The 963,842-nt window shown below is 45.2% G+C and overlaps 9 protein-coding genes, 3 long non-coding RNA genes, 6 other non-coding genes and 1 pseudogene across 54 annotated transcripts; 7 read left to right on the forward strand and 12 right to left on the reverse strand.

The window, feature by feature from the left end:
- Positions 1–14,771: 14,771 nt before the first annotated feature.
- Positions 14,772–47,451, reverse strand: LOC105491301 (calbindin 2). The gene is made up of 11 exons (XM_011757561.2): positions 47,288–47,451; positions 33,850–33,926; positions 31,241–31,330; positions 28,345–28,425; positions 23,014–23,070; positions 22,318–22,395; positions 21,740–21,795; positions 21,385–21,424; positions 20,164–20,217; positions 19,359–19,430; positions 14,772–15,457 (listed from the first exon to the last, which is right to left on the reverse strand). Exons 1-11 carry the CDS (start codon positions 47,379–47,381, stop codon positions 15,341–15,343), a joined length of 816 nt encoding a protein of 271 aa, XP_011755863.1. The 5' UTR covers positions 47,382–47,451; the 3' UTR covers positions 14,772–15,340.
- Positions 47,452–77,565: 30,114 nt separating this feature from the next.
- On the reverse strand, positions 77,566–80,151 carry LOC139359778 (uncharacterized). The gene is made up of 3 exons (XR_011616186.1): positions 80,096–80,151; positions 77,900–79,154; positions 77,566–77,779 (listed from the first exon to the last, which is right to left on the reverse strand). It is a non-coding gene; the product is annotated as an uncharacterized lncRNA (long non-coding RNA).
- A 35,469-nt stretch (positions 80,152–115,620) lies between these two features.
- On the forward strand, positions 115,621–123,974 carry LOC105491297 (cap methyltransferase 2). 5 transcript variants are annotated; one of them, XM_011757549.3, is made up of 3 exons: positions 115,621–116,040; positions 116,499–116,581; positions 119,224–123,973. In XM_011757549.3, the coding sequence occupies exon 3, from the start codon at positions 119,243–119,245 to the stop codon at positions 121,553–121,555; it is 2,313 nt and encodes a 770-aa protein (XP_011755851.1). In that variant the 5' UTR covers positions 115,621–116,040; positions 116,499–116,581; positions 119,224–119,242; the 3' UTR covers positions 121,556–123,973. The 5 variants fall into 5 exon arrangements, with proteins under 5 accessions (XP_011755851.1, XP_011755850.1, XP_011755849.1 ...); XM_011757548.3 differs by having other exon boundaries at positions 115,621–115,990; XM_011757547.3 differs by having other exon boundaries at positions 115,621–115,974.
- Positions 123,975–126,834: 2,860 nt separating this feature from the next.
- Positions 126,835–595,609, forward strand: LOC105491299 (HYDIN axonemal central pair apparatus protein). 14 transcript variants are annotated; one of them, XM_024795897.2, is made up of 89 exons: positions 126,835–126,988; positions 161,150–161,248; positions 169,159–169,764; positions 171,056–171,174; positions 215,544–215,700; positions 217,464–217,589; positions 223,927–224,046; positions 227,271–227,405; positions 239,920–240,119; positions 249,945–250,069; positions 261,823–262,024; positions 275,185–275,368; positions 289,297–289,396; positions 311,170–311,288; positions 316,557–316,780; positions 325,242–325,309; positions 336,408–336,643; positions 338,557–338,657; positions 341,100–341,235; positions 343,621–343,785; positions 345,253–345,405; positions 373,925–374,163; positions 377,735–378,008; positions 380,469–380,612; positions 385,734–385,877; positions 392,335–392,648; positions 418,932–419,054; positions 419,753–419,831; positions 422,811–422,930; positions 423,190–423,399; positions 425,519–425,656; positions 428,948–429,125; positions 431,545–431,672; positions 435,787–435,920; positions 436,381–436,517; positions 436,750–436,877; positions 437,029–437,220; positions 437,555–437,704; positions 440,288–440,527; positions 445,358–445,526; positions 448,074–448,253; positions 450,223–450,396; positions 454,580–454,753; positions 457,500–457,714; positions 463,794–463,931; positions 465,892–466,075; positions 468,935–469,076; positions 471,535–471,697; positions 482,749–483,375; positions 485,537–485,755; positions 495,467–495,675; positions 495,893–496,075; positions 496,832–496,951; positions 500,247–500,406; positions 500,514–500,686; positions 503,072–503,273; positions 508,158–508,257; positions 509,736–509,835; positions 511,802–511,970; positions 512,456–512,694; positions 514,635–514,752; positions 519,799–520,003; positions 521,027–521,262; positions 524,447–524,598; positions 524,724–524,913; positions 529,247–529,349; positions 529,574–529,861; positions 531,977–532,119; positions 535,719–535,937; positions 538,182–538,342; positions 541,257–541,354; positions 542,175–542,382; positions 543,539–543,751; positions 544,233–544,371; positions 546,574–546,739; positions 549,525–549,672; positions 554,108–554,315; positions 554,817–555,038; positions 560,367–560,536; positions 563,020–563,218; positions 565,059–565,217; positions 567,935–568,212; positions 569,018–569,237; positions 572,259–572,471; positions 573,999–574,162; positions 575,044–575,194; positions 583,353–583,583; positions 592,725–592,949; positions 595,041–595,609. In XM_024795897.2, the coding sequence occupies exons 5-89, from the start codon at positions 215,566–215,568 to the stop codon at positions 595,521–595,523; spliced, it is 15,351 nt and encodes a 5,116-aa protein (XP_024651665.2). In that variant the 5' UTR covers positions 126,835–126,988; positions 161,150–161,248; positions 169,159–169,764; positions 171,056–171,174; positions 215,544–215,565; the 3' UTR covers positions 595,524–595,609. The 14 variants fall into 14 exon arrangements, with proteins under 14 accessions (XP_024651665.2, XP_070941001.1, XP_011755861.2 ...); XM_071084898.1 differs by lacking the exons at positions 126,835–126,988; positions 161,150–161,248; positions 169,159–169,764; positions 171,056–171,174 and adding exons at positions 172,752–172,766; positions 174,481–174,691; XM_071084897.1 differs by lacking the exons at positions 126,835–126,988; positions 161,150–161,248; positions 169,159–169,764; positions 171,056–171,174 and adding exons at positions 172,760–172,796; positions 174,481–174,691.
- Positions 240,482–246,725, reverse strand: LOC139359911 (uncharacterized). Its single transcript, XR_011616570.1, has 4 exons — positions 246,567–246,725; positions 244,703–244,953; positions 243,683–243,788; positions 240,482–240,680 (listed from the first exon to the last, which is right to left on the reverse strand). It is a non-coding gene; the product is annotated as an uncharacterized lncRNA (long non-coding RNA).
- Positions 551,980–552,094, reverse strand: LOC112428323 (U6atac minor spliceosomal RNA; annotated as a pseudogene).
- A 6,659-nt stretch (positions 595,610–602,268) lies between the features above and the next one.
- Positions 602,269–717,590, forward strand: LOC105491296 (VAC14 component of PIKFYVE complex). Of its 2 annotated transcripts, XM_071084901.1 has the most exons (19): positions 602,269–602,636; positions 617,720–617,870; positions 618,219–618,386; positions 619,249–619,311; positions 619,866–619,973; positions 620,539–620,648; positions 620,952–621,058; positions 622,078–622,212; positions 623,126–623,275; positions 632,660–632,723; positions 641,279–641,423; positions 641,699–641,764; positions 659,748–659,904; positions 673,044–673,176; positions 706,200–706,374; positions 707,772–707,890; positions 709,423–709,502; positions 712,052–712,202; positions 716,941–717,590. In XM_071084901.1, the coding sequence occupies exons 1-19, from the start codon at positions 602,533–602,535 to the stop codon at positions 717,101–717,103; spliced, it is 2,349 nt and encodes a 782-aa protein (XP_070941002.1). In that variant the 5' UTR covers positions 602,269–602,532; the 3' UTR covers positions 717,104–717,590. The 2 variants fall into 2 exon arrangements, with proteins under 2 accessions (XP_070941002.1, XP_070941003.1); XM_071084902.1 differs by lacking the exon at positions 712,052–712,202 and having other exon boundaries at positions 716,941–717,067.
- TRNAG-GCC (transfer RNA glycine (anticodon GCC)) lies at positions 614,595–614,665 on the reverse strand. Its single transcript has one exon. It is a non-coding gene; the product is annotated as a tRNA-Gly (tRNA).
- TRNAG-GCC (transfer RNA glycine (anticodon GCC)) lies at positions 615,307–615,377 on the reverse strand. The gene has a single exon. It is a non-coding gene; the product is annotated as a tRNA-Gly (tRNA).
- Positions 624,653–624,723, forward strand: TRNAG-GCC (transfer RNA glycine (anticodon GCC)). Its single transcript has one exon. It is a non-coding gene; the product is annotated as a tRNA-Gly (tRNA).
- Positions 625,467–625,537, forward strand: TRNAG-GCC (transfer RNA glycine (anticodon GCC)). Its single transcript has one exon. It is a non-coding gene; the product is annotated as a tRNA-Gly (tRNA).
- On the reverse strand, positions 631,642–648,326 carry LOC105491295 (uncharacterized). 2 transcript variants are annotated; one of them, XR_011616572.1, is made up of 4 exons: positions 648,073–648,326; positions 643,054–643,159; positions 633,947–634,022; positions 631,642–633,234 (listed from the first exon to the last, which is right to left on the reverse strand). It is a non-coding gene; the product is annotated as an uncharacterized lncRNA (long non-coding RNA). The 2 variants fall into 2 exon arrangements; XR_011616571.1 differs by lacking the exon at positions 648,073–648,326 and adding an exon at positions 643,394–643,785.
- Positions 717,591–719,161: 1,571 nt separating the features above from the next.
- MTSS2 (MTSS I-BAR domain containing 2) lies at positions 719,162–744,223 on the forward strand. Of its 5 annotated transcripts, XM_071084903.1 has the most exons (15): positions 719,231–719,320; positions 720,971–721,136; positions 724,037–724,098; positions 724,210–724,283; positions 725,022–725,106; positions 725,192–725,283; positions 725,387–725,461; positions 726,684–726,841; positions 727,193–727,300; positions 728,122–728,219; positions 730,757–730,979; positions 739,905–739,979; positions 740,348–740,524; positions 740,681–740,846; positions 740,995–744,223. In XM_071084903.1, the coding sequence occupies exons 2-15, from the start codon at positions 721,098–721,100 to the stop codon at positions 741,750–741,752; spliced, it is 2,190 nt and encodes a 729-aa protein (XP_070941004.1). In that variant the 5' UTR covers positions 719,231–719,320; positions 720,971–721,097; the 3' UTR covers positions 741,753–744,223. The 5 variants fall into 5 exon arrangements, with proteins under 5 accessions (XP_011755842.2, XP_011755847.2, XP_070941005.1 ...); XM_011757540.2 differs by lacking the exon at positions 720,971–721,136 and having other exon boundaries at positions 719,162–719,320; XM_011757545.2 differs by lacking the exon at positions 720,971–721,136 and having other exon boundaries at positions 719,162–719,320; positions 730,853–730,979.
- A 459-nt stretch (positions 744,224–744,682) lies between these two features.
- LOC105491293 (interleukin 34) lies at positions 744,683–819,212 on the reverse strand. Of its 4 annotated transcripts, none has more exons than XM_011757538.2 (7): positions 819,056–819,212; positions 758,876–759,303; positions 751,357–751,490; positions 748,722–748,799; positions 748,272–748,430; positions 745,610–745,745; positions 744,683–745,366 (listed from the first exon to the last, which is right to left on the reverse strand). In XM_011757538.2, the coding sequence occupies exons 2-7, from the start codon at positions 758,901–758,903 to the stop codon at positions 745,176–745,178; spliced, it is 726 nt and encodes a 241-aa protein (XP_011755840.2). In that variant the 5' UTR covers positions 758,904–759,303; positions 819,056–819,212; the 3' UTR covers positions 744,683–745,175. The 4 variants fall into 4 exon arrangements, with proteins under 4 accessions (XP_011755840.2, XP_011755838.2, XP_070941008.1 ...); XM_011757536.2 differs by having other exon boundaries at positions 748,272–748,433; XM_071084907.1 differs by lacking the exon at positions 819,056–819,212 and adding an exon at positions 808,084–808,184.
- Positions 819,213–827,530: 8,318 nt separating this feature from the next.
- On the reverse strand, positions 827,531–881,274 carry LOC105491292 (splicing factor 3b subunit 3). Its single transcript, XM_011757535.2, has 26 exons — positions 881,134–881,274; positions 876,312–876,451; positions 873,631–873,957; positions 871,944–872,116; positions 870,507–870,648; positions 867,044–867,156; positions 863,735–863,872; positions 863,000–863,103; positions 858,897–859,062; positions 855,887–855,982; positions 852,012–852,084; positions 845,808–845,959; positions 845,202–845,357; positions 844,090–844,245; positions 843,417–843,560; positions 839,059–839,181; positions 837,887–838,041; positions 835,657–835,831; positions 834,380–834,585; positions 834,126–834,282; positions 832,149–832,274; positions 831,210–831,422; positions 830,567–830,665; positions 829,561–829,704; positions 828,498–828,602; positions 827,531–828,023 (listed from the first exon to the last, which is right to left on the reverse strand). Exons 2-26 carry the CDS (start codon positions 876,379–876,381, stop codon positions 827,883–827,885), a joined length of 3,654 nt encoding a protein of 1,217 aa, XP_011755837.1. The 5' UTR covers positions 876,382–876,451; positions 881,134–881,274; the 3' UTR covers positions 827,531–827,882.
- Positions 864,104–864,194, reverse strand: LOC112428321 (small nucleolar RNA SNORD111). The gene has a single exon (XR_003020356.1). It is a non-coding gene; the product is annotated as a small nucleolar RNA SNORD111 (small nucleolar RNA).
- LOC112428322 (small nucleolar RNA SNORD111) lies at positions 873,244–873,322 on the reverse strand. Its single transcript, XR_003020357.1, has one exon. It is a non-coding gene; the product is annotated as a small nucleolar RNA SNORD111 (small nucleolar RNA).
- Positions 881,275–881,498: 224 nt separating the features above from the next.
- LOC105491545 (component of oligomeric golgi complex 4) lies at positions 881,499–921,573 on the forward strand. Of its 4 annotated transcripts, none has more exons than XM_071084917.1 (19): positions 881,499–881,686; positions 884,975–885,057; positions 886,673–886,787; positions 889,578–889,752; positions 891,607–891,800; positions 894,057–894,162; positions 894,686–894,843; positions 895,602–895,660; positions 900,296–900,429; positions 903,636–903,754; positions 904,312–904,478; positions 905,583–905,748; positions 911,326–911,388; positions 918,332–918,448; positions 919,320–919,412; positions 919,970–920,053; positions 920,279–920,380; positions 920,658–920,786; positions 921,003–921,573. In XM_071084917.1, exons 1-19 carry the CDS (start codon positions 881,516–881,518, stop codon positions 921,135–921,137), a joined length of 2,370 nt encoding a protein of 789 aa, XP_070941018.1. In that variant the 5' UTR covers positions 881,499–881,515; the 3' UTR covers positions 921,138–921,573. The 4 variants fall into 4 exon arrangements, with proteins under 4 accessions (XP_070941018.1, XP_070941021.1, XP_070941019.1 ...); XM_071084918.1 differs by lacking the exon at positions 881,499–881,686 and adding an exon at positions 881,728–882,097; XM_071084921.1 differs by lacking the exon at positions 881,499–881,686 and adding an exon at positions 884,237–884,356.
- A 297-nt stretch (positions 921,574–921,870) lies between these two features.
- On the reverse strand, positions 921,871–949,295 carry FCSK (fucose kinase). 8 transcript variants are annotated; one of them, XM_071084908.1, is made up of 25 exons: positions 949,101–949,284; positions 945,531–945,593; positions 940,100–940,203; positions 939,597–939,748; positions 938,236–938,286; positions 936,498–936,623; positions 935,489–935,561; positions 934,971–935,068; positions 934,488–934,568; positions 933,480–933,599; positions 933,126–933,297; positions 931,720–931,832; positions 931,077–931,178; positions 930,797–930,967; positions 929,527–929,591; positions 928,787–929,157; positions 927,834–928,044; positions 927,480–927,646; positions 927,163–927,384; positions 926,645–926,788; positions 926,371–926,490; positions 923,699–923,886; positions 923,508–923,607; positions 922,743–922,966; positions 921,871–922,568 (listed from the first exon to the last, which is right to left on the reverse strand). In XM_071084908.1, the coding sequence occupies exons 3-25, from the start codon at positions 940,179–940,181 to the stop codon at positions 922,467–922,469; spliced, it is 3,255 nt and encodes a 1,084-aa protein (XP_070941009.1). In that variant the 5' UTR covers positions 940,182–940,203; positions 945,531–945,593; positions 949,101–949,284; the 3' UTR covers positions 921,871–922,466. The 8 variants fall into 8 exon arrangements, with proteins under 8 accessions (XP_070941009.1, XP_070941012.1, XP_070941011.1 ...); XM_071084911.1 differs by lacking the exon at positions 949,101–949,284 and adding an exon at positions 948,811–949,091; XM_071084910.1 differs by lacking the exon at positions 949,101–949,284 and adding an exon at positions 948,697–948,804.
- Positions 949,296–963,842: the final 14,547 nt, after the last annotated feature.

Here is a 963,842-nt window from a genome sequence, read left to right on the forward strand (position 1 = left end):
CTTCCACGGACCCGTGCAGAACCTTCCTGCCATCCTCCCACTTACCCAGTTCTACTCCAGCATTCGTGGTCCACAAAACCCTTCCTTCTGGGTTCCCCTTGCCACAGTGGCCTAGAACTAGCAGGGAATGTTCTTTCTCTGCTACTTCTTTGTGCCTTTCCTCTTTCCCTGAGCTGACTTCTCTTTCATAGGGGCAGAGGCTGGTATGGAGTTTTCTGAATCCCTTGCAGCATGTATGCAGGAAGAAGGTTTTGCGTATTGATTTGTGAAATGTCGAGATTGTAGACAGTTCTATGTAGGAAGCAGAGATCTGAGCGTTCAGTGTTAGGGGTGGGTGTGTGAGGCTGGGTGTGTGGTGAGAACAGGAGACATGGACAATGCCGGGGGCAGGGGTGGCTGTGAGATGGGGCTGGCATGATCAACGGGGAGGGGGGAAGCAGTGGAAGATTGGAAGGAGTCGGCCATTGGAGCAGCCCCAGGACTTTGGTGCGCAGGGAGGGAGGAGTGGAGGGGAGGCAGCAGCACCAGAGACCAGTGAGAAAGGCACCGGCCATGCCTTCTCTGTCTCCCCAGGCATTTCTTACTGTCTTCTTTATGCCTGAAACCGTTCACCTTTCACACTCAGCTCAGAGATGATCCCAACTGTGAGGAGACCCCTCACTTCTTTGGCTGACATTTGTGTGTTTGTTTTTAGACAGAGTCTTGCTCTGTTGTCCAGGATGGAGTGCAGTGGCATGATCTCAGCTCACTACAACCTCTGCCTCCCGGGTTCAAGTGGTTCTTGTGCCTCAGCCTCCTGAGGAGCTGGGATTACAGGCATGTGCTACCACCCCCGGCTAATTTTTGTATTTTTAGTAGAGATGGGGTTTCACCACATTGGCCACACTGGTCTCAAAGTCCTGACCTCAAGTGGTCTTCCCACCTTGGCCTCCCAAAGTGCTGGGATTAGAGGTGGCCCTTGTGCCTGTCTTTGGCTGGCATTTGGTCCTTTCCCTGGCCTATCCCAGCTCTCTGCTCACCAGATTGTGCATCTGAGACATCCAAGAAGTCATAACTTTTGTGAGGATAGACAGTGCCATCCACTCAGGTTTTGTCTCTACTGTATCCATCCCAGTGTCTCTGACATGGAAAGCCATCTCTCTCTAGGTGTTTTTTTTTTTTTTTTTTTTTGGTTTGAGAGACAGGCTCTCAAGCTCTGTCACCCAGGCTGGAGTGCAGCAGGGTAATCACTGTTCACGGCAGGCTTCAACTCCTGGCCTTAAGCAATCCTCAGTCTTGATATCCTGGCCTCAAGCAGTCCTCAGCCTTGAACTCCTGGCCTCAAGCAATCCTCCTGCCTCAGTCTCTGGAGTAATTGGAACTACAGGTGCACACCACCACACCTGGGTAGTTAAAAACAATTTTTTTTTTTTTTTTTTTTGTAGAGACAGGGGGTCTCAAAGTGCTGAGATTACAGGCATGAGCCATGGCATTCGACCCTTTCTTTCTTCTTTTTTGTTAGGGACTTCCTGGAACTTGAATCTATAGGTCTTGAGACAGTCAATAATTTCAGTTATGCAGTGAGAGGAAAAATTCCCTTGTGTATACAGGGCCCCTGATATGACTTCACCAACAGGGTCCTGAAGATTCCACAGTGGGGCGCTAGTAAGAGAGGAGCGCAATGCAGTGGCTCACGCCTGTAGTCCCAGCACTTTGGGAGACCAAGGCAGGAGGATTGCTTGAGCCCAGGAGTTTGAGACCAGCCTGGGCAACAAAGTGAAACCCCCATCTCTACAAAAAAAAAAAAAAAAAAAAGATTAGCTGGGTGTGGTGTCATGCACGATGCACGTGTCATCCCAGCTACTTGGGAGGCTGAGGCAGGAGGATCACTTGTGCCCAGGAGTTTGAGGCAGCAGTGAGCTAAGATCATGCCACTGCACTCGTGCTTGAGTGACAGAGACACTGTTTCAAAAAATAAAGGCTGGGCGCGGTGGCTCATACCTGTAATCCCAGCACTTTGGGAGGCCGAGGCGGGCAGCTCACCTGAGGTCAGGAGTTCGAGATCAGTCTGGCCCACATGGTGAAACCGGTCTCTACTAAAAGTACAGAGGAATTAGCTGGATGTGGTGGCACGTGCCTGTAATCCCAGCTACTCAGGAGGCCGAGGCGGGAGAATCACTTGAACCCAGGAGGCGGAGGTTGCAGTGAGCCGAGATGGTGCCACTGCACTCTAGCCTGGGCGATAAAATAAAATAATAAAATAAAGTAAATAAAAAAGAAGAAGAAAGGAGAACCTCCTGGGGCAGGTCACTAAATCCACCACCACGCAGAGTGAAGCTGCCCGGGGCCTCTGGTAGGGCTGTCTGCAATTTCCGGCCCTTCCTCCAGGGGGAAGCATTGCATTGCATCTTACACCCCAAGATATGACCGTGGATGCAAAGGGCGCTGCGTAGGAGACCTGGACTGGCTGTGTGACTTTGAGAATGTCTCTTCCCTCTCTGGGCTTGTTTCTTCTCTATGAAATGATGGGGTTAGTCCTGGAAACAACTGTGCGCAGTTGCTGGAGTGATCTATTCATCCCCAGGTCTGCCATGCTTGGCTGTGAGACCTTCGACAAGTATCTTAACCTCTCTGTTCCCATAAAATGGTGATCATACCTGAATCTATTTCATGGGCTGCTGAAGGGAGGTTATATTATAGAGTGGACAGAAGGTGCCTAGCACGGGAAGGCAGTGGCTGATTACTGATTGTCACTGATCACTGACTTGCGGCCACTTAGAGCTGGAGGATCTCTCCTGGCCTGGCTGAGCCCTCTCTCCTCACCACCTGGTATGGAGTGGGTCCAGTTATTCTCAAGACCCTCTGCTATGAAGTAGGAGCGGCTTCCAGAGCTGCCAGATTTCAGGCCCGTTATATTCCCCTGGTTCCCACTGGGATAACTGAGGAATGCCTGCTACTCACCCACAAAAAAGGATTTATTTACAGTGTAATTAATTCATCATACATTTCTTTTCTTTGAAGTGAACATAACCTCAAGATTTTATTGTCTTCATAATAAAACAAAAGATAAATTTAGAACTGAATCACTTGGCCTTTTCTCTTCTTATCTCCTCCCAGTTCAAGATGCTGGCATGTCCTCATAGCCAGCATTGTCTTAGATCTGCAGCTGGGCTCAGCGCTCAAGCCTTGGCACCATCTCCTTTGTAGTTTTAGCCTTTTTCTGGAAAATCAGCTTACAGAAATCAATGGCGTTGATATACACAAACAATACTTAGGTTAGAGGACTTAAGAAAAGCCCATGTATAATAGCAACAAAGAAGATTAAATAGAGATAAACTTAAATGTGCAAAATCTATAAAAGGAAAATTTTACAACACTTCTGGAAGACACAAAAGCGTGTGGAGTGGGAAGACATCTCTTGTTTTTGGCTATCACAACTCATGATCAAGATGCCCATTCCCTCCAAGTTGATTTATAAATTGAATGCCATTCTTATAAAAATACTAACAAGCTTTGTTTCATGGAGTTGGTAAGTTGATACTAAAGTTTCTATGGAAAATAAACATGCTGGAATAGCCAGGGAAAAACTGACACAAAGTGGGGGCCTAGCCCTATGGGCTATTAAAACAAACTATAAAGCCTCTGTAATTAGAACAGTGTGGCATTGGCCACATGAACAGGCAGACAGACCAATGGAATAGGAAAGAAAGTACAGAATAGACCTAAGTACAAATGGGAATTTAGTATACGATAAAGGTGGCATGTCAAATCTCAGAGGCAGTGATGGACTTTTTATATTTATTTATTTATATTTTTTATTTATTGAGGTGGAGTCTCACTCTGCCACCCAGGCTGGAGTGCATTGGCACGATCTCGGCTCACTGTAACCTCCACCTGCTGGGCTTAAGCAATTCTCATGCCTCAGCCTCCTGAGTACTCAGCCCAAGATTGCCGCTCTGCTTCCTGTCATGATGCCACGTTCCCCGCGCATACACAGCATCCTTGCCCTTCTTGTTCTGTGCCACTTTGTGGGGTTGGTGCTTGCCACACTTCTTACAGCTCTGTCCTGGGGAACTGCAGCTGCAGCAGGGCGGAGGATCAGGGGGCTGTTGTTCTGTGGGAGGGAGGGTGGAAGCCTCTGGTGCAGAGGGTGAGTTAAGCACACTCCACAGTACATGTAGGCCATGATCAGGGGGTCTCTGTGAGGTCCCCCTCTTGTTTTATTGCCTTTGAATGAGATTTCTCACTCCTAGGCCTCCCTCTCCCACTGCAGGCATCATTCTGCTTTGTCTTGGGTGCCTTTAGAAAAATGCTCTAACAAAGCACCGTGGCTGTTTTGTGTGTAGGCACTTTTAATTCACATAGATGGTATCATCCTGCCATTTCTTCTCCTCCTTCCTTTCTCAATCAATGCTACGTTTTAAGGTATGACCTTCCTTTCTACGGTCTTAAAACTTACTGAGATTTCCCAAAGAGCTTCTGTTTATGTGGGCTAATGCTATTGATGTTTACTGCATTAGAAATGGAAAGAAGACACTTAAAAGAATTTGTCTGAAAATAGCAGTGATGGACTCATTGCACGTTAATGTAAGTAACATTTTGGCATTATTATGAAAATTGTTTTGACCTTGTAGAATTCATGTGCTAGTTAAGTGTCAGTTTGTTTTAGAATGTGAAAGGGCACCGTGAAGGACAAAATTTGGAAAGTGAATTTTATTCATGTTGTTTTATAATACCCGATTCTGGAAAGAAACTATGAAATGTATTACATTTTAGTAAAATCTGCCCTAGTTTCATGAGTTTGCCTCCTTGGTTGCTGATGGATACCACTGCCTAGAACAGGAAAGGTTGTTCTGGATAGCAAAGATTCTGTGTCATACCAGAATACTTGATCGTGTTTTATGTTTAATTTGTAATGCCCTAGAATAGGGCACAACAAAAAGTCCTCACTCATGAACAAGCTGTATGTATGCTGCTTTCTTTATTTTACTTATTTATTTTGCAATTCATGTGTGCATAGGCTTTTTAAGAAATTGAGATCTTGTTTGCCTTTTTAAAGAGTCCAGGTCAATGGTTTTTAGTATATTGCTAGGCTTTGCAAACACCACCACCATTTACTTCTAGAACATTACAGAAGGAAAGCCCATGCTCATTAGCACACGCTTCCTGTTACTCTCTCGCTACCCCTAACCCCTTGACAGTCCCTGATCTACTTTCTGTTTCTATGGATTTTCCCATTCTGGCCATTTCGTAGAAATGGAATTGTACAATACGTGGCCTTTTATGTCTGGCTTCTTTCACTTAGCGTAATGCTTTCAAGGTCCATCCATGTTGGAGCATGTATCAGGGCTTTGTTCCGCTTAGGGCTGATTGACACTCCATTGTATGGGTATACCACATTGTGTTTCTCCAGTCATCAGGTGATAAGCATTTGGATTGCTCCCACTTTTAGCTATCATGAGTGATGCTAGGAACATTTGTGTGCGAGTTTTTATGGGGATGTATGTCTCTTCAATACTCTTGGGTCTGTTTATTTTTAAATGCTTTCTTATCACTTAATTGAGTCGCCAAAGATTGTTTCTCAGCCACCCATGAGCATGTGTTAATCAAGCATCTAAATCTCTGACAACTCTTTAGATGTTACCCTGCGAAATTAGACAGGGAAAAAAAATGAAAAGGAATTTTCGGGAGATCTTTTACACCTACAATAATTTCCCAGAGGAGCCTTGGAAAATTGCAGAGATTTGTTCTTCCACCTTATAAAAAGAAAGACGCTAGGTTTGTTTGATTGTGTTCCTATTAAAAGATTTACATGAGAAGAATTGTCAGATTGGAAGAGATGCTCAGCCTTCCCCAGGTTAAAGTTATATAGACAAAATGTTATTAATGAATTATTAAATATTTTAGAATATGTGTGTTTTATGGGAAGTCCCTGGCGATTTGTCAATGCCCTCGCTGCCCAGAACTTCACCCTCAGGAAAAACACAGATCCAGACTGTTGTGAAGCAGTTTAAAAGAATTCGTTTGAAAATAGCAGTGATGGGCCCATTGCATGGTAACATAAGTAACATTTTGGCATTATTATGAAAATTGTTTCAACCTCACAGCATTCCTGTCCTAATTGTCAGTTTGTTTTAGAATATGGAAGGGCATGGTGAAGGACAAAATTTGGAAAGTGAATTTTATTGATGTTGTTTTATTATACCCGATTTTGGAAAGAAACTATGAAATGTATTACATTTTAGTAAAATCTGCTCTGGTTTCATGAGCTTGCCTCCTTGGTTACTGATGGATACGACCTAAGAGAGAAGTTTACTCTCCTCCATTCTGACATTATTGGTTATGGTAATAAACTAACCACAGCTATGAAGTCTCTGTCATTTACAGATTGTGTTTGTTTTTCTCTGATGCTTGCTCGAAGGTTCTGCTCTAAACTACAGGCTGCAGTTGGTGTCATCAATGACAAAGAACAGTTTTAGAGCCGGTGGTAAGTGATTGGACCAGATACTTCCAATTGTCTGCATTTTATAGACTCGTGAGCACAGGCATCTGAACTGACATCACTTAAGCAGCTCTCAGATTATAACAGTGGACTGAGTCAGGATTTCTGAGACTCTTTTTTAATCCACAAGCAGATGACTTCATGAAAGCAGAGAATGCGGATCCAAGATCCAGTGGAACAAGAATTTATTTCATGGGACTGCATGAGGTGCTGTGGGAATTTCATCGTAGTTATTTCTTTAGACTCTTGTTAATGTTATTTCAATGTTCTATCTTCAGGCTCTAAGAGGAAACCTTTTCTCTTCTTTGGCTCCCTGTAACCCATCACAATTTAGTGGACTCTACTTTTATATACTGCAATACGACATTTTAAAATGAGACTTGGCTCTGGCTGGTGTGCAGGGGTATCTCATTGTGGTTTTAATTTGCATTTCCCTAGTGGCTAATGATGTTCATCATATTTTATGTGTTTGTTTGCCACTTGTTTATCTTCTTCATCAAAGGGTTAGGAAGTAAGATTCTTTTTTTTTCTTTTCTTTCTTTCTTTTCTTTCTTTCTTTCTTTTTTTTTTTTTTGAGACAGAGTCTCGCTCTATTGCCCAGGCTGGAGTGTAGTGGCATGATCTCAGCTCACTGCAGCCTCTGCCTCCCAGGCTCAAGTGATCCTCCTGTTTCAGCCTCCTGAGTAGCTGGGACTACAGGGACGAGACACCACACCCGGCTAATTTTTTGTATTTTTAGTAGAGACAGGATTTCACCATGTTGGCCAGGCTGGTCTCGAACTCCTGACCTCGGGTGATCCACTGCCTTGGACTCCCAAAGTGCTGGGATTACAGGTGTGAGCCACGGTGCATGGCCTAGGAAGTAAGATTCTGAAGGACACTTTGACGCTATCTGTACCAAGCTCCCCATTCTACAGATGGGGGACTTGAGATCCGAAAAGAGATGTCTGGCCATTTTCCCACAGCCCACTGTGGTCTCTGAGTGGAAACTAAGGACAGATGTGGGGAGGACGGAGCACACTGAGCCAGGCCTCTGGGCAGTCTCTGGAGCCCCCATCTGCCCCACTGTGGGATTGGTATGTGCAGGTCAGCTCAGCACAGCTGCTCCTTGGCATACAGTTCAGAGGATTCACGCTCGCTAAGCAGGAAAGAGCGTACCTGGTAGGCACCTTGTCTAAGGACTTCCAAACGTGGAAGTACCTGAGTTCCTGTGAGCCCTGGGGCAGCCACAGAACATACACCCAGAAGTCGAGGCAGCATCTTCTGATCCGGAGGTCAGAAGTCCAAACTGGATCTCACTTGGCTGAAATCAAGGTCTTGGCAGGGCTGTGTTCCTTCCCGAGGCTCCAGGGCAGAGTCTCCTTCCCTGCCTTTCCCAGCTTCTAGACACCACCTCTTCCATCTTCAAAGCCTGTTATGGCCGGTGGAGGGTTTCTTCCATCGTGTCACTCTGACCCTGACAATTCTGCCTCCTTCCCTCACACAGAAGGGCCCCTGTGATTACATTGGCCCACCCAAACAAGCCAGGATAACCCCCTATTTTACAGTCATCTTATTAGCAACCTTAATTCCCTTTTGCCATGTGAGATCACGTATTCACCACGCCCCGGGATTAGGACACAGCTTTGGTGGGGATTATTCAGCCCTCCACAGCTTGTTTGGCCCCTGAGACTTGACTGTTCTGAGGAGGAGAGGGGTACTCGGTGAGGAGGAGCCCTGAAAGGGGCAGGTACCCCTAGGTGTGTGGGTTCAGTGGATGTAGGCAGGAAGAGCAATACATGAGTCAGCAATCCCTTGTGGGCTTCTACTGGCGGAGCCGCCAAAACCTGTCTCACATGGTCAACGTCCTACGGAGAAAAATATGACGGGGGAGGTTGTAGAGTGTAGGGGGTGGTGGAAGGCTGCAGCCTAATCAGGTTTCAACGAGAGAGGTGACATTTGAGCCAAGCCTGGAAGGGGAAAAGGAGCCACGCTGCAGGCTGGGGAAAGAGTAAAGTCCAAAGACCCAGCAGGCCTGCAGGGCCCTTCATGAGCTGGTCCTGGCTACCCTTTGAGTTTTATTTCTTGCTTCTCCCTCTGAGCTTCCTCTGGGTTGAGCAGCTTGCAGTTGCCTGACATGAGCCAGGCCACCTCTGGCCTTGGTGCCACTGTTGATGCTATTTTTTTTTCCTGCTTGTATTAGTCTGTTCTCACGCTGCTAGTAAAGACATACCTGAGAGACTGGGTAATTTATAATGGAAAGAGGTTTAATTGACTCACAGTTTATCGTGGCTGGGGAGGCCTCAGGAAACTTACGATCATGGCGGAAGGGGAAGCAAACCTGTCCTTCTTCACATGGCAGAATCAAGGAGAAGTGCTGAGCAAAAGGGGAAAAAGCCCCTTATAAAACATCAGATCTTGTGAGAACTCCCTATCATGAGAACAGCATGAGGGTGACCGCTCCCATGATTCAGTTCCCTCCCGCTGGGTCCCTCCCACGACACATGGGGATTACAGGAACTACAATTCAAGATGAGATTTGGGTGGCAACATAGCCAAACCGTATCACTGCCTGAGATGGTTTTCTTTGCTTTTACCCCTTCTCCCGACCAAATCCTACATTACTTCCAGGTCTCTGTTTATTCATCACCTTGTCCAGACTTCAGTCCTACTCCAAATCTAGGTGAGGGGTCTCTTCCTGGGCTTTCTTTGGACCCACTAGTATCATCACACTGCATTTCTGGTTTCCTCTTCTCAGTCTTTAAGCTTCCAGCAGCCAGAGATTGTCGCCTTCACTACTGTGTCCCTAGCATCTAGCCTGGGGCCTAGATCATAGCAGATGTTCAATAAATATCTGAGGTGAATGAACACTCTCTACTATTTATTCAGCCCCTGTACTGAAAAGTACAGCCACTGTGAACACGAGACATGGGATCGAACTACCTCTGGTTGCATTCTTACTCTACCACTGACTTGCTGTGTTACTTTAGGTAAGTTGCTTTGCTGATCTGTGCCACTGTTTCTATAAAGAGAAGACAATAGTAGTACCTTTCCCACAGGGCTGGTATGAGGATCAAGCTAGCCAACCCCAGGAATATGCTTAGGAGAGAACCCGACACAGGGTATGTGACCCCAAAACCTGTTCTAAAGGTATCACTGTGTATTGGTCTCTTAATATTTTGTGTGTATGCTTTTACCTGCTCAACTTTTAGCCATCAATTACCCTGAAACAAAACAAAACAGGGCATGAAGTCAAGGTCCAAAATACTTTGATCATCAGAAGAGCAGCCCTGTTGGGGAGTCCATGGTTCTCTGTGCTGGGCCATTTTCTATTTCCTGAGCAGTTTTCCTGATAGGACACTTGGAGACACCTTCACCCCACATGTTCTTCCTGGCTTTAGCTAGGAACGACATCTCGCCACTATACCTTCATAACAAGAGTCCCTGCCTATATGTGTGTGTGGCTCCTGACCCAAAGCCCACCCGAAAATGTAATGGCCACTCCCTGTCCGGTCTGTCTTCTCCATCAGATCTAGTCAGTGCCGTGCTCAGCACCCAGGCCACTTTAAGGAACACACAAAAACGTCCTAATTTCTTTTTAAAAGCTGAGGAAAGATGACATCTTAGGTTGAATAAAATGTTTTAGCACAGAATATCAACATATTCATCCTTATACCAATTCAGTCATGCAGTATATTTTACAATACTTTTTATGGAGAAAGGTGTTCACCAAAGCAAAATTGCCCAGGGCCCACAAGAGTCAAAACACAGCCCCGTTCCCTCTGTTTCTCTCTTCACCCTTACCCAGAACTAGAATAAGGAGGGCTGAGAAGTTTCTAATTTGTTATGACTCCAACAGGACACAAATATGCCTTGGGAAGAAGGGTTTCTTCTGGATGAAGTTTCAGTCTCACTGTATGTATCACGCCCAATCCCGTGCCCCCTCCACATCCACCATCAGTCCTGAGTGGTCTGCCAGACCCCTTGTTGGCTACTTGTGTACCTGTGCACACATTGACATATGCATCCCGGGCCCTCTTGCAGGTCCATTTACATACATGCGCATGTATTGATATATGCATCCGGTCCTTTCTTGCAGGTTCACTTACATACGTGCCAACATGTTGACATAGGCATCCTGTTCCCTCCTGCAGGTTCACTTACATACATGTCCACGTGTTGACATATGCACCCATCTTCCATATGCATCCAACATCCCTTCCCCCGAGTTTTCAAGTTCTAACATGTGAATTCCTATTGTCTTGCCCTTTCCTCCTTCAATCCTTTCCTACTGTTAGCGGGCCAAGAGTGAAGAAGACCTGGACTCTGGTGCTTGAGCTAAACGTGTGGCATTCTCTGCACAGCTCTTTCCTTCTGGGTGGTCTTGTGATCTGGGGAAAGATACTTAAACTTTATGGCCTCGATTCTTTTCATTTGTAAAATGGGGATTTGTTGGGTGACCACTGTTCCCTGCTGGGGACTGGATCACTCATCTACTCTTTGAAATTCCCATCCCCTGTACCACATGTCTGATTCTAAGAGGATCACCCCACCTGCTGGCCATGGGTGATTGGTCGGAGGTGAACATGTGACCAAAGGTGGGTCAATTAGAGCTCCTCCTCCGTGGCATTTTGAACTAGAACTAAGGGAAGAGAAACAGTCCTTTGCCAGATGTGTAGCTTGGAGCCAATGAATTCATGTGACAAATATTTATTGAGCACCTACTGTGTGCTTGGCATCGTTCTAGACGGTGGGGATATAGCCAGCTAAGGTCATGTTTCCTGCCATATGGAAGATATCAGTTTGAGAAAATAAAGCCATCAGTTACAGCAAAGCAGAAACAAGAGAGAGAAGAGTCGTGGCAGTATGTGAGTTCCCAGCTCAGGTTGTCCAGGAGGCCCTTCCAGACATATGAGATAGTCCAGCTTCTATCCACTAATTCTCTGTTTTGCCTGAGCCAGTTGCACCTGGATTTCTGTCACTTTCCAAAGGCCTGACTACTGCAAAGGTAACATTCTGACTAGCTCATGTCCCGAGGTTCTTGGAGTTGTTATTATTTTATCATTCCCTAAAGGGTTTCTAAAGTTCACCCACCCTCTTTCCCTGATGGTGGAGTCACTCATTCATTCATTTGTGCACTCTTGTGGCCATGTACTGCTCAAAAAATACAGCCCCCACCTCTAGGAGTTCCCATTATCTTTTTGGAGGACTTGGATAAGGAGACAACTAGGCTTTGAAATCTCAGCCCTCATACATCTCAGCAGTATCTGATACCTTTGATCACTTACCTCATTTTTCAGACACCACTTTTCACTTGTCTTTCAGGAAACCATATCCTCCTGGTTTCTCTCTGCCTGCCTGGCCATGCCCTTTTCCCTTCCAGAGCTCTCACTATGGGAGGACCCAGAGATCCTATCTCAGACGTCCTTTCTAGTATCTCCTGGGGGAATCTCATGCCATTCCCACCACCTTACAACCCATCTTTGCACCGATGTTTTACAAATTCATATTTCTAGCCCTGACATCTTCCAGAACTTCAGGTTCACATATTCAGTGCCAACTGGTGTCTCTAGTTTCTGAGTATGTTGGGTGTGTCCTCACTGACCCTCTTCATCACTCCCCACCCTTCCCTGCTTGTTTTCTGTCCTTGAGGCTGGCCTGTGTGGACTCCATTAGTAGGCTCCTTGCCCTCTGGCTTCAGGCAATGTGGAACCCTAGAAGGAGATGGGAAGGAAGCAGGGAGGAGGGGGCATGTGTTTGCTCCATAAGGGCTAACCTGGGCTTGGCTGTGTGCTTGAACAGAACGTGTGATATTCCCTGGACGACTCTTCCTTTCTGGGTTCCTCTCATTCCTTTGGGCCTAAGTGTAGTGACAGCAACTTCCCTGTCACTAGTCCCTGGTTCACCACTATCCCTTATGAGTCCCTTATATTTCACCCACATGTATATAAAAGCTGTTTGTGAACAAATCCTCCTTGAGTATGATTGGAAGGTGAAGTCTGTTTCCTATGGGGATCTACGCTGAATTAGTAACTGGTACTGGAGATGGCCCTAGGAAACAGGATCTGGATATTCTGGGGTTGGGTTGATAAATCACTCAAGAAAGACAGGGATGGCCTCTTTGTCAGAGGGAAACAGAACATGGATTCTTCATCACAGGTGGTGTCATCACAAATCCTCAAATGACTACTGGTAGGGACAGGGAAAATAGGTGGGTAGAGGGTAAAGCACTGAGGTTTCAAATGGTGCTTCAAATGGTTGTGGTACTTAGTTCCTATGGCAACCAAAAGGAATTTAAAGATTTTGGGGTCATCTGGATCATTCTTGTGGCTCTAGAGAGTACACATAAGGAAAAATATTATTTTTTGAAACAGGGTCTCACTCTGTCACCCAGGCTGAGTACAATGGCGTGATCTTGACTCACTGCAGCGCCTCGACCTCCCAGGTCAAGCAATCCTCCCACTCTCAGCCTCCCGAGTAGCTGGGAGCACATTTGCATGCCATCATGCCCAGCTGATTTTTTGTATATTTTGTAGGGATGGGGTTTCACTGTGTTGCCCAGGCTGTTCTCGAACTCCTGAGCTCAAGCCCTCCACCTGCCTTGGTCTCCCAAAGTGCTGGGATTACAGATGTGAGCCACCTTGACCAACTGAGAATTTTTAAAACTACAAATATACAATTAAGAGCATACATGAAGATTAAGAAGACCTCTAGGATGACCTGGAAGGAGTTCCTCATCTCCTGTGGTCCAAGGGCAGATATGCCTGAACTGACAAAGGCTGCAAGTTTGCAGAGGCAAAGCTCCTACCCCAAGGTAAGGATGCCAGTGGGGGAAGCGTGGGGCCCTGAGACATGAGGGAGGCAAATAAATTTGAGTCCCTAATTTCCCCTGACCCTATCCCCTAATGTCTTTGAGCCTTAGTTTCTTTATCTGAAAATAGTATCCATCTTGTAGGACTGTTGTGGGATTAAATGAGGTAGTGTTGTTAAAATATGTCTTGTAGATAATCAATATGTGACAGCATGAAAAAAAATCAGTCATCTCTCTATTCTAGGATCTAAGAGCTCTGTGGACCCAAGCTGGCCCTACACCAAGAGGCATGGGATCGGGTGTTGGGTAACTTGCACTTCGAGGAGGAGAAGTTAAGTTCTGGTGGTCTAGAGCTTCTGGCTGGAGGTCCTTCCTGCTTGGTGGAAATCACCTAGTCCCAGTGGTAGGGACCCCATTGGTATAAAGTGGATCCAATCTGCTGGAGTCATACCCTGGCTCTGCCCCAACTGGCCAGGGTTCGTTACTAAACCTTTTTATTTATATATTGACTTACTTATCTATTTTTTTAAATTACTTTTTGAGACAGAGTCTCAGTCTGTTGCCCAGGCTGCAGGGCAGTGGTGCAATCTTGGCTCACTGCAACCTCTGCCTCCCAGGTTCAAGTGATTCTCATGCCTCAGCCTCCCAGGTAGCTGGGATTACAGGTGTGCACCACCACATCTGGCTAATTTTTTTTTTTTTTTCTTTTGAGACAGAGTCTCACTCTGTTGCCCAGGCTGGAGCGCAGTGGCATGATCTCGGCTCGCTGCAAGCTCCGCCTCCCGGGTTCACGCTATTCTCCTGCCTCAGCCTCCTGAGTAGCTGGGACTACAGGCACCTGCCACCACGCCCGGCTAATTTTTTGTATTTTTAGTAGAGACGGGGTTTCACTGTGTTAGCCAGGATGGTCTCCATCGCCTGACCTTGTGATCCGCCCGCCTCAGCCTCCCAAAGTGCTGGGATTACAGGTGTGAGCCACCACACCCGGCCTAATTTTTGTATTTTTAGTAGAGATGGAGATTCACCATGTTGGCCAAACTGGTCTTGAACTCTTGACCTCAGGCGATTCGCCCACCTTGGCCGCCCAATGTGTTGGGATTACAGGCATGAACCACCACGCCAGGCCCAAAACCTTTTTAATCTTCAGTTTTCTTGCCTGGACAGTGGAGACAATCACAGCACCTCTCTCAAAGGATTAAGAAAGATACTCCAGGTCAACTGTTGAGCACAATACTAATACCACCCGTAGTAAGACTTCCATGAACTTGTAAGCTATGTTATAATCTCAGAGATACAGAAACAAACATGAAACAAAGAAGTGACTCAGGTTGGTGAAGAGACAGGCAATGAATGGTGAGTGAAAGCCCTAGAGTCTTGAGGGTCCTATGCCCCACTTAGGTGGGTCCCATTACCCTCCTCCACCCATGTGAGAATAGGCCCTCCCTTTGTCAAGCAGAGCTGCTAGCTGCAGAGAGAAGCTGACCACGAGACAGGACTGGGTAAGCTTCCACAGCAGAACCTTTCCATTTTATTGTCTGTAAACTCTTCTTTGGTAAACAAGAAACCCAAAGAGAAAAGGAGCACGCCAAGTAAAAAGGCAAGGAAAGGGCGGGTGCCCTCCACACACAGGCGTTCTGAGAGGACAGCTACACCATTAGCAAGGTGGCGGATGGAACCTGGAAGTTTGGGGTGGGTGGTGGCATGGGGGACTGGCAGAGGGGAGCGAGAGGGAAGAGTCCACTCTGTTGGACATAGAAGCCTAAATCATACAGCGAGGGAGCTCATGCATCACAGCGAAGAGAATTAGGGATCCTCCACCCATGCCCATCACCTTCCGTGTGTGTGATCCACTGAGGCAGAGTAGTCTGCCTGGGCAGGGGTGGGTGCAGGGGGCTCAGGATGGCCCCCCAGCAGCCCATCCTCCATCTCTCCTTTCCTGCTCTGCAGGCAAGTGTGTGCAGGCTGCAGGGGTGGGGGTGGGGCGCTCATGGTCTCTGGGTCTGGGTAGAGGCATCAGGGCAGCAGGAGCAGGGTTTGGGGGAGGTGGAGAAGCAGCCCCCATCCCCACTTTACATGGGGGGCTCGCTGCAGAGCACAATCTCCAGGTCCTTGCGGTAGAGCTTCCCTGCCTCTGCCAAGGACATGACGCTCTTTCTGTAGTTGGTGAGCTGTTGAATATTCATTTCCTAGGAGATACAGGGAGAGGGTAAGAGCAGGTTCAGGGGATGGCCCCGACCCAAGGAGCCCACATCCGCATTCACAAAAGCCCGCAACTTTCCCTCATCTCATCCCAGGATAAGTGGCTTAGATGAATGCAAAGCACAGATTTTGGAGTCAGACAGACGGAGGTTAAAGCCTCTCGTTCACTAACTGGCTGCACTGCTTTGGGGAAGGTAGTCAACCTTCCTGAGACTCAGCTGCCTCACCTGTAAAATGGGTACACTAAAAGTTCATGCCTCATTGAGGTGTTGCGATGATTATATGAGGGAATGAATATAAGCCACATCAGCAAGCACTTGAAAAATAAAAGGTAGTTATTGTGACAGTCATGATCTACATATAACTTGTATATATTCCTCGACCTCATTGGGCCTTTGTTAACTCAAGGCCAATCTGGCTCCCTGCTGGTGATGAAGAGAATGCCAGGAAAGCTCCCTGGTCTTGCCTTCCAGCCTCCTGGAGTACTCTTTCCTAAGTCTCATCTATTTAAGCAAGGAATTCTTTTTTTTTTTTTTTTTTTTTTTGAGACAGAGTCTTCCTCTGTAGCCCAGACTGGAGCGAAGTGACGCGATCTTGGCTCACTGCAACCTCTGCCTCCCAGGTTCAAGAGATTCTCCTGCCTCAGCCTCCCGAGTAGCTGGGATTACAGGCACCTGCCACCATGCCCAGCTAATGTTTCCATTTTCTTTTCTTTTCTTTTCTTTTTTTTTTTTTTTTTTTTAGTAGAGATGAGATTTCGCCATGTTGGCCAGGCTAGTTTCGAACTCCTGACCTCGGGAAATCCTCCCGCCTCCACCTCCCAAAGTGCTGTGATTACAGGTGTGAACCACTGCACCCAGCCACTATTTAAGCAACAAATTCTAAATCCCAGCTTCTCCAACAATAAAGCTTGCTAGCCTCCTTCTTGTTCACTGGCTTCTTGTGGTGTTTAGTGGCCAATGAGACAGGTGAACCATGAACATATGCCCATTGTCTCATATAAATGGAGACCCATATTAAATACCAACACCTGATATACCTGATGTTAAATCCATGCTTTACAATCATTGCTTTGGATACAAATAACCAATGGGTCTGAAATATAGCAAGGTCATCATCAACACTGGAAAATCACGTAAACAACCTTTTCTTTCTTTCCTTCTTTACTTCTTCTCCTCCCCCACTCCGTCCCTTTTTATTTACTTTTTTTTTTTTTAATTTTTTTTTTCAGACAAGGTTTTCCTGTTGTCACCCAGGCTGGAATGCAATGCTGTGATCACAGCTCACCACATCCTTGACTTCCTGGGCTCAAGTGATCCTTTTGCCTCAGCCTCCCAAGCAGCTAGGACTATAGGTGGGTGCCACTACACCCAGTTCTTCTTACTTTTATTCTTTTGTACTGAAAATGTTGGCAGATACTTAATTTTTTTTCCCTTCTAGGCTGATGGGTCATTATCTCCATCCTGCTAATAAGAAAAGTGAGGTACAGTCATGCTCATGAATATCTGTAATCTAATCATGAGCCCTGAAGTCTAATGATTCACTGTGCACTATTCTGTCACCTCTTTCTCAGGGCTTGAAGGCCAGTCTTTTTTTCCCATTGTGCCAGGACTTCTCTTTTTATGCTATTAATTTCTGGTTTGAAAACCCGAGGGCACTTTGCAAGCATGTCTAGCTTTGAGAGGCATTTTCCCTAAGTTGTGATGTTCTTGGAAATGTCACGTAACACTGGTGTGCACCTGAGATATCTGCCACTTAATCAGGAGCCAAGGAAGGGACCTCATCTATCAACCCCAAGCTTGGGACAACTTCCACAGTGAACTGTGACAGCGAGAGACTTAGCAGCATGGCGGGAGGGGTTGCTTTACTTCCTATAAGTTTCACTTAAACCTGGGGAAGGCTCTAGCAAGTTGCCACGGCCTCAGGAGTGCTAAGAACTACTGAAGTTCAATCCCATCAGCTTGTCCCCTCCAGGTGCCTCAAACATTAATCTGCTCAGAAACGCTTATCACACTCCATGCAGGCACCATCCAAATGGAATGCGTGCATCTATGTGGGTTTACAAAAAATGGCCCTTCCTTTCCAGCACAGGTGCTGTGATTTAGAGTCATGCAGCTGTCCGTTTCTACTCATTCACTCTCTCAATCCTCAGGCGCCAAATCTGAAACTTGGTACAGGTGGAAGGCTCTCAGGTAAATAGCTTTGTTAATATTGTTGCTCTCTGACCCTCAGAGTGGCTTCTGAATCCCAAGAGCAGAATCTTTTGTTTCCATACCTGGAGTCAAGCTGTGCGGCACCACAAGCTGTCCTTTGTGTGAACCAAGGAAGAGCTTAGTGAGTTGATGACCAGGAAATTCAGGTCACTCTGAGATTTAATGCATGTCTTCAGGGTTTATCCACCTCACGTATAAGGCAGAGTCTCATGAAGACAAACTACGCCTCATTCATACAATTACACGTAAAGATATTTTCCACTATGGTGCCCAACATTCCTTGGATACATCAGGGCACACACATAATTTTCTCCTAGAATTTAGTGCCAAGAAAAAGGTTGGCCGAGTTCAAACACCTGGTGAGTGCTTCCTTCTTCCCGGGAAGTATTTGCTTCCTTATCATTTATTTTCTGCCTTTTTCAAGAGTAATTGTAGGTAACATTTAAATAAAAAAGATGAAACAAATGAAGGATGATATTTAAGACAAAGAGATCAGAAAGCACTTGGAAAGAGAAATAAACAGACTCAGAGGCTGCAGATAATTTTTTCCTGAAATTGAGCATTAAATTTAGCTCTTGCTTGTCAGCCAAGGTGGTGAGACAACTCAAGGAATTGTGGAGCTTTCATTATCTAATTAAAGAAAGCAGCAAAACCATTTGCTCAGAGAAAGACATTTTCCGGGTGGTGAAGGAAGACAGGTGCAAAGTTTTGGCTCCTGGCTGCTGTTCCACCTGACTCCTCCACCCAGGGACCAAACTGAGCCCACTGGGAGGGTCTCCCAGGGTATTCCCAGGAGGCAACATCAGGCAAAATAATGGAGTTCACTTCTTTGCCTTTTCTTTGAGAGGAACAAACTCTTCAGTAGCTCCTTTTAACCCCTCCCCCAGCTCCTGATTCTGCAGTTCATCAATCCAGACTAGCCCTTCCCCTCTCACTGGCCCCTGTCTTCCAAAATCTCTCTCTCTCTCGGTGGAAAGTGTTTTTTTGGTTGGCAATCAGGCTAACACTTTCACACATCAACACTGTCATGGCCTCACAGCAGCATCGCCCACAACCGTCAGCAGATGGGTGCAACCCAAGCATCCACAGAGGAGAATGGGTAAACAAAATGTGGTATATTTATACGATGCAGCATTATTCAGCTTTAAAAAGGAAGGGAATTCTGACACATGCCACAACATGGATCAGCCTGCAAGGACATTATGCAAAGTGAAATAGGCACAGAAAGATTATACGAGTTTCTTTACATGAGGTACCTAGAGCAGTCAAATTTACAGAGGCAGAAAGTAAAGTGGTTGGCAGGAGATGGGGGACAGGGGAATGAAGAGTTATTTTTTAATGGGTACAGGTTTTGGCATTACAGGATGAGAAGGTGGCCATGCATGTGCAATATTATGAATGTGTTCAATGCCACTGGACTGTACACTAAAAATGTGAAGATGGTAAGCTTTCTGTCCTGTGCTTTTTGCTGCAATTAAATTTTAAAGAGAAACATCAATTAATCAACCAACCAGAAATTAAAAAACCTAAAGCAAACCCACAGAATGGCTCTTGCCTTGCTGTGGCAGATCAGAGGGGAGCAGAGAGCAGAACCAGGCACCTCTCCCCTCTTCTCCCGCAGAAGCCTCTCCCGCGCCCTGGGGACGGTGGCCAGGCCTCAGGCCCAGCTGCTCACCTTTTTGTTTTTCTCATACAGATCCTTCAAAAGGGCATCCAGCTCATGCTCGTCAATGTAGCCGCTTCCGTCCTGGGGATGGGAGCAGAGTCAACCCAGAGTTCTAAAGCCTGAGCCCCTACTGTCCCGACCCATTGCAGGGATGTCTAAGAGTCTAGCCTCTCCATTACTCTGTGCAAAATGGGGTGTTCAGATCGTGTAACGACAAAATAATGCGTCCCTTCTGCCTTGACCAGTCATGGCAGGAAGGTGGCAGTGGGCGCAAGCTTTGGGTAGCCTTTCATTGTGGTGCTTTTCATCTGCATTGAAAATATAAGTGAGGTTCAAGAAGCATGTGGTTAACTCCCTGAGTCCGGGGGCTATTTAAAGTTTACCTCCAATACTTTGGTTATGAAGAAGACCACTGGAGTCATGTGGGCAGGGGACAGCCAAGGAAGGGGTGGGTATGAAGGTCATCCCACTTCCAACTTCCCAGAGAAAGACCTGGCCCTGGGCAGAATTGTGATCTGGCACCAGGGCAGTTTTGAGTGTCTCTTCCCTTTGGCTCCTGACAGCGTGGTAACACCCTAGTTCTAAGGACAGTCCTCTTCTCCCAACGATCCTTGGCTGCATTCTGCAGAAACCAACCCCTTGGGCTCCAGTGGAGAATGACATTTGCCTTCTAATACAGCAGAAGATGCGGCAGGAAGAAACCACACGGCCCAGGCAGCCCCTGGAAGGCTGTCTCTTCCCATGGATGCAGCTGAGCCTTCTGGCCGGGCTGATGGGCTTATGATTTTCCCTCCCATGCCGACTTCCCCCTTACCTTGTCGTAAAACGTGAAGATCGCATTAAACTCCTCTGAGGTCAGCTTCATGCCCTGCAAGAACCAGGGTATTAAAGACAGAAGCAGAAGTGCAGTGGTGTGTGTGTTTATGTGTGTGGTGTGTGTGTCATGTGTGTGGTATGGTGTGTGTGTAGTGTTTGTGGTGTGCGTGTGGTCTGTGTATATGTGTGATGTGTGGTGTGTGATGTGTGGTGTGGTGTCTATAATTGTGTGGTGTGTGTCTGTGGTGTGTGTGATGTGTGTGTGTTGTGTGTGTTGTGTGGTGTGTGTGTTTGTAATGTGTGTGGTGTGTATGTGGTGTGTGGTCTCTGTGTGGTGTGTGCATGAGGTGTTTGTGTATGTGTGTGGTGTGTAATGTTTGTGTGTGTGGTGTGTGGTCTGTGTGTTGTGTGTATGTGGTACATGGTCTGTGTGTGTGGTATGTGGTCTGTGTGTGTTGTGTGTGTGATGTGTATGTGGTATGTGTGGTAAGTGGTCTGTGTGTGTTGTGTGTGTAGTATGTGGTGTGTGTGGTGTGTGGTCTCCGTGTGATGTGTGCGTGAGGTGTCTGTATATGTGTGTGCTGTGTGGTCTGTGTGTGTTGTGTGGTCTGTGTGTGTTGTGTGTGTGATGTGTATGTGGTATGTGTGGTAAGTGGTCTGTGTGTGTTGTGTGTGTAGTATGTGGTGTGTGTGGTGTGTGGTCTCCGTGTGATGTGTGCGTGAGGTGTCTGTATATGTGTGTGCTGTGTGGTCTGTGTGTGTTGTGTATGTGTTGTGTGGTCTGGGTGTTGTGTGTGTGTCATATATAGTCTGTGTGTGGTGTGTGTGTGGTGTGTGGTCTCTGTGTGCTGTGTGATGTGTCTGTGTATGTGTGTGGTGTGTGTGGTGTGTGCTGTGATGTGTGTTGTGTCGGTGTGGTGTGTGGTCTCTGTGTGGTGTGTGTGTGATGTTTCTGTGTATGTGTGTGGTGTGTGTGTGATGTGTATGTTGTGTGTGTGGTCTGCGTGTGTGTGGTCTGTTGTGTGTTGTGTGTGGTGTGTTTTGTGTGTGTGTGGTGTGTAGTCTGTGTGTGTGATCTGTGTGTGTTGTATGTGTGGTGTGTTTTGTGTGTGTGTGGTGTGTGTGTAGTGTGTAGTGTGTGGTGCATTGGGGGAAGGAGGGTGCAGGGCCAGGCTCAGAGGGATGAGGGAAGGGGGAAGGAAGGAAAGCAAAGTTTTACCTGAAATTTAAGCAGGAAGTTTTCCTGGACAGGCAAGAGTCTGGGGAGAAAATGTTAGAGCAGAGGTGAGGAGACTGCACAGGCAAGGGCAAGCGGGAGAGGGGAAGGCAGAGGCAGCGCCTGCAGTTACAGAAATGATTTCTGAGCACTTCATACATAATAAGGAATCAGGGGGAAGGTCAAAAATGAGGGAGACAGACAAAGTGAGGTGTCGACGGTCACAATTCTATCTTGCTTTGTCTTGAGCTTCTTGACACCCGCACCTGTCACTTTCCCACCAATGGATCTCAGCGATGGATCGTAGCACAGGAATGACCTGTGGGAGTCAGTATCACCCCGGGGGTGAGGTGCTTACCGGGACATCTCTGAGAGGCCCAATTTGCCATCCCCGTTCAAGTCAAACATCCGTAGCTGTTGGGGACAGAAAGAGGTGCCTGGGTTATTTGCTGTGAATTTCTCTGACCTGACATCCCCTTCTACTGGAAAGGACAGCAAGGAGGACAGGTAGCACCTGCTCATGCTTGCTCTGAGGTCCCTGGGGGCCAAGGACCAACATGGCCTAAATCAGTCACGGGGGTCCCATGGGGGGATCACAGGGACCCGTTCACTGCTCATCTTTCCCCTCCTCAGGGACAGGGGCTGCTGGGGCACAGCAGGCCAGCACTAAAGGCCCACTCTCTCCAAGATCATCCTCTCCTGGAGCTGCAGAGGTTGCCATGGAGACAGACGCTCACATTGGCCCATGAGTCAGCTCACACCCAGGACCTCAAAGGGTATGTGAAGCCACGAACTAGCATCCCTTTTTGCCAGCTGCCACTGTGAATCACTTCCCCTGGGCCTGAAGAATCTTCAGAGACCCTGCACACCAGAGCCCCAGTGGCTTGGGGCCCAAGTCCTGCACCCTGGGGGAGAGGGACACTTCTGTCCACTCACTATGGTTTGGGTGTATTCCTGGAGCTTGGGCTCGTCGTACGGCCGGTTTGCCTTCTTCAGCAGGTCTGACAGGAATCCCTGCAACACAAAAGGTCTCTTTAGTACTCCTGGCTCATGCATTCAGTCCCTCATTCATTTCCTTACTTGCTCATTCAGACAGTCTCTCAATGTGTGTGTGTGTGTGTGTGTGTGTGTGTGTGTGTGTGTGTGTGTTTTCAGGTCTACCAGTTCTATGACTCAGGGCCTTCATGATTCTTAACTCTTGGGGAGTGACTTCAAAGGCTTCACTAGCTGGTGGTGCAACCCTGCCCCACAGAGTAGGCGCTAGAGATTGGCTCTGCCTCCTCGGAGCCCAGTATATGGAGCTAAGCAGTGCCTGGGGAATCACTGGGTGATAGTCAGAGGAATTTGGCAGTGGACGTAGGAGCCAGAGGCCAATCTTCTGGAATTGCCTGGAGGACACCTGTTCCGAGCACAGAGGTGCAGAAGAGCTGGGTTTGGTTGAACTCTACAGCCTGGCGGCTCTATGTAACCGATTTCCCGACTTCTCTGAACAAGTTCAACAATTCAGTGCCAGGTCTGAGTATTCCTAAGCAGCCCGCAAACCCATGCCCCTCATCCAACATCTCCTCCCTCCCCAGGTACCTTAAGCCCACCGCCACTCTGGCCTCCCACCCTCCCCAAGGCCCATCCTACCTTGAGCTCATTGGCTTCGATGTAGCCACTCCTGTCTGTGTCGTACTTCCGCCAAGCCTGCAACAATGGGAATGTCAAACTCCTTGCAAAGACGTATCAAAATCTACCTGCCCGCCTTCCATTCCCCTTTAATGGCCCAGCCAGGGTCTTGATCTTCAAGAATATCGGAAGGGGACGGAGACATGGAGATGATGTAGCCCAGACCCTTCAAGGTCACAGAGAAGGAAATGAGGGGAAGTATCTTGACGGTGATCTCATGAGCGCCTGAGCCAGAACCACGCGGCTAAGCTGTTTCCAAATTCCTGACCATAGAAAGTGGGATGTAATCAATGCTTGTTGCTTCAGGCTGCTAAGTTTTAGGGGTAGTTTATTACACAGCAATAAGTAACTCATTCAATGGTCCTGTATACAACTGCTGTGACATCCCTGCCTTTTACCAAGTCATCTGGTGGAGACGAGGGAGAGCCACAGGAGGGGCAGTGGTGCAGGGGAGGGGACTGCCCACATCTGTGGCAAAGATGCCTGGAGAACCATGTTCCCCTAAATCTTTGGTCTGTTTGGCGCCACATATTACTAAGATTTTTTCCCCTCCCTCCCTCCCTCCCTCCCTTCCTTCCTTCCTTCCTTTTTCTTTCTTTCTTCCTTCCCTCTTTCCCACCTTCCTTCCTTCCTTCCTTCCTTCCTTCCTTCCTTCCTTCCTTCCTTCCTTCCTTCCTTCCTTTCTTTCTTTCTTTCTTTCTTTCTTTCTTTCTTTCTTTCTTTCTTTCTTTCTTTCTTTCTTTCTTTCTTTCTTTCTTTCTGTCTTTCTTTCTTTCTGTCTTTCTGTCTTTCTTTCTTTTTCTTTCTTTCTTTCTTTTCTTTCTCTTTCTTTCTTTCTTTTCTTTTCTTTTTCTTTCTTTCTTTCTTTTTTCTTTCTCCCCCTCTCCTCCTCCCCCTCTCCTCCTCCTCCTCCTCCTACTCCTTCTTCTTCTTGTTCTTCTTCTTCTTCTTGTTCTTCCTCTTCCTTTTTGAGACAGGGTCTCACTCTGTTACCCAGGCTATGGTGCAGTGGCATCCAGAGCTTACTGGAGCCTCTACCTCCCAAACTCAAGTGATCCTCCCAGCTTAACCTCCCAAGTGCCTGGGACTACAGGCGTGCACCACCACACCCAGCTAATTTTTTATGTTTTTGTAGAGATGGGGTCTCACTATGTTGCCCAGACTGATCTCCAGACTCCTGAGTTCAAGTGATCCTCCTACCTCAGCTTCCCATAGTGTTGAGATTACAGGCATGAGCCACCATGCCTGGCTCCTAGATTCTCTTTCAAGTTTTGTTCCCCTGACTTTTCTTCCCTTCTCCCCCAGCTCCAAACTGCACACCTGAAGACCAGCAACACTTGATTTTCTGAGAGTCAGTAACCACTAATCCTTCTCCTACAGCTTATCCCCCGCCTCCCCCACTTCTCCACCGCATGTGCCCCTTTTATTGTCAGGAGTGTTAGAGTTTATGGACATTTAGAGTTTAGTTATATTTTACAGAAAAGGTATCTTTTTAAACATCAGCAAACAAGGTTATGTAATTTTTATGGTGACAGGGCTCAGAAATTTTGGTCCTGAATTTTTTTTTTTTTTTTTTTTTTTTTTTTGTTACAAGACAGGAGCATATCCCAAGAAAAGGGTAGATTTGTACTACATGCAACTCAGGTCGATGGTATTTGATTACAAGAGTGTCTTTTCCCTGCAGAAAAATGCCTCAGACTCTTTGAAATACTCCTTCCCATGGCCAGAAAGTCTGCCCTTGAAAAGGTACTAAAAGATATGTGAGGATTTCCAAATATGACTTCACCAACAACCCTCAGGCACTTGGTGCATCAGAGTTTAGTTGGTCTAAGTTGAGTCTTTACTGAGAAGAGGAAGACGCCCCCTCCAAGTTGCCTAAAGGGGCAATAACCTGAAGGAAGCCCAGTCCCTGCACAGAGCAAAGCACCAGTGGCTGCTTTTCCAAGCCATCTTGCCAGCGGGTCCACTCCCGACCATGCACCCCCACAGGATGCCAGCTCTGGGGTCCCCCGCCTGCCTTCTCTCCCCATCCAGCACTTTGCTCATCATCATCAGTGTGTCCTTTCTCTTCTCATTCAAGGAAAAGAGTTCAAGAGACTTGGGCTTTGTGAAATCTCAAAGAAATCCTGAGGCATCCCTAAAATTAGAAGTTGTGCTGAGTGCTGGGATGGGAGCTACCTGAGAGCACAAGCCTTTCAGGGCTACCGAGGGACCATTTCAGGCTTCCGGCTGGTAAAAATGGAACAAATGGAACAGACCCCAGGAGGGGACAGTGGGATGGTACTGTGGGAGGGTGGGGTCCCAGAAACCTTGGCAGGCATGTCTCCTCTGCAGTTATGCTGGGGCTTAGAAGGACAAATGCATGTAAGAATATGAAATCCTGAGGCTGGGCGCGGTGGCTCACGCCTGTAATCCCAGCACTTTGGGAGACCGAGATTGGCAGATCACCTGAGGTCGGGAGTTTGAGACCAGCCTGACCAGCATGGAGAAACCCCGTCTCTACTAAAAATACAAAATTAGCCGGGTATGGTGGTGCATGCCTGTAATCCCAGCTACTCTGGAGGCTGAGGCAGGAGAATCACGTGAACCCAGGAGGTGGAAGTTGCGGTGAGCCGAGATTACACCATTGCACTCCAGCCTGTGCAACAAGAGCGAAACTCCGTCTCAAAAAAAGAAAAGAAAGAAAGAAAGAGAAAGAAAGAAAGAAAGAAAGAAAGAGAAAGAAAGAAAGAAAGAAAGAAAGAAAGAAAGAAAGAAAGAAAGAAAGAAAGAAAGAAAGAAAAAAAAGAAAGAAATCCTGTCAGCTGCACAGAGAGAAGCCACTAATGATTTTGAGAAAGAGAAAGAGAAAAGGGTCCGGGGAAATGCTTTTAGCTCCTCTGTGAGCGTCCCTGCCCCTCTACAAGCTGCCCCATCCCTGTTTCCAGACCAGAGGTGGAATAGAGGCCAGTTTTTGGCTGTCTCTCTATCAGGAAAGGAGTCAGGCATGATGCTCCCTTTTCTATAGTTGGAAAACTTGATACAAAAGCAACACCCTGACAAGTTATAAGGATGCACAGAACTTTTTTTCTCCCAGGCAGGCTAGCAAAGGACTGAGAACAGAAGCCAGAATGTCAATTATCAGCTTGTGGAATCTTGCCATCTTGAAAAAACTGGAGAAAAATCTTTTAAAGTACCATAAAATTAAATCCATCTCTGATGCTCAGGCAAGCTGTCACTTAAAAAATGACTCTTCCACCCTGAGAACTGGTTCTTTCTCACTGTCTGCCTGCCCAGGAGGGGAGCTTGCTGCAAGCAAGTTTCTGGGCCAGCTTTCCAGTTGTTACAGGCAGTGGATCATGGAGAGGGGATTACCGGTGGCTGGAAATGGATTTAACCCCGATGAATAGCAAAGAGAGTCACGTTGAAGGCCAGTCATTATTTATCAGAGCAGGCAGTTCGTGAGGTGAGTATGGGTTGAATCTCACTCTGAGGGATGCACATACTGAAGAGTTAGAGTGCAAAGTACCAGAAAGAGAGCAAGAAATAATTGGCAGTTTGCTGGACATCAGGATTAGTAATATATTTGGTTGAACCACATAGAATGTCCACATTTTGTAAGTAAAAAAATCATTAAATATCAGCAATTTCATATGGTTCCATTTATCAGGTGAATATTACTCAAGATAAATGAGTTTGAACATCATATTTTACATGAAGATCTTAAGGAAATTATATTGCCAAGAGGGGAATGCTAATTTTATTTATTTATTTATTTATTTATTTATTTATTTATTTATGAGACAGAGTCTTTGTCACCCAGGCTGGAGTGCAGTGGCACGATCTTGGCTCACTGCAACCTCTGCCTGCCTGGTTCAAGTGATTCTCCTGTCTCAGCCTCCTGAGTAGCTGGGATTACAGGCGTGCACCACCATGCCCAGCTAATTTTTGTATTTGTTGTAAAGATGGGGTTTTTCCAAGTTGCCCAGGCTGGACACAAACTCCTGACCTCAAGTTATTCACCTGCCTTGGCCTCCTGAAGTACTGGGATGACAGGCATGGGGCACAGTGCCCAGCCAGGAATGCTAATTTTAAAAAGAAAAACCGAAACCTTATCATAGTCAAAGATGAAACATGAATGATACCAGAAACTGGAATCCTCACTGGATTTTTCTAGCTATAGAATTGTACATAAGTCCCTCTTTCCCAAGCCTGCTTCTTGGAACTCTGACTTGGAGAGACACATTATTATTGAGTGGCATGAGATCCTGGAGCCAAACTGAGTGGCACAGTTTTCTTTATTGCTTGATTTCTTAGAGCCTGTAATATGCAAATGACCACAACAAATCCCCAAACGAGAGATGCATGTACACAGTATTTCTCAAGCGTACTCGACCCAAGCTTACTTCTCATCTTACTCCCTACATTTTAATGTGCACACGCATCATCTGGGAATCTTGTTAAAATGGAGCTTCTGATTCACTGAGTCAGGGAGTCTGTCTGCCTTTTATTTTTTTGTTTTTTCTTTGAGATAGGGTCTTGCTCTGTGGCCCAGCCTGGAGGGCAGTGGTGTGATCTTCAGCCTCGAACTCCTGCTCTTCCTGCCTTAGCCTTCCTGAGAAGCTGGGACTACAGGTGTGCACCACCATATCCCACTAAGTTTTTTATCTTTTTTTTTTTTTTAATCCTGTTCACTATGGTAGCTTTTTATTTTTGTAGAGACAAGGTCTCACTATGTTGCCCAGGCTGGTCTTGAACCCCTGGCCTCAAAAGATCCTCCTGCCTTAGCCTCCTTGAGTAGGGATTACAGGCCTTTCTCCCTTTCTTTCTTTTTTTGAGATGGAGTCTCTCTCTGTCACCCAGGCTGACAGTGCAGTTGTGCAATCTCAGCTCACTGCAACCTCTGCCTCCCAAGTTCAAGTGATTCTCCTGCCTCAGCCTCCTGAATAGCTGGAATTACAGGTGCCTGCCACCACGCCGGGCTAACGTTTTTGTGTTTTGGTAGAGATGGGGTTTTGCTATGTTGGCCAGGCTGGTCTCAAACTCCTGACCTCAGGTGATCCGCCTGCCTCAGCCTCCCAAAGTGCTGGGATTACAGGCGTGAGCCACCATTCCTGGCCCCTTTCTCCTTTTCTAACAGGCACCCAGGTGATACTGATGCTGCTGGTCCACAGACCATATTTTGAGTAGCAGAGTTCTAAGGGGTTTAGCATCTCCCAGGGACCATTACCAGGCAGGAGGGTGGGCCTGGCTCTGAACACAGGAGGAAGGCAGGTCCCAATGCTTAGAAAGAAGATGATGCCTTGGCCTCACCTCCATAAACTCGGCGCTGGAGCCCACGTGCTGCCTGAAGCACAGAAGGAAGTTCTCTTCAGTTGGCAGGATCTGCGCCAGCTGTGAAGATACAGAGAGTGACACTAACATTACGGAGGGACTTGCCAGTGAGCAGAGCAGACTTTCCCCTAAGAAGGATGGAAAGGACCAGTGGCGAGGCAGTGTGGGAATTGCATTTTGCTTCCTTCTCTGAGAACGGGTGCTGGCAGTCCTTCAAAGGGAAAGAAGGATGTTCAGAGAGGTGCTTTGAGTCACCCCAACCTTAGGGGATGAGCAATTGGAGGGGGAAAAAGTGGTGCTACTTTAAAGTGCAAGCACCCAGACTCAAACGAATACTTAATAGATGATTCCATGTATGTACAATATTGAAAAATGAGAACTAATCTAAGTAGATGGGTGGTTGCCTGGGGTAAGAGGGCCTGCACCAGGCTAGAGGAACATTTTGGGGGTGGTAATAGAAAGGCTATATCTTCATTGGGGTGGCGATTTCATGGCCTAAAATCTAAACTCAAGGAATTTTACACTTCAAATTGATGCAGTTATTGTATATAAATTGATACTACAACAATTTGATTTTTTAAAAATGCAGGTACCCTCTTGCAGTAAGCACTGCTGGCTGCCCACCCAACCGGACTTGCCTGCTTCTTTGCTCCTGGAATGCTTGTGTCATAGGCCAATCCTGATGAGTCTACATTGGTGAAGTGTGAGCCCCCATTCTTGCCAGTGATTGGCTTACAAGTAGGCACGTGCCCCAGTTTTGACCAATGAAATGTCGGGGAAGGGCTGCTGTGGGTACTTCTGGGAACATTTCCTTGCACTTAAGAAGGGCCCTTTCTGCAGCTGGACAGTGGTTGCATATGGATGTATGTGGATGTAAGTAGTTGGATGTGGTTGTACGTGGGTGCATGTGGTTGTATGTGGGTACATGTGGGTGCATGTGGATATATGTGGTTGTATGTGGGTACATGTGGATGTATGTGGGTGTGTGTGATTGTATGTGGATGCATGTGGTTGAATGTGGATGCATGTGGGTGTATGTGGTTGCATGTGGATGTATGCAGGTGTATATGATTGTATGTGGATGTATGTGGGTGCATGTGGATGTATGTGGGTGTATATGGATGTGGTTGTATGTGGTTGTATGTGGATGCATGTGGTTGAATGTGGATGTATGTGGGTGTATGTGGATGTATGTGGGTGTATGTGGATGTGATGCCTATGGCTGTGCTACGGTGGCTATCTTGTTAACAACCTGAGGATGAAGGTATTTTGAGGGCAGAGAACAGAACCAAGAGAACTGCAGGGAGCAGAGCAGGAGCCCTGGCTTCCACCTGGAACCAACCCCACCCCTGGCCTTTCTTTTAGAAGCCTCTTACGGTAAGCTATGGCCCTCAGGCCAAGTATGGCCCAGAAGTTGTTTGTAAAGTTTTATAAGACGTGGCCACACCCACTCATTGACATAACACCCGTGGCTGCTTTTGTGCTATAGTGGCAGAGCTGAAGAGCTGTGGCAGAGACTGGATGGCCCACAAACCCTAACACACTTACCTTAATCTGTATTTTTAGAGAAAAAGTCTGCCAACCCTTGGTTTAAGCCCTCTTATATCAGGCATGGGCATCTACAGTGGCCACTCTTGGTGCCTCTCCCTGCTCCTCTGTAACTAGGCTGGTGGCCACCCCTCAGCTGCTATGAAGTCAGACTGCTAACAGCTCACCCCTGCCCCTACGCGAGAACTGCCCTCAGTCAGACCAGAGCTGCCCTGCTGGGGAAGTTCCACAGGTCTCCTCCTTGCCCAAAGAGGGGCAGCCTGCATCCAAATGACTGATTGACACAGGGGTACAACAGATCAGCCCCCTTGCCTCAAGGTGGGACCCACTCTGTGGCACAGTCCACACTCTGGAGTCCCTGTAAGCCTAGCCAAGGCAAGGCTCCAGTTGAGGTCACATCCTTGCACAGCACCATCCCCTGCCCTTTGCTGCTGCCCTTCTCTAGAGGGTTCTGCCTCAGTAAGCCACTTCCACTCAAATCTCTGTCTCAGGCACCCAACCTAAGGTAGCATCCCAACAATATACCCTGGGTGGAGCTCTGCCCTAATGCCTGTACCACCATCATCATTATTTATTTATTTATTTATTTATTTATTTATTTATTTATTTATATGGTTTGTAAAGACGGGGTCTTGTTATACTGCCCAGGCTGGTCTCAAACTCCTGGCCTCAAGGGTCCTCCGCCTCGGTCTCCCAAAGTGCTGGGATTATAGACATGGCCCACAGAGTCCAGCCAGCACTCTTGAGCCCTTGACCGTGGTCACTGATTATCAGAGGTGTTTAACATGCACCTGCATATGAGTATGTGTGAATGTATGTGTGTATGTGTATATATGTGTGCATATATGAATGTATATATGTATATATGGATACATGTAAATTGTTATATGCAAATAATATGTTTATATATGTAAATTACTGATGTGAATTATAAATGTATAGATTATATGTGTATGAATATGTATGTAACTTTTAAAAATTATCCTTTGGATATCTTTAGGTGGGGCATGGAGTCTCTTGTTCACCTGTCTTCAGCCTCCCTAGTGTCTTCAGCTAGGCTTGCCACTTGGTTACAATACCTGTTGGCCCCTGTGGGCATTTAAGGTCTTCACCCCTGTTTTTGGTCATTGTTTGTCACTTCCTCCTTCCTTGGGTGACACACAAGAAAAGCCCCTGCTATTCTCTTTGGTCAGCCCAAGTGCTGGGGGTGCCAGAGCTTTGAGGCCCCCACCTCACTCCAATTCTCAGCAGGATGCTCATGCCTGGGAGAGGCACAGGGGCCCAGGCCCCCTCCCACACAGCACTTAACCAGCGAGGCAGGGCTCACCTCTGCCATCTCGATTTTCCCATCCGAGTTTTTATCATACTTCTGCATGAACTCCTTCATCTTTTCTCCAAAGTTGTCACTTTTTGACATCTGTGGAAAGACAAAGGGGGCTGATTTTTGCTGCTGTAGCTCATGTGAACCATGATCTCAGAGCAGCAGGCTTGGAAATCATTTCCATCCTGGATAAGTGGGTGCAGCACCAGGTTCTGCTGATGCTCTGATTGATCCCAGCTGTGTTGTTTTCCTTTCCAGGTCCCCTCCAAATCAAGTCATCTCTTCTTCAAGGCTCAGTCATACAAATTTCAAAGGACACGTGGCCATGCTCCCTACCACGTAATCAAACATGCCCTGCTGCCTTTGAGATGAATTAAGCTACAACTCTATAGGAAGGGTTTGGACTTGTTCCCATCACTCAGATGTGAGAACTAAGGCCTCAACACTTTACTGAAGCAGATTGTAATCAAACTGAACTTCATCCAGTGCCCCATAATAGGTTAGCACTTCATTATAGCAAGGTGGATTGCTCATTTTCTTCTTTAAAGACTAACTGGCAATTCCACACTATTTTCACTCCTGATTTTCATGTCAGGAGGAACATGAGGAGGAGGTCATCCTGTAGCCGAAGGGTAATTTAAATAGTCCACCCAATTATTCTGACTACTAGAAAGCAAAGAACTTAAAACATTCCTTCAGGCCCACAGCTGCCTATCTTAAATATAGACTTGAAGCTCTCGAACCTTCCCCTGATTTGAGATAGTGCTGATTAATTATTTGCATTAAGGAGCTCTTCCTTCTCCCTAATCGATGATGAGCCCATCTGGCATGGCTGATGCTCCTGCATCACTCAGCTGATGACATCCACATGAATTGTGTGCTCCCCAGGATTGGGCCAAGGGAAATCCTATCACTTATGAGAGTCTCCTGAATCCCTCTGATTGCTTTTTACTTTTGGAATTAGTATCAATTTGTCAATATTTATTTGTTTATCAATATTTATTTATATTTACAAAAGTACATAGTCTGATCCCAGGCACTTGTCACAAATGTGGCCATCTTTTTTGAGTTTACAGTAGCTCCTGTGAAGTTCATAGCCCTTCCATTTGACACACTAATGGAGGTCGAGATGACTTCTCTAGAGGACACCCAGGGAGTATAGCCAGAATTTGAACTCATGGCTTTTGCTTCCAAGGCCCATATTCTTTCTACCATATAACAGCTGCTCTGAGAACCAGTCCTGGATGACATCAGTTGGGATTGTTGACAGACTTGAAAATTACCCCGATGACATCTGAGGAAGGGAATGACTAAGAGAAGGATTTTAGATGCAAAGCACTTCATAAAAACACATTTCTCCAACTAGCCCATGATCCCAGAGTCAGTTCTGAAGCCCATGCTTTCCGTGATCCAGGCTTCATTATCCTAGGAGTTGATGGGAGAACTGTTGATAAACAAACCCATGAATTGCCTCCAACGCTTTAAGCCCGTCACTTTGACCTCCTTCTCATTGGGGCATTCTGCCGAGCTTTGAACCAGGAGCTCACTGGCAGATTTGTGACTCATCTCCCAAACTGCTCCCTGAAGAGCTGCAAATAAACAGTGGATTGGCCAACAGACACGCAGCAGGGGACAGTAGAGATACCTCCAGAGGACCCGAGGGAGTTGATGGGAGGGTGTGGGGCTGACTCCATGTACTCCAGAACCAGACACGGGAATCACAGCAGACTAGTTCCAATCACCTGAGCTTTGCAATATTTCACATACCTCCCCCAAAAGCCTTTAGCAAACTCAGTCGTGCCATGTTGGCACCAGGGAAAGGAACATTCCTGTCACTAAGGGGCTGAGATGTGATCTGGAGTCACTTTGGGCAGGCTTAGAAGGTTGTGACACCACCACGAATGAGGCCAGCCAGTGCCGTGTGGTTCAGATACTGGCTGAGAGCAATCCTTAATTTTCCTCTAGTTCCTTGCTGGGGATTCTAGCCTATGTTGCTGTGGAACAGTGGTTCTCTTCTGAGGACGAATCTGTCCCCAATCTCCCACCAAGGGGACATGTGGCAATGTTTGGAGACATTTTTGATTGTCACAGCTTGAAGGAGGATGATAGTGGCATCTCACAGGTAGATCCAGGGATGCTACTAAACTCCTACAATGCACAGGGCAGCTGCCACAACAAATTATTCAGCCTCAAATGCCAACAGTGCCAAGGTTGAGAAACTCCAGTCTAGAATCAGGGCACTTGAAACCTCCTAGGCATCCAATCTGGAATCGTGACCCCTAAGCACCTTAGAGCAGCTATGGACTCTGTCCCTAGGGAAAAAAATACTGCATATATATTAATATATGCATACACAGACATAAAGCTTTGCAGCTTTGCAGGAGGGTTCATCAACCCCTGGTGTCCATTCATGAATAGCCCCCAATTCCAGACACCCAAGGATATTGAGATAGGGTACTCTTAGGTGATAGCCTATTTTTTTATCCTTACAAATAAAATGCTGTGTCAAGACCAGCGATATGAGGCCTGTTTATGGCATACATAACTGGGACAGAGCGTGCTCAAAGGCATAGGTCAGGAAAATCCCAAACAATGGGAGACAGGGCTGGGCTTACCATGCCAGAGCCTTTTCTTGCCTTCTCCAGCTCTTGGAAGAAGTTTTCTAGCTCTTTACCTTCAATATACCCATTTCCTGGAAAGAGAGAGAGAAAAAATCAATCTCAGCGCTAAATAGTAAGGGGAGCATGGGGTGGGCATGCCAGGGGCTTCGTGGAGAATGTCTTCTCCCAGCTGGCCCACAGGCAGGTGTCTAGGCCAGTGGAGCTAGGGGTGTGGGTCCAGCCCCAGGACATTTGCACCTAGAGATCCAAGATGAACAACATACATTTAGCAGCTAGAAAATACTGGGAGGAACTAGCACAGTGTCCGAGAGGACAGAGGAGAGCAGAAGCTGGCAGCTTCTGTATCTGTCCCTAAAGTCTGAGCAAGCACTAGGTGGCGGAGGTGTGACAGGTCGTCAGCAAGTGGTGGGCTCTGGTCAGAACCAGAACGGGGTCCCTGGGGTTCAGAAGGTGTAGTGGGTTGGAGTGCTCCCCCAGAATGGGACCTTATTTGGAAATAGGGTCATTACAGATATCATTAGTTAAGATGAGTCATACTAGATTGGGATGGGCCCTAAATCCAGTGGTTGGTGTCCTTATAGGAAGGCCTTGTGGAGACACAGAGACCCCGGAAGACCACGTGAAGATGGAGGCAGAGGCCAGTGTGATGTGGGTTCAAGCCAAGGAACGCTGTGGGCTGCCAGCAACTACTAGAAGCCAGGAGGGAGGCAGGGAGCAGATTTGCCCTCAGAGTTCTAGCAGAGCCTGTCGACGCCTTGATTTCACACTTCTAGCCTCTGGAAATGCGAGAGAATACATTTCTGTTGTGTTAAGTCACCCAGTTTGTGGTGCCTTGCTATGACAGTCCTAGCAAACAAAAACAGAAGGGCCCAGAAAAAAGAGAACCACAGGGCATCTGTCCTATGGGATATCACCTCCCACCCCCCACCCCACCTGACACTTGGTCACAGGGATCAAGGATAGGAGAGGCATCCCACATGGTAATGAAGAGAGGAGGCTCTGAGGTCTGTGGATGCAGATTTAAAGGCTAGTTCTGCTGTACTTAACAACAGTGTGACTTTGAGACTGTTATTGAACTCATCTCATCTGCAAAGTGGGTTATTATAATTAAACAGGATTTTGTATGGAAAGCCCATCCTCTAGTCATTATGAGTGCAGCATAAATGTTGTTACTGAGTTCCATTACTAGAACCCGTGTCTAACGTGGGAATGAATCTGTGGGAAGAGTGCAGTGATCAGAACCAGGTCTCGAGGTCACAGCCTGACTTGCGAGATCACATAAGTAGTGGGAGGTCCTTTAGATTCTCACGCCTTCAGCCTGGGTGGTCTAGAGACCAGGACTGAGCTGAATGCACAGTCAAGGTCACTGGTCAGTGCTGTGCTTGGGAAGGAGGCATTTGTGGGTGGGAAATCAGGCAGGGCTCAGGCAATGCCTCCTAGACGTTGCTGCGGCAAATAATCTCCTGGGGATTTTTTCCTTTTTTTTTGAGACAGGGTCTTGCTGTGTTGCCAGGCTAGAGTTCAGTGCTATTCATAAGTGTGATCATAGCACACCACAGCCCCAAACTCCTGGGCTCCAGTGATCCTGCCTCAGCCTCCCAAGTAGCTGGGACTACAGGTACCTGGCATCCAGGGATCTTTAAAAAATATGGATATCTGGCCCCCACCTCTAGACTTTCTGATGCAGTTTGTTTGGGGTGTGAACTAAGCACCATGATTTCTTTTTTTTTTTACACTCCCAGGTGATTTCCTGTGTAGCAAAGTTTGAAAACCACTGACCTAAAGTCAAGTTCCAAATTTGATCTAAAGCCATTGAGGAAGATTCCCGTAGAGCAGATTCAACTCGAATGGGAAGGGAGGTGGTAGCTTTCACCAAGGGCAAATGGAATTACAAACGCAACAGAGAAAATAAAGGAGCATTTACCCTGGCCACTGTGAGGGGTTGCGAGGGGAGGCTTTTCCCAGCCTCTCCTCCTAGGGTCCCCTGAGAATTTAAATTCTGAATAAACTTAGAGGCACTCTCTACTGAAGAATATGCCACAATAAATATTGTATGGCAAGAATCACATGAGGTAAATTATGTATTTTTGTCTGCAGGGAAAAGACGTGATTGTAATGGGCTTGCAGAGTGAGACTTGAGTTCCCTTTTATCCTAGAATGGGGTGGTTATCTTCCTTCTAGGATGTTTGTAAAGCTTCTTAGGAGAACTGGAATTTCAGAAGAGCGTGGTTCCTGTGAGGCCGGCTAAAGGAGGGGAGTGAGGGAGAGGGAGATGGGCTTTCTAGGCAAAAAGACATTCATCTAGTTGATGATACTCTGAGTTGGAAGAATGAGGAATTTTTCTCTTCCTGGTTACTCCCTGCAGCGATCTGGCTATTCTCATATCGCTGAGGTGCAATTTCTTCTCGACTGAGAAGGCAAAGTCACATTCTTCTCCTTGGAGGCTTTGTAGAGTCAGACGGGGAGGTGGAAAGCTGAGCTCAGCCCTGGGTGCATCTGCAGCTTCCAGAAGCCCGAGGCTAGGGCAGGAGGTGGGGGCTCAGAGCTGGCACCATGAATGCGTGGCACGGTTCAGCGAAGCAGAGACCACAGGAGCCACGGCTGGGCAGACACAGGAGCGAGTATGTGTCTGTTTCATAAGTGTGTCAGGAGGTGGCTAAAAGGAACTGGGTTGGGGAAGCCCACAGAGCAGCATGGTATGTTTCCAAGAGCTGCCTCCACTTAGCTCTGAACAGGGTCCCTCATTCCTCTGTGGAGCCCTGTTTTGCACCAGGTCCTCGATGTTCTGCCGTTTCTTCTCTGGCCCCCTCACCTACCATTTAGGGGGTCGGCAGAGTGACTGGCCTTTCTTGCTGAGGCACCGACACCTGGTTCTTCTCCTCCCTCTGTCGTACCCAGATCAGAGGACACCACCTCTGTGAACCTCAATTTCTTCTCCTATGAAATGGGGACAACGATAGCACCCTCCTCATGCGGCTGCCGTGAAGATGAAAGAGGATAATAATACACTTGCCGCGCTGGCCTGCAGCAAGCCTCAAACGTGCGGGCAGACATTGCCATTATGGCCGCTGTTTGTGCCTCCCGCCCATGCTGCAAACACCTTGACCCTGGGCTGCTTTCTTTAGGTTGGAAAGATTTAGGGGCGCAGAGGGAGGCTAGAGCAGGCAAGGCTAGCACCGAGCCCCGCTCCACTGAACGCTCTGAACCCAAAGAAAAAAAGTACAGATCTCTAGGGGCCACCTTTTCCTTGGAGTTTTTCTGGGACCTAGAAAGAGTAAGTATTTATTTTTACTCCATCTTTTTTTCTAGAAAGGTTTGAAGGAGGTTTAACAACCTCAAGAAACTCAGACAATCAGCCAGTGCCTCGCCCAGCAGGAAAGTTCTGAAGGTCAATGGAATGTCTGTAACTTTTCGAAGCGATTTTGCCCTCTTGCTTTGCTCCAGCAGATAATCTGAGCCCTCACTATGGGTAAGGTGTGCGTGGGTTGCTGTGGGGGAAATGAACCCACACACAGTGTTTCCAGACACACGGGCATGGCAGAGTAGAATCCTTTTCTGCGGACAGAAGACACTGAGGCACACGACAGAGAAGGCAAGCAACTTGCTCTGGACCACACAGCCAGGGAGGACCAGAACGGAAGTGTCCTCATTCCTGATCCTGGCTTAATTCACTGATTCATTCATTTGAGGAATTTTTTTGTTTTGTTTTTTTAGACAGGGTCTGCTCTGTTACTCAGGTTGGAATGAAGTGGCTGGATCATGGCTCACTGCAGCCTGAATGTCCTGCGTTCAAGCCATGCTCCCACCTCAGCCTCCCAGGTAGCTGGGACAACAGGCACATGCCTGACTAATTTTGTTTGTTTGTTTGTTTGTTTTTGGTAGAGACAGGGTTTTGCCATGTTGCCCAGGCTGGTCTTTAACTACTGAGCTCAAGCGATCCACCTGTCTTGGCCTCCCAAAGTGCTGGGATTACAGGCGTGAGCCACCGTGCCTGGCCCATTGGAGGAAGCTTTGTTGAGCATCTGCACTGTGTAGGCACTGGAGGTGCAAAGGCTAGCTAGGTCCTGCCATGGGGGGGCTTATGCTCTAATGGGGTGTGGGTGGGGCAGGGGACAGACAATAAGCAAGGATATGAATTTAAACATGGTGTTTCCAGTGTCGAGAGCAATGAAGGAATGATGGTGTCACACAGTAGATATCGACTTCCAGGGCTTCTTGGAAAGGACGAGCAGGGGAGACCTCCCAAGAAACCTCAGCCTCCGGGAAGGGGGTAGAGAAAGGAAGGAGGAAAACTGGAGGCAGGGAAAGAGGTCCAGTAGCTAGTAGCTAGAAGGGCAGCCCTGTGGAGAGAAGCCACTTCCCTGAATTCAGCTTGAGCAGCACAGGCAGCAGGAGGTTTCCGGGGCAGGAGGAACCCCCCTCCCCATACTAGGAATTCCACCACCTCCCTCTGGGCACCTCAACGAAAGGACAGAAATGTGGTTCAATGCTATGAGCCTTGATGTTTTTGAACTGAGCCACAGTTCCACCTCGTGCCTGGTGCTCAGGGAGCTATCACCAAGGTTTAGATGTGGGCCCATTCCCCATGAGCACCAGGGGTCAGCCTGGGAGAGGGAGGCAGACAGGCAGCTGATGGCACACAGTGAGGAGCAGAGGAGAGACTGGCAGGCGGCACTGCAGGGCCTAGAAGGGACACTCCACACCCAGCCCTCCACTGTGGATGGAAAATGGCCTTCACTGCTCTGGCTTCCCTCAAAGCAACTCCCCATCCATCGCCAGGGGGCCCTTATCACTGGAGGCTCGGGTAGAGGAGAGGCTGGTGGACACCCTTCTAGGAGGACGTCGGCACTGGATGAATGGTCTGCTGTTTCTATGACCCTCTTGCAACCGGTGGGGTGACTGGTCACCAAGCAAGGCTCATGCGGATGGGCAGCGATAAAGATGTGGTTACCGTGGCAACCGTCACTTCTAACCTGTTGTCAAACCACGTCCTGTGAACACGAGGGAGCAGAACTGAGGTGAGACCAAGGGACCCTGCCTCCTTCCTTACTCTACTCTTGCTACCATTCTTCATCACCACCGTGCCTTGGTTTCCCCCAATTTAAAGTGAGACAATACTTCTTTACCTTTCATCTGGCCACAGACACTTGGGAAGCCATGCCTGGAGGAGGCTTCACCCCTCAGTGAAAAGAGACCTCAGGGAGGCCTTGTTCTCCATGAGCCTTGTACGTTCAGATTTCCTAGGAGTTGAACAGGTAAGAGGTACCTGAGTAAGTGGTATAATATTAATAATTCTACCACCTGCTCTATGACTGTCCATGTGATGTTGGGCAAGTCAATCTCTCCGAGCCTCAGTTTCTTTATCTCTAAAATGGACGTAACTATTTATGCCCTCTCTACTTTACAGAGTTATGGTGAGAGCTGTACAAGGTAATGTTGTGGAAGCACTCTGGAAAATGTAAAATCTCACATAAATGGAAGGAACAAATATTGCCTTCCATTTATACTCTCTCCTCTTAAGTTCCTCTAAATCAGTTTATAGATGAAAACCCGTTAACCTGAAGAGTTCCAGCACCACTGCTTTCCTTAGAATACTGGTTCTCAAGCCAGGTATGGTGGCTTACGTCTGTAATCCCACCACTTTGGGAGACTGAGGTGGGTGGATTGCTTGAGGCCAGGAGTTCAAGACCAGCCTGGCCAACATGGCGAAACCCCATCTCTACTGAAAATACAAAAATCAGCTGGATGTGGTGGTGTGTGTGCCTGTAATCCCAGCTACTTGTGAGGTTGTGGCACGAGAATGGCTTGAACCCAGGAGGCGGAGGTTGCAGTGAGCTGAGATTGTGCCACTGCACTCCAGCCTGGGTGACAAAGCAAGACTCTCTCAGAAAAAAAAAAAAAAAAAAAAAAAAAGCCAGGTGCGGTGGCTCATGCCTGTAATTCCAGCACTTTGGGAGGCCGAGGCGGGTGGATCACGAGGTCAGGAGATTGAGACCATCCTGGCTAACACGGTGAAACCCCGATTCTACTAAAAATACAAGAAAATTAGCCAGGCATAGTGGTGGGCGCCTGTAGTCCCAGCTACTCGGGAAGCTGAGGCAGGAGAATGGCATGAACCTGGGAGGTGGAGCTTGCAGTGAGCCGAGATCGCACCACTGCATTCCAGCCTGGGCGACAGAGCCAGACTCCGTCTCAAAAAAAACACAAAAAAACAAAAAAACAAAAAAAAAAACGAAAGAGAGAAAGAAAGAAAGAAAAAATACTGGTTCTCAATTGAGGCTGTGTATTAGGATCACCTGGGAAGATCTGACAACAACACTGTTGCCTTGGCCCCATCCCCAGAATTTCTCATTTAATGGATGAGGGGGAAGGGGGTGTGTTCAAAGCTCTGCAGGTGATTCTAAAGCTCAGAACAGTCAAGGTTCGGAACTGCTTCAGAGCAGCATGTCTCAAACTTTAGGGTATATAAAAAGTACCCAGGGATCTTATTAAAGTGGAGATTCTAATTTAGTAGGATTGGAGCATAAGGGCGTGCTGTTCAAAATGCAGTCTGTGGACCAGTAGCGTTGGAACTACCTGGGCGCTTGTCAGGAATGCAGAATCCCAGGCCCACCTTGGACCTACTGAATCTCTTTCTCTGGGGGGTGGTGCCCAGCAGTCTATTGATCACACTGTCTTGGTGATTCATCAATGTGCTAAAATCTGAGAAGAAATGGCTCAGTGGTTTTCAAATTTTGGTCTAGGCCAGACACATCAGTGTCACCTGGGGGCTTCTTAGAAATGCAAATTCTAAGGACTGACCCAGGACCTACAGAATCTGAGTCCCTGGGGATGGGGCCCAGAAGCCTGTGTTCTAACCAGCCCTCCAGCACACTCAAGATTTTGCATCCAGTTGCTTCTAGTGCACCAGCCTGTGTAGCACTCCGCGGTCCATAGATTAGCGAGGTCAAAGGAGGGAAGGTTCGCACCTTCCGAATTTCGTCGTTAAGTTGCACCAGAAGGCATCCAGGAGGCCAGGCCACTTGTTGGTCTATCTGGAATTCAAATTTACCGAAGGGGAACAGTCCTTTAACCTCCATCTGGACCACCCTCTGGGACAGTCAAATCCTACCCTTTGGGGTAAGAAATTGGCTTCCCTAGGCTCTGCCCCAGTATTAATCTGGCTTCGCATGCTGCGCATCCTTCACAAAGAGCTTTCCGCTTCCCACCTCATCTGTTCTTTAACAACCTGCCTGGTAAGCAGTTATCAACCCCATCTTAGAAAGGAGGAATCAGAGGGGGAAGGAGATTCAGCCACAGCTGACAGAGTTCCTGGCCTCCTTCTGTTTGTCCCAGGGACAATGTCTGTCCATATCTGCATTTGTCCTGGCTTCTCACTCTCGCTCTCTCTGTCTCTCTTTCTCTCTCTCTCTCTCACACACACAGACACACACACACACACACACACACACACACACACACACACACACACACACACACACGCTTCTTCCAGTGGCTTCTGGAAAAAAGAATAAGCCCCAGAGTGAAGAGCTACCAGCTACCAGCTGAATGCTTGGGCACTTGAATTTCAATCTGTTTCTGGGCTGTGCTGCTTTGGACCAGTGGCTCCGTAGCTGGGCTGGGTCCCCTGAACCTGTGGACATCTGGCAGCCTAATGCTGGGCTGAGTCCCAGGCATGAGGGAGGCCAGAAGGATAGGGCAGATTGGGTGAGAGGGGAGATAGTGGAGAGCCAACAAGGACAGGGGGAGGGCTGAAGCCAGAGGCCCCAGATGGGCCAGCTTGGCAAAGGAGGGCCTGTGATGCAATCCGCCGGCGGGCTGGGGCTGGAGAGGGACTGTTCTTGAAGAGCCTCAGGCCTGTTCTATTAATTCTGGCTCCCTTGGTGTTGGAATTAATTTCCCTGAGGGGTCTCCTTAGCCCTGGAAACCTCCCCCAGGGGCTTGGCTGGTAAAGCTGCTGAAGTCTGGAGGGGAAGATACAAGCTGAGCAGGGCAGGGACAGCTGGCCGGGCCGGGCTGGTAGCTGCCCTGGCAATGCGGGGTTGGCGTCTTGTTTGTGAAATGGGTCCCTTAGGCGGCCTCCCCCGGGAGCCCCAGCTCTTCACAGACCAGCTGCTCCCCGCTGCCGGCTGGTGCAATCAGAGTCAGAAGCAGAGCCATAGTGGGCAAGAGCCCACTTGGAGGTTCCCAGCGTAGAGCTGGTGCACGTGGACACTGTTAGTGAACTGGGGGGTTGGGGGTGGGAGCAAAGGGAGGGGTGGGGGACATTTTCCAGGGCCTACCCCAGATGGCTCAAGCAGCTGTTCCCTGAGAACCTCATATCCTGACATCACGCCACGCCCAACTGAGAGGTATACAGACCTCTAGAGGTTCACTAACAGGGTTCAGAGAAAGCTCTCCTCTGACAACTTTCATCTCGGTTCCCAGTGTCAGACCCTGTTGATTTTAATGGGCCAAGACCCAATCGTTTTGATAAATCCTACGATTACCTTATAAACATCATAGGTATGCTGCATGGTAACTGTTGTGTCATTTATATAAACACTGAATATACGTCACGTATTTTGTGACCCTATTTAAACGTGTCTTTTGTTTTGGTACTGCAGGACCCCTCATGCAGCCGCCCGAGGCCAGTTGCCCAGGTTTCCATCCATCTCTGAGAGGTGCTGCTGTTGTGAATTTCCTCCCCATTCCCGAAACCAGGGACAAACAAACGAGCAGTGGCCCGTGCTCTGGAAGAGCCTGCCTGGGCCCTGCAGTCTGGCCCTGAGTGGTCCTCAGTGTTGTGTGGGCTTAGAGATGACTTCCACCAGGCCACTGGGTTTCAGAGGGCGAGGATGGGAGCCTGGGCAGAGCCATCCTCAGCCTCTTGTGGCTTCTATTGTTATTTTCAAAACCCTCAGGGTCCACATAGGTAAGGAGCAGGACTCAGTCCCTGTGAGAGGCTTTGAGCACCCGCTGAGTCAGCTGGGCCACTTGGAGGTGAATAGGAGCCCAGAAGAGTCTAGACAGATCCCCCCACCTGGAGACATATACATATTTCTTACAAGGGAAGAAAAGGTGTCTATCACATTGTTTTCTTCTTATATCTTTATTTATTTAGTTAGTTATTTTTTTAAAGATAGGGTCTGGCTCTGTTGCCCAGGCTGGAGTGCAGTGGTGCGATCATAGCTCACTGCAGCCTTGGACTTCCTGGGCCCAAGCCATCTTCCTGCCTCAGCCTCCCAAGTAGCTGGGACTACAGGCGTGCACCACCACACCTGGCTAATTTTTAAATTTTTAGTAGAGCGGAGGGTTGGGGGGGTCTCACTGTGTTGCGCAAGCTGGTCTTGAACTTCCGGCTTCAAGTGATCCTCCTGCCTCGGCCTCCCAACATGCTGGATTATAGGCCTGAGCCACTGTGCCTGGCCTCCCTTCTTATATCTTTATTGTTTTGCTGACTACACAGAAAACAGATACTCTTGTAAAATTTTCAAGTGCTACAGAAATTAACTTAGAAAGTAAAAGAAAATCCCCTTTCATGTGGCTCATCCACTCTTCAGAGAGAACCGCTATTATTCAGTCGTATTTTTCTAAATATCCTGCAACATACATACGTCATTCATAATAAAAATGGGCTTATATCATAATAGTGTTCTGCTACAGTTTTAAACAATATCTTAGTAATACATCTTGGACATTTTTCTGTGTCACTACAAAAGCTTCACTTTGCCCTATCATACTCCATCATAGAGATGACCATATTTATTTTTCTGTCCCCCAGTGAAGCACATACCCCCATGCCCATTGAAATTGTTAGTAATTCCAAAGAAGACTCTAATAGACATGCTTGTTTGTATAACTTTTTGTGCACATATGAGTATATCTATGTAGGCTAGATTCTTGGAAGGGAGTAGGATGTTCAACTTGGCCCCATGAATGTCCGCTTGCCCCTGGAAGAGAACTCATCTTATCTCTACACTCTTAGTTGCTTTCAAAGGGGTAGCAAAAGCTAAGGCACTTCTCTCTGGAGCTACAACTTTGCTGCTTGCAGATGGTCAGTAAAATAGGAGCCTGCTGGCCTGTCTAATCAGAACCACAAATAAAGGACAGTGTGAACTCTGAACTGGGCATCCCTCAGCCACCTGGGTCCTTTAGAGGGGGAAAGTTTCTGATACAGAAGCGATCAGGAAGCAACAGGGCAATGGGCTCAGATACATAAGGCCCTGTCGGGGCCACTCAGAGCACGGAGGTGATGTGTGAAGAGCCCTAGACCCCACTAGGGTCATTGGGTGGGCTTGGCTGTGATCTTCCCTACCTCAGCCTTTCAGAGACAATGTTGGAACCCTCCCAAATGCATGCCCTTGGCTGACTGCTGAGGCAGAGTTGGTGGAATGGTATTGTGGACTAGGAGACCAGATTCCTGGTTTCCCCTTCACCTCTTCCTGCTTTGCTGTGTGATCTTGTGAAAAGAATTTTGCCTCTTTGAGTCCTAGTTTCTCACCCTCCAAACACACACGTCTTCCTTTCTCTACCACAAGGCTAATAAGAATTTTGAAAATAATCCAGCTCTTAAGGGTGATGGTAGCTTTTTCCATTTTGAAATGGGCTAAGGGTCCTCCTGCCCCCATCCTCCCTCTCGTTGGGATTCAGCTGCCTCCTAAGATCTCTTCGTCTTTGTTTACTACCAGCCAGCATCCAGAAGGGGTGGGGAGGTGGTTCCCACTCTCGGGGCTGTGGTTAATTGGGCTCCAGCGAGCTCACTCCAGGGACCTGGAGAGCTGCAAGGGAGAGTTCTCTCAGGCGTTTTTAAGATTGTGAGTGGTGGGGGGCACTCTTAGAATTGGGGAGAAACCCCATGTTGAAAACGGAAACCAGAATTGGTAGGAGAGAGGCCTAAATAGGGCTGGGAGCACCTCAAGCAGTGCGGTGTTGGGCTCATCTGCAGACTTTGGGTGTTCAGGAGGGGAGGAAGGTCACCCAAAGCCTAATTCTGGATCCTTTTGTGGAATTCCAACTTGGCTGTATACATATTTTCCTAAGTCACCTCTCTCTCATCTCTGGTATTTTAATCCTCATTGCCTTCCTTCTCTGTCGGGTCCATGGCCCTTCCTTGGGACTCCCTTGAGGCTGTGATGCAGACATGGCAGCGGGAGCCTGATAGACAAGGAAGATGCAAGCATCGAGCTCCCCCTTCAACCCGGAGCAGGAGGGAGCCAGAGGCAAAATGACTGTGGGAAGCTTTGAAGATCTTGGGTTGGGTGGTAGCTGAACTACACTCTAGCCAAGCCAAGGACCCCATTTTGGGATCCATGAAACTGCCCATCACCCCCAAGGGTGGGTTGGGGGCTTTTCTTTGGGGGAATGGGAGGGAGACGTGTACCTATCATCATGGAAAAAAACCCTCTTCCAAACCAAGCAGGTGTCCAGGAACCAGAGTGGGGGAATAAACGCTGGCCAGGAACCAGTCCCACCAGTAACTTGTTCCATGACCTCAGAAAAATCAACCCCTGTGTCTATTTCCCCATCTGTATAAGGGGAGTCATGGTCTGCCCGGCAGCCTCACAGCTTGAGAAGGTGGAATTGTGCTTAAGTACAATGTCTCAGATAAACGTAAAGATCTGCATGGTTATAGACAGTGCTCTTGGTTGTCCCTCTGAGAATGGGGGAAAGTAGAACTGTAGAGTCCTCTGTTTATAGCTGACTCATCTACCAGGAAGCCAGTGGTGTAACCTTGGCTGCTTGGTAACTTTCCTTGAATCATGCAAGTCTCTGGTGCAGATAAACTGGCAGGAGCCTCCTTAGGGAACGTGCATGTCATCTGGAATACTAAAAGGCTGCACTTCTCTTAGGAGAGCCCTTTGTACCACGGGAATTTTATGGCAGGAGCTGGGGATTAGAAATACAACCCCTCCTTAGCCCCATTTTACAGATTTAACAATCTACCCACCTCCGTCAGTAATTCATAGGCAGATCACAGTCCTAACGCAGGTATTCAAATGCCTAGTCCCCTACCCCTTCAGCTTTCTCAGTTGGCTCCAAGGAAACAAAATTTCACCCATTAGCATCCCCAGACATTAACCCCTGCCTCCCCATAGCACTCTGGACAGAGGATCTCTGTTCAGCCACCTCCACACCCTGCCAAGGCAAGGAAGGGAGGAGGGAAGAATGGAGTGAGGCACACCTGACGCCCCTCTGTTTTCCATCCTCCTTGCTCTCAGACCCCAGGATAAACTCCCTGAGCCACCACTCTGTCACCCCACACAGATCTGGGACAGGGGCCTGAATGACAGGTGTCAGAGCCCACAGGACTGAGCCTGGCCTCCTGGGGGGCTGTGCAGTGCAGTGGTTAAGAACTTGTGTTCTGGAGACAGCATCTGTCTTAGCCTTTCCCGTTGGCCTCCCTTTGGGGTCAGCCCCTCCAGGAGCCATTAGCTACCCCAGGGGAGGGTAGCTGCAGACACCACAAAACGTCTGAGATGCCAGGACATTTTGAATGCTCATCTTAGCCAGGTCTGTGCGTAGAGAGGGACATCAGATCACTTATTTTTTCAGAGTGACAGAAACAGAGTCTCTAGTGATATCAAAAGCCTCTAAAGGGGGACCACCCTTTATGCCTGAGTCAGACCACCGCAGACTCTCGGAATCCCAGTGCTGGGGGCTACCTCCAAAGGTCATCCTGTCCGGCCCTTGCTTTTTGGGGGAGTCAGTGTCAAGACCACGCAGAACAGAGGGTTGGTCACTGAGGCACTTAGGGTGGTGCCTCCCCCTACCCAGAGATGAAGTCACCAAGAGCACCAAGGATTATTACTATGAGGGAACAGGTCTGGGACTGGCACCCCAACGCTGTCCCCACCACACCCACTGCTGCTGTGTTAGGAAACCCACATGCCCATGGCGGCTGGAAAATGGACAAAGGAAGCCTGGGGGGTGCTCAGGGTCCCCAATGCCATTTTATACTCCTGCTCCCAGCCAATCAAGCTGGGGAGGCCAAGTTTCCCTTCAGGATCCCCTAATTTATCCCAGCCTCCAGCAGTGTAAGGGGGCTAACCTGACATTCAACAAAACGGGAAGAGGAGGAAAGAAATGAGTGGGCTTCTGAGACCTGTGGCTGGAGCAGCTGAAGGCAGGGGAGGTCGGGGAGATGGCAGGGGGAACCTGGAGGCCTTCCCAGCCCAGGCCACCTCTCTGAGAAAGCTCCCACTTGCTCAGAATAAAGCTGCAAATGCGGGTGGGCTCTGGGTCATCTATGTTAGGGAAGAAAGTTACTGACAGTTGTGCCCAGAGCAGCCGGATGTCTCCCAAACTCGGGAACCCTACCCCAACAGGCTCTGCGACCAGGCCACCTCCTAAGGGCAAACGTACACCTGCCCGCATTCAGCGCCGCCCCCTGCCCCCTTCACCGCAGGTCCCCTGGGTGCCAATGGGCACAGAAGTTGGGAGCTTTACTAACCGTCTGCGTCAAAGTGCTTCCAGATTTCCAGGAACTGGGACGCCGTCAGCTCGGCCAGGTGCAGGTAAGGGGGCTGCTGCTGCGGGCCAGCCATGGCGAGCCGCTCAGAGACCTCAGCCTGCACCGCTCCCGCTCCGCGCCGGCTGGGCTCTGGCACTCGCGCTGGGGCTGTGCGCCACGCTGCCCTTATATACGCTCTGGAGCCTGCGCCCGCGCCCGGCTGCCAGCAGGGGGCGCGCTCGCTCAGGGAATCCGGCCGGGGCGCGGCGCGGCGAGGGCGGCGGCACGAGAGGCTGGGCCCGGACTCGTAGGGGGGCCCTTACCTCTGCGCTGAGACCCCTCGGCACCGGGCCAGGGACACCCGGAGGATTTTCGGTGAAAAAGAGGGAGAGGCTGCCCTTGCCTTCCCTCCCGATCGTCTTGAATACATCCACCACTTCTTATTGCTGGTAGTAGCAATAATAACAGTAACAACACTAATAGTGATACGCAAATTTGACAAATATTTAGCACTCGGGCTCGGAGTTCACTAGGTCTCTGTCGTGCCTCCTCTCTCCTGATCCTTCCACAGCAGGAAGAGCAAGGACCACTTTTCTGATGAGGTATTTGTGACTTGAGATGATTAAGTGACTGGCCCAGCAAATTAGTGGCAGGGCTAGAATTTGAACTCAGCACTCTGTCCACGTCGCACCTGGCTCCTTCATGGGGCCCGGTCTTGCAGAGCAGCCAAGAGTTCTCAAGGCTTTAGTGGGGAGCAGCTAGAATCAGCAGTGCCCTGGGAGGATTCCGATGGAAGTGGCGTGGGGGTGGGGGTGGGGGGCTTCCGCTGTCTGTTTGGGTCCTGGTATATCCGTCCCCTTGGAGCCTCCCTCCACCCCTGGTACCTGCCTCACCCTGGCCGTGCTCTGGGGGGCTTTTAGACATTTGGCCAGGGGATGGCAGAACTAGATCAACCCGTACCAGGTCTTAACCACGCCCACCTAGGGACATCGTGGGAATGTGCCTGCTCCAGTGGGCAGAGAACAACGTCCAACTCTATCTTGGGGATGTTCTGAGCTGGTCTCAGAGAAAATAGACGCAGCTACTGAGCGCACACCCTGAGGGCAGCAGACAGGACTCCCCAGCAGGGAGCTGGTTCCCCTCCCCATTCTCTCCTGTGGTCTGAGCCCTTGGGGGTCTGTCCTGGCCTTGTGGTAAGGTAAGACACCTTACCCACAGAGTGACAGCATCATCCCTCCTTTCTCCCCTCTCCTGCCACGGAGTGACTGAGACATGAATTGACGCTCATTAACATGCGCTAATAAGTGTTAGCTGAACCACCTTCCAAGAGGAGAGTGAAAGGGAAGGAGGTAAGTGAGAATGAAAAGGAGGTCGCTGCGGGACAGGGGAACCCAGGAGGAGACAGAGAGGGGGTTGTCCCTTGGAGAGAGGGCCAAGCCCAGAGAGAGTCTCAAAAGGGCAACAGAGAATGCAGGTTCCAAAACCACTTGTTCTTTGGCTAGGTTGAATGTGTTTAGAGTTTCTTGCAGCAACAGACTAGGAGGGAGAAGTCATCAAAAACTAGCTTTAGAGGTTCCCACGCACCTTGCTGAGAGATTCACAAAAGCCCCTAGGGAGGCAGGATGGCTCAGTGGTTAAGAGTAGACCCTCAAGAATCAGGCTGCTTGGGTGCGAATCCCAGAATCAGCTGTGTGACCTTGAGCAAATTACATAACCTATCTCTGCCTCAGTTTTTCTCTTCTGCAAAATGGGCATGTGGGCATATGCCTCTTAGAATTGTTGGCCAGGTTCGGTGGCTCATGCCTGTAATCCCAGCACTTTGGGAGGCTGAGGCGGGCAGATCACGAGGTTAAGAGATTGAGACCATCCTGGCCAAAATGGTGAAACCCCGTCTCTACTAAAAAAAACCAAACAACAAAAAACAAAAAACAAAAAAATAAAGTTAGCCAGGCGTGGTGGTGCATGCCTGTAATCCCAGCTGCTTGGGAGGCTGAGGCAGGAGAATTGCTTGAACCTGGGAGGCAGAGAAATTGCAGTGAGCCAAGATCGTGCCACTGCACTCCAGCCTGGGCAACAGAGCGAGACTCTGTCTCAAATAATAATAATAATAATAATAATAATAATAATAATAATAAAATTGTTCTGAGGATTAAATGAGTTAGGGCTCCTGCTGCCCTTCATGGAGCCAGTGATCAGTGGTTGGCTTGGCAAGAAATTTCTCAGTCAGCATCCCCTCCCCTGCGGTAGCTAATGGCTCCTGGAGGGGCTGACTCCAAAGGGAGGCCAACGGGAAAGGCTAAGACAGATATTGTCTCTAGAACACAAGTTCTTAACCACTGCGCTGCGCAGCCCCCCGGGGGCCAGGCTCAGCCCTGTGGGCTCTGACACCTGTCATTCAGGCCTCTGTCCTAGATCTGTGATGGGTGAGAGCTCATCCCTGCTTCTCCAAGAAGCAAAGCCAGTGTCTCCATGCTACTTTGGTTTTCCTGGTGAGGAGTCAAGAGTGAAGCTCCTACTTCCTGCTTTCCAGAGCTGTTGAGATCAGGGGGACATGGTACTGGGTATGACGGTAGGGTGGCCACAGCGACCTTTAAACTCTCTACTGGGACAGTCTTGCATCGTTCATTTCAGATGCACAGTTGATCTGTTTCTGGGAGGCCCATTCCTGGAGGACTGAGGAGCCCAGGCTGGTGCCTTTGTGCTTTATCTCCAAGTTGAGTCCTGCAGAAACAGCCACATGTAGCAGTTATAAGATCCTGCCCTGGAGTCAGATAGATATGGGCTCAAAATACTCTTGCTGGTTGTGAGGCCTTGGGCAAAGCTATTTAACCTCTTTGAACCTTAGTAAAAATCAAGGTAATTAGTCTCACAAAGTCAGTGTAAGGACCAAAAAGAATGTAATCAAGGGGTTAGCTAGCAAGAAGCCCAGCAGCTGGAAGTGCTTAATTAACAGGTAGGTATTCTTACCAATGTGAGGATGTGAGGAGGGATTTTTCTTGTTGTTCTGAAATAGTGGCACTTAGGTCACATCTGGAATCGTAGGAATCAGACACCTTGTGTCTTCCTGGCTTGCTCAGCCTGCCCGCCACCAGCCACCAAGACCAGGGATTATCAGGGGAGATGTCTGGGTGCCAGAGAGAGGAGCATTGGCCTTCGGGGAGTGCAGCCTTTGTGGCTGTCCTGAAGTCAAGTCTTGTTGGAGGAACCCCCAGAAATCCTCTCCAGGTTGTGGGGGATTTCTGCAGTAAGGAGAAACTGGAGATGCCCCCTGGCTCCAGAGTGGGCTGGGGCGAGCAGTATTCTGGAGTTTGGCCCACATATGAAGATGGACTGGCGCTTGCTTCTGACTCAGAGCTGTCCGAAGGCCTATGAAAGCAGCCTAGACTGCCCTGTCCTGCGTCTAGAAAGAAGATGGGAGCTACCATGGTTCTCGGCAGCCCTTGGGGGTTGCTGCGGCTCCTGGGAAAGGTGCATATAGTTTAAAGTGGGGAGGGGGGGGCCGAAGCCAGATACCTGCTGGTTTTTATGATGTCCTCAGTGTTTAGGAAGCTAGAGCGGAGCTGAAGACTGCTCCAAAAAACCTTCACTCCACTATGCACAGGCCCTCAAACTCCTCAGAGACCAGCAGCGGGAGCCAGAGCCTGGGATGCTCCTACAACCCACAAGGGACCAGACAGGTAGGAAGATCTCCCGCCCCTCATTTCTCCTTGCAGCTCCCTCTGCCCTACCAGAAGGGGATTGTCTTGGAGCCAGCCACCCCTTCTCTCCAGGCTCAGCTCCAGACCCAAGCCCCTTGTCCAGTTTGCAATGGGAAAGGAGAAGAACTTTGCATTGAAGAAGAGACTGGAGTCTTCGTTGAACTGGTCCAAGTTTCAATAACCGAATGTGTGAGGAGAAACATGGACTCAGGTAAGAAATCATTCAGGGATAGGAAAGAGAGGTTCGATGAGCATATTTTAAAGCAGTGATGGTAAAGACAGAACACTTTTATGAGCACATCTCCATGAATTGAGGCTCTTGTAAGTAATTTCAGATGTCTAGGGTTCTGCTTCCCTTCCAGGACTTCCTCTCAAGTTTTATTATGATAATGATAATGATGATGATGACGACAATGATGGCGATAACCATGAGGATACCTTTAAATGCCTTGACAGAGGGTTTTGATGTGTCTTGCTGTGTTTGGTCATCACAACTACCCTATCAGATGTGCAATGCGATAGTTTGACCCATTCTAAAGATAGAGAAATCAAGGCTCAGAGAGATTAATACCCAACCAAGACCTGGGAGGGATGGGGTGTCAATAACACTTTGTCCCTTCAGTTTCCATGGTATATGAAGTCTTTGTGGACCAGGTGCCAAGCTCCTGGGCACTATGTATAAAGTTCTTCCCGGACCCTGGTCACTGGAGCCACAGGACCCCTCCGAGTGTTAAGGAGTAATGCCAGGCCCACTGTTTCCAGGATGCCCCCCAGTTCTCTGATGGCTGGTTTTTTCCTCCCTTCACCAGAAGGGCAAATTGGGGACCACCTTCACTTTTGCATCCCCAGCCCACTAGCTCATCCTGAGTGCCGTAATCTGACACCAAGGACTGGCAGGGAGACTTGGTCAACTGTCCCTCTGCCCCAGGACCCTAGAATCACTCCCTCAAGAAGGGAGGGAGACCTGGTGACTGAAGTGGTGAGATGTCAGAGGAAAAATGACAAACAACTTTCCAGCCAGGATCCACTGGGCTTCGGTAATTGGCTGAGCTCCTCAGAGCACCTGGTGTTGCTTTGGAGCACTTCAAAGGGAAAAAGAAGAAGCCTGACCTGGTACCTCACCATGCCTAGAACTGTTTCTTCCAGATACTGCTTCCTTGGTTTTTATAATGGTCAGGCCTGGCTACCGGAGTGCTGGAGAGCTGGCCTTGCTTCCCAGAAAGGAGGATGAAAGGGATGCAGGAGCCCAGCAGTTTCCATGGAAACGGACTGAGGTGGTGGAGAAAATAGAGAAACCAGAGGAACCCAGAGGTGGAAGCAGAACTTTTGAATAACCCGGTCTGAAGCTTGAGATCTACGGACAGCTCCCTCTGTGCAAAGGATGTGGGTCGCCAGGATAGCAACAGGAGGTGAAATAGCAGTAGCTGGGGGCTGTGGGGTGATCCTCCCTCCGCAAGCAGGGACACAGGGGCTGAGGGCTCAGGCTCCAGAATTCCACAGGCCCCTTTCAGCTCCTGGATCTGCTGTGTATCGGCAGCTCTGCTATGTGTTGGTTTTGTAACCCTGGGTAAAATGTCGACCTTCTCTGAGCTTGTATTTCCTCGTTGGTAAAATGGGGATAACCCTAGTAACTGCCTCAAAGCCTTTGTGAGCATTAAGACAGGTAATGCATGTTAAGAGTGATGCAAGGCCTGGAACAAAATAAGCATTCAAATGTTATTACAGGGGAGAAAACCGAAGGCAAGCGATGGCGAGTTTAATCCAAATGAGTGCAATCCATCTCCACCCTGGCCAAAGCAACTGGTTCAGGGATAGGCAATGAGACATCATATCTCAGAATGCAAAGGAGCTACTGGGACCCCCTCTCTGTTTGCAGACAGTCTGATGTGAAGCTGTGAGGTATGGAATCATTGCAGCTATCTTGACACCATGAATGCAGAGCCTGGGGTGAGGGAAATGGGAGAGGGCACAGAGTAGACACTGAGGATGAAGCCAATGTTTCAAAAGACAGAGCAGAGAGACTGCAAGAAATCAGGTCACAAGTGACATCATTTGAACTGCTGGATCAAGCTGAGCCTGAAGTACCTTTGGACTTCTCAGTTGCACAAGTCAATATATACCTTTTAGTGTTCAAGCCCATTTATGGTAGGTTTTCTTTCATTTGCAACCAAAAAGGCCTGACTGATAATCCATGAAGAGGACAGTTGTCCTTGTGGAAGCTGGAAACAGGAAACCTTTTGGAACCAAACTTCTCTCTCCCTCTTTCTCTTAGAGCACAGGGCCACTCTTTCACAGATTGTCTGTGTGTGCTCTGTGCCTCTATTTTCTTCTCTCCCTCCCAGCAGGCATCCTTACAACCTTGTCTTTTACAGTCACCAGCTACAACTTGTCCCCAAGACTCTTCTACCTTCCATTTCCCCTGACAATCTTGCCCCTGTTTCCATATTCCAGACTCCTGAGAAAAGAATCTGGTTGGTCTAGCTTATCTTTTCATGTGAAGCCATTCAAATCATTGGCTGCTGTCCTGCCTTGCAAGGCCACCTAGGGTTGGGCACCCATCTCTTAGTCCAATCAGCTGTGGCTGGGGACAAGTCTCAGGAGGGCGGTGGGCAGCACCGAGAGGGGCCTATTTCCCTTAGGGACACCTATGGGCATGGTGGAATTAACTGACACCTCTAGTGTTGGGTGCTCAACACAGAAAACTCAAACAAGTTGTGGAACATGTTTGCTTTAACATTGGGTAAAAAAACATTCGGACGAACGAATTCAAATATAAAAGGGAGAATCTGGGGGAAGAGTGTCATCTAAAACGGGTTGGCAAACTTTTTTTGTAATGGGCCAGATAGGAATTTTTTTGGGGGGGTGTTTCGTGGGCCTTAGGTTCTCAGTCTCAACTACTCAACCCTGGTATTATAGTGTAAAAGCAGGTAGGTAATATGTAAACAGAGGAATATGACTCTGTTCCAATAATACTTTTAGTAATAATAATAATTTTAAAAAATGTGGTGGGCCTAATTTGGCCTGTGGGACATAGTTTAGTGACCCTCATCTAGTAAATGAATTCTAGGTTCTCTCTAACCCTAATGAAACCTATGTAGAAAGATTGTTGTAATGATTCCATAAAATAATCTATGCAAATTACTTAGCACAGTGATTGGCACAGGGTCAATGGTGTTGGCTGTTTTTGTTCTCTTTTTTGTCCAGTGGGCTCTCGGAATAACTGGGTTCCAGATCCACCAACATGCTTGATTAATCTAGAAGAGTCCCTTCATCTTCTCTGAGTTGAGCTGGAAGCTGATCACATCCCTCCGGATGGTGAGATGGGATTTCTAAGGAAAGGAGTTGCAGGAGGAAGAGAAAGGTGCAGGCAAGGAGGACAAAAGGAAATGTAGCGTGCATGAGTCCAGATCCACAGGGCATCCGTGTGAGGCAGGCTTGGCTCTGCCTGGGGGCCTGGCAGGGAGCCCTGGGCTTGATTTGCAAACAAATCTGCTCTATTTCCTGCCAGAACAGGACTTCCAGGTGGCCAGGAATTTGGACTCTTTTACCAAGAATGGGAAAAGTGTCCCTAGGGGGTCAGTGTCCCACTTCCAGGATTCCCCAGAATGCAGCAGGGATGTGAGAATGAGATGCCCAAAGATAAGGGCTGCATTTCATTCACTCATGAATTCGTTACAAATGTTATTCATTCATGCTGTGGAAAAAATATTGATTAGCCAGCTACTTTGTGCCAGGCACTGTACTAGGGCCTAGGGATTCAGTGGTTCGCAAAACAGAAATGGTTCCTCCCTTCAGGAGTTTAAAGTCCAGTGGGGGAGACAGACGTTGATCAAACCACACAACACACATATAAGTGAAAACAGAGTGAGTATCAGGGAGCGACCTTATCTAGCATGGGTAGGAGGCCATCCTGAGAGGGAACTAACCCGGAGGAGGGAGGAGGTGAGCATTCCTGGATTTAAACCCCATGCACCAAGACTCCATGCTGGCAGAGCTGTAAGAAAGCCAGAGGGATGGGAGAGCAGCGGGACGAAGAGGTGCATGGTGGAGGTGACCCGGGAGAGGCTGGCAGGGCGAGACCCTAGAGCACTGGGAGGTATCAAAGGGCTTTCTGCCAGCAACAAACATAACCAGGATTATGGTCTCCCTCTGGCTCCTGTGTAGCGGGTGACTAGAAAGGAGGCTAAGTGGATACAGGGAAACCTGTCAGGTGACTCCTGCGACTGCCCGGGAAAGAAGGCTGTACCCGGGCCTCCAGAGGGGCAGTGGTCATGGAGCAAAGTAGTCAGGAACTATGGAGGCAGAAAATAGGATCTGACCATGAGTTGGATATGGACGGTGAGGAAGAAAGAGATTCATTCTTGGTATTGGCACCTGGGAGAAAAGCAGACACTAACTGAGATGGGGGGTGCTGGCAGAGGACTAGATTTGAGAAGGATACACTCTGCATTTGTTGGAAGTGTTGTTTGAGTTGTCTTTGAATCAATCTACTGTGGACAAATGTTTGTATCCCTTCAAAATTCAGATATTGAAAGCCTAACCCCTGATACAATGGTATTCAGAGTGGGGTCTTTGGGGCATGATTAGATCATGAGGGTGGAGCCTTCATGAATAGGCTTAAGGCCCTTATAAAAAGAGGAAGAGGCCGGGTGTGGTGACTCATGCCTGTAATCCTAGCACTTTGGGAGGCAGAGGTGGGCAGATCACAAGGTCTGGAGTTCAAGACCAGCCTGGCCAACATGGTGAAACCCCATCTCTACTAAAAATACAAAAATTAGCTGGGCTTGGTGGCGGGCGCCTATAGTCCCAGCTACTCAGGAGGCTGAGGCATGAGAATCACTTAAACCGGGGAGGCGATGGTTACAGTGAGCCACTGCCCTCAAACCTGGCCACAGAGCTAGACTCCGTCTCAAAAAAAAAAAAAAAAAAAAAAATAGGAAGAGACACAGGATCTCTTTCTGTGCCCTCTGGCATATGAGGATACAAGAAGATAGTCATCTGCAAACTAGGAAGTGGGTATTCACCAGACACTGGATCTGCTGGCACCTTGAACCTGGACTTCCCAGCCTCCAAAATTGAGGGAAATAAGTTTGTGTTGTTTAAGCTACCCAGCGTATGGTATATTTGTTATAGAAGTCTGAGCTGACTACAACATCATCTAAGGGAAGGCATAGACCAGGTAGGGCGATTTAGGGACCCAGAATTTGGAGGAGAGGTCTGGGCTAGAGAGGTAAATTTGGGAACCCCTGGGTGTTGAAACTGCACTGGGCCTGGCCTTACACACTTGGCTGGTGTGTACCTCGGGGGTCCTCCGGCGCTGTCTCCAAGCCTGTTTCCCACTGCTCCCACGCCCAGTAGCCACTCAGGGCAGAGGCAATGGTTCCAAGGTTGAAGGTGTCCGTGGCTTTGCTCTTCAAGTTTCAGATCCACGAGTCTCACTAAAAGAGAAGGTAGTTCCTTCTAAGATGGACATGTTGGCTAGAACCATAAATGGGTAAGTTTAAGATATTTCTTCACCCCATTCCCCCCTTCCCTTGAAGAAGATCAGATCAATTACACGAAAACAAATGAACGATATTTTCTTTGCACATCTATCGGAGAGAATCTGTGACCCTATTGTGCTCAGTCTTATTTGTCTCCCTGGCTAGAATGGAGGTAGGGCCTTGTCTACCTTGTCTGTTTTGCTCATCACTTTTCTTCTCAGCTTGCAACATCATTCATGGGCCATATGCACTCAAGGGATCATTGTTTTGTTTGTTTTGTTTTTGTTTGTTTGTTTTTGTTTCGTTTTGTTTTTTGAGATGGAGTCTTGCTTTGTTGCCAGGCTAGAGTGCAGTGATGCGATCTTGGCTCACTGCAACCTCCGCCTCCTGGGTTCAAGTGATCCTCTTGCCTCAGCCTCCCAAGTAGCTGGGAGGTTTGTGCCACTATGCCCAGCTAATTTTTTGTATTTTTAGTAGGGATGGGGTTTCACCATGTTGGCCAGGATGGTCCTGATCTCTTGACCTCATGATCCGTCCACCTCGGCCTCCCACAGCGCTGGGATTGCAGGCATGAGCCACTGCGCCCAACCAGGATAATTGTTGAATGAATGAAAGACTGAATGAAGATCAGAGGAGTGGAAAAGGATGTTTCTGTGTATAGAGTCAAGACCCCTCTGGAAGCTCTAGAAATGACCCCTTGCATGCACTGGGACAGCTCAGCTCCTGGCAAGCAAGTGCCAGGCAGCAAGCCCACTTGGGCTGCTGTCCTGAAGGCAGCTGCTCGCCCTGCTGGGGGCCGCGGCACCGTCTGGTCAGGAGGAGCTGCCTGCCTCATAGCTGCTCCCTGAGTTGCCTTCCTGAGCACGTCAGTGGGAATCCCCTCACAGGCAGGCCACAGGAGGGGGCAAGTGGTGAGCAGGCCGAGGCCGGAAGAAGCCAAACTAGGGTGCTTCCTGGAGTCTGCAGATCAGCTGTCATTGCCGATGGTCTGATACAAGAGCCAGAAGCCTGGGTGCAGCCCAGCCCACCAGGTAGAAGATCAAGAGGGAAGAGAGGAAGACGGAGGTGGAGGGTAGGAAAGAGAAAGGCATGTGATTTTCGAGGGATTGCAGAGCCAGTTAGTGATACCTGGGCCTCCTGGGTCTCCCACTCATAGTAGATGCCAATGGCACCTGCCAAGATCCCCTCTGACAATCGTGCACCATTCCCCGGCTGCTGTGGGTGTTGGGTGCCAAGGCTCAGACCTGGACCATTCTCTGGAGAATTGTCACCTTGCACAGAGGTGCTCCTCCCACCCCAACCATGGGACAATCCATAGCCCATGACTGATATATAAGAGGTATAGAGGCTGGGTGCCTTGCCTTGAGGTGGGAAAGCCCTGCAGTACCATTCATGCCCCAGAGCTCCCCATGGGATCCAGCTGGGGCCAGACTTCAGCAGAACCTGCACCTCCACTTCTTCCTTGCCCAGCCTTCTCCTCTGGCTCTTTACATGCTTTAGAGCCCTTCTGTGATAACACACCTGCACAAGCCTTCTCCAACAGACACAAGACATGCTCTCAGGCTACAATTTGTCTCTCACTACTTGTTGAAGCCCCAACCCTTTGTTTAGGACCCAAGTTTCTGAAGCTTCCAGAAACGTGCATTTTCACATACAGGCAGGTACCCCTACATCTCTCCATATCAGTGGCGTGCCAACAAAGCATTCTCACACCACCCTTTATCCACGGTATGAACTTGGACTAACACTTTGACTTCTCAGAGTTTCTATTTCTGCATCCAAAGACCTGGAATCCTAATACAATCTTGCAGAGTGGCTGTGAGACAGGGAGAGGCGAGGGCACCTGGTGACAAAGAATCTGGCTTTAGAGTCACACGGACCCGCCCAGCTCTGTGACCTTGGGTGTTGTGAGCTTCTCTGGCCTCCGTTTTCTCATCCATGAAATGAAGGTAATAATAGCACTGGAGCCGTAGGTGCCTGAGCGCACTAGTTGCATGCAAAGCACTTCACACGGAGCCTGGCCCACTTAATGAATACGAGCCAGAGAGCTTAGCTCTCACCCAGCACAGACTAAGTACTCAGTAACAAGTGAGTATTGTTATTTTTATTAATGGGAATGATATGTGTAAAGTCAGGTGGTAATAATGACAATAAATACCCTTTGGATTCGTGAGAGGTGCCTGAAGAGTGTCCCGAAAGTGTGGCAGATGGACCTGATGAGGCCTGATGCATGGGATGTGGGCTGGGGAGTGGCAGGCAGACGGAGCCCACCTGGGCTCACTTCTCAGTCAACTGGCGTGAACCCTGCAGCCACTGTTCTGTGGCAGCCCGCCGCCGGTGGCTCACCTGCACGCCAGCCATTTGTCTCCCTGTCATCACCTCCACACTTGAAAGCAGATCCTCAGGGATCATGGACAAAGCACACAGAACAAAGAGCCACTTTGTTTCCCTCTAGGCCTGGAGAAAGGGAGGCGAGGATGACACCCAGCAAAGAAAGACTGAGGGCTTGTCCTTGGGGAGAGGGCATCTCAACACGATGGGAAAGGGGTCAGGGCTCACAGGCAGATACAGCCACCTCGTGTGTGTGTGTGTGTGTGTGTGTGTGTGTGTGTGGTCTGCAAGCTAAGAATGGCTTTTGCATTTGTAAATGGCTGGAAAAAATCAAAAGAGGAATAATACTTTGTGAACATTATATGACATCCAAATTGCAGTGTCCATAAATAAAGTTGTTTTGGAACACAGCCGCCCTCATCCCTTTGCTTATTGTTTCTGGCCACTTTTGTGCTACAATGGCAGGGCTGAGTGGTTGTGACAAACTCTATGGCCTGCAAAGCTGAAAGCATTTGCTATCTGGCCATTTTCAGATGAAGTTTGCTGACTCCTGACTAAGAGCATTGGGCTGACCAAGATTGGGTGGAAAGGAAAGTCACATCCCTCCTGCCTACAGTCCCCTCTCTCCCCACCCCTGCCAAAAATGCCATTCCTTTTCAGTAAGCTTTCTTCTCAGATCATTGGTATTTTCTTAACACCTGGCTGATGCAGAGGGAAGGATCTGATTAATAAATTCACACTAAGGTGTTGGTGACTTCATGTATTGCACCCTCCTTCTCCCAGGAGGTTGGACTATAGGAATAAATCTTTCAGTGGTGGCATTTGAGGAACTGTGAAACGTGTCTGATTGTACATGTGTGTGTGCACAGGTGCAACACACACACACACACACACACACAGATTTGTAATTATAAAGGGTGGACGCTTAGATGATTCAGGGCCCAGGACTGAAGGAAATAGAGAAATAGATTCTTTGGGGGATGAACCATCTGGGAATGGGTAGTATGCACACCACATTATTGACTCCCAGAACCTCTAAGGGCAGGTTAGAAAAGGTGCCTCCCTTCTTGATGTGAACTCTAAGCTTCTGTGGCCCGGGCATGGGAGCTCGTGTCCATAATCCCAGCACTTTGGAAGGCCGAGGCAAGAGCATCCCTTGAGGGCAGGAGTTAAAGACCAGCCTAGGCAACATAGCAAGACTTCAACTTTACACAAAATGCTTTTTAAATGAACTAGGCGTGGTGGTACACACCCACAGTCACAGCCACTCAGGAGGCTAAGACAGAGGATCGCTTGAGCCCAGGGGTTCGAGGCTGCAGTGAGCTAGATTGTGCCACTGCACTCCAACCTGGGCAACAGAATGAGACCCTGTCTCTAAAAAAAAAAAAAATCAAAAACCAAAAAAACCAAATAGGGTGATGAGTACACAAAATGCAAACTTTACCACTATGCAATATATCCATGTATCCCTAAATCCATAAAAATGCACAATTAAAAAAATAACAAATAAATCAACCTCTAGTACAAGTGTCCTTTGATAGCACTGGGAGGTCTGGGAATCTGCGAACAAGTCATGACAATGGGGGTACTGTTCCCCCAAGGAGGTGGCCAGGAGGCCAGCACCCCTTGGCTTGGCCCAGAGGACAGGTGACAGCTGGCTTTGTGCCCTTGCTGGCCTTGATGCTCGCTGTGCGGGCCTTTGGTGCCCTGGGTGCCAGCTGCTTGCCTTTCCCCAGCCGTGCACCTTTGTCCTCTTCCCTCTGCTGCCTGCATCTGAAGGTCAGTCACAGCCGGAGAGCGGGGCCTGGTCGGCCTGGCTACCGCTGTTCAGCATCGCACAGACTGCGGCATCAGCCGTTCTTCCTACAGGGCTTAATTGGCTGGACAGCTGCAGTAGGCTCTCACTGCAGCCTGCCACCTCCAGCCTCTGTTCTCTAAATTGTGCTCTCAACCAAAACCAGGACGAGCATTCCAAAATGCCAGCCTCACTGCAGAACTCCTCGTTTAAAATCTTCATTGGCTTTCCATCCCCGAGGGTATACTCTCTTCCTGCCCGGCCTCATCTCCCCTTACCACCCCTCTCAGTCTTCACTCCACCTACGCCGAACTCCTCGAGGCTGCTGGAATGTGTCCGTTGTTCCCCACCGCCTAGCTTTTGTGTTGCTGTGACCTGTGTTGGAAAAAGCTCTTTCCCCAACTTGGCAACTCCCACCCCTCTTTCAAGATTCCCCAGAGCCTCCTTCTCTGACCTCCCTGATAGGATGACTGACGAGGGCTCTGTTAGAAGTTCCTACTAGTTACATGCTAGATTCCCTATGACCCCTGTGTTCCCCAAACTCAGTGCACGACCAGCTTCCAGACACATCCAGCTTCCTCTCAGTGAGTGCTTTCTGTGGGGTTGGTGCTGGGCTGAGTACTTTGTCTGTGTGATCTCATTTCATTCTCAGCTGCAAAGTGGCCTCAGATACTTCCCACCCCTAAGGTTGTGGCAAGGAGTAAACATGGAAATGTATGTTTCCATGTCCTCGTCCCTGTAAAAGCGTTCTGAATTGTAAAAGCGTTCTGAATTGTAAAAGCGTTCTGAATTGGAGCAGTTATTAACAGCTGAGGCCAACCCATGAGAGCTCTGCCCGGATCCCCTGCATTCCCCGTTACACATTCTGGGCCTCCCCGCTGAGCTTCTGTGGCTTTTGCTCCTCCCAGCTCACACCTGCTGCCTCTTCAGGGCCTGCCTGAGTCGATTCACCTGTCCGGGACGCAGAAGGTCTCCCACAGGAGCAGGCTGGGGCAGGACGTTGCCTGACATCACACCGTTGGTGGTCTCTTTTCCTTCACTGTCCTGCTTCCCTTGCTTTCTCCTTGGCTTCTCCTGGTCGCACTTGCTTGGTAAGTCGTTTATACCCAAATTCTTATCTCAAGCTCTGCTTCTGAGGGTCTGAGCTAAGGCAGGGTTGGCAAACTTCTTTGGTAAAGGGCCAGATAATATTCTAGACCTGGCACTGTGGCTCACATCTGTAATCCCCGGACTTTGGGAGGCCAAGGCGGGCAGATCGCTTCAGCCCAGGAGTTTGAGACCAGCCTGGGCAACATGGCAAAACTGTCTCTACTAAAAAATACAAAAATTAGCTGGGTGTTTTGGCACATGTCTGTAATCCCAGCTACTTGGGAGGCTGAGGCTGACCTCTTAAGCCCAAGAGGTCAAGGCTGCAGTGAGTCATGAATGTGCCCTGCACTCTAGGCTGGGCAACAGCATGAGACCCTCAATCTCTCTCTCTCTGTCTCTCTCTCTCTCTCCTCTCTCACTCTCTCCATACACACACACACAAACATTTACGTGTGTGTATATATATATTCTAGGCTTTGTGGGCCATGTAGTCTCTGTCACAACTACTCAACTCTGTAGCACAGAAGCAGCCATAGGCAATATGTAAATGAATCTGCATGACTGTGTTCCAATAAAACTTTATTTATAGAAACAAGAGGTGGGCCGGATTGAGTCTGAGGGCCATAGTTTGTTGACCTTTGACTGAAGACAACACCCCTGGAAGCTTAGTGCTCTAAAGGTGAAATACCCCACGCAAGGTCACACACTGGTGAGCAGCAGGGCCAGCAGATTGGCTCTGAAGCTCCTCTGCTGAAATGCCCCCTGCAGCAGGGGTTTAGTACGCTCTGGTCAGTGAGTGGCTCCAGGTGTCTTCAAGGATGAAAGAAACAATGCTGCAGGTGAGAAAGTTCTGACTGGCTTAATTAGAAGGAAGGGTAGCAAATATATGACGGGGTGAACGCATCTTCCCCTAAAGCTCTGGGTGATTTCCACTAAATTATTAAATGGTTCATTTGCCTTCCTAGAGCACTGGGTGGACTGAGAAGAACTCCTGGAATCCTTTATGAAACCACATGTGTTGGAAAGATTTTAAAAATAGCACCAGGCCCTTTGACAAGTCTAGCGCTAATTACCCTGAAGTTCTGGCACCCCTGCTGATGTGCCACCGAAGCTTCTGCTGCGATCCTGCACCCTCCCAAACCCCAGCTTTGCATCGCCAAGTCCTTGTTGAGAAGGGAGGTGAGGCTACCAGTATGTCCTAAATTTTCCTGCTCTGGCCAGGGACCTGCCTCATTATAGGGGTCTCCAACCTGAGTGGGACTTTAATGGTAATGTGCAGAACCTCATTTTCTGCACACAGTGGAGTGTAGGATGGGGACGTAGAGCAGCTCAGGTCCCCTGTGCCCAGTGGCCGGCCAACCTGGAAAGCTTTCTGGTGAACTGTGTGTGTGCACGTGTGTGTGTGTGTGTGTCTGCCTATGTGCCTGCAAACTTTTTCTTTGCAAAAATCTTTTTTTTTTTTTTTGAGACAGATTCTTGCTCTGTCACCCAGGCTGGAATGCAGTGACGTGATCATGGCTCACTGCAGCCTCAACCACCCAGGCTCAAACAATCCTCCTGCCTCAGCCTCCCAAGTAGCTGGGATTACAGGCATTTGCCACCATGCCTAGCTAAGTTTTTCATATTTTCTGTAGAGAGGGGGTTTTGCCATGTTGCCCAGGCTGGGCAAAAATAATTTATATTCATTGTAGTAAATATTGCTAAGCAAAACCAAGACACACCACCCACAACCCCACTCCTTGGGTTAGCCATTATTAACATTTTGGTTTATTTTTTTCCAGTCTTTTGCCTCTGCATACATTTACATATTATTTATTACAAAAAACGAGATTCTACTATATGTATTGCTTAGTTTCAGTGATATATTTTGACCATCTTTCCTTGTCGTTGCACACTCTTCTACAATGTCTTTAAAAATGACCAGGCATGATTCATCTTTTGCATGCGTGTATTTTAACTTTATTTTCCAGTTGCCTATTATTAAGGAGAAGCTGTTGTCTAGTCATTTTGCTATTACAAAGTAGCTAAATCTTTGTTCAAGTTCTTGATGATCTTCTTACATTTTTAGGTGTGGAGTTGCTGGGATTTAGGGGAACTTTGGGGGAGGTTGGAATCTTATTACTCTGTTTTAAATTATCCATAGCTCCTTGGCACAGACACGCTAAAGAAATAATTAGAGGCACATGATTAAAGATTGAGTGGCTAGGTTTGAATCTCAGCTCTGCCTGGCAAAGGTTTGGGACCCTGGGCATATTCCTTAACCTTGGTTTCTTCATCTGTAATGTGGGAACAACAGTATCCCACTCTGTCGTGTTGCTATAAGGTTGATGTGACTGCCTGGTCCCCCTCCTACCTGGTCCTCCAGCTCTCACCTTGTCCCTGCTCCCCAGCCTCACTGATGGAACATGGCAGTAGCTTGTCTGCCACAGGAACTTTGCACTTGCTGTTCCCACAGTGTGACACCTTCTTCCTCCAGATTCCGCGTGGCTCTCTCCCTCCCCTCACCCAGGTCTCAGCTCAGATGATCCCCTTTGGACCCTCTTCCCTTGCCATCATTCTCTGTTACTTTACTGAGTTTTATTTTTCTTAGACTGCTTATAACCTCTTGTCATCTTACATATCTATTTGGTTTTGTCTATCCTCCCCCTTCCCAAGAATATAAGTTCCTCGAGGACAAGGAGTTAATTTTTTTCTAGGGCCATGTCACCAGTATCTGAATTATATTGCCTGTTGCATAGAAGGTGCTCAAACATGACTTTAATTTTTTTCCCTGGAGCTACTAAATACTAAATATGTGCTTCGTTTTCTCTGTACCTATTGCTAATACTTTCCACACTCATAAAGACTATCAGTATAATTTCCTACAATGTTAAATTTGGTAGTTGGATTCTCCCCCTCCATCCCCATCCAGAGACCGCTGTTAAAGGAGAAGTTTAGTTACTCTCTAAGCTGGCTACAAAGCCATCGTTCTCTGATTTTTTTCTTTCTCTTTTTCTTCTTTTGAGAAAGGGTCTTGCTCTGTTGCCCAGGCTGGAGAGTAGTGGCATGATCTCAGTTCATTGCAGCCTCCGCATCCTGGGTTCAAACGATTCTCATGTCTCAGCCTCCTGAGTAGCTGGGATTACAGGCGAGCACCACCATGCCCGGCTAATAGTGACGGGGTTTTGCCAGTTTTGAGATGAGGTCTCAAACTCCTGGCCTCAAGTGATCCACCCATCTTGGCCTGCCAAAGTGCTAGGATTACAGGCATGAGCCACTGTGCCCGGCCCTAACTTTCTTTCTTTCTTTTTTTTTTTTTGAGACAGAGTCTCATTCTGTTACCCAGGCTGGAGTGCAGCGGTGCAATCATGGCTCACTGCAGCCTCAACCTCCTAGGCTCAAGTGATCCTCCCACCTCAACCTCCCGAGTAGCTGGGACCACAGGCATGCACCACTATGCCTGGCTAATTTTTAATTTTTTGTAGACGCAGGGTTTTACCATGTTGTCCAGGCTATCTTCAAACTTCTGGGCTCAAGCAGTCCTTCCCATTTCAGCCTCCCAAATTGCTGGGATTAAAGGTGTTAGCCACTATGCCCATCCTCAAACATGATTTCAGAAATGAATGGATTTTGCACAGTGCCACTCCTGGGTTCATGTGCAATAAACTGTTATTCACCCTCTAGAAGGGTTGGATGGAATGATCTGGAAGTTGCCACGGCATGATCCTGTAGATTTAGGCAGCAGAGATGCTCTGAGCAGACAGAAGGTGGGAGAGGGGGGACGTCCTGTTTGATTGCTTCTCCAGCTCGTGGTTGAACAGGCAGTGGGGGACTGTGGCCACGTTGCCCCCCCCTTTACCCTCTTAGCTCCTTTCTTCTTGAGGATACTACCCTTCTCCCTCAAAACACAGAACCTCCTCTTAGCTAGTCCTCAACTAATCTCTTCCTGGGCTGTTCCACTTTAAATGGAAGCCAGGCAACCAAATGCCTGCAGAGAAGCAAGGGACCTTCCTTTTTCTGTCCCCACATTTTTCTTGAACTGCAATTCTTCTTGTCTTTGCCTTCATCATTCATTGTGAGCCAGTGACTGAGCTACTCTTTTTTTTTTTTTCTGAGACGGAGTCTTGCTCTGTTGCCCAGGCTGGAGTGCAATGGCGCAGTCTCGGCTCACTGCAACCTCTGCCTCCTGGGTTCAAGTGATTCTCCTGCCTCAGCCTCCTGAGTAGCTGTGATTTCAGGCGTGAGCCACCACTAATTAACCTGGCTAATTTTTGTGTTTTTAGTTGAGACGGGTTTTTACCATGTTGGTCAGGCTGGTCTTGAACTCTTTACCTGGTTGTCTGGCTCCCTCGACCTCCAAAGTGCTGGGATTACAGAAGTAAGCCACCATATCCGGCCGACTGAGCTAGTCTTGAGGTGCCTTGGATGGAATGCTCTTCCCCCTGTTGGGCTTTTTCATATGTGTCTTTGCCTGGGGCCCTTTCATCCTTCCTATGCGCTCCCCACACCATCCCAGCTACACCAGTTCAGCCCTCAAGACTCAGGTTTCACCTGGAAAATACCTTTGACCCCATGCCTGGGCAGGTGCCTCCGCAGTCCCCACACGTCTGCTGTCATGGTTTTTATTTTCTTCTTATTATTATTTAAATCACACTGGGTTGCCATTCTCTGCTTTTTTATCAACTTCCTCATCAAAATTGCCTTGGTGACCACAGGAACACAGCATTATTCACCATTTAACCTCAGTACCTTGCTCAACACAGAGAAGGTGCTTGATGTTATCTAGTGAATGAATGGATGATGATGACATAGGCCTTACAAGTGTCAGCGGGAACACATTCTGGGTGGGATGCCTGTTCACAGTGCATTGGTGCCAGGACCTGGAGTCTCTCCCTCTCAGACCAGGTGCTCTCCATGGTTTCTGGATAAAGCATCCTTTGTGTCTGGTGGAGTGACATCCTCTGCTCGGCGACCAGACCCCGTCAGATTCAAATGTTTTCAGCCACTTTCTATAAATGGGAATGTTTTGATTGGACAGCAGCTGCCATGGTAACTGGTTGATTTTTAGAATGTGGGGACTGGGGACAGATTGGAGACCAGGTATCTTTGAAGAGGCTCTTTTTGAATTATTCTGGTGTTTAGAAACTCATCAATGAGAACTGACTTTGCACAAGTGCTCCATGATGCCAACGCTCGGTGCTTTGCTCTCTCTGGACAGGGGTCTGAAGTGCTTTCGTGGGTCATATTTGTGATATTTCCAGCTTATCCTCTTGATCCCAGGTTGTTTGAGGCTCAGATGAGGCAGGCTGAGATTTTCTTTGGTATACCAAGGTGATAAGATTGGCAAGGAGGTACAGAAAAACAAGGAGAGGAAGGTCACTTTCACCTTTAATATTTTGCTCCAAACATCCAAATGACCCTCCAGACTCCCCATCTGGAGCTTTACTAAGTGGCAGGACAATGCTTTTGAAGCCCTAACTAATGTTATTTCCCCAGTGGAATTTATTTTCCCTATTCAGAGTGTATGGCTATGTGGTCAACATTTCTGCAGCACATACAGCTGTGCATACCCATACTGCTGTTCAGGTCGTGCACTGAATAAGTCCACCCAGGCTTTGTGCACAATACTCCCTGGAATTGCACAACATGGTAGCCCTGGTAAGGGATGTAATAACAAAGCAAAAGGGTGATGCTTCCAAAATTTTGCATACAAAATCCTGGCCTTACGGGGAACAAAAGGAACTGGTAGCATAGATTATTGGTAACACTATTATTATTGTTATCATTATGCCATCTGCTAACAGATATAAATATAAATAACATATAATTAAAAGGATGAGAGATATTGGCTAATTAAGAACAAGGATACTTTAGCCCAGTCTACATAAAGATTCCTTGGGCTGTAGAAAGGAGAAGCAACAAGTGTATAGAAGTTAGTGGTTCACTGAGAAGATGATCCTGCATCTTTGCTCCCGGGGTCAAATCCAGGTTAGGGCCGGTGGATATGGCAAAAATCCTCAGGTCAGTTTATGGAATGTAAGAGTCACAGCAACTCATTTCCCATTTCTGAGTGGAGCTCCAGAAAAAGAAAGGGTTGTATAGTAAATCCAATCTAAACAGCCAGGGCCTCTGAGGGTGTAGCCCCGTGGGATGACTTCAGTGCTATGGATATGGCATCAGAGCTGGCCAGGGATCTGTGGAAACTGAACGACCCCATGGCCAGAATGAGCCATGACTTAGCAGCAGCCTTCTGTGAGACCCAGCAGTGAGGGTGGATGAGGTGATGGCTGAATCAGATCTCCCTCTACCCCCACCCCTCAATGCTCCTGGGAACTTAGAAGCATATGTGGGGAAGTGGGGTTGGGGGTCATCATTTTGGCCAAGATTTGGCATCTGTTTTCTGGTGCATTGAGAAATCAGAACAGATTAAATTGTAGTAAAGAAAAATATGGTCATGTTTCTTGCCGTCCTGAGTCTTGGATGCAAGATTTGCTCCCACAACAACAAGCTGCTTTGACATTCTCCAGAAGAGGCCTGCTTGGGTGTCACTGGCTTAAACAAGTGATTTGTCCACCAGACTGCTGCTTAGAATCACCTGGGAAGCTTTGCCAAAACAGGTGCTTGGCCCCGCTTCAGACGTAGAGCATCAGAGTATCTGCAGTTGGGGCTGCCCTGTGATAGCTATTGGATAGATCAGTGCCTGCAAAGTAGCTGGTCGGAATCTTGGCTGAATTTGCTCTGTGCTTTTGTGAAATTTTTTTCCTCTTTTCCTCTTTCCTTATCCATTAAATGGGTAAATCCTATCTCTTTTTGTAAATGACTCTGAACACTCAGAAATTATTCAGAGGAAAGATCTTAAAAGAAACAGCAATGCTGTTCACTTAAAAGCATTTCATGATTACTGTTTAAAAGCAGAAATCTTTCTTTGCCATTTGGAAATGCATTCTTTTTATTTATATTTTTATATTTTATTTATATTTATTATATGTTATTTATATTTATATCTGTTAGCAGATGATATAATAACAATAATAATAATTTTTGAAAAACTAGTTATCTATCAGGAGAGGGAAGGAACAGGTGGAGGGAACAGGGACAGAGGCTAGACTTCTTGGAATGTACCCTTTTTTTTTTTTTTTTTTGAGATGGAGTCTGACTCTGTTGCCCAGGTTGGAGGGCAATGGTATGATCTCGGCTCACTGCAACCTCCGCCTCCTGGGTTCAAGTGATTCTCCTGCCTCAGCCACCTGAGTAGCTGGGATTACAGGTGTGCACCACCACACCCAGCTAATTTTTGTATTTTAGTAGAGATGAGGTTTCAACATGTTGGTGAGGTTGGTCTCGAACTCCTGACCTCAGGTGATCCACCTGCCTCAGCCGCCCAAAGTCCTGGGATTACAGGAGTGAGCCACTGCGCCTGGCCTGGAATGTACCTTTTCTGCAAATTTGACTTCCATGATTACAAAACATAATTAAAAATGAAAATAACAATCCCTGAACCCCAAAAGAAATGTGAAACAAGCAAACCTAATTGTGTGTCCAGTTGGAGGCACACAAACAAAGATAATTTCAAATGACTTTTAAAACACAGTAATTTAACTGTGCATATGAAGTGAAATACCTTCTGAGGACAAAAGAACTAAAAATCAACTATTGTCAAGTAAAAATATCATTAGAAATAATATTAATATTATTATTCTAAGATTATTTCGGCCAGGCGAGGTGGCTTACGCCTGTAATCCCAGCACTCTGGGAGGCCGAGGCGGGCAGATCATGAGGTCAGGAGATCGAGACCATCCTGGCTAACACAGTGAAACCCTGTCTCTACTAAAAAATACAAAAAATTAGCCTGGTGTAGTGGCGGGCGCCTGTAGTCCCAGCTACTCGGGAGGCTGAGGTAGGAAAATGGCCGTGAACTTGGGAGGCGGAGCTTGAAGTGAGCCGAGATCATGCCACTGCACTCCAGCCTGGGTGACAGAGCAAGACTCCATCTAAAAAAAAAAAAAAAAAAAGACTATTTCACACACACAGACATATAGTAAAATGAAGCAAGTAGATAATGATGTAATTAGAAACCAAGATTTTCAGCATAAAAGAGTTGCAAATATAAAATTAAAGAGTTCAAGTAAAATTTCTGTAATTTAAATTTTGAATTAGAAATATCTGTTTAAACTTACACTGTAGCTTCTATTTTAAACACACACACACAAACACATATATACACACAGTTTAACGTATTTCCTACTTCTGTAAACCCAAGAAGTCCTAGAAGCCGTGACCAACTCTATAGCGATGAGAAATCCAGAATCCAGTTTATAGTCTCCAAATACCATTTCCCACAAAAGTAGGATGTTTGAACAAAATGCAATGTGTGGACTTCATTTTGGACTTGATTTGAATACAACTATATAGAAACACTTATAAAATGATGGAGAAAAATTGAAGGCCAATTTGATATTTGATGAAATTAAGGAATTATGAGAATTGTATTTTGGCTATGTTCTTAAAATGATACATTATATTTTTAAGATATATACTGACATATTCACAAATGACACATTTTGGATTTATTTCAAAATAATTTAGTAGGACCCATTAAAAAATGGGCAAAAGACATGAACAGACTCTTCTCAAAAGAAGACATACAAGCCACCAACAAACATGAAAAAATACTTCACATCACTAATCATCAGAGAAATGAAAATCAGAACCACAATAAGATACCCTATCACACCAATCAGAATAGCTATTATAACAAAGTCAAAAAAAGAAAAAAACGAAACCCCACAGATGTTTGTGAGGCTGTCACAGTGGAAAGCAGTTCAAAGATTTCTCAAATGACTTAAAATAGAACTACCATTCAGTCCAGCAGTCCCTTATTGGATATGTATCCAAAAGAAACAAATCATTCTACTAAAAAGACACATGCACTCACTGCAATGTTCTTTGCAGTACTGCTCACAATAGCAAAGACATGGAATCAACCTAGGTGCCCATCAATGGCAGACTGAGTGAAGAAAATGTGGCACATATACACCATGGAATACTACACAGCCATAAAAAAGAATGAAATCATGTCCTTTACAGCAACATGGATGGAGCTGGAGGCCACTATCCTAAGCAAATTAATGCAGGGGCTGAAAATCAAATACTGCGTGTTCTCACTCATAAGTGGGAGGTAAGCATTGGGTGCTCATGCTTAAAGATGGCAACAGTAGATACTGGAGGCTCAAAAATGGGGGAGGGAAAAGTACAGGGTTGAAAAACTGTTGGGTACTATGCTCAGTACCTGGGTGATGAGATCATTTCTACCCTAAACTTCAGCATGGTGCATTAAACCCATACATGCACATGCACCCCCTGAATCTAAAATAAAAGTTGAAAAATAATAATCCAGTAGGAATGGGGAAACATTGTGTGGGTGTGTAGGAGAAAAAAGGATGGAATGTGTTGATCATTGTTGAGGTTACATGGGGGTTCATTATATTATTCTCTGTAATTTGATATATGTTTGAAATTTCCATAAAAAAAATATTCGAGTAGAAAGACAAGAAAAGGAGGAGAAGGAAGAGAGGGAGGAAGAGAAGAAAGTGGGGAGTGCATTTTGTAGACCTTCAAGTTGAAAGCATTTTGGGTTGTCCACCAAGAAAGAAGGCAGGCAGCTCCAAGGAGCAGAGCCACTTCCCTCTGCACCAAAGGTCATAGTGCCCCCTGGGCAGAGAAACCCATGATTGGTGAGGTAGGTAGTGATTCAGAAAATGTGACAGTGAATTGAATAATCCACTTACAGGCAGCTGGCTGAGCTGGCCTGGTGGAAGGCAAGCTGTCCCAAGCAGGAAATGGGGGCCAGCTATGGGCCCTGACCCCTCTTTTCTCTGGCCATGACATTTGAAGGAAACAAATTCTAGTTTTAAGGTGGACTGGTCCTGCTTAGAAGGTAACAGTTGGGAAGGTGTCAACTGAGTCAGGTTGAGGAGGTCCTTGTGTGATTCCAGTTTTAAAATATTTTACAACATTAATGAATTTTTTTATATTGGAAAATAACATTCTTAAAAAACATAATGTTGAGAGAAAGGCGTCAGACCCAACAGAACACAGACTATATTATTCCATTTATATAATATTCAAAATGAGCAGAATTAACCTACATTTTTTCGAGATACATGATTAGATGGTGATTTTAAAGGAAGACAAGGTCATGACGACTTGGCAGTGAGGAGAACAGTTATCTTTACGTGGGAGGGAGCTGTGATCAGACAGGGCTCCTGGGGTGCTGATATAGATGATGGTTCCATGGGGTTTATTCTATGGTATATTAAGCTATAAATTTATGCTTTATGCTTGCTTTCTAAATGTGGTATATTTCACAATATAAATATAAAGTAATATACCTTGCTTGCAGAAAATTAGGGAAGAATACAAAATAGTACAAAATACAAAATAGAAAATCGTTCCCTATGATCGCTCCACCTGAAATTAACCACTGTTGACATGTTGGTATGAATCATTTTGTAAGGAGTTGGGCTTGGTGATTAAGGAGATGGACTTTGGAGTTTAACAGACACAGGCAATGTTCAAATCCTGGCACTGCCTCTTACTAAATGTGAGAATGTGGGCAAGTCGATGCAGTTCTTGTCTGCAAAATCAGGATAATAACAATACTTGTTTTAAAGAGTTGTCGTGGGGATAAAAAGAACTAATGAATGAAGAACACCCAGAATGCAATACATCTTCAATCAGTGTTAACCATTTTTAACTCACTGAAATCTTTTTAAAAACGTATATGTACTATATATATGAAATCTCTTTATTATATATGTATAGATATTTATAGTCTATATATTTTTATGAAACTGTGATTGTAGTTCTTAGCAATTATGACTTGAAACCATTTTTTTTTAAAGTAATGATCCCTTACTGAACTTCTAAGAGGTACAATTCTACGTGATAATGCCTGAATAATCTGGTACAACATCCAAAGCTGTCTGTAACTCATGCTACTCCATCTTACTCCAAAATTGATTATTTCCCTGCGCTGGTGCTTTGTCTGGTCTCCTTACCCCTTTTTGCTAGTTGAAATTCTTTTTTTCTAATTATCAATGATGCTGAGCTTTTTTTCATATGTTTGTTGGCTGCATGAATGTCTTCTTTTGAGAAGTGTCTGTTCATGTCCTTTGGCCATTTTTTAATGGGGTTGTTTTTTTCTTGCAAATGTGTTTAAGTTCCTTGTAGACTCTGGATATTAGACCTTTGTCAGATGGATAGATGGCAAAAATTTTCTCCCATTCTGTAGGTTGTATTTTTACTCTGATGATAGTTTATTTTGCTTTGCAGAAGCTCTTTAGTTTAATCAGATCCCATTTGTCAATTTTTGCTTTTGTTGCAATTGCTTTTGGCGTTTTTGTCATGAAACCTTTGCCCATGCCTATGTCCTAAATGGTATTGTCTAGATTTTCTTCTAGGGTTTTTATAGTTTTGGTTTTTACATTTTAGTCTTTAATCCATCTTGAGTTAATTTTTATATAAGGTGTAAGGAAGGGCTTCAGTTTCAGTTTTCTGCATGTGGTTAGCCAGTTCCCAGCACCATTTATTAAATAGGAAATTATTTCCACATTGCTTGTTTTTGTCAGGTTTGTTAACGGTCAGTTGGTTGTAGGTGTGTGGTCTAATTTCCAAGTTCTCTATTCTGTTCCATTGGTCTATACGTCTGTTTTTGTACCAGTACCACACTGTTTTGGTTATAGAATAGTTTGAAGTCAGGTAGCATGATGCCTCCAGCTTTGTTCTTTTCGTTTAGGATTGTCTTGGCTGTATGGGTTCTTTTTTGGTTCCATATGAATTTTAAAATAGTTTTTTTCTAATTCTGTGAAGAATGTCAATGGTAGTTTAATGGGAATAGCGTTGAATCTATAAATTACTTTGGGCAATATGGACATTTTCATGATATTGATACTTCCTATCTATGAGCATGGAATGCTTTTCCATTTGTTTGTGTCCTGTCTGATTTCCTTGAACAATGGTTTATAGTTCTCCTTGAAGAGGTCCTTTGCTTCCCTTGTTAGCTGTATTCCTAGGTATTTTATTCTCTTTGTAGCAATTGTGAACAGGAGTTCATTCATGATTTGGCGCTCTGCACGCCTGTTGTTGGTGTACTGATCATTAGAGAAATACAAATCAAAACCACAATGAGATACCACCTCATGCCAGTCAGAATGGCGATTATTAAAAAGTCAAGAAACAACAGATGCTGGTGAGGTTGTAGAGAAAAAGGAACACTTTTACACTGTTGGTTGGAGTGTAAATTACTTCAACCATTTTGGAAGACAGTGTGGCAATTTCTCAAAGATCTAGAATCAGAAACACCGTTTGACCCAGCAATCCCATTACTGGATATATACCCCAAGGAATATAATAATTCTGTTATAAAGAACCATGCGCATGTGTGTTCATTGTATCATTATTCACAATAGCAAAGACATGGAATCAATCCAAATGCCCATCAGTGATAGACAGGATAAAGAAAATGTGGTACATATATACCATAGAATACTATGTAGCCATAAAAAGGAATGAGATCCTGTCCTTTGCAGAAACATGGATGAAGCTGGAAGCTGTTATCTTCAGCAGACTAACATAGGAACAGAAAACTAAACACTGCATGTTCTCACTTGTAAGTGGGAGCTGAAGGATGAGAACACATGGACACATGCCAGGGAAACAACACACACTGGGGCCTGTCAGGGGAGTCGGGGGAGGGAGAGCATCAGGAAGAATAGCTAATGGATTCTGGGCTTAATACCCAGGTGATGGGTTGATCTGTGCAGTAAACCACCATGGCACTCTCTTACCTAGGTAACAAAGCCGTACATCTTGCACATGTAATCCGGAACTTAAACTAAAAGTTGATGAAAAAAATTAGAAAAATTCTGTGAGAATCAATTGGCTATGTTAAAAGTACTACATATTTTTTAAAAGAAATTCTTTTTTTAAAAAACCCAAAGTTTCCCACACTATTAATTATTATTATTATTGTGATAAATACAGTTAACGTAAGATCAATCTTCTAGTATATGTTAACTATAGACACTGCTGGATAGTAGGTCCCTTGGACTTCTTAATCTTGTATAACTGAAACTTTGTGCCCTTTGACTAATATCTCCTCATTTCCTCCTCCTCCTATCCCCTGGTAATCACTATTTTTTACTCTCTGTTTCCATGAGTTTGACTATTTTGGATTGATCATATAAGTGGTTGTCCATCATGTAAGTATTTGCCCTTCTATTTTTGGCTTATTTCACTTAGCATAATGCCCTCCAGGTTCATCCATGTTTTCCCAAACGGCAGAATTTCCTTCTTTTTAAGGCTGAGTGATACTGCATTTTCTTTATCCATTCATCTGTCATTGGACATTTAGGTTGTTTCCACACCTTTGCTATTGTGAATAATGCCACGGTGAAAATGGGAGTGCAGATCTCTTCAACATTCTGATTTTATTTTCTTTGGATATATGACCAGAAGTAGGATTTCTCAATCATATGGTAGTTCTGGTTTTAATATTTGAGGAAAACCCATATTGTTTCTTGTAGTGACTGCACCAATTTACATTCCCATAGACTGTGTACAAGGGTTCTCTTTTCTGCACAGCCTCACCAATATTTGTTATTTGTTTGTTTTGATGATAGCCATCCTAACAAGTGTGATACCATAGTTCATTGCAATTTTGATTTGCATTCCCTGATGATTAGTGGTATTGTGCACCTTTTCATACATCTATTGGCTTTTTGTATATCTTCTTTGGAGAAATGTCTATTCAGTTTCTTCGTTCACTTTTTAATTGAGTTCTTTGTTTTGTTTTTTGCTGTTGAGTTGTAGGAGTTATATGTTTTGAGTATTAGCCCTTTGTCAGATACACAGTATGCAAGTATTTTTGCCCATTTTGTAGGTTGCCTTTTCATTTTGTTGATTGTTTGCTTTGGTGTGCAGAGCTTTTGGTTTGATGTAATCCCACCTTTCTATATTTGCATTTGTTGTCTGTACTTCTTGTCATATCCAAGAAATTATTACTAAGGCCAAAATCAGGAATATTTCCCTCTGTGTTTTTCTTCTAGAAGTTTTAAGGTTTCATGTCTTACATTTAAGTGTTTAATCCATTTTGAGTTGATTGTTGTGTATAGTGTAAGATAAGGGTTCAATTTCATTCTTTTGTATGTTGATAACCAGTTTTCCCAGCATCACTTATTGAAGAGACTAACATTTCCCCATTGTGTGTTCTTGGCACCCTTGTCAAAGATGTGTTAACCACATAAGCATGGGTTTATTTCTGGGCTCTCTATTCTATTCCATTGGTCTATATGTCTGTTTTTATGCCAGTGCCATGTTGTTTTGATTATTGTAGGTTTGTAATATTTTTTGAAACCAGAAAGTATGATGCCTCCAGCTTTGTTCTTTTTCTCAAAATTGCTTTGGATATTTGGGGTCTTCTGTGGTTTCATATAAATTTAAGAATTGCTTTTTCTATTTCTACAAACATGTCAATGGGATTTTGGTAGGGATTACATTGAATCTATAAGTAACTTTGGATAGTATGACCACTTTAACATTATTAACTCATTAACTCTTCCAATCCATGAACATGGGATATCTTTAATTTCTCTCATTAGTGTTTTATAGCTTTAAGGGTACAAGTCTTTTACTTTCTTGATTAAGTTATTCCTATTTTATTCTTTCTGGTACTATTGTAATTGGAATTATTTTCTTATTTTCATTTTGTATAATTTGTTGTTAGTGTTTAGAAACACGACTGATTTTTGTATGTTGATTTTATATCCTGTAACTTTGCTGAATTTGTTTCTAACGATTTTTTATATCCTGCAACTTTGCTTAATTAGTTCTAACAATTTTTATGAAGTCTTTTTAGGGTTTTCTACATATAAGATCATGACATTTGCAAACAGGGATAGTTTTACTTCTTCCTTTTGATTTGGATGACTTTTTTTTTCTTGCCTAATTGCTCTGCCTAGCATGTCCAGTACCATGTTGAATGGAAGTGGTGAAAGTAGCATCCTTGTCATGTTCCAGATCTTAGGGGAAAAGCTCTCAGTCTTTCACCATATGATGTTAGCTATAGATTGTTCATATACGAATATATATTGTGTTGAGATAAGTTCCTTCTGTATCTAATTTATTGACAATTTTTATTGTAAATTATGTGTTGAATTTTGTCAAAAGCTCTTTCTGCATCAATAATCATGGGGTTTTATCTCTCCTTTGTTAATGTTGTATATCACACTGGTTGATTTGCATATGTTGAAGCATCCTTGCATCCTAGGAATAAATCCCACTTAGTTGTGGTATATGATCCTTTTAATGTATTGTTAAATTTGGTTTGCTAATATTTTGCTGAAGAGTTTTGCATCCATATTCATCAGAGATATTGATCTATAGTTTTTAGTTTTTTTTTTCTGTTGTGCCTATGGCTTTGATATCAGATGACACTGGCCTTATAACAAGTTTGGAAGTGTTCTCATGCTGATGGAAATTCTAATCATTGTTTAAGACCTAGTCCCCAAAATAAAACCCTCCATGAAATTCTCCTTGGTTCTTCCAGTTGGGATAGGAGAGAGTACTTCTCTACTTGAAGATTTCTGTGTTATAAAACCTTAGCAGAGAAGCTAACACAACCTTCTGCCTCCAAGGCGTGGGTGGAACCTTAATCAATATTTACCAGTAATGATGATGAACACGTTTCCAAACTTGCCTCCCACTGATTTGAAAGCCATTAGTAATGAGTCTCAGCTCAGGGCTCAGGCTGGGAATAACCTACTAGGCACTAGGCCTCTGAACAGAATTTTAAACAGTTGAAGTTAGTAAGACTTCTTCCTGCCATATAAAAGCTGGAAACAATACAGATTTAAACATATAATGGTTTATTCTCTCATGTAGAAAAAGTCCAGAGGTGATTGGTCCATGCCTGGTAATGGAGGCTGTAGGCTGTCATCAGGCAGAAATCCTTTCTCTCTGCTTTGCTACCTCCAGTGCATGGCCATCCTGAGTCACCTCTTAGTCTAATATGGCTTCTGGTGCACCAGCCAGTGGATATCCATGCCAGGCTGTAGGCCTGGTCATAAAGGGGGAAAAAAGGGAGAAATGACTTCCTTTTCAAAGAGTTTTTGCAAAAGCTCCATAAACACTTCTAGTTACATCTTGTTTTGACCACAACATAGTCACCTGGCCATACCTAGATTCAACAGAATCTGGGAAATATTGCTGCTTAAATACAACCGGCATCCTTTTATAAAGGAGGAAGGTGAGAATGGTTGTTGGCATAGCAACAAGCAGTCCTTGCCATAGCTGGAAGGCTCTGATGACAGGCAGTGTTACCGGCATGACTCTCACCTGTAAAAGGAATTGTATACAACGGGCATTTTTGGGGGTGACTGTGGGGTGAGGTGGGGAGCATCAAGATCACAATCACATAGAAAACACCTGGAGCCCTGGAAAGTGGCCTGCCTGCACTGCAGGGTGTCCTTGGACCTCCTATATCTTGCTCTGGAGTGTCTTTCTTTGGATCCTCCTCCAAGGGTCTTTCCTAACCCCAGCTCCAAAATGTGGTAGACTGATTTCCAGAAGGCTTCAGAGTCTTTTCAGTCCTTCATACTTTTCAAAGCACTTTACACACATGGTTCTGTTTTATTCTTACGAATGCCCCATTTAATAGTAATAGGTGGTGTTTCCTGATCTTGCTAGAAGCCATTCAAGTACTAAACACTTCTACGTGCCTCATCTTGAGTCATTTTCACAATGACCCTGAGAGGCCAGAATTGCTGGAAGCCCATTTTTCAGATGAAGGAATGGAGGCTCAGAGAGGTGATGTGACTTGCCTGAGGTCACACAGGACATAGGTGGGAGTTGAACCCAGTTCTACTTGATTCTGAAGCTCCAGTTCCTTAGCCATAAGGCGAGAGTGGTTCTTATTTCCATTTGACAATTGAGAAAAAGAGCCTAGGGCGTTTAAGTGTAAAAGGTTATAAACAAGTGGATGATGATGTCCACATGAGGACCCAGTTCTCAGCCCTCTCACCACTGAGCTGCCCGGCCTCATTGCCCAGGACCTCTGAGCACACGTACATGCACCAGTCCATGCCAGGCATGCAGCCCAGATTACCTTTAGATCCTTGCCCCCTCCATACCGTTTCCAACCTAGAAGCATCCAGGCTAATCAAGATCAAAGCAGGATTTGTGAGGTGTCTGGGAGAGGCTGCAGATTTAGCGGCAGGAAGGGAAAAGCATCTTTTGATTTGTGAGCTGAACCCCTCTGATCTGAAAATCAATAGGAGTAAATTGGTTAGACCCAGGGAGGCCTTTCCCTGCTGTGCCCTGCTGCAATAGCCCTTGAACGTGCTGGTGTCCTGCTGTTCCCGGCTGCAGTAGCTCTTGAACTTGCCACTGTCCTCACATTGTGACTCCCTCCAGGATGGCCCCTGCAGCGGCCCCTGTGGAAAAGCAGCATCAGATGAAGTTATTATTCTGCCAGGGCCAGACAAGTGTTGTTTTTTTTGTTTTTTTTTTTTTTTTCTGGTTCCAGCCTATGATGTGACTTTGATAGCTCTTCTTTACTGTTTGTCAGGGGCAGCTGTCCTGGAGTCTCAGTTGCAGAAGAAAGGCCTGGATTTAATAAGTTTTTATAGCAAATGCCAACTGGACCTACCAAAGCTGCCTGGAGACCCCACTGGGCATGCCATGGGCCTCTTTCAAGACTCCTCAGCTCTGTTCAAGAGCTGAGCACTGCAGGCATTTCAGATGCATGGACTGCTAGAGTGAAACACAGCCCAGGAACTTGTCTCTCCTGTCAATCACTCTGGGCAGAAATTACCAGGGGGGCACTCATTGGCCTCCTAAGTAGTTTCAGGAGCACCCAGGATCGTTAGACCCAAAGCTGGAAGGGAACGTTATCATCATCTTGTTCACTCCTGGATCTCCAGGCTGAACCATGGTAAACCAGACCTACGGGGAATATTTTCCAGTTGTAAATAATTTGGTAGAGGGCCTTGTACCCTGCCTCAGTGCTGGCACACCCTAGGTACTCTATGAATAAACATTGATTGAATGAATATATGAATAAATCGTCTCTGTAACTAATAACTTTAGAGCCGGGAAGTTCTTCAGGGAACTCTGAGAACTCACATTTAATCATCAGCTGTACAGGAGTTTAGAAAAGTGTGAGCTCAAAAAACTAGCACCTAGGTGTTCCTAGCACTGTGCCTCCTGAGCACCGACCTATTACTCCATCCCTGCCCCATCATAGGTGGGTTTCATGGGCTCTGGCTGCTGTAGCAGGATGGTCAAGCCTTAGCATCTGACAGATCTAGGTTGAAATCCAGATTCTGCCACGTGTTAGCTACTTGACCTTAGGCAAACATCTTTTGGAACTCACTTTTTCTCATTAGTAGAATGAGGCAGCAATTTTATCTAACCCTTGGGCTGTTTACAGGTTGCCCGAGGCAACACATGTGAAGAGTGTCTGTCACCTGGTAAAGAGATCACAGTAATGGTTACTGTGACATCACCGTGACAGTAGGTCCCTGGATCATTCTTTTCTGTCCACTCCCACCCCTGCATCCAGTCAGGTTCTCCCTTCTACAATATAGACCTCACCTTTTCCCATTTTGCCAAGGCCAGAATTGTACTTGTGGAGCTTCACTAAGAAAAGAAAGATTGATAAACCTTCTATTACTCAAAACACTTATTTTCCTTAAAAAATTCAGGAAATAAACATTCACCTGCCATATGTTGGATTGGCTGGCTTAGCTTACCTGATGTACAGTCCTAAAACACTTCTATTTCATCATACTTGCCTCAGGATCCTTAATAATACTGATTTATTATTGACAGATTGACTTATTATTTATTATATATTTATGGTGACCCAGGCTTGGGGAATGCAGTGCTGGGTTAAACAGATAATAAATAGTTAAATATTTGGAACACCAGAAGGTTGTCAATGCCCTACAGCCAAAGAGCAATGGGATTTTACCTGTAATTGAGTGAAGCTGCCTTTACTGGATCTTGGCAGTGAAAGAGAATGTATGCTGGGGAGCTGCATTATCCAGATCTCCTTAGTTTTTACCTAGTGTTCCTTTTTCATTCTAGGATCTCATCCAGGATACCATTTTCCATTAGTCCTCACGTCTCCTTAGGGTCTTCTTGGCTGTGACCATTTCTCAGATTTTCCTTGTCTTTGATGACCTTGACAGTTTTGAGGAGTGCCAATCAGCTATTTTATAGAATATCTTTTAGTGAGAGGTTAGGAAGAAATAATGATAGGATTTGGAGTTGTGTTGGGTGATTTGGGGGATGATTCAAGGAAGTAGTTCTTTGCTCCAGATTGGATGCTTCCAGGAAGCAGAAGTCATTCTGCATCTGGTTATCTGTATTAGTTTCCAACTGCTGCCATAGTGAATCATCATAAAGCTAGTAGCTTAGAATAGCAAAAAATTATCTTACAGTTCTGGAGGAAGAAGTCCAAAATCAGTTTCATTGGGTTAAAAATGAAGGTGCCAGCAGGTCTGGTTCCTCTCCCCTGGAGGCTCCAGGGGAGAACCTGTCTTCTTGCCATTCCCAGCTCTGGATGCCACGTGCATTCCTTGGCTTATGGCATCTTCCTTAATCTTCAAAGCCAGCAGCATGGTGTCGACATATCTCCTTCACTGACTCCAACCCAACTGTCTTCCTCTTACAAGAGCCATTGTGATTACATTGGGCCCGCCGGGATAATTGAGAATAATCTCCCCTTCTAAAAATCTTCGACTTGGTCATATCTGCAATTCCCCTTTTGCTATATAAAGTGACATGTTCACAAGTTCTTGGGATTAGGATGTGAACATCTCTGGAGGGGCACTCTTCTGCTTATCACAGTACCTCAACAATTCTCATCTAGAAGGCAAAGCGAACAGAGCAAGGCCAAATCTATCATTGGTGAAGCAGCAGCAGTCACTCCTATTAGCAAAATATCAGGATGTTTGATCGCTGCTATGTTCTGGACAATGCTCATGTTTTTGTCTATGCTCAAACATGATTATGGAGTGGTCTTGTTTTTGTTTTGATCCATCATGGTCACAGAGGGGTTTTGTCTGATCTTGTTCTGTGAAGTTGTTTATGTTCAACAGGAGAACACCCCAGCCTAGCTGAAGGTATCAGGCAAGCTCTTCACTGTCAGGGACTGCTTTTTCTTTGTCACGATGATAAATTCTATGAAGAACAGTAGGACAGTTTGAGGGGGATGGGTCATACTGTGGTGGAGTGTTCTCTTATTTTACAGGCACAATCAGGAAAGGCCTCAGTGGTGAAGTTGACAATTGAAGGATATGAAGGAAGAGGCTATGTGATCATCCGGGGAGAAAGAATTTCAGGCAGAGAGATCATAAGGTGGAAAGCCCTGAGATGGGAGTATGTTTAAATGTTGGGCACTGGGTGTAGAAAAGATAATGCAGCCAAAGATGACTCCAAAAGTTTTGACCTGAGCAAATGGAAGAATGGAGTTCCCATTTATTGAGATGGAAAAGACTGCATTTTATTCATTTTATTGTAGAAGGAGTTTAATTTTTTATAACCTTTTGGTTTTAGGAAAGTTTTAGATTTACAGAAACATTGTGACAGTAATACAGAGTTTCCATATATCTCACACTCAATTTCCCCTATTCTTAACATATATTAGTATGCATTTGTCACAGTTAGTGAACCAGTATCGATGGACTATTAATAACTGAAGTCCATATATCATCCAGATGCCCTTAGTTTTTACCGAGTGTTCCTTTTTCATTCTAGGATCCCATCCAGGATACCATATTCCATTAGCCATCACGTCACCTTAGGCTCCTCTTGGCTGTGACCGTTTCTCGAACTTTCCTGGTCTTTGATGACCTTGACAGTTTTGAAGAGTGCCAATCAGCTCTTTTGTAGAATATCCCTGAATTAGGATTTGTCCAGTGTTTTTTTTTTTTTAATTTTTTTTTTTATCATGATTAGACTGGTGTTATGGGTTTTTGGGAGAAAGACCCCAGAGACATGGTGTCCTTCTCATCACATCATATCAAGGGTGCATAGTGTCAACGTGACTTACCATGTTGGTGTTGACCTTAAATATCTGGATAAGGTAGTATTTTTCAGGTTTTTCTACTGTAACGTTACAGTTTTAACCCCTTTCCATGCTGTACTCTTTGAAAGGAAGTCCTTATGCAAAGCCTACACTTAAGGAATATAGATACTCTACCTCCTTGGCGGAGGAGTGTCTACATACATTATCTGGAATTCTTCTGCATTCATCTGGTCTCCTCCATTTACTTACTTATTTAATCATTTATATCAGTGTGGACTCATAGACTTTTATTTTATACCTTGGGTTATAGTCCAATACTACTTTATTTCATTGCTCAAATTGTTACAGCTTTGACCATTGGGAGCTCTTTCCTTTGACTCCTAGGTGTTTTTCTATTTGTTTGTTTGTTTGTTTTTGTTTTTGCTTTCGTTTTTTTGAGATGGGGTCTCACTCTGTTGCCCAGGCTGGAGTGCAGTAGCATGATCTTGGCTCATTGCAACCTCGACCTCCCAGGCTCAAGTGATCCTCACGCCTTAGCCTTCTGAGTATCTATGACTACAGATGCATGCCATCACACCTGGCTAATTTTTGTACTTTTTTTTTTTTTTTTTTTTTGTAGAGACAGATCTTGCTATGTTGCCCAGGTTGGTCTCAAACTCCTGGACTTAAGTGATTCTCCCACCTCAGCCTCCCAAAGTGCTGGGATTGCAGATGGGACCCACCGTGCCCAGCCTTGAGGTCTTTTTGACATACCACCTGTGTGTGTTTGTGTGTGTGTGTGTGTATGTGTGTAGCACTTCCATACTTTCTGGCACTAGAATATGCTCCAGGCTGGTCTTTTTTATTTTCTGCCTCAGCCCTAGAATCAGCCATTTCTTTAAGGAACCCTGGTTCCTTTTATTGGAGAATGATACTTGAAACCAGGGTACAGGGTACAGATGCCAGGTTTTCCCTTATTGCTACTGGGATGCTATTGTTTCTAATCCAAGAGTTCCATTTTGGTAATATTAAGCTAAACTCTCTCATTTTACATGCAAGTAGATATATATACACAAGTGGCAGTTCTATAGAGAGGGCTGGAGTTCAGGGGAGGGTCTGGGCTGGAGATAAACATTTGAGAGTCATCATAATGAAAATGGCAATAAAGTCATAAGACTGGATGCAATTTTCTAGTAATTAGAAAACAATTATCAATTGCAAGATGACGAGTGAGCAAAGAAGGTTCAGGAGTGGCCAGTGAGATAAGGTGAGTGGATTCCAGGAGGCAAGTGATGAAAGATTTTCAGGAAAGAGAGAGAGAGAGATCATCTGTGTCTATGATCAAGTGAAATGATAACTGAGAATTGATCAGTGGATTTTGTCATGGGAACATCTGTGATAATCCTAACCAGATCTCCTTTAGGGAAGTAGTAGAGATAAAAGCCTGACAGCTTCAAATGAGAATGGCAAGGGAGGATCTGGAGACACTGAGTTTGAATAACTTTTATTTGGAGAAGTTTCGTGCTAAAAAAGAGCAAAGAAATGGGGTGGTATCTGGAAAGGGATATGGACCAAGAGATGGATTTTTAATTTATATATATATATATATATTTAAAACAGGAGCTATTGCAATGTGTTTTATTCTTATGTGAGTAATCCAGTGGAGAATAAAAAAACTGATGTTTCAGTAAAAAGAAGTGACAATAATTACAATGTGTTTTAAGATGTTACTATTTGCCTTCACTCTGCTAAGTACTTTATATGAATCATCTCATTAAATACCCACACAAATTCTGCAAGGCAAGCATTATCCCACTTTAAATATTAGAAAACTGAGGCCCAGAGAGGTAAAACAATGTAGCCAAGGTCAAACAGAACCAAGATTCAAATCCAGATTGTTCTAACAGCGATGTCCATGGTCTTAGCCAATGTGCTCTTAAAAAAAAAATCTTTGGGGAACTCTCTTTTCTTTTTCCTTCATTTGCTTCTTTCCTCTTCAGGAAAAAGAGTCTTTAGGACAGTGGATATAGCATGGGATAATAACCCTTTCTTTGGCTGGGCTTTGGGGCCCCTGTACTTCTCCAGAGCCACACTAACAATGCAGTGGTGTCTGAGGACTTTGAAGCATTCCACATGTTCCCCTCTCCAATGAAGGACCCAAGATCTTTTTATCTACCTCCTTTTCCCTCCTTCCCATGTGTCCCCTCTCCATTCATCTATTCCAGAAGTATGTTAAGCACCTGATATGTGTGAGACCCTGGGGATACAATGCAAAGTAAAATAGACAAAGAGGTATATACACAAGTGGCAGGTCTATGCTTGCCCTCATGAAACTTACATTTCCACGTTGAGTATGTTTGGACAGATGTGGCCAATTCCACGATGGGAAGTAACAGTTACCTTTCACCATTCTCTGGTCTCAGGCTGGTAATACAAGGAAGGCAAAGAGGTTGGTCACAGCACAACAGAGGTAGGTGGGGTCTGTGGCCACCTGGAAAGTACGTGGCCCACCCAAAGGGGACAGTCATTTCTCAAATCGAGCTGACAGTGGTCCTGAGCCCAGTGTTGTCAGGTATTTACATTTTGTCACAAGAAGATGGAGATTAACACTTTCATGTGAGAACTCCTAATTTTAAGATTTGGACAATTTATTTTAATAAATCCTCTCCTGCCTGCCATTCCACACTTCTTCTTCTATGGGTCTGATCCAATCTGTGGACTGTCAGTTTACAATTTCTGCTGTATAGCACTTCACTTGGTTAGATAAAGCGTGACAGTTCCCATTTAACATCTTGTTGCTTTTTGGTCTGTTAAACAAATTCAAGATTGGAACTTTAGTCCTAATATCACCCCTTAAAAATAATTTCTCTGAAATATGCCTTTTGCCTAGTAAGATGACTGAAGTGTGCATAATGAATGTATGTGTAAACTTACATTCAGCCACGTGAATGTTCCTTTCATTTTTTTTTTTTTTTTTTTTTTTTTTTTTTTTTTTTTTTGAGACTGAGTCTGGCTCTGTCACCCAGGCTGGAGTGCAGTGGCCGGATCTCAGCTCACTGCAAGCTCCGCCTCCCGGGTTTACGCCATTCTCCTGCCTCAGCCTCCCGAGTAGCTGGGACCACAGGCGCCCGCCACTTCGCCCGGCTAGTTTTTTGTATTTTTTAGTAGAGATGGGGTTTCACCGTGTTAGCCAGGATGGTCTCGATCTCCTGACCTCATGATCCGCCCGTCTCGGCCTCCCAAAGTGCTGGGATTACAGGCTTGAGCCACCGCACCCGGCCATTCCTTTCATTTTTAAAGCTATCTTGCTTATGAAAACTCAAAGGAATTTATTATAGGAAACCTCTTTGGTATTTTGGAGTCTACTTTTACATGAACAATAGAAGCAAAGGAATAGGAAACACAACTCAGAAATTTGGAACTGGGACACACATAGTCTTTCACGTCTAGGTCACTGAATGGAATCCAGCCCAAGGCAAAATTGTCTAAGCATGCAAGCATCAACAGCTGCTCAGCAGACCATGTGCAAAGGACTTAGGATCTCAGTTTGCTGTCATCATTGAGTTTTCTATACCATGCTGTGGCTGTGCTTAGGTGCTGCCCTTCATAACAATTATGTGAATACTGCTAGCATTGTCATCCCTGTTTAGTGGATGTAGAGACAGAGGCAGAGAGAGAAAAGGGGAGACTATTTTGGAAGGCCTGAGAAGAAGCCAAGATTCAAGTCCTCATCCTGAGTTTAGATTCTTTGTCTACCATGTGCTATATAGTGTTTCTTAAATATTAGGTGTTCTTAAGCTGCTGGAATGACTCTTACTATATCTTTGTACCACCTGCACTCTTATTTACATAATTTTTTAAAATGCACCCACATTTTCACTCAAATAATGTGTTTTATAAGGAAAATGGCCAGTGCAATGGTTCATGCCTGTAATCCCAGCACTCTGGAAGGCCAAGGTGGGCAGATCACTTGAGGTCAGGATTTCAAGACCAGCCTGGCCAACATGGATAAAACCTATCTCTACTAAAAATACAAAAATGAGCCATGCATGGTGGCATATGTCTGTAGTTCCAGCTACTCGGGAGGCTGAGGCATGAGAATCGCTTAAGCCCCGGAGGTGGAGGTTGCAGTGAGCTGAGATCGTGCCACTGCACTCCAGCCTGGGTGACGGAGTGAGACTCTGTCTCAAAAAAAAAAAAAAAAAAAAAAAAAGGCTAGGTGCAGTGGCTCATGCTTGTAATCTCAGCATTTTGGGAGGCCAAGGTGGGCAGATCACAAAGTCAGGAGTTCAAGACCAGCCTGACCAACATGGTGAAACCACATCTCTACTAAAACTACAAAAATTAGCTGAGCATGGTGGCACATGCCTGTAATCCCAGCTACTCAGGAAGCTGAGGCAGGAGAATCACTTGAACCTGAAAGGCAGAGGTTGCAGTGAGCCGAGATCATGCCATTGCACTCCAGCCTGGGTGACAGAGCGAGACTCTGTCTCCAAAAAAAAAAAAAAAAAGAAAAAGAAAAAGAAAAAGAAAATTTATTTCATTACCATTAATCAAAAGCCAATATTACTTGCCATAAACAGGAGGTAACAAAAAAGTGTGATAATGTCACATCATTATTATCATTTTATCAATATTTATGTATGTATTAATTACACTTGTCTTGCAGGTCATTAGCAGAATACATTAGGCTAAATCCTTCTGTGAGGAAAGAAGAGTATGCCCAGCTCTGGATTATCCATAGGTGGCAGGTCAGATTTACCATTCTCCTATGTCTTTTTCTGGGGAACTGTCAGTTCATTAATTTATTCATTGACTCAACATTATTTAAATCTCTATTCTGAGCCTGGCAAAGGTCCCCATACCTGTGATTCCTTCTAAGTGAGATTATTTCTGTAGGTCACGAATGCTGGGGTGTTTTGGCCTGGGTTTTTGTTGTGCTTCTTTGGCTGCAAACTGGGCTTATCTTTAGCCAAGACACCAGCACAGTCACACCAGATCTATGGCTGACACCTGTTCTAATTGCTTAGTGCATCTGGTTCAGATGGAATAGTTTTTCAATATTTTGAATACCCCTCTTAGTGGCAGGCAATAGAAACAGATTCAAATTAATTTAAGCACAGGGGAATTCAATGGGAGGAACTGAGAGCTCACAGATTTTTTTTTTTTTGGAAGGCTGAAGGACCAGGCTGGGGACAGGGCAGAACTAAGGCCAATCTGGAGAGCAACAGTGCTGAAGTCCTCAGCTGATTAGAACATGGATGCTGGTCAGGAATGGACCCCACCAGGATTAGTCTCTTTGACCCTCTGCTCATGAATAAAATTCTAGGGAAGGAGGATCTGACTGCTGAAGGCTGTGGTCACAAGGACGCACCTTGAGTGGCAAAAGGAAAGACCTGAGTGCTTGTATCCCAAAGAGAAGAGGCACATTTTCAAAGGAAACAGCAGTGTTTTTAGAAGAGAGAAGTGGATGCTGAGTGGTGAAAAGGCAACACATATCCAAATATGTTGCCTTTTCAGATGTGGGAGAGAAAAATGTAGGTCCCTTGCTAATTAGTAGAGTAATTGTGGGATGGAAAGATGAGTTTTGCCATAAATAATCATTGAAAAATATTGGCAATTTTTATGCTCTAACCATTTATGAGAAAGAAGTATCTTTTTCTCTCAGTCATTACATATGTCCTTATTACACAATTATACTAACTAGGCTTGTGTATTTAATGAGGAGGATCATTGTAACTGGAATGAAAGATTCTCATTTGCCTTTGTTCAACTCTGAGCTTAGTATAGGGAAAACACATACATACACACACACACACACACACACACACACACACACACACGCAGGAGAGATTTAATGAACAGGATATTTTTCTCTGAGTCCCAGCCCTCCTCTCATTGAGTAACTTGTGAGATCTTTGGTGAGATACTTTCTAGGAGCCTTTTCTGAAGTCGGAGACCAAGACATACTTCCCAGTATGTGTCTTGGGTTGATAGTTACACAGATTGATGTTCTAAGGCAGAAGGTGACTCTGTCGGCTGGCCGTGGTGGCTCACACCTGTAAGCCCAGCACTTTGGGAGGCTGAGGTGGGCGGATCATGTGGTCAGAAGTTCAAGACCAGCATGACCAACACGGTGAAACCCCATCTCTACTAAAAATACAAAAATTAGCCAGGTGTAGTGGTGGGCACCTGTAATCCCAACTACTCAGGAAGCTGAGGCAGGAGAATCGCTTGAACCTGGGAGGCAGAGGTTGCAGTGAGCCAAGATCATGCCATTACACTCCAGTCTGGGTGACAGAATGAGACTCTGTCTCAAAGAAAAAAAAAGTGACTCTGTAGAGGCCTCTTCAATTCATAAGCAGTCTTATTGATGCCCAACAGTGAGCCAACTTCTAGTGAAAATTCCCTAATTTGTAAATTTTGTGGAGAAAAATATTTCAGTTTATTCGTTAGCATCAAGTAGATCAAGTCCCAGATGTCTGACTGAAGTTTTGACTCAGGTGTTTGATATTTGGGGTACTAGCCCAAGCTCCCCAGAGATGTAGTTTGCTGGGCCATTGGGACTGCTTTATTTACTGTGGCTAGACCAGGAGAAATGACATATACAACTTTAATCAGAGGCAGAGACCAAATAGTCCAGCCAGAAATAGTTTGAGAATGGATTTTTCTAGAGAAAAGTGATCTAATGGATCAGTGGTCTCCCAACTTTTGGCTTCACTGAACACACAAACACACACACACACACACACACACACACACACACACACACACACACCCCAAACAGAAACAGGAAAAAACAGAACAAGACAATAGGTTCATCAAACAATACTTACCCTGACTATGTGCAAATACCCTATGCATTTTTATTTCATTCTTTCCTTCTTTATTTTAATACTAAAGTGCTGTGACCAGCACTTAGTATAGGCCCACAGTTTTAAAAACACTGATATAGCCGGGCACGGTGGCTCACACCTGTAATCCCAGCACTATGGGAGGCCAAGGAGGGCGGATCACAAGGTCAGGAGATCGAGACCATCCTGGCTAACACGGTGAAACTCCTTCTCTACTAAAAATACAAAAAAATTAGCTGGGCGTGGTGGCGGGCGCCTGTGGTCCCAGCTACTCGGGAGGCTGAGGCAGGAGAATCACTTGAACCTGGGAGGCGGAGCTTGCAGTGAGCCAAGATCGCGCCACTGCACTCCACCCTGGGCGACAGAGTGCGACTCCGTCTCAAACAAAACAAAACAAAACAAAACAAAAACTAACTAACAAAACCGCTGATATAGACGGTCTAATTTTGAAGCCAGCACCACCTGCCCTTATTTGCAATTAATGGAGCTGTCCACAGTGCTGATTTCTGCCCACTAAATTGACTTGGTACATAAGAAAAAAAAAAATCCTAAGACCTTTTGAGAAAGATACACTTTTATACTCAGATTTTTCTTTTGCCCATCCTAGAATATATTCTCTGTCTACAGTGCTGGATATATCAGTGCAGAATTGTGTGCAAGTGTGTGACTTGCTAGCAGTCAGCCACTGTCCCATGCACTTTGCATATAGTATCTCTTTTAATTCTTATGATCACCTCATTCATAAGCGGTACAAGGTCAGCTGGGCATTGCAATATTTTACAATCCAGACAACTGGCATGAACCAAATGGTCCCCTTTTTCTTTTATAACAATGTGTTTACTTCTTCTCATCCTCCATCTGAGCAAAGGCTCAGCTCTCCATGATTCCTTGACTTCTAATCCTCATTGTTGGCCAGTCACCCACTCATCCTCATTTTCCAGATGAGTAATCTGATGCTTAAGGATATTGTATAACTTGCTTGAGATTACAGTTACATAGAGTGGAGTGGAAATTTAAGTCCAGACCTCTTCTGACTTCAAACATTTTTAGTGAAATCTTCTCCTTAAGATTTGTAGGTATGCAGGCTGAATAATTTAGATCAGTACCAGTGCACAGTATTTACTTTTGACAGACGGTCTTAGTTTTCTGTCCAAATAACAGTACTCACCCCAGGGCCCAGAGCTGCTGGTGGATTGTCACAGTGCACAACTGCACATGATGCTCAGTGTGGGTGACTGGCCAACACTGATGACTGAGCCTTGCCGATGGACAAAAACACATTCCTCTGAACTCCAAGCACCCTGCCATCTGGAGAAATGCTTCCCTTATGTTTTGGAGGATTGCTAAACACAGCAGACCCTCCATAGCCGCAAATGTACCTTCCACATGCCTATATGTTGATTTAGAGCAAATTCAGCCAACTAGAACACAGCCAATTCAAGAAAGCAGGAAGAGAGCACACGTGTTCAAAGCGCACCTATATTTGCAATCCCCATAAATACACTCTCTAGCTTAAACCAGAGAGTTTAATATAGCCACTTAAATGGTCAATGTTATACCAGTGCAAGCTTTCTCAAGGTCAGCTGGACATTGCAATATTTTACAATCCAGACAACTGACACGAACCAAATGATCCCTTTCTTCTTTTATAACAACGTGTTTACTTCTTCTCATCCTCCATCTGACATTTATGGAGTACCTGGTCAGATGAACAAACAAAAATAAGACAAGGCTCATCTACTATTGAAGCCGATGCAATCTCCTTCCTTCCAGAACTGCTTATTATGGAACTTTGCGTATTGCCTGAGGCTTTAACTTTTTCTTTCTGTTCTTTTCTTCTGTTTCTGCAAACTCCTCCTTGCTCTCCTTGGGGATAAACACAAATTAATGTGTGTATTGGAAGTCAGCACATGGTGACATCAAGATTTTAAGGAAGCCAGTTTTCTCTGTGTAGAAATGAGAGGCTCAGCTCTCCATGATTCCTTGACTTCTAATCAAACATGCTAATTAGAACCCCATAAACAAGCCAAGGCTCAGAAGAGGGTAGTTTCAAACAGGGTATGTGTGGAAAGCTATTTTGAACTCCACTAACACTGTGGGTTAATACTTCTTACCATTTTTTCCCATCAAAAAATACTATTCTGCTCGTTCAACCTGCATTCTCTTAACTACTATACAAGATAATAATCTCTACTTTTTTTCCTGAAACTATTTTACCATCATCTTTATCATGGTTGACAAGTAACACATAATTTTGGTGTTCAATTGATACTCTATGAGAGTAGGTATTGATATCTGTCCTGATCACCCTTTGACCTTTTATGGTAGGTGTTGAATACATGTTTGTTGAATTCATTAATGAAAAAAACAATGTGGGTAAGTATCTAAGTGATACTCATAGTGAAAATATTTTCAATAAATTCCAGATTCATCTAAAAACCTTTCATTGTTCCTGGGTGGTATATGATGGAACATTCTTGAGAGAAAATACTTATGGGAACTCTGAGAGTCAACAAACATGTCTGGATTTGGGGCAAAGTTCACATCAGCCAGTTAGTTGATCACAAACATCTTTTCTGATAATGCCTTATGCTTGTGATGAGATGTGATCACAGAGCTATAAAGAAGTGAGAAAGTTAAACCTAAGAGAGACTTGTGAAATATTACAGTGAGATAAATTTTGGGGACATTTGGATAAAATGTATCTTTTTTCAGTTACATGGAAGATGACTACAACCTTGTTCTCAGATCTGGTAAATATTATAAATAGCATGTCCTAGGATTCCACAATCCAGACCTTTCTCTCATCTCTCTGTTGGCTTAGGACCCCAAAATGCCCTAAGATTATTGGAATTTAGAGCTAGAAAGAAATTTCAATATCACTGTATCCAAGTTACTGTGTTTCATAAATGAGTCTTGAGCCGATAAATTCCTTCATTTATTCATTACTTCAACATCGATGTATTGAAGATCTCTTAGATGCCAGGCGCTGAACTCATGGACTGCAATATCACAACTAAAAAGGTTCTCCTAACCACACTCTTTGCTCTTATGTAGTTTGCGTTCTGGTAGAACGACACAGAAGAGAAAACTAGTCAATAAATAAATGAGTAACATAGTTTCAGATAATGGTGAATACTGTGGAGAAGATAAAGCAAGGGATGGACACAAGAATAAGGGAATACAACTTAACAAGGAATGATATCTGAATTGAGCTCTGAATGACAAGAAGGAGCCAGGCTTGGAGAGTTCAAGAAGGATTTTCTGGCTGCTTCTCTGGCAAATACCACAAGGGGGGAATAAGTTGCTAAATTCAAATCAGAAAGCTGGTTTGCCTGGATCATAGTGAGGAATGGGGAGGAGAGAGACACAGTGGCTGTGTCAGGTATGGGTAGTGGTTGTGTCAGGTGTAGCTCTGTAAGTCAGGCCAAGGGTTTTGGGTTTCATTCTTTGTGCAATGGGAAACCACTGGAAAGCTTTAAGTAGGGAAGTAAAGTGATATATTTATTTTTAAAAGATTACTCTAGCTGTCCATGGAGAAACTAGTCCATTGGGGTTGGCATGGGAGAAGTATAGGCAAGAGGCTATGCTATGATCCAAATAAGAGCTAAATCCTCAATCGTATATTGACTTACTGGCAGATCCTAGGGTAAAAATTCAGGTTTCCTCCAACAACAAATGAATTCAGTAGAGTTAAAAAATATTACATAAAAGAGTAGTTAATATTTATTAAGTGCTTAGTGTTTGCCAGGTCCTTTATAGGCATCACTTTAATTGACTGCTTTCTAAGCACCATTTTATTTAATATTTGTCATAATTATCTGAGGTGGATTCTAGCCTTTCTATTTTACAGATGAGGAAACTGAAGCCTCAAGAATTTAAGTATGTTTCCCACGTTTACACAGATAGCAAGTGACAGAGTGGCAGGGTGGGGACTAGAACCTAGGCTGGCCCAGAACCCATAAGTCTCAAAGACCAGTGTCACTAGTTGTAGTGAGAGGCAGATAGTAGAGTGGTCATGCAGGTAGGTATTGGGGCCAGAAAGCCTACATTCAAATCTCAGCTCTCTTGCTTATGAACCCTGTGATCTTGGGTGAATCACTTCATTAACTTCTCATTGCCTTTATTTCCTCACCTATAAACTAGGAAGAAGAAGAATAGATTATGCTTCATAGACTTATTGATTTAACATATACACAGAGTTTAGAATGGTGTTTGGCACATAAGAAGCATTTAGCAAATACTGTCAGTGTTATTTAGTCACACCATGTGAATGTGAGCCTCATTTTAGACTATAATACAAAGAAGGCTCCTCCTTTCGTCTTCTGGGTAACTGAAACGCTCAGCCCAGACCAGGGGCTCAAGAGATGTTTGTTTGAAGTTATTGTTTTCTTGAAGCCAGATGAACTTCTTACTTATTTGGATTCCAGGTGAGCTGGGAGGAAGTACTCAAGTGATCCATCTCTGCTAGTGTTCCCTAGTTTTGGGTGTGTCCCCCTTGGAAGCTCTGCTTTGCTAGGGGGCAACTGAGTATCTGCCACAGTTTCATCCTCAGAACAAGAGCAGGGGAAAGAGACCATCTAGGAGGGAGTGTGTCCTGGCGATCGGGCTTCACGTCAGGTGGTGGTTAGGGAAGTTGTTCAGAGAGGTCCCTCCTCAGGCATAAAAACAAAGAGAAAGATATTAAAGGCTTTCATTTTCAGGCAATATTTCAGGGAGAACCAGACACTCTAGATTCAGAACCAAGACAAAGATCCAATGACCTAACGAGATTCTAGAACTTTTGTAACGTGGTTTCAAGGTGTGCTACATTGCATCCTCTCCCCTCCCCATGTTCCCATGGTGATTAGTATTATAATAAAACTCGGGAAAGAAATATGACCCCTGAGCTTTGTCTTTGCAAAGGATGGAAAAACGGGGAAGCTGGGTCCCATGTCACAGCCACAGTTTATAGAATGGATATGGCAGCAGTGCCTGAAAAAAAGGGAAAACGCTGATTCTCTGGCTCCCTGGGGCAAAAGATAAAAGAAAGTGGGGGAGGGGGAGTTTCATTGAACTTAGGGCTAGTAAGTGGCTTTGAGACTGGGCAGGCAGAAGTCCTCATAGGTTCCTCGGTACATGTGTGGTCTAAAAGACCACCAGCCTCTCACCCTCTTGCAGCCTCTGCTGGTCTCCCAAACCCAAGTTCATTATTTCAACCGGCTGCCGGCGTCTGTGCTTTTACACATAATGGTCAGCAGGGGGCAGTGTAGCCAACATATTACTTGTGAGTGAGGGGCTGTCTGCTTTTCACAGGAGGGTCTGGGGAAAAAGTTTATGCAACCTAAAACTGCGCGTAACTGTGCAGGCTCTGAGTAGAAGACACCACCCTTTCCCTTTCTTGCCTCCAGGATTCTACTCTTCCCTCTTTCACTCTTGTCTCTTGTTCTATTTTGCTTCCTTGCTGTCTCTCTTCAGCCGCCTGGGATTAGAGCAAGAGCTGCCAAAGTAATAAATTGAGAAGGGGCTTGTTAGAGGCACAGACTCTGGGGTACTGTCAATTTCATCAGGCCCTCCACGGAAAGGATGAAAAGTCAAAGGACTATATAGCCTTTGAAGACACACTTGGGACAAGGACAAGGTGGGAGGAGATCTTTCTTTGTGCTTGTTAAGAAAAGATGTCACCAGTACTCCTGGATCAGGGCTCGGTGGTTGGACTGAGCCAGCGAAAGCTAAGACTACATCCTCCATACAGGAGGATCTGAGTGTGAAACTGTGAGTACCTTTCTCCATCTCTTTAAACCTTGGTTTCCTCTCATAGGAGGGGTGATTGTAACAGTGTTGATCTCACAGAGCAGTTTTGATGGAGTGCTGCGCATACTCTGCATTCAATCAATATTGCCGTTAGTATCAAAATAAGATATTGACTGTTTTCATAGCTACTCTGTGTGAAAGATTGATTATATTGATGGCCTTAGTTAATGCCTGCTTGTAGTTACTCTTTGTTATGGCACTTTCTAGTCTCTGCCCACTCTGAGTCCAGGCTGGATTTGGGTCTTGCTTTGGCCAAAGGGACTCTGTGATAGTTTCAAGCCTGGCCTCCAGGATCCTTGAACTCTTCTGTTCTCTCTTGCTTGCTCTTGAAGCATTGTCGCCACTGTATGGAAAAGCCCGGGCTAGCCTAGTGGAGGATGACAATGACATAGGGCAGAGTGAGTCCAGTTTCCCAACTGAGGTTATTATTGGATCAGGCTCAGACACTGGACTTCCAATCATGTGGGAGAGCCTAGCTAACATCAGCAGAACTGCCTACCTGACCACAGCTGACCCCAGGTACATGAGTAGGTCCACCTGCCACCAGAAGAACTTCTCAGCTGACCCTGACTGACTTGGGAAGAATCATAAATACTTATTGTTTGATGCCACTTAGTTTTGAGAGAGTCTGTTTCACGGCAATAGCTAATGATCCACTAAAAGTTTTACATAGCTTCATTGAAGGAGGAGGGAAATGCTGGGTAGGACTATCTGAAAAGTGACCAACGTGTTAGCTATATTGCTAAATACTTAAGGCAGTAGTGGTATTTGTAAAGTCTCAAGTTTAATGATAGATGCATCATGATTCAGAGTAAACACTGGAATAAGACAGACCCGATTCCAAATGCCTGCTCCACCTTTGGCCAAATTTTGGAACTGCTGTATGCCTTGATCTCCTCTTCTGCAAAGTGGGGATAATAATAGTTGGTGGGAGGAATTGTGGTGGGAATTACACGGGATAATCTATGTAGAGTGTTTAGCATGGTGCCTGGCACATAGTGAGCACTCTACAAATGTTAAGCATTTTGATTAATAGTGATGAATTAAATCTTCAAAGAGCATCTCTACACAGCACCATGTGTTTGCTGCAGATCCAGTTGATAATCCAGGACAGAATTTTGCAATTCATACATTTAAAGCTTTGAAAAAAGAAGAATTACAATTACATATATATTGTATATGTGTGTGTGTATATATATATATTTGCTTCTTTAAAAAAGTAACATATATGTTACTATATATATATTCCAACATATATACATTTCATCTTTCTTTAATTAAAAAAGTAATGTATACTATATACCTTAATCCAAAATTTCTCCTACAGCAAAAATGCTGATTCAAAGCAATTTAAATTGTGAGTTATGACTTATAATTATGAAAATCGAACTCCACTTCATTGCATTGAGGTCAACTTTATTTTCTGAGAAAAAAAAAAACGTGCACACTGTGCTCTTCTGTTAGATGACAGCATAAATATCTTCGGGTTGTGAGTGGTAATGATTTACCTTACATTTTGTTGAACAAGGAAGCAGAGCAATTATCCACAATATCTCAGGTGACAAAAAAATCATCTGACTAGGTAGCTGTTGTGTAAAGGTTTAACTCATCAGGAGATCTCAAAAGGAAACTAGACTTAGGTTTAATTCAAATTCAGGGTGATACTTCAAGGAACAATTCCTTACCAGCTTTCAGATTGTACATGGTGTTTATTCCTAACGGAGAGGAGAAACTGGGGAGCAGATAGGAGTAATGGAGAAATTCTCCTAGTTTACAGAGGAATGCTGTGTCAACTCCTTGTTCCTGGACAGAATTACGCTGTGCGAGCACTCACTGATTTTGTTGATTCTCAGTTAATTAAAAAAAAAAAAAACAAAACAGGAAAAATAAACTTGACTCTCTCCCCAAACACTGGTTCTTGCATTTTTTGTCTTATCTTGGTCCTGTCTTTGGAGTCCTGTCCTGTCCTATCTGGTGTTAGCTACATGCTTGCGGATGTTGCACATAAGATCAAGGGCTTTCTGATCCACAGACCCAGGTTGCAGGTCCTGTTTTAGAGGAAGTGGCAAGTTTCTTAAATCCCACCACGCAGAGGTGGCTCTTTCCAGACCCTGCTCATGCAGATCAGATGTAGGCTTTTCATCCCTGTCTAGAGTACTCGTGTGTGTTCTTTGGGGAATCACAGTGAGCGAGCCAGAAAAGCATTGTCTCACAAGCCTCCGCCGTGAGTTGTCTGCCAGAGATACTGACTCCCCAGTGGGTTACAGAGCAAATCTGTAGTCACATTGAAGTTTCTGTGCTAGGCCACCGTGACTCACTGCTGGTGACCTGAGGTTCTTAGGCCCCACCTTTCCCCAGCCTGCCTGCCTCCAGGCTGCAGTGTGGTCAAGGCCAGATTGCAGTGGCCTTGGGATGGCAGACAGCTGGTGGGTACCCAGCATTCAGCAGTGGGACCACACCAGCTGTTTATGGTGAGCTCCTTCTGGATTGGTTGGTATTTGGACCTTATTGGTTGTTAAATGTTAACATTAATTCATCTAAAGCTTTGAAAAAAGAAGAATTATAATTGCATATATATATATATGCAATTATAGAATATATATATATAATAGAATATATATATATATTCTCTTTTCTTGTTTAGTTAAAAAAGTAACATATACTATACACCTTAATCCAAAATCTCTCCTAGGGCAAAATTGCTGATTCAAAAAAATGGGAATGTAACCCCTGGTTGCATGTGATGGAAACCTAGTTTTTATTGTACCTTTCCAAACTCAGGGGAGGAACCACAACCATCCTCTCTGTCTCTCTCTCTGTCTCTGTCTCTCTCTGACTGTATGCCTCTCTCTCTCTCTCTCTCTCTCACTCATATCCAGCCATCTCTACTTATCTTTGAACACTGCAGAATATGGCTGTCCCAAAGCTCCCAATTATTTCATTTCAAACCTCTAACAGAAACCAACCAGGGTCTCTGAATTGCAATTCAGAATTCCTGAGGGAGAGAATCTAATTGGCCTAGCTTGGATCAGGTGTCCATCTCTGGTCCAGTCAGCTGTGGCTGGGGGCGAGGGGTCACAGTCACAGAACACAAGCACACCATTTAGCCTGCCCCTGGGAGTGAAGGGGCGGGAAGTTGTCTGAGAAGGGCGCAGTGGTAGGCGGCTTCTGAAGTGCCTCCCAGTGATCCCGACCTACTGGTATCCACACCTCTGTGTAATCCCCACCCCTTAAGTAAGGGCTGGACCTGGTAACTCACTTCTAATGAATCAACTCCGCCAATAGTGAGGAGCTGCCACTTCCAAAATTAGGTTACAAAAGACCATGACTTCCATTTTGCACAACCTCTTTCTCTCTGGTTCTTTTTGTTCACTTGCTCTGAGAAGGCAAGCTGCTGTGTGTGCCCTGGGGAGAGGTCCATGTGGCAAGGGACAGAGGGTGGCCTCTGGCCTAGTGCCAGTGAGGGACTAAATCCTGCTAACAACCAAGGAGAGAGATTGGGAGTAGACCCTTCCCCACTCCAGCCTTGAGATGGCTGCAGCCTTGCCTGTCACCTTGATAGTAGCCTCATGAGAGACTGTGAGGTAGAGGCACCCTGCTAAGCCATGCACAGATTCCCGACCCACAGAAGCTGTGAGATAACAGATGTTGTTTTAAGCCACTGAGTTTTACCCCACCATTCCAGAAATCCTGCTCCTAAGCTACTAAATGTTGGAGCAATTTGTTATGCAGCAATAGATAACTAATACAGGTATTTCATGATTGGAGAGACTCTGAGGTCAGATGCCAGTGTATTGTCCTTGCTTTGTCATGTACTAGCTATGGTCTTGTGCAAGTCATGGAACCTATTCAAGCCACATTCTCCTCTGTGAAGTAGAGATGATAAGAACAACATGGTTGCCGTGAGGACTAAATGAGATAATATAAACCCAGTGCTTCCACTTAGTTTAGGTATATTAATATTGACTAATTAAAATGAATATTAGCAATATCAATAAAGCTTAGCTATTGTTAGTGACCTGTCACAGCTCTTCTAACCCTACACATTTGGGTCATTGGTGCCTGAGTTCCATCTTCAAAGAAATCTGGAGAATTTTATGCTCCTTACAGAAATGATATGGAAAGAAACATAAAATATCTAAAAATCTTGAAGCAAATGGCTATTTAACTACTAAATATAGAGAACTATTTTCATTTAACTCATTTTGGTCATACAGCAAAGAACCATTGCATATCGTGGAGAAGACAGATAGAAATTGACCTAGTGCTCTCAGATTTGAAATATAAAAAACAATTTGAGTTGATGGAATAAAATTTGTTTTTGTAGTTTCCTCCCACAGCAAGGCATCCGACAACTTTCTGCTGCCAATTATTTTGTGTATGGAAATACCAGCGCGCTGTGCAGGTGGCAATCCACCACAGAGATGAGCCTGAAGATGAGGGGCACAGGCGTCGTCACTGGCACTTTCAAGGTTTCTGCCTTCTGAGGCCAAAGCCCATGATGTCAAGGGTTTGATGGGATTTGCTTATTAATTCCAAGCACAAATGCTCAGTGCCTGTGTTTTCACTCCTCCTTGGGATGTTGTCTTTCTACCACTGGGAGCTGTAGACCTTGTTTGGTAGTGAGAGAGGCTAGATTTGCAGATCCCCTACCCTACATCACCTTCATCCTTTCACTGCTCCAGCCCAAGGCCACTGTTGGAGCCCAGAGTTCCTACCTGCCATGGCTGTGTGTTCGTTCCAGGAGCCAGGAGCTCAGCCTACCGGCCCCCTCTTCTCCATCCATTCACACCACTGTGCCTGTTCCTTCCTGAGCCTGGCTGCTGGGGGTGAGGGTGGTGTAGGTAGCTTCCTTGGCTTCCCTACTTTTCCTGTCTTAAAGTCAGGCACAACAGAAGCCCTTTCTGTGTGAAAAGCAGTATTACTCCTTGCTGAGAAAACAAAGGGCAGCAGAAAGGTTGAATGAGAAGTATGGTGGGCAGGTACCCTTTACAAAAAAATACCAAGTCCCCTGAGGACAGACGGCCTCTGCTATGAAGCTGGGTGCTTCTGGGGTCTGGTGGGGGTCACTGCATTTCATCTCCCTCACCCCAACCCTGTCCCTAAGGATGCTAGAAGAAAATTGGCAGTATGTGTGTGTGTGTATATATATATACACATATATATATGCCTATATGCATATATATATGTTTTTGCTTCCTGAATGAAATAAACCAATTAAAAAATTAATGAAATAAACTAATTAAAAAATTACTCAATGAAATAAACCAATTTTAAAAATTACTCAATGAAATAAACCAATTAAAAAAGTTACCAGTAGCAACTAGAAAAGGAAAGAGGCGATCCTTTTGCTATAAACTGAAAAGTGTCCAATAAGAAGGAAAGCAGGAGATTTTAGTGTGACTTAATGCAGCCCCTCTTCCTACAAGATGATGCAAAAGGAAGTGAATTGCAAAACCTTGAAAATTCTCACCAATACCCCCTGATTTGGATAGAAGCAGACAAAGTTGGGAGTAGGGGCTTAGAAAAAAGTCAAAGAAATTTTCCTAAGTGCAGAGGCTCCTATATGTGGTTTCAATACTTCCTGACTCAATTCAAATTGAGCCAGGAAAAACCCCAAAATGTTACCATCTTCCAGGACCCGGTGCTGAATCTGGGGACTGATTTGAAGCCTGAGAATACCCCCACTCCGTGAGAAGAGGGAGTACCCCAAACTGGACATCAGCAAAACGTTAGAAGAGAGGGTAAGCCCAGTACCATACCAAAGGCTGCAGAAAGGTTGCCAAGCTCTTTCCAAGTTCCTGTCCCCAGGCATTAAAATAGTATCTGGAAGGGAAAAAAGACCCCAGGTAAGGTTGAGAGGGTTTCACTGAGAATCACTTTTCTTTTTGTCAGAGCCAAAAGAAAAACTGAACAGAGCTGTCTGCTTGAAGCATGAGCAAGACGAAAAGAAGCAATGTGGTAACTAAGCAAGCATTTTGCAGGAAAATACAATGAAAGCAAAGACTTAAATGAGCATGGCAGGCATAAAACAGAGGACAGACTGCAAGAAACAATAACCCAAGGAACCTAGGAAAAGTTTCTTGCAATTGCTTTGAGCTGCAGAGGAAATTATTAAAAACATGAATTCAATAAGACAAGAGCCAAAACCAAATCAAAACAAAACCCAAATACTTCAGTGATGAAATTCAACAAACCAAAAGAGAAACAGAGAGGCCAAAGAAAGAAGAATGAATGCAACACTCATTCCCAGGCAATCATGGAGCAACTGCTGCAAACCTATGGGAGAAAGAAAGTATAAATGTCCTTTGGGGATAAAGGCAATAGGAGACATTTATTTTTATTTTTTAAGGCAGAGTCTTGCTCTGTCACCCAGGCTAGAATGCAGTTGCATGTTCATAGCTCACCGCAGCCTCGACCTCCAGCGCTTAAGTAATACTCTCACCTCAGCCTCCTGAGTAGCTGGGACTACAGGCACGCACCAGCATGCCTGGTTAATTTTGTTTATATTTTGTAGAGATGAGGTCTCACTATGTTGCCCAGGCTGGTCTTGAACTCCTGAGCTCAAGCTATCCTCCTGGCATGGCCTCCCAAAGTGCTGGGATTATAGGTGTGATCCACCATGCCTGGCCAACAGGGGACATTTTAAGCTTGCCCAAACTTGGCATCTAGGAACCCTCTTGAAAAAAGGCAACAGTCTTGAAACCATATATATATATATATTTTAAAGCATAAATAGAGAAATCATAGAGCCCTTTTACTAAAGGACTCAAAGTGAATCAACTTTTATATATGATGACAAAAAGATGTGCATCTGCACAACTGGGAGAATGAGTTACCGTCTCATTCCGGTCCCAAACAGTTGACTGTGGGAGGCTATGGGTGGAAGAGGTGTTTGGAACTGAAATTCAATTTTAACTCCATTTGAGAAGCTAATGAGGCATCCCAGGGAAGATGTTGAATAGGTAGTTGGATGTAAGAGACTAGAAGTTGGAAGACGGGTCTGGGATGAAGATATACATTTGGGAGTCACAGACATACAGGTGGTATTTAAGGCTTGAGAGTGGATGAGATCACTCAAGGGGTGAGTGTAGAGAAGAAGGCCAAGGAATAAGCCTTTGTTCCCTCCAATATTAAGAAATCGGGCAGAAGAGGAGGAATGAGCGAAGAAGACTGAGGTGGAAAGTCAGTGAGGATGGAGGAAAACCAGAAGAGGGTGGCATCTGGAAGGCCAAGTGAAGGATGGATATCAAGGAGAAATGCCATCAGCTGTGTCAACTGTGGCTGAAAGATCAAAGTAAGGTGAGACTTGAGAATTATCCACTGCTTTTAGCAATGCAGAAGTCACGGGTGACCTTGACAAGAGTGTTTCACTGGAGCTGTCTAGTTGAAAGCCTGTGTGGAGGGAGTTTAAGAGAGAGCATTGGAGAGGAATTGGAGCAGTAAATATAGACAAGTTTTTCAAGAAGTTTTGCTGCAAATGGGGCAGAGAAATAGGTGATAGCTGGCTGGGGTGGTGGGGTCGAGATTATTATTTTTTTTTTTTTTTGAGACGGAGTCTCACTCTGTTGCCCAGGCTGGAGTGCAGTGGCGCGATCTCGGCTCACTGCAAGCTCCGCCTCCCGGGGTCACGCCATTCTCCTGCCTCAGCCTCCGGAGTAGCTGGGACTACAGGCGCCCGCCACCTCGCCCGGCTAATTTTTTGTATTTTTAGTAGAGACGAGGTTTCACCGTGTTAGCCAGGATGGTCCCCATCTCCTGACTTTGTGATCCGCCCGCCTTGGCCTCCTAAAGTGCTGGGATTACAAGCGTGAACCACCGCGATGGGCCGAGATAATTATTTTTTTAAGATGGAACTGGATGTGGTGACTGAGGCTAAGAGGGGTGATTTCTAATTCTGTTAGGCAATTGCCCCAGCTAATTCTAGCCTCAGTGATGAGCTCTGGATTGGAAAAATAAACTTGAGGATCATCATTATATTTAAAATTGCCTAGAGATGGCCCAGTGCAGTGGCTCATGCCTGTAATCGTAGCACTTTGGGAGGCCAAGGCAGGGGGATCGAGCTTAGGAGTTCAAGAGCAGCCTGGGCAACATGGCAAAACCCTGTCTCTACAAAAAATACAAAAATGAGCTGGGCGTGGTGGCGTGTACCTGTAGTCTCAGCTACTTGGAAGACTGGGGGGTCGCTTGAGCCTGGGAGGCAGAGGTGACCTGGAGGCGGAGGTTGCAGTGAGGTTGAGCCGCTGCACTCCAGTCTGGGTGACAGAGCCAGACCCTGTCTCAAAAAAAAAAAAAAAAAAAATGCCTAGAGATGAGATGATATGTCCTAGGGGAGCATGTAGACTAAGAGTCGAGGGCCTAGCAGAGAACTCTGAAGATACAGATTTTTTAAGAAATAGGCAGTTATTTATTAAAAATCTGCATCTTCAGAGTGTTGGGGGCGTGGTTTCCTGGTATGGTCATTTAGGCTTCTTTGTAGGTCTACAAAGCCAACAAAGAAGCCTAAAGGAGAATGACCACAGGAGGAAAATCAGGAGATCATGTTGTCGTGAGAACCGTGGAAGAGAATGTTTCATTTCAACTGGGTTGACGAGCACCAGAGATTTAGTAAAGAGCAAAGAATTCTAAGGTGGATGTAACACCACAGGAAGTTACTTGGGATCTTAAATGAGAATGTTTCAGGAATATAATGGAGGAGAAGCAGATTTATCATTAGTTGAGAAATTATTGGAAGATGATGAACTGGAGACGGCAAACACAGAACCCTATTAAGAACTTTATTGTGAAGGAGGTAGAGGGAGAGAAAGGGCAACAACTGGAGGAGGAGAGACTTATTTTCAAGATGGTAGAGCTACGCATGACTAAATGTTGATGGAAGGTTTCCAGGGGGAAAAGAGAGAAGGAAAGAGGGGAGCATGGGGAGAGGAAGGCAGGGGAGGAAAGAGGAAGGGAGGAGGGGAGAAAGAACTCTGAAACTTCCTCCACATATAAAATAACAAACTATCTGAAATCAGTTGGAACCAATATGGAAATGGACTGAGCTTGCTGACATCACAGCCTGAATTTCCACTGCATACTTTCCCATCAGGAAGTATAAAGCATGAACTGCGCATGCCCAAGGGACTTTCCAGCCCTCCCCTTTTATTCCACCAATCACCGGCTAATTCTAGAATCCACCCCCAAACAGTTTCTAATGCAATTACTGCCTCGAAGCCAGCAAAAGAAGACAGATTTGAGTTGGACTATTCTCTTCTCGTCTGTCAACTTGTAATAAAAGCCATTCTCTTCTCAAACACCCAGTATCATAGTATTGGCTTCTAACACACTGAGCATCGAGCCACTTTTTCCAGGTAACAAGAGAATGTTCAACAAAGAAAAAGAAACTAGACATGCAAGAGTGTCTATTTATCATCTTCTACAGCAAGCGTCCACAAATAAGAGTCCACTAGCCAAATCCAGCCCACTGCCTGTTTTCGCCATAAAGTTTGATTGCAATCCAGCCACACCCACTTGTTTACACATTGTCCATGGCTGCCCTACAGCTACATCAGAGTTGAGTGGTTGTGACAGAGACCTTATGATCTGCAAAGATGAAAGTTTTACTATCCGGCCCTTTACAGAGAATTTTGTCAATCCCTGTTCTATAGGAAAGATGGGAAAGTTTTGGAGAAAGGGCAACCTTCAGAAAAATCCAACTTCTGAGTCTGTTTCCTTTTCTGCAAAATAAGGACACCATTCATTAAATCAGTCTTTCATTTCACAAACATTTATTGATTGCTACTATGTGCCAGAAGCTGGGAGTGCAGAGATCAATAAGATCTAGCCTTGTCCTTTCAAAACCCATGGTCTAGTAGCAGAGATAGATGGATAAACAAATAGTTGGAATACTTAGAGCTAAATTCTATGTGCATGCTGTGCAGATGAAGGGGAGGCATTTTACCTGGCTTGGATGGGGCTGGTAAGGAATCACTGGCATATGAGGTTGCTATGGCTGAGAATGAAGCCAGTCAGTGATTAGTATGGCACGAGTAAACCTCAAAGAGAATTAAAGAGGAAGAATTCTGCAAAGCACTAAGATAGAAGGGCTAAGGGGAGGGGACTGAGAAGGAGCAGTGAGAGAGGTAGAAGGAGAATAAGGAACGTGTTCCTGGTTGATTTTAGAAATGTAGCACCCTACCTTCCAAAAAAGAACAGATTTTTTTTTCCAGAGCAGCTAACATTTATCAGATACTGGCTAAGTGCAAGAATCTGTTCTGTACTTTACATTCATTTGGTAATCCTCAATACAAGCTGGTGGGAGGGGGTGTCTTCCTAACCCGGGGTTATACAGCTAGTAGGTGAAATATCAATGGGACACACGTAGGGTACCACTCCATCACTCTGCCCTTGACACACCTCCCTAGCTGATCATTGCCCTCCCTGCTGAGTCTAGATGTGGCTTCACAATGTATCTCAACAGAGCTTTCTGGGCAGCCACCATCAATCAGTTAGAGTCGGCCCCTGAGATGAAATCTATTTGTTATCCCTTGTCTTAATGCATACACAAGCACTTTGTTAAGTACAAAGCGCCCCCCACCTAAAAATGTGGTATTACTATTACTATTGATTGTTAATAAAATTAAACAAAATAAAAACCTAATAACGATATGATAATATGTGTGTCATTCAACCCAGATGTTTCAGAATCTGGAATATATTTTGGCAATATAAACATAACAAAAATAAACAACCGATCTTTTGTAGATTCTTTATACTCTTTTCAAATTGAGTCTAGGATGCATACTCATTCCTGGAAATCATTCCTACATGTAATTTAACCGAGCAAATAAGGAATAAGGAATTTCTAAAATGTATGGGAGATTGAATGGATTTAGGAATGGGGCAGATAGTCCCCTTTATTATGTTTAACATTTTAAGGAAATATTTCAAACATTCAGTAAAGAGAAAAGTATAACACCCATATATTCACTACCTAGATTTTAAAAGTAGACATCCCTCAGTATCCATGAGGGATTTGTTTCAGGTCAGGACCCCTATACCAGCATACTAAAATCCATGGATGCTCAAGTCCTTTATATAAAATAGTGGAGTGCATATAACCAATGCACTTCCTCTCATATACTTTCAGTCATCTCTAGATTACTTGTAATACCTAATATGACGTAAATACTGTGCAACTGGTTGCTATGCTGTGTTGTTTAGGAAATAATGATAAGAAAAAGAGTCTGTACATGTTCACTACAGATGCAACATGGATTTTTTCCTCCGAATATTTTCTGTGATTGGCAGAATCCACAGATGTAGAAGCCAGAGATACAGAGGGCCATCTGTACTAGCATTCTGCCATTGCATCAGAGATTAATGAAAAGAATACAATTATTACAGATACAGTTGGTGTTCATTTTATGTCTCCTTCCCATCCTGAATTATCTCCTTCTCCCTGGAGGTTACCACTCTTCAGAGGGTGGTGTGTATCCTCTTCATTCATGTTTTTATATTTTTACTATATTTATATAAATGAACACTAAACAGAACTGTTTCACATGTTTTTAAACATTACAAAAATGCTAAGGCAATGTAAAATTGTTCTGCAACTTGCCTTTATCATTCCATACTATGTTTTTGAAATGCCTTTGTGTTGATTCCTGTGTTCATTCATTTTATAGCCTGTCTTCTTTCTATTCTTTGAAACCTGCCCAAATTGTTGAAGACAGAAAGCAGCTGTATCTGACAGCTTTTCTGTAGCAGATATGAAATCATTTGGCCTCAATTGTTTTCTGTTTTTTCCCTTTTTCCTTCTTAGTCTCTCCCCTCCCCTTTCCTCTTCTGCTCTATTAAGGATTTTGAATATAAAAGGAAATAGCAGGAGAGAGAAAACTCTACATGGAGGGTCTGAATTTAGCACCCTATCTTCCAAAAAAAGAACGGACTTTTTTTTTGGAGCGGCTAACCTTGATCAGATACAAGCGAAGTGCAAGAATCTGTTCTAAGCACTTTACATTTATTTGGTAATCTTCAATACAACCTGGTGGACAGAGGTGTCTTCCTAGCCCAGGGTAAGTGGTGATTTTAACCCGAGCATTGAGATGCCAGAGTTGATGTCCTTCACTATTCAAAATAAAAAGTCATATTGATCCCAGCCTCCCGCAGTGTTAGGCAAACTATGAACAGCGAGAGTCCCCAGGGCTAGTGCTTTAACAATTTTGGGTATTGATTCCACTACTAAATTAAGTATCAAAATGAATGCTAATAATGAATAGTAATAAAGTAGGTACTTGAAAATCCACAGGGCTGGGTGTTACCTCAGTTCAATTTTCTCACCTGAATTTTAGCCACCCATTGATTTCCAACTCCCCTTTGGATATTTCCATTTGACTACACCATGACTGTTCCTAACTCTGTAAGAACCAGGCTTAGTTATTTCTTTCCCTCTTGACCATTTCTTATTGCAGCAGATCTGGTGCCTCAGTCTGCCTTCCACGGTCTTCTGTAACCTGGTTCCTCAATACCCACTAAAGACTGAATCCCACCACCCTCCCAAATTCATATGTTAAGGTCCTAATCCCCAATGTGATGGTATTTGGAAATGGGGCCTTTGGGAGGTAATTAGGTTTAGGTGAAGCCAGGAGGATGGGGTCCTCATGATGGGATTGGTGCCCTTCTTGAAGAAGAGACAAGAGAGCTTGCTTTCTCTCCACCATGTGAGAATATAGCAAGAAACTGGCCATCTGCAAGCCAGTAAGAGAGCCTCGATCCCGAACTTCCAATCTCCCAAACTTGAGAAAATAAATTTCTGATGTTTAAGCCACACCCTCTGGTATTTTGTTGGAACAACCTGATGTGGTTTGGTTCTGTGTCCCCACCCAAATCTCACTTTGAATTGTAATTGACAGAGCAGGAGTATCACCATCTTGGACAAGGACTGTCATTTAAAAATTCACCTTAATCCTTGAGGAATTGCCATACTGTTTTCCATAATGGTTGAACTAGTTTACAATCCCACCAACAGTGTAAAAGTGTTCCTATTTCTCCACATCCTCTCCAGCACCTGTTGTTTCCTGACTTTTTAATGATCGCCATTCTAACTGGTGTGAGATGGTATCTCATTGTGGTTTTGATTTGCATTTCTCTGATGGCCAGTGATGATGAGCATTTTTTCATGTGTCTGTTGGCTGTATGAATGTCCTCTTTTGAGAAATGTCTGTTCATATCCTTTGCCCACTTTTCGATGGGATTGTTTGTTTTTTTCTTGTAAATTTGTTTGAGTTCTTTGTAGGTTGATTCCTCAAGGATCTAGAACTAGAAGTACCATATGACCCAGCCATCCCATTACTGGGTATATACCCAAAGGATTATAAATCATGCTGCTATAAAGACACATGCACACGTATGTTTACTGTGGCACTATTCACAATAGCAAAGACTTGGAATCAACCCACATGTCCATCAGTGACAGACTGGATTAAGAAAATGTGGCACATATACACCATGGAATACTATGCAGCCATAAAAAAGGATGAGTTTGTGTCCTTTGTAGGGACATGGATGCAGCTGGAAACCATCATTCTCAGCAAACTATCGCAAGAACAGAAAACCAAACACTGCATGTTCTCACTCATAGGTGGGAACTGAACAATGAGATCACTTGGACTCGGGAAGGGGAACATCATACACTGGGGCCTATCACGGGGAGGGGGGAGGGGGGAGGGATTGCATTGGGAGTTATACCTGATGTAAATGACGAGTTGATGGGTGCTGACGAGTTGATGAGTGCAGCACACCAACATGGCACAAGTATACATATGTAACAAACCTGCACGTTATCCACATGTACCCTAGAACTTAAAGTATAATTAAAAAAAAAAAAAGAAAAACAAAAAAAGAAAAAAAAATTCACCTTAATAAAAAACCGCCTAAATCCAAAGGCCATCAACCTAATGGCTAAGGTCAGCATGACCATAAACCACAAATAACATCTCCAACCAGAAACATGCTAGCCCCAAGATAAGCCCCCTCTGGCCAGGAAGATGCCAGCCTCGAGATAATTCCCCTCTGGCCAGGAAGATGTCAGTCCTAAGATAACAGAAACATTCCAATCCCACCATAAACTTCTCCCCCCACCCAAAGAAACACTCCAAGCTTGTGATAAACCCCCTCACCCTAAAACCAATTTATACTCTTAGCTGGTAAGAGAAAGTGCTCTTGACCGAAATCAACCAGAAGCCCCCTCAGGTTTTTTCTCTAAAATAAACCTGTCTTTGATGGTTAAGCCTTGTTTCATATTTTTTTCCTCTTTCTTTAACTCTTAAAGTAATAATCCCCACATGTTGTAGGAGAGACCTGGTGGGAGATAATTTAATTATGGGGGCGGGTTTTTCCCATGCTGTTCTCATGACAGCAAATAAGTCTCATGAGATCTGATGGTTTTATAAAGGGGAGTTCCCTTGCACAATCTCTCTTGCCTGCTGCCATGTAAGACATGCCTTGCTTCTCATTTGCCTTCTGCCATGATCGTGAGGCCTCCCCAGCCATGTGGATCTGTGAGTCCATTAAACCTCTTTCCTTTATAAATTACCCAGTCTCAGCTATGTCTCTATTAGCAGCATGAGAACAGACTAATACACAGCCCAAGCTAAGACACTATATATAGCACCTAAGCCACCTATTTAGCATTTAAACGTATTAACTTTCCATCCCTTTTCTGCAAATCTACATTACCTGTCCTCTTGCCTGTTTTTTCTCTCATGTTATTTTCCTGAACTAGGCTGGCACTCCCCTTCCCCACGTAACTTCACCATTAAAAGGACAGATATTAAAGTTTCTTTTTCCCTAGTCTTTTCCCATATTTTTCCTACTAACTTCACATTCTTTTTTGAGATGGAGTCTCACTCTGTTGCCCAGACTGGAGTGCAGTGGCATGATTCTGGCTCATTGCAAGCTCCGCCTCCTGGATTCACACCATTCTCCCACCTCAGCCTCCCGAGTAGCTGGGACTACAGGTGCCCGCCACTGCACCCAGCTAATTTTTAAAATATTTTTAGTAGAGGGGTTTCACCATGTTAGCCAGGATGGTCTTGATCTCCTGACCTCGTGTGAGCCAGGATGGTCTCAATCTCCTGACCTCTTGATCCGCCCGCCTCGGCTTCCCAAAGTGCTGGGATTACAGGCATGAGCCACCGCGCCCGGCGCTCATGCTTTCATTATTTTTAGAAATGCTATTTATTGCTAAACACCTTGTGTCTGCAATGAAATGATAAACTCTTCAAGGGTGGGTCACATATTGCATTCTTCTTTCACGCAACAGTGTTTCCCAATATTTTTAAATGTCTGAGCCCATCTCATAGCAATATACATTCTCTTTTTTTTTTCTGTTCTTTTTATTATTATTTAAGTTTTGAGATACATGTGCAGGTTTGTTACATAGGTATATATGTGCCATGGTGGTTTGCTGCACCCATCAACCCATTATCTACATTAGGTGCAATACACATTCTCTAACTCGTACGATGTTTTCTTCAAAAGTCATATCGATCATTTTTGCATGAAAGAAAATAAAGAAGTGTGTATTAGTCTGCCTTGACTGCCATAACAAAATATCACAAGACACAGTGACTTAAACAACAGAAATTTATTTTCTCACAGTTCTAGGGGCTACAAGTCCAAGATCAAAGATCCAAGTGCTGGCAGGGCTGGTTTCTAGTGAGGCTTCTCTTCCTGGCTTGCAGACAGCTGTCTTCTTGCTGTGTCCTCACATGGCCTTTCCTCGGTGTGTGTGGAGAGAGAGAGAGAGAGAGGCAGAGGGGGGGAGAGAGGGAGAGAGACAGAGAGAGAGAGAGAGAGAGAGATTGAGATTTCTGGTGTCTGTTCCTCTTTTTAAAAGGGCAACAGTCCTATCAGGTTAGGGCCCCACCCTTAGAATCTTTGTAACCTTAATTGCCTCCTTTAAGGCCCTAGCTCCAAATCCATTCAGGAGTTAGAACTTGAACAGAAGCATTTGGTGGGGGGCACAATTCAGTCTATGAAAAACTAATTTAAGTAAAAATATATTTGGGGTCAGCATATTATTAATGACTGTATTATAAATCTTATTTTAAGATTAATCTTAAACATAATCTTTAATGATATTTATAACATATAAAATACACTTTGAGTTTTCCCCAACTTAGTGACTCACACTGTTTAGTTAACTTTAAATTCACTATATAAGAAAAAAACCATGAATTACTGAGAAATAAATTTTAAGAAAGACATTTCACATTGAATTTTAGTCCTGAATGTATAAAGTGCAAAATGAAGTTTAATTGTGTGTTACAGTGTTAAAAGTAGACAAAAACTGCTTTCATGACCTGATGTTTAGAATTCTTGTATTTATCCTTACAGATCAATTAATTTGTTTTCATAACTTTTGCTTCTAAATACTAAGAAAAAAGATTCAAGCTGCTGCTTACAAGCACTTTCCCACAAATACCACAATGTAGATGTTCTACCCAATAGTATAACACATGAATTGGTTATAATTTTTACTATATTTTATCTTAACATTGTGTTTTGATATCATAAGTGCTATGTGAAAATTTTGATCAGAATGCTATATAAAGATCTCGTGAAGGGCTGGGTGCAGTGGCTCATGCCTGGAATCTCAGCACTTGGGGAGGCCCAAGCGAGACGATCCCTTGAGCCCAGGAGTTTGAAGTGGCAGTGAGCTATGGTGGTGCCACTGCACTCCAGCCTGGGTAACAGAGCAAGACCTTGTCTCAAAGAAGAAGGAGGAAGGAAGGAAGGAAGGAAGGAAGGAAGGAAGGAAGGAAGGAAGGAAGGAAGGAAGGAAACAAAGAGGGAGGGATGGAATGAGGGGAGGGAGGGAGACAGGGAGGGAAAATAAAGAAAGGAAGAAAGAAGAAAAGGAAAGGAAAGGAAAGGAAAAGAGAAGAGAAAAGAAAAGAAAGAGAAAAGAAAAAGAAAGAGATCTAATGAAGCTCTTAAGGAAGACTGGAAGAATTATCAAGTTCAAAATTCATATCAACTTCTGAATTTCAACATTAGTGTTCCCTTAGGAGCACTGTCTTTGCTGCCTTTAACCAGTGGTTCATTCTATGCAACAAGAAGAGAGTAAATGGAACACCAGGTGACAAAGAATAGGAACAATTTAAGATTGTATAATAGCCAAAACCAATGCTATGTGGTGTTCCACTGAATCAGACAAACAGATCAAACAAATGAGCTATAAGAACATTCCTCTTGTCTCCACCAAGTCCGACGCTGTTCACTTAATGCTCACTCAGAGCTCTGTTTTATATGTTAATGGGAAATACTAGACACATACAACAGCATGGATAAATATTTAACTGAATCTAAAGGGGCTGGAAACAAAAAGGCCTAAGCTGTAATGATTGAATTTATATAAAATTCTGGAATAGGTAGAACTAAACTATGGTGATAGAAAACAGATGAGTGGGTACTTCTTGAAGGTGGGAGATGGATTGGGATGGAGCGCAAGGAAACTTTCTGGAATATTTAATAAGCATTTGTCAAAAGGACAAATTAATGCTTATTAATTAATAAGCATTTGTCAAATAGGACACTTAAGACCTGAGCATTTCACTGTACATATGTACACCTCAAAAAACTGAAATATAAAAACAACAACAACAAAACAAAACAAACAAACAAACAAACAGAAAACAAAGAAAAGAAGAAAAGGCAACCAACCAGTGAGTCTGGAAGATCATTTTCTTTCAAACAGTTTTTCAGTGGTTTCTCTCCATCGTCCCTAACACGTTTTCAGTCTTTTTCATTTTAGCCATTCTGGTGGGTGTGCAATGGTATCTTATTGTGGTTTTGGTTTGCATTTTCCTAAAGACTAATGAGGTTTAACACCTTTTCATATGTTTATAGGCCTTTTCGATATATCTTTTTGAAGTGTCTGTCCATTTTTCTTTCTTTCTTTCTTTTTTTTTTTTTGAGACAGAGTCTTGCTCTGTCATCTAGGCTGGAGTGCAGTGGTGTGATCTTGGCTGACTGCAACCTCTGCCTCCCGAGTTCAAGAGATTCTCCTGCCTCAGCCTCCAGAGTAGCTGGGTTTACAGGTGCCCACCACCAAGCCCAGCTAATTTTTAAAAATATTTTTAGTAGAGATGGGGTTTTGCCATGTTGGCCAGGCTGGTCTCTAACTCCTGACCCCAAGTCGTCTGCCCACCTCAGCCTCCCGAAGTGCTGGGATTACAGGAGTGAGCCACCACGGCCAGCCTCTGTCCATTTTTCTACTGTATAAATATATGTAGTTATACACACAGACACACACACACACACACACACACACACACACACCTTCTCCCACTCTGTAGGTTGCCTTTTCACTCTCAATGGTGTCTTTTGATGAATAGATATTTTTAGTTTTAATATAGTTCAATTTATACATTTTTCCTTTATGATTAGTGTTTTGTGTCCTGTTATAAACTTTTTGACTACTTCAAGGTTGCAAAGATGTTCTTTTACGTTTTCTTATTAACTTTTAAAATACAGACTGACAATCCAAATGAAATGTATTTTTGTTTATGATGTGAGGAGTGTCCAAATACAATTTTTTTTCCATAGAGAGACGCAAATGACCTAGCACTATTTTGTGAAAAAATAATCTTTTCTCCATCGGTCCATGTTCTGTAAGACTTGTAAAAAATGAATTTTACATTTATGTCTAATATCTGTTTACACAAATGGTTAAAAACTCTACACATAGTTCTAATATTCTTCTATTTTCACGCAATACTGTTGACACATATAGCCTATTAATGGCTGCATATAATGCATATATGTGCATTGTATAGATGTACTGTAAATAATTAATTCTCTTAAAGTAAGCATTTAGAGTATTTCCATTTGGCTACGTTATTGAGATGCTAAAATGAACACTTTGTCCAAAGTGAGTGCCAGTTGTTTAATTATCTCCTAAGGATAAATTGCTAGGAGGAGGAATTGCTGGATTAAAATGCATGTCTTCTTTTTTTTCCGAGACAGAGTCTCGCACCGTCACCCGGGCTGGTATGCAGTGGCGTGATATCGGCTCGCTCCAACCTCAGCCTCCGGGGTTCAAGCGATTCTGCTGCCTCAGCCTCCCGAGTAGCTAAGATTCCAGGCGCCCGCCACCACGCCGGGCTGATTTTTTGTATTTTTAGTAGAGACGGGTTTCACTATGTTGGTCAGGCTGGTCTTGGACTCCTGACCTCGTGATCCGCCCGCCTCGGCCTCTCAAAGTGCTGGGATTACAGGCGTGAGCCACCACGCCCGGCCAAAATGCATGTCTCTTTTTAACGTTTGCTTTCTGGGCTAGGCGGCGTGGCTCACGCCTGTAATCCCAGCACTTTGGGTGGCTGAAGCCAACGGATCACTGGAGTCCAGGAGTTCCAAACGAGCCTGGGTAAGATGGGGAGATGCCATCTCTCTAGGAGGATCTCTTGAGCCCGGGGAAGTTGAGGCTGTAGTGAGCCGAGATTGAGCCACTGCACACCAGCCTGGATGAGAGTGAGACCTTGTTTCAATAAACAAACAAAGTTTGCCTTCCGTAAGGTTTATAATAACGTTTTTCTTCCATCCGCAGATATTAACCTGTTTCCCCACAGTCTCACCAACAGTGGCCATTACCAATGTTTTACATCTTTGCTAAACCGAGTAAAAAGAAAACTTACTGTTTTCATTTCCATTCTTGTCTAATAATAGTTTAAACAGCTTTGTATATCCTTACTATTTGTTTAACTTTTTTGTTTTTTGGGAGGCCTGTTCTAATCTTTGCTCATTTTCCTTCTGGGTTTGTTGGCCTTTTTCTTACTGGCTTATTAAGGAACATAATTAATATATATTATGTCATGTATATATAAACAATCTTATCTCGCAGTTCCCTAGTTTGGCTTTTAACCTCCTATTGTCTTTTGAGCTGCAGTTTTAACCCAGTCTGTATAGGAACTAACATCTGTCCAGAAGCGCCTGAAAGCCTTTGGGGCCAGCGGCCAGTGGGCGGAACCAGCACGTCCTGACAGATTTGCCCGGTCCCTTTCCTCCCTCCCCTCCCCCTCCCCTCCCCCTCCCCTCCCCCTCCCCTCCCCTCCCCCTCCCCTCCCCCTCCCCCTCCCCTCCCCTTCACTCCCTCGGGGGCGGAGCCAAAGAACGCTCCGCCTGGGTGCGCCGCTTCCGTTGCCATAGCGACCGGGGGAGGGAAGCTAGTGCTTCTGTACCCCGCGAAACAAAACCTGGGGAGCTGAGGCCTACGCCAGGCGAGAGTCGCCGGCGTGCGTAACGTTGGCGCACGTGACTCCGGCCCGGGCTACAAGGCGCGTGCGCAGTGGGACTTGAGCGCCCCTGGTCCTTGTCTGGCGGCTTTCGGCTGCTGCGCGGCCCTGAGGTGGGACCGGCTTCCCGGTGCCGCGAGGGCGCCACCGGACAGCCTTCCCACCTGTCCAGCGCACCACCTCCTTGCCTTGTGGCTGGAGGCACCGCGGACCCAAAGGGAGCGACCATCCCGGGAAGCAGCCCCGAGAGCGGAAGTGCAGAATGGCTTCCTCGAGGGAGTAAAGTGCAGCCTCCCCAGACACTGGGACCCAGGTGGGCGTGGGCGAAGGTAATCCAGGCCTGGGTACGATCCCGGGCCCTCCTTCGACTTCCCAGCGGGTGAGCCAGGGGCTGGGACCGAGTTTCCTTCAGGTCAGGGACCGGGCCTCTGGAGTGGGGTTTGGGACTTGACTAGATGAAATGATATCTGGGGTGCCCAGCCCAAAGTCAGCCCTGGATACTCACTGGCCATTGTTTTCAGTTGCTAGTAGGAGGAGTTGGCGCAAGCACTTGGAACTCCTTTGTAAGTGTCAGTTGAGAGGTAAAAACTGTTGATGAGATCTTGTGGGTTTTGTTTTGGGTTTACGAATTTTACAAGTATTTCCTTGCGCGGGGGCTACATAACTGCCTACTTGAGTTTGCAATATGAGAATGGTAATAGCGATCCACTTAGCAGAATTATGATGCCACAAAACTCAATGGAGTGTTTAATGAAAGGCTCAGAGGATCATATACTGGAAAATTTTTCCACACGCTGTAAGCAACATAGTTTTGTTTTGTTTTGTTTTGTTTTAAAGTCATGCATTTAAGTGCTGAAGTGAAGTTGAGGTGCACTATTATGACTCATATTCAGAACCTGAAGAGAGAGATACCTTTTGTGGTAAGTATGATATCCACTCATTTATTCAGTAAATACTTGCTGAGTGCTTACAGTGTACCAGGCAGTGTCCAACTTCTTGGAATGGTTTATGTGTAAACAAAACAAAGATCTCTGCCCTGTGGAGCTCACATTCTAGTTTGGGGAAGACAAATAATAAACAGTAAACATGAAGCAAGTTATAGGTTGGAAGGACATAAGTACCATAGGAGAAAAATACAGCGAGGTAAGAGGCATGGAGAATGCAAGATGCAATCTTAACTTAGGTAGGCTTCACTGAGAAAATGACATTTGAGCAAATATTGGAAGGAGGTGAAGGAGTTAGCTATGCTGATAGCTGGGGAAAGAGCATTCCAGAAGGAGGGACAACCAATGCAGAAAGACTTTTGGCTTGGAATGTGCTTGGTGTCTTTAGTGAACAGCAGAAAGGCCTGTTTGGCTGGAGTAGTGAGTAAGGGAGTAGTAATAAATAAAAATTAGGTGGCAACACAGCAAAAGTATAGTCAGAACGGTGGAGTGTCTGAATCACTTAAGTTGTCCTCATGTGAAGGTAATTACCTATTAGTTTAGGTAAGATTTCACAGCTTAACTACAGCCATTAATTAGTATGTGAAGTTAATGACTAAAATTAGACTTTTTCCAAAATAGAATATAGATGAGATCTAAACATGGCTGTCATTTCCAGCAAGCACAATGCAAATTAAGACAGGCGAGCTTGTTGTAAAAAACTTTTATTTGCCCTTATTTAAGATTTTAGTGAATGTGGAAACACCTCAGTTTTGTCTTCCTTTAGAAGTTTGTCTAAATATAGCTCTACCAGTAAAAAAACAAACAAACGAAAAACAGGCATAGTGGCTGACACCTGTAATCCCAGCACCTTGGAAGGCTGAGTTGGAGGGACTGCTTGAGCCCAGGATTTTGAGACCAGCCTGGGCAACAGAGCAAGACCCCATCTCTACAATTTTTTTTTTTTTTTAACTAACTGGGTGTGGTCATGCACGTCTGTAGTTCCCAGCTACTTTGGAGGCTGAGGTGGGAGGATCCTTTGAGCCTGGGAGGAGGTCAAGGCCTCGGGGAGCTATGACCTGTGCCACTGCGCTCCAGCCTGGGTAGCAAAGTGAGACCCTGTCTCAAAAAAAATTTTTTTTAATCTAAATATAGTGTGGCAAACAAATGACTAAGAAGACACCTGTTACTTCAGGGAAATTACAAACTGGTAGAGTAGACTTGCAAATAATTTAAACATAAAATAAAGAATGAAAAAAGTGTGCTAAAAGAACAATACAAAGTAAATGCTAAAAGACACATCATTTGAATATTATTGTATGTATTAGGCAGTAGTTCCCTTTATTTCTCATTTTGTCCTTGAACATCTGCTTTTCTGGAATGATGATTTGATTGTCAATTTTTTCATATTTAACAAATTTAGATTTTTTTTGAAAATCATTTGTAGAACGCATTGTATATGCTAAATAAGTGCAGAATTTATGAACTAGAGCATCTGTTGATTAACATTACACTAACAGGTACCATGTAATACTCATTGCTCTCCCTGCTGGAATTCGTAACTTTTCCAAAACTCTGCCATTAAGCCATACTTCTCATATCCTTTTTCCTCTTCAGAAGGAAGAGGTTTCTTTGTTTCTGGTTTCTTTGGCAGTGTTGACTGCCAGAGTATGTAGAGTGACTATTTGTAATTTGTATATTTAATACGTATATTTCTTCAGTATAAAATTCTGCTGTCCAAGTGTTAAGAAGTTTTAGTGGCTAGAAGAAATAATGATATTTTGTGGTGGAAGTGTGGAGCTGTCTGAACCATATGAATACCAGGGATCTGTAGTTTGAGACATACCAGAGTAAACTGTTGGTCAGTTTCAGCATCAAACAGAAAAAGGCTAACCACTCAAGTATAGCACAGTTTACAAGTAGTATGGTGATGAATGTTAGTTGATGACCTATGTAGGTGATTGGTACCACCAAAGTGCCTGTCTTAGAGAATGAAATCTGGACAGAGGATGTATTCAGCAATCCTACTAGGGGGGTAAGTGGCTTGTGGCAGGATCAGTACTGGGTTCAGGTGCATGATCCTTTCCCTGAAGGAGGTAAGGTATGATGGGAACTAAAAAAAACAAAAAGTCACATGTTGGAGCTTGAACAAAGGTCATGTCCAGCAATGAACCTCTAAGGGTGTGTTTGTTTGAGGTCATGTAGGTTTTGTCACAGCCATTGGTGTGAAGAACTTTGGGGAATAGTTAGATGGGTTACTATGATAATCAGAGCTGTCATTCACTGACAATTATTCTTTGTTATATTTTTTTATATGCTAGTATGTTTTATCTTCTTCTTAAAAAATGATAGGCTTTTTTTTTTTTTTTTTTTTTTAATGAGAAGAAACCAAATCCCAGAGATGGAATTTGCCCAAGGCTGCTTATTAAGCCATAATTAGCAAAGCTGGAATTTGAACCCAGGTCTTGGATATCAAAACCTTTTTCATTATTCCAAATTACCTGGTTAAATAACAGAGTATGCTGACTTTAGCCTTCACATTTTATGGAGTTTGTCATGAGTGTGATCATATTTGCTGCTCATGAGATTTCACTCACTAAGAAATTTGATTCATTTAATTATGTGTTTTCTCTTCCTAGATTTTAATTTGATTTGAAAATGAGTAAGTGCAGAAAGACACCAGTTCAGCAGCTAGCAAGTCCCATGTCATTCAGCCCAGATGTTCTTGCTGACATTTTTGAACTCTTTGCCAAGAACTTTTCTTATGGCAAGCCACTTAATAATGAGTGGCAGTTACCAGATCCCAGTGAGATTTTCACCTGTGACCACACTGAATTTAATGCATTTCTTGATTTGAAGAACTCCCTAAATGAAGTAAAAAACCTACTGAGTGATAAGAAACTGGATGAGTGGCATGAGCACACTGCTTTCACTAATAAAGCAGGGAAAATCATTTCTCATGTTAGAAAATCTGTGAATGCTGAACTTTGTACTCAAGCATGGTGTAAGTTCCATGAGATTTTGTGCAGCTTTCCACTTATTCCACAGGAAGCTTTTCAGAATGGAAAACTGAATTCTCTACACCTTTGTGAAGCTCCAGGAGCTTTTATAGCTAGTCTCAACCACTACTTAAAATCCCATCGGTTTCCTTGTGATTGGAGTTGGGTAGCGAATACTCTGAATCCATACCATGAAGCAAATGATGACCTCATGATGATTATGGATGACCGACTTATTGCAAATACCTTGCATTGGTGGTACTTTGGTCCAGATAACACTGGTGATATCATGACCCTGAAATTCTTGACTGGACTTCAGAATTTCATAAGCAGCATGGCTACTGTTCACTTGGTCACTGCAGATGGGAGTTTTGATTGCCAAGGAAACCCAGGTGAACAAGAAGCTTTAGTTTCTTCTTTGCATTACTGTGAAGTTGTCACTGCTCTGACCACTCTCGGAAATGGTGGCTCTTTTGTTTTGAAGATGTTTACTATGTTCGAACATTGTTCCATAAACTTGATGTACCTGCTGAACTGTTGCTTTGACCAAGTCCATGTTTTCAAACCTGCTACTAGCAAGGCAGGAAACTCCGAAGTCTATGTCGTTTGCCTCCACTATAAGGGGAAAGAGGCCATCCATCCTCTGTTATCTAAGATGATCTTGAATTTTGGGACTGAAATGAAAAGAAAAGCCCTCTTTCCCCATCATGTGATTCCTGATTCTTTTCTTAAGAGACATGAAGAATGTTGTGTGTTCTTTCATAAATATCAGCTAGAGACTATTTCTGAGAACATTCGTCTGTTTGAGTGCATGGGAAAAGCGGAACAAGAAAAGCTGAATAACTTAAGGGATTGTGCTGTACAATATTTTATGCAAAAATTTCAGCTGAAACATCTTTCCAGAAATAATTGGCTAGTAAAAAAATCTGGTATTGGTTGTAGTACAAATACAAAATGGTTTGGGCAGAGGAACAAATATTTTAAAACTTATAATGAAAGGAAGATGCTAGAAGCCCTTTCATGGAAAGATAAAGTAGCCAAAGGATACTTTAATAGTTGGGCTGAAGAACATGGTGTATATCATCCTGGGCAAAGTTCTATTTTAGAAGGAGCAGCTTCCAATCTTGAGTGTCACTTATGGCATATTTTGGAGGGAAAGAAACTGCCAAAGGTAAAGTGTTCTCCTTTTTGCAATGGTGAAATTTTAAAAACTCTTAATGAAGCAATTGAAAAGTCATTAGGAGGAGCTTTTAATTTGGATTCCAAGTTTAGGCCAAAACAGCAGTATTCTTGTTCTTGTCATGTTTTTTCAGAAGAACTGATATTTTCCGAGTTGTGTAGCCTCACCAAGTGCCTTCAGGATGAGCAGGTTGTAGAACCCAGCAATCAAATAAAGTGCCTGCTGGTGGGCTTTTCGACTTCCCATAATATCAAAATGCATATACCATTGGAAGTTCGACTCCTAGAATCAGCTGAACTCACAACTTTTAGCTGTTCATTGCTTCATGATGGAGATCCAACTTACCAGCATTTATTTTTGGACTGCCTTCTACATTCATTGCGGGAGCTTCATACAGGAGATGTTATGATTTTGCCTGTACTTTCTTGTTTCACAAGATTTATGGCTGGTTTGATCTTTGTACTCCACAGTTGTTTTAGATTCATTACCTTTTTTTGTCCCACATCCTCTGATCCCCTGAGGACCTGTGCAGTCCTGTTATGTGTTGGTTATCGGGACCTTCCAAATCCAGTTTTCCAATATTTGCAGAGTGTGAATGAATTGTTGAGCACTTCGCTCAACTCTGACTCACCCCAGCAGGTTTTACAGTTTGTGCCAATGGAGGTACTCCTTAAGGGGGCACTGCTTGATTTTTTGTGGGATTTGAATGCTGCCATTGCTAAAAGGCATTTGCATTTCATTATTCAAAGAGAGAGAGAAGAAATTATCAACAGCCTTCAGTTACAACACTGAATATGTTCTTTGAGATTCAACTTTATGACTTCTTATAATTTGCCCAGTATTGCATCCTGTTCTATTAATTTAAAAACCTTTTTATTTTGGGGAAAGGCCAACGTTTGCATCATTCAGAGTCTTAATTCTGGAAAACCATCCATTCTGATCTCTAGGGTATATACACCTACAGGCATAGAGCTCTTCCACGTGGTGGAATCTATGCAGTGATAGATATTCACACTCTAAATATGAGGTGTGTGTATATGTGTATGGGTGGACACAGCCATGCTTACATATGCTGTTTAGTTGGTCTTAATCTGCTTAAGATTTGCATCTGTGTGCCTTTGTTCAGATTAGTTTTTTTTTTTTCCCCCCCAGCCAATTTCCTCTTGGTGGCTAATGCTGTTAGTGAATTTTCCAACTAATTTCCACTCATTGGTTAATATTGTTAATGAATTGATAGAGGTAATTGAGGAAAGGAAATGAGTGAGTCACTGTTCAGCAACACTGATTTCTGTTAACACATCAGTTATGAATTTCAGGGAATTCATCTCACCAGATTCTTGATAACATGCCATTCATTGCCCTTAGGGGATTGACCCTATCTTCTTATATGGCTCAAATAAAACTAGTGTGCTGTTGTATGAATCTTTTACTGACTACACCGTCCAACTAAAAAAAGATAACGGGGCAGCTTTAAACCAAAGATCATGTTTAGAACAATGAAAAATTATTTGTTGTATCTAATACTTGCCTGTATCATGAAAAGCTTCATTCAGCAATGATGTAATAATTTTTAACTTCCAGGAAATAATCTGTGAATGGAAAGATTTTTTCAAGATTTTGAGATAGTATTTAGTCTCATGTTGGGAACACAAGAATGTGATGAACATAGTGAATACTAAAGAAAACTCTTCAGACTTTCAGAATGATGGTTTAGAATTTAAATTTTTAATCTTTACTGATTTCTTTTTTTCAGTATGAAAATAGCACTTTACCAAAAGATTAGCCATGAAATGGTTATTTTGCCAGTTGCATTTGATTTCTTTTGTATTTGCAATGTAATGAGTCCTTTTATTTCTTCTGTATTTGCAGTGTAATGAGTTTTTGTGGCAAACTGTATTAAGCAATTTTTCATTATCTTGAAGTTCCATAAAGTGGAGAATATTTATATTCTCACATGCATTTTAGGCACTTTTGTTATGTGAAAATAGATGTATTTCTGATGCATTTGGTTAATAAATACTAATCTGAAAATTTTCATGTTCTTTGCTATTTTGAATTCCGTTACAGATTCATGAATAAAGTCATTACTAGAGAGATTTTGTGTTCATCTTTTTTAAAGGGAATTATGGAAGAAGTTAAAAATATAAGCTGGAAACAGACATTTTTAAAGGGAGCTTTGAATGACAGTTAATGTTCTTTCATTTTCTCTTATTTGCTTTCATTAAAATTAAGTCCTTAATATTGTAATATTTTTGGAAGATCTACTTCAGGAAAGAAACAATACTTAAGGGGGGTTGGGAGAGGAGTGTGTGGAGGCCTGGAAGTAGATTTTTGAAAGAAAGCTGATTTCCTACTGGTGACTCTAGGAAGCAATTCCAGTTGTATGATGATGGAAGTCTGATAGAAGGTTGATTACCAGGAGGGAAAAAAAAACACTCTTAGAAAACCATTTTGCACTTAATAGTCTTTATGCCTTGCTAAGTGGGATTCAATATACTAATAATGCAGCTTATTTTTTGCTTATTTTAACTATTTGTTAAGAATGAAGTTGAAAGCATGGGTCCAGATTCTAGCATTATGACTATCTTTAAGCCCTTCAAATAAGTATTGAATGCTTAGTGTTTTGTTGACTCTAATCTGTATTGGAATATGTAACACTGGAGTATTCTCAAGTGTACTTTGCTTTTTAACATGGCTTTTGGAATCAATTCCTCATCTGATTCATTGGATTCAAATTGTCTTAGAGGTAGAGATGACTTGAGGAAGGTTCAGATTGAACTGGATGTATTAATAGATGACAGGTACTAATGATTTATATGAATTTCTCTTTGAGAGAAAGGAGAGAAAAAAATGCTATTCAAAAGATGAATGGAAAGGTAGAAGAGGACAGGAAGAGATGAGAGTACGCATGTTTTACCAAGGTAGACCGTTCTTAAAAACTTTTTTCCACAGGTTTTGAGATTTTTAATTTGTAATGTCTATTAAAAAACAGATCAAATTAATTCCTTTGTAATCTGTTTAATTTCAACAAAACATACACTTAATGTAAGTATTATACTCTTAAAATGATGACAAATTATTATATGGAGATGGGACAGATATGCAAGACCTGGCTGCAGATTTGTTTACTACATAGTTAACACTGAAAAGAGAGATTCAATTATTTTATAGTAGGCTTCCCACACCTTTAAAAAAAAACTGGATAAAACATTTCAGGGTGATCTTAGGAACAAAACTCACTATAAAAAATTTCAATATTGAAACAATATGAATATTTCAAATTCAATATTGAAATGGAAAATGAATTTCCATTTCAATGGTAAGCATTTTTTAGGGTTGGCCTAATGGGCCAAGTAGCAAGTAAACTCAAAACTTGACACTACATATGGTAACTTATAGTATATAGGTTTGTTTTAGGACATGTAATGAAAAGAATAATCCTCAATAGATGTATAATGGGTTGTAATTATTTTGAGCCTCTAATGCATTATTTAGTTTATATAAAATTGCAGGCCTTGAATAATGAGTTCTCCCCTGTCCCCTTATACTCTTATTGTCTGTTTAATATTTGCTTTTTCTTTGTTGGCCAAAACAGAAATGCAAATAACTTATTTTTGATAACTATGAGTTTATACTGGAATGACTTGGGAGGAGGTGAAGCATCTTTATGACCACAGATACGTGAAAGTGCATTATTAGTGAAAAGATTTAAAAATTATCTGTCATTTAGCATAGTTAGCATTTAATTTCACTCAACCCAGCCTGTGGCTGATAGTGTGGCTGAGCGGTCTAACTTCACTCAACTGAAAATTTTAGTCCAATCTGCTTGTGTTCACATATAGGTTGTGTACTCATTTACAAATTGTATCCATGATAATATTTCTCTGAATTTTTTGAGATCTTGATCTTTGTGTCTTTTCAAAGCCATATCAACTAGGTGTGATCATTCTGTGTTCATACCAAGTGCAGCACATCAGTTTAGCTTGTTATGGGACAGGTAGTATTAATATTGTGGCCATATTTTAATTTATGACTTAGATTGTTGTGATTTAAGGAAAACATTTGTAAATAATTTTCTTTAAACTATTTGTGTTCATTACCTTGAAATATTCTACTGATCTTTGCTGATAAACATATTTTATGTGTTTCTGCATTTTTTTGCTATTTAAGATGGTGCTTCAACACCAAATTATTTTACTGGGCAAGACAGATGTGTTTTTTCTATCTACTTTTGAGAGTTTCTATTTTGCTTCCATTGAATCCCAGCATTGAAAGATCTGTATCTATAATAGAATAGCTGGGAAAATTGAAAACAAGCAGAAATATTTTTGAGTGGATTTCTTTTTAGTAGGGTAAACAATACCCCTGCAACTACAGTAATGTTAATCTTTTTGGAGCTATTTCTCTTACTGCTTGCATCATTCAGTTTGAGCATTACTTTGAGTGATATTACGTTGTTATGTCTTTTTTAATTTTCTTTTTTTTAGGATTATAAATTCATCAAGCACATGTGCTTATTGTGAATAAGTATATGACATGTACTTATTTTGTGTGCTGTATCATCAATATAGGTTTCTACAGAATGTTATTTGATTTTGTTTTTATTATAGAAAACCTTCAAACATACACAAAATTAAAGTGATGTAACAACCCCCACCCCCACCCCATGTACCTGCAACCCAGGTTTCGTAACTATCAGCATTTTACTGAACTTGTTTTATCCTCCACTTTTTTTCTTGGAGTATTTTAAATTCATGAAATACATATCTCTACATACATACAGACATACAAATACATATCTTTCACAGATAAGCAATTTACCACACCTAACAATATCACCCAATACCCAGTCCATGTTTAATAACCATTTTCAATATCACCCAATACTTATTTTCCAGGTTGTCTCAGAAATACCTTTTTATCATATTTTTTTCCTTTCAGATAAGGAGCCAAATAAGGCTTCTTGTGTTTATTTGATGTCTCTGAGGTCTCTCTTAATCGATTTAGTCCCTGTCCCCGAGCCCAGCCCCAACATTTTGTTTGCCATGCCATTTAAACTGCTGAGGAACTGGTTATTTGTCCTGTAACCATTTTTATAATCTGAATTTGGCTGATTAGTTATTTGTGATTACTTTTTAATTGCATTTCTATGCCACAGATTTCCTATAGATTGGTAGGTAGATCTGCAGAATTGATTGCTTTTGGCAAGAATAGTTCATGAGGGTGGTGTGTACTTTCTTTTCGTCACTTCACAAGCACAAAATGGCTAGCTGCCTCCCTCAGTGATATAAAGGTTAATCAGTTTAGATATTGTCAACCTAATCCATCAGTTAAGTTTTCTATCTTTCACTTAATAGGTTTAGCATTCACTGAATATCGATACTAGCTCTATTTATTAAGGGTTGCAAGCAGTGTTTTCCTAACCATATTCCTTCTGAATTAATTGAACTTTTATGAAGATGACTTCGTCAACTATTTTTTTCTGAAGTAGTTTCAGAAAGATAAATTTGTGTCTTAGCAACCTTGAAAGGTGACCAATGAGATTTCTTTGTCGTGGTTGTGGTTGTTTTTAAACTCTCTAGGAACTCATGGTTGGTTGTATACTGGATATATTTTAATCAATTATGACTATTCTTACTTGATGTTCAAATTACTCAAATTTGGCTTGGGTGGGTAGGGGAAGGGCTCCTTCATGTTGATGCCTATGTCATGTTTTAAAATGTAATTCAACAGTCTGATAGCTTTCACACATTCTGGCATAATATGCACCTGTTTCATTGTGTATATTTTCTTCCCAGAGCTGACATCCCTCTGATTTTAGTGGCTATAGTGCAGTGGATCTCAAAATGTTGGGCCTCAAAATTTAGTCTCTCAATAATTATCAAGGAATCCAAAGAGCTTTTGTTTGAGAGTTATATCTGTTTATATAATTCATGTCAGGAATTAACACAAATTTTATTAATGTTAATATAACTGATAAAACTATTACATGTTATAAATAATCTTTTATGAAAAAATATCTTTCAAAACAAAATTTAGAAATGTGATATTGTTTACATTCTTACAAATCATTTTTATGTTTTTATAATAGGAGACAGCTGGATTCTCATCTGATTCTACATTCAATCTGTCGGAATACATTGTTTTTGTTGAAATATTTAAGAAAATATGGCCTCATATAGATATGAAGTTGGGAAAGGGAGGAGTATTTTAATAACCTTTAAGGTAATTATGGATTTTTTTGATGTTACATCAAAATTTGGCAGGTAGTAGTTTCTTAAACATTGGTTGCAATGAAGAATCAAGCTATACTATGAATTTTTTGGACTCTTACACTAAAATCTATTGATCTGTCTTGCACTTTGAATGGATCATTTACCTGTATGTGGTTTTTTTTAACACCATGAATTTGTCATTTGAAAAATATTGGTTCACTGAGTTATGCAGATCATGCAAATGTTGACATATTTGATTATACATTATGCAAAAACTTACATTTTAAAACATCACCACTGATCTCATCAGACAAATCTAAGTATTGGGAAGCTGTCAGGCTCAGAGTGATGGACACAAGTTTTATAACATTCTAAGTTTTCCTTGAATGCTCAAATTTTATCATGTCAAAAAATACTGACAGTTGTTTTCCTTGAAGTGCTTGCTCACTTTATTCATTTTTGAGAAAATATCTGCCAAATACTCAAGTTTTAATAACTATAGTTTGCTAGTTTTTCTTTCCAGTAAAAGTGGTGTTTCATGAAAAATGCAGCATTTGACTTTGCAACTCAATTACACAAATGCTTTTCCTGGAGGCACGCATTCTGTTTTGGTGTGCAGCGAGAGCTTTATGTGTACACAACTTTCCGTTTCTTCACCAATATTATTAAAGTCATGTACTCTTAAGAGCAAGACTTAATACAATTAATATTTTTTGCTACTTCATCAAGGACCTTCTTAAGTAAAAATGGCTCCCTCTGACCCCCATTATGAACATGTATGATGAAGAATACAATGCCTACTAGTATAGTTTGGTGCCCTGCCTTGATATGTGCTAAGGCAACAGCAGTTTTGCTCACCACTTCTTTGTACCATCAGTGCAACTACTGACATTGTGAAAAGGGGAAATGATGCATAATGTCTTGGTTTCAATGCAGGCAAACCCCAAAATTGGGGCTCAGCCTAGGAGGGTTCTTGGCTTCACACAGGATATAATTCATGTGTGAACCAACAGTGCAAAGCCAAAGCAAGTTTATTTGAACAACAGACAGCAGCAGCAGCCCTGTGGATTGCTGACTAGCAGTATATATGGCTATTCCTTGACTATATGCTACATAAGGGGCATGTTATTCATGACTTTTCTAGAAAAGAACTGGGGAGTTCCTGGAACCAAGGATTTCTCCCCTTTTAAACCATATAAGGTAACTTCTAGGGGTTGCCATGGCATTTGTAAACTGTCAAGTCACTGGTGGGAGTGTCTTTTAGCATGCAAATGCATTGTAATTAGCATATAATGAGCCATGAGGGTAACTAGAGGTTGCTGTAGTCACCATCTTGGTTTTAGCTGGTTTTGGCTGGTTTCTTTGCCAAGTTGGGTGCTGGGAACACAAGTCCTGCTGATCTCCTGTCTCAGTTTTACCATGAAAATAGTTTTGATCTCACAGACCCTTGAAAAGGTCCTTGGGCCACACTCTTAGAACTGTTACTTTAGTGTTTCCCCATTAGGTGCTGATTTTTTAGTTTACTATTTTTATTAAGGAGGTTTTCCTAATTTTGGGGGTTTTTAAAAAACATAAATGTTTGTTTAAATGTTTCAATTTTTTGAATCAGTGGATATGAACATATTGTCTTTAATTCTGTTTTAATTACATTATTTCTTTGCTTTTCTTGTCTAAGGACTGCTGTGAATGTATGCTGTATATTAGCACCTGTCTTCTGTATCTGTTACTTTCTCTTAAATTATTTTTTATCTTTTTATTTTTGTTTGATTTTTAATTTCCTTTTTCTATTTCTATTACTGTTTTCCATTATGTATATTAGCTCTTATGTTTAACATTTATATGTGAAGTAATTGGTTTCTTCTTATTTCCTTACTGATAAAAGAAAAACTTCAACTGAATTAAATTTAAAGGAGTTTAATTCAGCAATAGAAAATCTGTGAATTGGGCAGCCGCCTGAGCCAGAGTAGGCTCAGAGACTCTCAGTGCAGCCATGTGGTGGAAGAAGATTTATAGAAAGAAAAAGGAAAGTGATATACAGAAAACGCAAGTGAGATACAGAAACAGCTGGATTGGTTACAGATTGACATTTGCCTTATTTGAACAGGGTTCAAACAGTTGGCTACATTTGATTGGCCAAAACTCGGTGACTGGCACAAGCGTAAGCTATGGTCTGTTTATATCTCCACTTGTTATAGTTCATGATGTACAGAGAAACCTTTAGGACGAACTTAAAATATGTAAGGTGGCAGCTTCAGGCTAAACTTGATTTAACATTACTGAGTTCAATTTTTTTTTTTAATCTTCCTGCTGACTAATCATATAAACTGTATTTTTCTATTTTAATTTATGTTGTTCTTTTAGAGCTTCTATTTTCTTCTTTAATATCACTTGAATCCATCTTGTGACTTTTTTTAGTGTGTTTTCTTTGTGGTATGTTTCTCATATCATTTTCTGCCTTTTCCTTGCAATATCACTGTATCTAGGTTTAATTACAGTCATTTTCTATGGCTCTTGTTTAAATGAGATTTCATTTTCCTGAACTTTTAGGAACTTTTATGTTCCTGTGTGATAGTGGAAGTGGACCAAAATAGATAGCTTTCCTAGCACAATATTTTCAGGGCTTTCTCCTTTAGTGTTACTTTAAAAGATTTTAAAATATGCCCTCTGCGTGTAGCCACCTTTATAGTGCTTTTTAAGCTCTGTCTTCCCTGGTTCCCTCCTTCACTAGTATCTGAACCGTTTCTTTTTTTTTTTTTTTTAACCTCGTCTATGTCTGGTTTCTTTCACTCATTATGTTTGTGAGATTAATTTGTGTTGTTTCATGTATAGGATTCTATTATATAAATACATTACAACTTATTTATTCTACTATTGCCTGATAACTTGGGATATTTTCAGTTTGGGCTGCTATAAACATTCTTCTATATACCATTTGATACTCATATGAATGCATTTCTGTTGAATATTGGATTAATTATCTGGGGCTGCTATAACAAAGTACCACAAACTAAGTGACTTAAACAACAGAAATTTATTATCTCACAGTTCTGGTGGCCAGATCTCCAAGATGAAGATGTTAGCCAGGCCTATCCTCACTCTGAAGGCACTAAGGATCTGTTCCAGGCCTCTCTGCTAGCTTCTGGGAATGCTTTGACTTGGAGTAGCGTAACTCTAGTTTTCACAAGGAATTTTCCCTATGTGAGTGATTCTGGGTTCAAATTCCCCCTTTTCATAAGGATACCAGCTATCTACATTTGCAACAACTACTTCCAAATAGGGTCACATTCTGTGGTACTGGGGTTAGCAGTTCAACATACGAATTTTTGGCAGACACAATTTAGACCATAACAGGTATGTACCTGGAAGTGGAATTGCTAAATCATCAAGTGGCTCGTAGATACTACCAACAGTTTTCCACAGTAGTATACTAATCTACACTCCTAGTAGTCATGTGTCAGACTTCCAATAGGGTATAGTAATTTCTGGCAACTTACTTAGTTCAGTATAATTTCAAAATGAACAGAAGAATTGCAAGAATAGTACAAGTAACTCCCACATATCCTCTATCAAGATTAATCAGTTGTTTACGTTTTTCCCTATTTGCTTTATCATTCTGTGGGTGCATATAATTTTATTATCTGAACCATTTGAGAGTAACTTAGAGACATTTTGCCCCCTTAAATACCTAGGTATACATTTTCTAAAAACAAGGATATTCTCTTATATCACCACAGTATAATGATCAAAGTCAGACTATTTAACATTGATGGAGTACTATTATCTAATTCATAGTCCATATTCAAATTTCAGTAAGTGTCTAATTAATGTTCTTTATAGCTCCTCTGCCCCTCTGTCCCTAGTCCAGATCCGATCCGTGGTCATTCATTGTATTGGTTTTTATGTCTGTTTAGTCTATTTGAATCTGGAAGAATTTCTCAGCCATTCTTTGTCTTCTTGGCCTTGGAATTTTCAAAGTGTTTAGTTCAGTTATTTTATATATTGGCTCTCAATATGCATTTGCTTTATGTTTCCTCAGGTTTTGATTCAAGTTATAGATTTTTGGCAAAACCCCATAAAACTGATAGTATTTCCTTTTCAATGCATCATGTCAGGAGGCACAGGATGTTGGTTTTTTCCCAATGTTAGTAATGTTAACTTTGATCACTTGGTTAAGATGTTGTCTGCCAGGTTTCTCCATGACATTACTATCCTTGAGTTTACAGATTCTTTTTTGTGCCATCTTCAATCTGTTAATTCCATCTAGAAAATTTTTCATCTCAGATGTTTTAGTGTTCAGTTCTGTGATTCCCATTTGATTCTCTTTTATAGTTTCTATTTTTCTGCTGATATTCTCCATATGTTCATTTCATATGATCATATTTTTCTTTAAGTCTTTTAACCTACTTATAATCGTGACTTTAAATTTCTTTTCTACTAATTCTAGCAACTGGGTCCTTTTAGGGTCAGATTTTATTGACTGATTTTTCTCTTAACTGTGGATTACAATGTACTGTTCCCTCACATGTCTAGTAATTGTTTTGGCCACCAGACATAGTGGGTGATATGTTGTGATAATTTCTGAATCTCTTGTATGACTCTGAAGAGTGTGGATTTTTGTTCTAATGGGCAGTTAACTTGGCTGGCTCAAATTCCAGACTCCTCCCATGTTTTGGGAAGCCCCTGAAAGTTCTGCTTAGTTTTTTCAGCCTTTCCAGCTGTTGTCATTTGCTGGCAGTCTCATAGTCTTCTCTGTGTATTTATAGTTCAAGGGTTCGTCAAAGATTGGGTAGGAAATATAGAGAGATTTTAGAACTCCTATTTCTTTGACCTCCTTCTTATTGGGATTCCCCCCTTTTCACCTACTATTGGAGACCCCAACTCTTATTATCTGACTCCGTAAGCCAATAGGATTACAGATTTCTGCTTGCATTTTAGTCTCCCCATGGGGAAAAGACTAGAGAGCACCCTTAAGCAAAAAGCCTTTGAAATACAAATATTCCTCCGTCTTAGTTACCTTAGTTTAGAGGTCAGTTCCCCTCTAATTTCTGCCACCTTTTGGTCTGTCTTTCTCCAGTGCCTTCAAATAACTGTTTTCAAAAAAACATTTCGTTCACAGTTACAATTATCTGTTAGAGAGAGTTAAACCTATACAAGCTACTCCACTATAAATGCAGAGGTATTTTAGAACAGTATTTGTTTTTAGCTTCTCTATACTTAAATTTAATTACAGTAATGAAAGTGGTTTTATTAATATAGTTCACACCTGGCCTAATAGTCACTAGTCACCAAGGAACCTGTGGTATTTGAACACAGTTACTAATGCCTGAGCACGTCAGTTTTAGGAATATACATATTTCTGCTAATGTTGATTAAATCTCTTATGAAAATTGAGGTGGTACAGAAAACTTGGAGTTCATTTCAGGCTAAATAGGTCTCTGTGTGAAATAGCTGTATTATTGTATTTCTGGTTCCTAAATCAATTAGCAGAATAAGGGGCAAGTAATTAATGCTTTTTAATTTCCAAGGTTCCATTAACTAGACTTCCAGAGTTACACTGTACTTTGCTTACTTAAATATTATTTCTGCCCTTGTGCTACTGAAATGGCAGATAATATTAAATAATTTTTTTTCTGTAAACTCTGCAATTAAGGGAGTGAATTTTGGAGACTCTGATAGTTAGCAGAGGAATTTTAACTAGGATTTCAAAGACCAGGAATACAATAGTATACAGGAAAGTTGTGTTCTAATCTTTGTATTTTAAAATTGCTTTGACTCACAAAGAGTTCCAAATTATGTCATCTGTAACATGTATTCAAGAATGTATAATTCAAGATATGCACATTTCTTTTTTTCCCTCCAACTTTATTTTTTGAAAAATTTGAAACCTACAGAAGACATTCAAGAATTGTACAATGAAAAAAAAAAAAAAAAAAGAATTGTACAATGACTCTCTCATATCCTTCATCTGGATTTATCAATTTTCAACATTTGGATTTATTGGTCAATTAGTTTTTACATATGGATATAGGCTTATTAATTTTGTTCCTGCAGAGAAATGTCAATAATTGCTAAATTGCTCCCCATCACCTTTTAAGATTTGCCTGCCTAATTCCTATTGCTTAAACCTTGTGACCTTCTTACCTTCCAGCCCACCCTCTTCCTTATCAGTTGATTGGACCAAGTTTGGTCAGCTATCTGGAATGTAAGACCAAAAGATGATATCAGCTGATCAGAGTCTTTTGCAATTGGAGAACTTAGAGAGAGGCAGTGAGAAGTGAGCTCTGAAGCTGTAAGTTTAGGAGCTGAAAAATCCTGGATAGAGCATAACATACAAATTCATTGTGTGTGTGTGTAATTTTTTTTTTCATGGCTGGCTTTACTCTGTCCTTAAAATTTCAGCTCAAATGTCATCTTCTCAGAAAAACTTTCACAGATCACCTAAGCCCTAATCCCATTCACCTTCCCTGACCATCACCATTCTGTAACACAGAATCTGGTTTTGTTTTTCTTAGTATGAGTCATTTATTTATGTACTTATTATTTCTTCCATTCCAGTCTCTCTGTTTTTTATTTCATTTTCTTGCCATTTTGCTCTAGCTAGAACTTCCACTATGATGTTGAGTAGGAGTGCTGTGAGGAAGTACTTCCTTACCTTAGTCCTAATCTTAGGGAGAAATGGTCTTTTATCATTATGGTATTAGATACAGGGTTTTTCAGTGAAAGTCCTTCATCCTATTAAGAAAGTTTCCTTCTATTCCTATTTTTTTGAGATTAAAAGAAAACACATGAATGGATGTTGAATTTTGTCAAATGCCTTTTCTGTAACTGTAGAGGTGACCATGTGGTTTTTCTTCTTTAGACTGTTAAGATGGTGAATTATATTGACTGATTAAAAAACAACTTTTTTTTTTTTTGTAGAGATGAAAGTCTCACTATGTTGCCCAGGCTGGTCTTGAACTCCTGGGCTCAAACCGTCCTCCCTGTTGGCTTCCCAAAGCACTGGGATTACAAACGTGAGGCCACTCACCCAGCTGTAGTGGCTAATTTTTGAATGCTGAATCTGCTTTGTATTCCTGGGATAAACTCCACTTGGTTATATTATCACTTTCATATATTTCTAGATTTGATTTGATAAATTTCTTGGAGAATTTTGATATCTATGTTCATAATAAGTATTTGTCAGCAGTTTTCTTTTCTTGTAATGTCTGGTTTTTGCATCAGAGTAATGCTGGCCTCATAAAATACTTTGGGAAGTATTCTCTTTTCTGGAAAAAATTCTGTAGAATTGATTTTTCTTTCTTAAGTGTTTGGTATAATTCTCTATTATTATTTTTATTCCATTTCTAGCATTATTTGTTTCTTCATGTAAATCTATGTATCTGGTATCAAATTTCTCTTTTCTAAAGAATATGCTTCAAATTTTTTATGGTTTAGTCCTGATGACAATTAATTTAATTAGTTTTTTTTCTAAGAAATATTTTTATCCTTTATGTTTGAAAGATATTTTCACCAGGTAGAGAATTCTGTATTGACACTATTTTTTCTTTTAGTCCTTTAAAAATGTTACTCTATCGTCTTCCGACATGCATGGTTTCTAATAAGATGGCTGTTTATTTCTCTGTGTTAATGTGTCTTTTTTACCCCTGCTGGTTTCCTTCAAGACTTTGTTTGATGTTTTCAGAACCTGAATATGATATGTCTATCTCTGGCTTGGTATTTATCTTGGTTGTTGGTTTGGATCTGTAGTTTAATGTATGTCATTAATGTTGGAAATTCTCAGGCATTATCCCTTCTTATATTTACGCTACCTCATTTCTCTTTTTTTTCCTTCTGGAATTCTAGCTATACATCTGTTAGATCATTTTATGTTGTCCTATACTTTCTGGATGCTAGGTGCTGTTTTTATTTTTTGCTCTTTATTCTCTTTGAGTTTGGATGATTTCAAGTTCACCAATTCTTCCCTTAGCCCTGTCAAGTCTACTGATGAGCCTGTCAATGACAATCTTGATGTCACTTGATCTTGTTACTGTGTTTTTCACTTTTAACAGTTTCATTAGATTTTTTTCTTACAGTTCTCATTATCTCTACTGAAATTACCCATCTGACAATGCATGTTGTCCACTTCTTTCACTGGAAGCTTCAATATATTTGTCATAGCTATTTTAAATTTCTTATCTAATAGTTCCAATATCTGTATCACATATGAGTCTGGTTCTGTTGATTGTTTTGTCTCTTGGCATTGTGGGGCCTTTTATTTTTGTTTTTGCTTTATGTACCACGTACTTTATTTACTTTTTTATTGAACACTGGACAGCACTGATTGAGGTAAATAGTTTTTATGCCTGCAAATGGGGTACATTTTTTCCTTTTCTAGATTTTTAGTGTGGAATGTGAATCAACCCAGACAGACGTTGAGGTGGCTTTGGGGGTTTGTTGTTCATAGGGCTATCCTCAGTGTACCAGAGTCTTCAAATTCTTCTAGCAAAATGTTGTATTAGGAGCAGGGCTGGTTTACCCACTGAATAGACTTTTCTCAATGTCGGGCCTACCCTTAGCCTTACACTTTCTCCTTATGCAGTGACCCCTAGAGAGTTTCTCTCCATGTCCTTGCTTCTCTCCGGGCCCTCTCAGCAGTAGTCTGCTGTTGCTGTGTGATGCTTCTTGCTCTGGTGGTGGCAGGTGAAGGAAGTGTTCCCTGTTGTTCTGATTAAGCCTCAGTGTTGAGTGGATACTGTGTCTCTGGGTCTCAGGAGTGTGACCTTTTTCATGCTTCCGTTTCTCCCCAGTGATAGTTCTGAGCCCAGCATATACTCCTGCTCCTCCCTGAGGTGTGGAGGAATTTTTTTTTTTTTTTAACAATTTTCTTCCCAAAGCTGCAGTTGGTATTCAGGAGTGCTCTAAGGGCGATAGTGTTTGTTGCCCTTATTCCCCACTCTAGGTGAAGTTGTTGTGTTTTCTTGTATTGCTTTTGTTTTAATAGGGGAGATAGGGAAGAAGGGTCTGGGCAGGTATCCATGCCCTTCCTGCAGCAACTGCTTCTCCCCTCCCCTAAGCATATCTTCTCAGCACTGCCGCCATCATTGTTTATGAGCACCCACTAGGGCCTGTAGAGAGAAGCCTGTGAGTGGTATAAACTCCCTTTGTATCTGAGGCCATATTCTGTCACCTGCCAATACTCAGATTCTACCAGTTTCTTCACAGTTCTTCTGGGTGTTCATCTGCCCCACGTAAACAAATGCTTGCATCTGAGTTTTCCTGTAGGCACTTCTCTTTTCTTTGATTTTGGGCTAGTTGGCGCTTCTTCAAAGAAACTAGTTGTTTCTTTAACTCTTTGATGAATCCAAGAAAAGTTGTTAACTTTAAATTCGTTCAAATTTTTTATTTATTTATTAATTTTAAGTGTGGGAGAGGTATTCTTTCTAGTTCTTTTCCAGCTCCCCAGCTCCAGAGTTGAAACCAGAAACCTGATCCTCCTTTTTACCCCTAATATCTTCTATTCATACGGTGACTGTTCGTCCTGGTTTACACCAGTGTAATTATTAATAGCATTCACTTTTCACTCAGTTTCTCTGTTTGCATGATAAATTGTATGATCACCTTTTCTTTTGGTAGTTTGTCCTTGAAAATATTATATAATGAGGTTTCATCAGCAGCATATGTTAGGTTTGGACAGATTTAGTTACCCTGGATAAAAATCAAATATTGAAGATCATTTTGGTGATATTCAAAAGGACATGGAGAGAAAAGGTGTAAGTGAAAGACATATCAGCGAAATCTAATGTGTAGACCTTGTTTGGATCCTATTTCTATCCAAAAGGATTTTTTTTTTTTTTTTTTTTTTTTAGAGAATCAGGAACATTCGAACTTGGGCTAGGAATTACAATATATTAAAGAAATATTATTATTTTGTTAGATATTACAATGATATTATAGTTATGTTTTCAAAATCTTATTTGATGGATTTGGAGGTTAAATGGTATGATAGCAGAGTTTTTTTTTTTTTTTTTTTTTTGGAGATGGAGTTTCGCTCTTGTTGCCCAGGCTGGAGTGCAATGGTGTAATCTTGGCTCACTGCAAGCTCTGCCTCCTAGTTTCAAGTAATTCTCCTGCCTCAGTCTCCCAAGTAGCTGGGATTACAGGCATGCACCACCATACCCAGCTAATTTTGTATTTTTAGTAGAGACGGTGTTTCTTCATGTTGGTCAGGCTGGCCTCAAAGTACTGACCTCAGGTGATCCGCCCCCCTCGGCCTCCCAAAGTGTTGGGATTACAGGAGTGAGCCACCACATCCAGCCAGAGGTTTATTTTAAAATACTCAAACATAAAAAGAAAAGTGAAGGGAGAGAGAACGGTGGTAGGTAAAGACAAGAATAGCAAAATTTTGATAACCACTGAAGCTAAGTGATAGATACTTGGGGATTCATTATCTTATTATCTCAATTTTTTTTTTCTGTTTGACAATTTCCATAATAAAACCTTTTTGTTTTGAGACAAAGTCTTACTCTATCACCCAGGCTGGAGTGCAGTGGCACGATCACAGCTCACTGCAGCATTGAACTCCTGGGCTCATGCAATCCTCCTGCTTCAGCCTCCTGAGTAGCTGGGACTACAAATGTGCACACCATGCCTGGCTAATTTTTTACATTTTGTAGATATGGGATCTTGATATGTTGACCAGGCTGGTCTTGAACTTCTGGCCTCAAGTGATCCTGCTCCCTTGGCCTCCCAAGATAATAAAAACTTTTAAAAAGAGAGACAAGGATATGATCAGGAACCTATATCTTAAAAAAAAAAAAAAGATGATTATTCAACCATTTAAACTAGTAAGGTGATTTTTTCTTGTGGCAGAGGCTAGGCAGCTATGCCTCCAAAATTCATTTGAAAAATTTTGGTTCAGTGATTATTCAGCAAACCAGATGATCTATGATATGGCAGGTCAAGGAGAATAGAAAGAGGTGAAATGTCATAGTTTCAATGCAGTTCAGTCCTGCGGACCCACTCTGGACCAGGATGGGGGAAAGTGCCTTGCAGATGTCTTCTTAAACCTGACTCAACTTACTGTGTATTCTGTGCAAACTTCAGAGGGAGAACGCTGTGATTTTCTTCCCTTTTATCCAGGTTCTCATTGTTGTTTTATTATCTCCTTCTCATAATATGTAGAGACAAATGCCTTGGGAAGGGAAGTAACAAGGCTGTAAATCCAATGGAGGAAAGGACTGTTCACTGTTTTGAACAGTGAACAATACACTTACTGCCATTACTGGCACATAAAAGACATTAAATAAATATTGTATGAAGGAATGAATGAACAAATCCATATTTGCTGCTTGCCACATAGAAGATAAATAAATACTGTCTACATTGAATGGAATTGTGTGTGACAAAATTGAAAAAAGAACTTGAGAGTTTATGTTGGACCATTTAATGTCAGACCTCTTCAAAGTCTTTTGGAGATGTCCAAATGGACAAAATCAGCCAGTGTGATGTTCATGACCAGGCAAGGGAAGCCAAAATGAAGGGCAGCTTTATTTAAAATGAACAGAACAAGATATGGTTACATACATGCCACTGCTCTTTTAAAATATATCCATAGAAATGATTAGTCCTTTAAAAGTCCTCATGCCACAGTTCTGCAAAGAAATCAGGAGACTTTGTAATATCCTGTCCGCAAAAAGTTAGAATGACAAGCACCCTTAAATAAATAGGAATAATTAATCATAGTGTTGTTGTTTTGATGAGCATGCAAGAGTGACAAGTTAATAAATCAGCAGTTCATACAGGGAAAGTGGCTAAGGAGGCGCTATGGTTTAATTTACGTCTTTGGAAGGCAACAAAGATTTAATAATCTCCCTGCCTCATACATCAAATGAATACCCCTGAGGCAGAAAAGCAAAATGTTTTTAACTGTTAATCTGAGAAGCAATAAAATCCTGCCTTGGGTCACAAATAAATTGAGTTTCTAGTGGTCTCCATGGACCCCTAGTATGTGTGATTTATTCAGATTCTAAAGCTACTCAGGACCACTTAAAGCCTTGGGGGAATGCCATGGGAGTTACCAATCTAATCAGAAGTTCTAGACTAAGGGCAATGACTGATCTTAGCTTACATCTACCCAATAATTTATTTTACCTTCTTGGTCAACTACAAATGGATTATGAACTACAAGCATATGAATTTGAGATTCAGTTCTAAACGACTGTTTTTAGTTGGGGTTGTAACTATCCTTGTGCTTATGTAGTACGTGTGTTTAAAAGATCAGAAACTGTTTTGAACTTTCTACTTTCTAAGTGTAGGATTTTCACTGACTAGAGAAACTGGGATGCCAAAAGGGAAATAACTCTCCATGGCATCACGAGCCATTTGTGAAATCTAAATAATTTTCAGGTTTCCAAAGCAACTTCATTTCTTAAGGCCCTAAGCTATGGGGTATATTTGTTACTGGAAAGTGGTCCCAATCTAGACCCCCAAGAAAGGGTTCTTGGATCTCGTGCAAGAAAGAGTTCTGGGGGAGTCTATAGAGTAAAGTGAAAGCAAGTTTATTAGGGAAGTAAAGAAGCAAAAGAATGGCTGCTCCATAGAAAGTGGGTTGGCTATTTTTATGTTCATTTCTTGATAATATGCTAAACAAGGGGCGGATTATTCATGAGTTTTCCAAGAAAGGGGCGGGGATTCCCAGAACTAAGGATTCTTCCCATTTTAGACTATATAGGGTAACTTCCCAATGTTGCCATGGTATTTGTATACTGTCATGGTGCTGGTGGGAGTGTCTTTTAGCATGCTAATGCGTCATAATTAATGTAAAATAAGCAGTGAGGACGGTCAGAGGTCGCTTTTGTCTCCCTACTGGTTTTGGTGGGTTTTGGCCGGCTTCTATACCACATCTTGTTTTATCAGTGGGGTCTTTGTGACCCGTATCTTGTGCCAATCCCCAGTCTCATCCTGTGACTAAGAACGCCTCACCTCCTGGGAATACAGCCCAGCAGGTCTCAGCCTCTTTTTACCCAACCTCTATTCAAGATGGAGTCATTCTGGCTTGAACACCTCTGACATATTGATTTTATTAATTTGGAAAACTTTACCCTTATGAATATTGACATAGAAAATATTACCTTCCTTGTTTAAAGGACAGGCAAGGATGGTTTCAGAGAAAGGAGAAGGTAGAGTTATTTGCATTACATATATATGTGTGTATTTGTTTGTCATGAAATACTTTTATAAAGGAATTTGATTGTGAAATATGATTTCTGCTCACCTTTTTACTAATACTGCTTATAATTTCAACTGGATCATTCGTGATGCCTAATGCAATGCTGTAGAAAATGGACAAAAAGGTCCTAAGTTGTTGATATGAAAATATATAACTCTCTTTCTTTGACCTACCTCCACCCTTGGAGCTCTAAATCACAGCTGTAAATTAGGTTTCTATTTTGTCATGTCTTCCAGGGGTACAATGACTGACACAAAACACGGTTCAGACTATAATTAGCTCATTCATCCAACTTAGCAATAAGGAAAAGACATACCAACTCAGATTTACATGGGCTACTCCTGCCTGCCTCTCTCTGAGGTGGGCTGGATTCTCTTGGTTAGGAGTTTAGGTTGTGCCAGGCAGGAGAGGGCTTAGAGGAGAATTTCCTTCTTCTTCAGCAGTTCACTTAGCAAACATTCATGGAGTGCTCTGCATGTTGGGCACTGCCTTAGGTCCTAGGGTGTAAGGATCACAGAATGACAGAGGCAAAGAGCACTGCATCTGTTTCCTATGGATGCTGTAACAAATTCCCATGAACTCAGTGGCTTAAAACAACACAAATTTCTTATCTGACTATTCTGAAGTCCAGAAATCTAAAATCAAGATGTTAGCAGGGCTGTTTCTGTTCCCTTTCTGGAGGTTCTAGGGAAGAATCTGTTTCCTGGCCTTTTGCAGCTTCTTGAGACCATCTGCATTCCTTGGCTCATGGCTCCATCACCACTTCAATTTTTGCTTCTCTCTTCTCATCTCCTGCTACTCAACCTGACTTCCTGCCTCCCTCTCAGAAGGACCCTTGTGATTACATTGAGCCAAGTTGGATAATCCATAATAAACTTCCCATCTCAAAAATCCTTAAACACATCTGCAAAGTCCCATTTTCCATATTAAGTGGTGTTCATGGGTTCCAGGAACGAGGATGTGGACATCTTTGTGGGGCCATCAATCAGCACAGATTTGGGCATTGGACTGCTCTGTCACTCTCCAGTTTAATATGGCTATTACGTAAATTTCTTAACCTTCCTGCAAAGTGGAATAAATAATGCCCATCTCACAGAGTTGCCTGACAATTAAATGCCTGAAAGCAATTAGCACCATGTCTGACTTGCATGACAAGTTCAATGAATGGGAAGTTCGGGAATTATTGTTCTTGTAATTCAGTGATGAAAGGGCACAGTCTCCCCTCTCGGAGGACTTCAAGTCTGGTGAAGAAGATGAACAAGTACACAAATAACTACAACTCAGTATGAGACAGTGTGATAAGGGCTATATTTGTCTGAAGTCACAAGGGTTCTCCTCACCTGACTTCAATCAGTCTCTTAGACATGATCAGCTAACTCTTGAGTTTCGAGGTGAAGGAAGGCAAAACAAAACATTGTCTGAAGCTATGGTTGATATAAAATGCCAGGTACTGGAAGGTTGTGTATTTTAATTTTGATGAGCTCATATTTTCTTTTTCTTTTTTTCGTTTCTTTTTTTTTTTTTTTTGAAACGGAGTCTTGCTCTGTCACCCAGGCTGGAGCGCAGTGGCACAATCTCGGCTTACTGCAACCTCCACCTCCCGGATTCAAGCAATTCTCTGCCTCAGCCTCCCCAGTAGCTGGCATTACAGGAGCCTGCCCCCAGGCTGGGCTAATTTTTGTATTTTTAGTAGAGAGGGGGTTTCACCATCTTGGCCAGGCTGGTCTTGAACTCCTGACCTCGTGATTCACCCGCCTCGGCCTCCCAAAGTGCTGGGATTACAGGCGTGAGCCACCGTGCCCGGCTGGTCATATTTTCTTTAAGAGAAAATGATATCCTGGTCTTGAGCTATTATGTTAACTCCTTTGGGCTTAGGGAATATGCTATTTAACATGTGAGGGCCTTGGAGGGCTAAGACTATGTTGGGTGGTAAAAGGAAAGGCAATAATGTAAGAGAAAGTTGAAAGTTCATTTTGTTCCTCTTTCCTCTTCTTTCATGTTCTACTGCTGACTTTCATACCCTCCCTCCCCAAGGGGAAGGAGTGCCAATATGATTGGAAATATTGTAATATTCTGGTTGGGTCAAGTTTCCTAGTGACCAGAGTCCCTCTGTATGAAAAATTCAGCACTCTGAGTGGGTGCCATTCATGTGTTTCTTCTATAAGTTTTTCCTTTGTTTAGTTTTGTTTTGTTTTGAGACAAGGTCTCCCTCCATTGCTCAGGCTGGCATGCAGTGGTGCAGTCACAGCTCATTGCAGCCTCAACCTCCAGGCTCAAGCAATCCTCTCATCTCAGCCTCCTGAGTAGCTGAGACTACAGGTGTGTGCCACCACTCCCAACTAATTTTTCTTTTTGTAAAGATGGGGGTCTTACTGTGTTGCCCAGGCCGGTTTTGAACTTCTGGTCTCAGGCGGTCCTCCCGTGATCTCAGCCTTCCAGAGTGCTGGGGTTATAGGTATGAGCCCCTGCACCCTGCCTGTCTCTCCTGTAGTAAGTACCAGGGTCCACATTCTTCCTTCTCTATAGCAGCTGGCCTGAGCACATATGCTGTCCTTGTTCTGTCTTGTTTCCTAATTTGATCCCCATCTTAATCATGTAGCAGCATGTGACACAAATTCTTGTCTTGACCTCTAGAACACCATTTTCTCCTGTTTGCCTCCTATCTTGTGTTCACTGCTTCTCAGTCATCTCTGTTGGGTCCTCATTTCCCCAACTTAACATTCAAATACCCCAAGGCTCAGTCCCAAGACATCTTCTCCCTTCTGTCTCTAATCATTCCACTCTTATGGACTTAAGTATCATCTCTATATTGACGATGTTGGCATTAATTTTCAAGAGCTGCTTAAAATGACATGAATTCCCCTTATAACTTTTAGGTCAAATGTCTGACATTGGTCTCACTGGGCTGAAATCAACCTGTCAGTGGGGCTGCCTTCCTTTCTAGAGGTTCTAGGGAAGAATCTCTTTCCTTGCATTTTTCAGCTTCTAGATGCTACCTGCATTTCTGAATTTGAGGCTACCTTCCTCTATTTTCAAAGCCCGCAAAATTTTATCTCTTGGAGCCTCCTTTGGCCACAGTGGGAAGAGTTCTCTGCTTGTAAGGACCCATTTGATTCCACTGGGCCTGCCCAGAGAATCCAGGATAATCACCCATCTCAAGGTCCATCCCTTTAATCACATCAGCAAAGTTCTTTTGTTGCCGTGTAAGGAAATATATTCACAGGTTCTGAGGATTAGCCCATGAACATCTTTTGGGGGGACACTGTTCTGCCTACCACAATGGCCAAATATATGTCTCCAGACTAGACTATTCTCCTGAACTCCAGAACTGTATATTCAATCACCTACTTGGCATCTCCGTTTGGCTGTTTGGTAGACATCTCCAACCTACTTTGTCCACAACTGAGCTCTTGAGCAACCTCCCCAAAACCTGCTTTTCTCACGTTCTTCACCATGTCAGTGGATGGAACCTCTGCCCTTCAAATTGCTCAGGCCAAAAGTCTAAGGATTACCCTTGACTCCTCTCTTCCTTTTGCTCCTATATCTAGTCTTTCAGCAAATCTTGTTGGCTCTACTTCTAAAAGTTATTGATAATGTGACAACTTTTCACCTCCTTCACTGCTATTGCCCTTCCTTAGCAACCATCACCTCCCATAGACCATTACAATAGTTTTCTAGTGGTGTCTTTGTGTCTGTCTTGCTCCCTTTCATTCTGTAGCCAACATAGCAGCCAAAGTGATCTCACTGAAAAATAAGTTGGGTAAAGTCATTCCTCTGTTCAAAAACCAAAGACAAATTTCCATGTCACTTGGAGCAAAAGTTCAAGTCCTTAAAATGACCTACAAGACACTAGGTGCTTTGTGTCCCCAGCCCTCACATTCTGTCTTTGGCCTTCTCTCTTCACCTTGCACGAACCACCCAGCCACAGCAGTCTCCTTACGATTTCACAAATATTCAAAGCACGTTCACATGTCAAGATCTTCACACAAGCTGTTTCCTCTGCCTGGAACTCTCTCCCTCTAGAAAACCACATGGCTTACTCTGTCACCTCCTCCAAATGTTTGTTCAAATGTCGCCTTTTTAGTGGGGGCCACCCCAAAACCTTTTATTTAAAACTGTGTCTCCCCTGCATTGCCCTTTTATGCTTTGTTTTCCTTGCACTTTATAATTTACTTATCTATCTTGCTATGGTCTATTTCCTCCATTAGAAAGTAAACTCCACAAAGGAAGGAGTTTATTCTTTGTGTTCGCTGCCATGTCTTCAGTACTAAGAACAGCCCATAGTGGATTCTCAGTTAAATGGGTGTGTGAATGAGTAAATGAATTCTCTCTAGCATCAGTGAGTGGATTTTGTTTTCATCTTCATTCCATCAATATAATGAAGACCTCACTTGATCACTGGGAGGCTGGGATGAACAATGCAACACTGGCCAGCTCTCGTTTTAGGATGAGAGGCTTCTGAAAATTGACCTGCTACTTGTACATGTTTTTTACTGAAGAAATAAAACAAACAAGTCAACTCACTGATCCGTCCCTCAGTGCTTGCAATGAGAAAAGTTATAAAATTTAATCACTGTCTGTCATTTCTGATTCAAGGGAGTTAATAAAAGGATTAGATTAGTCCTCCTCCACCAGCTTCCCCCCACACTAAGAAGCAGGTGGTTGTTATGCCCACAGAGTCTGACTTGGAGTAAGCTCTTTTCTGTGTGCCATTCCTCTTGGAAGGAGTTCAAAACTAGTCAGACATTTGAGGGGAAAAAAAGAAACAAATTTCAAGGGACTTGAGAAAATACAGTGTTCTAAATTTTTTTTCTCCCTATCGCGTTGTTTCCCAGGCTGACCTTGAACTTCTGGGCTCAAGCAATCCTCCCAGAGTAGCTGGGACTACAGGTGTGAGCCACCATGCCCATCTACTTTTTTTAAAGAGGAATTAGTTAAGTTCGTTTAAAAGGGAAGGAATTCTCCTCTGAATTCAAGGTCTAAAAACTGATTCCAGGTTTGGGATAGGAAATGTAAATGATGAATCTGGAACCTTTTGTTATGTTCAGGAAGGAAGAAAACCATTGACTGCCAGAGTTGTGGTGAATGGAACAGGAACAATTATGAGAATCAAAAAGAATAATCACTGCAACTGACTGAAGCATATCAAACATAAAAATATCTGAGCTCATACTGAAACATTAGAAAACTGTCTTCATTGTAAAATTCTTTGGCACCAACTCATTACTCTGGAAATTAATGAAGGTTCAGAATGAAGAAGTTATTCTGTTTTTCCTATATGAACTCTATTCAGGGAAAAATAGTTGATGAGGCAAGTTATTCTTTTTATTTTATTTTATTTTATTTTTTTTGATTTTGAAAGTTACTGAAGATGTCAGGGTAGAGCATAAGAAACTACTTTTTTCCCCCTGGGCCATTTGAGAGTCAGTTACCAACCTGATGCCCCATCACTCCTGAACACTTCAGTGTGCATTTCCTACAAACAAGGACACTCTCTTAGATGACCATGGTCCAATTGATAAAATTAGGAAATTTAACACTGATAAGCCAGTTGTTCCAATAACATCCTTTATAGCAAAAGGATCCTTTTTTTGCAATCATGTGGTGCATTTATTTGCCAAGTTTCTTTAGTCTTTTTCATTCTGGAACAGTTTCTTAATCTCTGACTTTCATGACCTTGGCACTTTTGATGACTACAGGTCAGTTACTTTGTAGACTGTCCTCAATTTGGATTTGTTTGATGCTTCCTTGTGATGAGATTCAGGTTGTGCAGTTTTGGAAAGAATATCATAGAACTGAAGGTGTGTTGTTCCTTTTGCACCTTATTATCCCACGAAACATTGTTTTGGTGTGTCCCATCTCTGATGAGGTTCACTTCGATCACTTGATTAAGGCAGTGCCTGTCAGCTTTCTTCACTGTGAAGTTTCTCTTCTCTTTGTAACTAACAAGTATTTTATGAGGGGATACTTTGAAAATATTTAAATATCCTGTTTCTCATCAAACATTCATTTTATTCATTTATTTATATCAGTTGGACTCATGGATTCTCATTTTATTCAGTGAGGTGTAGATAATTTGTTACTATCATTATTGATTTTGATGCTCACATTTCTCAGGTTAGAAATGTCAGCCGTCCATCAATCTGGCTTCTGTGTCCACTTGGCACACCCCATCTTTCTTTGAGTGCATGAGTGCATCCTTGCTTTCTGGCTCAGCATGTTCAGGCATATCTGGTGTTCTCTTTACTCCAACTCTTGAAACAGACGTTTCTCCAAGGACTCCTGATTCCTTTTAGTAACGAAGAGTATTTAGAAACCAAGATCAGGTGTCATTACCATTAGGGCATTATTGCTCCCAGCCCCTTTTACACTCCTAGTGAACAGAGCTAGAGAAAAATATGTAAGTGTGTATGAGTATGTGTGTGTGTGTGTGTAATGCAATGAGTGAACCTTGTGTGTATTCTGGTTCAAACGAACCAATTGTAGAAACACATTTTGATCCCAGCACTTTGGGAGGCCGAGACGGGCGGATCACAAGGTCAGGAGATCGAGACCATCCTGGCTAACACGGTGAAACCCCGTCTCTACTAAAAAATACAAAAACCTAGCCGGGCGAGGTGGCGGGCGTCTGTAGTCCCAGCTACTCGGGAGGCTGAGGCAGGAGAATGGCGTGAACCCGGGAGGCGGAGCTTGCAGTGAGCTGAGATCTGGCCACTGCACTCCAGTCTGGGCGACAAAGCGAGACTCTGTCTCAACAACAACAACAACAACAACAAAAAAAAAACAAAAAAAAAAAACACATTTTGAGAGAAGTGGGGGAAGTTTATATGAACTGAGAATTAGATGATATCAAGGACTTGTTAATTTTGTTATACATGACAAAATCATTGTAGTCATGTTAAACAAATAAGTCCTTATCTGAGAGAGACAGCTGACATATTTACAAGTGAACTCTACCTTCAAGAGGGGTAAGTGAGATACAGGTGGAATATAGAAAGGACTATGTAATTTATTATTCCATATATATATATATACACACACACACATACATACACACGTTATATATACAGATACAAAATGTGAAATTCAACTTGAGCTTATTATACGTTATATATATATAATGTGAGATTAAACTTGCGCTTATTTTACAAGTATCTGAAGTCTCAGCGCTTTACATGCAATGTTTGAGCTTATTTAAACCAAAAGCTTCCTGTTGAAAGTAAACTTGAATCACAAGCCCCATTTTATAAGACCCAAAAAGGCTTTGATCATGTCTGGAGTAGACGACTTGTCTCCTGACCTTGAGTTTAGTGCATAATATACATCTTATCCCAGAGACAGAGTTGATAATTTGGACTGTCATAATGTATTCTTGGCTTTGGCTCAGGTTATGTGACATTAAAAGGTTACTTAGGACCAAATGCAAAACGTATCCTTCATAATCCTGTCTGTGAACTGTTGCTGGTGTGAGCCGAGGGGCTGAGATAGACATAAGGACATCTGTCCCTCGCTGGGCAGGGGAGCTGGCCTCTAGCCTCTACAGCTGTTCCCTGCTGGAGCGGCCATAGTTCAGTAGTGCTTATTAACATTTTGAGCAGCTGTGGCAGCAAGCAATTTGGTACAAAACAATCCATCAATTAATCTCTTTGTTATTGGACTCTTCAGACGCTTTTGCCATGGTTAATGCTGTAAAAGGGTTGAGAAGGGCGTGACTCTTGTCTGTTACAGACAGTGACCCCCCAGGAAGCTTCAAAGCCCGGAGAAGAGTGACAGTGTCAGGAGGTGGCAAGACAAATAGTGTGTGGGTTGTACACAACTCGCTCAGCCCTGGCTGGCTGTGGCTTTGTCTCCCACCCCAGGAAGCACATCAGAATGGCAGCGAGGAGACGGTCAATCTCAGCTCCTCTTTATAAAGAAAAGTAAATTATTGGAAAACTTTAATACTTGGAGCATTGCTAACAAACTCATGTCAGAATATCATGGTTCAGAGGTACTGTTCTAGTGGAATACTTTTAATAAAGAAAAGAAATGAAAAACAATCTCTACACACTTCCACAGAATTGTCCAGAGGCCCGACTCTTGCCAACGCTGAAAAATCCCTTGGAAATCTTCAGCTTTGCACTTAATTACCACCTCCTTTGGCTGTCTGTCTTTTACTGCTTTTCTCTCCTTCCCCTGTGATTCCCTTCTTGTTGCCAAACACACTTTCTCTTCCAGATACCATCTGCTTTCAGAATACATTTGCATTTTCTTTTTCCTACTCAAAGTGGCCCTACTCCAGGGCCTACGTTTTTCCCTTTCTGGACTGCTGCTACTGTGTTAGCGCCTGGGTTGGTGGGAAGCACAGCTGTGACTTGCAGAATTGAAATATAGTTGGGAACCCAACAGAGACATTGTTTTCTGGTCTGGAAGTATGATTTATGTTCCTGGTGCCCCTACCCTCTTAAGAACCTCAGGGCTCAGGGATTGGTTTGTGGTATGTCTTTAAATATATTTTGTTTGTTACACAAATTCAAGGAATTCCTAAGCATAGAAAGGAGGAAGTGAAAGTAATTCTGTGCAACACCAGTCACTTTCCCTAAAGGTAAGTGACACGCACAGAGACCCTAGGGACTATTCTCCAGTGTCATGCATGGCCTTCGGTCTTTTTGGTATGCATGTATCAAAATGTGTAATATAAATACATAGAAATGGGATCATGCCATATATACATCTGCAACTTGCTTATTATTACTTTTAATAAATATCCTGGGCATCTTTTCATGTCAGTATACGCACATTTTCTCATTACATTTAACAACTGGTATTCCACAGTGTGCATATATATGGTTTATTTACTCAGTCCATTACTGATATATATTGTTTCCAGTTTCTCATTATTATTACCAATGTCTAGCACAGTTATCTTTACACATGTACAACTGTATCTGTAGGAGAGTTGGAATGGCTGCATCGAAGGGTATGGTATGTGGATTTTAAACATTGGTAGATACTGTCCTAAACTTTATATCTAATCACTAAAGTGTTTTCTCCCTGAAATTATCAGAGATTATTTGGGATAAATGATAATTGATGTGTAAAGTGTAAAGTATTTTACCAAGTATTTTTGTTCAATTTATTTAACACTCACAGGTATTCTGTAAGGGAGTGTTACGGACTCAATGTTTGTGTCCCACTCGCACCCCAAATTAATAGGTTGAGATCCTTGGCCCCAATATAGTGGTATTAGGAGGAAGGTCCTTTGGAAGGTGATGAGGTTATGAGGGTGGAGTCTCATAAATGGGATTAAGCCCTTGTGAAAGAAACCTCAGAGAGTTCCCTCACTCCAGTGAGAAGATGGACATCTATGAACCAGGAAGTGGGCCCCCACCAGACACCAAACCTGCTATAGCTTGGGTCTTGGACTTCCCAACCTCCAAGACTATGAGAAATAGATGTTTGTTGTGTAAGCTGCCCAGTCCATGGTATTTTGTTATAGCTGTCCAAATGAGCAGTCATCGAGGGAGGCAATGTTATCTCCAATTTACAGGTGAAGAAATTGAAGCTCACTGAGATTGATTTTCCCAAAATAACATAGCATAGCCCAGAGCCCAGAAGTAGCAGAGCTGAGCTAAGCTCCAGGCCCTCTTCTCTCTCTCTCTTTTTTTTTTTTTTTGTGAGACGAAGTCTCACTCCAGCCCAGGCTAGAGTGCGGTGGCACGATCTCTGCTTACTGCAGCCTCTGCCTCCTGGGTTCAAGCAATTCTCGTGCCTTAGTCTCCTGAGTAGTTGGGATTACAGGCACACGCCACCACACCTGGCTAATTTGTGTGTGTGTGTGTATATATATATACACACACACACACACACATATATATACGTGTATATATATATGTATGTATATATATATATTTTTTTTGGTAGAGACAGGGTTTTGTCATGTTGGCCAGGCTGGTCTTGAACTCCTGACCTCAAATGATCTGCCTGCCTTGGCCTCCCAAAGTGCTGGGATTATAGGTGTAACCACTGCGCCTGCCCTCCAGGCCCTCTTCTGTCTCCAAACCTGAGATTCCTTGTCCTGCACCTACTGCCTCCCCATGAACGTGCACTGAGCCTTCTGCTGTGATGGATCCATTGAACACAGGCAGAGAGGAGGCTATGGAAGGAATATTGGCCAGCAAACTTCATCCTAGTGTAGCACAGCTATGGCCATACAGACATTTCTCTCTCTGCTGTCACTTCCTTAGCGATCTCATCTGGTCATAGCTTTAAATACCATTGACATATCAGTGACTCCCAAACTTCTGTTTCCAGCTTAGAACTCTCTCCTTAACATATCCTATACTGAACTTTTGATCTTTCGTCCTCAACCTGCTCTGCCTACAGCCTTCACCATCTCAGTGGGTTGCTTAGTTCTTCAGGCCTGAATCCTTGATTCCTTTCATACACCTTACTGACAGGGAATACACCCACGCCCATACTGCCAGGTGCGAACTGAAATCCAGGCATGTCTTGCTGTAAAGCACACCTAGATTATACTGCCTTATTGTAACCCCTTATTCTAACTGAAAATAGAATTCTGACCCAACTCCTGAAATGTGTCCTCTAATTTGGGAGTCAATGGGCTGAGTGAATGTTTAGTGATGAGATCACGTTCTTAATAAATTTATTTCTACTGGTTTCTAGAACCACAAAAATCCAGAGTCCGAGTTAAACATACTGAAGACATAATTTACTTGCAGCTGAACTCAGTGGACACAGTCTCTTGAAAGCACACAAATCTTCCTAAGATCAGTTTTTCCATATTGCATGCAAATGGGGTGGGGGAAGAATGGCAGAGGGAGAAAAATGGAGGGGAGGTAGGGAGTCTGGGAAAGGAGCTTCTTGCAATTTTTTATTATTTTTTTATTTTTTGAGACAGAGTCTTGCTCTATCGCCCAGGATGGAGTGCAGTGGCCCAGTCTTGGCTCACTGCAACCTCCACCTCCCAGGTTCAAGTGATTCTCGTGCCTCAGCCTCCTGAGTAGCTGGGATTACAGGTGTGCACCACCAGGCTGGCTAATTTTGTATTTTTAGTAGAGAAGGGGTTTTGCCTTGTTGGCAAGGCTGGTCTTGAACTCCTGACCTGAAGTATCTGCCCGCCTTGGTCTCCCAAAGTCCTGGTAATACAGGCGTGAACCATCGTGCCTTGCCTGCCTCTTGCTATTTATTCTTTCTCAAAATAATCAAGGTCAGAAGGAATGTCTTTCCACAGAAAGGCTGCTGAGTTAGGGGGTTTGGACAGGAGGTGGCAAAGCCATGGCTCCTTCTCAATGCACAAAGGAAAGAAATCTCTTAAGCAAACTGTGGTGAAACTGAAATTCTGGACCAGGAGGGGGATTTCACTTGTCATGACACACTTAGCATTTGAGCATATACTTTTGATATTTGTGTTTCTGTATATATGTTCATGTGTTGAACATTGTCAAACCCAGAAACCAAAAGTTGAACAGTCTAGGTGCCATTTTAATTATAATTCAGTTATCAACTGAACGTCCTTGGTCCTAAGAAATTTAGATAAACAAACTCAAACCTTCAATTGTACATTCTGGCTGAAATTTGCCTGGGACGGAGGGGTTTCCTGAGTTGTGAGACTCTCAAGGCTAACACTGGAAAAATCCTGGACAATCTGTGACAAGTTGGTCACCCTGAGCTTATCTGAATCCAGAGCCTTCACCACTATTTTTGCTCATTCTGAACATCTTAATTTTTTTCTGTCCCCTTCTTTGTAGCTCCTGTATTCAGGCTTTCTTAAATTCTACCTCTAGGGGACCTGCATGCAAAGCTGAATTCCTTTATGGGTTTTTGCAAAAGATTCACTCTCACTCTGCATTTAATGAAGTAAGCAGCTTTCTAGGAGACTGAAGGGGGTCGCAGATTCCACTGAACAGCCTTTAATCATCCATTCCACTTCTCACTGTTCCTCTTTTTCTTTCTCCTCCCTTCAATCTTTGTCGCAATCAGGAAATTTGTTCTCTATCTTATCTGGAGTATTCCTGCCCCAAGGTCCCTGGTAGCAGGGGTCCTCACATTTTATTTCATGAGGAGATTATACCAAGAAGTCTTCCCAACAAAGTTGGGTCTCACTAAGAGGAATTCTTACCCCAGTGACTAAGATAATAAAATCATGTTTATTACATAACATAATGAAGACTATTTTATATACACATGGATATAAATTTTTGACCTAGTTTGGGAATTATTAAGCTGGCTTCCTTTTCTCCCTTTCACAAAGATTCTGTAAGATGTAACTCCACCCCCAATTACACAATGCTGGTTATTTTGTTTCCTCCTGGAGTTTACCAGTGGGAGCTAAACTGAGGGTGCAGCTTAACTGTCTTTTTGCTTTGGGGCCAAGGAATTTTCCTCAGAGGTCCATGGTTTGATGCATTAACAAATCCCTCAGGATACTGGCTCTGCAAGGGGAATTGTGTGTGCATCCTAAAAACCAAGCAATGCATCTTTCCTTCCTAACGGAAGGCATTAAAGATTCAAGTCAGACTTGGATAAGAGGCCCTAATAATGAGAAAGTTGTCAAAACCATCCATCAGGAAGAAGCTAGAGGGAGTGGGGCCAGATGGATGAGATTCCAGGTGGTTTCTGGGGGAGGATCCTTTCTGATTCTCTTGGAGGTGACACATCTGTGAAGCGGGGGAACCTGGTTGGGGGGCAGGTCAGAAGTTTCACCTGGCTTTCGGTTCCTGTTATTCAGCATGTCTGCACTCTGGGAGAGGCTAGGAGTGTTATTTACAGAGAAGTTAACCAAGAGAAGAGGGAGGCATAGGGAAACGCACACATGGATGATAATGGTAGGCTAAGAAAGTTTAACATTTTAAAACCTTCCCCAAGTCTCTGTCCATGTCCCCATTTGAAAAAGTTGATTTTCACTGATCAGAGAACAACAGTACTAATGATGATAGCTAACATTTGTTGAATGCTAACTGTGTGCCAACACTGTGTTTAGTCCACACATGAAAAGATGTTTAACTTTATTGGTCACCAGGGAAATGCGAATTGCAACCACAATATGATAGTGCTACAGATGCACTAGAATGGCTAAAATGAAAACATCAGGAAAATGCTAAGTGTTGGTAAGGATATGGAGCAACTGAATTCTCATATACTGCTAGTTGGGATTTAAATGGGAACAACCACTTTGGAAAACTTGCTGGCGGTATCCGCTAAAGTTGATACCTCTGACCTAGAAATTGTAAATGAGTGCAATAATTTTTATAGCACCACTATTTGTAATAGGTCCCAAACTGGAAACAATCCCAATCTTCATCAACATTAGAACAGATAAATAAATCATAGTCTATTTGTAACATGAACTATTATATAGCAATGAGAATGAATGAACTCTAACTACACGTGACACTATGGACGAGTCTCATTTACTCCTGATAGAAACCCTATGAGGCAGTTCCTATGATTACTCCCATTTTACCGACAAGGGAAGCTGCTTACTTCATTAAATGCATAGTGAGAGTGAATATTTTGCAGAAATCCATGAAGGAACTAAGCTTTGCATGCAGGTCCCCCAGAGGTAGAAATAAGAAAGCGTGAATACAGGAGCTACAAAAGAGGGCACAGAAAACATTAAGCTGTTTGGAATGAGCAAAAATGGTGGTGAGGGCTCTGGATTCCTCATCTGTAAACTAGGAAGTGCAGTAGCTACGATTCAAACCCTGGCTGCTGAGTTCCAACCCTTCACCAGGATGCACCACTGCCCCCTGGGCCTCTACTCATACAAGCAGCCTGCATTTGGTATGTGTGTGGGGGTGGAAGTAGTGCAGGCTGACTTTGCGAAAGGCATCTATCAGCTAACTTTGACTACCATGTGCTAGGCTTTGTATATTAACATTACTTAGAGCATAAGGTTTAATCCTCGCAACAGCCCTTTGCAGTGGGTTCTATCATCATGCCCATTTCTACAAAAGGTAAAACAGATGCAGAGAGGTGAAGTCAGTCATCTGAGGTTGTATGACCTTAGCTACCTCTCTGCATCTAGTATGTGATGGAGCCAGGATTCAAAGTGAGCCTTTCCCATCCCACTACCTGGCTCTTCTCAGCACCAACAGGACAGCAAAGCCATGGGGCCACAGTGCCAACAGGAACCATTGTACCCGATCACAGGGCTTAAGCTCCTTGAGCTACATCCCTTGACAACAACAATGGAGATTTGAGACTAAACCCTTGAGGTTTCATGAGGCCACCTGGCTTCTGAGCAAACTCTCTGCCGTAGGTTGTCTTCACTGTTTTCAAGAGAAGAGGAAACCTGCATGTCCATGGCGCTGTCTATGTCTTACTGGAAACAAAAAAGATGTTAGGCAGTCCTCTCTACAGCTTCCCAGCTTCAAAATTGGAAGCTATGTTGAAGTGCTTCTGGAAAGGCTGCTTTCTAGCAGGCAGAACAGAGAGGACTTGTACTGGAGAGAAAAAGTTACCTAGCAGATGGTGGGCATGTGCATGGAATTCCCCAGTGAGCTCTGGAATGGGCATGGCCTGTACCTTGGGGCTCTCGAATAAGAAGCCTGGGCCCTGCCAAACTCTGGCTTCTGCTGCTCAAGAAACAGATGTTAGGCCTTCCTGCATTGCCAAGAGCAGAGACCTTTGGGGACTCAAGTTTGTTTGGCTTGAATGTGTTGGTGGAGAAATGAGAAGGTAGGAGTGAAGGCGTCTTTTAACATTATCCCATGATTGTAGAACTTCATCCTCTCCAGCCTGAATGATGACAGTAGCCTCCTCCCTGGTCTCCCTAATTTCAGCCCTTCTTCTCCCTAACAGACCTTTCTCACAGCTCCCAGGTCGTGAATCCCTTGCCGGTTGCTCCAGCTGCCACTTACCCGAGCAAATGATGCTGTTGAATGTCGTTGTGTTTTGCAAATGTTAAATCGTCTGCCTACAGTACCTTTCCCACTCAACATGGCAAGAACCTACCTATTTTTGGAGGCCCAGTTCACAAGATCTTTCTTTGGTGTTGCCTTCTCTCACCACCCTCCTGGGTAGGGTTCATTGTTCCTGTCTTAGACTTCCAAAACACTCTTTTTCTTTTTAACACAGAACATCCTGGCTCTAGCAATGTACTGTAATTATTCGCCATCCTGTCTGTAGAATAGACTGTGAGCTCCTCATGGGCAGCGACGTGGCTCATTCACACATTTATCCTCATATCCCTAATATCTAACAGTACCCAGCTTGCCCAGGAGGTGAGTGTTTGCTGGATGAAATCCAAAGGCCCAGAGATCACACACCCATCCACCCACTCACCCCCTCCCACTGCCACACACACGGGGTACAGTGGCTCATGCCTGTAATCCCAACACTTTGGGAGGCCAAGGCAGGAAGATTGCTTGAGCCCCAGAGTTTGAGACCAGCCTGGGCAACATAGTGAGACCTCATCTACATACATATGCACAGACACACACAGAGAAACAGAGAGAGAGAGAGAAAAACAAACAAACTCAAAGGCACAGTTTTGAAGTATGAACTCATAGTACCTTTGCAGCCCCAACTCAGCCATTGAAAAAAACATGTCCTTCTCAGGCTGGCTTTCCCCTCCACAGTCACATGACTATGTCACTCATACATGCCCCTTCTGGCCATTTCAACATCAGTACAGGAAACTGTAGCTTTTACGCAAAGGCAAGGAGTTGCTTTCTGCCATCTCAGCTTTCTCATCCAGGTAGGTGGTCGTTATCAGTGATGTGGTCTAATCTGTAATGGAGTAATTGCAGATGGGGAATAAGAGCTTATTTAATCTGTGTCCCCCAACTCCCATGATGGGTTACCAGATATCAAAAGGTATTATTATTATTTTTTTAGATGGAGTCTTGCTCTATACCCCAGGCTGGAGTGCAGTGGTGTGATTGCAGCTCACTATAACCTCCACCTCCCGGGTTCAAGCAATTCTCTGCCTCAGTCTCCTGAATAGCTGGGATTACAGGCGCCCACCACCACGCCTCGCTAATTTTTTGTATTTTTAGTAGAGATGGGGTTTCACTATCTTGGCCAGGCTGGTCTTGAACTCTTGACCTCGTGATCCACCTGCTTCGGCCTCCCAAAGTGTTGGGAATACAGACATGAGCCACCGCACCCGGCCACAAAAGTTTTAATAATGGCTGGGAATGGTGGCTCACACTTATAATCCCAGAAGTTTGGGAGGACAAGGCAGGAGGACCATTTGAGGCCAACCTGGGAAACACAGTGAGACCACATTGCCACAAAAAAAAATGTTAAAATTAGTCAGACGTGGTGGCATACACCTTTAGTCCCAGCAACTCAGGAGGCCAAGGAAGGAGGATGACTTGAGCCTGGGAGATCAAGGCTGCGGTGAGCTGTGATGGTACCACTGCACTCCAGTCTGGGTAACAGAGCAAGACTTTGTCCCCAAAAAGAAAAAAAAAATCAACTAATCAAACAAACAAAACTTTAATAAGCAAGCCCCCCACCCACAGAATTCTCATAGGTTCTCCCCAAATCCCACTCTCCATAGTTTCTCCTGTTATTAACATTTTACATTACCATGATACATTTGTTGCAATTAATGAACAAATACCGATGCATTATTATTCATTAAAGTTTACAATGTATTCAGATTTCCTTAGTTTTTACTTAATATCTGACCTTCTCTATTCAAGGATCCCCTCCAGGGTCCCACATTGCATTCAGTCATCCTGTCTCCTTCGGCTCCTCTCTCATCTGGCAGTTTCTCAGACTTTTCTTGCTGACCTTGACAGTTTTAAGGGGTACTGGTCAAGTGTATTGTAGGGTGCCCCTCTATTGGAATGTTTCTGTTGTTTTTCACATAATTAAACTGGGGTTATGGGTTTGGGGGAGGAAGATCATAGAGGTAAAGTAGTATTTTCATCCCATCATATCAAAGGAATAAGCAAATTGTTTAAAATGTGAGAGTATGATCATTTTTCCCTCTTCCTCAAACCTGTGTTCCTATAGTCCTATAGTCCCTGTTTCTATTAATGGCCTCATCACACACACATTCATGAAGGCTAGAAATTGCATCTACTCTTTCTTCTGCATCCTCCATCCACCTAGTCAATTTCTAAGAAGCCATTGCCCCAGAGCTTCCATATTCTCCTCTCCCCTTCTCTCATCCATACCACCTTTGGTTAACTCTGTATTATTTTTTCTATAAATGATTACCATAGCCCCAACTGGTTTGCCAGGTTCTACTTCCCTACCTCTCCATTTTATTCCTCTTAATAGTTTCAGCTTACTAGTGGTTTAATACCAACTCCATCTTCAGAAATCTTAGAATGGTTTTCTGTCACATACAGAATAATGTTCAAACTTCTCAGTATGGAATTCAACCTCTTCAGGTGCTAGCTCCAGATTACTTCGTGGTAAACATTAGTTTCCTTAATCTATAACTAATGGGTTATAGGCATTTAATTAGCTCAAAAAGAAATTGGCATTTTCTTAAATTGTTTTCTCCAGAAGAGTTAATGAAACTGTGTGTATATTTGTGTGTGTGCATACATGCACATGCGTGTATGATGTGTAGACCTCACTGGAGATGCATATCTCTCTCCAGGTACCCATGGCCCAAAGGGTGGTGAACACACCCTGCCCACTTGCTGCATTGTTTGTATCAAGTTAGAAAAGCTGAGAAGATGGTAAGGAGAAAATATACTTGCCCAGAAGTGTGTGTGTGTGGATGTTCAACAAGATTCCTCCTCATTTTTTCTCTTTTAGTGGCTTAAAACAATAACACCTTTTATCTCCTGGTTTCTGTGGGTCAGGAATCCCCTGCACAGCACAGTTGGTTCCCCTGGCTGAGGGTCATTCACAAGATCCTTCATTAAGGTGTTGACTCCTCCATTCTTTTTTGCACTTCAATCACAAACACTTCTGAAAATTCACTGGCCAAACCTCAACTTCTTGAAACTTATATAATGCAGAGAGCCTCTGTCACACTCTGGGAATGGCATTTAAATGCAAATTGAATTCCTTCTTTCATGGGATAGCCAGTTGTCTATGTCACAGGATGTAAAAAGAATTCATCATGCTTGATTGTGTAATACGGCTGTCCTATATTATACTTTAATGAACAAAAATTGGCTTTCAAATTCCATCTGTCGTTATTCACGTAAGTCCACAATCTTCGTTATTAAAATTTAAAAGTGCATGAGGCATTTGTGAAATTCTTATAGGCAGCCTGCTGGAGAATGTGGGAACAGTCTAGACTGGGGACCCCTTTTGTTATACGCTGCCCAACAATATATGAAGAGAAGGGCTGACCCAGATGGGGAAACCAGAGTGGAGAGAATAGGAGCCATGGGTCCAAGAGCACTCATAGGCAAGAGCTTGGATCAGTTACTGGATTAATTAATCAGGAAGATGAATGCTGTCTTTGCATATTTATGAAGACTGAGCTGTTACCAGCTCAATGAAGCTGTGCTGTGGGAAAAGGCAGAGACTGTGCAGAAATAGTCACCACTGATTTGGAAACTGTTTCATTTCCTGAGCTAATAACCAAACTCTTTTCTGAGAGAGGAACAAAAACTGTTATTCTGGGATGGGAAAACATCCATGGATCATCTGATACAAGCAGCAGCTGTAACCAAACCACTAGTGTTGTCACCCTCTTTGGGAGTCCCATTTATTCATGGTAGAGAAGGTTTCAGTTTTTCACGGCTCTTGATAACTCTGGCAGTTAGAGTTGCCAGTAGAGTAAGTTAAGACTGTTTATTAAGGGTTTTGTGGCAGGGTGCAGACATTGATAGACAAAGTTGGTCAGAAAGGGGAAGAACACACAGGAAAACATGGCATGTATTCCACTTTATGTGGATTTAGGTTTGTGTCCTCATCTTCACCTTGGCTCTCAAGAGATATGCATGAGCATGGGCGTGTGCGTCGTGCACACACACACACACACACACACACACGTCAGCCACTATGTTCTTCCACTAGACTTCCAATTTTCTCCTCCTTAATGGAACCACTAAGAATATTTTGAAATGCTTTTTTTTTTTTTTTTTTTTTTGGTGTTTTATCCATGGCATGACTAACTTTCTTAGTGCAGGTAGGCAATATTTAACAAACAGTCTGCAACATTGCTATTATTCTGTTTTAATTTTTGTTTCTCTTGTTTTTGTTCTATTCCTATATATGGGAGTTATTTTTCTTTCTTTTTTTTTTAATTGTAACATCACTTTAGATTTTGCCTTGTTTATTCTCCACCAAAAGTCAGTCCTTCAGTTTTCAAAGTCATCATCATCTCTGGAGAGTCAAGAGCTAGGACTAAATCAGATTAGGGTCATCACTGGCTGCCATTAACCCCTCTGATACATCCATCTGCTTTTCTAATGAGCCCAGAGGCCTGACGACTCACCAAAGCCTCAGGCTTGGTCTAATGGGAGGATGAGGGTAATGGGGTGCTTTTAAATTTGACTTTCTTGTTTCCTCCTAATATCTATCCCAGTTAATTTATGAAAGATCATTGACTCTGCCAATTTCTGACCCCCACACGATTGTCACCACATCTGGATAATGAATCTGCAGACAGCCATGCATCCCTCAGTCAGCACAGGGCAAGATTGCCAGGTGGGAACTATGTAGTTTACAAAATGCTTTCATGTCCATGACCTCCCTCGAACTTACAAACATTTTGGAATGGGAAAGGCAGGTATGACTAGACTTACTTTATAGACTTCAGAACTAATATTCAGAGAGGACAAGTGACGTACCTGAAATGACTTGGATAGTAACTAGAAGAGTAGGACTTGAAGGTCTAGGACTCCTTCCATTACATCATGGCTTTTGGGGCAAGGCCTATCTCTTATTAATCTTTGTATTCTCAGTGCCTTTTACAGCATCTGGACCCAGAAATATTCAAATAACACTGACTGGATGAATAAATGAATGAATGAAAGATTCCTCTGATAACCCAGGATTTCCCCTTGAGGTGCCTACAGAAACCTTAAACTTTTCAAAATGTACTTTCATAAACCATAAAGCACCACAGAAAGGAAATTATGTATTGTGATTCTTCTTCCTTTTTCTCTAGGCCAAAGAGAGACCAGGGCCCACAGGGTGCCTGTTTGTGCAGGAGTGAGTGCATTCTCCCAGAAGTTAACACTCCCATTCTTGCTGTTGCCTTTGCCAATCAGTGCTGGGCTGGTCCCTTTAACTCAGTTGTGGAGAGTGGCTCAGTAAATGAATCTTTCTCTAGAGTACTTTGCTCATCTTTTCATCTCAGTTCTTGATGACCCTCTCCCTAGTGACTTTTCTTAACTATTTATTTTTTCTGTTAATGAGGGAAGACCATGAGTCTTGGGACTCCCATTGGGTTTCACTTAAAAGACAGGCCTGGTGCTCAGCCTCATGTGAGACAGGGCTGTGTTCAATAAGTTATAAGCAGCTCCATTAATCAGGCTGTTAGAGGCCTCCTGTGACCTCGAGGCTTTCCTGGGCGTGAAGTGTTATTTAAAGATAAGAAAATGTGGAGGAGGCTGGCCTTTGGACCTGTGGACTGCAAATTCCATTCTGAGTTCCCCTACTAAATAATGCTCAGATTTGATCAAGTCCTTCATCCTGTTTCTCCACCTTTAAACTGGAACTAACCTCACTTGCCCTGCATTACTTCCCAAAGTAAGGATGACCTACTTTATGATGACAACTATAAATGGGATGGAAATAAGGATGAATTTCTCAGGAAGTGTGGCCAAGGTGCTATCACAGAGACTATCCCCCTTCACATCTAGTCTAGCTGGATAATACAGAACTGAAGATTTTCCTCTCTGTGCCCACACCGGTATGTGACATAGCTGATATGGCCTTGAATGCCCAGTGTCCGGGGATATGTGCTCACATGAATGAAGGAACGAGTTCTCGCATCTTCCTCTCCATTTCTGTAACGGGGATACTGTAATTATCAGAGGAAAATTCTAATATGGGCTCAAACATTTCCTTCTTCTCGTCTAGGTCATCTTGTCTGGGCATTTCGCACATCCTTCCTCAGTTTTCCAGAAAAAGAAAAGAGAAGCAGATGTGTCTCAACCACTTCCCTCCAGACTCAAAGAGGTAGCCCATCATGAATTTCCCCTTTGTTTAGTGCTTGACTTTTTTTGTTTGTTTTTGCTTTCCAGACTTTTGTTCTCGTCTCTAAGATTAAATTTTATCTGAAATTGTCATCTTCACCATGGGTGAGCCCTGATGAGCTGCTTACAGACATGTCACACTCCCCCTGCAAATCTGGAAGCCCCACCCCTTCTTTCCTCTGCGCTGGTGAACTCTAACTTGTTCACCATCATATCCTCAGTGCCTGGTATGGAGAAAGTGCTTGCTGAATAGCACTAAAGATGTCAAATAAATACATGGAGGGGGCTGAGGGCTTTCAGTGGTCCTACGGTATTTGGCACAATCTGCTCTTGAACAAAAATTGAATATAATATTTGATGAATCAGTCAGAGAACATATTAGTAAGTGAATCACAATTTTACTGGTGGCCACCTCAATGGCCACTCCGAGTTCAACCTCCCCTGAAACCTTCCTGATAACTCCAGTCTTTCCCTTCTTAATCACTCTTGTGTTTATTGATTTTTATTTTTTATTTTTTTGAGACAGGGTCTTGCTCTGTCGCCCAGGCTGGAATGCAGTGATGCAATCTTGGCTCACTGCAACCTCTGCCTCCCAGATTCAAGCAATTCTCGTGCCTCGGCTTCCCAAGTAGCTGGGATTACAGACATGCACCATTACACCTGGTTAATTTTTGTATTTTTTGTAGAGACATGGTTTTGCCATGTTGCCAGGCTGGTCTTGAACTCCTGGCCTCAAGCAATCCACCTGCCTCGGCATTCCAAAGTGCTGGGATTTTAGATAAGAGCCACTGTGCCTGGCCTATTGAATGTTTTTGTGAGTTATCGCAATGTTATTCGTTCTGCGATGTGTTGTCTATTAATATTTGCATGTCTGTGTGCCTCCCCTCCCCTTGATTATAAGTTCCATCCAGGGGCTAATTCAGATTTTGGAGGGTTTGAAGCTTATACAGTTCTGGGGGGATAAAAGGATAGTGCATCTCTAATTGTATGCATTACAGTATCAAGTATTTTCCTAACAGAAAACAACTGTGCCTTTGCCTGGGTATTGGAAAGATCAAATCATCTTGCTACATTTGTACACAACTGATCCTTGATTGGAAGAATTTTTGACAGCCTAGCTTCTGGCTCCACTCTCTTTTCACCTTAGATCTTCTTGGCCAGGTGCTTCCAGTTCCAGAACCCTATGGCATGGTCACAGCATGAGTCAATCCAGGATCCTGGGTGTTCGTGTCTACTGCTCTTTACATTTTGTCCCAGGGCCACATCAGACACAACAAGGGTCTGGTGTCTCCTTTTGACAGGTGTTTCTCTCCGGCTGTCCTCTTGACAGTTAATCACTGACGGTATAGTCTTGTTGGCAGTCCTTGGATTTGCATTTTTAGGAAGTTCAAAACAGAATAAAATCTGCTTTTAAACTTTCTTCCAACCAGACATAGTCCATATTGACTAATTGGACATAAAGTAAGATATATTTTCCCTCTGTAAGCAAGAGAGTGGGTAATTAAACATGGTACCCATAGCTTCTGTTCCTAGGCCCTTGTGCAAGTATTATAATTAGTCTTTTCCTTGTTGAACTTGAGTCGGATGTTCTAGCAAGATAAGTCCAGTTCTACAGATTGAATGAATATAAGTCATTGATAGCAGACGGGCGGGTGTGGAAGGATGGAGTGCTACAAAGAACAGATGGTGTTGGGAGAAACTGGAGGTTGTGTTATCTTGATTAAGACATTAGACGTGAGTTGGACAGACCTAAGTCCTGCCTTTTAAAACCTGGGTGATTTGAGGCAAGTCATGTATGCTTTCTGAGCCTTAGTTCTTCATTGGTGAAACGAAGAGAATAACCCCATGAGGATGTGAGGATTCATGAGCATAAAGCTCTTAGCACAGACACATCATCTAGTAAGCACTTCAGAAATGTTAGATATCATTTCTTTACTTCCAGCATTTCTCTCTTCTAGGTCTGTCTAGATATCTAGATATCTGATGTCTTTGGTTGTGTTCACCTACTCCCAGAATTCAACCTCTTTAGCTGTTTTCTAACGACTACTCTTTTTGACCTCTGGGGCCAGAGCTTAGTCATTTTCTCCTCCTACTTGCCTAAAAGAAGTGTCTTGTACCTAATAACCCCTCCCATTCATTTAGCAGTCTGTGGTTTACAAAGTCTTCAAAATGCCCCATGGGAGGTCGCGTCACCTTGCGCTCACTGGCCTCTGCCTTCCTGTCTTCGCTCCTCAAGCTCCTCCTGCTCAGCAAGGAGGCTCCATGCTGGGGGCTCCTGGTCTGTAAGACTCCCCCTGCTGACCCTTGACTCCTCATTCAGACCTTACCACTGGGGTTACTTCAGAGAGACCTTGAGCTTCCACCTCCTAGTCACTCTGCATCATAGCACCTTATTTTACTATATCATTGCATTTTCCACTCTCTGATATCTGACTTATTATTATCCAACTTCTCACCTCAGAATATAAGCTTTGTAAGGGCAGCAATTTTGCCTACTTTGTCTCCTCAGGATGTGCATTATCAGCACATTATCAACACTTAAAGGGGCAAAATTTGGTTCTTGAGGGGCCAAAAACATCTTCCTCTTTTTTTTTTTAAAAAATGTTTTAAAAATTTTTGGCTGGATGCAGTGGCTCACGCGTGTAATCCCAGCACTTTGAAAGGCCAAAGCAGGTAGATCACTTTGAGCTCAGGAGTTCGAGGCCAGCCTGGGCAACATTGCAAAACTCCATCTCTACAAAAAATGTAAAAATTAGCCAAGGGTGGTAGCATGCTTCTGTGGTCCCAGCTACTCGGGAGGCTGAAGCTAGAGAATCGCTTGAACCCGGGAGGCAGAGGTTGCAGTGAGCTGAGGTCATGCCACTGCACTCCAGCCTGGGCAACAGAGTGAGACCCTATCTCAAAAAAATTAATTATTATGGCTCCATGATAGTTGTATATATTACTCTTTTATGTATAAAGCAGAAATACAGCACGCAAATAGGTATATAGTATATACACGGTATTAGCATTTGGGACATAATGAGGACAAAAATATTTTAAAAGGCTCCTTAGGAAAATAAGAAAAAAAAAGGTTGAGTACTCTGTCTAGTCCTGAGCATATAGTAGATTCATCAATAACATCTTTTAATGATTAAGCATACCCTTTAATAGCTGCAAAAACTGAAGTTCAGAGAGGTGAAGTAGCTAGCCTCCGGGCATAACGTTAATAGACAGTAGAACTGAGTCTCCAACTTCTGTTTCCCCTGAGTCTCATGTTTTTTATTCTAAGTTACCCAGTAAATGCTCCATACGTGCTTTTTGTATTGACTTGAACATATTAAGACATTCCCACAAGAGGAAGCAAAGAAAAATTGTATTTTCTAAGTGACACAGCAAATGACCTCAGAAAGTCATTCTCTTCAGAAGAGTCCAGCTAATCTTCTTTCTCAGGGGGCATTAATGATGGGTTATACGTGGCTTACCCTTAAAATGAGAGTCAGTTTCATCTCCTACTCTCAATAAAATAAGGAAGAAAAGATGAGTAATGTTTTTAGTGTCTTAGTAATTGTTTCACAGCATCTCTGAGCCAAAAGAAAGAACTAACAGTTCCATTTATGAAGTAGTCAGGTCGAAATAGCTTAGTAAGAATTTATATACAAACAATTTAGTGCTTGTTGGACACTGCACACTTTCTCATGCCTTGGAATTTGATCAGACACCATCACTCTCATTTGTTCCACACTGATTTTTTAGGGGTACTTGCCTTTCATCGCAGCCATTGCTGGAAACCCAGCTTTGAAGACATTTGATGTCATTGGAAGAAATATAATAACCTAATTTTGAAACAATGAACTACCTCAAGTTAGTAGTTTGTATGGTGTCTGACAAATGTTGCTGTGATTCCTTTGAAAATCAAAAACGTCCTGAGCCACTCCTTTGGGTTCACTGTACACCCTGAGGTGCCCAGTGCAGTTTGAAAACTGGCAGGGGAGCAAGGCAAGGTACAATGCTGACGTGAGGTAGAGCAGTGGCAGAGGAGTTAAAAAGAAGTTAAAAAGAAGGGAAATTTTGAAAAATATTTACAAGTGAAAAGTTGGAGGCAGGGAGAACTGGTCCAAAAATGCTGAATGAACAGGATGTGGAGACGGAGGAAAGAAGTTTGGGAAATGGAGTTTGAACCTGGGTGACTGGCCAACTCCAATGTAGCAGGCAGCTCTTAGCTCCACCTCCACTTTCTTGAGAACGACACCCATCCTCCACATAGGAATGGGCCTTGGCAGCCATATTAATCTCATGCGACTCATCTCTCTGGCAGAAGATAATTGGACCAAGGGATCTGTTGCATTTGAGTCAGCCTAAACCAATCAGATTCTCTCCAAAGAATCTGCAGTTAAGACTTGTTTGAGTTTTCTGTGGTTGCTTCAGGAAATGACCACTAACTGGCTGGTTCAAACAACAGAAATTTATTCTCTGATAGTTCTGGAGGCCAGAAGTCCATACTCAAGGTGTCAGCATGGCTGCACTCCCTCTGGAAGCTCTAGGGGAAAGCCCTTCTAAGATAGGAGGCCAGACTCTACTCTGGAGGCAGGACTCCACTCTGGGGGTGGCGCTTGGATACCAGAAAAAGTGGAAGGCTAGCTAAAACAGGGACACAGAAGCACCTTTCCATAAGACATGCCCATCAGTGTGCCATGTCAGTTTACCCTTGCCATGGCAACACCTGTAAGTTACTGCCCCTTTGCATGGCAACAAACCAATGATCTGAAGTTACCACCCTTTTTCTAAATTTTTTGCATAACCTGCCCCTTAATTTTCATATAATTTAAAGTGGGTATAACTATGATTGCAGAACTGCCCTGGAGCTGCTACTCTGGCCACACTGCCTGTGGGGTAGTCCTGCTCTGCAAGGAGCAGTACCTTTGCTGAACACTGCTACTTCAGTGAAAGTTGCTGTCTAACACCACCTCCTCATCCTTTAATTCTTTCCTGGGTGAAGCCAAGAATCCTCCCAGGCTGAGCCCCAATTTTGGGCTTGCCTGTCCTGCATCACTTCCTTGCCTCTTCCAGCTTGTGGCTGTTGGTGTTCCTTGGCTCCTGGGGCTGCACTTCTCTAATCTCTGACTCTGAGATCACATTGCTTCCTCCTTATTATGTGTTTGTCTTCTCTTATTCGGTCTCTTACAAGGTCACTGGATTTAGGGCCCACCAAGTAAGTAATTCAGAATGATCTCATCTCAAGATCCTTGGCCTAATTACATCTGCAAAGACCCATTTTCTGAATAAAGTAACATTCAGTCTTGGTATCAGGCTGTAGACATCTTTCTTGGGGCCACTGTTCAATCCACTGTACTTAGAGATGCATGTGAGAAGACAGATATGTGGGGGACTGGGATGACTATTTTGCAAGATTTAGGTAGAGAAGCAGAGAAACACAGTTCTAGGTGAAGGTGAAAAGTGATGTAGAGAGAGAAGCAAGAATAAAGGGACATTTGAGTGCAAAGAGAGACCAAGAGACAAGCTCTACTTTGGTTCTGTTTAACTTTCCAGTTCTTAGTATCAGTCTCTCAGGAGGCCTAGCCATTTTCAGATTCCATAATTTACTTGAATTTTTCAGCAAATTTTTCCATTTGCTGGTTTGAGTGGGTTTCTGTAATTTATAACAATTTGACTAAGACAAAATAGAACAGCTGGATGAGTAGGGAAGTTGGTGAAACTTCAGTCTTCTTAAGATTGTAATTAATGCCACACAAACATCAACAGAAAATTCTGATAGTGGCTACTCACAAAATAAGGATGAGTAAAAAAATTTTTTTTTTGTTTTACACAAAACAGAAGTTGTTTGTTTCTAGAAATAATATTGCCAGAAATCATATCACATGAGAAGCTGCTGAAGATGCTTGGGAAGTTTACCCCAAAAAACAAAGGGCCGTGATGGATGGTTTTTGATCTTGAAGGACCATCATATATAAGAATAATTAGATGTTTTATTGGGAGTCACATTCTGGGTTAATTTAGGAAGAAGTTTCCAAAAATTTTAGTGGTTCAAAAATGAAGCAGCCAGGTGCCTGATCTTAGATTTGAGAAAGTGTAAGAAGTAAGCATCCTAAAAAAAGACCATGAGGCCCTTGAGGTCAGGGACTGTGTCTTGTTCATCTTGGTATTCTCAGTACCTAACATAGGGTCTAGTGCTTAGCAGGTTCTCTGTCAATGCTTGCTTAATAAATGAAAGAATTAAGAGCAGAAGTTTTAACAGAGGCTGAGTGACTATTTGGGGTGATGTCAAAGAGATAGAAGACTGGACTGAAGAATAATGATTATTAATAATAATGACAGCTTTCATTTGTTAAGCTTTTGGTTTGTATTATCTTATTGATTGATTGATTGATTGAGGCAGGGTCTGGCTCTGTTGCCCAGGCTGGAGTGCAGTGGTGTGATCTTGGCTCACTGAAACTTCTACCTCCTGGCCTCAAGCAATCCTCCCACCTAAGCCTCCCAAGTAGCTGGAACTATAGGTATGCACCACCACACCCAGCTTATCTTTGTATTTTTTGTAGAGATGGAGTTTTGCCATGTTGCCCAGGCTGGTCTTGAATCCCTGAGCTCAAGCCATCTGCCCATCTCAGCCTCCCAAAGTGCTAGGATTACAAGTGTGAGCCACCATGCCCAGCCGTTATCACCTTATTTAATCTTCAAGAACCTTATATGGTAGTTGCCCCTGTTTTACAGAAGTGGGAACTGCAGCACAGGGAGGTTAAGTAGCAAACTACATAGGCTTAGTAAGTGGCAGAATTTGAGCCATCTCCTAATAGAAAAATTATTGCACATGTATTGAGCAACTACTATGTTCTAAGAGTTTTATACACATTGATCTCTAAGGTGTTTCACAATGATGAGTCTATGATTTCTTAGTATCTGCTACCCATGTTCTTGCCCAGGACCCTCCTCTGCCTGAGTAAGTCAGACGCTTGGGGCCCTCAGCGTAACCAGCTTCTTTTACCATTCTGAAGTCTCAAGAAGCTCAGTTTTCACTGCTCATTGACTCAATTATCTGCTCATACCTTAGGAAAAAAACAAGGCATTGGCCTCATCTCTCCAACTCAATCCAAGTATGTTGTTCCTTAGGAGTCAGGCATCTCTCATTAAGAATGGAGAAGTCTTCATCCTTTCAGTTAGCCTCTTTAATTTAGGGGAAATGTAAGTTAACAACAACAAAAAAAGATTTTCAAATCTGATTTACTCTGTAATAGTATAATTAACCTTCAGTGGGCTATCCATTTTTAGCTGAGTGGCTTTTTTTGTTTTTGTGTGGCTTTTCCTGGGAAGGCTGCATGCCTGTCTGCCTGTCTATCTGACACTAAGAACATACCAGCCTTCCATCATTGGGAAGTTGCTGCGAACAGCCTCAGAGGAGCAGCCCCATAGCTGCTGGCCACTGGTCTCTGCAGCCTCAGCACCCCTAACCCCCTGGGGATGGGAGATTAAACACTGGTCTTAGGTCTGAGGTGCAGGTGCTATATGACTTTATATAATCCATATTCTTCCCTGAAATAATATGCACTTTAATATTTAACTTTATACATCTTCTACTGTTCTGTATACTTCAAGATGAATACATGTTTCTGTCTTTATTTACAGCCTCTTTCATATTTTTAGGAAGCCCTTGAGCCAAACAAGCATGACTTGTGGGTAGCAGTCATAAAGCAACGTAATATTTGTCTTCTAGTTGCTCTTTAAATTTCCTCTGTGTGGCCAATTATTTCCCTGCCCGTGGGTAAACTCAGTTAGGTGCTGAGACTTTTATGGACCTTTGTAGGTGTTAAAACACAGCCTCAATACAATTGCTCAAATGTTCCGTCTAAGGTGATAATCAAAACTGTTAAAAGTTGCAGCTTCTCTCCTCTTTTATTTTAGGCCTGCTGCAGACAAGAGACCTACAGTTGGAGAATGGAAGCACAGCCACCTTCTTCTCTCCTTTCTGTTGCCTTTTTGTGGGTTCATTGACATCTCTACACCTGTACCCTCAGCTGGAGAACTGTTTCCTGGCCTCTCTGGCATTGGGGCATAGGTAGAGGAGAGGAAAGGACAATAAGAAAGTTTTTACTTGTTGGATACTGCTGTGATTAAGCTGATACATCCTCTGGTGGAGCACTTTCAAGAGTCTTTCAAGATAACTTACCCTCATTGCTGGAAATCTGTATCCTGCAGTTCTCTTACTGGGGCATCTTTCTTTTGGCTGGTTCTTTGCTTTTTCTTGACCCCTGGGTAACTAGCAATACCCTCAGTATGTTAGTCAGTTTGTGCTGGTGTAACTTTTGTACTCAAAACTGGGTGATTTATAAAGAACATAAATTTATTTTTCATGGTTCTGGAGGCTGGGAAGTCCAACATCAAGGCAACAACAGTTTTTTTGTTTGGTGAGTGGGCAGTCTCTGCTTCCAAGATGGCACCTTGAATGCTGCATCCTCTAGAGGGGAGGAACACTGTGTCTTCACATGGCAGAGGGCAGAAGAGTAAGAGGTGTGAACTCCCTCCGTCAAGCCCTTTTATAAGGTCATGAATCCCATTCATGCAAGAGGAGCCCTTATGACCTAATCACCTCTTTAAGGCCTCACCTGTTAATAGTTATTACATTGGCCATTGGATTTCAACACATGAATTTGGAGGAGACACTTTCAAACCATAGCAGTCAGTTTCCCTTTTCTGAGACCTCTTTATCTAACAAGATGGAAAGGGTCTAAAATGACCCTGTACACTCTCTTGAGTGAACTTCATCTCCTTCATAGAAAGCACTCACACATCTTTTATCTATAAATCCTAGGGGAAGAAGGAGGGTTGTTCCTAACCAAACAGTTCTTCCTTTGCTCTGCAGTCTGCTGACTAGTGAGCATATCTCTTGCCCTTTAGAATTTCCAGGTGGGATTCAGACACAAGCCCACTGTGCCCTCTGAACTGCAGGTGCCACATATTAAACATCCAGTGGCTTCCTCAAAGCCCTTTTCTTTTGACTGGAGATTTGAAGGTGGGACTCACAGCTCAGCTCTTTTTGAAGAAATCATTCATGAAGATCTTCTTTAGAAATCCTCTTCAATCCCCCACTCCTGACCAACCCCCACCCCCGCTTGGTTGTTTTTGTTTTTGTTTTTTTGAGATGGTGTTTTGCTCTTGTCACCCAGGCTGGAGTGTAATGGTGCGATCTTGGCTCACTGCAACTTCTGCCTCCTGGGTTCAAGCTATTCTCCTGCCTCATCCTCCCAAGTGAGCTGGGATTACAGGCACCCCCTACCATGACCAGCTAATTTTTTGTATTTTTAGTAAAATGGGATTTCATCATGTTGGCCAGGCTGGTCTTGAACTCCTGACCCCAGGTGATCCACCCGTCTCAGCCTCCCAAAGTGTTGGGATTACAGGCGTGAGTCATTGCACCTGGCCTTCTCCTGACCCTTTTATACACTCAGTGTGCCGAAGATTTAAGAGTTGCCTAACTTGTTTTATTTTTAAATTCTTTATTTGAAATTCGCTATTTATCATGCCTCTACTAAAATGTCTCCTTTAACATCTGTAACAAGAGTTCACTTGTTTATTCAAATAGCATTAAGCTCCCACTAGACCAGCACAGTCTACTAACAATATAATATGAGGTGCTTATGTGATTTAACACTTTCTAGCAGGCAGATTTTAAAAAAGAAAAAGACAGGTGAAGTGAGTTTTAATAATATATCTTATTTAACATATCTGAAGCATTATCATTTCCATATGAAGTCAATTTAAAAATACTAATGAGATATTCTACATTCTTGTTTTGCACTAGGTCTTTGAAATTTGGAGTCTACACTTACTCCACATTCCATTTAGGACCAGCCACATATTCAGTGATCAATGGCCACGAAGGACTAGAGGCAACTGTAGTGGACAGTACAGCAGTAGACTGTAAGTTCTGTAGGCAAAGTTGGTGTCTGTCTTGTTCATTGTTATAAACAACAGTGTTTGGCATAGAGTAGGCATTCAGTATTTGTGAAACTGAACTGAAAAATAATTGAAAGAATGAAGAAATTACCAAGGGAATCCTTCAATGTCTCCCCATAGCACTTACAGTCTAAATTATTCAATTCTGCTCACAATTAGTTGGCCCACATAGTTTGTAATTAAATTATTCCACAAGCATTTAAGCTTCACAAAGGCGGAAACATCTTCATCTTGTTATCTATTGTATCTCCCAGTCAACCACAGTTCCTAGTATTGTGATGTGTAGATTCATGCAATCAACAAATATTTATTTAGTGTCCATGCCGGGCCAGTCACTATTTTAGGTGCTGGGGATACCGTAAGGGAGACACAGTCTCTGTTCTCATGGAGCTCACAGACAAAAAGTTACAAGAGCTTTGATGGAAATAAATAAGGTGACATGAGAGGGTGTGATGGAGGATGGAGGAGCAAGGAAGTACGGAGGAGAAGGAGATAGTATTGTGAAGAGCCAGGGAAGGGCAATCTGAGTGTGTCTCTTTGAGGCAGTCACATTGACTTCATTTTCTCGAATGCTCCAAACTCATTTCTGCCTGCAACTTTGTTTCTTTTTCTTGTGCTGCCCACCCTCTTCCTTGCTCTTCTATAGCTGGTATCTTCCCACGTCTCAGCTCAAACGCAATCGTCTCCTTAAAGACACTCTCCCTAACCACCTGTCTACTGGGCTCATCACCCTTGGCACTTCCTATCACATCCTGACATTTTGTTTAGTACCACAATCTGAAATGATCTTGTTTATGCGTCTGTTGTCTCCCACATCAGAAGTAAAGCTCTAAGAAATTGCCTTGACAATTGCTATCTTTCAATGCTTAGAAAAGTGTCCCTATGACAAATATATGACCCAAAATTAGTGATCAATAGATACTTTATTAAATGAATGAATGACTGAAGGTCAAGAGTTAAAGTCTTTGGGTGATGTCTCAAGTCATGATTTGAATAAATGTAAATGAAGTCTAGGAAGAACCACACTCTATTTGTCTGGTTTCTCTGAGAAGGAAGATGGGGTTAATGGATGTAGGATTTATACTCTTGCGCCGTCTTGGGCATCGGGCAACCTGAGTTTTGGTTCCAGCTCCTTTGAGAATCTACAGCTATGGACCATCTGACCGGGTAAATGGCCACAAACTTTTGCTTATAACTTAAGGGGGTTCGTGGACCTCCTGAAGAGGTCAAAGGACCACAGGTTAAAATTTCCTGTAGAGATAAGAGATTCCCACAGCAACACTGGGAGGCAGAAGGCAGGTGTTCAATGAGATAATGCACGAAGCGTCTTTAAAGAACTAGGCCCGGCGAAGTGTGGCTTTGGGGAGAGGTGGTGTCGGAAGAATCCTTGGAAACCAAATTCTTTTGCAACTAGCAGCTGGGGCGGCGGGTGCTATGGACGCTTGCCTTCTCCAATCATCGCGCGGCTTGCTAGGCTGTGCGGCTCCGTGGTTACCGTGGCAACGGACGGCAACAGCTCCGGCGGCGCCGAAGGAGCGCGGGCGGCTTCAAGCTGGGTATGGAGCTCCTCAGCGGCGGCGGGGTCTGTGAGTTGGACGCGGGGTCTTGGTGGGGAATGGCGGTAGAATAAACGTGGGACCCGGAGTGCACCAAGGTCAGAGGTCCTCGCAGAGATTGTGGTGTCAAAGTGTGGGGGTCATGGGGACTGACCGGGGCGTCCCCTCTTCTCGTCCTCGCCCTGCGTCCCAGGAGTTCTCCAGACTTTGCAGACCCCTCCCCTCCTCAGCCTTCCCTAGCCACTTCTCACTCCCATGAAAGTTACGGGACCTCGGATTTTTGTTCTTGGGATTCCCCTGCCAGACAGGTAGCCTGAAGGGCAGAAAGCCTGAGGTGCTGCCTTGCTTCCAACTTCGAATTAGCCCCAGGCCTTGGACGAATCATTTCCCGTCTTACCTGGGAATATGGTAAAGTTTACCTCTTTTAGGTGTACAGTTCCAAGAGTTTTGAAAATATAAAATTCTGTACTGTATTAGTCTGTTATCATTCTGCTAATAAAGACATATCTGACGCTGGGTAATTACAAAGGAAAGAGGTTTAATTGACTCACAGTTCCACATGGCTGGGGAGGCCTCACAATCATGGTGGAAGGTAGAGGAGGAGCAAAGTGATGTCTTACATGGCGGCAGGCAAGAGAGCCTGTGCAGGGCAACCTCACCTTTATAAAACCATCAAATCTCGTGAGATTAGTCACTATCATGGAAACAACCCAGGAAAACCCACCCCCATGATTAAGTTACCCACCATGGGGTCCCTCCCATGACACATGGGGATTATGGGAGTTACAATTCAAAATGATATTTGGGTGGGGACACAGCCAAACCATATCATGTACTTTCCACAGTAAGTATGTAGAATGATTCCATTAGCTCAGAAAGTTTCTCTTGTACCTCATTGTAGTCAATGCCCCTTCCCCACTTCCAGCCCATAGCAACTAATGAAATGATCTGTTTTCTGATTCTACATTATCCAGAATGTCACATAAATGGAATTATGACATACATAGCACTTTTTGTCTAGCTTGTTATACTTAGCATATTGCTTTTGAGATTTAACCATGTTGTTGTATGTAACAGTAGCTCATTTCTTTTCATTGTTGTGTACTATTCTATTGAATGGATGTACCATCAGCTGATAGACATTAGGATTGCTTCCAGTATTTGGTAATTATGAATAAGTAGAACCATTATAAATATTCCCATACAGGCATTTGTATGGACATATGTTATTATTTTGATAAATAACTGGGAGTAGGATTGATAGGTTATATGGTAAGTATTAATTTTACAAGAAACTGCCATAGTGCACCCTTGTTAGCAGGTGATCATTTTGTTAGGTTTAGTTATTCTTATAGCTGTGTAGTGGTCTCATTCTGCTTTTAATTTGCGTTTCCCAGTGATTCATGATGTTGAATAATGAGCTTATTTGTTATTGTATCTTTGGTGAAGAAGTTTGGTGAACCTGGTGAAGTTTCTGCTTGTATCTTTTGCCCATATCATTCATATATATATATGTCATAATTCCATTTATGTGACATTTTGGATAATGCAGAATATATGTGTGTGTGTGTATATATATATATGTATGTATATATGACAACAGTCAGATATTTAATTTGCAAATAATTTCTCCCAGTATGTGACACATCTTTCCTTTTTAAAACATTTTGTTACTGAAATGCCAGGGGTTTGATCTAGATCTCATTGTTTACAGCACAGAAAGCCAATCACTGGAACAAAGAGTACTACCAGGGAAGAAGGCTTTATTTGGGTGCTGCAGCTGTGGAGATGGGAGAGAGTCTCAAATTGTCTCTAACTGACTAAAACTGGAGATTCAAATACCAGGGAAAGAATGTAGAAAGCAGGAATTAGGGAGGGGTAAGGAAGAGGAATTTGGTCTCTCACTGTCCGGATGCGGTGATCTGGTGAGTTTCAGTTCCTTTATACTATCCGAGAGGCCCAAGGGTCAGTTTTCTAAGAAAGGAACTCAGATAAGGTAAATTTCAGTTTCAAGCTTAAGATCAAGAGGGCCAATTTCTGTTTATTTACAAAGACCATAAACATCAGTTCTATGAGGAAATTGGACTGGTTTCAATTTTCTTCATAATGCCTTTGAAGTCAAAAGTTTTAATGAAGTCTAATCTTATTAATTTTTTCTTTTATGTTTTTGTGTGATATCTAAAAACCTTTGGCCTAACACAAGGTAACAAGATTTTCCTCTATGTTTTTTTCTCAGAGTTTCATAGCTTTGGGTTTTACATGTAGGTCTTTGATGGATTTTGAGTTAATTTTTATGTATGACGTTGGCAAGAGTTGAGGTGTATTTTTTTCATAAGGGTGAATGTTCCAACCCCATTTGTTAAAGAGATTCTCCTCTCTCCACTTACCTGGGCACCTTTGTCAAAAATCAATTCACCACATACATGTGAATACATGTTTCTGATTTATCAATGTAACAGAATATTCCAGAAAAATATGAATAATATTTTTCTCAAATGAACTGCCAGTCATTTTAACAGCATAGAATCGATAACTTTACAGTGTATTTTGAAATCTGGTAGTTCGAGTCCTTCTACTTTGTTCTTATTTTTCACAATTGAATTGGCAACACTGGTTCCTTTACCTTTCCATACAAACTTTAGAATTAAAGGTTGATATCTCCAAAAATAACTGCTGGCATTTTGATTAGATTTCACTGGTATACCTCCTTTGATTTAGGTCCTCTTTAATTTCTCTCAATGATGTTTTATAATTTTTAACATGCAACTTTTGCTCATGTTTTGTTAGTTCTGTATTTATTTTATGTTTTTTTGATGCTATTGCTTATGATACTGTTTTAAAACTTTCAGTTTCCAATTCTTCATTCCTTGTTTCATACCCAATCAAATGTTAAACCTCATTCAAATATCTTGAGGGGGAAAACTGTGTTGTGTTTGTTGCAAGCCCCTCCTCCCTCTTTCTGAACCTCAAGTTCTAAGCACCAAGAGACTATAGCAGATTTCACTCTGTATTTCATCCCACAATACCTGTGGCCAGAATCACCCCAAAATGATGGCAGGAGATTTCCCACAAGGAAGTGCCCCAAACTGTCCAGAGATGGGGCCGGTTGGGATTCCAAAGAAAGAAGGAAAGACTAAATGCCAGAGTGGTCAATCCAAAGCATTTATTAGGGAAACTTACAGGGTGCTGCAGCAGTCCTCAAAATGGACAGCAAGAGAAAACAGGTGTTCTACCTAGCTATGACTACAGTGAGGGGGTTCAGGGTATGAGTAAGGATTTTGGCTCAGGGCCAGGGCTAGTTTGTTTTTCAGTGTTGTGGGCAGCAACCTAGATACCTTTATCAGTGGCTAGGAATGTTCAAGGCCCAGGTTTGGGTGCAAGTCTGCTATGAAAAACCTGCAATTGGCTAGATCATAGAGCAGTCAGGACACAGAAAGAAAGTAGTGGGGAATGGAGAACCCTACACTCGTTCTCATTCAACTTCAGAACTCTCATGCTGTTCCAGTTCTCAGAAAATCACCCATAGGGGAATCTGGCCCTCGCTTTTTAGGTTCCTGTTCGTCTTGGCAGATTTTACAACCATCAACTATTCTGTTGGTACCTCTTCTTACCTTAAGAATCCCCTACCTGAGCCAAGCTGGATTGTCTCCCTGTGCCTAGAATTAGCAAATGTCCTCAGAGAAAAACACAACCAGTAACCTCAACTCATTGATGAGAGGCCATTTCCCTTCTGAAATTTTAGTTCTTCTAGTCCATTGTTAAAAGAAAAAACTTAGCCAAATTAACAGAGTTTAATTTAATTAAAAAATGATTAATGAATCATTTCACAGCAAAGAACAATTTGCAAACTGAGCAGCCTCTTTTTAAATAATTTTATATTTCAATCATTTTTGAAGTACAGGTGATTTTTTGTTGCATGGATGAGTTCTTTAGTGGTGAATTCTGAGATTTTAGTGCACCTGTCACCTGAACAGTGTACACTATATCTAATATGTAGTCTCTTATCTCTTACTCTACTGCTGACTTCCCCAACGGAGTTCCCAAATTTCATCACTCTGTATGTCTTTGCATCTCATAGCTTAGCTCCCACTTATAAGGGAGAACATATGGTATTTGGTTTTTCATTCCTGGGTTACTTCAGTTAGAATGATGGCCTCCAGCTGCATCCAAGTTGCTGCAAAAGACATTATTTTGTCCCTCCTTATGGTTGAGTAGTATTCCATGGTATACACATTTTACATTTTCTTTATCCACTTGTTGGTCAGTGGGCACTTGTGTTGGTTCCATATCTTTGCAATTGCAAATTGTGTTGCTATAAACATGCATGTGAATGTGTCCTTTTCATATAATGACTTCTTTTCCTTTGGGTAGATACCCAGTGGTGGGATTGCTGGATGAAATGGTAGATCTACTTTTAGTTCTTTAAGGAATCTTCCCACTGTTTTTCATAGTGGTTGCACTAATTTACATTCCCACCAATAGTGTAGAAGTATTCCCTTTTCACTACATCCCCACCAACATCTATTGTTTTCTGACTTTTTAATTATGGCCATTCTTGCAAGAGTAAGGTGGTGTCTCATTGTGGTTTTAATTTGCATTTCCCTGACAAACTAGTGATGAGCATTTTTTCATGTTTGTTGGCTGTTTGTATATTTTCTTTTGAGAAATGTCTCTTCAAGTTTTTAGCCCACTTTTTGAAGGGATTATTTGTTTTTTTTTCTTGCTGATTTGTTTGAGTTCCTTGTAGATTCTGGATGCTAGTCCTTTGTTGGATGCATAGCTTGCAAATACTTTCTCCCACCCTGTTTACTCTGCTTATTATTTCTTTTGCTTTGCAGAAGTTTTTTAGTTTAATTAGGACCAATTTATTTGTTTTTGGTTTTGTCACATTTGTTTTTAGGGTCCTAGTCCTGAATTTCTGCCTAAGCCAATGCCAGAATAGTTTTTCCAATGTAATCTTCTAGGATTTTTATGGTTTCATGTCTTAGATTTAAGTATTTGATCCATTGGGAGTTAATGTTTTTTATAAGGTAAGAGATGGGGATCCAGTTTCATTCTTCTACATGTGGCTTGCCAGTTTTCCCAGCACCATTTATTGAATAGGGTGTCCTTTCTCCAATTGATATCTTTATATGCTTTGTCAAATATCAGTTGGCTGTAATTACTTGGCTTTATTTTTGGGTTCTCTATTCTGTTCTATTGGTCTATGTGCCCATTTTTACACCAGTACCATGCTGTTTTGGTAACTGTAACCTTGTAGTATAATTTGAAGTCTTGTAATGTGATGCCTCTAGATTTGTTCTTTTTGCTTAGTATTGCTTTAGCTATGTGAGCTCTTTTTTGGTTCCATGTGAATTTTAGAATTGTTCATGTTGTTCTGTGAAGAATGATATTGGTATTTTGATGGGAATTGCTTTGGGTAGTATGGTCATTTTTACAATATCGATTCTTCCCATTCGTGAGCATAGGATGTGTTTCCGTTTGTTTGTGTCATCTGTTATTTATTTCAGCAGTGCTTTGTAGTTTTCCTTGTAGAGGTCTTTCCCCTACTTGGTTAAGTATATTCACAGGTATTTTGTTTTATTTTATTGTTTTGCAGCTGTTGTAAAAGAAATTGAGCTCTTGATTTGATTCTCAGCATGACTGTTGTTGGTGTATAGCAGTGCTACTGTTTTGTGTACATTAATTTTGTAACCTCATACTTTACCAAATTTGTTCATCAGATCTAGGAGCCTTTTGGATGAGTCTTTAGGGTTTTCTAGATATATAATCATATCACTGGTGAACAGCAACAGTTTGACTTCTTTTCCAATTTGGATACCCTTTACTTCTTTCTCTTGCTGGTTGCTCCGGCTAGGACTTCCAGTATTATGTCGAATAGAAGTGGTGAAAGGGGGCATCCTTGTCTTGTTCTAGTTCTTACAGGGAAGGCTTTCAACTTTTTCCCATTCAGTATGTTGTTGGCTGTGGGTTTGTTGTATATGGCTTTTATTACTTTGAGGTAAGTCCCTTCTATGCTTATTTTGTTGAGGGTTTTTACCATAAAGGGATGCTGGATTTTTTCAAATGCTTTTTCTGCATCTGTTGAGATAATGTATGGTTTTTGTTTTTAATTTTGTTTATGTGATGTATCACATTTATTGACTTGTGTATATTAAGCCATCCCTGCATTCCTGGGATGAAATCCACTTGATCATGATGTGTTATCCTTTTGGTGTGCTGTGGGCAGCCTCTTGAGCCAGAGTAGGTTCAGAAAGACTCCAGTGGAGCCATGTGGTAGAAGGTGATTTGTGGATTGAAAAAAGAAAGTGATGTACAGAAAATGGAAGTGAGATACAAAAATAGCCAGATTAGTTACAGCTCAGTGCTTGCCTTATTTGAACACAGTTTGAAAAGTTGGCCACTTTTGGCCAAAATTCAGTGATTGGCACAAGCGTAGGCTATGGTCTGTTTACAGCTTCATTTAGGTTATAGTTCACAATGTACAGAGGAACCTTTAGGCCAAACTTAAAATATGTAAGGAGGCAGCTTTAGGCTAAGCTTGATTTAACACTGTATTTCTTCTATACCTCTCTAATGTCTTAAAATATATGATTTTTGTAATTTATCTATTTTATTTTCTAGTTGTTGAAGTAGATGCAAGGGTCCCCTACTATCAAATACATTCTTCTTATAGTTAGGTATTCTATTCATTGAGTTTTAATTTTAATTATTTTAATTTTCATTTCTTGAATTTCTTTTCCTACAGGATGTTTTTGCTGGTTCTTGTTCAGAGTGCTTTTCCCACTCTCTTAGTATGCTTGTTTATTTTGACCAAGAGCTGCTTGTCTTCCTTGGAAAATTATTTATGGGAAGTATTTGATGACTAAGTTGAAGGAGAACCTCAGAGAGGCCCTCAGAGAAGGAGGATCATCAGAGAGGGTTTGCATTTGCCTCTGTTAGGTACCTCAGGGAACTACCTGTCCAGGCTCATTTTAAAGTAAAAATCACACTTTGAGGCTTTTGGAGCTCACAGGTGATATGAATTTGGGCTGTACATCTCTAAGAGAGCTGGCTGTGATTCTAACCTTTCAGGTTTTTTTTCTTTTTTATACCTTTCTCTCTGTTGGGTGCCAAGGAATCTTCCCCTGCATTCAGTTGGGAATGGTGGGATAGGAAGGCTTTATTTTTGACCAAAACATTGAAAGTGTATGCCTTTGGAATGGAGTCTCCTATCAGTCTCCCCACCTTTGATGGGCCCTGGATGTTGACCTTTCCTGGAAGCCCTACCAGGCAGCCACAAGCAGAGCTCAAGGTGTCCTTGTCTAGAGGATGATCTCCTACCAAATTTGTTTCAGTGCTCTACTTACCTTTCTTGGTTCCTGTTTTCAGTTAGATGTTGGCTAGGTAATTCCTTATGGTCTTGTTAGCTTTTTGATGTTTTTGAGAAGCTTAAAAAATATTTTAACCAGCATTTTTAGTTGTTTTCAGCAGGAGAGTTGGTTCAAACAAACCATCATAACCTATATTAGAAAACAATGTATTACTTTGTAATCTTATTTTTTAGCACAGTCATTTACATACTCATTGTAAAAAATTAAATACCTTAGAAATGCAAACATGAAAGGCTTCTCATTACTGCACTCTCTCTCCTAGTCTGGTTCACTAGAGATAACTATTCTTAATAATTTTTGTATTGAATTATTTATTGAGAGCATCAGAGTAAATCTTACATGAAACCTGGATGTATTTGCTGTATACGTGTGTGACAAAGATGGAAAAATTCAGGTTTAGCAAATGCCAGCTGAAGAATATATACATGCAGACTAGTGACTTAAATATTTTCTTTTTATGTGAAGTGTGTATTTTATTCTATATTATATCTAAAGATGTGACAATGAATGCATGTCTGAGAAGCTCTTAGAAAATGATACTTGTATAGTGGTATTTTATTTTATGTCTTGTATACAAGGCAAAGTTAGAGTTATCTGGGGGAAGGAATACTTCTGGCTTGTGTGTGAGAATGATTTATGCAATCACAAAATAGAAGGAAGTTATTACCCCTTAGTAGTTATATAGTTTCACAGGCTTCAAGAATAGTTTTGAGAATGTTTCTTCACTTTAGCAGCAAAAACCTTTAGAACATGAAAACGCTCATCAAGTTTGAAAGAAACTCTCATAGCCTGTTAGTATTGAAACCATGTTGTAATTGGTACACATTCGGGATCTGTGTAATAGATTCTTGACCCTGGATGTGTCAGCCCTCAGATTTTATGTTTATGTTAATCTTTTGGGGGAATAGTGTTCATAGCCATCATCAGATTCCCAGTAGGACCTGGACCACAAAGGTTAAAGATCACTCACTGGTTTGGGATGAGCACATTTCAGAACGCAATGGACCGAAATATGCTCAATCACAGTTACCATCATTAAAAGTGAAACAGCAACTCATTCCTGAGGGCAAACTTTTTCTTTCAAATAATTTCTTCCAAGATCTGTTTCCTCATTAACACTGCAGAAGCACTTAGCATTTGGCTGCTCTTCATACAAAATGTCTTTTGTGAGGGATGGGGGCTTGAAATAAGGCAAAAATAATTGTAGGATCATTGCTGGAAGAGTTTCAGGTTGGGCAGAGAAGGAAAAGTGAGGAAAATGGACATATCATAAAATGCCTCTAATGTAATTTAATTTGAAAAACTGTGCTGTCAATCTTTTAATTTATTTGGATTTAAAGTGTTTTAGTTCTCTGATTTTTTTTTTTTTTTTGCTTTTTTTAAAAAATTATACTTTAAGTTCTAGGGTACATGTGCACAATGTGCAGGTTTGTTACATATGTATACATGTGCCATGTTGGTGCGCTACACCCATTAACTCGTCATTTACATTAGTTATATCTCCTAATGCTATCCCTCCCCCCTCCCTCCTCCCCACAATAGGACCCGGTGTGTGATGTTCCCCTTCCTTTGTCCAAGTGATCTCATTGTTCAGTTCCCACCTATAAGTGAGAAGATGTGGTATTTGGTTTTCTGTTCTTGCGATAGTTTGCTGAGAATGATGGTTTCCAGCTGCATCCATGTCCCTACAAAGGACACGAGCTCATCCTTTTTTATGGCTGCATAGTATTCCATGGTGTATATGTGCCACATTTTCTTAATCCAGTCTGTCACTGATGGACATTTGGGTTGATTCCAAGTCATTACTATTGTGAATAGTGCCGCAATAAACATACGTGTGCATGTGTCTTTATAGTAGCATGACTTATAATCCTTTGGGTATATCCCCAGTAATGGGATGGCTGGGTCAAATGGTATTTCTAGTTCTAGATCCTTGAGGAATTGCCACACTGTTTTACTGATTTTTTAAAAGGGTCATATTTATCCCTTGAGGTGGTAGGAGGAAAAGTGGACTTTTAAAAATTGTTCTGTGCTTTATAGAAAGGCTTGTTAGAAAGTGTTGGTTCAAATAAACCAGCATATCCTATATTAGATCCTATATTCTTAAAGTGGTGATCTTCATCTTAATATGAATACCAAATCCTATGCTAAATCCTATATTCTTAAAATGGTGGTCTTCATCTTAATATGAATATGAAAAAGTCAACTTGGTTGACTTTAAAGAAAAATTAGTGTGAAATGACTAGAAAAAAAAGAATCTTTTGTAATTTCACTGGCAATTCATAAATTCCCCTCTTATTTTATTTTAAAATGGCATCTTCGTGCTTTAATAAGCTATCTAAAATGTTCTGAATGTAAAGTTGTTCTAATAACATTATGATCTGACTGTATCTATGTCTGTTTTTATTTCTTTAAAGTGCTATTATAAGCCTAAGTTAAACAACTTTGCCTAATTCTATGTTCTGTACAACTATGTTGTTGATGCTCATTTTTATTATAAACAGTCCACCCAAGTTTGCAACAGTGGCTTTGAAAAATCCCTAATTAAAATAAATTTCAAGGTTAAGCTATTTTTATTGATGTCTGAAAACAATTACCAGTACTGATGACTTTTAAAATAATAACAGTGTGGGAAGCATATTTCAAAACCAGGAAAGCAGAAATTTGTGTTTATGAAAGCCAAAAAGTAGTCTTGCAATGCTTTGGAATATGCCTGGTAATTAATTATGGATGATGTGTATCATATGAAACCTCGAAGATTTTGGTGGGAGATGGAAACAAAGGGGCCTTATGTGTTTCATTTCTGATATAATCCCTTCACTCCTAGAGGGAATTATGATTTAATAAAAAGCAATAACAGGAGGATGTAATCTAAGAATACTAATTAATACCTTTAGCTCTACCAGAATGAGATTCTGTAAAAAATGGTAGGTTGTCAGTTGCCAAATCATGAAATATTGCAGGAAAAGGCAACGTACTCTTTCACAATATGGCTTGTTATGTTAAAACTGTTAGTGGTAGGGAATTTTGTACTTGTTAATCATTTGCGTTTTTACATCGCTGTTTGTAATTACAATTAAACAGATGGTTCCGAAAAAGATAGTGTGTTCTTAGCAATTAAAGCCATGGCAAACAGCTTTTCCTCCTCCCCAGTATACAATTAAACTGAATAGAATCACATAACCCACTGGGTTCTTCAGAAGAAAGGTTCTGTGTGGATTCCAGTAGATTAGTATTCTGCTCCCCAGCCCTGTCATCTTGACCTCTTGCCGAACTGAAAGCTTTGCAGCTGGCTGAGGACTTCCAAACATGGGTTTTATGGAGTAGTTATCCCTTCTCTATTTTCTCCCCATATCCTATTCTTACCACATTGGGATTAATAGAATATGTTTTAGAATGGATCTCTGGAACAGTCTCTAACAACCACTGGGTGTGTTGAATCTAATACAGCTTGCTAAATTCTAGGAGCTTGGCTAGTGCATGAAATTCCTCAAGGGCAGAGGAAAATTGGTCTTTTTTTTCTTATTCAGAAAACTAATGTTGAGATGTTTGTTTATGAAAAAAATCATTTCAGGATTTGTAATCAAAAGAATATAGAATTTACTTTGGGTTCTAGGGAAACCAAAGTCTCACTTTATTGACTGATCCCCTCATCCCTATTACAACAAATTCAGGAGATTTTTCAACAAGGATTCGGCACCCCAGGAAATATTTCACCAGTTGATATTGGCTTTGTGGCCAGTCATCCCTCCCTTGGACCAGACCTCAGCAGCGTGAATGGCTCTCCCCCAAAGCAGGGAGTTGGAGCTGGCTGTGATCTGTTAGCAGATGAAACCTTGGAAATGTGTTTTGTTTGCCATGAGCATAAATAGTCCCAAGTATACTTTCAATGATTTTAGGTACAGGCTTTTGTGCCCACAAGTAAGCAGTTATTTGCTGGTGCAATTAACCATCTGCACCTTATTATGAGGGTGCAGCTGGCTAATTATGCTCGGCTCCATAGGGCAGGTTCAACTTCTCATCTGCATAGGGACTGTATTTGCAGCAAAAGGACACTGACCTTTAAAAATGAGTCCTTAAATTTAACCAGTTCATTTTGAGGTCACCACTCGTGGATTTTTATTTTGTTTTGTTCAGAAGTGAAATTCTTATATAGGTAGTGTATTTCTACTTGGGCAAAGTAATTAATACAGGACTGTAGGACAGACATTATCATGAGTCAGGGACAAATGAGATCTCTGCTTAATTCAAATGATTTTGGCTCCTCATTTTGGAGAATGGTCCATCAATATAGAGGTAACTGTATTCATGAACTTGACTGAATGACAACTTACGGCATCACTGAGACTTAAAATGGGGGTAAATTTGTGCATAAGTCAGTTCAAAATCATTTTTGGCAATAGTTGTACATTATTCTTATGATCTATTGGATGGATTTGAGAGAACAGCAGAATACTGGACAGGAGAACCTTAAATTTTAATGTGGGTCAAATTAACAGTCAATGCAAGTTTACCGGATAGTAAGCATCATTTAACTGGAGATTATGGGAACCTGTCCAAAAGGTACCTACTGCTATCACTTCCTGTGCCAAACCTGTGAGCCTGCTGGCTGTAAAACTCTTTTGTAGGACAAGAGTTGAGCCCAAAGGCAAGGGATGTCTAGTCCTCACTGATACAGTGGAGAGAGCCTTGTGGTGGGATTGGGAAGCACAGGGCAAATGCCTTAACCACCATGGAATCTGGACTCAGCTAAGAACTTCCCAAACCAGGGAATCTATTTGAAAATACCAATGCCCAGGACTGACGGTAGATTGACTGATCAGAATCTCTAGGGTAGGACTAGGTGATCCTGAGGTGATGCTACCTTGGGAAAAACTGAGTTACAGAATTTTAAAGATGCTTCCCAAATTTTAAGAAATGTTTAATTTTCAAAATGAACTCTCATTAGAATTTTAGTTGTGAAATAGAACATACACGTAAATGTATGAAACACATTTAACCATTTAACAAATAAAGGGAACAGATGTATAACCACCACCTGGGCAAGGATTAGGATGTGGGTATCCCAGAATCCCTCTCCATTAGAGCCCTCCTCTTTCCCACCCTAGAGGTAACTGCTATCCTGACTTTTACAGTCATTCTTGGGTTCTAATACAGTTTTGCCATTTTTGTATACATTCCTAGAAATGTTGTTCAGTTTTTCCTTTGTCTGTACTTTATATAAATTGAATCACACTGTATGTATTCGTGTTTCCTGTTGCTTTTTTTTCCTCTCAACTTGATGTAAAATTCATCCATATTGTTGGTCTCTGGGCAGATCATCTTTATTGATTTATGATATTCGATTATAGGAATATAGCAATTTTTTCTATATACTATCAATGAAAACTTGAGTTGTTTCCAATATTTCACTATTATGAATAACACTACTGTGGACAGTCTTACTCATATGTCTGTAGCATGTGCATACATTTCTCTGGACTGTCTACCAGGGTAAGACTGCTGGGTCATTGAACATACATATCTTTAAGTTTACTAGATGATGGAAAATGTTTTCTGAGGTAGTTTTATGTAGTTACAGTCTTATCAGCAAGTGCTTAGCATTTCCCATTACAACACAGAGGAGCCAATATTCAGAATTATCAGACTCAAGTGTTGCCTGTTTACTACATGTGTAGGGGTATCTTGTGGTTTTAATCGCATTTGCCTGTTTTTTATTAATTTGGGCATGTTTCATGTATTTATTGGCCATTTAGATATTCTCTAGTAAACAACCTGTTCTTTTGCTTTTTTTTTTTTTTTCCTTATTGGATTGTGTGTTTTTAAAATATTGTTTTGTAGGAGTTCTTTAAATATTCTGGTATAGGAGTTTTGTTGGTTATGTGTCATAAGTACCTTTTCCCATTTTGAGATTTGTCTTTTCATTTTTTATATGGTGTCTCAAACTCCTGAGCTCAAGTGATCCTCCTGCCTCAGCGTTCCAAAGTGCTGGGATCACAGGCATGAGCCACCGCACCTGGTTAGTTTTTTTTTTTTTTTTAATGGTATTAAGATTGATTACAGGATTTATGTGTTATCAGCCAGATTGATTGATTGTAATGTTCTCCATCAAGATTTCACCCCAAAGTTTTAGCATAAGAGCTTAAATCCTTTCAGTAGGAGTGGCAGTGTGATGATTTTCAAATAGTACTATCATTTGTCGTACATTCATTCATCAGTGAGAGTTTTTCTGTAAAGAACTTTTTCTCATTTACTATTTTGCTACCATGAAATACATTTTATACAAGAAAGACATGAATTCCCTTCCTTCCTTCCTTCCTTCTTTCCTTCCTTCCTTCCTTCCTTCTTTCCTTCCTTCCTTCCTTCCTCCTTTCCTCCCTTCCTCCCTCCCTCTCTTCCTCCCTTCCTTAATCAGAATAATGACTTGGTGCTCTAGTGTCCTCTAAAGGTGACTAATTAGTTTTATCCTGTCTTTGGCCAATGGGAGAACCCTGCAAGTTGGCCTCTATGCCATTTGATTTATTGATTGATTGATTGCATAGTCTGTGATAGTATCCTTGCTTTCAGGCATGACCAGGTGTTTCAGGCTCATCTTGTCTATTTCCTGCCCCAGACTTGACTTTATAATAAGTGTTGATGTCTGATAGAGCAGGCCTTTCCTCTATCTGATCCTGGATCTCTGCCAAGGAGACAGAGCTTGAGTCTAGGACTTGAGTGTTGGTAGTTTATTTTTGCTAAGTGATTGCAGGGGAGGAGTGAAGGACTGAAAGAATGAGGCAGGGAAGGCGATAAAAGCAGTTTGGCGATAAAAGCAGTTTGAGGCTGTGTTCTTAAGTTGGCTATCAATGTGGACAACTGAGGTTTTGTCCCACTGGGACCCTCTGAAGAGCCTTATAGGAGATACCTCAAAATTGTCTGTCCAAAGAATAGAAGAATGTAGCTTTTATGCACTGACTTCCATCTGTCTCCCACTGGTCAAGGAATATGTCCTTCACACTTCCAGGCTGCATATGTGTGAGCACTAGGAGGTTCCTATCGGATAAACCAAGGACGGAAAAAGTGAAATAATGCAGTGCAGCTGAGTAGGTGCTTCCAACTTACACTGTGGGAAGCTATTGGTGGGCTAGAGGATGTGAGATTGAGTAAAAAAATCCTCCAATAATTTAATTTGTTCTTCTTCAATATAATCTTCGTTATTCTTGGCCCTTCTCATTCTCATAAAAATCTTAGACTCAGCATGTCAGGTCCCATACAAAATTCTGGTTTTTTTGAGGACTAAATTTTTTCAAGTTTTGATTTATTTGAAGTTCCATTTCCAGTTCAATCTGGAAAAAAGCTGTCGTTACAATACTGAATTTTCTAACCCATGAGTGTGGTATATCTCTTTATTACCTAGGTCATCTTTAATTTTTCTTAATAATGTATTATCATTTCATCTGTGTTATAGCCCTAGGAATTTGAACTTGGTTATGGTATTGTAATTAACTCTTAGGTTGATTTTTTTTTTTTACTTATTTGAGTATATAGAAATGCAATTTTTGGATATATTTATTTTGTATTTAGCAATATTGCTAAACCTATTGATTCTAATAATTTATGTTAGCTTACTGGATTTTATACAAAAGTTAAATATTCATATTATCTGCTAACAATTCGAGTTTTGTTTCATCCTTTTCAGTTTTTCTTTTTTTCTTTTTTGTCTTCCAGCATTAGATAGGACCTTAAATTTCTGTTGATTGGAATGGTGATAATGGGTATCAATAGATAAGGATCTTGTTCTTGATACCAAGTGAAATTTTTCAATGTTTATTCATTAAGCATTATGCCTACTGTAGATTTTTATACATTTGTAGATATGCATTATTAGGTTGGGGAAGTTATTTCTATTTTTAATTTGCTAACAACTTTTTAAAATCATGAATGGCTTTGAATTTTATCATATTCTTTTTCTGCATCTATTGAGACTATAATATAATTTTTGTTGAATGTTGAGCTACATTGTTTTGCTAATGTTAATATAACTTTACATTCTTGGTTGAATTCAACATATTTCTTATATATTATTGCTGGATTAGTATTCTTTTTACTATTCAGTTTTTCCCTCTTCTAGTTTGGGCATTGTCACTCTCATTCCATTAATTCAGTACTTCCTTAGGAATCCAACATGTATGTATACTTAACTAAGTTAATGAAAACTGTTCTATTTCTCCTGGACATTAGAGAGATCTCAGAACTCTTGAACTTCATGTACCGAATTCCTGACTTAAATGTTGATATTGTTTACTTTAAAATCTATTTAAAGCCTATTTTTACTGTTAATATTATAAATGCTATTATTATTTTTTAAATTCATGACAGCACTCATGTTCATTTTAAATCACTTCACTGTTGACCATGTTTCCCCCACCATTTCTTCTTGCCTCTTAGATTTTTCCATTTGGGATCAGTTTCGTTTTGTGTGAATTGCATCCTTTAGATTTTTCTTTATTGAGAGTCTGCCAAGGTGAATCCCTCAGATTTGTTTGTCTTAAATTGTCTTTTATTTGCCCTTATTCTTGGGAGATATTTTTCCTGGTTTTAGAATTAAAAGATGACAGTTTTTCCTTTCAGCACATTTGAATGCATCATCCTACTGTCTTCTGGTTTCTAGTCTATTGAGAAGTTAGCTCCCAATCTAACCATGTCTCATTTGGAGATTATTTTTTTACTGGCTCTTTTTGTAATTTTCTCCTTATTTTTGGTTTTCTTCACCCTTACTAAGATGAGTCTAGGTATGACTTTTCCCCCCATTTATCTAGTTTGAGATGTTTTGGTCTTCTTAAATCACCAATGGTAGACTCAATAAAGAAAATGTGATACATATAGATCATGGATAATATTGGTTGTTTTCAACATTTCGGTAAATTCTCAGCCGTTATTTGTTAGATGTTGCCTCTGACTCATTATCTCTCTCCTCTTACTTCACTCAAGCCTTCAGTGATATCAGATCTCCATCCTCCATGTTTCTTAACTTGTTTATTTTTTATCTTTTTGTCCCTCCATATACTGTCCTGCATAACCCTTCTGATCTATTTTCTACTTTAGTAATTTTTCTCTTCAGCCATTTAAATAATTTTTTTCAAAAAAAACCCCTGAATTTATTGATCTTTTATATATTTTTTTGTATCTCTATCTCCTTCAGTGCAGCTCTGATTTTGGTTACTTCTTGTCTTCTGCTAGCTTTGGAGTTGGTTTGCTCTTGCTTCTTTAGTTCTTTTAATTGTGATGTTAGGTTGTTAATTTGAGATATTTCTAACTTTTTGATGTGGGCATTTAGTGCTATAAATTTCCCTCTTAACACTGCCTTAGCTGTTTCCCAGAGATTCTGGCATGTTGTGTCTTTGTTCTCATTAATTTCAAATAACTTCTTAATTTCTTCTTGATTGTGTACCCAGGACTCATTTGGGAGCAGGTTGTTTAACTTTCATATAGTTGTATGATTTTTAGTGTTTTTCTTGGTTTGGATTTCTATCTATATATGTATGCTGTGGTCAGTATGCATTTTTTTGTGTGTGTGTGTGTGTGCATGTGTTTGCTGAGGATTGTTTTATGTCAGATTGCATGGTCAATTTTAGAATATGTGCCATGTGGTGATGAAAAGAATATATATTCTGTTGTCTTTGGGCAGAGAGTTCTGTAGCTGTGTACTAGGTCCATTTGATCTAGTGTTGAGTTTAGGTCCTGACTTTCTTTGTTAATTTTCTGCCTTATCTGTCTAATACTGTCAGGGGTTGTTGAAATCTCCAACTATTACTGTTTGTGAATCTAGGTCTATTTGTAGATCTCTAAAAACTTACTTTATGAATCTGGGTGCACCTGTGTTAGCTGCATATAGATTTAGGGTGGTTAGGTCTTCTTGTTAAATTAAACCTTTCATCATTATGTAATGCCCTACTTTGTCCTTTTTGATCTTTGTTGGTTTAAAGTCTGTTTTGTGTGAAATTAGTATTTGTCTGCTTTTTTTTCTGTTTCCATTTGCTTAGTAGATTTTTCTCCATCCCTTTACTTCAAGCCTATTGGTGTCATTGCATGTGAGATGGGTTTCTCGAAGACAGCATACCATTGGGTCTTGTTTCTTCATTCAGCTTGCCACTCTGTGCCTTTTAATTGGGGCATCAAGCCCAATTACATTGAAGGTTAGTATTGATATGTGTGGATTTGATTCTGTTATCATATTGTTAGCTGGTTATTATGGAGACTTGTTCGTGTGGTTGCTTTATAGTCTCACTGGTTTGTGTAGCTAAGAGTGTTATTGTAATGGTTGGTAATGGTCTTTCTATATTGACTGCTTTTTTTCAGGAGCTCTTGTAAGGCAAGTGTGATAGTAACAAATTCCATCAGCATTTGCTTGTCTGAAAAGGATCTTATTTCTCCTTTGCTTATGAAGCTTAGTTTGACCAGATATGAAATTTCTGGTTGGAATTTCTTTTCTTTAAGAATGTTGAATATAGACCCCCAATCTCTTCTGGCTTATAGGGTTTGTGCTGAGAAATATGCTGTTAGTCTGATGGGCTTCCCTTTGTAGGTGACCTATCCTTTATCTCTAGCTGCCTTTAACATTTTTTCTTTCATTTCAGCCTTGGAGAGCTCATGATTATGTGTCTTGGGGATGATCTTCTTGTGAAGTGTCTTTTGGAGGTTCTCTGCATTTTCTGAATTTGAATGTTGGCCTCTCTAGCTAGGTTGGGGAAGTTTTCATGGATGGTATCCTGAAACACATTTTCCAGGTTGCTTCCTTTCTCCCCGTCTCTTTCATGGTCACCAGTGAGTCATAGATTTGATCTCTTTCCATAATCCCATATTTCTTGGAGGTTTTGTTCATTCATTTTTATTCTTTTTTCTTTATTCTTGTCTGATTGTTATATTTCAGAAAGTCAGTCTTTAAGCTCTGAGCATCTTTCCTCAGCCTAGTCTATTCTGCTATTAATACTTGTGGTTGCTTTATGAAATTGTTGTAATGTGTTTTTCAGCTCTATCAGGTCAGTTACATTCTTTTCAATACTGGCTATTTTGTGTGTCAGCTCTGTATTATTTTATTGTGATTCTTAGCTTCCTTGGATTGGGTTTCAACATTCTCCTGAATCTTGATGATCTTAGTTTCTTTCCTTAATCTGAATTATATTTCTGCCATTTCAACCATCTCAGCCTGGTTAAGAACTCTTGCTGGAGAGCTAATGTGGTTGTTGGGAAGAAAGAAGACACTCTGACTTTTTGAGTTGCTGGAGTTCTTGCATTGGTTCTCTCTCATCTGTGTGGGCCAATGTTCCTTCAGTCTTTGTCCTTTTGGATGCATTGTTTTGATTTTTATTTTCTTTGATGCCCTTGAATGTTTGATTATGGTATAAGGCGAGCTTGATTGACTGGCTTTGATTCTAGTCTTCTGGGTCTGAGAGGAGCCTCCTTCAATTACTGTCTCTGTGTCTGTGTTTCTTTTGTTGAGTATTCTGGTCCACAGGGTTCCCTCAGGCTGAGGCTGCAGTTGGCCAATAAGACATGTCCTTGCCAGGTCAGCCCTAATCTTCTGTCCATGTGCTTCCTGAGGAAACACAGGGTCGTGTCCACCCACAGGGTTCAGGTGGAAGTGGGACTGCTGAGTTGGAAACTCTAGTGCGTGTGGCCCATCTGGTTATGGGCCTTTGGGGTGGGTAGGGTTGCCAGCCCTACTGTCTGGGTGTTTCCAAAGCAACAGGAGGGTGCACCTCACAGCAAATTCAGGGAGATATAGGACTGCTGGGCTAGAAGCTCTAGCAGGTGTTGTTTGCCTGGCATCAGTGGCTGAGGTCAGTAGGGTCACATGCTCTGCTGTCCAGGACAACAGGAGGCTGTGCTCTTTAGCTGAGTTCACACAGAAGCAAGACTGCTGAAGCTAGAAGCTCTAGCAAGCATTGCCCACTTGGCTACCTGTGGCAGGGGTGGGTAGGGTCTTCCTGTGACAACAGGAGGCTGTGCCCTCCAGCTGAGTTCACACAAAAATGAAACCACTGGGATGGAGGCTCTAGCAAGTGTTGCATAGCTGGCTACCAATGGTGGGGTAGGAAAGGTGGCCAGCCAATTTCAGGCTGAAGGTGGGCCAGAAGCTGGCACTGAGCCCTGGCTGTCAAGCAGTGACAGAGCAATGTTAGTGCTCCCCAGAACCACAACTGTGCCACAAGCACCTCTGTGGCACTGGTGCTTGTCTACTCTGGGGCCCAAGGCTTGTGGAGGTCCCCTTGGACTCTGGAATTACCCCTGCAAAATGCTGGGGTGGCTCTCTGCCTCATTCTATAAGTTTTGGGAATGGATTTCAGGGGGGCAGGATGATTCTCATTCCCAGTCTGTGGAGAGCATGAATCTCCCAGGGGTACTCACTCACTTGCCCTTTCTCGTGTTGGAGAGCCTCTCCTGGATCCGTACTGAGCCCAGACAGGCTGGTGCCCAGTTTGCTCCTCTCTATTCTCTGGGTTCCGCTGTTGTCCCGATGCATCCCAATGTGGTTTCTCAGATGATCACTCTGTAGGGTCCGTATTCATTGGCCCTTTTGTTCCTTCTCTGTGATAGTGGCCCACGTGAGCTCCTTCTGGTCTGCCATCATAGCGCCTGACTTCTATCTCATCGGCTGGTAAGGCCATCAAAGCCAAGGCCCCAATTTTTCTGCATCAGCAAATGCCCTAAGGGCAAAAGTGACTATGGTATTCCAGGGCTTTGCTTACTTCTGTGGTGCTTGATTTCTTTTGTGGTTTGGTCTGGTAATCATTTACTATCTTGACAGCTCTTTAAGATTATTATTATTTTTTTCACCTAGAGCTTTTTATTGTGTTCATGTGGATGGTTGGTTCAACTAACTGTTACTTGCCATTACTAGGAGTGGAAGTCCTCTTTAATTTTAGAAGAATATCTTATTGTTTTCCTTGTTAGAGATATAGAGTGGATGCAGATATTTTTCAAGCTTTTAATGGGAATTGATCTGGCCAAACCCTGTGAAAGCAGCACACTAAGAATTTCCTCTCAATATTTACCAATGTGATAACTGAAAGAAGAAAAATGGCCCTGTTATATGCCAGACAGCTCAAGTACAGTGTTATACTATATAACCAATCTCTGTCATTGGTTTTCATTACTGAATTCTGTTATGACACACATCCGATATGAATTAAAAGAATTACATTTGACATTTTAATAAAAGGTAGACATGTAGCATTTAACAAGTATCTGCTCGTAAGGATGTACGAGCCAGTGATCAATGCTGAAAGCACTCAATTGGGGAGGGTCAAACTAGCTTGTTGTTCACTTGCTTCTGGAAATTGCCACATCCCTAATGGCTGGTGGAGATTGATGAAAGCACTAGTCCCTTTCTCTACTGATTACAGTTGGAGCCATGGAAGTGTCAGTGAGTAAATCTAAGTTTGCTCTTATGTTATAGCTGATTTTATTAAAATAATTCTAAGCATTTTTTCTGTGAAGGGAAATCTGATTCCCAGGTGTTACTTTTTTGTCAGAATTTGGTTAACAAATAAGATCAATTTTTAATAATGTTTGCAAAAATATTAATATGTTTAATAATGTTTGCAGAAATAACTCACATTGTTAGCACTTGGGGGAAAATGCATATACAATGTGTCAGTTTTCCAGTCTCTAGAATAAAATATTTTCATTCTGATATGAAATATTTTCTTTTCTTTTTTGAGATAGAAATATTTTCTTTTCTTTCTGATAATGATATTTTCTTTTCTTTTTTGAGACAGAGTCTGACTCTGTCACCCAGGCTGGAGTGCAGTGGCACGATCCCAGCTCACTGCAACCTCTGCTTCCCAGGCTCAAGCCATCCTCTCACTTCAGTCTCCCAAGTAGCTGGGACTAAAGGTGTGTGCCACCATGCACAGCTAATTTTGGTATCTTTTGTAGAGATGGAGTTTCACCATATTTCCCAGGCTGGTCTTAAACTCCTGGGCTTAAGTGATCTGCCCACCTTGGCCTCCCAATGTGCTGGGGAACTATTTTCTATTATCTGTTCTGGACTCACACATTTGGGATGACCAGAATTCTTTGGACCCACATGAGCCTCTGCAAAGACACTGGTATGTGCTAGTCATATTCAAATGTGAGCTTCATAAGGACAGAATAATTTGTGTATGGAATTACACAATTACCTAATTGTTACCTAATCCAGGGATGCAGCAATTTTTCTTAATTCCTAAATTTCCAGGCATTGTAAAGCATACTTAACTGTCCTTGGCACAGATTAACTAGTCTATATATTAGATAGAGGTACAAAAAGTATAAGCTTATTCTCTCCTATTCTAATAGAAATGAGGCATTTTTAACTTGCTTGGAAATAGCAATTCATGCCATTGCATAGTAGTTATTTGTAAATCTTCCTAATAAACTCCAGGAATAAATTTCAGGTAAATGTATGATGCCTACAAATATAGTAATTATCATAGAGAATGCTAGATCTCAAGTGACAGAAACTTACTTTAATAGAGCTTAACAAAATAAGAAATTTATTAGTCCGTTTAGTTAGGACACTAGGGTGGCTCACAGGATCAAAAGATGAACCACAGACAGCAGGGTCTCAAAGTTTGGAACTGCTATTGATGTCTGCTATGATTCACTTGTATTCATCTTTCTGACCTCCTTCTATCCGTCTATGCATCCATCCACCCTGCTCACATCTCTGCTTTTATATACTTGGCTTTGTTCTACAGAAGGACTTCTCCATGTGATAGGGCTGCCAATACCTTTAAATTCATTTTTGGCCCAGCAAGCCCAAAGAAAGAACTTCTGTTTGCCAATGTCTAGCCATCATTCAAGGCAAGGATTATGATTGGCATTGTTAGGGTCACATGTACACCCCCAAGAGCAATCAGAGCAGAAGAGGATAGGATACTATGATTGGCTATATCTGCCTACCTCTCTGGAGAGGGCAGTGGGTTCTTACCAGAAGGAGAATAGGGGAGGGACAAGGGAGAGGAAATTATACTGGATAGCCAAAAGAAATATTTTAATAGATTGTTAAAAATGGTTAGGAGCAGTTAAAGAGTATTTTTAATTGAAAACACAAACTTGAATCCAAGCAAGATAAATAGGTTTGAGAAAATGATCTACTAAATTCATTATATATGCATATAAGAAGACATTTTCTCATGTTAGAAAATTCTGTAGATTAGGAAAACTGGTACAACAACTGGGTGAAAGGATGGATTGTTGCAGGTGTTAGAAAAAGAAATTAATATGCTCAGGGATTTATTTTGCTTAGATTTCTTTCATAAAGAAGTCACTAAGAAATGGTAGACTGCAACTTATTTATTTATTGTTAAACAAGCAAAAGAGGGCCATTACATCTCTTGTTTACTTTAAAATATGAATAAGCCTTCATTGATTTGATGGTTGCATCCAAAGTAAGGATTTTTAGTTATCAATAAATGGTAATTTCATTACCTGTTCTTCACTGTAGCAAAAGTGTAAACAAATGTGTATTTAAGAATTTGCTGCAATGAAAATAATATGAATTGAGTAGCATTCATAAGAATCTTATAAAGTAGATTAGCTTAAGTGGTGTGTATACGCATGTACATACCATGCATGTGTCTGTAATAGTTGAAGCAAATTCTCCAAATGAACATTCATCATGTGTAATGGCTGCAGAAACAAAAGGTGTTCTCACTGTGTGCTCCTGAAATCCTACCAGTCTTTCAGACTCTGGTGTTGACAGAATCAAAGGCATATAAGATAGAAGTTAGTATATTTTAGTAAGGCAAACATGGCTTTAAAATAACTTGTCTGCCGTGTTTAAATTAGCATATTAGACAAATTGAAAAAGATCATCAAAAACTGCTTTTGCAAGTTACAGTCTGGTTGATTATTCAAGTTATTCATGCTATGATAATACATTACAAATAATAGATGGGCTGCAATTATTTATAAGGAATTCACTTTGTCAGGATACTCTGGTCACAGCATACAGCTCAGATGACATTTGTGTCAAAAAACATTGACTGGCTCAGATGACTCAGAAGTTCCTGGCTGGATCTAAGAATTCAAATGATGGCCTAAGAACTCAGTCTCTTGGCACTGCTGTCATTTGTATGGCTTTGTTCTCAGACAACCTCTCCCCTCCTAGGGGCAAGATGACTGCCAGCAGCTTCAGGCTCAAATCCCAATTTCAGCACCTCAATACAAAGAAAGCATTGCCTCTCTTGCAGCAGTTTCCCCCCAAAATCAGAATTAAGCCTCATTGGCTTTGATAGGCTTGGCTTGAATCATGTGCTGTGTTCTGAACCATATAGCTAGGGAGGTGTAATGCTGGCATAGTCCACTCCTGGATTGGAGTGAGGGGTTTCCCTAGGGAAATCCATGACATTGTTCCAGCAAGGCGGTGGGGGGTGGATGCAGGATAGTAAAAACCAATAAATATCTGCCAAATTATTCTTTTTTAAATGTAGATATCTTTGAGAAGGAAAATGTAATGAACAGATCAGTGATTCAGCTGTCAGTCCAGTCATTCAACAAATATTTATTGACTCTATGCCAATCCTATGCAAGGGATGTATAACAGCAATGAACAAGATGGTTGAGATCTCTGACCTCATGAAGCTTACTCTCTGGTAGGGAAGGAAGACATAAAAATTTAGTTACATATTTATATCTTACGTGAAAAGTGCATTGCTCTGAGGACATATAAGAAGGGGATGTCAGAGAGGTCAAGGGTCTAGAAAGCCTTTAGAGAAAGGATTTCTAGATTAAGTGCTGTTTCAGCTGAGATCTGTGGGATGAGTCTAAGCATGGACAAGGGGGCAGGATGGAAGAAGAAAGTTCTAGGCATTTTACCCTTGAACAGTTTGATCAAAGGAAACAGGGAGAACCTAGACAGAGGAGGGAGAGAGTATACAAATTGGGTTAATGGACTTGGAAGGAGAGGCTAGATGTTTCAGACATAAGTACTGTGCCTTTCCCCAGCGTGTCTGAGGGTGTTCATGATAGTGAGTTTCCCAGTCTAGATCCATGCGTTGATCAAGACTCTTTCTGAAAGAAGATCAGTGGCCGAGGCTTGAATTTGATAAAGTTCAGAGAACCTCAATTTTAATGTCTTTTCAAAAAATGTATTGTTCTTTTGTGTTCTTTAAGTGAGAAGGGTCTGGAAAATGTGCCCTTTCTTGTTTGGTAGATAAATAAAAAATTCACTTTTGGCCACTGTAATTCAGCCCTTCAGTGTTGATACACTAAATGTCCATCTCAGCTAACAGGAATTGTATCTCAGCCTGATACCTAAAATGAAGCAATCAAGATGTCAAGACTTCAGCTGTACAAGTCTTGGATTAGGTGGCATGAATTGATGATCCAGGTTCATTTCAGAAATCTGAGCCGTCCGCTCAGTAGACTTTTACTAGTCCTGGCCACTTCCTGTGTTACTGGAAAGGGGTCCTGATCCAGACCCCAAGAGAGGGTTTTTGGATCTTGTGCAAGAAAGAATTCAGGGCAAGTCCATAGAGTAAACTGAAAGCAAGTGTATTAGGAAAGTAAAGGAATAAAAGAATGGCTACTCCAGACAGAGCAGCCCCAAAGGCTGCTGGTTGCCCATTTTTATAGTTATTTCTTGATAATATGCTAAACAAGGGGCAGATTATTCATGCCTCCCCTTTTTAGACCATATAGGGTAACTTCCTGATGTTGTCATGGCATTTGGAAACTGTCATGGCGCTGTTGGGAGTGTAGCAGTGAAGACGACCAGAGGTCACTCTCGTGGCCATCTTGGTTTTGGTGGGTTTTAGCTGGCTTCTTTACTGCAAACTGTTTTATCAGCAAGGTCTTTATGACCTGTATCTTGTGCTGACCTCCTGTCTCATCCTGTGACTTAGACTGCCTTAACTGTCTGAGAACGCAGCCCAGTAGGTTTCAGCGTCATTTTACCCACCTCCTACTCAGGATGGCGTTGCTCTGGTTCACATGCCTCTGAAACTTGTATTATTCATTTTTGCCATTTTCTCTTCAATTTGTGTTTTTTTTTTAATTCCTTTTCTGAATTGGAAAGTTATTTAGGCATGGATTAGTATCTCTCCCTGTATCATGTTATAAATGGGGGATTTCTGCTTCTGATAATGGTAGGCTAGGTAATTCAGGCCCACCCCACTCCTGAGGGTGACTAGAAAGGCTGGACAGATTATAAACAAAAGCTTGCTTCAAGGCTTTAGAAGGCTTACAAGATGGTGAAGGATTACTAGGCCAAGTCTAGGGGAGGGTAGAGGCCCAGGGAGATGAACCCCAAAATTGGAGCCCCTTCTTTCCCTGAGAGCACATGAAAATTTCAAGGAAGAGCTGTGAGACTAAGTGGATGGGCAGCCTTTTGGGGCTAATACAACAGGGATTGGTGACCAGAGCGTAGTGAACTCCCATCTCTTTGGGTTTCTATTTCAAAGGGCTGCCTCGAAGGAGTAGGAATAAACTGAAAGTAGGCCCATGAAGCCTTTTAAAATCCAAAAACAAGCTGTAGAGTGAGAAAAGATATTTGTAAAAACATTTAACTGACAAAGGGCTTCTATTTAAAATATTTAAAGGACTTCTACATATCAGTAAGAAAAAGACAACCTAATAGAAAAAAGCCAAGAGACTTGAACACTTCACAAGGCATCTCACAAAAAGGGAGATCCAAATGGCCAACAAATGTATGCAAAGATATGCCATCTCATTAGCAATCAGGGAAATGCAAAATAAAACCACAATGAGCTATCATGCACATCCACCAGATAGCTAAAATTAAGATTGCCAATAGCAAGTGCTTGCAAGTTTGGATGGCAACCAGATCTCTCATATACTGCTGATGGGAGTATAAATAGGTACAACCACTTGGGAAAACTAGTCAGTCTCAACTACTATAGCTTAAGATATGCATACTGTGAAGGAGATTCACTGTGCACCAATTACCAACTTGTCTGAGTTTGTTGAGACAGAACACTCACATACAACAGATTACATGAAGTCAGTTTATTAGAAGGGATAACAGAAACCCAGGAACCCAGAAACCCAGGATTCATTGCAGGCCAGTCCCCCAAGGCTCAGGAAAGCTGCCCAAGGCAGATGGAGTCTCACTTTGCCCCGCAGCTGAGGGACCCTGGAAAATAGCCCTCCCTGGTTTTTATACCCTGGGATAATATGACTCACTGGGCTAAAGCATTGAAAGACATCCTGTTCTCGGGGTGGGTGTAGTAGAACAGAGCCCAGACAGTTCCAGCCATTCCCTTTCCATCTCAGGATGTTGCATTCCTAGCACATTCTACAGTTGTTCTTCAGAACTACAAGCAAGAGATGGGGGAGGATAGAGTCAGTCCAAGACCACAGAGAGAGCCTGTCCTGCACGTACTCTATGATCCAGCAGTTTCTTTCCTAGATACAGACTCTGATTGCCTTTGTGCATGGAAAGACATTTGCAAAAATGTTCATAGCATCACAGAATAATAGGAAACAATCTCAAGTTGGAAACAACCCAAATGTTAATCAGTGGTAGAATGGATAAATAAATTGCAGTAAATTCAAACAGTGGATTATTATACACAAAATGGACTACAGCTGTATATAATAAAATAGATACCTTAGAGTAAAATAATCTAGACACAAAAAGTATATAATATGTGATTCCATTCATCTAGATATTAAAAGTCAGGCAAAACTATAATGTTTAGGGATGCATGCTTAAGTCATAAAAGAGAATTAAGGGGCCAGGCTCAGTGGCTCATGCCTGTAATCCCAACACTTTGGCAGACCGAGGCGGGCAGATCACTTGAGGTCAGGAGTTTGAGACCAGCTGGCCAACATGGTGAAACCCTGTCTCCACTAAAAATACAAAAATTAGCCGGGTATAATGGCGGATGCCTGTAATCCCAGCTACTCGGGAGGCTGAGGCACGAGAATTGCATGAACCTGGGAGGCGGAGGTTGCAGTGAACTGAGATTGCACCACTGCACTCCAGCCGGGGTAAGTAAGACTCTGTCTCAAATAAACAAACAAACAAAGAGAATCAAGAAGTGATTTCTACAAAAAGTGAGGATAGTGGTTACCTTTAGTGGGGAGAGAGGGTCTACGGATGAGAGGGGCCTTCTAGGGTGTTGGCAGTGCTCTGTTTCTTAACCTCCGTAATTATTATACAGGTGTTCACTTTGTAGTAATTCTTTTTTTTTTTTTTTTTTTTTTTTTTTTGAGACGGAGTCTTGCTCCGTGGCCCAGGCTGGAGTGCAGTGGCCGGATCTCAGCTCACTGCAAGCTCCGCCTCCCGGGTTTACGCCATTCTCCTGCCTCAGCCTCCCGAGTAGCTGGGACTACAGGCGCCCGCCACCTCGCCCGGCTAGTTTTTTATATTTTTTAGTAGAGACGGGGTTTCGCCGTGTTAGCCAGGATGGTCTCGATCTCCTGACCTCGTGATCCGCCCGTCTCGGCCTCCCAAAGTGCTGGGATTACAGGCTTGAGCCACCGCGCCCGGCCTTGTAATAATTCTTTATGTGAGGCTCTTTTCTGTATGCACATTATATTTCACAATAAAATCTTTTAAACGGTCATATCACTTTATCTCTTATCTACCTCATTGAAACTCAAATTAAAATTGATCACCTGCTCAATCAAACTGTAACAATGCTTTTCACTTAGAGATGTGAACCAAGCCTGAATGTGGGCAGATATGCAGAGTCAAGGTCAAAATTCCGTTGGGTTTCTAGGTGCTTATTACCGTATGCTAGTAACTGTGTCACTAAGTTTCATCTTTACTCCTCAAAAACAGTATGTTTTTATTTAGAATTAATTAACATAGTTATTTGCATATAGTAGATACTGTACTGTTTTAAGTCAGGGTTTTCTAGGGAAACAGAACAAATAGCATATGCACATCTGTATTTATATCTATATCTATAACTAAGAAGACATTTACAATAAGGTATTGATCTGTGGGATTATGGAGGCTGAGAAGTCCCACAATATGTTTTTGGAAAGGGGTCCCGATCCAGACCCCAAGAGAGGGTTCCTGGATTTCACACAAGAAAGAATTCAGGTCAAGTCCATAGAATAAAGTGAAAACAAGCTTATTAGGAAAGTAAAGGAATAAAGAATGGCTACCCCATAGGCAGAGCACCCCCGAGGGCTGCTGGTTACCCATTTTTATGGTTACTTTTTGATTATATGCTAAACAAGGGGTGGATTATTCATGCGCCCCTTTTTTAGACCATATAGCATAACTTCCTGACATTGACATGTCATTTGTAAACTTTCATGGCACTGGTGGGAGTGTAGCAGTGAGAATGACCAGAGGTCACTCTCATCACCATCTTGGTTTGGTGGGGTTTAGCCAGCTTTATTTACTGCAGCCTGTTTTATCCGCAGGGTCTTTATGACCTATATCTTGTGCTGACCTTTTGTCTCATCCTGTTACTTAGAATGCCTAACTGGCTGGGAATGAAGCCCAGTAGGTCTCAGCCTCATTTTACCTAGCCCTATTCAACATGGAGTTACCCTGGTTCAAACTCCTCTAACAAATATACCATCTGCACGCTGAAGATTCAGGAAAGCTGATGGTGTGGTTTGAAGGCCTGAGAGCTGGGGAGTCAATGGTGTAGATTCCAGTTTGCATCTGAAGGCCTGAGAACCATGAGCACTGAGGGCAAGAGATTGATATCTCAGCTCAGGATAGTCAGGCAGGGAGGGCAAATCCTCCCTTCCTCCAACTTTTTGTTCTATTCAGGCACTCAGTTGATTGGATGCTGCTCACTCATATTGGGGATGGCAATGAACTTTACACAGCCCATCTGTTCGAATGCTAATCTCTTCCAGACACATCTAGATAGACATACCCAGAAATAACGTTTAGCTGGATATCTGGGCATCTCATGACCCAGTCAAGTTGACACATAAAATTGCCTATCACATCTACTACTTATTAAATTGTAAAATAAGATAATTGAATTTCCTTGTGACAAAAGTAGTCTGTTTAGAAACTATAATAGTTGGAGATTCTTGGTATGAGTCATGAAAATGATGTAAATCGGGGCTCACAAATAATAAGCACTTTTTGCAACCATACCTTTCTCTGTTTCTGTTTTTTCCTTCCTGCTACATGGTCCTTAGTTGGCTATTTGATTCTTTTCTTTGCCTGTGTCTAACCTGGAAACTTCTACAGTTTGAACAAGTTTCCAATACCTGATACTTTCCTTTGGAGAAGCAGTTCATTTTGTAATTTGAGGCCTTGGAAAAACTGCTTTTCATTATATATCTGCATTTTCCTTTTCTTTAACATGGGTCAAATAAGTGAATTCTTAACAGAATTTGTCTTTCTTTTATCTACCTAAGATATAAGAAGGCACATATCCTGCAGAGACAGATTGTTTTCAAGAAGCTTTTCAAGGAGAAGACAGCAGAGGCCAATGTGAAACCTATAAAACCTGAAATAATCCAATTTTAAAAAGATCAAATAAATAGAAAAACATAGCACATGACAGCTTTAGAGACAGTAGAAAGCTAGAAGATGAAGCAGGATTAAAAAGCGAAAATTAATTCTTATACTCAGTGAATGCCTAGAAAACCCCCCACTGACAATCAAAGTCATATGGTATTTGAATATTTTCCTTATTTTTAATTTGATATTTTCTTGTAAAAATGGTGTTTTGGGGTGAAAATAATACTTATCAACATTTCAGGGTATAGTAGCCCTTGCCTTCACTGTAGCAGAAGCAGAAGTTGAAGACGTGAACAGTTTTATGCATTCACGTTTACTTCCAGAAAACAAGGTTAATTGCATAGAATTTCTTTCGCTTTAGTTTTTTTCTTTTCTTTTTCTTTTTTTTAAAACCAAACTTTCTGCTACTAATAACAACAATTAACAATTATATGCCAGGCATTGTGCAAAGTGAAGTACTTTACAAACATTATCTCATTTAATCTTCCTAATAAATGCATGAGATGGATGTGATAGGTGGATTCCAAGATGGGTCCAAGTTATTGTCACTCTCTGGTATTTACATTCTTGTAAATGTGACTTCACACACTGTCAAAAAGAACACTGTAGCTTCTCCCATGGTCTCTTGGCTTGCTTACCCTGGAGGTAGCCAGTCATCATGCTTTGAGGACACTCAAGCAACCATGTTAAGAGACTTGTGAGAGGAGGAACTGAGTCCTCCCACTAACAGCCAGAACCAATTTGCTGGTCATGAGCCATCTTGAAAGTGTATTCTCCAACCTTAGTCAATCCTTCAGATGACTGTAGACCTGGCTGTATCTTTGACTACAATCTCATGAGAGACTCCAAGCCAGAATCACATAGCCAAACTTCTTTTGAATTATTGAATCATGGAAACTATGATAAATAAGTAGTGTTTATTATTATTTTTAACCACTAAGTTTTGGGGCAATTTGTTAGATGGCAATAGGTAATTTTTAGAGTAGGCTCACTCTTTTTATTGTTATCTCCATTATTTAGGTGAGGAAACTGAGGCTTAAAAAGATTTAAGCCTAGGTCTGATGACCCCAAGCCTTTGGTCTTAATGCAAATAAAATAGTTTCTCACAGTTTTGGTTTATTACTGCTAACAGCTCTTTCTGAGAGGAAAACAAAAATTATTTTATTTTATTTTTGAGGTGGAGTCTCACTCTGTTGCCAGGCTGGAGTGCAGTGGCACGATCTCGGCTCACTGCAGCCTCCGCCTCCCTGGTTCAAGCGATTCTCCTGCCTCAGCCTCCCAAGTAGCTGGGATTACAGGCACGCGCCACCATGCCCAGCTAATTTTTGTATTTTTAGTAGAGATGGGGTTTCACCATGTTGGCCACGATGGTCTCGATCTCCTGACCTCATGATCCATCTGCCTCGGCCTCCCAAAGTGTTGGGATTACAGGCGTAAGCCTCCGCACCTGACCCCAAAATTATTATTATTATTATTATTTTAAATTACACTTTAAGTACATGTGCACAACATGCAGGTTTGTTATTTTTTTAAACTGGGGGAAAACATTTTTATCAAGCAATGTTTGTATTTATTTAAATGTGTTAAAGGATCTGGGCTACTGTAATGCATGTGTAAATAGAAAAGGCAGTGTTTGACGTTTAAGTTCTTTAAGATTTGTTTACATTTTACATGCTGTGTACTGGGTAGAAAGAATTTTAACTTGTTCAAAGATTTAACTGGGAGCAAAAATTTTTTTTGCTTGGCTTTTCTGCAAAGAAGGGAGGGGCTTGGGAATAGAAGATGGCAGGAAAAAAAAGTATAGGAAATGAGTTTTTTGAGACATTTAGGATAAAGAAAAAGCAAAGAGAGATGATAGAGATGGGGGTGAGGGTATGATTATGGTGATCACGATAGTTATTAATGTCACATGTACACATCCCTGCAGCATCTGGAGGCATTCACTAATTTAATAACACACATTATGAAATTCTGCTTTACCAGGCTGCAATCTACTCTAAATTCGAACTCTTTTAGACTCAGCTCCCTTGTGTGTTCCTAGAAGTGAACAGAACTCAATTCCCTACAGAAAAGGAATTTTGTGCTTAAGGATGTCTACTCCAAAACATTTCTTCTTTTTTTAATTTTTTAGAATTCAGTGGTGCAAATCTATAAAGACAGAGCTTTAATGGCAAACCCTATTCTATCTGGTTCTCCTTCTTGAGAGTTAGCTGAGAATATATTTTTCTAACTTTTCTTTTTAATATTCTCTGAAAGAAGACATTACATCACAGATACTGAACTCTTACTTAACCTGGACTCTGTTAAGTAGAAACATTGGAAGGAGCCAAAGGTTGACATTTTAAATTAAGAAAAACAAACCAAATGACCGAAATAGTTCCTCTGAGAAATGTTTTGGCCTAGTGAAAATTCTCTTTTAATAAATGCAATTTAATATTCATTCAACAATTATTTACTGAGCTTCTTGTATGTGCCAATTACACATGATCCCTACAGGCGAGAAGCTTACATTCTGGAGGTAGAAACAGGCTTGTAAGCAAATAATTACAATGCAGTGTATTCGATGCATTTAATTAGAAGGGCATATGCAAAGGACAGACTTATAGCACTCCTTGAGCGCACTAGAGAAAGCCTTCCTTCTGCAGATTCTTGAGATGGGTTTTGTAGGATGAACAGAAGTTTGCTAGACAGATGGAGGTCAGGATGTGAGAGGAAAGGATGAGGCTGTTAGAGGTGTGAAATAGGCTGGCACATTTGGGGATTTGGGAAAAGTCATTTTGATGGATGGATTAATTAATTAACCATATTTATTAGATTAGTATGTGTATGAGGCCCTGTACAGGGTGCTGGGAATACTGTGATGAAAAAGACAAAGTTCCTGTCCTAAAAAAACTTAAGAGTCCAGGCGGGAGAGAGATGGATCAATAACCATGATAGGAGTGAGCACGAGGACCTGCAAGATCATAAGGAGGGGGCAGCCTTGGGAGTCATTCGCAGCTTTCTGAAAGAGGTGACAGCTGAATCTGGAAAGACAAATGGGAATTAGCTGCCATGGGGTGGGAGAGCAAGAAAGGCATTCCTGGTGTTATGTGAGAGTCTGTGGTGTGTGAGCACAGGACACTTTCTGAACTGCTGGCTGGGCATCAAGTGCAAGACGGGCAAGTTCCAGGGATGAACGGCATGCTAAGGAGTGTGGAGAGTGTTCTGGACTAAAGGATTTTAGGCAGGGAAATGGCATGACCAAATTTTCCCTTTGGGAAGGTCACTGTGGCTGCAGCATGGAGAATGACTAGGGTATGGGAGAGGCATGATCTGGAGTTGGGTAGGTCAGTTAAGCTGTTGCAGTCATCCAGGCAAGATGTGATAGTGACATTAACAAAGGAGGGGCAGCAGGGATGGAAAGGAGTAGTGAATTTGTGAGATACTAAGGAGGTAGATTCACAAGCAAGGTAAGAGCAGAATTATGTCATGATCAAAAGCGCAGACTCTGGGACCACAATGACTGGTTCTATTCTGGGCTCTATGCTTTGCTACTGTGTGAACTGGGGCAGGTTACTTACCTCCTCTGTGCCTCAGTTTCCTTATCTGTGATATGGGAAGGGTAATAATACCTTTATCTAAGGTTGCTGTGGGGATTAAAGTAACTAAAATATATAATGCTTGGAACATTGTCAGGCACATAGGAAGTGGTCCACAAATATGTTATTTTATGGTTAGTTTGAGGAAAGAGAAGTCATAGGTGATGCCTGTACTTGGGATATGGACAATTGTGTGAATGATACTTCATTCACAGAGGGAATATAGGAGAAAGCAGAGCTGGGGGAACATGCTGAGCTTGCGGTACCTGTGGACACACTAAGTAGAAGCATCTTGTAGGCAGTTGGGTCAATGGAGCTGGAACTCAGAAGAAATTCAAGTGGGATAAACCCTCTAGAATGGCAGGAAGAGAAATAGCTGCGGGAAGAAGGCTGGTAAAGGAAACAGATGAGGTGGTCTGAGGGGCCCAGCAGAGGCTGCAGACGCTGAATTTGCAAGGTTGTGAGTCTAGGCTGCTGTGTGGTTTTCTCTGGCAGTCATAACAGCCTGGGTGTAGTAGAGAACTGGAACAGCTGGATTGACCAGTGTAAGGGTTTTGCTGGCTATGACAGCAAGACTTGGAATCACGATGTTGACAATATTGCTTGGACATGGTGACAAAACTGACTATGAGATCTAGGCTGAAGAGGGAAGAGAGTAGACATGAGATGGTTGAGTGAGCCAAAGAGGGGCCAGGAGATGAAAGGGCATGAGGAGGCTGAAGCCATGTATAGTGGAAGAGAGAGAGAGACAGCGCGCTGGAAAGTGGCAGCTCAGTATCATGTATATAGAGAGGGGTGCCCTCTCCACCTCTCATCACAGTGTTTATTATTTTTAAATGTAAAAAGTAGCATATGTTTTCTGTAAAAACTTTAAACACTTTAGAAATATCAAATCCACTTAGGAAGTAAAAGTCCCTTATGATTCTTATAGTTTGTTATGATTGTATTGCTTTAAATGTATTTTTAATAGTTTGGGATATCTTCTTCAGTATTTTTCCACCCATTAGTCCTTAGTATTGTTTCAGAAATGAAATCATACCATATATACTGTTCTGAAACTTGCTTTTCTTCTCCTAATATGTCTTGGATGCAATAATTTCTTGTTACCCATAAATCTTTGAGAGTGGGCTATTTGAACTAAAGATTATATTTAGATAGAGAGCAGCATCTGGCAATGATGAGGTCTAGAGGGTATCTGTGGGAACGCAGATTGAAGTGTAATGGAGGTGAAAGTGTCTTGATTGGGTTTTTAGCTACATAGTTGCTGCAGTCACCCGGGACTGTAGCAAGAGTTGAGAGGCAAAGAGCAGTGTGATCCAGCTGGCAGAATCATCAGTGAGTGAGTGTGAAGTTGTCAGTAGATGGAAGAGGTGAAGGCAGGGAAGCAGGTGTAAAGCTGAGTGGCAGGAGCCGCCATGGAGCAGCATGGTTGAACAGTATGTCTCCTCCTCCTGCCAGATAGGAAATGAACCTTCTGTGTCATTTGAGAAGGATGGACTTTATTCTATAGGAAGTGGGGTGAAGGGGGAGTAGAATAGGACATTTACATATTTTAAAGATTTTGAGGGGTAAGAATGTGAAGACTAGAGGTCTGCAGCCCAGTTGGGATACTATTGTACTAGTCTTGGAAAATATATAAGGGCTTGGAGATGTTCACGAATCCAATTGGATAGCACTTCATGACTGATGGGGAGGGGGTGAGGGAGCAGGAGGGTTGAGGAAGATTCTTGTACTACTGACTTGAGAGATGACAAATTGAGATTATGAGAAATAGAGGAAGAGGCAGAACAAGGAGTGTGTATGTGCTTACATAGGGGAGAAGGGGTGCAGAGGAATAGAATGGCTATTTAATGAAAATATAATTCTAGGAGTTTGTGAAATTAACTTTAAAAAATAAAAATTTATTCTAGATGGAAACTGAAGTTTTTGAGATATGTCTCACTGGTACAGTAAATGTCATATGAAAAGTAGGTGCTTTGCCAACAGGGTGACTAGAGTCAACAATAATCATTTCATTGTATTTTTAAAAATAACAAAAAGAGTATAATTGGATTGTTTGTAACACAAAGGATAAATGCTTGAGGTGGTGGATACCCCATTTACCCTGATATGATTATTGCATATTGCATGCCTATATCAAGATATCTCAAGTACCCCAGAAATACAGACACCTACTATGTACCCACAAAAATTAAAAATAAAAATTTTTGAAAGTAAGTACTTTGTTATCCAGACCTTTTTAGCTAAAAAATTCTTTGGTTCATGGACACTTTTACTATATCTTGACCTGAGCAAGGTCTTTAAAAGCAGGGTGTTCAGCTGACCCATGGATTAATGCATGACCCAAGGCATTCCAGAGACACGAAGGCATGTGACCCACTTGCATCGATTCAGTTCTTTGTTAGATATTGGAGCAGTGGACTAGGTGACTCATTTTCAAATAATTTTTTACCCCTACTCCTGACTGTTGACTCTGTCTAGCCTACTGGTAGATTATTCAGTAGATATTCACATACATCCATTATAGACAAGTCACTATGCCTTACGGTCTCTACCTTGAGGAGCTTATAAAGTCTATTAAGATTAGAATAAGCACATATATAACTGCCAAGTAGGTACTATAAAGGGTAACAAAAAGTAAGCAACTAGAAGGTCAAAGAGGCTGAACAATCGCTCTCAGCTGATAGAATCAGAAATTGCTTTAATAAGGACATTTAGAATCAGAAATTGCTTTAATAAGGAAATTACATTTGAATCAGAGAGGAATCTGTACAGATGTGGAAGGACATTGTAGTCAGAAGGAGCAAGCATGAGCACAGTTTTAGGGAAAATACCTTAATCCTTGATACAGGGCTGCAAAAGCATCATCTAACTACTACAGGCTGAAATTGCAACATATGGTTAGTGATCAGGTACAAAAGGAAAGTGGCCACATGCTTTAAAGTACTTAAGAAATAAGTGAGTTTTGATTAAAAAAATACCTTGGTCATCAGATTTTAACAAGATACCTATATTTTGGTTTGATAAAAGAAGGACATTCTGTTCAATTAGAATGGCCAGTTTAAATTTACAACAAAGCTTGTGAATACAACTTTTCATATTTGGGATAAATTCTTGCCATGATATCTATGCATCAAAGGATATGCACGGTTTTTAAAAATTGCCCAAAGGAGGTTACTGATTTACATTCTACCTATAGCATATGAGAGTGTCCACCTTAAACATCCTCGTCAACAAAGTTTTGCCAGTCTTTCTTTTTTCTTGAAAAATTAAAAATATTGAAATAGTTATAGATACACAAAAAGTTGCAAGGAAAGTACAGAGAGGTCTTTCATACCCTTGACTTCCCATTTCCTCCAATGATTATGTCTTGTGTAACTAGTACAATACCAAAAGCAGAAAATTGTCATTGGTTCAATGTGTGTGTGTAGGTCTATGTCAATTTATCACAGGTGTAGATTTGTTTAGCCAATACCACAATCAAATACAGAAAATTTCTTTATCGGATTCAGTAATATAGAAATGAGCTCATAGCTTATAGGAAGTAAAAAATTTCCTACTAGCCAATTTTCTTTTTTTCACCCTAACGCCTCAAGACTTTGTCATTTTATTTCTTCTTTATGTGTCTGTTCCATCACCATAAACATCTCCTTGGTGCTATCCCTTTATAATCACCTCCTCACCATCCCTAACCCCCAGCAACCACTAATTTTAATTTGCTCTTCATCTCTATAATTGTATCATTTTGGGACTGTTATATAAATGAAATCACATGTTATATAAATGACCTTTTGAGATTGGCTTTGTCTCTGTTTTTGCTCGAGATGCATCCAAGTTATTGTGTGTATCAATGGTTCATTGCTTTTTATTGTCGAGTAATATATAGTTTTCTATATATTACTTTGTGGAATAAAGTAATAGTTTTCTGTCTTGCTGGGAGGTTCTTTTTCTCTTCTTCTTTTTTTTTTTTTTCTAGAGAGAGCATGAATTTTTGGGAACTTCTTTTGTCATATTTGTTGGCCTTTCCAAACTGTTGGCTCATCCAATACAAAGTCTGGGGTAAATGAAGCAAAAGAAAACTGAGGGAACTCATCAGTCTGTTATTCCTTGGATCTGAGGTCCCTAGCTAGTCTGCATTCTTTTTGGAAACTTTCAGTCTTATTTTGCTTATTATATGTATAAAATGCCTATAATTTTTAGCTATTTTTAATGGAAGGAATAAGTAAAAATATGTCTGCTCTATTTTATCAGTAGTGGAAGTCCTTTGCCAGTTTTAAAAATGGATCTAGTATATTAATATTTTTCATTGTGAAAATTTTAAAACATGCAAAAATTAGAGATAATAGTAAAATCTGGCTTCAACAATTCCCAACATTCCTCTATTCTTATTTAATCTGTCCTATACATGCATACAGACACACACATTTATTTGTTATCACAAATATTTAATGAGTAAAAAATATAAATGATCTAAGTATTGAATATTAGGAAAACACGTACATTGATTACGGTTGACTGATATGATAGAATATTATGTAGGTATTAAAACTGATGTGTTTTCATGTAGATTTTTTTCATTTTTCTATGTTTTTTTAAGTTCTGGGGTGCATGTCCAGGATACACCGGTTTGTTACCGAGGTGAATGCAAACACACACATTTTTTCCTGTAGTATTTTAAAGTATATCAGACAAGATTTATTTTTACCTGTAAATAATTCATTAAATATCAGATAATAACTTTTACAAAAAATCAGACCCATAGTACTATTATCCTTCCCAACAAAACAAACTGATTTTTAAAACCATTTTATGTTTATTAACATACTTAGCAAATAATAACAACAATAACAATAGCACCACTAAGTTTTTGGAATGGCTATCGTTTGATAGGCGTATTAGTTAATGAATTGAAAACAAAAATGTTTAATCTGATGAATAGTAATTATTTTATATCATCCATTATTCAGTTTTTAAAATCATAATCCAAACAAGGTCTATTCTTGTATTTTAATTCATAACCTCTCTCTCTCCTTCCCTTCTTTTCTCCTTCTCACCCCTCTCTCCTCCTCTTCCTCTCTCTTTCATGCTATGTTTATTATGAATAAACTGAGTCATTTTCCTATAACATTTTTCACATCCTGGATTTAGATTAATTGTATTCTTACAGAGCATGCATGTTCTTCCTTTCCCTCTATCTCTTGCAGTTGGGCTGGTAGGTCAGAGGCTTAGTTAGATTTAGGTTTCGATTTGTGTCCATAGTACTACATAGGTGGTGCTGTGTACTACGTCACATCAGGAGGCACGTAATGCCTGTGTTTCACTCTTTTAGTGTTAGGATTAATTTAGAGGACTCAGGTGTTGTCAGCCTGATTGAACCATTATCAGGTTCTTCAGCAACATCTTACCTAATTATTTTAGCACTGATAATCCTTCATTTCATTAGGGGTTGCAAAATGGTGATTATTTTTCTGTCATTTTTCTGCATTTATTAGTTGGAATTCTTTTATAAAGAGTAATTTTCTTTCATCAACTATTTGGTTAACCTACAATGTAATTTATACAGAAATAGTGCAGAATAAATGGTTGATTCTTTCCTTTTAGTATTTCCAAAGTAATTAGTTTGTTGCTTTAGCAACTTCCAAAGTTGACCAATTATTTTTTTAAAGTATCATTTAAATTCAGATTTAAAAAAACGAATCCATTGCCGACTTTTTTTTTTTTTTTTGATGCTCAAATTGTCTCATCTTTGGTTAATGGGAATGCTTTCAAGTTGCTCTGGATCCCTGGCAACCCTGGTAGCTCTTGATAACGTTCTTGTTTTATGGTATGAGGCAATGTGCTGCCAAGTTCACTGTATACATTTTGTACCCTTGTCCTCAAATTACCCATTTCTCCAAGGAGTTGTGATTCCTTTTAGTGGGAAATGGTGCTTGGAGACCACAATCTAGGTCTCAGCACTGTCATTGCCACTGGACTTTCGTTGCTTATGGGCTTTTTCAGTGGGCAGGTTATTTAAAAAGAGAAAATCATCACAAGCTTGTATTTATTTTCAATCCAAATGTTAAGATTATAGGGTTTCTTAATATAAAAACTTGTCTTGGTTTATACTTTTAAAGATACTGAAATGCTTGGTTCCTAACTATATTGATGTAGCTACTTACTTGTTTTAAAAATATTATTACTAATATCATGACCAACAGCAAGACTACTGGATAAATAAGATTTCTCTGCTTTTCTCTGTATTTTGACAGCATATCTCATTAAGAATACAGTCAAAATATGTATATATTTTTGAGGCGGAGTCTTACTGTGTCACCCAGGCTTCGGTGCAGTGGCACGATCTTGGCTCATTGCAACCTCCACTTCTCAGGTTCAAGTGATTCTCCTGCCTCAACCTTATGAGTAGCTGGGACTACAGGCGCCTGCCACCACCACGCCTGGCTAATTTTTTGTATTTTTAGTAGAGACCGGGTTTCACTGTGTTAGCCAGGATGGTCTTGATCTCCTGACCTCATGATCCGCCTGCCTCGGCCTCCCAAAGTGCTGAGATTACAGGCGTGAGCCACCGCACCCGACCAAAAATATTGTATTTTAAGGTTGGTTGGAATAATTGTTTTCTCTCTGTGGTTATGGCACCAGCTGGATATACAGCAAGGTTCATTTGTTTCAGGTTTTTTTTTTTTTTTTTTTAAGAATTGATTTTCCTTTCACGTTTCTTTTTTCATTTTTGATATGTAAAACACTTACATGGTTGAAAATCAGCAATATATAGTGAAGTGCATTCAGAGAAATCTCTCTTTCATTCCTGTCTCCTCTACCCTGTTCCTTTACTCCTCCTGTAGGTAACCACTCTTATTGGTTTATGTATTGTTTCATATTTTAGCTAGTGTAGCATTTGGATAGATTCCTAGAATAGGGATTGCTGAGTCAGATGTACCTGCATATGTAACTTTGCTAGATATTTTATAACACCATATTTTTAGCTCTTTGTAACTGTAATCGTATAATCAAAAATGATAATGTAGTTTCTTCCTTTCATGGATTTTTACTTTATGTTGTCCTTTAATAGAAGGCTTTAAAATTTCCAGGAGAATGGACCTTCCTGTTTCTTTGTTTTGTTTTTAAGTTTCTAGTTTTGTTGTATTATGATCAGACTGTTGTTTGTAATATTTCTGCATTCAGAACCACTGGTATTTTCTTTGGTATTATATTTTTAATATATAACCAAATTTTTGTGACCATTCCATTTGCTGATGAGGAGGCATATTTTCTGTTATTAGCATGTAGTGTTTGATACCTATTCAACGTGTTATGTCATTAAAATATTTTATGGTCTTACTTATGTTTTTGTCCACCTAACAGGTCTTACTGAGAGTAGTTTATTAAAATCTCCTAATATTTGTGCATTTGTTTTTCCTTGCATCTCCCATAATTTCTGCTTTATATGGATGGTTTCTATGCTATTTTGGTGCATAGATAATAATTGTTGCATCATCATTTTGAATTATGGTGTTTCGCACTCTAAAATATTCTTCTTTGTCTTGTTAATGATTTAAAAAAAATCTATCTTAAAATCAAGATCACAATCTATGCTTTTTTATTGCTACTGTTGTTGTCACCACCCAGCTCTGACAGAATGGGCTCCCCAACCAAAATTTGTCTTGAATGTCAAAATTGGTGATGCCACTCATGCACCTAGAAGATATGAAAAGGTTATGGTTCACATAAGGAGGCTTTCTGTGAGAGCAGGGCAGGGTCCTAAACAGGTTCAAAAATAGCTTGATTCCAGTAGTGCCAGCTGCTTAGGAGGCCTAGGTTGGAGGATTGCTTGAGCTTAGGTGTTCAAGACCAGCCTGGTCAACATAGCAAAAACCTGGGTGTGGGGAAAAAATAGAAATCCTCTTGTTGGGAAGAAATATTTAAAAAAAATAAATAACTTGAGAATAGGGAAAAGATACTGGTTTGGCTTTTATTGTGGTTAAGGGTGGGGCTATAATAATAGTTCTTCTGCAGTCTAGACCTTGTGTTGTTTGAACTTTCCACTGGTACCAGAGGAGGGAACACCTGAGTTTTCTTACCAGCTTGTCCAAAGGTAGGGCAATATTAGTTTCATTCCATTACTTTATTTTCTTCTTAATGAGCTCCAATTATAGCGTGTTGGATCTTCTTTGACTGTCTTCTGTTTCACCAATTGCCATCTTAGAGGCTTTCTGCCATAATGACCTCTTTTTCCTTTTTTAAAATTTCATATTAATTTCCTTTGGTGTTTTACTGGTTTATTTCAGTGTGCCTTATTATATTTTCCTACAAATCTACTTTCCTTTATACAGCTCTTCCTCCTATGTCTTGGTCTGGTACTTCCTTACTGTCTTGTGAGGTTTTTTTTTTTTTTTTTTTTTTAATGGTTTTAGGGTTTTTAATTTGATATTTTATCAAGAATTTATAGTTAGTTCTAATTTTTAGCACAATGATTGGATAACCTAGTCTGCTATTAATAAAAATAGAAATCCCTACCTAGTCATAGATGGTTTTCTGAAGTTGCAAGTGTTCTGCCAGAAGTCTGAACAAGAATATGCAAAAGGGAGATGCCATATTTCTTTGATTCAGAGATATTGGGTGGCTATTCACTGGCTTATTTATGACTATAAGCTTTAAAACTTTTCCCAGAAATTTCCTTTCCCCATCTTATGTCATGCTATTTTGAACTCTGTCCAGCTGTGAAGGCCTGTGACCTTGTGTTTATTCTGTTTGAAGCGTTGATTCTCATAAGAGAGAGCTTTCAAATATGTAGATAAATTATCAAACTATTTAGTATGTTTAATTGGGCAGCGTTTGTTTTTCTCATTGGGAAGATAAAAGGGGCAAAATGTAGAAATAACTCGTATTCCCATGTCTTCCTGAGCTTAGTCTAGAATCCCTTATTTTGTCTAAAATGGATTCTAGATCTTGGGAGGAGGATAAATCAAATCACATGGAATAGAATCCTTTGTTAAGATATTTGTTCCAAGCATTTGGATTTTGGAAGATCAGTATTTTCTAAACTTTCCTGTATGCGGGCGGATCACGAGGTCAGGAGATCGAGATCATCCTGGCTAAAACGGTGAAACCCCGTCTCTACTAAAAAAAAAAAAATACAAAAAACTAGCTGGGCAAGGTGGCGGGTGCCTGTAGTCCCAGCTACTCGGGAGGCTGAGGCAGGAGAATGGCGTAAACCCAGGAGGCGGAGCTTGCAGTGAGCTGAGATCCGGCCACTGCACTCCAGCCTGGGTGACAGAGCGAGACTCTGTCTCAAAAAAAAAAAAAAAAAAAAAAAAAAAATTGTGACCTGTATTCAGGAATTAACTGTATTTGTTCTAAGACTTTTTTTTTTTTTCACTCTTAGGTGAGAAAAAAAATTACTAAAAATGACAAGTAGAAGACTTGAGGAGTCCATGGGGGCTGTTCAGATGGGATTGGTCAATATGTTCAAAGGATTTCAAAGCAAGGTTTTGCCACCCCTGAATCCAAAGGTGGTTACAGAAGAAGAAGTAAACCGAATGGTAGTGTATCAGGGAATTAATATGTAAAATACTTAATGCAATCTCCTTAGGAGAATGACAATTGCTATTTGGCATTCTCAGAATGCCAAACAGAATTACTGACTGATTAATATCAATTTAGTTATAATGGTAGCTTTCTGCAGAGTGTAGGTACCTTTTAAAGTCTGAGAAGTTTTGAAATTGCATACATACTTCAAAGTAGAGGCTTGATTTGCTTAATCAGTTGAAGTGAGACTTTACAAATGAACTCTTAAGATTTTCTAAATATTAGGTAGTACCATGACAAACCGTCATTTGTTTAGTTCAAAAACAGTCAAATATCAGAATTTCATAGGATTCAACCTAATTATTTACTGCCTACTGATTGTCAAGAGTAATTTTTGTTTGTATATTTATAGAACACAGAGCATTACAATGACTAAGTGGTATTTAAGAAAAATATGTATTTTTCCTATTCTTTAAAATAAAACGTATTTATAGCTTTAATTATTTATGATTGGTGATAATTTAATTATGAACCACATGCTATAGAAAATATTAGTAAAAATGTATAGTGCCAGGGATAGTATTCACTACATTTTAAAAACCAATCTTAAGTTGCATTCCAATTAGAGAAATAAAATCAATCATTATTCTCTTTTATGGTGGTTGTTGGTACATATTTAAAGAAACTCCTGGCATTTTGCTTGTAAGACCTAATTGTTTTAATTTAAATCACAATATAGCTGATACCTCTTAACATTTTATTATCCTTTTCTGGGTTCCAATCAAAAAGAACTTAACCAAGTTGAAAGCTGTGTTAGAAATATACCTTCATTTAAATGGATTCAATCACAGCAATAAAATTTGTAGAAAAATAAGCATTCGTAAAAGACATTGTATTTAACCCAAGGCAACATAAATCAGCTAAGTTATATACCCTCAAATGTTTTTAAAAAGTCTTGGCATATACTTAAGCATTATGTAGCTGCCAATGATCATAATCTCCCTGCATATAAAGCAGGAACATTCTAGAACCACAATAACTATCATTGGTTCTGGGTAACTAATCCCTTGTTGGGTTCGTTTTATTTAAATGCTGGGTTACTTTTTTTTTCTCACAACATTGGAAAGGGTAAAAGCTTTTTGTCTTCTTACTGAGGTGTGTGAATGTGACTGTGGGATCTGCTGATTAGCTCAGAGCTCTTTCAAAGTGAGGTCTAAATGTGCTCTTGTGATGTCTCTAAAGTTCAGACTCATTCCTAAGTGATGTAGTCACACTTCCTAGATCTTTGCAATTTTATAAGATTTCTCTCTAACATCATATCATAGTTAAACACCCAAAAGCTTTGTTTGCATATTGTAATGTTAGTTGAGAAACGGAAGTATTTCAAACTCCTGATTTTTGAAGCCCTTGAGTGACTTTACAAACTGAGAGTTTTATGCACAGATGCCTCTTCTGCGCATAAATGTTAAGCTCTTTGGACATGTTCCTGTGCAATTTCTTGACTTTTTTCTCTCAGGTTCTTTGGTGTGATTCCTTTAGAATCATAAGGAAACAGCAACCACATGTCATTTTCAGTTACTGTGCAAAGACCTCAAAAGTGGATGGGTACTTCTCTTATATAATTTACTTATTTTAAATATTTTATAAGGGAACTTAGTGGCATTCCAGAATTATCCTGAAAGCTGCAAACACAAATTATTAATTACTGGTACTTATGAAAATACTTTTTCAGTACAACCACTTATGAATCTTTGGTTCTTATTGTTTTACATCCTAGCTTACACCCTCAGAGTTCCTGAAGGAAATGTCCCTCACCACTGAGCAGAGACTGGCAAAAACACGTTTGATGTGCCGACCACAGATCATCGAACTCTTAGATATGGGGGAAACAACACATCAGAAGGTAGCTGCTCTCTGTCATACTTGCATATAAAGTGGGCCCTGGCACAACACGAAAATTCCAGAACAATAACTAAGTAAAATTTGTTTCCTGGCTACCTAATCCTTTATTGGGTTTGTTTTCAGTCCTCCTTTTCTGCCTCTGAATATCTTCATATCTTTGATTTGGTATGGTGAAGACTGCAATAAATAAGTGCAAACCTCTTTTAAAATGACTTTTGACTAGTCACACTTCTTTCTTAGCTATTTCTGAATACTATTTGACACCATAGTTTATACAGGGTAGGAGTAACTCTAAGAATTTTATTAGTCAAGCCCAATTAAGTTATTATCTTAGTGTAACAAATAATCTCTCCTTATCTGAGCTGTCCACTAGAAAAGAAGGAGTTGGAATTTTTAATTAAAGTAGGCATTCGTTGTCTGTTCTGGCTCATTTCCAATAACAGACGTATACTTTTAATCTCCAAAGAATAGCGATTTTATCATGTTTCTATATTCGAATATAAACCATACATTCCAGGCTTTAGGAGCATATGATTATAAAAGTTCTGGTTTCCTGTTTTTAAATTAATTTATTAAATTAAAAACAAATTAAATTAATTAAATTTTAATTAAATTAACAATTAACTAAACTGTTAATTAATTTAACAATTTTAATGGTGGCTTAAACTGGAATGGTGGTGGAGAACATGGTGAGAAGTGGTATGATTAAAGATACATTTGTGAAGGCAGAAATGTATCTTTACTTTTTTTTTTACTTTAATGTGTCTTGTCTTTACTTTTTAAAATCTTTTACTTTTAATTCACAAATTATGGTATGAACCTCCAATAGTTGGGCTGCTGAGGAGATTAACCTCTTCTCAAAGAGTTCTGCAGAATTTTCCTCTGAAAATTCCTGAGAGTTTTTCAATGTTATGTTCCTCATGAAGAATGAGTGAGGCTTGTCTGCTCTTACTGCTACACCATTGCTTCCCTTGTCTAGGATTTGCATAAACTTCACTGTTCTGAGCATTGCTAACTTTTTATTGCTTTGTCTGTTCCCCACAACCACCCTCCAAATTTGAGGGGAGGGAACGTGGTCTTTTCCAAGACATTTCTTCTAATTAAGGGCCATTTCCTCTTTTTTGAAAGCATAACACATATCAGGCTATGCGGAGTTTTTCATGTGTACTACTAGTGTATGTATTTTAATGGGTTTTGACTCTGCTATAAAGGATGAGGCAATCAGATACTTTACATTACACTTTCTCTCCTCTCCTCTTTAATTTAGTTGGTTGTTTTTAATTTATATTCTGAAATTTAATCATTTATCTCTTAGATGGGTGACAGTCATCTACTAATTTCTTCAATAAGAGCTTATGAAGACTGTATTTCTTTGTTTTTTTGTGTTTTATAATATTTGTGTCTTGCCTTTATACTGAACTGCAGATTTGTTACTTATGAAATTCTTGGACCACAAATTGTCATAACAGTTTTGCAGGCATTTTTCCCATGACTTTCTGACTTTAAATAATGGTATGTAGAAGTCAGAAGCCAGCTTGATTTTTCCCCCTATAAGTTAATCTTTGAGCTCATGTGCCCAAGGATTGATTGTTATTATTTAAAGTTCAGTATTAGGATACCACTACATTTTTCCTGAGGTACTGTGGGCCTTTATTTTATTTTTAGAAAGTTTTTCTTGAATTATCAAGTATTTTTTCATATCTTTTTCAGTTATGAATATGTTGGACCTTCTTTGTCTGCCCTTCTTCTAAAGCTTGCATTTCCTCTCTTATTCATTTTTAACTTTCTGTTCGTTTCCATTGCATTGTCATTACATTCATTAGGCTATCCTCTGTGTCCCTTACTTTGAGTTATGTATATATTTCTTTTATGCTTCATTTTTGACCAGACCAGACCTGGTTCAACAGACCTCTTTCATCATCCCACTTCTCACCACTTCCTCCACCACCATTCCAGTTTAAGCCACCATTATGTAGAATACTGACATGGCCTTCCTGTTTCCATCTCATTCTTCCTCTGCCCCCGTTATCACAAAGCAGTAAAAGTAATTTTCAAAATGTAAATCAGAACATATTGCTTCCATGTTGTCTCATAGCATTTGATACAGTGAGCATCTCTTTTTTGTACCCTTTTATTCACTTATATCTGACCTGGCATACTCATTTGATTTTCTTCCTACTTTTCACTGGTTGATTTTTGCTTATTTTATTTGTTGGATTATTCACTCATTTCTGATCACTAAATATTAGAGCTCCCAGTACTTGGTACTTGAACTTCTTTCTCTTCTAGACTCACACCTTAGGTGACCTCTTCTAGGAAAAAAGGCTTTAAATTCTACTTTTTGATGATTACTTTTATATCTGTATCTCCTGCCACTGTCTATCCCCTGAAATCTAGATCATATAGTCAGCTTAATGTATGGTTGGCAGCTCAAACTTAATATATTTAAGATCTAATTGTAACTTTACATTCCATCTCTAAAAGCCTGATCTTTCCTCTTTGTCTCTTTCCTCCTGCTTTTCATACCCCCACTTATCTGTTTTCCTAGACCAAACACTTTGGAGTTGTATTCCTGATGCCTCTCTTCTTTTTACATCTTATGATCCAGTGATAAGTGCTATAAATTCTGCCTTCACAAATGTATCTTTAATCATACCACTTCTCACCATGTTCTCCACCACCATTCCAGTTTAAGCCACCATTATCTAGAATATCAAAATTGCCTCCCTGTTTCCATCTCGTTCTCCCCCGCCCCCATTATCACAAAGCAGTAAGAGTGATTTTTTAAAATGTAAATCAGAACATGTTACTTCCATGTTCAAAACCATCCAGTGATGTCCCATTACTCACATAATAAAATCTAAACTCAGTGCCATAACCTCTAAGGTCCTGTACCATCTAGTCCTGCCTCCCTCACGGACCTCTTTGCTTTCTTTTTTGTTGTTGTTGTTGTCATCGTTGTTGTTGTTGTTTTGTTTTGAGACGGAGTCTCACTCTGTCGCCCAGGCTAGAGTGCAGTGGCGCGATCTCGGCTCACTACAAGCTCCGCCTCTTGGGTTCACGCCATTCTCCTGCCTCAGCCTCCCGAGTAGCTGGGATTACAGGCGCCCGCCACCACACTCGGCTAATTTTGTTTTTGTATTTTTAGTAGAAATGGGGTTTCACCGTGTTAGCCAGGATAGTCTCGATCTCCTGACCTCGTGATCTGCCTGCCTCGGCCTCCCAAAGTGCTGGGATTACAGACGTGAGCCTCTTTGCCTTCTACTCTTCTCCCTCTCATTCTCACTGCATTTCCCCTATGCTGCTCTTCAGACACTCAAAGACAATTTCCACCTGAAGGACTTTGCGCTTGCTTTCCCTTCTAACTGGAGTGCTATTCTAAAATCTTAGCGTGACTTGCTTCAGACCTCTACTTAGAAGTCATCTCAGAGAGGCCTTCTCTTGACTGCCTATCTAAAAGAGCAGCTACCTGCCAGTCCCCTACCTCCTTGTCCTGCTTTAGCTTTTTTACACAGCATTTTCACTACCTGACTTTATGTTCTGTATTTCTATATTTTTTGTATGATCGCTTGAGCTTCAAGAATGTCAACTTCATGAGGTTAGGGCTTTTCTTGCTTTATTCACTATGTTTAGCATACAAAAAAGAACGTGGCACATGTTGGAAACTCAATATTTATTGAATGAGGACATGAATTTTTAATCTCTCCTAACTGCTCACTTCTTTACATTCTTAAATATTTGCTTTGTGCTCTTTGATTTTTTTTTTTCCATTATGCTCTTTGAGCTTATGGTGAAATGGTGTAGTTAAGACTGATTGCTTCATGGCAGAAATTTAATTAGCCAGAAATTAAAGAGTATATACTGTATTATTCCACTTATATAATCAAGAAAACTAACCTATGATGTGAGAAGTAGATTACCTGTGTTACCTTTGTCATAAATCAAGTGACTATATATTTAATAATTGGTTTGGAGGCTTTCTAATCTGGTACATTTATTTTTATGATAAATCTTGTGCTAACATCTCATTATTATTACTGTGGTAAGTAACAGTATATGATATGTAATAATATAATTATCATGTTGTGCTACATGATATAGCAAATCCTCCTATCTTGCTCTTCAAATGTATCTTTTCTATTCTTGTTCCTTTGCATTTCCATGTAAATTCAATCAGCTTTTTTGTTTCAAAAAAAATCTGTTGGGATTTTAAAAAATATATTGCATTGAATTTTTAGATAAATTTGGGGAGTATTTGACATCCTGAAAATATTGAGTCTTTTAATTCATGAAAATAGTATATTCCTGCATTCAATTAGGTCTTCCTTAATTTCTCTCAATAATGTTTTTAGTTTCTGGACAAAGGTCTTACACATCTTTCATTAGATTTATTTCTGTGTGTTTTACATTTTAGGATAGTATTTTAAGTAACATTGTTTATAAATTTCATTTCCTAAATGTTCATTGCTAGTACCTAAAAATAGAATTTGTTTTTGTATGTTGACCTTGTACTCAGTGACCTTGATAAATCACTTATTAATTCTAATAAGAGAATTATTAGAATGATTTATTTGTAGGTTATTTTGAATTTTTGAAATAAACAATTACTTTGCCTGGGGAAAATGACAGTTTTCTTTCTTCTTGTTTGAGTTCTAGTACTAAAACAACCTTGAATTTCTGAGATGAACCCAGCTTGGTCATGATGTGTTATCATTTTTATATAGTGCTGGTACCAGTTTTAGTTTCAGTTTGCAAATTTTTTTTTCCCCTCTCTCTTTCTTTGTTTCTTCTATCTGTCTATCTATGGTTTATGAATGAGACTGGCCTACAGTTTTCTTTTCCCTTAGTGTCTTTCTCAGGTATATAAAGGAGGTTATGTTAACATTATAGATGAGTTGGGAGACATTTCATTTTTTGTTTTTCTTTTCTTTGGGACAGTTTCTATAATACTTGAGTTGTTTCTTTTATGTTTGGTAGAATTTTCTTATAAAGCTGTCTGGGTTTGGAGTTTTCTCTGTAAAAGGTTTCTATTTACAGATCTAATTTCTGTAATAGTTTTAGAGCTATTCAGGTGTTCTGTTTCTTCTTGTGCCAGTTTTGATGCATTTTTATTGTATTTTTCTAGGAGTTTGTATTTTTACCTATATTTTCACATTTATTGACATAATATTTATTATCTTTTTACTGAGTTCAGGTTCTATTGTAATATTCCCATTTCCATTCTTTGTATTTGTTCTTTGTGCCTTCTGTCATATTTTCTTGATCAAACTCACTAGGTATTTCGTCAATTTTATTAATCTTTTTAAAGACCTGAAGTTTGCTTTGTTGTTTTTATAGTATAGTTACTTTTATTTCATTAATTTCCTCTCTTGTTTTTGTCATGTCAATTTTTTTCTTTCTTTGGATTTATTTTGCTATTTATTCTAACTTATTAAGATGGATACTTACAGCTACAGTTTTCAAACTGTGTGCCAAGGTGCCCCAGGGTGCAACCGTGAACTCGCAGGGCATCATCAGATAGTCTGAATTTTCAGGGGAAACCTGGAAATACCCAAAATCGATTGGATGCTAAACAGGCTACTAGCTTGGGGTAATTCATAGTTTCAGCTTTAGATGATACTATACACTTTGATGATGTCATGCTTTACAAACCTAGCTCCTCAGTGGTTGGTCAAATAAAAAGCAAGTACTTTGTGAAAATCAGAATAGAAACAGGAAATGAGGGGTGCAAGACCAATTTGTGCAGTGCCCAACCAGCGCACACATCCCATTAGTAAGCTAGTTATTTGTATTATTATTTTGTATGATGAGAATTCATTTAGGGTAACCACATATTTACCCCTTTATTACTCTCCTTTCCTTCCTGCATCACTGAACTTCTAAGAGAAATTCTCATCTCCGTAAAGAATACCCTTTGGTATTTTCTTTAGAAGTTGGTGACAACATTTTTCAATTTTTATTTCTCTGAAAATGTGTTTATTCAAACTTTGTTTTTGAAGGGACTTTCCCCAGGTAAAAAATACTATGCCTGCAGAGTTTTTTTTTTTCAGAATTTAAAACGTTTTATTCCTCTGCCTTCTGACTTGTGTTACGTTGAAAAGTAGGCATGCGCTTTTGCTCCTTGAAAGTTAAATACTCTATTTTTTACCTCTAGTTTCTTTTACACATTCTTTTGTCCTGTGTTTTCAGTGCTTTTACAATGATGTACCTGGGTATGGATTTCTTTTTGCATATTTCGCATGTTTAGTTTTAATATCCATAGATCTATGTAGTATTATCTTCCCCAGTCATTTTTGTCAATGTATGACTATAACAATAATTTACTCTTTCAATTGCAGTTTTCAGGAATTGACCTGGATCAGGCATTATTCCAGCCCTTTCCATCAGAAATTATATTTCAGAACTACACTCCCTGTGAAGTCTATGAAGTTCCACTGATTTTGAGGAACAATGACAAAGTGAGTATGTTCACTGGGGTAGGTGAACTCTTCCAGGATATATGAGAATGGGTTATAGTAAAGTGGGATCTTGAGGGATCTTTGATAAGTTCTTTAATTTGATAGATTTAGGAAAATAGTATGAAAACATGTTCTTTGATTGTAAACTTAATGAAGACAAGGCTGTATCTGTTTGTTGCTATATGTTGAGTCCTAACCAGTGCCTCACAAGTAGTGAACTCCCAACATGTGCACTAACTTTTGTTGATTAAAGGATTGACCAGATGAATGTCACAGGGTTCTCATGTATGACAAATTGGGCTAGGTTTTTACTTAAGACAGGGAAATTACTATTAATGCTTATGTAGTCTTCATTAGAGACACCATTCCCCAATTCAAGATATAAACTCTACTCCTGAGAACTGCAATTGTTGAGCATATATGTATGTGTATGTGTGTGTGTGTGTGTGTGTGTATATATATATATTTTTTTTGAGACAGAGTTTTGCTCTTGTTGCCCAGGCTGGAGTGCAATGGCATGATCTCGGCTCACTGCAACCTCCACCTCCCGGGTTCAAGCGATTCTCCTGCCTCAGCCTCCCAAGTAGCTGGGACTATACAGGCATGCACCACCACACCCAACTAATTTTGTATTTTTAGTAGAGACAGGGTTTCTCCATGTTGGTCAGGCTGGTCTCGAACTCCTGAACTCAGGTGATCCACCCACCTCGGTCTCCCAAAGTGCTGGGATTATAGGTGTGAGCCACTGCGCCTGGCCAAGCATTTGTATTTATATTCTCCAATGCATTTATATTCTGCAAATTGTACCTTTTAAAACCCCTTCTTTTCACTTCTAAAAAATGTAGGTCCCTTTCCTTCTTTTCTGTCTTCTCCTTTCTACAGAAGATAGCCTTCAGAGTTTGTCTACAGTCAGTTTTGGAAGGCTTCTCTCACTGTCTGTCTTGTCTCTTTGCGATTGTAACGGAAGATTTCTTTTTCAGCCTTATGACTTTTTCTTTAGAGATAAATTAGGGTTTCTTTCAAGAAAAGATATTAAATGCCTGAAGAATTTCTTGACACTTAACAATAATGAAAGAAAGAGTAATGCGGAAGTTCAGCATGAAGCACACTTGAGTGTGAAAAGTAATAAGATGGGGAGGAAAGCATTGGAGAGATGGGAAATTTGGGCGTAAAGACAAGGAGGAATACTTTCAGGGGTCTAAGAATGTGGAGACAAAAAATTCTATTTATAAGACAAAATGGAAAATAAGTGAAGACTATGCAAGAATCCAAAGCAAATGGGAAGACTTGCAGTTATATTTGGTACAGCCGCTCATTAAGGGAATCAGTGATGCCTTGCAGAGATCAATGGGGTGACTTAGTGACAGCAAAGCCAGACTCTGGAGAAAATAGTCTGTTTCATTTTTTTCTGCAGTAGCGTTAGTAAGAGAAGCTCATGGGCAGAAGTGAAAGAGAAGGAAAAGAACCGGAGGTGCACAAGGTTGTGTTCCTAGACCTCCAGAAGAGGTGCGTTGCACAGACAGGAGGGCTCTGTCTTTTCATGCACTTCAGTTCTCACTTCTGACTCCCTTTTTCCATTTCTATATTACTTTTGACTCTTGCTGAGATATTTTTAGGCTACTAAAGTGGTACAGTCCAAAGCATCCTTTGGTCACCCCTCTCTGACCTTAAACAAGAAATGGTCATCAGTGGTTGTTTAATAGCAACTCGGGGTAAAGGGCATGTGTGAGTTTTGTCTGCCAGATGCTCAGTTCTCATGGATGACACAACATCTCTTGATAAGATGCAGCCAGAGTGCTGGCCACATGGAAAGAGGGTCCCATCCTAGGAACGTCCAGCTACTAACAAGCAGACAGTTCTCTCCAGGCGAGGCAGGCTTGTCTTCTGGTGACTCCAGGACCCTCATACCAGGTGGCTGATGTAACCCTGCTCTTCTGCTTCCTTAGTTCACACTCTTATAAAGAACCATGGGGAGAGATTTGGGGCCCCAAGAAATGCTTTCTGTGCCGTTTACCTTTTATTTGCTTCCTCACTGTTGTGGGGTACAAAAGATAGAGCCTGTCAGGTTCTTATTTTTGTGTCTCCATCTCTCACACACAAGGATAAGAATGAACCAGAACACTTACTATTTTAATTGGGTTACAATGATAAGGACCCATACTCCAGAGTCAGATTGATCTGGGTTCAGATCCCAACAGAAGAATTAGACTTTAAAAGAATGGAGCTGTTGGGAGCTGCTCTGAGGCTGTGCTGGGGGATATCCTGATGCTCTTTGCTCTTGCTTTGTGGTGTGTTTACTCAGGACCATCCCATGGAGAGGTGGGGTGGAGTTTGGCTGGGACTTGACTCGCAGCACCTTTGCTTGGTGAAGCTGTACCACTTTGGGCAAGGGTCTGTAGCATGGGAGTCATAATGAAGCTCAAAGGTTATGGTGAGGATGAGGTGGCATGTCATGTGCTGTAGATGGGCCATTGAAGGGGTGCAGGAAGTGTGACTTCTTCTCTCAGAGCAGTTCTCAAATGCTCAAATGTTGGGAAATCCAGCTTAACTCTGTTATGTGGGTGACGTTTGAGCTGATTAAGGAGTTAGCCCTTGAAGATAGTCACTTTTATTTTTATTCATTCATTTATTTATTTATTTATTTATTTATTTATTTTTGAGACAGTCTTGCTCTGTCCTCCCAGGCTGGAGTACAGTGGCCCAATCTCAGCGTACTGCAACCTCTGCCTCTTGGGTTCAAGTGATTCTCCTGCCGCAGCCTCCCCAGTAGGTGGGATTACAGGCGCATGCTACCACACCCAGCTAATTTTTTGTATATTTAGTAGAGACGGGGTTTCACCGTATTAACCAGGATGGTCTCGATCTCCTGACCTCGTGATCTGCCCGCCTCGGCCTCCCAAAGTGCTGGGATTACAGGCATGAGCCACCACGCCCAGCCGATAGTCAATTTTAAATGATTTAATTTAAAAATGAATAAAGACTTGCAATAATAATAAAAATTAGTAAGAACAATAATGTTAATAAAAATTAAAACTAAAAGGTAGTGCGTGCTTACTTTTTATGGGATAAAGATAAGTACTGTCATCTCCTTGTATAGTTGAGAAAACTGAAATTCAACCCTGACCAAGGTCACATGTCTAGTAAATAGTTGATGGAGATTTCAGTCTATGTTTAACTCTCTGCTTTTTCACACGCACAGTGTTTATCATCATGTTTCCCTGCAGATTCCAAGGTTGGTGAAGGTTGTGGAAGAAAGTTCGCCTTACTTTAAAGTAATCAGCCCCAAAGATATTAGTCACAAAGTGGCTCCTGGAGTGCCTTCCATATTCCGAATCCTCTTTACTCCGGAGGAGAACAAGGTAATACCAGGACTGGCAAGAAATTGGACACTTGTACTGGCAGATTGAAATTCAATTCTGAATATTTACAGAGGTGGTGGTGGTGGTGGTGGTGCTGGTGGTATTGGTGGTAGTGCTGGAGGGTGGTGGTGGTGGTGGGTAGTGGTGGTAGTGTTGGTGGTGTTGGTAGTATAGGTGGTGGTGATATTGCTGCCATTGATGGTGGTGATGGTGTAGATGGTAGTGGTGGTGTTATTGATGTTGGTACTGGTGTTGTTACTATTAGTAGTGTTGGTGGGTAGTGGTGGGTGACGGTGGTGGTGTGTGTAGATGGTGATGGTATTAGTAGTATGGTAGTATAGTTGGTGGTAATATTGTTGTCATTGATAGTGATGGTGTGGTGGTGTAGATGGTGGTGGTATTGTTGTCTCTGATGGTGGTGGTAGTGGTGTTGTTAGTATTTGTAGTGTTGGTGGGTGGTGGTGGTGGTGTAGATGGTGGTGGTATTGGTAGTATTGATGGGTGATGGTGATGGTGGTGTAGATGGTGGTGGTGCTGTCATTGATAGTGGTGTAGGTGGTGGTAGTCATGAGAGGAGTGCTGAGACAAAGGATAAAGATTTTGGCTTCTAGGAAGTTTGGGGCCTTAGTGGTTATGACTTTCCTCCCCAGATTCTAACTAGTTTGCGAAAGAGACCCAAGACTCAAACATAATATCATAGTATTGGCCTCAGTAATGGTAAAGCTAGAGCTGAGAGCAGAGGCCTGCCTGGCCTGCTCACACCGTCAGCTCACAGGCAGTCTAGGAAGAACCTGCAGTCAAAAAGGAGGCCATTTTCTGTCAGCACCACTGCAGTGGTGGGGAGGGGAATGGAGCCCAATCTCACTCTCCTCAGTCATAGAAATTCCAGTTCCTCCTAGGAGGGAAGGAGCAGGTATGGGGGCCTGAGGGTGGAGGCTTCCTCCCCACCCCTTCTCCAGGGAGTAGGATCGTTGGTCAAGTTTTCTTCTCTGTGGGCCTAAATGGGGACTTATGAGGAGGAGAAAAGAGTTTTACCAGCATGATTGAAGGAGTGAGGACAGAGAACAAGTCTTAAATATGCAGAACAAAATGCAGGCTGTATATCATGTTAATAGCAGGTATGCTTATCTGTGTTGCATTCTTATGGTTGGAATCAGTAGAGCACAGTGGAGTCAGACAGAACTAGCTTGGAGTCCTTGCTTCCCCACTGCTAGTACCTATCGGCTGCTGTCAATATCATTACCAGTATTCCCTCTACTATTGCTGTTGTTACTACTTTTCTGGAGAGCAAGGATAGAGAATTTAATGTGGCTTGTCAAGTATGTACTCCTTGTGGTGAGTGGTTAAAACTTCCATTATAATAATACCATTGTTATAATTTTGCCACTTTGTAGTATTACTATTTATATCTTAGGTTGTGTTTAGGAAACTACAGTTTTGTTTGAGGTTCTACTGAAATAAATAAAAAGATAAATAACTCCAGATGTAGGGCTTTTTGTTGCATATTGTTGAAGTCCTCATTTTTTCTGGAGGCTTTATATCTGAATACTGTCTGTGGGGAGAACAGGGTCTGGATTTACTGTGGGTGTGAGACTCCTACACCGTCATTTCTGTAGGAAGCTGATTATAATCCTTTGTGCAGCTTGAAATACAAAGCATGCTGGATTTGAGGAGGTGGCTTTTCTTAGTTTTTTTCTGTGATGGAGAAAATATGTCTTCTGTTGGATAAGTATCGTTGTATCTGCACCTAGTGTGACTGAAAAAAGGGTACACGAGACTTTCTGGAGATGGAATGTTCTATATTGGCATAAGGATTACATGGCTGAATTCATTCGTCAAAACATTTAATATTTGTGCTTTTCAATATATACATAAGTTTTACCTGAAAAAACTTGTATAACAATAGAAGGGGGAGGGTGTGGGTAGAGGTATAGAGGGAACCAGAATAATGGAATGTTAAGAGTTGTTGAATTTGAGTAATGGGTACACTGGGGGTTTGTCATGCTAATCTGTCTTCTTTGTGCATGTTTTAAATTTTCTATAATCAAAAGCCAGAAGAAGAGAGAGATTTTATTACTGTTTATCTATCCAGCAAAGAAATAGTTGAAATGTATTTAGAGTATGTTGCTATGTAGTTTATAAATATGAAATGCTAACATTCCTGGTGAGGATTATTGCTTCACTGTGTTTTGTAGCTTCTTATCTTACGCTCAGCTCTTTTATTCTTTCTTACCATTCCACTTATCCAGCATTGCATGTCTATTGGGGAACCCCTAATTTAAACAAATTAACTAAGTTAAATGTTGTTATACTTTTACTTCTAAATATTTGAAAGTTATCAAAAGCTACATGCATGTTTGAGGAGATATAGTGAGGATAATGGTTACTTATGAGAAATTCAGCTATCCAATTTTGGAGACACTAAGATCTTGTGTTGGACTTGGCTCTAAACTCTATATAGTTTATTTCCAAAGACAGAGTTTTTTTCTCATTTTGCTGGCTAGCTAACACGATGATGGCATAGTCAGTTATCTACATTCGCTTTCACTGTTGGAAAGTCGACAGGGCAGTGTGCAGAATGACCAGCTAGGGTTGGGCATGCTGTCTTTCGGGCTGCTCCAGAATGCAGCCAACAAGTGACTAGAGCCAGATTTATTTTAGGAAAAAAAAAAAGTAATTCATTTCACCAAGTGTCAGTGTTTCTTCACTTGGCCAAATTGAAAGCCAAAGTACATAATTTTTTCCTTCTTATCCCCTGCTGATCTCAGCACACTCCATTCTCATTTACGCTCCTCACATCTGGAGGGTGAGATATGTAAATTGCAGCATGCCACAGTTAATAAGCCAGCCCTCTTTCAATTGGATTTTCAGTACCATGTATATTAGCACGTCGAAGATGATAATGCAATTTACATTTTCCCCCCATCATCTATTAGTCTGGCTGCCTGGGGATGGAACTTGTTAAGAATGCCAAATGCCCAGATAACAGGTGCAGTAAATTTACTTTGGCTTTCCTTATCTTTCCTCACTCAGACTTTTTAAGAAATGATTGCACATGTTATTAATATAATAATCCTAGTGTACATATCATATACTGTAGAAATATAATAGCCAGTATCATCATAAAATAACACTATACAATTCTAGAGCCTGACATTTTTCTTGACCTCTTAAATTTGTATCTTTACCATTAAAATGAGAATGAAAAATATTAGGATTTTGTGGGAAAGCAAAAGAGAGTACTTCCTTGGACTTAAGAAAGCATCTGTTTGCAATGTGTTGTCATATGGAAAAGGCAGCAAGCTTTGAAGAAAGCATGCAGTGATGCAACTGGGTGGCTCAGTTATGGTTTAAGAAAATGTCTAATTTGTTGTCAGAATGGTTTTTCCAGTTTGTCACCATGAAATTTAGAAACCATAGCCCAAGAAGAATAAAAAATGTGAGCATGTTTTATGTTATCTATGTATACAATAATAATAAAACTATATTGCCAGCAATTTGAATTTAAATATCGGTATCATACAAGTGGCCACAATCAATGACTTTTGTTGGCAAAAATAATACTAGGATTTTGTTTTCCTTCTGCCTGAAATTCTCACTCCCCAGTTCTATCTGGATCACCCCCATAGGCCCAGTATCTGGCACAGGGCTTGACACATAGAAAGGGTGCAGTAAATATTTGTGGAGTGAGATAAGTAAGTAAAAGTTAGTCTAAGAAATAAAGAAGTTTCTTTGACTTGAGGTTGGCCTGCAGACGTTAAGAGCGTGTAAAAAGGGCTCAATTACCTTTTTGTGTCATGAATATATTAGATGTTAACTTTCTTCCTTGTCATTTCAATTAACAGTAAGATGTCTAAGAAGTCTTCTCTAAGAAGAGTTTCTCTTTATTTTGTTTCATATTTCCAGATAGTCACATCCATACTTTTTAGCTTTATGGACCTCATAAATATGATGTGATAATAAGGCTAACAAGGATTTTAGGAAATTTCTTTATAAAAAAACTCTTGATAGTGTCGTACCCAGAAAAGATATTAAAAATAAATAATATTCTTCCATTTACTCAGTGCCAGGCCCAGTTTTCTGAGCCAGATCCAATGGAGAATAGAAGAACAAGCTTTGGCCTTCGTGGAGCTTACATTTCACAATGAATAAACAAACCAACAAACAAATATGTACAATTTAATGTAGGAATTGACATAGTAGAGGGTAGGGAATGATAAGGGCTTTGCTTACTTCCAAAAGTAAAGTCAATGAAGCCTTCTCTGATAGGAAAGTCAAGGGAAGACTCCTCTATTGAGGTGACATTTGGGCAGAGAACTAATTTAAGCCACGCAAATATCTGAGGGATGGGCTGTCTAGGAGAGGGAACAGCAAGTGCAAAGGCCCTGTGGCAGAAACATGCTTGGCAGTCAGCTCGGGAAAGTACGCGAAGGCCAGTGGGGCTGGAGCAGAGGAAGCTGTTGGAAACATGGTAGGAAATGAGATTCCAGAAAGTGAGCTCGTGAAGGATCTTAGAAGCCATACAAAGTGGGATAGGAAGCCACTATAAAGTACTTCAAATATTTTTATTATGGAAGGCTTTCTTTTCCTCATATGCAAAAGTAGAAAGAACAGCAGAATGAACTGCCATCACCCACCTTTTCAAATCTCAGCACATGACCAGTCTGGCTTCATCTGTTCTGCCCCTTCCCCCAGTAGATTTTGAAGCAAGTCCCATATAGCATGCAATTTCATCTGTAAATATTTCATGATTTTTCTCTAAAAGATAAGGGCCTTTTTAAAAGTTAGCATAACCACAGTACCATGATTGTGCCTAAAAAACCACAGTCACTCCTTAATATCATCACATATTCAGTCAGTAGTTTGGATCTTGATTTAAGAAAACCAACTTTAAAAAGTTGTTTTTAAAAAAAAAAACCATTGTGTACTAAGTGCAACAATGGTTCACAATTAAGAAAAAGTTTTTTTTTTTTAAGTTGGTTTTCTTCAATCAAGATTGCATTCCCATCACGTCGTTTAGAATGGCCCCTTGCTGCCTATTGCCTGTAACTGATAGTTAGATCTATAACCGTGATTAGATTCATTTAATTTTTTCTTTTTTCTTTTTGGTCAAGAATCCTTCACAGGTGATGTGGTACTTCCTAGTGCATTACATCAAGAGGCACACAATGTCTGTTATGTTTTGTTTTGTTTTTGTAATGATCCAATAAAGATCATTCCCTACATCACTGAGGGTTAAGTTTCTAATTCCATAATTTATTTTGCACTTACTGGTTGAAATTATTCTAAAAACAATAACAACAGCAAAACCAAAACTTTCCCCCACCAGCTTTTCAGCTCCCCTGAGGTATAGTCCGTTCAGGAAAGATAGGAGAAATGCTTGATTCTCTCCTTTTATCCAGCCTGATGGGTTGTGATTAGGGATGACACAATCTGACTTACATTTTAGGAGCACTCTGGCTGCCAAGTAGAGAATAGACTGAAGCGGGGGCACGTGAGGCATCACAGCTAGTGGCCTCCCCTTGACATTGATTTTCTCTTTCCTCATTGGTAAGAGAACCACAATTTTAAAAAAAAATTGTAATTGACAAAAATTGTATACATTTGTAGTGTTCAACATGAGGTTTTAATATATATATACACATTGGAATGGCTAAATCAAGCTAATAAATATATACATTATCAAATTAATATATATATAACCTCACATACTTATAATTTTTTTGTAGTGAGAACATTTAAAATCTACTTTCTTAGCAATTTTCAATTTTACAGTACATGGTTATTAACCATGTTGTATAATAGGTCTCCTGAACTTCTTGTCTAACTGAAATTTTGTACCCTCTGACCAGCATCCCCCAATTCTCCAACCTCAGCCCCTGGGAATCACTGTTCTACTCTCTGCTTCTATGCATTTGACTGTTTTAGATTCCACATATCAGTGAGATCATGTAGTATTTGTACCTCTATGCTTGGCTTATTTTACTCAGCATAATTGCCTCCAAGTTCATCCATGTTGTCACAAATGATGGAATTTCCTTCTTTTTTAAGATTACATAATATTCCATTGTGTGTATATACCATATTTTCTTTTCTTTTTTTTTTTTTTTTTTTTTTTTTTTTTTTTTTTTTTTTAACAGAGTCTCACTCTGTTACCCAGGCTGGAGTGCAGTGGGACAATCTCAGCTCGCTGCAGCCTCCACCTCCCAGGCTCAAGAAATCCTCCCACCTCAGCCTCCCTAGTAGCTGGGATTATAGGCCCTCGCCACCATGCCTAGCTAATTTTCTATTTTGTTTTATTTTTAGTAGAGATAGGGTTTCTCCACGTTGTCCAGGCTGGTCTCGAACTCCTGAGCTCAAGCGATCTGCCCATCTTAGCCTCCCAAAATACTGGGATTATAGGCATTATCCACTGTGCCCGGCCAACATTTTCTTTGTATGTTCATCCACTGATGGACACTTGGGTTGATTCAACATGCTGCAATGAACATGGGGGTTCAGGTAGCTCTTCCACATACTGATTTCATTTCCTTTGGATATATACCTAGAAGTAAAATTGCTGGATCATATGGTAGTTCTATTTTTAATTTTTTGAGGAACTGCCATACTGTCTTCCATAATGGCTATACTAATTTACATTCCCATCATCAGTGTACAGGGAGAACCACAAATTTTGATTGGACACTTCTGCCTGAAATAAGAGATTACATTTCCCAGCCTCCTTCACAGCTGCGTGTAAGTGTCAGCCAATGAGATGTGAGTAGGACTCCAAGGCACTTGCTTGAAGAGAGCTGACACAGCAGGAGGTGCCCTGTCCCTTCTACCTTCTTCCTTCTGCCCTGCAGCTTGGCTGTGAAAGAGTCGGGTCCCAGGAATTGCTCTGCCCCACAGGGTGACATCGAGGATGAGAACTGCATGCTAGAATAGTAGAGCAGGAATTTAGGAATTTGAGTCTCTGATGACACTGTTGAGCCACCCAACCGACCTGGCCTGCCTACCTCTGGCCTTCTTTGTACAAGAGAAATAAACTTCTACCTAGTGTAAACTGCTCTGATTTTGCTCTTTTTCCTGTTGTAACATAGCTGACTGATCCCTGATGCATACAAGGGGCAGAGGCTACTATAGTAGTTCAGGTAAAAGATAAGGAAGTTTGGATGAGGGTGGTGACAGCAAAGGTGATGAGAAGTAGGAGGAGTAAGGATGTATACTTTTTTTTTTTTTTTTTTTTTGAGGCAGAGTTTTGCTCTTGTTGCCCAGGCTGGAGTGCAATGGCGTGATCTCTGCTCACTGCAACCTCTGCCTCCCGGGTTCAAGTGATTCTCCTGCCTTACCCTCCCGAGTAGCTGGCATTACAGGCACCTGCCACCATACCCAGCTAATTTTTTGTTATTTTAGTAGAGATGGGGTTTCACTATGTTGGCCATGCTGGTCTTGAACTCCTGACCTCAGGGGATCCACCCACCTCAGCCTTCCAAAGTGCTGAGATTACAGGCATGAGCCACTGTGCCCAGCCGGATGTATACCTTTATTGTACAGCTGCCAGGATTTACTGATGGATCGATGAAGGATACGAGAAAGAAAGGCACCTAATTTGAACTGTAGGATTTTGGCTAACAACTGGTCAAATGGTGGTGTCATTTACAGAGACAGGGAACAGAGGAGGAAAAGCAGGTTTGTGAGGCTGGGTGTTCAGTTCATCAACTGAAGTGACTGCTTAAGCCTGCAGGCCGTCAGAGCCTCCCAAGTCATAGCATCTGAATTAATTGTAAGCCAGCAGAGCAATATATAATGATGTATAATCTAATATAGTCATATTAAGTGCATAACTTCAGAGATTGGAATACATTGTAAGGGACTTTAAAGAACCTTATATTCTTTTATGGGTGTATGAATTGATTATGAAAAAATTTATAATTCGAATCAAACTTCAAACCTTCCTCATTTGGGAACTTGAAAAGGTCTGAAAACATCTCTCTCAGTATTTCAATTAGGTTCCTAAGCTATTTACAGCTGCTTTTAATTCCTTCTAGAACAAAGCAGCGGGTATGTGAGCATAGAATACAATGAGACAAACACTTCAGGATCTCCTCTTATCCTGGATTCAGCAGCATCTTTTGTTCTAGCTCTCAACGCCTCAGTTGATGCTCAGTCTTCACATGTGCCAGGGGCTTTTCAGTTTGTAATTCCCAGCAAAACGTGTGCTGGCTGGATTTGATTTCCTAAGAAAAAGCGAAAATAGTACTTATCCCTTTAGGACTCTGTAGGAATCAGACTAGGCTCTTGCGTTGTTGAATTCTGTGGGGTTTTCTAAGATCAAGTGTGCTTAGTGCAATTTGTACTTCCTCATGTCTGGAGAGCATAAGTTTTGAGTCTGGCATTCCCATCTGGAAACCAGAATCAGTTGCAGAGATAAGAGCCTAACAACTCAATTTTTTAAATTTTTATTTTTGTTTTTATTTTATTTATTTATTTATTTTTGAGACAGAGTCTCACTCTGTTGCCCAGGCTGGAGTGCAGTGGTGCGATTTTGGCTCACTGCGGCCTCCATCTCCCGGGTTCAAGCAATTCTCTGCCTCAGCTTACCGAGTAGCTGAGACTACAAGTGCAGGCCACCATGCCCAGCTAATTCTTGTAGAGACTGGGTTTTGCCATGTTGGCCAGGCTGGCCTTGAACTCCTGGCCTCAGGTGATCCACCTGCCTCAGCCTCCCAAAATGCTGGGATTATAGACCTGAGCCACCACGCCCAGCCATTTAAAAAAAAAAAATTTTAATAAAAAGAAATTTTTGTGGGTACACAGTAGGTATATATATTTATGGGATACATGAGATATTTTGATGTAAGCATGCAATGTGAAATAAGCACCTCATGGAGAATGGGGTATTCATCCCCTCAAGCATTTATCCTTTGAGTTACACACAATCCAGTTATATTCTTTAAGTTATTTAAGAATATACTAGCAACCCAGTTTTAATCAATTTCATGAATCCTATTTATTCCTTTTTATGACTCACTCCTGCCTTAGGACTTGTATGTTTGCAATTCCCCTTGGCAGGAACACTCTGTTCCTAGACTCACCCAGCTGGCTCCTTTTACTGTTCAGGTCCCCATCCAAAGGTCACCTCCTCAGGAAGACCTCCTTAGTTATTCTAACCTAAATCAACCCCATCTGATATTATCACTTTCCTGTGCTTTATTTTCTTCGAAGCCCTCATCACTTTCTGAAATTATGTTGTTCTATTATTATCCTTATCAGTATATGGATGGCTAGATGGCTCCCTACCAACGAGAATAAACATATGTTGAATTTTTCCTATTTGCCTTACACATATTGTACTTAATACAAAAGTTTGATAAGGACAACTAACATTGATCAAGTACTTACTACTTGCTAAATGCTAGGCTAAGTACTAGCCCACACAAGTCCACATCTGTGTGGTCTCATGCCTGGACTACAACAGTGTCTTCCTAACTGGCCTCCCTCTTCCCACTGCAGTCCATGGCCCACACAGCCGCCACCGCTTTTTCTAAAACGTTACTCAGGTTACATCAAGATCAGCTTTCAGCCTCGGGAAGGCCTTCAGCCCTCTCACGTCCTAACAATGGCTTACAAGATCTGTGGGATCTGGCCCCCACAATCTGTTGGCCATGTGTCTAACCACTCTCCTTCCCTTGCGCCCCTCTGGCCAGAGGTTCCAAATCACACTTCTCCCAGACAGCCATCCATCCATATGGCTTCATTTATCACTCACGTCTCTGCTGAAGTGTCCCCTCCTCATAGAGGCCTTTCCTGACTGTCCCCCCCGCCCCGCCCCATGTGAAAGAGCTCTCCAGTCTCTCTGTCCCCATATCATGATTTATTTCCTGTCCCTCATCACTACCGAATGTTCTGTTACTAACTTTCCTTCCTTGGGGAAGTATTTGTTGAGTAGTTGCTGAGTACTAGGCTCTGTTCTAGGTACTGGGTATACAGAAGGCAAGAAGATGGGCAGATCCCTCTTGACATGGAAATATGGGGGAGACATGCAGTACACTCACTGGAGAGGTAGAATATACGATATACCAGATGGCTCTGGGCAAGACTGAAGCTGGACAGAAGGCAAGGGAGTGATGGGGCAGGAGAGGGGAGAGTTCCATTGAAAATAGGGCAGTCAGGGGAGGCCTCAGGGAGAGAGTGGATTGCTGTGCCAAGCGCTGAAGAGGTGAGGGGGTGAGCACCATGAATAAGTAGAGGGAAGGAGAACATCATGTGTGAAGGCTCTGAAGGGGAAGCCTGTGGCTGCAGGAGGACCCAGGGGAGAGAAGGAGATATGGCCAGAGAAATGGTGGGGGCACTAGGCCACCAGACCCTCTATAGTACGCCACCCTCAGCCTAGGTGCTTTTCAGCAGAGAAGCAGCCTGAGCTGACTTACATTTTTGCTGGATCCCTCTGACCCTTGGGTGGAAAATAGACTTTAGGAGAGCAAGGGTTGAAATAGAAAGTCCTGTTAGCCTGGGAAAGATCGGAGTGGCTAGGACCAGGGCGGCAGGAGTGATTGCAGTTCGGATATATTTTGAAGGTAGATCCTATGGATTGTATCAAGAAATTGAGAAATAGAGCATGAAGGGATGCCTCATTTCAGGGTTCTAAAGCCAGACCGCTGGAGGGATGCAAATGCCAGTACTGAGACCAGGAGGCTACAGGTGGAGAGAGGGTCAGACCTTAGCTGTCTTTGTGGAGCCTTTGTCGGTACTAGAAAAAGGTTCCCCCTCTGGGCTGAAGCTGTTTTGCCTCCATTCCTGGCCCTCAGCAGAAATCTTTATGCACGGTAGCAGGCAGTGACATTCATCAGGAACTTTGGTTTGGGACCTAAGTTTATATCCAATGAGATGCTGACTGGGCAGCTGGTTATGAGTTTGGAGCCCAAGGGGACAGATAGAACTACAGGCATAAAGGCTATTTGTGAGCATTCCTGGCAGTTTTAGCTTTATATTTATTTGTATGTGAGTTGCACTGTGTATTACATATCCTTTATTCATCTGTTCGTCGTCTCCTCCATCCTGATGTGAGCTGGAGAAGGACCGTGACCATGTCTGCATTTCCTAATTGGTTGTATTGCTAGACCTAACACAGTGCCGTGCTGGCACCTGGGCACTTAGTGAACATAGTTGAATAAATAAACTGGGGATGCCACTGCTTTTATGCTTGTTCTGTGGCTTCATGAAGTTGAGTATGTGGCCAGCCCTGTATGCCAATTTGTATGCCAGATGGTCCCATTCTTATTCTATGCCCAAAGCCCAAAAAGAGCTTTTGTTAAAACCTCCACCACTTACTACCAGTTATCACATGGTTACCAAAAGGAAATTTATGTTCAAAACGACTTTTCATTAATCAAGATTGCCTTGCAGCTAAAACACACAATAAAAGGATGAGAAAACTTAAAATGAAGGAAAACGAAGCTTTTTTAAGATATCAGGTACCTTTTATGGTGACTTAACTTTTTCTTTGCTACATTGCAGGCAAGTATTCTATTTCTGTCTTATGAGATGGCATAAAGAGTGACTTTATTCAGCATTTCTGTTGCATTTAAACTTATTACTGGGGAAGAGAGATGCCTAGGGCCTCAGCATTTTTATTTGGAGTGGTCAGAAATGGCTTTGGGCAAGAAGTGAGGTTTCAACTGACTTACGCATCAGTTAGCTATTGCTGTATAATTACAAACAATCCCACATTTAGTGGCTTAAAATAATAAGCACTTATTATTGCTCACGAGACTATGGTTCAGCTGGGTGGTTTTTCAGGATCTTGCCTGGGCCCTCTCATCAGGTAAGGAACTCTATTCTTTGTAGCTGGGCTCACATATCTGGGGATCAGCTGGCTCTAGGCTGGTCTAGCATGGTCTTGGTTAGAGCATCCAGGGGCACATCCTGCAGTAGGCTGGACCAGGCTTGTTCACATGCCATTGGCAGGGTTCCAAGAGCAAGACTGGATAGGCCCAAAGCTTCTTGAGGTCTCAGCTTGAAACTGGCATAGCATAACTTCTGCCACCTTTTGTTGCTGAAAGCAAGTGGAGTGGAGGCTCCTTTCTTGATAGAGGAGCTGCAAAGTCACATTGCAAAGAGTATGGGCAGAAAGAGGCCATTAATTAGAAACATCATTCTAATATATGGGCTTGAAGGAGAACTAGGGTTTGGAAGGAGGACCTGAAGGAACTGTTGTGAATCTTCTTGGTTCTACAGGAGAAATGGGCCTGGCCTGCCACTGACCTTCATCCTACCTCCCTGTTGCCTGGGAGACACATGAAGCATAGCTTCTCTACCAGCTGTAGGTTTTAACACTAGATCTGTTCTCTCTCTCTCTCTCTGTCTCAGAAAAGACAATCTCATTGAAAATACTTCTGTAATTGTCTTAAGTTTTCATAGAAATATACTAAAAGTTGTTTTGCAGAATGCCTCTCATCGATGCTTTTTCTTGCACAGTTATCGTGATCATGTTGTTTTTTCCACAAATAATGATTGTAACCCTTCCTTGTAGGATTACTCCCATACGTTGACCTGTGTTACCGAAAGAGAAAAGTTTATTGTACCCATCAAAGCCAGAGGGGCACGAGCCATTCTCGATTTTCCTGACAAGCTGAATTTTTCCACTTGTCCTGTCAAATACAGCACCCAGAAGATTCTGCTGGTACGAAACATCGGCAACAAAATTGCTGTATTTCACATCAAAACTTGTAGGTATGCATGCCTTTGGCTCTTGTTTTTGATTGATTATAGCTAAATCTAGTCAGCTCAAGTAATCTGCTACCATAACATTGGGGGTGGAACTGCTTGTTACAATCTTCAGTTGCAAAGCTGGGAGACCTCACTGATGTAGGGTAGACTTCCTCTTCATCCTCAGAGGAAATTAAAATTCCAGGTTTAATATCTTATATCCACATTATACTAAATCCTCTTACCTGTTTGGTTTTTCAAAATGCTGGATAAAAGTGCTTCTTTTAGTATAGAGAATGGCCCATGAGAACATAGAAATAAATTGGTCTTGACTGAGAATTTTTATAACTGGCTTGGTTAGTTTTCTGTTGCCATTGTAACAAATGTCACAAACTCAGTAGCGTAAAACGACACAAATTTATTATCTTACATTTCAATGGGTCAGAAGTTGCACTGTGCTAAAATCAAAGTGAAAGCAGGGCTGCATTCCTTTCTGGAGGCTTCAGGGGAGAATACATTTCTTTGCCTTTTCCAGTTTCTGGGGACCATCCACATTCCTTGACTCATGGCCTTCAGGTTTCTCCTCTGAAAAATGGGGAAAAGTACACCAGCCAATTCATAAGGTTGTTGGGATAATCAACAGAAACTGCTGGTATATATCAAGTGCTGTATAATCGGTGTTTGCTCTTTTCTTTTTCCTTCAAATGAGCTATGGCCAATGTGGTAGACAGAATGATGACTCTCCAGATATGTCCATATCCTAATCCCCAGAACCTGTGACTGTATCATGTTGTATGGCAAAGGGGAATTAATATTGCAGATATAATTAAAGTTGCTGATCAGCTAATGTTAAAATCGGGAGATAATCCTGGATTCACTGGATGAGCCCAATGTAACCAACAAGGACTTTTAAAAATAGAAGAGGGAAGCAGAAGAGTTCAGAGTGATGAGCTGTGAGAGGGACTCAATGTGCTGTTGCTGGCTTTGGAAGATGAGAAAACTGAGGGATAGAGAGGTAACATCATTTCCTTAAGAGCACAGAGCTAGTAAGTGATAGAGGTGGATTTTAATCTGAATATTTGTGGACTAACCACAGTGTAGACACCATGGGACAGTATAAAGCAGGGGTCCCCAACCTCCGGGCCATGGACTGGTACCGGTCCAGTGCTCCACAATAGGAGCACACACCCTATTGTGAACTGTGCATGTAAGAGATCTAGGTTGCATGCTCCTAATGCCCAATGATCTGTCACTGTCTCCCATCATCCCCAGATGGGACTGTCTAGCTGCAGGAAAACAAGCTCAGAGCTCCCACTGATGTACATTATGGTGAGTTGTATAATTATTTCACTATATATTACAATGTAATAAGATAGAAATAATGTGTGCAATAAATGTAATGTGCTTGAATCATCCTGAAAACATCCACCCCACCCCAAATCTGTGGAAAAACTGCCTTCCATGAAACTAGTCCTGGGTGCCAAAAAGGCTGGGGACTGCTGGTATAAGAATGATGAGACAATCCCATCTCTCAAGGACCTCTCTTATCAGATGGAAAAGAAGGATTTGTTCTGGGGCATGAGAGCAAGTGACTGACCAGTGGGGTCTTAAAAAGAACAACCATCTTGGGAAAAGGAAGCAGGGGTTCAAGTTCTTTTCCATAAAAAATAGTATGTATATACTGGATTTAAGTTCTCTTTTTAAAAAGTAGTGTGTGTATACTGGATTTAAGTTCTGTTTCAGAAGGGCCTTATCTATGGCATCCTTTGCTGACTTAATGACTCATTTGTCCAAAAGGGATTAGAATTTGCTTCTACCTGGTTCCCAAAAGTTAGGCTACCATGGAGTACTCTTTTGGTAATTTCCTGCCTTAGGAGTTCCTGGACTGATAGCTCATATGCAAATCCCACACCTTCATAAGATACAAGTTCAAGTTATGAATGTCCTAGAGAAACATTGTTCCTTCAATTAAAAACTCAGACACTTTTTCTTTTGCTGATGGGAGTGTGTTGGGGGAGTTCTTCATATTTCTCAGGTTTATACAGGGATCTGGTCCCAGTCGCCTAACTTGACCGTTGTGAGGCCTTGTCTCCTGCTCCAGCGGGGCTATTAAAAACCCAGGCTTCTGGACTACTGGGAACTCAGGGCAGACCTATCATTAGCTCAGTGACTTACTGGTGTGGTTCTTAGGTTCCTCTTTGTTTTGGAATGATATGAGTTTTTCTTATTTTTGTGCATGCTCAGTTATGCATTTATTTACATTATCTTTTATCCAGTCTTTCTAGGTATTTTCTGGTGGGAGAGTTTTCAAGTGACCCAGTTTGCCATACTGTAGGGAGCAGCACTGCTATATTGCCAGTTGAGGGCACATCCTTTGGGAGGGAATTTGTCTTTATTTCTCCGAGTATTCTAGGTGAATCACTGTCTCTGAACTATTTCATGTAGATCCACGTTTCTGTCTGATACCCTATTTTTCCTGGCCTAAAACTACCTTTAATATTTCTTGTAGCACAAGTCTACTGTAAATTCTCTGTTTTTGTTTATCTGGAAAAAAAAAGTCTTTATTTTTCCATCATTTTTGGAAGATATGTTTTTCACCATATAGAATTCTGGGCCAAAAATCATATATAGGTTTTTTCCCTAGTACTTTAAATATGTCTCTCCATTGTTCTTCGACTTACATTTTTCTAATGAGAAGTCTGCTGTGATTCTTATTTTTGTTCCTCTCTATGTAATTATCTCTTTTTCTTGGGCTACTTGCATGATTTATTTTGTTTTTGCAGTTTGGAAATGATATGTCTAGGTGTAAGTTTGTTTATGTTTTGTTTTTTGTTTTAAGGATTTTGTTTTGCTTTTGCCTGGTTTGGGTTTTAATTTTGCTTGAGGTTCTCTGAGCTTCCTGAATCTTTCATTGTTTTTGGAAAATCTCAGCCATTATCTCTCCAAATATTTTTTTTTTGTTCCATCCCTTTCACTTTTTCTTCTGCTTGCAGGAAAGTTCTGCCTGCCGCAGGTAAAAGCCACAGTCTAAATTGTATGTACATGTCCCATCTCCCTTGGGGGAAACGGGTTATCTGTCTTTAGATTTCAGGCTATTTGATGTGCTACCTCAGCTCTCAGACAGGCACAAGAAAAATTGCGATTTTGTTATTATCTCACTTTCTCTCATGGTTAGGGTAAAAGAAACATTCTTTCCAGCTTTCTGCATCCTAGGTAGGAGCAAGATTCTGAACCACTTTAAATAAATCAACCACTAGAGGCAAAGGAAAAGTTCTTTTGGAAACCAGTGTCTCCTGACATTATTCATAAATGCTCTGCAGGCCTTGTTTGTCATCTCATGGCAAGCTTCACATATTTTGATAGAGGGAGAAGGAAGCAAGTTGTTCAACTGGCTTCCCATGAATTAGAAATAACCCATTTTGGCCTGGCATGGTGGCTTATGCCTGTAATTTCAGCATTTTGGGAGGCCAAGGTGAGTGGAGCACTTGAGTCCAGGAGTTTGAGATCAGCTTGGACAACATGGTAAAACCCCGTCTTTACAAAAAATACAAAAAGCAAAAAAATATGCTGGGTGTAATGGTCCATACCTGCAGTTCCAGCTACTTGGGAGGCCAAGGTTGAGCTCAGGAGGTCGAGGTTGCAGTGAGCCATGATCATGCCACTGCACTGCAGCCTGGGTGACAGAGAGAGACCCTGTCTCAAAAAAGAGAAAAAAAAAACAAACAAACCATCTTTTTCCATTGAAAAATGGTCCCCCACAACCACCATTCACAATACCCATGAAAAACTGTTACATTGGTATTTTTTTCTATGAAAAGAAAGAATCTACCTAAGGTGGAAATGCAAGTGCAGGAACATATCTTCCTGGGCTGTTTGGCTGAATCTGAAAAAACCACCCCAAAATGGCAATTTTGTATATTTTAGATTCATGTAAATGTGAAGCAAAAATCACTTCACAGATTTAATAGTGTGAAGTTGCAAAAAAAATCTAAAACCTTTCTATCCATCTACCTTTGAATATGAATTATCATGTTTTCCTAACATAGAAACAATTCTAAGGTAAAATGGGAGGCAACTCAGGGACTGGCCAAGAATCGTCAACAGTAGACATGCTGGCCCAACATTCCCATTTTACTGTGAAGGGAGTAAAGCCCGAGGAGTGAAATTACGTACCCAAACTCCCCCAGTAAGTTAACATTAAAACCTGGATTCATGCAAACATGAGCCAGCTCTGGGCTTGTTTGCCCTCAGGTCCATGTCTCACCATTCCCCTGCGCTGCTCAGTGTCACTGTGGGGCTTTGTGAGTCTTCCTAGCCTCCTGGCTCAGCTGGATTCCAGCTAGGTTTGACCAGTCAGGGACACTAGCAAGAGACTGGAGAGTAGGAAGAACGAAGAAGCCTCCTCCCTCTTTGTCTTCAGCAGAGTCCCCAGCCTCGACTGCATCTCCTCCATGGTTCTAGCCACTGTCAGGCTGGCCTGCCATGGTTCTAACTTCTGCCAGGTGACCCTGGTCCCCAGGATCTGATAACACTTCCTCCTCTCCTTTTGCTTCCAGTCCAGGGGTGGAAAAAGCTTACCACCATTAGGAATCTCAGAGCTGTCTCACCTTCTTCAGTTGGGTTTCTCGCCTCTCCCATCTTCTGTGTAACCAAGTCTCTCAAATTCCCTGTTTGCAAGTATTTTTGTTTTCCTGTTTAGACTCTTCATGAAATAATAGCTTTATGTTTTCTCCACAAAATGCATGTTTTTCAACCATCATTGCTTCTGTGAGTTGCCTCAAGTCCTTCCAGTCAGTCCCTTTTCTGTTTAAATTAACCACAGCTGGCTTCTGTTGTTTGCAACCGAGAGCACTGATGGCTTCAATGAGAAAGAATGTGGTTAAATTTGTGGTCACATCCTATTGAATTAGAATCTCTAGGGAGATCCCCTGACAAGGATCCATACTAAAAACCACACAGATGATTCTGTTCCTAGACAGTGTTCTTCAGTTAATGTGGTTGTGAATAGACGTGGCAGAGCAGTGGATATAGTCTGAGAATTTAGAGTCAAAAGCCCATGATCCTGCCACTTTTAGTGTCAATATACAGCTAGAAATAATGTCCCACAGGAAATTGTTTAGAAAAACAAATCATCCTTTTCTCATTGAAATAATGATTTTATTAGTGGTTAAGTTTATAAAATGCTTAGGTTCTTATAAATCACAAAAACTAGAACTTTCTTTGCATGTCTGTTATCCTTATTCGAATGTGAGCTTCTCAAATGGAAGGATTGTATCTAACTCTTTTCATTTGTACGTCCCCAGCATCTGTCTAGGATAAATAAGCACCCAATAAATGTTTATAAGATGCCTAACCAACGATATATCACAAAGGCAAAACTACAACTATAAACCTCTACAATAAAATAAAACATGTTCTCCAAATACTATAAAATAAGCATAATGTTTTACACTAATAAAAGAGACTGCAATGCGCTATAAAATGTACAAAGAACATAAGCAATTATTGTTAAATCTGATCTAAAACTCTAGTAGGTATCAGAATAACCTTGATGATTAAAGTAGGATTAACATTGGAAGGTGAAATAGGATTAAGAAGCAATTTCAGAATCTAAAATCTCAAGGAATTAAACAAGAAAGATCATCTGAAGAATAAACACTGCTATATTCAATATTTAATATTGTAGGATCAATATTTAGTCTTCTGCTAAAGTATTGAATCATTTGGATAGTTTTAGTTCTTGAGAAGAGCTCATAATTGATTGAACAAAAACTCAAATCTTTCTCATGGCTCATGATTTTTCACAAAACCAAACTCCCTTCATAATTATTTGGTATTAATCAAGATATGATATCAAAACCAAATATTTTGATAGACTGAACCATCCTTATACCCTTGAAGAACAACACTTTCTACTTCTTTGTAAGAGCATTTTCTGATACTTGGTATTTTCTAGCCCGTTCAGCCTGTCTGCATTTTAGTAAAATGAAATACAAAATCAAATTATAGACAATGTATAACTACCAGAACTTAACACACTCTACCCAATTAACATCTGTTAGGCAGCTGTAAGTAACAATGGCAATCCCAGGTGATTATAACTACTGAAGAAGTTTGTGTAACCTAAACCCAACGATTAGCACAAAGGCAAAGTAACCGTTACCACTCCATGGAACTTGGATTCCTGGAGGTCGTACGGATGGGATACTAGTGCCATTTTCTCTGTAAAAATTATTAATAGTTTAGGTACTGCAATATAATAATACCCAATTCATTTTAAAGCTATTCTTTTGCTACCAATAAATATTTGAAAATAAAATGAAGGAAAATATTAGGAATTAGGGAGGCAAAGGATAGAAGTAAATATTGTGGTGGTGTTCCCAAAGCCAGGAAACTGGGCCCAGTTCTCACTTCTTCTGATTATTCCTGAGGCCGTAAGGAAGGAAAGAACTTTGAGACTGGGAGACTCACCGTCACTTCCCACAAGGCACGGTTTCTTCTGAAGGTTTGCTCCTTTTTGTTCCACCACGATGTCATAGACACTGATGGTTCATTACAAATATTTTTGTTTTACCTTTAAGAGTTTTTTGTAATTCAATTAAGCAACCTCTTCTGAGAGGCTCCTGAGTAAAGCACCATGTATGGGGTGATGAGTGACACAAAAATAAATTTAACCACATGGCTTCCATGTTCAGGGTGGTTTGCGGTGGGCAGAAAGAACAGGGACTTCCCTCCTGGCACCACCACTGAGTTGGGCAACTTTGGGCAAGTTGCTGCCCTTGTGAGCATCTGTTTTCCCATGTCTGAAATGCAAATAACAATATGGACTTTCTCGGGGTTTGTTTGAGGATTAGGAGAATTGCTATATGTAAAGCACCCAGCGTAGGACCCAGCATAGAATATGTGCTCGTGATTGTGTTTTCCCTTCCCCCTCTTCTCAAGGGTTTCTAGCTATTGGGAGAGGTAGGCATGAAAACCAACTCAAGTACAAAGTAAACCACTGTAAAAACTAAAAGGGAAGTTATAGTCTCTGAGAGGAAGGAGATGCTATTTACAAAAGGGAGAATCAGGAAAGATTCTATTTAAGAAGTGACTTTGAGTCTGGGCTGTGAGAGGTGGCTTCAGAAGGAGTATGGCATGTGGGAAATGGCACATCACCTGATGTGATCCTAGCAGTTCCGATTGTCTACGTGGGGCCACAATCTGGTGGGAAGAGAGAGCAGGTGCAGTGCTGGGGGAGGTTGTGGGTGAAGAGACTAAAGCCTGCCTCCCATCCCACCCCAGCGCTGACTTGGAACATGACAGGTGTATAGGATATTTGGACAGATGTATGTGTGTAATGAAAATGCAAAAACCTGTTGGGAACAGATTGTGTGGGACCTGAAATGCCTAGGGGTTTGAACTTGATTGCACAGATGGTGAGGACCACTGAAGGTGTTTGAACAGGAGATTGATGTGTTATGACCTGTGTGTGTTTTTTACACTCTTTCTAGAGCAGTGTGAAGGAGTGAGGAGAGAATGATGAAAACTTGAACTCATCGAAACACCCAAACACATCCACAGCTTCATCACGCAGCATCTAGAGGCTGCCAGTGAGGGAGATAAAAATAGCCATAACAAAAAGAATAATAAACACTTGTATAGTATTTCCTCTGTGCCAGGCATTATTCTAAGCACTTGACCTATATCAACCCCTTTAGTCCTCACTATAACCATATGAAGTAGGTGCTATCATTACCCTCCTTTTAGAGATAAGGAAACTGAAGGTTAAGTGACTTGCCCAAGGTTGTGGCAGAGCTGGGTTTTGAACTTGTTCGGTTGGCTCCAGAGGTCAGGCTAGTAACCACTGCCCCAGAATGCCTCTGCAGCAATGCCTGGGGTTCACTGGTGGATCGGTGCCACAGGCATGGGGACAGGGCAAAGGAAAGGAAGCAGGAAAATCAAGAAGTGAAAGGAGGGGAGATCCACTTATTTGTGGGATCTAGAAATCAAAACAATTGAACTCATGGACATAGAGAGTAGAAGAATGGTTACTGGAGCCTGGGAAGGGTAGTGGGAGTTGGGAGCGGGAGAGTTGGGGAAGGTTAATGGGTATTAAAAAAGTAGTTAGAAAAAATGAGTGAGACCTACTATTTGATAGCACAATAAGGTGACTGTAGTCAATAACTTAATTGTACATTTTAAAATAACTAAAAGAGTGTAATTGGATTGTTTGTAACACAAAGGATAAATGCTTGAGGGGGTGGATACCCCATTCTCCATGATGGGATTATTTCACAATGCACGCCTGCATCAAAACATCTCATGTACCCCATAAATATATGTACCTACTATGTACCCACAAAAAACTAAATTTTTTTTAAAATTTAAAAGAAAGAAAAGAGAGGAGAGGAGATCAAGTAGAAAGCACCAGAGAAAATAACCAATTGCTCATAGTAGGGAGCACCTGAGGTCCTGTGGTAATACTCTCAGATGCCACCCAGTGCTACCCTTGACATAAACTCTGTGTCCTTATAGCAGAAAGCTTAGATTTTCTGAAATTGAGTTCATCATCTAAGGTAAGATTTAAGGAATGACAACTCTAAGAACTGTTGTGATCAAAGTAAATAATCAGAAACAGCTCAGTCTGCCAGATGCATTACACAACACATTACTTTGAAAAACTAGCAATTTAAAGAAGTGAAATGGACCATGAAAATAATTAAATGGGCTAGGTTTCCTATTTAGGAAGAACTCTCTAAGTTATTTAAGGTATTTCACCATCAGATCCAGCTTCTCTCTTAACTATTCCCTTCCAAAACAATTAAACTATTTCCTGTTTCCAAATCAACCCTCACTCCCCACAATGTCTGCATCCCAAATTATATTTTCAAGACACAGAATTTGTCCTCAGTTTGCCTTTTCAAATGCACTCTCCACCCTTCTTCAGTTGGCTCTAGCCCCGGTGGCTGGCTTCTACAGCCTGGGTCAACAGCCCTCGACTCCCATTTCTGGCTCTGGTTGTGTTCACCCAATGAGGGTCTGGTAGACAATGGGATGGGAGGGGATGTGAGGTCAGGATATTTTTTCCTCATTGTCTTCCCTGGGAGACCACCTGGGCTGCAGTCTCCCTTGGCTCCATCTCCTTGCTCCCCATAAGACAACCTTCTCTTAGGCCTCTCCTTGTGGATTTCAAAACCATGCCTTCTTCATGGCTCTTTGGTGGCAGCACTACTGTTGTTTACCACCTGAGCTATTGCATCATCTCCTGTAGTTCCTCTACACCCCTCCCACCCTTTTAAAATAGACCCTCTGTTCATCTGTCCTTAATTATCCTAAGGTGAGTGAGGGTGCCGTCCCTTTCCTTTTGGGGCTCTGATGTGTTTTTCCACTCTGATGCCCTCTCTCCTGTGAACTCTCACAAAACTCGATTTTTATCCCTTTGAAGGCACTGTTCTTTTGAAAATGACAATATTTGCATACATATTTTAAGTCTGTTCCTTACAGCAATCTCAGTGTTTGAGGACAAAGGCTGGATTTGATTCATTTGCAGTCACCCTAACTCGAGTGCCTGACCCCAGCAGGGATACTCAATGAATGTTAAAAGCAGGGCTGAATGGCAAGGACACAAACAAGAATACTGTTGCATCATTTAAGTTGCCCTTACACTTGCTAATCTAATACTATCATTTTAACATTAAGACTAAAGTTCTTTCACATTAGGTAGCAAAAGTCTACTTTACTTCCGGATCATGAAATTGCAGTGCTGGGTCTGAGCTGTCTGCAGAACTAGAACTCCCATCTCCTCTCCTCCCCCTCTCACACTAGTCAGAAATGTGCTCTGATGATGTGCCTCTCTGTGTGTTGCAGGCCTTTCTCTGTAGAACCAGCTGTTGGAACTCTTAATGTGGGAGAGTCCATGCAACTGGAAGTGGAGTTTGAGCCACAGAGTGTGGGCGATCACAGTGGAAGACTTATTGTGTGTTATGACACAGGTATGCAGTATTCTTCGTTAAAAGTTCTACATGTTAAGAAACGTCAGATGGGCATGTTCTCACTCATAAGTGGGAGCCAAGCTACGAGGATGCAAAGTCTTAAGAATGATACAATGGATTTTGCGGACTTGGGGGAGAGGGCGGGAGGAGGGTGAGGGATTAAAGACTACACACTGGGTACTGTGTACACTGCTCAGGAGATGGGTGCACCAAAAATCTCAGAAATCACCACTAACGAACTTATTCATGTAACCAAGCACCACCTATTCCCCCCAAAAAACATTGAAATTATAAATAAATAATAATAAAATCAATTTTAAAATATTAAAAAAAGAAAGGTCACATGGGAAATATGATAAAGCTGAATAGGAAATGGTTATTTTGGCTGCATTTGAGTAAGCTAAGATCCACAAGACAAAAAAAAAAAAACAAAACAAACAACAAAAAACAAAAACAGTGAATGCCTCCAGTAGAAATGATGTGGAGTCAGATCGAAATCCCCTAACAGGTGTCCCCATTGCTTGAAAGCCTGAGGAATACAGGACACAGGAAGGAGCCCTCCATCCCCATCCCCAGAAGCCACACTGGTGGATTAAGGTTGTCCGTATATTAAAATTTGCAGGTAATTTAATGCCCCATGGGTTTTCCATTTGATTTATTGTGATATTTGTCTTAACATTTTAAAAATGTAAACCCCAATTCAGAATGTTCTTGAATGTGCCCACTAGTCTATGTAAGATCTGTTACTTTCATCCTTAGAACGTGCAAATATCTTACGTAACATCTTACAGGAATATAGGACTGTGTCTGTTGCCACTAGCATTTTCTTGAAGGTCACACCCTCCATAATCACGAAAATTACACATTGTTGCAAATTTTTAATTTACGGTCATGTAGATGGCATATACATTATGCAGTCTCCAAAGTTGACTTCCAAATTAATATTTTACATTGCCGTTTATTATTTTATGCTTTTTCTCATTTCCTTCTCACTTCTGTTTTACCCATTCATGTTGATGGACCCAGATTATCTGCAGAAGGGCATTGTAGGGAGAAAACAGAAGTACACAGCCAGGGAAAAAGTAAGCTAAGATCCACAAGATAAAGAACCCACAGAAATCATGTCGAGTCAGATAGAAATCCCACCTAATTTGTGTCCCTAATGTTTGAAAGCTTGAGGAATGCAGGGCTCAGGAAACAACCCATCCCCAGAAGTCACACTGGTAGATTGGGGTGATCGGTGTGTAGATAGAAACTTGAAGGTACACCTAGAGAAGGAGCAGCACAAGGCATCTAGGGTACAGGTCAGAATTGCTGGCTTTGTGGACCCGTATCTGAGCAGGACAACTCAAGCCCTTGCCTTAGGACCCATGGTTAAGTGGCACTAGCTCCACATTGCCCAGCAGAACAATGCCACAGACCAGCCAGTGGTGTGGTCTATCTGTTTTATCTATTAGTTTTAGCCACACTCACTGGCTGCTAGCAAGAGAAACTAGCTTAAGCAAAAGGGGGAACGTTTGACCCATGTAACCAAGGGGTAGAAGGCTAAAAGCATAGCTCATAACATATTGGGGCATCAGTTTTCCAAGATAGTTGCATCATTTTATATTCCCACCGGCAAGGCATGAGAGTTCTAGTTGCTTCACGTCCTCACCAACATGTAGTGCTGTTTTGTCAATTTCAGACATTCTAGTGGGATAAAGTGATGTCTATCCATGGTTTTAATTTTCATGTACCTAATGATTAATGATGTTGAGTGCCTTCTCAGGTGCTTACCGGTCATTCATGTATCTTTTTAAGTGTCTGTTCAAGACCTTTCTTTGTTTATTCTTTTGTTATTAATTTGTAAGTACCTTTTATTACTCAGTATTCAAAATACTAGTCCTTTGTCAGATATATGTATTATTAATATTTTCTCCAGGTCTGTAGCTTGCCTTTTCATTTCCTTGATAATATTTCTTAATAAGCAGCAATTTTGAATTTTGATGAAATCCATGTTATCCATTTTCTTTTCTTTTAAGATTAACACTTTTTGCCTCCGTGCTAGGAAATCTTTGCCTTAAAATAAATCATGAATATATTCTCCCATGTTTACTTCTGGAAGGGTTATAGTTTTAGCTTCTGTGTTTAGGTTAATGCCTTATCTTTTATTTAATTTTTGTGTATGTGTGATGTAGAGGCTGTGTGTCGTTGTTTCCCCATATGCATTCTTTGCTATTTTCCATCTTGTTCTGGAACACGGAATACTCTGTTATTCCATTACTTAATCTATTATTGCACTGTTATTCATTCATTTTTACCTCTATATTTTCTATTTCTTTTCCTCTGTAGACTGATCTGGATACTTTCTTCTTAATCATTATTCCATTCAATAATCCCCTCTTCAGTGAAGTCTCTCACCTGCTGAGTTTTAACTTTTTAATTATTATTATTGTTTTTATTTCTGGAAGTTTTATTTGGTTCTTATCAAATCTGACTGCTCTCCTCTCTTTTATTTTTCAAGTTTCCCTTTGATTTCTTAAATATATTAAATGTGGTTATTTATATTCTGTATCTGATAATTCAAAGAAATTAAGTCTACTTATTTAGTTTGCTGTTTATTTTTTCTGCTGATTTTCAGCCAGAGTGTCTTATGTCTTTTTGTGTTTTATAATTTTTTTCCAACTCTGGGCAGGCCCTGGACTTTATCTGCTATGCTCGGCACATAATGCAGTCTTTAAAGCAGAAGTCCAAAGGTTCACCAAAGCCATTAGGGCAAAGGCCAACCTTGGCACTAGACTATTTCTTGGTATGCTTGTCTTCACATTGATGTCCTTATTGTCCTACGAGGTTAGTGATCAATTTAAAAGTAGTTGTAAACATACTTTCTCAGCCGGCTGCAGTGGCTCACACCTGTAATTCCAACATTTTAAGAGGCTACAGCAGGAGGATTGCTTGAGCCCAGGAGTTTGAGACCAGCCTGGGCAACACAGCCAGACTTTGTCTTTACAAAAATAAACAAAAATTATCTGGGTGTGGTGGTGCATACCTGTAGTCCCAGCTACTTGGGAAGCTGAGGTGGGAGAATCGCTTGAACCAGGGAGGCAGAGGTTGCAGTGAGCCGAGACCAAGCTATTGCACTCCAGCCTGGGTGACAGAGTGAGACTCCATCTCAAAAAAAAAAAAAGAAATATATATATATTCTTTAAGTCTTTCAGAAATAATTATTGTGAATGTTTTCTCACAGTGAGAAATTAATTTTCTTAATGTCTTTTTATTAGCAGAACAATTTAATTTTGATGAAGTACGGTTTATCCATTTTTTTAGCTAGTGTGTTATTTTTTTCTAAGTTTATTTTCTAAATTTATGTGGCTTTATTGAACTACAGTTGAGTTTTGTATATTGAGCTTTTATCTGCAGACTTTGCTAAATGTACTTCTGACTTGTCTGTAGATGATTTTGGGTTTTGTATATACACAAGCAGGTCATCTGCAAATGATAACAGTTTTTATTTTGTTCAATCCTTATGCTCTTCATTTCTTATTCTTTCTTCCACAGGCTAGACATTTAGTATGCTGTGCATTGGAAGTAATGATAGCAAATATCTTTCTCTTGTTCTCAGTCTCAGAAGAGAAGTGCTTGGTATTTCATCATTTAGTATGATGTTTGCTATAGGTTTTTAGTGGGTACTCTATCAGGTTAAAAAAATTTCCTTCTATCTCTAGGTTTGTAAGACTTTTAATCTTGAATGGATGTTTAATTTTATCAAATACTCTGCATTTGTTGACAAGATTGTACATTATTTCACCTTTATCCTTCTAATGCGATGATTGATTTTGAAATGCTAAATTCCTGCTGTGTTCTGGGATAAACTCAAGTTTTGTATATTGTCATTTTAATAAATCATTGGATTATATTTGCTAATATTTTGTTCAAGAATTTGGTATCCAAATTCATGAGAAAGATTGGCCTATTATTTTCTGTTCGTGTAATGCCGTTGTCAGAACAAAACAAATTGGTCTCATAAAACAAGTTGGGAATTGTTCTCTCTTTTTGATTCTTTAGAGAAATTGTTTTAAAGATTCATGTTGTTTCTTCCTTAAATAATTGAAAATTTTATTCTTCAAGCCATTTGTTTAACCTCACTTTTTAAAATGGGGGCAGCTCTTTAATGATTGGTTCTGTTAAACTTTTTCAATAAACTTTTCCATTTGATCTAAAATCTTAAAATTTTGGCATAAAGTTGTTCAGAACCCTTCCTAATCATTGTTTGCTATAGGATCCTTGGTGATATCTCCTCTTTTCTTATTGGTAATTTGTATCCTCCTCTTTTTTTTTCTTAATCTATATTGTTAGGGCTTTATCAGTTTTTTTAGTTTATTCAAAGAACCAACTCTTTATTGTTCACTTCTCAATTTCATTGATTTCTCCTCTTCATTTTTTCAGTCCTTCTACTTTCTTTAGGTTTGATTTGTTATGATTTTTCTAGATCTTAACAGGGATGCTCAGAGTATTGATATTCAACCTTTCTTCTTTTATAATACATGCATTTAAGAGAATACATTTTCCTCTAAAATTGACTCAATCTTCAGCCCATATGTTTTTACGTATTTTGTTTTTAACACTTGATTGAAAATATTTTAGAATTTACATTTTTATTTCTTTTTTGATCCATGGGCTATTTAGCAATGCGTTGATTGATATTCAAACATTAGGGAATTTTCTAGGTCTCTTTTTGTTGTTGATTTCTTGTTTAATTCTACCAGTGACAAAAAGCAAGTTCTATACGATTTCAGGCCTTGAAATTAGTTGAGACTTACATTACGACCCAAAATATGTTCCATATTGGTAAATATTCCCTGTACACTTGAAGAGGGTTCACCTTCCATAAATGTCAATTCTGTCAAATTTGTTAATAATGATGCCGTTCAGTCTATATCTTTACTAATAATTTGTCTCCTTGTTTTATCAGTTATTGGAAGATGTCATTAAAATCCACAACTACAATTTAGGTGTTCCTGTTTTTTGGTGCTAACAATTTTCATTTTATATATTTTGAGGTCATGATACTTGATGTAGGATTATTATAACTTCCTGTTGAATTAACCATTTTGTCATTGTAAAATGTCTCAATCTTTAGTAAGATTTATAACACTAAAGTCTACTTGATCTGATATTTATACAACATAGAAGTTTTTTTTTGATTAGTGTGGACATAGCACAATCTGTTCATCCTTTCACTTTCAACTTTCCTCACGTTTAAAGTATGACATTTGAAAGCATCACCAATGAGGCTGATTATTAAATCCGGTCTGAAAATATTTGTCTTTTAATTGCACTATTCAGTCATTTTATGTTAAATGCAATTACAGATATATTTGAACCTTCTGTTTGACTATTAAGTAATTATTCCCATTATGGTAAAATTATTAGCTGAATTTCAGCCAAAACCATTGTGTTATTGGTACTGACAGTGGATGAAACTGAATAAACTTATGCCTGCTAATAAATATGGTCAGTGATACATTTTTTTTTCTGTCTGGATCTCCATATCTTTGTTGATTTTGCGTACATCTTATATCTTATATCCTTGTTGATTTTGCTTATGTTAGTTGCTGAAACTAAGTATCAGAATAAATGTGGCCTTAGAATTACATTTGGGTCACTGTATCACAAGATTTTAAATCAGGAGTTTGGAAAAGAATGAAGCATAGTCAACCCTTTTACTCTTATTAAAATAAATAATTGTTGGTAAACATGGTTAATATATTATCTTTAAAATGATTGTTTATTTCATCTTTATCTCATTCTTTCAAACATTTGGGGGTATTTTAAATACATTTGACACATGAGCAATCTAGCATATGGGTATAATTTATAAATAAACAACTCTACATATGTTGGGATGTAATTTCAAAAAATGCTATTTGGTTGGGTTTTGAGTTCAGCTGATTTAGAGTGCTTATAGATCAATAGAATCAGTGCTTATAGATCAATAGAATCAAAACTTGAGTGACGACTTCAGTGATAACCTCATCCAACCCTTAGATATTACAGATAAACTGAAGCCCTAAGAAATTAAGTGGCTCACCCAAGGTCACAGAACTAATCAGAAGGCCAAATAGAAGCCCAGTTAGAAGCGGGACTCAGCTCTTAACTCCTGGGCAGTGTTCTTTCTTCCATATGACTATATGTGCATTTTTGCTCTCTTGATCTGCTGCCTTTGAAATGCAGCTGCATTTTCCCAGCCTCCCTGGATCTCAATTTTACTTTTATATAAGTATTTGGAATGATACCTATGCTTACATATGTACTGCTGTGCTAAAGGAAAGATAGGATGAACCACAATAAATATTTGTGTATTAAAATTTAATCATTCAGCTGGGCGTGGTGGCTCATGCCTGTAATCGGGAGGCCGAGGCAGGCGGATCACAAGGTCAGAAGATTAAGATCATCTTGGCCAACATGGTGAAACCCTTGTATTTTTAGTCTGTACTAAAAATACAAAAATTAGCTGGGTGTGATGGCACGTGCCTGTAATCCCAGCTACTTGGGAGGCTGAGGCAGGAGAATAGCTTGAACCAGGGAGTTGGAGGTTGCAGTGAGGCAAGATCGTGCCACTACACTCCAGCCTGGTGACAGAGCTAGACTCCGTCTCAAAAAAAAAAAAAAAAAAAAAAAAAAAAATTAACCATTCATAGAATAGTTGGTTTCTACCCCCTGAGGTTCTGATGTCACCTTTGGTGAATGAATAAAGTCATACTCTGAAGATTGCAGAGGTAAACTGTCTTACAGAATTTTTCCTTACATGAAATGGACTGCTGCTAAGAATATGCTTTCAATCTTTATTGTGGGTTATTAATGACCAGAATCTATAACCTTCCATTAGTGAAAAATGCTAATAACTGCCTAAACACAATTAATCATGAAGCTTTTCCAAGCAGCCACGATCATTGGCTTTTCATTTCATCAAATAAGCATCTGATTGAACTTTCTGCAGCTGTTTGAAATATGAATTTATTTGGGGAAGGAAATTTAGCATGGGCTCTTGATGAGTCTTTTCCTTGTAATTCCTAAAACAGCGTTCCAGAAGAAGCAGCATTGACACTCCTCAGCAGGAAGTACTCAATCACGTTCCTAACAGTGGCATTTGTTCCTTCCATTTCTGGCCCTCCACTGGATATATTCTTGATTAAATGAAGCTAGGAGATTTCTTTGCTTTTTCTGACAACCAGAGTTTGAACCAGTGCTCGAGCAATTCAGGAGGTTGAGTATAAAGTTTTAGCAGTATCTAATATTTTACCCATTAATGTTTTCCTGAACCAGAATTCTCCCCTCCTTTCTCTTTTCCTCTTTCTCCCTGTGTGTGCCTGCGTATAGTAAAATCAAGTTTGTTTAAGCAGCTGATTTTACCTGAGAAATGATTTAGTTATCTTTTTTATTATAGAATTGAGAAAGAACTGATGTAAGGTGATACCTTTTATAAACTCATCCCTCCAGAAGAGATTAAAAATACAATTACACAAGGTTACATTGATAACAAAACCAAGCCAAAACCAAATCCAAAACCGAACAAATAAGTGGAAGTATCATTTGACTCTGAAGAGACAAACAAATGGTTAATTGTTTAAGTTTTGCACTTTTCAACTAGTCTTGAGAAACTAAATATAATCACAGGGTTCAAGGAGATACTGCTATTCGGAACAGCAGTTCAAAAAAGACATTTGAACAAAATTTAAAAAAAGAAAAAGAAAAAAGACATTTTTATGGAAACTTTGGTTACTAGAATGAGTACCAGAAATAGTAGTGTAGGGGGTTTCTTCTTCAATGCCTGGTGAGGTTGCTCTTCTCACCTTAGAAGTGACATTAACCGTTGGCATACTCAGGAAATAGAGATGATGCATGTATTCAGCATTTTTAAAAGTGTTATGTCTCTTACTAAAGAGGAGATACTTTAGGAGTCAGAAGTTGGCAAGTAACCTTTTTCCCCAAAGGTGTGATGATGTGTTATTATTAAATATACACACAGTCATAATATTAGTGCTTCACACGGCAGCTTTATAGTAATTTACATATTTTACTCTAGTAAACTTTCTAAAACTATAAAGAATTTTTCTTTTTTTCCTCATAAAAGCCAGTAGAGGCATACCAAAATATAATATAGTCAGTAATTGAGTGTGATGTTGCTACTTTGCAGTTAAAACTGCTAAATAATGTCTATCTGAATCTATTAATATCTGTGCAAACTTACCCACATCAACTTTGTTTCAATGGTGGGATTATTGTTAATTATAAATGTGTGCTGTTATAACTAGAAAATCTAGCCAAACATAGGTAATGTAAAAGAAGCAAATGTTTTAACATGGCTTTAGAAGCAATGGAAACATTACTTGACCTTGTTTTCTTTGTTTCTTATTCCATAGCTTAGGATAGGGAGTAGCAGAAGTTAAGGCACTCAGATTGTCAGGGATTTAAATGTTTAGGGAAGTGAGATAAGGTTTCCATAAGTTCATAGCAAGTGAAGATTTGCAAATTACCAGGTGTTAATATTTAAAGGGACATTTCTTTAACTCCCTTCATTTTAGTGATAAGTAAACTGAAGCCCAGAGACGTTAAATGACTTTACAGCTCACTAAAGCTGGAATTTGAACCCAGGTCTTCGGGACCCCCTGAGACCAGTACACTTTCTGCATCTCACACTGCCTTCTGTGCAGATTGAGAATACCGGTTTTGGCATTACCACCGACAATCAGCAATGTGTATCTACATGTTTAAATCTTTAAAACAACACTGAATGAAAAAAGCAAGTTGGAGAATTGTATGTACAGTATGATACCATTTATTGTTACATAAGTGTTGCTTAAGTTTCCCGAAAAAAGAGCACTTCCAAATAGTTTGGTTCAGCAATGCCCTACCATAGTGAATTTGACCCTGTTGTGACCAAGTGATGAAAAACTTTCCATCAACTTGTTAGTTCCCTGGAAAATCTGTGGTTCCACTCATATATTTAATTTTGTGTCCTCGGTTGTCTGAGAGTATTGAAACCACAGTATGAAGTATATGTGTATATAACTATATACACAGTATGAAGTATATGTGTATATAGTTAGCTTCACATTCATTTTTGTAAAATTAGTTTTGTTCATATTTGTTTTTACATGATTGATGGTAGCAAAATTGGCAAGAGATAAATGAGACTTTCCACAAATATATCTGTACTGGGATGTAATAAAAGGTTGTTCCTAAACCCATCTATGATGACTGCAGCATGCAACTCCAGAAACCAAAAAGGTACCAGTGCGGGAACAGGTCCTCCAAGGACACAAAAAATGCTAATGTTGAGGAACAGCTTCCCCATCCATTCCTGGAGACATGACACCACTTCCATCCTGTCAATCTTCAAAGTAGCTAAGGGTCGGAGAGCCTTTTTAAGATTGTCTCTATAAAAGTAAGTATTATAAAAACCAAGTACTTCAACAGCTTTGGAGATAAGAGAAGAGTTATTGCTTCCTTCACTTTGTGGAGCTGATGAGTTTTGGAAGATAGTGGTGAAAAAAATCAATATTAGATGGTTCTTGAAAAAAATAATAACTTTTGCTATATTTCTAGGAAGGAAGACTTTTGCAGTGAGCAGCTCAAATTAATGACATCAGTCTCTCTGACCCCTAGGTTGCGTGAAATAAGCCCTTGGATCTTTTATTCCCTTTGATTAATTTTTTAAACAATTACATATTTCAGATACACACAAAAGCACAGAGAATAATATAATCAACACCTGTTATATTTAACACATCTCAACCTTTTGCCATACACATTTCTTTCTAGAGGTTTTATTTATTTATTTATTTATTTTTGGATAACCAAACTGATTACAGACCTGAAGCCACTTTGTTACCCTTTTCTGATCTAATTCCCCTATCTTGCTCCTCAGAGGAGCTTTACTGGGTGCATTTTAATGCTATTGCTACATATTTACTTATCCATAAACAATATATAGTATTGAGCAGTTTTAAAGTTCACATAAATGGTATCATACTGTACATACAATTCTCCAACTTGCTTTTTTCATTCAATGTTGTTTTAAATATTTAAACAAGTAGATACACATTGCTCTGATTCATTTCAATGAATGTGCCACATTCCAGTATGTGAAAATTGAAGATGTAACTTCTTTGCTATTACAAACAGTGCTGCATTGAGCAGCTTTGTATAGTGTCTTCTTGGGCAGCTGTGTGAGATTTTCCTTTAGGATAAATACCTACAAGTGCAATTGCTGGGGTATAGGGCAAAATTATCCCGAGCTTTACGGGATACTAGATTGGCTTGTCAAGTTGTTGTGGCAATTTATACTTTCATCAGAAGTATACAAAAATTCTTTTTCCACATTCTTGTCAATATATTGCTAAAAGGATATCATAAAACATCCATAATTAAGAATATTCCAATTAAAGTAACAATGAGTTTTCACTTATCAGATTGTTACATTTCACTCAAAGAAAGTTTAAAAGTTGACAAGAGTGCATACCTTTTTTTGGAAGGATGTACACAAAAATATTGACAGTTCTTACCTCTAAAAATCAGACCTGGAGTTAGGTGAAGGCGAGAAATATATTTTTTAGTTTTGTTGTATTTGCTTTTATAGTACTTGAAATTTCAACTCTCTATATGTTTTTTAAATAAAAATTTTAAAGTCAAATGCCTAGATGCTTACTTCTTCTTTCTTTGGGGAAAGTTTTTTCTGCATCCAAATTTATTGAGCCTAAAGAACATTTAAAATGTATAAAGAGTTGTTGATTTCCTGAATGACTGGTTCATACAATAGTGAATGCAGCAGAAATGTTTGCTAAAAAATAAGATGCAAATAATGATGCTTTAAAACTTTAGCAACATAAGTCAACAAAACATTCATGGTATTACAATATTTATTTTTTCTATATGATGTCAGAGTAATGTACCTGCTGTGACATTGCAGAGATCAAATCAAATATAGTTTGTAGGTTTGTGTCTTCTCGAAAGCTCACTTATGTACTTAGAATCAAGGTAATTGGTGCATCCTGAATAAAGTCAGGGGCTTAAATTGCTATACTGAATAAAGATATTCCTAATATTTAAAAATATTTAATTTTAAATACAATTTTTGTCTATTTTTGTTTTCTTTTTATGTAGCCACTATCCAGACATGTCAGGGGTGTGTGTGTGTGTGTGTGTGTGTGTGTGTGTGTGTGTCTTTTGTTTTGTTTTAATTGCTGTTTAGGGATGTGGTTTCTTTTAAATAGTCAGTTTTCTATTTTTGAAGTTACTGAATTTTCCCTTCTGATCTGTGTTCTCAAATGGACTTAAATTCTCTCATGTTGAGCAGCTCTTCTTAAGTATACTTGGTACAAGCATTTTAAGAATGACAAATCAAGCTCATGCATGAGCTAACGATGAGGCATAGAGTAAAATTCTATAACTCGATTGTCCTCCTGGTCAGGCTGTAGGATTGAAAGCTATTTACAAAGAAGAAAAAGTTTTGGAGTGCCCACAACAACAATGCATATTTTACATATTTATTGCAATGACCAGGCAAGATAGCTTGATTTTTCTCTAACTGCACCAAGCATAGTATTTGTTTTCTGATTGTATCTCATCTCTGGACTGATGGGGGTACAGTGGAAAGAATGAAATCTTGATGCTTATACTATTTTGCCTAACTTCATCTTGAAAAAAAGATAGCCTAGGCGTGTCATTTTAGAATAAATCTTGAAGTGTGTTTGTACTTTGTTAATTCCTAGGTGAAAAAGTGTTTGTATCTCTCTATGGAGGTGCCATAGACATGAATATAAGGCTGGATAAGAATTCCTTGACCATCGAGAAAACCTACATATCTCTGGCCAATCAGCGAACTGTAACCATTCACAACCGCAGTAATATCATTGCCCATTTCCTGTGGAAGGTATTTGCTACCCAGCAAGAAGAGGACAGAGAAAAGTATAGGTCTGTAACAAAAATCACCTATATGCAGTAATTTGAAGGGGGGGGGGCGAATGTAAAACTAAGTTATTATGAAAAATCAGTGAATTTTGTGCTAATTTTTAGCCAACTCAACCAATGTCACATTTTTCTAACTTGGTTCTGGTGTAAGATCCTCTTTTGAAGCTGCTCATCTGAACAACCTGAGCTGAGCTATGTGGAACAGAATGTCCATCCTGAGTTAATGTAACCTGGTTATAGTTTAGAAGTAATGGAATGCCTAGATTTTGAAGACCAAACCTATCATTCTTCACTATTCTTTCAAAACAAGTCTCCCTGTCTCTATTAAATACTTTTCAAAACCCTAACCAAGTTGATCAGCTTTTTCTTTTTCTTTTTTTTTTTTTTTTGAGACGGAGTCTCGCACTGTCGCCCAGGCTGGTGTGCAGTAGTGCGATCTTAGCTCACTACAACCTCCGCCTCCTAGGTTCAAGCAATTCTCCTGCCTTAGCCTCCTGAGTAGCTAGGATTACAGGCTCCCACCACCAGGCCCGGCTAATTTTTTGTATTTTTAGTAGGGACATGGGGTTTCAATATGTTGGCCAGGCTGGTCTCAAGGTCCTTGACCTCATGATCGCCTGCCTTGGTCTCCCAAAGTGTTGGGATTACAAGTGTGAGCCACCGCGCCCAGTCAGGTTGATCAGCTTTCATAAAGAGTTCCTAAAAATAATCTATTTTGGATTGGCATCAATGCGGAATTTTTTTCAGTGAAAAGATACTTCTAGAAAATATGAAGATTGAGGAAAAAGAAGGGCTTGGATATAATGGCTTTTATATTCTTGGTTTTAGTAGCATTGCTCAGTCCCTGCAAACTATATAATTTAATAATGATTTCTTATTGGTATCTTTAATATTATTATGGTTTTTAAAATGGCACTTCAGGCAGTGGAGAAAATTAATAAAATGTAAAACCAAACTGTTGTAGCTAATCTCATCACTGTTAAATTTTGAAGATTTCTTTTTACTGAATCCATGCTTGCCTCTTTTAAGCTCCATTTTCATTTTTATCTCCTTCCAGCCTCCCTGAATTAACACTTTTGCTGCTTTCATTGGAATTTATTTCAGCCTTTTTTATTTGCCTTTCCATTTTCATTAAAGATTAGCCCTGGGAAGCTTCAAAGCTTTGTTTAAAACCAAGTTCATATGTGATAAAAATAAAAGTCTTAGGTCCGTGGAAACCAGGAAGAACCCCCACAGTGTGCAGTCCCTAATTGAATCAGAAGCCGTGACAATGACAGGACACAGTGGACCAGAAGCTTTGTCATTCAGACAATGAGCTTTAATCACTGAATCACTACTGTGCCATTTTTTAAAAAATGAGGAAAGAAAAACCACTTATGCCTAAAATCTTCCTCTGGCCTTATGGCATAGAAATATCTGTGGTTTTAAAAGGCACAAGGAAAAGGATCTGCTACTGCTTCCTTTGTCCTACCTGGTTCCCTGGCTCACATGTGCTCACCAGCGATCAAAATGGCCCAACATGCTTGAAGGGAAAGTGGGAAAGGAGATCAAGTAAAGAAAGTCAAACAGCAAAGTAGTGTTTCAGTATCATTCTTGTCCTATGGGCATAAGCCTTTGTGGAGAGTGAGTACACATTGTAAGAAGGAAAGCCAGCTTTAATTTCAGCCATGTCTGTGTGTTTGGCTATATGGATGGTATGTGATTGATGCCATGCCAATACCAAAAAGTATGTAAGGTTAATTTCAGCACTTAAACTCTAGAAAAATTAAAACCAATGGTTATCAGAGATGCTTAACTATAGGGAATATAATTCAGCCCCAGTGGATGGACATTGATTTTCATTTTTTTCCCACTTCACCTGACACATCCCTCTCTCTTTAATATTGTCTTTTATTCTTCCCTTTCTCTTGCATCATTTTCTTTTACTATCTCCCTTGCTCTTTCTATTATTTCTCCTGGCAACTTCTTTGTAACAAGGGGAAAAATATAGGATAGCAATTTTATAACCATGATTGGAAGCCTTTATCATCTAGAATCATGACCGTCTTTTAACCAATAGACTTGAAAAGCAGCTTCACATAAATAAGAATATCACCACTTTCACTCTGGGTGACATACAGGCCCAGAACTCCTGTTTCTCCAAACTGTGTTGCTTTATCTCTGTAAAGAGTCTACGATGTGCTGCCCCTTCTCTTCCTCCCACCTCTCTCCTGAGTGCCAGGAGCTCGGCCAAGAGGGAAAAAGGATACCAGTCATGCTGATCTCTTGTCGCACCAGGGTGGCACTTCTTGCTCTTCTCTCTATTGTTCCTCGATACAGCCCCAAGCATAATAATAAGAAAGCAAACAACTTTCCTATTATAAGCCGTGAATTCTTGTCCTTGAGGTAACTGTGATAAAATGCCCAACCTCTTGGAAAGGAAGGCAAGTACAGACAAGTTTGCCCTTTACTAAACATTAAACTCCTGCCTTCTGGACAGGGCAGTGGTGCTCTTGCTGTGAGTGTAGGCCCCTCCTCCTCCATGTCACAAATTCTCAGATTGTGTCCCAGGCCACACATCAGGGGTCAATAAAGCAGAGTGTTCTTTGGTAACTTGCTTATGGGCAGAGGTCCACCCATCCCTGAAAAGCTGCAGCGAGATCTTTAGTGAATGGGGTGAATCCTCTCTTGAGCACCCCAGCAAGGCCTACAGAGCTGAATCAGACGTTACCCTCTTGATATCTGACTCTCTTGCTCATGATGGGGTGCACCTTCTTCCTTTGTTCCCCCTCCTTCAGCAACCTCTATGGTTAAAAGGTTTAACTTCTGTGTAAACTTTCAGGTCAGATTCAAGAGCCTGCCCACTGTTTTCCTGGCATTTTAACATGGCTTAAAGCGTGTCCTGTGGCATTCATCTCCAGGGGCTGAACGTTGCTCAAAGGTGGCTTCAACAATGCTGATAGCTCTAACAGATACACTCAAGTCCCATTCTAGCCATCAAGGTTTCTTGCCCTCTTGTGGCAAACACTTGGATATCTCTTCTTCCAGTGGAGGAATTTCAGCCCCAGGAATCCCTATGTTTCCAGCAGTTTACTGTTTGGCCTTCCTCCACACCCACCTCAAAGTATCGCTAAAAACTTTAGGACACGTGTCCAGGTTTGGGGATAGAAGGTTGTTTCCATGCTACACTCTTGGGCAATGATGTTCCTCCCCCTAGAAAGAAGTTCTGTGCTTTAAAAATGTTTTCTTTTCTTTTTTTTTTTTTTTAACTGGAGAATCAGATGTATAGGGACCTCTAAAAGATCACCTTTTTGTTCTTTCTCTTGATGTTTTCCTGGGACTTGCAGAGAAATTAATCTCTTCAGAAATGGAGGCTGCATTCATCCCTCCTTGCTTCCTCAACCTTGTCCTGAGGGATTTTAAAACATTCTGCAAGATTCTTTCATACTCATTCTTTTTTTTTTTTAATTTATTTATTATTATTGTACTTTAAGTTGTAGGGTACATGTGCATAACGTGCAGGTTTGTTACATATGTATACTTGTGCCATGTTGGTGTGCTGCACCCATCAACTCATCATTTACATCAGGTATAACTCCCAATGCAATCCCTCCCCCCTCCCCCCTCCCCATGATAGGCCCCTGTGTGTGATGTTCCCCTTCCTGAGTCCAAGTGATCTCATTGTTCAGTTCCCACCTATGAGTGAGAACATGCGGTGTTTGGTTTTCTGTTCTTGTGATAGTTTGCTAAGAATGATGGTTTCCAGCTGCATCCATGTCCCTACAAAGGACGCAAACTCATCCTTTTTTATGGCTGCATAGTATTCCATGGTGTATATGTGCCACATTTTCTTAATCCAATCTGTCACTGATGGACATTTGGGTTGATTCCAAGTCTTTGCTATTGTGAATAGTGCTGCAATAAACATATGTGTGCATGTGTCTTTATAGCAGCATAATTTATAATCCTTTGGGTATATACCCAGTAATGGGATGGCTGGGTCATATGGTACATCTAGTTCTAGATCCTTGAGGAATCGCCATACTGTTTTCCATAATGGTTGAACTAGTTTACAATCCCACCAACAGTGTAAAAGTGTTCCTATTTCTCCACAGCCTCTCCAGCACCTGTTGTTTCCTGACTTTTTAATGATCGCCATTCTAACTGGTGTGAGATGGTATCTCATTGTGGTTTTGATTTGCATTTCTCTGATGGCCAGTGATGATGAGCATTTTTTCATGTGTCTGTTGGCTGTATGAATGTCTTCTTTTGAGAAATGTCTGTTCATATCCTTTGCCCACTTTTTGATGGGGTTGTTTGTTTTTTTCTTGTAAATTGGTTTGAGTTCTTTGTAGGTTCTGGATATTAGCCCTTTGTCAGATGAGTAGATTGCAAAAATTTTCTCCCATTCTGTAGGTTGCCTGTTCACTCTGATGGTAGTTTCTTTTGCTGTGCAGAAGCTCTTTAATTTAATGAGATCCCATTTGTCAATTTTGGCTTTTGCTGCCGTTGCTTTTTGTGTTTTAGACATGAAGTCTTTGCCCATGCCTATGTCCTGAATGGTACTACCTAGGTTTTCCTCTAGGATTTTTATGGTATTAGGTCTAACATTTAAGTCTCTAATCCATCTTGAATTAATTTTCGTATAAGGAGTAAGGAAAGGATCCAGTTTCAGCTTTCTACTTATGGCTAGCCAATTTTCCCAGCACCATTTATTAAATAGGGAATCCTTTCCCCATTTCTTGTTTCTCTCAGGTTTGTCAAAGATCAGATGGCTGTAGATGTGTGGTATTATTTCTGAGGACTCTGTTCTGTTCCGTTGGTCTATATCTCTGTTTTGGTACCAGTACCATGCTGTTTTGGTTACTGTAGCCTTGTAGTATAGTTTGAAGTCAGGTAGCGTGATGCCTCCAGCTTTGTTCTTTTGACTTAGGATTGTCTTGGAGATGCAGGCTCTTTTTTGGGTCCATATGAACTTTAAAGCAGTTTTTTCCAATTCTGTGAAGAAACTCATTGGTAGCTTGATGGGGATGGCATTGAATCTATAAATTACCTTGGGCAGTATGGCCATTTTCACGATATTGATTCTTCCTATCCATGAGCATGGTATGTTCTTCCATTTGTTTGTGTCCTCTTTTATTTCATTGAGCAGTGGTTTGTACTTCTCCTTGAAGAGGTCCTTTACATCCCTTGTAAGTTGGATTCCTAGGTATTTTATTCTCTTTGAAGCAATTGTGAATGGAAGTTCATTCCTGATTTGGCTCTCTGTTTGTCTGTTACTGGTGTATAAGAATGCTTGTGATTTTTGCACATTAATTTTGTATCCTGAGACTTTGCTGAAGTTGCTTATCAGCTTAAGGAGATTTTGGGCTGAGACAATGGGGTTTTCTAAATACACAATCATGTCATCTGCAAACAGGGACAGTTTGACTTCTTCTTTTCCTAACTGAATACCCTTGATTTCTTTCTCTTGCCTAATTGCCCTAGCCAGAACTTCCAACACTATGTTGAATAGGAGTGGTGAGAGAGGGCATCCCTGTCTTGTGCCAGTTTTCAAAGGGAATTTTTCCAGTTTTTGCCCATTCAGTATGATATTGGCTGTGGGTTTGTCATAAATAGCTCTTATTATTTTGAGGTACGTTCCATCAATACCGAATTTATTGAGCGTTTTTAGCATGAAGGGCTGTTGAATTTTGTCAAAAGCCTTTTCTGCATCTATTGAGATAATCATGTGGTTCTTGTCTTTGGTTCTGTTTATATGCTGGATTATGTTTATTGATTTGCGAATGTTGAACCAGCCTTGCATCCCAGGGATGAAGCCCACTTGATCATGGTGGATAAGCTTTTTGATGTGTTGCTGAATCTGATTTGCCAGTATTTTATTGAGGATTTTTGCATCGATGTTCATCAGGGATATTGGTCTAAAATTCTCTTTTTTTGTTGTGTCTCTGCCAGGCTTTGGTATCAGGATGATGTTGGCCTCATCAAATGAGTTAGGGAGGATTCCCTCTTTTTCTATTGATTGGAATAGTTTCAGAAGGAATGGTACCAACTCCTCCTTGTACCTCTGGTAGAATTCAGCTGTGAATCCATCTGGTCCTGGACTTTTTTTGGTTGGTAGGCTATTAATTATTGCCTCAATTTCAGAGCCTGCTATTGGTCTATTCAGGGATTCAACTTCTTCCTGGTTTAGTCTTGGAAGAGTGTAAGTGTCCAGGAAATTATCCATTTCTTCTAGATTTTCCAGTTTATTTGCGTAGAGGTGTTTATAGTATTCTCTGATGGTAGTTTGTATTTCTGTGGGGTCGGTGGTGATATCCCCTTTATCATTTTTAATTGCGTCGATTTGATTCTTCTCTCTTTTCTTCTTTATTAGTCTTGCTAGTGGTCTGTCAATTTTGTTGATCTTTTCAAAAAACCAACTCCTGGATTCATTGATTTTTTGGAGAGTTTTTTGTGTCTCTATCTCCTTCAGTTCTGCTCTGATCTTAGTTATTTCTAGCCTTCTGCTAGCTTTCGAATGTGTTTGCTCTTGCTTCTCTAGTTCTTTTAATTGTGATGTTAGAGTGTCAATTTTAGATCTTTCCTGCTTTCTCTTGTGGGCATTTAGTGCTATAAATTTCCCTCTACACACTGCTTTAAATGTGTCCCAGAGATTCTGGTATGTTGTATCTTTGTTCTCATTGGTTTCAAAGAATATCTTTATTTCTGCCTTCATTTCGTAATGTACCCAGTAGTCATTCAGGAGCAGGTTGTTCAGTTTCCATGTAGTTGAGCGGTTTTGATTGAGTTTCTTAGTCCTGAGTTCTAGTTTGATTGCACTGTGGTCTGAGAGACAGTTTGTTATAATTTCTGTTCTTGTACATTTGCTGAGGAGTGCTTTACTTCCAATTACGTGGTCGATTTTGGAGTAAGTACGATGTGGTGCTGAGAAGAATGTATATTCTGTTGATTTGGGGTGGAGAGTTCTATAGATGTCTATTAGGTCTGCTTGCTGCAGAGATGAGTTCAATTCCTGGATATCCTTGTTAACTTTCTGTCTCGTTGATCTGTCTAATGTTGACAGTGGAGTGTTGAAGTCTCCCATTATTATTGTATGGGAGTCTAAGTCTCTTTGTAAGTCTCTAAGGACTTGCTTTATGAATCTGGGTGCTCCTGTATTGGGTGCATATATATTTAGGATAGTTGGCTCTTCCTGTTGAATTGATCCCTTTACCATTATGTAATGGCCTTCTTTGTCTCTTTTGATCTTTGATGGTTTAAAGTCTGTTTTATCAGAGACTAGTATTGCAACCCCCGCTTTTTTTTGTTCTCCATTTGCTTGGTAAATCTTCCTCCATCCCTTTATTTTGAGCCTATGTATGTCTCTGCGTGTGAGATGGGTCTCCTGAATACAGCAGACTGATGGGTCTTGACTCTTGATCCAGTTTGCCAGTCTGTGTCTTTTAATTGGAGCATTTAGTCCATTTACATTTAAGGTTAAGATTGTTATGTGTGAACTTGATCCTGCCATTATGATATTAACTGGTTATTTTGCTCGTTAGTTGATGCAGTTTCTTCCTAGCCTCGATGGTCTTTACATGTTGGCATGTTTTTGCAATGGCTGGTACCGGTTGTTCCTTTCCATGTTTAGTGCTTCCTTCAGGGTCTCTTGTAAGGCAGGCCTAGTGGTGACAAAATCTCTAAGCATTTGCTTATCTGTAAAGGATTTTATTTCTCCTTCACTTATGAAACTTAGTTTGGCTGGATATGAAATTCTGGGTTTAAAATTCTTTTCTTTAAGAATGTTGAATATTGGCCCCCACTCTCTTCTGGCTTGGAGAGTTTCTGCCGAGAGATCTGCTGTTAGTCTGATGGGCTTCCCTTTGTGGGTAACCCGACCTTTCTCTCTGGCTGCCCTTAAGATTTTTTCCTTCATTTCAACTTTGGTGAATCTGGCAATTATGTGTCTTGGAGTTGCTCTTCTCGAGGAGTATCTTTGTGGCGTTCTCTGTATTTCCTGGATTTGAATGTTGGCCTGCCCTACTAGGTTGGGGAAGTTCTCCTGGATGATATCCTGAAGAGTGTTTTCCAACTTGGTTCCATTTTCCCCCTCACTTTCAGGCACCCCAATCAGACGTAGATTTGGTCTTTTTACATAATCCCATACTTCTTGCAGGCTTTGTTCATTTCTTTTTCTTCTTTGTTCTTTTGGTTTCTCTTCTCACTTCATTTCATTCATTTGATCCTCAATCGCAGATACTCTTTCTTCCAGTTGATCGAGTCGGTTACTGAAGCTTGTGCATTTGTCACGTATTTCTCGTGTCATGGTTTTCATCTCTTTCATTTCATTTATGACCTTCTCTGCATTAATTACTCTAGCCATCAATTCTTCCACTTTTTTTTCAAGATTTTTAGTTTCTTTGCGCTGGGTACGTAATTCCTCCTTTAGCTCTGAGAAATTTGATGGACTGAAGCCTTCTTCTCTCATCTCGTCAAAGTCATTCTCCGTCCAGCTTTGATCCGTTGCTGGCGATGAGCTGCGCTCCTTTGCCGGGGGAGATGCGCTCTTATTTTTTGAATTTCCAGCTTTTCTGCCCTGCTTTTTCCCCATCTTTGTGGTTTTATCTGCCTCTGGTCTTTGATGATGGTGATGTACTGATGGGGTTTTGGTGTAGGTGTCCTTCCTGTTTGATAGTTTTCCTTCTAACAGTCAGGACCCTCAGCTGTAGGTCTGTTGGAGATTGCTTGAGGTCCACTCCGGACCCTGTTTGCCTGGGTATCAGCAGCAGAGGCAGCAGAAGATGGAATATTTCTGAACAGCGAGTGTACCTGTCTGATTCTTGCTTTGGAAGCTTCCTCTCAGGGGTGTACTCCACCCTGTGAGGTGTGGGGTGTCAGACTGCCCCTAGTGGGGGATGTCTCCCAGTTAGGCTACTCAGGGGTCAGGGACCCACTTGAGCAGGGAGTCTGTCCCTTCTCAGATCTCAACCTCCGTGTTGGGAGATCCACTGCTCTCTTCAAAGCTGTCAGACAGAGTCGTTTGCGTCTGCAGAGGTTTCGGCTGTGTTTGTTATTGCCCTGTCCCCAGAGGTGGAGTCTACAGAGACAGGCAGGTTTCCTTGAGCTGCTGTGAGCTCCACCCAATTCGAGCTTCCCAGCAGCTTTGTTTACCTACTTAAGCCTCAGCAATGGCGGGCGCCCCTCCCCCACCCTCGCTGCTGCCTTGCCGGTAGATCACAGACTGCTGTGCTAGCAATGAGGGAGGCTCCGTGGGTGTGGGACCCTCCCGGCCAGGTGTGGGATATGATCTCCTGGTGTGCCTGTTTGCTTAAAGCGCAGTATTGGGGTGGGAGTTACCCGATTTTCCAGGTGTTGTGTGTCTCAGTTCCCCTGGCTAGGAAAAGGGATTCCCTTCCCCCTTGCTTCCCAGGTGAGGCAATGCCTCGCCCTGCTTCAGCTCTCTCTGGTCGGGCTGCAGCAGCTGACCAGCACCGATCGTCCGGCACTCCCCAGTGAGATGAACCCAGTACCTCAGTTGAAAATGCAGAAATCACCAGTCTTCTGTGTCGCTCGCGCTGGGAGTTGGAGACTGGAGCTGTTCCTATTCGGCCATCTTGCTCCGCCCCTCAGACTCATTCTTATCACGTTCGCTGTATTTGGAGACCTGGCATGGGCTTTAAGGATTTTTGCTCCCCATTTCCCCAGCAAGGTCACAGCCATTTTCTCAATAGCAGCTGGCTCTAATTCTAGATTTGCTCTGTACAAGAGCTCCTACAATTCTGAATGCAGCCCCCCAGGGTGGTCAGCATGGGTTTATTCTATAATATGCAGATGTAGGAAATGACATGTTTCCTTAGATAAATCAGTTTTAATTGGGCTTTGAGCCTACCACCTGAATCATAATAAACTGAATCTTAGTTATGGTTAGAGGCCCCTTTCCTTCCCTATGGTTTATACAAAAATCTGAAGATTTACATGGTACTGCCAAACAGGGAGAGGATCTCTAGTTCTTCATTTGTAACATCCATCACAGAGTTGCTAACTGTTCAGAGTCACATGGTTCGTTTTCCGTTTGAAGGTGGATGGCTCCATTTGTTCCAGGCCAAGTGTGGACATGGGAGTATTTCTTCCAGCTCTCAAGGCCATGGCTCTTAGTTTTTAATCCTCTCAGCCTTCAGTTAGCATCTCTTTTGGATGGTGAAGGGAGCAGGTTACAGGCCTTGAGTACCTGAAGATGAGGGACTATTACTTATTCAACCCTGCTTCACCAGAGACACACGTCTTCTCCATTGACTATTAAAGGTGCTGGTAGCTACTAGACCATTTGTAAAATGGGTTAAGTCCATGGTTTTATTGAAGAGAGGGCTGGCCTGCTGTTATGCTATCTGATGAAAGGTCTCCTCATCTATAAAAGAGAACAAGCTCTGAGTGCAAGAAACCATGACGATCAGCGGGACAAGATGGCAGAACACTAGGACTGAGATCTATGGAAGCCCTTGTTGGAGCCAGGCTCCCTGAAGGTGTGGCTATACACCTCCTCCTCGACTCTCAGTCCTGGCTCCAATTCTCCATCAGAGGGCAAAGAGGAAGAACCCAGGACCCACTTTCTTCCCTTTGCCTTCTACTGGCTCTTACCAATTTGGAGTTTCAACAGCATGGGAGAAGAGCAGCATTTTGGAATTTGTTTTGTTCTCTTTGCTTTCTGCTGCAGGGATTGCATTTCTCATACTCCTCAGTTCATGGAGCATTATCATCCTCATCCTTGGTCCACACAGAGAATTTTATTTATTCTCTTACATCCCCACACCCTACTCCTGTTAATTCCCCCAAAGATACCATTCTAATATGTTAATGTATCTATCTTTTTATGTGAATCTGTTCTTTCAAAATGTATATTGTCTCGGGGGAGAGACAGAGAGAAGTCATATTTTGTATTCCATTTTCTCCTTTTTCTCACAAGGCTGTGTGCTTAAGATCCATTCATGTTGCTATGTGTACATCTAATCCATTGCCTCCACCTTCTGCAGACCAGACCACATTGTGCCACCCCCACGTTTCACCTGTGCATTCTTCCAGAGGTGGCATCCACAGGCTCATGCCGATGCAGGCATGTTAGGCAAACAGGTGAAAATCTTAGTGCCTCAGCCTGAGAATTAATTAACATTTAATTTCTTAAATGACTTGTCTTCTGGTTTAAAAAGAAATACATTGTGCACTAATACAATTTAGAAAATATTAAGACAAGCACAAAGATGAGGGCAAAAATCCATTCTAATCCTTCCAACTAGGGAAACCACAGTCAATATTTTGGTATGTCTAAATCTGTTTTTTTCCCCTAATAAGTATATATTTTTCTTTTGCTTTTTTATTACAAAAGTGGGATTATTGTATATGTTACATTTTGCCAATTTGTTTTTCACCTTAAAATATTTCAGACATTTGAAAATGATGTTAAGTATTCTATTTAATACCACTTTACTAGCTGCTTGTTGTTCCCTGATATTCCCTGGATTCCTGGGGGGCGGTGTGCATATTGGTTAGCACCAGGGGATTCAAGCCTCCAAAGACCTGAAGTTCAGGCTATCTTTCGGCTACATGATCTGGAACGAGTTACATAACCTTTCTAAGCCTCAGTTTCATCATCTATATAGTGGGAATGATGATCCTAATGCTAATCACCCTTCTGGTAGTTATGAGTATTAAATTATATGATGCATGTGAAAAGTTTGACAAGTGCCCAATAAATGTAATGTTTATGATTCTCATTTTTGTTCGACCAGTGCTTCATTATCTTACATCAAATTTACCCACTTGATCTGGTAGCATTCTAGCACTTTAATGGACATCTTTGTAGATGTGTCTTTGTTTATATCCATGATTGTTTTTAAGGATCTGTTCCTGCAAGTGGAATTTTTTGGTTTCTAATATAATCTGTAAGTTTTCCAGATCAGTATCAGATAACAAAATATCAAATGAAAAAGAAATGGACTCCTTTTTTTCTGCAAACTGAGCTGTCTTTAATTTGCACTGCTGTGCCCAGCAGTGTGGAAGGAATACTGCCAGTCACCTTGGACACTGCCTCCTACCTGGCAATAAAAATCAAGCACAAGATGCTTTCTTCCTTGGAACCAGAACACACTGAGCCCATTTCTTTGACTTCTTTTTGCAGTGTGACCAAAGCACCCTGAACACATACGTTATTTAAAAAGAGTTATTTGACAATACTGACAAGAGTTGGAACTGGGACAGGAATTCAGTGATCCTGGACTCCCACTCAGCACTTACTTTGCAAAATAATTTCTCTCTCACCCCTGGTAATACCAGTACATTGATGGGAATGTGGTCGTATGTCCTGGGAGGAGATAAAATTCAATTGCAAAGTTCAGGAGAAATGTGAACACAGCTCTGGTGGGGGCAGTGAGTAGAGGATTGGGGAAAGCTGCTGTTCTCACTTATCACGATGGATATTAAGAGCAGGAAAGAGAGAGAAAAGGAGGTGCCTTAAGGCATAGCTTGAGCATTTTGTAAGCTTGACAGCTTGGTGATTGCCTATGGTGGACAGAGGGAGAAAACCGGTGTCCAGCTTTGTCCCAGGAACTGCACTGGAGCCTGGATTACATTTAACCCTCAACACATCTTTCTGATGGAGCAGCTTCTATGGTCTCTAGAAGGACAAGGCACTGAGGCTTAGAGGAATCGGGGAACTCCCAAAGTCACAGAGCTAGTAAACAGATCATAGAATCGGTATGCAAACCTAGTCCCTGCTGGCCCCAGGTTCTATTCTCCAGGTAACTAACAGCTAAGAAAGAATTAAAGCTAAGCAAATTTAAAAGGAACAAAATTGTCCTTGCCATGTGAGGGGCAGAATAGATGTTAAAGATTTAAAAAGCAGCCTGGAAAACACAATTACCTGAAAGAAAATATTTGTCCAGATATACATAAGGGCTCAGGAGTAAAGCAATGAGTATTGAATAGGAAAGGAATCCAGGGAGGATCTCTTAAAGAAGGTGGCTGAAGATGAGCAAATGGAGGCTCTGAGAGGTCTGAGGACCGAGTGCAAGGGCAGCAGGTTACAGACTCAGGGCAAGGAGGGACCACCCCAGGGTGAGGGGTGAGGACAGTTCCAGGAGGAGGGACTGGAGGGAAGCCAGAGTTCTTCATGGGAGTACCGACATGAATCTCACATTGCCTGTTTTCTTTAGGGCCTGTGATGACCTGATCAAAGAGGAGAAGGATGAGACTGATGAGTTTTTTGAAGAGTGCATTACTGATCCTTTACTCCGAGAACGTCTTTCTGTTCTCTCCCAAACCTTTGCGAATCAGAGGAGGCTGGTGCAGGGAGACAGCGTGCTCTTCTTCAATAATATTTTCACTGTGGAGCCCCTGGTGAGCATATAAATAAAAGCTGACCATACAGGAAACATAAGTAGGAGCACAGGGCTTGCTTTGAAAAGAGCGCTCACTTGGGGATTGAGACAGTGAGTTGCAAGAGAGTGAAGAGTCCACCTGAAGAACTTCACCATCACTGTGAGACATTATATAGACGGTAATGGTAAGAATGTCATGGGACACGTATATAGGTCACGTTTTCCATGCACCAGTTGCTGTGTTAACCACTTCCTAGGGATTATGCAGTTCATCTCATTTGAATATGTATTAGCTTACAAGTGTACGATATAAGATCCCATTAGAATCCCATTCAACAGATGAGGAAATTAAGACAGAAATGTTGTGACTTGCTCAAGGCCTAACAGCTGGGGTCAGTGGTTAGAAATTCATCCCTGATTGGCCTGACTGTATAGCAGGACTTCTCAACCCTGGAACTGTTGACATTTGGGGCTGGATCATTCTTTGTCCTACACATTGTAGGATGTTTCATGTAAAGCATCCTTACTTTTACCCACTAGATGCTAGTGTGACAGCCAAAACCGTTTCTGTACACTGCCAAATATGCTCTGTTGGGCAAAATCACCTGGGTTGAGACCTGCTTTGTCCTTCATTCATTCATTGAATACTCATTGACTGCATGGTCCATATCAGGCACTGTTGTGTGTATCAGACATTGATGGACAAAACAGACATGATCCTTGACCTCATAGTCTGTCTAGTGAGAGCTGTGCCAGAATTAAAATGGGGTCTGTCTGATTCCACAGACTAAACTCTTAAGCACTCTTTCTCCCTACTGCCCCCAAATCAAAGAAGCTAGCAGCTTTGCTATTTACCGTATGCTGGTGCTGTGCTACAGGCTTCCTGTGCATTAGCCCACTCCCGCCAGACAGAGAGTGATGTGAGGATCAAAACAGTGATAGGAGGTGAGGAAGCCCGCAGCTGGTTAGAGCTGCCGAGTTGTTGCCATTTAAATCAGATGGAGAAGAGACATGGACATGAGGACACTTTAGAATACAAGTATACTTGTGAGAAATGCTACTGACGTATGCAGGCTCATTTTCCTTCTGTCTGCACTTCCAAATTGTTGTTAAAGCATATAACATGGAAAATGAGTTCCATGGCTAAGTAAGTTTGAGAAACACGAGGCTGAATATTGTTTGAAAGGTTTCTTGGTTATAAAACTTTGGAAAGCCTTTAGTATGCTAATGTGTGTTGTTAATCTCCAAGAGGGAGCTTTTCCCTTGGAGACACCCTCTGGGACACTGTTTTTTGGGGCCAGCTATGTGAGTCACTGGAGAAGACAGTAAGGTATTCTAGTTCAGAGGCTGAGGTGATTTTCATAGGCAAAGAAGTTGGAGAATGCTTCTTGAGAGAAGAACCTGGGCCTGAGTCTCCCAGGACAGGCCTTTTGGAGAATGAAATTGTGAACCATGGCATGGTTCACCCAAGGCTCCATAAGTAGACTAGTTTCTTGAAGTCAAGGGTTCACATAGGGAAAGAAGGTTGGAGATGTGTGTCAAGGCTGAGACTTCTGTCATGTCAGAGGACTATCCAGGGCTCAGGTGAGCAAAGGGATCTCCAAATATAATGGGTTAGATCAAGATGAGGACCAAAAGTGAAAATAGGTCAAGCCCTGAGATATGGAAAAGGTCAAGAAGGAATTATTGATTGGTGCATGCAAGCAGGTGGCTGAGCTGGGCTGAGGCAGGGAAGAGCCATCAGTTGTAATCTTAAACATACTGGTAAGGTCCATGTTGTCCAAGACTGTTCCCAGCTATGCTGGACATCCAGGCTGATGACCGCTTCTCCTGGGCAGCCCTGGAACCACAACATGGTGGTCAGGAGGAGGCCAGGGATAAGCCATAGGTAAGTCCTGCCCATTTCTATTTCAGAAGTAGGAACACTGGAATTACCTCCAATGAGCTTCTCCTCATGCTTCCTTCCATAACCCATGGTTCAATGAAGGAGATGTATGTGTGTGAAAATATGGCATCTAATATGATAGTTTTTGAATTCCAAGTGGGAACTGAATTGAGCATTCTTATCACGAGGCATCTTTTCATCCTTAGGAAGAAAAACGTTATAGTAATACACAGAAATGGTACCAAAATAATGAGACTAATTTTATTTGTATTGTGGGGGATGGGGGATACCAGAAATAAGCAGAAATATTCACTTCCAATATAAATGGTCTTTATGGAATCTATCATGATTTTGTTTTCTTCCTGTATTATTTAGTCTTTCTTCTCATAATAATATTCATTAGCTGGTTGACAATTTTTGCAAAGTGAAAATGAAGGCATGAAACTTTCCTAGTTTTTCCAAAGTTATTCTGGTCAAAACAGCAGAACTCAGTATCAGTTATAGTGAATTCTTTATTGATGTTAAATCTCCTTACTTAAAAACTATAGTTCCCGGTGGCTCAAGCCTGTAATCCCAGCACTTTGGGAGGCCGAGACGGGCGGATCACGAGGTCAGGAGATCGAGACCATCCTGGCTAACACGGTGAAACCCCATCTCTACTAAAAAATACAAAAAACTAGCCGGGCGAGGTGGCGGGCGCCTGTAGTCCCAGCTACTCGGGAGACTGAGGCAGGAGAATGGCGTGAACCCGGGAGGCGGAGCTTGCAGTGAGCTGAGATCCGGCCACTGCACTCCAGCCTGGGCGACAGAGCGAGACTCCGTCTCAAAAAAAAAAAAAAAAAAAACCTATAGTTCCTGAAAGTTTTATATAGATACAGTTCTTGTTTGTGAATGTACTATAAGGAGCTTGTACATTACTTCTACAGGTATTTAATGGGAAAATTCTACCATTTCACAGACTTCTTGGCACAAATGTGAGCCAAGAGTGCTTTTTACTGTTGAAATTTTGGTTTTCTGATTCAGGTAAATAAATGCTACAGTAGTCTCAGATGAGGGAGTTGGGAAAGGATTTTTAGAAGAGATGAGATCTGAACTGAATATTGGAAGAAGGGTAAGAGTTAATTAAGTGGAAAAGGAGACAGAGAACGTTTCCAATTGGGAAAATTACAAAAACAAAGAAACGTATCCGAGGTAATTTCATTCTTCCTGCTTCTGAACTAGAAATGGGCAGGACCCACCGGTGGCCTACCCCCAGCCTCCTCCTGACTGCCATGTTGTGGTCCCAGGGCAGCCCATCCTCAGGAGGAGCAGTCATCAGCCTCGATCCCCAGTGCAGCTAGAAGAGTCTCGGCCCAGTATGTCTAAGATTACCACGACTGACTTCTGTATCCTGCCTCAGCCCAGCTCAGCCACCTGGCGGCATGCACCAGTGATTCCTTCCTGACCTTTCCATGTCTCTGGGCTTGACCTATTTACATTTTTGGTCCTCATCTTCATCTAACCCATTGTATGTGGAGATCCCTTTGCTCACTTGAGCCCTGGATAGCCCTCTGACATGACGGAAGTTTCAGCCTCGACACACATCTCCAGCCTTCTTTCCCTGCCTGAACCCTTGACTTCAAGCAATGTTGGAGAATGTTTCCAATTGGGAAAATTACCAAAACAAACCATCAGGGAAGGAGCTACCTGACCAACCCACTGTGCTTTAGACAGCAGGCTGCCATCTCCCACCATGCTCTGTGGGGTGGTCATGTGCATTCCTTGCAAAGAGGGAGTTCTGTGGTCAAATAAGCTTAAAGAAATACTTGTTCAAGAGAAGGTGACTCTCCAAGCAATGGGGTGCAAGCAGCATTTCCCTATGACCACAGACCCCCTCCACAGAGCATCCACTGGGGTCCATGTTCTGTGGAACATGGACACGACAGAGGGTGAGATGGATGGTGCAGGTCAGATAGTGGAAATGCCCAGTGCAGGAAGGGTCAGGGAGACTGACCATCTCTGCAGGCAAAGTCGAGTGATGCATGAGGGTGCTGCTGACCTGGAACAGCCCAGGGGTGGTCAGAAAGGAAGGAAATGGCAGAAATCCGAGATGTTCAGAAGAAAGACACAAAAGTGGTTTTTGATCAACTGGCTGTTGATGGTGAGGTGAGACATTGTGAGAAATTTCATTTGTGTTTCTCCAAAGCTGTACTGAAGATATTGGGAGAATTATGATGTCTGATAGAAATGAGCAAGTCAGGAGTCCTGAGTTTACCTGCTAGCTTTGCCAATAGCAATATAAGCTTAACAAGCCATTTGATCTCCCTTGGCTTCAGTTGCCTTGTACACAAACAGGGTATTGCAGTTAAGTCAAATTGATCCTTTTTGATCTACAAGTTCTGACTTTCCAATTTAGGATCAGACTCTGAGCTTCTTGAGATCAGGGAGGTCCTTATCCTCATTTGTGGCCAGTGCTAATAAACGAATGAATGAATGAACAAATGTAAATCAACAAATGATGATGAGTTTGGCTCTGAACATGTTGAATTTGAGATGACTATAGATATCCAAAAAGTTTGGCAAATGCAGGACTAAAATTTGTGAAAGGGGATTCAGGACTGGAAGCAAGATTTGTGAGTGTGCTGTGGAGATCTTCATTGAAGCCATGAAAAGCAGATGAAAACTCTAAGAGCAGAGCAAAAAGGAAATTGCAGAGGGCTGAAGAGGGCCTCCAGGCACTCACATTTAGAGTCTCTGCAGAGAGAGGAGAGGCTGTGACTTCACAGAGAAGGCATCAGTAGGCGCGCTGGCCAGCTAAGAGCCTGTCATGGCTTGTATCTTTGTCTACACCTTCTGTGCATGGTTCAGCACCACTTGCTTCTGAAGGTCTCTTCTGAATCTTGCTCACTATCAGGTCAGTTGTGCCAAGTGACTACTACTTAATTTCTGACAGTGGAGCTATGCACCAGTGATTGGTTGTTTCTTAGGGTGTGATTCTTTTTAATTAGCTTGTTGATATGAGTTGGGTTCACAGTAGAAGCAGAGGAGATTGGAACCAAGCAGTGTTTCCTGCTAATCTAATAATCAATCTCTAATTGATACTCTGCTCAAAAAATAAAAAGAAAAGAAAAGGGTGATGAAGAGGCTTAGAGACCGCCTTGCTTCCTGACGGACTCTTCAGCTTCTGACCACTGAGGAAAGACATTGTGTTCAAATGAGATAAACTTAAAAAAAAAAAAAACTAAAACTATTACCTCAAGGTCTGGAAAGAAATAAGAAACATAGGCTTACTTTCTCAGACCTATATCTGTCTATCTCACTTCTTCAAATGCATCAGGGAAAACAAAAGGTTAGTTTAGACCTGGTGGTGTTCCCTGCATATCAAGTATTTTATGGAAGCATTGTTCCTGTTTCAGAGGCTCTTTCAATTTAAAGCAAGGAGATTCAAGATCAAGAGATTAGACCCTGTTCCTAAATTGCCAAGAGGTGATGATTGAATTTAAATAAAATCTTGTGAATAGTATCATGTGAGAAGCAGTTTGACTCAATGTTATAAGAATGACAGACTCAAACCTCTAGAACTACAAGTCCTTCCTCTGTCTTACCACCTGCCAACCATGTGGCCACAGGTTGTGTCCCTTCCTTCACCTTCTCATCATGCTCATCATTTAACAAGGCTGTAGGGTCCGTTGCTCAAGCCTTGAGGAGTTAGTCTTTGGCATCCTGGGCACTGATGTCACTGCACAGTACCAGGCCTGCTTGCTTCCCTCTCTTCCTTGTGACCTGAACAGATGGAGGCTGGTAGCTGCTCCAGGGCTCAGAGGTGGGAGTTTGTCTTTTGAGAGACCCCAGAGGTGTTCATTGGTGGAGAAAGGGAGAGTAATGACCCAGAGTATATTAATCTGTTCTCACGCTGGCAATAAAGACACATCTGAGACTGGGTAATTTATAAAGGAAAGAGGTTTAATGGACTCACAGTTCCACGTGGCTGGGGAGGCCTCATAAGCATGGCAGAAGGCGAAAGGCATGTCTTACATGGTGGCAGACAAGAAAGAATGAGAACCAAGTGAATGGGGTTTCCTCTTATGAAACCATCAGATCCCATGAGACTTATTCACTACCATGAGAACAGTATGGGGGAAACCACCCCCGTGATTCAATGATCTCCCCCCAGGTCCTCCCACAACATGTGGGAATTATGGGAGCACAATTCAAGTTGAGATTTGGGTGGGGACACAGCCAACCCATATCACAGAGTGACCACAGGCAGAAGAAAGTCCAGTACAGAGGGCTGGGAGGAATTTTTAAAAATCTTTACTTGATAGTTTATTTATATTGTTGAAGCATCCAAAGAATTGTTTTTCTAGTCATTAAAGCATGGGGTGTGTTATCATTGTTTATGTCAAGTTTTTCATTAGCCTGAATTTTTCCATTTATTCCTTACCTAGGGAAGGTAATGGGTTCTGTAGAATACTGATCATCCTCAAGCCACCTGCTTCCATATGGGTTTTTTCCCCTTTGGAAAAGAACTGCAAAGCTGAAGTTCTATTATGCATGTTTTGTGCCTTCCAGAAAATCAAGTGGAATTGGCTACTTTCAGAAATATAATATCCTATTTGTATTGGATGGACTCTGGCTTTACAGAATTTTGACAGTCTCATTCTGTTATTTTTTCTGCTTGGGTCTCTTGGGTACCCTGAGAGAGAGAGATTCAAAGACAAAAAACAGTCCTGAGAATTGAGAGGCCAAGAGTATCATAGGGCAAAAAGAGAGAATTAAGCTTTTGCTTTCCATGGGCATCAAGGAGTCCTCTGAGGAATGGCAGCACAAATGTGCTGGCCTTGTATCTGAACCCTGATGCTGCTGGCTCAGGTCATGCTTTGAAGATGCAGCAATTTTCTGAATACTGAACCCTTGATATTTTCTCAAAAAGAAAGGTCTGAGAATTTAAAGGTATTTACCTAAAGTGCTCCTAGCTGATTGGTGGACGTTAGCGAGCAAGGGAACATTTCTGCTTCTGTTAGCAAATGTCTCCTGGATCAAAGAAAACTTCATCCAGTATCCCTAGGGAAGTTTAAGCCTAATTTAACTAAGCCTTAAAAAGAGAAAGAAACTTGATCATTTCTTTATTACCATGTAAGTAATAGTAAACCATGCTTTGTTGTCATCTAAGCCTGAAGAAAACCTGCTGTTCCAGCAATTCATACTTGAGAGCACAGCTCAAATTTAGTTTACTTTATTTTTCCCAAGCGGGCATAGCATGTGAGCTCAGCAGAACCAGGTTGGGTGGAAGCCCAGATGGCTAGCAAAGAAGAAAGACCCAGCTTTTCACTACACACTCCTTCCACTTCTCCTACCGTTACAGCCTTGAGTCACATTGCAAACATGTGGAAGCTGACTCTTTGGAAATGGAAACCAGAAAGGAGAAAGAAGGACAGGAATGTGCTGAGAGCAAACTGTCCTTGACAAGTCACAGCTTCTCCATCAGTGTGGTTTTCCCACTCCTCAGCCTTTGTTTATCAGGATCATCCTTTCAGATCCTTGCGCTCAGCGACACTTTTTCCAATTGTTTGGTACATTCGCTGTTGTATTGGAGTACCAGTATAGGTGGCAGGAGGCCTGGGAAGCCTTCGAAACAGCATGGTTCCTCAGGGCTCATTAATTAAGTTAACAACCTTCCCTGCTAGACAAGACACAGTTCTGTTCTCTCCAGAGAAAGGCATGAACATCACACACAACTATCTCCGCTCTATAGAACCTCAGTGCACTTTTCACTGTATTTGGGTTGGAGGTGAGATCAAGATAGAATACTCCTTTTGTGAAGCTTCCTCTGACAGAAGGTGAAATCTTAGAGCCCTCTCTGAGAAACTTTTATGGTCATATTTTGAGAATCATAACTTAACTTGATTCATAGTTTCTTGTCCCAGGAAAATAATGAAGCAGAAAAATCTCTTTGCGTGTCATGTGTCAATTCGAACTTTTCTCTCAATGATAACTAGGATAGTTTGGCTTCAGTTTTTTAGCTTTCGTTTATTTTTCTGTTTCTCTTTGAGACAACTGCTGTTTGCCCTGGGTGAATTTATAGAGAGCCATGATTTCTCTTACTGATCTGGAAGGATCTAGACAAGCAATTGAGGGTAATGAAACAGATTATAGCTTCTGTAATCTGTGGTTCTTTTTTCTTATTCTTTGATAGAAATGTGGCTTTTGGAGCATGTTTTCATTTCCCGAGAGAAATTTTTTATGTTGATGTTTTTTCTAATATTTAAAGGAAAACTATTAGACAGCTGAAAATATTTGTTTATGTGGTCAAGAACATTTCCATTTGGGTGAAACATGGTAGAATTCATCACCTATTATAGTTACTCTTGACATCATTATTCCCCTCCGCTGCTGTGAACTGACTGGACCCTGGCCTTCACCACAGGATAGCTTGATACAGATCCACCATGCATTTCTCAAGAGCTGCAATGTACTAATGTTGACTTTGTCATCCAAAGGAACCTCCCATGTGTCACCTTCCAGAAGTGACTGGAAGGATACAAGCATGCAGGGTGCCGGGCTATGTTTATCAGACAGGAACACCAGGTCTTACGAAGCCTGCTTGAATTGTAGTATTTTTCAGTTTCTTCTGGCCTTTTTTTATGATATTGTGAAAAAGGTGAGGCCTGACTCTTTTTATAATTGCAGTGGGTTTAGGGAAGTTAGGGAAAAAAATATTACAGTATCTTAGCTCTGCCACTTACTATTGGTCTGGCTTTGGGTAACATACTTCTTTTTGCCTTGATTTTCTTATCTTTAAAGTGATAATACTACTTCACAAGGTGGTAATCATTGAGCTAGTTAATGTGGATAAACACTTAACACAGTGGGGGGAACATGAGCTCTCAGTGGGTGGTTACGAATATTATGATTTGTAGTTAAATACATGTGTCTCTTGTCAGATTAGAGAGTATGATTGGAAAGCATAGCATTTGAGTGGGCAAACACGTGGATCATTCTTCTAAGTGTAAGTTGGGAACTAGAACATAACTATTTTATTTGATAGATGTAAAGGTTGAGTCATATTGTAAACTACTTTTTAGATAAGCCAGGTAAATTAAATATGTATATAAGTTTCTGTTCTGCACTTTGGTTTTTTTGGCAAGATTTATAAGAAATAATCTTTCAAAGAAGGAAGAAAGGAGGAAGGAAGGGAGAAATGAAGGAAAGGAGGTAGAGGTATAATAGAGGGGAAGGAAGGCAATTTTTCAAAAAGATTTTTAAGGATTTTCAAGGGAGTTTTTTAAAGAGCCGCTTTAAGTATTGCTGATACAATTTTTAAAAGGTGAGCACTTTTAAATGACACCTTTCTCGTGATCATATTTATCATCTATCACAAATCAGTGGCTGTTTGTTCATAGACAGCTTTCAGAAAAGTCTCAGAACTGTGGCCATCAATTCACTTGGTTGTTTATTCTTGTTCCAGAAGGAAGCATGAAGTTCCATGTCCACAGATATTTAATAATTTGGGTAGAAATCACAATATGGGAATTAGCTTTAGGCTTGAAAATTTAAAGTTGATTTTTTTCTAGCAGGTCACTTTATTAATAACTAAAATGCAATTACTTTACTCATTACGGATCTGAAGGAACATTAAGACCAAGAAGGAAGATAATTACAATAGAACTGAAGGCCATTTTGATAATTCTTTTGAACAAACAAGGTCATAGTCACTTACAGATTCAATCCTATGTACCCAACCTCTCATTTGGAGCAGGAAAGCAGGCATTCATGGGAGAGGGGTCACATGTAGAAGACTTGCAGAATGGGGGACGCAGAGCTGTGTGATGGGGCAGGTTTTGTAGAACTGGGAAGAAGGGATATTGATGTCAGAGCCAGGAAGGAAATTTCTGGATGTTTTGATTTTCAGAAACGTTAGAACTGAGTAATAAAGAAAGAAATATTTTTTTTCAGAAACATAAATGACATGGAATTTAATTTCAGAAGTGTTAAAGAAGTCATATGAAATCTTTCAAATATATGAAACTGGAAGTGGGGTCTGAAGTTGAGGCTTATTACCTATTTCTGAGGTTTGCTCTCCTAGTTGATAGAAAATGCTATATTGAGTTTTTGCTGTAAGGAAATAGAAGTTCTTTCTCTTTTACTTAAATCCCAACTGAAAAGTAGAAATATCTTGCATGTTCCTAACTCCTTCAAATGAAATAACATTGAAGCATCCCTCTGTGAGAGGAAACTGAATAAGCATGCTGTTTTCAGATACACATAACCCTCTTGATACACGGTACCTGCTTCAAGCCCAGGCGAGGAGTTTATAATACATCGGGTTTGTCCTTCCTTTATCTATCAGGCTCAGTGAAGGCTGCAAGTTACAAGTGGATGTCGCAGGCAGAATAAGACAGCTGCAGCCCACAATAAGTAAGCACTGAGCCCACAGCTCCATTTGCTCAGTCTGAACCCTGTGGATTCGGATTTCTTTGCGCTGGTCTTCCCACCAAGCAGAAGGGCTTCTCCATCTCCCAGGAGCGTCCATATCAGATGATCTCTCACTGATGGCTTCTGAATGTCAACGCTCCCTCCCCTGGGGAGATTCCAGTCACTTCTCTGAAGTGTGTCTATCACCACTCACTCACATCCCACCAGTTCTGCTAATCATACCTCTTTAATGATGGCAGTCCAAGAGTGTTTCTGAGAGAAACTGAAGTGTGTTACCTTCTTCTGCACATGGACTCTGGATACTTTTGAAAGCATTCCCAGTCCGCTTCAAACCATAAGACCCTTGACTTGCCCATTTGTACTGAGCTTATATGATTTCCAGTGGGGGCCGCTTCCTATGATTCTGGTGAGACTTCCCTACCCTGGGTTCCCTCAGGATCTAAGATAGCCCCTGGCTCTTTGGTCAATCCATTTGTGTAGGAGCAGGTTAGCTGTGTCCATTCTGTTTACCGAAACAGAGCAGAGTATAAACCCACCAAAGGAATGTGTTTGTGTCACGGGTGAGTGAGGAGCCCAGGATTTCAGTAGTCCTGAGATGAGATACCTACTGATACGCCAGTTATTGGCTGAGCTGCCTCATCTCCTGGCCCCCTTAGTCAAATCTAGCCATGAGTGTTTCCAACACTCCATATCACTAAAACCCCCACCACCAATCAAAAGGGGCCAGGTATTTATCATTTATCAGAAGAAAACAGATACTTATTTCAAGATTTAGAAGGGCGCCACAGTGAAATGCCTAAATAAATGAAAGTGCTCAGGACTTCTGTGTTCCCCATATGATCTCATAGGTGTCTTTTGGCTCTACAGTTGTGTGACTTTTGAGGTTCTGGATGAGAAAATGGTAGAAGTAGGTTGCAGAGATGAATAGGTGTCTGCTACTGACTACACAACGTGCAAACTGAGTAGACATGGCAGATTCAACAAATATTTATTGAGCACCTGCTAAGAGCCATGAAGAATGAAGTCTCCTTGAGGGTCGTTGCTGTTCGGCCCCTACCCAAACCAGGGATGGCTTACTCTGGTCTGGGCTGGGCTAGAATGGCAACCACCCTCAAGGAGACTTCATTCTCACAGGTTGATCTGGGGATGTGAGGTCTAAAGGAAACTAGGATGTATAAGACATTTTAAAAAGTATATTCAGTGACTGTTCACTGTCTACCCAATGTGTTCCCAGTACCAGGGCTTCAGAGAAACAGAAAGATGTGGGCCGTGACTGCAGGGAACTCATACCTTAGCCCTTAGCGGGATGATAAACATGTATACAAACATTTTACAGCATATGTGGTAAGTGCTGTGTCTATATAAATACAGCCCAGAGGGGTCACAGAGGATGAAGTACTTGACTTCCTTGGTGGAGGCACCATGTTCTTAACTTTTGAGGTGACAGCATAAGAAAACATTCTTATTCTATAAAAATAGAGCAATGGCCCGAGGTATCATACCTGCATGATTTTACAGCCCTCTCTGCTACCCCTTAAGCCCTTGTGCCTCCCTTATTCTGAAGTCAGGAGAGACACTGCCTGCAGAGTACACTGATCAGACTGATTGTGTTAATAAATAAACCCAAATTGACTCTAGATTTTTATTTTCCCCCTCTTGTTTGATGTCTGCATTTTTAAACCATTTTATTCCTTTTGAAATTATTTATTCCAGAAGTATGTTCATTTCTAGCCAGACTGCAAATAGAGAATGCACCAGGGACTGTCTGGAGCTGGAGCCTAATTATTTATCAAGTTGTCTTTCCTTAGTTTTCTATTTAGCTGGCGGGACTGTTTATAGATTTCTGGATGTGTTGATCGTTTATGTTCATTTGGCCCTATTTACAAAAATCATACAAAAAACACACACATCTTTTCCCCTTTTCAAGACTTTCATCTTAGTCCTTCTAAGTAGTACAAAAATAACATCGATCATAGTAGTCAGTTACTTACTGAGTTCTGACTGAGCATGGGGCAAAGTGTTTGACTTGCATGACTTTGTCAGACCTCAGGAACCCCTTTGAGGCAAGTGCTATCAGGATCTCCTTTTACAGCCTTGAGAAGCTAATGCAGAGGCTGCAGATTACGTAGTTAAAAAAATTAAAGTATACCTAACAAGGAGATTCTGATACATTGCATTTTGCATTACCATTTTAAAACTTGGTTTCCTGATTCTGACTTTTGGGTGGTTCCAATTAAAGGGAGAAATGCCGCACTGGAGTAGAAGCAGGGTTTGACCGAGCTATTCTTCTACCTCGGGCCATTGCTTTGTTTTTATAGAATAAGAATGTTTTCTTATGCTGTCACCTCAAAAGTTAAGAACATGGTGCCTCCACCAAGGAAGTCAAGTACTTCATCCTCTGTGACCCCTCTGGGCGGTATTTATATAGACACAGCACTTACCACATATACTGTAAAATGTTTGTATACATGTTTATCATCCCGCTAAGGGCTAAGGTATGAGTTCCCTGCAGTCACGGCCCACACCTTTCTGCTTCTCTGAAGCCCTGGTACTGGGAACACATTGGGCAGACAGTGAATAGTCACTGAATATACATTTTAAAATGTCTTATACATCCTAATTTCCTTTAGTAACTCATTATATGTTCATAAAGTCACTGAAGTTACCTTTGAAGTTTGTTTCCAATTTGTACCACCTCATAAGTTATCAAGAAGTGTATGTTTACTGTCTGCTGGGTGAAATAATGCTTTCTTGTATTTATTAGAAAAATGTTCCCTTTAAGTTTCCTGGAATTGAACCCTTGTACACTGTTGGTGGGAATGTAGATTGGTACAGACATTATGGAAAACAGTATAGAGATTCCTCAAAAAATCAAATACAGAACTGTCATGTGATCCCACAATCCCTCATCTGGGTATATCCCCAAAGGAAATGAAATCAGGATCTTGAAGAGATCTCTGCACCCCCATGTTCATTGCAGCATTATTCACAATGGCCAAGTTATGGCAGCAACCTAAGTGTCCAGCAACAGATGAATGAAAAAAGAAGTGTATACATACAATGGAATATTATTCACTCTTACTAAGAAGGCGTTCCTGCCACTTATGACTACATGGATGAAACTGGAGGACATTGTGCTAAGTGAAATAAGCCAGACACAGAAAGACAAATACCACATGATCTCACTTATTTGTGTGTGAAATCTTTAAAAAAAGGTCAAACTCATAGAGACAGTTTGGTAAGAGATTGGTGGTTACCAGGCATCAAAGGGTGGGGTGGGGGGGAAATGGGGAGATGTTGGTCAAAGGGTACAAACTTGTAGTTATAAGTTCTGGAAACCTAATGTAGTGCATGGTGACTATAGTTAATAATAATGTATGATATACTGGGCATTTTCTAAGAGAGTAGACAGACCAGGTGCTCTTACCACACACACACAAGTTAACTATGTGAGGAGATAGATGTGTTCATTTCCTTGACTGCAGTAATCATTTCACTATGCAAATATATATCAAAACATGTTGTATACCTTAAACATATACAATTTTATGAAAAAAAAATTTCATAGAGTTATAATATAATAACACTTAAAAGCAGTGTCTTTCTTTTGTCATATTATTTTTCAATGATTCTTTCATGTTTTTCAGGAAGGTGATGTCTGGCCCAACTCATCAGCTGAAATCACCGTGTACTTTAACCCACTAGAAGCCAGGCTCTATCAACAGACCATTTACTGCGACATTTCAGGTAGTGACCTTCTCCAAGTGGTAAACTCAGGTAACCAGGCACCCAGAGCATAAAGTGTGGTGCCTGTGTGTGTGTGTGTGTGTGTGTGCACACGCGCGTTCACATGTGCATGGCAGAGCACGATATTGATTAGGGGAATTATGGATCCAAGCCCTGCCCCTCTCACTTCTTTCTAGAACAGATCAAACTTTAAAGTATTTCACAGTTGTGGTGGCGTGTAGAGAAAATGGAAACTATATTAGTCCATTTTCATACTGCTGATAATAACTGCCCGAGACTGGGTAATTGATAAAAGAAAGAGGTTTAACTGACTCACAGTTCAGCACGACTGGGGAGACCTCAGGAGACTTACAATCATGGTGGAAGGCAAAGAGGAAGCAAGGCAACTTCTTCACAAGGCAGTAGGAGGGAGAAGTGCTGAGCAAAGGAGGAAAGAGCCCCTTATAAAACCATCAGATCTCATGAGAAGTCCCTATCACAAAAACAACATGGGGGAAACTGCCCCCATGATTCAGTTACCTCCACATGGTCTTTCCCTTGACACGTGGGAATTATGGGGATTATAATTCAAGATGAGATTTGGGTGGGGACACAAAGCCTAACCATATCAGGGACCATGACTGTTAGAGCAGTAAAAATATTGCTTGTGACAAATTCCCACAATCTCCTTTTTTATTCCTTTTATAGTATTGGGTTACTAATTTTTTCTTTTTAAGTTTTACCAAAATAATTCCAAGTGGGATGGGAAGGCAGCCTGGCAGAGGCCAGAGCAACCAGAAGGGTGTACAGGTGAGATGGCAACCTGGAGACTTGATACGTACAAGGAAATAAGCAGAAAAGTCAATACATTGAGGATGATGGGAGCCAGTATTTCTCACTCTTGGAGGAAGCAGATACAAACATGGAAAAGAGGGTGAAGCCAAACTCTTTGAAATTGGAATGGAATTAGAGTTGTCAATGTGAACTCAGAGTTGAGTTCATACTGACATGTATGGATAGATATAAAAATAAATATACATGTAAATGTGTGTATATGCATGTGTACATGCCTATGTGTATATCCTAACTAGGTCCGTTGAGAAGTCCTGGAAGCTTTGAGACTCTATAGCAGTGAGCACATCAATCACCCAAAGCTTGGTTTCTAAATGCCACTTATCAGTGAAAGGAACTGGTTAACTCCAGGACCAAGGTAGGGAAAGAACAAGATGAGCCTGGATTATCTCCTTTGCTAGACAGTAAGGAAGTGCTCAAAGAATGATAGGCACATGTCGAAATGACACAGAAGCCAGCAAAGAAACTCCCACTGACCATATTTGGAATGAGTCAAAAATCAAAATAATAATACTAATAGGTTATTATAATCCATTGAATAAATAGAAATTTTTGAATCCATTTAGTGTACCATTTGGCAGTCATCATTACAATAACCAATTCAGGTAAAAAGCATCAATGGATATTAAGAAAATGGGTGAAAGTGGGGCATGGAATAGTTTCAAAACATCTTTCCTCAAAATGCTTTTATAAAGGGGAGAAAACTAACTTTGCAGTGAAGAAGCCTGGGAGATGCTATCTTAGTTTATCCCAGTAAGCAAATCAACCTCTCAGACCACACGCCAGGATGCAGTGAGAACACAGCGTCCCATCTATGACATCAAGGCCAAGATACATAAATTGGATCTAATCAGGAAGAAGCATCAGGCAATCCCAAATTGAAGAACAAAATAAAATGACCAGCCTGTAATCTTTAAAAATATCGAGGTCATGAGGGCCGGGCACAGTGACTCCCGGGTATAATCTCAGCACTTTCGGAGGCTGAGGTGGGAGAACTTCTTGAGTCCAGGAATTCAAGATAGTCCTGGGAAACATAGTGAGACCCCGTCTCTACAATAAATTAAAAACGTAGTCAGGTGTGGTGGCACATGCCTGTAGTCCTAGCTACTTGGTAGACCAAAGTGGGAGGATCACTTGAGCCCAGAAGTCTGAGGCTGCAGTAAGCTGTGATTGCATCACGGCATGCCAGCCTGGATGACAGAGTGAGACCCTGTCTCAAAAGAAAAAAAAAAATCAAGGTCATGAAAGTCAAGAAATCCTGAAGAACTGTTCCAGGTTGAAGGAGACTAGAGAGACGTGGTAACTGGGTGCAATATGTGATCCTGGATTGGGCCCTTTGCTATAAAGGACATTAGTGGGCATGGGATAGATATTTAATAGAAGTTCTTGTACTACTCTGGAAACCTTTCTGCATTTTAAAAATGTTTCAGAATTGTGTTTAAATGCCAATGCCAATAAATAAGTAAAACATGTAGAGAGTAAAATTATGAAGCTAAATAGTAGTCTGTGCCACCAGTGCTACTTCCAAGAAGTTCTTTTGGCTGTTTCTTGTGATGGTGGTTTCCCTTGCCAGCTCTATGCTTGCATTGCTATTGGTGGATTTATTAACTTTGTACATTTTCTTTTGACTCTCCAGTGTGAAAGATGAGGGTTTAGTCCACTTATCGGTTCCTAGGTTTTTCCCCTTCCTAAGTTTATTGAGTTAGGATTTACATGCAGCGAAATTCATCGTTGTTTGCAGCATGGTTCTGTGAATTTTGACAAACCTAAATAGTCATGTAACCACCAAAATCGAGATGTAGAAATGTGTATCTGAGATAAAGCTCCCTATGCTCCTTTGCAGACAATCCTGTCCCCCAACCTCAGCCCCTGACAACCCAATTATTTCATTTTATTTTATGAGCTTTATTTATAGCCTTAAATAATACACTTAAACCTGTATGTTTTGTTCCATCAACTTTACATTATCTCTTGATATGTAAGGATTTTGGTGCCTATAATTAGGTTAGCCCTGACTAAGTCCACTAGCCTTCTCCCTCTAGCCTCTGTGAGCTGTTCCATTTTTATATAATCATTATTGATAACCATTGTTAGGTCTTCTTACATAAATATTATACATCGAAGAGCCAAATAGGTTCTGGGATTACATTTTATCCTGTTTGTTCACTGCTCTGGTTCCTAGTCACTCAAAGAATGTCCCTAAGGTCTATGTCAAGTATGTTTTTTCTTTACCAATATATCAGTTACTCACAATTATGCCTCATTTTAGTTTACTTCTTAACTGACTCTTTTGTACAGCTTTTGATCCCCCCCACCCGTGGTTTCTAATTCCTTATTTCTTCACTCCTATCTAATTTTATAATTCATTCTCTTCTTCTCTTTGAAGACACTGATCAGAGCCTATCAGCTTCTTATTTTAATTCAGATCAGTCACCTCCTGAATGAACAGTTGTTATCCAGGAATTTAAAAAAATATTTCTGTGTGTTCAGTCACACCTTTTCATTCTCAGTCTACTCAAGTAACTTCCTTAGAAATTATATATATATATATATATATATATATATATATAGTGTATATAGAGCTGGAAACTTTGATCCTTGAATGCCCAAAAATACCTTATTTTGCCTTCATACTCACTTGGTAGTTTAACTGACTATAGGATCCCAGGTTCAAAATCATTTCTCCTCAGAACACTGGAGACCTTGTGACTACTTGATTATAAAAATTCCAAAGCCTGAGGTCATCTAATGTCCATTCTTTTATAGACAGCCTTTTCTTTATTTCTGGATGTTTTGGGGGCCTTCTTTCCATATTTGGGGTCTGAAATGTGATGAAGTCATGTCTGGGAGTGGATTTTTCTTATTCATCCTCTTCAGCCTTCTACAGGCCATTTGAATCTGATGACTCCCATCACTTCAGCTCTAAGAAATTTTATTGTGTTGACCGGATGCGGTGGCTCAAGCCTGTAATCCCAGCACCTTGGGAGGCCGAGTTGGGCGGATCACGAGGTCAGGAGATCGAGACCATCCTGGCTAACACGGTGAAACCCCATCTCTACTAAAAAATACAAAAAACTACCCGGGTGCGGTGGCGGGCCCCTGTAGTCCCAGCTACTCAGGAGGCTGAGGCAGGAGACTGGCGTGAACCCAGGAGGCGGAGCTTGCAGTGAGCTGAGATCCGGCCACTGCACTCCAGCCTGGGCGACAGAGCAAGACTCCGTCTCAAAAAAAAAAGAAATTTTACTGTGTCTTTGATATTCTTTCCTCCATTTTTTTTTTCATTTTATTCATCTGGAAAACCTATGAATCCAATGTTAGACCTGGAAGATTGATCATTTGTTGTCAAAGAACAAGATTTTAATCATCAAACACTACTAAGAAATAACACTAAATATAATTCAAGGCTATGCCTAGAGAAATACTGATGTTCATGAATCAAGAAAGATGGCAGGTGCATGCTGTGTAGCTGCAGCTCTCCGCAGCCACCAGCAGACCTGTGGCCAGCACCTGTGGCATCATTCCTGATGTGCAGAGCCACCGCTCTGAACTTAAATAGTCTGCTTGGTACCTTACTGCTATTCAGTTATTCAAATGGCAGTTTTCCCTTTTATACAGATGACAACAACAAACCCAAATTACTCTGACTCAAATTGTTTCCCTTTGCAGTTGAGACTTTCCTTGCCTGTCTTGAACAGGTTCAAGAAAGCATTTTGCCACGGTGGTTTCAGGGCATCTTCCATTTTGGAACTTTCTTGGTACCGCTTGCAGAGGTACAAGCGGATGTTAATCAAAAACTTGGAATGTTTTCTTTTTTGCAGTCAAGGTCAAGCACTGAACTTTAGCGTTTGCCAGTTGCTTTGCAAGACACATAGCTCAGTTTTTTCTGAATACTTCCTAGCAATCTTTCATTTCTGCAATCATATTTTCAATATTCAAGACCTCTTTTGTTCTGTATTCCTGTTTCATAACTAAGTGTTCTTTTATGGATGCAACTTCTTCTCATTAATCTGGGGTAATCATTTGAATTTTAATTTCTTAAAAAATAAATCTTATGTTCTCCGAATTGCCCATAATGTCAGCTGTTTGTCTTTCATGCTTTCATGGGGTTCCTTTCAATGCCTTCTGGTCCATGGTCATTCATTCGTATATAAGAATGAGAAAATGGCTTTCATGTTGATGGTAGCTAGTGCTGTTTACCCCTGCTGTTGTATATCTAGGTTTCCCAGGAAAGTATGGCTGATGTGTTTGTGAAGAGTATAAGAGTGCACTGTCAGCAAGAATGCACATCATTTGCATCCTTCAAGTGCAAAAATTCCCCTGTTCTGCCACAACCTGCTGTTTTCAGTCCATGTCTATGCAGTCACTTTTTTTCTGTGTAAAAGAGGCTCAGGCAGTCTAAGAATGTGCAGAAGGATGGGCCAGGGGGCCCAAGCCTATACTACCCTGCACCTCCCCCAGGTGTGTGTCTTCTCCTGATGATGTTTCCCTCACCTTCCCTCGATGTAACCATCACCTCGACTTTTATGATAGTTGTTTTCTTGCTTTCATGTATAATTTTACCACCTACATATTCATCCATAAGCAAAATAGTATAGTTTTGCCTGTTTCGGAAGTTGATATATTGATACGTATTTTTGAAACTGATACACATATATACAGGACTCATCCTGTATATCTTATGCTGCTAGCACCAAGAAAATAAAGCTGCTCAATAAATGTTGATTAAATAAATAAGCAAATAACTGGAAAAAAAATGACTGAGTGAGTGAATCCCGGTTTGATCTGACCTCTCCCTTGCATGTGAGTGTAGAATTCTCCAGATGTCCCCAGAATGAATGCAGAATGGACTAGGAGTTTTTGGATTGATGTGAGTCTGTCTCCATCCTGCAGACCAGCATCACCTGCAATGGACAGCCTAATAGGGTCTAGAGGAAATGTTAGCACAGCAGTGTCAGACGTGGGTTGGAAATGCTCCAGTGGCCCCCATGGCACAGGTGGTGGGACCTCCCTCCCATCTGCAGCTCCCTGTGGACGTCGTGCTTGGCCCTCTTTCAAGGGGTTGGCTACTCTCCAGGAGGTTCCCAATCATTACACAACGAGTGAGATTTCCCTATTGTTTAGTTTGTAATTCTGAATTCTCCCACACAATTCATATCCTGGGTAAGCTGAAAAGTATAATTTTCCATCTGCATGACATTCTTCTTTATTTTATTAGTGGATTATTAAAAGGTACGCTTGCCAGGGAAGGGCTTTGCTTACATAGTGATTCCATATTATCTTCCCTGTAAATTCTGTGCAATTCTCTGTGTCTTTTCAAGAGCTGACGATGATTCCTTACTATTATCTTCAACGAGTTGGTAAAACCTGTTGGTCTTAGGTCACTAAGAAATACTTGTTAGACAGATAAAAATGCTCCTTCCCTTGTTTTGTTTTGTTTTGCTTTGCTTTAAGATATATGTGGCATGTGGAAGAAAATACATATAAATAAAGCTTTCCTCCTCATGTCGTTTTGCGTAAACGACAGTATACTTTGCATAATGGTTTTAACATTGCTTTTAAAATATTTCCCAGATTATACATAACACTAAATAAAATATGTCATTCTTTTCATGATTGCATCGGAATCCTTTGTATTTATATACCACAATTTAATGTTTAACTTTGTGTCATTATTGAATAGAATACAGATTCAGAGATTACATGATACATTTAATGGGAAGCACAGAAGTGACCTCCCAAAGATGTCCAAGTCCGAACCCCCAGTATCTGTGGACATGTTACATTAAATGGCAAAGAGGAATCAAGGCAGCAGATGGAATTAAAGTTACCGACTTTAAGTTAGGGAGACTATCTTGCATCATGTTGGTGGCTCAGTATAATCACAAGGGTCCATAAATGCCGAAGAAGTAGGCAGAAGGATTGGTCTCAGTGTCAGAGGGCTGTGATACGAGAAAGTCTCAACTAGTCATTTCCAGGCAGTAAAGATGGACAAAGTAAGGAATTCAGGGAGCCTCCAGAACGTAGAAAAGGTAAGAAAATGAATTCCTCCCACCCCAGAGTCTCCAGGAAGGAATGTAGCCCTGCGAATACATTGATTTTAGCCCAGTGAGACCCACCCGTGGACTTTGTTTATAGTTGTGTCTTCATCTTGTAAAATATTTTTTTAATTGACAAATAATAACCATACATATTCATGGGGTACATAGTGATGTTTCAGTATGCATAATGAACAGCAATCAGATCACTTTGAACTTTTGACGTCCAGAACTTTCAGATAATACATTTGTACAGTAAGCCACTAAGTTTGTGACAGTTTCTTGTAGCAACAATTGGAAACTTATACACATACCGGTACATTATAACAAATAATTATAAGGCAAACACTATGTTATTGCCACCAAGATCAATAATAGAATATTTTCAGCCCCTAGAAGCCTCAGTGTGTTCCTTCCCAGTCACACTCCTCTCACTGCAGCCTCCCCTGAAATCACCACCATTCTGTTCTTGATGACCATCAGGTCCTTGCTTTTGTTTTTTGTTTTTGTTTTTTTGCTTATGATTTTAAAAAAAATTTTAACTTTTATTTTAGGTTCAAGGGTACATGTGCAAGTTTGTTTATGTTGTGCAGATTTTTGTCTTGTCACACCGGTTCTAAGCCTAGTACCCAGTAGTTATTTTTTCTCATCCTCTTCTTCCTCTCATCCTCCACCCTCCATTAGGCCCCAGTGTCTGTTGTTCCCTTCTTTGTGTCTGTGTGTTCTCATCATTTAGCTCCCACTTATAAGTGAGAATATGCAGTATTTTGTTTTTCTATTTCTGCATTAGTTTGCTAGGGATGATGGCCTCCAGCTTCATCCACATTTCTGCAAAGGACATGATCTCATTCTTTTTTATGGCTATGTAATATTCCATCGTGTATATGTATCACATTTTCTTTATCCAGTCTACCGTTGATGAGCATTTAAGTTGATTCCATGTCTTTGCTATTGTGAGTAGTGCTGCAATGAACATATAAGTGCATGTTTTCATGGTAGAACAATTTATATCCTTTTGGGTATATACCCAGTAATGATATTGCTGGGTCTAATGGTAGTTCTATTTTTAGTTCTTTGAAGAATCACCACACTGCTTTCCATAATGGTTGAACTAATTTACACTCCCACCAACAGTGTATGTGTTCCCTTTTCTTTACAACCTGACCAGCATCTGTTTTTTTGTTTTGGTTTGTTTTTTGACTTTTTAGTAATAGCCATTCTGACTATATGAGATGATATCTCGTTGTGGTTTTGATTTGCATTTCTCTAATGATCAGTGATATTGAGCTTTTTTCATATGCTTGTTGGCCACCTATATGTCTTCTTTTGAAAAGCATTTGTTCATGGTTTTTTTTTTTTGCCCACTTCTTAATAGGATTGTTTGTTTTTTTTTCTTATAAATTTGTTTAAGCTCTTTATAGATGCTGGACATTAAATCTTTGTCAGATGCATAGTCTGCAAATATTTTTTCCCATTCTGTGTGTTGCCTCTTTAGTCTGTCCATAGTTTCTTTTGCCGTGCAGAAGCCCTTAAGCTTAATTAGATACCATTTGTCAATTTTTGCTTTTGTTGCAATTGCTTTCATTTATAGTTTTTACCCCATGTATGTATCTCTAAACAATACAATTTAGTAATGCCCGTTTTGAAATGTACATACCTGAAATGAGCCTACATGTCTCATCTATGTTGCTACTTTTGCTCTAGTTGTATTTCATTTTCATTGTTGTACAATGTTTCATTATGTAAATATATGTTCAGAGACAGGAAATAGCAGGGAAGGCTGTTGGTCATAGGGGAGGCCTCTGAGGATGCGTGAGATTTAACTCACATCTCCAGCTGCAATCCTCTTTTCTTTTGAAAGCTTTTGATATCTAGGAACCACGAGTAGAAAGAGGTACAAAAGCATAGTTCCTGCCCTCAGAGAGCATAGAATTCAGTGGAGGAAGTGACACATAGTCCAACAGTTACAGTGCACTGCTACACAGCGAGTGAATGAATAATATTATAGAAGCAGATACAGGGTACACAGCTCAGGCTTGGGATGTCAAGGAAGGCTTTCCAGAGAAAGTGAGTCTTGAAGTATTTATTAAGCAAGTAAAAACAAAAACAAACAAAGGCTGGGCATGTAAGGCAGGGAAATATTTTGTGAAAATACATAAGGAAGCATTATGTGAAAATACATAGCAAGAACATGAAGAGGCAAAGAATTGCAAGTTCTTAGCATATGACTGCCATGGAGATTGAGAGAGAGAGAGGGAGGAAAGGAAAAAGAAGCTGAAGGCTGGAGTGGTAAGTAGGATCCATTCATAAAGGGCTGCCCTTGGATGCCAGCCTAAGGACATTGGACTTTCTGCTGAGTGCAGTTGGCAGTCACTGAAGCACCCTAAGCAGAGAAGTGACCTGCTCAGGTCTGAATATGGCAAATATAACATCATGAAAAGCCTTTCCATTAATCTGAAACTGAACAATTTTTCTGCATTTTGAGTCATTCTGTTTTCTTAGAAGTAGTTAAATCTGTATGCTAGATATTTATAAAGACTTGCTGATGGTTTGATCTGGCTCTTGAAACTGATCTTTCATCTATTTTGGCTTTCTAATGGAATGTGGGAATACCTAACTTAATCATGAAGATTACCTTTTTAAAAAAAATGCAAAGGGAAGCTACACATATTTGGTTTGGATCAGCATATGGGAACTTCAAAAAGAAGTAACACACTCTAATTTAAACTGTGAAATGTACTGCTAGGTAACATTGATAATGGGTGCTTCAGAGTCAAATGCAGAAAAGCAGCGGGGTGGAAATGATTCCAGATGCTCCCACTTCCTTCAGAGACCCAATTAAGATAAAACCTTATTGTCCATTTGCTTTTTGTGCATCATAAAAGGGAAAATTTTGAATTTTTAAGACAATTTGGGGCTTCTGATTTTTATCTTAATTGAATTAAAGAATGGAGATTGAATTAGATTTATTAAAAAGAAAATCACCCCCAATCATTGAAAACATTTTTGAGTTTTCAGAATAATAAGTAAGTATTCTACATATTGGAATATGTAGAATATTACTCATATTATGTTACTCAACATCTCTCCAGTGTTGTTTTCCTCTTATTTCAATTTCTCCTTTTGGAATTTTTTTTAGATAAATTATTTCCCGTAGAATTACCATGTCTCTTAAACTTTTCTGCACATTTCTGATCTCCTGGTCTCACTATGATGCATTCTGGGTATTTTTCTAAGATCTTTCTTCTAGTTGACTAATTCTTTCTTCAACTATATCTACTCCAGTGTATTCATCTATTCAGTTTTTAATTCATTGACTTGGCTTTTTATTTTTATATATATGTTATATATGTTTGAATATTTTCGTATTTTATTCCTTCATTATGGTTTCTATTTCTTCATTTATCTCTTCAAAGATTTTTAAGAATGCTATATGAGAGTTTTTTATTACCTCAGACTCTTAGGGTACCAGTTCACATGTTTGTAGTAATCACTGATTTTCCTCCTACTAGATTGTTTCTTCAGATGGTTTGAAATGTTTGTATTATGAACTCAGTTTTAGCATGGGGTACCGAATTATGAAACTGTTCCCTCAGAGCAGATTTTTATTTCTTCTGCTAAGGGTCCTGTGATTTTTTTATTTTCTCAGCTTCTGATTCTTGCACCTATCAGATAGTGTAAATTTGGGTCTCATATGTATACATGGGATTTTGATTTATCATAGGAGGCTCTTCCTCCTATTCAGAATTCTAAGTAGAAGACAGCCTTCATCACTGCTTCCCTAGACCAATGAATAGAATTATTCTAATTGCCTTTGTGAAAAGAGGTAGTCTTTCTATGGTCCTGGATTTATGCTAGAATCTTAGTTTAATTCTCCATTCCCAGATAGGAACAAGGCTGTGTCCTCTCTCTGTGAGAGTATGACTGGACCCACTAAACTGTATCTGGTCTACAAATCTCTGGGCCTTCTTTGGGTCATCTCACTAATTTACTATGCTAGCTGAGTTCCCTTTTTATTTCTAGAACCTGTTATTTTCTTTCCTTTGTTTTGAACCTGGAAAAGCAATAAAAATATATATTTGCCATTTTTAAATTAACGTTACTTATTTTTTTGTATTTTGGGTGAAAGAATAGACTATATCAGTTAACTTGGACATACCATCAGAAGTTAATGTTATTAATTTTCATATATTTCTCAAAATAATGTCCTTAGAGAATCTGTATCAGAATCCCCCTGGCTACTCATTAAAAATGTGATTCTTAGCCGGGCACGGTGGCTCAAGCCTGTAATCCCAGCACTTTGGGAGGCTGAGACGGGCGGATCACAAGGTCAGGAGATCGAGACCATCCTGGCTAACACGGTGAAACCCCGTCTCTACTAAAAAATACAAAAAACTAGCCGGGCGAGGTGGCGGGCGCCTGTGGTCCCAGCTACTCGGGAGGCTGAGGCAGGAGAATGGCGTAAACCCGGGAGGCGGAGCTTGCAGTGAGCTGAGATCCGGCCACTGCACTCCAGCCTGGGCGACAGAGCCAGACTCAGTCTCAAAAAAAAAAAAAAAAAAAAAAAAAAAAATGTGATTCTTGGGTTTTATCTATGTTTTATTGAATCAAAATCTGTGGAGATGATGCTGGAGAATATTCATTTTAAACAAAGACTACAAAGTAAGGGTAGTAACTAGTACAAAGTTGCAGGATATGAGATCTATATAGAGGATTGAAATTTTAAAAGGCGGTACCACTTACAATAACATTGAAAAATATAAAATAACTAGAGATAAATTTGACAAAAAGTGTACAAGACCCATATACTGAAAACTATGAAAGATTAATAAGAGAAATGAAATACCTAAACAAATAGAAAACTATAGCTTGTTCATAGATTGGTAAATTCAATGTGGCTATTCAATAGCATCTTAATGACATCTTAATGCCATTTCTCCCCCAAATTCATCTATAGATTTAATTGAAATCAAAATTAGAATGCAAGATGGTTTTTTTGTAGAAATTAACATGCTGATTCTAAAATTCATATGGAAATGCAAGCAACCTAGAATAGCCGAAACAACTTTGGAAGAGTAAAATGAGAGGACTCCTACTACCAGAATTCAAGGCGATTTTTAAGCTACCATAATCAAGATAATCCAGAATAATCTCCCCATTTCAAAATTCTTAATCACGTCTTTTGATTTATGAGATAATATTTACAGATTCAGGAATGCGGATGTGAATATCTTTAGGGGCCATTATTCAGCCTGCCATAGATCTCATGTGGATTTCCAGCTGTTTTAGCTCTTTACACTAAATAATCCATCTTTTCTCACTGATATTCAACATCAGCTCTCTCATAAATCAAATTTACATAATTTATGTTCACATTATAGTTTATGAACACATTTGTATATAAACACGAAGACACTTGCATATTAATCTTATTTGTGTCTCAATAATTCAGTAAGGTAAGCTGGAATTATTAAGAAAGCTAAAGCTTAGAGAATTTAGGTGAGTTGTCTGTGGGGCTTCTTAATCCAAGATTTGAATTCTGTGTTGTGACGGTCCTGGTCCCTGTCCTGTATCACACTACCCCATAAAGACATGGTTCCTGTGAAATAGTGCAACCCATATTCCATTCTTACAACTCTCAGAAACAGTCAGGTTCCTGGCCCATCCAGAAACTCTGTCCAGATTTTCTAAAACATGTTAAAACACCTATATAACAACTCATCAAAGATTCCCGTATAACATAAGGCATTTAAAACATTCAAATTACCTCTATAATGTTTAAATAAGTAAGTATATACATGGGTATATTGGTTTATAGCATGTAAATATACTGTACAATTTTAGACATGAATTACATTTTCTTTCTACACTGCTGTAAACATGAACTGTAATACAAACAATAAAATAAGTGTTAAAGATTCTAAAAGTCTAGGATCTAAAGATTTTATCTAAATCATTCCCTGGTTGGTGGTTGCCCTCAGTACCTGGCAGAAACAAACTCCAGGACCCATGAAAGACTAAACCATCAGGGAAATTGTGGGAAGATGAGCTGATAATGCATAACACATTTTAAATAAGGAAAGTACGAAACAAATCTATCTTGTCAGAGCAGCTGAAGGTCGGGCTGTAACACACTACATCTTACCGCTGAAACTCAAGCAAACATAAATGGTTTTGCTGGCACATGCATACATTCGTATCATAATTATATTATTATTTTCATTTAGATAATGAATTTAGGTAAAACAACTTATATCATATTATTATTGAATGTGAAAATTCTGATAATGAACTTTGGGGTTCCAAGAAATACCTGTATAATAAACAATTTTGTGCACACAAACATACAACAAAATATATTAGTTAACATTTCAGCAAGTTTTAGTTTTGTGTTTTTAAAATTTATATTAAAATTATGCAAACTAATATTTGTATTATGTAGGTAAGGTATAAGGAATAATAGTAAGATAAACAACCATGAACCTGTCACCCACGTTAAGAAATGGGACTTTACCATATCTTTGAAGATCTATCTGTGTCCTTGTCTTTCCTGCATAGAGGTAACTATCCATTTAAAATTTTTTGTAGTCAGTTAATCATTTCTTTGCTTTTCTTCATACTGCTTTTTAGCCATATGTGGGTATAACCCATAACAATATATAACTTGTTTTTGCATGTTTTAAACTTTACATAAATATTATCATACTATATTTGTTTTTCTGAGATTCACTCATGTCATGCATGAGGCTATAGTTTAACAGTTAATATTCTATTATTTGAATATATAAAAATTCCTCTCCAGTTGGACATTCATGTTGTTTCTAACTTAATGCTGTTATGTTATTGAGAATAATGCTCTTATGAACATTCTTGAACATGTTTTCAGGTACATGGTGCCAAATTTTTCTAGGATATATCCCCAGGAGTGGCAACTCCAGGACATACAGGATGTACACACTAAGGTTTACTAGGTAATCAGACTTCTCCAAAGGGGTTGTGCTAGTCTACTTTCCTACCTGCAGGAGATGTGCCTATAACCTTACTCCATAACCTTGACTACTCTTAGTATTGATCAACTTTTAAAATTTTGCTTCTCTGCTAGGTGTGAAATGGAGTCTCACTGTGGCTTTAACATTTCTGCAATTATAAATTTCATTATATTGATGAAAATAGCATGTTATATTGACTGGCCATTTGTGTTTCATCTCCTGTGAAATTCCTATTTGGCCTTTGCCCATTTTTCTATTGTGTTGTCTTCATATTGTTAATTCGTAGGGGCTCTTGATGTATTTGGGATGTAACTGGCTTGATATGTCCTGCAAATATCTTCTCCCAGTTTTTGTGTCTTGTCTGTTCACTCTCATTAAGGTGATTTTAGTGAACAAGAGTTTTAATGCAATTGCATTTGATATCTTTTATTTTATAATTTGCTCACTTTGTATTGTTAAAATCCCTTTCTCTACACCAAGTTGGTAAAGAGATCATTCTGTATTGCTTTCTAAAAAGTTTTGTAGTTTACTATCACATTGATCCAACTTCAGTTGACTTTTGTGTAGAGCAGATGGGTGGGACTCTGTGTTAGTTTCTTATTGCTGCTGAAACAAGTTATGAGTAACTTAGTGACTTTAAACCACACACATTTATTCTCTTACAGTTCTGGAATTCAGAAGTCTGAAATCAGTTTCACTGAGCTAAAATCAGATGTCAATAGTACTGGTTCCTTTTGGAGATTCCTGGGAAAAATTTGTTCCCTACCTTTTCCAGCTTTTAAAGCTGCCAGCATTCCATGGCTTGTGGTTGCATCACTCTAATCTGCTTGCATCATTGCGTTGTCTTTTCATCTTCTGTGTCAAATTTCCCTCTACTTTCGGACATTTGTGATTATATTAGGTCCCACCAAGATTATCCAGGATAATCTCCCCCTGTCTAAATTATTAATTTAATTACCTCTTTTGACATATAAGACAACATTCACCCTTTTGCCATATAGGGCAATATTTAGATTCAGGAGTGAGAATGTAAGTATCTTTGGGGGCCGTTATTCAGCCTACCACAGATCTTACGTGGATATCAACTGATGTAGCTCCCTACACTCTGTGCACTATGTAGTCATCTTTCCTCACTAATATTCAACACCTGCTCTGATAGAAATCAAATTCACATGTATTTGTGCATCTATTCTGTGTTTTCTCTTCTGTTTCCTTTGTCATTTTGCACTTTGTGCCCCAGTACCACACTATCTTAATTACAATAGCTTTCCACTAGATTTGAGTTTATGAAAGGGCAAGTTCTCCCAACTTATTCTTCTTTCAGCATGTCTTCTTTTTATTGGCCCTTTGATTTTCCATTTAAATTTTAAAATCAACCCACCACTCTCCACCAAATTCTACCTGCTGGCATTTTGTTTAGCAGTACATTGAATTTATAGATATAAATCTGTTGGGAGAAAATGGACACTCTCGATGACATTGAATCTTCCTTTCCAAGAATATAGTCTAGTTCTCTATTCATTCATTTATTTAAATCCTTGTTAATGTCTTTCCATAAAGTTTTACAACTTTTGCTTTGAAGGTTTCAAGTATGTTTTGTTGATTTATTTTTACATACTTAATATTTTTGTTGCTATTAAAAATAGAATCTTGAAAACTAAATTTTTCTGACTGTTGCTGGATATAGAAATACAGTTGACCTTTGTAAATGTTTGCTGATCCTGAATCTTACTCTCTTGTTTATTTTGTTTTATTTATTTTTTGAGACAGCTTCTTGCTCTGTTGCCCAGGCTGGAGTGCAAGTGATGTGATCATAGCTCACTGCAGCCTTGAACTCCTGGGCTCAAGTGATCCTCTTGCCTCAGCCTCCCAAGTAGCTGGGACTACAGGCTCACTCCATGATGCCTGGCTAATTTTTTTTTTTTTTTTTTTTTGAGACGGAGTCTCGCTCTGTCGCCCAGGCTGGAGTGCAGTGGTGCGACCTCAGCTCACTGCAAGCTCCACCTCTTGGGTTTACGCCATTCTCCTGCCTCAGCCTCCCGAGTAGCCTGGCTAATTTTTTTTTTAAAGTTGTAGAGACAAGGTCTTGCTATGTTGCCCAGGCTGATCTTGAACGCCTGGCCTCAATTGATCCTCCTACCTTGTCCTTTCAAAGCACTAGGATTACAGGCATGAGCCATCATACACAGTCCCTCTCTTATTAATTTTAAAATTTATTTATATGTTCTTTTTTTCTAGGTTGACAGTCTTACTATGAGTGAATAATGGCCGTTTATTCTTCTATTTATACTTTTTTTCCTCTGAGTTTTTTCTTACTGCACAGGAATGGAACTCAAGTATAATATTGGAACATCTAGGATATCTTAGGTGGTATTTTAGTCTGTTCAGGATGCTATAATAAAATGCCATAGACTCAGTGGTTTATGAAAAACAGAAATTTATTCAACACAATTCTGGAGGCTGGAGAATCCAAGATTAAGGCACCAGCAGATGGTGGAAGGGGCAGACCGACTTGCTGGGGCAGCTTTTATAAGGGCACTAATCCCATTCTTGAGGGCTACACCCTCATGATCATATCACCTCCTAAAGGCCTCACGTCTTAACACCATCATCTTGGGAGTTAAGATTTCAACATACGAATTTGGGGTTCCAGGGACACTAACATTCAGACCATAGCAGATGGATAGTTTTTGAAAGCCCATGGTTTGCATTTTCTGGTATGTAAAGCAATGGGATCTGTTGCATTTGGGGACTTCAGGGTCATTAAAGGGGTTCTGTAGTGCATCTCCCTACTTCTCATGTGTGAAATCAGAACACTACAGTCATAGATGAGAACTGCTCTATGTTTTAAAATATTTTGGTCTTTTAATAAGAAGTCTGCCCTTAAAGTTTGCTAGTTCCTCCATGCTTGTATCTCTTGCTGCCTTTTGCCTAGACAAGAAAAATATCTGCTTAGAAAATCTTGTGGAAAAGTAGCATATGTAATGTGACCCTAAAATTTAGACTATCACTTAGAAAATCAAGGCTGGGCATTACTTGTACTCCTGTTCTGGGTGAGGGAAGTGGCTAGCTACAAATAAGACAAACTCCTTTGAAGTAATTAATAACTACCAAATAAACATTGGCTCACTGCTTTATTACAACACATCTCCTTGTTTTTAAAGAAAGGCAGTCAAGGTAACAGATGGAGAAAGTTTTAGGCATGACAGTTATAAATAGTCCTGCAGTTTATTGCATGATATATTTGCAATTCTCTTTATTTGCCATTCTGAAAGTTGGATCTCAATCAAAATGCTTTTCTCTTGACCAAAGAGTTTAAATTATTCCCAATAGTCTAGACCTCAAAAATAATAGAGTAGAGTAACGCCATTTGGGCCCTTTGAAAGTTTTATTTATAGTCTAGAGTATTGCCACCACTAACACCTGATCTTTAGAGGAACGTCTTTTCCAGGGATCGGATGGAGCAGGGGAACCTTTTGAATAAATCAGTCATCCCAAGTATGGCTTTTGCTTCTTGTAATCAAAGTAATGCTTGTCGAATGACCACTATGTTGCCAAGCACTAGAAGGAACAAAAGGACAAGTATTCTGTCTTTAAAAGACATTCATGGGGAAAAAGCATTAAAGATACAAAAGCTAAACAGCAACAGAAGACGGTGGAACATAAAATGTCACAAGGCATTAAAATGATGATAATAAATTAGAAATATCACTTGGCTGTTCTAAGCGTACTTTCTGTAATACTGAAAACTACATCAACAAAGCACTAAAAGTATTTTGAACATTCAAAATGTCCTATATATCCTCTTTCCTTAGAGAACTTGAAATTATATGATATACATTTAAGGAAAACCATAGAACTATCAAAGATTTCCAAAGTGGTGATATCCCCACTGCTGGGGAGAATGTGGAGAGAAGGAACCCTTAAATACTACAGATGTTTGTGTGGAATTAGCACTATTCTTGAGGGCAGTATGGCTATAGCTATCACAATGTCAAATGTGCATCCCTTTGTTCTGGAAATCTTTCATAAATGATAAGCTGGGTAATTTGAATTAACTCTCTCTCTCTGAGAACACCTAGGAAAGCAAGGCAAAATATTTTTTTAAATCTGTTTTTTAAGGCAAGAGAGAACTACCAGAACATGGGCCAAGATCCAAAAGAAGGAAATCAAGACCATCAGACTTTGGGGGCCACTTTATTTTTAAAGACACTGCCTTTTTGGTAAAAACTGCAGAGAGACTAACAAGTTAAGTAAGGTTAAAGAAGAAAACAAAAGTCCATGGTATGTCCCAGGAGGAAAGGCCCTAGTCATGTAATCTGCCAGGCTTTAGAGTAGGACCCAGTGAATTAGAAATGGGCCAGTCCTCAAAGAGACTGAAGTTCAGCAAAGAGACTGAAGTTCAGCTTTGAATAATTATTGAGTTATTGGCTTAATTTCCAACAGTTTTCCACTCGAGATCCAGAAGATAATTAATCCCTAGTGTTCTAAGGTATCTATTGTTTATGAGGAATTAATTTATCTCTGTTATACCTACCCTTCTTGGGAGAGTTGAGAAAATAATCACTCAAATGATTTGCTGCAGGGCTTAATTCTCTCACAAAACCTTAGCTGAGAACAGCTAAATTAGGTTGTCTAGGATTACTAATGCCCCCCAGTCACCTGCTAGAAGCCAGAGGGAGATATCTTCTTATGGCTTTAAATTATGTCTATAATTTTTATATATACTGATCAGCACTCAATCAAAAAATGACCAAGCACATGAGGAGGTAAGACAATCTGATAGAAAACCAGAGTAAACAATAGAAACAAACCCAGGAGAACCAGATAAAAGAATTATCAGACACAGATTTTAAAAACACTTTTATCAAAATTAAGCAGAGATCTGAAAACTAGAAACGCTCTAATGAAAAGTCTAGAACTGAGAAGTTATAATAACAAATTAAAAACTCAGTGGATGAATTTAACCGCTTGTTAGGTATAGCCAGAGATAGATTTTGTAAACTGGAAATTAGATAAATCAAATAAAATATCTGAAAATACTGAAGCATGCAGAGACAAAATATAGAAAAAGAACACACACATACACAGAAAAGACAGAGAGGTGAAAAGTGGAGAAGAAACAATGCTTGAAAAGATAATGACTGAAAATTTTTCAGAATTGATGAAAGACATTTATTTGCATATTCAATAAGTGCTACAAGTCCCCAAAAGGATAAATGCAACCATGCCAAGGAACATTATAGTAAAATCACTGAAAGCTAAAGATAAAAGTAAATCAATATGTGTGCATAAAAATTAAATCTATCAGAAGACAAGATAGATTGTCTCAAATGAGCAATAAGACTATGAGCTGACTTCTCAACAGAAACAGTGGAATGCTATAATATCTTCAAAGTGCTGGAAGAAAATATGGAAAAATTGTTCACAGATACATGTTTGATGGTAGTAGTTACACTACAAATTGTAATGAAAGGTTGGAAGCCACTTAAATGTCCAATAAGAGTTTTAGAAGTATTTGCCTCCCAACAGTGGACCACATAACCATTAAGAAGAATAAGGTAGATCTTTAGATATGATATGTTAAAATGTTCCAAAGGTATTATTAAATGAAAAAAAGCAGGTTGCAAAATAACATAGTATGCATTCCCATTTGCATTAGCAGTATTGTGATGCAATTAAATATAAAAAGATAGGCACCAACATGTTAACAGTAGTTGTCTTTGGATGGTGCAATTATAAGATAATTTTGTTCATATTCTCTTTAAATTTTGTAATGATCATATATTATCGAACAAAGATAGTTTCATTTTTAAAAGGGGGAACAAAACCAGTCAGTACTTCAAAGGTTGTGTGCTCTGTATTGACCGTGGGTACACTGTAGATGTGTTACAATGGATATTGTTAAGTGCATTTCATTACCTCTACATGGAAGAAATTCAGCAAAAGTAAGCATCAGGTAAGATCCCTAGACTCAGATCCCTAATATTCTGGATCTCCCTAAATCTAAGGAAGATCTAGGTGAATAATGTCGCTTGGAGCCCCACGTTGGCTCTCATTTTATGAGAAGCATCAATGGTCACCCTTCTCTGATTTAGAATTAGTTTTCTTTGTAAGAAACTTTGAAATAATGTTAAGAATTGGGTTAAAATTTTTAAATTTTTTTCCTGCTAAAATGTAAGCCTAAATTGCAATACAGTCTGCTCCCCAAAGATAAGAAACTAGCAGTATTCTTATTTTCTTAAAATGTTTGGATCACAATACCAAACAACACAATTCAAAATGCCATAATCTCGAATCTTGAGTTCCCAAAAGATCAAAACCCGTAAGGATCAAAATCCCTAAAGTCTAACATCCCTGGTGTCTAAAATCCCAAAAATCACAGTCCTGAAAGATTAAAATCCCAAATGTTGAAATCCTGAAAACCAAATCTGGGGAAGGGGTTAGTGTGTTTTCAGTTGCACATGGGATAGTTGCATTATGCTGATTCTACCATATTAGGTGGACCTGTTACTCTGTTGTCTGTATTGGGAAATTTAGTATGGTTTAACACATGGGTGCCAGGTTGACAAGGCGTGGGCTTGTGGTCTTAAGTTTAGATGTCAACTTGACCAGTAAAAACTGTTGGAAACCTGGTAGAGCATAATTTTGAGTATATCTGTGAGAGCGTTTCCAGAGGAGATTTGTGGGTAAGTCTGAGTGGACTTTATGGGGAAAATCTGCCCTCAATGTTGACAGGCCCCATCCAACCAGCCAGGGACTTGGGAGAGAACAAATACAGAAGGCACATTGGTTTGTCTCTGATAGCTGGGACAGGCTTTTCCTCTGCTGCCTTGGACATTAGAAATTTGATTCCATGAAAGTGCATTATCACGACGTTGTCTTTGTGCATTAGTATTGTGTGTGTGCGTAAAAATGCAGACACTGGCAGGGCGCGGTGGCTCAAGCCTGTAATCCCAGCACTTTGGGATGCCGAGACGGGCGGATCACGAGGTCAGGAGATCGAGACCATCCTGGCTAACACGGTGAAACCCCGTCTCTACTAAAAAAATACAAAAAACTAGCCGGGCGTGGTGGCGGGCGCCTGTAGTCCCAGCTACTTGAGAGGCTGTGGCAGGAGAATGGCGTGAACCCGGGAGGCGGAGCTTGCAGTGAGTGGAGATCGCGCCACTGCACTCCAGCCTGGGCAACAGAGCAAGACTCCGTCTCGAAAAAAAAAAAAAAAATGCAGACACTTCCTCAATAAATGAAGAGATACTCTTTTTGTACATCTGAATTTGTGAGAGATAAAATTTCTGGAGATCTCAGCTCTTTGGGAAATTGCCTAAGTAGGGGTGACCCATCATGGTTTTTTATCTATCTTCTCAAAAGACTTAGGTTGTTTATATGATATTTCAGGTGATCACAGTTATAAAGCTGGGTGCCTGCAGTTACCAATCCTAATGGCATGCATTTGTACATTGCCCTTTTTCACCTGTTCCTTTGTAAATACAGTTTGTGGTACTGTTATACCCACGTGACTGTTGTTAGTCTACCTGTGTCTATGCTTGCAAAAATATGTATTTTGTTGCCTATTTTATTGCATAGAGTGGCCTTTGAAGTGTTCTGTTGTGTTTTTATATGTTTCTCAAGTAAATCCCTCTTTAAAAATGTAAATAAATATATTGTAAAGAATGTCTTTTGTTTTTCCAGAATTATATCTTTCACAATTTCAGCAGTCAGGATTTTGGCATTCAGGATTATGATTGGCTCCCAGATAGGATGAATCTTTAGCATTAGTTAAATTGCAGTTCCCTCAGTGCCGTGCAAGGAGCTATTTAATAATTTTGATTATTTATATTGGTAACGTACATGAGGGAACATGATTTGGGGTAAATGAAGCACCATTTGGATGATAAAGTCAGAATTGTTTTTCTAGGCCGAGAAATCCGTCTGCCCCTCCGAATCAAAGGGGAAGGCATGGGACCTAAGATTCACTTCAACTTTGAATTGCTGGATATTGGGAAAGTTTTCACCGGATCTGTACATTGTTATGAGGTAAGCACTAGAGTTGTTCGCTGAGACTTCCAACAGTACTTGGCTTTTTGGGTTTGTTGTATCTTATGTGTTTTTATTTGATGGAAAGTGTGTGCAATCACATTCATTCGCCATTACTCATCCTTGTTGAGACCCCGGAGTGCTCAGATTCTTCCTCCTCTTGCCTGGCCATCGTGAGGGAAACAACTTTTTATCTTCATTAGCCCTCCCTCACTTTAGTAAAAGCTGAAAAGCAACAGAGCCATAGTTTAACTGGTTTTATCCTCATTGTTTTGTAGATTGCAAAGGGAAAACCCATAAATACATCTCCCCATCTGTTTAGTGCTTGTTCTCTGACAACATAAATTCCACAGATCAGAGGATGGAGAACCTTTTACATTTTCTAGAACGTCCTAATGAGCATAGCTCTTTTCATACTTCGTAATTTTCTCTTAATGCACTGGTCTCCAATCTATGTTTTAAAAACCAATAATAGTTTCTGGAAGAGACTTTCCTGCTTTATCTTTCCAATTAATTAGAAAATGAAATTTTACAGGATGTCTGCATGAGTTCTTCAGGATCAGTGTTTACTTCAGTGTTTCACCATCACTAAATTTGTATCTAGGGCATATTTTTTATACTGCATCAGACTGTAACCCTTGAAACTTAATTTTGGAAAGGTTCCTTCGTTGTATATGTTTGTATTTTTATAGAGGTATTCAAAGCAATTATTTAATGAGTGACAAATAGATGTCAGGTTCATACTTTATTGTGTTTGCATATCTATGTGTCTGTGTGTGTGTGTGTGTGTGTGTGATTTCTAATCCTTACCAAATTGTGAAAGTTAGGCTTTATTACATCTATTTTGCGTATGAGAAATGTGGATCGTGTAGTGGTTAATATCATACACAACATCTCCCTTAATGTGTGTTGAGCACAGTGCTAGTGCTTTCACATTCACTCGTTCATTTAGTTCTCACAAAAACCCGATTTGTGTCCTAGCACTTTGGGAGACCAAGGTGGTAGATCACTTGAGGTCAGGAGTTCAAGGCCAGCTTGGCCAGTGTGGTAAAACTCAATTGCTACTAAAAGTACAAAAATTACCTGGGTGTGTTGGCGGGCACCTGTAATCCCAACTCCTTGGAAGACTGAGGCAGGAGAAGCACTTGAACTCAGGAGGTGGAGGTTGCAGTGAGCCAAGATCGTGCCACTGCAGTCCAGCCTGGGCAACAGAGTGAGATTCTGTGTTGAACAAAAAACAAAAACCAGCCCCAAACAATAAAACCCTATTTGTGACAACTATTTGTGAGGTACAATTAACTATTTCCATTTTATAGCTGGGTAAACTGAGGCTTAGAGAAGTTAAGGTAGTGCTAGATATTGTAACAAACAAATATAAAAATACATAATGTCTCAAATATGCTAGAAGCTTCTTTTATACCTTACATAAAGTCCAAAACAAAGGTTTCTAGTGAACAGGTGCTCTCTTCCAGCAGAGAAGCTGGAACATTTCATGCTTGGCCACCCCTACCACGTGGTCTTCAAGATTGCAGAAGGGGAAAGGGCATGGGGGAATGTATATGATATTTTTATAGACGGTAGCGCATTTCACCTACATTCATATTCCATTAGCTGTATGCACAGAAAAAGAGGAAATGCATTCAAGGAATGGCAAACCTGAATGCCAGGGGAGTTAAGTAACTTGGCAGGGTCCTGCAGCATGTAATGTTAGTGAGTCCTGGGGGACTAGGGCTGTCTCTCCTGTTCTGGAAGAGAAGGCCTTTGCTGGCCTCTCAGCCCTTCAGGTTCTCAGCATCCCACCCTCTCACCTTGGGTAAACCCAGCCTCCAGCCCACTTGGCTCTTAGCCCAGCCTAACGTGGTGTGGGGACAGTGCCCTGCGTCTCCCACATTCACAAGGTAACTGTGGCCTAAATGGGATGATGCAGAAGGTAAACAGAGATGTTAATGTCACAGTGAGATGGACTGTGCATAGGAACACAGTGTAAATGAAGAAATCAGTCGCATGGCTGTCATGAAATGACAAGTGACACAGCTATATGCCACACTGTCCTGGATTGCACTTGCGAGGTCACTTAGGGGAGAAGGAAAAAAAGTCCAGTAGCTCTCATTAAACTGATATTCTGTCTGCAATTTATCCAGTGTGAATTTCCTTTACATCTTACAGACTGAACTTATGAGTGCCACATCAGAAAAGAACCTTTAATTCTGATGCAAAATGGATAGGGTTTCCCTGAATGTAAATTTAGCAGAAGTGTGCTCGAGGCCACCACTTTCCACTGTCCCTAATTTTAATAGTAAAGCAAACCACAGCCAGTTAAATAAGTGTTAAATGAGGTGATGCATCAGATTGGACAGTTTGGAGAGCTGTGCAGTGGCAGAGAAGGACACGGTAAGGTGCTTCTTATGGGAATATTTTGCACTCTGCGTATTTAATGCTGATGTTTCATTGCTTCTCTCTTTCAATTTATTGCATTACCTACTTGAGACAAATTTGAATAACTAGCTATTGCCCTTAGTCATTGCTGAGCATAGCAGATACATAAAGAATAAACCATAACCCCAAGAGTATACACTATTCCCCGGTGTAATTAAGAAGGAAAACAAATGAGAGGCAAAGTTTGATTATAAATTTTCTTCTCTCCAAAGAGCTAGATCTCAAGGAAAGAGTATTATCAGTAATCAAAAGGCCTCTGAATTGTGTCCCAAAACTATTGCTGGTTTCTGTATTCATAAGTGGGTGCTTGTTTGTCAGGAGGAGAAGAATGATGTCATATTCTTAAAAATGGAGGAATGCTCACCATACAGAAAATATGGGCAAAACATTTCTGCTAACCAAAAAAACTAAAAGGCAATCCATGCATCTTCTGAAGTAAAAGAACAGGGTCCTCCAAGTTACCATTAATGCCTTCAATTTGCCTTCATGTTACCACTAGTACATATTAGTCACTTCTTAAGCACAGGTAAAATTTAAACCCATCCTGTTTGGCACTGAGGATATAAATAGCAGTCACTGACTATGTGTGGTGTCTCACATCTGTAATCCCAGTGCTTTGGGAGGCTGAGGTTGAAGGATCACTTGAGGTAAGGAGTTCGAGACCAGCCTGGGCAATACAGTAAGACCCCATCTTTAAAAAAAAAAAACCCACAAAAATTAGTTGGGCATGATGGCACATACCTATAGCCCCAGCTACTCAGAAGGGAGAGGTGGGACGATCACTTGAACCTAGGAGTTCAAGGGTACAGTGAGCTGTGATGTGCCACTGCACTCCAGCCTGGACAACAGAGCCAGACCCTATCCCTTAAAAAACAAAAAACAAACAAACAAAAACATATCAACAGTGTCTGTCATTTTTAAGCACTGTTTGCCAAGCACTATTCTAAAAATTACATAAATTAATAAATTTAATTTTACAGCAACATGAGAAGTTAGTAGTACTTACATTTTAAAGATGAGGAAACTGGAACACAGAGAAACTAAGTAGAATGTCCAAGGTTACAGAGCTAGTAAGTCAGTGGCAAAGCTGAGATTTGAACCCAGGCAGTTTGGCTGCAGAGTCGCTGGCCATAATCACTTTTCTACATGGTCTCTTTAAATGGAATGAAGGGTGAAGCCTGGTTCCTGCTACCAGGGAGCTTAGAATGAGGAAGATGGGGAAGAAACATAAAAAGATGAATAAAATAGCAAGCAGCAATTATTTATGCTTCTATTTTGGTGCATTGTCCATCTTCTCTTGGCAGAAGAGGCTGTCTTCCTCTGCTCTGCCTCTGCTGCCGACTCTTTCTCTCCACCATATGTTCTGGATGCCCTCTTCCCTGCAACCTGAGCCCCTGAACTCATCCTCCTCTGCATCCACTCAGACCCCATTCCCTTAGTTACCAAGGTCTCTTCTCTTACAACAACAACAGGCAGCACTTTGGTGAGTGCTTCCTCTAGGCTGCGCAATGCATATGCATTATCTCATTTATTACAAATATGCTTTCTCCTCTGCAGTATGTCCCACAGCCTTGCCACTCCCATTCTCACCTTTCACTACTCATCTTCTCAAAACAGGAATCTAAAATAGCCACTATTTCCTGTGCACCCACTCAATCCCCTAAACATTTGTCCTCTGGATTCTGCAATCATGCCCCACTGGGATTACTCTCTTCCTCAAGGTCAGGGATGACAATAATCTCTAAATAAAAATAATAAATCTATAACCTTTGCTCTGAACTTACTCTCTTGACCTCTGTCTGCATCTGACTTCATCTGGGAATCCTCCTCCCTCAGCTTCTGGGTTCCTGACACACCTCACATTTGCCTGCTGACCTTCTGCAAGTTTCTTCAAGATCTCTCATGCTCTTTGTCCTCCAAAGCCTTAGGTGTAGGTTGAGGGTGGTTCCTATATAAATCAGGAAAACATGCTGTTCACCCTCTAGGTATAAGGACAGCATTGGCAAGGATCAGAGGTGGTGTCTTTGGAAGCCAGGATAGAACAACATGGCTGTAGTCAAGGTTCATGCCCAAGAATTGTAGGGACAGTAGACTGAGGCCTGCCATGTAGGATGCCAAATGTCATGAGTGTGCATGTAAAGAGCTCAGGCACGAAACCCAGTGCACAACCACATATGGGCAATAACATGCTTCCAGAACACTAGTATATAGGAATACAACTTTTCTACAGTAAAACAGTTGCTTGCATAAGAATCTCAAAGCAATCATCCATCCAGTAGAATTTGAGATGAAAGTATCTCAATAGGATGAAAACTCATAGCACAACAAAGAGAACCCTTGTCATCTGGGATCCACAATGATGTCTCATGTACATTCTTCAAGCTACATTATAAACATAGGTTTAGGTAATTCTCACTCTGCTATTCAAACTTCCTTTTTATTTTTAAATATGCTGCTTAGCCTCAGCCTTGTCATGCATATAAGAGAAATACTTACTTTCCCTTGGTTACTTTATAGAGAGTAGCAAAAAAAGGGGGTATTTTAAGGCTCTTCATCAGTATATGTGATTATGATAAGTCTTTATAGCACAAGCATAATATATATGACCAATTTCATTTTAAAGAGGAGACTAAAAATGTAAAATTACTTCTGGCTTGGGAGTTCTATCTTCGAACACTCAAGGCATCAGACTGTTCATTTGTCCCTGAGTGTTCTTTGGTTCTAATTCCTGCAACTTTCCCTTTGTTGCTGTTAAACAGTACAGACACATGCTTATATGAAAATAAGTCAGAGGCCCATTGACCTTCACATTCTTGCCTTTTATTGATACAGGCAATACTGTACAACAAAGGCAGCATCGATGCTCTCTTCAATGTGACCCCTCCAACTTCAGCTTTGGGGGCCTGCTTTGTTTTCTGTCCCAAGGAAGGCATCATTGAACCAAGTGGAGTCCAAGCTATCCAGATCTCCTTCAGTTCTACCATCCTGGGAAACTTTGAAGAAGAGTTCCTGGTCAATGTCAATGGGTCACCTGAGCCTGTGAAACTGACCATTAGGTAAGGTGCATTTATAACGAATGTAGAAACTAACTGAAGTTTTAACCTGTTGCCTTTTTAGCTTTTTAAATAGATCCTGTCTGGATGTTCATAGCTGTCTTTGTTGATATGAACACATCAGCATAATAGAGTGTGTTAAATTTCCATCAGTGTTTCCCTAGTGAACATGTATAAGTTATTATAATATAGATACAGATGCTGTTTGGAGATCTAGTTTTTCTGCAAGTTATAATCTTATAAAATAAGGATTTAGACATTAAACTAGCTTCTAGTTACTCTCTATGTCTTAGGATGTTTAGAGAAAATAAGTTATTACAGTAACACCTGAATAAAATCATCTGGGCTAAGCTTTGGCCATTATCACAGTTTCTCTAAACTTTTGTCTTTTGTTCTTATTTTAAGGAAATTGTTTACATGATCTCACTATCATGTCTTCAAACATTGTAAACACATTGCTCTGACTCTATTTGGATTCCCACAGCAGCAGGTTGTTAATTACCATGGCAGTTTCTCTTATTCTGGTAACTGCTAGCAAGACCTCCCTCCATCTACAAGCTGAGGTCTCCCTTGGGGCAAGCCCTGGGGATAACATAGAAAAGAGATAGAGACATATGACCTGAAGGATCCAAGGAAAATGTACTGATCTCATGATATATACTTTACATTCAGAATCTCAAGATTAGCTGAAAGGTGATTACTATTTAGTCTCAAATTCTTGCACCTCAGTGTCCCTGTTATGCACTGAATTGCTTCCCGCAGAATTTATATGTTGAAGTGTTAACACCCAGTACCTCGGAATGTAACTCTTCTTGGACATAGGGCCTTTAAAGAGATAATTAAGGCAAAATGAGGTCAGATGGGTGGACTTTAATCCAATATGATTGGTGTCCTTATAAGGAGAGGACATTAGGACACAGACATACTCATAGAAAAGGGCCATGTGAAAAAATAAAGAGAAGCTGAAGCGAGAGACCCTCAGAAAAAAATAACCTTGCAGTCACCAACCCTCTGACAGCAACAGAAATAAACTTCTGTTGTTTAAGCCACCCAATCTAGGATACTTTTTTATGGCAGCCCTAGCAAAGTCATACAACCCCCAACAACTAAGGAGAGTGAATGTGTGTGCCTCAAGGGTTCTGTGGCATGGCCAAAGCAGCCTGTCATAATCATAATCTTTTTTTATTTTTAAGTCTCAAGACTTATCTCAAACATTCACAAGACATTTACATTCTCTACCATAATACATGTGTTTGTTATAAGAGAAGAATGAGGGTTGTTTTCCAAATGTTTGAATAACATTGACTCTTCACAAATATGCATCATACTTATCCCAGCTGACATCCTTTGCATATGTATACAATATGAGAAGTGTGGGAATACATTTTCATATTATATGAACTTCAGCCCACTTACTATCTTCATAACATCTCATCTCTCATGACAAGCAGTGAAGGGTGGTTATCTGAAGAAGTAGGAAGAACAAACTTATGAATGTAACCGTGTCTCCAATTCACGGATCCTCTGGTCCCATAAGGGTCTTTGATAAGATCCAGCAGATCAACTATTGGAAGCTTTCTGACTACTGGGCATCAGGAAGTATTGCTCTGAATCATAAGTACCCTTGACAACATCCAGTATCATAAGCAAGCCTTCATACATAAGCAGCAAAGATAAAACCTTTAAGCTGTGCTCTAAAAACATTTAAGATAGAAGGAATAATAGCCCTATCTGTAGGAAGGAAAGTGTAGGATAATAAAGGAGCAGTTTTACTTTTCAGATAGATGATAGAAGGAAAAGTGCTAGCCAAGGAAGGCTAACTGCCCCTCAAGTTTAATAAGAAAGCTCATCCCAATTTCACCTGGCCATTCCCCATTTTAAGTTCTGGCCTAATAATTAATACTGTGTCTTACCATCAACATACATACATAGCTACCCTTTTTAGGAATAATTACGTGGATATTGGTTTAATAAACTCTTATTGAGTATCTCCTTCAAGCAAGGTTGTATATTAGGTGCAAGAAGTCATGTATTTGGGTTTGTTAGACATTCCTGATGCATGACTACTACTGCCCTCACTTTTGACTCTGAATTATTTACCCAAATTCAGGATTGCCCGTTCTCTAAACTATTCCCTAAACTAACTTAAAAATACAGTAAAAGAAATAACAAGGGAATTTAAAAGGGTAGAAAATATCCATTTAACACAAAGAAAGGCAGTCATGGAGGAATAAAGAAACAGAAAAGACATGAGACATATAGAAAATAAGTAGCATGAGTCCTGCCCTATCAACAATCACATTAAATGTTAATGTATTAAATACTTCAATTAAAAGTTAGAGAATGGCAGAATGGATTAGAACAAAACAAACAACCCCCCCAAAAATGATCTATCTATATGCTTTTTACAAGATACCACACTTTAGATTTAAAGATATGAATAGGTTGAAACCAAAAGGATAGAAATATCTATACCATGCAAACAGTATCAAAAGAAAGCTGGAGAGACCATGTTATACCAGACAAAATAGACTTTAAAACAAAAATTGTTACTCAAGACAAAGAAGGGCATTTTACAATGATAAGATAGTGAATTCATCAAAAAGATATGGCAATTACAAACACACATCTAATAACAGAGCACCAAAATATGTAAGTGCAGACAGACAGAATTGAAGGGAGAAATAGACAATTCAGCAAAATAGTAGGGGATGTCAATACCCCACTTTCAATAATAAAAAAAACTAAGCAGAAGATCATAAAGGAAATAGAAGAGTTGAACACTATAAACCACCTAGACCTAACAGACATCTACAGCACACTCTACCCAACAGGAATAAAAGAAAGGACATTACTGCCAACCTTACAGAAATTAAAAGGATTAGTGGATAATGCTATGAACAATTGTATGCCAAAAATTAGATAATGTAGATGACATGAACAAATTCCTGGAAAGACATGAACTACCAAAACTGACTCAAGAAGAGAGAGAGAATCTGAATAGACCTGTAATATATTCCAACCAAAAAACAAACAAACAAAAAACAGGATCAAGTGGCTTCACTGATGAATTCTACTGAATGTTTAATGAAGAATTATAAATCTTTCACAAACTCTTCCAAAAAATGAGAAGGTAGGAACACTTGTCAACTCATTTTACGAGGCCAGTATTACCCTGATACCAAAACCAAACAAAAACATTACAAGAAAACTAAAAACCCATAACCTTTATGGATTTAGACCCAAAAATCTTTGACAAAATACTAGCAAACCAAATCCAGCAACATGTGGAAAGGATTATACCCCATGACCAAGTGGGATTTATCCTAGGAATGAAAGGTTGGCTTAACATATGAAAATCAATCAATGTAATACAACATATTAATAGAATAAAGGACAAAAACCACATGATTATTTCAATAAACACAGAAAAAGCATTTGCCAAAATTCAGCACCCTTTTATGATTAAAAAAAAAAGTAACAAACTAGGAGTAGAAGGGAACTGCCTCTACATGGATCAAAGACTGAAATGTAAGGGCTGAAACTATAAAACTGTTAGAAGAAAACATAGGGATAGGCCCGGCACAGTGGCTCATGCCTGTAATCTCAGCACTTTGGGAGGCTGAGGCAGGCAGATTACCTGAGGTCAGGAGTTTGAGACCACCCTGACCAACATGGTGAAACCCCATCTATACTAAAAATACAAAAAAATTAGGTGGGCATGGTGGTGTGTGCCTGCAATCCCAGCTGCTTGGGAGGCTGAGGCAGGAGAATCACTTGAACCCAGGAGGCGGAGATTGCAGTGAGTGGAGATTGTGGCACTGCACTCCAGCCTGGGTGACAGAGTGAGACTCTGTCTCAAAAACAAACAAACAAACATAGGGATAAATATCCATATCCAAAAACCAAATAAGCAATAGTTTTCAGATAATCAGCATCTAAGCACAAGCAACCAAAGAAAAAATAAATAAATTAGACTTCATCAGAATGTAAAAAAGTCTGTGCTGCAAAGGGGATACTATCAAGAAAGTGAAAAGACAGCCTACACAATGGGATAAAGTATTTGCAACTCATATATCTGATAAGGGATAATAATAAATTACTAGATAGTTGTAACTCAATAAATAATTCAATTTAAAAATGGACAAAGCGTTTAAGCAGATATTTCTCAAAGAAATATACAAAAGGCCAATAACACATGAAAAGACTGTCAACATCATTAATCCTCAGGGAGATGTAAATCAAAACCCCACAATGTGGCACTACTTCACACTCACTTGGATGTCTATAATCTTAAAATGGAAAATACAGTAGTTCCCCTTTATCTGCATTTTTAGGCCCCAAAGTGCAAAAGTAAAATTAGCGTTACTCAAACACAAGCCCTGCAATACTGTGGCAGTTGATCTGATAACCAAGACAGCTACTAAGTGACTAAAAAGAGGGTAGCATCATGCAGCATCGATACACTGGACAAAAGGGTGATTCATGACCCAGGCTGGACAGACAGTGGATGACACAAGACTTCATCACACTACTCAAAGTGACAGGCACTTAATAATGTATGAGTGATCTATTTCTGGAAATTTTTTATTTAATATTTTTGGACCGTGTTGACCATAAGTAACTGAAACAACAGGAAATCAAAACTACAGATGAGGAACTACTGTAAGTGTTGGTGAAAAGGTGGAGGAATGAGAACCCCCAAACACTGATAATTAGGAATATAAGACATGGCAGCCACTTTAGAAAATGGTTTATCAGCACCTCAAACAGGTAAACACTGAGTTACCGTATGACCAGCAATTCCATTCCTAGGTATATACCCAGGAGGAATGAAAGCATATATCCACACAAAAACTTGTACATGAGTATTTATAACAGTATCATTCCTAGTAGTCAAAGATAAATGAAATGTGGCATATCCATACAATGGAATGCTCTTTGACCATAAAAAGCAATGAAAAGAAAAAAATGAAGCACTGATAGATGCTACAACACGGTAGCATGGATGAACCTTGCTACCACGGTCTTTTGTGACTGCTTCTTTCACTTGTCATAATGTTTTCAAGGTTCAGCCATAGTGACACCATTATAAACCTTGAAAATAAGGTTCATCCATTATGAGCCCTGAAAACATTATGAAAGAAGCCAGTCACAAAATACAACACATTACATGATTCCATTTGTATGAAATGATTAAAATAGGCAAATCTATATAGATCTGAGTTGGATTAGTGGTTGCTTAGGGCTGGTGGGTGCAGGATAGAGGGTGACAGCTAAAGGGCATGAGATTTCTTTTTGAGGTGATGAAAATGTTCTCAAATTGACTGTAGTGATGGTTGCATATATTTGTGAATATACAAAAAACATTGATTTGTGCACTTTAAATGTGTGAATTTTATGATGTGTGAATTATATGTCAATGAAGCTGTCATTTAAAGAAAAAAAAAACACAGGAGCCTGTAATAGTGAGCAATACTTCTGTAATTTCCTGGTTGAATTTTTTAAATCTCTGATCTCTTCTCCTAAAGATCCCAGAGTAGTCATGCATGTCACTTGCAATGTCTAAATAAGTTAAGGTGTACTTGGGTTCTCCACTGTGAATAATAGGATTTAGGGATCTCTCAGAAATCTGCTCACAAGTGAACTTGGACTAGTTAGTACTTCACCTGCTCTGTGGAGGGTAAGCCTCCTGTTCTATCTTCTGGACATTTCCATTTACCAAAATTCACACACCACTTCTTGATTTTGGATGTTCATTTCTAGTTTCTTTCAACAGAACCTGACTATGGAAAGAATCTTTATGGGGATTTATCACCAAACTCATGATCGATTGCTAAGAGAAATAGACTTACCTAAATTTCCTCCTCAGTTCACTTCCTTTAAAGCTTAGTGATTCTTGTGTCCAATAATGTTGCATCGTTAGTGGTTTCTAGCATTTCAAACCACTAACAATAATTTTGAAAACCTGCTAAAAATCTAGTGTCATTAATAAATGTCTATTCATAAAGGGTAAAAATGCATGTATAATAATACATCATCTGTTCTCAGCTCCACACGTTAACACTGACTTGACTTGTTATTTTACTTTGTCAGAAATACTTTCTTGGGCCTCATAGCCCAGGAAATGTCTATAAAGTTAATATTGTAGGTTCTGGAATTTTGTTTCTTTTTTATTGCCAGGTACTCATTTCTCAATACCGCATAAGCTAGTATTTTAGCTAGTATGCCTTGAAAGATCATAACAAATATACTTTTACTCTTCCTATTTACTCTTCCAATTCATGACACAGTATTTTCAGTGGTTGGATAAACAACACTGTAAAATTAGTGTGATTTTAAAAAATTACCCGTAAGCAATTTTCTTCCCTCCTATTTTTACATATGTGATTTTATAAAGTTTGAACCATAGCACAGATATATTTTGTATTCAACTTGTCTCACTTATATATTGTAATAATTGAATCATTCTCTCTCTTTTCTTTCAAATTATAGTTTTAACAGACCCCTGCATTGATTTATGGCACAATCTTGGCATAGACTGTCCTAACATTCTGAATCCCTGTGAGAATTAATGTGACCATATCTAAGTCCAGATGGGATTGTTCAGCCACAGTTCCCTCAGTTACATGTGCCTTTGGACAAGTGTCATGTATCTCTGGTTGTTTAAACTTCTGCATTGATTAAATGTCTGCTTCGTGTACATTTTTTAAACTTCTTTCCTACTTTCTTTAGCATCTCGTGCATGTCAGACAGACACTTTTGGTCTGTTTGTTACTTTGGTCCCTAAAAGCTTCTTTTCAAGTGAAGCATATAGCCTGTCGGTCTGTTTGTTGACTTCATTCTCAACTGGATCCTAATTCCTGGCTGAGTCCCAACCGCTCCCTTTAAAATCACTTTAGATCATCAGCGTGAAATATAATAAATGCTCATGAGAAAGTTACACTTGAAACTTGTTGCAGTGAGTCTTTGCTGTGGCCATTCCTCCCAGGCTTACAACAACCTCTCATCACATTATGGTCAGAGCTGGAGCAACTGGGAGTACCACTAAGACATCATCATATTCTGCATGGTGTGACACATACAACAGCTGGAGCTTGGTGAATTAAAAGATTCTTGCTTAATGTGTTTTATGCTATCTGTGTGTCTATAATGTTTAAAAGTTTTGCCACACAGATGGGACACTTTTCAGTTCTTGCTTTTGGCCTACAGATAAAGACATGGATCATGGAGAAAAATAATTGTTTCTGTGAAGGTAAACAAGATAACTTAATAGATTAGTTTTCTTTTGCTGCTGTAACAAATTATCACAAATTTAGTAGCTTCAAACAACACATATTTAATATTTTACAGTTTTATAGCCTTAATGCAGGTCTAGCTGGGCTAAAATCAGTGTTGGCAGGGCAGTGTTTCCTTCTGAAAGCTCTAGAGGGGAACCCATTTCCTAACCTTTTTTGGCTTTCTGAGGCTGCTCACATTCCTGGATGCATGGTTTCCTTCTTCTGTGTTCAAAGCCAGGTTGAGTTCTGAGATTGCAGCACTCTGACCTCCTCTGTTGTCTCTGTCCTCTATTTTTAAAATCACCCTTGTGATTACAATGGGCCTACCAGGATAAGACAGGATAATCTCCCCATCTTAAATTCAATTAATTAGCAACCCTAATTCCATCTGCTACCTTAATTCCTTTTTGCCATGTAACCTAATATATTCATAGGTTCTGGGAATTAGGACATAGATATCTCTGGAAGCCATTATTCTACCTACCATACCTTCTAAGCTAGAAGTCATAGAATCTCTCTATTATTTATTTTAAGCTAGAGCATCTCTCCAAGATCATGAAGACGTGCAGTGAGAGAGAAATAGACCAACATTTACAGTAAAGAGTCATTCAATGTCACCTAGTCCAGTCCTCTCTTTTATACATGAGGAAGAGAAACAGAAGCTGATAGAGATAAAGTGGCTAGCCAGCATCACAGTGAGTGAATGTCACTGTGGTAGGAATGTCACAGCGGTAGGAGCAGAATTGGAACAGTTTATATGACAGCATGGACAGGGATTACTAGTATCAGTGATAGTCTTTGATGTGTATTGCATGATTAGACCTATAATTTTTATTTCTCGACACATTAATAACTTTACATGATGTGTGTCTCATTCAAAATCACAACATTTTGTGCCCTTGTTTGATGATCCATCTGCTCTGCCTCTCACCTGTTCATTGGTAGAAATAAGACAGTAAGTTAACCACAGCATTGTTTGTCAAAACCCATGGTTTGAATCATGAAAGAGAATTTTAAGAACCACTGTGATAGACCATCATGTCATCATTTCTTTAAATCCTGGATACTGTAATTGACATAATGTCACGCTATGGTTTTTGTATTTATCCTTGCCCCGCTTCCTGATTGTGACTCTGATTCACTGGGTTCTCTCCTTCTCCCCCACCTTGTATTCCTCCTTCCAGAGGCTGTGTCATTGGACCTACCTTCCATTTTAATGTTCCAGCTCTGCACTTTGGTGATGTTTCCTTTGGTGAGTAATTTTCCATTTTAAATTAGAAATTGAATAGGATTCCTTTTCTCTACATGGAAGGAGGAAGGTTTACAAAGGACCCCCGTTCCATGGCCCTGGAATACAAAGTCCAGCACAAGGACATTCAGAACACGTGCCCTATATCTGATTGCCCTGTGTAAGGAAACAGAGTCCACACAACCATCCCAAGTCAGTTACCGCCAAGAAATCTCATACTGATTCATTGTTTGGAATCTACTCTATTGTTCAGCTCTGAAATGTTAATGTAAATGCTATATATCAGTGGTAAGCCCACTATTGAGCTCCAAGAATATCTGAAACTCTTATCTAGAAGTCAGACCCTTAGAAAACATCAAGGCCCCTAATATAGTACATTTCAGTAGAATATGGCAAAGGAGAAGCCTATCCCCAAGATGCCACTGATTTCCTCAAAATGCTCTTCTGCTTTGAAGTATCTACAGTTTCCAGTGAGTGCCAATGGCCATAAATACATCACAAACACAGGGCTTTTAAAGTGCAGGTATTGATTTTTATAAATGGGGCTACTTCTAACATGAATCACTTCATTTAATGTGCTCCACGTTGAGTAGTAGAGGTCACTAGTGATTTCAAGTTACAGTTTTAACAGTGGTGGCAGCAGAAGCCACATTGTGATAAGATAAAAAATAATTGGTAAAGATACTCAAAGTAATATATATTTGACAAAGTATAGTCACTCTCTTAAATATACCTATGGGACAGATTTTGTTTATAAGAAATTATCCTCACTAGCTAAAGAGTTTTTATGGTAGTTCTGTAATTTAAAAATAAATACATTTATTTTGGACATTTGATATGTTCCTTTTGCATGATCCTTAGATGTAGCCTGAGTGGTAGATCCTAGATGCGGCTGTTCAATCCCCATCCATTACCTACCCTCATTCTACACAGCTTGGCAACTATGCCTCTCCCACACTGGCATAAGACTAGGCATTTATACATGAAGTGGGTGAGCCAAAGGACTTATGAATTGCTGGATACCAGGTGTAGCTGAGAGTAGGAGTATTGTACTGATATCAAGGAATTAAGTACAAGTCAGCATCATAAATTGTGAGACTCCTCCATGCCCTACCTGTCCCTTCCACTTGAGCTCCCCAAACACTGACAGGCATAAAACTTATATATTGACAAGTAACTAATGTTGAGAAATTCATCCAGAATGTAGCACTGAAAGCAAAAGAATTAGACTATATGAAAGGGAAATAAAGGGACATGGAAAATAAGATTTAAAAGTTCTAACTTTCTAAGTTTAAAAGTTTTAACTTGTATCTAATAGAAATTCTAGATGGAGAAAGAATGAAAATGGCCAAAGAGCAAATCTAAACTGAAGAAAAACATTTGTCCTTATGGTGTGCAGCTGGATGCTCCTTCAATTCTGTAGCTCCACCATAGGTGGCATGTAGCTTCTATGTCTTGGTCAAGATTTCTGTTCTAACCTTAGCCATCATACTCACATTCCAGCCAGCAGAAAGGAGGAAGAGACAGGAAAAGGGTATGCCCCTTTCTTTTAAGGACACTTCCTAGAAGTTGTACACACCATATACGGTTATATCCCATTGGTGAGTACTTATTTGTGTGGCCACAACCAAGCTGCATATAGGGCTAGGAAATACAGCCTCACTCTGGTTGGCCACATTCACAACCAAAGCTTAGGGATTTCATTACTTCCTGAAGACGGAAAAGGATAGTGGGAGATAACCAGCAATTTTGGCGTAACTTAGCAAATCTGGGCAACATCAGCCAGGCGTAGTGGCTCACATCTATAATCCTGGCACTTTGGGAGGCCCAGGAGTTCAAGACCAGCCCAGGCAACATAGCAAGACCCCATCTCTACCAAGAAAAAAAAAAAAAAAAAAAAAGCAATCAGCTGAGTGTAGTTGTACATACCTGTGGTCCCAGCTACCTAAGAGGCTGAAGCAGGAGGATCTCTTGAGCCCAGGAGTTGGAGGCTGCAGTGAGCTGTGATTGCACTACTGCACTCTAGCCTAGGCAAAAGAGCAAGACCCTGTCTCTAAAAAACAAATAAACAACAACAACAACAAAACCCTCATAACTCTCGGTAGGAACCAGGAAAGAAATACAATTGCAGATACGTAAGGCAGTAAAAACAGATAAGAGAATGCTTTAAAAATAGGAGAAATGGATGAGTTGGGGGGAAATATATGTTATTAAAATTACCATAAGGAGTAGACCCTGAATAGAAAAATAATCATAGAATATACTGAAAAAGAAGTCAAGTATCCAGCCCTGAAGAAAAGACACTAGGTCAAACAGCTTTACAAGTGTGTTCTACCAAATGGTGAAGAAATGGATGTATCTCACATCACAGAAAAATGTAGAAAGTTATTAACTCATTTTAGGAGACAAATAAATTCACAGTAAAACAACACAAGAAAAGAAAAATATAGACCCATCTCTCTTATGAACATTGACTTTAAAGCATTAGCAAATCACATGCATAGAGATACATTTTTAAAATTACATCATGACCAAGTAGAATTTATCCCAGAAATGCAAAATGGTTTAATAACAGGAAATCCATTCATGTAATTTACCACAATTTATATCATCTCAGTTCATGCTGAGAAAAATATTCCACAGAATCCAACACTCATTCATAATTAGAAATAAAAATTCTTAGAAAACTAGGAGTAGGAGGGAAATTCCTTAATATGATGAATGAAAAATAGAAAAAACCTATAGTGGGAAAATGTATTTGATGGGGACCTTTGTTCATGTAGTAACGTACATTTAGTAATATTAATTTATCTATGTTCTAGACACTATTCTGGGGACTGGGATATTACAATTAAATGTTGAAAGCATTCTCATTCATTTTCAGAGGCAAAAAAACAAAATCAAAAAACTATTCTCAAGCTATCATATAACATTGTCCTGGAGGTCCAAGCTATTGTGATAAGAAAATAAAAGGAAATAAAAGATAAGTAGTTGAAAAGAAAAAAACAAAACTATCATAGTTTATAGAATGTATTATTCTCTACCTAGAAAAACTGTGGTAATTAACTGACAGGGCATTAGAACTAATAAGAGTTTAGCAAGGTATTCAAGCAAAATATTATTAAAAAGTAGATTTTTAAATACATCAGCAATGATTAACTAGAAAATATAATAGAAAAATGTCATTTAAGAATATAAAACTCTATAATAACCTAACAATAAATGTGCAGACACTACAGGAAGAAGATAATTGGCTAATTCCCTGGGGAAAAATTCACGGAAAGAGCCAATAAATTTTTGAAACAAAGACCAATGACTGTGGACTTTATCAGATATTAAAATGTACTGTAAAGCATAGGCAAATAGACTAATAGAAACAAAGCCATGACTACAGGGGAATTCACACATGCTCATTGTGAAATTTCAGATCAGTGGAGGCGTGAGCTGCTTCATAAAAGGCGGAGAAACAATTGGTTATCAATGGGAAATAATAGAAAAGTTAGACTTTTACCTCAGATCTTTCACAGAAAAAAATCTCAGCTCTATTACACAGCTAACTGTGAAAAACAAACTTTTTAAAATATCAGGAGAAAATATAGGTAGTTATGTTTATATACTAGCAAGTGTGAAGGTCTTAAACAAGATGCCCAATGCAAAAGCCATAAAGAAAAAGGTTGGTAAGTGTGGCGCCCTAGCATTAAGCAAATTTCCAAACAAAAGATTTCAGGAATACAGTAAAAAGACAATGCTTGCAAAATAAATAATAGGCAAAGTATTAAAATCAGAATACATGAACCTTCAGAATATGTGAAACTAACTCCTGCTAATCCATGTGGAAAAGTGAAATTATCCAATAGAAAAATTGGCAAAATAGATTAATAGACATGTATAAATCGGTAAGTGTATAAACAGAATAGAAGGTCTATGAAAGACATATTAAAAGATACTTAATCTCAATCATCTTAGATGTTTTTTGTGAAGAAAATATAAATATTTTTTATAATCCAACTAGTATTTCTCATGTGTTCCCACTCTACCAAGCAAGCATGGCAGGAGTTGGGGAGCACTGAGACACTGGCCTGTGGGTACCTCATCTAGCTAACCACTTACCTGTGGCACCCATTTCCACTGAGGTATTGCGGGAACACTGATGACTTGTCCTTTTGGCTCCATCAGAGCCAACACTGACTTGGCTTCCACTGACTCCATCTTCCCTGGAGCTAGACCTGTGCTTCCCCCATGAAGCTACTGAGCACACTGAGATGTGCTGTAAGAGTAAAATACTATTGATTACATGTTGAAATGATATTTCTGACATGTTGGGTTAAATACACTATGTTGTTAAAATTAATGTCACCTATTTGTGTTTTGCATTGTATTTCCATTGGACAGTGTTGGGCTAAACTCTCCTCTCCCTTCATAGCCATTGAGGTACGGTTGTCTGGCCTCTTGCTATGGCAGCCCTGTTGTAGACCCATAGCAAGTTCACTGTTCTCAACCCAACTACCTTCCAGAACCATGCGTGGGAGGAAGGGTGCCATGTATCCATGTGTAATGCCTAGGTCCTTCTCCAGCCACACAGGAACTGAGAGATACTTGAGTACTAAGATTCCCTTTTGACCTAAGCATACCATTTTTATCCTGAGTTAGCTGCCCCAGGCAGGTATGAGGATGTTCTGTGAAGTGGTCTGCTCTGAGATTCCCAACTAGAGAGCTAGGCAGAAGACCCTTTGCTTCCAGCATCCCTTCAACCTATTTAGCCACCCTATCCCTGAGATTCTGGCCTGTAAGGCAGACGCCATGATGTACACATCTGGCCTCTCTGTTATTCTTCCCCTTCCCACACTCCACTGAGACAAAAGGAGTAGCCTTTCCACTTCATCTTCCTGTTTGCCAGAACTCTCATATCATCGCCTCCTTTTCCTATATGCTGTATGCCAAATAAGAGAATAACCTGTGTGTCCATTTAAAGAATAACCTGTGTGTCAATTGAAAGGCTCTTATTCATTTTCAAACAATGACACTGATAACATTATTCTCCATCAGATCTAGAATGGGATTTTTGATGTTAGGGAGCTCTGGGGTCACACAAAACCAGGTACGCATGCTCCAAGGTTAGATAGGTTTTTCTCTTAATCATCTTCTATTTGGGCCTCCTTTATTAGGACACAGGAAAGATTATCATTGGGTAATTTATCCATAGTTTCCTTGAGCTATAGAAATAAAAATCAACAGCTGTTCCTCCTAGCTGGTTTTGGTAAGTTTTGGTAATTAGCTAAGCTGAAAATTAGAAACAATTTACTTTTCTTTTGTTGTATAATATCTTATTGAACCATTTGATGATATAGCAGCTATACAAGAGGCCAGAAGACACTGCAGAACCATGTCCCCCAAGATTCCTCAAACCTGAGACATGGAAACTTATCTCAAAAACCAACTTAATCCACCTTCAAAACCTAAGTTATATTTTCTTTTAGTTTAGCTATGAATGCTATAAATTCTTTAATCTTCTCTGTATTGTGGCAGGAAATGCCAGCAATAACATACCTTTTGGGCTTGCCAACAGGAAATCTAAGGCAATCTGGTTTTCAAAACCACATGGGTCAGTGGATTTAGGCTACTTTGCTTTGCTTCTGGAGTCTGCAATGCATCAACCAAAGTGAGGGACAATTTTGTGATAATTTCCAATTATATGACTCCCACAGTTGAAGCCTCATGACTCCAACAAAGTACCATTATTTCCCCAGGTGGATTGGTCTCTCATCAATCAGACACAAAGAAGCATGGTGGCACTGGAGGATGTGGAGAGGCATTTGAAACTTTGAAACTTTGAAACTTTCTTTCTTTCCTTCCTTCCTTCCTTCCTTCCTTCCTTCCTTCCTTCCTTCCTTCCTTCCTTCCTTCCTTCCTCCTTCCTTCCTTCCTTTCTTTCCTTCTTTCCTTCTTTCTTCTCTTTTCTTTTCTTTTCTTTTCTTTTCTTTCGACGGAGTCTCATTCTGTTGCCCAGGCTGGAGTGCAGTGGCACCATGTTGGCTCACTGCAATCTCCACCTCCCAAGCAAGCAATTCTCCTGCCTCAGCCTCCCAAGTGCTGGGATTACAGGTGCCTACCACCACACCTGGCTAATTTTTTTTATATTCTTAGTAGAGACGGGGTTTTACTATGTTGGCCAGGCTGGTCTCAAACTGCTGACCTCAGGTGATCCACCTGCCTCTGCCTCCCAAGTGCTGGGATTACAGGTGTGAGCCACCATGCCTGGCCACATTTGAAGCTTTCTAATTATTACCCCACATGTGCAAGTAGGAAGGCGTTAATGAGACAGATGAGCATAAGCTTGTTATTAGCTCAGGAATGAAACACTAATAGGGATGCGTATAGTTCCTGATGCAAAAATGAGACTGATCGTTCCAGAAGTAAGCCAAGAATTGGAGGAATATTTTAGTTGTTTCAGAATGACAGACATATTGGGTGGGGTTAAAAAAGGTTTGCAGAGGCTAATATAGTGCTGGGGAATACTTGAAGCTAACTAAAGTTGACAGTATTATCCCTGTATTGGCATTAATTCCAGTCCTAAAAAGAAGTCTGTTATAGATTAGGGTTGGAGATGTGGCATTCATTTGCTTGGTGGTAAAGATACAGATTTTGCATCAGGGTCTGCTGGAATTGATGATGATGTGATAAATGGGTGGTGGATAAATAGTACTATATGTTGGTTTCTGAAATTTCTATGGCTATAAAGATTTTTGATGGTAGGATTGGATGTTGGATGACATACCCAGTAATTAGTTCTGTTGACTACAGCTGCAGTAGCATGAGAGAGTCAGATAATAGAATTGGGTGGTGATTGTCCTTGAAGGAACATTGAGGCACAGATGAATCCTTGGATGGGTCAAAGAAAGAATGGACCAAATGACAACTGGCATGCTAGCTGATACACTAAAGGCCTAGGTAAATATCTGCAAACCCACTATTTTTCAGGAGGTACAAGGATGTGTTAAATGAAAATAAGGAGTTTGAAAACCTCCAAGTATTTATTGAACTCGGCCATTGAATAATGTGGACAGAGAAGTTATTACAAAATATGATAACCTATCTGGGATTTGGGGACAGAGTTGTTCAGATAAAGCATCGAAAGATGCATTACCGGTGTCTCTTCTGTGGCACTGATATAAACTGGCAGTATGTAGCTCAAAGAGAAATATCTAAGTTGACCTTAGGAGGGTGTAAAGTAGGGAGTCGGGAGCAAAACCGGATTGTAATGATCACAGAATGATCTTAGAAAGGTTGGCAGAAGAGATCATAGTAGGTGTGAACAAAACATGCCCAAAACAAGTTGTCGATAACAGTAAGGGAAACATCACAGGGTGTATCAAAATTGTATAACCTTAAGATAGGAAACAAGGAGTAATAAGGCAAAATGATAAAAACAAAAGGACACAAGGGAGAGTGTGAGAATCAGTAACGGCAGGCATCTAACAAAATCTCATCCCATCAGTCTTGAGCAGAAGCTATCTACTGTGGGTAAAGTCTGCTTGTTCTGAGGGACTTGAAATAGCAGTCTGTTTCTGAAGGTCATCTGCTTCTGAAGGTTTTTTCTGTTTTTTTAGAAAACCTCTATTTGAGATCTCCAGTGAGAGTATTTTTCAACATGTTTTCAGCCAATAATTTAGCTTCTATGGGCATCTTTTTCCTCAGATATCCACCTCATAATTTAACTGCAAGGTCAGTTGTTAGAAGGCTCTGAAGAAGACCTTCATTGGTGTATTTTTCAGGGTACTCATTCTTCAGGTAGAAAGAGGGGAGGACTTCTGAGGGTGGGATTGTAGGGAAGTCTTCTTAAACTTAGAGATGAGCTTGTTCTCACAATATTTTGTTATGTCTGCATGAAGCAAGGTTGACTCAAATTGATGAAATACTTGTAATCACATGGATCTTCTAGTTATTATTTCATAAAGTGAATAGTCTATGAGTTACAGAGGGAGCTAATCAGATCCGATGGCCATCAGAGCTAAAGGTAAAATTCTTCATCAAGGAATGATGAGAACCTCAGAGAACTGGGCCAACTTAAGATCAGTAATACTATTTTTATGCTTTACATTTCCCAAAGATTGTGGATTGTGAAATTTTTATCAAAGGGCTAACACACTATAAAATTCTTGTTAACTCTTGTAGTGTAAGGTGGCATTCCCCAGGTGGGAAAATTGTAGTCTACAATTTATTAGTCACAGTCATAGCAGTGATTTTTCTGTACAGAAAGGCTCAAACCCATCCAAAGAATTTACAATTACAAGCATGTATTCTGAACTTTGTGATTTGGGCCCAGTCCACGTATATTCCAGAGACCCACATCCCACTTGTACAATGTTTCTGGATATGGTAGCAGGATGTTTGGCAGGAGCCAGCCACATCCCCAGCTGCAGAGGAGAAATTTCCCCATTGATTCTTATTCAGAGATTATTTCATCTCTTCTATTTTACCATAGGTAAAACATTTTTGTCAAAGACCATCTTAGATTTGGGGACATAGTTGGTATTCCAGAGACCATTGGAATGAACAGAGGTTCCCAATTTTAGGCAATGTTTGTTTTCTAAATCTGAGGCTGAATTTTATATGTCTAAAATGAGTTGGATATATGTGCTTATTGATCTCCCATATTCTGAATTATTTCTATGGACAATGACAAAAATGCCACCTGATTTGCATAATGATCTGCCAACACAGTTCCCTTTGCTTTGTGGAGATTTTTACTCTACTAGAAAAATTAAAAATCTATTGTCTAAAATATTCCATGAATCCCCCAAAGTTTCTCAATTATAATTTAGTGTTTAGTCCTGCATGTTGATGAATCAATTTAATACTCTCATTAGATAGGGTCCATTCTTTAGTAGAAAGGTCATATTCCAAATAATATACCATATTTTTAAAGAACTGTAATTTTTCCTTTACAGCCTTGTAATCTTCCACTGCTAGTTTCTGCTGGTCTTCTTCAGGGCTTTTTAGGTCAGGTGAAAGTAAGCATCTTGAAGGAGAATTGAACCTCTTGAGAATGTTGTGTTTTAAATCATTATACAAGTATTGGGAGAAAGATCAGGTGCCTCTGTGAATCCTTGAGACATTCCGTGCAATTATGTTGTTAATTATTTGTGGAGAAGGCAGATAAATATTGACTTTTTATTTACTAGACACTGAAAAAGGGAGCATAGAGGTCTACAACTGTAAAGTACTTGCATTCAGGTGGAACTGTAGATAGAATAGTATTAGGATTGGTTGCAACTAGAAACCTAGAAGTAACATTCTTATTAATGACCTTCAGTCTTTAACAAATCAGCATCCCCTTCATTTAGGCTTCTTGACAAGCAATATGGGGTATTATAGGTACTAGTACAAGAAATTGTTGTAACTAGAAGGTCATAATTGGCTTTATTCTGTGAAAAAGTTCTGGCTTTAAGGAAGCAGTCTGGGCAATGGTTTGGAAGACCCACGTGAATCTTTATAGAACCCACTTTCCGTAATATGCTCCACATTCACAGAACATCTAACTCACAAATGGTCAGATCAAATAAGGTAAGCCATCTACAGTTTCAAGAGTTATTTGGTAAGTTGAGGAAAGTCACATGTAGCATGATTGTGAAACTGACTTTCAAGCAATTCCTCTGGAATTTCCAAGAATAACCCTTCAAGTGCATTCAATCTCACAGTTCTTTTTCCATGAAAGATATCTTCCAAGTAGGTTGGCAGGAGCGTTATCACAAAGGATACATGAATGTGTTTCCTCCAATGGCCTAATGTGTGGACAAAAACTGAGACATGACGCAGAAGTAGATCAACTCAAAATACCCCTGACAGCAACAGTCATTACTCCAAGAGACCAAGTACATTTTATTACAGCAGAGTTCAAAGTAGAAGAGTAGCATTTCCATCCAGTAGAAATATGCATTTTTGTTCTCCTGTGTCTATAGATTATTATTCTTGTTCTGAAAGTGGTATCAGATTCAATAGCTACCTTGGGAATCAAAAATCAGAGCTTAGTGGCTGGACACTGTGGCTCACGCCTGTAATCCCAGCAGTTTGGGAGGCTAAGGCAGGTGGACCACCTGAGGTCAAGAGTTCAAGACTAACCTGGCCAACATGGTGAAACCCCATCTCTACTAAAAATACAAAAATTAGATGGATGTGGTGGTGCATGGTGGCACACACCTGTAATCCCAGCTACTCAGGAGGCTGAGGCAGGAGAATCACTTGAACTTTGGAGGTGGAGGTTGCAGTGAGTTAAGATTGTACCACTGCACTCCAGCCTGGGCGACAGAGCAAGACTCTTATCTAAAAAAAAAAAAAAAAAAAGAAAAAAAAAAGAAAAGAAAAGAAAGAAAATCAGAGCTTAGTGTATGCTTGCCAAGCAAGGAAGATCTACATCTCTTAAGAGAGGAGCCTCATGGAACGAAGGTGAATATGATGACAAAGCAGCTTTGTCTAAGAGAGGTAAAAGCCAGGTGTTAGTCTCTGGCTGACTCTAAAGCAGTTCATAAAGTCTGTCTTGGGAAAGGCTATTTTTTGTTACCGTGTCATCACCCCTACGAGCGTGATCCCCAGTCAGGTCCAGGACACACTCTATCATATCTTGGCAAGCTCTGGGTCACCCAGCAGGCAAAACCATGCAGGCTTTTTCTTTCACACACTGGCAAATAAAAAGAGCAAGCATGATTCCATGCAAAACTATATATTTTTATGTAAGAAATAAATGCAAAATATACTTCTGCAAGACTACTCAGCAAACTACTAACAGAGGCTGCCTCCCCAGAAGGGCCTGGGTGGCAATCAAGGGGCTTGTTTTGTATCTGGTGTTTAACCTCCCACATAGTAAATGTATAGTAAATATTCATTGAGTGAATGCATAAATAAAAGAATAGATATGTTAATGAATGAAAATGTGTTTATTGATGGAATGAAACAATAAAAATAATATTTAGGGTGAGTTAGAGTTAAGTAGCAATGAATTGCACAGACAGTTCATTCAAGAAGCTTAGCAGTCGCTAGGGGGAGATTGAGGGTCAAGGGAGGTGTTGGGGGGCTTTTATTTCTCACATCATATTTTATTTTCCAGGGTTTCCTCATACCTTGATATGTTCTCTCAATAATACCTCTTTGGTCCCCATGACTTTCAAACTGCGTATTCCTGGGGATGGCCTTGGCCGTAAAAGCATTTCATATTGCGAGCAGAATGCAGACGACAAAAGACCGTCTTGGACCAAGGAAGAAATATCCTCAATGAAACCGAAAGAATTCACCGTCACTCCTGACTGTGGCACCATTCGCCCCCAGGGATTTGCTGCTATCAGGGTAAAGTGCATAGCCTTCGTGCACACACAGCCAAGCAGCTGAGCCTTTAAAATAGCCACTGGGCCCTCATACCTTCCTGCTATCCAGTGTCAGCAGGAGGGGATGCCTGTCAATTTACAGGGAAAAGTGAGCCTATAAGGAAATAAACTAGACACAAATACATTGGGCAAAGCAATGGGCACTGTGCCAGTGGCTTTACGTTAATCTAGATGCACTGCCTTCACCAGAGGAGTGGATTCTAGGTATTTCTAGTGAAGCCACTACTATCCAGACAGTACACCCATCGGTAATAATATAAACAGATTTCAGAACTTATTGATACTTAGGTTTATCTTTCCTTCAGACTCAGATCCTTTAGATACCAATACATGGCCACTCTTATGCCAAAGATGATATCGGGTTTATTCAGCTTTGTAATCCGAATCTGGACTTCATTCATGGTGGATGTGGATGTGATATCACTAACAGTGCTTTATCTTGAGTTCCGCAGGAAAAGCCATGAGAATTCAGCTTCCTTATACTGAAGAATACTCGTCCTTCCATATTTTGTCTGCAATCAGGATAGTGCTTTGCCTTGGTTATGGCCTCACAGTGCCACCAGTGGAATTATTTCACCCTAACTGTCTTCCTTCTTTTCTTTTGCTGTTGTTGTTTGTTGTTGTTGCTTCCCAGGTATCTCAGGAAGATTTTAAAAGACGTAGCGTCTTGCTAGCAGCCTTCTGCCAAAACCACTTGTTCTTCCTTCTAGCCACAACCCAGATACATAAACAGGGGGTTACAGTCACACTAGCATTCTCTGTTTCTTTCCAAATCGATGACTTCATCTTCACTTTGTTTTTCCTTTATATTTGGAAAAGCTTTCTCCAAGCTCCAGTTTTCCTCCTGATCTGCATTTCAGCCAGGTCTTTGTGGATTCAAATTTAAAGCATACAGTGATTCCCTCTGCAACTGAAAACATTTTAATTAGTACCAGATACATAATTTATAGATAGAAAAGCCTTAACCCATGCCAGAAGCTGTTTTCTAGACTTGCAACTATCTCTTCCAGTACATATAATTTTGAAGCAATTAAAAATCGTAACAAGGCTTCTGAAAGCCTAAATGTACAGCTTCACAGCAGCAAATAAAAACACAGGGTAAAATGTTCTGAGCCCCCAACAGCCTCCCTTGACCCTCAATCTCCCCTAGCAACTGCTAAACTTCTTAAATGAATTGTCTGTGCAATTCATTACTACTTAACTCCAACTTGCTAGAATTGGAATCTAAGTACCAATGAGTTCTGAAATCTGTTTATGTTTTGCCCACATTCTATTGTCCTCAAATAGACCCTTCTGTGGAACTTTCTATTTTCTGCTGTAATAAAGAATGTGGGATGGCGGGGGCAAGATTTTGGTAAAGCAGACTAACTGATTTCTTCCACCATTTTCTGGAACTGACATGGTTATTGCCACTTATTTTACTGTAAGAGAACTTGTGCTATAGTGTTTTACCAGTATATTACATTTTCATAATTCATATAGCCCAGAAGTGGGGAACAATTTAAATTGCAGTAATTAAAGTTGGCTTGATATTGCTCATCGTTCATGCTCATTTTTCCCCTTATGCAGGTATGTGGCTTCTTTGACAAAACCTCCTCAGAAATGAGCAAAGCCATTGTACTAAAAGCCATTTGGTTTCTACCCTGGCTTTTGAAAACACCCAGCATGTCCTGACCCCACAATGTAACTTGTTCAACTAAAAATGTAAAATGCTATATATCCATAAAGCACTTAGAAACCACACCGATCAGCGTAGTTCTCCAGGGGCTCCTCTCCCCGCTGTAGAGAGAACGTGCTTTTTAGAAACCCGCCCCCCACTCCCCGTAGAGAGAACGTGCTTTTTAGAAGAGCAACTTGCCACCTTTTTCTTTCCAGGTGACCTTATGCTCCAACACTGTGCAGAAATACGAGCTCGCACTGGTCGTGGACGTGGAGGGCATTGGAGAAGAGGTGCTGGCGCTCTTAATTACAGCAAGGTACCACTCCCCAACTTGCTCTTCTCCCGAGTCTCCCCTGAGCCTCCAGTCATGGGCTGCCTCCCAGAAGGCAGCTCGCCTGCCAACCCAAGCACACTGGGTTTGTCCAGCCTTCCTGGGAATTCAAATGACAAAGTAGCAAATGTTTCTAATGCACCTTTAGTGGAGATAAGAAGTGTGTGTGTCTTGTAGAGCTTAGGCAAAGAATCCTAAGAGTAGTGAAGAAATGGGTCAGACCCTCTCTAATGGGTCTGACTTTCAAAGTATGTAACCAGAAAGGTTTTAGCAGGAAGAGGTGAAGAGCTGCTCGCTTTTATTTTCATCTTTCAACATAGCGCTCCAGAGTTATGCAACAGGAAGGTGTTGCTGTCAGTCCTGCAGTGGAAGATCTGTAAAGCCAAGAGGTCCTTGCCCTGGGACACTGTGGCCATGACTTGAATTGCAGGATAGGTGTGGGCCCCCAAGATGAGACTCATCTTTAACAATGCATACTCCTCAGAACCATCTCCAGCTCCTCTCTCTTTTTTAGAGAGGCAGCCGGGTTAAAATCCTGGCTCAGCCATTTGTTGACTGTGTCTTTTTGACCAAGCTACAGTCATTGCAGCAGTGCTGATGAGAGTAGTAGTGTCATCGATTAATAATGATGTGATCCTAAGTAAAATCCTGGGGCCGCACTCTTCCCAAAGCAATCAGTGTCCAGATCTGGGACTTTAAGGTGTATGTATGAAAATGCTATATATAGGAAATAGAGAAAATGACTGAGTAAAACTGATAATTATGCTAATATGTCAATCTCTGGAATTCAGATCTCTTGTGAATCTTAGGAAGACATACACTTTAAAGATGGGGCAGATGTGCTGGTTGGTGGGGAGATAACCGACACCATTTCATGTGTCTTGGGCTTGGATGAAGATAAATAACAGTTCAGAAATAACTTAAATTAGGGTTCCCACTGTGTTACCTTGACCTACTTAGTATTCCTTCAAGACCTAATTTTTTCCTTTGTTTACAAACAGTAAAAACCGTAATGTGGTCCTTTCTATGCCCAGGTTTGCCTTTCAGTCTAGTCCTGCATTTCTTTTCTATACAGGCGTATTCAGATACTTCCAGCCCCTTTCCCTACAACTATCAATAGGAAATCCTAAATTTAAAAAAAAAAAAAAAAAGGTCTAAAGAGGCTGTGAGTTTTCTACTTATATTCTGTGACCCAAGTCAAGTAGTATAAGCCCTCTCAGTCACAGTATTTCAAGCCGTAAAGGATTAGCTTTAAGAAAGTCACTGGGTCAACAGACAACTTCCATTCCAACTAAAAATGAACACTCACCTCGTGCAAAATCACAAACTTTGGGGTTAAAGAAAGGCTCTTTCATGTCCTTATTTTTGGTGTAATCTATAAGAACTACTCACTGACTCTTAAGAGAAGAATTGCTTTTAGAACTGCAGCCTCAAGTGACTCTCTCCAGAGAGCCAGCAGTGACAGCCTGCCATGATTCTGCCACAGGCCCGCTTCCTCTTACTGGGCACTTACCTGGTGCTGGGCTGTGCTCTTTCAACACCCTAAGAAGAGTTTATAACACCAATATCAGTCCCTAGAATTATCCTTGTTTTACCTATGAGAGAAATGGGACTCTGAGACAGAAAGCAGCTTGCCCAAGGTCGCACAGGTTGTACTTAGTAAGGTCAGTCTTTGAAGCTGGCTCTGCAAATTCAAAAGCTGGTACTCTTCACCATTGCACTATATTGAAACAATGACATAGGGTAGAGTAGACATTGAGAGTCACAGACAGCAAATAAAATCCAAGTCACCTAATAATAGACCAATGGCAAACACAGGGCTTCAACTCCTCTCTTTCCTACATACAACCCTCCTTCCTTCTCCCCCACCTCACCCCCTCCATGTTGGCACACTGAGAACCCCGTCACAGTGCCAGTTCTGGACCAAGCAGCCCCCTGAGCCTCTGCATCCAAGACAGCTGTTCTGCGTAGGAATTAGCATTATTACTGTGATTTAGATGGTATGAGCTGTCACTAGTCCTTAGGGGGCTTTCTGACTGGCCCAAAGTGTCACAGCTACTTAGGACCACATGCTGGTGGCACTGACCCTGTTTGGCATGGAAACAGATTCATTACCCTAAGGATCTTGCGCCATGGCACCCCTTGCCCAAAGAAGGCCAAATATGTAAAACAATGGAAATGTGAGTCATTACCCACCAGACAGCTCTTCAAGGAGTTCTGCTTCTAGTCCTTTTTTGATTAAAAAGTGGTGACTGGGGGCCAAGAGACAGGGAAGAGAGGAGGAGAGAAGCTTTGAAAGTAACTAATGCAGTTATTAGAGAAAAACTACTATGTGACACTGACAAATGTATCTCACTTGGGGCTCTACGTTTTCTGTATGTAAACAAGCTCTCTGTTTTGAATTGTGTGATGGGCTTCTCCGAGCAGGTGTATTGTACCTGCCCTCCATCTGGTCAACACAGAGGTGGACTTTGGGCACTGCTTCCTGAAGTACCCGTATGAGAAAACACTCCAGCTTGCCAATCGAGATGACCTCCCAGGATTCTATGAGGTCCAGCCTCAGGTGAGTTCCTTTCTCCTTCTTCAGTATTAATTCTTCCATTGGGTTCCCTTGATGAGAAACAGAAATCCCTCTGAAGTGCCACATCCCTGAACACATGACCTTAAGTAATGCTGATTTTTAACCCTTAGATAGTCATAAGGATGGGGTTATAAAGTCATAGTTGGATTGCTAGCTGCATGCCTGAACAGCTGCAGGTGTAAACTGTTGTTAATTTCCCAGGGAAATTACCCTTGATAAAGAAGAGAAAGTGTCAATTAAGCCAACATGCAGAATTGCACCTGCAAATAATTGCCTGTGAACTAACCATGCATGGGAAATGAGCTAGGAGTTTTCATTATGTCCATGGCTGTGATTTGAATGGCATCAGTAAGTAATGCAATATTTATAAGTAGATTTGTTGGACCAGAAAGCTAGAGACAATACAGGAATAAGAAAGGAGGAATTGTCTCTTCATGTTTTATGACATGTGTCTGTCCATATGCCACTACACCCAGCTAGGTGGGAGACTAAGCAGTTAAACACAGATGGATAAACATTTTTTTAAAAATCTGTGCAGATTAGAGTAATGGAAGGTTATTACTGAGATGCAGTTTACCAAGAATGCATTTGGGTATAAAACTCAGTTATATAAGTACAATATTCTAACTAAAATGTGTGCACAAATATCGTATGGAGGTTTATTTGGCTACAAGATCAATGGGAGTTAAAACAGCAATATGAAGGCCACAGAACCAAGGCAGGTTTAGGCTGCAGCAGAGAATTACCACATTCAGGTAAAGGAAGGAGATAGCTGCCGGTCAGAACACAGCCAGAATTTTGTCTTCAGATGTTGTCATTGTATTTTTCTAATGGAAACTTGAAAAAAAAAGGCATCATGTTCACAGTAACCAAAATGGCAATCCATGGCATCTGCAAATCCAGTCATGTGTGTGTTTAATCTGAAACAGAATAGACTTAGCTAGGATAACACAGCTACCTTTAATGAGTCACGGGGCTGTTACGTAAGAGAGAAATAGAATGGTTCTATGAGTTTCTCTGAGACAGAACCAGAAGCCAAGGGTGGGGGTGAGGGGAGACAGGGTCTGACACCCACTCAGATGCGTCACGGCAGGCCAGGTCACCCCTTCTCAGTGCATGATCATTTCAAGAACTCAGAGTGGAGCCTGCATCTGGGGTCAGGGGGAGTTGCTTCTACACAGCAGCACTGGGCATAGGATGAGGCACTTGCCTTGGGGACAGAATTTAAGGGGAAGCCAAGCACTCCATCAAGATACTTAGTATTTCCATGCCGTATTGTAAGAAATCAAAATTAATTCCAAAAAAATCCATAATGAGCAAGATGTCAAAACCTAGGTAAAGAGATCAGTCTGACCTCAGGCTGTCATAAGGCTCGGTGGAGCACTGCGGCACAGGGAGGAGTTAGACTGGGCCATGTTAGGCCAGACCAGATGCAGAGAGACTGTGGTGTACCCCGGGCAGGTGACACCTGTGTGCTCTGTCTTCCTCCCCAGCAGCAGAGGCTCTGAAAAATGGTTCCCAAGATTATACAGTGGCATTTAAAAATTTTTATTTGTGTTCTTGTTGCATAAAAGCTGGTAATATGCTGCAGAACAGGTTTCTGAGAAACACAAATTGGTCAACACTGGACACTTGTTCATTCGTTCATCCATTCATTCATTCCTCACTTTAAAAACTGAGCATATGCTTTGGGTCAGAAAGTAGGCATGTAGAGAGGAGAGGCCCCTGCTGTGTGCTAAGAAGTTGTCAGCAGGACATGCAGGTGGCATGGTGCTGTCCAGTGCATGCTGTGGAAAAGGACTGCACAGGATGCTCCCTGGGGACAGAGGAAAGGTTCCCACCCTAGAACCCTTGAGGAATGGAGGGAGAATTCAAGGTGAGTGTGCCAGACGGGTTGATGGGAACGGACATTCTAGGAGGAGTCACCATGAGTGCAAAGGATTGGAGGTGAGAAGCAGCATCATGGATTCAGGAAACACTAGCGGCCTCTATTGATAGAGCACAAAGGGCGAGGGAACAGGGACGATGCGTGAGGGTGCAGAGGGCCAGGTTAAGGAACTTGGAAAGTGGAAAGTGGACCTTTTCCTTTTCCTAAGGATAGTGGGAAGCTGTTGCCCTGAACTTATTTGTGTTGCGGATAATTCTGCATCTTGTTGGGTACTTTGAATTTTGGGCCTCATGCACACCCCACTTAACCAAACTTCCTTTTGGCCCAATTGGGGTATTCATCCTCATTTACTTGCTTGAATAATAAGACATTTCTAAAAGACCTCTATGGACTCAGGAAAACACTTACTTCAAAATAAGCGAATACGCTATTTGTTCCATGCTGTGCTGTCCTTACCTCTCTGGTTTTCTCTCCCCCAGGTGTGTGAGGAGGTGCCTGCTATGCTGCTTTCCAGCCCCACCCCTAGTGGGGTCATCCCCCCTAACAGCACCATCCACATACCACTGGCCCTGGAGACCCAGGTCACTGGAGAACACAGATCCACAGTTTACATCTCGATCTTTGGGAGCCAGGACCCCCCTTTGGTGAGAATCCATTTTCAGAACTGCAGTTGAAATTGCTGTGCTTCTCAAACATTTTGAGCTTTCTCATTTAAGGCCCACACTGTATTCACATATGTCCCAGTTTCTTGGAGTTGTAGGGTTTTATGTTTTTACTCTGCAATGGTAAAATACCAGTGCAATGTGACTTTATGGAATCTGTTTATGGCTACATCTAACAGAAGCGGTGTTTTATAGCAATCATCCTTAAACCTAACAGGATACCAGGAGTCTCTCTCTGTCTCTCTCTCTCTCTGTCTCTCTCTCTCTCTATCTCACTCACACACACACACACACACACACACACACACACACACACATTCCCACATGCCTGACCCCTCTCCAATCCTTTTAAATCAGAATCTCCAAGGGGAGGAAGCCAGCACATCTATACAGGAGCCAGCACATCTGTATGTTTAATAAGCTCCTTGGTTGTTCCTGGTGCAAAGCTAGGTTTGGGTATCACTGGTTTGTCACCTATGGGCTAGGAAATCACTTTCTTTCACTGTTCACCTGAGTTTTTCTTGTATATTGACTTGACTTGTGGCTCATATTAGCAATAGTCTCTCTAAGAGGAAGAGGGATTCATGGAAAGCTCTCCACTGCTTAGGCTGAGTTGAAGGATAAACATTGAATCCTACAGGAGGTGGCCCAATAGGCTCTGTATTCCTAGACATGTGATTTTCTTGGGAACTAGTGATGTCACCTTACATTTCTTTGACGTGACTCTGATTGCTTAGAGAGCATAAAACACTAGGATTTTGCTTTTATCTCTTCCATATAAGATGCTGTAGATAAGCCACCTGACTTACAAAGCAGCATCACCGAGGCAGGCCAACCCCAAAACATGTCACCAGTTCAGGTCCCCCACGAGGCTCACTGTGCCCCTCCCCCACCCCCCTGCACAGATGCGGCCCATGAGAGGGTAGCTTGCTGATCAGCCAGAACTTTGTGAAAGAAAAAGGCCACCTTCCTCAGGCAGACACAGTGCCTGGCTCAAGGGACAGGGAGAAGAGAGCAGAGCAACGTGGATTTCAATCTCCGACCCTCACAACTATGTGCAGTGGCCCTGCCCTGCCACACCGCTTGTAAAGCAACAGAACTGGAACTCAAACCCAGCCACAGTGCTGACCCTTAACCCTGTACTAAGTGTTGTTGAGGCTGGAGTGCTGTGTGGGATGGAGCGGACCCAGATTCTGGTTTCCCCTCAGTGCATGGCTCTGGGCTGACCTGGGAAGCTGCTCATCCTTTCTGGGGAGGAAATCCAGGATGAATTCACACGTCTGACCAGCATGGCCCTCACTGTGTCCCTGAGACCACAGCACACCAGTGGGAAGGGGTGCCAGTTCTCATAAGCATCCTGTTATGCCCTTGCTTTTTATTGAAGGAATGGCTGTAAGTGACTAGCCATTTCCAGCTGTTCCTGTGTTCTTTCTCTCTGGCGGAACTCAGGTATGTCACTTAAAGAGCACTGGAGAAGGCCCAGTTATCTACGTCCATCCCAATCAAGTGGACTTTGGCAGTATCTACGTCCTGAAAGACTCTTCCAGGATTCTCAACCTATGCAACCAGTCCTTCATTCCTGCATTTTTCCGGGCATGCATGGTAAGTCACGGGACATGATGAAACGCAGCTTTGGCTTACAGGCAATGGCCCTATTTTTGCAACATGTCTTTGAAAATGATCACCAGAAGCAGAGATTTGCATGGTTATGTTGTTGCATTAAACCACGTCATTCCCATCCCCAATTCTTCTTTATTATAATGAATTATTAACATAATGATTTATGCATCAATTAATAATTTTGTTGATTAAGGGATGCCTTAGCTTACGGGACACCTATTATAATACTTTTGTTGATTAAGAAACACAGTGTGCATGTGTTTTGGTAAACAGGCAAGTACAATCAATAGAATCCCAGTTCAGGAAGATGCTTCAGAGGTCAACAAGCTCCCCTCCTGAACTGTACCTAAGCCCAGCTCCAGCCCTCAAAAAAACACTTTTTAGATGTCTCTTTAATTAGAAGTGCTTCCTTTAATTTGAGTCCTTTTGGCTACAAATGTGTTAGTGTGTTTATTCTATTTTTGTTCTCTTTTCCTTCTAGCAATATTTTAAGGTAGTTTGTAAGGATGTATGAAATACAGGAGAGTATTCACCAAAAACAGAAATTAAAGTAAACAGCAAAGACAGATACAAAATAGATGTAAAATGGTTTTAGAAATGGTTTTGTCTCATTTTTTTGTACAGTTGACCCTTGAACAGTGTGAGGATTAGGGACACCAAACCCCTATGCAGTTGAAAATTCACATATAACTTTTTTTAAAAACTTTTATTTTAGTTTCAGGGGGTACATGTACAGATTTGTTACATAGGTAAATTGTATGTCACAGGTTTGGTGTACAGATTATTTTATCACCCAGGTAATAAGCATAGTATCTAATAGGTAGTTTTTGTATTTTCTCTTCCTCCCGCCCTTCACCCTCAAGTAGGCCCCAGTGTCTCTTGTTCCCTTCTTTGTGTGATATTTGGTTTTCTGTTCCTGCGTTAATTTGCTTAGGATAATGGCCTCCAGCTCCATCCATATTGCTGCAAAGGACATGATTTCATTCCAGACACATAGACCAATGCAACAGAATAGAGAGCCCAGAAATAATGCCACACAGCCTGCAACCATTTTATCTTTGACAAAGTTGACAAAAGCAATGGGGAAAAGATTCTGTATTCAATAAATGGCATTTGGATAACTGGCTAGTCATATGCAGAAGATTGAAACTAGACCCCTTCCTCATACCATATGCAGAAATCAACTCAAGATGGATGAAAGACTTACACGTAAAACCTAAAACTATAAAAATCCTGGAAGATAACCTAGGCAATACCATTCTGCACATGGCCCCTGGCAAAGATTTTATGACAAAGATTCTAAAAGCAATTACAACAAAAACAAAAATTGACAAATGGGTCCTAATTAAACTAAAGAGCTTCAGCACAGCAAAATAAATATGTAACTTTTAACCTCTCAAAAACTTACTGCTAACAACCTACTGTTGACCAGAAGCCTTTCCAATAGCAGTATTAACACATATTTTGTACGTTATATGTATCACATACTGTATTCTTACAATAAAGTAAGCTAGAGAAAAGAAATGTTATTAAGAAAATCATAAAGACGCACAAATATACTTATTCATTAAGTGCAGGTACATCATCATAAAGATCTTCATCCTCATCCTCTTCACATTGAGTAGGCTGAGGAGGAGGAGGGAGAGAAGGGGTTGGTCTTACTGTCCCATGGGTGGCAGAGGTGGAAGAAAATCCACATATAAGTGGACCAATGCAGTTCAAACTCCTGTTGTTCAAGGGTCAAATACAGTTGTATTTCATGATGATGTTTAGACCAGCTTGTCTTCTATAAGCTAATTTTTATTTTTTTAATACAAGAACAGACATGAAATGATGGGGTTTTGTAGAGTTTAGGAATTTCTAATTCAATAATTGAAAGTATTCTTGATTTTAGAAATAGTTTTCTAAATTTAAATATAAAATGTTTAATTGTATAGCCCTCTGCCTATCGTCAAATTATTGCATTTGAATGAGAACTAACATTTAGTTTCAGCATATTCAGATTATTCATCAGGTATTTCTGAATAATCAAGTATTATTAATTTCATAAAATTTAAGGAATGTCATTTTCTGCTGACTTGTGACAGCTCACCAGAGACATTGGTCCCAGTTAGCAGCCATTTATCATCATTATTTATTTTTATTATCATTTATCTCTACTCGTTATGAAGGCAGCCATATTCACATACAGCCACTGGTCTTTTTAATAGAGGTTTTCACACAACCCCAATCGTGCTCTAGCAGTGTATGAATCTCATGTAAAGAATATTGTTTCATAATGTTTAAAGAAAAATCCTATAGAAAAGACATTTTTACTAGTTTTTATCCAATTAGTTAATTGATGTGTTTGGTAGAAAGCACAGGGTACCGCTTAGTAAGTGTTGCTTCCTGGTTCAGTGCCGAGTTGATGCTGGGAGAGGAAGAGTCAATCTCTGTTTGGTGAGCTGAGATCACACCACTGCACTCCAGCCTGCGTGACAGAGTGAGACTCTGTCTCAAAAAAAAAAAAAGAAAAAAAAGGAAAAAAAGAAAAGTGTTTTTAACTTCAAGTAGTTCTCATAGGGGAAAATTAAACTCTTATTTCAGCTGAGTTTTTTTGGATGTCCTAGTAAATATGATATGTATTAACGTTATAAAAATTGAATTATGCTAATTTGAAATGAACTACAGTGGAAAGAAACTGAAAAATTTCAACTTGATGTACAGTACCAAACCTTCAAACGCATTCTTACAGGAATTACTAAGCATTAGGAGAGAGCTTCAATTAATAGTTTATTCCCCAAGCCTATTACAAATTCAGGTGCTGGAAGTTCTTCTCTTTTCTTGTTGGATGCTGTGACAGGAGGGGCCACTCTATCTCCTCTTTTGGCCATGGGTGAATGTCAGCCCTTCCCAGATGTGGCAGTCACTGTCAGCCACCTGACACACTCAGCCTCATGTGTAGCCACACAGCACAGCACCACTGTGATTAGATTCACCCTTCGCATGAAGCATCTGTTTGTTGTCAGCCAGAGAGGTCAGGAGATGGGAAGCTGGAAGCCTACCTCCACAGTGATGTTGGAAGATAAATGACACTTAGAGCAATTTGTAATTTCTCAGAAACAAACACTATACAGAAAAAAATGATTTTTAAAAACAGCTGGGACCTCTTCATATAGTATGGAAGGAAGAAACAGTGAAGATTATATTTTTTATATTCCATTAAAAATTTATTTTGAGTGTAAAAAAGTTGATTAGTACAAGGAAGAGTATTTTGTGTGCTGGAGCAGTAGGCTCTCCTTTGCTTTGGAATGCCTGTGCCTGGAATATCAGCCTCCACCAACAGTTCCCAGCAGGCTGACTTATTTGAAACAATCGAATAAGGCACCTCTGGTTTGGAGGAGAGGGAAAAAAAAGTCAGAATGTGAGAACGGAGAATGGAAAGGCCCTGTTGGCAGGAGAATGTGGACTCTGCTTGTATGCAGGGAGCTCTGTCAGGAAGAGAGACTTTCCCCTCCCTGTGAGCAGCGGAAATAAGGGTGCGGATGCAGCAGGGCCCCAGGGCCCTAGGGACCTCAGCACTGGGCTATAGGACAGATGCCTCCTTTTAATGGGTGCCCCTTGCTAGGCAGAGGAAGTGCCTTGCTCGGTACTTGTTTGGAAGCATCTGGAATCATTTTCTTTTTGCTCTTGGCTCTAATTCAGCCTTGACTACCTTTAGCTCAAACCTTGGGTACAGATGTCAGTGCCACCTTGGGACTCAGATGGCACCAAGACGTCTTTGTAGCGGCCTTCTGTCTCCGTGATCTGCAGGGAAAGGCCATTGTGAAGAGATACTTACAATTCCTGCATTCAGGAAACAGGCATTCAGATGCCTCATCCAAGCATGGTTCTTTTAAAACATTTATTTTTCTCTGTCACTTGCCACAGCCATACACAGTGATATGGCAGCAAGGGAGAATTATTAGGCTTTCAAAACTCCTTCAGACCCTCAGCCACTGGGTTGTTTCCTCATTTAAGTAGGGACCCGCTTTCTATATGTATTTGTTGATGTGTCTGTCTCCTTTAAATGACAGTAGTCTCTGCACTGACTTTCCAGCAACTAGCAGCTGGCTTAACAATTATAATGATGACAATATGGTGACACTAAGTTAATTCTGACTAACATCTATTTCATTCTACCTATTTGTCACTTTATATACAGTATTTCATTTACTACAATTCTGTGAGAAAATACTGTTATTATCCCCATTTTAACCAGGTAGAAATAGGTTAAGTTAATTGCCACAACTTGTAAGTGGCAGGCCTGGTTCCGGCCCCAGTGGTCTGACTTCCGATTCCTTCTCTTTTCCTCTGTGCTAATGAACTGCCTAACTTTTCCCCAGCAGTGATTATGAAAATGGACTTGGAAATGGTGAAAGGAGCATGGTTTCATGTTCATAAATGACCCTTTAAGGTAGACACAGCTAGAGGAGTAGGATTTGTTAAAAGGGCAGGAGAAGAAATTAAGGAGTATTTCTGAAGTAGAAAAAAGGACTGGATACACTTCATTTTATGCAGAGAGGTGTTGAAATGTACATATACAAATTATCTCTACAATGCCATTTTTCAGCCAACAAAAATTCCTTCAATTGTATATCTGAAATAAAGACACATAATTTACTTTTTCACTTTCTTTTTTATCCTTTGTAGTATAACATAGAGCATTTAGTTATGTATATAAATGTGTGTAAAAATTCTTCACTAGTATAGCTAGTAGAAGTTTACAATTCAAAGTTATGTCCCCTACTTTAACAAAAGAAATAGAGAAACTCAGAAAGAAATTGGCTGGCACGCATTTAACATCAAGGGAGATTGTCAGTGCCGGACTCTATCTATTTTCGGAGAGTGAAAATTGTGGCTATTACCAGAGAGCTCATTTTAAACTTCTTGTAGCAACTGGTCTGTAGAAAACTGCAGCTATGCCTCGTACACTGCATCACCCCTGCATACTGGAGCTCACTGTAGATCTGAAACTCTGTCTTCTCCTTGGGGAATTGACTATATTAGAAGATTCCATGCTAGAGACATTTCTAATGGACAAACAATAAGACTCCAGGGCCTTTTGACAGATGACATCATTAAGCTATTCCACCCCACACTGTGTGTGAAGAGGAGATAGAATGGGCTGTTTCTCAGGCTTCAATGAGTAGATTAGCTCTGCCCTCTAAATTGTTACATCTGTGGAGGGAAATGATGAGGAAAAAGGCATAAGGAAAAAGGAAAGAAATGTACATGAATCAGAGACCAACTACAGTTGTTAAGCCTCCTTGTATTCTTTTTGTTTCTGATGGGTTTTACAAAATAGTAGCTTTGTTTCCTAAGATGTATTCACAATATACTATTTAGTTTTTAGCTCACAGCCCAGCTCTTGTGTTAATGTGATCCATGCCTAGCACGTGCTGTGTTCTCAACACATACCCACCCCCCTTAAGGTCTGCAATGTCCTCATTCAGCAGATCAGATAACCGAGATTCTTTTGGTTGAGAGAATTGGCCGAGGTTGCATGATAAAAGTCAGTCATCACTCAGCTTCTCTACATTTTAGTCTATTTTCTGTCTGTTCCACCACAGAATTATTTAATTCTGGAGGTCAGACACTATGTATATGAAACATATTTTAATACAGAAAAAATCAAGAGATATACTTGATATAAAAATTAACACATGTTAATCTTTCCCCACATTTATTTGCCTCAGATCCTTTACTTAAAGAAATCAAATATTACTGTTAATGTCTATGGAGTTCCATAGATTCTCCTTGCCAGTCCTATGTCCTTTCACTCTGCCCAGAGGCAACCGTATCATGAATTTGATGTGTGTCCAAGCCATGTTTTTATATTTTATTACATAATATATATTATATGTATTCATAAATACTATATTGTGGCATTTTGTTGCTTCTAAAATGTATGTAAATTATATCACTGCATGTGACATTCTGCAACTTATTTTTCAGGCTCAAAATTATGTTTCCAACATCTATCCATGTTAATGCCTATAAATCTAGTTATTTCATTTTAGTTGCTGTGCATACTCCATTTACCATTTCTTATGTTTATTTCTTTGCCTACTTGTTGACAATTGGGTTATTATAACAATGCTGCAATGAATAGAATACTTGTCTCCTTGTGTACATAGGCAAGAGTCTTTGGGTGTATGCACATAGGGAGTATATCTAGGAGTGGAATTTGTTGGCTCTTCAGGTAGGTACATTTTCAGCCTCATTAGATCTTGCCAAATTACTCTCCAAAGTGATTATATCAATGTGCCCTTCCAGGAGTGTTTGAGGTATCTGTTTATGTAGTGGCTAAAACTTAGTGTGGTCTGACTCAAGTTCTTGCTAGTCTGAACATGAAATGATATCTTATTATAGTTTTAATTTGTATATCCCTTATTAGTATTACTTATTACTGTTTCATTCAGGTGTCCTTTTCTGTCAGTTATCTATTATCAATTATTTATTTATAGATGTTATATATTGTGGATACTAGCCCTTTCTTTGTAATGAAGTTTTGGATTTTTTAAAGATATTTTTAGTTTTGATGTCAATTTTATGAATCATTTTCTTCACTGTATCTGTTTTCTTTCTTTCTTCTCTCTCTCTCTCTCTCTCCCCCTCTCTCTCTCTCCCCCTTTCTTTGTTTCCTTCTTTTCTTACTTTCTTTTTTTTTTTACAGGTTCTTATCCTGTCACCCAGGCTGGAGTACAGTGGCACAATCGCAGCTCACTGCAGCCTTCCACCTCCCAGGTTCAAACCATTCTCCCACTTCAGCCCCCGAGTAGCTGGGACTACAGGCACACACCACCACGCCCTGCTAAGTTTTGTAAATTTTGTAGAGATGGAGTTTCATCATGTTGCCCAGGCTGGTCTCAAACTCTTGGGTTCAAGCAATCCACCCACCTCAGCCAGTGCTGGGATTATACGTGTGAGCCACTGCGGCCAGCCATATCTGTTTTCTATGTATGGTTTAGGAAATCCATCCCTGTCCTTCTATTTGAATAGGTTTCGACTCTTACTTTTCATGCCTTTAATCCAGCTAAGTTTATTTTTTTATCTAAGGCAAGTAAAGTCTGTTTTTTTCATGAAGAAAGCCATTCATCCTATCACCAGTTCTTGCTACTCTTTCCTTTTTTCATGCATTGATATTGCTTCCTCTGTTATACTTCAGACTTCATATGTGCCTAGGCAGGTTTCTGAGCTTTATATTATATTCCATTTATCTATCTCCGTGTCACTATCCTTACTGTCTTAAAAGCTACAGCTTAATGATAACAATAATAATACTTGTTATATATCAGGCACTGTTCTAAGTCCTTTTGTATGTATTATTTTACATGATCCTCAACAATTTAATTAGGTAGATTTTATTATTATCTCTATTTTACCAATGTGGAAAATGAGGCACAGGGATAATAAATAAGTAGCTCAAATTTGCACACCTAGAAAATAAACGCTGGAACTTTACTATGAATATCTACTAGGATTTCTTTTATGTCCTTTAATTAAGGCTTATAATTTTCTTCATAAAGGTCTTACACATCCTTTGTCATCTCTCCTAAGTTCCTTTGTGTGAATGGTACCTTTTTGGCATTGCATTTTCTAACTAGATAATAATTTATAGGAACTATTGAATTTTCTTGTATCAGCTTTCAATCTTGCCACACATCTCTTCATTAGTTCTGTTTGTAGATTTTTGTCTGCAAGTTTCCTTTCCAGTCCTTAATTCTGTGCTGCTTTTTCCTGATTCATTGCATGAGCTGGGCTTTTCAATGCAATGCGGAATAGTAGAGGTTATATAAGACATCTCTGTCTTATTCCCCACATTAATCAAAAAGCCTCAAATGTTTCATTTTAAGCGTAACATCTCTTATAGATTTTTGGTAAATGCCTGTGTCACATTAAGAAAGTTCTAATCCTTTCTTATTTGTTATCATTAACACATGCTGAAATGTAATGCATTTCCTGTATCTATTCAGATGATTTATGGCTTTTTTTCCTTACCTGTTAATATAACAAATTAAATTAACAGATTCTCTGGTTGTGAATCACTTTTACATTCCTGGGGTGAATCCAACCAACCATAACATACTATTATTCAAGTATGCTATTGATACGATTGCTATCATATACTTACATTTTTGCATTTGTTGTTTTACATTTTTTATGTTACATTTCCCTGGTTTTGATATCAAGAATACTGCATTCTTACAACGTGACTTATCCTTACCTCTTTTTTTCATCTTTGGAAAAGACCTTATATAATCATTATATAAAGTAGGATCTATTGCTTAATGATAAAACCATTTAGTCTCAGGATCCTGGTGTGTCTATGGATGTTAGGAGATTAATGGAAATGTATGGAAATTGTAACTAATGAATGATTTTCTATAATGACTATTCAGATTTAAATTTTTCTAGACTTTTAAAAATTTTATCAAAGTTTGCAAATGTATTGGTATAAAATTATTCCAAATACTGTCTAATGATTTAAAATGGTAAAAAACATGGAGGAAACTTAAATGCATATTACTAACTGAAAGAAGCCAACCTGAAAAGGCTACATATGTATGATTCCAATTATATGACATTCTGGAAAAGGCAAAACTATGGAGACAGTAAAAAGATTAGTGCTTGCCAGAGATTAGTGGGAGGGATGGATGAATAGGCAGAGCACAGGGGAATTTTTGGGCTATGAGTCTATTCTGTATCACTCACTAGTTACCAAAATAGTTGGCTGATTTTTTTCTTCTTTTATTTCTTGTATTTCTCTGCTTTTGTTTGTGGTTATGTTTCTTTTTACTAAATTATGTCTTTCTAATGCTAGAGGTCCGTAGTTTATGATGCTTGGTTTAGCTGAACATATGATTCTATTTGATGGTTTTTCTCTTTTCTTTCTACTCTTTGAAGATTGACCTCTGGCATTAATTGTTGGTGATAAAAATTTTGCTGTTAGTCTGATTATTGTTCCTTTATAAGGAACTTGTCTTTTCTCACTAGTTGTTCTTAAGATTGTGTTTTTATCCTTGATTTTCTTAAATTTTCTCTTTAATGTATCAGAGGATTTGAGCCTTAAATTCTGGAATGTCTCAGTCATTATCTCTTCAAATATTTCTTCTCTGACATTCTTTCTGTTACCTTCATTACGAAAACATACGCACACACACACACCAGTGTGTGTATATTATATATATATATATATATATATATATATATATATATATATATATATTCTTGTACTATCCTACATGTCTATTTTTATTTTACTTCTTATATATATTTTTCACCTCTTCATCTCTCTCTGTTGCCTCTTCAGTATGTTTCAATTTACAAATTCTGATTTTGGCAAGTCTGAAGTTTATTCCGTCTATTTACATTTGCAGTTTAATTTTAATGACTACATTTTTCAATTCCAAGATTTATAATTGGTTATAGCCGCTTATTCTTGAGTCTTATCTCACTGTCATGGTTTCATAATCTTTGTTTTAAGTATATTATCCTATTCTGTATCTCTTTAAGAATCTTGGGTACATTTTCTAATCAATTTCAGTTTGCACTATTGATTGTTCCAGAATGAATTCATTACCTGATTGTTTGCAGCTATTCTTCTGAGCATTTGGAATTTTAAATTATAAATCAATCTGATATAGGGGATGTTTCTCTCTCCTTCTCAGTGCTCACACCTTCTTTTCTAGCATTTTTACATTTGCCTTCAGCCTAGACAGTGACCACTAATCCAGAATCAAATTTGAGCTCCTCCCATGGGGATGCTGGAGAAATCACAGATTCAGTCACTGCATTGACCAGTGGCTTGGCCTCAGGTTTGTCTACATAGCAGTCTCTACTTTAGCACCACCACGTCCACCACCACTGGCACAGTCTGTGTATGGGGTATAGCTTCAGGAACATCACAACTTTGTTCAGCCTTCTTTCAAATGCCAGGAGGCTGTCTTAGCAGGGGACATTAGGCCTCGTTCCTTGCTTCCTGCAGGATCATTTTGGTTCCTGTTTTTCTTTCTCAAGCTGCCTCTACTGGTTTCAGAACCTAGAGCCAGTAGGTCTGTAGGTTCAGGCCTCTCTATTGTTTCTGTTCTACTTGTGGCCCATATGATGTTTATCTTAGTTTGGAGTAAAGCTATACCTAGTTTTTCATTTTTTCAAAATTGTGCATCTTTTTCTATGTAAGGGACATGTTTTAAAGCTTCAACTCATTGATTTATAGTCAGCCCTTGTAACTACTTTTTATAGTGTTTTATGTATTATCACATGAACACTTACAAAAGGATGGTAAAATGTGTTTTCAGTTGGCATAAGAGAGCAGAGTTCTTCTTTTAACTTTTACTTTAGATTCAGGGGTGCATGTGCAGGTTTATTATATAGGAAAATTATGTGTCATGGGGGTTTGGTGTACAGATTATTTTGTCACCCAGGTAATAAGGTAATACCCAATAGGTAGTTTTTTTAATCTTCTCTCCCCTTCCACCCTCCACCTCAAGTAGGTTCCAGAATCTTTTGTTCCCTTCTCTGTGTCCATGTGTACTTAATGGTTAGCTCCCATTTATATGTGGTATTTAGTTTTCTGTTCCTACATTTTTTATCTTTGCCTTAATAGTGAAAAATCTATAAAAGAAATTCACATGCATATCAACACAGTGAGATATCATCTCACCCCAGTTATAGTGTCTATTATTAAAAGGACCAAAAATAACAAATACTGGCAATAATGCTGAGAAAAGTGAGCTTTTATCCACTGTTAGTAGGAATATAAATTAGTACAACTACTATTGAAAATAATATGGAGACTGCTCAAAAACTAAAAATAGAACTATCCTATGATCCAACAATCCCACTACTGGGTACTTATCCACAGGGAAGGAGATCAGTGTTGCAGAGATGGCTGCACCCACATGCTTACCGCAGCACTGCTTACAAAAGCCGAGATGTGGAACCAACCTAAGTGTCCATCAACAGATGAATGGATAAAGAAAATGTGATATATAGATACAGTATAATACTATTCAGGCATTAAAAAAAATGAGATCCTGTTATTTCCAGCAGCATAGATGAGCTTGGAGGATATTACGTTAAGTGAAATAAGTCAGGCACAGAAAGATAAATACCACGTGTTCTCACTCATAAGTGGGAGCTAAAAAACAAATTGAGATCATAGCCGGGCGTGGTGGCTCACGCCTGTAATCCCAGCACTTTGGAAGGCCGAGGCAGGCGGATCACGAGGTCAGGAGATAGAGACCATCCTGGCTAACATGGTGAAACCCTGTCTCTACTAAAAATACAAAAAAATTAGCCGAACATGGTGATGGGCGCCTGTGGTCCCAGCTACTTGGGAGGCTGAGGCAGAAGAATGGCGTGAACCCGGGAGGCAGAGGTTGCAGTGAGCTGAGATCGTGCCACTGCACTCCAGCCTGGGCAACAGAGCAAGACTCTGTCTCAAAAAAAAAGAGATCATAGAAGTAGAGAGTAAAATTGTGGCCACAGAGGCTAAGAAGGGTAGAGGGGAGGTGGGGAAAGGAGAGGTTGGTTAACAGATATAAAATTACAGCTAGGTAAGAGGAATAAGTGCTAGTGTTCTGTAGCACTGTGGGGTGACTGGTTAACAATATTTCATTTATATTTTCAAATAGCTAGAACATAAATGTTCTCAACACAAAGAATGATAAATGTTTGAGGAGCTGGATATGCTAATTACCCTGATTCGATCATTACACATTGTATGCATGTATCAAAGTATCACTCTGTACCCCATAAATATGCACAATTATTGCATGTCAAATAAAAATGAAAAATACATCATTTAAAAGAGAAACTGACAGGAATAAGGGAATAAGAAGAGAAGAAAATTCTAGTTTATCTTGGTGGACATCTATCCTTTTGCCACATAAAAGTCATGGTCATTCCAAAATGGATTGGGTTTTTCATGAGCCATCTGAAGTAACCCATTTAGTGCCAAAGAGGGTAACAGTGATAACAGTAATAATAGTATTAAGAGACTTCCAGAAGCAAAGGTTTGTGCTTAATAGAGAGCTGTAAGCCCCTCACTCCCACCCCCAACCCCACCTGAGACCTTTTTCATTTTGCCAAAGCTAAATGTAAAACCCAAAAGATAGATTCCAGCAGTTTATATATTGATTACAAGCCACAGTGAGAGAAGGAAAGCTGTTGATGGAGTGTTACTTCACATGGTGGGTCAGCACCTTCCTTGAATTTAGAATGAAAGCTCTACTGATTGAATATGATTCATATGAGAATAGTATGAAGCCAAAATTAAAGGAGGGAGTTTGGTTTCCTTGTCACTAAGGGCTGTCCAGAAAACAAAAGGAAAATACCTTGGTCTCCTGCATGCCTTGTAAGCTTGTGCATCTTCATTTCGTCTGTCTCAGCTCTTAACTAGTTTTTAAAAATTATTTTTTCTAACTAAATTATACAGCTAGCACCTATCATTACAAAAGGAAATTAAGGTAAAGCTTCCTTTTATGGATTTAATGTGGGGGTTTTTTCTTTAAATCCCACCTTCTCTCCCCCATAAACATTTATGTTTCTTCCCCATTACCAGCATCATCATCAACCCAATTTATGTCACTTTTAAGAGATGGCTGTCATTGGGTCATCATCAGCTAAAGCATTTACTCTCCCTGTTTTGTGCACTGATAGTATATAGTCATATTCAACATTAAGTCAGTAAAAAATCAAATAAGTGTTTTTACATAATGAACAAAAACAAGAAGTAGTACATTAAGTAGCTTAGCATAGAGGTTTATTAATGATATTAAATCCCCAACACAAATCCATCTAGGTTATTTGATGTTTATCAGGGATAAAATTATATATTCTCCCTCTGTTTCATTTTCTCTTCCCTGTCACAAACAAAAGTACAGAGACTGAAGAAGTGTATGCGACATGATAGAACTCTATGTAGGATGGCACCTGGAGTATGTCTTCTTTTAATGTCAGTTGCAGTGAAATTGCATGCAACAATAAGTTTCATGCTTTGGAGGAAAAAATATCTCCCTCTGGGGTGTTAGGACATTGAATTGGGATGCATCTCGGAGGGAAAAGCAACATTGTCTGAGGGCAGATATGATCATGTGCCATGTACAGTTGCCTTACATATGGTAGTTATTCAACAAACAGTTGTTCAGTGTATGAGTACTAAGATAGTATACTGTACCATCAAAAGTGAGGATGTTGTTTTCAGACATAGCTGAAATTATCCTGGTTCTGCATCTACTAATTCTAGGCGAGTTATTTAACCTTTCTGAGCCTTTGGTTCCTTCTCTTTAAATGGAACTAATGATGGCATTTAGGAGATTAAATATGTGAATGTATGTAAAAAGTACCTGTTGAAAAAAATAAGCATTCAACAAATGGTAGCTTTGATTATTAATGTTGACAGACAAAAAGAGCCAAGTGAAATGGCTTGTGAAAAGACATCACTTTTTGTGACACTACATTTGAAGGTCTTTTATTTTTCTCGGATAAGTAAAAGGACAAAAGGGACACTCAGATAGGCCTTAAGGTTTAGAACAAACTGATCCACATAGTACAGATCTCTGTGAAATGGGAGTTCTAAAGCTGTCTTTTCCATACTCTTGACTTGTTTCTCTTAATTTTTGACAGTGAAGCCATCTTATAAAATATAAAACATCTGTATTGATGAATACACATATGTCCTTCCATAACAAAGAAAATGGGTTTATTAGGAAATCATTTGCTATTTAGAAACTTTAGGCTCTTTAACTTTCTGATTTTCTATCTTCTTGTAGCTTACTTGTTTGTAAAGATGCTTCCTAGCACTGTGTAAATCGTGCCTGCGTGCTCAGGAGCTCTCCTGTTTCCTTTTATTTAACCATCTTTCCTTTCATTTTAACCATCATGCCTTGCATTTGATTTGACACCTTTCATTGAGTTTTGGGAAGACGATGACTCTCAAAAGATGGTGGTCTTTGTTCAAGGATGCTAAGCTAGTAACCTAAAAGATTATTGTTACATATTACTTGAAAGCAATGTGAATTAGATATACTTGCCTTCCTAATAATCAAAGTCAGTTAGCCTCATAATTCTTACAGACTATTTTTTCAACAAATAGAGAAATCAAGCAGTAGAACAATTGCTTGACCAAAAAGGGACTTTAAGCACATCAGTGATCAAGGGCTTTCTATTCAATCTGTCATCCCAAACTCTTTCCCTCTAAGAACAAGGAGAAAAGCTGGACAAAATGAGAAAATCATGAGCTTGAGAAACCAGGGAGCAACAAAGCTAGTGACAACACAAAAGGAAAAGAAAATCAAGAGATGTATGCCGAGCATTTGGGATTGCTTTTCCTATATGCCTCCAGAAGACATTGAAAAGTTTAAAGTAGCTTTCTGAAGACCTACTTGTCCAGGGAGATAAAAATTGGAGTCAGGTCAGGCTAGGGAGATAAAAATTAGAAGAAGATGGGCTCTGGTAAAACGTCTGGACTTTTGGTTGGGACTCTGAAAGGATGCACACTAGGAGCAAGGATAAAATAGAGCAGACCCCCGATTCAAATCATGTCAATCTCCACCTGAAAGATGGAAATTCTAGTTCCCCCCATAGCTTTCCCAGAAGCAAACGTATATCATCACGGGAAGAAGAGAACTATTCTGGGCCTCAAAATACCTCTACAATTTGTGTATACAATATCCAATAGTTAATCTTAAAATAACCAGGCACATAAGGAGACAAGACAACTTAGTAGAAAACTAAAATATGCTCAATAAGTTCAATGAAATAAAAAGTAAATTTTAGAAACATGATGGAGTTCTGGAGACTATAAAAAAGAACAAATGAGAGTCATAGACCTGAAAAATACAATCGAAATTAAGGCTCAACAGATGAATTTAACTGTATATTAGATCCAGACGAATAGAGGCTGGTTGAAGTCAAAGACAGGCCTGAAGAAACTACCAAAAATGAAACATGCAGAGATAAAAGGATGAGAAATACAGAATAGATGATAAAGCAAACAAACATGGGGGGTATGGTTACTGGAGTACCAGAGAAGAGGAGAGATGGGGAAGAATAGATAAAGGCTGAGACCAAGCTATCAAAATGCATTATGAAAACCAGGCAAGATAAAACCACAAAACCACATTTAGGCACATTCTTGTAAAGATGCTGAAGATCAAAGAGTAAATCTTAAAGCATCAGGGGAAAAAAGGTTGTTTACCTTAAAAGGAATAATATTAAACTGAGAGCTGATTTCACAGACACTGCTGAGGGCAGGATACCATTATGAAAACAAATGAACTACAAAAAAAGTCTTCACACTAAAAGGTAGAATTCTAGCCCCCTTCTCCCCCAATTCGCAGAATATGACCAGAAAACTGGAAGGTTCTTCTGTGGGCAATTTGACCAGCCACAAGGAAAGGCAGAAAGGCAGACATAAGCTGTTAGTTGGGCATCTAAAATGTCTGGTGGCCTGTGGTGGACTGGCACCCAAGCACACAGTGGCTTTAATCTCTCTCTCTCTCTGTCTCTCTCCTTCCTACCTTCTTTCCTTCCTTCTTTCCTTCCTTCCTTTTCTTTTTTTCTTTCCTTCTTCCCTTCATCCCTTCTTCCCTTCCTCCCTTCCTCCCTTTCTTTCTTTCTCTCTTTCTCTCTCTCTTTTTTCTCTCTCTTTGTCCTTCCTTCCTTTCCTCTTTCCTTCTTTCCTTCCTTCCTTCGTTCGTTCGTTCGTTCCTTCCTTCCTTCCTTCTTTCTTTTTCTTTCCTTTCTAGATGAGATCTCACTATGTTGCCCAGGCTGATCTTGAGCTCCTAGGTTCAAGTGATCCTCCCACCTTGGCCTCCCAAAGTGCTGGGATTACAGGCATGAGCACTGCACCCAGCCTTAGTGCTTTACTCTTAAACATAAGTCCTTAACCAGGCTCCACCAGGAAAGCCTGTAATGCAGAAGAAAGAAACCAAAAACATAAAAATGAGAACTTGGAGAAAACAAATACAATGCAAGAAGAAGAAAGTTTAAAATAAAATGATAATTAAAAATCTCAGGAAAGTAAAGATGACTTTGTATCCATGAACAAGAGCAGAGTGATATTTTTTAAAAGAACAAAAACAAAAGTATGCTCATAGATACTAAAAATATAAGCCAGATATTTAAAATTTGATAGAATATCTGGAAAATAAAATTGAGGAATAATCAGAAAGTAGAAAAAGAAGAAAAAGATTAGGAGAAGGAAGAGAAAATTAGACAGTTTGTTCAGGAGTTCTAAGACCCAATATGTGCTGCAAAAAAAGAGCAGGTTCTTAAATGCAGATGAAAAAGTTACCCAAGAAATAATTGAAGGAGTGTTTTCAGAACAGAGGAAAGGAATTTACGGAGAAGGTTCATCAAATATGCTGCATGGTGGATGGAAACAGGCCCATGTCAAGGCACACCATAACTAAGTTCCAGAACACTGGACACAAAGAGAAGGCTGCAGGAACTTCCAGATTAAAAAAAAAAAAATCATGGTCAAAACCAAAAAATATATGAACCGAGTGGCATCAGACTTATTGACAGAAACACTAGAGGAAAAAAAAATTACTTTCTGAAGGAAAATAAATCCTAATCTTAAATTCATCATCTAGCCAAAAGACTAACAAAATCTGGGGATGAAATACATTTCAGATATAAAAAATCTCAAAAAATTTACATTCCACATACCTTTTGTCAGGAGGCCACTGCAGAGTGCTACACCACAGTTAGGAAGGTGTGGATTCAGCAAACAGGGGCTCAGACACAGGAGAGAATGCCGAGGGATGCACAGGATGGTGCTGCCTGCCGGTCCTAGGACACCAGTCACATTGCAGGCCCAGAGGGCAGCCTGCCCAGATGGGAGTTCGAGAACAGGCAGCTCCAGGAGAGATTTGTCTCCAAGAAGATGGAGCCTGTGTAGAAGATGTTTCTGAAAGTACTGAGCAGCAATTTGCCTCTTTGGTTGAGGGGATGAGTTTGTGATGAATGTGATGCTCATGATAGATACATGAAAACCACATGAAAACAATTCCTGGAAACAGGAACGTTGTATAAGAAAGGAAACGTCATCATAGGCCATTTTTTTTATAGCTCAGCTGAGTTTAGTATTTGCATACTCATGATGGTACAAATGCAAATATCTGTCTCACCAAAAAATAAATGTTAACTATATTGGGATGATGAAGAGAAGAAAGTGAAAGAGAGAGAAAGAGAGACATGGAGAGAGGGCAAGAAAAAAGCTATTAATATTTACCACGGGGAGAAATAAATGAATACCGTGCAAACTGAAAACTTAAGAAGTAGCAGTAGGGTACTTAGCAATATAGAGGCAAATCCATAAAGCAAAGGCTAAAAGAACTGACAGTGGTTGACTGTGTTAATGGTCAAGGATTTGCACCATGGGAAGATGGGAGAGTGGATTCCAAGGACTGCTGCTTTCCACAATATGCCTTTTCCAGAATCTTTTGAAATTGTGTGTATGTATACCTTTCATACAAATTTTAAAAATTTAAATCACAGTGCAGAACAGTCTGTAGAGTATTGCACCATTTATGTAAGGAAAAACATGTATGCAAATATTGATCATAAAGTATATCTGGAAGGATCCTCGGAAAACTCTTAACAATGGCTACCTCTGGGGTTGGTAACTAGTGACCATGCACTGGCAGAAGAGAGACTCTTCACCCTTTAAATTCATTTGAATGTTACACTGTCTACATGTATTATTTATTTTTTTAAAAGCTTCTAAGAAACAAACTGGGAATGAGACTGCAGCAAGAGAGCAAACAAAGTTAAAATTAAATGAGCTCTAAAAAGAGTGACCATATCCTTTTAATATGAGTTATTTATTCAATAAATATAAATGTGTGTCTCCTTGTTACACAAGTAACACTATAGAACAAATATAAGTTAAAGATAACAAAACAAATCACTCGTCATCCAATCATGCAGATAACCACTATTAAATTTTTGGTGTGTATCTTCTGAATTTTTTACGGTATGTGTGGTCTGTCTGTATTCCTACTCCCTCCTATGGGATAATACTATTTTGTTACCAGCTATTTTCACTCAACAGTATATTGTAGTCACCTAATATGAATTATTAAGGAATATTCGTCTACAGATCATTTTTACTGGCTAATTTTATTGCATCATTTGACTCTACCACAGTTGATTTAACTAATCCCCTACTGATAGATTGTTCCCAGTTTTTTACTACTATAAGCAATGCTTGTGTCTCAATTTTGCTGACATCTGTAACTGTTTTCTTTGACTAAATTTCTAGAAATGCAGTTGCTGGGTCAAGTGATGTGTGTAACTAAGTCTTGACACATATTGTGAATTCTCTCCCAGAGAATTTGTACAATTTATATCCTACCCCCAGCACTGTTTAAAAATTTCACTCCTAGATTCTTGCTAACATTTTTGCGGATTTTTTTTTGGCCAAGTCTGACAGATGAAAACATATTTTATTGTTATTTAAGTTTGTGTTTATTTGGCTTACTGGTGAGGCTGGACACCTTCCATATATTTACTGACCAAGAAATAAATACTACTTTTGAGCCCTTGTCCTATGCCTGGTACTAAGGGGAGAGATAGAGGGTAAATAGAATTTTCCTTCTTCAAAGAGTTTATAATCTCATAAAAGAAACAAATATACAAACAGTATATTTGGGTTATAATGTGAAGCACAGAGGAGGAAGTGATTCATTCTCCTGTCAAATTGAAGTTTTTCATGGGTCGGAACATTTGAGTGAAGACTTGAAGGCCGAGGAGAAGAAAAACAGAGAGATGGGGATACGCTTTCTGAGAGCAGCATATTTAAATGCAGATGATGCTTCGAACACTTGGGAAAGGTAAATGACCTGGTGTCCTGGAAACTAAGCCTAGAAAATGCAGTGGGGCCCTCTGACGAAGATTTGGGAGTAGATCCTCCAGGCCAGAAGCTCCTCTGGTACCCCAGTCTGGATTGTGGGCCGCCGTGTTGGCAGAGTCTGGGTGATTTCTCACACGGCAGTGACAGCCTGCCTCCCACCAAGATTCACACAAAATGATGGATTCCCCAGATAGAAAAAGTGAGTCCATGTATGGATCAAACAGAAAAAAGTGGGGTCCCTGAATTCTGGAACTTGTATGTAAAGTCGTGGCGGGGGGAGTGTGTGTATGTGCATTTTTTGATGACGGGGTTCCATGGCTTTCTCAAAGAGGATAAAAAGACTCATCGCCTCTGATCCGGACATTGGAGAGCCGTGCAGAATCCCCAGCAGGAGAGCAGCAGGATCAGATCACCGAAAGATAAACCTGTTGAAGCAGGATATTTCCCTGACCCCTTCACGGGACTCGCAAAGGGAGTGTCTCCTTTACTCAGCCCGCTGCTCTCGACACCTTGCGGGAGGCAGCACACGAATGAGGTGGGAACTGGAGCTCATGAGCATGAGGGCGGAAACCAGCCAACCGCGTCCGCACCAGCAAGATCAAACTCTACTCACTGGGACCGGCTGCGCCCCACCCCTCACAGGTAGGAGTGCGCAGGTGAGTGGGTGCAGGAGCCAGAGTGAGCACTCCTGGGTGTCAGCAGGAGCAAACTACATGCAAGCCCTGTGGCAGCATCCAAGCATCCGGTCGGGTGGGGGGCGGGGGGTGGTCAGTGCCTGCAATCCCTGAAGCCCCAGAGGGTGTGTTACAGTGCTGTTTTAGCTCTGCCATCTGCTGTGGACACCTTAGGTGTCTGTGCCAACCAGGGCAAAGGGCCAGCGTGACAGCCTTTTGTATCTGCACTCAGGGATCCCGAGCTCTTGTCCTGCAGCCAGGAAAAATGAGGTCACATGAACAAATTTAAGGATGGTAAATGTGGGAGATTTAATTGCCGATGAAAGTGGCTCTCAGGGGGAGAGGGAGCTGAAAAGGAGATGAGGCAGGTAGGTGATCTTCCCCTGAAGTCCGGCCATCTGCAGTCGGATTCTTCTCAGAAGTTATTCCATCAAGCTGTCCCCTCTGCAATCCCCAACATGCAGCTGCTTCTCCTCTCTGCCAGCTGAGTCTGGAGTCTTTATAGGCACAGGCTGGGGCATGGGGTGGGGCCGTGGGTGGTTAAGGGAAAGGCAACATTCAACTGGGAAAACAGGGATATAAGTTCTCACTTTGGGCCATGGGTTCAGGCTTTTCAGCTGAAAGGTAGGGTTTCACCAGGGAGCCACCCTTTTCTACCTAGAATTCCTCTGCCCCCAGTCCCTATTACTGTCAATAATGTAGACTGGGGAGGGTGCCAGCAGGAAGGAGAACTGAATGGGAAGTTTGGAAAATAACGTTAGTAGCGATCACCACTGACTGAACATGTAATCTATGATAGACGAGGTGCTAGATGCTTAGCACCCTTTTATTTTATCTTCAAGTTAACATTTAACATGAAAGGAAACCAAAACCTAGATTTTAAAATTAGTGCAAGGTCACTAGGCTATGAATGGCAGAGTCCATAGTTGACTACCAGGTCATGAGACTCTCAAGCCCACACTTCTGATTGTGACCTTAAATTGCCTCCCGTGTAAAGCTCTACACCATTTCTTCTGCATCTCATCTCCTAATTTTCAGTTAACTCTCTTAAGCAGCAAAGTGACTCACTTCAGGGAAAAGAACTGTTATGACAAGAGACCCCATTTAGAAGACAAAAAGGAGAAAGGGCCTGTAATCCCAGCACTTCGGGAGGTTGAGACGGGCAGTTCGCTTGAGGTCAGGAGTTAGAGACCAGCCTGGCCAACATGATGAGATGCCGTCCCTACAAAAAAAATATAAAAATAAGCCAGGCATGGTGGCACATGCCTGTAATCCCAGCTACTCAGGAGGCTGAGGCAGGAGAATTGCTTGGACCCAGGAGGCAGAGGTTGCAGTGAGCCAAGATCATGCCACTGTACTCTAGCCTGGGTGACAGAGTGAGTGAGACTTCATCTCAGAAGAAATTTTTTTTAAAAAAAAGAAAGGCCTTGGTGACCCTTCATTGTTCTTGTTCCACAAAGTATTGGTCATCTGCTGAGATAATAGTGTAACTGCAAAGAAATCCCTCGCTCTGCACATTGCTTCCTATTGTTATTTGCTCTCTTTATTTCATGGAAGGAGATTCTTGCAGATTTCAATTGGCAAATGAGTTATTTGGAAGAGAAGCGCACAGTGCTATTTTCTTCAAGCTTCCTAGTTATTAGCACTACAGAAAGCAAGTCTGTGTGAGCACAGCCACACTCCCGGTGATTGTTGAGGTGACATGTGCAAACAATGGTGTTCAGTTGTCCCTTTTGTGGCCAATATTGAACACACAATAAGGAAACCTATAAAAGCTCTGGCTGCTTTACCTTGGGAGCTGAGCACTGCATAAGTGTACTGCTGCCCTATTGTCAAATAAAAAGCAAATGTTATCTTTAGATATGTGAAACCTCAGAGGGGAGGGCTTAACACTCATCACTGGTGGTCGCGGAATTCTGAATTTCAAAAGATCATAAATTTTCCGTCTTTCGCACAGTCATATTCCCTGCAGGCACGCACATACCTCCTGTACATGTTGTTTACGAGCTGCTCAAACAACTCTGGCTTTCTAGTTCCAGACTGCAGAAAAAACAAAGGCAGGTATGGCTGATATTTTCATGGAAAGCTTAGGAAGGCTCATTTTTTTTTATCATCCTTGGAACAAATAGATGGAACCCTGTATTAGGTTTCTCTTGCTGGGTACCAAATTACCACAAACACAGCAGCTTAAGGCAATACTAACTTACGATCTCAGTTTCCGTGGGTAAGGGGTCCAGCCATGGTCAGGCTGGATTCTCTCCTTAGGATCTCAAGAGGCTGAGATCAAGGTTAGCCAAGCTCCATTCCTTTCGGGAGTCTTGGTGAGGAAAAGATCCACTACTGGGCCCCCCAGGTCATTGGCGGAATTTTTTTCCTTGCAGTTGAATGACTGAGTCCCTCAGTTTTTTTGGTGGCCCTCAGGGACTGCTCTCAGCCACTTTGGAGTTCCTCGCCATGTTGTCCCTCCCTTAGGCCCTCTGTGCTTGGAATCTTTTCACCAGGAAGAGTATAGTCTGGTTAAGTCACGACTGCTGAGGATAATCTCCTATCTTAAAGTCAACTGATGCCGGGCGTGGTGGCTCACACCTGTAATCCGAGCAATTTGGGAGGCCAAGACAGGGGGATCATAAGGTCAGGAGATGAAGACCATCCTGGCTAACACAGTGAAACCCTGTCTCTACTAAAAATACAAAAAATTAGCCGGGCATGGTGGTGGGCACCTGTAGTCCCAGCTACTCAGGAGGCTGAGGCAGGAGAATGGCGTGAACCCAGGAGGCGGAGGTTGCAGTGAGCCGAGATCACACCACTGTACTCCAGCCTGGGCGACAGAGCGAGACTCCGTCTCAGGAAAAAAAAAAAAAAAAAAAAAAAGTCAGCTGATTTGGGACCTTACCTACATGTGCTAAATCCTTCACAGCAACACCTGGATTTGTGTTTGACTAAGTAACTGAGGGAAGATAATCGTGCTCCAAGAGGTGGAGATCCTGGAGGCCAGCTTAGAATTCTGCCTATCACAGCCCCACAGCCTCTCCTTTCCTGGCAAGAGTCTTGTATGTTAAATGCTTCCTTAGCATCCATCTTTGTTTTCTGTTTTGTAATTTTTTTTTTTTTTTTTAGCAAATACTATTGAACTCATAATTGTATGTCACGTGGGGCATTTCAGATTTGGGGAAAATGATGACAATAGTTTCCATTCTTGAGGACTTGCTTTGTGCCCAACACTGTGCTGAGATTTTACCTGCACTCTCTCACTCATCCATCCCCACAGCTCTATACGGAAGGTACAGTCAATATCCTGAGCTACAGATGAGAAACCTGAGACCAGGCATACATAGTTAGGAGGCATCCCCAAAGTTCCACATCTGGAAAGCAGCAGAGCAGGGACTCAAATCTGCATCCCTTTGCTTCAGCGCCCTCCCTCCTACCCTATTTCCATCAGCTACTATTTTGCCCTATTGTGGTTCTGAAAGAGTTACGAAATGCCCTCCACAGCTGTGATGATTATCATTCATCCTTTCCTTTTTTAGTCAAATTTTCCATTTAATAACAGAAAATGTCACGCTGACCAAGCCCTCCCTAAAAGCAAAGGATAGCCCTAAAAGTCAACCACCAGAGAGACACAAAGATGATAGAGCAGTTTTGAGGCTGACTTATGTAAGGTAAGAGCAGTTCAGTGCCTTAGCATCTGGCATTTTAATGTGTCTTGGTCTTGGATTCTATGATATATTTTCCTGTCTGGTTTTATGCCAAGCATTGATTAATAAGCTTCATCAGAAAACTCACCAATTCAGCCCTGAAGAACAACTTCAGGTCTTTCCAGAAGAGCCAACCTATGTCAGCAGGAAACAGAAGAGAAATGGTACACATCCATTGGAAACTAATGTCCCCTGACTTGAAAGACCACTTATGCTGATGACACTCTCACTTTATCGTGAGCAGAGGTTTGGCCTGTGCTACCAGCTAGAGGAGGAAAACAAATTATTGGAATAGGAAAGATGACATTGATGGTACTTTCTCTTTCTGCAAGGCATTTTGCTTTTTGATGAAAAGACAAAAATGGCATTATCTCACAGGGTGAGATGTCAAACATAAATGGCATTATGTTTTCATTGTAAGCTGAGTCACATAAATGAGCAAAGCTATGTAGGATGCTAACAGGCCACCAATTTGGGAAGAAGGGTCAACACAGTGAGATCTTCTTGCCCAGAACTTTCTTAGTTTCTCCTCTTAGAAGTTTCTCCTCTTGGCCGGGCGCGGTGGCTCAAGCCTGTAATCCCAGCACTTTGGGAGGCCGAGACGGGCGGATCACGAGGTCAGGAGATCGAGACCATCCTGGCTGACACGGTGAAACCCCGTCTCTACTTTAAAAAAATACAAAAAACTAGCCGGGCGAGGTGGCGGCGCCTGTAGTCCCAGCTACTCGGGAGGCCGAGGCAGGAGAATGGCGTGAACCCGGGAGGCGGAGCTTGCAGTGAGCTGAGATCCGGCCACTGCACTCCAGCCTGGGCGGCAGAGCGAGACTCCGTCTCAAAAAAAAAAAAAAAAAAAAAAAAAAGAAGTTTCTCCTCTTGAGTTTCTCTCAACTTTCTTAGCTGCCCCTCCATTTGTCCTAAAAGCAGATGGATGTGAACTCTAACCCTGAAGTTCCCATAGGATCTGAAAGGCAATTCCCATAGGATCTGTGTTCTGATGGAGTAAGCTCTTCACCTTTCAAAATGTGAGATCTGGGAGAGTTGGGGGAAAATCTGAGGATGTGGCAGTAAAGTGAACCAACAAGGAAACTTTGGCAGACAGCAGCTAGCAGCTCAGCACACTCATCTCTCTTTACTCTGGACCCAGGGCTAGACTACATTTCCCAACCTCCATTGGGGTTAGGCTGCATTGACTCAGTTCTGGCCAGTGGAATTGAATGGAAGCGATGTGCACCACTTCCAGGCGTGGTGCATAAAATCCTAGCACACAACCCTCCTTTCTCTTTCTTCTCTTACTGGCCAGATGGATGTCAATATGGATCTCTTAGAAACCAAGAGTTAAATATGTCGGAATCTGTTCAGTAGAGATCCTTGAAAGACTAAATGGAACAGAAGCCCATCCTCACACCTGTCACCAATTGGAATTCATGTGGGCCCGAAATAAGCTTCTGTTGTACAAAGCCATTGAGCATCAGGGGTCTTTCTGTTGCAACAGCTACCACAGACTTATCTATAATAATAGCCTAGAATTTCAAAACAGCAAGTAGGGAAAACAGTTCTAAGAAAGGAGAAGGTCTGGTTACTCAAGCATGAGAAATCCATTTCCATCTATTGCTTTGATTGTGTATGCCAACTGAAAATGATAAAAGTCAAAGATTCGTATCTACTGTAATATAAATTCAAGATGAAATGAAACTACCTTGATCCATTTTAAAATGTCTACAGAAAATTGAATTTGCACTTACAGCTCTTTTAGAACACATTTTTATGTCATTTTCTGTGATTAATGTGTTAGAGGATTTTAGTGTTGTCACTTTGAGACTGTTAAAATGTTTCTTTTGATAAATTAGGAAGATGCATCAGAAATTATTTCTTTGAACCTAAGTATGGAGAGAACATTGTAACATTCAATCCTTATAGTTTCTCTTGGCAATAATAATTAAGCTACAGTCCTGAAAATTAAATGTATAAGGATTATTACCTTTTACTAATATTTTAACACAAAATTATAAACAAATACAGATTAATGCTCCGGAGAGACAGAGACTTTGTTTACTGTTTTCTGATTATGTTCGTTCTCTGCTAGAACCAAGTTACTGTGAGTAGGAAAGTTATCGGATAATTTTGAAAAATAGATGAGTCTTTCAAGATTCATCATTTTTTTCATGCGCATCCTTTGAATACAGACAATGATCATACAAACATCTCCATCCAGGTCGTACTTTATCTAGTGTGGTATTTAATGTTTAATTGTTTTTTTTTCTGTTTCTACGTCGCTTTGGGATTTTCCATATTTGAAGATTTATGAGTAATAATAGGACTCGTGGCTTAGTTATATCTGTAGTTTCCATTAATACCAAAATTAAAATTTCCTCATTATCATTCATCTACATCCTCATTTATATACAATTTAAAACCTTGAAAAATGTTCTTCTTTCCTTTATTTAATTCATTTAAATTTTAAAATGCAATTTACTTATTTCCCATGTAGATTTTCAAACCAGGAAGAAATGTAACTAGCTTTTCTGCTCTGTCTTACATTTGTCCTTAATTATAAATTGGGAAATTGACATTTTGCTTTAAATATTAGATTTTCCTTATTTAAGTACCTGTGAGCCTATTCCTAAGAGAGTGACCATCGGGCCCACTGACCGAATCTATTTTTTTAATCTGCAGTGGCGCCAGACCAGGATTTTGGTGACATTCCAAGGCACTGTCACCCTGTGAGATTCTGCCTGGATGAAATCTCTAACTCTTGCCTGCAATCTGAAATGTACATTTATGTCACTTACAGAGATCATCAGTGTAACTCTGACCTAAGTTTGTCAGGAGGTTTCCAGTTCGTGGTACCTAAGCCCCGGTAGAGCTACCTGTGTTTTTACATTTCTCCTTTTTTTCCTTTTTGTAGAAGAAGTATATCATAGAATTAAGTGAAAGAAGGATAATCTTAGGCTGGAATGTCCTCTGGAGTCCCGCTCAAATAGTAAAATTTGCATTTCTTTTCAAATCCACTGTTTTCTACTGTATGCATTACTTTGGAGGGCTTCTTCTGTGGCACCAAACTTGGGGAGCTTTGTGAAGCTTCCTGGGAGATTCACAAGGAAGATTCATGAAGGAATAATCAAACTCTTTTCTGATGAACTGGAAAGTGTGGCTTTTCCTCTCAGTTATTATCCTGGAAGCATCTAAATACTCTCCACATCTCTTCTTTTGCAGCTTTTTCTCAGTGCATATTGGTAATAATTAAATATTTTCTCTAAAGATTAATCCACATAAGTACTTCTGAGTAATGTCTTTCCCAAAATAAAACAGGACTTTCATAATTGATCTAAATGACAAAGCAATCAAAATGGGGAAAGGATTTATTTTATTTTAAGTTCTGGGGTACATGTGCAGGATGTGCAGGTTTGTTACATAGGTAAACGTGTGCCATGGTAGTTTGCTGCACCTATCGACCCACCATCTAAGTATTAAACCCAGCACGCATTAGCTATTTTTCCTGATGCTCTCCACCTCTCTGCCCCCCGACGCCTGACAGGCCCTGGTGTGTGATGTTCCTCTCCCTGTGTCCATGTGTTCTCATTGTTCAGCTCCCACTTCTGAGTGAGAACACGTAGTGTTTGGTTTTATGTTCCTGTGTTTGTTTGCTGGGAATAATGGCTTCCAGCTCCATCCATATCCCTGCAAAGGACATGACCTCATTCAAAAGAATGTTTTTTATTTGATGTTCTTTATTAACTTTGAGATAGTTGTTTATATAGGCAGTTAAACAAATTAGAATTTTAGTAATATTAATAATATAGTGCAATATAATTAGGAATCACACCACCTGATAATTAAGCCCAATTTCACATTTGGAGGGAAAAGAAAATGTGTGTGGCACATTTGTCAGACATTCAAAGGGTTTCAACATCCTTTGCTCTTGTTCTTTAGATTCCCCTGAAGCACTGTCACTCTGGCCTCCTTCTGAATTCCATTTTTGTTGTTGAAATATTGGTCTCACTAGTGTCATTGCTGTCAGCTCCTCAGGGTGTTTATGTATTTCCCACAACACCTGGACCTGAGAGCCATTGAATATGTATTTGTTATATTTACTTGAAAAGTCCAAAAACAATTTGCTCATTAAATTTGTAGAAGACTTGGAGGGGCTAGGAGGAGTGGTCCCTAATTATTAGTAGTAGTAGCTAATAAGTTGAGTGTCATAGTCAGAATTATAGAAGTTCTCAAAAGATGAAAACCTTGTAAAAATAGAAAATACCAACACCTGAATTCAAAAATACAGAAATCAAAATTAAGGAGAGAATAGATGTGTTTAATAGCATATTACACATCGCAGAAGAGAGAGCTAGTGAACTGGAAGAGAGCTCAAAAGAAAGCATCAAAAGTGAATCACAGAAAACAACAAACAGAAAATGCAGATGAGGCTCAGAAACAGAGATAGGTTGAGATATACAAATACTACAGTGTTACAGTTGCCTACAGCGTTCAGTACAGTAACATGCTATACAGGTTTTCAGCGTAAGATCAACAGGTTATACCACGTAGCCTAGGTGTGTAGTAGGCTCCACTATCTCACTCTACAGTGTTCACACAGCAACGAAATCACCTAATGACACATTTCTCAGAATGTGTCTCTGTCGTTAAGCAACACATGACTGTATTTCAAAATAAGTTTGCAATTTTACCTAATGAGATTCTGATGAGGCTAATTATTAATTATTATAATTAGTAAAAATCCAGATGACTTCTTATATTGTATTTATTAATGAAATTGGTTCATCCTCACTAGAACACTAGAAATTTTGCATTTGAAAAACGTTTCTTTTAAAAATTTCAAACTCAAAAAAAAAAACAAAAACAAAGGAAAAATAAATAAGAATAAAAAATAAAAATTTCAAACTCCATAAAGAATATTGTGCCTTCTTTGGTGTCTCAGAATCTGCAGATTATAGCAGATAATAATTATAAGTTTGTTGGAGAATTGGGCTGTTACCTTGAGAAAGAGATGTAAAAGTCTTCACAGAGCATTCAAAAGTAAAATCGTAGGTTTGCTCTTCAGAATCAGATTGCTTTTTGAAAAAAGAAAAACCAACAAACATCCAGCTGCTTTAATTCAAAAAATAATGTTTGTCTCTGATGTTGAATTCCACAGTGCCACCCATTTGAAGTTTAGAGGGCTTTGACATCTATAGAATGAAAAGCCAAGAATATCTTCCCTGTGAACTTGTACTCTTGTGTTGCAGGCACACAAAAAATCCCTTTGGACGATTGAACCCAATGAAGGCGTGGTTCCTCCAGAAACTGACATTCAACTGGCACTGACCGCCAACCTGAATGACATACTGACATTCAAAGACTGTGTCATTTTGGACATTGAAAATAGCAGCACCTATCGGATTCCTGTTCAGGCTTCCGGAATTGGTTCCACTATTGTTTCAGATAAGCCCTTTGCTCCAGAACTCAATTTGGGGGCACATTTTAGGTAAGGAAATACCATGGACCAATTGTGGTAGATGTCACATATGTTGCATATGCTGAGCATCCCCTCTACTTTAAAAAATTATTTTAAGTCATTAAAACTAGCCACCTCAGTCCCTCTCCTTTCCCATCCTCACTCTTCTGCCTCCTGATGGGTATGTCAGCAACAAGAAGACATTTTCTAGCCATAACTTGGTTGCGTTCTCTAATCTGTGTCCCTTTACATGCGAGAAGAATATGGTTTGTAGGAAATGCATTCTTCTCTCAAACTGGCTACTCTGACTAATTTAGACTCTCAACCATAATTTCTCCTCTTTAATTCTAATACACTGTTAATCCCTCTCCATAAACACAGAAAATACAGATACAGCTTAGTGGTAACCTAAGCAGAATATACTTAGGAAGGTGAAAATTTACTGCAAGTGTATTTTATCAGGTATTGCAGAGCCAGCAGCTTTTTCAAAGCTTATGTCCTCTGCTTGACTCCCCACCATAGCCCAACAACTGAGATGGTTTCCATTGGCTTTGCCTGATTACCCAGGAAAAGCTAGAGGGTCTAAATATTTACATAAGATGTGGTACAGTATAGACACCACTGAGCAGAACAATCTAAATGTGGATATAAAAATCAGATTTGGGCCGGGCACGGTGGCCCAAGCCTATACTCCTAGCACTTTGGGAGGCCAAGGCAGGAGGATCACTCGAGCTCAGGAATTCAAGACCAGCCTGGACAACATGGGGAAACCCCATCCCTACAAAAATACAAAAAATTCTGGACGTGGTGGCGGGTGCATGTAGTCCCAGCTACTCAGGAGGTTAACAGGTGGGAGAATCACTTGAGCCCAGGAGGCAGAGGTTGCAGTGAGCCAAGGTGGCACCACTGCACTCCAGCCTGGGTGACAGAGTGAGACCCTGTCTTAAAAAAAAAAAAGAAAAAACACACACGTATACATATACACATACACATATATATGTGTACACACAGACATATATATAGATATATATGAGGAGATATATATATTTATAGAGCTGGGAGCAGTGGCTTATGCCTATGATCCCAGCACTTTATACTTTGGGAGGCTGAGGTAGGAGGATTGCTTGAGCCCAGGAATTGGAGACCAGCCTGGGCAACATAGGGAGACCCCCCACATCTCTACAAAATAAAAAAAATTAGCCTCGCTTGATGGCACATGCCTGTTGTCCTACCCACTTGGCAGGCTGAGGTGATAGGATTGCTTGTACCCGGGAGGTTGAGGCTACAGTGAACTAGGATCACACAACTGCAACTCCAGCATGGGCGACAGAGCAAGACCCCATCTGAAATTAAATAAATAAATATATATATATTTATGAGGTTTGAGTGTTAAGTGTAGAGGGTATGTGTGGGGTTTGTTCTTGATTCCTCAGGAAAGTCATGTAGCTATCACTGGTTGGCTCCTGGGGGCCAGTTGAATTTGAACTTACCTGTTGCAGTACTGTGAACAGATCTCAGAAGGGTATCCCCCCTGCCTTCTGGGCTCACAGGCCCTGAAATCAAGTCATATATGCTGTGCTTGGAGATGTGACTGACATTAATCAGTTAGGAGCTCTCCCCAAAATCCCTCCCTCTGCTCCATCTACAAAATATGGGACTTGATTGAAAATGCCGTAAACTAGTAGAAAATTAAGTAAAAAGCAAGTCACATGGTTGAATTGCATGCTTTTAGGCAAGTATCCAATTATATTTTTCGAGTCAACTAAATATAAGAATCCTCCTCTCTGCCTGTCTGTTGGCCGTAAGCTAGGGTAGTTTATCATTGCATACCAGTGCTTCTAGTTTCAAATTTCTTTTCATGCACTCAAATATAATTGTAGAAAACAATACATGGCAAACCAGACCTAATTACATGTTCTTTTAGATCTACAAATAGTGTCAAGTAGCCTTCGAAGGATATTCTGACACATGGAATTGGAGGGTTAGCTAACAGTTTTCTATCAATATAAAAGCAAACTGTAGCTTTTAGTTGCTAATTTGACCTCTGCCTAAACTTTTTGACATAAAATCACTATGCTCGCAATCTCCAGTAGAATTGCCAAAAGCAGGGCTGGGTAAACTACACCCCTCTGCCTGCTTTTGTCAATAAAGTTTTATTGGAACACAGCCATGCCCATTTTGTAACGTATTGTCTATGGCTGCTTTCACACTACAAGGGAAAGTTGAGTAGCTGTTACAGAGACCATGTGGCCCAAAAAGCCTAAAATATTTGTTAGTTAGTCCTTTAAAGAAAAAGTTTGCCAACCTCTGGTCTAAAGAAATAGCCATATGCCGCTGCTTCTAATTGCATGTTTTTAGACAACTCCCTAGGTTTTCAGAACTTCCATTTCTTGATCTATAAAATGGTAGTAAATATACTTACCATGACTGGATTGCTATAATGATTGAATGATGTACTGTGAATAAGTAACAGACATCCTGCCTAGTAATCAGTATGTGTTTTTTATAAACAGTATATGGTTTTATAAACAGTATATGTTGTTTATTATTTCCCCCAAAAGCCTACTGCTAGCCATAAACTACCAAGTAAAGTAACTCCCTTGAGCGTGCCCCATGGACACAGATTCACAATGTATTTAGATAGAAATGGTTATACCTGACAACTAGCAAATATTCCTTCTGATTATTTATTTGATGGTTCGACTTACCAGGCATGATATCATTTCCTAAGGAGGAATAGATGGGATGAAATCTCAAAGCCTAATAAAATTTAAAAAATAAAAAACAGTCCTGAGATGAGTTTTTCCCTAAGAATAAATATTAAAGTAAGCCTGTGGGGGGAAAAAAATCCCAAACAAACAAAAACACATTTGAACCATATCCAAGATCTTAGAAATCCCAGTTTTTTTTAGCAAATAGCCAGGCAATCAGAATGTTCTTAGTAAATATTTGTGGAATATATGAATGCATGATGAACAAATGAATACATGAAATTGCAACATATTTAAAGAACATTAGTCTGAGATAGGTGACCAATCACGGTGGTGTTCTGGCCCATTGCAGTCCCCTGGCCTTTGTTAAAGCTTAGAGGATATGCATGGTTTTTCTTCAAAGCTTCCTTCAAATTGAGCCCATCATTACGGGACATTCCATTCAGCCAGTAGTAATTTTCTCAGCACAGCTTGAAACCTGCTTCTCCTCCAGTAGGTATTTTGCTTTCCTTTCACTCTTCAGAGCTATTTCTCTAAATAGAATTGCTTTTCACATGAACTGAATGTGTCCTGCAGTGTGTGGGGCCTACTGGGGAAGATTGACGGGGAGTGGAAATTTTCCACAGCCCCTTACGTGGTGATGCCAACTCTGGGACCAAACCCAGGTCTGTGATTCCACACCTCTTGGCCCCCTGAGTAGATACTACCTTGTCCCATCACTGTATTAGTTCCTAGTGGCATCGTAACTTAGTCTTCCTACATTAAAAAAAAAAGTCTTATATTGTGGCTCACTGTTTTAAATCCTTCCAGAAGAGTAAATCCCAAGGGTGTAGAGCTGAACAGAACATACCTAAATGGAATCCTCTCAACACCTGCCTCTTCTTTTTCAGCCTGGATACCCATTATTACCACTTTAAGTTGATCAACAAGGGACGTCGGGTCCAACAGTTGTTCTGGATGAATGATAGCTTCCAACCCCAGGCCAAGCTGAGTAAGAAGGGCCGGGTTAAGAAGGGACATGCTCGTATCCGGCCCCAGCCCAGTGGCTCTCAGGAGCCCAGGGATCCACAGAGCCCCGTGTTTCATCTCCACCCCGCCAGCATGGAGCTGTACCCAGGCCAGGCAGTCGATGTGATACTCGAAGGCTATTCTGCTACTCCCAGGGTAAGGGGACAGCACATTTGGAAGCTATTGCTTTTTCCTAATTAAATCTCTACTGTATCTATTTCTTTTTATTTTTTTCTTTTTCTTTTTCTTTTTTTTTTTGAGATGGAGTCTCGCTCTGTTGCCCCGGCTGGAGTGCAGTGGCCGGATCTCGGCTCACTGCAAGCTCCGCCTCCCGGGTTTACGCCATTCTCCTGCCTCAGCCTCCCGAGTAGCTGGGACTACAGGCGCCCACCACCTCGCCCGGCTAGTTTTTTGTATTTTTTAGTAGAGACGGGGTTTCACCATGTTAGCCAGGATGGTCTCGATCTCCTGACCTCATGATCCGCCCGTCTCAGCCTCCCAAAGGCTGGGATTACAGGCTTGAGCCACCGCGCCTGGCCTGTATCTGTTTCTTAGGAAAGTTCCTTGACATTTATCTGAGGAAGGATATGGTTTCTCAAGGATTGTGTACAGTCCTGAGTTACCATGGTAGCATCTGTTGCTTTTGGGGTGCAGCTCTGCTCAGTCGTCGATTTGTTTCTATAGCTACTGTGAACCCAATCTTGAGGGAGGTTCTCATGCCCAGGGTCCACAGTGACAAGCCAGCAAGTCTCTGGTAGAAAAACATCCAGTTTTTAGCCAAAGCAGATTCTCCTATTAACACTTAGCAGGATTAATTTAATATTCATTCAAAAAGGGTGTTTATATCGACACTCTGGGCTGCCTCTCCTATTCAGGTATTGGGACATCCCTGTTCCTTTCTTTCCAGACTGACTACAACTCACATTTCAAAACATCTTTTTTATGCGTTAATAAAAGAACCACATTTATCTTCAGCAACTCTGATTCCCTGCCTTCATTTACATGATCTCCATACATTCTACCTAAAACATTTCAGTAGATCCAAATCATCTGTCTGTTTATCCCTATTCTCTCACAGTGTGGAAATCGTTAAAAAACTAAAGGAAAGGCTTTCAAAGTCACTTAAGAGTCTCTCCCTCCCCACAAAATGCAGACCTTGTAGATGAGAAATGATGCTTGCTTAAGATCCTGCTTGTGTCGCCAAATTTGGAGGTAATACTGACTTTTCCCTACACGAAATAGGAAGCAAAAAGAACTTTGTCTCCCAGTAGACACAGCTGGAAAGCTAGTCCTTTGCTTAGCTTCTCTAAGGTCACAGATTCCACTTTATTTCATTAGACTATTTCTTCATAGAGCATTTTCAGGTAAAATGCATCCTCAGTTCCAAAAAAAAGGGGGTTATCTCTCATTGTGGAAAAGGTAATGTGTTCCTTCTCTCTGTTATTCAGGTGATCAGCCAACTTTTATTGTGTGTATACCATGTAACAAATACTGTGCTAAGCACTGAGGATGCAAAGATGAATAGAACACAGGCCGTTATCTCAAGACACTGACAGCTGTTGGAAGAGCATATTTATAATGTGGTTATCAAGAGTTGTCCATATTTTTGAAGGCATTAATTCTGAGCTGCTGGGGGACTAAACTCAGCTTAAGCTTTACTAAAAACTTCCCTGAATGTTCTTCTAAATCATGCTACATAAATGAGAAGAGACTGGAATGCATTAACATCCCTAACCTGGGCACTCTTCAATATAACCTACTCATGCTACAAATTCACTTTTGATCTTTCTGCTTTATAAAAATCTAGGCTTTTTGAGTCCAAAGAAATATTAATTCCTAATGCATGATTTTTAAATGTTTAAGTATAAAAGGCCAAAATTTGGCCGGGCGCAGTGGCTCACACCTGTAATCCCAGCACTTTGGGAGGCCAAGCTGGGTGGGTCACCTGAGGTCAGGAGTTCGAGACCAGCCTGACCAACATGGAGAAACCCTGTGTCTACTAAAAATACGAAACTAGCCGGGCATGGTGGCACATGCCTTTAATCCCAGCTACCAGGGAGGCTGAGGCAGTAGAATCACTTGAACCGGGGAGGCAGAGGTTGCAGTGAGCTGAGATTGCACCATTGCACTCCAGCCAGGGCAACAAGAGCAAAACTCCATCTAAAAACAAAAAATAAAAATAAAAAGGCAAAAATTTTCCAACTACAGTTTTCAATAGTTTAATAAGAAATCATATAACTACCATTGAACTATAAGCCCCATGAAAGATTTTATCTGTCTCGTTCATCAGTGTTTGGTACTCCCAGCACCCAACACAGCTCCTGATGCATAAAAGATCATAATATAACTATACATATGTATGTAGAACTGAATGTAAATCAACTGCCTCAGGGCAGTCAGAAATAAATACAGAATCCATCAAAGCCATGTTTAACTAACAAAAACATAATCATGTGACAAAGAGCAGCCCCTGAAGCATGCTATTCAGAAAAGTGCTCTTCCTTGTGTCCCCAGGCAGGTAGTGGGAAATCCATTTTCTCTCAGTGGGTAAATAAGTATTCTGAGTAAGTATTAAGTTATAGTTGTTCCCCAAATGCTGGCTTATCTCATTGGCAGATAGTTAAAGAGAAGCTGGTGTGCCACGCCATCATCGGGGCACAGAAAGGGAAGAGCTTGTTGATGGCTGTGAACATCACCTGTGAGTTCGTTGCGCCTCTCATCCAGCTCTCCACCAAGCAGCTCGTCTACAGACTGGAGAAGGTCAGTGGCATGTGCTGGCGAGGGCTGGGTGCTCCAACTGGGGTCAGCATGTTTACATTTTCATTTCGAAAGCTAAATTAACGGGCGTCCTTTTCCACCCATTGCTCAGCCCGTGTTTTTTAAGCTTCAGAGGCCAGTACACATTCAACTAAAAATTTTGAATCTAAACCTACAATCCTTTGACATGTAAGTTGCTGTGGAAATTCTATTTCCATCATTCCTGATGTCTAAGACCTAAGGGAAGTGGTATTCCAGTGCACTGAATATGCAGTTTAGTCAATCATCTTACTTTACCAGGTAAAATAAACTCGAGGCAGAGGAAGGATTGGAGTAGAATTATCATAGAATTATCGATAATTATAATTATCAGTAAGAATATCTACCACTGATTGATTAGTATGTGCTAGACATGGAGCCATGTTCGTTACATACATTTACCCAGTAGTCCCTCACAGCAACCGTATGCAGCAGGTTGTTATCATTCCCGTGATGCACACGAGGAAACTGAGATACAGGTTAAGCTGGAGAATAATCAACTTAAAGTACTAGATTCACACTCTTTAACTTAAATGGCTCTACATAAGTGCAGACAGTAAATGTCAGAGTCAGGGGACAAGGGAGAGAAGGTAGTGGCTGCTGCTCAGGGCAGGGGGTCAGGATGGTGAAGAGGTGGGGTGGAGGAGATATCACAATAGGCTTGATCTGCCCCTAGACATGCTTCCATCCAGAATTAATTAGCATTCAAGACATGTAAGGAATGTCTGTTCTGAGTTGGGGATTGAGCTGGTACTGGAAATCTAGTGAACCAGACAGACATAACCAAAGCTAAGCTGGTTGACTTTAAACAAATTATTAAAATGTAATTGTTGAAGTCACCATTGTAAACATTGCTATGAGGAAGAGGTGCAAGGTGCTGGGAGGGCGTGTACTGGGAGACGTGATCTTGTTCGTCCATGTGGTCATGGATGGATTTCTTGAGCAAGTGCCTCAAGTTGAGACTCAAAGTAAATATAGAAGCTAGTCTGGTGACAAGGGATGGGGAGAGAATTGTAGGCAGAGGGAATAGCTCACGCAAAGGGCTCAAGTTAGGAAAGGCCACCTTGGACAGAGAATGTGCCAAGGATGGCAAAAGTCCATCTGGTGATGTGCAGCCTGCCTGGGAGGCATCATCTGAACTTTGGGTTTTGTTCCAGATGGCCATTGGAGGGCTTCCAGGAAGGGAGTGACATGGTCAAATTGATTCACTGAAACCATCATGCTGGCCACTGAGTGGAATGTTTATTAAGGCCTCTCATGTGCCAGGCAGTGTTGGGGGCTAGAGATACAACAGTGAGAATAGTCCTCCCTGATAAATGCCACAGCCTGCTGGGAAGACCAAGCATTAAGTAAGTCACGGCCCCACAGTGTGATCTTTGCTGTCACATAAAAGCAGTGGGTGTGGCAGTGCCTAACCAGTCATGAGGAATCAACTGGGCTTCCTTTCATTACCTGAAGGTTTGCAGAAGAATGTTCAAGACCATTTATTTTGGTAATGGAGTCCATCATATTTTGTTCATTAAAACAAATTAGTATCTATTGATTATCACCATGGAAAAGATGTTCTGCTAGGAGATGAAAAAAGGAGCCTGTGATCCAGTAGGAGAGGTGTGAGGTGCAAGTTCAATTCAAATCAACAAGTAACTTTTGAGCAGGTGCATCAGTCACCTACAATATATAAAGCAGAAAAGACACAGCAGAGACCATGGCTTATCATTCTCAGGAAACTTAGACTGGAACAGAAAACCAAACACTGCGTGTTCTCACTCATAAGTGAGAGTTGAACAGTGAGAATACGTGGACGCGGGGAGGGGAACATCACACACTGGGGCCTGTCATGGGGTCGGGGGCAAGGGGAGGGAGAGCATTGGGACAAATACCTAATGTATGTGGGGCTTAAAACCTAGATGATGGGTTGATAGATGCAGCAAACCACCATGGCACATGTATACCCATATAGTAAACCTGCATGTTCTGCACATATATCCCAGGACATAAAATAAAATAAAATAAAATAAAATAAAATAAAATAAAATAAAATAGTAAAGTAAAGTAAAGTAAAATAAAATGGCTTAACAGATAAGTAGGGAAGGTGGACGTTGTTAGTTTAGCTTCCTGTCACTGAAATCCAAGCTAAACACGAAGCCAGCAAGCTCCATGAGACATGTAAAAGGAAAATACAAGAATTCCTGCTACAGTTATTAAGCTTTATTGCTCCATTTTAAATTCTTCATTTTTAAGTAATCAGGAAAGATGTTTATTGGCAACAGCTGCACTGAAGTTGGTGGCATTATATTTTCCCTAAATGCTGTTATTGGGAGAAAACTCAGTGAATATTTATTGAATTGCTATTCTGGGCAAGATGTTGTAATATATGTTAAATATGCAGCCTAGTTTCTTATTAGATTTCTCTAAGCCCATAAACACTCAGAAAAATGTGTGGGTAGTGCTCTTTTTCTTCTCTTTATATACTTATGCCTTTTGCGGGGGCGGGGGTGGGCATGTTTTTATTTAAATGTCTATTGTTTGAATTTATTACTAGATTAAAATATGCACATATTTTGAATATGGCGGTAACTTCTTATTGAATTAAAAAGTGAATTGAGCTACAGTTCCCTGCTTACTTTTTTCCACCCTTCTCTCTTTCCCCACAAAGATGAGAAGTTTGAAATCTGTCCTACTACTTACTGTATTTTTCATTTTCATTTCCTGCTTACATTTAATCCACATCAGGGACAATGAAGAAATGCAACTTCATTACCCAGCATATGCAAGAGACTTGTTAGGTCTCAGTATTCAGATTTAATTGTATAACATCCAATTATCTGTTCTGTCTCTCTGTTTTCAGCTCAAGGCAGTGCATCTGATTTGGTACATTAGAATATAATTATACCAACCCTGTCTATGGGAAGAATTTTTCTATAGCTGTTTCCTCAGATTTGGTCTACTTTATAACTGTCATACCATTCGTAAGCCACGGAGATGAAACCACATCTCTGTGAGATCGAAAAGGTCAATTGAAACTAGCAGCCACTTTTCTTCATGAAGTTCCAGCAGCACATTATGTCTGCTGATATCTGGGGAGACGAACAACTCAAAGAGAAGGGGTCATTTTAAAATAGAATGGCCTCTCTGTGCTTGACTCCTTCTCATCAGTAGTCTCTAAATGGCCTCTTGCCAAAACCAACCAAGTGTGGCGTCTGCACTTCAAAGCCATCTGCAGTGACACAGCAGCCTTCAGGGAAGGTCATTGGGTGGACAGTTCTCCATGCAGCCTTTGTAGGGCCCAGAGTACTGCTTCATCCCTCCCTAAACTGTAGTATACAACCTGCAGAGGCAAGGTGAGTCCAGTTCCGTGCTACCCCATATTACAGGGAGGGAAACAAAGGCTGGTATCTCATGGTAAATGCCAGACCTAACCCCTAAAGTCACCTGGGAGTGCACAGGGAGACTCATGGAGTACAACCAAGGCATGAGGCTCGAACCAAGGGACACTGGTCACCTGAGCTCACCCAGGAACCACAGTGGAAGGAAGAGACTGTACTAGGCATAGAACTGGAAGACAGAGTCATATCAAAGTAGGAAATTAGAAGGGGTTAACTGACATTGGCACAAAGAGAAAAGGCAAATGAAAACAAGAAGGCCTAGGAAAGACAGGCTAGAGTTGTCGGAAGACCCAGGGGATGATTGGAGGGAGGTTCTTTTTGCAGGCCAGAGACTGAGGCTCCTGGTCACCCCCTGATGATACTAAAGAACCCCCTTTCTAGGGAATACAAGAAATAATGTGGGCCCCAACATCAGAATGAGAAAAATCCAGTCTGGCCAGAAACTCTCAACTCGAGATGTATTTTTGATGCCTTCTTGAGTTGAAAAATTAAATCTGGGTTGGGTGTGGTGGCTCACACCTGTAATCCCAGCACTTTGGGAGGCTGAGGCGGGTGGATCATGAGGTCAAGAGATCGAGACCATCCTGGCCAACATAGTGAAACACCATCTCTACAAAAAATACAAAAATTAGCTGGGCGTGGTGGCACGTGCCTATAATCCCAGCTACTCGGGAGGCTGAGGCAGGAGAATCGCTTGAACTTAGGAGGCAGAGGTTGCAGTGAGCCGAGATCACACCACTGCACTCCAGCCTGGGCGACAGAGCAAGACTCTGTCTCAAAAAAAAAAAAAAAAAAGAAAAATTTAATCTAACATATCTAACAGAGTAAAAAGATGCTTCTAAATCAACTATCCTGGTATTATCAGGAAAAGTTTACAGGAAATAGGTCTGAGCATTTGTCAATATAATAAGATATTTGCAAATCGGGTGTTTTAAGCCTGGAAAAATATTATACAAGGGAAACATGTTTTATTCATTGTAATGATAGCTATATTTATGCATAAGATATAACTAACGTTTTAGACTTTGTCTTATGACACAATGGAAGCCCCTATAATAATAGTTCTATCCAGAAGCCTGGCTTCTGTAGCTTTTCTCAATTAGGCACCAAGGGGGTAAAAAAATCTAATCTGTGTTGTCTGGGTTATGTAGGTCCACTTTTCAGTAGTTCACCGTACATCATTCCACATGATTTATCTTTTTTTTTTTTCCTTGAGACTGAGTCCCACTGTATTACCCAGGCTGGAGTGCAGTGGTGTGATCTCTGCTCAGTGCAACCTCCACCTCCTGGGTTGAAGTGATCCTTGTGCCTCAGTCTCTGAGTAGCTGGGATTACAGATGCCCGCCACCATGACTGGCTCATTTTTGTATTTTTAGTAGAGACGGGGTTTCACCACATTGGCCAGGCTGGTCTCGAACTCCTGACCTCAAGTAATACATTGGCCTTGGCCTCCCAAAGTACTGGGATTACAGGCATAAGCCACTGTGCCCGGCCTCCACATGATTAATCTAAAGTTCTACAAGGGAGAAAAATGTATGTATACATCTACATATATATGCATATATATATATATACACACACAGAGAAAGAAAAAGAAAGATCAATAAATTTGTTCTAAACAATGAACCTGAGACTTGTTGCTAAAAGCTTACTGTATTTACCATAAGTTGATTTGTTTCATCTTTTTCTGTTTTTGCAGAAACCTAACAGTATCCTGAAACCTGATTACCAGCCCTTGGCCATAAAAAACATTTCCACCCTGCCCGTGAACTTGTTGCTGTCAACATCTGGACCGTTCTTTATATGTGAGACTGATAAATCCCTGCTGCCGGCAACTCCTGAGGTACCTTAATAGGGGGCTGTTCTGGCAAGCTGTGGGGGGTGGGGCGGGGTGTGATAAAGGAAGAGAAGAGTAACGATACGCCACCCAACTTCAGCTCAGAAAGATGTAAAGGATCCGGAAAGCAAACAGGGAAGACTACAGAAAATTTAAAATGAGTGGTAAATCCATTCCAGTATCAATCTGTAGAAACACTGCCATTCATGGTGAGAGCTTCAGCTCATTATAATCACCCTTCGCTCCTGCCCATTCCGATGAAGCGAAACCGCAGAAAGCAGGAACTTCCTACTGATGATAGTAAAGATCTTTTCATTCTCCTCCCTCAAGCCCAACCAAACCTCCATGCTGAAGGAAATGAGGAAATAGCCAAGTCCAGTCCCCAGACCAGTGAGCCCACCTCTGGATACTGAGAAGTCTGAGTAGGGCTGAGGGAGGAGGCTGAGGGCTCACCCCGGCCACCAGTCTGCAGTGGGATTCAGTGTTCTCTAAACAACCCTTCAAGATTGTCCCTGTGATCCTTTGCCAGGTGTGAGGACACCAATGGGAAAGGCAGGTCCATAGGCCAGTGACACTGTAGGAGAGGAGGATTGAAGGAGAAACCAGTCCCCACATGCCATTTTGCTCGGCCTCCCTCTCTAGGGAAACAGCTAATGAAGATGGGGTATGAAGGGGCGGGGGCAGGCAGCAATCATGAGATCTCAGAAGAGGGAGCCTGAGACTTAAGGAGATTCACCGTGAGCCACACTCAGGGAGATGGATCTTTGGGGAGAGCAGGGACAGCGTACTTGGTGACAGGGTGTCCCAACAGTACCCAACTGGAGGCTGTGGGCTGTGCCCCGCCCCTCCATCACAGATGTTTTGAATGAATAGGTCTCATTCAAGCAGGAGCTGGGACAAAACCAGCTAAGATCTTTGAATGGAGAAAGAAAAAGAGGAAATGATTATAAGCAAGGGGCAGATGAAAACAAACTGCAAGGAGATGCACCCAAGGAAGAAGATCAGAAGCACAAATATGTGTTCTCTACAGTCTCACACAAATTACAGATAACATGGCCTGTCCTTAGAAAGAGCCCAAGGAGGAGATGCAGGTATTGAAAGAGGAAATGCAGAGTGAACTCACAGAGCACAGGAGAACAAATGTGTGGGAAAAGGAAGATTCAGACATGCGCACCTTTCTCAGTCTGGGTGGTGGACAAGACCCACTCGTATCCTTCCTGAGATCTTTTTTTTTTTTTTTTTTTTTTGAGATGGGGTCTCACTCTGTTGCCTAGGCTGGAGTACAGTGGCACAATGTCAGCTTGCTGCAGCTTCAACTTCCTAGCTCAAGTGATCCTCCCACCTCAGCCTCCTGAGTAGCTGAGACCACAGGTGCCCACCACTGTGCCCAGCTACTTTTTTAATTTGTAGAGAGGAAGTCTTGTTATGTTGCCCAGGCTGGTCTTGTTGAACTCCTGGGCTCAAGTAATCCTCCCACCTCGGCCTCCCAAAGTGCAGGGATTACCGGCGTGAGCCACTGTGCCCAGCCCCTTCTGAGATCTTAATAGGATAAACGTAGAAATTTTCAAAAGAGAAGGAAGCCAGAGCAATATAAAGGGGGAGGAGGATGGGCATCACCAAATAATGAGAGATTGAAGCCAACTTCTGGAAGATAGAATGAGGTTGGGAGTGGGTTGAAAAGAAGACACAAAAAATCTGCGTCCCAGAAAATATTCAAATGAAGTCATGAATGATGAAGGAGTTGTTTTGCCCAGTGGTCTGGAGTAGCTGCGGGATCACAGGCAACAATTATGAGAAGAGGGCAACAATTATAGGGATTCTATGTGCACCAGGCCCCATTCAGGAAGCATGGACAGCTTGCTTTTATCTTAAGAAAAAAAAAAAATAGTGCTCTTCTCCAAAGAAATTGGTTAAAATGTCTGGGGAAATCTAGCGCTTCTAATGTTGCCAGTATTGACACCCCAGAATAAGCCCTCCTCACTCCACATTTGGATATCTGGGTGTGTCCACAGCTTGATGGCCACCTCTCTGCCTAAGGAAATTATTTCCAAGACAAACCCTACTACGAGAATTGAGAAACGGTGGCCTCTGAGTTGGTGGAATGACACAGTGGGTCAGGAACTACTGTTTTTTGTTTTTTTTCTTTTTTTTTTTTTTTGAGACAGAGTCTCGCTGTGTCTCCCAGGCTGGAGTGCAGTGGTGTGATCTCGGCTCACTGCAAGCTCCGCCTCCCGGGTTCACGCCATTCTCCCGCCTCAGCCTCCCAAGTAGCTGAGACTACAGGCGCCCGCCACCACACCCGGCTAGTTTTTTGTATTTTTAGTAGAGACGGGGTTTCACCATGTTAGCCAGGATAGTCTCGATCTCCTGACCTCGTGATCCACCCGCCTCGGCCTCCCAAAGTGCTGGGATTACAGGCTTGAGCCACCGCGCCCGGCGGAACTACTGTTTTTTATAATAACTCTTACAGTACAGTTTCACTTTATATCATTTGCACGTATAATTTTAATAAAACCACACACTTAATTTAAAAAATAAAGAGCTGCTTCAAACCAACAAGAAAAATACTAACAACCAAACAGAAAAACAGGCAAAAGAAAAGAGCAGGGGTTGACAAAAGGGAAAATAAAATAGCTTTTAAACGTGAAAATATGCGCAACTTTATTCATATGAATGAAAATACAAACTAAAATGACCATGAAATACGTTTTTTAACCTATCAGACTGGCAAAGAGCAAAAATTGGCTAGTCCTGTGTTTTGGAAGGACGTGTGGAAATAATCTCTTGCCATGCCGGACAGTGTATGTCATACATTGGAAGGCAATATGGTGGTAGCTATCAAGAATTTAAATGCTCATACCATTTGACCTGGAAATTCCATTCCTGGGAATTTATTCTGCGGACATAAATACAATACACAATATGACTTTTTTTTTTTTTTTTTTTTTTTTTTTTGAGACGGAGTCTCACGCTGTTGCCCAGGCTGGAGTGCAGTGGCGCGATCTCGGCTCACTGCAAGCTCCGCCTCCTGGGTTCACGCCATTCTCCTGCCTCAGCCTCCTGGGTAGCTAGGACTACAGGCGCCCGCCACCGCGCCCGGCTAATTTTTTGTATTTTTAGTAGAGACGGGGTTTCACTGTGGTCTCGATCTCCTGACCTTGTGATCCGCCCGCCTCGGCCTCCCAAAGTGCTGGGATTACAGGCTTGAGCCACCGCGCCCGGCCAATATGACTTATATACAAGGATAAAACTGCAATGTTGATTATAACAGCAAAAGATTGGGAACTAATATCCATCAGTAGCACATTGGTTAAATAAGTGGTGGCAGAATAATATGATGGAATGAAATGCTGCCATTAAAAAGAACGAAGCAGCTTCATATGCACTGATATTGAGTGATCTTCCAGTGAGAAAACTGAACTATAGAACAGTGTACATGATATGCTATCATGTGCAAAAAAAATAAAAGAATATATAAATATGATATTATGTTCATAGAATATCTCTGCAAGGGTAAACAAGATACTTTTAACCTTGGTTTCCTCAGGGGAGGGAAACTATTGGCTTAGGTAAGAGATGGAGAGATGGGCACAAAATCAACTTGCTTTTCATTGTTCTGTCTATCCAAAATATCAATGAAATATTTTTTAAAGATTTTTAGAAATAAGGCTTCACCTTGTCCAGGGACAAAATGATATAAATATTTTTAGAAACAAGGCCTCACCTTGTCCTAGGACAAAATGATATGGAATATTCAAGAGTGAGACATATTTTAGTGAAGTTACAGGACTTATTGACAACCAAGGAATTCTATGGCATCTAAGCATAAGAGACCAATCAAGGGAAGATTTTGGACTAACCTCAGCCTTACACTTTAATGCCACATGGCAACAGAACAATGACTACAGAGTTTTGAGGGAAGGAAAGTCGACTCAAGAAGTTTATAACTAGCTAAAGTATCCTTTGATACTATTTGAGTGTAAAGGTAACAGACACTTTGAGTGTAAAGATAACAGACAGGGATGCTCAAGATGCAAGGAAATGTTTTCATTCCTGAGCATTTTATTTGATTCTTCTAGATGATCGCATGTCTTCGGCAAATTAGTTTTCCAGCAGGGGTGCATGAGTGCTGTATTCAGCATTCCCTTGCATCTTTGAATTCCACACTCATGCACCCCTGTCGGAAAACGAATTTGCCAATGACATGCGGTCATCTAAAAGAATCAAAATAAGGTACTCAGGAATGAAAAAACTGAGGAAAAGACGGATAGGAGGACTCAATCCAGTTAACTGTGGAACTGAGACTACACAACTTTGACAGAATTTCAGAGCAGAATGTTTTAAACCTCAGCTTTTAAAATTCACTATAGCCAATAAAAACTGGGAGGTGAGGGAAGCATGGGTGTACTGATTTCATTCCTTTTACTTTTTGAGACAGAGTCTCGCTCTCTCACCCAGGCTGGAGTGCAGTGGCGCAATCTCAGCTCACTGCAACCTCCACCTCCCGGGTTCAAGCAATTCTCTGCCTCAGCCTCCTGTAGGGTTACAGGTGCCTGCCACCACGTCCAGCTAATCTTTGTATTTTTAGTAGAGATGGAGTTTCACCATCTTGGCCAGGCTGGTTTTGAACTCCTGACCTCATGATCCAGCCACCTTGGCCTCCCAAAGTGCTGGGATTAGAGGTGTGAGCCACCATGCCCGGCCGATTTCATTCCCTTTTACAGCCAGGTGTCAATAAGAGGTTGTCTAAGGTTGAAACTGCTTAACATTTAGCCATCTCTTTCCGTTGTTGTAAGGGGATAATAGTAATAGCTACCATTTAAATACCTTGCACTATGTGCAGGCACTGCCCTGAAACACCTCACATATACATTAGCTAATTATATCCTCCTAAGAAGAGGCAGGTACTATTGTTACCCTTGTTTTACAGATGGAGAAACTAGGCCCGGTATTTTGCCCAAGGTCTTACAGCTAGTAAGTGGCAGAACCAGGATTTGGACCTAACTACTCTGTCTCCAGAGCCTTTAATCTTAGGAATTAATATCCCTTGTATATGAAACATTTCTTCAAGTTTTTTTTTTGAGAAAAAATTCAAACATGATGTTTTTTAAAAAATAATGTAGTCTAATTCCATTTTTGTAAAATCCTATTATTCCTCTCTCACGTCCGGACTAACATCTACCAAATGATAACTCTGAGAAATAATGTATTGTGAAATTTGGGATTAATTTCTCATTTCTTCTTTGTGCTTTTATATATAATGTAAATTTTTGTATCATTTCTACAAAGAAATAATATCATTTCCCTGAAAAAAAAATTAAGTCAATCTTCAAAACATGTAAACATGAAGCGTGGCGATACCGAGTGCTATGATTACAAGGGTGGGTCCTAACTTATGCCCAGCCCCTTGTGCCAGTGGTAAGATCAAAGGCCAGGTGGCTGGCCTGGCTTTCAGCTGGGATTAGGCCAATGCTGAAGAGTCATTACTCTCTCTCTGATTGTTGAATGAGGTACGTGGCTTTATCATCCAAAACCATCTAATCCTGTCATTAAATGTACAGTTAAATACTAGAATCCTTTAAGCCCAGCGGAAAGATGAGGCGCACCGAAAACAGATTCATTCCTGTGTTCATTCTTCCTGACTGCCTCAGGGCACTTGCTGCAAAACCACGAAGTGGCTTTCATGCCCATTAAATGTGGGACTTGAGCAATGCCTAAAAAAGCCAACTCATAGCCAGCCTTTCTACGGGAAGGTGTTACTGCAGACACTGGCATCAAGGAACACATAGGGATTGGAATCAAAGACAGAAAAGAACAAATAAAATGTACTGAACAAATGCTGTACAGCTCTGGACTGTCATTTTAAGTTGAATAGAAAACAGCAGAAAGTGAATGACACTGTGCTTAAAAGTTAGGATTGCTGACATTGGAAAAGAAATTAAATTACCTAATCTGCCCCTTTCTGGGTCACTCTCTACAGAGCTCCCCACCCCCACCCCCCAGTGCTTTAGAAAACCCTTTTAAAAATTTCTTAAGCAAAGAATTTTTCCCACTTGCCTAAGGGCATTTCACAACAGATTTATTTTTAGTTAAGAATATTTTATAATAGTTATTCATTGTAGACTTTTCCTTTACAACTCCTCAATTCTTATAACCCCACATAACACTCATCAAAATCTCTTCCTTTAAATAATTCCAGATTTTCGTTGCTTTCATTTTCAACTAATAAAATGTATATCCATATACGTAAGTATCTATACTTAGATGCAGTAGCTGTTTACATATGAATGTGTATATGTATGGTTTTCATACTAATATGTATGTGCATAAATACGTGTGTATCTGTGTGTGTGCATAAATACATGTAATGTGTATGTGTAAATACCTGGCTGTCCTGTTTCATGTACCAGGGTGGAAATGCATAGTACAAAAGTTAGTAATTTCCCCATTATCTTGTTTGTAGCCTATTAAACTGGAAATTGATGAAGAAAAAAACCTGCTGATCAAGTTTGACCCCTCCTACAGAAACGATCTGAACAACTGGGTGGCAGAAGAAATTCTAGCAATTAAGTATGTGGAACACCCTCAGATAGACAGCCTGGACCTGCGCGGAGAAGTGCTTTACCCCAACCTCAGCTTTGAGACGATGGAGCTGGATTTTGGCTGCATCCTGAACGATACTGAGCTCATTCGCTACGTTACCATCACCAACTGCAGCCCCTTGGTTGTGAAGTTTCGCTGGTTCTTCTTGGTGAATGATGAGGATAATCAGATAAGGTACCCCTAGCGCAGAACTCTCACAGAATTCTGCTTTTCATTTGTTTTCTCTTTCAGGCTTTTCACAGGGTTTTCTATTTTCCATGTACTGGCCACTCATGAATATTTTCCGTTTTGACCACTAATTACTGACAGAATTAACAAGGAGCTTAAAGTCACAATCCATCCTAGATTTGCTAACAGGAAACATAGATAAAACATCTTTGAAAGTCCCAATCACCACCGAATTAACAAGGCAATATCCATAAGCCCACTTTAATTTTGAATCTAGTGATAAGATCATTAGAAATTCATCACTAAAAAATAAAGTCTTTGTAGAATTTTTTAAATTATTATTTTATTGTGATAATATATATACAACTTAACAAATGTTTAAGTGTACAATACAGTATTATTGACTATAAGTAAACCAGATTTCTAGAACTTATCTTGCTGCACTGAAACTGTATGCCTGTTGCCCATTCTCCTTTCTCCCCAGCCCCTGCAACCACCATTCTATTATTTGATTTTATTAACTATTTTAGCTACTTCATATAAGTGGGATCATGCAGTATATTATTATGCAGTATATATACTACTTCATATAAGTGGGATCATGCAGTCTGTTTTCATCCTGTTATAAAGATCTGCCTGAGAATGAGTAATTTATGAAGAAAAAAGTTTTAATTGACTCACAGTTCTACATAGCTGGGGAGGCCTCAGGAAATTTACAGTCATGGCAGAAGGTGAAGGGGAAGCAAGGCATATCTTTCATGACGGCAGCAGAGACAGCAAGTGAGAGGGGAACCGCCAAACACTTTTTTTTTTTTTTTGAGACAGAGTTTTGCTCTTGTCACCCAGGCTGGAGTGCGATTGCGCTATCTAGGCTCACTGCAACCTCTGCCTCCCAGGTTCAAGCGATTCTCTTGCCTCAGCCTCCTGAGTAGCTAGGATTACAGGTGCCTGGCTTTCTTTTTTCTTTTTTTTTTTGTTTTTGGTATTTTTAGTAGAAATGGGGTTTCACCATGTTGGCCAGGCTGGTCTTCAACTCTTGACCACAGGTAATCCACCCATCTCAGCCTCCCAAGGTGCTGGAATTATAGGTGTGGGCCACTGCACCCAGCCCTGCCAAACACTTTTAAACCCTCAGATCTCATGAGAACTCACTCACTATCATGAGAACAGCATGGGGGAAACCACCCGCGTGATCCAGTTGCCTCTCATCAGGTCCCTCCCTCAGCATGTGGGGATTACATTTCGAGATGAGATTTGGGTGAGGACAAACAGCCAAACCATATCATGCAGTATCTTTCTATGACTGGCTTATTTCATTGAGCACAATGTCTTCAAGGTTCATCCATGCCATTTTTGAGGTTGAAGAAAATTCTAGCCCCTTGTATGTATATAACAAATTTTCTTTATCCATCCACCTGTTGATGGACATTTAGCTTGTTTCTACATCTTGGCTATTGTGAATATTGCTGCAATGAACATGAGAGTGCTAATGTCACTTTGAGATTCTGATTTCAATTCTTGGATAAATACCCAGAAGTGGGATTGCAGAATCACGTGGTAGTTTTATTTTTAATTTTTTAAGGAACTTCCATGCTGTTTTTCATAGTGGCTGCACCATTTTGCATTCCCAGTAACAGTGTGCCAGGGTTTCAGTTTCTCCGCATCCTCACCAATGCTTGTCTGTCGTTTCTTTAGTAACAGCCATCCTAACAGGTGTGAGGTGATAGCTCACTGGGATTTTTATTTGCATTTCCCCAATATTTAATGATATTGAGCATTTTTTCTATACCTGTTGCCATTTGTAGATCTTCTCTGGAGAAATGTCTATTTAAGTCCTTAGCCCGTTTTAAAATTAGGTTATTAGTGGTTTTTTGCTATTGAGTTGTAGGAGTTCTTATATATTTTGGAGATTAACCCCCTATCAGATATCTGGTTTGCAAATATTTTCTCCCTTTCCGTAGGTTGAATTTTCATTCTGTTCTTTCCTTTGCTGTGCAGAAGCTTCTTAGTTTGATGTGGTCACACTTGTTTATTTTTGGTTTTGTTGCTGTTGAATTTTCTTGAAAAGCATTTCAAACTCAAAGCACAGACTGAGTAGGACCCTACATTGAGTATGTGCAACACTGAGCTCCATGTTGCCTGTTTTACATATTTCAATGGGTTTCTGTTCTAATTCATTTATGTATATGTATAGACATACACATAATTATAAAATAGTGAGAGGCTGCAATTGCTGCATTTTCTTCTTGGTTGGCAACCAGAACTAATGGGCTTTATATATTTCCTTCTTGGATGCTGTGACACTCAGTTTTTAGCATGTGAATATCGAACGGCCATTCTAAACTGAGGAAACCTCGTGTTGTTTCCTTAGGGGTTTGCAGTGCTTCCTGTCCATAATCCTCATCTTATGTATGACAGTCACCCTTTTCTCTCCTGCACTTGTTACCACGGTAACGATGGCTCGTGCTGAATGTCTTCCGTAGACATCTAACGATGACCTAGTGAAGCATTGAAACCGGCAGCCAGTCCTGGGCCTGAGCATTGCAGTCTGCTCATTAAGTGCCAGGGACTGTTTGGGTTTGGAATGAAATTCTGTAGATGGTGAACATTTAATATAATTATGGGAAAATCAGCCAACCCAACCTAATGCACTTCAAATACCAGATTTTGTGAAGTGATTCTGGTGTAACATAACTAAATGAGTTTATTCCATCTGGGAGCAAGGACATGCTTCATTTATTTTTTTATTTTTGAGAGGCTACTTTCATAATTAAAGGGATGAAATTTTGAAAATGTACTTGGCCACTGCTGAAGATGATACACTTAATTTTTCATTGGTTTAAGCATTTCTTTAACCATTTTTCTCTTTCTTGAGTATCTTCCTTTGTCTTGATATTGAGCCTCTGCTTATAACTTGTTCGTTCTTTCATTTATTCAATCAGAGAGTCAGTCAGAAAACATTTGATAAGTGATTACTGTGAGCCACATATTGAGGAATCGGCAATATAAAAATGAACAAGACGTGACCCTTGTCCTCAGGCCAGTGGGGAAAGCAGACATGTACCAAAGTGGACTTGTGGCCATGCTGGGCTCTGTGGGTGGGAGGCCTGTGCCCAGAGAAGTCAGAAAAGGCTACGCTGAGGAGCCACAGTTAAATGTTCCAGATGGAGAGGCAGGAAGACGTTCTGAGTAACAGGAAAAGCATGTTATCTATTAGTTAGAATTCATGTGTTCACTCTGTTGCAAGTCATTGAAAACCTGACCCTAAGCAAAAATTAAAGGAAAGGAAATTCATTGGTTTTCACAACTCAAAATTCCAGATTCACTTTGGCTTCTGGCCTGGCTTAAAGCGAGGATCATACAATGTCATCATTGGAGCCAGGTTCTCTGCCTCTCAGCTCTGCTCAGTTTCATGTGTTAACCTCATTCCCAGATTAGCTCTTCTCTCCTAATCACCCAATGGCTGCCAGCACTGCTGGGGCCGTGTCCTTTTATACTCTGATCCACTGGAAAACAATATGAGGTCTTTCTCCTACAACTTCCAGGAGATTCACTCTGATCAGACCAACTGAGTCACATTTCTGTCCCCACTCCTCATCAGTCACTGTCAGGGGAGGGTGAGGCACTCATCGTGGTTGACCTGGCCACATGCCCCACAGCAAAGGCTGTGGATCATGATCTCAGAACCAGATGGACTGGAGGGGGTGGGAATGGGGTAGATCACCAAACAAAAACTGACAGAGGGAGAATCGATGCTGGAGAGCAAATGACATGTTTCTACCATGGTGTTGGCAGAGGGTATGTCAGCGTGGCTGGTGGGCAGACCTCACTGGGTGGGAGAAGTTATGGGAGATGAGTCTGGAGAGGCATATTGGCAGAACTGTGTGAGAGGCCTGGTATTCCAGAAGGAATTAACGCTCTTTCTTGGAGGTAAGGATGAGATTTGTAATCAAGAAGGTGATAGAGGTTTTTTCAGAAAGACAACACTTAGCAGCATTCAGCACAGTGACCAACCCCACTTTCCTGAAATGCATTCCTTTCTCAGCTTGCGGAACACCGTATTCTCCTGCTTTTCCTCTTGTCCCCTCAACCTTCTCAGTTCTCTGCCAGCAACAAATCCGCTGGAGTAGAAGGATGGAGGGCTCCATCCTAGGCTTTCTCCTCTTCCTAGAAATTGATGTGCCCCCATAGCTCCAGTCAGCTTCTTTTGCCGAGGCTTCCCAGTGCCTATCTTCACCGAGCCCCCTCTGCTGAGTTTCAAGTCTGTTGCCTTCTTGACATCTCCTCTTGGACATCCCTTGGATGCCTCCCAGGTGACCTATGCCTAATGTGTTCCACATAAGCTCTGTTCCCTCCCTGCTCACCCCCCGACTCTCCTCCAGGGCACCCTGTCCCAGTAAACGACATCACTGATCTCCTGGGAGGCATTAGGATTTCTTCCTCTCTCTAACCCTACCCACCCCATCAAATCCACCACCAACTTCTACCTATTCTGCCTTCTGAAAACCTCATTCCCATTTCCACTGCTGTTACCCTGGCTCAAGCCACCATTGCCTGTTGTTGGGACCATGGTCACAGCCCTACCTGGGCTTTCTGCTTCCATGCATGCACCAGAGCTCCTACTCCCCTCAGTAGCCATGACACTGCCATGGCGTTAAGCCTTTCATAACTACCCGTGCTTCTTGGAATCAAGTACAGAGTACTCTGTTCTACAAGGCTCAGCATGTGCTGGTCCCTGCGTTCCACTCCAGTTTTGCTCTCTCCTTCCGGCACCAACCTTTCTGTTTACCCAACACATCGGCCTCTGTCCTGCCCAGTGCTGTTCCTGTCCAACTGCCCCCTTCTTTGCTGGAAGCTCCTTCCCAGCCCCACCTACCTGTCCCTGCCCCTTCTTCAGACTTCACCTTCATCATCCTTCTGCAGGAAAACCTTCTCCAAGACCCATCCTTAGGCCAGAGCCCCTGTCATGGACGTTGGTACCCCCATCTCCTTGGTGACTCACATCACGCCTCTACTTATGGCTCAGTGTCCATCTTCCCAGCATCTCTTAATCCCTGTGAGGCCAGCAAGCGCATCTGCCCTGTCACCTCTGGAGCCCCAGAGCCCAGCACAGTCCCCAGCACAGAGCACATCCTCAAAGGGTGTTTCTTGGTGAATCGGCTGCTCCCACCTTGGTATTTGTAGAGAGAAGGAGATCATTTCATACCTGGCTTGAGATTCGTCTCTCTCAGCTTCCTGGCACCCGCCAAATAGAAAGGTTCCAGGCAAAAATGTCACCTAGAATAGAGAAAAAAAAAAAAAAAGCCACCTGGTTTCCAGACAGACTGTCTCTGTGTAGGACGCCTGAAAAACATAAACCACTCTGACTAAAGGTCACTTTTATCAGATATGCACCAACACTAACCTTTCTTATCCAGTTAGGATTCTTCTAAGCCTTACAGTCAGCAAAAGAAACAGAAGTGTAAGAGAGGGTTTTATTTTTCTTTTATCAGGCAGGTCTGAGGTTGCCTAGACACTCTCATGTTCCTTCACAACACAATACATCTGTGGTGCGTGTGCGTGCATGTGTGTGCATGTGACTTTGTAGGCAATTCTCACTCATCTATTTAAAGCATCCCTCTTGTTTGAGCACACATTTTTCCCCCAAGTTGGCCCTCATGTCACATCTAAGAACAAAGAAAGAAGTAAAATGGACACGCATGCTAAATAAGTCCTCGGTAAGAGGAAAAGGCAGCCCTTGCCTTTGAAGCCTATGAGTTTGTGCCCGTGACAGGAACCTGGGTCAACCATGGTGGATGGCAGTCTCTCCCCCTCCCACATCTGCATGTAATGAGAAAGCTGGCATGAAGTGCCAGGGCTGGGCATTCATGCCCACAGAGCCGTTGCTGCAGGAGCCACCCTTTTATTAGGTCCATCTCTTCGGTCTAACTGATCGGCTTGATAAGAACACAATGCTTCATGGCACCTGTGTGAAAGAGAAGCACAAGGAAACAGTGCACTTGAACCAGCTTTTACCTTTAAGAGGCCAGAGTAGAGAGCCAACCCTCAGGGAGCCGAGCGGCCTCTGGCTTGGCTGGCATCTCTACCCAGTCTCAGAGCGGGGGAGCTGAGACCTCGCTAGAACCTAGAACATGTGGGCCAAGTGGTCTCCACGGACAGCTTTGGCTTTTCGTTTCCGAATCAGATTATAAATAAATCGAATACAAAGGCCTAAGGGGAGCCAAGTCCTGCAGCAAAGGAACATGTTATTCTCACATTGATTTTTCTATGATGAGCGCTAGCCAGCCAATATGGAGATTGGAAGAGGAGGGTGGAAGCCCTGGAAGGAGGCTGTTGGAAGAGCCTCATTTTCTGGATGCTTCCATCTGTGTCTTCATCATTCCTCAATTTCTGTTGCTTCAAAAGTGGATTTCTTTTTTTTAAACAAAGTCTCACTCTGTCACCCAGGCTGGAGTGCAGTGGCACAATCTTGGTTCACCACAGCCTTAAACTCCTGGGCTCAAGCCAAAGACTACTGTAGCTGGGACTACAGGCGTGCACCATTATACCTGGTTTTTTGCTTGTTTGTTTGTTTGTGTTTTGTAGAGACAGGGTCTTGCTCTGTTTCCCAGGCTAGTCTCAAATTCCTAGGCTCACGTGATCCTCCTACCTTAGTCTCCCGAAGTGCTGGGATTACAAGTGTGAGCTACTGTTCCTGGTCCAAAAGTGGAACTTTTCTAAGATGTGGTATGTTAGTGGTAGTTGGGGTCCTGGGCTGCAGAGTCAGACGTGGCTAGTTAGAATCCAAGTGCTGTGCTCCTAGCCGTGTGACCTTGTGCCGCGGTTGACTCACCTGTAAAATGGTAGTCTAAAAGAGTTGCTGTGAGGATTAAATGAAGTGTATCTATAACATGCATATGTCCCTGAGACATGCCAAGCACTCCCAAATTGGTGGCTGTTTTTAGGTTCTCTAAGGGTGCCTTCCTTTGTACCAAATGCTGCTAAGTGAAACAGCCCCAGAATCCTATAGGGCCTCCTACAGGTCCTCCTATAAGAGCTCTGGGGTCCTTAGACAACCACAGATGGACCCAGATTCCTTTTACTTCCAACAAATGGTAGAAAATCCTTTCCTTATACCAGGCTGCATTCATCAAGGCCAAAGCCAGGCTTTAGCCAAACTTCACCGTGGCCTGTGTGTGGCTCAAGGGGGCCAGGGCCAGGCAGGCCTCCCCTCCCTACCTATCACTCCTCTCTGCAGCCAGATAAGGCCAGACCTTGGCTTAGAGACAGTTCCTTGCTCTGCCCAAGGGCCCAATAAGAAAATAAAAATGTTTAGGGAAAATGTGATTATTTTTTTCTTTCAGAATAAGCATTGTTTTATTGAACCCCACAAGGGCAGGCACTAAGTACTCTTAAACCACAGCTGTCCCCAGGTAGTTCAGGGTGCTGGTGTCCGAGTCAGACTTTGGCTTAGCCATCTGCCCCATGTGAGCCTGCTGGGTGGCTGAGCCTTCCTGAACCTCAGCTCTTGTGTGAAATGAAGGAGGATAATAATGGTGCCTTCCACAGAGGAATGTGGTGAGGACGCTAATGGCCACTTTGTTATTGAAGAAATTGAGGAGATGGGTGCCTCTCTGATGTTGATACCAGGCCATATTTGAGCACCCCAGAGGCAGCTTTGAGATATTTTCTCCCACAATCAGTCTGAGGCCATTTCAGGATGTGGGGAAGCCTCACGGGGTCCAAGGGCCGCAGGTGCCTCTCACTGATTTAAGCTTTTGTCCCTTCTATAAACATCCCTCTCTTCCTCACCAGCTCTGTACCTCTCAGAACGCTGTGAGCTCGAGTATTTGCGTTTTTCTTTTTCACCTCCCAGAGAAAAGTTTGGATTGGAGCCAAAAGTAAACATTTAGCCTTGGGGCCAGAGGGAAGACAGCCCTGAGGAGGGGGCAAAAGGGTCACGAAGGGGAAACAGAATCGGGGCCACAGTCCATTTTCTGCCCCCTCAGCCCCCTTTCTTCCCTGACTCTCTCCATACTGTGTCTGAGCCAGGATGACAGACTTACAGCCCCAAGAGTGAGCCCAGTGGGAATGGGGCCCTCCCCCTAGCAACTTCCTGTGGCTGCTGCAACAGATCACCACAAGCTGGGGGCATTGGAACAACACAGATCTCTTCTCTTCCTGTTCCGGAGGCTGGAAGTCTGAAATCAGTTTCACTGGGCCAGAACCAAGGTATGGACAGGGTCATTCTCTCTCTGCTCCCTCTGGAAGCTGCAGGGAAAATCCCCTGCCTTTGCTGACTTCCAGAGCTTTGTTCCTTTCATTCTTTGCATTCCTAGTCTCTGGCCTTTCCTCCACCTTCAAAGCCTACTGCATAGCATCCCCTTCTCCCCTCTCTGGAGGAGCATGGCCCTCTGCCTCCCTCATATAAGGGCACCTGTGGTTAGATCATTGGACTGACTCATATATTCCAGAATAATCACCCCTCCTCTAGATCCTCAACTTAATCACATCTGCGAAGTCCCTTTTGCCATATAAGGTAACATTCACAGGTTCCAGGGATTCAAACATTGACATCTTGAGGATGTCCCTTATCCAGCCTACTCAGAGCCTCCAACATTACCAGCATTGAGTTCTTGTGCTCCCTTTACTCTCTTCCATGCCAAGCAAGCTTTTAAAAATGGATCCTCTATTAATGACCATATCATTAGAAGCCTTTGATTGTAAACAATAGTAATCCTGACTCAAACTTACAAAAAAAAGAAAAAAAAAACAAAAACAGAATTTGTTGGTTCATGCATCTGGAAAGTCTAGGTTCAGGCTCAGGCACAGCTTGATCCAGGACTTGAATAACATCACCTGCACCTAGTGTCTCCTCCATCATCCCTCGGCTCTGCCGTCTGCCATATTTCCTCCATTCTCAGTCAGGTCCTATATACACATGGTTGCAAGATGACTCAGCAGCTCCAGCTCTTCATATGCCAGGTTCCAGTCTAGCGGGAGGAAGTAGAGTCCTGGGAAAGGTTTTGCTGTAACTCACTGGCTCTGGTCGAATCCTATGTCCCTCAACTATGGTCTGGGGAACTCCTGAGCCAGGCTGAATGTCAGAGATAGGCTAGTTCCCAGAGGGAAATGGAAGGTACCCGACCAGAGAAAGGGAAGTGGATGCTGGGCAGCAAAGAACCAAGATTCTACCTTCATGACTGATCAGGCTCATTGCATTTCCCTTGCTAGTCCTAAGCCAAAAAGATGGACATCTAATTATGAAATTAGGCGCCACCTGTGTGGAAGGGTATTTGAGGAACAAGACCACCTTACCAATGCCCTGAAACATGATAAGCTGTTTTACTCCTCAGGCACTGTGGAAAAGCAACTCACAACCAGACTTCATTCCCAGAACAGCCCCGTCACTGTGCAGCCCTAAGCGCCAGCTGTGCAGGCACCTTCCCATTTTCTGTATGAAAAGCAACCTGCCTATTTTTGAAGCCTTAGAGTAAGACCATCGGTATGGTGTGAACAATTCACATCTTTACCTTGGGAAAATCTCTTTTAACAGCTTTCCAGAGCACAAAGAATATGTCCAAGTAGGAAATATTTCCTGTAGACAGATGTATATGGCCAAATCTTCAACATGGAGCTATTGGGAGCAATGAGAGGAAGCTTCCATAATATTGACCAATAGCAATAACAATGATTGAGTACCCACCATGTCAGGCGTCATTCTAACTCATTACATGTCATGCAGCAACCCCAGAGAGTGAGGATGAATACTTGCTTCTAGGGATCCAGGCACCTGAGTCCACACAGCAGATCCCAGACCCCATTTCTTTTTGTTAATAATTTCAACTTTGATTTTAAATTCAGGGGATACATGTGCAGATTTGTTACATGGCAATATTGCATGATGCTAAAGTTTGGGGTACGGATCCTGTCACCCAGGTACTGAGCATACTACCCAACAGGTAGTTTTTTAACCCACATCCCACTCCCTTATTACCCCCTCTAGTAGTTCATAGTGTCTATTGTTCCCCGTTCGTGTCCATGTGTGCTCAGTGTTTAGCTCCCACTTATAAGTGAGAACATGTAGTATTTGGTTTTCTGTTCCTGCATTAATTCACGTAGGATTATGGCTTCCAGCTGCATCCATGTTGCTGCATGATTTATGGCTGCATAGTACTCATGGTGTTTATGTGCCACATTTTCTTTATCCAATCCATTGTTGATGGGCACCTGGACTGATTCCATGTCTTTGCTATTGTGAATAGCACTACAATGAATATATAAATGCATGTGTCTTTTTGGTACAATAATTTATATTCCTTTGGGTTTGTACCTAGTAATGGGATTGCTGGGTCAAATGGTAGCCCTGTTTTAAGTTCTTTGAGAAGTCTCCAAACTGCTTTCACAATGGCTGAACTAATTTACATTCCCACCAACAATGTATAAGCATTACTTTTTTCCTCCACCTCACCAGCATGTTATTTTTTTTAATAATTGCCATTCTGACTGGTATGAGACATTATCTCATTGTGGTTTTGATTTGCATTTCTCTGATGATTAGTGATGAACATTTTTTCATGTTTCTTGGTCACTTCTATATCTTCGTTTGAGAAGTCCAAGACCCCATTTCTGCACTGACTGACTATAAAGCCCCTGTTTTAACCACTGTCTTCTACTGACATATCAAAGCCCATTTTTTCTGTATATCTTATTACTATATATCTATTTTTAAATGAAACTTCTCTGAATACTCTACCTGAACACTGTGCTATGTGCAGTGGGGACTACAAAGATAAATAAGACTTATTGCTGTGCATGGAATTGATGAGCCCCCAAAGACAAACATGGAAACTGCTCATGGGGAACAAGGTGGGTGGATAAGCAGTGATTGTGCCAGACATTTCCAAAGATGGGTTCACTTCATATTCTCAGTAACCTTATTTACATGGCAGTTATTTAGGAAACACTATTATACATGGCAGTTATTTAGGAAACACTATTATACGTGGCAGTTATTTAGGAAACACTATTATATGTGGCAGTTATTTAGGAAACACTATTATACGTGGCAGTTATTTAGGAAACACTATTTTACAAATAAGGGAAGGGAAGAACCCAGAATAAGCACTAGATAAAAATGGGAAGGAAGGAAGGAAGGAAGGAAGGAAGGAAGGAAGGAAGGAAGGAAGGAAGGAAGGGAGGGAGGGAGGGAGGGAGGGAGGGAGGGAGGGAGGGAGGGAGGGAGGGAGGGAGGGAGGGAAAGGGAGATAGAGAAAAGAGGGAGAGAGGGAGGGAGGGAAGGAAGAGAAAGGGAGAGAGGGAGAGAAAGGGGTGAAGTGGGGATAAGTAGGAAGCACAGTCTTTTCCCATCAAGAGTTTATAAGCTGAATGAGAAAACAAGAGGCTCACAAAAATCCACAGCTACTGTTTGTTCCACAGTTCAGCACTTTGCCCTCTATTTTTCAGCCTTGCAAATATTACCCAGTGAAGAAATCTGGTGGGAACACTGATGGGGGTCTGCTGGGTAGGCTGGGTGATCAGTCCCAGCATGGTGAAGAGACACCTGCTGCCCCTAGAGGGCTGAGTGCAGGGTGGAGGGAAGGAGCCTCTGGGTGGTGGCTTCCAGCCTTATCCTGAGTCCCTGAATGTGAGAGCTGCCAGAGGTGGGGGCTCTCATCCTGAGACTGTGCCCTACAGGGGGTTTTTAGTGATAATCACACCCTAACTGCCTGTGATAGCCAGTGGTTCCTGATTCAGGTGGGAACTGAGGATTTCCTTGGCCTAGCTGGCTCCATACCAGAGTCATCAGGAACCTCAGGGATCCTCTTAGTTTTTGCCTTAACTGGGTGAGGCCCCACCAGGGAGCATGTTGGCAGCAAAGCCTGCTTCCTGTTACTCTTTAACATTGACCTCTTTTTTGAGGCCACAACACCATCACAGGAGGGCAATATTCCCTACTTGTTGCCATAGACTGGGTAGACTGTTCCTGTGGGGCTGTCATCTTACCATGAGGTTCTGCCCACAGGTTCATCACCAGCTTCTAACTGATCATCCTTTAGGAGGGAAAGTAGGTAGCTCTAGGAGAAGCCATCCTGCATCTGTTCAGAAGGACTTGAAACCTCTTACTCTGTCCTTCTATTAACAGGTTTGGAAATTCAAGTTCAGCCCTGTGTCATAGGAGTGGAATTGTTTTTTCTTCTAGACATCATTCCTACAGCTTGGTTCACTGCCACTGAAGGAAGGGCAATATCGAATATCTAAGATCTGTAGGTTTACTTTGCTCCTTGAGAAAGAATATCACTTATTGAGATAAACTGGAAATATGTGTATAATTATAATTGAATATAATAGATGTATTACATATGATATATAAATTAATCAGGTTGGCTATAAAGCAAATTCTTAAATAGACACACACACGTATATATATATGTATTATTTAACACAGTGGTGTTCTGGCTTTTTACAGCAGAACACTTTTTATGTCAATCAATTCAGAACAGAGATGCTAAGTGAAAGAAAGGGTAAAGGAGTCCTCCTTTCTCCTTCTTCCCAGCCTCATCAGTTCCTGGGCTTCCTCCAAAGAACCCTGACATCTGTAGCTAGGGCTGAGTTAGCTGATGCCTAATTACTATTTAAGAATTACGTTAAGTCGCAAAGCAATGCTGAATTTTCTACACTTAAGTATAATGTATTACACTATATTACTGAGCTCAGGCTACCATAACAAAACACCATAGAGTGCGTGACTTAAACAAGAGATACTTATTTCTCAGTTCTGGAGGCTGGTAGTCTGAGATCACAGTGCCAGCATAGTCAGTTTTGGTGAAGGCTATCCTCCTGACTTGTAGACAGCCACCTTCTCACGATGTGATCACATAGCAAAGGGAGAGAGAGAACACTCTGGTGTCCCTTCTTATAGGGACACCAATTCCATGAGGCTGGAATCTAAACCAAATTACCTCTCAAGTCCTTGATGAGCACATGTGGCTAGTGGCTATGTATTGGACATAACAGATAGAGAATATTTCTATCATTGCTTAAAGTCCTAGCGAACAACACTTATAGATAATTTGAATGCATTAATAGGCTTAATATAATTGACATATGTAGAACACTAAAAAAAATCTTCTGGCCCCATGGAACAGTTATGAAAAATTACTGTATACTAGGGCTTAAAGCAAATCTCAACAAAAAATCTGTTCTGTCAGAAATCAATAGCAAATAGATGACAAGAAACAAACAAGTAAACAAAAACACAGGCTTAGACATTTTAAAACATACTTCTGAATAACCTTAGATAAAATGGATAAATTCTTAGAACAATACAACTTGCCAAAACTAACTTTTTAAAGCAAGAAATCCAAATGGTCTTATAACCATTAAAGAAATAGTTTCAAATATCCCCATTTTTAAAAACCCGCTAAGCCCTGATAGATACAGAAAAGTTCATCCAATGATTTAAGAAATAAATTATTTCAAACTTAAACTCTTTTCAGATAAAAATATAAAAGACAGTATTACCCAACTTCTTTTATAAAACTAACTTAATTTTTATACCAAAATCCATTAAACCCGGTCAGGGACATAAAGATTTCAGGCCATTCACACTCGTTAATTCAAAAATATAAATGTAAAACATTCACCAAAATATTAGCAAACTGAATCCAGCAAAGCATAAAAAGGTAAGATATAATGAGGTTGAGTTTATTCCAGGAATGCAAGGTTGGTTTAACATTACAAATCCAATAATTCAATTTCCTATACTACCCCATTAAAGAAGAAAAAAACATGATCATCTCAATAAATCAAGGAAAAAAATCAGTAGAGCCAAACAACTATTCATGTGAAAATTGCTTAACCTGATCAAGGATAACTTTTTTAAATAGGAAGATGTGTTAAAGTCATCTCGTTTAAAAATCAAAAATAAGACGAGTTCCATTTCTTTTTTTTTTCTTTTTTCTTTTTTTTTTTTTTTTTGAGACAGAGTTTCGCTCTTGTTGCCCAGGCTGGAGTGCAATGGCGTGATCTCGGCTCACCACAACCTCTGCATCCCAGGTTCAAGTGATTCTCCTGCCTCACTCTCCCAAATAGCTGAGATTACAGGCATGCGCCACCATGCTTGGCTAATTTTGTATTTTTAGTACAGATAGGATTTCTCCATGTTGGCCGGGCTGGTCCCGAACTCCTGACCTCAGGTGATCTGCCTGCCTCAGCCTCCCAAAGTGCTGGGATTACAGGCGTGAGCCACTGCACCTAGCCAAGAGTTCCATTTCTATTCAACAATTTACTAAAGATCCTAGCCAGTGTAGAAAGATAGAAAGTAAATAAAGGAGACTACGTTTGGAAAGGAAGAAACAAAAGTCATATAATAATTACATGGAAAACACAAAATAACAAACAGACAAATTACTAGAATTAATAAAAGAATTGAGTGAGGAGGATGGATTGATACAAAGTTATAAAATTCAATTGCATTACTTTTTTTTTTTTTGAGACAGAGTCTCGCCCTGTCCCCTGGGCTGGAGTGCAATGGCGCAATCTTGGCTCACTGCAGCCTCTGCCTCCTGGGTTCTAGCAATTCTCCTGCCTCAACCTCTCGAGTAGCTAGGATTACAGGTGCCTGCCTCCACGCCCAGCTAATTTTGTATTTTTAATAGAGACAGGGTTTTACCATGTTGGTCAGGCTGGTCTCGAACTCCTGACCTCAGGTGATCCACCCGCCTCAGCCTCCCAAAGTTCTGGGATTACTTACAGGCATGAGCCAACACACCCAGCCTCAATTGCACTTCTGTATAGCAGCAACAAATAGAAAATAGAATGCAGTAGAAAAAAAAAAAAGTACTTAGAAATAAATCTAATATAAAAATACAATATTTATGGATAAATGATAATTTTATTTAAAGTCATTAAAGAAGACCTAAGTAAATGGTGAGACATACTTGTTTCATTGATTTAAAAGACTCAGTTCAGTAAAGATGTCATTTTTCCCCAGAATGATCTATAGTTTAAATGTACTTCCAATCAAAATCCTGACATGTTGATCCTAAACTTTATATAGAAGAGGGATGAGACTACCCAAGCTCCTAGATATCAAGGCTTATTGTAAAAATACAATAGTTTAAAATGTATTTGTGCACAGATAGGCAAATAGAATAAAGGAATAGAATAAAGGCCCCAGAAACAGGTCCTTAAATGTATGGAAACGTGACAAAACTGAAATATTTGAATAAAGGAGAAGGGATGGCCTATTCAGTAAATGATCCAGAAACAATATGTCATCTATATAGAAAAAAGCATAAACGGATCCCTAAACTCACACTATAGAAAATCATGCCTGTAATCCCAGCCCTTTGGGAGGCCAAGGCAGGTCACACAAGGTCAGGAGTTTGAGACCAGCCTGGCCAACATGGTGAAACTCCATCTCTATTAAAAATACAAAAATTAGCCGGGCATGGTGGCATGTGCCTGTACTCCCAGCTACTCGGGAGGCTGAGGCAGAAGAATTGCTTGAACCCAAGAGGCGGAGGTTGCAGTGAGCCGAGATTATGTCACTGCACTCCAGCCTGGGCAATAGAGTGAGACTCTGTCTCAAAAGAAAAAAAGAAATTAATTTCAAATGGGTTAAAGATATAAACATGAAAAGGGTAAGTCAATTTTTTTAATTTGAAGAAAATGTAGGTTAATGTTTTGATTATCTCTGACTCTGAATAAGGAAGATTTTTTTTAAAACAGACAGGGTCTCACTTTGCTGCCCAGGCTGGAATGTGGTGGCATGATCATGGCCCACTGCAACCTCAAACTCCTAGGCTCAAGTGATTCTCCTGCCTCAGCCCCCAAGTAGCTGGGACTACAAAAGCATACCACCACACATGGCTGATGCTCTTTTTAAATTTTTTGTATAGATGGGGGTATCACTATGTTGCCCAGGCTGGTCTCAAACTCCCAGCCTCAGGCAATCCTCCTATCTTGGGCTCCCAAATTACTGGGATTACAGGTGTGAGCCACCTCACCTAGCCTCAGAATTTCTTAAACAAGAGACAAAAAGCACAAAATCATAATGAAACTATCCATAATCTCTATGTTGAAGTTGAGAACTTTCTTCATCAAGAGATACCATTAAACGAGTACAAAGACAAGGCACCAACAGAGAGCAGTTTTGGTATACAGACTGCCTTCAGATGATCAGTCTACATACTGCATAAAGAATGCCCTTGAAGGAAAAGACAGAATTCAACTAAAATCCAGGAGAGAAGAATGAGCAGTTATTTCACAGAAGAAGAGATATGAATGGCCAATAAAGAATAAAAAGATGTTCCACCTCATCAGTAATCTTGTAAATGGAAATTAAAACATTTACAACTAGCTACCATTACATACCCACCAGATTGGACAAAATTAAATATGATCATACCAAGTGTTTCCACCAGCTTTTCCTCCACAGTGTCTCCTGGATCTGCCTTGCCTTTCATCGTCTTTCCCAGGAATTCTCCCTCCAGGCTACCTAACTCACTCTGCTGGTGGCTTTCTTCCCTCTGGTCTCCCTTGGCTGTAGACCAACCTGAGATTACTTTTCTTAAGGATGTTGGTTTCACCACCCCATTTCCTTCCCTCTGACTCAAGAGGAAGATGAGCCCTTCACTTTTTAGAAATACATGAATGTTTTCAAATCTACAGTTGTCTCTCAGGTATCCACTGAAGGTTGGAGCCCTCGAGAATACCAAAATCCACAATGCTCAAGTCCCTTATATAAAATGGTGTTCTATTTGCCTATAGCCTTCCAACACCCTCCTGTATACTCTAAATCCTCTCTAGATTACCCATAATAGCTCGTGTAAATCTATGTAAATAGTTGCAGTATTGTATTGGTTTTTTATGTGTTGGGTTTTTTTATTATTATTATTGTTATGTTGTTGGGTTTTGTCGTTTTTTCTTTTCTAAGAAGTTTTTGATTCCTGGTTGGTTAAATCATTGGATGTGGGACCCACAGATGCAGAGAGTGACTGTATGGAAAAAAAAAGCATCTATTGCCTTTCCAGGCCAAGCTTTCTGTCTGTTCTCCTCTCTAGCCATAATCTCCTCACACTCTCAGTGTCTTCAAGCTTCCTATTCCTTTGCCTACAGTACAAGTGCTTCACATCTTAGAAAACCCGTCTCTTAATCCTCTTGCATTAATCACCAACTCTCTACCAGGGAATGGAAGAAAACAGAGTACCCTGGTTGCCTCCATTCATTCCCCAACCCAATTTAAACTGACTTTTGGCCTCCTCACTTGACTGAAACTGCCCCTGCAGAAAGTCAGCAATGATTTTATTATTATGAAACTACATTGTATGTGCAAAAGTGTTTATAACATAGATACATAGTTTGAGAAGCATAAATCAATGTCCGTGCCTCATGATCCCCATTACAAGTAGGATACTGTTAGTAAATTTGAAATCCCCTGAGAGCAGTAGACCACTTTACACTCCATCTCTGGTGTCCCCAGAACCTTCCCAGGGCCTTCATCATCCAGGCCTTCTATAGCCTGTTCATCTAGAATCTCGTCTTCTGCTGCGGTGGGTCAGCTAATTTATCTGACCGCTGGAGGGCGGTCAGATTACCCACTGAGGCTCATGAGAGGGCTGTCTGCCATCTCTGAAATGTGAGCTTCCAGAGACAAGTTTCCTGCCTTTGTAGTCAACCTGCAAGTGACCCAGGGCCAAGCACAGGGAAACTTAAGGAGCAGGGTAGGCCTTTAGCTCTCTTTATATTTAACTTAAAAGCTATCTCCATGTTAGGGCCCATACAGTCTACTTCTATTTGCAATTCAGCTTAGTCTCATTTCCTGAGTTACCATATCCATTACCCCATAGATAACTGAATTGGACAGTTTTTCATTTCAATTGTGAGTGTTATAAAACTTTTTGTCCTGCTTTTGTGTTATTGTAGAACTCTAGTCACCTTATTATAGCTTCATTCTTTTTAAGACATTTTCCCAATGTTTCCAATATCAGTGGAAGGCATCAGCCCTCCAGAGATTCAATGTGAGCTAAGCCGGCTTCTAATGAAATCGGCGGAAGCTATCAGTGCATATCTGAACCTAAGTCAGGGTTGTGTCCGCCTGGTTCATGGAGTGATGTTCGTGAAAAAAGGCTCATTTGGTTGGTCTACATGTTCATATTAATTAAAATCCTCCCAAAGCTAGCTACATCTACTGAAAGCCAGACATTAAAAGAAATTGACTTTAAAACTCATCCTGTTTTGAAAGTATTCCTAAAGAGCTTTGAAGCTGATTATAAGGGAGATTTCACAGCCTACCTGTTTGGCAGCCTTTCTAAGATCATGTAGCAGTGGGGACACCTTCTGGAGCTTTATAAAAGTGGCGTTTTTACACAGAAATCTCTCTAGACTAGAGCGCTTCGAGGTAGATTCTGGGCACATTCCTCCACTACTCACCTGACAGCAAAACTGTTTCTGCCAAGTTACTTCAAGGGCAAGGTCAATGGTGTCTTGCTCTTTCTCATTCAGATTACAATCAGGAGGGGTTCCTCTGCTTCCAAAGGTTCTAGACGACACATTGTATATTCCTTGTGTTGTGGGTTCCAGTTACTTTGGGAATGAAAAGACCTGCTTTGGGAGTCACTGCCCTGGGTATGGCTGACATGACGGGACCTGGGAGAAGCCCTCACCTGTGGATTGGCTGGACTCTCCAGCAAAGTCACTAAGAGCATGAGCTTTGGTGTGGGTCTGACGCAGCCACTGACCTGTCCTCTGAGCCTTGGTTTTGTCTCTGAAGACAGGATAATCATAGTGGTTTACTCCTCAAGCTGTTGTGAAGATTAAATTAGGCAGTGCGTATCAAGTGTTCATAGTTCCTGGTAGGGAATAGTGATGAATACGGTCAGCTGCAGTTACTTAATTGGGGCTCTTACTTGATACAGTTGCTTTACCACTATTTTCTTCATGACCTTCTCACTACCATCTTCTAGGTCAGTGGTTCTCAGCCATGAATGCACATTGGAATCACCTTGGGAAGTTTCAAATAGATTGAAGCCAAGTAAATCACAATCTCTATGGTTGGGATTCAGGCTTCAGTCTTTCTTAAGGGTCCATGAAGGATCCCAATGGCCAGCCAACACTGAGAACCACCGTTCTAAAGGCTCCAATTACAACTCCTTTTGAGAACCCTTTAAAAAGATGGTTTTCATCTCCTAAGCTCTGAGTAACTTGAGTTTCAGCCTCTCAGCAATCTCTCGTCAATTTCCACCTTAGCACACGTGGCCAGTTGGAAGTATTCTGTGGTATAATAACATCAGAGGGCCAGCGGGCAGGGGGCTGCTTTCCATAATAGAGACATGTCTTTAGTTGGCTTCCCCTTCTCACGTGGCAGAGCTAGACCGTGCTGGTAGGGAAGGCACTGGGCCAGCCCATCTGTTTCCATCTGTCATTTGCTTCCAAATGTAGGAGGATCAGCAAGTGTAGGACCACAAATCCAGACAATAAATATGGAAACATGGCAGGGACTTTGTGTTTGCACCAAGAGGGGCTTAGAAATATGCTCACTTTTAATATAATTTAAAGTAGTATTATAATCTGCTCCCTTTAGAAACAGCAGTCAGGGGCTTGCCTAATTTGGAGCAGATTTGCGATGTGTAGAGACAGAGGAAGGAAGGGAGGGAGGCAGGGAGGAAGGAAGGAAGGAAGGAGGGAGGGAGGGAGGGAGGAAAGGATGGGAGGAAGGAAGGAAGGAAGGAAGGAAGGAAGGAAGGAAGGAAGGAAGGAGGGAGGGAGGGAGGGAGGAAAGGATGGGAGGAAGGAAGGAAGGAAGGAAGGAAGGAAGGAAGGAAGGAAGGAAGGAAGGAAGGAAGGAAGGAAGGAAGGGGATCAAGGGGTTTACAAAATGAGAGAAGCAAAGTCAGATAGCTGAGAGCAAGAATAGGAATTTGGGAAGCCACCTGATAAGATCTGATAAGTAAAGATGCATGGTTTGCACCAGATTATAAATTAGGAACAATGGAAATATGAGATTGGAACTGTAGGAGAAAATAATCTCAGCAATGAAATTAATTCACAGAGGCCACTAGCTCACATTCAGACCTTCAGAGTGCTGGATACTCTCAAAACTGGACCTCTGACCATGCAAGGCACCAGTGGCTACTGTGGATCACTTTCTCATTTTGATACCAGTGATATATAAGGATGATGACCAGCTTGCATGGCTAAGAATATTGACACTTTCTTTCCATACTTGAAATGTTTTCATTCTACTTGTTCGTTCTGTAATTGTTTATTGAGGGTAATTGTGCAGGGCACTGTGCTAGGGAGAATAAAACCAATCTGTATATGTTAGCTTTTGTCACACAACAAGATACTCGAAACATAATTGTCTAAACAGAAAATGTGTATTAGTTCTCATGAATCTGTGAATTGGCTAGGTGGTTTTCAAGTTGCCGTTTGCATCATATTTTCGAATGCCTCGTTGGCCAAGGAAGTCAAGCCAAGCCCAGATGCAAGGCCTGAAGAAAATAGACTCCATCTGTTGATGGGAGGAGAAGCAAAGTTGTATTACAAACAGTTGTGCTTACAGGAATTGGAGAGATTACTTTTTTACAAATAGTAGACCATCTGATATAACATTTGAACAAAACAAGATCTGTATAACCCTTTTTACTACAGGGAGTTAACTGCAGTACTCCTGACTAGAACTTCATTCAACAAATGTCAGGCTTGACTCTAAGCTTGGTGTGCTGCCCAGTGCTGGAGACCGTGGGGAGAGAGGCAGATGTGGCTCCTGCCCCTGCTGATGAGTCGATTACAATGTGGGGTGTAGAAGCATGGAGATGACCCCTGAACCTGGACTTGGGGGTCAGGGAAGATGTTCCAGTGAAAGTAACATCTAAGCTAATGCTGAAAGGTTAGGTAGATGTTAACTGCTCAATGCCAGGAGGGAGAGGTGCATGAGAGCAGTCAAAGTGACTGCTGGGGTCAGTGCCAGCCTGCAGTGGCAGTTGGGGCATCAGCCCCTCCCCCTACCCATGGCTACTATGTCCCTTCCTGTCATGCCTGCCCCCAGTGCCGACCATCACTGACCCCACCTCATTGCTTCTGTATTCTTCATCATCATTGTCATCACCATCACCTGCTTCCATTGGGCACCTACACATACGCTGCGCCCACAACAGACTTCTTCCCTGTCCCTGGAGAATCCACGTTCTCTCCATCCTATTTCCTTTGCAGTAGGGGTTCTCAACCCCCATATGACAGTACCAATTTGTGGCCTGTTAAGAACTGGGCCACACAGCAGAAGGTGAGCAGCAGGTGAGCAAGCGAAGCTTCATCTGTATTTACAGCCACTCCTCACCACTCACATTACCACCTGAACTCCGCCTCCTGTCAGATAGGCAGTGGCATTAGATTCTCACAGGAGCACAAACCCTATTGTGAACTGCACATGTAAGGATCCCCGTTGCATGCTCCTTATGAGGATCTAATTCCTGATGATCTGTCACTGTCTCCCATCACCCCCTGATGGGACTGTCTAGTTGTAGGAAAATAAGCTCAGGGGTCCCACTGATTCTACATGATGGTGAGTTGTATAATTGTTTCATCATATATTATGATGTAATAATAATAGAAGTAAAGTGCACAATAAATGTAATGTGCTTGAATCCCCCCACCACCCCTACCCAGTCCATGGAAAAAAATTGTCTTCCATGAAACCAGTCTCTGGTGCCAAAAAGTTAGGGACTGCTGCTTTGCAGGCACCTTTCCCTCAGCCTAAACGTTCCTTCCACTCTTCACTTGAAAAGAACCATTTTTTCTTTTGTGCATAGTTAGACGATATCCTCCTCCGTGAAGACTTCTGTATGCATCCAAGACAAGTTAGCATCTCCCTTGTTTGAATTCCAAAAATGATGATAATCCTCACCAACCCCACACAAGAGCAGCTCACATTTATTGGACATTTGCTATGACCCAGCTTCCACGGGGCTCCTTACATGAACTGGGGCTCACCGCAATCAGATGCAGAGGGTTCTCTTACTAACACAGCCCCCAGGCCCATCGTGCACAAGTGGGGAAGCTGGAATTCAAACCCAAGCCCTCTGACCCCACAGCCTTGCTCGGAACCCTTGTGCACTGCCTGGCTCCCTGCTGGAGCACTTGTACCCTAAAGCACAGCCATTCCTATGGCTCTGACTCTGATCCACTGGCCTCTTAGCTCCGTGAAGCAAGGGTTGGGTTTCTCATCTTTGGAATCCTACAACACTATAGTGGATTCCCTAGAAGGAGAGCCTGAGAATGTGGTTCTTGAGGTGATTTATTGAGGGAGGGCTCTCAGGAGAAACTATAAGAAATTCAGGGAAGCAAGATAGGGCTGGAGGAAAACTCGGGGAAGATGTGATTTCAGAAGTCTAACCTCCGCCTGATTCCGTGGGGAGCTGTGGAGTGTAAATTACATCACAGTTTGTCCCACTCAGAGACAAGGAGGCTGGGCTCTCATAGTCGCCACCCCTAGCAGTCACTCCTTCCTATAAGTCATACCCTAATGAGAGGGAAGGCAGCTCAGGGTGGGTGAGGCATCTCCCATCGGGCCAGGGCAATGCTCCAGAGGAAGGTACAGCCACACACACAGCACCTGGGTGCATCACCCTAATAAAGTGCACCGGCAGCACCTGGTGCAGTCATCAGTTTTTAAAAAGTATTAAACAGCATATGCAGGCCCTTCTTGTCCAGCCAGTGGCTAATTTCATCCTCTGTAGTGGACACTCCCAGAAGCCAAGTCTAATGAATGAATGAATTAGAAGTTATTGAGTCTCCTACAGGGCTGCCCACCCCCACCACCTTTTCCCACAAGACTGCACTGCACAGACTTCAATGGGTGTCCAGCATCCACCATCCCATCTGCAAAGATCATGGAAGCTGCAACACAGAACATTAACTGAAATACAAGCTTGTTCCTTAGGGTTTTATTTTAGCACTACACTGCTTCCAGTGAAGAAAGAACAGGAAAAAAGTATGGTGGGTTTTTTTTTTTTTTTAACGTTGCAGCGCAAAAGATTGTGGTGATCCTTCCCCCAGAGTTGAAAATAAACCATGAGGAGGGAAGCCACTGCCCCCAAAGCCAGTGCTGCTGATCAGTGGGTGTCTGATATGATGTGATTCTCCGGCAGCTACAGGGGCGTTTCTCTCCTGGCTTCTCCTGTGATTCTGATACGAGGTCCTGGCTTCTCCCGTGATTCTGATACGAGGTCCTGGCTTCTCCCGTGATTCTGATACGAGGAGCTCTGGAATTGGAGCAGTATCGATTGTTCCTGATTGCTATGCACTCTCTTTTAAAAATAACTGAATCTACTCCTGTTTGGGTCAGCATACCAGGAAAGTAATCGTCTGTTCCTGAGGGTAAAAGGAAATCTGATCCAAAAACCTCTACCAACATTCTATTTCAATATTTTGGAGCAGGTTTTCCAGTTTTAATAACTTAAAGCCCTCATTACGGTAAATGTTTCACTGTCTCCTGTGGCTCAGGTGGTGAGCAGGGAGGGCTGCTCTGCCTTCCTCTGTTGATTTCCACAGAGACCTCTCACTTCCCAGTTGTCCAGGTAGCATTGTCCAGTGAGGTGTTGTTTTTCCTCAGGTATGAAGACGCTCTACAGCTTCGTATTTTTCCTTTACAGAAATTCCCATGTGCTTTCTCTTTATGCAGCACATCTCACAGGGGTGCAAAGGCTGGATGGGAGAGTGCTATTATGTGGGGCAGCGAGCCGGCAAAGCCTCCCCAGGCGTCTCTGCTGACCTGGGGTGATTTAATAAGTGTTCAGAATTGTCCTTGGCTGATTTTCACTGTCCCTAGCTGTTAAGGCTGCAGTGATAGCCCCATATTAATTATCAGCTCCATTCTCAGCTGTCATGTTGCCATTCCTACCCATGGCAGCTCCTAAATCTAGCTGCCCATTAGAATTGCCTGGGAAGACTGCTAAAAATCTGACTCCTGAGACCTGCTGAATTGTAATCTGTTGGAGGACGAGGTTCAGGAATCTTTATTTTAACGACCTTCCCAGGAGATTTTTTTAGCACCCAGCCCAACATATGTTCTCTGCCCCTAATGGAGTGGTTTCAGCCAGAGGTAAAGTCAGCTAGAGACATTTGGCCTGAAACAAGTCAAATGGAAGCTCAGGCCAAAAATGAAAAGAGTTTTTCCATACTCTGTGACTTCTCCATGCTTTCCCATCCCCACTCTTTATCCCAGGTTGGCAGAGAGGGTGCAGGACAGTCAGATGCTGACTATTCTGCATAGTGAGTGCTCCATGCTATTCAACTGTTCTCATTCAACAGTCCACACATCCATCCACACATCCATCCATCCATCCATCCATCCATCCATCCATCCATCCAAGCATTCAATCAATCAAACATCTGTTGAGTTTGGGCTCTATGTATGAGACCCTGTGCAATAGGGTCTGTAAAGAGGGGACACCGTGGATCCTTCTTCCATACAGTAATAAGCCCAGCCAAGATCATGCCGGCCCAGTGTTTTCCCTTCTTAAAAAGAGCCACCAGAGCTCAGCTCAGAGCCTTCACCAGGCAAGAAAATAATTACATTGATTTTTTCCATTGTGTTGATTTTTCTAAATATGAGAGGTAATACTGTGTTTTCATTTATAGTAATGACATAGCCTATTAATGAACCCCACAATGTGATATCACCCTATGCTCATTTGAATGGCTAAAATGTAAAAGACTAAATACCAAGTGTGGATGAGAATGCAGACCAACTGGAACTCTCATACAATGCAGGTGGTAGTGTAAAGTGGTACAGCGACTTTGGAAAACTGGTTGGCAGTTTCCTGTAATGTTAAACATACATATACCATACAACCCAGCAATTCGCTTCCAAGGAGTTTACCCAAGAAGAATGAAAACATATGTCTACAAAAAGACTTTTACACGGATGTTCATAGCAACTTGATTCATAGCATCTACAAGCTAGAAATAGTCGAGGTGTCCATCAACAAGAAGGTGGGAAAACATCCACACTATGGAATACTGCTGCAAAAAAAAAAGAACAGCTCACTGCTACATGCAACAACATGGACGGATCTCAAAAACATCATGCCAAACAGAGGAGGTCAGACACACATTCGTACATATTCCCAATTCCATTTCTATGAAAGCGTAGGCAAATTAATCTCTAGTGATATTAAGCAGATGAGTATTTGCACAAGGCAACTTTTTAGGATGATGGAAACATTCTGTGTGTTAATGTGGTGATAGTTCCACAGATGTGTATATAACTCATCAAAGTGTGTGCTTACAAATCACGAGGATGGTAGTGGGATGCCTGAAATTTAGGAAATGATCCTCTAGGAGGTGGTTAGAGTGGACAGGGTCCTAAAAGAAGTGCAGCTGAAATGCTGTGAAGCTTCCAAGGGAGGGAGATGGGCCAGTGGTGGAAGCTTCACATAGTGGATGACATTTGTGCTGAGCCTCTGAGTACAGATGGGGCCAGAATGAATATATAAGTGAAATGGATTGAAATTAACATCAAGGGCTTGAGATAGGTTGGGGAGGGACAGAGATGGCTCCAGAAAAGGCCACGTACCAAGGAGAAACAGGAAGAATCGGGGCGACCCCACCACCTTGGCCTTTGTCACATCCAAAGAGCTTTTTAATCACTGGAACCTGGACATATGGGCTTCAGCACCAGCTGGTACAATTGCTTCTTTTCCCCTGGGTTCCTTTGCTCAGAGAACTCGAGTGGCAGCACAGCTTAGTGGTGGGACCAGGACTAGGGTATGGCCAGCAAGGCACTAAGGTCACATTTAGGAGGCAAGGTCATGTAAGAAACCCGAGCCTGCACTTCCAGGCCCCTAACAGAGAGTGCTTCCCAGGCCTCAGCTGAGTCTTAGCCCTGCTTTCTGGTGATCTGGGAGCAGGATCCCCAGTGGTTCATTTATTCACGACCATGCCGACTACTTACTCCAGGCCAGGCTCTGGATTGGATACCATATTGGATACCAGTCCTCAGCGAGTCCACATCTAGCAGGGATGGTAAAAATAAGTGTGAAAGGGGAAGCCCAGGGGGCTGTAGATACTTAGAGGAAAGAAATTGGGCCGAGGCTGGTAGTCAGAAAACTTTTTAAGAGCAAGTGAAACCTTAGCTGAGATTTGAAGAAGGCAAGTTCAAGGGAGGGTGTAAGGTGGTCCCTGCGAGACCTGCCTGGTCTGGGATTTGGAGTTTGGCCTTAGAAACTGAGAGCCCACTGAGCACTGATTTGCAAAAACTGATGTCTCCTGTCTCCACCCATTCCCTGTCCCATGCCTTGGTAGGTTTGTGACGTTGCCGAAAAAGCCCTACAGTGCCCCACTGGCCCAGATGGAGTCCATCCCAGCAACCTCAGAGACTGCCAGCTCACCAGCAATCCCCGAGATGGATTTAAATGGTTTTGTTAAGTAAGTGCAAATGCAAAGCCAACATGGATTTTTTGTGGTAGCTTTTCTTTTCTTTACACGGTCTTACATTCTCAATATTCATCCCTCATTGGTTCATTCATCCAGTCACCAGTCAACAGTTTAATAAGTGTTTTCTATGTGTAAGCCCCAGAGTAGACATACAGGATAGGGAGGAGGTACCATCATGAGTCCTGGGGGACTGAGCCCTTCCTATCATTTGTCCAAGGTCTACATATGTCCAAGATCTACAGCCAGTATTGGGTCCAGGGTAGCAAGCACGAAAGGACATAACAATTCGCCAAACATTATATCCTCACAATAAAATGCTCCAATAAATAGGGAAACAACATTAATAACAATAAAATGCTCCAATAAATAGGGAAACAACATTGTCTGAAGAATTGCTAGAGCTTCCTAGGACTTTTTGTAAGTTGGACATGGGCTTGATGGGCCAGTAAAGAAGGGTTGAGCCCCGTGAAAAATTGACAAGTTCAGTGGCCTAGACCACATGTTTGGGGGCATAGGGCAGCAGAGCCCTGACCAGCTGACCTCTTGAGAAAGATGTCCCTTGATTGAGAAGCCCCCTTACGTATGGGGGTGTGGTAGAGGGAGAAGAGGAAGACAGGGCAGTTATGCACCTGAGACTGTGGTGATGACGGCCCAATGAGTGAATCTCTGCATCTCATTAAACTTCTCAGGACTATCCTTGTGGATGAAGATGCCAGGCCTGAAGAAAAAGAACCAAGAAAAACGAAAGCGTCCAGTGTGATCTCAGATGTATGGTGTCCTTTCCCTGGGGAGGGTAGGCAGGTCAAGGGTCCTTCCCATAAAACAAAGGCAGAACCAGGAGCAGAGTGGCCAGTGCAATGCTTGGGTTTAGTTGAGACAAAGCCATATAGCTTTACCCACATTTCTTCCCAGCCAAACACCCAGAGCCAATACTCAGTGAGAGCCCAGGACACCTCAGCACATATATCTTCTCTACAACGGAAAAGCCAGTTATCCCTAAACCTTGGTGATCCTGTGATGTTCCTACACCCTACATAGAGGATACTAAAGGAAAAATATTTTCTTAATAATTCTGTAGCAAAAACAGAGGGAGCTTAAAAATTAATACCCTTAAATTCTCCTTCTAGAATGATGGCCTAAGCAAACTATTGGAGATACAAAGATGTGCATACAAAGATGCTTGTTACAACATTTAGAAATAGAAAAAAAATGAAAAAATAATGAAAGATAAATTGCTTTATGTCCATGATGTGATGCAATCTTTTAAAATAGTGTTGAGCGGGATTTTCCTACGGTGTGGGTAGGAGTATGAATTGGCATAACCTCTATAACATACAACGTGGCAAGTATATCAAAATTTAAAATGCATTGTCCCCCTTCTAGAAATTATCCTCCAGATACACCTCTGCATTTGCATAAAGCATGTAACCATCCTTGTACACTGCAGCTTTGTTTGTAAAAGCAAGAAATGTTGGAAACAACTTAATTTCACCAATAGGAGACCGTCTGAATAAACTAAATTACATCTGCGCAAGGCAATACTATGAAATTCTTTTTAAAAAATGAGAAAGTTCTCTACATACCAATTTGGCACAATCTCTGATATATTAAGAAAAAATACTCAGTGCAAAACAAAACAAAGTACATTGTGTGCTACCATTTGTATAAAGAAAAATGTCTATTAAAGCAACCAACACTTATTGAGCACTGATCTAAGCTTTGGTTTGTTTGTTTGTTTTTTGTTGTTGTTGTTTGTTTGTTTGTTTTTTGAGACAGAGTCTCACTCTGTTGCCCAGGCCAGAGTGAAGTGGCACCATCTTGGCTCACTGCAACCTCTGCCTCCTGGGTTCAAGCGATTCTCATGCTTCAGCCTCCCAAATAGCTGGGATTACAGGCACCTGCCACCATGCCTGGCTAATTTTTGTATTTCAGTAGAGACAGGGTTTCACCATGTTGCCTGGGGTGAAACTGAACTTGAACATCTGAGCTCAGGCAATCCACCTGCCTCAGCCTCCCAAAGTCCTGGGATTACAGCTGTGAGCCACAGCCCCAGCAAAGCAGTTTTTTACATTAACTGTTTTACTTCTCCCAGCACCCCTGTGAGGTGGGTACCACCATCTTTCCCCATTTTACCAATGCAGGGACATGTGCATCAAGCCAGGGAGCTAGAAGACTTGACCGTCTGGCTTACTCTTAGCTACTGTGTTACCTTTCAAACAGTTACATAGGCATCTTTGCTTGTGCTTGGAATATCTCTGGAATTTAATCTTCATGAGGGCAGGAATTTTTTTCTGTTTTGTTCACTATCATATCCTCAGGATATAGAACTGGTTCTTAGTAAGTCCCCAGTAAATATCAGCTGAATGAAGAGGAATAACTAATTGAACATATAGGAAACTGGACAGTGGGTACCTTAGGAGGGGGGAACCGGAGAACTGTAGGGATAGGAGTCTTTTTAAAAATTTTTTTACCGTATATCCTTTTGAATGTTTTAAATTTGTATCGTGTACAATCAACTTTCTAAAATACTTTAAGTGATGTTTGTGAAGAATGTTTAGTCATATGGAAGATGGCACTCATATTAGGTCAACTGAAAAATCAGAATACAAGTATATATGCACACATAATACACAGTCTATATATACATATATATTTATAATATATTTTATATATACATATATACCTATATAATATATAATATATTTTATATACACATATATAATATATTTTATATACACATATATAATAATATTTATCTACAGTATAACCTGAGATGGATTTTTCTTTCTTTCCTTGGAGCTTTCTGTATTTTAAAATTTTTTTAGAATGAGTATGTGTGAGTATGTAAAACATTTGTCTTTTAAATGTTAATTCTTCTTTTTCTATTTTCAAAGATGCTTGTCATAGAAAACTCAAGAATAGGCCAGAAACAGTGGTTCACGCCTGTAACCCCAGTACTTTGGGACCCAAGGCAGGAGGATGGCTTGAGGCCAGGAGTTCAAGACCAGCCTGGGCAATATAACGAGACCCCAGGGTGTGGTGGTACACGACTGCAGTCCTAGCTACTTTAGGAAGGCTGAGGTGGGAAGATCACTTGAGCCCAGGCATTCGAGGCTGCAGTGAGCTCTGATCATGCCACTGCACTCCAGCCTGGGTGACAGTGACAGACACCTTGTCTCAAAAATAAAATATATGTGTACAAACATATGTACGTATGTGTACATATAAACTCAAGAATACAGAAAAATTAAAGCAAACATCCTCAAAACTCCTATCTTCTTTCTACCCCACTGAGAAAAATTCTAATGAAATTCTTAGCAAACAACTTCCCAGATATTTCTATTTGCCTATGCAAATCTCTGAAGGAATTTACACACACACACCTTCAGACACATGAGGCATATGTAATTTCACATGAATGGAACTGTTTTCACTCAATAATATATTGTGCACATCATTCCCATCCATAAATATACATGCATTATCCTTCATGGATAGACGTACCACACACACTTCCTTTAAAGTGACCACCTATTGATGGGCACCGAGTTGTCTTCCAAAGTTTTGCTGTTATAAGTAATGCTGCCATAAATATCCTTGTGTGTACATTATAGTCACTTGCTCAATTACCTCCCTGGGGAAAAAATGTACTATTTTTATAATCGTATACAACATACTTTATTTTTCTGTCAGTTGATGATCCATTTTGAATGCTTGCCAGCTTTTCCTCACATCTTTAATTTCTAGGAAATAAAAATTAGCTCTGCTGAAATAGAAAGAATATACTCAAGCCAGAGCCAGGTGGAGGATCAGGAATCCCTACAGACCTGTGAACAGAATGAGATGCTTTCCATCGGGATAGAAGAAGTAAGTGACACGGTGTGAATCCTGACCTTATCAGACACTAACTTTTCTTTCTAACTGAGCACCTGCTGCACATTAGAAACTTAAATCTCACCAGAGCACTGTTACCATCATTACCATTGTGTGTTTTCAGGGTGCCGGGCTACCTTCTATCAAATGAGTTAAAGACTGGAATTAATGTGTAAATTGACATAACTTTCACTTACCCTTGGCAGGGATTCATCCCATCAGCTGCTCTCTTATAGAATGACTTTCTCTGCAGGTGTTTGATATTTTGCCCCTGTTTGGAGTGTTGCAGCCACACAGTAGCCACCAAATGTCATTCACCTTCTATGGACACTCTAACATCATTGCACAAGCTAAAGCTCTGTGTGAAGTGGAAGAAGGACCCACCTACGAAATAACACTAAAGGGAGAGGCGTCCCTGGTCAACTATTCCTTTGACACCAAGGATATTCACTATGGATTACAGGTATAGCAAACCATCGGGTGGAGATTTTCTGGTTTTGCCTTAAGCATCTTAAACAAATCTCTCCTGAACCCCAGTCATCGTAGTCTTGCCATCACCCCTGTCCTTGATCTCCCATCTGCCTCCCTAACCCTGACCATCCTCCTGCTGCCAACTGTTGCCAGCTACTTGGCATTTGCTTTTCTTATCGTCTCCTGAAACTGAGCATGTTAGATGCTCAAGGTCACTTCTTCACTTTCAACCCAGGAGCCTGTTCCAACTTCTGCATTTCTTTCAATAGCACTACCATTTTCTCCACCCTTGGGTTCACAATCTCCAAGGCTTTTCCTCTGCACTCTCTCCTTCACCTCTCCACATCCTTCTAAGCATCCAGGGTTTGCTGACTCATCACCAGGGTCCCTCTCTGAGTCAGTTTTCTCTTCCCATTGCCACTGATATCACATTGCAGGGTCTCATCAAGCCATGCCTAAATTATTACAGGAGTTCCTCCCACACTGTAATGTGCCTATGAATCACCTGGGAGTCTTGTTCAAGTGCAGATTCTGATTTAGTCAGTCCAGCGACATTTTCCAAAATGGTGTTGTCATCCCATCAGTCCCTGACCAATTAAGCCCAGCGGCATTTGGCAAAGCAACGTGATATTCACCAGAGAGCATGGTTTCGTATTCCAGTTTCACTTCCTCTTCATATTCCGGTTTCACTTCCTCTTTGTATTCTGGTTTTACTTCCTCTTTGGATTCCAGTTTTACTTCCTCCTGACTGCATGATCTTGGACACATCACCTCTCCAAGCCTCAGTGTCCCTCATCTGTAAGGTGGGAATGGAGTAGCAGGCCTATCCCACCAGGAGTTGTCCTTGCTTAAAGCGTCTGGTCAGTGCTGTGCTGGATCAGAGTTGGCTATCCGTTGTCATGAGTTCCTTTGGGTCAGAGCCCATTCCTCCACCTGGGTGAGGCTATCCTAAGCCTCTGTATTAACTGGTGATCTTTACACTGTAAGTTTTACTTCCCATAATTCCCTATTATAGTCCCTACATTTCATTGTGGCCAAGCTGGTCTATCCACTGGCCCCAGTGCACCCCAGCCTTTCATGAGGTTACACTTTCTCTTACCTTATCTTTCCCATCCTCCACTCTACCAAGCCCAAACCTCTATATCCCATAAGACCCAGCTCAGCTCCTTCCACAGTTATCTTTTACTTTACATTCCCTTGGCACTTAATGATAATCTTTGCCATAATATAATATACTTTCCCATTTTTGTTTTGGAATAATTGTCAATTCCATCAGTACACATTCTCTTCCCAATCAGATTTTGTGTTATGCACTTGGAGACCATATCTCCTACCAAATTTCAATGAGGATTGAATCTCCATTACATAGCTCCTTCATGTATAATTACTGAATCATGCACATGCATGTGTGTTTATAGATCAAAGATTGTGCCTAAAATCTGATTCACCTAGCACCTACTGAGACCATCTCCATGATGCTGACCAAATAGAATTCTCTTTCCTTCCTCGTCTCCAGGGTCCTTTGGGCACTTGGTTTTGGCTCCTCTGAGTATAGTCTTTGAAGCAGTCAGTCCTCACCCTAGCTTTTCCTAAGGACCCCCAAAGCGGCCTGTTTGTGGTTATTGGGCCTGCTAACCCAGCTGGTGAATTATGTTAGCAAAATTCCAAGAAAAAGAACATGACTGGCCTGTTACACCCATGGTTCTCCATCTGAATGGAAAAATTCATTCTAGAACATTCTAAACTCAAATCTTTTGTTTTTCTTACAGTACAGAATCCAGAAGGCAAATGTTTTTAATGTAGAAATCTTACTTTAAGATTCTCTATTACAAATTCCTGTAGTGAAAAAACTGAGACCCAGGAAGGTGAAATGCTCAGCCCCACAGCCATACCTAAACTAAATTGGTTCTTAGAAGAACTAAGAGCCAGGTTTCCAGAGTCTAGTGCCCCAGTAGGCATTTGTTGTGATGCTGAGATGTAGATTGACCAGTCTTTATATCAGGAGCTGTCACACCTTTATCCATGAGGCGTGTTTCTGCACCTTTCTCACGATCAAAGCCACGTCCCAAGAGTGGGTGGCAAAGGAGTCACTCATCTCCTTCTCTTTCAAGCTGTTTGACCACGTCACAGAGAGGGAAATCACGCTGACGAACACGGGGAAAGTCGGCTTTGAGTTCAAAGTTCTGACTGACCCCCAGTCTTCTCCAGACAACCTTCTCCCTGGAGTGCCACTAATCCTGCCTCTCTCCGTAAGTAAACAGTGGGAGGGGCCCGAATTCAAACCTACAAGTCCCACCCCAATGCAGGTGAGTATTCATGGCCAGGATTACAAGTGTGACTTTTTCTTTTTATTAAAACTGAAGAACTCTCAGAAGCAGAAAAAATAATAATAATAAATCCAAGCCACTTCACTCACTTATTAAACAAATATTTAGTCCCTCAGTAGCCAGTTTCCAGGCACCAGGGATATAGCAATCAACAAGACAAATGCAACGCATGGATTTATTTTCCATGATAATGAGACTAGTTTATTTCCACCGATGTCTTCACACTGCCCTTGTAATTCCCACGGGCTTCCTCTCCACTGACTTCAGCAGGTGTGAAACACCAGCAGACTGCGCTGAGCCAAACTGGTTTCAGAAGCAAACAGAGAAAGTGGTTCCTTGTTCATATTATGTTGATCGACCAGTTTTAAGGAACATTTGCTGAATTTTTCTCATTATGAAAATAGCACATAATTGTTATAGAAAAAAATGGAAAATATTTTTAAAGTGTAATTATTCATAATCTTGTAAATCCAAAGATAATGAGCACCATCGTCTTTGATGATAAAGTCTGTTCTTCCCCTAAGTTATCTCACATATTTGGGTTTACTGCTGGTCTCTTTATTCTTCATTGCTCTGTCTGTCCCTACATTAATGCTATACTATTTTAGTTGCTATGGCTTTAAAAATACATCTTAATATCTGTTAGGTCAACTCCCCTTTTGGTTTTTTCCCAATTTGTCTTAGCTAATCTTCTGAATTCACTTTTTTTGGTTTTTTGTTTTTTTGTTTTTCTTTTTGAGACCAGGTCTGGCTCTGTCGCCTAGACTGGAGTGCAGATCTCAACTCCCTGCAACCGCTGCCTCCTGGGCTCAAGCAATCCTCCCACCTTAGCCACCCAAGTAGCTGGGACCACAGGCATGCACCACCACACCCAGCTAATTTTTGTGTTTATTATTTTATTTATTTATTTATTTATTTATTTATTTATTTTAGAGACAGGGTCTTGCCATGTTGCCCAGGCTGGTCTTGAACTCCTGAACGCATCCCAAAGTGCTGGGATTACAGGCGTGAGCCCCATCTCACCCGGCCCAAATTCACTCTTGTGTTTTGTTTCTCTAACTTCCTGACTTGAATGCCTACTTTTATTTTTTTTCTTAGTTAATAATGAAAAAATGTAAGGCTATCCATTTGCCTAAGGACACCTTTAGCCTTATCCCTTATATTTTAAGAAAATTACAGATAAAGTAGATGTCAATTTTATGTGTTTTATACATGTTAATATTTAACTATTATAATTTTCATTATCTAAATAATAGTTGTCTTAAATTATAGTTTTACTTACAAGTATAATTTAAAATACATTTTTCTTTATTTAATTTCCAAATGATTAAGATTTTTGCTTTTGTTATTTAAATTGTTACTAATATTGAGGTTTTTTGAATCATGATCAGATAATATGGTCCTTTAAATTCCTACTTAGTGAATTTATTAATATATTTTAATGACCTAAAGTGATTTTTAATACTAATAAATGTTTGAAAATAATGTTACCTGGGCTATAGAATCCAGATTATCATATCTGGAATCTCTACTAAATTAACCTGAATAATTATAACATTAAAATCTTCTGTATCTTTTTCTGTTTAATTTTTCTAAGACTCAAGAGTGGTATATAAAACTTTTGTCCATTTCTCTATTGTTTTCTACAAATACATGCACCTTTTTGTTTTATACTCTTTTGTTTCTGTGTTGACACAGAAGATCTCATGACTATTAAGTGTTCATCATGGACTGTGTGTTCTGTCTGCCTTCAGTTGCCTTCTTGTTCCCTTTGAATGCTCTGCTTTGAATTCCGCTTTGTTTGGTCTTAATATTGTGATTGCTGCTTTCTTTTTGCGTTACATAATTTGCCCATAGTCTATGTCATTTTGTTTTAGGCTTATCATTCATAAAACATATGTATTGGGATTTTGTTTTTTAATCTACTCTGAGAGTCCTTAAGTTTCAGTAGGAACGTTTAACACATTCTTATGATTAGCAAAACTGAAATGCTTGCTATTATTTCTTTTGTCGTATTTCATTTGTCTATTTTTAAAATTTCCTTAGAGTTTTGTTTCTATTCCATCTTTGTATCTATCATAACTGCTATGTTTTCCTTGCCCTTTTCTAAAGTTTTTTAAAGCATTTGAATTTACATTGCTGCAGTTATTGTAAATTGATAACAACTCTGTAGAGAATAATTTGGCCTTATCTATCAAAATTACACTTTGACCCAGCAATTTCATTTCTAAGAATTTATTCTACATACGTTTTCCTACATTTGCAAAATGATGTGTTTATAAGATTATTTCCTATATAATCTGTAATGGCAATAGCAAAAGGTCAGAAACAAACTAAATGTCTGTCAGTAGGAAACTAGTTTTTAAAAATATATTAGAACTATGTAATGGAATAATACATAGCAACTAAAAAGGATGGAGCAGCTCTAGATGTACTAATATTGAATTAATTGTAAAATACATTGTTAGGTAAAATGAAAGGAAAAGGAAGACCAAAAAAACTCTATATGCTACCATCTGCATTTAAATATACATATATTGCTGGGTTCACTTAGCTAACATTTTACTTACAATTTTTGTTCCTTTGTTAAGTGATCGTTGGTTCATAAATTTCCTTCTTCATGCTGCATTTGATCAGTTTGGATATCAGAATAAAAAAATGGGCATTTCTGTCTTTTCTATTTCCTGAATGGCTCGTAAACTAAATTGATTATATGTTTTTTGAAGGAGTGGCAGAACTTGCTTCAAATGCCGTATATTCCTTTGTCAGGGTAATTATCTTCATTTTTCAGCTTCTATATAGGATACAGATCACTCCAGGGTTTTTACATTTCGTTATTCATATTTTTCTAGGAAATTGTTAATTTCACAAAAATGTTTTAATATATTGACATAAAGTTTTCTCATAATCATATATGTACTATTTTACTATATATTTATGAACCATTTTTCTTTTTACATTTTTGGTGACTTTTCTCCTTATCTTCTTAATCAGTCTTACCAGTTTTGTGTATTTTATTCATCTTTTTTCAAAAAACCAGTTTTTAGATGTATGAAGCTCTTCTGTTTCTTTGCACTCTATTTCATTAAATCTCTTACTCCTTTCCTTCTTTTTTTAGGTTTACTCTGTCATTATCGTTGTTGTTTTAAGTAATTTAATGAGTTGAGCCTGTAGCACATTCGTTTTCCCTTTCCTGGTCTTTCTACTGCGTAGGGCTTTATCAGTTCACATCAAGAGCAGGCATTGAAAGTTTACTACCTTCCTGGAGTTCCTGAGGTCTTTAAAAGGAGTTTCCAGATACAGATCGCCCACCTGGACCCAGAAAATATCACTCTGAGTGGAGAGGGAATCTTTCCCCAAATCTGCCTCGATCTCCCCAGGAACCTCACAGGTACTACTTCACACTGGAGTAGTTCCCCACTGGGGGACAAAACGAACATTTTAACTTTGCTTATTGGAAGGTTGCTGGCTACTTACTTTATTTGCTTGGAAATCCCCAGTGGTTCTCTTCCATGTCATTCGTCAATTGCCAAATTGGTGACCTGAGTTTGCCGAGATAAGAAATGGTCTATGGCAGCCCCAACTGAAGAACCGTGGCCAATTTGGCCATTATTGAATTACTGACAGAGGGATCAGGAAATTTACCTCTAAAGGCTTTTCCTCCTCCCATGTACTTTCCTTCTGGCCCCAGTCTCCTTTCCCTGTGACATTCTCCTAGACACCACTGGGAAGGTGAGAGCCAATGAGCTTCCAGGCATAGAATTCTCAAAGTATAAACTGCACAGAAAGGCAGACACAGATTCTGAGCCCTTATGTTGGCATTACACAGGGTGAAGTCTAAATTAGACTTTAGTAATTGTCTTCCCACTTACATTTTTCGGTTGTATCTGGACCCCAGGACTAGCCTTTTGTACCAGAATATTTCTGTCTTGGCGGATTCCAAACCCCAGCTGAGCAGCCCTTTTAGCTATAGACTGTCTCTGGCTCTTTGTTCCTGACGTCAGTTATAGGACGATGGGTCAGGGAAACCTCTCACTCTATGAATCTCTCTTCAAGCTCCTTGAAATCTACTTTCCCCAGAAAGCTTCAGACTAAGTCCTCCCACCCAGCCTTTCCTCTTACCCCATTCCCTGAAGTCACTAACTCTCCTGTTTCTAATCATCCACTGAATTCTAATTGTCTGCTCCCTGAAAATTTGAAAAAATATATATATATGTGTGTATATATATGTGTGTGTGTGTATATATGTGTGTGTGTGTATATGTGTGTGTGTATATATATATACACACACAACACCCTGTCTCTATTTTAAAAAGGTCTCACTCTGTTACCCCGGCTGAAATACAGTGGTGCAATCATAGCTCACCGTAATCTTAACTCTTAGGCTCAAGGGATCCTCCCGCCTCAGCCTCCTGAGTAGCTGGGACTACAAGTGTGCACTGCCATGCCTGGCTAATTTATTTTATTTTATTTTTTTAAGAAGGGATCTCACTTTGTTACCCAGGCTAGTCTTGAATTCCTGGTCTCAGGTGATCCTCCCATCTCAGCCTGCCAAAGCACTAGGATTACAGGTGTTGAGCCACAGTGCCTGGCAATAAATGTCACTAACACTAAGACCATGTTACACTCTCGTATATAGAGTTCCAGCCAGATGAGGGTTACTCCAGCTCCACATATAATTTTCGGGAAGGAAAACCTTTGCCGTACAGTTGAAAACTGGGCACCCAGCTGGCCTCATCAGGGCAGTAGACATGGTTTGGCCAGTAAGGGCTTTAAAATAATTTAAACTTGAACACCATTAGTTGGGTCTTCTGTTCTCCAGCTCACTATGTTCACAGCATTTCCTACTGTTTTATAATAGGCTTTTTAAAATTTTTTTATTTATGTATTTATGCATTTATGTATGTATGTATGTATTTATTTATACAGATTCTTGCTCTGTCACCTAGGCTGGAGTTCAGTGGCAGGATCTCAGCTCACTGCAACCTCCACCTCCAGGGCTCAAGCGATTCTTATGCCTCAGACTCCCCAGTAGCTGGGATTACAGCCATGCACCACCATGCCCAGCTAATTTTTTGTATTTTTTGTAGAGATGGGGTTCGCCATGTTGCCCAGGCTTGTCTTGAACTCCTGAGCTCAGGCAGTTCACCTGCCTCAGCCTCACAAAGTGCTAGGATTACAGGCGTGAGCCACCACACCTGGCCTATAGTAGGCATTTTAAATAACTTTCCTACCTTACCTTTCAAAGTATTTGAATTTGCAATGGCATAGTGGTAAATTCAGGTGGGAATCTCTCCACTGATTACCTACCCTCCCTGATTCAGGATGATGTGGCATATTTAGTGTTAATTAAAGCAAATTGACCCAAACATATTTTTTGTTAATTGAGATTTAATAAACGTAAAAAGTGGCTTAAAGGGTGACTGGCTGGCTGGGTTTGTCCAGCACTGGGAGAGCTCCAGGGTGTAGTGGTTTAAGTGCTAGAACCAAGAAAGCCCCAAGCAAGCCAGGATCAAGTGGGTCACCCCACGAGTGGCTTCGAATGTTACTGCCTTCAAGTTCTGGAGAACCAGCCAGTCATTCAGTAAAGCCTAATCTCACTGAACTCAGTGAGGTCTCTGATACAAATTCAACTCTCACATCACCTCACCCTCTGAAGCAGGGAAAGCAGGGCAGACGAAGTATCCAAAAGTCCACTTCCCTTCCCACCTTACCAGGGGCTGAGAGTCTGTGTTTGGGACATCATTCATATTTTTCTGACCTTCCTGATTCTGCTCTCCTTCCAACCCCTACTCCCTACCCCGGCACAGCGAATGAAAAGTATGAAACGTTCTTGAATCAAGCCAGGAAAAACACAGACAAAGACTATAACAAATGTGAAACGCTCGATCACTTTGACATAATAACTGAGGAAGTGCCAGAGGATGAGCCTGCTGAGGTAAGGCAGCTCCGGGTGCGCAGGATGCCTTTGCAGAAGGGCGCTGTGTGCAGAGTATGTGGGGCGCATGTGCAGAAGGGCGCTGTGTGCAGAGTATGTGGGGCGCATGTGCAGAAGGGCGCTGTGTGCAGAAGGGCGCTGTGTGCAGAGTATGTGGGGTGCATGTGCAGAAGGGCGCTGTGTGCAGAAGGGCGCTGTGTGCAGAGTATGTGGGGTGCATGTGCAGAAGGGCGCTGTGTGCAGAGTATGTGGGGCGCATGTGCAGAAGGGCGCTGTGTGCAGAAGCCCAGGGGCAAGAACATGGCCTCTGAGGTACAGAAAGGAGAAAGACAGAGATAAGGCAAAGAAGCAGGAAGCTAGGAGAGGCAAGATGAGCCCAGGAGGTGAGCTATCAGGTGACTGACCTATTAAGGTTTTTGGACTTCATCCTGAGGGCAACCAGAGGTGTGGCCTAATCGACTTCGCATCTTTAAGAGATCCCTCTGGCTGCCTTGCGGAGCTCTGAGGGGACAGGAACTTGGGGATGATGAGAGTAGATTCGAGAGATCAGTTTTTTAGAAGCTGTTGGAGGGCCAGGTGCAGTGGCTCATTCCTATAATCGCATTACTTTGGGAAGCCAAGGATGGCCTGAGGCCAGGAATTTGAGACCGGCCTGGGCAACATGGTGAAACTCCATCTCTACAATTTTTTTTAAGCTGGTGGAGTAATTCTAGGTGAGAGATGGTGGTGCTGTAAGCAATGGTGATGACAGTGGGGACAGGGCGAACTGGTTCAAGGAATATTCCAGAAATGGAATGGTCAAGACTTAGGCATTGACTGGATATGGGCGTGGGGTTGAGGGGACCTCTAAGTCTTACTTGGATGACAAGGTAAGGAGAGGGGACTGAGACAGGAAACTCAGGAGGAGAAGCGAGGTCTTGGTGAGAGGAGAGGGAAAGGAAAGGAGTTCGACTGCTTCCCGTGGCTACCGAATGTGAGATTTCTGTGTATCATCTGCGAAGAGCAGCCAGTAGGGAACCGGAACCACTGCTGGGCACCTCGGAGAGAGAGAGAGGTTGGAGAAAGTGACTTGAGAGTCATCAGATGATCATTGCAATCACGGGAAATGGGGAGATTCCCTATGAAGTGTGTCTAGTGAGCAGGAAAAAAGGCAGATTCAGAATGGAGCCCCCAAATACCCCAGCATCTGAGTGGGGGAGAGGGGTGGCCAAAAGGTTCTGGAAAAGTCAGGAGCATGTGGTGCCACAGAGGTGGGAGCCAAGTGAGGGTCTCTGGAGGAGAGAGCTTCTCAGCTTATAAATAAAGGATGGGATAGGAAGGCAAAATCCCAATATGTCCTCCCTTATCACCACTGAAAGTCCTGTTTTAACGGTCTATTCCTGACCATGACAGCTGCCATCCCCCTGTGCTCTTCTTTCCAAATGCAAATGTGCATGAGAATATGTTCTAAGGAAGAATCATATATGTGGCTAGAGAGCCCTTAGGTTGGTTAAGAGGCAGCTCTAATGTGGGGGAGAACGGTGTCATGGGAGAGACTGGGAGCACCAAAGCCCACTGGCGATTATTTGTTTTGCAGAAGCCTGGTTCAAGTACCAGATGGTAAAAGTGAACCTTAGCACCAAGGATGATCATAATTAGTAACATCAGTTACCACTTATTGGACTCATACTAAGCCTGTGCCACACTGTTAACCTGCACTGTTGTCTTGTTAAATCCTCCCACAATGAGGGTGGGGGGAGAATGATGCCACTGTCATCTAAATTTTAGTTTTACAGAAGTGAAGTGCATGTCCCAAGGCAAGCACAGAGCTAGGATTTGAACCCAGGCCTGCCCAGCTGCTAAGATGGTCTCTTAGCCTCTGCCTTCTCCTGCCAGCCCCGGGCTGCCCACTGGAAGCAATGATGTGTCTCCACCTGCTTACTGGGTTCCCACGCTGCACCTTATCAAAGCCTAGGAGGGGAGTGGGGTGGGGTTTCTGTGAATATGATGGTACGTGCAGAGCCAAGCTGGTTCCCTTGAGTAGGGCAGGGTGGACCACTCGTGGCTCAGGAGCCAAGTACAGAGTTGGCTTTGTTGCTCTAGAATTCGGACAACTGGGAGGGCTGTCAGCGGACCCTGCTCCTCTCCCAATTTGTCACACTTCCACTCTCACCTCCTGTGCCTCACTGGGCCATGGCACACATTAACCTTCCCTGCTGGGCCCTAGACCTAGCTAAGGATTAGCCCTTTGCAAACAGTATTTGTCAACCTTTTCCATTATCACTCCCTAAAAATCCATTTTAGACCTTTTTTCCTAATACTCTCCATGAAATATTTTTATTTGTTATATATAAAATGGAATCTCCTTGAATAGTTTGATATATACTTTTTAACTTTTTATTTTGAAATAATTATAGATTTACAGGGAATTTTTTAAAAAGTGTTTTCCCAACAATAACATCTCGTATAACTATAGTACAACATCAAATCCATGAAATTGACGTTGGTACAGGCCACAGAGCTTATTCAGATTTCACCACTTTTCTATGCGTGTGTGTATGTGTGTGGTGCAGTTCTGTGCAGTGTTATCACATGTAGATTTGTGAACCCACCACTGCAATTAAGATTCAGAACTATTCCATTACCACAAGGATTCCTCATGCTTCCTGGGGAAATAAAATTAAAAACAAAATCTCCTTCCAACCCAGAAAAATCTATCCACAAAGGTAGAAGAGAAAGAAAACAATTTTATTATTGAATAAGCATTAAACCAGAATGTAATGCACATCACAGGCAATCTGCTGAGAGATTGCAAAGACAGAAGGAAGTCTGCCCCTCCTATAGAGCCAACCAGATCCAAGCCATTTCATTCATGTTCTCAGAGTAAATAATGGCTAGTCTCAAGTAAGAGGACTTGACACCATCATTTGTCACACATAGTTTATCCTAAATCGACATGGTAATGGAGGTGACCAACTGTGTTAGCTAATTGGCTTTATCCAAAGGAAAAACAAACTTATCTTTCTAGCAGGGCCCCATGGAAGCTAGGCTCCCATCCTCTCCCAGAAACTGGGACTAGGGACTTCCTCTTCCTTGTTAATTACATGTCACAGAGATGGTTCCCAGGTTCTTAAGAAAGACACTTCTGGGTCCTAAAGCTGGCAAGAGGCTTATTTCACTTTTTAAAAGATTTATCTACATTTCGAAGAGATAACATTTCAAAGAACTTAAAATTACAGATGTTCTAAACTAAATACTCTAAGCAAAGGGGAGGAGGAGAAGTCTCTTCCCTTATTTTCAACAAGGAGAACTAAGCCTCATTTTCCATTTGTTTTTGGCCTTACATGTGACTAGGTGATAACCACACCCACTCCTCTCTCCCTGTCCCTTACCTCTGGCAGCCACTCATCTGTTCAGCCTTTTATTATTTCAAGAATGTTATATAAATGGAATCATACAGCACATCGCCTTTTGAGATTCACTTTTTTCATTCCCCATAATGCCCTTATAATCCATTCAAGTTGTGCACCTCAATAATTCATTCCCGGCCGGGCGCGGTGGCTCACGCCTGTAATCCCAACACTTTGGGAGGCCGAGACGGGCGGATCACGAGGCCAGGAGATCGAGACTATCCTGGCTAACATGGTGAAACCCCGTCTCTACTAAAAATACATTAATTAGCCGGGCGCAGTGGCGGGCGCCTGTAGTCCCAGCTACTCGGGAGGCTAAGACAGGAGAATGGCGTGAACCCGAGAGGCGGAGCTTGCAGTGAGTGGAGATCACGCCACTGCACTCCAACCTGGGGGACAGAGCGAGACTCCGTCTCAAAAGTAATAATAATAATAATAATAACAATAATAATTCATTCCCTTTTACTGCTGAGTATTCCATGGTATGGATATACTGATTTGCTTACCCTCCCCACACCCTTCCCAGGAAAAATTTAATGCCTTAAACATACTGTGTATCTGTTTCTGTTCTGTAGCCCTTTGGGGGTCACAAATCATTGTAATATTTAAGATATTTTCCACCACCCTCCAAGAGCTAATTTTTGCCTCTTTGGGGATGATATTGTCCCTGTTGAGAATGCTTGTTCCTAAAGAATTTGCTGACTTGCTCCTCTTTCTTGCTTCAGGTAAGTGCTCATCTCCAGATGGAGGTAGAAAGACTTGTAGTCCAAAGCTATGTCCTAGAACATCAGAAAACAACCACCCCCGATCCTATGGATGACACCTGCTTCAGCCATCGGAGTCGCCGCAAACTGGCCAAGTGAGTGGTTTCCAGTGACCGCCCTTCTGTGCTGTGCTTGTTTCAGAGTGTAGCAGAGCAAGCAGTGCTGCCTCGTGCAGCTCCCTGAAACACTGGCTGATCATCTCGGAATGAAATCCACTCATCTCAGTTACCCGCCATCCCCTAGCATCAAGCCATCCGGGCAGGTTTCTGCCTCTTCAAGTGAGAACAATACAGCTATGTCGAATGGACAGGCTCCGCTTCAGGTCTATAAGGGCCCACACTGAACGTGTTCTGAGATAATGGCCAAAACAGCAATGTGAATCTCCGGGGGAGTTAACATTGTTTCTAGTCTCTGTTTGCGTAGCCATTCGTTGTTCTCCACTCTGGAGAATAAAATTGTGCACAAGAGGTAGAAAAAAAAAATCAGACTCCTTCACTTTTGGAAAAGTAGACTTCCAGGTTTGAAAGGGACTAGTAAGTCTATTAACCATTTCAGAGTCCAGCTGCCAGAGTACATCCTGGACTTTGGCTACATCATCCTTGGCGACGTCCGAACCCACATCATCAAGATCACCAACACCAGTCACTTTCCAGTGTCATTCCACGCAGACAAGCGTGTCCTTCATGAGACAGGTACCCAGGCTGGGGAGACCCTTTCCTATTGCACGTGGTCATTTCTCACAAGGAACCCATCAGTACAATCCTCCTGGAATAGCATTTGTGCCTCTGGGATCAGCTAAAAGGATTCTTGGGCTATTCAGTGATCCTTTGAGCAGTCATTCTGACCCAGTGGGGGCTTTCTCTAGAGCAGCTCTTGTTCGCTGTTTCTCTTTCCCACTAAGAAATTTTTTTTGTTTTGGTCCAGGATTCAGTACCAAGCTAGATCGTGTAAAGAATCTGCCTCATTGTGAAACGGAAATATTTGAAGTGAGGTTTGACTCACAGGGGGCCAATCTTCCTGTTGGAAGCAAAGAAGTCATTCTGCCCATCAAGGTACAAGGCACCACTGGGCCCACCCGGCCCTGCAGGTTTCCAGCTCTGCTTGCTGATCGCCCTAAGATAATCCGGTTATTATGTCAGAACTGTGATTCTTGTTTTCACCAAACCCATGCCACATGATAACTGCAGTTTATACCCTCTCCAGGTGGTTGGAGGGCCAACAGTTCACATCCGTCTCCAAGCCAAGGTGACCATTCCAACCATGACTCTCTCTCATGGAAAAGTGGACTTTGCCACAATTCAGTGTGGACAGTGCCTGGTGGAAACTATTCAGCTTTCCAATCATCTCCAAGTGCCTTGTGAATGGTTTGTCCAGAGCCAAAAGCCTGTTGACAAGGTAAACGAACTGTGGCCCATTGGTCCTCCTTTCTCCATCTCCATTTCAGCCAGATTTGTAACTCTAGGCCTTGGCGCTCATCATTTCAACCTCCTGCTCAAAGACTCAGTGGCAACAGTTGCCTCCTGAATAAAACCTGGGCCCTTAGCCCAGCGCTTGAGGTCCTATCAGGCCATGCTGTCAGGTGGAATGTCTTATTCATCCTTGTACCTCTGGTATCTACACATTCCCTGACACCTGAGAGGTTCTCAGGAAATGTGGGTTGTGTGAGTGGAAGGTAAATGAGCTCATTTTCCATAGAAGGTGATCTAATTGTCTAATATGTGTAAACCAGCTGGAGAAACACATGCCGAAGTACTTAAGACAGAAACTACGCGCTGAATTAAAGCCAAAGACCCGGATCTTCGAAATCCAGCCCATTTCTGGAGTCCTGGATCCTGGTGAGAAGTCCAACGTACAGGTGAAATTCATGCCGAAAGAAGAGGTGAGCTTTAAAGAAACATGGCTTCATTTTGATTCTCTGGACCTCTTTGAGCTTTACTCAAAGTCCATGCTTGTTTGGGTCTCAAGGGAAGCTTTGAGTGACCTGTGCCTGGCTTTTCTGAATATGGCATCTCAAGCACTTCTGGTTCACATAGGAGCTGTGTGGCCTGGTGGTCTGGAATCAACGGACTAAAATATCAATTTTTATCAGAAGGCCGGGTTTAGTAGCCTTCTGCCTCTGCACACTTACATGCTGTGTGTCTTTGAGGAAATTACTTAGCCTCATTCAGTCTCAGTTCACTCATAAATAAAATAAAAAATAGTAATATTGTATATCAAAAGTCCCTTATTGAAATTCTGAAACCCAATAAGATCCAAAACTAGGGGTGGGGGGTTTGAGATTTCATAAGCTTCGGACCACAACTCATTTGGCAGAAAAATCTCATCTGAATTGACATGAGACCATTTAACCTTTATTTGTACCACTTAGTTTTCAGAGTCAAACATTGCCACCAACCATTAATGTGTTTGATTACAGGGGACCTGCCCCAGACCCTGCTGAGGGTGTTAGGTAACATAGGGTATATACACTGTGTTTACTATTTTAAAAATCTGAATTTGAAAGTATCTGGCCCCTGGGTTTCGGATAACTTATTGTCAACCTGTAATGACTACCTCCTGAGGTCATTTTGAAGATTAAACGCACAGTATTGAATAAAGTACACAGCATGCTGCTCTATGTAAGTAAGTCTCTCAATAACTATCATCATCAGTAGTTGTGAAAAGTACGTCCCGGTAGATGGCCTCCTGGAGCCTCATAAATGTTTCTTTTGTGAACGTAATCAACTCAAAGCTACTTCTGACCAGGAACATAGTAAAATTAATAAAATCTTAGAACCAGAGAGAATCTCAAGAGGTTGCACTGGAAAAACTTTTATTCAAAACCTAAGGCACTTGGGAAATATATTTTTCTCTATTCTGTTATTTTAAAAGAAAAATTGATCTGTGTTTTATAGAGGAGCTATGGTTAACTCCCACTTTCCTTGTAATCGCTTTGAGGAAGTGCTTAAGCAGCTTCAGTGAGAAAGAGAAAAAGCAAACAACTTCCTATCTCATTCTAAAATAAAACCCATGTTTTTATCATTATCAAAATCTTCCCAGTTCATTTAAAAGAAAATTAGTAATATGTTTGTCATTCTTAAAGTGTCTTAACATTTTCAAAGGGTTTACTCAAGATTGTGGATTTTTTCCATTACTTAATGAGGGAAATATATATATATAAAAAAAAAAAAAAAGGTTTGTTCAAGCAGTTTCATGAATGTTGAGTTGGAATTAGTCAAAGTTAATAAAATGTTTCCAGCAATTAAGAGATAAATTTATTAGCTGTATACAAGGAATTGGTTAGCCCTGCAGGCCATACAATCCATATATCTGCATCATCATCAACATCAGCAGCGCCAAGAAATCAATGACATCCAGACCAACAATTCTTAGGCTTTATAACATGCTCAAGAAAATGAATGAAATGTTTTAGAAAGATTTCCATAAGCAGCAATTAAAATATAGAAGTTTGAATCATAAGGTACTAAGCCCATAACTATATAGAAACCCCTCTGAGCCAATAATTTATCTTACTGTGTCCAGCAATAGATATTTCTGTGTGTATGTCTGTATACATTCCATCCATTTGCTTTTTCCCCTTCAAGCTAAGATAGGAGGTCTTCAAATTGTGCTTTTCCTAATTTCCACTCAAACCAAGCCACAAGTCCAGCTATACCAGAATAACCTAGGCATCTGGTTAAAAATGCTGAATCCCAGCCTTACTCTGCCCCTACAGAGTCAGAGTTTCTAGGGATGGAATGTGAGGATCTGCGTGTTTAATAGGTTCCCCAGTGAAATCAGACTAGGAACTATGGGATGGAAAGTAGATTTGGGTACCATTTTGAGAAAACATATGAGTAGTTATGATATCACTACTGACCAGTATCTGGTTGTAATTGTATCTGATGAACTGAATGCCCCAGCTCTGGCATTCTGCCAAACTCTGGGAAAATACGCAAAGTACACGCTTCAGAATCATCACTCCTCAGGAGCAAGGGAGCTGGGGTCTTTTTACCGTAAATCCCCAGAGTCATTGCTTGATAACTAATTCCAGATGGTATCATTTCCCTGGCATTTCTGCCCTGCCCTCCCCTGCCCATGAGCAGCAGGGTCCATGAAATGAGAACCTTTAGGCCCAGAGGTGCAGACAGTGGCAGTTGGAAGTCTGAGCACACTGGAAGATCCGAGGGATGTGACAGTGACACTCAGAGGGCTTGCTACACATGATGAAGCACTTGATACAAGTCCTGGAATGCCAGATACCCAGAATGTATTTGATATCTAGCACTTGGTACAATGCCTGCCATGCGAAATAGCCAGTACTTATATTAATTCAGTAATGCAAATTACTCCTATGCAATTTTATTATAAGTTTTCTCTCTTAATCTAAATAGATAAGTTTTTTCCCCTCAGCGGTGTTTTGTTTTACATGACATGTAGTGGAAATAAATTCAGATGCTTGTTTTGTTTTTATGTTTTCCAGAAATTCTACAGCCAAACCCTGGTGTTTCAGATTGCCCAGAGTGCTCAAAAGCTTACCCTGCTGGCACGTGGGCAAGGTCTAGAGCCACGCCTGGAATTTAGTCCTTCAGTCCTGGATCTGGGGCCACTGCTACTTTGTGCACCTGGAGACGAGGCCGAGGTGATAGTGAAGAATCCTTGCAACTTCCCCATTGAGTTTTATTCCTTAGAATTTGATCAGCAATATCTCATAGAAGAAAAGGTGAGCAGAGGCCAAAGCCAAACTCTGTTTTTCTACACGTGCTGGACCCTGCTACGTACTCATGCTCTTTTCTCTGCATGCAATAACATCCTCCTGGCCTTTCCTGTCTTTTTCCCCTTGAATTCTTCCTTGTCAATTTAGTGATTACTTCTCTAGAGCCTTTTCTGAGCTACTTCCCTTGAACTGAGTAGAATCCTAGACATTTTAAGCAGCTAATTGAAAAGCTAATGCATGTTCATGGTTAAAATTCAAACAGTAAAGAACCATACGTAGCAACTTGCCAATATCATTGTATTTGAACTTGAGTTACTTGTAGACAGCATGTAATTGGATCATTTTTAAAAATATCTTTTGCCAATCTCTGACTTTAGTTTATATATTTAGACAGTTTACATTTAGTGTAATTATTGCTATGTCAGGACTTAAGTCTACCATTGCATGTTTTATTGTTTTTTGATCTGTTTACTTTTTCCTACTTTCCTGTCAGTTGCTTCAACGTTATTTAAAATTCCATTTTTATTTACTCAGAGTGTTTTTTGGTTTTATCTCTTTGTATAGCTCATTTAGTTATTGCTATAGGTATTACGTTATCTACACATAACATTATAATCAACTGGTATTGACATTTTACCAGTTCTAGTGGAATTTAGAAAACTTTCCTCCATTTAACTCCCTTCAGCCTTCTGATTTTTAATATAACTGTCTTAAATATTTTTCTTATATTAGCTAGCACTATAATTATTGTTTCAACTGCTGAACATACATTTGAAGACCCCAGAGGAAAGGGAAAATGTATTATATTTGTCTCTCTTTTTACTCTTTCTGTCCTTTCTTCCTTTCTGATATGCCAAGATTTCTTCTTTTATTTTTAACTTTCTGTTTAGAGAGCTACTTTTAGCTCTGCTGTTAGGGTATGCCTGCGGATAGAAATTTCTTAGTTTTCCTTCGAGAATGCCTTGACCTCCCCTGTCATCATTGAAGGATTTGTTCACTGGATATAGAATTCTGAGCTGACGGTTCTTTCATCCCTTGCAATATATGCCACTTTCTTCTGGCCTCCATGGTCTGATGAGAAATTCAATTATTTGAGTAATTTTTTTTTCCTCTTTAGGGAAGATTTCATTTCTCTCTCAGTGCTTTCAGGAATTTTTCTGTGTCTTAGTTTACAGAAGTTTGACTATAATGTGTCTTGGCATAAATTTCTTTTGGTTTATTCAGTGTGGGATTTGCTGAGATTCTTGAATCTGTTGATCTTTATCTTCTTTCCAATTTGGAAATTTTTCAGGCATTATTCATTTGAGTACCTTTTTCAGCCTCATGCTCTTTCTGCTCTCCTTCCAGGGCTCAAATGACACTCAGATATTTTGTTACTGTTTTATAGCTCTTTAAGGCTCTTTTCTCTTTTTTTTAAGACTATTTTATCTGTTATCCAGAGTAAGTAATTTCTATTATCTTGTCTTCAAGTTCACTGGATTGTGACTTTCTAGGTCTTTTTAGTAAATAGAACTAGGGAATGTGATTTTTAAGAGGGGAAAAAAATCATAACACATAATGATGTTTCAAATCCCAATTTAAGATTATAGGATTTTATCTAAATTCTTTGATGATACATTTGTTTCTGCTTTCTCTTGAAAATCATGGATATAAACTTACTTATCAATTTATCGTATAAAATATACATTTAGCCAGGCACAGTTGTACACACATAATCCTAGCATTTTGGAAGGCCAAGGCAGGAGGACTGCTCGATCTCAGGAGTTTGAGCCCAGCCTGGGCAACATAGCAAAACCCTATCTCTACAAAAAAAATACAAAATACTTTGGGAGGCCGAGGCGGGTGAATCACGAGGTCAGGAGATCGAGACCATCCTGGCTAACAGGTGAAACCCCGTCTCTACTAAAAAATAAAAAAGTAAAAAAATTAGCCAGGCGTGGTAGCAGGTGCTTTTAGTCCCAGCTACTTGGGAGGCTGAGGCAGGAGAATGGTGTGAACCCGGGAGGCGGAGGTTACAGTGAGCTGAGATCGTGCCACTGCACTCCAGCCTGGGTGACAGAGTGAGACTCTGTCTCCAAAAAAAAAAAAAAAAAAGTACAAAATAATTTAGCTGGACATGCCGGCACACGCCTATAATTCCAACTACTTGAGAGGCTGAGGTGGGAGTTCCAGTTGAGCCTGGGAGGTCGAGGCTGCAGTAAACCAAGATCGTACCACTGCATTCCAGCCTGGGTGACAGAGTGAGACCCTGTCTCAAAATAAAATAAAATAATTAATAAATAGCTTCAAAATAGTAATATCAATATTCCCACTAATAGTAAGACTACTGAGTCCTATTATCCATAAGCATGGTGAGGCCTCTGTACTGTGTTCCAGCAGCTCCCCCAGATCCACATCTCATGCTCCCCACCCTGCTGCCCTACCTTGAGCTACACCTTTGTCTAATAACCTTAGTGTCCTACTCTTTGAAACAGCCTCTTAATTCCCTCCTATGAGCAATATTAAAATTAGCTAGTAATCTCTTTCTTTTTCCCTCTCCCCTTTCCATCTTCTAATTTAAAATGATTTTATTTCCAGTTAATACCAGCTGAGTAGTCATCTCATGTATCCTTCCCCCATATTTGCTACTTGTATTTTATCTGTATTGTCAGAGCTTATAATATTAAGGTGTCAGGACTTAATTTCCATCGTGGAGTCTTAGTTTTACACTAAGCATATTGAATGCCCAACACCAATGCTTACAATGAAGCTTCTCCAATCACTTCTGGATTATCTACAGTTCATTCTCTGGTGGATTTCTCAGGCAGGGATCATGGGAATGATATTCTCTGAGTATTCAAACATTCATAACCATTTATCTGTGACTTTTGAAGATCAGATACAATATTCTTGGCTTACATTTTCTTGACTTGACTATTTTAAATGTGTTGCTCCATTGTTTCCTCATAAGGTATTGCTGTCCGTGAAGCCCAGCGCTGTATTTGTTATCTTTTGCTGCATAATAAATTAGCCCCAAACTTACTGACTTAAAACAGTAAACATTTGTCATCTTGTGCTTTCTGTGGGTCAGGAATTTGAAGGTGGCTTAGGTGAGGGGGGATTATTCTGCTTTCTCTGGACCGTCCCCCACTCAGCCTTTGAATCTTCTGTCTTCTTTGCTTCCAATGTTGATAGCCTGCTTAGTTTGCAGTCTGCTCCCAGAAGTTTTTCTCAGAATGGGGACCTGCCCCTATGGGGCAGATTCTTATGAGATCCTTAGTGGCTTCTGTTGGCACAGCACCTTCTGTTGAGAGTCAGGCTCCGTGGAAAGCACAATCTAAGACCTGAGGTTTGCATGTGGGAGGTTTCTTGGGGGCATTCTCAGGAACATCTGTGAAGAATAGGACAGCAGAGTTGGGTGGAGTGAGATGAACTGTGATGAGATGGCAACAGAGACTTCAGCTAATCGCATAGGAAGCTCTGGAGCTGGGTTGGCCCTTTGGAGTTGCCCCAGTTGCTGCTTGTTTGCCAGGCCTTTGTGCCCTGCATCAGCCAGTCTTTGGCATATTGCCTCCTTTGCCCACTGATTCTCTATGCCACCTGTATCCTTTATCACAGTTCCATAAATAAATGGGTCACTTCTGAGCTTTCTCTTCTATTTCATTGGTCAGTGTGTCTGTCCCAGCATCATTGCCACTCTGTCTATTACTACAGCTTCCTAATAAGGCTTGTCATCTGGTAGGGCAATACCCTTCTTTTATTCCTTTTCATTAGTACTTTAATTTTGCCCTTCCATGTAAATTTTAGAATTTACATGGATCTTATTTTACATGGAGCTTATTAGCAGTGGTGTTCAAATAACTAAAAATGGGGATCCTGAAGAAGGATTATCTAACAAAACAGATTTTTGATACCAATAAATCAGGTTGTAGAAGAAGTAAATGCTTTTTAAAACTTAATTTTACTGTGTCTTATAAATACACTCTAGTATTGCCAGATTTAGGAGAAAAAAATACAGGCTGTCTAGTTAAATTTGAATTTCAGATAAATAACAAATTTTTTTAGTATGTCTCAAATATTACACAGGACATATTTATACTAAAAAGTTATTCCCCTGTCTCTACTAAAAATACAAAAGGAAATTAGCCGGGCGTGGTGGCAGACACCTGTAGTCCCAGCTACTCAGGAGGCTGAGGCAGGAGAATGACGTGAACCCAGGAGGCAGAGCTTGCAGTGAGCCGAGATCGGGCCACTGCACTCCAGCTTGGGTGACAGAGCAAGAGTCCGTCTCCAAAAAAAGTAAAATTAAAAAAAATAAATAAAAGTTATTCATTGTTTATCTGAAACTCAAATTTAACTAGGCATCTTGTATTTCACCTGGCAGCCCTAGTACACATTCACACACATGTGCACACGTGCACATACTTAATACTATTTTACCTCTTTTTTTCCCCGGATCCTCTATTTATGAGACCACACCCTTACTTAGTGTAAAATTGCTAACCACAATATTGTTTAAGAATGAATGTGTCACTCAAGGTAGATAATGGAGGTCTGAACTTTTGTCATGGGAAAAAAAAGGAAAAGAGTATATATTATTCTTAAAACAAGAAGAAAATTTATTTCCACATGTGAAATGCCTAGGCTGAAATGGAGCAAAGTAAAGATCCATGTATCCCCACAGGCTCAGAGCTCAGCCCTGCTTCCGAGACCTCTCCAAAGGGCCCCACTCTTTGAAATCCAGAAAGTATTTGTATAAGTCTCAGCCTCAGGCAGGAGCAGAAGTTTTACAAAATCAGTGACCTGCAGGGAGATTCCTAGTGAGACCAACAGGGTTCCCGTTCTCCCCTCGAGCAGATCTTGCGGAAGCTGAAGGGCTATGATTCCTACAACACCCTGCTGCTGCCTCCCCGCAACCCTGGGGAGAAGCTGCCCCCAGAACTGTACGAGTACTTTAAGGAGATGAAGAAGTCAAAAGAGGAGCAGATGAGGGCGAAATATCTGGAGAATCTGGCACAGGAGAATGGTGAGAACTCAACATGGAGAACCCCTGGTGCCAACCATTGCCTTCGCCCCCCTGAACTACCCCTGCCGTGGGACCAACCCATTTCTGAATACCTGCCAGGTGCCGGGCAGGCGCTGTCTGCCTTGTGTATTTTATTTCTAACCCTTACAAAATGGGTTGTGTTATCCCCATTTTATAGATGCATAGGCTGGAACACATTCTGCTGTCACTAGGGCCCAATTTGGGTAGTACAACCTAAAAACTGCTAATGCAGATGGAATAACACTTGCTGAATGCCATGTTGAGGGCTTTGCACGTACCGATGAGAAACTGAAGTGCGGGGAGGCCAGGTCCACAGTTTTAAGTGGCAGAATCAGGATTCCAGCCCAGGGCTCTCTGACTCCAGAGTCCATGATGGTAACCACTGCCTCCAATGGGTACACCTAGGTAAGGCAAAGTAATGTAGAAAGGTAGAAATTGGTGCCCTAAAAGCAGGGGGTGGGCATTCCCTCAAGCAAAAGACCAACCCCTCCATAGTCCTCAGGCCAAACTCCAATTGCAGAGCTGTCCTGTGCTCTCAGAATGGTGCCCTTTCTGGCCCACCACCCCTGAGTTATCCCATCATCTGCCCAGGGGCTCTTGTGTGCTTGTCCATAAAGGTTCCTCACTGACTTGTGGGACTGTGTGAGTTATGAGGATGCGTCTTCTCTTTGCTTCTCTGTAACCTCATCCTGGAAATGTACCCACCTTGTTCTTACTTGCTTTCATCTGTGTAACAGTCATACATGTAATTATTTTCTTCACGCTCCCTCCACCATTAGCCAAGAAGTCCCTGTAAAGGCATTGATCAAATATTTCCCACGTGTAAAACCAGTGCATGGAACAGCAGTTGACCCAATAGTGCCCAAGAAATGGGTGCTGTGTGAGTCAATGCATTAATGGATTGAATGGAGTAATTTTTCCTGCCATTGGACCTGTCTCATTGTCCAGGAAATAGAAGCTAGTCAGAGACCACTAGTTTGGCTTAAAAGGAGAAGATGAGAGAAGGCAGCTGCCACCCACCCTGTCTCCTAGTCACGTTCCTTGAGTTTGCTAGGGCTGCCGTTGCAAATGCCAGGGACTGGGTGGCCTAATCAACAGAATTTTCTTTTCTCCCACATCTGGAGGCTAGAAGTCCAAGGCTGAGTGTCAGCAGGGTTGCTTTCTTCTGAATCCCTTCTTGCAGTTGGCTGTCTTCTCCCTGTGTCTTCGCCTGGTCTTCCTTCTGTGTGTGTCTGTGTCCTAATCTCCTCTCCCCATAAGGACACCAGTCCTACTGGATTAGGGCCCACCCATGTGACCACATCTTACCTTAATTACCTTTTCAAGGCCCTATCTCCAAATCAGTCACATTCTGAGATACTCGGGGGTTAGGACTTCCACATCTGAATTGGGAAGGGACACGATTAAGCCCATCACAAGGACCCACTGTGTTGCAAGCACTGAAGTGCTGGGAAAAAAAATTAGTGAAAAAAGTGCTGGGAAAAAAAAATCAAAAATGCAATGAATCCCTGCCTTTGAGAGCTCACAGTCATGAAGAGAGTGCGAGGAGAGACACACCATCAGAGAGACTGCCCAGCAGCCCAAGGCAGGGGTGGCAAGGGCTGCAATGTACAAAGGACCTCCCAAAAGCAGAGAAGGCCTTGGTGCTCCCCTTGTCTTCACACACCATGATTGTGGGCTCACTTATCCGTTTGGCCCAATGGAAGGCAGTCTAAGCCAGGATCAGTGGGTGCAGAGGGAACCCAAAAAGGCGCACGCCCTGCTTCTCACCGGTGCTTCTCTCTACTCGCTCTGCTCTCACGCTATAGATGGTCCTTCTCTGCCTCCCTTCCTTCCAGGGAAGGCCCGCAGCCCCAAGTCACACAGCCACGAGAGAGCTGCAACCCCTCAGGCTCAATTTCTATCTGTGTGACAAAGAGAATGTCTTGCCCTGTAGTAGGGGGGGTCACCTCATACAGTCACAGCCCATTGCACCCCTGAAATGCTATAGAACACGGGCAATCAATGAGGAAGGTGTTGGGCCAATGAAAGGATAGCTGTCCCTAACGACACAGGAAATGGTCATGATAAATTAAAGGGGAAAGCAGGCTGCACATCAGTATGTACAATATAACCCCAAGCTTAGTTTCAAACAATTAAAAATTAAAAGTCTGAGAGGTTGCAACTCTCCTGTGCTGGTATGATAAAATTTAGTGCAATTTCTCTGTCACCGTTTCTTTGTCTATCTCCACCTCTTTTTGTAGCTAAATTCCATCATTTTTGACTCCTCTGAGTTTTCCACATTTTCTAAGCAAATGTATAATTTTAGTTCCTAAACAAATGTCAAAATGTAGAAACACTGTACACAGAGAGACAGAGGAATAGCCGACTGACTGCAGTTCTTGTTTATTTGGGTTGAATGGTCCAGGGTGATGGGAACCCATATGGTGAATCTCCTCTTCATCGTTTTTTTTCTTTTCTGCCCCCATCTCCCTTGTCTCCCTCCCAACTCTTCCCCTGGTGTTTTCATCCTTTGCTCGTTGGCAGAAGAGGAAGATATGACCTCATCAGATCAGGGAACCTCTAATAGCACGAAGAGGACATCGCTGAGCCGAGGGATCTCTGTCACATCCAACCTGGACGAGTGGCACGCCCTGTTGGTTGAGTCCAAAACCTATCTAGAGGAAGAGGAGGATGAGGAAAGCCTGGAAAAAATCATGTTCCAAAGTAACCGAGCATTTTAATGTTTTGATACTAGTTCTCTCCAAGCAGAAGTAGGAAGACAATATTCAGTACCTTGTCACTTTCTCCAAGCCTCCTAGTATGGCTCCTAGCCCATCTTGCCCTACCCACCACACCTGCCCTCTGGAGAAGCTCTGATCTGCTGCTCACACTAGGATACAAGCTTGAGAGTTGGCTGATGAGCTTAGCATACAATACATTCTTGTCACAGTAATTTGTGTTTCAAGTAGACTAAATGAAGGCCTGAATCTTTCATGCTAAGATTCCGGCAGACTGGGAGGTGTTTAGAGAAACATTATGGGGATGGGGGACATTCTCCCCAGTGTCCCCCCAGTTGGACCATTAGAGAGCTCTTCTCTTGACCTCCCGGCATTATGGGCCCATTTTCTGGCATTTATTTTCCCCAAGTTTTACAAGATGTTAGAACCATATTTAGAAAATTAGATTCTGTGAAACTGGGTTCATGGGGGCCGTTTGCTGGTCATTATAAACCATGACAAGGCATAAGCAACCGTGTCCTGTGCCCACCCCCAGAATAGGAATCATGGGCGAGGCTCAGGAGATCTTTAGGGAGTTAAGTCATCATTCATAGCCCTCATCAACCAGGTGAGTAAATTAAATCAGGAGCATGTAATGGCAAAACGGAGATTAAAGACAGAAATTCCTGGCTCCATGCCTCATAATTAATCCACCCTGGCTATGTTGACGGGCCGCCAAGTGGCTCCTGGTCTCTCTCAGCAGCCTTCCCCACCCCATACACCCTGACTCTGCTCCCCATGCCTGGGCTCTTCCAGGGCTGACCCTGGACATCCCACAGAGAAGAAAGCACACTACAATGCTTAGGATGAAAAAACATGAAACCATAAATGCCCATTAGTAGGCAACTAGTGAAATTGTGACAAAGCCATACAGTGGGAGTTATTTAGCAGCTGTTTAAAAAGAGTGAGCTAGGCCGGGCGAGGGGGCTCACGCCTGTAATCCCAGCACTTTGGGAGGCCGAGGCACCTGGCAACAGAGCGAGATGCCATCTCAAAAAAAAAAAAAAAAAAAAGAATGAGCTAGACCTGTGTTCAAGTAAATGAAAAGATGTCCAAGATGTATTATGTGAAAAGCAAGTTACAGAACAAAATTCAGAGTGTCATCCTAGTTTTGTTATCAAAACACTGTATTTGTGATGACTATATATATCTGGCTGCACACTGCTCTACAAACTATTCATACACATAGGATCCTGCAACTTGCTTTTTTCTAGACGTTCCTCTAGGCCAATGCATTTGATAAATCAAGGTTTGGCAAACTTTTCCTATAAAAGGCCAGATAGTAAATATTTTGTAGTCTCCGCTAAAACTACTCAACCCTGCCTTTGGAGGGTGGCTATGATGACAAAGACAGTATGTAATCAAAGGATGTGGCTATGTTCCAGTACGACTTTATTTACGAAAACAAGCAGCAGGACAGGTTTGGCCTGTGGGCTATAGTTGACTAGTCTCCGATACTGAAGTCATCATTTTAATAGCTACTGTGTATTGGTTCTATAATAGGAATTTGCTATCATTTATTCATCCATTTCCCTTAATGCTCCAGATTTCACTCGTTTCTAATATTTTGCCACTGTAAGCCATCCTGCTCTCCACACAAATGTCCTTTCTACTTTTCAGCAAGAGAGATTCCCCAAAATAGAAGTAGAGTCAAAGAATCTGTTTTTTTTTTTATTTTAGTAGCTCTAAACAAATTATTAGCTATAAATGTTAGTAGCTATAAGCAAATTATTAGCCCAAAAGGGCCTTCTCGTATACTACAAGTGGGGACTGCTGCAATGTTTGCCATTAAAAAAAAAAAAAACCACAGCATTTAAAAAGAAATATCCATTCCCATTTCCATCAGTACCCATATAACTTCTGGCTGTGTAGCATGCATGCCATGTGTGCACACAGCATATATTTTAAATTTGCAGCTGACAAGCTTCAGAGCATTGACAGCCACTCCATGGAGGAAGTTGGAGAGGTGGAAAACAACCCAGTGAGCAAAGCAATCGCTCGCCACCTGGGCATTGACATTTCTGCAGAAGGCCGCCTGGCCAAGAACCGGAAAGGCATCGCCATTATCATTCACGGGACACCCTTGTCAGGTATGCACCAATTCTGAGGGGAGGTTAAGACCAGCGGTGCCATATCTTCTCTGTAAACTCTGCGGCTTCCAGAGTGGCAACATCAGCTGTGTGGTCATGGCAAAGACTAATGACTTTATTTGAGGAGCAGCATAGAGTAGCGATTACACATTTATAGCTGTGTGCCTTTGGGAAAATTAAGTTGTCTGTGCTCAGTTTCCTTGTCCGTAAAGTGGTGTTAACACTATCTATTTTATAGGGTAGTCATGAGAATATAATGAGAACATTTATATAAAATGCTTATCTCAATACTTGGCACATAGTAAATACTCAAACAAAAAGCTGCTGATGTTATCATTATTATTACTATGATGACTGGCACATAGTAAACACTCAAACAAAAAGCTGTTGGTGTTATCATTATTATTACTATGATGACTATTAGCATTCACAATTATAACAATATCTGCAGTGTGAATCCTCATTGAAAAGAAGCTTCCATCACGTGCTAAATATTCTCAATAAATATTTTCCTAACCATAAACCAGTCAAGGGGGTGAGCCCTTGATAAAGAAAGGATTCTTGTTAAAGAATCCTTTATTATCTCCAAAATTACATATGCTAACTTCGCCATCAACCCAAAGGAGCAAAATCACCTACAGTGGAAAAAAAAAATCTTATTTGTATAGTAATTTGCAGTTGACAGAGCTCCTTCCCATCCATTTGTCTATTTAAACTTCAGAACCATTCAGAAAAGAGAATTTGACTTCCCCTAACTTATAGGAAGCCAAAGTTCAGAGAAATTCAAGGACGTCTGCCCAAGGCCACCCAGTTAGAAAGCGGCAGAGCGGAGGGATGTTGGGAGGATGCCCTGCCACCTCTCTTAGCTTCAGCTTACTTGACGAAGGGCCGTGAAATCTTGTTCTGACCCAATTACTATCACTCATACAGACAACATTTATGGAGGATTTTTGATGTTCTAATCACTGAGAGGCCCAGGAATCTTAAAATGTCACAATTCATTACCCCTTCCTTTGAAGAACCTTTCCTTGAAAAGTTGTAAACCAGGACCTAAAAAGTAGAAGGCCAGATCTGTGGGCAACAGGCAGAAATCAAACAAGCCAAGTAAGAACATAACTGGAAATGTTTTGAAGACCCCCCCCACACACACACACACACACACCTGCAGAGGCTCAGGCCATTTTCGGTTGCACTAAAAGGAATGACAGAAGGATGGTTGATGGACCCGCAGAAACCGCAGACAACTGGAGAGTTAACACCAAAAATGCACTGACCTGGAAAGAGCCACCAGCCCTGTCTAGTGGAGGCTCAGTCACTTTCCATCTGCAGGCGAAAAGCCTGTTAGAGTGTGAACTACAGTAATAACAAGCCTGGCATTTTTATGGAACTTTACAGCTTTCACAAAATCTTCATGAAGAACAGCTTAACAGTCTATGTCAAAATCAGACTGATCAGTATAAGTTCTTTTGCCCCTTTTGTTTATGGTGAAGTTAGCACATATAACTTTTGAAGGCAATAAGAGACTCTTTTGTTTATAATCCATATACTTAAGGATTATCCCCAAACTGTTAAATTGCTGACCTCCGAGAGGGGATTAAGAAGGAGAGGGAAGACACCTCATTTGGAATGTATACATCTCTGAATTGTTTGAATTGTATTCTTTCCATAATTTAAAAACATTAAAATATTAGAGAAAAAAATCTAAGACATTAAATTATTTAAAAAGAGAAAGAAATATATGTGCAGACTCTGACCTGGCAATGTTACTTCTAAAAATTTCTTAGGAAAAATAATGATGTGGACAAGATGAACTGCTTGAATGTTCACTGCAGCACTGTATGCTGTAATAGAAACTTGGGAGCAACTGTAACATTCAGTATGGGGCACTGGTTAATCAGGCCACAGTACATTTATATAGTGAATTTTATTGCCATTAAAAACAGCGTCTTGTACACCCATGTTCATAGCAGCATTAGTCACAATAGCCAAAAGGTGGAAACAATCCAAATGACCATCCGTGGCTGAATGGAAAAAACAAAATATGGTACGATGTGATGCTATTCAGCCTTAAAAAGGAAGGAAATGGACAGGGCATGGTGGCTCACGCCTGTAACCCCAGCACTTTAGGAGGTCCAGGTGGGTGGATCATGAAGTCAGGAGTTCGAGACCAGCCTGGCCCCCATGGTGAAACCCTGTCTCTACTAAAAATACAAAAATTAGCCGGGTGTGGTGGCAGGCGCCTGTAATCCCAGCTACTCAGGAGACTGAGGCAGGAGAATCGTTTGAACCCAGGAGGCGGAGGCTGCAGTGAGCCGAGATCATGCCATTGCACTCCAGCCTGGGCTACAGGGCAAGACTCCATCTCAAAAAAAAAAAAAAGGAAGGAAATTCTGACATGTGCTACAACACGGAAGAACCTTGAGGACCTTATGCAAGGTGAAATAGGACAGTCACAAAAGGACAAACGCTGTATGACTCCGCTTAGATGAGGTACCCAGGCTGGCCAAATTCCTAGAGACAGAAAGAGAAGCAGAATGATGGTTTCCAAGGGGCTGGGAGGGTGGTGCGTATTGGGGAGTTACAGTTTAATGGGTACAGAGTTTCAGTTCGGGAAGATGACAGCGTTCTGGAGGTGGATGGAGGTGATGGGGGCACAGCAAAGTGAATGTACTTAGAACCACTAAACCGTATGCTTAGAAATGATTTAAGTTGTAGCTGTTATGTATATTTTACCACAGTAAAAACAGTGTCATGCAGGTGTATTGAATGAATGGAAAATTGTTCATGGTATATCATTTTACATGAGAAAGGGTGCCATACTCGTGGTGTGTAGTTTGTATTAGTGTCCCGTTGCTAATATACCAAGTGACGACAAACTTCATGGCTTCACATAATGCAAATTTATACTGTCATAGGTCTGGAGGACAGAAGTCTAAAATGGGTGAGCAGGGCTGTGTTCCTTCTTGGAGGATCTGGGGGACAATCCGTTTCCTTGTCTCTTCTAGCTTCTAGAAATGTTGCTTGCATCCCTTGGTTCCTGGCCCCTTCCTCCTCCTTCCCAGCCATCAGCATAGCATCTCCCAGTCTCTCCTGCTGCTTCCATGGTCGATTGACCTGCTCTGACTCCAACCCTCTTGTTCTCCTCTCATGGGGACCCATGTGATTATATTGTGCCGAGTCGGATAATCCAGGGTAATCCCCCATATCAAGATCTGTAGATTAATCACATCTGCAAAGTCTCTTTTACCCTAAAAGATAATATGTTTGCAGGTTCCAGGAATTAGGATGTGGAAATCTTTGGAGGAGCCATTATTCAGCCTACCACATAACCTATTTCTTTTTTTTATAAGAAATACAGTTACATGTGTACTTAGCAACCATAGGCTAACTGTACTATCCCTGAATGAGTAGATGATGGATTTTTTTTTCTTTTTTTGTCTGTTATATCTGAATTGTCAGCTTTTTTTTTTTTTTGAATGAAAGTACCTTGAAATGAGAAAAGAAATCAACACAAGTTATTCTTTAAAATAAAAAAGTCTTCCTGTTAGAATCAGAGACAGGAAGAACAACAAAGTATTTTAAAGATCATCTGATAGAACCTGTTTCTTAAACAGACTGGGTGCAGTGGCTCACACCTGTAATCCCAGCACTTTGGGAGGCCACGGCAGGCGGATCAGTTGAGGTTAGGAGTTCGAGACCAGCCTGGCCAACATGGTGAAACCCCGTCTCTACTAAAAATACAAAAAATTAGCCAGATATGGTGGTGGGCACCTGTAATCCCAGCTACTCGGGAGGCTGAGGAAGGAGAATCGCTTGAACCCGGGAGGTGGAGGTTGCAGTAAGCTTAGATCTCCCCACTGCACTCCAGCCTGAGCAACAGAGTGAGACTCCATCTCAAAAAAAAGAAAAAAAGAATCTGTTTTTAAAACTGAGGGAAAACCCAGTGAGGATGCAGATTGCCACAGCATGCACGCATCGGTGGCAGGGTTAGAATCAGACCCACGGCCCTGACTCCAGGCTGAGGTCTTCCTTCTCTTTGCTGCTGACACCTCCAGCCACATGGGAAGGAGGCAGAGCACTCAGAGAGATCACTTTGCAGGGACCTCTGTTCTTGAGACCTTTTCTGTCTGGGACACTGAGCAAATGAGCACCATTAAATTCAACCCACTGGTCTTTTTGATAGGAAAGTCAGCCACCGCGGTCAGCATGGCCAAGTACTACAACGCGGCCTGCCTGAGCATCGACTCCATTGTGCTGGAAGCTGTGTCCGACAGCAACAACGTCCCAGGGATCCGGGCCCGTGAGCTCTGCATCAGGGCTGCCATAGAGCAGTCCATGAAGGAAGGAGAGGAGGCTGGTAAGAACCCATTCTCCCGGCTTTTTGTGGCCAAGTCACCAGCACCCCCACTGGCAACACCCATCTTCTCTGTGCCCCACTGAGCTCTCCTCCCACAGCCTGGTTGAAGTCTGCCCTACAGCATGCTGCCAACTTCATAGCCCAGAGGAGAATTCTCTTCACGAAGCATGCCCGGGTCTCCTGCCCTGCCCACTGCCAGCGTGCTCTTGCCTCTGTAGGGACCAGGACAATGAATAAGACACAGCCCACACCTTTGGAAGTCTGACACCTGGAGGGGGCAGGGGAAGAAGCAGACTTGGGGTCAGTCAGAGCAAAGGAAAATAAATTTGCAACAGAAATACCAACTTCTGTGAAAGAGCAAGTTTGGGATGAATGGGTTCCAACAAGGGTGATTCGGGAAGTTTTCAAGGAAACAGGTTTGAAGAGGCAAGAGAATGTTAGTAGGCAAAGATGGGGACAAGGACATTCCAGAATGAAAAAGCAGGGAAGCTGATCATAAATTAGGGGTGGGAAAGCAGGTTGAAGCCAATCATTGTTGACCTTGAATGCCAAGATTAGGAATTTAAGTTTTATGTTCAAGGAAAAGAGCCATTGGGACAGTTTTCACACTATGGAGAAATGGTCAGAAAATCACTATAGGAAGGTAGCCCTTGACTATCATGTAAAGGAAGCGATAGTGAAGCTGCAGACAAATGGGCCTGGGCTGGCTAACCTGACAGCCACCTGCATGGTAGAGAATTGAAGGAGTAAGAAGGATTTAAGATGGCCACACCCAGATTCCAATCCCAGAAACCAGGAGAGAGTGATGTCATTTACCTAGATAGGGAACACAGAAGGAAGAGCAAGTTTGCCAGAGAAGAAAATAAATTGGGTTGGGTTTGGGGGAGGGGGGTTGTTTTCTTCCTTTCTATCTTTTTTTTTTTTTTTTTTTTTTTTTTTTTTGAGATAGGGTATCTCTCTGTCACCCAAGCTGGAGTACAGTGGTGCGATCATAGCTCACTGCAACCTCCTGGGCTCAAGCGATCCTCCCACATTAGCCTCCAGAGTAGCTGGGATTACAGGCATGCACTACTATGCCTGGCTAATTTTTAGGGTCTCACTATGTTGTCCAGGCTGGTCTCAAACTCCTGGCCTCAAGCAGTCCTCCCAAAGTGCTGGGGTTACAGGATTCAGCCACTGTGCCTGGCCTGAATTGAGTTTTGGAATCCCATAGCGGGGAGGCCTCATGTGGCCTTCCTACAAAAAGTTGAGAATTCTGGCTCCATCAGGTTATCTGAGGACCTTCAGAGCAGGCAAGCAGCTGCTCGATGGGAAAATATACTAAACACCAAGCAGAGTGCTTGCTCAGAGCGGAAGCATTCCTGTGTCAGTACCCATGGCATGACATAATCCCAGAAATGCTTCCAGCCTGCTAGTTGATAAAACTGGCTGGGACTTTCAGGGTCGTCCCCTCCCCTCGATACCTCTGCATGGGACACTTAGGGAAATGGAAGATTCTTTGCTGGGAAGAGAAATAGCTCTTTAGTGAGAACCTCTGGCTATGCCCTAATGCTGATTCTCTTAAATTTTTTATTTCCTTTTCTGTGAAATAATCTACATTTCAGAGTGATCTGTGGAGCCATGTTTATGTCCTGTGCCTAAGGGTAAATTTGAGCTCCTGGTCTGAGAAAGGAACATCAAGCTAGAGACAGAGCTGGGAGAGTCTTTCTCCATGAAACCACTGGGGTAGATGAAGCAGCCAGAAAGGCCCAGCATGAGCCAGGAGGACTGGATAAGGCGGGTTAGGACCGTGGAGAACACCGACATTTCAGGAGAGGTCGTGGGGAAGCCGGGAAGGCAGAGACAGCAGAGCCAGGGTCATAGGGACTGTCAGGGAAGTCAAGGAAAGGGCCCCGGAGCCTTAGGAAAAGGAGAAGCGAGGAGGAGTTTCCTGTCCCTCAGAGCCCTGCTGGACGGGGAGCCTTCCTGCTGGCCTGATCTCACAGCCCACCTGTCTAGCTAACCTAATACTGATCTACCTCCTTTATTGTCCGCCCTCACCCCGTGTATGCCCTGGAGGCAGGGGCTTGTGTTAGTTTCCCCCACTGTAGCCCCAGCACCTGGAAGAATGCCTGGCATAGTTGACACATAATAAAGATTCATAAAGGATTCATTGAATCAATAAATGAACAGAATTAGAGACTGCTGGAAGCCCAAATAGAATAGGCCTAAGTACAAGGCAGCTGAATTTCCCAGTCAGGAGGTCCCTGGGGTCTTTGGATAGAGCCCTTGCAATATAGGGGTTAGGCCCTCACATCTCCCCTGCATCTGCTGTCACTGTGGAGTCGGTAGGCTGGAATGAAGTGGTGGCAGTGAACCCGAACCTGCCTGTGCCATACAGTGGCCACTGGCCCTGGGGGCTGCTGAGCACGTACACTGGGTTGGTCCAAACAGAGGTGTGTGGTGAATGTACAGCTCCCACGGGAATCCTGAAGATGTGATATAAAGAAAAGACTTGGAAATAACACAGGAGCAATTTTTATACATTACATGTTAAAATGATCACATTTTGCATATATTGGGTTAAAATATGTCCCTAAAATTAATGTTTACCTTTTTAATGTGGCTACTAGAAATGTTTAAATTACATACGTATGTGGCTCACATTATATGTCTATTGGACAGAACGGACTTCAGGGTGCCATCCCCACCGTCGTTTTTTGTGATTCTAACGTGATTTTAATAAAAGTTCACACTCTCCTTATAGCCCAGGAGGCTGCTGTGGGTCAAAACATCATAGGGCAAGGACGACTGAGCACTGAGACCTTGGGCAAGTTAACCTCAGAGATGACTCTGCTGGCCCCAGAAATTAAACCTGGAAAGAGTGTTCGTGGGAGCGTGGTCATGACCAAAAGCAAGGCGGACAGCCATGGCTCCGGGTCGCAGAAGCAGCATCACTCACACCAGTCTGAAACACCACAGGTACAAATCAGGGCTCTACCGCAAGAGGGCTGGGATCTTCCTCCTCCCCAGCATCCTGCAGCCAGGTCAGTGCCCTTCATCCCTGCAGTGTTCCCACCAGGCCGGCCTGAGCGCTGTCCCTGTGCCCCTCCTTCTGAAAGGGGCATTCACCCAGCTGGTGCTCAGCAAACATCTTTTATGCTGTAGGCACTGGCGAAGTGCAAATAAAGAAAGCAGAATCCCTGCACTAAGAGTCTGATGAAGGAGATAACCACATGTACAAACATTTGCAATAAAGTGAAATTAGTTACAAAAGAAGTGTGAAAAGGGAATTAGGCTGAGCCACAGAAAATTGCCAAAATTCAATCCTTTTATAACTCCATAACAGCAATTTCCTATGGCTCAACCTAATTCTAAAGGAAGTTAAGGATGAAACCATTAATCTAAGTTGTGGGAGGGCTGCATGGGGAGTCCTGGAAAGTCAGAAAGAAGTCACAGCGTTTGAGCAATGTGCCAAGGAACTTAGCAGTCTCAGCCAACTGGCCGGTGCTACTGAAGCCAAAGACAGTGGGCGCAGTGAGTAATGAGTTGTAGGTGGAGAAGTGAAATCAAGTGAGTGTAGGATTTTATGATGTTTGAAAGTGAAGGGGAAAAAACGAAAGAGTAGTAGAGGGGCAAAGCCAGGGTCAGGAGAGTCCATTCTCAGAAAAGAAGTAGAAGCAGGTCTATAAAGAATGGAGCCTCTGGAGAATTGTCATGTGACAATCCACTCAAGAGAGAATGAGATCCTGGGAGGCAGTAGGAAGGGCAGAATTCAGCACAATTAAGGGAGAAGAGAGCCGGCTTCCTTTGGGGTCAGTAAAGGGTAAAAAACAGACACAGCTAAGGGTGGGAGAAGCCGAGTGGAGAATGGAGGTTGGAAAAGGCCTTGTTGAATGGCACTGTGATGCATATAGGAGGCATGGTCTTTTGAGGGAAGCAGCGAGGAGGCTGGGGCTGCAGAGCATGCTCAAGGGGAGTGACAGAGCACTGCTTCCACTATGGTGAATAGAAGCAGAAGTTGGTGATGGATAAGGAATAAATAGTTGGGAATGATAATGGCCCAACCAAGACTGGAAACTATAACTTCACAATTGTGAAGCTTTTCTCTCTCTCTCTCTCTCTCTCTCTCTCTCTCTTTTTCTCTAGAGTCAGGGTCTCACTCTGTCACCCAGGCTGGAGTACAGTGACACAATCTTGGTTCACTGTGACTTGAACTCCTGGGCTCAAGCAATCCTTCCACCTCCGCCTCCCAAGTAGCTGGGACCACAGGCATGTCCCACCATGCCTGGCTAATATTTTAAATTTTTGTAGGGATGAGATCTTGCTGTGTTACCCAGGCTGGTCTTGAACTCTTGACCTCAAGCAGTCCTCCTGGCTCTGCCTCCCAAAGCACTAGGATTACAGGCATGAACCGCCACACCTGGCAAGATTTCTCTAAGTGGACCTGGCAGCTCCCATTCAGGAGTGGAGAGAGAAGAATGCCACCCTTGAGGAGAGGGGGTGTGCTCTTAGAACTAGGGGGCAAGAGAGCTGAGGGTGCCATCAGTATAGGAAGCCCAGCCTCAGTAGAGAAGGAATTAAGAAGGAACATAGAATGGGAGAAACAGGAAGGGTTAGGGGTGGATCTCGTTACAGCCTGAGAGTGCTATAGGGACAGTCGGGGAGGTGGATGGAGCAGAAGTGAAAGTCCTGGTAGAAGAGGAGGCCTATCCACTGGGAAGAGCAGATGGATGGGGAAGAGTTGTAGGTCTTCATGGGAAATGAGACCTGTGAATTGGATAGAGCAGGTGGGTGGAATAAAGATGTAGGTCCTTAGGCCGGGTGCAGTGGCTCACACATGTAATCCCAGCACTTTGGGAGGCTGAGGTGGGTGGATCACTTGAGGCCAGGAGTTCAAGGCCAGCCTAGCTAACATAATGAAACCCCATCTCTTCTAAAAATACAAAAAAAAAAAAGTAGTAATAACTTAGCTGGGCATAGTGGTGCACACCTGTAATCCTAGCTTCTCGAGAGGCTGAAGCATGAGAATCACTTGAGCCCAGAAGGAGGAGGTTGCAGTGAGCTAAGATGGCGCCACTGCACTCCAGCCTTGGCAACAGAATAAGACTCTGTCTCAAAAAAAAAGTACATAAAAAATAAAATTAAAGATATAGGTTCTTGTAGGAGAGGAGGCCCACATGTTAGATCAGGTAAGAGGATGGAGCAGAGGCAAAAGTCTTTAAGGGAGAGGAGACCTGAAGGTTGGATGGAACAGCCCACAGGGCTGAACTTGTGCCAGGTGATATCTTATTGTCACTTCAGTCTTATGTTTTTCTCACACCATGAAAACAGAAGCCATTGATTCATTGTCTTCTGGAGCACTATCCTTTTCACCCTCTTTTCCAGGATCCAGTAGAGTGTTCTTTACCCAGATGTTTATGGATGAACTGAAACTCATTTCTCTGTTACCATATAGGGTGTTATCAAGAGTCATTTCCTTTGGTTTTGTTTTGTCCATCTGGACAGGGAAGTAAAGCTTTTTAGAATTCTTCAAAGGCAGTAGAACACCCCAATTCTGACTCCAAACTCCTTTCAGTAATGAAACTTAAAGATCACAGTAGAAATCAGCTCACAGACCCCACATGTGGTACCTGCACTGCCCAGTGTGACAGGACTCAAATGATCTGGACAACAGAGTCCCCCTGTGAAAGCACTTACCCAGGGAGATGGCGATTGGTCTTCTTAAAGCTCTCATAAAGCATGAATTTTCCAATGACTGATATTTCAGTCATGTTGCAAATGGGAATAAATGTGTAAATATATTATATAATGAAGATGTGGCCCATAAGCTCATTTATTTATAAATCGCCTCTATCCAGGAAAGCACCAGTAAGAAATCCTGATCTTTTGAATGATATTTAATCCAACGCTCTCGCTTCTCAATTTCATGGCCTCCGCAGCTACTCACCTCCCTGACCACATCCTAGACATTGTTCATCACTACCCATAAACTCCAAGATCTCTGTGTCACAGTCCTGCTTTCCCACAGCTTTCTTCTCGCTTTCCAGATGACTAACTCTGGTAAACACCTGGCCCCATCGAAACCTCCAGTCCTCATCCTCACTACCTATCACCCACCTCATGCCCTCTTTACCCAGTCTGGATGCCATGGTCTGCCACCATAGCACCCCCTTGCAACTTGCCCTTCACCACACTCTCAAGCAAAGCTTCAGCCCTGGCAAACCTAATCCCCCACCTACTCCATGCACACCAGCTGAGCATAGCTGGGGAAGATTCTCACCTCTCCTGCAGGATCTTAATTTAAATTTAAGACCACAGGTCTCTGGTGGACCCTCTGGTCTGGCTCAGCCTTCCATCTATTCAAGATGACTGCTTTATTGCTCTCATCACTCTCCTAGCCTCCAAAATATTTTCCTCTTCCTCATTGTCAGCCAATGATCCCTCTTCTGATTTCAGCGAGAAAGCTGCAGCAATCAGAAGACAATGACCTCATCTTCTGGCCACCAACTCTTCCAGCAGCCTCCGTCCACACATGGGGCTGTGCCTTCCCGACAGCTGAGTGTCTGCCCTGCCTTCACCCAGGGCTGATCCCTGCACATGGGCACCCGGCCCCACCCCTTCTCTTATCCAAGGGCTAAATTCCTGCAGTTGTCTCCTGTCTCCCATTTTCTCCCTACTCTACTCCCGTCAGCATCTATGCATGCTGTATTATTATTCCCATCATTAAAAATGCTTTCCCATGACCCCACATCCCCCTCCACCTATTACCTCCTCTCTTAGCTCCCCTCCTCTGCTGTTCCTCCAAAGAACTGCTGCATTGCCTGCCTCCCCATCCTCACACCCTCCCCCATCCTCTCTTTCACTGCTTCCGTTGGGTCCTTTGTCCCCACCGTTCCACAGCTGCTCTTCTCAAGGTCCTTGGCAGTCTTCACCTGGACAAATCCAGAGGTCAGTTTTCTGTCTTCATCTCACATGACTTCTTGGCAGCTGATCGCCCCCCATCTTGGAAACACTTTCTTCATGTGGCTTTCCCTCCTCCACCTTCCCTTCTACCTCATTAGCAACTCCTTCCTCTACTTTCCCAGCTTCTCAATCTCCAAATTCCTGGTCATTGGAGTAGCCTAGGACCAAGTCTTCTACTACTACTTTTTGTTACCTGCATTGTCTTTGCAGGCGATCTCAGTCAGTTGCATTACTTAAATATTTAAATACCTTTAACATGTTTGTGACTCTCGAAATTCTATTGCCAGCTCGAATTTCTTCCCAAGTGCAGGTTCATGTATCCACATTCATTTTCAATCTCTCTCGAAGGGCTTAGAGGCATCTCAAAATGTTTATATCCAAAAAGTGATTCTTGCTTCCACTGCTCCCCAAAAATTGTTCTTCTCCCAGTCTTTCCTTTCTCAATAAATAACTTCACCGTTTTCCAGCTTGCTAAGGTCAAAACTCAAGGAATCATTTTTTGATGCCTCTTTCTTTACGTTCCGTCTGAAGTCCTACTGGCCCTACTTCCAAAACGCATCCTGTATGAGCCGCTTCTTGCCACCACCATTTTCGTCTCGTCTCCACCACCATCCTCATCCCTGTTGCCATCGTCTCCTGTCCTGACCACAGTGACATCTTCCTGTGACTCATGTCACCTCATGTGATGGGTAAGGTGGTCTTTTAAAAATAAAAATCAGGCTGGGTGCAGTGGCTCATGCCTGTAATCCCAGCACTTTGGGAGACCAAGGGAGGCAGATCACCTGAGGTCAGGAGTTCGAGACCAGCCTGGCCAACATGGCAAAACCCCGTTCTCTACTAAAAATACAAAAATTAGCCAGGCGTGGTGGTGCACGCCTGTAATTCCAGCTACTTGGGAGGCTGAGGCAGGAGAATCACTTAAACCCGAGAGGTGGAGGTTGCTGTGAGCTGAGGTGGCACCATTGCACTCCAGCCTGGGTGACAGAGACTCCATCTCGAAAATAAAATAAAATAAACATAAATATAAATCAGAATATTTGTCTGCTGAAACACACCAACTTCCCATAATACTTGGAATAAAATACCATGGTCTACAAGGCCCTGCATATTCTGGTCCTGGCGGTGTGGTGTCTTTTTTTTTTTTTTTTTGAGGCAGAGTCTCACTTTATTGCCCAGGCTGGAGTGCAGTGGTGCGGTCTTGGCTCACTGCAAGCTCCACCTCCTGGGTTCACACCATTCTCCTGCCTCAGCCTCCCGAGTAGCTGGGACTATAGGCGCCCGCCACCACACCTGGCTAATTTTTTTGTATTTTTAGTAGAGACAGGGTTTCACCGTGTTAGCCAGGATGGTCTCGATCTCCTGACCTCATGATCCGCCCTCCTCGGCCTCCCAAAGTGCTGGGATTACAGGTGTGAGCCACCACGCCCGGCCTTTGTGGTATCTTTAACCTGAAGCCTGCTATCTTCCCCATTGCTCACTCAGTTCCAGCCCCACTGGGCTCTGTTTCCCCCCCAGATTCCCCAAGCACACTCGCATTGAAAGTGCTTGCTGTCCCCTCCCAGAAAGGCTCTGCTCCCAAGATCTTGTCTCATTCTTTCACATAACCCGGGTAACATGAGCATCCTCTCTACAGAGTCATTCCCCAACCCTGTTATGGTTCCTTATTACCTGGTTATTTCCTTCCTAGCACTCATCACTCTCTGAAATTGTATTGATTTGTGGAGGAAAGTGGCCTTTTCTGTCTCTTCCATTGGAATGAAAGGGCCCCAGGGGCAGCACTGTTGTTTGTTGTTATATCCCTAGTACCTAAGCGTGCCTGGTGCAAGATGGGTACTCAGTGAATAACTGTCGAATGAATGAAAAGCTGCATGCAGTTCAGTACACAAACAACGTACCTTCCACACTGTTGCCACTTGAAACTTACAGCGGTTCTTTAAGGTAGACAGGATCCTTCCATTTTATAATGCAATTCCGATTGTACAGATGAGGAAATGAGAGATTATGTGATCTTCCCAAGGTCCTGTGGCTGGTAAGTGTAGGCGTTGTTGAGATACAAGGCCGGATTCTGACTCCTGATCCTTCTCCCACTCAACAGATTTCCTCCAGCCCTCTCCTGCCGGGACCCACCCACCGCCGGCTCAGTGTCAGTCCCAGTGTCGGAGGGGAGACCGGGCTGATGAGCTGTGTGCTCCCGGATGAACTTCTCGTGCAGATCTTGGCCGAGCGGATACAGGTGGGTCCATGCCGCCTGCACAGAGCTGCAGGGCTTGGCGCTCACACACCATCCCCGCGCACCAGACAGAGGTTCTGGGCCATCAGCCACCACGGCAGCTCTCTGACAGCTCTTGTCAGTCCCTGGCCCTGGCTCAGTCTGCAGCCTGAGGCCATTCACCTTCTTAAAGGACCAGAGAGGAGAAGACTACACAAACACTTTTTAATGACCAGAAGCAGAGCGATGTGTTAAAACTTACAATGTGGAGCCATTCTGAAAGTGCGAATTTGGAGCTATGTTAATTGCTTCCAAAACACATTTTCAGTGTTACTAAGTGAAAAGGAAGTAACTGGGAAACAGTGGTTAAAACATAGTAACATTCTATGTAAATATTTATAAATGTATACTACACACATAGTAAAAACTTAAAATACATGTTAACTGGTTATCTTTGGGTAGCAGGATTATAGAATTTTAGTCTTCTTTATACATTTCTGAATTATTTTACAGTAACATATTGCTTTTAAAGTCAGAGAAACAGTAACACTCTTTTCCAAGTTTTAAATTTTTTCCGTAAGAATTCTACAGTTAAAGACAAGAAAATAAGATCAGCAGGATTGAGGAGGGTATCACTGAAGCCTGTTTCTGCTCATGGTTTGCAGACACAGCTACATTGCTTACCAGGTCCTGGAGCTGGGTGTTTGCTTTGTGTCTTCAACTAGGGCCACAATATTAACTGCACATTTAAATACAACAAAATTAACTTGAGGTTCCCAGAAGGGGAGGAATATCATCACAAGAAAGTTTTTATGTGAAGATTTGCACTGCTGCTACATTAAAGGCACATCACTCTCAACTGATTTGAACAAGGTGTTCCCATAAGCGTGCCAATGTTTCAGATACCCAGAGTAAAGGCTGAGAAACGCTGGTAAGGCCCCACAGTCAGCCGGTGGAGCTGTGCTACTCAAAGTGCTGGTCTCTGATGACACATGGAGCTTACAGGGCTTCTTTCATCCACAAAGTCTTGCTACAAAGTTTAGCCGCAGAGAAGGAATGATGTAGCCATGGTACTTGTTCAGTTGCCAGCTGAACCAAATAGTGTGTTTAGTGATATAGGTCATTTACATTCTGACACAAGCTTCTTGTCTCATCGAAAACCTAATGCTCATTCATTGGTGGCTGGTCTACGGCTACACTCTGAGTAACACTGAGTAAGGCAGAGGCTGTTCTCCAATGGTTACTGTTACCAAAATCATTACACTCCAAGGCAGTAAGACCACTAAGAAAAATACAAAAGGCCCATCCGCTGCTGCCCCTGCTGCCTGCGACTCTGTGCTTGGGAACATCTTTCCCTTTTCATCTCATTTTTGTGTACCTCATGGATCTTCACAGACCGGCCCTTTAACATTTTTGTTTGTTCATTTATTTCTACAGACAGAATAAACCCTTTACTCTACAAGTAGGTACAATAAAAACCATCCTGCTGGGCACAGTGGCTCACACCTGTAATTCCAGCACTTTGGGAGGCCGAAGCAGGTGGATCACCTGAGGTCAGGAGTTCGAGACCAGCCTGGTCAACATGGTGAAACCCCGTCTCTACTAAAAATACAAAAATTAGCCGGGCATGGTGGTGGGCACCTGTAATCCCAGCTACTTGGGAGGCTGAGGCAGGAGAATCATCTGAACCCGGGAGGCAGAGGTTGCAGTGAGCCAAGATTGTGCCACTGCACTCTAGCCTGGGCGCTAGAGTGACCGAGGGAGACTGTGTCTCAAAAAAAAAAAAAAAAAAGACTGACTGATTAAACACTTTTATTCTTCTCTTTTATTTTATGATAGCACCTTGGATTTAGCAAGCAGAAAGGCATGGTGCTTGCATCGGGGCCAAGTAGGTCTGCAGAACCCTTTGCAGCCCCCGTAAAAGCATAAACAGAACAAATGAGGTTGTGGCCATAGTAACTGTCTTTGCTGTCTCTGGTTTCAGCTGAGTGACTGCTACCGAGGAGTGGTGTTTGATGGCCTTGACACTCTCTTTGCTCGGAATGCCGCGGCTGCCCTCCTCTGCCTGCTGAAGGCCATTGGCAGCCGGGAGCATATATACGTTCTCAACATGGCCCAGGATTATGCAGCCATGAAGGCCCAGGAGAAAGCCAAAAAGGAGCAAGAAGGCAAGGCTTCCCACCTTCCCATTGGGCTTAAATGAAACTTTGACATTTGCTATTCCATTGGCGCCTCACCTCTGCCCTGTAAGGTGGCCAGGAGTTTGTATTTCTGCTTTGCTGGGAGGGAACTGGGACTCATGTGGCTAGTTGGGAGGTTCTGTGATGAACACTCTGCTGACAGCAGGTGCATTCCTGCTTCCCTCCCATCACACTGTACCCCTCCGTGGTTTCTGCAATTACAGCCATTACAGATCCTGACTGAAGCAACTGATTTCCTTGTTGGTTTTGTTTAAGCCAACTGTGCATTTCTTATAAAACTCACGGTGCTTTTACACCTTAGCCTGCTGCACACCAGGCACTGTAGCAGACATTTTGTATACTTTGGGGCATTTAATCCTCACAATTACCCTGTGAATCTTGTCCCCATTTTATAGAAAAGGAGAATATAGCTCAGAGATAGCAAAAGTCTTGTGTCAAATCACATTGCCAATTAGTAGGAGAACCGGGTCCTTTTAATTCTAAACCCGTTGCTTTTCCTATCATTATACCAATGGCCTGGGAAAAAATTTAATAACCGAAAGATTTGCTTGAAAGATAGGTACACACGCATACAAGTGATGTTAGCTTAAGTTCCCAATGTAGTCAGAAGCAGCTCCAGCAAATCTTGGTCCCCCAGGGCAGGGGTTGAGGGACAGAGGTGGGTGGCGCTGTCCACGGGAGTCAGAGCCCCACCTCCTGGGAGCCTCAGCTCCAGCCACACAACTGCCCTTCCTTACTCGGGCTTGCTGCTCCCTTCTAGCACAATCTACTCAATTCATAATGCTTTTCCAATTAAGGAAATACTTACAAACACTGAGCTGTCTCAGTCCTTGAACAGAACTCAAAGTCAGCTTCCTTATAGTCTCATCCTGAGAAAAATCTGGAGCAGTGACCAAGCATCCCTCAGCAGTCATCCAGCCTCCAGCTGCACAGTTTTCCAGAAAGCTCATTTCTCCATACTGATCCACTTGAAAATAATTACCACTTTTCCTTTTCCCACTTATCTTCAGAATGAAATTTCTCCCAGTTAAATTGTGGGCTCCTGTCCCCTAAATCATCTGAATTGAAATGTCCTAATATGGCATACGGTCACACTATTAATACATTAAAATCTCATGCTTATTGAACATCTATGAACACACCAGGCACTGGGGAAAGCACTTTACATGATAGCTTATTTCATCTCTACAACGGCCCTATGTTACTATTCTTATCTGTGATTATCCCTTGATAAGTGGCAGGGAAGAAACTCAAATGCAGGTGTCTGAGTCCACAGCTCAAACTTGCAAGGATGATGGTGAGAATGCTGTGCTAGGGAGGTGTGAGGAAGAAGCTGGTGCCTTTGTCCTAAGTGTCAATCACATGCCTGGACCTGGAATCTGTAGGGCCACAAAGGGGATTCCCCTTGGTGTGCAAATGGCCCTGTCACCATGAGCCCATTAGTGGCATATGCTCATAATGAGTCAAGTCAGTGGGTGGTATATGAGTCTTCTATCATAGTTGTGACAAATGATCGCTGTCTGAGTCTGTTCAGACTGCCATAACAAAATTTCATAGATTGGGTCACTTATCAACAGCAGACATTTATTTCTCACAGTTCTGGAGGCTGGCAAGTCCAAGATCAAGGCACCAACAGAAACAGTGTCTGGCGAGGTCACCTTCTGGTCACAGAAAGCATCTCACTAAGTCCTGAAACAAGCTCCCTCAGGCCTCTTATAAGGCCACTAATCCCAGCCATGAGGACTCTATTCTTGTGACCTAGTCACGTCCCTAAGGCCCTTCTTAATACCATCTCCTTGGGGAATTCAGTTTCAACATGGGAATTTCAAGGGGACACAAACATTTACACCATAGCAACCACAAACGTGGTTACTTAACACAGAAATTTATTGTCTTACACTTCCGGGGTCAGAAGTCCTAACATCTTTCCCTGCCACTTATTAAGGGATAATCACAGATAAGAATGATAACTCCTCCCTTATAGGGCTATTGTGGAGATTAAATAAGCGATCATGTAAAGTGCCTTCCCCAGTGCCCAGCATGTTCATACATGTTCAACAAACATGAGATTTTAATATAATAGTAGTATGACTGTATGCTATCTTAGGACATTTCAAATGCAGATGATTTAGGGGAGAAGAGCCCACAATTTAACCAGGAGAAATTTCATTCCAAAGATCATGGGGAAAATGAGAAGTGGTAATTATTTTCAAGTGGATCATTATGGAGAAATGAACTTTCTGGAAAACTAGGCAGCTGGAGGCTGGATGACTGCTGAGGGATGCCTGGTCATTGCTCCAGATTTTTCTCAGCAGGGCCACATTCCTTTTTTGGCTGTCGGGTAGCCCCTTTTTCTTGTCTTTTCTGGCTTCTAGAGGCCTCCTGCACTCCTTGGCTCCTGGCCCCTTCCTTGCAGCCCTCTGACCCCTGCTCCTACTATCACATCATCACCATCTCTGACTGACTCTCCTGCCTCCCTCGAAAGGACCCTTATAATTAGACTGGGCCCCCCAAGATAATCGGCCCACCTCAAGATCCTTAATTTAATCACATCTGCAGAGTCTCTCTGCTATGGAAGACAACACAGTCACAGGTTCTGAGTAATCTGATATGGGCATCTTTGGGGGCCACTGTTCAGCCACCTGCAGACAGAACCCAAATGTGGAAGTGCTTTCATGAAGGGACCCCACACCCCCGCAACCAGGGAGGAGGCAGACCAGGCGCCACACCAGCTGCCCCACACTAAGACCCTCCTTCACCTGCTTAGGCTGCTAGCGAGAGTGGGAAGGACTTTTCCTCACCTTCCCGTCTCTGTGGTCCTCACAGAACGCAAGCACAAGGAAGCTCTTGAGAAAGAGAAGGAGCGTCTCCAAAACATGGATGAGGAAGAATATGATGCCCTGACCGAGGAGGAGAAACTCACATTCAATCAGGGGATTCAGCAGGCGCTCCGGGAGCGGAAGAAGAGGTCAGGGCCAAGGGCTGGCCAGAGCAGAAGCCATTCCCCCGGAACCATCCCCACAGAGTGACCAGGACTGGGGTGTGAGCCCAAGCCATCTTCCAGGGGGGAAGCAGTAGCTGCAGAAAGCCCTGGAAGGTGACCTGCAAGGAGCAGAAAGACACATCCCGCCCATCCAGGGTGCTGGTTGCTGTACCATTCAGGGTTTCTCCCACTGTCCTTACTTCCCACTGGAGGGCATTTGAGACCAGGCTGTAATGTCACGGGAGGCCCTGGGAGAGGGGCCACTGGCCTTTGCGCTGCCCTGGGGCCCCTGCTGACCCTCCTGACCAGCGCCCCCAGGTGTGGATTATCAGCCTCTGTGCTCTCTGCCTCGGTGCTTCAGTGTCCACAGCTGGTGATCCAGGGTCCACTCTCCTGACCTGGGCATAGTGACTGCTCCCCAAATCTCAGCCCTTCCTCCCCCTGCCTGGGTCCCCTTCTTGGCCTTGGGTGGTGCCGCCCATTCCCCGAGGTCTAACTGCCATGGGAGAGATCCTCGGCCTGGGCAGATCCTCGATCCTGGGACCGTGGGCAGGCTCACAAGCCAACACCCTCAGCCACTTTCTGTACCCCTCACTGGGAACCACACAGAAACCACTTGATCCCCGCATGCCTCCTAGTGCCCAGGATACTTAGGACTATCTCAGAGGGACGGGGACAGTGGATCATGTGTCCTTTCTGCCCTCAGATCTTCAAAGATTGCAGGGATGGGGTGGGGGGTAGTGGTTCTATTGCCTACCTCCTCCCTAGGATTTCAGGCACTGGAGGTACAGAGCCTAGATACCCACCTACTATTTACCCACTTCTCTCCTCTCCTCCAGCTCCACACTTCTCCCACTGACCTGAAACAGCTTTTGCCCTCCCTGCCCCTACAGTACGTCCTAATCTTTTTTTTTTTTTTTGAGATGGACTCTCGCTCTGTCATCCAGGCTGGAGTGCCTCCATCACACCTCAAGTGGCGCAATATCAGTTCACTGCAACCTCCACCTCCTGGGTTCAAGCAATTCTCCTGCCTCACACCACCATGCCCGGCTAATTTTGTTGTATTTTTTGTAAAGACAGGTTTTCGTCATGTTGGCCAGGCTGGTCTCGAACTCCTGGGCTCAAGTGATCCGCCTGCTTCAACCTCCCAATGTGCTGATATTACAGGCGTGAGCCACAGCGCCCAGTCGGGTGTGCCCTAATCTTTCTGCAGCATGGTCCACTATAGAAATGCCCAGTCCTCCAGACTTACAGAAAGCCTTGCTTTGAGACTTTAGAAAAAACCCCTCTTTTTCACCAGGGCTGTTGCTTTCAGACATTCATCTCATAGTGGACCTGGAAAATGCAAATTTGAGTCTCAAAGTGCAGCAACAATTTGTTTGTGTCACACCACACACACACACACACACACACACACACACACACACCACATGAAGTAAATGAGTTTGCTTCAGTGGGCAGAGAGCCATGGCAACCGGAAACAATTAGGAATTCCTGGATGAAAACAGCTGGGTTAACTATTTTCAGAAGTGCTATTCCCTCACTTGTTTGTGCTTGGTGCTTGGCTTTGGTCCACTCTCTGCTGTCAGCAGCAGGGGCAGGAGCAGCTGAATGACAGCAGAAAGAGAAGAGGGTGGAGGAGGGGAACACGGCTTTCAGACTATGCACCATGGCTCTAAGCTAGCCACCATAGAGACTGCTTTGAAAATACTGTTTCGGACTGGGCGCAGTGGCTCATGCCTGTAATCTCAGCACTTTGGGAGGCCAAGGTAGGAGGATCACCTGAGGTCAGGAGTTCGAGACCAGCCTGGCCAACATGGCGAAACCCTGTCTCTACTAAAAATACAAAAGTTACCTGGGCATGTTGGTACACACCTGTAATCCCAGCTACTCAGGAGGCTTAGGCAGGAGAATCGCTTGAACCCGGGAGGCAGAGGTTGCAGTGAGCTGATTGCACCACTGCACTCCAGCCTGGGTGACAGAGCAAGACTCTGTCAAAAAAAAAAAAAAAAAAAATGTCTTATTGTCTGAACAGCAAACATGTTCAGCTATGGGAGGCAGGCCTCATCTGCACTAATACCAGAACAATCTTTGAAAGTTGCTTTTTTTAAGTGCTAATATCGTGCTTATTTTCAGCCTTTTTCTCACTGTCCTATGAGAGGAGATTGGACTCGAAATACAGATTAATGGAGAATTCCTCCTAGTTGATTTTCAGTGAATCAGAGTCTTGCTGAATGACCATTCAAACATAGATGAGAGTCATTTTTTCTTTCTTTCCTTCTCTTCCTTTCTCCTTTCCTTCCACTTATCCAGCTTGCTTTGTTCTTTCTTTTTATGCTCAAGAAAGCTCTGCCCAATGTCCCTCCCCCTGGAAGTCCCAGGCAGCGGAGGGGTGAGGCATGGGGGCCCCTGAACTATTTTTTCTCTGCCTGGTTTGATGAAGGGAGCAGGAGAGGCTGGCAAAGGAAATGCAAGAAAAGAAGCTACAGCAGGAGCTGGAGCGACAAAAGGAAGAGGATGAGCTGAAACGGAAGGTCAAAAAAGGAAAGCAGGGACCCATTAAGGAGGAGCCCCCGCCGAAGAAATCTCAAGCATCAAACAAGCAGGTAACAACCCTCACTTGCTCCTCGCCAGGAGACCGAAGCGGAAGGCAGCCTGGTGCATTCCCCTTCCAGGAAATTAACCTGATCATGTTGGGATCATGTGGTGGGACAGAAGGCAGGAGGAAAGGGACCAATGCTTGTTGAATGCTGATTGTATGTGAAGTGCTGAGCCTGCGTCATACATAATCGTGTCGCCCTGTGAGGTTCAGAGATGGGAAGACACAGATCCAGGACCTCACCCAGTTGGGTCTGGCCACAGCCCTTGCTCCTTCCACCACCCCCTGCAGGACCCAGGATGGTGCCGAATAGGCTAATATTCAAGATGTGTTCCCAGGAAGCCCCAAAGCCAATGAGCCCATGTGTCCAATCAGGAGCATACCCTTGGCAACCGTCAAGGAAGATGCTTCGGCATGAGCTTATCCTCGCAGGCAAGTGCCAGCAGTTTGTCGGTCTGCCAAGCATAGCAGTCGACTCACTGCCCCCTGTGGCACTGGAAGAGCAGAGTGGCTAAAGGAGCCCCCACAGTGGTGATCCTGGCTGAGGGCTGTGACCAGCTGGTGTGGCAGCCACGAGTCCTGAGGGTGAAGCTATAACCCGTCTCTGGACACGGTAAAGACTGGCCCAAGTTGGTGAGTGAAAGACAGTGACAGTGGCTGGGCAGACATAAGGGCAGAGAAATTGGTGTGCAGGGGTCTCAACCAGGGCAAGCTCAGGAAGGAGCAGGATCTAAGCACACAGAACTAGGCACAGATTTGGGATGCCTGATATTGACCTGAAGGAAATCTATGACATCTCAGGCTGAGAAGAAAAAGGGGTCCCTAAGAAAAAATTACCAGGACTGATCCCTGCCTCTCCTAGGTGATTTTGTACGTGAAGCCAGGAGGGAGAATTTGAGTACCTGTGTGTTTCAGCCATTATTTTTGCCATTAAACAAAGTCAATTTCTTATGTGGCATAAGTTCAGGATAATCTATGCAGAAGTTATCTTCCCAAGTTTGCTTTTAAAAGACAACATTTCATTCATCATTAAAAGAAAGACTATTTGCAGCACAGTTAACCTCAAATTATACCCACTGACTCCATCACTGGTGTCTCCATCTGGAATCTGTTGAAACTTTTAAGTAGGAGCATGTGGATTTTCCTATTTTACTCTCAGTTCAAGTTGCTGTCACCTGAGCACCTCCCCCCCGCCCAGCCCCTGACCCCAGACCCCACTACTGGATTCAGGGCAGGTACTTTTGCATGTGCTTTGTTGACCTTGGATGAGGTGATAAGGACCTTATCACGGTCATCCATTTGGAAACAGGCTTGTGTATCATTTGAGCTTAGCACAAAACATAATCAATCATATTCCCTGGGGGGACTTCTTGAGACTCTTGGACTAATGTGGTTGTCTGGTCTGAAAACACTCAAGCTCAAGAAAAACTGCTGAGACTAGATGTGTTCTCAGGAAGTGAAAGAAAATTCCAGGGCGAGTGCCAAGGTGAAAGGGAAGGACTAAAGACCTTCCTGCTTCCTCATCAAAAGGATTGCTCTGTGTCTTAAACCATCAGCACACCTCCCTGCTCTGGCTTCAGCTCTTCTCACAGCCTTTAAAGATGTTCTGAAGAATCACCCACCTTTAAAATGAAAAAAAAAAACAAAACTTCCTTCAACCCTGGTGCCCCCGACGAGCACCCCTTTTCTCTCGTTCCCTTCATACTTGTCCCCACTTGCTGGCTTTGCCTCCTCACCCCTCATTCCTGCCTCCCCCTTTCCTACCCTGATTCCTGTCTCCACCACTCCCTCAAATCCAAGGCTCCAGCCTCTCCATTTCCAGATCTAATGGGCATGGGTCAGGCCTTGACTTGCTTGATGTCCTCCTACATGAGCTTCACACTGTGGATCATACCCTCCTTGGATCGCTCTTCTTTCCTAGCATCCTGGTCCACCCTTTCTGGCTTTCCTCCTTCTCCCTGACTTCTTTCTGGACCCGCCTCCACCCATCCTTAGTCACTCTACAGGTTTCCAGCCTCAACCTTTGTCTCTTCCTGCTCGGTCTAAGGCTGACCCCCATCCCATGCGTTACTTCATGTTTACCTGATCATACATAATGGATTGGAGGAAGAGGAGGGGGGTAGGAAAAGCTTGCAAATTCCAAAGCAAAGTGAAGGGCATTCCAGGCAGAGGGACGGCCCAAAAGAGGGAGGAGAGAAAGGCAGGAGCCACATGAAAAAGAGCTAAAGCAATGTTTAACATCTAACAGCTACGGTGTACTGAATTCCTGCTCTGTGACACTCCCTTCTGGGAACTCTGAATAGATCCCATCACCTTCTACCCCCAGTGTTGACAACACCTGCTGAGGGAGACATGATCATCACCATCATTTTGGAGATGAGGAAGCTGGAATGCAGCACAGTTCAGCGATGCACCCAAGGTCACGTGGCCAGAAGGCAGTTGGGGCAGGCCCAATTTGTCCAACTCCAAAGCAGGCACTCTTTTCCCTGGTTCTTGCACTGCCTCCCAAGCCCTTAGTCCATCCACGGCTCCTGACACTTCTTCAGGTTGTCCCTCGGACACTGGTAACTCAACACAGCCCACATCAAGCTCATCATCTATGCTGCCTTCCTCCCAGACCTCTTCCTGACCCTATATTCCTCCCCAACCCTTCTTCTAGCTCCCAGGCCCAATTCCCAGAGTCACCCTGACTCTGCTGCTTCTGCACCTTCAATCCCATGACCAACCAGGAGCCCTGTGAGGGAGTCCCCCTCCTAAATCGTTCCCAGACTAGGGCTCTCCTTTCTTCCCCTGTCCCCAGCTGTCTCACCCATCTTTGCTGTGGTACTGTGTAACTACATGGTAGTTCCATCATCACACCCCCTGGTCTTCTGGTTCTGGAAACAGGATGAAGAAGGGGACACAGTTTGCAGAAACATAAAGTGTATTTTTCTGTTTTTCTTGCTTGTTGCCAAATTAGTTTAATATCCATGGAAGGAAATCATAGTGGAGAGACCAAAAGTGTCTCACTTAGAGCTGAATCTTTGCACACATCCATGCTTATTTCCTTAGGCTACATTTCTAAACATGTCATTCCGGGGTTGAAAGGTGTGTATTTTACCCCCAACCTCACAGGCTATAGGTTTTAGCATTCCTTGTAATCCTTGCTGATTAGATTCGATGGGTGAACAACTGATTATTTTTATTGCTTGGATTTGCATTTCTTGAATTGTTAGTGAGGTGAACCTTTAAAAAAAAAAAAAAATGCTGGTTGGTCATTGAACTCCTCTTCAGGATTTTATTTAAACATCCCAGCAAGCCCTTCTCTGGCCACTCTATTTAAAATTGAATAAGACAAAAGCAAAAACAAAACAAACAAACACCAACAACAAAAAAAAAGCCCACTTCTTAGCCCCTTCCCTGTCTCTTAGCACTCATCACCATCTCACATACCATAGGTTTTTATGTGGTTTTTGTCTGCCTACCTGCCCCTGCAAAATATAAGCCTCATGAAGGCTGAGGCTTTTGTCTGTTTTGATCACTTAATGAGTCTCCCACCTGGCGGAAGGGTGCTCAAAAATATTTGTTTTGTGTGTGGATATGTTTTTATTTATTTTTTATTTCTTTATTTTTTTGAGACAGAATCTTGCTCTGTCATCCAAACTGGAGTACAGTGGCTTGATCTTGGCTCACTGCAACCTCCGCTTCCTGGGTTCAAGCGATTCTCCTGCCTCAGCCTCCCGAGTAACTGGGATGATAGGCGCCCGCCACCACTCCCAGCTAATTTTTGTATTTTTAGTAGAAACAGGGTTTCGCCATGTTGGCCAGGCTGGTCTCAAACTCCTGACCTTAGGTCATCCACCCACCTCAGCCTCCCAAAGTGCTGGAATTACAGGTATGAGCCACTGTGCCTGGCCAATCATTTTTATTTCTTTTGTGGATTGTTTTAATCTTTTTTTTTTTTTTTTTTTTTTTTTTTTTTTGATACAAGTCTCACTCTGTCACCCAGGCTGTAGTGCAGTGCGTGATCTCAGCTCACTGCAACCTTCACCTCCTGGGTTCAAGCGCTTCTCCTGTCTCAGCTTACTGAGTAGCTGGGATTACAGGCACCCACCACCATGTCCGGCTAATGTTTGTATTTTTAGTAGAGACAGGATTTCACCATGTTGGCCAGATTAGTCTTGAACTCCTAACCTCATGTGATCCATCCACCTTGGCCTCCCAAAGTGCTAGGATTACAGGCATGAGCCACCGCACCCGGCCTGTTTTTACCTTTCTAATCAGAAGATTTCCTTCCATCTAATAGCCTACTGCTCTTTAACTGTTTATCCTATAAAATGAAATCTGCTGGTGATTCTGATTTTCTCTGTATCAGCTTTTCAAATCTGAAGATGCATGCAAATCACCCAGGGATCCTGTTAATATGCAGAGAAGTTCCAATTCAGTAGGTCTGGGCTGGGGCATGAGACTCTATTTCTAACAAGTCCCAGGTCACATTCATGCTGCTGGCTCTTAGGTCACACTCTGAGTAGCAAGGCTCTAAGCAGTTGCCTAGCAGCCAACACTAACGTTAGCAAAAGCATAGTCTCAAGTGGATGTATCGTCAGGAATCTTTAAACTGCAAGAAATAGAAGACTCAATTCAGGCCATCTGTGGTGGTGTGCACCTATAGTCCCAGCTACTCAGGAGGCTGAGACAGGAGGATTGCATGAGCTCAGGAGTTCAAATCCAGCCTGGACAACACAGCAAGATCCTGTCTTTTTTTTTTTTTTTTTTTTTTTAAGGAAGAAAGAAAGACAGAAAACCCAATTCCAAAAATGTTAAAAAAAAATTTATTTGCTCACATATATGAAAATTCATGGCTTGTTCCCTCCTGAATTCTTACTTCAGATACTGTATTTTTTACTTTTAAAATTTCCGCTTGGTTCTTTTTAAATTTTTCAATTTATCTGCTTGGATTTCCTTCTGCCGTACTGATCATAGTTATAACAGCTGCATATAGTTCTTGTCTGACAGTTCCTCCATCTGAGTCACCTCGGGGTTGGCATAGTTGACTGTCTTTTCCTTTGAGAATTTGTCAGAGTTTCCTTACTCTTCATATAACAAGTAATTTTGTATCACATCCTGCAATTTTTGGATGTTATGTTGCAGACTCTGTATTGTATTATAATTCTCCGAAGAATGTTGATGCTTTAGGTTTAACAGACAATTAGCTTGGTTGGATCAAGTTTTGGTCTTTTGCATCTGCAGCGGGTCAGTGACTAAGATGTCAGTTCCATTCTTTAAACCTTAATCACAAATTGTTTTCAGTTTGCCCCCCACACACAGTTCAAGAGTCAGCCAGCCAGAGATTTAGGCTGCTGATACAGAAAATTTGGGGTTCCTCTTCTCTGGCTCTCTCTCCTTTCTGGGGTTTCCCCTTCACTCTCTGGAGGCTCTGAATGTTCCAGGACTTCTTTCTGTGGCTCCTCTAGAATGAAGATTGGTGGGCTTTTCTTTTTTTTTCTTTCTTTCTTTTTTTTTTTTTTTTGAGACAGAGTTTTGCTTAGTCGCCTAGACTGGAATGCAATGGCGCGATCTTGGCTCACTGCAACCTCTGCCTCCCAGGTTCAAACCATTCTCCTGCCTCAGCCTCCCGAGTAGCTGGGACTACAGACGTGCACCACCATGCCCGGCTAATTTTCGTATTTTTAGGAGAGACAGAGTTTCGCTATGTTGGCCAGGATGGTGTTGAACTCCTGACCTCAGGTGACCCTCCCACCTTGGCCTCTGAAAGTGCTGGGATGACAGGCGTGCCGGCCCGGTTGGTGGGTTTTTCCATTGTGGTGTGGCCACCAGCCACTACCACTGCCATGACTATCTTCAGTGTAAAGCCACAAAAAAAGAGGAAAAGGATTCACTTTATACAACTCTCTTATTCCAAGTTTCAACAGCCCCTTTAAAAACTGCCTAATTTGTTTTTAGTCTCTAGAGTTCTCAGGGAGTTATGTTTCTATTTTATTCAGTCTGTAGCTGTTAAGTATGGGACAATCAGTTTGCTGGTTGTTCATTCCCACGCAGGAAAACTATAAACACCCATGCAAAGTTCTTTGCCTGCATCTCTTGGCTCACCTGTGCTGCTTCTGGTCTCTGACTGATGCCCTCCACATGAGAGACCCCGAAAGTTCTGGCTTAGACTCGCCCAGATCCAAACCCAGCTGGAAAGGAGTGCTTCGTTAAACACCGTTTTGGCCACAGTGCTGGCTTTCACTGTCACTGGAGAGCGCCGTGTGCCTGTTCTGAACCAGTCCCCTTGGCCAGGGGGATGCCATTCTGTGACTGGTCAGTTCTGAATCACCTGCTTACTCCTGGAAGAAGAGGTATTGCACAGAGCAAGAATCAAGGATGGGAAAATAAAGGGATGTTGGACAAGAAAAAAAATCACAGAACCAGCTATAATGGGAGACAGGACAGGAAGTGAGAAATACACCTGTCAGTCTGGAAACTCAAAGATTAATCTGTGAAGCTATGAATTTGTCATATACCCTCTGGGCCAATGTTTCCTTATCTCATCCCTTGATGATCTCTAAGTTCCCTTCCTGCTCAGGTCTTCTCTGTCCTCTTGAAAAGCCTGTTATCTCTTAAAATTTTTGTTTCAAAAATCTAACCAAAAAAGTGCACTTCAACTACATCTGATTCTGCTTGTTGTTGTTGTTGTTTTGTTTTGTTTTTTCAGTTGGAGTTTCACCCTTGTCGCCCAGGCTGGAGTGCAGTGGCACAATCTCTGCTCACTGCAACCTCTACCTCCCCGGTTCAAGCAATTCTCCTGCCTCAGCCTCCCAAGTAGCTGGGATTACAGGCGTGTGCCACCACACCCAGCTAATTTTTGTATTTTTTAGTAGAGACAAGGTTTCACCATGTTGGTCAGCCTGGTCTTGAACTCCTGACCTCAGGTGATCCACCTGCCTTGGCCTCCCAAAATGCTGGGATTACAGGCATGAGCCAACGCACCCAACCAAAATAATCCTGTTTTAAACAAATTAATGATGATTTCTCACTGTAGAAGAAGAAAGCCTTGCATTTGGCCATCGTCCTTGTTTCTCCTCTGAACTTTCCTTTGCTTCCTTCTTTCTTTTTTCTGTCCAAAATCTTCCTTTCTACCCTCCAGCTCAATCTTAAACCCAATTCCATCCCTCTCAATTTGCCTTCCTCCCTCAAATGAGCCCTTGCCAGCCATCATTTCTTACTTCAAATCTATAAAAGCAAATTTCTCCCAAATGTTATTCCTTAAAAAGAAAGTTTACCTTTATGTTTATATTTTGGATCAATGGTTTCTTTTGTATTGGCTGTTGTTTACTAAAGTACAATTGAACAAAGCCTAGTGGAAATTTGATCCATGTAATCACTTGACTAAATAGTGTGTTAATAGACTAGGAAGGGTCTTATTTTCTTCAGCCACCACCTTCAAGTATTTCTGTTGAAGATACAAGAGTCTTAGAATAACCTCATTTAACCACATTTACCCTCTTTTTTTTTTTTTTTTTTTTTTTTTTTTTTGAGGCAGGGTCTCACTACATCACCCAGGCTGGAGTGCTTGGCGTGGACACCACTCACTGCAGCCTTGATCTCTCCCAGGCTCAGGTGATCCTCCCACCTCAGCCTCCCGAGTAGCTGGGACTGCAGGGGTGCACCACTATGTCTGGCTAATTTTTTTGTAGAAATGTGATTTTGCCATGTTGCCCAAGCTGTTCTCAGACTCCTGGGCTCAAGCAATCCACCCGCCTCGGCCTCCCAAAGTGCTACCCTCTTCTAAATTATATGCTAATGTTGTTATGTATTTGAATTCTCACTATATATTTTTAATGCAGAAACATTATTCTTATTGATTAAAACAATCAATTTGCATTTATTTTTACCTAAATGCCCATTTATCAATATTTATCAATATGCATTTCTCAGCACCCTCCTAAACAATCTTTAACTCCTTTCTACATCTCTTGTATCTGTTTTCTTTTACCTAAAGAACATTCCTGGGTGTTGTGTTTTGTCTTTTTAGGTACAGGTTCTTTGGCAACAAATTACTCAAGTTTTGCTTGTCCAAAATGTCTTAACTTCACCTTGATTTTTAAAGGGTGTTTTTTTCTAGGCAGGCCTCTAGGTTGCCAGCCATTTTTCTTCAGCACTTTGATATTATTTTTCTATCTTTGTCTTCCATGTGGCTGTTGAGATGTTGTCTGTCAGCATGATTGTGCTCCTTCCGTGTTAGCCGTGATGCAGGGCAGGTGAGCCCCACAGTGGGGCTTAGCCCAGAGGGTTCTTGGCTTTGCCCAGGAAAGTATTCAAGGGCACGCCGGAGGTGGAAGAAGCCGGAGGTGGAAGAAGCCGGAGGTGGAAGAAGCCGGAGGTGGAAGAAGCCGGAGGTGGAAGAAAACAGCTTTATTGAAGAGGCAGTGTGACAGTTCTGTGACTGCTCCTGCCCAGCAGGGCTACCCTGTAGGCAAAGAGTAGCAGCTCAGGACAGTTTACAGTCATATTTATACCCACTTTTAATTGCATGCAGATGAAGGGGCAGAATATGCAGAAATTTGTAGGGAAGAGGTCTTTTGGGTCATTGAGTCATGGCCATGAAAGGGGTGGTAACTCCTGAGTGTTGCCATGGCAATGATATATTGACATGGCACACTGGTGGGCGTGTCTGATTGGAAAGCTGTTTCCACCCCCACCCTGTTTTAGCGAGTCCTCAATCTGGTCCAGCGTCTGAGCCCCGCCTCCTACCTCTTTCTGACTCTAACTGCCTTTAAGATGTTTCTCTTTGTCTTTAAGGTCTCAACACCTTCAGGATGTCATGTCTTCATTCAGTAATTTACTGTGATTTGCCTAGGTGTTGTTTTCTTTGTATTTTACTACTTGAGGTTTATAGTGATTCTTGAATATGTGGGTTGGGAACCATTAGTTGATAACTCTTTCAGATTTCTTCTCCTCCATTCTTTCTCTCCTCTCCGTCTGGGATTCCAATCATAAATATACTAGGCCTTTTTGCAAACCTTTCACAGTAATACATGTCTTTTGTGCTTTTTCTATGTTCTACATACTTTTGTGCTCTCTTTATACTGAATATTTTCTTCTGACATATTGTCTAGTTCGATGTCTTTTTTTCAGTGAGGTCTAACCTGCTATTCAAACTTCCTTTCAGTTTTTCATTTTGTTTTTGCATTAAAAAGCCATTAATTCTTTTCTTACTGTTTCTAGTTCTCTTCAAAATTCTCACTTCTCAATCGTGTTTTAATTCCCTCAGCAGATTAAGTATGTTTTAAAGTCCTTGTCTTATAGAGCCATGCATAGATCCTCAGCAGTCTGGTCTCCTGTCTGTCTTTTGCTCTTGCTTTATGGTCACATGATCTTATCTCTTTAGGTGCCAAGTATTTTTTTTAAAGATGGGGGTCTTGCTTGCCCAAGCTGGTCTAGAATTGCTGGCCTCAAGCAATCCTCCCATCTCAGCCTCCCAAAGTGCTGAGATTACAGGCATGAGCCACCACGCCCAACCCAGGTTTTTATCAAGGGCCAGATACTGAATGGAAAAAACGTTCTGAGGCTCTGGAAAATGTTGTCTCCCTCCAGAGAGAATCACTGTTTGCTACTGGCAGTCAGCTAGGCTAGGAGCACTAGAAATCTTGATTCAATCAGGATTGAGATCATTTTAAACTGAACTTCAGTCCCTGGGAGGGTGGGGCTATTTCAGGTTGACCTTCTTTTTTTTCTTTTTCCCACTGTTATTTGAAGTACAGGGGTACATATGCAGGATGTGCAGGTTTGTTACATAGGTAAACATGTGCCACCATGGTTTGCTGCACAGATCATCCCATCACCTAGATGTTAAGCCCAGCGTTCATTAACTATTCTTCTGATGCTCTCCCTCCTCCTGCCCCCCAACCCCTGACAGACCCCAGTGTGTATTGTCCCCCGACCCATGTGTCCATGTGTCCTCATCATTCATCTCCCACTTATAAGGGAGAACATTTATTATTTGGTTTTCTGTTCCTGCGTTAGTTTGCTGAGGATAATGGCCTTCCAGCTCCATCCATGTCTCTCTCTGCAAAGGACAGGTTGACCCTTATTCCTAATATGGAAACTTGCAGAGACCTAACCCAAAGGCCAGGGGATTTACCAGGATCTCCTTTCCTTGGCAGGCCTGGAGTCTAATTTTTGAACCCCAGCCCCATGAGTCATGCTGGCCTGAACTTAGAGAGAAGAGCTAGACCTGGGAAGGGAGACAGTGGGCTGCACTGCAGATAGCGGTCACTAGACTGGAATGGACTTTGCATAATATCATCAAAGAGTGACCCAGAAAACGATGGAGCCTACCCGAGGATTTTCATCCAGGGGAGGAGAAAATCAGAGCCCACAAAGCAAGTTTAAAAGTGCAGCAAGAAAAAGAATAAAGTTGGTTTCTCTATACCCAGTGCATTAAATAAATACATATTTTAAAAGCCTGAGGTGCAGCCAGATTCTAAACCCCCATTTGTTCCCAACAATATCCATTGTATACAATACGTGTGTGGTTTTAATAACTGCAAAGGGACTGTTGTAAGCTTTTTACATGCATTCACACATTTTATCTTCAGGAGTCCTCTGGAGTATTAATATTGCTATCTCCATTATACAGATGAGGCAGAGAGAGGCCAAGTCCTCTCCCAGGGTCACAGCTACCAAGCAGTGCAGCTGGGATTGGACCACTACACGCTATGGCCTATCCCAGGGCACCTGAGGCAGGTGCAGATGGCTTGCATCTGTTAGTCTTTTCCCCTTGATCCTGCAGAACAGCAGCTCTCAACCAGGAGTACACATCAAAGTCACTCTGCACCTTTTCCAAAATGCACAATGCCAGGACCCAGCCAGATCTCGAACAGAGAAGGACCATGGAATGGATATTTAGATAAAAACCCCCAAGATGATTCCCAGGCACAACCTTAGCATGCAGAGGAGGTGCCCGGGTCCTCAGAGGCCTTCTCAAGAAACAAAGTGTCTTTTTGCTCCTCCTCATGCAATTTACTACCCCATAAAAAACTGTTTGACGCATCTTTTCTGTGTCATGCCTTCTAGGTTCCTCCATTCACCAAAGTGGATGTCAAGATGGAGACAATTGAAAGGAAAATATCTGTTAGGGAACCAACAGTGTCTGAGAAGGAAGAGCTAAATAAGAAGAAAAGGAACATGGGTGATGTCAGCATGCTTGGGCTTCCTCTTGTCCAGGACCAAGAGGACAGTGAAGGGGACGTCTCAAAGGACCCCGACAAGCAACTGGCCCAGAGGTTTAAAGCCTATGAGTTGACACTGAAGGATGTCCAGAACATCCTCATGTACTGGGACCGGAAGCAAGGAGTCCAGCTGCCTCCCGCAGGGATGGAGGAAGCGGCCCATGAGCCCGACGACCAGCGCCAGGTCCCCTCCGGTGGGCGCAGGGGCCGTAAGGACCGGGAGAGGGAGCGCCTGGAGAAGGAGCGCACGGAGAAGGAGCGCCTGGAGAGGGAGAAGGCGGAGCGGGAGCGCCTAGAGAAGCTGCGAGCCCTGGAGGAGCGGAGTGACTGGGAGGGGGAAGGGGAGGAGGACCACGAAGGGAAAAAGGAGAAGGACCTGGGTGTGCCCTTCCTTAACATCCAGACACCAGACTTTGAAGGCTTGAACTGGAAGCAGGCCCTAGAGAGTGACAAGCTTCCCAAAGGAGAGCAGGTAAGGACTCTGCTCCAGGGTGGGGAGGTCACAAGTCAGGCAGCAGGCACTGTGCTAAGATCATCAGGGGTGCTTCTCCCTACCCGAAACCCACATCCCCTCAACTGCATTCATTTCTGATGCCCCCTCGGAATTAAGACAATAATGACTAAAGGACCTTTCCTACTTGGCAAGAGAAAATTTGTAGGAGATGTCACACATCTAAATTAGTCCATCCAAGCTTATGGAAAGCCACCTGTAACGGCTGATTTTTAATATTGATAATATGGGTGCTACAGAGTGACAAGGCAGGTGAGGCTTTGGGGTGAAGCAGGAGACCCATCCACTCCAAAGTCTTCCCACTACCTCCCACAGTGACAGAAATTATCCTGTAAGACAGCTCTTCGTTCCTGTAAACAAAAGTATTGTGTATCCAAAAGCCACCTTTGCTAGCAGTTTGGAGGAGAGGCTTATTATAGCCTTTTCTGCAGGGACAGGTTTTTTCTGTGAAGGACGAGAAAGTAAGTATTTTAGGCTACAGGTGATACTGCTTCTATCACAACTGCTCCACTCAGCCTTCGGCGGGTAAAAGTGACCACCAGCAACATGTAACTGAATGGGCATGGCCGTGTTCCAATTCAAGTTTATTTAGAAAAAGTAGCAGGCCAGATTCAGCCAGGGCACCATAGTTTGCTGCCTTCTGGTTTCATCCATGACAAACTAGATGCAGCTTTTTTTTTTTTTTTTTTTTTTTTTTAGATGGAGTCTCGTTCTGTTGCCCAGGCTGGAGTGCAGTAGTGCAATCTCAGCTCACTGCAACCTCCGCTTCCCATGTTCAAGTGATTCTCCTGCCTCAGCCTCCTAAGTAGCTGGGACGATAGGCATGCACCAGCACACCCAACTAACTTTTTTGTATCTTTAGTAGAGACAGGATTTCACTATGTTGGTCAGGCTGGTCTTAAACTTCTGACCTCAAATGGTCAGCCTCACCCTCCCAAAGTGCTGGGATTACAGACGTGAGTCAACTTTTAAAAGTAGAGACTAGAGCCTGGGAGGAATATGTGGCAGGTCAGGGATGACGGGAGGATCAGAGTCATCCCTGCGATCCATGTGACTTCCATGTGCTGCGACCCACAGTAGAAGCCTTGCTGCAGTGGTCCTGGGTGGCACCAAAGGTGGGAAGGACTGCTGGGGGACATGCAACACCAGCTCTATGCCCTTACCAGTTTCACCTCAGGCCAGCCTTAGCTAAGGAATTGTGATTTTTTTTCCTGCAGAAATTTTTTTTTTAAAAAGTACTATAACAAGAACATCTTGCCTTGTTTTATACTTTCCACCTTCCAAATCATAGGTTAGACTGCTATTTGAAGAGCTCCCTGGCTCAGGTAATTCAACAATTGCTACAGATCATTCATGCCTTTCCCCATAGAGGTTCTAAATCCTGGGAGTTAACTCAGCTGCATATTAGTCAGGAAATGCCTTTAGCTCCTTGACACACAGGATGAGAAGCACAGGATTGCATGGAGATATTTAGTTACTTGCTGGGCCTAACAGGCCCAGTGGTCCACAGGCTGGGCCCTCAGGTGGGCTGTAACCTTTACTGTTGTGATAATGGCTGTTAGTCTAGAGGTAACATGCTTGTTCTGAGGCAGGAAGTGGCTGTTAAATTTCCAAACCATTTGCTCTGGAAATTGCTCATTCATTATATATGAGAGCAGAATGGGAAAATGCTGGAGGAATAAATGTTTTCTCTCTCAGGTTATTTTTCACTTCTCTCTTCATTCCCATTCTCTACCCTAGTCCCAGAACCTTTGCTTTATTATTTTCTTTGCTACATTTGACTTGCTCCCATCCCAACTTTCTTTCACCCTTGGAAGGAAGGAATATTTAACGCAAAAAGAAAAATTAACATGGAATCTGAAAATAGGTGGAACAACTCTATAGTTTAGACATTAGAACGTTAAGAGCTGGCCTCTTCATATTAAACAGAGATTTATTGATTGCCTGCTATGTGCTTGGCTGTGTGCCATATCCACCTGCTAACCGTCCTAATGGAGTTTACAGTCCAGTTGCAAAGGCAGACAATTAAACAATTGCCATAAAGTGTAACAAAGGCTATGGTAAGAGAGGAAGAGAGGCATAGGGTTTTGCACAGGAAATTCACAATGGGCCTTTCCTTTAGATCCTAGACATCTTGGGTCTGGGATCCTCCGGACCACCCATCCCGCCTCCCGCCTTATTCTCAATCGTCTCCTACCCTGTGAAGCGGCCGCCTTTGACCATGACAGACGACCTGGAGCATTTTGTGTTTGTGATCCCACCATCCGAAGAGATATCTCTGGATGAAAAAAAAGAAATGGAAATAGAATCAGACCTTTTGGCTGCCACAAACACTACAAAGGTAACACATGAGCAATTTATTCTCCTAACCGTGGCAGGACTTCAGCGGGCAGGGAGAGAAGGTCACCCCACACCAGACCAAAAATGGAGCCTGGCATGAGGTGTTCTGTTCACTGAGTTATTTTCCCTCGACTTGTTGGGGATCCTCCCTGAAAACCTCATGTGAGCGTCCCTGAACTGCACCTTTCCTGGCTCTGACTTGTCCTACCTCCTAAGAGGAAACTGACAGTGATTGATTCTCACCTAACAGCCTTTGCAGTCCCGTGGGAGGGTTTAGGGAACTTGTCTAGTTACTCTGCAGCACATCCACAATAAAAAAAATAAGCAAAACTAGCATTCTTAAAAAGATATCTAATTTTTTTTTTTTTTTTTTTTTTTGAGACGGAGTGTCGCTCTGTCGCCCAGGCTGGAGTGCAGTGGCCGCATCTCAGCTCACTGCAAGCTCCGCCTCCCGGGTCTACGCCATTCTCCTGCCTCAGCCTCCCGAGTAGCTGGGACTACAGGCGCCCGCCACCTCACCCGGCTAGTTTTTTTTGTATTTTTTAGTAGAGATGGGGTTTCACCGTATTAGCCAGGCTGGTCTCGATCTCCTGACCTTGTGATCCGCCCGTCTCGGCCTCCCAAAGTGCTGGGATTACAGGCTTGAGCCACCGCGCCCGGCCGATATCTAATCTTTTTTAAAACGTAAAAATATGTTTTGAAGCTAAGGTGATTGCACAGTGTGTAAGAATATAAGAATCAACACACACAAGTTAAGGGGACACGTGCCACTACAGAAAGGATAAATTATTAAAGAAATTAGGATGGGAAGATTGGATGTTTGGGGTAAAAGTCATTGTTTATGTGCTAGCCTGACACAATATAGTAAAATACATTCCAGCTGGATTAAAATTAAATAATCAAAATAAAATTGTGCAGAAATAGAAGAACATATATGCAATTAATAGAATAAATCACAAGAAAAGTAAATTTGACCAATAATATGCAGAAAGTGTATATTTAAAATTATAGAAGGTTTTTTTATTCCCAGAGGAGAAGGGTGGCCCACAATTTGAATCTCTGCACACAGCCTTCTACAAACCATGCACATCAGCAAAGAGAGCTCGTAACTTCACCTATAAGTCCTGCTTACACGTAAACTGGGGACAGAGACTACCCCAAACCTCAGTTTACAAGTAAGTAGGAAATCAACATCTGAGATCAGTTGCATTGGTGGGCATGCCTCACCCGAGCCGAAAGTCCCTGGTGAAATTTCAAATTAAAAAGATAAAGAAGAAAAAATTGCTGTCAACCCCTTATTTTGGAAATCAGCCAGCTGGGCACTTTGGCTCATGCCTTTGGGAGGCTGAGGTGGGCAGATTGCTTGAGCCCAGATGTTTGAGACCATCCTGGGAATATGGTGAAACCCCATCTCTACAAAAAATACAAAAATTAGCCAGGCATGGTGGCACACACCTGTAGTCACAGCTACTCAGGAGGCTGAGGTGGGAGGATTGCTTGAGCCCTAGGGGAAGAGTTGTAGTGAGCCGAGATGGCACCACTGCACTCCAGCCTGGACAATAAAGTAAGATCCTGTCTCAAAAGAAAAAGAAAAGAAAGATTGAAGGAAGGGAAGAGAGAGAGGGGAAAGAAAAGAAAAGAGAAAAGAAAAAAGGAGAAAGGAAAGAAAAGAAAGAAAAGAGAAAAGAAAAGAGGGAGGGAGAGAGAAGAAGGAGAAGGAGAAGACAAGAGAAGGCAAGAGAAGAGAAGAGAGAAAAGAAAGGAAAAGAAAAGAGAAGAGAAAAGAAAAAGAAATGGCACTGTAAGAATGCTCAGAATAATTCCGACTATAGGGTATTTTGTAAGAACACAAATCTGGTCTCTCTAAAACGGCAATGTGATTGAGAGGAGGGCAGGAGAGTCTAGATTATAAGATACTAAAGAAACGTAACAGATCATGGCGGACGGGAGGCAGGACTAGATTGCAACTCCAACTTGGATGGATAGAGCAGCGTGTCTCACATTGTGAATTTTAGCTTCAGAACAACTGCAGGAATAAATCAAGAAACCTGAAGGGACCCGCAGACCCTCTGAAGCAAGCAGATTGCTCCTGCAGGACCCAGGAGACACCTTGAATACTGTGAGTGCCCAAACTGCAGAAGTGGGAAAGGAAGCTCCTCCACCCCTGATTTCCCACCAGGGAAACTGAAGGTCTAGTTTACAGGAGAAGATTCCAACCTTACCTGGAGCTGAGTCAATTTAGAGAAGTGAGTGAAATACAGGGTTAGAGGAAGCAGCAGGAAAGGCCCTGGGAGCTCCCTAGGTCCCCAAGCAGGCCATTCCTGTCTGGCATCACAGGGATGCTTCAGGAGGACGGCCACAGGCCCAGGGAAAATGCCACAGGGAAAAGGAAGTCTCCAGCTGAACTTTGTAACAATTTGAACTGGATAAGAAGCCTCCTGGGCAGGACTCTGGGGAGGGCACAAATCCAGCATGCAGACTCTACAGGCAGGGGAAGAACTAAAGCCATACTTGCTTTCACAGCTGGGAGGTGGGTAGCCTGGGGCAAGTTCTCAGCCCTGCTCACCCACTGCCTGGAAACAGACTCAATGCTATTATTGGTGGGGGCACGGTGGGAGTAAGACCAGCCCTTTGGATTGCATGGGAGCTGGGTGAGGCCTGTAACTGCTGGCTTTTGCCCACTTCCCTGACAACCTGCATGACTCAGCAGCGGGAGCCATAATCCTCCTAAGTACATAACTCCATTGATTTAGGAACCTCACCCCTATCCCCCACAGCAGCCGCAGCAAGACCAGCCCAAGGAGAGTCTGAGCTCAGACATGCCTAGCCCTGTCCCCAACTGATGGTCCTTCCCTACCCAACCGGGTACCTGAACACAAAGGGCATATATTCTTGGGAGTTCTAGGGCCCCACTCACCACTGGTTCCTCTCCATATTACCACAGCTAATGCTCTCTGGAAAGTGCCACCTCCTGTCAGGAGGCCAACCAGCACAGAAATAGAGCATTAAACCACCAAAGCTAAGAATCCTCACAGAGCCCATTTCACTCCCCTGCCACCTCTGCCAGAACAGGTGCTGGTGTCCATGGCTGAGAGACCCATAGATGGTTCACATCACAGGACTCTGTGCAGACAACCCCTAGCACCAGCCCAGAGCCCGGTAGACTTGCTGGGTGGCTGGACTCAGAAGAGAGATAACCATCAGTACAGCTCAGCTCTCAGGAAGCCACATCCATAGGAAAGGAGGGAGCATACTACATCAAGGGAGCACCCTGTGGGTCAAAAGAATCTGAACAACAGCCTTCAGCCATATTTCCCTCTGACAGAGCCTACCCAAATGAGAAGGAACCAGAAAATGAACTCTGATAATATGACAAAACAAGGCCCTTTAATAGCCCCCAAAATCACAGTAACTCACTAGCAATGGATTCAGACTAAGAAGAAATCCCTGAGTTACCTGAAAAAGAATTCAGGAGATTAGTTATTAAGTCAATCAGAGAGGCACCAGAGAAAGGTGAAGCCCAGTTCAAGGAAATCCAAAAAATGATAGAAGAAGTGAAGGGAGAAATATTCAATGAAATACATAGCATAAATAAAAAGCAATCAAAACTTCAGGAAATATTGGACCTACTTAGAGAAATGCAAAATGCTCTGGAAAATCTTAACAATAGAATTGAACAAGAAATTGAAGAATAGAAGAAAGAAATTCAGAGCTCAAAGACAAGTTCTTCAAATTAACCCAATCCAACAAAGACAAAGAAAAAAGAATAAGAAAATATGAACAAAGCCTCCAAGAAGTCTGAGATTATGTTAAATGACCAAACCTAAGAATAATCAGTGTTCCTGAGGAAGAAGAGAAATCTAGAAGTTTGGAAAACATATTTGGGGGAATAATCGAGGAAAACTTCCCCAGCCTTGCTAGAGACCTAGACATCCAAATACAAGAAGCACAAAGAACACCTGGGAAATTCATCACAGAAAGATCATCACCTAGGCACATTGTCATCGGGTTATTTAAAGTCAAGACGAAGGAAAGAATCTTAAGAGCTGTGAGACAAAAGCAACAGGTAATTAATAAAAGAAAACCTATCAGATTAACAGCAGATTTCTCAGCAGAAACCCTACAAGCTAGAAGGGATTGGTGCCCTATCTTCAGGCTCCTCATACAGAACAACTATCAGCCAAGAATTTTGTATCTAGCAAAATGAAGCATCGTATATGAAGGAAAGATACAGTCTTTTTCAGACAAATGCTGAGAGAATTCACCACTACCAAGCCAGCACTCTAAGAACTGCTAAAAGGAGCTCTAAATCTTGAAACAAATCCTGGAAACACATCAAAACAGAACCTCTTTAAAGCATAATTCTCACAGGACCTATAAAACAAAAATACAATTAAAAAACAAAAAAGCAAAAAACCAAGGTACACAGGCAACAAATAGCACAATTAATGGAACCTCACATCTCAATACTAACATTGGATGTAAATGCCTAAATGCTTTACTTAAAAGATACGGAACTGCAGAATGGATAAGAATTCACCAACCAACTATTTGCTGCCTTCAAGAGACTCACCTAACATATAAGGACTCACATAAACTTAAAGTAAAAGGGTGGAAAAAAGGCATTTCATGCAAATGAACACCAAAAGAGAGCAGGAACAACTATTTTTATATCAGACAAAACAAACTTTAAAGCAACAGCAGTTTAAAAAGACAAAGGGGGCATTATATAATGGTAAAAGGCCCTGTCCAACCAGAAAAATACCACAATCCTAAACATATGTGCACCTAACACTGGAGCTCCCATATTTATAAAACAATTACTAATAGACCTAAGAAATGAGATAGACAGCAACACATTAATAGTGGGGGAATTCAGTACTCCACTGACAGCACGAGACAGGTCATCAAGACAGAAAGTCAACAAAGAAACAATGAATTTAAACTATACCTTGGAACAAATGGACTTAACAGATATATACAGAACATTCCATCTAACAGCCACAGAATACACATGCTACTCAACAGTTCATGGAACTTTCTCCAAGATGGACCATATGATAGGCCACAAAATGAGCCTCAATAAATTTAAGAAAATTGGAATTATATCAAGCACTCTTGCAGACCACAGTGGAATAAAATGGGAAATCAACTCCAAAAGGAACCTTCAAAACCATGCAAATACATGAAAATTAAATAACCTACTCCCAAATGATCACTGGATCAAAAACAAAAATAAGATGGAAATTTAAAAATTCATAGAACTGAACGACAATAGTGACACAACCTATCAAAATCTCTGGGATACAGCAAAGGTGATGCTAAGAGGAAAGTTCATAGCGCTAAATACCTACATCACAAAGACTGAAAGAGCACAAACTGACAGTCTAATGTCACACCTCAAGGAACTAGAGAAACAAGAACAAATCAAACCCAAACCCAGCAGAATAAAGAAAATAACCAAGATCAGAGCAGAACTAAATGAAATTGAAACAAACAAACAAAAAAGCAATACTAAAGATAAGTGAAACAAAAAGCTGGTTCTTTAAAAAGATAAATAAAATTGATAGACCATTAGCAAGATTAACTAAGAAAAGAAGAGAGAAAAATCCAAATAACCTCAATAAGATACAAAACAGGAGATATGACAACTGACACCACAGAAATACAAAAGATCATTCAAGGCTACTATGAACACCTTTACACTCACAAACTAGAAAACCTAGAAGAGATGGATAAACTCCTGGAAAAATACAACCCTCCTAGCTTAAATCAGGAAGAACTAGATACCCTGAACAGACCAATAACAAGCAGTGAGATTGAATTGGTAATTTAAAATTTACCAACAACAAATGTCCAGGACCAGACAGATTCACAGCAGAATTCTACCGGACATTCAAAGAAGAATTGATACCCATCCTATTGACACTATTCCACAAGACAGAGAAAGAGGGAACCCTCCCTAATTCATTCTACGAAACCAGCACCACCCTAATACCAAAACCAGGAAAGGACACAACCAAAAAAAGAAAACTGCAGGCCGATATCCCTGATGAACATAGATGCTAAGATCCTTAACATTTAGCTAACCAAAATCCTTAATATTTAGCTAATCAAATCCAACAACGTATCAAAAAGTTAATCCACAATGATCAAGTGGCTTTCACACCAGGGATTCAGGGATGGTTTAACATATGCAAGTCAATAAATGTGATATACCACATTAACAGAATTAAAAAAAAAAATCATATGATCATCTCAGTAGATGCAGAAAAAGCTTTCAACAAAATCCAGCATCCTTTTATAATTAAAACTCTCAGCAAAATCGGCACACAAGGAACACACCTCAGTGTAAAAAAAGCCATCTATGACAAACCCACAGCCAACATAATACTGAATGGGGAAAAGTTGAAAATGTTCCCTCCAAGAACTGGAACAAGACAAGGATGCCCACTCTCATCACTCCTCTTCAACATTGTACTGGAAGTCCTTGCCAGAGCAATCAGACAAGAGAGAGAAATAAAGGGTATCCAAATGGGCAAAGAGAAAGTCCAGCCATCACTGTTTGCTGATGACATGATCATTTACTTTGAAAACCCTAAAGACTCCTCTAGAAAGCTCCTAGAACTGACAAAAGAATTCAGTAAAGTTTCTGGATACAAAATTAATGTACACAAATCAGTAGCTCTTCTATACACCAACAATGAACAAGCAGAGAGCCAAATTAAGAACTCATCGTCTTTTACAATAGCTGCAAAAAAACAAATAAAATACTTAGGAATATACCTAACCAAGGAGGTGAAAGACCTCTGCAAGGAAAGCTACAAAACACTGCTAAAAGAAATCATAGATGATGCAAATGGAAACACATCTCATACTCATGGATGGGTAGAATCAATATTGTGAAAATGACCATACTGCCAAAAGCAATCTACAAATTCAACGCAGTTTCCATCAAAATACCACCATCATTCTTCACAGAATTAGGAAAAAATTATAAAATTCATATGGAACCATAAAAGAACCCACATAACCAAAGCAAGACTAAGCAAAAAGAACAAATCTGGAGGCATCACACTACCTGATTTCAAACTATACTATAAGGCTATAGTCACCAAAACAGCATGTTACTGATATAGAAATAGGCACATAGACCAATGGAACAGAATAGAGAACCCAGAAATAAACCCAAATACTTAAAGCGAACTGGTCTTCGACAAAGCAAAAAAAAAAAAAAAAAAAGTGGGGAAAGGACATCCTTTTCAACAAATAGTGCTGGGGTGATTGGCTAGCCACATGTAGGAGAATGAAACTGGATCCTCATCTCTCACCTTATACAAAAATCAACTCAAGATGGATTAAGGATTTAAATCTCTTAAATCCAAGACCTGAAACTATAAAAAGTCTAGAAGATACCATTGGAAAAACCCTTCTAGACATTGGCTTAGGCAAGGATTTCATGACCAAGAACCCAAAAGCAAATGCAATAAAAATAAAGATAAGTAGCTGGAACTTAATTAAACTAAAGAGCTTTTGCACAGCAAAGGGAACAGTCAGCAGAGTAAACAGACAATTTACAGAGTGAGAGAAAATCTTCGCAATCTGTACATCTGACAAAGGACTAATATCCAGAATCTACAATGAGCTCAAACAAATCAGCAAGAAAACAACAAACAATCCCATCAAAAAGTGGGCTAAGGACATGAGTAGACAATTCATAAAAGAAGATATGAAAATGGCCAATAAACATATGAAAAGATGCTCAACATCATTAATGATCAGGGAAATACAAATCAAAACCACAGTGTGATACCACCTTACTCCTGCAAGAATGACCATAATGAAAAAATAAAAAAACAGTAGCTGTTGGCATGGATCCAGTGCATCAAGAAACACCCTTCTACACTGCTGATGGGAATGTAAACTAGTGCAACCACTATGGAAAACAGTGTGGAGATTCCTTAAAGAACTAAAAGTAGAACTACCATTTGATCCAGCAATCTGACTACTGCGTTATCTACCCAGAGGAAAAGAAGATATTATACAAAAAAGATACTTGCACATGCATGTTTATAGCAGCACAATTCACAATTGCCAAATCGTGGAACCATCCCAAATGCCCATCAATCAATGAGTGGATAAAGAAACTGTGGTATATATATACAATGGAATACTACTCAGCCATAAAAAGGAATGAATTAATGGCATTCACAGCTACCTGGATGAGATTGGAGACTATTATTCTAAGTGAAGTAACTCAGGAATGTCAAACATCATATGTTCTCACTGATATGTGGGAACTAAGCTATGGGAACGCAAAGGCATAAGAATGATACAATGGACTTTGGGGACTTGGGGGGAAGAATGGGAAGGGGGCAAGGGATAAAAGACTACAAATAGGGTGCAGTGTATACTGCTCGGGTGATGGGTGCACCAAAATCTCATGAAACTTATGTAACCAAACACCACCTGTACCCCCAATCACCTATAGAAAGATAGAAAAATAATAAAAAATAAAAAATAAACATAACACCAAAACACAATATAGGAACTTTGATTAGATGCTTATTTGGGAAAAAATGTCTATAAAAGACATGCCTGAGACCAGGCACGGTGGCTCACGCCTGTAATCCCAGCACTTCGGGAGGCCGAGGCAGGCAGATCACAAGGTCAGGAAATCGAGACCATCCTGGCTAACATGGTGAAACCCCGTCTCTACTAAAAATATCGAAAATTAGCCAGGCGTGGTGGCAGGCGCCTGTAGTCCCAGCTACTCGGGAGGCTGAGGCAGGAGAATGGCATGAATCCAGGAGGCGGAGCTTGCAGTGAGCCGAGATCACACCACTGCACTCCAGCCTGGGCCATGGAGCGAGACTCCGTCTCAAAAAAAAAAAAAGACATGCCTGAGACAAACAGGAGAATTTTAATGCAGACTGTGTGCCAGAACAATGGTGTGGAATTATTGTTCCTTTTCTTAGGTGTGATGATAGTAGTGTGCAGGATTGCAGGAGAAGGTCCTTTCTTGAGGAGGTGTATTTAGAGGCAGAGTCATCATGTCTGCAAATGGCTCAGGAGAAAAAGTGGCAACTGTTAAAACTAGTTATTACTGTACTAGGCCTTCAACTCTTAAAGTTTTCTTTTTTAAAAAACGGTGGAAATGATAAATAAATTAAAGGCAAAACATTTTTTTGATCAGGAAACATGAAAATACCACTAGAAAAATGGGAACTTATTAAACACAGCAGATTAAACACATGTTTTTCTCTGCCTCTCCCAAAACAGTCAGATTTTCTATTCACGTATAATTCTAAGAATAAAGAGAAGGAGAGAGAGCTGGTGGTGAGGGGTATAGGCCCACAAAGTATTAGGAATTAGACAGCAAGCAGATGGGGATAACTGGCTTAGTGGTGCCAAAAAGGCTACAAGCCCCGCTGGCCATGGTAGGTATTGCCAGGAGCTAAGACTTGAGTTCCACACACACCCTCCAGCTTCAAGCTTTCTCTAAGGTTTCATCTTCATCCTCCGTCTGAGGGAGTAGGGAGCCAAGGAATGCACTGCTCTTGTCACTACCCAAGACTAGACCCTGCCCTGCTCTAGGCTTCCTGACCCTGCAGCACCATCTCCCGAGATGACAGACATGTAGCCATCTCTGCCTTCTGTTTGTGTGTTCAAAAAGTGAATATTTAAGACCTCGTGCTCATTTTTAATTAAGGCTCAAGAGGAGCAGACCAGCTCATCTAAGGGGGGCAAACAGAAAGTGAAAGAAAAGATGGACCAAGTTGTCGAGACTCAGAAAGACAAGCGTCGCGTGGCCTTAAACAGGAAAGTCATTTCTGGAGAACCAGCAGGAACCATTTCCCAGCTGTCAGATACAGACCTGAACAACTTCAACGGGCAGCACTCCCAAGAGAAATTCACCAGGTGGGCCTCCCAGCAACCCAAGGAGGGGAATGTGGGCCAGAGCCCACATTGAGGGTGTGGCTGTCACAGCACTGGAAGGGAACAGAGCTGTCCTGCCTGTGGGGCTCCAGGGGCCACCATGCCTACCCCAACAGGACAGGACTTCCAGGCAGCTCTCCTGTCTTCTCTTGGCCAGAGGGGAGCCTCTCACTTTACAAACCTGTGTGGTCATTTGCAGACTGAATCACTTCCGGTGGATCGTGCCAGCCAATGGCGAGGTAACGTTGCAGGTGCACTTCTCTTCTGATGAGTTCGGAAACTTTGACCAAACTTTTAACTTTGAGATCCTAGGAACTTGCTGCCAGTACCAGCTCTATTGCCGAGGCATCTGCACTTACCCATACATTTGCCAAGACCCGAAGTAAGTGTGTTTCATTTTAAAAGAAAAGGTTGACAGATGTGTTTTCGTTTTCCTCTGTGGCACTTTGAACAAGGTGGTTCTTACCATAACGTGGAGCTGGGGCAGCACCCCAGCCCCTCTTGTCGTATCAGCTTCCATGTCTTGATTGTTGACTAAGAGCCACAGGGAGGACATGATACTACCAGGATTCCCAGACTGCAATAAAGAGAATGATCATAGGTGCAAAGGGGGAGGAAAAAAGCCTTCCTTTGGCAAATTAGTTTGCTTATTTAACTATTAAGCAAATTTAAAGCAGTTCTATCCTGTAGTGTAGAAACCATGTGTGACTCTGCATGGGCGAACTTTTTCCAAGCTACTGAACACCACTGTGCAGCTCCTACACAGCAAAGCACCTGGCTGAGCAACTGGCCACATTAGACCAAGGGACTCAGAAGCTAATTCATATCTCCCAGAACTAGTTTTCCATAGGGATTCTCAGGAATGTTTTCAGCGGGGTGCGCTGGGACGGAATGTCTGACTCAGCTCTGTCACCACTCCTCATTATGGAAGACACCACTGGGGAGTCTTTTTTTCAAGTTCACATCATACTGTCTTCTCTGGTGGTGGGAAGGAGCTGGGACAAAGAAGAGTCACTCTGTCTCCAGACGCCTGGACCCTGTGTTGAGCAGGGAATATTGAGTTTATGTAAACATCACGTGGCAGCACTGAACTTCTGTTCGGGCAGCCTCTCCTCACCTCTTCCTCTCCTGTGTTCAGAGTGGTATTTCCTCAGCGGAAGATAGACATGAAGGCAAATGAGATCATCTTTAAGAAGTATGTTATGAGCACGGAGACATACTACTTCGGGCCACTGCTTTGTGGAAAATCAAGAGATAAGTAAGTGTTCCATTATTTTAAAGCAGATTTCAGACTCCTGGGTTGGGCTCATGAACAGTATAAGTAGGATTCCTATGTATATAGATGTGACTTTTACTAATGCTGCCTCTTTTAGCCCCAACCACAAATCAGGAGAACTGGGTTCTTGTGTCCCAACTCCCTGCTGGACACCCAGAGGAATGAGGGTGCCATTTTCCCATGTGGGAAAGCCTAGGAGAGACTTCAGGCTTGATCAGCGTAGGATCAAGGGTTCGCTTTGGCTTATGTTTGGTTTAAGAGGCTAGGAAGATATTTCTGTAGTCACATGAAGCAGAGAATAGGTTATACAGCTTCGGTTCTCAAAGGAGAGGTCACTCTTCAAGGCAACAAAAGCCACAGACATAGATGAGATTGCCTGAGAGAGGACCATACAGGTAAGAAGAAAAGGAGTCCTAAATAACTACAATATGTGCAAAAGGAGGAGCCAGGAGGTGAGAAAGAGGCCAGCGCTATTGGGGAAGCCAAAAAGACCAGTATCATGGAGCCATGAGAAGAGGACATGGTTGCTACAGTGAATGCTGCAGAGAGGACAGAAAGATGAGGGCACAGATGTCCACAGGGTTCAACAACATGGAGGTCACTAGGGGCCTTAGCAAGAGTCCTGTACCCAGGCAAAGTGAAGTGAGAAGTCAGATGAAAGATAACTTTGGAGAAGCTTGGCTGTGAAGGGAGATGGGAGGAAAGCCTGGAGCACAGGTCAGGCTGTTTGTGCGATGTTGTTCTTATGATGCTTGCATGCGGAGAGGAAATGGAAGGAAGAGGTTGGAATTTCAGGAGTCAGGAAGGGCCGTCAATGGCATAGTTCCCTGAGACAGCACAGTGGGATGTGGGGAGGCTGGCTTGTGCCTGGAAGAGGGCCTGTCACTGCATGCCAGCGGGGAGAAAGGCGAGATGGCATCGCAGAAGGTAGGTTTACAATTTGATTGGAAGGGTGAGGAGGCTTCTACGCAATCATGTCTTTTTCTCCTTGACAAGTGTTGTGTGGTCATCCCTTGCAAGTGAGGGCAGTGGAGGAAGTTTAAAATCTTGAGGAAATAGAGGGGGTATGAAAAACAGTTTTTGTGGAAAGTAGGAGAGGGAGTGTGTTAGAGAAACAGACTAAAATTTTTAGGCAGAATTGGGGACCCATAGGTGAGATTGATGATCAGACATTCTCAGCGATACTCGTTTTTTCAGTTATATACAAATTTCTTACCATATAGGCAGGGAATGAAACCAAAACTGGAACCAAGGTCTCCACCGTGACTTTACTCAACACAACATTTCGTGTGCTAAGTAGAGGGTGTTAATTTCTTGGCTTTCTCGGTGCAGCTCATGGGCCATCTTTGTCCTCCATTCCCTAATTACCTCCACTTTATTCCCTGAGACGCTGGATTAAAAAGTGAAGGTAAAGGTAATTTGCTGATGCTGGAGAGGATCTTCAAAGCCCAACAGGAGGGCTTAGGAGGGAAAAGTATGGTCAGGTTGATGGATATGAGGTACAGAACAGTCTGGGAGTGGGAGTCAGGGAAACGATGGTTATTCAAAGAGGTACGTGTTTGGGGCAGCACTGGAATTAACCAGGATGTGGGGCCAGATGACACTGATCTGGGAGGACAGTGACTATGGTTAGCCAAAACAAGTTCTAGTACAACTGGGTATTATTCACTTGTTCTTTTTCTTTTCTTGTCTTTTTTCTTTCTTTTTTTTTTTTTTTTTTTTTTTTGAGGTAGGGTCTTACTCTGTCACCCAGGCTGGAATGCAGTGGTGCAATCTCGGCTCACTGCAGCCTTGAGCTCCCAGGCTCAAGCAATCCTCCCACCTCTGCCTCCCCAGTAGCTGGGACTACAGGTATGTGCTACCACACCTGGCTAATTTTTGTAGAGATGGGGTTTCGCCATGTTGCCCACGCTGGTCTCGAACTCCTGAGCTCAAGCAATCTGCCCACCTCAGCCTCTCGGAGTGCTGAGATTACAGGCGTGAGCCACTGTGCCAAGCCTGTTCACTTATTCTTTTAAACCGTGCTAAGCCTCAGTGTCCTCATCTGCAAAATGGGAAAGCAACAGATTCATGAGGACTGAACTGGGTAACGCACATGGAGCCCTTAGCACAGTGCCGGATGGAAGTGATTAGTGGTTGAGAAGGCCGTGCCCCTTTGGCAAATATTCACATGGAGAGTTCTCTGTTTCTCTGACTCTCATTTGGTCTCTGTCATTCTCTCTCCTTTCATCCTCCATCGTGGCCTGTCTAAAACCTTCTTCAGGTTATTCTGCTTTCCTAGCCTGTGCTGTGACCTCTGAGGATGTGCCCCTTTTTCCCTTGGGCCTTCTGGTTTGTTTCGCTCAGTTACTATTAACTGAGTCTACCTCAATGCCCACAGTGCTCAACTCTAAAGATCTCTCCTTAAGGTACAAAGGAACAGAAACTGCCTCCTAACAGGGAACAAGGCCAAATGAATTCATGTCAGAACAGTAACATTCTCTGAGGGTTTGAGAGAAGGAGGTGAATGAGGTCATCTGTAAAACAGATGTGAAATAAAAAATTACTCAAGTGAGGCCAGGCACGGTGGCTCATGACTGTAATCCCAGCACTTTGGGAGGCCCAGGCAGGCGGATCATCTGAGGTCAGGAGTTCGAGACCAGCCTGGCTAACATGATGAAACCTCGTTTCTACTAAAAATACAAAAAATTAGCTGGGCATGGTGGCGTGCACCTGTAATACTAGCTACTTGGGAGGCTGAAGCAGGAGAATTGCTTGAATCCAGGAGGCGGAGGTTGCAGTGAGCTGAGATGGTGCCACTGCACTCCATCTTGGGCAACAAGAACGAAACTCCCTCTCAAAAACAAAACAAAACCAAAAAAAAGTTACTCAAGTGATCATCTCTCTCAGGGACATAAGCAGGTGGAAGGATAGATTTACGTATTTCTCAGAATTCTTTGCAATAATCATAGCTAACATTCATTGGGCATTTGCTATGCACAGCTGTCCTGAGAGCTTTAGATGTGTGATCTCACTTCCTATTCAGCAATTCTAAGTGGTGTTATCACCCCGTTTTAGAGATAAGGAGACCAAGGCTTGAGGGAGTCAAGTCACAGTGTAGCATTTATTCTCCAAGGCAAGTCTGCACAACTACAAACCTCATGTTTTTAGCCACCATGCCACTGCCTCCATGCAGCCACACTGTCCCTCTGAATTGCCTTTCATGTCACAGCCTTCTTTTCCACCTGCATTCTCATTCAGTCTTCATACCCTTAGCCCCATTCTTGTTCATCCCCAGGTACAAGTCATCCTTATTCCCAGGCAACATGGAGACGCTAACAATCCTGAACACTTCCTTAATGGTGGTGGAGGCATCCTTCTGTTTTCAGAACGATGTCAAAGCAAACACATACTTCCTGGAACCCAACACCATGGTCCTGAAACCCAATGAGAAGCAGGTACGGTCATATGGACAGAAGTCACCAGGACAAGGCTTTCTTGGGAAATTTGAGGCCTTGGCATCCTTGGTGTAAATGTACTTTCTTTTGACTTTTCCTTCCATCAGATATTAACCGTATGGGCCTACCCTACTTCCGTTGGTGTCTTTGAAGACAGCATTGTCTGCTGCATCAATGATAACCCAGAGCCAGCCATCTTCCAATTAAGCTGCCAGGGGATCCGCCCGGAACTAGAGCTGGAACCCAGGCAATTACATTTTGACCGGCTCTTGCTGCACAGGTCAGAGTTCTAGATCATGTCAGGACTGGAATGGAATTTAAAGAGTGTTTAGTTCTAGGGTAACAAACTCATCCTGATTTATTGCGGACTCTCTTGGTTTTAGCACTGAAAGTTCTGCACCCTGGGAAACTCCTTGGTCTATGCAAACCAGGATGGTTAGTAAACCTATTTAATCAACAGATTGTTAACTTGGGTTCAGCGGATGAACTTCAGCAGGGCCAAGGACCCCACCTAAGATGAACTACCAAAATATGCATATGTCTGTGTTTCTTCAGAAGAAGGACGAGCTTTCTTCAGATTCTCAAAGCAGTCTATTGCCCAAGAGGTTAAGAATCTTTGCTCTAGAAGTTAGAGTAAAAGCAGAACATTAGACCAAAACTGGAACTTACATATTCATTAATTGGAATTATTATTGGAATTGGTATTATTATTCTAAATAGAAAAAATGTTTATTTCTGGGGCTTCTGGGAGAGAATATTGTTATGATTGTCATGATATGTGTCCTGCATTCTTTAATCACCACCACCAGCCCCATTTCCTGATAAATACCGGTTAAAGAACTAAGTAATAATTGAAGTAACCAAAAGTGCTTTTTCTTTCCTCTAGTGAGTCATGATCATGCCACTACACTCTAACTGGGGTGACAGAGCGAAACCTTGTCTCAAAAAAAAAAGCAGAGAGAGAAAAATATTGGTAAAAATGAGCAGAACCCCAGTAAATAGTGGGACAACATCAAGCAGTCTAACGTATTTGTGATTGGAGTCCCAGAAGGAGAAGAGAGAGAATGGGACAAAAAGTCTATATTTGAAGAGTAGATGGAACTTTCCCAAATTTGGGGAAAAAGCAAAAACTTACCTTTCCAAGAAGCTTAGCAAACCTTACACTGGATAAATATAGTTATAGCCCAAGTCTTGCCCTAAATTTGTGACTTTGGGGCCATCAATTAACCTCTATAAGCTTCAGGGATTTTTTTGTTTTGTTTCGTTTCAAGACAGAGTCTCCCTCGCTCACTCAGGCTGGAGTACAGTGGTGCAATCTCGGCTTACTGCAACCTCTGCCTCCCGGATTCAAGCGATTTTTCTGCCTCAGCCTCCTAAGTAGCTGGGATTATGGGTGGGCGTGCACCACCACACCCAGCTAATTTTTTGTGTTTTTTTATTTTTAGTAGAGACAGGGTTTCACCATGTTGCCCAGGCTGGTATCAACTCCTGAGCTCAGGCAATTCACCTGCCCCAACCTCCCAAAGTGCTGGGATTACAGGCTGAGCCACCCCACCTGGACGGTTCAGGTTTTTCATAGGTCATCTGGGGTTAATAATATCAACTCCACCTATTTTGTTTAATAGATTAATAACCAAGAAAGAAACCCACATTAAGTCAAAGTTTAGTCCAACTACTTAAAAGCAGAAATTAAGAGAAAATCTTGGAAACAGCCAGGAGAAAATGAAATGCAATATGACTGACTCCTCATCAGTAACAAAGGAAGCTGGAAGACAAGAGAATGGCATTTTTAATGTGCTAAAGGAAAATACAGTTGACCTTTGAACAATGCAGGTTTGAACTGGGTGGGTCTGCTTATATGTGAATTTTGTTTTCAATGAAACACAAATTGAAAATATGGTAGACCTAAATAAAACAATTCAAAAAAGGTTTAAGAAATGTTGTTCAACACCCACACATTAAAGAGAAACTACGATTTTTAAAAATCATATGCTTGGCCGGGTGCAGTGGCTCACACCTGTAATCCCAGCACTTTGAGAGGCCAAGACAGGCAGATCACGAGGTCAGGAGTTCAAGACCAGCCTGGCTAACATGGTGAAACCCCGTCTCTACTAAAAATACAAAAATTACTGGGCGTGGTGGCAGGCGCCTGTAATCCCAGCTCCTCAGGAGGCGGAGGCAGGAGAATTGCTTGAGCCTGGGAGGCAGAGGTTGCAGTGAGCCGAGATTGCACCACTGCACTCCAGCCTGGGCAACAGAGCAAGACTCTGTCTCCAAAAGAAAAAGAAAAGAAAAAGAAAAAAAATTACATGCTAAGGATATGGCCATTATCCTTAGCAAACTAATGCGGAACCGAAAACCAAATACCGCATGTTCTCACTTACAAGTGGGAGCTAAGTGATGAGAACCAGTGGGCACAAAGAGGGGAACAACAGACACTTGAGGGTGAAGGGTGGGAGGAGGGAGAAGAGGAGAAAAAATAACTGTCAGGTACTAGGCTTAGTACCTGCGTGATGAAATAATCTGTACAGCAAACCCCTGTGACACAAATTTACCTATACAACAAACCTGCACATGAACCCCTGAACCTAAAATAAAAGTTAAAAAGAAAAAAAATGTGCAACTACAAAATTTGAAATGGAATTTCAACTTCCTTTTGTCTCAGCAGACTGGAATCCAGGGTAGTTCTTCTCCGCAATGTCACGCTCCTGCCTGTGGCCTGGCGGATCACCAGCCTCGAGCACTTGGGTGATGATTTCACCGCATCCATGATGCAGGGGACCATCCCCCCCGAGGCTGAGTATGGCCTGCACCTGTACTTTCAACCCACCAAGCCTGTCAACATCAAGAAGGCTATTCGGTTGGAGGTGAGGCTTCACACCTCCACAGACTTGGTTATCAAAGCACGTATGCGCGCACACACACACACACACACACACACACACACACAGAGGTCTCCCTGTTACATGCTCCCATCTGATCCCCTTTCAATATCCCCAGTCCACAATATCTTGCTGTGCACACAACTGCAGGCTCCATAGAGGCAATATTGCTTATGGCTGATTTCCCAGTGCCAGGAACAGAGCAATCAATGTGGAAGGAAGGAACAAATAAATGAATGAAAGAATGAATGAACAAATGAGCAAATGGAGTTTCTGTACCTAGGTAAGCATCAGAGTCCTGATTTCACACACCTAAACCCAGTCACCTATCGGATTCCTATCTGGGTAAATGTCACCCTCCACCCTGTTGCCCCCAGCAGACACCTAGGGATCAGCCTTAATTCCCCCTTTTCTTAATGGCCTCCCTTCCAACGCAGGCCTCCAACAAAGATTGCTAATTTTACCTCCCAGTGTATCCTTTTTTTTTTTTTTTTTTTTTTTTGAGATGGAGTCTCACTCTGTCATCCTGGCTGGAGTGCAGTGGCGCGATCTCGGCTCACTGCAACCTCCACGTCCAGGGTTCAAGCAATTCTCCTGCCTCAGCCTCCTGCGTAGCTGGGACTACAGGCACACGCCACTACACCCAGCTAACTTTTTGTATTTTTAGTAGAGATGGGGTTTCACCGTGTTGGCCAGGCTGGCCTCGAATTCCTGACCTCAAGTGATCCTCGCGCCTCAGCCTCTCAAAGTGCTGGGATTACAGGCATGGTGCCTCCCAATGTATCTTTCCCATCCACTTCTTTCTCCCTGCTGTTGCCACCACCTTGTCCAGGCCGCCTGCAGCTTCTCTCACCTGGACTTCTTCAGAGGTGTCCTAACTGACTTCCCTGTTGACATTCCCCACAGAGTCCAGAGGGATCTTTACAATGTTATTCAGACAGGTTATGCCCCCTCCTAATCTACTCTACTGGCTTCCCACTGCAGTAGGAATAAAGCCCGGGGTCCTCACCTGCCTCTGAGGCAATGCCTGCCTCCACATCACAACTTGCTCCACCCTCACCCTCACTCATTGGCTCCCATGCACTGTCTTGGCTCTTTCTTGGCTCAAGCCCCTGACCTTGCTGCAACTGCTGGGAATCTGCCCTTAGGCTGCTGCTTTAGGGCCCCCCGACATTGGTGTTTCAACTGGGCTTCTCTCACCATCCCTTTGAGAGAATCCCCCTTATGTGCAATAACCCACCCCGTCTTCCATCCTTCAGAGCACCCCCTCTTCCTAACATTATCCTGCTTCTTCCTTTACTTCTTATATGAACTGCATCAGGGCAGGATCTCACCTGACTTAACATCTGTCTTAGTTCCCCAGGGCTACTATAACAAATTACCATACACTGGGTGATGTGAAAAAACAGACATTCCCCTCTCACCGTTGTCCAAAATCAAGGTGCCGGCAGGGCCATGCTCTCTCTGAAGGCTCCAGGGAAGAACGCTTCCTCTCTCTCCCCTTTGGCTTCTGGGGTCTCCTGTGAGTGTTCTCAGCTTCTGGCTGCATCACTCCAGTCTCTGCCTCTGTTATTACAACACCTCTTCTGTCTGTGCCTTCTCTTCCATCTCTTATAAGAATATATATCAATGGCACACTCAGATAATCTAAGACGATCTCATCTCTAGATCTTTGACTTAATTAAATCCGCACATACCCTTTCTTCCAAATAAGGTCATATTCATAGGCTCCCAGGAGTTAAGAAGTAGACATACTTTTTGGAGGAACCACTGTTCAATCCCCCATACCATCGTATTCCCAGTGTCTAGCATGGGATTGGATAAAGTAGGCACTCAGTAGAACCTGATGAATGAACAAATGAATGAATGAATGAATGAATGCCATTGAGTTTTAATACTTGAACTAGGCCGGGCACAGTGGCTCAGGCCTATAATCCCATCATCTTGGGAGGCCGAGGTGGGTGGATCACTTGAGGTCAGGAGTATGAGACCAGCCTGGCCAACATGGTGAAACTGCATCTCTACTAAAAATACAAAAATTAGCTGGATGTGGTGGCACACACCTTTAACCCCAGCTACTCGGGAGGCTGAGGCAGGAGAATCACTTGAACCTTGGAGGTGGAGGTTGCAGTGAGCCAAGATCGCACCACTGCACTTCAGCCTGGGCAAGAGAGCAAGACTCTGTCTCAAAAAAAAAAAAAAAAGTACTTAAACTGATTCTTCGACATTCAAGGGATCATCCCAGCTTCTCTTTGAATGCTTCCAGGAATACAAAATTTACCACTACCTCTTCAAGCAGCCTGTTCTCCCTTTAAACAGGTCTGTCAATTCTTCTTTGGGTGGAGCTCAGAATTCTCCCTGTCAATTACATGCATGAATCATGTTTCTACCTTTTGGGGCCACCCAGTGGATCTAAACTCTCTTTTCCCTTATCAATGGCAGCCCTTCACTGAAAGGGCTGAAAACAGATATCGATAGATGCATTCACTCCATGAATGTGTAGAAGCCCAGAGGTTCTGGTCAATGCTTTTAGCACCAGTCTCTGCACAGGCACAGACCTCTGAACCAGGTACCCAGACCCCTGGCTGGTGTAGGGCCTGAAGTCCCCCAGCTGTGCCAGCTTCGTCTTTTAGTTGCTGGATCATGGGGAGTCCAGGGGTTTCTGTGGTGGGGATGCACAGGAGGCAGGCAGCAAGGGAATATTGGAAAGGTCATCATGACAGTTGCTTACCAACTGGTACAGAAAGGTTTTTGTTTTTATTATTATTTTGTTTTATTTTTCTTGACACAGGGTCTCACTCTGCTGCTTAGGCTGGAGTGCAGTGGTGCAATCTCGGCTCACTGCAACTTCCACCTCCTGGACTCAAGCAATCCTCCCACCTCAGCCTCCTGAGTAGCTGGGACCACAGGTGTGCACCACCACACCCAGCTAATTTTTGTAATTTTTGTAGAGATGAGGTCTTGCCATGTTGCCCAGGCAGGTACCAAACTCCTGAGCTCAAGCGATCTGCCCACCTTGTCCTCCCAAAGTGCTGGGATTACAGGCGTGAGCCACTGCACCTGGCCACGTTTTTGTATTTTCCCAACTGTTGTGACCATCTCTGTGTGTCCCAGCCAAACAGCAGCCTGATTAGGGCTCTGAACAAAGCAGCATGGACCTCCGTTGAGCCCCCCAAAGTGAACTTATATTCACTTCCACATCCACAGAAGGAAATGCCTTCATCTCTGGTCCCTTTGGAAAGCACTTGGTGAATTTGTTTTATTTCATCTGTATAACCTTCAATTGTCCTTCCTATTTTCCTCAATTCAAAATTCAATCTCCCCACTGCCTCCGACCCACCCTGGGGAAGTCAAGAAATAGAAGGCTCCAGGCACTTGCCATCCCTCAGGAGAGAGGCGCTGCATAAATCCTGTCAGCCCATCTTGTCATCTGTCAGAGGGCAAGCAGTCAGAGAAAGAAGGCGAAACTCAAGTCGGTCCAGTTTGCTCCGAGAAACATTGGCAAGCATCTAATGAAAGAGAAGATAGAAATTCTGAATTAAAACTTGAGTTTGGTGACAGCTGCAAATTTTCTCCTGGCACCCAAAGCACATGCAATTGGGAGTGGGGGGCTTGGGCTTTAAACTGGAGCAGAGACAGAGGTGGACTCCCCAGAGCAGACCCAGGAGAGCTTTCCCCACTGCCCACCAGCTCTTTTCCTGGACAGATGGACCCTTTACCCCTCCTAGTTAGCCTCAAGAGGCAACAGTTGGTTCCTGTCATTTACCCACTTTTTGATAGGATTATTTGGGGATTTTTTGCTGATTTGATTGAGTTCCTTGTGTATTCTGGATATTAGTCCTTTGTCAGATGTATAGTTTGTAAATATTTTCTCCCATTCTATGGGTTGTCAGTGTAACCATTTGTACCCCCAAAAGCTATCAAAATAAAATATATGTATATATAAAGAAGAGGAAAAAGGAGTCAACAATCAGGTCAGGCTGACAGCTGCAGCAGTTCAGAGGTGCCAGAGAATAATGAGGGAGGGACCCCCCACAAGCATGACACCAGAGGGGTCCCAATCCCCACGATATTCACAGAAATAAAACATTTGATATTTCCAAACATTAAACACTTGCTTTCTATGAAAAGTCTAGCACTTTCCCCACAGGTCGAGCCACAAACAAAGAACAGAATGATTCAAATTTATAAAATGAGTAGAGCAAGGATGACTTGGAGCATAAAGGTTTTCCGTTTCAACTGTCAGGGCAATGCCCACCAGGTTCATTTGATTTAGAAGTTAAAAAAAAAAAAAAAAAGTCGGGCATGATGGCTCACAAATCCCAACACTTTTGGAGGCTGAGACAGGAGGATTGTTTGAGTCCAGGAGTTCAAGACCAGCCTGGGCAACATGATGAAACCCTATCTCTACCAAAAAATACAAAAATTAGCCGAGCATAATGGTGCACTCCTGTAGTCCCAGCTACTTGGGAGGCTGAGATGGGGGGATGGCTTGAGCCTGGGAGGTCAAGGCTGCCGTGAGCCAAGATTGCGCCACTGTACTCCAGTCTGGGTGACAGAGTGAGAGCCTGTCTCAAAAAAGAAAACCACTTTCCTGTAATGTCTACTCCAAGCCCAAACTTCAGTAATGTAGCAACAATAAGAAAAGTCAGTCCCTTTTCCCCATTCTTGTATTCTTTATGCCAGCATTCCCCAGAGAGTGTTAAGAGGAGCAGAAATCCTGCCAAATGCTTGGTAGACATAAAATACCTACAGGGGACTACATTTCAAAAACGTTCCCTGCCATATCCCCTTTAGGATGTTACATGTTTCAGACTCCAAGCACCTACAGGTCTTGCTTTTACTGAAGAATTTCTCTTCCTCTGCCAGGTTTTAGATGCAGAAAATCTTCTTGGTGTTGTTCAGATTGAAAATATCATGGTCTTTGCAGAGGCATATGACATCGCCTTGGACATCACCTTCCCCAAAGGTCTGTTGGGCCCTTCAAGAAAAGGGTGTTTGGAAATTGGGTCTTTTGTATAGTGTATTTCTGTGTAGAGAAAGGCTAGTGTGTTGTCAGTAAAACAACATAAATGTATGTGTAATATCCCAACTTTATGCAATTGTCAGATTGGGAATGGGGCAATTTTAATAAATAATAATGTGAGCCCCAGAGTGATATTAGCAACATGACTACAAATCGTAATTTCTCCAACCAGAGATAGAAAGCGGGTGGTCATGGATGTAAAATTTGCAGAGCTCTTTTCAGAGCAGTCATTTGACAGTAAACACCTCTCCTCTTTCCTGTATTAGTTTTCTATCACTGCCATAAAATGTCACCATAAGCTTTCTGGCTTAAAACAACACAAACATATTACCTTACAGTTCTGGAAGTCACAAGTGCAAAATGGGTCTCACTGGGCTAAAATGAAAGTGTCAGCAGGGCTGCCTTCCCTTCTGGAAGCTCTGGGGGAGAATCCATTTCCATACCATTTCCAACTCCTAGAGGCCACCCACGTGGTCCCCTTCCTCCACCTTCAAAGACAGCAAGGTTGGGCCAACTCCTTCTCATGTTGCCTTTTCTCTGGTTCTCCCACCCTGCCTTCTTCTTTTGTTCTTAAGCCCCCTTGTGATTATATTGAGCTGACCAGGATACTCCAAATTAATCTCTGTATTTGTAGGTCAGTGAATTGATTCCACCTGCTTCTTGAATTCCCCTATGCCATGTAAGACAGCATATTCACAGATTCCAGGGATTGGGGGGTGGAGGTGAGGCTGGTATCTGTCCCCACACTGCCCTAACACCCGAGTTTCAGCTCTCCCTTTAGCCTACAGCTCTCCATTTCCCTCCTTTCCCCAAGAGGTCTCTTCATCAAAACTCACAGAATGTTAGAGCCACGTATTAGTTTAGATGTCATGAGTCTCATGTACAAAGATCTTTTATTGCAGCATTTTTATAACAATGAAGAGTTGGAAATAACCTAAATGCCCATCAATAATGAAATAATAGTATTATAGGAATAATATCATGAATTACGGAACTGCCATATCATGGGATATTATGCAGCCACTAAGACCACACCTATGAGGAGTTTTTAATTATTTGGGGGAAATGCTTATGATGTTAATGCTAAGTAAAGCAACATAAATGTATGTGTAATATCCCAACTTTATGCAAGACTTTTTTAAATACTGGAAGTTTTAGCTGATGGTAGACGTGAAAGACAATAATCCTAGGACGGATGGAATCCAGAGGGACCAGCCCTGTAGAGTGCATCAAGAGCAGCATCTGTTGTTTGTTTGCCCAGAATCAATTATAAGAGGCTTTTCTAACCATAATACTTTCGGAAAACAAATTCTCTTAAACTGTCACCATGCATTTTCCACATGAACTTCAACAGGCACTTCCCCTGCTTCCCACTCTCATGCCCGCTCACCCCTGTCTGCCCTGGCCCCTGGTCTCTGCAGGAGCTGAAGGGGGCCTGGATTTTGGGATTGTCAGGGTCACAGAGGAGGTGAAGCAGCCCCTGCAATTGAAGAACCGTGGGAAATACGAGATCGCATTCAGGTAACTGGAATCCCATCGGGTGTCAGGCCATCAAGTCCACCGTGGGGAGGAATGTAGGGAAATACGAGATCACATTCAGGTAACCTGAATCCCATGGGGTTTGTGGCCATCAGGTCCACCGTTGGGAGGAATGTGGTCTGGGAAACTTTTCTTATCAGTCAGTCAAGGAAATCATAAGAACCGTCTCTGCTTTTTTGCCTCCCTTGGCTTCAAATGAATGGAATTCCACCTGCTAAGGGAGCAGAGATTTTCACATTGCTCTCAACTCTGCAGCTTAACAGGGGCCTTTAAGTGGCCCGGATGTACCTGGCCAGGTGGAACTGTGGGTGTCTGGGAGTGGAGGAAGAGACTTGGGGAAGAGGCTGGGAGGGGGAGATTCTAGGGGTGAGAAGAGGTCCCGGGGTGGAGGGAGAGACTGGAGATGGGTGACCTGGCCTCAAGCTGTCCTGCCTTCTGCCAGCTCTTATCTGCTTTACAAGGAGATAAAGAAAATCAGCAGATTTCATATGAAGAAAGGCCTTTCCTTTTTCATTACATTCTGAGAACCGTGATATTATACAATCCAAATAGTGACTTGGTGGAGTAGAGCTCCAGCTTGTGCTCATCCCCTGAGATTAAAAAGGAAACAAAGAGGCTGGGTGTCATGGCTCATGCCTGTAATCCCAGCACTGTGGGAGGCCAAGGTGGGCAGATTGCTTGGGCCCAGGAGTTCGAGACCAGCCTGAGCAAAATGGCGAGACCCCCCCTGCCTCTACAAAATACAAAAAAAGTTAGCTGGACATGGTGGTCGTATCACTTGTAGTCCCAGCCACTTGGGAGACTGGGATGGGAGGATCACTTGAGCCCAGAAAGGTCAAGTCTGCAGTGAGCCATGATCATGCCACTGCACTCCAGCCTCAGCAACAGAGTAAGACCCTGTCTCCAAAAAAAAAAAAAAAAAAAAAAAAAAAAAAAAAAAAAAAAAAAAGGAAAGAAAAGAAAAGAAAAAGAAAAAAAGAAGAAACACGAAATCAGGGAGGTTCCTCAGCAAGGAAAGGGTGGCACAGGGGAGGAGGAGGGAAACACCCCTCAGACAGGGCCACACAGCCCTTCATGGCAGTGCCCACACTTTTCATTCCTTGGAAGGTTCTCCTTCCCCAAGAATTCACAATTGACAAATAGACTTTTCCACTGTCACTTTGGAATTAGTGCTAAGTGGAATCTTGCCTGTTGGTGAGTTTTCTTTTAGATTAAGACAGGGGCATTAGCTGTGCTCTTTGAGGTTGCATGGAATGGAGTCACTCTCAGGTTGGAACAGGTGATAGAGGGTTTGTTTAAAGAATGTGCAGGGAAGTAAGGAAGCACAGGGGTGCAAGTAATTGGGCAACCAGGGTCTCCTGGAGCATGGGGGTGACATTCAGAGCCCCACAGCAACTCCGAGTATCCCACCTCTGCCTAGGTGGGATACACCTTGAGCCTACGCCAGTCCCTCTGTCAGTCTCATGAGCCAGCTTCTTCCTGTGGTTCTTGCCTCACCTCCAGTAGGCCATGGGCTTCCTTCCCTAGTACCTCTGTTGCAGGGCCCCTGCCCACTCCCTGCTCTCTCTCCCCAGGTTCCCTGGTTTCTGTGTCACTGTTTGCTCTGCATGTACTGAAAGCCAGACACACAAACAGAGAAAGAGAGAATTAATTTAGTTGGTCCTTTTTCGGTATCCAGTGTCCCTGTTGGACAGAGATCTCCTGCAATGGCCTCTCTTGACCATGGGATACAGTATGGCTGTCTTTGCCTTGAGCATTAATTCCTGACTTTGTCAGTCCTGGCTAAGGAGAGGCGATCACAGCGTACAAAGCACAGTGGACTCTGCCAGACATGGTGGTTAAACAGGGTTGGAGACACAGCAGGCACTCAACCATGTAGAGTCTCCTCTCTTGGATCTTGAGTTCCCGGCATAATGACTTAGGCTGACTTTTTATTCTTGTCTTTCAGCTTTTCCGTGGACTCTATAGGGATTTCAACACCTAATATAAATTCCATGATCTCAGTCCAACCCAGAAAAGGTTCACTGACCCCAACAGAAAAACCCACAAATGTCCAAGTTTTCTTCCGTGCAAAAAAGGAAGTGAAGATCGAGCACCAGCCTGTTCTGCGCTGTCAGGTAAGAGAGCTCCAAAGGGAGGGGCTGCCTCAATGGCAGGATCATGGGACTCCCGTTGCAAAGAAGGATACATGACCTAATCCATGCTCCAGGAAGAAAAGGGGAGGGTTGGGTGGCAACCGGATAGGATACACCGGGATTCTGTTCTAACTAGCAGGCAAAGTCATCAGAATTAGAGCCAGAGAGGAAATGTGCCCCCAAGTCTTCAGGGAGCATCAAAGGCAGGGAAGCTGAGTCCCATCATCAAGTGCAAAGGATGAGCAGGGAGTTGAAAACAGGAGGAAAATTTGGCTATGTTGACCCTTGGCTGGTACACAGTAAGCTCCGTTTTAGTGTTTGCTAATATCATTGTTGATGCAATAATACAAAGACAGTGAAATAACATGGCTTCATGTCAATGATGAAAATAGCGAACGGGGTAGATAATAATAAGAATTCTGTAGCTACAACAGTGGCTGACTTGCTCATTCTTCTTCCCTTTCTAGATTATTGAGCCCAATATTTCAGAAGGAGGTGAGATCATTGCCAGCATCCCAATTAAGTTTTCCGTGAATGCAGTATATTCCAAATACAACATCACCCCCTCCTCTGTCATCAACTTTGGAGCTTTGATCTGTGGCGCTCGTAAAAGCACCACCTTCACCATAGAAAATCAAGGTGTTACTGACTTCAAGTTTGCCCTTTATAAGCTGACAGGGGAGAGCCCCATTCATCAAAAGAAAGCGTAAGACAAATATTTACTTAACTCACTGCATTCCCTCTTTAATTTGTGCTTTATATTTTATAAAGAGCTTTCCTATATCTTACTTAAATTCATCCAATCCCCTTTTGTGAGTGAGGTCTGTAAGATTTAGAAATGGCTCATTTAGATTATGCACAAAAGCTGGGTGCGGTGGCTCACACCTGTAATCCCAGCACTTTGGGAGGCCAAGGCGGGCAGATCATCTGAGGTCAGGAGTTCGAGACCAGCCTGGCCAATGTGGTGAAACCCCATCTCTACTAACAATACAAAAATTAGCCAGGTGTGGTGGCGCATGCCTGTAATCCCAGCTACTCTGGAGGCTGAGGCAGGAGAATCGCTTGAACCTGGGAAGCAGAGGTTGCAGTGAGCCGAGATCATGCCACTGCACTCCAGCCTGGGTGACAGAGTGAGACCCCATCTCAAAAAAATAAAAAATAAAAAATTCTTAAAAGATATTATACACGGAATTACCAGTAGATCTTGGTGTGAGCCCACATCTTTTGACTCCAGGTTTCATAGATTTCCTATAGAATATATCATAAATTTTAGTTGAACAAACAGTCTTCTGCCTGGAATTTTTTCTGTTGTCCTGGTGCTTCTGGTGTGATAAAGGACTTATTAGATCATTGTCCTATGTGTCATTCTGTACAACGCCAAGAAATTATTATCACAGCAAGCTCAATCAAAAGAAATCATAGCAGTGCTTCATGGTGGGGCTGCCTTGGAAGCGTGGAAGAGAGCAAGTGCGGTGATACCTTCAGCCTACCAGGGGCTATTGTTGTTACTGCCTGTTACTATTACTGCCTTCTGCCCATGCAGACACCATCACAAAGCTACCTTCATAGTTGTCCCAACAGCAAAACTCCATGTTCTTCAAAAGGAGGCTGTCAATCAATTCACCCAAAACAATTGGTCTTTTGAGTGCTTTTGGCTTCCATTGGGCTAACATACTCTTTTTGGGCAAATTGAGAGGTTTTTACTGATTCCTGAGACACTTCTGATTTAATTTTGACTTTCCAGTTAATTCTTTTAAATAGGATATATGGCTTTACATTGTTTGTAGTTGTTTTATATTTCTGTAGCTATTCTTTTCTGTTTTGACAAAGTTTGAACATTTTTTAAAGTGCAGAGTTAAATTGTGTAAAGTCTCTTTCTTCCTCATTTACTTTCAACCGAATTTTTTTACAATTTGTTTTATAACAATTTAATGTCTATAACGATTATAACTTAATTCTGTTTTGCTTTGCCTTGTTTTTTATTTATTTTTTATTTTAGCATGCACAAGTTCATGCAAAACACACGAAAGGGGGTTGAACTTCAGGTGTTCTGGTCATTAAGCAAGTGAATGCTTAAATATATAAAATTCTCAAAAGTTTAAGATGCATTTCAGATACGTTTGAATATTTTAGGTGAACTGGTCTCTAGGCAAACTAATTATTGGATAAAGTAGTTTCAAGGCAAGTGAACAATTACCAAGACCTATATTTGAACTACTGCTTATACTACACCTTAAAAAATCACGACTATAAATGTGAAGATACAGAAGAGCTTAATTTATTTGCCATTTCACTTTTTTAAATGAGATTAAGTAAAACATTTGACATCCACAAGTAATTTTCTACAGACTGCTTTCCAGTGAACTCAAGTAGGCATTTAAAAATTACTATCTTCTTGCAGTAATTTTCAGTGTCCCTATAAATCATATTTAATAAGTATAATTACCGCCTAGTTTCCTTACAATTGTTAAATGAGTTTGGTCAGTGATTAACTAGCTAATTATGCCACTCCAATGTCCTCTTGGGCAAAGACAGGCCCCTTCCCCCATTCCTAGGAGAAGGGACCTTGCAGGAAAACAGACAGGTGGTATCTAATGTTACCCCCCACCCCACAACCTAAGGGTATATTCTTGCTTCTTTAATCAGAGCCAGCCACGTCAGACATGCAAGATCCCGAGAAAGTGAGAGCTTCTACAAAACTGGCCCTTCCAGAGCAGCCAAGTTCTCTGACACGATTCAGAAAGAAATCACCACCACAGGCCAGGTGCGTGTCTTTTTCCCTGTTCATACAGATACCCAGTAAAGCCAACTCCCAATTAGCTCTTGACACCAAATACCTCCCTAGGATAATAGGATTTGAATCCATCATGGCAGGAATATGAAATAATTATACTGAAATATCACTTGCATTTTAAACTAAGATGTTAGAGCCATTAATTTGGATATCCTCTTTTGCTTTAAAACCTTCATTGGCTTGCCATTGCCTTAAAATTGTTTCTACTCTTCATGAAATGTATTTTAATCAAGAATAATTTGTTTATAAGAAAGAGAAGCCCATTCAAACAGGCTTAAACAAAAGGAGATTTGAGGCTTGCTGTTTCTGGTAAGATCAGCTAGATGTACTTTTCCCTATTCTTCCCAACTAAGTACAACTAAAAACCCTGGGCGTTGTGTATAAAACAGACAGACTTCAGACTCTGAAAGGTAGAGAGAAGAAACCAGACCAGCCCCAGGGTCCTTGGGACCCAAGGAAGATCAAGGTGGTGAGTTCCCAAGTTTGCTTTTTGCCTCATATCTCCCAGACTGGGTGCTGAAGCAGCCAGCAACCCTAAAACATCCACAGACACAGACAAAACGCAAGCCCCAACAGAAGCCTACTCCTACTTTCTTTCTGCCTTCCCAGGTTGCCCCCAGTAAGACAGAAAACTTCTAGATAATAACTGTTCTACTCCAGCCAAACACCAAAGAAAAATATCTGGTCCCACACCACCTCTGCTAGCAAAGGCCGAATAGAGATATTAGACTCCACCCTTTCCCAGCTGTCATGAGGTGCCCCACCCCCTTGCAAGGGTGGCATCAGAGAAGGTCAAATAGGAAGCCAAGACTTTCATTCCCATGGGTGGTAACAAGCATCCCCCACCACCTCCAGTGCTGTTTGTGGAGATACCACATGGGAAACCATGACGTCCACCCCAACCTAGTGGAAATGAGACATTCCCCCGTCCCCTGCTGGAATGGTGTCAGAGGACCCCTCCATCTCCCATAGCATCAGCAGAACAGTAACAGGCACTCACCCGTCCCCACCAGGAAGGTATCAGTTGAGGACTAGTGGATAGCTGGGACACCCACTCCTGCCCAGCAGGAATGATGAGTCTGAGTGGGGAATCTGGACTACTGCCCCCACCTGGCAGTAGCAAGGCAGTGCACTACCTTCCCCAGCCAAGATAGTGTCAAAAGAAAGCCAGCTCAACCAGATTTAAATCAGATCGCAAGTATCATAGCATAGCACCCAAAATGTCCAGGTTTCAAGTGAAAATCACTCATCATACCAAGAACCAGGAAGAATTCAAACTGAAGGAGAATAGATAAATGCTAGATGACAACACTGAGATGACAGCGGTGTTAGAATTATCTGAAAATGTTTCAATGAGCAATTATAGGCATGCCTGGAAAAATTTTAAAATAGTATGTCTCAGCAAAGAAAGAAGATGTAGAGAAGAAGCAAATGGAAATTCTGGAATTGAAGATAAATAAACAAATTTAGAACTCAATGGATGGGCTCAACAACACAGAGGGAACAGAGGAAAAGAATCAGTGAACTTGAAGACAGACAATAGGAATTCCTGTGTTCATTTCTTATTGTTCTCACAACAAATTACCTCAAATTTAGAAGCTTAAAGTATTACACATTTTTTATCTTATTGTTCTGTAGGTCAGAAGTGCTAAAATCAAGGTGTTGGAAGGGCTGTATTCTTTTCTGGAGACACCAGGAAAGAATCCTTTTCATTGTTTTTTTAGCTTCTAGAGGCAGCCCACATTCCTTGGCTTGTAGTCCCCTTCTATCTTCTTCAAAGCCAGCAACAGTGGATCGAAGCCTTCTCACATCACGTTACTCCAACCTCCTCTACAGTCATATCTCCTTCTAACTCTCTTCCATTTCTAAGGACCCCTGTGATTACACTGGGCCCATTATAATCCAGAATAATCTCCTCATCACAAGCTTCTTAATGTAATCATGTCAACCAAGTCCTTTTGCTGTGTTAGATAACATATTCGCTGGTTCCAGAGATTAGGATGTGGACATCTTTGGGAGGCCATTATTCTGCCCAGTCTAAACAAAAGAGAGAAAGTAGACTCTGTTTTGAGTCTCTTGAAAGTCTATTTAAGTCTAATGATAAAAAATGAATAGATGCTCAGGGATCTGTGGAACCATAACAAAAGATCTAATGCTGTTTTCATTGGAGTTCCAGAAAGAGTTACAAAAGAGGGTGGAACTGAAAAGGTACTCAAAGGAATAATGACAGAAAACTTTTCAAATTTGGAAAAAGATGTAAACCTACAGACTCAAGAATCTGAGCAAACCCAAATAGGAGAAACCAAAAGAAATCCTTACCAACACACATCATAGTCAAACTTCTGAAAATTAAAGAAAAGAAAAAAAAATCTTGAGCACATCAGGAGAGAAATGAACCTTGAATGACAGCAGATTTCTTACAAAAACCATAGAGACCCAAAAGAAAGTGGCATAATATTTTCAAGTGTAGAGAATCAATAACTGTGAACCCAGAATCTTATATCCAGCAAAAATATTTCTCAGGGATAAATGGAAAATCGACTTTCTCAAATGAAACAAGGCTAAAAGAATTTGTCACTAGTAGACTTACCCTAAAAGAATGGCTAAAGGAAGTTCTCAAAACAGAAAGTAAATAACAGAAGATGTAATCATGGAACATCAACAAGGAAGAAAAAAACATAGTAAGCAATAATGTAGGTAAATTCAGTAGACCTTACTTCTCTTCCTGGGTTTTCTAAATTATGTTTGTCAATGGAAGCAAAACTATAATACTGTCTGATATGGTTTTAAATGGATGTAGAGGAAATATTTTAGAGCAGGGTGGAGGAAAGAATCAGTGAACTCAAAGACAGACAAGAGGAATTCTTTATAAAAAGCAGGTGAATGAGCAGTTGTTAAGCAAGATGGTAAATACTATAATTGAGGTGCTTGTACATGGATAGACTCTAGAAAAATGGAAGAATGAAGTCTTGCTGTTCTGGGTAGCTGTGAACAGTTATTGAAGGCTTCACGGAGGAGGAGGTGCTTGATTTGTGTATCAGAATCATGTTTGGTTGCAGATAGCAGAAAATCCAACGTTAGTGGTTTAAACAAATATGGCATATTTAAATGGGGGAGGCAATTGCTGGTGTTGGTTTCACAGTTTATTGTTGCTTGTGATTCTCTTGGCCTTTCCCTCATGGTTCCAAGGTGGCTGCTGCAGCTCCAGCCACAACCTCTGCATTGAAGGCAATGAGAGAAGCAAGTTTTCTGCACTCTGTGAATAGCAATAATTATTGATTGAAGTGAACTGGGTTTTCTACATGTTGGTTTTTATGTATTTTCAAGTGGTTTCCTCTTGTCAAGCAAAGGCTTCTGTTTCATTAACATACATAATTTTCTACATATGTTTCTGTAACTCTCATCTCTTCTACAATTTTTTTTCCTTCTTTGACTACCATACCTTCTCAGCCTTCAGTGAGACAGCCTCTCCAGCATTCTGCCTTTCAGTTGCAATGAACTTATCCTCTCCTCTACATTGGCAACTTATTTTAATGGTCACAGCCTGGATCTTGCATCACAAGAAACTGAGGTGCTTCTGAATCCTTGATTTCCAAGACCTCTTTCTCTGACTGCTTCCCTTTCTCCTAACTTTCTGCTACCTCAGTTCCACTCATTTCAGCTGTTCTTTGCCCCTACTATGACCTTGCTCCTTTGAGACAACATCATGCCATTTTCTACTATTCTCCAACCTTCTCCTCTGTCAGGATGGTTTATCTGGGAATCACCGGTGCCCAGGACATCTCCTAGCATATAGTAGGTATTTAGTAAATAGTGACCAAATTAGTTAATAACAGCTTCCACATATGTCTCTGCAGTCACACTGCACAATGCTAGGGGCTGCATCCACACAGATGCCTGTGTGAAGAGTGCCACTAGACTCAGCACTAATTTCTGCTGTGGTTCCTAGATCTGGCAGGAGGTCCTTCACAAACCCCAGCTGCCAGAGGTTTTGCACAAATCCAGTTGCCAGGGTATGAGTCCAGTGTGGCAGAACACTCACACAAGTCATGCAAAGCAAGTTATCACTCACAGATAGGTAGCAAGAACTAATAGAAACTTCGTATTCATGGACAGCTGGTCCCCCAAGGCTCAAGAAAGCTGCCTTGACCAAATGAAGTCCTGCCTATGCATGCCCCACTTCACACTGCAGCTGAAGGACACCAAAAGCATTCTGTCCTGGATTTTGTGCTCCAGAGGAAATGTGGATCTCTGAGCTGAAGGACATTCTGTTCTAGGAAGGATGAGAACAGAGCCTGGGCTGTTCCAGACCCTCCCCTTATCTCAGGCCACTGCATTGTCAGCACATTCTACGGTCATCCAGAAAACTACAAGCAGGAGAGAGAAGAGCAGGCACACCTAAGGATTGCACCAACATCCTGGGTTTTTTGGGTTTTTGTTTGTTTGTTTGCTTGTTTTTTAGCACTAATTCTATACCAGATGCTATGCTACATGCTTCACACCTGTTATTTCATTTAAACCTCCAGCAATCTCTGGGGTTGCGGCTTTAGCCCCATTTTATAGATAAATAAACTGAGACTCAGAGAAGTCATTTGTTTAAGGTCAAACAGTCAATATTTAGCAGGGCTGGGATTCAAACCCAGGTGTGTCTCACTCAGAAGCCCATAACCTCACCCACTACTCCATTCTGCACCCATCTGATTCAAGATGCCCAGCTGAATAAGTGCTATATGATGTGGAGTCTGTCTGTTCCTTTAAACCCTTAGTTGAAACACGATTAGTCTGAAGGAATTTGCATAGAAGGAAGCTCTGAGAGAGCAGCCTGTCATTGAAGACCCCCTGCCCATCCCAGGCCCTCTGTCCCTCCAGGAGGAGAGGAGTGAGGGCCCAGAGAGTGCCTGTGAGAAGAAGCCCCACGTGTCTCTCGCCCTCTCCACACCATCTCACAGCCCCCATGGTCTGGCTGTCACTCACTCTGCCTCCAAGTCTCCTATCCCTCCCACCCTTGTCATGCAGGCCCGCTTCGCCCATGGCATGTTCACCGTGTACCCTGGGTTTGGCTCCATCCCTTCCGGAGGACAGCAGGTCATCAACGTTGACTGTGTGGCTGACCCCGTGGGAAAGTGTGAGGAGTTTATAGCCATCGATATCTCCGGCCGAGACCCTACAGTTCAGCCTGCCGGCATTCCTTACACTTTGCTGGCTGAAGCCTGTCTACCAGGTACTCACCACTCACATTGGACAACACCACTTAAAAGATGTTTGTCTGAGACCAGGTGCAGTGGCTCATGCTTGTGATCCCAGCACTGTGGGAGGCCGAGGCGGGCGGATCACCTAACATCAGGAGTTTGAGACCAGCCTGGCCAACATGGCAAATCCCCGTCTCTACTAAAAATACAAAAAATTAGCCGGGTGTGGTGGCACATGCCTGTAATCCCAGCTACTCAGAAGGCACTCAAACTCAGGAGGTGGAGTTTGCATTGAGCCAAGATCACGCCACTGTACTCCACAACAGAGCAAGAGTCCATCTCAAAAAATAAATATATAAATAAGAGGCCTTTATCTGTAACACTTCTACCTCTTTCTTGCAAGTTTTTCCAAAGATGTCTGTCAGACATGGCTGGGCTGCTTCCTTTGGGGTCCTGGAACTTCCTCTAGTGTCTTTAGTTGTATTTTTCCAGGGCATATACCTAAGGGAGGAGGTGCAGCTTCACACTCCCAGGAGGCTGGCCCTGGATTCCCAGATGAATAGTGTTATCTGAGAATCATGGTGGGATGGGCTGTAGCACAGGACCCAGGAGCATTGAGTCCTGCTCATGGCCAGGCCACTCCTGGTGGGCAACATGTCCACAGAGAACAATTTTCAGGTACTGAGCATACAAAATCTGTAACCCAGCAGGAGGGCACATGAGGTGCAAAGAGAATGCCTCGTGCTTTGATGATAGGATCACTGGAGCCTTGAAGCATAGTGGGCCAGTTGGCCTCCTTCCCTCCACAGCCCACCCCAGATCTTGGATCTTACCATTGGGAGAAAAACGCTCACTGGAGTATGGCAACCAGCAAGGGCAGTACAAAAGAGGAAGACCAGACAGAATGTTTCCCATCCCTCACACCCCCTTGCGTGACCTCCCCTATGTGTCCTCCACGATTCTCCTTTGTGAGAATCCAGAGCTCCAAATTAGGAATTACAGAGAGGGAATCCAGCGATCAGGCTGCATCTCATAGTCTCCCCTTCACTCCCCAGCCTTTGTGACCGAAAACAATGCCTTGATATTTGAAGAGCACCAGATATGTACCAGCGCCACCCTGCACCACATCCTGCAGACCATAGAGAGCGGGGGGCTGTTCGTCGAGGACGAGAACAAGTTCATCTTCTGCAATGTCCTCGTGGGCCGCCGAGCCAAGGCTCGTTTCAAGATCAGCAACGTGGGAAAGATCGCCTGTGATGTCAACATTGTAGTCAGGCCTATCTCCAATAAGGTAAGACGCTCCCATTGGCCCCTGGCCCACCGTGATTGACATAAACTTGGAAGAAGGGCTCTCAGCATCCTCGGCTCTGGAGCCTGTATGTGTGAGTGGAAATTATCTGGCCCTGCTGGAAGTTATGTGAAGTAACTGGGGGTTTCCCCTAGGCCAGTGGTGATACATTTGTCCCAGTGGGTGTCTCCTCCGGGTACCTTTGTGATAAATGGGTACGCATGAGTGAGCAAACCGCATTCCTCCATTAAACGCTCACTATGTGCCTAAAATAGAGAAAGCATGGTGGGGAGAGGCTAAAGTGAGCACCAGCTCCAGACAGGCCTGCCTCCAGCTGCATATTCTGCTGGTAAGGGAGATTTGGGGGCACCAGATTCTGAGGATAAGGTGAAATGGTGAGCACTTTTTAGCCCTTCCCATGTGACAAGCACTGTGCTAAGTGATTTATATTTATTGCCTCCTTTTGCCCTCACAACAACTCTTCCAACTTTGTATTATTATCCCAATTCTACAGTTAGGGAAACTGAGGCTTAAAAAGCTAAATCCTTCCCCTAGGTCCCAGAGCCTGAGAATATAGGGCTGGGCTTAAAGTCAAGCTTCATCCACATACAAGATGAAATAATTGCCCATTCAGGGGTCTGCCAGGCTCGAAACTGCCTTTTCTCTCTGAGTCAGATCATACTTTTTTTCACAGCAGAACAGAAAATTCAGGATACCAAGAGAGGTCTTAATCAATGGGTTTCCGTCACCCTTAATTTCCAATCCAGTGTGTAGCAAATACTCTAGTTTTATGGTGGCTGCTTCAGTTCTCTGCCCGAAAGTCGAATCTGGGCCCAGGAGGCCCTCAGCCCCTGGAGCTGGCATTGGTCGCAGCTGAGGGTGGTGGGGAAGTCACCAAGGGTGTTGGTGTCAGCCTAGAGCTACATATGGAGTGTGCATTCCTGGGGGAATGTCAATGCAGAGAGGTGTGGTTGGGGAGACTACATAATCCCTTTTATGACTTCCTTCAGACCCTGGTGACACCCAGTCATTCTCTGATTTTTTTTTTTTTTTTTTTTTTTTTGGAGACAGAATCTTGCTCTGTCGCCCAGGCTGGAGTGCAGTGGCGCGATCTCAGCTCACTGCAAGCTCTGCCTCCCAGGTTCACGCCATTCTCCTGCCTCAGCCTCCCAAGTAGCTGGGACTACAGGCACCCACCACTATGCCTGGCTAATTTTTTGTATTTTTAGTAGAGACGGAGTTTCACCGTGTTAGCCGGGATGGTCTCGATTTCCTGACCTCATGATCCACCCAACTCGGCCTCCCAAAGTGCTGGGATTACAGGCGTGAGCCACCACGCCTGGCCTATTCTCTGATCTTATTTGGGATACTAAGGAGCAACTTTCTCCCTATTCTGTACTAAAAACATAAAAAGTGAGCAAGGCCTGTAATCCCAGCACTTTGGGAGGTTGAGACGGACGGATCACCAGATCAGGAGATCAAGACCATCCTGGCTAACACGGTGAAACCCCGTCTCTACTAAAAAATACAAAAAAACTAGCTGGGTGAGGTGGCGGGCGCCTGTAGTCCCAGCTACTCGGGAGGCTGAGGCAGGAGAATAGCATAAACCTGGGAGGCGGAGCTTGCAGTGAGCCAAGTTCCAGCCACTGCACTCCAGCCTGGGCAACAGAGCGAGACTCCGTCTCAAAAAAAAAAAAAGAGCAAGACTGATTTTTCTTTTCTTTTTCTTTTTTTTTTTGAGACAGTCTCACTCTCATTGCCATGATGGCTCACTGCAGCCTCGACTTCCTGGGCTCAAGTGATCCTCCCACCTCAGCCTCCTGAGTAGCTGGGACTACAGACACGCACCACCATGCTTGGCTAGTTTTTGTATTTTTTGTAGGGACGGGGTTTTACCATGTTGGCCAGGCTGGTCTCGAACTCCTGGGCTCAAGCGATCCTCCCACCTCCACCTCCCAAAACGCTAGGATTACAGGAGTGAGCCACCACACCCAGCCGCAAGCCTGATTTCTAAAGAGAGACTGTATAAGAGGATTTGCAGAAATCACATGTTCTCCTCCACCCTAGTTCGCAGACTTGAAGGCTATCCCTCGGAAAAAGCAAAGAGAAACCCGAGGTCCCTCAGTTTAAGAACAAGAGGGAATAGTCAGTCTTGAATCCCACCTACTTCCCATGAGAATGAAAAATCCTTTTAAGGCCATGCCAGGGCTCCCTACAGTCCCAAAACACTGCCACAAGATGGGAACAGATAAACTGCTGTGGGAGGTTGCTCTAGCCAAGGCTCTTGGAGTTACAAGGAGCAGAAATCCTCTCAGATTAGCCCAAACAAAGCAAGGCTTACTGCAGCAAATCAGACACCTCAGACACAGGTCAGAACACATCACGTGGCTGGGACTCCTTGGGACTGGCACCATCACCTGAGGCCCACCCTTTAGAAGACCAGCGGATGCTCTGTCCGTCTGTCAGTGGCCACATGTCTCTCTCACAGGGTTTCCATTGCTTCATTCTCTCATCTAGCTTTCTCATCTTGCATATGATTCAGCCAGCTCGCAGCTCAGCTCCACATTTTAACAACCAGCACCGGCCCGGCACGGTGGCTCACACCTGTAATCCCAGCACTATGGGAGGCCGAGGCAGGCAGATCACTTGAGCCCAGGAGTTTGAGACCAGCCTGGGAAACATGACGAAACCGCATATGTACAAAAAAATAATAATAATTAGCTGGGCATAGTGGCACACACCTGTAGTCCCAGCTATTTGGGAGGCTGAGGTGGGAGGATTGCCTGGGTCCAGGAGGTCGAGGCCACAGTGAGCCATGATCATGCCACTGCACTCCAACATAAGTGACAGAGCAAGATCCTGTCAAAAAAGAATTTAAAAACCAACCAACACCAATCTTTGGGCATCCCAGTTTAGTTGACAAGGGTGGGGTAGGAGGGACAATATCTGGATTCCTGGCTTAGTTCATCAATTTGAGTCAAAAATCACAGGTCTAGCCAAATCTGGCCAGGCATCATTCAGGGCTGGGTCCCAGGCTGTCCCCTCCAGGGCCCCTGACCCTGCAGGCAGTGGAGCATGTCCACCACAGCACTTAGATGAGAGGCGGGGGGGGCTCTTGGAAATAAGGAGTATGCCTGGTGAGAATCCAAAGGCGCTGACATACTCTGGTCTCTGCCCCCATCACCAGCCCTTTGCCCGCATCACCGACATTTTTGAAGTGGAACCCAACAAGATGTGCATTGCCAGTCATTCCCATGCCTTTGCCACGGTGTCCTTCACCCCGCAGATCATGCAGAACTACCAGTGCATCTTTGAGGCTACCTTGGATGGCTTGCCCAGGTACCAGCTCCCAGCTCCCAGCTCCCAGCTCCCTCTCCTGCAGCAGGACTGCAGGCCACACTCCCTAGGGAGTGTCATTCCCACCACGCCAGACTGACAGGCTACAATCTTCCTGTTCCCCACAGCACCCTGGCCAAGAGCCGAGGCCTCGTGTTTGACATCGCTGGTGAGGGGAACCTCCCTCGAGTGACGGTTGTGCGGCCAATTCTTCATAACCAACGTGGAAACCCCTTACTCCTCTTTAAGAGGCTTCTGCTTGGTCGTTCAGAGAAGCTGCCTCTCATCCTCAAGAACAATGGCGTCCTCCCTGCCCAGGTAATACTGGAGGACGAAGCATGAGGCTGAAAGGGAGAAGAATCCAGAAGTTACACTTCTGCCATTGGGGCCTCTGCCATGCCTAATGTATGAGGACTTCTCTGTTGATCCGCACGCATTAACCTGTGTGTCACGGACTTGCAGAGGGGAATCCGGCATGGTATTTGTCCTCAAGGAAAGAAGGAAACCGGATTCCACAATATATCATTAACTACTGTCCAAGGTAGCGTGCAGTGACGTGCATCAAGCTGAGTGGGCAGGATTATGGGTATTAATATCTTCTTTAGTTTTTAATTGTTTTCTGTAATGAACATTGCACTTGCAATAAGAATAAGACAAAAAAGAAACTTCAGTAGGGGTGAGAAATACAACATCCAAATGTATTTTGATTCGATGATTAAATTGTGGTTTTATTTTACAAAAAAAAAGTGATGTATTGTGCTCTGCAAGGGACTGTAGGACTTTTGAAAAAGATCTATTCCCATCTAGACAATAAAGGGAAAATTCACTGTAAATGACATTTGAACAGGGCTCATTGAAGGAGCTGGGTTTCAGCAATGCCTTCAGTGGGCATTTGGCAGTCCATGCAAACCAGAAAGAGAGAGAAAGCTTCAAAGGTGCAGAAGCCAAAAAAAAACAAAACAAAAAACATGCACGCTACTGCAGGAGCTGCTAAGCACCCAGCTTCATGAGAGCATAGGTATAGGTAGAAGAGCAAGGAAGATAAAAATGAAAGGATACAGTAATGGAGCAACTTGTGTGGAAGGCTTGGGATTCTCTAAATATTTTAAACCCTACAAGACATTGCTACTGTTGTTATTGCTACTGTTCTTACTATTTACCCTTTTATGGCTCATTTAGGTTTATTCATTTATTAATCATTTTTATTGCTTTTTATTCCTGGGTCTCCAATTTTCTATCTGTATTTGTCAGTTGTCGTGCTACCAATAAAGACATACCTAAGACTGGATAATTTATAAAGAAAAAAGAGGATTCACAGTTCCACATGGCTGGGGAGGCCTCACTATCACAGTGGAAGGCAAAGGAGGAGAAAGACATGTCTTACATGGTGGCAACCAAGAGAGCTTGTGCAGGGGAACTCCCATTTATAAAACCATCAGATCTTGTGAGACTTATTCACTATCACAAGAACAGCCTGGGAAAGACCCGCCCCCATGATTCATTTACCTCCCACCAGGTCCCTCCCACGACAAGTGGAAGTTATGGGAGCTAAAATTCAAGATGAGATTTGAATGGGGACACAGCCAAACCATATCACCATCTTAGACACTTTTCCTACCAAATGAAGAATACTCTTTAGTGTTTCCTTAATGTGAGTCTGCTGGTAGTGAAGTCTGTATTTCTCCTTCATTTTTAACATCATTTTTACTGGCTACAGAATTCCAGTTTGGCAGTTGTTTTCTTTCAGCAAATGGGAGATATTATTCTAATGTATTCCAGTTTCCATTGTTACTGCTGAGTTGTCAGCTGTAAGTCTAAAATGTTCTTTAAGACGGGATCCCCAACCCCCAGGCCACAGACCCATGAGCAAAAGGTCATCTGTCTTTACAGCCACCCTCCATCACTCATATTACCACCTGAGCTCCCCTCCTGTCAGATCAGCAGCAGCATTAGATTCTCATAGGAGTGCAAACAGCTATTGTGAACTACACATGTGAGGGATCTAGATTGCATGTTCCTTATAAGAATCTAATGCCTGATTATCTGAAGTGGAACAGTTTCAACCCAAAACCATTCCCCAGTGCCTGGTCCATGGAAAAATTGTCTTCCACGAAACCAGTTCCTGGTGCCAAAAAGGTTGGGGACTGCTACTTTAAGGCATTCTTTTTTTCTGACTGCCTTTTACATTTTCACTTTGTTTACTACAGTTTTACTATGATATGTCCAGAAGTGGACTTCTTTAATTTATCCTTGTTAGAATTCAATAGACTTCTTGATTCTGTGGATTAAAGTTAAGTCAATTTTGGAAATTTTCTAGACATGTCTTTAAATATTGTTTCTATTTCATTCTCTCTAATCTCTCCTTCTGGGATGATAATTAAATACATGGAAGACCTTCTCACTATATCTTCTGTGTCTCTCAGTCTCACTATATTTTCCACTCACTTTTCCTCTGGGCTTCATTCTGCATAATTTCTTTTGACCTGTCTTCAGTTTATTAACTCTCCCTTTAGCTGTATTGAATCTACTGTTAAAGTTTCCATTAAGCCCTTAAGTTATTATATTTTTCAATCTTAGAATTTCTATTAGGCTGTTTTAAAAATCTGAATAATTCGTGTTTACAGTTTCTAGCTGAAATTGTCAGACATGACTTTTATTTCTTGAACACAGTAATCGTAGCCATTTTGCAGTCTGTACCCAATAATTCCAAAATCCAAAGTCACTGTGGCTCTTTCTGATATTTCTACTCATCTTTTTCTACTATTTCTACTCATCTTTGCCCATGTTGCCCTGCCTTGTCACGTGCCTAGTTATCTTCTGTTTATGTTTTGGGTATGACATTGTAAAAGTTATTTAGAAATCATATTTAGAAATCATAAGGATCATATTTTTCTTGAGGCAATTTTCATTTACTTCTGCCCAACACATGGGGGCACTAGAAATTCAGGATCACCTTAAGCCAGTGTTAGGGTTTGAGATTTTCTGTATTACCCAGAAGACTTAGAGCAGGATTGCCATCCTTGGGAAAGCTGGTTCATATCCAGCTCACCTTTCATCTTAATGAGGTCCCAGACCAGAAGAAAGCATTCTCACCTTCCACAGGCCTTGAATTTTTGCCCTCTTAGCACCGAAAGACCATCAAAAGTGCAGACAACGCCTGTAATCCCAGCACTTTGGGAGGCTGAGGTGGGCAGATCAGGAGTTTGAAACCAGCCTGGCCAACATGGTAAAACCCCGTCTTTACTAAAAACATACAAAAATTAGCTGGGCATGGTGACTCGCGCCTGTAATCCTAGCTACTCTGGAGGCTGAGGCAGGAAAATCGTCAGAACCTAGGAGACAGTTTGCAGTGAGCCAAGATTTCGCCTCTGCGCTCTGGCCTGGGTGAAAGAGTGAGATTCCATATCAAAAAAAAAAGTGCAGACAAGCCTCCTGTCTAACTTTTCCTGATTGGCAAATGCTCTGGACAAAAACTGCCCAGAAAGTGAGACTGACCTTGCTGGATTTCTATACTCTCACCGATCCTGGTCTATTTACTCCTCATTCTCTTCATAGCTCTGTGATACTTAAAAAAAAATTTTTTTTTACATATTTAGTCTAGCAATTACTGTTGCCTTTAGCTCAGGTTACCTAGTTTACCATTACCCTGCATTGTTTCCATTATTGTGGCTTTATGTTTTAGCATTCTAGTTCAGTGAATTCCTACCCACCCACTCCCTGTTTTTGTCATTTTTCTTAACAATTTTCACCTATTAATCTCTCAAATGAGCTTTATAATTATTTTATAATGCTCCTTTAAAAATCCCATCGGGAAGCCTCTCAATTCAGGAGGATTTCTACTTGCAGAGTATTTAGACTCTCCACCAGAAACATTTAGGATTTCCACTCATTTATTTAGATCTTTTACGTCAATATTCTTACATATAATTCTTCCATATAGTTTCTTATTAAAGTTGTTTCTAAATACGTAATTTTTTATCTCAAAGCTTCCCATGTGATACCACTATTTCTGCCTTCTCCGTGCCTCATATTTTATATTCAATCTTTTTCACGATGGTGCCAGCATTACTGTCTTCTAACAATGCCTGCTGATGTCTCATATCTGAAATCAGATGCATAGCTTTAGTCTTATCTTCCTTACAATGGGCCAGAAACCACCACTTTCTCCAAGTAGGTCAAACGCCCACCTTGTTTTTTCTCTTATCGTGGTAGGATGCTCAACATGACACTATCAGGCAACTAAACTAATGCATAGCACCAAGGAGACACTGTTTTTTTAGGAATTCACATCAATGCAGGCCCTCTTAGAATTATAAGTATTCATTTCCATTTTATTACCCTAGCGTATATTCTATAACTGCCTCTGTTAATGACAGAGGTGTTGGCAACCACATTTTGACACTATGTACCTACGTGATCTGGGAAGTTCTGCATACTCTTTGGACCTCCAGTTCCTCACTCAGATAACAAGGGCTGATTTGACTGAATGTTCTTTTGTCCTCTCCAGGACAAAAGAAATTCAAAAAAGTGAATACTGGGCACAATAACTTTTTGGGGTCCTGCCCCAAACACAGTACAGTATCTCACCCCAGACTCAAAGCCCATGAGCAGCCTGTAAGCCTAGCACTCATCCCTGCTTTCCTTCTGCCAGCTGCATGTTGACCTGCGGGATGAGCTAGGAGTCTTTTCCCTGAAAGGGAGGCCCACCACCTCGTACATCTACATCACAGAGGAAAACAAACCACATGAAAAAGGTAAGTGTGGGGAGAGTGCTTCTAGAAGGCAATGGATCTCAGTAGCTGCTTCATTAGGGTACCGCTCAAGGCCCAACCAGAGGAGAATGTCCAGTCTGGTCACCACTGGCGTCTGGCTAAGGCTCGTTCCCATTCTAGGGTTACTTTCCCTTCAACCGGGGTCTTTATAGATACACATTTCTTGAAACTGGTTCTAAATCATACCTTCTCTCTTCTCTTTGCAGCAAAGAAAGCTCATACAGCCTCCTTGGTGGTTTCTCCTGGAGATACAGCTGAATTTGATGTCTTTTTCCACTCCCAGAAGGTTGGGAGGATGAGAGGTATCATCCACTTGTCAGTGATCAACAACCAGTATGAGGAGACCACCATCCACATGGTGGGAGAGGGCTATGAGGATGACATCACCTTGGACAACATCCACGGGCTGGTGGCCCCCACCAGCCAGGAAGACATAAGTATCTCTGAGTTCACAGAGATAGTCGAGGACAATGATATGGAAGACTTAGTGGCAGGTGGGAGAAACAGTAGTGAGGTGTTGACAAGTGTTGGCTATTGGGTCATTTGTTTTAAATGAGAGTTAAATTTAAATAACGGGTTGGTTAACTCCCTGAGAATTTAGGACTGACTGACCTTTTCACTACGCTATGCGCTGGTGTGCCTGGCTCAGTCATGGCATCCATCCTTCCATTTATTCATGTGTTCACTTGATGAACATGTATTGAGCACCAAGTACATGTTCCAGGCATGCTGATCCCTGGAGTTTCAAAATTAACAAGGAAGTCTCTACTCTTAGGGAGCTTATAGTTTGATATTCAAATTCCAGTTCAACTAATAAGCAAATAAATGTCTTGCAGTTTTTCCTGTCTGCATTTATTAGCTGGCTTGTGTTGGCATCATCTTGTTTAATTAGAGAGAGTATAGGTTTGGGCACTTCTAGAATATCACTCTGCACAGCCCCACTATTCAACGAGCAGTTTGAGATCCTATGGCATCAGCATCACCTGGGAGCTTGTTAGAAATGGGGGTTTCAGACCCACCGTGCCCTGCGGAATCAGCATCCACATTTTAACAAGATCCCAGGTGATGTATTTTTATACTAAAGCTTAAGACATGTTGTGCTGCAATCTATCAAGCACTAAAGCTTCATTTAATTGACATTTTTAGGGGTTGGAAAAATTTATCATCGAATTGTTATCATCAGAAAGCATTGGTTAAGCACCCTAATTACGTGGTTGGTTGCTAAAAAGTGAGTTATAAACAGAGTCTCATAGTTTTTCTAGAAGCTTAATTAAAGTCCTGGAATGTACCATTAGGTGGTCTACACAACATGGGTTGAAATCAACACTCTTCATATACCTGGTGTTTCAGCTCTGTTTGAGGCTACAGGGTGACATCTCTCTTATGAAGGATCAAGCAGGAGCCAGCAGTGAATCTAAGTTCAGAACTCAGATTTCATGCCCATTATAGGATTGCCAGAGTTAGCAAATCAGAATACAAGACTCCCCAATAAATTGGAATTTCAGTTAAACTCTGAATAATTTTTAGTATATGTATATCCCAACCATGGCATGGGATATACCTATCCTAAAAATTATTCATTACTTATCTGTAATTCAAATGTAACTGGGACTCCTGTATTTTATCTGGCAATCCCAATCCTTTATAATATTTTCTCACCGAACAAATGGAGTTGGGGACCTATGTTTTCTCTTGTACAAATGGATGTGAGGGCTAAGGTGGGTGAATGGATGACGGATGGATGGATAGAAGGATGGATGGATGAGCAGCAGGATAGAAGGGATAGAGGGATGGATGGATGGGTAGATGATGGGTGAGTAGATAGATAGATGATGGATGGATGAAGGGATAGAGGGATGGATGGGTAGATGATGGATGGATGGATGGATACATGCATGCGTGCATGGATGGGTGGATGATGGATGGATGGATGGGTGGGTAGATGATAGATGGATAGGTGGATGATGATGGATAGATAGGTGAGTGAGTAGGTGGATGATGGATAAATGAATGGATGGATGGGTGGATGATGGATGGATGGGTGGGTGGATGATGGATGGATGAATGGATGGGTGGATAATGGATGGACATGTGGATGGGTGGGTGGGTGGGGAGATGATGGATGGGTGGATATGGCTGGATGGGTGGGTGGATGGATGATGGCAGGATGGGGGAGGGTGGATGATGGATGGATGGATGGGTGGATGATGGGTAGATGGATTAGTGGGTGGAGGATGGATGGATGCATGGATAATGGATGGATGAATGATGGATGGATAGGTGAGTGATGGATAGGTGGATGATGGATGGGTGGATAATGGATGGATGGGAGGGAGGGATGGATGGATGGATGGGTAGATGATGGGTGGGTGGATGATGGATGGATGGGTGGTTGGAGGATGGATGGATGGATGGATGGATGGATGGATGGATGGATGAATAGATTCCTTGAGGATAGAAATCTTGTTACTCAGAGATTCTAGGTTTTTCAAATGTAACCATCCAAGGATGGAAGGATAGCATGTGGGTGAAGCACTATGGCTCCTTAAGGACGAAGAGCCTCAGGGGAGGCTAGGGAAGACTCACAGCCTTCTGCTTCTAATCCCTAGCTGCTCTGGTGGACCATATCCAGTTTGGGGACTGCCACATTGGACACAGCTATAATGTGAGCTTCACAGTCACAAATCACAGCCAAGTGAACGTGATACGGTTTGAGTGGCCTGTTTTGGCTACAATTGCTTTCTCCCCACAGGTAAATAAAAGTCGTTCATCATTTTTCTGGAATCCCTTAGGCCTAAGCCAACCACAGACTGATTGTCAGCCCTTTCCCATGGATGCATGGGATGGAATTAATACATCTCAAGCTGAGAGACAGCCCAGGAATCATCCCTCACTCATATCTGGTAGCAAAGAACACTGTTCGTGTCTCCCCTGGTTAAGAGGGGAAGACAGAGAATGAAGTTGGCCAAGACTGTTGCTAGGCCGCTGTCAAGGGGTCCTGTGGAGGCCTGTATAGATGAATATAGGTCCTAGTCTTCCTATCCCAGATTGTGGAGCTGTGTCCTCCTAGATGTGTGTCCTTTAGAGTATCAGTCCTTCAAAATACTTCACCAAAAGCTAGAATGGGGGTGATGAGTTCTGTGGATAACTGAGATTTAGAAAGCTCCATCCAGATTTAGAAAGTTCCAAGCTCCATCCTTCTCTTAAAGATTCCTGGTTCTCTTTGGCATGTTAAAACCTAGTTAATTTTGTTTTACCTGGAATTTTCTAACCTCTTCTTTTAACATCTTCACAGCACACATTTTTTGGAATTGCCGACTAAAGCTTGACATTGAACAAGGCCTAGGATAACGTTCTAGCAGATTGTTGCCTCTGGCCAGTGGTTGCTTTTTGTAGATAGTTCACTTCTGAGTTCCCAGAACACTGGCACACCCCAGTGTCTTCACTGCCTCCTGCTCTGTTGACATACAGCCACTGAGTCTTCTCAAGCACAGTACTTGAGGGGGGTGGAGCAAAGGGGTTGGGGACTTTGTCATCTTTAAATCTTTGAGTGCTGTTAGGGATAAATTTTGCTTTTTGAAGTGATATAAAGTTCATTAGGAATCTGACCACTCCATTTCATCATGGTCCAAATCCAACCCTGAATAGAGCTAGTATACCATTTTATTTGTAAATTGAGTGTTTACTATATGCCAAAAATAATTCTAAGACCTTAGTTAATCCTCTCAACAACCCTATAAGGCAGATACTACTTTTTTGTTTTTGTTTGTTTATTGAGATAGTCTCACTCTGTCACCCAGGCTGGAGTGCGGTGTCATGATCTTGGCTCATTGCGACCTTTACCTCCCAAGATCAAGTGATTCTTCCATCTCAGCCTCCCAAGTAACTGGGACAACAGATGCATACCATCACACATGGCTAATTTTTTTGTATTTTTGGCAGAGACAGGTTTCACCATGTTGCCCAGTCTGGTCTCAAACTCCTGAGCTCAAGCAATCCACCTGCCTCAGCCTCCCAAAGTGCTGGGATTATAGGCATGAGCCACTGTGCCCAGCCATAGATACCACTATTATTGGCATTTTACCTGTGAAGAAACAAACACAGTATAATATAATAGGGTAATCTACTTTTGTGCATTATTTTTATTACCAAAGCCTTAATCAAAGAAGGCAGAGAGGCCGGGCACAGTGGAGGTTCTCTTTCTTTTTTCTTTTTTTTTTTTTGAGACGGAGTCTCACTCTGTCCTCCAGGCTGGAGTGCAGTGGCCGGATCTCAGCTCACTGCAAGTTCCGCCTCCCAGGTTCACGCCATTCTCCTGCCTCAGCCTCCCGAGTAGCTGGGGCTATAGGCACCCACCACCTCGCCTGGCTAGTTTTTTGTATTTTTTAGTAGAGACAGGGTTTCACCTTGTTAGCCAGGATAGTCTCGATCTCCTGACCCAGTGATCCGCCCGTCTTGGCCTCCCAAAGTGCTGGGATTACAGGCTTGAGCCACCACGCCCGGCCTACAGTGGAGGTTCTCAAACCTCAATTCTTGACTTCTGTGCACCCACAGGCTCAACACCACATGGAAGCTGCCAAGTCTCGGGTCTTACACCCTCTGAAGCCATGGCCTGAACCATACCTCGGCCTCTTTTAGCCATGACCAGAGTGGCTGGGATGCAGAGCACTACGTCTTTAGACTGCACACAGTACAGGGGGCCCTGGGCCACCCACAAAACATTTTTTCCTCCCAGGCCTCTGGGTCTGTGATGGGAGGGGCTGCCACAAAGGTCTCTGACATGCCCTAGAGACATTTTCCCCATTGTTTTGGCCGTTAACATTTGGCTTCTCCCTTCCTATGCAAATTTCTGAAGCCAGCTTGAATTTCTCCTCAGAAAATGGTTTTTTCTTTTCTATCATCAGGCTGAAAGTTTTCTGAACTTTTATGCTCTATTTCCCTTTTAAAACTGAATGCTTTTAAGAGCACCCAAGTAACCACTTGAATGCCTTGCTGCTTAGAAATTATTTATGCCAGGTACCCTAAATCATCTCCCTCTAGATCAAAGTTCCACAGATCTCTAGGGAAGGGGCAAAATGCCATCAGTCTCTTTGCTGAAACATAGCAAGAGTCACCTTTACTTCAGTTCCCAACAAGTTTCTCATCTCCATCTGAGACCATCTCAGCCTAGATTTCATTGACCATATCATCAGCATTTTGGTCAAAGCCATTCAACAAGTCTCTAGGAAGTTCCAAACTTTTCCACATCTTCCTGTCTTCTCGTGAGCCCTCCAAACTGTTCCTACCTCTGCCTGTTACCCAGTTCCAAAGTCACTTCCACATTTTCGAGTATCTTTACAGCAGTGCCCCACTCACTCTACCAGCACCAATTTACTATATTTGTTCATTTTCACACTGCTGATAAAGACATACCTGAGACTGGGTAATTTATAAAGAAAAAGAGACTAATGGACTCACAGTTCCACATAGCTTGGGATGCCTCACAATCATGGCAGGCAAAGGGCACATTTTATATGGTAGCAGACAAGAGAGAAAAATGAGAGCCAAGCGGAAGGGGAAACCCCTTATAAAACCATCAGATTTCGTGAGACTTACTCACTACCACAAGAACAATATGGGAAAAACTGCCCCCATGATTCAATTATATCCCACCAGGTCCCTCCCACAACATGTGGGGATTATAGGATCTACAATTCAAGATGAGATTTGGGTGGAGACACAGCCAGACCATATCACCATATATCACATAACCTCTAGAAAACTCCATCGTACACTTACAAGAAAAATGAGAGTGAAAAAGTCAAATAATATCTTTGTATTACTATTAAAATAGTCTTGACCTCATTTATCCCCTGAAAAGGTCCTGGGGATCCCAAGGTCACTAGAACACCTTTGGAGAACTGCTAGTGTACTGTATTCCTCTGTCCATAATTTGTATAGATTGTGTTGATTAAGAGTGTGGCATTTGGAGCCAAACTGCCTGGGTCTGAATCTAACTCCTCAAAAATTAATGACCTCAACCAAGTTACAAGTTTCGTTGTCTGTAAAATGGGAATAATAGCTGTACCCCTCATAGGGTTGTTGTAGGGATTCATAGAATTGTGTAAAGGTTTAGAATAGTGCCTGAAGCAAGTAAGTTTGATAAATATTAGTTGTTCTTCTTATTATTATTATCATGTTTCTACCTGAGAACCTCTTGTACGTATTTAATTCTGTCTACATACACAGGCTTGACTGAGGCATTTTTTGCCAAGACCTTTGGCTCCTTCCCTTCTCTAGAATATCACCAACAGGTATCAAGAGTCCTCAAGATTAGATTCTCAAAAATACTAATACCAGGCTCTTCCCTAGATGGGCCATCTCCACCCTGGGTGTGCCAAGGACATAGTGGTGACCATGAAGTCAGACGTACCCATCAACCTGAAGAATATGCGGATCAAGTGCAAGCTCTCCAGAATTATGTTTCAGCTCCCTGCAGACCAGGTCCCTGACTGGGATGACCGCATGCACACAGTCAAGTGGGTGGATGTGCCCAGAAACATGCCTGGGACTTTCACTACAAAACGAAAAGTAAGTGGGGACATCAAGCACCAATCTGACCAGACCTCCATGCTTGGATTCCTACTGGTCTCAAGTCTCTCATCGTTTCCTTTTTTCACAGAAAAAAGAAAAGGTTCCCATTCTACTTGACCTTGATTCCAAAAGACAAACTAAACTTCTACACATGCTGCCTGCCATCCATGCTACACGTACCACACATCTTCATTGGTAGACCTTTAGCTTAAGTCTTGATAAGTAGTTGAGCAAGTCCTCCCACCTTTTTCTTCTTCCAAAATGTCAATGCTAATATTTTAGTTGTTTCCCTTTTCCCTCAGGTATCCAGAATCACATTTGTCATAATCTTTGGTTCATGACAGGATCGTCCATGTGTGCCCCTCTTTTATTCATTCCTTGGTTAGGTTTTTTAACAACAATATAACACACAGAGACAAACCCACACCCAACACGAGAAGTAGAACATTGACTACCTGTGTGATTCTAGCCTTTCCATCCCTCTGCCGCCATCCTAGAAGTAATCACTATCTTCACTTGACTTGTTTACTCCCTTGGTTTTCGTTTTTTGTTCTTTTTTTAACCTATGCATACTAAAAGGTATATCAGGCCAGACACAGTGGCTCATGCCTATAATCCCAAAACTTTGGGAGGCTGAGGCAGGCAGATTGCTTGAGCCCAGGAGTTTGAGACCAACCAGGTCAACATGGTAAAACCCCATCTCTACTAAAAATACAAAAATTAGCTGGGCGTGATGGTGCACACCTGTAGTCCCAGCTACTCGGGAGGCTGAGGTGAGAGGATCATCTGGACTCTGGGAGGTCAAGGCTGTAGTGGGCCATGATCGCACCACTGTACTCCAACCTGGAAGACAGAGTGTGAGCCTCTTTCTCAAAAAATAAAAATAAAACATATATTGTTTAGTTGCAGTTTTAACTTTTAAAAATGTTATTGTATGTGATCATCCATATTGTTGCTTGTAGCTGTAGTGTATCCATTTCACTTCTACATAAGATTCCATTATTATTTACCCTTTTTCCTTTTGAAAATTATTTGGGGTTTTGCTATCACAGACATGTTGTTCACATGGTGTTCATTTGTAAGAGTTTATATTCCTAGAAGTGGAATTGCTGACTCATTGGATATATGAATGTTCAACTTGCCAAGATAATGCCCAACTATTTTCCAGAGTAGCTGTACCAACTTGTACTCCTACAGCAGAGAGCTTGTTGATCCGTGTCCTCTCCAACACTTGTCATTGTCAGACTTCCTGATTTTTATCATTTGAATGAATGGGAAATGGTCTCATTATGAGCCTATTTTGCATTGTCCTGATCCCTGATCACAAATAAAGCTGAGTATTTCTTCATATGGTTACTCGTCATACAAGTTATCCCTTACATGAATGCCTTTTCATGCCTTTTGCCCATTTTTCAATTATGATACTTATACTTTGTGTGTTATTTTATCTTTTATAAACTCTTCTGTTCATATTATTTGTCTGCAAATATCCTTACCAAATTGATAGTTTATCTTTTTTTTTTTTTTTTTTTTTTTTTTTTTTGAGACAGAGTCTTGCTCTCTCGCCCAGGCTGGCATACAGTGGCACAATCTCGGCTCACTGCAACCTCCACCTCCTACGTTCAAGAGAGTCTCATGCCTCAGCCTCCCAAGTAGCTGGGATTACAAGCATGCACCACCACACCCGGCTAATTTTTGTATTTTTAGCAGAGACAGGGTTTCACCGTGTTGGCCAGGCTGGTCTCAAATGCCTAGCCTCAAGTGATCCACCCATCTCGGCCTCCCAAAGTGCTGGGATTACGGGTGTGAGCCACCATGCCTGGCCTAGTTTATCTTTTCTGTTATTAATTTTAATATCATCAAGTTTATTAATCCCTTATTTTATATTTATTACTTTTTGTGTCTTATTTTTAAAACTCTTTCCTCCCAGAAAGATGTTCACTTATATATTTTTAAGAGTTTTGTTTTTTTGATAGTTCAGCTCTTAGCCCACCTGGATTTTATGTATGTTGTGAAGCAAGGATCCAATTTCATATTTTTCATCTAGATGACTAATCTTACTAGATCCCTTTTTCATTTAGCCTCTCTGTTCCCTAGTGATCTGCCAGGACTTTATTGTTACATAGTGTACCTAAATTTTATATATGCCTAGAATGTTTCTGGTTTCTCTATTCTATTCCATTGTCAGTTTTTCTGTCCCTGTGCTCTGCATCTCTGAGGACACAGCTGCCTTTGTTACAGGTGATAGAGACGGATCCAGAGCCTGCTCACTCAGTACTAGAAGAAAACTACCAAGAACTGCAGCTTCAAATCAGTGCCAATGTGGATTTCGCTTCATACCACTGCCAAGCAAGAGATGTGCGCTTTAAGGAAACCTTGGTTTACCAGACCCGAGTGTTTGAGTGAGTCATCAAAAGTCTCATGACACTAGATGGAAAAGCTCTTTCATTCCATCATTCACTCACTCACTCATCAAACATCTATTATCTACAACAGCATCTACTAGGCATCGTATCTGTGTAGCATGCACCAGTGAAACATTCAGGTCCAGTGAAACATTCAGGCCCACAGAGCTATTGAAATTCACACTTGAAATCAAGATATAGGCCAGGAAATGTAGTATACCAGGAGGGCAGCATCAGGCAATCCACTTTAGTGGGAACAGTCCTTGCAGCAGTCTACACAGCCACCCAGGATCTGTTCTTGTTGCCCATGCACCAAGTGATTACCCAGACAATATCCACCCAAGAGGGTATAGGGTCCATCTAAGCTTAGAAGCCTGTGCCCAAAAGACTACCATTTCTCCTTACCACTCCATAGATATGTCTTCTGGGGTCCCTGCAGAGAATATGCCCAGTTACAAGAGTCACTACACTCAGAGAACCCCACAGCTATGGCTTCCCTCTAGGTGGTCATAGTTCCTCCCAGTGCACATATTATTTGCTCATCAGGGGCCATTTTTAGTATAAACAATGTCACCTAATAATACAACTGACTTTCCTCCCTTATCAAGTTTTCAGGGAAACAGACCTAGAAAGCTATTTCAGAGTCAAATTCATCTTTGAGAAGAAGAAAAGGTTATGTTAACCCTTCACCCACACTCAGATGCAGGGACTCAAGGATGCCGTGGGCCCTGCCTTCAAAGAGCTCATAATCTGAGGGTGGCAGCCGGGGGACGGATAGAAACAGGAGAATTGTTCGTTATAGCACGGTGTCATGTGCATGGAGCAAAGGGGTATTTAAGGCAGATCAAGAGAGTCAAGGAAGGCTTCCTGGACAAGGTAGTTCCCCAGCTGAACTTTAGAGGACAGATAGGAGGTAGCCAAGTGAAGAAGTGAGAATGAAGGATTCTCTCTAGGCAGAGAGAGCAACATGTGCAACATACACAAGGACAAAAACATAAGCCACTGACATTTGTACTGCATACAAATTAGTAATTAGCTCATTCAACTCTTCGTGCATTTGTTGAATTTTAAATATCTTTGCAAATTATGATAGAACCAAAAGATAAATATCAGTAAGTGTGATCTTCTGCTGATGGTCATTTCACCGAAAGCAGGGGTCCGCAAACTGTGGCCTGTAGTCTATTTCTGTAGATAGTTTTGCTGGCATGTGGCTATGCCCATTCATTTATGACCTGTCTGTGACTGCGTTCCCACTACAAAGGCAGAGCTGAGTCATTGCAAAGACCATATGGGACACAAAGCCAAAAAACTTACTATCTGACCCCTTACAAAAGTTTGCCAACCCCTAAACTAAGAACTCTTTTTATAAAAAGTACTCTGTGCCGCTGAGATTTCTCCATGTTATAAAAATTATCTTTAGAATAAATACAAGTGCTCATAAATTTACAAAATAAACACAAGCCACTGTGGTCAAAGCACTTGATTTCAGGCATAACTGGATGGTCTGTCTACCTGGACTAGAGAGTGGGAATCTAATCTCTACATCCCACTATAGACCTACTCCTCACCCAAACTCCTAACTCTTACTACTCCCCTGAAACCAAGAAGGGCATGTGGATTTATTTCATCATCATTTTCTTGTACCAAGGCTTCATCTTTCTGCTGTTAACTGTGATCAAGTTTAAAAGTGATTCCAGAAAAAAACTCTGCCTCCCTGTTCTTGTCTCTTTTTTTTTTTTTTTAAGCCGGAGTCTCGCTCTGTCACCCAGGCTGGAGTACGGTGGTGCGATCTCAGCTCACTGCAGCCTCCACCTCCCAGGTTCAAGCAGTTCTCTTGCCCAGCCTCCCAAGTAGCTGGGACTATAACCGAGCTAATTTTTGTATTTTTAGTAGAGTCGGGGTTTCACTATGTTGGCCAGGCTGGTCTCGAACTCCTGACCTCACGTGATCCACCCGCCTTGGCCTCCCAAAGTGCTGGGATTTCAGGCATGAGCCACCACGCCTGGCCCTGTTCTTGTCTTAAAGCAGGAAAATTTGAGGCAGGAAAAGCCTCTGCTGATTCAGAGTTTGAGTTTGAAGTAACTAAAATTCATATCTGTGCCTCAGTCAGGAAAGGGGTCACAGGCGGGGGTCAAATGGCTTCTGATCACAGGGACATTGTTTCTTTCTTTCTCTCTCTCTCTCTCTCTCTCTCTTTTTTTTTTTTTTTTTTTTTTTTTTTTGAGACAGAGTCTCACTCTGTGGCCCAGTGGCATGATCTTGGCTCACTACAACCTTCATCTCCTGGGTTCAGATGATTCTCGTGCCTCAGCCTCCTGAGTAGCTGAGTAGTTGGGACTGCAGGTGTGTGCCACTACACCTGGCTAATTTTTATGTTTTTAGTAGAGATGGGGTTTCGCCATGTTGGCCAGGGTGGTCTCAAATTCTTGGCCTCCAGTGAGCTGCCTATCTTGGCCTCCCAAAGTGCTGGGATAACAGGTGTGAGCCACCTCACCCGGCCAGGGACATTATTTCTGATGGGAGGTGATTCAGAAAGGAGGGTCTGTAGAATTTGTTCCTGGGGGAGGTGCTGTCATGTGAAATAGATTTTGTTTCCTCTCTCATGGAGGTTTAGGATTACTGCGATGCATGCTGAGAGCTCATTGCACAGGGTGTTGGAAGAATGCAAAATGCTTTTAAGTGCTAAATATTTTTTATATTTGTACTTTTAATCACTATGTATATATTTTATTGTTCGAGTATGTCATATGCATGATTTCTGATAAAATTACTTAAAATGTGCCTTTTAAAAAGGATTTAAGAAACAAAGTGACATGACTTCAAAAGGTTAAGTACAGTATAGATGATGTGCAGCCAGGACCAAAACCACCTGCGGCACATTTCTCACATCTGCTCCCTGATCGATTCGCAGGTTTGACGTGATTAATTCAGGACATGTGCAGCTGGAATTCAGCTGGGTCTCAGAAGATACCTCAAAGGTAGTCAGCTTTGCAAAACCAGATCACCAAGGTAAATTTAATGACAGGTAAAACCCAGGGCCTGGCCTGAGCCACCAGTTAGAAGAGCCTTGTTCATGGAGAGACCAGCACTGCTCAGAGGGTCTCCTAAGTAGCTAAAGAAAAGCAAAGCAGAGACCTTGTGGTGTCTGCAGAGCCAAATGGGCCTGAGGGACTCCAAAACTTACTTCCACCCTCCTGGAGTCTGGACTCTGTCCCCACACAAGGCCGATGTCCCATCTCAAGATAACTAGGAATCTTGTCTCTTAGGTCTTAACCTTGTGGGAGATTATAGATGCCTTGGAGAAACTGTTGAAAGTTATTAATCATTTTCCCAGGAAGATACACACGCATACCCAAGATCTCACTTGGTACATATGAAGCACTAGAAAAGGGCCCAACACTTGGTAGGCAAGTTGTTGTTGTTGTTGTTGTTGTTGTTGTTATTTCAACTTTGGAGATGCACAGACCTTTTGAATGGGCCCTTATCCATGGGTCCCCAGATTGTAAAGCCCTACTTTAGAACAGTGATTCTCCAAAAAATATGTTCACAGCCCATTATTCTGGGGCACAAACATCTTCTTGAACCACCCCCTTGAACCAAAAGGAAACGAATTTGAAAACCCTATGGAATAAATAGAAACATTTTTCATGAGTCTCCTGTAAGCTATATGAGCAATTCCCTACCTCTAGTGCCCAAGGTTAAGTACAGCTGCTACAAAAGGTGAGTCCACCATATCCACAGAGGGCCCCTAAGGACCTGTGAGTGGGCTGCCTTCCACCTGCCTCTCGCTGCGAATGCAGAATATTGCCCACTCCCTGTCTGTCCCCAGGTTCACCTCAAAAAGATCAGCTTAGTCAGGGCACGATGCACACAGGCAGCACCCTGGACAGCGCCACGGACCACTGGACCGAGGGTTCCCCACAGCCCTTCTCTGTGGAGCCCTCCTCGGGAATCGTGCCCGTGGGGAAGACTCAGAAGTTCAAGGTGAAATTCTCCCCGTTGGACATTGGAGACTTCGAGAGCAACCTTTTCTGCCAGTAAGAAAATGTGCTCGCCACAACACCCTTCTTGGCAGGCACAAAGCTCTGTGACTCTTACCCCCTCTTCTGTACAACCACTGCCACCATCCTTTCTGACCCTCGATCCCTGCACAGCCCCAAATTATCCCTTTTCCCTTTGGAAGGATCTAAAGGGTCCACCCTTTAGAGAACAAAGAGAATTTGGTCTTTGTCCTGCTCATCAACCTCTCCAGATGCTTCCCCTGCTTACTTTCCCCTTCCCAGTTGCATGGAGGATTCCACTGAGCAACAGACTGGTGACGGCTAGGTGGGTTTCGGTCCTTGTGCAAGCATGAACTTGGGAAAGCTTCCTTGTACCTTCTCTGAGACTCAGTTTCCTCCTACAGAAAATGTAAATGTAATACCCACCTGGTGGGATTGTGGGGAAAGTTAAATGAGTTGATTCAGATGAAAAGCTCACAACAGTGCCTGGCACACAACAAGCACAACAGCCATTAGGTGATGATGATGCTGGTGGTGGTGGTGGTCATGGGGTTGGTGGACCTGGTACATAGCAGTGAGAGAAAAGCTAATCCAATGACATCTGACAATGCAAGTCCCTGATGTGGTACTTGCTCCCAGGAAAGCTTGAAGGAGTACAACCACCTTATAGAAAAATCCTGTGGGCTGTGGCCTAGGGTGGCAGAAACCTAAGTGAGCTGCCAGAGCCTCCTTGACCCCCTGCAGTCATACCACTGAGACCCCTCCCACACCTAGGCCACCTCAGCTTGGTCCTGGAGCTGAGCATCTGCTCATATCCAGTTCACCTTCTCTGAGGAGCTCAGGATACATTTTTAGGATTTCCAGGTCACTTTCCATATCCCACTAAATGCCTGTGAGAGAGACCAGAGGGTAAGATTGTGCTCATTTTACAACAAGAATATTTTCTCAACATTGATGGGGGAAATAACCTGCAGCCATACGTAGGTACACAGAAGGAGCCAAGTTCAGGCTGCTTATGCTCAGCCCACTCATGCATTCAAGGCACTGAGTGATGCTGTTGACCAAGAGAGACCCAGCCTCTGCTCCCATAGAGCTCACATTCTAGCGGATATAATTAATTCATTTCCAACTAACTAAGAAAGCAACAACTGATGGCAAAATAAAACAAATAAAAATAACCTTATCCTCTCAGGATTCCCAACCTGCCACCTGGAGAGCAAGGTCTGGTCCTGGTAGCCAAAGGGCGGAGCACCTTGCCCATCTGCCATTTTGATCTGAAAGACTCAGACTACATCAGTGGCCATCAGCGCAGCCCAGAGCTCCGAGGGTCCAGTGGGGGAGCTCTAGATCCAAACACCCGGGTGATTGAGTTCATCACTGTGGGCATAGGAGGAAAGAATCTCCGGTGAGTTGCTTAGGTTTGCATTGATTGAATTCACATCAGTCCTAAAGAACTCGAGAAGAATTCAGATAGATGAGCTAGACCTATTCCTATAAGCAGGCTTGATATCCTGGGGTTTGACCTGAGTTTTAGAGGTTTGACTTTAGAGAACCGTTCCATTAAGAAAGCTGAATTCTGTCTCCTTAGTTTTGCCACTGAGGAAAATATGGAAGACACAAAAGTATAATCCCTGACCACCTCCTTAACCACAGAGGATCATTGGCACAGTTGTGCCCTTGGCAGCACTGTTTTTCCAAAGTCCAGAACCCTACCCTGACTGTGGATCACTAGAGGAGTGGAGTTTTCATTTCCACAGTAACAAAGTGCTCTGAACAGTTCTGCTTCCCAGATGGGGGACTGGGTTAGGCCCAGGTTCTAAGAAACATCTCTTAATCCTTAATCCTCTGTCCCACTCTCTTCTGTCAATTATCCCCACCCTGGCCAGGAGCTTTACAATCCTAAACCCAACCAATAGCACCTACTCCTTCTCCTGGATCTCTGAAGAAATTGAAAGTCTCCAGAACCCTGCAGCATTCACATGCCTTACAGAGAAGGGCTTCATCCACCCTGAAAAGAAAGCTGAGGTATGTGCAAATGAGAACCACTCAACCCAAGGCTTAGATCAGTCTAGCCATTGCTGCGTAGAAAGTCTGCCATAGACAGTAAGTGGAATTAGGAAGAACTGCCTGAGGGTCTGTCAATCAATAAGTACTTAGTGAATGGCCACCATATGCACTGGGCAATCCTGATGACAAGACAGACCTGAGCTCTCTTGGGCTAGCCATGAAGAAGCAGAGAGCTCTAATATTTGCAATTTTTTAAAACAGAATATGTAAGCAGCAAAAGGTCACTGGACACCAATGCCTGGGGACCCTAGGACTCATACAGTAGCATAAAAAGTTATCTTTGTCAAAAGGACCAAAAATGGTAAAAGGACTCTGATGTGTTTTTACTTGGTTAGGCCAAAGGGCAAAGTAGAGTGGAGCCATGTCCTGTGGCTTCGCCCTAAATGTTTACACAAATGATATGGGGCAGAATCAAAGAAATACAGACTTGCTGGCCAAAACAGATCTGTGAGCCCCATGTCCAGCCAGTTGCAGAGAATCTTGAAGACAGACATAAATCTGTGAAACAAAAATTATGAATCCCAGTGCCCTCAGGAGGGTGACACAAATGAATAAAGTGGGCCAAGGAGACATTTGTGGGTAATACAGGGCACCAGGACCACTGGCCACAGGGCTTCTCCGGCAGATGACCACTTTGCAGACAAGGGAAGCCAAGGGGGCCAACTCACCCAAACTGTGGAAAAGACAAAATTCCAAATTTCTTTTTTTTTTTTTTTTTTTGAGACAGAGTGTCACTCTGTCCCCCAGGCTGGAGTGCAGTGGCACAATCTTGGCTCACTGCAAGCTCTGCCTCCCGGGTTCACGCCATTCTCTTGCCTCCGCCTCCTGCGTAGCTGGGACTACAGGCGCCCACCACCACGCCCGGCTAATTCTTTTGTATTTTTAGTAGAGACAGGGCTTCACCCTGTTAGCCAGCATGGTCTCGATCTCCTGACCTCGTGATCCGCCCGTCTCGGCCTCCCAACGTGCTGGGATTACGGTGTGAGCCACCATGCCTGGCCAAAATTCCAAATTTCTATGTGAAGCTCCCTATTTTATATGCTGGTAGCCGGTTCAATTTTTTTTTTTTTTTAACAATTCCCAAACCAAACAAAACGTATTTGTAGACTCTCCACCTGGTTTTGAACTCTGCATAATTTCAGTACCCAGGCCATCTAGTTAAATGTGATAAGGTCCAGGAGCTGGGCCCACCATAGACACAATCCTATCTGGATCATGGCCCCCACTTCAGCCCAGAAATGTTTCAAATGTGAGCTCAGTTCCAAGAGGCAAGTTCCAAAATCCGTCATCCAAGGTCATGCTGGTCTTTGAGTGACAGTCGTATCATTGAGGTGACACATCTCCAGAGGACCTGCCTGCATTGTTCTGGCAGTGGTATGGACCATGCATGTTAACCTGTGTGGTTCTTTTTTGGCCAAATGCCATTATTCTTTCATTCAGTCCTGATTGATTGATTGCAAAGAGACTCACTCAGGTTAGCTCAAAAAACAGACAGAGAGAACCAGGAGCAGCTTTTGAGGTTGGACTTTTCTCCTGGGACTGCCCGCTTCTCTCTTCCCATCTACTCCATTCTCTCTCCACTGACCAGTTTCTTCACTGGTGATTGATTGATTGATTGATTGAGTCTTTAGTTGCTTTGTAATATCACTTAGCAAGTTGGTTATGGCATGCCATAGCCCAGCTCACCTGCATGGTACCTTTCACCATCAGCTCCACTGCCAGCTGGCCTGGCCACTCATTTTCTAATTCCAAACTTCCGAGAGAGAAATCTGGCTGGCCATCTAATCATATTGTCTTTGGCTGTGTGCCCAGCTATTGACAAGTATGGGGATTGTCTTTCCTTGGGATGCTTACCAACTCTTTGGTCCAGTCAGCTATGGCACAGCCATGCCATCCAAAGACCTGGCACAAAACACAACAGCTTAGCCAGCAGAGGCTGTGGATGGCGGAGACTCCCTTAGAAGGACATGTGGGCAGGGCAGATAGACATTGACGTTTCTGGTACAGCCACACCTACATACCCTTACATAGACTATAGAAAGGTAGCAATAACCTGGTAATATCAACCCCCATGACCTTCATGCTGACAGGTCTCCAGGGACACGTGGAGTAAGCATACAGAAGTGTCTCTCACCACTCTGTTTCAAACTGTCTTCTTAGATCGTGTTCCAGTTCACACCTTTCCATCTGGGCATCACTGAATCATCATGGACCTTCCTAATCCCTGAGCACAACATCACAGTCCCTTTCCTGCTTGTAGGCAAGACTACCGACCCTCTCATCTCTCTGAACAAGTCACACCTCAACTTCAGCTCTCTCCTCATTGGTAAGGCTGCCCTGCTGGTGTGTATTTAGAGTTGGCATGATCTGGGTAAGCCCATCGAGAGCTCCCGGAACAGCCTTGCATAAGAAACCTCCCCTGGTCCCTTCCAGAAGCATATCAGAGGGTCTCAATCAGTTTTTTAAAAGCCACAAAATATTTATCTCTCAATCTAATTTCCACCAAGTATCTTTTAAACCGACAATTAATAGCTTAAGGAAATTTAGGAGCCTTGTTAAAGATCCTACTTGGCAGATTCCTTTAAGGCATGGGCTGACTGTTTATTTCTAGAGCCTCAAGTTGGCCCAGCCTTCTTGCATTTGCCCCCAGATTATGGGGGGTATCTGTCTGCTTCTTAGTCTGTGCTGCAGTGGTCAGATTTCTCTCTCATCCTTCCATGCATTTATTTGGTTCAACAAATATCACTGAGTTTGTAGAATGGCCTCGGTACTTTTCTGTGGGCTGGGATTACACTAATGGATAAAGCCCAAAGTCCCTACCCTCCTGATGCTTACATTCTAGAAATAAGAAACAGGCTACCAAAAGAAACATAAGTAAACTCTACACCATGTCAGATGGTAATAAGTGCTTTAGAGAAGAGGACAGCAGGGTAGAGAGAATAAGGAAGGCCAGGAGGCAGTGGGAAGGTGACATTTAAGCAGAGGCCTGAAAGAAACAAAGGAAGTAATTGTCATGTCTCTCATAACCCCATGTATCTTTCCCATACTTGTGACATCTTCGCTCTGTGTATAAAATATAACTAAAGCCAGAGTATTTTTTAATAATATGTTAGATTTGGCCGGGCGCGGTGGCTCAAGCCTGTAATCCCAGCACTTTGGGAGGCTGAGACAGGCGGATCACGAGGTCAGGAGATCGAGACCATCCTGGCTAACACAGTGAAACCCCGTCTCTACTAAAAAATACAAAAAACTAGCCGGGCGAGGTGGCGGGCGCCTGTAGTCCCGGCTACTTGGGAGGCTGAGGCAGGAGAATTGTGTAAACCTGGGAGGCGGAGCTTGCAGTAAGCTGAGATCCAGCCACTGCACCCCAGCCTGGGCGACAGAGCGAGACTCCATCTCAAAAAAAAATAGTAATAATAATAATAATAATAATAATACATTAGATTTTTATTTATAAACTAATATTTTTTATAGTAAATACACCAATTTGGTGTTGCATAAGAAAAAGTTTAATCTCTCTACATTCATCCTGTCTCATCTTTCTCTTTCAACCCCAAAGGAAAGCAGTGTTAACAGCTGAATGTGTATTTTACTGATACACATAAGTAGGTGGGAGGGGGAATTATGGCATTTATTAAGATTTTGAACAAATAAGCAATGTAGCATAAATATAACAACTGTAAGACAGAGTTTAATCCAGGAATTCAACAGTGGTACCTTTCAATATAATCATTACATCAACAGATTAAAGAAGAACAACCATGTTATCATACTAATGTACACTGAAAAGGCATTGCCAAAATTTAGCAGACATTCCCAACAAAAACTCTAATAGCAACATGGACATTGATGGAAAAAAAGATTAACCAAAATCAAGAGGCAGATGTGATCCTGTAATAAACGACTAAAACTGCTTCAATTAAAATGAGGAATTAGGTAAGGGTGTTCATCATCACCATTATTATTGAACACTTGCTTAGAGACTTTAGCAAATATGACAAAACAAGAAAATAATTTGCATAAACATTGGGGGAAAAGGGAGAAAATCATCTTGTTTTGCTTTTGCTGATTATTTTATACACATAAAACCACAAGAAACTAGAGAAAAAGCAAAACAAACTACTAGACTCAAGACAATAATTTGGTAAGGTGGGTGGATGCAAGACAAATATGCAAAAATAGTGTCTTCTTTTTTAGTACTAGCACCTAGAAACAGAAAACCAAAGAAAACATCCACTTAGTACTGGCAAAACCTATAAAATAGCTAAGGATAAATGTAACAAGACACACACAAGAAAAGACCTACATGAAGGAAACTAGCATATCTGATTAAAATCCGCCCCAAACGAGATCTGATCATTTGTTAGTTCTCCTAAAATTAAATGCAAATTTAATCAAGTTCCAGTTAGAATCCCAACTAGGGTTGCCAGATAAAATACAGGATGCATAGTTAAATTTTAATTTCAAATAACAATAATTTTGAGTATGTCCCAATATTGCACGGGACATATTTATACTAAAAAATTACTTGCTAAATCTGTTAACCAAATCCCAAAAGAATTGGAAGGGGAGAGAACTGGATAAAATGATTCTAAAGTTTATATGGGAAAATAAATGTGCTAATAATAGCCAAGAGGAAAGCAAAAGATGATAGTGAGAGAATATGTATTAGTCAGAGCCCTGGGCAGGAAACTCATGCCAATACCCAAGGTCTATTTTCAAAGAATTGGATGCAAGGATTATTTACAGATACGTGGGCAATGAAGGGGGTCAGCCAAGGAGAGTGAAGCCCCCATTAACAAATTCAGGAAGGCATTACAATTATTGGGTCTAAAGGAGCAAGAGAAGAAAACTGTGTCACCAGAATCCCAGGAGAGCTGTGCCCAGGGCAGAGGAGCCACTCAGCAGAAGCAGGCAACTGATGAAGAAAGACATGGAATCCCCGAAAGGAGGAAGGTGACTTGTAGAGGAAAAGGAAAGGAGTGAGGTAGACAACGGCGGAAGAGGTTGGGGAATGTCTTCTAAATGTCTTGCCTGTGGAGCGGTGTCTGCTGAGAGACTCCAGCAGGCAGTCAGGAGGCCCCCACTGAGGGCTGGTGTTTCCTCCTCAGGCAGAGAAGCCAGGGAGACTGTGCAGATCATCAACAAGGAGGAGCAGGGGTTCGATTTTTCCTTCCAGGACAACTCCCGCTATTCTGAAGGTTTCAACAACAGCCTGCTTGTATGTCCCATGGAAGGCTGGATCCCACCACTGTCCAGGTAAACAAAAATAAAGGTCTCATTTTGTTTGCATCCTCCCGACATATCCAGGTCCCCAAGCCTGCCAGTGCTTACAGTGCCCTGTTTATATAATTGCTTTCAACGCTAAGATTAGATCATAACAATTCCATCTCCATCCTACTTACTCCCTGATATCTGTTTTCCTGATGAATATGGAGCATTGAGAATTCTAAGCCCTTTCTCTCAATATTTTCTCTTTGTATTCTTTTCCTTGCTATATTCACTGTATATGTGAATCCACAGTACAATATTCAGGCTTGCCTGGCAAATCTCTTTTTCAATTAAACTTTTAATTTTCAGGCCAGGCGTGGTGGCTTATGCCTATAATCCCAGCACTTTGGGAGGCTGAGGCAGACGAATCACTTGAGGTTGGGAGTTTGAGACCTGCCTGGCCAACATGGCAAAACCCCATTTCTATTAAAAATACAATAATTAAGGCTGAGGCAGGTGGATCATTTGAGGTCAGGAGTTCCAGACCAGCCTGGCCAACATGGTAAAACCCCGTCTCTACTAAAAATACCAAAATTAGCCAGGCATGTTGGCGGGTGCCTGTAATCCCAGCTACTCTAGAGACTGAGGCAGGAGAATCGCTTGAACCCGGGAGTCATAGGTTGCAATGAGCTAAGATTGCGCCACTGCACTCTGGCCAGGGTGACAAGAGCGAAACTCCCTCTCAAAAAATAAATAAACAAATACAATAAATAGCCAGGTGTGGTGGCACACACCTGTAATCCCAGCTACTTGGGAAGCTGAGGCATGAGAATCACTTGAACCCAGGAGATACAGGTTGCAGTGAGCTGAGATTGCACCACTGCACTCCAGCCTGGGCAATGGAGTGAGACTTTGTCTCAAAAAATTATAATAAAATTTAAAAATTTGAAATAATTGTAAATTCACATGTAGTTGTAAGAAATAATACAAAGACTGCCGGGCGCAGTGGCTTACACCTGTAATCCCAGCACTTTGGGAGGCCAAGGTGGATGGATCACCTGAGGTCCGGAGTTCGAGACCAGCCTGGCCAACATGGTGAAACCCCATCTCTACTAAAAATACAAACATTAGCTGGGTGTGGTGGCCCATGCCTGTAATCCCAGCTACTCTGGAGGCTGAGGCAGGAGAATCGCTTGAACCTGGGAGGCGGAGGTTGCAGTGAGACAAGATTACCTCACTGCACTCCAGAGCAAGACTTTGTGTCAAAAAAAAAGAAAGAAAGAAAGAAAAAAAGAACAAATAATACAAAGATATCTCTGTACTGTTTACCAAATTTCTTCCAAGGGTGACATCTTGCAAAGCTTCAGTAAAATGTCACAACCTGGTATTGACATTGACAGAGTCAAGACACAGAACAGATCCCTCACCACGAGGATGCCTCGTGTGACCCTTTTGTTGCCACACCCTTTTCCCTTCCCCCAAGCAACACCTCCTCACCCTCTGGAATCCAATACTTTCCTCTATGTCTATCATTTTTTCATTTCAGGAATGTTGTATTCACAGACACATACATTCCTTTTGTGATTGGCTTTTTTCACTCATAATTCTCTGGACATACATCCAGGTAGTTTTGAGAGTTTCTTCGTTTTTGTGACTACCATTCCATAGTAGGGATGCACCACAGTTAGTTTATTCACCCACTGGAGGACATCTGGATTGTTCCCAGTTTGGGCTGTTATGAATAAAGCTTCTATAAACTTTCATGTACAGATTTTTGTGTATCTTCATATCACTGGGGAAAATGAGCAAGAGTGCAATTAATGGACATATGATAATGGCATGTTTCCAGAAAAAAAAGAAAAGAAAAAACTGCCAAAATGCTTTCCAGACTGTCTGAACCATTTTACATTCCACCAGCTATCTCTGAATGTTCTAGAGTCTCTACAACATCACCAAAATTTGGTGTTGTCACAATTTTTTTGTTATTATTTTTAGATAGTGTCTCGCTCTGTTGCCCAGGCTGGAGTGCAGTGGTGTGATCTTGGCTCACTGCAACCCCCGCCTCCCAGGTTCAAGCAATTATCTTGCCTCCGCCTCCCAAGTAGCTAGGACTATAGGCACGCACCACCATGGCCAGCTAATTTTTTTTGTATTTTTAGTAGAGACAGGGTTTCACCATGATAGCCAGGCTGGACTCAAGCTCCTGACCTCAAGTGATCCACCCGCCTTGGCTTCCCAAAGTGCTGTGATTACAGGAATGAGCCACCACACCCGGCAACAATTTTTTATTTTAGCTTTCCTAATAGGTGTGTAGTGATATCTCATTGTAGTTTTAATTAGCATTTCCTAATGACTAATAATGTTGGGCATCTTTACATGTGCTTATTTTCCATATGCCTGTTGTCAGGCCTGAGGGCCTCATCCATCGTTGTCAAGGGGAGTACTAACCTTCTCTCCTTTCATACAACACATATGTGCTTATTTTCCTTCTATGGATCCTCCTCAGTGAAATGTCTCCTCATGTCTCTTGCCAGTTTCCTGCTCAGCCTATTTGTTTTTTATTGTTGAGTTTTGAGAGTTCTTTACATGTTTAGGTAGTGCTGCCTTGGGGGATACATGGTCTGCAAATATTTTCTCCCAATCTGTAGTTTGTCTTTTCCTCTTCTTAACAAGGTCATTCACAAAGCAAAACCTTTTATTCTTGATGAAGTCCAAATTATCTATTTGTCCTTTTATGGACTGTCCTTTTAGTGTTTGTTCTGTATCTCTGAATAGCCCTAGATTCAGAAAATGTTCTTCCATTATTTTTTCCATAAGTTGCATGGCTTTAAATTTCAGGTTGTAACCCCTATTTTATTAACTTATAAGGTATGAGACTTCGGTCAAAGCTTTGTGGGTTTTTTTCAACTTTTATTTTAGATTCAAGGGATATGCATACAGGTTTTCTACTGGATTTACTGTATAGGTTTGGGGTACACATGGTCCCATCACCCAGGTACTGAGCTTAGTACCCAATCATTAGTTTTTCAACTCTTGCCTCCCTTCCTCCCCTCCCCCTAATAATCCCCAGCTTCTATTGTTGCCATCTTTATATCCATGCATACCTGATGTTTACCTCCAACTTATAAATAAGAACATGAGGTATTTGGTTTTCTGTTCCTATGTTAATTCGCTTAGGATAATGGCCTCCAGCTGCATCCATGTTGCAGCAAAGAATGACCTCATTCTTTTTGTGGCTGTGTAGTATTCTACGGTGTATATGTACCACATTTTCTTTATCCACTCGACAGTTGATGGGCACCTAGATTGAGTCCATGTCTTTGCTATTGTGAATAGTGCTGCAATGACCATGAGAGTGCATGTGTCTTTTTGGTAGAATGACTTTGGGTTTTTTGGTTTTTTGGTTTTGTTTTGTTTTTTGTAATGAGATTGCTGTGTTGAATGATAATTCTGTTTTAAGTTCTTAGAGAAATCTCCAAACTGCTTTCCACAGTGGCAGAAAGATTTTAAATTCCCACCAATAGTGTATAAGCATTCCCTTTTCTGCAGCCTCGCCAGGATCTGTTGTTTTTTACTTCTTAATCATAGCCATTCTGACTGGTATGAGATGTTATCTCATTGTGGTTTTGACTTGCATTTCTCTGATGATTAGTAATGTGAAGCATTTCTTTATGTTTGTTGGCCACTTTTCTGTTTCCTTTTGAGAAGTGTCTATTCATGTCTTTTGCCCATTTTTTAATGGGGTTACTTGTTTTTTGCTTGTTCAATTGTTTAAGTTCTTTAGAGACTGTGGATGTTAGACCTGTGTCAGATGCATAGTTTCCGAATAATTCCTCCCATTCTGTAGGTTGCATTTTTTTCTCTGTTTATGGTTTCTTTTTCTATGCAGAAACTTTCTTCCTTTCTTTTTTTTTTTTTTTTTTTTTTTTTGCGGGATTAATTGGGTCCCACTTGTCAATTTTTGTTTTTATTGCAAGTACTTTTGAGGACTCAGTCATAAATTCTTTCCCAAGGCTGATGTCTACAATGGTGTTTCCTAGATTTTCTTCTAGTATTCTTACAGTTTGAGGTCTTACATCTAAATCTTTGATCCATCTTGAGTTAATATTTGTATATAGTGAAAAATAAGGGTCCTATTTTATTCTTCTGGCTTATGGCTAGCCAGCTATCCCAGCATCATTTATTGAACAGGGAATCCTTTCCTCGTTGCTTATTTTTGTTGACTTTTTCAAAGATCAGATGATTGTAGGTGTGTAGCTTTATTTCTGGGATCTCTATCTTTTTCCATTGGTTTGTGTGTTTGTTTTTATGCTAATACCATGCTGTTTTGGTTACTATAGCCACAAATCTTAAAATCTCATCATAATTTCGAGTTATGTTTCCTTTTCCTCATAATGAATCTGCTAATTCAGTAGACTCATATTTTTTAAGGTTTTAACAAATTGGCCTAGTCAGGTAATCTGCTGTTTTGTTCCCCAACCAGGTTCCCAATTGATATTTTCTTCACACCAAAGCAGGAAGGAGATGTGAACTTTAATTTGATCTGCAATGTGAAAAAGAAAGTCCACCCTCTGACATTAAATGTCAAGGCCGAGGGCTACACTATGAATGCAGAGATCAAGTGCAAGGACAGGACAGGCTCCATCACTCTGTTGACTCCCAACCAGACTAACATTGTCAACTTCTATGAGGTAAAGGTGTAAGAAGACCTTGCTATCTATCTCAGCTTCCATTCTGACTGGGGAAAGTAGCAAAAATGAATATGAGCTGAGTCTTTCTGCTTCAAATGCCAGAGAGATCAGGAAAACAGAAACACTCCAAGAGCAACTCTATCCCCAGAATGTATGTAGATATGATGTGAATGCTTTTCTTATTTTATTTTCAGGGGGGTGGAGAGATGGTGGGGAGAGGAAATAGTGCTTGTGTTAAACATACAGGAACTACCTGTATTTGACTACCAACAAAGGTCTAAGAACTAAATTGCCACTTTCTCTATGAGATATTGAGAGAACCCCAACACTTAGTAGCTCTTGCTGGAATATCTGACTCCATTAAGCTAAAGACAGTCAAATCACCATCGTCATCTGCCATCCTTATTTCCCAAAGGATATTTTTCATCAACATGTTACAAATGCTGACCCCAGACAAAGGAACTATGGTTTGCATTCCCTGCTCTGTTCTCTGTCTCCTAGGTGGAGTTAAATGAATGTGTCCAGTGTGAATTCAACTTTATCAACACTGGAAAGTTCACCTTCAGCTTCCAGGCAGAGCTGTGTGGCTCCAAAGCCTTGCTGCAGTACTTGGAATTTTCACCCATCGATAGCACTGTGGATGTAGGGCAGAGTGTACATGCCACCCTGTCTTTTCAACCATTAAAGAAGTGTGTCTTGACAGACCTGGAACTCAGAATCAAGGTGAGTCCATTTAACATTGTCCAAACTCCAAAAGTACTCTCAGCGTGCTGCCTTGGCAGGTTAATTCTCCTGTGTGTTCTTTATCTTCTCCACGTATCCAGAAGCTCCTAGAGGGTAGCTGTGTTGGACACAGCCTCACAATGTCTAGTACAAAGCCTTCATCAATGGTTAGGTGGATGGGGAGTAAGTGTGGATTGAAAAGCAATTATATTGCAATACATTCACCCATTAAAATAAATAAGAGTGATAGGCAGGGCAGGAAAAGAATGTGTACAACATTTTCTAAGATGAATTATTGAATGAAAAGAAAAAAAAACAAAGAATGGTGATGTCATCAGGAATGGCAGAGAAGGACATCCAAAACGCTGCTCTTCAACAGCAATGAGACCACTGGAAAAAATTTTCGAAGTCAACTTTTTCAGAACTCTGAAAATTAATAATAGGCTTTGAACAATTCTAGGAGTACTTACTCAAGAAAAATGGCTGAATACCCATAAAGACAGAGAGTTTTGTGGTATTTTGATTTGCCCTATTCTCTCCCTCCTCCCTCATCCCAGCTCTGCAGTAACCTTGAAAACCAACAATTCGGCAATCAAAGTGAAAGTCAGCAGTCAATCAGATCCTGGAGGAGGTAGAACAGATTGGAACTCCCCAAAACCCCCATTCTAAAAGAATTGTCACTATTTGAGCTGTCTAGAAGTTCAATGGAAACCCCGCTCACAGGGATAGCTTTTATTTGACCTGACTCCAGGCTTGCTCAAAAACAATCAGTTGTAATTGTTTAACACCGCAGCTGACTGAGGGAGCATTGACCTTAGGGGCAAACAAGAAGTTCATTGAAAAATTTAAAAGGAGAGGCTGGGAAGAAGATATTCATGGGGGGCTCTGAAAAGCTTCAGCATATTCCCTGGAATCTAGACAGCCATGCATGTATAAGATGTGTGTACCTCCAGGCTGTGTTACTGCTCAGGAGAGACCTGAGAAGGCCCTAAGCTCTTACCTCTGACTAACCTTTAGGTCCCGGGAAAGATAAAGCAGAGTTGGCAACTGCCTGCCTGAGTGTCAAAGGCATGTCCTGCCACACACAGCCCCTCAGCAAAAGCTGTTCCAGGCATTTAAGGAAATGGTTCCAGGCATTTAAGGAAATCTCTGTTCAATCATAAACTGACCACTAAACTAACTGAGCAGAAACTTTATTGGCCATGCATAAGTGAGAATATAGACTTTACTGAAAAAGTTACTGAACAAACTAAGAGTTACAACAGTAACCAACCCTGGGGGAGGGGTGATCTGATTTTCAGAGTTGCCACATTTATTTTTTTAAATCTCCAGTTTCCAACTAAAAAATATGAGCCATGAAAAGAAACAAGAAAATATAACTCATATACAGGGAAAAAAGCAAAAAAGCAAAAACATTATCTCTGAGTGAGCCCAGATGTTGGACTTAATAGACAAATACTTGAAATCATCTACTTAAAATATGTTCAAAGAACTATAGGACACCATGTCTAGATAACTAAAGCAAAGAATGAGAGCAATGTCTCACCAAAGAGAGAATATCAATAAACATATAGAAATTATAAAAATATACATTTTGGAGTTGAAAAACATAATAGCTGAAATGAAAAATTCACAACAGGAGCTCAATAGCAGATTTCTTATGGCAAAAGAAAGAATCAGCTGTGGCAGATGGGATAAAATTGTTGAAAAGAAAAAGAAAAAATCAGCAAATTTGAAGATGGAGCAATTGAGATTATCCAATATGAAGAACAAAAAGAAAAAAGAATGAAGAAAAATGAACAAAAATTCAGAGTCCCATAAGAGATTATCAAGCATAGCAATATACATGTAATGGGAATCTCAGAAGGAGAGAAGAAGGAAAATAAGAGAAAGACTATTTCAAGAAATAACACCCTAAAACTTCCCAAATTTAATGAAATCAATTAAATATCCAGAAAGTTCAATAAATTCCAAGCAGGATAAACTCCAAAAAATCCATACCTAGACACATCATTACCAAACTGTTGAAAGACAAAGACAGATCATCTGGAAGGCAGAAGGATTAACAGCTGGTTTCTCATTAGAAACTTTGGAGACCTGAAGACAGTGTGATGACATATTCAATGTGCTGAAAGAAAAAAAAGTTATCAACAAAGAATTTTATATCTAGTAAAACTATTTCTAAATAGTTCCCATTATTCTGCCAATTTGGGGGAACTAAACCAGGACACTCTCAGATAAATAAAATCTGAAAGAATTCATCACTAGCAGACTGGCCTATAAGAAATAATAAAGGGAATCCTTCAGACTGAAATGAAAAGACACTAAAGGATAACTCAAATCTACATGAAGAAATATAGAGCACCAGTAAAGGTAACTGCATAGATTATATAAAATCAATATAAATGTATTTTTTTATTTATTACTTTTTCTATCTGATTTAAAAGACAATTGCATATAGCAATAACTATAAATCTGTATTAGTGGGCTTAATGTAAAGATGCAATTTGTGTGGTAATAGCACAAAGAAAGAGGAAGTAACAGAGCTATATAAGAGCAAAGTTTTGCCTATTATTGAAATTAAGTTGTTATTAACTCAAACTAGATTGTTATAAATGTAGATGTTAATTGTAATCTTCCTTGCAATGACTAATACAACAACTCAAAAGAATATAGTAAAACAAATGACAAGGGAACTTAAATGGTACACTAGAAAATATCTATTTAACACAAAAGAAGGCAGTAATGGAGGAATAGAAGAATAAAAAAGGCATGATTGGCTAGTAATTTTTTTAAAAAGATATAAGATATATAGAAAGCAAATAGAAAAAAGACATAAATTTTACCTTGTCAGTAATTACATTAAATTTAAATGAGTTAAACTCTTCAATAAAAAGATAAAAATTGGCAGAATAATGGGAAAAATCATGTTCCAACTATGTGCTGTCTACAAAAGACTCACTTTGGATTCAAAGACACAAATAGATTTAAAGTAAAAGGATAGAAAAATAAATATCCTTTATTTAAATAATAGCCAACAAGAGCTAGAGTACCTATGCTAATGTCAAACAAAATAGACTTATAGACAAAAACTATTCCTAGAGATAAATAAAGACATTTTATAATGATCAAAAATTATTCCTAGAGATAAATAATTTTATAATGATAAAAGGATCACTCCATCAAGAAATCATAGCAATTATAAACATGCATGTAACAAGAGAGTCCCAAAATACATGAAACAAAACAGACAGAATTGAAGGAAGAAATAAACAATTCAACAATCATAGTTGGAGATTTCAATACCTAGTTTTAAACAATGGGTATAACTAGACAGAAGGTCAGCAAGGAAATAAGAAGACTTGAACAGCACTATGAAAGCTCTAGGCCTAACAGACATATACAGAACATTTCATCTAACAACAGGAGAATAGACATTCTTTTCAAGTGAACTTGGAACATTGTCCAGGATTGGCCAGATATTAGGTCATAAAACATACCTCAATAAATTAAAAGGATTGAAATCATGCAAAGTATGTTCTTCAACTACAATGGAAAGAAATTTGGGATGCCCAGCCTAACACATCATCCTTATCAAATCCTCAGGAAGAAGGTGATAGAAAGATGGGGGTAAAACCACTAGAACCTGTCTTCATCTGTTTTGTGCTTCTATAACAGAATACCTGAGACTGGGTAATTTATGATGAATAGAAATGTTTAGGCTCACGGTTCTGGACCCTGGGAAGTCCAATATCAAGTTGCCAGCATCTGGTGAGGGCCTTATGGCTGCATCATAACGTGGCAGATGGCATCACATGATGAAAGGGCAATGGTTGGGGGAAGAAAGGTCGGGGGTGGGGCAGGAGGAAGAGAGAGAGAGGAAGAGAGAGAGAGAGCAAGGAGGAGTGAACTTATTCCTGCCATAGCAAACCCACTCCTACGATGATGGCAGAAGTCCATTCATGAGGGCGAGCCCTCATTACCAATCACTTCTTAAAGGTCCCACTTCCCAATACCATCACAATGGCAACTAAATTTCAGCATGAGTTTTGGAGGAGACAAACGTTCAAGCCATGAAAAATTCCAAGGTGTGTCACTGGCCATTGAGAGTTCAGGAAGCTCCAGTGGAACTCAGCAGCAAAGTCACAGCCATCTTCTCTGAGAAAAGCCCAGTTTGTGGCTTCAGAAGGGACCTATTCCTTTTGAGAACTTTTTCAGAACTTACATTTCTTAGAGCAAACAGAAATACAACATGTTACAAGATCTTTCTACTCTGGTTGGCAGAAGAGTTGAAGGTGATAAATTTACATCCTTTTCATTGAATCAGCCACAAAATGTACACACTTTAAAAGCCTTGGACGTTTACCTATGTAACAAACCTGCATATCCTGCACATGTACCCCTGAACTTAAAAGTTGAAAGAAAAGAAAAAGAAAATAAAAGCTTTGAATAAGAAAATGTTTTTAAATTTATAAAGTTGTTTATGATAGCTTGTACCAATGACTGCTGACTTATTCTAATGTTTAAAATGAATGTTTATTCTAATAATGTTTATTCTAATGATGCTTAGAATGAATAATAGATAATTTATTTGAAATCAATTATCAATTTGTGAGAATTCACATTGTGAGGAGTTTGTGAAGAGCAAATTAAGTTCATGTACCAATGAGTCACATATTACCTTGTGATTGAGAGTCCAGATGATGACCTGTGCTCTTTCCATCTTTCCACTCTTTCGTCCTTGGCATATTAGCCTTGTTCTCCTTCTTGTCATCTCCTGGTCACAAGATGACCATTTTACCTGACGTCCTATGTGTGCGTTCAGAGTGAAAAGAAAGGGGAAGAGCGTGAAGGCAAAGAACTTCCCCAGCAAGGCTTTGCCTCTTTATTTAAGATAGAACACCCTCTTGTCCTCTTCTGCTTACATCTCAATGACTGGAACTATGTCTGATGGCCATCCTGAGCTTTAAAGGAAGGTGTAAAATGAAGCATTTGCACCTAGGCACATTGGCATCCAATCAGAGTCCTGCTAGGAAGGAAGCCATGGGGAGTGGATGTTGGGTAGTAACTAGCAGTGCCTGGTATGCCCCTGGACCTTCAAGCTGAATCATTGCTGCAAGAGCAAAGTGGGAGGCAATGTAGGGCCTGATTACAGAGGAACTTTTCTTCAATACACAAGCTTCTAACCTACTAAATCAGAATCTCTGGAAATGGCACCCTGAGACCTGTATTAAAGCACCAACTGCTTTCCAGCTTAACCTGAGGACTTAAGAGCCCTTGCCTCCTACTTCTTCTAATTATGATCCCCCTGCCATTTCCTCCCCACAGATCAGCCATGGTCCAACATTTGTGTGCAGCATCTCAGGCTGTGCTGTGAGCCCGGCTATCCATTTCTCCTTCACCAGCTACAACTTTGGGACCTGCTTTATCTATCAAGCTGGGATGCCCCCATACAAACAAACCCTGGTAATTACCAACAAGGAAGAAACACCTATGAGGTAAGCAGGCTTCCCAGAGCCTCCAGATGATTCTGCAACTGCTTGTGGGCCCTACAGACTCCACACAGGTGAAGCCCTGCCAAGACAAAAAAAAAAAAAAAAAAAAAATGATTATGGGAAAGAGTCAAACATAAGTGGATATGAATCCTGGGTCCCTGTCCCCACAAGTAAAACTAATACTTGGATAGCCATGTGCTACCCTGCTAAAAATCCTCTTTGTGAAGTACGTAGAGCAATTCCAAATGATCTAGTGAGAGCTTTTATGACTTCCATTTATTTTCTCATGTGATAGACTTGGAAACTGAGGTTTGAAGAGTTAAAAGGTAAATTTCTCTGGCCAGTGGCTTTGCAGTAAATAGCAGACCTGTACTGAGCCTAAGCTTTCTGATTCAAATCTAGCCTCTCAGCACCATCCCTGTGTGGGATGTTCTAGTCCAAGGTTCTGGGCCCCATTCAAGACCTAATGAGATAGAATCTCTAAGGGCTGGCCCAAAGACCTGTGTTTACTCAAATCTGTCTATCAGTACTTTAGAGAATTTTCCATAATGATGAAAATGTTGTATTATTGCATTGTCGAACATGGTGGCCTATAGCTGAATGTGGCTTCAGAGCACTTAAAATGTGGCTAGCGGAACTAAAGAACTGATTTTTTATTTTATTTTAATTAATGTTAATTTTAATAACTGCAAGTGTCTAGTGGCCACCATATTGGATAGCACAGATCTAAGTTCAAATTTTAACTCTTCCCTAGTTGTGTGACCTTGGGCAAATTTTTAAAACTCTCTGCGCCTCTGTCTCCTTGCCTGAAGTGGTAGTCATAATAATACTGTCTATGACCGGGCGCGGTGGCTCACGCCTGTAATCCCAGCACTTTGGGAGGCCAAGGCAGACGGATCACGAGGTCAGGAGACCGAGACCATCCTAGCTAACACAGTAAAACCTCGTCTCTACTAAAAATACAAAAAATTAGCTGGGCATGGTGGCAGGCACCTGTAGTCCCAGCTACTCGGGAGGCTGAGGCAGGAGAATGGCATGAACCCAGGAGGTGGAGCTTGCAGTGAGCCGAGATCATGCCACTGCACTCCAGCCTGGGTGACAGAGCGAGACTCTGTCTCAAAAAAATAATAATAATAATACCATCTGTATAAGACTATTAGGATGATTAAATTAATTCACCTAGGAACAGTGCTTAGAACACTGCCTGGAACATAAGAAATGCCCAATTATTGTTAGTTGCTGCTGCTGCTGCTGTTATTGTTAGTACCCTGAATATTAAATCATAAGTGTGTCATGTAATTTGAAATACTAATTTTAAATCTTATCTATCTATACTCCTTGCATGTTCAATGTAATCTCAGTCTTACTTTGCTTAAGGTATTGAGCTCTATATGTTGGCCTAGCTAGACTCCTTCTCTACAGACTGTAAGGCAGACAAGGAGAGGTTGTAATGGAGAGGCCTAGTGCCTTCCTACCCACGTGTGGAGCAGGGTGGACGTGCTCTTTTAAGACCCCTTCTATTTGAACAATGAGTCATAATAATAGTAGCTCACTTTATGGAATATTTCCTCTGCACCCTATTTAATGACTGTTTCAGTCACTTTATCTCATTTAATCCTCACAATAGCCCTAAGAAATGGTGATCACTACCCCCATTTTGCAGATAAGAAAACAGAGACCCATGTGGGCTACATAACTCTTGTGAGATCCTTTGGGTAATCAGTGATAGAGCCTGGATCCAGACTCCTCTCTGCCTGACTCTAGAACATATACTCCTCCCTACTGTGCTTTGTCACCCAATTACTTCTGGAAGCACTTCCTTCTTATGAGAGGGTACAAAACCCTCATGTATAAAACCATGAGATGCATGATCAAGAAATGGAGAATCAGGCTGGGCGCCATGGCTCACGCCTGTAATCCCAGCACTTTGGGAGGCCGAGGTGGGTGGATCACCTGAGGTCAGAAGTTCAAGACCAGCCTGGCCAACATGGTGAAACCCCGTCTCTACTAAAAATACAAAAATTAGTTGGGCACAGTGGCACACACCTATAATCCCAGCTACTCAGGAGGCGGAGGCAGGAGAATCGTTTGAACCTGGGAGGCAGAGGTTGCAGTGAGTTGAGATCATGCCACTGCACTCTAGCCTGGGTGACAGAGTGAGACTCTGTCTCCAAAAAAAAAAGAAAAAAAGAAAGAAATAGAGAACTGTTAGTGAAGAATATTGGGCAAAGGGTGATGAGCCTTGAGTTTGAAACCCAGTTCAGCCAGGGTCTCAGGATGTGACTTGGAGCAACTTGGTTGTGCCTAAGAGAGTGTGGGCTGGGTCATTGCTAACCTCCCTTCCAGCTCTTAAATGACTTATGTGACTCTAGGACAGCAGGGCAGGAAACCCATCGGTATCCAGCCCAAAGAGACAAGGAGATGGCATCTGCCCCTCTGGGTCAGACTTCTTGGAGCTTATGCCTGTTCGTCTTGATTTTCTGCAGCATAGATTGTCTGTACACCAACACCACTCATCTCGAGGTGAACTGCCGTGTTGATGTGGTAAAGCCAGGAAACACACTGGAGATTCCGATAACTTTTTATCCTCGAGAAAGTATCAACTATCAAGAACTCATCCCCTTTGAAATCAATGGGCTCTCACAACAAACGGTCGAAATCAAAGGGAAGGGTACTGAAATGAAGGTAACAGACAGTCGGGAGGCCTTCAGGTGTGGCACCCTCCTTTCTACCCTTCTCAACCTTCTTTGCCCCCCAGAACCCCTTCCCCCCTCCAGCCGCTCTGCTTCTCTGCCCCAGGCTGCTCTGTTGGAGGTCAGCCAGTCCCACTGAGATGATGTTCCTAATAACACAAAGGGGCAAATCGTCAGATCAGACTCACTGAGTCATATATCTTATTCAATACCATACTTTACTGTATCAAAGGAGACAGGTAATCACAGACACTAGAGAAATATTCTTTTTCTTGGAGAAATTTGAGACTTTCAGAGTCAGTACCCCAAGTATATCCTTTTCCTTCTGCATCAGTGCATGTTTGTTTTCAGGTTTAATAAATAACGTTTTTAAGCAATGTACACAGACATGTGTTTCAGTGATGGAACATCTTTCCTTAACACCGCATTGATTAGCATTCTCCAGCCAGCCACAGATCCCTGGATATTTGGTTCAAGGCATTCCTTTTACCCAGGCACTCTGGATAGAAAGGGAATGGTCATATTCTGCTGCTCATTCATTTCCTTCTCATATCTAGTAAACATGTAAGGTGCTTGTCTGGTGGGATTATCTGTATTGTAATAGAAGGTTTTGCAAGACTGAAATCTTTCCAAGACTTTCAAGAATGCATAGCATATTTCGGCAACCAGGGGAGGGATGTATTCCTAGCAGCCTTCCCATCAAGCCATAGGAGCAACAGGACATTGCCAACTCATGTGTCTAGACCCAAGCCAGAGACAAGGTCTCTTCTGATGCCATTGATTCATTCATTTGCCTATTGGTCTTTCACTTGTTTATTTAGCACCCATTATGTATTGGATATTTTGGGAAGATGCAGAAGTGACTTACACATGTTCTTAGACATCCAAGAGCTCATGACTAGTGGGAGAGACTCTCTTGCCTTTTTAAACAAAATGGAAACATGTGGCTGGGTTTAAAGATAGTTGAGTGGAGGGGTGCAGTTTAGTGACTGACCACATGACAGTAACCAGGGGGTGCTGCCCATTGTGGGTCAGGGCCATTCTGCAGGGCAGGCTCAGCCTGGCCTTGGCCTGACCGAGGCACCATTTTAATCAGTGTCTTACCTAAGGACTTGGAAGCATAACTACTTTTCTCTGCCTCTATTGCTGCTGTTCTAATCCAACAACCATCATCTCTCCCTCCTGCTTTCTTTCTTGCCCTCTTCAAGCCCATTCTCCATAAAGGAGCCAGAGCTCTCTCACAAACACTCCATACTTCACTGACTTCCCATTGCTCCCAGAATGAAGCCCCGTCTCCCACTTCTCACTCAGCAATGGCCTAAAAGGCCTTGCAAGACCTGACCACGTCTCTAAAGTTGTCTTCTCAGGTCCTAGCTCCCAGCCTCAGGCCTTGACTGGGCCACTCCCTCTGGCTCAGGGCCTGGCCACAGGTTGTCTCCCTGCCTTAGGTTGTTCCCCAATTCCACACTCACTCTGGCTGAAATTGACTAGCTCATACCTTTCTTTAGCTCTCAATGTACACATGCCATCTTCAGAAAGGCCCCCTGAGCCCCCTAGTCTAGTTTCAGCCCCCTGTAATATGCTCTCAAGGTGCCCTGAGATTTTCCTACGTATATTTTAACCCAGTTGTACTTGTATAATTGTGTGATGAGTAGTTCAGTGGGTACTTTAGGCACTTAAATGCTTATTGAGCAGGGAAATGCCCACCCAATATGAAGAAGTGAGGGCACAGAAAGAGAAGGAACCACCCTTGCCTCACCAGAGAAGACATATAATGTTTATTTTTCTCTTTAACTAATGAACTCTTCTTCCTACTCTTTCTTGTCCTACAGATTTTAGTCCTAGATCCACCCAACAGGATTGTGAAGTTGGGAGCTGTCCTACCAGGGCAGGTTGTGAAAAGAACAGTTTCCATCATGAACAACAGCCTGGCCCAGCTCACATTTAACCAGTCCATTCTGTTCTCAATTCCAGAACTCCAGGAACCCAAGGTTGGTGCTCAGAGGGGCTCCTAGGGGCCCCTTCATGCTCCCTGATGATGAGGATGGCCATGCTGGCAACACAAGCAGCTCACATTTCTTGTGCATCTGTAACGTGCCAGACCATTCTAAGAGCCTTCCCTGTGCTCCGTCTGTTCATTTTCACAAAAACAGTATAGGGCTTTACACGGTGCACTAGTCCCATACTGTTTTTGTGAAAATGAACATTATTTTCATTTTGCATTTTCATTTCGTTTTCCATGTCATTCATTGTCATTTGTTTATTTACATCTCCATTGTGTAGACAGGCCAGTTCTCTATTTTTGTTCATTTCAGGTGTTTCTCCTTAAGCCTTTGTGTGCATCCATGACTCTGTGCTTAAGATACATTCCTACACTGGGCTCAGTGGCTCACACCTGTAATCCCAACACTTTGGAAGGCCAAGGCAGGTGGATCACAAGGTCAGGAGTCCAAGACTAGCCTGGCCAAGATAGTGAAACCCTGTCTCTACTAAAAATACAAAAAATTAGCCAGGCATGGTGATGGGTGCCTGTAATTCCAGCTATTCGGGAGGCTGAGACGGAGAACTGCTCGAACCCAGGAGGCGGAAGTTGCAGTGAGCTGAGATCACACCATGGCACTTCAGCCTGGACAACAGAGCAAGACTCCATCTCAAAAAGAAAGAAAAAAAAAATATACACACACACACACACACACACACACACACACACACACATATATATATATATATTCCCCTCCACACACACACACACACACACACACCTTCCTGGAAGTGGACTTATTGTGTCAAAAGGGAAAGTGTGTTTCAATATGCATGGCCAGTCTGCTCCCTGAAAGATTATCTCACTTTGCACAGCCACCAGCAGTGAGAGAAAAGCATGTTTATTGTCAAGTCTACTTCCTCAAGTTCCCTGAACATAGAAGCTACCAGTCCTGGCTGCTAGCTACTCATCTTACAGTCATTAGTCTTTGCATGACCCTTGGAAATGCACCAGATATGTTTGATTCCAAGACCAGACTGCATCCATTCCTTCATGCAGTTCATTCTTACACTTACTCAGTAATACATGCTAGGTGTTAGGAATAAAAGGTGAATATGACATAGACCTTGGTCTGGTGGAGATCTCAGTCCTTGAGGGTCACAGGCATATAAATAGCCCCAGGGCAGCACAGAATCTACAGAGGCAGAGTGTGAATCAGGATCAGGGCTGCTCAGAGGAGGGTTTGGGGGATGACAGAAGGCTTCCCATGGAGAGGGGCCTGTACTGAACTTTACAGTGTGAAGAGGTGTCCCTCGACAGGTTAGGAAGGGGCGTTCCTCGTGGGCAAAGGTATATACACTTGAAAACTAGATAGAACTCCATATGGAAAGAGCACTGTGGGCCATCTGGGGATTGCAGGGTACAGAGAAACTGGCTGTGAGAGGCCAGCCAAGGTAAGAGACCCTGTGGGCGTCTCATTCCAGTACCCCATGTTCCCTACTTTGCCATCCGGGCAAGATGGGGAAGACTTGTTGCTTCTCTTTCCTTAGTAATCCAAATTAAAGTCCTTGGTTCCAGCATGTCAGGGTCCCTAATAGTTTGGCCATACCAAGTCTGCCTCTTCAGCAGGTCAGATTAAAGCTGCCGGAGTGCCCCATGCTGGCGCCAACACCCTGAGGCTAGCTTCCCACATCATGTTGGAGAAGTCTCTAAGGTGACTTTCCTGTCACAGCTCCGCAGCCCATCATCTCACTCCCTGCTGCCACCGTCCACTCACTAGTGACTGCTCAGTCCTCTGTACCAAAGAGAGCTTCCGGATGAAAAGGGAATTGACCTCCTTAAAGCTGACTTGGATTTGATTTTTACCAGAACTAGAGGGAAGAGAAAGCTGAACAAATTCGTACAGTGGTCCTTGATTTTAGAATACATGAGTCACCTGGGGAACTTTTGAATATGCAGATTCCAGGCCCCCCCACCCCTGCCCTGACCAGAGACTCTGATTCAGTTGGTCTGGGGCAGGATCCAGGAATCTGCTGGTTTTTTTTTTTTTTTTTGCTTTTTTTTTTTTGCTTTTTTTGTTTGTTTGTTTGAGTTGGAGTTTCACTTTGTTGCCCAGGCTGGAGTGCAATGGTGCGATCTCAGCTCACTGCAATCTCCACCTCCCGGGTTCAAGCAATTCTCCTGCCTCAGCCTCCTGAGTAGCTGGGATTACAGGCATGCACCACAAAGCCCGGCTAATTTTTGTATTTTTAGAAGAGATGGGTTTTCGCCATGTTGGCCAGGCTGTTGTCGAGCTCCTGACCTCAAGTGATCCACCCGCCTTGGCCTCCCAAAGTGCTGGGATTAGAGGCATGAGCCACGGCACCCAGCCAGAATCTGCATTTTAACAACCACACAGGGAAACTGAGGCAGGGAATACTCCTTGAGAAATGCCAGAGCTCTAAGTGTTTCTTATTTCCCATTACTATTTCCTTTATCAGGGAGGAGGAAGAAAGAAGGAAATGCACAAAGTAAGTTAGGAAAGAGTCAGGAAAGGGAAATGATATTAATCTTCAACATAGAGTAAGTCGCAGAAAGTTTAAGTAATTTACCAAAGCATACACAGCTGATGGGAGAGCAGGAGCGAGATCTGACCCCTGTTCCAATCCCAGCAGCAAGACCTCTGGGAACTAAAGCCTTAGGGGCCTCCCACCCTCAGCTGCTGACTCTGGGTGCTGTTTTATTCAGGTCCTCACCTTGGTGCCCTTCCACAACATCACACTGAAGCCCAGAGAAGTCTGCAAACTGGAAGTCAGCTTTGCCCCGAAGAAGCGTGTCCCTCCCTTCTCTGAGGAAGTGTTCATGGAATGCATGGGGCTCCTGCGCCCCCTCTTCCTCCTTAGCGGCTGCTGCCAGGCCCTGGAGATCTCGCTGGACCAGGAACATATTCCCTTCGGACCTGTGGTGTATCAGACACAAGCCACGCGTCGCATCCTCATGTTGAACACAGGCGACGTGGGTGCAAGGTAGGGGAGCGGTGCCTCCCACCCGAAGGCTGCAGCAGAGGCCCCTGTCCCTGTACCTGCCCTGGACTTGTTCTGCAAGAGCAGTCGCTTTTTACTTCTGTCCTCTCCCTTCTACGTCCCCCTGCTTCCCTCAAGATGTGACAGCAGTGGCCTCACTGGGGTGATTGCTGCTACTATGATTACTACAATTGAGATAACAGAAGATATTTTCTCAGTGCCTGTTTCATGCCTTGACATGGCACACGTCATAATCCAACTACGGTTCTATGAGACCAAGGCTGCTACCAACGCATTTCACAGATAAGCGAGGGCCCAACCACAGAGGGGCCATGGGATACCAGTGCCACCCAGAACAGAGGCAACTCTCACAGGAAGGGATTGTCGCCACCATCCAGGATCTGAACCAAGAGGCAGGGCAGGGGACAGTTAAGGCCACAGTCCCAGAAGGGTTTCTGTTCTAGCCCAGCCACTTCCTAGCTGTGTGACCTTAAGTACGCAACACATGTGTATGCGTGTTGATACCTACGTTCCCTGATGTGTCACTCGTGGATAATAAGATGCAGCCACTTCCTGCCCTTGGCTCAGCTCTGCAAGGGAGTGAAGTCCACCTACCCAGGGAGTGACCTTGGCCCACCTTCCCCAGTGCTTCTGCTCTGTCCGGCAGATATTTCTCCTCCTAGGTCTAGGATAGACTCAGGGAGATGAACCTCACAGCCCAGGCAGAGTTTCTTGTTCTCAGTAGCATTGAGGACACCCTTACAACATCCATAAACTCTCTTTCTTGTCTTCTTTTGTCTTGGAAAAGGTTTAAATGGGACGTCAAAAAATTTGAGCCTCATTTCTCCATTAGCCCAGAAGAAGGCTATATTACCTCAGGCATGGAGGTTTCTTTCGAAGTGACCTACCATCCCACCGAGATGGGAAAGGAGAGCCTTTGTAAAAACATTCTCTGCTTCATCCAGGGAGGCAGTCCTCTGAGCCTAACCCTGTCTGGAGTCTGCGTGGGACCACCTTCAATAAAAGAGGTTAGTAGGTGCTGCCCGGGGTGGCCCCATGACAGGAGTGACCCCAGCAAGTGAACTCAGCCGGGCCTCCTTCAAACATGCAGGCCTGCCCCCTCCCTCCACGAGGCCTGCGAATACATCGTTTCCACTGCTGGAATATTCATTCTCCCCTCTTCATTTGGTGTATTCCTTTCCATTCTTCAGCTCTCATCTGAAGCATTACATTCTCTAGGAAGCCTGCTTTGACATCACTGGCTAGGTCAAATTCCAAGATCTATGAGTAAAGCATTAACACCTTTCTCCTTTTCTGTGGTTTTAAAACAAAAGGCCTTGGTATATCCCTCTGCTAGCCTTGTTACTGGACACCTAACTGAACCGTCTGCTGTGTTACCTGGCAACACTGCTTATGGGAGAAATGAGACCCAATCTCCCTGTCTGTAATTTTGTTAAACAATGTTATATGAATGGAAACATACAGTATGCTATGAACTTGTATTTATAAGTCTCAGCAGGAACATACACTTTCATTTCTCTTGGATAAAGACCCAGTTGTGGAATGGCTGGGTCATGTGATAGGCAGATGTTTACCTTGGTAAGAAACTGCCAAACTGTTTTCCAAAGCAGTCGTGTCCTTTTGCAATGCCACCAGCAATGTCTGACATCTCCACTTACTTCACATCCTTGTCAACAGTTGATAGTCAGTTTTTTAAATTTCAGCTATCCTAATTGGTATGTAGGGTCTCTCATGGAGGCTTTATTTTCCTAATGACTAATGATGTTAAGCAACTTTTCTAGCACTTATTTGCCAGCCCTGTATTATCTTAGTTGAAGTGTCTGTTCAAATCTTCTGTTTATTTTTAATTAGGTCATTGGTCTTCTTATTAAAGTTTCAAGAGCTCTTTGTATACTCCGAACATAAGTTTTGTGTTTAGGTCTTCAGTCTATTCGGAGTTAATTTCTGTATATAGTGTGAGATACGGATCAAAAAAAATTTTGTGCATGGATATCCAATTGTTCCAGTACCACTTGTTGAAAGACTCTTTTCTCTCCTGAATTGCCTTGGCACCTTTGTCATTGATTGTAAATGACAATCAATTGATCATATATATGTGGGTTCTGTTCTCATCCATTGATCTATTTGACCATCTTTATGCCAATACCACACTGTTCACATTGTTAAATTCAATGGCCAGTTCTTTCTTGAACTATGGGGAGCATTTGACACCATAAACCCGTTCCTCCTCCTGCAAACACTTCCTTCACTTGGCTCCAGCACACCACTCTCTCCTGGGTTTCTTCCTACTCACCGGCTTCTCCTTCTCATCTTCTGTTTGTTTTTTGTTTTTGTTTTTCTGAGACAGAGTCTCACTCTGTCGCCCGCGCTGGAGTGCAGTGGCATGATCTCGGCTCACTGCAACCTCTGCCTCCCAGGCTCAAGCGATTCTCCTGCCTCAGCTCCTAAGTAGCTGGAATTATGGGCCACCACCACCACACCTAGCTAATTTCGGTATTCTTAGTAGAGACAGGGTTTTGCCATGTTGGCCAGGTTGGTCTCAAACTCCTGACCTCAGGCGATCCACTCACCTTGGCCTCCCAAAGTGCTGGGATTACAGGCATGAGCCACCAAGCCTGGCCTTCTGATTCTTCTTAACATTGGAGTTTGTCAGTCAAGAGCTAGTCCTTAGATTCCTTCTTTCTTCTACATACAATCATTTCTTGTTGATTTCAGCCAATTTCTTGGCCTTAAAAAAAAAACACTGTTAGGCTGGACACAGTAGCTCGTGCCTATAATCCCAGCACTTTGGGAGGCCGAGGCAGGAGCATCGCTTGAGCCCAGGAGTTCACGACCAGCTTGGGCAACATAGTGAGACCCCACCTCTACAAAACAACAACAGTAACGACAAGAATGAAATTGCTATACTGATAACTCCCAAATCTTTATCTCCAGCCTGGACTCTTCCCTTGAACCCCAGATTTGTAAATTCTACTTCCTGCTTGACTCATAGGCATCTCAAATTTAACATGTATGAAACCTGAGTTCCTGATCTCTCCCTGAAACCTGCCGCTCCCACAGTCAACCCCACATCAGTGAAGAGCATCTCCATTCTGCTCATTGCTCAGACTAAAAACTTGGGTGTCATTCTTGAACCTTCTTCCACTTACACCCAAGATACCATACAGCAGTAAATGTTATTGGCTCTTCCAAGTACAACTGGAATATACCCACTTTCCACCATCCCCAGTGCTACCAGTGCCACCCAAGCCACTGTCGACCCCCACCTGGCCTATTGCAAGTGTCTTCTAGTTAGTCTCTCTTCCTCTGTCCCTTCTAAGCATCTAGAGCCATTCTGTTAGAGCATAGATCAGATCAGGTCACTCTACTCAAAACACTCGTAAGTCCTCCTTTTTCAATTTAAAAAAAAAAAGTCTCTACCATGACTCCAAGGCCCTGTGCGCTGTCCCCTGTCACTTTATCTCCCCCTCACTCACTTCACATTTGCCACACTGGCCTTCTTGCCTTTTGTCAAAACCAGGAGCTTTGTAACTGGCATTTCCTTTGCCAGTTACACTCAGGCTGACTCAGGCTCTTCCCCAGGTCTCCCCTGCTTCATCCTTCTTGGTCTCTAATCAAATACATATGCTCGGTTGGGCCCTTCCTGATCACACTGTGTAAAAACTCCAACCCACTCCCAATCTGGCACCCCCTCTGCTTTGTCTTTCCCTTGGCACTTATTTCTATCCTGCACGCTCTGCCTTCCACTTGTGTGTCTGCCTCCCCGCACTGGAATCTCAGCTCAAGGGCAGAGATTTTTGTTATTTCGTTCACTGCTACATCTCCACCACCAAGAACAGTGCCTAGCACATAGACGGTACCCATAAGTAGGTGTTGAGTGAATGAAAGAAAAAGAAACGGACCCATTGAAACTCATGATGGGAAGCACTGTTAAAGTCAGTCTTCCCCAGCACACATTCTGTACCTCTGGCCCTGGAGACAGACCAGGGGGAAGTGCCATGGAAGATGAGGTGCCTGCTTTCTTCCAGGTGGTGAATTTCACGTGCCAGGTGCGCTCCAAGCACACGCAGACCATTCTGCTGTCAAACCGCACCAACCAGACCTGGAATCTGCACCCCATCTTTGAGGGCGAGCACTGGGAGGGGCCTGAGTTCATCACCCTGGAGGCCCACCAGCAAAACAAGCCCTACGAGATCACCTACAGGCCCCGCACCATGAACTTGGAGAACCGCAAGCACCAGGTAGGCTGAGGTCCCCTGACCCCCACTGGTTTCCTGGCATAGTTGAAGGTGGCACTGTGTGAATGAGGTTAAAAGACACTTTGGGGCCAGGCACGGTGTCTCATGCCTGTAATCCCAGCACTTTGGGAGGCTGAGGAGGGTGGATTGCCTGAGGTCAGGAGTTCAAGACCAGCCTGGCCAACATGGGGAAACCCCGTCTCTACTAAAAATACAAAAATTAGCCAGGCATGGTGGCATACAACTGTAATCCCAGCTACTTGGAAGGCTGAGGCAGGAGAATCGCTTGAACCCAGGAGTCAGAGGTTGCAGTGAGTCAAGATCGTACCACTGCACTCTAGCCTGGGCAACAGAGTGAGACTCTGTCTCAAAAAAAAAAAAAAGAAAAAAAGACATTTTGGAAGCTGAGAGCTCAGAGAATGTTAGATAGGGAGCACCCAGATCATGTTGGAATAGTGAGGAATTGTGCAGATTATCAAGCTTTGGCTTCCTTTTTTCTTTTTGTTTTTCTTTTTTTTTTTTTTATGTAGAGGGGATTCTCGTAGAGCCAGGGGCTTAGTTCTGAAATGGGGTCCAGACCAAGTATCAAGTAATTAATGTTTCGCTTAATTGCATAAATAACGTAATGGTGACTGTAACAAAACGAAAAAAAGAAAAGTGGCCATAATCTTCCACCCTATTTAAAAAATGAACTTTTTTCTTCTATCTTCACTACCAATCCTTATTCAGATACAGCCATAACTGTCATCATCACATACCAAATTATACATTCAGTTTGCTTTCACTTTACAGTATAGCACTAGCATTTTTCTTTTTTTTTTTTTTTTTCTTTTTTTTTTTTTTGAGACGGAGTCTCGCTCTGTCGCCCAGGCTGGAGTGCAGTGGCTGGATCTCAGCTCACTGCAAGCTCCGCCTCCCGGGTTTATGCCATTCTCCCGCCTCAGCCTCCCGAGTAGCTGGGACTACAGGCGCCTGCCACCTCGCCCGGCTAGTTTTTTGTATTTTTTTTTTAGTAGAGACGGGGTTTCACTGTGTTAGCCAGGATGGTCTCGATCTCCTGACCTCATGATCCGCCCATCTCGGCCTCCCAAAGTGCTAGGATTACAGGCGTGAGCCACCGCGCCCGGCCGCATTTTTCTATTTAACTATGTGGTCTTTGTGATAATTATTTTTAATAACTGCCCAATATTTCACTGAATGAGAGTTCCACAATTTGTTTTACATTTCCATTTGTTGAATGTTTATCTACAAATTTTCATCAACATCATAACTGGTTGTTATATATACACATAACTTTTTTCTTTGGAGGGATTTTTCTTCGGTAAGCTCTCTGGGATGGGATTCCTAGCTCAGATACATATGAACATTTTTCTGTCTCCTGAAATATATCACCAAGATGCCTTCCAAAGTATTATGTTTCTTTCCAGGGCCTCCATTATCCTCCAAATAATCCTCGGTCTCTACATGCCTGATAGGTACCTAATAAAGAATGCTATGTGTCATTTCTGATCACATCCTTCTTCTCCTTAGGGCACCCTCTTCTTCCCCCTCCCAGATGGGACTGGCTGGCTGTATGCTCTACATGGGACTTCCGAGCTCCCCAAAGCTGTAGCCAGTATCTACCGTGAAGTGCCATGTAAGACCCCCTACACTGAACTTCTGCCGATCACCAACTGGCTGAACAAGCCCCAGAGGTAAGGGGATGGGATTAGGGGTCTGGGTGGGGAGACGGAAGGAGGACTTTCACCATCTAGCCCGGTCCTTCCCCTACTTAGGGCCTCTAGAGGATGTTGAGGGGCTCGAGGAGTCAGAGACAGAGTTCCCTGATGTGACCAGGCATTTCCTGAACACTAAGCCTCTAGCGAGATTCTTTTTCTGTGCTGTTAGTTACTTGTAAGTCTCCTAGAACAATGCCTGGCACGAAATAAGCATTTGATAAATGTTAGCTGTTTTTATCATAATGATAATCATCACTGTTATTACTGAGTGTTCTGTCTTATCACCTAAGCCACTGGCCAGAGAAGCAAGTCCCTGGATCTTGTCCCTACAGTAGGAGCAGAGTGGAAATCAGGCACCAGGAGAGCTCAAGGCCAACAAGCATGGTCCCCTTCTTTTACAGAGAAGGAACTCAAGTCTGGGAGACGAGGCACAGTGTACTGAAGGCTTCCTGCTTAGCATAGTGGGTAAAGGCCTGACCTAAATTTGAATCCTGGTTCTGCCAGTAACCAGTCATCTTATCTTCCTTCTCTTGGAGCATCTTATCTTCCTTCTCTTATCTTCCTTCTCTTGGCCTCTATTTAGTGACATGGAGATGACAGTGATATGTATTAATACCTCCTACGGATACTGCAAGGATTAATGCCTGTAACACACAGGCCACTCACTCAGTCCCTGGCACATAATAGGTGGCCAGTAAATGGCAGTTCCCATTATTGTTAGTGACAGGGTGAAGACTAGAACCCTGGACCCATGCACTTCCCATAAAATCAAGAGTACAGCTGGCACTTTTCCTTCTTTCCTTTGGGTTAATGATCTCATTTCGTCTCCCGTCTTGTATTCTCCTATGCTGCCCCAGATTCCGGGTCATCGTGGAAATACTGAAACCAGAGAAGCCGGACCTAAGCATCACTATGAAGGGCCTTGATTACATTGATGTACTGTCTGGCTCTAAGAAGGACTACAAGCTGAACTTCTTTTCCCACAAGGAGGGAACGTACACCGCAAAGGTATCTACATGGCAAAGGCACCACCCTGGAACTCAGGAGGTTTGACCCTGAGTTTGATCCTGGTGTTAGCAAGTAAAGATGGCCACCCATACTCACTGCTCCAAGACATCACAGGGTCTCTCATTCATGAGTTGTTTCACCTCATCCATTCAGTGGTTTAAGGAGTATCTATGGAGCACATATGCCATGTACTATACTGATTGCTGGTAACACGTCAGTGAGCTGAACAGGCACAATCTCTGTTCTCACAGAACACACAGTCTAGCGGAGAGAGATGGGCATTACTCAAACAATTGCACTGTGGATGTATAATTACAAAATGAGGTAAGTGTTTTGAAGAAAAGGAGCATGTGTGGATCTGTAGCTCATGGGAGAGGCCAGGATTGGAGATAACATTTGGGAATTTTTCATTTGTAGATAGTATTTGGAGCTATGATGTGGGATGGAATCACCAGGGGAAACATTTTAAAGTTAAAAAACAAAAACAAAAAAAAGAAAGTATCTAGGAACACAGAGAGAGAGAGAGAGAGAGAGAGAGAGGATACGGATCACGAGGTCAGGAGATCGAGACCATCCTGGCTACCACAGTGAAACCCCGTCTCTACTAAAAAATACAAAAAACTAGCCGGGTGAGTTGGCGGGCGCCCGTAGTCCCAGCTACTCGGGAGGCTGAGGCAGGAGAATGGCGTAAACCCGGGAGGTGGAGCTTGCAGTGAGCTGAGCTCCGGCCACTGCACTCCAGCCCAGGCGACAAAGCGAGACTCCGTCTCAAAAAAAAAAAAAAAAATAGAAACACCTACTCAATAAATCAGAACCTCTGAAAAGAATGAGTTATTAAAGCAAACAGAAAACTTTAAGTGAGTATTATTTATATCCCCAAAGGGAGAAAATCATACTCATGAAATAAGGATAAGCTATTGTCACAAAGAATCAATTAGAGACTCTAGAAATGAAAAATAGAATATTTAGAAAACCATACAGGAGGGATGAACTTTATAATGGGAATTACTAATAAGCCAGAAGATGGAGCTCAGTAATATCACCAGATATTACTAGCCCTTGAGGACAAAGAAATGGAACAAAATGAAATAATAACAAGCACCAGCAAGGATGTGGAGGAACTGGGACCCTCATAAACTGCTGGTGGAAGTATATCATGGTGCAGCTGCCCTGGAAAAGAGTCTGGCGCTTCCTCAAATGGTTAAACAGAGTTACCGTATGATTCACCAATTTAACTCCTAGGTAATACCCTAGAGAAATGAAAATACATGTGCACACAAAAATCTGTACACAAATATTCATAGCAGCATTATTTATAATAGCCAAAAAGTAGAGACAACCCAAATTTTTGTGAACTGGTAAGTGTATAAACAGAGTGGAATTTGGCAATAAAAAAATGAAAATAAAATATTGATACCTGCTATAAAACGTTATGCTAAGTGAAAGAAGCCAGTAGCAAATATATGATTTGAAATGTAAGTGAATGTATGCTTTGAAATATAAGTGAATGTATGATTTGAAATGTAAGTAAATGTGTGATTTGAAATGTAAGTGAATGTATGCTTTGAAATGTAAGTGAAAGAAGCCATTCACATACTGTGTGACTCCAGGTAGATGAAATATGAAGAATAAGCAAATCTACAGAAATAGAACGTCAATTCGTGGTACTGAGGGCTGGAGGGGATGGGTTGGGGAAAAGGGGAGTGATTTAATGGCTGTAGGGTTTTAGGGATTATGAAAATGTTCTAAAGTTTATTGTGGTGATGGCTATGCTGCCTTGTGAATATATTACAAACCACTAAATAGAACACTTTAAATGAGAGTTTGTATGGTATGTGAGTTATATCTGAATAAAGCTGTTTCAAAAAAAAGAATGAAAGGAAGTATGAGACAATGTATAAATCAAGAAGCTCTAATATATGTAATAGGAGCTCCTGAAAGAGAAACAAGATACTAGAGGGAAGAAAATATTCAACAAAATAACTGAAGAAATATTTCCAGGGCTTTTTAAGAAGATCGAGTCTTGGTCGGGCGCGGTGGCTCAAGCCTGTAATCCCAGCACTTTGGGAGGCCGAGACGGGTGGATCACGAGGTCAGGAGATCGAGACCATCCTGGCTAACACGGTGAAACCCCGTCTCTACTAAGAAATACAAAAAAAAAAAACTAGCCGGGCGAGGTGGCGGGCGCCTGTAGTCCCAGCTACCTGGGAGGCTGAGGCCGGAGAATGGCGTGAACCCGGGAGGCGGAGCTTGCAGTGAGCTGAGATCCGGCCACTGCACTCCAGCCTGGGCTACAGAGTGAGACTCCGTCTCAAAAAAAAAAAAAAAAAAAAAAGAAGATCGAGTCTTCTAATTGAATGGGTCCATCAAGTTGCCAAACAGGATGAATGAAAAAATACTCACATCTAAATACATTAGAGCAAAGTTTCACAAAACCGGGATGAAAGAGAAAGTCCTAAATGATTCTAGAGGAAATAAAAGGAACTAATAATCATGGTAACATGAGACTTCTTGTGGCAACACTAAACACAAGAAGATAATGGAATGAGCTATCCAAATGTCTGAGAATGATTGTCAATCTAGAACTCTTTTTCCAGGCAAAACTCTTCTGACACCAAAACTTGGACATACAAGGACTCAAAGTAACTGACCTAGGGCCAGGCACAGTGGCTCACGCCTGTAATCCCAACACTTTGGGAGGCCAAGAGGGGCTGGCACATGCCTATAGTCCCAGCTACTCAGGAGGCTGAGGTAGGAGGACTGATTGAGCCCAGGAGATTGAGGTTGCAGTGAGCCGAGATGACACCACTGCACTCCACCTGGGCAACAGAACAAAACTATGTCTCAAAAAAAAAAAAAAAAAGTAAACCACCCATATGCACAAACTCCATACGAAAATAAATACAAAATTAAAAGTTCTTGAATTAACAAAGCTTCAAAAATAAGTAAGTGACACATGTGCAGTGGCTCACGCCTGTAATTCCAACACTTTGGAAGGCTGAGGTGGATGGATCACTTGAGGTTAGGAGTTCAAGACCAGCCTAGCCAACATAGTGAAACCCTATCTCTACTAAAAATACAAAAATTGGCTCAGCATGGTGATGCATGCCTGTAGTCCCAGCTACTCAAGAGGCTGACGCAGGAGAATTGCTTGAACCCGGGAGGCAGAGGTTGCAGTGAGCCAAGATCACACCACTGCACTCCATTCTGGGCAACAGAGAGAGACCTTGTCTCAAAAAAAAAAAAAAAAAAAAAAAAAAAAAGTGACTCAAAGAGGAAAGTACAAGGATATAATAAGCAAAGTATCAAAATTAAATTGATAGGTAATTTTAAATGATTGTTGAAAGACAATCTAATGTAAATATTTCATATGACCTGAACATAGGAAATAGCAAGGGGAAGAATAACATAAGGCAATGAGAAACATTTCCTCATTCTGGAGGAATTGAATGGGAGAAATAAGAGAAGTTTTCTCATTCAGAAAGAAGAGTAGGAAGAGAATAGAGATATTCATAAACTGTAGATGTAAACAAAAAATAAGTAAAGATATGTATTAAAATAGAAGTGAAAAGATTTTGGAGTAAAAATGACAGAGTGAACCCAGATCACCAGTCTCCTTACAGTAATATATATTGAAATTTAAAATAATAACGTTTTTTAAAGAATAGAAAGCATTTCTGCTTCTGGTTATAATGATTATAATAATCCATTTTATACTCCTCCCACTATAAAAAATAAAAAATTTTTAAAAAAAAGGTAAAACTCAACCAAATCTCTGAGGCAACTTTTCTCAGGCATTAGACAACAGGCAGCACAATACTGCAGTCCTCCAAAGGGAAGGAAAACTCATGACATGAATCCCCATGATTATCCTGGTTCTCTGCCTAAGGACAATTTCCTGACTACAGTTCAGTGAGCTAGAGTCCACGCAAAGCACAGCAGCCCCCAAAGAGCTGAGGAGGCAGAAATCAGAGTTTGGGGCAGTCAGAAAGGCTGGTCTCTAGAGGGTAGGACACCAGAGAGAAAGGACCAGTGCATGAGTAAAGAGGACAGGTCAGAAGACAGCATGGGGGTTCAAACCCTCACTATCCTTGGCTAAGAGTTGGACTGCACACGTGCAGGGTGAGACAACATGAGATTTACTAGGGAACAGCTGCTATTTGGTTGTTAAAGGAATAGTAATACTATGTGTTAATCAGTGCTGGGGAACATTGGAAGTCTGGCCCAGCCAGAGGAAAGAGATTGCATTAATACCTCGTTAAAATCCTGAAAACCCAGCTAAAATACTAGAAAAACCAGAAGAAAGGCTTAGGAGAAGGGGCCATTCCCTTAGTATAAGGCCTTCTCTTTGTTAGCCCTTTAAGAAAGCCTAAAACTAAGCACATACAAGTTCTACAGGGAGGACAAAATCTGGAGATTGCATCCCAGCAAGTCAGAAGGTCCTGATACATACCTTGAGCTTTACACAGATGTGCTCTAACAAAGCATAAAACCAAACCCACACAAATTTAAGTCAGTGATTCAGCTGCCTCCTAGAACAAAATCAACACTGTTAAAAGGAAGAGAATCCAGAATCTCTACAATGATCATCAGCATTGTCCAGTATGCAAACAAAAATTACTAGACCTGTGGAGAAGCAGAAAAATGAGATCCATTGTCAAGAATAAAAAGCAGACAATGGAAACTGACTCCAAGATGGGCCAGATGTTGGATTTAGCAGGCAAAGACTTCACAGCAACTGTTCTAAACATAACGTAACATTCTCTGGGAAGACGAAAATGAGAGAGAATGTGAATGAGGCAGAAAATTAAATTACAGACATAACTCAGAAATACTGTGGGTTCAGTTCCAGGCCACCATGACAAAGCTAACATTACAGTAAAGTGAGTCACATTTTTTTTTGTTTCCTGGTACTTATAAAAGTTATGTTTAAACTATACTGTAGTCTATTAAGTGTACAATAACATTAGGTCTTTAAAAGTAATGTATAGTCCAGGCGCGGTGGCTCAAGCCTGTAATCCCAGCACTTTGGGAGGCCAAGACAGGTGGATCATGAGGTCAGGAGATCGAGACCATCCTGGCTAACATGGTGAAACCCCATCTCTACTAAAAATTACAAAAAACTAGCCGGGCGAGGTGGCGGGCGCCTGTAGTCCCAGCTACTCGGGAGGCTGAGGCAGGAGAATGGCGTAAACCCGGGAGGCGGAGCTTGCAGTGAGCTGAGATACGGCCACTGCACTCCAGCCTGGGTGACCAAGCGAGACTCTGTCTCAAAAAAAAAAAAAAAAAGAAATTTTCCTAATTGGATTTAAAAAAAATAAAACTATAGATCCAAGAAACTTGGAACACTTCAAGCAGGAAAAATAAAAAAAACTATTCCTGTACACATCAGGCATTGTTTCATTTTCAAACTGCCAAAAAACAAAGATAAAGAGAAAAGCTTAAAGCAGTCAGAGGGAAAAAATACATATTACAGAGAGAGGGACAGCGATAACAATGGCTGTCCTAGAGTTCTGGCTTCACCTAGGAAATAATGGAAGCTATCTGTAAAGTGCTGAAAGAAAAGGAAACAGTTCATCTAAAATTCTTTATCCACTGAAAATGTCCTTTAAAACTGAGAGTGAAATAGACATTTTCATATAAAAGAACCTGAGAGCATTCATTATCAGCAGATTTACCTTACTGCACAACATGTTAATAGATCTTCTTCAGTCTGAAGGGAAATGATACCAGATGGGAACTTCAGTCTGCAAGAAGAAAAGAGGAGCTCTAGAAATGGTCAATACCTAGGGAAATGCAAAATATATATTTGGAGGGTTTTTTCTTCGACTTCTTAAAAGACAACTGACAGTTTATAACACATATAATAACATTCTAAGGTAGATGTTCTTATGTATGTAGAAATAAAAGATATGACAACAAAAGCGCAAAAGATGGAGTGGACAGGCAAATGAAGTGATGCTAACGCAAGGTTATTATTAAGTATGAGGTAGGGACCAGAAAGCGTCCATTGTCAAGTGGGAAGTGATAAAATATTAACATTTAATAAATGTTGATAAGGATTCATTTTTAGCTCTGGAGCAACCATTAAACATTGTTTTAAAGGCCAGGCACAGTGGCTCACACCTGTAATCCCAGCACTTTGGGAGGCTGAAGCAGGCAAATCACCTGAGGTCAGGAGTTCAAGACCCGCCTGGCCAACATGGTGAAACCCCGTCTCTACTAAAAATACAAAAATTAGTTGGGCGTGGTGGCACATGCCTGTAATCCCAGCTACTTGGGAGGCTGAGGCTGGAAAGTCACTTGAACCCAGGAGGTGGAGGTTGCAGTGAACTGAGATCGCACCACTGCACTCCAACCTAGGTGACAGAGTGAGACTCCATCTCAATAAAAAAAAAAGTTTTAAAATATGACTAAGAAGCCAGTATAGAAAATAAAATATGTTCCAAAAGATTATATATCAATCCAAAAGAAAGCAGGAAAGTAACAACAGAAAAATGAAAAATAAAAGGGATATGTGGAAAATAACTAGCAAGGAAGCAGACTTCGGGTCAAACATATAAACAATCACTTTAGGCCAGGCGTGGTGGCTCATGCCTGTAATCCCAGTACTTTGGGAGGCCGAGGCGAGCAGATCACGAGGTCAGGAGATCGAGACCATGGTGAAACCCTGTCTCTACTAAAAACACAGAAAAATTAGCCAGGCGCGGTGGTGGGTGCCTATAGTCCCAGCTACTCAGGAGGCTGAGGCAGGAGAATGACGTGAACCTGGAAGGCGGAGCTTGCAGTGAGCCGAGATCTGGCCACTGCACTCCAGCCTGGGTGACAGAGTGAGACTCCATCTCAAAAAAAAAAAAAAAAAAAAAAAAAAACACTTTAAATGTAAAACACTAAACACTCCAATTAAAAGACAGGGAGTGTTAGAGGCTCTTCAAGACACAAAGAAGTTGAAAGTAAAAAGCCAGACTATATAAAAAACTATTAACACCTAATAATAAGAAGATAAACAACCCAATGTGTTAGAAAGGACAAACCACTTGAATAGACCCTATTGCATAAAAGCAGCTATGTGAATGACCAATAAAAACAAGAGAAGATGCTGAACATTATCAGTCACCAGGGAAAAGAACTTTAAAAGGTGAGCAGCACAAGAAGTCCATTGCAGGGTGAAGGGACAATATAGTGTTGTTACAAGTGTGAGCTCTAGAGTCAGTCTAACCTGGGTTCAAATCTTGGTCCTGACTTTTCTTTACGTGTGACCTTGGGCAAGATACTTGCTAAGCCTCAGTTCCCTCATCTTTAAAAAATAAAAATAAATAAAATAAAATAAAGGTGAAGTGGCATAATAACAGTGCCTACGAATTGTGTGAATTAACTAAGTAAGCATTTCTATTTATTGCCTGGCACACAGTAATCATTAATTAAGTGTTAGATGCTATTGTTGTTTTTAAACTATCCCAGCAGCAACAGGAATAGGAAGAAAGCCCATTGTGGTCAAGCACAGTGGCTCACACCTATAATCCCAACACTTTGGGAGGTCAACATGGACAGATCACTTGAGGTCAGGAGTTCAGGACCAGCCTGACCAACATGATGAAACCCTGTCTCTACTAAAACTGCAAAAATTAGCCAGGCAGGCGCCTGTAATCCCAGCTACTTGGGAGGCTGATGCAGAAGAATCGCTTGAACCCGGAAGGTGGGGGTTGCAGTGAGCCGAGTCATGCCATTGCACTCCAGCCTGGGCAACAGAGTGAGACTCCCTCTAAAAAAAAAAAAGAAAGAAAGAAAGAGAGAGAGAGAGAGAGGCAGGCAAGCCTAGCCCATTGAAACTTACCTCAGAGGTCTTGCTTGTTTTCCAGAGCCGGCCAGCTGTCCCCACCAGGAAAGTGCTGGCATTGGACAGTCCTGCTCTAGCCTCTTCTAACGCAAGCCCAGGCTATTTAATAATCGTTCATCTGGGAGGAGCCGGACTAGAATTCCTAACTAGAAAGTCTGACTGGCAGGGATCCGGGTAGGCTGCGAGGGTCCTATCAGCCTGGTACCCGTGCTTCACATGCCAAACAATGCTAACAAAGAGAAGCAGCCCCTGAAAATGTGCAGAGGCTTCCGGCTCACCCCTGCTCTTCCCTGTTTCCTCCCTCTCTCCCCGTGAATGCAGGTGATCTTCCGAAACGAGGTGACAAATGAGTTCTTGTACTACAATGTGAGTTTCAGGGTCATCCCTTCAGGCATCATCAAAACCATCGAGATGGTGACCCCAGTCCGGCAAGTTGCATCAGCCTCCATCAAGTTGGAGAACCCTCTGCCCTACTTGGTGACCTTCTCCACGGAATGCCGGATGCCCGACATCGCCCTGCCCTCCCAGTTCGTGGTACCTCCCAACTCCGAGGTACGGCCCCTTGGCTGTCAGGGGCTCCCTGAGAGCTGTGACAGTGGCTTCCACCCACAAGACCTCTGGATCCACACTCTGCATTCCCGGAGGGTGGGCTGGCCTGGCAGTGGTCAGGAAGGCAGGGGATGGGACAATCACCCTCATGTTCCTTTCCTTGTTGCTAAAGTCCTCACAGGAGCTTGGGCATGTAGTTCGGAATTCTCTCCTATGAACCTTGTCTCTATGATTTGTTTGTTTGCTTTGTTCCAGCTAAAACTGTTTTTCTTGTTTTTTGATAATTATAAAAGTAGTAGAGAGTCCAGGCGCGGTGACTCACGCCTATAATCCCACCACTTTGGGAGGCCAGGGAGGGCAGATCACTTGAGGTCAGGAAGTTGAGACTAGCCTGGCCAACATGGTGAAACTCCATCTCTACTAAAAATACAAAAATTAGCCCGGTATGGTGGTGGACGCCTGTAATCCCAGCTACTCGGGAGGCTGAGGCAGAAGAATTGCTTGAACCTGGGAGGCGGAGGTTGCAGTGAGGCGAGATCGCACCACTGCACTACAGCCTGGGCAACAGAGCAAGACTCTATCTCAAAATAAAATAAAATAAAAGTAGTACAGAATAGGTGTGAAAAGGAAAACAAGGTACGTAATAGCATGTGCACACACACACGTACTACTTCAGGAAGGAGCACAAGAAAACTGACAGTGGTTAGGAGGGCATGGATGGAATTACAGAATTGTGAACTAGTAGGGAGATTAACTTTCTTTGGAGTCTTTTTATCTGGTTATCACTCCAAACTCTCACTGTCCGGATTCTATTAAATCTCTTCTGTTTCTCCACCTTCAACCGACCTGACGAGTTCCCCTCACTCCAGCCCCCGCCGACTCCCTTCCTCTGCAGAATCTACAATCCATTTTGTTCTTCAGAGCAAGTCTCCATGCCCTTTATTTTATTTTGATCTTTTTCACTGTGAGCTATAAAATCTATACCGAAAAGTCTATAAAGCATATATATACCTGTAATGTATTAAAACGTGTGTTTCAAACAAATAACTGTGAAATAAATATCTGTTTCATACCCAGGCCAAGAATTATGAAATTGCCATCACCCCAGAAACCTCCCTCAGCCATGTGCCCCTCTGCAATCACAACACCCTCCCTCTCTCACCCCTCAGAGTTACCAGTGTTCTTATTTTGTGATCATTTTGTTGTTGTTGTTTTTGAGCAATACAGTTTAGATTTGCCTGTTTTTGAACTTTCTGTGAGAGAAATCACAGCATATGCTTTCTCTAATGTGTTCTTTCTTTTGCTCAATATTGTGATTGAGACAGCCATCTATGTTGTTGCACGCAGCTGAGGTTCATATGTCTTTGCTGCTGTGGAATATCCCATTGTGTGACTAGACCACAACTTAGATATTCATTCTTCAGTGGCTGGTCATTTGTGTTGGTTTCAATGTCTAGTTATCCCGAAAAATGTAGCCATGGATCTCCTGGTACATGTATCCTCCCAATGCGCATAGGCATACTTTGTTCCACAGTGTGTGCCTAGGAGTAGAACCACTGGTCATAGAGTGTGCATAGCTATCACTTTAGTAGGTAATTGCCAATCAGTGATGAGAGTTCCTGATGTTCAACATCTTCACCAACCCTTGGTATTGTCAGGTTTTTTTTAAGGTTTACTAATCTGATAAACTGCTAACTCCTCATGGACTTAATTTCCCTTTTTACAAACAGATTGATTTCAGTTGGGTAATATTATGTATAGGAGATCTGCATCTGTGTTCATGAGTGAGCTTAGATCACCGTTTTCCTCTCTCGTACTGTCTCTGTCCAGTTTGCGTATCAAAGTTTTGCAAGCCATATAGAGTCAGGCATTTTCTCACTTTCTGGATTCTGTGAGTTTATAAAAGATTGAAATTATGTCTTCCTTGAACTCGCAGATGAAACCACCTAGGCCTGGTTAGTTTTTGTATGTGTGGAGGTGGGGGAGATTGTCTACTACTTATTTGTCTACTACTATTCAATTCCTTTAATGGGTTATTGGACTACTTAGATTTTCTGTTTCTACTTGAGTCAGTAATAAGACCATGTTCATTTCATCCATATATTAAAATGTTGGTATACAATTATTAATATCATATTACCTTTTTAATATGACGTCTCTTTTTCATTTCTAATGTTGGTTGTTGTGCCTTCTCTCTCTGTTTCTTGATTAGTCTTACCAGAGGTTTCTTTCCAAAATGCATCTTTTGGCTCCGTTGTGACTCTATCGTATGGTTGCTTTCTGGTCACTTGATTTCTGCTTTTGTCTTTATTATTTCCTTCCTTCTGCTTCCTTTGGGATACTGGGGGCTCATCTAATTTCTAAGATGAATGCTTAGTGCTTTGACTTCTAGTCTTCCTGATTTTCCAATCTATACATTTAAGATTATAAATATCTAAGTACTGCTTTAGCCGTTATACAAATTGTGATTGTAGTGTTTTTTATTCAGTTCAAAAAGGTTCTAATTTTTGTGATTAATACTTTTTTAACTAATGGTTATTAGAAGAGTTTCTTAATTTCTAAACATGTGGATTTTTCTAGTTATTTTTTAAATTACTTTGTGATCTGAGAACATATTCTATGTTATTTCAGTTCTCTAAAATGTGTTTAGACTTGTTTTTATGGCCCGGTGTGTGGTTTTGTGAGGTGGTTGTTTTTGTTTTTGTTTTTTGATCCTCCATCTATTTTTTTAAAAGAATGCATTTGCCATTTTGAGGTTTATTTTTTAGACAGAGTCTCACTCAGTCAGCTGGAGTGCAGTGGCGTGATATCAGCTCACTGCAGCCTCTGCCTCGCAGGTTCAAGCAATGCTCCTGCCTCAGCCTCCCAAGTAGCTGGGATTACAGGCGCACACCACTACGGCCTGCTAATTTTTATATTTTTAGTACAAATGGGGTTTTGCCATGTTGGCCAAGCTCGTCAGAAACTCCTTACCTCACATGATCTGCCCTCCTCAGCCTCCCAAAATGCTACTGGAATTACAGGCGTGAGCCACCACGCCCAGTCAGGTTCAGTTTCCTATATTCTTACTGATATTTTTGTCTGCTTTTTTTTTTTTATCAGTTAAGAGAGTACATTAAAGTATATCACTATGATTGTGGATCTGTTTGTTTCTTCTTGTAGTTTGTCATGTTTTGCTTTGTATACTTTGAAGCTATGTTTTGGTTAAGTAAAAATGATAGTATTTTTCTGGTAACTTGAAACTCTTTTCATCACGAAGTGATCCTCTTTGTCTCTACTAACGATTTGGCCTTGAAGATCATTTTGTCTGCTATTAATACAACTTTCTTCTGGTTAGTATTTGCATAGTGTATGTTTTAATTATCATACTTTCAACCTTTCTGTGCCCTTATAATTTAAATGTGTCTTTTATAAACAGTATATAGATGAGGGGTGAGGGGTGGAGAGGGGGTTGAGACAGGGTCTCACTCTGACACCCAGGCTGGAGTGCAGTGGTGTGATCACAGCTCACTGTAGCTTCAACCTCCCCAGGCTCAGGTGGTCCTCCCACCTAAGCCTCCCGAGTAGCTGGGACTACAGGTGCGTGTCACCATGCCCGGCTAATTTTTATATTTTTTTGTAGGCTCATCTCAAACTCCCAGGCTCAAGCAATCTACCCGCCTCAGCCTCCCAAAGTGCTGAGGCGGGTGGATTGCTTGAGCCCAAGAGTTACAGGCGTGAGCCACCATGTCCAGTCAGATTTGTTTTTTTAATCCATCCTAGCAATCTTTAGTTTTCACTGGAGTTATTTATATTATTTGTATTTAATATGCTGACATAGTCAAGTTTATATTCCCCCATGTGCTTTCTCGTTATCTGGGCTGTTCTGTTCTCTTTTTCTCTTTTGTTTTGTGGATATCTCTTCCCGTCTTGTCTTCATTGTTACTCTGCTCACATTCACTTTTTTAAGATGATAACTTTGTGTATAATTCTACCATCTTCTTTTTCCATTGCTCATGTTAGGTTTTACCACACTGTTGGAAAGAGAGGGTAACCTGTGTATCTAAGGCTTTCTCCTCTGTTGTAACTGCAAAATGTTGATTTTTTTTTTTCCCAAATACAGCCTTATGCTTTTAAGATTTATTTTCTCTGCTCTCATCCCCAGTTTTTTCTGAACTCTATCTTTCCTTTACCCCTAGTGTCTCTGTTACGGTCAAATAGATTCTACTTTCATAGATTTCTGTCAGTGCAGGAGTTTTATCTTAGGAAGGAGCTTCAGTCACTTGGTTTTGTGCATTCGAATGGCCTATACTGCCCCATATTGTCCAATCTTATCGCAACAGTTTCTGCGATTAACCATAAACTGGAGCCCGAAATTATTCCTCTAGCTTAGGCTGCTGTTGTCAAATTGTCCTATCGGGTTTTCCAGGTTTTGCCTGTTCATGCAATGTCAAGGGAAAAAAAGTTTTCCAGGTTGCATGAGAGCCCCCAATTCAGAGGCAACTCTGGGTTCTTGGGCTGTCAGGACTGATGCTCTTTTACCTTCCTTCTGCTTTTCCCCTATAGTGGCTGATACTGCACCCATCTGCTAGCTGTTGATAATTTGGTCCTACCCACTCGTATTTTGGGATTTCAGGGGTTACCTTTTCACTGAGTTTTGTTATAAATTGTGGCCATGTGTTCTTGCTGCTGTTAACCTAGTAGATCTGTGCATTTTGCGGGGAGATTTGGGGAGATACCAAACTATGCTGCTGCAATCATCTTGCCTAAAGCCTGAAATTGCTTTTCACATGTGAGCAGAAGTCAAGTTTTTTTTCCAAATGGATATAAATTGTCTCATACTGTTTTTACTTAAAAGGCCATCTTTTCCCCCACTGCTCTGCAGGACCATTTATGAAATAAATCAAGTTCAATGCACGAGTCTGTTCTAGCTTTTCTGTGATATCATAATGATCTAATTACTGAATTTGTGCCAATATCAGCGCACCACAATTACTACCCACTTAGAGTGAGCTTTGATGTCTGGTAAATCAAGCAATTATTCCAGCTTTATGTTGAGACTTAGTAACCTCTTATATTGTTGTTCTGCCAGAGTATCTTAGCTATTCTTGGCCTTTTACATTTCCATATCAATTTTGAAATCAGCTTGTCAATTTCCTCAATAAAAAGTAAAAAGTAAAGAAAAATAACCTGTTGGGATTTTGATTGGGATTACATTGAATCTATAGATTATTTTGAGACTATATTAGTTATTTGTTGATCTGTAACAAATTAACATTACTTAAAACAACAAACATTTACTGTCTGTGCAGTTTCTGAGGATCAAGATTCAAGAGCAGCACCTTGGCCAGGTGCTTTGTGCTCAGGGTCTCTCAGGAGGCTGGAATCAGGTTGTCAGCCAGGACGCTAGTCATCTTGAGGCATGACTGGGGCTGGATTTTCTGTCTCCAAACTCACCCATGTGGTTGCTGGAAAGGCCTTACCTCCCTGCCAGTTGTTGGCTGGAGGCTTCAGTTCCTCACCATGTAGGTTTCTAACTAGAGCTGCTTTCAACATGGCAGCTCGCTCATTTCCCCTAGGATGAGAGATCTAAGAGAAAGAGTGCACAAGAATAGAAGCCACAGGCTGGGCGTGGTGGCTCACACCTGTAATCCCAGCACTGTGGGAGGCCGAGGGAGGCTGATCACAAGGTCAAGAGTTCGAGACCAGCCTGGCCAACATAGTGAAACCCCATCTCTACTAAAAATACAAAAATTAGCCAGGCATTGTGGCGTGTGCCTATAGTCCCAGCTACTCAGGAGGGTGAGGCAAGTGAATTGCTTGAACCTGGGAAGCAGAGATTGCAGTAAGCCGAGATGGCAACACTGCACTCCAGCCTGGGTGACAGAGCAAGACTGTCTCAAAAAAAAAAAAAAAAATAGAAGCCACAGTCTTTCATCATGTAATCTCAGAAGTGACATGCCATCTTTTCTGCCATATACCGATGGTCACACAAGTCGGTATCGTGTGGGAGAAGACTGCACGAGGCTGGGAATCCCCAGAGGTGGGGATTATTGAGGACCATCTTGGGCCTGTGTATTAGAAGGAGAATTCATATCTTTACAATATTGAGATTTCCAATCCACGAGCAAATCTCTACTTATTTAAGTCTTTTTAAATTTCTCTCAATAGCACTTTTTTTGGGGGGGGGTTTCTATGTAGAGACTTCATTCATCTCTTGTTAGGCTTATTTCTAGGTTTTATATACTTTGATGCTATTACAAATAGTTTTTTTTTTAATTTCATTATTTGTTGTAAGCATATAGAAATATAATTGATTTTTGTATATTGATTTTATACCCCATCATCTTTTACAATTCACTTATTTTGGGTTTGTTTGTTTGTGACAGAATCTCGCTTTGTCACCCAGGCTGAAGTGCAGTGGCATGATCAGGCTCACTGCAACCTCCACCTCCCGGGTTCAAGCGATTCTCATACCTCAACCTCCTCAGTAGCTGGGATTACAGGCATGCGCCACCACACGTGGCTATTTTTGTATTTTTGGTAGAGACAGGGTTTCACCATGCTGGCCAGGCTGGTCTCAAACTCCTGGCCTCAAATGGTCCTCCTGCCTCGGCCTCCCAAAGTGCTGGGATTACAGGCGTGAGCCACTGCACCTGGCTACAGTTCATTTATTTTGTATAATGACTTTGTACCCAGCCATCTTCTAAAATTCACTATGTTCAGGAGAAAGACTGGCATCCGATTTTTCTTTCTCCTCTTATTATTGTTGGATTTTGGTATCAACTTTATGCTGGTTGGAGCGGGTTCCCTCTTGGTCTTTTCTCTGAAAGAATTTGTGGAATACTAGAATTCTTTCATCCTTGATTGTCTGGTATAACTTACAAGTAAAGATTTATGAACCTGGGATTTCTTTAAGGATTTTTTTTTTTTTTTTTACTATTGATTACATTTCTCTAATGGTTATATTGATAGAACTAAGTAGATTTTCTATATGTTCTTGGGTCTGATTTTTTTTTTCCCCCCAAAGACGGGGTTTTGCTCTTGTTGCCCAGGCTGGAGTGCAATGGCGTGATCTCAGCTCACCACAGCCTCCGCCTCCCGGATTCAAGCAATTCTCCTGCCTCAGCCTCCTGAGTAGCTGGGATCACAGGCATGCGCCACCACACCCAGCTAATTTTGTATTTTTAGTAGAGATGGGGTTTCTCCATGTTAGTCAGGCTGATCTCGAACTCCCAATCTTAGGTGATCCGCCTGCCTCGGCCTCCCAAAGTGGGGTCTGTTTTTATAGGTTATATTTGTTTATATACATGTCTATTTTATCTAGTTTTTAAATTGTGGTAAAATTATCTAAATTATTGTACTATATTCTTTTTTGTTAAACATCTATAACTTCAGCGATATCCTCTTTTTATTCTGATATTTTTCTTTTTCAAAAAACTTTTTTAGAGATGGGGTCTCACTGTGTCTTCCAGGCTGGAGTGCAGTGGTATGATCATAGCTCCCTGCAGCCTTAAACTCCTACAATCAAGGACTCCTCCTGCCTCAGCCTCTTGAGTAGCTAGGACTACAGGCGTGTGCTGCTACATACACTCAGCTAATTTTTTTTATTTTTTTTTTTGTAGAAACAGGCTCTTGCTATGCTGCCCAGGCTGGTCTCAAACTCCTGGGCTCAAGTGATCTTCCTGCCTCACCCACCCAAAGCATAGGTGTGAGCCACTGCACCCAGCCTCTGATATTTTTCAATAAGAACTAGTTGTTTTTGCCGGGCGCGGTGGCTCAAGCCTGTAATCCCAGCACTTTGGGAGGCCGAGACGGGTGGATCATGAGGTCAGGAGATCGAGACCATCCTGGCTAACACGGTGAAACCCCGTCTCTACTAAAAAATACAAAAAACTAGCCGGGCGAGGTGGCAGGCGCCTGTAGTCCCAGGTACTCGGGAGGCTGAGGCAGGAGAATGGTGTAAACCCGGGAGGCGGAGCTTGCAGTGAGCTGAGATCCGGCCACTGCACTCCAGCCTGGGTGACAGAGCGAGACTCCGTCTCAAAAAAAAAAAAAAACTAGTTGTTTTTTTAAATACCTACTCATAGTAAAACCAAATTTTACCTATATAAAAGCATATGAAATTGAAAATAAGTCTCCAGAATCCCATTTTCCCACCCTAACATAACTACTGGTAACTGTGTGGTATATATTCTAACAGTCTCTTTCTATACATGCATAGACATACTCTTCACAAAAAAGAGCTCATACTATATACGCATTTCTGGAACCTCCTTTCTTCCACTTTAAACATCAACACCTTTCATTTCAATGTGTATTGTTCTCTTTTTTTTTTTTTTTTTTTGAAACGGAGTCTCACTCTGTTGCCCAGGCTATGGAGTGGAGTGACACGATCTTGGCTCACTGCAATCTCTGCTTCGCAGGTTCAAGTGATTCTCCTGCCTCAGCCTCCCTAGTAGCTGGGACTCCAGGCATGCACCACTGCGCGCAGTTAATTTTTGGATTTTTTTAGAAATGGGGTTTCACCATGTTGGTCACGCTGGTCTCGAACTCCTGACCTCGTGATCCAGCCGCCTCAGCCTCCCAAAGTGTTGGGATCACAGGTGTGAGCCACTGCGCCCGGCCCCGCTCTACCTCATCCTTTCTAGTGGCTACACAATATTCCACTGAAGTGAGAAAACCATAATTTGTTTAATCTACTGATAGTACATTTGAGTTGTTTCCCTTGTTTCGCCATATAAGAAATGCTTTTTGGTTCTGCTTTGTTTTGTTGTGAGTGATAATGGAGGATGGCAGAACCCAGGACACTGTTTTGAGATTGACCATGAGCAAAGAAGGAGCTGCCTAAGCTTCAGCCCTCCTACTGGCAGCACTCGCCCATCTCCACATCTCCCTATGTGTGCTTCTCAGGAGAGGGTCCAGCACCTGCACTTAGATTCATAGAGATTCCAGATATAGAATCACCTGAACTGGAGAAAGCTAGGAGAGGTATAGGGGAGGGAGGGTGGGCTGGTTTGGACAGAGGTTCCCCAGGAGCAAGAGCAGCATGATCATGTGCACTATTTCTGCCCCCAACCCACTATGGAACCTTGGGCAGGTCTCTAGGTGGCAGGTGATGAGTTAGCCTTTCAGCATGACAGGATCCTCTGTTTTCTCTTCCAGGGCACGTTCTCATTTGAATTCCAGCCCCTGAAAGCTGGAGAAACCTTCGGAAGACTAACTTTGCACAACACTGACTTGGGTTACTACCAGTATGAGCTCAATCTGAAAGCCACGCCAGCACTTCCGGAAAAGCCCGTTCACTTCCAGACTGTCCTTGGCAGCAGCCAAATCATCCTTGTGAAGTTCATCAATTACACACGGCAGAGGACAGAATACTACTGCAGGGTGAGTGGCCCCTGCTCTACCTTCTGCCCTTCCTTCACATCAACGCTGGGTTCAAAACCAATGGGAGGAGACACAGAGGGAGCATGAATGTGAGACTCAGAGGGAGCATGAATGTGAGACTCAGAGGGAGCATGAATGTGAGACTTAGACGCAGGTGCTTCGTTGCCATGGTGACACCTGCCTCAGAGGCCTGAATCTAGCCTGGAAACTCCTAGCTAGAAGCAAACAGCACCAGGCCTGGGTTCTGCCATTATAGACTTTCTGTCTTAGCAAGCTGTGATGGAGTGTAGGGGAGTTTTGTTTCGCACAGCATGCTCAGTGATCCATAGGGAGAGACAGCATAGCTTAGTGGTCATGATATCGGCTGTGGAATCAAACAGACATGGGTTTGAGTCCTGGCTTCACCGCTTACTCTTTGTATGACTAATTTGCTTAAGCTCTCTAAGCTTATTTATAAATGGGGATAATACCCCCCAACCTTGCAGGATTGCTGTAAGGATTTTTTTTTTTTTTTTTTTTTTTTTTTGAGACTGAGTCTGGCTCTGTCGCCCAGGCTGGAGTGCAGTGGCGGGATCTCAGCTCACTGCAAGCTCCGCCTCCCGGGTTTACGCCATTCTCCTGCCTCAGCCTCCAGAGTAGCTGGGACCACAGGCGCCCGCCACCTCGCCCGGCTAGTTTTTTTTTTGTATTTTTTTAGTAGAGATGGGGTTTCACCGTGTTAGCCAGGATGGTCTCGATCTCCTGACCTCGTGATCCGCCCGTCTCGGCCTCCCAAAGTGCTGGGATTATAGGCTTGAGCCACCGCGCCCGGCCGCTGTAAGGATTTTAAATATGTATCTAAAGCCATTTTCTTAGAGCCTAGCCTATAGTAAGTGCTCCATACACATTAGCTGTTACCTCAGTTGGAATATAGGTTCAACTACTAAAACAGAAACCCAAAGCTAGGCACAGTGGATCACACCTGCAGTCCTAGCCCTTTGGGAGGCTCAGGTGGGAACATCGCTATAGCCAGGAGTTGAAGACCAACCTGGGCAACATAGCAAGACCTCATCTCTGTGTAAAAAAAATAAAATAAAATTCTAAAAAACAGAAACCACAAATAACAGCAAATTAGATGTTGGTTTCTCTCACAGATAACAGTCTGGGCATAAGCAGTTTGAGCTGGAATGGCAGCTCGCTGACACCAGGCCCCCAGACACCTTCTGTCCCAGTGCTCTGCCCTCTGCAGGGAGCTGCTTTGGTCCACATGGGCCAAGATGGTTTATCAGGACATCCATATTCCAGCCAGCTACAAGGGAAGAGGGGACAGTTGTATATATCACCTCCACCAATATTCCATGGAACAAAACTTCACAGGACCACACCTGTCAACAAAGGCGCTAGGAAAGGTAGTTTTTGTACTGGGCAGTCACATGCCCGGGTGAAATCAGAGATCTTGTGGCTGTAGACAAGAGGTAGAGGCTCTTGATCAGTTGTTTCAGCCAAGAGACGCTAGGTTATGTGCAGTAACAACCACAGGGGCTTAAGATGAAGGCTTGTTTCTCATTCGAGCAATTTTCCAGAGAGGCCAGCAGGGGACCCTGCTCATCTCAGTCCCTTGGGATTCAAGCACCATCTCAAATATTTCCAGTACAGTATCAGAGGCGTGAAAAGACCCTGACAGGAGTTAAATTGGCAATGAAAGGCTCTAGCATGGAAGTGACACCTTTCACTTCTGCTCACAGCTAGTTGTCTGGAACTAGCGCCACCCATCCTCTAGGAGCCAGAACGTTTGGTTTTCCACATTCATAGAAGAAAAGAACCGGATATAGGGGACCAGCCTCCATGACTACCCTGTCGACATAATCTGGCTGTGTGTCTCAGTACACATTACTAACATCTCTTTGCATTTGTTTCTTTGTAGCAAAAGAGAAATAATAATTAGTAATACCTACCCTGCAAGGGAGTTATAAGGACACAACTTTATAACATTCCCAGTCTCACACAGACGTATTGCTTGATGTCCAGGAGTGGAGGGACTGGGGTGAACTTGAGCTCCTGGTGTGCTCTTCAGGATCTCATGTGAGCTGAGTTTGTCTGTTGCCCTTTCAGACCGACTGTACAGACTTCCACGCAGAAAAACTCATTAATGCAGCCGCAGGAGGCCAGGGAGGCACTGAAGCCAGCGTGGAAGTCTTCTTCGAGCCCAGCCACCTGGGTGAGACCAAGGGCATCCTAATTCTATCATCACTCGCAGGTGGAGAGTATATCATCCCCCTCTTTGGAATGGCTCTGCCTCCCAAGCCCCAAGGTCCCTTCCCAATCCGAGCCGGGTACAGCATAATCATCCCCTTCAAGAATGTTTTCTATCACTTGGTGACCTTCTCCATTATCGTGGATAACCCAGCCTTCACCGTTCGCGCTGTAGAGTCTGTGCGGCCCAAGAAGATCAACAACATCACAGTCTCCTTTGAAGGAAACCCGTCTGGCAGCAAAATCCCCATCACCACCAAGCTGATTGTGAGCTGCCCTCCTGGCGAAGGGAGTGAAACTGGAATTAAATGGGTTTATTATCTGAAGGGGATCACCCTTTAGTGGTAACCAGGGTTACCTATATCAAACCAAAAGCTACGCGTTGTCTTAGCCTGAAGAAGAATAAAGAAAACAATAAGAATTCTAAAGGAACTGTTTTTATTCTTCTCATACAATTATAGGGACAGTTATTTCCATATTATGTTTTCCAAATATAGATATGAAATATCTATTTCATATTAAACAGTATAACTACACACAGAAGATCTATATTTTAGGCAACTGAATCCTTGTAAGTCCTTAAATTTAATTTATTAACATAGCCCCAAAGCTCAAGTACTTTGTAATAATTCCCATTTTTATCAAGAAGGCACAGGTATCACACTAATGACCTTCCACCATACAACAGTTAGCAGTGCATGACGCTGGGTACTGCAGTTTCTTTTTAACATCCGAAATGGTTTAAAAAGCCCCTAGATATGACTATTTTGATGTGGCATTTTATTCTGCTTTCACATAAAAGCGAAATAATATTTTCAAAGGGATGGACAGATAACATTAGGGCAATCCAGGGACACTCTCATTACTTTTTCTCTTGGCTTTTAATACCATCAGTGTTCGAATCCCACATCTCTCCTACACAGAAAGTTCCCACTGAAGTCTAGGCCTCGGAGAAAGGCTAATAGAGATCCCCCGCCACACACACACACCCAGCCTTGGATAGCACTCAGCGGGAGAGCAGGAACTCTCAACCCATCTGCAGATCAGAACCACCTAACTCTCCCTCAGAACCTGCCCCATCCCCATCTGATGTCATTGGTCTGGAGAGGGGCGTGGGCATCTTTATTATGTATATATTTAACTTGTACAGCAGAGTTGAGAACCAGTGCTACAGATCAATCACCTGCCCTGTGCTGCAGCTGAGTCGGGAAATCCCTGCCGGGGAAGGACCACACCTCAGTTTGACACGTTGCAACTGCCACTATTTTGTGTGCACCTAAAGCGTGGTGATCCAAGTCAGTGCCTTTCTCAAACATCACTCCGGAAGCTTCACCTCCAAGGAGCAGTGGGGCACATTCCTCAGCCCAGAGACTTGGCTTCCCCTGGGTCTTGTGGTGTGTATTAATAGGACCACTTACCTATCAGCGTCACCTGTTGAAGTAAAGATGGTTGAAGTCTGGCCCTGGAATGAGTTTGCTTCTGCAGACACACACCTCTGATGGAGGGTCCCCCTGCCTCTACCTTTTCCCCACACTCATCCCCCACAGTCTTCCTGCAAGAGGGGCAGGAGGCTGGAAGAAGATGGCCTCTTGGGAATGAATGCTGTAAAGAAATGGGTCTCAGAAATGGTCCCTGGCCAGCAGCAGTACTATCACCTGGGAATTTATTAAAAATCCAAACTCTCAGTCCCCATGTCAGATCTACCGAATCAAAAAGTGTGTAGGTGTGGCCTGGCAATCTTTTAGCAAGCCCTTATACCTCAGAGGTGGCTTTCATGGAGGGAGATTCTTCTACTTCTTCTGCACCTCCCCACAACCCTAGCCCAGTATACTCTAGGACCAAAGAGGCTTTTTCTAGAATGTCCATAAACCCAGACCTTGACAGTAGTCCTCCCTCATCCTCAGGGGATATATTCCAAGGTGCCCAGTAGATGCCTGAAACCACAGATAGTACTGAACACTCTATATGTTATGGTATTTTCCTTTACATACATACCTATGATAAAGTTTAATTTATAAATTAGACACAGTAAGAGATTAACAACAATAAATAAAGTGGAACAATTTTAATAATATGCCAGCATCACTACTCATGTGCTTCGGGGCCATTATTAAACTAAATAAGGTTTCCTTGAACACAAGCATTGCAATCCCATGACAGTTGACCTGCTAACCCCAAGTCATCTACTCAGTGATTGTCAAGTGGGTTGTGTCTACAGCATGCGTACGCTGGACCAGAGGGTGATTCACATCCTGAGCGGGATGGAGTGGGATGGCATGAGATTTCCTCAAGTTATTCAGAACAGCGTGCCACTTAAAATGCATGAATTGTTTATTTCTGGAATTTTTCGTTGAATATTTTCATTCCATAGTTGACCACAGGTAACTGAAACCATAGAGGAGGAGGACTGCCGTACTTAATAGACAATTTATTTTTACAACCTCTAAAGACACCACTGATAGTTATAAAGACAACTAGATGACAGATTTTCCCAATGGTTAAGTGAGCAAAGATCGCTCTGACCAATCATCTGAGAGAATGCTAAGATCAATGAGCAAGTATGATGACTTGCAAATATATGGAGTCTGTATAAAGTCAGTGCTTCTCAAATATTAGTGTACATCAGCATCCCCTGGAGGGCTTACTAAAACAGATTGCTGAGCCCCACCCTCAGGAAGTCCCATCTAGGAGATTTGGGTGGGGCTTGAGAACTTGCATTTCTAACCAGTTCCTGGTGATGCTCCTTGGTGATACCAATCAGACTGTGAGAACCACAACTCTAAAGCCTCCAGCCTCCTGGTTATTTGGAGTGGCCTATGGACCTGCAGCATCAGCATCACCTGGGAATCTGTTAGAAAGGCAGGCCCTCAGGCCCCATCCCAGACCTGTGGAATCAGAATCTGCATTTTCATGGACCTCCAGGCGATTTGCATGCACACTGAAGCTGAGAGTGCTACCTTAAGGTCCCTGGCAAAACTTGACCTTTGCCAAACCCACAGCCATAACTCTCTTCATTACAGCCCTGAGAGGAGTCTTACCAAATGTGCATAGGACCTAGTTGATGAAATTAACCCTCCCCAAAATGTGCCTCCTTCCACCTATTCACCAGAGGTATAGCTAAGGGGTCATGGTAGTGGGAGGAGGGGAGTAATTGGTCCATCACCCTACTCTTCAGAAAAGTTATGCCTTTTCAATAGTGGTGAATATGGCACACCAAATGGTTCCTAAGGCTGAAGAAAAAAAGGAAGAAGCTATATGCAATCTTGGCTAACATGCCACCAGTCAGAGTATGGCTTTTACCCAGCCTTGGGGTGGCTTGGGGCAACTCCCCCCACTTCAGATCTGTTCCAATGCTCCCCAAGTCACTGAAGCTGTCCTTATACATTTTATAAAATTAATCAGGGAGAAGGGAGGGGGAGAAACAAAAATGAACCCAGGTTGCAACACACTCAGCATTAATCACTAGATCAGCCTGTGCTCAGACCTGCTTCCTCATAGCTGTTTGGTGCCTGCTGCTTCAGAATCACATAGAGTAGATCCTGCTAAAGATCATTGTTCCCCTCAATGCTATGGAGGTAACAACTTGAACATTAGGAAATGTTATGTTTTCCATTTGAGATATTTATTCTTTCAAGTTCTGTGTACCAGTGAATCAACTGACATCAGCTGATCTGAAGGACCCCACGAGAAGCTGACTCACCAAAGAATGCAGTTTACACATCCTGACGATTTCATCCATCTTACCCAACCAGTGACCCAGTTTTGCAGCCCTTCACCCTCCAGGATCCGCTTAAAAACCCCAGCACAGAACTCCTCCAGGAGATGGATTTGAGGGTCTCCTCCCATCTCATCACTCAGTGCCTCTGATCATGGAACTCTTTCTCTGCTGCATCCCCACTGTCTCTGTGCATTGGTCTGTTACTGCGCAGTGGGCACACAAACCTGTTGGTCCTGTAACACCACTGAATCTAGGGTCCAAATCCTCCTAGCCCCTGAGAGAGGAGGAAGTTCTTTCTCCCTGGGACCAAGAGCCAAGCTCAGATCCTGCCCCAATGTGAACCCTCTTACAGGCTGGTTTGAGATTGGGTGCATTTCTTCCCTTTAGGTTTTTCTCATGTTTCCTTGGACTCAAAAATAACAAAATAGTCTTATATCAGCAAATTTGGAATGGCAAAGTAGCTTAACAGGGGGCTTGATGAAAATAACCCTTCCAACACATGCGTGTGGAAGTTACATTGGAGAGTCCATTCTCAGCAAAGCAGACCAGGAGACTTCTAACTGGGGGATGTTCAGAAAATGTCAGGGTAGCTGTGTGACAGAACTACAAGGAGCACTGTGCACAGAATACCATGGGAATGGGGCTCCCTGGCCTTGTTCCACACAGAGCCCCTGGTGAGTGTGGCATGCTAAGTCTAACCACTTCTTTAGGAGCCTCAAGTCAGAGGTGACAATATTATGATGTCGGTGAGGGCCTGCCACATCTCAAGAACCTCTACCTAATACCTTAAACCCTGTTGCCCTGAAACTCCAGCTACAATTACATTGCTGTTGGAGAAACTGCTTTGTACAGTTCAAGATTTAGGTACAATTTCATACAATGTCACCAGAAGCCTCTTGGTGCAAGTTATGTCATAACTTTTATATACCTTGTAATAGCTATTATGCATAGTTGTTACAGAACTATTACAAGTTCTAACATAACAACCAAGCATCACACAGATGCAGATGAATTATAACTGTGAAATAATAAGCAGTATGCAGTCAGGCACATCAGTTATCCCCCTAGTCTAGAAGAGCTTCAACAAGAATGGTCACAGGTCAGAGAAAAAGAACAAGGGTAGAAGGCAAAGGTGGCCCTTGCGCTTTATTTTTAGCACCACTACTAGTTCAATTATGCATAAACAATCTTACCTAGTTGACATTTTTCACGATGTTAGAGAAAAGAACCACTTCCTTCTAGGAACTTCTGACATAAAGGTAGGCATTGGTCTGGGTCTTGAATAAAAAACTGGTTACTTAGCAACCTGAGCCAGAATGTAATTTCAGGAGAAAAGAATACTTCTGGTTTAAAAAAAAAAAAAAATCCTTACTGTTTGAATTATTAAAAACTGTATCATGACCCTTGGGAAATTAAGTTCATCTCTAAGAAAAAGCCAAACCAAAAAGCAAAAGAAACATGAAATATTATATTAGATATGGGTCCCGTGGAAATGCACACACATTGGAGAAATGGAACCAAATCATTCCCATTGATTTAGGTTTTTTCAGTGTTTTGCATCAACCATCATCAAAATCCTAAAACCAAACTTTGCAAGACATTTGGAGATGTCTTTGGCAGTACTACTACTACTTGTTAGCACACCTACCTTCATTCATAGGATTGTGTCAGCAAAGGTTTTAACAGCTGTGAAAACCCCACCGGTATAGGAAAATACATTTTTTATGGATTTTTCTAGACATGATATCTGCATGACTTGCAGAGTTTTGGATTAGCCTTTGTATTCATTTTCTATGGCTGCATAACAAATTACCACAAAACTAGGAGAGCAAAACAACACAAATTTATTATCTCACAGTGTCCATGGCTTGAGAGACCAGTGTGAATTAGATTCTCAGCTCAGGGTTCCACAAGGCTGAAATCAAGGGTCTGGCCTGCTGCATCCTCATCAGGAGGCTCAACTAGGGAAAGATCTGCTTCCAAGGACCCTCAATGTGTTGGCAAAATTCATTTCCTTGTGGCCATATGACTGAAGTCCTTACAGGAGAGTCTCTCTTCCAGTTCAAACTTCTTCTAATCTCTTTTAAGTACTCAGTTGATTCAGTCAGGCCCACCCAAGTTAATCTCTCTTTTTATTAATTAAATGTCAGCTGATTAGGGACCTTAATTACATCTGCAAAATTTCTTCTGTGATATTACGTAATATAATCATGTGAGTGATGCATAGCCCATCATATTTACAAGTCCTGTTCACACTGAAAGAGGGGATAATACAGGGCATGTACACAAAGGGGTGGGAATATTGGAGGTCATCCTATAATTCTGCCTACCTTTACCCTTCATTCATTGTGTCCCTGTTTCTGATCTATAAGTTGAGGATAATACTCCATTTTCAAGGTTGTTATAAGGCCAACATATGCATTTTTCATTCATTAAAGAAAAGTATCACCATGCATTCTGAAACTGTTTGTATTTGATATTCTTTGAGCTCCACTGTAATCTAGCCCTTGTCCTAAGTCCCTGTTCACTCTGAAAGCTTATGAGAAGAAAGGCTGACACACCTCCCTATTACTGCATATTTACCATACTCCGGCCATAAATTGCTTTTAAATATTTTGCCACGTAGTTGGGATTTCTGTTCCACCATGTAATGTGATTCCCAAAGCATCTGAAGGGGCTGCTTTCCAGGAAACCCATCTAGAGACCTGCACTCAGCAGATCTGGGGCCTGTCTGTCTGTAACCAGCCCTCCTAGGCATCGGAGCATGGTAAATACACCCCAAGTCCCAAATGGTGGGTGACAGACACTGTTGGTACCTGAGATCTTAGGTGGTAGACGGGTAGTGCCATTTTTAATTGAGAATTTACTTTGATGTGTCTTAGAAAAAATATACCTATTCAAACTCATGATTTTAGGGCACAAGCAAAACTGAAAGAGATTTAAAGTAAGTGAGGTGATTTGAGGAAAATATTAAATAGATAATACGAGTGGCTAGAATATGGTGAAAGTGATTACAGTGTTAACTGCAGTTAGGGAAACATCTGCATCTAGGAAATTGGTAAGTGGCCAAGTACTGAATGAACTAGTGAATTCGGTGAGTATTGAATAAATTATGTTAAGTGAATCAGACTCCAAGAACCCATTCGGTCTTACGAACGTCTACAGAAGCCCAGCACGTGCCATCAGTTGAGCTACATACCCATTAAAGCACGTCTGAAATCTCACTCCAGCTACCTGGCGCGCAGCGGGATGGCGTGCGCGGTGTAGGTGGAGCCTTGCGAGGGCGTGGCTAATCCACCTGAGGGCCGCGGTGGGGGCGTGGCTGGCGAGGGGCCGGTCCTCGCGGCGGAAAGCGGAAGTGTTATAGAGTCATGTGACCCGAGTAACATGGCCGCTGTCCCGTGAGTACCGCTGGTACCGGGCGAGAGTTGTTAGGCGGCCAGGGTCAGGTGTGCTGGAGCAGGGTCCGGGCCCGGGTTCCAGGGCGAGGCGGCGGAGCGTGGCAGGCAAGCCCGGAGCGGCGTGGTCCATGCGCCGGCGCCGGGGGCAGAGCGGAGCCGCAGACTCCCCTGGCCCCGGCGCGGCCCCGGCAGCCGCGGGCTAAGGAGTCGCGAGGCTCCCCGAGCTGCCACCATGAACCCCGAGAAGGATTTCGCGCCGCTCACGCCTAACATCGTGCGCGCCCTCAATGACAAGCTATACGAAAAGCGGAAGGTGGCAGCGCTGGAGATCGAGAAGTAAGAGCCGCAAGGACCCCTCCCTGGCTATGCAGCCCCTGACTGCTCTGCTCCTCAGGGGGACTCCTCACGCCTTCCTAGCCAGGGTTATTTTCCCAGGTTTTAGGCCCTTACCTTAGCGTAGTGATTAAGAGCAGATTGGGAGCCATATCTAGGAGTCCCCCGTTTACTCCTGACTGGCTGTGTAATTCGGTCCCAGCTTTTTAACCTCCCGGTGCCACAAAGGGCTGCAGTGAGAGTGAAGTGACATCATGTATGGGTAGTGCTTTGCACAGTGCATGGCACAAAGTGAGTCTTCGGTGCGGTGCCACCCAAACCAGCAAATCAGAGAGTTGTCTCTGTGGTGGGAGAGAAGTCAGAAGCCGGAGAATTTGCAGGTGATGGTGACCAGCCTGGTTTCTTACCCAGCTTCTGAGAAGTGAAGGAGACTGTTAGTGACCAAGTAGAGAATCAGGTCGGAAACCTAGTGATCTCAATGCTCAGAGAGTTGTTTGTTTTATTTGTGTTATAACACCCTTCCCTGCAAATGGAAGTAGAAATAATTTGACCTTTCTTGCTTTTGCAGTCTTGTTACATGCATGTGTAACAGCGATCTTTTCTTTATTTCCCAATGTACAAAACAACGAAAGTTTAACTGGGGATGTTTTATTAAGTTTTTTGGTTTTGGTTTTGGTTTTTAACTGCAATATTATTTTACTTTTGGTGGTTTTCTGCCAGTCAAATCTTAGTGTTAAAGTCAAGTGAGTGAGTGATTTCAGAAAAGTGGAAAGAAGCAGGCTGTGAAACTGGAAGAATACCAGTCTGGGAGGCAGAAAAGGTAGATTGTAGTTCTGTTCTGTCCAGTAGAGTAGCCGTTGGCCATGTGTAGCTATTATAAATTTAAATTATTAAAGATTAAACTTTAGTTTCTCAGTCACACTACCCATATTTCAAGTGTTCAATAGCGACGTGTAGCTATTGGCTACTATATTGGGCAGCACAGATTATAGACTGTTTCCATCATTGCAGAATGCTCTGTTGGACTGCTCTAATCTGTTCTATGGTGTGACATTCATTCTTTAACCTGGGGCAAATTCCTTAACTCAGGGTTTCTCAGCCTCTGCACCATTCACATTTTGGAACAGATGATTTTTGGTTGTAGTGGGCTGTCCTGTGTCTTGCAAGATTTTTAGCAGCGTCTCTGACCTCTTTTCACTGGGTGCCAGTAGCACTTCATCTGTTGTAACAATCAAAAATGTCTTCAGACATTGCCAGATGTCCCCCGAAGGAGCAAAATTGCCCCAGTTGAGAACTGCTGCTTGTAATCCAAGTGTTGCTTTGGATTTTAGTTTCCTCCTCGACTAAAGGATTTGGACCTTGATAAGAAACCCCCCACCCCGCCTCCATTCAGCTCTCATGCTCAGTATGTCCACAGCCATCTAGCTGCTTCTCTCATGGGACACCACTTTCTTGACTGCTCTTTTTATATAGCTTTTTGTTTATACCTGACTGTCACGAATGCTAGCAAGTCTTACTGCACATTGCCATACTGAATAGAGGGATCCAGAGATGATATATAGACATGATTCCGTGTCCATGGGGTTTTGTTGGCTTTGAAGTTGCCTTGACACCTAGTTTCGTCCCTCACCCACTCTGCTTCTCGGGAATATCTGGTTTTACTATAGCTTGAGTCATCTGTTGAGGCCTTGAAGAGAGAGGTGTTCATCTTAATATTATTGTTGCTTCCAGCACAACCTGTGTATCTGTTCTCACTCTGCAGACGGTTCTGTAAGGGTTTTGTCTTTGATAGAGTTCATTTCGTATTGGACATCGCCCTTGATTTGTGGAATTTAGAGAAATTCACCAGTGCCTTAACTGGACTGTGAACTCCTTAAGAGCAGAGAGTCCTGTTTATGTATCTGTTTTATTTATCCTTAGCACCTAGCCTGGCAGCACTTGACAGTTGGTGTCCAAATAAGTGAATGACCATATATTTTCGGTGGAAAAATAACATTGCAGGCTCAGGACCTTGCCGCTCAAAAGCATGACCTACAGACAGCAGCATCAGGATCCTCTGGGAGCTTGTTAGAGGTTCTCAGACCTATGGAATCAGAATCTGCATTTTAACAAGATCCCTGGGTGATCTGTGTGCACATTAAAGTTTGAGAAGCACTGGCCTCAAAGACCCGCTTATCTGTTTCCAGCCTTCTCCAGTCGTGCTTAGAATGAAGAATGGCTGGTTAGTTTGATGCCTTCCTCAGAATGTGTGTTTCACAAATTGCTTAGAGACAGATACTGATTTATCTGTGCTTCACCAGCATTTTGCGTGTCTGAGCGCTTTCTCTGTGTCAGGTACACATAGGATATTGTATGTTTTAATATATTCTTCATTTGGCCTGGTCAAAGTGACCCGCAACAAACACAGACTATTAATTAATCTCTCATTAATCAGACTGCAGATGCCCAATAAAAGAAGAGTCCGAATATTGGCAGTTATCTGTGTAGTGTAAATGAGTCAGTTCATGTGCTTCCTAAATAAAAGTGCTTAGTCCTGTTCTTAGGTAAGTGGCCCCTTTAAGATACCCTATTTCCTGAGAGGCTGCGTGGCATGGTGTTTAAGAGCAGGCTGTGGAACTGGGGTCCAGGCTCCCATTTACTCGCTAGGTGACCCTGAGCAAGCTAATTAACCTCTGTGCCTCCATTTCTTCATCTGTAAAATGAGAATAATAATAATATGCATAGAGTTGTTCGAGCTAATGTTGTAAAGTGCTCTATTAGTCTGTTCTTGCACTGCTATGAACAAATACCTGAGACTGGGTAATTTATGAAAAGAGAGATTTATTTGGCTCACGGTTCTGCAAGCTGTATAGGAAGCATCGCAGCTTCTGCTTCTGGGGCCTCAGGATGCTTCCAGTCGTGATGGAGAGCAAAGAGGGAGCAAGGCGTCTCACATGGCGGGAGCAGATGCAGGAGCAAAAGAGATGGAGCAGGGAGGTGCTGCACACTTTTAAACAACCAGCTCTCTTGAGAACACACTCACTGTCACAAGAACAGCACCAAGAAGATGGTGCTAGGCCATTCATCATCATGGGAGAAATCCACCCCTATGATCCAGCCACCTCCCACCAGGCCCCATCTCCAACACTGGAAACACCAGTTCAACAAGAGATTTGGTGGGGACACAGATCCAACCATATCAAGTACTTAGTGTAGTACTGGGCACATTGCAATTGTTATAAACTATATATATAGAGAGAGAGAATTGTTATATAATTGCCCTAATTATTTCTAACATATGTATATCACATAGTTGTCATCTGTCAGTTACAGATGACAACTTTTTGCTAGGGGGAATGATAGCCTTCCATATTTGCCCCATGCTAATCCCTGGAGGCTGTGAATATGTTATGTTACATGGCAAGGGGGAATTAAGATTGCTACTCGCTAACCTTAAAATAGAGAGATTATCCTGGATTATCGAGGTGGGCCCGATGTAACCCTAACCAGGAGAGTCAGTGTCAGAGTGATGTGATGTGAGAAAACTTACCCTGTCATCACTGGCTTTGAAGATGGAAGGGAACCACCAGCCAAGGAATGCTGGCAGCCTCTAGAAGCTGGCAAGAAAATGGATTTTCCCCTAGAGTTCCAGAAAATAACATAGCCTGCCAACATCTTGATTTTAGCTCAGTAAGACCCATAGTAATACATGCGTTGTTTGTGAATTTTTTTAATTTTTTAATTTCTTCTATAGAGGTTGGTTCTCACTATGTTGCCCAGGCTGGTCTTGAACTTCTAGGCTGAAACAAGCCTCCCACTCAGCCTCCCAAAGTGCTGGGATTACAGGCATGAGCCAGGATGCCTGACCAATTTATATTATTCTAAGCCACTAAGTTTGTGGTAATTATTACTGTAGCAAATAGAAAACGAGTACAACTCTACTGTCATTGTTCTAAATGTACCACCCTGGCCAGACTGTGAGCTTCCTGCAGGATCCATGCCTTCATATCATCTTTGTAAGCTCAGTGCTTGCCAGCACTTGGCAGGTGTTAGTAGAAGGCTGAAGCACTAACCGCTCATCAGGTTTGCCCCTGGCTTTCCCAGATCAAATAGTTAACCCGCAGCGTCTTTGTTGGCCTGAGGGCAGCCATCATGGTAAGGTTTGATTAAAGCTCCAGAGGATAGAATACGTTGTATTAGTCTGCTGGAGCTGCCATAGCAAAATACCACAGACTAGATGGTTTAAACAACAGAAATGTATTTCTTACAGTTCTGGGGGCTGGGAAATCCAATGCCTGTAAGGTAGGTTTCATCCTGAGGCTTCTTTTAGCTTCTAGGCAACTGCCTTCTCACATGTGTGATGTGTGTTCACTTGAACTCTTCTTTTGGATAGGGAGGGTGAGGTGGTAGCTCTAGTGTCTCTCTCTCTTTTTTTTTTTTTTTTCTTTTGGAGACAGGGTCTCACCCCGTCACCTAGGCTGGAGTGCAGTGGTGCAATCATAGCCCACCACGGCCTTGAACTGGGCTCAAGCTATTCTCCCACCTCAGCCTCCCAAGTAGCTGGGACTACAGGCACACACCCCCATACCCAGCTAGTCTTGAACTCCTGGCCTCAAGCAATCGCTGAGATTACAGGCATGAGCCACTGCCCCAGCCTGGTGTCTCCTCTTATGAGGACACTGATCCTATGGAATCAGGGGCCCCACCCTTATGACCTCTTTTAACCTTAATTACTTCCTTATAGGCCCTCTCTCCAAATCCAATCACACTGTGCATCAGAACTTCAATATATGAATCTGGGGGTTGAGGGACTGTTCAGACTATCACAGTGATCATAGTGAAGCCTGAGAGTGCACGTATATAAAGTGCTGTCTGCCCCATTTTGGATGGTTGGGAGGATATAGAAAAGCTTCCTTTTATTTGGCCATCGTATACCCCTCATCTCATTTATTTTGCATGGGTGCCCTGTGAACATGGTGGTGTTACACCGTTTCACAGGTGAGGAAACAGGCTCGCTGAGGATAAGTAATCTTCCCATGGTTTCATAGCTAGAACCTAGCTAGAAAACTCAGGTTCATGTGTCTCAGAAGACGTTCCCACTGCATGACTGGTTTTCCCTACCAAAAAGGGGTCATAGTTAGAATAAAAGGAATTTCATACTTGAAATTCTCCACAATGGTTTTAGCTGCCACTTTGAGTTCTCCAGAGCTCGGGTGACAGAGCCAGTCCTGCCTATGGTGTTCCAGTGAGGAGTTAAAACCACTAATAAGAGGGGATTGTATCATGATGACAGGCCTCTCAGGCACTAAAAATGCAGAGAGATGGATGCTTGCCTCAACTGAAGGACCCCCGGATCCAGAATCTTGAGACCACCAGTGTGGTGTTAAGTGACCACACTAACTGGCTAAATGTTGGGAGACAGTTGTGCAAAGTCTTGGAGAACTTTTGCCCCTACCTTCTTATTCCCACAGGACCACACAATTTCCTATAAGATAAGGCAGTCAGGTTAGGATTTTTATCATGGCTGTTGCAGGTTTTGTGGTTTTCAGTTTTAATACAGTCATTGATCAGTCGTAATGAAAAGGGTGGGAAGATGCTAGGCTGTCTTCCCAGAAGAGTCTTAACGTTGGGGAGAAATGCTAGCAGGCACTCAGATCAGTGTGGTGGGTGCTCGCTTTGCAAGGCGTTGTGGAGGCAGGGCCCCCACTGTCCCACTGCTGGCTGGGAGAGACAGCGCCACTCATGGTCACGTCTCTAGTGGTCCTGAGCTTTGAGTTGCGTCTGTGGTCCTACCCCCTGAATGCACCTGATCTTGTCTTTGAACTTGGAGTTCAAAAGCCAGCATACATACATGCCCTGCTAGGTGGCCCAGGCCATGCCCCCTGAGAGCCCAAAGCCCCAGGGAGGGCTGCTTGGAGCAGAGCTCCTGAATCGTGCCTCCCTGCCTGCTGGCTGTGGGGGAGGCGAGGCCCTGGAGCTCTGTGAACAGGTGAAAGTTGAACAGGTGAAGGTTGACCTGGTTCTTTGGAGCCTACCACCTCTGTGGGGAAGGTGCCAGAGTCCTGTGTCGCTTCAGGGGGATGCATTCTGAGAAGTGTGGTGTTGGGCAGTTTCATCATTGTGTGAAAACATAGAGTTACTCACACAAACCTAGATGGTGCAGCCTGCCACACACTAGGCCGTATGGTCGAGCCTATTGTCCCTAGTCTACAAACCTGCACAGCATGTGACTGTTGAGTACTTAGGCAATTGTAACACAGTGGTATGTGTGTACCCCAGTATATCTGAACATAGAAATAGTATAGTAAAAATACAATATTATCATCTTACGGGACCACTGTGGAATATGCAGTCTGTTGTTGACCAAAATGTCCTTATATGACACATAACTGTTTTTATTACCCAGTGACTCAAGGTAATTTTTGGAGTGCAGGTCAGAATTCCACCTAGCTTGGCTGTTTATCAGCAGTAGGACCCTGTTTAAATTGTTTAATCCCGGGGTCACAGGCTGGCCCCTAGGAGCTGTGACCTACACACAGACCTGTTTGGTTTGGCCTGAATCACAAAGTATTTTAAATTGAGAAATTTCACAGTGAAATTCAGGTTTCTGGATTATCTTATAGACTTGGGAGATGGGGCCTGCATTCCTGCAAAGCAAATTGGCAGGAGCTTTGCCACCTGTTGGCAGATTAACCAGAGCCTGTTTTACCTCCTGGGCTTTCCCCTGTATCTCCTGCCTGGCCCCTGTGAGCATCTGAGTTTGTGATCTCTGGTTTAACCTCTCTGTGCCTCAGTTTTCTTATCTAAAAAAAAATAGCCCCTTGAAAACATTATGCTAAGTGAAAGAAGCCAACCGTAAAAGGCCACGTATTGTATGATTCTATTTATATAAAATGGCCAGAATAGGCAAATCTGTAGAAACAGAAAGTAGACTCGGGGTTGCCTAGGGCTTGGGGGAAGAGATTCGGGGGAATGGGGAGTGACTGCCAGTGGGTGCAGGGTTTCTTTTGGGGATGGTAAAAAAAATGTTCTACAATTGATGGTGGTGATGGTTGCACAACTTTGTGAATATACAAAAGACTGCTGACACCTGCACTCTAAAATAGTGAATTTATGGTACGTGAATTGTGTCCCAATTTTTAAATTAGTGCTGTTTTGTTACAGTCTGAGGGAAGCAGTTATTCAGTGGTCACAACTACTGTCACCCAAGATTGCAACAAGCCTCCTGCTGTCACCAACTCTTGCTTCTCCTTTGTAGTTTTTTCCACTGGTTGGATCCACTGTATGCTCAGTACGTGCTCATTCCTACATCGTATCTGCTCATTTCTTACCAGTTCATTCCTAGGCCTTTTCAGAGAAGGTCGTGAGCCCTTCCTCAGGGACACATGTTGCGCTTTCCCATTCAGTTTTGGAGACTGGTTAACAAGTGGAAACCAAATTACTTAAACACTCGGCAAAGCAACTGGCCGAAATGTTTACCCAGATCCTCTTCAGGACGCTGCTGCCTGGATATGCCATCTGGGTGTGGTGTGTTGCAGCGAGAGCTGGGATGGATGGTTAGACTTGCCGGGGGAAAAAGCCAGCAGCCCCAAGTCCATGCAGAAAGTTTCACATCACAGGAATAAATGTCACCTATGGGTTTATCTTTACATCCATCTTGGAGCCAGGAGCATAGTGGGTGCCCAGCCGACGTTTATGGAATGAACACAACCTCGTGTGGTGTGTATAAGATCACAGCTTGTCTCTGATTCTGACTTTGCACTAATACTGTTACTTGAGCATGTGCAGTACAGAGCACAGAATATGATTATCTAATTCTCTAAAAGCCCTCTGAAGTCATTGTCATGATCAACCCACCCACAGCTGAGGATATTCCCTCTGAACACATGGGAACCTGAGTTCAGTGGCTAAAACCCCTGCCACCTAGGACAGAGGTTGGGACATGGGGCCATCACCAAATGGCATGGGATTGCAGTTAAACGAAATCACAAATGCAACGTGCCTGGCACACAGTGGGCACCCAACTGGTAGTAGCTGTGCTGTTTGGGGAGGGGCTAGTGTAACATAATGGATGACATTTTAGATCTTGGGGTTAGAAAAGCCTAGATTGGATTTTAAAATCCATCATCTACAACTTGCATGACTTTGTGTATGTTTCTTACTTCTCTGAGCCTCAGTTTCTACAGACTGTAAAATGGGTATAATGGTACTTTTAAGGTTTCAATTAGACCCTGTGTGTAAAGCATGCAGCACATTGCCTGGCAAGTAGTAAGTGCTCAGCTGATGGTTACTTACTCTCTTCCTACGCTCACAGAAGACCAGCGCTAGAGCCTCATTTCAAAACATCTCAAGTAGGCGCCTCATCTGTACTCCCTGTGTGTGGGAGGAATGCCTTGACGATGACCGAGCACTGTGGGGAAGTGTGTAGAGAAAGCTACGTTTCTCTTGGGGGCCTTAGTTCTGCACAAGGGAATTGCCATCTGTAATTCGGTACAATTGGTTTGCAGCTGAAGTGGCTTAGGGAGATGGGAGGCAGGGACTGTGACATAGTTGAAAGGATATGGACTTGGTAGAAGTCAAGGGTTCAGACCTTCCGTGACCCTAGGAGAGGGGCTTGATTTCTCTATGACTGTTTCAGATCCGGAAGATGGGAGTGAAATAATAATAGCTACAGAAGGAGGTGTCCTAAGGAATAATTGGCCCCTGGAATACTCAGCAGAGTATGAGTGCTTAGGAAGTGGTCAACTCAATCATCCTCGTGTGACCTGTGACAGTCTCCTGTGACCGTCACCGTTCTGTGGTACAGAGTTAAGCTAAGGGGTCCTGTGGCTGTGTTGGGTGGCCCCAGGCTCTCCCGTGGCTCGTGAAAGTCCAGATGTGTCTTGCACTGTCCGTGGCTGCGTCTCCTATCGGGGAGTGGGTAGTCGGTGTGGCAGTCTTTGAGACATGGAGGGTGGCGTCAAGAGCTTGACGCTAGCCCCGCTTGGGGCTTGTATCTTCTGGGGCATGGTTGTTCCTGCCATCCTGCAGTGCCACTGGCCAGCTGAGAACCCAGGCTCTGAGCAGTGTCTAGAGGATACCTCTGCAGCCAGGGTTCTTCAGAACTTTTTGGAGGAAACCAGGCAGAAGTGGATTCTGTCCTCTGGTGTGTAAGACAGCAATGTCCATGACCTTCACATTAGTGAAGGTCTCCGGGGATTTGTGATCGTGAGAGTTTCTGGGCCAGATACTAACTTCAAAGCTAGTTCAGCCTCAGATCCCCCACCCCTGGCTCACAACCTGTAGATGAAAGGAGGGATAGTGTGGTCTTTTGAAGTGACACTAAACCTGGAACTGGGAATGCCCAGGTTTTCAACTTCACTTACTCTGCTTCCCCTTGTAGTTGCTTTTTTCGTCTCTGCACTTGCCTTGTGAAGTAGAGACCACACCACAGGCAGGCTGACTAGGGCAGTTCTGGAGCACCTAGTGAGGGGTTAGAGCACGCCTTCAGCTGCCCTTCTGGCATCATCCAAGTCTGTGCACCTTTCCCCGACCACTAGCCACAGCCCTCGTGACCTGAGCCCTTCTCGGTGTGCATTTTCGGGTCCTAGTAATAGTGCCTTTTGGTCCTGCTAACCTGGACTATAAGAGAAGAGGGCGAGGACCGTCCAAATGCGATATTGATTAACCCGCAGGTTAGGTTTGGGTTTGCAAAGCACTGCCATGTCACCAATATGGCAGTGTGAGGTTTTGCCCCAGGTTTTCCCTGCAGCTCAAGCTGCCTATCACCCCTGCCAGTCTTGACAAGTGTTTACCCACCTACTGCACGCAAAGTTCTGGACTCGGAGAGAGGCCTAGTGCTAGAGATGCAGATGCATAGTGCCAGTCCTCAAGTACTTTTTCAAGAAGTTGTGGAGGGGCAGGCATGGTGGCTCACGCCTATAATCCCAGCACTTCCGGAGGCCAAGGTGGATGGATCACTAGAGGCCAGGAGCTCGAGACTAGCCTGGCCAACATGGTGAAACCCCATCTCTACTAAAAATAGAAAAAATTAGCCAGGCATGATGGCAGGCGCCTGTGATTCCAGCTACTCAGGAGGCTGAGGCAGGAGGATTGCTTGAACCCAAGAGGCAGAGGCTGCAGTGAGCTGATATCACGCCACTGCACTCCAGCCTGGGCCACAGAGCGAGACTCTGTCTCAAAGGAGAAAAAAAAAGGTTGTGGAGGTAGGAATCACGCATGAGAAGGAATTAGAAGGAATTTACCTGCTGACATTCCACAGCACGTTTGCTGGGCACAGAATGAGGGGTCCTGAGTCCTTCTGCACTGACTTCGTGGGATCATCAGGAAAGGCGGGGGGTTGGATTTGAGCCAAACTTTGAGGGCTGGGTAGAATGTAGAAGGGACCAGGAGCTTTTCTAGAGAGTGGGTAGATGGGAGGTGCAGCAGAGGGCCAGGCAGGGCGCAGTAAGAAGGCAGGCCTGGCGGGAGTAGAAGCCTGTGCTGGGAGCCCGGCAGGAAGGCTGCAGAGGTCCGCCTGTCCCTGTTTTGCTTGCCCCAAGTGTCAGATAAGGAGGGTGGGCTTGATTCGTGGAACAGATTATTCCTGCCAGTGGCCTAGGGTTGACCCCAGACCCGGTGCTCTCCAGGCTGATATACTGGTGAGGACAGGTTCCATGGGTTTCCCTCCAGCCATTGTCTGCCTGACGCCTGTTTTCCTGGAGATGAAGAATATTCTACCCTTAAGTGCAGGGGTGGAGACAGTAGAAACTTGGAGTTCCTGGGGCCACAGGGCCTGAATGGGCTGTCATTTTTGTAGTGGCCTGGGGTGCTCTGAGTTGAGTCCTAGTGGGACTCTGGTGGGGGAGGCCTTCCAGCTGGTGCCAAGCAGGGACACATTTGCTCTTTGTGAAGATGAGGGGTGGGGAGGGAATGCTGAGCACAGAAATCCACCTTTCCCGTCTCCTCCCTCAGGAGGCCCTGTTACTCTTGCAGGCTGTCACTCTGACATCAGAGCCACCTTCCTCGTAGGCTTCAAAGCTTCCTACACGCCATTCAAACCCATACCACCCGCTGGTGCAGACTGCCCTTCCTCAAGTTCACACCACTCGCGAGCTCATGGCCTTCTGTAGCTCCTCACATCCACCGGGGCTAAATGCCAGTCCCTTTGCCAAGTGTCCAGGGTCCCTCGCTGCATGACTGGGAGCAACTTTTCCAACCCTGTCACCTGTGGCTTTTGTTTCTGCCAAATCAAATGTCTGCTCCTCTTTCTTCTGAGCCTTTGTTCAGCCTCGTCCTCACCAGCTCCAGAATGAACACCTACTCATCCTTCAAAACCCATCTACAATGCTGACCCTTATAGAGCCCTAGTACATCCCTGCCTGGCAGACACCGATCGCTGTCTTTCCAGCCTGCCCCGGCTCATCTCATACTCTTCTGACCAAGTGTTTTTTCTGTTTGCACAGTATTCCTTAAGCCCTCTTCCCACCCTGGCAGAGAGCTCCTTGGGGGCAGGGAATAGCTCTCATCCACTGGCTGCCACACAGGAGTCCCCTCTCCAGTTGCTCGGGGAATGTTTGTGACCTGAAACAGGGAGACCGGAGAGGAGGTGGCTTCAGGGTGGCCTGCGCTGCCGTGCAGGTTGGCTTTCCTTTGGACCCTTTGCTGAAGCCTCGAGGATGTCCCCACTCCCACTCCTAGTGGCGCTGTAACTTGTACCAAGCGGAAACATGTCCTGGCTTCCTGGGCAGGCTGTCTGGGCAGGCGTGGGGAGGCACAGCGGCTCTAGCGGGCCTTGGTGCGTCCCACATCCTGGACTCTTCAAGAACAAGGAGACCAGGTTCTAGATCTTTGCACAATTTAGGAAAATAAGTGTTTTCATCAAAGGCATTTGAAATCCAACTAGAAACAAGTCATTCTCAGTTCTCAGAGTGGATTTATAAATTCTTTAGGCAGTGTGAAAGCCCAAATTCAGTCTCTTAGGATTAATAAAAGCTCTGCTGTTGCATTGGCCGGGAAACGAACCTGGGCCTCCCGCGTGGCAGGCGAGAATTCTACCACTGAACCACCAATACCCAGATGTTAGCAGCTGTGTGTGCACCTCCCTTTAACCCCATTCCTGTGCCTCCTTGCGTGTAAGTTGATTCATAGAATATGAAGCCAGTCTCTGATGCTGCCACATCAGCACAGTTGCAGGAATGGAGCGCTCAGGCTGCAGAAAAGGAGGGAAAAGGCAGGAAGCAGGAGGGTGTACGTGTGCGTGTCCAGTTGATTTGCCTTCAGACCTTGCAACAGAAACCAAAGCTTGAGTCTTTCTTGGTAGCAAAAGTATATTAAAACTTTGGGGGACTTTTTCCCCTCTGATGTTTGAGTCCTCCCACCACATTCTGCCTTTAGTCTTGTGTTAAACTGTGTTACTGTTCTCAGGTTTCATGCCAGCTTCCTGTGGAAGACTGGCCAAGGCTGAGGACAGCACAACAGGAGTCCCCTTAAGGTGCAGGCATCAAGTTCATGGCTCCACAGCCATAGAGAGTACTTCTCTGGAGAACCCAGCAGCTCGCATGTGCACATGTAGCAGGGAAGTGTGGTTCCAGATTTGTGGGCACCCTTGGCTGCTGCAGGTCTCGTGTAGTTGGAGAGACTGACTGGCTCCTCTAGCAGGATGTCTCTGTGAGGAAAACTGGCCAGGAAAAGGCAGAAAAAGCAAACACTGCATTGCATTGGCCGGGAATCGAACCCGGGCCTCCCGCGTGGCAGGCGAGAATTCTACCACTGAACCACCAATGCTCCAGCTGTTTGTTAGAGCATCTGCAGGGCATTTGGCAAGGGGCTGTCTCTGTCAATACTTAGGCACTCTGACAGATGATTGGGTCTCACCTGGCTGGTTTGTCCAGTTTGGGAGACCAGACAAGTTGATGTAGAACCATCCTTGCCCCGCCTTAGTACACTGCTTTGAGAGTTGGGGCCTATGAACTGGAGTTCACCTTCTGTCCAGAGGCCGTGGGTTCATCCACAGTCCCATCCCCATAAAGATCAAAGCAAGGGGCAACTCACAGGCCACTTGTACAGCTCCTTCCTGAAGCACCCATCTCCTCTCCAACGTCCACCAGCCCAGAGCGAGACCTATTTTGTCACCTCTTGCGTGAACAGTGCCTGGTGCATGATGGGTGCTCCATGTGATTGGCTGTATTAAATCTTTACCAAACCACTGCCCGGTCCCTCTTTGAACAGCCTTTTTGCAGGAGTGCTCACTGTCTCACAGGACAGCACATTTGGTTTTAATTACTAGAAAGTCCTATCTCTGATTAGTAGAAAGTGCCTGAGCTGGAACCACACAGACTAATGGACACCTTTTGGACATGATTATTCTTAAAATTCTTCAAGTCAACTTGAGACCCCATTTGTGGAACAGGTGAGCAAGATAACTGCCATGATTGGATGCACACCAAGGAGGGAGAGTGCCTGCAGTTACTTTTTCAAGTCTGAAGACTCTAGACTGCTGTTTTTCCACCTTCAGTGGCTCCACCAGTGTCATCCCTCATGCCTCCTGTCCTCATCTCGCAAGCATCTCCAGGCTCCTTAAGACAGCCTTTCATATGCCCAGCTCCCTGGTACATGAAATCTATTCTTCTAACTGGGGATTCCCAGGTTACCACCAGCAGCCCATCCCGCTGCTGTTCTGTTCTCTGGGGCCCCAGACAAGGGTGCTTACTTCCGCATCCTCACCTCTGCTAACAGGACTCCTTTTGCCAGGAAGGCCCGTTTCTTTCCCTTCTGCCTCCTTCAAGATCCAGCTCCATCCCACTTCCAGGCAGACTTCCCTGACCACCCCAGCTGCCTCTTCTACATCAGTGATCTGGGGCATCCTGCCACCACGTGCCATGTGAGACCTGTCGCCCCAGAGATGCTGTGAGCTTTGGGAGGGCAGAGGCCTGGCCTTCGTATCCATGGGGCTCTGAAAACAGACTAGTCTATCGTGGGGTCAGGCCTCCCTCAGCTCCAGCACTCGGGGCAGGGCCTGCCTGGGGAGTCATCCTCCCTGGGTGACCAGCAGCCGCTCCCTCCCACAAAGGCAGCCTCCCTCCGACCTGCTCCTCTCCCCACCAGCATCACTGCCCAGGGAGACACCTTGGGGACACTGTCTACCCTACCCTCCTCTCCCCTCTTGTATCAGCTATTAATGCTTTTCCATTTAATTCTAGAAACATTCCCCGCTGCTCTTTCCGACTGCCTCAGTCACATTTCAGGACCTCCTTACCCCATAGCTACAGTGCTCTCCTGAACGTCCCCAGCATCAGTCTCCCGTCAAACCCATGCCTGCCCCAGCCCTGCTTCTCCAAGCCACCACCGGCGATGTCCAGTTGGAACATGGGGCTGAGCGTGTCATCCCTTGCTGGAAAACTTCCACCAGCTCATCGTTTCCTTACCTGTCTCTAGCCACTCCTTCCACACGCTGGAACCCTCGTCCCGTTCCAGATATGCCATGTCAGCTTGCGTGGCCTTGGCCTGGTTCTTCCCTATGCCCGAGGTGCCCTGCCTTCCTTTCTTTACCTGGAAAGTGCCTGTTACTGTTTTTAAGATCTGACTCAACTGGCACCTCCCTGTAGCCCTCCCGGACAGCCCGAGGAGACGGAGCTCATTGCATTTTCTTGCTTCTGTGATATCACTGGCGCCACTTTGCTACAACTATTTGTTTGCACGTGGATCTTACCCATTACGCTGGGGCCTGTGTCCTAGCAACGTCCCTAGAAATAGTCGCTCAGACGCAGAGGGTTTCTGAGATGCACGGATGGAAAGCTGAGTAAATGTTGAATAAAGACAGTTTATCAACTGATGATGCATTGTACTTTTTTGGTCCCAATGACACATTCATTTGCATTCTCTGAGATTCCCAGAAGTGAGCTAGCACCACTGTTCCTTATTCCATTGTACATAGAGGGAAACTGAGACCCAGAATAGGGAAACAACCATGGCTCAGCCAGCAACAGAACTGAGACCTGCCCTGAGACGCCCATCTCCCAATTCCTCTTTCCAAACAGGTCATCTCCCTTCCTCATTGCAGCCCCAGGCCCTGGAGGCCGCAGCAGAGGTAGCCTGATTTCCACAGCCCCTCTCTCCTCTCTCTCCAGGCTGGTCCGGGAGTTCGTGGCCCAGAACAATACCGTGCAAATCAAGCATGTGATCCAGACCCTGTCCCAGGAGTTTGCCCTGTCTCAGCACCCCCACAGCCGGAAAGGGGGCCTCATCGGCCTGGCCGCCTGCTCCATCGCACTGGGCAAGGTGGGCCTTTCACTCAAGGAACAGACATACCAGTCCCGGCCTTGACGCTAACCAAGCCATCCAGACGCCCTCCCTCTCAAGACCCAGCAGGGCATTGCAGACCTGTGTTTTATTACCACTCTGTCCACACCTGAGACCAGCAAGTCTGGCTTTGCGGCCCGGCAGCCTGGTCCCCTAGGCGTGGGCCCTCTCCTGGGTAGCAGACTTGGGAAGGGTCTTTGAGTCCAGCTCTGGCACAAAGGCCTGAGCACCTCCAAGGGAGGTGGGATGTCAGCTGGCACTGCAGCCTGCAGGGCCTGGGCTCCGACCCATTCTGATCTGTCTTCTATTCCTCCTGCCCCCTCGCAGGACTCAGGACTCTACCTGAAGGAGCTGATCGAGCCAGTGCTGACCTGCTTCAATGATGCAGACAGCAGACTGCGCTACTATGCCTGCGAGGCCCTCTACAACATCGTCAAGGTGGCCCGGGGCGCTGTGCTGCCTCACTTCAACGTTCTCTTTGACGGGCTGAGCAAGGTAACCGCCCTCCTCCTCCTCCTCCTCGCTGGGCTGCGCTTGGTTCACCCACTTCGCTTGACCTTCTGGAACACTGGACCCCTTTTCCCAGATGCAGGCAGAGGAAACAAGCATGTGGCTGCAAGGGACACTTATTGTCTATTGAATCTAATCATTTTTAATGGATTTGCGTTTATACCTTTTTTCATTTCTCTTTTAATTCATTTTGATGGCATTTGATGTAAGTATCAGTCTGTCACACAGTAGAGGGGAGAAACTGATAGTCTGTGAAACACTCGCCTCCCTGGTAGAAGGAGATGATGCTGAAGCCGTCACCCAGACCATACTTCCCCTGTAGGGAGGGCCACGCTTAGTCTAGCTCATAAGTGCCCCAGAAAAAGCTCATGCTCTCCTCCATTCCTCTCGCAGCCTGGTGGAGTTCTCCTCCCAGGCGCAGAGCAGCCCTGCAATGCTGCTGCCCCTACAGAATGCCATGGAAGTTTCTAGAGTATCAGCCTCGCAGCTACCCTGTCCCCTCCTCCAGGAGTGGAACGAGGACCCAGCGCTTGAAGATTGGAAACCCCTGGGGAAGGCTGACGGGAAGCGGCCCCGTGACCCAGTCACGACAGGGAACGGGAACCCCAGCGGGTCATAGGAGAAGTCCCTGAACAGAAGGGTGTTTCCTAAATCTGCTCATCGGCCGACTCCACTGTCCCCACTCCCACTTTCCCAGCCCTTCTCAAATGTGTTCGCTGAGAGGGGGGCCTGCTGGATGTTCCGGGCTGCACCAAGGCCCCGGCTGCGGGTTTGCAGGAAATCCCTGGTGTTGCATCCGACCGTGACCCTCGCCTCTGTGTCCCTCCCCTCTCTGTGCCTCTTGCAGCTGGCGGCCGACCCAGACCCCAATGTGAAAAGCGGATCTGAGCTCCTAGACCGCCTTTTAAAGGTATTTGTACTTCATCCCCACTTTTATTTCTATAATCTATTTCTCCCATCTGTCTGTACAGCTTAGAAATTCTGTCATTGGGAATGTTCTTCTTGAATTTAAAATATATTTTAAATTTACATGTACTCCCTGGTGTGCAGTTCTATGACAAGAATATAGAGCTCGATCACCACTATCAAATACAGAACTGTGCCATCACCTGAAATGTCCCCTTTTGTTGCCGCCACCTAAAGCAAAGAAGCTTGCCTGTCACTTTCCACACCACCCTGGCTCTGACACAGGGGCCTGGGCATTCCATCCAGACCACAGAGAGTAGGGTCTTGCCATTCAATTGGTTCTCTCTACTCTGATTCCTGCTTTTAATCTACCCATTTTGCGTGTCCCGTGGACTGGGACAGGATGAATAGTCCAGAGACCTCTTAGGCCTAGCTCGGAATCTGCCGTTTTCCTCGGTGGCCGCCTGAGCGCTGGAGCCAGCCCTGGGCCAGTGATTCAGCGAGGTCAGGCAACCCTGGTCTCAGGCTCTCGGCAGCTCACTTTCCTCCGATCCACAGGACATCGTGACTGAGAGCAACAAGTTTGACCTGGTGAGCTTCATCCCCTTGTTGCGAGAGAGGATTTACTCCAACAACCAGTATGCCCGGCAGTTCATCATCTCCTGGGTAAGGCCTGACTGGACACCATTTCTCCAGCCTCCAGTTTGGAAAATCTGCTCCCTAGCACACTCTTGTCAGGTCCTTTGGCTGTAGGAACCCTCCATGCTCTCCCTCGAATAGCCATTAACACCTGATAATTCAAAAACGCCTCATTCAGCTTTGCCCCCGAAACCCACCATGTTGGCCCTAAAGGGGTCCAGTTCTTGTTGTCCCTGAAGGGGGTTCAGTTCTTTCCTTGTGCCAGAAAACACCCGGGTTTCTCTTTAAAGCCAGCAGTACTACTTTCAGCAATCTCACTTTTTCTAGCCTTGTCTGTCCTTCCCCATCCATCCCCTTCTCCCCTGGGCATCCGAATTTCCTTAGAGTCAAATTACCATTCCCCTGCACATTTAACAAAAAATGCTGGCTGTCCCTGCCAGCACCCTCCTCCCCCATGGGACGCCTGCACTGCAGGGCAGTGCGGTCTCAGCAGGGTCCCCTTCCCACGGCCCAGTCCCAGAGGCTTTGGTGAGCGGGAGACAGGGTTCTGGAGCTAGTGTGACTTCCCCTCCTGTTTCCTTCCCCTGGTCAGATCCTGGTTCTGGAGTCGGTGCCAGACATTAACCTGCTGGATTACCTGCCGGAGATCCTGGATGGACTCTTCCAGATCCTGGGCGACAATGGCAAAGAGATTCGCAAAATGTGAGTGGAGTAAGGGGCGGGAAGCTGCTACCTGCTGCCACCCCTGGCTGTGCCCGTGTGCTTCATGCCCACAGACAGACAGCACAGGAGGGCAGGAAGTTAGCACTTTTTCCTGGCTCTTGTGCTTCTCGCTTTGAGGAGTCAAGAGCCCATCAATCCCCAGCATCTGAAAATGATCATGTGACAGGTCCAGAAGCCAAGCCGCCCTCTGGGTGGCTGACCCAGCACGGAAATGGGGCTGGTTGAGGCTTCTCCAGCCCTGGCTGACTCTCGCTGTTTCCACTTTCCTGTTCTTGTTTATAGGTGTGAGGTTGTTCTTGGAGAATTCTTAAAAGAAATTAAGAAGAACCCCTCCAGTGTGAAGTTTGCTGAGATGGCCAACATCCTGGTGATCCACTGCCAGACCACGGGTGAGTGTGGGGGGAGGGCCCACAGCCACGGCTGCCACTGCCACTGCCACTGCCACCTCCGCAGAAGCACCTTTCACCATCTCAGCTTCAGTGAAGGGGTAGGAGAGATTCCTGGAAAGAGTGTTAGCCAGTGCGACACCAGGCCCTGGGAGAGGTGGAGCGCCAGGCCTCTCAGAGGGAGGTCTGGGTTCTGTCACCGCAGAGGCACAGAGGTCCTTTCACCTGGTGTGTGTGGCCTCTGTGAAATAAGATCTGGAGGTTTCCTTGCTGGCGAACTTGGCCTTAGCCCTGAGACTTGAAATGCATGGAGCTTGGGATTATGTATCTGTTCACTTCTGCTGAGTGTCAAACCACCGCAAAACATCATTCCCTAAAACAACAGTCACTTACCATGAGTCTGTGGGTCACCTGAGTGGTTCCACTCACTTGGGCCAGGCTTGGCTGGGCTCAGTCAAGTACCTGCTTTAACTGTAGGGTTGCTGGAGTGAATGGGCCACAGTGGCCTCGCTCATGTCTGGCAGTTGTCTGGCTCATGGTATGCTGGGACCATGGGGACAGCACGTGTCTCATCGTCCAGCAGGCTAGCCTGGGCATGCTCATATGGTATCAGTGGGACTCCAAGACAGTAGAAGTGAGCAAGGCCTGTTGAGGCCTAGGCTTGAACCAGCCACATCATCACTTCCACCACATCCCATTGGCCAAAGAAGCAAGGCCAACCCAGATTCAAGGGCTGGAGAAGTTAATTCCACTTCTTGATGAGAGGAGGAGCAGAGTCCCAGTGCAGAGGGTCAGGGATGCAGCTGCCCTTACAGTCTAGCACAGGATTGTAGCTCTGTCCCAGCCTGTGTCTCCACCTTCGGAAGGCAAAGCACATAGGTAATAGAGTATTGGTGAGGCTGGAAGCCGTTAAGCGCTCGGGTTCCACAGGCCGCCAGCCCCATCCCATGTGTATGGTCAGTGAGAGGGAGCACTCGGGTTGCGCGTGCTGGCCCCTCTGAACCCCCTGATTCCTCTTCCAGATGACCTCATCCAGCTGACAGCCATGTGCTGGATGCGGGAGTTCATCCAGTTGGCGGGCCGCGTCATGCTGCCCTACTCCTCTGGGATCCTGACTGCTGTCTTGCCCTGCCTGGCCTACGATGACCGCAAGAAAAGTATCCTTTGCTCTGGGAGAGAAGAATTGAGAGAAGCCCCAAAGGGATTATGAAGTTGAGGGACCCTGCACTGGGGGCTGGGGGCTCTCTTAGGATCCATCACACTTCCATAGTCCCTAGCAGCTTAGGAAAAAGAGGTGGAGCCAAACATGGATTGAGAAAGCCGGGGACCTGGGGTTGAACCTTGCCTGGTTACTTGCAGATCTGGAGCAGCTTTCCCGGGCCCCAAAGTTCCAACCCTCTGAGCCCACACTGCCCGACCTTGGGCTGGGGAAATCTCGTTGGTGGGAGGGTTTAGGAAGGGGTCCTAAGAGAAGAAATAGGCACATTTCACAGGGGCACCAGTATGGCAAGGAGAGCAGGGACTCAGTTCGGACAGCCTGTCTGCCCAACGTAGCCCTGAGACGACTGAGCTCCAGACTAGGAATACCAGGTTCAGAGAAGCCGCCTCTGGCTGGGACCACTCTATATTAACCCATTTTGTGTTGCTATAAAGGAATACGTGAGGCTGGGTAATTTATAAAGAAAAGGGGTTCCTTCAGCTCCTGGTTCTGCAGACTGTACAGGAGGCATGGTGCCAGCATCTGCTTGGCTTCTGGTGAGGCCTCAGGAAGCTTTTAGTCATGGCAGAGGCGGAGGGGAAGCCAGCAGGTCACATGGCAAGAGCGGGAGCAAGAGGGGTGGGAGGCTCTTTGAAAGAACCAGCCCCCACACAAATAATAATAGAGGGAGAACTCACCCAACTCACTCAGTACCATGGGGAGGGCACCAAGCCATTCGTGAGGGATCCACCCCCGTGACCCAAACCACTCCCACCAGGCCCCCCTTCCAACACTGGGAATCGCATTTCAGCAAGAGATTTGGAGGGATAGGCATCCAAACCAGATGATGCTCCTTACATCAGTGGACTCAGGCATCAAAGAGGTGGCCAACGTGTGCAACCAGAGCCTGATGAAGCTGGTCACCCCCGAGGACGACGAGCCGGATGAGCTGAGACCCGGGCAGAGGCAGGCAGAGCCCGCCCCTGACGATGCCCTGCCAAAGCAGGAGGGCACAGCCAGTGGTGAGTAGACTGCACCCCTACCCCTCACCTCCTGTTGGGGGCCCGGGAAGCCAGAAGTCATGGGACTTGCCTTGGAGCCTCACTTAAGCAGCCAGGACATATATAATATGTCACTCACATAATTGTAGCAGCAACCCAGCGCAGTGGCAGCGGTGGTTATCCCCCATTCTGCAGACAGGACACGGGGAAGCTGAGCAGCATGGCCACACACTCGCAGCTAGTGAAGGCTGGAACCGGATTGGAACCCAGGCAGGCTGTCTCCAGCAGCCATGATCTTAACCCTTACTGCCTCAAAGACCATGAAGGCTTTCCTTCATCTTTTTCCTGGGTTCAGCTATAGGAAATAGTTTTCAGGGCAGGAAGGTCTGAAGCATGGGAGGAGTACCAGGATTCAGCACTTGATTCTTGGCCGTAGACATCCAGCCACCCAGAAGCCTGGCTGCCTTTACCATGCGGGTCATTCTCAGGGTGGGAGGGTTAAGAAAGCTCTAGCTTCGATTGATTCTGTACTTGAAAATTCTATTGCCCAAATAAGTGCCTTTAAAAAGTGAAGTTGCTCTGCTCTCCTTTCAGACTCCTCTAACATAATTTTCTTGTTTACCTGTAAGGTAAAGAAAACCACATTATAAGAAACCGCATTTATGACTAGGCTGGGTAATCCCAGTACTTTGGGAGTCTGAGGCAATCTGCATGAACTCAGGAGTCTGAGACCAGCCTGGGCAACATGGCAAAACCCCATCTCTAAAAAAAAAATATTAATAAATTAGCCGGGTGTGGTGGTGCGTGCCTATAGTCCCAGCTCCTCAGGAGGCTGAAGTGGGAGGATCACTTGAGCCCAGGAGCCCAGGAGGCAGAGGTTGCAGTGAGCTATGATCACACCGCTGTATTCCAACCCAGGTAACAGAGAAACACCCTGTCTCAAAACAAAACAAAAACACATTTATGCCGACTGGCATCTGGAATTTGACTCCAAATGTTATCTGGAACCCTGATGCTTTCATATTTCTTGGGTCTCTGTCCTCACCAAGAGGTCACTGATCAGCTTTGGGGTGATGTCCTCCTTTGCCGAAGCAGCCAGAGAATAAACTGAGGTATAACCTACTCAGATCTTTAAGGATAACAGAGTAAGGTTTGGAACCTGCCCACAGGAGCCAAAAGAATTGCTGAGAATTCTCCCATTGCCATTCATGTACTTTTCTTTTGTACAGCTGAGCAGAATGTCAGGCATGCATGCCCCACCTCCTCCCGTGGGTTTGGCTGGTAAAATCCAGCAGCCATCCATGCTGGACCCATCTCAGGTGTCAGGTTACAGCTGTGCCAGCACAGCTGTGAGCCAGAGCAACAAAACAGCTGGAGGCAGAACAGCACTCAGCTGGAGCATTGGTGGTTCAGTGGTAGAATTCTCGCCTGCCACGCGGGAGGCCCGGGTTCGATTCCCGGCCAATGCAGCAGCTGCAAGCTTTTTGGCAGCTCCTGGAAAAAGAAAACTTGGAGAAGTAAGTTAACTTGGAGAGAGAAGCTAGTGCGGGCCTTCAAAGGGAGGAGCTTTTTTACTGGGAGAAACTGGAAGACTCGGGGATACATATTTTATGACCTCTCACTGAAATATGAGTGTTTGATTTTTGTTTTCTAATTCTCATTTTAGAAAATTTGGAAAGGAGAGAAAAATGCAAAGAAACAAGACTATCCCCAACAGGCAATGAGTATTCAAATTTTGACTTATTTTTTCCAGTTTTTAGTATAGACATAGTTAAGATCATAGAACTTACACAGCTTCACCTTCTGCTCTGTTTGAAGTTCACAGTGCCTCTTAAGCCATAGTCAGAAGATAGAGTAACAGTTGCCTGGGTTTGAAGAAAAGGAGAATTGGGACTGGCTACTCACAGATGCCTGGTTTCTTTTTGGGGTGATGGAGATGTTCTAGAATTAAATAGAGGTGATGGGTACACAGCTTCATAAATGTGCTATACCTAGTTGAACACTGGAAAATGGTGAATTTTTTATGTGAAATCTTATATGAATTATATCTGAATTAAAAAAAAAAAAAAAAAGGCAGTGCCTATTCCTTTAAATTAGAACCCACAGCCCCTGCCACCTTTCTGCTTATGTGGTAAGAAGTCGAGCCCGCTGGAAAGGAACCACTCCATCCTGTGGGTCGTGGCCTCAACTAAAAACATCTCTGCCAGCTGGAGCATTGGTGGTTCAGTGGTAGAATTCTCGCCTGCCACGCGGGAGGCCCGGGTTCGATTCCCGGCCAATGCAGCCTGTCTACCTTTTTAGATGGTTTTCCTGAGCATTTTTTCACACAGCTGCTTGCCCAGGAGAGTATTATCCTAACCAGGATACATTCATGCTTCTTGGCTCTGAATTTTACTGCCTCATAAACAGCATTTCAGCAGATGAAAAGCTCACTTTGTACTAGTTCCCAGAGAAGGTAACAGCTAATTTGGGGCCTTGACATCCACTCTCAGCCCAGCTTAGCTTGTAACTAACTAATCACTAGTCTTTTACCAAGGTGCCCAGGAGAAAGTCCCCGCCAGCCACAAGACAGAGATGACTTTGCTGGTGAGGGACAGGTTCATCACAGCCTCTCCTGCTCGCTCTTCTCTCTCTGCTCCCTCTGTTCCCACCCGGTTCCACCTGGCTGGAGATAGGACCTCCTGCCTGGCCTTCCTTGTTTACTTGTGCTGATCTGGGACAGCACCACATTCCTCATGGCACACCTCCGGGCAAGAACCTTTGTGTGTGTGCACATTTGCACCCCTGCCCCACCCTCTGGATCTTCTCCCTCCTCCTCTAACCACAGGACTTCCAGTCAGGCAGCCCCTCATCTGTGCCTCTTCACTTACTCTGACTCCGCCTTGGCCTGCCACTTGGGGCCATCCACAGCACTGTGCCCTTTCCCTGGTTCTGAGTTCTTAGGGCACTTAGCGTGTCCAGCCTGGTCCTCTCCAGGACGTGTCCTGATTGTCTCAGGAATGGCAGCAGAGATTCTGGGGTCTGAACAACCTGCCTATGAGTCCTGCTGACTTTATATCTGTTCCCCTCAGACAGCTGCCTGCCCTTTCTAAGCCTCAGATTTCTTATTCATTAAGTAGGGTAACAATGGTAATACCTAACCTATACTATGGTTGTGTGTTTCAGACAAAATTTTTGCATGTAAATCACTTAGCACATGACAAACACTAACGGGTGCTTCAGTGGTTGTTTTAATACATGTTTATGGCTGGGCACGGTGACTCATGCCTGTAATCCCAGCACTTTGGGAGGCTGAGGCAGGCGGATCCTTTGAGGTCAAGAGTTCGAGACCAGCCTTGCCAACATGGTGAAACCCCATCTCTACTAAAAATACAAAAATTAGGGGCCGGACACGGTGGCTCACGCCTGTAATCCCAGCACTTTGGGAGGCCGAGGTGGGCGGATCACGAGGTCAGGAGTTCGAGACCAGCCTGGCCTGCATGGTGAAACCCCATCTCTACTAAAACAAAAAATTAGCCAGGCATAGTGGTGCACACCTATAGTCCTAGCTACTTGAGAGGCTGAGGCAGGAGAATTGCTTGAACCTGGAAGGTGGAGGTTGCAGTGAGCCGAGATCACACCATTGCAGCCTGGGCAACAGAGCAAGATTCCATCTCAAAAATAAAAAAAAACCTGGTAGAATTTTTTTAAACAAGGACCACAAGCAAAAATTATTTAAAAAAAAAAAAAAAAAAAAAAAAGGCCGGGTGCAGTGGCTCACGCCTGTAATCCCAGCACTTTGGGAGGCTGAGGCTGGTGGATCACGAGGTCAGGAGATCGAGACCATCCTGGCTAACATGGTGAAACCCCATCTCTACTAAAAATACAAAAATATTAGCCGGGCGAGGTAGCGGGCGCCTCTAGTCCTAGCTACTCGGGAGGCTGAGGCGGGAGAATGGCGTGAACCTGGGAGGCGGAGCTTGCAGTGAGCCGAGATTGTGCCACTGCACTCCAGCCTGGGTGACAGAGCAAGACTCTGTCTCAAAAAAAACAGATTGAAACACACCATATTTAAATTAAAAGCTGAAGCTGGTGTGGTGGTACGTATCTTTAATCCCAGCTACTCAGGTTGCTGAGGCAGAAGGATACCTTGAGCCCAGGAATTTGAGTCCAGCCTGGGCAATATAGCGAGACCCCATCTCAAAACAAGATAAAATTGGTGTAACTGAAAAAAGGTTAAAAGTTACAAGGCAAGACCCAGACTGGGAGAAGATATTTGCAATGTATTTTGTCATTAAAGAGTTAGTATCCAAACACAAGAAAGAGCTCCTTTAAGTCAGAAAAAAAAATGGAAGAAAAACGTGAAAGTCCATGACAGGGCCATTAATCTTTTATGTAACAAATGGGCCAGGTGCTGTGGCTCATGCCTGTAATCCCAATACTTTGGGAGGTTGAGGCAGGAGGATTGCTTAAAGCCAGGAGTTCGAAACCAGCCTGGGCAACAAAGTGAGAGACCCTGTCCCTACAAAAATAGTAATTTTTAAAAATTAGCTGGGCGAGGTGGCACATACCTTTAGTCCCAACTACTTGGGAGGCTGAAGCAGGAGGATATCCTGAGCCCAGGAGCTTGAGGCTGCAGTGAGCCATGATCACGCCACTGCAGCTTGGGGGAAGAGAATGAGACCCCATTTCTAAAAAACAAGATAAAAATGCTACCATGGCTCTTACGATATGGCGGGTGTTATTTTAAACACCTAACAAATGTTAGCTCTTTCATTGTCATAGCAAGCTTAGGGTATAGGTACTGTCATTACCCCATTGTATAGGTGAAGAAAGGGAAGCAAAGTCAAGTGACTTGCCCAAGGTCACACAGCTAGAAGGTAGGGGGAGTCAGGGCCCAAACCCAGGCCAAAAGGCTGCAGAGTCTGTGCCCACAAGCACCGTGTTAGGCTGCAGTTCTCTGAGGAGGGAATTCATACACAAGGGCAACAAAAGATGCTCCGTTTGGGAATTAGAGAATTGCAAAGAAAAGCAAGGTATCAGCCAGGCGCAGTGGCTCACACTGTAATCCCAGCACTTTGGGAGGCCGAGGTAGGTGGATCACAAGGTCAGGAGTTCAAGACCAGCCTGGCCAAGATGGTGAAACCCCATCTCTACTAAAAAATACAAAAAATTAGCTGGGCGCGGTGGCAGGCGCCTATGATGCCAGCTACTCGGGAGGCTGAGGCAGGAGAATCGCTTGAACTCGGAGGGCGAAGGTTGCAGTGAGCCAGGATCGTACCACTGCACTCTAGTCTGGGCAAGAGAGTGAGACTCCGTCTCAAAAAAAAAAAAAAAAAAGAAAAGGTATCTTTTTTACTCATCCAGTTGGCAAACGTAAAAGATTACTAATCACTTTGGGAGGCCAAGGTGGGTGGGTCACGAGGTCAGGAGATCGGGACCATCCTGGCCAATATGGTGGTGAAACTCCGTCTCTACTAAAAATATAAAAAATTAGCCAGGCGCGGTGGTGGGTGCATGTAGTCCCAGCTACTCAGGAGGCTGAGGCAGGAGAATCACTTGAACCCAGGAGGCGGAGGTTGCAGTGAGCTGAGATTGCGCCACTGCACTCCAACCTGGCGACAGAGCAAGACTCCGTCTCAAAAAAAAAAAAAAAAAAGATACTAATATTCCTGTGTGAGGCTTTAGAAGGGGTGACTGCTCTTCCGATTTGGAAATACATATAAATTGGTAGAACCTTCCTAAAGGACACTACCTATTAAAATAAGAAGTGCCCAATCCTTCCCCTCAGGAGTCCCACCCTGCATGGAAGCACAGGAGAGATGCAAGAGTGAAAATCAGGAGACAATCGAAATTAATTTGAGGCCAATTTCTGATGCCACATTATTTCATCTAAAAGATGAAATTTTTTTAGATGATATTTCTAAAAGATGCCCTCCAGGGGCGTGGAGTCGTGGCTGCTGTTCCAGTCTATCCTGCCCAGCTTTCCCCAGCTTTTCCTCACCTTTCCCCAGGCCCTGGTCTAGCAGACAGACCCTAGGCTGCCTGGGCCTTGGCACTAGGAGGACGAGCATCTCAGCGGGCCCAGTCCCCTGCCACGGCTGCCCTTGTCCCCTCTGAGCTGCATCCTGGGTCTACAGGGGACAGGCGGCAGTATGGACATGGAAATAAAGGCCCCCTTTACTAGGAGAAAAGGTCTGTGGCCCGCACCTAGAATAGCACTGCTCTAAGCCATAGGACAGAGTGAAAACTACACAAGTTGCAGAAAATACACTGTAATCCCATTTATGTTTACAAAATAAGAAGTAGGACAGCACAAGCCAGCGCAGGAGACTTGCCTACCCCGGGGAGCAGTGACCTGTAGGTAGAGAAAAGTAAGATTGAAGATTAAGGACAGAAAGAGGTTTTGCTTTGTGTTTGAAAATTTTAGAATGAGGATATATTTTACTTGTATAATTTAAAACTTTTAAGAGGCCAAGCCTGGTGTCATTAGAACAACAATATAAATAATGATCGTTTTGATTTATAACCCACTGAATAACATCAATATCCGGGAGTCCATAATGACATAAATAATTGAATTAATTAATGATGGAGAAGAGACAGCTCTTCCTTACAGAAAACGTCAGTCAATACGCTGGGCATGATGGCTCACGCCTGTAATCCCAGCACTTTCAGAGGCCGAGGTGGGTGGATCACTTGAGGTCAGGAGTTTGACACCATCCTGGCCAACATGGTGAAACTAATAATACTAATATTAGTCTCTACTAATAATACAAAAAAAAAATTAGCTGGGCCTGGTGGTGCGCGACTGTAATCTCAGCTACTTGGGAGCCTGAGGCATGAGAATCATTTGAACCCGGGAGGCGGAGGTTGCAGTGAGCCAAGATCATGCCATTACACTTCATCCTGGGTGACAGAGTCAAACTGTGTCAAAAAAAAAAAAAAAGGGGGGGGAGAAAGGGGAGACGGGGAGAAAGAGAAAAAAGAAAATTCCAGTCAATAATGTAGGAAAAGGGGCAACAGAAATCACCATCAGGCAAATTCCGCAGTCATATTTGTAATAGGCAAGCTGCAGCCCTGAGTGCTGCGGTCAGTCACTGGGGACATGTTTGAGGGAAAACAGAATATTTGTCTAATCTCGAGTATTTTCCCCCAAGATGTTTATTAATTACAAACAGAAAAACAGTAACCTTACAGGGGAGAAACGCAGCAGGCTGCGTCAGGCGATGAGGTTAACGTCACCAGTAACGAGGCTAACAGACAACACGTGCCCCCGATAGGGTGCACTGAGGCACGGAACTTCCGTGACATCCCTCCAAAGATGCGCAACTCCCTACTCATGAGAAAACGTGAGACCAACCCAAACGGAGAGACATTTTGCAGAGTGACCAGTGCTTCAAAAGTGTCAAGTTTATGAAAGACACACAGATTGAGGGACTGTCACAGATTGGAGGAGACAAGGAAGACAGTTTAGCTAAATGCAGTGTGAGATCCTGGAACAAAAGGCCAGGAATGGAAAAACTCGTGATGTTCAAATTAGGGTAATCGTTTAGTTAATGGTATTGTATTGATGTTAATCTTCTGGTTTTGATCATTGAACTATGGGGCCGGGCGCAGTGGCTCACGCCTGTAATCCCAGCACTTTGGGAGGCTGAGGTGGGTGGATCACTTGAGCCCAGGAGTTTGAAACCAGCCTGGGTAACATGGCAAAACCCCATCTCTACTGAAAATACAAAAAAAAATTATCCGGGCTTGATGCTGCATGCCTACAGTCCCAGCTACCCTGGAAGCTAAGGTAGGCTCAATCTCTTGAGCGCAGGAGGCAAAGATTACAGCGAGCCAATGTCGTGCCACTACACTCCACCTGGGCAACAGAGCCGAGACTCTATCTCAAAGAAAAAAAAAAAAGATAATTGAACTATGAGTATGTACAGTGTTAGCATTAGGGGCAGCTAGCTGAAAGGTATAAAAAGAATTCTTTACTCTTTTTGCAACTTTTTTGTACATCTAAAATTACTTCACAACTACAAAATAGTGTCAGGAGTCTGGAACTGCAGGACTACCAGCCCCCTCTTCCCTCCTCAGTGCAGTGAGAGCTGTGGCCAGTGCCTAGATGGGGGCTGAAGGCGGAACAGGATCCTACCAGCAGCTTTCCAGATCTAGAACATCTTGGCTCTTTAGGAAACTTGATTAGATGCCAAAAGAAAAAGGTTGGCATTTAAAAGTTATTCCTTAACTTAGAAATATAAGTAGTCAATGCCAGGTATAGATGCTTTTCTACCCTGGGTTATATGATGGTAAGTTAAATACTAATGACAGGTATTGAGTTGGCTACTTGGAGGAAGACTCAGGCACAGACACAGTACAGTCACAGTCCTTTCCCCATAGTCATTTTTTAAGCCCTTTATTGAGAGAGAATTCATATACCACACAATTCACCCAACATCAAGTATACAATTCAGTGACTTTTATAGATTCACAGGGTTATGTAACCATCACCACAATCAATTTTAGAATGTTTTCCGTGTCCTTGAAAGAATCCCTTAGCCATTGTACCCTATTCCTCCATCTCCTCCAATCCTAGGCAGCCTCCAGTCCACTCTCTATATCCATAGGTTTGCCTGTTCTAAACACTTTCAAGAAAGGGAATCATGCAATATGTAGTCTTTTATGGTTGGCTTCTTTCACTTAACACAATGTTTTTAAAGTTCATTCATGTTATGGCATGCATCAGTACTTCATCCCTTTTTATTGCCAAATAATAGTCCATTGTATGGCTATACCACACATTTATCCATTCGTCTGTTGATAGACATTTGGGTTGCTTCCGCTTTTTGGCTATTGTAGATAATGCAGATGTGAACATGATTGATGTACAAGGTTTCATGTGGCCATAAGTTTTCATTTCCCTTTGGTATATACCTAGGAGTGAGCTGCTGAGTCATGTGGTGACTCTATGTTTAGCCTTTGGAGGAATGGCCAGACTGTTCTCCAAAGCAGCTTGCACCATTTTACATTCCCACCAGCGATGTATGAGGGTTCCAGTTTCTCCACATCCTCATCAACACTTGCTATTATCTTTTAGCCCTCCTGATGGGTGTACAGTAGTATCTTGTGGTTTTGATTTGCATTTTCCTGATAGCTAAGGACACTGGGTATCTGTCATTTCTGAGATTTGCCAGATGTGTTCAGCACTGGTGTCCCCTCCTTGTGAGATCACTGTGACTACAAACTTACAAGCTTGGGGACTATCGAGAATGACTGGGCATTGGGTTCTCAGGGCTCCAGAGCCATGGTCCTTTTGAAGAGCCTGAATCAAGGTATGGGGCTCTGGAGAGTTCTGTGTGTGCTTGTCACAGGGGTCTTGTTTATTCAAAAGACCCAACAGCCTTTCATGATCCCTTGTTCCTCTTCCTCTCCCAGGAGGTCCAGATGGTTCCTGTGACTCCAGCTTCAGTAGCAGCATCAGTGTCTTCACTGCAGCCAGGTAAGTGGCTTGTTTCAGCCAGAGGGTTTGTGGAAAGCAAGTGACCTAGATCTTTCCTGGATGCAGGAGACTACAGCAATGACCCAAAGCAAACCCTACTCGCGGCTGCTGCTTTTGGGACACCCTCGTACACAAAAGAGTTAATTGATGAGGGAATCTGAAGGACATTGAGCAAGCCCACCCCACCCAGGCTGGATGGATAGATAAGGTGGATTAGAAGCCATTGGGGGCCAGGCCTGATGGCTTACGCCTCTAATCCCAGCACTTCGGGAGGCCGAGGTAGGCAGATCGCTTGAGCTTGGGAGTTCAAGACCAGTCTGGGCAACATGGCGAGACCCTGTTTTTACTGAAAATACAAAAAATTAGCTGGGCGTGGTGGCATGTGCCTGTGGTCCGAGCTAGTTGGGGAGGCTGAGGTGGGAGGATCACTTGAGCCAGAGCAGGGCAGAGGTTGAAGTGAGCTGAGATCACACCACTGTACTCTATCCTGGATAACAGAGTGAGACCATGTCTGGAAAAAAAAAAAAAAAGAATGAAAGAATGAAAGAAAATGGATTGTTCTTACTTATTTTTAAATATTAAAAAAAAGTAAGCTATTGGAGGTCAATAAACGCAAGAAACGCAAGTTGTAATAATAAAAGTACAGCTAATACCGGTGACTGCAGTGAGACACTTACAGTTGCCTTGACTTAGCACCGTCTGTTTGTCCAGGATGATATGGGGCCAACAAGACCGACAAGGGGAAGTCTGTTCAAGGACATCCTGGAGCATGGGTGGTCATTAATCACATCCAAGATTAAGGATAAATCACAGGCCCCAGGAGCTGTTGTCCCTGTGCGCCCAGGTCAGCTGTAATGGCGCAGTCTTCCACATGGGGGCAGTGCAGGCCAGGCAGCAAAATAACTCTCTTCCTTGCAGCTCCCTCCATACTCCCTGCAAGGTGAGGGGACTCCCCGGGGAAGGCACTCTCACAGTTCCACCCTGGTCTGAGTCCCCTGGACTTGCCCCATGTCACTTTTTCTTTGGGTGACATTGGCATCTCTGGGGCTAGAGTGGATGGTGGATCTTATACAGGGGTTTCTTCCCCCTGAACTTGACAGTGAACCTGGGCCCTGGGAGAGCCAGTCACTCATGAAGAGAAAAGGTGCACTCTCCCCCAAGAGCTTCTCCCCACAGACCCCTAGCTAGGGTTCTTCCCTCGTCGATACCATTTGTGAACTTACCTCATCCCTCGACACCCTGAGCATGTTTTCCAAGCACGCAGGTGCAGCCGATGATGAAATGTGCCCCTACGAGCCCCTGCATGGATGGAGCAGATCAGTGAATGTCACCATTCTCTCATGTTCATGTAGTCACACGTTCCAGTGCACCTGCCTGTGCTCACCCCTGCAGGCTCCAAGATAAGAGCTGGCCCCTGAGTGTGTCCCTGACCTTCATTCATTTACTCTAGTGGTGAGGCAGAGAAGCAGCCAGGAAGTTACTGGAAAGGGGAGCGACTGATGTGAGGGGTGAAGTTACTGGAAAGGGAGGGCCATGGTGCCTGAGCCCAGGCACTGAGAAGACTGGCTGGGAATAACAGCTAATGCCAGTCAACGCAGCCAGGCTTCCAGGGCCCCAGTGCAGTGCTAAACCTTCATATCGGATCCTTTAGCTTTGTCTGAGTCCCGTGGGGTCAGTAGTTTCATGGTAGGGACGAGAAGGGAGGGAAGCACAGGGGGCTGCTCTGTGGACAGTGGATCTAGGAGGGGCCTGGTGGATGCAGACCTGCTAGGGAGCTGTCACCATTGTCCCCATCAGAGGGGATGGGGGCTCAGGCTGGGGAGGAGCAGCATGTGGAGAAAGTTGGGTGGGTTTGGGCTCCGTGTTGAAGGTGGAACTGCAGAATTCACTGCGGGGTGGGATGGGGTAGGCAGGAGAGAGGTGAGGGAAAGACTGCCTTCTAGAAATTTCGTGTGAGCCAGACCCCGGCTATCCTGATGTCATTTGCACACCAGGGCTGGAAGGAAGAGCAGGTGTGGGTGGGGTGGTCAAGAGCTCTGTTCCAGGTGACTGAGCATCCCAGGAGGAGGGAGGCAGACTCAGGTACTGGGCCATGGAACTCGGGGAGTGGTCTGGACGGACACACAGGGACTGGTGTATCCTGCAGAGGGCTTAGCTTTTGCGCTGGAGGCTGTGGAGACAGTATCACAAGTGGGAATGGCAGGATCCGATCTGGGATTTAAAAGCCTCCCTCTGGCAGCCAAAAGCCTGTTGTAGACTTGTCTCTGTAATCTGGCCTATGAGGATTAAGGGGGAGGTCAGGGGAAGTCTAGGAGAAGGCAGAGGTAGGCTTAAGCCATGGGCTGCAGAGGGGCACCACTGTCCACTGCCTCGCTGGGGAGACTGCGCTACCGTTGGCTGGGATGAGCCTACAGGAGCCCTCAGTTCTTGTGCCAAGGCCGGGGACCGCTAGACTGGAACCAGGGTTTTGGTTTATACCTCTCATTCAGAAGCCGATGCCAAATCCTACCTAAACTCCAAACCATCCTACCTAAAAAACCAAACAAGAACAAATGATCTAGTGCTTCCTGACTCCTGGTGGCAGAGGTCCCCACGTGGCAGCTGCACAGTCAGCATCACCAGCTGTGCTCAAGAGGTGGGTGCCTTCAGAGTTGTAAAACCAGAGCCAAGATGCCCGGGCCCCAGCGCACCACCTTCTTCCCACAGCTGGTGTTAACAGTGAGACTGAGCTTGGACACAGGTGGGATGGTGCAGGGTCGCCAGATAGCCAGACCCACCCAGCCAGACTCTGTCACACACACACCAAAAATATGCACATCCACATGAAATTCAGAATTCACTTTCATGGGTTCAAGGATCACCATGGAAGCAATCCTTGCATCCCAGAATTTTAATAAAAGATTTCTTATTTGGACCAAAACACAGGGAGAATTAACTGGCTAAACCTGAGAGCAGAAGCCTTCCTCTTCCCCCTCCCTCATCTCCCCTCTCCCTGTGATACTGGAGAAGCCCCTGGTGGCCCCAGGCTTAGCCACGGAAGAATGTCACCTGGAAAAGCAGCGGGTGACGACATGGCTGTAGTCTGGGTTCCTCCACCCTCCAGAGCATGGGAAATACATGGGAGGTGGAAAATTGGACTCCCCAGGGAGAGGTGGAAAGTGAAGGAAGCAGGATGGAGGAAGGATGCTTGCCAGCTCAGGAAAGGGTTAAGAGAGAAATGTCTCCACTGGGTGTGTTCTCTCTCCTGACTGCTCTGCCTGGTGGAGCCAACTGTCCGGATTCACGCCCTAACTCCAGCATGCCTGGCTGTGGCCTTGGGCAAGTAGCATGATTTCCCCCACCTCAGTTTCCTCATCTTTAAACTCAGTGTAATGATAGCACTGACCCCAAAGGGATATGGGACTTCAACGAGTTAAAGTATGTAAAGAACAGCCAGGCATGGTGGCTCACGCCTGTAATCCCAGCACTTTGGGAGGCGAAGGCAGGCTGGTTGCTTGAACCCAGGAGTTAGAGACCAGCCCAGGGCAACATGGTGAAAGCCCGTTTCTACAAAACATACAAAAATGAGCTGGGTGTGGTGGCACATTCCTGTAGTTCCAGCTACTCAGGAGGCTGAGCTGGAAGGATCATTTGAGCCCCGGAGCTCGAGGCTTCAGTGAGCCGTGATTGCACTACTGCACTCCTGCCTGGGTGACAGAGCAAGACCCCACTCCTGCCTGGGTGACAGAGCGAGACCCTGTCTCAATAATCATAATTTTTAAAAGCTTTTTAAGTGTGTCAAGAACATAGCATGGTGCCTGGGCCGCAGAAAGCACTTTACACATTTTAGCTACAATTGTTATTACAGGAACCTTGTTATTATCCCCATCTTACAAATGAGGAAACAGACCCAGAGAGGTTAACTTCTTGCCCAAAGTCACTCAACTAATTAGTAGCCAAGTTGGAATTCAAGCTAGATCTGTCTGACTCCAGAGCCCATGCATTCAACTTTATTAGTTGCAGTTGGAGAGTTCCAGAAGTTTTGCATTCGGCCTCCCTAACTCATTTGATTTAGTAGTTCTCAAACAAGTGTTGTATGAACAACCTCCACTATGATGCTCAGGCTGTTGCCAAGGGTCATGATGTCTTCAGTGACACCAGTTCTCCCGGTGTAGCTAGCTGCCGTGTAAATAAGCAGGCAGAAAGTTCTAGAAATCAGTATTTCCCAGCTTTTAGCCTCTGCTGATTGAAAAAAAAAATCATAATTATCTGTATTTTAAAGAGCAAGTTCAATTTCAGAAGCAATTCTATTTTTAGATTTACCTTTCTTCTATTTTTAGATTTACCTTTCTTCTGATTTGATTAGAGATGTAACCCGAACACCGTAAAAAGTTAGACGTTACAGAAATGAAGTGCTGTCTCCCAGAGAGAACAACTGGAACTTCTTATTATTTATTGGTAGTATCAGAAGCTTTATTCAGTAAATCTATATTTTAATAGCCACAGCAGCGCCATGCATTTGGAAATTGTAGTGCGTGTATGTGTAAGACATTCATTATAAGATGTTTTATGAGAAAATGCTCCATGAAAATGGAATTTTGCAGACACCTTGAAATAACTCAGAAGCCCCCGTGAGTGACTCGTCTAGACTTTTTGGAACTGACGCAGAAATGTCTTTTAAACTGAGTGAGCTCCCTCTGTTCTTGATGGGTAAGGTAAGCAAGGACAGCAGGGTGCTACCTCTCAGGCTCCGGCCCATCAGCTGGGGAACTGAGCACATCATGCAGTGTCCCCCTCTAGGAAGAGTACAGGGTCCCGGAGCCCCAGTTGCCCTGCTGAGCACGCGCAGAGCTCAGCAGCAGCAGCCAACCCGGCCCAGCAGAGCAGCTGGGAGCTGATGGCAGCTGGGATCTTGACCCTCCCTTTCCCAGGCACTCAGATCAGTCTGCCTGGTCCTCTAGGGTCTACCTGCTTCCCGTGATCTCCACCTCCAGCCAGGCAAGGGAGGAAAAGCCCAGGGATAGTGTCTCCAGCCCAGGGAATGAGTGCTTGGTACATGGCCTCATGGTCTCAGATGGGTCCCGTACTGCCTCTGGACCTGGGCTTGCTCATCTGTGCCTTGAAGGATTGTGTTACCTGAACCGTGAGGTCCCTTTCAGTGATGAGGTTCTGGTTGGGTGCGGCGGGACTGCCTCAGCAGCAGCCTGAAGATGCCCCATACCTTCAGATTCACTGTGTTCAGGTGTTTGCTGTGGAGAAAGTCAGAGAATGCTAATACACGAAATGCTGCCAGTTCACATACCAGTTCCGTGACATGCTGCCATTCTTTGGCCCTGACACAGCACCACTTGCAGGACAGGCCCCATGGGCTGGCCAGCAGCATCTCCGGGCCACTGTGAGCCGTGGAGCTCGACTTGCGGAGGGGCCATCCGGCCTGGCGTCTTGGCTGTTTTGGATTCTGAGTGTGCCCTGCGCAGGTGGGGAGCACCAGGCTTTCCTCTGTCTCACCTTCTTTTTCTTTTTTTTTTCTTTTTGGTACAGGGTCTTGCTCTGTCATCCAGGCTGGAGTACAGTGACACAGTCATAGCTCACATAGGTGAGCTGACAGCTGGGAGCTGGCAGCAGCTGGGATCTTGTAATCCTCCCACCTCAGCCTCCCGAGTGGCTGGGACCATAGGAGTGTGCCACCACACCCAGATAATTTTTTAAATTTTTCATAGAGACAGGGTCTTGCTGTGTTGCCCAGGCTGGTCTCAAACTCATGACCTCAAATCATCCTCCTGCCTCAGCCTCCCAAAGTGCTGGTATTTCAGGTGTGAGCCACTGTCTACCCTTCTGACTCGAAAATAAGCTGAAAAGTGTGTACTGATGTTCCACGGACACCTGGAGCTGCCAGGTATCCCCTGGGCTCAGAGGGGCTGGTCCACACAGGAGCTGCTGTTCTGCTGCTCCTCCCAGGAGACAGTGGAGGCGATGCCACCAGGGACTCTCTCGGAGCCTGCTGCCCTGGTCAGGAGGCTGTGCCATGTGGCAGATGAGATTATTCTGGAGTCAGACTGATCAGATCCAAAGTGCGGCCCCACCACTCCCTGGCCGTGTAGCCTTGGGCAGGTGACTTCACGTCTTTGTGCTTCAGTTCCCTCTTCTCTGAAGTGGAAGTGGTGTGCCTTAGGTCATAAGGCTTTTTAAGGAGAGACATGAGGCTGTGTAGGAAAGCACCCAGCAGAGCGTTCTTTCACAACCGTCATGGCTGCCATTGTTATCACAGCTATTATTCCCCCAGAGGCTCAGACACACCACTAATCCTGTCCCGTGCCGGTGGAGCAGGGGACCTAGTCATGGCACCGCCCTCCTCACCAGCAGCTCCAGGGCAGTCCCAGGTCTCCCAGGGAAACAAGGAAAAACAAGGCCGTCCTCCCAGGGGGTGCTGTTTCAGCTAAGCTTGTCGCAGTGATGGGCCAGGCTGGGGTCCTTGTGACACCCTGGACCCTGGCAGCCTACAGGTCCCTGTGGCTCCTGCTGAAAAGGGGCTCACTACAGACTTTGGGGCTCTCAGGGTCAGGAAAGACCGGGTTGGGGGTGGGGGTAGCTTCTGTTCACCTGCTTTGCATACGGCCTTAGGCTATAGGGAGGCATCTCTTCCACCACCAGGACACGAGACCAGAGGAGCTTCTCTAGCCCGGGGATTCTGCCGGCCCAAGAAGTATATGGAACAGAACGCAAGGGAAGGAGCCCTGCGGGAGGCCAGCCAGGACAGGAAAAAGAGGGACTGGGAGATAAAACAGTAAATGCTGGCCATCAGCTAAGGGAGTAGCTAGGAAACTGCCAGAGATGACAAGAAAACACTCAGAAAGTCCTGGCGTGGACTGCTATGTGGGCCTCTGCGGCAGCCACATGGCTACTGAGTGCCTGGTGGCTACTCTGAAGCGAGGTGCACCATAACCGTGAAATGCACACCAGGTCCCAAAGGCTTAGGACACAAAAGAGAATATGTTTTGTTGGGAATATTTATATTGACCGTTATATTGATTACATGTTAAGATGCTAATATTTTAGATACACTGGGTCAGTTAAAACATAGCATTGAAATTCACTTCACCTGTTTCTTTCTCCTTTTTAATTGCAAACTGGAAGATGTAAAATTATATCTGTGACTGGCGTTGTATTTCTCCGGGACAGTGGTCTTGAGAGAAACTAAGAGATTGACAGAGCCAGTGTTTACCACCCTAGACTCCTCTTCCTGCGCAGTACTGTCCCCGTCTGTCTTAGGCTAGCAAAGATTTAAATGTTTCGGTATCCTCAGAAGACGCCAGGAACTTCCAGCCACCAGAGGATAGATGTGCCCACTCTTGCCCCTGAAACGTGCACCATGGGGATCATCAAACCATATTAAATAGCAATTCCTCTTAGCAATTACAGAGCGCAGAATCGTGCCCTTTAGGGATTCACATCAAATGAGCTTCAGAGAGGCTGCAGGCAAGTGAGGAAAGCACAGCCATCAGTTCCTGATGCAAATGAATAATTGAGCAGCCTAGAAATGCCACAGAAGAGACCATTTTATACCAGCACGGGACTGATCTGCTGGCCCAGATCCTCAGGAAATGCATCCCCTGGCCTGCACCTGTCGGCACCGTTTGGGAAGTACAGTGCAGTGCCTTGGTAGGAAGGGAGCCCCTCCCCGACATCCTGAGGTTTTTCTACCCATGCTGCCCCCACCTTGAAAACCCAGCCTGTGCCAGGGAGCAGTGCTTTGGGCAGAAAACCAACTCATAGCCTCCCAGCAGCACCCACCGTCCCGCAGGCTGCTTAGCAGGACTTTGGGGACCTGCAGGGCTTCAGTCCACAGAAGCCAGGGGGCTTCCTGTGCCCACCAGAACACAAGTACATCCTGAACAGTATCAGTTTCTCATAGGCAGAGGCTCTTTCACCCCTTCCGCAATGCAAAGGAGCACATTTTGGTCTCAACTCTCAAGGCGTCTCTCTTAGACGCCTTGGGGCAGGGTACAGTGACAAGGCACAATGACAAGCCTTGATCCCTGACCTCACTTGAGAAACATCCTTCAGGTGGCCGGTGAAGGGCCTGGTGGAGGTCAACAGTTATTATCGGGACCTTCCCTCATATAGTCTGGACCTGGTGGTTTTGTTTTTTTCAAGAAAGGGTCTGAACTTAATGCCCTGAGCCTGGTCAGGTCAGCTCAGTGACTCGGAGAGGGTTTCTCCTCCTGTACAAGCCAGGCTGGTGCTGGAGAAAGAAAAGGAAAAGTGAGTGGGAGCCTAGCAGACCGGTCCTCATCCCCTAAACATGGTTATCATGGTTCCAACCCAGCAGCAACCTCCAAACTCCTTTGGAAAGGGAGAGAGAGATGCCCCCTTCAAACGCCCAGGGTGGGCCGAGCTGGGCTGGTGGGAGACCAGCAAGGATGTGTGGGATCGGGTCATCCCTGACCCCCGAACCCCCCAGACAGTGGTTAGCAGTGTGTGGTTCAGGATATGCAGGCCCAGGGTGGTGCCATGACTCCGTGGGAGAGGGCTATGGTGGGCGTCACCTCTGCTCTCCCTCCCGGTCTTACCCACAGCACTGAAAGAGCCCCAGTGACCCTTCACCTCGACGGGATCGTGCAGGTCCTGAACTGCCACCTCAGTGACACGGCCATTGGGATGATGACCAGGATTGCAGTTCTCAAGTGGCTCTACCACCTCTACATCAAAACTCCTCGGAAGGTGAGCCCCGGGTCCCTCCAAGCCAGGGGCCTCTTCCGGGTCCGCCTTGGTTTTCCAGGGCCTGCCCATGGTTAGTAGCATTTTGGTCATTGCACTTCTAAGGAAACCCTGGCTGGCAGAGAAGTGACAGGTGCTGCAAGGAGCCCTCGTTGTGTCGGGGAGGGAAGTGGTCTGTGCAGACCAGCGGGTCCATGCAGACCAGCGGGACACAGCACCGAGCACAGACCTGGGGTGAAGGGAGCGCTCACAGGCACCCCTGCTTCTCTGCTCTCCAGATGTTCCGGCACACGGACAGCCTCTTTCCCATTCTACTGCAGACGCTATCGGATGAATCGGATGAGGTAGGTCACCAACGCCACCCGTCCTTATGGACCATCGGCTGCCCTGCCTCCCCTTGTTAGTGACTGATGGGCTCTTAGAGCTGAGATATGCTTATTTTGGTGCAGTGCATCCTTCCTAGAGGTAAAGCTGTGTTTAATACACACTTTGGGGCCAGGCGCAGTGGCTCACACCTGTAATCCCAGCACTCTGGGAGGCCAAGGCGGGTGGATCACTTGAGGCCAGGAGTTCGAGATCAGCCTGGCCAACATGGTGAAACCCTGTCTCTACTCAAAATACAAAAATTAACCAGGCATGGTGGTGCACACCTGTACTCCTAGGTGCTCAGGAGGTTGAGGTGGAAGAATTGCTTGAACTCAGGAGGCAGAGGTTGCAGTGAGCCAAGATCGTGCCACCGCACTCCCGCCTGGCGACAGAGTGAGACCCTGTCAAAAAAAAAAAAAAAAAAAAAACTCACTTTAGGACTGAGGACTCATCTGTAGACCCTTCTGGAGCACATGGGCAGGGCGTCAGTGAGGGAGGCAGCAGAGGGCAGGCAGGGAGCTTGGCTTGGGGTCAGGCTGCCCAAAGGCAAGACACTTAGTATCTCCGCATCTCAGTATGTCAGTTTTCCTCTGTTCAGTGAGGGCAGTAACCAGAGGGGGATGTGAGAGGAAAATGATCCATGTAAAATGCTTAGCACTGGGCCAGGCTCCTGCTGCACACTCAGTGTTGGTTGTGTTACTCATTTCAGCTGGACTCCATTATGACCTCTAGTTTGAAATTGGACCCTTAAGCTTTGCCTTTTTGGGGCCACCAAGAGCTGCTGGCACAGAGGGAAAGGCTGACCCAGATCCCAGGCAGCAGGAGTGAGCCCTCTGAGAAAGCTAGAGTAGTACAGAGGCTGGCCTGGGAGGTGGAGGGGGCACCTGGGTCTTCCTGTCATCTGGGCGAGAGTCTGCCCCAGCCACACACACCTTTCCGCACACCATTCTCAGCCATGCCCATTGTGTGGTGTTCCTTTACGGGGTTCCCCTGCCTCCCAGCCAAGCGGCAGGATTTGCAGTCGTGCGTGCCCATTGCACGGCAGCATCCCATCCCTCCATCCATACCAGCCCTACAGGTGGCATCTCAGATGCTGACGGTCCAAGCTGAGCATCAGCCCACTTTCCTCTTCTAAGCTCCAAGGCACTGTGAGCTGTGGGCAGAGCTGTATCTCCATGAGGCAGCCAGCTCATGAATCAACAGACCGGCCCACGCTGCAGAGCGGACAAGGCTAGGTGGGGGGACTGGGAAGGGGGCTATTGCTCACCATTCTCCATGGAGTGAGGCTCCTCGGTCTTCCCTAGGCTGGTGCCAGGCTTGTGGGGGGCCCGGGCAGCTGTCTTGCAGCCTGAATTTGCTTTCCTGAACCTGGGCTGAAGAGAGAAATGGACAGGCAGGTATCAGCCTCTAGGTCCTCTGAGGTTTTCTGTATTACCAGAAATATCCAAAACAGATGGTCTGTGAGTATGCCCTTGGCCTCTCTTGCCTACCCCCCCTGCCCCCATGCACACACACACACACACCCCCTCTCTTCCTGCGCCACCCCCTGCAGTGCGAGGCCCAGGTGGACGTGGCCCCGTTCTGCCTGCGAGTTGGGAGTGACTCACTGCACAGTCACAGCCCTCATTTCAATACAAAAAGGAAGAGCAGGACTTTGCTGATTGGTTCCTTCCCCAGGACTTCACTGGAAGCAGCTGAGTTTTCAGTCCTTTAAATTGAGTTGTTTAATCCCATCCAGCTTTCTGTGCTTGAAATTGGTTTTTGTGTGCGTGTGCATTTAAAGGGAGCGGGCGGAGATGCAGTCCATTAAACAGCGCTCTTCAGGCTGCGGCTGTGGAAACTCGATTTGCTGAAGTGCCAAATGTTGTCAGGGCTTTGGGGCACGTCTTGTGGGCCTGCACTGGGGAGGGCGTGGAAGCCGCTCTGGGGGACAGTTGAGGGGTACCATAACAGCGCTGAAGAGCCCCTGCTTCCCCTTCTCTCTAGAGGAGGGATTTGGGGACCTTAATCATCAGTGGTGAGTCCTGATTCTACCCCATCCTGGTTCCTTTCCAGAATCACATTCCTAAGTGTCCCCTGTTTAATCTTTGGTGAGCCTGAGGGTGTGCTGTGTACTTGGCAATGGGAATACAGCCATGAACAAGACAAAGCCCATCTTCTCCTGAAACTTCCTTTCTAGGATATCTAGAAAGTACCCTCTAGGGATTTTTCAAACATTTCCAAACAGCCCTGATCTCGAATTGGAGCTCCCTGGGATTCAAGACTATGAAAGCCTGTTTGGTCAAGCAGGAACACAGCCAGACAGGCAGGTCCCCTCCTACTGAAGTCCTCACTCATGGACGTTAACCTCAATGCTCCCTGCGAAGGCTCTCACATCCAGCTAGGCAGCCCCGCAGCCCAGATTGTCGTGGAAGATTCTTAATTGTAGGAAGTCATTACCATGGGAGGAACCATGCTAGACCCTTTACCTGTGTCTGTAGAACCCTCACGGCGGTTCTCTGGAGGGCGTCCTCTTACTTCCGTTCTGCAGTTCAAAAAAACTAAGGCCTGAGGGGGTCACGTGACCTGCGCTGCACCCAGTTAGGAGGTGATGGAGCTGAAACCCAGGGCCAGATCTGTTTGACACCAAAGCCTGGGACCTTAACAGCTTCCTCATCAAGCCCAAGTCTCGCCCAGCATGCTCCCAGCCCTTGTCAGCAGCAGGAGGCAAGCTTGGGTGTGGTTGTATCTTCTTCCTCATTTCCTCATGATTTCACCAGGGGAAGGTTTTGTGGTCTTCTTCTCTTGTTCCAGAAGTTCTTGAGTGTGGAGAGGTGTACATGTTTTTTGTTGTTTTTATGGTTTTTGTTTTTGTTTTTGTTTTTTGAGATGGAATCTCACTCTGTCACCCAGGCTGCAGTGCAGTGGTGTGATGTCGGCTCACTGCAACCTCCACCTCCTGGGTTCAAGCAGTCCTCCTGCCTCAGACTCCCAAGTAGCTGGGATTACAGGCATGTGCCACCACACCTGGCTAACTTTTTGCATTTTTAGTAGAGACAGGCTTTCACCATGTTGGCCAGGCTGGTCTCAAACTCATGACCTCAAGTGATCTGCCTGCCTCGGCTTCCCAAAGTGCTGGGATTACAGGCATGAGCCACCATGCCCAGCCGGTAAGTGTACTTTGAAAAAGCTCCCCCTTCAGCCCCCAGATCCTTCGTCCACTTTTCTTATTGATCTGTAGCAACTCTTTGTATATTTGGGACATTCACTTTGTCATCTGTGTTGCAAATGTCTTGCTCTCCCAGGACGGTTGTGATAAACCTGCATGCTCCTGCCTCTCGCTGAGAGCCACTGCTCTCAGGGGACAGTGTGCTCAGGTGTTCGTGATGCAAGAGCTGGCCCGGCGGAGCCTGAGACCCAGCTCTGCCGCCACCACCATCTCTCTCAGTCCCACAGGCGCATGGCCTCGCTGGGGTGTCTTGTCTGCCATTGTTCTTCAGTTCCACTGAGTGACACCTCATTAGTCTCCGCCCTCTGGCATCCTCAGTTGTTTCTGCCTTCCCATTATACAAGATAAGTGGCTGTTTCCTCAGCACCGCCTGCTCCTTGCAGACGTTATCTGAAAATCCCTTTTGTCAAAAAGAATTTGCAGGTGTCTAATTAATATTCCTGGCACTGGAGTAGAAATCCTCCCATAGCTAGAGATCCAGTTGTTTTTTAAGTGAAAATGTGACCCTGATTTCCACAGTGTAGAATGCAGGGTACATGCTCACTGCAGCCTGCCGGGTCCCTCTTTGGGAGGTGGGCCTGCTGCTTCCCCTGCCCAGAAGATGCCAGTGGTTGGCTGCCTGGCAGCCGCCATACTTCCTGAGTGAGTTCTGCCTGTCAGATGGCCATACCCCCACCTGTGAGTGTCCACGGGAAGGGGGTCCTCTCCGTGGTCCCGATGGTGGCACCTCAGGTAGTCCACAACTCCTAGGCCCAGCTGCCTCCCTGCCTGCATTTAGAACTCTCAGGGTGATCACAGTCTCCAGAAAAACCTGGAAGGATGTCTATTCACCTCTGAGTGAATGTGAACGTCCCAGACAGGCGGCCATGACCCCGGCTTGAATCCTAGCTCTAAACCTTCCTTGCCAGGGACGCTGGCCAAGGAGTTTACCCTCCCTGGGCCTGTGAAAAGGGGCTAATGATGTCTACACCTGCCTCATAGGTGTGTTTAAAGAGAAAGTGTAACCCCCTCCACCCAGATCCCGGCGCATTGTAACGACCTGTCTGTCGTTTCAAGTATGTTTGGGGGAGCTTGGCGTCTGGCTGTGGTGAACTTCCCCACCCAGGAGCCAGGCTCTTTCTCAGTCCTGTGAGCCATCTCAATGTCCTTCAATAACGCTTGAGAGTCTTTTTTTGGAGGTTTTATTCACTTGTGATGAATACTCTCAGTGTTTTGTAATTTCGATGTGATTCTGAACGACTTCCCTCTCTGGTTCTTCCTTCCCTGCCCAGGTGACACTGAGGCCTGGAGGTTAAGAGCACGGGCTTTGGGTTCAGGAAGTCTAGGAGTCCACCCCGGGCTCTGCCACTTGATGGTTGGTAACCTAGCCTCTCAGCTTTAGGTTCCTTATTTATAAACAGAAAATAATAATGGAAGTTTGCTCCCAGGTTTGTTATAAGGATGAAATGAGATCATGAATGTTAAATGTTCAGCTCGGGACCCAGCACACATAAACCTGCGATAAGCAATAGCTCCTCCGACGCAGGAGGTCATTTCTCTAAAGGGCCTGGAGATGCACATTGAGATCAGGGCAGTGGGCTCCACGTCCGCTGCAGGTCCTCCCTGCCTCCACTTCAGCAGCAAAAGTCGGGACAGAGGCTGCTCTCTGTTTTCCTGCCCGTCTCTAGAGGGCAGAGGACCTCAGAGGTGTTTGAGGGACTTGAGTTCTATTTTGAGGTCATAGAAAGGCAGACGAGGACACAGTGGGCCACAGGACTGGCCTCCTGTACATTTCTGTCCCCTCCCGTCCTCCCTTCTCCAGCCTCCCCAGCACTCCTGGGCCGAGGCTGCCCAGAGCAGGAGCGAGGCTGCATTCAGCATGAGCCGCACTCATCAGAGCCCCATTGTCAGCAAGTTCACAGTGCCGCTTCCCTGACTCGCCAGCGGAAGGGCTCCAGCTGGCCGCCCTGGGTCCAGGGAGAGGAGGAGAAATGGCGTCGTCAGCAGAGGACCTGCATCGGAGCCTCCACAGCCACAAAAGCAAAACCTTTGAGATCCAGAAGGCATGCCCTGCAGGGTTCAGTCACCAGCATGAACTGTTTTCTTTGCAGTTGGGCCTGCAGAGACAGTCTCCCCAGAGTCTTCCCAGCGTCTCAGAGCCAGGTGTCCTTAACACTTTGGAGAAGAGTCTTAACCCAGGAGGAACTCTTCTCTTCCCCTCCCGTAGCTTTAGAGTAACAGAAAACTTGCTGATGGGAGTCTGTGGCTTTTGTGACTGGTGTAGATGCAGAGAAAAGAAACGAGAACCACCTTTCTGGAAAATTTGGAAAGTAGGATTCTGAGGACAGTATTCATGGCAGTGGTAGCGTTTCTAGTTTGGGAACCCACTCACTGCATGAAGAACATGGGCCACCCGTCACACCCACTGTGGCACGGCCGTGACTCAGGAGGAAAGGATGGTAGGGTAAGGTCTAGGGAGTGATGTAAGGGCATCTGAAAGGGGCTTTTGTTGTAAGTTTCTTAAGGTACACACCATGGGGACAGCGATGTCCCAGCCTCTGCTGAGTTCTGAGGGGAGAGGACTGGGGCACCTTGAGGGGCTCCTCACTCTGGTGGCAGATGCCCTATCCAGCCCTCCTTGGTCTCGGGCCTCTCAGCCCCTCACCAGCGGGGTAGGCGCTAGGAAGCACCCCCCGCCATGCCTAGACTGTATTTTAAGGTGTGATTTGCTTTGTTAGGGGAGGAAGGGGAGAGTTCGTTTGTTTCCATGGTGCAGGTCCCAGGAGAAATGGATTGGAAAAACTCAGGAGGTTCTCACATCTGAAAGGAGAGCGCTCACTGGGGCCAGGCCGAGTCGCCAGAAAGAGAAATAGATCGGGGCTCGCCTAGGAGCCCAGAGGAGTGGCCCAGCTTGGGCTGGCAGTGCCACTGCAGCTGCCACACCTGCCTGCAGCCTCAGCCCAGCCCAGAGCAGGGCAGAGCTGGGGTGAAGCTGCCTGGCTTCTTGCCTCAGGGCAGAAGCAGCCCTGTGTGTCACTCCAGCATGCCCCTTTCCTTCTCCAGCCTCATGCCACCGGGTCCACAGACGTACTCCCTTACCTTATCCTTCCCAAGCAGTCCTTGTCACTGTGGTCTGGTGGGTCGGCCAGCTGGGTCCCAGAGCTCATCTGCCTGCTTTAAAGGGATTTAATTCTTGCTGACAGGGACTTTGGCCTGGGGTCCCACCTCGGGGAAGGCCCAAACCCCAGAGCAGTGCTGTGAGGAATGGTGGGAGGAAGCAGAGTGCCCCTAGGTTCCCAGGTGGCTGGGTTTGCTCTCTCCCGTCCCCCAGAGGGAGGGCCTGCTACTGCCGTCCTCAGTGTCTACCCCAAAATGGGGCTTCCACTGAAGAGGCCCCTTCATTTGAGGGCAGCTTAGAGAGCCAATGACGGCCCCTCCAGCACCCCCACTGTGGCTTTCTTGAGGAACAATGGTGGGTCATGTGTCAACCCCTCGTGTCAGTAGAAGGAAACTGGGAGGAAGAGAGGGCACCAGCTGAAGTCTGGGGGGTTTGTGCCCCGCTCTGAGCGCGTTGCATCTGTGTCTTAATTAATCCACATGGCGGTCCAGGAGTGATCTCAGTTATCCCGAGGTGTGAGGAGGATCACTTGCCCAAGGGTACACAGTCAGCAGCCAGAACTGACAGTCAAGTCTGTCTGATTCCGGAGCATCTAAAACCCCACACAAGGTGTCACCTCACTGCAGAGCAGGGACCCAGCCCAGGGTAGAGGCACTGCCTTATCCAGGCCCAGGCCCTCCACTGACCCAATGGGGTTTTGTCCTTGGCTGGCCTTCAGTTCTAGATGCACCTTCTCCCTCTGTGCATTTAACTCTGACCTCATTCTCCTGTACCTTCCCAGGCCCCATGGGCTGTCCCTGGCTGCTCACTGACCCGGTGGCCCCCAGCTCCCCTCCAGGGCTCAGTCCAGAAGCCCTCTCCATCTTCCATGTGGCTGATTTTCTCCCAGAAGAGCTGAGGCCAGTGGCCAGGCCTGCTGCAGGGTGGTGTGGAAGCCGCCTGGGTGTGGATCAGGTGGGCCGGCCTCTGCCCCCACGCTGCCCAGCTCTTCACGGGACCAGGCAGGTCACACGACACTGCCTCACCTCAGTTTTCTTCCCAGAGTGCTGGGGTTGGACTGGATGGTTTGAGATCCCTTCCAGCCCTGAATCTGTGTGGTCCTGACTCCGCTGCCTGGAATACTAATGCTGCCTGCTTAGAAGCGGACAGTCTTCCCTAAGAACAGGACTTGTTTTTCCTCCTTAGATTCTTGCCTCAGTGTTCACTTCCCTCCAGTTTTCATTCCATCCACTCTCCAAAACAAACAAAAACACCGCTCTACCCCCACCTCAGTTCCACAGATATCTTTAAAATCAGATCACGCAGTAAGATACAACCTCAGCCCAGAGAACGGAGGGGTACCGTGTCGGTGCCCAAAGAACTTGACTACTCTTGCAAGAGCCCAGCCTGCTGGGAAAGAGGAGCTGGGTGGGCACTGATGGCCCAGGGACCCTCTTCCTGAGGCACCCTCCCCGGGCCCTGCCGAGGGCGGGGAACACTGCCCTCTGTCACCTTTCCCCACGGTTGTCCCTGCAGCTTCTTTTGGGGGCTTCTGAGAGCAAGCAAGAGGGAGTCATGGGCCAGGGAGAAGAGCCACTAGCAGCCAGCAAAACAGCTAGACTGTAGTCACGGTCCTGGGCCTTCTTCCTCAGGGACACCTGGGCCCCAGGCCCAGCAGAGGTACTGGCAGCCACCGTTGGGAGTTCAGGGAGTACTGTGGTCTTCTAAAATGAGGCTTGGCAGCAAGTTGTTGCTAGGGAAGAGAGGGGAACAGCAAGGTAACAGTCCCAGGTCTATACCCACCGAGAGGGCCTCTGCCCACCCCTCATTCTTCCAGATTTTCCCACCTTGTGGTTTCAGTGCCCACAGCAGACACCCCAGAGTACAGGAGGACCCACAGTAGGTGCAGCCAGCCTCGCCGCCTCCTTCCAGGGAAGACGGGCTGTGTGCTAGGAGGGTTTGAGTATTTACCTCTCCACATTCCTTGCCCTGGACAGATGGACCAGTGAGGACTCAGAGCTGGGCACAGTAACTGGTATGAGTGGATTGGGGACCAGGAGGGTGCTGCCTAGCTCCTGGTGAAGGCAGAGGTTGGGCTGAGAAGTGTGGTGGAAAGGGAGGCTGCTCTCCCAGCAGCAGGGCCTCTGGGGTAGGAGGAACCCCACAAAGGGGAGCCAGCCCAGCCAGCCTTTCCCTGAGGCAGGAATGGGTGCTCTCGCTCACACCTCCTAGAGCCAAGCGGCAGGGCGACTTGCCTGCAGGGCTGAGTACACTGTCCAGCCCCAGCTCAAACACACAGCAGAACCATGTAAACCAGGACTGTCACCAGAATTCCCTGGAGCTTTTAAATTCCAGCTGCTTGGACCTCACTCCGGCCTTCCTCAGTTATCCCTCAAGCAGAGCCTGGGTGCCCAGGGGCTGGTATTTTTCACATGCTCCCTGGTGGGTTTGGTGCACGTCTCTGGTTGGGAGCACAGATACAGACCAGCATGAGATCTTGCTTGGAGACTGCAGGCCATATGCCCCCAGCTCTCAGCCCTGGTGCCCTCTCTATGCAGCCCTAGGCGAGGCAGCCAAGCCAGGGCCCCCAGTTTTCAGCCCACTTAGCGTTCCTGCATCCTCAGAGGCCAAAATTTCTTCCAAGGCTGAATCAGCTGGATTTCCCAGGCACCTCCCTGTTGGCAAGTCACAAGGACCACAGACTGGGTGGGAGCTTGGGTGAGCCCAGGTGAGCCCAGAGATGTAGAGGACTGGGACCGTCCCCCCACTGCTAATGAGATCAACCCTTTTCACACCGGCTTGCTCTGTTCCACACCCTGTGCTTGGCCCCCTGTGAGTGATCTTAGTTCATCTTCATGATCAGACAACCCTGTGAAGGTTTGTTTTCCCCATTTCCCCCAAGAGGAAACTGGAGAAGTTAAGTAACTTGGGCCAGATCTCACTTATATGCTCCGTGAAGCCTCGTTTATCTATCTGTCTCTCTCTCTCTCTCACACACACACACACACACAGTGTGCACATACACACACATACACACCCTCCTCCTGCACATCAAGGCTGGGCCAGGTTCCCTCTGTGTCTTTATGTCCCCCCATCCACTCAGACCCTCTCCTAGCCCTAATCCCTCTCCATCATGGCCCGTTGGCTGGGAGCTCTGTGAGGACAGTCTGTTCAGCCCACAGTAGGTGCTCAGAAACATCCTCCGACAATGTGAACAAATAGGAGGTTGACTGGATGAGGAGCTCATCTCCTTGGACGTGCCCCACATCTGGGGCCTGCCCTGCTGCTTTGGGCCCTCCCACAGCAGATTGGAAGCGAGGCCTATGGGGCAGAGCCTGCATCCTTAGCTTGGGGGCTGTGTGTAGCTTGCAAGTAAACCAGAAAGAAGCGGGTCCCTGGAGGGAGGCAGGAGCCTTCTCCTGGCTGCGTTGGCCCCTGGGTTCATCTCTTGGTAACAGAGCCATAGCGGGTATGAGTGGGCACCACTCTCGTGCTGCCCTCAGTGCAGCAGGCACCACCCCGTTCCCTGCCTAGCTCATGGGGAAAATTTATAACCCTGAGAATGCAGCCTCTGGGTCAGGGCCCAGGATCATGCAAGTGAGCAATGGCTGGAATCAGCTGGAAGGAGAGGAGACCTTGGAATGGGTGGGAGAGAAGATGGAGGTCAGGGATCTGGTTTCAAAGGTATCTTACCCGAGGCTGGCCTTTCTTTTCTCCTTTACCCTAAGACGGATGGCCACTAGAGTATTCTCAGCTGCCAGACCCACACTGTGCTGTCACTATTAATCAGTGGAACCTAACAGTCAGCGTTAGGCACTGGCCTCTGGCATATGTGGCACAGTGCTGGGCAGTGAAGGGAAGGTGGCAGAATGTTTAAACAGAACGCTGCCCTCATCCCCAAGGGCTTGTGTTCAAAGTCACGCAACACAAACTGAGATTTATGATTTTTTTTTTTTAGGTTGCTTTTGCTTTACCAAGACAAAACATTTTCTATCAGGATAGTTTTCTCAATGGGAAATAAAATAGGTCTAGGCCTAAGTAGTGCTGCTTTCCCACCACCAAATCTAAGCGTTCTTTTAGGCAACACTTTCCTTCCTCGTGGCAGAAGGCAGGGCTGCTGTGACCCCGTGCAGACTAGGGCGTGTCTCAGAATGCCGCCCCTTTCCCACGCCGGGGCCAGGGCCTGATTGCTGCCTTCTGCAGCTCATGTTTACTCTGTGTCCAGGGTGGAGGCCTCTGGCCCCGGTGCCAGCTTGTGCCAGTGCCTTCTTCCATGCTCTCAGCAGTGGGAGCCCTACTGTCCTTCCCGTGGCTCCCCCAGGGGACCCTTCCTGGATACAGCAGCCCGGCTTCCTAGGGTGAGCTCTCTGGCCGATGCCCCTAAACCAGGGCAGCAAGAGCCATTCCTTATGTGGTCAGGGACTGAGGAGGCTTGGCCAGCCAGGCTGCACCCCTCACGAACGATGGAGCCAGGCTCCTGCTTGGAGTGAAGCAGAGGACCCCAGGGTTTTCCAGGAGTGCCTGACCTCAAGGCCTGTGTACTTCACATCAGCTCCCCTTCACAAGAAGTAGCAGCTGGACCTGACCCAGATCTCAGGCAAGGCCCCTGCGACCTGACAGCTCCAGGCAGGAGCATCAGATAACCCTTGGCAGTGGCCTGCACTGGCCAGACCTCAGCTTCCAAGGCCTTTAGCCTGAATTCACCTCTCCCCACCAGTACCAAGTGTGTCCATCGGAAACATTCTTGCAGCGTCTTCCTGGCCAGGCCTGGAGAGGGCCCAGCTTGGGGATTTCCTGTCAACACAAGAAGGTTTCCCTCTTCAGGAGCTAGAACGCTGAGTCATTTGACTCCTAGGGCCTCATCAGCCGACCAGTGGCCTGTGTGAACCTTTGACCAAGTTTCTTAAGGATCAGTGGGTAGAGTGAAGTAGGCGGCCTCTCCTTCCATGCTCTTTGGCAGGAGCTGCTCCGAGCCATCCATCTTCCATTTCCTGTCCAGTGCTGGAGGTCAGCAAGTATTTATTCATTTCAGACTGAGTGCCTTGCCCTGGGACTTTATGTTCAGGAATCTTGGTAGGAGGTGAGAACGGGCCTCCCAGCCTCGACACTTGACTTTGCAAAGCTGGTGTCCAGTTCCCAGCTGTTCCCAGGATGGTAAAAGGAGCCGCTGCAGCACCCTGGGGAGAGTGAGAGCTGGGAACCTTCCATGCCGAGGTCTCTCAGGGCTGCTCTGGGACCAGGTGGTGGGACAATGAGTGCCCAGACGGACCAACCAGAGAAGAAGGGGAGCAGCCACCATCCCAGAGAGACTAGGCTTCACCTGCTAGAATGCAGTGGGGCAACAGCCTGTGGTGGCCCCACCCAGATACTCACCCTCCTGCCACATTGAAATATGCCCTTTGCTGGTATAAAGTCACCGCCGTGGAAGGCAAGAAGCCGTCTCCCCTCAGCCTGAGCCCCCGCCCACAGCTGCTTTGTGAGATGCTGCCCACACCCAGGTGCCACCAACCCTGACCCTTTCACTCCACCGATGGCCAGCTCACTCCACTCCGAAACCAGGGGCCTGCTGATGGGCCTTCCCCACCCCCGCCTGTCACCATGGTAACGGCAGGCGCTCCTGCTCCTGCAGAATATTGCTTTCTTGTAACCTCCCTCCCTCCCTCTCTTTCCTCCCTTCTTTCTCTCACACAAAAAGAAAGCACAAGTGTTTTATATTCATTTTGCAAAAAAGCTGTGTAGCGCATACTAATTGGTGTGGCTTCCTCCCGCTTTCTTTGAGCCTTTTCTCATCGTCAGAGCCAGGACTACAGGCCCAGCCAGCCTGCTCACTGGAAGGAGAACTAGGTCTGTTTTCCTGGAGGCTGAAGCAGGAGTGGCCTAGCAGCGTGTCTTTAGCTCTGGGGCCTTTCCTCCAGGCTTGAGAGGGGCACACAGTAAGCCAGGCCACTGAGATCGCCTTCTCCTCCCGGAGCTTTCTACCTGTACACCAAGGATTGTAGGGTCTCCAGGTGGCTGGAGCACCAAAACTCTGGCCCAGCACAGAGGCTCAAAGCCAGGTGCAGCTGGAAGAGCAGCTCCCCACGTTCTCTGTTGCTGGGTCCCAGACCCCCTGTTGAGGTTGCCTCCCAGGGCCTTCCTTTCACCAGGGCCTCTCTTCCACCGCAGGCAGAGACAAGAGTCCTGGCCAAGGTCTGCATCAAGATTGGTGCTCCAGAGCCTCAAGGTCACACCCTGGGCTGAGTCAGGTTTGCTAGCAACTGGGAGCGAAGCAGCAGCCAGACTGGAGGGACACAGAAGCCGGGTATCAGCCGACTCCCTACACCCCAGGCTCCACCTCAAGCCATTCCTTGCCCTCCATCTGGGTGGCCCCTTCTCACCTCTAGGAGGCTGAAGGAAGATGGGGATGCTGTTTCGGGGTCCTGCGTTATTTAAGGGACTGGAGGGGTGCTGTGTGTCTGTGTGCACAAGCGCACACGGTGTCGTCCCAGGCAGGGCTGTGGGCTTTTTGCCAGCCTCTGGGGACCAGAGACAAATCCTATGATATGTAAGCACAGGAGGAGTGGCTGGGATTACTGAAGGAACCTGTAGACAACATTTCCGGCTTTAATTGTGCAATTGAAGTGTAATTTGCATTCATTTGCCATTTGGTGTTAAACTTTCTAAAATAAGAGAATTGAAAATGTAAAATATGCGGCTTTGCTGGCTGTGCTCTACAGTGGGGTGGGAGGCAGTAGTACTGAGGTGGGCTAAGCACATTCTCTGCAGGGGAGAAATCGGGGTCGGAAGCCCTTGGTGTGGGCACTGCTGTCCGTGCTCAGTCACTAAGCCCGGGCCGGGGAACAGCTCAGCTGTGGGACCTGAAATCTTGGAATGGAAGTGGTGAGCCAGCCTTTCTTGTGTGCCTGCTTTTCGTGCTTTGCACATCAAGTATCTCTTATAACCTTCACAACAGCCTGGCAAGGTCCAATCTCAATTGTGCATATGAGGAAACCGAGGCCCCCATCCTCTGCAAAATGAAGTTCAGACTTCTTTGTCTATGTCATGAGCTCTTTTTTGGTTTATGGTTTTTTGTTTTTGTTTTTGTTTTTGAGACAGAGTCTCACTCTGTCGCCCAGACTGGAGTGAAGTAGTGCGATCTCAGCTCACTACAGCCTCTGCTCAAGCAATTCTCCTGCCTCAGCCTCCTGAGTTGCTAGGATTACAGATTCGCACCACCACACCCAACTAATTTTTGTATTTTTAGTAGAGAGAGTGTTTTGCCATGTTCACCAGGCTGGTCTTGAACTCCTGACATCAAGTGATCCGCCTGCCTCGGCCTCCCAAAGTGCTGGGATTACAGGTGTGAGCGACTGCACCTGGCCTTGTGTCATGAGCTCTTGAAGGTCTGGCCCTGCCTACCACTTTGGCCTGATTTCTGGCCATACCCTCACCTCTGGCCCCATTCCCCACTCTGGAGCTGGCCCCAAAGCCTAGTTTCCTGGAATGTGCCACGTGGTTCTGCATCCATGAATAGCTTATGCTAGGTAAGAGAATGCTTTGAATGCCATTCTCGAATGCCTTTCTCTCCCTTCTCACTCCCTTGGCCAACTCATGCTCAACTACTTCCAGAGCTTCCTGGCTCCCCTCAGGCATCATCACAGGGACCCTGGCACCCGCCCTGTATCATCAGTAAATGCTCACTGCCTGACTCCTCGGGGAGTCTGTGACCTCACTGAAGGCGGAGCCTGGCCTGTCTGGCCTTGTGTCTCTTATAGCCAGCACAGGACCAGCTCACAGCAGCTGCTCAGTAGCTGTCTGGAAAGGGAGCGTTGTGTGGTTGAAGTTAACTGGTCCAGGGTCAGGATTGGATGTCAGGACTGTCTGACCACGGCACCCTGTGTAGTGTTATCAGCAGGCTCGGGTTTGGGGACCAGAGCTGGGTTTGAGGTGGACTCACTGTTACCTTGAGCAAGTGACTATCCAAGTCTCAGATCCCTTGTGTGTATCATGTGAGATGAGACTGGTGACAAGTAAGGGCATTCATTGTGGCCGGGAGCGAGGACAGCCTGCTCTGCTGGCCCTGGAGCCACTCAAGGGGTGGAAACAACCTTGCACAGGCCAGGCCTCTTGGTGGCTTTTTCCAGGCCTCCTTTCCAACAGGGAAATAGGTACCTGCTGGATACCCAGCATGAATCAGTTTGTCCGCATGGCACAGGGATCTTGCCGAGGGCTGGCCTGGCCGCAGCCGCCCCGCTGGGTCACACTTTTCTCCTCACTTCCTCCCTTGCTGCACGTGACCACCAGTGTTGGCTGCCCAGAGGCATGTGCCTCTGTCCCCTTGCACAGACAGACCTGGGTGGGATGGGCAGCATGGGGGCGGGGGGCGAAGTGATGTAAAGAGACAAAGGTCGCCTCCCCATGCTCCTCCTCTCCCCTGGATCAGGCGAGGGACCCCAGGGAGTGGGTGAGACCCTACCACCTCGGGCTGCGGGCAGAGCAAGAGCAGATGGGTTAGGAATTAGGTTGCTGATTTGGGGTTTTGTCCCCCCACCCCCTTTTTTTTTTTTTTTTTTAATAAGATGGAGTCTTGCCCTGTCGCCCAGGCTGGAGTGCAGTGGCGCGATCTCAGCTCGCTGCAAGCTCTGCCTCCCAGGTTCACGCCATTCTCCTGCCTCAGCCTCCCGAGTAGCTGTGACTACAGGCGCCCACCACCACACCCGGCTAATTTTTTGTATTTTTAGTAGAGATGGGGTTTCACCGTGTTAGCCAAGATGGTCTTGATCTCCTGACTTCGTGATCCTACCACCTCGGCCTCCCAAAGTGCTGGGATTACAAGCGTGAGCCACCGCGCCTGGCCTGTCCCCCTTTTTTTTTGTACAACTCACATACCATAAAATTCATAAAAACGACTCTATTAGTATTTTGACAAGATTATACAACCATCACTACTAATTCCAGAACATTTTCATGACCCCAGAAAGAAGCCCTATACATACCCTGCACCCATTAGGAGTCACTCCGCATGCCTCCCTCCCTACAGCCCCTGGCAACCACAAATCCACCCTCTGTCTATGTGGATCTCCTGTTAATGGAGTCGTCATACAGGGTGTGGACTTCGTGACTGACTTCTCAGCAGGTTTTTTCAAGGTTCATCCACGTGTAGCAGGTACTTCATTTCTTTTTATTAGCAAATAATATTCCCTGGTGTGGATGTGCCACGTTCCATCTCTTCGTGTCTGCACTGCAGGGCCTTTGGGTTATTTCCATTTTCTAGCTATTAGGAAAAATGCCGCCGTGAGCATTTATATACAAGTTTGATGTGCACAGACATTTGCGGTTCTCTTGGTAACTGCCTAGGAGTGGGCGTATACCTATGGCAGCTCTCTGGGTAACTGAGGAGCTGTTGGCTTGACTCTTGCTCGCTGTTTAATTTTGGGTGAGTCATTCCCCCACCCTCCCCCCAACTCCATTTCCTGGTCTCAAGTCCCCTCCCTGGCCATGCTTGGACAGTCAAGCAAGCATTGGGGTGCGTGGCCTCTGTACATCCTGCCGTGGCAGGTGTGCAGGGGCTGAATCGGGCAGGACCGCGGCGTCATATATTGCTGTGCCAGTTGCCCATCCTGGCTTCTGCCCTGTGTCTTTCTTCTGTGGCTGAAGCAAAGAATCCCTGGAGGCTCTGTCCTCAGTGGGAGCAGAGGCCTTGGCCCTCCCTGCTTCTAGACTGAGACCCGCCCAGGGATCCCCGGCTCCTGGCCTGGGTGCAGGAGCACCCCTTGCTTCTGCCATATGACTGGGCTGTATGGCAGCCATGTGTCTCAGCCACGTGGATTCATCAGCTCTCCATTCTGTGTGCCAGGCCATGGGCAGGGGTGGCTGTGACTCACCTATACAGCCCCAGAATCCAGCGCAGCCACTGGCACAGAGCAGGGGCTCAGGGGCCCACAGACATCCCAGTCTCCATGAGTGGGAGAGGGACAAAGGGAAGTACAGAGTTGGACAGTAGGAGGCGGGTCTGTGAGAGTGAGCACCAGCTCCTGCCTGGATGAGGCTGGGAGATTGCGTGCCAACACGTGACGCTGTTTGAAGACTGAGGGGCGGGAATGGGTGAGCAAGCAAAGGGGTTCCCGGCCAGGTGTGCCAGGGCTGGCCTAGAGGAACCAAGAGGAGAAGTGACAATTGGGCAGTGTGGGGGAGGCACTGGCACTGTGTTTGCATTGACAGGAACGGCTTTCAAGGGGGTAGGCCTTATCTTGTTTGTTTTCGAGATAAAATTTGCCCTTTTGAAGCATAGAATTCACTGGCTTTTCGTATATTCACAAGCTTTTTGCAACCATCCCCCCAGTCTAATTCCAGAACATTTTAATCCCTCAGTAGGAGCCCTACAGTGCTAACCTTATCTTGTATTCCTATATTCCAGCCACCTGGCCAGTCTTGGCCCATGTGGCCCTGCCCATCAGGCTCTGACCCACTTCCCCTGGTCTAGGGCTGAAGCCCCTACTTGCTGTGGTTATTCTTGGCCTGGGCTCAGAATAGCCCAGGAAGAGACGCAGGCAACCACCCATTCAACTGATGTTTGTTGGGCATCTGCTGGGCACAGGGCAGTCCGGAGATACACCTTTTGGGGGGACAGGCACAGTCCCTAGCCCAGAGCAAGAGAGGAGTGAGGGGCAGAAAGAGCAGGCGACCACCTGCAGTGTGAGGAGTTCCCTTCAGGACAAGCACAGCCAGCAGAAGGTGGCCAGGAAGCCTCAGCAGTCCCTGGGGCAGGTACACACACACACACACACACACACACACACACACAGGGCCCCCGCCCCTTTCCCTACTGCCCATTGCAGCAGAGTGGTGGGCTGGACTTTGCCACCATGCCAGCTCTTGGTGCCAGGCAAAGATGGGTGCTGTGCGAGGAGAGGCAGCTTCTAAGGATACAGGGGCTGTAGAGCAACCCTGGGGACATTGTGACACAGCGCTGACCTGCACTCACACTCAGCGCTGGCCCCACGCCCTCCTCTGCCTCTGTCTCAGAAGAACTCAGCAGGCAGGTGGTCAGGCTGGGGCCTTGCCCCACCCAAATCTGTGCAGGGACACTTTAGAGCCACCGAGGACCACCTGACGTGTCCGGACATTAGGAAGTCCTTTACCTTGGAGACCAGAGTAGCATGCCACATGTGGAGGGCCCTTTAGGGTCTGCAGTGGCCTGGTGTCACCTCTGCAGAAGAAGCTGTTCTGTGGCCTGATGGTGGGTGGGGCCGTGGCTGCTCCACACAGTGAACACAGTGGAACATGGCCTGGAGGGCACTTTGGGAGTCTTGTGCAGCCTGGGGGCCTTTAAATGCACACTGTGCAGACAACACCCTGCTTCCTGAGTCCTGTGACTCCCAGGAACCCTCAGAACCCTGTTCAAGGGACCCAAGAGGAGAGGGATCATGAGGAAGCTGACTCACTGAACCTCGGATTCCAGTTTCCTTCCCCCAGAGGCCCCATTCACTGCAGTCTGTGTTCCCTTCGATCTGGATCCTTTGTTTCACTTTTCTGAGCATGCCCCAGCTGTGGCCTTAGTGGCTCTTCCCAGCCTGCTGTCATCTGCAGACCCCTCCCCACCTCTGCAGGTGGCTCTGTGCCACCCACCGCACCTCTGCCCAGGTCAGCACAGCTTGCAGCGGAGAGCTCATCCCTGCCGCCCTGCTTCTCTCCCCAGGTGATCCTGAAGGACCTGGAGGTGCTGGCAGAAATCGCTTCCTCCCCTGCAGGCCAGACGGATGACCCAGGGCCCCTCGATGGCCCTGACCTCCGGGCCAGCCACTCAGAGCTCCAGGTGCCCACCCCCGGCAGAGCCGGCCTACTGAACACCTCCGGTAAGTCTTCTCCTGAAGGTTTCAGCCTCAGGGGCCTTAGTGCCAGTGCCGGTCTTGGGCTGGACCACGGCGGTCCTTTGGGTTGTTGCTCAGGAACTCTGGAGCTCGGCCAGGATGTGAGGGGTCTGTGGGTTGCTCCTGGCAATCTCCCACCTCAAGAGCCCCCAGAGGCAGGCAGCTCTCGTCCTCTAGCAGCCTCCAGAGACCCTCACAGGACTTTCTTCACATCTCCCTGCACCTTTGATGCCTTTGAGCCACTGACTAAACATAAAACCTTCTGGGTCGGCTGCTGGTCTCTCTGCCTGGGCAGCACCTCTCCAGTCTGGTATCCAGGGGCTTCGGTCTTGGGGTCTCACAGGTGGAATACTAGGTGGCCATTCCCTTTCTCTCTGAGAAACTAAAAATAGTGGCAGGCAGCACAGGCAGGAGACGGCATTATTCTCACAGATTGTTTCTGGGCAGTCTTTGGAAGTAAAGGTGGCTATAGCATCCCTAGCGCTCGTCCCTCAGTCCCTTCCAGATGACAGGGACTCTTCTCTCTGGGCCCTGGCAGACGCCACTTCCCTCTGGCGATGCAGTCCTGGAAAATGCCTGGGGACACAGTTGGTAGGAAAGTTCCCAGTGAATCTCAGGTGTCTCCATGGGGGTCTCTGTCCTTTGTGTCTGGAATTTACTCCTTCCCGTGGGTTCGTGGTCTCGCTGACTTCAAGAATGAAGCTACAGACCTTTGCAGTGAGTGTTACAGCTCTTAAAGGTGTTGTGGACCCAAAGAGTGAGCAGCAGCAAGATTTATTGTGAAGAATGAAAGATCAAAGCTTCTTTGTTTGGAAGGGGACCCAAGAGGGTTGCTGCTGCTGGCTTGGCCAGCTTTTATTCCCTTATTTGGCCCTGCCCATGTCCTGCTGATTGGTCCATTTTACAGAGCACTGATTGGTCCATTTTACAGAGTGCTGATTGGTGCATTTACAATCCTTTAGCTAGACACAGAGGGCTGATTGGTGCATTTTTACAGAGTGCTGATTGGTGCGTTTACAATCCTTTGGCTAGACACAGTGCTGATTGGTGTGTTTTTACAGAGTGCTGATTGGTGCATTTACAATCCTTTAGCTAGACACAGTGCTGATTGGTGCGTTTACAGTCCTTTAGCTAGACACACAGTGCTGATTGGTTTGTTTTTACAGAGTGTTGATTGGTGCATTTACAATCCTTTAGCTATACACAGAGCGCTGATTGGTGTGTTTACAGTCCTCTACCTAGACCGAAAAGTTCTCCAAGTCCCCTCTCGACCCAGGAAGTCCAGCTGGCTTCACCTCTCACTTTGATGCAGCCTCATGCGTCATAGAGGTTTAGGGGCCTTGCAGCCTCAGCCTCCCCTCACAGCCCAGCTATGCTGGTCTCAGCTTGAGAGTACCTCCTTGGCCTCAGTGGGAGGCGCCCCAGCCCTGTTTGGTGCTGAGACAAGGCCCAGTGCCTGAGAAGTTCAAGGGGTGGCCAGAGCCCCGCAGGCCTGCCTGTGCCCCAGGACATGCCAGGTCAAGTCATAGAAGGCCCATGTGGGGCCTTGCCCAGGAGTCCAGTTCTAGGCAGTCAGTGGCCGTGAACTGACACCAAGGGAAAGAACACCAAGGGTGGTTCCCACATCCTGACCCTGGGACCCCTGCTGGGACTCCCACCCTCTATCCCTCAGCAAGCAAGTCCATTCTCCATCCTGTGTCCCCAAGTCAGCACATGGGGACCAACCTTAAGTCCTTGGGACAGATGGCAGGAATGCCAGAGGTGGAGTGTGGGGGCCCAGCGAAGGGGATGGACAAGGAAGAGAGAAGAGAGAGCTCTTCCTTAGGAAGGGAGGGTCTGGTGGGGAGGAGCAGCAAGAACTGACCGGAAGACGGGCAGTAGCCAAGAGGAGACATCCTGCAGGGAGGAGGCCCAGGCAGAGGAGCCCTGGGGGTGCGCCCTCAGCTCTCCCTCCCCAGGAAGCAGGCGCCACAGCCTCTTCTCTCCTTCTCAAATTGGCAGCAGCAGAGAACTTGAAGGCAGCACAGCCTTGTGACAGGGCGAGGACACCCAGGCCTCCCAGGCCGTCTGTGACCTGTCTTCCCTGTGTTTTATCTCTTCCTCCCGGGCACAGAGAAGTTGATGACTGTGATTTGGGCTCCTGCTCATGGAAGGAGGACCAGGAAACTGCTGAGGGCAGCCGGGGCTGGAGGGAGTAGGATATGTGCCCTGGGGGAGCAGAGCCTGACCCAGGGGGTCCCTGGCAGGCCCTGCAGCATCAAGCCCTTTGCACTGCTCGGGCACCAGGGCCGGGGGCACTATATGGCAGGGCACTCTGAACCCCAGCTCCTGGCCATGCCAAGATGGGCGGGCCGTGAACGAGGCTACGGCAGTAGAGACTCTTGCCTCAGCTCACCGAGGCTGTCAGATTAGCTCACATCAGCCAGGGACTCACTCGGAATTCATAGAAAAACAGCAAAGCATGCCAGATGGAAGAAACTCCGTCCTGGAAAGAACACCAAGGAAGTGCCTGCAGCCAGTCACACTTCTTGCTTCAAGAATCCACAGCCAAGGAGCAGTGGGGGCTGCGGGAGGAGAATCCACAACTCTGTGGGCCAGGAGCTCTTAACCTGAGTCTCACGTGTGGGCCTCAAGGCTCCAAGCGGATCCACGTGTGTGCACATGCGTATGTCCACAGCTGGCATCAGATTTTACAAATGGGGCCATGATTTTAAAAGGTCAGCTCAAACCAGTAAGAGAACAGCCGAGGAAGCCAGAGCATGCCCTGCCCCCCTCTCCCACCTCCACTGCCCTGGAGGGCATGCGCCAGGCACTGAGGGTGTGTGGGGTGGTGCTGAGGTCAGAAGGCAAGCAGGAAGTGCACACTCAATCCCTCCACGAGCTGCTCCTTCCCAGACTGCTTCTCAGGCATGCAAGAGGCTCATTCTGTCTGTTTCCATCTGGCCATGCACATGGACAAGACTGTGAAGCCATACCCTCTTCCTGTTTGGATTCTGCCTGCCTCTGGCTCTCCAGGGCGCAGCCCTGAGAACTTGGAGAACTTGGAGGCAGCAGTGCTGTGTCCGTGTAGGGGAGATTGCCCCAAAGGCACGAAGGGACTGTCTGGAAAGCCTCAGAGGCAGGGAGCCTAGCAAAGATGAAGTTGGTGGCATCTGTAGGGAACCAAGTGGCGCGGATCACACACAGCAGTGGAGAAGCAAGCCCATCACACGCCTGGGTAGCTGCTGTGTTGGCCTAAATGCACCACAGCCGTGGTTCCCAAGGCCCCCCGAGGCAGAGTCACCCACATGGGATTTTCCTCTCGCCTGTCCTAGCATAAACATCTCCCCCTCCCTCGCAGAGCGGTGAAGGCAGAGGCTTCTCCCACCCTGCCTCCCTCATTCCTGACCTGTGCAGAGCCCCAGCATGGGGGAGAGAATGGCCTGGGGGCAAACAGGATGGGGAGCGGCCTGGGTGGGCAGCTCTGGGGGAAGCTGGCTGAGGGACACCATGCTTTCCTGTCTCCCACCCTTGGGATCTCCTGTGTCTCCTCCTTTTGTATTTCCTGTCTCCACTCAGGGGAGTCTGCGGAGGTCCTGCTGGCTCTGGGGACAGGGATGTCAAACAGGCCTGTGGGCCTGCCATACCCTGAGCCTATGCAGAAAGCTTCAAAGGACAGAGGAGGCCTCTGGGATCAGCCCTTTGTTAGAGACATGCCTGGACTCCCGGGGCCTGGACATCTCTGCTGCCAGAGAGGGTGCGGCCAGGCCTGGGGAGACCCAATCAGCCTTTAGGATCCTTGGCCGTGCACAGCAGTGTGTCAGTCTGAGGCCAAAGGTCACCCTAGGACTGATGTTCACCCCTAAAACCCAGTCTTCCCTGACTTTGCCTGCCACGGGGCCCATTGCTGCTGGGATAAAAACCATTCATGTCGCCAGCCACGTTGGCTCACTCCTATAATCCCAACACTTTGGGAGCCTAAGGCAGATGGATCACCTGAGGTCAGGAGTTTGAGACCACCCTGGCCAACATGGTGAAACCCCACCTCTACTGAAAATACAAAATTTAGCCAGGCATGGTGGTGCATGCCTGTAATCCCAGCTACTCAAGAGGCTGAGGCAGGAGAATCACTTGAACCCAGCAGGTGGAGGTTGCAGTGAGCCAAGATCGCACCACTGCATTCCAGCCTGGGCAACAGAGCAAGACTACATCTCAAAAAAAAATAAAACAAAATAACTTCATGTCAGTATACCTTGCGGGGCTCAGTGGCCCAAGATATTTTTACCCCTGACTCTGAAAATGGGTAATAATGACATGTTCTTATTTGGTTTCATTCTTTGTAGCCCAGGACAGTCTATTGTAGCCAAATGTCAGCAGCATCTTCATGTCACCAGACAGAAACAAGTTCTAGCAGAAAGCCAGAAAGCCATTTTCCCCAGTAATCACGGCAGCAATCATCATGGCTGCCAGAGCTGGCTGAGGTCACATTAGGCCCTGCCCTGCTCTGAGCACTCACATGTGCTGACTTTTTGGGTGAGCCCCTGGGCTCCTCGCAGCAGCTCTGAGAGGCCAGCACTGTGTCATTCCCCACTTGTTTGGGCCAGGAGCCTGGCCCGAGAGCCCACACTTCTCACCCTCCTCTCAGGAATCCCACCTGCACCAGGCACTGGAAGCTTCCATGGCCAGAGGGGAGGAGGAGAGGGGCCAGGCCATGGCCACAGCCTGGCAGTGATGGGGGCATGTCTCCTCTCTTCACAGTGACTTCAGAGACCCCTTCCTGGCCTCAGGTCACGGCAGTGCCTCATCTCTTGTCTTTTGCTGCCAGAGGGATCTAAGTTCACAGCCCTGCTCTGCCCATCCGTCCTATAACTTTGGACGAGGGTCCTACCTCACTGCCACCTCTTTCCTCTCTATAAACCATGTGCTGGGGCACCTGGGGACTCTGTGAGCTCCCACATGGCAAGGGCTAAGCTAAATGCTCCCTGAACGTGAAGGGGGCCTTTGCTTATATCCTGGTTATTACAGGCCAGTGCAGAGGGCCCCTCTGGGAGGCTTCCCTGGAGAGCCCAGCTTCTCCTGCCCCTCTGTTCCAACCCACTTGCTTGTCTCAGGCTGCCTGGGTGGGTGGCGGAGTTCACATCTGCTCCCTCCTGGCTGTGACCTCTTAGAACCCCTGCTGAAAGTGCAGATGGAGGCTCCTCAGCATCGCCCAGTGCTGGGTGATTTGTGTGATCAGCTCAGTTTGAATAGCAGCATGGCAGGCCACAAAGGCCAAGTTTACGCATCCCAGAATCCCTGGCACCAGGTGCCCAGTAAGGGTCAGTGCCCATTTTTGAAAGTTCAATAAAATAATGGAAGGCAGGGGCACCAATCACCTGAGCCTGAGGCCCCTCTGGCACTGCTGCCCAGAACGGCATCCTCTCATGCCTGTGCTGCCAGGCTCTCCCTTGTCCAGGTGGAAGCCCCAGCAGTCCAGCCCTCCTGCCCCTGGGAGCCTTCCTCTGCACCCTCTCCTCACTGCCCTTGGCCCCAGCCCTCACCCTGCAGCAACAGCTGTTTCCCGGTGGCAGACTGCTATGTGACCTCTCCACTGCCGCGTCAGCTGGAAGTCCCCTCTGGGCCTTGCTGTGTCCCATCAGCTTCTCTCTCGCTCTGACCTGAGCAGCTGCAAAGTCTCCTGGCTATGGTTGATGCCTGCAGCGCTCCTGTCCTGCTGACCCAGGCCGGCTCACAGATGAGAAAGTGATCGTCCCTTGGGTGGGTTCCCAAGATGATGCCATTGCGGCGGCCTTTGTCCACGTAACTCTGCACCCCCTCCAGTTCTGCAGACTCTACACCCCCAAGACCCTGCTAAGCCTCCCTTTCTCCCAGCCACTTGATTCTGGGGGGAAGCTGCCCCTTCCCCACCCTGTCCTCTTGGTTCCATATGAGCCTCTCCATCACCCACCCCTTCCGTGGACTACTTCCTGTGCCAAGCACGACTTGATGCTCTTTAGCCCTGCCTGGTTCACTGGAGAGGAGCTGGCGTTGGAGAAGGCGGCGCTGCCTCCCCTCCCCTGCTAGTCAGCGACAGGGCCTGGATCTGATGTGGTCCCTTGGACTCTGGGTGCCCTGAGCAGCCTCTGGCCCTTCCCTTGTATCCTCCAGGCAGCAGATCTTGAGCCCACAATGGGCTGTCCGGGCACATGGACCCCGACCCCAGCAGGGAGGGAGGCCGGAGTAGAGCAGGGACCCTGCTGGGCCTGAACTGGGTGGCTGACGTTTTCACATCTGGTTCTGTTGAACTGTAACTCACATTATGTACTGAAGCCAGGGCTATTTTTATCCTGACATGTGAGGTTCCTTCACGTCATAACCACAAAACTCAATCCAAAACATCCCGGGGCAGGTTGTTTGTAAGACGTTCTGTGGAGTCTCATGTCGCCACATCAGGTTTCACTTAGTAACATCTGCAGGGCTGGCTCCCCGGCCGCCCACCCCGCCAGCCTGGTTTCTGTGTGGAGTGCGTCTCTGTGCCCCTGGCCAGCCGCCGGACACATGCACTTCCTGCCAGGGCCTGGCAGGCTCCTCCCTTGCCCAAACCAGAAATGCAAGGCACAGTGGCCTTCAGCTGAGGGATAGGGCTCTCCCTCATGCTCCTGCCCTCTGCAGGATTGGGGAATGGAAATCCCACTCTCCTGGGCCCCTCACAGAGAGCCTCTCTCCCAAGACACACAGCCAGGTTGTGGGCCCCCCTCTCCCTCACCCCTGGCTGCGGCAGCTGCCCACCATCTCCAGGGGGGCCGTGCCTCAGTGGCGCCCCTGAGTAAAACAACTGAGGTCCTTGGAGTGCAGTGTTGGAAGGCGTGCCCTGAGCTGCCCTGTCCTGGCTCCCACTTTCCTCATGCGCCTGCAGCACCCAGCCCAGGACCCTGCTTACAAGAGCAGATGAGCCAGAGCCGGAGGTAGGCAGAAGAGCAGGCAGCAGGGAGGCAGAAATCAGCGTACTTGAGGGGCCCATTGCTCCTGTAGTCACCCTCCTGGGGCGAGCTTCTCCACCCATCTCCTCCTCCTGAGCCTGCAACCCTGCCTTAGAGAGCATCTCAAGCCGAAAGGCAGCTCACATAAGCAGCGTGGCTGGGGACAATGGGGGCCACTGAGGCTGGGAGAGAGCAAGCAGCCCCCACCCTGTCCTGCTGAGCACTGAGGCCTTTCCCATCCCTGTGCAGCCCGCCCTCCCTGCCGCCTCAATTGTGGCCCCTTTCCCCACCTCCCCTGCTGGGAAAAGACCGCCCTGCTCAAACCTGTGGTCTCAATGCAGCCCCTCCCAAGGCCCCCAGCCCTGTCTTGGGGAGAGCAGAAAGTCTTTAAGCCATGGGAGCACTGTGAGGGCTGAGCTGCACTCAGCTGAGGATGTGAATCGCTTGCCATGGCTTCTCACAGCTGTGACACCGCCCTCCTCCTCCCTTCCACTAACGGTCTCCGCTCCAGGGTCCGAGGGGCAGCCTGGACATTGAGAGTCCGTTTTGGGTCCACACTGGGGGCTGTGGCTAGGGAGACCAGAGTTGTGTCCAGAGTAGCCCAGGCCTTCTCTTCTGCCATCTTTGGCCAGACTGTCAGTGGAGAGGTGGCCTGATCTCCCTACCCTGATGTGTGGGGGTCACAGGTGGCCCCCCTTCTTCCTCAAAGCATCCTGACAGAGCACTGTGAATTTGTGCCAGAAATGGAATCTCCCCACTCAGACATTTCAGACCAGCCCCCAGACATCCATTCTGAGACTCAGAATGAGAACAGTTTGCGCAGTGCTCTGTGCTATGGGACACTTGCTAATAAAAAAGAGCCCCCATTTATTGAGTGCAGACTGTGCGGCAGGCTCCAGACCCAGCACGTTACATGTTTTTACCTCTTTTAATAGGGGCTCTTATTGCACTCACTTTACAGATGAAGAAACTGAGACTTAAACACCATGCTCAGTGCTTCCTACTGCCCCTGTGAGGCTGGAACAGCCCCGTACCTCTCCCTAGTGGCTGCCCAGATGGCCCCAGTTGGGAGAATTTCTTCGTGGTGACTTCCTTCATGGGTCCCTTCGTTCTTGGGAATGCTTTGGAGCCTAAGTGGAAATGGGGTAGGCTGGGGGTGCACATAGAGAAATAGGAAGGCAGCAGGGAGAAGCTTGCAGTGAACTGGGTGCCTCCAATGTGGGCAGCATGAAGCCAGTGCCCTCCAGCCAGGCCACCACGGCCCACCAAATTCATCTCCTGAGGGTGGGAACAGTGAGGCAGGGCTGTCTCAACAGCTGTCTCTGCAGCCACCTCTTTAGAGATCAGCCCCAGCTGGGCCTGGGGTAACTCGATCTATAAGAATGTGACACTTGATTCTGCAAACATTCCCTTTGGGCCAGGAAGCAGAGACTGTTTGCCATTCCAGAATCACTCAGGACCTCCCGAGCCAGGCTGATTCAGGCAGGGACCCAGGACAATGCAGTCCAAACAAGAAGTGGAATGAGGCCTGCCCTTGAACTGGCCTTCTCACTCAGGGCTCCTTCACGCCGCTCATGCGAGCTGTCTAGGAGGTTCTTGGGATTGAGGATGCTACAGTTTGGAGGTGTGGCTCCTGGTGAGGAATCCCTTATAGAGTGATTCACAGCTGGGAAAAACAGAACAGAAAAACGCTTTTTCTAGACCCAACCATCTCCCAGGAAGGACCATGAGAGGATGTAAGGGAAGTCTGAGCTCAGCAAAAAAGACGGAGCCCCTGGGAGAAGAGTCTTCCTGCTGCTTCCAGCCCCCTGGCATCGAATACAGTCAGTCTGTCCAGGCGCCTCCGTGAGATTCACTTGGAATACTCTGGATGGTTCTGCACATTCTTGTTTTGTGCTTTGGGCTGATGCTTCTGGGAACATCTGATGCTTCTGGCCAAGTTTGGTTCCCAGAGCCTCCACATCCTGCCTATCTTGTGCTCGTGCCTGACCATTTCCTCCCTGGTCCAGGGAGAAAGTGAAGGCTCCCACGCAACTTCTGGACCAAAAAGGGGCCAGCCTGGAAAATGATAGCCCCAGATGCCTCTGTTGGCCACTCTGCATCCCCCAGTGCCCTCCCTGGGTTTCCAGAGAGCTGCGGCCAGGTGCTGTTTCCACAGCTCTTCACAGCGTCGTTTCCCGCATCTTCAGTGTCAGTTTGGCAGGACCTGGGTTTCCATCTTTATGCCATCTTCTGCCCTCCTGCAAGGCACTGCCTCCTAATCTGTGAGCCCCAAACATATCTGAACATTGGTACCCAAGAGACAGGCAGCCTGGCAGAGCTGCAAAGAACATGAGTTTTGAAGACCAGCTGCCTGGGTCAGCAACTCTACCACTCGCCAGCTCTGTGACTTTGGATAATCCTCACCCAAATTCACAGCTCCTCTGTGTATGTAATGGGAATAGGAATGGTGCATATTTTTCAAGTTTTTTTTTTTAGGGTGTTAGATACTATGTGTGACGGGTTTAGGCAGGCCAAGCACATAGTAGGTGCTCAATAAATGGTAGCTATGAATTGGCTGTTAAGCTATCATGTTATACTGGAACAATTGGATATCCGTATGCAAAAAGATTTAGGCCCCTTCCTCACACCGTATACAAAAAGTAACTCAAAATAGACCAGAGACCTAAAATATATCAGTAAATCTTTATGACCTTAGATTAGGTAATAATTTCATAGCTATGACACCAAAGGCACAAGCAACCAAAGAAAAAATAGACACATTGGGCTTAATCAAAGTTAAAAATTTTGTGCTTCAAAAAAATGTTTTTAATAAAAAGAGGCTGGGCATGGTGGCTCCTACCTATAACCCCAACACTTTGGGAGGCCAAGGCAGGAGGATCACTTGGGCCCAGGAGTTTGAGACTAGCCTGGGCAACATAGGGAGACCCCATCTTGAAGAAAAAATTTAGCTGGGTGTGATGGCACACACCTGTAGTCGTAGCTACTTGGGAGGCCAAGGCGGGAGGATTGCTTGAGCCCAGGAGTTTGAGGCTGCAGTGAACTGTAATCACTTCAATGCACTACATCCTGGGCAACAGAGCAAGACACTGTTTATTAGGCTGTTCTTGCATTACAATAAAAAAAATACATGGCTGGGTGCAGTGACTCACGCTTGTAATCCCAGCACTTTGGGAGGCCAAGGAAGGCAGATCACCAGGTCAGGAGATTGAGACCATCCTGGCTAACATGGTGAAACCCCACCTCTACTACAAATACAAAAAATAAGCCAAGTGTAGCACACACCCAGCTACAAAGAAGGCTGAGGCAGGAGAATCGCTTGAACCCAGGAAGCAGAGGTTGCAGTGAGTCAAGACGATGCCATTGCACTCCAGCCTGAGAGACCGAACGAGACTCAATCTCAAAAAAAAAAAAAAAAAAAAAACCTGAGAGTAGGTAATTTTTTTTTTTTTTTTTTTTTTTTTTGAGACGGAGTCTCCCTCTGTCACCCAGGCTGGAGTGCAGTGGCCGGATCTCAGCTCACTGCAAGCTCCGCCTCCCGGGTTCACGCCATTCTCCTGCCTCAGCCTCCCGAGTAGCTGGGACTACAGGCGCCTGCCACCTCGCCCGGCTAAGTTTTCGATCTCCTGACCTCGTGATCCGCCCGTCTCGGCCTCCCAAAGTGCTGGGATTACAGGCTTGAGCCACCGCGCCCGGCCTGAGAGTAGGTAATTTATAAAGAGATTTAGTTGGCTCACAGTTCTGCAGGCTTTATGGAAAGCATGGTGCTGGCATCTGCTTGGTTTCTGAGGAGGCCTCAGGAAGCTTACAATCATAGTGGAAGGCAAAGGGGCAGCAGGCAGAGGAGGCCAGAGCAGGAGCAAGAGACTGAGAGGGAGGTGCCCTACACTTTTAAACAGGCAGATCTCACGAGAACTTGTGGTCTCAGAGATAATACCAAGGGGATGGTGCTAACCCATTCATGAGAAATCCACTCCCATCATCCAGTAACCTCCCACCAGGCCCCACTTCCAACGCTGGGAATTAAATTTCAACATGAGATTTAGGTGGGGAGAAATATTCAAATTACAGTATCACCCTATCTCAAAAAAAAAAACATCAACAGAATAGGAGAAAATACCAGCTGATGAATGGACAAACAAAATATGGAATAGCCATAAGGTGGAATATTATTCAACCCTAAAAATGAATACAGAACTGATACATACTACAACATAGATGAACCTTGAAAATGTGCTGAGTGAAAGAAGCCACATACTGCTTAGTTCTATCTATAGGAAACATCCAGAATAGGCAAATCCATAGAGACAAAAGGTAGATGAGTGATTGCCGGGGGCCAATGAAGGTGAGAATGGTGAGTGCTAATCAGTATGGGGTTTCTTTTGGGGGTTGATAAAAATGTTCTGAAATTTGTGGTGATTGCCACACAACTTTGTGAATGTACTGAAAACTGCATTGCACACTTTAGAAGGGTGAACCTTACGGTATATAGATCATATCTCAATAAAGCTGTTTTCTTTTTAAAGATGTCCTGCCTTGGGCTGGGCTTGGTGGCTCACAACCTGTAATCCCAGCACTTTGGGAGGCCGAGTCGGGTTGTTCACCTGAGGTCAGGAGTTCAAGACCAGCCTGGCCAACATGGTGAAACCGTGCCTCTACTAAAAAAAAAAAAAAAAAAAAAAAAATACAAAAATAGCTGGGCGTGGTGGCATATGCCTATAATCTCAGCACTCAAGAGGCTGGGTCAGGAAGATAGCTTGAACCCAGGAGGTGGAGGTTGCAGTGAGCCAAGATCACACCACTGCACTCCAGCCTGGGCAACAAAGCAAGATTCAGTCTCAAAAAAAAAAAAAAAAAAAGTCCTGCCTCAAGCAGAGTGAGGATTCTTTCCATCCCTTGGTAACTCTTTCACAGAACTGTGGAGGTTGACAAATATTAGAAGGGATGGGCCGGGCGCGGTGGCTCAAGCCTGTAATCCGAGCACTTTGGGAGGCCGAGACGGGCGGATCACGAGGTCAGGAGTTCGAGACCATCCTGGCTAACACGGTGAAACCCCGTCTCTACTAAAAAATACAAAAAACTAGCCGGGCGAGGTGGTGGGTGCCTGTAGTCCCGGCTACTCGGGAGGCTGAGGCAGGAGAATGGCGTAAAAACCCGGGAGGTGGAGCTTGCAGTGAGCTGAGATCCGGCCACTGCACTCCACCCTGGGCGACATAGCGAGACTCCGTCTCAAAAAAAAAAAAAAAAAATATTAGAAGGGATGTCCAGGGAAGACCCCAAGGGGCATACAGATACACTATCCCAGACCATCCAAGTATTCCATCAGCCCTTCCCTTGTCCCCTTGGTGCTGGGTACTTTATCAAGGGGCATGTGTGCAAGGGAGGGCTGGAAGTTACCTCCCTGTGTACCTCGGTGTGTTTTCTGCAGGGACACACATCAGAGACATTTGTGCTCCTGGTTAGAAAGCCACCTCAGGCTTTGAAAGTTTTCAGAGTTCTATCCTAAAAGAGCATCTTTGCCTGAGGATGAGGAAGAAAGAGCTTTTGATTTCAAAAGTGAAACTTAAAATACTTTGTAACGTTTGTCAGTGTTTGCTGTCTGTAATCGAGTGGGTGTGTACATCATTTCTTTTTCTCAGGTAATATTAGGGAAGGAGCTTGGCTTTTGCCTCTTGTGGGTCCACCAGTTTTGTTGACCATTGAGCCACAATGACTGACCCATTGACACAAGCACCTTACCCGTTTCTTCTCTTCGACTTCTTGTTTGTCCTTAACGGCCCAAATAGATCCCGAGTGTATTTCATTTACTGGGATAATGAGTAGAGTTTGTTTTTTAAAAAAATTCATAGCACCTAGCAGGGTCTTACATGCATGAGATGTTCACTAAGTGGTTTGGGCTTGGGTTAAGGGGTGGACAGTAATGGGATTTTTTTTTTTTTTTTCAAGTTACGAGTAGGACTTTAACTAATGGGCATTTTTGCAATAAGCCAAGTTGTATTTGCTTGTGCAGACTTGCCTCTTTCTCTGTTGCTCCATGGCTCTTGATTAGAGATTTTCCCTCATCTTGTTATAACACCCCACACACACACTTGTTTGGCATTTATAGTTGTTTATATTCAGTGTGGATCTCATCACCCTGTGGACACATGATCAGAATAAATGCTGCTTCTGTCCCTTTCTCTACAGGTACCAAAGGCTTAGAATGTTCTCCTTCCACTCCCACCATGAATTCCTACTTTTATAAGTTCATGATCAACCTTCTCAAGAGATTCAGCAGCGAACGGAGGCTCCTGGAGGTCAGAGGCCCTTTCATCATCAGGTCAGCCTTGGTGGCGCGCTTTCTCCTCTTCCTCCCACGGCCCCGGCTTTTCACTTTCATGCCGTTCAAGTGTCAAAGCAGCCACCTTGTCTTTCCCTTCTCTCTCCTCCTTTTCCTGACCTTTGGATCTGTTCTTAAAAGAAATGAAGAAGGTTGCCCCTTCATACTGGTTGCTGATGCTTCTGACATGAAACAGACAGGTCAGTGTTGATGTTTTTCCACAAAACTGAATTCATTTTTTCCTTCCTGAGTTACTGTCTTCCCCTGAGGTGGAATGGCCTCTTATTCAATGCCATTGTCAGGCTTTTGGAGAGGAAAGGAGGTGAGCCAGATGGCGTGAGACATGGGGCTGTGCTCCAGGCCCAGCCCCCAGTGCGGGATTTAGCCAGGTTTGGTGGAGCCAGGCTTCTGAGTCATGTGAACCCAGACCAGGATGGTGCCAGGGCAGCAGCCCCAGTGGCTGGAGGCGTCTAGAACTGTTATCACCAGCAGCATGGCTAGGGCTGGTCTTTTGCCTCCAACTCAGCTCCAAGAAGTAGGGTCACCAGAAGCGTGGCCCAGTGTCACCCTCAGCCTGGTGAAAGCTAGAGCAGGGCACAAATTCCTCCAGCTTCTACACCAAAGCCAAGTGGAGGAGATTTCTGGAGTAGTCCAAATGGCCCTAGGTGCTGTTCAGCCGTGGTTCCCAGCCCTGTATGTTAGATCACTGGAGAGGCTTTTTTAAAAAAGATGCCTTATACAAAAATTAGCTGGGTATGGTGGTGCACGCCTGTAATCCCAGCTACTTGGGAGGCTGAGACACACGAATCGCCTGAACCCGGGAGGTGGACGTTGCAGTGAGCCGAGATCACACCACTGCACTGCAGCCTGGGCGAAAGAGCAAGACTCTCGTCTTTAAAAAAAAAAAAAAAAAAGCCTGGGCCTCCCTCTGATGAGTAAAATCGGAACCCCTAGGATGATGGAGTTATTAAAGTGGTCTGGGGTGCTTGGGGACTGAGTAGACTACCGATTACCATGGTCTGGGGGTCAGGAGTTGAAGGAGTCCTGGCAGGGGCCCAGGCTGTATGGGGCTTCAAGGCAGGAAAGAGCCTGGGGAGCTCATCTTGCTGTGAACTAAAAAGCAGGTTCAGCCTGTGGGCCATAGTGAGGATCGGAGACCTTACTCACGGGTCAGCACGGAGCCACTGAAAGGGCTTGAGCAGGGGATCAATGTGACCGGATTTCTGGCTTGAAAGACAACTGTTGCTGGGGCGAATGGGTTGGAGGGACTGAGGTGGAGCCAGCTGGAAGGCTGTTGTCCAAGCAGAGACTGTGGCAGCTTGTGAGGGGGATGGGAATCTGCAGCCAGATTGGAGAATGAGGATTCAATACTGAGTAGGAAGTAGATTTGTCTGGTGACTGATGTGGAAAAAGTGAGGGGAGAGGGAGCTGGGAGTGCCAGGGTGTCCAGGCCTCTGATTTGGGGCAGCTGGGTGGATGGTGATGCCAGTCCCTGAGGTGGGAGACCCAAAAGAGTGGCAGGGAGTGATAAGGGGGTGCATGTTTGAGTTTGAATTACTTTGGGGACACCAAAAGGAAGGTGTTGAAGAAGTAGTTTGCTGTACCAGGCTCTCCAAGGGGATACCGAGGCCCAAGATACAATCTCGAAATTGATGGTATAGTCATTCATTCATTCATTCAACAGATGTTTACTGAACACTAACTCTGTGCAAGGTATCTTTCTAGATGGTTCTGCACTTGCGGAGCTTTCATTCTTAGGGAGTTAGAAGAGGTGGAATGAGAGGGCAGGGGTCTGAGGCTGAACCCTAAGTGTTCCAGACTGTAATGGTTGGGGAAAGAAGGAGAAGCCAGAAAAGGAGACTATGACGAAGGGCCAGAGAGGTAAAGGAAGCAGCCAAGCAGGGAGATGGCAGAAGGCAGTGAGGGAGGTGAGACCCAGGGATGGTGTGCTGGGAGCCGCTGTAGGAGCCTGAATGCTGCTGGGGGAGCTGACGGAGTGGAGCATACAGGAGGTGACCGGCCAGCTCAGGAGCTGAGGTGGAGTTGAGGGCACCCTGGGGATGGGGCCGGAGGATTGAGTCATGGGAGAGGACAGGCCTGCCTGACCAGAAAGACAAAGAGCAGGATCACGGTGCGGGGGCAGGGGCTTCTGATGGTCTGGCCACCAAAAGGATGCCCCTGTGGTAGTGGGGAGGCTGTCACCACCCTCTTGCTTCTCTGGCCTCCTCTAGAGCAGGGCTTCTCAAACAGCGCCGTTGGCATTGGAGCCAGATAACTCTTCGGGATGGCGGCTGTCCTGTGCCCTGTAGGATGTCAGCAGCATCCCAGGCCTCTGCCCCCTGGATGCCGGTAGCGCTTGCATTCACCCAGTTGGAACCATCTGAAACATCTCTAAACATTGCCAAAGGTCCCCTAGGGAGGAGAATCACCCCAGTTGAGAACCACCGTGTCAGAGAGCCAGAAATGGATTCTTAACTTTCATTGGCCGAAAGAGGAAGGTTTCCATGGTGTTTCTTCCCATCACGTTGGCCAGTTTCAGGTAGGGGATTGAGGTAGAGGTTAGCTGTGGTACAAGAGGCCCCCCCACCAGGAAAGCAGCGGAATGTTCCCACAAGAGTGACAGTTAACATCATGTGGTTTTCCAATTGCAGAGGCATCAGTACTCATGATGAGCTCTCCTTGCCTGGACGACTTTCAGAGTCAGTGGAAGGAGAGGCCTTTGGAGGAGGAATTTGTAGCTAGCGTCCCTCTGGAGAACTGGGCTGAAATGGGTTTTCCACCCTGTCTCAGCCCCACATGCCCAGTCAGAGGCATGGGGAGAAGGAGTTTGGGGTAGTAAACAGCATCTCCAGGCTGCACGGAGCAGAAGGGCAGGCACCATGGGCATGCTTGCATGCCCTCCCCACCTGCTCGGGACCCGAGGCTCTGTGAAACTGGAGGCCAGCCCGCCGCCATGTTCCCAGGTACAGACTCCAGGCCAGGGAGGCTTTGCTTGCTTTGCAGTGCATCTCCTGGGCTTCCTGGGGTCACAGGAATCATCATTTTGCAGAAGGGATAATGAGAGGAAGTAATGTGCCCCCAGGCTGGGCAAGAGCTGGGCTGCAAACTGCTGCACTCTGCTAATTCAGCAGCCTCCACTTTGTGGGAGTGCAGAGCCTGGTGCCGTGAGAGGCCCTGAACATCCTGCATGCTAGGACCACCTGAGGCGCAGCTCCTCAGAGTGCTCAGGAGCTGGGCCAGTGGGTCCTCCCTTCCCATCCTTCAGGGGCTCAGTATGGCGATCGCTTGCTCTTCTGGGGCTCAAACCTGTCATGGGCCACACTGGGTTCTCTGTGGAAATGGAGGCTGGCCTCCAGGCCTGACTCCCACCCGCACAGCCACAGAAGGTCTCGTAGCCATTGGCATCCACACTAGAAGCCCAGTGGGCTGGGACAGAAGGAACCTTGTGACTGGTCCCCTCACAGAGGACTGGGTCTCTCCTAGTCCTTCACCTGGTTTCTCCAGACTGCTCTCCCCCAGAAGTAGCACCCACACCTATCAGTGTGCATCCTGGTAGACAGCCACCTGGCCCAGCTGACTCGGGAGCCTGCTGCCCACTCTGCCAGCACACCAGGCCATTGTCGACCAGCCCCTGGGTTGCAGGCGCAGCCACCCAGTCTGGGCACACACATGGCATCTGACATGGAGAAGGCCCTGCAAACATGGGGCTTCCTCCATCCTCCCCATGCTTCTGTGGGGGACTGAGGCCCTTCCAAAGAGCTTTGTTGAGGTGGGGGGTATCCACCTGCCCTCCTGCTTGTCCGTCGCACTTCCTTTTCTCCTGTGATGGCTTTAAAGAGGGACATCATTGGCTGGGTGCGGTGGCTCATGCCTGTAATCCCAGCACTTTGGGAGGCCAAGGTGTGCGGATTTCGAGGTCAGGGGTTTGAGACCAGCCTGGCCAACATAGTGAAACCCTGTCACTACTAAAAATACAAAAATTAGCTGGGCATGGTGGCACATGCCTGTAATCCCAGCTACTCGGGAGGCTGAGGCAGAAGGATCGCTTGAACCCAGGAGGCAGAGGTTGCAGTGAGCCGAGATCATACCACTGCACTGCAGCCTGGGTGACAGAGCAAGGCTCTGTCTCAAAAAAATAAATAAAAATTAAAAAATAAAGAGAGGTATCCCGATGGTTCCGCAGATGCTGGCATGAAGCCACAGACCTGATGAGGCGCACAATGATTTCTTAACCCCCTCTTTAGCTGTTAGGCAAACTCTAAGTTCTTCTTCTTAGCCTCCAAGATTGCACACTGAGAAAGAAAGGAAAGACATTCTTCTGGCCAGCAAGTGAAGAGCCGTTCTTTTGGCAGGAGTGTGTTTAGCTCTGGGCCCTGGAGCGGCTGCTATAGAAAGACAGAGGCATGGGGAGTTCTTGAAGACACACATCTGCTGGCGGTTCTTGGCATTGAGGAAGATGCATGATTTCCCCAAAGACCCTGGGAGCGTTTCCTCTTCCCCAGGCAGCTTTCCCAGGCCGCACCTCCGTGTCGGAGTTGGGGGTGAGAACAGGGTACCCAAGCTCCAGCCAGGCTTGAGTGGGTTGGACTTCCTCTCGGTGTCCACACAGGCTCCTTTTCTGGTGGACATAACAGTTTAGATGCATGTTGAGGTGAAGTCAGTGGCTTTAAAACCTTCATCTTTCAGCTGGCTACTCTGGCCCCAGGCCCTTCGCTTAGCTGATGCCAAGCTCATAGATTGAGGGAAGATGGGGACATGTGCGGTGGGGTGCTGTACCCCACTCCCTCCACAGGACTAAGGGAGATGAGCCTCCTGAGGCACTCGTTTGGGGCTCAAACCCCAATTCCTCCCATTTTTAACCGTGTGACCTGTTTCCAGGCCCTTTCCGCTTTGTCTGTGACACAGCGATGATGGTGCCGGCCGTGTCACAGTGTAGTGGGGTTATGTAAATGGCGCATGTGTCAGCCCCAGTGCTGGTGGCTGTGTCTGATAAAGCGGGGCTGTTGTTCAGCCTCCCCACAGGGCTTCTGCCTCCCAGGGTGGTCTGTGGAGGGGGAACCAGACCCACTTGAGGGGGTGAAATCATGGCACCGTTGTGTCGAGAGCTGACTCCGGTGCACCGGCCCTGTTGCCCCAGCACCCAGGGCACCCACCAGCAGCCCGGCCCGGCTCCGCTAAAACAACTCTGCCCGGAGTAGGTGTTGGTGTGCGTTGCCCTCCCCCGGCCTCTTCCTACCCTCCATGCTAATGCAGGCAGAACAAGCCCAGGCCTTGTCTCCCCGTGAACCATCCACTTATAATCAGTAGAAAGGAGAGGAGGGAGAAAACCCAACCTCTTTGATAAACTGTGATATGAACTCCAGCGTGACCCGACAGCTGTGATCTTTACAAGGCCTGCTTCTGTGCTGGGAAGCGAGCAAGTCTGAAGACAGTCGCTCTGCCTGCCAACACGGCTCTCCGGCCAGCCGCGCTTTGGCTTCAGCGACTGTGCAGTTTTCCCCTCCTCTTCCTCCCTGCCGCGTTGCAGAGAGGACTGGTTGGAGAATGCTTGCATCTGTAATGAGCCACTGTATGCAGTGAATGCCAGGGCCTGACCCGAACCAGCCCAGTTAGTGGCAGATGAGGTCCGAGCCACCTCCTGGGGGAACAGGGCACCCCTCAGATGAGGCGGACATTTGGAGAGGATGGGGCCTACAAGGGAACGGAGGAAGCAGTCATGGCACTTCTTTCATGAGATCCTGACCCAGAGAAGCCCAGCAGCAAGGCTTCCGGTTCATTCTGGGCTTCCTCTCACCTCTGCTACAGACAGGCATGGCAGCCTGTCCAGCTGAGCAAATGCTCAGAGTCCCTAATATGTGCCCCTGCTACTGCCCCTCCCCAGTGTCCTGGGTTTGCATAAGAGCCCTTGTGTTGGGAAGAGGGGGAATAGGTGGAGTGGGGAGCTGATTGGTCACTGAGGGGGTGGGGGGCCAGGCAGCCGCTAGAAACTGGACTTGTTTTTAATTGTGGGGCCTGGGGGAAGGGCCTGAGAAGAAACTCTCTTTCATGCAGTAATTGGGAAATTCCACTTTGCTGGCCTCTCTGCATTCTGCCCTGTGGACAGGGCCCTTGGCTGGGGCCAAATCACCAAGGTGTCCAAGGCCACCCGCTGTATGCATCACTGGCCCCTCCCAAGCCCGGCTCCCACCTCGGGCTCTGTCATCCCCCGCAGCTCCCCAGTTTCCAGTCCACTTGGCATCGGGACCCCCTCCTCACTCTGTGAGTCTTTGTGTGTGCCCCCTCACCTGCTGGGGGCAGTGGCGGGGCCCCCAGAAGCCCCTCATGCTGGTGCTAATGGATGGCGAATTAGAGTGAAGTGGCCAGACCAGATCTCTGTTTTTGCCTCTGGCCCCAGTTCACAAGCGAGAGCTCCTAGGCGGCCCCACTCTTCCTCTCGCCCCTTTAATGGATTGCGTTCCTTCATTCGGGATAAAAATAAATTGCTGTGGCAAATGTGCACCAACCTAAGTCTATTTGCTAGAAGAGGTCCTGATCCACCTACCCAGAATGCAGTTGGGTTTTGATCTTTCATGAGTCCGTAGCCATATCGATTGGGCCCCCAGCTGAGGGGAGGAAGACAGGACATTGAACAGGCAGGAGGAATTATTCCGCAGAACTTCCTGCTTCCCTCTCAGCAGAAGCTTCTCTTCTTGCTGGCTTGAGTTGTCTGTCCAGCTCCTTGTGTGAATCTTCTGGAGCTTTCCACAGCCGTTCCCCGCCCAGGGGCCAGGGCTGAGGTGTTTTTGTTGCCATGCAAGGGACACAGAGGAGTGTGTGCAGCAGGAGCCACTTTACACAACCAGCTCTCGGCTTCTCATCTCCTAATTGGAGACCCCTTGGGAATGGGAATGGCAGGGGCACCCAGGAGGCCCGAGAGGCCCAGTCTGACACACGGAAAAGACTGTTGGGAGAAAAAGAGTGCTGCCCTCCCAGGTGAAAAGATGAACTTGTGAGGTGCAAAGTTCAGGGAGTCCAGAGAGCCTGGCCCAGGCTGCATTCCATTGTTCCCTAGTCCATGGCAAAATGATCAGCATCCCTGCACCTCACAGAACCATCGGAGATTGTTCCCTGTTGACCCAGAAGTGATTGGGGGTGGGGAGGGAGGTGGTCCTGGCCTTGCTCTGCCTCCTCCAAGCAGTCCCCACACTTCTTACTGGCACTCCCCATAAGAAGGGATGGCTTTTCTTCTGCAAAATGGATACCACATGTGACGACCCTTGCTAGACTAGGGTGGGATGAATTAGGTCTGACCTGGGGCATGAGGGGAGTAGAGGAAATGCTGGCCAGAGGGAACCCTGCTCAGTGTGCTCAGGGGGCCCAAGAGCCTCAAAGCGGTGGCATCCTGGTGTTTGGGGCAGGGGGGTCCACTTGGCTTTGAGCAGGGCTGGTGGGAGGATACTAGAGGTCACAGGTGAACTTGGCAAGAAGTGGCCATATGTCCTTCAGGGTGACCCCTGTCCCCACAGCCCAAGCAGCCATGCTCCCACTGAATCAGCTGTTGCCCCCACTTCCGGGAGCCCCTGTGATAGAGGGGAGGACCTGGCAGCAGTTTGGTGGGAAAGCTCCCCTCCTCGATGGCCACCACACAACACACGTGGTCAGACTCCTCATCAGGTTCACGCTGGCACCTGCTGGCCCCTTGCCAGTCTTTCCCTAAAAGAATGTTCTTTGTCATCTACACACCTGAGAAGCATCACCTCCCCCAGCCCATAGCTCAGGCAGCCAGCAGAGCTGGTAGGGTGATGGTCAGGAACTGTTTTCAGAGGCTGAGAACTCGATAATGAATTTCTTTCTGAAGCTTGAGAAGTTGTTTCCAGATGGGACCTGCAGTATTCTCTGGATCTCACTATTTAGACTTCACCTAAGGATGCCAGGAAACTTGGAAAGATTTGACATTGGTCACTCCAGCGGCTTCATTAATTAACAAGTAGCTAATGTGTACCACAATGTGGTATCATTTATTTATTTTTTGAGACAGTCTCAGTCAGTCACCCAGGCTGGAGTGCAGTGGCACAATCACGGCTCACTGCAGCCTCGCCGCGACCTCCTGCCTCAGCCTCTCAAGTAACTGGGACTACAGGCACATGCCACCATGCCTATTATTTTTTACTTTGGAGTAAGAGGAAGTCAGCTATGCATTTTTCTTGCACTTAGTAAATCTTTTTTATTTATTTATTTATTTATTTTTGAGACAGAATCTCACTCAGTCAACCCAGAATCGAGTGCTGTGGCGCAATCTCGGCTCACTGCAACCTCCACCTCCCGGGTTCAAGCAGTTCTCGTGCCTCAGCTTCCTGAGTAGCTGGAATTACAGGCGTGCACCACCATGCCTGGCTAATTTTTGTATTTTTAGTAGAGATAGAGTTTCACCATGTTGGCCAGGTTGGTCTCAAACTCCTGACCTCAGGTGATCCACCCACCCCAGCCTCCCAAAGTGCTGAGATTACAGGCATGAGCCACCTCACCCTGCCACCTTTTTTTATTTTGTTGTAGAGATGGGATCTCACTATGTTGCCCATGCTGGTCTGGAACTCCTGGGCTCAAACTGTCCTCCTGCCTCGGCCTCTCAAAGTGCTAGGATTATAGGCATGAGCTACCACAGCCAGTCGGTATCATTAAAAAATGCATATACAGTGGTAGGTTTGCAACTGGCCCCTAGAAGCCATTTTCCATCCTCTGCCTCCTTGGGGCCAGCCTGCATCTGAGTCAGGACAGACAAATGTGGGTGCCCTTTGTCTTCAGTACATTTAAACACCGAGCGTGTCTTGTCCATCATTGTAGAATGCATTTCTCAGGAAGCTCTTTCTCTTGTCCCCATGTCCTTTCAGCGTGTTTCCCTGGCTTGCCCTTGGAGACCCCTGTGCGCTTCTCCCTTCTCTCTCCTCATGTGATTTAGCAGAGTCACAAAGATCACAGAACCCCCATACCCTGGCCCCTGTCACAGAAACACCCCCAGTTTCTGCTGCATGCGGTTTGTGAAAGGCTGCCCAGACCTCTTCCACAGGGAAGGAGAGAGCTCCTGTCTCAGATCACGGGTGATGTGACCCTCGGAGGGGCCTGGCCTGGGGGATCCACGGCACACAATTCCGCCTTAGATGGCACTCACCGCCCTGCAAGGGAGCATGCAGTCCCCGGGTAAGAGTCTGGGTGGGCCAAATCCTCTTCATAGCCCAGGCAGGGATGGCCCACCAAAGAGGCTCTTGGGATCTGAGTGGATGAGGGAGTTTTCTGTAGTTCAGGGCTCAGATGCAGTGAGTCCCCAGGAGAGTGGGGGCTTCGGTCATTTTCCCTTGTCGTCATCACTGTTCCATCTTTTAAATGTACCTGTGGCACCTGAGCGTCTGCCCTCGCCCCCAGTCCTAGGTTCTCAACTGTGGCATTGAGAGGTGATCTGCAGGGTACTGCATAGCCTTCCAAAGACCCCAGAGCTGAGGTGCCCTCCACTGGGCCTGGGGTCCTATGCTGTGGAGAAAGAGAGAGTGATGGCCTGATGGTGAGACCGATATGGGGGGACACGCCTGCTGTGAGCACCATCACACAGGCCCAGAGGGCACGTGCAATCCAGGACTGGCACCGTGGGATTCACCTATCCCTGTCTGCAGAGCAGTGCCAGATCCGCCAGCCCACAATCCACAGCTGGAGTGGCCTGGAGAGTTGGTGTTGTGCAGCCCGAAGAGGCACAATGGCTGTCCCATGCAGCAGACGGGGACAGAGCTGAGACGAGAGCCGCATCTCCTGATCTCCACACACCAGGGCAAGACCCCAGACCTGGCAGCCGGGGCTCAGCCTCATTAGAGAGAAGCCAGGCCATCTTATGGAGTCGCCATCCGACCCAGGGTTATTTAGCCTTAGAAAAATCCCCGCAGAGACCTCTCCTGATGTGACGCCGTCCTTGTCCTCCTCTTCCTTCTCTTCTTCTTCCTCCTCTGCTTCCTCTTCCTTCCTCCCCCTCCTCTTTCTCGTCTTCATCCTTCTTTTTCCTTCCTCCACTCCTCCTCTTCCTCTTCTTTCTCTTCCTCTTCCTCGGCTTCCTCTTTCTCCTCTTCCCTTCCTCCAGTCCCGTTCCCAGGGCTCTCATCCCTCCCCAGGATGGCTCCCACTGGCTCCACCCACTCAGGCAGAGGTGAAGCGCCAAGTCAATCTGCATGTCCTTCCCTGGCTTCCTTCTAGGCCCCAGCCCCACCATGCTGGCCTGTCCCTTATCCTGGCGCACTTCTGGTCTCCAGCCGGCATACCCTCCCAGGAGCTCCCTGGCACTTTGACAGTGAACATCTCTCCAGGTCTAAATCTCCCTTTTGAGTCTTGCTCAGGAGGACATGTGTCACCCCCTCTTCCCAGGGATGTGTTTTTCCCAGTGTTTTTCGCAGTGGCTCGCATCATCCACGTTGGCCTCTTTTTAAAGCCAACCTGAGATGATTCAAGTGCACTCAAGTCAGCGCTTATTTTTTCTAGTCCTCCACCAGTCTGTTTTGAGCCCTGTCTCTCACTTTCCTTTTGCAAGCCGCTTCCTTAAGTGCTAAGTTTTGCATCTGTTTGTTCCCTCAGAAGGGGTGCGACCTGCCCCAGCCCCAGTCTTGAGCTCCAGCTCCAGACCACATGGGCGGATAGCCCCCACATGGGGCCATCGGGGCCTCCTCAGTACCCCAGGAGAGCATCCTCTTCTACCTGATTGTGGTACTTATGTCTCCGTTCACCATCCACCTCGTCATCAGTAAACCCGTGTCCTCAGATAGGCCCTTCTGCCCCCAGGCTTGCTATTTGCATATCCACTCCTTTCCCTCTGAAGGAAGAACAGTCATCGAAACTTAACTCCCAGCCCTTCCCACTGCTGCAGAGAGGAAGGTGCCTTGGAAGCTCCACTGGAAGCCTGAGACACTCCGTCTTGTTTTCAGCTTGGTCTTGCTGTCTCCCCGGGAAGCGGTCTCCCTTTCTTACCACATAACACATGCTTCAGAGCCCCAGATGTGTCTTCTTTCCTCGTCCTGATCAGGGTGGTGTGGCAGCCTCACCTCCCTTCAGGCTCGATGCCCGGGATGTCTTTGGTGACTGTAAATTTGAAGAACGTACTATTTGAAAGTACACAAATCGTGAGTGTGCTCATGTAAATTTTCACTAACTGTGACACCAGGGAATGAGCCCTCTGATCAAGAACTAGAACATTTCCAGCACCAGAGAGGTCCCTTTCACGTCTCCTGCAAGTGACAGCCCCTCCCCGCCTCCCTCAAGTACACATGTACTGACTCCAACACAAGAGGTTCATCCTACCTGGTTTTGAGCTTCATATAAATGGAACAGTACAGCTGGTGCTCTTTTCACAAAGCCTGGCTTCTTTGGATCCACATTGGGTTTGTGAGATTCGTCTGTGTTGGATGTCACAGTAGTTCACATTTCCATGGAATATTCTGTATGACGATACCGTGATTTATTTATCTCTTCTAGTATTGATGGGCATGGGGGTTATTTTCAGTTTGACACTATTATGGATAATGCTTTCTTATGTGCCTTTTGGTAAACATATAGACACATTTCTATTAGGTATATACCTAGGAATTGCTGGATTGGCAGGCAGACATACCATGGGCTCAGGGAGATACTGTCCAAAGTGCTTGTGCCAGCTTCCACTCCCGTCAGCATTGTGGGAGAGTTCCAGTTGCTCCACGTCCTCACCAACACTTGATATCATCAGTCCTTGATTTTAGCTATTCTGATTAGGGGTACAGTAGTATCATCTTGTGATTTTAATATGCATTTCCCTAAAGACTAATGAAGTTGAACAACTTTTCATAGCTTAGTGGCCTTTTGGATATCCTCTTTTGTGATGAGTTTGTTCAAGTCTCATTTTCCAGTTGAGTTTTTGGTGTTTTTCTAATTGATTTGCAGAAGTCCTTTGTGTGTTCTCAGTCTGAGTCTTTCTCAGCTGTGTATACTGTCATTATCTTCTCCTACTGTGTGGCATGCCTTATCACTCCCTTAATGATGTCCTTTGATGAACAGACGTTCTTTATTTTTAATGTAGTCCAGGTAATCAATTTTTCTTTACAGTTAGCATTTTTTTGGTTTTGTTTTGTGATGCTTTTTCGGGGAATTAGGAGCTCATGGAAACATACCCATGAAGCTGCCTGTTTCTGAGTGATGTTTGTTCAGCATTCCCAGTAAGTGGATGCTGAGCATGATTCACCTGGAATCCAGAGGTGTTTTTTCTTAATTCTTGATAGGGTCTTGGAAACCATCTAGTCCAGCCTGTTTGTGCTTTGTAAAAGCAAAGGTTCCTAGCAATCCCGCCAGTCCTCCTGACCTGCCAGAATCCAAGGGGCTTCTGCAGCAGCAAGGCCAGCAGGGGTCTGCAGCCTGGAGCTGGCAACCACTAATCTTACTATATTGGGCAGCACTCTTTGGGTGGCATGTGGTGGGAACCCAGGTCAAAGGCACCAAAATGAGCAAAGGGATTTGACTGGCCTCTGTATCCAGACCAAGAGCAGGATCAGTGAGATCTCTCCAACCTTTGTTTGAGGTCAGCCATGCTGTTTTGGTCTCTTCCAAGTGTCGGAGACACGGCCCCCACATCGCCTGGGCATTGCATCCCAGCCAGTCGCGACCCAGAGGGAAACCGTGGGGCTGAAGGGTGCTGTGAGTGGCAGCCCTAACAGAGCCCCACATGGAGTGGGGGAGCAACAGCATACCTAAGGAAAGGGGCCGCTCTTCCCATGAGATGCTAAGCCAGGAGAACCACAGGCTGGCCATGTGGCTGCCTTCCCAAGCACAGTTTTCTTTGTTTTGGTTTTTTGTTGTGTGGGGTTTTTTTGAGAAGGAGTCTCGCTCTGTCGCCCAGGCTGGAGTGCAGTGGTGCAATCTCGGCTCACTGCAAGCTCTGCCTCCCGGGTTCACGCCAGTCTCCTGCCTCAGTCTCCCGAGTAGCTGGGTCTACAGGCACCCGCCACAATGCCCGGCTAATTTTTTTTTTTTTTTTTTTTTTGTCTTTTTAGTAGAGATGGGGTTTTACCACGTTCGCCAGGGTGGTCTCGATCGCCTGACCTCGTGATCCGCCCACCTTGGCCTCCCAAAGCACTGGGATTATAGGTGTGAGTTGCCGTGCCCGGTCCCAAGCATGGTTTTCTTAAAAGAGAAATGCAGACGGGGATCATCACTATCTTCTCCTAATCCCTATGAGAACTGAGTGACAAAGCCTATGGAAAGTGCTTAGGAGACAGCCTGGCACCTAGTAACTGTGCACTCGGTACCAGCAGCAACTAGTAGATAACTGTGAGGAGCCGAGGAGGCCCCGAGGTGGGCAGTGGCTGGTCACAGAGCCAGGCCTGGCCCGACTGCTCCCTCGGGCTCAGCTCCTGGAACGCAGGTGTTCTGGGGTTGACTCACTTCCTCCTGTTTTAGAGAAGGATAAGAGAGAAAGTTATAGAGTCATTCAGATGAATACTCAAGGCCGGGCTCGGTGGCTCATGCCAGTAATCCCAACAATTTGGGAGGCCAAGGCAGACAGATCACTTGAGCCCAGGAGTTCAAGGCCAGCCTGAGCAACATGGTGAAACCCTTACTACCCTACAAAAAAAAAAAAGAAAGAAATTTAATTAACTGAGCATGGTGGCATGCACCTGTGGTCTCAGCTACTCAGGAGGCTGAGGTGAGAGGGAGGCTTAAGCAGAGGTTACGGTGAGCTGAGACCGTGCCAATGCACTCCAGCCTGGGTGACAGAGTAAGACCCTGTCTCAAAAAAACAAAAAGAAAAAAGAAAAAATGAATACTCAAACCCCAGCACTCTCCCATCTTCTGTCCCCAACCCACGCGGCAACCAGCCCTTGTCAGTCAGTGCTGTGCAGTCAGGACTGTGGACGGCACATGACAGAAAACCGATTCTCACCCTTACAGGAAGAAAAACAAAGGCATCAGTACTATTCAGGGTGCTAATCTATATCCAGAAAATACATTCTATACTTTTTTGAAAAAAGAAAAATAAAGGTAGTGTGCAGGCAGAGGCAAGGATGGGCTCATTTAAAACTAGAAGTTCAAGGCTCAGGCCACCTCCTGTCCTCAGGTCCCCTTCTCCCCCGCCACAGCTGGCTCTTCCTCCTCCATCTGCGCCATTTGTGGACAGGCCACCTGCTCTGCGGCCAGATGGCTCGCTCCGGCCCTCTCGGCACCCCATCCTTCAGTACCTGTCCTGGGCTGATGTCTCATCGGGCCCACCAGTGTGGCCAGAGCGTGCTGGTGCCGATTGCCCTGAACAGGGTCGGGTGCCCACCCTCAGACACAGGAGCAGGTGTCCGTGGGCCGTCATGGTTCTGGAACCAGAATCCAAGGCCATGGACCTCAGGAGGCAGAGCCAGCAATGGTGTGGACCTGGTGGTCTGGGTTTAAATGCTCCCAGAGGAGGAGTATGAGGCAGGCCCTACCGAGGGCTACCATGGGGGTGGCTGAAGGAGTGATTTTTTCACCTCCAAGCAGCCAAGTCCTTCCTCCCTGCAGGAAAGTGGGAGGGTGAAGCTGTATATGTGACCCAGTGACCCTCCAGGTCCACAGTGGGAGCAGGCAGTGAGGAGATGATGGCCGGGTGTGGCCTCCAGCTGATCCCGCCTCTGTGGCCTCCTTCCGCCGACAGCACTATGTCTGGAAGCATCCGTGCAGACAGAGCGGATGGGTCTTCTACCCTTTGTCGTGTGTGGAGTCGGGGGTGGACGCAGGCCCAGCACCTCATCCAGGCCCCGCCTGGGGCCCTGTCTCCACATATGTGACCCAGGCATGGGTAGCCAGAGGGCCAAAACTGATCAGAGTCCCAGAAAGTCTCAGTCAGGGAGAGGCCAGGAGGGACCTTATGGGCCAGTTGGGTTCTTTCATATAGGAAGAAACTGAGGCTCACATTTCTCCTGTAAATATTTACTGCCTGCTGCCTTTGTATGGAGGAGGGCCTGGGCCAGGCCAACATGGGCCCCGCCTCCACAGCCTGGGGAGAAGGTATTTCAGGGAGATGGGAACATCTTATGGGGGAGTGGACAAGCACACTGGGGAGTTCATAAGGAGAGAGCTCCCTGGCTGGGGAACAGGGGTCAAAGATTCACTCACTCCACACAGAGGGGCATTCCATGAATATTCCTGAGTGCCTGGGATGTGCCAGGCCCCATGCCAGCTCTGGCGGGGCTCCCGCCTCCCCCGGGGCTGCAGTCTCATGGGAGGGGCCCACAGGGACAAGCAACAAAGAAACAGGTGACCTGGTCTTGTGATCCATGCTCCAAAGAAAACACTGGGGGAGGTGGGGGAGTCCTCAGGTCCGGCCTGTGAGAAGGGGGGTGCCCCACAGCGTCGGCAGAGCCAGGAAGCTGTGACCTGGATCCGAGGTTTTCTGAAAGCATAAAAGTGCCCTAGTTTTCCCCTCTCCTCAGGCTCCGCTGAAGCTATGCCAAGAATTGGCTTTTAAAGGCTGCCTGAAATGTGGTTTGGAGCCAAAAATCTATAGAGCCAGCGCATTTGTGACCTTGTTGAAAATGCTTACTGAGGAAAAACAAGGGGGTGGGATTTGGGATTTTCGTTTTCCTTTGTGAAATTTACAAATACATATATCTGTCTGGTCCATCCCCATCCCATCTGTATCCCACCTGCAGGCCCTGACCTCAGCCCGACAGCCCTGACTACACCGTATCGGCATCTTCCATTAGCCCGCACCTCCCCCATACCCCATCCCTCGCCATCTCCCGTGCATCAGTAATGAAAAATACCAAGTGGGTAAAAATAAGGAGCCCGGTTATAGCCCTGGAAATTAGGCCACAGCTGTCAGGCCGGGCAAGAGAGCTCGCCTCTGTGAGAATGGAACCGCCCGGAGCAAGAGCTCGGCCCCCTCCCCGTAAGGGTAGATCAGAGTTTCCACCCAGGGGGCGGGAGGGCGCTGCTGCTGTGCTGGGCAGGCCAGGGAGCCCGGAAGCGCCGTGTGTCACTGAGCAGCCCTGTCCTGGGTGTCCGTCCGTGCCTGGCACAGTGCCCACCGGTGGGGACACCGCAGTGGGCAGAGCTAGTCCCTGCCCGCCAGGGTTAGTCACGATCGCAAGCATAGCATCGCAGCGTGGTGATGCTCAGTGGAAGAGATGTGGGGGAGGGGGTGCCCAGCCTGTTGGGGGGGTCTGGGAAAGCTTCTGAAACGTGACGTCTAAGCTGAGCCAGGAAAGATGAGTAGGAACTAGTTGGGGAAGGAGGTGGGGAAGTGTTTCTGACACAGCAAGCAGTCTGCTCAGAAGCCCAGAGGCCAGCCCCCACACCCTCTGGGCAACCTGGAGTGTGGCTGGGAGGCCCCGGTGGCCTCATGAGCAGCCCTGAGGTACCCTGTGAGCCAGTGGAGGTCTGAAACAGGTTCAGAAAACCCCCTCCACCTGTGTGAGGGTGCCCAAGTCCCTGAGAGGAGCCTTTGGATGGGCAGCGGGTATGTGCCAGGCTGTGCCTGAGGTGGCTGGCTCACAGAGCTTCCAGTGGGACGGAGGGAAGTGGGGCCCAAGGCTCACCAGTGGGGGCAGGTGGTGAGACCCTTGCTTGTTCACCATGACAGCTGTGGCCCTGCACACTCTCCTCTGCCATTAGTCTCATGAAACATCACAGGCTAGTTAGGAAGCTGGCTCAGGAAGCTGGCTTGACCAGGGTTCTTGCTGCTCTGTCATTCCGGAAGGTTCAGTGCTGCTAGGACAGGCAGTTTAAACAGATCATCTGGACTAAGTTTAAAACCCTCGCCGGGCGCGGTGGCTCAAGCCTGTAATCCCAGCACTTTGGGAGGCCGAGACAGGCGGATCACGAGGTCAGGAGATCAAGACCATCCTGGCTAACACGGTGAAACCCCGTCTCTACTAAAAAATACAAAAAAATTAGCCGGGCGTGGTGGCGGGCACGTGTAGTCCCAGCTACTCGGAGGCTGTGGCAGGAGAATGGCGTAAACCCGGGAGGCGGAGCTTGCAGTGAGCCAAGGTCCGGCCACTGCGCTCCAGCCTGGGCGACAGAGCCAGACTCCGTCTCAAAAAAAAAAAAAAAAAAAAACCCTCTCGACACCCGAGACATCCCTGCCCTGGACTTGTTTGGTTCTTCAGGGTATGCTGGCTTTAGTCAGTTAATTCCAGGTGCCTGTGAACTCGGCCAACTTTCCTTGTCCACTCATTTTTCCTGAGAAGAGTCAGCTTTTTCCCTCCTCTCCCATGAGCTGAGCCCCTCCTTCCAGCCCCTTTCCTGAAGAAGACCCCCACCTACCTCTGTCGGAAGCCCCCTGCCCCCACAGTTGACAGGTTCCTGGAGTCACCTCCCTTCCTGCCCTTGAAGCCTGAGTGGCTGTCCCGCTCCAGTTCCTTCTGCTTCTCCTGGGCCCCCCAGTAGCATGGTAATTGGTTTCTCAGATCTTCAGCTGCGAGCGCCGTCTGTGAGTATTTCCCAGTCCCTGACCCTGGCGGGAAGACCCATCTATGATCTTACCCCTGTGGGGAGCCTCGGGGGAGAGATGAGGGAGAAAAGACTGATCCTTCCAGTCTCTTCTCTCATTCCTGCCAGTGATGCCTGAAATAGACAGCAAAAATGCCGCCTCTTTGCCCCAGCCCCCTCCCCAACCCCCGCAGCCCAAGGTCACAGGCCCCCAGGATGGGCCCGGGGCCTGGTGAGCAAGCAGGCCACAGGAGAGGGGCGCTGGAGCAGCTGCCGAGTGCCCTGTTTCGAGCAGCTGCAGAGATTTGTATCTGCAGTTACTGCTGGAGGGTCACGGCCTCCATTTCATTTTTGTGGTGTTTGGAGAAGAGTTCAAGCCTCTCTCCACGTATACGCAGGCCCAGGTTTGGTTTTCCCCCAGCCAGCTAATGGGTTTCTAGGAGAGAAAAGATAGCAATCAAATATGTGCCCACAGGCCGGATATGGTGGCTCACGTGGTAATCCCAGCACTTTGGTAGGCAGAGGTGGGTGGATCACTTGAGCCCAGGAGTTCAAGACCAACCTGGGCAACATGGCAAGACCCCATCTGTACAAAAAAAAAAAAAAAAAAAAAGCCAAGTTGCTCCTGGGCAGGAGAGTGGGGAGCCCAGGAGGCAAGTCCTCTGGGTTGATAGAGGGGCTCAGAGGAGCAGACATCTGACTCATAGTGGTGTGGCCTCTGGGGAGGGTGCCCCCCTAAGATTTCTCCCTAAGATCTGTGTCTTCTCAAGCCTGCCCTCTTCCACTCCATTCCCCGGGCCATTCTTGACTGGGCTCTTCCCTACCCCAGGGGAAGGAAGTCTGGAAAGGCAGCCCGAAACCCTGTGTACTTTAATTGGAAGAAGGTGGGAGCCTGAGGCCAAAATGATTCAAACAGCACGCAGAAGGGCAGTCTTCAGGGCAGAGCTGTGGTCGGTGTTTCCATCCTCAGAGCCCGCTCTGTGCTGGTGGCTGCCACCACGCCTGTCATAGCCAGGCCGTTTGCGCACGGTAGCTTTTTTGCTCTAAGTGGAGACGGGGGCTTCGTCTCCATTGATAAGACTTTCCTCATCTGCTGGCGATTCTATTTTAGGATAAAGCCTCCCCCTGTAGTAGGCACTCCTGCCTCAAAGTGGAGCCAGGCCTTTTTTTTTCGTGCTCGTATTATGCTAATCACTCCTTGCAAGCAGGCAGACTTTGTAGGAGGTTTGCCTGGTTTTAGATGAAACATACGCCTTTGAAGCAAAGAGCCACCGTAGCTAAAAATACCATTTCCCGGCTGTTGATCCTCTCATTTGTAAAATGCATGTTTCCATTGTTAAACCTGCAGCAGCCCCTCTAGAGAGGAAAGCTCCATTATCCTGGCCAGGCCAGAGTACCCATGACCTGGGGAGGTAGCTCCTTTCCCAGCCCTGCCCGTGGGCTCCGCCGCCAAGCCTCTCCGAGAAGGAGTCCAAGAGAAGCACACGGAGGATTCTCAATACTTTATTTTCTGTTTAGAAATATTAAACCACATAAAATAAAAACTGAATAATGCAGAATGGTATAGCGGTAAACGGGAAAGACCCCTGACCACCTGCCGCCTCCTCCCTCAGAAGAGGCCTCTGGGGTCAGCTCCTGTGTTTCCTTCTGCAGCCCTTTCTGTGCATTTATCAGCTTGAGGCTCGGTCTGGTGCTGGTTTGGCAGCGGTGGGCTCTGGACTCGGAGAGCTCTGCAGTTTGCCCAGGTCCCTCCCCTTCACTGTCTTTGAGCGGAACACATCTCCTTCCGGATCCTGAGCCTGGCTAGACGCTGTCTCTACGCTCCCAGCCTGAGCCCAGTGGCTCAGGGTCACCATCCCTCCCCGCGGAGGCTGCCACATCCCGGTGTGAAATCTGTCCACCCGCCTTTTTCTGTCGGTGGTTACCTGGTGTCTTTGCTCACAGGGACAGTGGCGTGATCCTGGCGGGGAGTGGAGGGACCTGGCCTCTTGCCCACCAGCACAAGTTCTGCTGTAGGGGTCCTGGCCTGTAACTCAGAGCTGGGACTAGGACACGTCCCCTGGGATGACTTCCAAGGACGCCTCATGTCTAGGGCCCTCTTATTTCTCACGCGTTTAATCCAGGGAAGATTTCCTGGGCTGGCAGGGAACATGTGGATGAAAAGCCTATTTCATGCGTCTTAAAAATCTTTGAAAATGGCTGATCACAAAAGGAATTTTTTCAGCCTCCCAGGAGGGGGTGGGGGAGGGTACAAATAGGAGAACCCCTCCCCTTCCATTTGGCGAGAATAACTGAAGGAACCCCCCCTGCCGCCATGCTTTGGCCCACCACTGCGGCTCTGGCGCCTCCATCCTCCCAGCCCTTTGAGACTCTGATCTTTTTACCAGCCTCTCAGAGGCCACAGTGAGGCTGCTCTGATATTTGCTCTTTGTTACCGGTGGTGGGTATTCATGTTTAACTTCTCGTCCTGTTTTCTGACACTTATCTCAGTGCTCTTTAAGTGGGCACTTATAAAGCCTACAGAAAGCCGTCTCAGTTCATAAAATTTCACAAAACCCCTGGACTAAAGATGTGAAGACAAGAAAGGCATTCATGGCTCTAGCTCCTAATCGCAGCCAGAAAGGCAGGAATGGCCCGTGCCCAGGGCAGCAGCTGTGAGCTGTTCTTCCTTTCGGGGTGCTGGGGCTGTGCAGGTGGGCCCGGCCACATGGCTGCCAGGAGGCCACATGGCTGCCAAGAGTCCAAGCACGGGTCTTGCCCAAGAGCTGACCTCTTCGTCTTTGTGTTTGAACAGAGGAGGCCAGGGCTGTGCACAGCAGGCTCAGGACCGTGCAGGTAGAAACCAGCAGGGAAACAGTGAAATGCCAAGCAGAAACTTAAACCAGGACCCAGACTCTGCACAGGCAGGGGTGGGGCCTCAAGAAGGCAAGTGTCAAGGCCTTCCACCCAGAGCTCCAAGGCCGAGCCAGGCTCTGCTACCACCCATCCTCTGAGACTCCTGCCAGAATCTCCCCCTTCCCTCAGCAGGGCATCACCATGCCTGAAGCGACCGGCCCTGGTGAGGCAATTGCAGGCAGCAGGTCTCTGGCCACCCCGGAAGCTTGTTGAGAGTACAGATCGTGGACCTCCTGGTGGTGAGGCCTGCGGGTAGTCCAGGCATACAGCCAGACTCTGGGGTCCCTCAGTTAGGGTATTCCTGGCTTGTTCTGGAGGGTAAATGCACAACCTTCTGGGTGGATGAAGACACTGATGGGACAGGGGTTGGTGGCTCCCCACTGAGGGGTGTGGAACTGAAGCCATGCGCATGGCAACCAAGGCAGAGCACTCGAGGTGCCCTCAGAAACCAGAATGACAGCCCCTGGCCGGAACTCCTTCAGAGCACAGAAGGTCCTTTGAAGGAAAGTTGCCACGGGAACATGAGATACTAGAGAATCACTGTAATCACCCAGGGCCCATGACCAGGAGGACAGCCCATCTGGTTAAATAATTTGGGGGAGGGAAATGTTGACATGGGGCTATGGCCATGTGAACACTGAGGCTGCTGAACACTGAGGCTGCTGGACCCAAGTTGGCCACGTGGCTTTAAGGCCAGAGGGGCCGAGTGTGGTCCCTGCCGAGGCCTCTGTGTCTTAGTCCAGCACTGACGAGGCAGAAGGGGAGGCTCACCGTCTGTAAACTGTGGGAATACGCAGCAGCAGGAGTGCTCCCTGGCCTGGAACAAAGGGACTAGTTTGGGAATCATTGCCTGAAATAAAGGAAAATGAACAGCTTGGTGATCAGAACACGGGCAAGGGGCGTCCCCAGACATTGTTGGGGCCGGAGTAGCTCTGGCCACCTCACTTGGGTCCCAGCACTGCTGTCACCCGCCTCATTCCTCACAAGGCCCCCGTGGTTTGTAGGGGAAAATGGCAGAGACACAGGGATGCTGTCCCAAGACAGACTCAATCTCAGAGGACCCTGCGTGAGGTCACATGCCACAGGGTGAAGGGGTGTCTCTGCCCTGGGCATACAAGCTGCAGGGAATGGGTGGGAAAGGGAGCCAGCCGGGGAAGGGAGGTCTGTGTCCCTTGCGGATGCCACAGAGCGTGGGAGCATGTTCATGGGAACATGAGCACCGGGTCAGAGACCCAAGTTCTGGCCCGTCTGTGGCCCTGGCTGTGTAGCCTGGGACCAGTCCTTGGCTTCAGTTCCTTCCTGTCCCATGTGGGTGACAGGGGCATGCAAGGGCAGGCAGGGCCAGGAAGCAGTGTGCCAGGCAGTGGCGGCCTCCTTATGGGCAGGGCTGGCCTCCACGGGGGCAGCTGAGCACATCCTCAGGAGGAAATCCTGCTTAGAGGGGTCAAGCCCAGAGGGCTTCAAAGGGAGAGAAAGGTTACATCTGCAGTTCTCCAGCAGAGCCCAGGAGACCCCAGGGCAGGTAGGGCTCGGGGATGCCATTTCCCTGGCAGTATCAGCCAGGGAATCTATCAGCCAGTTCAGAGCACCAGCCTTGGCTACGTCTCCCTGGGCACGAGGAATCTTTATATTAAAATCACCCCAGCCTGGACCTGAGGCAGCAGCTGGCCGGGCTCCCACACTCAGGATCTGCTGCTCCCAACTCGTTTCCGGGGACCTGCTGTCAGAGTCAGCCCCATGGACTTTCTCCCCCGGGTCTGAGTTTGGGTCCAGGCTGCAGAACTATGGCTGCAGTTTCGAGGCCCTGCTTCCCTCTCGTACCCTTGGAGACAAACCATTGCCCTAGTAGGGTAGAACTAAGTGCAGATCATAGGCCAACAGCATCCCAGCCAGGTGTGGTCAGTGCCATCCGTCCACAGAGGTGGTTCCAGGGGGAGAGTGGAGTAGAAGGAGCTGGCTACAGATATGCCGCCCCAGAGCCACAGGAAGTTTCTGAAGAAACTTGCTCCAGTCCACACCAGAAGGCCCCGGTGATCTCTGCAGCTCAGGAGGCCCAAACTGTCTTCCCGGAAAAGTGTATCTAAGGCTCTGTGCCGTCTGGGCCCTGGAGCTTGTTAGGGGACAAGGGGGTGGGTGGGCAGCAGTGAGTACTGGGTGCTGGGGTCAGGCTGACCGAGGGGGACTTCGGCAAGGCCTCTCACGTGTGCCGCGCTTGGCATTCTCTGCTAGAAAGGGCTCTGGGCTGGAATCACAAGTGGCCCGTGCTGAGAAGTTGAATGTACACGATGTTCCTAATGTACTGTCATTTGTGGCCAGGATTAGGAAGGAAATAGTGATTCCGGCTTGGAAGAAATCCCTGTGGCAGGAGAGGGCAGGAACCCAGCAGGGACCCAAGGGCTTGGGCACTTCTCAGCGCTTCTTGGAGTTGATTGTCATGGAGACAACAGGATTTACTTTAGTGACCAGTCCCTTTATTTTCACTTGCACTGAGGATTCAGCATGCAAGAAGGTCCCTGCGGCCGTGCCAAGGCTTCATGGCCTGAAGACGACATTCTCCAGGCAGGGGCCAGACCAGCCGCACTCCTGCCCCTACTCCACGCACCCAGCTGTCTCCTCACCCCGGCCTTGCCCTCCTCACACCGCCTTTTTCTCCAATGCCAAGACACTATCTCAGCAGAGTCCCCATCGGTCCTCCCTGCAATCTCAGCTTCAGAGCCTCCAGCCCAAGGTTACACGCCTGTCCCCAGCCCCTGCCATCTGACCTGCATCCGGCCGTATTCTGGGGTGTGTCTGTGGGATAGAAGGCGCAGCCTCTTTTCTGAGACACAAACGCAGACCTCATTGTGAGTCATATGCCTGCTGAGTCCCCTCACAGGGACTCCTTGCAGATTGTGAAATGCTTCTGCCAGAGCCAGACACCCCCCAAGAACCCTGATAACACAGTTCAAAACCCACCTGACTGTGAAGCCCCTTGGCCTGCAGTTCCGTGTGCATGCCCAGCCCCACAGCCAAAGTAACCCAGGCCACCTTGTCCCTTCCTGGAGGTTAATTTTCTGTCCTACAAGCATTCATCTCCCCGACTGCCTGTAGGGGCCCAGCCCAAGGCCTTGCGGTCTAAAGCCGAAAAGGAACCAGGGCTCAGGGAGGGCCGAGGGGCCAAGTACCACTTTAGGAAGGAAATCGGTGGGAACTAGCAGCGGCTGAGGCAGGAGACAGCGCAGGGCTGTCCTGGGAAAGAGCAGGGGGCTTGAGTACCTGTGAATGGACACGGGACAGGCTGGTCAGACTGAAAAGACACATGGAAAATAAGGCCAAGGCAGGTGCGGTGGCTCATGCCTGTCATCCCAGCACTTTGGGAGGCCGAAGCGGTGGATCACCTGAGGTCAGGAGTTCAAGACCAGCCTGGCCAACATGGTGAAACCCCGTCTCTACTAAAAATAAAAAAATTAGCCAGGCCTGGTGACAGGCGCCTATAATCCCAGCTACTCAGAAGGCTGAGGCAGGAGAATCACTAGAACCCGGGAGGCAGAGGTTGCAGTGAGCCAAGATTGCGCCACTGCACTGGACGACAGAGCAAGACTCCATCTAAAAAAAGAAAAAGGGCCAAGCCAGTCCGATGGGCCAAGGTAGATGATGACTCCCATCCTGAGGAGAAGGCAGAGCCCCTCCCATGGCAGCAAGGGCCATCTGACTCCACCGTAGGCAGCGCGGAAAGCAGGAGTCAACTCAATCCCTAGAGCAAGCCCCAAACCTAGGGTGAGGGACCTGCTAATCCTGGGGGCTGAGGCCCCAGCTGCCTTTGTGAGACTGTTTGGTTGTCTGTGGCAGCACCCACCCAGATGAGATCTTCTCCGGAGGTCTCTAGATGAGCCCAGCACGGGTGTCTGGGACCTCCCAGAGCCCAATGGCGGCTCCTCTTGCACAGAGGGACAGATGGCTAAGAAGACTGAAAGCCTCTTCCTGTGCCCCTCCTCCCTCCATCCCCTTTCCAGCAGCTCCCCACAAAACCCAGAAAAACAAGTCCTGCATCCTCCTCCTCCTCCCACCCCCACTCCCTGCAAGAAACTTTTAAGTGTACCAGACACATCGACTGCATTAAACACGATGCATTTTTAAGGCATGAGTTGGCAGGGTTACCATGGCTGCCTTTGCCCTGAGGGGCACACTGCCGAGGATTGATTGAAATAAATAAAACAGATTTACAGTTTTCATACTTGGAAGGAGAGAGTTGGAAGGGAAGAGAGCAGAGGGGGAGGGGCAGGATGCAGTGAGATTCTGGAGCGTTCTGGACTCGAGATGGGAGGCCACTCCCTCCTCTCCCTATCCTAAGGTTATACTGACCCAAAAGCTGCTTTCTCTTTAAATTCCTAAAGGATCCCAGCTGTGGGGCGGGAACAAGGCAGGGAGGAGGCCCGTTTCCAGTAGGAGCGGCCCGGCCTTCGCTGTAGTTTCTAGCCTTGATATTAGGTTGCACCTCAGATTTATTGGCCGTGAGACTCCAGGTGTCTCCTAGGAAAGCACTGGGGTCCGTTGGCCTTGGACCACTGAAGGGGACGGATGTGGGCGTCATCCAGCATCCAATATAGAAAAGAAACAAGGGCTGTCCAGGTGCAGTGGCTCACGCCTGTAATCCCTGCACTTTGGGAGGCCGAGGCAGGTGGATCACTTGAGGTCAGGAGTTCACGACCAGCCTGGCCAACATGTCTCTACTAAAAATACAAAAATTTGCCTGGTATCGTGGCACATGCCTGTAATCCCAGCCACCAAGGCAAGAGAATCGCTTGAACCTGGGAGGCGGAGGTTGCAGTGAGCTGAGGTCACGCCACTGCACTTCAGCCTAGGCAACAAAGCGAGACTCCGTCTCAAAAAAGAAAAGAAACAAGGGCTCTCCTGTCTGTGCATGGTCAGCCACAGGCAGCTGGGGATGGAAATGAAGGAAGGAGGCCTGGCCGCAGGGAGAAGAGAGGGGCCTCTGAGCCAGGATGCCCTGCCCTCGGCAGGTACCTGAAGCCTGTTGCCCTCAGCCCTAAGGCCGCTTGCAGAGAGACTGGTGGAGTCTACCCAGCCCACACTCTCAGAATCAGCATCCATCCCAGCCTCTGAGGGACCTTGAGGCAAGACTACCTGCCCAGTCACCCATGTGAGAACCCCATCACCATCCAGAGCTGCCAACAGCCTGCCAGGGAGCACAGCGATTACTGACCCCATGGCACCCCCCGACCAAAGAGCTGGGCTTGCAGGCAGGGTCCCCACTGGGCCAGTGGGGCTAGAGAATTGAACCCGCTGGGGTGGGAGATGGGCGCCACCGGGGGGTCCTGGTGTAGACTAGAGAAGCAGAGGCATGAAGAACCCGGTGGGGTAGTTGTGGGGGGTGGATGGGCAGTAGAAGGAGACCTCCCTGTATCTGTATCCAGTGAGGCCACTTGTGTGACCTAGTCTAACAGGAGGCACCGAGCAAAATCACCCACACTCTTGCCTCATGGGGCCACCAACAAGGCTCCATTGGGAAGGACGTCCCATGGATGGCACGCGAGAGTGGACAAGGTGGAGCATAGGAGAGAACTGAGGAGTGGGGGTACACCCACCCGCCTGGAACTTGCCAGCTGAGGCTTCTTCTGAGTCCTCCGTTCATCATGGGGAGGGCAGCGTTGCAGGGCCAGTGAGGGCTGGAGTAGAGACAGCAGCTGAGGGCATGCCGGGCGGGAGCAGGTACCCCCAGCCTCCACTCTCATCTCTCAGCCTTGCCATCTCTTTCTAGGGTTTGAGTCCAGGGTCTCTGCCCGCTGGGCCAGCTGTTTCCCATGCTGTTGGTGGCTTATTGTTTGGGACAGTGAAGAATGTCAGAGGCCCCTGGGAGGGGATGGTTGCTTCGGTCTCCATTTCCCCATGAACTTCTCTTGAGTTCATCTGGTGCCCTGTCCACATCCCTGCCCTTGAGCCCCAGGTTGGCCCACGTGGGCAGAGGGGCAGGCTGTGTCCACCAAGGGCCCTGGAGGCCAGTGCTGGCAGGCAAGCTAGCAGAAGGGCATTCCTGGGCCCTCGGCCTCTCCTCCTCCCGGACTGAACACTCACCCTAAACACCCCCACCACAGGTCAGAAGCATCATCTGCTGCTGCCTTGGTCACCCTCTTAAAGAAGCCAGACCCAAAGAAGGAGGGGTGGGGAGGGCAGAGCCTGCACCCAGTGAGTGCATGGGTTCCCGTCCCCAGCAGATGGCTCAGCATCCTAACAGTCACTGGGCAGGTGGGGGTGGGGGGGCGGCAGCAGCATGCCCCTACTTGGTGACCAGAGCCAGAGGAGGGTCCCCAAAGGGAGCCAGCACAAATATCCTGAGCAAACAGCCGTGGGACCTGGGAAGGATCAGCCGACAGTGAGGATGGGGAGGTGTTTCTGGCCTTGGTCACTTTGCTGGTGCTGTTTTCTGAGGGTGCAAGGACATGAGGTCATGGAAGTTTCATGTCTTCCCTGAAGCCACATGGCAGAGTCCAGCTTCCCCAGGGCGGAGCACGGCAGGGAGCCAGAATGTCACCTCCCCACAAGGAGACCCAAGCTCTGTCCTCTGCCCTCCTGGGCCTCACCTGCAGCATGGGGCCCTGCTCCAACAGATGCCTGGCAAAGAAGCCATTCCCCAGCCCCTCCCGAGCAGGCTTCGGCTGTCCCTAGCCTCTGATGTGCCAGGCTTTGCCCTCCCCAGGCTCCCACAATGAGTCTGTCCTAAAAGGACCTGCTCCCTCTCTCCCACTGCGAGCTGGCCCTCCTCGCGCCCGGCTCCGGGCCCACAGGAACTAACCAGGTGGGGAGAGGCCACTGGCCACAGCCAGCTGCACCCTCGGACAGCAGTGTTTCCACAGCAACTCTTTTGCTGCTCTGCACACAGCCGCGGGCAGGAGGGGTGTTGAGGGGTAAAGCCCCCAGGAAGTCTTGTCCTCCAAACCAAGGCCTGACTTTGCCCAAATCACTGACCTGTCTTATCCCTGGAGGACATACAGCGTGTGGCCCCTGCCCCCAACCCAGGACAGGACAAAGAAGACAGCGCCAGGCTCTAGGCTCCCGTCTGCCCCGTCCATGCCTTTCTCCCACCGCCCCTTCTGCTACCATGAGGCAGGGCTCCTGCCAGCCTGGACCACGTGACCTCAGGGCGTGACTGGCCAGTCTAGAGCCACCCAGACACCTGCGGCACCTGCAAAGCCAGTTGACACCTTACTCCTCCTGCCCACCCTGGCCCAGGTTTCACCTGAAGCAGGGGCTATGCGTGGATGCCAGGTGGGGGTTTGAGAGAGCATCTCCCATGGAGGCCTGTGGCTGTCCAGGGCTGGCGCCTGATGTGTGCTGATGCTTGCCAGTGTTAGTGATGGGAGGGATAGTAACACAAAGGCTCACACCAGCCTGGCAGGTGTGGTGCAGTCACCTCCAGGCAGACGCTGCTCCAGAGCAGTGGAGAAGGCTGCAAGGGGATACAGAGCCATATCTCTCCTTCCCTGGTCCCAGCATGAGCCTTAGCCTTGGCTTTGGAGGCTGCCCCAGAGGGAATATTCATGGGCAAGGCTGTGTGGTCTCAGTTCTTAAGGAAAAGTGACCGCCCCCTCTACTGGGCTCTGGGAAGTTCAGAGCAGGCCGAGGGCAGGTTGCTCCTCTGAGAGCTCCTGGTATGTGGCAGAGAAACCAAAGAGAAGATGGTCCCACCCCCAGCACAAAACCAGACCTGGAAGGGGTAGCAGCTGTCCAGGCAGCAGCTGGCAGCCCAAGACAGGGAGGCAGAGCCCAGTCCACAGGGCCTCTGGGCTGTGTGTGAACGGCACAACCAGTGACACAGCCCCTGCTGGGCCAAAAGCTCCATTGTCACTGAGAGAAGAGCCTTCCCTAAATGGCGTGTGTCCTTGCCTTCTGGCCACATCCCCCCTGCCTGTGCCTGAGTCACCGGGATACACCAGAGGTCCCCTTACTGACTCAACACACTCCCCTGTGGACCCCTGCCCTCCTCCAGCCCCACGGTGGGCCTCCAGGGTGGTACAAGAGGTCCCCTATGCCCTCCTAGACCCTTTTCAGGTTCCCTCCCACCCCAGGTCTCTGCCTTGTTCCCAAGCACATTCCAGGCCATTGTCTCATGACGAATAGCATTTTCATGCGGGTGTTGGAAAATATGGGCACATGTTTAATGCTTGCAAGCTGTGCTCCACTGTTGACGCTGTGCTTGGGAGCCAGGCAGGCAACTCAAGCTGGGCTGGGGCTCAGCAAAGAAGTGATGACGCAGCAGCCCTGCGAGGCAGCCATCTGCCAGGCCTCCGCCGGGCAGGGACAGCCCCTGGTGCCCACTCACAGCGGGCATGGGGAAGCAGAGTGGTGAGGAAGAACTCAGGTTCTGGAAGGCGATTCTTCTAGGTCTGACTCCTCTGTTCCTCCTCCTCTGGTCAGCTGTGGGTCCTCTCTGAACCCCCGATTCCTCTTCTTTGCGATGGGGGTGGCAACCCTGCCCAGGTTGTGTGAGGACTCAGCATGACACCACAAGTGGAGCTAGCTCAGAGCCCAGTGCCAGGTGCGTGGTAACTCCGAGGCCACCTGTCTGTACAGATCCCTGTGTGGACTGGGGACTGTAGTGGAAAATGGGCCCTCTTTCCTCCCTCCCCAGCTTCCTGACTCAAGGACCCACTTCTCACACCCTCCACCCTGAGCCTGGCCTCTAGTAAGGGCCCCGTGAGCTGGCCAACACTTCCGCTATTATTACTGTCTTCTTGAGGCTTTGCAACCGAGCGATCTGGGATCCTTCTCCCCAAACCTAGGGTGACCTGGGGTCGAGGCAGGATGCGGCCCCCACCTCCTCCCCAGCGGCAGGATGGGAGTCGCCCTCAGTGGAGGCCCCTCTGCTGCCAGCCCCAGAACAGCCTCTCCAGGCTCCTCCTCCTGGGGCAAGGGTGGCTGAGCGAGCGGCTGGAGCATGGCAGGGCCTCAGCACTGCTCTCTGTGGTGCCTACTCCCAGCCTCTCCTCTCCCTTTCCGTCTTGTGGTGCTTTAATTAGCGATACTCAGAGGGAGACATCTCGTGAGGAGGCTTGTGCTCCAGAGTCTCCTGGCATGAGCCAGCTTCCCAGGCCTCTTCAGCCAGCAAGAGAGTACAAGATCTAGGCCGGGCGCAGTGGCTCACGCCTGTAATCCCAGCACTTTGGGAGGCCCAGGCGGGCGGCTCACAAGGTCAGGAGATCGAGACCATCCTGGCGAACATGGTGAAACCCCGCCTCTACTAAAAATACAAAAGAATTAGCCAGGCGTGGTGGCGGGCGCCTGTAGTCCCAGCTACTCAGGAGGCTGAGGCAGGAGAATGGCGTGAACCTGGGAGGTGGAGCTTGCAGTGAGCCGAGATTGTGCCACTGCACTCCAGCCTGGGCGGCAGGGCAAGACTCCATCTCAAAAAAAAAAAAAAAAAAGAGAGAGAGTACAAGACCTGGGCAGGGCACGGCAGGGCAGCCAGGCCAGGGCTTGGCCTGAGGGGTGACAAGGGCAAAAATGTAACATCACGCTGCCGTTTTCCACACACCGGTGTTTGCACAGCACAGAGGCCTGCCTGGGCATGAACGGAGAGAATGTGCTGGCCTGGGGGAGGGGGTGGGGGGTCATTGCACCTCCCATTCTGTCCAGGAGACCCTTGCTTCTTGGGGATAAGTGCCCTGAAAGAACCAGAACTTTCTCTTAGAAGGGTCTGGTAGGAGGGGCATGCATTTCAGACTGAGGCTTCACCAGGACCTAAGGTTGCAGCCGAGGCCTCGATGTCTGGGAGGACCCTGCTACGTGCTGTTCCTGGCCGAGCCATCGGGCCAGGGCAGAGCACGTGGAGCCTCTAGGGCCACGTGGGCTTGGCAAGGTCAGGAACTGAAAAACCCAAGAGGCTAGAACACCATCAGTGGAGGAGGGACAGAAGAGGGAGGCTGGAGAGGAACCAGTGAGAGGTGTGAGACCCTGTAGGCCGAGGTGAGGGGCAGGGTTTGTTTCAGATCCAGGAGGAAGCCGCTAGCACATCCCAGCAGGGAGGGGCATGCTCTGGCGGGCATGCTTTAGGATTGTCCAGTTGGTGTGTGGAGGGCGGATTGTGGGGGCAGGAGAAGCAGCAGGAGGCAGATCCTGAGACATGGGGAGATGGACCAGGCAGGTGATACTGACAGCCCCCTAGGCATGGGGGCGGGTGTGGGGCAGGGTGGCCGTGTAGGATGTGCTCCCAGGGTAAGGCCCCCATACCTGCCAGTGGACCCAACAGAGGGACTGGGGGTCAGGATGACTCGTGGTTTGGGCCTCAGCAGCTGGGTGGGCAATGCCACCATTTACTGAGATGAGGAGGGGGTGGCAAGTCCATGGGGACACCAAGGGTTGGTTGTAGCCCAGCGAGGTTTGAAATGCCTGCTAGGTGGCCAGGCAGGGCCTTCCACCACGCAAGCAGCTGTTCCATCTAGAGCCCAGCGGGGGCTCAGGCTGGAGGGCATGTGTGGGAGTCACCGATGGGGACCACAGACCACCGGGAGGCGCAGCTTCTCCTCACCACTAGCCCCTCATCCATCCCTCCCTCCACACCCTCCTCAGCCTGCCCTCACGTGGGCGCCACTCTGCCCTCCGCTGCCACAGGTCCCGTCTGCCGGCCTGGATCCCTGGAGAGCGCTGCCTGGCAGCGGCTCAGCTGTTGGCCTCTGTCATGGAGACGGCACCAGCTGCCGGCGATGGGCACTTGTGACCATTTGTCAGAACGCCCCCCTTCCTCCTGTGCCTGCCCTTCTGGAACATTTCTGTCCCACAGCCGTGGAGACAGGGCTCATGGAGGGGTTGTGGGACCGGGAGGGGCCGGGAAGCACTGTCTGGGCTCTACAGCGGGGCCGCCACCTCCTGGCCTTTGGCTTGAGGCTGCCTGGCTGGGCTTTCCCTCTGCGGCCAGCAGCTCCCCAGAGGAGCTGTGGCCCCTGTGGTACCATGTCCCACACACTGGCCTTACATGGCTTGTTCCTCGTCTGCATTCCTCGTCCTCAGGCTGCCCTCTGAGAACTTCCCCCTGTTTCACAGATAGGTATTGCCCCTAATTAAAGTGGAGAAATTGTGCGGAGACATTGAGATCACACTGCTGTTAGTTGAGGACACCTGGCTGAGGCCTTCACCTGCCTCCTAACCCCGGGGGAGCCCCCGGCATGGCAGGGTCCTCGTGGCATGTGTGGGGAGATGAAGCGGCCCTCACTCGTGCGGCCACCACCCCCTCCCTGCGCCGCTTGTTTCTGTTTCTCGTGGTTTCTTGCCCAGGCCTGCAGGCTCCAGCCAGGGTAGGCTGGAACGGCCTGCCTACTGTTTGCGCTTTGTGGTCTGGCCTCTTTGTTACCAAATGCTCTGGGGTTCCTTTGGGGCTGGGGGTGGGGAGGAATCTTCTCCAGTCTGGCCCCAGAGCCATGGCTGGCGTTCAGGGGCATTCGGGAAGCTGGGCCCAGGTCATGCAGAGCGGAGGCTGAGTCCAGCGACCTGGGAGGAGATGGAGGTGTTTCAGGCCTCCCACCAAGAAATGTGGCTCACCTCACTGAGCACCTGAGACCTCGGGGCCTCCAACGCCATGTGGGACCTGTGGTGGTGCTTCCCTGGAGACAGGACGCGGCGTCAGGCTCCAGAGCTCAGCCCTAGATGGGAGGTGGTGTGGGCAGGGGTGCCATGCTGCCGCCAGCCCAGCAGTGAGGAAGCACAGTGCTGCACACCACCCTCTCACCAGCCACCCCACTCCTGCCCCATCTTGCCTGCATCATGCTGTTTGGGGAAGCTCCCAAATCCCTGGGACTCCAGCTGGGAAGCATTGCCCAGGCGCCCTTCCCCTGCAGGCCAGGCCTCCGAGGGCACGCGGAAAAGCAGCGCGGATTCCTCCAAGCCTGTCCTCACCACCCACTTCTCACTGCTAGTGTCATCTGGCCCAGGGACCCTGGGGAATCTGCTTTCATCCTCTGGGTTCAGTTTTTTCCTTTTGTATAATGGGGAGGCTCCTCTCACAAAGTCCAATCCTTCGCACTGAATGACTCTTACTAGACAAGAGATGGGAAAGGGGTCATGGCCCAGGGACCAGCGAGCTAGGCTCTGGCCTTAAGTGACTCCGCGACCTTGGTCAAGTCACTTCACCAGAGTTTCACTATCCGTACAGTGAAGAAAAAACTCAGGGTCATAATGCTGATCCCACATGGATCTGTGCTCCAGGCCATGGGGTACAGCCCGAACAGCACAAATCCCTGACCTCGGGGGCTTCCAGGAGGAGGAGTGGGGCAGTAAACAGGTGACCGATGTGTGGAGAATTGGCCGGATGAAGATGAACTCTAGCAAGAGAAGAAAGCCCAGCGGGGGACAGCTGTGTCTTGGCCTGGGGTGGCGGGCATTGCCCAAGCGTGTGGGAGTTCAGGAAGGTGACGGGGTCCCAGGGACTATTTTGGAGGCCCAGCTGTTTCTCTTGTGTCCAGGGATTAGTATAGCGTGGGACACCCTGGCATGGCTAGGCCCAGGTAAGCAGTGCTGGGAAGCCTGGAGGCAGGTGCGGCGTTCCCCCCACCCTTCCCCGCCCCCCCGTAACCACAGGCCTCAGAGTCATGGCTCCACACCGGCCTCAGAAAAGGGCAGATTTCCCCAGAACGCTGTAAAACCAAGAGGAGGCCTCCCAGGCTGAGACGCAGGTCGTCCTGCGCCCTGACCCCACTCTGCCTGCTCTCCAGGCAGCTGTGCCTCCTGCTGAACGCGGAGAACATCTTCCACTCGATGGCAGACATCCTGCTGCGGGAGGAGGACCTCAAGTTCGCCTCGACCATGGTCCACGCCCTCAACACCATCCTGCTGACCTCCACGGAGCTCTTCCAGCTAAGGAACCAGCTGAAGGACCTGAAGACCCTGGTAGGCTGCGTCCGTGACTCCGTCCTCAGGTGTGCTCCTGCGTGCCGGGGGCACACCGTGTGTCAGCCCGCCCCTCGGCTGGCCCCAGGAGGCTGTCAGGGAGAAGATGGGGTTGAAATCGAGACCTCCCCTGGTCCATTGGGAAATAGGGATCCTGGGTGAGTGGCTGCACACAGCACTAACCACAGGTGTGTCATGTCACCCACACTGAGGTCTCTGCCAGCAGAAGGGTCCATGTGTCCATCCTGACCCCCCAAGAGCCCTGCCTTTTCCGTTGGTTGACACCCTGGTCCCACTCCAGGCACTGCCCCCTTGAAAACAGAGGCTCTGCTGGCTGTGGGCCTACCCGCTGGTCAGTGCTACCCTCTCAGGGCCAGGCCTCTGGGTTATAACCGTGCTGGCGAATCAGGGGTTAACTGCTCTTCTCGCCCTCCTTGGCCTGGCCCCTCTCTCCCACAGCTGGGCACATCTGGCTCCTAAGGCACCTGTCATAAGCCAGGGTGTCAAGTTTGCTGCCCATCCATCCCAGGCTCTGGATGAGGACGCGCCAACGACTGGTCCGAGAGAGCAGAAAGGACGCTCAGTCTCACTCCCCTGTGAACAAGGAGAGATGCGGGTCCCAGGCCTCTCATGTGCTGGCTGAGGGTGGTGGCTGCAGAGGCCGTGCAGGGACAGGCGCTGTCCTGGAGGCGGGGACTCCAGGGGTTTCATTTCCCAGGCCCCCTGCCGGCTCAGACCCTGCTTGCACCCTCCCCAGGAGCCTCGGGGATATCCAGGCCCATGTCCGGGGGCATCTGGGGCCAAGTGGCTCTGCACGATCCAGGCCACAGCCCTGCCTCCCTCCTGTGGTTCCTTCCAGACATTCGCAGAGGCCTTAAGAATTTTCCTCCGGGGCAGGGGCTCCCCCAAGTGTGGGCTGGGTTCCTGGGTGGTTTCCAAGTGTTCGAGGTGGCCTGCAGAGGTGGGGAGGAGACGGCATTTAAGTGTGCTTCCTCCCTTCCCTGCGCACTCCCCCGTCGCCCTCCCAGCCCCATGGGGCTCCGGGACCACAGAGTTCTGGAGGGGGGCAGGGAGTAGGGGACAATTACTGTGATTTTGCCGAGGGCAGACATGCCAGCACAAAGGACAGCCACTCCCAGCCAGGCCCTCACAGCCACCACACAGCTCTGGGACTGGGAGGTAATGACAGGGTCTGCGGAGGAGCTGTCAGCGTTTCCTTTGTGACGGCTCGTTCCCAGCCGGGATGCCTAACAGCCAGAGTGCTAAGCTGGCTCCGGCTGCCCCCGACCAAAGACCCCTGGGTCTTAGACCTGTGGCCCTTCCCTCAGGTCCCCACATGGACCGAGAGGGGGCAAGGAGTGGGGGTCTCCTCACAGCTCACACCTCTTCCCCCACAGGAGAGCCAGAACCTGTTCTGCTGCCTGTACCGTTCCTGGTGCCACAACCCAGTCACCACGGTGTCCCTCTGCTTCCTCACCCAGAACTACCGGCACGCCTATGACCTCATCCAGAAGTTGTATCCTTCCTCTCACTGTGGTTGGGGTTGGGCCACTGAGGGGCAAGAAGGGGTCGGCTGCCCCCTTTTCACCCAACAGGCGGGCCCAAGTGCCATGCTCCTGTCCCCACCCCTCCACTCAGCCTCAGGGCTTGTGACATCAGGGCCACCAGGACCCTGGGAGGGGAGGGATGTATTTGGGAGAGCGAGGTTGGCAGCAAAGAGGGGCTCCTGGAGGGGAGCTGGCCCAGGAGAAACCCTGTGGGTTGGGATTGGGACTGAGGAGGCCCAGCCCGGCGGGTGCCAGCAGGTGATGCTGGGCTATCTTGCTGGGGTAAGAGAGAACCGCAGCTCCTGCCCCTGGGAGAAGGTGGCTGCCCTCTGCTCATTGCAGTTCCTCCTGGGCCTGGTGTGGGGGTAGGGGAGAAGGCCCGGAGCTGGAAACATAGGTGGACGGCTGGGTGAGCCTGCAGGCTTCGGCCCAGGCCTGGGCCTTTGGGGGCCACAGAGCTAGAGCCCGAGAGGCTTGAAGATGACACGCTGGGGAGAAGCAGGCTGGGCGGAGGCCTCGGAAGCAGGAGGCACCAATGCTCACCTCAGCACCACGCTCCTCAAAAGGCATCCAGGGTTAGATGTTTTGTTTTGTTTTTTTTGAGACAGAGTCTCGCTTTGTCACCCAAGCTGGAGTGCAGTGGGGTGATCTTGGCCCACTGCAACCTCCGCCTCCCAGGTTTAAGTGATTCTCCTGCCTCAGCCTCCCAAGTAGCTGGGATTACAGGCGTTCACCACCACGCCCAACTAATTTTTGTATTTTTAGTAGAGATAGGGTCTCACCAAGTTGGCCAGGCTGGTCTCAAACTCCTGACCTCAAGCGATCTGCCCACCTCGGCCTCCCAAAGTGCTGGGATTACAGGTGTGAGCTACCATGCCTGGCCAGATTTTTTTTAAAACACCAAGAAGCAAACTAGCCCCATCTGTGGGTGCCTGACATGTAAGCCAGGATTGGAGTGCTATTTAGAAGGCAACATGACCAGCCAGGAGTTGGGAGTCAGGAAGAAGAGGCCAGGAGGTACCTCAGTGGAGGGCTAGGTGTGGCCCTGCCTGACTCCCCACAGTGGGCCTGCTTACCTTCTACAACCTGGATTTGCTCCTCTCAGCCACTTCTGTGACCCAGAGACTGGCGGGCCACTGCCCAGCGCCGCAAGCCTGCTGCAGCCCTGGCGAAGCCCTGCTGGCGGGAGAGGAGAGAACCCTTCCTGCCCATCCCTCCCCCAGTGGGCTGCAGCGCTGTGATAAGAGCCTCTCCCAGCCCAGGAGGGTGCAGAGGAGGCAGCTGCTGGAGCGGAACCTGGAACTCCATAACAGGGGGGTTCCATTTAGGACAGAAAGACGAGGAGAGGAGAAGAGACTGGTGTCCTTTGTGCGCCAAATCGTGCTTCACCAGAACCAGGCTCTGTGCACAGGAAGCCAGGCGCAGGTGGGCAGGGCGCGTGGTGCTCTGAGCTGCGGCTGTGCTGGCCTAGCAGTCACACTTTCCTTGACTGCACACTCAGTGGGGACCTGGAGGTCACCGTGGACTTCCTTGCAGAGGTGGACAAGCTGGTGCAGCTGATCGAGTGTCCCATCTTCACATGTAAGAACCACCTCCCACCACGCCTCACACCATGAGCCCAAGGCTGGCCTGGAGTGGGGTGGGTGGAGCCAAGCTCCAGTTGGTCTCTTTTGGCTGGGGAGGGAGGAAGAGCAGTCACCCCAGGGAAGCTTCTGGATTGTTGAGTCCCAGCACTTTGGGAGGCTGAGGCTAGAGTATCTCTTAAGGGCAGGAGTTTGAGACCAGCCTGGGCACCATAGTGAGATCTCATCTCTACAGAATTTTTTAAAAATTAGCCAGGCATGATAGTGCATGCCTGTAGTCACTGTTACTCAGAAGGCTGAGGTGGGAGGATCATTTGAGCCAAGGCCATGGAGACTGCAGTGATCTGTGACCGCACCACTGCACTCCAGCCTGGCGACAGAGCGAGACCCTATCTCAGAAAAATAAAAAAATAAAGACTGGGATGATAGGCCTGCAAGGCCAGCCAGAGCAGGGCTGGGGCATGTGGCATCAGAACCTGGGTACTTCCTGTATCCCTCGAGGTGAGTCTCATGGACATGAGCCAGCACTGACAGCAGAACCCCCTTGAAGGCTGATACCAGGCCCCTGGGCTGCCCAGCCACCCCTCCGAGCCTGCTGCCCCTGCCCTGGCTCTCTGAAGTCGTGGGTCCCCCGGGTCCCTCTGCAGGTGCTCCTGTTGGCCCAAGAGCCATGCCTGCACCTCCCTGAAAGAAGAGTTGGCATTTGCTGGGAGCCAGTGGGCAGGAGCTGCCTGCTTAGTAACACTCAGGCTGAATGTGCAAAAGTGGCAGCTGGCTGGGGTGAGCACAGCTCTCGGCGCCTCGACATACACACTTTGAATGACGCTCGTGTATTTATAATGTGCAGAGAAGCCAGGCGGCCACCCTGCTGGTGCCCACCTTCCCTGACAAGCTGACCACCCAGGCCTCTCATACTCTCTGGCAGCGTCTCTGACCCGCCCAGCCTGAGCCCTGGAGCCCAAATTGAATGCAGGGGCTAAAGAACACCCATTCCCATCCCCTCCAGAGCCCCCTTCAAAGGGCAGCCTCGTCAAGCAGCAGGGTGCCATGGGAACTGATGCCCTGGAGACAGAAAGGCAGGAGGGAGACCCTGCTCTCCGCAGAGTGCACTAAAGCCTGTCCCAAGTGTGCCCAGGCTGACATTTCACTTCCTCGAGGGCCTCCCAGGGACACAGGCGCCCACACGGCCACCTGAGGTCAGGTCCTAAAAAGACCCTGCTCCCGCTGTTGGTCTGTCCTGACTCATCTCTCCAGTTGTACATTCTTGGCATTCCAGAAGCATCCCTGGGATGACTGCCCTCCCTCCCTGACCCTGGAGGAACTCCAAGCACCTTCCCCCCAAGCCCAGGGCTTTGCTGGGGCAGGGTAACAGGAGAGATACACCCTGGTCTCGCCCAACACCGTCCCAGCCCTGAGTCACCTGGATCCTAGAGGTGGCTGGTTTGGCCACAGGCAGTGCCCGCTTCCCCAAGGCCCAAAGGGAAGAAAGGACTGGAAACAGGCTCCTGCTTCTGCTGGGCAGCCAGGACTGGGACAGTGGTGGTGGGGGTCTCCTGTGGAGGGCACCAGGAGGCCTCCATTCCTCTGCTCCCTGCTCATCGACACCCTGGCCCTAAGGCCTGGTTGCTCAGGCTCCCTGCGTCAGCGGGACCCCCTGTGTGGCCGCTGCCAGGGTGACATAGCCCCTTTCCCAGGGCACATGGCACATCCTCCACAAACAATGCCTGGACTGGGCCTAGGGACACAAGAAAGTAGAAGCCAGTGATTCTCCTGGAGAGGCTCGCAGGAGAGAAGTGAGCCCATTTCCAATCCCGCCTCCCCTGTGCGCCTTGGGGAAGCTGGGACTGCCTTGTGGTGCAGCCAGCCATTAGCGGGCTCTCTGCTGCAGCTTGGGCTGGAATGAGTGCTGGACAGCCCCCCGGGTGTGTCTCTTTCCACCTGGCAGGGTGGTGGCAGGGCTGGCATGTGAGCCAGAGCCCCCAGAAGCACCTTGCAGACGCTCTGGGGCTTTGGTGTGTGTTTCGCTATACACAAAAGTGTTTTTCCATCCTGCCCTCTCTTAAAGCTGTCCTAATCCACCGTCTTTCTCTCCAGCACACCCTATTTATAGCTCTCCCGTGCTGGCACGTGCGGAGCCGACTGGAGAATCTGTTACACTACGAGCCCCGAGCCCTCATATCACCAGGGAGGCAGCTGAGCAGGGGGCGGGGAACAGACCAGGCCCCACAGCGCATCTCGGGGTTGTCGGGCTGAGGTGACTGTTGGAAAGATCAGACAGGCAGGTGGGCAGGTAGAAAGGAAGATGAGATCATGGAAACTGCTAGGACACTCCTGGGGGAGGCGGGAGCAGCGCGACGGGCTGTGAAGGAGCCCCTGACTCGCTGGAAGCCACGGCCACCTGGCTGGGCCCACACAGCTGGGTCCTTGGGCTGTGGGTGTCATGGCACCAGGTCCCTGTGGTCCTGGCCAGTCGGAGGCAGGGAGTACGGGCTGGGCATGTCCCAGAGCAGTGCCAGGTCCCTGAACCCTGCCCTCTGCACACCCCAGATCTGCGCCTGCAGCTGCTGGACGTGAAGAACAACCCCTACTTGATCAAGGCCCTCTACGGCCTGCTCATGCTCCTGCCGCAGAGCAGCGCCTTCCAGCTGCTCTCACACCGGCTCCAGTGCGTGCCCAACCCCGAGCTGCTGCAGACCGAGTGAGTGCTGGCTGGGGACTGCTGCCCCCGCCCCGCCCCCGAGCAGGGACAGGTCCAGAGGAGCCTGGTGAGGAAGGGCCGTGCCGGGGGCTGCTGAGGCCTCCCTCACTTCAGCATCCTACCCCTTTTGTCACTGTGGCCACCATCCCCGCCCCCGCAGCCACTTGCCCCTTGGCCTTTTGTGTTCCACATCAGAGCACTGAGCGAGGGATTCTGGGAGCGTTCGCACGGTGGCCGGGAGTAGCAACACTTCCAGGCAATCAGGGTCCAGCTCAGTGACGCTATGCAAAATCTAAAAACTCTGAGGGCATCTGGAGTTACCCAGACAAAGGACCCTGAAGAGAAACTCCAGGCAGGGGAAGGAGTTCCTGCCCCAGCTTAGAGATGGGGGCCCCAGTGGCCATCGAGCGAGGGAGGAGCCTGTCCTGGGCACCTCCCAGGCCTCACATAGCCCCTCTCCACACCCTGTCTGTGGCAGAGGCTCAACCCTGGGTCACTGGGAGGCCGCATCATTGCTAGGACCTTCTCAGCCACCTCCTGGGTGGGGTGGGAGGCAGGAGTGCACTCAACGCCCCCCTGCTCAGGTCCTGCCCATGGAAGGAAGAGGTCCTAGGCACCCCTCCACTGAGAAGATGCCCAACTTGGCAGCCTCTGGTCAGAGGGCTGCCGGCTCCCACCCTGAACCCATGGCTGGCCCCTACCCCAGAGTCTGTAGGGCCGTGTCTATATTTGGTAACCCTTGGAGGCTTTGCCTCATCCACAGGCATTTGGCATCCGAGATGGAAAATTTCACTTGTCAGGTCGCCATGGAAACCAGCAGAGCCACTGAGAAGATTTACGCTGAATGGAGCGCGCCCAGCTTGCATCAGATGCCCTGTGTGTCTAGAATTCCCTCCCAGGCTGTTAGAGCCACTCAGCAGGCCTGGCGCCTTGCTCCAGCAAAGGGCCTCGGGTGCTTGCCCTTGCAATGGACACAGGCAGCCTTGAGACAGGCCTGCCCGGAGCCTCTGTGCGCTCCACACTGCTGGCTTTGGCTCCCACTGTCCCTCCCACCCAGACTGGCCCTCCGGTGACCAAGTGTGGTGCACCTGATCGGCTGTCTGCCCCAGACCAGATGGATAGGCTGAACCCCCAGAAAGTGTGGCCCCCACCAAGACAGGCTCCTGCCTTCCCTGCCCCGTTTCCCCAGAAGGCAGTGCCCTGCAGTGGCAGGACTAGGCCTTGAGCTGGCTGCCACCCCAGCTGCTCGGGGTGCCGCCAGGTGGTCCCCAGGAGACAGTACCTGACGCAGTGTCCCCAGGGGAGCGGGGTCAGCCACGGAGGGGGGCGCGCATATGGGTTCCTGGGGCCGGAGTCCTGTCAGCTCCCAAGAGACTCCAAGAGAGGCCCAGAATCCACACCGGGCCTTGCTGGCCCAGCCTTTGCCTTGTCCCTTCCAACGCCCCATAGTGTTAGGGTCACCCTGGCAGGTACCCAGGAGGGGAAGGTGCAGCCGGAAGCAGGGAGAAGGCAGGAAGGGCTGCTCCCCTGTGACCTCCAGTCTCCCTGTGGGAACCAGCCTGCCTTCCTGGGAGGCCTCCTGGCCAGGGAGCCAGCCCCGCCTCTCCCAGGGCTGTGCATGCTGATCTCGTCTTGGGAGGGGAGTGGAGGCTCAGAGCAATCATACTGCTGAAACCAGGGTAGAACAAGTTTGCAGAGGGAAGCTGGGAAAATTGGACTTTCCTCAGAATCTCCCACGGTCAGTCAGGGAAGTCCTGAGCCAAGGGGTTGAGGCCTCTGGGTAGAAGATTCTGAGGGTCAGTGCATGGTTTGCAGGCCTAGAGTAGGATCTGGTGTGAGCTCTGCCATGGATTTGCTGTGTGACCTCCAGCAAGCCCAGTGCCCTCTCTGGGCTCTTGGTTATTTGGTCAGTAAATGCACATTTGGACTAAATGGGTGTGTGAGGCACCCCCTAGCCTTCAATGCCCTGGGTCCCCAGTCTTTCTTTGCAAAAATCTAGGAAGAGATGCCATAGATAGGGGCACAGGAGCAGTGGGCACGCCAGGGGCCTTCTGAACAGCTGGGGAAGGGGTCAGATTGCAGGGTGGGGCCCGGAAGACAGCTCACACCCTGGGAAGGGAGCTGTGGACAGTCCCAGCCCTGGGAGGGGCAGACAGCTGGCAGACAGGGTCGAGTTGCGGGGCAGGCCTTGGAGCCAGGAACAGCTGGGGGAGTTTGTACACTCCTCGCCCATGCCTGGTTCTGTGTGCTCCAGGCGCCATCAGGGCCCTGGAGGCCACAGCTCCCCTACCCGCTGGCTTCTGGGCCACTCCCCAGGGACTGTCTCCTCAGTGAGGCAGGAGGGAACCTCTAAGAAAAAGCTGGTGACAGGTGCACGGGTGGGATGGCAGGAATGAGAGCCAGCCCTGAGTCCTAGACTCGCCGCACAGTGCTGCAGGCTGGCTGGCCTCAGCCTCGGTGCCCGAGGATGGTTATGAACCTACAGAGGACGTGCAGGGCCTGAAAACGGCCATCCGCGTTAGGTGGGGCAGGGAGAACTGGCCTGGCCTCTGTGCTCAGCAGCCCAGGCAGTGTCTCCCACTCTTGGGGACACAGCCCACCCTGCTCCCAAGACCTCAGGCCAGGAAGGGTCTGCCCATCACAGGGAGCAGGACTTCTTGCCACTCTAAGGGCCCAGGGAGCAGATGTGGCCCACTCTTCCCACCCCCGCCACCCCCGCCACCCCGATGCCCGTCTCCCCAGGTTTGCCATCCAGTGCTGAAAGCATGTCTCTGGAGCCCCTAAGCTCCCCTAACCTAAGGCCTTGGCTTGCCAGGAGTGTCGTGGCGAGCAACGCACAGACCCATGGGTGCCCAGCATCAGAAGACACACTTTACGGTCACACCTGTGGCCTTGGCCTAAGTGGGTTAGAGGAGCGTCTGGCCACACCCTGGACTTAGGGTTGCAGAAGCTCCGGGGTGTCCCTTGGCCTCCTCAGAAGTCCAGGCTGCTCTCTTGGAGCAGTGGCACCTGGGACCAGCATTACTGTGCCTGGGAGGTCCCTTCCCAGGAGCAACCACAGCCTAGAACACTGCCCGCAGCCTGGCCCTCTAGAATGGGCCCCACCCGGCTGCTTTTGATCTTTGTTGAACTAACGTCAGCTGAACCCCGCTAGGGAGGCAGGAGCACCAGGCCCAGAAAAGCAGCAGCCGCAGCCGTAGACACGTCCAAGATGTTTTGTGGTGGTGCATCTTCAGCAGGGAGGCGGGAAGGGAACAGGTGTGGGCAGGCAGAGCTGAGCAGGGGTGCAGGAGGCCGCCTCCAGGCCCCAGATGGCATCTCAACTGTGGGAAGAGTCCCCCTGCCCCGGTCCTGCCCAGCAGGCTGGTGGGCCATCAGAGGCAACTGTCAGGCTCTGGCCCTCAGGCTGGACTGAACTCATGGCCAAGAGTTCATTTTGGGGGAGCTCCATTGTGTGTCCCCCAAAATGGCCTCCTTTATTTCTACCCTCAAGCTGCTGGGCCCCGGCTGGCCTCACGTTGAAGGGGCAGAACTGTAGCCACAGTGGCACCCGCCAGGTACCTAAGCTGAGGCTGGACACCAGGCAAAGCTCTTACACATCTTGTCAAAGCATCTTGGCAGCCACTCCAGGGCGCTCCTTAGGTAGCCCTCGCTTTGCAGACGAGGAAACAGTCACGTGCCCAAGTCACACCGCTAGGAAGCGGTGGAGTTATGGTTGGGTCCAGGTCTGTCTAGTTCCTGTGCTCTGCCACTGCCTGCACGCCACCCCGCCCCCACCCCACCAATTGGCATCTTTTCATGAACTTGAAGGGCCCCAAGATTCTCAGCTGAGCAGCCCACAGTCTTCCTGAGACCCCTTTCCAGGGCCGCCAGGCCTCAGGGCCTGGAAACAGATGCTTCCTAGCCCACACAGATCTCCTCCAAACCAGTGAGGCCAAAGGGAGGGAGTAGAACATTTCATGAGACACTGCTGGAGGGTGAGTAGGAATGGGACAGGAGCCCAAGGGGATCTCATCCCCAGGGGCAAGCTAAGCACTGGGCTTGACAAGGACAGCAAGGCTACCGCATTGCACGATTATAGGGAGCATCATGCACACTAGCTGTGCAGTGCACAACCTATGTTGCTGTACAGAGCAACTGGAGAGGGGGGCAGCAACAGGAATGTAGGAGCTGACGGCATGTCCAGTGGTGAGACCGGCTTTCCTCCTCCCAGGGACAGTGAGTGACTGCAGGCCTCAGGGCCCCAACACTCAAAAACAAATGTCCTGCCAAGTGGAGGGCCCAGCAGAGGCTCTTCAGCAGTTCCCGTTCTCCCCAGTCCTAGCCCTGCCTCAGAGAAAGGGCCAAGCTGCCACCTCCCCCTTCTCCCCCGACCCTGTTCCAGGCCCCAGCTGGCTTCCTGGCTGGCTGCTAGCCCTGGCTTTCACCCCAAAGGGAGCCACTCGTAAACAGGAAATGCTTCCCAATGCGATGCCTGCTCTGGGCGCCATCACCAGCCCACAGGCCGAGGGCAATAACCAAGCAGCAGTGTTGGCTGTTCCCACCAACTGCGGAAGACGGGGATGTTCAGGGGCTTCCCAGCTCTGGGGCTGGCTGTGAGGGAAGAGTTGCCAGGCCTGAGACGCCCAGAGGCTGAGCCCAGCAGCCTGTGGCTCTGCCCCGACCCCACTGCCCTCCAGCAGTAACCCCTCTGTGAGCGGATCCCCTGACACTGAGCGTTTCTGCTCCCTCTTCCCAGAGACAGTCTAAAGGCAGCCCCCAAGTCCCAGAAAGCCGACTCCCCTAGCATCGACTACGCAGAGCTGCTGCAGCACTTTGAGAAGGTCCAGAACAAGCACCTGGAAGTGCGGCACCAGCGGAGCGGGCGTGGGGACCACCTGGACCGGAGGGTCGTCCTCTGACAGGCCTGGCACAGAGGAGGGCCCACCGAGTGGTCCCATGAAGCACTCAGGGTTGTCACGCCCTCCTGAGGAGCTCAAGGACCTGCCTCTCAGGACCAGGGCTGGGTCTGACTGCCAGCCCAGAGCGCTGTTGGGGCCGGAGGCTGCTCTGTCTGCCCAAGCTCCTCTGAGAGTCCAGCCCTCAGGCCTCCAGCGCTGTCAGCTGCACCCTAGCATTCACACAGAGCTGGCTGCCCACCCTGTGGGGGGCTACAGCCTCAGACACCACTCATCCTCTGGAATCAACCTCTTTCTAATGCCCTCTTGGAAAAAGAGCTTGCCTCTCCTCCAGCACACCAGAGCTCTGGCCTTGTGCATATATGTATACATACGTGAACACATACCTGTGTGTGTGTGTGTGTACTTGTATGCACGTAGGCACCAGCACAAAGATCTGAATGATGCACCCCACCCCCACCCCAATAAAGAAATAAGAGAAAATCCTCAACATGAGCCGGCCTGCTCCTTCCCAGCTGACATCTGCAGTTGCCCGGGGTCCTCCCCCTCTGTCCTGGAGATCGGGGCTCATGATGGCCCCAGGAAGTACTGGCTGTCCCAGGGCCTGGTACCTGCACTCACCTGAATGGAGTCATGGGCCTAGAGCCTAGGTCCCCACCTCTGGAACCCACACCCTCCTAGAGCGCACCACGCACCGCCTGCCCTGGAATCCTGAACCCTGCCTTCCCCAAGCCCCTCATCTGCCTTTCTCATCCTGACTCCCTGGGGCAATGGGAGTTCCCCACTGGGGAGATGGGAGCTGAGCCCCAGGAGTTCCTGGATGAAAGGGCAATGCACACTGCAGAACACTGCAGATCACTGCGCAAGGGGAGGAAAGGCCCAGAGCAGTCCAGGGAGGGGCAGGTGCCCCAACCACTGCTTCAGCTGAAAGAGCCCCTCCTCACCCGCAGGGGTACCACCTGCCCCCAGGCTTTGGGAACCCTGAGCTTGGTCTCCAAATGAGCTTGTAATTGGCTCCCTGCCGCCCATGGAGTAGGGGAAAAGGAGCTTATGCCTGTTCTTCCCCCCAGAGTGTGCCCCCCCACCATCATGCTGCCCCCCAGGATGGGTTTCCCTGCCTGGAGTGTCCAGGACAGGCTGCACTTGACATTGCTACCCCATGCACGTGTGTGCATCACACCCACCGTGGACTCAGGCAACAGAGACCAAGGACAGCCCAGCTCTGCTCTGCTGGTCCGAAATGAGCCCCCACCCGCGAGGACGGAGGTTGTCCAGGGCCCAGGAGACCACCACTGCCCCCCAAAAGCCCAGCCTCGGGCACCCCATCTGGGTGGCATCGGCACCACTTGGAAAAGGAGCCAAGAAACTTGGAAGGGTCCGAACTTAAGGAGGAAGGTCTGTGCATGCGATGAAACGTCTTAAGGCGGGCGGTCCCACGATACCCCGCGCCCTGTTCTGTGCAGTGTATCCCATTCAGCCGATACACCGACCAAATCCCGCCACTGTATCCACTGCCCGTCTTTAGAAGCGCGGGAAGGCCCCCGCCCCAGGCCAAAGGCCGGAAGGCGTCGTGGAGCGCCTACCCAGGGGCTGAGAGCCACCCGTCCCACTCCCGAGTGGGCAGGGCTGGCCCCGCCCCAGCACCGCCCCCCGACCCGCGGTGGCGCCCGAGCCCGTCGGCCCCGCTCGCCGGACCAGTCTGGCAGCGCCCGAGCTCGGATTTCAAAGCCCTGGTTTCTGGCCGTGAATGGGCCTGCGCCCGCGCGGCCGTTCCCACAGCCCCCTCCCGCGCGGCCCGCCCTCCTTCCCTCCCTCCCCCCCCCGCGGTCCTCCCTCCGCCGCGCCCACGTGACGCCCGATCCTCGGCGGCTCGGATTACCGCCGCCGTCAGTCCGCGCGCCGAGGCTGCGCCGCTAGCTGCCCGCGCCGCGCCCCCCGCGCCGCCCGCCAGCCCCGCTGCGACATGGCCCGCGCCGCCCGCCGGAGGCCCGCGACCCCGGAGCGCGGCGCGGCCGGCCGCTGAGCGCGGCCTGGAGGCGGGAGGCCCGGCCCGGCCTCGGAGCGAGCGCCCGCGCGGCCCGGCCCCCTCCCCTGCGCGGCTCCCTGCGCTCCGTGCGCCCCGCCGCCGCCGCGGCCCGGCCCGGCCCGAGCATGGAGACGGCCGAGAAGGAGTGCGGCGCCCTGGGCGGGCTCTTCCAGGCCATTGTCAACGACATGAAGGTAACCGGGGCGCGGCGGGGCCGCGGCGCGCGGCGGCGGGTGCGGGTCCCCCCGGGGACGCGTGGCGGCGGGTGGCCGAGCCCCGTGTGGCCGCGCGCCGCGGTGTCTGTGTGTCCTTGTCTGAGCGCGTCCTGCCAGGGTCTGCTGGGCGCCCGTGTCTCCGGGTGCCCGTCTGGGGGTGTGGGTGCTCATGTGTCGGGGTGTCCGTGCGGTGCCCGCGGTGGCCCCGTGGGGTCCTGACCCAAGCTTGTGCACACGCAGGCTCCCTGCGCCCCAGACCGCCAAACCATGAATGGGATTTGGATCCAGGACCGACTCTAGGGCCCTTTAACGAGTCTGGGGTCTTGCCGACCTCCGCCCCCTTCCACCACCATGTTCCCCAAAGGCCCCGGAGCCCAGACAATGCTGTCACCGCCAAAGCAGGAAAAAATAATAAAGCGGAGAACCGTTAACTCCTTCCCCGCCGACCTGGGCCTCTTCGCCCGACCCTGAGACTGCCTCCCCCAGCCCCGCCCCACCCCCACAACCCCAGGAAGCTCCAGGACTCCAAGGTCCCCGGGCTGAATGTCCCTGCATCCCAAGGATAGGCCTGGATCATCACCTTGGGAGGAGGCGGGATGAAGGTTGGGGTTGGTGGAGCAACCCCAAGGGAGCGCTTTTCCTACTCCATTACCACCTTGGACTCTCAGCTCCGAGCTCCCCCTCTCTCCCAGGATTGCCTAAGGTCAGGCTGGAGCTGGCCACCCATTCATTCCTCACCCCACCAGGTGGGGAAACTGGGGCCTGGGAATGGCTCAAGGTCATTAAGGAGACTGTTGGACCCTTCCCCTGACCTCAGCCCCCATTTTTTCTCCTGGGAAAATTAGTGGGCTCCTCTCCCCAGACAAGGCCAGGGTTTGGCAGGGCTGCCCTACGCTGACTAGGCAGAGAGGGCCCAGCTCCAGTGATAGGGTGGGGACCAGGAACCAGCATTCCTGCCCTCCTGCCCTGCCCCCTTTCTTTAGCCTAGGATGAAGGGGCAGGATTTGGGGGCTGGGAGGAGAACGGGAAAGAACGATGCACCCCACAGGATCTCCCAAGGACCCCCACCGCCACACCCCAGCGCACACTCTCCAAGTGCACAACACAGAATCCCACCAGGCCATGGGTGGGGATGACACCACCCAGCACAGTGCTGCTAGGACAGGCCCCGTAAGGGGTGGGGGTTGCTGGCAGGTTGGAGGTCTAGGCTCCTGGTGCTGCCAGGACAACAGCCCCAGGGACAGCTGCCAAATCTCTGCCCCTGGAAGAGGCCTGAAGCCAGCCTGGCCTGGGACTACCCAGTTAGCGGCTTGTAGATGCCCCCCATACCCTGCCCCTTATGGTGCGCTCCCCCTGGGACCCCCATCTCTTGCAACTGTACATCCAGGCCCCTCCACTGGCCCCCAGCAGTCTCCGTCTGCCCTGTGGACATCACAGCCCTGGCCCCAGGATCCTGTTCTGGGACTGGCAATACAGACCACCCTCCCCTGTCCGATCCCAGAGCTGGCTGAGGATGGGCCTTCCCGCACCCCACCACCCACCACCACTGGCAGCCTCATAGCAACCACTGCAGAGAGCAGCAGATTTTGCTCGTAGAAGTGGACCAGGACTGTCTCTCTCCCTCTCCAGCCAATTTGCAAGGAGCTTTGGGATGAGACAGAAGGAAGTGGGCCCAGATCATAGCAGGAGGTTCAAGTAAGACACCAGGCATGATTTGCTGACATGTGGAGGCAAAACAGAAGACGCTTCACTTGGGATGATGCCAAGGACAGATATGCCCCTACCTATGACACAGGCACGTGTTCAGGGGCCATGACCGGGGCAGAGAAGGGGACGAGGCCACCTGGAGGCTGATCACCTGGATTTGGGGGGCAGCTTCTGGATTTTCCCCTGGGTGGCCTGAGCAGCAGGGCCTCCGTAGAAGAAGGGCGGCCATCAGCAGCCAGGTTGAGGAGACTGAGCTTGCCCCATGAGGCCACCCCACAGTGAGTCCACAGACCCCACAGAAGCCCTCCCCTGGGCCTCTGGGAGACCCTGACGTTGAACTGAGCGGGGGCCGAGGTCAGATGCCCACTGGTGTCAGGCTGTCCACTGAAACCCAGAGAGGGGCAGGGACTTGCCCAAGGTCATAGGCCTGGGCATGGCACCTTCAGCAAAGTGAATGGGGCCTCCACCCAGTGCTGGCCCAGCCAGAAAATGGGGTCATACTCTTCGCCCACCCCTCAAGAGTGGAGAGTGTCACCTGGACACGTAGGCCTGGCCAGGCCTCTGCTAGGGGCCCCTGCAGAGGGCAGGGCTTGCATAGTGTCAGCTGGTGTGAACTGAGCACTTACGGCCTGCTGGGCGCTGCACGGAGTGCTGGCTGGGCAGCGCCTGCTTCAGTCTCCACACTGACCCAGTGGGGCAGGTGCCCTTCCTCTCCTGATTTTACAGGTGAAGAAACAGGCTCAGACAGGGGGCCCTTGCCCAGGGGCACCTGGAAAGCCCAGTCCCTGGGATTGGAGGCTGGATTGCTCACCCACACTGCACATCTGAACCACAGCCGCTGCCGGGACAGAGACAGAGCGTCGTCCTCCCTGTCCGTTGGGCGCCTCTAGTGACGAGCCCTCCACCTCCCCACTCCAGAGCCGCCACTGTGCTTGGGGCAGAACTGGGTGTCTCTCGCACCCCAGCAGTCGCCGCCGCCTCTGCAGCCTTGGCGCTCAGTCTTGTCTCCCTGCTTTGTAAGGGAGTGCCTCCACCTGGTGTGCAGTGACTAGGCAGACATGGGATCAGGTCCTGACCCTGCCACCCGGTGGCCGTGGGCAAATAAGTTAACCTCTACGGGCCTCTGTTTCCTCATTGGTGAAATGGGGGCAGTCATGGTATTCATCTCATGGGGCTGTTGGGAAGGTTTGCCTGGGCCTGTCCCAGGTGAAGGCTGGGGATGCTGTTCCTGGGGCGCTGGCTGCTGGAGCCCTGTCTCTTATTTTTAATCAGTGAAATTGACCTGTCCGTGAAGAGGCGGATATAAACAAATAAGACGTATGTTCCTTGTCTCTGGGGTCCTTTATGTGGTTGCCGTGGGGAGGGCGGCAGGTCCAGGTCCTTAGAGACTGAGGCATCTAGGTCCATCTGCTAAGGGGATATGGCCTGGCCTCCCCTGCACCCCATCTTGTCCCCTCCCCATGGGGACAGCCTTTAATCTCTGCGACTGCTCGAGGGCTGCTCAGGGGCTAAGAAGGTTCCTGGGTGCCAGGATAGCTGGCTCTGGACCCCCCTCCACCTCTAGCAACTTCTCTGCTCCCTAAAGGGAGGTCTTAGCAAGGTTTCAAGGCTGGGTGGGGGTGGGGGTCCAGGCAGTGGCAGAGTGCCCCCTTTTAGAAGACCCCCTAGGGGTACCCCAGGCATGGGTGGCATGAGTCCATTCCTCGGGATGGCTGGGAACAGCTTCCCAGGCCCCTTCACCCTGAGCTGTGCCCGTTTGGGAATAGCCCACCCACAGCTTCCCCACTCTTGCTTCGACCTCTGTGGACTTTGCAAATATTTGCTTTCTCTGGACACTGGTTTGGTTGGGCTGGGAGGGGAGGGAGATTCTGAGGCCCCCTAAGCTGCCCTGTCTCCTTCCCACCCCTTCAAGCTCTCCTAGCCTGGCAGGGCAAGCCCTAGCCTGCTCCTGGGTTGCAGCTGGGCAGAGCCTCCCTCTGAGGCCCTGAGGGCCAGGGTCTCCTCTTTCCCCTTTCCTCAGGAAGAGCCCCAGCCTCCAGTGCCCATCCTACATGGAGGGGAGGTCAGAAGCCCCTGTGGGCCGGGGCTTGGCTGGCCCAGGGCTGCCTGTCAAGGAGCAAGACCTCCACAGGGCCCTTGGGCCAGGGCTGAGGTTTCTCCAGGACCCCGGGGCATGCGTTAACCAGAAAAGCCCCATAATCAGATTGGACAACTGGTCGCCAGGAGCCCGACCTCCCTATTGGGAAACCCCCTTCCAACTTGGAGCCTTGGGCCAGGCTGGGATAAAGGCCACACTGTTTCCCCAGGAGGGGAGGGGAGCAGGGGGTGGAGAAAGGTGGCTCTGTTGGCCGCACAAGGCCCCATTCAGCCCAGGGCCTGGTTGTCCCGGGCAGGCTAGCTGGGCCCTGCAGCAGCCACAGTCTCCTCGGCCCTGGGAGCCACGGCTGCTGGCCTGGGATGGCAGCTTGCAGGACACAGGGCGGGGGCCCCGGAGGCCCCAGTCTACACCTGGCGTGCCTTCAGCCCTGCCACCTCCTACCCTCCACACTGTGCCTCTGCCCCTGGTGGGCAGGTCAGTGCCACTGTCCTAGGCACATGTTTGGGAGACACGATGCCTCTCATTGGGCTCAGCCCAGATCCCCTGCCAGGTGCCTGGGAAACTCCGAGGGGACAGGACTTGCCACTTCCTGCTCCGTTTCCCCTGAGGGAGATGTGGGCCCCCTGTAGCCTGTAGGGTGGACGTCCTGACATCAGGGAGGGAGGGCTTAGCAAAGGCACCCATTCCTAGGGACAGGCTTTCCTCATGCTGATGGCTCTGTCCTTGGTCCTCTGCCCTCCGAGAGGACCCAGAGCCTCCCTCTCCATGGGGCAGGGCTGCTGTGTCAGAAACTGCCCTGAGTCTGGACAGAGCATGTGAGGAGCCTGGCCCAGGTCCAGCCCTGCAGCCGCCCCACAAGAAGCTCACTTTCTCTCCCATCTGCCCGGCAGAGCTCCTACCCCATCTGGGAGGACTTCAACTCCAAGGCCACAAAGCTGCATTCCCAGCTGAGGTGAGTTGTCCCAGGGCATCCCAGCAGGGGAGAGGCCGGCAGAGACCCCCCACCCCCGACCATCCGTGCTGTTGTCCTTCTGACCATCTGTGTCGTTGCCCCTCTCCCCAGGACCACCGTGCTGGCTGCTGTGGCCTTCTTGGATGCCTTCCAGAAAGTGGCTGACATGGCTACCAACACCCGAGGTGGGGAGGCATGTGGCTGGAGGTTGGGGGTACCCCAGGGTGGGCCTGGAGGCTGGAAAGGCAGAGTAAGGGATGGGCCAAGGAAAGTACGCCAAGCCCAGAACCTTGAGTTCTGCTCCTTAATGGAATGGGCTGGTTGTGGAGAGTGAGCCCCTCGTCACAAGAGGCATGCAAGCAGGAGTGGGTGAGTAGTGACAGGAGTGTTCCCTGGGGATTCCCTTCTTGCTGTGGCTGTTCATGTGACCCCAACCCCCCCCAGCACAGAGATTCTTCTTAGGGCTTCTTCCCACCTATGCCCGCCGTCCTTGTAAGAGCACGCAGGGTCAGGTGAGCGCGCCGTTGGGCTTGGCGCCTCCTCCGCCCTCTGGTCCGAGTGGCAGAGACCTGGGGCTCCTGCTCCTTCGGGTCCTGGGCGTGCTCATACTCCCGTGCCTGCATCTGGGCACACCTGGAGGGTCGTTTGGCCGGCTCCTGAAACAGTCTTTGGCGCTGGCCTCTCCCAACTGGGGGAGAGGGGAGGCCGCCGCAGGAGGCTGGCACGGCGGGGATGGCGGAGGAAGAGCTGGTGGAGATGGAGGAGGCCCCGAATCCCCCAGGGCCCAAAGGACAGCGGCTCGGCGGGGGCGGGGCGCGGGCTGCGGGCTCAGCCTGCGCGGCCGGGGCGCCCCCTCCTGGCCCGAGGCCGGGACTGCGCAGGCCCCGGCGGGGCCCCTTCCCACGCCGCGCTTGCCTCACCAGGGGCCACAAGGGACATCGGCTCGGCGCTCACGCGCATGTGCATGCGCCACCGCAGCATCGAGACCAAGCTGCGGCAGTTCACCAAGTGAGTGGGCGCCGCAGGGGGGCGGGGCGACGGGGCGTCGCGGGGGAGCCCAGCCCTGACCTGCACTCCCTCCCACCCTCCGCAGCGCGCTGCTGGAGAGCCTCATCAACCCGCTGCAGGAGCGCATCGAGGACTGGAAGAAGGCGGCCAACCAGCTGGACAAGGACCACGCGAAAGGTGAAGGCGGTGCGGGGCCGGGCTTCCCACCCCCCACTCCGCAGCTTCCCACCCCCTACTCCGCAGGAACCCCATTAGAGCGCTCCCCTCTCTCCCTCTGCAGAGTACAAACGAGCCCGGCATGAGATCAAAAAGAAGTCGTCGGACACGCTCAAGCTGCAAAAGAAGGCGCGCAAAGGTAGTGCCCGGCATGGCCCCCCAGCCACAGCCCCACGGCCCCGCTCCACAGCCCCGCCGCCCTGTGGGGCCCCCTAAAGCTTTCATCCTGGCCAGAGGGGCGCTGTCCCCGACACAGGACCCTCCAACCTGTTGGGTGGGACAGAGGGAGTCGCCCTGCCCCCCAAACCTGGTCCAGAACCTCCCTAGGGGAGGCAGCAGGAGGCCCAGGCACCCCCGCCCCAGGAGTGGCTCTGTCCATCCGGCGTCTTTCACACATTCTTTCTTTCTCTGTCTCTCCTCCTCTCCTCCCACATCCTTCCTGTAGAGCTACTTGGTAAGTCAAATGTCGGTCCCTCCAGCTGCTCCTCCCGTCCTTGTTGCATTTGTCTGTCTCCCCCAGCTCAGGGCCATTGGAAGGAACCTCTCCAGGCCAAGGAGAAGCGAGGAAGGCGGTCGGTCCACGAGGGGGGGGCCTGGGGCACAGTCCCCCTGGGACCCCTGGGGGCCCTGGCCAGGGATGAGTCCAGGGCCACTGCTGGGTCAGTCTGCCAGGCCAGGAGGGGTCGGCCAGGGCGAGGTGCAGGCCACAGGCCCTGGCTGCCCCACCCCCACCAGGCTGGCCTGCGTGCTTACCTGTCACCTCCCCACCTGCCATCTCATCATCTCCTCTGCATCATCCTCTCGCCTCTCTCTTTCTTGCTGCTTCTTGTGTCGCTGTTGCTGTCTGTGTGCTCTGCTCCCTGAGCTGAGTGGGAACCCACACAGACCCCTTCCCTGCCTCTAAGGCCCAGCCCTAGCTCTCCTGGACCCCGCCCCTCCATGGCCTGACCTGCAGCTGAGCCCCACACTCTCCCTTGTCCCGCTTCTGCCCCACCTCCCTGGACCTTGTGAGGTGAGGGGCACCATGCCGGGACAGTGAGGGTACCCCAGGTGGAGGCCAGGGAGGCTCCGTGTTGGCAGAGCTCCTGGGCATCAAGAGCCTCCATGGAGATGCCCCGATCCGGAGTGGCTTTGCAGCTTTGGCCTCTTTCTTGTGCGTGTGTCTGGCCTCTCTTCCTGCTTTGGTGGGACTAGCCCTTCCACAAGCCCCAGAGTCCTCACTGCCCTCCCCAGTCCCATGGCCCCAGGGCAGCACCCAGCCCAACGGCCGAGAGATGCCACCACCAGGGTCTGAGCCCATTCGTGGGTGTGGCAAGCCAGGCTGGCATCCCCAGCAAGGCCTCTCCTCCCCACCCCTCCAGGGAAAGGAGACCTGCAGCCCCAGCTGGACAGTGCCCTGCAGGACGTCAACGACATGTACCTGCTGCTGGAGGAGACGGAGAAGCAGGCCGTGCGCCGGGCGCTGATTGAGGAGCGGGGCCGCTTCTGCACGTTCATCACCTTCCTGCAGCCTGTGGTGGTGGGACTCCTGGGGACTCAGACCCCAGAGGGGTGGGCTGGGCCCAGGGTTGACCTTCTGACCTCCAAGAAGGGTCACTTCTCAACAGTCCCTGGCTGGGGGCATCAAGGCCACATGCTCCTGGCCCAAAGGCAGGTCTCATAGCTCACCATACACTGATTTGGTCTGGACAGACCATCATACCAGCCATCTGGGCTGTGTGGGCCCTGCCTGCACCAGCCCCGAGCAGCACTGGTTAGCGAGGAAGGGTGAGAGAGGAGAGGCCCGACAAGGCCTGCTGCTTCTCCAGGGCGGGTGGGCAGGTGGGCAGGTGGGCGACAGGGCCGCAGGTCTGACTCGCTGCTTCCTCAGAACGGAGAGCTGACCATGCTGGGAGAGATCACCCACCTGCAGGGCATCATCGACGACTTGGTGGTGCTGACGGCGGAACCCCACAAACTGCCTCCCGCCAGCGAGCAGGTGTGGGAGCCCTCGGGCCAAGGGCCAGGGGCAGGGAGGAGATGGGCTGCCCTAGGTTGGGAGCAGTAGAGGGGAAAAGAGGATGGCATTTGGGGGAGGCAGCTAGGGGCATAAGACCAGACCCCTTCTAACACCCACTGCAGGCCATCCCGGAGCACCTGCCGGGGTTGGGGAGGGTCTGCCCTGGCCAGCAGCATTCTCAGACTCAGAGTAGATGGGTGAAGTCCTGGATCCATGGAGCCAGGCCCAGAGTCTGCCTGCCCTGCTCCACCTGGGCAGACTACCTGCCGAACCTGGAGATGCCCCACCTCCCTTCATGCCCAGAAACCCCATCCCCTCCCCTAGACCCAGGCATACCTGGCCACCCCACCCCAACCCTGTTCCCACTGCACTCAGACCAGTCCTGCCCCACAGCCTGCGGGCAGCACGCTCCGGGGGCACTTGTTGCATGCCCAGCATCTGCCAAGTTATCTCAGGGTATCTTCCACTCTAAGACAGGAACAGGTGGCCCCGATTCACAGGAGAAAGCAAACTCAGGGAGGCGCAGGAGCAACCTGCACCCCATGGTGTCGGGGTCACTCGCCCAGCCCAGGCTGGGCTCGGAATCTGTACTCAGTGTGTGTGAGCTGAAGGGGCTCTAAGAAGGCTGTGTCCCCCGGTGTCTCCCTGCTCCCCACATTAGGAGAAGCCGGGGGGAGGGGGCTTCAGACTCCTGGGTCTTCTCCTGGGGAGAAGACCCAACTGGGAAGAGAGTGGGGGCCTCTGGCCCTACTAGCTCTGAGGAGCTGCCTCCAGTGACCCCCATCCATGTCCCTGTCCAGGTAATCAAAGACCTAAAGGGCTCGGACTACAGCTGGTCCTACCAGACCCCACCCTCATCACCCAGCAGCTCCAGCTCCCGGAAGTCCAGCATGTGCAGGTCAGTGGAGGTGGGGTTCCCAGGGGTGTGGGGGGCGGTATCCCAAGAGGAAATGGGGATGTTCCCAGCAAAGCTGCATCAGAAATTGCTTCAGGGCCTCAAAATTCACAACTTTTACATCATCTGAGGAATTTGCATATGTAGAGGGAAAATGTGCCCTGTCATCCCAAGACTGCTACTGGCACAGGCGTTTGTTGGCAGGATAGAGAGCAGGGGCGGTACCTGCTTCATTTATGGAGCATCTACTATGTGCCAGGTGCTGTGCTAATTGCTTTATGCATTTTTTCTCATTGAATCCTACCACTGCTGTATCAGGTATGGTGTTATCTCCATTTCACAGAAGGGAAAACTGACGCATGAAGTCCCAGCATTTAACCACTGGACTCTGCCAGGCCCAGCACCATGTGGGGTCATAGTAAGAGTCAAAGATCAGGGAGAGATAGGAAGGCTTCTAGAAACATGTACTGGGGCCACAAGGTATAGGACACTCCAGCCTAGCTGGCTCCTAAGAGCTGGTTCCCATGGAGGCAGCTGCCACATCTGGAGCCTTGGCCCAGGCTGGCCCCGGGAGCCTCACAGAGCTGGGGAGAGGCCAAGGATCTTGCAGTCACTAGCCAGGCTCAGGATCAGGGCCTTTCCTTGGTCGGGCACTGGGACTGGGTTTGGAGGAGACATTGATGGTTCAGGGTTCCTTGGGTGGGAAGGGCAGTAAACACAGAGTGAAGTGCTGGTGGGGGTCCCCCTTTACCAGGCACCCCTATCCCCAGAATCACTGGCTGGACATCCAGAGCTTGTGAGAAGCCAGGCACAGCAATCAGCTACTACCTCAGAGAGAAGCTCTGCAGACCCTGCGTGGGTGGCCGTCCCGCAGTGAAGGGGCTGATTGCAGGGGACAGCCATGAGCAGAGGCTGGGAGGCTTCAGGGTCATGCTTAGAGAGAAGGCAACTTTCATTGCCAGGAACACCATCCAAGGGTTGAATTGCTGTGCTGAGGGTGTGAGCCATGGAGGGCTGGACACCCCTTGAGGGAGTGGAGAGGGCGAGAGTGATGGTGGGTGCAGGATCCACCTGGAAGGTGACCTCTGTACCCGGACACACCGTCACCATATGCTAGACATCCAGTTAGGACTGGATGGCAAATACCAGATTTTCAGAAGGTGGTTTAGAAATGATTGGACTCGCTGCGGGCAGTCGCTCATGCCTGTAATCCTAGCACTTCGGGAGGCCGAGGCTAACATGGCGAAACCCCGTCTCTACTAAAAAATACAAAATAATTAGCCAGGCGTGGTGGCGGGCGCCTGTAGTCCCAACGACTCGGGAGGCTGAGGCAGGAGAATGGCGTCAACTCGGGAGGCAGAGCTTGGAGTGAGCCGAGATTGCGCCACTGCACTCCAGCCTGGGTGACAGAGCGAGACTCCGTCTCAAAAAAAAAAAAAAGAAGTGATCAGACTTGTGTCTGGTTCTAATTGTTTGATGCCCAGTGACTCAGTTTCCCCATCATAAAACTATTTTTTTTTTAATGGTGGTCATCAGTGATAAAGATATATTCTTTAGGATATAAGAATCTAGATTAAGATCTTTGGTGAAACCAATAGGTTTTTTGGTGGGTTTTTTGGGTTTTGTTGTGTTGTGAGACAGGGTCTCGCTCTGTCACCCAGGCTGGAGTGCAGTGGCACAATCATGGCTCACTGTGGCCTCGACCTCTGTGGTTCAAGTGATTCTCCTACCTCAGTTTCCCAAATAGCTGGGACTACAGGTGTGCACTACCATGCCTGGCTAATTTTCATATTTTTTGTAGAGATGGGGTCTCACCATATTGCCCAGGCTGGTCTCAAATTCCTGGACTCAAGCAATCCACCCACCTCAGCTTCCCAAAGTGCTGGGACAGGTGTGAGCCACCACACCCAGACAATACAACTGTTTCTTGTTTCTTTTCTTTTTTTTTTTTTTTCAAGACAGAGCCTTGCTCTGTCTCCCAGGCTGGAGTGCAGTGGCGTAATCTTGGTTCACTGCAACCTCCACCTCCCAGGTTCAAGTGATTCTCATGCCTCAACCTCCCAGGTAGCTGGGATTACAGGCGTACGCCACCATGCCTGGCTAACTTTTGCATTTTTAGTAGCAATGGGGTTTCACTGTGTTCTCCAGGCTGGTCTTGAACCCCTGTCCTCAAATGATCCGCCCACCTTGGTGTCCCAAAGTTCTGGGATTACAGATATGAGCCACTGTGCTCGGCCTGGACAGCTGTTCTTAGTGGCAGAATAGGAGGCAGAGAGGTCGCCTGACCCTGGGCATTCCCTGACCACAGCTCCCCTCAGCACTGGGGCTTGGGGGTACCCTGCTCTGGCACTCCCCTTCCACACTGTCCCAGAACACAGCTCCTCTGTAGCACCTGGGTCTCAGGACCTCCTAGTCTGACATTGTCTTTTCCTTCCTTTGCCCCTCACCTCTTTCCCCACCCTCGTCTGTCAACCTCCCCGAAACGCACACCCCTCTGTCTCCCTGTCTGGCTACTGTGCCCTCTTCCTTCACTCCCCTAGTGCCCCCAGCAGCAGTAGCAGTGCCAAGGGTGGCGGAGCCCCATGGCCTGGGGGTGCCCAAACATACTCACCCAGTTCCACCTGTCGCTACCGCAGCCTGGCGCAGCCAGCCACCGCCACCACTCGCCTCTCCAGCGTTTCCTCCCATGACTCTGGCTTCGTCTCCCAGGATGCCACCTACTCCAAGCCCCCCTCGCCTATGCCTTCAGACATCACCAGCCAGGTGAGGGGGCGTTAGAAGGATCAATCAGGGTGGGGTACAGCAGCCTTATGCCAGCATCAGGCAAGCCACATGTGGGGCTACTATAGCTGTTTAGACTGGCCTGAAGGCCCCCAAGGCCTTTATTCTGTTCAGTATTTATATTATCATTTTTTATCTCTGCTTTTAAATTCACATATCTTTATATTTTTAATGAGTCTCTTGTAAGCAGTATAATGCCTAGATTTTCTTTTTTTATCCAATCTGACAACCTCTATCTTTTAATTGGCATTTTTAGCACCTTTGTATATATTATGAATACTGACATATTTAGACTTCTGGCTTTCTTCTTTCTGTTTGTCCTGAATTCTTGTCTCTACCCTTGCCTTTGTTTTTTCTTTTCTCTTATTTCCCCTCTACTGAATTGTAAGTTATGTACTATCTCTTTTCTTTTATAGATTACCTTGAAATCTTAACATGCATACTTAACAAAGTCAGAACCACACCTCCTGAATAATTCAAGGCTCTTAATATATATATATTTTACTTGTCACCCACTCTCTCTCAAACTTACAAGCTATATTATTTTCTCTTTTTTTATAGTACCCACAAATGACATTTTTCTTCTTCATTTCTTTATTTTATACATACAGTACTTGTTTAGATTTACCCATATGTTAATACACATGTCTTGTCATTTTTTCCTCGCATCTCAAATCCTCCAAAGCTTACTTTCTTTCTTTCTGAAGTAAAGAACATCTTTTAGAAGTTCTTTTAGAATAGATCTGTAGTTGTAAACTCTCGGGTTTTGTTTATCTGAAACATGTTTTCTTTTGTCCTCCTTCTTGAAAGTTCGTTTGGCCAGGAGCACTATTCTGGGGTGAGCGTTGTCTTCCATCCACACTGTGAAGGTAGATAGTTTTCCGCTGTGTTCTGGCTTCCACCATTGGTTGGAAGGTCAGCTGTCAGTCACTGATGCTTCTTTTTGAGGAATCTGAGTCTTTCTCTGGACACTTTTAGGCCTTCTCTTTAGTTGTGCTACAATGTGTCTACAATGTAGATTTATTTTGATTTAACCTCTCTTGGTTTGTATCATGTCTTTCATTTGTTCTGGAAATTTTCAGTCATTATCTCGTTTTGTTTTGTTTTGTTTTGTTTTGTTTTGTTTTGTTTTGAGACAGGGTCTCACTCTGTCACCCAGGCTGGAGCACAGTGGCATGATCTTGGCTCACTGCAACCTCCTCCTCCCAGGCTCAAGCGATCCTCCCACCTCACCCTCCCAAGCAGCTGGTACTATAGGCATGCGCCACCATGCCCAGCTAATTTTTGTATTTTTAGTAGAGACTACATTTTGCCATGTTGCCCAGGCTGGTCTTGAACTCCTGGGCTCAAGGGATCTGCCTGCCTCGGCCTCCCAAAGTGCTGGGATTACAGGTGTGAGCAACCGCGCCCAGCCAGTCATTATCTCTTTACTTCCACTTTGATTCTTTCTATTCTCTCCTGCTGGGATTCCAGTTGGATGCATGTCCAGCCCTCTCTTTCTATCTTATGCATCTCTTAGCTCATATTTTCTATCTCCTTTTTTCTCCAGATATATTCTGGATCATTTCTTCAGTTTTATCTTACAATCGACTTTTTCTCCTTTTTGCTATTTAACCTACCCACTGAGGCTTTTTTGTTTCGGGTTTTTTTTTAACTTTTTATTTTGAAATCATTTTAGACTTGTAGAAAAGTTGTAAAATGTGTAGAGTTCCCATATACTCTTCCCAGAGTCTCCCCAATGTTGACATCTTACTTTACATAACCATCAAAAACGTTTTTAAAACCAAGAAATTAACACTGGTATAATACTAAGTAATCTACAGTCTTCTTTCTATTTTTGCCAGTTTTCCCTCTCCTGGTCCAGGGGTCCATGACCCGATTCAGGACCCTACATAATGTTCCTGGGTTTTTTTTTTTTTTCTTTTCTTTTCTTTTTGAGACAGAGTTTCGCTCTTGTCACCCAGGCTGGAGTGCAGTGGTGCAATCTTGGCTCACTGCAACCTCTGCCTCATGGGTTCAAGCGATTCTTCTGCCTCAGCCTCCCAAGTAGCTGGGATTACAGGCATGCGCCACCACACCCAGCTAATTTTTTCTGTTTAGTAGAGACGGGGTTTCACCGTGTTGGTCAGGCTGGTCTCGAATTCCTGACCTCAGGTGATCTGCCCACTTCAGCCTCCCAAAGCGCTGGGATTACAGACATGAGCCACTGCTCCCGGCTAGGACCCTACATAGTGTTTCGTGTTGGTGTCACCTCAGTTTCTCCAGCTCATGACAGTTTCTCACACCTGTCCCTCCTTGTTTTTCATGACTTTGATACTTTTGAAGAATATCAGTCAGATGTTTTGTAGGATGCCTCTGAATCTGGCTTTGTCTGATGTCTTTTCATTCAGAATTAGAAGTCGTACAGTTTTGGCAAGAGTACCACAGAAGCGCGGCTGTCCCCTTCTTGGTGCATCCTAAATGCTGCACAATGTCACTGTGCTGTGTGACTGGTGATGTTCACCTTGATCCTTGGTTAAGGTGGTGTATGCCAAGTTTCTCCACTGGAGAGTCATTATTTCCGCCTTTTTAATTAATGGAATATACTGTGAAGGGATACTTTTGAGATGATGAAAATCTCCTGCTTCTCCTTGTACTTTTGCTCACTAGTTTTGGCATCCACTGATGATCTTGCTTGTTAAAATAGGTGACTTTCTATTTCCGTCATTTCTCCTATATTTTTTAATTGAGATTCTACTATAAAAAGATCTGTCCCTTCTCCCCCATTTATTTATATATTCAATTTTTAATTTCTATCAATATGGGCTCATAAATATTTCTTTTATTCTACGGGTTATAACCCATCACCATTGAGTCTTTCAGGAACTTTTTTTTTTCCTTTTGAGACAGACTCTTGCTCCATTGTCCAGGCTGGAGTGCAATGGTGCGATCTTGGCTCGCTGCAACCTCCTCCTCCCGGGTTCAAGCCATTCCCCTGCCTCCGCCTCCCAAGTAGCTGGGATTACAGGTGTGTGCCACCACGCCCAGCTAATTTTTGTATTTTTAGTAGAGGCGGGGTTCTGCCATTTTGACCAGCCTGGTCTGGAACTCCTAATCTCAAGTGATCCACCCATGTCAGCCTCCCAAGTGCTGGGATTACAGGCATGACCTGCCACACCTGGCCAAGGAACTTGTTTATCGAGGTATTCTAAACACACCAAGAACAAGAATATAAGCAGGATAACCACCACTCCTGAAGCCACCAGTGCTCACTTAAGTCACTACACACCCAAGGGTAACCACTGTCCTACTTTTGACTTTTTTTTTTTTTTTTTGAGACAGGATCTCACTCTGTCACCCAGGCTCAAGCAGTCTTCCTGCCTCAGCCTCCCAAGTAGCTGGGACTACGGGTGTGCACCATCATGCCCGGCTAATTTTTATATTTTTTATTTTATAGAGATGGGGGTCTCACTATGTTTCCTAGGCTGGTCTTGAACTCCTGCCTTCAAGCAATCCATCCACTTCAGCTTCCCAAATCACTGGGATTTCAGGCGTGAGCCACAGTGCCTGGCCTAGTTTTGCCCTTTTTATCCTTTCTATGTGTTATACTTGGAATCATATAGTATGTATCCTTTATGTCTGGCTTCTTTTTGCTCAGTTATGTTGATGAGATTCATCCATGTTTTAGGTGGAGATATAGATCTTGCGCATTGCTATATGGCATTCTATTGTGTGAATACATAATTAACCCTTTTGATGGACATTTGCATAGTTTCCAGTTTTTTGGCTATGATGCTGCTAATAGTGCTGCTGTGAACATTCTAGTATGCGGTTCTGTGGGGCACATTCCTAGGAGCAGAATTGCATAGTCATGGGATATGCACATCTTCAGATTTGATAGGTACTACCAAACAGTGAACCAAAGTGCTCATACGAATTTACCCTCCTGTTAGCAAGATTAGGACAGTGTTTTGTGTTTTGTTTTGTTTTGTTTTGGAGACAGTCTCATTCCCAGGCTGGAGTACAGTGGTGCAATTTCAGCTCACTGCAGCCTCCACCCTTGGGGTTCAAGTGATTCTCCTGCCTCAGACTCCTGAGTAGTTGGGATTACAGGTGCATGCCACTACACCTGGCTAATTTTTGTATTTTTAGTAGAGATGGGGTTTTGCCATGTTGGCCAAGCAGGTCTCAAACGCCTGACCTCAGGCAGTCCACCCGCTTCCGCCTTCCAAAGTGCTGGAATTACAGGCATGAGCCACCATACCTGGCCAAGATTATGACAGTTCATTGCTGTTCCACATCCTCACCAGCCCTTGACATTTTATCTTGATTTCATTTTAGCCATTCTGGTGGGGGATAGTAATAGTAATTCCCTGTATATTTTATTTGCATTTCTCTAATGCTGTTGAGATTGAACACCTTTTCATACTTTTTTTTGTTTGTTGGTTTGATTTATGAAACAGAGTCTCGCTCTGTCACCCAGACTGGAGTGCAGTGGCACAATCTTGGCTCACTCTAACCTCTGCCTCCCAGGCTCAGGCAATTCTCCTGCCTCAGGCTTCCGAGTAGCTGGGATTACAGGCGTATGCCACCACACCTGGCTAATTTTTGTATTTTTAGTAGAGACGGGGTTTCACCATGTTGGCCAGGCTGGTCTTGAACTCCTGACCTCAGGTTATCTGCTCGCCTTGGCTTCCCAAAGTGCTGGGATTACAGGCGTGAGCTACCGCACCCAGCCTTCATACTTTTTTTTAAGAGATAGGGTCTTGCTATGTTGCCCAGGCTGGCCTCATACTCTTGAGCTTAAGCAATCTTCCTACCTCAGCTTCCTGAATAGCTGAGACTACAGATGTGTGCCATTGAACCCAGCTACCTTTTCATACCCTTAAAGACCATTAGAATATTTCCTTTCATGAGGGACCTTTTTAAATCGTTTGCCCATTTTTCTACTGCATTATCTGTCTTCTTCTTACCAATTTATAGAACTTTTTGATATTGCAGATAAAGTTCCTAATTGGATCTCTTCTCTCCTTCTATGGGTACATTTTTATTCTCTTAATGGGGGTCTTTTAATGACCAGAAGTTCTTAGTTTTAAAATAGTCCAGTTTATCCATTTTTAAATTGTTAGTGCTATTTGTGTCCTGCTTGAGATATTTTTGCCTACTGCAAGGTCACAAAGATGTTTTCCTCTAAAAAGCCTTTTGGTTTTGCCCTTTTCCTTTAGATCTGCAGCTCATCTGGAATTGAGTGTGTGTGTGTGTGTTTGTGTGCGCATGCGCGTGCGCACGTGTGTGTGGTGTGAGGTAGGGGTCATTTTTTTCACATGGATATCCAATTGACCCAGGACAGTGTATTGAAAAAAAAGAAAAATATGTCTTAGTCAATTTGGACTGCCGTAACAAAATACCATAACCTGGGTGGCTTAGACTTCAGAAATGTAGTGCTCACAGCTTTGGAGGCTGGAAGGCCAGGATCAACACACCAGCAGATTCGGTGTCTGGTGAGGACCCGCTTTCTGGTTCATAGATGTCACCTTCTTGCTGTGTCCTCAGTGTTGGAAGGGGCAAACTAGGTCCCTCAAACCTCTTTTATAAGATCCCTTTCATGAGGGCTCCACCCTCATGATCTAACCACCTCTCAGTACCTCATCTTGGGGGTTAAGATTTGAACAGAGGAATTTGGGGGAGACATAGACATTTGGAGCATAGCATCTTCTTTTCCTCAGTGCACAGCAGTGCTGCCTTCATCATCAGTCAGGTATCTGTAGGTGTGTGGTTATTTCTGGACTTGGCACTCTGTCCTACTTGTTGATTTCTCTGCCTTATATCAATGCCACACCATCTTAATTATTGTAACTTCATAAAAAGTCTTTTTTTTTTTTGAGACAGTCTCACTCTGTCCCCCAGGCTGGAGAGTGCAGAGGTGCAATCTTGGCTCACTGAAACCTCTGTTCCCACGCTTAAGCAATTCTCATCCCTCAGCCTCCTGAGTAGCTGGGATTACATGTGCACCACCACACCCAGCTAATTTTTTGAATTTTTTGTATTGGGGTTTTGCCATGTTAGCCAGGCTGGTCTCAAACTCCTAATCTCAAGCAATCCACCCACCTCAGCCTCCCAAAGTGCTGGGATTATAGGCGTGAGCCACTGTGCCCAGCCAAACTTTATAGAAAATCTTGATATCTGATCATGGAAGTCCCCTAGCTTGGTTATTTTTTTGGTACCATTTTGTCTTTTTTCAGCCCTTTGCATTTCCATGTAACTTTTAGGATCAGCTTGTCAGTTTCCACCAAAAGAAGAAAAGAAAAAAAGCTCCTGGGATTTGAATGGAATTGTAGATATATCTCTCCGTTTGTTTAGGCTTTACTTCCTCTCAATAATGTTTTGTAGGGGTTTTTGGTTTTCGGGTTTTTTTCTGAGGCAGAGTCTCACTCTGTCACCCAGGCTGGAGTGCAGTGGTGCAATCTCAGCTCATTGCAACCTCAGCCTCCTGGGTGCCTCAGCCTCCCGAGTAGCTGGGATTACAGACATGCACCACCATGCCAGACTAATTTTTGTATTTTTAGTAGAGACGAGGTTTCACCTTGTTGGCCAGGCTGGTCTCAAACTCCTGGCCTCATGTGATCCTCCCGTCTTGGCCTCCCAAAGCGCTGGGATTACAGGCGTGAGCCACCATGCCCAGCTTGTTTTGTGGTTTTTGTGTAAAGATCTAGCATATCTGTCATTGGAATTTTTTCCCTATGTATTCAGTGTTTATTGACGTTATTGTAAATTACATTAGTGTTTTAGGGTGGTTTTGTTTTGTTTTCCTGTTAGCTGCTAGTATTTAGAAATGCAATTGATCTTTTTCTGACTTTGTTCCAATAACCTTGTTAAAAGGTTAATCCTACGTTGATTCTAATAACTTGTAGATTCTTTTTAATATTCTACATATACTATTATGTCACTTGTAAATAGTGATCTTTTTTTTTTTTTTTTTTGTGAGACACAGTCTTGCTCTGTCACCCACACTGGAGTGCTAGAGTTCAATGGTGAGATCACAGCTCACTGCAGTCTTGAATTCCTAGGCTCAAGATATCCTCCTGCTTCAGCTTCCTGTGTAGCTGGGACCACAGGCATGTGCCAGCACACCTGGCTAACTTTTATTTTTCATAAAGACAGGGGTCTCACTATGTTAGGCTGGTCTCGAACTCCTGGGTTCAAGTGATCCTTATATATCAGCCTCCCAAAGTGCTGGGATTACAGGTATGAGCCACCACACTTGGCCTTCTTTCTTTTCTTTCCAATCCATTTGTTTTTTATTTCTTTTTCTTGCTTTATTGCACTAGCCAAGATTTCCAGTGCTGAACAGGAGTGATGACAGTGGGCATCCTTGTCTTTCTCCCAATCTCAGAGGGAAAAGTATCAGTGCATTTGTAGATATTCTTTATCAGAGCAGCTTCCTTTTTAGAAGCTTGTGTCTTTGTTTGTTTTTTCATGAGCAAGTGTTGAACTTTTTATCTGAGTTTTCCAAATACTTTTTCCATTGAGTTTTTTACTTTAACCCTCATATTGCCAAAAGTCTGCATTTGTTATTTCCTCTGAATTCTCACAGGTGGTGCCTGGTTTCCTTTTATTTTGGTGATCTTGGTTCATTCGAATCTGCAGGAAATCTGGGGATCTAAATCCAGAATGATTCAGAGAGCTGGAGGAAGGGGGCTGCCCTGGCTTAACTTGGCTCATTCCCAGGCCAACACCTCACCGTGCTCCATGTCCCCACTGCTGCCACCCTTAGTATCTCTTTTCCCCCTTACTGGCCACATCCAGGCCCGTCAGCAGTGAGTCCTGTGGTCAGTCTTCGAAATGCACAGGGCTGGGCTATCGGGTGGGTCAGCACCCATCGTGTGCACTCTGGGCTGCTGTGTCCTGCTGCAGATGAAGCTGGCGTCTGCCCCAGGGAACCCTGCTCATCACACGTGCTCAGGAGTTCGTGGGCCTGTGTCTACCCTGCTTTTTTCTTTATTCTTTGTAGTTGTTTAGGAAGGGAGGGCGTCCCAGGACACCTAGTCCACCCCACTGCCCAGAGCAGGCGTGTCACTTTCATACTTCAGTCCACTTTAAAACAGGCTTCCCCCACCCCATTATACGGAAGCAGTTCTCCTCAGAGTCTCCATAGACACCCTGTGCCCCAAGCGGACAGCCCCATCCAGCAGCATCAGCACAGCCACCCCCTTCTCCACAGAGCAGGCTCTCCTGATTCCTGGGGCATCGCCTGCTCATGGTTCTCCTACTTCTCCGGCCACTCCCTGTCGCTCTCCTTTACGGGACTCTCTTCTTCCTCCCAACTGCTGCGCATCAGCAGCCGCGGGCCTGGCCGTTCAATCTTGTCTAACTGCACTCGCTGCCTGGTGGCCTCATCCTACCCCAAGATCGCTGCACTGATGGCTCCAACCCCAACTTCTCCCTGCACTCAGCTTGTGAATACGACGGCCCTCATTGCATCCTTGCAGAGACCTCAGAGGCAGCTCAGCTCAGTGCTCAGCGTGGCACCTGGGGCTTCACACTTCCCCCGTGTCCTGTCTGAGAAAACTGTGACACCATCAACCCAACTGCTCAGACCAAACACCCAGCTGCCACCCTTAGTATCTCTTTTCCCCCTTATTGGCCACATCCAGGCTGTCAGCAGTGAATTCTGCGGTCAGTCTTCGAAATGCGCAGGGCTGGGCTGTCGGGTGCATCAGCGCCCATCGCGTGCGCTCTGGGCTGCTGTGTCCTGCTGCAGATGCTCAGCGGCTGTGGCCCTGGGGTAGGGGGGTGGGCGCTGGGCAAGGTGCTGAATTGAACCGCCCCCTTGCATGCCAGCTCTGTGACCAAAACTGTTCTCTCCTCTCCTCCTCGCTGCCCGCCGGCCCCTCTGTCTGCAACCGCCTGCTGGCCTCTGCATGGCAGAAGTCCTCCAGCTCTGCATCCTCTGAGGCCTCGGAAACCTGCCAGTCCGTTAGCGAGTGCAGCTCCCCCACCTCGGTCAGTGCTCCCAGCCCGGGCCCAGGATAGTCACCAGCTGCTCCTCCTATCCGTGCCCTCTCCACCTGGTGCCACTACCACACAGAGGGCCTGGGTTCAGCCAGGGGTGTGTGCACACAGCACCTGTCCCCAAGAGACAAGCCGCCTGGCCACCTCCTACAGTCACTGCCCACACAGCCACATCTTACCCCTGGGCCTGGTGGGACTGAGGGGCCACGGTCACACTCCATGTTCTGCCCTTGGCTGTGACTGTGAACCAGAGGCCCTTCATAGCCCTGGACACCATGAGCCTCAGCCACAGTGAGGGGCCCCCGGGCTGTAGATGGTAGGGCCAAGGGTCCCCCTGACCTGCCACACCCTCCCTGCAGGACTGGTCCAAGGTTGGCTCCCACGAGCAGCCCTCAGGCGCCACTCTGCAACGGAGGAAGGACCGAGTGGAGCTCCTGAGAGACACAGAGCCAGGCCCTGCCAGTGGGGGCACCCTGGGCCCCAGTGGGGAAGAGGCACCACGACCCCGGATGTCCCCTGCCACCATCGCGGCCAAGGTAGGCCGGCCAGGGTCCCCCTTCACTCCCAGGTTAGTCCCAGGAGGCCCAGCCAGTGGCCTCAGGGCCAGCTCCAACCACCTGGCAGGGCTGCCTGGAGTTTGGGCAGAGGGGATTGGGGGCACAAGGCTTCAGCCTGCACTTTCCCACCCTCAGCACAGCGAGGAGGTGTCCCCCGCAGCCAGTGACCTGGCCATGGTGCTGACGCGCGGCCTGAGCCTGGAGCACCAGAAGAGCAGCCGGGACTCGCTGCAGTACTCCAGCGGCTACAGCACGCAGACCACCACGCCCTCCTGCTCTGAGGACACCATTCCCTCCCAAGGCAGGCCTGCGGGGCTGGGGTGGGACCAGGGATGGCTGGGACCTCGCCATCCAGGAGGGCCCCGTCCTTCCCCCTCCGTGCTCACCCTGGTGGGCTGGGGGCAAGGAACCACCTGGGACCCCGGCCTTACTGCGTCCCATGCCCCCAGGCTCCGACTACGACTGCTACTCTGTGAATGGGGATGCAGACAGCGAGGGCCCGCCTGAGTTTGACAAGTCATCCACCATCCCGCGCAACAGCAACATCGCCCAGAACTACCGCCGCCTGATCCAGACCAAGCGCCCAGCCTCCACTGCTGGGCTGCCCACCGCCACTGGCCTGCCCTCGGGCGCACCCCCTGGCGTGGCCACCATCCGCCGCACGCCCTCCACCAAGCCTACCGTGCGCCGCGCCCTGTCCAGCGCTGGCCCCATCCCCATCCGGCCGCCCATCGTCCCTGTGAAGACGCCCACGGTGCCCGACTCACCCGGCTACATGGGGCCCACACGGGCGGGCAGCGAGGAGTGCGTCTTCTACACCGACGAGACCGCCTCACCCCTGGCACCGGACCTTGCCAAGGCCTCCCCAAAGAGGCTCAGCCTGCCCAACACAGCCTGGGGCAGCCCATCCCCAGAGGCAGCCGGGTACCCCGGGGCAGGTGCCGAGGACGAGCAGCAGCAGCTGGCGGCCAACCGGCACAGTCTGGTGGAGAAGCTGGGAGAGCTGGTGGCGGGTGCCCACGCACTGGGCGAGGGCCAGTTCCCCTTCCCCACTGCTCTGTCGGCCACCCCCACGGAGGAGACACCCACCCCGCCCCCAGCCGCCACCAGCGACCCCCCGGCCGAAGACATGCTGGTGGCCATCCGGCGTGGGGTCCGGCTCCGCAGGACCGTCACCAACGACAGGTCGGCGCCCCGCATCTTATGATGGCGCCACCCTCCCCATCCTCTCAGGCCCCAGTGCGAGCAGGTGGCCTGGTCTGAGAGCCGCAGGCACTCAAAGCAAAGGCCCAGCCAGGAGAGAGGACAGAACCAGGGCAGAGGCCATGCCACTTTACAGAAAGACACACCTCACTTGGATTCCAGCATTTAAACGGGAAGTGACTTCTTAGCAAGCCTGGCCGGGACGGAGCCTGCAGGCCTGGGCCTGGTTCGGGGTCTGTTTTATGCTCTTCTGTCCCTCCTCTTCCTCCTCTCGGGCCCTGCCTGCCTCTTCCATACCCGTGAGCACCAGGGCCAGGGCCCCGCCCACAGCAGAGGGGCCGGGCTGGCCTCCCTCTCACCATCCCGGCCTCTCCCAGGGCTGGTCCTGCCTCAGCTCCTCCTGGAATGCTGGCCCCCTCTCCCCTGCCTGAGCCCCCCTCCTCCCCTCTTGCCTTCTCTCTGCCTCTCCCAGGCCTCTCTCTCCGGGAAGCAGAGCGGCTGTGGAGGGCAGGTGCGCGCTGGGCTGGATGTCTGCTGGGGGCTGGGGGCCAGGGCAGCAGGTTGGAGTTGGGCAGCCAGGCCCTCCCGTGTGGGAAGGGAGTTCCAGGGCCCACGCCGAGTCTCAGGGAGGAAACCAGGGGCTGCCTGGGGAGTCCCGGGGGCCCTGTGGTGGCTCCCGCCCCTCGCCTCCCCGACCCCGTGAGGCTGGCTGGAGGGGGCCAGGGCAGTTCCTTGGAAACTAGGGCAGCAGGGTTAGGAGGCCGGAGGCCCTAGGGTCACCGGCCAGCCACACAGGCACCGTTTTCAGATGTTCACTTCTCATTGGGTACATCAATCCTTTAACTTTGGGGTCACAGTTTCAGCCACTTTTGGAAGGAGGGGACTGGAGCAGTAGGAGGTGTGGGGTCATTTTATGAATATAATAAAATGGAGCTGGCTGTGGACGAGGACTGTGTGTGGGGGTGAGGGGATGATACAGGGTGGGTGTCTGGGAGCACCTGGGGGACAGCCCCCACCCCCGTGGCCTGGTGGTCCTATGGCAGGAGGAGAAGCAGGGGACTTGGCTCCCCCAGAGTCCTGGGAAAGCTACTGTTCTCTCTGGCGTCTTGAGCGTAGCCAAAATAGGGTTGGGAGGCTCCCGGCCTGTCTGCTGTGGTCTGAGCCAGCTGCAAGCCCAGGTAGGGGAGCGAGTCTGGGAAGATTGGCTTTGACTCTCTGTTGCCAGAGGAGATGCCATCCCAGGACGGCCCCCACTGTAGTCCAGGCTTGCGCTGGCAGCGGGGGCAGGGGGAGGGGCAAAGCTGCCCCCACCCCACGCACCAAGTCACGCCAAGTCTCAGCAGGTAAAAGCACGTGAGCCTAAGGCAAGCGGAGGAAGTCCTGGTGGCCCCGCAGGTCAGGAGGGAAAGCAGGGCTCGGAGGGCATCGTGGCCCCAGGGCAGGGTCCTACCTGGGGGTCAGGAGCACCTTGGTCTTGATGGAGTGGAGCTGGGTCTGAGCCTCCCAGGCTTGAGCTCCTGGAAGTTGTTGTGCGGTGAGTTGGGGCCCCGGCAGGGCAGCTCCTGGGTAAGTCTGGGCACCAAGCAGGCCCTGATGTGCACGGAGTCTCATCAGAGAGAGCTGATGGAGAATGGTCCCTGTAAGTAAGTCACTAGGTCCAACAACTGCCTGGCCGAGCACTCAACCCGTGGAGCTCGGGCCAACATCAGGGCCCCTGTTTTAGGGGCCAGGAGAGCAGGTGACCAGTGTGGGGAGTCGTGGGTGGAATTTCTGCCGCACATTCTCCCCAGGGCTGCAGGGGTCTGCTGAGGCAGGGTGGTGGAGCAGGATTCAGGATGTGGTGGGAATAGTGTGAGGGGCAGTGGGTGGGCAGGCCTGGGCTTCAGAGGTCCTGATGGGAAAGGAGGCAGGGGCTTCCCAGAGAGGGGGGCTCGTGTGGCACAGCCCCCACCAACTCCGCCGTGCCCCTCCCCTGCAAGCCCCGGGGGCTGTACATACTCTACCCCATCCCCTCGTCCATCCTGAGACCACCCCTGCCGCCCTTGCGTCGACGTAGCGACCACCTCGTAGGCCCACCCACCTCGGGATCCGAGCCAACCATCCCACATCACAAACTTTGGTTTGGGGGACTTTACGTTTGTTTAATTTCTCATTTTGTACAGAGAAATATTCTTTTCAAAAGCGTCTTTTGACTGAAGTAACTTTCCTGGTGCTGTTGTTAACTCATTCCTTTTCTTAATTTATTCCCCCACCCCAGGCAGCCCTCCTGGTTCCTACTCACCCTTCCCCCCCTCCCCTACCCTCCATCCCATACGAACCATTTTGTTTCTTTTCTTTCTGTCAGATTTTGGAAAAATTCTCCTCTCCTCCCCGCCCCCTCCACACCATCCTCTCCCTGATTTAAATAGTCACTGCTACAAGTAACAGATGCACTGTGAAGATTCCAGTATTAATAAAGGTGTACTGTAATTAACACCCCTGCCTCTGCCTGGCTGCTTTCCCGCCCCATCCCCACACCTCACCTTTCCTACCCCAGATGCCAGCTGCAGGGGGCCAGGCTGGGGGCTCCCGGAGGATCTCAGATCTCCATGTGGGGGCCAGGGCCAGACCTGGGTCTCTGAAATGCCCCACAGGTGTCCCTGCTAGGGGCTGCCTGGGGGCAGCCAGATGGAGGGAGGGAGGGAGGGAGGGAGGATGGCAAGGGTCAAGGCGAGGGGATCAGCCCAACACCGCCTCCCCCAACCCAGGCTTACAGAGGCCCCTGGGCTAGGCAGATCCAGAACTCCATCCCTGGCATCCTTCTCATTCCACATCCCTTGGGCAGGCTCCATCCACTCCGAATCCACACCCTCAGCCCCGCCCCCATTGACTTCCTGCGCTTGGCCACCTCCCATCCCCTCCAGGTTCACCCCTGAAGATGCAAAGCAAAGCAAACCAAAGGAAGCGGGTGTTTAATAGAAAAAAGAAACTGGAAGAGCATCCGCTATGGCTAGATGTGGCACTTGGCACCGCCCTCTGCCCCCAGCTCCCCAGTCTGCCAGCCTGGGGGGTCCTAGAATGGCCACGTCGTGCTGCCCGTCTCCCTGCAACCCATGGCTGTGGCCTCACTGCTGCGGGCCACAGGAGGCTCAGCACCCCCTTCAGGCGGGGGGACAGTGAGGGCAGCGCCAGGAGGGGCCAGGAGCTGTGTCCCCATCCACCTTCAGGTCCCCAGGTCCCCTCCGCTCCAGGTGAGGCCATGGCAGCTATGGAAGGCAGGAAGCTGAGCCCTGCTGTGGTGCAGAATCCCCCTCAAAGTAAAAAACCCCCTTCCCCGGGGTCCTCTCCCAAGGGGGGTCTCACCACCACCCCTCGAAGTCTCAGGTCCAGTTGAACTCCTGTGGGAGCTGGTCTGGCTGCCCCTATCTGCAGTCACCATCCAGAGTGCTCAGGGCAAGAGGCCCTCGCCCTGTGCCCTGACCGGCCTCGCCAAGCCTGTGGAGTGAGGCGGGGAGCTGGGGGACCACGGGGGCGGAGGGTACAGCTGGGTGGCCGCATATTGCAATGAGGGCTCTGGGCAGTAAGACTGAGGACTTGGCACCTCACAGTCCTGCCAGTTTAGGACGGAGCTTTGTTTACCTGCAAGGGGTAGGAAAAAAAAAAAAAAAAGACTGCAGCAGTGTTCAAGACCACCCTCCCCACCAAACCAAGCCACGTGTGCTGGTCCCCCCACCCTACCCAGGGCCCATCCTGGCTTCCAGAAATGGCTTGTAGCCCTGGGGAGCAGAAGATATGCCCGGGAGGATGCCGGCCCTGCCAGCTGGCCTGGGCCCAGATGCCCGACCTCCCACCTCCAGGCCCCATCCCCTGAGAGCTCCTTACAGCAGGAGCAGTACAGCAGCTCCATGACCCGGAAGCAGTTGTCCAGCAGGGCTTTGGGCCGCACCGGCTTCAGGTTCGACCCTGGGGCATTCAGGAGGGACAACACGGATTCCACCTTGGGGCTGACCTCCACATCCTGGAAAGGAGGAAACCGTCAGGAGCAGCGGCGAGATGGGGCCGCACCCCAGGAGAGCCGTGAGCGCTGTCCAGTCACCTGGAGCTGCCCAAACCTCGGAAGAAGGACCAGACATCCTGTGACTATGAGCCTGGATAGCTATTTCTCACCATCTTCTTCCTATGGGCATGGGGAGGGTCCCAGATGCCACCTCTCACCCATGCACAACTCAGAGGCTTTACTTTTTTTCCATCCTTGGAAAAATGAGTAAAGGGCTTAGGCCAAGACAGTGAGGAAAGTGGGGTATCTCGCGCCCAGGCACGGCCACCCACCACTGCATGAGGACCCCCTGACCTGGGGAAAACTGTCCCTCAGGAAGCAAACACCTCCATCAACTCCAAGGAACAAGAGAAGGCCCTCACAGGGACACTGAGGCTTAAGTCACATACACAGGGCAGGGCGTCCAGCTCCAAGCTGGTGTGGTTTCTCTCCACGATACGCAACAACAGGGTCATGTGGGGTGTACCGTGGCACCGAGGGAAGGAAGTCCCTGAATAGGAGGTCAGGGCCACTGCAGAAAGCATCGTGGGAAACGTGCGGGTGATCTTCTGGAAGGGGGCGACCACCCAGGCAGCATGTCCTGGGCCAAATTGTCCCTCTCCTCCCCCAAAAATCTGTGTCTTCATCCTACCCCTTGGTACCTGTGAATGTGACCATATTTGGAAAAAGGCTCTTTGCAGAGGTAATTAAGTTCAGTATCTTAGAAGGACATCATCCTGGATTTCGAGTGGGCTCTAAATCCAATGCCTGATGTCCTTGTAAGAGAAAGGTCACAGAGACAAGGAAACACAGGGCAGAAAGCCATGAAAAGACCGAGACGGCCAGACACCGTGGTTCAACCTGTAATCCCAGCACTTTGGGAGGCGGAGGGAGGCATATCACTTGAGGCCAGGAGTTCAAGCCCAGCCTAATCAACATGGCAAAACCCCGTCTCTACTAAAAATACAGGTGTGGTGACGGGCATCTGTAATCCCAGCTACTTGGGAGGCTGAGGCAGGAGAATTGCTTGAACCTGGGAGATAGAGGTTGCAGTGAGCCGAGATCGCACCACTGCACTGCAGCCTGGGCGACAGAGTGAGACTCCGTCTCAGGAAAAAAAAAAAAAAAAAAAAAAAAGCCACCACAGAGGCCAGGTAGGGTGGCTCATGCCTGTAATCCCAGGACTTTGGGAGGCTGAGGCAGGAAGATCACTTGAAGCCAGGGGTTCAAGACCAGCCTCGGCAACACAGCGAGACCCCATCTCTAAAATAATAAATAAAATGAAATGAAATAAAAAAGAAAAAGAGCCACCAAGGAGATCAAGGAGTCTCCTGACTTTGTAGGAATTGAGAGCCTCCCCACCAGTCTCGTCCCAGGAAAGCTCCAGGCAGCTGCAAAAACAGGTGCTGGTCCCTAAGCCCTTTCACCATCGGAAGCTCACAGTTGGCCTGGGAAGTTCTGCCCACAGGCTGGGCCTTGTCAGCAGCTGACTGGGCTGGGCAGCAGGTGGGTACCTGGGACAGGTGTGCATCAGAGTCCTGAGGAGGGCTGGTGGGGACGGGGAGAGGCCCCATAGCACACACGGCCCTCGTGGGTCATCTTGCCACCTTCCTTTTTACTACAACTCAGGCATTTTAGAGGCCAATATCCCTGAGGCCTCAGACCAATTTCTCTGAGCAGGGCGGGGATGGGGGACCTCTTTTTTTTTTTTAATTAACTAAAGTCCATAATTTACATTAGCGTTCACACTCTGTTGTACAGTTCTGTGGGTTGTGACAAATGCATGATGTCATGTATACACCGTGAACGTATTATATAGCATCCTTTTTTTTTTTTTTTTTCTGAGATGGAGTTTTTCACTCTTGTCGCCCAGGCTGGAATGCAATGGTGCAATCTCAGCTCACTGCAACCTCTGCCTCCCAGGTTCAAGCGATTCTCCCCCCTCAGCCTCCCAAGTAGCTGGGATTACAGGTGCCCACCACCAGGCCTGGCTAATTTTTGTATTTTTAGTAGAGATGGGGTTTCACCATTTGGCCAGGCAGGTCTTGAACTCCTGACCTCAGGTGATCCACCCATCTCGGCCTCCCAAAGTGCTGGGATTACAGGCACGAGCCACTGCGCCAAGCCTGCAGCGTTTTACTGCCCTAAACATTCCCTGTGCTCCATCCATTCTTCCCCTCTCCCCCTACCCTGCCTCCAGGACCCTCGTGTTGCAGAAACAAAGAGGGTACGATGACTTGCCCAGGATCAGAGGCATCGCCTGTCCCCAGAGCCCAGCTCTCATGGCCACCACGGCCGCCTCGTCCTTCCGCAGGCCTCTTTTCCTGCACCCCTCCCCCACTTCTCCCATGCCCCTCGGCTTGTGCCCATCTTTCCGTGTGTTCATCCTTTCCCTCACCAGCCCTTGGCCACACCTCATAGATTCATACACGCGCATGCTCACACACACACATGAACACACGTGTGCACACACATGAGCCCCGCCTGCCACCCTTCCTCACGACTCACCATGAGGCCCTTCTGGACATTCAGCAGCAGCGTCTGCACCTCCTGCAGGTACTTCCAGGACGGGTGGCCGTCGAGCAGCACGTCCTGCACCGACTCAGTGGCACTGAGACTCACCAAGACCCACAGATACCGCAGCTCCCGCTCGCTCACCCGGGCCCTCTGCTGCGGAGACAGAGAAGTCACTGCAACCCCAGAGACACAGGCCTCTGGGTTCTGAGCAATCTGACCAGCCCCTCACCAGGAACTTGCCCCTGCACAGGGAGCAGACACGGGCTGTGCACTGCGGACAGTGAACAAACGTGTGCCTGGGCCAAGGGCCAGCCTGCTCTTGGGGCTGAGGAGAGGCCCCAGGCCAGCAGCACCACCTGCCAATGCCAGCGCGCCTCTGAGGCTGGGCCCACCGGATGTTGCAGGAGGCAGGGTCCCCCCAGCCCAGGAAGGGATTCTTACCAGCCTGGTGACATTGGCGATTCTGAACACCCCCTCGTAAGGCACACTGATCTTGTAGTTGATGGGGAAGTAGTGTTTCTAGAGAGGCACAGGAACAAACTATGAGGCCAGAAGTAGAAATGGCCAGCAGGCTCCCCAGCCTCCCAAGTGATCTTTTTTAAGAGTTAGTCTCACTCTGTCACCCAGTCTGGAGTGCAGGGGCAGGATCATGGCTCCCTGAAGCCTCGACCTCCCAGGCTCAAGCAATCCTCCCACCTCAGCCTCCCAAGTAGGTGGGACTACAGGTGTGTGCCACCACGCCCAGACAATTTTTTTTTTTATTTTTTGTAGAGATGGGGATTCGTCATGTTGCCCAGGCTGGTCTTGAACTCCTGGGCTCAAGCAATCCTCCCACCTCAGCCTCCCAAAGTGCTGGGGTTATAGGCATGAGCCACCACGCCCAGCCTCCAGATTAATTTTGATGTAGAAGGAGAGAACTCAGGGCCCAGCCTTTTGATGGTAGAGGTGGTCCTGTGCAGAGAGGTCTGCCTGGCTCCTAACTGGGATAAAAACAACTCACTTTCCTCTGGGACACAGGGAGGGCGAAACAAAATACGCAGCTCCTATTAAGGCAGAAGTTTCACGCTCAAGAGTGAGGGCGCGCTACTTCAAGAAAAACATACTATTGGCCGGGCGCGGTGGCTCAAGCCTGTAATCCCAGCACTTTGGGAGGCCGAGGCGGGCGGATCACGAGGTCAGGAGATCGAGACCATCCTGGCGAACACGGTGAAACCCCGTCTCTACTAAAAAATACAAAAAAAAAAAACTAGCCGGGCGAGGTGGCGGGCGCCTGTAGTCCCAGCTACTCGGGAGGCCGAGGCAGGAGAATGGCGTAAACCCGGGAAGCAGAGCTTGCAGTGAGCTGAGATCCGGCCACTGCACTCCAGCCTGGGCGACAGAGCAAGACTCCGTCTCAAAAAAAAAAAAAAAAAAAAAAGAAAAACATACTATTTTGTGGGTGAGAATCTTTTTTTTTTTTTTTTTTGAGACGGAGCCTGTATCTGTCGCCCAGGCTGGAGTGCAGTGGTGTGATCTCAACTCACTGCAACCTCTGCCTCCCGGGTTCACTCCATTCTCCTGCTGAGTAGCTGGGACTACAGGCGCCTGCCACAACGCCCGGCTAATTTTTTGTGTTTTTGGTAGAGACGGGGTTTCACCGGGTTAGCCAGGATGGTCTCGATCTCCTGATCTCGTGATCCGCCCGCCTCGGCCTCCCAAAGTGCTGGGATTACAGGCGTGAGCCACTGCGCCCGGCCGAGAATCTTATAAAACCTACGATGGTGATGGTTGCACAACTCTGTGAACTAAAAAACCTTTGAGTTGTGCACTTCAAATGAGTGAATTATGTCTTTTATATATAAATATGTACATTCTATCCCAGTAAAGCTGTTAAAATAAAAAAGACATAAGCCAAGTGCAGTGGCTCATGCCTGTAAGGAGAGAGGCTCACTTGAGCCCAGGAGTTTAAGGTTACACTGAGCTATGATCCCGCCACTACACTTCAGCCTGGACAACAGAGTGACACCCTGTCTCTAAAAATTAAATTAATTAATTTAAAAAGTTACATAGGTCAGGCATGGTGGCTCACACCTGTAATCCCAGCACTCTGGGAGGCCAAGGTGGGCATGTGGCTTGAGCCCAGGAGTTCAAGACCACCCTGGGCAACATGGTGAAACCCTGTCTCTACTCAAAAAAAAAGATTTAATTAGCTGGGCATGTTGGCACATGCCTGTAGTCCCAGCTACTCGGGAGGCTGAGGTGGGAGGATCATTTGAGCCTGGGAGATGGGGTTGTAGTGAGCTGAGATTATCTACTGAACTCTAGCCTGGGCAACAGAGCAAGACCTTGTCTCAAAAAAAAAAAAAAGTTTTTTAGAAAAAGTAAAAAAAAAAAAAAAAAAAAAAGTTGGGGGGCTGGGCACCGTGGCTCACGCCTGTAATTCCAGCACTTTGGGAGGCCGAGGCGGGCGGATCACGAGGTCAAGAGATGGAGACCATCCTGGCTAACATGGTGAAACCCCGTCTGTACTAAAATTACAAAAATTAGCTGGGCATAGTGGTGCATGCCTATAGTCCCAGCTACTTGGGAGGCTGAGGCAGGAGAATTGCTTGAACCCAGTAGGTGGAGATTGCAGTGAGCCAAGATTGAGCCACTGCCCTCCAGCCTGGTGACAGAGCGAGACTCCGTCTCAAAAAAAAAAAAAAAAGACGCAATATAGCCACACAGACATCTCCACTCTGCAAAAAAATCAAAGACTCCAATTTCTAGGTCTTTATCTCCCCGGCTAATAAGTGCCTGGGGTTCCTCAAAGAGCTCCAGCTGTACATTCCTGAGTCAGATGGTGAGTGCCACTGTGGAGGTGGGATTAAAGTGAGATCAAAGAGCAGTGGAAGCTCCAGGAGATGGCAGGAGAGGGGTCAGTAAATGCAGACCAGGTGCATGGGTAGGTTTCAGAGAAAGACAGAGAAACAGGCCATGGTCAGCTCAGGGCTGACACGGGTCCTAGAAAGGGCTCTGAATGTCCAGAGGCCTATGCCAGGTAAGCCCCGGGACACAGGGACAGGGACAGGGACACAGCTGGTGCCCACGTGGTTACCATGTACTGAAGTCGGTTCCTGTACTGCAGCTTGTCCCGCAGAAAACCCGTGACAGTGCACTCCTCACTCTGCGTCAAGGGCCATATCTCCAAACGCTCGTTCCCACAGGCCATGCCAAGGAGGATCCCAATATCTGTGGACCATACCCAACAAGAGCACATGAGCACCCTCCATCTCATCCACGCTGTCCACAACGTGCAAAGCCGAGCACGACCGTCATCCGTTTGCATAGGTGACAAGCACCGATGGGAAAGGTGTGGTGGCGGGCATGGGATCTGGAATGCTTTCCCTGGGGTCTGGCTCCAGAATAGCAAGATCAGGCAGGCACGAGCAGTCCAGAGGGTCCACATCCACCCCACACCAACCACGGGAGCCCCCCAGGAAGCACGCCCCAGGGTCGACGTCTGGTCTCCCTGCTTCTCTCGCTCCGTGAGGCAGGCACAACCTCCTGCCCAGGACAGCCTCAGCCCCTGGTGTCCCGGTGACATGTTTTCAAAGCTTGGTGCTGGGTTTTCCAAGCCAGACATTCAAGGAGATCGAATCATCCTGGATTCTGGTTTCAACTTGACAAATGACTCTTTAGTCATCCACCCCACTTTCTTTCCTGCTCTATCTGATCTTAGCGCCCCTCCCAGCTGACTATGCCAGCGGGTCAGTCGCGTTTTCCAGTCTGGTCATTCTAGGACATTAAGCAGATCTCACACTTGGCTGCGTCTCTTCCTGCAACAAACGAACCGCTGAAACATTACCATCCTTTGCCACTGAGGGTCACTGTGACTTCAAAAATAGCCTAAACGATTTCCAAGTGACTGAACAGAAAAAATAGGAGAGAATTCGCAACAAATATGAAAAAAGGTTAAGTCCATCAGAGCAGAAAGAATAAAACAGAAGTAGGCCAGCAACTACCCAAAATATCAGACTCACTAACTAAATAAATTCATATTAAAACAATCAGATATAAATTTTTTTTTTTTTTTTTTTTTTGTCACCCTGGCTGGAGTGCGGTAGTGGGATCATGGTTCACTGCATCCTAGAACTCCCAGACTCAAGCGATCCTTCCGCCTCAGCCTCCAGAGTAGCTAGGACTACAGTTGCATGCTACTACACCTGCTAATTTTTGTATTTTTTTGTAGAGACACGGTATCGCCGTGTTGGCCAGACTTGCCTCGAACTCCTGAGCTCAAGCAATTCTCCTGCCTCAGCCTCCCAAAGTGCTGGGATTATAGGTGTGAGCCACCGTGCCTGGCCCATTTTTCATATATTCAAATGAAAGTTTTTGTGTTTGTGGTTTTAGGTCGTTGGGGCTTTTTTTTTTTTTTTTTTTTTGAGACAGGGATTTGCTATGTTGCCCAGGCTTGTCTCCAACTCCCAGTGTCAAGCGGTCCTTTCACCGTGGCCTCCTGAGTAGCTGGGATGAGAGGCAAGTGCCACTACACCCAGCTTCCCAGCCTTTTTTTTTTTTTTTTTTTGAGAAAGAGTCTGGCTCTGTTGCCCAGGCTGGAGTGCAGTGGCGGGATCTTGGCTCACTGCAAGCTCCACCTCCCGGGTTCACATCATTCTCCTGCCTCAGCCTCCGGAGTAGCTGGGACTACAGGCGCCCGCCACCACGCCCAGCTAATTTTTTTGTATTTTTAGTAGAGACAGGGTTTCACCGTGTTAGCCAGGATGGTCTTGATCTCCTAACCTCGTGATCCGCCCGCCTCAGCATCCCAAAGTGCTGGGATTACAGGCGTGAGCCACCGTGCCCGGCCTTTTTTTTTTTTTTTTTTTTTTTTAAGACAGAATCTTTCTCTGTCGCCCAGGCTGAAGTGCAGTGGCACAATCTCAGCTCACTGTAACCTCCACCTCCCAGGCTCAAGCAATTCTCATGCCTCTTGCCTCAGCCTGCCAAGTAGCTGGGATTACAAGCAAGCGCTACCACACCCAGCCGATATTTGATATTTTCAGTAGAGATGGGGTTTCACCATATTGGCCAGGCTGTTCTCAAACTCCTGGCCTCAAGTTGATATCCCTGCCTCTGCCTCCCAAAAGTGCTGGATTTACAGGCATGAGTCACCGTGCCCAGCCATACACCCAACTCATTTCATTTTAATAATTAATACTTGATGTTGGCCAAATAGTGCTGTCCTGGAAAGCAATTTAGCAGTTTCTGTTATTAATGGATTTAATAGTATCTGTACTCTTCAAACCACTAAGCCTTAAAAATGTCAATACCCTATCACCAACTAAATTCACTTCTAGGAATAAATTGGAAGAAAAATAAAAAAGATATAACCAAAAAATTATGAACAAAGATGTACAGGGCAGCATTTATTTCATAACAGTGAAAATATGGAAATGGCCTAGATGTTCCATAATAATGCATGTAGCCAATAAAAACCACATTGCCAAAGACATGGCTGTGCTATGAGAAAAATTAGATATGCTTAGTGAAGCTTAAAAATAGCGTGACTCAACACTGTCTGTGTTCCTACCATGACTACCAAATCTCTATGGGAGATTTTTTCATGTTTTTCTTTTCAAATAGGGTCTTGCTTTGTTGCCCAGGCTGGAGTGCAGTGGCACCATCATTGTTCACTGCAACCTCGAACTCCTGGGTTCAAGCAATCCTCCCTCCTCAGCCTCCCAGTAGCTGGTACTACAGACACCACCACCACCACACCCAGTTAATTTAAAAAAAAAAATCTGTAGAGACGAGGCTGGTCTCAAACTCATATGCTCAAGCGATGCTCCCACCTTGGCCTCCGAAAGTGCAGGGATTACAGGCATGAGTCACCACACTTGGCCTTGGCCTTTCAGAGCATTTTTTATGTTCTATAATCCATATCTATTATTGTTACAGACAAAAGCAATAACCATCCTCCTTTTTTCTTTTTTTTTGACAAAAGCAGTCAGGCAGGCTGAGTCACCTCCCGAGCCACCCCCAGCTATGAGTAGGAATTACTGATCGGATTTTCCCCACTCCCCAGCATCTTGGAAGACTTTGTCCTTACAGCCCCTCTGGTCTGAGCCACACCACCTATTTGCTACCTCCCCACTGCCTTCTCCACACCTGCCCTGCTCAGGCCTCCTGCCTGGCCTTTGCCACTACGGGACCTCCCACCGGAGTGCCCTTGATCAGCTCAAAGCCTCAGGCCTCCTCAAGCCCTGTACCCCACATAGCCCCACATTTTTTGCTAAGTTGCAAGTTTGCAATCTATCTTGCACTTCCTCTCTCTCTCTTCCCCTGTGCCTGATACAGTATTGGGCCAGAGGGACAGATAAACACAAACTAAACCAGTGTTTGGCCCTTTAATATCTGCTTGCTTTCTGTTCTAAGTCCTGAATCCCTCGGCTTGGCACCCACCCTTGCAGGTCAAGATCATCCCTGCCTCCTAGGCTCATGCTTTGCCCTGCACTGGGTACGCTCTCACACTACAGACCTCTTTCAAAGCCTCCCAGAGACTCCTCTCTCCCCATCACCCCGCCAGGGTCTCCCCTGCCTGCACCAGCCCCCATTGGTCTCTGTCTCTAGCACCACCTTCCCCATTCACTCACGACCTTGACTTTGGTATGTGAATCCATAACACAGTTAAACACTGCACAGCCCAGCGTGCTGAGCGCTTCACATGTGCATTTGGGGATTTGCCCCAAGCAGTAGAAATGGGAGCAGAGCTGGTTAAGGCACAGGTCGTCCTGCCTGCCCCAGAGTCTCTGCTCAACCAGTCGAGGACGCGGCCAGAGAATCTACCTTTCTAACAAGGTCCCAGGTAAAGCTGTGGCTGGGGGTCTAGAACCACAGACCTAGAGCAGCAGTTGCAAGCTGGTGTCCCAAGGGCCACCTCTGGTCCACAGGGATTTCACATAACAATTAAAACTTTCAGCTTTTCTTTAAAAAAATCAATATCTCTGTCCACACTGGGTCTTTTTTCCTGTGTGGTCATCACCATTGGCCGTCTACTCCACCCCTCAACCCTACAGCAGCTGCCCTTCTCTGTGTCCCGTCTGGGGCCTTGGGGACCCGGCAGCTGTGGCCTCAAGGCAAGAACTGTGCCTTGGAATGACACTGAGCCTCCCAGCCTGGCATGGTGGGCACACAGACTGCCCTGGAAACGCTGTCCACAGATGATCTGCCTCTCCCCTAGCTGGGCAGCCTTCCTCTGAGACTGCAGCCCAAACATCACTGCTAAGTGTAAGTTTCCTTTTTTACTGCCTCCACCCACCCAGAGAAACAGGTTAACAGAGAGGCACCAGGCAAGGACAGCACAGCCCCAACCTCAAGGCCACTGTCCCCCACATACTCTATACACTAGGAACCCCACAGCCAGTGCCACCCCTGACCTTAGTCAGGATACCCACCCTGCCTTTGTCTTAGCCCACAGGTAAGAACCCACAAGACAGGCTGGGCACGGAGGCTCATGCCTGTAATCCCAGCAGTTTGGGAGGCCGAGGTAGGTGGATCACCTGAGGTCAGAAGTTTGAGACCAGCCTGGCCAATGGTGAAATCCCATCGCTACTAAAAATACGAAAATTAGCCAGGTGCAGTGGCAGGTGCCTGTAGTCCCAGCTACTCGGGAGGCTGAGATATGAGAATCATTTGAAGCTGAGAGGCAGAGGTTGCAGTGAGCTGAGATTGCGCCACTGCACTCCAGCCTGGGTGACAGAGTGAGACTCCATCTCAAAAAAAATAAAAATAAAAATAAAATAAATAAAACAAGCCGCCAGACAGAGAGGAGGCTGAAGAAAGATCCATGTGAGTACAGTACTCCCTTCCTTGTTCCTGGCCCTAGGTGGGGGGCAGGAGGGGCTTGCCCCCTCTCTGAGATGACCCCATGTGCAGTGACAAGTGAGGCTTGTCACCCACAGCCCCGGGGACCAAATCTGAACCTGTGCAGTGGGTTAAATAGCATCTCCTCCAAATCCACGTTCACCCGAACCCCAGAATGTGACCTTGTTTGGAAATGGGGTATTTGTGAAGTAGGAGGTAGGACCAACTCCAGAGGCGGAGTCCTGACACTGGACTAAATTGAGGACTAGTGAAAACAGGGATGGACGGGGCGGAAGCAGCATTCCAAAAGACATGCCCAGCAGTGTGCTATGTCAGTTTACCATTGCCATGGCAACGTCTGGGAGTTACTGCCCCTTTCCATTGCAATGACCCAATGGCCCAAAAAGTTACTAGAAATGTCTGCATAAACTGCCCCTTTATCTGCATGCAATTAAAAGTTGGTATAAATATGACTGCAAACGGCCCTAAGCTGCTCCTCAGTACGCTTCCTCTGGCACAGCCCTGCTCTGCAGGAGCTGGCACGGAGCTGTAATGCCTCTTCAGAAAAGCTGTCTTCTACCCACCAGCTTGCCTTGAATTCTCTCCCAGGCAAAGCCAAGAACCCTTGCAGGCTAAGCCCCCTTGAGGGCTCGACTGTCCTGTGCCACTTACAGGCATTATTAAATGAAGGATGTCAAGATGAGGCCATCCTGGATTTAGGCAGGTCCCTAAATCCAGTGACTAGTGTCCTAGGAAGAAGAGGAGCGGACAAAGAGACACGCAGAGGGAAAAACCACATAAAGACAGAGGGAGACCTGAGTGACTAGGCCACAGGCCAAGGAGGCCACGAGCCACCAGGAGCTGGAAGAGGCAAGGGAGGCTCTTTCCTAGCACCTTTGGAGGGAACACAGCTCTGCAGGCACCCTGATCTCACACTTCCAGTCTCCAGAACTGTGAGACCATACGTTGCTGTTGCTCTAAGCCACCCAAAGCATACTAATTGGTTATGGCAGCCCAACTTCCTCAGCACCCCAGTCCCTGGGCACCAGCCCCCACCTAAATCTGCTGCTCTCCCTCTCTCTCATCCCCCAGCCAGTCCTTGCCTGGTCCTAAGACCTGCCTCCTGGAGCTTTTACCCCTCTCCCTTGCTTTTCTTTCTCTCTTTTTCTTTTCTTTTTTTTTTTTTTTTTTTTTAAAGACAGGGTCTCACTCTGTTGCCCAGGCTGCAGTGTAGTGATATAATCCTTGCTTACTGCAGCCTCAACCTCCTGGGCTCAAGTGATCCTCCCACCTCAGCCTCCTGAGTAGCTGAGATTACAGATGTATGCCACCACACCTGGCTAATTTTCCTTTTTTTAGAGATGGGGTCTCGCTATGTTGCCCAGCCTGGTTTCAAACTCCTGACCTCAAGCCATCCTCCTGCATTGGCCTCCGACAGCGCTGGGATCACAAGCGTGAGCCACCAGCCCAGCATCCCTTGCCTTTCATTCGCACCTCCACCTCCAGAATGACCCTTATTCCCTCCTGTGCAGACGGCGACAACAGCAACTCCTACAAACACCGCCAGACTCATCTTCAAGAGCAGAGGAACTCCCAATCATGACGACACCCCCACCTGGCTCTCAAATCCTCCAGGGCTGCCTGCTGTGGGGAGGGATGCACGCTTTGCCTGGCTTTCAAGGCCTCCGCCAACTGGGTCCAAACCAGCTCCCAGCCTGGCCTCACCATCCCACCGCCGAACCTTTGCTCACACTGGCCCCTCTCTCTGAAACACCGGCCTTACGACCCCAGGTCTACCCGTGTGAGCACCACCCCACCTTCTAGACCATTTCCAGCAGCCCCTCCCCCACACTGCACCCTTGCTTCTCATGACCTAGGGGCTTCCAGAACATTGGGTCCAGCTGAGTCCTTCCACCCGTCCCTAATGTCCCAACCCTTTGTTGTATATTTTCTCAAGGGCCAGGGTGGACCCAGCTCTTCTCTGAATCCCTCGCAGGCTCATACCCCGAACCTCAAACAATTCCCGAGCACTCAACCCTGTGCCAGGCGTTGGAGACAGAGGCACGAGACAGCAAGGTCCTTGTTGTCATGGCAGTGACTCTGCAGTGGGCACGTGGGAGGCACCAGAAAAATGTGTTGAATTTGAGTCCATTAAATTGAATCTTGGAGACAGGGGATCTTGGTCTGGCCTCCCACCCAGTAGGCATGAGAGGCTTCCAGATCCTTTTTTTCCTTTCTGTCCTCATTTCAACTTATTTTTCTTCTTACCAACAGTGTTATCGTTCTGCTTTTTAATTCTGTTCTGTTAGGAGGGAGGGTTGGAGGGGACCAGGCTGCCTTCTCCAGGCACCTGGCTGCTCTTCTGCCGTGGGTCTTGGATCCCTGGACACTTTCACCAGCCCCCGCCCCACCCCCCACCGGCCACACCCAGGACTCTGCCTCTGCTGCCCGCACGGGGCTCCCCAGCGCTCACAAGCCTGGAAAGGTGAGATGCTGCCACCTACCCCCAGTGCCTGCCCCGACCTAAGACCACCCTGAGGACCATGCCCACCCAGCCAGAACCGCCCACTCAGCTTGCCCGTCAGAGCCTGAAGTCAGCGGCAGACAAGGCAGAGGCTGGCCGTGGGAATCCCAGAGGATGTCTGCAGTCCGACTGTTAAGCATCGCAACTTCTCACCAGCAAGAATGCCCTGGTTGCTATGGTTACAGCAGATCCTGGATCTAGGCCAAGGCCTCCCAGGGCAGCTCCCCAGGGACCCCCCAGTACTCACAGCGCAGCCAGGCGAAGCCCCGGGGCATGGTGGTGTTCCTCGTCCCCCTGAGAGCTCAGGCGCTGTCCCCAGCAGTGTGTCCACAGAGGCCTAAGTACGGCCTACATGGCCTCGGGGCAGTAGAGGTGGCCACTGAGTCAGGGAAGGCTGGCCCTGGAGGAGTGGCCAGGCTGCAGGATCGGGCAGGTGCCCCAGGGGCAGCAGCTGCCCTTATCTGCCCGGCAGCGTGGAGGACAGCCTGGGGGCGGTGGCTGCAAGTCCCATGGCAGCCCAGAAGCAGGTCTGAGCCGGTGGCTTGGGGGGTCTTTCGGGGTCTTCCTTTCCAAGGAGCAGGAGGAGAGAGTCCCTGGCAGGCCCCTCGGAAACTGGGGCTGGGTGACGCTTTCTCTGATTTCTCCGACTGCAGCTGCTCAGTGTGAAATCTGGCTCTGGGAAGAGAAAGGAGGAGAGAAACTGATTATGTAAGAGCAGCACTGCCACTCAGCCATCAGCCACAGTGCACACCGCACCCACAGCCTGCACAGGACCACCCGGCCCTGGCAGCTGGACACGGCTCACATGAGAAATGACTTCAGAATGTCCAAGCAGCCCTGGCCCATGAGTGAGTTACGATGACACCAGCTGGCAGCCTGGGGCCTGAACAAAAGCAGGACCAAAGAATGAACAGGTGGTTTGAGTTCACACACTGAGGGCCGTGGTAGAGTCCATGAATGACTCAGGCTGCAGGACAGGTTAAAAAAGCCGATGAGTTCCCACTCCGAAAACAATGCTAGACGTGGTGGCTCATGCCTGTAATCCCAGCACTTTGGGAGGCCAAAGTGGGAGGATTGTGAGAGCCCAGGAGTTCGAGACCAGCCTGGGCAACATAGTAAGACCTCATTTCTATTAATAAAAATAAATAAATAAATAAGAAAAAATAATTTTTTTTTGAGACAAAGTCTCACTCTGTCATCCAGGCTAAAGTGCAGTGGTGTGATCTCAGTTCACTGCAACCTCCATCTCCCGGGTTCAAGCAATTCTCCTGCCTCAGCCTCCCAAGTAGCCGGGATTACAGATGCGCACCACCATGCCTGGCTAATTTTTGTATTTTTAGTAGAGATGGGGTTTCACCATGTTGGCCAGGCCGGTCTCAAACTCCTGGACTCAAGTGACCTGCTGCCTTGGCCTCCCAAAGTGCTGGGATTACAGGCGTGAGCCACCGTGCCTGGCCAGGACAAAGGTCTTTACATTTATTGAATCTCACAGCAATCTCATGGAAGCACAAAATCTCAGTTTATCAATGAGGAAACTGAGGCCCAGAAAGGTTAAAACACTTGTCCAAGGTCATACAGCTTGTAAGAAGTGTGACCGGAATTCACACCCTGTGGGCTAGTGGCTGCTCCCAAAAGTGGACACCCACACAGGGCTCAGCACGTGTGCATGGTCCTCCCATCTGCCCCTCTGGACTCTGCAAGGTCTGGACCATTGTGTCCGTTCTGCAGATGAGGCTGGAATTCCGTCTCTGATTTAGTTCTCTTCCATCCCCTCGCCTCCTCCCTGTCTCCCCTCTGGTGGGGGGAAATGGCTACAGAGTGACACCACTGGGGGAGAGCAGGTATGACTTTTGCATCTTCTTCATTGTGTGATCCATAGTGCCACCAAAGAATGCTGGCCCTTACCCTGGGAGGTGCCCCAGCAGGCAGGCAGGGCCTTATAGAGAGAACATGGGTTGTTCAAGTTAATCCCTTATGCAGTCACCCTGAATCTCAGTCCCAGTCGCTACCTGCTGCTGCTCCTCTTCCTCGTCCTCCCTCCTCCTTCCTCCTTCCTCTTCCCCCTCCTCCTTCCTCCTCCTCTTTCTCCTTCCTCCTCCTCTTTCTCCTTCCTCCTCCTCTTTCTCCTTCCTCCTCCTCTTTCTCCTTCCTCCTCCCTCCTTCCTCTTCCTCCTTCCTCCTCTTCCTCCTCCTTCCCCCTCCTCCTCTTTCTCCTTCCTCTGCCTCCTCTTCCTTCTTCCTCCTCTTCCTCTTCCTCCTCTTCCCCCTCCTCTTTCTCCTTCCTCTTCCTCCCCTTCCTCCTTTCTCCTCCTCCTTCCTTCTCCTCTTTCTCCTTCCTCCTCCTCTTCCTCCTTCCTCTTCCTCCTTCTCTTCCTCCTCCTCTTCCCTCCTTCCTCTTCCTCCTTCCTCCTCCTCTTCTTCCTCCTTTCTCCTCTTCCTTCTTCCTCCTCCTTCTTTCTCCTCCTCCTCCTTCCTCCTCCTCTTCTTCCTCCTCCTTTCTCCTCTTCCTCCTCCTTTCTCCTCTTCCTCCTCCTCCCTCCTTCTCCTTTCTCCTCCTCCCCCTCTTCTTCCTCCTCCTCCCTTCTCTTTCTCTCATCCTCCTTCCTTCTGCCCCCTCCTCCTCCCTTCTCCCTCCTCCTCCTCTTCTTCCTCATTCTCCTCCTCCTCCCTTCTCCTTCTCCTCCTTTCCCTCCCCCTCCTCCTCCTCCTCCATCCCACCCTGGCAATTCCCCTGCTGTTACATTCATTTGGGGACTTTTTCAGGTTTATTGAGGGCTAATTTACATATACTACATTTTACCCTTTTCAGTATACAATTCTAAACGTTTTTAGCAAATTCATAGAACTGTGTAATTACTGTAATGATCAAGATACAAAACATTTGCATCTACCCAAAAAATTCCCTGCTGCGGCTTCTCAGTCAGCTCCTCCCCCAGCCCCAGCCCTAGGCAACAACTCATTTGTTTTCTGTCCAGCATGCTTGCCTTTCTCAGAATGTCAGATAAATACAATTGTAGTGTGTGGCCTTTTGTTTTGGCTTCTTTCACTTGGGACACTGCATTTGGGAACCAGCCATATTGTTGCAGGAGTTAACACAGATGCTTGATGGGGTTAAGTCCTGATAAACCCATCGTAAGTCAAAAATAACAAATAAAAAACAGATTTAGGCTGGGCACAGTGGCTCACGCCTGTAATCCCAGCACTTTGGGAGGCCAAGGCTGGCAGATCACCTGAGGTCAGGGGTTCGAGACCATCCTGGCCAAAATGGCAAAACCCCTTCTCTACTAAAAGTACAAAAAATAGCCAGATGGCCGGGCGCGGTGGCTCAAGCCTGTAATCCCAGCACTTTGGGAGGCTGAGACGTGCGGATCACGAGGTCAGGAGATCGAGACCATCCTGGTTAATACGGTGAAACCTCGTCTCTACTAAAAAGTACAAAAAACTAGCCGGGCGAGGTGGCAGGCGCCTGTAGTCCCAGCTACTTGGGAGGCTGAGGCAGGAGAATGGCATGAACCCGGGAGGCGGAGCTTGCAGTGAGCTGAGATCTGGCCACTGCACTCCAGCCTGGGCGACAGAGCAAGACTCCGTCTCAAAAAATAAAAAAAAAAAAAAAAAAATAGGCCGGGCGCGGTGGCTCAAGCCTGTAATCCCAGCACTTTGGGAGGCCGAGGCAGGTGGATCACGAGGTCAGGAGATCGAGACTATCCTGGCTAACATGGTGAAACCCCGTCTCTACTAAAAATACAAAAAACTAGCCGGGCGTGGTGGCGGGCACCTGTAGTCTCAGCTACTTGGGAGGCTGAGGCGGGAGAATGGTGTGAACCCGGGAGGCGGAGCTTGCAGTGAGCCGAGATCACGCCACTGCACTCCAGCCTGGGAGACACAGCGAGACTCCGTCTCAAAAAAAAAAAAAAAAAAAAAAAAAAATAGCCAGACGTGGTGGTGCACATCTGTAATCCCAGCTACTCAGGAGGCTGAGGCAGGAGAATCGCTTGAACCCAGGAGGCATCTATAATCTCAGCTAGTTGGGAGGCTGAGGCAGGAGAATCGCTTGAACCTAGGAGGCAGAGGTTGCAGTGAGCTGAGATCACGCCACTGCACTCCAGCCTGGGTGACAGAGTGAGACTCCATCTCAAAAAAAAAAAAAAAAAAAAAAAAATCCCTAGCCAGGTATGGTGGCTCATGCCTGTAATTTTAGCTACTCGGGAGGCTGAGGTAGGAGGATTGCTTGAGCCCAGGAGCTCAAGGCTGCAGTGAGCTAGGATCGCACCACTGCACTCCAGCCTGGGTAATACAATGAGACACTGTCTCAAAAAACAAAAATAAAAAATAAATTACCTTGCTAGACCTATACTGCGATGTCCACCAGTTGGGGCAGTAAGGCCCTGCTCATCCTGTGGGCTTCACTCCCCGCTCCTTTCCTAAGACACATGCTTTGTTTTTGGTTCCTCTGTCCCCTGTCCAAAAACCGAGACCACCTCCCCAGGGAGGGAACATGGAACTTGAATTAGAATCCTGGCAGTTCAGAGCCTGTGCCCCAGCCCTTAAGAGGTGGTGCAATTTCATGTTCAGGATACACACAGCCTGTGAGAAACCCCAAGCACCCACTCAATTTGCTGTGTAACAAATCACCCCAAAATACAGTGACTGAAAACAATCATGTGTTATTTTTCATGAATGACAGGTTGGCTGGGACTTAGCTGATCTAGGCTGGACTTGGCTGATCTGGGCTTGGCTCAGCTGATCCAGGGTGGGCTGGGCTGATCTGGGCTGTCCTTCGCTGATCTGGGCTGAATTTGGCTGATCTAGGTTGGACTTGGCTGATCTAGGCTTGGCTCTGCTGATCCAGGTTGGGCTTAGGTAATCTAGGCTGGGCTTGGCTGATCTAGGCTGTACTTGACTGATCTAGGCTGAACTTGACTGATCTAGGCTGGGCTTGTCTGATCTAGGCTGTACTTGACTGATCTAGCATGGGCTTGGCTGATAGTCTGAGCTACTTGGGAGGCTGAGGCAGGAGGATCGCTTGAGCCTAGGAGATCAAGGCTGAGGTGGGCTTGGCCATGTGAGTTGCTGTGACCAATGGGACATACTTGGACATTGGGACTTTCCCTCTATTGCTGCCAGGGGGCCTTCATATCATGTAAGTAATCCTGGTAGCCTGCCAGAGGAGGCATTACTGAAGCCCCAGACATTTGATGGAGGCTATCCTAGAAGAGCTGGCCCCAGCCAAGTCATCCCAGCATCCTAGTCCACCCATAGAATCATGAGCTATAATAAATATTTATTTATTTTAAGCCGTTAAGTGTTAGGGTGGTTTGTTACACAGTAGGAGCTAACTGATACACCACAAAGGTCCACCATCCCCAAAATGCTCCGTACACTGGTTCAGCCCCAAATAAAAACAACTTCTAGGAGTGGTTTAGATAGCTTCTCTCAGACTGAAGCTCAGTCCCCAGTCAGGAGGACTTTGAGGACAAAAGTATGCTGTCCTTTCCATAGGACCCAGCTCAGGATCTTCAGTTAGAAGAGGAACTTTCTAGAATTCAGGACTAGCCAAGACTTTTTTTTTTTCCTCTGTCATATTTTATTTATTTTTTCGCAACCTTTTTTTTTTTTTTTTTTTTTTTTTTTGAGACGGAGTCTCACTCTGTTGCCCAGGCTGGAGTGCAGTGGCGTGATCTCAGCTCACTGCAAGCTCTGCCTCCCTGGTTCACACCATTCTCCTGCCTCAGCCTCCTGAGTGGCCGGGACTACAGGGGCCCGCCACTACACATGGCTAATTTTTTGTACTTTTTAGCAGAGATGGGGTTTCACTGTGTTAGCCAGGATGGTCTCGATCTCCAGACCTCATGATCTGCCCGCCTCAACTTCCCAAAGTGCTGGGATTACAGGTTTGAGCCACAATGCCCGGCCTATTTTTTGCAACTTTTTATAATGAAAGTTGTCTAAACAAACTGAAACAAGGTAGAATAGTATAACAGACCCCCATAAAGCTGTTACTCTGCTTCAAAAATTGTCAATCTGGCCTGGTGCAGTGTCTCACACCTGTAATCCCAACACTTTGGGAGGCCGAGACAGGTGAATCACTTGAGGCAGAATAAACAACAAGGAGAAGGGGAAAAAAAACAACTTAAAATACCAAAAGAAAAACAAAAAAGTTATTTCCACAGAATTGTCCATGAAAGATCAGGAGTTTGAGACCAGCCTGGCCAACATGGTGAAACCCTGTCTCTACTAAAAATACAAAAATTAGCTGGGCGTGGTGATGCACGCCTGTAGTCTCAGCTGCTCAGGAGGCTGAGGCACGAGAATCACTGGAACCCAGGAAGCTGAGGTTGCAGTGAGCCAAGATTGTGCCACTGCACTCCGGTCTGGGCAACAGAGTGAGATTCTGTCTCAAAATGAAAGAAAAAAATGATCAATCTTCTGTCATTCCAGTTTCACTCATCCCCCAGTTTTTTTTTCCAGGAATATTTTAAAGCAAATCTCAAACATGCCATTTCACCAGTTTGTAGGGATTTTTGAAGTATATAATCACAATATCATTATCACACAACCCTCAAATTAATAACTCTTTAATATGATTTCATAGAGAATCCATGTTCAATTTTTCCCTGGTTATTTTTTAAATCTCTGATGTGCCTCTTAAGTACTTTTCTTTCTAAAAATCAATATATAATTTGCATACCATAAAATTTACAATTTTAAAGTGTACAGGCTGCGTGTGGTGGCTCACACTTGTAATCCCAGCACTTTGGGAGGCCAAGGCCGGGGGATTGCTTGAGCCCAGGACTTTGAGATCAGCCTGGACAACATAGTGAGAACCTGTACCTACCAAAAAAAATTTTTCTAATTAGTCGGGTGTAGTGGCATGCACTTGTGGTCCCAGCTACTTGGGAGGCTGAGGTGGGAGGATCACTTGAGCCAGGTAGGTCAAGGCTGCAGTGAACCATAATCATGCCACTGGGCTCCAGCATGGGCGACAGAGCAAGACCCTGTCTCAAAATAAATAAAGTGCGCAACAGCCGGTGCGGTGGCTCACGCCTGTCATCCCTGCACTTTGGGAGGCCAAGGTGGGTGGATCACCTGAGGTCAGGAATTCGAGACCAGCCTGGCCAATATGGCGAAACCCTATCTCTACTAAACATACAAAAGATTAGCAAGGCGGGGTGGTGTGCACCTGTAATCCCAACTATTTGGGAGAGTGAGGCAGGAGAATCACTTGAAACCCAGAAGGCAGAGGTTGCAGTGAGCCGAGGTAGTCCCACTGCACTCTAGCCTGGGTGACAGAGCGAGACTCCATCCCAAAATAAAATAAATAAATAAAAATAAAAATAAATAATAAAGTGTACAACTTTGTGGAGTTTTTTTTTTTTACTGTACTCACTATGTTGTGCAACAGTCACCATTATTTAATTACAGAACATTTTTATCACCCCCAAAATAAACTCTGAACCCATTAGTAGTCACCCCCTATTCCCTCTTCCTCCCAGTCCCTGGCAACCACTAATATTCTTTCTGTCTCTATGGATTTGCCTATTCTAGACATTTCATATAAATGGGATTTATTACACAATACATGACCTTTCATGTCTGGCTTCTTTCGCTTAGTGTGTTTTCGCTTAGCGTGTTTTCACTTAGCATGTTTTCAGGGTTCATTCATTTTGGAGCATGTTACGAACTGAAGTTTGTGTCTCTCCAAAATCCATTTGTTGAATTTGTAACCCCTAATGCGGTGGTTCCTGGAGATGAGGCCTTGGGAGATAATTAGGCTTGGATGAGGTCACAAGGACGGGGTCCTCATGGTGAGATAATGCCTTTATAAGAAAAGACATCGGGCCAAGTGCAGTGGCTCACGCCTGTAATCCCAGCACCTTGGGAGGCCGAGGCGGGCAGATCACAAGGTAAGTAGTTCAAGACCAGCTTGACCAGTATGGTGAAATCCCGTCTCTACTAAAAATACAAAAATTAGGCAGGTGCCTGTAATCCCAGCTACTCAGGAGGCTGAGGCAGGAGAATCTCTTGAACTCGGAGGGCGAAGGTTGCAGTGAGCCGAGATGGCGCCACGGCACTTCAGCCTGGGCAATAGAGTGAGACTCAGACTCAAAAAAAAAAAAAAAAAAAAAGAGAGAAGACATCAGAGTGCGCTCGCTCTCTCTCTGTCTCTCTGTCTCTTCCCATACTCACACAAAGAACATGTGAGCACATAGTGAGAAGGTGGCCATCTGCAACCCAAGAGAAGAGCCCTCACCAGAAATCAATCTTGCTGGTGCCCTGATCTCAAATTTCCAGCCCAGAGAACGGTGAGAAAACATTTCTGGCCGGGCGCGGTGGCTCAAGCCTGTAATCCCAGCACTTTGGGAGGCCGAGACGGGCGGATCACGAGGTCAGGAGATCGAGACCATCCTGGCTAACACGGTGAAACCCCGTCTCTACTAAGAAATACAAAAAAAAAAAAAAAAACTAGCCGGGTGAGGTGGCGGGTGCCTGTAGTCCCAGCTACTCGGGAGGCTGAGGCCGGAGAATGGCGTAAACCCGGGAGGCGGAGCTTGCAGTGAGCTGAGATCCGGCCACTGCACTCCAGCCTGGGCTACAGAGCGAGACTCCGTCTCAAAAAAAAAAAAAAAAAAAAAAAAGAGAAAACATTTCTATTGTTTAAGCCACCCAGTCTATGGTATTTTGTGATGGAAGGCCAGGTAAACTAAGACACAGGATGTATCCATACTTCACTCCTTTTATTGTCAAATAATACTGCCTTGCATGAATATCCTACATTTTCTTTTTTTTTTTTTTTTTTTGAGACGGAGTCTTGCTCTGTCACCCAGGCTGGAGTGCAGTGGCCGGATCTCAGCTCACTGCAAGCTCCTCCTCTCAGGTTCACGCCATTCTCCTGCCTCAGCCTCCCGAGTAGCTGGGACTACAGGCACCCGCCACTTCGCCCGGCTAGTTTTTTTTGTATTTTTTTTTAGTAGAGATGGGGTTTCACCGTGTTAGCCAGGATGGTCTCGATCTCCTGACCTCGTGATCCACCCGTCTCGGCCTCCCAAAGTGCTGGGATTACAGGCTTGAGCCACCGCGCCCGGCCCCTACATTTTCTTTGTCCATTTCAGATTGTGTTGTTTTCTGGCTTCCTCCAAAGGTAACTAATGAGGATTTTTAGTGTCATTTTGAAATTATTAATTTTGTCCAGGCGCAGTGGCTCACGCCTGTAATTCCAACACTGGGAGGTTGCAGGGGGTGGAATGCTTGAGCCCAGGAGTTCAAGACCAACCTGGGCGACATGACAAAACCCTGTCTCTACAAAAAATACAAAAATTAGCCGGACATGGAGGCATGCACCTGTGGTCGCAGCTACTCAGGAGGCTGAGGTGGGAAGATCACTTGAATCTGGGGAGATGGAGGCAGCAACAGGCCATGATCATGCCACTGCACTCCAGCCTGGGCAACAGAGTCAGATCCCCTCTCAAAAAGGAAAAAAAAAAAAAAAAGAAAGAAAGAAAGGAGGGAAGGAAGGAAGGAAGGGAGGGAGGGAGGGAGAGAAGGAAGGAGGCATGGAGGGAAAGAATTTTTTTTTAAATTTATATATTTCAATCCATTGAAGTTACTTCAAAGTCAGGCTTATTGAGGTGTAACAGATGGACAGTGAAGCTCACCCTCTTTAAGTATACAGCGCCCTTGGCTGGTGGACTTTTGGGCTGTTTCCACCTTTTGGCCATTGTGAATAATGTGGCTATGAAAGTCCATGTGCAAGTTTTTGTGTAGACATAACATTTTCTTGTTGTTGTTGTTGTTTTGAGACTGAGTCTCACTCTGTTGCCCAAGCTGGAGGGCAGTGGTGTGATCTCAGCTCACTGCAACCTCCGCCTCCCAGGTTCAAGTGATTTCCCTGCCTCAGCCTCACAAGTAGCTGTGATTACAGGAGTGTACCACCACTTCCAGCTGATTTTTTTAATGTTTAGTAGAGACAGGGCTTCACCATGTTGGTCAGGCTGGTCTCGAACTCCTGACCTCAAGTGATCTGCCTGCCTTGGCCTCCCAAAGTGCTGGAATTACAGGTGTGAGCCACCACGCCTGGCCAATGTTTTCAATTCTCTTGAGTATATACCTGGGAGTATATACCTATATACCCTGAATGTACATTCAGCCTTTCCTGGAAAAAGCGAAACTCCAGGAACAGAAATTAGATCAGTGACATCCCAAAATGGGAAGTGGGGAAGGGGATTGACTGAGAAGGGGCACAAGGGAATTTTGGGAGGTGAAAGAAATGCTCTAAATCCTGAATGAGGTGTTGGTATATTATTTGTTGAAATTTACCAAACTGTATGCTTAAAGAGGATGAGTTTTACTGTACATTAACTATACTTCAAGAGGCCTGACTTAAAAATAACTTTGATTGAAATATATACATTTTAAAATTAACTTTTTTTTTTTTTTTTTGAGACGGAGTCTTGCTCAGCCGCCCAGGTTGGAGCGCAGTTGCAAGATCTCAGCTCACTACAACCTCCACCTCCCAGGTTCAAGCGATTCTCCTGCCTCTACGTCCCCAAGTAGCTGGGATTACAGGTGCCCGCCGCCACACCCGGCTAACTTTTGTATTTTTAGTAGAGACAGGATTTCATCTTGTTGGCCAGGCTGCTCTCGATCTCCTGGCCTCATGGGAACTACCCACTTCAGCCTCCCAAAGTGCTGTGATTACAGTCGACACAAGGTAACATGGCAGGACGCTGTCTCTACAAAAATAAAAAATACAAAATTAGCCGGGCATGGTGGTGTGCACCTGTAGTCCCAAGTACTCAGGAGGCTGAGGCAGGATGATTGCTTGAGCCCAGGGGACCAAGGCTGCAGTGAGCCACAATGGCACCACTGTACTCCAGCCTAGGTGATAGAGTGAGACCCTGTCTCAGAGCGAAAAAACAAAACAAAACAAAAAGTCTAGCACACACAATTATGTACAGTACCTAATACTTGATCATGATAATGAACTATTAAATTTATTCTTTCTAAAGTTTTTCTTTTAATAAGTGTCCCTGGTCTGTAGCCTAGAGTTTCCTGATTGCAGATTCATGGTTCACATCTGAACATGTTCCTCTGTGTGTGCTGTGTTTTTTTTTTTTTTTGGAGACAGGGTCTCCCTCTATCACCCAGGCTGGAGTGCAGTGGCGTAATCACAGGTCACTGAAGCCTCTACCTCTTGGGCTCAAGTGATCCTCTCACCTTAGCCTCCCGAGTAGCTGGGACCACAGGCATGCACCACCACACTTGGCTAATTTTTATTTTTATTTTTTGTAGATACAGGGTCTCACTATGTTGCTCAAGCTGGTCTCAAACTCCTGGGCTCAAGCAATCCTTGACCCTAGCCTCCCTAAATGCTGAGATTAGAGGCATGAGTCACCCCACCTGGCCTCCTCTGTCTTCTCTTTCTGCATGTTTGCAGTGGGAACAGGCTCAAGCTCAGGCTGAAGCCCTTTGTCACGACACAAGTAGTGCTGTGTTCTTTCAACAGAAGGCACATGACAACTGCGCTCCACTCTTCGCTGATGTTGGCAGCCAATGCCGCTTAATGCCTAGATCCATTAATTCACTGAGGGCTGCTAAATGTGATATTCTAATTCATCTCGCTTTCTGATCAAGCCTTTCCTCACGAGGCAAGCAGAGGCAGCAGCAGATGAACAGCTCTGCCAAGATGTCTGATATAAACGGGATATTGTGCTTTCCTCCTATTTCTGGCCTCTGCCTGAAATCAGATAGTCTCCAGGCCTGTGGAATTTGTTTCCAAATGCCTGCTTCTCAAACAAGATTGGCTGGGTTCTGGACATGCATTTTCCCATATGACCCAAAGACATCTGAATGAATTTGATCAAATACACTCCTGGATCCAGGCTGTACACCTCTGGTGGGTGCCACCTATCTGTGATCAATGTCAGCGTATCCGGAAAGCTCAGTGCCACACCATATCCCAAGAGCATCTCCCGAGCTGGAGTGTTCTCAGGTGAAACAAAACATGGAAATCCATGCCAGCTTTACAAGTGACAGAATCACCAAAACAGCGCGATGCCTTAGTCAGCATTTCCTGACTTAGAGCCAGGTGCCTACCACAACACCCTTGGGCCAGACCTACCCACAAGGAGATAGATTTCCCTGCATTCATTCACTTTTTTTTTTTACTTAAACCAGTTTATTTGTTTCAAAACAAACAAACAAACTGGGCTGGTGCAGTGGCACATACCTGTAAACCCAGCATTTTCGGAGGCTGAGGCAAGAGGATTGCTTGAGCCCAGGAGTTTGAGACCAGCCTGGGCAACATAGTGAGACCTGATCTCTACAAATAATTTTTTGTAATTAGCTAGATATGGTGGCATACCCATAGTCCAGGTACTCAAGAAGCTTGATCCCAGGAGATCCAAGCTGCAGTGAGCCATGGGTGACAGAGAGAGACCAGTCTGGGTGACAGAGAAAGGCCTTGTCTCAAAAAAATAATAAACAAGTATAAAATATCATGGGAAAGCCTATGCAGCTATTGGGAGGATAAGAAACCACCAATCAGGGGACCAGGGAGAGAGTGGGGGGGGTCAGAAGTCAGGAAAGTTTCCCCAGGGAAGGGGATGACTCCAGTTTTTGTCTTTTTTTTTTTCTTTATTTTTTTAGATAGGGTATTCACTCTGTTTCCTCAAACTCCTGGACTCAAGTGATCCTTCTGCCTTGGTCTCCCAAGTATCTGGAACTACAGGTGCGCACCACCATGCCTAGCTAAGTTTTACAATTCTTTTTTACAGACAAGGTCTCGCTAAATTGCCCAGGCTGGTCTTGAACTCCTGAGCTCAAGTAGTCCTCCTACCTTGGCCTCCCAAAGTGCTGGGGTTACAGGCATGTGCCATCGCGCCCAGCCCAATTCCAGTTTTTTGTTTTGTTTTGTTTTGTTTTGAGACAGAGATCTCGCTCTGTCACCCAGGCTGGAGTGCAGTGGCACGATCTCGGCTCACTGCAAGCTCCACCTCCCAGGTTCACGCCATTCTCCAGCCTCAGCCTCCTGAGTAGCTGGGACTACTGGCGCCCGCCACCACACCTGGCTTTTTTTTTTTTTTTTTTTTGTATTTTTAGTAGCGACAAGGTTTCACCGTGTCAGCCAGGATGGTCTGTATCTCCTGACCTCGTGATCCGGCCACCTCGGCCTCCCAAAGTGCTGGGATTACAGGCGTGAGCCACCGCGCCCGGCCCTGATTCCGGTTTTCAAACCTCCCAGAGAGCTCCCTCTGCTTGGAAGCAGGGCTAATTCAAAAGCAGCCCGTGGCTTCTAGCAGAGTGCATGGGTCCACTTTTTACACTGATTTGTAGCATAGAGAAAGATCCAGAAATATACTCTCAAATAATTTTAAAGAAGAAAACAAAGCTGAATGCCTGGGATATCCACTGCATTGCTGTTTACACTTGAAGCAAAAAACAAAACAAAACAACACAAAAAAACCTGGAAATCACCTACATGTCAAACCACAGAAAAGCAGTTAGCAAAATCTGAGAACTGGTATATACTGAGTGCTGACCATGTGCCAATTGCTTTAAATAGAGCATAGCAAAATAATTATACCTTTTTATCCTTGCAGCAACCGTGAGAATCAAACCTCCCAGCCTCTGAAAAAAGTCAGATTCAAAGAAGACAGAGGAAAGAAGTCTCTTGAATCAACACGGTGGAAACTATTTGACATCCTTATATATGTATATACGAAATTAAACTCAACCTTATCTCATACCATGTACAGGAATTAACTTGGCCAGGCACCGTGGCTCACGCCTATAATCCCAGCACTTTGGGAGGTCGAGGGGGGCAGATCACCTGAGATCAGGTTCACCTGCCTGGCCAACACAGTAAAACCCCGTCTCTACTAAAAATACAAAATTAGCCGGGCGTGATGGTGCGTGCCTGTAATCCCAGCTGGGGAGGCTGAGGCAGGAGAATTACTTGAACCTGAGAGGCAGAGGTTACAATGAGCTGAGATCACACCATTCCAGCCTGGGCAACAAGAAAATCATCTCAAAAAATAAATAAATAAATAAAAAGAAATTAACTTGACATGGACCTTAGACTAAATTGTAAAACCTAAAACTTCGGCCGGGCGCGGTGGCTCAAGCCTGTAATCCCAGCACTTTGGGAGGCTGAGACGGGTGGATCACGAGGTCAGGAGATCGAGACCATCCTGGCTAACACGGTGAAACCCCGTCTCTAATAAAAAATACAAAAAAAAACTAGCCGGGCGAGGTGGCGGGTGCCTGTAGTCCCAGCTACTCGGGAGGCTGAGGCAGGAGAATGGTGTGAACCCGGGAGGCGGAGCTTGCAGTGAGCCGAGATCTGGCCATTGCACTCCAGCCTGGGTGACACAGCAAGACTCCGTCTCAAAAAAAAAAAAAAAAAAACCTAAAACTTCTAGGAGAAAATCTTGGTAACTTTTATTTGATTCTTATATATGACACCAAAAGCACAAACCACTTTAAAAATGGGGAAGGATCATCCATGCAAAGCTAGAGGTAAAAAGAAAAAATAAATTTAAAAAATTAAAAATGGGGAACGGGGCCGGGCGCGGTGACTCAAGCCTGTAATCCCAGCACTTTGGGAGGCCGAGGCGGGCGGATCACGAGCTCAGGAGATTGAGACCATCCTGGCTAATACAGTGAAACCCCATCTCTACTAAAAATACAAAAAATTAGCCTGTAGTCCCAGCTACTCAGGAGGCTGAGGCAGGAGAATGGCATGAACCTGGGAGGCAGAGCTTGCAGTGAGCCAAGATTATTGTGCCACCACACTCCAGCCTGGGAGACAGAGTGAGATCCTGTCTTTAAAAAAAAAAAATTGGGGAAGGGGCAATAGGTGCTATTTAGAATCATGTTATATTGTTATATTAGAGTATTAGAGTATTCTTCCTCTTCTTCTTTTTTTTTTTGAGACAGAGTTTCTGTTGCCAAGGCTGGAGTGCAGTGGCACAATGAGGCTCACTGCAGCCTCAAACTCCTGGGCTCAAGGCATCCTCCCACACTGCTAGGACTACAGGTGCACTCAATCATGCCCAGGCTGGTCTCAAACTCCTGGTCTCAGCCTACCCAAGTGCTGGGATTATAGGCATGAGCCACCACACTAGGTCAGAGTATTCATTTTTTACAGTTATTATCTATGTCAAGCAATGCAAATCTTCTATTTATGCTAGTGATACAAAGTTTCCTTTTTAAATCAATGTGGTGAAGTTTCTAGTCTGTAAATGAACCAAGGGAAAACATGCGGGTATGAAATACAGACCCTGGGCCCGGTGCAGTGACTCACACCTGTAATCCCAGCACTTTGGGAGGCTGAGGCAGGGGAATCACTTGAGGCCAGGAGTTTGAAACCAGCCTGGTCAATATGGAGAAACCCTGTCTCTACTACAAATACAAAAATTAGCTGGGCAAGGTGGCTCACACCTGTAATCCCAGCTACTCAGGAGGCTGAGGCAAGTGAATTGCTTGAACCTGGGAGGTGAAGGCTTCAGTGAGTTGAGATCGTGCCACTGCACTCCAACCTGGGCAACAGAGCGAGACTCTGTCTCAAAAATAAAAATTTAAAAAAAAAAAAAAGATACAGACCCTGAAGCTAGACCTTTTGGGTTCAAACTCTGGCTCCACCTTGCCTTGGGCAAGGTGAGGATCCTCTTTTGCCTCAGCCTCCTCATCTGTAAAATGGGCTTGCTATGAGATTCGGACCTCAAAGGGCTATGTAAGGATTTACTGGATTTCCATATACAGAAAACTTAGAACATGAGCTGGCACACAGTACACGCTATCTTGGTATTTGCTATTGTTATCATTACTCACTCGTATTACTAATAGTAAAAAAATGGGGTTTGGAAAAACGTAGGCTTTTTCTTTTATTTTTGAATCATTTCCCCTTTTGCTGTTGTTTTTGCATTATCAATAGAGATCTGTGAGCAAAATACTTACTTGATTGTGAAAGAAGGCAAGAAAGAAGCCCAGCGTAGGACCAGTCAATGAAACCCTTGAACACTGGAAACCGCTCCTGCTCAAGGAAGCTGCTGCTGATCTGCTGAAGGACTCCAGCTTCTGACCTCTGACCCTTGACCTCCGAACTCTGACCCTTGACCTCCAACCTCTGACCCGTGACTAGCAAGGGGCCTTAAGAGTAAAAGAACAGACTGTGGAGCACCCACACTGGTGCTGCGACAGTAGACAAAGGGCCTCCAACAGGCTTTTGTGCTTCCTGAGAGCAGCAGGAGACAAAAGAAAAGAAAACAAAACAAAAAGGAGCGGGGTAGGCTGCAGCAACTGGAGGGTGTTTAGCTTGAGAGCTCTGTGATGGAAACCTCTGCAGAGGGGTTATCCCCTCTATGGATCAAAGAAAATATCTGTCGCCAAGAAAATCACTGAGTTCGCAGGATGCATGGTAACTGGGGCCCTCCACATTACCCTTGAGAGTATAAGCTGGGATTGTCATTTTGGAAGACTGGAGATTCTAACAAAGTTAAACACATACCTAGCCTCTGACCCAGCAATCCCACTCCTAGAATTTAACCTAGAAAAATCAAACTCTATGGCCACAAGATGAATGACCAAGAATGCGTACTGCTGCTGTATTCATACTGTGAATCTTAGGCACTTCTAAAACTGAAAATCATCCAAATATCCACCAACAGAAGACTGAATGTATGAACTATGCCATAATCAGACAGTGGATTATTACTCTGAAATTAAAAGGAACAAACTGCTGATCTGTGCAGCAACATGGATGAATCTCAAAAACATTATTTTGAGCAAAAGCAGCCAGACACAAAAGCGTGCACACTACGTAATTCCAGCTATTTGAATGCAAGAACAGGTCAATAAACTAATCTATGGTGATAGGAATCAGAACTGTGGTTATTCGGGGTGGGTGGTGGTGGTAGGATCTGACTGGAAAGGGGCATTAGGATCTTGACTCACTGCAACCTCTGCCTCCTGGGTTCAAGGAATTCTCCTGCCTCAGCCTCCTGAGTAGCCGGGCTTATAGGCACGTGCCGCCACACCCAGCTAATTTTTGTATTTTTGGTAGAGACAGGGTTTCACCATGTTGGCCAGGTTGGTCTCAAACTCCTGATCTCAGGTGATCCACCCATCTCGGCCTCCCAAAGTGCTGGAATTACAGGAGTGAGCCACTGTGCCCAGCCTGGAAATATTCTATCTCTTCTTTGTTAGAGTGGTGGTCACATGGGTACACATAATTGTCAATAAAACATATCTGTACTGGGTTGAACAGTGCCACCTGCCCCCAATTCATATCTTACCTGGAATCTCAGAATATGACCTTGTTTGGAAACAGAGTATTTGCAGACATCATTAGTCAAATGAGAGTGTGGTCATACCAGATTAGTAGGCCCAATCCAATGACTGATGTCCTGATAAGAAGAGAGAGATGGCCGGGCACAGTGGCTCATGCCTATAATCCCAGCGTTTTGGGAGGCCGAGGCAGACAGATCTCTTGAAATCAGGAGTTTGAGACTAGCTTGGCCAACATGGTGACACCCCATCTCTACTAAAAATACAAAAATTAGCTGAGCATGGTGATGCACACCTGTAATCCCAGCTACTCAGGAGGCTGAGGCAGGAGAATTGCTTGAACCCAGGCGGCGGATGTTGCAGTGAGCCAAGATCACGCCACTGCACTCCAGCCTAGGCGACGGTGCAAGACTGTGTCTCAAAGACAGAGAGAGAGAGAGAGAGAGAGAGATTGACAGGGAGAAGACCACATGATGATTGAGAAACCGCAGTGAGGTCCACAGGCCATGCAGCACCAGGAATTGTATGCAGACATCAGAAGCTGGGAAGAAGCAGGAAAAGATCCTCCCCTAGAGCCTTCAGAGAGATCACGGCCTTGCCAGCACCTTGATCTTGGATTTCTAGCCTCCAGATCTATGAGAGAATACATTTCTGTTGCTTTAAGCCACCAAATGTGGTACTTTCTTATGGAAGCTCTGGGAAACTACTATACCACCGAACTGAACATTTAAGATTGTGTATTTTGGCCAGGCACAGTGGTTCACGCCTGGAATCCCAGCACTTTGGAAGGCCGAGGTTGGAGGATCGTTTGAGGCCTGAAGTTTGAAACCAGCCTGGGCAACATAGGGAGACCACGTCTCTAGAGAAAAAAAATGTTTTTTTAATTAGCCAGGCATGGTGGTGCTCGCCTGTGGTCCCAGCTACTCAGGAGGCTGAGGCAGGTGGATCACTTTAGCCTGGGACAAAGCTGTAGTGAGCCATGATCGTGTCACTGCACTCCAGCCTGAGCAACAGAGTGAGACCCTGTTTCAAAAAAAAAAAATATATATATATATATACACACACACACATATATATGTATATGTATGTATGTGTGTGTGTGTGTGTGTGTATATATATATATATATATATATATATATATATATATATATATATCAGTCTGGGTGCCTGTAACCCCAGCACTTTGGGAAGCTGAGGAGGGCAGATCACTTGAGCTCAGGAGTTTGAGACATGCCGGGCAACATGGTGAAACCCCATCTCTACTAAAAATTCAAAAATCAGCCAGGCGTGGTGGCATGCACCTGTGGTCCCAGCTACTGAGGAGGATCACTTGAGCCCAGGAGGTCGAGGTTGTAGTGAGCCATGGTTGTGCCACTGCACCCCAGCATGGGCGACAGAGACCCTGTTTCAAAAAAAAAAAAAAAAATGTGTCCTGATAAGACACATTTTAAGTAAGAATTTTATTTTAAATAAGTTATACTCCAATTTTAACAATAGAAAATTGCTCTTTGGAAACAGCAAGCTGGTGATGAAGGCTCCAACCTGGCTCATGCTTCATCAAATGAGACAGAACCCCCAAAAGAAAGCCAGCCCAATGCTACTCTGAACTCACCTTGAGAGGCAGTACTTGGCCACTGACCAGCCAGATCCCTCCCATAGCTCTCCCTTCTTGCTCATCTATCACGAAAAAACTGTCCCTTCTGCCCACAGCAAAAATGCCCCGTTCATTCTCTCAAACACAAACACCATGTGGTCTCTGCAGCACTACCCCAGAGACCCACTTTGCAGATGCTCCATTGGAAAGCCACTGCCCCGCTTATAAGAGCGCTCCCTTCCTTGGAGTTTAAGCCCTTAGGACCCCCTGGTCAGGAGCCGAGAGCCGTTGGCCCATATCCTCTTCCCATTCATTCACAGATGTGTTCCCCAAAATGCCCACCTGAAGGAATCTTTAGCTCCATTCCTTTGGTTCCTATAGCCTAAACACTTACAAAAGGAGATTTTGTTTTTAACTTCATTATTTTGCTTAATGGTAGAAGCCTAGACCTTGAGAACAGGCCCATCTTTTGTCTAAGCACACCCTGCAGATATCTGCTTGAGGAATAGGTTCAGTGAAGGTCAGAAATGGCCACTGAATGCAGAGACCACCTAGCTCTATCCCTACTGCATGATCTTATCCCCACAGGCTCCTCCACATTCACTGGGTGCTTACCATGTCCCAAGGAATTTTCCAAGCACTAACTAATTGCCTCCCAACAAGGCTGGAGTTGAAAACCATTATCTTCTCTCTCTCTCTTTTTTTTTTTTTTTTTTTTGAGACAGGGTCTTACTCTGTCACCCAGGCTGAAGTGCAGTGGCACAATCTCTACTCACTGCAGCCTTGACCTCCCCAGGCTCAGGCAATCCTCCCACCTCAGCCTCCTGAGTAGCTGGGATTACAGGCATGCAACAGCACACCCAGCTAATTTTTTGTATTATATATATATATATATATATATATATATATATATATATATATATATAAATTTTTTTTTTTTTTTTTTTTTTTTGTAGAGATGGGGTTTTGCCATGGTGCCCAGGCTGGTCTTGAACTCCTGGGCTCAATATTATCATCTTCTCTTACTGATGAGGAAATGGAGGACCAGAAGGATGAGGTAACTTGTCTGAGATCATACAGTAAGCTGCAAAACAGGGACCATCTTAACCACTGGGCTGCTCCGCCCAGTGTATACCTGCTTCTAGGGATTAAGTACCACATTCTCCAGTGACCAAGAACATAAAGGTTTTTCTTTGTTACTGGCCCAGACTATTTTAACTTTTTAATTTTTCCACTCTTCTTGAGAAACACCAGGGAAGTGAGTCCCAAGTTTTGTTTTATAACAGCCCAGAGACTCTAAAAGGTCATTGGGACATCCTCCAAAACATTATATAAACAAAGCTGAGTATAACAGGATAAAGATTCTTTGGTTTTGTTTTTAGGGTTTTAATATGTTTTGCTTTGTTTTAAAAGTTAATAAAAACAAGAATAAATTGGAAAAGACTGTAGTTTTTTCTAACTCCGTGGGAAAACCCAGTTTCTATTCTCCCTGACACCAGAAAGGACTTTGAGCTGGGATTCTTGGAAGAGAATCAAACCAATAATTTCTTACTGCAGGAAAGGAGACTTAGGCCTATGGGTACTGGCCCTGTCCATGTCCACAGACCATGTCCACAAGAGTCCACAGTAGCTATTGGCTCAGTCAAAGGAGCTTCTCCAGTTGGGGGCACAAGACACTGAAAAATCAAAGAGACTTTATTCCAAGAGTGCAAGGATGGTTCAATATTAGGAAGCTTCTTTTTTTTTTTTTTTTTTTTGAGACGGAGTGTCGCTCTGTCGCCCAGGCTGGAGTGCAGTGGCCGCATCTCAGCTCACTGCAAGCTCCGCCTCCCGGGTCTACGCCATTCTCCTGCCTCAGCCTCCCGAGTAGCTGGGACTACAGGCGCCCGCCACCTCACCCGGCTAGTTTTTTTTGTATTTTTTAGTAGAGACGGGGTTTCACCGTATTAGCCAGGCTGGTCTCGATCTCCTGACCTTGTGATCCGCCCGTCTCGGCCTCCCAAAGTGCTGGGATTACAGGCTTGAGCCACCGCGCCCGGCCTAGGAAGCTTCTTAAGATAACATAACACAGTCAGTCTTCTGTGTCCATGGATTTTGCATCTTCAGTTTCAACCAACCACAAATTGAAAATGTAGTTTAGGCTACCATATGATGGGGCAACCCCACTGCCAGGTATATACCCAAAAGAAAGGAAATCAGTATATTGAAGACATATCTGTACTCCCATGTTTATTGCAGCACTATTCACAATAGTCGAGATTTGGAAGCAACCTGAGTGCCCATTAGCAGATGAATATATAAAGAAAATGTGACCCGAGCTTGGTGGCTCACTCCTGTAACCTCAACAGTTTGGGAAACTGAGACCAGAGGATCAGTTGAACCTAGGAGTTTGAGGCCAGCCTGGGCAACATGGCGAAACCCCATCTCTACAAAAAAATAAAAAAATTAGCCAGATGTGGTAGTGTGCCTGTAGTCCCAGCTACTTGGGAAGCTGAGGTAGGAGGATCAATTGAGCCTGGGAGATTGAGGCTGCAGTGAGCCATGACTGCACTGATCATGCCTGGGTGACAGAGTGAGACCCTATCTCAGAAAAAAAAAAAAAAAGAAGAGGAGGGGGAGAGGAGGGGGGGAGAAGGGAGGGGCCAGGCTCATGGTTCATGCCTGTAATCCCAGCACTTTGGGAGGCTGAGGCTGGCAGATCACCTGAGGTCAGGAATTCGAGACCAGCCTACCCAACGTGGTGAAGCCTCGTCTCAACTAAAAATACAAAAATTGGCCAGGCATGGTGCTGCACACCTGTAATCCCAGCTACTTGGGAGGTTGAGGCAGGAGAATCACTCAAACCTGGGAGGCGGATGTTGCAGTAAGCTGAGATCACATCACTGTATTCCAGCATGTGCGACAGAGAGACTCCATCTCCAAAAAAAATTAAAAAGAAAGAAAGAAGGAAAGAAAATGTAGTATATATACAGAATGGAGTACTATTCAGCCATTAAAAGAATGAGATCCTGTCATTTGTAACCACATGAGTTCATCATTATGTTAAGTGAAATAAGCAGGCACAGAAAGATAAATATTACATGTTCTCACTTGTATGTGGGTACTAAAAATTAAAACAATTAAACTCATGGAGATGAAGAGTAGGACAGTTACCAGAGGCTGGGAAGGGTGGTTGGTGGATGGGAAGAAGTGGAAATTATGGTTGGTGGGTACAAAAACATAGACAGAATGAATAAGACCTAGTATTTGATAGCTATATATACCTACTATGTACCCACAAACATTTCAAATTAAAAAAAAAAAAAATGTAATGAGGTCTGCAATGATTACTTTGTACTGAACATGTACAGACATTTTTCTTGTCATTACTCCCCAAACAAGATAGTATAACAACTATTTATATAGTATTTACATTGTATTAGTTATTATAAGTAATTTAGAGATGATTTAAATTACATGGGAGGGTGTGAGTAGGTTATATGCAAATACTATGCTATTTTATATAAGGGACCTGAGCATCCATGGATTTTGGTATCTTTGGGGGTTCTGGAACCAGTTCTGCAAGTATACGAAAGGACAACTATAGTAGGTTCTGGGAGATCTGTAAATGCTAGATAACATTTAACAAAATTCCAACACCTTTTCCTGATAAAAATCAGGAAAAGTAGGAATTGATGGATAATTACCTAACATGATAAAATACCTCAACCTCAGATAAAGGCCAGCATTTTGCATAACTTAGAATCACCAGAAGCATTCCCACTAAAGAAAGAAGCAACACAATTATGCTCACTACCATTATACAGGAGGTAATAGCCAATGCAATTACATCAGCAAACGAAATTAGAGATACAATAGTTTTTTTGTCGCCCAGGCTGGAGTGCAGTGGCTCGATCTTGGCTCACTGCAAACTCCACCTCCCGGGTTCATGCCATTCTCCTGCCTCAGCCTCCCGAGTAGATGGGACAACAGGTGCCCACCACCATGCCCAGCTAATTTTTTGTATTTTTTTTTAGTAGAGACGGGGTTTCACCATGTGAGCCAGGATGGTCTCGATCTCCTGACCTCATGATCCATCCACCTTGGCCTCCCAAAATGCTGGGATTATAGGTGTGAGCCACCACGCCAGGCTGAGATACAAGAGTTAAAAAGGAGGAGGTGAAGTTATTTCCACTTGTAGATAAGATGATTATAAATCTAGAACATCCAAGAGAATCAACTAAGAAACTACTATAAACAATAGCCAGAGGCCATGTACGGTGGCTCATGCCTATAATCTCAGTGCTTTGGGAGGATCACTTGAGGCCAGGAGTTTGAGACCAGCCTGGGCAACATAGCAAGACCCTGTCTATACATAAAAAACACAAAAGTTAGTTGGACACAATGTTACATGCTTGCTGTCCCAGCTCCTTGGGAGGCTGAGGTGGGAGGATCATTTGAGCCCAGGAGTTCGGAGCTATAGTGAGCTGTGATTGAACCACTGCACTTTAGCCTGGGCAACACAGTGAGACCCTGTCTCAAAAACAAACAAACAAAAAGGCCGGGTGTGATGGCTCATGCCTGTAACCCCAGGACTTTGGGAGGCCAAGGCGGGTGGATCAATTAAGGTCAGGAGTTCAAGGCCAGCTTGGTCAACATGGTGAGACCCCATCTCTACTAAAAATACAAAAGTTAGACAGGCATGGTGGCAGGTGCCTGTAATCCCAGCTACTTGGGAGGCTGAGGTAGGAAAATCGCTTGAACCCGAGAGCCGGAGGTTGCAGTGAGCCAAGATCATACCATTGCACTCCAGCCTGGGCAACAGAGAGAGACTCCATCTCAAAAAATAAATAAATAAATACAAACAAAACAAACAAACAAACGCACACACTAGCCAGTTAGAAAAGAGACCACTTACATAACAACAAAAATGTAAAATACCTAGAAATAAACTTATCAAGAAATGTGCAAGATATATACTAAAAAACTGTAAACAATGCTAAAGGACACAGAAGAGTTAAACAAATGGAAAAAGATATACTGTGTTCTTGGATGTGAATATTTAACACCATAAGTAGGTCCAGTTCTCTGAAGTTAATGTACAAATTTAAAGCAATCCCAATGCATTTCACAAGACAGTATATTTAAATGGCTAATAAACATATAATAAGATGCTCAAACACAATTAATTACCACTACACACACACCAGAGTAAATAAAATTAAAAAGACCAAAAAATCCAAGTGTTGCAAGGATGTGGAATAACTGGAATTCTCAAACGTTTCTGGAAGGAGGGTAAATTGTCACACATCTACTTGGAAAACAGTTTGGCAGTATTTTCTGAAATTCAACATGTGTGTATCCCACAGCTTAGCAATTTCTTTCATAAGTTAGTACCCAACAGAAATGTGTATACATGGGCACCAAAAGTCATGTGTTACAATGTTCATGGCATGTGGATAAATAAACCACACAAATAAAATGTTGAGCAAAAGAAACCAGACACAAAAGAATACATGTATTTGAAGTTTTTTTAAAAACACAGCAAAACCAATCTATGACGAGAAGTAAGGGCCGGACACAGTGGCTCACACCTGCTATCCCAGCACTTTGGGATCTGAAGTAAGCAGACTGCTTGAGCCCAGGAGTTCAAGACTAGTTTGGACAACATAGTGAGATCCCATCTCTACAAAAAAATAAAAAATTAGCCAGGCATAGTGGCTTGTGCCTGTAGTCCCAGCTACTTGGGAGGATTGCTTGAGTTCGGGAGGCAGAGGCTGCAGTGAGCCTAGATACTAGCACCACTGAGCTCTAGCCTGGGCAACAGAAAGAAACCCTGTCTCAAAGAAAGACAAAGAAAAAGAAGAGGGGATGGGAGGAGGAGGGGAGAGGAGGGGGAGGGGAGGGAAGGGATGCATCTTTGGAGGGAGGGTGGGATAGTGACTGTTTAGGGATCTGAGTTGGGGGTTTCTACACGCTGGTAATAGTTGCAAGGGTGTGTTCACTTTGTGATAGCTCATCGAGCTGTATACTTCCAATTCATTTACTTTTCTGTATGTGCGTTATACTTCAGCTTTCCTCTGTGTTTGTGGAATTAGATATTAGATTTAAAGTTCAAATGGGGCCGGGCGCGGTGGCTCAAGCCTGTAATCCCAGCACTTTGGGAGGCCGAGACGGGCGGATCACGAGGTCAGGAGATCGAGACCATCCTGGCTAACACCGTGAAACCCCGTCTCTACTGAAAATACAAAAAACTAGCCGGGAGAGGTGGCGGGCGCCTGTAGTCCCAGCTACTCCGGAGGCTGAGGCAGGAGAATGGCCTAAACCCGGGAGGCGGAGCTTGCAGTGAGCTGAGATCCAGCCACTGCACTCCAGCCCGGGCTACAGAGCAAGACTCCGTCTCAAAAAAATAAATAAATAAAAAATAAAGTTCAAATGGAAAAAAATGAGCAAGAATAGCCTGAAAAAGCTCAAAATATAAGGGGAACGTCCTTTTCATATATTAAAATATATTTTTTAGGGCCAGGCTTAGTGGCTCAGGCCTGTAATCCCAGCACTTTGAGAGGCTGAGGTGGAAGGATCCCTTGAGTCCAGGAGTTCAAGACCAGCCTGGGCAACATAGGGAGACCTTGTCTCTATAAGAAATATATATTTTTAAAAATATTATCAACCTCAATAAACAAAACAGTGGGAACTTGAATGAACATGAATAGAAAGAGAAACTAATGGAAAAGAGTAGCAAGTTCTGAAACAGACTCAAATACATATAGAGAAAAGAGCTCACAATAAACAGCTTCTCAATTTGCTGAAAATGTCATCTGGAAGAAAAAATAAGATTGGATCTACTCCTCAGAGCACACATCAGGATAAATTCCAAAAGGATCAAAAACTGAATATAAAATAATAGAAGAAAACATGGGACACATCGTGTTTTTGGCTGGGTGTGGTGGCTCCCACCTGGAATCCCAGCCCTTTGGGAGGCTAAGGCAGGCAGATCACCTGAGGTCGGGAGTTCAAAACCAGCCTGATCAACATGGTGAAACCCTATCTCTACTAAAAATACAAAACTAGCTGGGCATGGTGGCACATGCCTGTAATCCCAGCTACTTGGGAGGCTGAGGCAGGAGAATCACTTGAACCTGGGAGGCAGAGGTTGCAGTGAGCTGGGATTGCGCCATTGCATTCCAGCCTGGATGACAAGAACAAAACTCCATCTCAAAAAAAAAAAAAAAAAAAAAAAAAAAACAAAAACCACACACACACACACACATCATGTTTTCTTAAAGCAGGAAGGTTTTGGTACCTATGATTAAACATTCAGAAACCATAAAAGAAAAGACTGATAAATTTGACTCCATAGAAATAAAACCTTGTATATACTAAACCCAAGAAATCAACAAAATAAAAGAGAAACACTAAACTGAATGCAATTTATATCAAAGGCACAAAAGACTAATCTCACTAATATGTAAACAGCTCGTAGAAATCAAAAAGAAAAAGCCAACAATTTAATTTTTAAAATAAGCAAACAAGATGAGTAAGACAGTCATAGAAAAATAAATAGGCCTTAAACATATTATACATTTAAAACTTTTCATAACAAATTTAAATTAAGACTACATTGAGTCCCTGTTTTTCACCTATCAGATTGGTAAAAATCCAAAGATATAAATCCAATTTAATATGTTGGCAATGATGTGGGGAAACTAATTTTTCATCCAAAGCTGATGGAAATATAAATTGGCATTAACCTTATGGAGTGGAAATTGGCAATATCTCTCAAATTACAAATGTAGATACTTAGCAATACCGTTTCTGGGAATTTATCCTGCATATATAGTATGCACCTGCAACAGGCCACATGTATGAGATTCGTCATCTCCTCAGTGTCTGTGATAGCAGATGGTATGACCTGCATGTTCACCACACAATAGTACAGCATGATAGATTCAATAAAACAAGCAAGACACTGAACGGTGTGTATTCTGTGTTGGAATCTCTGTTCAGCAGAGGTGGCAAAGCTTTTATCTATAAGTATCTGTGGAAGGGGTTTGGTGGGGGAGATGTTTTTTATTGAGACAGGATCTCAATCTGTCACCTAGGCTGGAGTGCAGTGGTGCCATCTCAGCTTGCCGCAACCTCCACTTCCTGGGCTCAAGCGATCCTCCACCTCAGTCTTCCGAGTAACTGAGACCACGGGTGTGCACCACCACAATCAGCTTTTTTTTTGTATTTTTGGTAGAGATGGGGTTTCACTGCATTGCCCAGGCTGGCCTGGAACTCCTAAGCTCAAGTGATTTGCCCATCTCGGACTCCCAAAGTGCTGGGATTACAGGCATGAGCCACTGCGCCCAGCCCTTTCATCTATCTGTATCTCTATCTATATATTTGTATATGCTTGCATTTGCATAAAGTGAATATATTAGAATAATTCACACTAAAGCGTGAAATATTGGCAACTCAGACACCTTTCAGACACAGTGTATCTTTATTTTATTTAATTTATTTATTTTATTTTATTTTATTTATTTATTTATTTGTTGAGATGGAGTCTCGCTCTGTCACCAGGCTGGAGCTCAGTGGCACGATCTCGGCTCACCGCAACCTCCGCCTCCTGGGTTCAAGCAATTCTCCTGCCTCAGCCTCCTGAGTAGCTGGGACTACAGGTGAGCGCCACTACGCCCAGGTAATTTTTGTACTTTTAATAGAGACAGGGTTTCACCATGTTAGCCAGATGGTCTCCATCTCTTGACCTCATGATCCACCCGCCTCAGCCTCCCAAAGTGCTGGGATTACAGGTGTGAGCCACTGCGCTCAGTCTGTGTATCTTTAAAAGAAGATGTTTGTTAACCCAAATAAGTCTAGAATTCAATGGACTTTCTGTCAGGGTAGTAAAATAAGTTGCAAAAATGCATACACTGTAAGTCCAGAGATTTGGGGGGCCACAGGAGAGCCATAGATCAGGAGATTTCTCAGTTTTCCTGAGGATCAGCTCTAATTAGATCAGACCCAATAAAATAAAAACAGTTACCTGGTGAGGCCGGTTATGGGACAGGAGTGGGAAGAAAACTCTTTGCTATAGTTCTATTTCACATGATGTTGAAACCATATGAATTTATTCTCTAATCAAAATACTAAGCAGTAAAACAGAGGAGTTGCAGTTCATCAGCTCCTGAGCCTTGGGCAAGACCTACAAGATCTATGCCAGCTCCTGTTCCAACAGAGCCTCCGTCATTTATAATCAAGGAACAAATATTTACAAGAAGTTTTATCACCTGTAATAGCTCACTGACACTTGCCAGAAATGTTTTATGTGAATACTGCTATTGCAAGACATTGTGAGACAGAAAGAGTGTAGGCAATTCACATAACCTCCCTTAAAACCCACTTATCTCTTAGGCAGAACAAAGATAAGGACAGACAACATCACAAAGTTGCTGTGAAATGCAAGTGTGTGCACATTTCTGAAAGCAGCACAAAAACAAAACAGGTTCCGAGTTCAGCAGCTGCACCACAGCTACACTTCAGCTACCGTCACTGTTGAGTCTGAGCTGCCATGCTTCTCAAACCTCAGTGGGCTTAAGAACCACCTGGAGAGGCTGTTAAAAACACAGGCTCCAGGCCCCTCCCTCAGAGATACAATTCAGTAGGTCAGGGGGCCCATGAACTTGCATTTCCAGCATGCTTTGTCTCTCAGATGACAGTGACGGGGCTGGTGCAAGGAGCACATTGGAGGAGTCTGCTCCAGAGAAGGGTTCCTCAAACTGTGCCATGCAGACACATTACCTGAAATCTTGTTAAAATATAGACTCACTCAGAAGGTCTGGGGTAGTGCCTGGGATACTGCACTTCTTCTTCTTCTTCTTTTTTTTTTTTTTTGAGACAGGGTTTTACTCCGTTGCCCAGGCTGGAGTGCAGGGGCATGATCACAGCTCACAACAGCCTCAGCCTCAGACTCCTGGGTCCAAGCAATCCTCCCACCTCAATCTCCCGAGTAGCTGGGACTACAGGTGTGCACCACCATGCCTGGATAATTTTTTTTTTTTAGACGGTGTCTTGCTCAGTTGCCCAGGCTGGAGTGCAGTGGCATGATCTCGGCTCACTGCAAGCTCTGCCTCCCAGGTTCACGCCATTCTCCTGTCTCAGCCTCCTGAGTAGCTGGGACTACAGGCGCCCACCACCACTCCTGGCTAATTTTTTAAAATATTTTTAGTAGAGACAGGGTTTCACCATGTTAGCCAGGATAGTCTCGATCTCCTGACCTCGTAATCCACCCGCCTTGGCCTCCCAAAGTGCTGGGATTACAGGCGTGAGCCACTGAACCCGGAAGATTATTTTTGTTTTTATTTTTAGGAGACAAAATCTCATTGTATTGCCTAGGTGGGTTTCAAACTCCTGGCCTCAAGCAATCCTCCTGCCTCAGCCTCCCAGAGCACTGGGATTACAGGGGTGAGCCACCGTGCTTGGCTGGACCCTTCCCTCCCTCCCTCCCTCCCTCCCTCCCTCCCTCCCTTCCTCCCTCCCTCCCTTCCTCCCTTCCTCCCTTCCTCCCTTCCTCCCTTCCTCCCTTCCTCCCTTCCTCCCTTCCTCCCTTCCTCCCTTCCTCCCTTCCTCCCTTCCTCCCTTCCTCCCTTCCTCCCTTCCTTCCTTCCTTCCTTCCTTCCTTCCTTCCTTCCTTCCTTCCTTCCACAGAGTCTCACTCTGTCGCCCAGGCTAGAGTACAGTGGCGTGACCTCGGCTCACTGCAACCTCCACCTCCCAGGTTCAAGCAATTCTCCTGCCTCAGCCTCCCGAGTAGCTGGGACTGCAGGTGCACGCCACCATGCCTGGCTAATTTTTGTATTTTTAGTAGAGATAGGGTTTCACTGTGTTGGCCAGGCTGGTTTCAAACTGCTTACCTCTGGTGATCCACCCGCCTCGGCCTCCCAAAGTGTAGGGATTACAGGTGTGAGCCACCACGCTTGGCTGGACTCTGCATTTCTAACAAGCTCCCAGGTGCTGCAGATACCACTGGTCTGCAGACCACGCTTTGAGTCCCAAGGTTCCGGAATAGCCAACTCCAGTTGTTTCACAGATGAGGAAACTGTGCCTTGCAAAAGGTAAGTGACTTGCCCAAGGGCACTTGCACAGTAAGGGCAGAGACAGGGTGAGGCCCCATCCAGTGTGGCCGCCATGCCTCGGGAATACCACCCCACCCCGGACCCCATGTCCTCAGGTCTATGCTACAAGCCTGCCTGAGCCAAGAAGGGATGCCAGCCCTTCAGAACGGGGCATGGAAATTTACTAAATCATGCACAGTCGTTCACTCTCCAGAGAAATAAACTGCTTATCAGGGAGATTACTTCAAACCACCGGCCTCTGCAAAAATACACTTTTGACAACATTATTTTTTCAACTGCATCACCTTCACTTCCAGTGACACACTTTTGACCGGCCGTGCTGTGGGAACCTGAAGAAGACGACATGCATTTCTCAACAGATGTGGTCTGAGGCCGGGCGCGGTGGCTCAGGCCTGTAATCCCAGCACTTTGGGAGGCCAAGGCAGGCAGATCATTCGAGGTCAGGAGTTTGAGACCAGCCTGGCCAACATGGTGAAACCCCCGCCTCTACTAAAAATACAAAAATGAGCTTGGCGTGGTAATCCCAGCTACTTGGGAGGCTGAGGCAGGAGAATTGCTTGAACCCGGGAGGCAGAGGTTGCAGTGAGTTGAGATTGCACCACTGGACTCCACCCTGGGCAACAGAGCAAGACTCTGTCTCAAAATAAACCAAAAATATGTGTTCTAATTGCAGGGAGAAGCAGAAATAAGGGTGGGGAAGCAGATCTTGGGGAAGCTGAGGAACCCTTCTGAGCCCCAGAGGTCCCAGATTTACACAGTGTGCGTTTTTCCAACTCACTTTATACCTGTCAAAAAGTCCATTCAGTTAGAGATTGATGTGGGTTAACAAGCACTTTCTTTTCAGGATGCATTGCTTCTGGGAGGGTTCTGAGCTGACAATCTTTCACACTTTAGTGTGAATCATTCTAATACAGAGGGAAAAGGAGTGGAATTCAGGACACTAAAGTCTCTGGAGTAATTACAGCAGAGTGGGCCTTACCTGAGATCCAGAGCTTCATCTGGGAGCACAGCCTTGGATGAACCACAGCTGGGGCCTCGGCCTCTGCACCGTATTGACCATTCACGGGCAGATCCCCCTAGCCCCCAGCCCCCAGTGCCTTCAGGCTGTGAGTAGTTTGTAGACCTGGCTCCGCCACTAACTTGCTATGTGACTTGAGGAAATCACACAGCTTTAGTGACTCTTAAAGCTAGAAGGAAATACCTCCAGGGGTCACATGGTTCCATGATCCCAGAACCCAATTTCTAGACTACAGAACACATAGCCCCTGTCGGCCTGTCCAAGGCTCTCTCTCCCAGAAGCAGAGCCTGAGACAGGCTTTCAGCTTCACACGATTAATGAAGGGAGGGAAGCTCAAGAGAGAAGGCTATCTTTTATTTTTAAACAGGGTCTCCCTATATTGCCCAGGCTAGAGTGCAGTGGTGCAATCATGGCTCATTGCATCCTTGACCTCCTGGGCTCAAGCAATCCTCCAATCTCAAGCAATCCTCCTGCTCCTCCCAAAGTGCTGGGACCACAGGTGTGAGTCACCACATCCAGCTATTTATTGATTTATTTAAGACAGAGTCTTGCTCTGTCACCCAGGCTGGAGTGCAGTGGTGTGATCTAGGCTCACTGCAAGCTCTGCCTCCTGGATTCAAGCGATTCTCCTGTCTCAGCCTCTGGAGTAGCTGGGATTACAGATACCTGCCACCATGCCCAGCTAATTTTTGTATTTTTAGTAGAAACAGGGTTTCACCATGTTGGCCAGGCTGGTAACTTTTTTAAATTCTGTGTAGATATGGAGTCTCACCATGTTGCCCCAGGCTAGTCTCAAACCCGTGAGCTTAAGCGATCCACCTGCCTCAGCCTCCCAAAGAGCTAGGATTACAGGTGTGAGCCACTACACCCAGCCTGAAGGCTATTTTTAAATAGCACCACAGTGTTGTTCCATTTGAGGCAAAGAGGTCAGGCTTTTGCACCCCTAATTCAGCCAGTGGCCCCCCTGCAGGTGTAGAGTGGTATAAAATCCCAGGTATCTCCAGCAAGGTGGCCAGGAGAAGGACACAAATCTGCCATACCTGGCAGCCCTTCCCCGTTTACAGCAACTAGGAAGTGGGTACAAGAGTGAGTTCAGGCAATCTGGGGGCACCAACCCTTCCTTCCAGTTTCAAGAGGCTCTCACGTGTGTTTCAAAATATGAAGTCGCCAAGTCCAGGAGTTCGAGACCAGCCTGGGCAACATGGAGAAACCCATCTCTACTAAAAGCAGAAAAATTAGCCAGGCGCGGTGGTGCACACCTGTAACCTCAGCTACTCAGGAGGCTGAGGCGGGAGGATTGCCTAAACCTGGGACATGGAGGTTGCAGTGAGCTGAGATTGTGCCAGGCCACTATACTCCAGCCTGGGCCACAGAGCAAGACCCTGTCTCAAGCAACAACAACAAAAAGAAAAAAGAAAAAAGAAGCCCCCAAATCACAAAGGATGGGAGGGGAGGAAAGAATGCAAGCTTTTTTTTCATTTCCAGAAGACTCTTGGAATCTGCCCTCAGAATCAACCCTAACTGTTCCCCGTGGCTTCCCGGCAGGCTTGGGGAAGCTCCTCCTTCCTCCTCACCCCAGCTCCACCCGCTGTCCCGCACCCACGGCTGCTCCCTGAGGACTTTGCCTTCTCTCTTCCTGGAATATTCCACAAGAGATTTCTCCCCAGCTGGTTTCTTCTTGTCAACTCAAACATCACCTCCATAGAGATGCCTTCTCTGGCCGCCAGGCCACCCCTGTCACACACTCTGTGGCACTTTCCTCACAGCACTGGCCACTCGAAGTTATCCTAACTGTGTTCAGTTGTGTGTTATGTGTCTGTCTCCCCACAGGAATGACCATGGGCTCTGGGGACAGAGCCTGGTTCTGGTGTCATCACTGTATTCTCAGAGCCTGGCACCTGCTTGCCACATAGGAAACTCTATAACATCTGGCAAATCACATCTGAGTGAATGAACTGGACACGTGGGCCAGATGCCAAAATTCCAGCAGAGAAGGAGAACTGGGTCAACTGAACACTCGGCACTCCCAGACGCTGGAGGAAAACAGGCACAAGACTAGGATGGGGATGAAGGAGAGAATCCACCCAGACTGTTCTTGGCCCTTTGATTCCTCCCTCCTCTCCCAGATCCCTCTCTCAGCTCCTACCTTGAAAAGATGTTCGCTTTTTTATTTTTATTTATTTATTTTGTTGTTGTTGTTGAGATAGAGTCTTGCTCTTTTGCCCAGGCTGGAGTGTAGTGGCGCAATCTCGGCTCACTGCAACCTCCAGCTCCTGGGTTCAAGTGATTCTCCTGCCTCAGCCTCCAGAGTAGCTGGGATTACAGGCACCCACCACCACACCCGGCTAATTTTTACATTTTTTAGTAGAGACAATGTTTCGCCGTGTTGGCCAGGTTGCTCTCAAACTCCAGACCTCAGGTGATCCACCTGCCTTGGCCTCCCAAAATGCTGGGATTACAGGCATGAGCCACCACTCCGGCCTGACATTCACATTTTAAATTGTGCAAGCCTCTCAAAACATCCAGAAGCATATGGGCTCCAATTCCAATTCTAGCTATAGATCTGAGCCTGTCTCTTCCCACAACCCCCCTCATGGGGTTGCTGAAAGCACTGACCTCAGGGATAATATCACTCACTCAGGCACAGGCCTCTGCAAATTGAAACCAAGGCAGGATAAATCCCTACCCCTCAGAGCAGCCGTACACCTCCAGGCTGCAGTCGCAGCTGGTCTCTGCCTCAATGCACCTGTCTCTGGGCACCTGTGAGATCCCCTAATATCCCCCAGCATTTCCCAGGGGCCAGGTGCTATGCCATGTGCTTGGTACGCACTTGCTTGTTGCTTGATCTGCACAGTGACATCAATTTATCCTGGGAGCCCCACACCTCCAGGTGTCATTATCTCTATTTTACAAACAGAAGACTAAGGCTGAGAGATTAAGGCACTGGTCCCAGGACTTACAGCTTGCGAGCTGTGGCATAAGATTCAAGAACCCCACTTTCAGGCCAAGTGCAGTGGCTCACACCTGTAATCCCAGCACTTTGGGAAGCAGAAGCGGGCAGATCACCTGAGGTCAGGAGTTCAAGACCATCCTGGCCAAATGGCAAAACCCCGTCTCTACTAAATATACAAAAATTAGGTGGGCGTGGTGGCACACACCTGAAATCCCAGCTACGTGGAAGGCTGAGGCAGGGAGAATTGCTTGAACCCGGGAGGCGGAGGTTGCAGCGAGCTGAGATCGCACCACTGCACTTCAGCCTGGGCGATGGAGAAAGACTCCATCTCAAAAAATAATAATAATAAATAAATAAAAATAATGTTTAAAAAATAATTAAAAGAACCCCGCTTTCATCTCATTTAAGTGGCTTGTCACCATCGGCTCATGTCACATGGAAGGAAGGCATGATTACTTCCATTTCACAGAGAAGGGAAGCACAACCCACCCCCACACCCCGCCTTCCTCGCTGCCTGAGCTCTCCCTGGCACCAGCTCTGCTTCCCAGTTTCCCAGCTTCCCAGGTGCAGAGACTGAGGCATGAGGCTGAGGGGCAAGTCTGTGCACTGAACCCATGATGAGCCCCAGGTTCCTCCCCAAGCAAGAGAATGAGGCAGCAGAGCCTGCCCCACCTGCACCTGCTGTGGGAAGCAGTCGCTTACTCAGCGAGGAGGGGAGGGGAGGGGAGGGGAGGGGAGGGGAGGGGAGGGGAGGGGAGGGGAGGGGAGGGGCTCATTGTAAAAAACAAAAAGAACCTCAATGAGCTGTTTTCTTAAATTGCTTATGTACTGAGTTATCTAGAAAAGGCTACTGTGTAAAGGCAGAAAGCAGCATAGAGGTTACCAGGGCTGGGGAGAAGGGAAGGGGAGTTGTTTAATGGGTAGAGTTTCGTTTGGGATGATGAAAATGTTCTGGAACTGGATAGCGATGATGATTACACAACACAGTGAATGCACTGATGCGACTGAATTGTACACTTAAAAATGGCTAAAATAGTAAGTTTTATGTTTCATGTATGTATTTACCACAATAAAAAAGTTATTTAAAAATTTGAATCAGGCCGGGCGCGGTGGCTCAAGCCTGTAATCCCAGCATTTTGGGAGGCCGAGACGGGCGGATCACGAGGTCAGGAGATCGAGACCATCCTGGCTAACACGGTGAAACCCCGTCTCTACTAAAAAATACAAAAAACTAGCCGGGCGCGGTGGCGGGCGCCTGTAGTCCCAACTACTCGGGAGGCTGAGGCAGGAGAATGGCGTGAACCTGGGAGGCGGAGCTTGCAGTGAGCTGAGATCCGGCCACTGCACTCCAGCCTGGGCAACAGAGCGAGACTCCGTCTCAAAAAAAAAAAAAAAAAAAATTTGAATCACATAGAAGTGGACACTTGCATTTGATGAGAAAGAGGAAGTTCCTGGGCTCTTCTCAGCCTCGCAAGGGACCTCTTGTCCTCAGAGACTCAGAACAACCTTTCTTCTCATAGGACAGACAGCCTTCCCCTCTCCCAGGGCAAGGCCCTTGGGATCCTTTGCTCCACAGACCCAGGATCTCCACGGGGTCAGATCACCTCTGCAGTCCCCACCCCTCTCCCTGATGACTGACTGGCCTCAGCCCCTTTGCACCTGCTATTTCCAATAAACAAAACACCCTTCTCCCTTCCCCCACCAGCCTAACCCTGGCTCTGAGAGGCCTTGCCCCTCCATCACCAGCAGCAGAACACCCCCAACACACAGAGACATGCACACACACACACACACGCACATGCACGCACACACACACATGCACGCACACACACACATGCACGCACACACACACATGCACGCACACATACACACACACATGCACACGTGCACACAAACCCCCAGGCTCTTTGACTTCAGCCCTTGAGCCACAGGAGGCTGCCAGCCTCTCCGAGGGGCTGGCTTTTTGTGTACCCAGGCCCTCGGTCCCCACTCTTCCTTTAGCCTACTGGAAGTATCCTGCACATCACTTTGTTCCTGGGCACCAGGCCGGGAGCTCCTTATCGGACTTTCCCTAATTCCTTTCTGTCTCCTGACTTTTTGAGTCCAATCTAGACCTGGCACGGCTGATCCACTGCCAGGGATTGGGCTGAACCAGTCCCTTTTGACTAACTCAGAAATGTCCCTAGTGGAGAACAATGGGGAAAATGGAATTCTTGGTGAACAGAGCATCTTTGTTTCAAATGTGTCGGCAGACAGAGGATGGACTGTGAGGACGTCGGCAGACAGAGGATGGACTGTGAGGACTTAGGCAGACACCCACAGGCTGCTGGATGCCTGGTTTTGGTTTCCCCCTCCTGACTTGGGACCTAGAGAGCAAATCATTTTCTTTCTCCAGGCCTCACTTTACCCATCTGAAAAATGGGACTTGAGAAAGTCCTCCTCAAATTCAGTGGGGCCAGTGGTGTAGGGCAAATGGGTGTTTGCGGAGGTCACCACTTGTGAGGACAGTCTTGGGCACACAAGGGCTGTTTGTCTGCAAAGGTTTGTTCCCAGGTTTGGCCTCACATTTTTTTTTTTTTTTTTTTTTTTTTTTTTTTTTTTTTTTGAGACGGAGTCTCACTCTGTGGCCCAGGCTGGAGTGCAGTGGCAAGATGTCGGCTCACTGCAAGCTCCGCCTCCCAGGTTCATGCCATTCTCCTGCCTCAGCCTCCCGAGTAGCTGGGACTACAGGCGCCCGCCACTTCGCCCAGCTAGTTTTTTGTATTTTTTAGTAGAGACGGGGTTTCACTGGGTTAGCCAGGATGGTCTCGATCTCCTGACCTTGTGATCCGCCCGTCTCAGCCTCCCAAAGTGCTGGGATTACAGGCTTGAGCCACCGTGCCCGGCCCACATTTTTATTATTTTGGGTTCAAGTCTTGCTCTTCAAAGGATGCTGGTGGGGGACGTCCCTGCCCCTCCCAGGGCCTGGCTTACAGGCTCTGCTATTCTGGTTCATGGTCAGATTTGCTGTTACATCTTCCAAAGCGATGGGCAACTGTAATTAAATAATCAATCATTCACTCATAGTTTCACGTATTTCTCCTCCACTGGAACATCAGCCCCACTGAATTCCAGGCACCTCAGAGCTTCATTGTGCTAATTAAAGCAATTAATACAGGCAGGCCACAGTCAAGGGCTGGCATGTCTTTTCTGCTAACATGTATCAACAAGGGAAAGAATTGTGGTATGTCCATACGATGGAATCTACTCAGCAATAGAAAGAATCAGGCTGCAATGACGCACACCTGCAATCACAGCCCTTTGGGAGGCTGAAGCAGGAGAATCACTTGAGCCCAGGAGTTCAAGACCAGCCTGGGCAACATGATGAGAATCCATCTCTACAGAAAAAATTTAAAAATTATCTGGGCACGGTGGTGCACACCTGTGTGTAGTCCTAGTTATTCAGGAAGCTGAGGTGGGAGGATCATCTGAGCCCAGGAGGTTGAGGCTACAGTGAGCCAAGATTATGCCACTGTACTCCAGTCTGGGTGACAGTGTGAGACCCTGCCACTAAAAAATAAATAGGCCGGGTGCGTTGACTCACACCTGTAACCCCAGCCCTTTGGGAGGCTGAGGCGGGGGGATCACCTGAGGCCGGGAGTTCGAGACCAGCCTGACCAACATGGAGAAACCCCATCTCTACTAAAAATACAAAATTAGCCGGGCGTGGTGGCACATGGCTGTAGTCCCAGCTACTCAGGAGGCTGAGGCAGGAGAATCGCTTGAACCCGAGAGGTGGAGGTTGCGGTGAGCTGAGATCGTGCCACTGCACTCCAGCCTGGGCAACAAGAGCGAAACTCCATCTCAAAAAAATAATAATAAATACAAAATAAATAAATGGTATATTTATTATGTTGTATCTAAATTTAAACGTGTTTTAGAGTGTTTCTCTTCAAACTAGCTAATCTTCCATCTGGCTGTGAACTGTCTCTTACATTTCCTTGTTTTTGCATTGATTTTTTTAGTCTTTTTTTTCTCCAGTGGAACTACAGCGTGGATGTCAGTCACAGGCCCCAGCTCCCTGGTGGCCACACAGGAGATGCTCATGGAAAAACTAGTAGAATGCGAGAAAAACAGCCGGGACTCCCACTCAGGGCTGGGTTGGAGGACCACAGAGATGGTGCTACCTCATTTCAGCGATGTTTGGGGGCCATGAAACATGTATTCATGCTGGCAATGCCCCCAGGACAAAGCTGAGGCTACCTCCGCTGGAATAAAATAACTACAGGGAAAAAGGATAAGAACAGTAACAACAACAACAGTAATAAAGTCTGCTGGGCACGGTGCACACCTAGTGTCCCAGTCACTTGGGAGACTGAAGCAGGAGGATCCCTTGAGCTCAGGAGTTCAAGATCAGCCTGAGCAACATAAGGAGATCTCATCTCTAAAAATTAATTAATTAATTAATAGTCACTTTATGTCATTTAATCCTCCCTACTACGGCTACCACCCCTCCCCCGACACACACACACACACACACACACACACACACACACACACACATAGACACACACACACATCAATTCCAAAGCTAGGAATTCTCGCTCTCATTTTAATTTCTTTTATTTTTGAGATGGTCTGGCTCTGTGGCCCGGGCCAGAGTGCAGTGGCATGATCACGGCTCACTGCAGGGCTCAAGTGATCTTTCCACCTCAGCCTCCTGAGTAGCTGGGACCACAGGTGTGAGCCACTGCTCCCGGTTCAACCTCATTTTAAAGATAAGGAAACCAAAGCTCAGAGAGTTTGGCAACTTGCCTAAAGCCATGCAGCTGGCAAGCTGGGCAGCAAGTATGAAATCTAGATTGCTCTTGCTGTAACTCTACATTCCCAGCAAGGGTCTGAAAGCAAAGGAAGAGACCACATTCCCCCAGCCCAGCAGTTCTGTGCCGCTCAAAAGCCTGATGGAGAGGCCAAAGGAGCCTGGCCTCCATGGCTCACTGCAACCATGAGGATCTGGCACTGGAGTGGGGAGTCCTGAGTCCGGCAACTTCGGAGTCTCAACACAGGGACTGCACGCCCTACCTTGAATTTGTCAGGGCAGTCCACTCCAGCTGTAGCCCAGAGCTGCTGGGCCTGGAGAGGAGCGATTCCACTTCACCACGGATGGGTTTGCCATCTTTACTTCCTCAAAGGCTGGAAAGTGTGTGGCCCTCGCCCTTTGGTCTCCGTGAGGCCCTCTCTGTCTGGGCTCAGGCTGGGGCTGGCAGCTCAGTTTCCTTGTCTCTGGCCAGGCAGCCAACTGGACAAGGGCATCCTTGGCTCTGCCAGGGCCATGAGAAGGCCCCTTCCAGGTAAGGGAAGATAGCCTTTCATTCCCTCTGTCCCCACCCCACCTGGGGCTGCTGGGAAACCCAGCAGGAGGCTGGCTTCTGATTAAAAAGGGATTGGGACCAGATGACAGTGGCTCACGCCTATAATCCCAGCACTTGGGGAGGCCAAGATAGGCAGATCACTTGAGGTCAGGAGTTCGAGACCAGCCTGGGCAACATGGCGAAACACCATCTCTACTAAAAAAAAAAAGAAATACAAAAATTAACTGGGCGTGGTGGCGCACACCTGTAATCCCAGCTACTTGGGAGAGTGAGGTAGCGGAATCGCTTGAACCCGGAAGGCAGAGGTTGCAGTGAGCCTAGATCTCATATAAGACTTTGTTAAAGAAAGAAAGAGAGAGAGAGAAAGAGAGAAGAAAGAAAGAAAGAAAGAAAGAAAGAAAGAAAGAAAGAAAGAAAGAAAGAAAGAAAGAAAGAAAGAAAGAAAGAAAGAAAGAAAGAAAGAGAGAAAGAAAGAGAGAGAGAGAGAAAGAGAGAGAGAGAGAGAGAGAAAGAAGGAAGGAAGGAAGGAAGGAAGGAAGGAAGGAAGGAAGGAAGGAAGGAAGGAAGGAAGGAAGGGCAGGCAGTTCTTGACATAACAGGGATAAGACAAAGTAATAAACCTAAGAAGTCCTGTTTGCTCATTTCTGCTTGCCAGCAGAATTTCACAAAGCCCCTTGGCTCTCTGACAGCATGCAGCTCTCCAGAAAGATGCTTGAAGACAAAACAGGATACAGCACTTGACCCCCCGCCATCTCTTGCCTGAGTCAGTATATTCCTTAAAACATGCGTGACCCTAGCCTTGCCTTTTGCTGAACATAACATCTTACAAGGTTAGTGATAATACCTCTAATCTATAACCAGATGGACTCTTACACTCAACCTTGATGTGGTTCTACCTTAATGTAACTTCTGAGCAGGACTGATGTGATTTTGCACCTTTGGAACCCCCACTGCCTGTGTATGAGCAATGAACTGAAACCCTGCCTTAGAGCGGTCTGACAGAACTCCTGGACTGCAGGCATCTGTCTATTGTCCTCAGTAAGACTTCTGAATAAAACTAATTTTAATTCTTTAAAAGATTGATGTTTATTTTTTAGTTTATGAGACGGAGTTTCACTCTGTCGCCCAGGCTGGAGTGCAGTGGCGCAATCTTGGCTCACTGAAGCCTCCATGTCCTGGATTCAAGCAGTTCTCCTACCTCAGCTTCCCGTGTAGCTGGGATTATAGGTGTGCACCACCATACCTGGCTAATTTTTTTATTTTTAATAGAGTCGGGGTTTTGCCATGTTGGCCAGGCTGGTCTCAAACCCTTGACCTCAGGTGATCCACCAGCCTTGGCCTCCCAAAGTGCTGGGATTACAGGTGTGAGCCACCGCACCCGGCCAAAAGATTGATTTTTTTTTTTTCTTTCATTGACAGAAGCACCAGGAGCAGTGCAGGTTCTTGAGCAGGGGCGTGGCTTGAGGAAAACATTAGTTTACGAAATACAAATATGCAAGGTGAACTGGAGGCAAAAGCCGGAGGCCAGCATGCCAACCATTCCCTCAAGTCCTGTGATATAGGAGGGTGACCTCTAAGGGGTCGCTGATGGAGGATGGTGTGCCTGGAAGGGCCTGGCAGGAAGTTCTGGGGGGCGGACGGTTTGAGCCATGCCAGGATGGAGAAGCATCCCAGACCCTTTAAGGAACTGCCCCTTTGACCAGGCACGGTGCCTTACGCCTGTAATCCCAGCACCTTGGGAGGCTGAAGCGGGCAGATCACCTGAGGTCAGGAGTTCGAGATCAGCCTGGCCAACTTGGCGAAACCCCGTCTCTACTAAAAATATGAAAAATTAGCCAGGCTTGGTGGCGGGCACCTGTAATCCCAGCTACCAGCTACTTGGGAGGCTAAGGCAGGAGAATCGCTTGAACCCAGGAGGCGGAGGTTACAGTGAGCTGAGATTTCACCATTGCACTTCAGCCTGGGCGACAAGAGCAAAACTCCATCTCAAAAAAAAAAAAAAGAACTGCCCCTCCAAGGCCTGGGCCACCCAGGCATTTCCTGGCCTATTCTGGAGAGGGACAGCTATATAAAGAATCAGATCCTTGACAACAAAATGGGTACCATTTAATAGATGCAGGTACCATTAAATAGATTTAATAGATAACATTGCTCACATTTGTATAGAGTGTCCGTCATCACGTAAGAAAACACATGCCTTTAGGAATTAAAGAGCTGCATTTTGTAAGAGATACATATATTTGAAATGTGTTCATTGATAAAATACTCCAGTCTTTCTGGATTAGTCCTTACTTGGCAATTTGTAATAAGAACTAAAAAACTGGACTAGGAGCAGTGGCTCACACTCGTAACCCCAGAACTTTGAGAGACCAAGGCAGAAGGATCACTTGAGTCCAGGAGATCGAGACCAGCCTGGGCAACATGGAGAGACTCCATCTCTACAATAAAATTAATAATTAGCCAGGCATGGTGGCATGTGCCAGTGGTCCCAGCTACGTGGGAGACTGAGGCAGGAGTATTGCTTGAGCCCAGGAGCTCAAGGCTGCAGGGAGCCATGATAGTGCCACTGGACTACAGCCTGGACAACAGAGCAAGACACTGTTTCAAAAAAAAAAAAAAAAGGAAAAAGCTGGCCAGGCACAGTGGCTCATGCCTGTAATCCCAGCACTTTGGGAGGCTGAGGTGGGTGGATCACCTGAGGTTGAAGTTCGAGACCAGCCTGACCAACATGGAGAAACCCCGTCTCTACTAGAAATACAAAATTAGCCAGGTGTGGTGGCACATGCCTGTAATTCCAGCTTCTAGGGAGGCTGAGGCAGGAGAATCGCTTGAATCTGGGAGGCGAAGGTTGCGGTGAGCCGAAATCGCACCATTGCACTCTAGCCTGGGCAACAATAGCGAAACTCCGTCTCAAAAAATAAAAAAAGAAAAAAGAAAAAGCTAAAAAACTGGCTGAACTCTGTGAAGGGGTAACTTCACTTTAGGAGATGGGCCACTAGGAAATAAGGAAGTCAGTAATGACTCAAAGCAGTGCCACTTGGGAACTATCCCAGAGCGCAACAGAGGAGAAGGGGCTCAGTTCACTAGGAGGGTTAAGCAGCAGGCACCCACCTGAGCTGCTCAAGTGATCTACATACAAACAGGTTGAGCTGGGGACGACCTCTACTGAGTGTGCCTATACCCTGGGTGCTGGGGCCCTGTGGGGGTAACGGAGTATTATGGGTACAAGCACAGATCTGGCTTCAGAGTCCCATCCTCTTCTGCAAAATGAGAATGAGGCTGGGCACGGTGGTTCACGCCTGTAATCCCAACACTTTGGGAGGCCGAGGGACATCACTTAAGACCAGGAGTTTGAGACCAGCCTGGGCAACATAGCCAGACCCTGTCTCTACAAAAACACACAATTTTTTAAATAAAGAGGGAATGAAATTTGCAGTCAGTGGTAAACTGTCATTACTATAAGCATGACACACACAGATAATAGCCGCTCCACCCTCACTGCAACTGGACACAACTATTTTTGGCAGGGTGTGGGGGACAGGTACAGAGAGGCATATGGGTGGCTGCAGGGGCTCCAGTTTCTGAGGCAGTGGTGGTAAATGGGATGCCAGTGTGCCCAATGCCATGTGGAGAAGAGTCACCTCCAGCCTGAGAGGAAGACGCGAGGGGAAGCTGATTTGGCCCAGATCTGCCACACAGATGCCTGCTTTGCAGCAACTCACTCTCCCTGGCTCCATATCACAGCCTGTCATGATCACGGTCCTCTTTGTGCCTCTGGGGATGCCCTAGCGACCTTTCTGGGCAGTCTTAGTCTTGGCACAAATAAATGTTGCTATGGTCTGAATATCTGTGTCTCCGCCAAAATTTATCATCCCAAGATGAGGTATTAGGTAGAGTCCTTGGAAGATGATGAGGTCGTGACGGTGAGCCTTTTGAATGGATTTAGTGCCCTTACAAAACAGACCCCAGAGAGATCCCTCCCCCTCCTGCCGCTGAGGCTACAGCGAAAAGACAGCCACCTAGGACAAGGGCCCGCACCAGACACCGAATCTGTCAGTGCCTTGATCTTGGTCTTCCCAGGCTCTAGAACAAAACACTTCTGTTGTTTACAAGCCTCCCAGTCTATAGAATTTTCTTTTTTCTTTCCTTTTTTTTCTCTTTTTTGTTTGAGACAGGGTGTCACTGTGTCACCCATGCTGGAGAGCAGTGGTGCAATCTCAGCTTGCTACAACCTCTGTCTCCCAGGTTCCAGTGATTCTCCTGTCTCAGCCTCCCGAGTAGCTGAGACTACAGGCACGTGCCACCACACCCAGCTAATTTTTGTATTTTTAGGAGAAACGGAGTTTCGCCATGTTGGCCCAGCTGGTCTTGAACTCTTGACCTCAAATGATCCGCCCACCTCGGCCTTCCAAAGTGCTGGGATTATAGGCGTGAGCCACCACGCCCAGCCGGATTTTCTTATGGCAGCCCAAACAGACTAAAGCAAATCCCATTTCTCCTGAGGTCAGCCAAACAAGGTTAGACTACTCCCCAGAAGAATGTTCCTACGAAACTAGAGAGGAGCCCCAGTGCAGTGGCTCATGTCTGTAATCCCAGCACGGTGGGAGGTTGAAGTGGGAGGATTGCATGAGTCCAGGAGTTCAAGACCAGTCTGGGAAATAAAGTGAGAACCCATCGCTACTAAAAATAAAAATTAGCAGGGCACAGTGGAGCATACCCACGGTCCAGCTACACAAGAGGCTGAGGCAGGAGGATTAACTGACCCAAGGAGGTCAAGGCTGCAGTAAGCCATGTACTCCAGCCAGGGTGACAGAGTGAGATCCTGTCTCAGAAGAATAAGAAGGAGAAGGAGGAGGAGGAAGAAGAAGGAGAAGAAAACTAGAGAGGAAACAAAACTAAGAAACTGAAATGCAGGCCAGGCGCGGTGGCTCACGTCTGTAATCTCAACACTTTGGGAGGCTGAGGCGGGTGGATCACCTGAGGTCAGGAGTTCGAGACCAGTCTGGCCAACATGGCAAAACCCCATTTCTACTAAAAATACCAAAAAAATTAGCTGGGTGTGGTGGCAGGCACCTGTTAGCCCAGCTACTTGGGAGCCTGAGGCAGGACAATTGATTGAACCCGGGAGGCAGAGGTTGCAGTGAGCCGAGATCGCACGACTGCACTCCAGCCTGGACAACGGAGGGAGATGCTATCTCAAAAAAAAAAAAAGAGAGAGAGAGAGAAATTGAAATGCAGCCACCTGGAAATATGAGGGTTTCCCAAGGCCTAGAATATTTGATATGAATCGGCCTAGAGTAGATGGGCAACCTCCCAAAAGCCTCCTCCTCACCTCCTCCTCATCTCCACCCACTGGCTTGGCAAGAAGCCCTCCTTTCCAAAATCTGTTTCCTCTGGCCCTGAGCAGTAGCAGCCCTGCCCCTAGATCTTGGCAGGACCAGTGTGTTCTGCTTGAGCTCTTGAAGAGGAAGAGAGTCCTCCCCCAGAAAGTCCTCTTTGGGCCCTTGACCCTCCCTCAGAGATAATAAGACCTGCCAGGCAGAATTCTTGTGAGGATTAGATATTATGGTCAGTGATGCTAACTGTAATGAATGTAAGCTCAGGGAGAACAGCGCTTCATTTTGTTCTCTGCCCATCTCCTGTGTCTGGCCCATCATAAATGCTCATGACATTTGTTGAATGAATCATAATTATTACTATGAGCTTGAATATACACATACAATCTTTGGAAGGACCCATAAGAACCAGGCATCAGTAACTGTCTTTGGATAGATGAATGGAGGCCTAGGGAATAAGAAGTAGAGGAAGCTACTTTTCACTATAAACCAATCCCTCTCTATTGAATATTTTTACTGTGTGCACTCATCATCTGTTTGAAATTGAAAGCGCAATCCCATTTATATTAGCACCCCAAAAATAAAATTCTTCACTATAAATCTAACAAAATATGCACAAGATCTGTACGAGGAGTACTATACAACCCTGATGAAAGAAAGCAAAGAAGATCTAAATAAATGGAGAGATATTCCATGTTCATGGATAGGACGATTCAATATTGTTAAGATGTTTGTTCTCCCCAACTTTGTAGATTCAATGCAACACAATCAAAATCCCAAAGAGTTATTTTGTGATATCTACAAGGTGATTCTAAAGTTTACGTGGAGTAGCAAAAGACCTAGAAGGACAACACAATGCTTAAAAAGAAGAACAGAATTAGAGAACTGACACTCCCTGACTTCAAGACTTATTTAAAGCTATAGCAATCAAGATAGTGTGGTATTGGTGAAAGAACAGACAAATAGATCAATGGAACAATAGGGAACCAATAATAAACCCACACAAATACAGTCAACTGATCTTTGACAAAGGAGCAAAGGCAATTCAATGGCAAAAGGATAGTCTTTCAAGAAATGGTGCTGGAATGATTGATCATTCACAGGCAAAAAAAATCTAGATACTGCCAGGTGCTCACACCTCTGATGCTAGTGCTCCGAGAGGCTAAAGCAGGAGGACTGCTTGAGGGCAGGAGTCTGAGATCAGGCTGGGCAACACAGCAAGGCCCCATCACAACAAAAAAAAAAAAAAAAGAAAGAAAGAAAAAAATAGCCCAGCATGGTGGCATGTACCCGTGGTCCCAGCTACTAGGGAGGCTGAGGTGGGAGGATCACCTGAGCCCAGAGCTCGAGACTGCCATGAGCCACGATCATGCCACTGCACTCCAGCCTGGACAACAGAGTGAGATCCTGTCTCAAAAACAACAACAACAACAACAAACTAGGTACTAAGAAACATTGATTCTAAGGTCTGACCTTAGACCTTTAACAAAAATGTGTTCAAAATGAAACTTGAACCTAAACATAAAATGCAAAGCTATAAAACTTCTAGAAGATAACATAGGAAGAAAATCTAACTTATCTTGGGCTTGGTGATGTTTTTCTATATACCAAAAGCATGATCCTTGAAATAAAAAATTGACATTAGACTTTATTAAAATTAAAAGCTTCTGTTCTGCAAAAGACACTATTGCTAGGAAAAATGATAAAATATTTGCAAAAGACATATTGATAAAGACCTTGTATCTAAAACATACAAAAAAACTCTTAAAACTCAACAATAACACTGGGCGCGGTGGCTCACGCCTGTAATCCCAGCACTTTGGGAGGCCGAGGCGGGCGGATCACAAGGTCAAGAGATCGAGACCACGGTGAAACCCCGTCTCTACTAAAACATACAAAAAATTAGTGAGGTGCTGTGGCGGGCACCTGTAGTCCCAGCTAGTCCGGACGCTGAGGCAGGAGAATGGCGTGAATCCAGGAGACAGAGCTTGCAGTGAGCCGAGATCACGCCACTGCACTCCAGCCTGGGGGACAGAGCAAGACTCCGTCTCAAAAAAAAAAAAAAAACTCAACAATAAGAAAACAAACAACCCAGTTAAAAAATGGACAATAGGGCCGGGCACAGCAGCTCATGCCTGTAATCCAAACACTTTGGGAGGCTGACACAGGAGGATCGCTTGAGGCCAGGAGTTTAAGACCAGCCTGGCCAATATGGTAAAACCCCGTCTCTATTTATCAAAAAAATAAAAAGAATAAAACTGTGTGTTTAAGAAAAATTTAAAAATAGGGCCTGGCGCCATGGCTCACGCCTGTAATCCCAGTACTTTGGGAGGCCGAGGTGGGCAGATCATTAAGTCAGGAGTTCAAGACCAGCCTGACCAACATGGTGAAACCCCGTCTCTACTAAAAAATACAAAAATTAGCCGGGCATGGTGGCACGTGCCTGTAATCCCAGCTACTCAGGAGGCTGAAGCAGGAGAATCACTTGCACCCAGGAGGCAGAGGCTGCAGTGAGCCAAGATCGCGCCACTGCACTCCAGCCTAGGCAACAGAGTGAGACTCCATCTCAAAAAAAAAAAAGAAAGAAAGAAAAAGAAAAAATAAACCAATAAATAAATAAAACTGCTTTCTAAAAGTCTACTGATTTTTTTAAGGAAGTTTAAAAGCTATTTTTAAAATAATTATTCTCCAACTGGTATAGGCTTTGCAGGCAGAGAGCCCAGGATTCAAGTCTCAGAGCCCTGAGCCTGCCACGCTTCCTCCTCTGGGGTTTACAGCCACACCTTCCAGGGTCGGGTTAAGGGTCCCAGAACTCTGTCACAGCAGCACAAGAGTCAAAAGTTATGTTGCCACCTGATTCTCATAGGCAGAGAGACGAGGGGCCTTCTATTACACCTCAGGAGGCGGTCGGGGTGGGGTGCACTGGGGAGAGGAACGAGGGCAAGTAGAACAGGAGGCACCCGCTCCAGTGACATCATCCAACAAAGGTTTCCTGCCTGTGAGGAGACATTGGAAAGCGCCTGGCCCCAGCCCAGCCTCAGCCGGGCCAGTGGGTCTGCTGGCCTTTGGTGCATTGCATGACTATACTGGGGTCTGGGAAGCCAGAGGCAGGGCTATGGAGTGATCCAGTGTAGTAGAGACAAGAATGAGCCCGGAGCAGGTCGTGGGGGAGTAGAAGGATCACCACCTCCCTGCTGCCCCTGTGCCCCTTCCCACTGTGGAAACTTGGAGGAGACCCTAAGCAGCTTCTTCATCACTACCTAGTACTACCGGGGCCCTACCCAGGACGGTGGTGAGAAGAGAAAGATCAAATGCACTTTGCTCCTCCAAGCCTCAAGGAGCACAAACGTCACTGCCATGGGACCCAGCCCAGTCCCAGCACGGAGCCTCAGGGCCACAGCAGGGGGAGGGGAGAAGCCGGGCTCCTAGGCATGACTCAAACTCTCCGATCCTCAGTTTCCTCATCTGCAGTATGGGAATATCAGCTGCACGTCACAGGCTGGGCCCTGTAAGAATCCGGGGAGACGGTGCCTGTATAATAGGGCTCAGCACCCTGCCTGGCACAGAGGTAAATGACAGCTCCCGGTGCCTTCACACAAGGTGACCGCCACCCACGCTAACAGGGGCGGGGTGGGAGGACGGTGAGGGCCATTTTTTTTTTTTTTAAGATACAGGATCTCACTCCACTACTCAGGCTGGAGTGCAGTGGTGTGATCATGGCTCACTGAAGCCTCAACCTCCTGGGCTCAAGCGATCCTCCCACCTCAGCCTCCTGAGTAGCTGGGACTATAGGTACATGACACCACACCCAGCTAACTGGGTCATTCTGGATAAACTGCTGTCCCTGCCAGAGTCACCCTCTGTCCTAGCTATAAGTGTGGTGGTCATCCTGCCTCAGCTCTGGGGACAAAGGAGGGCACTGGATCACTGCCATCAGGAATGGTGTTTATGGCCTATCAGGGGCCAGGCTGCCGTTGGACAAATTGAATCATGTGGACAAGGTCTTGGCACCCAGAGAGCTGAGTTGGAAAACACAATTGCACAAAAGGCAAAATCAGCTCAACGGCTATGGAACAGACTTTGAGGCCTGGAAGAGAGTTATTAGGAGTGTCTCATTGAATGGCAGGAGAAGGAAGGTGTTGAGTGACACGGAGCCTGGCTCTCCCAGTCTCGGTCGGCATGGTCCCCACAGTGCTGTCCTGAGACCCCGGAGACCCGAGCAGGCTGGGGCCGGCTCTGGCTCCACAGAGCAGCCAGCGCTGACAGTGTGAAGGCAGCCAGAGGGACGGGCAGCGCACCAGCGGCGGGAAGGGTACAGCAGCTACATCTGTACTGTGGGGGTGGGAGTGCACCCCTGACCCCAGGAACTGGCTGCCAGGGGCTGGCACAGGGGGCAGGGAGAGGCCAGCTTGTGGGGGGACGGGTTTGGGAGACTACCACCCAGGATGGAGGGCTCAAGCTGGACTGCCTGGGTTCGAATCGCAGCAACGCCAGCTGCTGGCTAACCTTGGGCAGGTGACTTAACCTCCGAGCCTTGGTTCCCAGGTGTTGACAGCCCCTACCGCACAGGGCTGTGGTGAGGATCTGAGATCAAGCCTGTTCAGCTTAACACAGCGCCTGGCCCAGTGGAAACAGCACCAGGTACTTCTGTGCTATTGGGCTAGACCTAGCACAAGCCTCCCAGCTGGCTGCCCCTCCCTCTGACCCGAGCACCGCCTTTACACTGGCTTGTTATATACACTTTTTGTCTGGACTGGGTCACATCAGAGAGGTGCACAGCCTCGGCTCCACCCCCACCTCGCACAGGCACCTCCTTACCTGCCTCCACTAATGGGGAGCTCCCCACTTCACAAAGCAGCCTCTGTTCCTCATGCAGACATCTCTGATCATGAGTTCTCTAGGGTGAGCCCAAACCTCCTCCCTACAACTGCCCCTCAGCGGGAGTGATTTTTCTGCCAGGGACTTTCCAATGTCTGGAATCTGCCCATCCCACACATGCTAGGAATCCCCCAAGCAGGGCCCCATCAAGGCTCCAGGAAGGGTTCCCTGAACCCCAGCCCTCTCCCTCCGTGAGGAGCTTCTGCGGAATGGAGTAATGACTTCCACAGGAACACGGACGCCCCTCCCCTGCGTGGGTCCGTCCAGCTCTCTGGCAACACCTCCCTGAAGGCAGAAAGCCTTGGATTCCCGCAGACCTGATGCTAATAACACAATTCACATGCGTTGCCTCATCCAGTCCTCACCAACCCTGTAAAGGACCTACTATTTTTTCCCTTGTTTTTAAAAATCATGGTAAGGCCGGGTGCGGTGGCTCATGCCTGTAATCCCAACATTTTGGGAGGCCAAGGCAGGCGGATCATTTGAGGTCAGAAGTTCAAGACCAGCCTGGCCAACATGGTGAAACCCCATCTCTACTAAAAATACAAAAATTAGCCGGGCGTGGTGGTGGGCGCCTGTAGTCCCAGCTACTCAGGAGGCTGAGGCAAGAGAATCACTTGAACCCAGTAGGCAGAGGTTGCAGTGAACCGAGGTCGCACCACTGCACTCCACCCTGGGCAACAAGAGCGAAATTCTGTCTCAAAAAAAAAAAAAAAAGGTAAAAAAAACCCCACAAAAGGTAAAATGTACCACTGCTATAAAAAAAAATGAGATCACGTCTTTTGCAGGAACATGGATGGAGCTGGAGGCCATTATCCTCAGCAAAGTAGCACAGAGCAGAAAACCAAATACTGCAAAAGTGGAAGCTAAATAATGAGAACTCAGAGACATACAGAGGGGACAACAGACACTGGGGTCTGAGGATGGAGGGTGGGAGGAGGGAAAGGAGCAGAAAAGATGACTGCTGGATAGTGGGCTTAATTCATGGGTGATGAAATAATCTGTACAACAAATCCCGATGACATGAGTTGGCCTGTGTAACAAACCTGCATGTGTACCCCTGAACCTAAAATAAAAGTTAAAAAAGATTTGACCAACTCAACTTTTTTTTTTTTTTTCCGTGAAATAGAGTCTCACTCTGTTTCCTGTTGCCCAGGCTGGAGTGCAGTGGCATGATGTTGGTTCACTGCAACCTCCACCTCCCGGGTTCAAGCAATTCTCCTGCCTCAGCCTCCCAAGTAGCTGGGATTACAGGCACCCGCCACCACTCTCGGCTAGCATTTTTTTTCCAGTGGCATTAAATACATTTCTATTATTGTGTTACCATCACCACCATCCATTTCCAGAACTTTTCATCTTATAACACCAAAACTTTATATCCATTCCTCCTTCCCCACCCCCAGCCCCTGGCAACCACCATAGAAACATTCTACTTTCTGTTTCTATGAATCTGGCTACTCTAGCCCCTTACATAAGTAGAATCATACAGTATTTATCTTTTGTGCTTGGCTAATTTCACTGAACATGATTTCCCCAAAGTTCATTCATGTTGTAGCATGTGTCAGAATTCCCTTCCTTCATAAGGCTGAATCATACCACATTGTGTATATTTATGGCACTTTTTTTTCCATTCATCTGTTCATGAACACTTGAATTGCTTCTACCTTTTTAGCTACTGTGATTGGTGCTGCTATGAACATGGGTGTGCAAATATCTGTTTGAGACTCTGTTTTTAGTTCTTTTCGGTATATATCCAGAAGTGGGATTGCTAGATTGTATGGTGATTCTATCTTTAATTTTTTTTTTTTTTTTTTTTTGAAATGAAGTTTCATTCTTGTTGCCTAGGCTTAGAGTGAAATGGTGTAATCTCAGCTCACTGCAAACTCCACCTCCCAGGTTCAAGTGATTCTCCTGCCTCAGCCTCCTGAGTAACTGAGATTACAGGCATGTGCCTGGCTAATATTTGTATTTTTAGTAGATATGGGGTTTCGCCACACTGGCCAGGCTGGTCTTGGGTCTTGAACTCCTGACCTTCAGGTGATCCACCCACCTCAGCTTTGGGACTACAGGCATGAGCCACCACACCTGGCCTCCATTTGTTAATTTTTTCAGGAACCACTAAACTAGTTTCCACAGCAGCTGTACCAATTAACATCCCCACCAACTGTGCTCAAGGTGCCAGTTCCTCCACATCCCACCAACACATATTGTTTTCTGTTTGTTTTTGAGACAGGGTCTCACACTCTGTCACCCAGGCTGGAATGCAGTGGCATGACCTCTGCTCACTGAAACCTCTGCCTCCTGGGTTCAAGTGATTCTTATTCCTCAGCCTTCTGAGTAACTGGGACTACAGGCGTGCACCACCACGCCCCACTAATTTTTGTATTTTTAGTGGAGCCAGGATCTCGCCATGTTGGCCAGGCTGGTCTCGAACTCCTGGCCTCAAGTGATTCGCTCACCTCGGCCTCCCAAAGTGCTGAGATTACAGGCATGAGCCACCACGCCCGGCCATTTTCTGGCTTTTTTTTTTTCGATAGCAGCCATCCTGAAGGGTGTGGGGTAGTGTATTACAGGGAGATTCCGTATTTTTCCCCTTTTTAAGCTTAGGAAAGTAGGACTGGAGAGGCATGGTGACTCTGCCAAGGTCCCATAGGCAGCAGGTGGCAGAGCTGGGATTCAAACTCAGCACTGTCGGCTGGGTGCGGTGGCTCATGCCTGTAATCCCAGCACTTTGGGAGGCCGAGGCGGGCAGATCACGAGGTCAGGAGATCGAGACCATCCTGGTTAACACAGTGAAACCCCGTCTCTACTAAAAATGCAAAAAATTAGCTGGGCGTGGTGGTGGGTGTCTGTAGTCCCAGCTACTCGGGAGGCTGAGACAGGAGAATGGTGTGAACACAGGAGGCAGAGCTTGCAGTGAGCCAAGATCGCGCCACTGCACTCCAGCCTGGGTGACAGAGCAAGAATCCATCTCAAAAAACAAACAATCAAACAAACAAACAAAAAAACTCAGCATGGTCTGCGGCTGTGTGGTGCTCTCAGCAGCCCCCATCCCCACAAATCCTTGCTGTGTCACTGCTCCGTGGCCGCCCTAGGGCCTCCAGCATTGATCTCCACCCAGGGCCTGGCCAGGGAGAAGGCAGTGACCCCGAAGAAGACCATCCCTGAGAGTTGCAAGACTGACCCCAGCCCCTGGGTCCCCCTGACCTAGTTGACCCTGACACTAGCTAGCATTCTGGGAGGGGCCTCCATCTCACGCAGGCAGGAGCAAGGCCCCAGGGCTAGCTCGGCAGCCGCCAAATGAGCCGGCAACATCTTGGATTATCTTGCAGGAGAGCAGGGGGCCCGCCAGCAAGGTGACCAAACCAGGTGGCCGCCACAGGTGGACCAGGGCACAGCCCATCTGGGGTCACATCTTATCACTGCCACCTCCCGCCTGTGTGACCATGGGCAAGCTGGGAGACTTCCCTATGCCTCGATTTCTTCATCTGTAAAACGGGGGAGAGTCAGTTGCACCTTGCAAGGAGCTGTGAGCATTCAGTGAGCAGCAGACACACATGCCAGGCTGGAGGGCAGGCCCAGGACGGTGCCTGCCATTCCTCCGTACCCCACATCTACCCCACGTCACTCTACCCTTCACCATGGGAGGGGGTGGCAGAGCCTTAGGATTAAGGCTCCTCTGAGTGGTGACACATTTTTTTTTGTTTGGTTTGGTTTGAGGCTGGGTCTTGCTCTGTCACCCAGGCTGGAGTGCAGTGGCACAAACACAGCTCACTGCAGCCTCAACCTCCAGGACTCAAGCCTCCGAGGTAGCTGGGACTACAGGCACACAAACCACCAGTTAGAAAAGTCTTTCCATGTTGCCCAGGCTGATCTCCAACTCCTGGACTCAAGTGATCCGTCTCTGCTTCCCAAAGTGCTGGATTACAGATGTGAGCCACCAGGCCTGGCCTTGAAGGGATTTTTGTACACCCATGTTTGTAGAAGCGTTATTCACAATAGCCAAGAGATGGAAGCAACCCAAGTGTCTGTCGACAGGTAAATAGATAAACAAAATACGGTATATATACATACACATTCAGCCTTAAAAACAAGGAGGCCGGGGCCGGGAGTGGCGGCTCACGCCTGTAATCCCAGCACTTTGGGAGGCCTAGCCTGGTGGATCACGAGGTCGGGAGATTGAGACTATCCTGGCTAACACTGGGCGACAGAGCGAGACTCCGTCTCAAAACAAAACAAAACAAAACAAAACAAAACAAAAAACAAGGAGGCCAGATGCAGTGGCTCACGCCTGTAATCCCAGCACTTTCAGAGGCTGAAGTGGGACGACTGCTTGAGCCCAGGAGTTCAAGACCAGCCTGTGAAACATAGGGAGACCTTGTCTCTAAAAAAAAACAGTCTCCCTCTGTCACCCAGGCTGGAGTACAGTGGCACAATATCAGTTCACTGCAACCTCCGCCTCCCGGGTTCAAACAATTCTCCTGCCTCAGCCTCCTGAGTAGCTGGGACTACAGGTGCGCACCACCAGGCCTGGCTAATTTTTGTATTTTTAGTAGAGACAAGGTTTCATCATGTTGGCCAAGATGGTCTCAATCTCCTGACCTCATGATCCATCTGCCTCGGCCTCCCAAAGTGCTGGGATTACAGGCGTGAGCCACCACGCCCAGCCTCAAAAAAAATTTTTTTTAATTGACCAGGTATGGTAGCACGAGGCTGTGGTCTTAGCAACCTGGGAAGCTGAGGTGGGAGAATAGTTTGAGCCTGCAGTGAGCTGTGTTTGTACCACTGCACTCCAGCCTGGATGACAGAGCAGGACTCCTTGAGGACATTATGCTAAGGGCAATGAGCCAGTCACAAAAAGACAAATATTGTATGATTATGATTCCACTTACAAGAGGCACTTACAGCAGTGAAACTCACGAAGACAGATATCTGAAAGGTGGTACCCAGAGGTGGGGGGAGGGAAATGGGGGAGTTTGGGGAGTCATTTAATAGACAGTTTCTGTTTGATGTACCATCTGTGGTACAACAACATGGATTTTCTTAATGCTAGTGAACTGTACCCTTAAAAATAATTAAGATGATCAGGCACGGTGGCTCACACCTGTATACACAGCACTTTGAGATGCCAAAGCGGGCAGATTGCCTGAGGTCAGGAGTTCGAGACCAACCTGGCCAACATGGTGAAACCCTGTCTCTACTAAAAATACAAAAATTAGCCGGGTGTGGTGGCAGGAGTCTGTAATCTCAGCTACTCCAGAGACTGAGGCAAGAGAATTGCTTGAACCAAGGAGGCAGAGGTTGCAATGAGCCAAGATCGTGCCATTGCACTCTAGCTTCAGTGACAGAGCAAGGCTCTGTCTCAAAAAAAAAAAAAAAAAAAAGAGAGAGAGAGAGAAAGCAGGAAGACAAGGAAACAGCAAAGTGCTGGTTCTTGGGAAAGGGAGAAAGGAATAATTGAGAAGATGCCTGGGTGACAAAGCCAAAGGGCAGCTGGGACTTGGTGGTGGAGTCCTGGCCAGAGCGTGGACTTTCTCATGCTGGAGAGGCATGAGCACTGCAGCAGAGCGCTGACTTTTCCCAGGGGCTGCTGGGAAGTCCACATCTCTTTGGCCTTTCCAATTCGTCATTTTGGCCTGAACCTTTCTAGCTATAGGCAAGTCTCAACCCATCCACATCCCCCGACGTGGAGAGGACCCCAAGGGGAAAGCCTGGCTGTTTTCCAGGCGTGCTGGGATGCACGGACGGAGCTCTCCAGGCAGCCCCTGGGAAGCTCAGGAAGCAGGTTCCCAGGCCAGTTGCAGCCCAGGTCCCAGAGGACACTGCCCTTTACTTATGAGACGTGGCCCTCATACGCAAGCATGCATGACAGCTGGAGCCCAGAACCGCCCCAGGATTGTCCCACATCTGGAAACCACAGTTCTCAGACTTCCATGGAGTCTCTCTCAAGGTCAAAGCGCCACACTGCCCACCTGGGACAAGATGTGTCTCCCTCCTACGGCCGGGTCAGGGAAGGCCACAGGACAGTATTGCCTTGGGGGCAGGGGAAGGGGAGCCGTGGCCTCCAGAAACATTGTACAGAACCCCTAGAAGGAAAGAGCTATAAGAAGCCTAATTGCGCTGTCGGCCTTAGCGCCATTTTCTTGGAAACCTCTGCGCCATGAGAGCCAAGTGGAGGAAGAAGTGAATGCGCAGGCTGAGGCACAAAAGAAGAAAGATGAGGCAGAGGTACAAGTAAGCTGCTAGCTTGTTGCACCGTGGAGGCCACAGGAGCAGCAACATGGAACGCCAGGCGCTGGGGATGCTGGTACAAGCTGTGGGACTGCATGCTACTGTCTGGAGCTTGTCTCAATGGATCTAGAACTTCATCGCCCTCTGATCGCCGATCACCTCTGAGACCCACCTTGCTCATAAACAAAAACTGCCCATGTTGGTCCTCTGCCCTGGACTTGTGACATTCTGGACTATTTCTGTGTTTATTTGTGGCCGAGCGTAACAACCATATAATAAATCACCTCTTCCTCTTTTAGCTGAAGAATTAAAAAAAAAAAAGAAGCCTAATTGCCCTGGACCAGGCGCCGGTAATCCCAGCACTTTGGGAGGTTGAGGTGGGTGGATCACTTGAGGTCAGGAGTTCGAGATCAGCCTGGCCAACATGGTGAAACCCCAACTCTACTAAAGATACAAAAATTAGCCAGGCATGGTGGCACGCACCTGTAATCCCAGCTACTCAGGAGGCTGAGGCATGAGAACCGTTGAACCCAGGAGGCAGAGATCTGAGATCACACCACTGCACCGCAGTGAGCTGAGATCACGCCACTGCACTGCAGCCTGGGAAACAGAGTCCTCCTCTGAGGCAAGAAGGAAAGATCTACATGCTCTGGTGGTGGGGCTGGGACCAGAACCCAGCACCAGGGCCCCAACTCCCAGGCCAGGCTTGCCTGACCCAGGCCTGTCCTGAGAACCCCTCTCTTTGCAGTTATTTATTTATTTATTTATTTATTTTTATTTTATTTTTTTTTTTTTTTGAGACGGAGTCTTGCTCTGTCGCCTGGGCTGGAGTGCAGTGGCCGAATCTCTCAGCTCACTGCAAGCTCCGCCTCCCGGGTTCACGCCATTCTCCTGCCTCAGCCTCCCGAGTAGCTGGGACTACAGGCGCCCGCCACCTCGCCCGGCTAGTTTTTTTTTTGTATTTTTTTAGTAGAGACGGGGTTTCACCGTGTTAGCCAGGATGGTCTCGATCTCCTGACCTCGTGATCCGCCCGTCTCGGCCTCCCAAAGTGCTGGGATTACAGGCTTGAGCCACCGCGCCTGGCCTGCAGTTATTTATTTTGAGTACAATTAGGGCCCCTGAGATGCAGGGGAAGGCTGGAGGCACACCAGGCCACCAACGACATCAGCTGCCAACACTAGCTTCGTCCCTCGAAGCTGCCAGAACAGGCATCTCAAAACCTGCTTAAATCCCCTCATCATTGCGAGGCGCGGTGGATCATGCCTGTAATCCCAGCACTTTGGGAGGCTGAGGCAGGTGAATCAGTTGAGGTCAGGAGTTCAAGACCAGCCTGGGTAACATGGAAACCCCCATCTCTACTAAAAATACAAAAATTAGCCAGGCGTGGTGGCGCGTGCCTGTAGTCCCAGCTACTCAGGAGGCTGAGGCAGGAGAATCACTTGAACCCAGGAGGCAGAGATTGCAGTGAGCTGAGATCGGGACACTGTACTTCAGCCTGGGCAACAGAGCAAGACTCTGTCAAAAAAAAAAAAAAACAGCTGGGCGCGGTGGCTCACGCCTGTAATCCCAGCACTTTGGGAGGTTGAGGCGGGTGGATCACAAGGTCAGGAGATCGAGACCACAGTGAAACCCCGTCTCTACTAAAAATACAAAAAATTAGCCAGGCGTGGTGGCGGGCGCCTGTAGTCCCAGATACTCAGGAGGCTGAGGCAGGAGAATGGCGTGAACCCGGGAGGCGGAGCTTGCAGTGACCCGAGATGGCGCCACTGCACTCCAGCCTGGGCGACAGAGCAAGACTCCGTCTCAAAACAAAACAAAAAAACAAACAAAAAAAAAAACTCCTTATCATTGAGATCAAATCCAAATTCTCACTTGATCTTCAAACTCTTCAAAATCTTATCCCCACCGCCTCCCCTCAACTCATCTCCCACTCCCCCTCTCCCTGCAGCCTACGTCAATAGCAGACAGGCATCTTGTGCACGTCTCTCCCTGGTTCCCAGCACCAGGGCCGGCCAACCCAATCAATGTTTGTTGTCTGAGAAAATGAACACATGGATTTTCTGCCTGTCCTTTATGGCTAATTCCAGTACCTTCCCGAAGGCTCTGGAGTGCAGCCTTGAGTTTCACGGTAAGGGCTCCTTGGGGCTACTGCTTTATCTGTGTGATCTCATGTAATTCTAGGCCAAAGATATTAACACATCCATTCGCAAATGAGGAAACGGGGGGTCAGAGAGGTCCAGTGACTGCCCACAGGTGGGAAGTGGTGCTGCCGGGGCCGGAATCCAGTCCGACCAGCTCCAGAGCCTGTGCTCCTTCTGCTGAACCATGTGCGTAACCTACCCCAGTGACAGCAGGCTGGGGCTGGGCAGGTGCACCTGCAGACGTTCCGGGAACTCTCCAGTCTGTCCAGGGATCCCTTAAACCTGCATGTTGAGGAGGGTGGCTGAGAGATAAGAATGGCGGCATCCAGATGTGACAACAGAGGTGGATGAAAGCTTGGGGGTCCCCCCGAGGGAGGCCTGAGCTTGATGCTCCATGTGTCAGCTTTGGGACAGACAGAGGCCTAGTCAAAATATCCTCGAACAGGCAATGAAGCCTTTCACTCTAGTTGCCGTGAAGCTGGGTAAGAATAGGATCTAGGCCAAGAAGATGTCCTTGACCTTCTCAATTTTGCCTGGCTTGTTAAAGCCCCAGGCTTGGGAAAGAGGGGGCCTCCAGGGGTGCTTGTTAAGCACCAGGTCTTATGCTAGATGCTTCACAAACAGCATCTCTGACTTCCAACATTCCTAACAAGTTTTTGTTTTTGTTTGTTTTTGTTTTTGTAGACACAGGGTTTCACCATGTTTTCCAGGCTGGTCTCGAAATCCTAGGCTCAAGCAATCCACCCACCTCAGCCTCCCAAAGTGCTAGGCTTACAGACATGAGCCACCATGCCTGGCCCCTAACAAGTTTTATAACCTCGATTTTACATGTGAACTAACCGAGGCACAATGAAGTTATGTGGTGGAAGTTCATGGTCAGGCAGCTACTGCATACGAACCCAGGCTAGTCAGCCTTCTAAAAGCCAAGCTCCTAACCACTACGCTAGACGGTCTCTGTCCCCTTCCTGAGAAATCCCAGAGATCTCAAGTCCCCCGCCCAGCCCACTCTCCCACCATGGCCCTGGAAATCAGTAAATTAGTCCCGTAATTCTCATGAGTGAGCTGACCCCACACATAACATGAGCTGAGCTGCAAAAATGTTCTTGTCCTTGGCCCGGAGTATTCATTCTGGATGCAGAATAAACTCCAAGGAGAAGGGGGAAAAACCAACAACTTCAAATACCAAAATAAAAAAAAAGTTATTTCCACAGAGTTGTCCATTATTCATTGCAAAACACCTAGAAGCAAATCAACTTCACCATCAGTGGACAGAGGCTGCCCGCCCAGGGGTGGGTCTGTTAACTTGGTGAATACCATGTGGACCTTAAAACAACATCTAGTTAGTTGGTTTATGTGCATTTAAAAATAAGTGCAAAGTTGGCCAGGCACGGTGGCTCACGCCTGTATTCCCAGCACTTTGGGAGGCCGAGGTGGGTGGATCACTTGAGGTCAGGAGTTCAAGACCAGCCTGGCCAACATGATGAAAGTCCGTCTCTACTAAAACTATAAAAATTAGCTGGGCGTGGTGGCGGGTGCCTGTAATCCCAGCTACTCGGGAGGCTGAGGCAGGAGAATCACTTGAACCCAGGAGGCAGAGGTTGCAGTGAACAAAGATCACGTGGCTGCACTCCAGCCTGGGTGACACAGCAAGACAACATCTCAAAAAACAAAAGAAAAGAAAAGTGTAAAAGCAGAACACTTCATTTTAATTTCAGAAATCCCATCTGCATGAGAAAGGTTTACCTGCACTGTTGACTTTTTTGCCTCTTTCCTTTAAAGAACTTGAAATCAAGTTTTTTTTTTTTTTTTTGAGACATAGTCTCACTCTGTCGCCCAGGCTGGAGTGCAGTGGTGTGATCTTGGCTCACTGCAACCTCCACCTCCCGGGTTCAAGTCTGTCTCCTGCCTCAGCCTCCCGAGTAGCTGGGATTACAGTCATGCGCCACCACACCCAGCTAATTTTTATATTTTTAGTGGGATGGGGTTTCACCATGTTGGCCAGGCTGGTCTCAAACTCCTGACCTCAAGTGATCCACTCATCTCAGCCTCCCAAAGTGCTGGGATTACAGGCGTGAGCCACTGTGCCCGGCCAAATCAACTGATTTTTGATAAAGTAATACATGCAAGTGATAGTTCACACACACAGTACATTAAGGTCCAAAGACCTACGGCAATATACAGTGGAGCAGTGCCCCATGACCCATGCCAACCATATGAGAATGTAGGTTTGTCAACTGACTAAACTCCGAAGGGCACACACAGAGAAATGACTTGCTTTATGGTTATGTGGATCTGTTTTTTCCAGCAAGGCTGATGAAGGCAAAGGTGAAAAATTGAAACCCAGGGCAGACAGTTCTGCTGAGGCATACTTCTCTGAGGCATACTTCAGAGAGTCTTGGCTGGGACTGTCTTTGTCAAGTCTAGCTCAAGTCCCTCTTTCTGGGATCGGTGAAGCAGCAGCAGAATCGGGGTGGGGAAGCCAGGCCGTCAGAGGCAGAGGAAAGCCAGGCGTGGGAGAGAAAGCCTGATGCCTTCTTACCTGTTCACGTGCCAAGCCTCGGTCTCCTAGGGTTTGCTGGTGGCCTTAAGGGGTTCCAGGGCCCCAAGCAGGTGCCTAAGGGCCACGGGCAGTGGCTGCCAGGTGGGAGAGGCTGAGGCTGCCCCCAGCCTACAGTCCAGGCTTCCCGTCTGATGAGAAGGGCGGGGAAAGCAGGCCTCTGCAGCTCTGCTCAGGAACCGAAGCCAGCAGGGGCGGGGCAGGGCCACGTGGCCCCCGCCTGCCTTGGAGTGTGGAGTAGGAGGGAGCCTTCAACCCAGAGGACCAGCCAGGGGACTGCTCTGACTGAGGGTGCCGGCCAGTTGACTACGAGAAGTCCCCAGAACCCAGGCCCTGGCTCCCAGGCAGCTTGGACTGTTTTAAGGGACTACCCCAGCTCCTCTCCAGAACACTCGGACCCGGACAAAAGCCTCTTCTCATAAAACTAAAAGCCAGGTGATGGGGAGTTGGGTGTAGTGACACAAGCCTGTAGTCCCAGCTACTCAGGAGGCTGAGGCAGGAGACTCTCTTGAGGTCAAGAGTTTGAGGCTGCAGTGAGCTGCAATTGCACCTGTGAATAACCAGTGTGCTCCAGCCTGGGCAATATAGCGAGATCCTGCCTCTAAAAAACAAAACAAAACAAAACAAAAAACTGAGTGATGAGGTGGTGACTGGTGTGTGTGTGTGTGTGTGTGTGTGTGTGTGTGTGTGTGTGTGTGTGTGTGTCTATGGGACTGGGGGTCCATTAGGTGGAAAAAAAGGTCTTTCTCTGATACATCATCCCTGTTGAGCACCAATGAGTTACCCAGTCTACAGATAAAGACATGAGCTCCAAAAGGTGAATAATCTTTTTTTTTTTTTTTTTTTTTTTGTGGCGGAGTTTCACAGCAGGGACTACAGGCACGCTCCACCATGCTCAGCTAATTTTGTATTTTTAGTAGAGATGGGGTTTCACCATGTTGGCCAGGCTGGTCTTGAACTCCTTACCTCAGGTGATCTGCCTGTGTCAACCTCCCAAGTGCTGGAATTATACACGTGACCCGTCACGCCTGGCCTTTTCTTTAGACAAGGTCTCACTCTATTGCCCAGGCTAGAGTGCAGTGGCATGATCACAACCCACTGAGGTCTTGATTTCCTGAGCTCAATTGATCCTCCCACCTCAGCCTCCCAAGTAGCTGGGACCACTACACCCAGCTAATTTTTATTTTTTTAATTTTCTGTAGATACAGATGTCTCCTATGTTGCCCAGGCTCGTCTCAAACTGCTGGCCTCAAGGAATCCTCCTGCCTTAGCCTCCCAAAGTGCTGAGATTTCAGGCTTGAGCCACTGTGCCTGGCCTTGGGTAAGATTCTTCACCCCTTTTCTGTGGCTTGTGCCCAGGAGTTAGAAACCTGTCTGAGCAACGTAGAAAGACCCCCATCTCTGCAGAAATAAAAAATAAATAAAAAATTAGCCAGGCATCATGGTGGCTCATGCCTGTAGTCATAACTACTCAGAAGGCTTAGGCAGGAGGATCACTTGAGCCCTGGAGGTCGAGGCTGCACTAAACTATGATTGAGTCACTGCACTCCAGCCTGGATGACAGAGCAAGGCCCTGTCGCTTTTCTTTAAAAAAAAGGAGAGAGACAAAGAATCTTACCTAAGATTTCCCGGCTGGTTACTGAGATCTGACCCCAAAGCCAGGCTTTCCTGAGGGACACAGGACCTGTCCTGGTGTAACATGTGGCCTCAGACCCAGCACTTATGGGAGTTGAGGTCCTTTCCCTCAGCACCATCACCAAAGGTACAGCCATTCTCCCTTCACCTGGGTCAGAGCGGGCACCTGCAGGGGTATCTTCAGGATCTCTGCCGAGTTTTCATAGCAGGCTTCCTGATTTTACTAGACTGCATTTGGATTCATTAGGGGTGAGCCAGTGGGGGAGGGAGAATAGAAGAAGGGCTGTGTTCAAAGCCTCCAACTATCCAAGAGGGGAGTCTGTAGTGTTTCACTGAATGTGAGCACAAAATCCTTGATTCAGGAACCTCTTATTAACATCTAGTCTTTCACAGCTGAGCTAGTCTGGAGTGCTGACCTGGCTGGATGCAGTGGCTCATGCCTGTAATCCCAGCACTTTCGAAGATCGAGGTGGGCGGATCACCTGGGGTCAGGAGTTCCAGACCAGCCTGGCCAACATGGTGAAACCCCGTCTCTACTAAAAATACAAAAATTATCCGAGCGTGGTGGCAGGCACAATCCCAGCTACTCAGGAGGCTGAGGCAGGAGAATCTCTTGAACCCGGCAGGCAGAGGTTGCAGTGAACTGAGATCACTATACTCCACCCTAAGCGACAGAGTGAGACTCGGTCTCAAAAATAAAAAATAAAAAAAAGAAGAAAAAGAATAAAAGAAGAAATGCCAACCTAGTGATAATAGTGCGTTTTACTCTGAGTGCCAATGCATGCCACAAGTAGTTGTTCATGAAATGTTTTCTCAATTGGATCGACAAAACTGGATTCCTGGTTTGGCCCTGAACTTGCAACAGGACAATAATGCCCACGCTGGAATGTTCCCTAACTCCCCACCCACCCCCAAGGCAGTGGCCACACAGGCCACACACACTCTCTGCAAGGCCCTGCTGGGAAACTCTGCCAAGGCGTTGATTCATTCGTTGGGCAGCTCGTGGGAGGGCAGACAGGGTGGAGGTGATGGGGGCACAGCCACAGATCTCACTGGGGCCTCACAGAAGCCTGAACACCCCCTGGTGCCCTTTCTGGGGTCTCTTGGCTTGGAATGATGCCCCTTTCTTTCAAATCATCACAGCAGGTCCCCCAGATCTCCCAGGGCCAGAGCCCTAGGTCAGTGGACAAGCCTCAGAACTCCTGCGCACTCAGTCATGTGCGTTTGTGCTACCATGACCCCAGGAGACCAGTTTTTGTTTTTTGGTGTTTTTGAGACAGGTTTTGTTCTGTCGTCCAGGCTGGAGTGTAGTGCCGCAATCACAGCTCACTGCAGCCTCAAACTCATAGGCTTAAGAGATCCTCCTGTCTCAGCCCCCCTACTTGCTGGGACTATAAGTGTGTACCACCATGCCTGGCTAATTTTTGTATTTTGTAAATACAAAAAAAAAAAATTTGTATTTTTGGAGAGACGGGGTTTTGTCATGTTGCCCAGGCTGGTCTCAAACTCCTGGGCTTAAGGGGTCCTCCTGCCTTGGCCTCTCAAAGTGCTGGGATCACAGGTATGAGCCACCATGCTGGGGCCCAGTAGATCAGTCTTATTCTACCAATTTACAGGCAGGAAACCAAGACTATGCTTAGAGGCTAGTAAGCCCAGGTCATCTGACTCTGTACACAGTGCTCTCTTCATGAACTTCGCTGCCTCTTGGCATTTGGCAAGTGGAATCTCGTTTCTAATTGCTTTATGAGGCAGCATTGCCTTTCTCCAGTTACAGCATCGACTCCCTGAAGCCGAAGACACCCCAGCGTGTCCTCGCAACAGCTGGAGGCCCTAATAATCCACAGGAAATGGTAGTACGTCCCTTGACCATCACGTGTCATTAGCTTATACACGTGTCATTAGCTTATATACTCACAGCTCCAAATTAGTGACTTCTAAGCCTAAACGCTACCAAACAACCCAACAAAAGCACCTCTCCTTTCATTCTGACACTGCAGTCAGACAAGGGAGAGAGTTCTGTTGAGTGGACCTGGGAATTTAAAACTTGAGGACCAGGATCTGGAAGGCAGAATGGGACGTGGGAAACTGAGGGGGGCTTGCCTCTGGGCACTGCCAGAGATGCTGGATTTGGGGGTGGGGTGGGGTAAGGTGGGGCTAGCAGGGCCCCTCAGCCATTCCAGATGGGCTGGCCCAGCTCCTCCAAATCTGAAACTTCCAGACCTGGCTTTTTGTTTTTTTGTTTTTTTTTTTTGAGACGGAGTCTCGCGCTGTCGCCCAGGCTGGAGTGCAGTGACCGGATCTCGGCTCACTGCAAGCTCCGCCTCCCAGGTTCACGCCATTCTCCTGCCTCAGCCTCCCGAGTAGCTGGGACTACAGGCGCCGCCACCTCACCCAGCTAGTTTTTTTTTTTTGTATTTCTCAGTAGAGACGGGGTTTCACCGTGTTGGCCAGGATGGTCTCAATCTCCTGACCTCGTGATCCACCCGTCTCGGCCTCCCAAAGTGCTGGGATTACAGGCTTGAGTCACCGTGCCCGGCCCAAACCTGGTTTTGATAACTTTTTTTTTCCTTCATTTTGAACAAGCAGCAATGTTCACTCATTGTCCATCACAGCTACTGATCATAACACTGGACTATGAAGCAGACACATGCCCAGACATCACCAGCAGACTCTTTGTTTTGAAACAGGGCTTCATGCTCGGGTTTTTAAATTTTTTGTAGAGATGGGGTCTGTTTCCTGGGCTGGTCTTAAACTTCTGGGCTCAAGTGATCTGCCTGTCTCTGGCCGCCCAAAGTGCTGGGATTACCAGGCACGAGCCACCGTATAACTGGGAGCAGACACCAGGAATCTATTCTGACAAATGAAGAGGGTTCTAACATCCTGCTGGGATTATGAGCCACAACTACAGGTTTCCTACCATTTCCCGACCTAAAACCCCTGCGGCCCACTCCCCACCTCTTCATTTTTCAGACTTGGGACCTTCTGATTTTTCCTGAAGTCCCAAGGCTGTGGCTGAGGAAATCAGACCCAGGCTGTAGGCTCTTCTGAAACTGGTGGCACGTCCTCTGGCAGACTCACCTCACCACCAACCTCACAGCAACAGACTGCCAGGTTATAAACTCTCCTCCAATCTCTGGGTGCAGAAAAGAGCTGGGAGGAGGTGGTTCATAGTAGGTGCCCAGTAAACATTTCTGGAAGAAATGAACGTAGCAGCCTCTTCTAGTGGGTCAGCATGTCTCCTGATGGCTTAAACAGCTCCTGGCTAAGTGCAGTGGCTCACTCCTGTAAACCCAGCACTTTGGGAGCCCAAGGTGGACGGATCACCTGAGGTCAGGAGTTTGAACCAGCCTGGCCAACAAGGTGAAACCCCATCTCTACTAAAAATACAAATTAGCCAGGTGTGGTAGTGCATGCCTATAATCCCAGCTACTCAGGAGGCTGAGGCAGGAGAATCTCTTGAACCTGGAAGGCAGAGGTTGCAGTGAGCCAAGATTGTGCTGCTGTACTCTAGCCTGGGCGACACAGTTAAGACTTCATCTCAAAAAAGAAAAAAGGAGTAACAGCTCTTGGTTGTGCTGGTTTAGTAGCCCACACCTGCCCATTTCAGTTCACCTGAACTTCACAGGGCGTGTTGGGCTGTCACTCAAATGTCAACCAACCATGGCCAAGCAGGTGTTTCAGAGTCTCTGCCTTGTCCCCGAAAGCCATCTGTTCCTCTCCTCCATTGCTACGTTTTCTGGACCAAGTTTGATTTCAGCAGCAGAGATGTTTCTTCTGAGCTCTACATATAGCCCTTGAAAATTAATTTTAAGGGTGTAACAAAAAATTCACATGTAATATTCCATATGCAAATGAGCAAGTGGATGACTCAACAAACACATGTCACTTCTACTTTGAATAGAAAACAGAGGCCGGGCACGGTGGCTCAAGCCTGTAATCCCAGCACTTTGGGAGGCTGAGACGGGCGGATCACAAGGTCAGGAGATCGAGACCATCCTGGCTAACCCGCTGAAACCCCATCTCTACTAAAAAATACAAAAAATAGCTGGGCAAGGTGACGGGCGCCTGTAGTCCCAGCTACTGGGGAGGCTGAGGCAGGAGAATGGCGTGAACCCGGGAGGTGGAGCTTGCAGTGAGCTGAGATCCGGCCACTGCACTCCAGCCTGGGCGACAGAACAAGACTCCGTCTCAAAAAAAAAAAAAAAAAAAAGAAAACAGAATTTAGAGGCTGGGTGTGGTGGCTCACACCTGTAGTCACAGCACTTTGGGAGGCTGAGCCAGGTGGACCACTTGAGGCCAGGAGTTCAAGACCAACCTGTTCAACACGGTAAAACCTCTTCTACTAAAAATGCAAAAATTAGCTGGACATGGCACATGCCTGTAGTTCCAGCTACTTGGGAAGCTGAGGTAGGAGGATTGCTTGATCTCAGGAGGCGGAGGTTGCAGTGGGCTGATATCGCACCACAGCCCTCCAGCCTGGGCAAGAGAGATTCTATCCCTGATAAAAAACAAGAATTTAGGACCAGGCGCAATGGCTCACACCTATAATCCCAGTACTTTGGGAGGCCAAGGCAGGAGGATTGTTTGAGGTCAAGAGTTTGAGACCAGCCTGGGCAACACAGGGAGACCCTGTCTCTACAAAAGTTTAAAAATTAACTGAGTATGGTGGCACACATCTGTAGTCTCCCCTACTCTGGAGGCTGAGGTGGATCGCTTGAGCCCAGGAGTTCAAGCCTCAGTGAGCTATGACGACTCCACTGAACTCCAGGATAGGCAAAGGAGTGAGACTGCCTCTAATAAAATTTTTTTTAAAAAATTAAAAAATAAAACAGAACTTAGGAATTTAAAAAATTTTGAAAGCCAGGTTGATCCCATCTGAATGCCTTAACATTTCTGGCTTTCCTCTAACAAGTTCAAGAAAGGCAGCAGCGTGGGAACAGCACACATTCTGGGGACCAGCGCTCTCCCTGCGAGACGAACCTTTTCCAGTGCTGGCAGCCGTCTCACTAGCAATACATTTACACCAACCAAGAAAAGCAGCATTCCAACTAGAACCCCCTCCTCCAAAGGAATGCTATTCTTGGCAAGAGATCTTCCAAAGGAAACATCTGCAGAACCTCTGCCCGTAAGGTCAGGGGAAAGCTGAGGCAGCTAAAAACTTTTCAGTCCCAGGATCCAAGTCACAAGGGCTTAGCAATGGAACAGGATGCAAGCAAACCCAAGGGCAGACCCCTCTGTCTGAGTTCTGCAGCAGCCTCTGGTGGGTTTTGCAAGGCTGGAGAGAGGTCTCTATTTACCTGGTTTCTCAGTCAAACCACAGGAGTCAATCAGGTCCCCTTAACAATTACACAGACGGGACTTGTCATTGAGCCACATCCAATCAATAAATTATAAACTTTTGTAGGTTCTGTAGCAACAGCTATGAAAATTCCTTTCCACATATTCAAGCCCAATTCCTTGTCCTAACCCTTTCTCTTACAGAGAACAAGGAAGCTGATGGGCAGACTTACAGAGGAAGCTCGGTGGTGACAACTCCTGATTCCACAGATTTTCCTTTCTTTCAGAACCCCCTAACTTCTGTATGGAGTGCATGTATTTCAATCAAACTTGAGTTAAAAAACACACAAGGAGCTGCTCAAATGTCTACACCGAGTTCCTCAGATGACTGCATGTCAGTATCATACAATTTGATAGAATGGATTTAGGGCCACAGGAAAAAATGAGCCCTGAAATATAGGTTTTCAAAATCTAATTCAGAACTACTGTCTACTATGCAAATTCATGAGCTAAGTGAGAAAAAAACATGTTATTTAGGGATTCGATTCCTGGCAAAACCTGGGTCTCTCTTGACTGATCTAAAACCAAATCATAATTCAAGATACTTAGTTCCATGAGACAGCGTGAGGAACCCTCTGCACTGGGCTCCGGGAGGTTCAGATTGTATCTCCTCACCACCATTCCTGATTCTAACCCACTGCTCACCAGATCAGTTGCTCAATTTAGGTAGCTGACCACATGCAGATGAAAGAATGTTATACTTCGTGAAGTATTGAGAACAGTGAGCTCGTTTCTCCAGGTTCAAGGCACAAGGACAGCCTGGAAGACAAGGGCTTCCCACACAACTAAACGGGGAACTCTCAGGGGTCGGCTGGAACATTTCTGGAACTGGGCCTCTTCCAGGGGACAGGCTCTCATTATACCCTAAAGGCCCTGTGGAACCCACCTGAGATGGGTGCTGCAGACAGGCCCCACATATACACAGTTCTCAGGGGCAGGGCAGTATCCAGGTTCTTCTGTACTGACCCTTCCTATGGTCCTATGGAGCCAAAGATCTCTTTAGGTGCTGTATCAGCAAAAGGGACATCTGTTAAGACTCCCCAGCTGGAATTCATGCTAAAATCCCCATACTAATATCCTCCGAGTAGAAGAGGAGGAAGAATCAGCCACCCTTCCTCAACCCAGTGGGAAAAGGGGTGAGTATCCACATGGTTATTGAGCCCATGTTTCATCAGCACAGCAAAAAGAACCAGGAAAAAACAAAGAAACTACCACAGACCTGGGGGTAAGGAGCCACAGAGTGTCCCAAGTCCAAGTAGGCATCTGGAAGGAAGGAGTCTACTCTAACTTAAGAGTCCTGCTCTAACTTGGGCTCAAACCTCCCACCTACATCCTCATCTCCAGAACAAGACACACGGACGCCAGTCACCTTAAAAACTAGGTTTCTGTTTCTTTCTGGGTTAGATTCTAGAGCAGCAGAACTCAGGAGTGATACTGTATCCTATCCAGTCCCACCACAGCCTTCCTTCCTTCCTCCCACAGAAATAACATTGTACAAAACTGTATTTACAGGAAAACCAGTTAAAAATTAAGGGTGTGTGCAAAAGTAGACAGGAGAGTCAGACATATCAATGTAGGGATGGCTTTGGGGAATGGGGGAATTGGGTTCCACACTGGAACCTGGGGTCATGTATCATGTACCAGGTGGGGAGAAGTATAGCCAATCTCAGCGCCAATCTGAGGGGAAGCCAGTCATTCCAGGAGAAGAGGTGAGGGGAGAGAGCTGTTGGCTTTCATAATGCAGTCTTAATTATCCAGTCACCCTCCTGCCACATGGCATGGTGGTGGGGGAAACAAAATACACAGTCTCTGGCAAGCCCCATAGGGAAAGGAGGGCTCAGAAGGCATAGCGGGTCCGGATATCCTCGAGTTTCTTGGACACCTCGGGTGGGGTTCGGTCCAGTTCTTCAGAGACGTTCTTTTGTTTGTTGGGTTCCATGGAATTGAACTGCTCACAGAGGTCTCCATCAATCACATTCTAAGATATGGAGAAAGCAGAAGGAAAAAAATGGTGAGATGCCCAAAGAAAATGGCACATGCTAAAGCAGCAGTTGTAGGGAAAGCTGTTTTTATTTTTTAGTTTTTGAGACAGGGTCTCAACCCTATCATCCAGATTGCAGTGCAGTGGAATAATCATGGCTCACCGCACTCTCAAAACTCTGCGGCTTAGCCTCCCAATTGGCTAGGACCACAAACGTGTGCCACCACGCCCAGACAGGGAAAGCTTTTTATTCTCCACTCGATACTTGAACCCCGCTTGTAGATCCAGGAACACTATCTAAGTTGACTCTTGGTACTCAGAGTTCAGATTGGCAGAAGCAGTGAAGCCTTTGCTCTGGCTGTAGTCTGCCCCGAGGGGAGCACCCTCCCTGGTACTATTCCCATCAGTCTGCTGCCTGTGCTGCTCCTTTACTCAGGATCTCCCTTTCCAGTTCAGATTCCCCCAACCTACCTTCACAGGGAAGTAGTAGGAACGAAAGCTGAGGTGGTCCCGCCCACAGAGAGGGGGATGTTCAGACCGCAGGTGCATTTCCACATGCTGGAAGAAGTCATGGTCCTGGCAGAAGAAACAAAAAATCTGTCACTCAGAAGTGATTTCAACTAGTCTAGAGTTTCCACAAGCACAACGAACAGACAAGCCATTCATTTTTACCATACAAACACAAGGGAAATATCTAATCACTTTCTGATAATCACAGGTTTTTCTGCTACAATACGATAGTTAAAATCCAAAAGGAGACCTCGTGTTGTCTGCAGTGCAAAAGAGAATGCCACACATAAAGAATGGTTTGTGAGGTCAGATTCCTGATCCCAGCTTCCTTTGCTGGAATAAAACATGCCGAACTCTGGCAAACCTAGACTGGACTCCATATGGTGATGTGTGCCCCAACAGGGATCATCCCATCAATCCTGGCAATCCTAGTCTGTGGAGTCCGGTTCTAGAGCTTTGGGCTCAGGCTAACCTTGTAAACTCGCATCAGACTGAAGCAAACCCTAGTACAGTATAAAAACAAATGGCCTGCCCGGGCGCGGTGGCTCACGCCTGTAATCCCAGCACTCTGGAAGGCCAAGGCAGGCGGATCACAAGGTCAGGAGATCGAGACCATCCTAGCTAACATGGTGAAACCCTGTCTCTACTAAAAATACAAAAAATTAGCCAGGTGTGGTGGCGGGCGCCTGTAGTCCCAGTTACTTGGGAGGCTGAGGCAGGAGAGTGGCGTGAACCTGGGAGGCGGAGTTTGCAATGAGCCGAGATTGTGCCACTACACTCCAGCCTGGGTGACAGGAGACTCCATCCCCCCCCCCAAAAAAAAAACAAAAACAACAACAACAAATGGGCCTTCCCTGGGTGGGGGGGAATCAAGATTCCTATCTCCCCAAGTACTTCCGTCAGTCTATAATTCCCAGAGCATTATTAATTATATGTGGGGACAAATGAATTTGACCTGTTAGGTAGAGTCAACACCAAGAAACAACCTTAAAAGTCAAGGCCAGAGTAATGTGGGTGCTCTCACCTCATGGGACGTGAATGGCACAAGGATGCCAATTCCTCCAGACAAGGTGGTATAGACAAGTGATTCTGAGCCTCCGGGGATCAGCGTAGTCTTCTGTAAGGACAGCACCGTCTCTCCGACATGGTAGTTCATGATCACCTCTGCCTGTGAGTCAGAAACAGACTAGTGACTGTGTGCGCCCTCAGGAGCCTCCCTGGACTCCCGAGAGCATGCAGTGCTCCCTAAGGCACATTTCACCATCTATTAACATCCAAAAACTATTATAGAGGCCAATTGTGGGAGGACTGCTTGAGCCCAGGATTTCAAGACCAGCCTGGGCAACACAGTGAGGCCTCATAAACCCATACCCACAAAATTTGTCAGATTTGGTGGCATGTACTCTAGTCCCAGCTACTCAGGAGGCTGAGGGGGAAGGATCACTTGAGCCCAGGAGGTGGAAGCTGCAGTGATCTGTGATCGTACCACCATACTACAGCCCAGGCAACCAAGTGACACCTTGTCTCAAAAACAAACAATAAATCCAAAAATTATTAAAACCTAAAAATACTTTAAAATTCTCACATTTACTTAAGGCTTAATGCCTCATAAAACATGCTAAAGTTACTGTTCATCATCTCTTAAACGATAAGAACCATTTTGTTAAATTTATCAAGCTTGCCATAAAAAAAAAAAGGAAAACACAAAGAAAATTATAGAAAACAGCAATCACTAGGCTTGTCTTCTAAAATAGAAAGTCCAGAGATCCTCTGTTAAAGCAGCATATACCTATAGGAGAAAGTAAAGCCCTGGACACACCTCAGAGCAGAGGACTAGGAATGGACTCTCTCGAAGGAACTTGCTACTCTCCAAGGAGATTTCTGCAGATTGGTAAGAAAGGACTGTGGAAGGACAGCACTCAGCACAGTCGTGTGCACTGTGAATAATTCACCAAAGGCAATTTCTCCAGTGACGGCAACAGGAGAAGTGCTAAGCAGCGCCCTCCCTGGGGCCCATTCTGCAATCTTACCTTCTGGGAGGCCCCATTGAGCAAGCCACGGTCCCACAGTGCTTTGTTTCCTGTAGGGTCCTCATCTACTTCATCATTGGTGTTAGGTGGGAGTCTCACCTACAAGGAAGTGACACAAGTCACAGTGCTGGGGCCCAGACCTGCTCACCTGGGTCGCCAAGCAACAGGTCTGGCCCAGGTCCTTGCAAGTCAGCCATAGGGGCACTGTCTAGACAGAGGCCTGAGCCCGTGTGTCCTGCACCTGCTCTGGTGGGCAGGAGCTGTGTCTGAGGAGCAAGAAACTCAAAAGAATCGACCCATGAGCAGGAGTTTAACACAGCTAAGGATAATACCAAAACCACACAACACAGACAACAGACATTCCAAAGTTCTTATAAAACGTAAAAAGAAATATTAGCCATTAGCTCAAACTAAACCTATCATTAAATCATGTTCAATAGAGAGGAGAGCGATAAACCAGAGAAAAATCCAAGACTAGTAAGAAGGCTTAAAGAACAGATTGCTTGTAGAGTTAGCTTTAGTAGGATGGAATTTTATATCCATTTTTACTCCTCAGAATTGATTCATCTTTGGCTTTACCCACAACAAACTGAGCCAGCTTTCCTACACATCACTGTAACCCAAGTGAACAACATCAACTCACCACACATATGTTGCCAAACTTGTCTGCCCCAGCAACAGTGTCATAGTCCAGGAGGCTGGCTGTAGTGACCCATCGAGGGTAGGTATCATCAGCAAAGATGATAAGCTGGTTTTCATTACGTTTGTAGCGAACCCAGATGAAACTTTCTTGGACGTCAGATACAATTACCCTATGTCCAATAGTCTGGATCCCAGAGATATAATTGGCAATATGCTGGGGAAAACAAGGACAATAGTGGGTGTAATCTTGGGGTTCAGAACCCAAAGAAAGTCCAGCTTTCCATATGACATATATAGGGTCAGCAGAACAGCAAATACCCAAAAACAGCAGTTAGCAATGAATTCTAGGTGGGAAAAAGAGCCAAATAGCTTTTAATATAGTGCAAATATATGCCTAACTCTCAGAGTTACATTCCTTACAGAAGCTAGCAAAATAGAAAGCTGGTTCTTGTTTGGTAAGTCAAGAAATGAGAATCCTCTACTCCTGCTCCTCTCAAAACTCAAGGGCTGGTGCGGTGGCTCACGCCTGTAAACCCAGGACTTTGGGAGGCCAAGGCGGGCGGATCATGAGGTCAGGAGTTAAGAGACCAGCCTGGCCAACATGGTAAAACCCTGTCTCTACTAAAGATACAAAAAATTAGCCAGGCGTGGCAGCGTGCATCTATAATCCCAGCTACTTGGGAAGCTGAGGCAGGAGAATCACTTGAACCCGGGAGGCGGAGGTTGCAGTGAGCCGAGATTGCACCACTGCACTCCAGCCTGGGCAACAGGGCGAGACTCCATCTCGAAAAAAAAAAAAAGTGCATAATTCTGAAGCTGGAATTGGGGTAACACTAGTCCTAATAAAGGTAAGATTTTAAAACTCAATGCCCACCACCCCACCAATGCCCCCGCCCTTGACATGTGAGCTAGATCTCAGCACCAACGCCAGCACACTTACCTTATTCTCGCATTTTCGGAGTAACTTCTTCTTTCCCAGGTCATAGACACGCAACAGCTTCCCCACACCAATCAACACCCTCCCTTGGAATGGGGCAATGGCAGCAGGGACCTCTTCCACCGGAGTCTATAGAGGAAAAGCACGTAATACAGCTATTACAAATGCCAGCCAGACACAGGCCCCACCTCTCCGCCTAGAAATGTCTTCTTTCACAGGAGCCTATCATTAAGAAACACACCAGTGATCTTATTTTGCTAATGAATCAGCGTGTTGGGGTGAACAGGTCCCACATGCTGCATTCACCCAGCAGAGGGATCAATGCTACAAGTGACAAGAAGTTCTGGTACCTGATGACAGCTGCCCAGAGCCTGTGCTTGGTTTAACTGGCCTCATGAAATAATAGTGAAGCCTTAGTAGCTAAGAAGTGACTGTAATTTGTGGAGGGACAGGAAAGAAATGCTAGTGGAAAATGACATTTTTTTTTTTTTTTTTTTTGAGACAGGATCTCACTGTCGCTCAAGCTGGAGGGCTGTGGCAGGCGTAATCACGGCTCACTATAGCCTGGACTTCCTGGGCTCAGGTGATCCTCCCACCTCAGCCTCCCGAGTAGCTGGGACTACAGGCATGTGCCATCACGCCCAACTAATTATCTGTATTTTCTGTAGAAACTGAGTTTCACCACATTGTCCAGGCTGGTCTCAAACTCTTGGGCTCAAGTGATCTGCTCGACTCAGACTCCCAAAATGCTGGGATTACAAGCGTGAGCCACTGCACCCAGCCTAGTGACATCTCAGTTGTAAAGGAGAGACAAATTTTATACGCAAAAGGGTCTATGAAGTATTTCTTAGAGGATACTCCCCTTATGGTAGGGTTGAAGGAATCCACATGCTGTCAGTGTGGAGGAGAATATTATTTTTATTTTAATAATTATGGTAAAACAGACATAACATAAAGTTTACCATCTTAATCCTTTTTTTTTGAGACAGAGTCTCACTCTGTCGCCCAGGCTGGAGTGCAGTGGCGCAATCTCAGCACAGTACAACCTCTGCCTCCCAGGTTCAAGCAATTCTCCTGCCTTAACCTCTGGAGTAGCTGGGGTTACAGGCGCCCACCACCATGCCTGGCTGATTTTTTATTTTTAATAGAGATGGGATTTCACCACATTGACCAGACTGGTCTTGAACCCCTGACCTCAGGTGATCCGCCCACCTCGGCCTTCCAAAGTGCTGGGATTACAGGAATGAGTCACCATGCCCAGTCATTTTTAAGTATACACTTCAGTGGCATTAAGCACATTTACTGTTGTGTAACTATCATCTCCAGCTTTTTTTTCATCTTCCCAAACTGAAACTCTGTACCCATTAAACAGTAACTTCCCAGAGAAGGCAGATGGAAAAGAACACTAAATCTTTTTTTTTTTTTTTTGACAGTCTCACTGTGCCAACCAGGCTAGAGTGCAATGGTACAATCTCAGCTCACTGCAACCTCCGCCTCCCGGGTTCAAGTGATTCTCCTGCCTCAGCCTCCCAAGTAGATGGGATAACAGGTACATGCCACCATGCCTGGCTGATTTTTATATTTTTAGTAGAGACGGGCTTTCATCATGTTGGTCGGGCTGGTCCCAAAGTGCTGGGATTACAGGTGTGAGCCACCGCACACAGCCAGAATATTAATTATTTAAACTGCTGAATTTTGGTCACAAATTGTTGCCCACTTATTAAAACAGTAAGAAAGGGACTGATTCAATGTGCATCCATCTCCCCATTATGGGTGGTTAGCACAAAGCCTTACTGTGGAATGCACAGGCACAAGAGCATCACCGCAGCTAGAAGGCCCCAGGATTTTCCATGTGCTGGTAAGAGACGGATTGGAATCAAGGAGCTGGTCCCCAAAAGACCTGACCCATAACATAAGCAAAAGTAAGAGAATTCAATAGGACTTAAGATCTAGGAGAACCACTCACTGGCTGATTCCTACCTTGTGCAAAAACTCCAGTTTTTCCCCATTGTTCACAAGCTTGTAAGTATAGACGAAGCCCCCTGCCACAGATCGGGGGTTCAGTATCAGGTCCTTGGCCACACCCACCAGCACATACCAGTCTTCACCAGTGTTGGAGAACCTGCACACAGCCACACTACACACAGAGTAAGAAGCAAGAGTAAGGCCTTCGTCAAAACCCAGAGAGCTCCTGTTCCAGGCTACCAAACCCTGAACTGTCCTGGGCTCCTTACCTAAAAGCTGCCTCATTCTGTTCCAGCTGGACAAGGTCCAGTGTGTTCCCCTGAATGGGATTCATCACTCGGATCACAGAGGCCCACTGCCCATTGCCAGCCTTGGGAGCTCCAAAGATAGATTCAGGGAGGTTTTCATTGAGGAATGCTGCTGCCATCTCTGCGGCCAGCTCCCGCTCATCCTCCCCTGCTGCTTCCACCATTTCCTAAACCCAAAAAACCAAACAACTGAGTTGGCATGTTCAGAGGTAGGGGCTGGCTGAGAAGAGGATAGGTAGCAAGAACACTCCAAGGGGTTTTTTCTTTTTTTTTTTTTTTGAGAAGGAGTCTCGCTCTGTTGCCCAGGCTGGAGTGCAGTGGCCGGATCTCAGCTCACTGCAAGCTCCGCCTCCCGGGTTCACGCCATTCTCCTGCCTCAGCCTCCCGTGTAGCTGGGACTACAGGTGCCCACCACCTCACCCAGATAGGTTTTTTTTTTGTATTTAGTAGAGATGGGTTTGTATTTTTTAGTAGAGATGGGTTTTCACCCGTGTTAGCCAGGATGGTCTCGATCTCTTGACCTTGTGATCCGCCCGTCTCGGCCTCCCAAAGTGCTGGGATTACAGGCTTGAGCCACCGCGCCCGGCCAGAAACTCCATTTTTTTATCCAACCCATCTGATTTCCCCTACTAAGACTACTCTGTCTTAAGACTACTCTTTAAGGCTGGATACAGTTCTATGTGGTTTAGCTATTTGGTTTTTGCTAGGCAATGAGTTCTAGAAAGAGCTGGTATTGTGGAGAACATGAAAGCTGTCTCCTTTGGGCCCAAATCCAGGAAATACAGTCTATTTTGGAAGCTCAAAGACTGGAGAATTCTGTTTCAGAGAGGGAACTTAATTGTGAATAAATGGAGGTCAGAGTATAGTCCTGGGTTACAAGAAAGGCTCTAACATGAAGTATTTTGGGGCAAAGGCCTCTGCTTAAAGAAGCTGAAAAGAGCCTAGATCTTTAAAAACAAAGAATATAACAACAATTACAGGAGTTTAAACTTTTGACAGAGTCTCATGTCCAGAGTGCCACTGGTATGCAGTGGAGTGTGCCAACATACCAGGAGTGCACCAACACACCAGGCTATCTTTCAAAATTTTTAATAGAGGTGCGGTTTTGCTATGTTGCCCAGGCCGGTCTCAAACTAGCAATCCTCCCATCTCAGCCTCCAAAAGTGCTGAGCAGTTTAAACTTTTCAACATAATTTCACAAATCTTTTAACAGAACCCCTGAACGTTAGTCTCATTACCTCTGCCATCTGCTGCTTTCTCTGAGCTTTTGTGGCCTCAGTGTAGGCATTGTGGTCCGTTTCAATGATAATAAGGTTGTTACTCTCAGGGTGGATGACAAATTTCCTGGGTGTGTACTGCAGTGGGAAGGCTACTTGATTGAAGACAGCACCGAGCTTCTCTAATGCCAAAATGCTGTGACAGAAAAGCAAGGCAGTTACTTAATACTCACTCAGGACCTAGAAATTGGTGGTGAAATAGGCTTTGAGCAGTCAGTAAACACATCAATCCCTGAAGCTCTAACGCTGGCATTAGGCAACATTAAACAACAGCCTCCTAATCTAGAAAACTGCACTGCAGACAGAGAGATCCGGGAAGGGCCTTCCCATTTGGCAACACCCTACCACAATTCATGGCAATTCTAGTTCTCACCAATGAAACACAAACGATTGTCAAGATTTTTTTTTAATCACTCTAATGATAATAAAGCGCCCAATCCCAAATTTGTTGTGAACACTGCAATTACCTGAACATATATGGTATCTGTAGTGACTGTGCTTCATAAAATAAAGTGGATGCCTTTGTGAACAAAAATCACCTCAGTTTTGGAAAACTTTGACAATGCAAGAGACAGCAAATAGGGGACCTACAAATTTCTGTCAAATTGAACAGAGATGCACACATAAGCCAAACTATGTGCAAAACGGGCAGAACCCAGGTACCCTAAAAAATATAGTTACCTGATCTCTAATGATGGAGTTTTATTTGTAGTTTATTCTCTACATTAAAAAAGATACGAGCTGGGCACAGTGGCTCACGACTGTAATCTCAGCACTTTGGGAGGCCGAAGCGGGCAGATCACCTAAGGCTAGGAGTTCAAGACCAGCCTGGGCAACATGGGGAAACACCAACTCTATTGAAAATACCCAAAAAAAAGCTGAGTATGGTGGCACGCACCTGTAGTTCCAGCTACTTGGGGGGCTGAGGTGGGAGAATCTCTTGAGTTCAGGAGCTCAAGACCAGCCTGGGCACCAAGGTAAAATCCTGTCTCTATTTAAAAAACCACAAAAATTAGCCGGGCATGATGGCATGCGCTTATAGTCCCACCAGGTACTTGGGAGGTTGAGGCAGAAATAGCTTGAGTCCAGGAAGTTGGGGCTGCAGGGAGCCATGATCACACCACTGCACTCCAACCTGTACAACAGAGCAAGACTTTGTCTCAAAAAAATAAATTTAAAAATAAAAATAATTTTAAAAATGAACTGCCCCCAAGCACTATGCTTTTATGTCTCAGTCATCTTCCCTGATTTAGTTTTGGGGGGAAGTAAGTTCTGCTCCTAGGAAAGCCTAAAAATCTGTAGGGATCATCTAAATCTATAGGAATTCAGGAGGTAGGGACCACAGATGAGGATACAAGGCTGGCTTAAAAGACAAGGGGAACACTGACAGGCAGGTATGCATGTGGGTGAAGCGTTCCAGCACAGGCAGAGATTTAAAAAATATTAAGTGGTGTAGAGGAGTGCAGGGAGATCAATTCTGCTAGAGCAGAAGATAAATACAAAGATGACAGAAAGAAAAAGGACAATGACCATGAAAAGACGCTGAAAGTTGCTGCAAAGAAATTTTGAGAGCTCACTTGATAAGCAATAGTGATTAATTTATCAAGAGGCCACAGTTTCATTATGAACAGCCAATAATTATAACCAGGATGTGAACAACTTCGGTGGCTTAATTTTAAAAGCCCCCAAAAACTTGAGGAAGCCAAACTGACTGGGTTATTTTAGGTTCTTTTCCATCTTGCAAGCAATATTACATATAGTGCTCAAACTTCACATCAATATTATCAGGAAGAACATTTCTGTCAACTTTTTTCATGTAGGTTAAAATTTAAGATTTAATACCACAAATGGCAAGACAGAGTAAGAAAAGTTATCAATGTAGTGATCCAATACTTGCTCTAAAACTAGTCCAACTGCAATGCCCTTTCGCTAGAAAACAAAAATCTGAAATCTCAGGAAGATTGGACTGTATTAAAGCTTTGCCTTGAAAGTCTTAACAGAAGCTAAAATACCGAAACTTGGCTCTCAGGTACTAAAATGCTGAGCCAAATGAAGGTTTCAATTGCAACACACAAGCTTCATGGTAAAGTCAGCTCTCTGCCACCTCTTCACAGCCTCCTCCAACACTCTGGCAGAACCAGTCTGAGCCCTTGGCAGAAGGCTTCCTGCTGAGCTTCACTCACTCACTCACCGCAGGGTGTTGGTGGAGATGGCCACAATGCCCTCGGGACACTGTTCCGAGGCAAAACCCGATGCAAATTCCAGTGTCTCGTAAGACAGGGGGGTGAGATGGAAGCGAGATTGGTAAGAATAGCTCAACCATGAGCGGCTTGACATGGCCAATACCTGAGGGGAAAAAAAAACAGCTCCAATAAGGTTTGGGAAAAAATACAAACATGGTAAGGTGACCAAAAGCCCTATCCCCAAATTTCAGTCTGCAGAGTATCCTAAGATATTCTAGAAATCTAACAGGCTATCTTAAGAAAAAGAGGGCTAGAGAGAGGCACCATGGCTTAGCATATGTGAAAAGCATGGGCTACGAGCCATATGATCTAGACTAATCACTTCATCTCTCAAAGCCTGCTTCCACGCGTATAAAATGAAAATAGTACCACAAGGCTGGGCAGCTGCAAGAATTAAATGGAATGAAGGCCAGGTGTGGTGGCTCATGCCTATAATCCCAGCACTTTGGGAGGCCAAGGCGGGCAGATCACCTGAAGTCAGGAGTTCGAGACCAACTTGGCCAACATAGTGAAACCCCATCTCTACTAAAAATACAAAAATTAGCTGGGCCTGGTGGCATGCGCCTGTAATCCCAGCTACTCGGGAGGCTGAGGCAAGAGAATCGCTTGAACCCAGGAGGCAGAGGTTGCAGTGAGCCACGCTTGCACCATTGCATTCCAGCCTGGGCGACAGAGTGAGCTCCATTTCAAAAAAAAAAAAAAAAAAAAGAATTAAATGGAATCAGTTAGCACAGTGCCCAGAAACATTAACATTCTTAACTATAAAGGATACAATGTTTCCTAATCTCTTTCACATTAGGTAGTTAACTTGACACTGATCTAAGACTGGGATAAAACCTGAGAATTCTCATGGCTAGTGGTGTCCTAGAGGGGAGGTTTCCAGCCCTATTTGACCAGCCAGAGGGCTAAAGGGATCGATATCTCAACCCAACTATAACCAAATCATGACACGGTGCCATGGAGCCCCAGTGAGGAAGCTCTAGGTTAGGAAACTCAGGACTTCCCACATGAAGGAAACCAATCAAGATGGAGTGGCAAATGAGTAAAAGTAAAGCTTACAACAAAGATGGTGCTACTAAAATCCCAAACATGTTGCCTGTCCCCAACCTTCATTACTTACTGCCTCCTGGCCTTGCATTCGGACTCGGAACAGCTTCACAGGACGGGACCCCAGGTACCGAGTGCGAGTGTCAGACAAATCCCCAGTGACAGGGTCCAGGACAGTCCTCAGCAGCACACCGTTCTAATCAAAAGAAGGGGAGCAGGTGAAGCCTAATGGAAGCTTATCAGCTATGACAGGAAAATCTCTCCCTTGGCTACTTCATATAAGAAATTAGAGCAGATGGAAAGAAATGACTTGGTTGTTTAAAAAAGATCCTAACAATCAGATAGCCATTCATTCATTCTCTCACTAAATCACTTAATCATTCAAAATTATGGAGCATCTACTAAGTAAAAACACACTTATTTTTCACTATATCTTCTTAATATTTCTTTTTACCATGTATGTTAAGTCCTTCTTCACTATTGTATATTTCAAATAAATAATTAAATAACCACAAAGACCATGGTTCCTAAACAGCACTTCTTCTTTTTTTTTTTTATTTATTTATTTTTTTTTTTTTTTTGAGACGGAGTCTCGCTCTGTCACCCAGGCTGGAGCGCAGTGGCCAGATCTCAGCTCACTGCAAGCTCCGCCTCCCGAGTTGACGCCATTCTCCCGCCTCAGCCTCCCGAGTAGCTGGGACTACAGGCGCCCGCCTCCTCGCCCGGCTAGTTTTTTGTATTTTTTAGTAGAGACGGGGTTTCACCGTGTAGGCCAGGATGGTCTCGATCTCCTGAGCTCGTGATCCGCCCGTCTAGGCCTCCCAAATGCTGGGATTACAGGCTTGAGCCACCGCGCCCGGCCAACAGCACTTCTTAAAGGAACAAGGTTCCTAAATGGAATGACTAGTTTGGGGCTGGGGCAAGAATGTTATGTGGGGACACTTTCTTGTGCAACAAGGCAAGGAAACCCCTACAAATTGTGGGGTCATGTTAAAAGGACAAAGGAACTAACTTCAAATAGAAATTCCTACTCTTCTAGAATGAGGCAATTTACCAACCCCCACCCCCCTCAAAAAAAAGCCAGGTGAGGTGGCTCACATCTGTAATCACAGCACTGTGGAAGGCCAAGGAAGGATGACTGCTTGAGGCCAAGAGCTCAAGAACAATCTGGCCAACATAGTGAGACTCTGTCTCTGTTTAAAAAAAAAAAGAGGAGTTTTAAGCACAAATACAAAAAAATCCACAAGTTTATGATGTTACTCTATTTTTTTTTAATTTTTATTTCTTGAGACAGGGTCTCACTGTCACCCAGGCTGGAGTACAGTGGCACAATCTTGGCTCACTGCAGCCTCCACCTCCCAGGCTCAAGCAATCCTCCCACCTCAACTTCCCAAGGAGCTAAGCTCAAGTGATCCATCCACCTCAGCCTCTCAAAGTGCTGGGATTACAGCACCTGACCAGTGTTACTATAAAAAACAGCAACAAATCCACTTTACGGGTCCCCACTGAAGGGAGTGCTGTGGCTCTCACTCCTTACCCTGAAAACAGGTGAACAATGGGAAAAAAAGTACTTTTCCTTCTCCTGTATGAACTGAGAGTAAGCAAAGAAATGATGCAAATTTTGTCTTTAGAACTCCAACTAATTAAATCCCAAAAGAAATAAATCATTTTCCAACTACTAAAGAAAGAATGAACCTAGGCAATGTGTGTAATAGCTGTAAGTAAAAGGTTGATGGGAACTTTAACACAGATACAGATAAACATCCCAACATCACTGTGAGTAGGACAACCAGACATTACACACCTCCTGACATGATGCAATAGGAGTAAACAGCACCACCTATATTCCTGTCCCCCTCCCCTAATAATGAAATCTGAATCTAACCAACTTTCTTCTTCTGCAATATCCGATACTATAGCTACCCCAAGCCACATGTGGCTAGTCAGAACTGAGACAGGACCCGGCGTGGTTTCTCACACCTGTAATCCCAGCCCTTTGGGAGGCCAAGGTGGGTGGATCGCTTGAGCTCAGGAGGTCAAGATCAGCCTGAGCAACATGGCAAAACCCCATCTCTACTAGACACAAGAAAAATTAGCCAGGAGTAGTGGTGCACACCATAATCCCGGCTACTCAAGAGACTCAGGCATGAGAATCGCTTGAACCCAGGAGGCAGAGGCTGCAGTGAGCTGAGATCACACCACTGCACTCCAGCCTGGGCAATGGAGTAAGACTCTGTCTCAAGGAAGAAATTATTTTTTTAATAAAAATAAATTTTAAAGAGAACTAAGACGTTAAGTATAAAGTGCCAAATACCAGATTTCAGACTTAGTTTAAAAAAAAGAGAGAGAAAAAAAGGTAAAATAGCTCAGCAATTTTTATATTAACTACATGTTGGAATGATTTTAGATATACAGAGTTAATAAAACATCAAAACTGGCCAGGCACAGTGGTTCATGCCTGCATTCCCACTAGCACTTTTGGAGGCCAATGTAGGAGGACTGCTGTAGGCCAGGAGTTCAAGAGAAGGCCAGCCTAAGCAACACAGCGAGACCCTGTCTCTGCTTTTTTTTCAAAAGGAAAAAAAAAAACATTAAAATTACTTTTTTCCTGGCCAGGCGCGGTGGCTCAAGCCTGTAATCCCAGCACTTTGGGAGGCCGAGACGGGCGGATCACGAGGTCAGGAGATCGAGACCATCCTGGCTAACCCCGTGAAACCCCGTCTCTACTAAAAAATACAAAGAACTAGCCGGGCGAGGTGGCGGGCGCCTGCAGTCCCAGCTACTCGGGAGGCTGAGGCAGGAGAATGGCGTAAACCCGGGAGGTGGAGCTTGCAGTGAGCTGAGATCTGGCCACTGCACTCCAGCCTGGGTGACAGAGCGAGACTCCGTCTCAAAAAAAAAAAAAAAAAAAAAAAATTACTTTTTTCCTGTTCGTGGCTACTAGAAAATTTAAATTACACCTGTAGCTCACCTTACATTTCTAAGGGACGGCATGGTCTAATACTCTACCCATCAGCTTGATACAGAGGATACGGGAACATTGAACACACAAGGAATGACTTTAAAGTCCAGAAGGTGGGAAATGCTACAAGACAAATGATCTTATCTTGTAATGCTTCAAAATGGGGTAGGACAGTTTAAGAGACATAAAAAGACAGATGAAGCAAATGGAAAAAGCATAGACTGCTATGCTGAGATCCTGAGGACAACCAACTATAAAGACACATTGGGGGAAAGAAGAACAGGGAAAACTGGAACATGGTAATAAGGAACTATTGTTATATTTTGCTGAGCATAATACTAATATCTTACAAAAACAGACATCTGTTGGAGCTACATTATCAAGTATTTATAGATGAAATGATAGATCTTGGATTTGCTTTAAAATAGTCCAGGGAAAAGACAAAACAACAACAGCAGAATGTTGTTGATAGCTGTTAAAACTAAAAAAGATAGAAAACTCATGTGGCAGCCCATAAAAATCCAACAAAATAAAACTAAAAAAGAAAAATAATAGGCCGGGCGCGGTGGCTCAAGCCTGTAATCCCAGCACTTTGGGAGGCCGAGGCGGGCGGATCACAAGGTCAGGAGATCGAGACCACAGTGAAACCCCGTCTCTACTAAAAATACAAAAAATTAGCCGGGTGCCGTGGCGGGCGCCTGTAGTCCCAGCTACTCAGGAGGCTGAGGCAGGAGAATGGCGTGAACCCGGGAGGCGGAGCTTGCAGTGAGCCGAGATCGCGCCACTGCACTCCAGCCTGGGCAACAGTGTGAGACTCCGTCTCAAAAAAAAAAAAAAAAAAAAAAAAAAAAAGAAAAATAATAACAACCCTCCCCCCCAAAAATGGGGTACATGGAAGTTCATTGTATTAGTCTCTCTAACTTCTGGCTATGTTTGAGATTTCTACATTAGGGAGTAAAATTAAAAAGCAAAAAGTACCTGGGTTCGATTACTTAGATGTCTGAGTCAATAATCATTAAGGAAAATGAAAAGCATATGATCAAAAATCCTGACACTCTTAGGGTCAAAGCACAAAGAGTGCTTTTTTTCCCGCACAAAGAGCTCAGCAACTTTGACAACAGAGAACATTTAGGGGTCCTTTATTGCTAAATGAAGACAATGATGAACTGAGAGGTATTTGTTTCTGTTTCTGAAACTAATGAATAGTGGGAACTAGTTGATCCTTGAGGAACCCAGCCAGTTCTGACTTAGAGTAGCTATCAAAAAGCACTTGATCAAAATACTTCTTTCCCAGCCTGATTTGTTCAAATCAAAGAGCTGAGAAAAGTGGAACCCAGAGTGACACTGTTTACTTTTCATAGGTGAGGATCTGAAACCACGGGCAGAGGAAACGCCTGTTACCAAACAAAGGAGTGTGTGAAACCTACAGAAGGCCTGATGTCCACAATGTAGGCCTCTGGATCTCTTACCTGTAGCCCAATATTCAGGTATAGGAAGCCAATCGAGCCCCTCTCACCCAGCTCATCCTGCTTCTCCGTCCCACCCATTTCCACAATACACAAGGACTCAGGCTGGGCTGGGAGAGCCTGCATGCTTAGAGGTTGCAAACAGTCCTGAGAGGGAGAGAAAAATCATAAAAACACAGAAAATGACAATTTTAGGACAAAAACATACCCAGAGAAATCTAATTCTAGGATTGAAAAAGTACTTCCTTATGCACAGAAAAAGCCCTGGGAGTGAGTTCTAAGAGAGTATTGGGTTATTAGTTATACCCAATCTCAGAATAAGCTTCAGGAAGATCATGCTTTCCTCCTTGTGTCAAAGAAGATAATGGTAAAGGTAATTAAGCAAAGCACACCTCCCGAAAAGTCATCTAGGGTCCTGCAGCAAGTCAAATTTATGCAGTCTCGGTTTTTAACTAAAAAAAGGGAGTTGAGGTTTAAGCCAAAGAAACATTTCTGTAGTCTCAGATCATATCCTTAAACCACAGCAGGAAACTCCTGGAACACACTGCAATGACAAGAGAAGTAGCAGGTATGGATTCTGGGGTCTAACCCAGTTGATCTCAGAGATGGACATCAGGAGTGCGCCAGATGCTCAGGTTCCAACCAGATGATCCTTGAAGCTCAGAGTGTCACTCACTGAGGGGTCCAGGGAGATGATTCTGACAGTGTTGTCCACAAGCCCCACAGCCAGGAAGCGAGACCGCTGCTCTCCAGGGGGTACATTGGCCAGACTCATGCACACCACATCTGCTGACATCTCCTTCCGTTCTGTGTACTCATTCAGCTGTCCTGACTATAAGAGGAAAGACAGAGCGAGGTCAAAACTACAAAGGGGTGGGTCTATATGCTCCAATTCACCCCAAAACCCTGGATCCAGAGAATGAAGGACGGCTGTTGTATTTTCTTCTGCATACTCTCACTCCTCTTACTATAATCAATGACAAGAATTTCTCTACCTGAGTTCTCAAGACTGAATTTAATAGGCTCACAGCAAGCAAAATGAGTATCTTCCATCAATAAGAGAATGAACAAGGTCAATGTGCCACAAATTTTCTTAGCCAACTTTGCTCTCAGGAAATGGAGATATATAAAACTGTTTATGTGTTTACAAGAATACTTTGGGTGAAGGGAATTCAAATATGGTTGAAGACAAAGACATCTCAACCAAAGGTACAGTCAGGCTACAAATCTGGCCACACTAGAGCCCTCCTGAGAGCAAGGTAATTATGTGTACTGAACATTCTTCCATATAGAAGTTTTCTGAAATGGATTCAGACTGCAGAAATCAATTCTATGCCAAATATTTGTTGGAAAAGTAGGGAGTGAAATGCAGGAGGAGCAAGTGTTTCGTTGCTAACAGGGGAATTCATAACTCTACCCAGAATTAGACATCAACTTACCCTTTTTCCCCATCTCTGTAAAGGGCCAAATTGGTTTGTGAACACTGTCACTCCAACTCCCTTTTTTTTCTCTTTTTTTTGAGATGGAGTCTCGCTCTGTTGCCAGGCTGGAGTGCAGTGGCATGATCTCAGCTCACTGCAACCTCCGCCTCCCAGGTTCAAGCAATTCTCCTGCCTTAGCCTCCTAAGTAGCTAGGACTACAGGTGTGTGTCACCAGGCCCATTAATTTTTGTATTGTTAGTAGAGACAGGGTTTCACCATACTGTCATCTAAATGACTAGATTACAATGCCCATCCTTCCCTCTGGACCCTGCACTAAGTCCCACAGTGAATGATAAAATAACATACGGGATCCATCTCGAAATAGACCAACTCTCCTCCCGTCAGGGCAATCACCACTTGTCGCTGGTTCACTGCACACTTCACAATTGTTTTCTTTCCAGGGGTCTTCCACTCATTGACTCTCTTGTCTGCTCGTATGTGCCGAATGCCATCTGGATAGACCTAGAGTCAGTAACAGAAAGAAACCTGACTCTAACAATTTGATTCATCACTCAGAATGACCCTCACATCTATCAGATCTGTCACTACAATCAGATGTAGGGCCACTGCATTTGAGTAACCAGTTGAATCAATGACAAAAGAGTTAGCAGGCCCCAGGCAAGGTCAACTTTTAAATAGTTAATGTTTTGCGGTGTCCACTTCAAAGAAGTTCAAAGCTTATTAACAAAACACTTACAAAGATCTTTACTAGAGATGAAAGCTGCAGTGATGTGGCTTTGTAACAGAAAAATGGCAAATACAGAGGGGGATGTTATGTGCCAAAATCATAAGCTCCGTCCCTAAGGCTTACTGGAAGGTGAGAGTGAAGAGACATGAACACAGCAGCCACATCACAATGAAAGCCAAGAAAGAACAAAGCAGGCCAAGTAGGTAAGCTCTGAGAACCCTCACCTGCACCAAGGCATCATCTCCTAATAAGGAGCAGGACAAGGTCGGGGTGGTCCCCAGGAACCCAGAGTCAGTCACTTCTTCTACAGTCTCTCCAATGGACAACACCAGGGTGGCATTCACGAAAGACACAATGATGTAGGCATCAAACTCATCTGAAAAAGAAAAGAAGGGAGCTGGTTAGATAAGAACTCATCAGAATTACAAAGCCAAATGAAACACTAAGAGTTCTCTTCAGAAACCTTCCAAGGCACTTCTTCTATGCGTAGTTATTACACACATACACACATACACATGCACACAGAGCAAGATGATCCAGAAGAAAACTAGGGGTCATAAGAGCCTACAGATATACCCTGCTTCCTCAATGTTTTCTTGAGACATCTGCTAAAGAAGTGAGAGGGACAAAGCAAGGGAATCGGAGGCATGAGGACATTTTAAATACTACAATGTTGATACATGAACATACTGAGCTAGAGCTTCATTTATTTGTGCCAGTTGTCAATCATACAACCCCTTCCTAAGAAGAGATAGCTAGAGCTTCATTTATTTGTGCCAGTTGTCAATCATACAACCCCTTCCTAAGAAGAGATACTCCTTCTAACTAGGAAAGACCCCTAACTTCTTCCAAAAGAAGCTTATGTAGAAATGAACATAAGCTCTAATTAATAAAACAGAGATTACTTAAGCCTCTGTGACACTAACTCATTCTAGGGTTGGAAGCTGAGAATCCTAGTCCCAGTGAGAATGATGTAAGAAAACTAGATAACCAGGAAATGGGGGGTGGGGATTGTTTATATTGTTATTCCTTGACCTGTCTGGTTTTTCACTATTTAGAAACAGAACAATTGTGTGGTCGTGAGCAATCCTATTAGAATTTGCTTCTTCTAATTAAATGTGGTTGAATAAACACTAACGAGTTTCTCAAGGAAGTCAGACGACTTGAGGTATACCAGAAACCCTCAGTTTCTTCTGCAGATCCCATAAAGGCCATCTATTTTCCATGTATCTCACCCTACAACATACAACAGCTTCTGCCAGTGTCCCCATCCAGTACCATGTTTGGCATAAAGCTTGATAAATGTTGACTAAAGGCATGCTAATTTTTTAAAAGAGTTGAGATTTTCCTCCTTTACATTTGAATTTTTGTATCAACACCCCCTTACCCAGAAATCAGGTAAAAAAGGGACAGAAGAAGACAAGGCACCACACAATGTAGTGGCTACCTCACTCCTAGCAGTAGGAGCTATAGGACCCTGTCTGCCTAAGCACTTGTCAAGAGCTCAATGCCACAGGGCTGGTCCACCCAACCACATGAAGGGCATACTTTTGGTTCTGATGACTTCACATGAGATTCAGCTGAACTAAGGTTACTAGATCAGTTCTGCAGAATCAGCATTCTTTACAGAAGCAGGAGTCAAGTGAAGATGTTATCATTCGACCGGGCATGATGGCTCATGCTTGTAATCCCAGCACTTTGGGAGGCCAAGGTGGGCGGATCACCTGAGGTCAGGAGTTTGAAACCAGCCTGACCGACAGGGTGAAACCCGTCTCTACTAAAAAATAAATCAAATAAAATACAAAAATTAGCTGGGTGTGGTGGTGGGCATCTGTAATTCCAACTACTCGGGAGGCTGAGCAGCAGAATTGCCTGAACCCGGGAGGCAGAGGCCGCAGTGAGCTGAGATTGCCCCACTGCAATCCAGCCTGGGCGACAGAATGAGACTGTCTCAAAACAAACAAAAAAGAATATGTATCATTGGCATGGCCAACAGTAGTGTTCTGCCCTATTAGCAGGACAGAAAATCAATTTAACGTGTTGCACAACAGGCACTTCTTAACAGAAATAAATGTAATTTATGAAGTTGCTTCACATATAGTAGGATAACTACTGTTTCGTGAAATTTTTGTTTCAGTTAATATTACATATATATGTACGTACTGTGGTGGCTGAAAAACAAGGATTAAAGATCTTTCCCAATGGGCCTGCTCTAATGGTTAGACCAGGAATCCACAGAGTAAAGGTTCAATTTCCAAATCATAAGGAATAATATTGGACAAAAAGATACTTGGTTTTTGGTTATTTTGCTAGAACTGTCAACATACATCAAATGCTTTGGGAACGTCTCATAAGGTGGCTTTGTAAGACTAAGCACCACTCACTATCATAAAACAAGTAAGGACATGGTTATTTCTGAAATGGATGGCTCAGTAGCTTACAACAAAACCAAAATCCATCCCCATGTAACACCAAGTTTGGAACCTTTAGTCCAGTTCTCAGTTTTTATACTAGAAATTTTTGTTGTGTAAAAATAACAGAAGTTGTTTAACATTATATGAATACAGTATCATTTACCATGTTCTCATTACTGAAACCTAATAACCTTAAAAGCTGTGTCAAAGCAAATTAAAGCCAAGCAACAAAAGGCTGTAACTGGTCAGGATTCCTGGTCTCGGATCTTCACCAAAAGGAAAAAGGGACCTTCCAAAAGACAGACCATACAACTTTTGACTTTCATGGGAGAGAAGGGAGGAGGGGTGCCTTTCCTTTGACCAAGACTTCAGACTACTCAAACATAAAAGAGAATAAATGCTCAGTGAACTTAAATAGGGTCATACTTTTGCTAGACAATTCAACAAGTAGGAGAGTCAACGACGTCTCAAAGCTACTTTACATCACAGATTTCCTCAAAATAAACACTGCCCTGTGACTATCAAGCACACTGTAACTTCTACCCCCCTTCCTTCTATAGTGAAGAAGACTTGCAGTAGATTAACTCTTATGTACTTGAGTGACTGCAGATTAAAGTTGGAGTTCAAGCTGGGCACGGTGGTTCAAGCACTTTGGGAGGTTGAGGAGGGAGGATCATTTGAGTTCAGGAGTTCAAGACCAGCCTGGGTAACATAACAAGACCCCAACTTTATAAAAACTTATTATTATTATATTTTTTTGGAGAGAGTTTCACTCTGGTTGCCCAGGTTGGAATACAATGGCGCGATCTTGGCTCATCACAACCTCCGCCTCCCAGGTTCAAGCAATTCTCCTGCCTCAGCCTCTCTAGCAGCTGGGATTACAAGCATGTGCCACCACGCCCAGCTAATTTTGTATTTTCAGTAGAGACAGGGTTTCTCCATATTGGTCAGGCTGGTCTCAAATTCCCAACCTCAGGTGATCCGCCCACCTCAGCCTCCCAAAGTGCTGGGATTACAGGCGTGAGCCACCACACCCAGTCCACAAAAAATTATTTTTAAAAAAACATTGGAGTTCAGAACAAAGCCAAGCTTTAGTCAAGGTAAATGACTAGGAACCGTACCATCCACACTACCCTTTTCTAACGAATGTAAGTCTCATGTGAAAAAACAATAGTTCATACCTCAATAAAGAATCTATCAGGGTATGAGAATGTATCTTTAGGTCTCAATTCAACAGGGCTCCCATCTGTCTGAACACTGCTGAGGACCCCAGAGGAGGGAATGCTTTTCTCTTCTACTTGCCTTAGGATTTGAGGCTCAATCAGCAGCTCACTCCAAAAGGTAAAGTGAGTGACCACCCAGATACCTGAAGCTCCAGTAACTCACTCTCACTTCATAGACAAGGGAATCTGATACTTATCTTGCTTCAGCAAGTCCTGAATATACTCAAAAGCTTTCTCCAAGTCCTGATCTTTCGGTCAGTACACCTGGAATGTACAACTCCAAGAGAGTATGAAGCTAAAGTTCTCTAGCTAGAGACTCTTTTAGCTTAGTAAAAGGCAAATTAACCATACATGACAAATTCTGTGGGAGAAAGTAGAGAGGCAGACTCCTGCCTCAGACCATCTGATGCACAGGCAGACGGTGTGCAGCACTATTATGCCCAGTGACATCCAACTGCAGTTACCCTCTGAAAGACACCATCAGGGCAGCCTCAATATTATGTGCAGGTCCCTCTCCTTGGATAAACTATAAGACCCCACAATCGACCCTAGCAGTAGGTACACACCTGTGGTGATCAGCACCTTCACCAGCCACCTGTGGAAGAGAAAAAAAGGCTTGGTATTGGTAGTGTGCATCACCAAGTACCAGCCAAGGTTAGTATTTGCCTGGAAGACTGCAGCATGTGCGGGAAGAAGGAATGTTCACTCAATAGTAAGTGGGGGTATCTGGAAAGTGAGTGAACCAAGAGAACCCGACCTGTATTTACAGGTGACTCCCAAATTACAGTACCTAAAGAGTAAAATTTAGTAGGATATAGTCCTTTCCAAGACTTCTGACATTTAATAAAGGAGAAAAATGTTCAACTACATAATGCAACAAACTGCCTATCACTGACTTAGCAAATGCTGTCCCTCTAAAGAGCCTGTCCTGACCTTCAAACACATGCCCTGTCCTTTAACCCCTCCCAGCAATGTACCTGTGCCTTTCACCACATTCACAACACACAACAGTTCTGTATACTTGTCTTGTTTTTTAGATGGCAAGTGCTCTGAGGCAAAGAGTCTTTGTTACTGAGTACATGGTGGGCACTCAAACAACTAAATTTATCCTGAAAGAAACCACCAAGATCCACAGAATCTCACTGCAGTTAATCAAAATGGGCATTTGACTGAGATTCAGGAGCCAGGATTTTCTATCCCCATTACTCAGACTGTATCTTGAGACACTCAACCCCTGTAACTTCCTGTCTTCTTCATAGAAGTGAGAGTTAACTTTTCTATAAACCTAACTCTATTTTCTTTTTCTTTTTTTTTTTGAGATGGAGTCTCACTCTCTCACCCAGGCTGGAGTGCAGTGGTGCGATCTCGGCTCACTGCAACCTCCGCCTCCCAGGTTCAAGCGATTCTCCTGCCTCAGCCCCTTAAGTAGCTGGGATTACAGGCGTGCACCACCACACCCAGCTAACTTTTGTATTTTTAGTAGAGATGGGGTTTCACCACGTTGGCCAGACTGGTCTCAAACTCTGACCTCAGGCGATCCGCCCACCTCGGCCTCCCAATGTGTTGGGATTACAGGCATGAGCCACCGCACCCGGCCCTAAATCTGTTTTAAAATAAGTTTATTTAAAAAGTTAAAAGGAAAAAAGAAGGAGCACAATAGGTTATCTTAAAACACATTTCTAATTCAAACAGTCTAGACAATGCTTTTCACGGCCATAATGTCAACAAGCCACCAAACCAAAGTAAAACACCAACACGGACCAACTTCTATGTAGATATTACACACAAAACCAGGTGCCTAATAATTATCTTTTCAGCTTATAAGCCTATCCATTTCCTATTCACATTTTTCCCTTTCTACTCAACTTGGATATGATTCAAATGCCTATAATGAAAGTTAAATCCACAAAAGTGAGTATTCTACTAATAGTAAGTTGTTTTCCTCCTCCATGTTTCCCAACTCCTTAAAAAATCTGTTTCATATAGGCAGAATATCTATCAGGCAGAATTACAGCTGTTTTATTGAAAAAGCTGTCTGCTGGCAAGGATGATCTTACTCACCCATCCCATATTCCTGAGGGAACAAGAGAAAAACATACCTCCAATGTGAATCAAGGGAAAAATGAGACTGAGCTTTCTTTCTATGAGGCTGCAATTCAAGTCTTGTCACAAGACTTCCCTGTTATTGCACTAACTACTAGGCATTCTCCTATTACTTTCAAAGTTTTAGGATCAGATGACCATTTACATCCAGGAGCTCAAACTCCCTTCTCCTTTCCCATCCCCGCTTTTCCACTCACACTAAAATTCTAATTCCACTCAATTCTACTCTGCTTTCCTTAAGCACTAGCAAGACTGACTAACAAGGTTTCCCAAATCTTAATTCCTAGAACACCACCTTGAATTTCACTGTGGTTTCAAAACAATTTAAAAGAATATAGTTGAAGAAGAATGAAAAAGCACAACTTTCCCTCACATCATACCTCTTACAGATGAAACCAGTACCTTTATGAATATAAAGTCAACATCACATTTGACAGCTCTATGATACTGAAACCTATATGTACTAAAATATAACAGCCAACCTATGTCCCCTCTTTCCCACCTGCACAAAAAGAAATGGTAGGTGAAGGCATCCTGAAAGAGCCTCAAAAATGGTGTTGGGCCAGAAAGTTTCTGGTATATGGTGCTAAATGAAATGATACAGAAGTATTAGGAACACAGCCTTTTAAGCCTTCTATGTCAATGGCACCCAGACCCTCATTTTGACTACTGGGAAAGAGCTGCTTACCTTCAATGTGTCGACGCACTGTCCAGACAGCATTGGGGTTACCGGGTAGCTCAGAAACAGCCATTTCTGACACCTGACAGGAGAGGAGGGAAGCCACAGATCCAGTGAGCATGCAACTCAGCTACCTGCTTACAATCACATCAAAAAATAAGGTCTCAAAGGCAGGGTTCACAATGTATGCTGGATTTAAAAGATGAAACCACCTAGTGAAAGAAGAATCTAAGAACGAAACAGGCTGGAGACGGTGGCAATCCCCATGACAGTCTTAAGCAAAAGTCACAGGATGTCTGAGAGGGTACAACTGCTGCAGCCAAAACCATACCCCTTTCCTTCAAGTACAACATGCCTTGATCATCCTCAGAACAGCAGTAACCACTGGGAATGAATCAGGCCATCTAAATTAGCATCCCGTTTCTTTCCCTAGCTCCTGTAAGGCCAAACCCCATGTGGATCAATTCAAATGCCAGCTCCTGTAGCAAAATTATTCCTTTATCTCCTTGACTGGCAGTCAGTCACCTCTCTCTTCCATGAGCACTCATAGAAATCAGTCCACCGGCTGGGCCCAATGGCTCACACCTGCAATCCCAGCACTTTGGGAGGCCAAGGTGGGTGGCTCGCCTGAGATCAGGAGTTCTAGACCAGCTGGCCAACACGGTGAAACCTGTCTCTGCAAAAATATAAAAATTAGCCAGGCATGATGGCAGGTGCCTGTAATCTCAGCTATTTGGGAGGTTGAGGCGGGAGAATCGCTTGAACCTGGGAGGCGGAGTTGCCGTGAGCTGAGATTGCACCATTGCACTCCAGCCTGGGTGACTGAGCAAGACTCCATCTCCAAAAAAAAAGAAAGAACACAGTCACCACCTCTTAGGGCACTAACTGTTTTGTCTTTCTATGCGCCTTAAAGTCAGAGTGAATGATTCTCTACATGTCCTATAGGTTCTCAAACATAAGAGTAAACAAAACATCTAAGCCAAATTCAAAATGATCTAGAAGGGAAAACTGGGTGTGGGTTATACAGGAACTCACTTTACTATCTTTGCAATTTTTTTATAAATGTAAAATCATTATAAAATTAAAATTACTAAGTTTTTAAATGATCTAGAGACAATAAACTAGCCACTTATATACAGCATGTAACCTACATCTTATAGGAAGAACTCATGTATATTCACAGAAGGACTAGCACTTTTCCTAGTTTACTGGTATAATTTAATTAGAAGGAAGATCTAAGAACTTCATCAATAAAATTCAACTGTCAATTATGCTACACTCTATACCAAACGTAAAACTGTCAGTCACCCTGGCTCAATTGAGACCACAATCTAGTTAGATGACAAGGTGTAACAAATAGACATACAGGAATAAAGCAACGTTCAACAATTAAAAACAATTTTTTTTTTTTTGAGATGGAGTTTCGCTCTGTCGCCCAGGCTGGAGTGCAGTGGCACAATCTCTGCTCACCGCAAGCTCTGCCTCCCAGGTTCATGCCATTCTCCTGCCTCAGCCTCTTGAGTAGCTGGGACTACAGGCGCCTGCCACCACAACCAGCTAATTTTTTTGTATTTTTAGTAGAGACGGGGTTTCACTGTGTTAGCCAAGATGGTCTCGATCTCCTGACCTCATGATCCGCCTGCCTCGGAAAATATTTTTATACATAACAAAGGTGTGTCTATAGATTTGAAGTGGGGAGAGAAATACCAGGAAACTAAAAAATGATGATTCTTGAGCCCTTTATCTCTTACACTGTACAAAAATTTTCTGTTAATGCACATATGCACTTTTTTTTGGAGACAGTCTCGCTCTGTCGCCCAGGCTGGAGTGCAGTGGCATGATCTCGGCTCACTGCAACCTCCACCTCCCAGTTCAAGCGATTCTCCTGCCTCAGTCTCCTGAGCAGCTGGAATTACAGGAACCCACCACCACTCCCAGTTCATTTTTGTAGTTTTAGTAGAGAAGGGGTTTCACCACGTTGGCCAGGCTGGTCTCAAACTCCTGACCTCCGGTGATCTGCCCGCTTCAGCCTCCTAAAGTGCTGGAATTACAAGCGTGAGCCACCATGCCCAGCTGCACGTATGCATTTTTTTGTGTAAAGCGCTAGCTTTCATCATATGCTCACCAGGATCCAATGAGAAATAAGTAACTAACGAATCAAGAGCAATGGCTCTTGGCCAGGTGCGGTGGCTCACGCCTGTAATCGTAACACTTTGGGAGGGTGAAGTGGGAAGATCACTTGAGGCCCAGGAGTTCAAGACCAGCCCTGGCAACATAGCAAGACCCTGTCTCTACCCAAAATAAATAAATAAATTAGCTAAGAGTGATGGCGCACACCTGTAGTCCCAGCTACTCGGGAAGCTAAGGTGGGAGAACTGCTTGCTTGAGACTGGGCGTTGCAGGTTACACTGAAGCAAGGTCTCACCACTGCACTCAAGAAAAAAAAAACACACACACACACACACACACACACAACAGACCTGTGGCTCTAAATTGGGTCTGAGTCATTGAAATTTTGGTGAACTGATGATATATTTTGGCAGAGACAAAACATTTTCAAATTCCCTGAAACAGCAATGTTAACAGCTAACATTTATTGAACACTTCATGCCGTATCTTAAGAGCTTTGTATGTATCATCTCATTTAATTCACACAATTCTTTATGGCAGGTACCAGTATTAAGTCCATTTTACAGAAGAAACAGAAACTTAGTAATAAGTATTAAGTGGTAACGCCAGAATTCAAAACCCAGATTATCTTGGGCGTCTTCCAATAAAAATTTACAGAAACAGGTAGCAGGCCTCTTGAGAGCTCAGTTTGCCACTCCCAAGCTCTCAAAACAAACTGTTATAGGAAGCTTTTTATTTTATTCCTAACAAGTTCAAGTGCAGGGCCCTCACTAGAAGGCATTAACATTAGGACTATGATACACAGAGAATATGGGATCCAAGAAGGTAACTTTTAGTGTCCACCTTACCTAAAAAGCCCAGCAATAAAAGATTCACTAAATAAATTATGATCTACCCACTTTGGGGAAATATTGCAGAAACACTAAAAATTATGACACTTGGCCAGGTGTGGTGGCTCAAGGCTGTGATCCTAGCACTTTGGGAAGCCAAAGCAAGCAGACTGCCTGACTCCAGGAGTTCAAGACCAGCCAGAGACTGGTCTCTACAAAAAATACAAAAATTAGCTGGATGTTGCGGCACATGCCTGAAGTCCCCAGTTATTCAGGAGGCTGAGGTGGGAGGATCGCCTGATCCCAGGAAGGTCAAGGCTGCAGTGAGCCATCATGGCACCACTGAATTCCAGCGTGGGACACAGAGTGGGACCCCCATCGCAAAAATAAATGAATTAAAAAAAGTATGCTATTTAACAGTATATAGTAATAAGGAATAAATTTAATAAGATACAAAAACATATATAGCATTGACACAGTTGATTTAACTAAGACTAGATGTATAGAGACAGCGAAATGTTCCAAATAGATTTCCTAGCCTCCATGTCATGACTAGTGACCACGTGGGCTATTATGCTAACAAGTTAAGGAATAGAAAATAGCACAGGCTGGGCACAGTGGCTTACACCTGTAATCAACACTTTGGGAGGCTGAGGCAGGACAATCACTTGAGCTCAGGAGGTCAAGGCTGCAGTGAGCCAAGATTGTGTCATTGCACACCAGCCTGGGCAACACAGTGAGACTGTTTCAGGGACAAAAAGAAAGAAAATCTCAAGTATAAACTTTGGGGAAGTCAGGGAGAAAGAACATACTTTTTCACAGACACCTTAACTATGTCTTTGACAACATCAGAGTAAACCCATAAACTACTTTGTCAATGCTTCCCTCCAAACCCTGCAGATTATCTAGAAATTGCAATCTTACCTCAAGTCCATGTCTTAGTACTCTCAGAGATGATCGGGGTCCCCTACCACAAGCCACATACAGCTGTGGAGTATCTTCATTGGCCAGATCAGCTATCTGCACAGAGAAAGTTAGAGGAAGAAACGTCTACAGTGCTGTTTTCAAACACAATTCTGATTCTCTAGTATCCCAGACATCTAGCTGCTTTCCAAAACAATTATCTGTTGATCAACATGTGAAAAGAGGTGAATCATCTGTATTATAGTTTTGACAAACTGGACAGTTCAAATGAAAATTCTTTACTCTCTCTGCAAAGCAATGGAGCCTACCGTAACATAGATGTGCATGTGAGTACTGAGGGTATACAGCCTTTACTCCAATCTCCTAAAAGAAATTAACTCACCCATTTTAAGTGTATCATCTTATTATTTATAAAGCCTCAATAAAGCACATCTGTTTTCCACAACTTTAAAAAACATTTTGCTATTCTGAATCTATGTATATTTTCATGTGCATTTTAAAATATCACTCATTAGCTGGGTATGGTGGCTTGTGTCTATAGTCTCAGCTACTGAGGAGGCTGAGTTGGGAAAATCGCTTCAGACCAGGAGGCTAAGGCTGCAGTGAGTCATAACTGTGCCACTGCACTCTAGCCTGGGTGACAGAGTGAGACTCTTATCTCAAAAAAAATTTAAAAAATAAAACAAAACAAAACAGTAAAACATTCAGATCAGATCCAGATGCTTCAGGCTAGCAAAAAGATCCATGGCAGAAATAAATGTGAAGAAGCCCTGCTATAGACACTTTAATTTCCCATTAATTTTATTTTTATTTTTTATTTAAGACAGAGTCTCACTCTGTCACCGAGGCTGGCGTGCAGTGGCACTGTGTCAACTCACCGCAACCTCCATCTCCTGGGTTCAAGCGATTCTCCTGCCTCAGCCTCCTAAGAAGCTGGGATTACAAGCACCCACCACCACGCCTGGCTAGTTTTTATATTTTTAGTAGAGATGGGGTTTCACCATGTTGGCCAGGCTGGTCTCAAACTCCTGACCTCAGGTCATCTACCCGCCTCGGCCTCCCAAAGTGCTGGGATTACAGGTGTGAACCACCGCGCCCAGCCTTTTTTTTTTTTTTTTTGGAGACGGAGGCTCTGTTGCCCAGGCTGGAGTGCAGTGGCACAATCTCAGCTCACTGCAAACTCCGCCTCTTGGGTTCACGCCATTCTCCTGCCTCAGCCTCCCAAGTAGCTGGGACTATAGGCGCCTGCCACCACGCCTGGCTAATTGTTTTGTATTTTTAGTAGACAGGGTTTCACCACGTTAGCCAGGATGGTCTCGATCTCCTGACCTTGTGATCCGCCCGCCTCGGCCTCGCAAAGTGCTGGGATCACAGGCATGAGCCACCATGCCCGGTCTTTTTTTTTTTTTTTTTTCTTTGAGACGGAGTTGTTGCCCAGGCTGAGTACAATGGCGCGATCTCGGCTCACCGCAACCTCCACCTCCTGAGTTCAAGTGATTCTCTTGCCTCAGCCTCCCAAGTAGCTGGGATTACAGGCATGTGCCACCACACCTGGCTAATTTTGGTTTTTTTGTTGTTGTTGTTGTTGTTTTTAGTACAGGAAGGGTTTCTCCATGTTGGTCAGGCTGGTCTCAAACTCCCAACCTCAGGTGACCTGCCCACCTCGGCCTCCCAAAGTGCTGGGATTACAAGCATGGGCCACCATGCCTGGCTAATTTTATTCTTGATGAATAAACTATTTACACACATTTATTCAAATTGCAATGAAGGTGGAAAAATCACTAATAATCAAATTAGAAATTAGTCACACTTGGCCGGGCGTGGTGGCTCACGCCTATAATCCCAGCACTTTGGGAGGCCAAGGCAGGCAGATCACGAGGTCAGGAGATCACAGTGAAACCCCGCCTCTACTAAAAATACAAAAAATTAGCTGGGCATGGTGGCAGGCGCTAGCAGTTCCTGCTACTAGGGAGGCTGAGGCAGGAGAATGGCATGAACTTGGGAGGCGGAGCTTGCAGTGAACTGAGATCACGCCACTGCACTCCAGCCTCCTGGCTGGAGTCGAGACTCCGTCTCCAAAAGAAAAAAGATCGAGACTCCGTCTCCAAAAAAAAAAAAAAAAAAGAAAGAAAGAAAAGAAGTTAGTCACACTTATTTTCTGTTGTCCTCAAGACTAATCATTTCTCAGAAAGGAAGAACAAAGCAATTAATTTCAGATGGGTGTAATTAAACCTGTCTGAATGCTGATTTGTTTCCCCAGTACCCAGTGAACAAGCTCCTCTCCCATCAGAAGTGTGATTAACTACACAGGTGGTCCCTAATGGTCACTCAAACCCTGGCAATTGAGGATGCAACAGCATGATCAAATTCCTGGCTGTCACAACTGAGCACCAGCAATGAGAGACACAATCTTCATTCTGTGCCACTGCAGGTTCCTCCTTGAGGTGGTGATTCAAAACTTTCTGTTACCAACTGATCCCAATGTCTCAGAACTATTTTAAAGAGGAACCGTGGTAAAATGAAGTAAATACAGCTATATGTAGACTTATATGACAAGAGGTCAACCACAGAATACTGTGGAGTATATGACTCCACTTATTTTAAAAAGAAAAAGACAGAACACATAAACATATACATGATTCTAAATGCAGATAAAACACCTGGAAGCAGTTACAAGAAGTTGTTAACATAAGCAATATGGTTCAATGGAGCGGACGGGTGAGAAGATTATAGGGAGGACTTTTACTTTTCACTTTTTACATGGTCTGATTTTTTTCCTCCCCAGCAAGCAGTACAGGAATATGATCTGAATTTTTACATTAAACATGAGTTTCATCATTATGGGAAAAAAAGCCCAAGGACTTATTAACGGTTTTTTATGCTCACGCTTCTACCTCTAACTGCTTTACACACTGGCGAGTTCAAGGAAATACTAATAAAGCTATTTCTTAGACTAGATCTCAGTTTAACTTTAGATTGATTGTGGAAGGGACTGGAAAGACCCACCAACCTGGCAAAACAGAATGGGAGAGAGGCTGTCCAACTCATCAACCAGCACAAGGTTTTTAAGTGGTCTTGGCTGAAAAAAGAATGTGTCTCCTTCTTCCAGAGGCATGGCTGATGAAAACTCAGGTTCTTCATCATCATCTCCAAGATGTGCAATTTGATATAAGTAACTGGGAAGAAGCAGAGAAGAGAAACTTTCGGTAACGAGTTCTCTGCCTGACGATAATGTCTGACATCAATATAAAGCACAAGCTATTTGATTATATTAAGATACTACTGTTATTATTTTTAGGTGTTAACATTAAGTAAGATAGCTAGGATTTGTTTCAAAACAATTCAGGGAGAAGATCTGGGAAGTGCAGTGAGTGTTTTATTTACAGCACAAGCAACAAAGAAAACACAGATAAACTGGACTTCATCAAAATTTAAAACTTTCATGCATCAAAGGAAGAAAGTAAGATGACAACCCACCAAATGAGAGAAAATATTTGCAATTCATATTTCTGACAAGGGTCTAGTACCCAGAACACATAGAGAACTCAAATACAAGAAGACAACTCTTAAAAAATGGGCAACGGGATTTGAATAGACATTTCTCCAACAAAGATACACAAATGGCCAATAAACACAAAAAGATGCTCAACATCAGCCGGGCACGGTGGCTTGGGCCTGTAATTCCAGCACTTTGGGAGGCCGAGGCAGGCGGATCACGAGGTCAGGAGATCGAGACCATCCTGGCGAACATGGTGAAACCCCCTCTCTACTAAAAATACAAAAAAAATCAGCCGGGCAAGGTGGCGAGCGCCTGTAGTCCCAGCTTCTCGGGAGGCTGAGGCAGGAGAATGGCGTGAACCCGGGAGGCGACAGAGCTTGCAGTGAGTGGAGATCGCACCACTGCACTCCAGCCTGGAAGACAGAGCAAGACTCCGTCTCAAAAAAAAAAAAAAAAAAAAAAAAAAATAGATGCTCAACATCACTCATCACCGGGGAAAGGCAAAGCTACCACTTCATACCACCACTGCATACCTAGCAGGATGGCTATAATCACAAATGTGGAAAACAAGTCGGCAAGGATGTGGAGAAACTGGAGCCCTCATATACTGCTGTTGGGAATGTAAAACGGATGTAGCTGCTTTGAGAAAGTTTGGTGGTTTCTCAAAAAGTTAAACACGGAATTACCATGACCCAGTAATTCCACTCCTACATATACACTCAAAAAAATTAAAAATGGGGACTCAAATAGGTATTAGCACAGCAACATCTACCACAGCATTACTCCCAATAGTGAAAGGTGGACACAATCCAAGTGTACATCAGCAGTAGAATGGATAAACAAAATACAGTATGTACAAACAATGAGTAATTCTGCCATAAAAAGGAATGAGTTCTGACACAGGCTACCAAAACATGAATCTCCTTCTTTTTTTTTTTTTTTTTTTTTTTTTGAACATGAATCTTCTAAATATTATGCCAAGTAAAATGAGCTAGATACAAAGGGACAAATATCAGCCAGGCACTGTGGCTCAAGTCTGTAATCCCAGCACACTGGGAGACTGAGGCAGGTGGATTGCTTAAGTCCAGAAGTTTGAGACTCTACAAGAAATACAAATATTAGCCAGGCATGTGCCTTGCTCATTAATAGTCCCAGCTACTTGGGAGGCTGAGATGGAAGGTTAACCTTGAGCCTGGGAGGTCGAGGATGCAGCAAGCCGAGACTGTGCCCCTGCACTCCAGCATCCCAGAAAACAGAGTAAGACTCTGTCTCAAACAAACAACAACAACAACAAAAAAACCCAAAAAGCTAAGAAGGCTCGGCTGGGCACGGTAGCACACGCCTGGAGTCCCAGCACTTCGGAAGGCCAAGGTAGATGGATTGCTTGAGGTCAGGAGTTTGAGACCAGCTTGGCCAACATGGCAAAACCCTGTTCTCTCCTAAAAATACAAAAAAAAATTAGCTGGGCATGGTGGCACACACCTGAGTCCAAGCTACTCAGGAGGCTGAGAGAGGAGAATCGTTTGAAGCCAGGAGGTGGAGGTTGCAGTGAGCTGAGATCACTGCACTCCACCCTGAGTGACAGAGTGAGTCGATCAAAAAAAAAAAAAAAAAAAAAAGGCCCAAAAACCTGAAAGGTAGGTGTGGTGGTTTAAGTTTACAATCCCAGCACTTTGGGAGGCCAAGGGGAGAGGATCGCTTGGGTCCAGGAGTTCGAGACCAGCCTGGAAGACATAGTGACACCCTATCTTGATTTAAAAATGAAAGAAAAAAGTCACTGAGGAGTAAAAGGCATTTTATTTAAGATTGAGAGAATAGCTAGAAACAAGGCAGAAATGGCACAAAATCCTAGACAGTATTTTAATTATGAAGAAACTGAGCACTAGATTAGTAAAGTGGTATGACTACACTTTAGCAGATACTGGCAAGACCATGTCACCTTATCTTGTGTAACTTGTAGTCTTAGACAGTGGTCTTAAATTTGAGGCTAGAATTCAGATTTCTTCCATTTGGCAATGAAAAGCCACTTATGATTATGATACAGGGATAGGGGAAATTATTTATTCAAGGTTGTCTTGTCTGCTGGATTAGATGATGCTACAAAAGGCTGAGTTTTACAGGAAAGGCAATGAAATAAACTAGTGAACTAGTTCAGATTAGCATTACGAAAAGGGGTACAGAGGTAAAAACAGAACTTAGCACATGACTGAAAGCGGTGGACAATAAAAAAAATTTGAGATTTCACATTTTAGTTGCTATAACTAGTCTATTAGACACTAACAGAAATAGTGAGGATGGGAGGGCTGCTGATATGGGTGGGCAGCTAAGCGCTGGTAAGCTTCAACCCTAGATAGGTACCTGTCAAGTGCTTATGGAACATCTCTTTAATAGTAAGTATTTCATTTTTTTATTTAATTTTTCTTTTTTGAGACGGAGTCTTGCTCAACGCCCAGGCTGGAGTGCAATGACGCGATCTCAGCTCACTGCAACCTCCAACTCCCAAGTTCAAGCGATTCTCCTGCCTCGGCCTCCCAAGTAGCTGGCATTATAGGCGCCCGCCACCATGCCCGGCTAATTTTTGTATTTTTAGTAGAGACAGGGTTTCACCATGTTGTCCAGCTGGTCTCGAACTCCAACCTCAGGTGATCTGCCCACCTTGGATTCCCAAAGTGCTGGGATTACAGTCGTGAGCCACTAAGCCCAGCAGTACTTAAGTATTTCAATAAGTATTTATTTGATGAAATGGCCGGGCGCGGTGGCTCACACCTATAACCCACCCACTTTGGGAGGTCGAGGCGGGCGGATCACCTGAGGTTGGGAGTTTGAGACCAGCCTGAGCAACATGGAGAAACCCTGTCTCTACCAAAAATATAAAATGACCTGGGCGTGGTGGTGCATGCCTGTAATCCCAGCAACTCAGGAGGCTGAGGCAGGAGAAGCGCTTGAACCTGGGAGGCGGAGGTTGCAGTGAGCCAAGATCACGCCGGTGCACTCCAGCCACAACAAGGGCGAAACTCCATTTCAAAAAAAAAAATTATTTGATGAAATGTTCAGCCAAAAACTCAGAAGAGACATCAAATCTAAAGATAGTTCTGGAGATACCCACAGAGGTACTGACTGAAGCCACTAAAATAAAGGAAGGTAAGACAAAGAAAGACTCTAAAGGGAGAAAACAAACTTTTCTTTTGAAAGAACTAACACATTCTTGTGAAAAGCTCCCTAAGCCTCAAAGTCACACCTTCCTACTATCAACCCTTTTTTTTTTTTTTTTTTGAGATACAGTTTCATTCTTGTTACCCAGGCTGGAGTACAGTGGCGTGATCTCAGCTCACTGAAACCTCCACCTCCCGGATTCAAGTGATTCTACTGCCTCAGCCTCCCGAGTAGCTGGGATTACAGGTGCCAGCCACCACACCCAGCTAATTTTTGTATTTTAGGTGGAAATGGGGTTTCACCATGTTGACCAGGCTGGTCTCGAACTCCTGACCTCAGGTGATTCACCCGCCTCGGCCTCCCAAAGAACTAGGATTACGGGCGTAAGTCACTGCACCCAGCCTCTGCTGCCAACTTTTATCGCAACCAGGGTGAACTAGGGTAACAGAAGGATTACTCACTGGTTTCCAAATTCTGATGCTACAAAAAGGAATCCTGTTTTAAGCACACACATAGCAGCAGCAACTGGTACAGTATCAAAATACTTGAGCCGGATCTCAGTAACCTGGCGAGAAAAGAAACATTCTGGTGTACAAACAAGTGAAGTGAGCCCCATATTATAAGACAGCACAGGCTGAGTAGCAAATAAAATACTGTATTTCATATCTGACCAGGGGACAGCAAACTCCAGCTCACGGGCCAGTCATGTCAATTATTACTGGCTGTGGCTATCTTCGTACGTAACGGCAGAGTTGAGTAGTTGAGACGGAGACTACGTAGCTCACAAAAGCTGCAAATATTTACTATGTGGCCTTTACAAAAACATGTTTGCCAATTCCTGATCCAAACAGCTACCTAAGAAATTGCCCAACTATTCACAGAGCTCGTCCATAAGATAAAACTAGTAACAGATCACGTTTATTACCAGTTTTCAGTAGAAACAGAGACCTTTATCTTTTTCACACCAATTATTACCACCTAAAAATAATCACTACAAGTGGCATTACCACTCTTATATTGTATGTAAGATTACCAGACAAAAAAATCTAATAACCAGAGAGAAAAATCTATACTCATATACCGGTTCCAAAGGCAACTACTTTCTAATTCCCATTATTTTAACTTGTAAACTATTACCTGTCTTGCCTATCTCATCTCATAGAGTAGCTGTACTGGTCCTTCCATGATCTACTTACCATATCTTCATCTGTCTCCAAAGTGATCTTAAAGATATCTCCCTGCTCAGTTTGAGCCAAAAAGAAGAACATCGATTTGGTCTTATGGGTGGCAGAGCAAACAAAAATCATTCCTCTTTCAGGGTCATCCAGGTCATTCTAGCAAAGTCAAAAACACAAACACAATCGACGTCTTAGAAATGGGTACTTCTTAGTTCTGGAATTCAGCACTTTACCAATAGGGATTACACATGACATTAAAGGCCTAAAGGCACAAGCTTTGATCCAGAGTGTCCTGCCAGCCAGAACACTGGAACTCCACAGCTCAAAATTCTCCTGCTACAAATATCTAATAAACTCTGGGTAACCAAAAGAGTCCCAATTTCACTACAGCCTGATCAGATCCATAAGGCAAAAATTATCTCCAGAGAAAAATGTCTGAGAAGAGACATGAAATTTAAAGAGTCATCATTTCAGGCTGTGAATGAAGCACTGCTCCATCCAAACTACCGTGTTCTACATCAAATGCCTGATTCCTAAAAGGCACCTTCTTAGATATGATTTTGAATTTTTTTTCTTTTCAAGACAATGTCTCACTATGTTGCCCAGACTGGTCTCTAACTCCTGGGCTCAAGGGATCCTCCCGCCTCAGCCTCTCAAGTAGCTGGGGATCAGAGGAACACCACTGCGCCTGGCTTGCGTTTTTTAACGTTTTCAACAGTTTCTATTTCTCTCACCGAGTAAGTTCGGCAAGAATTTTAGACTTTATTATTGCAAAGCCAAGTACGGTGCCTGGCATAGTTAGGTCTCAACGTCTAATTAACTTAGTGACTTCCCACCCCTTAACAAGAAGAATTTAACTTGCCAAATTTCTTCTAAGGTTTTCTAATATTGATGGAATCTTACATACTACGTATTAAATTAAATCCTAAAGTTCAACTCCAGGACAGATAAATATTTAACAGCAAATAAATAATCCAGGGGTGAGGGGAGAGATGGCAATAACTGATTCAAAGGATCCACACCAAAACCACTGGGTGAAAAGACGCTGGGGAAGAGGCATATTCACTAATCTCAGGAAGAAGGATATTTACTAGTCTCAGGATGAGGGACATTCACTAGTCTCAAAGATCACCATCAAATTCCATTATCAGTTACCAAAAAAGAAAAGACACCATTACAATGAAGACAATGGGCAGGCACCACCTTAACAAAGTGACCAAGTTAATGTCTCAATCAGATAAACCAACATTATGGACACACAATGTGTGACATAGTGGAGAACATATATCACCTATACATCACCCCCTCTGCACTTATTATATCAAAAACATTAAACTCAATATAATCATGAGGAAACGGACTATGGGACAGACTATAAGAATTAGCTGGCCAGGCACGGTGGCTCAGGCCTGTAATACCAACACTTGGGAGGCCGAGACAGGCAGATCAAAAGGTCACGAGTTCGAGACCAACCTGGCCAATATGGTGAAACCCCACCTCTACTAAAAATACAAAAATTAGCTGGGCATGGTAGCAGGTGCCTGTAGTACCAGCTACTTGGGAGGCTGAGATGGATCACTTGAGCCTGGGAGGTCGAGGATGCAGTGAGCCAAGACTGCGCCACTGAACTCGAGCCTGGGCAACAGAGCAAAACTCCACCTCAAAAAAAAAAAAAAAAAGAAAATTAGCTCAGACTGGCAGGGCGCCTCATGCCTGTAATCCCAGCATTTTGAGAGGCCAAGGCAGGCAGACAACTTGAGGTCAGGAGTTTGGGACCAGACTGGCCAACATGGCAAACTCCGTCTCTATAAATACAAAAAGGGGACCAGGTGCGGTGGCTCACACCTGTAACCCCAACACTTTGGGAGGCTGAGGCGGGCGGATCATGAGGTCAGGAGATCGAGACCACGGTGAAACCCCGTCTTTACTAAAAATACAAAAAGTAGCCAGGCGCGTGGCAGATGCCTGTAGTCCCAACTACTCGGGAGGCTGAGGCAGGAGAATGGAGTGAATCCAGGAGGCAGAGCTTGCAGTGAGCCGAGACTGAGCCACTATTCTCCAGCCTAGGTGACAGAGCGAGAGACTCAGTTTCAAAAATAAATAAATAAGGCGGGGCATGGTGGCTCACGCCTGTAATCCCAGCACTTTGGGAGGCCGAGGTGGGCGGATCATGAGGTCAGGAGATTGAGACCATCCTGGCTAACATGGTGAAATGCCATCTCTACTAAAAATACCAAACAAAAATTAGCCAGGCGTGGTGGCGGGCGCCTGTAGTCCCAGCTACTCGGGAGGCTGAGGCAGGAGAATCGCGTGAACCCAGGAGGTGGAGACTGCAATAAGCAGAGATAAAAAATAATAATAAAATAAAGAAATAAATAAAAATTTAAAAATACAAATACAAAAAATAAAAATACAAAAAAGATTAGCCAGGTGTGGCAGTGAACGCCTGTAATCCTGGCTACTTGGGAGGCTGAGGTGGGAAAACCACTTGAGGTTGCAGTGAGCCAAAATCACAACACTGCACTCCAGTATGGGAAACAGGGAAACAGAGCAAGACTCCATCTCAAAAAAAAAAAAAAAAAAAGGTGAGAGGGAAATATCCCAAACTAAGGGAGACTAAAGGCCAATTACAAAGGAACTTTTTGGGATGACAGAAATATGAATATGAACTAAACATAAGGTAACGGTACTACACAACATGTTACAATTTCTTGGGTATGATATTGGCAATCTGGTTCTATAGGAAAATGTCCTTGTTCTCGGGAGTCATCTCAGAAGATTATTGGAGTGAGGCATCATAATGCCTGTAACTTCTTTTCAAATTGCTTAACCTAGAAAAGCATATGGACATATCATGAAAAAGAAAAAACAAATGTAGCAAAATATTAATAACTGATTAATCTAAATGACAGGCATGTGGGAATTCATTGTTCTATTGTTTTTAAACTTTCTGTATTTTGGAATTTTCAAAATAAAAATGTTGGAAAAAAACAAGCAAAACAGAATAAAAGGCAACCTATCTCTAACAAATATGCCTGGTTTCTCCAAACTAGAAACGTTCAGGAATTTCAAATTAATAACTGTCCATAGGTTCCTCCGAAATAGATATTAGATTAGTTTTAATTCCCTTTCTAAACGAATTTGTTTGGCTTTTACTAAAATATTTTAGCAACTTTATTAAAAACAACATTTATGTCCCTGTCCCGGGGTCACTGAATTTTTTTTTTTACTTCACAAAAAAACTAACTTGGTAACAAACTAAGAGACTACACTGTAATCACAAAAATTAAAACACAAATCTCTCTCTTCTCATATCAAAGATCTTACCCGCCTCCTGGGAATTGGACAGCGGATATCTGGCTGATCACCAAAGTTCTTGTAAGTAATATAGTTTTCAGAGCAGATCAGTACTCCACTTGGGCCATCTGACCCTCCTGGAACTGTGAGAGAAAATAAAACTTAGCAGGGACTTTGATATAGACATGAATTTCTTCAGCTTTCAATTCCTCCTCTCTTTCAGCACAACTTCATGATGGTAATGTGCCTAATGCTAAGAAACATTTCAAGTGTTTCTCCTCCCTTATGCTCATGGTAGATAAGGATGAAGCACAGTTTGTGTTTACATAGAAGGTCTGATCAGCCTGGATAACGTATCCAAATGTTTACCGTCAACCCAAATGCAGTTCTCATCTTCAGATGTATAATACATCAAATCACCTATTGGACATGGACCTTCCACCGGTATTTTTAAAATACAGTGTGTTCAAGCCAGGCATGGTGGCTCATGCCTGTAATCCTAGCACTTTGGGAGACCAAGGAGGATCACTTGAGGTCAGGAGTTCGAGACTAGCCTGGCCAACATGGTGAAACCCCATCTCTACTAAAAATACAAAAATTAGCCAGGTGTGGGAGCGCATGCCTGCAACCCCAGCTACTCAGGAAGCTGAGGCAGGAGAATCACTTGAACCCAGGAGGTGGAGATTGTAGTGAGCTGAGATGGCACCACTGCATTCCAGCCTAGAAGACAGAGTACGACTTCATCTCAAAAAAATAAATAAATAAAATAAAATAAAATAAGCAAAATAAAGTAATAGGTCAATCGCAGTGGCTCACACTTGTAATCACACCACTCTCGGAGGCCGAGGCAGGAAGATCACCTGAGGTCAGGAGTTCGAGACCAGCCTGGCCAACATGGTGAAATCCCATCTCCACTAAAAATACAAAAATTAGCCAGGCATTGTGGTGGGCACCTGTAATCCCAGCTACTCGGGAGGCTGAGGCAGGCGAATTGCTTAAACTCAGGAGGCTGAGGTTGTAGTGAGCCAAGATCATGCCACTGCGCTCTAGCCTGGGTGACAGTGCGAGATTCCGTCTCAAAAAAATAAAAATAAAATAACAGTGTGTTCATAAACAAACTCAGGTTCCTTCCCAACCCTGCTGTACCTCCTAGATTCTCCACCTTAGAGAATACTACCATCAACTAACAGACCAAACCAGATACCTGAGTATAATCCTTCAATTCTCTCTCCTCCCACAGCCCTATTGATTCTACCTCCATAGCAGCTACCAGTATCTCTTAGTTTAATGTCCTGATCAGTCTCCTGCCTTCAGTCTTAATATCTTCCATTTCATTAGCCAAAGTATAAGCAATTAATCTAAGGTTGTCAATCTATCAGATTATTTCCCTACTTAGAATCCTTCAGTAGCTTTCACCCCACCCCTACTCCTATCCCAGTCCCTTAATTAAATCATAATGAGCTTTTAATTATTTGAATGAACCACGTTATTTCTTGTATTTAGGCTTTTGTAAATGCTGTTCCCTTTGCTTACAACTGAAACTTCCTGGCCGGGCGCGGTGGCTCAAGCCTGTAATCCCAGCACTTTGGGAGGCCGAGACGGGCGGATCACGAGGTCAGGAGATCAAGACCATCCTGGCTAACATGGCGAAACCCCGTCTCTACTAAAAAATACAAAAAAAAAAACTAGCCGGGCAAGGTGGCGGGCGCCTGTAGTCCCAGCTACTCGGGAGGCTGAGGCAGGAGAATGGCGTAAACCCGGGAGGCGGAGCTTGCAGTGAGCTGAGATCCGGCCACTGCACTCCAGCCTGGGAGACAGAGCGAAACTCCGCCTCAAAAAAAAAAAAAAAAAAAAAAAAAAAAAACAACTGAAACTTCCTCTCCCACTCCAACTGCACCTAGCTAACTCCTAACTAGCCCTCAGGTTTCAGCTTAGAGACTCCAGCAAGCTTTCTGTAACACATTCCTTTCCTTTCCCTGTTTAGGGATCTTCTCTGTGCTATCATGGCATTTGGCACAGTTTCTGGTAATTGGTTATTTATCTGTATTCACCACTAGACTCAATCTTGCATAAAGGCGGCACCACATCTAATTTTTCACCACTGAAGTCCCAAGATCCAGCAGATGGACTTAGCACATACTGATTGCAAAGGCTCAATAAAAATGTGTTGAAAGAATGAAAAAGCCCTTGTGAATGAAAGGTATGGTAATATGTTACAAGTAATGAGATGTGTAATCCACTTTCCGTAAGTCATCTGCTTAACGTATTAACAATCTCTAAGATTAATACTCAAAGTGCTGTCCTTTATTTTTATTCTCCAATATCTTCCCCAAACATCTTATTTTAGACATCAATTCAAGTGCAAATGATTCAAAATAGAACAGATCAGTTTTCCCCAAGCCTGCTGAAATGCAGACGACCACAAATGTAGCTGCACTCCTTTAATCTTTTAATATAATGAAATAGTAATGTGGATTTCCCAATGGTGAACTGATTTCCAACTATGAACTGATTTCCAACTGTGAAAGTATTTTCCATCTTTTAGCTCCTCCAAAAACGTTACTTAGCTATGTGCATTTAAAACACTGAATCTGATTTGCTGGAATGTTCGCTTTTCTTATCTACAACCATATGAACCAGCCTGCAAATTTTTTTTGTTACTGTCCATCCAGTTTCGATATTGTAGTCATACTAGACTCACAGAGTGGTACAGTAGCATTTACTCTTTTTCTACTCTGGAGAAATCTGTTTTACTTTTTTTTTTTTTTTAATATTTATTTTTTCATTGAGACAAGGTCTCACCTTGTTTCCCAGGATGGTCTCAAACTCCTGAGATCAAGTGATCCTCCTGCCTCAGCCTCCTAAAGTTCTAGGGTTATAGGTGATGAGCCACTGCGCCCAGCCAAGAAACTTATTTTAAAACAGAATACATATATGTCCCTCAACAAAAAAATAAAAGCTTTCCTGAAAATCCTGGACCTTAATCTTCTGGGAGTGACTTTGGGCTACTGCTTCAATTTCTCTAATGCTGGTCTATTGAGGTTCTTAATTTATTTTTGGATCAATCTGGTAATCGTCTTCAAAAATATTTCCATTTTGTTTAAGTTTTCATAATCACAGGTTTTATCTTGTTGGGTTTGTCCATTTCATTTGGCTTTTCAAAGAGCTAGGTTTGAAAGAGGGGGAAAAACTGACTACAGTCAAACTGTCACAACAACTAATAGTAATAAATATTCCAAACCGACTGCTCCCTTCAACTTCTCTTCCCTGCCCTCAGTAGGAAATGAGTTATTAAGGAGCTAAACACTCTTTATCCCCAACACTTTTTAAAATCACTCCACCACATGAACTTCTAACCTGTCCAAAAGATAGACAAGGTATTCAGGTTCACAACAAATGGATTAATTCCCAAACCCTTTAAGTAAAACCTATTAGGTTTGGGCATAAAATGAACCAAGTAAAAGGGTACAAAGCAGCTCTGAAAGAAAAGTACCTGTAATAAGGAAGTTGCCGTGTTCCTCCAAAGGTTCACTGTATTTTCGGACCACATGATTTAAACCAAGGTCTAGCTCATAGAAAGTAAGTGTCTGCTGGGTATTAGCTGCTGCTTCCCCTGTCGGATCATTGTCTGCTTCCTACAGAGAACGGTGGCATAAAAACTAATCAGCAGCATAAAATCGAAGATCTAGAAAGTACATCAGGACTCCAATTTACAAATGAGAAAACAGACGTCCACAAACGTCATTTTTTTTTTTTTTGAGAGACAGGTTCTCACTCTGTCACCCAGGCTGCAGTGCACAGTGGTATAATCTTTTCTTTTTTTTTGAGATGGAGTTTCGCTCTTGTTGCCCAGGCTGGAGTGCAATGGCACGATCTCAGCTCACCGCAACCTCCGCCTCCCGGGTTCAAGCGATTCTCCTGCCTCAGCCGCCCGAGTTGCTGGGATTACAAGCATGCGCCACCACGACTGGCTAATTTTGTATTTTTAGTAGAGACGGGGTTTCACCATGTTGGTCAGGCTAGTCTCAAACTCCTGACCTCAGGTGATCCGCCCGCTTCGGCCTCCCACAGTGCCTGGATTACAGGCATGAGCCATTGCACCTGACCACAGTGGTAAAATCTTATCTCACTGCAGCCTAGAATTCCTGGGCCTCAGGCTCCCAAGCGGCTAGGACTATAGGCACATGCCACCATACCTGGCTGACGCCAAATAGTTTGACAAAGTTTATGCTATAAGATAATGGCAGAGCTAGAATGAGAACTGCAATCTCCAAATTCTGGATCCAGGGATCTCTCTACTAGAGAACACTGCCTTCCATTCAAGGCAAAGAATAGTATGCTCTGTGAAAAAATACCTTAAACACAGCTTCACCTTTTTCATGAAGCTTTTCCCAATAAATATCTCGTTTCCATAGAGAGATTACTTAAATCAGAGAAAGACTATTAAATAGTTGGTTAACCTCTGAAGCATCCCAAAGAATTTCAGTAAGGCATTTGGAATATGGAGAAGATGTGCTAGCAGGACAGAATTAAGACATGAACAAGGGGCTGGGCAAGGTGGCTCAGGCCTATAATCCCAGCAGTCTGGGAGGGTGAGGTGGGCCAATCACCTGGGGTCAGGAGACCAGCTTGGCCAACATGGTGAAACCCCATCTCTACTAAAAACACAAAAATTAGCTGGGCGCAGTGGCAGTGCCTGTAGTCCCAGCTACTCAGGAGGCTGAGGCAGGAGAGTTAGTTGAACCCAGGAGGCAGAGGTTGCAGTGAGCTGAGACTGCCACTGCACTCCAGCCTGGGCAACAGAGCAAGACTCTGTCTCAAAAAACAAACAAACAAAACAAAAAAAACACATATGCACAAGGAAGAAAACAATCTTTAAAAAAACAACGAGGTGACTGAAAGAAATGCAAAGAGACAGGGTCCCCATTACCTCATAATCCATTTCCAGACAAGCAAACATTGGATTTTCAAATCCAACATCTACTCCAACTACATGATACACTAAAGTATTTGCTTTGTGGGCTTCCAGGGGAGATGAAATGGTAAGTCGGGCTGCAGCATCTCTGTTCAAAATATACACCAATTTCTGTTTCTCAATGGCACCTGTAGTTGAAGGAGATAAAACATACAAGATTCCCAGATGAGAAGAGACACTTACAGAACTAGAGTCACATCATGCTTTTCTTTTAATCATTATTAACAGCAGTAACTCTACAAGCATAACAACTCAGGATTCTGTTCTCTATCATCAGAATAGCACTTTGGGAGACTGAGGCGGGTGGATCACCTGAGGTCACGAGTTCAAGACCAGCCTGACTAACATGGTAAAACCTCATCTCTGCTAAATACAAAAAATTAGCTAGGTGTGGTGGCACATGCCTCTAATCCTAGCTACCTGGGAGGCTGGGGCAGGAGAATCGCTTGAATCCGAGAGGAAGAGGTTGCAGTGAGCTGAGATCGCACCACTGCACTCCAGCCTGGGCAACAAGAGTGAAACTCTGTCTCATTAAAAAAAAAAAAAAAAAAAAAGAATAGCAATAATGGAGCTGGGCACAGTGGCTCAAGCCTGTAACTCCAGCACTTTGGGAGGCCAAGGCAGAAGGATTGCTTGAGCTCAGGAATTCAAGACCAGCCTGGGCAGCATAGTGAGTTCTCCATCTCTCTTTTTTTTTTTAGATGCAGTCTCACTCTGTTGTCCAGGCTGGAGCGCAGTACCGCTATCTCAGCTCACTACAACCTTTGCCTCCCAGGTTCAAGCGATTCTCCTGCCTTAGCCTTCCAAGTAGCTGGGATTACAGGCACGCGCCACCACACTCAGGTAACTTTCGTATTTTTAGTAGAGGCAGGGTTTCACCATTATGGCCAGGCTGGTATCGAACTCCTGACCTCAGGTGATTCTCCCACCTCGGCTTCCCAAAGTGCTGAAATTACAGACATGAGTCACTGCACCTGGGTGAGACCCCCATCTCTTTTAAAAATAAACAGCCACTGTGCCCGGCTGAGACACCCATCTCTTAAAAATAAATAATTTTTTTTTAAAGACAATGGCATCGTGGTGGCCCCCTCTTTCCTAATACGGATCTTAAATATCCCACGAACTAGTCAAAATTTTTTAATGAGTCCTAGATTTAAGGATACTGAAAAACAGTAATTCATAAAATTATCATTAGTTTTATTCTCTGAATTAGATCTAACAATTTTATGACTACTCAGAGAGGACTGCCCTCTAGAGGCCTGATCAGATACACAAAATTGTCTTCAAAAATTTATCAGAGAAGAGACATGAATGTGAATCATCACTTCAGGCTGAAGAACGCAACTAAATTCGTTGTCTAATAACATAAGATCATTTCATTTTAGTCTTTTTGCCAAAGACAAAGAAACTGAAAAACACTCATTTCCAACTAGATGGGAAGTAGAAAAGTACGTTAAGATTTTTCCCATTGTTTTAAAAGAAAATACAACTCTTTTAAAAAGAAATGCAACTTTAAACCTAGAGTAAATCCAAACATGATGCCAAACCCATGTAAGTGATTAACTGGAACTGGCACACCACCAAGATCACAGCATTGTTATCCTAAACTAAGCACACACAGCAAGTAGAGTAAATCACTTACTAATCATAACGGCTCGCCCTTTGGGATCCACAGCTAAGAACTGGCCAGGAACGATGCGACGGCATCCACTCTTGCCAAAGGTTTCTTGGTGAATCTTCTCAAACATATTCTTAGATGGCTGGTATTCTAAGATAACAATTCGACCGGAGTCACTGCCAACTACAATGTAGTCTTTGGTGCCACCTGTCAGCCTAAAGGCCATGAGTGACCGGATAACACCGAATACTTCCACAGTGAGTAGGGTATGTACTTTGCCAGTGTTGGGGTCTGGGCGAAGCAGCTCCAAGATCTTCCCACGGGAAACAACAATTTCTTGTTGTTTGGTTCCTAGATCACCAAAAAATAGAGATCATAAACAACCAGAACCCAGCCTGCCCACCATGGTGAAATCCTGTCTCTACTAAAAATACAAAAATTAGCCAGGTGTGGTGGTGCATGTCTGTAATCCCAGCTACTCGGGAGGCTAAGGCAGGAGAATCGCTTGAACCCAGGCGGTGGAGGTTGTAGTGAGCCAAGATTGCGGCGTTGCACTCCGGCCTGAGCAACAAAGCAAAACTCCGTCTCAAAAAAAAATTAGTCAGGAGTGATGGCATGTGCCTCTAGTCCCAGCTACTTGGGAAGCTTTGGAGGGTGGACAGTTTGAACCCAGGAGTTCAGAGAATGTAGTGGGCTATAATCCTTACACTCCATCCTGGGAAACACAGCAAGACCTCTTCCCTTTAAAAAAAAAAAAGGCCGGGCGCGGTGGCTCAAGCCTGTAATCCCAGCACTTTGGGAGGCCGAGACGGGCGGATCACGAGGTCAGGAGATCGACACCATCCTGGCTAACACGGTGAAACCCGTCTCTAGTAAAAAATAGAAAAAACTAGCCGGGCGAGGTGGCGGGCGCCTGTAGTCCCAGCCACTGGGGAGGCTGAGGCAGGAAAATGGCAGGAACCCGGGAGGCGGAGCTTGCAGTGAGCCGAGATTACGCCACTGCACTCCAGCCTGGGCGACAGAGCGAGACTCCGTCTCGGAAAAAAAAAGGACAGGCACAGTGGCTCACACCTGTAATCCCAGCCCCAGCACTTTGAAAGGCTGAGGCAGGCAGATCACTTGAGGTCAGGAGTTTGAAACCAGCCCAGCCAACATGGTGGGACCCCATCTCTACTAAAAATACAAAAATCAGCCAGGTGTGGTGGTACGTGCCTATAATCCCAGTTACTTGAGAAGCTGACTCAGGAGAATCGCTTGAACCTGGGAGACGGAGGTTGCAGTGAGCTGAGGTCACACTACTGTACTCTAGCCTAGGCGACAGAGCAAGACTACATCTCAAAAAAAAAGAAAAAAAGAAAAGAAAACTTCTCTATCATTTTAGATAAAAAGGAAGACTGAATTGGAAAAGGAATCTGAAAGATAAAATTAGTATTAAAAATGTGCTTTCATCCGGGCACAGTAGCTCATGCCTGTAATCCCAGCACTTTGGGAGGCCAAGGTGGGTGGATCACGAGGTCAGGAATTCGAGATCAGCCTGGCCAACATGGTGAAACCTCGTCTCTACTAAAAATACAAAAAATTAGCCAGGCGTAGCAGCGCACGCGTGCAATCCCAGCTGCTCGGGAGGCTAAGGCAGAAGAATCGCTTGAACCCAGGAGGCGAAGGTTGCAGTGAGCCAAGATCACGCCACTGCACTCCAGCCTAGGTGACAGAGCAAGACTCTGTTTCGAGAAAAAAAAAAAAAAAATGCTTTCAAAAATTCTATCCAAACTCCAGCTGAGATTCATTGCATCACATAGTGAAGTCAGTCACAAATCTCCAAATTCCCATATACGTATTTCCTTAATCAAATGCAGCAAAGAACAACTAAATTACCCAAATGAAGCCTCAAACCCACAGAAAGAGCCATAATGAGGATCAGAGAAAATAACATGAAATATGAATGCTGTGTGGTCAGTTAGGCTGCTGCTCACTATCACACATTAAGTATTCAGATTTAAACCTCAACAAAATTATGTCATACTCTACACAATCATGAACCTCCTGCATTACTTGGATTGACTCACAAATGTTAAATCTGCAAATGGCAAGAAAAAGTTTTTATTTTATAAAGATTAGTATCTCGCTTTCAGTAACTTCGTATTTATATTTCCTAATCCAATATTTGAAATTTCACACAATTCAAACCTGGCCTTAATCCATCTTTACAAAAATATCCCCCACATGGTGAACATAAGCAAATGATCTGTTTCCATGCAAGCAGCACTCCCTACCTAAATTGCACTTTCCCTTTTCTCTCATACAAAAGTTCTATCTCTTCAAGCACTAAACCAAGGTCCAACCTTCCCTTTACTTAAATTACTCTCTGATAACCTGACAAACACCTTTAGACATTCTTTTTACCCAACCTGATGTCAAATTCAAAATCAAGGACCAGGTCTTACACATCTCAGTGTGTCTCACCGCAATTAAGCAGCCAAGAATTGTGTGCCCTGACAAGAATCATTGCACAACGTGAGCTAGGAAATGCATCTGAAATAGGTAACAGATAATGCACCAGAACTTAACACCTCATCTCATAATCTGAATTGTTTACATTTACCAACTGCTTTGTCATAAATGGAAAACATTTCCTGCCCAAGAGACTAAACAAGATATGTATTAATTCACTTAAAATTTCAAAAGATGGTAACAAGAGAACTTACCAGAAAAGTTGCCATGAATGGCAAAGCTGATGCCAGTGGCTCTCTGCAAGGTTAAGTTGTACAGAAACATGGTTGCAGGAAATCTGAGTCACCCAGACCTCCAGGTCTTGGTTACACCAACAGTACTGAGTCCAAGAAAGCTAAGGAAATAGAAAACAGAAAAATAGCTGGGAGGCTATTACTTCAACAGACATTTCTGTATGGGAAATTCTGGATGAGGACAGCAGAACCAGTAGAGCAAGCCCTATTAAGAAACAACAGGCCGGGCGCAGTGGCTCAAGCCTGTAATCCCAGCACTTTGGGAGGCCGAGACGGGCGGATCACGAGGTCAGGAGATCGAGACCATCCTGGCTAACACGGTGGAACCCCGTCTCTACTAAAAACTACAAAAAAGTAGCCGGGTGAGGTGGCGGGCGCCTGTAGTCCCAGCTACTCGGGAGGCTGAGGCAGGAGAATGGCGTAAACCTGGGAGGCGGAGCTTGCAGTGAGCTGAGATCCGGCCACTGCACCCCAGCCTGGGCGGCAGAGCAAGACTCCGTCTCAAAAAAAAAAAAAAAAAAAAAAGAAACAACATATGTGGCCGGGCATGGTGGCTCACGAGGTCAGGAGTTCGAGACCAGCCTGGCCAACACAGTGAAACCCCCGTCTCTACTAAAAATATAAAAATTAGCTGGGCATGACGCTGTGTGCCTGTAGCCCCAGCTACTCAGGAGGCTGCAGCAGGATAATCACTTTAACCCAGGAGGCGGAGGTTGTGGTGAGCCAAGATCATGCCGCTGCACTCCAGCCTGGGCAACAGAGTGAGAGTCCGTTTCAAAAAATGAAACAATATACGATCAGGCGCAGTGGTTCACACCTGTAATCCCAGCACTTTCGGAGGCCGAGGCAGGTGGGTCATGAGGTCAGGAGTTCAAGACCAGCCTGGCCAACATAGTGAAACCCTGTCTCTACTAAAAATACAAAAATTAGCTGGGCATGGTGGAGAGTGCCTGTAATCTCAGCTACTCAGGAGGCGGAGGCAGGAAAATAGCTTGAACCGGTACCCAGGAGGCGGAGGTTGCAGTGAGCTAAAATGGTGCCACTGCACTCCAGCCTGGGCTACAGAATGAGACATTGTCTCAAAAAAATAAACAAACAAACAACATACTTTTAATTAAGAGCGCCCTCTAAACGACAAGTCAAGATGCCATATATTTTCCCTTTAACCTCACAGGAATCCTATTAAATTGCAGTATTATACCTATTTTATAGATAAGAAAACTCAAGTGCAGAGATTAAATCACCTGCCCAAGGTCACTTAACAAATGGTAAAAATGTTGCAAGCTGGAATCTGTAACATTAATGCAGTATTAGGCAACTTGTCACAAAAACTAAGTACCTCGGTTTACTTGTATTCCAATAAGCTATACATTAACATAATTCAGCACCCAAAAGCATAGCAAAAAGCTCCCTCCAACCCATTACCTAGCCATCCAGTTCTCCCTGGGGGAATCTAGTTTACCAAGTTATAACGTATCCGTTCAGATATTTTTTATATATACAAATAAGAACATACATTTATACCGTAGAGACGGGGTTTCACTATGCTGGGCAGGTTGGCTTCAAACTCCTGTGCTCAAGTGATCTCCCACCTCAGCCTTCCAAGGAGCTGGGGCTACAGCACCTGGCTTATACTGCACTTTATTAACCCTTTTTAACCTTTAACCAAGGGTTGGGTACTGTATTTCATACACTCACACTATATTGCACCTTATTTCGTATTACTTTATCTGCACAATAAACAAAGGGCTATCTCATTTTTACTTTGCAGTCTCACAGTTTTCCAATGAATGGGCATATTATAATTCATTTAGCCAATAGCCCACCTAACATTCAGGTGTTTCCAATCTCTTGCTATTACGAATACTGCTACAAAGAAAGTCCCTTGTATGTAGGTCATTCATATGCTCGTATGTCTCTAAAATTAATTCCTGTAAATGGAACTGTTGGATTGAGGGATTCATAGATTTGAAAAGTTGTTAGGTACTGCTGAACTGCCTTTCAAAGAGACGTCCAATTACATGTCCAGCAATGTATGAGTCCCCATTTCCCCACAACTAGCCAAAATGGTTAAGACTTGACCTTTGCTAATCTACAGAAAATTGGTTTATTAAGTGTACTTTTCATTTGCATCTCTTATATAACTGTATATTCAAGGATTGATTAGAATTTAAAATTTCAACTTACTCATCACCAAAAACTAAAACAAAACCATTTCTGCTGCGTCAGGAGGCGGCCTTCCTAAAGAAGTATACAGTCACAGAAAAGGATTCTTTCTCAGCAAATAGGACTGAAGACAGCACAAACTGTACCTCTGCCATAATTACCCAAAACTATACCTATAGATACCACTACAAAATAAACTATGTTTCCCCAGTGCAATTATTTATAAACAAAAGCATAGGAGACCAGCCACGGTGGCTCACTTGACCTTGGGAGGCCAAGATGGGCGGACTGCCTGAGCTCAGGAGCTCAGGAGTTCCAGACCAGCCTGGGCAACACCGGGAAACCCCATCTCTACCAAAAATACAAAAAATTAGCCAGGTGTGGTGGTGCGCATCTGTGGTCTCAGCTACTTGGAAGGCTGAGGTGGTAGGACCACTTGAGCCTAGGAGGTGGAGGTTGCAGTGAGCCAAGATGGCGTCACTGCACTCCAGCCTGGACAACAGAGTAAGACCTCGTCCCAAATTAAAAAAATAAAGCACGGGACCTTGAGAAATCCAGCTTCATTGGTATAGAATTAACATACAGATTTGATTTTATTGTTAAACGAGGACAGAATTAGGAAGAAACGTCCTCATAAATAACTACTATTTCTGGGCTGGGCAAAAGCAGGGTGGCAAGATAAATCCTCCAGGCTAGAAATGGGTCCTAAGAGATATAAAATTTTCTACTTGAGACTAAGGTACATCTTTAATGTTCTAGGACCACAGGAAAAGACAAACAAAAAGGACCGAGGTTGAAAGACCAGGGAGTGGAGAACCAACCAACAAAAAAAGCAAAAGAGAGGAAGCTAGGAGCTGCTTCTGAATCCTTGAACAGCTCCCCCCGTTACTTTTCATATTTTGTAGCTGACGAGAACAGTCTACTTTCCCCTTTCCTTATAACTGATTCAATCCATTACAAACCTTTGGAATTCATTTTTTCCAAACCTAGTTGGATTCAGGTTCTCCAGCAACACTTTAATTCTTGGGTAGTGGAGGAAGGTGCATTTCGGAGGATGAGTCCAGTACTAGAAAAACTATATACCAGGCTGGGCGCGGTGGCTCACGCCTGTAATCCCAGCACTTTGGGAAGCCGAGGCAGATGGGTCACTTGAGATCAGGAGTTCGAGACCAACCTGGCCAAAACGGTGAAAACCCCTCTACTAAAAATGCAAAAACTAGCCGGGCGTGGTGGCACACGACTTTAATCCCAGCTACTGGGGAGGCTGAGAGGCGCGAGAACAGCTAGAACCCGGGAGGCAGAGGCTGCAATAAGCCGAGATCACCCCACTGCACTCCAGCCTGGGCGACAGCGAAACTTCGTCTCAAAAACAAAGCAAACAAACAAAAAACATATACCAGATAAATTTGGTAAGCTTTAAAACTTCCCCACGTCTGGGCTGGGGGCGGTGGCTCACGCCTGTAATCCCAGCACTTTAGGAGGCCTAGGTGGCTGGATCGCCTGAGGTCAGGAGTTCGAGACCAGCCTGGCCACCATGGTGAAACCCCGTCTCTACTAAAAATACAAAAATCGGCTGGGCGCGGTGGCTCATGCTTGTAATCCCAGCACTTTGGGAGGCCGAGGTGGGTGGATCACGAGGTCAGGAGATCAAGACTATCCTGGCTAACACGGTGAAACCCCGTCTCTACTAAAAATACAAAAAAATTAGCCGGGCGCGGTGGCCCCAGCTACTTGGGAGGCTGAGGCAGGAGAATTGCGTGAACCCGGGAAGCAGAGCTTGCAGTGAGCCGAGATCATGCCACTGCACTCCAGCCTGGATGACAAAGACCGACTCCGTCTCAAAAAAAAAAAAAAAATCAGCCGGGCGTGGTGGCACGCGCCTGTAATCCCATGTAGTCTACTCGGGAGGCTGAGGCAGGAGAATAGCTGGAACCCGGGGGGCAGAGATGCAGTAAGCCGAGATCGCGCCACTGCACTCCAGACCGGGCGACAGAGCAAGACTCCGTCTCAAAAACAAAACAAAACAAAACAAAAAACTTCCCCCACCTCTGTTTACCATTATTACAAAAAGCTTGTATGACTGCTCACTGCATCTTCTCCATCCTCCAAGGAAACATCATCGCATTTAAACTCTATCCTCCATTTCGCAAATAAGAAAAGAGAGGCTCAGGGGAGGTGACAAGTTGCCCAACTACCAAAATACAAATTCAAACTGGAGTCTTGGCTCTGAAGACTGTTTCCGTTATTTACGCTTTTAACATGCTCCATCATTCCATCTTCCCATCGGTGTACCATTTACTCTACCCAGAGGGAGACATCCACGCCTCCCGCTGCTTGTCACATCTCCCCCGTATCAGAGACCCCAGACGTTAAAAGCAATCTCCATGAGCCCTATTTTGAGCTAGGACATGTTCCCACCCTGTGGATGGAAGCGACAGATGATTGCAGGAAGCCGTTTTCGCGCCCCAACCATTCCTCTGCACCTCCTCCTGGTCCCCAACCTCGGACCTCTCGGGCCTAGACTGCCCGTGACCCCCGCCAAAGTCTCGGGCCCCCCTTCCATATCGCCGCTCTCCGCCTCCCCGAGCCCGGGGAAGTCTCCAGGCTGTTTTTTTACCCTGCAGCGAGAAGGATGGTGTGGATATCCGACGGATGCTACCTCCCTTCAAAACTTAAGCCACCACTGACTCCAACATACTGGCGTCCGCCATTAGACCGCAAGACAGGGGCATTCCGGTGGCGCGCGGCGGAAAAAGACACCCAACCCGCGCCTGAAGAATATATATAATTTTTAAAAAATGCTTCCGTCTTGCTTCCACACCGCATTAAAAATTACTTAAACATGCTTTATTGCTTTGCTTTTTCCAGGAGAACAGAAAATTAATAGGTTTTTAGAAGTAGACTTTTTAAAAAAAACACAGGAGTTCATTGGGCACTTCTGTGGGCTGCCCCAAAGAGGCGCCAACGAAGAGGGGGCCTCGAGGGACCGGAAGTGCCTAATGCGGACCAAGATGGCGGACCTTGATTCGCCTCCGAAGTTATCAGGGGTGCAGCCGCCGTCTGAGGGGGTGGGAGGTGGCCGCTGCTCCGAAATCTCCGCTGAGCTCATTCGCTCCTTGACAGAGCTGCAGGAGCTGGAGGCTGTATACGAACGGCTCTGCGGCGAGGAGGTGCGGGGCCGAGCCTCTTGTTTTTCATGGAGGATCTAGGGAGAGTGGGAGCCTTCAGTCGGGGAATCCGGGCTGTGGGAAGCTCTCCTTGCTGGGGGATACAAAAGAGCGGGAAAACAAAGAAGCGGAAGCGTAGTCGGATATATGAGTAGACCTGTCAACTCTTTTCACGCTGTCGGACGCGCCGAGCTTGTTTTCCCTGATACCTGGGCGATCTGCAGCCTCTCCTGCCTAGACCCCCATTGATTTTCCTGATCCATGATCACCAGTTTCTCCACGGGAGTGAAGTTAGTCCGAGAGTATTTGCCAAAGTGCTTGGTTCTCAAAGTAATAAGCGCCCTTTTGCATTGGTTTAATTTAAAAATTATGAAAAGCGTTTCATCCTGTAATTTAAGAGGGAAGTCTTTGCAGGTAAACTTCTTGAACCGTTTTTAAGAATTCCCCTTGTGGGGAGTGATTTGGGGGTGTGATTTTAGCGTTTCGGTCAAATGCACATCTTTGTAGAGGTTTGAACTTTTAAGACTCAGGCACAATTCTCTAATCTTGGACAGGTCACCTCATCTCTTGTACCCTTGGCATTTTATCAAATGAGGGTTGTGGACTAGATTCTCCAGTTCCTTTCAGTTCATAACGTTCTATCTCCCGTCTCCTTTAATTTTCAGTGGCAACTCGATGCTGTCAATTCACTTTCAAATGTCAGTTGGGTTCCTTGCCAGTCAAAAGAGATCTAAGCTCTAATCTAAGACCAAACTTTTAGCAAAGTTGAGCACGAAAGGCGCTTTCAGCCTGAGGGAGAGGGGATCGTTGATGTCTTTGAGTATTTTCAAGTGTCAACTTGCACTAACTCTAGCAATTTCTGATACATTTTCAGCAAGATGTGTGTGGTGTTTTTTGTTTTGTTATTTTTAGAAACAAGGCCGCTCTCTGCAGGCTGGAGTGCTGTGGTGCTGCAATCAGAGTGGATGAAACTATAGGCACACACCACCATGCCTGGCTAGTTTAGTGTATGGGTTTTTTTTTTTTGTCTGGCCTCAGCAAGATGTGTTTTAAAATTTAGTATCTTACCGGGTGCGGTGGCTCACACCTGCAATCCCAGCGCTTTGGGAGGCCAGGACGGGAGGATCACCTGAAGTCAGGAGTTCGAGACCAGCATGACCAACGTGGTGAAAACCAGTCTCTACTAAAAATACAAAATTAGCTGGGCATGGTGACGCATGCCTGTAATCCCAGCTACTCGGGAGGCTGAGGCAGGAGAATCACTTGAACCTGGGAGGTGGAGGTTGCAGTGAACCAAGATAGTGCCATTACACTCCAGCCTGGGCAACAAGAGTGAAATTCTGTCTCAAAATATATATGTATATACATATTTTTAGTATCTATTTATCTATATATATATTTAGTATCTTGACTTAACATTCCTAAGCTTGCATTCATTCAGTCATTCAATATGTTGGGTGGAAAATTATGGAAATCCTACAGACAAAATAATATAAGTTCTGTATTTGTATTTGATGACTGTCAAGAGGAAGTCTCCCTCTGGAACCTACTGAACGATTTTAATAAAAATGTATCTGGCTAGCTGGGTGCAGTGGCTCACGCCTGTAATCCCAGCACTTTGGGAGGCCGAGGTGGGCGGATCACAAGATCAGGAGATCGAGACCAACCTGGCTAACATGGTGAAATCCTGTCTCTACTAAAAATACAAAAAATTAGCCAGGCATGGTGGTGGGCACCTATAGTCCCAGGTATTCAGGAGGCTGAGGCAGGAGAATGGCGTGAACCCGGGAGGCAGAGGTTCCAGTGAGCTGAGATCGTGCCACTGCACTCCCGCCTGGGCGACGGAGCGAGACTCCGTCTCAAACAACAACAAAAAATGTATATGGCTGAGCGCGGTGGCTCACACCTGTAACCCCAGCACTTTGGGAGGCCGAGACAGGTGGATCACCTGAGGTCAGGAGTTTGAGACCAACCCTGGCCAACATGGCGAAACCATGTTAGTATCTACTAAAAATGCAGAAGTTAGCTGGGTGTGGTGGTGGGCGCCTATAATCCCAGCTACTCGGGAGGCTGACGCATGAGAATCGCTTGAACCCGGGGGGGCAGAAGTGGCAGTGAGCCAAGATCACGCCACTTCACTCCAGTCTGGGCAAAAGAGAATTTGTCTCAAAAAAAAAAAAAAAAAAAAAAAATGTATAGCCGGCTAGGCACAAGTGGCTCACACCTCTAATCCCAGTTCTTTGGGAGGCTGAGATGGGCAGATAGCTTGAGCCCATGAGTTGGAGACCATCCTGGGTAATGTAGTCAGACCTCGTCGCTACAATAAATTAAACAGTGGACCAGGGTTGTGCATGCCAACAGTCACAGCTGTTAGGGAGGCTGAGGTAGGAAGAGCGCTTGAGCCCCCCCTCAAAAAAAGAAAAAAAATGTATGGTTAATTTTAATGGCTGTTGTTGAACTATATGCCACATACCATGTTAAGCACTTTGTGTGATTTCCTGTTTGACTAATTCAACAGCCTAATGAGATATGTTTTGCTATCGCTGTTTTACAGATGAAAAAACCGAAGCAAAAAATGTTACATTAATTGAGGTTGCACAGTAAATGGCTTGAATGAGAGAGAATTAGATTTATAACCTCTGGCTACTGACTATGCACCAAGAAGAAAATTTGGTAACTGTCACTGGAAATTTCGTTTGTTTAGGCATTTTTTTTTTTTTTTTGAGACGGCATTTCACTCTTGTTGCCCAGGTTGAAGTGAAATGGCGCAATCTCAGCTCACTGCAACCTCCACCTCCCAGGTTCAAGTGATTTCCTACCTCAGCCTCCTGTGTAGCTGGGATTACAGGCCCCCACCACCACACCCAGCTAATTTTGTGTTTTTAGTAGAGACAGGGTTTCAGCATGTTGGCCAGGCTGGTCATGAACTCCTGACCTCAGGTGATCTGCCCACCTGGGCCTCCCAAAGTGCTGGGATTACTTTGGGATCCAGTGCTGGCCAGGCATTGTATTTTAAATGTCTTCCTATATTAGGCACTATGCTAATAATACTGACTAAAAGTTTATTTCTGCCCATTATGGTGCTCATCTGCCAGATGGAACAAGATACATGTAAGATATCAATCATGCAACATAAGTGCAAAATGAAGCATTATTAAAGTCTAAGGAGAGCATAGTGGAAGGAAAAAAGGATTTGGAAATGCGATTCACCCTTCAGCTAAGTAATTGGATTAGATAACTCTTAAGGTTCCTCTGATGATTCTGCTGACAGGATGTTTCTCTGTGTTTCAGAAAGTGGTGGAGAGAGAGCTGGATGCTCTTTTGGAACAGCAAAACAGCATTGAAAGTAAGATGGTCACTCTCCACCGAATGGGGTGAGTCTGTACATCTCAGAAAGAGCTAATGTAAATTCCAACAGGGTCAATTGGACAAGTGACCATTTTTTAAACTTTCTGTTATAAACACCAGTTGAGCTTGAAATATAAAGGGTATTATCTCAAGGTAAAGTGAACAACTAAGGGTATTAGTTCCATGGTTTTCAAAGACTCCTTGGACCAGCAGTACAAGCATCACACCTTGTTAGAAATGCAAATCCTAGGGCCCTATGCCAAACTTACAAAATCAGAAACTCTAGGTCTGGGGTCCAGGAAGATGTATTTTAACAAGCCTACCAAGTGATTCTAATGCATAGCCCAAGTGTGACAACCACCTTTTTTTTTTTTTTTTTTTTTTTTTTTTTTGAGATGGAGCTTCATTCTTGTCCCCCAGGCTGGAGTGCAGTGGTACAATCTCGGCTCACTGCAACCTCTGCCTCCCAGGTTCAAGCAATTCTCCTGCCTCAGCCTCTTGAGTAGCTGAGATTCCAGGCATGTGCTACCATGCCCAGCCAATTTTTGTATTTTTAGTAGGGACAGGGTTTCACCATGTTGGCCGGGCTGGTCTCAAACTCCTGACCTCAAGTGATCCACCTGCCTGGCCTCCCAAGTACTAGGATTACAGGCATAAGCCACTGCGCCAAGCTGAGAACCAGCATTTTTATAGACTGGGTGTATTTGTTAGTCATAAAAATTGTTCCTTGGCTGGGAGTAGTGGCTCATGCTTGTAATCCCAGCACTTTGGGAGGCCACATCTGGAGGATCACTTTTGACCCTGTCTCAAAAACAGAAAATAAAAATAAATAAATAAATAAATTAGTTGGGCATGGTGGTGTGCGCCTATAGTCTCAGCTACTCAGGAGACTGAGACAGGAAGATCATTCGAGCCCAGAAGTTGGAAACTGCAGTGAGCTATGATCGTGCCACTGCACTCTAGCCTGGGTGGCAGAGTGAGAACCTGTCTCAAAAAAAAACCAAGTTGTTCTTTGATCTCACCATCCTCTCACAGAGTACTGGTTAGTGCGTCTTTTGCTCACTTAGCAATTGAGAGAATTTGTTCTCTAATTCTTTGGTTGTACCTATTTATGGGTGTCTTTATTGGTTTTATAAGTTAATTTTGGCCAGACACGGTGGCTCACACCTATAATCCCAGCACTTTGGGAGGCTGAGGCGGGTGGATCAGAAGGTCAAGAGATCAAGACCATCTCCTGGCCAACCTAGTGAAACCATGTCTCTACTAAAAATACAAAAATTAGCTGGGGTTGGTGGCACATGCCTGTAGTCCCAGCTACTCAGGAGGCTGAGACAGGAGAATCACTTGAACCCAGACAGCAGAGGTTGCAGTGAGCCGAGATCGCGCCACTGCACTCCAGCCTGGCGACAGAGCAAGACTCCATCTCAAAAAAAAAAAAAAAGAGTTAATTTTTTATCAAGTATAGATCTGAGTTTACAGTCAAACATTCTTGAGAAAAAGCTGAGTGCAGAGCAAACTGAGCTAAGAGTTATAGGTAGGTATGAAAGAAGTAGAAGACACAGTGTCCATATGCAAAGAAAAGTTTCTCTCTCTTACCCTCTGCCCTATGGTTATGTGTATGCTGACTATGTGTTTCTCTAGTCCTAACCTGCAGCTGATTGAGGGAGACGCAAAGCAGCTGGCTGGAATGATCACCTTTACCTGCAACCTGGCTGAGAATGTGTCCAGCAAAGTTCGTCAGCTTGACCTGGCAAAGGTAATACATCGAGCTTTTCTTTTTTGAGACAGGGTCTTGCTGTGTCGCCCAGGCTGGAGTGCAGTGGTGCAATCACAGCTCACTACAGCCCCAACTTCCTGGGCTCAAGCACTTCTCCCACCTCAGCCTCCTGAGGAGCTAGGACTACAGGCATCCACCACCATGCCCAGCTAGTTTTTGTATTTTTTGTAGAGATGGGGTTTTGCCATGTTACCTGGGCTGATCCTGAACCCCTGGGCTCAAGTTATCCTTCCGCCTTTCGCCGTGTTGGCCAGGCTGGCCTCAAACTCCTGACCTCAGGTGATCTGCCCTCCTCGGCCTCCCAACATGCTGGGATTGCAGGTGTGAGCCACCTTGCCTGGCCAGTAGCTTCTTTACTGCCCTCTACTAACTCAAACATCAAAATGTCAATGGGGCTGTGCGTGGTGACTCACACCTATAATCCCATCACTTTAGGAGGCCAAAACAGGAGGATTGCTTGAGCCCAGGAGTTCAAAACCAGCCTGGGCAACATGGGAGAACCTTGTCTCTACAAAAAAATACAAAAATGAGCTGGGCATGGTGGTGCACACTTATATCCCAGCACTTTAGGAGATTGAGGCAGGCTGATCTCTTGAGTCCAGGAGTTTGAAACCAGCCTAGGCAACATGGCGAAGCCCTGTCTCTACTAAAAAATACAAAAATTAGCCAGGTGTGGTGACGCACACCTATAGTCCCAGCTACTTGGGAGGCCAAGGCAGGAGGATCGCTTAACCCCAAGAGGCAGAGATTGCCGTGAGCCAAGGTCATGCCACTGTACTCCAGCCTGAGTTGCAGAGTGGAGTTGCAAATTAAAAATAAATAAATGAGTTAATAAATGCCAGCTTCTATTAAAAAAAAAAAAAAAGCTACCACATTAGAGATTAGAAGAGCACCTTCCAATAGAAATCTAATGTGAGATAACAAAGCCAGACAAAAATATCACAGAAAATTTCAGACCAGTAGCTCTTATAATATAGACAGAAAGGCACTCAACAAGCCGGGTGTGGAGGCTCACACTTGTAATCCCAGCACTTTGAGAGGCTGAGACGCGTGGATCACGAGGTCAAGAGATCGAGCCCATCCTGGCTAACACAGTGAAACCCTGTCTCTTAAAAATACAAAAAATTAGCCGGGTGTGGTGGCAGTCGCCTGTAGTCCCAGCTACTCAGGAGGCTGAGGCAGGAGAATAGCATGAATCTGGGAGGCGGAGCTTGCAGTGAGCTGAGATCATGCCACTGTACTCCAGCCTGGGCAACAGAGCAAGACTCTGTCTCAAAAAAAAAAAAAAAAAAGAGATACTCAACAAAACCTAGCAAAGCAAGTCTAGCAATATATAAAGAGGATTATATACTATGGCCAAGTGGAATTTATCCTAGGAAGACAAGGTTGATTTAACATCTGAAAATCAATTAAATGTAATGGCCAAGACCACAATTACTTTTGCACCAACCTAATAATACACCATATTAATAGAAAAAAGGACAAAAAACACATGATCACCTTATAGACTCAGAAGAAAACATTTGACAAAATTCTGTGCCCTTTCATGGTAGAAACACTCAACAAATTTGGAATAGCGGGGAACTTCTCAGCCTGATTAAGGGCATCTGTGAAAAACCACAGCTGGCCAGGTATGGTGGCTCATGCCTATAATCCTAACGCTTTGGCAGACCAAAGCAGTAGGATCTCTTGAGGCCAGAAGTTTGAGACCAAACTTTGGAACATAGTGAGACCCTATCTCTACAAAAATTTTTTTAAAAAAACAACCCTCAGCTAACATCATACTTACTGGTGAAAGATGTTATTCTTTCCTCCTAAGATGAGGAACAAGACAAGGGTGTCTTACTATGTCTCTAGAACAAGCAAGCATGTTTAAAAAAAATTTTTTTTAATATATGAGTTGGTGGCTGTATGGTTCTATCCAGGGCAATTAGGTAAGAAAATGAAGTAGGCCAGGCATGGTGGCTTACTCCTGTAATCTCAGCACTTTGGGAGGCCAAGGCCGGCAGATAGCTTGAGCTCAGGAGTTTGAGACCAGCCTGGGAAACATGGTGAAACCCTGCGTCTACAAAAAATACAAAAACTAGCCAGGCATGGTGGCACACGCCTGTAATCCCAGCTACTTGGGAGGCTGAGGTAGGAGGATAGCTTAGGCCCAGGAGGCAGAGGTTGCAGTGAGCCATGATTGCGCCACTGCACTCCAGCCTGGATCACAGAGTGAGACTGTGTCTAAAAAAAAAGAATGATTTGGCCGGGCGCGGTGGCTCAAGCCTGTAATCCCAGCACTTTGGGAGGCCGAGACAGGCAGATCACGAGGTCAGGAGATCGAGACCATCCTGGCTAACACGGTGAAACCCCGTCTCTACTAAAAAAAAATACAAAAAACTAGCCGGGCGAGGTGGCGGGCGCCTGTAGTCCCAGCTACTCGGGAGGCTGAGGCAGGAGAATGGCGTAAACCCGGGAGGCAGAGCTGAGATCCAGCCACTATGCTCCAGCCTGGGGGACAGAGCGAGACTCTGTCTCAAAAAAAAAAAAAAAAAAAAAAAGAATGATTTGATCACATTATTAAAATTGTATGATACCTGTCAATGGTCTTGATCGTCATCAATAACAGTTGCGTTAACAGTAATGGTGGTGGTTGTGAGATTGCTATTGACAGCTTAAAAGGACATATGGTTGACCAGTTTCAGCTCCTGAATCTCCCTACCTTCTTGAGGGGTGTTTTTGAAAGAATAGGACATTGTTTCTAAGTACCAAATCTTTTTGCAGAACCGCCTCTATCAGGCCATTCAGAGAGCTGATGACATCTTGGACCTGAAGTTCTGCATGGATGGAGTTCAGACTGCTTTGAGGAATGAAGATTATGAGCAGGCTGCAGCCCACATTCATCGCTACTTGTGCCTGGACAAGTCAGTCATTGAGCTCAGCCGACAGGGCAAAGAGGGTCAGCATCCCAAACTGTTGGTTTTTAGTTAAAATCATCTGTGATCTGAAGTAAGCAGACTCGACCAATAAAAACACATCAGTTTTTAGGAAGTTTTCTTTTTTCTTTTTCTTTTTTTTGAGACGGAGTCTCACTCTTGTCAGGATAGAGTGCGGTGGCACGATCTCGGCTCACTGCAACCTCTGCCTTCTGGGTTCAAGCGATTCTCCTGCCTCAGCTTCTTGAGTAGCTGGATTATAGGCACACACCACCACACCTTTCACCATGTTGGACAGACTGGTCTCGAACTCCTGATCTCTGGTGATCTGCCCGCCTTGGCCTCCCAAAGTGCTGGGATTATAGGCTTAAGCTACCGTGCCCAGCCAGAAAGTTTTCTTATCTGGTAGTAGGCCATACGTAGGTCCTGTACCATCCTGGGGCAGGCTTTGTTAAACTAGTCCCCGCTATGTGTGGTTTCACTTTCTGCCATTTCAGTTACCTGCAGCTTCAGTTACTCATGGTCAACCTTAGTCCAAAAATATTAAGGAAAAATTCCAGAAATAAACAACTTACTAGTTTTAAGTTGCTTGCTGTTCTGAGTAGTGTGATAAAATCTTGTGCCATCCTGTCTGTCCCTTTATCACAAGAAGGGTGAGTACAGTACAATAAGATATTTTTTAAAAAGAGGCTATACTTGCATAACTTTTTTTATGGTATATTGTTATATTTTATTATATATTGTTAATCTCTTAATGTGTCTAATTTACAAATTAAACTTTATCGTAAATATGCATGTATAGGAAAAAACATAGTATATTCAAGGTTCAGTACTGTCGATGGTTTCGGGCATCCATAATGGTCTTGGAATGGATCCCCTACAGATAAGAAGGGACTACTGTATTCCCATTTTATGGAAAAGGAAGCTGAATCCAGATCTACTGATTCTCTGACCAGCGGGTTCTTTGCACTTGACCATATTGCCTACTCTTAAAATGAAATTCTTAGTCTGATGTTTTAGATCTTCCATGATCTTGACACACCCTGTCTTTCTAGCCTTGTTTAATGGTATTCACTTATGCATCCATTCATTGTGCAAGTATTTCTCAAGCTCCTCCATATGCCACAGAATATGCTACTTGGAATACTCTGCAAATATTCTTTTCATCTTTCTGCTTCTATCACTTCGTATATTTCATTCCCTTTGCGTGGAATGTTTGTTCCTCCTGTGCAGGTGTCAGAATCCTGCCCATCTTCGAGAGGTGGGATGTCACCTTCTCTAGGAAGCCTTTTCTCATTACTTTAACCAGAAATGTGACTTTTTGACACCTTTCTTTTTTTTGAGACGGAATCTCGCTCTGTTGCCAGACTGGCATGATCTTGGCTCACTGTAACCTCTGCCTCCCAGGTTAAAGGGATTCTTCTGCCTCAGCCTCCCGAGTAACTGGGACTACAGGCGCACGCCACCACGCCCGGCTAATTTTTGTATTTTTAGTAGAGATGGGGTTTCACCATGTTGGCCAGGATGGTCTCAATCTCTTGACCTTGTGATTCACCCATCTTGGCCTCCCAAACTGCTGGGATTACAGGCGTGAGCCACAGTGCCCATCCTTTGGCACCTTTCTTATGACACATCATGTACTGTATTTCACTATTATTATTTGTGCACAAACTTGATCTCTTCTACTTGATCCTAACTTCTGTGATGGTAGGATCAGGGCTGATTCATCATGTAGTCATATATATTACTAGCACAGCACCTTGCACATAGTAAGTACTTAATACGTATTTGCTGGATGAATAGTATTACACAAAGTGACATGGACCTGACACAGTACCATTCTTTACTTGAATTTTTATTTTCTCCCTATTGAGCAGGGAGCATGATTGATGCCAACCTGAAATTGCTGCAGGAAGCTGAGCAACGTCTCAAAGCCATTGTGGCAGAGAAGTTTGCCATTGCCACCAAGGAAGGTGATCTGCCCCAGGTGGAGCGCTTCTTCAAGATATTCCCACTGCTGGGTCTGCATGAGGAGGGATTAAGAAAGTTCTCAGAATACCTTTGCAAGCAGGTATGGACCCTGATTGCTTGGCAGGATAATTGTGTGGCTCTCTGCCTACAGATTGGGGCACTGGATGGATCCACTTTCTATGGATACTTTCTCTCTTCTGGATATGACTCCCCTTACTGCCCTTGCTGTGTAGCCGGGCAGGACTGGATGCGTGTGTTCATTCAACACACCTGTTGCCAGCCTACTGTGTACCAGGCATGGCCAAGACATCTGCCAATGCATATTCATTTCCAACAGACCAGATGAAAGCATATGAAATTAAAATGCAAGTTCTCTGACAAGTTGAATCATTCTTTTTTTTTTTTTTTTTTTTTTTTGAGATGGAGTTTCACTCTTGTTGCTCAGGCTGGAGTGCAATTGCATGATCTCAGCTCACTGCAACCTCCGCCTCCTGGTTCAAGCAATTCTCCTGCCTCAGTCTCCCAAGTAGCTGGGATTATAGACATACGCCACCACGTCCAGCTTATTTTGTATTTTTAGTACAGACTGGGTTACCCCATGTTGGTCATGCTGGTCTCAAACTCCCAACCTCAGGTGATCCACCCGCCTCAGCCTTCCAAAGTGCTGGGATTATAGGTGTGAGCCACCGCGCCCGGCCTGAATCACTCTTTTAAAACTCAAGCAATCCTGCCTCAGCCTCCCAAGCAGTGGAGACTACAGGCACATGCCACCGTACGTTGCTAATTTTTTTTTTTTTTTGGAGAAACGGTCTCACTGTGTTACCCAGGCTGGTCTCAAACTCGTGGCCTCAAGCAGTCCTCCCATCTCAGCCTCCCAAAGTCCTGGGACTACCACCCCACCCAGCTGTTTTTTTAGCTATATGTCTATGTGTGTCATTCCCCTCCCACAAAAAAATTCTCTGTCAGACCATTATGATGTCGTTAAGAAAAATGATGCCGTTAAGAAAAATGATGCCGTTCGCTAAGCGCTGACATATTTTATTCTCTAACGTGGTTTGTTAAACAGGGTATAAAACAATATGTTGTCATTCCTGTTTAAAATGAGGGAGTCAGCAATCAAGATATATTTGTATAAGCGTAGGATTTCTTTTGGAAGGGTTAACAATGGTCACTTCTGAAGAAAATTGGGAAATTAAGAGACACAGGTTAGAAGAAGAACCACTTTTCACTGAATATTCCTTTGTTCCTTTGAAATGTTTAAGTATGCATTTTACTCATTCTAAAAAATTAATGAAAAACAAAATACAGGCCGGGCGCAGTGACTCACGCCTATAATCCCAGCACTTTGGGAGGCTGAGGCGGATGGATTACCTGAGATCAGGAGTTCAGGACCAGCCTGGCCAACATGATGAAACCCCGTGTCTACTAAAAAAAATACAAAAATTATCCAGACGTGGTGGCAGGTGCCTGTAATCCCAGCTACTCGGGAAGCTGAGACAGGAGAATCGCTTGAATCCGGGAGGCAGAGGCTGCAGTGAGCTGAGATTGTGCCATTGCACTCCAGCCTGGGTGACCAGCGAAATTACATCTCAAAAACAAAAAAAAAAAAAAAAAAAATACCTGCTCTATGGTACTTTTTTTATCAGTATACTTTGCCACCTGGGACCTAGAAATGGCTTCTACCTTTAATCCAGTAAAAGTCCCTTCTGCAGTACCCAGGTTTTGTCCTGCTTGAGAAAGCACTATTAATGATAGCATGCCAGGCATAATGGCTCACATAATTCCAGCACTTTGGGATGCTGAGGCAAGAGGACTGCTTGAGGCCAGGAGTTTGAGACCAGTCTGGGCAACATAGCAGGACCCCATCTCTACAGAAATTTTTTAAAAATTAGCCGGGTATGGTGGCTCTTGCCTATAGTTCCAGCTACTCAGGAGGCTGAGGTGAGAGGATCACTTGAGTCCAGGAGTTCAAGGCCACAGTGAACTACGACTGTGGCTCCCTTGTACTCCAGCCTAGGCAACAGAGCGAGACCCTATCTCTTATTTTAAAAAATGATAGAAAGTTACACTTTGAGATTGTTGGAACTGAGGACTCTCTCCCTTGGCTAATGGCAGTCCATATTTTCCAAGAGAAGAAAATAATGGAAGAGGAGCTACACCATGCTCACATTCCTTGTCCTGCCTGATGCTCAGACTGTCCCTCAAGGGAGTTTCCTCTGTGCTGCCTGGGCTTCTAAACATCAAGGGAAATGTGAAAAAAAAGAAAGCCGATGGGAGGCCTTTTTGGAAAATTGAGACATACCTGGTGTAAGGCTGGCCTTTCTGGGGAATGTATGTGGGTCTTCTCCTTTTTTAGGTGGCCAGTAAAGCTGAGGAGAATCTGCTCATGGTGCTGGGGACAGACATGAGTGATCGGAGAGCTGCAGTCATCTTTGCAGATACACTTACTCTTCTGTTTGAAGGTGAGCCTCTTTCTCCACTCTAGAGAGACTGGAGACATTTCTGTATGACACCTGCATCCTAGCCTTTCTTCTCACCCTTCTAGTTTGATGACTTTAATTTAATCATGTAGTTTACTGTGTATTAATTGAGTGGAGAATTAAATAACTTCCAGATTCAGTGCCTGATAAGCAAAGATTAGAGTCTCTCCAGTGTTTTGATCCTGCCTAACCCTCAAACCCCAAACTCCGTAAGAATAAATTTAACTCTAAAATAAATTACTGAAAAGCGAGTGATGCTGATTCCAAAGATGCTGCTATAGAAAATAGTATCAATGTAACTTACCAAATGCCTGCTGATGTACCAAGCACTGTGCACATTTAACATATTTGCTTAGAAACCCCTAGCATTGACAAGGCCTATTTTGTGTTCATTTTAGAAAGTGAAGCAGCCAAAAGGATTGACCTAGACCCTCGGTTAGTCCCAGATGGAGCAAGTTTATTTTGTAGGAAGAATACTACAACCTTCTTGCTTCCTCCCTTCTAGGGATTGCCCGCATTGTGGAGACACACCAACCAATAGTGGAGACCTATTATGGGCCAGGGAGACTGTATACCCTGATCAAATATCTGCAGGTGGAATGTGACAGACAGGTGGAGAAGGTGGTAGACAAGTTCATCAAGCAAAGGGACTACCACCAGCAGGTGAGCAGGGGAAGCTCCAGGTGGGGTTTGGTAGCAGCTTTAGCCAGGAACACTGAGTAGAATAACTTGGGGGGGAACAGTGAAGAAAGGTGCAGACAGGAGAAAAATTAATGCTCAGCACAAACTGGCCTGCATCTTGCCCATTGCCAGCTTACCTTGGACTTGAGGTGTTGTCGAGATGAGGATGGCCTCAGTTCAAGACCAAAACAAATAAAAAGGGCTTCCTGAAAAGAACACAGCATAAGTAGTAGACCAGTTCTCTATCATAAAATGTGCAACAGTGCCCTCTGGTGATAAAATGACAATTCTGTTTATTGAGGTCCTATTAAGTGTCTAAGTAATTGTCTCCAGTTTCCCCTTCATTCCTCAGATGTTAAAGATAACGTTTGCTTTTTCAGAACTTTATTTTTTCCTTCTTTTGAGCAGAGAAAGTAAAAGTACAACATAGAAATAGGAGTGGCCTCATACAATTGTATTTCTAGAACTCCAGACTAGGACCCTATAAACAGTAGTCTATTGGAACACTATTAGCATGACTTTTAAGCACAGTAATAGAAGTGAGTAGTATTAGCATCCAACCCAAAAACAAATCTTTGGCCTGTCATCTTGAAAGCCCACTGCTGGCTTGAAGGGAAGGTAAACCCAGTAAGCAAACTAAACCTAAACATTCTTGTGTGCCAAAAGTTTGGAGTGACCAGCAAGAGGCCAATAGATATGGGAGTGGGGAAGAATATTCTCATTCCTGTGGTATGTTGCAGTTCCGGCATGTTCAGAACAACTTGATGAGAAATTCTACAACAGAAAAAATCGAACCAAGGTAAAAATCCTCTTTTCTTCAGCCCACAAGAGTTTGAATTGGTAACCATGTATATATAATTCAGACGACTCTGTTACAATGTGGTCTGTGTTTTTGAAGTATTTTATCAATTACTCTTATTTTTCAGTGGAATGTATCATGAACAAAAGTATGTGTAAATAAAATGTGTAATAAATCATAATCAGCTGGGCGTGGTGGCTCGCGCCTGTAATCCCAGCACTTTGGGAGGCCGAGGCAGGTAGATCACAAGGTCAGGAGTTCGAGACCAGCCTGGCCAATATGGTGAAACCCCTTCTCTACTAAAAATACAAAAATTAGCTGGGCATGGTGATGCGTGCCTGTAGTCCCAGCTATTCGGGAGGCTGAGGCAGGAGAATCGCTTGAACCCAGGAGGCAGAGGTTGCAGTGAGCCGAGATCACACCACTGCACTCCATCCTGGGTTACAGAGCGAGACTCCATCTCAAAAAATAAAAACTAAACTAAAATAAAATAAAATAAAAATCAGTACAATCACGTGTCATTTAATGACTGGAATACTTTTTTTTTTTTTTTTTTTGAGACAGAGTCTCACTCTGTCACCCACGCTGAAGTGCAGTAGCATGATCTTGGCTCACTGCAGCCCCTGCCTCCCGGGTTCACGTGATTCTCCTCCCTCAGGCTCCCAAGTAACTAGAACTACAGGCGTGCACCACCACTCCCAGCTAATTTTTTATAATTTTAGTAGAGACAGGGTTTCGCTATGATGGCCAGGTTAGTCTCGAACTCCTGACCTCAAGTGATCTGCCCACCATGGCCTCCCAAAGTGCTAAGATTATAGGCATGAGCCACCATACCCTGTCAACAACTGGAGTACATTCTGAGAAATACATCACTAGGCGACTTCCATTGTGTCAACATCATAGAGTGTACTTAGCCTACTACACACGTAGGCTATATGATGCAGCTTATTGCTCCTAGGCTGTAAACCTGTATGGCATATTACTGTACTGAATACCATAGGCAATTAGAACACAATGGTAAGTACTTGTGTATCTAAACATATCTAAACATAGAAAAGGTACAGTAAAAATACAGTATTATAATATTATGGGAACGCTCTTGTGTATACCGATACAGTTTTTTTTCTTGTTGTTTTGGGGGTTTTTTTTGTTGTTTTTTTTTTTTGAGATAGGGTCTTGCTTTGTTGCCCAGGCCAGAGTGCAGTACAATGGTATGATCATGGCTCACTTAGCCTCGACCTCCTAGGCTCAAGCAATCCTCCCACCTCGGCCTTCTGAGTAGCTGGGACCATATGTGTACACCACCACGCTGGGCTAATTTTTGTATTTTTTGTAGAGACGAGGTTTTGCCATGTTGCCTAGGCTGGTCTAGAACTCCTGGGCTCAAGTGATTCTCTCACCTCCCAGAGGCTTTCCAAAGTGATGGGATTACAGGCTTGAGCCACCATGCCCAGCCCAGCAATTCATTTTTGACCAAAATGTTCTTATGTAGCATGACTACACTTTTGAAGCCCCCAGAGTGACTCTCCTCTTCCCTTCCCACAAAGGTGACTACTATCCTAAAATTTTAAACTTTTACTTTTTTTTTTTTTAATTAGAAATAGGGTCTCTGTTTCCCAGGCTGGAGTGAAGTGGTACAGCGACAGAATCCCAGCTCACTGTGACCACCAACTCGTGGACTCAGGTGAGCCTCGAGTAGCTCAGCCTCAGCCTCCCGAGTAGCTCCTGACTAGCTAGGATTACAGTCACCACTCCTAGCTAATTTTTTTTTTTTTTTTTTTTTTTTTTTGAGGCAGTCTCGCTCTGTTGCCCAGGCTGGAGTGCAGTGGCGTGGTGTGGTCTCGGCTCACCACAACCTCCACCTCCCGGGTTCAAGCAATTCTCCTGCCTCAGCCTCCCAAGTAGCTGGGACTATAGGTGTGTGCCACCACACCCGGTTAATTTTTTTGTATTTTTAGTAGAGATGAGTTTTTTGTTTGTTTGTTTGTTTTTTTGTTTGTCTTAGACAAGAGTCTCACTCTGTTGCCCAGGCTAGAGTGCAGTGGCACGATCTTGGCTCCCTGCAAGCTCCACCTCCCGGGTTCACGCCATTCTCCTGCCTCAGCCTCCCATGTACCTGGGACTACAGGCGCCCACCACCTTGCCCAGCTAATTTTTTGTGTGTGTTTTTAGTAGAGACGGGGTTTCACCATGTTAGCCAGGATGGTCTCGATCTCCTGACCTCGCGATCTGCCCGCCTCAGCCTCCCAAAGTGCTGGGATTACAGGCGTGAGCCACTACGCCCGGCCGAGATGAGGTTTTGCCATGTTGGCCAGGCTGGTCTCAAACTCCTGACCTCAGGTGATCCACCCACCTCAGCCTCCCAAAGTGCTGGGATTACAGGCATGAGCCACCATGCTCAGCCAATTTTTTAATTTTTGGTAGAGATGAGGGCTTGCTATGTTGCCCAGGCTGGTCTTAAACCCCAGATCTCAAGTGATCCCCCTGCCTTGGCCTCCCAAAGCACTTACAGGCATGAGCCACTGTAATCCATCCAAACTTTTACTTTTTTTTTTTTTTTTGAGACAGAGTCTTGCTCTGTTGCCCAGGCTGGAGTGCAGTGGCACAATCTCTGCTCACTGCAAGCTCCACCTCCCAGATTCACACCATTCTCCTGCCTCAGCCTCCTGAGTAGCTGGGACTACAGGTGCCCACCACCACACCTGGTTAATTTTTTGTATTTTTAGTAGAGACAGGGTTTCACCATGATAGCCAGGATGATCTTGATCTCCTGACCTCATGATCTGCCCACCTCGGCCTCTCAAAGTGCTGGGATTACAGGCGTGAGCCACTGCACCTGGTCATAGATAATCTTTATTCAAACCACAAAAGAGGCCAGGCATTGTGGCTCATGCCTATAATCCCAGCACTTTAAGAGGCCAAGGCAGGAGGATCACTTGAGGCCAGGGGTTTGAGACCAGCCTAGCCAACATGGTAAAATCCCATCTCTACTAAAGATACAAAAATCAGCCAGGTGGGGTGGCACATACCTCTAATCCCAGCTACTAATGTGTCTAAGGCATGAGACTCACTTGAACCTAGAGGTGGAGGTTGCAGTGAGCTGAGATTGCATCACTGCACTCCAGCCTGGGCAACAGAGCAAGACGAATGGCTGGGCACGGTGGCTCATGCCTGTAATCCCAGCACTTTGGGAGACTGAGGCGGGTGGATCACAAGGTCAGAAGATCGAGACCATCCTGGCTAACATGGTGAAACCCCATCTGTACTAAAAATACAAAAAATTAGCCGGGCATGGTGGCAGGCGCCTGTAGTCTCAGCTACTCGGGAGGCTGAGGCAGGAGAATGGCGTGAACCCAGGAGGTGGAGCTCGCAGTTAGCCGAGATTGCGCGACTGCACTCCAGCCTGGGCGACACAGTGAGACTCTGTCTCAAAAAAAAAAGAAAGAAAAGAAAATAGGCCGGGCGCGGTGGCTCACGCCTGTAATTCCAGCACTTTGGGAGGCCGAGGCGGGTGGATCACGAGGTCAGGAGATCGAGACCATCCTCCCTTACACAGTGAAACCCCATCTCTAGTAAAAATACAAAAATTTATCTGGGCATGGTAGTGGGCACCTGTAGTCCCAGCTACTCGGGAGGCTGAGGCAGGAGAAATGGCATGAACCCAGGAGGTGGAGGTTGCAGTGAGCCGAGATTGCACCACTGCACTCCAGCCTGGGCAACAGAGCAGGACTCCATCTCAAAAAAAAAAAAAGAGGCCAGGCACGGTGGCTCACACCTGTAATCCCAGCACTTTAGGAGGCTGAGGCAGGTGGATAACGAGGTCAGGAGATCGAGACCATCCTGGCTAACACGGTGAAACCCTGTCTCTGCTGAAAATACAAAAAATTAGCCGGGCGTGGTGGCAGGCACCTGTACTCCCAGCTACTCAGAAGGCTGAGGCAGGAGAATGGCAAGAACCTGGAAGGCGGAGCTTGCAGTGAGCCAAGGTTGCGCCACTGCACTCCAGCCTGGGCGACAGTGAGACTCTGTCTCAAGAAAGAAAAAGAAAAGAAAAGGAAACAGGCTGGGCGCGGTGGCTCATGCCTGTAATTCCAGCACTTTGGGAGGCTGAGGCGGGTGGATCACAAGGTCAGGAGATTGAGACCATCCTTCCTTATATGGTGAAACCCCATCTCTAATAAAAATACAAAAAATTATCCAGGCATGTAGTCTGTAGTCCCAGCTACTCAGGAGACTGAGGCAGGAGAAATGGTGTGAACCCAGGAGGTGGAGCTCGCAGTTAGCCGAGATTGCGCGACTGCCCTCCAGCCTGGGCGACACAGTGAGACTCCATCTCAAAAAAAAAAAAAAAAGAAAGAAAGAAAATAAAAGAAAAGAAGACACACCTCCCAACCTTTTATTTAGGTCTGGCAGAATTTTAGGGAGTGAATGATTTAGGTGAAACAGGTAAATGGAAAATGTGGTTGACACCTGTCTCTGAATCTAATTGGGCCAGCCGAGCTAGGAGGGCCATCTGGCAGAGCTGTTCCTTATGGGCCCAGTGGGGAGGGGGAATTCAGGACTCTGTTTTCCCTGTAGCTCTTGTGTCTAAGGGAATCCACTGTCCTCCTGTTCCTTCTGCTCCATGTGTCTCAGAGAACTGGACCCCATCCTGACTGAGGTCACCCTGATGAATGCCCGCAGCGAGCTCTACTTACGCTTCCTCAGGAAGAGGATTAGCTCTGATTTTGAGGTGGGGGACTCCATGGCCTCGGAAGAAGTGAAGCAAGGTAAAAATATTTCCCATATTTTTGGGGAGGGTTGAGATATAATCGGCAGTGTTTCTTAATAGTTAAGCCACAGATCTCTTATTAAGGAAACAACTGGGACTTATTAGCCCCTGGTGGTCTGTAGACAAATTGACTCCCAGGAGGAAATCTAAATGTACTGGATTTTAGAATTGGACTAGATCTTTGAGGCCATCTAATCACTTTACAGATGAAGACACTGATGCCCTGTTTTAAATTGTATAGATAGAAATTATACTTCAGTAAAGTGTTTTGTTGTTGTTGTTGTTGTTGTTTTAAAAAAAAAAAACAAAGTACATAGGCCGGGTGCGGTGGCTCACATCTGTAATCCCAGCTCTTTGGGAGGCCAAGGCAGGTGGATGTCAGAGTTTGAGACCAGCCTGACCAATATGGTGAAACCCCATCTCTACTAAAAATAAAAAAATTAGCTGAGCGTGGTGCCATGCACCTGTAGTCCCAGCTACTCGGGAGGTTGAGACAGGAGAATTGCTTGAACTCCAGGGGTCGAAGGTTTCATAGAGCCGAGATCGCGCCACTGCACTCCAGCCCAGGCAACAGAGCCAGACTCTGTCTCAGGAAAAAAAAAAAAAAAAAGAGTATATAATGTACAGGAATCCTCCTGTCCCTTTCAGTCTCCCAGTTCCCCTAGTCACAATTTTTCAAGGAATAATTTACATTGATAAGAAACGGGGCTGGGTGCAGTGGCTCACACCTGTAATCCCAACGCTTTGGGAGGCTGGGGAGGAGAATTGCTTGCTCAGTTCAAGACCAGCCTGGGCAACATGACAAGACCTTGTCACTATATTAAAAGAAAAATTTTGGCTGGGTATGGTGGCTCACGCCTAATCCCAACACTTTGGGAGGCCGAGGAGGAAGGATCGCTTGAGCCCAGGAGTTTGAGACCAAGCCTGGTCAACATAGTGAAACCCCATCTCTAAAAATTTCAATTAAATAATAAAAGATAAACACTTTTTAAAAATTTTGTAAAGGTATGCTGGAGTCCAATTTGATTTACAGATTGACTCGCTAGGTTTTTAAGATAACCATTTAAATCCTGCTGGCTACTAAAGCAAGAGTTAAAGGAAAAAAAAATCCTGCTGGACAAATATATGCAGGGTTCTTTGGACTGGGGACTTGAGACCTACCCAGCATCTGTGGCATTCCGCATAGCTTGTGCCAATAATACGTGGCAGGGGCGTTACAGAATCAGTGTATAAAGGAAATTGTTTGCTCATTTGGAGTTCGCTTGTTGATGTCAATGATGACTATCATTTGATCTTAGCCAAAAGACCAAGAAGCAATAATGATGACTATCACTGTTCAGAGCTGTGCTGCCCAATACGTAACCATTCATGAATTGAAATTCAAATTCAAATTTAATTACAATTAAATAAAATTTTAAATCCATCCTTCTCACCTGGATTCTGGGGAATAAAAGAATTTTAATAAAACAAATAAAAATATTCAGTTCCTAAGTTACGTTCATCACATTTCTTTTTTTTTTTTTTTTTTTTTGAGACGGAGTCTCGCTCTATCGCCCAGACTGGAGTGCAGTGGCCAGATCTCGGCTCACTGCAAGCTCCGCTTCCCGGGTTTGCGCCATTCTCCTACCTCAGCCTCCAGAGTAGCTGGGACTACAGGCGCCGCCACCATGCCCGGCTAATTTTTTTGTATTTTGGTAGACATGGGGTTTCACCGTGTTAGCCAGGATGGTCTTGATCGCCTGACCTCGTGATCCGCCCGTCTCGGCCTCCCAAAGTGCTGGGATTACAGGCTTGAGCCACCGCGCCCGGCCCGTTCATCACATTTCAAGTGCTCAATCACTAACATGACCGATGGCTACTATATCAGATAACAGATACGGAATGTTTTCTCTTTTCTTGTTGTTTGTTTATTTTTTGTAGAGACAGAGTATTGCTCTATTACCCAGGCTGGTCTCAAAACTCCTGGACCCAAGTGATCCTCCCACCTTGACCTCTCAAAGTGCTGGGATTACAAATGTGAGCCACCACACCTGACCAAAATATTTTCATTATCACAGAAATTCTGTTGGACAATACTGGTGTAGAGAATGAAATATTCTCTACACCAGTATTTTTGTCTTTGCCATGGAAACTTAACATCTTTTGACTCCTATTAATTAATCCTAAGGGAATAATGGAAAAGGAGTAAAAAGTTTTTCGTACAAAAGTATTCACTATAATCTCCAATTATTGTGATATTTTGTTATCTCCAGTAATGGCAAAACATTTGGAAATAACCAGATGTCTAAAAATAGAGTGGTTTTTTTTCCTCAATTTCACATGAAACAACATAAAAGTTAAAAATAAGGCCGGGCACGGTGGCTCACATCTGTAATCCCAGCACTTTGGGAGGCCGAGGCGGGCAGATCACCTGAGGTCAGGAGTTTGAGACCAGCCTCAACATGGAAAAATCCTATCTCTACTAAAAATACAAAATTAGCCAGGCGTGGTGGTGCATGCCTATCATCCCAGCTACTTGGGAGGCTGAGGCAGGAGAATTGCTTGAACCTGGGAGGTGGAGGTTGCAGTGAGCTGAGATCATGCCATTGCACTCCAGCGTAGGCAACAAGAACGAAACTTCGTCTCAAAAAAAAAAAAAAAAAGGCCGGGCGCGGTGGCTCAAGCCTGTAATCCCAGCACTTTGGGAGGCCGAGGCGGGCGGATCACAAGGTCAGGAGATCGAGACCACAGTGAAACCCGTCTCTACTAAAAATACAAAAAAAAAATTAGCCAGGCGCGGTGGCGGGCGCCTGTAGTCCCAGCTACTCAGGAGGCTGAGGCAGGAGAATGGCGTGAACCCGGGAGGCAGAGCTTGCAGTGAGCTGAGATCCGGCCACTGCACTCCAGCCTGGGGGACAGAGCAAGACCCCGTCTCAAAAAAAAAAAAAAAAAAAAAAAAGTTGAGTAGTTTTTAAAATGTGGATTATGCACCTGATTAAATGCCACATAGTCATGAAAAATAAGGTAGGTGAAAACATGGAAAATATTTATGATATACTTTTTTAAAGCAGAATTCAAAATTGCTATCTGTATCGTGATTATAACCATGTAAAATATGTACATATTTGCAAGAAAGATTAGAAAGAAACCTGAAAAAATGAAAAAAGTTGCTCTGTTTCCCTTGGGGAAAAAAAAATGAGTATTCCTTTCTTGGCTGTCCCCTAGAGCACCAGAAGTGTCTGGACAAACTCCTCAATAACTGCCTTTTGAGCTGTACCATGCAGGAGCTAATTGGCTTATATGTTACCATGGAGGAGTACTTCATGAGGGAGACTGTCAATAAGGTAGGACATAGGACTCATCTCTTGGAAATGGGGTTTCCGGTCCAAGAAGCCAGGCTAAAGGAAATGCATGAGGCATGTCATATTTTTTGGTCCCGCTTTGAGAATACTCTTTCATGCAGATTGAGTGGAACCACTTTGTATGGTTAGAGAGCATCTTTGGAGTCGTGCTCTTTGTATACCCAGCTAGGACCTCCTTCCCAAGAATTACAAAAGAACAGCTCAGCTCTCCAGGGAACCCACTTGTTCCCTGCCTCCCTGAAGGTTTGTGGATAAGGAGCCTCAGGGAAGTAGGGCCTCTGCAGATGTCTTACACCCCCCAGGTAATGGATCTCTGCAGAGCTAAGGCCCAAAATATTTAATTTGTTCACCTAGTGATCAATAGGGAAGTGAGCTATTTTGACAAGGAGGATGCACATGAGTTCGTGACCAGAACACGCCATGTTGGGAGAAACATGGACAAGGTACAGAAAAGGGAGCAGAGCTAGGGCCATCCAGAATCATCTAGAAGATGACATGCACAACTGGGACCCTCAGTGTTGACTTTGCCTTTTGGGTAGGCTGTGGCTCTGGACACCTATGAGAAGGGCCAGTTGACATCCAGCATGGTGGATGATGTCTTCTACATTGTTAAGAAGTGCATTGGACGGGCTCTGTCCAGCTCCAGCATTGACTGTCTCTGTGCCATGATCAACCTCGCCACCACAGAGCTGGAGTCTGACTTCAGGTACAGTTGACTCCCTTTCTCCTTTCTAGGCAGAAAGGCCCTTCCTGTTGATTCCCGAGGCCCATTTGTTTCTGCCCTTTGTCCTCATGATTCTAGTTAAGTTCTATACGGGACATAAGCTCCTATCTCTAAGATAGTATCCTTGGCTCCAGGAAGCTGTTGATCAGCCATATATCTCATAGGCCAAATTTCTGTTCCCTGAACTAGACTGAAGGAGCTATGGGCCCTTAGACGGAGGAGAGAGAACAGGCAGTTCAGATGAATAATACCACCACTAGGTACCATTGTCAGCACCATGCTAACCTCCTGCTCTTTTGAGGTCCTAATAACAACCCTATGAGGTAGGTACTATTAGCTCTGTTTTATAGATGAGGAAACTGGGCTTTAGGGAGATTGCATCCTCGTCAAAGATCCACACTTAGGAGTAAGAGGTAGAATCCAGAACTGAGTGACTCAAAACCTGTTTTCAGCTCCTACATGGTACTGCATTCACTAAGCCGCACAGCTTTTTTTTTTTTTTTTTTTTTTTTTTTTTGAGACGGAGTCTTGCTCTGTCGCCCAGGCTAGAGTGCAGTGGAGCAATCTCAGCTTACTGCAAGCTCCACCTCCTGGGTTTGCGCCATTCTCCTGCCTCAGCCTCCCAAGTAGCTGGGACTACAGGCGCCCACCACCTCGCCCGGCTAGTTTTTCGTATTTTTTTTTTAGTAGAGACGGGGTTTCACCGTGTTAGCCAGGATGGTCCCGATCTCCTGACCTCATGATCCGCCCGTCTCGGCCTCCCAAAGTGCTGGGATTACAGGCTTGAGCCACCGCACCCGGCCAGCTGCACAGCTTTGTTGGAGTGCAGTGGTGATGGCTAAAAGCCTCATAAGCAATGGAGATTGGCCAGTCTCCTCTGTATGTTCTTGTCACATTAGTGTCCTTGAGGGGTGCTGGTTACTTTCATACCCTGGCTCCTCAGGTCTCCTACAGTGGTCTTAAGGACTGGTTATACCCCCTAAAAGAGCACCTTGTGCTGCTGCGTCAGGGTGGTGGACACGGGTCTTTCTGTCCTGGTGGCCAAGTTGAGCACTGTCAATCCCTCTATACCATCCTGTCCCCCAGGGATGTTCTGTGTAACAAGCTGCGGATGGGCTTCCCGGCCACTACCTTCCAGGACATCCAGCGCGGGGTGACAAGTGCCGTGAACATCATGCACAGCAGCCTCCAGCAAGGCAAATTTGACACAAAAGGCATCGAGAGTACTGACGAGGCGAAGCTCTCCTTCCTGGTAGGTACCCCACAGCTCACGAGCTGGGTTGGTTTATCTTGAGAGGTTACACTATGACTGCTAAGCCACAGTATAGTTGGCCTCTAGCTAGAGACCTCTCCTCCAGTGTCTATATAGAAGGAAAATTTCTCCTTTAAGAGAAGTTCCTCCTAGAAGGTTCTGAAACGATTTCTTACTCAGGGATGTATTCTGAACAGCCTGAGCCACAACAGAGGCTGGGCTGCCCAGGTATCACCTAGCATTCATTCCCCAGAGTGCTGCCCAGCTGCTGAGGAGCCCACTGACTGTCAAGCTTGGCTTGCATCTGCCACAGAACCAACTGCACCATCTGTGCCAGGCCACCAGACTGCTTCTCTGAGGAGAGGCCCGCAGCATGGGCAGGCGCCAGTCCTTCAGGCCTGCCAGCACTGCTCTACTAGCACATGTCTTAGGCTTTCAATTCCTCTGGAAAGGAGGCCTTATTAAAGCCCTTAGCTACCTGGAACGACAGATGTGATAAAGCAGCAAGTCTTGCCGTTGTGTGGAAAGGAGAAGCACAGAAGGATGAAAAGATTTGTACAAAGCAACAACCAGTTTATGATGAGCCAGAGAGAGTACAAATGAGTCCTAAGCTCAGGATCAGGCCTCTTTGGCACATGCTGTCTTAGCACGCACGGGAGTAGCACAGTCCAGGTCCATTCTGCTCCATCCCCCACATTGGCCACACTCTGAGTCTTGACTCCTGAGGCTCAGAGCCTGAAAGAAACATCTAGTAGCAGAGCTGTCATCTGTAGTTCACAGGTGGGGTTGGATGCAAAAATGTTCACGTGCATTTTTCTGGACACAGGGTCCTTAGCTTTTATTACGCTTTTTTTTTTTTTTTTTTTTTTTTTTGAGATGGAGTCTTGCTCTTGTTCCCCAGGCTGGAGTGCAATGGTGTGATCTTGGCTCACTGCAACCTCCGCCTCACCGGTTCAAGCGATTCTCCTGCTTTAGCCTCCTAAGTAGCTAGGATTACAGGCATGCACCACCACACCTGGCTATTTTTTTTTTTTAGTAGAGACTGGGTTTTGCCACGTTGGCCAGGCTGGTCTCAAACTTCTGACCTCAAGTGATCCACCCATCTTGGCCTCCCAAAGTGTTGGGATTACAGGCATGAGCCACCGTGCCTGGCTATCATATTCTTAAAAGGATCTGTGACCCCCAAAAGAGTTCAGAGCTGTTACTTTCAGAGACAGAAGCCTGAACTTGCTAATATCTACCAATCCCTGTGCAGAGGAACCCCTAGTAGCAGGTTATGAGACAGATCCAATACGAAAGCTGTTTAGGCAGCCCCACTCTTTTCCTGTCATAGAAAATGTTTGCCCTGGACATGGTTTCTGTCAATCTAGGATATGACGGTTGCTGCCAAAAACAGATCAGATCCAAAAAACTGTTGCCTGTGAAATTTGTTACCTTTGGAGACCTTTGCCAAAATGCCCAGCAACCAGCATCACATCATGAACCAACTTAAATTTTTATTTTGTTTGTATTCTTTGATTTTATTTACAGAACTTACTTTCATTTCTGTGCTCAGAAATAATCATTGGCTGCTTGCTGCCTACCACATCAAAGCTAGATGTCTTCGTTTAACCCTCCTAAATCTAACCCATCCCACCTTTTCAGTTCCATTTTCCACCACTTGACTACACGTCTCCAAAACCAGCCAGTGCATGTTCGCTCTGTGAGGACCTCCCATTAACACAGTTTCATTGTTTGAGGCCCCAGAAGATAAGACCAAAAAGAAAGGCAATGCTAAATGCTTGGTGACAGGTTTCTGGTTTTCCTGACACCAAGGATTTAAAATGTCATCACTCCCATTGCAGGGCCTATTTTTTATGTCACCTTGATTCATCTGGCTGTCAAGATGAATTCTCCAACTGTACTGACATCATGCACTGTGGGTAGGGAATAAGCCCAGTGAATCCACGCTTGCTAGGGCTGTCAGTACAGGGGAAACTTTGAAATCAATACCATTTGAACTCAAATCCATAAGTCCTCATGACAATTATTCTTGGTGCTCTTAAATGCCTTGGAAACACTTATGGCCTTCATCCTTCAGCTGTCATGACAGGACAGTTATTTGGAAACTTGTGACATTAGAGGCCTCATGTTATGGCATATTAAAGAAAGACCTTTAGGCTTATCTGTCCACATCAGAGTGGCCTAAGCAGCACTGTCAGCATCATGACTTTCAGCATTGGCTGCAGGACACTGACAAGGGAAGCACTCTGGGGAAGATGAGAGGGACTTCCTAATCACAGCCCCTGGGGTTCTGAGATCCTCCTTTTACGCTGAAATCCAGAAGCTCCTGACTCATGTCTCGAAGTCTGACTCCTACTTACCTCACCCCTGCCTTCCTGATCATGCCCCTAGCACACCAGTTCACAAGCAGTGGGATCCCCAGGCCCTCTATTTCCTCCCACACATGGCCTCTAGATGAGTATTCTCGAACCACAGCTGTGCTCATGTGGCATTTACCTGCTTTAAAAATCCTCAGTACCAGCCCACTGTCCACAGGTCACAGGGCTAACTTTGGAGCAGAGCACCCAAGTCCCCGTCAGGCTCTGCCCCTCGCAGCTCTACGTCCTGCCACTTCCCTTCACGTGTCTGTGAACTGAGTCTGCTATTTCCCAAATACCTTTTTGTGTTTTCTGCTATTCTGCACTTGCTTATATTATCCCCTTTCCAGAATATGTTCATTCACTGTCTTACTCATTCCACAAATATTTATTGAGAAACTTCTAAATTTCAGGCACTGTTCTGGGTTCTAGAGCTACACTGCCCAACATAGTAGCCACCAGCCACAGGTGGCTATTGAAATTTACATTTAAATTAAAAATCCGCTTCCTGAGTTGTACTAACTAAGCTTCAGGTGCTCAATAGCCACATATGGCTGGGGGCTACCGTACCAGACAGTGCAGTTAGAATATTTCCATCAACCAGAAAGGAAGACAGTGCTGTATAGACATGCAGTGGTGAAGAAAACAGGCTAGATCCATGCAGACAAGAAATAGATAAACCGGACAATGTCAGGAAATCCTAAGGACTGTTAAGAAAATATCAAGGCCGGGCGCGGTGGCTCAAGCCTGTAATCCCAGCACTTTGGGAGGCCGAGACGGCAGATCACAAGGTCAGGAGATCAAGACCATCCTGGCTAACACGGTGAAACCCCGTCTCTACTAAAAAATACAAAAAACTAGCCGGGCAAGGTGGCGGGCGCCTGTGGTCCCAGCTACACAGGAGGCTGAGGCAGGAGAATGGCATAAACCCGGGAGGCGGAGCTTGCAGTGAGCTGAGATCCGGCCACTGCACTCCAGCCTGGGTGACAGAGCGAGACTCCGTCTCAAAAAAAAAAAAGAAAATATCAGCCGGGCACGGTGGCTCAAGCCTGTAATCCCAGCACTTTGGGAGGCTGAGACGGGCGGATCACAAGGTCAGGAGATCAAGACCATCCTGGCTAACACGGTGAAACCCCGTCTCTACTAAAAAATACAAAAAACTAGCCGGGCAAGGTGGCGGGCGCCTGTGGTCCCAGCTACTCTGGAGGCTGAGGCAGGAGAATGGTGTAAACCCGGGAGGCGGAGCTTGCAGTGAGCTGAGATCCGGCCACTGCACTCCAGCCTGGGCGACAGAGCCAAACTCAGTCTCCAAAAAAAAAAAAAAAAAAAAAAAGAAAATATCAAATAGGACAGTGAGCTAGAGAGAGGCTGATGGGGGTGGAGAAATGTTCTCACCTTCATCTCCTGTCAGAATTGTGTTCTACCCTTTTATGTTCAGCTCAGCTACCAACTCTGCCATGGAACCTTCCTTGAATGCCTCACACCAAAACAGTTTGTTCTTTCCTCTCATTGGCCAGAGCAATTAGTGCCTTAATACTTTTGCCCCATGCTACTTTTTTTTTTTTTTTTTGGAGATGGAGTTTCGTTCTTGTTGCCCCAGCTGGGGTGCAATAGCGCAATCTTGGCTCACTGCAACCTCCACCTCACAGGTTCAGGCGATTCTCCTGCCTCAGCAACCCCAGTAGCTGGGATTACAGGCACCTGCCACCACGCCCGATTAATTTTTGTATTTTTAGTAGAGACGGGGTTTTGCCATGTTGGCCAGTCTGGTCTCGAACTCCTGACCTCAGGTGATCCACCCATCTCGGCCTCCCAAAGTGTGGGATTACAGGAGTGAGCCACCGTGCCCATGCTACTTTTATCATTGGTATTTCTGCACCTAGTCTGTAAGGCAGTCGTGTTATGAAAAAAGTCATCTTTGGACCAGAGTAGGGAGACCTGAATTCATTTTTTTAGTTTATTTGTTTATTATAAAGGATATTATATAGGATATAGATGAAGAGATGAAGAGGGCAAATTATGGGGGAAGGGGTATGGAGCTTCCATGCCCCCAGGTGGCCACTCCCCAGGAACCTCCACCTGTTTATCCATCTGGAAGCTCAGAGACCCAAATTCTAAGCCTGGCTCCAGCTTTGTGGCCTTGTCACTCTGAGTGTCTGTCCCTTATCCTGCTTTATTATACTTCCTGACATTATATAATGCATTTGTTTACTACCTGGCTTCCCTTCTGGAATGTCAGTTCTGTGAGGGGTGGACCATGTCTGTTCTGTTAATTACTTTCTCTCAGTGCCCAGAACCATGCCTGACACATCCAGGTGCTCAGTAAATATTTGCTGAATCAGTTGCTGTCTGACCTTGGCGAATCCTTTTACATTTTTTTTTTTTTTTTTTTTTGAGACGGAGTTTTGTTCTTGTCACCCAGGCTGGAGTGCAGTAGCGCAATCTCAGCTCACTGCAACCTACACCTCCTAAGTTCAAGCAATTCTCCTGCCTCAGTCTCTCGAGTAGCTGGGATTACAGGCGCCTGCCACCATGCCCGGCTAATTTTTTGTAGTTTTAGTAGAGACAGGGTTTCGCCATGTTGGACAGGCTAGTCTTGAACTCCTGACCTCTTGATCCACCTGCCTCGGCCTCCCAAAGTGCTGGGATTACAGGCGTGAGCCACCGCGCCTGGCCAAATCATTTTACCTTCTGAGGAGTCTCATTTCCTCCCATGTACTGGGCTTGATAATATGTGTTCTGTGGGGGTATTTGGCAGACTCCATGAGTTAAAGAATGAGACAATACCTCATAGGTGGCAGGCTCTGTGGAAGCTTTTCTTTAATGAATGTCAGGCTTTGTGTCACTGACCTGGGGCTTGACCATTTGGAGCCTCAAAACTTATCCCAGACCTGTATGCCTGAGTCATTTCTGCTCTGTAGGTAACACAGTACAAGAAGACCTGAAACCTGAGCTCACTGACTCTGAGGTCCTGATAGCTTTAGGCTCCCTGGTATCAGGCACAGAAGAAAGGGCCAGCCTGCTTCCCCATTCTGCCCAATCCAAGATCTGAGCGTCCTGCTCAGATGTAGCTGTGTGGGCTTTCACTAGCCCGAGTCTGAACTCCAGCCAGCCCTTCTCTGAGCTTCATGGAGCGCAGCTGTCAGCCAGTCTGGCATTGGAGTGGGTGGCAGGCACAGTCGGCAGGAAGTCACGTTCTTCCTTCCTCATCTCCCAGGTGACTCTGAACAACGTGGAAGTCTGCAGTGAAAACATCTCCACTCTGAAGAAGACACTGGAGGTACAAGGGAAATTGCCTGTCGGTGGTCAGCAGCCACTTTTTCCCATGTCGAGAGAGAGCCCTATACACACATCATGGTGAAGATGCTTATCCTGGTGACGTTGAGCCACACTCGAGGGGATTTCTTGGTGACTGACATGATAGCAAGGCATCCTTGGACCAGGGGGAAAAGCTCAGGAGTTGGAAGATCAGAATTCAAATTAGATCTTCCAGGCAAGGCACAGTGGCTCATGCCTGTAATCCCACACTTTCGGAGGCCAAAGCGGGTGGATCACTTGAGGTCAGGAGTTTGAGACCAGCCTAGCCAACATTGCGAAACCCCATCTCTACTAAAAATACAAAAATTAGCTGGGCATGGTGGCAGACGCCTGTAATCCCAGCTACTTGGGAAGCTGAGGCAAGAGAATCGCTTGAACCCAGGAGACGGAGGTTGCAGTGAGCTGAGATCGTGCCACTGCACTCCAGCCTGGGGGACAGAACAGACTCTGTCTGAAAATAACACACACACAAATTAGATCTTCCAGCACACAGTTGGCGTGTGACCTTGGCCAAGTCTCTTAGCCCTCTGAGCCTCAGTTCTCTCATCTACGAAATAAGATACATAGCTCCATCCTGCCCTAATTTGGGTTTCTTTGCTAGCCCAATGAAAAAACAGGATCGAGGCCAAGTGGCTCATACCTATAAGCTCAACATTTTGGGAGGCCAAGGCAGGAGGATTACTTGAGGCCAGGAGTTTGAGACCAGCCTGGGCAATGTAGTGAGACCTCATCTCTACCAAAAAAAAAAAAAAAAACAACTTTTTTTAAAATCAGGATCAGGGCCGGGTGAGGTGGCTCACGCCTGTAATCCTAACACTTAGGGAGGCTGAGGCAGGTGGATCATGAGGTCAGGAGTTCAAGACCAGCCTGCCCAAGATGAAACCCCATCTCTATTAAAAATACAAAAACTGAGCCAGCCGTGGTGGCAGCTGCCTGTAATCCCAGCTACTCGGGAAGCTGAGGCAGATAATTGCTTGAACCCGGGAGGCAGAGGTTACAGTGCAAGATTGCATCACTGCACTCTAGCCTGGGCGACAGAGGGAGATTCTGTCTTTTAAAAAAAAAAAAAAAACCGGGATCAAAAGCACCTTATAAAAATGACAAATCCCTGTATAAATGTAGGAGATTAAGATAAGGTTTGCCTAATCTTATACAAAGCTGGTAGCTGTTGTTTTTTAGAGGAAGGCAGCAGAGTATAGTGGAAATTGCTTGGGCTTTTAAGCCAGACACCCCAGGTTCAAATCTTCATTTGACCACTGCCCAGCTTTGTGGCCTTAGGCAAAAGTTCTGTAACCTCAGTCTCCTCATTCATAAAAGAGGATAATGACCTCTGTGCCACAGGACTGTTACGAGATGAATGTGATAACATGAACCACTTAGTACATGAGAGGCATGCAGTGGTACTTATTAGTTGTATTAACAGTTAAAAATAATAATAGCTGGGCCGGGGGGTGACTCATGCCTGTAATCCCAGCACTTTGGGAGGCCGAGGCGGGTGGATCACCTGAGGTCAGGAAGTCGATACCAGTCTGGCCAACATGATGAAACCCTGTCTCTACTAAAAATACAAAAAAATCAGCTGGGTGTGGTGGCCTGCGCCCATAATCCCAGCTATTCGGGAGGCTGACACAGGAGAATCGCTTGAACCCCGGAGGTGGAGGTTGCAGTGAGCCGAGATTGCATCACTGCACTCCAGCCTGGGCGACAAGAGCGAAACTCCATCTCAAAATAACAGTAGCTGGGTGGCTTGTGCCCATAGTCCCAGCTACTTGGGACCCTGAGTCAGAAGGATTGCTTGAGGCCAGGAGTTCGAGGCCAGCCTGGGCAACATAATGAGACCCCCCATCACTTAAAAAGGAAAAATAGGCTGGGCGCAGTGCCTTATATGCCTATAATCCCGGCACTTTGGGAGGCCAAGGCAGGTGGATCACAGGTTAGGCATTCAAGCCTGGCCAAGATGGTAAAGCCCTGTCTCTACTAAAAATACAAAATATAAAATTTAGCTGGGCACGGTGGCGAATGCCTGTAATCCTAGCTACTCAGGAGGCTGAGGCAGGAGAATTGCTTGAACCCAGGAGGCAGAGGTTGCAGTGAGCCAAGATCATGCCACTTCACTCTAGCCTGGGCAACAGAGTAAGACTCCATCTCAAAAGAAAAAAAAGATAAAAATAGTGGCCAGGTGTGGTGGCTAACACCTATAATCCCAGCACTTTGGGAGGCCAAGGCGAGTGGATCATCTGAGGTCAGGAGTTCAAGACCAGGCCAACATGGTGAAACCCTGTCTCTACTAAAAATACAAAATTAGCCGGGCGTGGTGGTATACACCTGTAATCCTGGCTACTCAGGAAGCTGAGGCAGGAGAATCGCTTGAACCTGGCAGGCGAAGGTTGCAGCGAGCCGAGATCATGACATTGCCCTCCAGCCTAGGCAACAGAGTAAGACTCCGTCTCAAAAAAAAAAAAAAAAAAAAAAAGTTAAAATAGTAAAAATCAATTTAAATTTAACAAAATAAAAATAACAGCATGGAGAGATCACTTTGTGAACTACTAGAAAATGAGGGGCCCATTTCTTCCCCACTCCCAAACTCAGCCTCTGGGAAAGAAGTGAGGCCAGGGCCTGCCTCCACAGTGAACACTTGTACAAAGGAGGATGCTTTGCAGCAGAGACAAAGGGCTCGGTGCACAACCTGGTGTGAAGTGTGGGCCTTATGCTGGCACACTGAGGAGGAGGCTGGAGCCAGCACACAGAGGAGAGAGGGGTGGCTCAGAGAGAACAGTCAGGTGGGTGTTTATAGTACTGTAAACTGGATTACGTTAGGAATTTACCCCCCAAAAAAGCCTTAAAATGGGGGATGGAATAAAATAAGGTGGCATAGGCCGGACGCAGTGGCTCACATCTGTAATCCCAACACTTTGGGAGGCCAAGGCAGGCGGATCACCTGAGGTCAGGAGTTTGAGACTGGCCTGGCCAACATGGAGAAACCCTCTCTCTACTAAAAATACAAAATTAGCCAGGTGTAGGGGCTCATGCCTGTAATCCCAGCTACTCAGGAGGCTGAGGCAGGAGAATCGCTTGAACTCGGGAGGCAGAGGTGGTGGTGAGCCAAGATCATGCCATTGCACTCCAGCCTGGGCAAGAGCAAAACTCCATCTCAAAAATAAAAATAAATACGGTGGCATAATGTACCGATAATATAGTATCTGTCACATCGTATGTGTTCAACAAGTTGGCTGTCATCGTTGGGTTTTTTTTTTTGGTTGTTTTTGTTTCTGTTTTTGTTTTTGTTTTTGTTTGAGACGGAGTCTTGCTCTGCAGCCCAGGCTGGAGTGCAGTGGCGCGATCTTGGCTCACCGCAGGCTCTGCCTCCCGGGTTCACTCCATTCTCCTGCCTCAGCCTCCCGAGTAGCTGGGACTACAGGCTCCCGCCACAGCGTCTGGCTAATTTTTTGTATTTTTAGTAGAAACAGGGTTTCACCATGTTCGCCAGGATGGTCTTGATCTCCTGACCTTGTGATCCGTCCGCCTCAGCCTCCCAAAGTGCTGGGATTACAGGCATGAGCCACCGCGCCCGGCCCATTGTTGGTTTTTTTTTTTTTTTTTGAGACAGAGTCTCACTTTGTTGCCCAGGCCAGAGTGCAGTGGCACGATCTCAGCTCACTGCAACTTCTGCAATTCTCCTGCCTCAGCCTCTGGAGTAGCTGGGATTATAGGCACCTGCCACCATGACCAGCTAATTTTTGTATTTTTAGTACAGATGGGGTTTTGCCATGTTGGCCAGGCTGGTCTCAAACTCCTGGCCTCAAGTGATCCACCCGCCTTGGCATCCCAAAGTGCTGGGATTACAGGCATGAACCACCTCTCCTGGCCTTGTCTTTATTTTATTTTATTTTATTTTATTTACTTATTTATTTTGAGACCAATTCTCGCTGTGTTGCCCAGACTGTAGTGCAGTGGCATGATCTCGGCTCACTGCAACTTCCACGATTCTCCTGCCTCAGCTTCCTGAGTTGCTGGGATTACAGGCGCCTGCCACCATGCCCGGCTGATTTTTGTATTTTTAATAGAGATGAGGTTTCACCATGCTGTCCAGGCTGGTCTCAAATTCCCAACCTCAGGCAATGCGTCCGCCTCAGCCTCCCATAGTGCTGGGATTGCAGGCATGAGCCACCATGCCTGGCCTTTTTTTTTTTTTTTTGAGATGAAGTTTCGCTCTTGTTGCCCAGGCTGGAGTGTAGTGGCACAGTCTTGGCTTACTGCAACCTCCACCTCCCAGGTTCAAGCAATTCTCCTGCTTCAGCCTCCCAAGTAGCTAGGACTACTGGCGCACACCACCATGCCCAGCTAATTTTTGTATTTTTAGTAGAGACAGGGTTTCACCATTTTGGCCAGGATGGTCTCGATCTCCTGACCTCATGATCTGCCTGCCTCGGCTTCCCAAAGTGCTGGGATTACAGGCATGAGCCACCACGCCCAGCCAACATCATTGTTTTTAAGTCATGGCACTTTAGACTATTTCTGACCTTATCCTTAACATGAGTCTGTTGGGTTTTGGAAGTAAAATTTGGGGAAATATTAGAAATTCATATGTGAGCTTATGACTTTCATAGAATTAGCCAAGTAAAAGAGCTGAAAAACCTATTCCCATAAATCCCAGCCATCCTTAGATTTGCATCTCACAGATGTTCTTTCTTAGCCCCATCAGCAGCCCTTTGAGATAGGCAGATCAGGTGGCATGACGTTCAGCTTACAGGGGAGGTTACAAGACTACTCGAAGACAGTAAGTGTCAGGAATACTGTGGGAGTGAAGGGCCTCTGTCTGCTAGAAGAGTCCCTCTGAGTTCTTCCACTCTGCTTCCTCTCTGGAGCCAAAACAGCATGAACTTTCTAAGGAGGCTACAAGAAATGTGGCAGCTCCTGGCAACCTAAAACACAAGTTTCAAGCAGTTCCCCCTAGAGAGTACTACACCTACACTGTAGTGTGGTGACTAGAAACAGGCATTCTGGCCGGGCGCGGTGGTTCACGCCTGTAATCCCAGCACTTTGGGAGGCTCAGGCGGGCTGGCCAACGTGGTGAAATCCCGTCTCTACAAAAATACAGTGATTAGCTGGGCATGATAGTGGGTGCCCGTAATCCCAGCTACTCTGGAAGCTGAGGTGAGAGAATCACTTCAACCTGGGAGACAGAGGTTGCTGTGAGCCAAGATCATACCATTGCACTCCAGCCTGGGTGACAGAGCGAGACTGTCTCAAAAAAACAAAACAAGACAAAACAAAAACAGGATTTTTGGAGTCAGAATACCTGGTCTAGAGTCCCAGCTCCATGATTTATCTACGTTAAAAGACGGGTCTCTGCTGGGCGCAGTGGCTCACACCTGTAAATCTAGCACTTTGGGAGGCCAAGGCAGGTGGATCACCTGAGGTCAGGAGTTCGAGACCAGCCTGGCCAACATAGTGAAACTCCATCTCTACTAAAAATATAAAAATTAGTTGGGTATGGTGGCGCACACCTGTAATCCCAGCTACTCGGGAGGCTGAGGCATGAGAATCACTTGAACCCGGGAGGCAGAGGTTGCAGTAAGCCGAGATCATGCCACTGCACTCCAGCCTGAGCGACAAAGTGAGACTGTGTCTCAAAAAAAAAAAAGAGAGAGAGACAGGGTCTCGCTTTGTTGCCCAGGCTGGTCTTGAACTCCTGGGCTCCAGCGATCCTCCTACCATGGCCTCACAAAGTCCTAGGATTACAATAGTGAGCCACCGCGCTCAGCCTTTCATGACTTATTGCCATGACTTTGAATAAATTATTAACTTCTATGCCTCAGTTTCCTCATCTGTACAATGGGGATAATTTTACCTACTTCATAAAGGAGATACTTTTTTTTCTGAAGGTCAGAGTAACTTAAGTAGTTGTGGGGGTTTTTTGGTTTTCATTTTGTTTGGTTTTTAAGCAGAATAGGTACTTTGGTCTCACTCTGTTGCCCCGGCTGGGGTGCAGTGGCACAGTTATAGCTCCCTGCAGCCTTGAACCCTTGGGCTCAAGGGATCCTCTCACCTCAGCCTCCTTAGTAGCTGGGGATGCAGGGGTGCAACACTACATCCAACTAATTCTTTAATTTTCTGTGGAGACGGCTTCTCACTATGTTTCCCTGCTGTTCTTAAACTCTGGCCTCAAGTGGTCCTTGCACCTTGGCCTCCCAAAGTGCTAGAATTACTGGCATGAGCCACCTCGCCCAGCCTGATACTGTAATAAAAGCAAAATGCTTAGAACAAAGCCCGGTATACAGTAAGCCCTTAAACATTAGCTATGATCTTGACCATCTCCCTTTGGTAGCCAGACCAAAATATTTAAGAAGCAGAACTGGCTTTTGTGGTTTTTTGGTAAATTTAAATAAAATTTAAAGAGAAGTAAATAAATATAAAAGTGGGAAAAAAGAGAGAAAAAGGAGGAACTATAGCAATAATAGCTAGTGTCTCCTGTGCCAGGCACTGAGCTAGGCACATTGTGCTTCATCTCATACATGAGGAGCAGGAATTGGTGTTCCCATTTTATAGACAGGAAAACTGAAGCTCAGAAACTTTAAATCATTTGCCCAAGGTCACTCAACTAATACATGACTGAGCCAGGACTTGAACCTAGGAATGTCTGACTCTAAAGATAGGAAAAACTTTGTGGTATTCTGTTTCTTATTCACTTCCCCAACACTGGTACCCCCATATTACAGAGGGGGAAGTGGGAGCCAAGTGGATAGCCACCAGGATAGAATCGAGGTTTTCTGAAACAGAAAAGACTCTTGACAGGCCATAGCTACACCCAGAGAAGGCTGGAGGAGTAGAAGTGGCTGGTGCCTCTCCTCACACTCCCATGGCCCACGCATGCTTGGTGGTCTTACAGCAGTGTTCTCCCCTAGAGTGATTGCACCAAGCTCTTCAGCCAGGGCATTGGAGGGGAGCAGGCTCAGGCCAAGTTTGACAGCTGCCTTTCTGACTTGGCCGCCGTGTCCAACAAATTCCGAGACCTCTTGCAGGTAAGCCCCAGGTTCAACTGCTGACTGAATCCTGTGTCTGTATGTTGCTCTGAGAAGATTGTTAGCTGGCTCATCGTGTGCAAGGAAGCCAGGAGGACGGGTGAGGGAGCAGCAAGCAAGCCCTGACGCCTGGAGTTGTGCAGGTCCCTTGAGACTAAAGGCCCTGTTGGTTTTTCAGCAGTGAAGTTGTCACACTGACAAGCCACCCTCTGGTCCTCTAGACTTTCCACTTGGCCCCACAATGACAAGAGCCCTCAGAAGATGCTCAGAGGAAGTGGAGTCACTTGGTTGTTCTGACCTGTGGCCCTAGCCACAGGTGCTGCCTAGCACCCGGCATTCTGAAATCTCTCGTGAGAGTCTATCAGAATAGTCTCAAGGCCTCATTGTTACCCTGGACCTGAATCATCTGAGATCTGGAAAGGGGCATGTTCCTGGCTCCTCCTTTCATTAGCACTAGCTCTGTTATAACCTCCAACAGGGCCTGCAGAAAGCCTCAGGGCTGGAAGAGCACCCTGCAGTCAAGAGATGGGAAGGAGAGAGGGAAGGGGTGGGGAGATGAGAGAGGGAAGGGGTGGGCAGACGAGAGAGGGAAGGGGTGGGGAGACGAGAGAGGGAAGGGGTGGGGAGAGGAGAGAGGGAAGGGATGGGGAGGGAAAGGGAAGGGATGGGGAGAAGAGAGGGAAGGGATGGGGAGAAGAGAGGGAAGGGATGGGGAGAAGAGAGGGAAGGGATGGGGAGAAGAGAGGGAAGGGATGGGGAGAGGAGAGACGGAAGGGATGGGGAGGAACGAGAAGGGAGGGATGGGGAGAAAAGAGAGGGAAGGGATGAGGTGTGCCTTCTGTGTTACATGTCTCCACCTTGTCTTGTGCAGGAAGGGCTGACGGAACTCAACAGCACAGCCATCAAGCCACAGGTGCAGCCTTGGATCAACAGCTTTTTCTCCGTCTCCCACAACATCGAGGAGGTTAGCCTGGCCACAGGCAGCCATCAAGCCCCAATGACGCCTCGCCCCTAGCCCCAGCTGGAGGGAGCGGAGCCATCTAAACAGACTAGACCTTCCATGCTTCCCGCCCACTTCCCCAACCCTCACCCTTGAAGACTAGGTTCCTCCCGGGAAACAGTTTCTCCCTAGTCAGAAGGGCTCAGAAAGACATGGAGTTTGCCTTGATCTAACTTATTCCCTTGTATTGGAGCTCTTTTTGCCCCACGTATGATAGACTTAGAAGCGTTTTTTTCCTCCTGGCCTAGTGATTTCATTCCTGTAGAACATGAGATCCAAGAAGGAATAAAATGCCAAGAACTTTACCATATTATGTGGGCCTCTGCTACAGCCCTGGGCTGTTTGCTGGTCAGTTTCTGCCAGCCTGGGTGTCTGAGCTGGTTTTAAACTAGATGAGTCAAGGCACAGGAAAGAAAGAACGTTTTACATTATTTTCTTAGAGAGATAGAGGTGGGTGGCAGTGAATGGTACTTCTTAGAAAGAGGCCCATGGTGACCACCAGTCCTGCTTCCTGACAACAGGAAGAATTCAATGACTATGAAGCCAATGACCCTTGGGTACAACAATTCATCCTTAACCTGGAGCAGCAAATGGCAGAGTTCAAGGTGCGTAGGGGCCCTAGGGATCCACTTAGGGAATTACCCACCTCTGCCCAAACCAGCAGCCTGCAGGGTCTCATCACATTCCTTCTGGGAACCCTGGAAGCCCTTCCAACCCTAACCTGTAGAAACACTGCCCCGTGGCCTCACCTAACCATCCTCGCCACCTAAGACTCCAGCGTAGAGGCAGAGGAGTTAGGTGGGGCTCTGATGTCAACCCTCTGTGTGCAGGCCAGCCTGTCCCCGGTCATCTACGACAGCCTAACCGGCCTCATGACCAGCCTTGTTGCCGTCGAGTTGGAGAAAGTGGTGCTGAAATCCACCTTTAACCGGGTAAGGTAAAGGGGTCATGGGTCTGCAGCTCGCGTTTCTCCTCTGAGGAAGACAAGCCGTGCCACCACCCCAGGACTTGCATCCCCTCTGCCTGCTGCCCACAGGCCCTGCATGTCTAGGTCCAGTTCTGCCCTGACTTCTGAAGCCGTAGAGCAAACTGGAGCCACAGGGCACCACCTGAGGCCTGGCCAGCCTTGCCACCCAGCTCTGGGGGCAGTTGGAGGCCAGTTCTGCTTGGCCAGGCCTAAGTAGTTACTGGGCTTGGGTTCTTCTGCAGCTGGGCGGTCTGCAGTTTGACAAAGAGCTGAGGTCACTCATTGCCTACCTTACCACGGTGACCACCTGGACCATCCGAGACAAGTTTGCCCGGCTCTCCCAGATGGCCACCATCCTCAATCTGGAGCGGGTAGGTGGCTCGCCCTTGGCCCAGCCACGGAGGGGTGACTGAAAGAGGCAAAGATGGATCCCCGCCACTTCCCTCTAAACCATGTCTCTGCCAGCAGCCAGCCCTACGGGACACCTTCCCCTTCCCAGGTGCCCCTGCTCTGCCCCTGGTAGAGGCCAGAGCCCTCTTTCAGAATAGCCCCACCTTGCTGACTGGTCTCTATGTCTTTCCCCACAGGTGACCGAGATCCTCGATTACTGGGGACCCAACTCCGGCCCATTGACGTGGCGCCTCACCCCTGCTGAAGTGCGCCAGGTGCTGGCCCTGCGCATAGACTTCCGCAGTGAAGATATCAAGAGGCTGCGCCTGTAGCTGCCTGGGTGAACACACCTGGCTCATCACACTTCCGGGCCTGTTCCCGAAGGGGCCCCAGCCAAGGAGCTGAGCGAGACTGTCTGACTTGGGGGAGATCTGACAGCCCAGACCTTTCTACAGCTGGCAGCAGAGAAACAAGGTCTGGACCCCCTCCATGCTCTGCCCTCAGGCCTGGCCAGGTGATGCTCTGGGGGCAGCGTCTCCCCACCAAGAGAAGCGGGTTCCTAATGAGGTAGGAAAGCCACGGCAGGCAGTGGGCAGCCCAGGCCAGCTTTCTGCGTGGTCAGTCTCTTGCCCTCAAACACTACAGCAAACAAGCTACCCTGCCAGCCCTAGACAACTTGGGTACATCTGGGGACCTAGCAGTTAGGCTTGACTTCGAGGAAAGGCTGTGATGTTTATGATCCCTGAATAAAGCTACCCCTTGGAGAGATGCCAGTGTGCTGTTTCCACGGAGGGCCAGATGCTATGGGGCAGGGCAGGTCTACCAGTTGCACTGAAATAGGAAGGCAAAACCCAAGACCTCAGCTTCCTCCCACACGCAGTGCAGCACACAGCTATGTCCGGGACCCACATGATGGCAGGAGCCCCCATCCAGTCCCAGACCCTCATGCCCCTATGGGGCCCTCAGCACCACAAGCTGGATCACCGCAGGGCCAGTTCCCCATAGTGTAGGGGAAGTGGGAACTGCTCCCAGGAGGAGCAAAAGTGACTTTATGAGAACCACCTGTAAGGACAGAGTGACTTTATTCCAAGAATGCCAGTCCTGAGAACCCACTTCCCACAGGCACCAGGTCACTTGGCACGGTCCGTAGCTTTGCTGGTTAAGGCCTGGGATGGCAGTGAATGGCTGGGTCACTGCCACCAACTTGGCAAGGGACCGCCACCCTCACTCCCACGCTCCCATGAGGGTGAAGCGTGAAGTCTACAACCCTAAGGAAGGCCACAGGGAATGCCTCGGAGGGCCTCTTCAGAGTTGGCCTTGCCAAGGGACTCCCAGCCATATGCCAAGGCTGGCTGTCAACCCTTTCCAGGGCCCTCGTGGAATGAGAAGGCCAGTCATAGGATTTGTAAAGGCCACATGGGATACTAAGCTTGGGACCTTCTTATGTCCAGGAGGAACAGAGGCTATACCTAGGCCACTGTCCACCAGGTCAGTCCTGTCCCAGGCACTCTCTGCTTGCCCAGGTCTTGCTCTGGTCAGCTTCCTTTGGAAGCAGATTCGCAGAGGTGGGTGGGGAGTAGGAGGTGGAGGTTCCCATGGGGCAAGGAAGGTGGGGGACACTGTAGCTCCAGGTTTTCTCCTATTGCAGAGAGAAGCCAGCTTCATGGGAAAGGGCAACAGGTTGAGGCCTCGGTCCCCAGCAGCTTCAGGCTCAGGCCCTGCGTGTCCACTTCAACCAGGTGGATGCTGTAATTCCCAAGGCCCTGGACAGGACGGGAAGTATTTAGAAGGCTTTGGACAAATCTCAGGCCTTCTGGAGGCTGGACTGAGCCTGCAGGACCAGGGGACTTACAGATATAGCCCCTGGTTAACTGGTGGGCCACAGTGAGGTTTCTTGCCCCAAGAGGTCTCCTGATCAACCCCAGCCCCATCAGTACCTCGGTCTTGGCCAGCACCGCCTCCAAGGCCTCCTTTTGCTGTGGCTCCTTGGTCAACAGATAGAGAAAGCCTCCACCGCCTGCCCCAGCCAGGCTCTGGCCATGCACGTGGGGGGCCAGGACATCCATCATACGCCGCACAGCCAGGGGCTCACAGCCTGGAGCCATGAGCTTCTTCTGCTCCCAGTATGAGGTCAGGCACTGGCCCAGCAGAGGCAGGCTTCCTGAGGTGGGGCAGAGGGGAGTGATGTGCCTGGGCCAAGATACTCAGCACCCGTCTGGAGATTGCATGAAGTGCCAGGACGTGCTGCTGAGCCAGTGTCATGGTAAAGAAGCCAGATTCCAGTGCTGGCTGGAGCTGGAAGTAACAAGCCCACTTCCCAGGACCACCTGAGGACCAATGTGCAGGAAGCAACCAACACCACACCCAGCACAGTCGGCATCTAGGGAGCTGTGAAGCCACACACTGGGGCCCTGCCCAGCTCAGACTTCCCTGGAACTCAGCCATGGGGTGAGTCCCTTCCCCTTTCTGCTTCCTGTTAGGTGGGGCTGGAGGGCCTTTCCCATAATGAAAATTTTGTCCTCAGATGTGACTTTCCCCTAAATGTGAGACCTTGGAGAGGACAGACAATAGGCTTCTGTTCCCAGAGGCCTAATATCTGGAGCTTGTACCAAGCCTGCAGATGACCCTGGCCTCAAACCGACAAGTGGCAGGATACTCGCTCCTGGTGCCCTGACCCCCCCGCCCCGGAAGAAGCCCCTCACCTTGGCGGAAGGCTTCAGCACACTCCTCAGTTTGCTGCACTAGGCTGTGGGCATTCTGCACCACAGCAGGCAGTCGGGCGTACCAGCTCCTCAGCACATCCTGTGGACGGGGCAGGAGAAGGGGTGGTGAGGACCCAGGCCCAGCCAGCAGGCCCCCTGCCTGCCTCCCTCATGCTGGGGCCGGAGCTCACCTGCAGCAGATTCCGAGCCAGGCGGGTCTTGCCAGTGTACACCAAGAGCAGGTGGTCATTGAGCTTCTGGACAAAGCCCTCAGGCACCGTGACCTCTTCTACCTCCACCTTCAGCGGCAGCTGAGCCCGGGAGCGCCCCACCTTGATGCCAGGCATTAGGCCACCCACTTGGTCCTGCCAGCCACCTCCTGTGAGCCCAGGGCCTGTCACTGTTGGAGTCTGTCTGGCCCAGCTTCATTCTCCCAGTCTAGGCTCCCGGCCCTGCACCCCTTGCTGGGAGCAGTATGGAAAGATAGCTTCCCTCAACTCCACAGGACAGTGAGCTACGCAGCTTCTGTCCCCAGGACAATCCCAGCAAGGGAATGGGCTTCACTCCAGGGCAAAGCTTGGAATTCCCGAGGCCTGAGTTTTGTTTTAGACCTAATGTGTAATTGGAATTGGGATAAACCACATTGAAGGATAAAGATTTTACACTATGGCCGGGCATGGTGACGCACACCTGTAATCACAGCACTGTGGGAGGCTAAGGCGGGCAGATCACTTGAGGTCAGGAGTTTGAGACCAGCCTGGCCAACATGGTGAAACCCCATCTCTACCAAAAATACAAAAATTAGCCAGGCATGATGGTACGTGCCCTGTAATCCCAGCTTCTGGGGAGGCTGAGGCAGAGGTTGCAGTGAGCTGACATGTCACCGCTGCACTCCAGCCTGGGTAACAGTGGGAGACTCTGGCTCAAAAAATACATATTTTATACTAACCTCTGCCCCTCCTAGGGGAGTTTTAGTCAGAGGAGAGGCTGACAGATACCTTCCCTATAGCCTGAGTCTCCCTGCACCATCTTCTGAAAGGTGGTTTATGTTGGAAGGAAGCTCATCAGGATCTATTTTTATCCTATCTAACTTACACATCTTTCCAGCTTCAGTAATGAAAGGTATGTATCATTTTCCTCCTTCTAGCTGCATAAAAATAACAAAACTAGTCCAGGCTTGGTGGCTCATGCTTGTAATCCCAGCACTTTGGGAGGCCAAGGCGGGCGGATCACGAGGTCAGGAGTTCAAGACCAGACTGGCCAACACAGTGAAACCCCATCTCTACTAAAAATACAAAAAATTAGCTGGGCATGGTGGCGGGCGCCTGTAATACCTGCTACTCGGGAGGCTGAGGCAGGAGAATCGCTTGAACCCAGGAGGTAGAGGTTACAGTGAGCCGAGATTGTGCCACTGCACTCCAATCTGGGTGACAGAGCTAGACTCCATCTCAAAAATAAAAAAAAAATTAAAAATAACAAAACTTGAGTTGCTTCTGGGACAGACCCTTGATATTTAGGGAAGGGCCTGCAAGGGTTTAGAGTACGAAATGCAAAAGACAGGAGCCATCTGGAACTTTGCAGCCAAAACCTGGTGGCTGCAAAGTGGCTAAGTCTTGAAACGTCAAGACTTAACTGTGCCCCTCTGCTTCAGAGCACTTGGCACAGTTTGTAATACACATGCACCTGAGTGGTTATTGATTAATGTCTGTCTCCAGGAGACCACAGGACTTTTGAGGGCAGGGACCCCATTTTTGCTCATTTTATCCCCGGGGCCCCACAGAGTGGGTTCTCAACAAATAGTCATCCGTTGGCCAATGTAGAACTTGAATGGCGCACCTCAAAAGAAAGCTGGAAAGGCTTCCCCATCTGCACCTTTTGCTAATGACTACCGATTATGGGATATGAGTCACTACAGTGAAATGAGAGGCTTGAGCTACAGAAACACCACAATCAGGCTTCAGTAGGCCTTTGCAGCAGTTTCCTTCCAGGGGTGTGCTGGAGATGGGGCCTGACACCCTGAGGTGGACCTGAAACCAGACAAGCCTGTGGCTGCTCTACACTGACCATGGGTTCCAGGGGGCTCGGTGGCCAAGAGGAGTGAGAAGCCTGGCGCTGGTGACATTCATTAGATCATAGTCATTGTTGGGCTCTTGCTGCCCTACCATATGGCCAGGGGGTGGGGGCGGGGGCACAGGTGATCGCATCTCAAGTAAGGGCATGATGCCAGAAGGGCAGGCAGAAGGTCCAAACCAGCTCTGCCCAGCCCTACCTGAGCACAGCCCTGGATAGGCACAGTCACGAAGCATAGCACCTGGTTCCAACAAGCATAAAAGGCACAGCACAGACCCAGTGCGGTGGCTCACGCCTGTAATCCCAGCATTTTGGGAGGCCGAGGCGTGCGAATCACTAGGTCAGGAGATCGAGACCATCCTGGCTAATGGTGAAACCCCATCTCTACTAACAATACAAAAACTTAGCTGGGTGTGGTGGCGGGTGCCTGTAGTCCCAGCTACTCGGGAGGCTGAAGCAGGAGAATGGTGTGAACCTGGGAGGCGGAGCTTGCAGTGAGCCAAGATCACACCACTGCACTCCAGCCTGGGCGACAGAGCAAGACTCCATCTCAAAAAAGAAAGAAAAGAAAGGCACAGCACAGGCACTCAGTAGATGCTCATGAAACAGCTCGTTGGGAGGTAGAACATTTCAAGTTGAAAGTGACCAGAGAAGGTCAAAGTGACTAGAAGGAAAGTATTTTCAACAGCAGCACAGTCACGTGGCTGTTGGCCAATCACATGCAAATCCACTCCCCCGGCAGGCCCTTGGGAAAGTGTCAGTGACCTCCCCCAACTCCAGGGCAGTCACATACCAGTGGTGAGCACCTGCTCCAGGTGCAGCACTGCATGGATCAGGGCTTCCGTGCCCACCACCCGGCCTGCGGCTCGCTGCAAGGCAGCCAGGGCAGTGCCTGCCAAGATGCTGCTGGTGCCTGCAGGGCAGAGAGGAGAGAGCAGGCATGAAACACCTCTGCCCTGCCCAGGCCTGCCTGACTCCCTCTAAGGGCAGAGGCCAGGGACAGGGATCACAGGCAAGGTTGGAGGGCTGTGACAGTCAGTGGGTAGCAGGTGGCAGGGCCCGCTTACCCAGGCCAGAGCCGTGGGGCAGCTCAGACCAGGTGTGCAGCTCAAAGCCACCCCCGAAGGTGCGGAGCAGCTGCTCATTCAGCTGGAGTTCCGAGTGGACATGCACGATCCCCGCGCAGATGAAGGCCGCCTTCAGCAGGGCCCCTGCAGAGGGACAGGCATGAGGAAGGAATGTGGTCTCCAAGGGCAGACACAGACACCCACCCACCCTCATGACTTCCCAGCCAGTGCGGGACTCATCCGGTGGGACAAAAGTCCAGCAGCAGTACTGGCCCCACCCCCAAGCCATAAAAGGGCCTCTGGACTCCCAGACAGGGACACATGTCATCTCTACTTCCTGTGTCTGTAGGTGCCTATGCAGGTTGACTCCCAGCCCCTTCCTTCCCTTCAGGCTCCTCAGCCAGACTGGCTGGCTCCTCAGGCCAGACCCCAGTGGCTTGCAGTCTCTAGCTTCTGCCCCCCACCCCTAGCTGGCCATGTGTGCCAGCCCCACCTGCAGAGGTCTCAGGGTGCCTGACCTGGGGCATGGGGCTGGCAGTAGTCCCGCAGGTCAGCCAGGCACCGGCACACTATCTTCACAGTCATCTCATCCTGCCGAGGCCCCACCGCCAGCCACAGCTCAGGCTCCGGGATGCGGCGTGCCCTGGCTCCAATGGGCCGGCGGCCATCCACTCGCACAGCCAGGCCCAGCACAGCCCCACCAAGCTCATAGGCAAGGGGTGGCGTGTCACTCCAGCCCCCTACGGCAGCGTGGCAAGAGTCAAGTTGGTCACAGAAGCTGCCAGCCTGGCTCTGGGGCAGGTACCCTCACCCCCACCTGCCACAAGGGGCTCACCAGAGAAATCCACACGGGCTGGGCACTCAGCCACCACCCACTGCCCAGGTCCCGGCAGCTCCACCGGCTCCGTGGAGACAAAGTGCTGGGCTGACATCACAGCCTGGCGGATCAGGATCTGCCCAGCCCCCTCATAGTGGCGGGCCGCTCGCACCAGCAAGGCTGGCCTGCCAAAAGAAGAGGGAGGGATGGCGGCATGCAGCCCAAGCTGGAGGCCGATTGCCTGGCTTTGGGGACCTGACTGTCCTGGGGTACCCAACGGTGCCCCACCTCTCTCTGGGCTTCGTCCATCAGGGGCCACTTCCCAGATAGCCAGGGGCATATCCAAGGGATCTGACCTCCGTTAGTACCCACCTGCTTAGCCACTTGTCCCTCTCCTGGGCAAGCGCCTCCACGCCCGCTGCCAGGTCTCCACACTCCAGGTATGAGAAGGGCCGCATCCACTCAGGGTTGGCAGCTGGCCCGCTCCGCAAGCCCCCACGGCCCTCTGCCATGCAGCCCAGGACGTCCGCCACACAGGCCAGTGCCCGCGCTGCCACGCCAGGATCTTCTGCCCCAGCTGCAACTGAGGGACCAGGAATTGGGGGTGGCAGGGGAAGAGGCCTGTCTTCAAAATCCTCTGCCCTGAGAGGCTACTCAACAGTCCCCAAATGCGCCAGACCCCTCACACCTCCTGGCTTTTGCCCACAATGTATCTTTGACTGTAACTGCACCCCTCCTCTCTGCCTGGCAGAGATCCTCTCGTCTTGCCAGTCTCAGAGTCCCAGCCCATAGGTGTCTCTTCAGCCTCACCCAGGACTCCCATAGTGGTGAAGAGCTCAGGCTCTGGGCTCAAACCACCTGGGCTCAGGTCTCAGCCTCACCACCAGCTAGCCGTGTGGCTCTGGGTGAGTAGCTTCAATACCAATCATGTCCATGATCCCTGGGACCTTCCACGAGGTACGGCCTAGGAGGCTAAGGCTGTGAGCCCCCAGCAGTGTGCCTGGGACCTCACGCAGAACTGACCATGTCCCTTGGGGGCCCTGTCCCCTCCCCACACTCTGCACCCACATCCCGGCACCCGGTACAGAACATGCAGGGTTTGCCGATGTGCCTAGGACCTAGAGCTCAGCTGCCAGGCCTCAACCTCTGACCAAACCCCACTGACAAGGATGAGGCTTTCCAGAATCCTAAAAGTAAACTCCAGCGTGCCCCTTCCCAGCTTGAGCACCTCATGGCCCCCTAGTCCCCTCGGGGGATGGCCCAGAGGACAGGGAGGGCAGGTGCCCCTGGCCTGACTCTGCAGCACTACCAGCCCGCACACTCACCCTGGTCCAACGTGGCCAACAGGGGCCCGGGGCAGCCCTCGCGGACAGCAGCCCAGATCAGCGGGCGCAGGCTGAGGTCCTGCCGGGCCTCCAGCACATGCCGCGCTTTATGCAGAGCCTGGCGGAAGAACAGGTCCCGGCGAGAGGCCAGCGTGGCAGCCCGATCCAGGCATGGCTGCAGCTGCTCCCAGGACAGACGCCAGGAGGCTCGCCAGGCTCGCAGGGCCTTGCCCCCATCCTCCTGGCGGTCCAGCATCCACAGCAGGTCCTGGGGTCCCAGGTCCCTCGAAGGGTGGAGCACAGGAAAGAGGCGGGCGCTGGGAAGGCAGCACTCTGCTGGCGGCGTGTCAGGGTCCCACAAGTCCCAGGCTCTGATGTGGGGAGAAGGCACATTCCCAGGAGGGAAGCAAAAGCTCCAGTCTCCTCCCCAAGCCCTGAGCCACCTGTCAGTTCATGGGGACAGGACAGTCTCCTCCGAGGTAGCACAAGTGGGCAATTCAGGTCTGGGGCCAGGCTGCCTGGCATCCTTTCCCAGACCGCTGAACAAGAATGCCAAAGTCAGCACAGCCAGAGACTGGGAGCTGCCCAGGGGAAAGTACTGGAGAGAATCTCAAAACCACCCAGGCCCCTGGATGGTAGCAGGGCCCGTGCTGCTCTGGGGCAGGGGAGAGACACATCTCGAAAAGCAGCAGTCACCCCAGCTGCCCAGGTCACCGAGACTCTAGCGGTGTCCACCTTACCGAACACCTGTCCTCTTGAAGAATTCACTCCAGGGTACGTTGAGATATGTGCCTGCCCCCTGTCTCTGGGGGAGAGGAGGAAGCAGTCAGGGCTGCAGGGGCCACAGGAAAGGGTTAGAGACACTAGGCCAGGGGGCCAGGAGCTGCTTAAGTGCTCATGTGAGGGCAGAAAGACAGACAAAGCACGTACTTGACCCACCCAGGCTGGAGCGCAGTGGTGCAATCAGCTCACTGCAGGTATGAACTCCTGGACTCAAGAGATCCTCCCATCTCAGCCTCCCAGAGTGTTGGGATTACAGGCGTGAGCCACTACACCCAGCCATGGAGCAATTTCTGAAATTGCTTTCAGCCCTGCAGCTCCAACACTCCTGCTGAGGTGCCTGAAATCTGGAGCAGAACCCTGGGTTCCAGGCCCAACCCACCACAACTGGCTGCAGCCCAAGGCGGGTTACCTCCCTCTCTGAACCTCAGTCTCTAGCCTGCCAAAGGGGGATAAAAATCTCCACCCAGCCGGGCGCGGTGGCTCACGCCTATAATCCCAGCACTTTGGGAGGCCAAGGTGGGCAGATCACGAGGTCAGGAGATTGAGACCATGCTGGCTAACACGGTGAAACCCCGTCTCTACTAAAAAATATTTAAAAATTAGCTGGGCGTGGTAGCGGGCGCCTGTAGTCCCAGCTACACAGGAGGCTGAGGCAGGAGAATGGCGTGAACCCGGGAGGCGGAGCTTGCAGTGAGCCGAGATCGCGCCATTGCACTCCAGCCTGGGTGACAGAGTGAGACTCTGTCTCAAAAAAAAAAAAAAATCCACCCAACCGGCCTGGCCAACATGACGAAACCCCATCTGTACTAAGCTGGGCGTGGTGGTGCACGCTGGTAGTCCCAGCTATTTGGGAGGCTGAGACAGGAGAATCACTTGAACCTGGGAGGCGGGGGTTGCAGTGAGCTGAGATTGGGCCGCTGCACTCCAGCCTGGGTGATAGAGCAAGACTCCATCTCCAAAAAAAAAAAAAACAAAAACAAAATCCCCACCCAGCGGAGCTGTCTGAGCAGATGCAAGGAGGGAGAAAGCCTGTGGAGACTCTGCTGGTCTCACAGCCTAACCTCACCCTACCTCCTCCCTCATCCTCTCCTCCTACATCCTACCCTCCTCACAGCCTGTCCCACGGACCAGTGCTCAGAGAACCCCGCCGTGGGGTGGGGGCCAGGACTCCTTGGGGCTCCCCAAAGCCTGAAGATGGGGGTGAGGGAATGCAGGGCGACTGCCTACCTCCCAGCTGTCCAGACGGCCAACAAGGGTGAAGGCGTGGCCCGGGGAGCCGTGTAGCCGCGTACGGTGTCCCTGCAGGACAAGGTCATGCAGCTCCCAGCCATGCAGAGCCTCGGAGTGGGCTATGTCCAGGCCACTCACCATGCAGCCAGCGCCTATGTGAATAGGGCCCTGGCGGGGGACAGGGCAGACATCCTGGGTGGGCAGGCACCCAGCACCCCCCAACACACACGGGACGCCAGCACCCTTGCCCCAATATGCCCACGCGCTCAGACCTCACCCGCAGATGGCAGTGCTGCAGGACACTCCCGGGACCCAGCCGGACAGGGCCCTCCAGCAGGCAACTGACCACAGAGCTCCCAGCCGCCAGGAGCTGCTGCTCCTGTGCAGCCGGGTAGGAAGAGCATGAGGGTCGAGGGCCAGGGCTGCCTCAACTCTCCTCCCAAGCCAAGCATCTGGGGGCGAAGCGTCCAGGCCTACTGCTCCCCTGCCCTGCAGCCCCCTAGACTCCTCTCTGGACCTGCCTGGGCCCCAGCCTGAGGCCTATTTCCATCCCACCTGTCCAGCTACGCCCAACCCCGCCACCCTGGGGGCCACCTCTGAACCCTACCTGTCCCCTTTCTCAGCAGCACAGCACTGACCCAGGCCCACCACTGTCACCCCAGGCAGACCCCAAAGAAAGGTCTTCTTTAGCTTCTCAATCAGGTAAGCTCCATGCAGAATCCTGACTTGGTCACTTACTGGCTGTGTGGCCTTAGGCAAGTTACTTAGCCTCTCTGAGCCTCCAGCACTTCATGCGTAAGCCAGGGGTAACACCTGCACTCAGGCCATCTGTTCCAAGGTCGGCTATTGTCTTCCTGGGAATCCACATCCCACCTGACCCCAGGCACCCAGCAGGCACCAGAGGGGCAGGGAGGTCTCACCTCCACCTGGGAGTGCACAATCTGGGCCCCAGGAGCCCCAGGGAGTGCGAGGCCGTGCAGGAACTCAGTGGCTGAGGAGGTCATGTAGCTGTAGCTGCCGTTGGAGACGTAGGCTGTAAAGACATAAGTACGGACCCCAACCCCATGCCTGCTGCAACTCAGGCTGGCCTCCCAGCAGCACAGACACATGGGGGCAGGTGTGGCAATGAGCCTGTTAGGGGAAACTGAGTCAGGAACCTGCCCAAAGCCACACAGCTAGAAAGCAGACAGGTTGGCTGGGCACGGTGGCTCACACCTGTAATCCCAGCACTTTGGGAGGCCGAGGCAGGCAGATCATGAGGTCAGGAGTTCGAGACCAGTCTGACCAACATGGTGAAATCTCGTCTCTACTAAAAATACAAAACTTAGCCAGGCATGGCCGGGCACGGTGGCTCACGCCTGTAATCCCAGCACTTTGGGAGGCCGAGGCAAGCGGATCACAAGGTCAGGAGATCGAGACCATCCTGGCTAACATGGTGAAACCCCATCTCTACTAAAAATACAAAAAAAAAAATTAGCCAGGTGTGGTGGCAGGCGCCTGTAGTCCCAGTTACTTGGGAGGCTGAGGCAGGAGAATGGCATGAACCTGGAAGGCAGAGCTTGCAGTGAGCCGAGATCGTGCCACTGCACTCCAGCCTGAACAACAGAGCGAGACTCTGTCTCAAACCAAAAGAAAAAAAAAATTAGCTAGGCATGGTGCCACGCATCTGTAATCCCAACTACTCAGGAAGCTGAGGCAGGAGAATCACTTGAACCCGGGAGGCAGAGGTTGCAGTGAGCCAAGATTGCACCACTGCACTCCAGCCTGGGCAACAGCCATACTCTGTCTCAAAAAAAGAAAGTAAGTAGACAGCTTAGGGCCAGGCATGGTGGCTCATGCCTGTAAACCCAGCACTTTGGGAGGCCGAGGCAGGCGGGTCACCTGAGGCCAGGAGTTCAAGACCAGCCTGACCCACATGGTGAAACCCCATCTCTACTAAAAATACAAAAATTAGCCGGGTGTGGTGATGCACGGCTATTATCCCAGGTACTCAGGAGGCTAAGGCAGGAGAATCGCTTGAACCCAGGAGGCGGAGGTTGCAGTGAGCTGAGATCGCACCACCTCACTCTAGCCGGGGCGACAGAGAGAGACTCCGTTTCAAAAAACAAAACAAACAAAGTGGACAGGCTGGGAGAGCCTAGGAATGAGACAAAAGGAAGACAGGAAGGGGAAGGAGGTAGCTCAGTGCGGGGCTCTGGCACAGGACAGGAGAACTGCCCAGTCCCTGTGCTAGGCTGCCTGGCCCCGCATGCAGTGAGCAGCTCCATTCTTGGGGTCCTCACTCCCATGGTCTCCCCACCCCAGGGAGCTGAAAGGCAGTACCCACCCATGGAAAGGGGCTGATCGCGAAGCTCCCTCCACAGCTGGGCCCGGGCACTCTGCAGATAACCTGCTACATCCGCATCGCCTTGCCCCAACTCTGGGGGCCTCCCCACCAGGAAGTCCTCCCTGGTCACGTTCTCAGCCATGCAGTACAGAATGTCAAAAAACAGAGACAGCTGCAGGAAGGGGAAGAAGCACAGATATTGGCGTGGCAGGGGTTTAGCCCCCAAGTTCTGAGGCTAAACCAGGGCCGTCCCGTCTGTGGAGACTCTGCCCCAGAGAGGGGAAGTGGCTGGCCTGAGGCCACACAGTGCCTCATCCCCAGGCCAGGCCCCCCCAGCTGCCCTCCCCCAGTCACCTGAACAGGCCGGGCTCCAGAGTCCAAGCCCAGGTAGGTGCAGGCATCCAGGGGCGGGCTCACGTGGGTGGCTAGGAGGCGCTCGGCAGTCTCCACAGAGAAGAAGACAACCCCAGAGACCTGGAAGGGACCCCAAAAGGATCAGAGACAGAGAGCCCTGGACCAGGCCCTGGTACAAGTCAGGGAGGGCACATGCAGACGGGCCACGTGAAGCTGAGTGCCACACCAGGCAGGGAGTGTCGCCTTCTGACCACTCCACCACCCAGACTCCAGGCTTCTTTGGGGCAGCTCCCACCAAGGCACCTTCTGGGACCCCCTCAACTGTCAGGCCTCCTCCCAAACCCAGCTCTCTACCCTCGCAGTGGCCCACTCCCAGATTTCCCCGCCTCTCCAATCCTTGCCCCTCATGCTGGAAGCATTCCCGGAGTCTGGCTCTAGGCCTCCTCCCGTTGCACTCCTTAACTTGCTCACATTCTGGTTCTAGGCTTCCTTTTTGTGTTTGAGCTTTTGAGGTTTGTTTTGTTTTGTTTTGTTTTGCAGCGGACAGGGGGTTGATTCAGAGTCTCACTCTGTCACCCCGGCTGGAGTGCAGTGGCACGATCTCCGCTCACTGCAACCTCTGCCTCCTGGGTTCAAGCGATTCTCGGGCCTCCACCTCCCAAGTAGTTGAGATTACAGGCACACGCCACCATGTTCAGCTAACTGTTGTATTTTTAGTAGAGACAAGATTTCACCATGTTGCCCAGGCTGGTCTCGAACTTCTGACCTCAACTGATCCACCCACCTCAGCCTCCTAAAGTGCTTGGATTACAGGCATGAGCCACCGTGCACACCTGGTTCTAGGCTTTCTGGTTCAGGACAAGACCCTGAATTTCAAGATTACCCTATCCTCAGATTCTAGCACTAGCTTGTCCTGGAGGCTTCCAGAAGGAATTGAAGGAAGACAAACCCTCCCTTCCCATCCCATAAGGTCCCCAAAGCCCCACAACCTGGGCCCAGCAGCCATACCAGTGGCACCCGTCCATCAGGCCTGACACACCGCTGAATCTCTGCCTCAGTGCCCTGGTAGTAAATGTCCAAAACGAGGCCCTATATGAAGGCAGAAACAGAATCAGGGGAGGGAGCAGGAAGGGATCTGGAAGGAGGCCACAGCCACAGGTAGCAGCAAGGGCGTTCTTCAAAGCAAAGCTGAAGATGCAAGGCTGGCAGTTGCTGGTGTTCTCAGGAGGCCTGAGATTTCTACTCCACGATGGCGGAGGACAGGCTTTAAATATCTTCGCAGCCCCAAGCCCGGGCACAGAGACCGGGCACAGAGACCGGGCAGGCGGTCAGTGTGAAATGTATTTTGGCCAGAGTGAGGGAGCACTGGCGCCGCTGCCATGGAGGAAACTCCTTGGATTCAGGAGCATGCCAAGAAATCCAGGATGAGAGGTTGACCAGTGACAGGGGGAAGGCTGCCCCAGTCGGCTCCACTGCCCCCAGGGGAACTACCTGGGGGTCAGTGAGGTAGACGCCATGATTCCGAGCGTAGGCCAAGCTCCCTGGGAGGGCGATCACTCTGGCTCCCCGGAAGCTGTCCCAGCTGATCCCTGTGGGGTGGGGCAGTCAGGAGGCTCCCAGGGGCCTCGACCCAAGGCAGGGAGTCCCCCGCCAGGAGGAAGCAAGAGCCCAGGGCTGGGGCACCCAGGCGCCTCTAAAAGGGATATACGGCTTCCAAGCCAAATGGACATTCCCCTGGGAAAATGACAGCCCTCCTCTCCCAAAGTTCTTCCGCAGAACCCCGTGGGGCAGAAGGGGCAGGGCTGCTTCTGTCCATCCTATAGACAGACGGACTGAGGCACAGCAGGAGAAGCCCTGCCTCCACCGGGCTTCATTCTCCACACCCTCCAGCTTCCCATCTAACAGGGCAGTGGGGCAGGCCCAGAGGCAAGGTGGGCAAAGAAAGGCAGAGCTGGCTTCTCGCTGTGGCTGTGACGAGGGAAGGTGGTCCCAGGTAGTCTCAGGCTCACCAGGATTTACAGGAACAGACAGCAGCATGTCGGTACTGCAGACCCACACGCCTGGCGGGGAGCCCGGGCCCAGCTGCGGCGGGGGAAGGAGACAGAACACAGCTGGTGCCTGACCTAGCGCTTCACCTGCCCTCAAGGATACTGTGCTGTTGACGTAACAGGGTCCTCCAAGACCTGGTCTGCCCCGCCCTCTGGCTGACCCGGATTTACAGCTTCTCCCATGTGACTAACTTTTTTGTTGTTCCTGTGACAGGGTCTCACTCTGTCACCCAGGCTGGAATGCAGTAGTGAGACTGTAGCTCACTGCAGCCTCAAACTCCTGGGCTCAAGCGATCTTCCTGCCTCAGCCTCTTGAGTAGCTGGGACTACAAGTGCATGCCACCATGCCCAGGTAATTATTTAAAAATTATTTTGTAGAGAGGGGGTCTTGCTGTGTTGCCCAGGCTGGTCATGAACTCTTGGCCTCAAGTGATCCTCCCACCCTGGCCTCTGAAAGTGCTGAAATTATAGGCATGAGCACTGCCCCCAGACACAACTAACTTCTTGAAGCTCTTTTTTTTTTTTTTTTTTTTTTTTTTGAGACGGAGTCTCGCTCTGTCGGCCAGACTGGAGTGCAGTGGCCAGATCTTAGCTCACTGCAAGCTCCGCCTCCCGGGTTCACGCCATTCTCCTGCCTCAGCCTCCTGAGTAGCTGGGACTACAGGCACCCGCCACCACGCCCGGCTAGTTTTTTTGTATTTTTTTTTAGTAGAGATGGGGTTTCACGGTGTTAGCCAAGATGGTCTCCATCTCCTGACCTCGTGATCTGCCCGTCTCGGCCTCCCAAAGTGCTGGGATTACAGGCTTGAGCCACCGTGCCCGGCCGAAGCTCTTAACTAACACTAGGCACCCTCAAAACCATTCCTCCTGGGGCCCCCCAGCTGAGCCAGCATAGATCATAGCTGGGGAACAGTGGGAGGGAAGTGGCTCTACCTGAGACAAGGCACTAGGGGTCACCACCCAGCCTCACCCGATAGGTCATGATGTCCAGCAGGCAGTCCAGGTTGCAGACCAAGGCTTCCACGGGGGCCTCGGGGTTCTCCACAGGGAGGCAGGTGAAGGCCCTGCCACAGTCATCAAAGGGGAAATCTCGACCCTGGGAGTGGGGGGACTGGTGAGGAAGCCCCGGTGCAGACAGCCCAAGGCCATCTCATCAGCTTTGCAGGCAGAAAGCCATCCAGTGGAGGGCTGATAAAAAATGTTCTCTTGATATTTTCTCCTACAATATATTTTTATATTATGCATTGCATTGCATTGCACTGAAATTTTTTAGACGAAGTCTTGCTCTGTTGCCCAGGCTGGAGTGTAGTGGCGCGATCTCAGCTCACTGCAAGCTCCACCTCCCAGGTTCAAGCAATTCTCCCACCTCAGCCTCCCAAGTAGCTGGGACTACAGGCGTGTACTACCACATCTGGATAATTTTTGTATTTTTAGTAGCGACAGGGTTTCACCATGTTAGTCAGGCTGGTCTCAAACTCCTGACCTCAAGTGATCTGCCCACCTTGGCCTCCCAAATTGCTGGGATTACAGGCATGAGCCACCGTGCCCGGCCACCAGGCCCTGTTTTAAGCGTTTACATGTAGTGTCTCAGAATGTTCATATCCACGTTGGGAGGAAACTGAGGCCTAAAAAGGGTTAAGTGACTTCCCCATGGTTATAGAGCTGATAAGCCTGGATTCCAGTCAATGCATAGAGTTAGATGGATATATATATATATATATATATATATTTTTTTTTTTTTTTTTTTTTTTTTTTTTGAGATGGAGTCTCACTCTGTCACCCAGGCTGGAGTGCAATGGCGTGATCTCAGCTCACTGCAACCTCTGCCTCTCGGATTCAAGTGATTCTTCTGCCCCAGCCTCCCAAGTAGCTGGGACTACAGGCATGCACCACCATGCCTGGCTAATTTTTTGTATTTTTAGTAGAGACAGGGTTTCCCCATGCTGCCCAGGCTGGTCTCGAACTCCTGACCTCGTGATCTGCCCGCCTCAGCCTCCCAAAGTGCTGGGATTACATGTGTGAGACACTGCACCCAGCCTATATTTTTATTTTTTGAGACGGTCACCCGGGCTGGAGTGCAGTGGTGTAACCATAACTCACTGCAGCCTCAACCTCCCAGGCTCAAGTGATCCTCCCACCTCAGCCTCCTGAGGAGCTGGGACTACAGGCGTGCATTACCATGGCGGCTAATTTTTGTATTTCTTTTTTTTTTTTTTTTTTTTTTTTTTGAGACGGAGTCTTGCTCTGTCACCCAGGTTGGGGTGCAGTGGCCGGATCTCAGCTCACTGCAAGCTCCGCCTCCCGGGTTCATGCCATTCTCCTGCCTCAGCCTCCCAAGTAGCTGGGACTACAGGCGCCCGCCACCTCGCCCGGCTAGTTTTTTGTATTTTTTAGTAGAGACGGGGTTTCACCGTGTTAGCCAGGATGGTCTCTATCTCCTGACCTCGTGATCCGCCCATCTCGGCCTCCCGAAGTGCTGAGATTTACAGGCGTGAGCCACCGTGCCCGGCCCTAGATGGACCTTTTAATCTGATATTCTGCTGGGAAAATACGTGGTATATATTTAGCCAATTCAGTTTTTAGACATTTAGAATCATCCAGATTTCACCTTGCACACACACTGTGGCAGAACATGCCTGAAGTCCTGCTCAACTCCACGAACTGGGATTCCGGCCTTCTGCTTGGCCCCCGCCCCAGAGCTCATTTACCATGTGCAGAATGAGGATCCAGGCCGAGTGCAGGACGTCGGATGTGACCACCTGCAGGAGTGGGAAAGCCCTGTGAACAGAGGCCTCAGGCAGAGGCCCTGGAGGATGGCACCCTCCAATCCAGAGAGAGACCCCAACACAAATTTACTCAGGTACTCAAGGGACAAAAGGCAAGGTCAAACCAATGGCCACAGGCAGGCAAGGGGTAGCCCTGGTCCCTCCTGGATAAGGCAGCCCAGGGCCCTCCACCTGGGCCACCTTCTTGCTGCCTGGTTTGTTGCTGCTGTTGTTGGCTGTTTTTCGACAGGGTCTCACTCTGTCACCCAGTCTGGAGTGCAGTGGTATGATCCCAGCTCACTGTAGCCTCGGTCTCTTAGGCTAAAGTGAGCCTCCCACCTCAGCCTCTTAACTAGCTGGGACTACAGGTGTGTACTGCCACGCCTGGCTACCTCTTTTTTTTTTTTTTTTTTTTTGAGATGCAGTCTCGCTCTGTCGCCCAGGCTGGAATGCAGTGGCATGATCTCGGCTCTCTGCAACCTCTGCCTCCCGGGTTCAAGCGATTCTCCTGTCTCAGCCTCCCGAGTAGCTGGGATTACAGGCATGAGCAGCCAGGCCCGGCTAATTTTTTTATTTTTATTAGAGAGGGGGTTTCACCACATTGGTCAGGCTAGTCTTCAACTCCTGACCTCAGGTGATCCGCCCACCTCGGCCTCCCAAAGTGCTGGGATTACAGGCATGAGCCACCGCACCCGGCCTCTAATGTCTGTTTTGAAGGGGAGGTTATAGGCGACAACAACTGGGGCCTGGCTGGGTGACTCTGGGGAGTCAGCTCCATAGCAACTACAGTGGTCCCCTCCCCTGCTGGTGCCATCTCCCTCTGCAGAGCATGTCCAAGCCTGTGCCTACCCTCACTCTGCACACAAAGGTGCTATGCAGATGAGGTGACCAGGTGAAGTGGCTGGTTGCACAGGAGACACGGGACCAGTGGGATGCTGACTCACATGCTCTGCCCAAAGCAGACAGTCACATCTCAATTCCAGTGAACAGTTAGTTGCCATGTGGGGATGACAGCCCAGCCTAGCAAGACCTTTGAATGTTTCAAGAGAAGCCAGAAAGCCTCACTCTGAGATATTGGCTCCAACTCTCTAAAAACACTGCAAAAGCTGGCCCTGCCTTCTGCCCTCACTTGGACGACAAGGCAAAGATGAGTCCACCCAATTTACAGAAACAAAAACTGAGGCCAGTGCGGAAGCCAATGCTGAATTAGCCAGGGCAGTGGAGCCAGAGGAGCTGGGGATCTCAGAAATGACCTGGTTCCAGCAGGGACACGGACCAGGGAGGTGGCCCTGGTGAGCACTCACAGTGAAGCCTGCCCGGGCACTCAGGTGTTCAGCAGCCACCAGCAGGGCGTTGAGGGTGGCTCCTCCGCTGCCCACACGCTTCTCTGGGTCCTCCACGGCCAGTAACAGCGTCCCAGCAGGGATCTGCTCGCGCTTCTGCCGCACTTCCAGTTCTAGGGTCAGAAGAGACACTGGAACCTGACCCCCAGCTCTCTGCCCTGGCCCAAAGCACCTGAGCAAGCCTATTGATCATCAGTGTTTGATCTTCCTTGACTTAGCTTTCCATATAGAAGGCCATTAGATCTTCACCCAACTCAGTGAGAGAAGTCCTATTACTCCCATCTTACAGATGAGAAAACCGAGACACAAGGAATGACATGCCATGTATGCTGTCACATGGCTAGGGAGAAGTGCGATCTGGGTTTGAACCCAGGTCGGCCTGGCACCTGGTGTTGGAGGGACATAGCCAGGAAGGGGAGGGAGGTTCTCCATTAGGGGCAAGGTGGGAAGGGGGAGTCCCCTACCTCTCTGAAAGACCTGGACACTGTCCTTGTACTGGCAGGTCAGGATGACGACCGTCCAATCAACTCCCTTTGGCTGCTCCATTCTGGCCAAGCAGAGGGGCTTCCTGAGATGGCAATATGAGTAGATATGACTATTTGTTAAACTGTCATAACTAAAATTAATTATTTTTGTATGCGATCTATGATTTTAACATGTATAGATTCGTGTTGGTATCACCACTATCTACACTCAGACAAACTTCCTCATGCAACCTCTCCTCCCCGCCTAACCCGTGACAACCACTGATCTTCTCTCTAAAGCTACAGTTTCATCGACTTAAAAAATGTCGGCCGGGGCCGGGCGCAGTGGCGCACGCCTCTAATCCCAGCACTTTGGGAGGCCGAGGCGGGCAGATCACAAGGTCAGGAGATCGAGACCATCCTGGCTAACACGGTGAAACCCCCGTCTCTACTAAAAGTACAAAAAATCGGCTGGGCATGGTGGCAACTGCCTGTAGTCCCGGCTACTCAGGAGGCTGAGGCAAGAGAATGACGTGAATCCAGGAGGCGGGGCTTTCAGTGAGCCAAGATCGCGCCACTGCACTCCAGCCTGGGCAACAGTGCATGACTCTGTCTCAAAGAAAAAAAAAAAATGTCGGCCGGGCGCAGAGGCTCATGCCTGCAATCCTAGCACTTTGGGAGGCTGAGGCGGGCAGATCACCTGAGGTCAGGAGTTCGAGACCAGCCTGGCCAACATGGCAAAACCTCTTCTCTACTAAAAATACAAAAATTAGCCAGGTGTGGTGGCGTGTGCCTGTAGTCCCAGCTACTCAGGAAGCTAAGGTGGGAGGACTGCTTGAGCCTGGAAGATTATGGCTGCAGTGGGCTATGATTGTACCACTGCACTCCAGCCTGGGTCACAGAACAAGACCCTATCTCTAATTAATTAACTAAAATAAAATAAAGGCCAGGACCGGTGCAGTGGCTCACGTCTATAATCCCAGCACTTTGGAAGACCAAAGTGGGAGGATTGCTTGAGCCCAGGAGGTTAAGGCTGCAGTGAGCCATGATCACTCCACTGCACTCCAGCCTGGTTGACAGAGCAAGACCTCAAAAAAAAGAGTCAAATAAAATGGAATAGAATCTTTTGAGATTATCTTCTTTCATCCAACATGATGCCTCTGAGACGTATCCAAGTCACTGCGCATATCCGTGGCCCAAGCCTTTTATCGGAGGAGCAGTGTTCCCTCGCACAGACGGGCCGCATCTGTTTCTCCATTTACCCACTGAAGAGCATCTGGGCTGTCTCCAGTTTTTGGCAGATATGAATAGTCCTGCTATGAACCTCTGGAGACAGGTTCGTGTGAACAGAAGATTTCATCTCTCTAGGTGGACACCAAGGCGGATGACTGGGTCACACGATCAGCGTGTCTGCTGACATTACAAAATGTGGATGGGTGCCATTTCCCCAGGGAGTGTGCCCAGGAAGGAGGAAGGGAGGGCAGCAGGATAGGGTAAGAGTTGGGGCCACCCAGAGCAAGGGGGAAAGGAGGTTGAGAGCAAATGCCTAACCCCACCCCTCAGGCTCCTCAAGCTGATGGGGGTTCCCTGGAGAGGGGGGCAGCTGTGGGGAGCACATATGCACACAGAGCTGCAGGAGTGGGCACTCGGGGACCTCCCTTCCCAGGGGTCTCATCCATCCCAGCAGGGGAGGCAGCCGTACCCGCCCGCTATCTTCCTCCAGGGCACTCTCAGCAAGTAGGGGCAAAGCAAGGCCAAAGATTTGGCTTCACCCCTACCCCTGTCTCCCCCAACCTGCCAGCACTCCTGCCAGATGGAAAACCAATCTGACTCCTGAGCCCCTGGCCTCCCCGAGACCAATGAGTCCCCAGGAGTACCTGCACATTCACCTCTGGCAGGGCTCCCACTGCTGTCCCACAAAGCAGCACCCCCACTTCCTCCCTCCAGCCCTCAAAGCTCAGCATGGGAAAAGACCACGCAAGTAAGCTGCTCACCACCGGCTGAGCTGCGCCCTGAGCACGCATCTGGTGGTCAGCCCACATCCCAGCCAAAGTGACAGGAAACCTGAAGCTCAGCCACAGGCTCTTCTTGTGCCAGGCTCTGCTGCCACCAGAAGAGAAAAGGCTGACAGGACACTACCACTCAGCAACACCCACACCTTCAGGAAAAGCCTCTGTCAGTAACAGAAATTGCTCCATTCCCTACTCAGCCCAGAAGAGAAAACCAGAGGGGACATTCCAGCTAGAAATCCCAGCCAGGCACTTGAGGGTGAAGGCTTCTCCCAGGACACCCACCAAGCTCTCCCTCCAACTTTGCCACCAATTCACCATATGGCTGTAGGCACCTCTAGCCCTCAGGTCAGCTGCAACAGGGAGTTTAACTAACAGATGCCCCCAGCTGCTACGATCTGAATCTCCCACCTTGTTTACATGGAGGCCACGCTTCCAACCAACCTTCTCAAAACCAATGACTGAGCACAGCTGGCACACTGAAACAGACCTATTCCTGTGAGATTCCAGACTCCTCTGGCAGGCAGCTTAGAACTGCACTGTCTTAGAACTGCACTGCCACCCGGGCGTGGTGGCTCACACCTGTAATCCCAGCACTTTGGGAGGCCAAAGTGCACAGATCACGAGGTCAGGAGTTCCAGACCAGCCTGGCCAATATGATGAAACCCCATCTCTACCAAAAATACAAAAATTAGCCTGGTGTGGTGGCACTTGCCTGTAGTCCCAGCTACCCGGGAGGCTAAGTCAGGATAATCACTTGAACCCGGGAGGCAGAGGTTGCGGTAAGCTAAGATTGCGCCACTGCACTCCAGCCTGGGTGACAGAGCGAGATTCCATCTCCAAAAAAAAAAAAAAAGAGGCCGGATGCGGTGGCTCACATCTGTAATTCCAGCACTTTGGGAGACTGAGGCGGGCGGGTTGCCTGAGGTCAGGAGTTTGAGACCAGCCTAGCCAACACGGCGAAACTTCATCTCTACTAAAAATACAAAAATTAGGCCGGGCGAGGTGGCTCAAGCCTGTAATCCCAGCACTTTGGGAGGCCGAGACGGGCGGATCACGAGGTCAGGAGATCGAGACCATCCTGGCTAACACAGTGAAACCCCGTCTCTACTAAAAATACAAAAACTTAGCCGGGCGAGGTGGCAGGCGCCTGTAGTCCCAGCTACTCGGGAGGCTGAGGCAGGAGAATGGCGTGAACCCGGGAGGCGGAGCTTGCAGTGAGCTGAGATCCGGCCACTGCACTCCAGCCTGGGTGACAGAGCGAGACTCCGTCTCAAAAAAAAAAAAAAAAAAAAATACAAAAATTAGCCAGGTGTGGTGGCGGGCGCCTGTGATTCCAGCTACTTGGGAGGCTGAGACAGGAGAATCACTTCAACCTGGGAGACAGAGGTTGCAGTGAGCCGAGACTATACCATTGCACGGCAGCCTGAGCAAGAAGAGCAAAAATCTATCTCGAAAAAAAAAAAAGATGAAGAAATTGCTGGGTGTGGTGGCTCATGCCTATAATTCCAGCATTTTGGGAGGCCAAGAGGCCAAGTCAGGAGGATCACTTGAGCCCAAGAGTTAGAAATCAGCCTGGGCAACATACGGAGACCTTGACTCTACAAAAAAAAAAAAAAAAAACACGAAGAAATGAAGCACAGAGAGATGAAATAACTTGCCAAAGCTAGCAAGTGGCACAGCCAAGTTTGATACTAAACCTTTTTTCCAGAGTATCCATTTTATTCCCTTTTTTTCTTTTTGAGCTGGATCTTAGTGTATCCCCCAGGCTGGATTGCAGTGGTACAATCTCAGCTCACTATAATCTCCACCTCCTGGGTTCAAGCAATTCTCCTGCCTCAGCCTCCCGAGTAGCTGGGATTACAGGCACGTGCCAACACGCCTGACTAATTTTTGTATTTTTAGTAAAGATGGGGTTTCACCATGTTGGCCAGGCTGGTCTCAAACTTTTGACCTCAGGTGATCCACCTGCCTCGGCTTTCCAAAGTGCTGGGATTACAGGCATGAGCCACCATGCCCAGCCTCTTTTTATATTGCCTTTTTTACTTTTTTTTTTTTTTTTTTTTTAAAGACAGGGTCTCAGTCTGTCACCCAGACTGGAGTGTAATGGTGCAATCATAGCTCACTGCAGCCTCAACCTCCCAGGCCCAAGCAATCCTGCTACCTCAGCCTCCTGTATAGCTGGGACCATAGGCAGACGCCACCATGCCTAGCTAATATTTTCATTATTTGTTTTCTTTTTAAGAGATCGGGTCTTGCCGTGTTGCCCAAGCTGGTCTCAAACTCCTGGACTCAAGCAATCCTCCTGCCTCAGCCTTTAAATTAATTAATTTTTAAATTCATGCTTCCCAGGCTACTACAGGGTCCACTTGCTCAACCACTACAATAAACCTACTTTGTAGAGCTGAAGTACAAAAGGAGTAAATATATGTAAAGAGCTCAGTATGTATTATCTATTGTAATTATGACAAAGCCTAAACAAATACAAGGGAGGGATGATTTAATAATAATAGCCACTAGGAGGTCAGGCACAGTGGCTTACGCCTGTAATCCCAGCACTTTGGGAGGCCAAGGCAGGCAGATCACTTGAAGTCAGAAGTTCAAGAGCAGCCTGGCCAACATGGTAAACCCTGTCTCTACTAAAAATACAAAAATTGGCCAGGCATGGTGGCAGGTACCTATAATCCCAGTTACTCAGGAGGCTGAGGCAGGAGCATCTTTTGCACCCGGGAGGTGGAGGTTGCAGTGAGCCAAGATCATGCCACTGCACTCCAGCCTGGGTGACAGAGCGAGATTCTGTCTAAAAAAAATTAAATTAAAATTAATAGGCCGGGCACGGTGGCTCATGCCTGTAATCCCAGCACTTTGGGAGGCCGAGGCAGGTGGATCACCTGAGGTCAGGAGTTTGAGACCAGCCTGGCCAACATGGTGAAACCCCATCTCTACCAAAAATTCAAAAGTTAGCCGGGCACGGTGGTGGGCACCTGTAATCCCAGTTACTCAGGAGGCTGAGGCAGGAGAATCGCTTGAACCTAGGAAGCAGTGGTTGCAGTGAGCCGAGATCGTTCCACTGCACTCCAGCCTGGGTGACAGAGTGAGACTTTGCCTCAGAAAGGAAAGGAAAAGGAAAGGAAGAAGGAAGGAAGGAAAGAAGGGAGGGAGGGAGGGAAGGAAGGAAAGAAGGAAGGAAGGAAGGGAGGGAGGGAGGGAAGGAAGGAAAGAAGGAAGGAAGGAAGGAAAGAAGGAAGGAAGGAAGGAAGGAAAGGAGGAAAGAAAAGCCACTAGGACTGAGCACTCTGGACCACAGTTAAGGTGCTGTGATTTTTTGTATCCTGACAACACCCTTAGACCCTGCAAGATAAATATTATCTCCTATTATCTCCACTTCACAGAGGCCAGGAATAGTCAAAGTTGCAACATACCTGGGTCTTTTGGATTCTTATTCAGCTGATGCTGATAATGTTATCTGGTTCCAAGCAAAGGCACTGAAAGACAGCAAGAGGCCAGGCACGGTGGCTCACACCTGTAATTCCAGCACTTTGAGAGGCGAAGGCAGGTGGATTGCTTGAGCCCAGGAGTTTGAGACCAGCCTGAGCAACATGGCAAAACCCCATCCCTACCAAACACACACACACACACACACACACACACACACAGAAATTAGCCGGGCATAGTGACTGTGCTATAGTCCCAGCTACTCAGGAGGCTGAGGCAGGAGCACTGCTTCAGCCCTGGGGGCAGAGATTGCAGTAAGCTGGCACCACTGCATTCCACCCTGGGTAACAGAGCCAGACCCTGTCTGGAAAAAAAAAAAAAAAAAAGACAGCAAGAAAGAAATCCTTGAAATGGCAGGCTGTGGTGGTTCACATCCGGAATCCCAGCACTTTAGGAGGCCAAAGTGGACAGTTGAGGTCAGGGGTTCAAGGCCAGCCTGGCCAACATGGCAAAACCCCATCTCTGTTAAAAGTACAAAAATTAGCTGGGTGTAGTGATGTGTGCTTGTAGTCCCAGCTACCCAGGAGGCTGAGGCAGGAGAATCACTTGAACCCAGGAGGCGGAGGCTGAAGTTAGCCAAGATCATGCCACTGCACTCTAGCCTGGGCAACAGAGTGACTCTGTCTCAAGAAAAAAAAAAGAAAGAAATGCCCCAAAGAGAGTCCAATGGCCCAGAAGGCCTCAGCCTAGTCTTCATCTCAGCATAGTGCTGGAGAGACATGGGCAGGTGACAGGTCATGACCAGAGTGGGGAGGGTATCCCTTACTAATGATGGGGCAGAGGAACAGTCCTGGGTTGAGTATCAGTCCCAAAAGTCTTTGTCCCCATCTCTACCTCTTCCTGTAGGCTCCTAGGCAAGTTACTTGACCTTTTTTCCTTTCTTTTTTTTTAGATAGAATCTCGCTCTGTCGCCCAGGCTGGAGTGCAGTGGTGTGATCTTGGCTCACTGCAACCTCCACCTCCCAGGTTCAAGCGATTCTCCTGCCTCAGCCTCCCGAGTAACTGGGACTACAGGTGCCCACCACCATGCCTGGATAATTTTTTGTATTTTTAGTAGAGACGGGGTTTCACCATGCTGGCCAGGCTGGTCTCGAACTCCTGATCTTGGGATCCGCCCACCTCGGCCTCCCAAAGTGCTGGGATTATAGGCATGAGCCACTGCGCCCAGCAGTTACTTAACCTCTCTAAGCCTCGGTTTCCTAATCTGAAATTTAAGGCCAAAGACATCAACTTCCCAGGACTGTTTTCAACATGAAATACAATGTAAAGTATGTGGCACACACCAGTGGCTCAATGAATGATAGATCTTTCCAGCCAGGCAAGGAAGCAGGAGAGTTTAACCTGTCCCTGAAGGAGGAAGGACTGGAAGCTCTCAAACATTCTCTGAGTTAAAGATTGCCCTGAAGAAGAAAAAAATCAGGGAAGGCCTGGGGAATCAAGCAAGGCTGAGAGGCATCCCCTGAGAGATTAACACAAAAGGTAAAATGATACAGGTAGCAAATACATACGGAGTGCTTTTTTCAGGCACTATGGCAAAGGCACATCAGTGTCACTTCATACGACCTACCCATCAGTCCTAAGAATTGGCTCTTATCTCACTGAAGCTCTAGACAAGAAAACTGTAGTTTAAAAAGCAGAAACGCCTGGCGCCGTGGCTCATGCCTGTAATCCCAGCACTTTGGGAGGCCGAGGCGGGTGGATCACGAGGTCAGGAGATTGAGACCATCCTGGCTAACACGGTGAAACCCCGTCTCTGCTAAAATTGTAAAAAAAATTAGCTGGGCATGGTGGCAGGCACCTGTAGTCCCAGCTACTTGGGAGGATGAGGCAGGAGAATGGCGTGAACCCGGGAGGCAGAGCTTGCAGTGAGCCGAGATCGCGCCCCTGCACTCCAGCCTGGGCCACTGAGCGAGACTCGTCTCAAAAAAAAAAAAAAAAAAAAGGCAGAAACATAGGCATTAGGTTGGCGCAAAAGTAATTTTGCCTTTTGCCATTCCTTTAATAGTACAGGCAGGCTAGGTTTTTGTTTTGTTTTGTTTTTGAGAAACAGGGTCCCGCTCTGTCACCAGAGGGTGGAATGCAGTGGTGTGATCACAGCTCACTGCAGCCTCAAACTCCTAGGCTCCAGCGATCCTCCAATCCCAGCCTCCCATGTAGCTGGGACTATGCATGAGTCCTGCTAGTTTTTATTTTTTGTTGAGATAGGGTCTCGCTTTGTTGCCCAGGCTGACCTACAACTCCCGGACTCAAGTAATCCTCCCGCCTTTGACCTTCCAAAGTGTTGGGATTATAGGTGTGAGCCACCAGGCCTGGCTTTTTTGTGTTTTTGTTTTTGTTTTTGTTTTTTTTGAGAGACTCTCACTCTGTCGCCAGGCTGGAGTGCAATGGCATGATCTGGGCTCACTGCAATCTCCACCTCCTAGGTTCAAACGATTCTCCTGCCTCAGCCTCCCAAGTAGCTGGGATTACAGAAGTGCACCAACACGCCCAGCTAACTTTCGTATTATTAGTAGAGACGGGGTTTTACCATGTTGGCCAGGATGGTCTCAAACTCCTGGCCACAGGTGATCTACCAGCTTCGGCCTCCCAAAGTGCTGGGATTACAGGCGTGAGCCACCTCACCCGGGTTTTGTTTTGTTTTTGTTTTTAATTAATAGTTCGCTGGAGTTACACAATCTCAAGGGGTACTGAGAAAGTGTGCCCTAAGGCCCTAAGGTTCACTGCAACCTCCACCTACTGAGGTCAAGAGATTCTCCTGCCTCAGCCTCCCAAGAAGCTGGGATTACAGGCATGAGCCTTGGCGCCCGGCCTCTATCCACTTCCAATAGAGCCTCATCTGCTGAGATCAAGTTGAAATATTTTTAGTGTCCTCACCCCCACGCTGTCCAAGACTGGGATAGGGCTGGGGAGCCAGAGAGAGAATAAAGTACTAAGAACTCTTCATATGAACCTTTTGAAGACAGGTGGGTCAGGGACTGCACATTTTATAACTTTAAAGAGGAAAAAAAAGCTCACGGAGAACTCTGATTTGCTGCCTTCTGAAATAACAGACCGAAAGAAGTTAAATGGGAGTAAAATCGTGTTGTAAATTACCCAACAGCGTATCATTGAGATTCGTGCATAATACGGAGCCCCGGCCGGGTAAACTGAGACAGGAGAAGCGGCCTCAAAGTAAAATCAGAGCAGCGCCGGCATCCAGAGTCCCACCTGCCTCAGGGTGAGGATCCTCTGAGGTCCGCATCCCTCCCGGTCCCAGCCGCCCGCAGGTCCCGCCGCACCAGCCGGGTCCCGGGGCTCCGTGGAAGACCCAGGCCAAGGGGACGCGGGAGCGCAGAAACCCCTGTGGGCTCCCGGGGACACCGCAAAGCTCCCGGGGACTCTTCCCTGTCAGGACCCGGGTGGCCCGCGGCTCGACTCGGTGCTCCCAGTCAGTGAGGGTGCACCGGAGAGCTGCTGGGGCGCAGAGGCCCTGCGGGGACCCTCGCGGACTGACGTACCTGCCGCCGCCCGGCGCTCGGCGGAGCGGGCTCTTTAACGCGGGGCTGCGCGACCCTCGCTGTGCACGCTGGGAAATGTAGTTTCACCTCCGCGCCCCGCCTGGCCGGGCCCCCGCCCAGCATAAGACACTCTCGGAGCCACCGCACGGGCCAGCGTGGGTGGCCGGGGCAGCGCTTTCCTGAAGTGCAGCGGGGCTGCGATCCAGAAGGGAGGTGGGTAGAGGGCCGCTCCAGGACCCACGAAACTACAACTCCCAGAGGACCGATGCGCCTTAAAGACACAGGCCCTTTTTCTGGGACTTAGGGATCCGGGTTAACGTGTTGCTTTTTTGTTTGTTTTCTGGTTTGGGTTTGTTTATTTGTTTGTTTTTTTTTAACCCCTTCTGGACGGCACCAGGAGCTGTCGCTTTCCTCGGGAGAGAAATCCACTGATGAAGGGGAAAAAAAAAATCACAATTTGCCCAAGCGGAAGCAGCTGCCATTGGATTTGCAGTTAGAAGGGTTTGCGCTGGTTTCATCACGTGGGTCCTTTGCGAAGAAACTTTCCAACTGCGTAGTGGGGAGAGGATCTGCGGAGCTTTTGGGAAAGTTGTGAATGGTAGCATTGATTGTCATAGATGAAAACTGGAAATACTCTTGAGTGTCTCTCTCTGGGTTACTATGTGAAAGGAAAATAAATCTCAGGACCCCAAAGTCACTAAGCCAAAGGGAAAAGTCAAGCTGGGAACTGCATCAGGCAAACCTACCTCCCATTTTATTCCTAAACAAGATAACCACAAAGATAAAAAAGCTAGATATGGCCTGGCTCTCACAATTTGCCCACTAGGAAATTCCTTGTGTGCCCCAAAATCTGTACCCTCAAACAGTTCTGTGGAATTTCACTCTGACAATGTAAATTGATCACTTATCTTCACAGGCGCTGGACTTTGACAGAACTCAAAGTCATTTCTCTGCTCACGTGAGACAAATGCATATCTCATTGCTTCCCCTGCCCTATGTTTATTTTTTCTTATGTAAAGATGCAAATTCACTAAGCTAGATGAAAGCATAAGTGACTAGTCCTCTATCCCCCTCTCACATGTGAAAGGCTGATCAAAGGCTCAGAAGAATGCATTTGCCTCTTACCTACCCACGCCTTTAAAAAATTTCATCTTTCAGGCCAGGCGCGGTGGCTCACACCTGTAGTCCCAGCCCTTTGGGAGGCCAAGGCGGGTGGATCGCAAGGTCAGGAGTTCGAGACCAGCCTGGCCAATATGGTGAAACCCTGTCTACTAAAAATACAAAAATTAGCTGAGCGTGGTGTCACGTGCCTGTAGTCCCAGCTGCTTGGGAGGCTGAGGCAGGAGAATTGCTTGAACCTGGGAGACAGAGATTGTAGTGAGCTGAGATCGTACCACTGCACTCCAGCCTGAGCAACACAGCAAGGCTCCACCTCAAAAAAAAAGAAAAAAAAATTTCCTCTTTCCCCAATATCTGACCTTTCTCATATTGAAGCCCTCAAAATCATCTTTGCAGAAAGGTACAGACCTGTCTCCCAGGTACACACGTTCTTAACTTTGGCAAAATAAACTTGTAAATTGATTGAGACCAGTCTCAGGTGCCTTTCGGTTTACAACTGGAAAACTAGGCACATCCATGCAAGACAGATCTATATGTTCAGTAGGGAGTGATGTTCAGGACCTCATGTTAAGGGAAAAGCAGCAAGTTGTACAGCAACATGTATGGGAAGCCCCTCAAATCAAAAATAATGTTTATGGATAGACAGTGTGCGGATACATAGGAACAGGGCTGGAAAGGAATGCATGCTAGGGAGAGACTGCTAAGGGTGGGAACAAGTGGGGAGAACTTGAGCTTTGTCTGTATTGTTTGAATTTTTCTTACAAGAATGTACTTTCCAAATCTGTTGTTAATAAGGAGCCTAAGGCTGGGCACAGGGGCTCACACCTGTAATCCCAACACTTTGGGAGGCCAAGGTCGGAGGATGGCTTGAGCTTGGGAGTTCAAGACCAGCCTGGGAAACGTAGCAAGACCCTGTCTCTAAAATATACATAAATTAGAGCCGGGTGAGGTGTCTCATGCCTGTAATCCCAGCACTTTGGGAGGCCAAGGCAGGCAGAAAACTCTGGGTCAGGAGTTCAAGATCAGCCTGGCCAATTTTTTTGTTATTGTTGTTTTGACACAGAGTCTCACTCTGTTGCCCAGGCTGGAGTACAGTGGTGCAATCTCGGCTCACTGCAACCTCTGCCTCCCAGCTTCAAGCGATTCTCTTGCCTCAGCCTCCCGAGTAGCTGGGATTACAGGTGTGTGCCACCACGCTCAGCTAATTTTTGTATTTTTAGTAGAGACAGGGTTTTGCCATGTTCAGGCTGGTCCTGAACTCCTGACTTCAGGTGATCCACCCGCCTCGGCCTCCCAAAGTGCTAGGATTACGAGCGTGAGCCATTGCGCCCAGCCAGTGGCCAATTTTTAAACATGAAAATTAGTCAGGCGTGGTGGCGGGCGCCTGTAATCCAGTTATTCAGCAAGCTGAGTCAGGAGAGTCATTCGAAGCCAGGAGGCAGAGATTGCAGTGAGCTGAGATCGTGTCACTGCACTCCAGCCTGGGTGACAGAGTGAGATTCTGTCTCAAAAAATAAAATATAATATATATATAAATTTATGAAATAAGAAGGCTGAGAGGCCCTGAGGTCAGTCATAATGGAGATGGACCCGGCTCTAACTCTGTGTAACCATCTATAAAGTGGGTGAATAATAGTACCAAATGTCTGAAATTGTCGTGAGGGTAGGATAAATGCTTGACTCCATAGTAAATGCTCAAAAAGTACTAACCGTTATAATTACTGTCATTATTCCCATCTTGCTCCATTAAAGCAGGATGTTTGGTTTGTTCACCATTGTACCCTCAGGCCCTAGAACAGTGCTGAGGACGTGGTAGGTGGTTAAAAACAACTGGTTGGCCGGGTGCGGTGGCTCACACCTGTAATCCCAGCACTTTGGGAGGCGGAGGCAGGAAGACCACCTGAGGTCAGGAGTTTGAGACCAGCCTGGCCAACATGGTGAAATCCCTTCTCTACTAAAAATACAAAAATTAGCCTGGCATGGTGGTGGGCGCCTGTAATCCCAGCTACTCAGGACGCTGAAGCAGGAGAATCGCTTGAATCTGGGAGGCGGAGGTTGCAGTGAGCTGGGATCACACCACTGCACTCCAGCTTGGGCAACAGAGCAAGACTTCATCTCAAAAAAAAAAAAAACAACTGGTTGAATGAATGAAGAGCAACCTCCTGCTCAGCTCCCACCACCCGCCTCCTATTCACACTCTCTGCTTCCCTCAGTCTTCTCCCACTGGAGTCATCCCCTGTCTACACTTGCCCCAGGTCTCATCCTCCTTCTCCCACTTCAGTGCCTGCTGTTTCTTCCGTGAACCCAGGAGGCCTCCAGGGAGGTGATGAGCTGCCTCCCACTGCTGCTGTTCTCAGCAATGCAGGTCCCAGGCGCCGCAGTGAAGTGGGAGGCAGTGATGCCTGCAACTGCAGCTTTGGCGGGGACTCAAGAAAAGAGAATGTGCCCCCAAGGAGCTCAGAGGCAAAGAGCTCCACCCTGCCTTCTAGGGCAGTATGGTTGGCAGAGGAGAGGTAGCTTTTTCCAGGCTGCTCTGGCACCTCCCTGCCTGAGAAGCAAAGAAACTCAAGGAACGTTTTTAGTAAAATGAAACCCTCAGTGCAGCAGCAGACACAAAAATCTGTACATGGTTTCACCATCTGGGGTACACAGAGCCATTACACACACACACACACACACACACACACACACACACTCTCTCTGTTACAAAATACAGCACAGTCGGCTGGGCATGGTGGTTCACGCCTGTAATCCCAGCACTATGGGAGTCTGAGGTGGGAGGATCATGAGGTCAGGAGTTCGAGACCAGCCTGGCCGACACAGTGAAACCTGTCTCTACTAAAAATGCAAAAAATTAGTGGAGATGGTGGCAGGTGCCTGTAATCCCAGCTACTCAGGAGGCTGAGGCAGAAGAATTGCTTGAAACCGGGAGGCGGAGGTTGCAGTGAGCAGAGATCATGCTATTGCACTCCAGCCTGGGCAACAAGAGTGAAACTCTGTCTCAAAAAAATAATAATAATACAGGGCCGGGCGCGGTGGCTCACGCCTGTAATCCCAGCACTTTGGGAGGCCGAGGCGGGCGGATCACAAGGTCAGGAGATCGAGACCACGGTGAAACCCCGTCTCTATTAAAAATACAAAAAAAATTAGCCGGGCGCGGTTGTGGGCGCCCGTCCCAGCTACTCGGGAGGCTGAGGCAGGAGAATGGCGTGAACCCGGGAGGCGGAGCTTGCAGTGAGCCGAGATCGCGCCACTGCACTCCAGCCTGGGTGACAGAGCGAGACTCCGTCTCAAAAAAAAAAAAAATAATAATAATAATAATAATAATACAATAAATAAAATAGAGCAGAGTTGGCTGGGCATGGTGGCTCATGCCTATAATCCCAGCACTTTGGGAGGCCTAGGCGGGCATATCATTTGAGGTCAGGAGTTTGAGACTAGCCTGGCCAACATGGTGAAACTCTGTCTCTACTAAAAATACAAAAATTAGCTGGGCGTGCTGGCGCATGCCTGTAATCCCAGTCCCTCAGGAGGCTGAGGCAGGAGAATCGTTTGAACCCAGGAGGCAGAAAATACAGTGAGCCAAGATCATGCCACTATACTCCTGCCTGGGTGACATGGAGAGACTCCATTTCCAAAAATAAAAAAAATAAAAATAAAATAGAGCAGAATTTAGTGAATAAATCCAAGGATTAAACTTAGACAAACCCGCCCAGCTCCCACCACTTTCTTTTTTTTTCTTTTTCTTTCTTCTCTCTTTTGAGGGTCTCACTCTGTTGCCCAGTTTGGAGTGCAGTGGTGCAATCACGGCTCACAGCAGCCTCCAGCACCTTGGCTCAAGTGATCCTCCCGCCTCAGCCTCCCAAGTAGCTGGGACTATAGATGTGTGCCACCACACAGGGTCTTGCTATGTTGCTGAAGCTGGTCTTGAACAGCTGGGTTCAAGCAATCCTCCTGCCTTGGCCTCCCAAAGTGCTGAGATTACAGGCATGAGCCACCACACTCAGCCCTTTAAAAACATTTTTTTTCCCTTATACCATAGAGACTGGGTCTCACTACGTTGCTCAGGCTGGTCCTTTTTTTTTTTTGAGATGGAGTCTCGCTGTGTCTCCCAGGCTGCAGTGCAGTGGCAGAATCTCAGCTGACTGCAACCTCTGCCTCCCGGGTTCAAGTGATTCTCCTGCCTCAGCCTCCTGAGGATTACAGGCGCGCACCACCATGCCTGGCTAATTTTTGTATTTTTAGTAGAGATGGGGTTTCACCATGCTAGCCAGGCTGCTCGAACTCCTGACCTCAGGTGATTTGCCTACTTCAGCCTCCCAAACTTCTAGGATTACAGACATGAGCCACCACTCTTGGCCTCCAGCCTGGTCTTGAACTCCTTGGCTCAAGCGATCCTCCCACCTCGGGATCCAAAAGTGCTGGGATTACTGGTATGAGCCACCACACCTGGCCTCTTATCACTTTCTAACCCTGTGGGCAAGCCACTCAACCTCTTTGAGCCCAGCTTCCTTATCTGTGAGATTAAAATAGAATTTACCAAATCAGGTTGTTGGGAGGGTTTAATGAGCTAATGCACATAAAGGGTTTAGTGCAGTGCCTAGTACAGTGTAGGCATCCAAACTCCTTATTGTTAAACAAACAATCTACTGCCAGAACGTGAGGGTCCAGGTCTGGGACGGAGGACTTCTTGGAGAAGGTGAAATCTTCAGGCCCCTAATGAGATGTGTGGCTGTTACTGGTAGCAGAAATTCCCTCTGGGTGCCAGGACTGCCCATAGGGATATCTTAGTTTGGGTCCCTAGATGCAGAGCCTGAGACACGAATTCTTGTGTAAGCGATTTCCTAGGGGAGTGGGGAAAGCGGAATAGGGCAGGGAAAGAAGCCAAGTAAAGATGTGAGTTCACCTAAGTTTTGCCTCAATCTGATTGAACAGGGAGCTCTGGAGTATAAAATGCAATCCAGGCCCAGTGCGATGGCTCACACCTGTAATCCCAGCACTTTGGGAGGCTGAGGCGGGCGGGTCACCTGAGTGCAGGAGTTCCAGATCAGTCTGGCCAATATGGAGAAACTCTGTCTCTACTAAAAATACAAAAAATAACCGAGCATGGTGACGTGTGCCTGTAATCCCAGCCATGCAGGAGGCTGAGGCAAAAGAATGGCTTGAAACCAGGAGGCGTAGGCTGCGGTGAGCCGAGACAGCGCCACTGCACTCCAACCTGGATGACAGAGCCAGACTCTGTATCCCCTCACCCCCAAATAAAAGCCAGTTCCTTGGCACTGGAGGAAGAAAACTAAAAAAAAAAAAAAAAAAGGCCCGGCACAGTGGCTCATGCCTGTAATCCTAGCACTTTGGGAGGTCAAGGAGGGCAGATCACCTGAGGTCAGGAGTTCGAGACCAGCTGACCAACATGGAGAAACCCCATCTCTACTAAAAATACAAAAATTAGCCGGGTGTGGTAGTGGTCACCTGTAATACCAGCTACTTGTGAGGCTAAGGCAGGAGAATTGCTTGAACCCGGGAGGCGGAGGTTGCAGTAAGTCAAGATTGTGCCCTGTCTTCCACCCTGGGTGATAGAGCGAAACTCTTTCTCAAAAAAAAAAAAAAAAAAAAGAAGGCCAGGCGTGGTGGCTCATGCCTGTAATCCCAGCACTTTGGGAGGCTGAGGTGGGCGGATCACGAGGTCACGAGATCGAGACCATTTTGGCCAACATGGTGAAACCCCATCTCTACTAAAAATACAAAAAGTTACCTGGGCATGGTGGCCTGTGTCTATAATCCCAGCTACTTGGGAGGCTGAGGCAGGGGAATCGCTTGAACCCGGGAGGCAGAGGTTACAGTGAGCTGAGATCTCGCCACTGCCCTCCAGCTTGGTGACAGATCAAGATTCTGTCAAAAAACAAAACAAAACAAAACAAGATAGGCGCGGTGGCTCACGCCTGTAATCCCAGCACTTTGGGAGGCGGAGGCAGGAGGATCACGAAATCAGGAGATCGAGACCATCCTGGCTAACATGGTGAAACCCGCTCTCTACTAAAAATACAAAAATTCAGCCGGGTGTGGTGGCAAGCACCTGTAGTCCCAGCTACTCAGGAGGTCAAGACAAGAGAATCACTTGAACCTGGGAGGCGGAGGTTGCAGTGAGCCGAGATCACACCACTGCACTCCAGCTTGGGCAACAGAGCAAGACTCGGTCTCAAAAAGAAAAAAAAAACACCAGTTCCCTGCTTTAAAATAGTTTATAGTTTATTATCTAGTGAAGTGATATAAACAAAAGACACCATTGGCCGGGCATGGTGGCTCACGCCTGTAATCCCAGCACTTTGGGAGGCCGAGGCGGGCGGATCACGAGGTCCGGAGATCGAGACCATCCTGGCTAACACAGTGAAACCCCGTCTCTACTAAAAACACAAAAAATTAGCCGGGCGTGGTGGCGGGCGCCTGTAGTCCCAGCTGCTGGGAGGCTGAGGCAGGAGAACGGCGTGAATCCAGGAGGTGGAGCTTGCAGTGAGCCGAGATAGTGTCACTGCACTCCAGCCTGGGCAACAAAGCGAGACTCTGTCTCAAAAAAAAAAAAAAAAAAAAGGCACCATGAACCACAGCTTCCTTAATTCCATTCATTTGATTTCATTTCAATTTGATTGGTTTTTGCATGTGTATTCTCTCTCTCTCTCTCTCTCTCTCTCTCTATATATATATATATATATATATATATTTTTTTTTTTTTTTTTTTTTTTTTTTTTTTTTTTTTTTCTTTTTACAGACCGAATTCGGCCCTGTAGCCCAGGCTGGAGTGCAGTGGCACAATCATAGCCCAGTCTAACCTCAAATTCCTGGGCTCAAGGGATTCTGCTGCCTCAGCCTCTCAACTCGATAGGACTATAAGCTGTTGCCACCCTGCCCAACTAAATTTTATTTATTTTATTTTATTTATTTATTTAAAAAAATTTTTTTGACAGAGTCTTACTCTGTCACCCAGACTGCAGTGCAGTGGCACGATCTCAGCTCACTGCAACCTCTGCCACCTGAGTTCAAGCGATTCTCCTGCCTCAGCCTCCTGAGTACCTGGGATTACAGGTGTCTGCCACTGCACCTGGCTAATTTTTGTTTTTGTTTTTGTTTTTTTGAGATGGAGTCTCGCTCTGTTACCCAGGCTGGAGTGCAGTGGCGCCATCTCGGCTCACTGCAAGCTCCACCTCCCGGGTTCACACAATTCTCCTACCTTAACCTCCCAAGTAGCTGGGACTACAGGCGCCCGCCGCCACACCCAGCTAATTTTTTGTATTTTGTTTAGTGAGCCACCACGCCCAGCCTAATTTTTATATTTTTAGTAGAGATGGGGTTTCACCATCTTGGCCAGGCTGGTCTTGAACTCCTGACTTGATGATTCACCTGTCTCAGCCTCCCAAAGTGCTGAGATTCCAGGGTGTGAGCCACCACGCCTGACATTTATTTTATTTTTTGTAGGGAAGGGATCTTGCAATGTCGTCCAGACTGGTCTTGAACTCCTGGGCTCAAACAATCCCTTCACCTTGGCCTCCCAAAACACTGGGATTATAGGTGTGAGTCAGCATGCCTGGCCAACATCTAGATCATTTATTTTTCTTTTCTGAGACAGGTTCTTGCTCTGTCACCCAGTCTGGAGTGTGGTGGCTCGATCATCACTCACTGCAGCCTCTGCCTCCAGGTCCAAGCTGTCCTCCCACCTCAGCGTCCTGAGTAGCTGGGACTACAGGCACAGGCCACCATGATCAGCTAATTGTGTGTGTGTGTGTGTGTGTGTGTGTGCGCGCGTGCGTGTGCACGCGCGTGTTGGAATCTCACTCTGTCGCCCAGGCTGGAGGGCAGTGGCACAGTCTCGGCTCATTGCAACCTCTGCCTCCCAGGTTCAAATGATTCTCCTGCCCCAGCTTCCCGAGTAGCTGGGATTAAAGTGCGCGCCACCATGCCCAGCTAATTTTTAAATTTTTAGTAGAGACGGGGTTTCACCATGTTGGGCAGGCTGCTCTTGAACTCTTGACGTCGTGATCAAACCACCTCGGCCTCCCAAAGTGCTGGAATTACAGGCGTGAGCCACCGCACCAGGCCAAATTTTAAATGTTTTGTAAAAACAAAGTTTCCCTATATTGCCTAGGCAGCTCTCCAGCTCCTGGGCTCAAGTGAGCCTCCTACCTCAGCCTCTCAAAGTGCTGGGATTACAGGAGTGAGCCACTGTGCTCTTGCTCTTACCATGCTGCAACAAATAACCTTCTCTATGTGTAACTTTGAACATATACAAATAGGATACTTTGTTACAAGGTAAATTGCTAGGGCCGGCACAGTGGCTCACGCCTGTAATCCCAGTACTTTGGGAGCCCCAGGTGGGTGAATCACGAGATCAGGAGTTCAAGACCAGCCTGACCAAGATGGTGAAACCCCATCTGTACTAAAAATGCAAAAAATTAGTTGGGCGTGGTGGCACATGCCTGTAATCTCAGCTACTCAGGAGGCTGAGGCTCAGAATTGCTTACACCTGGGAGGCGGAGTGTGCAGTGAGCTGAGATTGTGCCACTGCACTCCAGCCTGGGCAACAGAGCTAGACTCTGTGTCAAAAAAAAAAAAAGAAAGAAAGAAAGAAAGAAAGAAAGAAAGAAAGAAAGAAAGAAAGAAAGAAAGAAAGAAAGAAAGAAAGAAAGAAAGAAAGAAAGAAAGAAAGAAAGAAAGAAAGAAAGGAAGAAAGGAAGAAAGGAAGAAAGGAAAGAAAAAAGAAAAGAAATTGCTAGGTCAAATGGTTTGTGCATTTGTAATTTTGAAGATATTACTATCATACAGGTGGCACAGATTTCCAGTTACACTAGCAGTGGATAAGAATGCCCCACAGTAGGCCGGTCACGGTGGCTCATGCCTGTAATTCTAGCACTTTGGGAGGCCAAGGCGGGCGGATCATGAGGTCAGGAGATCGAGACCATCCTAACACAGTGAAACCCCGCCTCTACTAAAAATACAAAAAATTAGCAAGGTGTGGTGGTGGGCCCCAATAGTCCCAGCTACTGGGGAGGCTGAGGCAGGAGAATGGTGTGAACCCAGGAGGCGGAGCTTGCAGTGAACACAGATCGTGCCACTGCACACTCCAGCCTGGGCAACAGGGCAAGACTCCGTCTCAGAAAAAAAAGAAAAAAAAAAAGAATGCCCCACAGTCTTGCCAAGATAGTTATCAAGCTTTCTGATCGTTGCCAATCTGGTATGTGAAAAATGATATCTCAGTGTGGTGATTTTTATCTGCATTTCTTTCATTAAGAGTGATGGCTGGGCGCGGTGGCTCACACCGGTAATCCCAGCACTTTGGGAGGCTGAGGCAGGCGGATCACGAGGTCAGGAGATCAAGACCATCCTGGCTAACACGGTGAAACCCCGTCTCTATTAAAAATACAAAAACTTAGCCGGGTGTGGTAGCAGGCACCTGTAATCTCAGCTACTCGGGAGGCTGAGGCAGAATGCCATGAACCTGGAAGGCAGAGATTGCAGTGAGCTGAGATCACGCCAATGAATTCCAGCCTGGGTGACAGCGCCAGACTCCGTCTCAAGAAAAAAAAAAAAAAAAAAAAAAGAGTGATGCGGGGCCGGGCGCGCTGGCTCACACTTATAATCCCAGCACTCTGAGAGGCCGAGGTGGGCAGATCAAGAGGTCAGGATATCGAGACCATCCTGGCTAACACGGTGAAACACCGTGTCTACTTAAAAAAATAATAATAATAATAATTAGCCAGGCTTGGTCATGGTGGCGGGCACCTGTAGTCCCAGCTACTCAGGAGGCTGAGGCAGGAGAATGGCATAAACCCAGGTGGCAGAGTTTGCAGTGAGCTGAGATAGGGCCACTGTACTCCAGCCCGGGTGACAGAGAAAAAAAAAAAAAAAAAAGAGTGATGCGGCTAGGCTCAGTGGCTCACACCTGTAATCCAAACACTTTGGGAGGCCAAGGCAGGTAGATCACGTGGTCAGGAGTTTGAGACCAACCTGGTCAACATGGTGAAACCCCGTCTCTACTAAAACTACAAAAATTAGCCAGGTGTGGTGGCAGGAGCCTGTGATCCCAGCTACTAGGGAGGCTGAGGCAGGAGAATTGCTTGAACCTGGGAGGTGGAGGTTGCAGTGAGCTGAGATCACACCACTGCACTCCAGCCTGGGCAACAGAGCAAGATTATGTCAAAAAAAAAAAAAAAAAAAAAAAAAAAAAAGGCCGGGCGCGGTGGCTCAAGCCTGTAATCCCAGCACTTTGGGAGGCCGAGGTGGGCGGATCTCAAGGTCAGGAGATCGAGACCATCCTGGCTAACACGGTGAAACCCCATCTCTACTAAAAAATACAAAAAAAAAAAAAAAACTAGCCGGGCGAGGTGGCGGGCGCCTGTAGTCCCAGCTACTCGGGAGGCTGAGGCAGGAGAATGGCGGGAACCCGGGAGGCGGAGCTTGCAGTGAGCTGAGATCCGGCCACTGCACTCCAGCCTGGGCGACAGAGTGAGACTCCGTCTCAAAAAAAAAAAAAAAAAAAAAAAAAAAAAAAGAAGGCGGAAGGAGAAAGAGAAGGATCGGAAAGGGAAGGCATAGGGGAAGGGGAAAAGTGATGCTTCCTTTGCATCCCACTGAGGTACACAGGGAAAAAAAAAAGAAGAATGATGCTCTGAGAAAACATCAAGTGTTAGGCTGGGCGCAGTGGCTCATGCCTGTAATCCCAGCACTTTGGGAGGCTGAGGCGGGGGAATCACCTGAAGTCAGGAGTTCAAGACCAGCCTGACCAATATGGAGAAATCCCATCTCTACTAAAAATACAAAAATTAATGGGATGTGGTGGCGCATGCCTGTAGTCCCAGCTACTCAGGAGGCTAAGGCAGGATAATTGCTTGAACCCAGGAGGCGGAGGTTGCAGTAAGCCGAGATTGTGCCATTGTACTCCAGCCTAGGCAACAAGAGTGAAACTCTGTCTCAAAAAAATAAATAAATAGGCTGGGCGCAGTGGCTCATGCCTGTAATCCCAGCACTTCGGGAGGCCGAGGCAGGCGGATCACGAGATCAGGAGATCGACACCATCCTGGCTAACATAGTGAAACCTCCTCTTTACTAAAAATACAAAAATTAGCTGGGTGTGGTGGCGGGCGCCTGTAGTCCCAGCTACTCGGAAGGCTGAGGCAGGAGAATGGCGTGAACCCAGGAGGTGGAGATTGCAGTGAACCGAGATCGTGCCACTGCACTCCAGCCTGGGCAACAGAGAGAGACTCCGGCTTAAACAAACAAATAAATAAATAAAAATAAATAAATAAATAACAAGTGTTAGTGAAGATGTGGAGAAATTGGAAGCCTGTCCACTGCTGATGGGAGTGGAGAATGGTGCAGCAGCTATGGGAAACAGTATGGCGCTTCTCATAAAATTAACACTAGAATTACTAGGTCTGGATGGGACAGGCAGGGTTTGCAAAAGGATCAACAAGTCTTTGTCTACAGATTTATTACATCCGTCTTTGGAAGAAGAAGAGAAAAATCATAAAAGAAACGGCTAGTTCAAAGTCCAGATTCTTATTTTATGGATGTAAAATGTGGAGATTGTCCCAAGATTACCATAGTTTTCAGCCATGCTCAGACAGTGGTTCTTTGTGTGGGTTGTTTAACAGTATCAGCCTACAGAAGGAAAGGCCAGACTCACAGAGCGTGTTCACTGAGAGGAAAGCATCACGAATGGAGTGATCCACACCACTTCCGGAATCTGTGTTCTCTCACAGAAAGCCTTATCATAAGTCTAGCAATTCTAATTCATCTGCCAAGATAATGTATTCATAATTATGTTTGATTTTGCAAAGTATACAACAGTGATCTATTTCGGTGTCCATTTTCCAATAAAGTCCTGATTATGGGCAAAAGAAAAATTACTATATGATCCAGCAATTTCACTTGCTCTGTCACCCAGGCTGGTGTGCAGTGGCCCAGTCATGGTTCACTGTAGCCTGGACCTCCCAGGCTCAATTGATCCTCTTGCTTCAGCCTCACAAATAGCTGGGACTACAGGCGTGTGCCACCATGCCTGGCTAATTTTGGTATTTTTAGTAGAGACAGGGTTTCCCATGTTGGTCAGGCTGGTTTCAAACTCCTGACCTCAAGTGATCTGCCCGCCTCGGCCTCCCAAAGTCCTAGGATTATGGGTGTGAGCCACCATGCTTGGCCTCATCTCTTCTATAATTATCTTTTTTTTTTTTTCTTTTTTGAGATGGCATTTTGCTCTGTTGCCCAGGCTGGAGGGCAGTGGCGCAATCTCGGCTCACTGCAACCTCCACCTCCCTGGTTCAAGTGATTCTCCTGCCCCAGCTTCCCAAGTAGCTGGGATTACAGGCGTGCACCACCACGCCCAGCTAATTTTTAAATTTTCAGTGGAGACGGGGTTTCACCATGTGGGCAGGCTGCTCTCGAACTCTTGACGTCGTGATCAACCCACCTCGGCCTCCCAAAGTGCTGGAATTACAGGCGTGAGCCACCGCACCAGGCCAAATTTTAAATGTTTTGTAAAAACAAAGTTTCCCTATATTGCCTAGGCAGCTCTCCAGCTCCTGGGCTCAAGTGAGCCTCCTACCTCAGCCTCTCAAAGTGCTGGGATTACAAGAGTGAGCCACTGTGCTCTTGCTCTTACCATGCTGCAACAAATATCCTTCTCTATGTGTAACTTTGAACATATACAAATAGGATACTTTGTTACAAAGTAAATTGCTAGGGCCAGGCACAGTGGCTCACACCTGTAATCCCAGTACTTTGGGAGCCCCAGGTGGGTGGATCACCAGATCAGGAGTTCAAGACCAGCCTGACCAGGATGGTGAAACCCCATCTCCACTGAAAACACAAAACAATTAGCTGGGCATGGTGGTGCCTGTCTGTAATCTCAGTTACTCCGGAGGCTGAGGCACAGAATTGCTTATAAGCGGGAGGCGGAGCTTGCAGTGAACCATGATTGCGCCACTGCACTCCAGCCTGGGCGACAGAGTAAGACTCTATCTCAAAAATAATAATAATAAAAATTAAAAAAAGAAAAGAAACTGCTAGGTCAAATGGTTTGTGCATTTGTAATTTTGAAGATATTACCATCATACAGGTGGCACAGATTTCCAGTTACACTAGCAGTGGATACGGATGCCCCACACTCTTGCCAAGATAGTTATCAAGTGTTTTGATCGTTGCCAATCTGGTATGTGAACAATGATATCTCAGTGTGGTGATTTTCATCCGCATTTCTTTTTTTTTAAGGTGGAGTTTTTCTCTTGTCGCCCAGGCTGGAGTGCAATGGCATGATCTCGGCTCACTGCAACCTCCGCCTCCCGCGTTCAAGCAATTCTCCTGCCTCAGCCTACCAAGTAGCTGGGACTACAGGTGTGTGCCACCATGCCGGGCTAATTTTTGTATTTTTAGTAGAGACAGGGTTTCACCATCTTGGCCATGCTGGTCTCGAATTCCTGACCTCATGATCCACCCACCTCGGCCTCCCAAAGTGCTGGGATTACAGGCGTAAGCCACTGCGCCCCGCCTGCATTTCTTTTGAGAGTGATGTGGGGCCAGGTGCGGTGGCTCATGCCTGTAATCCCAGCACTTTGGGAGGCCGAGGCGAGGGGGGGGATC

Source organism: Macaca nemestrina, chromosome 18, assembly GCF_043159975.1.
Source record: "Macaca nemestrina isolate mMacNem1 chromosome 18, mMacNem.hap1, whole genome shotgun sequence".
Lineage (NCBI taxonomy): Eukaryota > Metazoa > Chordata > Mammalia > Primates > Cercopithecidae > Macaca > Macaca nemestrina.

Coding starts and splice junctions, on each gene's coding strand:
- LOC105491545 (XM_071084917.1), top strand. CDS start 881,516: ATGCGGACCAAGATGGCGGACCTTGATTCGCCTCCGAAGTTATCAGGG. Junction 903,755..904,311: donor TGAGGGAGACTGTCAATAAG/GTAGGACATAGG, acceptor CCTTTTGGGTAG/GCTGTGGCTCTGGACACCTA. Junction 904,479..905,582: donor GAGCTGGAGTCTGACTTCAG/GTACAGTTGACT, acceptor CCTGTCCCCCAG/GGATGTTCTGTGTAACAAGC.
- LOC105491297 (XM_011757550.3), top strand. CDS start 119,243: ATGAGTAAGTGCAGAAAGACACCAGTTCAGCAGCTAGCAAGTCCCATG.
- LOC105491299 (XM_024795897.2), top strand. CDS start 215,566: ATGACAAGTAGAAGACTTGAGGAGTCCATGGGGGCTGTTCAGATGGGA. Junction 500,407..500,513: donor TGAAACCCAATGAGAAGCAG/GTACGGTCATAT, acceptor TCCTTCCATCAG/ATATTAACCGTATGGGCCTA. Junction 524,914..529,246: donor ATGGCGTCCTCCCTGCCCAG/GTAATACTGGAG, acceptor TCCTTCTGCCAG/CTGCATGTTGACCTGCGGGA.
- LOC105491292 (XM_011757535.2), bottom strand. CDS start 876,381: ATGTTTCTGTACAACTTAACCTTGCAGAGAGCCACTGGCATCAGCTTT. Junction 834,283..834,379: donor CAGAATGAGGCAGCTTTTAG/GTAAGGAGCCCA, acceptor CTCTGTGTGTAG/TGTGGCTGTGTGCAGGTTCT. Junction 828,024..828,497: donor CCTACTACTTCCCTGTGAAG/GTAGGTTGGGGG, acceptor TCCATATCTTAG/AATGTGATTGATGGAGACCT.
- LOC105491301 (XM_011757561.2), bottom strand. CDS start 47,381: ATGGCTGGCCCGCAGCAGCAGCCCCCTTACCTGCACCTGGCCGAGCTG. Junction 23,071..28,344: donor CCAGCGCCGAGTTTATGGAG/GTGAGGCCAAGG, acceptor CCATTGTTGCAG/GCTTGGCGGAAGTACGACAC. Junction 20,218..21,384: donor ACTTCCTGCTTAAATTTCAG/GTAAAACTTTGC, acceptor TGGTTCTTGCAG/GGCATGAAGCTGACCTCAGA.
- MTSS2 (XM_011757540.2), top strand. CDS start 719,252: ATGGAGACGGCCGAGAAGGAGTGCGGCGCCCTGGGCGGGCTCTTCCAG. Junction 726,842..727,192: donor CCTTCCTGCAGCCTGTGGTG/GTGGGACTCCTG, acceptor CTGCTTCCTCAG/AACGGAGAGCTGACCATGCT. Junction 727,301..728,121: donor TGCCTCCCGCCAGCGAGCAG/GTGTGGGAGCCC, acceptor GTCCCTGTCCAG/GTAATCAAAGACCTAAAGGG.
- FCSK (XM_071084914.1), bottom strand. CDS start 940,181: ATGGAGCAGCCAAAGGGAGTTGATTGGACGGTCGTCATCCTGACCTGC. Junction 935,069..935,488: donor GTCTGTTCCTGTAAATCCTG/GTGAGCCTGAGA, acceptor CCCACCCCACAG/GGATCAGCTGGGACAGCTTC. Junction 934,569..934,970: donor TCTACCTCACTGACCCCCAG/GTAGTTCCCCTG, acceptor GCCTTCATATAG/GGCCTCGTTTTGGACATTTA.
- LOC105491293 (XM_011757536.2), bottom strand. CDS start 758,903: ATGCCCCGGGGCTTCGCCTGGCTGCGCT. Junction 748,434..748,721: donor TCGCCAATGTCACCAGGCTG/GTAAGAATCCCT, acceptor CTGTCTCCGCAG/CAGAGGGCCCGGGTGAGCGA. Junction 745,367..745,609: donor GCTGCTGTACTGCTCCTGCT/GTAAGGAGCTCT, acceptor TACCCCTTGCAG/GTAAACAAAGCTCCGTCCTA.
- LOC105491296 (XM_071084901.1), top strand. CDS start 602,533: ATGAACCCCGAGAAGGATTTCGCGCCGCTCACGCCTAACATCGTGCGC. Junction 618,387..619,248: donor TCTTTGACGGGCTGAGCAAG/GTAACCGCCCTC, acceptor TGCCTCTTGCAG/CTGGCGGCCGACCCAGACCC. Junction 641,424..641,698: donor ACATCAAAACTCCTCGGAAG/GTGAGCCCCGGG, acceptor TCTGCTCTCCAG/ATGTTCCGGCACACGGACAG.